The following is a 1153433-nucleotide window of genomic DNA, read 5'->3' as shown; positions in this document are numbered from 1 at the left end:
GCCTTGGAGGTATTACAGCCAATCATGCTGAGGAAAATGTGGAGGAGCAAGCTCCTTGCACACACACCCCAAAGGTGCATATGTGTGTAGGACCTTATGGTCATCCCACCCACCCCATATACATTCTATCCACCTTATTTTTCTGTTTTGGCAAGAAGTGTATTCTGACATGCTACTTTATAAAATAATATTTATTGATACTATATGCCACCTCTAAAAACTTTTGTAAACCACCCAGAGAGCTTTGGCTATGGGGAGGGATATAAATTTAATAAATAAATAAATAAATAAATAAAAACAGATTAATTAGCTATTTTGTTTCATTTATACAAACTGAAGATCTAGCCCTGTAATGAGATTTTTTTTCTAATAGAGATAATATACTTATATAAACCCCTCCTCCTTTGAAACAATGAGTCTGATCAAAGAGCAGTTTTGTCCTTATTCCTAGAGTCAGAACAGGAACATTGCAGTCTTATTCGTAGCACAGACATATTCTATGCAGAAGAAGATATTTTTGAATGTAAATGTTGTTCTTTATTTGACAATATAATTCAAAATACTACAGGCAGGGCCAGGTTCAATGGGCCCTTCAGCATAACATTGGTGATGCTTCTCCCAGCCACTACCAAACTTCTCTGTCCCTGCACACCACCAAATATCTGGAGCTCCCTAGCTTGCTGCCACAAAATGCCTCCCCCCAGTGGAAAATTCTGCCCTTGTCCACCACTGCTGGTCACTCAAGAAGACACTGACCACACTCTGGGCTGGACCCCAACTAACCAGACTTATTTTTCTGGGTGGGAAGCTGTGGCACCTTGGAAGGGTTCTTTAATCCTACGTGTAGATCTGCCCTCATTGAGGCAAGACTACAAGGCAAACACTTGGCTCCAGTTGGTGGATCTTGGAGATATAGTAAAAACAAAACAAAACCCATTGTCTGAAGCATGCCTACTCCTGTTATAGTGCAATTTAGAAATGTGAATTGACCTTTAGAAAAACATTCGACCAATCTTACAATATTTAATGTCACCGAGATGTTCATTGGTTTGGCGATGTGCTACCTCCAGTATCAGAGGCAGTAAGCTTATATACCCCAGTTGATAGGGAACATGGGCAGGAGGGTGCTGTTGCACCCATGTGCTGCTTATGGCTTCCTGGTCAACAGCTGGTTGGCCACTGTGTAAACAGAGTGCTGGACTAGATGGACCTTTAGTCTGATCCAGCATGGCTCTTCTCATGTTCTTATTGCCTGGGAGCCTCTGATGTTGTAGAACTGTTGAAGCTAAGCATCTGTAGGTATCTGGATATGGGAAGAACTGGTAGATTCATGTAAGTTTCCTACAGTAAGAGAAGGGTAGAAGTGTGGTGAGAAAAACAATAAACTATTCCCAAGTTATGAAGACTGTACAGTTTTCAGAGACAGTTCTGCATGGGTCATAAAGCACGTAGGGAAAGGCTACGAGAGAAGTGGTTCTTATTTTGATTTCCGTACAACTGGCTGGCCTAATTTTGCACAGGAAATGGGAATATCACATTTATCCTGCTACAGCTGGGCATTTATTTATTTTTAAAATGTGAATCTTAAGGGTTCTTACACTCTTTAAAAGAGAGATGTCTTGACTTCAGGCAATAGTGATTGCTGCACTTCCATCCTCTAGAAAATGACTTTTTCTCATGGATGTCATCATAACCACAGTCAGAAAATGTGTGCACCATCTGCAGCTTCCCACTGCTGGTCCTGGCATCCAGGGAATTTTAAAACTCAAGACCGTCATCTATATAAAGTGTAGGAAAGAATCCAAAAGATGTTAAAAGATAGTAAACTTTAAGCTGATTTTAGGAACTATGTTGACATTCTCTGTTATGAGGTGTAGAAGGACCATGTAGTCCTAGTCCAGTTCCCAAAGGAACAGAGTTGATCTTCCAAGTATGCTCTCAATAATTTTTTATTGCATTGCAATGGTGGGGAGGGGGGTTGTTTCCAAGCCAGAGATGTACTGAGTCCTCCTGACTTCTGCCACATAATGTGTTTCCCGTCAGATGATACTCAGATTGCAAACACAGGGCTACAGCACAAGTTCATGTACAGCCGTTAACACACCACTTCAAGAGACTCAGTCGTTGTGTTGAAGAAATGGATGTGGTGCCTTGGAACACAGAGGTGGAATGGTTACACTACAGGAAATCACAGTTTAACAGAGGTTAAACAGGCTTTTCTGAGGCTTGTACATTACAAGTTGGTGGTTTGTAGTGATGGACAAACTCCCCTGAGATCGGTATGGAATTGAACTCAGCTCAGGGTCAAACTATACATTCTATTAATTGCATTGGTGTAATTGAGCCTGATATTTTTATTTACTTTTGTGTAAGCATGTGTGGTCCTGATCTGGATTGGAACCATTGTGTTCTGGGAGGAAGGATTAAACCCCTCCACCACTACCATCTGTCCCCCCCTGAAATTTAACCCTGCAGAATGTGTGTGTGTGTGTGTGTGTGTGTGTGTGTGTGTGTGAGAGAGAGAGAGAGAGAGAGAGAGAGAAGACCTCCCCATGCCTCCTTGTAGAGGTGGTGGTGGGGGAGTGGGGAGTGGGAGGGGAAGCTTAAATCCGCCCCTCCTGGGGCACCATGGTCCTGATCCAGATCAGGATTGCACAAGCTACCACAGAAGTATAAGAACAATAACAGGTTCAACTACACAGAATGTGTTAGTTTGGGACAGATACAAGCTTCACACACACACACGCACGCACGCACGCACACACACACACTCCCCCTTCCCACAAAAAATAGTTCTCCTCCACAAATCTAACTGCAAGGAGTCCTGTGATATGTATAGTTCCAGGATGCCTGACATCTTTACTGAGTACTTAGGTGCCCTGGGAAACGAAATGCTTCAGGTACCTTGCTGACCTATACATAGAACATGGGCTTACATTCTGAGTTGGAGAAGAAGTTCTTGGGGAGGTGGCCCTCACTTCGTGAAGCATCCGAGCATTACAAGTGGAAGAAAACAATATGCAGAACCAGGTAAATGTTAATTTCGACAGCCTCACGGAGAGAGGTATAATTCAATACTTCATCATGACAAACCCCCATAGGCATCCCCCTAGAACCCTAAAAAAGGAGGTAGTTCGGTTGATATATGGAGACAGATAGATAGATGACGTAATGCCAATTTATTATGATCAGCTGAAAAAAGTGTCAGAGCTCCGCTTCTTCCCATTCCTCCTTCACTGCACCTCTCAACTGCCCTGGGAATATGGTTGAAGGCTAGTACAAAAACACTTATTTACAGAAAGAAAGGAAGAGAGGGGGTGGGGGGAGAGAGAGAGGGAGAGAGAGAGGGGGAGAGAGAGAGAGGGGGGGGAGAATTCCACTGCACCTTATTTGTTAAAAAGAAAAGACAGAACAGCTGATCTAATCAAAGCAAAATAACAACAACTGGATTCTGAAAACAAGTTAGCAGGGGCATGATCTTAGTTTGGGGCAGTGGGGCGGGGGACTCAGTAAGATCTGAAGAGCCGGCAAGCTGACAATATGGAAAGGAGGACAGGGCTCCTGTATCTTCAACAGTTGTATAGAAAAGGGAATTTCAGCAGGTGTCATTTGTATGCATGCAACAACTCCTGAAATTCCCTCTTTATCACAACAACTAAAGCTGCAGGAGCTATGCTAGAGTGACCAGATACAAAAGAGGGCAGGGCTCCTGCAACTTTAACTGTTGTGATGAAGAGGGAATTTCACCAGGTTCTCCATATATACAAATGACACCTGCTGAAATTCCTTTTTCAATACAACTGTTAAAAATACAGGAGGCCTGTCCTCCTTTTCATAAGCTCACCCTAGGTTACCAAGGTTGGATTGGTAAGCACAACAATGAACTTTAAAAGCATGTTCCGGTGATTTTTTTAAAAAAATCACATCAACATGGGTAAGAAATTAGTTGGGTGAGACATTAGTTCGGTTCAACTTTTAATCCAAACTTAACAAATTCACACTTTTCAAGCCTGCACATGAATCAGAACACAGTTATTTGCTGTTATTCACACTTTCCCGACTTCTGTGATGGAGTTCACAAATAAGTCAGAAAGAAGAGAAATGCATTCTCAAGATACAAAATATTTATTTTCAGGAAGCCCAACGTGTTTCGGGCTACTGTGACTCATGGTGAATTAGCAGATATTCCCCCAGCTCTACAAGCAGTGTCCCACTATGAGATCTTGGACTTATCATAACTACATCAAAACACCTGGCAGGACCCATTAAAAATGTACTAGGAATATAAGAATGAATTTGAGGAGTACTCTTTTTAGTAGCCATATATTACCACAGGAGACAATCTTTTTGCTAGAAGAAATTCTGCAGACACTTCCTTCTAACAAGTAAGAACTTGTGTATTATACTTTTGTAATAGGCCAGACTTATAAAAGTTTAAATAATAATATATATGCATAGGCTTTAGTGGAACTCTGTCATATTTAAAAGTTTAATGCCAATATATATACATAGGCCCCTGTGGCAATGTGCTTAATTAACCTATTAGGAAAATATGTTTTAATATTATGTGTTGTCTCATTGTATTCAATTTTATTATTAATGTTACAGCCCCAAGGAAAGCCTTAGAATAAAGGACAGGCCAAAACACGTTGGGCTTCCTGAAAATAAATATTTTGCATCCTGAGAATGTGTTTGTCTTCTTTCTAACTTGCTTTGGATGCTTACCTCCTCTGTTTTTGGGAGGTCACAAAAAACTGCACACAAACATGCATATAATAGGTGAATGTGTGCACAAAATAAGTTCCAAAATGCATATATTAGGGGAAGAGCGCAAAATGGATCATATTAGTGGGAATCATTGGGAGAAATGTGTATATTTGGAGAAGTGTGTACAACCAGTGTATATTTAGAAAAGTGTGTTTTGAGAGATACATGTGAAGAGTATAAGTTTTGGGGCAGACATCTGAGGAAAACAATAGCAAACCCATGCAGAAAGAGGATGGAACGAATTTAATGTTGAAAAAATGAGAAAATGAGCAGAATTGAACTACACAGATTCACACATACTATTCACAGTTTAGAATTATTACATGTTATTTAGTAAGGGCAAGGAGGGGAAGTCCCCCCACCCCACTCCCATATCAAGTAGGGGTGGATAAATCTGTCAGGTTTTTTTCTCTCACATTCACAATGTTAAAATCTCAAGTTTTTTCCATGAAGAAAGTTGCGAACGTTGGTAAATTCTTATCAAAAGTGAACTGAAATAAAATTCTTACTCATTCATACCTAATTTCTCCAATTCTGATGGGAAGAGTGAAATTATTTAAATGTTCCCTGTTGTCCTTTCAGATTCTGCCACTTCACTTTAAGTATTTGTTCATATATATATATATATATATATATATATATATATGTGTGTGTGTGTGTGTGTGTGTGTGTGTGTGTGTGTGTGTGTGTGATGTATGTCCCGAAATGTTTACCCACTTCCACGTATGGTACTGCCTTAATGCTGTCCACCCAGTCAGGTCTTCATGTAGATAGATCAGAAAAAAATCTAAAAACATGAATTTTGGGGTTTTAAGTATTTTTAAAGAATGTAATAAAATACCTAGGTTTATGCCTACAATTCCCAGCATGCCTTGGGTGGGAAGCCAGACTTAATGGCCTTTGGTGGCCATTGTGATTCATAAGGTCAGTCTCAAGCAGTCAACCGAATTCCACATAAAAGGAAACAACCCATACAAATGGGCTACATCCATTTTCAGTGCCTCCTCCCACCTGCCATGTGTGGTTTTAAAATCATAACTAGATACAACAGCATGTCTTTGAGAGGCCAAACTCTGGACATGCTCAAAGACACCCCGTCCTGATATCAGTTTTCTCAGAAACTGAGGGAAGCACAATCACAGCCTTCACCCTTAAGAGGGAGGCAAGGAGGGAGGGAAGGAGGAAAGGGAAGCACTCTGTATATGCCCAGAAACAGGCTTGATGAAGGGGGGCAATGCCCGGCCCAGTCCCGGTCCTTCAGTACAGGCTCCTGATGGAGGACTTTGTGGGTGAGAAGTGAGGGCTGAGGCAGTCCTAGCAGGACTTGGCCAGAGTTGTGCATGTCCACTGACATCCACTTACCTCCCCTCCTTGGCATTGCTATTACTCGATGCTGTGTCAAGGAGCAGCATCAGCTACGAGAGGAGGAAAGTGCCTCTCAGAGGACATGGGAACCTGGGGACCTCCAAAGGCATGCTAGGAGGTGTAGTACTGGCATCACTATCTCTCAGTCCTAACTCGATCCCCACTAACTGACTTTCCCCAACTGCCACTAGCTCCGCCCACCATTCCATTCTAGCCTTAGCTGTCAGTCATTCCTCCATTTTCTGTTTCAATAGCCTTGGGTGAGAGGGAAGATTTATCAGGCTGTGGCAGCCATCATCCGGAAGCGGCTCTCCATCCTGGGCCTGAAGGGAGGGCACCTGGGTTTGCTGCCTCAGTTACTAGGCCACATCTGGAGCAGAAGGGAAGGAGATAACAGCTCTGGGCAAAAGGCATCCTGGGAGTTGTAGTTTTTGTTTTCTGTGGGGACAAGGAAAATCATGATGACAGCTTAAAGATGGCCCTGTCCAGGCACTGAGGGAGAGAGAGAGAGACAGAGAGAAAGAAAAGAAACTAATTTAATTTGTTTTAAAGTTACCTCACAGGCCTAGGACAGGCCTAACTTGCAGGGTTGTTGTGAGGGTAAAAGAGGGAGGAAATGAATTTAATTTGTTTAAAGGTTAACTCACAGGCGTAGCACTGGCCTGCTACTTTAAAATGGTGGATCCGCTTCCCTACTATATGTTTAGGGTGACCATATGAAAAGGAGGACAGGGCTCCTGTATCTTTAACAGTTGCATTGAAAAGGGAATTTCAGCAGGTAACATTTGTATGCATGCAGCACCTGGTGAAATTTCCTCTTCATCACAACAGTTAAAGCTGCAGGAGCTTTTGACGATAGCCAGGCCAGATCTACACCAAGCAGGATATTGCATTATGAAAGTGGTATGAAGCAGTATATAAGAGGCAGGGCCCCCACTACTGCTTTATAGCAGTATTGAAGTGCACTGACAACTGCTGAGGCCCGTGACACATACCATATACTGCTTTCATACTGCTATATCCTGCTTGGTGTGGCTCCTGCCTCTTATATGCTGCTTTCATGCCACTTTCATAGTACTATATCCTGCTTGGTGTAGATCTGGCCCCAGTCTCCTGCTCCTTTTCTTAGTTTTAGCATCACAAAATTAGGGTGACCATATGAAAAGGAGGACAGGACTCCTGTATCTTTAACAGTTGTATTGAAAAGGGAATTTCAGCAGGTGTTATTTCTATGCATGCAGCACCTGGTGAAATTCCCTCTTCATCACAACATTTAAAGCTGCAGGTGCCCTGCCCTCTTTCAAATCTGGTCACTCTAATATAGCTCCTGCAGCTTTAACTGTTGTGATGAAGAGGGAATTTCACCAGGTTCTCCAATACAACCTTGAGGCCCAGTATTGGGCAAAAGGTGGGATACAGATAAATAATAATAATAATAATAATAATAATAATAATAATAATAATAATAAAAAATGCACCTTGAAGACACATTTGTTTACACAAGCTTTGCCTGACTTGTAATGATTAATGACACTGCTCTGTTTTCTTACCATCTTTGTTGTAATTTTTAAATTATTATTTTATACTGTTCTTACACTGTTTTACATTTTTATGCTACATCATATATGTACTGTGCTGTGCAACACTTAGAGCTTTTATATTAAGCAGTATCAAAGTAATATAAATAAAATAGATAACATAACATAACTTGTGTTCATCTGTACAGGAGTGACTTTTATTCAATTCAGAAGGAACTTTAATTCTCCCTGGAGGTTTTTTATGCTGGCCTTGTGAAGAATGTTTACTTTGTATGCAATTATTTGTGGGGAGTGTATGTAGATCATGAAAATACATTGCTTCAAAAGAGAGTATTTGTCCATCCCTGCTACCCTTTAAAATACTGTCAATTTAGAGACATCTCTGTATTTCTAAGTTATGAGATCACGTTATTTCTTAATGCCTTTTTTGGCTTTGTTAGGTGTTCTCTCCATGCCCTCTCCCACATCATATTCACTTTTCCTGAAAGACAGCAGAGAGCTTTACTATATTTATAGTTGTTTGAATTGCAGCGAATGATCTGTATAACATTTTCAGATTTGGTATGTCTGCTGGAAAAGTTTTCATGGGATATATGCTGTGGTTTTATACTAATCATCCAAAATGTTCTACAGGATTCCATTTCCCCCTCCATCCTTCCCCATCCTGTTCCCTTCCTGCCTCAGAGTAAAGGGTGTTGCAAGTTCCATCTTCAGTTTCAGAACTTCCTTTATTATTCCACGTTCAGGGATAGATCTGAAGTTTCATAGTCAATGTTTTAGACAAGGCACTTATAATTAAACATTCTTCGGGGAAAGAGTCCAGCATCCCTCCTCCTGAGTACTGTTGAGTACTTTGGCCTTCCAGATATTTTCCAAAACTCACCTGTGTGTTGGGAATAGCACCTTAGAATTACATCCACACAGAAGGGTTTTCCTTTTCCTTTAAAGCACCCTGTAAGATTATTACTTACAGCAATGATGCACCAGGAGTTGGTTCCATATATAGGGCTGCTCTATATGAGCAATTTATTGCATGATAGTGATTGGCTGCACATAAAAGTTTGTGGGTCCTTTACATGATGCTGTCAAAGTATGACAAATCTGGATCTAACCCATAGAATTTTTTTTAACTTCCTGATGCTGATTTTGATCAGCCTTCTCGCTGATTGCTGTGATTGATACAGAAGTTTCACTGGAGAGCACAATATGTTGGTGAGGCATGGGCATAACATAATTTGCCAACTTCAAACAACAAACTTTAAGGAAATTATAGTTTGAGGGTGGCAGAAACTATAACCAAGTAATCTTCAACAGTTGAATGTACCTTATCATGTGTGAGTAACTGGAACATTCAAAGATGGCAACCCTAAAAACATTCTCAGATCTCCATCACATGTTAGAAAAGGAAAAGTCCTCCTAATTTGTAGACCCTAAGCCTACATAGTCTCTTGTCTCCTTCTCTTTATGTACAGAAGCCAGACTTAGGCTTGCAGAACATCAGCATATTCTTGGCTGTCTTTGTTCATAGCCATTTCATATCTTTTTGTTCTTGAAAATGTGATGGAGATCTGAGGATGTTTTTAGGGTTGGATATTCCATTTATCTACATATGCTAAGCTATGTTCAACTGCTGAAGATGTATTTTTTCTTGTTATAGGTTGTGATGCCTCGTTCACCTAACTTCAAGAAGAACCTGATAAATACAGATGGGGTTCTTGGCACAAGAGACCTGCAATAACAGTTCTTCTATTCTCTCTCCCAAGAATTCTAAGCGTAAGAGAATGTGCCATATGTCTTTGTTCCTTAAATCAGTATCACAGTAATGGCTGGGGTGAGACTTTGCAGTTGGCCCGCTTTCTATGATATGACCTTCATATTCTGAATATATGCCAAAAGGCTTGATGGAAGGGAGTGGTTCATTATTTAAAGTGTTAATTTAAGAAGTAAGCATGTTACATGTGCTCTGGAAATAAAGATGCCCTCCATGAATTATTCACTATATACCCATTGGTATGCACTGAACATGAACTCTGTTCTGCAATACCATTAAAAGAGTTTTGTTAAGGAACAAAATGGCCTATAGCAACCTTACCCCAGCCTGGAGCCCCCCTGATGTGTTGGACTACAACTACCATTATCCACATCTATTGCTTGTGCTAGTTGGCCATTACTTGTGCTAGTTGTGGTTGATGGGAGCAGTAGTCCAACACATATGTACTATAGTGCAGAAAACGCAAGCCAAATTAAATAATGGTTAGCGACCACCTACTTCAATGAATGGAGAATTCTGCACAATATAATTTAGTTCCTGGGAGTTCTGTAAACACGTAATACTCAAAACATCATGCTGTCTTCACAAAGGAATTTTCTTCCTAGAAAAATGTGTACATACTTTTTGGAATTGATAAATCGTTGCAACAACATGTCTCTTACCTTTTATATTACAGTTGGACTTCATGTGCTGTGCACTCCTAACAGCTCACACAAGAGATTGACTGGATTGGGTCCAAAGTATCATGCATATATTTCAAATGACAAAGCTAATTCTGGCCAGTTCAAGTTTTACTGTAGCACTGATTTATGTCAATGAAATATGTTGTATGTATGCAAACTCTTATATATATATATATATATATATATGTGTGTGTGTGTGTGTGTGTGTGTGTGTGTGTGAATATTGTGACCTATTCAGATGTAATGCTAAACTCTGATTTAGCATTCCATGAAAGAGCCTTAGGCATGTCATTCCTCCCTCACAACCATGAGGAGGAGATCAGAAGCTTTCACTTCCGTTTTTAGCTAACCAATTTGTTCTTGAGTCTAAACCTGGACAGTTAGTCTTAACTATAGTTTATTGAAACAAGTCAACTTCAGACCATGGCTTATAAACTTGGCTTGTTTCCCCAATGATTTTGGATTAACAACAGTTTAGGATTTGGATGACATAACAAACTGTAATTAATTGAAAATGGAAGCAATGTCCTCCTCACAGTATGTAACATTAAACCATGATGTAGCATTACATCCAAGACAGGCCTATGTCTAGGCACTGGTAACCTGGTTTAAACATGACTCTAGCCAAGGGGGATTGTTTTCCCCTCCCCTCTACTTCTGGTATTTATGCTAAGCCTCTCTGTGTTGCACAAAAGAGTCAGCTTAAAGCCTATCGTTCATTGTAGCATAATATAAAAGATAATATAAATTATGTGAGAATGTTTTTGTTACCAATAATACAGTGCACATACATTTGTATTTATTTAATATAATGTTCTATGCACTGTAGAGGGGAAGTACATATCCTGCTTTTTATTAATTTTACCTTGAGTTGAATTAATTCAGTTTGAAATATATCTATATCAGACTGACTTTTTTCTGCTGGGATAGTTCAGAGAGCCTTCCTGTGGTGAAACATGTTTTTCCCAATTGATGTCCCATCTGGAAATGCAATCTGTCTTCCTCTTGAGTTCTTCTTCCCTTATTGACCTGCTCAGAATTCTGCTAGTAGCAGAACGGGGTGGGGGTGGGGATCTGCCTTTCCTTTCCAAGCTGGAGTAATTTTCTTCATCTTAAAATGGAAGCGCCTCCCTTCCTTTCCCACAACAGAGCCATTTCGATGAGTGAGAATATTTAACCACTTCATAAATGATCTGGAAGTTGGTAAGAAGTGAACTGGCCAAGTTTGCAGACAACACCAATTTCTTCAGGATGGTGAAATCTCAACTGCAAGGAGGGGAGAACGTAGATTGGGGTCTACTGGTAGATCTCTGCATAATTTGAAGGAGATTAGAAAGGATTTATTTCTTCTTCTTTTTTCCTCCCAGTTGTTTGACAATGTCAACTACAAAATGAAATGAAGAAAACTGAGGGGTGGGTAATTGGGAGTGGATTTGTGTGTGGAAAGACTGCGAGCTCCATTCAGTTCTGGTACTCAAGTCAGATTCCTGGGCTCAGAATTCTTGAATGCTAAAGCCCTCTTTAGGAGTTCTACTTACCGGAGAGAAGAGTGCTTTGGCCTTGTCTCTCCTGTCATCGCATCTGTCACTCTGTATGCGTGGAAAGCAACAGTCTGAATGAGAGAGCCTTCTGTATTCATGGAGGCACATGAGTAAGAGACCTGGAAAATAAGGGTTCTTACTCACATGGAGTGCCTTCGCAAATACAGAAGGCTTTCATATTTAGACTGTCATGTACTGGGCAGCAGATGTGATGCAGAGTGAGGTGGAACTGACATGCTCTTTTCTTCACGTGGTCATAAAACAGAGAAAGGAGAAGACCTAAAGAGGGCTCAAGTGTAAGTCTTCTGTACCAGTCTCTGGTTGAAAGATCTCGGGGTTCTAGTAAAATTACCAAGTAGATTCTTCAAGCCTGAAATCTGCCTACCCATGCCCAAGCAGACCTTGAAAAGCTCTTAGAAGGAAAATAAACAAGTTACCAGTAATTCCCTTAAAATACATATATCTAAATATAATGTTGTATAGAACAAAAAACTACTGCTATTTTTCTGAAATTTGGCAGATGCAATCCTCTCCCTCCCCCCAGGGGCTACTAAGCCTGCAATTTCATCTGACAAAAAGAAAAAAGTTATAGTCAATTTTAATTTCCCATGATAGTGAATGGGAGGTGTGAAACCTCAGAATTCTGAATCTTGGCTTGGATTCGGTACCTGAGTCAAAGCAGGCCGTCTCTAAATTGGTCTGAGCAGAATCAGGCTGTTTTCCGAATCACTGACGGCGAGTTGAATCTTGTGGTTAATGCACACCTCTAATAGCTAGGCATGTGTGGCTCAGAAAGCAGGAATGGTTGGTGTAGGGCTTCCATCTAATTTTGGTGAAGTGCACAACATTGGTACTCCAAGGCTCCGAGCTGCCCTGAGCTCCATTTTCTTGTTGGAAAGGGTACAAATCAAATAAATGAAACGAGTAATACATAAATATACACACTAAGCTGGCAGTGAGCCCCACTGAATCCAGTAGCACTTATGCCTGAGTAAACATACATAGGATTGTGTCATAAGGCTGTCATTCTAAGCACACTCACCAGCGTATAAGTTCCTTCAGAGCAACAACTTCTAGGATCATCCTACATAGATGTTGAGGTGATACATGTTTCCACCCCTTCCCCACAATGTTGTCATTGTAAGTAAATTATTTTTCATTCTTTTATGGTGATTTTATGGACCAATCCTCAAAACGCCTCCTGAAACAGATCTGCAAGCCACACAGCAATCTCTGAGGAAACAAGGATGGGTTCCCCACCCACCCCAGAAAATCTACAGTGAAACAACTTGTAACAGAGGCTGAATTTGTGTTAATTTCAGAAAATGATGGCCTTTACATTTCTCTTTGAGCAAAATATGGCAGCTGAGTTTCTTATGAAGAGGAGATGACAGAAATGCCTTTAACATACTTGGAAAGGGTGGGGGGGACCTGTATTGGCTGCTAGTCAAATACCATATAGGTTTTGAAATTGCTCTCCTCCTTTGTAACTTATTACAGAGCCCTGACTTGTCTCACTGACCACCTTTGTCACATTCTTGGTAATTTTTGGAGATCAGTTGAAGCTCATTGTTTAGTGCTCCTCCGCTTATCAAGTCAAGCAACAACTTTCATGTGTTATGCTATTCTGTTGTGTCACACAACAGTTAAACTCAGCTAGGGAGGCCCTCGAAAGTCTGCTTTCACCACTGGAGTCAGCATTAGGATGAATACAGATGACCATTTTCTGTGTGAGTATGGCTTAAAAATGTTCCACGATGTGGATCTAATGGCATCGGGAGCAAGCTGCTGGTGGGCTCTGACCAGGTATGGTCCTGGCTTAAAATATGCAACATGCTTATTGGGCCATCAACAGAGAACTGGGGCCAAATATAGCCTTGGAACCAGCACAAGGTATCTCTAATGATCGTTGACTTAGGAGGGCTTCTTAACTGTCTAGTAGGAGCAGCAGGGACATACCCAGTGACAGGATGCTCCCAGAGTCCCATGGGTAAGGGAGCTCTACGCACACATTTACATTGTGAGGCATCCAACAAGGCTGAAAACATGGCACCCTACTTCACACATGGATGTACCCTACCTTGCCTGACCTGAGATTGTGCCCCAGAGACCTGCGGAAGGATGAGGGACAGTGTGTACTGCTGCCTTTGACCTACCTAGAAGCCGCCCCCAACTGAGGGCCAAATGGTGGTGCTGGTTCTTAATTAGTGAGCTCATTGACTGATGTGGGTTCTGAAAACTACCCAGCTCTTCCAACCTCTAGGAACAGCCACGAGCATGAATCTTGGTGGCAGCAAAATCCACCCTAGAGAACCATACAAGCAGGCTGCAAGCCTATGGCCCCCAAGAAGGTATCTCAGGGTCATTAGGAAAGAGCAGAAGGTCTACGGGTGAAGAAGGAAGCCTGCCCTCACAAGCCATCCCTTAGCAGGCATGAAAACCTCTGCTGCCCTTGCCGCTCCACCATTGCTGCTCTTATAAACAGAGTCATAGCAAAAAGGGATTTGTGCTGGGGACTGATCAAGGGAGGCTTTGAAGTTGCTTGATCCAAAGCCCCCTATTCTCCAAAACATACCCAGCAAGGGAGGGAAAGTATGCCAGCACTGGAGCTGACATACTTCCCTTCCCTTCAGTGCACCCCCTCATCCTGCCCTTTTGCCCTGCTGGTGTGAGTCCTGGATTAGGTATTCTTTCCACCTTAGATTCTCCCTGTCCCACTCACATAGGAATCCCCTGCCTGGCACATGACTGGTCTACATTACCTCATCCTGCATATGCACTCTTCGTTAAGAACAGAAGCAGTGATATCCTGGGCCAAACAATGGTCACTTACTTTTACATTCTTGGCAAGAATCCCACCAACCAGCACATGCTACATGAGGAGTGCAGAACCTCCAGGTCAGGGGCCATATTCAGCCCTCTTTGGGTCCCAATTTGACCCTCCAGGGTTTCCCAGATGGCCCCACCCCTTCCCATGCCCCACCTCTTTTCTCTGACCATAAATTGTTTGAAGATTTCCTAGCCTTTGTGCAGTCCCCACCCCTCCTTAAAGATTGAAACCCCTCACCCGAGACTTAGTTATTGGCAGTAGGAGCTGTAAGCTGAAGTGCTGATATTTGTGGTAATGTTGGCTCCACCCCCTTTACATTCAGCCCCACCCACCAGTGGAATGTGGCTAAAAAAAGGTTCAACGACACGGTCCCCCATAAATGGTCCACTGCAGGCCACCATCTGCCTCCCTCTGCTTTAGAATAATAATGTTCTAATCTGTCATTTGATGTTGATCCAAAGGCCGTTTTTAGGAGACCATAATCACATCTCAGCATTCTTTCATCCAGCCCTGCCTTCAAAAGGAAAATCCACGGCCTTCCTTTTAATACAGATTGAAACGCTGCATGTTGTAACAAGTTAATGTGAGTCAACGTTCTGGGTTAGCTTGTTTTTTTTGGGTTTTTTTTTTTAATTACCAGAGCCTTCTATACTAATGTCTCTTTCACATCATTCATAAATTCACCATACCAACGGACAAATAAATGCTTAAAGACAAGAGATGTGAAAAAGCTTTAGCTCTTGCAGGGTTCTCAGGAGATCTTGCAGGGTGAATCGCAGGCAGATGCCAGAAGGAATTACTACCCAAAGTTATGGGAAGATGTACTGTATAAACCATACGTCTGCAAGAAATATTTCTATTGAACTCATATGAAAGCTATTGAGAGAACAGTTTCATACAAGAAAGCAGTTAATCAGATTTCCCACCATGAAGCTGGCTGCACTGAAAGATATCTTGGAAAAGGAAGTTCTTCAGATTGGATTTTTCATCATTACATTGGAAAGAGTTGACAGAATCTGATGCAAGATGACCATCTCTTTGTTGCCATTTGCACATTTATTTACCAACAAGTCAGAAATGAGCAATGTCATCATCATCATCATCATCACCACCACCATTTATTACATTTCTATACCACCCCATAGCCAAAGCTTTCTGGGTGGTTTACAAAAGATTAAAACATCAAAAATGATATACAGAGTTTAAAACCATAAAACCATACAACAGACAGTAGACACAAAGATAGCATACATCTAAAACCAAGTTTGAGCTATCAGCCAAACCTAAAAACAAATCCAAGATTGATGAAAACTCATCACATGCTGCTAAATACCTGGGAAAAGAGAAAAAGTCTTGACCTGGCACCAAAACGATAACAATGTTGGCACCAGGGAAGCCTTAGCGAAGAAAATGGGGGGGGGGGGGGGAACACCGAAAAGGCTCTCTCCCTTTTTGCTGTCTTCGAGCCTCCCTTGGAGTATGCACCTGGAGGAGGACCGTAGATGTTGAACTTAGTGTACAGGTAGGTTCATGTCAGGAGATGCATTCCATCAAGTATTGCAGTTCCGAGCTATGTAAGGCTCTATGGGTTAGAACCAGCACCTTCAATCAGGCTTGGAAACATACAGGCAGCCAACGTAATAATAATGAATTCAGATGCTGTGATGACCACCCTATCCACTATAGCATCTGCAAAATTGTCCACTGATTTTAACATACCATGCTCAGAACAATTCCCCTAGCGACAGTCTAAAGAATGCACTAATCAGCAAGTACATATGTCACAACTGCAAGTTAACAAAAGACAATAAATTCCTAACCTGCTTCCGCAGATGCAATCAAGTCAAGTTATGGGTAGAGGTAGGTTAGCCATGAGTAAATCCTTTTCTGTGAAATAGTTTCAAGTTCCTGCTCCCCAACTGTAACACCACTACTACTACCCACACACATACACAGAACAAGAAGGAGGAGGAGGAGGAGGAGGAAAATGTTTTAAATAAATATGCAACTGCAAAGTATGGGTCCCATATCATGGCAATAACTGTTTGGCAATAGAAAGATTGAGAAGTATATGGATAAAAAAAGCTTGGTCACCCCAAGAATGAGATCAAAGCTGGCAGATTCTGTCCTGATGCAGTAGCCCCGAGGAGAGGAATGCTAGAGGACCCAGAGTTTTACAATCTGTCCATAAATGATGCTGCCACTCCCTAGAGTTGTCATCAAATATGATTCCATTTGGAATCCATATCTTATGTGTGTGTTCTGGAGAAGTAAGTATTCTTTGCATGACACTAGGTTCTGCCTAAATGGATGAATGTTAGTTTTGGTTTCTTCCGCATTGTTTTTTTCTCTTTTTAATCTCAAATTCTTGCAATCCGTGAGGGCGTAAAGTGGGTAGAGTGATTGGGCCGTGCACACTGGCTCCACCCCCTATAAGGCGGGCTATTGAAGGAAGAGAAACTGTTTCAGCGAATGGTTACATATGCTAGCAACCACATGGCTTTATATTTTTAATCTGTTCCTTTGAGGAAATATTTCTTACCTATGTCAACCAGAAGGTCAGTGGGTGGAACTGGAAACTGCTGGTTTATTTTTACTACCAGTTTATGTTTATTTTGTCCAAGTCACAGAGGCTGTTGACTTTTCCCTTCTGTTCCCACAGGGATATCATCTTTCCTCCTGCTGCTTAATGTTTTACAGTTTAATTAAGCTCGTTCCATAATTTGAAAACCACAAATAGGTGGCTTTTCAGCCTAAAATAAGGTGGTTGCTTAGGATCAAATAAGACATGGTCACTGCCACCCACTACTTCGCAGCGTCCAGTGACCTAAAAGAGAATTGCTACCCACACACCTGCAGGCCAAGCTCTGAAGAATGACGCCTGTATCAACAATGCCTTTCCAAGCCACAACTAAAAGCGCAGTAGCAAAAGCAAGCCTATTTTTGAACTGTGGGGTCGAGAATGATGTTTAGAAAGAGGGAAATAGATGTTGGCCAAATCTGTTAGCGGTACCAGTCTTGATTTTTTAAGAACACACTCCTAATTTCATCCAGATAATTGGCCAACATCTCTTTTCTTGATGGGCACGGCCAAGACAGCTAAACCGAGCTTTTTACAGCTGATGCCAGCAGTCAAGTTAGAGAAGCACCGTTCCAAGAAGGACAAGGCGTCTGTCCTTTTAAGAATGCAAACATTTCACAGGTGCACTTTCTCCTGCCATGGGTTTGCAGTGATGGGGAAAACACCTGTTGCTGCATGTTTTCTTGCTCTTAAAGGAACAGATGCCTTGCCTTTGTGTATGCGTTCACATATTTATTAATTTAAGGGTATAGTTCTCTCCATGCCCATCTAGTTTGTGGCAGGTAAAACAATGCAAAACAGAGGGAAACAGAACAAAATGCAAGCAAGGAAATACACTGTATCCCCCATCCGCCAGCCTTTGCCCAGCTCAACCCTGATTTCCATAGCTAGTCCAAAGAGGCTCGGGCTTGGACTTTGGAGAGTTTCTAAAGGGAGGATAAACATGTGGCAGATGAGAACTTTACTGCACATGGTAGCTCTCTGTGCTTGGTACAACAATAGAACTGTAAAAAGGGTGCAACAGGGGGGAGTCCACACACTGTTCTGAAGGTGCCCCGAAGCCCCTTGAGGGTGCCCCGAAAACAGTCGTGTAGCACATACCTTAATCGTCCCCAGAAGAGGCGGCGGAGGAGGCGTGTTTCGGCAGCGCAGACTGCGGGCGGGCTGCTCCTGGCTCAGTTTTCCTTTAGCCAGCAGGCCCTGCGAGAGCTGCCAGCAGCGGGGTGGCGGCGGCGGCAGCCCCTGCGCGGTCCCGGGAGTGTGGGAGGCGCCCTCCCCTTTCCTCGCCCGTCGGCTCTCTTCCCTCCCACGGAAGTCCCTGCCATTTCCAGTTGAACCTACCCAGGCAGCAGGGCAGGGAGAAACTCCTTTGTAACCTTGGAGAGTCTGAATAGACAATAGGGGCTAGGTAGACAATCAATTTAGTGCAATCTAAATCAATCTCATATGTTCACGTGTGACAATACCCTTGTTCAGATGACACACTAAGCCATGGTGGTTAAGCATTTTAAACTAAACATTATGGCTTAGCGTGTATTGGGAACCATGATTTAGCATGTTGTGTGAACCATTCCTAACCATGGTGGCTACATAACCACAGTTTAAACACACTCACTAACCATTTGCTGCAAAAGGGTAAGCAGCCTAGTAACCATGGCTTAGCGTGTTGTCTGAACAGGCCCAATAAGGGAAGCCTTCTCAACAGATGGAGTTGGACAAAATTTGCCCTTGACCATTGTGATCCATCCATCCATCCATTGTGATACATGCCAAGGCTATATGGCAGCCTTGGGATTACCAAGGCTCTTTGTTTACAAGTGTCCCAACTCCTCCTGCTATGTCACAAAATATAAATATTTAGGCAAGAATCTTTAGCCAAGGCCAGTATTATTGTTATGATCCAAGCTGACTAGTGTGAGTCCCATAGGTTATCCATATTACTTCCCCAAGCACATATGGAATGCCAGAAGGAGAGCAGGATAGAAAGCAGATCCAAGTAAAATAGAGTGACCATATGAAAAGGAGGACAGGGTTCCTGTATCTTTAAAAGTTGTAGAGAAAAGGGATTTTCAGCAGGTGTCATTTGTATGCATATAGCATCTGGTGAAATTCCTGCATCATTGCAATAGTTAAAGCAGGCACCCTCCTCTCTTTTGTATCTGGTCAAGAAGGCAGGACTCCTGCAGCTTTAACTGTTATGATGAAGACAAAATTTCACCAGGTGCTACATGCATACGACTGACATCTGCTGAAATTCCCTTTTCTACACAACTTTAAAGATACAGGAGCCCTATCCTCCTTTTCATATGGTCACCCTAAGTAAAAGGAACATGTCTGAGCCTCCAACACTGATTCTAGCTTTAGCTTTGAGTGACGTTATCTCCAAAATGTGGAGCCAGGAACACAGCCAGGGAAGGATTCACCTGGCTCTGAATAGTTACACTGGGTGACTCTTTGCAGACACAATTGGAACAGAAATTAAGGTTTTGGGCCATGGCACAATCTTTTAACAGTAATTTGTTACAATTGGTTTGCTTCCATTTGAGTCAAATGCCTCATGGGATCTAGTGAACTCCCCTCATCATTCACCTACCTCCAGTTCACCCACCACTTCCAAACAAGAGGGCCTAAAATTTATGAAGTGGCAGGTGCTGCAATGTTAGAGGCAGTCACCAATCTGCTATTCTACAGGTCAACCAAGCAAACAAGAGAGCTCCTGGCACTGTTGGTGCAAATATGCCCATGAGCATTCTGTCATTCTTTAGGGCCCATGTGTTTTTTGAGGCAAAGCAGCCCAAAAGCTCCACTACCCCAATAGGCATTGGGATGCAGGAATATGGCCAACACAATTTGACTGAGTGTTGAAAGTTATTGCTTTGGTCTAGATGCCATTTAATTCCACACAAGTAATCTATGTACTGTAAGTATTGGAATATTTATCCTAATGTATTTGTTAATGTGTTTTGGCAACAAAAAAAAAGAAGTATGAATAAATATCTATCTGTCAACATTAATAAAGATGTAATAACATCCCCTTTTCCTCTTTCCACCACATATAATTAATTTAAAAGCTAAGTAAATAAGCAGGCCTAGATTTAACATAGTCTGACTACTGTGTAAAGTGATTATTTAAAAATCTAAACAATAAGATGGGTTTAATATGTTTGGTGCGGAACAGACCACAGAAGTAATATGGTTCTTACTCACTTGGCTTACATTCTGTCCTTTCTGTCTTCTGTACACTGTCTTAGAAACATGTCCTATAGAGTGTGATGTAGCCAAAGTTAAACTGCATTACGTCCAATTTAATGGTCTCCCATTGAAATTAATGGAATGGGAAAGTGCTTAACTTTGGCTGTATTGGGATGCTTGGCCACAGATGATTTTTTTAAAAAAATATTCAGGATGTACCATAATTCTCAAATACGTGAAGATAAGAAAGTATTATGAGCTGACCAAATCCTTTTGCTTTGTAGAGGAGAGGGTGCATGACTGTTACTCTTCACCAGGGCAACCTGCTTGTTCACCTGCCTCTTGCTCTGGCCCAGTCAGTGGTGGCGGTGAGAAGGAAGAGCAGGAGGTGCTACTGCCTACTTGGGGCTCATCTACACCAAGCAGGATATTCCACTATGAAAGTGGTATATAAAAGGCAGGAGCCACACTACTTCTTTATAGCGAAGGAACTGAGGCAGGTGGCTACTAGGAGGAGGGCTTTCTCTGCTGTGGCACCCCGGCTGTGGAACGAGCTCCCCAGAGAGGTTCGCTTGGCACCTACATTGTTTTCCTTTCGTCGCTAGCTGAAGACCTTTTTATTTTCTCAGTATTTTAACACCTAATTTAACTTAAATTTAAACTCTGCTGTTTTAGTTTCATATTTTAACCTATATCAATTTTTGCTGTGTGGTTTTATCTTGGTCATGCTTTTTATATTGTATTTTGTATTTGTGTTTTTAAATTGCTGGTTGTTTTATTATGCACTTCATGGTTTTAATTTTTGTGACGCAGAGAGCTTCGGCTATTGGGTGGTATAGAAATGAATTGAAATAAATCAATAGTGGTATTGAAGTGCACTGCAGGATCTACACTACTGCTTTATAGTTGTATTGAAGTGCACTGACAATTATTGGGGGCCATGACACATCTACACCAAGCAGGATATAACACTATGAAAGTGGTATGAAAGCGGTATATGATACGTGTCATGGATTTGTCAGTGCACTTCAGTACCACTATAAAGAAGTAGTGTGGCTCCTGCCTTTTATATACCACTTTCATAGTGGAATATCCTGCTTGGTGTAGATGAGCCCCTGCTAACTGACTCTCTGTCTGCCTCTCCATCTTACTAGCGTTCTGTCATTTGAGGGAAAAGAAACATCTTTTAACAGATATTAAGTTTTGGACATTGGAAAAACTTAACCACAAGGATGAGAAGCAGCTGCTGAGAAAAAAAAATTGGAGTGGATTTTGAAATTAAATACTCTGTCTCCACAGGGGCTAAATGAGGAATTGGAATTTTTACTACTCCTTTAACCGTCCTGTAGTTTTGAGACATCCCCTGGTGTTTGTAGCTCAGTCCAGATCTGAGAAGACCTTGAGTGAATTGCCCTGACATGGTAACACCTGTAAGAAATTCAAAGAAACATTTTTGTCTAACAGTATAAAAAAACATAGCCTTCAGCACATCCCATCCAGTTGACAGTGTTTATAGTGAGACAATCTGTTGTAAATAATTTCTGCAGACATTGTTACCATTGAGTATGTAATATTTTCATTGTTTTATACTATTTAAATGCATGCACAGGCCTTACTTGCAATGTGCCCTATGAACCGTTTATGTGTAGTATTGAAATTGTGTCATTAGTTATGTGTACGCACAGGCCATGCTTGCAATATGCTTTTCTAACTGAACATTATATTAGTTCTGTGATGTCTCGTTCATGTTTTATATATGTATTGTCACAGCCCATTGAAGAAGGCCTCATAAAAAGCAAGAGGCCGAAACGCGTCGGGATTCTCTCCAATAAATTTGTTTAAAGCACCCTGAGACTATTCAGTCTTTTTCTGTTCTCTGTCTGTCAAGCAAGCAAATGGTAACAAGGATGAAAAAGAGGTCGAGGAGCAGCTGGTGGCAATGGTGGCAGGAAGGGAGCGAGCCCTTTGAGGGTGTCTTGCCCAGGGGCCTTCAAAAACCCGGCACCGGCCCTGCTTGCGATACGTCTAAATTCTCATTGGCAGCCTGTGTGCCTCTGTCTCTCTTCCAATGTGGCACTACTCACACTCTCATTTGTGTTAAAACACAGCAAGGCATGTGATGTGAAGAAACTGGAGCTGGGTTGAGACCACAAAGCAATTTTTCCCTCATGACTCAAGCTGAGCTTAAATTTAGGGAACTGACAGCACTGATGGGGCAGAACTGGAATGATATAGGAATTATTTGGTTGAACGTATTGTTATCTTTCCAAACCCAGAGGGGGTTGGATCTGGGTTGAATTTAATCAATTAAATCTAACCCACAATCCAATTTAACTGAAGTCCTTGGATTTAAGCTAATACAGCCACAACTGAACACCAGAAGCCCACTGGATTTCAATGGCACCAACTTGCACATAATGTCCATAATCCAATGGGGGCAACTGATATGTAGAAAGAAGTTTCTGTGTGTGCTGTCCATCCTAAAGACCATAAAATGTGCTCCAATGTTTTATGTATCAGATGTGTAATCATCTCTTAAAGAAACTCATATCACCATACATGGGGTAATTCCATTTATTCTTTTAAAAAATATTTTGATAGCATTGAAAGTAGGGTAGGTAAAGGCCTAGTGGCCTGCTTACAACTACCCAACAAACATCATGGCTGAGGGGGATTTGAGTGCAGGTTCCTCTGATGTAAGTCAAACACTTTATCCACTATCCCACAATGACTTTGGATTGTGAGCACAATGCTTTTGCAGTGTGTGTCTAGGACAGCCTTCCCCAACCTGATGCCCTCCAGATGTTCTCGGACTCCAACTCCCAGCATTAGCCATGCTGGCTACGACTGATAGGAGCTGAGGTTCAAAATATCTGGAAGGCAGGGAAAACTGCATAAATTATGCCTGTGGGAGGGACGTATACATGGGCTTGTAGTACCATGAGTTAGAGATGAGCAAAGCCCCAACATCCGATCCAGGAGGCATGTGTATGTGTGTGTCCACCAGTGGAGGGCACCAGGTTGAAGAAGACTGGTGTAGACAAACAGATCAGCAGCGTTGTCATGCTGTTGATCCCTTGGTGGTGCTAGTGGGGCATCGATGCACAGAGAGAACACAGACTTCATTGGTACTGTTTCGGATGAGGGCTGGAAGGCTCCTAAAGTGCAGAAATGGATGAGCAACTCTTTGGTGCTCTTGGACAAATGTGTTTAGAATTAGTTAAATGGAACCCTATGGGCATTATACCGTAATTCTAAAGACATTTACTCAGAAACAAGGTCCAAATCACATGAACATTTTTTTGGGGGGGTTGAAAACATAGTTCCCCCCAATGCTATTCAGGTATATAAAGGTGTGCCTCCCATCCACCCCAGACAGGAACATACACAAAAGGCTACTTCACAAAAATTGTTAGTATGGAAGAGCAATAAAACAGCAGGCACAGGGTGGGGCAGAGTTAATGATGATCATGATTGTGCCAAATCAAGTTTTTACAAGTAGTTTACTCACGTGAGTTGATGGTAGTACGTGATGTGGTGCGGAAGACCTCCCTCCTCCTCCTGCTGCAGCTGGGATCACCAACAGCCATTCCAACAGGTTGCACGGAGGCAGATGAGAGGGAGAGGGGAGCCAGTCCACCAGCCCTGCTAGAAGGAAGATTTCTCCCCACGCCGTTTCCCTTATCTGCTGTATCTTTAGATTGAAACCCTGCGGGTGGGGACTGTCTTGTTTAATTGATTATATGTAAGCCTCACTGAGAGCCTTTTTGGCTGAGCAGCAGCATAAAAAAATACTTTAAATTGCTTTTGAAAAAAACAAACCTTAACATGTGCTTTGAATGCTGAACTGAAGCAGAGAACCCCTAGCTATTTGTCAATCCTACGGCTTTAGAATTCACATATTTGCCAAGATGGATTATATGTAAGGTGACGGTTGCTCAGGATGGCCTGGAAGCGGCAGCAGGGGTGTAATGACAGAGACACAGAGGATTGTTTTTTTTGGAATGTTGAAATTGCAGAAGAGGATGGAAAGTTGATTGTTGAAGGAAGAGTTCCCAAAATGTGAAGCACTGACTTCATAGAATCATAGAATAGTAGAGTTGGAAGGGGCCTACAAGGCCATCGAGTCCAACCCCCTGCTCAATGCAGGAATCCACCCTAAAGCATCCCTGACAGATGGTTGTCCAGCTGCCTCTTGAAGGCCTCTAGTGTGGGAGAGCCCACAACCTCCCTAGGTAACTGGTTCCATTGTTGTACTGCTCTAACAGTCAGGAAGTTTTTCCTGACGTCCAGCTGGAATCTGGCTTCCTTTAACTTGAGCCTGTTATTCTGTGTCCTGCACTCTGGGAGGATTGAGAAGAGATCCTGGCCCTCCCCTGTGTGACAACCTTTTAAGTATTTGAAGAGTGCTATCATGTCTCCCCTCAAGTCTTCTATTCTCAAGGCTAAACATGTCCAGTTCTTTCTGTTTCTCCTCATAGGGCTTTGTTTCCAGATCCCTGATCAAGCTCGTTGCCCTCCTCTGAACCCCCTCCAGCTTGTCTGCATCCTTCTTGAAGTGTGGTGCCCAGAACTGGATGCATACTCAAGATGAGGCCTAACCAGGGCCAAATACAGGGGAACCAGTACTTACTTCTCATCTACAACTACCGCCCTTTTGCAAGGTAGGGCGGTTGTGAGTTTTCCTGCTTCTGCGATCCTTGCGCATGGGGCACATACAGGGGGGAAGTTTCCTGTGAGTAAAGGAGAGCCATTGCAGGAGAACGTGCATCCCCTGATGATGCTTCCGCATGTGGATCAGGAGAAGTGGGCGGGGATATGCAGATGACATGGCTAAGTTTTTTTTTAATGCATCAGGAGGGATGTGCATGAACACAAAATCACAGTTATGTAAGGGGTTGATAGGAGGTGCAGCGATTATGCATTGCTGCACAGAGATACGTTTGTGTTAAAAAAAATACACATGGTTGGCACCACAACATGCCAATGAGGTGAAAATGGAAGACGGGTCCACTCCCACACAGCTCCGAAACAGCTGGACACACCCCTGACAGCAGGTTGGATGTTTGCCAAGCCGGGAGCTTGCTCCAAACAGCAACAGCTTCATGAAGGGGAGGCACCCGAGCCACAGACTTTGGGATTGTAGCGAGATAGGTAGAAAGACAGTGACAAAAGCACTCGGTGATACTCCTGAATAACTGAGTGGTGGACTTGAGAACACAGCGGGATCAGCTGTGCATCATGTGGCCTGGTAGGGACAACTTCGCTATTATTCAGGAATAAACGGCTGGTGTAGACACAGCCTTAGTGGGAGAGTACTGCTCTTGCTGCTTCTGCATTTACTGGGGCGATTCTTTGGTGCCTAGTTTGCATTCAAAGTCACTGACTTCCTTTTGTTTCAGCTGTTCCTGATGGAGCTGCTTCAGATATTCTTGGAGAAGTGCCACCTGCTGAGTGTGCAGTCATTTCTGATTCAGCTCTTGGCCCTCCATGTCAGATTTACCAAGGACATTGCACAGCCAGCTTGTGGAGCCTATTAATTGTCACCAGAACTATTATTGTAAGGAATAATAGCCATCATGTAGTAGCCCTTAGCCACTCTTTCCTCTCTACCCTTCCTGTCTCCTTCTGCGTAGTATGTCTGGTTATGGTTAGGGCAGCTGTCAGCACTTCCCTTTAAAGAAACCCAAAGCCCTTTAGAAACTCCCACAGTATGAAAAATGCAGGACGATAATGCGTGATAAATACAGGCCTCCTCTCAACTCAGTCAGTGACCATGTATAAGAGGTCCCAGTAGACCTGTTCATTTTCGGAGCTGATGTGCACATGAAACCAAAGTCTCGGTAAGGAAGGTTGCCGTAGGTTTGCTGGGAGAAGGAGCTTGCGTCCATCAGAGAATGCTCTGCTGGAGACCATGTGAAAAAGAGAGCATGGGAAGTTGTACCCCAGTGTTCCAGGCAACATTCTGATATTGTTGATTGCTTTCTGCTGGGCTTTAATGCGCTAATCCAAACTTACCACTGCCTTCCATTTCGGAGCCCAGCCAATCTCTTTTTCTCTTCCCCCACCATCTGTTAAAACAAGGAAACAGTTCACCTTTGCATCAGAATCCCTCACAGTTGTATATTTGGGGGAGTGGGGGGTGGGGGAAGGATGGTTGTGGGGAGAGTACAGCCAAGGGTAGAAAAAAACCATGAACCAGAATGGAAATTCAATCAATAGCCTTGCGGTGTATTCTGTCGAACACCGCACAGCCACAAGGGGTTCACACATGAAAGGGAAGTCAGTAGTTGGGTTTCCCTCCCCAGCTGTGAATGAATGAGGATGTTCAAGCTGGAGTCAGGTTGCATTACTGACAGCAGAACAAGTAGCACAGAACTCTGAATCAATTGCTTTCGAGTTGCCATTGTGTAATCCTCCTGTGAAAGAGCAACTGATTTTGACAGGCTTTGGCAAGGGACAGCTATCCTGTAGCTTTACAGAAGAGGCGGATATCATCTTTAATGTTGTAAAATGTGATGCAAAACGTTGGGCAGCCCTGTGGATAGGGATGGACAAATCTGTCGTTTCCATTTCTCTTAGTTCCTCGTTTTTCTAATCTTAAATTCAGTTCATCCTGAACTTTGAGAATCTTTCTAATCTTAAATTCGGTTCATTCCATGCTTTGAGGATATTTTTTAAAAAGGTTTACATGAAAACTCAGACACATTTTTGTGTGCCATTCTCCTAATACACACATTTTTATTCACAGTGTTGCCTAATATACACATTTGGGCAAGCCATTTCCCAAACGTAATGCATTTTTGAATGTAACATTCATAATATACACATTTTTGTGTACACTTCCCCCTAATATAATGCATTTTTGCACACATTTTTTTTGGATTGGAGAACTCCATTGCAAAATTCTGAAAAGTGCAAATTTTGAAGTATAACTGAGTTTCAGTTCATGCAAACATGTATTTATGTGTTATATACCACTGATTATAGTGAAATCTGCTTCAAAAGTGCAAAATCTGATACATCCGCACTAAACTGTGAACCAACCAAATTTCTTCCCCATCTTTACCAGTAGAGTATCAGAAACAATGAGTATTTCAGAAGGCAGACAGCGATGTGACACATTTCTTGAGCTCCTCCTTGTCCTAAACAGCCCTAACAAAGTTGTCTTAAATAAGGCCAGTCCAAGTTGTTCGTCATAAAACTGAATACATCCACAGCCTCATTGTCACCTAGGACTCAAACACTGAAGGTTTGTCAAGCACCTGGCTGGCCAAGATACTTGTCTGACAGACTGTTTTGCTTTATTTATTTATTTATTTATTTAGCACCATAAACGTACATGGCACTGTACAAAGAACAAACAATAAAACAACTCCCTGCCCAAATGGCTTACAATCTAAAAATGTAAAGATAAAAATTAATAAAATGCTAAAAGTTAAAATTGAGAGGGGGGAAAAGGGAGGGCTAGGAAAGGGACAAAATTAGAACCTGGTTTTCAAGGAGAAACACCAAAGGCTTTAGAAAAAAGAAACGTTTTCAACTGAGTCTAAAAAACTGAGATTGAAGTAGCAATCTGTAGGGTGCTGGACAGCGGAGTGCTGCGTGCACCTAGATCAAATATGCCTAGACATGCATACTTACGTTTCTTACTTTTGACTTCCTTGGGGCTTCATTATGCCTAGGTATACCAGTTGCTGAGGGACACTATATTTACATGCAGCCTTCCCTCCAAGGAGCTCAAGGCTGCATACCTGGTGATCTCCCCTGCCCCCACTCCCAATTTTTATCTTTGCAGCAAACCTGTTAGGTAGGTGAGGCAGAGATAGTGACTGGCACAAAGTCTCCTAGTGAACTTCATTGCTGAGTGGGCATGATCCGAATTCTCCCCGTTTCAAGTCTGGTACATTAGCCACGTCATCACACTGGGATTTGAGTGGATTCAGTTCTAATCCTTAGTGCAACAGAATGAAAATATCAAGTCCAAGGGTCAAGTGAAATAGTTAGTTGTTGGTCTGATGCAGTGGTTCCCCCCCCCCCCGCGATGTATGCGCCCCTGCTCTTCCTTTACATCTGTCTGCTCCCCACCCCAATTCAAGTTAATATTTATTGCCATTTTGTTTCCATTAGCTTTGATGATGCCACTCTTGATCTCTAAACTAATAATGGCATAAGCTTTGCTCACTGATGTTTGCCAAGTACTTGTCCAAATATAAATGACAAAGAGCTCTGCAAAACCCTCTATGTCGTTTAAGGTTGCCAGATGGATCCCTTGCTTTAAGCAAGTGTCTGTTTTGCCAGAACTCCACTGCCCCTTAATATTAGAAACCATGCCTGTAGAATGTCCTGAACTTTTGAACATTTGTTCTGCTAGTCCCAACTTCTTAAATCTTGTGCATATACAAGCAGTAATAACAGAAAATACTGCTGCTATTATTATTATTATTATTATTAGTAGTAGTAGTAGTAGTAGTAGTAGCAGCAGTAGTAAAAATAGTAATGGCAACAGCGTGTCATTATTTCCATAGCACTCTTTACAACCCTTAGCTAATTCATCAATACAACAACCCTGCAAGATAACCCATGAGATTCCTATTTTACAGTTGAAAATATTTGGCTGTGTGAGGGAGTGACTTGTCCAAGAGCCAAACACTGAGTTCATGAATCAGTTAGAATTAAAGCATTTTTTGTGCAGCCATGAGCTCAATTTATTTAAATTTCAAAAGACAGAGAAGTTCTTTCTGCACAATGGGTTGTTTATATGAATCTGCTTTTTTTTCCCCCACATAGAAATTATTGCAGGCGCCTTTTCATTAGAACATCATCATCATCATCATCATCATTATTTATTTATTTATATAGCACCATTAATGTTCATGGTGCTGTAAAGAACAAAATAAAACAGAATACAAAACACCTTTCCTATTAAAAACAAAACAAAACTAGAAAGAGGCACATGGCTTCCAGATGAAAGTTCATTAGTTCCTTAACTCAGGTTCCATTTGCATGGTATGCTGAAAACCATTTCCATTTTTAAAACAAAAACCAAGCGGGGCTGTTTTAGACAGACTGCACACTTGAAAGATGGCACAGTGATGGTCCTGCAAGCCCATGTGTATGCCCCTATCACATGCATAATTTAATGCAGCCTTCCCTGACCTGGTTCCTCCCAGGGCCCTTTCTACACCTAAGGATTCGCCCAGGAAAACAGAGGGATCACCCCTGCCTGCTCCTGGGTGTCATTTGCATGCACAGGGATGACCCCGGGATGATCCCTGGAAAAAAGGCAGGTGTAGAAACAGCCCAGATGTTTTGGACTTCAATACCCATCAGTCCCAGGCAGCATGGGCAATGTTCAGCTGTCATCCAAAATTTCTGGATGGTGTTGTGTTTGGGAAGGTGATGTAATTTGTCATGTCAGCTATCGACTGGAAATGCCATGTGCGCATTGCGTGAATGATTAATGAGTATGCATTGACACCTGATTCAAGCCTTCCAATATAAGAGGGTTAAAATAAAAGCAGTGGAAGGATTGTTTACAGGAATGAGGCACAGGCATATGTGCATAAATGTGGGTGTGTCCCATGTCTCATGTTGTTACACCATACTTACAGTTAGGGACATGTACTCATGTACTTCCTGACCTGTTGTGTGCACAGCAGTTCCACTTTACAGACTGGGTGAAATAACTGTATAGCTTTCGAAGAAGCACAACAACAACAAGAGGAGGCCTGCTGGTTTAGACCAAAGTTCAGTTTAATCCAGTATCCTGTTTCCTTTTCCAACAGCAAATTTCTGGGAAGCCCACCAACAAAGTAAAAAAAAAGGCAATATACCTTTATACCCCAACAGCTGGTGTTTAGTAGCACACTGCTGAGCACGGAACATTCCATCTAGCTATTGCACCAAAAGATAAGGAAAAACTTTTCTGTCAGTTTACTCAAGTGTCATACATGAGGTGAAGGACAGCATTCTTTCCCACATTAGAATTGCTAAGAAATATTCCATAGGCAGAAGCTTGGACAGACAAGATTAACTGATTTATAGACGCCAATCTTCTACCTATTTAATGCTTAATTATATTCTCAAAATGTGCCCTTAAATATTGATTTTGAGTATCTAAATTTGTACTTCTTACCAGCATTGTGGAATATTGTTACTGAAATAGCCCAATAAAATGAGATAAGAGAAAGTATGAAGCACACTTCATACTTGTGTGAGATTTATCATCATCATCATCCAGTGAAAAATAAAGCTGAAGTGAATTTGCCCCCTCCCTTCTCTGAATTCCCCCCTCCTGTGAATTTGGATGGCACATATTTGCATTATATTCTATATATGTCTTCTAACAATATTTGATGTCAATGTTTCTCAATATTTGCTAACTGACATTATATTTATTTATTTATTTATTTATTTAGGAATTTTTTGTCCCGGATCTTTATCACAAGTATTCTCAGAAGTTGATAGTTCCTGGCAGCTGACCTAAATTAATACTAATTGGAGCTGTGCACAAATGGCCCCTCAAAATTCTTCACCCTATTTGTGGGCAGAAGCATTGGGGGGACATTTTCACCAAATTTCTCCAGGGGGATGTGCTGTTCTGGACTGAGCAGAACTAGGCAGCAAAGCGACAAGGCAAAGCAGGCCAGAAATTGCAGCACCCAGGAGAGCTCCCGCTGAGTCAGTTGCTATAGCGCATCGTCTCCATGGAATGTGGAACACCTTTAGAATGGGGTGCTAACCTAAGGTTGGGGTCTCTGGCAGCTCTGTAGTGGTGCTTGTCCTGGAGTTTCTTCTGTTGGTACCACTGGTCCTTTGGCTTCAGAGTCCATGCCATTGCTGGACTCCTGAGGCCTTAGCTAGATGGGGCGAAATCCCGTGGCGATCCCCGGGATCATCCCTGTGCATCCACATGATGCACAGGGGATCCTGGGATCAGGGAGGGGGGATCCCTCCCTTGCCCCAGGATCTCACCCTACCCTTTGAGCCCAGTTTTTCAGTGGTCGCAGGCTGAGCCCGAGACCGCGGAATGTGTGGTTTGTCCCGGTTCCTCGCGGTTCCTAGCGAGGAGCCGGGACCCACGCATGTGGCATAGAGCTTCTCAGGAACACTGCACCCATCAGGGGTGGGCTGGGGGGAGTGAGGAAAATAAATTTTATTTTTAAAAAACCACTTACATTTTGAACACAAGTGCTTGTGCACATCTTCCCCTTTAAGAAAAAAACCCAAAATGGCAGGTGCAACACCTCTCCCTCTGAGGTCGTTGTGTGCTGCATGTGAACAGAGGGAGGGATCTTGCGATAAAAATATTGTGAGTTCTTCACCCCTCCGTCCCACTAGACCGGTAGGTTGAGCTAAGGCCTGAGTCATGACAGGGGAGGAGAAATTCCCCATTAATTTCTCACAGGTAGGGCTCACCATCGAAAAGGGTTGTAGCATAGCTTCGTTATGCAAGTAGCCACAGCATCAATTGCATTGACCACATTTTGCATCTGCACAATACCTCATACCTAGCATCATTCCAGGGCATTGCTGGTGGGTTGTGTTTATGTGTGAGAGAGTATACAGCCACCACAAAAAGAAATGGACAAGAAACCTCTCAATATGGCCTATTACTCCTAGGTGGGGTAGGAAAAAAGTATCTCAGGACTCCTTGAAACATTTGGCTCAGCTCTGTCATTCTTCAGGGCTCAGCACCATTCCCAGCGTCTTCCAAATGTTAAATTTCTGAGGGGTGACTATGGATACATCTTGTCTCGAATGCAGATGCTGATAATATTACCCCTTCACTGCAAACCCTGTAGTGGGGGGTGGGGAGTGGGCAGCAGGGTTGTGTACAGCTGCAGGGAAGAGATGGAGCTTGTGCTGTGCCAAAATATGACCTCCGGTTTCCTGAATTTCCATTTTTTTTTCAGTGATAATTTTGACCTGATCTGATCAATGAGAGGTGGCTGAGGGTATTGAGTGCATTTTTTCCCTTTCTATTACATGTCTCTTCGTTTGTCTGCAGGCTCCCTGGCTGCCTGTATAACTTCTCCTAGTGTGGGTTCTATGGGGCTTAATTAGAACAAACTTGCAAAGAGATATTTAACAAAACATGTCTTTAGTAAACATTCAAACACAGAAATATGCCACAATCTGTCTTTGTGCAACAACAACAAAACATAGGTCTCTTGCTTGCAGCTCAATCCTGCATGGTGCACCGAGTACTCTGAGAGTCCCTTTTTGTAGACTTTTTGAACTTTTATTTCCCAGGGCAATCCCCAAGGAGTAACAAAGCAGTTCAGAGTATTAGCCCTGCAATACTATAATTAGTACAAATATCAATACAAAAAAATGATTCCCCGCCCCTTGAAATGCTACTGTACACAATTAACATTTGAATTTACCTTATATGAGGTGATAAGGGCTTATAATTAAACAGGATTCACATAACATTCAGCAGAACTGCCTCTCCTTCTCTCTGCTGCTTCTCCAGCCCTCCCTCTGAGTGAGAGCCCCGCCCAAGGGACCAAACCATCTACATAGGGGTTACACCTGCAATTCCTGGTCTAAAAAAGCCCTAAATCACCTCATGATGTCTTGGGAAGCCAAGGAGTCTATAGGCTGCCAGAGAGAAGAGTGTACAATGAAAGACAGGACATTCGCACACACTCCTCGGCCACTTCATAAGTAAAGTAAGTACAAGATCCCTGAAAGCAACCCATGAGAGTTTCTCCAAAATTTCTTCTCCTTTGAATTTCTTTTCTGTTAAATTATTATTATTATTTATTTATTTATTTATTACATTCATATACCACCCCATAGCCGAAGCTCTCTGGGCAGTTTACCAAAGTTAAAAACAGTGAACATTAAAAAGAAATATATACAATTTTAAACCATAGAAAGCATAAAATACAAACAAAAACAGACAATATCCATTTAAAAACAACTGAATGAGAATGGTCAAAAAATGGATGGGAGAAATTTTTGGCCCAGCACTAATATTAATAGTGCAATCTTATACATGTCGGCTCAGACGTAAGTCCCATTACGTTCGGTGGGACTTACTCCCAGGAAAGTGGGTGTAGGATTGCAACCTATGGATTAAATCCAATGTCTCATGAGCAGACCACCACCACCACTATCATCCCCCGCTGCAGCCCCACATACATCTTTGAAATATGCTCTGGAGGGAAGTTTTGGGGGAGTATGTGGGGGGACTTCAGGGGAGAGGGGGAAGCTGTTCTATTTATTTATTTATTTATTTATTTTATTTGTATTTATTTATTGCATTTTTATACCGCCCAACAGCTGAAGCTTTCTGGGCGGTTCACAAAATTCTGCCTTAATATCTTAAAGTGTTACTATTTCAACAATGTTTGGGAACTGCAATAGTGGCTAGTAGTTAAAAACTGACATGAAATAGTGTTCACTCTTTGGCAGTTGACAGCTAATTGGGAAATGATAGCTAATTCCGTTGGCAGTCCTCAGTTTTCAGAAGTGACTGCAAAAGAAAGAATATTTGTGCTTTCAAGGTTCTGGATTAGGAAATATGAACACACACACATCTATGGGATAGGCGAGCTGATCATTTGCTTTAACTAACCAATACATCAGTTTTCTTCTCAGGAAACAATGGAAAATTGCACTCTTCTATCTCGAGTGAATAAATAGTGCCGAGTTTTTACAGCAATAAATACCATAGAGGAAACAATAAAGCAGACTTTGTTCTCAAGGGGAGTGCTGTGGGCGTTATCTATCTTGGTTTCTCCTAGGCAAATATTAACAATTCATCTCTTGAATTATCCAGGTAAAGTTATGTGTTGCCATCATAAGAGGTTTTCTTCAGCTGATATATTATTACCCAACCTGGGTGCTTTTAAAGCCAAAAAAAGGTGGGCTATAAATGAAGAATGTAGACAATAAACCGTTTCCACCCCCCACCCCCTAAAGTTAGGAGTGTTTTAATAAACAATAGGATACTCACTGCATTGCCAGATCAGTGTTGTTTTTGGCTTCATATCCTCTCTAGCACTGCCTGCTCTTATCCTTGTTTTGGGTTTTCTTCAGTGCACAAATTATTAAGTCCTATAAAAAAGATCTACAAGTCCCACCCTATGACTCTCGGCAGTTTGAACTAAGCCACCATGTCCCCCTCCCATTTCAACAGGGAAGCTAAGGGAGACATCACAAAAAGGTAAGCGAGCCAAGCCCCTTCTGGCCTCCCTAGCATTCGAACGCTGTTTCAATCGTCCCACTATGACTGAGTGGCTGAGGGCAACTGCCCCTGCAAACCCATCTGCAAACCCATCCCGCTGACATGAATACGCCATGTCATGATGCCAGCTGTCAGCAATCTTGTTCTTTGTGAGTCCTGCCCTGCAGCTTGTACTGTTTCACTCACTCAGTTTCTATTTGTTTTAGCTCCCATTCTTTCCTCCTCGCTCCTCAGATCCTTTCTTTGGCTGGCGTCACGTTCTTTCTTTATTGGCTGTAGGATTAGACCGTGCAAATGGTATTTGGTGTAGTAACATTTGCAGAGTGCAACTATCGCTGAATGTAGCTGAAGAGTTTCCCCCATATTGTAGCTCCATAGAATATAACAGACAAAAGAGAAATACTACACGACTTCTAGAGGGGGAGAGGTGACTACCTACTTCGTTGAGATTTTTCTTTGGACAAACACTTAAGAGATGTGAAGCAGTCTTGTCCTGTTTTCTAAGTAACAGAGAGCTTTGGCTATGGGCCGATATACAAATAATAATAATAATAATAATGATAATAATAATAATAATAATAATAGGAAAATGCAGATCATAAAATATACTAACACAAAACAATTCATACTGATAAAACAATACCTTGCAACTGACCAGACATAATAGTCATAGACAAAACAACAACAACAACACACACATACCTCATTGACATAGCAATACAGAATGGCAAAAATGTTGTTGAAAAGGAAGATGAAAAGAGAGAAAAATATACACCACTGGCCATGGGAGTCAAAGAACTATGGCAACAGGAAAAGGTCACAATTATTCTGTTAGTCACATCACATCACATAAAAAACTATACAGAAAACCTTCAGAAACTGGGCCTACAAAAATACAACCACACTAATATCTAGAAAGCAGTCATAATTAAAACATGCTCAATTGTCAGGAAATTCCTGAATATGTAAAAGACAGCATGACTTGGCAAAGCCCGTCATGTTCATCTAGAAAAAAAACCATGAGTGAGAAAGAGGAGATGATGATGATGATGATGATGATAGACAGCTACAGTCAGTCTCTACACAGACTCTTCTAGTATTACTTATGTGGACATGGGTGGCACTGCAGTCTGGGACCTTTCTGCACTGTTGCCTTCTCTTCTATTACCTCCTTTATGACTATAACTCGAATGTCATTGGAAAGACACATTGCAGTGGCTCTTATTTACATGCAGAAGGTGACCTTCTGAAGAGGAGAAGCTCTTGTACATGCAGAGCTCCTCCATTCAGAGCACAGTGGAAAATCAGGGTCTGAATCAAAAGTTTTCCTCCATGAATTCAAGGCTGATGAATATGATGATGGGTGGGGCTAGCACGCTCAATCTTCTCATGTTTACCCTAAACAGAATGAGAACAATGCCTGTATGTGGCTTGAGAGAGCTTCATTCCTAACCAGACCATATGCTAAATGGCCCTCTACCATCCCATAATTTCTGGAGTCCACCTCCACCTGTACCCTCTCCAATGTTTTCCTCCTATTGTTGGAGAGAGTTGGGATAGCAGGTGGAGGAGGCATTGTACACTTTGAGCATTAAGGCAAATGCTCAGAGAACTCAGAAATCAAAAGGACACGTACAGCATTCTATCACATAAAGTCTGTCACTTGCCCAGATTTGTATGATACGAGCCATTGATTCCAATTGTAACTAGGCCAAGCTACCTATCTAATGATATATTATAGCAAAGATCATCTTTTTAATATATAGATTGACTTCAACTGCACACATTATACACAGATTTGACTCTGTAACTAATTCTACCAATAACATACATTTTATTTGCTACCTCATTAATCTAGTATATACTACATTTCTATTAATCTTTAACTCGGTGTTTTGATGACCAAAATAAAGTGCTGATATTACTAGTTCCCATGGGTAATATGCACCGAACAGATTTTTGCAAATGGTTTCTTAATCTAATCTTATTACTTCTTCAAAGTATACTGAGTGGAGAATGAGTGACGCATTTCTTTAGAGGGCACATATAGTCATTAAATGTTGAACACTTTAATATTAATAAACTGTACTTCAGTAAATGAAACCATTTGCAATTATTGAGTATAAACAGCTTTTTTACTTTGCCAGATATAAAAAAAATCTTTTGCTTTTTAGAAAATACTAAGAAAAGAGGGGACAAACATTTAGACCCACATGTTGAATAACTTATTACACATGTCTTTCCCACCAAAATCTTAGTACTTGATTTACTTTAGCTGTGTCCTCTTGTTTCTTTTGGTGTTTCATGCCAAGCTTCTGTCCTGGAGTAAAAGAATTCTGGTAGAGTAAAAAAATGTTTTAATTAAAAATATTATGCAGAAAAGTATTGGTGTACCCGCCTTGCTTTATTAATAACAGATTGCTGGCCTTTGAAATGGCAGAATTATATATTCTGAACACACAGATGTTATTTTACTGAAATAATTCTCAGAGTAGCACATTGCATTTGATAAGTGGTTATGTTGGCATGTGTTTTCTTTTTATTAATCTGCTGCTGCTTTGTAAGTGTTGGGGGAGGGTACAGCATGATCTGGTGAAAACTGGCATTCAACTGCAATCTGATGGGTGAAATCCAAAGTCACACGAGCCCCACGCACCCCTTCCAAATCTGCTCCGCAGGGTCTCCCAGTTCTCTGAAGCAGAGTTGGAAGGAGTGCAGTGGGTGTGGGTGTGTTGTTGTTGCAGGGACCAGGGGAGGGGAATCGTTCCACCTTAACAATATTAAAAGGAAAACAGAATAAGGTCTAGCAAGAGAATCTGTCTTATGAGCAAAATTTAAGATAAGGAAGATAATGCCATGGGCAAGAAAGAGCGCTACATAAAATCAGCACTAGAAAGAGTAAGGCCTATGCATGTATTATATGGGCCATAGGGATGCCCCTACTCTGCCAGTTGCTGTTACCGAGGCTTTTTACATGATGCATTTACTGCGCACTTATGATTCCTCGCTCATTGTAGTTTGGGGGTTCTTTACACAACATTTATAATCTAGGGCCGCTCCTTATCATTGCAACTGGTATTGTGGTATTTTCTCTCTCTAATGAAGAAAGTGTTCTATATCCTGAATGGCGGCATCTATTCCCGCAATTCTGCTATACCACAGCCCCACCTAGTGGTTATGTAATGGAATATATAGAAAGGCAGAGAAAGGAAAACCCCAGGGAAAAAAAACACAAGTAAAGGAGCCAATCTTAATCCCACAAAAAATCCAGAAGCAGAAGCCTCGGTAAAGTGGTGGGTTAAAAGCCTCATGTAGAAAAGCCCATTGTGTGATGCAGCAGCATCACACCATGAGTTTCCACACCCATATCCACAAGAACCATTGAAGTGGAGTGTGTGTGTGTGGGGGGGGGTTGATAGGAGGAGATTTAGAAAAAGTCACAATGTGATGCTGCTGCATCACATAATAAATACCTACAAATATTATTTCAGGGAGGAGGAGACGAGGACTAGCCAGAGATGCTGCTTTTTGGCTGTTTCTCTCTGTTCCCCATAGTATGTAATCAAAGGAGAAAGACAATCTGTTCTGGGTTTTCCAAACTAAGCTGTAGATATGACACAGACATTGAGATAAAAAAGACCAAAATATAATCAGAAATACAAGACTGAGCAAAGGAAAAAAGAGATGGTGTTGGAAGTTAAAGATTAATTGTTAAAGAAGTGATACTGAAAACAAAAAGAGCAAATGAGGTTACTAAGAAGAGAACAGAAACAGACCACGAACACAAACTTTAGAAATACTGAGATGCAAAAAGAGAGAAAACTGTTTGTAGAAATAGCATTGAAATAATGCCCAGGGATGAGGGGTGGGAGGAAATGAAATGAAGACTAAACAGAGAATTAAGAACATGAGAGCAGTTGGCAATATAAAAATAGAAGAAATATCTGGATTGATATAGGCTTCTCTTGATTGGTAAGGGAATGATATAAGGAAATATCTTACTACCTTTAAGAACACAATCCTATGCATGTTTAGGCAGAAACACATCCTACAGTTCCCAGCATTTCCCAGCCAGCATGCATAGTATTGCACCCTTACAGCAGTGTAAAGAGAACAAAGGCCAACATGAAGAGAATCAAACTAGCCATAAGAAAAGGAAATCAGAAATAAATAACACAGTTCAGAACTTTCAAAGAAAACAAAGGAAGAAAACCTGGGTAATAATTTAGATAGAAAAAGACCAATAAAGGACTTTAAAAGAGAAATCTAAAAAGGCACTGAAATTACGGAGTCCTCCTCCTCTCCATTTTTTTTTTCAGGGAGGGCTCCAGCCCTGAAAGACTGCCAAGAAAGATTTTAAATAAAATAAATAAATTTTATTCTTGCAAGAACCTTGCAACTAAGTCAGTGAATGGTTCAAAGTCACCCAGGGAGCGTCATGGCTGAATGGGGACTAGAACCCTGATCTCCCAGGTGCCAGTCAAACACTCTAACCACTTCATCACACTGGCTTGCAGATATCTTCAAGGAATTGCAATTTGCCAGTGTATCTGGGCCCTTATCCATGTCCTGGAATCCTCTAGTAGACTGCTGTTGCCCCAAATCTCTGTGTTGCAGATAAGGCTTTCAGGCTGAGAAGCAGTTCTCCCATCCTGGCCCCTCTGTACTTCTCTGCTGCTGCGAAGAAAGGTTTGGGGCACGGAAAGAGGGGTGGTGGGCCAAGGCAGACTGGCCCGAGCTTATTTATGAGCCTAGCCAAAATTCAAAGCAATTCTGGCTCAGATCGTAAAAAGCTCGTTATTTCCCACCCGGAGGAACTCATTTCTGAACTCTCCCACTGCCCCTCCTCATTTCAAAACTTGGCGACATCGCTAGAAAAAAAACAACCACCCCTACAGATGGGATTGATTTTGTTGGAACAAAAATATGAATCAAGAGTGTGAGAAGAAGGTAGGGTAAAAAGGGAAAAGAAGAGCAGTAGGAGGAAGAACATGAAAAGTGGGGGAAAGACCCTGAGAGAAGGAAGCCAAATGAAAATGATTGTAGCTAGCAAAAGAGAAAGCGAGAGAAGAACTGGAAAACATAATGCAGAAAAAGGTTATGAGCTGGGTCCTGAAACATTTGAGCAGGCTGAATATTATTTCCAGTGTCATCTTATTTAGCACACATGTTTGTATGTGGAATCAGCATAACGACAGACTGCAAGTTTCAAAATTGGACACCACGATTTTGCAACTGTCATTAACTTCCGCCCTATTTAAGCATATTACTGACCCCACGCCCGCACCCTGCCAGGAACGTCAGAAAAAGACCATCATTCTGTAAATGTTCATTTTTTAAAAAGGTGCTGCTTTGCCCTGACTTCTCTGCCTAGCCTTTCTTCTTTAACCTAAGCGTGTTAACCAGACAAGTAAAATAATGAGATGGGATGAAACCATATCGTGGATTATTATAATAAAAGATGTGTTGCTGAAACGGTATGTGCATTTTTTTTTATCATTTTCTTCCCTTATTTTTCATTTTTATCAGGGCAGTTTATGTAAACCTGACACATTTGTGTATGTGAAACAGATGCAAAATGAAGCAGTTTTGTCTGTTGTGAACATATTTTTTCACTTGTAGATAAGATTAATGGAAATGTTCTTTGCTGCAAAATGTTTTTGTTAAACAAAACACGCACGCACACATTAATTATACACCTAACTCATAGTTTTGCTGGATACTTTTAGAAGCTAGAATTATTTTTACATGTGAAAAAACATTTCTCTATCAAAGCAATGTTCATTGTACGTGTAGGGAGATCAGCATGCGTCATCCAATAAAGCATGTATAGAATTAAATTAGGAAATCTGATTTGCTTATTTTAAAATGATGATGATGATGATGATGATGATGATGTATAAGATTTCTATCACCCTTCCTGCATTTGCAGTTTTGCAAGGTTTTATTTATTTATAAGATAATTAGACAGTGAGTGTCAATTAAAATTGTCAAATGCCATCCCTTCATATAGAATTAAATATTTCTCTAGCATGCTTCTGAATCCAACTAGTTCACAATCAGTTTATCACACATAGTAGAGCAGGGATGCAAAGCATCAGGCCCTGGGGCCAAATGCGGCCCTCCTGGGGTCCCAATCCAGACACCCTAGATGGCCATGTCACCTTCCCCTGGACCTGCCATTTCTCTGCTTTCAGGCAGCCCCTCTCCCTTCTAAAAGGCTGAAATCATTACTGGCTGTATGAGCTTTAAGCTACAATATGTTTAGCCCACCACTGGAATACAGTACCCAAGAACTTCTCCAAAATGGAATCCAGCCCTTGGGCTGAAAATGCTTCAATAGCCTTACAACTTACCTAGAGTGACCAGATTTAAAAGAGGGCAGGGCACCTGCAGCTTTAACTGTTGTGATGAAGAGGGAATTTCACCAGGTTCTCCATATATACAAATAACACCTGCTGAAATTTCCTTTTCAATGCAACTGTAAAAGATACAGGAGCCCTGTCCTCCTTTTCATATGGTCACCCTAATTATAGAATGCCCTTGTAACTATTCATTCTGTTCACACAGACCCAAGCAATGCAATATAAACTAGTGCTGTGCCGAATCCTGCCCCTATTTTTGTGAACTTTTTTCTATCTCCCTGTGAAAGAGGCCTTGTTTTTTCTGCCTCTTTTTTCAGGGAGGGGGGAATTTTGGAGAATGTTCTCCTTGGGGAGGGGAACAGGCTTTTACATACTTTTTTAAGTATAAGAAGTTTTGAGGGGTCTTCTTTCTACTTTTTCAGTTTTTAAAAAACAACAACACTTGGCAGTTCTGCGTGAATGCCTATTGGAGACCATATGACCTTGCTCTCTCCAACAGGCATTCAGGAAGAACTCCTTGGCTCCTGCAAGTGCTGGGGTGTTGTTGTTGTTTTAAAAATAGAAACACACACAACTTCCTACACTTAAAAAAGTATGTAGAAACCCTGTCCACCTCTCCAAGGAGAAAATTCTCCAAAATTCTCACCTCTCCCAGCCTTTTTTGTCAGAGTTTTCATTTCCCTCCCCCCCTCCCCAAATGCCCAAAATGGAATAATTTATATTTTTGGAAAAGCACTAATATAAACTACTATACCAGTTTTTTTCTTAAGTAAACTTGTGGAATTCTATACAGCAGAAATTATTAAGGGGGTTACAATAAAATGTAATCATAAAGGGTATCAGATAGTAAATTTGCACTAGCAGAAAGAGTTTGTACAAAGTAGCGTACCTAATTTTCTCCAACCCCCCCATCTAATGCAGCCTCCTGTACCATATCCCATTTTGTGAACTGCCCAGAGAGCTTTGGCTATTGGGCAGTATAGAAATGCAATAAATAAATAAAATAATGAAAATAAATAAATAAATAGCATTCTGGAGTATCTCTCAATCCACATGGGGCTGCAATGTGGAGCGTGGGATTGATGAAAACTGGATGCCCTCACTTGTGCCAGGATAATTGTTTTCTGTTTGTGCAAATCCAGTGTCGAATAGTTTATTATTCAAAATAAAAATGCATGAAAATAATACCCGTTAAAACTGCCGAAGGAACCCAGAATAGCAAAATCTGTACTAATATCTCAGGTGTTAAAGCTTGGGATAAAGTTTGGGTTTTCCCTGGCAAAAGACAACATAGGTGCTATGTGAGGCTCTCAAGCAAGAAAACCCCCATATGCATGGCACTACCACACAGAAAGACCTGCCTGTGTCTTATTACTGTGGGGCACCCGGACAAAGGCCTCTGGACCAGAGTGTAACACACAGGCAGGTTCGTATGGTCCCAGCAAAAATGTTCCTAAAGGTACCGTGACCAATGTCTCATACAATATTCCTAAATTGCTTTGAACACCTGTCCTGACATATCATTTGCTCATTTTTTCCAAATCCATTTGAAAAAGTTCAGGGCCACTTCCAGTTCAGGGGGCTCTGAGCAAAGTGCCCTCTGGTACTCTCGTTGGGGCCTTCTAGCTGGGAATGCATGGATTTTGCAAAATCCATTCCATCTGCATTTTGCGGATTGTCAGGAGCCTTTCGTCGGCTCGTTGGTGGAACTGGATTTTTCCCAATTTCTTGAATTTGTACAAATTTGCATTGTGCAGATCTACACTCACAAAAATGCACAAAGCCTCCCCAAAATATGCAAATCCCCCCTCCAAAATGTGCATTTTTATGCTTTAACCTACGGGATGAAATGTGTATGTTCAATCAGGTTGTTTTTTAATTTTTTTAAAAAAAATTACATATTTTCCATGACTAATTCTGGAAAGTTTTAAAAAATGGTCTGAAGAATCTGAGCAACTCGGGAAAAGCCACAGGTTGGATTCATAGAAATCTGAACTCATTTGATTCCTTTGCTGATTTCCCCAATATCCCTACTTGTGGCTACTTCTCCTTTGAAATAAAAAGTGCCCAATTTCAGGCATAGTTTTAAACAACCCTAAAACAAACTGTGGATAACATATGTGTACTTTGGTCCTTAGGCAATCTGCTACCTTTTTGCTTTTGTCTATGGTGTGGGGATAATAGTACCGGGCTACTTTAAAAGGTCATTGTGAGCATTACAGATAAATGCTTAGGCCTTAGCTAGACCTACGTGATAATCCAGGATGGAGGAGGGAAGATCTCGCATTGTGATTAATGTGAGATCCCTCCTCTGTTTACACATGAGGCGTGACAACCTCAGGAAGAGAGGCGTCGTGCCCGCCATTTTTTTTAAGGAGATGGCAAGGGTTTTTAAAGGAGAAGGTAAGGTGTTTTTTTAAAAATTTTAACAATTTCCCCACTCCCCCCACCCTACCCCCAATGGGCACAGTGCTCCTGAGGAGTGCTGCGCCCTGTACGCAGCTCCCGGCTCCGTGGCAACGGGCTACACGTTCCGCAGTTTCAGGCTTAGCCCAGGACCACAGAAAAAGCAGGCCAAAAGTGGAGGGTGAGATCCCGGGGCAAGGAAGGGATGATCCCTCCTTGATCCCGGGATCCCCTGTGTGTCATGTGGATGCACAGGGACGATCCTGGGGTTTGCCCCGGGATTTCACCCAGTCTAGCTAAGGCCATAGTGAAATCACTTATACATACTAAGGGTTGGATGCACGCTTAAAGCAGACCCACTGAAATCAGTGGGACTTAACTAAGTTATATCTGGTTAAGTCAGTCTACTGTAAGTATGACTAAGGCCAGATCTACACCTTGTGTCAAATCATAACGATCCCATCATGGTAACGCTATATCCCTCTTGTACAATTATAACTCGTAGGACACACCATGACATTTGTTGCAGTATTTTCGATAATGTGGAATAAAAAGCAGGAAATAACACTATGAAAGTGGTATATGGGATGTGTAATGTGTCTCAACAGTTATCAGTGCACTTCAGTACCGCTATAAAACAGCTAGTGTGGACCTAGCCTAAGCCTGGATCCAAACTAAGGCCATGTCTACACCAGCTGTTTATTGCAGAGTAATATCAAAGTTATCCCTACTGGGCCACATGAAGCACAGCTGATCCCGCTGTGATCTCGGGTCGTCCCCATAGTTATTCAGGAATATCGCTGACTGCTTTTGTCGGCTCTCTCACTAAAATCCCGAAGTCCGCAGCTGGTGTGCCCCCGACTTTGCAAAACTGGTGCTGTTCAGCGTGAGCTTCTGGCTCAGCTAACAACAAACCCGCTGTCCTGCAACTGCTCTCCTTTAATTGCGGGGAACATCGGTGGCGAGCTGATTGCGGAAGTTGGGAATTATTGCAATCACCCTTCCTCCATTTCGAAAGGGCTGCAGGTGTAGATTAGGCCTGAGAATTGTTATTAGCCTGTTGATTCACACTTCCTTACTTCCTTGAACTTCCTCTGTTATCCTTCCTCTGCTGGTCTTCCTGGGGTGCAGAAACCCATGCACCGACAAAGGGCTGGGAACAGACATCTTTCCCCACTCCAGCCAATTTTTTTCACCCTAGAGGACTGGATGAGGAAGATATCACAGCAAAGTTATAGAGTCAGAAATGCCTTTGGCCTGACTCCCGTTTTAAAAAAACAAAACCCTTTTGATAGAGACGTTTTTCTTCAAACTGGCAGCAGAAACCACAAGCGAGACATTGCCCATTAGCCAAGTTTGGAGGACACTGATGGAAAGTGCGCCCTGGGGAATGCAGGCGGGTGCCCACTGCCTAATTTCCACTGACCTCCACTTCTAGTAGAATTTTGGATACCTTATTCCCTTGGGCACCTGTGGAAAACTTTTTAAAGCCTTGTATAGATTTAAGGGCTGCCTAATTCAGCTTCAAAGAATTAATCCCTTCTGACAGCAGTTCTCAGACGGCGCTCCGTGCAGTGATGGTGGTCTGCAGAGCTTGGTGCAGGCCTCCCGCACAATCCTTATTTCCCTCTGCCAAATCCCCTGAAAAGCAAAGCTGAAATGCAGTAGACATCTCCTTGATATGACTTCCTTTTGTCAGCCAACACTATAGAATGGGCATCAAGAGATGATGATGATGATGATTTTAAAAATGTGGCCCACACAAGAAACGGTCATGTGAACTTGACTTGATTCCATATGAGTCTATTCCCTTTATGATATTGGCCCCATGCTATAAATTGATCTGAACAAAGTCTATCTCACTAGAATTTGCGGTATAAGTTTTGGGGCAATATATTTCCCTGCTGTCTCATGCAGCGTATTAAAGCAAATGGGCATCGTACATGGAAATTCATCGTAGGGGATAAAGGGGTTTCTGAAATGGCTTAGAAATGTTGTTGACAGACTTGCAGCATGAGGTACAGAACTTGACATGTTCAACTTTTAACACCGTTATATTGCTAGATGAGGAGAGTGAAGAGGTGAGGCCATGAGCCACATCCAAAGGCTCCGGGAGCTGCTTCCAGCCCATGGGTCAGTAATTGCCCATCTCTAGTTTATGTGCTCTTCAGGTTGAATATGCCTCATGCCTCAATCGGTAATAATAGTAAAAGGAATGTCAAGGAGAGCCAAGCTGTGAAAAGACACAATTCCAAAATTGCTGCTGGCTACTTCCAGCATTGCTTCTAAAAGACTTTAGGGTGGCCATGTGTCCTATTTTATAGAGGACAGTCCTCTGTTTGAAGGCATTCCCTAGATGAAGGGTTGCCTGGTCCAAGTCCAGTTTAAAGATAATGAACCTTAAGAAGGGAGAGGAGGGGTCTAGAAGTCACCCATCTATAGGTAGCATCTGGATAGTGGACTAAACACTGGACACCAGGTCACAGTATTTCCACTACATTGAGATGTATTGCATTTTTATTTAAATTATAGTCATGATTTCTACATTTGTGCCTATACTTAAAAATGTGCCTATACTATATGAATTTGTGTCCTCTTTTCTCCTGTTTTGGTGATGCTTAAGTGGCCACCATTCTAGAGAGCACTCCTTTTGTACAGATAGCTCTAATACGGGGGGGGGGGAGTTTGAAACCCCCCCCCCACCATTGGCTGAAAATATTTATTATTTGATGTGCATGTTGTAATAGTTCAGGATTTGGTGAATAATTCTTTGACAGTGAATGCCTCAGTTGCCTGCCTGCCACATGGGTGGGTGGACAATCAGATGTGTCCTACCTGTCACAGAGAAGCAGAAAATTCAGGGAACAGGGTAGGCACCAGTAGGCTCTGCTTCAGGTGGCAAAATCTCTTGGGCTGACATTGAAGCAGTGAAGAAGTATATGGTGGTAACATGCAGCATTTGTGCTAAATTCTTTATGATAATCCTAAGAACATAAGAAGAGCCATGGTGGATCAGACCAAGGGTCCATCTAGTCCAGCATTCTGTCTTCACAGTGGCCAACCAGCCACTGTGGGGACCCACAAGCAGGACATGAGTGCAACAGCACCCTCCCATCCATGTTCCCCAGCAACTGGTCAATATAGGCTTATTGCCTCCGAGACTGGAGGTAGTGCATCTGGTTCTGAGCCAGAAGGCACAAATCCTCTTCTCCCCTTATTTTTCTCTTCCCCTTATTTTCTTACATACCTGAAAAGCATTGTCTGAGAATTTGGAAACAATATTTGTATATTAACAAAAGATGTTCGGAATAAAAAGAAGAGTTTTTTTTAAAAAAAAAATAAAGGGAAAAAGAAAGAAAGAAAAAAAAGAAAGAAATGTACTAATCCCAGAACCACTTATGGAAGTTTTTCTCAAAACAGAGATGAAAGGAATTTGGCATTACCAAATTCCTTGTGTCGAAATTTAAGATTAGGTTGAAGGCTACAACTATAAATATCATCCACAAAAGTAACCTGATACAACCCTGCTCTTCTGTCCTGCGCACCAATGCAAGCAATCTAGCTTTGGCAAATCCCATACAACCTGGGAAGTGGGATATAACCTGCTACTGTAACTACTGTCAACCCTGCCTGGACAGACCCTATTGTGTAACGGCTCATTCCTAATGGACCCCCCAAACGTGTTCTGCATCAGAGACTGTCCCATGCAGCAGGGGGTGAAAGAATGTTTGGATGCTACCTTTTCAGCTTATCCATTCTTCGGTATGTGCAACATGGTACAAATTAGGAGGGCTGGAATTGTTCACTAAGTTTGTTTGACTCCATCCTCTGAGGCAGGATCTACACTACTGCTTTAAAATGGTTTATAACGGTAATGACAACTGTTGGGGCCCAGGACACGCTCCATATACAGTTTTCAAATAATTTCCAAGGTGTCATATCCTGCTTGGTGTAGATCTGGCCTGAGACTATGGCTGGATTCACACAATGTGCTAAACCATGATGGTTTATTTTCTGGTGGAATTCACGATGGGTCCATGTGTCATCTGTGGGATGTTGCTGCCACCCACAATGGGTTTATCTGCTCAAACACTCCATTCTGAAAAGAACCATGCTCTGCAGCATGGGCATAGTGGGCTGTTTGCATAATCTACAATGCATAGTGATTAGTAATCCATCATGGTTTAGTATTATGTGCGAACCCAGCCTATGTGTTCAGAAAGATTAGAAGAAAGAAGTCAGTTTATAATCTAATAAAACAACCCCTCCTCGTTCCCCAAAAGATAGTACAAGACTATTTCCCCCTCTTTTTTGTTTTGTTGAAAATTCACAATAAAAATTAATTAAAAAAGATTATCCTATCATATACAAAAAATCAAAATTTTACTTTCAGTGCAGATGATCGTTTGAAAATTGGCACAGCATTCTGAAACTTCCAAAGTGGCTTTCAACATACTCAAACCCAACAGTATACAAAACAACCAACCAAACCAAAATCCAATATCCAAAACAAAGGAGCAATAAAAAGCACCAAACAAATTTAGAATAACTTTTGTAAGAGATAAAGAAAATCCAACCACTGGTTTTTAAACTCTATTAAAAGCCGATGCAGACACATTGACTGAAGCTGGTATCTGAAAGCCACCGAGGAGTGTAACTAGCCGGAGTGTTACTAGCCAAATGGACGGGGGTGGGTGGGGAGAGTTCACTAGTAAGGGTGCCATTACTGAAAAGACTCACTTCATCTCAGAAAATGGGAACAGTTTGATCAGGGCTTCCGATTAATATTTTAATAACTAAGTAGGTTCATATGGGAGTAGGTGATCCATGTGTTAGTGTGTGTTATATAGGAAGCTGCTGAATGTTTCAGTTCTGTTTATGTCTGAGTCTTGTCTTGCTTACTTGAGAGTAGACAGGCAGAGGCTTGTGCTAGTACTTGTGAGTAGACATGCTTCTCATGCTTACTTCTAAGTAGACATGCAGAGCCTTTGTAATTGGGATGCTATTTGAAAGTGCTGCTGAGTGATTCAGGCCATAGCTAGACCTAAGGTTTATCCCTGGATCGTCCAGGGGTCAAACCCGTTCGTCTAGGTGACACACAGGGGATCCAGTGCTCAGGCAGGGGCGAACCCTGGATGATCCCAGGATAAACCTTAGGTCTAGCTGTAGCCTCAGTCATGTTCTGAGCAGACTTGCAGAAGCTCGTCCTGCTTTTTGAGTCGACGTTCTGCTCATGCTTACTGCTGAGCAGAAGTTTCCTTCTAGAAATTGGTAGCAATAGAGGATAGGGGGTGGGGTACGATGTTCTTTTCATCCCTGCTCATTTCTCCCTGTGGCTCACCCACTTTTACCTTTGGCCTTGCTCACCATTGGGAAGGCATTGCCTGAGAGCTTCTCCGAATTGGACTCTGGTCCTTGGGCCAGCCAAACAAACAAACAAACAAACAAATAATGTTCCGTGCTCCTGCTTTAAAAAGTCATATGTTTTCTGTGGGTTTTTCATAAATCATTTTATTGGTCTCCTGATATTTTTAGCTGTAATTATTAACTGGATTTTAGTATTTTTCTAAGCTGGATTTTTTTAACGAACAAAAGAACACCAGAAGAGCCATGCTGGATCAGACCAAGAATCCATCTAGTCCAGCATTCTGTTCACATAGTGGCCAACCGGTTGTTGACTGGGAACCCACAAGCAGGACATGAGTACAACAGCACCTTCCCACCCATGTTCCTCAGCAACTGGTGTACACAAGTATACTGTGTGGGATACTGGAGGTAGCACAAAACCATCAGGGCTAGTAGCCGTTGATAGCCTTCTCCTATTTATCTAATCCCCTTTTAAAGCCATTTGAATTGGTGGCCATCACCAAGTCTTGTTGTCATGAAGCTTTAACTCTTGTTATGAAGAGGGAATTTCACCAGGTGCTGCATGCATACAAATGACACCTGCTGAAATTCCCTTTTCAATATAACTGTTAAAGATACAGGAGCCCCCAAACTCGATCTCTCAGCCCCTGTGCTACAGTTTGTGCAAGGCAAAGTTCAAAAAGCCCCATTCTGAGCAATGGCAGTACACTATGCCACACGGCAGAACTATCACAGGTTTTACTTTCAATATATTTTGTTTAGTGGCAGGTCCTATCTTTTGGTAAGCAGTCTTTAGAATAATCACCGTTTTTATCTTTAAAAATAATACAGAAAAGTTCTGAATAAAACTGGCATCCAGCTGGCCTCTTACAGCCTACAGCTTTATTTTATTATTATTTATATAGTGCTTATAGTGTTTACAGCAGCCTCGTGTGGCACAGAGTGGTAAGCGGCAGTTACTGCAGCCAAAACTCTCCCCATGGCCTGAGTTCAATCCCAGAGGAAGCTGGTTCTCAGGCAGCCAGCTCATGTCAACTCAGCCTGCCATCCTTCCGAGGTTGGTAAAATGAGTACCCAGCTAGCTGGGGGAAGGGTAACTGCGACTGGGGAAGGCAATGGCAAAACCACCCCGCTACAAAGTCTGCCAAGAAAACGTCAGCGAAAGCAGGCATCCCTCTAGGAGTCAGCAATGACTCAAGTGCTTGCACGAGAGGTTCCTTTCCTTTCCTATAGTGTTTACAGTGATTGAGGTCCTAAGTGCTTTGCCTCCAAGTAAACTGTGTTCCACTGATTTTTACATCAACGTGGAAATTGAAAAAGATATTCCCGATGGATAGGATGGCAAGTGATACGAGCCTCTCATCCACCATGATACATCATAACTATGTTTTGATGAGCTTCAATTCTGAGAAACTACACTAGCACTTAGCAAGTGTGACTGGAAGTGTCAGGACCCACCCACCCCCCAAAGCAAGGGGGCTGCCTCAGTTCTTGCATAGACCATTGGCCCTTAAACATACTTTAAAGCTAATTGGAGGAAGATCATTTTTGTAGTTAGTACCCAAACAACCTGTCGAACCTTGAAGGAACGGTTACAGACACGTGCCTTTTTTTTTTTTTTTTTTGCTGTCCTAGCTCACTGCAGGCAGCACATTAAAAATAATAATAAATAAATGCACTCATTGAGCCCAGCTTGGTGCCACCCTCAGCTCGGTGCCCCTGGCAACCGCACAGCTCACCCACCCCTAAGACTGGCCCTGTTTGTGACCTTTGAGTTGGCCTAATAAATGTAGTGCACTAATACGGATTTTGGAATAGTTCTAAAGGGACTAGAGAAGAATGGTCAGGGAGACATCAAAGTAGTGAATTAGGAACAGAAATGGATGGAAAGGAGGCAAACAGCGGTGAGTGGAGTGGGTCAAGAAAGTCAAGATTTGGGGAGCAAGGAAAGGTATCAACAGGCCATAGGATGTTGGCATGGAAAACATGTTCTACCAGAGCAGGAAGAAGAGCTGGGAGAGACAATGTGGCAACAGGGAGCTCAAGGATTGTGGTGGTGCAGTCTAAGAAAGGTTTGCACGGGGGCCATAGGGGTATGGAACGTTTCATGGGACATACAGTGACATACATTGGCTAAGATGGACCCTGAGAGAGCTCCTTTAAGATGGAAGATTTCACCAGCTGTACCTTGTTTTTCTGTCACAGAAATGGGAGAACATTCTTTAACTGCAAGTACATAGAAAGTCCTTGGCCAGTGCACAATTTTAATCCTTTGTTTCCACACAATCCACATTCCTTGAACTGTCAATGTTTGCTCTTTGTTATTCGTATGCCAAATATATGTTTGTATATCTGAAAAGGGTGGTATCCTTCACCCGGTACTCATTTTAAGAGCTCATAGAAGCCATGTTACAGTCATGGGGAAAGGTTCAGAATGATCTCGCAGGAGAAAACAAAGACTCAAGGTTAGCTTTGAACTTGAAATGTTCCCATCCTTCAGATTGGGTGTGTTGCCAGTGAAACAACAGGTGGACACCACATGTACAGGTTAACATGTGGTTCTGAGTGGTATGATGACAGTTCCATGTTTGCAACTTCCCCCAACCTGATGCCCTTCAGATCTTTTGGACTACAACTCCCACCACCCCTAGCCATTGGCCATGCTGGCTGGGGCTGATGGGAGTTGTAGTCTAAGACATCTGGATGGCACCAGTTTGAGGAAGGATGGAAATACATATAACGCAATGTGCAGTTCTGGAAATTTTCTGAAATCAAGATGCACCTCTTTCTTTGCCACATAACAGTGGAGAATAACTAGCAAGAATGAAAGCACTTTTATTTATTATTCATTTTCAGCAAACTAATAATTATATACAACCTCCCTCCAATGATTAGTTACAGGTTTTGAGGTAATATGACAATGATGATTAAATATCCTTCACAGAGCTGTAACTGAGAGACCCCTCAAATATTTTATGAAGAGACTGGAAAGCCATTTAAGACCCTAGCCCCTCCTCCCTGCTCCCAGACAACTGAAAATAGCCACCCAACCGAATAGAAATAAAAACCTGAAGTGAGGAAGGAAAATGCAATAGCATCTCAGAGCAAGGCAGACGAAACAAAAAACGTACCTGCTCAAATAGATGGACCGGCTGCTGCGCTAATTTAGAAGCCCCAGCAAGAGGATGGTACTGTGAAGAGTAGGGGGGAGGGGTGTTTGGTTTTTGTAATTAAGAGTTTATTTGGGTTTTTAATCGTATCCAAACAATGTAGAAAACAAGGGAAAGGTTCTTCCTGCATATGGCGCCATGCCTCCTGTAGGATGCTTTTGAAAGCTGTTAATGGCTGCTTCTCCACATATTGATTATGGTGAGCCAAGCTTAGGTTCTTGAAGGTGCTGTTCATGGATATAGGAAGTGATGAGGTACTCCCATATTCACACTTTGGCTCTGGAGCAAAGCTTGAATCTGAGAATCTTCTAGAAGCAGTGGAAGTTGGTGGCTCTGATGTCAGTGGGGCTGAGAATTCACTCCAAGTTTCAGTCAGAACCAGTCAGAAGATGTGGAGCACCTTGGATAGTTTGTTTTGAGGCCTGACTGATTCTGACTGAAATCCAGAGCAGATTCACCACCCCACTGGCATCGGAGCCACCAGCCTGAAACTGGTGCCATCCATTGTACATAGGAAGCTGCCTTATATCAATATCTTATATCTTATATTTGAGACCTGATTTTGGATTCTCACTTCTGCAGTATTCAAGTGTTGTGTTCTCTGAAGATCTGAACCCTACAAACTATATTGTAAATATATAATTACAAGTGGGACCTGCAAGTTTGACCCCAGAACTGTTGTTTAAAATGATACTGTTGTTTTTATACTGTTGTTTTTGATGGTTTTAAATTTTGTATATTTTTAACGTTTACTGTTTTTAACTTTTGTAAACCACCCAGAGAGCTTCGGCTATGGGGCGGTATATAAATGTAATAAATAAATAAATCAAGTCAGAACATGGATTCTACCTTGGTATTGTCTGCCCTGAATGGAGGCACCTCTCCAGAGTATCAGAGGCCATGGCTAGACCCAGGCCTATATCCTGGGTTTGTCCTAGGATCATCCCTGTGCATCCAAATGACACACGGGATCCCAAGAGCAGGCAGGGACGACCCCTCCATTTGCCTGGGATAATCCTTAGGTCTAGCTAAGGCCAAAGAGAGATCATCCCCAGCTGTACTTAGAGATGCCACGGCTTCAACATGGAACTTTCTGCATGTGCTCTACCACTGGACTACAGCCCCATCCGCCAAAGATATGTACAAGATATGACCCAACAAGATAAAACAGCCACAATAGACATCCTACATTTTGCCGCCTGAGCAAAAACAGCAGCTATGTTAAAGACATGGCAGGGTATAAAAATACCTGACTGGTGGGCTGCTTTCAGCTTGGTGGATCCCAACTTGTACAAAGGCAAGCATTTTGTGGCTAGCAATAGTTTTAATTATCAATTTTACATGATCGATTAATTTGAATATATTTGAGTATATATTTGAATATATTTTTACTGAAGTATTTGTTATTTTTTTAAAAAAACACCCAAATATATTCATTCTCTGTTTATAAATATGGACACTCATACCAGCCCCCAGAATAGCTGAAAAATGACACATTAACAATCCACAATTTCAGTTTGGATGAGTAATAACATTGTATATTTTTTCATGCCGCCCAGTTTCTGCTTGGTTTTAAATCAACAACAACACAAGCATAGATGAAAGTCCATAGTGAGCATGACTAAACAGTAAATGTCATGAGCTGGAGAGATGTGCTCATTGCGCCAAGGCAATGGGCAAATTTACATAGTTTAGGTACAACCCACAGCGTGACACCTAGTGGTCACAATGGCATCACTAGCTAATGCAGCCTTCAAAGAAGAAGAGGGCAATATTTTCAACATCCTGAATCACTTAACTCCTTTATACTCCTTGACAACATGACAGCATCGATCAACTCAAATCAGCAACCTCTAGCATCACATACACTTATTCAGAACATGTGGTGGTGAGTCAAAACCAAGTAACAAAAGCGTTTATTTTCCTACAAGGTCTGAGGGCTTCATAAAAATGTTACTCACATACTTGTGGCATCCCAACTTGTTATTCTCACGTGCTACAGACAGCTCCACATCTTTCCTAGCAGCGCAATTGAGCTGGACACCAAAATTCCTGAGTTTCAGCTCCTTACTCCAAGTACAGAATTTGGAACCCTTGAAGATGATGAGAAACCTGCTTGTTCCTTGCTGTACAGATAATATATACAGAGTTCAATGTGACAGATGTCATCTCAAGCAGGAGAAGCCTGCTTATTTTTATTAATTTGGTGGGATCACCTATCTGAACTCACTTGCGGCCTCATTTCACTCAACTGTTCATGAATATTGTGGTCATCTGGAACTCACAAAAAATAAATACATCTTTTGATGCTTTAAGGAATGTCAGTCTTGACTGGGTGTTTCTCTTCTAAGATGTGCATGTGCACACACACACACACACATACGCGCACACACTCACCACATGAATCATCGTATTATCCTTAGCTCTGTCCATCATTGCATCATATGAAGTTTAAAGGAGGACTGTGTTGTGAAGTGAACATACAGCACTAAGGGTTTCGAAAAGAAAGGCATTCCCAGAAGCACAGCGATGCAAGAGTCCTTAACAAAGCTCCTTTCTGAAATCTTGCTTTCATAATCCCACATTTTTCATGTACAAGACAACTGTAGGTTGAGAGGAATGGAGATAAATGGCAGTGAGGAGGGAGGGAGGAAATGTGAGATACTGCATGGTGTGCTAAGAAGCATTTAGATAACGTTTGAATCCAAGCCTTTCTTCAGTATTTATGCACACCTGCTGCCAGTGCCCACTTTTTCCCCCTCTTATGAGACATTCCTCTGCTTATCATTTCATCTGGATTCTCTTCCATGTAAAGGGCCAGACCTTGTAACTGCCACACACACTGAAACAAGTCAATTATCTGGGCTTCTTTAGTCACGAGTTGAGCTTATAATGCACCTGAGCCATTTAAAATGGATTGGTTCAATTGTTTGTTTAAAAGGGTTTAAGGTTCTTTAACTCGAGAATGCTCCCCCCCCCCTTTCAACTTTTCCTTTGACTTCCTTTTTATGGCTACTTCAAACATATATAGTTTTCCCTGAAACAGAGGGAACGTTTATGCTGCAGCTTCCAAACGTGAGGAATGGCTTTTTGCACTTGATATTTTAATTTCTTTTTTAGCACAGAGATCATCTGGAGGAAAGAATAAGAACAGAAGAAGAGCCCTGCTGTATCAGGCCAAGGGTCCACCCGTCTAGCATTCTATTCATACAGTGGCAGGGCATGGGTGCAACAGCACCTTCCCACCCATTTTCCCCAGCAACTTGTGTACATAGGCTTACTACCTCCACTACTGGAGGTAGCACACATAACCATCAGGTGACATGCTAAGCCATGGTTAGGCTACTACCGCTTTTGCAGCAGATAGTTAGGGTCTGTTCAGACAACATCCTAAACCATGGTTAGGCAGCTAACTTTTTGCAGAAAATGGTTAGTAAGTGTGTTTAAACTGTGGTTATGTAGCCACTTCAGTTAGGAATGGTTCACATGACATGCTAAATCATGGCTTACATGACACACTAAGCGATAATGTTTAGCTCAAAATGCTCAACCACTGTGGCTTAGCGTGTTGTCTGAACAGGGTCATTGATAGCGTTCTCCTCCAGGAATTTATCGAACCCCCATTTAAGGCCATCCAAATTGGTAGTCATCACTACATCTTGTGGCAGCAAATTCCACAGTTTAACTATGCTCTGTGTCACATGTGAAACAGCACTTAGAATAATCACTGTGGTGTGATTATATGTTATCTTAATTGTACATTCTACCCCAGCCTCTCCCAACAGTGCCCTTCAGATGTGTTGGACCACACAAGGACTTGTTGGACTGCAAGTCACATCACCTCCCAGCCAGTAACCATGCTGGTTGGGAATGGTGGGAGTTATAGTTGAACACATCTGGAATGCAACAAATTGGGAAGGCTGTTCTACATCTGTCTCAGAATCCTAAGGCTGTCAAATCTTGGAAATTCTAATGAAGGACAATTGGGGCGTGTGATACCATTGTCCCATTTTATTGTCAATTGTGGAAGGGCTGAAAGGAGCAGCTGTATAGGGGAAGATGTGGCTTTTTGGAGAGTGTAATGTAAGATGATGGTGGCAAAGAGAAGTGATCATGGATATACCTTGCAAAGATCCAAGAAAAAGTGATGGATAATTCGCTATTGAGATCATGGTCCAGTTACACAACTACTAGAAAGGAATGTAATGGCATCCTGGGCCTTGAGACCATTTCCTGGACCACAGAGTTTAATCCAATGTCCTGCATATCTGATATAAAACACCGCATCTGAATGCAGAATAGGGGATGCTGCCATATGGGCCTGTCCAATTGCTTTAAAATCAAAATATTATTTATATTTAGCAGGGTAGCTCTGTGTCAAGCTTTCATATGATCAGATTTGATTTGATTTTTTTTGCTGTGGAATCTGCTATTTCATGGGAGAACTGAAAAGCTTACACACTATTTTGACTTTTAAGTCAGCCTAATAAAGGTATTGCCCTAATATGGATTTTGGAATTCTTGTTATAGGTTATGTGGCCACCTTTGCTTTTTGTGTGACCCTTGAGTAGAGATTCACCCCCCCCCCCCAGTAATTCATGGTGGGTGGGGAGCTGGATGGAAGGGAAGACAAGGGACAATTTCTCTTTTCCCTCCCCACGTGATCCATTTAACTTCCTCTCTCCACCCTCTGTGAATTATTGTCATGTTTCCCACCAGGGTCAGCCCAAGACTTTTTACCAGCTCAGGTAAAGAACAAGATGGCACCTTCTTCCCATTTCATATACAAAAGCTGACAGGACTGGCAGATGAATCTATCTTCAACCCTGAAAGATGAAGGAAGCAGGCTAACTTAGGAGGTACAGACAGAGCAGGCTGCATGGCACACAGACTTCTCCTCCAACATTTGCTGCCATGTCCTAGCATCTGCTGCCTGAGGTGACTTCACTCTGCCTAATGGTTGGGCCAGCTCTATCTCCCATATCACCATTCCTGTAGTATTGTACATTATGACATAGTGTGTGATACCTTCCTTTTAACTTTAATGGCTGGACTGCAGTCCTTCCCAAATAAGTCTTCTAAATCCATGGATGTCCATCTCAGATCAAATGAGCCAAGTCATATATTTAATAAGTGCTGATTCAATACATTTGTGTGGGTGTACTGTAGAAACCTGATCTCTGTGTTACCACCACAACATGACTTAACTCGAATTTCATTCTAAGTAGAGCTTTTGGCTATGGAATTTCCTTACCACCTAGGTTGAGGAGGAGCCCATGTCTTGCCAACCTCCAGGGCATAGAGCAAAACACATCTTTCTCAGCAAGCCCCCTCCCTGTTGGGCTGTGCAATGGCCTGGCCTATGCGTGTTTGAAAATCAACCAACTACAGAGAAGGATTCCTCCATGGTAAGTGGCTTTAATCAATGAGGAGTGGATGGAGGAGATGCTTCTTCTCCTTGAGGGGATTGATGTACTTTCTAATATACATAATAGCGCCCATAAAAAACCCTTTCATTTGTTGTTTCATAGAGAAGAACATCTAGTAGGGTGAAAGGGAGATGTAATTCCCTCCCTTCCTTATAGCTCAATATTTTAGCCTATGGGAAATCAACTCAATGAGCTGCACTCATGATTATTTTCTCCATCTGTATTTCACCCATACTTGCAGCTCTTCCTTACTCTTCATATGATTACCCCTCTGGGTGTTTAGGAGGCTGCATGGTGCATAAGCATACAGTTTTCAGAAGATCTGCCTACACTGAATTAATAGAAAAATTGAGCCTGAGATAAAGATGAGTAAATTAAGATGAACTGACATGACTTCAAGGAAAATGGTTTGCCTATCTATATTATTTTCTTTTCCCATGGGTTTATCACTCCGTCTTTATATGATTTTTTTAAAGACCTGCCAACAAATTTGTTTTCTTTATTAAAAAGTTTAGAAACTAACAAAGCAATTGCCCTAGGGTGAGGTAGACTATTGGCTTTGAAGATTTCCAGCCTAAGGCTCCAATCCTATGCAAATGTACTTTGAACTATGTCCTATGGAGATCAGTGGAGCTTACTTCTGAATAAACATGCATAGGATTGTGCTGTAAATCTTTAAAAATGGATCTCTCTGTGGAAAGGGAGAGAAGTTGCACACATATGTAAAAGAAGAAATAATACTATCAATTGGTGTAGGAGATCTTTCCATTTGCATGGATATTTCACAGCAGATCAATTGTCATGCATGAAGGAACCTAGAGCAATTGTGTTTTCCCAGGAAATTTTCCCCAGATCTCCTTAGTATTTATTCCAAGGGATCTATATGTTGGACACTTTATTTAGGAATGTTTGTCCTTCAGAATTTGCCCACCCCTTCCTAGTACCCTTAATGAGACTCTTTGAGACATCTTTGATAATTCCCCACTGCATTCTATACAGGTGGCCACTCCTGAGAAAGCCTAACACCCAGAAGATGTTAATAACTATAGGTAAGCTCCTAACATCTCCTTCCTGGGCTGGAGTGGGTGGTTGTCAGCCAACTCCAAATACTCTTGAATGAAACTGATTGCCTAGATCCATTTCAATTGGGCTTCAGGCCTGGTTTGGGAGTGGAAACTGCCTTGGTTGCCCTGTGGGATGGCCTTTGCTGAGAGAAGGACACAGGGAGTGTGACTGTTGATTCTCTTTGACTTCTCAGCAGCTTTCAATAGCATCAACCATGGTACCTTTCTGGATGGGTTATCTGGGGGCCTTGCTAGACCTGCCGGCTTACGCCGGCAGGGAGGCAGGGCCAAGGCTCGCTGAAGTTAGCGTGCCTCCCCCAGGCTACTAGACGCACGACGCGCAGGGACGTCGCGTCCCTGCGGCGTCCGCCATTTTTTTTAATTTTAAAGGGGCCGGGTGCGGCCCGAAGACTCCGGAGAGGTAAGTGGGTTTTTGGGGTTTTTTTTTACCGGGGGGGGGGCGAAGGCTGGGAGGGTGGGTGCCAGGGTGGGTGGTACGGGGGGAGGGCGGGTGCGATCGCACCGCGCGCCGCCCGAGCCCGGGCAATGCCTGGCATGGGGCGGCATTGCAATGCCGCCCCATGCCAGGCATTGCCCGGGCCGCGCACGGCGCGATTGCACCCGCCCTCCCCCCGTGCCACCCACCCTGGCACCCACCCTCCCAGCCTTCGCCCCCCCGCCGATGGGCACAGCGCTACTATAGGCGCTGTGCCAGGTCCGCGGCTTTTCGTGGCTCCTCGCGAGTAAGCGAGGAGCCGCGAAAAGCTGCGGAAGTCCCTAGACGTCCCTAGCCTGAGGCCGGAGCTGGGGAAAAGGCGCGCCATAAGCGAATTCGCTTATGGCGCGTTGGAGGAGGCCTCAGCGCGGCCTGTCTCCGGATTCCCCTGTGCGTCATCTGGACGCACAGCAGGGAAGCCGGGACAGAAGGCGCGCTAAGGCCTCGTCTAGGAAGGCCCTGGGCTGAGTATTGGAGGTACTGCCCTGTGGTGGTTCTAGTCCTACTTGAATTGCCAGTTCCAAATGGCAGTGCTAGGAGATTATTACTCTATCCCTTGGCAGTTTTGCCACAGGGCTCTATATTATTTCCCGTGCTGTTCAACATCTACATGAAACCACTGCGGGAGTTTATCCAGAGATGTGGACTGAAGTGTCACCAATATGTAGATGTACACCCAGTTCTGTCTCTCTGTCTCATCAAATCCAGGTAAGGTAGTGGATGCTTAGTTGTGGTAAGTGACTGAATGAGGGCTAATAAATAGAACAGATGGAGGTAATGCTAGTGGGTGGTGCCTCTGTTTGGATGAGTGATATTCAATCTGTTCTGGAGGGGGTTGCACTCCACCTCAAAGATCAGGCTCATATTTGGGGGATGCTCTTGGATCCAGGACTGTCATTAGAGGCACGAGTTGTCTCAGTGATATGGAGGTCCTTTTATCAGTTTAGGTTGATATACCAACTACCTCCTCATCTGGGCAGAGGTAGCCTAGCTATAGTTATCCATGCCCTGGAAGCATCTCATGTGTTTTACATGGGAAAACTTTGAAAATGGTCCAGAAACTTCAGCTGATCTGAAATAGGGTGGTGGGATTATTAACAGGGAGTGACCAATATGATCATAGTAAGCCAATGCTTTATGATCTGCACTGGCTGCCAGTCTGTTTCTACGGACAATTCAAAGTGCTGATGTTAACATACAAAGCCATAATAAGCTTGGGCTAGGATAAGTGAATATAGGCTTTTTCCATTATATTTGCCCAGACCCTCAGAGGTCCTTCTCTAAGTGCCTTTGGCAAATGAGGTGAGGTGGCTGGCTCCTAAGGAAAGGGCTTTTTCAGTGGTGGCACCCCAGATGTGGAATGCCCTGCCCAGAGAAGCTCACTTGGTGCCTACATTGTGGTAATTTTGGCACCAGGTGAAGATCCTGTTTATTTTGTCAGGCTTTTTAGCTCTTCAGTTTTCATAGAATCATAGAATAGCAGAGTTGGAAGGGGCCTACAAGGCCATCGAGTCCAACCCCCTGCTCAATGCAGGAATCCACCCTAAAGCATCCCTGACAGATGGTAGTCCAGCTGCCTCTTGAAGGCTTCTAGTGTGGGAGAGCCCACAAACTCCCTAGGTAACTGATTCCATTGTCGTATTGCTCTAACAGTCAGGAAGTTTTTCCTGATGTCCAGCTGGAATCTGGCTTCCTTTAACTTGAGCCTGTTATTCCGTGTCCTGAACTCTGGGAGGATCAAGAAGAGATCCTGGCCCAATTTAATGCAATTTAAAAATTGCATTAAATTTTTTAATGCAATTTAAAAATCGCATTAAAATTGCATTAAAATTGCATAAATTAATGCAATTTAAAAATTGCATTAGTGCATTTTGTTTTAAACATATGGTGCTATTCTATGTTTAACTATGTTATTATATTTTATAGATTGTTTTGTAAAGGTCCCAAAGAGCTTCAGCTAATGGGCAGTACAGAAATGTAATAAATAAATAAATAAATAAATAAATGTAACCAGAATTGGATTGTAGCTTATGTTGACTATAAGAGTCTCACACTGAAATACGTTCTGGAGCCTCACATTGCTGTACTCTCTATATGATACTTCTTTCGCTGCCAGCATTCATACAAACAAAAGAGGAAGCCACAGGAAAACATGTACAATAGAATCAGAGCAAAAACCATATAGCCATGCTATAGCTTTTCATGCTCTTCAGCACTGTTAATGTTCCCATCAGTAAAAATACGCCCATCTCCTGTCATATGAGAACTGGGAGAACAACTATTATGTTTTTAGCAGTTGAAAGCAAAATGGGTGAATTCTCCTGTAGTGAAGTGCTGCATGGGTGTCAACTTGCCCTCCCATATCCCTGCAGAGGCCACCCAGACCTGCTGTAGCCTGTGGCACCCATATTTGATGTCATTCATGGGCATCCCTAAGCTGCAGGCCAAGCTAGATGTTACGTTCAATGGGCCTTGGTATGGGGGCAGGGAGAGAGGCAGCTAGGCCTAGAATTGGTTGGGGAAGAGGATGCAGGAAGCTAGAGAGGGCAGGGCAGTGACCTTCTCAATTTACCTCCTGGACCCAGCCCAGTGGGGGAAGCAATGCAGTAGCCCAGGCAAGACTGAGACCATGGTAGAACACCCTTCCCAGAAGGACCAGGGAATGTAGCACCTCTCCTTCCTGACTTGGTGAGTCAGCTAGGAGCTTCCGAGGGGGAGAAAGTGAAACAAAAGAGGTCTGCAGATTTGGTGTGGCTGACTGAATAAACTGAGATATATCTACTCCATAGAGTGCTTGACTCCATACGTCGTTAATGACAACGTTTGACACTGGTGGGGAAGATGTTCCTTCACCTCAGCTGCTGAGCACAGGTCCATGTAGAGACACTTTCAGATATTCACTACACATGAGGGGCTCCCATTTGTCTGGGTCTCTATAGTTTCTTGAGTGAAATAGCTCAGCCAATCCTGAAATATGAAGCCACAGAGGAATCCAATAAGGCTTTGCAAGAGCAGCAATCATTCCTAAACTCCTCATTATATGGGGGTGGGGTGGGAATGTGGCTTTCTGATCAGAAACGTAGGAAAATCAGATCACATGCCAACTGCTCTCCATATGACAAGTGTCAAGTTGTAAAAGAAGGAAGTTTTTGCATTATACATGAAATATCAAAATGACAGGACAATTGCTTTAAGCACCAGAGAAGTGTGCCTCATGTTTGCGCAACAAATTGCTCCACATTTAAGCTTTTAGACAGCTGAAATGCTTTTCCGGATACAGTGCCTTCATGGGAAATCAAAGTCCAGAAGGAAAGTTTTGAACAGAATCCCCCAGTGATAAGTGTCATATCTTAACTCTCAATCTTACTTCCAGACGAGCCTCGTAGAAACGACAATGGCTGGGTGAAGCAGCTGCCAAGCAGGAAGGAACTTGCTGGTTGTGGAGGTGGGTTTTTTTAATCCAATGGTGAACGCTTTCATCAGCCAGACTATACAGTGGATCTTTCAAAATACACCTCTCCTCTTCTCTTGGTAAACTAAAAGAGCTTAAAACAGAGCATGTTATCCAAAGCTCCCCTGAAAGAGAAAGAGAGAGAGAGAGAGAGAGCAGTGCTAAAACATTTATGTCTCACTGCTGTAAAATTACTCATCTTTAATAAAATGCCTACAGACGGTACAATTCACTTTCGCACAACAGGGGTCTGTTTTCACCCTCCCCTTTCCTGAAAATATACAAAAACAGGTGGCTGGACTTCCTGAGAAATTCCATTTTAAATGTTTACTTGTTTTCAGGTGCACATAGGAATGTTGAATAGTCCTTTAAGAACTGTATAGCCATACAGGCTGCCACAGTATAACTGTCTTTGCTTAGAACAAAATGTAATACAGATTTCGTTTTGGCACATGTTAATATACTTCTTTTTTAGGTTTGAAATAATATAATATAAGTAATGCTTCATTTGACGCCAGTGACAAAAATCCCCCTATGTGTAAAATCTGGAATGCTCTAAATAACTAGAAGTTATTCCTCTCCGTGTTTGAACAGTAAGGGGGTTGAAATATGTGTGTGGGGGTGGGGGGTTAAACACCGCCCTGAGATCCTAGTGATATAGAGTGGGATACAAATGTTTTAAATAAACAATAAAAAACCCAACAACTTTAATTTACAGCAATGTAAATTGATTGTATGATTTAATATAAATTCTATGGTCCCAGTGCAGAGTTCTGTATGAACTATGATGGAGGCCTTGGAAAAGCTGTTCCATTCATTTCAATGGAAATAGCAGATGCATATGGTGAAGGAATGTGTATACAAATCTTCTCTTCCCATTGAAATGAATGTGGAGGGCTTTGTGGGTTGGATCGTCTTCTGCGTATATCAGAACAAATGAATTAGGTCTAGCAGTCATGTCTTTTAGATTGTAAGCCTGTGGGCAGGGACTGTCAAGAAATACTTTTGTAAGCCGCCGTGAGGGCTTTTTGGCTGAATGGCGGCATAAAAATCCTTATATTTATTTATAAATAAATAAATTTATTTATTTATTATTTATTTATTATTATAAATAATAATAAATAAAAATATAAATATACAGGTCTACTAAGAAGTAAGCATCACTGAGTTCATTTAGTTCGAGGTAAATGAGTATAGGATTGCATCCTAAAACATTTCAAAGAATTAGAACTATTATATTTTTGAAACATCTTAGAAGTTACATTGATATACTATCCTTACACTATTTTAATATTTCCTTTTTAATTTTATGAAGAGCTTTCATGGGGAGTTTAACGTATAAAACAATGGTATGTTTTGCCCTCTAAAAAGTTGGCATGTCTGTTTTCCATCCCTTAAAAATATCAAGGTTCTCTGTTCACTCTGCGCAGCAAACCCCCCACCCCCATGAATTGCCCTAATTAGATTTAATGTGTGGTTCTGCTGGCATTTTTTGGCAGGCTCGACTTCTGTGAGGTTTTTGGCTGGGATTTCCTGAGTCGCTTGAATCATTTTGCCACCACAGTTGACATCATTGCCTATGACACTGCGATGACACAGAACATGAGCAAAGCGAATTCCAACTCTACAACATTTAAATCACATAACCTTACAAGCAAAAGAATCCAATCCTCGGAGTTTGGAATGAGGATTTGTGGGGGAAGGACACTGGGTGGTAGGCTAAGCATGTGGTCCCAAATGCTGAAAGTTCTTCTCAACTTCCACACACCTGTGGTGTTTAGAAAACCTTGAGTACCTTCCATGACAGGCTACCTGAATAGGGCAAACATGTGACAAGAGAGAGAACTTCAGACCCACCTCTCTCCCTCATCACATCCATCCCCCTCTAGTCATGGACAGCGACTGTCCTCTATCCATGGAGGCTTTACACATGAGCCAGAGTGGAGGTTGTCTTCTTCAGACAGTCACCCTCCATGAGTAGAGGGTGATGGTAGGTATATCAGAAATCTACAATAAGTTCATATGAGTTCAGATTTCTATTGATCAAACCTGCGTATTCTGTAGCAGACCAGATTCCCCCCCACCCCAAAGTCATGGAAAATTATTTTTATTTATCACTTTCTAATTCCATCCACTACCAAACAGTCTAATATAATGCATTTTTGTGCACACTTTCTCCTATTATACTCATTTTTGATTGGAAAACTCCATTGCAAAATTCGGAGAAGTGCAGATTTCAAAGGGTAACTGAATTTCAGTTCACATATTTGTTCAAAAGTGCAAAATTGAATTCCCCCCCATCCCTATTGCAGATATGACTGTTCGTCTTGTCCAAGCCATCCATATAAAACGTAAGACCATTTTCCTCCCTCAATGCACATCACTATGATCCAACCAATGATATAGGACTTTCAGGTCCAGGGGCGAGTGATCACAGGCCACCAAGGAATTAATGCGTGTGTGTGAGAGAGGGGGGGGGGGAAGACAGAGACAGAGAGAGCGAAAGAGAGTGAGAGAGTCAGAGAGAGAGAGCATTTGTTGGTGCCCTGTGGGTGTCAACCCCTGGAGAGTGTTATCTGGCACACACACACAGGCAATAGCTAGACCAGGCCTATATCCTGGGATCATCCCTGTGCATCCAAATAACACACAGGGGATCCCAGGAGCAGGCATTTGCCTGGGATAATCCTTAGGTTGCCTGGGATAATCCAGGCAACCTAAGGCAACCTAATCCCAACCATTTGCCTGGGATAATCCTTAGGTCTAGTTAAGGCCACAGTCTCAAAAATGATTCAAAATCCCATGTACGTGCACAGTACTTTATTTCTCATGGATGACAATATAGTTTAACAGCCGACCACCACACATTTATTCCACCAATGCAAGACACATTACTGTGAAGCAGAATTTGCAGACTGTAGTTCAGCTCATGTTCAAAGCAGTAATTAAAATGTATGGTGTTTATTAAGCCCCCAGATGTTTGTAATTGGAGGTACAACTGCAGTGGAGGAGAAGCAAAAAGCTGTAATTTGCTGCCTACCATCAATTTGCTGTAGCACATTCATCTAAATAGCTTTATTTATCTTCTTCCTCATAAAGAACCTTCATACTGTAAATTTATGGAATGGTTAATGGCCCCCAAATATGGGGGTCATTAGGGAATGAAGTATTTATTGCAGTGTTAATTAAATAAAAGCGTTGTAATCTCTCCAAATTGAATAATTATGCTCATTCAAACATTTTTCAACAGAAAATCTTTTTATGCGCTAATTGAGTTGCATAATGAAAAGCACGTGGAATGCAAACTTTAACCAAAACAAACACTGGAATTAGTTGAACGTTCTTTTTTGGGGGGTAACAATATAAAATACCTACTTTCCTTCTTTATGCAAGACAACGGCCAGATTAGTTTCAAGGCTCATGACCTTTGAGTGTGGTATATTATTTCTAAGCTGATAGGCCACCCTCACATACCAGTTGGCTAACCCTTTAGACGTCAAAGTTACTGCTTGGCTACCAGCCTCAGACCATGACAGGCTGGCTGGAAGCCCAAAACCTGACAGCCTGGCTCTAGGCCCTCCAGCTTGAGCTGACAGTCTTTTCTGCAAAAATCTGATGAATGGTTCCTGGCAGCTTGCACAGCCTTCTGACTGGCTTGTGAAGAGTATTCAGTCACAAATATGTGCAGGGAAGGAAGCTCCACCAGTCTTCAGAGCATGGCCCCTTGCCTAATACCTAGATGAACTGCATGTTCACACCCAGGTTGATTTTATAAGGTTTTCATTTGATTTTCGTTCTTGCTGCTTCATCCCCTACATCATCCTTCATTGTCATTTGACAGAGGCCAAGCCCCCATCTATACAACAACAAGATTGCTTCTCATTAAATACAAACCCAAATTTTCGTTGATTCGAATCTAGGTAAAGAGCGTCACACTGCAGCAACAACAGTGATTTATTTCCTGGATTTTTTTTTATAGTAATATTTTTATATTTCCCACTACTCCCTTCTCCCATCTCTTCTCTCCCATTCTGTCTTCCAAGATCCCTCATTTCCCTTTCCCAAAATGCCACCCTTGGGTGATTTCTAAGTGATTTAGATGAGTAGAATAGACCCCCTACTCCCAGGTAGGAGAGAAAAGTCCCGTTTACCTATTTGGGTGAGGTCGCTTGCTCAGGGGTGGAGAGGTGCCTGGCTGCTGTATCCTCCCTCACTGGTGGCCTCTGCAGAGACAGTCGGTAGCAGGAGGGAGGGGGCTCTCAGATGGAGCTGGACCCAGGCACGGTGGAGAGGTGCCTGGCTGCTGCTTCCTCCCTCACTGGTGGCCTCTGCAGAGACAGTTGGTAGCAGGAGGGAGGGGGCTCTCAGATGGAGCTGGACCCAGGCATGGTGGAGAGGTGCCTGGCTGCTGCTTCCTCCCTCACTGGTGGCCTCTGCAGAGACAGTTGGTAGCAGGAGGGAGGGGGCTCTCAGATGGAGCTGGACCCAGGCACGGTGGAGAGGTGCCTGGCTGCTGCTTCCTCCCTCACTGGTGGCCTCTGCAGAGACAGTTGGTAGCAGGAGGGAGGGGGCTCTCAGCTGGAGCTGGACCTGGACCCAGGCATGGTGGAGAGGTGCCTGGCTGCTGCTTCCTCCCTCACTGATGGCCTCTGCAGAGACAGTTGGTAGCAGGAGGGAGGGGGCTCTCAGCTGGAGCTGGACCCAGGCACGGTGGAGAGGTGCCTGGCTGCTGCATCCTCCCTCACTGGTGGCCTCTGCAGAGACAGTTGGTAGCAGGAGGGGGGGCTCTCAGCTGGAGCTGGACCCAGGCACGGTGGAGAGGTGCCTGGCTGCTGCTTCCTCCCTCACTGGTGTGCATTACCGTGTTAAAAACCCAGCACTACAGCAAATGGATGGCTGTGTCATGTGTCCTGAAACTCAAATATGTGCATTTAGGTCACGGTAAACAAGCTGTATAGACAAGCCCCAGGAATCATTGCGCATATGCAAAAGTTAGTTGAAATGGCTACGCGTTTGCCATCACCAAAGTATGATCCTTTGAGCTTCTGTGGAAATATTATTCACCCATAAATAGTTGTTAAGTCTGATTAAAAGTGTTTATTAGACAAGATAACGGTGTATCTACAGTCATGCTTCAAATTATTATAGCCGTGCTCCTTGGTATCATGCGCTGAAGTTATTTTAAGTACATTCACCCATGTAGTTTCACTCCGGGGTCTGTATTCAACATTTATAAAATGGGGTAACATGGCAAAATATTTTGGCTGCATTCCTGTTAGTGCAGCTCAAGCAGTTATTTTCTGCAAAGCTTTTCCTATGATAACGCCCATTCTTACTTAAGCATTTAGACTGTTACAAACAGAACAGAAAAATCATGTGTTTTAAGATCTGCTTCCTTGACAAGGGGATATTATTATGCTATTAAGGGAGTGGTCTGTTATTTGACATCTGAAAGTTTGCGAGGATTATCAAGAGATTTGAGGATGAATATCCACAAAAGCTTCTCTTTTTATAGCCAAACTATAATTAAAAGTTATCAACGGCATATTGTTGGTGCATTCATGAATGTGCCATGGAAGCAAATTCCTGCTTGCATTATCTTAAAAATGAGCAATTATTTATAAATATTTCCCAGGAATCCCACACAATGACTAAGCACACGGAGATGCATTAATAAAAAAGAGACTTACCTGAACTTTGTTCCCGACTAAATGTATGTTTAGTCAATGTACATTGACTTGGGAATAAAGCCCTATCCAGACCTTCTCCAAATGGGCAAATACAAGGAGAATTTGGGAGTGTGGTCTGGCCTTCCTCAGTTCTGATGCCATGTACTCTGTGGGTTCCCACCCATTGCCTTATGTGCGTTTAGCATAACATCTGCAAAGGTCTGCCTACTGGTTCATAGGGATGTCCATAGCTGGGAACCTTGGTTCCTTGTTGGCTTGATGGATCTCTGCAGCATGTACCGCTCAATGTGCATTTGCAAGCTGCGGTGTGGGCTTCACTCTAGACTCCGGTAATTCTTTTACACATTTTTTCCTTTTGGTATCGAGCTGTAATTTGTGCAAATCACTCAGAAATTTGCACAAATTGTCGAAGCTGTGGGGGGTGAGATTGTGCAAAATGCCCGGAAAATCTGCAAACTGGCCTGACTTGCTGCAGACTGATGTGGGCACCACAGCAGGAAATGGAACAAAATCCAGGGTGGTGGTGGTAGTGGTGGTGGCTGTATCTAGAAAACACTCTTGCTCATGTTTAGAGTGCTGTTTGGGCCTAAATATGGAGTTGAATCCCTTTTCATTAGTTCCCAGAGAAGCTGATGCTCTATTCAACAGAATGGATATAAACTTCTACAGGACCTCAAGGTTACCTACTGGTTGATTAAAGTGGCTGAGAATGCTGGGCTGGCAGCCTGGCCATTATTAAGACTAAGGCATTTCCCCTGCAAAGTAGATGAAGTCATGGGACCATGTTCAGAAGGGGAGGTATCAAGGGGATAATATATGATTCCCTGGGACCCTCCAAAGGTAGAACCTCACCCTAGGCCGATCTGGAACAGGTGCTGTGGGCCAGGTCATTATGGAATCATATTTGTCATGCTCTCACCTGATTTGCTGATCTTAAGATAAGAGTATAAGAACATAAGTATAAAGTTCCAGGTAACTCAAGGAATGTGTGCTTTATGCTTTGAATGTTTTGTCTTTCTTTTCCTTGCTGTATTAAACCTACTTTAACAACATAAATCTCTTTCCATCACCCATTGGTGTGTACATTGCCTCTAAATCTCCAAAAAGAACCATCACCTCTTGACAAAACAATTGGCAAAACAGAAATCTCTTCTATACGCCAAGAAATACTGAAGAATATGCCACAAAGACCATTTTCACACAGGGGGTCCCCTTTTCATATTCTTTATGCAGTCATGATCACACCAAAAGCCCATAGATGTTTCTATAGGGTAGCTCAGCCTTTTCCAACCTGGTTCTCCCTCCCCTGCTATCTTGGACATCAACTCCCATTAGTCCCAGCCAGCATGGGCAAAGACTCAGCTCAAAACTTTTCTTTTCCCTATAGCCTTCAAATATTGAGTTTGTTCTGACTTTACACTGTTGGTTTTGCCCTACCCTGTGCCTGTTTACACTTCCCTGTGCCTGTTTGCATTCTCCTTCCCTCTTTATTGTTTACTACAACTTATTAGATTGTAAGCCTATGCGGCAGGGTCTTTCTATTTACTGTGTTATCTGTACAGCACCATGTACATTGATGGTGCTATATAAATAAATAATAATAATAATAATCAGGAATGCTAGGAGTTGTAGTCCAAAACATCTGGAGGGCACCACGCTGGAGAAGGCTGGGCTAGCTGATTCAGTGCTGTGATGTTTCTACTAGGCAGCTCACAAATTGTCTCTTCCATCAGTGAAACACCTATTTAAGTCAAAGTGGATTCAAGCTGCATGTGTGCAAGTGGTCTTAAGGTCCATTTAACACATTTAGCACAAGGAGATATTCCAAGGGATATAGCATGAATCTCCACTTTGCATATTTCATCAGTGGAGAGCCTTTCCAATAGTAGCAAAGCACACACACATTGTCAAGTTCTGCATCGTATAATGTATGAATTGTCTCTGATACTCCCTCTAGAGTAGTTAACAGGCTCACCAACCTTGGATGCAGGCATTTGGGCTCAGCTGGTGATTAGGGAACAGTCACTAGAGTGTGCATCATTGTATAAGATTCCATTTATTTTGTTACTTACATTCATCTTCTTGGTTTGTTTCTCTTTACTGTTCTTCAGTAAACTTCAGCTTGTGGTGTGGCAGCTGTGGAACTGAATTTTGGTGGCTGTTGGAGGTGGTGGCCATTTCCTCCTCCTCCAGCACCACCACCACAACAACCAACACACACACACACACACACACACACACACAGAGAGAGAGAGAGAGAGAGAGAGAGAGAATTCTCCAGGCACTGCATTTTTCTGGGCCATTGTCACAAAAAATAGCAGCCTCGTATTTGGGGGTGGTGAGATCTACCCTTTTTTGTGAGAGAATACCCTGGGATTGTGCAAGATCAGGTTTATTTGGGTGGGTGGAGGAAGTAGCTACAGGTATAGCCACTAAACTTAGATCATGCCACCAGTACTGCCACTGGAGGCAGGTAAACCCTCCTGGATGCATATAAATGGGATTACCTCCCAAAAGTACTCTCATTTTCTCTCTTTCCCTCTCTGTCTTTTTTTTTTTTTTTTACACATTTGTACTTCTCTTGGAATAATGAAATGGAAAACTATTCCAAAATCAATACACACTCCATTATACTGACAAAAGATGGGGATATCAGTTGCAGATGTTTTTAATGCTCCCATGGCCATTTTGCTCAGTGACAAAGGATGGTCCTCTTTTTCCCTTGAAAGGGCAGCTTGAAAGTCAAAGACCATTAGCAGCTTTTCCCATTAATGCTATTTGTTTTCAGCTATTTGATTTGTACATCGCATGTTAACATAACCAGACATTCATATGGTCCTAGTAAAGATAAATGCCTCGCCAACACATTATGATACCAATAAATGGGTAGATAACAGCTAATGCGATTGGACGGACCACTGAGAAGAATCTCTGCTGTAACATTCTTGTTGTGTTCCAAATGCTTGTTTCATCTCCACTCCCAGAAAACATGAATAAATTAGGAAAGATTTTGCTTTGAGGGGTTGCTCTTATTCTTCTGTTAGCACATGCAATCCAAGAGGAAAAGAGGGTCACACATTTCTTGGGTACTTGTAACACTCCTATCTTTAGGGATGGGGTAGGTTTGAAAATGCGGCTGTGGGAGGCTATCAGTTGCCTAGATCTGTCTGCCTGGGTGGTCTAAATTTAATAGATTTATTTCAGCCCCCCCTCCCCCGGAGCCTTGTCTGCTACTGCCTTCTTCCTTTTCTCAAACTTATTGTGGGGGGACGGGGGGAGCAGGGAAAACACCACAGTTTCGTCATTGTAGCACAGCAGGAGCATCTGTAGACACTGCCATGAGCATGTGCAAGAACGATGCCAAATAATAATATGGAGCTGTAAAAGGTACCGGAGCTCTGGCAGGAAAAAGAAAAAGTCTGCAGCCCCATTTGAAACATAGAAAACTGCTTTATGTCAGGTCAGACTATTTGTCAGACTATTTGTTCAACTAGTCCCGAGACATCTCTGGGGTCTCAGCAGAGGTCATACACATTACCCGCTAATTAAATAAAGATTGAGCAGAGGGCTTGACTCGATGGCCTTATAGGCCCTTTCCAACTCTACTATTCTATGATTCTATGGCCATAGCTAGACCTAAGGTTTCTCTCAGGATTGTCCTGGGGTCAAACCTGTTCATCTAAGTGCCACACAGGGCATCCAGCGCTCAGGCAGGGATGAACCCGGGATGATCCTGGGATAAACCTTAGGTCTAGCTACGGCCTATGATTCTAACTGCAGGGCCTGCTCCAGTTGAACGGCCCCCACCCAGGGCCAACTGACAGGACAGGTGGGAAGAAACATCAGAAGCCGGCGCCTGCTCCAGCAGAGCTGGTTCTGTGGTCTAGTGTTGTTGATTGGGCAGGTGGTTCTTGGTGATGCATTTCATAAAGGATGCTAGTTGAACAGGGGGATGTAAATCTGCACCATTTTCATCATCATCCATATGTATTTGTATTCACCAAGAACATTGTTGGTGCTATATAAATAAATAAATAAATAAATAAATAAATAAATAAATAATGTATTTCTTACAGTGCAATCCAATGCAGAAGTACTACTCAGAAGTAAGTCCAATTGGGTTCACAGGATTCCAGCAGTTCTGCATGCAGTTCTTTGGAGTTCCTAAACTGCCGTGAATTAGAGGCTGCAAAATCGCCCAGTCTGGAAGGAACAGGAAGGAAGTGCATAGTTAAACTATGGAATTCTCAACCACCAGATGTAGAGAAGGCTATCAATGGTTACTAGCCCTGATGTCTCTGTGCTACCCCAGTATAGCAGAGTCAGGCCTAATCTACACCAAGCAGGATATTGCACTATGAAAGCAGTATATAAAAGGCAGGAGCCACATCAAGCAGGAAAGCAGTATATGGTATGTGTCTTATGGGCCCTAACAGTTGTCAGTGGACCTCAATACCATTATAAAGCAGTCGTGTGGCTCCTGCCTTTTATATATGGCTTTCATACCGCTTTCATAGTGCAATATCCTGCTTGGTGTAGATTAGGCCAAGCCTATGTACTCCAGTTGCTGGGGAACATGAGTGAGAAGATGCTATTCCACTCATGTCCTGGTTGTGAGTTTCCCATGGGCAGCTGGTTGGCTACTCTGTGAACAGAATGCTAGATGGACCCTTGGTCTGATCCAGCACAGCTCCTCTTGTGTTCTTAGTCATTTAAGGAACAGGAAGGAATCTTGAATGGTGAGTGACTTCATTTCTACACCAGCCCAACAGTCCAGGCTGGTCATGGCTGAGTCCCTGTGGATCCAAATGATGCACAGGGACTCCCGGGGCCCGGGGGGGGGGGGGAACCTGGGAAAAACCCATTTTTCCCACAGTCTTGGGATCATCCTTGGACCGTGGGAGGTGTGTGGCCACCTGCCCCTACTTCGTCCCACCACCTTGCAAGTAAATATGAGGAGGTGGGAATTTGGCATGGGGCACAGAGCTCTTCGGGCACTCCGTGCCCAATGGGGGTGGGGTGTGGAGTGGAAGCAGGGTGGTTTTTTAAAATAATTTTGTTGGAACACAAGTGCGCTCATTTCCACTTTTTTAAAAAAAAGGAAATGGCAGGCATGACACCACTCCTTCCACCTGGGATGTCACGTGCTGTGTATGAATCCAGGGGGAGGATCTCGTGAGCAGAATATCACAAGATCCTCCCCCCTCTCTCCCGAATGGCCATGAGGTGTAGAAAGGCCCTGAGATGGGATAGTTCCTGAGATCTCCATTTCGAATTGTGTTTTATGGCCTTGAGATACTTCCTCTCTCAGTCCCTCTGCAAACTCATCTGTGCTTTCTTCTGCTCCCTACCTGCTGTCCTCCTGAAGTTTTTGAAGAAATGCTTTTGACTCTTTGGTGATCCAAGCTACATGTGATACAGGAGTTCCATTATTGGAACGCCTGATGCCTTTTGATTTTGATTTTACAAAAAGCAGTTGCCTCCTGATTTGGTTTGGTAGATGATGGTCTACCCCTTTGCTCCTGTGCAAATTGCCCCTGCAAATAGCCACATTAGAGAAATCAGACAGGCAGTGGTTAATATCAGCTTCAGATGGGGTGGGGGAGGATTTAAATCAGGGAATCAGATTTGGAGCAAAACTTTAGATCCCACACCCTACCTTGTGGCTCTGTTCAAAATCTCTCTCTCTCTCTCTCTCTCTCTCTCTCTCTCTCTCTCTCTCTCTCTCTCTCTCTCTCTCACACACACACACACACACACACACACACACACACACCACTCCTTTTAGAGAAATAAAAAGGTATCTGGAGTTCCAATTACAGAACTCCCACATCATGGACAGTTTGACCCTTAGTACCTACTGCCTGAACTCTGGTGCCCAGAGGAGCTGAGTAATTTGCCCTCCAAGGGGGTGAACCATATGCTAATTTAATACGTTCTTCTTGAGCTCCGAGCATCAGTGAGCAGCAAAGGAAAGTAGCAGCAAGGCTGGCAACCACAAACTCTGCCACAGTCTTCTGCCAGTTAAAGAAAACAAAAATCGAAATAAGATCATTTTCTGAGTGGGCACTAGTCCATGAAAGCTTATGCCATAGCGACCCTGTTCAGATGACATGCTAAGCCATGGTGTTTAAGCATTTTGAGCTAAACATTATGACTTAGCATGCCCTTTTCTACACCAGCCTTTTCCCCAGGGATCATCCCTGGATCATCCCTGTGCGTCCAATTGATGCACAGGGGATCCAGGGAGCAGGGAGGGATAATCCCTCCATTTCCCCATGATAACTGAGGGGTTTTACCCCTGGTCCGTTATGATCCCGTGGACTGTGGGTGGTGTGGGCGCCCATCCTGGCTTTTCCCCTCCTCCCCGTGAGTAGCGGGGGTCAGCAGAGGGAAGGAGAAGGGACGGGGGAAGTCCAGGGCCATTGAGGGTGGGGTGGGGAGGGAGAACAGGGCCTTTTTTGTACATACTTTTGCGCTGGGGTGCAAGTGCACTCCGTCTTCTGTTTTTCTTTTTCTTTTAAATGGCAGGTGCGATGGGCGTGACATCCCTCCTTCCATCTGGGATGTCTTGCTTCCGTGTGGACACACAGGGATGATCCCGGAAGCAGGTAAGTCTGGGATCGCCCCACTCCCTCTACACCCGTAGGTGTAGAAAGACCCCATGTCAGGTGAACCATTCCTAACCATGGTGGCTACATAATCACAGTTCAAACACACTCACTAACTATTTGCTGCAAAAGGGTTAGGGCTTAACCATGGCTTAGTGTGTCATCCAAACAGCCCCAATAATTGTGTTAGTTTTTAAGATGACTCTGATGACAAGATGACTCTGATTTGACCTCCAGCCCTGCCCTTTGTGCCACATTAGGTTGTCCTGTGGGTCAGATCAGTGCTGGCGCAAATGGATATCCTTACATATGCATTTGTAGCACACATGATGGTGATTTACGTCTTGACAGATCTCAGTGGTGACACAGAATGTTCGGAAACCAGGAAATGAAGCAATTCGCTCAAGTCTATGAAGCCATTCAGTGGCAGAGACTATCCAAACCCCTTTTAACCTTCAGGACTTGTCACACAAATTCAACAGCTGGTTTTGTTCCATGAATGGACGTACAGCACTAGTACAATTCTAGGCAATTTTAAGGACTCCAGATCCACAGCCATTTACCGAGTATGGAATTACAGCAGTGTTTATATTTCCATGTGAAAACCATTGATATGATGGGTTAGTCATTTGTGTAACTTTAGAGGATAGATGAAGATGGGGCTCCTGGCTTCCTTCCATCTTCCAACATGTCTAATGTTTGTAATGTTACACCACCTTCCCCCCCCCTTGCATTGATGAATTTGTGATTAATGAGGTTTTATCATAAAATTCTGTACACAACTATAAATCACATGCAATTATGTGTGCAGAAACAAACGAACAGATATTTGCTTTGGAGCACAAGACGTTGATTTGGCTGCAGTTGCTGGTTACATGCAACCAAATTTGGTAGGTTTTGCAAGAAAAACAAAGTAATTAAATAATAGTAAGGAGACTTTTGCATCCAAACTGAAAAGCCCCGGAGTTACTTATTACTCTTTTCAGTAAAATATAAAGCAAATACATCCACATCGTTTGTTACTCCATCATTAAATATGTGAAACCTTCATATCCGTGGGAACTTTTTTTTAGGAAGGCATTGAAATCACTGGCTTCTTTATATTATTATTATTCATGTCCTGTTTTACCCATTTCTGTGGAAATTCACAGATATTAACAAAGGCAGAATTTGACTCCATGTTATAAACAGGAATGCAATGTAATATCTTGCTGAGGCTTGGAGGGGATATGGCATGCTATGAATCCAACCAGTTTTCAAAGAGTTTGCAAAAAAATAGATCTATAATATATCAGTGTGTCTATAATTGATCCTGAATATTCACCACTCCACTGACATTGGAGCTGCCAACCTCCCCTTACACACACACACACACACACACACACACACACACACACACACTATTTGCTATGGTGGAGATAGTGGACTGACCTTTCTTGGGACACTGCCCACACATTAACCTCCCCATCCAGGGCTTGGATCCAGATTTAGTCATAATTTGAGTAGATCCATTGAAATAAAAGGGACTTAAATTAGTCACGACTAGCTTAAGTCCCATTATTTCAATGAGCCTACTCTAAGTATGATGAAGTCTGGATCCAGCCCAGGACTAGAAGCACTAGCCATGCAATATGCCAGTGCCCTCCAGATGAGTTTGGACTACAGCTGCCATCATCCTCAATCAGCATGCCAATGGTACCAGGCACCAAGTTGGGGAAGGGTTCTCTAAGATATTCCTATTAGTATATTGCAAAGATGATGATGATGATTCCGCCTTTTGTCCAATGCTGGGCCTCAAGGTGGCAAGTACAGGTTGGGTTCAGATTTAGTCATGCTTAGAGTAGACCCATTGAAATTATGCCTAAGTTAAGTCCCATTGGTTTCAGTGGGTCTACTCTAAGCATGACTTAAGTCTGGATCCCACCTTTTGAGCTTAAACTCACTAATATCCGATTTTGAAGCAAACACGTTCTGTTTCATTCAAGCCCTAAAAATATATTTCTACTAATCAATCATAAAAAGCTGCCTACAGATCAGGAAAATGGAGCATAATAACACTCCAATGTAATATTAGAATATAATGTTTGGCACTCCCATATGTGTAAAGAATAGCATGTTATTTTTGGACAGTGGAATTTTGTTTCAGTTCTTAGGCATGTTACAATTCCTCCTGGCATTCAACCTTTAGAAGCAAACATTTATCTAATCAAATCATTAGCACCTTACAAACCCAATTTATACAGGCTCTCCCCCTTTCTCTTAGCCCATCTGCTGAGTAAAGTTACCCACGATTTTGGGAATTACTTAATATTTTCTCTGTAGACTTCCTCTAACTCTTATTACAGTTCCCAGCTATGTAGTTATTTCATTTACTGTTTTTCCATTGCAGTTCACTTTGGCGGAATGCTAGAATGCTTACAACGACAGTAATTTCCAACACAGGGAAAAGAACTAGAAATTTCAATATGCTTCAGATTTAATATATGTCTCTGCAACTCTCTCTCTGTGTGTGTGTGTGTGTGTGTGTGTGTGTGTGTAATTTAGAAACGGGAATTCTTTTCTTGTTTAACTGCACTTGGGTCCTAAAAAGAACAATAGTATACATGTACACACCAGGGATGCAGCAGTTAACAACTTAAACTTTAATTTGAAGCAGAAATTTTGTTTCCACTGTCTATGACTTTTCAGAGTGAAATCTGAACTGAGCATTTAAAAAGGACAATAATGGCATCTCCACACAAAATCCCCAAGGTATGATGATATTTGGCAGGATACTGTATTCATTGCTACCATAGGTATCAGAGAAATATGCAATCAGTTGCGGTGTAGTGGTTAGAGTGTTGGACTGGGACCTAGGAGATCTGGCTTCTAGTTCCCACTCAGCCATGAAGCTCACTGGATGACTTTGGGTCAGTCATTGTCTCTCAACCTAATCTACCTCACAGGGTTGTTGTGAGGATAAATGGAGGGGAAGAGGATTATGTAAACTGTCTTGGGTAATCCCCTACATAAAATTTCCTATGGAAGTTGAAAACTATCAGAGCAGGGAGTGAGTGGAGATAAAATAATTCTCTCCAATGTGCTCAGAGTTTTTTTGTTTTAAATTTGCACAAGAGGGGTGTATGTGTGTGTGTCTACCTGCCTGCCTGTCTATGTCTATGTCTACACACACACACACACACACACAGAGAGAGAGAGAGAGAGAGAGAGACAGAGACAGAGAGGACCGCCCCCTCAGTCTTCAGTGGTGCAATCTACTTTACCACTTTAGGATTCTAACATTTCATTTTGTCGTGTCTATAGACCAAAGCTAAAGCTGAGATCCTAAGCTAGAGTAACATCTAGTGTAATTGGTGGGATTTATGTACAGATAAGTGCATATAGGATTGTGATGTAAGGCAGGCTTGAGTACTTGCCTGCATACTGGCACCATATTCCTGTGGATGCAATATCTCAGCAGCCCACTTACCTTTAAACATCTGTTCGGTTGAGCCAAAAGGCATCCAAGAGGCTTTTAGAGCTTGTGGTTATATAGAATACAGAATGTGCTTTCAGTTCCCGAGTGCTTTTTAGTTTTGCTTTGCTGAAACACTATCTCATTGGTAATTATCTGTCTGTTGAAGTCTTGTTTTTTAAGCATGGTGCCTTCCTTTCTTTTTTCTCCCTGTGAGAAAATGTATCCATTTTATCTACCCAGGACTAGTCATAATAACTATTCCTTTCTTAAATATACATTTGCTATCATTCTTTTGCATGCTTGAATGTTCTCCCACCTGTCCTCAATTTAATCCACAAATGTACGGCCATAAATCTTCATGACATTTTGGCAGAAATCACCTATTTTCAGACGACCCCTTTAGGAAACACTGAATCCAGGTGTTTGGGTTTTTGCATAAGCTGTTGCAAAATGAGCATTTTGACATGGCTATGGGCAAATAAAGGCAGGAGGAGCGATGTTTGGATGATCGGAAAAGCAGGGGGATAGTTTTCACTCAGACTCCGTATAGGCCATCCACACCTCCAGTTCAGTTCAGAGAGCAAAATTATAATTACAGCACCATCTGTGAAGAGGAAAGTACAGCATAAGATTACACACTTACACACACACACACACACTGACCATGTGCAATTTATTTATAACAAGCAGACATTGTGTTTTAAACTCTCTTATTTCAACAAAAAGGAGTGAAAAAAATGGACCAGTACTTCTCAGAACAGATCTGGAGGAAAAATATAAAGAGAAAAGAAAAGATGAAACCACTGTTTACATCCCCTCCCTTCCCGCCTCCCTGCCCCACACAGAGCCCAGATGCTTTCCAAGATATTTGAAAATGTAATCACATAAGTACTTTAAACAAAATGGACACAGTATAACCCCTTGTTTGCATGTGCAGGAGAAGGGCGTAGAGATCTCAATGTAAGCACTCACACCCTGCTTCTGGGCTCCTGGAACACAGACTGCCAACACCTGCACAACACCTGCACATGTGTAAAAATATATATCGCACATATACCACTGTGCACCAGCTTGCTGCAGGGCCTGCTGCAGCAGGCAATCTAGCCCTATGAGCCTGCTCAGATGTGCAGGTCACTCAAGGTTGGACAATATGGGACAAGGGTCCTGGTAGGCAAGGCTGGGGGGAATTCAAGGACATTGGGGTTGGGGGGGAGTGGGGTCGGGGCTTAATTTTAAAAAATCTTACTTTGGTGGTGCGCAATTGTGCTCCCAGCTCTTTTTTATTATTATTATGGGTGCCTGCGACATCCCTGTTTGTTTCCGGGATGTTGTGCTGGCATTTGTATGCTAAGGGACAATCCCAGAAGCAGGTAAGTCTGGGATCATCCCCCTTCCTTCCCGAAGGACTTTAGGTGTAGAAAGGGCCCAACAGTAACACTTTTCTCATTTGAGTATACACTGGGAGAGGGGATTAAATAGAAATGGGTTGCATGTGCTCACGTCCGTTGCAACCGCCACCCCCCTCCCCATTGCCCATCTCCTTAGGGATTCGGAGCCGTGCAGGAGCAAAATGGCGGAGGGGCGGGAAGAGACACTCCCAACTGATCCTGAGGTCAATGCTGCACCGCCCAACACCCTCCCACACAAAGCAGGACACAGTGTCATGGGAGGGCTTTCTCTGCTGTGGCACCCTGGTGGTGGAACGAGCTCCCCAGAGAGGTTCGCTTGGAGCCTACATTGTTTTCCTTCCGTCGCCAGCAGAAGACCTTTTTAGTTTCTCAGTATTTTAACACCTAATTTAACTTAAATTTAAATTTTGCTGTTTTCATCTCATATTTTAACCTATACCAAGTTTTGCTGTGTGGTTTTATCCTGGTGGTGCTTTTTATATTGTATTTTGCATTTGTGTTTTTAAGTTGTTGGTTGTTTTTATGCTCTTTATGGTTTTAATTTTTGTGAACTGCACAGAGAGCTTCGGCTATTGGGCAGTATAAAAATGTAATAAATAAATAAATACAGGGAGACGAGGGCAGTTTCATCGCAGGACCGCAAAAAACACTGCATTTTCCACATAGCAAAATAGCACACACAAAAAGGGGGGGGAGAGATATGAGACAACAACTGCATGGCGACAGTGTCATGTAAAGCCTGTGGGAAAATCAGGACCTTTCTATATCAGGCGTGCAGAATCTGAAGCCCAGGGCCAAATCCGGTCTTCCGATGGTCCCAATTTAGCCCTCTGACGTTCCCCAGAAGACAGCATCTCATTCCTCTAGCGATGCTCCTTTCCCCTCCCCCACGCCTTGTTTGGGGGTTTCCTGGTGTTGGTTCCCCTTTCCTCCTGTCCCAAAAGGTCGATGTGCCTCTCTTAAGACTTAGGCCATGGTTAGACGAGGGGGTGAAAGGGCAACGATCTCATGATCGTGAGATCATCACCCTCGTTTATACCTGGCATGTGACTTCGCAGCCACCATTTTGTTTTAGTTTTTAAAGGAGAATGAGCACACGAGCGCTTGTCTGAAAACTGTTGTTGTTGTTGTTGTTTTAAAAATAATAATTTCCCCACTCCCCCCACCCTACCCCCGATGGCCCATGCCCGGCTCGCGGCTCCTCGCAGTTCCTCGCGAGGAGCTGGGACAAACTGTGACGGCAGGCCGCACTGTCCGCGGTCTCGGGATCATCCTGAGACCACAGAAAAACAGCGAAAAAAGGGTAGGGTGATATCCCGAGGAAAAGAAGGGATCATCCCTCCCTGCTCCCAGGATCCCCTGTGCATCATGTGGATGCACAGGGACAATCCCAGAACAATCCCTGGGATATCACCCCATCTAGCTATGGCCTTAGTTGCCGGCAGTAAGAGCTTTATGCTAAAATGTGCTGGTATTTGTGTGGGGCTGCCCATTTTGCCTTCAGCCCTGCCCACCACTGGAATAGTCTCTATATAATCAGCACCTGCTGTAGGAAACACGCAGTTGCTTCTCATGGGCTGTACACAGTCTCAGCGTCTTCCCACACACTTGTGCAAGAGCCCGGTGTTTTCCTAGCAGTCGTGTTTCAGTTCCTTTGTAGCACGGACAGTGTAATTCTTACTGCAGAGAGAGCACCAGTTGTTATTTGGATGCCTATGTATAGTTGTGCAAACATCCCTTGGGACTACTGGATACCCTTTGTAACGTGATTCAGAATGGGCAACTCAGCTCTATACAACTGTCACCACAGAGCGACCTGGGCAGACCATATTGTCCTGAAGGGAGGAGCCAGAGGGAAGACCAAAGAGCCAGGTGACTTGCCCACCACTTGGCGCCTAGGGTTCCATCTGACATGGCCCCTCCCTACCCCAACTGCCACCACAGGGCCGCTTGAGGACCATCTTGATCATCTTGCCCCCAGGGGAAAACTCCATTGCTGGTCATGGAACTCAAAAGCCAGTTTGTCATGCTCAGGTGGCAGAGCAGGGAGGGAGAAACCGGTCCCAGCCAGAGTGAGTATGGAGGAAACAGGGGTTTAAAATGATGTGGCTGGGGAACGTTGGATGTCACATTCCAGAGCACAAGGAGCTTCCAGCAACACTTTGCTTGTACATGTTCAAAGAGGCACAAGGCCAATATTGAGTGTAAGACAGCACTAAAAGTTTGCAGCCAACCAACTGCCTTTGGGGTCAAAAATGTCTACTTTTATGCACAGGTAGATTGCAAAGTGTATGCAGATAGGGGCTACGGAATGGGAACAGGGAGCAGCTCATGTTTGTGTACTTGTGAGAGAAATTAGCAGCAGTGATAGTGCATTAGCAGAAGCTGGGAGGAAAAGATGTGCACATCTCTCCCTATGGGAGGAAGCAAAAGTTCAGCGGGAGCAGACTCTGAAGTTATTATTCATGATGATGATGATCAAGTAGATTCATGCCCCATCCTTCTATTGTAATCACAGAACAACCCTGAAGTCAATTCACACAGCATACCAATACAATAAAAAGAGAGACAAAACCAGCCAATCAAAACAGTCTAAACTCTTTCTTTCCATGGAGTCTGGCGGCTCTGTTGTCAGTGGGATGGGAGATCTGCTGCAGGTTTTATTCAGAAGCAGTCAGAACTTGCACCTTGTAGCTCCTTGGGAGTTCTGACCGGTTCAGAGTGAAACCCAGAGTGAATTTGCCATCCCACTGACATTGGAGTCACCAGCCTCTTCTTTCTTTCTTTCTTTCTTTCTTTCTTTCTTTCTTTCTTTCTTTCTTATTCCAAGCCAATCTGCAGGGTGTCCTCTGCTGGGGTTTCGTTCTTAAATGATCCCATAGAGGTTTGCGCTCTGAGTGCTTTTTGGCATTATCGAGACCATTTGAAAATCCTAATTTCCCACAAGCTGACTTATTCAACGAGAATTTCTGGTGTCAAGGAAGCCTGCTGATTGCTGTAATCTCCTATGTGGGGGGGGGAATGCTCCTTGTATACTGTATAAGAGACTCCATTGTACATTTTGCACAACACACACAAATGAGCCTGCCCCCTGCTTGCAAATAGGAGAAAAGTTCTCATTCTTAGCTATTCAGTTAAAGTTGGCTTCTTCCTTTTAAACAAGCAGGCTTCCCCAGGGCTGAGAGTGACAGGGGGATTGTGTTGCCAAAAACTGGCTCATATTCTAGTACTGAAGGTGATGGCTGGAGTGGGGGGTGGGTGAGGGAATTTAGCACTAACACATTTGCAGTTCATGGCAACACCTCAGAATGGTGTCGAGATTAAAACGGCCTTTTATTGAGAAAACGTTTACACAGTCTCCTTACTTCTTGCTATGAGCTCATATACACCATGTGCACATTTAAAGGACAAAGCCCCGCTAATAAAGACTCTTAAGGCACAGTTTTTGTTCCAGGAAAACAGAAGCCGTGTGCCACACACAAAACCAAATGTTTCGATCCCCCTCCTTCAATGTGCAAAGTCATAATGTGGGGGATAGCGTGTAGGTTTCCTGTTTTGGGGAATGAAGATGGAAAACTGCTATCCCAGGCATCTTTCTTTCTTCCTTAAACATTTTTCTGCCACTAGGGCCCTCAAAGCAATGTACAATTTAAAAGAATAAATCAATACCCTAAAATCACAATAGCAAAAAAAAAAAAAAAAAAAAAAAGCAGATGTGGAACCTTCCTTAAGACCAACTAGAGAACAGCGACATTAACATCCATCAAAGGCCCAGCAAAACAGTACAGTTTTTATTGCCTGTTTAAAAGATTGGTACAAATGGAGCCAACCTGACCTCCTTCAAGACGGAGTTCCACAGTTGGGGTGCTGCTACAGAAAAGGCCCTGTCTCGTGTACCCACCCGCCTGCCCTCCCTTGTTGGTGGGTTACACAACAGAGTCTCAGATGAGGACTGCAAAGTATGGGCAGGCTCATACATAGGGAGGTGGTATTTCAGATATCCTGTGCCCAAGCCATTTAGGGCTTTAGAGATCAAAACCAGAATCCTGAATTGGGCTCAGAAATTAGGATAGTTGATTCAGAACTGGTGTTATATGGTCTACAAAGTACATGTCAGACAACATCACATTTTGCACTAGCTCTTGTTTCTGAACCCATTTCAAGGAAGCCCCAAATAGAGCACATTACAGTAGTCCAAACAAGAGGGAGGTAAGTAAGAAGTAAGGCAAGACTCGCCATGGACAGATCCTCTTTCTCTAGAAGGCACATCAGCCAAAACTGAACAAAGGCCCTCCTGGCCACAGCAGCCACCTGGCCCATCAGGAGCAGTGCAGGGTCCAAGAGCAGCCCAGAGCTGCCCATCTGCTCCTTAAGAGGGAGTACAACCCCATCCAGACCAGACTGTACTCCTTCCTCATCTTGGGTTGACTTGTCTGCATGATGGAGAAGCACAGAAAGCATAGAGCATCGGTGCCTCATCTTTCCATTGCATCTTTGGCAAATGTGGACACACATTTTGGGCCAAATGACACATTATATTAAATGAGATATAGCATCTAACACTAGTGCAGTTTTTTAAAAATCACGGCCACACACTCACACCCTCCTGATCTGGATCTTTTTTAGTTTCTGTAAGACACTCGTTCTTGATTTAAAAATTGTCTAGGTTATTTTCTTTTTCATTTTTCACATTATAGGCTTCGTTGTTGTTTTTTAAAATGCTTCCCATTGGAAGTGATGATGAAAATAATCACTTGACAAGGATGTGGATGTAAGAAATACAAACAGTGTGTTCCTCTCTACTCAAAAGTAAGCCCTGTTGTTTTCAATGGGGCTTACTCCCAGATAAATATACATAGGATTACAGCCTAATAAGACCAGTGAGTATATGAATAATAATTACTGGTGGGTCTCTGAAAATATCTGATCAGGACTGTGGCACATAGTTAGGGTGACTATATGGTCCCTGACACATAGTTAGGGTGACCATATGAAAAGGAGGACAGGGCTCCTGTATCTTTAACAGTGGTACATTTGTATGCATGCAGCACCTAGTGAAATTCCCTCCTCATCAAAACATTTAAAGCTGCAGGAGTATAGCTAGAGTGACCAGATACAAAAGAGGGCAGGCCCCTGCAGCTTTAACTGTTCTAATGAAGAGGGAATTTCACTAGGTGCTGCATGCATACGAATGACAGCTGCTGAAATTCTCCATTCTATGCAACTGTTAAAGATACAGGATCCCTGTCCTCCTTTTCATATGGTCACCCTACACATAGTGCACAGTTCCCAGCCTCAGACCATGAAATGATAAGATTCAAAACATGGTGTCCCTCCCTAGCATTGTGCCAGGTATCTTCATAACTTCCTCTTCCTCTAGAAATACTTCCAGAGACTGAGCCTAAGTTATTATAATTGCTTTGGTTACAGTTGTTTGGGTGAGATGTGGTCTTATTACCCAACATTAGGTTGCAATTCTATTTATACTTTTCTGGGAGTAAACCCCATTGAAATCAACAAGGCTTACTTTTGAGTAGACAGGAACACACTGCTTGTATTCCTTACATCCATGTGCCTGTCAAATCTAATTATCTCCCCCATTACTTTCATTGGGAAGGGTTTCTAAAAACAACAATGAAGCCTATAATCTTGTGACTCATATGAAAAATTGAAAAACAAACAAACAAACTCCTAGACAATTTTTAGATAAAGAATGAGTGTCTTACAGAAACAAACAAAAAACAAAAATCATGAAAAGAACGCCAAATTTGCTTCTGTTTAAAATAATAATAATAATAATAATAATAATAATAATAATAATAATAATTTTAAAGCTGGTATTGTGTGTGGGCTTGACTCATTATTTTTGAGCATTTGGGTTAGTATCCATGGGATTTGACTTATGAGAAATTGTCACTCGAAAATTTATAATCACATACCACTCACTTTAATTACTATGTTTCAAAAATATATTTAGAATGTGCCTTTTATCTGACAAATGCCTTTAAACTTTAATTAACAACAAAAATTGTAAAAACAAAGCAAAAGAAACCCTGATGTGTATAATGAATAATTATATGAACAGAACCAGCATTTGCCATTCCAAAAGAAAATTAGTAACATAATAAACTTGATGACTATGTAGTCCAATAAAATTGATGTAATAACTAATTCCCCTCTAAAGTGCATCTGCTACATTAGTGCCAAAGAAAGCACAGTTCGTGTCCATTTTTTGGGAGTCCCTGGGCCTGTGCAGTCATTTATGCTGGTGTAAAGAAGGTAAACCTCTGCCAGCATTGTAAATATGTGGAAAATTCTCACTCAGTAGCATTTAACCACTGATATTTCACACTCACTCTCTGCCCAGTGGGAAGATCAGACCTTCCTGGCAATAAAGGGAAAACAGGAACACTTGCTTTCTGTGGAAACAACCTGGGATTCCTTGCTCCCAGTTTCTGACCTTCTGCAAAGTGCTCAAGGGACTTTTGCTTAGAAACATACTTATCCTGAGTCACACCATTAGTCCATCTAGGGGCATGGCTAGACGCGGTGATATCCAGAGATCGTCCCAGGATCATCCCTGTGCATCCACATGACGTGCAGGGGATCCCGGGAGCATGGAGGGATGATCCCTCCCTTTCCCCGGGATATGGCCCTACACCTCTATCCTGACTTTCCCCGCGATCTCAAGATGATCCCGAGACCACAGGAGGTATGGGCTGCTGTCCTGGTTTTGTCCCAGCTCCTCGTGAGTAAATGCAAGGAGCCAGGAACTGGACACGGAGCTCTTCAGGAGCTCCATGCCCAACAGTCACTTTTTTGGTGGAGAGCTCCTGCGCTCTTTTCCAATAAAACCCCCAACAAAACAAAATGGCGGGTGCAACATCCTCTTCCTCCCAGGATGTCGCGCACCACGCGTAGACACCCTGGGATGATCCCGGAAGCAGGTAAGTTCAGAATCGTCCCACCTCTCTTCCTCTACACCATATGGTGTAGACATGACCTAGCTCAGTACTGTCAACATTGACTGGTAGCAGCTCTCCAGGATTTCAGGCAAGTTTTTTTGCGGTCCCACTTGGAGATGCCGAGGATTCAACCTGGGACCTTCTGCATGCAAAGCAGCTGCTCTACCCCTGAGCCATGGTCCAGGACCAACTCACAACCTGATCTTATGCAGCTTGGTATATACACATTTTGTAAAATCCATTCCATCTGTGTGTTTTTTGGATTGTCAGGTGCCTTTCATCCTAGTGTCGGCTCATTGGCAGAATCAGATTTTTTTTCAACTTCCTGAATTTATGCAAATTCACATTTGCATGAATTCACATTTGCACGAAGTTGTATTTGCATGAATTTGCATGTACAAAAATGTAGGAATCTCCTGCAAGATCTGCAAATTCTCCCAAAATGCACATTTTCATGCTTTAGCGTATGGGGGAAATGCACATTTCTGGCCAGTGTTGTTTTTTATTTGTTGTTGTTGGTATTATTATTATTATTATTATTATTATTATTATTATTATTATTATTTACATATTTTTCTATGACTAAGTTTGTGTAATATTCCAGAAAGTCTAGAAGTCTGCGGAATCTGTGTGACTCAAGAAAAGCTGACCTGCTGCAGAATCAGTGAGTCAGATTCATAGAAATCCAAACTCATTTGAGTCCATTGCAGATTTTACCAATATACCAATATGCAGCAATGGGGGTGGAGTGGCTGGACTATTCGACTAGGAGTTCAGAAACCGTAAGTTCAAATTCTTAATCAGCTATGTTGCTTGCTGGAAGACCTTGGCTTAGCTTAGCTCATGAGGTTGTTGTGAGGGTAAATTTGGGGGAAGGAGAACCATGCATACTTCCTTGAGCCCATCTAGCATGACCAGATACAAAAGAGGTCAGGGCTCCTGCAGCTATAACTGTTGTGATGAAGAGGGAATTCCACCAGGTGCTGCAGGCACCTGCTGAAATTCCCTTTTCTATGCAACTGTTAAGGATACAGGAACCCTGTCCTCCTTCCCGTATGGTCACCCTAGTTATCACCGTAATTGGATCAAGCTCTTCTGGTCTGACTTCAGCCTGTCGTCCAACAACATAGCATCAAGGGTTACATTGGGAAGTGGTTAGCTTTAGCACAACATCTGAGCTAAATTCTACCAGCATTTGTGTTCCAGAAGGGCTTATGCTTTGAACATAGAGAAGCAGTCTGCAGACATGTTTAGATACATATATCCTCAATCAGCTTGTTAATGTACTCTTGCAACACTTTTATTATTTATTTAGTTCATTCATATCCAGTTGTTCTTCCACCATGGAACTCTAGGTGGCATACGTGGAGTGCCCAGGTGCCCTCCCATGCAGGCACCGAGCAGCCCCAGAGCTGCGTAGCTTCAGCAAGGTGGCTGCATCGTGCCAGATCATGCCCTGGGACATCCTTAGGGCTGTTCCACCAAAGCTTTCCCCACCTCGAGATGTTGGAATACAAGAAGGCCACAATTTATGGCTATGACCTCCTGGCTTTGCATTCAGATGGTACTTTAGCCACTAAAGCACAGGTCCTCGCTTGCCCTGCACCAGCTAATGTGGCAGGAGGATATCAATGGCTGCCCATCATATTTTGCACCAGTACACCTCCTGCATTTTTTGAGTTGTTCAACTGATAGTTTCAGGGGTGTTTTTTTGGGTTGTGGGTAACTGATATTAGAAAAATGCCAACATGGCCCAAAACTTTTCTGCACTGTGATGGCTGATCATGGCATCACAAGGAAATGGTTTGAGCCAAGATATGAAGAACGGCTGGGATCTCACGACAGAGCATTCACAAGACTGGTTTAGTATTCCAAAATACCCACCACAACCCCAACATTAAGCGTATCTCCCCCATGTGAAAAATGCTCATGTGAAAAGGTGCTTTGTCTTAACTGCAGGACGAGAATCCAAAAGCCCCACCAGTTGGGAGTGTTGTCAGAAGAAATAAATGTGCTTATGTGAGTATCTCTGATACGGCAGGAAGGCATGTAGGTTCCTTGACTTGCTGACAGAATAAGGCCAACACCCTTGGCTTTGAGAACCTTCATTCTCCATGGATGATTTATTTATTTTTTGAGCTGGATAACATAAAATTACTATGGCCTATCTTGAGCTGATTTTCCTGCTTAGCATGGCTAGGTTTACATGAAAAGTCCTGCTATTTATTGGCCCTGTATTGCACCTTCTCCTGGGACATGGATTTTGCTACTATTACCATTGATTGATTACTGGAAGTTACTCTTCAGGGTGGTGCCCTTTAAAATAGTTTGGATAAAGTGAAGGAAAGGGCCTTTTCAGTGGTGGCATTCCAGTTGTGGAATGACTCCCAAGAGAGGCTCACCTGGCACCGACGTTCTGGTCTTTTTGGTGCCAGGTGAAGACTTTTTTTATTTTCCAAGTCGTTCAGTTTGTTTTGTTTTAAAAGTGTTAAGTGCATTTTTAGATCTTCACACTCCTGGTGGCATTTAGTTTGGATTTTATTTGGGTTTTATCCTGTTTTAAACATATGGTTCTTATCTTATGTTTTACTATGTTATTGTATTTTATGGTTTTAAGTTTTGTTCTGTAAACTGCCCAGACAGCTTTGGCTAATGGGCAGTACAGAAATGTATAAATACATAAATACATAAATAAGACAGTGTCTGGGGACATAGGATTGTTCAGTTTCCTGGCTCTAAGCTCTTAGACAGGGTTCTGAACTGGGAGCCAGGAAACTGCACTACCCTCCCTCTCCCACTGCACACACACCCCTCACAGCCAGGATGGAAAGAACCATGCTGGCTACCTTTCCACACTAACAAAATGGAGTGCAGAGATGGTTAAAAAAGGAGGCTAGCTTAAATGCAGAACAGGTGTTGCAAGGTGCCTCTCGCTCTGCATAGGCTATTTGTGAGACTCCAAATAAGCGTCTGCATTCCATAGGATTGCACCCTAAATAAAGGAGCTGGTGTAGACCACAGAAAATATTCACTTCTAGGTAGAATTGAAAAGATTTGGACCATGGACCAAGGGTATCATAGTACCATTGAAAGTGAGTGTGGTGTGTGGTTAATGCATTGACCTGGGTCTCAGGAGATCTGGGTTCTAATCTCCATTCAGCCGAGAAGCTCACTTTGGGCAAGTTGCTGACCTCAACCTGCATCACAGGGTCATTGTTAGGATAAAATGTAGAGGAGGAGGACCATGTATGCCACCTTGAGCTCCTTGAAGGAAAGGCAGATATAAACGTAATGTATTCATTAAACCAGCCTTCTCCCATAACAGGTAAGTTTTGCTTCATGCGCAGGCATAGATATCAGCCTGCCTTCACTGCAAGGCAAGCCTCAGGGGCAGGAGCATGTAGTTTCGGAAGGGCAGCGCTTCGTAGGAGGAGGCCTTGTTTCGTTGCAGCAGGAGATAGGAGGGAATTCCCCCGGCATACTCAAGTGTCTGATTTGCAGCTCAGGAGGTGTACACCAGACATGTGTGTGAGGCACGATGAATACACGGGGAAAAAACCCACAATACATGAAAATTCAATTTATGTGGTGTGTAAGGGAGAATGTACCAAGTAGAAATGTGACAACAGCGATAATTGTAATGCAAAAACAACAACACAGGTAACTTATTGCAAAATAAATATACTTTCACCCAAAGTTCCAATGATGTTGCTAACTTTTTGTTAAAACCTTAACTTAATTCACCTCACTAAATTATTCCAGATAAGATGCATTGCCTTTTTTCAAAAGCTAAGAAAAATATGTATAAGGCAAAAGAGAAACATTCTGAGATAAGAATGCTAGATTTAAGGTTTGTCCTACTGCTTTGATTTACCTATCTTAACAGGCCATCCTACTCTTTAAAGATGTTATACCTTATTCCAGAATGTTCTCCATAGAAGAGAAGGCCAATCCCCCTTCTCCTTCTGAGAAACTGTGTTTAGGGTTGGAGCAGAAATTGGGTTAAGTTTGGAGGTGGGGGTACTTGAATGGCCATCTCCAGCCCAACCTTTAATATCAGCTGTGTGCCATTGCCTTCTGAGGTGCAGTTGCTGTTAATGCACAAGAAGGCATTCTCTGTTGCAGTACCCCTTATAAACTCTCAGTCAATGTTGATTACTGTGTGCACGAAAAATACATCTGGCATCAACCCATAAATCTCTTTTAGTCCAGTGTAGTTCAATCTTTTCAAAATCCAAATGGATTCCTTACCTGAGACTAATACAAGTTCTGGGTATCCACTCTGAGCATCATGGCCAGCATAGGGCTTATTCACCTCGGAGAGACCATGTTGTGTGATATCCCTTTGACAAGGAAAGTGTGCTCCAGCCCTAATGCAGAAATATATTAGGAAACAGGGATAAGGGGATGATTGATTGTCTTCGAGATGTCTACACCCACCAATTGTTTAGTATGAGGATCAACCTATTCAACCAAACTGACCTGTTGAGACTATGCGTTGAATGGAACCAGCAAGAGTTTGTCATGTGGTTTTCAACTCAGTCCACTTTTACACTACTCAGCAAACATTGGAACAAAAGAACACAGGAAGCTGTCTTATAATGAGTCAGACCATTGCTCCTTCTACCCCAGTATTGCTGACACTGACTCGCAGCAACTCTCCAGGACTACAGGCAGAATTTGCCCTAACTGGAGAAGTCAGGGATTGAACCTGGGACCTTCTGCATGCAAAGCATGTGCTCTACCACACTGAGCCATAGCCCCTCCAGTGGCATAGTCGATGCTGACCATGTTCCAATATGGGTACAGCGTGAAGGAATTGCCTGATCACTTCAAAACAATGACCGTTTTCAGACAACACATTAAGCCACAGTAGTTAAGCATTTTGAGCTAAACATTATGTACTAGTGTGTTGTGTGAACCATTCCTAACCATGGTGACTATGTAACCATGGTTTAAACACAGTAACTAACCATTTGCTGCAAAAGGGTTAGAGGCCTAACCATGGCTTAGTGTGTTGTCTGAACAGGCCTATGGTGAACTGTCTGAACAGCTTCTCTCAGCATGCCAATTTGGTTATTTGAACTGGCTCTGAGAAGTATGAGGAATTTATTAAAGTTCTAAAGTTGACCCTGGTTAGGCCGCAAGGCCAAACTCTTCTGTATGTTGAGTCTTACAAATATAGACCTCGGTGTTTGGAAGGCCTTCACTTAATGCTGAAGACCTTCCAAAATCCTTCCATTAATGCTGACTCTACTGAGAGTCTCTCCGATTAGACTCTCCATCCCCGTTCCCTTTCTCAGCTCTTTCTGTTCTTTACAACTGGAAAATAATTTGCAAGCCAAACTCAACAACTTTTGTCCTTGCTGTCCCTGAACATTCAAACGTTTTAGCTTTCCTCAAGCCACAGCCTAAATTCTTTCTTGGCTCATTGCACTCTTGTGACCAAAGGAAGGGCTGGAAGGGGAGCAAACCGACAGTTGTGTCTAACTAGCACTCCATTTTTATTACAATTTCATCCAGAACCCCTAATAACCAAATTAAAATGTGACATCCTGGTGTAAATCTAATATTACTTTCCTGAAATCCATTACATAGTCACAGATTAAACAAATTTGAGCCATTTACTCTCATTTATGCACCATTTAAACTAAAGACTCTTGTTTTTCCCCCCATTGAATTACTCTTGGAGAATCGGACCACACGGGGGTGGGGAAATCTTGAATATCTATGTGCTCAATGCAGTTTTGAGATTTAGAGCTCCCATCACCACATTATGGAATGTTTTCCTCATTCAGACTGTATAAATAAATATTACAAAATACTTTTTGGACTCTGCCTTGTCTGTTATGTAGACCAAAAGCATTCCTTCTTCCAAAAAGACCCACCAAAGCTTGCTTTACATTCACAGACCTTTTCAGGTTGGCAGGCAGCCACTGGACAACTTATTGAAAATCATCTCAGAATATTCTATACCCCATAATACATGAAAATTCAATTTATGCAGAGTGAAAGGGAGAACCTACCGAGTGGAAATGTGACAACAGTAATAACTGTAATGCAAAAACAACAACAAAGGTAACTTATCACAAAATAAATATACTTTCCCCCAAAGTCCCAATGATAACTAACTTTAAAAATAAACAAATAAATAAATCTGTAACTTAATTTACCTTACTAAATTATTCTAGATAAGATGCATTACCTGTTTTAAAAAGCTAAAAAATATATGTATAAAGCAAAAGAGAAACATTCTGAGATAAAATGCTAGATTTAAGGTTTGCCCTACTGATTTGAATTACCTATCTTAACAGGCCATCCTACTATTTAAAACTGACCTTATTCCAGAATGTACTCCATAGAAGAGAAGATCCATCCCTCCTTCTCCTTTTCCTTCACATACTTCTAAGTAACTGTTCTTAGGGTTGGTGCAGAAATTGGCTGAAATTTAGGAGAAAGAGAGCCATCAGGAGGATGAAGACATTCAAAGATCCTCATGGCTGTTGCAGTGATAGTTGTTTAATAATCTGAAAGAGGTGAGATGGTGAGGTGAGGTGAATCAAATAAGGAATCATTTGGTAGTCAAATAAGGAGTTATTCTACCAGATTTACCATACTTTCTTCCTACTAAAACACAGAGTATTTCACGCAGTGCCTAGTTAGATTTTGGAACTCACTTCCCCACACATAGTGATGGCCACCAACCTTGACAGCTTTGAATGCATGTTGGATAGGTCTGACAATGGGTACTAGTGAGGAGGACTGCATGCTACCATCAAGGCCAGAGGAAACATACCTCTGAATACCAGTCAGGGTGCTATTGCCCTCATGACCTGCTTGTGGGCTTCCCATGGGCCTCTGGTTAGCCACTGTGGGAAACAATGCTGTACTAGAGAGGCCTTTGGTCTGATCCAGCAGGGCCCTTCTAATAGTATGCATGTGTGGATCAATTCATGCAACCCAATATGCACATCCCACATAGAATTGTGCTTGTAGTGAAGGTGTCACCTGAAATCTGCAATTCAGTGGGTTTCCCAAAAGTGGTTCATACAGTGGCATGCTGACATGTACTCATAAGAATCAGCTTTTCACCAGCCCAGTCAGGACTCAAAAGGCCCACCTGGTGTGAATCTCAGGACGAACAAATATGAGCTAAAATACATGTTTCAGAGAGATCCATAGCTTAGGGAATTAATCAAAGGGTTCTCATTCAGATAAAGGCACCATGCACATTATACAGGCAACACTTTCCACAGAAATCCAGAATAAGAACAGCAAATTATGAGACTCCGACTAAGTAAATACAGGTTATAAAACAAGGCATCAATATAATGCCAATAAAGCATATGGAATATGTCTCTTGGCCACTGGATGTCACTGATGACCTCAGAAATACAATGGGGAATATGCTGTATTCCTTAGCTGTTCTCAGGTGAAAAAGAGGAATAGCTGGCTATTTACCACTCTATTTTGTATACATTTTGGGAAGTTTGCAGGTGGTCTCAGGGAGTAGAACCTTAGCAGATGCTATTAACGATAACAACATCATTAATTCTTTTCAGTGCCAATATTCCTCTAAGTGCAAAACAAATTGCAAAACCCAAGAATGTGAAGAGGGAACAGGTCTGATCAGCTTTCTTGCCTTGAATTTGTGGGGTGGGATTCACGAGCCTTAAGAAAACTCTGCTTTCAGATCCATTAGGGCCAGGGGGCTCTTAACAATGCAGGCATTAAAAGTAGATTAGCACTCTGCCCTGCTCACACTCCAGCAGCATACTGGCCCAAAACTCTTTTGATTCATAAGCCTTTCTACATGAGGCTTTTATTGTGCACTTGGGATTGCTCTCATGGTAGTTTGCAGGTTGTTAGCATGACGTCCTCCTCCTCCAGGGCTTCTCCTTTGCAACCATTATTGCAGGGTTTCTTTTTTCCTAAAGAAAAAAGTCTGGTATTATTCAGAAATGGCAGAATGATGGTCTTGTGTTATTGCTCAATTCCATTGTGCCACAGTGCCATCTTGTTGTAGGTGTATAATGAAACACAGAAAGGCAGGAAAAGAAAAATCATGGAAAAAAGTGTGTATAAAGAATCTGGAAGCAGAAACCTTGCCGGTCAAAGTAGGTAATACTAGGCTAGATGGACAAATGATCTGACCTAGTACAAGGCAACATCCCACATACCTAGGCTTAGGGCTGAACTAGATGTGATATTGTTCACATCTTTCGCCCTTGCATGCTTGGATTTGTTTTACATAGTCAGCACAGGAAGGCTGGTGAGCCAGATCTAAACTGCAGCTGGGGAAAAGGTTTAAACTTTAACCTTTAAGACTGCAATCCTATGCATGTTTAGACATGCATAGGATTGTGCTTTAAATATACCCCCCCCCCCCAATGTCATATGAACATAAGAAGAGCCATGCTGGATCAGACCAAAGGTCCATCTAGTCCAGCACTACATTCACACAGTGGCCAACCAACTGTGTGACCAGGAACCCATAAGCACAATGACAGCACCCTCCCACCCATATTCCCCACAGCAACTGGTGCATACAGGCTTACTGCCTGTGATACTGGAGGTAGCCCATAGCCATCAGAGCTAGTAGCCATTGATAGCCTTCTCCTCCATGAATTTAACCAACCCCCTTTTAAAGCCATACAGCCATCTCATGGTCCTGATTTGTCTTGCTCCCTCCTGCACCTTCTTTTTAAAGGCTAAAAATATGAAGGATGCCACATCTAGCTTGGCACTTAGTTTTTCAGAAGGAACTGTAGAATAAGCAGGGGTGGCCCTAGACTAGATGCGAGCAACTGGTGCCCTTGGCCAACCATGCAGTTGGTGCCCCCACGCCCAAATCCCGAAGGCAGATCTAGACTGAGGTTTTTGATAAACTCAGAAATTTCATTTTGCTCCTACTTTCCATTTAATGTTTTTAAAGGGTATTTAAACAAAGTCAGAATTATTCAGTTTTTCTGTCCAGCCAATACTTCTGCGATCAGATAAAATGAAACAATTGTTTCATCCTTTTCAGCCAAGATATACAATGAAGCAAGTATATTTTTTATGCTCAAATTCCTGTGGACACCCATGATATTCGGTATATTATAAACATTATATGAAATAATGACATCTATTTATCGTATTTGTATTATTTTTTAATTTGTATTTTTTCTCTCGAATTTGGTGTCCAACTTAAATTGGTGTCTTAGGCAGCCACTTCATTCACCTATATAGGCGGGCTAAGAAGTAAAACGTTTATCAAAAAGCTGAGGTTTGAGGAGGGACTTGAGTGGGGAGGGAAGAGACATTGTTGTCATCGCTTTGAATAGGTTATATAGAAGTCAAGCCCTACAGTGTTTTGAACATGACATTTCAGCAATAGCAGAAGCCACCTGAGGTAAAGATGCATGACTGCTATTAAGACTATGAGAAGAATAAAGGAAGATGAACAGATAACAAATTGCTAACAGAAACAGGCCTAACATTAATGAAGTGAGGTAATGAGATTAATCCTTTTAGGCATACTTGGTGAGAGCTGGAGATTTTCAGATACATAAGCTGACTGCTCCTCATCTGTGACACCAGTGCAGGAATCCCCTCAGCTAGCGCAACTTTTGCCTGGCCTTCTTGAGCTGCCATTTTTAAAAATGGCCTGGTGCTGCTCTTCCTCCATGTGCGCACTGGGAAAATGCCGGAGTAGAACAGTGAACAAAATGATCCGTCAACTTTCAGGATGATGGGTTGTATCCAATGTTAGTCCTACATAGAGTACCCTGAGGACCTTCTCTTCTGCTGCTCCCAGACTGTGGAATGGTCTGCCGGAGGAGACTCGTCAACTTAACAGTCTACTAGCATTCAAGAAAGCTATAAAGACTGATCTCTTCTGGCAGGCCTATCCAGTGTTATTTTAGGATGTTTTTAACGTTTTAGATGTTTTAATGTTTAATGTTTTTAGGATGTTTTTAACAATGTATATTATGTTTTAATTGAGTATTATGTATTTTATCGTTTATTGTTTTTCCCCACCTCGATCAAAATGGAGAAGCGGGCAAGAAATAAAATTATTATTATTATTATTATTATTTTTATTATTATTATTATTAGAGTAGAGACATTGAAATGAATGGAATTAGGTTAGACTAATACTGGATGAAAGAAGGAAAGGAACCTCTCGTGCAAGCACTGAATCATTACTGACTCTTGGAGGGACGCCAGCTTTCGCTGACGTTTTCTTGGCAGGCCTTATAGCAGGGTGGTTTGCCGTTGCCTTCCCTGGCCGTGATTACCTTTCCCCCAGCTAGCTGGGTACTCATTTTACCAACCTCAGGAGGCTGGAAGGCTGAGTCGACCCGAGCCGGCTGCCTGAAACTAGCTTCTACTGGGATCGAACTCAGGCTGTGGGGAGAGTTTCAGCTGCAGAAACTGCTGCTTTACTGCTCTGCGCCACACGAGGCTCAATACTGGATACAACCTAATAATAATAATAATAATAATAATAATAATAATAATAATATAAGAATGCCAGCTCTTCTGTATGACCACAAAGGAATTTGCTCAAGCAAATATCAGAGCTCCATCCGAAAAGGGTTTTATTGCACGCTCATTACTGGGCACTCACGGAGTTTGCTCAGGTCCCTCACATGACGTCGTCTGCCTCCAGCTTGCCTTCCGGCCCTTCTGCAACAAATAAACCCCTCATTAAGTCCAATGTTTTTTTAAACTCGGAATCGCTGCTTTCTCCTGTTGTGTGCAGGAGAAGCAGCGCCATTAGAACAGTGGACTCAATGGACCTTGTGCCCATTGGATACTTCCTCTTTTGAAAGGAACTGAGAAACAAAAACACTGGTGGAGAGGTGAAGGTAGGGAGCATGTTAACTCCCTGTGTGATGGAGCTTTCAGTCAGGGGGCTTTTGGAATGACAACAGGAATGGCACTCCACATGACTTTATTTAGCAACTAGGAGTTCTTGACCCCTACAGGTGACTCAGTCAAAAATCTGTATGCATACAATGTTCCTTTAATCACACAAGGAAGGTGATCAACACGCACAAAAGATCCCATCCCTCCATTCAACTGAGCAAGGATGCTATTCCAGCTTGCTGGGGGAATGCTCTGTGAGCTCACCAGAGTGCCTGTATCCAGATATTAGGTTGCATGTTTAGGACTAAGTTGTCTGGGGTCTGGTGTGGGAGCAAAGATGGCTATGCAGTCTATGAGCTTCATCACACCAGCGTTATACTGTGCATTCACTGTGAAGTTCATGCAAAGGACTCCGATGTTTTCTACTTTATAATTTACTTTTATTGTGAAGTACTCTGATGCATCCTGCTTTGATTGTGTTCCTTCCCCAAAAGAAGCAAAGTATTTTGGTGCACAGAAATTCCGTTTCTTCCAGACATGTGAAAGTACCTTGCTCGTTTTGAATCTGTGTGTTTTTAAGGGGTGGTATTGCCGACGAAAGAGAGGGGCATGCCTTTTCCACAGCGGGTGTTTTTAAATTCCTATTCAAATCCTTTCCTCCTGCTGCTTCCTGGCTGCTGGGTCTATTGTACTTTGGATCCTCCACCTTTGCTTCATGACTTGCTTTGGGGGTGGGGAGGAAGTGAGAGGGGATGCATTGGAAACATCATAGAGGGGGGGCTGCCCCTTTCCCTCCTGACTGGAAGTGCCTGACAAGGGGAACACAATGCAACCTCCAGTGGCAGGTGATAGGAGTTTTAGTTGATTAATCAATTGAACTCTATTAAAAAAAATAAATAGAAATTAAACAAATACTTACATCTGTGTAAGTTTTAAAGATAAAGAGATCCAAATTGGCACAGTAAATGCTATTAAAGAGTGCTTTCAGCATACCAAATTTGAATCAGATTGGGGCATCATTTTTTTATTATTATTTTTCCGCCCTCAAGCCCTTTGGAGCATATATTCCACTAGTTCAAAGGAGCTATGGAACGCTCATGAATTTGCACTCATTCATTCCTTTGATCATGCATTGGTTCCCTTGCTCTAAAGTAAATCCCATTGATTTCAACATGCAGTTCATGGAAGAGGGAGGGAGGTTTTCCAGAAGGATAAATGGGGCTCTCTTCCATTCCTTTGAGGAAACAGCATGACTGTTTACAAGGCTGGGAAAGACAGGGAAACAGGAGTGGCTAAATTTTAAATTTACTCAATGGGATTTACTCAAAAGTAAATCCCATTGATTTCAACTATTCTTTCTTTTCTTCCTATTTGCAAAGATCATGATCTGCAAGCAGTGGGAAGGGCTTTCTCAGGGTCCTAAAGCCCTGGCAGCTTCTTCCTCCACGTCAGATACAAAGTCCCCCGCTCCCCACTGGCAGGGAAACAGGAGCGGCTAATATCTCCCTTTCAACAGCACTGAGTTGCCAACAATGGACCTGCAAAGCCAGGGGGGATTAGGCACCCAAAGACCCCCACATCCTGTACAGAAGGCTCAGGGATGGGAGTTAAAAACCAAAAGAAAGGGAGAGGGTAACTGATGGGGCAGAGTGAGTTCGGTGTGGGTGGATGAATACTTTCAATGCAAATAATATATGGGCTAGTGATCTGCACTCTTTGTATCAACAAAACTCTGTATTTGTAACATATATTATGAAGGGAAATGAGGAAATAGCACGAGTGTTTAAAAGGCTGGGAAAGACAGAAAGCAAACAAGCATTTCCTCATGTTTTCCAGGGGGGTGGAGTGGCTTCTCTATCTCGCTCCTTCTGCTTCTCTCTCTCTCTCTCTCTCTCTCTCTCGTCTCCTACTATGCACCCGTGTTCAGAAGGACAGGGAGGAAGCGGAGGGCATGGAGTTCAGTAACAAGAGGAGCAAACCCCAGTGCAAGGGGTTGTCTGACAAAATGTTGTCTGACAAAATGAATGGAAGGGGAGTTGTCCCACTTCAAACAACCAATAAACTGTAGGGGAGGTACAAAGGAGATCTGGGTGGGTGGGGATGTGCTTCTCAATGGGATCACAGCAACGCGCTACAACAGAGGTGTAAAGAGGCTTGGTTCATAAAAGCGCACAGGTGTAAGTTTTCAAGCTTTCATACAGTATATAAGCACTATATAACTGAAGTGGGATAATTCAAGGGAGAACCACAACAAAAGGGTATGTGGGATGAAGGCTTATATGGGCAACTTCCCAGAGAAAGGACATGGTGAGGAAGGGAGGATCCCAAGAGAAATGGCACCTGCTCTCTTCTGAATAATTTCCCATGCTTCTTCCCACTCACCTGAACAGGAGTACAGATATTTGCCTTTTGAACATTTCAGGGAAGAAGCTATCAAAACTCTCACGATTCTGTGACCCTTTTCTCAAGCATATCCCCACAACCAACACACACACACATACAAACCTGACCTCCCTATAACTACAAGCACTATAGGACTCTACATGAGAAGTCTACTGTGATTGATTGTGCTGAAACAATGAATTAAAGCAGCTTAGTCTGGATTGGACTAAAAAGCCCTGCACGTTTTGAATATTCAAGGGTTAATGTTCATCATCTTAAGTGTGCATTCAGCGAAACATAAAACAGATGTTCGTATCAAAATATGATGTTTTTTCCTCTTAAGAGCTAAACATGAAAAAGATGTTAAGCTAAAACATGCATGCTAATAGTTCTCTTCAAACATTTTAGTCTTTTTCAGATGCGAAGATATTCATAAATGCATGGTCTGAGCAAGAGTGGGGAGCTTTTAAAAAGGCAGCGTTATCTGGAACTAATGGACCTGCTGCTTTCTATCAACGGGGAAGATTTTCCCTAGGGTGTTATGTCTCACCATTGACTTTTCCTCATGCATTTTCCTCATTCCCATATTAATCACTATGAAGATATATTGTATCTTTATCAGTGTATATGTGCACAACATGTGGCAAACAGGTGACCCCCATTCAGAAGTACATACATAAATACCTGCAGAATACGGGGATTGCAAATGTTATCCGGTTTTACTGAGAAATAAGTCCTACTAAGTTCAATGAGGTTTACTCCCAGTTAAGTGTGCAAAGGAAGCATTGCAAATTTACAGCAGTGTCTGCAGATTTACAATTTAAGAGGCCAGTTTTGATTCTGTCCTAACCAATTTTAATGACTTCAGCACAATGCATCTATGGAGTGCATCTTCCTTTTTCATTTATTTTCTTTCCCCCAGTATTTTCATTTAAATGTCTCTAACCCTGCAACCCTGTGCACTACCTGGGAGTAAGTCCAACTGTACATAATAGGGCTTACTTTTGAGAAGGATTTGAGAGACATATGCATAGGACTGCACTGCATTTGTTTCTAAAATTAAGCAAGAGCATAATCCTAGGCATGTTTAGACAGAAAAAAAGTCCTAGGCATGATTGGCTGGGGAATGCTGGGAGTTTAAGGACTTTTTTCTGTCTAAACTCTCATTCATTCAGTCATTCACTCATTATTTTTCCATAAGAACATAGGAAGTGCTATGCTGGATCAGACCAATGGTCCATCTAGTCCAGTACTCTGTTCACACAATGGCTAACCAGCTGTCGACCAGGGATCAACAAAGCAACTGGTGCACACAGGCTTACTGACTTGGATACTGGAGGTAGCACATACCACCTCATAGCTCCCTGGGTGCTTCACAAATATCAATGCATAGGATTGCACCCCAAGAGTCTCAATCTTCCATGGAATGTGTTCTAAAACATGAGCTACAAAATCAGAATAATCTTTTATCTAGGCTGACTTTTGGTGGCTGGGAACGAGCCAGTACGGAGTGAGAGATTTATATACTTTATCTATTTTCATCTTTCTCTTTTTTCTTTTTTAAAAATATTTTTATTTGCTTATAGCCCATCCAAGTCCTTTGGGACGGTATAGGCAAGAGCAGTAAAGAAATAATACATGCCAAAATAAACTTTCAGTTCCTCTTATCTCCTATTGAACTAAGCATGGTCCAGAACCTGAAGACTGGACGAATATCCCAAGTTCACAGTTCTACTACAAAGTAAACACACATGATTAACTACATGCATATAAAAGCACACTTACAATGCTACATATAACTTCCCATTGTTCCTCATCAAAGATAAGACCATCTTTATTTAGATTATTTCCCCAAATCTGTTTTTCAGTGCATTTGAGCACAAATGCCTATATTTTAGCCACAGACAGCATATTTGTATCGGTACATCTACGCTTCCAGTGTTTTTAGTTGAAGTGATGCAGTTGTGGCTGTGGGCACAGCTGATGCACAGCTTGGTGTTGAACCTCTTTCAGCCTGAGGGTCAAATTCACTTTCTGAGAAATTCTCAGGGGCTGCATTCCAGTGGTGGGTGAGGCTGAAGGAGAAAGGGGAGGGCCCAAAATACCAGCATACTTTAGCTTAAAGCTCTTACTGCCAGTAACTATGCTTTAGGAGAGACAATTCAACCTTTTAGATGGAGAAGAAATTGTACAAAAGCGGAGAAATGACCAAATGATTAATTGTTGGGGGAAAGGGCATAACCGTTGGAGGAATCCCAGAGGACTGTATTGAGGCCCCAGGTGGGCTGCATTTGCCCCAGGACCTGAGGTTCCCCATCTCTACTCTAAGCCAAATATAGGACCTCAGTCATGCATTTCTGTTTGCTTGCCCCCCCCCTCAGTTTTCCCCCCCAGCCCCCAGGAAGCAGTAGAAACAGGAGGGTTATTTAGCTCCTGGAGGGTTGTCATTCATGGCTGGTGGCTCAGTGGGTCACAGGTTGTGCAGGCCTAAGCCATCTTAAGCACTGAAGTACTGCTGCACCAAAGCTTAGGGGTGTCTTAAATCTAGCTGTTTCCACTGAACAGGACTGAAGATAGGTCCAGCTCCAGTATATTGTGTTTCCCGTTTTATACGTGGGCGTGCCAAGCTGTTCACTTTTCTCAGTGCCCTGATCAGGCTGCCCTAGAGGTTTTCCTCAATTTGCAAGCCGCACACGGAAGAGTTCTCTTAGCAATTGCCTGGTGGGGAAATGGGAAGGAGCAACTCAATTTCTTCTTAACTTGCAAGGAGCTTATAGCAGCTGAGAAGGTACACCCCACAGAAGGAATAATTAACAGTTCAGCAATAGCATCCACTGAAGCAGGGAGGCAAATAAAACAGAATGAGTTTTGCAAGCAATAACCACTGCAAGAGCAGTGTTGGTCAGAGCGGCATGTGTAACTAGAGATGTAGATAGTGAAATTGCTGGACCGTGCAAGCATTTTCTTCCACTCCTTTTTGGTGTTCTCTGTGTGTGTGTGTGTGTACGCGCGCACGCTTTGGAAACAGTCCCTGCATGCAAGTGATGAAATGGCAGCTGGGCCATGTGTGAAAAAATCTTGCCCAGAGCTCTCATGTTTAAGAACATGCATATGGTATTTTTACATGCATATGGTATTTTTACAGCAAAAAATCATGTTGGTTTGCAATACCCACATATATGGTATTTTTTGTTAGAATCACAAGAGCTTAGAAAAACCTTGGCAAGGTAAAGGGTAGGTTGTGTGTACACCTTTTATAGGGAATGACCACCTCAATGTGCTAGTGAAATGTAGGAATACAGCAGAGAAGGGGGAAGCAAAAGCAGAAATAAAAGGTAAAAGAGGCAGAGAGTGACAGGGACAACGACTGGGATACCAGAATGAAAGACATATAAATCTTCATTATCCCCAGTGCATTTGGACTTGGGTTGTTGTAGCTATTCCTTCAAAAGTACACCAGTGTGAGGGAGGGGGGACATGTTTAGAATGAACAACAAATCCTGTGACACCTTCAAGAGGACCTTCCGCATTCTGCATTGAGCAGATACACTTTATTCATCGGATGAGGTGGGCTCTGTCCTCCAGTCATAATAAATGTGCTATACTTTCCAGTGCCACAGAACTCTGTGTTGTTTTTACTGCAAATTAGCAAGGGCCACACCATATGTCATTCACACAACTAACTAGTGTGTGAATGAAAATAATAATAATAAGAAGAAAAGTAAAGAGCAAGCAGCAACCCCCTGATCTGAAATGGGAGTTACGGGACTTTACCCTTTTGCCACTGAATCTGTCCCAATCCAAATTCAATTCCGCCCCCACCCACCCCAATCTCTGCTGGATGCTGCTTTTGTCCTCTTCCCCCTTTGGACAACCACTGCCTTTCACATCCATGGCTTCTTTGCCTTTCAGAATCTATCTTTTTGCACATTCTGTCATGGATGTTTTTGGCCTGTGGCCTCAAGCCAAGTTTGTTTTTATTGCTCTTCAGCCTTTTGCATCAGCAAACATTTATTATACCCAGATTATTTACACACACACACACACACACACACACACACACACTTATTTCTTTTTATTATTATTATTTATTTCATTTCTATACCACCGAAGCTTTCTGGGCAGTTCATAACAATTAAAACTACAAGGTACTGTATAAAATACGGAAGCATAAAACTACAATATAATATGAAAGTTTGATTTTATTTATATCCTGCCTTTACACCCCAAAATGGAGCTAAAGGTAATTAACAACCAAATCCAGATTAAAAACAAAATCTGAATTAAAACGTAACGTAAATTCAGAACACAATTTTAAAAAAACCAACCATAGGAAAAATAAACATTACTCAACCAATTAAAATCCCATTTAGCATCAGACCAACTTACATGCCAATGATGAAGTCAAATAGAAAAGCCTTTGCCTGCCCAACTGAGCAATGGTTCTGGAGAATTTGCAAGCTTGTTCACTGTTTTGTAACACTTTGGTTGGTCCTAGAATGATATTGCAATCCTGATATTGCAATACTAGTCTGAAGAACAAAATTGATGTTTTTTTAAAAAATGAAACCAGGAGTTTGCTCACTTTGAACATATACTATGGGCTTCTTTAAATGAGCAAATTATAGCACGTTCATGATTGGCCACTCATGGATAATTGTGGGTCATTTTGACGATGATGTAAACCTCCTGCACATCTCCCGCTCCATTTCCTGGTTTTAGCAATAATAAACCTCAGAAAAATACATCTGAAATACCTTCTGAAATACATCAGGATTTGTCAGGATTTCCTGCCATGTGCAGGCGAAGTTGCGGTATAAAATGGCCACTAGAGGGTGCTGTCCCATTTAACTGTATAGGCCATGTAGTTGTTGCTCTCTTCCCCATGCAATTTTAGCTCATTTCAAATGCGGAAGAGAAGCAGGAAGCAGAGTGATGGCAATAAACCACAATTTCCCCCTGTCTGAAAGTCCTTTGTGTCTGCTGATGCTTTCTTGTCACGATTGAGACTACCCTGCAAAGGCCTGCTCTGGCTGTTCTGTCACCTGTTTCAAGAATGCCTTGCTAATACTGGAAACCTGGCAGCAAGAATTGGGCATCTGGGGGTGCGGGAAGAGCCGGGAATGCAACGCGTCTCTTGAAATCTTTGCTTTCCAGCATCCTCTCCATTAGCACAAGTTCACTAAAGGGTTCTGGTTTGGATTATCCTTTGTATGCAATGGGAACAACTTAGCTGAGGTTTCCTGAGTTCCCTAGTTCAATTCCCATGTGTTCAGAGGCATTAGATCAAGTGCTTAAAAGTCAAGTGTTCCCATGGCAAATATCCACCACTGATCCTTTCATCTATTACAATGGCAAAAAGCCCATTCTTTCCCTCTGCCATTATCCCCGGTACATTCTAGTGATGGGTGACTGCTGGCTCGCTTCATAATTAGCCTGTTTTGTTCTCAAGATCTCTCTTTAAAAAGAAAAAAAAAACCCAACAACTTAGGAACAAATATAGGATTTTTCTAATAGTTCTCAAACATGTTGTGGCCTGCGAGGGACTGCTTTGCCAACCCTCCTCAACGATCCTTCTTTCCCAAAACATATGTTTTCAAAATGGGGCAGTGGCAAGGAGGATTTGTGTGGAAAACTTGCCTCAGCCACAAAAGCTTCCTCTTGAAGGACTAGGTGCTTGTGGCATCACAAGCCTCTATGATGGCTATTTAAACCTCTCTTTGGCTGCCACCACCCTATTCTTTATCTCTCAAATAATGGAAGAACAACAACCCTTCTTTTAATTACTTATTTGTGTGTGAGTGTGTATTGTCCAACTGAATGGTTTTAGTTTTTGTGAACCGCCCAGGGAGCTTTGGCAGTTGGGCAGTATAAAAATGCAATAAATAATAATAATAATATGTAACACATAAGACTGAGCAGACATGGTTGAATTAACAAAATAAAAATATACTTTGTTTCTAAAGTAAAAGGCTTTAAAAAACATTTTAAAGTTTGTTTTAAGTTGTACATAAACATCTACTTCCAAATCCTATAATCCCACTTTCCTAATCCTATCCTGATGAAAGCCTCAGTAAACCCAACTCACTCTTACCCTCCCTAACTCCCTAACTCGGACTAAGTCCCTAACAGCCAACTTGTCTCTCACTCCCCCTCCTCTCTCTCCATTCAAATCAACCAACTAATCAGACGACACCAGTCACACAGCTCACCATTCTAACTCCTTCTCCCACTTACTTACCATTTCCTGAAAAGAAAAGAATTAGCCACAGCAAATCCAGCCCTGAACCAAACACTTAAATATACAAATATAATCAATAACACAAAATACCATTTTGTCACAGTGCTCATATAGAGCATCTATCGCTGTTCAAGAAGGCTGGGAAATCTCAAAGCAGAGAGACCTTGGAAAGTCAATAGTTTCGCAGTCACCCTAGGGAGAGACAAATCTGTCAATTTCAGTTTCTCTCCATTTCTCATTTTTGTCATCTTAAATTTGTTTCATTCTGAACTTGGAGTCTTGATTTTGATTCATCTCAAACTTTGTACATTTTTTGAACAAAACAAAACCCAGTTGCATGAAACTTTGTATGAATTTTTGTACGCATTTCTCATACTACATGCACTTTTGTATGCAATTTGTGAAATATCCACATTTTTGCAATCAATTTCTCTAATATACTACATTTTGGGTTAGATGGATCCAGCATCATGCTACTGTGAGCAGAGGCTATTGTTTGCAGAATGGGGGTTCCACATTCCCTCCTCCTCCATGCAGCCCCCCCCCCCCATGTGCCTCCAATATCTGCTCCAGAGGGGTGGGGGAACTTTTCAGTTATAAATTTCAGCATTATTACTAATTCATTGAAAGGTCAGCATGGGGCTTTTGCCTAGCCAGTAGACATGATCATAAAAATGTATTATTTTGCTTAATTTTTTTTAGGGTTGCTACTGAATTCCATTACAAGCAAAATTTGGTTCTAAATCTACAATTCTATGAAAGAGCAAGACACTTGTTGAAAACCGTAATGTTCTGTCAAGTATACCAATTTTTCATTCTTCTAAGAAGCGCTCTAGTATTTTACACAGCAAAGCAACTAGTATTCTTTTTTCTTGAGATATCTTTATCCATGTACACATTCAACCTGTTTGCTGTGTTGTTGAATCCATTCCCACAGTAACCTTTCCACTCAAACCCATTAAACGGCCATTCCATAATGGACTTATGTGTGAAAACTCTGGAATTTCATTGGGCAACCTGGGGTGGCCGGTAGCACTGAATCCACATGAAAAATCTTGCTTCCCATCTAAGCTCCTCTGCCAGCATGTGTGTGCTGTGTGTCGTGTGTGTGTGTGTATACATGTGCATGCATGTCTTACTTTCCAATGGAGGAAGTTCAAATGTTCAAGTGCAAGTCACCAGTTCATCAAGCAATTTATCTATGTGCACAAGTGTCTTGGCCCATGAAAGAGTCAAACAGTCATTACAGCCAGGTTCTGGAACACAGAATAGAATATGGTGTTTCTTCCTGACATCTCCCTGGCAGAATTTCCTGACCGTCAGTGGATCATAAGGAAAGCAAAAATCAACCTGAAGATCAAGAGGGGCAGGGGTGGAGTTCAGGATAAGAGGTACTTATAATTTCATGTGGTGACAGGTTGGTTCTCCTCCTCCTCCTCCTCTTTACATTAAAAACAGTGAGCTACTGCACTCAGCAGCTGGCTGCCAGTCACATCTGAAATCTCTTTAATAATGATGCTGCGAATGTCACTATGTGATGACATCACATAGTCCCACTGACATTTAATGGAGGGAGGGAAGATGGCTACCCCTATGGTATAATGCAAGGTTTCACAATCTTTTCGGGCCTGAGGGCCTTATATATACACATACACATACACATGCATGCACACACACACATGCAATATCTTCTCCCCACTTACCTGTGGTGTGGTGGGCAGGCTTAGAAACATTGGGGAGAGGGGAGGCTTTAACTTCACCCCCCTCCCAACAATTATGCATTGGGGTCTCTGTTTCCCCATGGAAGCAGCAACCTCTGCTAATTCAGGGCTGCTAATGGAAGGAGAAGCTAAAGCCTTCTCTTTCCTCCATCCCCCCACCACCACCTCAGTTGGTATTTGGGGAAATGGCCGTGGCTCAGTGGTAGAGCACCTGCTTTGTATGCAGAAGGTCCCAAGTTCATTCCCTGGGGTCTACAGGAAGGGCTGGAAAATCTCATGCCTGAAACCCTGCAGAGCCGCTGCCAGTCAGTGCTGACAATACTGAGCTTAGATGGACCCATGGTCTTACTCCGCAGGCAGCTTCCTATGGCCCTATGTTACTATGACCTTTGTGTGGGGCCAAGAAAAGTTACAGAATTTCTCACCACACTTTTGCTGGAGGTCCAGCAAATGCAGGAGGTGGTCCCTCGTCTTCTTTTAATCTCCTCTCCTTCAACCCACCCATATACCTGGTGAAAGGTCCTTTTCTCCTTCTACATCTGCTTAGCCTCCAGTACTTTTAATCACTCTCAGTTATTCCTTCTCAGTCTTTTCATACTCTATCCAAATGGAAGCTTATTGCGTGAGATCCTCAGAAGGATTTGAAAATAGGATTTAAAAAAAGTTAGTATAATTAATTTACGAGGTCCAAAGAACAGCAACATGCATTAGATCACATCTGAAAATTGCTGACTTGGGGGCACTTAATTTGAAGTAAAAGCCAAAAGAAGTAATTAACCAATGGTGTAAGCAAAACCTCAAAGTGGTACTAGGAGGCAAATGTTATCTAGATAAAGTACTAATCAGCTCATACACAGGAAATTATTCATTGTCAGGCAATACTGTGAGAAACCAGAGTTAAGAAGAAAAATAAAGTTTTACTCAAAATGTAAACCAAAAGAAATGTGACCATTTTTTAGTCATGGATATTGTTGTTTTTATGCTTTTGATGGTTTTAAATTTTGTATACTTTTTAATGTTCACTGTTTTTAACTTTTGTAAACCGCCCAGAGAGCTTCGGCAGTGGGGCGGTAAATAAATGTAATAAATAAATAAATAAATAAATGGTATTTTACCCTTGAATTTGATGTGCAAAACAACACTAATTGTTGTTAGTAATGGCAGCATTGTTCCACATTGCAGATTCTGTTATGTTAAATTAATAAAGTTGTGCCATATTTGAAGCCTGCCTTTTTTCACCAGTTTGTGTGGTGTATGTGCGTGTGTGTGATTTACAGAATAGAAAAGCAGTATATTTTTAAATCAATTTTTAAAATGTGTACTAAATTACATTTATTTATTTATTTATTTTTGCATTTCTATACTGCCCAATAACCAAAGCTCTTTGGGTAGTTCACAAAAATTAAAATACAACACGATAAAACATATTTTAACCCCTTAGAAGTTTAAGCACTGCTGCATTAACCTTTCTTTCTTTCTTTTAAGAAAAAGCATTCTTGGTGAAAATTTAAAATATTAATTTGGAATAAATAAACATTCTGTTCAAATGGCACTGACAGAAAAAGCAGTGCAAAAGTGTGCAGAGGCATTTGTACTTGAAACAATCTGGAATCAAATTTGTACTGGAATCAAACAGCCTCAATTCCTAAAGATGGAGAGTTATCTGAAGAAGTTCAAATCCAAAGAGAAGTGAGACAGGGTTGCATTCTATCACCTGTGCCATTCAAATTGTATTCCAAAACTATATTTAATTAAGCACTCACTGAACAAAGAACTGGGATGGACATCAACGGAAAGGTAATTAACAAAGGGCATAGCTAGACCAGCCGATATCCCAGGGATTGTCCCGGGATCATCCCTGTGCATTCACATGACGCACAAGGCATCCTGGAGCAGGGAGGGATGATTCCTCCCATTGCCCTGGGATATCGGCATAGCCTTTTCCCCGCTTTTTCCTCAGGAGCTCTGTGCCCATCAGGGGTGTGGTGGGTGGAGTGGGGGAAAAACTTACTGTTTTTCGCTCAAATGCTCATGTGCTCTGTCTCCTTTAAAAATAAAACCCCAAAATGGCGGGCACGACATCCTCTTCCTCCTAGGATGTTGCGTGCCGTGTGTAGACAAGGGGGAGATCTCGCGATAACCATATCACAAGATCCTCCCTCCTCCATCGTGCTACACCCGGTAGGTCTAGCCATGGCCAAAGTTCGATATGTGGATGACACCATGATAATGACAGACAATTTATCCAACTTACAAAAACTACTTGAGCGGATCAATGAAGTGAGTAGTGATTATGGACTCAAAATGAACATCAAGAAAGTGAAATATATGGTTATAAACAAAACAAAACCTACTGTATCTAATATTACAATAAATAGTGTGTTGATTGAGTGTGTCAAAAATTATAAAATACCTAGGAATTTGACTCAATGAAGGTAATGAACAAACACAAGAGATAAATGCAAGAATCAAGATGGCAAGAACAGCATTTGTCAAAATGAAACCTTACTCTTACACTAAGGACTTGGATGGTACAATGTTATATGTTTTCAATATTATTTTATGGAGTTGAGTTTTGGACACTTAAGAACAATATGGGGAAAATGTGGATATACTGACGTATGATGAAGATACTGTGGATTGACCAAATAACAAATTAGGACATATTACGTAGGGTAAATTAAAAAAAAATGGAATTCATGAACACCATCAAAAGAAGAAAATTACAATATTTTGGTCATATTATTCGATAAGAAAAATACACCACACTCCAACTTATTATACAAGGAAAAATTGAAGGGGTCGGGGAAGAGAATATGAACACCATGGCTAAAGAACTTGAGGGAATTGTATAGCTGTGCTTCTATGTAATTATTTCAAAAACAAAAATAGCTGTAATGATAGCTGACTTCTGATAGGAGAAGGCACCTTAGGAGGAGGAGGAGGAGAAGGAGGAGGAGAATTATTATTATTATTATTATTATTATTAATGCACATGATAGGCTCATCCACCCGATTCAGTGCTGCACATCTTAAACGTATGCCTCTTTAAAAAGATAGATGTATAGTGCTATGGCAATCTATTACACGACTCTTCATTCTTTCCAAAAAGTTGCATTTTCTGCAATCTGAAAAAGACAGGAAAACTGCAGGGAGAACTGCAGGGCCAGAATCTCTTCTTAATCATCCCAGAGTTCAGGACATGGAATAATGGGCTCAAATTACGGGAAGCCAGATTCTGGCTGGACATCAGGAAAAACTTCCTGACTGTTAAAGCAGTACGACAATGGAACCAGTTACCTAGGGAGGTTGTGGGCTCTCCCACACTAGCTGGAGAACCATCTGTCAGGTATGCTTTAGGGTGGATTCCTGCACTGAGCAGGAGGTTGGACTCAATGGCCTTATAGGTCCCTTCCAACTCTACTATTCTATGATTCTATGAACAAGTTTGTTCATGCGCCGGATATGTAGATACCCTGTAAAAAAAAAATGAGTTAACAAAACATGGCCATTCCATAGCAAACACCTAGCTTGAAAGCATCCCAGGGGACTCTAATTCCTACTTACTCTGTTAAGTATGAGGTAATCGACCCCAGTTCTATCGTTATTCCTCACACTGAGAAATGTATTGTCCTGCAGAGAGCTCTCGCTGACTCAATATATCAAAGTCACATCCTAAATGGATGTGCATTAATTTCATCTCTTTATAAAATACGCTTTCCATAGAATAATCAAGTAAGCCCCAGGAATTCCTTAACTGCTTCTTTTCACCAGACCTACTGTTCTGTCTCTACAACAGAGCAATTTGATGGGATTTAATTCCAGGGCGGTGAAGAGGGGTGGATTTTAACACAAAAACATGACTAGGTTCATATGGATTTCCAGTAACTATTCAGACATTCCTTTGCTAATAAACTTCTTTACCACAACTGCTAATGTGCAGGTGTGCATTTTTCAACAATTAAATGTCAATTTAAAAGTGGGCTGAACCAAACTCTGAAAAAAGAAAGATTAGCACAGGCCTTTAATTTTCTTCTCTGTATTGTTGGGCAGACTCGTAAAAAGAGTATGCAGCCATTTGTTCCTTTTTTAATGCAAATATGTGCAAGCCAGGGAGTTCCCAAAAAACATCTATTTCTGTTTTATTGACTATTTTAAAGCCTTTGACTGTGTGGATCATAACAAATTGTGGCAAGTTCTTGGTGGTATAGGGATACCAAGTCATCTTGTCTGCCTCCTGAGGAATCTGTATAACGAACAAGTAGCAACGGTAAGAACAGACCATGGAACAACGGACTGGTTTAAGATTGGGAAAGGAGTACGGCGGGGTTGTATACTCTCACCTTATCTATTCAACTTGTATGCAGAACACATCATGTGACGTGCTGGGCTTGACGAATCCAAGGTTGGAGTTAAAATCGCAGGAAGAAACATTAACAATCTCAGTTATGCAGATGATACCACTTTGATGGCTGAAAGCAAGGAGGAGCTGAGGAGCCTTATGACGAAGGTGAAAGAAGAAAGTGCAAAAGCTCGGTTGCAGTTAAACCTCAAAAAAAAAAAAAAAAAAAACCAACCAAGATCATGGCAACCAGCTTGATTGATAACTGGCAAATAGAGGGAGAAAACGTGGAGGCAGTGACAGACTTTGTATTTCTGGGCGCAAAGATTACTACAGACGCTGACTGCAGCCAGGAAATCAGAAGACATTTACTTCTTGGGAGGAGAGCAATGATAAATCTTGATAAAATAGTTAAGAGCAGAGACACCACACTGAAACAAAGGTCGGCATAGTTAAAGCAATGGTATTCCCCGTAGTAACCTATGGCTGCGAGAGCTGGACCACAAGGAAGGCTGAACGAAGGAAGATAGATGCTTTTGAACTGTGGTGTTGGAGGAAAATTCTGAGAGTGCCTTGGACAGCAAGAAGATCAAACCAGTCCATACTCCAGGAAATAAAGCCAGACTGCTCACTTGAGGGAATGGTATTAAAGGCAAAACTGAAGTACTTTGGCCACATAATGAGAAGACAGGATACCCTGGAGAAGAGGCTGATGCTAGGGAAAGTGGAAGGCAAAAGGAAGAGGGGCCGACCAAGGGCAAGATGGATGGATGATATTCTGGAGGTGACAGACTTGACCTTGGGGGAGCTAGGGGTGGCGACGACCGACAGAAAGCTCTGGCGTGGGCTGGTCCATGAAGTCACGAAGAGTCGGAAGTGACTGAATGAATAAACATCAACTTGTGCAAGTAAAAGCATAAATAAAGGGGGGGGGTGTCTAACTTTATTCTGGCAAAAGGAAAGATGTTGCATACAGATAACTATTGATTAAATTATGCAGGTCAGAGTTTTAAACATTGTTGTCTTCTTTTTGTTAATTGTATATTGTAACACATGGGTGATTGTTTCTTTGGACCATTTTTATGTGGCTACAGTTTTAGGATTGGGGGAGAAGGTACATCTCCAGATGTTTTGGACTTCAATTCCCAGAAGCCCCTGCCAGCCAATGGTCAGGAATGCTGGGAGTTGAAGTCCAAAAATCTGGATATCTACTTACTGCCCAGCCCTGCTCTAGGAGATAACTTCACATTTTCCAGCTCAACATCTTCTTTAGGAAGCTTGTATTGGTCTGTTTACAAACTGATCACTATCCTGGCATATTATCCCCATATCGAAAATAAACACAAATTTGAGGATGAAGTGAGCTCAAAATTCAGGAGGTCCTTGGCTTAATGAGATGCCCTGATACAGTTACAGTGCAATCCTATACATGACTACTCAGAAGTAAACCTCATTGAGTTCAGGTGGGTGAGTATAGGATTGTAGCCTTAGGGGGCATATGCACATGATGGAACAAGACCTCTGAGCATGTATCCCTAGCTGGATAAGAACCTATGTAAGTAAATAGGTGCTGTACTTTCCTATTGATTAAAAATGTTTACAGTCCATTTTCCATCTCAACATCAACACAGCAGTAATACTGCAAGATCTGAAGCAGGAGTCGTTTTCAGGCTTATTAACTGAGATCATTTTCTTATTTAATTGAAAATATCAGGGACTGAATGCTTCACCGTGATGTTCTTCTGCATAAGGATATGTTGTTAAGTGTAATATAAAAGTTTATTAAGGTTTGCAGAGTTTAAAGAAGGTACTCACTGTGTGTTTGTAGGAGAATGGTAAGTATGAAGCTATAGAGGGGGAGTGAGTGCTAGATGGAAGGAGGGTGCTGATTGGATGTTTGAGTGGAGCATCTGGATTGGCTGTGAGAGAAGGGGAGGAGTTGAAGGACTGTTTGATATATATGCTGGTGCTGACAGGTATGTGGGGATATAAGAGATTTGGAATAGAGATAGGAAGGGTCTGTATGTTTTGTTGGATTAGAGTGTGGGAGAGAGAATAGTGTAGCCTAGAAGGGGTAGAGTAGGTAGAAGTACTTATAAAGTTACATTTGAAACATTGAAGTGAAATTACCATCTGAAACCATTACGCTTGTGAACTTAGAGAAACCATTAAGCTTTTGAACTTGCATTAACATCTTGTTAATAAATTACATTCATTTACTCCTGGTGTGGTCATTGGAGTACCTGGGAAAGGGTACAGGTCGATCTATGGTGGCAACGGAAGGGAGAAGTTTGGGGTAAGGGTGCGGATCTGTATGGCTGTGGAGTCTAAGCAGAAGAAGGTGCGCCACAGGGGCAGCTTTAGCATCCCAAACCCTTGATGAAGGCACCTGAGCTGGGTCCGCTGGGTTCCAGAAAGAATGAGAGTGATCCAGTGCAGAGGTGGTTGTCATAATCACCATGCTTGAGCTCAAGCTTTCCTTGACTATTTTTGCCTTGCAAAAAGCATCCCATCTGCAAGAAATTTTTCAAGGGTAGAGTTCAAAAGACACAAAAGTGCATGCATATATTGAGTGAGGGCAGGATTATGCAGGATATAATGCCCTTGCTCCAAACTGAATTTGTTTGCTGTTGCTGTCATAATCATGTTACAAATCTTGTCTGTGTGGCATGGAATCATAAGCCATGAACAGTACAAATAAAAAGCAATTCCATTTAAGAAGCATTGCCTTCTGAATTGGCTTTGTTAGCCATTAGTGACATCAGCACACAACCCCATTGTATTCACTGTATGGCAATGTTCTCACAAAGAAGAAGACTGACTTAAGAAGAAAAAAGTCACTAAAGCAGGAGCCAATTGAGAAACAACAGCCTGATGAGAGGATGCAAACAAGGTGGACAAAAGGGGTGATAGCGCTAGAAAACATTATGTTTGCCCTGAAAGTGTTTGTGGATAAACACTCAGTAGAGACCTACCTGGTATCTTCTACATGCAAAGCATATGCTCTACTATTGTACTCTGGCACTTCTGCCATTGACCCATAGCCCTTCTTACCAAATGCCATCCATTATTATTATTATTATTTATTTATATAGCACCATCAATGTACATGGTGCTGTACTGAGTAAAACAATAAATAACAAGACCCTGCCGCATAGGCTTACATCCTAATAAATCATAATAAAACAATAAGGAGGGGAAGAGAATGCACCAAACAGGCAGTATAAAAGTCAGAACAAAATCAAGTTTTAAAAGCTTTAGGAAAAAGAAAAGTTTTTAGCTGAGCTTTAAAAGCTGCGATTGAACTTGTAGTTCTCAAATGTTAAGTTAATCCAGTTAAGCTAGGTTCTCCCCTAATGTAACTGGATGAGCTTTGCCAAGACAGTTTGAAATATATGTTTCTAGCCCTTATGTTTGTACAAACAAGCCGAAAACATCATACAAAAGAACTTGAAATTAAAAACAAAAACGAAAGCCCTGTTTGGGTATTCAGTTGCAATCATCGGAGGGGCAGCAGGGACATACTTGTAGACATCCAGTGATTGAGAAATGCGGCGCAGGTAGGGTGACCATATGGAAAGGAGGACAGGGCTCCTGAATCTTTTACAATTGTATAGAAAATGGAATTTTAGCAGGTGCTTATACTATAGCTACCATTTGTCCAAATTTTATAGGTAGTTCTATCTATCATGCCAGTTAGAAGTCCTTCGGGTGCTCCACACAGTAATCTGGTGCTTTGACTTGGATGTTTTAACTTCCTTTACCATTCATGTTAATATCATTTTTCATAATTGATGCTGTTTGGGGACTTTCAAAAATTGCTTCTAGCATAAAGTGAATGTGAATAAACCCTGTATCAGTTTTATTATGGGATAGAATAATGCCAATTGCTTTTAATAGTAATTAAAGAAGAAGAAAAATTCCTGGGTTTGTTTTCTGCTTAGGCCACTTGGAAACTGGTGCAGCATCTACCCCTTACACAACCATTTGAAGCTGTACAAAGAGTAGGCAATAGGAACACAAGAGAGGAAGTGGGCCTACCTTGCACATGCCTGGAGTTTAGGTGCACATCTCCACTCTCCTTCATGCAACTCTAATCACAGGGAAGAATTGAATGCCCAAATAGGACTAAAAAAGCTGACACATTCTAAACTTTCCCAGCATATAAATTAACTAGTTTCCACCTGATAATCCTTTCACCTTATTGTAATGCAAATGAGAAATATACACATATATTGAAAACAGCTTAGGGTGCAATTCTATGCATGTTTAGACAGAAAAAAAGTCCTACAACTCCAAGCATACCCTATGAAATGCTGGGTGCTCTGTCTAAACATGTAAAGATTGTACCTTTAGATTCTCAATTAATTTAGTGGCCTCTCAAAATTCTCAACTCTATTTTGTGTGCAGAAAAGCTCTGTGTATTTGTGGGTGGGTGGGTGGGAGGTAGGGTGACCATATGAAAAGGAGGACAGGGTTCCTGTATCTTTAACAATTGCATAGAAAAGGGAATTTCAGCAAGTGTCATTTGTATATATGGAGAACCTGGTGAAATTCCATCTTCATCACAACAGTTAAAGGTGCAGGAGCTATACTAGAGTGACCAGATTTAAAAGAGGGCAGGGCACCTGCAGCTTTAACTGTTGTGATGAAGAGGGGATTCCACCAGGTTCCTCTTATATACAAATGACACCTGCTGAAATTCCCTTTTCAATACAACTGTTAAAGATACAGGAGCCTTGTCCTCCTTTTCATATGGTCAGCCTAGTGGGAGGGATTTCACTGAGTTTCTTCAAGAAAGATGGGGGAATTCTCAAGAATTTCTTACAGGTAAGGCTCACCATTGACAGGGGTTGTAGCACAGCTTCTTTCTTTTTTCCTAAGGGTTTTTGTGGTTTGTGTGTGCTGCCACTGCAAGCGGGCACGGCATCAGCTATGTTGACATTTTATGGACCCGCCATAATTCGGATTTCCAAATCCAAGGCACAACCGTAGTTCCATTGTTCTGCCTCATCTCAGTTCTTTATTTTCCTTTATTTTTGTGGTGTTTTTGAGCTTACCTATTTACTGTGAGGTGGCCAAGGGTGCTGTGTGTGTTTTGTTTCTCTTACACATCTCTCCACTGCTCTGAGCCTCCCAGGCGGCCTGATTTGGGAGAAGGCCTCTGGGACAAATTACCTCATGATATCTTCCCCTGGGATTTAGCTGAAGTGTGGAAAGCTGAGGAGGCTGCAGGCTGCAGGCAGAATCATTGTACAATGAAAGACAGGACACTTGCTCACACTTCTTGACAACCTCCTAGGTGACATAAGGACAAGAAACATGAACCAACCCATGAGAATTTCCCTGAAAATTTCTTGTCCCTTGAATTTCTTTTCAAAAGCATTTTATTTTCTATCAAATTGAATGAGAATGTTTCGGGGGAAATGTGGGAGATATTTTCAGCACAGCACTAATTTAATACTTGCGTGTACAAACAGGTGCCCTCCATGTGTTCATCAGGTCTTCTGGACAGTCTTTGCAAGTATTTCTCCCCTATTTTTACAGAGGTTCCAGCTTGCCGCAGTGCTCTTAATATTATTTGGGGGAAATAAGTAATTATACCACCTTCATTATGTAGTCCTGTTTCACTAGAATTATTGGAGAGGGAGGTGGTTTGGAAAGGGGAGAAACCTTTAAATGAATGTTATTTTATTGGTTTTTAAGACCAAGGTTTTGTGTGTGTTAATAATGGCATACACTAGGCCTCAGATAATTAGTTTGTGCATATTAAAGTTTGGTTTTTAATTAAACAAACTTGCTCTGTATTCACAGGTGTATTGTCCTCAAGGGCATTCTGCTTAGGGGGCTGGGCACAGATGTTCCTAATGTGTTGCTGATACAACTATGTGTATAATTTATTGGGAACAGGTGCTGCTTTACGATGAAGACAGACAAGAAACTAAGACTGCAATCCTAAACACACTTATCCAAGAGTAAGTCGCATTGAACTCCCTGGGACCTACTTCCCAGTAGATGGGGCTGTAAGACTGCAATCTGATATCCACCTACCTGGGAGTAAAACCCATGGGACACAATGGGACTGATTCTGAGTAGATATGCCTAGGATTGCACTCTAAGGCAAACGGATTGGATCTAGCTTTGCTTGCACAATGGGACCTCCACATCCTCCCCCTCCCCACAAAGCCTGCTCCAAGACTGCTCCTGAGTGTCCCCCAACACAGATTTTGAGCGTGTGTGGGGGGCTGCAGAAGGAGAGGGGGCAGGGGTCCTGTTCCACAAGTGGTAGATGCCACTATTGGGTACACAATGCTGGATCCAACCCAACATATTTAGCCATCCTTTACAAAGTTCAGGTTCAACAAGTCAAACAGCTTTTCTACACAAGCCTGTTAATTGGCTGTATTCTTCTTTCAGATTCCTCACAGAATGGAGAGTCAAGCACCACCAGGTGGCACTGTAGTATAGTGGAATTGCACAAATACACAAGAGGAAATCATGATTTCTTTTGCTTTTACAATTAAATGCCACGTTTTTTCTGCTCTTCAAAAACTTGCTGAAAGTGCTGGTTAGACACAGCAGCGAAACTGGAGGGCCACAACAACATCTAAAGAACCCATAAACCTGAGTAGGGAATGACAAGTGCACGATAATGCCTTGTGTATAAAAGCCCAAGATGTCTGCAATGATGGCTGGATATTGCCCCATTTATAATGTTGCATAGATCATGACAAGGAACAAATTGCCTCAATATCAGGAATTTCATCCTAAAGAGAAATATCATGTTACCCACTCATTTTTGATTGACTTGTACAAACAATGCACTTTTATAGCTTGCCTAGCCTAGATAAATTGTTAAAAACAGGGTGGGGGGAGGCTTTTTTTTAAGGAAATAAGAACTAATGCAAATGATGTTAAACTCCCTTCCACTATAAACTGGAACATTTCCCTTAAATTTTGGAATGGGATTGTGTCTAAGGGCATTTAACTAATGAAGCATAGAGGAAGACATGGCATGGTTAAAAAGGGGGAAATGGCATGGTACGAAAGACATATATCTGCTGCCTAAAATGGCCACACTATCTCCCCTCCTCTATAATATCCAGGATAATGTACCCCATATCCTGACATCTTTAGACTGTTAGTTTCCTTGTTCCTGCTCCACACACTTGACTGCTGCAGACAGGGCCAAAGAAAGGTAACTGTAATGACGTAAGAACATGAGGTAAGTTTTAGTGCACATCACAGAGGTGGAGGAGCTGTCTTGACACAGGGCTGTCATTTTTAGTGGCAGGCAACCTCATGTTTCATTTTAATATTTAGGGTACGAGATAACAGACTCCAGACAAAGACACAGTGTGCCAAAATATATACAAAACAAATGCCACCCTTTTTAATATATTATTTATTTACAATATTTATATACCGCTCCCCATTGAAAAATTTATATTTATTTAATATATGTGTCTTTCTAATATTTATCAGCAACACCTTAGGGACAGCTGCCTCCCTCCAAAAGCAGAATGCCCTTGAGGACAATACACCCCCTAAGCTGGATTTCCTAAGCTACTGAACGTGTTTTGGATGGGATTTGCTATCTGGTGGTGTTTAAGATGGTCTGTATGTCACACCTATGTATTTGGAAATCTTGGACCTATACCTGTGTGTGAGTGGAGGATACAGAAGTGAAGGAAGGGCATTCTGCACATTCCCAGAGTACCATGATGATGTGTACCAGAGCCCTTTGTTCATAATGGAATCTAAAGCTGTGATAAAAGTTTCCAGAAATGAGCACTAATGTCTTAACAATGGCTATGTCCCTTATATTGTCCCAATGTCATAAGGAAATCCAGGCTCTTATGCCAACACACCAGGATGAGAGGGCACCACTAGAGATGGATCAGCTACCTTATGCAATAATATAAGGCTTTTCTGCACAAGAGAATTTTATATCAGTTTCTCACAGAACTGAGACCCAAGCACTACACGAGGACCATTCCTTTCCTGCTTTCCCACTACATAACCTATAGGTGACACTGTGGTATAAAAGAATAGTGCAAATACACAAGAGGAAATCAAACTTCCGCTTCCGCTGAGCTCTCCGACCTGGGTGGCTCTTAGCCTGGCAGCAGGAGGCTGGCGGGGAGGCGGCGGCGGCGGCAAGGACGCGGCCGGTTCCCCAGCTGCCTCCTCCTCCGCCTCTTCCTCCGCCTCTTCCTCCGCCTCTTCCTCCGCCTCTTTCTCGGTCTACACAGTCGTTGTGGGGGCGCACTGGGGGCGCATGTAAACAGCAGTCACATGGTCAGTGGGCTGCCTGGGCTGGCTTGAAGGATTTCAGTTGAAACGGCTTCTTTGTTTACTGATTTTTAAGTTAAAGAACAGAACACACACACGCACACACGCACACAGAGAGAGAGAGCTACCTTGAATGGACTTAAAAGAATATTTGAAGGAACAATGCAAAGAAAAGTTTTTTTAAAAAAGGATTTCTTAAGATTTTTGGGCACTCACACGGTGGGGGTGGAACAGCTCAAACAGCCAAATGAAAAACCAGGTCTCTCTCTCTCTCTCTCCTAAATAAATTCAGTTTGCAACAAAAGCTAAACAAACAGTATCTTTGCTCTCTCTCTCTCTCTCTCCCCCTGAAATGAATACCACCAGATGGAGAACCCCAATGAGCATGGAAAATGATTGGCATTCCCTTCCCCGATCACGGTGATTGGAGGAGAACATGGTCACGGACAACGCTGTAGCAATTCCTAATTGGTTAGCCACAAATGTCAATATTAGTTATCAAAGCTACCCCACCCCATCACCACAAGTTCCTTATTGGAAGGTTTTCAATTAGACACACCACACACATGCACACACACACACACACACACTAAATAGTGAAATAATTTTAGAGAGGTTAGAAGCTTCAATTGGGCGTGCCTCTGCTCTGAAATTATTCTATGGGTTTAGAAGTGGCCGATCTTCGCTGTGGAAGATTGAACGTCCCACAGATGTTCGCAGATCTTTCTGGTGAGGCATGCACACCCCTAGTAGACACATTTGAACCAGTTATTTTGGCTCACAGCTAAGAGCATGACATAAAGCAGTAAACAGAAAGGTGCAGTGTTGACAGCGACTATAGCAGGCGAGATCTGCCCTACTTGCCACAGAATGCATGTTGTTGTACATTGTAATATAATAGCTATCATAAAATAGTAGTGGAATTCATCCATCTACCAGCTGAGCAAAGACTTTTGGCAAACAAATGATGAAGTCAATGGACTCCTACTGGCTTCAGCAAACTTTGGATCAATTCCTGCTGGGATAAAGGAACTTAGTCACACAAAGTAAAGAAGTTAGACTATTAATAATGTTTCCGTAACTTGACTTGTTCTCTGCTTTGTTTTCGTTTGCTGTACTTTAAAAAGAACCCATTTCATTGAATAGAAATACATGGGACTTGTTTATTCATGGACCAGTGTTTGCATATTTTAGAATGCAATCACTGATTTAATCTTGAATGTATGAGAGTCATGTGTAGTAAATATACACACTAAATATTTTTGAAAGGAGTTAGACTTGTAGGCTAAATCTTTCAAGTTCAATCCTTAAAACCCTTAGTGATTTACATTTTGATAAAATGCCCAAAGCCATATGAGATTGCATTAAAGACTAATAGGCTGCCAATCTTTTCTCACAAATATTTGAGTGAATGTTACGGGGGAAGCATCTGAAACAACAAAAATAGATAAAGAAAATAGAGACCCCAGGCAAAGACATGGTGTGCCAAAAATATACACAAACTTTTTTACCACCCATAGCAGCCATGTTCTTTTAATATATCATACACAAGTAAATGCAGCTTGCTTTCTACAAATTGAGATCTGTTTCTGGATGCCTCTAAAGCCTCCCTTCCTCTAACCTGAAGAAATATGTGAGGAGGAATTCTGGCTTTTACTTTCAAATATATGTTCTTAGTTGCCAATGCATATCTAGACTCTTGTGATCTGAGCATAAGGGTGCAATACTATGCATGTTTAGAAAAAGTGCTACAATTCCCATGCTGGGAATTTTCCTGTCTATTAATTAAATAAATAAATAAATAAATTTATTAAATAAATATGCATAGGATTGCACCCTAATTCAATAACATGAAGGGGGAATTTTCCACTAGGAATGATACTCTTTTCCCCCAAACACTAGAGTGAACTGCAGAAACCTAAATGGGTTCTGCACTCCACTCCAGGCATATGCAAAGAGACCTAGCATGGTCCACCTCTTTTTGCATGCTCAAAGACCTCCAACACAGTATTACATTCACTCAGACATGTATGTCTCTATACACATCTGAAACCTACTTATCAATGTCCAGGAAATAAGACCTTCTAGGACATTCATGTCTTGGGGTGGGGGATAAATTACAGTGGTGCTAGGGGAACTGTTTCCCTCTGTGATCCTAGCTTTGTTTTGCTAAGTTGCTGTCAGTATGGTGGAGTTAGCACTGAAACTATCATGTTTACTGCACACACAAATAGAAAAACATAAAAGCAAGGCTTGTATAACTTCAGAGACTTTATTCTAGGTAGCAGAGTGTCCTCATAAAGTACTTAGGAGGGAGTAACAGAGATATGATCAGATTTCCCCCCCAGGAAATGAGTAGTTACTGAGAAGGTAAAACAAAAGGGAAATTGTAAGGGAAATTAATGAAGGGAGGGCAAGGGATAAGGAGGGAGAGAGAGAGATAAAATGGTGAGGGAGGAAGTTTTAGCTTTCTTTCCCTTGTCCAAAAAAATACATCAAGAGAAAAGTATCAGGGTGATCCAAAAGAAGATAGGAAGAGCAGGGCTCTTTGTAAGGTAAGGCTTTGCACCCTCATTATCGAAGGATTCTTGCCTAGCAAAGCCTTTGGAGGCCAATTCAGAGCTTCCAGGCAGCTGCCCAACCTGAAGCACTTCAGACCCAATGCAGCCTACTCCAGATTTGGACCAGACCACTTTAGCTTGGAACTTGGAACTGGAGCCGAGATAGTGGACAGCCCGAGTTATTATGTTTTAAATTATATTAAAATAAATATCACAAGATCACAAAGCTCTCAGTATCCCGTTGATAAGTGGAACTGTGTTGCCTTGAATGAATTAGGAAGTGAAGGACAGATTTTCAAGAGTTCCAGGTCATTGTACAGGAAAAGGTGTGCCACACTTCCTGTTCCATTTCAAAGAGGAAGTGCAAATGCATCAGGAACAGCACATGAATTCTGACCTACTGTATTTCTTCAATTCTAAGACACACTTTTTTCCCCATATAAACATCTCTAGAAACGGGGTGTGTCTTAGAATCGCGGGTGTGTCTTAGGGTTTTTTTGTTGTTGGTGGTACTGAAATTAGTGTGCGTCTTACAATCGATGGTGTTTTACAATCATGTTTAGATCTGCAACTAGTATTTCCAGGCAAAATAGAAGTCTGAGATGGTGGCATGGGTTCCCAAAATGAAGGTGGACTGGTGCTTTCCAGCAACAGCAGGGAGGCAAGAGTTTTTAACTTCACTGTGACTTCAGCGTGTTGGATACCATAGTCTTTTGGTAGCCAAGGAGGACAGTGTTACTTCAGAATGAGTTTTATTCATTCTGGCTTTGTTTATGTATATTTAACTCCTATTTATATTTTAGTCTTCTAATTCCTTGTGTTATTGAGTGTTTTTATTGTTTTAGTATTTCTGTGAGCTATGAGGTATGCAAGAGTGGACTTGTTTTAGAAAGGCAGGGTAGAAATCCTTGCAATAAATGCATAAATAAAGAAAATGCTGGATGGCTGCCTGCTATATTAGACACATGTTTTGATTGGGAGGTATAAAAATGTCCCATTTTCAGACCCACCCACCCCGGCTTCCCTAGTAATCAGGGTGCCTTGGATTACGTGTGTACCAAATGTCAGCTTTTTATCTGGGGTGGGAGTAATTTCACATTTTTATATCTCCGAGAGTGAGTCAGATGAGGCCAAGGGTAAACAAATTCTCCTGGATATAAAAAAAAAAAGCCAGTTGCAACATCCCATCCAAAGCCCTGTATTTGACCTTGAAAGATCAGCCAATCTAGGTGAGAAATAATTCTGTTTTCGTGCTTCTCCAGTCTTGGTTTTTCCTTGACAGAGATTTAGGAAAGGAAAGCAAACAGTTCATGGAATAATAAACCCTCTTATTAAAAATATGTAGAGAACTTTTATTTATAGTGGAACCCACTCAAATAAATATGCCGTTAACAAACTTGTGTAAGGAATTATAGTATTACATAGTGTACCTAGTGATGAAATAAAATGCCACAAGACAAGTGGTGAAACCTGATGATTGATTATCAGGCCTGTTAAGCAAATAAACCAGCGCCAACTAATGATAATCCTTTTTGATGAACGTCTCATTGCATTAATGCCCAATAAGGAAATAAACCAGTTCAAGAAATCAATTGCTTATATTCAAAACTGGATATTCTTAGTGCTTGACTCTGGTAAATGGTATGGAAAAGTACAGTTGCATAAGTGTATCTTTTTTCAGTGTTCATCAGTGACCACTGTGGCCAGAGAAGTAGACTGGGATTTAAAAGATTTGGGTGGAAATCATTGTTCAGAAATTGAGTAAGGTGGCCTTGGACATATCAATTTCTTTCAGCTAAAGAATGGAAATAGAGTGGCATACCAGTCAGAGCTATTATGAGGATGAATATAATAAGAACTGTAAAATGGTTTACAGATTAAAAATCCAATTAAACTATATAATTTAGGGCTCATAACAAATGACCGTCCAGTTTCACAGTCTTGTTTACAGGCAGGAAGCATGGGCAACCATTTCTATGATTTTATGCTGCTGCTGCTGTACACAGATGACAACAATAAAAGTACAGCACCTATTTTGGTGGTTAGCCCCAAATGTACTGGATTGAAGGATCATTCTAAGGCATTTGGTGGTGGGGCGGGGGGAGGGACACGACATGGTGGCCACCACAAAAATGTGGCAGCAGCTGGCGCTGGAGGCTGATTTTTCATGGCAGTCACTATGGTTTCCCCCCAAATACCCCAGGGTAATAATATGGCAGCTGTTGCTGCCACCACTGTGTATAGCAGAGGCAAAATATAATCAAATGAAAAGAGAAGACGCCCTTCAATCATGCCACCACATCTAAAAGTAAATCCTTCAAATGATGGCTGAATTTGATGCCTTCCATCAAAGCCTAGAAAGTTTGCTCCCATGTCCAGGGGACTGAGTTCATTACTCCTCCTGCATGAGATTGTTTAAGCAATAAGTTTTTAATAGGTTTTATATCGCCTGAGCCACTCTGAAAACTTATGGTTGTAGCACAGCATCTAAAATAAAGAAATCAGGGTGAATTTCTATGCATGTTTAGACAGAAAAAAGTCCTAAACCTCCCAGCATTCCGCAGCCCACATGGCTGGTTGGGGAATGCTGGGAGTTGTAGGATTTTTTTCTGTCTAAACATGCATAGGAACGCACACTTAGTTCGTTAATTCAGGCTTTGTCCCAGTTCTAATATTTTCCCTAGATAGATCTAGGTTAATTTATAGATATAGAGAACTTTTGAGGGGGAGGGAATTGGGTTTTCTTATTGTGGCTCTCTTCCTGGTTCTCTTCCGCATTTGAAACGAGCAGAATTACACGGGGAGCAGCGACTATATGGCCTGTACATTTCAATTGGACACCACCCTCTAGTGGGCATTTTATAGTGCAATATCCACTGTACACTGCAGGAAATCCTGACAAACCTGACATAACTCAGAAGAGTCGGGGTGGGTTGGGTTGAAGTTTATTTTGTGTAGGGTGACCATATGAAAAAGAGGACAGGGCTCCTGTATCTTTAAAAGTTGCATAGAAAAGAGAATTTCAGCAGGTGTCATTTGTATATATAGGGAACCTGGTGAAAGTTCCTCTTCATCACAACAGTTAAAGTTGCAGGAGCTATACTAGAGTGACCAGATTTAAAAGAGGGCAGGGCACCTGCAGATTTAAATGTTGTGATGAAGAGGGAATTTCACCAGGTGCTGCATGCATACAAATAACACCTGCTGAAATTCCCTTTTCAATACAACTGTTAAAGATACAGGAGCCCTGTCCTCCTTTTCATATGGTCACCCTAATTTTGTGATGCTAAAACTAAGAAAAGGAGCAGGAGACTGGGGCCAGATCTACACCAAGCAGGATATAGTACTATGAAAGCGGTATGAAAGCAGCATATAAGAGGCAGGAGCCACACCAAGCAGGATATAGCAGTATGAAAGCAGTATATGGTATGTGTCACGGGCCTCAACAGTTGTCAGTGCACTTCAATACTGCTATAAAGCAGTAGTGGGGGCCCTGCCTCTTATATACTGCTTCATACCACTTTCATAATGCAATATCCTGCTTGGTGTAGATCTGGCCTGGCTATCGTCAAAATGACCCGTGAACATCCATGAGAGGCCAGTAACAAGCGAGCTATAAACCCCTTGTTTAAAGAAGCCCATGGAGTAACTTTGTATAATCTGTACCATAATGTTCAACTGGATGTACAAGCTACTCAATCTGAAGTCCCTGGATTTAAGTGACTAGAGTTCTAGTGAATGAAGTCTGACTATGTTGCCTTAAATCCTGGTACTGTAGCTTACCAAACTATGGATCAAGCTATTTAGTCTAACATGACTAGGTGAAGATGGCATTTTGTCACATTTTAGATGTGGTGGTTTTGTTTTGTCTAATTTAGCAAAAGGAAACTGGGGAAGAACAGCACGTCGACACCACATGTAAAATGAGGATACTTATATCCTGATGATTAAAGAATGGCTAAAAAGGCCGCAGCCTGACAGTTAGACAAACAAAAACAAATTAGCCCCACAGGCAAAGACACTTGGCTGCTAATGAAAGAGAAATGGAGGACAGCTCTTTTTCCATTATTAGTTGCATTTCTTCCAGAAAGAATGTGCCTGGAAGAGGGGTTATGCAGGCCCTTCAGCTGTACTACCACAGTGTCTCAAAGCCCCAGAAAGCTCTGAAATGAACACAAAGTGTCGTTCGAGGGCCGTCTTGTGTTTCAGATCTGGGGAAGTGCACTGCATGTGAAAATTGTACATGCGGAGGGGCTAGGGGAAAACAGTAAGGGGGCTAGTGAGGACAGAAGGGCCAGCACAGGAGTTAGGAGGGCAGCACTGGAGACTGGGGAGATCCAGCGTGAGAGTTGGAAGGGCAGTGGGGAGCAAAAGGATACCTTTTATATGTGTGCTTTCTATGTGGGGTGGGGTTTTCTGTGTGTGAAGGTGGGTGGTGTTTGTGTGTGTGTGTGTGTTTCTCTCTTTGGGGGTGTGTGGGGTGTGGGTGTTCTGTGCTGAGTGGTTGTTCTCAATCTCTGTTTTCTGTGTAGGGTGGGTGGGTTCCCCCCCCCCCTGTATGTTTAAGTTTCTTATCTTTTAGCCACAGAAGTGTGCATTTTGTTGGAGCAAGTATGGATTTAAAAAAGTGGTATGTACTGTTTCTTGGGGTGGGGGTGTTACTTGTCTTTTATACTCATCCGTTTGCCTTCTATGAAATGAGTGTTTCGCAACTGGCCATACCACCTTGGCAGCCATTTTTAAATAGGCAGGCACCCATGGCTACCATTTTGTGGTGGTGCCTAAAACAGCTGCTCAATACTCCATATGTGCGCACTGGCTGAAAAAAGGCTTGTGGCCCCTGCATATAGATTATCACCACAACCTATATTAGTATCTTACTTTTTAAAAAAAAATTTTTTTAATTTTTTATTGATTAACAATACACTAATACAATACTACAATAATCACAACAACACAAGACATAAAAAAACATAATACATAACTTGATTAACCTTATAACATTTCTATTTGATATTTTACATCATTACATAACATAAAGTGCACCCCCACCCCACCCCGGGATCTATTCCTGTTTCCAAAATCTCAATGATTCTTCTGGAGGTGGTCTTCCACTCCCCCTAGATAATACATATTCTAGGAACTGATTCCAAATTCCCTCAAAATTCGTTGTTTTCATTATCCCTCCTTACTTTTATATTACATGTCAATTTATCACTTATAGCAATATCCCAAATCTCTTTATACCAATCCTCAACATGATAATCTCCTTGTACCTTCCAGTTCCTAGATATGATCAACCTTGCTGCTGTCAGCAAATTCGTTATCAATTCTTTTGTTTCTTTATTACATTTTAAATCTCCATATAATGATAGCAATGCCACTGTAGGTGTCTCTTCAATCTCCATTCCCACTATCTCATTTATCTCTTTAAACACCATTTTCCACATTTTTTAAACAAATACACATTCCCACCACATATGTAAATACGTTCCTTTTTCTTTACATCCTCTCCAACAATTTGCTGAATGCAGCTTATTAATTTTATTTAATCTCACTGGGGTTAGATACCACCTCCATAAAATCTTATAATAGTTCTCTTTTATCCTCACTGACATACTTCTCAACACTCTTTGGCCATAGCTAGACCTAAGGTTTATCCCTGGATCATCCAGGGGTCAAACCTGTTCATCTAGGTGACACACAGGGGATCCAGTGCTCAGGCAGGGGCGAACCCTGGATGATCCCAGGATAAACCTTAGGTCTAGCTGTGGCCCCAGTCTCCATATTCCCTCCCAACTTGCCCTATTTGTATCTTCAAATCTGTTTCCCACACCATCTTACCCATATTTTCTGACTCCCCCTTCCCAACCAATATTCTATATATTTCACTCGTTAAACCTTTTATCATTTTATTTTCTCCTTTCTCAATTTCTCTTTTTAAAATCATCTCAAATTTCATGAATTCTCTACACTCTCCATTATCCTTTAACCATTTCTTCGTCCATTGCTCTAATTGAAAATAATTTAACCATGTTAAATTCTTTTCCTTTAATTCCTCTTCTATTTCCTCTCGAGTGTTCATCCTCCTTAACCAATTTTTTAGTTTCGTTATATCCTTCTCTATTAATATTTTCCCTAATTTATCTTTTAAATTCCCTGGAAATTTTCCTAACATTATCACTGGTGTTATTGGAGAAATACTCGGAAGTAACTCCTTTTTATATACTATATTAGTATCTTACGAAGTGCCACCCACCTACAGTAAGTGCTTCACTCCTGTAAAGATTCATATCAGACTTGTATAAATTCCCTAAATTTGAATTATAAAAAATGTACTCTATCCTGCTCAGCAATTTGGGCCGTAGCTAGACCTAAGGTTTATCCCAGGATTGTCCTGGGGTCAAACCTGCTCATCTAAGTGTCAAACAGGGCATCCAGTGCTCAGGCAGGGATGAACCTGGGATGATCCTGGGATAAACCTTAGGTCTAGCTACGGCCTTGGTCTACATACAAAGGGGGATCAGAGTAAATTATCTTATTAAACCTCATAACAACTCCATATTCTATTATTAAAATATTTATTTCAAGGGTTTAAGAAGTAAAATCTCTCTCTCTCTCACACACACACACACACTCATAGTTCCATACCTAACACACACTGCTTGTGCTTATATTCTGTATACCAGTTAACAGTGGTAATACCTACATTCCTGAATTTTCGTCAGGATTATTCCTGTTCAAATACAACATGACTTTTCTAGTCATCCGCAAAATGGAATCTAGTAATACACATTAATTTACACATAATCATTCTGTTCCATATCTTTTTGCACCATTCTTCAACAGATGGCTTCTTATACATTTTCAGTCTTGTTCAAGAAGCATTCATGTACCAGCTAATAAATTATCAGCCAATATCCGATGTTCTAGTTTTAAACAGCTTTGCAAATCATTCAACAGTACTACTGGTATCGCCAAATACAACCCCTATTCTTGATTTGGTCATTTTAAAAGATCTTTGCAGGATCTTCACCATGGCAGCCGGGCTTTCCCTATTTATTTATTTATTTATTTATTTATTTTTAAAAAAACTTACACATGGATAAAAGCATTATAACATCATTATACTTTTTAAAAAGTATTTGTTTGCTATTTTTACTGAATTTGCAGACCCAGTCATGCAAATTTGATTCTGTCGTGCAGCAGTCAGGGCCAGCCCAAGATATTTTCCTGCCTGAGATGAAGGACAAGATGGCTTCCCCCCTCCCATCTTGTACAAAATCTGTCTGGATAAGCAGATGAATGTCTTCAGCACTAATGATGAGACAATGTCCTCCACTGAACCTGAAGGCAGAAGGCTAACTTGAAAGCAATTGGTCAGATGTGCCTGCATTTTGTTCTTTGTTTGTTATCAGTATTTTATCGGAGAGTGATCATATGGTGCCTAGAAAATGTCTGATGGTCCATACGATCCTGGGGCCTTCTCCTTCTGAGGCCATAGACATGGGGAGGGAGGAAAGAGGGTGTGCCTCCAGGTGAAGCAAAGAGAGGAGATTCTGTGGATCCACAAGCCTCTCAGCTTCCGTTCCTGCCCCCAGCCAGGTGAGTAAGCTATGCGGGCTCAGAGGCCTGCCTAGCTCAAAATACAACCAAGGAGACTGTAGAAGCCTTTATTGCTCCTCCCACCCTGCCTGGCTCTTGCTCAGTGGGCTTAGGATAGATGGAGAATGTTGATCTGGAGCCCTCCATCTAATGAGCATCAATCCCAGAGTATTGCAGTCTTATTTTTACCCCACCTTATCATAATATTTTTTTAAAAAATCAAGGTTTGTTACAAATAGAAACAACAGTAAACACTGAATAGTGTTGAAATCTATCACTAAAAATACAAATCGTAAATCATCAAAACATGAAGCAGCAGGCAAAGGAATCTTACTGGGTGGGAGAAGCCATGGGAAATGAATTGCCAAATCCAGAGCCCTGCCAGGTTCCTGAAGCATTGCAGAAATCACATACACATTTTCTTTGTTCTTCTGGCCTTTTTGACATTCTTTTTTACATTTTCCTCCCATATCTTTCAGTGTACCATCTAGTCATTTTTATCATGGATGCATTTCAGCTTACATAACGGAGGACAGGGATAAACTACTTGGCTGCAACAATAGACTGGATGAGGGCTAATAAACTGAAACTCAATTCAGACAAGACTGAGATGCTGTTAGTGGGTGGTTCTTCTGACTGGATAGTGGGTGTTCAACCTGTTCTGGATGGGGTTTCACTCCCTCTGAAGAAGCAGGTTCGTAACTTGGGGGTTCTCCTAGAATCAACTCTGCCACTTGAGGCTCAGGTGGTATCGGTGGCATGGAGTGCCTTCTACCAACTTTGGTTGATAGCCCAGCTATGCCCCTATCTGGAGAAGGATAACATAGCTTCAGTTATCCATGCTCTGGTAACCTCCAAATTAGATTACTACAATGTGCTCTACGTGGGGCTGCCTTTGAAGACTGTTCGGAAGCTGCAGCTTGTGCAGAATGCAGCAGCCAGATAGATAACCGGAACCAGAAGGTTCGAGCATATAAGACCATCTCTGGCCCACTTGCATTGGCTGCCTATACATTTCCAAGCCCGATTCAAGGTGCTGGTTTTAACCTATAAAGCTTTATATGGCTTGGGACGACAATACCTGATGGAATTCCTTTCCAAACGTGAACATACCTGTACACTTCGCTCAACATCTAAGGTCCTGGGGCAGTATATAAATGTAATAAATAAATATAGATAAATTGTTGTATTGAGATTTACCATGTATTCTCGGACCCTTGATCATCCTGGCTTGTAAAAGTGGTCAGGTCTGGGCTATGTATTAGACCTTGGGGATAGCAAATGGTGTGGTCCCTGCTGCCTTGTTGGGATTCAAGCTCTTCATGAAGAGCTTTTCCCTTCCTGCTTTTCCACTATATAACCTCTAAGTGGTGCTGTGCTGAAGCAGAATAATACAATTATACAAGTAGGAAAATACCTTTTATTTTGCTTTCAGAGATAATAATAATAATAATAATAATAATAATAATAATAATAATAATAATAATAATATGTTTATTACCTGCCTCTCCCTCTGGATTGAGGCTGGGAACAACACTAAATAAAATATAATACATAAAATGAGTTAAAAGAACATTTAAAACCAACACAATATTAAAATAACTATCACAGCATCTTAAAATTCTTAGGTTTAAAATTCATCTGGGTAGGCCTGCCAGAAGAGACTAGTCTTTACAGCTATCTTAAACTCAGAGAGAGCATTAAGCTGATAAATCTCCTATGGCAGGCCATTCCACAGTCTGGGGGTGGCAGAAGAAAAGGTCCTCTGGGTAACAGTTGCCAGCCCAGTTGTGGCTGACTGGAGGAAACCCTTCCCAGAGGACCTGAGTATGCATGGTGGATTGTATGGGAGAAGGCGATCCCGCAGGTAACCTGGACCCAAACCATGTAGGGCTTTAAAGGTAATAACTTCATTTTGCTGCTCTGGGGCCGTAGCTAGACCTAAGGTTTATCCCAGGATCATCCCTGCCTGAGCGCTGGATGCCCTGTGTGGCACTTAGATGAACAGGTTTGACCCCAGGACAATTCTGGGATAAACCTTAGGTCTAGCTACAGCCTAAATAATACCGTATTTCTTCGATTCTAAGGCGCACTTTCCCCCCCCATATATAAACATCTCTAAAAACGGGGTGCATCTTAGAATCACGGGTGCGTTTATTATTTCTTAGAATCAAAGCTTTTTTTCTGTTGATGGTACTGAAATTAGTGTGCGTCTTACAATCGATGGCGTCTTAGAATCGAAGAAATACGGTACTTCATTTTTTCTGCTGTAGACCTAGTAGCACACCCTCTAAAGTGCTCTTAAACAGAAGCAAAACTGGAGGATCTAAAGGACTGGAGGTTGTCTAAAGAACCTGCAAGCAACCGTGAGTAGGGATATCATATGTAGAAAAACCTATGAGATGATTCCCGCATGCCTCTAGAAAGATGCTCCTCTTGGACATTGTTCCTTAGTGATCCCAGGAACTAAATCCAAGGTTTCCATTCATAGGCTCACTGGGGAGCAATTCATTTATAAGCCACATCTATCCAGATAAGGGTATATGTTGTGGTCCATTATCTGGAATTATGAGTTGTGAATTGGTCAATAAAATGTCGTTTGAACTTGTCCCCAGTCTGCTTTAAAATTTTAGGAGTCAGATTGCCCATCCTTGTTACAAAGGTGGCCTAAAAACAGTACTTCATGTTCACATATTTTAAACAGATTTGTGCTTGAGCCCTACAGCTATGAATGTGACAAAGGTATGAGTGATTGGCCTCCTGTTTTGCTCATGCTGCATCAGTACAACTATATATAACACATCTGTGTGTATGTATTGAGTAATCCAAGCTCTTCCTTAGTACAGTGAAGCCTTTGATGCTCTAAATCCAATACCAGTAATGAAGGATCTAAATCCTGGGACTGAAAAACTGGTGATTTGAGTGCTGATCTGTCAAAACCTGCATAACATAAACAGGCACGTATCAAAGATATCTTCCAATAATCTCACATGCAGCACTTTGCGCAGACATAGCTGGATGTGCTGCCTTAACTTATGCAGTGCAGTGTATCTCCTCCTTTGTCAGGTCAAGGATATTCTTTCATTGGTTTTATAAAGAGCTGAGCCAACTCTTACGTGGTGCTGGAATGCCCTGGGGAGTTTGTCCAATGTTCTTGGTACCCGATGGTGCCATTAGCACCAAGCTTCTGCCACTTACAGATACTAGGGTGACCATATGGAAAGGAGGACAGGGCTCCGGTATCTTTAACAGTTGTATAGAAAAGGGAATTTCAGCAGGTGTCATTTGTATGCATGTAGCACCTGGTGAAATTCCCTCTTCATCACAACAGTTTAAGCTGCAGGAGCACTTCCGGAGTGGCCAGATGCAAAAGAAAGCAGGGCTCCTGTAAACAACTGTGAGTAGAAAATGGCGAGTGCAATAAATGTGTCCTGTAGAAAATCTCCATGTGTGCAATACAAAGTATGCAAAATATTAGTATTTCTCCACTCTGCCAAAAAAATATTGCCCTTTTTCCTCTGAGAACCATTTCAAGGGAGAGGCCATAGCTTTGCAGTAGAACACATGTGTGAGATGCAGAAGGTCCAAGGTCAAAGCCTAGTATATCCAGGATCAGGGAGTAGGTGATGGGAAAGACCAAATAATACTGGGCTAGATTAACAAATACCCAACCTATTCCTATAGCTTCCTCTGTCCATTCCTTCTAGAAGTTCACTCTAGTTATAATACATTGGGTTGGATCCTGCATAAGTGCCCTGTGGACAAAAGGGCTCCTTCTTTTGGTCCATTGGAGCTTTTCAACTGGATGAATGGGGGAAAGGAGGCAATATTTGCCGATTCCCTCCTTCCTCTGCATTTCCGTGTATCCTACTCTAGAGCGCGTGCGCACACACCCTGCAGACAGCTGGTCGGCCACTGTGTGAGCAGAATGCTGGACTCGATGGACATTTGCTCTAATCCAGTGTGGTTCCTCTTAGGTAGGGTGACCATATGAAAAGGAGGACCGGGCTCCTATATCTTTAACAGTTGCATAGAAAAGGGGATTTCAGCAGGTGTCATTTGTATATATGGAGAACCTGGTGAAATTCCCTCTTCATCACAACAGTTAAAGCTGCAAGAGCTATACTACAGTGACCAGATTTAAAAGAGGGCAGGGCTCCTGCAGCTTTAACTGTTGTGATGAAGAGGAAATCTCACCAGGTTCACCATACATACAAATGACACCTGCTGAAATTCCCTTTTCAATACAACTGTTAAAGATACAGGAACCCTGTCCTCCTTTTTTTATGGTCACCCTATCTTAGGTCCTTATGTACCAGTGAGGGTGGGGGTGCTGGGGGCTTTAGGGGAGGGAGAAACTAGCATAAATTGCCTTCACCTTTTCCACCCAAAGAACTCCACTCAGGCCTTCTCCCACCAACAAAATAAAGCTCTAGATACAAAACATTGGATGCCACATATCATATCCCTTTCATGTACAGATAAAGCCTTTTTTGGGTGTGCTGCTTTTCATGCTTGTTTCATTTACTGCTGATACTTTAGTGTGTGTGTGTGTGTGTGTGTGTGTGCGCGCGCGCGTGTGCGTGTCCCCCTTATTTTTAATGCTATGTGTTGCCTTGAGCTATTTTTAGGAAAAGCAACTAAAACATTTTGTAAATCAAAGTAATTATCATCGTGACTAAGTATGTCTCAGGCATTTCCTTCCTGACACTAAAGGGTGGGAGAGAGTTAAGGGCTCACCGGCTTCTTTCTTGTTGGACAGAGCTAACTAGCCCAGCTAAAGGATGAAAAATGCGTAATTGTGACTTTTAATGCCTGATATTTGAAAACGTTTCTGAGGTAATAACAAAGGTACCAAAAACTTTTTTTCCTGAGTACATAGCTACAGGGTGCTTTGGCAGCATTGAGAGTACCTGGCATTCTCCTTCCTACCTGGTCTAAAATCCACTCATGATGGCCTAAAATCAAGGTGAAAAGAAGCAGAAGAGGGCAGCATTGACAGAAGAAGTGCGAGGAAAAGAGAAGCATTTCCCAGAAGCCTGATTACACAGTGCAGAGAAGGAAGGATGGAACTTTCAAGGAGCTTTTTCCTTTGGAGGAGAAAAACCTGAGAACAAAAGTGTTGTTATTATTTTATTATTTATTTATTACATTTATAGCCAACCCTTTTCTCTTTAAGTAGCCAAAAGTGGCATACATGATCAGCCTCTCTGTTTTATGCTCACAACAACCATGTGCATAAGGATCTGCAATGAGAAGGAGTAAGGGGCATAGAGAAGGAACACAAACCACTTAAGTTGTAGAACCATCAATTTGGAAGCAACCTGAAAGGTCATCTAATCCAGCTATGCAGGGAATCTGTTACTTCAGCATCTTCAATAGCCTCTGGTAAAAAAAAAAAACTAGCAAAGGAGTGTACAAGAAATTAACAGGCCCCGGAAATAAGACTCACTGAGCATATGAAGTGAAGGTTTTTTTGCAAGCCTCCTTTCCAGCAGCCTCGGTGCACCATCCATTAATCCATGTGTGTGTAGGTGCATGTGCTAATCACAGAATCATAGAATAGTAGAGTTGGAAAGGGCCTATAAGGCCATTGAATCCAGCCCCCTGCTCAATGCAGGAATCCATTCTACTCTGAGGACAAGGGGGGTGGTTCTCACCCAGCCAGCCAGCCACTCCCCACATTATGATAGTTGGTCTGGCTGGGTCAATAGCACAATTATGAACAATATGAAAACCCATCTTCACTGCAGCCAGATCTACACGAAGCAGGATATAGCACTATGAAAGTGGTATGAAAGCAGTATATGGTGGTACATGTCAATGGGCCCCAAGAGTTGTCAGTGCACTTCAATACCACTGTAAAGCAGTAGTGTAAATCCTGCATGTTGCTTTTAAAAAGAAAGTGATTGGCCTCATTGGAAAATGACCCATCAAACCTATGGAGCTGCGTGGTCTTGCTCTTTTATGCCAAATGTGGTGTTGTGCTGAGCTCTTTGGTGTATTTATTAACTTTCCAAACTGTGGCACAGTCCAGTTTGTCATCAGATTTACGGCATGGCTGCCACTGCAGCCATTCACCTAGTAGGCCAAACCCTCAGATATCGAATGTCATTCCTGTGTAAGTGTACTTATAAAACACAAATGCAAGCCATGGACTCTGTGACATCTGAGCAGACATGGAGCAACACTCACACTTGTGCAAAAGAAACTTCAAATGTCTGACAGATGATTAAAAAACATTAGCCTGCCCTCCTTGATCCAGCTGTAAAATATTTCCATAGTATTTTGTAATGTAGGGGTGATGTTCCTTTGATATAAGAATCCTTGTTAAGGTTAACTTTAAACAGGCATGCTGCAGTTTTGGGTGAGGGGAGAAGAGACAATTAAATCAGTGCTTTGCTAATCTTTGTTTGCGACTTGCCCCAAGGGACTAGGAGAAGCCTGCATCTTATTGTACATCATAAACTGAGAGAAGTGAACAGTAACATTCTTCCTTTGCTCTTTAATTTCCCTTCCTGGAAGAGATAGGGCATTTGTACTTGTAAACTTTAAATGGGTTACATCAAGAGAATCCAAAGGTTGTGATCCTCATATTACCTATTCTGGAGTCAGAGCATAGAAGAGAGTAGGAGAACTCGGATGTAAGTGGCACCAGAGCTGCAATCTACATTAAAATGCTGAGAGCGGGTGAGAGAGAGACTGCCATTTCTCGATCCAGAACATATGCCAGTTACTGCTTACACTCAGCGATTCTTCAGTAAGCATGGCAATGTACTGTAAATAATATATAAAAAAACCATATACAACCCAACTGCTTTGCATATTCATAAATATACTGGTTCAGATTTATTGATGGCAGGAATTCCGACAGGGAACCAGCCACATTGGCAGAAAACAGCCGTTATTCCATAGCCTTTTTAATATGAAACATTTAGGGCCAATCACACAATGCAAACAAACGTATTCTCTCTAGGCTGTACTGTTAGGTTCACAATGTGTTTTGTATTTCTTTATGACCCCAGCTCGGCTGGTATACACAGGTATTCTACCAAATCAGAGAACTGTAACTATAGATGTTGTCTCTCTCAAAACAGTTTCCTCTGATATCTTCAGCCTTGTTGCTTGTATCATGCTGTAGCCTACGCATATGTACAACAAAAGGTCTTATCAATTATTTTAATCTGGAGGACTGTGCAAGCACATTGATGTGCCCACAAGAGTATTTTGTTTTGTTTTATTTTTTCACCCTACACTACACAGTACTTTTGAAAATTACTCCCAAACTCTGGACCTGAATGCAGAGTTGACCTTTATTCATTCTTGAAGCCATAGCTCCACCCCATCATAGATCACCTGGACTGGATTTGCCAATGAAGAAGCTACCTTAGACCAGGTCAGAATATTTGTCCAACAAGCCCAATATTGTCTACTCTGGCTGACAGCTGGCAGCAACACTTGACGATCTCAGTAGAGGTCTTTCATGTCACCTGCTACCAGTTCCTCTTAACTGCAGGTGCCAGGGATTAACCTTCAATGTGCCAAGCATGGCTATTACACCGAACGATGGTCCCTCATCCATTCCTTCCCCTAACCCTTTTTGAGCAGCTGTTGCTAGCCAGCAGGTTTCTGGCTTGGCTCACCTCTTACAATCTCTTTCCAAGTGAGTGGCTGTTAATGCCTTGCACTGTGGGCATCTTCGGATGGGGTGTTTTCTCCCACGATTTACCACTTCTTCCTGTTCTGGAGTCTTTTCAGGATTTCAATAGGGTCTTTATACAGTCGGTTTTTAATTTTATGCCTAACGCTATATGCCATTTGCAAGGGTGGGTGGAGCCTGGCAGGATGTTAGTGGTTGTCCACCCCTCTGGCATAGCCCCTCCCCTCTCTCATCATGAAATGAAACACTTCCTCACAAGTTCAGAAGTCTGCATCTTTGGAGATCCAACCCCCCTCCCCATGCAAGTCTGTATTGTCCTTGTAAAAGCCATAGTAACACTTTTCTCTGGGAGAGGGGATTGAGTGGAAGGAAGGGATTACACTTCTCTCCTGTGTGTGGGCATGGGGATTGAATAGAAAGTGCTAAAAGTTTTCCGAGAAGCAAGTCCAGAGCTGCCCCCGTCCCATAGTTAAGCGCTGATTCTTTGCAAGTTCAGAAGTCCCTGTCGTTGGAGGTCCACCTCCCCCAACCCCACGTGCAAAGCAGCATTGTCTCTGTAAAGGCAACAGTAACACTTTTCTCATTTGAGTACACACTGGGAGAGGGGATTAAATAGAAATGGGTTGCATGTGCTCACGTGCGTTGCAACCGCCACCCTCATCCCCATTGCCCATCTTCTTAGGGATTCGGAGCCGTGCAGGAGCAAAATGGCGGAGGGGCGGGAAGAGACACTCCCAACTGATCCTGATGTCAATGCTGCGCTGCCCAATACCCTCCCACACAAAGCAGGACACAGTGCCGTGGGAGGATTATACAGGGAGACGAGGGTGGTTTCATTTCAGGACCGCAAAAAATACTGCATTTTCCACATTGCAAAATAACACACTAAAAGGTGGGGGGAGATATGAGACAACAATTGCATGGCGATGGTGTTATGTAAAGCCTGCAGGAAAACCAGTGACCAAACCAGGATAGTCACATGAAAAAGCACCCATCTGAAGCTGCTCTGTATCTGCCTAGTATCATCTTCAGCTCTTTGAACTGGGAAAGTAAACAGGGAACATGAGGATGATGTTTCCCAATAAGATACTTCTTCAATGCTCACTACTCTCTTATCCAGTAATCGGATTCAGGAATAACTTTCTGGAGCAGTTCCCTAGATTTCCATGCACAAAATGGTGAATCAGGCCAGATATTCATTTCTGAATTATGCCTCCAATAACTGGAGGCTGTTCATCATTCTTGTCTCCAGAAAATTAAATTAATTAAAAAGCTGGGAAGAGCAAGCCACCCTGTTACAGCCTGATTGCGTGCTCTGCGGACAATGTGTGCATGTGGAGAAGTATTGGAAAAGCAACTAACCTTTGTGAACAGCCATCAAACTGATGCCTTTAGGCGCTGGTTTAATCTCTCATTTTTATTTAGATTTTGAGTAAGAGTTGCATGGGGACAACTAACAATTATCGCAATAACATTCTCAACAGCTTTATGAGTTTGCTAAGATGCCAGATTGTGTCACAGGCAGGGGAAAGATCAAGGAGCAGAGTTTCCTGAAAACTATTCTCATGGTAAGTCCACAGAATGAGTGTCCAATTGACTACAGGCAATGCCTGCTCAGATATTCACCTTTGTCAAAAGTAGGGATGGGGAAATCTGTAAGTTTTACTTTTCCACTACATGTTTTTTTTATTTTAAATATCTCAAGTTCTTCCTCTCTGCAAAATGAAGAGCACTGCATATTTGTAGATTATTATCAAAGACAAACGGAAACAAAATTCTCACCCACCTGCACCAGCCAAATTTAATAGACATAGCTATTCCCTGCCACATAGCTGTTAAAATAACTCTGTATTTTAATCTTATATCAGTTTTTGCTGCGTGGTTTTATCCTGGTTGTGCTTTTTAGACTGTATTTTGTATTAGTGTTTTTAACCTGTTGGTTGTTTTATTATGGTTTTAATTTTTGTGAACCACCCAGAGAGCTTCGGCTATTGGGCGGTATAAAAATGTAATAAATAAAATAATAAATAAATAAATAAATAAAATAAAGATGAGAAGCCTGTAAAAAAAGGGGGGGAAGAGTGGCAACCCCAACTCAGTACCACAAACATGGGTGAATACATGCTTGGTATACCCTGTGGTGGCTGCTCAGTGGCGCTGCATTGGTTATACAACGCAGTTGCCAACTTGCAGCCATCATGGGGCTTTTCTCCAAAACTGCGCCTTTTAAAAGTCGCTGACTTTCCACGGCTTTTTCCTTTACTGCAAGATCACCATCTATTGGTGGTAACCACGCTTTGGGTTCTGGCTGGAACGTTCCAGGGGCAGATCATGGCCACAGATAGGTCATGGGAAGCGCAGGGAGCCTGGGCAGGGGGTGGACTCATAAATGCTTCACTGAATAGCAGCTCCTCTAGGATTATTTTATTTTGCTCCACTTCCTTCCCTTTTCTTTCCAAACGATTGGCCCTCATTTAAAGGGCTCCTTTAAAGCTCTTGTCAACAGGCAACTGTGAGCTCCCTCCCTCCCTATCCCACTGCTCCAAGCCCCCACCAAAAGCTCACACTCTCTCCTGGCTGTGGTGATTTAATATTACCACCCCACAGCTGCGATGCCACAGGGTTCTGAGGGAATGAGCAGCCAAAGTGGTGCTGGGAAGACACAGCCTCAGACTTTATGGGCATCATCAGACAAGCATTTTATTGCACACTCGTTCACGGGTCCCTCTCATGACAGCGTCTGCATCCCACGCGCCTCCCACCCCTTCTAGCCTTCTTTGCATGACAAAAACACACACACACCAGAGCGTCATCACATGGGGGGATTGTGATTGCTTACCATCGCTTTTCCACCCACACATTTGTCCCTTATTACTTCGTCTTTTGAAAGCGGAAGTAAACAATGTTCACGTGGCCCATTCAGGGGGCCGTGTTGATTGCTCTGCTTCTCCGGCACACAGCAGGAGATAGCAGCAACTTCCATCTTTAAAAATAAGTCGAACTTACTGGGGTGGGTTTTTTTATCGCGCGAAGAAGGCTAGAAGGGGCGAGAGGTGCATGGCAGGCAGACAATGTCATGAGAGGGACCCACAAAAATCAATGAGAGTGCCCAGTAACGAATGTGCAATAAAATACTCATCTGATGGAGCTCTATGACCTAAGCTGGCAAAGCCCTGGGCTTGGATAAGTGAATCTGTCAGTTTCAGTTTCTCCCGCATTCCACTTATTTTTGTTCTGTTTGTCCCAAATATAGAGAACCTTGTAAATTTTGCTCTTTTTTTTTTTTATCAAAACCAAACTGAAATGAAATTTTCACACATTCGTTGTCAGTTTAATTGTGAACTGCCAGAAAGTCTTGGCTATTGAGCAGTGTAAAACATGCAATGAATAATAAAAATAAAATAAGAAACTGCATCAACTACGTGGCCATGCTGGATAAGAATAAAGGGAGTTGCAGCCCAACACTTCTGGAGTGCCCCAGGTTGGGGAAGGCTGATCCAGTGCAACAACAAAACCACCAGGCCTCGAAATAAACACTACGTAGTGAAACTTATTAATGTGGACAGTTGTTTGGCTTCAACAAAGCCGTGCTTTTCCAATGCGTCTGCATTGTTGCAAATTATTCCTCACTCAACACTCTTGAAAAACAAAAAGGAGGTCAATCCCTTTACAGGGGCTTCAACGTTTTTGGGAGGATGCTGTCATATTTGGAAGCCATGGCACATTTTAGAACTCAACATTTTCACCCAAAGCTTGCAAACTGCTTTGGATAGAGTTAGAAATGGGAAGTCAGTGGTTTTCAGCAGACTTTATTCTGTGCTGGATTGTGGCTGAAGTGTCTGCATACTGGACAAGACCAGGGGAAAAGAAAGGCTACATAAATATTGGTATTAGCTAAATATAATCAGTAGGATGAAATTATAATTTCTCATGCTTCTTATTCAGGATGCTGGAGTTTTTTTACATACATTATTGTATTATTTGTTTTGGGGGATTCTGTTGTGAATGCATTAACTATGCACATCCATGTTTATGGGGGGGGGGGGGTTGGGATTTTTTGTACACTCCTATACACATCTACTCAGAATGAGTTCAATCAGATGAACTCCCAGGTAAGCGAATAGGACTGCAGCCTTAGTTATGATTGAAGGAGTGGAACTTTTTATTTGAAACACACCCATTTTGGTATATTACATCCAGAGTTGCTCCTGAATCTCTCAGATCTTCTTTTGAGAGAGAGAAATTAGCTTCATGTAAATGGTCTAGTGCAGCTTTCCCCAACCTGGTACCCTCCAGATGTTGTGGATTACCACTCCCAGAATTCCTGACCATTGGCCCTGCTGGTTGGGGCTGATGGGAGTTGAAATCAAAAACAGATGGGGAAAAACTAGTCTAGTGAGTCCCCTCTTACTTCACTGGCCACTTATTGGGCTTTGCATAATATCACTTTCTGTGTTAGCATAATTATTTGTTTTCCTAGTCACTTGCATACTTTAATTTCTCATATACTTTTTCAGTTGACTAACACCACAATCCTGTACATGTCTGCTCAAAGCTAAGTCCCATTGGGTTCAATGGGACTCACTCCAAGGAAAAGGGTTCTAAGATTTCAGCTTTACTTTACTTTCTCTGAACAGAGGAAATGACAAATTCTGTGATCCCAGCAAAAAAAAAAATGCTTCTGAGCATGTGCAGAAGTATCACATTAAGTTCTGAAGTTGGTTGGACAGGCAGGTTGCCCATCTGCCCGCCTGCTTTTCAGCCTACCATGCTAATCTTATAGCCAAAAGAAATTTGGCAGTAAATATTAATGGAGCATTCGTCTGAGTCCAAAGGCATTTCAAACAAATAGAAAGACCTCCATTGTTTTTAGTGGAATTCAGATTAGGCTGTGCATGCTAAGTGCTGTGCCAAATATTTCAATTCTTCCATTTTCAGCAATGTGTGAGGAGAGGAAGAAAATGAAAACTCTGGCAAAAGGGGCTGGAGAGGGTGAGAATTTTGAATAATTAATTTCCCCCTTGGCGAGGGGTTCCATTTACCTTTTTAAGTGTAATGGGCAGCCAAAGGTCCTTCTATCTTTTTTTAACTTCAAAAAGGCAATGTGCAGTGTCACAAAGTCATGGGGCTGTTTACAGAGAGGCTTCTTCAGCCTGGCAGCTCTTCCTGAATCCACATAAGAGCGCGTGATGTCACATGGCCTCATGGGGCTTTAGGAAGAGCTGCCAGGCTGAAAGCCTTTGTGCAAAAGAGCCCTTCAGTGGCGCACAAGGAGTTTTTAAAGTAAAACAAAACAAAACGAAACAGAAGACCTTCTCAGCCACCTCCTGCTCTTAAAAAGATAAACGGAATCCCTTCCCCCACCCTTCCCCAGATAAGAATATTATTCTCCCCTTTCCTGCAAAAGAGCCAAAACACACAAGATTTCTCCTGCAGGGGGAGAGGAAAACACACCCCGTGAAAATAGGGGGCAGGGTCCAGCAAAGATCTAGCTAAGATCAGCACAACACTGTGATTTCTTTTACCATCTTCCTGGGGAGCCCCGAGGTTTTAACAGCCAGCCTTTCTAACTGAAGCTGCTTAAAAATGCAATCCTGTGCATGTTTAGACATTTTGTTGTAGGGCTTTTTTTCCTGTCTAAAAATGCATAGGATTGCGTCCCAAGGGTAGAAAGTCATGTGACATAAGAATAACACAAGTATTTCCCATTATTTTTAAAGCCCCTTTGAAAGTTCATTTAGCTGAACCAACAAAGAGTCTTGTAGCACCTTAAATTAGGGGTGTGCACGGACCCCCCGCTCCGCTTCTCTTCCAGATCTGTGATTTGCGGATTGGCCCGCCCCGCCCCCCGCTCCGCCCATGTCCACTCCGCTCCGCTCAGAGCTCCGGATCCGGATCGGAGCTCCGTTTCCCCCCCCCCATAGGCTTGCATTAAGCTAAAAAAGTATACAACTTTTTTTCTGTGAAAGTTAGAAACCTCAAGTTTGGCACCATGACACCTCATGGGGGTATACACACGCACGCCAAGACTCAAGGCAATCCCATCATCCCCTGATTTTTGGGGAATTTATGCAAATCGGGCACCCCATTCACACCCCTTTCCATAGCTCCGTCAATTTGCACATTAAAAATCTCAAACTCGCCACCATGATAGCTTGTCCAGGGATACATATGCATGCCAAGACTCAAGGCAATCCCATCATCCCCTGATTTTTGGGGAATTTATGAAAATCCAACACCCCATTCATACCCCTTTCCATAACTCCGTCAATTTGCACATTAAAAATCTCAAACTTGCCACCATGAAAGCTTATACAGGGATACACGCATGCCAAGACTCAAGGCAGTCCCATCATCCCCTGATTTTTGGCGGGGCTTAAACCTGCAGACATCTCAATGGGGCCATTTCAAAGGAAATCCCAACATGCCATGAATTGGGGAGTAGAGATAAACCTATGAAATCTTCTTCCACACTTGAAAAATGGATTTGGAACTTCCAAAAGTCTAACTTGAGCGCAGGAAGGACTTCTCCCCTGAGTCAAAGCCAGACACACACAACATCCCTGCAAGGCGGGCAGGGGAGGAGGGAGGGAAGGCAGGCAGGCAGCAGACATTTCTGGGGGCATAAGGAAGTGAGCCAAGGATAAGCCAGTAATGCATATAAAATGGAATAAATAAATAAATAAATAAATAAACAAAGGAGGGATGGAATTAAAAGCAGCAGTGTTGCTGAATAAACAACAAGAAGAACTTTTAAAAAAAGGCTATATCTGTCTTTTACCAGTAATAGGGGGACGTGCCAGGGGGAGGGGGAAGCAGCTGCCAATTTGACTGGTCCTAGTGAACAGTCTTTTAAGAAGCAACGCTGTCAGTTCAACTCATGAAAGACATTGCTCCACCACTAAGAAGTAAACGCCCACTTCAACTCATGATAGGCATTGCTCCACCGGGTTACTCTCTTTGGAGGGCTCTGATTGCCCCCCGAGTACAGGAGAGAGTGGGGGCACATCCACATGGCATGCCCTAGGGGAGCTCATCCCCTTGCACCACATCTTTTCAGTTGTTCCCCAAAGTTAGGGTGGGTAGCAGTGCTGTGTTTCTATCTCTTATTATTGGCTTAGTATATGATTTCAGGTTGTGTTTGTGCATTTGGTGGGGCTACTGTTTTAAAAAACACTGGGAAAAGTCCGTTCAGACTAAGAAAGAGAAGTTTCCCAGAATCCCAAGTTACCCGTTTTGCCTATCCCCTCCTCCAACTTTGGGATCATGTGATCATGACCGGGAGTTGACTCTGCCCCTCAGCCCTTCAAAAAAGGTATTTCCCGCCGGTTTTTTAAAAAATTCTAGCACGCGACCCGCACGACGCAGAGAGCTGAGAGTAGTCTCAAAATGACCCCCATCCACGACTCTCTGAGCACAAGAATTTTCAGAACGATAGCTTCAAAACCAACACAGTTATCCCCCTTTCTTTTCCGCAATGCAATCCTATGGGCGAAATGTTTCAAGATGGCGATCGGATCGGACCGCAGAAACCGGAGCGCTCCGAAAATGGGCGCTTCTCTTCGCCTTGTTTCTAGGGGTCCACGGTCCACTTCTACCCCGCCTCTGGGCAAGGCGGAGCAGGCCAATTCGCTCCTGCTTCTGCGCTTCTAATCAGAGCGGAGCACATGCCTACCTTAAATACAAGCTTCTTCTTTTAACTTTTAAAGCTTGTCATGGTCTGGCTCCTCCGTCTCTTGTCTCTTATTTCACCTTACTGTCCTGCTTGCACCCTTCACTCTCATAACACTGTGTCTCTTACTCACCCAAGAGTTTCTACTTCTCTCGCTCATCTTCGCCCGTTCTCGCTCACTGCACCCTATGCCTGGAATTCTCTTTCAGCGCATCTGCGAACTGTGACGTCGATCTCAGTTTTTAAATTTTACTTGAAGACGTTTCTTTTTTCAAAAGCTTATAATCCGTAATGTGACAATACTAGTTATTAGTTTTATTGTCCCCCGTGCTGGTTGGCCTTTCCCCTCCCTGTTTGTTTGTTATTGTGATTTTATTATTATTATTATTATTATTATTATTATTATTTATTTATATAGCACCATCAATGTACATGGTGCTGTACAGATAACACAGTAAATAGCAAGACCCTGCCGCATAGGCTTACAATCTAATAAGTTGTAGTAAACAATAAAGAGGGAAGGAGAATGCAAACAGGCACAGGGAAGTGTAAACAGGCACAGGGTAGGGCAAAACCAACAGTGTAAAGTCAGAACAAACTCAATATTTGAAGGCTATAGGGAAAAGAAAAGTTTTGAGCTGAGTCTTAAAAGCAGTGATTGAGTTTGTAGTTCTCAAGTGTTCTGGAAGAGCGTTCCAGGCGTAAGGGGCAGCAGAAGAAAAAGGACGAAGCCGAGTAAGGGAAGTGGAGGTCCTTAGGCAGGCGAGAAGCATGACATCGGAGGAGCGGAGAGCCCGAGCGGGGCGATAGTGTGAGATGAGAGAGGAGAGATAGGCAGGAGCTAGGCAGTGAAGAGCTTTGAAGGTCAGTAGGAGAAGTTTATATTGGATTCTGAAGTGAATTGGAAGCCAATGAAGAGATTTCAGAAGTGGAGTGACATGGTCAGAGCGGCGGGCCAAGAAGATGATCTTAGCGGCAGAGTGGTGGACAGAGACCAGCAGACTGATGTGAGACGAAGGAAGGCCAGAGAGAAGAAGGTTGCAGTAGTCCAACCGAGAGATAACCAGTGCGTGAACGAGAGTCTTGGCAGAAGAGACAGACAAAAATGGTCGAATCCTGGCAATATTATACAGGAAGAAACGACAGGATTTAGCTACTGCCTCGATGTGAGGAGTAAAGGAGAGCGAGGAGTCAAATATAAAGCCAAGACTACGAGCTTCCTTGACCGGAGTAAGCGTGACATCGTTGACAGTAAGGGAGAATGAGAGGTGAGGAGAAGGTTTAATTTTAGAATGTAAACCATAGGGCAGGGTTTTTTGTATTCTGTTTTATTTTGTTCTGTACAGCACTATGAACGTTGATGGTGCTATATAAATATTATCAATAATAATAATAATAATAAAGATTAATAAATGTATCATAGCAGATGTTTTCATAGACTATAGCCCACTTCATCACGTCAAGGAAGTGGTATTGAGAATTTCAGGTGTATATATACAATACATGGGGGAAGGCAGAATTGTAAACAATGGGGTCAGAAGGAAAATAAATGCAGAAAACACTGACAGCAACAATCACATTACTAAAAGTGGTCATTCACAAAGCAGTCGCTGTTGATAACATAAACATCCTGGCACTAGGTCAGCCACCACACTAGGTGGTGTGGTGGTGGTTGTTTTTAAATCCTTCTATGTGTTTGTCTTCTGTATGCTTGTCCTTCTATATGCTCTATATGCTTGTCCTTCTATATGCTTTCCACTGACATACTGATCTTCCCCGTAACCCCAGCAGACCCCTTATCCTTGAAACACTTCGCCTTTCAAGACTTCTAGTGTTTTCAGACAGGAGTGGGGGGGGGATCACATTTCCCTACCATTGCTTTGTCTCCTGCTTCTCTCCCACAATAGGGGCGATCAGCTTCGTCTTTCTTCACAAGTAACGACCAGGTGGCCCATTCAGTGGGTGTTTTTATTGCACTGCTTCTCCTGCACACAGCAGCAAATGGCACCAATTATTGCCAGAGCCAAGAAGAAATGGATTTTCCAGGCCTTATTTTGTACTGTGAAAAACCACAGAAGAAGCGGGAGATGAGCAGGAGGATCGCTGTGTCGTCAAAATGACCCATGAGTGGCCAGTCATGAACATGCAATAAAATGCTCACTCTTAGCTGACACTGATGGGTGCAGTGGCAGCACATGGAGAGAAGGAAAGAGGGAGGTATGTTCCTCCCTGGTACTCTCCAGTGTGGTTGCCCTTGCATCTCTCATGGGATACTTCATCCTATCATCCTGCTACACCAGGAGGAGGCGGCAAACAACTTAGAGGCCACATGTGGCACCCACTGCAGCACAGATTTCAAGTTATATGTGGTGTTGCAGTGGCTATGGAGAGCCAAAAGGGTCAAATTTCATTTCTTCAATATTTTTTTTTTGAGCCCATGGGTTGAGGTATGGCCCATGAGGATGGGTTCAGAGGCCCTGGAACCTCCCACAGTTGTTCACTCCTGTGCTACACAAAGCACCAGGGCACTGGACAGGGACAGATAGGTCAGACATACCTCTTTCGCAACCACCTGTCTGCCATTTCTGCTGTCATTCCTCAGCAAGTCTCTCAAGGGAAGGAGGAGGGAAATTGGAGCTGGACAGGGGTCTAGCAGAAGGGAGGTTGGGAGGGAAGCCAGGAATTCTCCTCCAGCTCAGATTTTATTTAAGCTGGAGAACAAAGGGCCTTGCTAGACCTGCCGGATAAGCTGGCAGGGAGGAGGGGCGACGGCGCGCTAGAGCTAGCGTGCGCCGTCGCCGGCTTCTACACGCACAACGTGACGGGGCAACGGGAAGCCCAGTAGCGTCGGCCATTTTTTGTTGTTAAAGGAGCCATGTGCGCAGGAGCCCCGCCGGAGAAGTTAAGTGGGTTTTTTTACAAAAATAAAGGCCCCCCGCTCTCCCTGCTCCTGATTCCCCCCCTGCCTGCTCGCTCGTCCTCCCCCCATCCGCCATCCCCGATCCCGTCCCCAATCTTCTCCCCCCCCTTGCCAGGCCCGATCCCTGGCTTCCCCCCCTTGCCAGGCCCGATACCCAGCTTTCCCCCCCTTGCCAGGCCCGATCCCCAGCTTTCCCCCCCTTGCCATCGCTGATGTCTGGCTTTCCCCCCCCTTGCCATCGCTGATGTCCAGCTTTCCCCCCCTCTCTCCTGGCGGGTCCGGCCTTCCCCCTGCCCCTCTCTCCCCCCCAGGATCCCCCCCAGCCCGATGGACACAGCGCTTGTATGAGCACTGTGCCCAGTCCGTGGCTTTTCCCGAGTAAGCTATTCGCGAGTAAGCAAGTAGCCACAAAAAGCCACAGACCCTGCTAGACGAATTCGCTTATGCCGGCTTAAGGCAGGCTTCAGCGTGGCCTGACCCCGGATTCCCCTGTGCGTCATCTGGATGCACAGGAGGGAAACCGGGCCTCACACTGCGCTAACGCCTGGTCTAGCAAGGCCCAAAGTCTGGGGCTCATCAAAGTCAAGCTTGTTGAGAGTCACTGTCCTCTCATCCCTATCCAAGTCCTCAGCCTTTTAATTAGCAGCAGAGATATAAGGGACAGTCTCTGGATATCACCACCATGTTCTCCTTTGGAATATTCTCCTGGCATTTGGAAGGCTAATTTCAAGGGGAGAGAGAGAGAGACAGACAGACAGACAGACAGACAGACAGAAAATTGAGCTCAGAAGCCACTAATCTGACCCATCACGGATATTTTTATGGGGCCAATGTAGAAACAGCCCTGCCACACAGCTCATGCACAAAGCTTTCAGAATGTAAGGATAGGACTCAGCAGGCGGAGCATGATGAAGAGAAAAGGAGTCTTTTTAAAGAAGGCTCAGCCTCCCATTTGAAACTGGCATCAAAGGCCCCCTTCAGGGCCCCTTGATATGTGAAGTTCAGGGCAGATTGTCTCTCCCCACACCGGATGCTTCCCCGTGGGCATGCTCCATCCCAAATGTCTGGCGTGCAGATGGCATGGGTAAATCTAGGATCCAGAATGCACAGGTAAATCTAAAAGGGCCTAGGCATGACAGATGTTTGACATCAATCAACAGTTCATTTTATTAGACTTGTTAATAAAGCTCTCGCAGAAGTCTTTGATTCAGGCGCTTCTGAAACGCATTGTCATATGTGCGTACAAAAGGTCACAACTTAGTGTCCCGTTCGAAATATGTTCATCAAGAATATATGTATTTGTTTAAGAGGCAAGACTATACAAGCAAAGTTTTTTTTTTTTTTTAAGGGTACTCTTACCATTTAACATAAAATACTGAACGTGCCAGACTCTTCCAATAAGATTTCCTGGACATTAAAACACACACATACACTAAACATCTGTTTCATATCTGAATGCCAAGCTTTTAAGAATGTTAGCCTGTAAAAAGCCCAGTTCCTTATTTTAACCAAATCACCAGGTGCTTATGAAACATCATACCCTTGTGAAACAAGAGAGAATGGGAGATAAAAAGGCAGCTACGACAGAAGAGAAATTTTCAGCATGTCAGGAAGATGGACTATGAATATAGTGGCAGTACAGTAGAGAGACGAGAATATACTGATAAAATGGAACTTGGGTGGTTAATATATATATACACAGGAGAATTTCCATTGAGGATATGTAATAATACAACAAGCATGAGGCTATCAAAAGACCTTAAACTAGGATTGAATTTCTTGCAAATCAAAGCAGCCTATTACATTCTTAAAACATTTTTTGAATAAATTTTTATTTATTTTTAAATTGTAACCAAAAAGTAATCAGTCTCCTAACAATTGATGTCTGAACTGTTGTATTATTATTATTATTATTATTATTATTATTATTATTATTATTATTATTATTAATTACCCGCCTCTCCCTCTGGATTGAGGCAGGGAACAACATAAAATACAAAATATTATAAAATACATAAAACTGATTAAAACATTTAAAAACTAATACATTATTAAAATAACAGCCAGCCAGACATCTTAAAATTTGACTGGGTAGGCCTGCCGGGAGAGATCCGCCAACTCAATAGCCTTTCTGAATATAAAAGAGCAATAAAGACTGATCTCTTCCGGCAGGCCATTCCACAGTCTGGGAGCAGCAGCAGAGAAGGTCCTAAACACTAGATGAATCTGGTTTCGCCTCCATGCAATCATGGTACAAAGAGTCTTCTCCATGGGAAATGGTATCCAGCTATTCTTCTGGAGAGAGGAAAGGAGATAGTAGGAGCTCCTTCCCTCCTCCCTCTTCTCTCTCACTTTCTCTTTCACTCTCTCGCTGCTGTTGTCAACAGCTCATAGGAATATGAAAAGAAGGCAGAAGGGACTGTGAAGCAAGCAGGGGGATATTGCAGCCAGTGCAGAAACAAGCAGCAGTCCAAGCTACCTGGAATGCAGATGACAGTCTTCTTCATTCACTTTGACCTCCCTGCACAATTATTATTATTATTATTATTATTATTATTATTTATTTATATAGCACCATCAATGTACATGGTGCTGTACAGATAACACAGTAAATAGCAAGACCCTGCCGCATAGGCTTACAATCTAATAAAGTTGTAGTAAACAATAAAGAGGGAAGGAGAATGCAAACAGGCACAGGGAAGTGTAAACAGGCACCGGGTAGGGTGAAGCTAACAGTATAGAGTTAGAACAAACTCAATATTTAAAAGCTATAGGGAAAAGAAAAGTTTTTAGCTGAGTTTTAAAAGCTGTGATTGAGTTGGTAGTTCTCAAGTGTTCTGGAAGAGCGTTCCAGGCGTAAGGGGCAGCAGAAGAAAAAGGACGAAGCCGAGTAAGGGAAGTGGAGGTCCTGGGGCAGGCGAGAAGCATGGCATCAGAGGAGCGGAGAGCCCGAGCGGGGAAATAGTGTGAGATGAGAGAGGAGAGATAGGCAGGAGCTAGACCATGAAGAGCTTTGAAGGTCAGCAGGAGAAGTTTATATTGGATTCTGGAGTGAATTGGAAGCCAATGAAGAGATTTCAGAAGTGGAGTGACGTGGTCAGAGCGGCGGGCCAAGAAGATGATCTTGGCGGCAGAGTGGTGGACAGAAACCAACGGACTGATGTGAGACGAAGGAAGGCCAGAGAGAAGAAGGTTGCAGTAGTCCAACCGAGAGATAACCAGTGCATGAACGAGAGTCTTGGCAGAAGAGACAGACAAAAATGGTCGAATCCTGGCAATATTATACAGGAAGAAGCGACAGGATTTAGCTACTGCCTCGATATGAGGAGTAAAGGAGAGCGAGGAATCAAATATAAAGCCAACTGCTGCCTCTCCTATTTCTCCAACTGGGAAGGGAGCAAAGGAAGCGCCCTGCCAAAGTGATTCATTCTACCAATCACAGAGGAGAAGGACACTAATCCTCCTTTTCACTTTGTGCAGGCACCTGAGAAGGGAGGAAGTTCTGTAGTTGCTTCACTTCCTAGGACAGGAGCACTTGCCCTTGTCCTCTATGACACGCTGAGGAAAGCAAGCAAGCAACGCCTTCCACTTCATGTGGAGCAAGGACGGCAGGGAGGAAATGGCACAGCTTTCTCCCTTCTAAGATATTCTGCATGGTTACTTTTGCTACAGGGTAGCAGCTGACCGTGGTCATGTCTGTGCACTTTTCTCTTCGCACCCAGGGCAATGGCTCATTGTTTTGTTTTGTTGTTCAAGGTTGCAGTTATACAGTGTGGCAATTCAAAAAAATAAATGAAATTAGATTCCCCAGCAACTGCAAAGAGGAAACCAGTAATTAACCCCCACCACCTGCACGGAACAGGAATTGACTAATTAAAGCCCAATTCAGGAATGCCATGGCTCTGCAAAAGAAGGAACAGGAAGAAAGCAATTAAGGGGACAGTAGCCAAGAAGCAAAGGCCACTTTAAATGAAAAGTTGGAGGAGGAAACTACTAGTTAAAAAGCCTGTTGCAAGGCAAAGCATGGTGTTGATGCTGGTGTAATATGTGTGTGTGTGACCATTTTCCCAAGAACTTTATTTTGCAATTGTTTTGAATTGTAAAACTAACAAACTATCACTCCAAGAATCTAACGAGGGATATATGTGCAAAGAAGTAGTGATTCCTTGCTAAGCAGTGGATCAGGGAAATTTCAGCTTTTCCTGGTTGTTGCGCATGTGCCCTATAGGACTGACACTTCTATTTCCCAGGAAAGCAACTTGGAAAGCTCTGCCCGTCATTCCTCCTCCTAACTCCTTTGTGATCTCATCCCTGAGTTCCAGGAGGTGCAATAGAGGACCAGGCATTTGGAGGCTGCACATGTAGACCTCTCAAAGGGCATAAGGAAATGATTGCTCTCAATTGTTCACCTGTAGTGCAGTCGTAGCTGTGCAAACTATAATTTGGAAGTAATTTCGGTGTAATTGCTTTAACTACAATTAAAAAAAAAGCACTAGCTTCATCTTACTTTCATAACGCTACCCCACTAATGGTGCCATTCATCATTTTCTGTCAAAACAGTAGAAGGTGCTAATCTAACTCCAAGAATGTATGCGGTGCTATTGTACACTGGGGGGAAAAATGTCAAAAGAAAAGAAAACCAACTGTCAACTCTTATTGTTACATAAAATTAACTTCTAGTATTACTTGGGTAATTAAACTTAACTGACGACTATGCAAACTCAGTTGCCTCTTTCCTATGATCAGGATTACTATAATTAACATACTTTCCCACCCAGCCACACCCTTTCGATTCTGAGCCTCAGACCGTGAACTCCATCTTGCCCTACTGCCCCAAATACATCGGGGAAACAGATTCAATATGGTGCTTCCATGTTACAAGAGTATGGATAACAGTCTGTTCGGACAGCCCAAGCTAGAATTCTGAGCCACTTCAAACATGGGGCAGCAGGATTCATGGAAGGAGGTGGGGCTGAGGCTCTATGGTAAAACGCCAGCTTAGCTTGCAGATGGTCCCAGGTTGAATCCCAGGTAGGGCTGGAAAAATGCAGTGGCTCCCTGGAAGCCAGTCAGTGTCAACTAGTGGAGGCTGGTGGCTCCAATTTGGGTGGGGCAGTGTTTCCATTCTGGGTTCAGCCAGAACTAAAAAACCTATCCAAGGTGCTGGACCTACTTTGGGGATGGGGTTCAGCACCTTGGATAGCTCCTTTAGAGTTCTGAATGGTTGTGACTGAAACCCAGAATGGATTCACAGCCCTACTGAAATAAGAGCCATCAGCGTCCACTGGTTCAACATTACTGGCCCAGGTGAACTAGTGGTCTGATTCAGTATCAGGTAGCCTCCTATGTTCCTAGAACTGATTATGCACATCCAAGGCAGCCCTACTATCTCGATTACATAAAAATTGCATGTGCTAATTTATATATATAAATGGGAATTTCATTGTTGTTGTTGTTGTTGTTGTTGTTGTTGTTGTTGTTGTTGTTGTTATTATTATTATTATTATTGAAATACCATACATCTCACCATAGTGTGGATGTCTGTGACCTGTGTGCCTTGCTGTAGTAGTTGGGAAATGTCAAGGCCCATTTCCTCCTTCTCATGGTTTTTTTTTCTTTAAACCAGACTTGGACTGGACAGGTCTTCAAACAGAGAATACTTTCAAAATAGCAGGATAGTCCTCTGGCAGCCCTTCAAACAGAGGACTGTTCTTTCTTCTCTGTAAAAGATGACACATGGCCACCTTCCACAAATCATCATTCATGGCTCCCCCCCCCCCTTTGGAATACATGTGTTTGGTGATCAGGATAGGTTTTTATATATTCTTGCTCTAATTACATCCCCCATTCTTGGTCCTTTTTCCTCCCAGATCCTGGTAGCTTTGTTATTAATTCTTTATCATTTGTTTTTAAATGGTTTTAAATTCTTGAATGTTAAAGGTTTTATATTATGTTTTATCAAACTGTGAACCTCCCAGAGAGCTTTGACTATTGGTCAGTATAGAAATGTCATAAATGAATGAATGAACCAATTTTACTTTTGTGAAAGCACCTTTAATAATATACTGGAAACCCCAAAACAGGATCAGAGCTGATCCAAAACCACAAGCCCTACTTGCTGATAATGATAGGGCAGCAAACAGAATACATTGCCATGAGAATACTACTGATACCATTACATGTTTTAAAATTTGCTTATATCCTATTCTTGGATCTTATATCCCAGGCTTCCACTGGCCTTCCATCAAGTACTGGTCAGGTCCATGTTCGGTAGTTTCAACAATACTACAGCATCAGGTGTTTTTCTGACCGCTCCTCGGGACAATGGCATGCTTGCTTTGGGCTGTATGACCTGCCTTGACCTGTAGGTTTTTGTGGCTGAAACAGTCCCAGCACTGAAAGTAGAACATGGTGATATCACTGTATCCACCTAGATGATCCCATAAACAGATGTTCTGCACAACAAAGGGCAGAACTTCTTGCTGAAGCAACAGGCTAGCCGTTCTGTTAAAAGTGTGTGAATCACCTCATTCATGAACCTCCCTGTATGTTTATTTGGCTTTAAGCGCACACTTCTGTATAAACATGTCCTTTCCATGTAGAATGATGTGCCTATAATTAGGTCCTGGAAACAGTTTGGAGGGTTCCAAAAGGAAATGCCATATGCTTCAGTGAGAGACAGAAGTATAAAGGCAAACATCTTTTCTGCAATTAGTGCCTACTTGTTCTTCAAGATGCCTTTGCTCCTTTTTATTGTCCAAGGCGGGCTTCCAGTTGTGGACACCAAAGAGCCATTTTGAGTTTGACCACAGACCAGGATCCTGCTTTTCTTCTGGTTGACTGTTAACATCAGCATATTATTTAGAGAGGAACATCTGGACTGGGCACAGGCTGCAATGTTACCCACACACATTCTCTTTTGTTCCAGCTGGCTGAACAGAATGCCCAATATTCCTGTCTGGAACAGCTGAGTAATGGGACCAAAACTCTAATATGTGTTCAGGTCGAAGTTTGAAAAGCTTAGTGCATAAAGGAGAGCCTAGGGACAGTGCCGGCTCTAGGCTTCCCCAGGGCATTGGGCAGTACACACTCAATTAGGCTCCTTCCATCACCACCATGGTCACCACCTACTATTGCTCCTCCTCCTCTTTTTCATCATTGCTACCATTTGCTGGCAGAGAGCCACTGAGCAAGTAGGCATCTCCTGCTCATCCTTTTCACCACCAACAGAGTTTGGGCGAGAGCAAGAGGCAGGTGAACAAGCTGGTTGAATGGTGAAGAGGAGGAGAAACTCCAGGTGACTCTTGCCAGTGGATCCCTGCAGGGTTGTAGGTCCTCAGGAGGTGCCAGCCATGGCCACCCCTTGATGCCAGCCCTTCCTGAGGACCCCATTGCAGTGGGTAGAGCTCCCACAGGCCCCTTGCTGTGACCCATGTAAAACTGGAGTTTGCCTTGGTGCTGAGAGTTCCTTTCACAGGTCCTGCACTGCCTGAACTGGCTGTGTCACTCCATAGGTCCAGTCATAGGTCCTTTGAGCCTGTGACAGCAGGGGAGGTTTATCGGCCCATGTTAACTAGTGTCAACCATGCTGCCATGGCATAAGTTATCAGTGTGAATGCTGATACCATACCCCGTACTTTTGACATTTAACTACCACACTCCAATATCGTGTCCATAGGCCCTACATTCTGGAATATATCTGCCTGTATTATTTACCTCTCCTTGGAAAGCACAGAGCAGCCCATATGATACTTTCCTATTCTAATCCTGATTAAGTTCAGAACCCCCTTCCAGGTGTTCCCATACCATTCACATAGAATCTTCCTACCATAAAAAGAAAGAAAGAAAAGTCTGCTCCAAATACCCAGATCAAACCTAAGAAAACATTGCCATATGTCCCATGAACGTTGCACTTAGAGAAATGAATGGATATGTAGCATTCCCAGAAAGCTGAAGCTAAAGGAGCAGCTATGGAAATAATAAGGCATATTGGTGCAGGAAATACAGCTACTTGAGGCCCTGAAAGAAATACGTGCCTGGGTTATGTATCTCATCGAATCCAGTGTAGGTATTGCGGATCTTTCCTTCATGGTGCTGAGTGATCATTACGGATGAGACAATGAGTTAAGACCTCTTCCAAAATAAGTCTGCTTTTCATCCTTTTCTTTCTTTAAATTCTTTCCCCTTCCTCCCACTTGTAAAAAGCCAAACCACATCTTTTTTTAATCACAGATTGAGTATAAAACATTTTAATGTTACCTGAGGTTTTGAAATCAGCAGAGTAAAGAGAGGGTTTCTATTCAGCTTAAAAATAAATAAAATAAAAGCAAAATGAAGGTGACATTTAAATCACAGAAAAGATCTGAGGACCAGCAAACTGAGGGCCGTCATAGAAAAGGAAAGGAATTTAAAAGCTCACATCACACGGTGGAGAAAAGAAATGCAAAAACAGAATTATTAAAAAGAGTTAGTGAGCGCTTCCAAATACAGCACTATAGTGACTTCTTTGCCATATCAAAACCAAAAGGGGATTTGCTGTTGACATGCATATTAGCAGAATTTCTGTGTGTGTGTGTGTGTGTGTGTGTGTGTGTGTTATATGTATATGATACTTTTCTCTGACTGTAATAAAAAGTATAACTTAGTCTCTGCCTTATTGAGTACGTTTTATTTTTGAATACCATGCATATTTGGCTTGTATTTCTCAGCTGCTATATTTATTTTTCCAATATTTACTCAGTTCATTTTTATTTGTTTTAGCCATAGGCCATAACAAAGTTCAAGATATAAAATGCTGCAATCAATTTAAGCATAAAACATGAATCAAAATGGCAGAAATCACAAGGCTATAGTAATAAACCATCCAAAATCCAGTTTTCAGTCCAGAAAAGGAGCATCGCAAGAACTTTTTCAGCAGCTTCCATAGCAATATTAGCTACTTTCTCTATATATTCAGTTTTCCTTGTTACTATTGGCAAAGAAGTAATCTAATTTTTACAACTAAATGAGTTTGACCCACTAGTAATTGGTCTGAGAAAGAAGCATTTGCTCAGCATCCTCAGAAAGGGGGCAAGATATCATATACGGGAGATGGTCTTCTGTTACATTCTTTATGCAAATATTATAGCATATGTTTATTTATTTCAAAAATCCATTTCTCCTTTTTCTGGTTTAAAAAAATGCTGAAGAGAAATTTTCATACGATATTTTACCAATAATCATAAAAAAGAACAATTTAAAAAGAATAAAATGGCAAGACTAAGATAACACTTACAATTCCATAAAACATCACACAAACAACAATTTGACTGGACATGCTTCCCCCCCCCACACACAAAGATTATCATGTCATGGTAGAAAACCATGGAGAAGATCTGTCCTTCATCCCAGCCAATCACACCTCAGACGTTGGAGGGACATGAACAAAAAAAACCTGTAGCTGATATGAATGAGTAGGTGGGAAAATAAAGGAGGCTGGAGAACAGGGAGGCAAAGATTACCTTTGTTGTTCCTCCAGCTTGGCAGGGCACATGAATTTCCAAAGTCTCCAAGTTCAGGGGCTTCTGAGCAGTGAGGATTGTGTCCTAAAATTTATTTATTTATTTATTTAGCCACTGCAGAAACTGGCAGATAATTGTAGTATTGTGGTTTTATTTGGAATGCTCCTGGACAGAATTCAAAATATTTTGGAATATTTAAAAATAGTTAAAAATATATATTTTTAACTCTTAAAGGAGTATGATATTATTTGCCTGAAGGAAATACTCCAGTGAGGCCCAGAAATGATACTTCTTGGTAGAAATCTTACAAAGAAGTATCATTTGCAGGCCTTACTGGCATTGCACATAGGTTAGAGCACTTACTAATCTCAGGTCACCACAAAATGTGGCCATGAAGATGGCGGCCTCGAAAGAAGAACCTCTCCAGAAGATCTTAAAGACTGAGCTGGCTCATATGGGAGAAGGGCTTCTTTCAGGTAGCTTCATCCCAAACTGTGGGATTTCAGCACAGCACTAACCCAAACTGGGACCCTAAGAGCTCATCTACACCTGCAGTCCTTTGGGGTGTGACGATCACAGAGTTTTCCACTTCTGGGATTGTCCCTCAGGGGCTACAAGCCAGTGAGTTGTCCTGGAAGTAAAGGAAGTGATTTTTTTTTAAAGGAGACATTTGCACAATTGCACAGCGCAATCCTGTGTGAAGGAATGATTTTCTTTAAAAAAAAACCCACAACAACTCGGTGCTGGAAGATGCTGAGCGCCATCCCAAAGATGGTGAAAATGCTCTCCCTCTCACCCCTAATGTCCATGGACTCCCCCCGCACAGTTCCATGCCCATTTCCTGAGCTCCGCTACTCGTGGGGGAGAACCCCGGGAAGGAGAGCCACACCACCCTCAGAGCTCGGGATGGTCCTGGAACAGCGGAAAAAATGTCCCAGCTATCCCAGGAGAACTGAGTGCTTATCCCTGGTTCATTCCAGGATCAGCTACGTGTCATTTGGATGCACAGGGATAACCTCATGTCCACCCTGGGATAAATGGCAGGTGTAGACAAGCCTCCTGACTTCAAGAAGAGTATAAGTCCATCAAGCATAGATAGTGTTTCAGCCAATGCAGTAATTTCATAGTAAAAGCTGCTACAAACTCAACCATGAACCAACCAACTTAAAGATAGATCAACCGGTCTCAGGTTTTTTGAGATTTTTGAAGACTCACAGGAACTGGCAAATTTTAATTATCCTCAAAATTCTGCCCTCAAATTATCTACGGAATGGAAATAGGGGACTTCTATACTACGTCAAACCTGACTGGAGGATTTGCAGAACCTAGTCTTAAGATCAAGATTTGGAATGGTTCAATTCTATCGCTCTGTTAAGAGCAGAAACTGGAGCTTTGCCTGTTGTGATGGAGTTTCATCTGAGTCTATTTAATTATTGGATTACGCTTCATTTTCTATCTGAGGATTGGCTTCCTAAAATTTGCCTGGCAGAACAACTGCAAATAAACTCTTCTAATCAGTCTGCATGGGTAAACAAAATAAGCTAGATGATTCATGACTAATTGACTATGGCTTTTCTGATGAATACTTTTGTAGAATGAAGCTGGATGTCTCCAAAAGAAGAATTTGAGATGAGGGTGCACAACAATTTTACTCAATATGGTTTGTCATTCCTTCTTTAGATGACCCATTGTTATGCCATGATAAAATGTGATCATGGGCTTGAAACTTATTTATCAGATTTCTCCACATTCCCTTTGAGGAAAGCTTTAAACTTACCAGGAGTTAAAAGGCATACTAGGAATGTGCAAGGCATTTTTCCCATTTAGTTACTCCATGCATTTTCATTATTGAAAAATTCATTTCTTTCATTGCTTATTCAATAGAATTACATTTGTTTTGTTACTGATTCAGAAGTAGTTCATTCATTCCTGTAATTCCCATTTTGTTTTGTTTGACCCAGCTAGTCTTCTAACTTTGGTGTTTGACATGACATGTTCAGGCTTCTACTTCCCCTTTGCTCCTTTGAAGCATCAGATCTGTCAAATTGTTGACAGTTAGGACAAAGGGCATCTATTTTAAAGAATATTTAAAAACATGTCCAGTCACCACCTAACTCCTTTCTCATGCATCCTTTCTGTGGCCTGTACATGGTGTTCCAGGAGTGTTCCAGTTCAAACATATGAGAAACAAATAGATTTTCATTTGGAACTCATTCATTTGAATTCCCAATATTTCCTATAACTAAAGTGAATGAAATAAATGGAGTTCCTTTGTTTCATTTTGAGTAGGGCTGTGCACTGCTTTGACTCGGAATCCAAATTCCAAGCCAGAGCAGGCCAATTTGTTATGCCTATAACACTGCATACAGGATGGCCTTACAGCTGCCATTAGCACAACATTTCATTTCCCGGGATGGGGGAGTAATGGTGATGTGTACAGCTCCAGGAGCTCCCAATGGGTTCAGGTAAGGAGCAGGGGACTTGAGCAGCTGGGCCAGGGAGAGCAGTTCAGATGTCCAAACCTTGCTTTGGACCTGGAGTCTGAAGCGGGTCAGATCAGGTCCAAATCAGGCCAAGGCTGATTTGGAAGCTCCAAATCGGCCTCTGAAGTGAGTTGACGGTTCCGTGAACAGCCCTAATTTTGAGTTCATTTGTAAACTGAATGCATGCCCACCCACTAGTGATAGCTGGGCATTATAATATTCCTTCTGGTCTTGAAGACTGAGATCTGCACTCGGGATAGTCCTGAATCTAGAGGCCCAGGTTATAGCTTTGCCTAGCTAGACTCTCAGCTGCACCTATTTTTGAGAGGGCTGATCGACCCAAGGTTGGGTTGTTGCAATGCATCCTATGTGGCCTCTGATTTGAAAAGTGTCAGGAAATTTTGGCTGATTCAGCACATGGCAGTGCAAATTTTGACTGGAGTCAGTTTTCAGGAGCATTTTCAGTGAGGCTTTTCAACAGCCTCGCTGACTTCACCTTTAAATCTCTAAATCTGTAAACAGCACAGGTTTGGAATACCTAAAGGACCATTCCATCCTTTATCACCCTGCCCACTTTTCCACCTGCAGAGGAAGGGGAGGAGGCGGGAGGAGGCTAAGGAAATATCATATCCTGGCCTCTCCAGTCTCCTTCCCTCCCCACCCACCAGAACAGCCTTAAACTGTTTGGGACGGAGTTACCTGCCTTCACCCATTTCAGCTTGCCTGCACTTTAAGATCAGAAAGAGAGGCCATTCTCATTTGCCCACTCATGAGAGCAATTTGGTGGGTGATCACATGTGAGAGGGCCTTCTCTCCAGTGCCTTTGGAACAAGCTACCATCGGAGATCCACCATGCTCCAACTTTGCAAACTTTTTAGAAGGCCTTGAAAACACATTATTTTATCATGGCCTTCTCTTGATAAGACTGTTGCTGCTGCTGCTATTGCCATTGTTATTGCTGCTGGTTTTATTGTTGGCTTTTATTGTTGTTTTTATTGCTATTTTATTGTGTTTATGTTTTTACTGCTTTCAATAGTTTAACTGCTTTTATGTATTTTATTGCTGTAAGCTGCCTTGGGAGGGCTTCTGCCCTGAAAGGTGGCCAAGGAATGTTTTAAATAGATAAATAAATAAGGGGTATTCAGAGCTATTCTATGGTTCCTAGGGCACTCACCCTGGGACTATAGGATTGCTCTCTCTCTCTCTCTTTCAAATCACTCACCCAAGAATCTAGTTTTCTTTCCAGTATATACCCATGTAGAAGAAGATCTAGGGATAAAGTTGGGATTCCTTACAAAAACTTGATTCTTGAGAAATATCTATGTCTAAATTTCAATTGTGAATTTGATCTTCTATTTCCAATATTTTTTCTTAAAGGCTCTATTCCTGGGCTATAGCACAAGCTCATGTGACACACATCTATGTTTAAGATTCATCCTTCTGTTCTTAGAAATACAATACCAATTTCTGCAATGGCCATGTCATTTAGAAGCACTCTCAAAACAGGGATGGAGCCTCCATGGGGGCAAACTCTATAATAATATTCACTCTAGGAAACTGGCTTCTTGTCTCTAAATATTTATTAGTAGAGTGGATCATACCAAAAGGAAATCATAACTTGAATAGTTTCTTAACTGTGACATAAATGTTCTCTAAGGACTTGTGAACCGCCCAGAGAGCTTTGGCTATTGGGCGGTATAAAAATGTAATAAATAAATAAATAAAAATAAATTTTCAACGATGCTATGAAATATCTGATAAGGATGACTGTTACTAAAATGAACAAAAATAATTTCTTTTGTCTTGGTTTTGCAGGCTGAGGGCCTTCCTACTCCCAGCAAAACTCCCCAAAACTCAATTGTGTGTTCTGCTGGGATCCCTAATCATTCCATTGTTCACCCATCTGCATGTCTGGGCAGAATCCTTAGACTGTAGAGGTCTTTTGTGAGGGAGATTTAAGTTGATTGAGATGACTCACCAATCTCTAAATTGCTGATTTTTTTCTTCTTCTTCAAATGCTGTTGCTGAAAAGAGAGCATTATTTAATTCCATGACTTTACTAGCAGTTACAGTGGCCTCCACTTCCTTGGGTTTGGTTAATAGGCAGTCTTCTACAAGTCCCACCAGAGCAAAAAACCCTGACAAATCCAGCTTTCTAAATTTAGGTTCTGAGATGAAAGGCCCTCAAGTGTAACAGGGTCATCTTACCTGTTGTGCTGAACCTCAGCAAATATGGTCAGGATTCCTGCCTCGATAGTGCAAGCAATAACTAATAAAGGATTAAGCTGCTCCAATCATTGCTTAACTTGTTTAATTGCTGGGAAAGAGCTTTCCTAGCAGTTAACTGACAAAGAGATATTCAGTCACCCTGAATATCAGGTGATCCATAAAAGATTATCACCATGTATATCAGAATTTGGGGTTAAGAGAAGATTGTCATTTTTTAGAATGATCCACAAGTCCAGACATGTCCAGACTGAAAGAGGAATTTGTTCTACATTGAGACTTTCCATTCAGCAAAACAGAGGCATAATTTATAAACAGTGCTGGACAAGATCTGAAGAACACACATTCTCTCCTTTGAAAACAAATGCCCCAGAATGCACTGAGTGTGTTTTCAAACTGCTTCCGTCAAACTTTGGAAATTTCTCCCCCTCTTCTGCAGCTGGAGGTCTCCTTCCTTCTTTCCCTTCCTCTGCAATTGGTGCCTGCCTGCCTGCCTGCCTGCCTGCCTGCCTTCCTGCCTTCCTTCCTTCCTTCCTTCCTTCATCCTTCCTTCTGCTTTCCCTACTTATTAAAATGTCTAACCTTAGCCCTTAGGATCAGGAGACATATTACCATCAGAGCAGCCTTCCCAACCTGGTGCCCCCCCATTTTTTTTGGGGGGGGTAACTCCAGCACCCTCAACCAGCAAGGCAAATAACTATGGTGGCTGGGGATGATGGACATTGTAGTCCAGCACATCTGGGTGTGTGTGGAACGGCAGGTGCCTTAGAGGATATATTACGAGAACTCTCTGGCTTATTGCTGATGATAGTTTGGGGATGGACAAACTTCAGAGGACTGGTCTGCCTCATGGTCAAACTACACATTAATTATGTAACATGTAGCTGAGCCTTATCTTTCTTTTTACACTAGATGCTTGTGGGAGGGGGGGAGGCTATTAATCAATGGAGGATTTTTCTTTTTTTATATACCCCTCAAAGCAGAGCAATTTTGAGATGCAAACAACTTGGGGTGGGGGAGAGACGTTCAGTCCTCCCCTCAGAGTACACAGTGGTCCCAATCTGAATTGGAGCCATGAAATCCTACTGCAGAGTAAAAAAGAAAGAAAGGGCGCAGTTACATGCTATCTAATCAATGTAACATGTAGTTTGAGCCTCAGAAAAAGAAATTATGTTAAAACTATTTACCGTATTTCTTCGATTCTAAGGCACACTTTTCCCTCATATAAACATCTCTAAACACGGGGTGCATCTTAGAATCGCAGGTGTGATTATTATTCTTAGAATCAAAGCTTTTTTTTTCTGTTGGTGGTACTGAAATTAGTGTGCGTCTTACAATCGATGGCGTCTTACAATCAAAGAAATACAGTAATTTGGCTAGCTCTTTACATCAGGGGTAGGTAATGTGGCACCTGTAGGCTCTCCCAGACACCTTTCGTGGCTGCCACCAAGCTCCCTTTACCACCACCACCCTGCTTTTAAGAAAATTAACACATTTTCTTACTGGCAGCAGGACTCACTTCAAAGCCAAGTGAGGGTCACCAGCACCTGCCATCTTTATTTCATATGAATACCTCTGGCCTACAAGGTGACTAGCCCTTGTGATAGCCATGCCTCCAATGGCATCCATCTTGTGGCAGTACCCAGGACATCTCAAAAAATTTCAAATGTGCTCACAGGCCCACAAAAGTTGCCTATCATTGCTCTACATTGCCTAGTTAAGGACCATTGTTCAGCATATAAAGGTATGGGGGGAAATGAGAAGTCAAATAACCTCACAAGCCAGCTTGCAATAAAAACTTTCAACGGAAGTTAGCAAAACTCAGAATAAACTCTGAAAACATAAAAATGTTGGGGAGTTGATAAATAACAAGTAAAGAGATCCGGAAGAGAGTTAATAATAACCTCTGAGAAACAATAGCAGAAATACACACTGAAGGGCAATATTTATTTAAATAGTGATGTACTCCACAGCTAAGTTATCTGCATATATAATTGAATGAGTGTGGTGCATAATTATGTACAGATGCAAAGATTTCATTTTAAAAAAACAGATTATATTCCCTCTGGCTGAAAAGATAACATTCCAAATATATATTCATTTGGTAATTAGTTTAACTTGGATACATAACTTATTATTGTATAGACTTGTCTGAGGCATGTGCTATATGTTATATATCATGTGAATAATGTTCTACATAAATGGACAAACTTTGGACTCAAATCATTATGCTTGTGTTTTTAACTAGAACTATTTTGTACATTTGAAAAGTGCTTGTTAGTTTGCAAAATTGTAAAATTGTGCAAGTTTTCTAAGCTTTTCCACGACATTTAAAAAGACATTTCTTGATGCTTTTATTTAGCTCTATAGCCCAATCCTATGCATGTTTACTCAGAAGAAGAACCTATTTTCAAATAAGTGTGCATAGTACTACAGCTCCAGGGACTTTTGATTGTTGTCATATTGCACAGAGGTCAGCAATGTTTCAAAACATCAAAAATCTGTTTATTTTATGTAAATTTTGTTGAAGCTAATGTGAAATATTAATAATATTATAAACCATTTTAGAATATGAAATCCTTATATATTTAGCACATTTTATATGCCTTTTTGTAGACACAATTTCACTGTGTTTAAAAACTCAGATTAAACTGTGATAATATCATTCCATGTCATGAAATTACTGCTGTAAACTACAGGATTTAATCTAAATGATAGAAATACAAGAGAAATACACAGGCCAGTGGAATTGTGCTATAACAGATCTGCAAAAGAGAATAATACTAGCAAATTATTTATTTATCTAAAGGAAGAAAAAATAATGCTGGTATTCAGATAATATTTAAATTGAGAGCATAAAAATTAAAGTCTGTATTGCTTAAATGCTTGCATTTAAAATAAATAAATAAAAGAAGTTAATATGCTTAATATTATCAACATATGCTAAAAAAATTTGTTTAAAACATTACCACAAAATTAAGGCTGCAATCCTATGCCTATTTGCCTATGAGTAAGCCTCAAATGAGAGAGTTAAACATACACTTACATCTGTCCTCTAGCAATCAATAGGGCATATAAGTATGTAATGTTGGATGGATCATGCCCCTAATATTTATGCACAAGAATTTCAACAAAGCATCTCAGGTAAATCTCTGACTCTTCTAAGGACTAGGAATATGAGTTACCAGTAGCATCCTTTAGAAATACATTTTTGGCATTGCGTTTCCGAACTATGCTTTCGCAATACTTAGAGGGCCGTTACTGTAAAATACCTGTAGAACAGAGGTACTGTATATGTGGTGCTCAAGTAGTAGAGGACCTCAACCACTATTTATTATATTGCTCTCTGTATTTTGAACCCAGGACAAAATTTATTTTGAATCTGTTATGGGATATATCTAACAGTGATGATCAAGTTAAAGTTATATATTTGCTCTCTGATGCTGACAAATTTGTGACAGACAGAGTTGCGACATTTGCAGTGGTTTCCCAAAATTTGAGAAGAAGATTCATAGAGGTCAATATGGTGAACTGTAATGGTGAAATTTAACATGAAGTTCTAATATATCAGTAGTATTAACTTTTATACATTTATGGCCCTTTTAATGTAAATTCTTAGTGTCTCTTATTTTAATTCTTTGTATTAAAACTAACTTTTACATATTTTGGGGCACCTTTTAATGAAAACCTTTTTAGTATCTTTTTGTATTTTACTTCTTTGTATTGTAAAGTTTTTGGGTGCTTACCTATGCATTTGTAAAGTTGATATGACCATGACGGGTGAAACAACAAATAAACAAAAAAGGACTAGGAATAAAAAGCAGTACTAAATGAATTTAGCAATTTGTATTTGCTGTTCGCACGATAATTTTGGGGGGCAGACATTTTTTTAAAACAACAACACCTTTTTCCATCAACATTTTCCTAATGTGAATATTAGGAAGCATAAGAGATGTGTGATTCCTCAGTTTCTTACATGACATAATATATAGTGCTGTCATAATTTATTTCTAGTGACCTGTCTTTTATATTTTAATAGATAGGAAGGAGAGTGCTATAATATACCATAGTAAGTAATGATATATAAATATGACATGGATAAGGAAAGCTCTGTGTGTGTGTGTGTGTGTGTGTGTGTGTGTGTGTGTGTGTGTTTCTTGACTAGGAGTGTAGCATGCAAACGGTTTATTTAAAGGAATGAAGTCCTTTTTAGCTGTTGAGTTTATTCTGTGAAAGGAGATGGAAGTCTTTGATTTAGCACCCATCTGCATGCAGCAAAAATTGCCAACATTTGTTTTTTGCATCAACACTTAAATACACATCAATGTATCAAGCAATCAAGATCCCCCAGAGAAAGAAAAGAAGTGCAAATGAGTCTCTCCCTGCAGCAATCTCAAATACGTGGCTAGGCACACCCGGGGGACCAATACACTCTATCATTGTGAAGATATAGATTCCCTTCCCTCTTTCACTCCTTTTACAAAGATGTCTGACGTCCCTCCAGGTTCCACAATCTGGATCTGATTAAATAATTATAAATGTTGAGCAGCAAATCTATCATTGAGGCTCCTGAACATGCCAACATGCGCTGTTTGTGGCAATGCCAGCCAATGGTGAAGCTTCTCTCATTATTGTCATTGAAAATATCGTGGTTTGGTGTTTGTGCTATTTCCTGGATTTTGGTGATATAAGGTTGCCCAGCAATTTGCTTCTGTTGCCAATAACACTAAAGAATTTTATAATAAATCCCTTCTATATTTACTCAGTCCACCACTCTGTCACTGAAATTTGCCATTTATGATCATGTGTTCTATAATACCTGTTTTCTTTTTCAGTTTTGACTCGTCTTTGAATCCTAACAGAAAATCCATCAAAAGATGGTTTGCTACTGCTTTCCCTCTGCTTTGAAGATTGCTGTTCCGTGTGTGTTTATATTTTTAAATGGATTCGGTGCTCATAACTGTATGGGAGATGATAATGAAACTAAATGGACCACACTTGAGATCTGGAGTGTTATATTTAAAAATACTGCAAAGGAACTAATACTAAATATTAACTCTTCACTGTGTTCAGTGCACTGAGGGACAGAAAAATTAATTCAGAAGTAAATGGGTTAGAGCTAGATCTAATCACCTTGTGTTGCTGTGTTTTGCTGTTGTTGCTGCTGCTGTTGTTTTAACTTTGTCTCACATGGGGGACACAGAAGGAGGAATTTCTATGATGAGTGCCTATCCAAAATCCACATTTGGATCCAAAATGTGATTCCTTTGGATGGAAGGGCTTCTTCAGTTCATTGGAGGCTTCTGGAATCCTTGACTAGGGCCATAGCTAGACCTAAGGTTTATCCCTGGATCGTCCAGGGGTCAAACCTGTTCATCTAGGTGACACACAGGGGATCCAGCGCTCAGGCAGGGGCGAACCCTGGATGATTCCAGGATAAACCTTAGGTCTAGCTGTGGCCTAGGTGTGTGCAGCATTTGGAAGGAGGAAGCCTCCAAGGTCTCATGGCCCCTTTCCTCACCCAATCTCTTCAAGCTTTCAAGCAATAAGGGATTGTTGTGATCTGTCCAGGGAGCCATAGCTATTGGGAGGTATAGACATGTGATAAATAAATAAATTAAAGAGTATGGAGCAGGTGAATAAAGGGCAAGGCCAAAGGGCAATTTGAGGAAGGCCCCCCAACTTTTCTGCTCAACTTCAACAGGTGACTGCTAAGTGATGGGTGGGATGCCATGAGGATCCCATAAAGGCCAAGAGAAGGGCGGCAAGGCAGCTATATAAAACAATCTGCAGCTCTCTCCTGATTGGCCCACAAAATCTCACTTGCCTTTCCTCTTCTCACAAGACTTTGTTCTGAGATAGAGATGGGGCAAAAACACCCCTAGTAGAACAAAGGGAAGTGCACTTGTCACTGCAACTGGAATGCTGGGAATAGATTCCATCTAATCCATCTCCACAAGGAGATATTGGGGATAGGAAGATTCCAGGTTCAACCACTAGCATCTCTAGGTAAATGGTCAGATAAACAGGTATGGGAAAGACCTGTGCTAAGACCCTAGTGAGTTGGAATAGACAGTACTGGGTTGGATGGACAAGTAGCTTAACCTGATATAAAGTAGTTTTCTATGTTCTTTTGACTTCTTTCATCATCATCATCATCATCATCATCATCATCATCATCATCATCATCATTGTCATCTACATTTTTATACCACCCGTAGGGGAATGCAGCCTTGCCATAAGGAGGATCATCAGGAACAATAAGCCCTTGCCAAGTCAATAAGTTCACTTCATCAACTTGGATATTATGGAAGTTCTTCATTCCACATTTACGGATTTCTTCAAGCTCCTTCATCAGCCTTCTGCTGGCCGCCATCTTGGATCTGCTGCCGCTGCCCCACAATGCATGGCCACTGCAAATACCACTATATAAGACTACTTTTATGGTGGGGGATATTGCTACTTTTATTGTATTTTATCTTGCTGCTATTTTAAGTTTGCTCTTTTATTATTTTTATTGTATTTTAGAATTTTTTTAGTTTCTTTTAATTTTTTGTAATGCTTTCATCAGTTTTGTTAACTGCCAAATGTTATACAAATACATAAATATTTAAATGGGATATAAAAACATACGCAACATTTAATGACGCTATAACAAGATGGATTTTATATTTTAGAACAACATTGGGTTTTAGCTCCACAGCATCAAAGCATAGGGCAAACCTTCTTCCATATAAGCAACCTAATTCATTGTTTCATATGAAAGAGGGGAATTGACATGTGTGTTGAACTGGCCACAAGAGGTCACTCTTATTTTTTAATGGCATGCAGTGTAAGTTATATTAAGATTTTCAGAAGCATACCATAACAGCCAGTCTTTAATTAGTATATGAATTGAAAAAACTTTTTTTTTTAACATTACAATACTTCTAGGGATGGGGGAGAAATTTGTTCAGGTCATATTTAAAGTGTAAGCTATACTATAAACAGGGACTTGGTCCAGACATTTCCCCCACTAATCATATGGTATATAATATAACCAAAAAGCAACACACACACACACAGGATAGAAAACACCCTGATGGATGACCTTTAATGGGAGATAGATGGGGGAGGCTTTGATTCCACCAAGTCTGAATCCCGGGGACATGGAGGCTTTGTAGATTAGTGGTTCCCATTCCTGGGAATTGGGTCAGTCACCTGCTTTGGATGGGGTTGGCATTCCCCCAAAGAACAGGTGCATAGTCTGGGCTGCTCTTTGATCCAGCACTGTCACTGCAGGCACAAGTGTCTTTGATGGCTAGTAGCCTTTTAACAGCTTTGGCTGGTCAAACAGCTACGGCCATTCTTGAACAGGGATAGCTGGACGACTGTAGTCCATACACTGCTAATCTCAAACTTACTCCAAAATTGGATTATGTGAGGCTGCCCTTAAGGTTTCCAGAAACTGCAACTAGTGGTACAGCCAAGTTGGTAATGGGAGCGGTTTTTTGCACCAATATTACACCAATGCTGGTTGATCTGCTCTGGCTGCTTATATGCTACTGGACCAGGTTTCAGGTTTTGGTACTTGTTTGCAAAGCCCTAAAGCACTGAGAACCGGGATATTTAGGAGTTTGCCAGACACCCCCCCCCCCCGCCCACCTGCGTGCCTGTGCAGTTGCTGAGCTAATCAGGAGACACTCTTTTGGTGGAGCCTCAGATGTCATAGGTCTTGATCCAAAGGGAGAGGCAGGTAAGAAATATTATTATTATTATTATTATTATTATTATTATTATTATTATTATTATTATGGCTCAGAATAGGGCTTTTAGTATCATAGTAGCCCCTCTCTGGGACATCCTATGAGCACATATTACATAGACAACCAGTGGAGGCTGAAGGCTCTAATTTCGGTGGGGCTGTGAATCCATTCTGGGTTTCAGTCAGAACCAGTCATAAATCTAAAGGATCTCTCCAAAATGGCTTCAGCACCTTGAATAGCTCATTTAGCATTCTGGCTGGTTCTGACTCTGGCTGGTTCCCACTGATTCACAGCCCCAGCAAAGTCAGGGCCACAAGCCTCCACTGCAGACATCAACCCTTTTCAGCCCCTACTGAAAATATAATTGTTCCAACAAGTTTTCCCAAAACAGTGACTTTGTCTTAAGTATGCAGTATTTTATTATGGTTTTATACTGTATTATTTTATATTTTGCTTAGAATTTTTTAATGCAAGCAATTCATATATATCACTGAATGAATCACACACACACACACACACACACACACACACACACACCTCAAATTCTTCCCCAAAAAAGGGAAAGTGTGACTTCTGTTTGGTTCATTATAACCACAAACATTTGTAAGAGAAGGAAGCTATGAACATTTTATTAGCATGTATTGCATTGTGTTCTGTTACAGAGGTATAAATCACTGGCTATGCCTCATAAGTAAATGTCATTTATACATGTGCCTGGGAAATTGAGTTTTAATTTAGATGAATACTTGCCTCTGCTTAACCCTTGCCTAAAAAACCCCAAACTGATGTTAATATGATGCAAAACTGAAATTTCATGCATATTTAAAGCCATGTATGTGGCTACATGTGCCCCACTTCCCTGAGCACTGAGACATCCCACAGTGCAGGGCTTACCTGGGCTTGGTTTCCTTTGGAAGGAGATAACTTATAGGTGCTTTGGAATATTTGAATTTATTTACATATATAAAGGTTGGGCATAAGTGGAGGCATAGCTGAAACCCAGCCAAATCCATTCCTCCAATCAGATCCTCCCAAAACCCACTAAAAGGCACTTTCCAGAGCTCAGTATGAGCCTTCCGCCTCATTCCTTGTCCTACTCAAAAACTGCAGCCTGTCTCCTAGAATGGTTTCGCTTGTTTTCCAGTCACCCTAGTTTGTCCCCTCCCACTGGCTGGGCTGGGGTGCGAATGAATCACTTTCTCCAACCATGTCCTAACCATCTTAGGTCATTTACCTGTAATTCCCGTAACAGAATTTTGACCACGGTCTATTAAGTAACATCTGCAGAAATTCTGTCCCCATTAAACCTCTCCTGTCTAAGCCCCCTGAGTTTCCAATAGCATAGACATAGAGCCTTGTGCAGGTTTACTCAAAAGTGAGTACCAGTGTGCTTCTATGGGGCTTGATCCCATGTATGCTTACATAGGATTGCGGCCTTAAACCCTGTTCAGATGACATGCTAAGCCATGGTGGCTAAGTGCTTTGAGCTAAACAGTAAGGGCTTAGTGGGTCATGTGAACCATTCCTAACTGTGGTGGCTACATAACCACAGTTTAAACATGCTCACTAACCATTTGTTGCAAAAAGTGTTAGCTGCCTAACCATGGCTTAGCGTGATGTCTGAACAAGCGCTCTGTCTGTGATTACTAGCCTAAAAGGTGAGATTGGAGTTGAGGATACCGGGCCCTTAGGCGGTTGCCCCTTTTGGAAACACCCCTCCAGTAGAGGTTGGTGGCTCTGATGTCAGTGAATCTTTGGATAGCGCCTTTAAAGTTCCAGGAAACCAAAATATCCTATGTCCCTCCTGTTAAATTTTGATATTTTATTTTTATTATAGCTTTATCATTGTTTTATTGTGTTTTGTGGCTATAATGTTGTACACAACTTTGGGAAGGTTCTTCCTAAAAGTCAGCCTATACATCTTTTCAATAAACAAATAATAGCTATATTATCAAAAGCCATGATAAATTTTGCATCTTCATAATGAGATGGGGCCCTTCCACACGCCGTAGTGTGGAATGCGCCCCAACTATGGCCCCAAAACGATAGTGTGTACCAGCCTGAAGAGACGGAGGCGGAGGCGGCTGGGGAATCCGGGCGCGTCTGTCGTCGCCGCTGCCGCTGCCCTCCTACTGCCTGGGTAAGACCCGGGTCGGAGAGCTCGGTCTCCGCCTCCGTCGAGCTCTCCGACCCTCGCGGGCTTTCCCCCCTCTGACCCGGGTCACTCTTACCCCGGCAGTAGGAGGGCGGCGGCAGCAGCAGCGGTGGAAGACGCGCCCCAAGACGCTGCCGGGGTAAGAGCGACCCGGGTCGGAGGGGGAAAAGCCCGCAAGGAAAGCGGTGCGCCTCCTCCTGCCGCCACCGCCACCGCTGCCTCCTCCCCTTTCCTCGCCTCCTCCTGGCGGCTCTTCCGGAGCCCCGGCTGAGGCGGGGAGGTGGCGGCGGATTCCCCAGCTGCCTCCACCACCACCACCCCGCCGGCCTCCTGCTGCCTGGGTAAGAGCGACCCGGGTCGGAGAGCTCGGCGGAGGCGGAAGCCGAGCTCTCCGACCGGGTTGCTCTTACCCAGGCAGCAGGCACCAGGAGGGCAGCAGTGGCGGCGGCAGACGCGCCCAGATTCCCCAGCCGCCGCCGCCTCCGTCTTTTCAGGCTGGTACACACTATCATTTTGGGGGCGTAGTTGGGGCGCATGCACGCGCCTTCACTACAGCGTGTGGAAGGGGCTATGGTGTATTGTGAAGTGGGGCTCCGTTCCTATGATAGTTCATAGGTAAATAGAATAATAGAACAGTAGAGTTGCAAGGGTCCTATAAGGCTATCGAGTCCAACCCCCTGCTCAATGCAGGAATCCACCTTAAAGCATCCCTGACAAATGGCTGTCCAGCTGCATCTTGAAGGCCTCTAGTGTGGGAGAGCCCTTCCCAGCTCAGATTGTAGTCTGGGCCAGAGATGATCTCCTGCCTCCCTCCCACCCACCTGTCTATTCACTGACCCGGCGGCTGCTGCAGCTACTGCTGAACTGAGCAAGAAACACTTCACCTGTTGTTGGTTTTAACCTAGCCCTAGAAGCACATTGTCTAAATCAGGGGTGGGTAGAAAGTAGATCTCCAGATGTTTTCCATTGCAACTCCCAGCATTTCTGAACGTTGTCCATGCTGGCAGGGGCTTCTGGGAGTTGAAGCCCCAAACATCTGCCCAGCACTGATCAAAATGATATCCACGCCTAGGTTCAGGTGCTTGTGGTTGTTTTTCATGTCACTTTAAAAACAGGGCTTTCTTTTTTAATACCTGGAACAGAGCAACTGAAATCACAACAGAAGAGGTTTATATTGGCTCAATTTATTTTGCCTGCATCCATCCATGCATTCTGTCCTGGTTTCCTGATGAAATATTTGATTTCTTATTTATGCTAGCATTGGTGAATGCCACTAATTCTGCTTATGTTTTCACTTAGAAGAGTTAGCTTACTTTCCCAACCAGTTACTGGAAGGAAGGATGAGAGAAAAGTCAAGATATTTAATCCTGATTGTGCAAAGGTGGCAGTGATTACTCTCACACTGGGAGAAAATCTCTTTTGGTTGAGGTTTGGACAACTCATAACAATTGCCCAATATTTACAATGTCATTAGCACAGCTGCTCTCAGCAGACACAAACCCAACTCTGACAGCTGATCCCTTTCACATGTACTTATTAAAAGCTCAATTTTCAAGACTATTTCAGCTATAAATTCCTTGCCAGAATTCAAGCACTGAATTTGGAAATAGTACTTGAAGTCTTACTGCCCCACTCCCAAATACAGTATTCAACAGTCAAAGCATCAAAAGCAAGGGGCTATTTCTAGTCCAGTCTTCCCCAACTTGGGCCCTCCAGTTGTGTTGGACTGCAACTCCCATTGTTCTCAGCTGGGAAGAATGGGAGGCTGTTCTAGTCAGTACCAATTTGCATGAATTTCAATGACTCTTATTTTCAGCTACATACTAAGGATCACAAAATCTCCACAGGCAATCCAAACACATATCAAAGAATGGATATTTGTCTTTTTGTAGATCCAGATACAGAGAAGTGGAAAAAGCAAGGACGAGATTGACTTGCATGCTACCGTTTCCCCTGCTTCTTGTGTAAAATGTACAGTGGGATTCATGCCATCTTGTCCATAGTGGTATCTCCAGGCCCCAGGATCTGATGAAAGGGGACTGTTGTGAATTAGTTACTTCATTTTACCGCCCCACATCTAAGTCATGTGTGACACAGTCCGGATGCCCAAAAGAAATTAACAGCCCTGCTGTAGCCTGGTCCAGCCAGGCAGTAACATGACTCAACCAAAGATGGCCAAATGAGCCTTGACATTCATTTCATTCCCTAATTACTCTGTATTTACTTCAGCTTTCATCTTTCCCATCAGGCATTAGTTGAACATTTTGCATGAGATGGCTCTGTCAGGCAAGTACAGAGAGAACCCAAAAAGCAGGGAGAGGCACAGAATACAGGAATAAACAAGAAAGAAATATTCTCAAAGTGCCAAAGTGGTTTATTTATGCCCAAGACTTTTAAATGCCTTCTTCAGTGATGATTCTTATGATCAACAATCTGTAAAGGTGAATTCCCATAGCTTTCTTCTACATTTGCTCTCTCCTTCATCTTTTTTCCTTCCCCAAGTCAATCAGAAGAATTGCTCCTGAAGAAAGATTTCCCCACCCCCGTGGTACAGAAAGAAACCACCAGGTGAAGGAAGGCGAAGGTGGCTGAGGACTTGATTAGAGGCTAAAGTACATGCTGTCCCTCCATTAAGAGGATTTTGAGTAAATTGGACCAATGTTTATGGATAAAAGTATCAATCCTGCATCTGCAGATGTCTTTATAACTAGCTGTCTTGAGGCATATTTTCAAGGGCCACTAATTATTAAGCAATGTATATAAATCGGTTACCCCAACTTGTTCAATGTGAACAAGTTGGGAAACCAGTTTGTATACATTGCTTAATAATTATGGGAACATCTGACCTACAAAAGGCCTAACAACCCCTGCCCCCAAAGACCAGTGCATATAAACACACCTACATTACCCATGCCTCTCCACAACAGATATCAATTGCCCCCACTTAGGGCTTCTCCATAAGGAGTATTTATCCTGTGGTTGAGATTGGTTACCCACAGAAGTTTGTGGGTCTTTTACATGATGTCGTCAACCTCCAGTGCCTCTCTTGTGTTTTCTGAGTATTTCCATGAATTAATTTGAAATGGAAATAATGAGCTAACAAAAAGATCCGCTGTGACATGTATGTGAAAAGAAGACCTGGTGCTATATAGAGGGTCACTAGATGGCGATGTTGTTAATGAAACAAATACCGTATTTCTTCGATTGTAAAACGCCATCGATTGTAAGATGCACACTAATTTCAGTACCACCAACAGAAAAAAAACCTAAGACACACCCATAATTCTAAGACGCACCCTGTTTTTAGAGACATTTATATGGGGGGGAAGTGTGTCTTAGAATTGAAGAAATACGGTAGATCTCACAGAAAATAGTGGGGTGTGGGGGAGAAGGAAGCTAATAAAGGGCTGATTTTACCTTCCAAAGAATCCAGAAACAAAAGCCTCAGTAAAATCGCTGGACAAAAAGCCTCCATGTGTAGAAGCTCATAGAAGCCTCCCCAATATTTCATTCCTCAAAACAACTCTATGAGGTAGGTTAGGTTGAGAGACTAGTTAATACATTTTAACTTCATGATAGTGCAAGGATCTGAAGCCAGATCTCCCCAGTCTAAGCACATCATTCTAGGGCCTAAAGTATAGGCACTACACAACACTGGCTGTCAGAAAGAACTTATTCTCACACTAGGAGAGAAATGAAAACAGAAAGAGGATTCAGGATGATCTTGACAGGATGGAGAACTGGGCCAAAACCAACAAAATGAATTTCAACAGAAATAAATGTACTGTATTGGAAAAAGCAGGTGCACAAATACAGAGAGGGTGATGCCTGGCTTGACAGCAGTACATGTGAAAAGGACCTTGAGGTTGCAGTAGACCACAAACTAAACAACAGGGCAATGTGGTGGCTAAAAGGGCTAATGCAGTTCTAGGCTGCAACAACAGAAACAGAGTCTGATGAGAACTAATGATACTACTCTACTAGAGCACTGGGGTTTAGGAGTGCTGTCGTTTAAGGAGAATATTGTCAAATTTAGCAAATCAGGTGTGCTGTTTCAGTTCATGTAATCTCTCCACCCCCAGCCTGCATTTTCTATTCATGCTGGCTTCTGACAACTCTCAGCACAACTGACAGGTACCTTTATGGGACCAGTGTGGGTGGTGTGACCTGCAGAGCTATAAGTATTGCTCTGAGTGATACCTATAGGTATCAGGGAACAGCCATTGTTCTTCTAACCCTCAAGGTTGTTATAAGCTCGAAAGGGAGGACTCTGACACAAAGGAGCAAGCTGCTTATTAACTTATTCATAAAAGAATTCCGGTAGCGTTACATTCCCGACCTGTGGGGGAACCACAACTCCCAAACAATATACAAGCCTGTACAACCAAACAGTTATTGTTGTATTGTTCCAAATGTTGGCACCAATGATGAAGTTACTAATCCAGTTAGAGATTCTTCCCAAGTCTAGACTTCATTAGCACTATGACTGACGGTCAAAAATTACATCTTCAAAATTTTTGTAAGCTTTCAGGTTTTTTCAAGTTGTATTTCTGCCCTAGCCCAAAGTGAAAACATTTACCTGGCTAGAATGACTATCCTGGCAATAATGTTGAGGAAATCCTGTTAAAGTAGTTTGCTAACGTGAGAAGATATAAACTTAAGTTTCTGTGGAAGACCATGAGTTATTGGGGGACCACCTCCAAAATGATAGTTTATTTCCATTCCAGAGACTGGAATAGAAATAAGGATTTACATAGGATATTGACTCAAGCAATATTAACTTTTGGCAAGAATAGAAGGCTGCAGAAGTTCTCCCTTATTATTCAGTACCCCACTGATCCTAACCTTGATTATGTTTAATAGTAACAATAAGCTGGCAAATCTCAAAAATAGTTTTATCTGTTCTTCTTGATACTGTGGAGTAGGTCTGGGCCTACTTAGGAGCCATCTTGTTGGCATGGGTAAAGGATTGCCTCAGCTTGGTGAAATAGATTAACAATGCCCTTCCCCTCAGCTCTAAGGCAACTCACCTCATTTTCTGCAGTCTCATCTTCCCCTCTGATTACAAGGGGGAAATGTTTTTGCTTTTCATTTGAGGGGACATAATTGGATGAGCACTGAGTGTGAATGACAAATGCATGTGCACATTAGACTTATGACTTAGCATGCTGTTGCTGTTAATAACAGACAGTCAAGTAACAGAGCGAAGAAAGCACAGTGACTGGAAGTAAAAGGAGAGCCCTGATAAAGGAATTCCCTCATTTACCAGGGAATCAGGGTTCAACCATTTAAGGCAACCTAATTTTTTTAAAATAAAAATAAAAATAAATAGAACAATCACAGAACTATCCCCCTTCCTGCCCACTCCTCCTCTCTGCCTTGCCATTTTTGAGATATGTAGAGCTTGGGAAAAGTTACAAAAATATGACCCTGTTCGACATGCTAAGCCACAGTGGTAAAGTATGGCTTAGCGTGTTGTATGAGCCATAACTTAGCATGTCTTGTGAACCATTCCTAACTATGGTGGCTACATAACCATGGTTTAACACACTCACTAACCATTTACTGCAGAAGAGTTAGCGGCCTAACCATGGTTAAGTGTGTTAAATGAACAGGCCCCATATCAAAGTACTAAATAAAACACTTCAGAACACACATAACATCCCAGTTTCCTAAGTGGCTGTGAAGCCTTGGAACTAGCCAACTACCCCCAACCACTTCAGGCAGTCTGAATATCTCTGGTACAGGGATCTTCACCTTGGATTCTTGCCTTGTCTCAGGTGAAATTACAGCACTACTGTGAAGTATGATTGCTTCACAAAATGAGCGGCCAGATTTGGTTCAATATTTTACTAGAGATGGCTCCTTAAGTGATTTCATAGCAACATACTTATGAAATCTATTGTACAAAGGTTATCTTGCAAGTGATAACTGGGGAAATATTTCAGATTTCTCAGTCTTTATTTTGTGTTGGTTACTCGAGACAGATTAGGGATTCTGCTGCTGTACTGCCCACTCCGCTGCCCAACAGTCTCCCTGCCTGAGCTGACAGAGGTTGTCTCAGATCTGGTGTTGAGGACCCCTAGGGTGATGTTGGGGCTCTCTGGACCAGCCACCCCCACCCTGAGGATTTTCTCAGAACAGGCTAACATGCAGCTCGATGGGCTCACTGTCTGAAAAGCTGTGTTGGCCATAAGAAGCAGCAGAGGCTGGGAGATACGACTGGGGACCTGGGAGATGTGCGGTGGGGTGGGGTGGGGTGGGGCAAGACATGGCATGAGAGCTCTAGTGCTTCAACAGCTGGGCAGATTCATATGAAAGAAGGCAGCCCTTCATGTAATCTTCTCCTAAGTGTGTGTGTGTGTGTGTGTGTGTGTGTGTGTGTGTGTGCGTGTGTGTGTGTGAGATAGGATTAGATGTCATCTGCATATTGGTGGCCATAAACTCCAAAACACTAAACAACTTCCTATGACGATTTCATAAAGATTTTAAATAGCATATTTTAATCGTTCCAGGAATCTCCTAAGAAGAATCTTTTTTTTCTTTTAAGTCTTGAATTTCAAACACTCCACCTGGGAATATGGAATGCTTGATTATCTCTTGATGTGTAATTGAAGCACATGTAAGATGACAGAAAATGGCCACCTGCAAAATCATCAAATGCCTTTCCATGGCTGACCTTTTCAAGACGGTAAAATTAATGCCAAACAAGATAGGCCTAAATGGAGGTGATAACAAGCTGTCAATGGCTAGAACATCAGTTAGTGGCACCTAACAAAGAACTGAAGCCCAGAATCGAGACATTTTCAGCCTCCGGCACTCAAAGGTAAGATGACACAAAATGTGCTACACGTTACAGGTTGACTGGAATTCATCTCTGCTGGCATTGTGAGGGATGCTCCAAGGGACAATATTGCTTGCCAGCCATTCATTCCCCTAGCTTTCAATCATGGTATATTTGTATTTAATGCATAAAGCAAAAGATTTGCTGCCCTAATAATGGTGTTCGCCACCCCATTGCTCTCCCAAACTAGTTTTTCAGGAGTCAGCCCTGAGCTCTCCATTTGCATTTGCTTGCATTTGGATGTTATCATGCTGCCTAGCAGCTTTGTGCAGATGATCTCTTCTCGATCCTCCCAGAGTGCAGGACACGGAATAACGGGCTCAAGTTAAAGGAAGCCAGATTCCAGCTGGACATCAGGAAAAACTTCCTGACTGTTAGAGCAGTACGACAATGGAATCAGTTACCTAGGGAGGTTGTGGGCTCTCCCACACTAGAGGCATTCAAGAGGCAGCTGGACAACCATCTGTCAGGGATGCTTTAGGGTGGATTCCTGCATTGAGCAGGGGGTTGGACTCGATGGCCTTGTAGGCCCCTTCCAACTGCTATTCTATGATTCTATGATTCTATGATCTATGTTAGCCCTCTTCTTCTGTACAATCATTCCATGCAAGTTCAGACAACTTCTTCGAGCATGCACTCTGCTGTGGGGCTACGGTTTTCCTTCTAGATAAATACATTCATTGCTGTTGCAAATGACAAGTTGAAAGTGATGTCTCAAGGGTCAAGTATATGTCTATGTGATACTGCCTGTGATGCAAATGGTAAAAAGTGGCATAGCTCTTCCTGATGCAATGGATTGAGGACCTAATAACATTATCAACTTTTGAATGAGTGTTATATAGACGCAACTTGTAAGTGGATAAATATATGGATATGTGGTCTGCTTTTCTTGAAACCTTTGTGTAACTTTCTCTCTTTTTGTTTTGTTTTTTAACAGTACTTATGATGGGAAATGATGATAATTTGATATACACAATGTATGGTTTTTGCTGTTTTTCCTGTTTTCACAATCTATTTTTTTCTTCTGTTTGTTGATATTCACAATAAAAAATTTTTTTTTAAAAAAAACCCAACACACACACACCTCCTGACAAGTGGCTGTCCAGCTGCCTCTAGGGTGGGAGAGCCCACAACCTCCCTAGGTCATTGGTTCCATTGTCGTACTGCTCTAACAGTCAGGATGTTTTTCCTGATGTCCAGCCAGAATCTGTCTTCCTATAACTTGAGCCCATTATTCTGTGTCTTGCAGTCTGGGAGGATTGAGCAGAGATCCTGGCCCTTGTCTGTGTGACAACCTTGTAAGTATTTGAAGAGTGCTATCATGTATCCCCTCAATCTTCTCTTCTCAAGGCTAAACATGCCCAGTTCGTTCAGCCTCTCCTCATAGGACTTTGTTTCCAACCCCCTGATCATCCTTATTACACTTTTCTGAACCCCCTCCAGCTTGTCTGCATCCTTCTTGAAGTGTGGTGCCAGGAACAGGACACATTCAAGATGAGGTATAACCAGTGCTGAATAAAAGGGAACCAATACTTTGTGTGATTGGGAAGCTATACTTCTATTAATTCATCCCAAAATAGTATTTGCTTTTTTTGCAGCCACATCACACCGTTGGCTCATATTCAGCTTGTGATCTACAACAATTCTAGGATCCTTCTCACTTGTAGTATTGCTGAGCCAAGTATCCCCCATCTTGTAACTGTGCATTTGGTTTCTTTTTCCTAGGTGTAGAACTTGGCATTTATCCCTATTAAATTTCATTCTGTTGTTTTCAGCCCAGTGCTCCAGCCTATCAAGATCACTTTGAAGTTTGCTTCAGTCTTCTATCCCACCCAATTTTGTGTCATCCGCAAATTTGATAATCATCCAAGTCACTAATAAAAATGTTGAAGAGCACTGGGCCCAGGACAGAGCCCTGCGATAAACCGCCAGGCTGTAAGCATTGCTGATGCCCATCACAATTCTTCTGCCCCTATCAGGCCTTGCTGTACTAGAATGACTGATGAGGTTAACGTTCCTGTCAGCAGCTTTGAGTTTACCTCAGCTTTGCTTTCGTTTCCTGTGGCTCTTGGGGGACAGAACTTTCCCATTTGTGGTACCAGAAACATCACAAGAAACTTGGTACATCTCTTCCCCAGCAAAACTGCTCATAGAGAAGTTTATGAACTTGAAGAGTGGGAAGGGCTTTTTTTTCTTCTTCTTTTTTTAAGGAAAGAAAGAGAGTCGAGAGCTTGTCCTCCCACTTGGTTTTTGCATGCTCTCACAGCTCTAATAAAAACATATGGAGAAGGTAAATTAGGACAGCCGACTGCTTCTGTCAACACTGAACAAACAGCATCTTTAAAGTTTATGTGTGACTTAGAATTCAAGAATGCAGACTTTGTTTTAGTTGATGGGCTTGTTAAAGAAAATACTTTGATAGCATAGGGGGAAGAAAAGAGGAGAATTATATAGGAACGAGAACAGATTATAGTGCAAAAAGAAAAGAAAAGAAAAAAGAATCCCCCTGACATCAGACAGAAGCCTGTTTGATTAGGTCACCCCATAGACTAGAAATAATTAAAAATAAAGAAGATAGATGGAATATGTCAGGTGCTTAGAACAACATCATGGAGTCATCTCAGGGGCTCATGTTTATGCAAGCCAAGAAAGCAAGGTTGCAGCAGATGTGGAATATTTCTGCTGGCTGAAGGCCTCAGCGGACAAGCAGCAGGGTTTTGAATACCATGTGATTAAACTTGATCATACAGGAGATATTCAACCAAAGCAAATTGAACTGGGTAAGGAGGGGAAATTAGAAGAAAGGATGGATGGATGGACGGACGGACGGACGGACAGACAGAAGGAAGGAAGGAAGGAAGGAAGGAAGGAAGGAAGGAAGGAAGGAAGGAAGCACACACAGAGAGGTGGGGAGGAAGGATGCTTAAAAATTGTAGTGGTACTGAGGACTGGTACCATCTTCCTCCCGAATAGATACTTTGCCTTCATTTGCCAGTTTATATTCCTCAAATTTGCTATTCCCTCCTCCCCCTGAATTCTTGCAGCTCCCTGCTTCATAGCCACCCATCTGTCCTCCTCTTTCATGCCCACCCAGCCTTCTAAATAATAAAGTGAGCATGTTAAAGCCACAGGTGAGTTTCTCCCTCCCTTCTCCTGACAGGGATTCCTGGAACACAAACCACCAGCAGACTGACAGGTGCTGCTAGCATCAAAGCAGAGCCTCCCACTGAGTTTTATGGGGATTTCCACACTAATATGTTGATATACACACATCAGCTGGATGACTGACATTGCCTAAACACTTGCCCTTGACTGCTATGTTTAGCCTTGCATTTGCAGCAGCTATGGTGGTTTGCAAGTTAGCCTCTTTATCCTGCGTCGCCCTCTCTGCTTTCTTAACCAATGCCCATTTGCCAACTATCGAAAAAGGATCAGGAGAGCTAGCGTCAATCATTTCACAATTTGAGTGCTTCCTCCTCCTCCACGTGCTCCAAGAATCTTCCGGTTGTGTTACGGTCCTACTGTAATTACTATTGCTGTAGTTAATAGAGATAAAAAGAAAGCAGAAATATGTGTTTCCATATTTCACAGGTGCGACCATTGCTAGAACTTGTATCAAGAAGAGTAGTTCTTTGGATAGGAAGGCAGAGCTAAGAAAAGTGGTGGAAGTAGAGGGATTGCAGTGGCCCTCCTCAGGTGTCAGGCCTTTGTTGCCACTGTCTCACCTCTTTCTCAGTGACATCTGACAAACATGCTGTAAGAAGGAGTCAGGTTACCAAATGTTGAGAAAGCAAGGACAGAGTTAGTGTGTGCCTGGGGGTGGGGGGTATTGAGAGGGACACACACAACACATACAGACTCCTCTGTTTATCCCACCACCACCACCGAATCTTTCATCCTACCTGTTGCTCTCCATAGTCCACTCCATCCAAGTTCCAGACTCTCTTCTTCTTCCTCCCATCTTGTGAGTTCCCCTAATCCAACACCAGTTTCCTCTTTCTAATCTATCAGGTCACCTCCCAGCACTGTCCCAGTTGGCCCACTGCCATCCTGAAGCCTACCAGGCAGCAGCAATAGGAGCAATCCCACCTGCCTGCCTTTTGGCAAAGGCAGGGCAGTTCATGGGCATAGTAGGAGGCAATTGTGGGCACCATGTTGCCTACCCTAGAGTACACAGACTGGCAGTGAGAATCCAGGGTTTCAAATAGGGAGCCTTTCCCAGGCCTACCTGGCAATGCCTGCCATTGAGCCTGGGACCTTATGCATGCAAAGCATGTGCCCATGGGGGGAGATATAACATTATTCTACCTGAAAAAAATAATGAGAAATAAACATGAAGAATTAGTAGGAGTTAGCCTTTGAGATCTAAGATTTGGTTAGATTATTTTTTAATTTGGGGGGAAAGTGACAGCTTGGAAATGGTTATTGTGTTTTTATTAGATGTAGTGTACTATATTATTAGTTAAGTATGTGATGTTATGTTAAAAAAAAAGTCCTTTTCCCCTTGTGCTTTGCTTTCTGTAGAAAATAATAAAATTGTTAAAAATAAATAAAAAGGAAATGGTTATTTAGTATGTTTCAAACTTCAAAACACACTTTTCTTTGCCCATGGCTTCTCAGGAATAAAGTTATCACCTAAGAAACCTTGATCACTTCTGTTGATAAATTAACTGGTTAAATCTGCATAAATTTTCAGATTTAAAATTCCTTTTAACGTATCTTAATTTTGAAATATGCCTTACAGATAATATTCTCTACAAGCACTATAATATAGATACCTGTTCTACTATGCTTCTTCTTTCTTCCCGGAGATGAAAGAGGAAGTAAACAAAGACCATGTGGCCCATTCAGGGGGAGTTTTTATTGCACCGCTTTCCCCACACATTCTGTTTCCTAAAAAAAAAAAAAAAAATCAGATTAAAAGGGGTCCATTCTGTGACTTTAAAAAGGCAAGGAGAAGCAGGAGGCAGACATTGTCATCAAAAGGACGCACACAAAAACGTGAGTGGGCAGTAGCGAGCGGGCGATAAAACGCTCATCTGATGAACTCCTCAGTGTCCTGGTTGGTATCTCCAGTAGCATCATGCTCTATGTAATGAATACATCTTAACCTACATGGAGCAAATCAATCCATTGAGATTTTTTTAAAAAAACATTTTCATTTAGATCAGTAGATATTAATCTGGAAGATATATTAGCCCTTATCCAACTCCATCTAGTATCATCTATCTCAGTTTCTTCTGTCAAAAAGGCAAGCAGTATACAGTAGAAGGAGCTTAAATAAATAAAAAATCTTAAGTTAACAACAACGATGAATGCCTGCTTATAAGACCCTCTGCATTATTTACTCTAATTAATATAACAAAACGTATTTCCTATCAAATACAGACACAATATTTTTCTTTCTTTCAAAGAAAGAATTATTGCTGGCTTTATACCATCTATTGCTCTAAAGCAGGGGTCAACAACCTGCAGCCTGGGGACTACGTGTGTGCCCCCCCTCGCAAGTGTGCACTGACATCCCCTCTGCCACCACCAAACTCCCTCCTGCCAATTTCCCCAATCCCTGTACTCTTTTCTCCCTCCACCAGAGATCCTCATATAGATGGCTCATTCACCACAATTGCTAGCAGCAAGGAAATAGAGATCTATATCATGACTGCTGAGGGGTGGGGGCGGTGTGTGTGTGTGTGTGTGTGTAGGTGTCTACATGTGGCTGAGGAGGTTTCACATGTAGTCCTTGGGGCCAAAGAGATCGTGCACCCCTGCTCTAAACCTTTACCAGCAACATTTGATGTTCAGGGAGTCTCTTGATACATGTCAAGTTCATGCTGGTTCATTCAGAAAACTGGCCACCATGTCACAAACAAAGACCTCCGTCTGGCATGGCTTTATTATGAAACCACCACCTAACATGGCTAGGGTTCAAAGCATTGTTCAAAGTCACTTGTTGCAAAGTCCCACACAGGATTGTTCCATTTGGAAGTCACATGTGTGTGGCGAGGAAGAGGAGCAGGTCTTTTGTTCACCAAGTGCCTCACCTAACTTTTTCTTGACTGTGAGCAACATCAGATGAACGTTTTATTGCATGCTCAATACTGGGCACTCATGGATTTTCACAGGTCCCTGTCATAACATCATCTGCCTCCCATGTGCCTCTCGCCCCTTCTAGCCTTCTTTGCGTGACAAAAAAACACCCTGGTAAGTCTGACTTATTTTTTGAGACGGAGGAGTGCAGGAGAAGCAGTGCGATCAAAACAGGCCCACTGAATGGGCCACGTGCACATTGTTTACTTCCTCTTTTGAAAGAGGAAGTAATGAGGGACAAATGTGTGGGTGGAGAAGCGACAATACGTGAATGCGGTTTCCTCCTGTGTGACGATGCTTTGTGCAGAGCTAACATACCAGTTTTAAAAAATAGCTAGATGTTCTGTTGGTGTAGTATTTTTGCATGGACAAAGAAAGGCTGATAAGGGGTGCTTTGGAGGTGGTTTGCAATGTCTCTCAGTCTTACGTACACTTCCAAGGTTAAAGAGAGTCAAAGCCAGCCTCTATAATAAACAGCATTTATTATCTCTAATAAATAGATTTCAAAGCCACTAAAAATGAAATTGATCGCAGTCTAGTGCTCTTTCTCTGAAGCTTGGCTAGTCTTTTTTTTTTTAATACCTTACATAGGAAGTCGGAGAATTGTTGAGAGCATGCACTTGTGCGTGTATATGTGTGTTTGCTTTTAATCTGAAGTGCACAAAGGCATTAGTTCTTATTAAAGGCACATTCAGCGAGGTTAGGGTGATTCAAGACATCACACAGTATTATTCAGAACCTTTGCCACTTCTCTCTGAATCATTTAGCAAAGTAGGTAGCTTCTTCTTCTTTAATCTTTGTGACATAATTGTGCTTGCTCTCTTACAGCAGTGATAAAAAGCATATGGTAAAGGAAATCAATTATATGGACCCCCTATAATAATGCAGGAACAGCTGGTCGCCAGATCTACAGGTTTGTCCGGAGCATCCAACATATTTTTTTAAAAAAATCTCTCTTGACCCTGTCAAGAAGGTCAATGTTTCTCCTGGCAGCCTACTAGTTATTTTTTTGTATCTTGATTTTTGTTTTACTATGGTGTAATGCAATTTGGGTCATTATCACTACAGATGTCTGACCAAATTTAGTAAGATTATAGCAGTAGCTGGAACATATGGTTCAGCCATATGAATAATAATCATAAATCCTTTTGACATTGCTTCATTATTATATCCTGATCATGTCCCCTTGGAATCTCTCATTTGGTATAATGTTTAAGTCATTACAAGTTGTTTCTGGTGGTCTAGATTTACAGGGCACTAGATGGGAGTAACAAAGTGTAAGAAGGAATATTTTCATTCGGACAGGGACAGCAAATACGGTTTATTTCTCTGGATATGTTTTGTATGAGAACCTGTGCCATTTATGAAGTTAAGAATGACAGGGAGACAAAGAATAGCTTGCTTTTAAATACCTAGAAATAGTGGCAATGTATCTCAACAAGGCCAAGCTGCACACCTACCCCTTACTAATGACAGTCTCAAGTGAAAATTTGCATCTTATCTTTGCAGGTGGTAAATACAACTTTGAAAAGAAATGGAAACCCCCTCCAAGACAAAGCTTAGATGCCCCCAGAAAGGGGATGGATGCACAACATGCCCTCACATGTGCACACCCACCCACCCATTGGCATTCACTAATCCACTCAGAGAACCTTATTGACTCAGCGTTGGCCATTCTGTTCACCAACATGGTTTGACACACACTAGTACCTTATATTGCTTACTTCCCCATATACCCTGCTAAAACCCCACTCCTCTCTTGCAACTGGACACATTTTCATTTACTGGGTTGTTTTCCTAGGGTCCTAAGTAATGCCCAGCTTCCCCTGCCTTTGTGCACCTAAACCTTACGCTCTACAATAGTTTGAAAGACAACACATCAGAAAGCATTTATTAATTTTCATATGGGAAGGGAAGCTGCAGGATAACCCCACCCATTTCGTTCCTCCATGTTTCTTATTCATCTCAAAATGGCACTGGGCTTGTTCATGGACTCACTCTGAGCTATCTTTCTCATAGCTTCCCAGGGAGGGGGAGTGGAATTGTAGGCAACATATGGGCAATGCCACCCATGTGTCACCTCTGTCCCAGAATAGGAATTGTAACAGTTTGCATTAAAGCGAAATGGTGGGTGGTGGAGGCACATGTGGCTGGAAGGCAGATTAACTGGCTTGGTCTTGGGCCATCTCTTGTCACCCATTTCACTAGAAGGTTGACTAGTAGAAGCAGCTATCCAGGTGAAGTAATGTAAGCATGGGAATCACACCTGTATCTATTGGTTTATAGAAGTGCCACAGAAAATTAGACAAATGCCTTCACTTGAGACCATAGTAATACTTATGGCTGTTATCTCTAAAATTGACTATAATCCTATTTTATGGACAGTATGACTACTGTTTAACATTTCTATCAAACTGTCAGTGGTGAGTGTGTGTCGAAAATAATGAAGCCCATTACTTCATGTTTAGCAAGGGACCCTTTTCAGTCCTGGCCAACAGCACTTAGTTACCCTTCCTTTTACAACTGTATTCCTTCTGCTCTTACAATCATCCAAAAGTTTTGCAGCTGATTTAGGTCTCAGAAATACCAGTTATAATATCCAGCTGCTACCGTAGCATGTTTATTGGGGGGAGGGGGAGGGATTCCCTTCCCATTCGTTATTTAGATTCACCGGATTGGTGGTTTTTTTTTTTTTAAGAAGGATGTTTAGATAATTTTAGCAACATTGAAAGGTTTGCATTTTTTTACATTCTGCCAAGTGTTGCCTCACTCTGAGGCAATAAGGCAGCTGGCTTTTCTTCAGAAGCAAGGAATCCTTCCCCTTCTCCCTTCTGCCCTCATTGGGGCATGCTAAAGTGGGGGAGGAAGTTCACATCAAAGAAAGGGGCGGGGTTTGCCTGTATTCCAACTGCTTCCCTCTATTCCTGTCTCCCTACTCAGAAGCCAGTTAGCAGTGTTGTTATGCGTTATATGATGTTTATTTATTTATTTACAAAATTTGTATACCGCTCCATATTTGAAACAGATTCCAGGGCAGTGAACATAAGAAGTAAAACAGTAAAAGATACAAAGATTAAAACACTATTAAAATTATACTTTTTTAAAAAAGAGAATGTCAATAAAACCCCATGGCTGTCAGTTAAGGAACACTTCCTGGAGGTGCCAGAAGCAAAGAAAAGGGGCACCACGCTGAAGGGTCTTCTCCTGGTGGACTCCAATCGGACCTTAGGTCCATGTGGAACCACCAGGACCACAGTTCCACCACTGCTGTCGAAAAGGAGCTTGATGGTTCCTCTGCTTTTGCTTTCCTGGACAGAAAGCTTCTGTTATTTAAAGGCACTCACAAACACATTTTCTAACTCCTCTGCTATAATGGGATATCTGAGATAGTGGAGTTTGCGGACAAAAGGAGAGGTGGAGCCCCACTACAGTGAGGAACAATTCACTATAGTTTGATCCAGATGAAACTTCACCAAGTCAACTCACAGAAGAAGCAGTAATGTGAATCTATTTACAGGATAACTTAAATCTGATTATGACAATGTAAGAAATCATATCCTTTTGTGTTCAGGTCTTCTCTTATTCAGTAGTAAATTAGCTTGTATCAAGTAGCCAAAAAAGTTCACCTTAAGCGCCAATCCACGGAAACGTTAGAAATATGACGACTTATATTTTATTGAGGCTGGCTTCCTTTACATTTTGAATTCAAAAGTGCTAGTATGAAAGCTGGAGCTTTCCATCACAAAGATAAATTGCAATTTAGCACACCATCATTCAACTCATGATTCAGCACATACAGGTTTCTTGTGGAGTGTGCTGAATTGTGGGATTTTGATCTCCAGATTATTGCTTTACCACAGGATTTTCATAGGAAGCTTGGTGGTTATTTAAAACCACTATAATGGAAGCTCTGATAAAATGTATACCACAAATTAGGAAAGGTACACACAAGTGCAAAGAGGATGCCAGCATGGTTAATGAGCAGAATCAAGGAAGTTCTAAAAGGCAATACATCTCCCTTAAAAAAAACACCTGGAAGCCTTGCCCACATAAGGAAAATAAAAAGGAACACAAACTCTGGGAAAACAAATGATAATAAGGCAAACAAAAACCCTGAAACAAACCCAAGACTATTTGAGGAGTATCAGGCTGCTCATTAAAATTAAGAGTAGTAATAAATGCCTAATGGATCAAATGCAAATGAAATGCCAACTGTTGTAGGAGTGAGAGCCAATATATGGGCTCAGATTCCCCCTTCCCTCTCCAGTAGTGCCATGGGGAGGACGCCTATGGTGTGCCTTCCTGCCTCGTCTCCCACACCCAGGCTGCGCCAGACATGGAAATAAGGCACTTTCCCCCACATCATGAAGTTGTGGTGGTGTTTATACAATGTTCCTATTCAAACAAGGAAAAGGAGAGGGGTGGTTAGCATAACTATGGAGTGGGAAGAGTTAGAGAAACCAGAACATGATTGTGTAACTTTGCAGTGCTGTGTGGTTCTCTTACTTCTCCCCATCCATGGTTACTCTGTCAGCCTCCTGCTACTACAGCCATGAATCCCAGTGGCCACTGCAGCGGGAATCGGGCCGTACCAGATGCTGTAGCTGTCTGCAGCGATCTCAACCATCTGCTGGAAACTGTGGCGGCTCAAGGTGGCCAACTCTATGATCATGGCATTGGTGGGGGTTTTTTTGGGGGGGGGGTTGCAGAGCAGACATTTTTAACCATGGGGAGCCTGAAAGATGACACAGTAAGCCACGCTGGAGGCCCTTAGCATCACTGCAAGGAGGTGATTACCAGGAGTGGTTAATTGGCCTTTGTTGTCATTTCCCCACCACCACATGACATGCTAAGCCACCTTGGTTCACTTCCCAATGCTAACCATGATGGTTTAGTGTTACATGTGAACAGGCCCTATCTGTTCATGTGCTTCACTAAGGCATATGCATGTTTTATTCAGTTATGTGTCTGTTATTTAGATGTATGCTCTGACCTTCAGGGCAGCTTACAATAAACTATTTAAAATTCCATAGAAGAATTAATATATTAAAATAAGTGAAAAACAGCAAATTATAGAAGGAGTATAAAAACTATCCAAGTAAAACAGACTAACAAATGTTTAAAAATTAGAAGAAATAAAAGGGGTCATCATCTGGCACTTCAGAGTGGACATCAGATGAACACTTCGGAAGAAAGCATTCCGTAGCTGTGGCACCACCTCTGAAAAGGGCTTCTTCTCAATAGCTACCCATAGAGATGGGGGAGAAATTCATTCTATTTGCAGATTTACCTAATTCCCCCCTTTCAAACCAATACACAAACTGCAGCTCAGTTATTCGTACTTCTCTGAAATTTGCAATCGAAAGTGCTCCAATAAAAAAAGAAAAGTGTTACAAAAATGTGCATGTTGGGGAAAATTGCACACAAAAATGCATACATTCGTGAAAATAATATTAAAATGCATTATATTATGAATATTATTTTCAAAAAGGCATATATATTAGGCACAATTGCATACAAAATGCCTTTTCAGTGGTGCCCCCCCCCAATTATGAAAAGATCTCCTGGAAAGATCTCTCTGATGAGGCTCGCGTGGTGCCAACATTGCTATCTTTTTGGCGCCAGATCAAGATTTCTCCCAGGCATTTAACAGCATATGCTACATTATTTTTTTAGCTGACCCCAGAATAGTTGCTTTAAATGGATATTGTCTGATTTTATGCTTTTTATTTTTTTTTAATGTTCACCGTTTTAATCTTTATAAACCGCCCAGAGAGCTTTGGCTATGGGGCGATATATAAATGTAAATAATAATAATAATAATATTTATTTATTTATTTATTTATTACCCTTATATACCGCTCCCATAGCCAGGGCTCTCTGGGCGGTTTACAGAAATTCTAAAATTGAGGTAAAAACAAGTATACAAAATTTAAAACTCTAAAACACAGAACATACACACATAAAGCATTAAAAACCGATTAAAAACTAAACATGTGGGTAATTAGGATGTGCCGCCATATGCCTGGGCAAAGAGGAAAGTCTTAACCTGGCGCCAGAAAGATAGCAGTGTTGGTGCCAGGGGAGCCTCATCAGGGAGATCATTCCACAGTCTGGGGGCCACCACCGAAAAGGCCCTATCCCTTGTTGCCACACTCCGAGCCTCTCTCGGAGTAGGCACCTGGAGGAGGACCTTAGATGTTGAACGTAGTGACCGGGTATATTCACGTCGGGAGAGGCGTTCCGTCAGGTATTGTGGTCCCAAGCCGTGTAAGGCTTTATAGGTCAAAACCAGCACCTTGAATTGGGCTCGGAAACATACAGGCAGCCAGTGCAAGCGGACCAGAGCAGGTGTTATATGGTCAAACCTTCTGGTTCCCAAAATCAATCTGGCCGCTGCATTTTGCATGAGCTGCAGCTTCCGAACCGTCTTCAAAGGCAGCGCTACGTAGAGCGCATTGCAGTAATCTAACTTGGAGGTTACCAGAGCATGGACAACTGAAGCCAGGTTATCCCTGTCTAGATAGGGGCGTAGCTGGGCCACCAACCGGAGTTTGTAGAAGGCACTCCGTGCCACTGAGGTCACCTGAGCCTCAAGTGACAATGATGGGTCTAAAAGAACCCCCAAGCTACGAACCTGCTCCTTCAGGGTAAGTGCAATCCCATCCAGAACCGGTAGAACACCCCCCATCCATTAATAATAATAATAATAATAATAATATGATTTGCACAGTCAAAAATTGCATACCAATTTTCCTGTGTGTTGTTGTTTTTCATTCTCAGTGTCAGAATAAACCAAATCTAAGATTGGAAAAATAAGAAATGGGGAGGAACAAAATTGACTGATTCATCCATCTCTATACCTCAAATGGCAGAGAAACCCAGAGAAGCACCTCTGATGAGCATCTCAATGAATGGGCAAGGACATGTGGAGAAGATACCCTTGCTTCAAGCCATGAATGGCTTTAGAGGTCAAGAAAGGTTATGAAAAATACAACGTACACAGGCCCAAATTCCACAATTCCTGGACTGTATTAGAGAACTTGACTGTATTTTGCAGACTTCACTGTGTTGGATTTTACATGTGCCTGCCCTATTCAAATATTATGCCCATGCATGGATGCTGGCAAGACATGTACATCTGGCAGCAAGGGCAGAAAGGTGTGATCTCATTCCCACACTGCATCTTAAGAGAAGAGGGAGGAGAAAATATCATCGAATCCAAGCCAGGGAGTATGCAATGAAAGAAAAACACCTTACTTTCTCTTCCACCCCACCCTCGATAATCCTAGAATTGTTAATGTTCTGGGGGAGGGGTTCTTTTAGCTGCCTCTGAAGTCCAAATCCTATTGAAGCAGGCAGGCAATCCATGCCTTGGCCTACAGTTAACAATACTATGAATTTAACATGAAATGAGAATGAAGAAGAGTAGAATTATGCATCAAGGCTGGAGGTATAATATACCTTCTAGATCCAGAAGAAATCAAAGTGCCACAAAAAATTAAAACTCTAGGTTTCCTAGTAGAAGACCTTGATGGCTTGTGTCATGGTACTACTGTATGTTTCAAAAAAGAAGTACAGTAACTTATAAAAATCCACATGGTGCAATCTTTCCATCTCCAGATTGACAAAATGTAACGATACTTTTTTTTTTTTTTTTTTGGCCTTATTTTGGAACAAAAGATCAGTCTGTGGGTATTTGTTGCATACCAGCAAATTGCAAGGTTGCAAGTAACCTTGGCAGATGTCCGTGTGTGCAAACACAATCAGCAACCTAAAGAACAGAAGGAGACACGAGAAATGGAATTACCTCCAACTCAAAATGATTCTATCAGCACGATTTCAACTCTCAGCAGCCAAAGCAAGCAAGGCCAAAAGGAAAATAGAAAAGCATGTATGGAAGCGGGGGAAGAAAGGCCACCACTACCACCCACAGTATACGCTCTCCCAGTAGCTGACCGCTGCTGTCTTCTCAGGCTTCCTGCCTTATTCTTTAATATGCAACTGAGGCTCGCTCCAAATGGTTCATGGCTATTTGAGTGCCAAGATTTCATATGCCATTTACATTACTTCGCAACCGTCTCAGTTCTGCAAATGCTGCAGTAAACAGCGTATTTGGTTCAACTATTAAAATGTTTCTATTGTAACCTTCAGAGTAAGTGAACAATCATTCCACATATAGCAATGGACTGACACCACTATGAAATTGCCGTGAATCAGCAGATCTTTTTAAATTCTGTTTATATTTTGAACGTATAGTAAACTGCAATGAAAAGTACATTTTTTAAAAAAAAACCATATTGATTTGAGATTGGAGAATTGTAACTTCTGGTTTAGAATATTTCAAAATCTTCTCAAAATAACACCCACTCTATTCTTGAGAGCAAACAAATGTTGCTGTATTCAGGTTGACACACCCCCCCCCAAAATGGGGTGCTAGATGGGAGATGGATTTAGAGTTAAAACAGACATTCTTTGAATAGAAGCTAGGTGTGCTAGAATAGGTGCAGGGTCTGCAATCCAGATCTTAAAAGCCCCCTTGCCCCCCAACTAGGATCCCAATCCGGGACCCTCTGCTTACTCTAGAGTAAAAATGAAAAAAAAAAACTGCCGCTGCAAGACACACATTTAATCTATTTTTCCCCTCGACCTGTTAATAAGAAGAATGTTGAAATGTATTTAATATAAGTTAATACAGGGTTTAGTGAAAACTATGACAATACAGCATTTATTTTATTGAAAATATATGTTGCATAGTCACTAGTACACATAAATGTTAGTAAAACAGGTAATTACAACAACATCAGATCTATTTAGAATGAGATAATAAATTATAAGAACGTATTCAACCAGTTGTACAGTGGTAGATTTTGAAGTACAAGAATACGTTATGCCAGTCCCCATAGCCACCCAATAAGAGTACAAAGCTGCAGGCAGCTGTGTTTGTGTGTGTGTGTGTGTGTGTGTGTGTGTGCATTATGTGTTTGCACGTTGTGTGAACGTCCCCCACCATGACCAAAAGAGCTGCAATACATAACACTCAGTTTATTGGACTGAGCTGATAGTCATACAATACTGGGTATAATGGTTAGCATGTTGGACTTTAGCTGGAAAGAAGTGAGATTGCATGAGAAAGGGAAAGTGGTAGATGCCACCCGTCTCCAAACAACATAAGACCACCAGTTTAAGATTTCCCAGGGATTTATTTCCTAGCACCAGAGAGAAACATTTTATCTTAAAGTCAACAAACCAATACTAGCAGTTTTTATCTCCATGAGGAGCAGGTCTCATGTAAAGCTAATGGATCTTCATTGAAAATTCAAGATAGCCAGCCCCAAAATACTTTGCTTTACTACAGGGATAGCGGAGGGTACAATAATATATTGTTGTCAGAGAAATCCATCCTGGGAAGTCTGAGCGGGTTGGGGGTAGGTGGCAGATAGGGATGTCCAGATTTTGTTACATCTGTCCTGCAAATCATGGATTGTGCAGTGTCGTTCATTCTGGTGCCTGTTCACAGAAAGATCCTGTTTTTTCCACCCCCAGTATGCAGAAAAATATGCAAATCATTCTGCATGACAGTTTGGAACAATTTATATAATTTATGTTAGTACGTAACATTTACACAATTGTTCCCCATTCCAATTTATTTATTTTCCATGTACATTTTCCAGACTCTGTGCCTATCCAAAGCGGATTCCACAAGTTGGATTCTTAGAAATCTGAAGTCCTTTTAGTCTGTCTTGAATCTCTCCAGCATCCCTAGTGGCAGATGATGACACCATCCCTGCTAATCAAGAAGGACTTCAACGCTGTGAGCCCCTGGCCCTGGTACACTACTGTGGAGTGGGAAAGGAGTCATTCTTGTTAAGACTTTTCAAAAAAAGTATGAAGAATTGATCCAAGAATCCAGAACTGTTTCTATCAATCCAAAGTCTCTGCCCATTTATGCTACTTATTGCTTTTCATTCCTTTCCATTCCTAGTGTGCCCCTAGAACAGAACAGAAGTATTCCAATACAACTATTAACCCATCACCAGAATTGAATGATTTGGGGACTTCTCCAAGTCTGGGCTCAAATGCATAGAAGACCAACCTTGAGCAGATTCCAGCTGAACATCAGGAAAAACTTCCTGACTGTTAGAGCAGTATGACAATGGAACCAATGACCTAGGGAGGTCGTGGGCTCTCCCACACTAGAGGCCTTCAAGATGCAACTGGACAACCATCTGTCAGGCATGCTTGAAGGTGGATTCCTGCATTGAGCAGGGGTTTGAACTTGATGGCCTTATAGGCCCCTTCCAACTCTACTATTCTATGATTCTATGAGCTGGCTAAATATATGGTACAGAAATAACATAACTAAAGGTAAAAAGATGTGTGTGTTTTTAATGTTGAAAATGTTATCTTAACTTCTCTCCTTCAAGCACATTATATGGACTTTTTTCATAGCTGTAGGGCTTTGACTTTTAGCCAATGCTTTCAAGGTTGAACTGAAAGATGGCAAACACTCCTAATAAAACTTCCTCCCCCGCCCCCCGCCAAAAAAGTAGATTTCATTCATATTCCAAGTAACTATACAAATCCCAAGAAAAGCCACAGAACGCCTGACAAATCATCCCCAACTCATACCACGGTGGAAAAAAAACCCTTCATTGTGGTGTACAAACTATGTGGATTGTTAACCTTAAGCCTGAATGGCCTCACTTTTGTGGTTGGATGTCCTTAACATTATTCAAGAGCAAGATTTCTCTTGCCATGTTAAGAAGATTTCATAAGATACAGCACGTATGACTGGCTCGAGTATGAAGAACTTTCCAGGGCACACATTCCCTCTCTTGTACATAGAGTACAAACTTAAATTTAGCAAAACCCGTGGGCAAACATGTGATTTACTCTACCATGTTCTGCAGGCTTCATAGCTCTGAAGAGAGCCACTCGGGATGCACGTCAGGTGAGTGGTTAGAAGCATGACACCTGCTAAAACCAAAGCGCAGCATAACATTATTCCTTCAGTTGCAAAGTTAAAGCTGGGGCAGCTTCAGATGGTGGCAAAGTTGGGCATTTGCCAGGGCCCCAAAACCAAGAGAGGGCTCACCACCCTAACAGGGCTACCCTTTCCAATTTGCACAGAGCATCCAAGAAGATCGGAAGATCAGTGTAAGAGATGTCTTGCTTTACATGTCCCACCTCTTTCAGGTTAGGAAAGCCCACTGAGGGGTGCTCAAGGACCCCGTAAAACATGAAGCAACAACTGAGTTAAAGACTGGATGATGATAGTACTGCTACTACCACTATTTTTATTGAGTATTAATCACCCTCTCCTCCAGACCTCCACGCAAGCTCCAGACCTGCTCCTGAGTGTCCCTCAACACAGATTTGGAGAAGGGCGGGGGTTTGCATTTGGACAGGGGGAAGAAGTCCTGTTCCACAAGTGGTAGACTCCACTATTGGATTCACAATGCTGGATTCAACCCAACATGCTTAGCCACCCTTTTCAAAGTTCAAGTTCAACAAGTCAAGGAGCTTTTCTATGCAAGCCTGTTAATCAGCTGTTAATCCAGTGTATCTACTTTCAGTTTCCTTGTAGAATTGTGATCAAAGCACTACACAAGAAGCATTTCCTTTCTTGCTTTTCCACTGTATAACCTATAGGTGGCACTGTGGTATTGTCAAATAGGTCAAGAGGAAATCACACTTTCTTTCACTTTCACAATTAAATGTCACATTTTCCTTACTCTACAAAAACTTGCCAAAAGGCAAATAAATGCCTCATATAGATAAGCCCAAGGGGTGGGCAATGGCAGGGTGTGTGTAGACTGAATGCTCAGAGCAGAGTAAAGGAGGGATGCACACATGCCAGGTCGTGGAGCCCAGCAATAGAGGAATGGAAGCTTTGCTCTGTGGGTGGAACCCAGTGGTAAGGTGACAGAAGCAATCATAAACTCAGACAAGGTAACCTTGGGTAAAGCACTATGTCTCAGCCTAATCTATTTTACAGAGCTGTTTTGAGCCTAAAATGCTGTTCTCAGTTCTTTACATAAACAAGAATTTGTAGGATGCAAATAAAACAATGAACTGCCACATAATTTAAGGCTTTAGTTACATGAATTCACTCTAGGCCAACTTTCCCCCCTTCCTTCCATCCTGATCTTTTATGAGATTTGAAGGATTTTGATTCACCAATAGATTCTGATCCAGTGAACAATTCCCCCTTTGGCCTCTTCCAGGGAATAGGTGCAAGTTTAAGCAGACTGCCTTTTAAAGAATTAAAATGTGATTGGGCAAAACCTCCAGTGGTCAAAGGAGTAATGGTATTCACAGGCTGAGTTGCTCCGGAGGAAACATATTATCTAAGCATGTATGAAAATAAGCACAAAAAATAGAGATCCCTCAGCATTCTTAAGGTTTGTCATTTAGTTCTGTAACCATTCATTGTAAGAGTGACCAAAAGAAGCTTGAAAAAGAGGCAACATAATGCTACTACTTAAAATATAATCATAGATTAATACCAGAAAACTATAGCTCACTCTGTTTAATCGCATGTCAAGAAGCCTTTGAAACTATATTAAGCCACTCCAGATTTATATTTATAGAAATGGGTTAGATGTTGCCATGGAAAGCAATATTTCTAAGTTTTCCAATAATGACAAATCTCAAAAAGTAGTAGCAAGTAATGAACAAAAAACAATGTGGTGAGTCTGTCTGAAAAAACAACAGCAGCAGCAGCTCTTACAGCCATAAAATATGTACACTAATGGACAGGAAGAAGTACAATGAATTGCAGTCCTTCAGCTAAAAGGAACACACAAAGCAAATGGTGTATATAAGAACTTTTTTTTTTGCATCCTATTTGGAGTTACCATTTTAGTTTTAGGTTTTATTTTGAATAAAACCTTATTTTTTTCCCCTCCAGGCACTTTTCTCTTCCCTACCCCCAACTCTAGATTTTATCTCTGTCCATGGAGGCAGAGATTTGGAGGTAAAGCCCTGTAACCACATAGAGGTGGGTGATTACTGGTAAGATCGGGGCTGGGTAAGGAAGCATTAAATCTCACCTCCTCATGGTGGACATAAAAATTGGGCTCCCTTAACTGTAAATAAGACGTAACTACGAGCCCAATTCAAGGTGCTGGTTCTGACCTATAAAGCCTTACACGGCTTGGGACCACAATACCTGATGGAACGCCTCTCCCGACGTGAAAATACCTGGTCACTACATTCAACATCTAAGGTCCTCCTCCGAGTGCCTACTCCGAGAGAGGCTCGGAGTGTGGCAACGAGGGACAGGGCCTTTTCGGTGGTGGCCCCCAGACTATGGAATGATCTCGCTGACAAGGCTCGCCTGGCGCCAACGCTGCTATCTTTCCGGCGCCAGGTTAAGACTTTCCTCTTTGCCCAGGCATATGGCAGCACATCTTAATCACCCACATGTTTTTTTTAACGGTTTTTAATGCTTTATGTGTGTATGTTCTGTGTTTTTAAATTTTAAATTTTGTATACTTGTTTTTATCTCAATTTTAGAATTTCTGTAAACTGCCCAGAAAGCTCTGGCTATGGGGGTGGTATATAAGTGTAATAAATAAAAATAAAATAAATAAATAACATAAGATTTCTCTACATGGGCAATCTATTGCATGCTCATCATTGGTTGTGAGTCCTTTACACAATATCATCCACCTCCAGGTCAGACAGGTTATTTCAAATTAGGTTTTGACTTTGAAAAAGCTGCCGTTTGCCTTGGTTTTCTTCCCTAGTGTTCTGCAAAATTGCAAATTAAACAAAAATAGAAGAGATACATGCAAGGGACACTTCAGCTCACTGCTGGAAAAAAAGAGGCTGATCCATGCATACGGCCTTTAGGACTATGAGTCATGTCCTCCTTCGAAACAAATGGGACAGCCTTTGCGCAGAAGAGATCCACCGTAGATGTGCATTTGTGTGTACATGGATTTGATGAGGGGTGATGGTCCTCCACTTTGCCATCACAGAATATGAGATATTTATTCCTAAGGAACAAAACTGGAAGTGGTACTTGTCTATTTTAAACAAGCTTGCTTTACCCCCTTAGCAAAAATATGTGTGTGTGTGCTGCATTTGTTAGGAGATGAATTATTTCAAGGCGAGTGCATAAACAGTCCTGCTACAGACCTCTATTATTTTCTAATGATAGTCACAACAAACCAGAGAGAGATGATGTTATTTGTAGATTCTGATACTTTTTGGCTGACTGGCAAACTTATGACCATACAAATGTATATTCAGAATGGAAACAAAGGAAGGAAATTGGGTTTTGAACGGGACCTTGGCATCTTTGTATGCCCAACATGTACAACCATTCAACTTCTAGCAGCCCTTGCTTCATATCTAAGATCCAGGGAGAAAACAGTTTCTTCTTGCAGTTAAAAATTAGGCAGTTCAGATGCAACCTTCCTGACTTTAATTTTGAAGTGCTGTAACCTGTACAACAGTAAGTTGTTTGGAGCTTACAGCTTCAGTTTTGTGAGTCAAGAGTTAAACTAGACAAGCCAGGTTGTTGCCTGGGACTACGCATGGTGATCATATAAATCCAGTTCTGGCTTGTCTGTGCTGGGAGCTAATTTGTTTCCAGGCCAAATTCAAAGTGCTGGTTTTAACTTATAAAGCCCTACATGGGCCTGGAAATGATGCATGATCATCATCATCATCATCATCATCATCATCTTCATCCCCCCTGCCCAAACCAGCTCTTTTGAAATGAATGACAGTTGTCCAGCAGTAGTGCACTGTGGGCTGTGCCCTCTGTCTACACCACTTTAGCTATCTCTTGAGTGAATTGGTTTTGCCAGCTTCAGTGGTGGCTCTTTGTAATACATTCAATATGTGAACTTCCCTTTTGATGGAATGCAGTAGTTTTGCATTAAATTCCTATCTGCTCCTGATTTCCTAAGCTGTGCATTATGTCATCTTGTTTTTGTATCTTTTTGCCAGTGGGCAAAGTTTGTCTAGATCAATGCTATCAGTGCCCTTCACATACTGCAAAACATCAATTAGATCACTATAAATTTTCCTCTTCCCTGGTGAGAAGAATCCTAATTTTCCCAGACACTGCTTGCTACTTAAATCCTCAATCTCCCCAAATATCATGGTTTTGTAATTTGACACATTGCTTTAGCTCCTCTCTATCACATGGCAATGCTGGTTTTGTAAATAGGCTGAGAGAATAATGGTATATTGAAGCATTACAACTGGCAACATACACACTTTCTGGCAGTATCAGCAATGCTTAGCTCTGAGAATGGAGTTTCTAGTTCCCACTATCCTGGATTTCATGGACGTATCATGAGTACATTTTGAATTTCAAATCAAGTGCAATAATATACTAGGCACTGAAGTTGTTTTTTTTCCATAGTGTTCATCTTGAAGTCCCAGAATAGTTTCCAGAATAGGGGTTCTCAATCACAAACACACACTTTTCTTATTTTAATTACCAAAGTGCTTTTAAACTGATGTGGGTTGTTGTTTTTAGATGGACTGATCAACATGGAAAAGAATAACTTGGTAATATAAGAGAGTCACTATGGAAGCTAATGCACTAATGTCCTTTTATTCTTGGTGCCCCACCCCCTGTTTAAAAAGCAAGTGAATTAAAATAGCTTGAAAAACACACACAAGAATAACAAATACTGTTCCCCCAACACCCCAGAAAAGAGCAAGAGAAAAAGTTCTTAGATCATCTATCTCTGTCCCACCTCCCACCCCCAAATTGACTTCCTAGTTTCTGGATCCCAAAGCACTTATTTATTGACCTATTAGTCCAATTCTCTCACAGTGTTCTGGGAAGTTGCAGCTGTGGAAATTTCCTTTCTAGAGGGCAGTTGATCTGCTTATTATGCTATGTAACTGTGCTCAGAGTTGATTTGTCCATCAGACCACTGACAAGGCCATTTGACATAGAAGCTGTTTCTGCACCCCTACTGTTGCCAGTGCCCCAAACGTCAAGTAGCGAGTACAATACACAATTCCCTCTTGCCCACTTGTCCTGGTTCCAGCAAGAAGGGGACAAACCCCGACTTCTAATATGTTCAGGGTTTGTCTTGAAAATACTGCTTCCACTCAAGCCCGAGCCACTGCTGTCATGTGACCACAATCCTCTTTCCTTGGTTGCCTGTTGCTTTGTGGTCCAGCTGAGGCCTATTCTCCCATTTTTACCAGCTGGAAGCAGCTCAGTAGGAGCTGCCACAGGCTCTATGGAAGCTCCAGCGATTAACATTAATAGAAACTCCACTCAATGAAGGAACTAGGCCATGTGAAATTCAGAATTAAATAGTGTTGTAATTCATTTAAAGATTTGTAGAGGAAAGAAAGGTCTGGATTTGATCCATCATTTTGCATCTTTTCACATATTGGCCAGAATCCAGTTGAGAGTTAGGCATGGCTAAATGCATTGTTTTCAATGAACTTAAGCATGCCTAACTCTCTGCTGGATTCTGGCCACTGACTTAGAAGCCTACTTGAAATATCCTCTTTCACCCAATATTTTTTTTCATTTTGCACTTTGGGTAAATAGACCTGAACATAATAGGGAATGAAATGAAAATATTTTGGATTCACGGTGAACCAGGGCATTTTCTTGTTTCCTGATAGCTGTAATATTTTATCGCTTTGGCTGGTTTTATACCCTGCAATAAATTTAGAGTGGATACTTATCAGTTCTATTATCTCCATCATCCCAACCACTAAAAAGTTACAAATGTAAGGGAGGAAGCATGTAGAGCTTTTAGGCATTTATTTTCATTGGGGAAACCACTTGCTTGGAATCCATATGTTTCATGTCTCCCTGAGTCTGGGTTTTGAAGAGGTAATATAGTGGTATGAAGAGTAGTGCTGGCTGGAGGATCTACAAGAAATGAGATGAACAATGTTTTACACATGTTTGTTTCGGTCATGACATCATCATCAAGGACCTTCCCTGATGCAATGAATACAGCCCGTCAGGATCAGCAAAGAATGGGGGGCGACCTAATATACGCTAAAAAGAATGGGCAGGATCATCCGATGGTCCTCCTTCAAAAGAATTGTGGCTGGATACAGATATATGCTGGATCAACTGTGCTGGTGGAAGTGGAGTTACCCACCCCCTCTTTATCATGACAGCCCCGCCAGCTCCCTGAAAATGCTACATAGAGAGTCAGGAGACCCTGTTAAATGGGTTGAGCTGTAGTGTGGAGGGAGAGGAATTCCCTACCCCAAAAAAGGGCGGAAACACCTCCTGTGAACAAAGTCCCTCCCTTACAGAAGGTTCCTGCTTCTCACTGAAGGCACATCCTGGATCCAACCCCTGATTATCCTTGTAAGTGTGTGTGTGTGTGTGTGTGTGTGTGCGCATCCATGTGTGAGATACCCAGAAATGTAATATTTTTATCAAAGAGACACCAGAAGATATTGCAATCTTACTCAAGGACAGGCCCTCTGAACACTATTAATGAAAGCCACATTTCATTTCAGAAAAATAAACAGATCTTGCACAAAAGACAAGAACTAGAATTAGAAACATTTCTGCCCAAGAGAGACACACAGATGCCAGAAAGGTAGAAGTGCCAGTTGACCAACAATTAACTTGTTTGGGGCAGGGTGGGAGCATTAAAATATATTATAAAAATAAGCATTACCAAAAAAAATCCAATTCAGTCCCTCTCCATCCCAACAGTAATGTTTAATTGCACAGTGCTTTCTACTAACTTATATCCCATCACAGCCTGTATTAAAAATGTCTTGCCAATACTGCAAAAACAACAACACCAAATGTCATATTCTAGATCAGCGGTTCTCAACCTGTGGGTCGGGACCCCTTTGGGGGTCGAACGACCCTTTCACAGGGGTCGCCTAAGACCATTGGAAAACACATATTTCCGATGGTCTTAGGAAACTGTATTGACTGAACTATGTCATGTATCATCTTTTGTATTATTAAAGCTATTGTTATGTATTATTTTCATTAGCAAACCATCCCATGACAATGAATCGTGTAGAGAAGAACGAAAATAATTTTATGGTTGGGGGTCACCACAACATGAGGAACTGTATTAAAGGGTCGCGGCATTAGGAAGGTTGAGAACCACTGTTCTAGATAGAATATGCAAATGAATAAAGATACATGGTTTGTACAATTTATTCTAATAGCAGGATTCATTGTTTTAAGATTACTGGGACATTTTAAGAGTTCTTTTTCCTCTTGTTCTTAATTATTAGTGTGAGGTTTGAAATCTCTTCAGCTGCAATAATTGAATAGACAATTTTAAAAGGAGTACTGGTTTAAGAACATAAGAGGAACTGTCCTGGATCAGACCAAGGGTTCATCTAGACCAGCATTCTGTTCACCTTCTCTACCTTTGTCACACACATATGCATGACCTGGCAGAGAAAGCAATTCCCAGGTGGATGGTCCAGATGAAGGGCCTGTTCAGATGGCATGCTAAGCCATGTTAGTTATCCATTTGGGGCTAACTATGGTGGCTTAGCATGTCATGTGGGAGGAGAAAAATGCAACAGTGGTGGTTACTGACCCAGCCTGGGTAATCATCCGCCTGTAGCAGGGTTAAGGAGCCCCAGGGTGGCTTACTGTTATGTGTGACAGCCTCTCCAATGGTTAAAATGGGCTCCGGATGGTTGAAAGGTCATGACCATGGAGTCTGCTGGCAAGAGCGACTGCCATTTCCAGCAATGCTCTAGCCATGACATACTTTCTCAATGGTCACACTGCCATTTCCCCCCACTTTTTTTGATGGAGTGGCCATTGGGAGCCCATTTGCCCTGCAGAGGATGCTCAGATGTGCAGTTAAACCATACAGAGGTATGTGCGGTAACATCAGGGGAGTAGCAGAACCATGCAATGCCACTTGGTTCCCGGTCATGTGGCAGGCCCACTTGCAGTGGTTTGCCTAACCCTCCCCTCACTATAGTTACCCGAACCACCACCACCCTTCTCTTGCACATGACTAGGGCCCAAGAGTGGGATCACAGCATCTGGAGAGCATCTGCATGACACTGTAGCCCTCTCACTCCCCACTTCTGATCTAAATACATCATTGTCAAAGCAAACGGCAATTCACTTGGCCATTGCTCAAATGGGGTAAGGCTTGCTTGGGGCAGTAGGTCTAGTTATGGTTTGTCGGTGACAGACTGCTCAGATGATAGCTGCACAGAAGCACAAGAGCATCCAAACTGACAAACATCAGCCCAGTCAGAAAACAAACAGTCATCCACACACCCCAAAGGTCATGCGAATTGATCCTTGCCTTACTAGTTCCAGAAAAGCATCACAATTGCAAGCATGTTACATGAGCTTAATCTTTAGGAAGCTTAGTGCATTTGCTGAAACCACTGAGTGCCTACAGGGCTCAAGAGAACGTTATCAGGGACACATACATACTTGATGTATCAAATCATCCTGTCTGTTTCAAATTAAAGTTGAGAAGGATGTGGGAAAACATTCAACACAATTGGTTTAGAATGAAAGGGGGTGCTTTGTAGTTTCTTGAGCCTTCCATTTATTGACAATCTTTGCCTTGCCTTGCTGCTGCTGCTGCTGCTGCTGCTGTTGTTGTTGTTGTTTTGAGTTTGGAAAGCCTGTAATTAATGACATGGTTCATTAGCTACAGGAAGGCTAATGCACTTAGTAATACAGTAGTCCACATGATTGTGAGAGGGAACTCATTCCACATGCTCAAGCATTGTAATTCCAAACTATTTTCCTAATAGTTAGAAAATGGTGTTTATAGGCATTCGTACCAACACACACACACACACACACACACACACACACACACACACACACCACAGCCTACATCAAAATAGCATGTACAGGGATGGCCCAATACATTTTGCTACCTGAAGCTGAATAGGTGTAAGGCTGACTGCAGTTCTGTCACCTCTTCCACAAGCAGAGCAATTAACTTTTTAAGGAGAAGGGCAGAGCTGTCGCTTCTCCTTTCACCAGTAAGACTTGCAATCCTGACAATATTTTGAATTTCTCCTGCCCTGCTCCCTCTCCAAAAGAAATTGCCCAAATGCTTTCCCACTTCTGTAGCCTACAAATGTTCGGCTGATAGGAATTTTTCTGAATTGTTGAATGAGGTAACAACGAGGGCTCAGGGAAGGAGACATCCTTCCAGCTGAGAGAAAGAGCCTGGCAGTTTGGGAAGACAAAGGGAGAGCCATGACTTGGCTGAAGATGACACACCAAAGAACTGGATCTCTCTCTCTCTCTCTCTCTCTCTCTCTCTCTCTCTCTCTCTCTCTCTCTCTCTCTCTCTCTCTGCCCCCATCTTGACGGCGGCACTTTGGTGCCATGAGATGCCTGAATCCCACACTTGCGCTCCTTCCCAGCAACTGCACCGGAAGGAATGCAAGTGAGATCTTTTCCCACTCTGAACAAATTAAAAATAGAAAAAACGGGGGAGGGGAGGAGAGGAATGGGGCCGTTCCTCCCCCCTTTTATTTTATTATCTGTATCTGCACAGCTGCATGGACAGAGATAATAAAAATTAAAAAACAGGGGTGGGGGAGGAACGAGGCAGCCAGAGGGGAACGCAAGGAGAAGGACACCGGGCGAACCACCTCTCCTCCCTCTGACCTCCCTGTGGCTGCCTGTTTCTCCCCCTTTTTAATTTTTATTATCTGTAGATACAGATAATAAAATTAAAAAGGGGGAAGGAACAGCCCTGTTTCTCCACCACCCCACACACTTTTTATTTTTACAGAGGTGCAGGGCTGCCCCTTCCCTGTCCAGCCCACGACATCCAATCAGGGGGCACCATGGGCTGTGACAAACCTCCACTACCAAAAATGTCGGGTTAAGTGCCCGACTTTTTTTTTTAAAAAAATTGTTAAATACTTCAACATACATCAAAACAATAAAAACAATACTACATAATACATAAATTGTTAGATAACATTTGATAACATATATTCTAACTTATTCTATTAACATAATCATACTTAACATAAAAGTGCACCCACCACCACGGGATCTTATTCCTGTTTCCAAAATCTCATTGTTTCTTCTGGAGGTGCTTTCCCACTCCCCTCAGATAAGACAAATTCTAGGAACTGTTTCCATATTCCCTCAAAATCATTCGTTTTTATCATTCCTAGTCTCACTTTTATATTACATGTTAATATGTCATTAATAGCAATATCCCATATTTCTTTATACCAATCTTCTATATGATAATCCCCTTGAACCTTCCAATTCCTAGATATTATTAACCTTGCTGCAGTTAACAAATTCGTTATCAATTCTTTTGTCTCTTTGGTACAATTTAATTCACCATATAATGATAACAATGCCACTATAGGTGTCTCTTCAATCTCCATTCCTAAAATTCCTTTTATCTCATTAAATACCATTTTCCACAATTTTTGTACACATTCACATTCCCACCACATATGTAAATACGTTCTTTTTTTTCCTTTTTTTTTTTGACAACCTCTCCAGCAATTTGCTGAGTTCAACTTATTTATTTTGTTTAATCTCACTGGGGTTAGATACCACCTCCATATAATCTTATAATAATTTTCTTTTATCCTCACAGACATACTTCTCAACACTCTTTGTTTCCATATTCCTTCTCAGCTCTGTTGCCCTATTTGTTCCTTCAAGTCAGTTTCCCAAACCATCTTGCCAATACTTTCTGTCTCCCCCTTTTCAACTAATATTCTATATATTTCACTTGTTAACCCTTTTATAAATTTATTTTCCCCTTTCTCAATTTCTTTTTTTAAGATCAGCTCCTCAAATTTCGTAGTCACTCTACACTCTCCATTATCCTTTATCCAATTCTTCGTCCATTGTTCTAATTGAAAATAATTTAACCACGTTAAGTTTCTCTTTTTTAATCTCTCCATTAATTCTTCTTGGGTTCTCATCTTTCCTAGCCAATCTTTTAACTTCATTACTTTCCTCTCTATTAAACTTTCCCCCAACTTATCTTTTAAGTTTCCCGGAAAATTCTGCAACATTATCACTGGTGATATTGGGGAAATACTTGGAAGTAGATCGTTTTTGTATACTCGCCATATTTCCCAGTGATTTTTTAAAAGGGGGTTCTCTATTTCTTCCCCCCATTTCTTCGTATATTCTCTAAAAAATATATTTTCTAATTTCCAATCTGTATCTTCTCTCTTTCTGTCTTCCAACCAACTTAAATCTCCTAATCCTATCATACTTTTGACCACATGTCTCAACCTATTAGCTACGTAATATAATTTTAAGTTTGGGAGTCCTAGCCTCCTTTTTTTTGCGTTACATACCAACTTTTTTTATTTATTCTCGCTTTCCTGTTACCATTACAAAAATTATTTAATATACTTTGCCAACTTTTTAATTCTTTTTCTGATATTCTTATTGGTAACATTCTAAATAAAAAAATTACCTTTGGAAAAATCCTCATTTTTATTAGGGCTATTCTTCCAAACCAAGATAAATTTAGCCGTTTATATTTTTCTAGTTTGCTCATAACTTCTTTTTTCAAACTATCTAAATTTTCCTTTTCTAAATCCTCTAAATTCTTTGTAAGTTTAATTCCCAAATATTTTATTATTTCTTTAACTTTCATATTCTTCTCTTTACTTTCCCAATCTTTTTCCTCCTTTTTACTATAATTAAATAGCATCATCTCTGATTTTGTCCAATTTATTTTTATTCCTGTCACTTCCTCAAACTCCCTCAAATGATGTTTTATTATATCCATTTTCTCCAATGGATTCTTAATTGTCAATACTGTATCATCTGCAAACATATATATATATATATTTTTAGTGCATCCTACTCCCTCAATATCATCATTGTCTCTTATCACGTTTGCCAATAGTTCAATGACCAATACAAATAAGACCGGTGAGAGTGAGCATCCTTGTCTTGTTCCTCAGGCAAGTTGTATTTTTTCTGTAACTCCATCATTTACTACTACTGAAGCTGTATTTTGTGAGTATAGTTGTTCTATTAGACCTTTAAATCTTTCTCCAAATCCCATCTTTTCTATTATCGTCTTTAGTGCTAGCCAACTCACACAATCAAATGCTTTAAATATATCTAAAGCTATTATTCCTGCTTTTATCTTTCTCTTTTTTATCTCCTGTGTTCCAACCAAATTATGCATTTGACTTCCCGCTACAAAACCACACTGATCCTTCCCAATATAATTACCTATAAATGTGATCATTCACCTCGCCATTATAGCTGATAAAATGTTTGCATCCTGATTTATTAAAGATATAGGTCTGTTTGAGTCTGGGACTGTTGTCCTTATCCGGCTTTGGAATTAATATAATTAGTGATTGTTCCCACAATGGTGGTATCCTTTCTCCTTCTATTATCCCATTATACAATTTCATACAATTTCGGTACTATTATTTTTTAAAACGTTTTATAGTACTCCGATCCCAATCCATCTATACCGGGGGATTTCCCCCCTTTTAATTTATCTATAGCTTCTTCTATTTCGCTTTGAGAAATATACTTTCCATTAAATCTTTATCTTCCCCTACCAGACCTGTCTTTATATGTTTATCTATATCGCTTCCCATCCGTGTCTTCAGTGTGTCCTTTTCCAAGTGCCCGATTTTTTTGGAGCAGAGTTTGTAGGGTTTGCTCCCGGATGGCATCGCAATGGCAGCTGCATTATGTAGATGACGTGCTGCTACTGCAAAGCCACCCCAAGGCAAACCCTTCATGTAGACATGTTCTCTCTCTCTCTCTCTCTCTCTCTCTCTCTCAACCTGTGCGTAATGAATCTGCTGCCTCATAGAAGTTCCCCCCTTCTCTCTCTCACACAGACACTGCTCCCAATTGTGATTTTTGGTACATTTCTAAATAAAGCAAATAAAACAACATGGGGTTATATCAAATGTTAGTCCTATTTAAAAGTAAACTCATTGGGGCAAATGGTACTTAAGTAGCATCCTTCCTCAGAGGCATTGTGGGAAGATGCAGCCTTCAAGAGCTGTGTCAGCATCACTCCTGTTTTTCCACAGCAACAAACCAGTTTAAAAATAAGGAAAAGAGGAAAGACAGAAAATGAGAAGCCTCTCCTTATGCACAGACTGCTAGAGAGAGAGATCCAGCCACTTGGTGCATCATCTTCAGCCAAGTCAGAGCTCTCCTTTTGTTTCTAAGTCTTCAAAAACCACCAGCCTCTGAGTGTTTCTATCTTAAGGGAAATCGTGTTGCTTATTCAGGGCTTTTGTGCTTCCTCATTCTATGGAGCAATTGTTATGAACTGCATTACATGGGCAGAAAGGGGGCAACCAGATGGTTTGAATTGAATACTTCCCCTCTCCATTCATTTCCACCAAGACATTGCCATCTAGTGGCAGAAGATCCCACTTTTCCCCAACTATTGCCACATTAAAAGTGGTTCTTTTCATACTGCAATTTCCAGGGCATACCACGGGAGATGTCCTGGTCATTGGCGATGTCATGTAAGACTCGCAAACTTTCATGAGTGGCCAATTATGAGCGTGCAATAAATTGCTCATTTAGAGGAGCCCTCTGTTCCTGCTGTCTGCCAATCCCCTCCTGCCCACTTTTGGCTCTGGCTCCACCCACCTTTGGGTCTGCTTCTGATCACCATTGGCTGAGTCCACATCTGTGCCACTAATTTCTAAAAAAAAATGAGTTCCCCCACCACAAAAAGTTTAAAATATTTCACCTGATGATTGTGATTTCTTCACCCTACCTTTTTTTCCACCTCACTTCACCTCACCCCATCCCTGTGAATGTGCACATCAGTACCACAAAGGGGGGGAGATGCAAACGAAGTGCAGGAATGAAAAGTTGTGGCAAACTGTATGTACACCAATTCAAACATTACTTTGGGAAATTCTCTTCGCTCACAATGGGCATGTCTACACCTCCCAGCATTCTAGGAGGGAGGGGGGAGGATCTCGCGATATGCTGATTGTGAGATCCTCACCCTGCATTCACACATGGCATGTGACATCCAGGGAGGAAGGACATCGCGCCCACCATTATTTTTTTAAAAAAGACAGGACCTGGAGCACCCCTGCGCTCCAGCGCAAGAGGAAGTTTAAATAAAGAAAAGAAAAATGTCCTGACCCCGCTCCCCCCACCCTCGATGGCTCTGGACGCTCCCGAGCCTGGCTTGCAGGGAAGAGGGAAGAAGCCGGGACAGGTGGCCACACCACCCGCATTTCTCGGGATCATCCCGGGACCATGGGAAAAAATGAGAAAACAAGGGTATGGCGATATCCCGGGGAAATGGAGGGATCATCCCTCCCAGCTCCCGGGAACCCATGCATCATGTGGATGCACAGGGACGATCCCAGGACGATCCCCGGGATATCACCTGGTGTAGACATGCCCAAAGCTGAGGCCACTGCATAGGCATTCCAGGGGGATTAGGAATGCAGACTTCCACCAGCTGAGATGGAGGTCTGGAGGAAAGGCAGGAGGTTTTACACCAGTGACTTCCTTGTTGCAGCAGCTGAAGCCTCCGCTGCTGTTCCTCTCTGCCATGGGTATATCAGGGCAGATCGAGCCTGAGGAGCCAAAGCCCCATTCCCAAGATAAGCCCCCAAACCAGGCCTTAAACTACGCCAGCTGGTGTATTTTATTCCCTCCCACTGAAATCAATGGGAGGGGAACATTTTAAAAACAAACTACTGCCCCAAGAACTGGCAAAATTGGGGACCTACCTCCTGCTCTCACCACTGTTTACTGGAAGGTTATTGGATGTGGTGGTTGCTCCGCTGCATAACCCATCACCTGGATAGGCAGTATAATATATGTTTAAGTGGTTCCTGCCACTTAGTGGTCACAAGGCAAAAGTGTCCCTTTAAGAAAAATTGGAAATGAGCATTTTCCAGCTCTGTGCTTTTGAGCATTTTCAAGATAGATGCCAAACTGAGAACTGTATAAAGAGAGAGAGAGGGAGAGAGAGAGGGAGAAAGAAGTAAATAAATAAATAAATAAAGCCAGATATCGTTTCATTTTACTGATGTAACCTGTCTATGCATAGGATTCCTCTGCCCATTAAACTAGAATTCAGTAGGAATGTAGGCTAGAGTGAGAACAGAACAGAACAGAACAGAACAGAAGACATCCTCTTATCCCCAATACAGTTTGGGCACAGCATTCCATAAAAGTATTATTTTTTTTGGCTGTTTCATAACTGATATTGCACACTGTCCCTCTTTTATATGCTCTATCCCTCTTTGATGCTGTTGTTGTTTTGTTTGTGAAAAGGTACTGTCTGAAGCTGATGGTAAATGTTAAATAAAATTCCCCTTTATTTTTTTCCTTTATTAAAGTGCAGTAAACAGGTATACCGTATTTCTTCGATTCTAAGACGCCATCGATTCTAAGGCACACCCCATTTTAGAGATGTTTATATGGGGGGAAAATATTCTGCCATGCATGGGGAGTGGATTGCAGGCAGGTAAGGGAAGAGATGTGGGTGGGGGACAACCGGGGAGCACGTGCAAGGGCCCGGAGGCTTTACCAGCTGCCACCACTTCTTGCAGGGAGCAGGAGGGGGTCGTTCGCAAGGCGCAGCTGCACGTCCCGCCCACACCCCGGTCCAGCAACTCACCTCCCGGGCATCGCCTCCGTCTTCCCGGCTGGTGCTGCTGCTCCTCCTCTGCTGCACAGAACCAGCAGCTGCAAGAAGCCGGCGGCACCCGCCCGCCTCGCACAACCCTCTGTGAGCCCTGCAGCGCCCGCCCGTCTGCCCCGGCCCCATGCGCAAGGCGAGGCACGCGCCAGGCCCGACCCGAACGGAGCAGCATAGCCATGCCCACTAGGCCCAACCGGGCCGGCTGTGCTCGTGGTGTGGTGGGCGGGGCCCGTTTAGGGCTCGGAGCTCCGTTGGTGTGTGTGTGAGCCCGGTTAGCTCTGGGGAGCACCAATAGGCCCAGGGCAGCCGCGGATCGTCGCTGAGGCCCCCAATCAGGCCAAGCACATTCCCCAGCCTACATGGTGAGTGCAGAGCTGCTTAGGTGCTCAACAAGCCCTTGAGCCGCCTGGGCATTGAGAGCAGGGTGGAGGGATAACAGCGTACTTTGCAGGCGATTCTAAGACGCCATCAATTCTAAGATGCAGCCCGTTTTTAGAGATGTTTATATTGGGGGAAAAGTGCGTCTTAGAATCGAAGAAATACAGTAGCACCCTGGTTTCGTTACAAAAAGTTTTTAATATCAAATTCATCTGTTCCAGTGCAACCAGCAATCTTTAATACCCTTTAAAAATCACCTTAGATAACAACATTCGCTTAAAAGCATTATGTTCCATTCATAAGATTCTTTACACAAAAAATAAAAACCCAAAAGCAAAGCAAACAGCCCCCCTCACAATGATTTAATCATAGAGGAGAACACAGAAATAAACATTTACAAAATGAGGAACTTATCTCTTCACATCTGCAATTAGGCTGCAGTCCAGCAAAGCACTTAGGCTGCAACCCTATGCATACTTTCCTGGGTGTAAGCCCCACTGAACACAGTGGGACTTACTTTTGAGCAAACATGCCTCAGATTGTTCCATGTAAGCACATGCTCAGTGATAAAAACCACCTTTCACTTGATAGCTGGGTTCTTCCTGGAGTTCAGCCCTGCTGGCAGGTGGCTCCTCTCTCAATGTTTAGGATATCCAGGTAGCCATTCTCAATGGAACTGTAGAAAAGATTTCTCTGGGCATTCCTTCCCACAGCAGAATGGTACAACATAGCAAATTGTGCTATAAAGAGTTCAAAGAAGAACCAAAAGTATAGCAAAAGGAGGGAGTTGAGAATCAGAGTGGGAAATGCTCTCCCTGTTGTGTTCAGAGGCCTGGGGCTTTTAGGAATAAGAAACTGAGACAAAGGCCTTAGCTAGACCTAAGGTTTAACCCGGGATCATCCCAGGATCATCCCAGTTCATGTAAATGACACACAGGATATCCCGGGAGCAGGCAGGGACGACCCCGGGATGATCCCAGGATAAACCTTAGGTCTAGCTAAAGCCAAAGAGTTTTATTGCAATTCGTTCCTTGCATATAGCTACAAGCAGACTTCTATTCTTCCTCCTAGAACTTCCTACTATTACCAGTTTGGTATAAGTCCCTGGGTTGATTAACCCAGGGCATTCTAAAATCTTGGCTTGGATCAAGAGATGGATCTGTCACAAACAAGAGAATCCCTCATAAACAGGTTTCTGCCTAGGCACGTTTTAGATTCCCACTCTAGTACAGGGGTGGGCAACTTGTGGTCTTCTAGATGCTTTGGTTTACAACTCACAGCCAGCATAGCCAATAGTGAGGGCTGCTTGAGTGAGCCAAATCAACCAAATTCACCAGTCACACAAGTCTAGAAGAGATTTATAAAATAAGCTACAAAACATCCACAGAAATCACATTCCAATACCCGTTCCAGGACATAACCCATAATTCAGAAAAGGGGCTGGATCAGTAACGTCCATGTGAGCCAACTCAACCAAATTTACCAGTCAGACGTGACTAGATGGAGTTGATTTAGTCAGCTACAAAACATCCAAAGAAGCGACATTTCAGCCATCTCTACCTATAAAGCTGAAAGTATATATGTGGGTTTGTATGTCTGGACATGTTTACTCACTTCCTGATGAGTTAGAAACTTGAAATTTGGTACACTGATAGATCTGGCTGTACAATGAACCCCAAAAATCTTAAAACCCAAATTTGTCCATTTAAAGTATTTTAAAAATAATTTAATAAAAGACATAAGCTTGCACCTAAAACTCCCAGCATGCTTTGGGCAGAACTCCCAGTATGCCTTGGGTGGGAGGTCAGACTTACCAGCTTTTGGTGGCCATTGTGAGTGCATGGCCAGGGGAGCGCTGTATGCCTTTCACAAGCCAGTTTCCTAAGGTTGGTCTTGAGCAGTCAACCCAATTCCACATCAAAGGCACCCCATCCCAATACTGCTGTTTTCACAGAATCTGCCTCCAACTCGAAGGGAGAAGCACACACATGGCCTTGGCCCTGAAGAGGGAGAGAGGGAGGGGAGGCACTCTTTGCATGCTCAGAAACACTCCGTCTGCTGCGGTGTCACAGCATCTGAAAACAGCCACCCATTGTGCCCCTCCCTCTGGAATGGGTGCTGGATCTATGCTTCCAGCTGCATGCTGATATCATCGCCAGTCTCAGGGAGCCCGTAGTGGAGAATGGGGGCTGGCCAGAAGGTCAAGCAGCCACTGCTGCCGCAGCAGTGACAGGACGAGGGTGGCAAGGGGCCAGGTCCTGCAGTGAGGGCTGGCTCAGTTGCTTGCACACTGTGAAGGAATACTCCGGGGCTCTTTCTCCCCTGCCTGTCCCCTCCTTAAAGATGAATAAGTCGCAGAGATATTTCTTATTTATCAAATGAATGTGATAAACCTTATACAGGGAGCCAAACAATGCTGAGAATATCAGTTAGTAGTCCATATTCTGCCAAATGGCCTGGAATGCCAATTTCCAAGTGAACTAAATCAACCATATTTACAGGCAGACATAACTTGATGGGGGACACAATGGGCCACAAAACAGCCACAGTAACCATGGCCACAGCTAGACCTAAGGTTTATCCTGGGACCATCCAGAGTTTGCCCCTGCCTGAGCACTGGATCCCCTGTGTGGAACCTAGGTGAACAGATTTGACCCCTGGATGATCCAGGGATAAACCTTAGGTCTAGCTATGGCCCATGTTTCAGTATCTGTTACAGGCAATAGTCCACATTCCAGAAAAATGGCTTGGAATGACATGTTTAAGGTGAGCACAATGAACCACAAACTCCTCATGTGTCCTGTCTTTTTAAATTGTGAGCTTGTGGACCTGTCTACTTGATATATATAAGGCACTCTGGGAGGCTTTTGAGCTGACAAGTGACATAAAAATACTTCAGATAGATCAACAAATAATATGGTACTTACAAAGCTATACCTTGAGTGTTAGAGCGGCTTTGAAAGGGCACTCATCTTTCTCCCTTTCTTTGGAACAGTAGGGTTTTGGGGTGGGGTGTGTGTAATAGGAAGGGACAGTAAATGGCATAAATAAATACATGGAACTTTTTTTAAAAAAACAAAACAGAAAAGCCCACCAAAATATTGTGGGGGGGGGGATTGCTAGATGGATTTGGCATTTGAGTCACAGGGCCTTGCTAGACCTACCTGATAATCCATGTGGGAGGAGGGGCCAGCCCGCGCTACAAGTAGCATGGGCTGTCTCTCCAGTCTACATGTCAGACGCGACGGGCTGCAGGAAGGACCCATCGTGGCTGCCATTTTTTTATTTTTAAGGGGCCGGGTGCACAGGAGCGCACCATCGACCAGTAAGTGTTTTATTTTAAGGGTTCCCCACTCCCCCCTGGCTCCAATTTCCTCCCCTGGCCGCAATTCCCCCCCCATCTCCGGTCCCCCCCCCCCGCGATCTCCAATTTCCCCCCTGGCTGTGATTCCCCCCATCTCTGGTTTACCCCTGTGATCTCCCCACCCCCAATCTCTCCCCCTGCCCCGATGGGCCCAGTGCCCCGTCCGCCGCTTTCCCCAGCTACTCGTGAGTAATTGCGGTAGCCGGGAAAAGCAGCAGACCGGTCTACACACCCGCGGTCTCAGGCTCAGCCCGAGACTGCGGGAAATACCGGTCCACAAGCGGTGCCGGTTATCCCGGGCCAAGGGAGGGTTACCCCTGCCTGAGCTCAGGATCCCGTGCGTCATCTGGACACACAGGGGCGAGCCCAGGGCTCGCACCGGGCTAACCCACCATCTAGCAATGGCCACAGTCACACCCATTTTGAGAGGGGAGGAAATTTAGACTAAGCCACTGGATGAAAAGTGGTGATGGGTTCTCTTTGCGATGAATATTTCTATGTCAGTGAAGGAGAACTGTGTTTTGGTACATGCCATTGTCAGAGGGAGAGTTGTTGCCATAGTACATGCCATTGTGAACTCTGCTGTGTTGATCACAATGGAATTTTCTGGGGCTGAGATGGGAGGGCAGTAAAGAAATTTGTTGGACTGGGGCTGTTGGGGTGTGTGTGTTTTCTTGTGGGCCCACTCTGCATTAAACACACACACACACCCCTTTTGATCCTACAGAAGTGATCAAGTGAGTTATAGGGCAACATAGAAGAGTGTTGAAACCTTGTCTCTGGGAAACAATTCTCCGAACATGCTTCACACAACCCAGAGCTCCTTCTCCAGCTCTCCATCATTGTAAATACCCTCCATCTTTCCTAGAGAAGTCACAGTGGAAGGGCTGGGATGTGGCCTGCCTGCTGGTCCTGGGGGTCTCTGATCAGTTGTTTTCTGCCTCCCTTGGAAAAAGAGAAGGAAATCCTCCCGTGGATGGAGAGTGGCCACCAAGGAGGAAGAAAGAGAGGGACAGCATCTTCCGCCTTCTATTCCTGAGGACTCCTCACTGATCCTTTAACGCATCCCCTGCTAGCACGAGCATGGCAGCTAAAACCCAGATCTTCTTCACTGCAGAAGATAAAGGACAGATACCGATGCCTGAACTGATGTTTACAGGAAGGGAATCTGAGGAACTGAGGCAAATAATGGAGAACAAAAATGTAGCTCTCAACCTCATTGACAAATGGCCCCAGATGGTATTCATCCTAGAGTTCTTAAAGAACTCAAAAATGAAATTGCTGATCTTCTAACCAAAATATGCAACATGTCTCTAAAATGAGCCTCTGTTCAGAGGTCTGGAAGATGGGCAATGTAACACCATTTTTTAAAAAAGGGATCCAGGAGGGATCCGGGAAATTACAGGCTGGTTAGTTTAACATCTGTTCTGGGTAAATAGCCTGAAAGCATTATTCAAGATAAAATTAGTAAGCATATGGAGAGACAAGTCTTGCTGAAAAAGAACCAACATGGCTTCCATAAAGATAAGTCCTGTTTCACTAACCTTTTAGAGTGCTCTGTGAGTGTTAATAGCCATGTAGACATGGGTGATCCGGTGGATATTGTTTACTTCTGAGTCTGTTACTCCACAGATGTTAAGGCCAGAGGCCAGGGGACATCCCATCAGCCCTTAAGTTAGCCAGTTATTCCAATCTAACTGATAATTACAGAAACCCCAATTTTGCTAGATGGCAATGAGTGACATTGCAATCCTTGAAATAGTTGCCAGGCAACTGTAGAAGAAGTTGCATTAAATATTATGAATAGTTTCGTGGATGTTCTTCACTCCCACCTTTGTATTTATAACATCCCAAATTTTTAAAATACATTGCTTTAAAATTTAGGAACTTTCAAAGTCTTTGTTGGAAATGAAATCATGATTGAATAATAAGTGCGGAAATTATATGAAATTATATAAGTGAAAAATATTTCAAATATTTTTCAAATATTCCTGAGCAGATATTCTGACTTATAAGATATTGCTATTTTAACTGCAGCTTTACAAGAAACTGTACGGCATTCTTTCTTATTGCTTATGTGTGTTTTAACCAGGGGGAGGGGGGACTACTACTAAAAAAAATGTTATCAGTACAATTGTTTTCACTGTATATATTCAGAATATTTCTGGCATTATCAATCACTATAAGCATAATATTCAGGACTCCAGTGTAGGAACAGGGGAGGATTTTCTTCAGCTTGTATATTCTAGGGCTTAGCCCTTGTAGTGAAAATGGACTCCTTGGCTAAATCCTGGTGAAGTCTTGTCACAAATTAAGTTATGGGAAGGAGTTCTGGGTAAATTGGTTGAAAGCATTAAAGAATTAAAAGTTATGCTGATTTAATTCTTATGTTCACTGCTCCGGAATCTGTTTCAGATATGGAGTGGTATTAAAATTTTGTAAATATAAACAGAGGAGTTTGTCCATATGTCCTTGATGGACTCGAAAACTGTGCATCTGATTGTTGTGAAACTTTTAAGATTTGTTCTACCTATATTTGGGATGCTTTTAGGAATAGTGACATTTTTGTCCACCGTCAGATACTCAACCTATATTATCAGATACAGCAGAGGGTGTGTCAAGGGAGCAAGTTGCCCAAGTAATGGAAGAACAATTTTGGCAGATGATCTGGTGGGAGCAGGAGAGAAGGAAGATCTGAGAAGAAAGGAATCATGGCTGACAAAGAGGGAGGCTCAGGTCAGTCAGGAGACAAAGAACAAAACAGACCCCTTCCTTAAAGGGCTGTGGGAGTCACCATGAGAGGGGTTGTGTCTAACGGTCAGGGCAGGCATAATGTGTCCAATTCTGGCAGGTTTGCTTGAAGGCTTCACTGTATCCAACTCTGACAGGTGTGCAAGGCTGTGTTGTACCAAACAAAGGGCTCTTCCCAGCTCATATATCCCTGCTGGTCTTGCTTATTTCCAGGTCATTGGCCTCTGTAATGATGCCCACCCACCCCAGCAGGCCACGTTGGACTCTTTAAAACACTCCATCAAATAACGAGAGATCTCTGGTTGCCTTGCATGAGGGAAGATACACAGAATTTTGTTACATGCTATGAAATGTGTGCCCATGTGAAGGATGACTCTGGGAAATCAGAGGCCCTGTTACATCCCTTCCCAACTCAAGATGGACCCAGGAAAACAGTAACCCTAGATTTTAATACAGGGCTACCTCTGTCTCAATAATAAATAGCCATCCTAGTGGTGGCTGATGCCTTTACCTTTTTTTGTACCCTGCACAGGCTCATCTACACGAACAGGAAAAGGAGAAGTTTAATTTTGGAAACTACTATTTCAGGCATTGGACCCAAAAATCTATTGTAGCATCATAAGGTTCTTGGATGGGAGTCCACTGAGCAGAAAGTTATTTTGAAAGAAGTTGCTTTTCATGTAACTGGAGAAAAATGGCACTTGCTGACATAAAGGTATAGGAGCCCTGACCATCTCTGTTGCATCTGATCCCCCTGCACCAGCTGGCTTTGTGCCCACATGTGCTTTCTCTCCTGCTGCCTTCTGAGGTTCCTCCCCCCCCCTTTGAAATCTAATGCCCTTCTTTCTCCTGTCCTTACATCCCTTTTTACAAATAGAGATTCTTAGGAGGCAGGGTCCTTTAAAGACATGCACATACATACCTTTAGAGCCTGAGACAACCAAGGTCATGTCTACACTGGGGAGGGAAGGGGGAGATCTTCCCCTTTGTCCACATGGGGTGCGCAACGTCAAGGGGGGAAGGTTTTGTTTTTATGTTTTTTTACGGAAGATGAGCGCACGAGCACTCCAATGAAAAGGTCAGTTTTTTTTAAAAAAAAACACCAAACTACTCCCACTCCCCCCACCTCACCTCCGATGGGCACAGAGCATCTGAAGAGCTCCGTGCCCGGTTCCCAGCTCCTCACATTTACTTGCAAGGAGCCAGGACAAAACCAGGACAGCCGCCCCTCCCACGGTCTCAGGATGATCCTGAAAAAAGCCGTCCCAGTTTTCCTGGGGAAATGGAAGGATCTTCCCTCCCTGCCCCTGGGATCCCCTGTGCATCATGTGGATGCACAGGGATGATCCTGGGGCGATCCCTGGGATAAAGCCTGGTCTAGACATGCCCTCAGTCACCCTTGCCAGTGTGCTGTCTTTAGTTTGCTGTTAATTAGTAAATGTTTGAAGTGCCCATGCTGCTCTTTGGTGGGGAGGGTTACCCTCATCAGCCACACTTGGTGAACCTACAGCATGGAGAAACAGATGTTTTCTCCCCAGAGGAAGATTGGAGGGTACATCTAACACATTTACTGGTAAGCCACTATACTTTGAAAAAGTGGGATTGTAATTCCACACACACACACACACACCACCCAAAACTGTGGCAATGCCATATTATAATAAAAATGTATATCTGAGATGTAGAACTCCTCTTTTCAGTGCCATGATTTATCTGTGAAGGATTTGTGCATGGACGGTAAATTATAAGCAAGCACAATTGGGGACATTGCACTGTCCTGAAAGCTAGCAATAGGTTAATTAGCTTGCCTTCTATAAAATGTAATTCTAGTAATTATTTCTAATTTTGCCTATATATTTGAATACGTAAAGTGGCACATGCAAATTTGTGCAATTTTGAATCCTATGGGCTTGAGGCCTGGATCTTTTACCTAGCGCCACCCATTCTTGACAACTGGACTTCCTCTTTGATGGTTCTTCTTCTAATTGACTGCTGTTGCTTTAACACAGAGTTCCCTATCCTGGTGCCTTCCATATGCATTTGACTACAACTCCCACCATCCCTAGTCAGCAAGGAGATGAGAGTTGTGCTCCTCCTCCACCACCACCATAAGAAGGCCCTCCAAGGCCTCAGCTTTGGTTCCTGGTCCACTAGAGTTCTGCACAGCTGATGGCAATGGAAGGCTGCAATCATGGGGACTGCATTTATAATCCCAGTGAATGTGGATGTTAGCAAATCTCTAACAGGAAAAACTGAATGATAATAGCATTAGTTTAAAGTTAAAGGCAGTCATCCTCCTCCTCACCATCCTTGCCACCCACAAAGGTTAACTATACAATATATTAGGGTGACCATATGAAAAGGAGGACAGGGCTCCTGTATCTTTAACAGTAATGTAGAAAAAGGAATTTCAGCAGGTGTCAATTAAAGAAGGTGAAATTCCTTCCTCATCACAACAGTTAAAGCTACACTAGCTATAGTAGAGTGGCCAGATACAAAAGAGGGCAGGGCTTCTGCAGCTTTAACTGTTGTGATGAAGAGTGAATTTCACCCTCTTCAATTGACACCTGCTGAAATTCCCTTTTCTACATTACTGTTAAAGATACAGGAGCCCTGTCCTCCTTTTCATATGGTCACCCTACAATATATATAATCCCAGATATGTCTCCTCAAAGTTATATCCCCTTGAGTTCAATGGAGCTTACTTCCAAGAAACTGGGTTTAGGATTGAAGCCTTAGTCAAGGACGGCCTGTGATTTGACACTGCTTTTCCCTGCCCACAACAATGGCAGCCTGCCAAACTCAGTAAGGGTGTGGTAATGGCCACCCAGAGGGATCTGGGGGTCTGGGGCAATGGAATTGGGGGGGGGGAGATACACTGTCACATACAAACATACAAAATGCTTGTCAGCCCCCCTCCTCTGGGCAGGCCTGTGTGGAAACACCCTCACCCTCAGTGAGGGTGTGATAAGGCAGAGGGATGGGTGAGTAGTTCCCAGATCTGAGTATTAGGGAATTACAAGGGCAGGATCTACACTACTGCTTTATAATGGTTTATAACGTTATTGACAACTGCTGGGGCCCAGGACACATTCCATATACCATTTTCAAACTGTCATATCCTGCTTGGTGTAGATCTGGCTAAGCTTTGGATGGGATTGTGCTTCTCCTGAAGGAAGAGGTTCACAGTTTGTGGGTGCTTCTGGATCCATCGTCGTCACTAGAGGCCCAAGTGACCTTCATGGCTTGGTATGCCTACTACAAGCTTATGCTGTTTGCCAACTGCACCTGTTACTGGACAGGGATAGCCTGGATTACTGTAATGTACTCTATGTGGGACTGCCCTTAAGGCTGGCTCAGAAGCTGCAGCTAGTGCAGAATGCAGTGGCTAGTTTACTGACTAGGGTGCCTTACCACACACATAATAAAGGATTTGCACTGGCTGCTGATCTGCTACCAAACTAGTTTTAAGATGTTGGTATCACTCTACAAAGCCCCATGCAACTCAGTACCAGGATACCTCAAAGAAAGTCTCCCCCTATACGAATCTCCCAGGCCATTTCGAACTTCAGGGGAGGCCCTGTTATGTGCCATAAACTGTGGATTTCTGTTTGGAGATGACATGAAGACAGCCTTCTCTATAGTGGCACTCAAGTTGTGGAAAGATCTCCCTTTGAAGTCCCTCAGGCCCCAATGCTGGCATGTTTTACGCTTTTATTGAAAACATATCTGCTTATTATGGTTTGAGCTATCTTTGTACCAACCTCATGATATTATTGTGTGCTTTTTTCATAAGAACATAAGTAGAGCCATGCTGGGTCAGACCAAGGGTCCAACTAGTCCAGCACTCTGCTCCCACAGTGGCCAACTAGCCATCAACCAGGGACCAACAAAGCAGGACATGGTGCAACAGCACCCTCCCACCCACATGCCCCAGCAACTGGTGTAGACAGGCTCATTTCTATCCAATGAGAAGCAATATATAAATATTGTACATAAATAAATAAACAGACCTTTGGGTATGTTCCACCAAGGCAATTCTTATCCGGAAACTTCATTAATGTGCAATGCTTGTATTGGTTTTATATGTTATCAAGTGCAACCAGCTGCTAGCACATTGTATCTTTTGTTTCACTAGACGTCCTCCTGCCCTTTGAGGAAATACACAGGACCTGTGTGAGTGTGCGAGCAAAAGGAACCATCATCAGCTTGTGGGGCGTCAGTTCTCACTACCCAACTGTGCTGTAGAAATGCTAGATAAATCTCTAATACCAATCCAACTCCACCCATATTTTGATGGGAGCATCCTTAGATTCTGGAAGCTTAATGGCTTCCGTTTGCTTACAAATGTGAACAGGTATAAACATTTTAAAAGCTTTCATGATTTAATCGGGACCTCCTACACAGCCTGTGAAAGAAAAAAGAAAGGGTTTTTTTGAAAAAAATATTCATTTAAAGTCTATCCCAATTGAGCTAATGAATATATACTGATAATAGTAACATCCAAGAATCCATTAAGAACCCTCCATATAAGGATGGGAAACAATAAAGTAGGGAGTGCCTGTTAATGATAGTTGCCATTTTGGGAGCTGTAAGAGTCATACAGGAACTCTGAAACATTTGCCCTTAGGGCTGTGGTTTCATCACCCCTCTACCTGCAGAGATCCCTCATACAGATGGTACCAGTTTAGACATTTTCATTGGGGCCTAGTTTTTAATCTTCCAGAAATTTTCTTGTGCAGACACATTGCACAACGACTAGGGAGACACGGTGAAGGGCGATTCTACAGTTAAAACAAAAGTGAAGAGAATTTATATTTCAGGAAAGGAGGATACCTGTCAATGTGTATTTCAGCTTTTAATTTATTGGCTACCAGTGATAACAATTGAAAGAACACAAATTCTGCACCCAGGGCAGAGAATGCAGAACTTCAAAACAAGTGGAAAGAGTAAGACACAAAAGTGGCTAGCCCAAATCATCTGGCAGTGTTGGCATTTGGTTCCAGGCTTGCGGGGAAGGCGTATTCTCAGAATGGTTGAAAACCATTCTGATTTTCAAATCCATAGGATGCCAGAAGTGAAGGTATGCTCTGTACAACAATTGCTAGCCATTTAGACCTAATAATAGGGACAGATGAGAGAGCGGAGGTAAGACACACCACTCACAGTTGGAGGTTGCACTCTTTCAAGAACTACCTCGCCTTCTCATGCTTTTGTTGTGTTCAGAAATGGCCAAATGCTGAAAACCTCCAGGAAGCTGAGTATTCATGCCCAGGGATGCAGACCAGAGGTGAAGTGAAGATTAGGGCTTAAAGGCCAGCCAAAGGAGCATTTATGGCTCCTGCATGAAGCTACTGTAGGAATATTGGAGTAGGCTCAGGAAATTCCTAATAGGCATTGGATGAGACTGTCTTTGGTGGTTCAGCATGTCTACAGACTTCGCTACACTATGTACCAATTTAGGGTGATAGTGAAAGAGGCAGGGTGCTAGACAATGGGGGCAGGGATGATTGGCAAGCATTCTGCTAGAGGTGAAGGACTCCTGAAAACATACCTTTTCACACAGACTTTCCCTGGTTTTATCTGGTTTTATATTGTATTCTTAAACTCTTAATGAATTTAAATTTATTGTATATTTATTGTATTCTATGGTTTAATTGTGCACTGCTCAGAGAGACACAGCTCTTGGGCATATAAAAATGTAAATAATAATAATAATAATAATAATAATAATAATAATAATAATAATAATTGTGGCATGCCTTGAGGCAGGGCTAAGGAAACTCTTTCAGCCCTTGGGCCAAGTTCCATTTCAGAGAAGCTCTGAAGGACCACATTCCAGTGATGGGTGGGACTGAAGGCAATGGGGGGACAGGTTACCTGAACTATGGCCACCATTGATTGTGTTTGGCATGAAAATGGTGTAGCTTGCCTTTTCTTCCTCTGTGTTGGCCTGCAGTGTGAGGGGAGGTACAACATAGGGTGCGGTGGCTCTTTGTGTTCTATACATTTTTGGGGTATTTATTGGATGCATCTAGTTTTCTTTTTATTTACACTGGATCTAGGATGAATTACTCTCTTTTAATGGTATGTACAAACGTTTAATATATTTGCTGCTGGAATGGGACATAAACGTGTATTCTTGGGTAAAATATAGTTTGTGTTATCCTCTTGTCTGTTTGATGTATTTATGGATTTTATATTTATTAACTGTACTGCTTTAAAATAGTTTATAGCAGTAGTGACAACTGTTGGGGCCCAGGACACACTCCATATACAGTTTTCAGATGTTTTCAAGGTGTTATATCCTGCTTGGCGTAGATCTGCCCACAGTGTTTTAAGTCTTGAACTAAACATTTGTTGTGAACTGTATTGTAGTATTTTTATTGTTAGATTGTAAGCCTGTGGGCAGGGACTGTCAAGAAATACTTTTGTAAGCTGCCGTGAGAGCCTTTGTTGGCTGAATGGCAGCATAAAAATCCTTAAATAAATAAATAAATAAATAAATAAATAAATATTATTGTCTTTTGATATTTTATTTAATACCATTGTATTTGTTTCTTATGATGATGTTAGCCTCTTTGGGTTTCCTTTTAGAAGAAAAAGTGGGGTACAAATAGATAGTGATAATTATTAGTAATGGTAGCAAGAGTCAGAAGAATGCAGTTTTCTGCTGCTTAGGTGCACAAGTGCTGAGATATTTTAACTGTGATCAAGAGGCATTTGGTAATGGGCAGTACAGTGTGGTAACTCAGTAGATTACTAAATTAATGGAAAGAACTTATGCTATTTTATTACAGGCCTGCCCCACATGTAATTCACCAAGCTGTCTGCACCCTATCAGCTAGGTATGGGTTGCCCAGTATTAGCGCCCCCCCCCTTGTGTTACTTTATTTTATTTGCTGTCTGGAAGAAGCAAAATCAGAAGGTTTAACAACCCCCTGATAGATACTTATACATGACTGGTATGAGTTATGCATGCAGTCTATTTGGCTTGGCCTGGTGGATCACAAATGGTGCAGGCCTGTTTTCAAGTAGCTGCATTTTCCTATTATGTATAATGCGAAAGTTCCTACTAGAAAAGTTCAAGATTTTTGACCCTTTTAAAAACAGCGATGACTGGTTACAATCTTTTCACAGGATTACCCCCGCCTTGCCTAAAACATCACCAATTCATCATTTTCCCCCTGCCTTCCAAAAACAACAACAGTCTTTGGTTGATGCCCCAGAGGTTGATAAACTCTTTCCTAATAGGATATGACCATCTAAGCTCTGTATCGTATAGAATTTGTTGGGCCTGGAAACTGAGCATGATAAATCTGCAGCATATAATTTTCTAGTTCTAAACGTGGTCGAAGCAGAACTGGGCAGCCAGCTGCTGCAATGTAGCTTGAGCAACGGTTTCAAACTAATTTTTTAAATACAGTTTTTGGCAATTATATTTTCCGATGATATTTGTGCTTGTTTAGCTTGTCTCTGCTGGCAATCTAAGATGTTATTAGTATGTTTTAAAATGTGTTGAGAGATTAGAGAGGAGTCAGCACAAGTATAGTAACAGTGCGTGACTTCCTATGCCTGAAATGTAATCGCCTACCTTTTGCATATGCAAAGATACACTGATCTAGGAAGCCCAACAGGGATTCAGTCATAGCATTTTTGAATAGAGTACGCTCTTCTTCATATGATTTTTTCTAACACATCTTAGGATGTACACTTTTCTGTATACTCTTGCATAGCTGATTGCTATGAAACTTCATTGTTTTTTTAAATGTGGACCTAAACCTAAAAATAAGTTCTTTTCCAGTTACAACAATTCAGTTGTCATTCATATGTATCCAGATTTTGCCATCATCCTGATTATCTGAACACATTTGGCTGCTTAAGACACTGAAACAACATCACTGAAAAACTGTTGCAACGTTATTGTTTATGTTTGAATGGCTATTGGTACGTCCCATCCTACAAACAGATGAATGATCAAGGTATTGTTGCACACTAAACCAATCAATAAACAATGAAAAAATGCCTAATGTGCTATCCTGTTATATGTAAGAGGGGCAAAGCTACCTCAATGAAGCCCCATGATATCTCTTGACAGATGTCAGATAGGTTCCAGATAATGTCTTTGAAGGCACATGATGTAGCCATCTTGCTGAAGCTAAGCAAGAGTAGGTCTGAGCAATGCCTGTATGGGGACCACCTAGGAACCCCATGTACATTACTTTGAGTTCCGTGATGGAAGAAAGCCACGTAAATAAATAAATAGCCATTAGAGATCTTTCTCCTTAGTTCCTTATGTGACAGATTTCCATTGCGTAGAAGCTTTTAAACAGAGTATTCTTGGAGAGTATTCTAAGATCACACCTAGTGCAGATGTTATCTCCTTACACTGATACAGAAATGCTACCACTGTATCTATGTCCTAGAGTGCACAGTCAGTAAACCTGGAGCTCTGCATGACTCTTTGGATGCTGAGGTGTCATGGGCCAAGCGCCCAAACCCTTGTCCTCAGAGAAGGCTCCAGAGTGAACAGTTCAGGAAGAGGATCTGGTCAAGGAAAGGCATCATGAGGCTTCCACTTATGTAGGAGCGTTTCCCAGAAGGATCCTGGGGTCCTTCTGGGTCAGATGTTCTTTTCCAGATGTTCTTTTCCTTCTGGGTCAGATGCATCCAGAGGAGGTTGCCTTGCTATGTTCAGACTTGGTGGACTCCAACCATAAGGACATTTGCATGCCACGGCCACCCCATTGTTGTTACAGCCCTAAAACAGGTCAGACCCCTTTAAAGGACAGAGTCAATATAGAAGTGAAGCCAACTAGCCTGAATCCAGCCAAACTGCGAATTATGGCTCATGCAGACAACTCTGGCTGGCCTCTAAAGCTCCTTGGAGCTTTCTGTGCTGTTGATCTACTTCCCTAAGAAACCTATGTGTCCTTTTGATGATGACGTCCACCTCCTGCACATCTCCTGCTCCTTCTGGTCTTTTTTCCGTCATAAAACAAGCCAGAGAAAATGTGATTTTGGGGGCTATAGCGAAGCTTGCCACCATTTCCTGCTGTGTGCAGGAGAAGCAGCATGATACAAACACCCATTGAATGGACTTCGTGGTCGTTCTTTGCTTCCTCTTTCTTCCCAGTGTGAAGAAAGACGAAGCTGTTCGTTGCTATTGTGGGAGAGCAGCAGGAGGCAAAGCAACTGTAGGGAATGCAATTTCCCCCTGTCTGATGATGCTCTTATTTGTTTTGTGTTTCAGTTTATTCTGGTTTATTTCTGCCCCCGTTCCCCATCTCCGTAAAACAATTCTGAAAGAGTATTAAGTATTGCGTCCAGTTCTGGGCACCACACTTCAAGAAAGATGCAAACAAGCTGGAGAGGGTTCAGAGGAGGGCTACGAGGATGATCAGGGGTCTAGAAACAAAGCCCTATGAGGAGAGACTGGAAGAACTGGGCATGTTTAGCCTGGAGAAGAGAAGACTGAGGGGATGCATGATTGCACTTTTCAAATACTTGAAAGGTTGTCACACAGAGGAGGGCCAGGATCTCTTCTCGATCCTCCCAGAGTGCAGGACACAGAATAATGGGCTCAAGTTACCGGAAGCCAGATTCCGGCTGGACATCAGGAAAAACTTCCTCACTGTTAGAGCAGTACAATAACGGAACCAGTTACCTAGGGAGGTTGTGGGCTCTCCCACACTAGAGGCATTCAATAGGCAGCTGGACAGCCATCTGTCAGGGATGCTTTAGGGTGGATTCCTGCATTGAACAGCGGGTTGGACTCAATGGCCTTATAGGCCCCTTCCAACTCTACTATTCTACGGTTCTATGACTCTTTCTCTTGTTAAAAGTAAACCAATGACCACATTTCTTTGTGCTTGGAGCAGTGGCCATTTTGAGAAGGAATCCTTCCATTGGACACCTTCCTCCAAAGTCTGAATGAGGGATGGCTCCATATATTGTTTTTCATCTTTTTGTCAATCTGATCTGAGCAGCTGCCTATGTTAGATTACTCTTCTGCATGTCCACTGTTGTTCCCATCTATGCTAATCAGTCTTTCATTGTATATCTTGATCATTATCTTTTTCATCAAGTTTATTTTAAAACCCATTTTCTTGCTCTCATGGCTCTATTCCCCCATTAATTGTCATCAGTTATTTATATGAGTTTGCATGAAGGCTGATTGATCTGATTTATTTAAATTGTTTTCTGTTTAGATTGAGTCCACTCTTGCCCTAATCTGATTATCTCCGCCAAAGCTAGTAAATGTCTGTGAATGGCTTCAAAATATGACTATCATCTCATTATTCATCATCTGATTTCTCACCATTTATAAGCCTAATACTCTCTGAGATGGAAAACCTGTGCCGGGGCTGTACCACTTCTGCAGGGGAGGGTTTTCAAGATGGAATACTTCTCCATACCTACCCCCTACCCTCGGAATTTGCATGTTAAGAAGAAAGTGAGACTAGAACCTTTTCCCCTGACATATAGGGTTGGAGCCAGACTTAAGCCCTTTCTACACCATCGTTCTTTGGAGGGATCATCCCAGGATCATCCTTGTGTGTCCAAATGACGCACAGGGGATCCTGGGAGCAGGGAGGAATGATCCCTGCATTTCCCTGGGATAACTGAGACCTCAGTTATCTCACTTGCGGTCCCGGGACAATCCCTTGGACCACGGGCAGTGTGTGCGCCCATCCCGGCTTCTTCCCTGCGAGTAGCGGGGGTCATCAGAGTGAAGGAGCTGGGACGGGGGGGGCAGAGTCCAGGGCCCTCGGGGGTAGGGTGAGGAGTGGGGTCGGGCCTTCTTTTCTCCTTACCTTTTAATTTTCGCTGGAGCACAATTGTGCTCCAGCTCTGGCCCTTTAAAAAAAATGGTGTGCGCAATGCTTGTGACGTCACGCAGCCTGTTTAGACTGAGGGGGGTGATCCCAGATGAAGGTAAGTCTGGGATCGCCCCCTCTCCCTCTCTCTGCACCCATAGGTGTAGGAAGGGCCTTAGTCATAATTAGAATAGACCCATTGAAATCAATTGGAGTTAAGTTAGTCAGGAGGCCAAGTCATAACTAACTTGTGCCATTGATTTCAATGGGTTTATACTAAGTTTGACTAAGTTTAGATCCAAGCCATTTTTACATGCAGGATTTTTTGTTGGATTTGGAGGGAAGGGTTATTTTTTGTATGGAAGAGCCCTGAAGTGGTACAATCATGTAAGTTCTCATCTGCAGCCCTGAAATGGTATAGCCAGATACGTGTGTGTGAGTGTGTGTGTGCATGTATGTACGTGTATGGGTTAGGGCACAATCCAATCAGTGTATTGTAGCTTAAAAGGTCTTGCTGCCAGTAAATAAGCTTTAAGGGAGGCTTTGGGGGAGGGAGAAGCCATGCAAAAGCTAGGAAACCATCAACCAATCAGTGGTCAGGGAAATGGGCAGGTCCAGGAGAAGGAGCATGGTGGCCTTCTGGGCCTTAGAGTCTACATACCTGATGCAAGCATGTTTATCCCACATTCTGCTCTCAGCAAAGGAGGGGCTCACAGGGAAAACATACAAAGCAATAATAATGCGGTGTTAAAAATGATGGAAAGCCTACTCTCTTTCTTTCTGAACTGTAGGCTGTAAGCTTATTGTGTTTCATGGTCCACCACAAAAACAACAAGACACAAATGAATCACTGCTAGGCATGTCCATAGTCAATTAACCTGTCCATATTCATTAAGAGGTAGGATCACTAGACCGCAAATGGTGTCTGAGCACAGATTAATATTAGATGATGACTGTGATGTTCCTGACCAGGTTCCACTCTTCTCCAGTTTCCACCTCAGAAACTGAGAAGCAAATCCCTCAGGAACACCTGCTTTCACTTGGGTCTCCAGGGACAGGAGAGGTGGCAGAAGGGGCAGGTTCACATGATCTCAGAAGGCAAATAAGCCACAGTGAGTTATTTTCCCTCCATGGTCATGTGCCAGCTAATTAGCATAATTTCCCTCACCAGGTGCTGGTTGTTGTGACATCGGATCCCAATGAGGCTGGGAGGCTGGGCTAGTTTACAAACCACCCTGGCAGCCTAGGACAAGCCATGAGTTTCAGAGTGGTTTGTAAACCACCTCAGCCACCCGCCTTTACCGGGTTTAGATTTCACAACAACCTGTGTCCGGCGAGGGTCATTGTCATATCACGACCACCACACAATAACTACTGAAGCAGCCAGAGTCTGCAAACATTTTCAAAGCTAGTAAAGGATCAAGATGGAGTTAAACCATAGATTAATTTACCTCAAAAAACTGATCAGACAGCACCCCTCACCCACAAAAAATATATATCTTGAAGTATCTGGTTTAAAAATTGCATGTAGGATTGTTCTTTGAAGATGTCACCAACACATATCAACAAGGAGTGATTCCATGTCCTTGCATCTATCCCTTTGGCTTTCTATATTAACTGATAGTTGCTATGGTGTTTTATTCTCTAGGGCTGCAATTCTAGAGAATAAAATGGGGGTGGGGAGCAAATACCTCCCTTCTGCCCTGCTCTGGATGCCTTGGAGGATAAGAACATAAGAAGAGCCATGCTGGATAAGACCAAGGGTCCATCTAGTCCAGCTGTTCACACAGTGGCCAGGGACCAACAAAGCAGGACATGGAGCAATAGCACCCTCCTACCCATGTTCCCCAACTGGTTGCGCTTTTTATACTGTATTTCGTAATTGTGTTTTTAACCTGTTGGGTGTTTTATTGTGGTTTTAATTTTTGTGAACCGCCCAGAGAGCTTCGGCTATTGGGCGGTATAAAAATGTAATAAATAAATAAATAAATAAATAGTGTGTACAGGCTTACTGCCTCTAATACTGGAGGTTGCATTTAGCCATCATAACTAATAATGATTGATAGCCTTCTTCTCCAGGAATTTATCTAACCCCCTTTTAAAGCCATCCAAATTGGTGGCCAACACTACATCTTATGGTAGTGAATTCCAGAGTTTAACTATGTGCTGTGTGAAGAAGTACTTCCTTTTAACTGTCCTGAATCTCCCAATAATAAGCTTCATGGGATGACCCTGGGCTCTAATATAATGGGAGGGGGAAAATGCTGCCTATCCACATTCTCCACACCATGCATAATTTTGTACATCTCCAATGTCTGAAGTCCCCCCAGTGACAGGTAGGACTGCCCTGTCTATTTCTGCGTTTGAATGGTTCTTTTATTTCTATCATTGTCTTGTTTGCTGCATTATTGATGGTTTGAATTGTGACTATCTATCTATCTATCTATCGATCGATCGATCGATCGATCGATCTTTCTATCTATCTATCTATTTATCTTGCCCAGAGAACTATTGTTTTGGGTGAGTGATGAATGGAATGAATGAATGAACAATTAAGCAAACAAACAGAAAATAATCAAAAGACTCTGAAGGAATGCTTACAGCAATCTAATTTCCCACCATCATAGGGACGCTTTCACACCACTGGGTAATGTCTTTCCATGTTCCTCCACTCTTACACTAAGGAGATTCAGCCTAATCTCCAGCCTAAATATTTGAAGTCAGGAAAACCATTGCTCTTGCACGTGAGAGGATGCCCTCACCATTGGATATGTTGGCTAGGTCTGATGGGAGTTGTAGTCCAACATCTGGAAGGCCATAAGTTGCGTGCCTCTGTGCTAGATTTTTTAAGATGAAAACTAACCTAGATTGAAAGAGATTTATGTTGTTTTCTGAGAGCCCTCTGTGAAAAAATGTTACCCACAGTATGCTATAAATTATTGCACCCAAGTGCATCTGCTGTTACTGAGCTTAAGCAGTGTAATTAAAAACAGAAAGTAAGATGAGGTTCTGCTTATGCTGAATAAAAATGGCTGAATGTAGAATTCTCAGCATCAATTTTCAGGACTAAAAATATCCCTTCTAAAGTCATGAGACCAATATCTTCAGCTCTAATAGCAGTAGACCTTGCATTAAGGTGATGAACAAAACAAAAGGCATTCAGGAGGACAGAGCGCAGGTTGAGGGTGGGCAATTAACTCCATGGTTAACTATTTAGAGGGGGGTACTCCCAAGGAGACATGTAAACCACCCAGAGAGCTCTGGCTATGGGGGTGATATATAAGTGTATTAAATACATAAAATAAATAAATAAATGATAATAGTCATCCGTGGAGTTGGCTATTAACACAGGGTTGACTATTGTGTCATCTGAACGTGGCCTGTTTCTGAGTCCTGATGCCCAGGTTTGCACTATTTCCCCCCTCTTCTTCCCTCCCCATTCTCATTTCCTTTTGTGCCGGGCCTTTTAGATTGTGATCCTGTGGGCAGGGGCTCTCTGGTTTTATTGATTGAGAGCAAGCTGCTCTAGGTGCCATTTTGGCTGAAGAGCAGGGTAAAAATGCTTTAAACAAAAATGAAATAACATAAAATAAAATAAAGAAGTCACAATCCTCCCTTTCCTCTCTACTGTGTTATAAGGTAGTCTCCCTCCCCCCACACATGTAAAACTTATTTGGTGGGCAGCGCGAAAGTGGTGGTGGTCTCTCTCTCTTTTTCCTTCTTCATCCTTTTCCTTCTGGGGGCCATCGATGTTTCCTCAGGGTATCCTGTCTATTCTAATCTTAAATCTGTCAGATCCTTACAAAGAGAGGGGGTGCTGTATTTGGAAAGGACCAAACAGGACAGATTTCTGACTTCACAGCTATGAATATCAGACCTTCCCCTCTTTGCTGAAATGCAGTCTTGGAGATTCATGCTTGGTTCTAATCCAAAACAGAATTGCCCAGAGGCCGCAGAGACTGAGCTGGAAGTAAGGTGCATGAACTGCAGCTCATTTACATCATTCATAAGGCTATTTAAGATCATTGTTTACCGTTAAGGAGACCATAAGTGATTAGTGCTAAATATGTTCAGTATAAGCCTTTCCTTTCAAAGACAGACAGACACAAAGATGTAATAACTGCCATATGTAAAAAAGAAAGAAAAAATTAAATTAAATTAAATATAAAAAAGTCCATGGTAGGAAAAAAGAGAGAGTCAGACTCGAGCAATGTCTTTTTCATTTCCTTCAAATTCAACACTTTCAAAAGATATTGTGATTATCCTGCTAGCGTAGGCTATGGTGGGGGTGGGGGTGGAGGAGGAGAGGGAGATTGCTTGCCTTTATGTATCTCATTTTGGTGCTAAACTGCAATGACATGTGTTGAGGAGCTTCCTTGGATCAGAAGCTGCAAATGTATAAAAGCATTTTTTAAAAAATTATGAAGAACACAGATAGCTATTTGTTACCCATCCTCAAGGACCCCGAATTCTTGGGTGTTCCTATACAATTCTAAAACAATAGCAGGAATTGCTCTTTAACGAAAACATCTCTCTGAAAACCACAGAGGCAGCGGTGGGAATCAGGCTGAGTAATGACAGATATACAACTGAGTGAACTTTTGCTCCATTGTTAAATATGGAAGGCAAGTTCAGATGACCATCTAATACAGCAGTGGGCAACCTTTTGGCTGCCAAAGACTGCATTCCCTTAGCAGAAATCTCTCAGGGGACACACCCAGGGTCAAGACAGGGCCAGATCTCCATGCATTCACACACACTATGTATCCATTCACATACACACATCTGTTAATCCATATCATACACACACAGACACTCATTCTATCTCTTGCTCTCTCTCTCTCTGGGTTAAACTACACATTACATTAATTTGCATAGCATATTGCTGACAAGTAATACCCTAAGTTCACATGGCCCCAATTGAGATCAGGACACACACACATACACACACCGTGCACCAGAACACACACACACACACACACACACACACACACACACAGGCTTTCTTTGCCCTCCTCATGTGGGGATGGGACAAGGACTGCATGCCGACCTCTGACTAATGTGTGATTTTCATGTCACTTCTGCTTAAACTTACAGCATGGCAGTATTCACCTCCACCATTGATGAGAATTGGCTTTATAATACACCTACTTGTAGCAGTGAGCTACACCTTTGTTCATTATCACACAGGTCACAATCAGGTCAGTGTGTGCATGCAGTGACTTCTGAGTAGCCACTGCTGCAAGTTGCTTCCACAATTCCTTAATGGGTCCTCTCCTTCACCCCAGGGGTAGGCAAACTGGTTCCCTCCACCAGGACCTCTAGTTTTGGTCTACAACTCCCATAATCCTTAACAATTGTCCATGCAGGCTAGGTTTGATGGGAGCCATAGTCTTCTGTAGCCCCATCTCTGTGAGCTCTGTCAACTATAAGTAAAAGCTGGGCAGCAGCAGGGGTTTCCTGGGAGAAGGAAAAAGTGCAAAAGGAAAACCAGAAAAGGAAGGCAGCTTCACTGATGAATCACCAGGGGGCATCAATTGGCATAAAATCTGCATATGCTAATTTATATACATAGAGGCAAATTTAGGAAGAAGGGTTATAATTTACGTCAAAATACAGTTCATCTCACCCTAGTGTGGAACAGTGTGACCAGGGCCTAATCTACATCAAGCGGGATATTGCACTATGGAAGCGGTATATAAAAGGCAGGAGCCGCACTGCTGCTTTATAGCAGTATTGAAGTGCACTGATAACTGTTGGGGCCCATTCACACACCATATACCGCTTTCACACCGCTTTCATAGTGCAATGTCCTGCTTGGTGTAGATTAGGCCTAGACCACCTGTGGCCAGGTGCAGTTGATAGGCAACTTCAAGGGCCAGCTCTTCTTTCAACCAGATTTGGACCGGACAGCCTTTCACATAGAGAACACCTTTGACAGCCTTTCAGACAGAGGACTGTCTTCAGTAAAACAGGACACATGGCCATGCTAACAGCAAAGGGTATTAGAGGAGCACTTTACCAACCACATACAAAGCTTTGACCACCTTGAATTAACAGAACCTGCCTTGTAATGAGCAATGAACAGCTCTCCCACATTCCTGGCTCTTACTCCTCTGTGAGTTTGCTCTGGCCTGACTTCCACTCCTCTTGAAATCCAGCTCAACTAGGAGAATTTAGTTCTGGAATTGGAGCTTGCCCAGTTTGCCTTTGCTTTCAACTCCGTCAGTTTGTTTGCATCTCCTCCCCTCTATGTTACCAAAGTTGACACACTCATTGCTAAAATACACAGCAAAAAGCTGTCTTTGTGTGACAATTGCATCAAGATTCTTGTAAACTGCCCAGAGAGCTTTGGCTATGGGTTGGTATATAAATTTAATAAATAAATAAATAAATAAATAAATAAATAAATAAATAAAATTAATGCAGTGTTTTACTAACATGGACATGCACATCTTAGTCAAACACCATACGCTAAAAAGTATCTCAGTGGAGCTGTAGGTTTTAATCAGATTAAAATGGCTTTTTAGCGGTGTTTTATCAATGCACAAAAATACACCTGCTCTGGTTAAACACTGCACGAATAGACTCTCGATTCGACTCATATGAACACAATCACAAGGTGTAGGTGGGCGTGAGGGAATAACAGCCATGCTGGAGCATGCAGCAGAAAGAACAAAACCTTTTACCATGCTAAAGACTAAGAGTACAATCCTATTCATGTTTAGACAGAAAAAGGTCCTACTACTCTCAGTGTGGCTGGCTGGGGAATGCTGGGAGTTATAGGACTTTTTTTCCTGTCCAAATATGAATGGGATTGTGCCCTAACAGACTTCACTTACTGGGTAATATATCCCATATGAATATATTCCATCCACCCTTACTTGGAAGTATATCCCATATGAATTTACTTGTCCTTCTTTCTGTGTAAAAAAAAAAATGCACAGGATCAAGTTGTATAACTAATAATTCTGAATAAATTAATGAGAACTTTCTTAAGGAGGGCTGTAAGCAAAAGAACAGCAAAACTAGTTCCATTAAGTTTCTTATTCAGTCCTTCCACCTTGATCTCCAAACCAAGAGAGGGTAAAAATGCCAGTGCCCTGCAGGCTTTCAATTTCTGAAGTGGGGAAAAAAATGTACATCCTTTATATTTGGTTACACAATGAATCAGTTCTTGCTTTCTTTGAATCTAGCTGCCTCAGGCAACCACCTGTTCTGGACGCATAACCTTGGCAGAATTCACATTGGCAGTGAAAGGCAGTTGATTGACAGATCTCAGTGACACCGACTGGAACAATGAGGAGATGGCACAGCTGTGAGCTCCAGGGCTTTCGGGCTCCTTAAAAGGCCTCTTTGCAGCACCAGCAGAAGCATCCAGAGCAGTAAGCCAACTTCGTTCCCACAGAATCAGCTCATTTGATTCTGGGGTGACTGACTGGACCTGGCCTTGAGTCTCCATGTGGCCTGCCAGGTGTCAGGACTGAAAGAACTGGCAGCTGGGATTAAGGCGGCCTCCCCGGCTTCTTCACTGGCTCCTTTAATTTGTGAATGTAGCCATGAAGCGGCATAATTTTCCCTTCACTATACAGAGCGTGGATGTCGAAACTCAGGCCTACGGGCCCAAATGCACCCTGACTGGGGTTCCATTCCAGCTCCTGAGATTCCCCAGATAGCCACACCCCTGCCCCCACCTCAGATCTCCTAACTGCCAATCATCTGGCGGTTTCCTGGCTTTTGCTCTCCCCTCCCGCCCACTATGATTAGAGGTTAACATGCCTTAAAGCTGTAAGAGCTTTAAGCTGAGATACGTTGGTATTTGGGTCACACCCCTTTTACTCCACCCAGCACTGAAATCCGGCCCCCAAGAGCTTCTCTAACACTGAACTTGGCTGTGGGGCTGAAAGAGGATAAAGGCCTCTGCTATAGAGCATCGCCATATAATAGGATGTGATCATGGCTTCACATAGGTGCAAACAAAGGATTACTGTGAACAAGTCAATTGCAATCTGAATGCTGACCATGCAATCCTCCTCTCCATGTCTCCTCAGAAGTACGTTGCATTGTTTTCAGTGAAGCTTACTCCCAAATAGAATTGTAGCCTTCACGTATGACGTGCCCCCGCCTTTCCCCACAGACAACAGACAGTTCCTGCTTGGACTTAGCTCATGCCTTGGGCCAGATGGAGGGCAGTATGCGGGTCTAAGAGAAGGAAAAGGCTCACCTGATTGTTCTCTGAACATCCACCTTCTTCCAGATATTATCCAAGCCAGTTGTCACCAATATCATGTGGCATTTTTGCCAATGGAAGTGTTGTTCAGTATATAGAATTCACCAATCTCTCTCACCATGGTGGCTGTCTGAGCCACCATGCTTTACACATGCCTCACAGTCAAGTGGTAGAGACCTGAGTTGGTAGAATGACTGCACCACTTCAGGCTACAGGTGGGAGGGAGCTTGTTTTTGAATGCTCTCCTATGTAGGAAAGCCTTCCTTACATGTACTGTAGCAGGGAGTAAGCCAAGCTAGAAACTTTCTCCTTAATATGCTTGGGGGGAAGGGGTCTGGTCCCCCACTTTGAAAATGGGGAGATCATTAAAAATGGCTGAGATCCTGAACATTTTCTGGAGAGCTTCAGCACGCTCTGCATCTATCAGCTGTGACAACCTGAAAGCCCTCACCCTTCTGGCAGCATCAAAGTCAGCCACGTCACCAGTGTTTCTCAGACATCTGATACAAGGTAGATGGGGGCGGGTTTGCTGTGGCTTGTCGTGTCATGCGAACCCAGCCAGGCAGTTGTTGCCATGGTTAACAAGTGCAAAGAAAGGTGAAATCCTTAACAAACAAGAATACAATGCTCAACAAAAAGTTAAATATATATATATATATATATATATATATATATATATATATATGAAACCATAATGTTTAATATACAAAATATAAAATAAAGATTAATGCATTAAAAGTGCAATAACATACTGCACAGACCAATGTGTAGCTAAAACCACGTAGAAAGAGGCCAAACGCATTTCGACAAAGGGTCTTCGTCAGTGGCCAATACGGACTGCTGTGTACTCCCTGAAAATTTACTGGGGCTAACTTTACAATTCCCACAATTGTGTGGTGTCACTCCCCTTTGAAAATACGTCGGGCTTCAGCCTTTCCAAACCGCCTAGGTCATGGTCTTCTAAAGACCATGAACTAGGTGGTTTGGAAGGGCTGAAGCCCGACATATTTTCAAAGGGGAGTGACACCACACAATTGTGGGTATGGTTAACAAACCATGGTAAACAAATCACCTGCAGTCCTAAAACAGCCCATTTGAAAATGTCAGCTATCAGGTGGGTATATTAACCTATGGTGGCTTGTTGTGACATGTGAACAGGCCCTGTATGTTCTCCACTTTCTACCTGTGCTGGTGTCTCCAGAATGCAAGCCCTTTTCATTCTATGGCTCCAGCAGTGTTGAAGGTTCAGTCTGGGTGCTGACTTGGTAAGAATGACTAGAAGTTAGCACCCGACAGTCCTTTTTTCTGGCCATGATTCTCAAAGGATATAAAAACCTTTGAACAAGTTAAATCCCTAGAAAGACTCCATTTAGAACCAGCAGAGGCTGGTGGTTCTGATGACAGTGGGGTTATGAATCCACTCTGGGTTTTGTCAGAACTCTATTTGAGGTATCCAAGGTGCTGAGCCATTCAGGACCTTGGATAGCTCCTTTAAAGTTCTGACTGGTGCTGACTAAATCCCAGAGCAGATTCACAGCCCCACTAACATCAGAGCCACCAGCCTCTGCTGGTTAGAATACATGATTGCCGCTGCTTGTCTAGAACAATTTACCACCCAATAGACAAAGCTTTCTGGGCAGTTCACAAACAATGCATTCATTTGGCAATTACTCAAGTGGTGCCGTCAGACATTCAGAGCCCTACAAGGCAGAATGAGCGGCAAGGCCCCCAAATGCAACATGGCGGACTAATCATATGTTGAAAGGGAGTAATATACAGAGCATCATCAGACGAGGCGGGGGGGAATTGCCTCCTGCTGCTGTCCCACAATATAGAGGGTTTCTTTACATGGGGAAAGGAAGAGGAAGCAGCCACGACCATGTGGCCCATTCAGTGGGTGTTTTTATTGCGCTGCTTTTCCTGCACACAGCAGGAAATGACAGCACATTCCAGTTTTAAAAAGAAGAAGTCGCATTTACCTGGGTCTATTTTGTCACGGAAAAAAGACTAGAAGGGATGGGAGACACACAGGAGGAAGTTGGCAGCGTGAAAAGGATGTGCAAAAAAAACATGAATCGGCAGTAATGAGCAGGTGATAAGACGCTCGTCTGATGATGCCCACATAGCCCCATCCATGAGAACGTTAAGCTCAGAGTCTAAAAGGAGCAAACCGCAGTCCTGCATCCTTTCACAGTTCAGTAATTTCTTTCTCACGTAAGTGGCGTTCTGCTCATTGATGATTTGCAATTCAAAATAAAACTGCTTATTCTGGGTTGGAAATAACTTTGCTTGAAATCAGTGATACAGAAACGTTTAAGCAAAAAGGCTGGAAGGGAATGAAAGACCAGCCCTTGCCCTAAAACGAGATTCTCCCTGACTGACTAGTATAATCCCATCCCACTCCCACCACAGCATTAGCCTGTTCATCTTTTTCTTGAAAATCTCCCAGAAAGGAAATGCAATCTTTAGGCAGATTATCCTCTTGCATTGCTTTTTATCTCTCTCTTCTGATAGCTAAACGGGAAATGTTTAGGACAAGATATCTGTAAGTTTCCAAAGCTGACTGCTTCATTAGGGGGAAATTGAGTTGTCTCATTTCCCCATTCTGTAATATTGCATTTAGCATGGGATGTTAATTTCTTTTATTAATTTTTTGAAACCAGTCTCCTATATTCCAGCATAAACCACGAATTATGATTAGTAGTTTTTAATATATATTATTGTAGCCTTGCGGGCAATTAACTACTGTCTTTAGCTCATTTCTTTACAAGATCCTTTCTTTGCAATAATAGTCACTCATCGTATCTACTAGTTTGATAGTAAATGAGATAGAAATAAGTTAAAATGTCCGTATAAAATTAAAGTTAAAAACTCTTATCTTTGGGAGGCTATGTTTGGAGCTCCGTCTCTGCAGCCTCCTCCCCTGAGTCCATCGTATCTACTAGGCTATTCATTCAGATGTATAAAAATGTTCACAGACATTTGCTGGAAAATATTTCCTGCTTCCATCTCAATTTATGAAAGCCACATTGGGTTGGGAATTTTATTCATGCTTTTAAAATCATACATGCGCACCAAATATCACTTTAATTAGTTCATTAATAGTTCCTAGTCATAATTAGCAAGTCAGGGGGTTATTAAGGTTCAAGGTTGTTCGTGTCATCTGAGATAAAAATTCTCTTCAAGTGGATATTTCTTGTTTGCTTTTCCCATCATTGCAGTGCAATGTCAGACATTATTTTTTAACCTCATCGCAACTACACTCGATCTGCCAAGATCGGAATGTTGGTCTATATATCCCCTAATACTTTAACATTAATCAGGATAAGTACAGGCTGGTAACTCACAGCAACACCTATCTCTCTGTAGGCCAAACTACACATTACACTAAAGCCCCATGTAATTTGAAAAACATGGTTTCATTGGATGGCTATGCTCCTGAAAGTTTCTATCATTTATCATAATTAAAAAAATATTTTATTTAGAATATGTCAGCAAAGACACAGTGTTGATGGAAATTAAAAGAAAATTACAAAAGGGACAGACAACATTTGATTAAACTGAGGAAGGCAGATCAGCCCCAACACCTATATTACTTTTTGTGAACTGCCCAGAGAGCTTTAGCTATTGGGCGGCATAGAAATGCAATAAATAAATAGATATTCTAAGGCCCAATGATTTTCTTTCTCTTGCGACAAAACCTGTATTAACTATGGGGACATCTTGTGAGTGTCTGAAGTCTCATCTATTTTCCCTGCTGAATTTCAAATCAGGCTGAAAAATGTATGAATATATATATATATATATATATATATATATATATATATATATGGTTAATATCACACCCACACCCACACCTAATTGGTTTGTTACAATTATATCCTGCTTTTCCTGTCCAAGGCAGCATAAACAATCCTCTCCCTCTCTGTTTTATGCTCACAACAACCTTGTAAGCTAGGTCAAGCTTTCTGTGAAAACTCTGCCCCTCCTAGTGTGTTTTAAGTAGGGAGGAGAGAAACAGGGTTGTTCAAGGTCACTGGAATTCTTCAACCACTTCGAAGTTTGATTTGACTCACTCCTGTTTTCATTTGCAACATGTTTTTCCCCCATTTATTTGAATGTTAAAACAGGAAAAAATGCTTATTTCTGTGTGCATTTTTCAAAAGTGTGCACTTTTACCCCATTGATTAAGGTGTAAAAACTAGGCATGTGCTCCACTCCGATTAGAAGCGCAGAAGCAGGAGCGAATTGTCCTGCTCCGCCTTGCCCAGAGGTGGAGTAGAAGCGGACCGTGGACCCCTAGAAGCAAGGCGAAGAGAAGCGACCATTTTCGGAGCGCTCCGGTTTCCGCGTTCCGCTTCTATCACCATCTTGAAACATTTCGCCCATAGGATTGCATTGCGGAAAAGAAAGGGGGATAACTGTGTTGTTTTTGATGCTATCTTTCTGAAAATTCTTGTGCTTAGAGACTCGTGGATGGGGGTCATTTTGAGACTACTCTCACCTCTCTGCATGGTGCGGGTCGCGCGCTAGAATTTTTTAAAAAACCGGCGGGAAAAATACCTTTTCCGAAGGGCTGAGGGGCAGAGTCAACTCCCGGTCATGATCACATGATCCCAAAGTTGGAGGAGGGGATAGGTAAAATGGGTAACTTGGGATTCTGGGAACTTCTCTTTCTTAGTCTGAACGGACTTTTCCCAGTGTTTTTTTAAAACAGTAGCCCCACCAAATGCACAAACACAACCTGTGAAATCATATACTAAGCCAATAGTAAGAGATAGAAACACAGCACTGCTACCCACCCTAACTTTGGGGAACAACTGAAAAGATGTGGTGCAAGGGGATGAGCTCCCCTAGGGCATCCCATGTGGACGTGCCCCATTAGAGCCTTCCAAAGAGAGTAACCCGGTGGAGCAATGCCTATCATGAGTTGAAGTGAGCGGTCTACTTCTCTTAGTGGTGGAGCAATGCCTATCATGAGTTGAAGTGACAGTTCACTTTTCTGTTGTGGTGAAGCAATGGCTTTCATGAGTTGAACTGACAGCCTTGCTTCTTAAAAGACTGGTTGACCACCAGTCAAATTGGCAGCTGCTGCTTCCCCCTCCCCTGGGCACGTCCCCCTATTGCTGGTAAAAGACAGATATAGCCTTTTAAAAAAGTTCTTCTTGTTGTTTATTCAGCAACACTGCTGCTTTTAATTCCACCCCTCCTTTGTTTATTTATTTATTTATTTATTCCATTTTATATGCATTACTGGCTTATCCTTGGCTCACTTCCTTATGCCCCCAGAAATGTCTGCTGCCTGCCTGCCTGCCTTCGCTCTCTCCTCCCCTGCCCGCCTTGCAGGGATGTTGTGTGTGTCTGCCTTTGACTCAGGGGGGAAGTCCTTCCTGCGCTCACTTGGAGTTTTGGAAGTTCCAAATCCATTTTTCAAGTGTGGAAGAAGATTCATAGGTTTATCTCTACTCCCCAATTCATGGCATGTTGGGATTTCCTTTGAAATGGCCCCATTGAGATGTCTGCATGTTTAAGCCCCGCCAAAAATCAGGGGATGATGGGACTGCCTTGAGTCTGGGCGTGCGTGTGTATCCCTGGATAAGCTATCATGGTGGTGAGTTTGAGGTTTCTAACGTGCAAATTGATGGAGCTATGGAAAGGGGTGTGAATGGGGTGTTGGATTTTCATTAATTCCCCAAAAATCAGGGGATGATGGGACTGCCTTGAGTCTGGGCATGCGTGTGTATCCCTGGATAAGCTATCATGGTGGTGAGTTTGAGGTTTTACTTTCTAAAATGCAAATTGACGGAGCTATGGAAAGGGTGTGAATGGGGTGTTGGATTTTCCTAAATTCCCCAAAAATCAGGGGATGATGGGACTGCCTTGAGTCTTGGTGTGCGTGTGTATCCCTGGATAAGCTGTCATGGTGGCGAGTTTGAGGTTTCTAACGTGCAAATTGACGGAGCTATGGAAAGGGGTGTGAATGGGGTGCCCGATTTTCCTAAATTCCCCAAAAATCAGGGGATGATTTATTTATTTATTTATTTATTTTATTACATTTATATACCACCCCCCAGCCGAAGCTCTCTGGGCGGTTTACAACAATTAAAAATAGTAGACATTAAAAGTACACAAAAATTTTAAAAAACATAAAAACAGTATAAAAACAGCAACAGTATTCATTTAAAACAATTCTGGGGTCCATTAAAACAAACTTAACGTTGTTAAATGCTGTTAAAATGCCTGGGAGAAGAGAAAAGTCTTGACCTGGCGCTGAAAAGATAACAACGTTGGCGCCAGGCGAGCCTCATCGGAGAGATCATTCCACAGTCGGGGGGCAACCACTGAGAAGGCCCTCTCCCTTGTTGCCATCCTCCGAGCTTCCCTCGGAGTAGGCACTCGGAGGAGGACCTTAGATGTTGGGATTGCCTTGAGGCTTGGCGTGCATGTGTATACCTCCATGAGGTGGCATGGTGCCAAACTTGAGGTTTCTAACTTTCACAGAAAAAAAGTTGTATACTTTTTTAGCTTAATGCAAGCCTATGGGGGGGGGGGGGGGAAACGGAGCTCCGATCCAGATCCGGAGCTCCGAGCGGAGCGGACATGGGCGGAGCGGGGGCGGAGCGAAGAAGCCCGATCCGCAAATCGTGGATCTGGAAGTGAAGCGGAGCGGGGGGTCCGTGCACACCCCTAGTAAAAACACATTTTTTAAAATATATATATGTACATTTCAAACTGCATTTTTCAAAAAAAAAAAAAAAAGTGCATTTTTTCCAAACATGACCCAAAGTTTTGGAATGTGCTAACATTTCCCAGAAAATATGCTCTCATTTGTGTTCAGGGCAAGTTCAGATAATTTGCCAACTGAAACAAAATTCCTGTATATTCCTATTTTAAGGTCCCCTTGCCACCAGGCGTTGCTTTGCAATACTTACTAAAAGATGGGAGGGTGGAATGTGTGTGGGGGTGGGGAGCAGAAAGTTTCCAATTTGCACCAGAAAGGATGCAGGGCACCTTTGGATGTTCCCATACATGTGTGTTGCGAGCATAGATGCCCTTAAATGTTTTTGCTAGTGAACACAAACACAGGGTAATCATATGGAAAGGAGGACAGGGCTCCTGTATTTTAAACAGTTGTATAGAAAAGGGAATTTCAGCAGGCATCATGTATGCATGCAGCACCTGGTGAAATTCCATCTTCATTACAACAGTTAAAGCTGCAGGTGCCCTGCTCTCTTTTGTATCTGGTCACTCTTGTATAGCTCCTGCAGCTTTAACTGTTGTGATGAAGAGGGAATTTCACTAGGTGCTGCGTGCATACAAATAACACCTGCTGAAATTCCCTTTTCTATACAACTGTTAAAGATACAGGTGCCGTATCCTCCTTTCCATATGGTCAGCCTACACAAACATTGCCCTTTCTGAGGTTTCTTTATCCAGTGCACTGTTCCCCTTCTATCCCCTCCCAAAACAAGAGGCTATCCGAATACTAAATGTTGCTGAACCTGTTTGTGTTGTGCCTTTTCTATAGCAAGTACAACCAGATACATTGCAGGGTTAAGGATTCTTAAGTGTCCATGACTAAATAAATAAATAAATAAATGCAAATTGTTATGCTCAGTTTTGTTATACCTCTTCTTCAAAAGTCAGTGCAAGGCACACAAGTGTACAGCTTAGAGACCAACTTCACGTTATCCTAATCTTGTAGTGGGTAGCTGCGACTTCGCTTTTGTTTACTCTCATGTAATTGAGATCAGACAACCACACTCCCAGAGGGGAGAGTTAAACCCCTCCCTACCACCATTTCCCCCTGGGGGTGGGGGGGTGGGGTGGAGTAAAAACAGGTGAAAGTCTCCATTGACTCCAGTAAATACATTATATTTATTTCACTGAGTTTGTGCTTAGACAGGTTAAATAAACAGCCACTAGAAAATTGTGATTTTAATATACTTTATTTAAAAAGTACACAGTTTTAAACTGTTTTCCATGGGACAAAGCAGAAAGTAATGACCATCTGAATCTATCTACTGATGTCCTGTTCTTGATGAATTGGGACTTATTGTATGGCAAATCCATATTTGCATGATGCGCAAAAAGAAAATATAAATGTCTTTTTTAACGTAATTTGGAGAGTTTAGATCATCCCATTGTTTAAAATCATGAAATGCTGATGTTTTGACTATATTTCATGTCTTCTAGTTGCACCATTTCTCAGTTCACAGTTTATCCATGGATTTAGCATGCCAAGTGATTGTTCATCAGTCCGTGTCACCTTAAGAAAATGGCCAAAAACAGAGGAAGTGCAATAAGGGTAGGTTTAGCACTCAGGCCTAAGACGCCACCACATTCTCTGGCATTCTCCTAAAAATTTAAAAAAAAAAAAAGTGAAGAAAAAATGCACCCTGTTTCAATAATTCAAGTTAATATCTACCAAGACACACTGAGATATCTGACAGTATGCAATACAACATGCAGCAGCCTGGTATAATAAAGCCTATACAACTCGCATCCCTTCAAGGCAGATATACCCTGCAAATATTTATTTATTTGTTTGTTTGTTTGTTTGTTTGTTTGTTACCCATCTCTCCCTCTGGATCAAGGCTGGGTACAACACAAATGAAACACCATAAAATACATATAACTAATTAAAACATTTAAAACTAATACATTATTAAAAGAAGCACATTATTTTTTAAAAAGGCATCTTAAAATTCAACTGAGTAGGCCTGCTGGGAGAGATCAGTCTTTACCCTTTCTTAAATTCTGGAAGACTGTTAAGTTGATGAATGTCTCCCGGCAAGCCATTCCACAAACTGGTCCTCTGCGTAATAGTTGTCAGCCTTGTTTTTGTTGGCTGGAGTAAATTCTTCCCAGAGGACCTGAGTGTGCGGGGCAGATTGTACGGGAGAAGGCAATCCCTAGCAGCCTACTAGGGATCTGCACGGCTTGTGCTGGATCTGGGGGGTGGACGGAAAACCAGTGTAGGGATTTAAGGAGGGGCACTGAGGGATCAGAGCAATGAGAGAAGGGATGATTTCAGCATGGATCGACTTGAGGGTACCAAGATGAGACAATGCAAGACTACACAAGTCAAATAGTAAGTAGTCTAGGCAAAAGATGATCAGAGCATGGACAGAGGAAGGTCCATATTTTTGGAATGCTGTAAAGGGAGAAGCAACATGATTTGGCGATAAATTGAATCTGCAGAACTAAGGAAAGAGAGGAATCAAAGATGAAGCCAAGGTTATGTGCCTGTTCAACAGGGTGGATGGTAACATTGTCAATGAATAAGGAAAACTGGCAAAGAGGAAGGCTTTGAAGAAAATATGAGAAGTTCAGACTTAGACATATTGAATTTCACCAATGACAAAACATTGAAGTAGATATAGCAGAGGGCAGTTGGAGATGTGGGGCTAGAGTGATAGGAGCAAATGTAGTTGTTTCCATCATTAGCAGACTTTTAAACAAAAACTTACCTCAGGATGGAATCCATGGCAAGACTCTGGACGTCTCCTAATCTTGTGAGATTTTAAGCGTTCACATTTTAGGGATTCATTATGTTCACAGAAGTTAAGGATATGTCTTAAAATCAAGACTTTATCACATTCAAACGGTCCCAAAAAGCTATCGAGTCCAACACCTACCACAAGGCAGGCCTACCTGCCCACAGTCCCAGCTACCCATAAAAGCTCCCAGTTCTCCGATTGTGGCGCACTATCATTTGAGTAAGTGTGCCCCGTTCAGATTCCAAGAAAACCAGCAGCACATGAATTAAGTAAGCAAGTTATGTTCCAGAGAGTATCAGTTACTGATCCCTTCCAGCATTCTGCTATTAAGAGAGAATAACTAGACTAGGCTAGCATAGCAACAGTATCTCAAATGAAGTGACATTACTTCTGCATATATGGGTAAAATAAATCCAACAAATACGTCTGATTTCCCAAATACGGTTAGTTTTGTATACTCCCTAATTTACATAATTTATTGAATTCACAATGAACATTCAAAATTTGGAGTTCTGTACCACTTGTTTTGTTATTGTTTACTTACAGTAAATTAGTAGACTTTACTAATTTACAGCAATGGAGCTGGATCCAGACGTAATTGTACTCAGAGTAGACCCACTGAAATAATTTGAACTTCAGTTAGTCTTGCCAAAAATAAATCCCATTGATTCCAATTGTTCTACTCAAGTATGACTAAGGCTGGCTCAAACTACATGAATTTAACATTATTTACTTTAACAAAAAAGAGCTCTTTACATTGCTTGTTTTGGTCCCAGGCATTGTCAAAGTAAAGGATATACCTTATTTCTATTGGTTCCATGGTAATTGGTGAAACCAACTCACAGTCACATTCATTACTTACTACCACCATGAAGAGATTGCTGTTTTGAATTTGCTGGATAACAAAGGACCTGTGGGCATAGAGACAATAAATTGAAATATCAGCCTTAATCCAGAGAACCAGGGCAGAAGCAAAAGATGGCAAGTTGTTGCTCTCAATTACAAACTTGGTGTACAAGTGCATATTGGAAAACATTCCATTCATTACAAGATTTCCGGATATCAGTTCCCCTCTCCCATGTAGTATTTTTTTCTACACCCAAGGCAGCAGATTTATCTGCAGAAACCTGCTTCCACAAGTGGATTTTTTTTTTTTTACTGGATCTGGGTAATTGTCCAAAAAAGTGACCCTTTTTTGTCATGTTAAGAAAGTATGATGAAGTAAGCTTTGTTCTGAATAAGTGCCATTGGTTGCTATGGCAGAGATTTACGGATGGGTTCCATCAGCATTGGACAAGTTGACTTCCACTCATACAATGGGACTTGCCCTTCTTCCAACCCCCCCCCCAAATCTGCTCAGCTGGGTCCCCCAACCATAAACAGCAGGTTTGGGGGACATGGGGGGGGTGATGCAGGAAGCAAGGGAATCCATCCTACCAGCAGTGATCATTCCACTGATTTACAGACACCACTGAATACAGCCCCTTGAGTTGGATCCAGAAATCTCATTACACCCTCAGGATAATGCTGGAAGAATGGGATTTCCATGCACCCTGGAGAAAGGAGAGGCTGTGGATGCACATGGAATGAGGTTTCCAAATCTAACACACTTTTAATACTCCCCTTGAAATCAACAGAACTTAAAAGCACCTGAGCTGGATCATGGTCTAACAGTGTAATCTGTCATACCTGTTGACTCAGAAGTAAATCTTGCTGTATTCAGTGAGGGCTTTCTCCCAGATAAATGTGCCTATGACTGCACCCTTGGTCTCTAAGGTACCACAGTATTTTGTGTGCTTAGCCACAACCTTATTTTAAAGATTAAGGCCCTTTCCTTGTTTGGGGAATGAATTAGTTGTGGCTATTATTAACAGAAGATAGTAGAGAAAAATGTATGTATATTTTGATCCATGTCACTTTTTAATTTAATTTGCAGATGTAGTACATGCAAGGGGAAAATATACATTATAAAAGCTGTCCACAACATTTCAGTATCAGTAACTGAGAAATTGTGTCCAATATCAAAGTCTCCTCTAAAAGATTGTTCTTGTTCTGTTTGAGACAAGGGCCGAGATGAGATACAGACACTGGAGCTGTTTCAGAGAGGCACATCTCAGTGTTCTCCCATTCCTCTCGGTGGTACTGTGGTCTATTTCTGTGCTAATCTTTACATCAGCTCAGTATAACATGCTGTGACATGTAATGCCATTGAATCTAGAATAGATGTTTTCAGTTTGGTGGTCTGGCAGGGAAGAATGAAGTTAAATGAGGACTTGACCATGTGTAGCTGTGGACAAAAGCATATTTCCACTCAGACGTCTCTACTTAAAATACATATTGTCTTACTAAGAAAATGTGCTGCTTTTTCCAAAAATCACAGAAAACTGGAGGGGGGAGGACGTGCAAGGAAGGCAGGAGTCTTTGAACCAACTATGGGAAAGAAACGACTGAGAAGTCTGCAATTAAAATATCGCCAACAGAAAGATTAAATGTTTCTTGGTCTTCTTGAAACTTACTGAACTTCCATTAAAATTACACTTACTGAGATCTGTAATCTGTTAGCTTTAGGATGACAAACACAACATGCATTTACAGTATCACACACAAGGGTTGAACTTTCTAAAGAAGCCTATCAGCAGCTGGACCATGTAGCAAGGCTGAAATCACTGTAACGGAGCAATCTGTGGCTTATGCGGATTTTGTGTGTGGGAGAAAAGGGGCCAATGAAAAGGAAAGGAGGAAAGTTCTTTAACAGAAAATAACAAGTCAATTTTATGTATGATGATATCTCAGAGTGTTATAAATATACCAGATCCCAAGGGGAATAAAATGCAATTTCAGTTTATCCATTTTGGGAACTGAAACAACACAATGCTACACACCTTGGTGTATTTTATAGGGTTTGGACATGTAAAATTAGCTCACTAAAAAGCCTGAAAGGAGATACTCTGTAGTGTCAATACAACTGCTGCTTGCTTGAATTGCTTATGTTTTTGAAGAGGGTAATTTTAGTGGGCAAGGGAAAAAGGAAATGTGGGGAAAGCAGTCAATTTGAGTTCTTGTATTACGTGGGGATTGCCCCGTATCAGGAAATGCTCCTAGGGACATTCAAATGTAGGAGGAATGGGAAGGTAGCTAATGCTGGTAGGTTGTCTCACACTGCCCATGCTATAGATTTATTGTAAGGGCTTTATACTGTTATATCTTCAACCCATTCCTAGAACTTTGCCTTGTATGGTGGAACCCAGATGTGTGATAAGGCAGAAGAACCTGCAGCTACCAAGCAGCTTTTGAGATACACTTCTGAGCAACTTTCTGCTTCGTTCAAATGGACAATGGATATCAGGGAATATATCCCACTGTCTTCAATGAAGCTTACTCTGAGTTAAGGGTGCATAGGACTGCAGCCTCAAAAAAGAAAAGGATCTCTGGCAATCTTAGCGAGGAACTTTTTTTCAGGGAGCGCTCCATTTACAAGAGAGCTCTTAATCAGCTAGTGGGTGTACAAAATTCTCTGGAGACAAAACTAAGTTCCTCAGCTTGGTCTAGACCTCAAATAGTGTCTTATGAAATCTCCAGTCAGATCAGTTATTTCTCCAGCTCAACAATCAATGTATTAATGGGAGGGAAGGATTGATCCATTTCCAGTCCATGTCCATTTCACATGTTTCATTCTTAAACCTGTTCCCTCTCATTTCCACATCAATCTGCAATATCACACGAAAATTCACATGTCTTCACAAAACATGTGTTTTTGTATGCCTTTTACCCTTAGAAAAGCATTTTATGTATTTAAATCTAACATAGGCATTTAATGTATTTAAACCTAAAATACATACATTTTGGTACATATTTTAAGCCAATGTATTTCCAAAATCAGAGATGTGCACGAACCAAAGGATAACTGCATTCTGATCCACATATTAGTCCAGGAAAAGCAAAAATGTGGACCGAATGAAACCCTCAGACAGCAAAAAATCTGATTCTGTAAATGAGCAGATGATGGAATGAAAGACGCCTGAGAGAATCCATGAAACATGGATGGAACAGATTTATCCATATATGCTTAGCTCCAGCTGATCCCAGTTAGCATTGCAGAACCATAGGCCAGAATGAATCTGATTCCCACAAGTTGGCTGGGAAGTCATTAGCATCAGAGATGAACTTTCTTCACTTTCTCCCAGGGCTATCTCATTTGAGTGTGACAGCATTTTTTTCCTCGTATAATAAATAGACCACCCACAGACCACGTGCTGCCTATGAATTTAAAACAGCAGAAAACTTAGATAAAACCTTTTGGATTTTCTCAAGACACTCTTATCACTAAGTTTTCGTGTGTGCATAATTTAACCAAGTATTGGCTACTTCCCCACCCCTGTAGCCTAATCTTGACAGGAAGCTGTAATGGTGAATTTGTGTGTAAGCAGAAAAGGCAGCTCCGCACTGGGTCATAAGCAAAGGATTAGGTTGTCACTGTCAGATGTGGGTGAAAGACGTGACTAGAGCAGTGCTCAGTTTATAATCTCCAATGTGCAATTCATCAGAGAAATTTATGCTCCCCTTCTGCTTAGTAGAGCAGCAGGTCAATGTTCCTCTGAATATATATTATTCGAAATATGCAGTGGCTTCCCATTCAATAGATTGACTTCAAACAGTTCTAATGCCTGGATCTGACTACTGAGATATGCCACATGCTATGCTTTCTGATCCAATTTTGCAAAAATCAGGCAAGCTCCGAAACTCGTTTTTGCCATGCATGGTGACATCCACAAACTAGCATTGGGGTGTATGGACATGGCTGGACAACCAGGGCACTTAAGGCTACCAGGGCGAGATCCCTGTGCCTTTGAGAGTGGCATCAAAGGGAACATTTTATCAGGTATGGCTCATCCTTTCAATGTAGCACTTCTAATGAAAAAAAGCTGCCACTGACAAAATTTTGCCTTTTATGCAGCTCTTCCAAGGTGCATGAACTGGGGATGGGAGAGAATTTTGTTCAGTTCATATTTTGGTAAGAACTTTCCAGATCAGTATGCAAGAAAACCCGAACTTCGGTATTCACACTTCTCAGAAATTTACGATTCAAGTTTCTAAACAAAAAATGCTTACAAAAATGTAGATATTAGGGGAAAGGGCACACAAAATAACATATATTAGGGTGTAGGGGAACCTAAAATTATATAAGGGAAAGCATCTTGCAAAAGAATGTGTATATTAGGCAAAATTGCATATAAAATGTGCATATAAGAAGTGTACATGAAAATGTATATGAATTTTCATGTGGGTGTTTTTTTTTAAAGTTGCAAACTGTTGTGGAAATGGGAAAGAGTGAACTAAAGACTGGAAAAATGAGAAACCTGGAAGCACTGAAATGGACAGTTTTTCCCATGCCTAGAATGAGCCTACTTAGGGCCTGAGCATGGCAACCATACTGTCATTGTACACTCATCAAAGTGTGAGCAGTGCCCCCCAATCACACCCTTACAACAACCATTTTAGATCTGCCATTACCCATCTCAGGGAGGTAAAGGTGAAGCCACAGACATTAGGATCCAAAATAATGGGCATAAATTACAGTTACCTAGATTTTGAAGAAATATAAGGGAAAACTTCCTGACTGTAAGTTCTGTACAACAGTGGAACAGTCTACCTATGGAGGTTGTGGGTTCTCCATCTCTGGAGGTTTTTAAGAAGAGGCTGGTCAGCCACCTGCCATGGATAGTTTAACTGGTTTTTCTGCACATTGCAGAGGGTTGGACTAGATGATCCTTTCCAACTCCACAATTCCATGATTCTGCGATACACAATGAGGCAGAGAGAATTAAAAGCTATCTAGACAGAAGCAATCTTCGTAATATCATACTGGCATTGTGTATTTTTGCTGTTTAACAACTGGAAGGAACTTTGAACAATCTGCAGATGCCTGCAGATGAAAAGCCTACTATTAAGAGAGAGAGAGAGTGGTAGCAATATCTCCCAAAGCTGCAATGGAACAAGGTCAGCAGGGCTAGTAGAACAGAGATCCACTGACATGTCCCATTTTGGCTTGTTCTGGGGGTGCTAGCTTCCTGTTGCACTAATGGTGAGTCCCGCTGGCACAACGTAAACAGTGGAGGCATAGTGGCAATATTGGATACTGCCCCATTTTTCCCATTTTCAGTTAAGAACTGAAAAGGAGACAGAGTCTTGGGACCTGATCAATCCTGTTTAACAGATTGCTTTGACAAGAGCACCCAAATCAGTGGAGAATACGCTACACTTTCAACCTATGCCGAGCACTCCAACTGTGGCTTATCGTTTTTGAAATGTAGGAGGAAATGAAAATCACAACAGATGCCATTCCAAGGGCTGCAAGGAAAATAATAATTAAAATGTATCTTTTTAAAAAAAAGATTAAGAAAAAATGTGTTCTGCTTTCAAACAATTCTTCTACTCTTGGATGTTGAGGTACCCTGGGACTTCAAGGAAGAGTGTGCTCTGAATCACCTGCTGAGCTAGGATACCATTTATGTCACCAGCAATATGGGAGCCAATCTCAGTGAAAGATTAAGGGTTCTTTTATTGAACTCTTCAATTGGTCTAAAAATCAAAAGAAGATCTAATGGTGAATATTTATGATGAATGTCTTATAAGAGAGTGCTTTTGAAGTGAAGCAACATAAATAAAAAATGTGAGCCTCTGTCTTTTACAACAGCGTCATTGTCAATATCATCATCAATTGCCACTCACGGTAAGGCAAATATCATGATTCATAGTAACAGCCTGCCAAGATCCTTACAGTCTTCGCCACACATAAAAGGCAACATGTTGGGCTCCTTATCTTTTGAAACTAAAGATCCTTCCTAATTATCACTACTCATTTGTACCCACTCTCAAATTTGGATCACTGAATTTCCCATCCAGAAAACGTATCTCTATCACTCTAGTTACATTGCACAAACATAAGTTCACCAAAGTACAACATCATTAGCACTGATGATGGGACACCACTGGATACTACCAGTATTTTTGAATTGGTATCACACTAGTCACTAGGACAACATTGGGTGTTATGATCAGAATACCTCCCATCAGAGAAGAAACTGGCTGCTGTATTGTGGATAAACTGAAACGTCGCAATGAAATGTTGCAATAACCTAATCTGGATGTAATCAGGGGATGAATTACCACGGCCAGGTACATTATAGCACAGCCACTGAATATGAAGCTGCTTGGATTCAATTTCTGAAAATATTTGCTTTAACCATTTTAATTATTAATATTTTTAATACTGCTAAAGCATCAAAATTATCTTAGCCAATTATTATGCAAAGTGTGGCTACTTATGTATCACCAAAAAAGGGAAATGCATCCTCCCAAAAAAAGGAGGACAAAAGAGGACACAGATATGCATAAAATAGATGCAAATTTGGAAAGAATTGCTATAATTTAAATCAAAAATACATTACATCTCACCACAGTGAGGAAGCATGTAACCACATAACCTGCATGCCCTCCCCCCCCCCCCCCACATCTCGCTTAGCTTCTTTATCTTTAAACCGGAACCGGAATGGACAGCCCTCCAAATTGAGCACTGCCTTCTGCAAGGACACATGGAATAGTTTGTTTGTTTGTTTATTTATTTATTTATTTATTACATTTCTATACCACCCAATAGCCGGAGCTCTCCGGGCGGCCCACAAATATAGTTGAGCTGTATTGATCAAGAAACCCATTTTTTTATGAGAAAATTCACCCAGAACAGTTTTCCCTCACAGCTTTTGAAAATGGTCTGGTACTTGTACGTTTTGATATTTTATTATTCGCTTGGCCACATGAGCCTTTACTCTGACCTAACAAACCCTAATTTTAATACACATGCCCGCCTGCCTCAAATGTGACCCTTACATTGAGAAGTGAACCTGTGCAGTGCCATTATGGCAGGCTGAGAGAGAGGGAGGGTCCATGGATGGCATAGTGCCAAATAAGGGCTATCTCCGGAGGAGAGGACTTGACAAGGGAAAGAAGCATTCAAAATTTAAAAAGGCCAGTAGAACTGCACTGAGGAAAAGCGGGTCTCTTTCTCATCACACGTATGGTGCTACTGCTGTGAGGGCAAGAACCCTTCTTCCCCAATCTTATTTTACAACATCTTTGACTCGTCACCCACCCACCATTTTTCCACTGTTCCTTCCATCTTTTTTGTTACCACCAAAAATCTATTAAGGAGAAAAAGATGGAAGAGCTGCACAATGCCTTCCCATTGGTAGTCCTAGGAGTCTTCCAACTGCAAGCACCTCTAGGCAGCTCCTGTTAAGTACGCCTAGTCAGTTTTGAAGTTTTCAGGATTATGAAATGAAGCCTTTGAGGGATATAGGCTAATTTTCATAGCACCAAGATCCAAAGAACCACTCGACCCATTCCATGAAGCAAAGGGATGTGTATGTTTCAAACCCAGATTATAATATCACACTTCTGTGGGGAGAGTCTTGTCTGTTGTAAAAAATAAATAAATAGTAAGTAAAAAAAACAACAACCAATAGGTGAGAGTAAGCCTCATGGGTAGTCAAGGTAGCTTTCTGGATCCTGGCTATAGCAGCCGAGAAATTGCAGGTCTCATTGAGTTTCTTGGGTGTTATAGGTGCTCAAGCACCTGTTAAAACAAGGCCTTTCCCATGAGGCTTAGATGGGCAGCTAACTTTCAAGCATTTTATTTGAGCTTGCATTCTTTAGTGGTTACTATGGGATCTTGTTTCATAGCTGTCACGTTTCGATTTTTCCTATTGTTGGTTTAAGTATGAAAAAGAAACACACACACACACACACACATCAGGATATCATAAATGGAAAATGATGTACCGCCTATGCTCAAATATCTGTTACTCACATAATTGTCAGTTGCATAAACCAAACCCTAATGGAGTGGAACAAACTTTGACTGTTCAACATGCAGATATCTGTTGTTCTGGTTTCCAACCTTCATAATGTGTTTTCCAGGCTGCTGGCTATATTTCTAACTTACATTTCTCTCATATCCATGTTTTTAAAAAAACATGAATGAGTGTAACATCTATATTGCTGTCATAAATTTGGCTGTTCGTGTTTTTGAATAGTAGATGAAATAGAGAATAGAGCATTCTTAGACAATTAAAAATAACAACATGCATGCCAGTAACTACAGTTCAATGTATCTCAGCTTTAGATATATGAAAAGATAAATCTTCAAGCCAGATCTTGTGGGAGGAAATGGTATGGCCAGACCCACTCCATCGTTCTCTCCATGTGTAGACTGAATTGTGTGTGGTGTGGCACCCTGCTCATTGGAGCCACTTCCAATGACACTGCCCTGCTGACACGCACACATCCGAGTGTTCAGTAGAACCCTTGAAAAGGGACACCGACACATGCACAGTTAATATACGTACAGTATAGGCACTCCATGTAATTTGGAACCCTGCGCGATTAGTATTCCCAATCCCGTGGATCACCAATGCACATTCGCTTCACATTCACTGCTCCTTTGCAGATGTCTAGCACATGTAGATGTGAGAGAGTGTCAGTGTCAGGGTGAAGCCACTATGGAGGGAACAACTGAATGGATCTCCTCCAGCCATGCATAGCTTTTTATTTCTTCTTGGAAAAGTGATCAGTTAAAGTTAGGGATGGACAAAGGTCACTTTTAGTTTCTCTATATTCTGTCCTGTTTAACAATGCTATGGAAAAGCATCTTAATCCAACCTAAAACACAATCAAAGGTGTTTTTTTAGCCCCTATTAGCTAAGGTCCAGCTTTCCCTTCTGTTTCCCTGTATTCAGTAGCTTATTGTGAGATTTCTTTTAGACCTCCCCCCCAAAAAGACTTCTTCCTGAATACCTTAGGGTTTCAATTCAAATATTGTAATGTGCAGGGCATTTACCATTTGAGGCACCTGGGAAAAAGTTGTTCTTGCCTTTTTCAAAATCACCCTGCCATTTTGCTGCAGGCTTTTTAACATCCCTTCCAATGTAATTACCTGGATGGAATTAATGATGCCAGCCCTAGAGCTGATGTCTTTGTCAGGAAACAACGGGGTGTTTTTTCACATCAACTGCTAACATTTCCCTGACATGAACTTGTAGTGATTGTGTGTGTGTTTTATATTCATTAAACAAAAAAACTACGGTTTACAAAACTACATTAAGGCTCTACAGTTTTCAACCAAAAAGCAGGGAAATCGGAAGTTAAGGCTCGCAAGCCTTAACGCCACATCTTCCCTAAGGAGGCAGAAAGTGCAATTAAAATTCTCATTCTCCCAAAACAGATAAACCATGAGGACAGGATGGAGAATATGATATGCAGAGGTGACTGTGGGGTTGTGGAAAACTGATGACGAACAACTTAGGGCCACCTACTTCTCTTTTTTTTGTTTAGAGCAGCCCTTCTCCAACCTGGTGCCCTCCAAAGGTGTTGGACTACAACTCCCATCATTGCAAGTCAGTATGTCCCATGGTCAGGAATGCTGGGATTTGTAATCTCAAACATTTTTAAAGTAGGGATTTAAGTAGGGATTTAGTAGGGATTAAATCTTAAGTAGGGATTTAGACTGCTGGCGGGTACATCTTACAGAGCCCACATAACACCGGTTTTAAAGGAACTGCACTGGCTGCCTATATGCTTCTGGTCGGAATTCAAGGTGCTGGTAATGACATTTAAAGCCCTAAACGGCTTGGGACCTCGATACTTGAGAGAGCGCCTCTCCTTATATATGCCTGCCCGAGACCTTAGATCTGTTGGAGGAGCCCTTCTCCGCATCCCACCAATGCAACATATACATTATGATGGGACAAGGGAGAGGGCTTTCTCTGTGGTGGCACCCCGACTGTGGAATGCCCTCCCCTTGGAGGCCCGATTGGCGCCAACATTGATTTCATTTCGACACCAAGTAAAAACATGGCTTTTTAACAAAGCCTTTGATGGTTAAATTCACTGGCACATTGTTTTAACTGTTTTAACTGCATCTATTGCTTTTAAATTATATATTGTTTTAACTTGGATCATGGTTTAATTTGTTTTTAACTGTGTACATTTATTGTTTTATACTGTATGTTTTTATCTGTACGCCATCCTGAGATCTTAGTGATATAGGGCGGGATATAAATATTTTAAATATTTTAAATATTTTAAATAAATAAATAAATTTAGCCATGCCAAGTTTGAAGTAGATCCGTTCATCCCTTGAACTTTAAAACAATCCTAAAAATCAAGGCCTGAACAGATGTTTCAAGCTTTATTTCTCTAGGATGGAAATGATGCAGAGGTTAGATTAGCTTTGCCTTTGCTTTCAGCACTGGGGGTGGGGTCTTACTTAACTACAACCAACCCCAGGCAGTCAAAAAACAAGTGGCTACCTCCTATATCTTGACAAAACTACATGTCCTAGCCATGGCAAAATAGAAGAGCACTGTTTGGAGCTCAAGTGCTTTTCCAACTTTTAAAGGTTTTTTTCCCCCTGGCACATATAAATTTCACGAAGATTGGTGAAACATTTTCACTTTTATGAATGTCAGAATGAACACACACACACCCCATTACCCCTTTATAATGGTAGAATGCTTTATCTACTATCCGACTTTAACTACAGGGACACTCTCATGTCCCTGTAAATTGTTGAAAAGCTATTATATGTTTATTGAAACCTCACATTCTTTGACACGCAGCATGGATATTTCTGCAGATGTTCGACAGTTCTGTATTTTTGCTTTTAATCCAACATTGCTAATCACTGAAAAGATTTATTATTAACTGAAATAACTCCTTGCCTAAATAAGAGCTGATTTACAAGAATATATAACTCCTTAAAGTTGGCTGAAGCATATTCAGATTTTAATCAGTTTTCTTAATCCAAACAATTCCTCTCATCTATTTCTAACAATTTAGCTGAAAATATTATGACAATAAAAGCCCCCATGTGGTTAAAAATGATCCCCTCCCTATGAAAACTATAATCATTAGGTTGAACTTTTCCTGTGGTGTGTTACAAATGGAAACACATTTTTTGGTCTTTTCAGCAATGGCATATTATTAGCACTTTACAAGAAGAAATATAGTCCATCACAGATTGTGGATGGGGAAGAGAAAGGACTGGTCATGAGTAAGCTCCCTACTGCTTGCTCCAGAAAACATCCAGTTTTCCGAGCTTTCTCAGAGTCTCCATGCGGGGTGGGGGACACTTTTAGTCTCTCCAAGCTGTTCCATGGAAGCTCAGAAAAACCAAATTTGTAGGAAATTCCAGCAAGCACTCTCTGACAGTCCTAAGAAGGGGGGGGGGGAAAGTGTTTTTGCACAGGGACCACTGCAGGCAAGAGAAGCCATGCAGATTTCTCCTTTACAGGACCAAATATTCTTCAACATGCTCAGGGCCAACATTTTCATGTCCTGCTGGAGTCAATGGGATTTGTAGTTATGCATGCTTCCTTCTTCAAATTAATTTACATTTGCCAAGTGTCAGCCCCCCCCCTCCAGGTTCACCAGAGAAACTTGCCAGCCACTGACCCTTCTGCAAGGGTAAGCTGCTTGAGGAAAGGGGGGGGGTCGGGAAGAGAGACTGTCAGGGACCATTGCAGGGTGGTGGCAAGAGCTATTAGAAAATGGATCCAAAGTCAATTGGGCCTGGCTCCAGCTCAAAATTGGCATTGTGATTCAAGTTTCTAAACAAAAAAATTGCTTACAAAAATGCAGATATTAGGGGAAAGGGCGCGTACACACACACACACACACACACACACACACACACACACATATATATATATATATATGGGTGCAGGGGGAACCCAAAATTATATAAGGGAAAACAACTTGCAAAAAAAGTGTATATTAGGCAAAATTGCATATAAAATACACATGTAAGAAGTATACATGAAAATGTATATGAATTTTCATGCAGATTTTTTTTTTTTAAGCTGCAAACTGTTGTGGAAATGGGAAAGGGTGAACAGTTCTAGGTGTAATGTACAAAAGACAGTTATGGAACTCCTCATGCAGCCTTTCTTGTTTCTACATGTACCATTTTAGAAATGGATGAAAGGCACGGCTGGTGAACAGAAGCAAGAGAGAAGAACCCCACTCCTCCCGCATGCCTGCCACTCCGGCCAGATGTTTTCTTCTCAGATAACATCTACTAGGCAAAGGTCCATCTTTGTATATTGTAGCTGTTTTAGATAAATAAATTTAAACAAACAAAACAAAACAGAAGACAAAACAGCCAGAAAGTTTTGGATGTTGTAGAATTATAAAGTCCTGTTTCGTAGGAGAATAAACATGCCCTGCCAACAAGTTTCTGCAGCACACACAGAGACTTTCATTGAAACAACTCTGGCAGTTTTGTCATCCTTTGTTCCTTCAACAAGTTCTCTATTTCACTGTGATATTAAATTGGCCAATTCTAGCCACATACACTGACATAAAATCCATGCAATGCAATTTGAGATGTTGCAGTGGTCCAGCAGTTGGGACAGCCCATGAGAATTATTTGGTTGTAATCCTGAGAAGCATATTTACTTAGAAGCAAGTCGTCGTTAAATCGATAAGACTTTATGATTAAGCATAGTTAGAACTGGGCTGTTTGCTTGCTAGTTAAATGGAGCATAAGATCAGAATTGGATCATAAAAGTGTAACGACGGAAATCCTTAACCTTATCCATGGTGAATCATTATCAAACTGCCAGAGTGCACACGAGATAACACAAGGTTAGTGTTTTATGAATGGTTAAAACGTTTTGATGGTAGATTCAGAATTAAGTGTTTGAAGCCATGAATTCACTGTGGATCCTTCAACTAGTTGTACTTGTCCATCAGCAAAAAGGATCTACCTTATAAGACTGTTGTGAAGCGCGAATGGCAACCCAACAGAGGAGGAGTGCAGGAGGAGCAATGTTCTCCTACCTTGCTTCTGGTTCATTGGTGTACATCTCCCTTCATGTGGGGAGAGTGCTCAGAGGTCAGTGGTCATCCCACAATCCACACCCCCTTTTTACTTCTCCCAACACTGGACCTCCAAAGTCAGAGAGGGAAAGGGGAGGAAGTTTCTGCATGGCCTGGGGGTGGGGAATCTAAGATTACAGCTCTGTCTCTAACCTTGGTGGGGCGGGGGGAGGAGAACCGCTATGTAAGATGTCCTGGGACACTGTCCCAGGGACAATAGGATCACATCATAAGCATAATAAAGATTGTAAAGTACTTTGTATAATGACTAAAAAGTAACATTAATAAAAAAAGGTCTCACTGGACAATACTGGGTGAAATGGTCAAATATCCTGACCTGATACAGAGCATCTTCCTGATATCATACTAACAAATATGATTATTGAAATATTAGGGTTGAGGCTGCATATCACTGTATGATCATTTCAAACTAAATATTGATATATTATATACTGTGAAGGTTGAAATGACATAAAATGGTATCATAAAATGATATATTGTTAATAAGGGGGGGGCAACATTCTGCTGCCAACCCCACCCAAAATAGAAATTAAAATAATAATAAAAGGAATGTGTTTTATAAGATTACAAAATATCCTTTTAAAGAATCTGACATGTTTCAAATTCTTATTTGTACATTAAGTACAAATACATTCAAAAACATCTTTTCTCCTTTGATCTGTAAAGCTCATTTAAGTCCTAGAATTTATGAAACCTTTCCAAAGTAAACCTATAAAAGGAGGATCAGAGGTAACACATATAGCTTTGTACAGCTTTGACAACTCATCAGGCTGTGTAAGAGGAAGAAGTGACAAACAGATGTCTTGCTGATGCTGAGACACTCTGTTGCAGGTTAGATATTGGAGATCATAATATACTCTAAGAAAATAGAGAAGCTGTAATAGAATGCTTTCTGTTACTATTTTGACTGTGCCAAAATAAAACAAGTTCAAAAGGCAGTGGGAAATATATTTCATTCAAATACTTTCACCTGTATTAAGGCTATGCCATTTTACAGAGTACACCACATTTTAATAATATTCATTTACCTTCGGAGACAGTGTTAATATCTAGAGAGAAAACACTTCGTAATCATACATTCCCAACACCCCACAGAAACTCCTCAGAGATATTATTCAAAAATTGCAATATATTTTTTCTGATTTAGATTTTCTAGGGTAAGGGAGAAATTCATTCAGTTCACATCTTTAAGCATCGATCCTGGAACCCAGTTAAGCATTGATATGCACACTTTTGTGACCAATGTTTTCACATTAAAAATGCCTACAAAAATGCATATAGTACAGAAAAGTGAGCAGAAGGATGCTTTATTTTAGGGGACGTCACCTGCAAAAAAAAATGTGAATGCATAATTTGAAAAATGCATTTGAAAATGTGCATATTTTGAAAAATGTGCACAAAATATGTAACAATTTTAATGCAGAAATGGATGTAGAAATGGGATGGAATGAACATAACTTTGAGAAAATGTGCTAAATTGAACTTCACAGTTTTATCCATCCCTAATTTCCCTCCATGCCGTGGCTTTCAAACAACTATTTTCCAAACTAACAGCAAATGCTTAATCATCAGGCACTAAGTTCCCATGGAGACCAATGGACAAACAGACAGTTCCAAGCACTGGAAATATCTGTCCTCAGGAGACCCGCGTAGCATCACAACTGAATGTGTTCAGATGCCAAATTAAGGTCTGGCTTTTTAGACAGGCCTTTGGCATGGGCAAAATAATGATGATGGTTTACCACTCAAAGTATCCAGCTCCAAGCTACGATCAATCCAGCTTCCTCTACAAAATGCAGTGTCTTTGGAGCCCACACATGGGCAGCCCGTTGGCTGTGTCTGTCATTTCACAAGGTTGGCATGTTTATCATGCCCAAGGTTCAGGTTGGCTTACAACATTGAGGTGTGTTACAAGTAACTACATTAACAGTTACATTGTGGAAAAGCAAAATCACACCTCAGTGGTAGAACACCTGCTTTGTATGCAGAAGGTCCCAGGTTCATTCCCTGCTGGCATCTCCAGTTGCAATGGACTCATTAGCACCATTTGAGAAAAACCATTGCCTGAGGCTCCAGAGATGCATTGCCAGAGAATACTGGACTACATTTACAGGCAGACTCACCTGATATAAGGAAACTTCCTATATAATACCAGATATGACCAAATAAAATTTTAAATCTCAACCGAAACCTCCCTCGACGTTACTGCCCCTGGTAGTTCCACTTCTCCCAGTCCCAATCTTTTGCTTACGTCAACTCCATTTCCTCCCACCAGGCTCTCACCCCTTTTCCTGCCTCCCTGTCCCGTTTCCCTGCTGGGTGTTGAGGCTGAGCTGGTGAGTCAATAGCTGAAGGTACAACAAAGGAGCAAGCTGTCCACAAACAGTCCTCGTCAGATCCACAGTCGCAAATAGCAAAGCCGGGCAGTATAGACAAGAGGGGTTATGCAGAGAGAGTAGTCAAATCCAGGCAAAGGTCACTTACAGAGCAGGGTCCAAGCAGAAGGCAGGGTCCACAAGCAGGTAGCTGGCTGGAGTCAGAGTCAAACACAGACATTGTTTTCAGAGACTTCTGTAAGCTTCTACTTTTTTTATCCTGGAGCTGCCTGAGCCCCCACCAAAGCTCCAGCTGCAGTAGTTCACTTCAACTGCAGAGAATTGCCTCGTGAGGAGGGCCCTCTACTCATGAAGAGCCCCCTTTGGCACTTTGCTAAGATTCTCTGAGCTGGGGGACTGCCTCCTCTGACACCACCACTCTTTGGGACTTGGGGGCCACTCAACCTCCTCCTCTGAGAGAGACTCTCCCTCTTCCCAATGGGCTGAGACCCCAACAGGCTCCTCCACAAACTGATGTCCCTGTCGCCATGTGGCCCCTGTCATGGCCTCGGCATAGTTCTCTGTTGGGGCCTCTATCTCTTCCTCCATAGGGCATAACCATCCCCCTAGACTGCAAGACTTGATCATACCTAATAATAATAATAATAATAATAATAATAATAATAATAATAATTTATTCATTTATTAAAACATTTAATAAATGTTAATAAAAGTATTTTTTATATCTCATATATCTCATGTCTTATATCACTAGGATCCCGGAGCAGCGTACTGATAAAATTATACAAGAAATATAAAACAATAAATATACACAGCTAAAAACAAATTGAACCACAGCAATAATAATAATAATAATAATAATAATAATAATAATAATAATTCATATATCTTCCTCAGATTGGTTTCAGAAAAGGAGTCACGCTTTTTCTGATTTTTTGGGAAATAGCTCAGCTTATTTTCTGAGCCAAGCCAACATGTGTTGAGAAATGTTGCCCATTAGTAAGTTAATACAATCCTCAAAATTAGTTCTTTCCATCAATAGAAGCTATCATTCACATCATGAATTGTTTATGTTGTAAATTGTGCAATTCGACATAATAACTTTATAATAATCTATAAAGTTTGCTTTCTCTTCATGTGTAGATACGTAGGGCGGGTGGGTGGTGGGTGATGAGAACCAGAATTTTCTTTTAAGGAGGGTTTCCGCACTTCTTTAATCACTATTATGGCATTATACTGTGTAAAATTCACTCTTTGAAAGCCTGTAGAGATCCAAGTAGGACATAACTAGATGCTAATTTATTTAATAACTTATGCAGTTAGCTGGTTTGTTTAAAAATAATCAACATATTCTTTCCTTCCCCCACAGGGAAATAAACTAAAGGTTTATTTAACAATTTAAATAAGATGAAGTATAGTGATTTGGAAACCTCTACAGTGCAACAAATGCTAATGTGCTTTTGCTGCTTATGATATTTCTTGGTTTTAAGTGGTTTATCTGGAAAAAATTTTTTAATGCTGGCAAGTAATTCTATTCGTGACATTAATGTACCCAGGCTGGTACTGTTTGCTTACACTATATGCCTTAATTTATTTATTTGATCACTGTTGAATGAATATATTCAGTAGAAATTCATTCTAAATTGGGCATGAAAAATCTATATGAAATCTCAGTGGACAACGCACACAACGCTTTCCTGCTTCACAAAAACATCTATATAATCTACCTGCTTTTCAAGCCAAATGATGTAGAACAGCCTATATCTATATATTAGGCACCTAAGCCAAATCTGTCCATTTATACATTTTTTAAAAAATGCAATTTCATTTAATTAAGTTCCTAAGGGAATAAGCATTATTATTATTATTATTATTATTATTATTATTATTATTATTATTATTATATTATTTTCACAGATTGTTTATACCCTTCAGGGAAGTTATTATTTTACCTGACATGCTATAGTAATATTAGTATGAATGGTTTACCCCTGATGCAAATCGAAGGCACTAAGAAGAGTCATTTACCTTTAACATGTGTAAAATAGCCCATCTTACAATTCTAAGGTTTCCTTTTGGGTGATATCCTATAATGAATGGCTTCAACCTATGGCCAAACTAGGCATTATAAGCGACACAGAGTTGTTCTTGTTACATATATTTTTATTGCTTCTTTATCATGGCTAATGTAAATATGGGACGTGACCTCATCACATTGCGCATCTCCCCATTCCTTACAACGAATGATGTGAGATGGGGACAGGAAATTGAGTAATGCAATGGCATCATACCAATGAATTAGATGTCACAAGGAAGGAAGAACAGTGAACCAAAGAGAGGTATCCACTCCATGCCTCTTCTAAAATCTGGTTTGGCCATCCAGTGTTGGTACATTTAGTGGGATGGATCCAAGAAATTGTTCTGCCATTGTAAGGGTACCACTGTTGGAACAGGATGTCCCTCTCCTCTCCTGTCCCTTCAGTCCCCCATGCTCTTTCCACAACCCTCTGGTGCAAATGTGGGAGGTATACAGTGAGCAGCAAGGGGAAGAAGAGGAAGGGGAAGGCTGTAGCTAGACCTAAGGTTTATCCCAGGATTGTCCTGGGGTCAAACCTGTTCATCTAAGTTCCACACAGGGCATCCAGTGCTCAGGCAGGGAAGAAACCAGGATGATCCTGGAATAAACCTTAGGTCTAGCTGTGGCCGAAGTCTCATACCATTCCATTTTGCCAGTGGTGTCCTTCCAACCCAATATATTTACTCCCAAGCCTCATTGAATATATAGCTAAGTCATACATTCCTTGAGCTAACAACTGAAAACACTTGGTGCTGAAATTTTATTCACTTAAGTCCGATGCATGTTTAATCAGATGTCTCTCTGTCTTCCCATGTTCAATAGGACTTACTCCCTAGTAAGTGTGTTTAGCATGGCAGCCACAAACTGGGAAAACAGCTAATTACATTTGGAAAGAAATAACTTGTAATTTGCTCTGATTATAGCTGGTTTGGAATTTTGAGTGTTGGACTTAGTTTTCTGTAAAACTGGCATTGCCAGTACTTCGCCCTTATAATCACAACTATCACAAGAAGATTGTAAGGCCTCTATATGGATCCCTCCTGAGATTGGTGCTCTAGAACAGTCTTTCCCAATCTGGTATCTTCCAGATCTTTTGAAATGCAAGTCCCATCAGCACCAGCCAGCATGGCCAATAGTTAGGGATAAGTTTATATGTACCTGTATTTATTCTATTGATTTGATTTGTATTCCGCCGTTCCTCACAAAGGACCCAGGATGGCTAAGAACTCATATAAAACACAATACAATACATACACACCATTAAAACAATAACACGAAATTCACAGATATAGAATAAGACAAAATAAAACCATCATTACAACCAACAGAAAAACAAATAGAGGACATCTACCTAATTCCCAGATCCAGGAACCACTTATACACAGCATTTCTCTCTTATCAGGATTTAATTCAATTTGTTGGCCCTTATCCTTCCAAACCACCACTGTCTCCAGGTTCCAGTCCAGCTCTTGCACAGACTCTCCTGATTCAGATGGAATGGAGTAATAGAGCTGGGTGTCACCTGGATGTTGGTGACACCCCCCTCTGGCTTTCAGATAGCGGTTTCAAATAGGGGGTCAAATAGTGTGGAGACAAGTTGGAACCTCACAGGATCCAGGTATAATGAAAATTGAAGTCCAAAGCATTTGGAGGGAACCAGGCCTGGGAAGTCCACTCTATAGTGTTAAAGCCAGATCCTTTAAGGATCCTGAGCATCAGATTTAAAAAGCACAGGGAACTAGAAGGCTGTGATGAACTTCACAACATGAGATCTCAACCCTAAAAGAAACTGCTTGGAAGTATTTTTCTTCAGTACAATTAAATAACACAATATTATCTTTGGGCAAGAGATCTAGGACCTTGTGAGACTCTTGGATGCCAGGCAAGAGGAAATGTTCTCTGCTTCTTCCCTTTCAGGCTTGCATATATCAAATCTTTCACAATTAACTTCTAATCTCTCCCAGACCTCAACTTTATTTGACCACTCCTGTCTCTTTTCCCACTTTCAGCTCCTCCTTTCTTCACCTACATGATTAGGAAAATGCTAAATCATTTCCCCTTCCTCTCCACCTCTCCAGGAGAAGGCTATCAATGGCTGCTAGCCCTGATGGTTATGTGCTACCTCCAGTATTCGAGAGACCTTCTGCCCGGAGCTGCAGAAATACTGGGCCACAACCGGTGCCGGTTATCCCGGTACAACGGAGAGTTTAGCCCGGGCAGAAGCCTGTGTGCACCAGTTGCTGGGGAACATGGGTGGGAGATAGCTGTTGCACCATGTCCTGCTTTGTTGGTCCCTGGTTGACAGCTGGTTGGCCACTGTATGACCAGAGTGCTGGACTAGATGGACCCTTGGCCTGATCCAGCAGGGCTCTTCTTATGTTCTCTTCTCGCAGTGTGATGTCACATTAATTCAAAAATCATACACCACTACTCACAAAAATATCATGATCATCTTTTCCGACTGTATTAGATTAATTGTGTAATTGTAGACACCGACTCCCTCCTTCTCCCTTCACTCTTTGCAGATACATTTAGGAAATATCATAATTAGAAAGGGCTGAGAAATTTGCTCCATTTTTTTTCTTTTTTGGTGTCACAGATTTACCTAATTTATACCCCTCAAACTTTTCAATGAGGTGAGACAGTTGCATTCCGAAATCTGCATATTTACAAGCTTTCTGAATCTGTTCGTCTCAGGAAAAATGTGCACAAAAATATGTCTATTAGAGGAAAGTGTGCACAAAATGCATGTATTTATGGAAAGCGCACACAAAACAGCATTTCAGCAATCTAAAGTACTGGGGAGGGACCAATACGTTTAAAAATGCACCTACAGTACCAAAAAATGTGCACACAAAGTATGCATTTCTGTATGGATTTAAAAATAAAATAAAATTGCAAGCTCATGCAAAAACAGGACGGAATGAGCTTGACCTCAAAACCCTGACTCATAAGGCCTGCATTTCAGCTCAAAGCCATCTCCTTCTGCATCAATGAATATTCCCAGTTCACATGCTACCTGAACACAGAGGGACTGCCAGGTTTTAGGGCACCCAGGTGAGGTGCTATCCTGGCTGCTCCTTTTTTATAAAACAAAAAACGTTTTGTTCTATGGTAGGGACACTCTTAAAAGCGTAAGAAGAGCCAGCCTGCTCAGATCAAGGGTCCATGTAGTCCCGCACCCTGTTCACACAGTGGCCGACCAGCTGTTGACCAGGGAGACACAAGCAGGACACAGTGCAACAGCAGCCTCCTGCACATGTTCCTCGGCAACTGGTATGTATATAGGCTTCCTCTCTCCCTGTCGCCACTGCCTCACTTTCTTCTTTTTTACCTTTGGAGGGTGGCTCTGCTGTGCTCTTTAGGGGGTGGGGATGCTCCTCTAAGTTCAATCTCCCCTTCTCTGGCTGGCTGATAAGCAGGCAAAGCACATAAGGATAATGTTGCCAACTGATGTGCACTGAAAAGCAAAGGGCTGCACCAGCCAAGCCCAAGGCCGCAACCATGTGCCATTTTTATTTAAATCTTTTCCCCACAGAGTGAGAGGGGATGTAAATCCAGCCAATCAGATGTCACCTTTTGGGGCATGAGGCTTGCTGAGATTATATGTGTTATCTACACTGGCCTGCAAAACATGCTCATGTTCTTTCTTTAAATAGGATCCATGTCTAACCTAAAAGATTGTGCCCCATGAAAACTTAATTACATCTTCTTCCCAATTCTACCAGTGCCCAGTTTTTAAATATACCTCTAGCAAAAACATTAGCTTTCATTCAGCTAAAGTTAGTTGTGACAAAGTCCCACTGAAACCAAAGAAGAAAAAAATGTACGTCTCATTTAGTTTCAATGGGGCTTTGGCTACAATCGTTAACACAGTTACCAGTGTGTAAGGCCCACTGACGTCAGTGGAGCTTACTCCTGAGTAAACATGCTTAAGATTGCACTGTTAAACACAACTCCTTTTAACTGTTTTGGGACCATTATCTTAGCCCATTGATAGCATAATAATCTGTCATCTGCCTTTAAAATAACGTTTTAAATGAACAAGTCAAGAATAGCTCACTGGAAAATGTGAAAAGCAATGTAGATAACCAGTTTTGTATCCTTGTTGACAGCCACTGATGTTCAAAAAAATGGGCTGACTTGTTTTAAATTGCTTTTTAAATCGAAGATTAATTTCATAATCAGTGAGATATAGGATGACAAAAATTATTGATTGAGGCAGCCAAACCCTAACCATAATGACATTCTTATGTAATTCCTATTTTCTTTTAGGCTCCTACATTCTCTAAAGCCCCTATATTTTGGAAAATAATTTAAACACTGCAAATCATGAAGCACAAATAATTTATTCATATCAAGTGGAAAGCGAGTAAAGAAACCAACACTCATGTATAACATGTCCAAGACTGGATGAATTATTTCCAGGATTTGATCCTGGGTTTTCTGTTTCCAAACCTAATAACTGCATCAGGCTTGCTGGGATGAGGTCAGTTGCAGAATTTGCTTTTTGGAGGGAGACTGAAGCTATGATAGAGGAGTCTTATTCACACAACGGAACTATAGAGAGTGAAATAGTAGGCGGCAGAATGATGACACCTGTGCAATTAAATTTACTGTATGCATGGAGTCTGTGCAAGCTAGTAGGTCTGTGTGTGTGTGTTTGTGTGTGTGTGCGCGCACGCAATCAGCATTCCCAGTCACGGAAAGCTCTACAGATGCATAGATTCATCAGGAAGTGAAGGTCTGCAAAAGACTATCAGGTCAGATTATCAAAACATTTTAGCCCTATTCAGGCTAAACATTTCAATACAGTTCTGTTCCTGAATAGAGCAAACATGTGAGGAAAAGAAGCACACCAGCTCCAGCCCCCTCCTTGTGCGTTTCTGTCACCTGTACATGTGGAAGGTTATGGTCTGAAGAGAAGAGCCTCCTGTATCTATCAAGACACTCCGCCCAAGCCATAAAATCTGCACTCTGGCTCACGTGGAGAGCGCCATGGATACAAGACACCCTCCTCTTCAGCCCATTGCCCTCCACGAGTACAGGGCAACTGAAATGGGCAAGGAGGGGGGCAGGGTGGAGTGCACCTTCTCCTTTTATGTTTGCTTTATTCAGGTACAGAACACCTGAAAAGGGCTCTAGCGAAGCACGTTTAGAATGAGGTGACATCTGAATCATCAGGCCAATTTAAACATACTCTCTCTGATATGGTACAATCCAATGCGATAATTATAACACCTCAGAATTCATGTTCAGAAGCGCTTTTACGAATGAGTTCCTACATCAAAACCATGCTCCACATTTTATATATAGAGAGTAGCCTAATTGTGGGGTGCAGTTTTTATGTGAGGAAATTTTTATATACGTAGAATTCGCCCCAGATGAATTCTAGAGGTAACAAAGTCATGTGAGAGCACTGTGCTCTAGAAATAGAACATTTGAATCTGCCCTAAGTCACAATTTGTTGATTGTTAATGACAGTAATTGAATAAATTACACAGTGAAGAGTGTTCCCATGAGTCTCTAACACTTATTCAAATTATTTCTTTGGTTTACCATTGCTTACAGAAAAAAATAATAATGGGCGCCTTGTGATCAGAGTATTATTAACACAGAAAGCTTTTCTTTCCTCTATGGAATATAAAATGATTTTCTATGAAAATTATCTTAGTTTATTATTTTTAAAATACTATAATTTTCAGCAAACTCAGTTTCCAATGCATTTCATCCAAGTACTGCTGAATTAGATTATTTCCTCTGACCTGAAATTACCTTCAAAAGTATCCACTGCAAATTTTTGTTTCATCTGGGGAAGAGCTGGCCCTGTTAATTTACATCTCCTTTTTAATGAAATGTAGCCTTTGGGGAATAATAATATATATTTAAAGTAATGTTTTCAGTCCCCTCAACTCTGTGAGTAAGAGCTAATTTGGCACCAGACATTAAAAGACTCATCCACTAATACGCACTGTGAAAAATGTCATATACGTGCCCCAAATAGTCCCCAACTTCTTCTTTAAAGAAGAGGCCATTCCAATTAACTTGTTCTTGCTTTCAGTTGCCATGATATTTCTGGGTTTATATGTTTTAGGCATAAAGATTTAATCATACTGGAAACGCTTCTTTGGGCTGACTTCATAGCTAATGTAAGCCAGACAATTAGTAACCCAGACGTTACTGGGATATATTGGCCGTTGTCATGTGAAAAAGTTCTGTGCCTATATATAGAGCTTCATAAAGCTGCATGTGTTCATAGAGTACAGCAATGAGGCTGACAAAGATCTGTAAATACAAAAATGTAACTTAAAAACTATGAGCATTCATTGGTAGCTGTTTTGATGATTCCCAACAAAAATGCAAGAAAAGGTTCACGTACCTGTCAAGTTCATACAGAACTTCATAGGCATTTCCGTGCAGATTTATTCTAATATGCACATGTTTTTATGCAACTTGTCTAATATAAGCATATTTTTGCAAACAGTTTTCACTTACACAATCCATTATTTGTATGATATTTCACTAATGTTTATTTATTTTTATTTATTATGTTTATATCCTGCTTTTTTTTTTTTTTTTGCTTTTGCAAGGCACCCATGGTCTCCTTTCCATTTTATCTCCCTAATGTATGTATTTTTAAATTGCATTTTTGTTGAGATAAATGCATCACAAAATTCTGAGAACTGCAAATATCTGCATTCTGGTTTGGATATTGTTTCGGAAAGTGCAAAAATGTTCTGTTTTGAAAATTTTGTTTTTGTTTATGTGTTGCTGAGATTTTATTGGATTTTACTGCATATCACTTTGAGGGCTCTGGTGGGCATCAGCAGTCCTTCTCCAAAAGACCTTGCCAAAGGAAGTGATGTGGTAGCTACCAAGAAGAGAGCCTTTTCTGCTGAGGCAACCCTATTATGAGATGAGCTTCCCATAGAGGCTGCATTGTGTTCTTTCTAGTGCCAGGCATTTTAATATTTTATTTAATATTTTCCCAGGCATTTTCATATTTTAGTTCTGTTGTTTTAAATCTGTAATTTTATTTTATATCTCTGTATTGGAGCTAGGTTTTCTTCTGGTTTTATTTTTATACTGCAGTTTTAAACTTTAAGTTTTATATAGTATTTAATGCTGTGTTTTGTAGTTTTAATTGTGAATCCAGAGAGGTTTGGATATTGGATGGTACAGAAATGTAATAAACGAAATAAAAAAAATATGCGAATTGAACAAATTTCTCTTCCATCCCTACGTAAGAGAACAAAGTGCCACTTGACAAGTAATATGTGGTTTAGAAATTTACAGCCATCAGCTTCAAACAATGAAAGCGCATTCCAAGGAGACTGTACATTCCAAGGGTGGTCCCATATTTTGATCCAAGTAGCTTTCTCTTAGATCAACATGAAATATGGCCTTCTAAAGCCATAATCCTCAAACTGCGAGCTTGAGGCTTGTCCCCACATGACCTGAGAAACACAACACAACATGGTCTGATGACCGCGGCCTACAACTTTCAGCGGTCTTGCCACTCTCAGAGAACGTCAACAGTTGCACCATCTTAAAATTTAGTGTTCACACAAATTGCTAATGTTCTCTATGAGTGAGGAAATGACAATAGACGCTGGCACTTCCCAGGGATTATAAGGTTAAAGTAGAGATCTGCCTAATGTTTATTCCTGGACACACTAGGCCTACATACTAACAGCAAAACAGATTTGCTAGCATCAGAAAATCTTTGGCTCTAATACCTAGAAGTATATAATATGTACTAAATAATATTATATATAATATAATATAGTGTTTGGGAAGCATTCCTTGCTTCCAAAACATATTTTCCTGTTAAATTTAGAGTATACTTCTCATACATTCTGTATGCAGCATTTTCAGACGTTCAAATACCTCAGTCATGGAATTACCTCCTGAGGGAGGCTGATGCGGCCTAGTCACAGTCACAATCAGCGACTTTCTCAAGAACATCTCTGGTTGCTGGTGCTATACTGTTTTTATTATAGTGCTGCTGTTTCTGTGTATTTATGTGATGACACTGTTTTATACTGTATTTATTCTTATTTGCTTTTATTTGTAACCAGCCCTAGGCAATTCTTCAGGACCAAAGGTGTGTGTGGGGGTATGAAACAAAGTAAATAAGACAGACAGACAAACAGACAGACAGACAGACAGACAGACAGACTGATATATAACTTTGGACTGACATATGAGCACATGGCTAGGATTGACAATCTTTCCTTCTTGCAAAGAAACTATCTTAACTAACTATTCTCCCTTCTTCCTGAGCCCAGTAAGCAAAGCATCCCATTCAACTTGTGTTAGGTGAATGTGTGTGTTAAAGATGAGACTCCATAACGTGTAGCGCAATTCCTATGCATGTTTATTTGAAAGTATGTCCGGCTGAGTACAATGGGACTTACTTCCAGGTAACTTGCAGGGTATGTGCATGTTCTGATAAAAACTGACAAAGTGGAGAAATGATGAGCACATATGCCCTGTGGTTGATAGGTTCTTTGAAACAGTTCCTGTGTTGAAATAGTTAGCTCTTCTTTTCTTGTGCCTTTAGCTGCTGTGTTATTGTTTGTTTGTTTTTAAATAACAGCTAAAGCTAACAGAAAACAGTTCAAAAATAGAATATGAATAGGGTTGTGTACTGCTTCAGTTCCAGCCCTGCTTGATGGGAAGCTAAAGAAGATTTGATCTGCAAACTGAGTTAAGGGACTCGCAAACGAAAAGCAACTGCTCAGTAATGATATGCATTTAACCAGAACAGGACATGACCCATTCAGAGGACACACTGACTGAACTTTATCCATCTTATGACTCTGCATACTGAGTGTTTCCTCCCGGCACATCCACAACAGGACCAACCACCCTGACAAGAGCTTCAGCACAGTTTTGGTAACTTTGTAGTCACCTATTTGGGAGGTTTGTAATATGGAACTCTTTCACCTTTTTTTGATTAAACCAGATGGAGGTCCTGTGTGTCAATTTGTGATTTATGGCTTGAATAAGGGATCAGCCAACCAAAGGACCCTTTTGAGGTAACAGATCAACCTCACAGTGACTCAGCCATTCTGTCTTGCTATTTTTAACTCTTTTAATCATGAAGGTAGGTATGGCCATATGGAAGTCTCCTGCAATGAGCAAAGGTAGCATGTGTTTTTCCTGATTTACTCAATACATTTATGAATAACAAATTTAAACATTATCCATTCTTGCATGATTAGGCTAACTGCAGCAGCTAGTAGTGGATAGTACTGGTGTGAAGTTTAGGATTTCACAGCCAATTCCAGCAAGGGGTGGCAGGGGGTGGGGTGGGATTCAGTACTTACTTGAAACAATCATTGCAATCAATATTGCCTGTGGTCTCCTTGATTGTGCGTTCAGAAACAAACGCTGGATATTCGGTGTCACAAGGCTCTAGGGTTTGTTTCAGTCTCTGAGCTAAAACAAATAAAAGAGATTGATGGAATTTGGTAATAACTTCACTCAAAGTTTTACAGTGTGAGATACTATATCAAACGCCTTACTGTGGATGAAAACATTACTCTGCTTCTGCCACCCTGTGATTTAGAGAGGTAATGCATAAGCTTTATTTCATAATTAACAAACCAATTTATAACGAAGATGTAATTGTCTAAGGAATGTTCTTAAAATGCATATTCAGGATTTGTCTGTAGCATCTAGATTTAACTTTGGTTTTCTTTTAACACAGGGTCAGGGTACACATTCTTTTCTGACTAAAGCTATAATTTTATATGCATGAACAAATGTTGAGTGTATCGTCTACAAAAACACAAGCATGCTAGGAAAAACTGAAGGGCACTGCACAGTTCCGTTTCCCTGCAATGCCCAGTTAACCATGGGAAAAGATGTGCTCATTCTGACAGCACCAGTGCACCTGATGATCAGTATTTACAAACTTGGGTGTCTTCTTCTTTGGCTGGATGTTGTATGGAACAACATTGTTGTGGACAAATCCAATAGTGCCTAAACAAATACAGTTATATATTTGCTGGAGTGTTCAAAATTAGCTATAATACTGAATTAATCACAAAGGTTTAAGTCTGGATAATTAGACTAGATCCATTGAAATTAAGGGATCTACTCTATGGCCTTACCTAGACCTACCTGATAATCCGCGATGGAGGAGGGAAGATCTCGTGTTGCAATTAACACGAGATCCCTCCTCCGTTTACACGTAAGGCGCGACGACCTCAGGAAGAGAGGCGTCACACCCACCATTTTTTAAAATATATTTTTAAAGAAGATGGAGCGCAAGAACGCTCCTGCGCTAAAGGTAGTTTTTTTTAAAAAAATAACTTAATTTCCCCGCTTCCCCCACCCTACCCCTGATGGGCACGGCGCTCCTGAAGAGTGTTGTGCCCCATGTGCGGCTCCCGGCTCCACACGAGGAATTGCACGGAGCTGGGTCAAACCTCAGCAACGGACACAGCCCGAGACTGTGGAAAAAGCGGGCTCAAAGGGGAGGGCTCTATCCCAGGGCAAGGGAGGGATGATCCCTCCCTGATCCTGGGATCCCCTGTGCATCATCTGGATGCACAGGGACGATCCTGGGGTTCGCTCCCAGTCTAGCTAAGGCCTATGACTAAGTCTGGATCCAAACCAAAATCTTTTTGGTTAACTAAAATGCCAAAAATCAAACCACCCACAAATTCATGTTTAGTCCTTTCACTGTGAAACACACATCTCCATCAGTGCGCAATTACCTCATTTTTGTTTGGTGTATACCTGCTGCCCAGTAGATGGTCAGGGAGAACCTGAAGCAATAGCATGGGACCCTGATTGATATAGATGAGTAATCAACAGAATACATTTTGATTTTTCCAAAGTAAAAGCAGGATACAAACATAATAATTAATTAAATAAATAAATAAATAAACAAACAATTCTAGGGATTTTCTTTGTGATCTGTAAGACATTTCTAGGAAAAGCAAAGGGATCAGGTGGCTATGCTGGGTGCTCTGTTTAGTCAAATATATTAGGCCGATAAATTTCATTAGAATAGGCAGAGAAGAAGAGATCTCCGTATCTAGCTTTCTGAACCTGTTCTCTTTAATGTTTGCTAACCAACTCTCATATGACTGCCAGCTCACCCAGTTCAAAACTATAAACACAAGCTGCATTAAAATGATACCTTTCTAGTGATCAGGATGAGGGGGTACTTTCCAGTTTCCTAGTAATTAAAGAAAGGGAGCAGGTGAAGTGTATAATTATATGCTCTGCTTCCAGCTATAATGTGAATGAATCTCCCTCAGATGCAGTATCTTTATCTAGTGAGGTAATGGCAAACCTTTGCCCTTAAGGAAGGAAGGTTGCAAGTTAATAATACTGTTACAGCTGTAACACACAGTTATTTCTATTTGCTTTAAGGAAGAGCACGATGTCTGAAAAGCCACTTCATTGGACAGTGTGGGACATGTCATTTGTAGAGGTCACAAAAGGACATTGCATGGTTATATTGGCCCTGGCCCCAACCCAGGGGGCCAGAAGAACAGCAGAGGGCAACATCCAGCAGAATCTGATGTGTGCTTCCTCCTGAAACAGGGTTTGGGAATCTGTGGCCCTCCGGATGTTGTGCAACTCCAGTTCCCATCAGCTGCAGCCAGCATGGCCAATGCTAGGGAATTATGGGAGTGGTGATCCAACAACAACTGAAGGACCACAGTTTCCCCTACATCTGTCCTAAACATTAGCTAGTTCTGGAAATGCTAGCACAAAGTCCAAGATTATGATAGGAGGCAGTATAGGGTGATGCAATGCACCTTGCATCTCTTTGCGGGATTCCTCTAGAAGTAGGAACTGGGCCACCCAATGTCAGTGTACCGCAATGCACGCCTCCACCCCAAACATGTCAGCTATTCACTCATGGAAGGAAGTAAAGGGTTGCATTTGGGAAACCACTGGAGTAGGAGCTGAACTGCATCCTACTCTGGACAAGCTCAGTGTCTGAAATTAGGAACAGATTTTACCCCTTTACAACTGTGCCCAGACTGGCCTTAATGGAAGCCACTGAACTAAGTTTCCTTGCAAGTTTCACAGCATTGCTCTGGGTTCCATTTCTTACTTATGTAAGTCCTCATCCTTCTGACATGAGCACAGCAGAGCAGAGCTTGTCTCTCCCATGCTGCCCTAGTAATGTCATAGGTACCAATTCACATAGGAGGAGCCAACCCCCGGAGTGGCTCTTTCTAATAGGGATGGACGGACTCACCTGGAACCGGAACAGTCAGCACTCATTGCTGCCACTCACCTGCACGAGCCAGGCCATGTGAGCCCCTGGATTGCCCTTTTCACACCTCTAATCTTGTGAAAATGGCCATTTATGGCAGCCATTTGCCCACTTTCAGGAGCCTAGCTTTTACAGAAAATGCCAGCTCGCAGCCAGCTTGCATGAAGAAGCGGCTGCTTACGGGGTGCTTGTGAACTGTGCAGCATTTGACGAGTGTGTGCACAAGTGCCCCATGTCTCGGCAGTCCAGGGATCTGGACAGGGCGCTGTTTGCTGGATTCCTGGACCCAGTTGGATGCCCACAACATCCCTACTTTCTAATCCCAGCATTATGCTCTGTGGGAGCTAAAAGGATGATGGCCTGCACATGAACTGGGCCCACTGGTGCCAGGAGAGGCCCCTGGTATGTCAGAGTCAGGGAACTGGTTTCCATACAGATATCTTACTCTATAAAAATCCTGGTGCTTTTGAAGAGCAAAATCAAACATTAAAGAAACAGCAACAACGCAATAGGTAAAGCAGAAAAGGGGTTAATTGTGTCTGCAATCCTATCCTGTCTGCAATACCATCGACCATGGTATCCTTCTGGATAGGTTGTCTGAACTGGGAGTTGGAGGTACTGCGTTGCAGTGGTTCCGCTCCTACTTGGATGGCCGATTCCAGAAGGTGGTGCTGGGGGATTATTGCTCTGTGCCGTGGCTCCTAAGCCATGGGGTTCCGCAGGGCTCTATTTTATCCCCTATGCTGTTTAACATATACATGAAGCCGCTGGGGGAGGTTATCCGGAGATGTGGACTGAGGTGTCATCAATATGCGGATGACACCCAGCTCTACCTTTCCTTTTCATCAAACCCAGGTGAGGCAGTGACTGTTCTGAACCAGTGCCTGGGCATGGTAATGGACTGGATGAGGGCTAACAAACTGAGACTCAATCCAGACAAGACGGAGGTACTGTTAGCGGGTGGTTCATTTGTCCGGCGAGGTGATGTTTGCCCTGTCCTGGACGGGGTTGCACTCTCTCTAAAGGATCGGGTCCGTAGTTTGGGGGTGCTCTTCGATCCAGAACTGTCACTTGAGGCACAGGTGAACTCAGTGGCAAAGAGCACCTTTTATCAGCTTAGGCTGATATACCAACTGCGCCCTTATCTGGACAGTGATAGCCTAGCTACAGTTATCCATGCTCTGATAACCTCTCGTTTGGATTACTGCAATGCGTTATACGTGGGGCTGCCTTTGAAAACGGTCCGGAAGCTTCAGCTGGTACAAAACAGGGCAGCCCGTTTACTAACAGGGACTGGCCGGCGAGATCACATTACGCCAGTCCTTTTACAACTTCATTGGCTGCCAGTCCAGGTCCGGGCCCGATTCAAAGTGCTGGTATTGACATTTAAAGCCCTAAACGGTTTGGGACCAGGTTATTTGAAGGAACGCCTCCTCCCATATGTACCTACCCGGACCTTAAGATCATCTACAGGGGCCCTTCTCCGTGAGCCCCTGCCAAAGGAAGTGAGGCAGGTGGCTACTAGGAGGAGGGCTTTCTCCGCTGTGGCACCCCGGTTGTGGAATGAGCTCCCCAGAGAGGTCCGCCTGGCGCCTACACTGTACTCCTTTCGTCGCCAGCTGAAGACCTTTTTATTCACTCAGTATTTTAACACTTAATTTTAACTTAAATTTAAATTATACTGTTTTAACTCTGTATTTTAACCTTATATCAATTTTGCTGCGTGGTTTTATCCTGGTTGTGCTTTTTATATTGTATTTTGTATTTGTATTTTTAACTTGTTGGTTGTTTTATGATGATTTTAATTTTTGTGAACCGCCCAGAGAGCCTCGGCTATTGGGCGGTATAAAAATGTAATAAATAAATAAATAAATAAATAAATATACACACTCACTTGGGAGTAAGTCATATTGAACTCATTAGGACTTATGTCTGAGTAGACATGCAGAAGATTGAGATTTTAATTGGGGAGGATGCTTTTCAATATAGAGATAATACAGTACCACCGGAGGAACTATAGGATTCCATTTGCTTTTACTGAAAAATGAAAGTGTTATTTATCACATGTGTTAAACAGTTTGCTTTATGCACTGTAACCTCATGGCAATTTGAAAACAAGGCTGCCATAAGAAAGTGTAATGGGCTTTGGCTGCAGTCTTCAAACCACTTACCCTTAAGTAGGCTCCATCATCTTACTATTCTTGAACCACTGGTTTCAGGACTGTAGCCAATGCCTGTCATCAGAACCCCGCATGTGTATTGGAAAATGTCTCTGTGCATGGCAGGCTTCACTTCACATAGCAGAAAACTGGAAGTGCCTGCACACATGGAGCTCCATGGACCTTTTGGAGTGTTTCCTTTTGTTTATAAAAGCAAAGAATATATTTGTTAATGCCACCATGAATACAAATTATGCTTACCCTTTGCTGTTAGATCTGAATGCCACCAATTGCATAGATTAAATTCCACCAGAAACCTAAACCACAAAAGATCAAATATATCATATGATTACATATGGCATGTTCATACCATTAGTTGACACTAATAGGAGTCCTTTTATTCTATTAAAAGACAGACATCAGACTTAGCTCAAGATGACATTGTTTTTTAGTACACTTGTTAATTTTTGCCCAGCTGACTCCATCTTGCAACGCAAAATTCTGCGAAATCGGCATTGTATGGAATAAGGTATAGCCTTTCTATAAGTTTGGATATTACCCCCCTCACCTACCCACCCACTACAGTTTTTGGTGTATGGCAGCCCCCAGCAGTTTAACTTCTGGATATTTAGTTAAGTCTTTAATGCAGTATATTTTGATTCTCTAATATAAAATCCCATATGGTCTAAAATGTCCTTGCTATTGAATTAAGGAACAAATAACTCTACTATTCCCATTCTAGGCTCTTGAATAATATTATTTCTAGTTGTATTGTACTGGCTAAGTGCAAAACTATCCCATGTACAACTTCCCCACAAAAATAGTTACTGTGAGATTTGTCAGCTTCATGTCATACATGTATGCAATTCAAAATCATGTCTTTCAAAATTAATGAAATGAAAATAGTTTACAGAAACTCATCTTTAAAGGGAAAGCATTTACCATAACCTAGCAGCACAATCAATAAAAAAAATTATAATAATATGTTCCTATAAGGAACAAAAATATTCCTTTGTACTGTACAGATTTTTGTTCTACTTAATCTTAGCAGTCACTGAGGTTTGATTTTATTTTTATTTTTACAATTTCATGTCCAATAAAACACACGCAAACTCAAATTCCACTTTAAAGCTGCACCCTGCCTGCCTGCAAAACAGTAGTATAGTAAACTGGGTCAATTAGATATTTCTCAATCACCCCGCTCCATCCCCACCCCACAGCCACAGCCACCAGACTCCAAGAGAAGACTTAAAAGCTCTTTTGTGCTTTCTTAGTGGGATCCAATTCTTTTGCAGGGATGACAAGCCAAGTGCTTCTTCCATTTTCACTTTAAACCCTATTAGATCATGACAAATTTAACATGTAAGAAGCCCAGCTAGATCTTGCATAAGCTTCTACTGTGCCAATCAATACGTTGGAATCCCTTACAAAATTACAGCACAACGGAAGATCCCATGATGAAATACGCTCATTTGAGAACAACCCACCAAGCAGCACTGGAAACAGCCAAATGTTCATATTACATTTAACGGCAACCACAGCATAAGAAACCCAGGCTGCAATCCCATATCCACTTACCTGGGAGTTAGCCCCATTGAGAACAATTGGATTTACTTCTTGGTAGACATGTATAGGTTTGTACTGTCAGTTTGCATTTTGGAAACTACTACAGAGCAAAACCAAAAAGCTTTAAATATGTTCTAAATCTCTAAACTTCTACACAGGAGATATAAGATAAAATCTTACTATGTTTTACTTACAAGACAAGTTCGCTTGCAATCCATTTCACTGCAGCAAAGAAGGCTTTATAAGGCTGGAGAGAAGCAATTTGTTTACTCAAAGAACAGAAGGCACAATATTTAATAGGCAAAATAATATTTCAAACATGTATAGAAAGACTTTTGACGGCCAGTACCATTCCTTCATAATAATATTTCAATGTTTGATTACTGTCATGAAACTTACTCTACAAATTCCACAAAATATTTGGTGGCTTCCATTAAAATAAGATCTATTATGATGTCCTGAGTTCTTTTCTTTTTTTTTTCTTTTCTTTTTTAAAGTAGTCTATCAGTTCTACTTGCTAATTAGTATTTAATATTTGATGCATTTTGTGGTTGCTATAATTTTCCATAGTTTTAACCTGTTCTATTTTATGTGTAATGTTGCAATGGCTTGTGGCTGATGCAAATAATAATTAAAAAAAACCCAATTATGTTCGGTTCTATTCTACTCTGCTTAACAAATGAATTACTATCCATGGAAGTGTTACCGCTGGCCAAAAGAAGGAAAGTGAATAAAATGGTATTTGAATGTTATCTGCTATTTCCCAGGCTAATCCAATCTATGATGTCAATTCTTATCAACCTCTCTACCAGCAAAAGTAAGGAGCAATGGAAACTCGTATCCAGTAGTATTTTAACTAGCTGAATGTACAAAGAGCTCTGGCTCAGACCTCTCTATTCCAGCATTTCCACAATGGCCAGCCAGATGCCTCTGAGAAGGTCATAACAGCAACATGAGACCCCAATAGTAAGTGAAAGGTAAACATAGAAAACAAAGCTTTGTATATTTCATTATTTCTTCATTTCTTCATTATAAATATTGTCCTCTTACAGCTTCATTGGCTGCCAGTCCAGGTCCGGGCCCGATTCAAAGTGCTGGTATTGACATTTAAAGCCCTAAACGGTTTGGGGCCAGGTTATCTGAAGGAACGCCTCCTCCCATATGTACCTGCCCAAACCTTAAGATCATCCACAGGGGCCCTTCTCCGTGAGCCCCTGCCAAAGGAAGTAAGGCAGGTGGCTACTAGAAGGAGGGCTTTCTCCGCTGTGGCACCCCGGTTGTGGAATGAGCTCCCCAGAGAGGTCCGCCTGGCGCCTACACTGTACTCCTTTCGTCGCCAGCTGAAGACCTTTTTATTCTCCCAGAATTTTAACACTTAATTTTAACTTAAATTTAAATTATACTATTTTAACTCTGTATTTTAATTTTATATCAATTTTGCTGCATGGTTTTTATCCTGGTTGTGCTTTTTATACTGTATTTTGTATTTGTGCTTTTAACCTGTTGGTTGTTTTATTATGGTTTTAATTTTTGTGAACCGCCCAGAGAGCTTCGGCTATTGGGCGGTATAAAAATGTAATAAATAAATAAATAAATCAAGCCATGGTTCTTTATAACCAGTGTGCATCAGAGCCATCAGGGAAATCCAAATCATAGCATTAATTATGGGTTGGATCCAGCTTCTGTTCTGCCAGCAGGAGCGTTCCCTGAGCAGAATTCTACTCAGAACGCTCCCACTGGCAGAAATGTCCAAGGAATGGGTGGGAAGGAGGGAAGGTGATCTTCAGCTATTCCCACCACACCTGCCCCCAACCCCTTGGGGAGCTCATTTAGAGTTCTGACTGATTCTTATTGAAAACCAGTGTGGGTTCATTGTCCCACTGACAGTAGAGCCAGTAGCCTCCACTGCATTTGGAGAACACAGGGGTCTACAGGAGGGGGAAGATTTTATGAAAACTGCCTCTCCCACATTCTGTCAGCAGGATTCCTCCACTGGATCAGAAGCCTCCCAGAGACATTAGGGGGATTTGGGATCCACCCCTAGGTTTGCAAAAAGTGTCAAAAGAAATGTTAATTTGGGCCTATTGCATACACAATGATCAGCGTTTAGCAAAGATTTACAAAATCGACTCTTTTCTCAGTTCCTTGTGTCAAACACATTGGATATAATCTGACAAAATTAGCCATTTTAATCCCTTTTTTAAAAAAAATCAATGGGATATGAAGCATTTGATTGTGTATTTCAGTTCCATTGCTTTCAGTAGGACTTAGGTGCAAACACTTCTCAAAGTATTGAAGCTTCTGATATGTACAAAGACATTCTGAGTTCTTTAGTTCTTAAAGGAAGGTCCTGATATACAAAATGAGTGTTTCTGCAGAAGAATAACTTGATTTAGTCTAACAGTCCCAAAGACAAGAGCTACTTTCACATTCAACATATACACTCTGGCATATGATTTTTATGCACTTTGCTGCACCTGGTGTGTACTCCTGAAACATGAAAGGTTAAATGTTTTTAACACTGGAATGAGATGCATTTTAATATTGGGATGAGGTGCTGAAAGCATAGAACTGGTGACAACTGGACATTTAAAACTGGCCATATATCAGTAGCGCTAATTGGGGATGCTGTTGTAAAACAACAACAACCTTGAAGTGCGGATTTTAAGTAACAGATGAATAAAAAAAAGAAGACAGTAAGCTGCAGGATTTGTGATAAAACTTAGGTTGAGTATGAAAACAAATTCTTTCACATTACTTTTTTGACAAAGAAAACCCCCCAAAACTGCAAGACGTACATTTAAAAACAAGTTTCAATATGAAATTTTGAATTTATGGGACCAATTTTTCTTGGATTTTAGTCTTCCATTCAAAATCCTGAGCATTCTCTTGATTCTTGTTAAGTTTATAGCTGTAGCTCTTTCACAATATCTGTTATCAGGTAACCATCTGTTTATAAGCAAACCATTTCAATTCATATGTACTCAATAAGGCATGAAGATTTGGGGTGTTGCCATAATTTTGTTTTTCCAAAAAGTTAAAGAAATTAGGGATAGAAAACTGTAAAACTTTCTAATTTTACAGAATTCTATTCAAATTTTGTTCAGGATTTCAGCAATCATCATACTGAGAATTAGAATTCTTGATCATTTATTGTTTCAAGTGAGCTAAAAAAAATATTATTATTATTATTATTATTTATTTATATAGCACCATCAATGTACATGGTGCTGTACAGAGTAAAACAGTAAATAGCAAGACTCTGCCGCATAGGCTTACAATCTAATACTCATGGTGTATATGATGACAATTTTAGATTTAAAAATTAAAGAACTAAAAAGGAACCTTGCCTTTCAAAATCATTCATTAACCATAGCCCCAATCTTGCAAAGAAGTGAGGTTTAAAATATGTGGAGTCTCTCACCATAATTTTAATAACAGGAGGTTCAGAGGAACAGCCCTTTAAGCAGGTCTACAAGTAAAATGGTTAGTAAATGAATCCATTGTTGATTTTATAATTTTATTAAAAACCAAGTAAGAAGCAGTTAACTTGTAGGCTATTGAAATCCCCTCATAATTTAAAATACAGCAAATGTTTATAGGTAATTTATGAAGTCCAGAAAGCAGGTGTTCATAACTGAGACAAACACATTGACAAAGCTTTAGCATTGGTGTGGGATAATAGAAAAAAATGCTACTGTAGAGTATTCTGAAATGGCAAATGAGGAACACATTGCATTTATTTATTCCAAACCATTTTTCTTGTAACATGGAATAATGCTGAAAGGCAATTCCCAAAAGACTTTCGGAATAATATAATGGGGCCTCTGAGAAGTCTAGTAACATACAGATGAATAATATCAGATTAGTGTGTGTATTTGCACCAATGTTCCAAATGATGTAGGCAGCAGTCCCAATAGACACACTTACTTGGGAGTATGACCCTCGTAACACCATGAGACTTCTTTCCAAATACACATGGATAGGACTGTGTTGTTAGGCTGCGATCCTATACACACTGACCTGGGAGTTAGCCCCATTGACCACAGTTAGATTAACTTCTGATTAAAGATGTATAGGATTTCACTGTTAATGAAGAGGTACTCATAATGAATTATAAGGGTACTTACATCCAGTAAGCTGTGAGCACTATCAGTACTTTCTTTGGTTGTTCTACACATGGCCTGGTAGTCATAAAGAGTAATTCTATAAAGAAGAATAGAAAACTGCTTGACTAAAAGGAAGAAAACTCATCTGGGAAAACCAGAATGAAATACAACAGGATTTGCCCACAGGGCATGTAGAATGCACATAACATTTTAAAAGGGAGTGGTTGGGTTAGAAAGAATCCTTACCGTAATAGGATTCTTAATTTGTAAGGCCGCCTTGAGGCCCAGCATTGGGCAAAAGGCGGGATACAAATAAATATAACAATAATAATATTAAAAGACATTCCAGATAAGGAAGAATAAAAGACGGGGGGGGGAATACTATAAAGTCTGTAAGGATTTAATAATGTTGTGAGATTTGGAAAGAGAAAATAGAGACATACAATAAAAAAAGGACAACATAAGCAACAACAGAAGGAAAAGGATAGCATGGACTCGGTGTGATGCTACAAAAGCGAACACTTGGGCCGGATCTACACTACTGCTTTAAAGCGCTTTATAACAGTTATAAAGCGCTTTAACTGCTTTAAAGCGCTTTAAAACTGTTATAAAGCACTTTAAAGCAGTAGTGTAGATCCGGCCTAGTTTGCAAACTAAGGGCACACAGACTAGCCAAAGAATCAAAGTTTCAGTGGGACAGTTAAACTTGTGCTTAGAACGCTTCCATTATAATAAGGATCAAACTTTGGCCCTTAGGTTGTATTTTAGCCATAGGAAACAAAATTAGCTATGCAGTTTAATATATATATATATATATATATATATATATATATATATATATATAATATTAGAAAATACACATTTTTGTGGCTTCTCAAGGTAGAAGTGGTGGTTGAAAGTCAGTGGCGTGCCCACCGCCAGAAGAGCACTCATTACTTCAGCCAGTACTGAGAGTTACACTAAATAAACCGAATTTACACTTATAAATGGCCCAGACTCAGGATCTGCACAACATAGAATGACTAAAGGTTTTGTTTTTTAAGTGTCGTTCGATATGAATTCAGTAAATACAGACAAGATAGTAACCAAGCAATGAAGGAAATGGGTTCAACTACTTGTCCATTAACTCTCATCACGAGTTTATTCATTTTACACTTCATAAAAGTGGTCCTGGCACGGACCTTGTCTGTGGTAGTTTTATGATGCCATTTTTATGGTGCAGCGGACAGAGTGGTGGTTGTGTATATGGGAGAATACGGTTAAAAACCTCATAAAGCTTATACACTAAAAGTGCTGCAGAAAAAAAGATAGTCAGTAAAATACTTCCAAGAAATGTGAGTTCCTTCATATTTTAAACATATTGTTTGTAGAGAATAGAAATGATACTGACAGTCTTTGCAGGGCTGTTTGCATAGAGCACAAAACTGGCCACATGCATCCACAAAAGTGGATGTACAGCTGCTAGGGTTGCCACCTTTCTGTTTTTATTTGGGTAGTTCTAGAACGGAAGATCTATGTCCAGATATGAATTCTCAAAATCTGCAAAAAGGTGGGGAGAAGGGAGCAGATTGCCCAGGGCAGAATTTCCCCCTCTCTACCCAGCCCTCCTCTGCTGCCACTAGATTCACTTCCAGTAGGGTTTGTGCTTAGGTTTTTCATCTCTGCTCAGAAATCTGGGACTGAAGAGAGATGGCGAAAGGGGGCATTATTTTCCCCTCTTCAATGGCTAAATGACAGTGTGTGTACATGTTCACTCTAAGGACACAATCCTGTGCATGTTTAGACAGAAAAAGGTCCTACAACTCCCAGCATTCCGCAGACAGAACTTTAGAACTTTTTTCTATCTTAAATGTCTCAAATAAGTGGAATCTTTCACATTGCCCTTCTAAACCAGGGTAGGCAACTTCAGGAGGTCCTTGTGGGAACTTTCCAACCCTGCCCCCCACCCCGGCTGCTATCCTTCTGCCGTGCCACCAAAATTTGTGGCAGTGCCCCCCAAAATGGCAGTTTGCCACTGAATTCCAGTTTTTAATAAGAAAGCTTAAAAAGAACATATTTAGCTTGTTTCCAATTGCCTTTTCTTTCTTTCTTTTTTCTTTTGGTAAACACCGCAAATCTTAGCAGCATGGGTTAGGGGCCACACCAGAGGATGCCGGGAAAGATGTGACCCACATTTTGCCCACTCCTGTTGCAAACATTTCCCCTGTATTTTATCAGTTCACATGCCTCCATGATTGATTGATAGCCTACAGATGTATTAAAACAGAGATTATGTACTACAGGCAAAAGTTTTCTAAATCAGTGGGCAAATGAAGTAGTGGATTACTTTTTAAAAAAGACTATGGTGAATAAGCTTTGTAAGACAGTGTCCTAAAACTCCAGATACAGTATGTGTGGCAAGCTGATGGGTTTACCATTCTTTCTAAATTCAGATATTGCACACAATAAAAATCTGGTTCCAGGACAAAAATATGGAAAAGGCATGTATAGTATAACATTAGCTGATACTGATTGTAGGAAAATAAATCTTTCCTGGACCTACCTTTGGCATTTCTATTTTTTTTTAAAAAAAAAAAATAGCTGCTGCATGATCCACTCAAAATTTAGCCATTTTAATTCCAATGGGAGAAAGATATGCATACTTTTTAAAAAAAAAACACAAGTGTATAGATTATTATTATTATTATTATTATTATTATTCACCTTGAGGGTTTGCAGCTGAGTTACTTTTAAACAAACACAAATGTTACTCTAAAATATTATCCATTAAAATGTCAAACACTACAGATTGCTACCACCTCCTGCCAAGTGAAAAGAAATCCAAACAAGAAAATCTTAGTCCCCCCACCTGAAAAATGGACATATTCCAGAAAGTGTTCAGTGCTGAAATTTTAACAATGACTAATATTTGACTGCCCCCATATGTGTGCTCTTTCATGTACAGGGCTGCTTTGTTACTCACCAAAAGCCTTGCAGACTGTTCACCAAAGACATTTTAAACAGCAGTCATAATAAACAAACCGCGTAACGTATCACTGGGTATGCGTCAACATTTCAAAGTTCCGTCTAACCCAAATTGGAATTTCCACGATGCAAGAACTTCATCTTATATTTTGTCAGTTATGCTATTTTTCTAAATTGCCTTTCAGCAGAAAGTTCACAAAGAAGTTTAAGAGATTAAGGGCACAACCCTATTCATGGTGCCCTTGATAGTCGGAACCCCCCTAAAACCGGAGGCTTCTGGTCATCCAATGCAAGTAGGGAGGGGCAGTGAAGGTGATCTTCACTGCATATTTTGCTAGATGGGCTTTTTAACCCATCTAGCAATGGTGCTTTGGAAGGAGATGGAAGAGGGTTAGGATAGTTCAGATTCTTGCCTCACCAGCTTCCTCCCCTCCTCAACCATTGGAATGCCCCCGTTCCCCACTCTCCAAGGTCAGGCAGCTGGCATGGTTCTTTCCACACCAGCTGCGAGGAGATAGGAGAGGGGGAAGATCTCAGACTCCCCCTTCTGTCCGCTCTGTCTTTGACATTCGGAGAGGGGACTCCCCAGTATCCTACGGCCCCTCAGACAATGTCTAGGAGCCATAATATTGTGCCTTAAGAGTGCAAACCTATGGCCCCTAGAGAGTACCAGAAGGGAGACTATAGATCTCTCCCCCATGCCATCCCCTCACCGCTCCAAACTGCTACAGAAAACTATCCAGATGGAAGAAAATGGGTGTGTTGTGGCCAATCAGTGGGCAAGAATGGGAAAGGCCATGAATCTGCTGGGTCCAACAGTCTCTCAGGCCCAGTTTCTGGCACAGTGAACAACAGGATCAGATTCCCATCTAATGAAAATGCTGTATTGGAGGATGGAAAGGTGCCTGCCACAAAGAGTCAAACAGGCCCCAGGATGGACAGAGGCCTCCGAGATAATCTTCCATACGCATTTATCCCATAGGATTGCGTTTTTACTTACAGGGGAGTAAATTTTATTGAATTCAATTAGGCTTACTTTTGTGTAGGCCTGTAGAAAATTGCACTGCCAACTTGGGGGGGGGGAATCTTTTTCAAGCAATGGCCCCATTCAGAGGACACCTTTAACCACGGCAGTTAAAGCCATGATTTAAAGTGTCTTCTGAACACGGCCCAGCTTTCTGGTTTAACCAGAGAGCTTCAGCTATTGGGAGATATAAAAATGTAATAAATAAATAAATAAACCCCTGTGGTTAAAGCCGTGGTTTAAAGTGTCTTCTGAATGGGGCCTATGTTGCATAGAAGAAACTCTACTGTGTTTGCAATTCTAATTGCAAGTGATTTGTCTTGTTCTTCACAATCAGAGTCAGCTCTGCTGCTAAATACATCACAATGGATGATTTGTCGCAGGTCTTTGTGACCTGAAGATAGAAGCAAACCATTAGGAATCAGTTCTTTGGGAAGACATGATGGAACAGAGAATGACTGGGGGGAAAGTCTGACACTCTCGGTATTTTTCTTATAAAAAGACTGGAGCGGGATATGGTACACATTTCTGGTGTCACAACTGTCCACCTACTGACTTTCTGCTGTATTTGTGCACAAGAGGGATCCAACCCAAAACACATACATGGATTGAAGTACTACTTCAGAGTAGTAGACAAACATTAAAACAACAAGATGGCTAGACAAAGGGGTGGAGGGCAACGATCTCACGATTTTATGATCTCGAGATCGTCACCCTCATCTACATGCAGTGTGTGACGTCCCAGGAGGAAGAGGACATCGCGCCTGCCATTTTGTTTTGTTTTGTAGTCGGAAAAGAGCGCAGGAGTGCTCCTGTGCAAAAGGTAATACCCCTCCCCCACCCCACCCCCGATGGGCACAAAGCTCCTGAGGAGTTCCGTGCCCAGGTCCTCGTGGCAGGCCACACGTTCTGCGGTCTCAAGAACATCCCGAGACCGCGGAAAATCAGAATAAAAACTGTAGGACAATATCCCAGGGCAAGGGAGGGATCATCCCTCCCTACTCCTGGGATCCCCTGTGCATCATGTGGACGCACAGCACAGGGATGATCCTGGGGCGATCCCCGGAATATCGCCCCGTCTAGCCATGCCCCTTGTAGATTAGCAAAAAATAAGGTACATGGCAGTGGGAACGTTAATATGTTTCTACACTACATTATATTTTCTGGACCACAGAAAAATTGGAGACCATGAGAATGTTTTACGTTGATTATCCTGTCAAATCTTCTAATACCAATGTGGGTGGTGGGAAATTCATAGCAGCCCCCCATCCTACCTAATTATTGGGGCCAGTATTGTGTGGTCTCAGTATTTAACTTTCGCTTGTGCTAGGCTAAAAGAAAATAATAGGAATATTTAGAAAATTGTCGTTCAGGGTGTATTTTAATTTCATTCTTGACTGATCTGCTCTCTATATGTTTTGACTTGGCTCTCTCTGTCAATGATTCACTCACTCTCCTTGGATCCAGTCTTGATGTCGCTAGTGAATTCTACCTATAAAATGGATTTCTTCTAAGACAGACTAGAAAAATGGGCGCGTTTTACAAATGTTCAAGTCATTGCCTGATAACATGTTGCATATATGCATGTTATATGTTTTGTGAGTTGGTGTGCAGTCTATGGATGAGATCATGTACAGTTTATTGGCTCTGCACATATTTCTAGCTCTTGTTTTGCACTTCTAGCACATTGTACTAGTGTGGATTATGGAAGACCTGCCTCATATCATTAGGAGGTTAGCTTGGCTGGAGTGCAGCTTCTTCTTTCATTAGAATTCCATCCTTGACTGTAGGCAATTTGAAACTGTAGGTGACATTATCTGTGATTCAGTTCTCAGCTCAAAGAATTGAGCAAAATGCATATTTTAGGGTAAAATGCATACAAGATGATGCACATTTCTGTGTGCACACTTAAATATATATATCACAGATTGATGTGGAAATAGCACAGGAGGATGAATGAACACATGGGAAACTGACACAGACCAGAAATAGATTGATTGGCCCATCCCTACTTCCAGGTAACCACTCCTTCTGTAGTGATGTTGTATATTTTAAATATCTACATTTTGCAGGTAACGGTTTCCTGTTCTGCTGATTATAGCTAGAGAAAATCCTAATTGCCTGTTTTCTCTCTGAACTAAATTTAAACCCATCAAACTGCCCAGCCCAAGCCTGGGGGTGTGGACTACTGCATTTATTCTCGCCACTGATGATAATATGCCTGGGTGTTTTCACTGTGCTAAATGCCCAGAAACCTACTATTTTCAATGACCATAGAACAGCTTCTTTGAGTATCAGAAAAAAGGCCCCCCAAAAGAATGTTCATTAGAGACATTCCCCTGGGAGTAATGCAAAACAACTTTTCATAAACTAACAGCAGGATTCTGCATATGTTTACTTAGAAGTAAGTCCCATTGAGTTCAATGGGACTCATTCCCAAGTAAGTGGGTAAGGAATTGCAGCCTAAATGTGCATCTCTTTAGGGCAGTCACTTTGAGACAAAATCTGCCCTTTTATAGACAATTTCCTGACACAGTAAAGGTTTGAATTCTGCTATGTATTACAGGAAAAAAGAAAATCTGTCTGAAGTCAATTTAACTTCAAAGGATTACCAGCAGCTCAGGTTATGCTGGCAAATTACAGCAATGTTTGCAATGTGATGTTTTGTAGGCATCTCACTTTCCAGTTAAACGTGTCTAGTTATGTTCCTGAAGAGATCTTCATGAGACGTACATGAAGGGAAGTCTTTACTTAGAATAAGGCATAACATTTACTCTTGGAAAGTTATTCAATATGTTCAATAGATTTCAAAAACTCAAACAGGCAATCCAAGAGGGACTTTATCAATCTAATAGTTTCCCAGTACTGAAAAATGGTGTGCATGGATTTTTACTTTAGGATCATGTCTGGAATCAAATAATACGGCTCCCTTCTCTCAAGAATCTAAAATGCCCCAATAAAAAATAGCTGGATCAAAGTGACTGCATGGAAAGGAAATTCTGTTTAAAGAAGCAGATTGGGTATTTGATTTCCACACTGAATAAACCAGCACAAACATACTTGTTGGCAGATGTTTCAGTCCCAAATATAAGGGCAGCCAATATGGTTTCTGAATGCCTTTTTAGAATGAATTCTTTCTAATTTGTTCCTCCCAAAAGTGAAAAACCGGTCCAGAATCTGTGACTCAGAAAAAAACCCGGTCCATTGTAGAACCTGCAGGTCCGACTCACAGAAAGCAGAACTCATCTGAATCCATTGTAGATTCCTCTGACATCCCTAGTTACAAGATAGTTAAAGCAAGTGGATATTGCCCAAAATTAGAGTTTTCAGAATTTACGCTTTCTGGAAGAAATATTTCCTAATCTCAAGGTCAGTATCCAATGCTGGCGACCCACCAGTTCTAAACATGTTGTGCTAGCGGGAACGTCCACCAGCCCAATGCAAAGCAAGTGCTTGCTAGTGCAACCCAGGAAACTAGCTAAAACAACCACTTCTGGAATGGGGCGAGTCAGCAGAGCTTCCTTCTGCAAATTCTGCTGATTTTTCCCATTCCAGAAGAGTTAATTTCAGCAAGTTTCTAGTTGCATTAGCCAGTGCTAGTTTCCCATTGCACCAGCAGATTGTCCTGCTAGCACAGCAACAGCATTGGGTACTGTTTAGGAGCTGGCTGCGGTGACTCAGAAGCACTCTCAGTTTTAAAGAGTTCATAAGCTCCACTGTAGACATTGTTTAACACAACCACTGAGCTGCAAACACAAAACAAAGTCAAATACAGATAAAGTATTCTGGATGAAAATGCAAGTGAGTGGCATTTCATAGAAAACTGCTGTGCCCATTGGGGCTGCTTTCATATGGCCGGATGTGGTGACAATGTCAGCAACTGTTAACTGTGAACCAGGTGGGCCAGGTGTAGGATGTAATTACATCCCTCCAACACTGTGGAGCCTCCTTAGGGGTCCGTGGCACAAGTGGGGAACATGACCACATCACCCACTTGACATAATCTACTTGATTTCTATATTTAGCTTTCCTGCTGCAGTATGAGAACCTGATAACGGGGAATGACTAGCTTAGCCACAGTCATCCCTATGAATAGGCCCTAAGTGAGTATTATGCTGGGGGAATCAGGAAAAGGTCTACATTGCAGCTGGGTTATTTGAAAAATCTCCAGTGCAGTTAGAAAGCAAACTAGAAGCCTGCTTTTATAAGAAGCATTATCAGTTGCACAGAGGGAAGACGCAGGTGGGTTACTCAGTACAATTATACAATCTGTTAAGTTAGCTCCTTTTTTTAATTTAGCAGTAAAAGCTGGCTCCTGGTATTTAAACAACCAAATCATTTCGTTTTGGGCATTCTTCTTCAGGCAGGTTAAACAAAAGTAGCCAAAAAGGGAGGTGTTTGGGAAAGTGATAGAAAAGGCCATGGCGTAGTTTCAGAAGTGTAGAAAACATAGTTTCATAATATAAATCTTTATTTCACGGTTCATGAGACTGTATCTATGGGATGGAATTGTGGTTATGTGGCTGGAAGGGGGTCCATGTTACATGGTTGTACTAGCCCCCACCCTTCAAATAATGCTTGTGCCTTGGGCACAGATTCGAATTCCCCCTCAGCCAGGGAGCTCACTGAGTGTCCCTGATCACTTTTGTTTAATTTATGCAAACATTTGTGGGCAATGTGTCTTACCTTTTAAACGAGCCCATAATTAGCAACTTGTTCATCACTGCACCCTCAACCTCACCAAAGAAGTTTCCAGTCTGTAGGAGAAAGCATAAAGATGTCCAGAAATGTAGATAAATGCAAATCAACATTGGTTACAATTTAAAGTGGAATACCCTGTGAAATGAATGGAGGAGCTTTGACAGCTACATAATGAAGTTTTAAGGGCTACTTCTCTTTCATAAAAATTGAAAAGGACTTAACTGTCAGGACAAGTTATAGGGATTACAAAATAATCCCTTGAGCAGATGTGAGAGCTTACACAATAGACTGGGGTTCATTGCATAACATCTGATGTTTGAAATAAAAAAATGCACTCAACCTTAAAACTTGTAAAGAAAATACTCTAATCTGAGCATAAACCCATGTGATTAAAATGCTGCTCCATAAAGATATAAACAGGGTTTGAAAGGATTTCCTAAACAAATCATAAAAAGTATTTTTTATAATTCCTGTATGACCTGTTTAAACCTCTACATTTTATCAGACGTATAAATATTTATATTCTGTTTCTGTATGAATAGCTTTATCCTGGGGCGTGGTCTATTTTGCCTTTGTTCACTAAATTAAAAAGGCATGGCATAATGAAGAAAAATCTTAGATAAGAAAACAAACATTTGAGTTATGGATTTTCTGGACAATCCCAAAGTGATCTGATATCTCCTAGGCTAGTCCTTTTTCCTGACATAGATTTTTACTCTCACACATACGCAGTGAATTGTCATTTCGTAGTGTAGAAACATGTTTTTCACAGACCCTTGAGTACAAAAGGATTACATACATTCTGTCTACTCCTGAAAGGAGTAAAGCCAAAATTTCTGTGGGAAGAAAGGGCACCGCGTAGATTCTATGGGTTTTGTTTTAATGAAATCCTGATACTAGTGTAAATGATAGACTTGGCCTCAAATATGCACCTGGGAGTTTGCTGGCAAAGAAATTACAGGCCAAGCCAAAAACGGAAGCATTCCTCTGCTTAAAGAGCAAGTATTGCCTTCTATGCCCAAAGTATTTGGGTGTGCAAAGTGTGCTAGAAGCAAGGGGTTCATTTGTATTTTATTGCTTGAACACATCCGTTTTAATGGGACTACCTGAGCAATGAATATCAAGAAGATAAGATGTCAGACATCAAACAAGTTCAAGCAACTACTTTCCTCTGATTCACAGCAACACCAAATATGTGTGTGTGTCTTAACTTCATGCTTAACTTTGGCTAGATTTTGTCCCTAAAATTTTCTGATTTTCAAAATTAATGTGAGCTGCCCAATTTGCAGTATGTCCAATACTATTAACTTCCTGGAAAACACAATTCTAGTGCTTCTCCAGAAACACATGAAGGAAAAGTATCTAGAATATGCACAGGTAGGAAAATGGAAGTATACTTGTTTATCATAGAAGTCTTACTCCTGTCTCCATAATTTTAAAAATGTAGGGGCAAAGAATATTGAATTTTCAGAGGATTGGAGACATGTCTGTTAGGATCCTTTGTATTAGGCTCTGAATAGGGTGTTCTGCAAGACGGGTGAAGAACTGCGATGACTGGATGGAGCTTTGATAACCAATGTTTTGGGAGGGACAATCTTATTGTTTTTCTAGATAAAAATATGTATGCTATGTTGCTGTCCACTATAATACAGCCGGCATGTAAACAATAATTGCTGTTGTTTAGGTGAAACTGTAAAGTGAATTTTTGTTTCGTTTTTTAAAATCTCTCTTTTCTAGACACACATGGCAAAAGTCATTGTGGGGATATATTGTTACAAAATCTCTGCCCAGGCATTGTGCATATGCCCATATTGCTCTTGATTTGCTGAGCAGCAGAAGGGAGAAGAATGCAGAAACCACCTCCAGCTGTTATAATTTTTTAAAAAAAATATATATCTCCTTCATTTTTAAAAAATTCAACCGTATATCAGCAAATCTAATGAAATATTAAAACATGAAATATTTTATGGAGCATTTACAGGAAGGTCCTTATTCTCTTACAACAAGGCTAAGGATCATATGGCCCACCAGGAACTGTTGGACAGCAATTCCCATCAGTCCATGCCAGCATAGCCAATGGTGAGGGATGATGGGAGTTATTATTATTTATTTATTTATATAGCACCATCAATGTACATGGTGCTGTACAGAGTAAAACAATAAATAGCAAGACCCTGCCGCATAGGCTTACATTCTAATAAAATCATAATAAAACAATAAGGAGGGGAAGAGAATGCACCAAACAGGCAGTATAAAAGTCAGAGCAAAATCAAGTTTTAAAAGCTTTAGGAAAAAGAAAAGTTTTTAGCTGAGCTTTAAAAGCTGCGATTGAACTTGTAGTTCTCAAATGTTCTGGAAGAGCGTTCCAGGCGTAAGGGGCAGCTGAAATTGATTGGAGTTGCAATCCAACAACATTTGGAGGGGCACATGTTCCCTACCCACCTTCCAATGTTCCACCTAAATTAACTTATGAAGTTTTAACAATTACACCTGTACAAGCATAGGTTAGTTACAGAGTTGTTTGAGGCTGGCATATGGGCCATTCCTAGTCTGTATTTTTTCACAAACCATGTGTTGTACAGCTACCCTTCAGTGCTTATTTTCTTCTATTTGTTGCAGGCTTCCTTGGCTGGTTGTTTGCCTTTATGGATATTTTGGGAGGCAGGCTGGTTTTTAATGCCTTCTCTACACAAACTGGAAGCTTCCTTCTCAGCTAGCCGGTTTGCTGGAACTGGGCCAACTATTTTTTCCTTTAATTAACAGCTGGCCCCTTCCTTAATTAACAGGGGCAGCACAGGGAGCTCAAACAGGTGCCCACGCCATCACATTGTGCAAGAGAAACTTTGCTCTTCTGCTCTCAGTAGTTCTTCCGGCAGGTGCATTAGGTAATTGAAGTCCCGCACAAAGCCGTGATCAAAGTTTAAAGGTTTATATTAATTGCCATAACTTGTGCTGCTCACATGGCATTGTCGCAGTGCTGAACAATCCCTTTGTCTTCAAAAAGTAAGTGCAAGACTTTCTCGTTTCAGAAAGAGGCTTGAGGAGAACCCTCCCCCATCAAGGTAAACATTCCTCATGAGTGACAGACATGACTGCTGAAAGGGGTTCTATAAATTAAAGTTTTTATGAGCTTAAGAGCAGGCCCACCCCACTGTGAGGTAGAAATTATTTCAGACCCCCAGAAAGGTAAGCTTCATGCTTTGGGGCAGGGAGGTTTTTGTTAAATTCTTTTAATCTCATGCTATTCATTCCTTCAGCATAGATCAGACACAACACTTGTTTTGTATGACTGGATTCCCCCCCCCCCCCAATGCAGAATACAGATCTCCACTTACCTGTGTATAGTCTTCTGAAACTAATATAAATCCATTGTTATCAATGAGGTAACAGTTAATATTCTGTAAGGTAACAAAATCCATGTTTAAATTCTTGATTTCAAGAATTAAAGAAGTTCATCAAACTACTATATAAGTGGGAGGGATGCTTCATTCATATGTAGTAGTACATGTTCACAGTAGTATTCTGGTTTCGTGCTTTTCACCTCCAAATAGAGAGCAATAATGTTCCCATCTTTCCTGCATCACCAAGATGGCATCTGATGATGCAATGGCCTCAGGAAGGAGGAGTTGGTATGTGGTAGTGCACAGCAGCAGAACATGTGTGGATTTCATAGGCTTGAATCCTAAGTTCTTGCTATGTGAATGGAAGGAACTTCCATTCAGGAAACGAGAATTTCACTCATGGAAAAAACCTTCCATGAATGAAGTGAAAACTTCATATCCAAGCTGGAGTAAACCCTCTATGCTGAAGATCTTCTGTTTTGACCAGAGTGTTCCCAGACTACAGGGAGGAGATGCCTGTGTTTGTGTGTCCATTTCTTAAGGGGTGGAAAGGAATATTGTGGTGAGCATGGAACTAGTTGGTGGAGTCTCTTCACTGCAACATATTCTAGAGACATTAGCTGTCACTGCAAAACCCCAGACATGAACAGTACTAAAATAAGAACTTTGAAGATGGTCCACTAATTTTTTACGTTAAAATAATAAAAACCAAAGTTATAGGTACTACAAAAGGATTAGATGATTATGATGATGCCTCATTATCTTCTGAAACCTTTTAATATATACTTTTGTCAGCAGCTACATTTTGTAGATTCAACCCAAACTGAGTGTCTGTGTGTGAGAGAGAGAGACCATAAATGTAGGGGAAGGCCGTATCTGTGCATGACTGTATTTCTACCTATTCTGAATTGCCCCATTGGTGTTTTGACTGAAGGTAACAAAGTTGAACATAGCCTTCTAACACTGTTAAACTGATAGAGGCTGTATCCACTTCAATGAGATAGCTGGGCATCAATATGATTTCACTGAAAAGAGTGAATGGAATATGTGCGAAGGAATCCAAGTTATAGCTTATCCATAAAATCTACTGTGGACTGGGATACTTCTATGTCTTGGTTTGCTAGACAGGTGAAAGTAATTCTACCAAACTTATTTTCAATGGCCACACTTGAAACATATATAGGCTGACCATATGGAAAGGAGGGCAGGGCTTCTGTAACTTTAACAGTTCTAGAGAAAAGGGCATTTCAGGAGGTGTAATTTGTATGCATACTGCACTTAGTGAAATTCCCTCTTCATCACAACAGTTAAAGCTGCAGGAGATATACTAGAGTGACCAGATACAAAAGAGGGCAGGACTCCTGCATAATTGTTGTGATGAAGAAAGAATTTCACCAGGTGCTGCATGCATAACAATGATACCTGCTGACATTCCCTTTTTGATATAACTCTTAAAGATACAGGAGCCCTGTCCTCCTTTTCATATGGTTACCCCAAAGGTATAGGGGAAAATCTATCAAAGGCCTACTCTAAGAAAGCACAGGTACATCCTGTAACCTAGTTATAGTCTAGGGATAGAACAAAACAATTGGAACAGCATAAAAGAAAAACTGGTACATAGGGTTTAAAATATCAGAATATGAGAGTCATTTCAACTATTTACATCCCCCACCCTGAACATGAAAACACAAAGCTCTGCATAAAAAAAAATTGCTACTGATAGAAAAGATATTGGTTCCCATAGTAAGGGACAGGTCTCACAGTCAAGAGAAACAATGGTAAAGCTTTCCCTGGACTGTGCTACCTCAGGTTTGGGGGTAGGGACACATATTTAAATGCTCCTCAACTAAAACAAAAGAAAACAAAAAAAACCCTCCCTTTCAATAAAAACAATATTTCTAGGAATAAGACTGACTACTTCTAAGTAACATATTAGTTTTTTTACATTAACTTTTTTATGTAGGAAGTATTAAAATATGAGATTATTCCACTTATGTTGCCTGACGTGGTGCAAACTTTACCACTGGATCCTGTTGCCTGGATATATTGCAACTTACTTAATCCTTAAGAACATAATACTTGTGGCTTATTTTACCTCAACTTCTAAACTTGCATGTTGAATTGCATAAACATGTGTCAATACACGTGATAGCTTGGAAGTTATTTCAAAAGAGAAATTGTTTCATTCTCATATAAATATATTTTTCAGAAAAATAGCTGTCTGCAGCTGCGACTTTTCTTGTTCACTTAGAACTGGGCTAGACAATGCCTCTCCTAGACAATGTCCTGCTTCTCCCACTTTTTTTGCCTAAATTAAAATATTTTCTTACTGGCAAGTGAAATTGTTATGAAATTCTGGTGCTGAAAACTGTAGCTTCAACAGAATTGTTGAGTGTGCTGGAGCTCAGAACCTACTTCTGCTTTGTACTCTGTTTTTTGTGTATGTTATCTGTTCTTTGCCACACCTCCCATGGCAGTCATTTTGTGATGGTGGCCAGGACAGTTTCTGAAATGGCCTTATGTGCCCATGGAGCCCCAAAAGGTTGCTGATCCCTGACTTAGAAACACTGGCAGTGCAACATTTTGAAATGTTAAGAAAATCTTTAATGCTTACTTCATCGTCACAGCTTATAGAACATCGCCCATCAAGAGATGTACACTGAAAACATATAAATTAGTATAGTGAAAATAGTGAAAATACTGATATTTCTGACATGTGTATTACAGTAGTGTAGCTGTGATATCACTAGTGTACAGGTAACTGAGGTTAGGTCCACCTTTACAGATAGGAATGCAGCCGGTATGTCATGTTCTGAGATGGTAAAAAAAAAAAAAGTTAGCCTTGCATACATTTCTTTGCTATTATTATTTTGAAAACTGCTAGTCAAAGCATTAACACTGAAGCTAAAGGACAGTATTCAGTTGGACACTGGCACTAATGTAAATTACGTTGCACCAGCAACAGCCATAACATTAGCTGGCACGATGGGTTTTCTGGGAAATCCTGTCACACCAATGAATGAGATTGGCACTGTGCCAGAGGTCACTATTTTACGTAAATAATTTACATAAGTGCTAGTGTCTGACTGGATACCTCCTATAATTTGCATTTTGTTTGCACAGAAGGTTGAATGTAATTGTGCCCTTCCATTCACAGAAAGATTGTTGATCCAGTAGATGCCTCCATTAACAGAAAAAGAGGGGAGGTGCATCCTGGCTTTGAAGCCAGCGCCCGCTCCTGGCTTCGAAGCCAGGACACTGGGGTTGGGGGGCGGGCAGCTTCAAAACAGCGCGCCCAGCTGGAAGCTGCTCACAGCCTAGGGCGCTAAATAGTCTGGCATCAGCCTTGTTCCCATCTGCTCCAGAGGATTGAGGGCCCCTCCAGAATGATGTGGAAGGTGGTACCGCATCGACAGAATTTGCCTTCCTTCCTCTTCCATGAGTAAAGGCCTCTGCTGGATGAAAGATTCTTCCAGGAATGGAAGGGCTCTTGTTCAAGGAAGGAGACTATTGGATATACACCCATAGGAAATATTCCAGGCTCTGTATTTCAGTTAAACCTAGGCCTAATCTACACCAAGCAGGACATTGCACTATGAAAGTGGTATATAAAAGGCAGGAGCCACATGACTGCTTTATAGCAGTATTGAAGTGCACAGGCAACTGTTGGGGCCCATTGACACGTATCATATACCGTTTTCATACCGCTCTATCCTGCTTGGTGTGGCTCCTGCCTTTTATATACCACTTTCATACTGCTTTCATAGTGCAATATCCTGCTTTGTGTAAATTAGGCTCTAGTTTGGGAGGACGTCTTTGGACTTCAATAGATGGTGGTGACTAAACCAATGGAATGTATCTATCAGAAAATCTTCAGATTTTTAAAATTTAATAATAATCATGGCATTGATATTTCACTGGCACAATGTAGCATAGATTCAAGGGAGCCTTTTACTGAGTTTATTCATTTTTGTGGCATAAGGCTGAGGAACACTAAGTATTTAAATGCTCAATTGTAACATACCTGCCTACTGGCAGTCCAAAATTTCCTCTGGAAAAACTCAAGTTTCATCTGGATACCTACAGCTGATGAAAAGGATAAAGAGCAGGTGTGTGTTTGTTCCTTTCATGTGGCAATTTACAATTCAATGTTTTTTAAGACTGAAGAAAAATGGAAGAAAATAGCATCTTTCAGATTAACATTTTAGGAAGAACATGAACAGCATATGAAAATGAATACCCCACTCTAGAAATAGTTATCCAAATTCTAGGATTCAGGCTGACTCACACACTAATCCTAAATACGTTTATGTGGAATCTACTTTGAAGTACATTTACTTAGTACTGCAGCCATGCAGCCCTTATGCTATGCCAGTGAACTCACTGGACCTGTTCAGATGAAACGCTAAGCCATGGTTAGGCAGCTAACCCTTTTGCAGCAAATGATTAGTGAACTTATTTAAACCGTGGTTATGTAGCCACCATGATTAGGAATGGTTCACCCGACATGTTAAGTCATAATTCACACGACACGCTAAGCCATAATGTTTAGCTCAAAATGCTTAGTGTGTCGTCTGCACAGGGTCAATGTGTTCAATGGGGCTTACACTGAAGTAAGTGGTCATAACTAGATAGCCCTAGTTTCTTGAAGCCTACAGGACAGCAGAGCATAGAAAAGCTCTACTGTGACCTGCTGCGATGTAACAAACCCTTACACTAGGCCCGTCACATATACCCCTCTCAGGCCAAGCACCACCACTTGAAAACCTGAGGGAGGGTTAGTTAAAAGCTTACCCTAGCTATGAGGGAAACAGGTTTAACACAGGATCTAAATATACTGTGGGTATAATCTGGTGTGGGTGTTTAATAACTGTAAGGCAGGTAAATAATGCCAAGCTGATATGTGGTATTTTAAGCTAACAAAATAATAATTTAATTGTTATTTTAAAACTTTAAATAAAAATATAAAACTTTCAATCCTGCCTAATCTAAACTCTCCACACACCAACCACTTCTCTCTCTCTCTCTCTTTTCACCAATCCTAAATCCCTAGAATCTAAACTCTTCTTACTTTACAAAACACACACACACACACACACACACACACACACAAGAAAACGAAAACTCTCCCACAAACTCCCAACACTCTCCTTATATACTTCTTTCGCCCCTACCTATTACATCATAAACCACATCCACTCAGTTCTAACATTCCCTGGTTACCAGACATACTAATCCAGTCATATACAATATAATCAGTTGTGGGGTAACGGCACACCTGCTTGCTCTGCTTAATTGCCAAGACACCCCCCTCCCACTACTTGCTCTTTCCCAGTCTGCTATGCTGGAAATTAAGATATTTACCCAAATCCACTTCCTAACCCTGCTAGTCTTTGCACCAGGAATGGGAAACAAGCAGTCCATGGACCACGTGTGGCTGCCACCACGCCGCCAAACTTGGCAGCAGTAAAACCTTTTTTTAAAAAAAACTATGGAGCATTAAGAAGGCCAAATTTAGTTTGAGAACAACCCTTTAAGCTCCATGACATGCCACAGAATGATTTGATACTGAATGTCAGTGGCTAACTACAGATTCCTCCCCTCGCGCATCTTGTAGATGGTGAGGCATCTTGTGTAGTGCAGCTGAAAATGGCTCATAGACCTCCCAAAGTTGCTCATCCCGCTTTATACCATTGGCTTGTATTTTGCCAGAACATTTTTCATTTTAAGACAAGATGAAAACACTTGTGCTTGCATCATCTTGTCTGGTGATACAAGAGCATTGAGAATTTGATCGAACACCAATTCTACTCTAGTATGTTTCCCCCCATTCCTCCTTAGCTTATTCTATTATTCTTTCTTTTCCTTCCATATGTGAGAAATCTAGTATAGATAGACAAGATAAAACACATCTTAACTAAGGCCAATTTTGCCCTCAGTCCAACTTTCTTTCCCAAAGCTGGCCAGAAGAAAATCAAAATACTACAACCATTCATTTTCCTGAACAAGATGTTCAATGCCAGGATCCAGGAATAGGTTTTTGGGTAATATTGTGCCAATATATGGGAACTAGATAGAACTACTTTCCAATTGGCTTAAAATATCCCATGTGGCTGGTCTAAACAGTGTGAGGAACCAATATTGTGTAGGCCCCATCCATGGGTGGTGAGCTGAGAGTTATCATGCTTCTTCAGCCACTTTGGAAATGTGGGGAAGCAAAAATTTGGATTCAGATGACTGAGGATGGGATGATCAGACTGAGGCAAAGTCTTGAATGCAAACATGGCTGGTGTAATGTGTAACAGGTACTAAGCAGTAGTATTCACACCCAGTTACAAAATATCTTGTAAGAACCAACTCATACCTAATTCATAAAGACAACATTCACAAATCTAAAGGACTCTTTAGCAGCACAATCCGAAGTGACTCAGAAATAAGTCTTCCTATATTTAATGGCACTTTATCTCTATTAAGTATATTTAAGAAATATTTAAGAAAATCTAGCAGCCCCACATTAGGATCTTACAGACCAATTTTCCTGACTGCAGCATGTGGAACTGCTGAAAAACATGCATGAGAAGTAAAATACTAACATTTCTATTTGATCACTCCATGTTCTTCAGGCAATCCAAACCACACTTAATTATCAGCATTGACTTCTTGAGCCACAAACGGTATATTTAGCATTTTAACTGTTTTATACCAACCATCTAGCAAACAGTATTTCTTTAATCTAGTTTGATTATTATAAGGTCTATTGGCCTTACAAGGTCTTCATAGTATTTATTCTTGTGTATTCCCACTGAATCAGGCTCCTTTAGGGGTAGTAGTTTGAATATTTCAACCTCAGTGAGATAATGTTGTTGCACTGTGGCCTAAAATTATGTCTAGGGATGGATGGACTCACATGCATCTGGCTCCATCAGATGTCCACCAAGCCACCACCTACTCATGGCACCGTGCAAGCTTCTTTGAGTGCCTGACGAAGCTGCAACAATTGCAGCTCCAGAAATTTCCCAAGTTGCATAAATGGTAGCCATAAAGGCCCCATTTATGGAAGATTAAAAGCATGAACACCGGAAGATTAAAAGCATGAGCACCTATAATATTGTGTAAATGGGTCACAGAGCTGCAGGGTGCTCGAAGAGAAGGCCCGTGAACACACCGTGGCTTAGTGAGCTGGGTCTGGGGGTGGGTGGGGAATCCGCTGGACTCCCAGACCCAATCAGGTGCCCGTGACATCCCTACTTTAGGTCACACTTCTGCTGACAGACCACTTCCATTTTATCCATTTTGTCTGTTTCTTGCTATCAGGTTGGTAATGGCTATCAGCTAATGAAAACAAAGCTGGACCATCATGGCAAACCTTCATACTCCATTGAGATGGAAAAGAGAATGTCCCAGCACCCAGAACATGAAACTCTCAGACATGCTTAGTTAGTCTCCCCAACAGCCTAATGCAGCTTTCCCCAACCTGAATTAGGGCTGGGTGGACTACAACTCCCGGCATCCCCAGCCAGCATGGGAGTTGTAGCCCAACACATCCAGAGAGTACCAAGCTGCAGAAGACTGCCATAACGTAATCAAGGCAACAACCTGCCACTTGTACCGTAGCCTCTTATAGCTGCTGTTTTATTTGTACTGCTGTTTTATTTCTTCAGCTGTTAAGAATGTTAATTTCTAAAAAAAGAAAAAGTAATATGTAGAAATCAAAGATCAGGCGGAATCACTAGACCTGCTCCTGCTTGTCCTTATTCACACAGAACATTTATCATTTTTAGTGGGATTGTGTGTGTGTGTGTGTTTTGAAACGGCAGGACTGAATGTATCATTGTTTCCCCAGGTGTTCCATTCTCTCTGATATCTTAAGCTTTTGGCTCACTGTACAGCTGTAGCATTAACTTGCAACGTACAATTTAGTTATAATATTCAAGTTGTGGAACTAAAGCTATAGACTCAAACTGTATCATGATAAAATAAAATGTCCCACGTGTTGTCGTGACGGAAGAAGTACAGAATGTTGCTCCCACATGCATTTCATGAGGATGATGGCAACAGCAGCAGTTTGCTTTGAAGAAACAGAACATAGCATGTTCTTTTACTCAGGCCTCTTTTACTGTTTATGTGTTGCATTTTACAACCTTAGGAAGACTACATAGGGTTTTATGTGCCGTTGGAATGTCTCCCCAGAATTCATTTCCCCCAGCACACAATGCTGTGAAAAGACATCTCCATTTGAAACATAATAAATGGCAATGATGAAAGTTTCCTGCTTTTCAAATCATAATAATTTTACTGAACTGATTTTCAAAAGAATTAGCAGCACTAGTGAATGGAATACTATTTTTTTTTCTTTTGTGAAGCCCACAGCTAACACAACAGCATTTTTTCAGGTTTTGTATGAGAATATAGCCCTGGCATAGATGGTTGTTATTTTCCTCCTCAATGTTCAGTTCATTTAATGTTCTGAGAACCATTTGACTGTGTGTGTTTTTAAACCCTTTCAGAGCCAATACATTCTACAATCCAGAAATTTAGAATGGAATACTTGAATCTCCAAGCTGTTTAATATTTGTCAAGGCTCCACGCATCAGTTGTATGTTTAAAAAGTGCTGACTCAAACTTGTAACTTCCGTGCCACACAACTAGATTCAGTGATGTAACTGTTGCTTTTAATGGATGATTGGGACAACGTTACACTGATGCTGACAATATGGTAGACACATTAGTGCCTACTGGGATTAAATGGCATTGGTCTATTGATTGATTACAAGTGAACCCCTGCGTTTTCCCCACCACTGTGTCTCAAGATATATGTGTTGTGGTTGCCTAGCAACTTTTAGCCAACTCTTCCACCTTCTTTCACCTCTGGTGCTGCCATAACTTCCTTCCCTGTCCATTCTGCCACCTTTGGCAGAATGGACTGGAAAAGGAAGTTATGTCAGTTGCAGAGGGGCTGATATCCTAGGCAAACATCCCATGTCCTCCATGGCAGGCCTAGCACAGTCTCCTTGGTGGATTTCATGAGAGGGACTAGAAATAACCTGCAGACTAATGGAAATAATTCATTTAGCTTCCCTGCAACTCCTATTATGCCTTTCATGCCCCTCGTACATCTTTGTCACCAAACTGTCTCTCTCAGTGGTTTCTTACTGCTGACAGACTTCAAGGATTATTTGGTTTTGGTTTTGGAGAGCACATGACATAGCTACCTTGCTGAAGTTAAGCAGGTCTGGTCTGGTCAGTGCCAGGATAGCAGCACAAATGGGAGCCTGAATGTAACCAACCTTGACTTCCATGGTGAAGAAAGGCTGGTATTAAACAAATAAATTTAGTAATTGTAGATAAAAACAACTAGGTTTAAATCCATTTTAAATCAGTTTAACAAAAGTTTAAATTAGTATAACATAGAAGTGTAAATTGTACACAAGCAAGGTTTTTTACAGATAGGCAAAGGTTTAACAAGAACCCGGTTCAGTCCTGTTTTGCCATGTTTGGCTTCATCAGAAAAGTAACGTCTTATCTGTAAGAACGCTACTAATGAGCAACGCTGTGGGAGTAAGGATAAGTTGAACACCTTAAGCAGTCTCTCTGTCCCTGAATCTTATTAATTTCCCTGACAGAAGTTTAGCTCAAATCCCCTGGCCACTCAGTCAATCGGCTTCAATGGCGGTAAGTTCTACAGACAGGTGTTCCTCATTAGTAGCGTTCCCACAGATAAGATATCGCTTTTCTGAAGAAGCCAAACATGGCGGAACAGGACTGAACAGGGTTCCTGTAAAACCTTTGCCTATCTGTAAAAAAACCTTGCTTGTGTTCAATTTATGCTTTTGTTATACTGATTTAAACCTTTGCCCATCTGTAAAAACATTGCTCGTGTTCAATTTACGCTTTTATGTTATACTGGTTTTCTAGCACGTGTGTTTTCTGTTTATACCTGTTTAATTCACCTAATTCTGCTTACTTTGCACATTTCTATATAGTTATTTCTTATGTATTGGTTTGTCACTCATCATATTTTGTACAGTTGTATGCTCTTTAGCGCTTATTCTTCGATTCATATTTCCATGCCAAGCCAATACAACTCTTATTTTATTTTGACTATATATACACAATTCCTGTGAAACACAGCAACAGAGTTCACAATTACATTAGTCTCAGTTCCGTCAGAATGCCTGTTTCTTTGCAAAGGAGGAGGATACAAGAACAGATAGAAAAAAAGAGTGCAAATAATGTTTTACTTTCAACTCAAAATAAGTTATTTCAAGTGGGTAATGGAATTGTATCTATATGAGAGCTGTCTGTAAAGGATGACTTTAGATGGTGTATTGGTTCCCATTTTGATCTTTACAAGGCAGCATTAGTATTCGGCTAGTATTTTAAAGGAGAGTCTGCACCAAATATTTTACCTTTATGCTGTGCTAAACTTTGTGTCCTTAGCATAATTTGAGAGGGAGTGTAGGGAAACTGGGGACTCTATTCATTAGAATGCCCTTTGAGGCAAAACAGAGGGCAAAAGAGCAGGGAACAAGATCTTTTTATTACCTATTAACAGAGCCAGCTGCAAGCCAGCACTTTGAAGAAAACTGGAGACACAGGCTGAAAATAATAAAATTAACTGAAGATAAATAGAAAATACAGTGTTTAAACACAGAAAAGGGGAAAGGCTTGGCAAAAATGTGCAATATAAGGGAAAGAACTGGTTAACTCAATGAAGATCTGAGCACAATATTGGATTGCAAATTGATCATGATTCATTGCAAAATGGGCATTGTAAAAACCTGGCTTATACGTCACTTTAATTTAAATTCATTTTACAGCAGCAGACACAGTAGTACAGCTAGGGCTGGAGCTTGGGGGCAAATCCCACCCCCAATGATCGCCTAGAGAGGGCAGCCAAAGCAAACTCTATATTATTCCTGTAGTCATGCTGGTGCTATGATTGGAGATTAAAATGCAAAACTGCACATGCTCAGAGCATATTTTTTTTAAAAAAATCAGTTTGCATTTTCTCCTTTTTTGCTCTAAGCATGGGTGGGGTGGGGTGGAGGAAAGAGAAATGTTGCATGCTTCATAAATACCTATGGCCATCTAAAGAACACCACCACCAGCAGCAGCAGCCATAAGGCCATTGTGACCAGAGTCTAAAATGACCTCACTGCACCACTGAGCAGATATGGGAAGCAAACATTTTCTCTCACATTTGAAGTACTTTATTGCACTTACTGTGATTTAGAGTGGACAAAAAACTATTTACAAGACATCTAGGAATATGAATGTGTAGAGGGAAACACACATTTATTGTGCTCACTGCCCCCATCCCCTCAGCCTCCAGGGAAGCTCGGAGGATGGCAACAAGGGAGAGGGCCTTTTCAGTGGTGGCCCCCCGACTGTGGAATGATCTCCCCGATGAGGCTCGCCTGGCGCCAACATTGTTATCTTTTCGGCGCCAGGTCAAGACTTTTCTCTTCTCCCAGGCATTTTTAACAGCATTTTAACAACGTTAAGTTTGTTTTTAATGGACCCCACAATTGTTGTTTTTAAATGGATACTGTTGTTTTTATACTGTTTTTTATGTGTGTGTGTGTGTTTTAAATTGTATACTTTTAATGTTTACTATTTTTAAATGTTGTAAACCGCCCAGAGAGCTTCGGCTGTGGGGCGGTATATAAATGTAATTAAATAAATAAATAAATAAATAAATCATGTGATTGTGCACACTGGTCAGCACTTACGCCATAAGTTTTGGCCTACAACTGCCACCTTCTCTCATCATTGGCTATGCTGGGTAGGGCTGATAGGAAGTGTAGGCCAAAACATCTGGAGGAACACATGTTGTGCCACTCCTGCTTTAGACCTTCACATGGATGCATGGAAGATGGGGAGCAGGACCACTGGCATGATTCTCTTCACTTTCCATGAATTCACAACCTCGATATATCTTTTGAATCCGGCTATTTTTAATTTATATTACATCATCTAAGTTCATGTTTTATTTTTAAAAGTACACTTATGATTTAAAGATTCTTTTACCCACTCTTTCACTGATTGACTCAATGGGCTGTACATATTGACTACTTCAACATGAGCTAAAAAGTAAACTTTGCTACACACACACAGTCCAATACATCCTAAATGCTAGAGAAATCTCTAGCATGTCTCACACACAAAGTGGAGACTCATGAACTACACTCAGAAATAAATAATGAAGGTACTTTCACACTGCTCAGAAAGGTGAAATTTGATATAAACATAGTCTGAGGAACACTGATTGCTAGGGAAGTCCCCATACCTCCCTCAGAAAAAAGAATATGTGTAAATCTATCTGGAGAGAGAAGTTATTATTAGAAATGCACTGCCCAACACATTTTGTCAAATGCATTTTTCAAGAGAGATAGTTCCACATTCTCCTATTTCAAAATACTGCAAGTTGAGTGCTGGGAAATACATGTTTCCCCACAACAAAAGCACAGCCTTGGGAGAAGATGTGAGACAAATGTACATTATTGCACCCAACACACACACACTCAATCATATACAAAGGCCCCACATATTGTGTGTATCAAAATGGGGAAAAAAATGTTCTTGCATTTTTAATAATGATGTTGGCATGAATAGAGGAGATTAGCTCTTAAGAGATACACATGGTAAATTCCTTTAAAGCAGCTTACCATTTGTTATCATTAACCACTCTTAGGCACCCAATCATTTATATATATATATATATATATATATATATATATATATATATATATACATACATACATACACACACACACACACACACACATACATACACACACACACACACACAATATTCTCTAATCTGTGCAGAAGATAGTAGAGCACTATATTGTTCAGTGATCTTCAGTGTTCAATATAAACATAAGGTACTTACTACATTGGCTAAGAGCCAGCTATCCTGAAGTACCCTGATCTTTAGCTTTAAGCCATGTTGAAACAAGAAGTCATTAATTAAATCCAAGAAAGATTTTGATGTAAACGGCAATGCTCGGATTTTCCTTTCCTTATAATCTGCCTTCATCCTGTAACCCCTCAACATAGAGAAGTGGTTTTGTTGTGAAGGCTAGAGCAGTTGCGTTTATAACTCCTTAGAATGTTAATTGTAGGTGTGCCTGGTAAGGTTCTAAAATAATTAATTTCAAAGGTTAATTTATAATAAGTACATACTGAAGATCTGATTTGAATGTGTTTTTCATTTCATTAGTGCATTAAGAATGGGAACATGTTTTCTCTGTCTTAATCCACTGAAACCTAAATGCATCTGCTTATCTTTAATCATGTGAGTATTCATATTGAGTAATTGGGATTGGTCATTGTTTGTAAGAGCAATGAACAATGAAGAGATCTGGCGCAATGAACAATGAAGAGATCCTCCAGTAGTATGACCTTTTCCTGTCTCAGCATGCATACGATTGTGCCAAGTCTGTATATCACCAAATCTGTACATCATAGGCTCACATGGTAAATTCCTTTAATATCTGTATATCATAGCTTAACAGGGCAAACGTTAACATGTATACTCAGAAGTACATCCCATGAGTCCAATAGGACTTACTTCCAGGTCAGTCTATATAGGATTGCAGCGCACCACAATGCTAAAGATATGCATAGCTGCTATGGTTAACCTTAAATTTGTAGTTGCTGTTTTAAACATTTCCCCTATGACACCTGAGAATCCTCTAGCTCAATTCTAGTGTCATGTGAATAGACTTTCACACATGCACTGCAATTCCCCCCTCATACACCCCTCAAATCTGCTTCAGAGAGTCTAAGCTCTCCAAAGCAAAATTTGGGGAGCACACAGAGTGGGGGGTTGCAGGCAGAAGAGAAATCCATTTTGCCAGCGATTTCTAGTCCATCAGTGGATAGCCAGCACTGGGTACAAGCTATTGTCATTAAGCATTAAACATTTTGTTTGGGGTACCTGAGAATCTATTTTCTCTAAGCATTGTCCCAAGGTCAAACTGAGCATCATGACACTACTTCACCGGGCTCAGTCATCTGGGGGGTGGAGGCCATAGCTTTGTTCTTGTCACTATTGCTGGAGCCTACAACTAATCAACTCTCCGACCCTGTTCAGAAGGCACATTAAACCATGGCTTTAATCGCGGAGGTTAAGCCAGAAAACCAGGCTGTGTTCAGAAGACACCAAAAACGCTTATTCCTCATGGTTAAAGCTGTGGTTTAAAGTGTCGTCCGAACACAGCCTGGCTTTCTGGCTTAACCACCATGGTTAAAGCCATGGTTTAAGGTGTCTTCTGAATTGGCACTCCACGCAATTAGGGCTAACCAAGAAGGTGTTTTAAAGCAGAAACTATGCTGGCACCTAGTTTGTGCATCCAGATGTTGATTCATTGATTGATTGACAAATAATGTTTTGACAATTGGATAAAATCAGGCATAAAGAGAGTTCAGGAGCATTGTCTCTATCAGCAGAACAGAATATTAAGGATGGGGCAAAGTCTTACTCCTCACTGGGATCCAGGCGAGAACCACAGCTTCCAGGACAGTCATTTCTGGAGAAGGCCCAGGAACGACTGCTTTCTCAGCAGTTCTGCTCTAGAATCAAATGAGGTCTTTGGTGCAGGAGGAACGGATTTGTCATTAACCAGGCTTTGAGCAGTAGCCAGGACTCAGCCAGCTGGGTGAGCCAGCCCCACAGATGGAGGCACTTGACCCGTGCTCCCCAGTTCCTGTTCAGCAACGCAGGCAGAACACCAGGTGGGAGAAGATAGACAGGCAGCAGAGCGCACAGCTTCAGGTCCAAGTACTGCCCCTTTAAAGTTTTCTAATCCTTGGTCTTTCTCTGTGTGTGGAGCTTGGGGAAGAGGGCATTTAGGGTCAAGAAGGTAAAGAGCTTAGTTAGAATTCAAATTCCGCTGGAACAAGTGATCAGCAACCAGTGACAGTGTCCTGATTGGCATCCTAGCTCATGGGCGATATGCTAGACCTACCTCAGGGCATCATCCTCTGCCTTTGTTTGTATTTATGCTTTGGGATCTGGATACGAGATTGGACTCTGCCTGCCTGCCAGCTCTTACGCAACTCATCATCTTAGGAGAGCGGAGTCGTGCCATCTGCCTCCCATGTGTTCTGAGTCCTCAGGTCACACCAGTCTTCTTGCCAGCCCTTCCCTGGCTTAGAGGCAGTTGTCTAGCATGACCCAAGGATGGCTCAGACAACTTGGGGCATTCTAAAATCAGTCACTTAATTTCTTTCATCTGTAAATAATATGGAAGAGCTTGGTGGCAGCTTGTACACTCATCTTTAGGGGTGACTCAGTAAGCTGCCAGGTTCAATCTCTGATGAGAATACTGTTTAGAAATGAGTGAAACCATTTAGTTCTGCTCTGTGAAGTTTTGGCAGAGAACAGAGTAAAATCATTTCATTCTGCCCCCACTCTGGAGTAGACAGCGGAATTCAGAATTGCTTCCAGAGTTGACTCCAGGAATGTGCGAAGAGGCCTAAAATGGCTGTGCCTCTTTGAATGTGCCCAGTGATACTTGGTCGCATTGTGTGGTCAGTAAAAACATCACCTTCTCGCTTCATCAAAGAGCTATCGAAATGCACTTGAGCTCTGAATTCCAGTGCAAAGGAATGCTTGAGGCATTTGGTCTTTATGAACGCCAATAAGAACTGATCCTCATCTCTGAGACTAATGTGCCTGTGTGGTTTTCACATTTCCCGAAAGTTCTGACTCTGTTTTTGACTCAAAAACATATCGGAATATATATTTGAAATGTGGAACTTGAGAAAAGCTAATTTTAAATTTCTTATTCAAATGGCTGCTAGTCATGCTGCTCGTCATTACCTCCAGGATCAGGGGAAGTATGCCTACATATGCCAGTTGCTGGGAAACACAAGGAGGATGTTCTTCCACTCATGTCCTGCTTGTGGGTTTCCCGTGGGCAGCTGGTTGACCAATGTGTGGACAGAATACTGGACTAGATGGACCATTGGTCTGATTCAGCATGGTTCTTTTTGTGTTTGGAAATTTGTGTGTGGATATACACACACACACACAGAGAGAGAGAGAGAGAGAGAGAGAGATTAATGCAGAAACAGAATGGAATGGACGTATGAGTTAAACACTTGTGAAAGTGACAGACGGAAACAGACTGTTTCAGCCATACCTATTTCAACCCAGTCAGGAAGGAGATTTATACTGATCCACCACTGTGCCTGAAAGCATTCCATGGGGATGTGTAGCCCAGAACGTTTCAGAGATATGCTTTGGGGTACAACTAGATTCTCTCTATACAAACAGTATTCATGTCAAAAATTGAACTCGACAGATTAGCAGAACATCCCTAAAATGAAATGTACATGCTGATCATTTGGCTCTTTCATTTGATTTACAAATGTGGGAAATGTAACAGCTGTTTTTGGAATGCTCTAAGCCAGTCCGGTGATTGTTTATATCATATGTATCTTATACTGGATAAAATCAATCAATGACAATATACTTGGTATAAAAGAACTTCACTATAAAATAGCTCCTTAAATAAATTCCTAATAGATTTTAAGGAAACAGAATATTTTCTCCCACTACAACACTGGTCCCAGGTGAAGCACTTCATCTTTTCCCATACAAGTGAATGGTAACCATGATGACCTCAGTCTGTGCAGTGAAATGCAGGTTATTTATTTATTTATTACTTATTTATTTGTGGAATTAATATAACACTGAATATAATGAAATCTGTATAATAAAATTACTAGGAATGCTTACAGAATCTGTCTCTGTCAGTCTCCTTCCCAGAAGTCAAAGTTTTTATTGATTTATTTATTGATTGATTGGTTTCCCTCCCCCCAAAAAGATCTGCAAGCTACTTTAAAAAATAAAAATCAACAAATTTTCCCTTTTAAAAATCATAATTGTTTTTGGAAATGTACAACTGCTGGATTTTGCAATAGGGTATAAAATAACTATGTTTTGTACACTTCTTAAAAAAAAACTGGGAATATTTAACTTGTTTATATTTTTCCCATTTAAAAACTGTTTTTTCCTCCCTCAGGAGCACAAACGGTGGGGGAATTTTTGCTTTATGTGCTATTTATACTTTGTGGTTATTAATGATGCATGCTTTCACACACACACACACACACACACACACACACATAATCACTGTCAGGATACATGTGCAAGATTCATCATTTCTGCCAGAATTCAAACAGAACATAATCCAACCATTAGAACAATAACAGAGTGCCTGCATTTGAAGTTCCGACCATAACAACATAGAAGAGCCCTGCTGGATCCATCTAGTCCAGCATTCTGTTCCCCACAGTGGCCAACTAGTTGTTGACCAGGGACCAACAAGCAGGACATGGTGCAACAGCACCCCTCAGCCATGTTCCCCACCCATGTTCCCCAGTATATATAGGCTTACTGCCTCTGATACTGGAGGCAGCACATAACCATTAGGACCAGTAGGCATTGATGGCTTTTTCCTCCAGGACCACCCTGTCCTATGCCCAAGACTGCAGCTTCATCTGTTTCATCTGCATGTCCTCACCATGGACATGCAGATGATGGGATGTTAGTGTATGAAAGAACATGGGAGATGGTATATATTAGATGACATTTTCTGATTGGATGGTTTTTACATTTAGAAACCCATCATAACAGGTGCACAATATATAAGGTAGGAAAATCTTTGCTCTTACAAACATGGAATTAGGAAACTTTGCCAATAGGAACAGTGACTTTGAAGCTACAACGAATTCCTGAATTCAAATAGGTTTCCTTTTGAAATTCAGCCATATTAGCTTACGCTATGGACAACGATCATGAAATGTACAAATCAGTATTTTAACAGAGTTTCTATGCTGCCCCCTACACCCCTGCTCCAACATTCAGGACAAGGCCCTGCCTGTTTAATAGGCTGAACATGTTTGATGAAGACAATATGTTTTGCTTAAGCTATGTTAACTGGGGCCAGTATTTCCTAATTACATTACCAGGAGAAACATTAACAGGAAAGTTTTTACTCTGGAAGGCCTTCCAAATAATCCACACTTTCATTCACTTTAATCACCGAAGAACAGGAACTATCAGCATTGCCATTTCTTATCAAACATAGCATGCATTTACTAGCCTTGCGACAATAATGTGATCTCCTCCGCTAATTGACAAAACCAGTCTTGCTTCAGAACAGGCATATGCAGAGCTTCTTGTCTTTTCCGCATCTGGTTTTCCAAAATAAAAGGCCCACCCATAGGAAATATAATTATGGAATCAGGGTGGTCCACAGGCAGGGACATAAAAGAAATGGCTGCTGGAAAGTAGGAGCATAGAACGCATATTCCCTTCCAAAATCATGGCCTAACCAGTTTTCCAGTTGTGACCCAAATCATCTCTCCATGACTCTCCAACTCATATCCCTATGCTATTACGTTTTAAACATTGGGTTCTGCACCTAAAAAGAATACAAAACAGACAGGTATAAGAAAAACAGCTTGCTCTAGTGGGTCCAGGGCGACTCGTACACTTTAAAATGAGGCCGGGGCGGGGGGGGGGGGGGGGAGACTGAAAATAAATCTGAAGGGAGCAAAATTAGCAAAGGTATTATACCACCATTATACCTCCAAACCACAAGACATCTAAGGGTAAACAGCAGGGCCTTTTCAGATACGCTTCACAGAAGTCACTTTCCAAAGCCACTAAGAGTTTTGCTATAGAATCTCATGTAAATCCACAAACTGTTGTTTAATGGTTGCTGTTCTTCATTTTCAGGGGGCCTCTCAAGGTCCTTCATGCCTCAGAGCTACACTGCACAAGCACAGGCACCAAAGACAACTGCTTTAGTACCACCAGTCCAAAGGTACTCTCTTCTCACTGGTACTAGGCTGGCTATGTGTCCTACTTCAGAGAGGACAGGCCTATCCTTGAAGGCCACCTCCATTTAAAGGGCATTCCAGGCCAAGTCTGGTTCAAAGAACTCATGATGGAAGACTTTGTCAAGCTCATCCAGGTTTTCTGTTTTCCGTTGCTAGGCTCATTCTGTCCCAGTTCTGTACACACTCCCAATGCCCGTGCACACAGAAATTTGTACATATTTTTGTGTGCATTTTTCAAAATGAGAGCATTTTCTGCACATTTTTTATGCATACACCCATGGACTAAAGCACGTTTGGGCATATTTTAGACAGGTATGCATTTTTCCTTGCACATTTTTCAGATGTGCACATCTTAAACACATTTTGTTTTGCAAAATGCATCTCAAACTCAGAAATGTACATATTTCCAGCCAAACACCGTGTTGAGGTAGATGTTCAGTTCCGGGAGGTGCAAATGGGGCAATTGCACATTAAAATGCAGATCCAACAAATTTCTCACCCATTCTTAAAGAAGCACAAGAAAGGAGAGCAGTGGACTTGGCGTTGCCCTTCAACACTTAGCACCTCGGCAGGAGACAGAGTAAATACACAGGTCTTTGTCTGAACCACTAGGATAAGACGTACTGTATTTCTTTTTTACATTATAGTCACTATTTTTAAGTTTGCATCTAAATATAAACATTAGCACATGCGGTTTTTATGAAAACCTGTGTCCTCTTAGTGATGCATATCCTCTTTTTCGGCAATGCATAAATGGCCACTTGGACCTTTATAACAAACCTAAAGGTCCTGGTACCATGAAACCACTCAGATAGTACCACAAGACACTAATAGACAATGGTTAACATGAATAGCTCAGTCAGTCAGTCAGAAGGGCCATTCTGCCATGCCAGGCACGGCCTGGGCATGGGGAAACATTTACGAGCAGGGGCAGAATGGAGACGTGCCCTGCTGCTATTGGTTGTGAGGAGGTGGTGCCACCAAGCGGGGAGGGATATAATACAGGCCTATAAAGAGTCACTTACCCCTCCCAGCTTCCATTTGTGTTCATGCAGCTCCCTCCCTTCTAGTAGGCAGTGTGAGTTCTCTGGTCACCATTCGGGGCCGAGTAGGAATATTTTGCTCATGTTCTAAATTGTTCATGAGTTTTTTTGCCTACTGCACACTGTAATTCAGCCTGGGAGTATAAATAGGTTGATTTGGCATTGCTTGTTAATTTCATCACATTTTATGATAGGCAGGAAGGAACGGACATCCAGAGGGATTTTGTATTGGTGAGCATTCACAGGCACTGTTGCGGTCACTGGTAATTCCTGAGGGCTCCCAGTGTTGAGCCCCACAGCTGGGCTGGGAGATAAGGGTTACCTCTTAGGTCAACCTTTCTCATCCACCTTGAGCCTTGAGGCCTGAGTTGGGGGTGACACTGAAAGGTCTCCCTACCCTAAAAAGGGGTAGCCTGTGGGAGGGCGAATTGTTCAGCGCCAACCCACGGGCCATGAATAGCTCGCCCTACTCAGAAAGGTCTGAAAACCAGGCCAGACAGGATGCCCCTTTAGGTTCCCCCTTGCAGATCTTTAATAAATGTGGCCCTGTTTAAACCCAAGGTTCTGTGTGTCATCTCTTTATTTACTGACCTCCGTGTCACAACAGAATTTTCTGTAATTTCCATAATAACAGAACCATTTTGTTCCTGGGGTTTTAGGGCTTCTGCAGAGGAAGCATTTCTCATAACATTCTTATTATATATTACTGATTGGCTGCAATATTTAAATCCATAGTCCTTGTGAAAATGAATTAAGCCCTCTTGGAATTGGGTAATTATAGAATTATAGAGAGCAGGATTGTCATTTTTTGGAGGCATGTCCATAACTTTTCCGAAAAGAATCAATTTCTCCTCCACAAACACACTGATGTTGTGGATATATATAAACTGAAATGTCCCCTCATAAGGTTTGAATGTTTCAATATTGTAATGTTTACTAATGTACACATAAAAGAAAAGGGGCTCCTGCTTCCTACTTATGCATCAAGTTTCAGGATAGTAGAAAAGGAAACAAAAAGGAAACAAACATGGATGAGGGCTAACGTTTTTTTCTTCAGAATCTGCCTCCGATGGATAAAAGAGCTCTTTCTACCCACAGGAGGTTTATGACCCAGTGAAGGAATCTGGCTGGAGGAATGGAGGAGGTGATTTTCATCCGTTCCGCCTCTCTCTGCCTCCCTCTATCCCCCACAAAAATCAGCTCTGGGGGAGTGCAGTTCTGGAATAATGAGGCAGATGGTGCCGGGGGCTGCTGAACAGAGGGTGAATGAGTGATTTTCCCTACTTTACAATAATAGGAGTGTTCTGAGCAGTGGGGAAATCTGGATTCAACCCAATAGATTTATTTAAATACGGTATTATTTTGAATACTTGTTAGTCTTCATGTATCTGGGATTGCAAGTTATTCCTGCAACTGCTGCATTTATTTAAATCCGAATAATATTTCAGATACTTTAAAAACAGACAATGTAAGAATTCCCACAATAAAACCTTAGTCAACTAATACTGAATAGTTAATTTAACAAATTCCATACCACAGTAGTTCAGTAGGGCTTCCTTATCTATCAATCACTCTTCATCAAATAGATTCCAGGGCAGTGAACAGCAAATATATCATACAACACTAAAATATTCAATAAAACCACAGCATGAATGATAAAATGAGGCAGCAACTAAAAACATACACCAGGTCAGGCAGTTTTCAAATTAAAATATTTGCCCTTAAATTTTGCTATCCTCTGTACCATGCCAGATCTCCTTATTACAGAAGGGTCTGACCTCAATAAGATGTTTATAACGCAAACATAATCTATAATCCTTATTCATAATCATGATTGCAATGAGATAGGGAAAATGCTTACAGCCATTATCCACCCATAAATCTTGTTATGACCCGGTAAATTACAATAGGAAGTTCCCCAAATAGACAATAGTTGATTTTTGGATAAAGAACAGTTTCTATTTCTACTAACAGGCAAAAAACATTTTGTTTTAAGAAGAATTAAGAACAGTTATAGTTTGATATAAGCAAGTAAGAGTGCAGTCACATGGCTCTTTCCACCTGTGACAAGTAACAAAAGAAGTGGTGGGTCAATGGGCGATGATCAAGGACATGCCAACACCATGTGTAGGATTCAATCTTGGGATATGGCACACCACTGAGAACATCACTTTGAGGTCACTTTGGGCAGAGTCTTGTATTCTCAGCATCCACACAATCACTTCACCCATGGGCAGTTGGAAGTCAACACAGCTGTCATGGGCTGAGAGACTCATGTGAATAGGTACTAAGTACCCTCATAAAAAGATCTGAGTTTCTCACTACTGGCATCTTAGCATCCCTAGGTTCAGCCATTCAAAGGAATATGTTCTAGTACCTCTCACGTACTCTTGCATGCAACACAGAGGTACATTTTGTGAACAGGATGACTGCACATAAGTACAGCTATTGCATTCATCTTTATGTCCATGTCTGTTGTTTCACTGTTCATCAGGATCCAGCACCCATGTATTCCTTCCCCAAACACGATTCAATTCCATTGAACTTCCCTGAGAGCAGAAAAGGCTGAAAGTGCTTGATAATTTTACCTGCCAAATTGCTAAAAATAGCCAGGCATTTCCATTGGTGTAACAGTATATACTATTCCTGTGCTTAAATGAAAGCAGATTTAACGGCATTCTTGCCATTTTCATAAACAACATGTGCTTTGCAATAGGTTTTCTGTATAAAACAGACCCCTTAGTGGCCCACTCTGGAAGTATTCGACAGCAAAATCAGTATAATTCATCCTCAATTGAGTGTTCCAAGGATTTATTATTTCTGACAACAGCACAACTGTGGTACATGTGGGAAAGAACAAGGAGTTCACCCCCATATACCTTGCTTTCCTCTCCACCTCCATATAAAAAGTTTTCTGTGGGTGGAAAAGAATTTTAAAAACATGGTGGGTACAGCCTAAAAAAATCTGCTTGCAGTTAAGAAATAGGCCAAAACATTCTCTATGATGTTGTGGTAGATATAAAACTTACAGAGCTGTCTGCTACATCAGTCGAAAAAGAAGGTGGGAAAAAATGCTGGAGAAAGAGGAATGGCGACGCAGGAACAGCGGCCTGCTGTATATTGCCTTGTAAAACATACCTGCCACTGAAACGAATAACAGCAGCAGCAAGTAGAGAGATGCATCACCATCATGTGCCCATAGCATCATATGGAAAGTGTTTGCCACCTCCGTACTCCCCTTGGGAAATGCCAGAGAATGGAAGGTCCTGTATAGTCCCATTTCTGCCTGGCTGTTATACTCACATACACTACTTGCTTATGACAGTTACAGATCATTAAAAAGGGCTATTCTATTTATTTATTTATTTATTTATTTAAAAGATTTGTATCCCGCCCTATATCATTAAGATCTCAGGGCGGCGTACAGATAAAAGCATACAGTATAAAACAATAAATATACACAGCTAAAAACAAATTAAACCATGAACCAAGTTAAAACATTATGTAATTTAAAAGAAGTAAAAACAATCAAAACAGTTAAAACTATAGCTAACTTAATTATTCACTACAAGGAATAGACGGCATTCATTACAGGAAACAAATGGGACCTACAACAAAATGTTGCCGTGTGGAGTGTTCCTGTTTCCAGCCAGGCCCTCTTCCAGGATAGTCCATTCCATTTCCCCTCCCTCAGTTTTCCATTCCCCCCCCCCTTCCTCCCTATCTCCAAGAGTAACCCAGAATCCCATAGCCACAGAGCAACGCTCAATCCTCATTAGGCTCATTCAGGACTTTTTTCCTAAAAACATTTTTTTTTTTGTACTTCTGCAAACCTTGGGGTTTCCTCCAAGCCCGTTGCTAATCCTCTCATGCGCATAAATGGTGCTGTTTCAACTTTAGAGGGATCAACACTCAAAGAATTGAGTTTGCTATTCACAGATATAATGAAGCACACATGCAATTTTGCACCTTCAAACATACATTCTGACTGATTTCAGAGGCATTTCCTTATGTGGCCAAACTGCTGCATCCATTTGCATGGGTTTTAAAGGAAGTCTAAATAATTCAACAGAAATATATATAGAAAACATGCCTTGCTACTCTTCTCTATGTGGTCATTTACTACTCATGTGCTTGTTTACGTCTTCTTTTTTTATAGTCCCCCTGATTTATGCATGTTTAGTTCTCTATTTTTGGAATAATAGCAACAAATCATAGAGTAGTATGGTGAATTTGAAGCTTATAATAGGCAGGGAAAGATGACAACAATGGTTTTGGATTCATTTTTGACAGATTGATACTTGACTTTAGAAAGCTTGGGTGCCCATCCCTCTCCAAGCAACTCTTGATTTCCACTCTATTATAATATTGAGATCGATTGATAGATATATACATAATTTCATGATCATCATCCAGCTCTAATGCCCTCATAGCTACAAGTTTGCAAAAATCAAAGGCAAGGCTCTAAGAAAAAGGCCAAAGCAGAGTCTTCTTTCTTTGATGTAAAATGGGCCATCCATCAAGACTGAAACTGAAACTGAATCAAATGTACAGCTTTTAAAAAGAGACAAAAATGATCTAAAATATCTAAATAAAACAACATGTAAATCCTACACTTAATCTCAGTCATGCTTTTCTAATTCTCCCTTTTCTTGATCCCTTTTGTTTCTATTACTTTTATGTCAAGTATCATCTGTTTCCATTTACTGTAACAACAATATGAACTCACTAATTAACTTTAATCATGCTTATCTGCCCGACATTTTCTCTGTATCTACAAAGATGCACAGCATACACAACTGTGTATATGAGTTGGGAATTGATTGGAAAATTGAAGCCTATTTTGTTGCCATCACTAAACAGGCAGACACATGAAATTTGATTTAAAGACTCTGGCTACTACTTTATTTAACTTGCAATTAAATGTAAGCTAACCCAGCCTCTCAGATCCCTTGGGTAGTACTAGACTTGCAAGGCCTCCTTTCCCACAAACCAAAATGCTGGTGTAAAGGATAACCTAAGTGCAGAAAGAGATTCTTGTATCTGGGCCAAATCACCAAAAAACCCATATTTATAACCCACCTCCAAATGCTTCTGACTCTCCTTGTTCCACAATAAAAGCCAAATTTTGTGACTATTTGCTCTTAGTAAAACTTGTGGTTCTGACAATAAATAAAAATCAAACTGATTCTCTAATGGAATTCAAAGCATAACCTCAAACTATGTGGCATCAAAGCCAATAGATAAACTGTGGGCTGTCCAGATAGAATAGAATATATGAGACACACCTCGGCATAATATTGGAAAGATTATGTTATTGTATTTTATGGTTTTACAGCTTGTTCCGTGAACCACCCAGAGAGCTTTGGCTAATGGGCAGTAGAGAAATGAAATGAAATAAAATGAAACAAACAAATAAATAAGATCACATTATCAAGACCCTAATTTTCTTCCTGGTATGTAACTTCCAAAACATGCAAGTTTAACTTTTAGGGGGAAGGGGGCAACCACATTATTTCACATACCAGTAGCAGTTGAAGAAACCTGATACAAAGTCCATTGAAGCCCAAAGACTAAAATTATTCAAAGTTTTGAATCGAGTCCAGCAGTAATGTAATATGATCTCCTATTAACCCACTAGAAGCAGTTGGTGCTTTTACTAATCATCATCCCCAACCACTTAACTAGGAGGCAGAAGAAACCCTGCATGTTAAACACTCTGACGTACAGTTCAGCATTTACTACAAAGAAAAGATCTTGAAATAGCAATACAAAATTCAGTGAGAAATCTATGAGAAGCAGATTCCTTAGAGATCCTTGTTTTGCTCCCCTTAAGTTTGTCCGTAATTAAACATCACATGCAAATGCATGTAGCTTGTGTGTAAACATGCATAGGTTTGTGCCCTAAATGTATCACATGCTATCTAGGCCCCACCACACAGGGGGCAAGAAAGTGAAACTCATGAGCTTGACTCTGAAGAAGCCCCTTCCTTCCATGTAGATTAAAAAAAAACCTGCAGGGTGTTTCACATCTCTTGCCAATTACATCTCTACAGTTAAGGAATTTCTCCAAACTCATGGCAGAGGTGGACATGGCCTCCCATCCCTTCCAACCTTCTTCATGCCACAAAAACACACCCAAGTAAGGCTGATTTATTTTTAAACATGGAAGTTGCTGCTATCTCCTGCTGTGTGCAGGACAAGCACGAGATCAAAACAGCCCACTGAATGGGCCATGTGCAAGTTGTTTACTTCCTCTTTCAGAAGAGGAAGTAATGAAGGACAAACGCGCAGGTGGAGAAGCGACGGTAAGCAAACACGATTTTCCCTCGTGTGATGACACTCTCAGTTTCACTTCTGCTTCTTGTGGCTTTCAGATGGGGAATACATAATATGCAATTAACTCTGAACTTGCCAAGACTGGAAGCTGGATGACCAGACAATGCAGACAGATGGACAGAACACATTTGGAAACTCGGAAGATATCTGAGACACTCCACAGAGTTTCAGTGGATATTTGAAACCACTGGGCTAGACCAGCAGAGAACTCCACTGGAAAAAAAAATGGGGCAGCTTCTGCACACTCCAAGTAGAAGCAGTTGCTGGACAACATCAGAACATTGAAAGAAAGCTTAATATTTGTTGAACAGCCAGTTTTATAGGTAGATGCCATGCTTATACTCTCCCCCCTCCGCCCCCACCTGGATGGCTATCTCTGCTACTGTTTGCATGTTTATCACATTAGGCTTTTATCTAGGTTGACCATATGACCGGATTTGCCCGGGTTTTTGATGACAAATCCGGGAGGGGGAGGGGAAATCCGGATTTTTTTCCCAAAGGGCAGCTCTAATGGGAATTAACAAAAATGCTTATAACTCTGTCATTTTTTAAGCTAAAGACATGAAACTTGGCACGATGGTAGCTCTTCGGAAGGGCTTTAGTCATGCCAAATTTGAATTAGATCCGTTCATCCATTGATTTTTAGGAATTTTTTTAAAATTGAGGTTTTAAAATTATTATTTAAAAAATCGTCATTTTTAAAGATAAAGAGATGAAACTTCACACCATAATAGGATTTAGGTAGAGCTTTAGCCACACCAAATTTGAAACAGATCAGTTCATCCATTGATCTTTTAGGATTTTTAAAAAATTGAGGTTTTAAAATTATTATTTTTAAAACCATCATTTCTAAAGATAAAGAGCTGAAAGTTGGCACCATGATAGCTTTTAGGTAGAGCTTTAGCCATACCAAATTTGAAACAGATCTGTTCATTCATTGATTTTTAAGAATTTTTTAAAATTTGAGGATTTAATTTATATATATATATATATATATATATATATATATATATATATATTATTTTTAAAGATAAAGAGATGAAACTTGGCACCATGATTGCTCTTAAGGAGAGATTTAGTCATGCCAAGTTTGAATCAGATCTGTTCATCCAGTGTTTTTTTAGGATTTTTTTAATAGTTCAAAGTTTTTAAATCGTTGTTTTTTATTATTATTATTAATTATTATTATTATTATTATTATTATTATTATTATTATTATTATTATTATTATTTATATAGCACCATCAATGTACATGGTGCTGTACAGATTGCACAGTAAATAGCAAGACCCTGCCGCATAGGCTTACAATCTAATAAAGTTGTAGTAAACAATAAGGAGGGAAAGAGAATGCAAACAGGCACAGGGAAATGTAAACAGGCACCGGGTAGGGTGAAGCTGACAGTATAGGGTTAGAACAAACTCAATGTTTAAAAGCTATAGGGAAAAGAAAAGTTTTTAGCTGAGTTTTAAAAGCTGTGATTGAGTTTGTAGTTCTCAAGTGTTCTGGAAGAGCTTTCCAGGCATAAGGGGCAGCAGAAGAAAAAGGATAAAGCCGAGTAAGGGAAGTAGAGGCCCTTGGGCAGGCGAGAAGCATGGCATCAGAGGAGTGGAGAAATAGTGTGAGATGAGAGAGGAGAGATAGGCAGGAGCTAGACCATGAAAAGCTTTGAAGGTCAACAGGAGAAGTTTATATTGGATTCTGGAGTGAATTGGAAGCCAATGAAGAGATTTCAGAAGTGGAGTGACATGGTCACAGCAGCGGGCCAAGAAGATGATCTTGGTGGCAGAGTGGTGGACAGAGACCAGCGGACTGTTGTGAGACGAAGGAAGGCCAGAGAGAAGAAGGTTGCAGTAGTCCAACCGAGAGATAACCAGTGTGTGAATAAGAGTCTTAGCAGAAGAGACAGACAAAAATGGTCGAATCCTGGCAATATTATACAGGAAGAAATGAAAGGATTTAGCTACTGCCTCAATATGAGGAATAAAGGAGAGTGAGGAATCAAATATAAAGCCAAGACTACGAGCTTCCTTGACCGGAGTAAGCATGACATCGTTGACAGTAAGAGAGAATGAGAGGTGAGGAGAAGGTTTAGGAGGAAAAACAAGCAGTTCAGTTTTTGCCATATTAAGTTTTAAAACTGCTGGAGCCATATCCTTCAATCTCAGGTTGTCAAACCTCCTCTTTGGGATGTTGCACATTGAGCATTTTCAGCCCTTGGCATTAAGGGGATCTCCAGTCTTTAGGTAAGAAGTCCTGGACAAGCAGGACACCTTTCCTGTTGCAGATTTGGTGTGCAGTCGGGTACCTGGAGCTCAGCAGAGGCAAGGCATCCAGAAATCAAAATGTGGGAAAGAAGAGGTCAGTCAAAGCCACCCATGGGGCAAAACAGAATGAGCCATAGGCCTTTTTCTCAAATTTCCACATCATGGGTGATGAAGGGTCATCTTTAGAGAAAAACTCTCACGACCAACAGTAAGGTGCCAGTAAGGCTCTCTTTTTTGTGGATGCCCCGTTGCTGCAAATGTTGGAACCTGGCATGTCATTGCTTTGCTTCGCTGCCACTTCCCTTCCACTTCACTTTGTACACTTGTGAGCTAGGCTCTGACTGCACTGCTAGGATGCAATGCAGAACATTTGAAATGCATACCAGAGAAAAATAGATTTGTGGCTTTGGCTGGCTGGCATATCTCTGAGAGACAGAGTTAGACTGAAGCCACAACTCAGAGATGGCTGTAGCTGAGCCCTGAGAGGCTGCTGTACCACACAGAGCCTTTTTAAGAGTGTCTCAGAGTCTAGTTTTTGGTGCAGGCAGAGGCAGCTGGCGGTGGAGTTTTTTTTTAAAAAAACAAGTCACCGGATGCAACCAAGCTATAAGCTGTTGCCCTACCCCCAGCCACAGGGTACAAGTGCACAGCCTGGCTGGACCGTTGGGAGACTTTGGCAGAGAGAGGGGAGTGGGGGATTATTTGAGGCTGGAAATGTTGGCAGGCTGGCATAAGGCAGAGAGAGGCTGAAGGCAACCCAGATGCACCTGTAGCTTGGCCCTGAGGCTGGCTTGCCACACAGAGTGTTTTTAGAGTGCATCAAAGTTGTGCAAGAGGAGAGGAGGTGGAGGCAGCTGGTGGCAGAGGTTCTTAAAGTATTGGGCAAAAGGTGGGATATAATAATAATAATGATGATGATGATGTAAGAGTCACCAGACATGACCAAGAAAATAACCTGCAATAAGCAATATCCCAAGCCACAAGTGTGCAGCCTAGCTCGACCATTGGGAGACTTTGGGGGAGGGGGAGAGAGAGAGAGAGAGAGATTGTTTGAGGCTGGAGGCTTTGGTTTGTCTGCAATGACTTAGAGTGAGAGACAACAGAGGCTGCACAGACAACCTAGAGACATATGTAACTTAGCCCCATGGTGCTGGCATGAAACGCAGGGCATTAGGAAGAGGGTCTCAGAGTCGCATGTTTGTGCAGGAAGTAGACAGGAGTTCAAAGTCTGGATGTGCAAAGTGGTGCCAACACACAAGCCTTGAGAAGCTAATGTATATAAGTGAGAAGGGTGGATGGGCAATGTAGTGTTCACTGCCACAATGCTAAAGAAGAGAAACTTGTGACAATTATACCCAAGCTTTTTTAAAAAATTGAAATTTTTTAAATTGGCCAGTAGCAAACCCTGTTAACAACAACAGCAGCTTGCAATGAGTGAAGATACAGTCAGAAAAGATATTTGAGGGAAGGGGAGAAGGTAACACACAGAGTATAGCAAAAGCTTCAAAGTACAGCAAACCCTACAAAAGTAGGAGTGAGTGAAGTTAATTTCAGATACATTGAATCTCTCACTTGTTCTTTATTTCAGTGATTTTAACATTAAGATGTTATGTAGAACAGATTTGTCTTAAATGTGTGCTGTAAAATCAGACATGTGACCAAGGCTGTGTTCGGGTGGGCACACCCCCTTGGTGCTGGACACGCCCCCTTGGGGGTCGACCATGTTGTCCTCCTTTTTGGTTTCCAAAATATGGTCACTCTACTTTTATCACATAATAAGAAGTTATTTATATTATGAACAACCAGGGCAGGATAGAGAACTCTAGAATAAGAGAGAATCTACTAACAAATATTCATGGCCAACACCCTCAATAGGAAGGTGGAAATAGCAACATATGCATGAAAGGTATCTTGACAGTTCTAATCATATGTTGCCAAAATGTAGACAGAGTATGAACGTTGAAAATGAAAAGAAAAAGAAAAACGTACAGGATAATAATTTCTTCTACTGCAACAGACAGCGCATCAAACAAAGGCCTGTGTTATTGTTGGAAATGAACCTCACACGGTGCTTAACTTTTCGGTGACCTTGCCCTGTGAACATCTTTTCAATTTGTTAGTGCTAAAAATAACAGAATTGTAGCTGCAAAGGATTACCCAAACGAAGAGAGGCAGTTGAGAGGCATTCATTAAAGCTTCCATTCTATACACAGAGAGCTGCACATCTTGGAAAAAGCACCTGGCTAGCAAGCCTCCTTTCAAAGACAATGGTTATAAAAATAATGTGTCAAGTCATCCTACATGGAGCATTCTGGGCCGGGGGGGGGGGAACCCCACACAAAAGCCACAGCAGAAAACAAGGATTCGTGTATTACTAGTCTATATCCCACCACAAGAGCAAGAATCATGAGTAGGGCCTAGTGGCAGTTATCATGAAAATAATGAAGTGGCTGGAATTGTAGTTGCAGTTCTTGTTCACAGTTGGTACCAGGAGCAAAGTATTCAAGCGGGCCAATTCTTTTGCCCAAACTGCACAATGGAAATTGCATTTCCATAGAGGGGCCATGTAAGGATTTCACCAGGCCCCACCTCAGATCACATTAAACATACTACTGCAGAGCAGTGGTGCAGCAAATATGGGTTAAGCACATGGCTAGGCCTACGGTCATGATTATGGACTCCTTCAACACATCTGTGCAGATCTGTTCCACCTAGATTCACAATGAAATGATTCCATTTCACCAAGTGTCCCTCTTTCCATCACCTCCCATGTCAGTTTCAGTCTTCTCAGGACCATTCATAGGAAGATAGAAATATAGGAAGCTGCCTTATACCAAGTCAGACCCCAGGTCCATTCAGCCCAGTATTGTCGACACTGACCGGCAGCGGCTCTCCAGGGTTTCAGGCAGGAATTTTTCCTGCTCTACCTGGAGATGCCAGGGATTCTGCATGCAAAGCAGGGGCTCTACCCGTGGAGCTACGGCCTCCCCCCTCGAGTTCCAGCTGCCTATGTGAAGTGAGGGCTGTCACGGCGAGAAGCAGGGATACATCCACTGCCCCAAGACTTTGGAATGCACTCCCCACAGAGGCCCACCATTCCTCTTCATTTTGGGCCTTCCAAGAATGGCTCATTTTGCTGAATTTTACTGTACTACTTGTCTGCTATTTATTGGCTGCTGAGTATATTTTGTTTCATTTCTTACCGTCTGCCACTTTGAGTGCAGGAGGGCAGCATCAGAGACACAAAGACTACCAAGATGCCATCGATTGTAAGACACACACTAATACCACCAACAGAAAAAAAGCTTTGATTCTAAGAAATAATAAACGCACCCTCGATTCTAAGACACACCCCGTTTTTAGAGATGTTTATATGGGGGAAAAGTGCATCTTAGAATCTAAGAAATATGGTATTCTGCGGAGGTTTTCAGACTTGAGTTTCATGTCTCATAACCTTCCTATTGTGTGTTATTTGAAGAGAACAAACAAGGCTACAGTACAACAATAGGGATTCACACCACATGGAAGTCAGTGATTAGACTCCTGACCATAAAGCGCCCATCCATTTTGGGAAGCTGGACTTTTGAAGCACTGCTATGGCACCACAAAAACAATCTACATTCACAGGATTCCTTTGCACAACAGCGCCGTCTTCTTCCCTTCAATCTTCATGACACATCACTCATCAAGGGCATTATGAGCTAAACTCTAGCAGAAGCTCTGATAGCAGAGCAAACATTTGGATGATAAATCATATTGACTCAATGCAATGTCACAGCCCATGTTCAAGCTGGCTCACTGTCCCTTTGGTGTCCCTGAACTGGCACACGACACAACACAGCAAAGTGCTTGCATAGAAAAAGAATGCACTCAGCTGTTGCTGCTAGAAATGCATTCAGTATTAATTATTATTTATTTATTTACAATATTAATATACTGTTCCCCATTCAAAATTTTGGAGTGGTGTACAAGTTAAGATAAAAACAGAATAAAACACATTAAAAATAGATTTTTAAAAGAAGCAAAATGCAAAGTAACTAATGTTTCTATCAGATCTGAAGCATTCAAATAAAATACATAATTACTATGTCATAGTATCTTGATTACCTACCAAGGTTTTCTGTTTGCTTCTGGGTTGTTGTTGTTTTTTTAAAAAAAAGAGGCTGTTTTTCATCTCCCACAGAGATATTGAAAGCACATCTGTTAGGTGCACTATTTGGTAGGTAACAGCTCCCAATTTACTGGGAGCCTCCTGCTGTGTTGATTCTGGCACAGGGACTGAGCGGAGCGGCAGGAGGCCTCGCGGCACAATAGCAGCAGTGTCACCAGGCCTCCTATTGGTGGGCCTGGGGTGGGGAGAAGAACAGCTCATTGGAACTCTGATTGGCCTATTGGGGGTGGGGCTTCCTTGGTGGACCAGAGAGAAGACTTGGGCAGGATCTACACTACTACTTCAAAGCAGTTTATCATGGTATTGACAACGGTTGGGCCCCAGGGCACATTCCATATACCATTTTCAAAACATTTTCAATGTGTTGTATCCCTCTTGGTGTAGATCTGGCCTTGGTTACTTAAGACAGCCCGGGCCTCGGCATCAACTGTTGCGGACCTCCCCCACCCATCCACACCAAAGCAATGGACACCAAAGCAATAGAGTCGATCAGCTCTATTACGGCGAGATTGCCGGGATAGTTTCCTACAATATGGGCAAGTCTCGACAACGTGCGACTCGCCCAAGCATAGGAGACACAATGAATGTCCATCGGAGAGTGGAACCTTTCCGTTGCAGGAGGGGCACCTCTTGAAAGGGCCTCTATTAGAGTCAGACATAGAGAAGGGAAAGCGAAAGTAGATGAAAAATAGAAGAAAGCTAATAAAAAAATTGTTTGTTTGTTTTATAGGAAAGAAAGAGAAGAAGACGAAGACGAAGAAATAAGGGAATACGAGGAAGAAGAAAACTCAGCTAAACTGTTCTCTAAGGAAGAGCGAAGCTCCCGACGTGCTGGTAGCAGCGTGGTCGAAAGAGAACTGAAGAGCATGGCGGGACCCCCTGGGCATGTGCAGTAGGATGGTGGGTGGGGCTCCCGCCAGAAACATTTCTCAGCTATTGAAGTTCCCGACACTGGTTCCGTGCAGGCGCAGAAGCCCATAGCGTGTGATGCACAGAGACCACGATGAAGAACCAGGATGAGATGAGACATCAGATGCAATTCATTTTGTACTGTCCCTGCACAAGTCCTATTGGAATGAAGGGGAGCTGTGAAAAAGTCCTGTTTGGTGGTTTCCCCCCATTGTTCATTTCACTCACAGTAAAGTAAAATATAGTGGACTAGAACCCTTCAGTCTGATGAGCTAATTTGATTAGTTGGCCACCTAAAGGCCCTACTGCATTTATTTCAGTTTCATTTGAGCATTTCTGATAGATTGTCTGTGAAAATAGCAGCCAGATTTCATTACTTCATTGGAAATTGCAGAATGTTTACTAACAAATAAAGGAGGAAGCATGGCATTGCTATATTTAACGAAGGAAGGCTAATGGCTGAATCCAATGAGACACAAGAGTTCCCAGACCCACCAGGAGCAGAGTAAGTTCCCAGTCCCAGCCTTACCACCAATGGAGAAAAGGTCTCCAGTATGTTTGTATCAGGGGCTATTCCCTGCCCTTTCTATAGCACAGCCCTTTATTCAGGAGTGAAATAGGGAATGATTCCCCCCCCCCCCTCCTGTTCATCGCATGGAAGCACATGAGCAGGATTCAACTCGGCCCCAGCATTAGCACAAATGACACTGCAGTCGTGTAAACAACATAAATAGTGCTTGCTAGGGCAATGGGAAAAAGGGTTTCCCCCCTAGTTTTTTGCACTAGTTACACTGTGCAAGTGGTTGTTTAGCGCTGGGGCACAGTTGGATGTGAAAGTAATAAAGAAGGCTGTCAGGCATTTTCAGCTGCAATGGCAAAAGTTACTACAGCCACAGCTGCAGTGTGAAGAAGACAATCTATGTATCAGCTAAGGCTGTTCCTTTTTGTTTGGAGAAAGAGGGCTCATATTTTGAATGCCTGAAGTTCTTTTCCAATCATTTTTTTTTAAAGAGAGAGAGAAACGCAAGACTTTGTTGTTGTTGTTTCCCTACAATAAAATCCTGTCAGCACAGCTAATCCCTAGGGAAATCAAAAGTATAAGCCCCAGAACAGCAAACAAGTGCACGGTCAAAAGCATGTAATCAAGATGAAGGCCTCTTCGTACTGAGATTACACACCCCATTGCCTCCAATCACAACCAAGGACGACAGGAGCCCAAGTTCAGAGACATCTGATTTTGCAAGGATTGACAAAGCATGGCTAACAATCTAACAGAAATCAAGAACTACATTGGATTGTAAAAGTCAGCTTTATTTTTGTGCCTTGGATTTGAGGTAGATTAAATAATTGAAAAGGCTAGCCTATTAGGTCATGATTTCTCTGTTACAGCTGTCCAGCACAAGTTGACAGACATTCTGTGAGGCCTGTTGATTGAATCAGAGAGGTAGAGAAAATCTCTGTGGATAGCAGAGCAACAGTCAATGAAATGCAAAGAGGAACATGATCAAATGGGGGAAAATAGTCAGCATTTATAAAGCTTATTATTATTATTATTATTTATTTATATAGCACCATCAATGTACATGGTACATTGTACAAGCTTAAATTAGCAGAAGTCCTATGGCATCTACCATGGTATTTTCTGAATAAATGCGTTGAAGTATATGCTGGAGTGGTCCTAAGTAACCGCTACAGCAACTTTGCTAGAGAAAGTTATTGCTTTCCACAAAACTTGAACAGAGTCTTCTACAATCTCAACAAGTGAATGACCATGAAAGGTAAGTTTTACTTTATTTAGACCTATTGTGAGGGATTCTATCTTGCAAAGAAACACACTCTTAAGATATTAGCAAATCCATAACCAGAATACTTCTTGAAGTGGGTTGCTTTTTTCTTACTCAAAAGAATTGTCGCACACGAGGCATACTGATACATGATGCACTTCCTATGAATGCAAAGGAGCAGTAGGAATGCCATTTATTTTCTGAACGAAGTTTAAGAAATGATGAGCAAAATAAACTGTGATCTCAGAAAGTTAATGGTGTCATGTAAAGGTTGGAATGATTAACTGTGTGAATGCAAATGTCCTTCAGTATCTGTATCGTGTTAGCAATTCTAATTTCAATTTTGCATTCAGTGACTTTTCCCTCTTCCTGCATATTTGAATAGTATCTGACTTGAAGTGCAATTCAATGCATGTTTACTAAGAAGCCCTATAATTTCAGAAGCATTTACTCCCAAGTAAATCTGCACAAGACTAAAGCCCTTAAAGACTTCTGCTTAGAAATTATAGATATTACTGAGCCTCAGGAACCATTTATGAAAAGAGACAGAAAGATTTGATTAATCTGCCATATGCAAACCATGCACATATGATTCTTAACTATGATTCCCTGGTTTATAGATTGCTTCATTGTGTGCCTGCATATAATCAATGCAATAAAAGAAATATTGTCTATAAATATAGTAAGGACAGATTGTATTACTTGGGCCAGTGAAAGGATCTGCAGGATCATTTTAAGGAACTGTAGATCATTTTATCACCTTTATTAACTTTTTCATCCAACTGACACTTTCAAGAAGTTTTTATTTGATGTATTTTTATTGGATATGCTTCTGTTTGGTGCTTCTTAATCTTTTAAGTATAACTTTATTTCACTATATTTTATTGTCAGCTACCTTGAGTAAAATGGTGGGATATAAATTTAATAATTAAAATATTTAATAAATGAAATGTTACAAATAAACATCTTGCATATGGATAATATACAAGAACTGTAACAGTGCATTCCTGTTCATGTTTAGTTGGACATAAGTCCCACCATGTTCAATGGGCCTTACTCACCCTGGGTGTAAGTCCTATTTAACAAAATGGAGCTGACTTCTGAGTATACATGCATAGGATTGCACTGTTAAGTGTACCACAATCTGAAGTATGATGAATAAGTTGCAATGGAGATATTTAAGAGCAGCTGTTAAAATACAAGAATTACTAGCTTCTGCTAGGATGGTGTACTGTTCACAACAGCAATGGGTTTATTTTTATAAGGTTTGATCCAAATGCGCCCCAGACAGTTATTCAACCCACAGGGCTCAGGTCACTCAAGTGTGTACATCTCAAATGCATGCAGCCCATTCCATTAATTTCTTGGTACAACCTAACTAATAATTGGAAAGGCAGTCATTGTTATATACAAAGAAGCTCTTGAAGACAGGAAAGCTTCCAAGCTATTAGGAATTCACTAGATCAGGATAACTGACTAATCCTTAAGATCACATAATAGAATGTAATATATTGAGTAAGATTTATTGAAGAAAATGGACCACTCATAGGCTTAAAGTTAATCACTGGCTTAAGTGCTTTGAATAATCATAGTTTGTGTACTTGATATCTTTCAGGGATTAGCCCAACCTGGTGCCCTCCATATATTTTGGACTACAACTCTCATCAACCCTGACCTTTGGCCATGCTGGCTGGGGCTGATGGTAATTGCAAACTCAAATATCTGGAAGATATCAGGTTGGAGAAATCTGGACTAGACAATGCTAGGCATATCTCATCAATGAACAAATTACAGGAATTAAAAAATAAATAAATGGAAGTTGGACCCACAGTTTTATTATAACACAGTTTGTTCTAAACATCATTACTGATAAACAATAAAATTACAGTCCTATGTCACCGAACACACTCAACTGAATGTTCTCTGGCCCTGGGCATATTGTCAGTCTTGGTTATAATCAGTATAGCTCTTTTATGAAGTAACTTCTGATAAAGCTATGGGAAGTAGCTCCATTTAAAGACATTTGAGATCATCGTCACATGACAAAGGTTTATAAATGATAGCTATCATCAGTCATTACTCAAGTATGCAACTATTATTCAGAATATACATCTCTTGAATACACCATGGCAAGATGCTAAATGCAACACTGATACTTTTTTTTCCTTATTGTATAGGTTCATTGCTTTTCGTTTCAAGTGTTGTTATACTAATTAATATGGTGAGAGGCTGTCCTCCGAAATGTCGATGCCATCCGTTTTCAAAGTCAGTGGATTGCAGAAATCAAGGACTTGTTGACATTCCTTCCCATTTACCTGCTGAAACTCAAATATTACTTTTGTCAAACAATCACATTCAGAAAATCAGCCAAAGCGCTTTCACTGACACGTTGGCTTTAAAAATTCTGGACTTATCCAATAATTCTGTCTCAGGTCTGTTGCCTGGCACATTCAAAGGACTGCGAAATCTACAGATTCTAAACCTAACTAAGAACTTCATTGAATATGTAGACAACAGGACTTTTAGTTCCCTTCCACACCTAAAAGAGCTGGATTTATCATCCAACAATATATTAAGTCTGCCTGGAACTCTAGGAAATAATACATGGAACATAACATTATTGTCTCTGAAACATAATAAACTTCAAAAAGTAGACAGGCTTCTGTTGGAATCTCTGCCGAATCTGAAAGTGATTCTTTTTAAGGGTAACTACTGGCAATGCAATTGTCAGGTCTTTGGCCTTAAATTATGGCTGGAAAGTTTTTTGTACAGAGGTAAGTAACTTTTCTTTATTACATATATACTGTGTGTGTAGCAAATGTCACTAGCACATTTCACTGTGGGCTCCATCACACCTAGGTTTTTTTGAAGGTTTGCCTCTGCGATTTCCACCTCCTTTTCATAAGTGCCTCAAGCTAATGGTCCCTTTCACGTGCATTTGTGGTATCACCAGTGTACCGGTGAAACCTCCTTTTACTTGTTTATTCTCCCACTCCACCCCACCCCTTCTCCTTCCCTCTCCAGGTCATTGGTTCTTGTCACTGATGGACATTGTGATGGATGTGGGCGCCTTCCCACCTCCACCCTGGAGGTTTGATCTTGCTCTAGTCATTAGAGCTCATCATCTACCTGCCTGTAATAAGCCCCCAAACTCACAAACTGAAAAGCACACACAAATACACAGACTCAGTCTCTATCACTCACACACAGACACAGCCAAAAACCGTATGCAAAGCGACTACTCTCTCTCCACAAGCACCCCAAATCGGTCCCCTTTCCGCATCTGAAGGAAAGGGTGGTGGTAAGGACGACCAAGAACTCAGCTAGTAAAATAAATAAAACAAAAATCACCATTGGCTTTTAAACCCCACTTAGCACTGATGAGGGCTTGGCTTTCTTGCTTTCTTTTTTTGCTGGGGGAGGGGAGGGGAGAGAATCACAGATTGGGATGAAGCACAGCCAGATCCGCAGTCTGATGTCAGCTTCCAACTCCTCCCCTCCTCTCTCTACCTGCCTCTCACTCCCCGTCTATGGAGTACACAGGCAGCCCTGCTGCAGCCGCAGCATCGGCAAGGAAGAGCCACCAAAAGAGGCTTCCCAGCACCTTCCCAAGCGCTTTGGGCAAAACTTGATGCTTTGCTGCCCACCCATGTTTCCGTGGCCGTTTGCAAAGCGTCATGCTCGCTCGTCCTTTTCTCTGCCATGTGCATGTGTGTGTGTCAGGGAGGGAGAGAAAGAGGAAGCTGAGCACCCTGCACCAACCAGCCACACTTGAGCAAGATGAGCCAGGAAAAGGGGGCTTTACAAACACTATTGCAGATACTCTCTATGTATTTTTAAAAAGAATAGACCCAACAGGGAGGAGAACCGCCCTGCCCTCCTCTTTGGTCAGCAAGATCTCCTTTCAAGGCCCCCAACAAAATACATAGCACAAGGACAGCAATACACTGGGGTGGAAGGGTGCTTTAATCCCACATGGAGGAAATAAGCCAGACTTTCCCTGCTCTAGGAAAACATGGAAAGGCGGGGGGAAGAGGCGGGGTGACTGCAGGACAGGCACGACGTCATGTGAGTACCACATTGCAAAACAGGCATGATGAGAGTGTGATAAAATGCTGGTGTGATGGAGCTCTGTATCTATTTAGTGTAGTTTTAATTACGAAACCATCTAATCACATGTAAACGGGCGTGTTGAGTATGGATGATTTGCTGATGTAATCCATAGCATATACACTTCCTACACTTCTTACTGATTGGGTTTGGACAACATGATAACCAACGGTGGAATAAATAGTCAATGGTGGGTTAAATAGTGAATGGTTGGTTATTGTGTCATCTGTCGGGACTTTTTCAGACCACATTTGGTTATTCAGCCAAAATAACCAACACAAATAACCAACGCTGTGCAGAGTTGATTATTTGAACAACCATTGGTTATCATGTCGTGTGACGGCATCATTGACTATTTCACCACACCCAGTTGGCTATTTTCAGTGACTACAGAGTTCTTCTGGCAAGAGTGTCCAAAGTGGCAGTTGCCACTCTAAAACTTTCAATGGCTGATGGGATACCAGTGGGAGGACTGAAGGGGGAGAGAGGGGTGATGTGACAATCAAACACATGGTTGACTAACAGTCAACTTGACGCTGCCTTAATCCACATCATAGTTGATTATAATGTTGTGTGAGGAGTACTGTGGACTATTAACCCATCATTGATTATTGTGTTGTCCAAGTGCAGCCACTGTGTAAGATAGATATGATAATGATAGTTGCTTTTAGCAAGCATTCCCAGCATTTGGGTGTGTTTTTCTGTTTCAAATGTTTGAACATTGTCAACTGTATGTCATAATTACTATAACTTCTGATTATTTACTCTATGTAAAAGAAACCATTTGACTTTTTTTGGAATTATAAAATGCACATAAAGTGAGACAGATTTACCTTTAAAGGCAGCCTAAAAACAAAACAAAAAAACCAATTATTAAAATACATCAAAATAAAATCTAAAACTTAATAAAAGTAACAACAGAATAAATCCAACAGCAGAGAATTAAACTCTTGTGCTGATTTTAACATGTATCAAAATATTTAAGCCCACAATCCTGTGGTCCCTGGGAGGGTATTGATTCCCCACTCCAATGTCATAGACAAAGCTACGGCTTCGGGGAGGGGAAATATCTGCTTGGATTTTGCTCCCCAAAGGAAGGGAATCCCAGCCACCATGAACAGCTCTGCAACAGTTACTCTTCTGAGGTTGCTGTGGTGGCCTCGGAAGAGGTTGGGTATGAAAAGGGTGTGTGATGGCAAGCAGGGAGGAGAGAGGCTGCCGCTTGACTGGACTCAGCCAGCCATGAGTAGGAACGCTGGGAGTTGTAGGACATGCATAGGATTGTGCCTCAAGTGTGCTCTGTTAGTATGTTTCAGTCCTAGTTAGTGTGTTTAAGACTGAAGCTGGAGACTACAGTTCTGTGTACAGTTATTAGGAAATAAGCCCCACTGAACTCAATGGCACTGCTTACTTCTGTAAACATGTATTGGACTGGGCTGCTAAACCCCAGTTAGCTGGGATACGCCCTTGCTTTTATACTATAGTTGGTAAAATCATTACTTGCACAGGCTGGTGGGCAGAGAGAACCCAGTACCCTTATCTAATGTTTTAGAAGGATGGATGGTGATGGTGTGTGTGTGTGTTAACGATTTGGCTAAACTGGAAGAGGGGAAGGATCACACGTGGGGCTTATAGATTTAATGAACCCCCTGATTCCACCCCCTCCAATTTGAATACTGGATAAAATGCACTTCAATTATGACCATCACTTTCTAAGATTCTTGGATATATATTTTTTTTAAGTAAGTTATTTCTTTCCATCCTAGTTTCGTGGTATGTATTGCTGGAATCATGACCCACAAGAGGGATCCTCAGGGATTCTGAGGAACATAATGAATGTATGATTAAATGTATTTCAACTGTAATACCTGCAAAATAGCTTCACACATTTATCTCAGGGAAACAGGCGTCGCTTGACAAATTAATTATCCTTGTTTTTGGTTTTTTGCTTTCCCCATCTTTGTACTGTTCTAATCTCCATACATTTGTAACATGAAGATATTTCCAAAGCAGTTTTGAGAAAGCACATGTTGTATATTTGACCAGCATATTTACATTTCTCTACTATTGTTATGTTATGAGTTACACAGAGCAAACTGAACCACTCTCTTTGTTAATGATATCCCATCCTCACCCAGATCTACACGCACACGCACACACACACACAGAGCACCTTTCTATCCCCCAGTTGGGACTCTCCAAGGCAGCTTACAAAATTACAAACAAGAATTAAGGTACATCAAAATTAACTAATAAAATAAAAATAATAAAATAAAATAAATGCACACACACACAATGTGGAACAGCATATCAGAGACAGCTGAAACAAGATGGACAACAAAATCCAATTATTACCCTTGCAGAAGGCATAGAGAAGCAACACAATTTTCACCTGATGTCAAAATGCCCTGTAATTGTAAACCTACTGGACTTAGGGCTCAATCCCCCATGCTGCCTGGGGAATGCTGGGACTTGTAGGATTTATTTCTGCTAAACATGCATAGGATTGCACCCTTAATGGTCTTACAAGAGGGGGGCTTTAGAAATAGATGTGTATTGCTTCACTTACGACAAATTGTGGTTAGCAAGGTCTCAAAGGAGGAATAGCTCAAGCTTTCTGGAACTTCAGCAGTAAGCTCTTTATCCCCTCTCCAATGCCCATTGCCTCCCATGTACAAAAGCAGCTCGTATTCCAAGCTTATCTTATCCCACTCCATCGCCTCCACAGATAAACACGCATGGTGTAATCCAGTTTTCCCCAAGGGGGCCCCCCTCAGCCATCGGTCATAGTGTCAGGGGTGATGGGAGATGTAGTTCAACAAATTGGAAGAGCACCCGCCTTGGGGAAGGCTGGTGTAACCTGATCTCATGCATATTTATTCAGAAATAAGTCCCACTGAGTTCAATAGTTTATTGTTATTAAATTAACCAAGCATACCATTCAGCAGGCATTGTAAGATACATTTGTCTCATTTTAGAAATGGGAAAGCCTGAGGAGAGTGAAGTGTCTTGCCAAAGAAAGATAATTAATCCACTGCAGAGAAGAATATTAGTCCCATGGTACAGATGAGGAAGACTCAGAGGAATACTCATCATGATACTACTATGTCTTTGTAGGAAATCCTTAACCATGCACAGTCTGGAATATAATCCATACATGCACAGGAACATACACCTTCTACACCGAATTGACTTTACAATAAATTGCTACTTGATACCACATAAATGCCATCATGTGAGCTATACCTTTTACTTGAAAACAAAAGCTATAATCTTAAATCTGGATGAGGGAAAACAAACTGAAGCTGAATCCAGACAAGACGGAGGTGCTTGCTGTCAAAGGCTTCAACCTGGGTTTGGAGGTGTGTCAACCAGTTCTGGATGGGGTTACACTCCCTCTGAAAGACTGTGTTCGCAGCTTGGGGGTGCTTCTGGATCTGTCACTCCAAATGACAGCCCAGATAGATGCGACAGCCAGGAGTGCCTACTATCAGCTTCAGCTGATACGCCAGCTGTGCCCCTTCCTAGAGTCGGAAGACCTAAAGACGGTAGTGCATGCGCTGGTAACTTCAAGGCTCGACTTCTGCAATACGCTCTACGTAGGGCTACCTTTGTGCCTAGTCTGGAGACTTCAACTAGTTCAAAATATGGCAGCCAGGCTGGTCACTGGTACACCTAGGGGTGACCACATTACACCAGTTCTAAAATCTCTTCACTGGCTGCCAATTAGTTTCTGGGCGAAGTATAAGGTGTTGGTTATCACCTTTAAACCCCAACATGGTTTGGGTCCAGGCTACCTGTGGGATTGCCTTCTCCCATACAATCCGCTCCACACACTCAGGTCCTCTGGGAAGAATCTATTTCAGTCAGCCAAAATTAGGCTGACTGAAGTAGAGGACCTTCTATTCTGTTGTTCCCAGACTGTGGAATGGCCTGCCGGAGGAGACTCGTCAACTTAATAATCTATCAGCATTTAAGAAAGCTATTAAGACTGATCTCTTCCGGCAGGTCTATCCGGTGGAATTTTAGGATGTATATTATGTATATTACGTTTTAATTCAGTTTTATGTATTTTATATTTACTGTTGTTCCCCCACCTCTCCATTTTGATCGAGGCGGGAAATAAATTATTATTCTTAATCAGAAATAAATTATTATTCTTAATCAGAACTCAACCAAATAGGTTTATGGTTACTGTAGCCAAAGCAAACAGAACTTACTTTAACAGTGAACTCATATAGCTTAGTGTTGTACCTCGATCCAGAGGGAGAGGCGGGTAACAAATAAATATTTTAGTATTAATATTAACAGTGGCTAAGAAACTGGGCTCTAAAAGTGATGATGTCCACAGTTCAAATCTTGCCTCTGCCATGAACTCACCAGGTGATCGTTGGCAAGCCACTTTCAATATGGGGAGATTAGTAGTGACCTACCTTACAGGGCTATTCGAAGGATTACCACAAGAAAACATACATAAAACCCTTTGAACATTTAAATGCTCTACACATTGCTAATAGTATTGCATCAAGTGCTGGTTATTACTGAGCATACGCTCGTGTCGTTTGGTTGATAGGCAGAGTAATAGTTTGATTGCTGAGCAAAATAATGGGTTAGAGAACTTGAAGTAGGAGATCACATGATTATAGTTGTTGTTTCTAGCTAAAATCTACAACGATTGCCACACAAGACATCCATCTTTTTTAAAAAACAAAAACAAAACCCAGCACTGGTGAAAATAATTTTCAAGTGAAGATTAATTGCCAATTAATCTCTCCTTCAAAAGGATATTATTGGAGCAATTTTCAATTAAAAGACAGAATAGCCACATGCATTAAGTAAAGGAGCAAGAAGACACAACATTTTATTTTTCTTCTCTGCTAGCGGCCACAAGAATCTGTGTAGTTTTCTATCTGAAGAAGCAAGACTTACTGGTACTTTATGGAAACAACTTTATTAATCAAGTAGTGAAGCATTCAGTTGCTGTCCTGCATGGAGCTCTTCCCCTCTCTGGAGCTAGCCATGCCTTGTGTTCTAACTAGTCCAAACCAGTTCCTTGTTAACATTACTAAATGCATAACAAATCTTAAAGAGACAGTGCAGTATTCCCACAGGACCTTTCATGCACCATAATTAGCGTTTTTCCCACCCCCTTTTCTGTTGATAAAGATTATGCCAATCACCTCAAAAACTTAACACATTTTAACAACCTTAACGTGGCTGAACATTTCCGGCACAGAGCATTTCATATCTACCCTTCCTACAAATAATAGTTAAAAGCCATTACACCTGCATGTGAGAAGATTAAAGGAAGCATCTGGTCTTCATTGCTGCTTGGCTTTCCAGCCTAAACAAACGCATCTTAGAGCAGGGCCCCCCAAGAGGCAACTACAGGGACCTACAATGATGCCACAAAGTTCTTCCCTCCCTGCCCCCTTCAAAAAATTGTTTTAAGAAAACATTGGAAAATATTTGGAGAATCTTCTTTCTCTCCCTTTGTAGCCTCTAGGTTATGACTTCTCACTTAGTGAAAGATATCCTAACAAAATACAGTGAATTATTACAGCCCAATTGTCTGCATAACTTCCACTAAGTTCAATGGGACTACTCACAGATAATGGAGCCTGCATGACTGGAGTCCAATGGAGCAATTTTAAGCATGTTTACTCAGGATTAAGTCCCATTAAGCTCAATGCAGTTTACTTCCTGGTAAGTGTGTTTAAGTTTGCAACCCTTGGGGAACAATCCCATACATGCATCTTCGGGCGCAAGTCCCACTGAAATCAGTATCTCTTATTCCTAAGTAAACATGCATAGGAGTGAGCTGTTAGCTCTTGTGTATGCAGCTCTGAGAATATTTATATTGTGTAAGAATAGCAATTTTAAAAATAAAATTGAATAAAATCATTGCAACATGAGTACTATACACAAAATTGGAGTTCTCACCTAATTCCAAGTCTTTGAGAATGGTAACAAATACTGTTAGAATTACCAACTACAGCTTATTTTAAAAGTAAGAAAGAAAGCAGATTTATTTGTAGAAAAATGGGTCATATTCAATAACTATTGGAATATTAAAACCACATCCACAATACACATCACGTTAAGTTTATTATTATATAAGTTCCATGTTATTCTAAAGCAGCAAAAACAACAAAGAGTCTTGTGGCACCTTAAAGATGAACGAATGTATTTATTCTGGCCTAAGCTTTCATGGACACTGTCAATTTCATCAAATGTGTGATGAACTATGTTTTGTGAATGGCAACTTTTAAGGTAATTATCACTGTCTGTACTCTTGTGTATTTCAATTCCCTCTGACAACACTGTTTACATCTCCCCACCCACCACCTCCTTGTGCACGTAGATTCGCCCATTTCATATTGATACTCCATGCGTTTGGTCAAGTGGACTGTGTCCACAAAAGCTTATGCCAGGATAAATAAATGTGTTAGTCTTTAAGGTGTTGTTTTGTTGTTTAAGTTTCTCCTGTGTCTATACACTTTGCTCATTTTATGTTATATATGTATATTATATTTCTAAACACAATAAAAGAAAAAAGAAAGAGGTTTCTTATATTCTTGGAATCAGATTCACTCCTCAAATGACTGATAGTATGTGTGGCTCGCTATTGAGGTTAAATTTTCAGGAGAAAGAAACTAGAACCCAAAAAACCAACGCATTTATTTATTTTAGAAATAATAATCCTATACTACTTTTCATTTTTCTAAAAATAAATGAATTCCAAAGCGCTTTACAAGATAAAGAGAGAGCTTCAGCTATGGGTGGTATATAAATGCAATAAATAAATAAATAAATAAATAAATAATAAAACTATGCCAAAACACAATAAAACCAATTGTTAAAACAATAAAACAATGTAAAAATACTAACATCTCAATTAAAATCATTAGGAGTAGCTGACAATACTAACAGGCAGGGAAAATGCTTGGGCAAACAAGACCGGCTTTTGTTGTTGGCAGAAAGTTTTGCCTGGTTTCAATGGAGAGTTTTTTCCACGTGGTGGGGGCCCTCCTCATTTGGCACATGACCAAATGAACATCAGTAGGCTGCAGTCCAGTGAGCAAGGCCTTCCCCTCAGAACACAGGACTGAGGTGGTCTCTCAGATAACCTGGTCCTGAACTGTTTAGGGCCTTATAAACCAGTAACACCTTGAATATGGTTCAGTAGCTAATTGGCCTTTCCACACAGGAGTCATATCTGTGCAGTCAGTAGCTCCTACTGAGAAATCTAGCTGCTGCGTTCTGCATTAGCTGAAGCTTCCCAACCGATCTCAAGAGCTGACCCACATAAAGCACATTACAACAGTCCAGTCTTGAGGTTAACAGCGCATAGATCACTATGGCCAGGGCTATCCTGTTCCAGAAATGGTTGTAGACTGTGCTAGTAATAGGTGCTCTTTGCCACCGAGGTCCCTTGAGCCTCAAATGACAGAGATAAATCCAAGAGCACCCCCAGAGTACAAACTGGACCCTGCAGGGGAAGTGCAACCCCATCTGATCAGGGCAGGTAAATTACCCAGCTACTAGACCCAGAAACCACCTACCCACAGAGCCTTGATCTGACCAGGATTCAATTTCAGTTGGTTGATCCTCATCCAGCCCACCACTGTATCCAACTTGGTCCAAGTTGTGCATGGCAACAACTGACTCAGATTAACAGAGAATATATTGATGACACTGTGTTCCAAATCCCCTATGACTACACCAATGGCTTCATATAGTTGTTAAAAAGCATTGGGGACAGGATTGTGCCTTCTGGCACCCCACAATGCAATTGCCAGGGAGCCGAGGCACAATCCTCCAATAACACTCTCTGAAATTGACAACACAGGTTAGAACGGAACCTCTGCAATGCAACGCCCCCTAATCCAACCTCACGGAGCCAGTTCCATGGTCGATGCAAAAGCCACTGAGAGATCAAGGAGAAGCAATAGGGCCATATTTCCCCCAGCCCCCTGAAAATGCTACACAGTGAGTCAGGAGACTCTACTGAATGGTGTGAGCTGTGGTATGGTGAGAGGAGAAGATCCCCAAATACTGGGCAAAGGGACCTTTGCCAGGGAAGATCCTGAACCCAACCCTTTGATGGCTGCCTCTGTGCATGCCAATGTGCTCTACATGCAGAACAGGGCTGTCCCAATACCTTGTTCGGAATGCTCTTCCTCACCAGCGGCTGTTCTGTAGGGTCTCCTGAGCTTTGAGAGCGGCTTTTCAGAATGGCTGCTCTGTTAGAGGGGAAAAGGCTCAAACATCCCAAGGGGTGCAAAGGAACCGTGTGTGGCCATTCAGAGTCCAGTCAAACTCTTCATTTGGCTTCATTCTTATGACAAACAGTAGTAGTATGATTGTTGGTATTTTCCACCACTTATGACTTTATTCTTATCCTTTTCTATGGTTGGGCTATTTTCATATAGCATTTATAAAGTAAGGGGATGTTTATGTCTAATGAATAACAACCTCCCCTCCTCAACACGGACTTATTTGAGTTCTTTCCATGGTTAACTATAAACAAATGTTTATAAAATACCATGGTAATTCACAGGGGGGAAAGAATCAGTTTCTACATTACTTTGGTTAGCTGGTAGATCCAGATTTTTCTGTAGTACCAAGTGTTTAAGACTAATCTCTTCTTTGCAGGGGGAGTCAGTGATGGTGTAATCTGCGCAACGCCTGGAAATCGGAAGGGAAAAGACCTCCTCAGAATCCCGTATGAGTTGTATGGGATCTGTCCTCACACAGTTTCTGAAGTTCACCAGGCCAATACACATCACTACGCTGAGCACAGGAGTTCTCTGAAGCACGGCCGCCACAATGAGCACGGAGGAGATGGCAGCCGCGCACACTGTGAACCCAAACCCAAGCCACGGCCTGTGAGCTTGCGTCATGCCATTGCCACTGTAGTAATAACTGGTGTGGTCTGTGGGATTGTATGTCTCATGATGTTGGCTGCCGCGGTGTATGGCTGCGCGTACGCTGCAATTACTGCAAAATACCACCGGGAAAACTCACACTCGCCCCCTGGCAAGGAGAAGGGAAGTGTTGAGGAAAGCAAGCCATTTCAGAGCTCAATGGCTTGAATTACCGATTGCCATGAGCTTTCCAACACAAATACTATTTTCCCCCCAGAGTAGTGTTGGAAGAGGAATTATTAACTAGTTGCTCTTATGTTTTGATTTTTCACATTGAAAGCTGCTTCAGTATAACCCTGTACCTAAAAAAAGATCTTTTGAAAGCTGGGATCCCTACTAGGAACAAATGTACTCATCTAGTACAAGTTAAGGTTAAATGACATGTTCCTTTAAAGATGCAACATTCAGAAAAACACTCTACTAAGCCAGGGATGGGCACCCAGAGTCTGGGGGTCCTGGGCAGCCCTCCACTGCTCTCCGTTCCCTGAGATCAGATGGTCTGCAAGAAAAAGACCACCTCAGTGCTGGAACAGTGATCCCAAGTGGGGTCACTGGCAGACCCAGGACAAGCTCTCTTGCTGCCTGAAGTAGGGGAACATGTGCTGCCACCACCACCACCACTACCACATCATGCCCCTTCCCTTCCCTTCCCTCTGCTGCCGCCACCTCTCTTCCCTTCCTTTCCCTCCCCTCCCGACCACCACCACATCATGCCCCACATGTACACGTGCCCACATTTGCAGGCCCTGAGCCAAAGAGATTGCCCATTCCGTGCCTGCTTAGCACAGGGATGGGCAACCCGTGTGAGAAGGGAGAGCTAGCAAAAAAAACGTGTAGACTCGGGTCAAGGAAAGCACGAGTTGTTTCCTGACTTCTTAGTTGAAGAGGGTGACTTTAGCACTGGATAGGCTATCCTGAACTCTATTTCTTTTGGGATGAAGTGCAGTTTATATGTTATTGCAATAATTACATTAATTAGAATAAAATAACGACTGTCTGCAGAGCTGGCTGAGCTCTAGAGTTCCAGCTAGAGGCCCTTCATGCTGCCCTTCATGGAAGATTTCTTTACATTTCTGGAGCACAAAATGTGTCCTACCCATGTCCATTTCTGGGTGATATGGATTGGAGAAATCCCACTGAAAATCCTATGGCAGAGCAGATTTCTCGCACAGCAATAAAGTGGCTGTCCTAAAATCATGCAGCAAGATTCTCAGCTAGGCAGGGTTTTGAACAAAGGTTTCCTCAGTTGTAGCCTGACACTTTATCCACTCCACCAAACTAGTACTTGACTGTTCTAGGAGCCACATAATGGAGATAGGTAGTTTTGGAGAGTCTGAATTAAATCACATTTTAAAAATTATTCTATGATGTCTATGTTATGGTTTTACTGCGGTGCAGCTCTGTAGACACATATTGTCGAATGAACATTACTGAATGGGAGCGTTCGGACAATCATATCTCAGTTTAATAAGCTGAGATATGAACAAAACCGTTTACCCTTTGCTCTTGCCTTTGCTCAAGTCACCAAACAAAGACGTCTTCAATGGACAATAGTTTCTTATTTCATCCAAATTGGATGCAATCCATCATAGAATCCAGGAAACTATGTTAAACAGCTTCAGAATAAGTCAGATATTAATCCATAGTTGGAAGCTGGTTTAATATCATGGAAATGTACTTATTTAACTTGGTTAAATAAGTTCTGGCGATGCTCCACTTCTCCCCCCCCCCCAAGGCTTGAAAACATCACTTCACTTGCCCATTGAAGCTTTTAAAAGCCTCTTTGTGTGGAGGTGGGGGAGGGGGTTAGCTTTGACTTCAGCTGCTTATGCATTCTAAGCTGTAGAAGAACATTGAAGTTTGATTTGTATTGCTTCCAAGCACTTTGAGCTGGGCAAACTTAACCAAAGTGATTACACATTTGGGGGATATCACTAGTGAGTTGTGACATCACTACTCTGACTGCCAGTGGTCTCCCAATATCTCCAGAATGAAATATGCTACCTCCCCCTGGAGATCCTTGGGACTGAACCTGAGATCTTCTGCACACCTTGACTACATTTCCATGACTATAACTCCAGTAAACTGGAGATTTGAACAAGCCTTTTACCCAACTACACACTCCTAAGCTCCTCCCTTCACATGAGTCAGCAAACCAACCAGGAAGACTTCAATTAGCGATAATTTCCCATTTCATACAACCCTAGAAACAATGGTTTACAGCTTCAGAATATGCCATGATATTAAACCAGCTTCCAAGTGATGTTCTCAAGACTTGTGGAAAAAGAAGTGGAGCACCCCAGAATTTATTTAACCAAGTTCTGGGAAGCTGCCTAAAACCCAAGCAGACAGTAGCAGAAGCAAAGGCTTTCATTAGAGGCTCTGCTAGCTATTGCTCTAGCCTATAGATTCATGATGTCTTTAGCCTATAGTGAAACGTTAGAGACAAAAAGACTTCTTCTCAGATGACTCAGTGCTTTTCTAGGTGAGGCTAGAAAAGCCACTACTTCTACTGCCAAATTTCCTTTCTTGCCTTTCTACCACATAACCTCTAGGTGGCACTGTAGTATAGTGGAACTAGGTGGAACAATGCAACTCCACTGGTGGAGAGTTGTACTTTGGTTTGTGATTCCAAAAAAGACTGTAATTTCCCTGCCCACCCCCGCCCCAGAAACCGTAAAAGTGGTTGGAAAACACAACAGTGAAACTGGAGGATGGCGACATCAGCTAAAACATCTGCAAACAAGGAATGGTGAGTGCACAACAAATGCCTCATCTAGAAAAGTCCTCCGTATCAGTAAAAATTACAGGGATTGGGGATCTTACTCTTCACTGTTATTGTCACAACCATCTAAGCTTTTACAAGGTAAGTGTGAAGGGGAACCTCTGAATGTCAAAGGAGAGAGCTCTAGAGTAAATAGCACCTAAACTGGTCATGGAGCCCCCCAAAGGATAGGGAAGTCAAACAGTGTTTGATGTGAGGTGTTCATCTTTCTCCCAGGTGGGCTTACCAGCATAAGGACTCAGTTACATATTGAATAACATCTCAGCTTTCTTGGTTCCTGCCTTGGAATTGCTAAATTGGCTGGATGTCTGTATAATAACAATAAAAGTTGTGGCCTTATGTATCCCAACCTTGGAGTATGTGTGGTGATTTTCGGTCTTCCCTCCTTCAATACCCCCACTCTGAGCAGAACTTATACTTTCTGACTTTCTGCTTTTAAAAACTTCTGTGTATTAAGTAAAGCCATAATGCACTGCCATAACACTATATTTACAAATTCAGCCCATGGATACCACCACAAACAACTATTTGCAGCAATGATGTTTACTAACATTTCAAATGTCAGCAGACATGCTGGGGTGGGGGGAGGATTCTAATCATTTAAATTCACAAATACAACGTTATCATTTTGCAACATGAGATATTTAATGCTTAACTGCAGAAACTTAGATGAAAGGCACCATTTGCTGTGTATTCTGCGAGAACCGCAAATTATCTTCCACAATTGCATGCAAGTAACTTCCAAATGCATTGCAGATTATTTTTAGATACTCCCTGTATACCAAATTACGGAAGTCCCTACAGGAATGCCCTTTATTTGTAGAGCACTGCCATGGCCATCTGCTGCTAAAATACTGAAATTATCTGCATGGGCTCATTTTATTTTATTTCTCAATTAAAAAGGCTGAAAGCAGTTTTCTAAGACTTGATGTTGAGAATGTAAATACTTTTTATTGTTTTCAGGTGTAGAAACATGTTCTAGTATATATTCCTGCTAAAGGCAAAGAGCTTTTCGAAAGAAACTGCCTATACTGTTTTATGTTTAGGAGTTATATATGAATAGACTGGCGTATTGTGTATCATTTTTCACTGAGGTAAAGTAACAAATATTATATTCTCATGTGCTATGTATACAAAGAAACACATAAATTCAGGGCCAAACTGAGGTAGATGCAACTGCATGAAAGCATAAATAGCAGCAGTGGGGAATCTCAAGACCATGGGGCCGGGCCGGCCCAAGACATTTTGCTGCCTGAGGCACTGGACAAGATGGCACCCCCTCCCATTCCATATACAAAATCTGTCTGGGCAAGCAGATGAATCTGTCTTCAGCACTAATGATGAGACAATGTCCTCCAGCCGCAGAGTAGGCTGCAAGGCACACAGCTCTCTCCTATAACATGTTGCTGCTGCTCTCCCCCTAACCATCTGAGGCAACAGCGTCACCCTGCCTAATGGCAGAGCCAGCCCTGCCATAAGGAGCGGTTGGGAAGAGGGAGTGTAACATTTTCTCTCCCCGCCATGGTCATGACAAAGAATGCCTCTTGGAAGCTGCCGTTTGCATTGCAAGGGAAGACTCCATGGCACCAATGGGAGCTTTCTTGGAAATGCAAATGGAAGCTTTAGAGAGGAGATTATGGTTGGGATCATAGCAAACTCCACCCCCTCGTCCCAAGGCTGCTCAGTCTTTCCTGGGGCTGCTATTTACATAACAAAAAACCCATGCACATTAATTTTAATTAACATCATCTCCAGTTTGGCCCCGAGCCATTCAGACCATAATTCCTTCTTCCTATTCCACTTTCAAACAAGTTGCTACTTTCTTTGCGGCCGTTCCCCCAAACAAGCACCACTTACTGTACCCATGTGATCATGCAGCCAGGTGGGGGAAGATCTGAGTGAATGAACTCTTACATTGAGACAGTGGCAGCCGCGGCCATTATCACAACTGCCATCCTTTCAGCCACTGCAATCATGAAGTTGACTGCAGTTCTCCAAGGATTAGATGGACAGATTTTCCATGAACATACAGAACTGCGATTTCAGGAGTTGGACTGCAGGTCACTCAACCAGTACTGCTCTGGAATACTTGTCCTTATCTGCTGAACTTCGGTGATTTGGAAGCTGTGCTGACTTTCTTCAAGAAGGGGAAGGGGAGAAAGAGAGATAAGGAGGGATTGGGAGATGCTTGCTTGAGCAGAGAGTGGGAAGCACCTTCCTGGGGTAAAAGAGTCTTAGAAATCCAGAAACTTCTAATGCTCCTTTTATCCCTATGCTCAGAATTTCATAACTGAAATAAAATCAATGACCTCAAGCGTGCCAATCACATTTGGGGAATAGGTTTTGGAGGTGCCAGCTAGCGGGAGAAGAAAAAATAATGGCTTTCTAGTACCTAGGGTGACATATGGAAAGGAGGACAGGGCTCCTGTATCTTTAACAGTTGTATAGAAAGGGGAATTTCAGCAGGTGTCATTTGTATGCATGCAGCACCAGATGAAATCCTCTCTTTGTCACAACAGTTAAAGCTGCAGGAGCCCTGCCCTCTTTTGTACCTGGTCACTCTAGCTATATTTTATTTATTTATTTATTTATTTATGGATTTTTATGCCGCCATTCAGCCAAAAAAGGCTCTCACGGCGGCTTACAACAGTATTTCTTGACAGTCCCTGCCCACAGGCTTACAATCTAAAAGACATGACACAAAAGGAAAGGGGATTGGGAGGGAGGAGGAGGAGGAGGAGGGGGAAAAGGAAAGCAAATTCAGGCACTACAATCTTAGTTGCAAAGTTCAGCAGTTACAGTTGACAGCAGGAGGGAGGGGGCTCTCAGCTGGAGCTGGACCCAGGCACGGTGGAGAGGTGCCTGGCTGCTGCTTCCTCCCTCAGATATATTCCTGCAGCTTTAACTGTTGTGATGAAGAGGGGATTTCACCAGGTGCTGCATGCATACAAACGACACCTGCTGAAATTCCCTTTTCTGCACAACTGTTAAAGATACCGGAGCCCTGTCTTCCTTTCCATATGGTCACCCTATTTCTGGTGGGAGGCGGGGGGGGGGGAGAGAAGTGATTCTTTCTTATATAGATGGGAAACAATTTCTCTCCCTGAAGCCTCAGAAGTCATATTTTCAACCTTTCCCTGATGATCTTATTTATTTATTTATTTATTTATTTATTTATTACATTTTTATACAGCCCAATAGCCGAAGCTCTCTGAGCAGTTCTACAATTCAGTCAAAAAGACAAAGAACCTCACTGAGGTGGTCCAAAGTTCAGCATGTCAGCAGGCTGTGGTAAGCTAGAATTTTGGGAACAGCAAGCTTTTCCCTATATTACTTTGGTATTAGGGGTAAAAAAAATATTTTTTCCCTCCCAGTTGAGTTCTGACACAAATATCAGTGGGGTGGTGATGGTGGAGTGGGGCGTTGAGAGCTTTAAAAGGTCTAGAAGAGGGGAAGGCAACTTGGTGCCCCTCCAGATATAACTCCCATCAGACCCAGACAGCATGACCAGGGGTCAAGCATGATAGATGTTGTAGTCCACAACATCATCTGCAGGAAGCTGGGTTGCTTACCCCTGTTCTAGAAATTTCAGGTACTCCATAAAGGCAGGACTCTGTTCCAATCCTGCTCAAAAGGTTTTGATTGAGTTGCATACCTGACTGAGAGTGTGTTATTAGGTGCTTGATAAACTGACTAAATATCATTGCACATTCTTGTGGCATATGAGTGTGGCCAAGCACAGAGTTTGGGAATCTCTGAAATAGACAGTAAATGTACTAAAGGAATAGCGCTTATTTTTGTTTCATTGCATGAGATGCCTTCTTTAAATATCTGGTTGTTTCATCAAGGTTTTTGTTGTTGTTGCTGTTTCAGTAAAAAAACCAACACCACTGTCTTATGAACATATTTGCAAGCCAGGATAATTTCAATACGTTTTTAAGATGTATGTAAATTTCAACCAATGAAGGAACATTTGCATATAACACATGTCTCACATTTCAGAAAGTGTGAAAGTAACATTATACTTAGTGAATGTGAGACATTTTAAAGAGCAAGAGAGACCACTGAGCATTAATTGTATATTAGCAGATGCTATGGTTATCTTTCACTGAAGATAGCACGCTGACCATCTGGTTTGAATGTCATCAAACACTTTCCTTTCATAATGGAAAAGGTTACAGCAGAAAATAGTTTATTAAGAGTTTAAGTGGCTTGGGAGAACAACAGGTGTTCTTACCACAATGCCCATTACTTCAAACTGTTTTCTGAGTTCTCTGAAATCTAGGAAGCCCAGTTGCAGGGAAAAATAAGTGAAAATTGAAATTAAAAACAGGGTAAATGGTAAGTTTACTTAGGAGCCCTTAGCGTGGGACTTTGTAAAAAGCTTTTTGAAAGTCAAGGTATATAATGTCTATCAGATTATTTACCCCGATCTACATTTTATTGACATTCCCAAAGGATTCTTAAACACCAGTTCTGGTTCTTTCACAACAAGGCTTATTTACATGCTATTGCTGGTTTTTTCATTCCAGGCAAAATGTGAAAAAGAAATCGTCTTCTGCCTTATGCTTTTATGTTGAATATCTTTCTGAGGGGGTATTCTCTTTCTACGACTATTTCATATTCTCTACTTGAATCAGAAATTCAATTTCTGATAATCTCTATTATCCAGATAGAGGCAGCTGCCTCAGGCAGCACCCCTAAGCTAGCTTGCTGTCCTAGGGCTGGTGCCAGACTATTTTGTGCCCTAAGCAAGGCGAGCTACTTGCACACACACACCCAAATTGGGTGGAAGTCCGAACATGTGCGCCCAGCCATCTGGAATTCACCAGGACGAGACAGAGAGAAAGAGAAAGGGGAAATGGGAATAGAGAGATCTCTCCCTGCCTTGGCCCCTTGCAGGGCAGGGAGGAATGGAGAAAGAAGGGGGGGGAATGGGGATACAGAGAGAGATCTGCCTGCCTTGGCACCTTGCAGGGCAGGGAGGAAAAGGAAAGGAGAGAGAGAGAGAGAGAGAGAGAGAGAGAGAGAGAGAGAGAGAGAGAGAGAGAGAGAGAGAAAGAAGGGGCTTGCAGAAAGAGAGAGGGGGAAAGAGGTAACCAAGAGGGGGACAGCACAGGAGAGGAAGATCGTGTGGTTCCCTCACCCCTCCTGGATAACCAACACAGCAGCTGCCAACTTACCTTAACCCCGCTGGTGCTGCTGCTTCAGCCCCCGCTTCTCCTCCAGGCCACGCTGCCCGCTGCTGTGCCTACCTGCAACTAGCTCCAAGGCCAGGCCAGGCCAGGGCTTCAAAGGTGGACCGGGTCCAAATCGGCCTCCCGTGTGCAGGACGTCTGCTGCGACCTGCTGCCCGCTCTTTTGAGGATTGCCATGGGAGGGACTGGAGGCTGCATTCCGGAAGTCCAGGAATGCAGCCCCCAACCCCTTTCAGGGCTGACGGAGGCCTTCCCCTTGGCCTTCTCCAGAGCCAGCACCATAGCGCTGGCCCAGGAGAAGCCTAGAGCGGCCCTGGGAGGACTGGAGGCTGCGATCCCGGAAGTCCAGGAACGCAGCCCCCAACCCCTTCCAGGGCCAACAGAGTCCCCTCGGTCTTCTCCAGGGCCAGCACCATTGCACTGGCCCAGGAGAAGCCTAGTGCAGCCCTGGGAGGACTGGAGTCTTCCCCTCGGCCTTCTCCAGGGCCAGGGCCATCGCAGCTCTGGGAGGGCGGCTTCCAGGTGGCTAGAGTGGCTCTGGGAGGGCGGCTTCTGGGCGGAAGTCCAAACGTGGAGCCACCCCACCCCACCCCACCCCAGCGTCCCTGGGTTCGCTTTGGCTGGGCGGGCATGGGGCGCCGTCTCGTCCACCCAGGCCCAGCTGAATCCTCGAGCCGGGCCGGCCTGGCTCACAGCCAACAACGCATGTGAGTGCTGCGCTGCGTGGCACCCGGTGCCCCTCTTAGTTTGGCGCTCTAGGCGGCTGCCTGAGTGGCCTCTATGGTAGCGCCGGCCCTGGCTGTCCTCATGTGTGGTGGAAGATACTACCCTGTCACCATTAGGGAAGGACGGAACCACCTCCATCCAGTTTCTCCGGGTGCTCAGTGAGCAGCTGTCTTCGCTCACCCCCAGCCCTTATCGGACCTGTCTGCAAACACCCGGCAGCAGTCCTTCCATGGTCCATTTAGTCCTGTAGTATTGTGTAAATGGCTACTTTACAGTTCCCATTTGCATAAAATTTGATTTATGGAAAAACACAAGCGGCAATTTTTACCTAAAATCGCAACTCACTGAAAGGAAGGATGGCTGCTGGGCACTCACAGAAAAGGCTGGGGGCTCACGCAGCTTGGCGAACGGGGGCAGCAGCCCAGTGAATGAGGTCCAGGGGCCCAGCATGGGGCAGTCTGTTGGACTCCCACACCCACTCGGGTGCTCGTGCCATTCCTAGTCACCAGTGCCTAACTGCCAGTCCTGATCGGCTTCTGTATATCGGACAGGAGGGATGCCATTTTTGTCCTATGCTTCAGACAGCAAAATGTCTTAGTCTGCCCCTGCAAAAAAAACCTCTTATCTGCTTTCTTTAGAATCCCTTCCATTTAATTTGCCCTCCCGCCTCACAATCCCACATACTTATTCCTCCCTCATTCAAATAATCCCAGGGTCAAAGTCACCACCCTGAACTTCCTTTTCCCTCAGCTCTCTCTCTCCGTAGTATTTTAGACTGGCATTTTCTCCCTCCTCCCTCCCTGCCACTTTTAGATGCCAGTTTTAATTCAAATAAATTTGTACTGTTAAATAAACTGTTTACGGTTTTATTTTGCTAGATGCTGTTTTATTTCTGCTGGCTAGGAAGCTTAATGTTTGAATTAAAACTATATTAAATCAATTCCTTTTTAAAGTGCCAAACCACTATTCCCTTTTAGTCCCCCCCCTCTCTCACACACACACTATTTTCTATGCATCTAGCTGCCAACCCAACTGCCTATATTGCTGTTTTCATGTTACATTTGCACCTAACTTCAAACACAGATATGACTCATGGCACTGCACCCAGGTTAATTAAAATGTATGGATTGTACAAAATACCTAAGACTGCCCACACTGTTTTTTTGTTTATTTATACTTACTGATCGGTTAATCCTAATTTGACCCCTACCAACATATACAAAGTTTTCTGTGTACAAGGCATTTGGGCCTGCAATGACCCAGACATTAAGTCATTAAATGGCACGTCATTGAACTTTCTTCAAAAACATTTTTTAAGTGTGAATTTTTACTGGAAGTCTAAGTAGCATGACAAAGCAAAGCCTGTTTACAACACTGATGTAGATAAGAAGCAGCAATTTTTACCTGCTACCACTGGGGATTTTCTGTCATCTAGAAGCTGAATGGCAGTACTTGCTGTTACCACATTGCTTTTGTTTGCCGTTGCTGCAATATTAAAAGAAAGAGCTATTCAAATTAAGATTCTAGTTCAGCACTAGTTGTTTCAACTACTGCTGGTGTGTTCCCACAGCAGCACAAAACAATAATAATCGCAAAGTGTTCCCATTATCTGGTCAGATAATTGAAGATAATTTAAGTGTCAACACCTACAGAATTAAGGCCTGTTCAGATGACACACTAAGCCGTGATTAGGCTGCTAATCCTTTTGCAGCAAATGGTTAGTGAGTTTAAACCATGGTTATGTAGACACCATGGTCAAGAACGGTTCAAACAACACACGAAGTCATGGTTCACATGACACACTTAGCCATAACGGTTAAACTACGTGACTTAGGCCTAATCTACACCAAGTAGGATATAGCACTATGAAAGTGGTATGGAAGCAGTATATGGTATGTGTCAATGGGCCCTAACAGCTGTCAGTGCATTTTAGTACCACTATAAAGCCTTTTATATACCCCTTTCATACTGTTTTCATAGTGCAATATCCTGCTTGGTGTAGATTAGGTCTTAGCGTGGTGTCTGAACAGGGTCTTAGTGAAATCAAACACGGTATAGGGCAGCCTTCCCCAGTCTGGTACACTCCAGGTGTTTTGGGACTTCAATTTCGATCAGCCCCAGCCAGGATGGCCAATGAACAGGAATGCTGGGAGTCAAACTCCAAAACATCTAGAGGGCACCAGGTTGGGGGAAGATTCAGCTAAAGGCCTCCTCTCCTGCCTGCTGCTTATCCCCTTACCTGCATTCATGCAACGAATGTCATACCTAGCCCTAACTACACTTGTTCCAAATCACACTCAACACACAGTTACACAGGCCATTTTTTAAAAAATACACTATGCAATAAAATGGAAAAAAATAGGTTACAGCTTGCAAACTATCATCACCTGAAGTATTACAATGCAAAAATTAATACTGGATACCAAATTTGGATTAACAGAGTGACTTTTTTTTAGTTTATGAATTAGCTGTGACTCAAAACTTAATTCCATGACAAACCTGTACTGAACGGGATGGAATAGACAAAACTTCCTGGGATCTGCTCAGCAGCTCTTCTGTACCAGAGTGGGAAATGATCAGCATTAAAAATATTCTCCTTGTCTTCAGCTGTCAAGAAGTCTCTTGAAACAGAAGGAAACATAAAATGTTCGCTGCTTTTTTGTGTTCCTTTGTGATCTACCTTCAGAAATTAAGTCATCTTTTGAATTTTCCCTAAACAGTTAACCATGGAATAATGTAAGCACTATTCTGCGTTTACAATACCATCTCAGGTAAGAATGCATTTGATAAACATGCTACACACATGTTGAGGGGGAAATGGAGGGAAAGGTGTGGGGAATCATTTTGAGCTAATACTTTTCAGATCCTTGTTTTACAAAAACGCCTTGGCCAGAATCCAATGAACTGCGCTATTAGTTCCATGTGCCCAAAGAGGCTTTGGGCTTGCTTTTCTCAAACAGCAACCCTCGAAGCCACCTGGCAAAGTCAGAGACTTTCAAGAGCATGGGGGTCTAATGTTTAAAGAAAAGGTTTTTTTAAAAAAGTCAAAACACCCCTGAAGCATGCTTTTAAAAATACCTCTTTGGATTCTGGCCATTCTGAATGAAGATTTTAATTTTCAGCTCGCTGTTTCTGATGGATTAAGTATAATTGGTAATCATTTGCCTTGGGAGATCCAAAGCAAACCTCCACCCGCAAAGAGGATAGACATAAGTTGCCATAAAAAGACCATAAGTCACAGTAAACCTGTTGAAACAGATTTGCCTTCACCGCATTGTAGAGCAGGCAGGTTCAACCTGAACTTAAATTAATCGCATTTATCTGCACGCATCCCAAAGGCGATTCCAAATGAATATCAAACCCCCTTCCTTACAAAACACTGGGTGGGGAAGAATGTCTGTGCAGCATTTTCCTTGCTCAACAATTCAGCGGTAATTTTTATTCCAGGTTTTACCATTTGGAACTGTAAATAAGAATAGAAATGTCACGAGCATTGAGGCAGGGGGGCTGGGAAAAGCGAGAGCCCTTGCTCGAATGCTAGTTGGCCAGATCAAGGCAAGCGCAGCACTGTTTCTGTTCTTAAGCATACTTTTAGCACTGACACCAGGATAGGGATGGGCGAATTCAGCGAGTGCTCATCCCATGGGCACTCACCTAGTCGCTGCTGATGTCCATCCCTGAGAGCCGAGCCGCGTGAGCCTCCGGCCAACACCCGCAAGGCTCAGAAGTGCTCGGCAACTGCCTGGCCTGGCCATGAATGCAGCGGGGGGGAAGTGTGCAATTTCCAGAGCCTCCGGAAAGTGTGTGTTTCCCTCCATGGTATTAATGGCGGCTGCCATTAGCATGGAAGGGGTAAATGTACACTTTACAGAGGCTCCGTAAATCACAAGTTCCAACCCCTGCTCCAATGGGGGCCTTAAAGTTCCTATTATTGCGAGGGTAAAGGATCACCCTTGAGTTAATAGGGCCTTTAAGGCCTCCATTGGTCCAGGAAGGGGGGAATGCATGGTTTCCGGAGCCTATGGAAAATGGGCATTTCCCCCGCTCCGTTAATGGGGGCCGCCATTAATGCAGCAGGAGGGGAAGGGTGCAATGCTGGAAGCCAGGGAGGGTGTTTGCCAGGTGCTTATGGAGCACTTATGGTCCATGCCCACACCGAGTGCATTGGAGTGGGTCTGTGAGTGCCGGACGTAGGGGGGATGTCCGCTGCCCTTGCGGACCTAGTCATGACATCCCAACACCAAGACCTATAAATTAGTGAACTGACTGCTGGTCTGAGTCAGTGTAAGGCTGTTCCTTATATCCAAGAGGATGTGAAAGGAATCAATCATAAACGTCTAACAGGACTCATAATATGGTGATGGACGTGAAATGCCACCAAACTTCTAAATGTTATAGTACAGGACAGCCTCCACATGTTTTGGACCACAACTCCCAGCATTCCTGACCATTGATCCTTCTTGCCTAACTTGAACTGGGTAGTAGAGGATTGATAGAAGGAAGGAAGGAAGGAAGGAAGGAAGGAAGGAAGGAAGGAAGGAAGGAAGGAAGGAGCAAGAAATGTTTTATAATTATGTGCATGTTTCTCTTATTTCTGCGTGGCCATCTTACACAGCCATACTACTTACTGATTAGTTAGTTGTTCTGGCCCCACAAACAAATTGACCCGAGAAAGACCTGTCCGAGTACCAAGAAAAGCAACTTCAACTCCTTTGTCTGAATTTCTGAAAGAGAGCATCAAGCATGGAAGAATAATATTTCTAGACTGTAAACTGTATATTTTGAGGCAAACCAGGACTGCAAAGTTAAGCAGTTAATAAATGGATTGATCAAGTGAACATTAAATTTTTCCCAGTTAATCAGTGGATGTGGGATTGAAAGGATACACTGTTGCATGGACAACATTGATGCATGTTTGCATGAATGATGTTGTGCAATATCAGAAATTCTGCTTGCTTACCACTTACCATCCATGCACCCACACTTTTCCTTTGTCTTTCAGTCCCAAATACAGATGGGGAGAATGGAGTGGCAGGGGCCAGCAAACATGTTCCATGTTGTCCTGGTCCTGTCTTGCTTTATGAAGCCTCTGAACCTTACTCTATTGCTAGAGGAATCCTAGTGTTCCCCTTCCCACTGTCAGAACACTAACAGGAAACTAGAATTCCTTTCAAAACACTGGAGTACTGGCAGCATTCTTGCTTCAGAGTGAAACTGTGCATGGTCGACATAAACTTGCCAGCAGTTGCTGCCATAGGCTTCCATGGGGCAGAAAAAAACTTGATAACTTTTAAACTGCTGCTCAGAACTTCACCAAACCAGTAAAAGGCACATCTCCTCGACAAGCCTAATTAAAATACATCCGTAGTTTCCTCCCCAAAATTTGGAATTCCACTGAAATAAATTGAGCAGACTTCTTAGGGCAAGTGAATTATTTGTGTGCATCAGATAATAATTGAACTGGGGTGAAATAAACACACACACACACACCTGCGCACATACACAAATACATTATTAAAGGAATCAGAAACAATATTTTGTTCACTTACTCTGATTTGTTTAGTGCAAGGCTGGTCCAATAAGCTTCTATTGGTGCACTCACCACTGCATCAAACAACACTTCCTGTATCAATTCTTTATCACCTATAAATTTTAAAGCATTAATAAAAAGCTTGTATGGAGCAGGATCAAGTAGATACCAAGCTGGATCCAGACTTAGTCATACTTAGGCCTTAGCTAGACTTAAGGATTATCCCAGGCAAATGGAGGGGTCGTCCCTGCCTGCTCCCGGGATCCTCTGTGTGTCATTTGGATGCACAGGGATGATCCGGGACAATCCTGGGATATAGGCCTGGTCTAGCCATGGCCATGGTCATTGAAATCAATGGAGCTTAAGTTATGACTAAGGTAATAATCAGGCTGTACTTTTTGGCTTTTCAATTTTGCATTTCAATATGTGAATTGGCTCATCATTGCAATGATGCCTGTGTTATCACTCACCAATGTTTAGCGAATGGCAGCAGTAATGCTAATGATCACCATCTGAACTTTTTTGCCTTTCAATCCCATCTGACATCACTGCTTACATCTGTCTCAGCACCCTCCCCCCATGTGCATATAGATTGGCTAATTTTAGGTTGATATTTCATGCATCTGAGGAAGTAGACAGGGTCCATGAAAGCTTATGCCTGAATAAATAAAAGTGTTAGTGTTGAAGGTGCAACAAGACTCTTTGTTGTTTTTAAATCCCCTTGATTTGAACGGGAGGATTCTAAATTTGGCTAAGTATGGATCCCGCCCATTGGCAGGAATTCTACAGGTTTGTTGTTATGAACTGTGCACTTCACTGTGGCCTCTGACACAAGATGATGTTGCAGGTGTGGAAATCTCACCCATTTGATTTTGAGATGAGATGGAAGAGAGGATTCTCACACCAGATGCCACTTCTGCCTTATGCATGGAATTCTGAATTTTTAATATTCCATGTATTCATCCTTATAGGAGTTCCATGTGTCCATACTATGTTTCATCCACTATATACGACACTTGATAGCATCATTCCAGAATATTGGCTGTGATTCAGAGCACCCTCCACTACGCCCCATTGCCTACCACAGAAGAGAAAGATACTGTGAGCACATGGGACACGTTGCTTGCCATTGCCAATGATGGAAAATTCCCAGCAGCCTGTGCACAGCTGCGCTGCAGTCAGCCCCATTTGTTTACATCACAGAATACTATGTACTTAATCTTCATATTCTCAGCATTGAGTTTGCTTACAGGTCTCACATCCAAGTCATGGCTCAGTGGAGCTTTCATTAACAAAGCTCAAGGAGATCACGGCACAAGCAGCTACGACCAAAGACCATGAACCATAAAACCAATGTCTGTTTCTTTCAGTAATCTATGACATTCTACTGTATTTGTATTGATGCATGCAAAGACTTTAGCAGTAACTTGTTTTATAAATTCCAGTACAAATGGAACTCTCTAAATAATGATACTTAACATTTATATAGCATTTAAAGGGCTTCGAATACGTTGTTGTGTTATAATCCTTTCAACTACCATGTAGTAGTATTGGTATCCCCATATTGCAAACAGGGAATTGAAGCTGAGGAACAACAGTTTGCCCAAGGCCACCTCGTGTATTTATTTAGGGAATGCCTGCAATATTTATCAGACTTCAAACTTAATCAACAAGATACTCACAAGGAAGCAAGGGCTCTTTCCCCGTGAGGTAGTTTTTAATAGCCTTCAGTTGAGTCATTTGGCGGTGCTCAGGATGCAAGTCCGTGTTGCAATATGACCTGAGGACACAATGTGGTTAAAAATAATTGTAACAAATGTTTGTAAGCATGATCTCCCCCTTTGTCTTTCTATAGAAGGAGCTGGGCACACCAAGCACAAACAGAAAGGGTAACATGAGCCAATTGCATGCTTTATGGAAGGCTTACCATTCATCTGCCAAAGATACATCAGGCTGTTCTAAATCATGCAATCCTGAAAACAGAATAAATGACAAAGGGTCATTTGCTGGGATGTGTCTGCACCAGTTCAGTATACAATTCATGACAGTCATCCTTCTTTCTTGAAAAACAAGATGAAACACTAGGTGATATATCCTTAATGTACCACAATAAGTTACATTTCCATGAATATTCACAAATGTGTCAACACCAAGGGCTCATCTACACCAAGCCGAACATTGCACTATGAAAGCATATTAAAAGTGCTATATAAAAGGCAGGAACCACACCAAGCAGGATATAGCGGTATGAAAGCGGTATATGGTATGTGTGAATGGGCCCCAACAGTTGTCAGTGCACTTCAATACCGCTATAAAGCAGTCGTGTGACTCCTGTCTTTTATGTACCACTTTCATAGTGGAATATCCTGCTTGGTGTAGATGACCCCTAAGTCACACATTTGGTCAAACCTAAGTAAGTGAAGATGGCTAAATACACAAGATCATATAGGCTAGACAGAAAACATAAGATCGTACATAGGAAGCCATCTTATACAGAGTCAGACCATTGGTCCATCTAGTCCAGTATAGCCAACACTGATTGGCAGTGACCCTCCAGGATTTTGGACAAGGTTCTTTCCTAGCCCTACCTAGAGATGCTGGGGATTGAACCTGGGACCTTCTGCATGCAAAGTAGCTGCTCTGCCACTGATCTACAGTCCCTCCCCGGACACCTGTACAAGCTGCTCTTCAAATGATTATATGTTAAGAAAGCAGGTGTTTCATAGCTGAATCCAAGAAGGTCAGTCCATGACAAAAGGATAGGTGGTAGTTAGGAGGGAAAGCCAGAAAAACAAGTAGCTGAGTACAGGAAATAAAAAGGGAAACGTAGATTAGGGTGAGCAGACTTCAGGCTTGCTATATCTACTCAGAGTCTGGTGCAAAAGACATACACTTATACATTTTTGAGAAGTTTGTCAACGAACGTTAGGAGTAAAAGACATGGCTTTCTTCTTTGCATGCCCCAGTTCACCTAAAGCCAAACACCTCAGGGAAGGGAGCCATTCAGTGACAGAAGCAGGCACTTTATCCTCACTTAGAATTAAAGAATTCTTAGCCCAGAATTTTGTGAACAAAAGTGAACAGAGGTCACCATCCTTCTACACAAAAATCCAGCCCTGCACTTCTTTCGTTTTAGCAGAATAATTTAGGCTGAGGAAGGTCATTTTGTTGGTGCCATTGTTAAACAACTGGACATCAGAAATCCTTACTGAAAATTTCTCAGAGATCTATTAGTAGGTCCCAATCTACCTTCTGCCCACCCCTGAAGTAAAGGAAGTAGAGTTTTTAGACAGAGTAACACAAGGGAAGATGTACAATTTGAACCTGGACAATGGTTGACTTAGGAAACTGCCCTACATCATCAGGTCAGATTGATTATTCATCTAACCCCGTTTACTCTGATGGCATCAGCTCTCCAATGTCTAAACAGAGGTCTTCCACATCACTTACTACTGGATCCTTTTAACTGGAGAAGCCAGGGACCGAACCAGGAACATTCTGAATGCTCTACAACTGAACTATGGTCCCTCCATAGTAATTTCATAATTCATCAAAACAACAGGAGAATGAAAGCTCACTCAGCCTAAATTTCTCAGTCACTGCCCAATCCATTGAGCCAAGGTTCCCCGATATGTTTTGGCCCTAAAACCTTCACAAATCTTACAGTTGTGGACAGCAGGCATTTTGGGTACAATTTACACAGTAAAAATAGGTGATCTAATGCTTTTATGATGATTATTTGACCATGAAAACTACAAATCGAATGTAAGTATGCTGCTAAAGCATGAAGTATAATGCTGCGTCTATATTGCCAGTTTCCGTATTCTTTCTCAAATTAACCCGTTAATTTAGTCTCAAATGTGTGAGAGTTGAAGTAAGTATCTCATCCATTCAATTAGGTTTCATGTACATGCACACACACAAAGATCCGAATTATACACAAGATGGCTGAACAATATATTAGTATACCTGCTTGGGAGACCCATATGCTTTAGACCCATTATCATTCAAGAGTTAAAGTAGTCTATAGGAAATCTGATTGAATCATGAAAGGATTACCTTCTTCTATTGTCACGTTTCCTCTGAAGAAATATTTGCCATGTCCTCTAGAGAGAGCCACACCTAAACTGTGCAAATAAACAAAAAGCAGACCATGAAATCTGTGGCATAAGCAAAGCTAAAAAAATAGAGATACTATTTCTTCCTAAAGTTTTAGTTCCTGCTCTAGGAACAATTTAATGTTCTTTCCAAAACCTTGGTGGTTATATTGATTGCTCAACCAGCCACTTCCATGCCATTTCATAATTGTTGTGCCAGCAGCAATGGACTGTATACATTTGTATATTTAGGGCTGCAGTAACCCATGCTAAAACGCATGCCCCACCAAGGTCAATGCTGTTCTTCCAGCAGCTTCATCCTTCGGCCAAGATTTTAACATGCCCCTGGGCTCACAGAGCAGAAGGCAGCTCTTTACAAATGAAAATCATCTGTAGGGAGAAATAACCCTTATTGATCAGTGTGGAAGGCAGTAGAGCTGCTAAGAGTAAGGAAATACAAGGCTGTGATAATGGGGACTTAATGACACATTTGGCATGAATATTTGTTACATATTTTAGCCTTTTTTGATATTTCTGTGATGGAAATAATACCGCATTAGCTTATCTTCCCACTCCTATTTCCCATATAACACATAATAAGGACTACTGCTATATAATGTATTGTTAACAAATGACTGAAATACATCTCTTCTGTTTTCTAAAGAATTTGTGAAGTTGCGGAGGGTTGACTCTGAGGCTTGGCAGGAGCTCAGCAAGATAAAACCACATGGCTCCCATTTTGGGATCCATAGTCAGGTAACTAATTTACATGGGAATGGTTATCAGCAGACCCTTGGAGAGGAAATATGTAAGACATTTTTAGGCACTGGTAAGGTATGCTGCAGAAGTATGTTCTTCTTGATTTCTCTCTAAATTGTCTACACCATTATTTATCACTGATACAAGATCCATGTGAAAAAAGCTGGCATTTGTGAGAGGACATTTTACAAAAGAGCTTTTGCTGGCACTTCTGCTCTATTTGTACTGTTGTCTCATATACAGAAAGCATCCTGACCCACAACCGAGTTAAGGTGACTAGCCAACCTGTGGCATGGAAGTCACAAGTGTCAGGAGCCACGAAGACTTGGCTGGGGACCTTCAGCTCTCTATGTAGCTCGCCCACCGAACTGTGGTTTGGAGCATCTCCTTGCATAGTGGAGCATTTTCACACTCTGGATGGACCCTACCTACCCAAATTGGCGACTGGGTCCTCCTGGACAGGAAGGGCTATATAAGGCTTCCTATTTGGGCTGGGACTGAGCCATGATGGGCTTCTTGACGCTGGTCTAGTTTGATGTGTCCCTCAGCTCTGCCTCATGGCACAACTCCCATTTCCCAGCTCCACTCTGAGCCCAGGGCTCTGCCCTATGGCTCTGCACATCAGCAGAACTTGAGCTTGTCAGGGTTCTCCAAATTCCACCGTGACACATGGTTCGCATCAGATTGCGAGCTTTTAACGTTCGCATGAAAACTTGCATGCATTTTCCAAAACATCCGTATCAATTGCGTGCATTTTTAATGTACATATTTTCCTGCCTTTCACTAAAGCATGTGTGTGTGTATGTGTGTGCGTGCATTTTTCATAACCATGATATATATTTTTCCGTTTCAAAAGTACATATGTAATGGAACACATTTTTTGAGTCCGCAAATCACCTTGCAAATCTGGAAATGTAGAGACTTGGAGCACAGATTGTGTTCAAGTCTGAGAATTGGGTAAATTCTGATAAAAAATGAAATGAAACACATTTCTCATATATCTCTACTCAACCTTGATATACAGGCAGTGGCAGTTTATTGTACGATAAGGAGATCTGGGGGCCTGCTTGTCTCACTAGAGGCAGAATCATACCACAAGAAGGTGTGTGTGTGGGGGGGGGGGCTGCTCAGGTCTCACACCATGCTTTGGACATGACTTGTAGCTCAGGTGGGAGCAGAACTAAGGCAACTAGTGAGCAAGCTCTAAGCATTTGACTGCTTGTGCATTGACGAGCAATAACAGCACACCATCCTTGGATGCAATGCTAATAATCTAGATATTGCCTAATTTTGTGGTGTGTGTGTGTGTGTGTGGATAAGGAACATTTTGGTAAAGTGCTTTGAATACAGAATGTCTTATGCTTCCTTCATAGATAGCAAATGGATAGCAAATCCAGTACAGGCTGCTAAATGAGCAATTTCTTATAACTGTTTATAACAACTGAAGAATAAGTTTAAAAAGTAAAATTGGAATAAAAATCCTGACTATTGCCATTTTTTATGTAATTTAGAGAAATGTGAGAATTTCATTCTGTTCTCTTTTTTTATCTATATAAGGACTTAACATTTCCAAATTTCTTTAAAAACAGAAAGAATTTGCGATTTTAAAAAACCTGGACGTGGAAGAAACTGAAACTGATCGATTCAGCCATCCAGGCAGGGGATTTGTTTTTATTTTTTGTTTTTAATTTATTTTATCTTGCACACCGCTCTGAAATTTTGAATGGGGAGCAGTATATAAATATTGTAAATAAATAAATAAATGTGTGTGCTTAGCTCTTAAAAGTCTGGGTATAAAGCCATGTTTGATATGCAGTTGCCGCCTCTTTTTCTTGGCAGGCTCCATCTTTGACAGCTACATGATAGGCAGGTACCATATGGCTACATGGCAGGGTGGTACTTATACATTGGGAAGAACATCAGAAGTGCCCTGCTGGATCAGACCAAGGGTCCAGCTAGTCCAGGACTCTGTTCACACAGTGGCCAACCAGCCGTCGGCCAGGGACCAACAAAGCAGGACATGGTCCAACAGCACCCTCCCACCCATGTTCCCCAGCAGCTGGTGCTGTGAACTTATTGAATCTGGCAGATTTAAATGAGTGAGAATGCTGTTGTTGTTGTTTTTAAATAAGAACTTACAAAATTTGCAAATTTCTTTATAAATGGGGGAGAAAAAAGATAAGAGTTTATTTTTAAAAAAATTGAATGGGGAGAAAGCAAACCCGACTAATTCATCCATCCCTAAGTGTGGGCGTGCATGCAAGGAAATCAGGAGGAGGATCTTTATGTAAACAGTCATATGGGCTGTAATATTTATATCTCTGATTTTTCACCACACACCTCTTGTTCAGTGAAAATCTTAACAGAATAGTTGGCAATGCAGTCTCACTCTTGATAGACACCCGCCTTCATACAGTACGTCCGTTGAGCCCATCTGTGCTATGGTGTGCACACAGGTGTGTTTGTTAGGGCCGTGTGTTAAATAGTACAGTTCCTTGCACAGAGTTCTGGGCAAACAGAACTGCCCATCCTATCAACAGCAGGGAGTTCAGTGCAGAGACAGGAACACCCACGAGCTGCTTTTCTCAACACAGAAGAGAATGGAGTACTTTCTGAATGATGGCTCTGGACCACGGCCAGAGCATTTACCTTTCACAGACTTCCCATTTCTGAATAAAAACCTGAAAAGGCATGCTCCAAAGCCCTTTCCCTTGCTTTTTTCAGCATCGTCCAGGGATATTTTATTGTCAGACCCTTCTGATGAGCTTTTAATGAGCTCACAAGGCTTGTACAACTGCAACTGCAATGCGCCTGATGAAATGTTCCATTTATTATGTGCTGCCCTACCTGAAAGGGGTCCCCTTGATGTCTGTATAATAGTAGTCATTTGTCATCACCAACACCCGCTTCTAGATTCAAAAATGAAACAAAAGGGAAAAAAACACACACACAGGGCTTGTTATGAAAAGCTTGCAGGGTTAAAAGCAAAAGCAAACGTATAATCTATGGCAAGATTAATAATAGCAATATACATGCACACACGCAAATGTTTATATGTGACCTACAATTAATAAACACACGGGAAATCATTTCTCAGGGGAAGTTTTCCATTCCACACATACGTTTTAAACTAGCTTTTTAAACACAACTATTTGTTTTACATTTAGCTGAAAAAGCATTTTCTATACGATACCCCCTTGTCCACTGTTTTCTTCACTTCCATGGAGAATTTTCCCGTTTTCCGGTTCACCATTGCATTTCGAAGCTTAAAGTTTAAAAAAAAAGTGGCAAAGTCACTCCCTGAGTTTATTCTATTATAGTATTCGTTAATGTCCTAAAGACCTGAGAGCACATTATGTTTCCATTCTATATGGCGCCTTATAACTGAGGTGAAGTGTTCAAGACTGAGGGATGAATAGTCATCTATTCCTAGCCTGTGTCACTTTCACATGTTTGCACATCAATCTCATTTCCATGGTAATCTGCAAATTTCTTTAAATGATTTGCAGGAAAATTTCCATTTAAATACATATTTATACATTGCATTCCTAAATGTTTTTTTCCCCTCCAAATATGAATTTTTAAATGAATATTGATAAGCTTATTGTCCCCAAAACTGCCTTGGAACATTTGGGAAGGGTGAAAACTAATGCAATCCAGAAATGAGTCAGAGAGTTGTGGATCAGGTCCATTCGTATCAGAATTTGCAAATACCAAATTCCTCAAGCATCCCTTCCTACAACTGCTGTTTTAGTTTTTAAAAACAGACACATTAATTGCAGGCACTAACACCCCATTTAGTTTGGTCCTCAGTTAGCCTCTGACTACTAAAGTGCATGATGTTTTAGGGTGGATTCCTGCATTGAGCAGGGGGTTGGACTCGATGGCCTTGTAGGCCCCTTCCAACTCTGCTATTCTATGATTCTATGTGTTTCCATTCTGGATTGGATGGAACATCAAAGGAATGCTGAGGAAACCTAAAAAAAAAAATTCACTAAAACTAATGACATTTTTCTAGCTGGTGAGGGGGATTTCATACCTCCCTACCTGGGACCCACAGGAAAATGCAGGTTGTTAAACAAACTTTGCTGTGGTACTAATGGCATACTTGTCGCCAACAATGAATGTCCTGCCAGAAATGAAGGCTGGAGAAGGAACACTCCACACCGTGGGAAAAGTTGATAAGTCATCTTCAAATTTTACCTCATAGGCATGCTTGAAGAGAAACTATAGGTTCCTGCTTGGGATAAATATCCCAGAAATTCCAAGTAAAAGAAAAAGGATTTCAACACAACTAGAGTAGGGCTGGGCACTTTGTGACCCTCTAAAGATTTGAGATACAACTCCAGCCAGCCCTAGCCAGCAGTGTACGATGGTCCAGTAAATACTCAAGCTTTGGAGCAGAAGTTGGGATGACATTAAATGCATCCATACTATTTTCCATTTTATGGGGCAAAATTCCGGAACTACCCTAAAATTGCTTGCATAATACACAGTACAGTATTTGGTGTGTATGTGCATGGTTGTTGTTAGTGTTTTTGTGTTTTTAAAGAAAACATTACTGGGAGGGATGAGCATTTCAGAATATCTTAAGGCACTGCTGTATTCCAGGACTTAAAAACGGCCTGCATATTCTCCTAGCTCTGCACCTTTCTCCAATCCAGCTGTATCATGCATGATTTACTGGACAATAGGGGCAGATTTCTTTCTAGACGATTTGCAATCACTGTCCTCTTGAAGTCCCATGTTGGCTCTTTTGGTAGGAAGGCAGGGGCTGTGGAAGCTTGTCAGTGAAATATATGCTGCTGCTTCTTTTCTTTTTTTTAGAATAGGAGCATGGCTGACCAACTGAAAACTGCTACGTTTGCAGCTCTTTAAATTTAATTCTGGGCTGTCTAGATTCAAGTTAACAATCTTACTCTTCAGTCAGCGAGTGTAAAAGAATATTTTTTTGCTGGAGGCATGTATAAAATAAAACATATATTTTACTGTAGGTATTTTTAAAAAAATAATAATACAATGCGTAATAGGCAATTCTGGAAATATTTTTCCCTTTTTAACTTTTGTGGTTTTGGACTTGGAGAGCTGGTCTTAATTACCAATCTACTTTCTAATGTTTAAAGAACTGTTCCATTTATCTTTAACATGTTTCTCATTTTTCTCCATTTCAGAGCCTGCAGTATTCCAGGCCCCGCTCCCCCCACAACCCTCAGGCAAGTCGCAGGTTTACAAAAAAAGGGCCTCCAAAACCCTCGTAGCTTTTAAGATCAAGTATGCATGTGGGAATTAGATTTTTTTTTTTTTTTAATCCTGTGAATATAGTTCTTGGCGTTGCAGCACAGTTTTTCATCTATTCTCTAGACTGCTGTTTTGCTACCTCTATATGATTCAAATTGGTGTTCTGTGATATGAGGGCACAACATCTTTCTTCCAAGTTAGTAGATAAGTTGCTTTTAAATAATAATAATAATAATAATAATAATAATAATAATAATAATAATAATTGCACTTCCAAATATAACATTTCTTTTATTTTATTTTCACTATTAAAGAAATTTTAAACAACATTAAATAAAGCTAGACTTCCATTAATCTAATTAAAATAACGGTTCTTATTAATAGCTACAACATCAAAAAGCAATCCATAGGCTGAAAAATACCAGAAAGACATCAGATCAATGTATCCCAGTGCAAGTTTGCATCTTCTAGCCTAGGCTGGAGAACTGTTCTGGCCCCAGGGGTCGGAGTGGCTTACCACTGGGGCTTGCTCATGACAGGGGGTAAACCCCTCTCCACAAAGCCCCTCCCCTTCAAGACCCAGCCCCTGATGTTATAGGGGTCCCTTCTCCATGCAGAGAGTCACAGAGTGATTGCTCCTGCCTTTCTGCACAAATAAAGAATATTGGACAAATCACCTCCCCAATTGGATTGTTGAATTGCCTTTTCTCTTGTCTCATACAAGTCAATAAAATGGAAACTATCTAGGGGCAGTTTCTTCATTTGCTCCACAGGAGTCGATGGATGCCTCCTCTAGAAATGATAAAACAGGTGTTGCATGCAGTCAAGTTGTTAGACCCTCCTTCTGTGTCACTTTTTCCCTTGCTCATCAATACTTTGCTCTTCCTTAGAGCAAGGCACTGCAGATGAGGTGGCCACCTTGCTCACAATGCCTCACACTGAGGAAGGACACCTAAGGGTGAGGCATTAGGCTTGGTGAGGCATCCAGAGAGCATTTGCCACAACAGGAAAGTAGCCAGTGAGGCTCTCAACAGTGCCTGCTCAATGCCTTTCTCTGAAGGTTCTTTCATCACATCAAGGCATTAGGGCCAGACTAACGGGGCTCTCTACAGTGCCATCTCAATGCTATTGGGGGGTTCAGTGGTGGGCAGGAAGACGGTGGCAGTGGTTGCCTCTGTTGCTGTCAGCTGAAGAAACACATCCTCTAGGCAGTGGATGGAAGGGCATGCAATCTGCCACCTCTCCCAATCTGCCACCCGAGGCAAAGGTCTCACTGTGTCTCAAGGGAGGGGTGGTGGTTAGCCATATTCCAAATTCTATTTTGAATTGACACTTATGGAATGAAAACACAAACTAGTAATGCGTAAACCTGGGCCCACTAGCCCAAATCACAGAGATAGCAGGATCTGGGGTGTACTAACAATGGTCTCCCACTAACTTCAGTGGTTTTCTTGATGGGACTTAGCCTTGTTCAGATGACAAAGACAGTGCGGTAAACATACAGAGGTGGCCCCCTCCCGCAATCTCTCCACAGCAGCTTAGCCTATGTGCATAAAGTCTTTGTTATCTGAACAGGGGTCTTTTCCCCCTTGCCCTATGAAACTTAATGGAGCAAATGCTCTCCATTGACAATGCCTTGGACATGCCAGTAAGACTTTCAGGGGACTTCAACAGTTGTGAGAGTTGTGTATTTTGATCAGAATTCCAACGCAGAATTTAACATGCAAATCGTATCCCATAGCAAAATAGACTGGAGTTTAAGAAGACTAAAACAAGGTGAGAGAAGAAATTTCAGGTTGAAGTTGCAGAAAGGAATGCAGAAAACATTCAAAATTGAATAGAATTGTTTATGAACAGAAATGACAAAAGTTCAAACAATGAGATAGCATGGCCCATGAAAATAAATGAGATGAATTAATCAACAAAAAAGACTGACATTGTAAAAGCCATGAATTGTTTCATTATTTACAAATTGAGTGGGCTGGGCTGACTGAAGCAGACAACTATTTTGCAAGGGAGAAGGCAAGCATAAACCCGAGTCAGAGGGAAAGGATCAAGAAATGACTCCATCTGAATACAGACAATGCTCCAGAGGCAGACAGATGTGATGAATCCCAGATTTCCGAAAGACATGACCCTGTAAATATGGGAACCTTTCATCGATATATTCAAAACCTCTCTGAAATGAATGAGAAGCTTGGGAGGATGTAGGAGATGCTAACGTATGGCTGATATTGGAGAAGGGTGCAAGGGAAGATCTATGACAATACAAGCAGGCAGGCATGACTTTCGTCGGTGCAGACGTTATGGGAAAAGCTAAATCACAGGAACCAAAAGGAGAACACCTGGAAAGTTACGATTTAATTAAGGACAGTCCGCATGGATTCACACAAAATGAATCATGCCTAACAAATCAGATTTATGAAGGAAGTAACAGAAAGACCAGGCAAATGTTAAGCCATGGACATAAGGAAAACCTTTAATACAGTATGGCCGGGGGGGGGGGGGGGGACACTGACATAGAAATAAAGAATGGCATGGAAGAGAATGGTAAAGAGACTAGAGAACAGAGATAGGGATGATATGAATAAGGTTAGAGCATGGTCTAGGAACAGAAAGAACCAGAGTGCAAAGATTAGCACATATTGAACTAAGATAAGGTGTTAGTTGGGCAGGCACTAACATGATCTTTCCATTTTGGATTCTGTGGGCAGAGACCAACAATGCAGCTCTTTTTAAAGATTGGGCTAGTTTCTGGCATTTTAGACTGCATCACAAGCAACAGAGAAGTTTCTTGAGCGATACGGAACAGCCTGGAAAAATTTGGCACAGTTGCTGTTGCTGCTTGACCTACCATCGGAATATTACAGACAGGAGTTAGAGCAATCTGCTGGCATTTGGGGCTCCTCTATGACATTTCACAATTATAGCCCCATGGAGATGCTGAGCCTGACTTCTGCTCCTCATTCATTTAACCAAGCCCTATGGCTACTGGAGCCACGACAGGACTTCCCGGATTTTGCCACTTCACAGAGCAGTAGGCACCAGCTCTCTCATTATTTCTCGCATTTATATCCCACCCTTCTTTCAAAAGATCTCAAGATGTTTTATTTTAATATTTATACCAAGTGCTGTGTAATGGATTGGGGCTTGGGGGATCTGGGTTCTAGTCCCCACTCAGCGATGAAGCTCACTGGGTGACTTTGGACCAGTCACTGCCTCTTAGCCCAACCTACCAGACAGGATTGGTTTGAGGATAAAATGGAGAGGAGAGTAACCATCTAAGCCACCTGGGGATCTTGCAAGAAGGGGGAAAGTGGGATATAAATGTAATAATAAATGAATAATAAATAAATACCTTTCTATTACATCCTTTGGGACACACAAAGGGGCTGCAGGATGTAACGACCTTAAAATAATCCTTGAGAGAGATTAGGCTGGGAGACTTCTTCTAGGCCAGTGAGGGAGCTTCATGGTTGGTCAGGGATCTGAACTTGGGTCTCCCCAGAACATGACTAGTAGTACCCACTACATCACTCTGGCTGGAGTCCACTCCTTTCAGTATGGCACCCAAGCTTTGGGGCCCTTTGCCTGTTTCCTCCTACTGCAACTGGAATACCAGTGCTATAGGAAGTCAGGGCTAGAGAGAGGGGGAGGGAGGGAGGGAGGGAGAGAGAGAGAGAGAGAGAGAGAGAGAGAGAGTTCTCCCTCTATCATAATACCAGAACCCGGGGTCATCCCATGAAGCTGATTGGTGGAGATTCAGAACAGACAAAAGGAAGTACTTCTTCACACAGTGCAGTGCTTAAACGGTGGAATTTGCTATCCCAAGATGTAGTGATGGCCACCTGCTTCGATGGCTTTAAAAGGAAATGAGACAAAGACAGACAGTGTTATGTAGTGGTTGGAGTGGAGCTCAGGAGATCCAGGATCAAGTCCCCACTCAGCCATGAAGCTCACTGTGGGCCAGTCACTGACTCTTACAGCAGTTGTCGTGAGGATAAAATGGAGAGGAGGAGGATCATGTATGCTGCCTTGGGTTCTTTGGGGATATAAATAAATAAATAAATAAATAAATAAATAAATAAATAAATCATGGAAAATATGGCTGTATGCTACCTCCGGGATCAGAAGGAGCATGTCTCTGAATACCAGTTACTGGGGAACAAAATAGAATATGGCTGTTACACTCATGTCTTATTTATGGACTTACCAGAGAAGTTAGCTATGATAGCTAGCTACTGTAGGAAACAGGAAGTTGGACTACATTAGCCTGTGGTCTGATCCAGCAGGGCTCTCCTTACATTTTTATGGTATAGCAAAGGAATGCAGCAGGACTAAATGAACCAAAGCAGCATTGGGATTCAATCTGAAGAAACGCTGCCTTTTTAAAGCACTCCCTTGGTAAGGCCTACCCTTCATGTCCACTTCCATGGTAAGCCATACAATGGCAGATTTTGTGGGGGACAAATATAACTATTATATCTATACATGTGTTTGTACATTTAGAAGAAGGGGGTGGGAGGGAGGGACTGGAAGAAAGTAAATCTATTTTTCTGTGGAAAGAAACTAATGCAAATGAGAAAATCAAAATTAATTTTGAATGTAGTAAAAGAAGGGGTGGTTTGAAAATACAAAATTAGGTAAGTTAATATTTCTCTGTTGTGGCACCCTGGCTGTGGAATGCCCTCCCCCTGGAGGCCTAACCGGCACTGGCTTCATTTCAGCGCCATGGCTTTTTAACAAAGCCTTTGATGGCTAAATCCACCAGCCTTGTTTTAATTGGATTTTACTGTTTTAAAATTTCATATTGGTTTTAATATATTAATGGTTTAATTTGTTTTAGAATTGTATATTTATTGTTCAGTTTTATATGCATGATTTTATCTGTACGCCACCCTGAGATCCTTGTGATATAGGGTGGGATATAAATGTTTTAATAAAATAAATTTAAAAAGTGAATTGAAAAAAGTCTCCCTCCATGCCTAATCTTTCCCTTTTTCTTTTTGCTATTTACTCAGACTGGTAGTAAATGCAACTAACCTTTCTGACAAGCTGAGACAAAACAAATCACTTACCACATCATCCCTGTCTTCCCATTCCACCTCGGAAAGGTCAACGCTGCTGTAGTTGGGTTTTCTTCTCTTCTTTCCTTCTTCATACTAGGGTGACAACAACAACAACAACAACAACAACAGTTTTTTTTAAAAAAATGGATGAAAACGAAGGCATTTCCTTTCTGGCCCTGTTCAACCGTTACAACTATGACAGAATTTTAGACGCAATGCATGATTTCAGCATTTCCTCTGGTTAATACTAAGTGAAAATATTTTCTAAAACACTACTCCTTTGCATTATAGAAAGGCTTTCCTTTTCCAGAGACAATGCAGATAGTAATTGTTAGAACACCCTTGAAACAGAGAGCAGAAACAAATACATGTGGACACCTCTCCCTTTTTTTGGTCTTGTTTTACTTTGTATTGTATTGTATACATAAATGCCATAGATACATAATATTACAAGCTACTACACTATGTGAAAAGTATGCAAGACCTCAGTCGTATGCCCAAAGTTTATAGAAGACGTCCTGAACCAGCTCTTGCAGCCGTGCAGGAAGTGATATTTCCTAGAGTGTTATCAACAAAATGTTTACATATTTCTCTTTAAACACGATAAGACATAACTCCTGAGAAGTATGGTGTTAATATCTGCTGATACTACACTTTTATCTGTTATTTCACCGGGGCAGGGGCGGGGGGGAGGCAAGGAACACAGTAATAAGGAAATGTTATTGTTTTTATCACTAGCATTGTTACATTGTAAATCTCACATTTTTAAATAAACATCTCATGATGACAAATGACTTTGACACTGGTGTTCCCATAAAGTAGGAAAATCCTGCCCCCTGCTGCATATCACAACAGAGAGACCCAGATAGAATATTCCAAATTATGACTTAACACTCATGTCTACACCGGTTTTTGCTAGCTCTCCGAGAAAACCAGTCAATACATTCCATTAGTGCACACATTTAGTTCCTCAGTATTACAACTGGTTATGCAAAATCCACACAAAGGTTTTCTGGCACCAAGCTAGGGATTGTTTTCTGGCACCAAGCTAGGGATTGTGCAAAAACACCCTCAAATCTAGTGGCTTATTCAAATCTAGGGGCTTAGTCAAAATCATAGTGGGATGACATTATCGGAATGTATGCAGGGCAGGGTCTGCAAAAAGATAAGATGGGCATCCCATCCCTTGAAAATTACATGCAGGTACCCTCTAAATAGGGGGAAGCCTAGAAATAATGATAAGTCCTAGATGCGTCTCCAATCAATTGAGCAAATGTGTGGCAAATGAGTTTAACTCCCTAACCCCAGTGCTGATACACTGAAACTCAAATTGTTGTAAAACCGAGAGGCTTAAGATGTTGTCCTCTTCCAATCTGCAAGACGGGTACATGTTTCTCCTTTCATCAGAGGGAAACCACCAAGCTCAGAAGACACAGCAGCTACTGCTTTTCTTATAATTGCCAGCGAGTGCCATACAGGTTGTGGTGGAATAACTGATCCCCAAAGAAAAAAATAGATCTCCTTTGCCATCTTCAAAAAAAGGAGAAGTTTCTTCCCTTGGGCTTACAGGAGGCTGGATGAGGCATTGTTTATTTATGATTCCTGCCAGAATCCAACGCCTGCCAAAACCCAACCTTCACATATACCCTTAGGCTCAAATTACTCACACTATAGCGCTGTGAATTTGCCGAATATACAAATTATTGTAAGCACTTTTCATAAGATAGTGCATATTGGAATATTACAGGCCTCCAGAACCACTGAGGATAAGAAAGTGTAAGTTCAGGTTGTAAACTTCTTAAGTGAAAGACTAGAAGGGCATTACCCAAGACCTCCAGGAAGGATGTGGAATCTTCTGTCTCAGGGTTTTTAATGCAAAGACCAAATGAGCATTAATCAGAGTTCCTTTAGAATGTAATATTCCTACTACTGTAGAACGTTGGTCTAGCTGATGTGTGATTGCCATTCCCTTAGCATAGTTATAGTCCCTGGGGTGCTCCCTGGGGTGGATGCCACCCACACTGTGTCACATGTATCTTTGGAAACGTCCTCCATTTTCAAAGCTACTCACCATGTGGTAGAGACAGGAGGAAAGGGGAACTGTTGTACACTTCAGGGAAAAAGAAAAGTCTAGTGTACATGTGAATCCTTGCACATGCTTTTCCAGATTGTTGACTTTTAATTCTTAGATCATGGTCAGCTTGAAGAGATGTCCGTCAATAATATAATGTTAATGTTCGTTAATATAATGTTGCCCTTAGTTTTAATGTCAGGTTTTTTTCTCATCAAAATTGTTAATATTGCTGCTTCACACGTGGTTTCTGAAGCATACAAAAATGGCAGCTACACAGAGCCACTGTATCTAGGAAGCACACTGATTTCAGTTAGCAAACTAATGCAATGTCTGAGAGCTAGGGATATCAGAGAAATTGGCAACGGAACCAAATGAGTTTGGATTTTTATAAATCCCCACACCCATAGATTCAGCAGCAGATCAGCTTTTCTCTTGTGGAGTCCATGGACTTGTGTCCCTAATCTTTGGAATTTTAAGTAAATTTAGTTTTAAAAATTACACAAAAATTAAAAAAGTCAAAATGCGCATTTCCTCCATAAGCTAACATGTGAAAATGTGCATATGGAGGGAATTTGTGCACATGCGAATCTGCACAAATTTGCAATTGTTCAAATTTGAAAATGGGAACAAAAACTGATTCTGTGGATGGGCAGATGATGGAACAAAAAGTGCCTGACAATCTGCAAACACAAGTCAGAACAGATTTTACACAATCCATAAATTTCTACTGAGAGCTGGTATAGTATAGTTGCAGAAACACTAGCAGAAGCCCTGATATTCAGTAAAGCTATGAACATACAAGCTGACCTTAGGCAAGCTAATGCCTCTGATCCTTAGCTATGATGGATCAATATCCAAAGCTGGTGAAATAGAGGGTAGTAACCTATGGCTGCGAGAGCTGGACCATAAGGAAGGCTGAGCGAAGGAAGATAGATGCTTTTGAACTGTGGTGTTGGAGGAAAATTCTGAGAGTGCCTTGGACTGCAAGAAGATCAAACCAGTCCATACTCCAGGAAATAAAGCCAGACTGCTCACTTGAGGGAATGGTATTAAAGGCAAAACTGAAGTACTTTGGCCACATAATGAGAAGACAGGACACCCTGGAGAAGAGGCTGATGCTAGGGAAAGTGGAAGGCAAAAGGAAGAGGGGCCGACCAAGGGCAAGATGGATGGATGATATTCTGGAGGTGACAGACTTGACCTTGGGGGAGCTTGGGCTGACAGAAAGCTCTGGCGTGGGCTGGTCCATGAAGTCACGAAGAGTCGGAAGCAACTGAGCAAATAAACAACAACTCCTTCACCCCTGATTGCCCAGTGGGGTTCTGCAGAGTTAAGTGTCCAGTATTGACCAAAATATGTATGAAAAGTCAAGGAGGGAGAACATCTGGGAGTCTGGAGTTTGGTGCCATCAAATTTGGTGATGACACCACAGTTTTTCTTTTTCAACCAAGGTAGAGTCAAGGTTTCAGCTTTTAACCATGTATTTGGCAGGCCATGAAAGATAACAAATAATTCTAAGGTTGATTCTCATTTACTCATATAAATTACTCCCATCTTAGGGCTGTGCTAGTAGCTACCTACAGACTGTGGAATGGCCTGCTGGAGGAGATTCATCAACTTGACAGTCTTTTAGAATTTAAAAAAGGAATAAAGACTGATCTATTCTGGCAGGCCTACCCACTGAAATTTTAGAATGTTTTCAGGATGTTTTAAAGATGTTTTAATCATGTATGGTATGGTTTAATCTGTTTTAATGTGTATTTTACATCATGTTTTTATACTGTTTGTTTTATACTTTGAATTGTTTTAGTTTTTGTGAACTGCCCAGGGAGCTTCAGCTATTGGGCGGTATAAAAATGCAAATACTACTACTACTACTACTACTAATAATAATATTAATAGGTCATGAGCCCTCCCAGGGTGCAGATACCGAACAAAGACTCAGTCTCCAGGACAATGGGCTTTCAACAATTCAGATTCTAATTCAATTCAGTCAATACATTCCATTAGTGCACACATTTAGTTCCTCAGTATTACAACTGGTTATGCAAAATCCACACAAAGGTTTTCTGGCACCAAGCTAGGGATTGTGCAAAAACACCCTCAAATCTAGTGGCTTATTCAAAATCATAGTGGGATGACATTATCGGAATGTATGGAGTGCAGCAGCTGCAAATGATGCACAGGGGATCCATAGGAGCGTTGTGCCCATCGGGCTGGAATCACGAGGGGAGAGATGGGGGCCAGGGGGAAAGAGCGGACCCGGCAGGAGAGATAGGGGGAGGAGCGGAGCCAGAGTGGGGAGATCACGGTCGGGGGCGATCGGAGATCGCAGTCGGAGGGGGCATCAGACATGTTGAGTGGGGGGGGCAGGTGAGCAAGCGAGTGAGGGTGGGCGAGCAAGCGAGTGCGGGGGTGGGCAGGCGAGCGAGTAGGGGGGCGGGGCGAGCGAGTGGGGGCCAAGTGAGCAAGCGGGGGTGGGCAGGAAGGCGAGCAAGTGAGCGGGGGGGATGGGCCAGCAAGTGAGGGGGCGGGCGGGGGGACATCAGACATCGTGGGGGGATCAGGGGCCCTAGGGAACGGGGAACCCTTTTAAAAAAAGACCTACCTTAGTGTTGGTGCGCTCCTGTGCACATGGCCCCTTTTTAAAAAAATGGCGGACACGATGGGGCTTTCCTTTACCCCATCACGTGTGACGTGTAGACTGGGGCGACGACCTGCGCTAGCTGCAGCACGGCCTCGCCCCTGCTCCCCACCGGATTAACAGGTAGGTTTAGCAAGGCCCTAAGATGCCCCAACTCTAACTAGCTTACTTAAAGATCTCTCTGATAGATGCACTAAGGCAGGGTAGAAAATTGTTGCAAATCTAATGTTACACCTCAGCACAGAACCTGAATAGCTTTCTCAGTCCCACCATCAGGGAGAATCTTCCCCTAAAGACCTTCTGTGATGGGCCATTTTGGCAGACTCCTTTGATTCCATCAATTGCTTTGCCCTCTTCGTTCTATGTCTGATCCATGTACTGTATCTGCCACACTCTCCCCCTCCACTTTTGAAAGTGTTGCATTTCCAAAGAAGAAATTGTGTTTCTGCTTTGCTCTAATTGATTAGCTTGGCGTTGAGATTCTTCTCTGTCTCCTGGAGCTCTGTAAGGAATTTCCTGTCCTTTCTCTTAGCCCATCTTATCTTCTCACTCTGACTCCAATTCCACAGTTTCTGCAGGAAATCTTGATATAGTGATGATTAGGAGCCTTCATTGTATAGGGAATGGGGTTTGACCACATATTGATAGCACCTTGCTAGTCATGGTTGATAAGGTCTGCATTCTAGAAGTGGTACTGAGAAGTGACCCAGAGAATGTACAGGCTTAAAGGGTGGTAATGGCAAGCAGTGCTTCTCAACATCCATTAGGATCAAAGAAATTGACTGCTGCATTGTGCTTTGTGTGGGTCTGTCCTTGAAAACTATTTGGAAGCTTCAGCTAGTTCAAAAGGCAGAAACACACCTCCAAGATATCACATTCATCTGGTTTCCTGACCCTTGAACTGGTTGCCTGTTGTTTTCCATGGTTCAAGAGTTCAGAATAAATCCACCATTGCCACTCACACAATGAATCTTCCCCTTACTCTAGTCCCTGCTGTAGCCCCTGCCCAATCTGCTCCAATGGGCCCCCCAACCCTCCAGAGAGTATTGGGATATGTGTGCGTGGATGGCTGCAGGGGGAGGGGAAATCTGTTCCAGCAATGGTTTACATTCCATTGGGAGATGTTGAACATTGGACACATTGCATTATGTTTGAGGAAAGGAACCTCTTGTGCAAGCACTGAGTCATTACTGACTCTTGGAGGGATGCGAGCTTTCGCTGATGTTTTCTTGGCAGTCCTTATAGCGGGGTGGTTTGCCGTTGCCTTCCCCGGCCATTATTACCTTTCCCCCAGCTAACTGGGTACTCATTTTACCGACCTCGGGAGGATGGAAGGCTGAGTCGACCCGAGCCAGCTGCCTGAAACCAGCTTCCACTGGGATCGAACTCAGGCCGTGGGGAGAGTTTCAGCTGCAGAAACTGCTGCTTTACCGCTCTGCGCCACATGAGGCTCTGCATTATGTTTATGTTTACCTTAAACAGTGCCTCTCTTTGTCTCTCCATTGCAAGAGCTCTCAAGCTATTCAAGATCAGCAGAGTTTGGATCTGTTAAAGTTATTACCACTTGGACAGTGAGCTCAGCAAAAGGTAGAGATTGGGCATTCTCAGTTGTGGCCCAGCCTTATTGAACATGTTACAGTAGTAGGCCCATCTCAACCCAAGCCCCTAAAATGCTTTAGAAAGCATTGCAAATCCTATTAGGAAAGCTTTAGGCAAGTTTAATTTGGAGTGTTACTGAGGTATTAATATTAGTTTTCTTATAATTACTGTGGACTTATGGTGATTTCTATTTTAAAATATATCTTATTTTATTACTCTGATGATTTACTCAAACTGTTAAAACAATACAAGATGTTAATTAAATGCATATAACTAATATAAATTATATGTAGATTATAGTGTATTGCAAAAATCTTGAGAACTGAAGTCAGAAATGGGTGCAATGCCAGGGGGTTCAGTAGAATAAGGAATACAGTTAGCAAGAATATCAACATGACTCAAACATGACTCAATGGGGAAACAATGGGAGCAAGCCCTTTTTAAAAGGTGCAAATCCATTATGCTAATATCCTTGGCACTGTTTCCATAGATTAAAACAAAGTGTCTAATTGTGAAAACTTCTCAGTTGGTTGTGATATGGCACTGGTTCTCAGTCTGAAGTTCCGCTGGCTGGCTTTTAATCTTTTTATTTAATTTAATGTTGGTTTTGTTGTTGTTGTTGTTGTTGTTGATGATGATGATGATGATGTTTGCAGAGTCCTAATTGGTTTCCTGTGTTTCTAATGCCCTGTGAGTTGAATTTATTTTGTAGATGTGCATGATCCAGATATGCTTGACCCAGATGTACATAAACTATCCTGAATTTGTTAAGCACTTGAAGTGTGTTTGCTCATAAAAAGGAAAGTCCCGGGATTGAGATTAAGCAAACGTGCGACTCTCTCTCTCTCTCTCTCTCTCTCTCTCTCTCTTTCTTCTAAGAAAACAAGAGCTAACCGTTGTTGTTGTTTTTTAAAAAAGAAAGACTCGTACACCAAGGTTATAATTTAAGATTTTAATCCAGAAATTCTTAGATTATGGTTGGCAATGAAGACCAGTTATTTTGGATTAGATATCCATGCCAGCTGGCAGCAAGAAACTGCCATGCAGTAAAATTTCCAACCGATATTGCAATGAAAAACCAGCAGTTAACTATGTCACATAAAAGGAGAGGTGGTGGGGGAATAAACCTCAACTTTCACACAGGGGAAACATGGGAGCAAATAAAAATACAAAGTGCAGCAAGAAACCCCTGGCAATGTAACATATAAGAAAGGTTTGATTTCCCACCACCCAAAACACATGCTTAGGTTACAAATAACACAGAAAATGTCTAAACCTCTGGTTCTCTGAGTGCAGGAGACCCCTAAGGAGCCGTAGAAAGCTGTTCCTATAAATGTGAGCTGTTGTCTAATCCTTGCCCAGCCACATACTGAATGGGCAGGAATATCAAACATTGCCCTAATACTCAAACCCATCATAATCTTTGCAATGCAAGTGAGTATGGGCCTGTTCAGATGACACACTAAGACATGATTAAGTCACTAACCCTTTTGCAAATGGTTAGTCAGCATGTTTAAACCGTGGTTATGTAGCCACCATGGTTAGGAATGGTTCAAACAGCATGCTAAGTCATGATTCACATCTGTATGCCACTCTGAGATCCTTGTGATATAGGGCAGGATACAAATGTTTTAATAAATAAATAAATAAATAAATAAATAACACACTAAGCCATAATGTTTAACTCAAAATAGCCAATTTTGTCATTGTTCAGACAACACACTAAACCATGACGGTTAAGCATTTTGAGCTAAACATTATGGCTTAGTGTGTCGTGTGAACCATTCCTAAACATGGTGGCTACATAACCATGGGTTAAACATGCTCACTAACCACTTGCTGCAAACCATGGCTTAAGCCTTAGCTAGACCTAAGGTTTATCCCGGGGTCGTCCCTGCCTGCTCCCGGGATCCCCTGTGTGTCATTTACATGAACAGGGATGACCCCGGGATAAACCTTAGGTCTAACTAAGGCCCAAGTCTGTTGCCAGAACAGGCTAGATGATGCGAATTGTAGGCCAAAACAAGTTGCCTACTTCTATTTTAAAGAAAGGGAAAAGATCCACCAGCAACATTTGGTTCCAACTTTCTAAAACACGCTAAAGGCCCTCATGCCCCCTTCCTCTTTTTGTTTTTGAGTTGACTCCCTTTGATACATGACGTTTATTCAGCTGAGGCATCATTATTTGTACCTGTTCTCATGTTACTTTTTATGAGATAAAATCACTCTCTGGGACAGCTGAAATTTACCATGTAAGAAAGAACTCTAGTATTCAATTGATTTCTCTCACATGGTAAATACCACCACTCACACAATATGAAAGGGCAATTGTCTGGAATATTCACCACCCGGATCTTGTGGTAAAATGCCTTGTGGTGATTTTGCCATATGAAATAGAGAATGTGGCCTGCATTTTGCTCTGGGGAAGAGTCAAACTGTTGAGGCTCAACCAATATGTTACCTACAACATGGTTTAAGACATTTTGATCTAACTGAATGAGACAGAAAAAAGGAACATCTTTATGTGCCTTGGAAGACTGGGTAAACAATGCCTTCATTCAGATCAGCCACATAGAAGTAGACCAGTGATGTGATGTGTACTTGATTCTTTCTGAGGCAAACCTTCTCGATTTAGTATTTCATTTGCATTCTTAAGACCTTATCATTCAGGATTATGTAAAACTGACAGCTGCTTATAATTATATCTCCTTAGAGTGGAAATAATTTAAAACATCTGCCATTATTTCAGCATTACCAGACTTAAATTCGGTGAGCTTGTTTCTACCTTACGTCAAAGTTGAAAGGAAAGAATCAAAGGAAACTGCAAATACTCCTACCAAATTTCTTGTATTTCATTTATATGTGGAACTGGTTTTCCCAGCAAAGCCTTCAAACTGTTAATTATCTTTTTAATATATGTAATTTAGGATTGCTAATTAGATAGCAATTTAATGCCCTCACAGGGTTTCAGATGCTCTTTCTTTTTTAACATGTAAACTCCAACAGGAATAATTGTTGACATTCAAGTGATTGAACTCTTCAGTTATTTAAATGAACACAAAGCATTTATACTGTTCAAATCATTTAAATATTCTGCTGTCAGCTACAGCTGTAGAGTTTTATGGAGGCTCTGAATAAGCAAGGGTAAGTGTAGGTTATCTTAGTTTCCAGGCAGGACTCCCCAGAGAGAAATGAGATTTGCTGCTTATGAAAGGCTAACACTGCTTAAGTGGGGCATTAATGTTTCCTCTGAGATTTAGATTTCTGTGTTTTTCTATATTAGGAGAAACAAATTTCCCCAGAATTTACAGCTATGAAAGCCTTAATACTGGTTTAGCAATCTTTAAATACATTGGGTCTTTTTGCTATGTACAATATATTGTGGCAGTTAACGTTTAATTTAAACTCAGCTACTTACTCAGCAAGCAAAACTGCCATCATAGTTAGGGTAATGTTTATAGCACATATATATCTTTCATTTCATACACATGTCACACACAACATACATACACACACACCTACATATCTTCCTGTATAAGTGCTAATTTCAAAAATATATTTTAAGAACAGGTATCATTTTGAGTAATTATTTATCATTGAATTACATTTTACATGGAGAAAATACATTTTGGTGCTATTCATTGTAAAAACAAACCATCACTACTACCATAACTGAACAGAAATCAGGAATTTGTATTATTTATTAATTATCAATTCCAGTTTGCCTGTAATAAAATTAAGCATTCATTATCCCCTAAAATGTTTAGAGATTTGATGGGAAACCATGTTGAAGAAATGTGTGTGAGACCACATGACAGATTGGGCCTACAAAGTAATTGAAGTGTTTTGCAATCTTATATGTGTCTACTGAGAGGTAAGCCCCATTATATATTCTGAAGTCAGTATAGGATTGCAGTCTTGAACTACTACACGTTTGGGGAGTTGAAGATGGGAGGCCCAGGGGGAATAAGAGTTGAAATAAAGTACACATAACCCATTCTGTAGCTTTATGTTGTTATAGCAAACAAAACCTCCCTAAATCTTACCAAACAAAACTTAAAACAAAACTCTATTTTAAAAAATAGAGGTAGAAGGTAGATTTAACTGAGTTATCCAGTGTTTTGCATGGAGCATGCAATGTATCATTATTTTCATGCAAAGCAGATGTTGAGGGTGTGTGCTCAATGCAAAGAATTCCTGACCAGCAAAACTGGAAGGAGGTTGAGAACTACCTAGATGACAAATCCATACTGAGAGGCCACACTCCCATGCTGATCATTTATGTGCAATGTAGTTGTGAAACACAGTGGTTTCAGGGGCAAGGAGGCATCATATTGAAAATCTTCATGGGCATTCTTCACGGGAACAATCTTCATGGGCATTAATGGATATCCCTGAAAATTATAATGGTTATGTTATAGGGTTAAAGGAGTCCACACTGTGGTAGGTTTGAACAACGAAAGAATTGGCTGTTGGTTGTGTGACTTGCATGTTAGTAGTGGTGATGGTTGTGGACATCATAATTCAGACTGATAATTTTTTAAGAAGATGGTTGCAAAACGTCAGAGGCCTTAGTGTATGAGGGTGCCAATGTAATTTGAAGAATGCATTCAAGAGACCTTTGAAGTGACAGTCTGGTGGTTGCATCTGACACTGGGGACACCAAGGTAGCATTGTGGGAAATACCACCTTTTCTACATACAACCTAAGCTAAACAGATGGGATCTCAATGAATGGGTGACATAGGCCTTAGCTAGACCGGGCTTTATCCCGGGGCAAACCCGGGATTGTCCCTTTGCGTCCACATGACGTCACACAGGGGATCCTGGGATCAGGGAGGAATGATCTCTCCCTTACCCTGGGATAGAGCCCTCCCCTTTGGGCCTGCTTTTTCTGCGGTCCCAAGCTGAGCCCAAGACCACGTAACGTGTGGCCTGTTGCCCCGGAGCCAGGAGGAGCGCAGCGTCCATCAGGATAGGGTGGGGGGAGCGGGAAAAGTAATTAAAATTTAAAAAACACTTAGCCTTAACACAAGAGCGTTCGTGCACTCCTTCCTCTTTAAAAAAAAATGGCTGGTGCGACACCTCTCCTCCTGAGGTCATCGCGCCTCACGTGTAAATGGAGGTATCTCGTGTTAATCACAACGCGAGTTCTTCCCTCCTCCATCGCAGACTATGAGGTAGATCTAGCTAAGGCCATAGTGGTGCTTGTGGAGAAAAGGCTTAGATTTTGAAACTCCTGGAAAAGATTTTGGAGTTATTTAGGGAATCTAAATCAAGGAGTCTACTTGAATGGAAGAAGAAGAAGAAGAAGAAGAAGAAGAAGAAGAAGAAGAAGAAGAAGAAGAAGAAGAAGAAGAAGAATTGAAGTTTTATAGCAGCTTTTAAAGTGACTTACTGGATAAAACCAACACATGCTGAAGACCTATCCCTTGAGCATAATATCCGAATGTTCTGTGTAGTCAAAGCAAAGAGAATGACCACTGGAGAAAAACTAATTGGAGTTGATCAAAAGAACAGATGTGTCAAAGAAGAAACTACACATACAAAAAGACAAGAATGGATAACACATAAAAAAAGCTAGGCACCTTAAAGTCAAAGTGTAGTAAATTAGAGTCCCTGGTACTAAAAGGAAGCAGCCAGTCAGAATCTTAGTGAACATAAAGAACACACAAATATTCAAATATTTAAAATCTACAGAAAGGGCAGAGAAAGCTTCAGGAGTGGTGGTGAGCTATATTAGGGTGACCATATGAAAAGGAGGACAGGGCTCCTGTATCTTTAATAGTTGTATTGAAAAGGGAATTTCAGCAGGTGACATTTGTATATATGGGGAACCTGGTGAAATGCCCTCTTCATCACAACAGTTAAAGGTGCAGGAGCTATACTAGAGTGACCACATTTAAAAGAGGGCAGGACACCTGCAGCTTTAACTGTTGTGATGAAAAGGGAATTTCACCAGGTTCTCCATATATAGTGTGACCATATGAAAAGGAGGATAGGACTCCTGTATCTTTAACAGTTATATTGAAAAGGGAATTTCAGCAGGTGTCATTTGTATATATTGGGAACCTGGTGAAATTTCCTCTTCATCACCACAGTTAAAGCTGCAGGTGCCCTGCCCTCTTTTAAATCTGGTCACTCTAGTATAGCTCCTGCAGCTTTAACTGTTGTGATGAATAGGGAATTTCACCAGGTTCTCCATATATACAAATGATATCTGAGGAAATTCCCTTTTCTATACAACTGTTAAAGATACAGGAGCCCTGTCCTCCTTTTCATATGGTCAAGTACCCTCAAATAAACTAATATATATATATAAGCTTGAGTCCTGATGGGGGAAAATAATGTTAAATACAATAACAATTCTGCTTTGGAACAATTAATTAATAGTAGCAGTAATACCAGGAGAGGCAGCTTTTGATTTTATCCTAAGTGGTGCCTATACTTGGTGCAAGACATAAGCATTGTTGAGTTATTCGGAAGCATAGACTACAACACATATTCAACATATATGCAGTAGAGATGTGATAATAAAATCTAGCACAATCATATTTAATTTCAAAAGGGGACACACACACCCAACACACATATAAAGTATTTTATTAAAAGTTGGATGTTCAAATCTGTAGAAAACGAGGATCTATTTAATTTTTTTTTTTTTTTTTTTTGATAGTCAGTGCTCAAATTCACCAAAGGCAAAAATAAATCCAAACAAATGCTAGCATGTTTAAGCAGCAGTCAAGAAGGTTGTAAACAGCAAGATGTCCTTTAAAAACAACAACACAAACTTTGGGAAACCAAATGTAAAATTACAGAAAAGGATACCAAATATGAAATTTGACAGGGAAATGCTAAAGGTATAAAAATGAATAAGAACAGATTTCTGTTTGGCAGCAACACAGAGATGGCTCTTCTCTGCAGTGGCACTCACCCTATGGAATGAACTCCACTATGAGGTGTGGCAGGCCTCAATGCTGGCATGTTTTAGGCATTTAATAGAATCATATCTGTTTACTCTGGCTTGCCCCCAGCCACAAGCTAAATTTAAATACTCATAATACTATTGTTTGTAGTGTGTGTGTGTGTGTGTAATTCTTTAGTTGTTTTTATTCTTTTGCAAACTTCTTCAGCATTCTATACCAATGACAAATGGTGTAGAAATATCACTAAGAAATAACTAAACTTCTCCAAATACAGCAGAATTGGGAAACAAGACAAAAATTATTGAATAACAACACATGAGAACTGCACATAGAGCTTTGGCTATTGGGTGGTGTAGAAATGTACTACAAATGAACTGGCAAGGGTGAAAAAAAGAAGTTCTTTGTAAAAGGATTGTTATTTTTTTAAGTTTAAGGTCAAAAACCTGTGATGTAAGATTTTTCTCTCTCTTCACCCTCTGGTGTCCTTTCGGCAGTTTCTCCTCAGCTTCTCTTCCTCCTCCTCTAACTATCACCAATTGACTTTTCTTCAGTCCCTTTGCCAACATTCTGTGCCTGTCCTGTCATTGGCTTAGTACTCTAAGGGTTCACAGGCGTAAGCATTATTACACATGCATACACAGACTGTGTTACATGTTACATTACATACACAGAATGGTGCATATGCATTCACCTCTTTTCGCCTCATCCCTTTCCCTTCTCCCTTCTTGAGCTGGCCAGAGCTCAAGCTTTGAACTTTTTCAAACTTTCAGAATTTTCTGCACGTCTACACTGCTCAAGCTTCAGTTTAAAACAAAAATGAGCAAAATCGGTTGGGTAGATCTCAAGTAATAATCCTGACACTCCCGTGTTCTTATATAAGATTTGGGCCATTGCAATTTTTAGAAATTCACATATGTAAAACATAGAAAGCTGCAAGGAAGTTAAAATTTAAATCTAGGCAATGTGTGTGAGAGGTGCAGGGATTGACGGGGAGGGGAGTTAAATGAAGAGACAAGAGGAACAAAAGTTTATATTGTTGGCTTTGTTGATAGTCAGTTTTGTGTTGAAAAGCACCTCAAAGGTTTGATGAGGTCAGATATAAAGTTTTTTTTTAAAAAAATAAACTGTAGAGCTACAAAAGGGTCAGGAAAGGGCAACTACAATGTTCTAGGGTTAAGAATATAAGCAGAGCCCTTCTGGATCAGACCAAAGACCTACCTAGTCCAGCATGCTGTTTCCTGCAGTGGCCACCTCGCTGCCTGTGGGGGAACTGACAAATAGGACAGGAGTGCAACAGCACCCTTGCGTTTGTGTTGCCCAGCAAGTGGTATGCATAGGCTAGTGAAGGTTGGTGGTTCAGATGTTAATGGGGATGGTGAATTCATTCTGGGTTTTAGACAGATCTAGACATTTCCAAAATAGGTGCAGTACATTGGACAGATCCTTTAGATTTCTGGCTGAAACCCGGAGCAGATTCCCTGCCCCACTGACACTGCAGCCCCCAGCCCCCACTGCCTCTGATACTGGAGGTAGGACAGAGTCATCAGGGATACTAGCCATTGATAACCTTACTCGCCATGATGTTGTCTAATCCCTTTTCATAAATTCCGTAATTTAACTATATGATGTATGAAACATAGAAACATAGGAAGCTTAGAAACACTGGAAGCTCCCTTATATTGACCCAGAGCATTGGTACATCTAGCCCAGTATTGTTGACACCGACTGGCAGCAGCTCTCCAGGGTTTCAGGCAGAATTTTTTTCCAACTCTAGCTGAAGGTGCTCCTTTTATCTGCCCTGAAACTCCCACCAATGAAATTGATGGTATGACCCTGGGTTCTAGTATTATTCTAATTCCGTATGAGATAGAGAGAAAAATGCCTCCCTATCCACTTTGTCCACATCTTGCTAAAGATATTGGATCTTTTGATACCAAATGTGACTAAGGAAGAGCATGACTGAAATTTGTAAAAGATGTAGGTAAACTAAAGTCAGGGTTTTTTTTAAAAAAAATAATAATCTAGGTACAAGAACCCAGGGTTATGCAATGAAATAGACTGGAATAGGGTCAAGACAGTTGGGGGGAAATTTTCATGCAGCACATACATAATTAACTTTGGAAATCTATTGTTGTGTCTGGCTATGGCCATTAATTTATGGACAACTTAATAAAATAATTTAATATAGAGAGTAGGTGTGTCAGTAGCTATTAGGTAAAAGAGCAAAAATGCAGCCTCCATATTCAGTAGCATTATACCTATGATAACCAGATGCTGAGCCAGATGTACACCTTGTGTTAAATCATTATGATCCCATCTTGGTAATGCGATATTACTCTTGCGCACTTACACCTTGTAGAACACAAAATGACATTTGTTGCGGTATTTTGGATAACGTGGAATAAAAAGCAGGGAAGAACACTATGAAAGTGGTGCATGGAATGTATAATCTGCCCCAATAATTATCAGTGCACTTCAATACCGCTATAAAGCAGTAGTGTAGACCTAGCCATGGAGGCAAATGATAGTGGAATCATGCCCCAGTAATGAACTTCCCAACAGCATCTGGCTAGCCAGCATTGTGGATGAAATGTTGGACAAGGCAGACTGTTGATATGATCCAACTATGCGGTTCTTAACAATGCATGGAAAGCTGGTGTGAGGCTTGAATTCTATTTCAATAGAAGTACCTCCATTTACTGGCAAGAGAGAGAGAAATCAAACCCTGTGACAGAATTTCAATGCCTTTTTCTGGCATTCTGGTTTTATAGCCGTGTGCCAACATCACGTTCCTCAACTAAATTCTGTCTAATCCATGAGGATATGCAGCCCAGCATTAATGCCAATAAACAAAACAAAAACTGATGGGTCACTCTCTCTTTCTCAAAACTGAACATTCAGCAGTCTATTATAAAATGGCAAATTATTAACCTGAAAGATATTACCTCCTTCCTTTTTAAGACCTCAGATATATGGGGAAAGAACAAGGCTACACATGTTTTGGCTCTTACACAATGATTTATACTTCCCTGTAATTTCCACCCATAGGTTCTAGGGTGACCTATGTCACCCCAGGAGCAACAGAGAACAAGTCTTCTCCATCTTCTGCATGAAAGCTTTTCAGATATTTGAAGGCCACTATCATGTCTCTCTTTATCTTCTCTACTTCTGGCTAAACATACCCAGCTCTTTCAACCATTCTTCAGTCTTTCCAGACCATTCATCAATCTGGTTCCTTCTCTGCATGCCTTCCAACTTCTCAATGTCTTTCTTAAATGGGGGCACCCAGATCTGCCCACAGTACTGCAATGTGGCTTGATTGAACATTAGGTTCTGTTTGCAGAAAGACCCTTCTGGAAACAGAAGTGCTCCTTCCATTCTCAGACTGGACCAACGTTCAATGGAGGCTCCCTCTGGAGAAAGGTGGGGGAAGTAATCTTTGCCGATCCCACCTGCAGTCTCTCCCCAGCACCACCTTCTGTGTTGTTTTGGAAGGTTCATAACCTCCAGAGCAGCTCTTCAGAGGCACAAGTTGGTGCAGCAGAGGAAAGGAATAACTGGTGAAAATCTACTCCCTACTTCAAGGGCTGGGTGAATATGGAATATTCAAGGTCATTGAGGTTCTCCAAATCCTTCCTCAAAGCTCAATTTGCCTTATTTGCATTCCCAAACATGAGGATTTCTTTCTTTCTTTCTTTCTTTTTCTTTCTTTCTTTCTTTCTTTCTTTCTTTCTTTCTTCTTTCTTTCATAGAATCATAGAATAGTAGATTTGGAAGAGCCTATAAGGCCATCGAGTCTAACCCTCCCCCCCCCATCAATGCAGGAATCCACCCTAAAGCATCCCTGACAGATGGTTGTCCAGCTGCCTCTTGAAGGCCTCTAGTGTGGGAGAGCCCACAACTTCCCTAGGTAACTGGTTCCATTGTCATACTGCTCTAACAGTCTGGAAGTTTTTTCCTTATGTCCACACAGGAATCTGGCTTCCTGTAACTTGAGCCCATTATTCCGTGTCCTGCACTCTGGGAGGATCGAGAAGAGATCCTGGCTCTCCTCTGTGTGACAACTTATCAAGTATCTGAGGAGTGCTATCATGTTGCCCCTCAGTCTTCTTTTCTCAAGGCTAAACATGCCCAGTTCTTTCAGTCTCTCCTCATAGGGCTTTGTTTTCAGACCCTGGTCATCTGCATTGCCCTCCTCTGAACCCTCTCCAGCTTGTCTGCATCCTTCTTGAAGTGTGATGCCCAGAACTGGACACGATACTCAAGATGAGGCCTAAGCAGTGCTGAATAGAGGGGAACCAGTACTTCACGCGATTTGGAAGCTCTACTATTAATGCATCCCAAAATAGCATTTGCATTTTTTGCAGCCACATCACACTGTTGGCTTATATTCAGCTTGTGATCTTCAACAATTCCAAGATCCTTCTCACTTGTAGTATTGCTGAGCCAAGTATCCCCCATCTTGTAACTGTGCATTTGGTTTCTTTTTCCTAGGTGTATAACTTGGCACTTATGTCTATTAAATTTCATTCTGTTGTTTTCAGCCCAGCACTCCAGCCTATCAAGATCACTTTGAAGTTTGCTTCTGTCTTCCAGAGTATTAGCTATCCCAGCCAATTTTGTGTCATCTGCAAATTTGATAAGCATTTCCTGCACCTCCTCATCCAAATCATTAATAAAAATGTTGAAGAGCTTTGAGCCCAGGATGGAGCCCTGCGGTACCCCACTCATTACTTCCCCCCACTTTGAGAAGGTACCATTGATAAGCTACTGTCACTGCTAAGGCCATTGGAGGGAAAGGAAGCAGCAGCCATCTCCTTTCCATCGTGCTTGGGTCCAGCTCCAGCTGAGAGCCCCCTCCCTCCTGCTATGAACTGTACCTACTAAGGTCATCAGAGGGAAAGGAAGCAGCTGCTGAACTTTGCAACTAAGAATCAAGCGCCTGAATTTGCTTTCCCCCCCTCCTCCCTCCCAATCCCCTTTCCTTTTGTGTCAGTTTTTTTAGATTGTAAGCCTGTGGGCAAAGACTGTCTTAAGAAATATTTTTGTAAGCCGCCTTGAGAGCCTTTTTTGGCAAAAGGGCAAGATAAAAGTACTAAAATAAATAAATAAATGAATAAATAAATAAATAAATAAGCACTCTTTGAGACCAATTCTGTAGCCAACTGTGGATCCACCTAATAGTTGTTCCAACTAGCCCACTTTTTTGAATAAATAAATAAGCACTCTTTGAGACCAATTCTGTAGCCAACTGTGGATCCACCTAATAGTTGTTCCAACTAGCCCACTTTTTAAAATAAATAAATAAGCACTCTTTGAGACCAATTCTGTAGCCAACTGTGGATCCACCTAATAGTTGTTCCAACTAGCCCACTTTTAACTACTTTGCTAATCAGAATATCATGAGGTACTTTGTCAAAAGCTCTACTTATAGGTTGCCTAGATTCAAGCCATAGATTGTAGTTTTAAATCCCAATATTTTAACAGTAAACACATATACTTTGAAGCACGTGCCACTCATTGTGACAATTTAGCAGAGAAAAGGCTACTTTATGGTGATGTTTCCCTGCCACAGTGTTATGGAGCAATTTTCTTACAAATGTACTCCTTGTGACCAGATTTATAGTTAATACATTTTGAGGAGGGTTCATATTTATTGTCACTCAAATCATGGTTACACCTTAGCCTGACCATATATGGTGGTAGTTCATAAGATTGTTTTCATGAAGGGATGACAGTATTACCATATGGTATTTTTTTTCTCTCCTGCTGCTGTAAATGAATGCAAAAACTAGCAATAGAATTTAAATTAATGGGCCATGTTGACTGGAGCCATTTTATTGAAGCCAATGAGGCTCCAACAGAATGACTTTCCTGTCCATTGTACCCAGAGAAAAATGTGTAAATTGACTGATGTGAATCTCTGGACTGACTTGTTTATTACACATTAGCAGCGTCCTCAACTGCTGCAGAAGAACAACTGCCTCTTCAAGATCAACATCTTAATGTGATATCTATACGAAACTGGCTAAGACCCAGAACTGGCAGCATTTACACTTGCTATTAAACTTTATTAGAAGGAATAGTCCCACTGAAGTCAGTTTAAAGCTGTATAACTTTTTTTGAAGGCAAGCTGAGAGACTTACACCTCAACTGAAACCAGATTTTACTGAAAAGGCACACTGATTTCATGAGAGCCAAAAATGCAACTTCCCTATTCAAAGGCAGCACACTCCTACTTGTGTCAGATTTATACTATCACAGTCTTTCAGAAATACTTACTCCAAACTCAATCTTACTGGTTTTAATGGGACTTACTTCCAAGTTCATAGGATGTAGGTTTAGTGTTTCATTATATATCCTTATTGCTTTGTCAGGGATCCAAAAAGTGGGTGAGGGTGATGTAGAAGCAAGCACCTATTGGGAACTCAGAAACTTCAGGAAAGGAAAGGGGAGGGCTGGGTAAGAGAGAGAAGAGGAAGAACGGGTGGTGTGTCCAGAAGAGCAGAGGAAGGAAGAAGTGTTGGTACGCCCAGCCAATTGTACAACTGGATGTCAAGGACTTTACAAAAGAAGTGAGAGGGTCCTGGGAGGAGACTTCCCAGGCACAAATGAAAAGGAGACAGACAATAAAACCAAAGAGTGCTGGACTAGATGGACCCTTGGTCTGATCCAGCAGGGCACTTCTTATGTTCAAAGATGGGTTGCTGGTAAGGGTGGGTTTCTCCTCGAGAATTTCTCTACCGTGGGAATGGTGAGCTACTCTTGCACAGACCTTCTTTCTAGTGATCACCCCTGCTATGTTGTGCAGCTCTGGAAGGGGTGAAAACTGTCCCTGATGATTGCATAAACCTTTGGGGCAGGCGGCGGTTGGGTGAGGGGGGGGGAGTTGCAGTACATTTGAGCCAGGGTGTACATACATTTCAACAAGGTAGATGAGGTTCCCCCCCCCTTTTTTTAGCTTAAAAACGTGAAGCCACAGCATGTAATGGTGACTTGCCTACGCTCAGCAGCCTGGCTGCCTTCCACTTGGACATGTGGAGCAGAATGCCACTGAGAGCAATCCTATATCATGATGCAGGGCCATACCCAATTGGGGGGGGGGAATATATGGCTACTCTCGTATACGAAACAGTATTTGAATTGACAGTGCAATTCTACACATTACTCAAAAGAAAATCTCACTGAGTTCAGTGGAACTTACTCCCATGTAATTGCAGTCTAAGGGTGCAATCCTACGTGTCCTGCAATTCCTAGCATTCCATAGACAGCCATGCTGGCTGAGGAATGCTGGAAGTGGTAAGGCTTCCCCCCGCCCCGTCTAAGCATTTATTTATTTATTTATTACATTTCTATACCACCCAATAACTGAAGCATCCATAGCGTTGCACCATAATTCTCCTTTATTTTAATGGGACACATTAAAACATACTATCCTTGACTGAAGGGGTCTAAGAATATAATTTTCTCCAGTTATAATAAATGTTGCTATTGTTTATTAAGATCCTAGTGTTATGTTTTTGAGACATAAGAACTGAACTGGTGAAATTAATTTAGGAATTGACATGAAAAGGGAGATGTCTACTGTGTTCAGTATTATATGACATGATTTTATTTTGATTTATAATATGGAAGCAGCCATTACAGTTGTGATAGAATGGCTGGTTGCCTGCTATATATCCACATTTCTCTCTTTGAGTTCTGCTAGCTTTCCTGGTGTGTGGGTGGGTGTGGGTGTACGTGCGTGCATGGGGACCCTGTGCGTTTTTAAGAATATGCATTTTTTTTCAAGGCTGCTTCTTCGGACCGTGGAAACATTTCCTGTTAATATTTCCATACCAGAGCCAAGAAGATCTTTTAAATGTAGCAGAAAGTGAAACATATAGAGTTTCTGTTTCCTTGTTGCCATATATGCTTTTGTGCCAGTGGGGTTTTGTTTCTACATTCTAATAAAACTGTGTTTTGCAGTAAAGAGAAACACATTCAATACAAGTCTTAACTTTCACTTTTTACATAAACACAACATATTCAAAACATGTATGATATATATATATATATATATATATATATATATATATATATATATATATATAATCATATATCTGTTTTGAATAATGGCTCTGTCTGCTCAGATTCCAGAGAAGTTTGTGCCACTGGGTGATTATTCTTGGCAGTGTTATGCTGCCATCTAATGTCAGATTTATACAGTTCATCAACAGCCCATGTATCTATCAGGAAAGTAGGCATTCATTCATGTCTTAGATCACCTGACACTGGTGTGTAAGCCTTTGTTTCACCATAGTGTTTGGTAGATATACCATGGCTAATTGAAACTCATTCCATTCCTCCTAAAGTCAAAGCTAGCTTCCTTCTTGCAAAATGTAGGCTTGATCGACAGAATGTTAACAAGACTGAATAATCACAAATAAAAGCACTATTTATGTAAACATAGCAGGGAACAGAATCTCTGCAAGTTAATTCAGTTATAATGTAAAGTCAACAGACAAGTCAATCAAAATATAGCTTACTTTCAGAATATAGAGACTTTTCCTCGAATATATTTTTCTCCAGCATACTCTTGCCAGTTTTCCTAGCGTCCTCCAAGGGAGGATGGATTTCCCAATACATTAGTAAGACAGTGGTTAGTCTAATGTTTAGACTAAGCACTGCCTTACTAATGTGCCGTGAAACACACCCTAAGCTCTAAACTAGCCTATTCCTACCTGGTGCTCTCCAGATGTATTGGACCACAACTCCCAGAATCCAGATTCTGGGAATTGTAGTCCAACATATCTGGAGGGCACCAGGCTAGAGAAGGTTGCAGTAAACCATCCTGGATTTTAAACCGTCCTAAACCAACCTGGAGCAATCCAGAACTGTTCCCTACAGCCCCCATCAATCCCAGCCAGCATCCCCATGCTTGGAGTTGTAGTCCAACGCATCTGAAGGGTATTAGCCTGGGAAAGCTAGTAAGGATTTACGCTGTTATGGTAATTTCAAGTATCATTATGTCAGCTATACATAGAAAGATGCAATTGGATAATGGGCCAGGCACTGACTTTACATCAGCTTTCCAGAAGAAGAAGAAAAGTCATTTGGTTGCCTCTCATTTGTCATTTTGTCTTCATTTTGTTTTGCTTATATATCATTTAAAGGGGGGGGGGCTTCTGTCCTCCTCCCAGTGACTAGAATGGGCCATTTTGTGATGTCTTCTGGCCCATAGATATTTCAGTTTTCTCACTGAAGTAAACAATTCCAGGGTGGGATTCAGATTCAAGCATGAGCAACTGTGGTGTTGGAAGCAGGCTTCCCTAGCCCCTCCCTGCCACAGCAGACCCTCCAGTCCCCTGAAAATGCTACAGAGGGAGCCAGCAGACCCTGCTGAATGGGTGGTGAACTATGGTGTGTGGGTGGAGAGACTTTCCACGAGCAAAGCGGAAGGCCCCTTCATCTTGCAGAAAGCAGATCCTGGACCGAACCCCTAATAATGGCTACATTACTTAACAACAATAACAACACAGCAGCAGCAGCAGCAACAAAAACAACATTTGGCCATCAAATGGGAATTCTCCATCATTAGTTACTACTCGTGCTTTTTGGTTGATGATTTGGGCTTCTTTCACTGAAGCCTAGCTTCATCTCACAGGCACTTTTGACCTGCATAATATACACATTCTAATCAGGATGCATGCTCCATGGTCTGTATCCTTCAAATGTGTGAGCCAATGCAGATGGCTTTTGGATTGCCTCTATTGCTATGGTAATATGATTTTGTGCTAAAGGATCCAGATTTTTTTTTAAAATCCCACACACAATGGATATAATGTTGCGAGCTTCCTGCGCTCACTGCTTTATTTATCCATGCACTTATCATCGGAACGAATGTGTACGGTAACGAGCCAGTGATGTGAGGAAAGGAACCATATCCACTTTTTCCCCCATTAAAAAACTGCTGCCATGAACAAAAACAAGGGAGGGAGGTTACGTCATTTGCCAATCTGTCTTGTATCTTTTATAGTTGCTGGAATTAATATTTTCCCTCTTCAGCAGGAACGTATGAGATTTAAGGTGCAGTCCTGTGCATTGTTGAGTCAGAAAAAAGTCCTACAATTCCCAGCATTCTCCAACCGGGATGCAATCCTCTGTGCATCCTTCGTTTATAAAATAGCAAACTCATAATTCAAGAGAGGAAGAAGGCAGGGTGGGAATCCCTGAGTTTGTTGTAAGCCTCATACAGAGTACCATATTTCTTCGATTGTAAGACGCCATCGATTCTAAGACGCACACTAATTTCAGTACCACCAACAGGGAAAAAAAGCTTTGATTCGAAGAAAAAATAAATTTCTTTGAACATCTTTTATGAGTAGAATTTCTTAGAATATCTTAGAATTTCTTAGAAAGAGCTGGGTTTTGGGGCCACTGGGCTGGGAGGGGCTTAGGGGTAAGCAAAAAACCAGGCGCTTACCCTCCCAGCTCCTCCTCCCGGCTCGCGGCTGCTGCAGGAACTTCTTCTTTTGGAGGCCTGCCTGACCGACGAGGAGAGAGACGACTGGAGCTGGAGCTGCCGCGTGAGAGCAGCTTCGGTGGAGCAGCACTTCTTTAGCCTCTGGGCACAGGTTATTCGGCGGGCATGAGGAGTTCCAGGCGGGACGTGCGCTTCCCAGTGTGGCAGCTGGGGGGGGGAACCCGGTGCTTGGGGGGGTGAGCCTCCTGACTCTTGGAGCCGCGTGTCTTCCCGGCACAGCTGACGAGGGCCGGAGCTGCACGGGGCGCGCTATAGGCCCCAATCAGCCTGCAAAGCAATCTTAAAAAGCCCTGCTTGCTCAGCTTTCTAAAAGCAATAAAGCTAGAGAGAATGGATGTTTCAGAGCCTTTTTTAATAGGATAGAGTCTTTTTGCATCTACCATATTGCTTCGATTCTAAGACACCATCGATTCTAAGACGCACCCCATTTTTAGAGCTGTTTATTTAGGGGGGAAAAGTGTGTCTTAGAATCGAAGAAATACGGTAACTACAATCGTAAGCAGAGTTAAACATATATGAGCCTGCGGATTTCAATTAGTGTAAACATATTTAAACCTGTGTCGGATTGTGGCTTTCATGAGCATCTCTCTTTCAGTCTGTCTATCTCCACAGTTTATGTCGTTTTCACACTATGTAAAATCAGAAAGTTTTTTGATCACCCTTGGCAGAAGTTTAAGCAGTTTTATGAAACAAAATAACTTCCCTGCTTCAAATCACTTTGTTCATTTCCCTCACTATCTTCTATAAAGCCAGTGTGTTGTAGTGTCTAGAGTGTCAGACTGGGAGTTGGGAGATCCGGGTTCTAGTCCCCACTCAGCCATGGAAACCCACAGGGTGAATTTGGGCCAGTCACAGACTCTCAGCCTAACCCACCTCACAGGGTTGTTGGTGTGAGGATAAAGTGGAGAGGGGGAGGATTATGTACGCTGCCTTGGGTTCATTGGAGGAAAAAAGGCAGGATATAAGTGTAATAAATAAATAAATAAATAAATATTTCATGAAGTCCAGCCTGCTGAAATATGTTAAAAATGTTTCAGAACATTCCGTTTCTCCTAATGACAAAACAAAGAAATGCATTTGCATGCTGATACTTAGAAATGCATCCCAGGTTACGCCCAGAAGTCACTCTCATGTGTCACAATAACTTGATGAACTGTTCGTCATAAATAAAAGCAAATAAATACTCTCATTTAGGAGCATAATACAACTAAATAACAATGCAGAACTCCTGCATCTATGTTCCCTGAAAAGGACGTAATTTGTGTAGTCATAGATTTCTTGCAGAAATGGAATGTGCATTCATTTAAATCAGGAGTGCACAACCTGTGGCCCCTTAAGGGTGTCCTGATCCCCCCCATCCCACAATTACCCAGCTCTTGTGCTCTCCACTCCCTCCCTCAAGGATTCTCATATAGACCACTTTTCCGGCCATTGCTAGCAGTGAAGAAAGAGCGATCTCTATCATGATCATTGGGGGATGAAGCAAAAAGAACTGTCCCTTGCACAGAGATCCTCATACAGATCACTGGGATCTGTGTGGACTTGTGTTTGTGCAGATACATGTGCATTCCTGTGCATACAATGCCCGACCCCCAAACAAGTGTGACATGTGGCCCTTGGGGATGAAAATGTTAGGCAATCCTGATTTTATTTCAAGAACAGAGAGGTACGTGTTACTCTGATAAAGAAGGGAGATATTACAGACAAAGGAGTTCAGTGTATGCACTGGAGCTTCAACATTTGTAAGTGCTTTGGGGCACTAGGGCAGGATCTACACTAGAGCTTATAATGGTTTATAATAGTAATGACAACTGTTCAGGCCCAGGACACATTACATATACCGTTTTCATAATGTTTTTAAAGTGTTATATCCTGCTTGGTGTGTAGGACAGTTCAGAGTAGTGCCAGTTAGCTATTCTTACTATGTGTGTGTATGAGAGAATAGTATATATGAGAGTAGTATATATGTAGTATATAGATGAGAGTAGTATATACGAATGTTTCTGTGTTCCTTAAATCAGAAGGTGGAAATAGGGTATGAAAGGAAAAGAAACCTAAGAAAAACATTGGGTTGTATCCAACGGTGCCAATCTGCTAGCAGAACAGACACCACTGGTGGAATAGCTTCCTCCCCACCCACCCCCATGCCCTCAGCCCACCACATGCTTGCAAATCTGCATCGGAAGCTTGGGAGAATCATCTGGAGCAAATGGGGGACACATGGCAGAAGAGGAAGGGGAAATCCCATTGTACAAGTGGAAGACTGCTTCCATGGCATTGGGTGGAGCCTCTTATCATCAAGATCATGGTGGCCAACATGGAGGTGAAAGACTTTATAACCACTCGCCTCACTTAGTTTAGCTTTGTTCAGCACACTGGTAATGTCAATAATATAGAAAGTGGAAGTAATGACAAGGAGGAGACCGGGCAGGAGGTTTCTGAAAGAATCCATTAATATAAATGGCTATCTTTGACATTTTGAACCTATGCATGAAGAAATCTGGTAGCCTCGAAAGTTATATCTGGCAAAGCTGTTAGAGCACAGGACATACCAATTAATGATCTATTTATTGAAACATTAATCTCAATCCAGTCCAATTAAAATTGTTTAGACTTTAGACTATCTAACAAAGACCAGAACATATTCTTCTCATAATGCTCTTACAGTGCAATAGTGCACAAATTGGAAAAACGGGAAGGATTCTACTGTAACTAATTATAAATAGCATTATATATAGTAACTTATATATACAAAGAAATATGCAGCACCTGGACCTACACTTCAGTTAAAAAGAATTGTACAGAAGCCAAACAGTCACAGAAAACTATTTACACTAAACTAGAACAAAAATATTTGCTGTGTGTGTATGCAGCATCAAACAATGATGAACTAAAAATGTACTTTATCTCTACAGTAGCTTTTCTAGTTACATTTGACTTCTGAGTATGAGACATGGTGACATATTTGTCCCATTTTATAGTTAACTTAGAACAGGTGGGGAAGGAAATGATACAGGATGTAAGAAATCCTGTTTATCCAAATGACATTAGAGAGCGTGATTAAAGAACTGTTTTTTTTTTTAAAAAAAAATCTTATAATAAGACCGGAGCTAAGTAAATTGATTAGAATTTAGTCATTCTTGGTACAAGGGAAAAGGGGAAAAGTAGATACAAACTATCTCTTCTGCTACTTGGACACATTTTAAGAACGGTGAAAAGGTCTTATCTTTCAATATGGAAAGCCAGAGAGCCGGTGTGGTGTAATAGCTAAGGTGTTGGACTGGGAGTTGGGAGATCCAAGTTCTAGACCCACTCGGCCATGGAAACCCACTGAGTGACTTTGGGCCAGTCACAGACTCTCAGCCCAGCCTACCTCACAGGGTTGTTGTTGTTGTGAGGATAAAATGAAAAAGGAGGATTATGTATGCCGCCTTGGGTTCCTTGCAGGAAAAAAGGCGGGATATAAATGCAATAATAAATAAATAAATACTAAGTATCTCTCTCTGTGTATGCTTCGGGGTGTTTATATGTGTGCATGTGTGCATTTGTGCAAATGTGTGTATAGCCCTTGGCCACCCACCTAATCCCCATGTGGCCCTTGAGGCTGCACACATTGCCCATTTTTGCGGGGGGGAAACCAGAGAACATTAAAAGAATCCAGTAGAAGACACTGAGAAGCACGTATGGATGGAAAGAAATCAAAGGCCTGGCACCTTAACCACCCACTTAAAAATACATTAATGTAGAGGCCAATTTAACCTTTCTTTGGAGGGAGTTCCACAGTTAGAATGCTGCAGTCAGGGACTCAGGCCATGGCTAGACCAGGCCTATATCCCAGGATTGTCCCGGGATCATCCCTGTGCATCCAAATGACACACAGGGATCCCGGGAGCAGGCAGGGACAACCCCTCTATTTGCCTGGGATAATCCTTAGGTCTAGCTAAGGCCACAGTGTCCATTAAAAAACTCTTGCATGTTGAAAAGAGGTTTTAGTCTATTCTTCTCTTTGATGCAAGGAGGTTTTAGGGGAGGTATTTTGGGGGAGGTATGCAATTAGCAACCCACCTTGTGAAATGGTCAAATCATAGAATCATAGAATCATAGAATAGTAGAGTTGGAAGGGGCCTACAAGGCCATCGAGTCCAACCCCCTGCTCAATGCAGGAATTCACCCTAAAGCATCCCTGACAGATGGTTGTCCAGCTGCCTCTTGAATGCCTCTAGTGTGGGAGAGCCCACAACCTCCCTACGTAACTGATTCCAGTGCCGTACTGCTCTAACAGTCAGGAAGTTTTTCCTGATGTCCAGCTGGAATCTGGCTTCCTTTAACTTGAGCCCGTTATTCCGTGTCCTGCACTCTGGGAGGATCGAGAACAGATCCTGGCCCTCCTCTGTGTCATAACCTTTTAAGTATTTGAAGAGTGCTATCATGTCTCCCCTCAATCTTCTCTTCTCCAGGCTAAACATACCCACTTTCAGTCTCTCCTCATAGGGCTTTGTTTCCAGACCCCTGATCAACCTGGTTGCCCTCCTCTGAACACGCTCCAGCTTGTCTGAATTGTCCACCTTCTTGAATTGTGGAGCCCAGAACTGGACGCAATACCATAGATGAGGCCTAACCAGGGCCGAATAGAGAGGAACCAGTACCTCATGTGATTTGGAAGCTATACTTCTATTAATGCAGCCCCAAATAGCATTTGCCTTTCTTTCCTCCATATCACACTGTTGGCTCATATTCAGCTTGTGATCTACAACAATTCCAAGATCTTTCTCGTTTGTAGTATTGCTGAGCCAAGTATCCCCCATCTTGTAACTGTGCCTTTGGTTTCTATTTTCTACATGTAGAACTTGGCATTTATCCCTATTAAATTTCATTCTCTTGTTTTCAGCCCAGCTCTCTAGCCTATCAAGATCACTTTGAAGTTTGTTTCTGTCTTCCAGGGTATTAGCTATCCCACCCAATTTTGTGTCATCTGCAAATTTGATAAGCGTTCCCTGCACCTCCTCATCCAAATCATTAATAAAAATGTTGAAGAGCCCTGAGCCCAGGACTGAGCCCTGCGTTACTCCACTCGTTGCCTCTCCCTTCTAAATCCAAGAAGGTCTGTTCAACATGACATTTCTGTATGTTTGCATCAGTCTTGACACATTTCTCATCCAGAACAGTATGATTCAGGTTGATATAAGGATGTATTACGCAAACTAGCAATGATTACTTGTTACCTAGAAATGTTCCCCCTTTTCATTCACCTCATGTGCTTGGTACAGCTGCAGTGAAATATATAAAGAAGCAGGGTTTTCTCAGCAGTGCCATTTGCCTTATTAATGATTTCCTTCCCTTGAAGTCATTGGATAAACTTCCATGGCGATACTCAGAAAGTGAACTAAAGTCTTCCAGCTCCAACAAGCTTTTTGAGAATATTACTGCTGCTCTCTGTATTGTTTTCATTATGCTAGCATGCTTTCTCTTGATTGTAAATGGGCTTAATTTGATGTTAGGATTTTAAATTGTAGGGATTTTTTTTTTTTTTTTGGCTGTTTGTCACCGTTATGGTGGAAAGATGGGATATGAATTAACAATTACATGAAACAAGAGTTGCCTTTTAATTTGGTGTTTGTCCTCATTTTCCCTCCGCATTTTCTGATGGGCTTGGGAACCATCAGAAAATTCACCCTGGAACCCTAGGCCATGTTTTAATGATGCAATCCTATACACACCAACCTGAGAATAGGTACCATTTAATTCAATGGGGCTTACTTTGGAGTAGGTATGAAATGGATAACCCTTACTAGATCACTAGCACAGACTCCACTACAGGCCTGTATATTAGACATAGATGCACTGAGAGAAGGATATATTTGTTTAATATTAACCTATAATGATGAAAGAAGTTGTCTGTAGGTCTGTCAGTATAGCACCAAGTGTGTGAAATCTAGACAGACAAATTCGGGTATGAATCCTAAAAGGAATTCTAAGCGCTAAACCCAGGGTGTGCAATTTGGGTTATTTGGATTTTACAGCACATTAGTTAATGTTAAAGTGCCTGTGTCTTTGTAGTTTGCAGTATCATCTTCAGTCACTAGGTGGCAGACTTCCATAATCAGTTCAGAGCTTTGCAGTTGAGATAGTTTTAAGCCAGGGATGAGCAGTGGGGAAGCCCTCATCTTAGAGAACTGGAGTGTACACAGTGCTGCAGGCGTGTACCTTGGCAGAGGCTATGCCTAAGAGTGCCAGCTGGTATGGGTAGTATCCAATTGTGCCATTCTGTGAGTGGCCCAGGCTTACTGGTGGTGACATGCAAGTGGCATCTACCATTAGTGGCTGCAATGTAGCACTTCTTTGGGGGAAGCGCTAAAACCAGTAGAAATGGTCTTTTCTGGAAGCAACAGTTTGCGTGCCTTCCAGGAAGGAGCATTTCTAGTTATTTTAGTGCTCCTCCCTGGATGTGCTACATCGTGGCTGCCAGTGGTAGGGGCTGCGCATGTGTGCTGCTGCCAACACAGCTGCCAGCACGCACACTGCTGCCAGCAAGCCAGGACCACCTATGGAAGGGTGCAATTGGATGCTACCAATGTGTCCAACTCTGACAGCTGCATAATGTTGCTTGAAAGATTCGCTGTATCAAACTAAGCTGTATGAAGTTGGGTCCGTTAACTACTTAATTGATGTAACAGTAGGCTAGAGAGAAAATACATGATAATTTACAAAGGCTAGTAGCAAGGGCCTTATTGTTTTGAGCACTTAACTCAATTTTTACACAATTGATCTTTTGACTGTCCATATCCAAAAAGGCCAAATACCTTTTCAAAAGAAAAGAATAATTTTAAATTCAGAGTATCCTTTCCAACAGTTTGAAACAAAAAATCCACTATCTTTCTGCATTGTTGATCCTCTGAAAATAAAAGCGATTGAGGGGGGTGGGGATTCTAGCCACAAAATGTTGGTGTCCAAATAATTTCATTTCATCTACTCATCAGATCTGCTCATACACAAATATTAACCAATTGCAATGCCTAATCCAAACATTAGAGGGTTAAAGCTTCGGCTATTGGGCGGTATACAAATGTAATAAAATAAATAAATAAATGTACAAACCACAACCGCAGATTCATAAATCATCCTGTACAAGAATTTAAGATTGTCTGATATGCAAATACCCTTCTGATAAATATTGCTGCTGTCTCCTAATATATTGTTGAGTTCTGATATTACATTAAGTGCCTACCTTAGAAATGGCATCCACATTATATTATAGTGAATTCATTAATGCCACTCCTTTAGTATGATTCAATGGTGATGAAACTCTTAGGTAAAGTGTTCCTATAAAATCAAGAAAATGATGCTACAGCCTATGCTATATTCAATAAACTTTAATATAATAGATACAGCACACATTTTTTCTTATATTAGTTAATTGAAGGATGTTGATAAGGGTAATAAAAGTGAAATTTTCCTCTTATCCTTTTTTAAAGCTGGGGGTAACCTTGTGCCTCCTTTTTATTACAAAGAAGGGGGTGGGTGAGAGGGCTTGTATGAAATTTCTACACAGTTTTTAAATTGGAGTCCACTTAAACATGACAAATAGGGGCTATTAGTTAGGAATACAGCATTCCATTTCAATGTAAGTGTGCATAATTGCAGCAATTTATGGCTTTGCCTTTCTGCACTTACGGGGGTCTGGGTCTCTCACCATACAACTTCTATGTGTCTATCTCACCAAACAACTTAAGTTATCATTTGTACTGGATCTTATAGGAAAATGTCTGCAGTATTTATGTTAAATAGTCTCATTTTCAAATAGTCTTCCTTAGGCACCATTATGATTTGTTAATTTATTATAAACACTACATTTTGCATAAGATAAGAAAAAAATGTAAACATTTCCATCACAGCATGTACAAAATCAGTCAGCATATTCTTTATCTTACCAGAGGCCTGAGTTCTGGATGAGTCAGAATATATCCATTGTTTGTGATTGCAAAGGCATACCCATGAATACCTAACTGTATGGGTACAGAAGAAAAGAACCAGATGAGTATGGCATTCCCAAAATAACAGGTAAACATTTGTGGTACAACCAGAAAGTTCTCTTGCACAAGATTCATTTTTTTAAAAAAAATATCACAGGAGCACGACCATTAATTTCAATGGGGGCTGTGTGGGAAACTGGCATTTATTGATTTATTATATTTGTTAGTTGCTTTATAAAACATATTCTCTAAGCGACATACAAAAATCTTTTATAAAACAAAACAATACATTTTTTGTTTTCAACAATATTGAAAACAATAAAAAATAGAGCAATTAACAGTAAGAATTTTTTAAAATAGATCAATCAATGGCTCATTGAAATTCATGCAAAGTGCCAGTTCTCTGACATGTTGTCAAAATAAAAACCTATGACTGTAGGGAACTCAGTAAATACTTGATCTTAGTTTTTATCCTAGCCACCAGCCCCCCACTCCACTTTCTCTCTCTCTCTCTCTCTCTCTCTCACACACACACACACACACACACACACACACACACTCGCTTCTCCATTTGAGGCAAAAGAAACAGGCACAGATATCCCAATTCAATACATCCAGTTTTGTCAGCAGTGACAATAACATGCATGATTGCATTTGAAGTGGAATCCCTTCCAGGAAAGCGAGAGAGGAATGCTTAACCAGGCCCTGCTTACTAGGTAGGGATGGGTGAGAAATTTGCTCCATTAAAGGTTTCTGGTTTGTTGTGCTTTTTTTTTTTTTTTTGCTTTTTTTTTTACAAATTTCCCCAGTTTGCACCTTCCAAGTGAACCAAGAGAGAGATGTATTCCGAAAACTGCATTTCTACGAACTTTCCACTGCAGCTCACCTCATGAAAATGTGCACAAAAAATGAGCATATTATGGGAAAATGAACACAACATGAATATATTGGACAAAAGTGCATTTCAGCAATGTACTTGGTTGGAAATGTATATGCTTAAAAATGTGGCACAATGGTGCATGAAAAAAGCACACAAAAAGTATGAATTTATGTATAGTTTTAAAACAAAATAAAATCAGAAGCTCATGCTTAATCCTTAAATCACATGTATTTCAGCAATATAGTTTTAAAGATTAGGCCAAAGATGCTTGCAAATGTGATCCTTGCCTGTTCAGACAGAAGAAAATTCCCAGCACACCCCAGCCAACATGCATAGGATTGCACCCTAAATGTATGCAATTGTTGTCTTTACGCTTTTAAAACAAGTGTATACTTTTGTCTGTGTGTGCATTTTCCTTTTAGCTGTAAAAGAAGTAAATGGTCTGTAGACTAATTTTTAAAGAAATGTTCTAAACTTATTTTACTGCTTCATTCGGCTGGATGGTACTTTTAAAAACATGCATTGTAAACATGACCAGAAAATTAAAAACCATTCAGGGAAGTAAAGAAATCTCTTTGAGTCCTAGGAAGATAGGACTTGAGGTCCGGACAGATTCAAAACATTCACAGATGTCCAAAATATAGGTCTGCAACATCCCGAGCTAGTGGTGCAGCTTTCACTGTGTGCAGGTGCAGGTGGATGAAGTGTGCCATCGGAACAAGCCATTAATTTACTAGATCATTGTTACTTTGAGGGGGGGATGTACTCTTCCTTTTGGAACATTGTAAAGCACACATGGGAATTCATGCTTTCTTCACATCCACATTATGTGGATATAATTCTATATGTTTAAAAGGGGACTCTAATTCAGAGGCTCGTACACTTTCCAATTCCCGATCTAAGAGATCTATGGGAAATAATCTGAGTGCAATGTAGTGTTGTATGAGGCTTAAAAGTACATGCATAATCAAATTTAGCACTGCACTTACTTCAATAACAATCCTATTCCTATTGACAATGCTTCTGTTACACAGCTGACTGCACTCATTGATTGCAATAAATGTACCTTCAAAACACTGATGTGTAGTCATTAAAATATCCCTTAGCGAAAAACCCGCTGTTGATAGCTTTGGCAGATGTTCTGCACAAGGCAATATTACAATTGGGAAGGCAGATCAAATACTGAAATAGTGCTGTTTTTTTTGTTTTTGTTTTTTTGCCGTGAATTATCATGCAGTCATTTCTAAAATTCTCTCAATTATCTCATAAGCAATTGGGACTGTTTTCAAGAAATTTCCTAGCTTAAATGCCAGATTGGTTTAAAAGAAAGGCCTCCCTCTCCAGATGAGGCACATTCCAATATGGCAATCCAGTTGTATACAGCTCCAGGGAATCTCTGGCTTGTATTCAGGGAAGAGTAAACAGGGTTCTGCTTTTTTAAGCACAGCTTTCCTGTCCATTCCTTCCCACTGCTTCCCTCTGCGTTCCTCTGGAAGCTCTAGAATAGTGTAGTCCCTCTAGAATAGTCTAGTCTGGAGCATGGGAGGCTACCATGGAAGGTGGAATCATAGGGGCCACATTACTGCAGAGGAAATTACTTTTTCCTCATGCAACACACCTTTGAATCCAACCCTGTATTTATACATCTAACGATGGCACAAAGAGGGTGATTGCTGTCCCAATTGTTATTTGTTTAAAGCTTTTCTATCCCACCCTTCACCTAAACAAGCAGGCCTTCTGCTTGTGGAAGGGTGTCTCTCAATCTAATCCTACATAATTTTGCAGTATATAAATATAATTCACACTCATTTCAATATAGTGAACTGCAAGCGAAATTTAATTTACCTTGTATTTTGGAATGGCCTTCAAAAGTTCTTTTACTGGAACATCTGTGCCCACAACTCCCAGAAGGATGCCTTTTGATCTCTATTATAAAAGATGATTTAAAAAATAATAATGCACAGATTAGTTGGAACAACAAACAATTAAAGTTAGAGGGAAAGTATTCAGTCAATAAGTATTTCCCACATGGATTAAAACCACATTGAGCCCCGCAGATAGCTAGCTAATTCTTCCCACTATTTGATAAGTTATTATGGGGTGGCTGAAGCTAATCCGGTTGAACACACATACACACGCAAACACAAAATCAATATTTTCCCTCTTTTTCTTACCCTGGAAATAAATCAAAGGTGGTGTGCAAAGTTTCAGCTGGTAAGGATGCTTTCAATTAAAAACTTTGACTCAGGAAGCACCATCTATGCAAAATGTCACATAAAAATGTAACTTATCTTCTTTTCCAAATATCTTGGTAGCTGATGGCCAGAAGGCAAGAACCGAATGTGAAGGGCAATGTAAATACCTTTGGAAGTGTAGCATAATGTTGTTGTTGTTGTTGTTGTTTAAAAAAACACCAGATCCAACACTGTAGAATTGTGTCAAAAATTGTGCTGCCTCTATGTACTAGCACTAGTCTAAGGAGCATCGGACGAGCATTTTATTGCATACCCATTACTGGCCACTCACAGATTTTTGCAGGTCCTTTTCAAGATGCAAATGTGTGTGTGCATGCTTCTGAGGACATGGATAACAGTGTGTAAGCATGTGCACAAGTTGTTGCAGGGAATTACTTTGGTAATATCAGCAAAAGTTTCACATTGCCATCTGTTATCTGTTGTCCCTTGTAAAGCAGGTTTATGTACACCCAATTCAAGATATTGGGGGTATATTTGAACAATCCACTGGAAGATTAGTGTGTCTACTGAAATCAACATTAATATGCTTACTGAAATCAATAGTTTCCAAGCATATATAAAGATGTATAGCTTTACCAGGATTACATCCTGTTTGATGTATGAAAAAAGCTATGAAAAACATAAAATTAGCTTGACATTTGTCCTTTTAATTTCTGCCTCTTTTCTGAACATAAAGCATTTTTAAAAACTTTTTTGCCTTTTTATTTACATAACTGAAGAATTTTAAAGAAAATAAGAATGCATTTTGTTTATTTTAATAGGAAATATGACTTTATGAGAAAATGGCAGAGCCCAACGGTCAAGAAATACATAGGTCCCTCAAGAAGTTCCCACTTGGACTACGTTAAAACTCCATTTTGTAGATCATGGCTGAAAGTGTGAGTACTTACAGTCTCATTTTGCTTACTAAATACTGGCATGGCAACAGTGGTCATCAAAACCAATCCCTGATCGTCAGCAAGCTATATTTAAAAAAAGAAGAAGAGAAATTAATACAGAGAAACCCGAGACCATTATCAGATCACAATTACAAAAGCATCTGAAGAAATTATTTTGTGATTAATGGAATGATGCTATTTAAGATCTCATAACAGGTATAAGCATGGTTGTATCTATAAAAAGCTGTTGTCATTTTAAAGAATCTTTAGTTTAAAGGAAGAGAAACACATTCCTGTGATATACTACTCATCTGTTGGATATGTATTGGGGGAAAAAACTCTTATTCAGGTTAAGAATGAGTGCATCAGCAAAATTCAAGCTCATCAAATTCCATGATCAAGCCCATTCTGCCTCATTTCTGTATCAGACTGCAAGCTGTTTTTCCTTTTCATACAAAAATTCATGCATATTTTTGTGCACATTTTGCATCAGTTGTGTGCATTTTTAAATGTATGCATTTCTCTCCATCAATTAAAGCATGTTTGTGCACATTTTCCAAAAGTACACATTTTTCATGTGCATTTTTCAAATGTACACATTTTCGAACACACTGTTTTTGTTCTATGAATTCTTTTTGAAACTCAGAAATGTATGGACTTCGACCACAGACTGCATTTGTGTTCATGTTCTGTTCTGGGAGGTGTGAACTGGCTAAATTCTGGCCAAAAATATTCTGAAACTAATCTCTCATACATCTCTAATTCAGATAAATTTGGCTTAATTTTCCAGACATTTTGGCTTCTCATGGGAACCACACATTTTCCACTGTCTGAATTTTTGCAGAACAAGCACTGTGGTAGTACACCATATTAGCTCCTGGACTGGTTTTTTTTAACACTCCAGTGAGTTGCTTTTTAAATGCTTTCATGCCACCATGGCAATGGATGAGCTGAAAGGTTATGGATTTCAGCCATAGTTATTTCCATAACCTGCAGTGCTCAGAAACTGCATAAGGGATCATGGAAGATGTTGCAGACCTCTGTGAACTCCTGGCTTACAGACTTCATTGTTCATGCAAACACAGACGTCAGACAAATTCCCTGTGAGTGAAAAAGCATCCCTGTGTACTTACTGAACCAATCTTCTAACTCCTACTCTGCTTTCCCAAACCCAGAGTCAGCCCCAACAATTGGACAAAGTCAAGTTATATGTTTTCATTAAATTGGTGGCAACCACATACTAAGACTGTGACTAGCTAATAGGGAAAAAAATGGGGGCATCTTTTCCCAAATAGTTGTGTTTTGGACTAATCCAGAGCCAGTTTTGACTGTTTGTGAAATTGATTCTAGAAATTAAAATGGAGCATTTATATGATGCCCCATATATACCTCTGGGATTCATGTCTCAAAGTACCTACTGGAATGCTGGTATAATGTGGATTTGCCAGTCAATGGGAGTTGTGGCCTTAATAAATATATGATAGCCTTTCATGTATTGCAAATGTAAGTTCTTATATTCTTATGAACCAACTACACATATAAAGAATTGCTTTATATGGATTACTATTCAATATACAATTAATTACAAAAGACATCTACAAGAAAACATCTCTTATCTTAGACATTGTTGATAATAAAGTACATCAGTCATACACACACACATGCACAAATATGGCTGGGGGAAATCATTTGTCTGGGATCTTTTGTACTTTGTATCTTCCTTCCCACACAATGTGTGCACGTGTCATAATTTTCTCTGCAGGAACTTTTTTCCCCTCTAGTGCTCCTCTGATCTTCTCTCCAGCTGCTAAATTTGGCAATCCGTTGCAATAGAGCCCAGCTCGGAGCACAGACTGGCCACTCACAGATTGCCTAAAAAGAGGAAACCTATCACCAAAAAAGTGGACAAAAGAGAACACAGATTTGCGTAACATTTGCATGTTATGATTTATATGTAAAAGTGCAAATTTAGAAATTATTATTGTAATTTACGTGTGTGTGTGTGTGTGTGTGTGTGTGACTGTTGTGGGAAAGATTGTAAACCGGTGACTTGTCTGCTTGCTCAGTCTGCTGTCCAGTTGCTAACTCCTGATGGGCAGCCTGCTGTCCCTTGTCTTTATCTTTAGACCTGATTAGACCTTTCAAATAGAAGATGCTTTCAAATAGAGGATCGTCCTTAGTAAAGTAGGACACATGGCCACCTTACTGGAGTGGTGGGTCCCAGTCAGGGGCTGTTGAAAGTTTTCTTCCCAGCCACAGTGACATCACAACAATATGTCTGGACAATAAAGATGAGGTTTGCAGGGGTTGAAAGAACAGAATGTGACCTTGCAGTGTGCAGCAGAGGATTCTGATGAAGATGAAGGACAGGCTACTTCCTCAGTGAGAAGTAGCCTCCTGGCCAGAGGATATAGTCCTGTCACCATCCTCTGGCTCAGAGGACAAGTTACTGGTAGAAACTCCTCAGCCTTGCAGAAGTCTCAGTCTTTGAAATCAAGTGAGGGCTCCTTAACAATCCAGTCAGCTCCTCTAAATGGGGCAGAGCGGCCCACACTGCATGTCTTTTCAGCTAATGGAAGGCTTTACATGGCTCTAGCTACTTGCTGAGGCAACATCTTCCTCTTGTTCTAGTAGGAGAGAGTTCCAACCAGCAAGACACTCTTGGAGCTACCCAGGGTCCTACTTTCTTCCTGCCTTGAACTTACTATCAACTTCCCCATTGAGCCTCAAGATACCCTGGAACAAAACATGTGTGTGTGTGGGGGGGCATGTACATGTGTGTTACTACAAAGTGCCCTGCAACGTTGTGCAGTATAGCATTGTTTTTGATGAAGAGATTTAACTTCTTACACACACACACACACACACACACACACACACACACACACACCACACTTGGCTGGATGGTTAACAGGCACAAACAGCTTTACAAAGAAGACCTCTAAAGTCTTTGTATGAAAACTTGTCCATCACTTTGCCATTATTCACAAAGAAACAACTGTTTAACCAGCCCCATGCCACTAAGAGAATGCCACTCCTCAAAATATTACAGAGACTCACAAATAAAACAATGCCAAAAAAATTAGACAGATGTATATTTAACTAGCAAGGTAAAATACTTGATGTTATGCTGACAGATACGAATTACAGAGAAGTTATGTGCTTAAAGTTTTGTTACAAATACATTTTATTAAAAGGAACCTTGACAAAATTAAGCAACGAACAAAGTCAAGACATATTAGAAACTGGAGGCAGTTGTTTTCCATTTGAATACATGCTGTAATCAGAATGTTCCACTGGAATGATACTACTGTGAAATTGTGTTACCTTGAAATAACTTAGTCATTGATAAGTGTAAATTTATGTTTAAAATATAATACGATATTTGGGTTTCAAAATCATATTTGTGTAACCAGGGAAGTGGGATGAAAAATGTAAAAATGCCAAATGACTAATTCATCTGATTGTTTTTGCTTTGCAGGTGCAAAATGTTACTGTTGTGTTCTGAACTGGATAACACATTGTAAAAAGAATGCATAATTACCAAAAAAAACCCTCCATATTTTTTAAAAAGCCTTGTATTTGCAAACATAAATGAGAGAGGAATAATTGTAGGCACATAAAGCTGCCTATTGTCATGAGCCCTCTTCAAAATGTTGTATGAAAAGGTATATTGCCAGTCACTGACCTACATAACCTTGGATATGATGGTTCCCACTTTACGGAAAGCAGCCATCAAGTTGAAGGCATCCTCTATTTGAAGGATTGTCCAGACCAAGTCTGATTTAAAGAACCCTAAGAAGGGAGAACAGAGGCTCTAAAACTGCCCATCAGCAGTACACACCTGGACAGCAGACTGAGCAGGTATGTGGGTCACCTATTCACAATCTTCCCCGTAGTGTTGTGGTAGTTTGCATTCCTACATAAAACTTAGCATATACACATTCTATGTAATGCTGAGCCCTCTTTTTTGGTGATGTATCTCAGAAGAACATAAGAACCAAGGGTCCATCTAGTCCAGCACTCTGTTCACACAGTGGCCAACCAGCTGCCGACCAGAGACCCACAGTCCGGACAAGGGGCAACAGCAACTGGTAAATAGGCTTACTGCCTCTGATACTGGAGGTAGCACATAACCATCAGGACTAGTAGCCATTGACAGCCTTATCCACCAAGAATTTATCCAACCCCTTTTGAAAGCCATCTAAATTGGTGGCCATCACCACAACTTGAGGTAGTGAATTCCTTAGTTTAACTATGTGCTGTGTGAAGAAGGACTTCCTTTTATCTGTCCTGGATCTCCCACAATCAGCTTCATGGGATGACCCCGGATTCAAGTATTATGGGAGAGGGAGAAATGTGTCTCTTTCTTCACCTTCTCCACACCATTCACTCTTTTTGGCAGTGTGTAAGTGGTCATCCGAACTGTGGGATGCAATCAGGAGGAATAGAAGAGGCAAAGCCTTATAAAGTATCCTGGACAATAGGAATCTACCATATTTAGAATTACCCTGGAGTAAAAAAATGAAAACAACCCAACCAAACAAGGAAATCACAACAAAATAACATACTGCTTTTGGTCAGAGATAGTAATCTATAGCTTATCAACTCACAGATTTATTGTAGCCTAAACTTTGGAGTCTGGAGCCCACTTCATGAAATGCATGCTGAGTTACCCTCAGTTGGCACACTAAGGTCTGCATTCATTTGAAATTGAAATGAATGGGTATCATTTGTTAATATTACAGAAACAAATGCCAGAACCTTAAGCAAGTTTCAAATGTCATATATTCTCTTGTTCTCCATTTGTTTCATTTGAAACCCATTATGTTTTTGTTTCCTCTAATAACAGAAATAGATCAGATAAAAGTACAATGGAGTGGGAAGGGAGAGCAGGGAAAAGGAGATTAACATGGTAAAGAATAAGAATTTCCTTTTTGCGCTGAAGACTCAACACAGTAAACAGTCCAATCTTGTTTTCTGGGATTCCCAGGGGGCATCCTAGTTTGTTTACTTTCTAGACTGCCCCTCCTCCCTTGGGTCAGTAGTTAGTGCCAAACGTCTCATGGTAACTCCTCCAAGGGGATGGCTGCTCAGAAGGCAAATTCGGTTCTATTTGATTTGGACTTAAGTGGGGCTGTGAGTTTGTTTCACATTACAGGTGTTAAACTTGCATAACTTAGTTAGAATAGTAGCATTAACATCTGTGAGTGCTGCTGTAATTCAGTTCTTATCATGTATACCCATGTACAAAATTGCTGCCTGAAGGTAACACTTCATATAACTGAGAAATTGGGCACTAGTCTAACAAAATGGCACAATAAATCTGTTAGGGTTGGATCCAGATTTAGGCACATGTAGCTGGGCTGCTGGGGGAAGACTTCCTTGCCCCCTGCTCCCCATTCCAGCCCACCCAGCCTCCTGAAAATGCTACACAGAGGGCTTAGGGGGACCCTGTAGAATGGGCTGAGCAGTGATGCATGGGTGAGGAGAGATCCCTCAAAACTGGGTAGAGGCATCTTCCCTTCCATTCACAAAAGGCAGATCCTAGATCCAATCCTTAGGGCAGTGTCCAACTGTGTCGTTCCATTAGCCCAAATGACATTGTGTTCACAGAAACTAGATTCTGAACTATGCACAAGAGAACAATCCAACTAAAGTTACGTTTGTGCAAGCGTGGTTGGACAAGTGGTATTGCATAACTCTTGTGCTACATGCTGTGAAACATGTTGTGCATTCGTGTTGTGCACCCAGTTAGGCAAATGCTTGAATCCATTGTGCAACGGGTTGTGCAACTGCTCACACAACTAATTGTGCAGGCATCATAGGCAACCACTTGTGCAACGGAAAGATTCAGCAGAGCTTTGCTAGCACTATTTGAGTTTGTGGAATGTCAACATTGGATACAGTCCTTAGACTTCCAAGGTACCATAAGATTAACATGGACACCTTTCTGAAATTTACCATCTGAAGTCTATTTGTCATATTAAGGAATACATTAAAATTTCATCTAAGAAATGGGAAGCCACAAAGTAGGAGTAATTGAAATGAACACATAGAGCAAGGTGATCCAGACATTGCATCAAGCTTCCTGAATGCTTCTTGTTACATAAATGGGTGAGCAGAGTCTGAATCACTTTTCTCAAAAGAATTTAAAGCCATGTGTTGGTGACCAAACCAGAGAGTTTCCCAGGGAAGAATAATGCAATATAAAATCTATCCATCCTTAATTATTGTTACACATTCCTGGCCTATTAATTCCGTTCCACAGAAGTGACTCTATTGCATCACTGAAGTTGTATAAAATGCCACCTTTAGGCAGAATTCTAATATAGCAGAAGGGTTTCTCTACGAAAGTATATGCTTTTCTCTATAGCAAGGTTTTCCAGAATAGCGGCCCTCAAAGCATGCATGAGAGACCTGGGGGAAGATGGGACAGTTAGAGATCAGTCAGGGGAAATTGCATTTACCTGGCCTGCTTATTGAGTTTCTAACCTGATATACAGATGGATAGAGGGATAGCACAGAAAAGCAAGGCAGGGGAGGGAGTGGAGACTTGCAGAGAGGGGTGGGTGGGAAGCACCACCTTCTCCATGGATGTCCCTTTCAGCTACCACTCTGATAGGCACGTGCCACTCCAAGCAATTCCCAAGGGTGGAAGTGTTGTTTCCTTGAGTGCCCATTTCCCTAACAGCCTGAGAAAGCAACCGGGGTGCAGACAGGCTAGTGAAAGCAAGCATGCAAGTTGTGGGAGAGGAAGCTGTGAGAATGGAGATTCTCAACGTTCACCTGCCCCGCCCCCCGATATCTCTTTCCCCTCCATCTCCCCAGCGGTAGGAAGGTATTGCTCTTCAGAACTCGGTAGAGTGGGAGCACCGTTCCTGGAGAAGCCCCTTTCTCTTAAAGCGCTAAAAGAGCAAGACCTCCAGACAAGCTATTTAAAATATATAGGTTTATTTATTAAAAAGAGAAAAAAAATACAAGGCAAGGAGAATTGGAATATATATTCTCTAGATCTTGTGAATTGTACATAAGGTGGTTTGTTTCTATTCCCTTGATAGAAGGCACAGCTCATAGTAGATGGGAGGCGGGGCAGCTGGAGAGCAGATGGAGTGATGATACCCAAACTTAATTTGACACGGAAATGTGTTCTCTCTGTTTCGTTTAGTTATATTTGGCTCCCCAAAAAATGGTTTGTAATGTGCACACCCCCTTACTATTTTGAGCTGCTCTAAACATTTCACATTGCTCCGATAAGACATGTTACGTATATAGTGTTACGTGCACCACAGTTCTTTGAGTGGTGGGAAGTTTCAGTGTTCCAGCACTCACCCAAGTTGGTCTCCTTTGGAAGGACAGCAATGGAAGCTTATGGCCTTTTGTAATATTAGCAATTATTTACAAATATAAAGGTTGAGCATAGGTGGCAGTTCAGTTTAAGCACTCCAACAAACACCCAAATCCACACCAGGTTTTCTAAGTAGCTGCCCAGCATGCCCAAAGTGCTTCAGAGAGCCCCGCCCCACCCCCCTGCAAGCCCCAGATCTGTCCTTTCTTAGTCTGCCTTCACCATCAGGCTGAACCCTTTGCTTTCTTCACAGGCATTGGTTTACAATATTCATTCATAGGAAAGAGGGTTTACAGGCATCATCTTTCAGATATTAGCCCTTGTTAAGGTCAGCTATCGAGAGTCATCAGCTCAATCTCTCCAACGTCTAGGCTAGTCTTGGTTAAACTGGTTTTACCAATTTAGTGATTCTCCTTTTGGAATCACCGAATCACAGTGAGTGCAAGTTAGAAGGGGTTCTTGAGTCCAACCCTCAATCTTATAAACATTAGCTGCTTTCCAAAGTTAGTCATACTTAGAGTAGACCCAATGAAATTAAATGAATGGGACTTAAGCTAGACTTAACACTGGATACAATCTGGCTAGAAACATCCAGAGAGCCTCTTGCCTTTGGTTTGCCCTAAAGACTGGCAAACATCCAGCAGGACTTTTGTAATTCATGTACTGCAAACTGCTCTCAAGGATGTGGTGTTCTGTGTAAGAGTTGAGCTATTCTTCATGAAACAAAAATCCAAAGTTTGCTCTCATGATCCTGGCCATAGTACAAGACATTTTGGTAGTAATTTCATGAGAACGTTCCCTATTCTGAAGTCCATAGGGAAGAAACTCAGCTCCAAATATGATCAGTGGTAAAATATATTGATCAGGTCTGTATGCTACACCATGGTTTGTCACAGATTATTGAACTGTCAATGAGTTATTTAACACATGACAAGCCACAGCACCCACATGCACCAAGTTGCATATGCAACCCCCACTCAGGGTTGTTGTGTTGTGCAAACCTGACAAGCATGGGATACATGAGGGTTAAATAACCCTCACATAACCCTAAAAATACCATGTTTAATCATAGCATAACCCATGCTTGCCAGGTCCACAAGACACAACAACCCACGAGCAGGGCTTGCATATTCAAAATGGTGGCTGCATGGGCCTCATACATGCCACAGCATCACCGGGGGTTAAAAAGCCCATGGTGGGCTATCGTGTCATGGGAACAACTCAGTTGTGTGCACTATGGTTATCTGTGAGAAGAAAAAAGGATATAAATGTAAATTATTATTATTTACATATTTTCAGATGAATGCAGACGCAGAAATCACTCACAGGACCTGTGTTTGCAAATTGTGTTGAGTGGACTGGCCCTAAAAATGGACTTTTCTAGTAAAAGTGTATCACTGAGTAAGTGTATATTGTTTTTCTTAAAGATCTAATATTAAAAATAAGAATAAAACACTGTTTCTGTCACTGTTTATACCAGACTTATTTTATTTTTTTGAGTAATGGGATTTATTGTTAAGGTCTTCAGCATTCCAGCCACAAATGGAAGGGTGTGTGTTTGTCCTTTGAAATGCAAGAACAATTAAATTAAACCCAATAACAGAGTCCAGATTCTCCCAGCCCCACGGCTTTGATTTTTAAAGTCAAACGCATTGCTGTTTTGTTTTAAGTGCCATCACAAAAGGATATTTTTACATTTCATGAGACATCTACATTTCCTAATTGTAAATGATACACACAACATCTAAACGGATGGAAACTTCTAAAGCGATAATGATTTTTACCACACACACACACACACACACACACAAAGAAAAGAAAGAAAGATTTCCCAAAATAGAATTTTGGGTTGTGTACTATGGTGTTCCTTTTGAGCTTGTTATAGCACGAGAGAGAGAGAGAGAGAGAGAGAGAGAGAGAGAGAGAGAGAGAGAGAGAGAGAGAGAGAGATTTAAAAATCTCCAACAGACAAAAGCAACATACTAGGATAGTCAAAGACTACAGACTGGCAAGACTTTAATGTGAGGTCTTGAGGATCTGGTCAATGTTATAGTAATATATGTAAATTAGAATGTGTATTGTTCTTTCCCTAAATAAAGCCATCAGTTTTAAGGACAGCTTGACCTTGAGCACATTGGAAAGAGCTGCCCTCAAATGGGTCCCAGGGTCAAACTACTCAGGCCATGCAATGTGTCTTTCTATTTAACACTTAGGGAGGTTTTAGGTGTAAATTTAATCAGTTTGAGGTCGACTGATAATCAATAAGATCAGAGCAGGTGTGAAGGAGGAATTTAAACCTTTCTTCGCTTTCTGAAATCTTGCAGAAAACCCCTCTGGTTAAATTACTTTTGCTTTTGGGTACCATTGGTACTCCCCTTCTGCCAAAGCAATTCCCTCTCCCCACCCTTGCCAATGCAAAAGAGGGAATTTCCTCAAGACCACAGCAGAGGAAGAAAATATTAAATTAAATATTAAATTCCACCTCCATGCTTTCTCTGATCCCATTAATTTATTCTCATTCTCTCTCTCTCTCAAACACACACACATACACACTGTAGCAGGTAGACTATTCCATAAACCACAGAAATGGGCAATTTGTGGCCCTCCAGATGTTTGGGCCTACAACTCCTGTCATCCCCCACCACTGGCTATACTGCTAGGACATATGGGAGTAGATAAAAGCATCTGGAGGGCCACAGGTTGCTCATCCTTGCTATACCTGAGGTAGTGTAGCAAGCATCTTCCCTAGATGCTCACTAGACAGATGATGGCCATGGAAGCCCTGCATCCCCCACCACCTGGCCTCATTCTTAAGGATGGCATTAGCTGGACAAGGCTGTAATTCATACACCTCCTTCCTCTGCATCCAGAGGAAGCCAGAGAAGAGCTGTGCTTTCTCTGGCTTCCTCTAGAATCATCTAGGGCACGAAGAAAATAAAGTACATAGAACAGGAGATTATGTTGAAAGGCTCAAAGTGAAATGATGCTGCAAGAAGCCCAGGTAGCACCACCATCAATATCAAGGCTTTCTATGTTCCCTTGTAGCAGTGTGCCATTTATACTTCTTTGATTTGAATTCCCAAACTTAAATTAGAAAATGTGTGTAGGGAAGCAGTCTAGAAACGGCAAAACACGCACATCTGTCAGGTTCTGAATATAACACATCACGACAAGATAGCCCTAGCAATGAATCAGCACAGTTGCAGTGGAAAAAGAGAGAGAGGGCTATAGCCAAGGAAGCAGTTCACACCTATCAACAACCAAGGTTATCTAGAAATCAAGCCAAAGCCAGAATCCAGGAAATCTGGCATACTTGGCAAGCAAAGCTTAGAGGTGGTAAAGCAGCAGGAGCAGGAAAAGTCAGAAAGATGATCCAAGGGAAAGGGAAGAGAGGGTGAAGCTGAAGGGTACAAGTGAGAGGAAATACTGAGGTGATGTCGACACTTTTATTAGTACTTCCAACAATGGGAGAGGTCAGGAGCATAAACTCACCCAGACCTTTCATATAAGTATTGTCCCTGCTGGTCTCTGCTTGTCAGTGGAAGTAGTCAAGGGATGAAATAGCTAACTATTAGGATTCCTAGGTCAAACCTGGTGGGATATTAAATGACATTAACGTACTGGAACAGTGTAATACCTATTGTAAGTCCCAGGAACATTGGAAAACGGATATTGAAAACAGGTGGTGGGACAGCATTTAAAAAATTGCCCAAAAGTAGAATTAAAACAGGTTACCTCTAAACTTTTCTAGAAACAGAAATATCAACATTGCCTATAGGATGGAAACATTAGAATAAGTGTGCATTGCCCGTGTAGTGAGAGAGATGGTGATCATGTCAGCTGGGCCTGCCCCCTCATTGTATCCCGCATCCTGATGACAACCATATGAAATCTGCAGAGGGGCCTAACTGTTGTAAACCGCTCAGAGAGCTTCAGCTGTGGGGCGGTATATAAATGTAATAAATAAAATATAAATAAATAATACATGGGTAGAACTCAGTGCTCTTAGGTATAAATTATGCAATCTGTACACTGTTGTTCTGTGGTGAAGCCAGTGTGGAGCCTACATGTCTTGGGGTCTACATATGCAGATGTTACAATCAACATGAGGAAGGCAGTCCAGGCTAGCAAGTGATGCTCTGCCCCATCCATACAAATATTAGCTTTTTTTCCTCTTTTTTTTTAAAGGAGTCTTATGCACAACAAAGAAAAATAAATAAGCACTACTCCAGGAAAAAAGCAAAAAAACATAAATAGTTACTGTACCATTTTATTGTCCTTCTGTACTTCATTCGGTTCAATTTAACTTTTTAGATAACTTTAATAAAAATGCTAAAATTTTCTGCTGATGCATTTCCATGACAATATCAGGATTGCAAATTTTCCACTCGCCTTGTAATTCAACACCTTGAAGTATGAAACGGTAAATGAAGCAAAGAATGATAAATGATGTGTCTAGATTTCTGAAACAGAAGTGTCAGGATAAAAGGACAGCAAACCTTGCTCAAATAAGTTAAGGCTCAAAGACAAAGCTGCTGCAAAACTTTAGCAGAACAGATATGACCAAAGCCATGTTCTGAAAACATTTTTAAAAAGAAAAACAATATTTTCAATAAAGCAAAATTATTATTTTTAAAAGCACCCTCTCTTTCATTAATATGGCTAGGATATAGGCCCTCCTGCTTCAAACAGGTTTGGCACAAAATACCTCACAACAGGAATAAGCTAACACATCTTGAAACCTGCTGTTTCAATAAAGCAAGTCAAACAATACCCTGGTGGGCTATTACATAGGAATAGCTTAAGCTTGAGGGACTGGATTGGACAGAGATCAGGAGTCCTTTATATATAGATTCAGAGTCCAGAATGAACTGTTACACTGATTATTATTAGGTTGGGGGTCTCTTTGTTTTTAAAAATGGAATCGTAATTGCTTTGCGTGCCATTTTTCTTGGAAGAAAGGTGGGGTACAAATCAAATAAATAAGGGGGCAATCATATGCCCCCAAGTAGTGTGGGGGGTGGGTGGAGCATGGGATTGTTCAGATTCCCAGTGCTGAGGTCCTAGACAGTGCTACAACGGTGGAGCTGGGAACTGGAGCTCCCTGCCCTTCTCCGTTGGTGCAGAGAGAACTGGGCTGGCTGTGTCTGCGAGCTCACAAACACAAGCTTGTAGAGAGGAAAAGGGGCCGACTCTTGGGCAGGGAGGGGAAGAGACTGGGGCGGGAGGCTCATGAAGAATCCTCCAGCTGCCCCAGCCTCCTTCCCTTCCCTTCCGGACAGTCCCAGCTGCAGGTGCCCTGCCCTCTTTTAAATCTGGTCACTCTAGTATAGCTCCTGCACCTTTAACTGTTGTGACGAAGAGGGAATTTCACCAGGTTCTCCATATATACAAATGACACCTGCTGAAATTCCCTTTTCTATGCAACTGTTAAAGACACAGGAGCCTTGTTCTCCTTTTCATATGGTCACCCTACGATATCCATCACCCCTTTCCTTTTACAATAATCTAGAACTCTTTCCCAGTTCATTTCACTAGTGGTACTGGTACCACTTCAAAATGTGGGTGCCACTTCACATGGGAAGCTGCATGAAGCATCTTCTCCTATGGCATGGCCAACCACACTGGTTATTCTCTGTAGTTACAAAATCCCTTTGCAACATTTAACTCTATATCCTTGCATGCATTTCAACTGATACAGTTAATCATATGCATTTCTAGAGCTGGTGCCTACATTGTGTCTTATAGCAAATTTTAACTGTTAATGCAGCCTGACCAAAATATCACACAGCCCCCTGACAGAATGGATGCGAGTTGAAAATTTGCCCCCAACACTGTTAAGTTCTTATAGAGATTGCGCGTGAGTTGCTATGCTTTCTCTCCTCTTTGTATGCTAGCCATAATTTGAGAAAGTAACAGTTCCATCTCTCATGCTACAATCCTAGACCCATTTATCTGGGAACAAGCTCCACTGAACTCAGCGGGACTTACTTCTGAGTAGTAATGCATAGGATTGCAATGTGACCGTAGTTTTGCCATTTTTCTCTTTAACCTTCAGATGATCCTAGAGTATTTTCAGCCATTGGTATACGAAATGCCACAGAGCGTTTGGCAATCAATATGAAATTATAAAAACTGTAACCAAGATTTTTGAAATGAAAATAAATTTGATGACTGTACAAATTTCTGGAAAAGCATGGAAATGAGTGTAAAAATTGATATTTATTGAGGCATTCAATTATTCCTTAGATGTTCTGTTGAATTACATGAAAGACCTAGTCATTTGGTTTCTTTTGCCATTTCCACCTGGGCATGTCAAATGTTATTCTTTACCAGGAATTTTTGGAAACATAGATGAAATTTTGTGAGGGAAATTATATTCTGTAGTAAATGTCAGAATTTTTATATATATTTCCCACTGAGTACCTAAAAAAATCCTGAGTACCGGAAAAAAAAAGTCAACATATACGGAATTTCTAGCATTTGCCTTACTATTCATATTATAAACAACATGATTGTACCCTCAGTGCATGCTGTGAAGTTTGCAAGACACTTTGAAGATTGGATTGCTCACATCTACCATTACTTAGACTCTGCCTTCAGGCATGGTTTGGGAATGAAAACTGCATTGGTTGCCCTGTGGGATGGGCTATGCTAAGAGTGGGATTGTGAGCTTATGACCATTGGTTCTCTTGGGCCTCTCAGCAACTTTGGATACAATCAACCCTGGTATCCTTAAGCAGGGCTGGTGAATCCCCTGCCTCAGGCGGCAGTGTGGGGGGGAGCAGAAAATGGCCCACTCCCTCCACCCACCAGAATTGCCCCCCACACACACACACACTGCTGGCCACTCACCCACTGTGGCAATTGCTATGCTGAAAGAGTGGGGTTGGCAAGGCTTTCAGGAGTTCCTGCCCATCTAGAGCACTTGCTGTAGTGCTACCAGGTGGGATGTCAGCTCTGTAGAGTCCCACTGGCCCTGCCCTCCTGCTTGTGCAAATGCCTCAGTGGGAGAGTGGCTAGCAGGGCTCTCTGGAGCAGCCACCTGCTCTACCACTCTTTTTCATCTAATACAGGTGAGGCAGTTGATCTTCTGAATCAGTTCTTGGGCAAGGGAATGATCTGGATGAGTACCAATAAACTCATAAACAGAGATATTGTTTATGGATTGTTTGTCTCTCTTTGTTTCTAACAAAAACATTCCAAGGATCAAGTGCAAAGTTGCTCTTGGATCCATCATTGTCACTAGAGGTGGCTCAGAGTTCTTTTCATGGACTTAGGCTAATATACCAATTACAACCCTACCTGGGCAGAGATAGCTTGCAACAGTTATACATGCTTTGGTAACTTCCCATTTGGATTATTGCAATGTGTATAATTCATGGGGTTGCCTTTGAAAATGGTCAGAAAACTTCTGCTAGTCCAAACCAGATTGTTAATGGGGCCTGTCCAATATCATCACATTATGCCAATACCTTGCCTTCTGCACTGGCTGACACGCCATTTCCAGGCCTGATTTGAAGCGCTGGTTTTAACCTTTAAAGTGCTTAGTGGCTTGCAGCCAGGTTACCTGAAGGAGCTTCCCTTCCCAGATTTACCTATGTGGTCCCTAATGTCATCATTTGAGGCCCTTCTCCAGGTGCCTTCAATGATTGTGAGGATGATGCCAAATGAGGTGAGGAGAATGGCTGTAAGACAGAAGGTCTTTTCAGTGTTTGTGTCCACCTGTGAAATGCCCTCCCCATACAGGCCCACCTGGCACCTACATTATGGACTTTTCAGCATTGGACAAACACCTTCTTCATTTTACGAGGCCTTTCAGCAACTGTTGTAGTGCTTTTACACTTTTACTCTTACTGCTGGTTTTACTTTTGATTTTGTTATGTGTTACTGCTGGTTTTACTTTTCTTTTACCTGACACGTTTTATTATTACCTTGTATTTTAACTTCTTAATTTGTGCACCATCCAGAGAACTTCAGTTATCGGGAAATTAACAAGGAAACAAATAAATAAATAATATGAATTTATACTGGTTAGCTCCATGTTGGGAAATATAGATTACCCAAAACATTTTTCATTATGTATTCTATTGCAAGACCAGGGGCTTCGAAATCTATAACTAAATAGTACTATAAAGAGATTATCTGTTGCTTGTTGCCAAAATAATAATTTACATGTATACAGAATAACTGTGCCGCACACGATCCTTAAAAGATATGGTGTTTTTTTTTTAGCAGATTCTTATTCTAGATTCATCTGATGATTAAAGTAAGCTTGTTTATAAGGCATGAGCATTTAAAATGTTTATACAAAAACATTTGTAGATGATACACAGATTCCAACAAAAACACAGTACAAGTTCAGACACCATATGGCAAAACGTACACTAGCATTGACTTAAGTCATTCATAAAGACAAGCATCAGTCTTGTACTGATCTTCCTCAAACAAACAAATGCCAAATGGTTTTGAAAGCTTCTCATCATGCTCCAGTTTGTTGGAGAAAAGTCCGGACATTGTACATTTCCAAGTTATTCAACATAGGGAAACTAATTAGTAGGACCCAACAAAGTTCTATTTCCACTCAGAATTTCAAACCAGTTTCATGTTAGCTATCCAACAACTACTTATTGCTTGATACAAATCTGAAGATGGTGATGTAGCTGTATAAATGTTTCTATCTGAATACTGCCTTTTGACTCCATTAGCCAAATAATCCATTAGATATGCACACAAATAATGTGATTCCATTACACTGTATTTGCTTAATACTGGCAGTTGCTTATTCTGTCAAATGACCATTTAATCATGTTGAAATGACTAAGGTTACAGCTTACACCATCCACCTCTTTTAATGAACAACTGCATTTCTACTAATAAGTGGAGGAGGAGGATATGACTACTTTGAAAAGTGTACATGAATTAGACTGGGAGCACTAAAATACTATTGTTGTGTCCAGCATCTGCTAATCATAGAAAAAGCAAGAAGTAACCTAGTACCAAGCAGCATGACAATTGCATTTTGAATAAAAACTAAATATGTAACAGAAACTGGAAGACAAAGGTGATGTTCTTCTAGAGACTGAAATAGGATGACGAAAAGAAATTTTGCTGATGTGGAAAGAGCTATTACAATATGGAATCCTTTAAAGTTTTATAATTATACAAGGGGGACCGAGCTTCTGAAGGCTGTTCCAAATCAAATATGGAGGGATAAGGACACATTGCAGTAAAATTTCTCAGCACCTATTATTTAATACATTTCACCTTCCATATTCTCCTCCTGCCTGTAGTTTCTTATTTATTCCCCATCATAAGTCTCAAGCCTGCCTGGAAATGACACCCAGTAACTTGGAAGTAATTTCCCTAATAATGGCAGGCTGAGCTGCCATTATTATTACCCAATGTTTTGGAAACAGGACTGTGCATATGCTTAAAGATTACTTCAGTTTTTCCAGGGCTGATCCTGGCATTCACAAAAGAGGTTCAAGGATTGAACCATGGGGACACCTGAAGGAAATGATTTTATCCCTTGGCTTTTAAAGATGCTAATAAACCAGTGAATCTGTCTTTGAATGCCAGAACATGAGACTCCATGCTTAAGAACTTATGAAACCCTTGTAAACATGTTCCATGTGTTTGAGAGTTTTATGTTGAATGAACTACATTGCTGTTACCAGGCATCACCATCTGATCTTCATCATCACCATCATCATCATCTACTATAACTATTAGAAAATGGTGGTCAAGACACATAACTGACTTGGTGGATGAGAGATTCTGCTAAAGTCAGAGTATATTAGGTAAACCAAAACTTACCTCTGTTTTATCTCTATTCATATTCATAATAAAAATAATAAATTTATTTCTTACCCGCCTCAATCCATTTTGATTGAGGCGGGGAACAAGTATCATAGCAAGTCACTGACACGGTACTCTACCCAATTAGATGAATGTGAAATGAGGTTTCCACTTAAGACCAAAGTACTTTTCGGTTGTTCACTCCATGTACAATAGGCATACTTTGAGTGGAAGCATAGCAGCAGCAGGCTCCATCCCTGAACAGCTGCACAGATTAATTTGTATGCGCAGCTCAGGAAGAACCCCCCTCCCTCTTCAGTGCATTGTCATTCTACAAGGAATGAACGACTAAAAAGAAGTCAAACATCTTCACATAAGAGCTTACTAAAAGAATTGCATTGCTAAAGAATGTGGAAGGATCACGAAGCTAAATTTATTCAGTACAACTAAATTTTGCTAAGTAAAGAAAAAAGCTATGAACCTAAACAAACAAGCGCTCAGTTTTTACGAAGATGATGTACAGTGCAATCCTACACATGTTTATTCAGAAGTAAGTCCCTCTGTATGCACGGGTGCTCCTTTTCTAGCAAGTTAGTTTAGGATCACAGTCTCAAGCATCCTGATAATAATTTTGCTTATTCTGGAAACTAGAAACCAACACATCATAATTACCATGTTGGGTTAGAATTGATGATAATTTCTGGGAAAAGATAGTCATTAAAAAGTTCTTGTTCTGAATGATATATTTAAAAGTGATGGTCTTGATAAACTGCAATTTGGCATACATAGAACTATCCCATCCACTTCTGTGGGAACAATGTGTTATGCCTATGGAAACCAATTAGAGGACCTCCAGACAAGTGTAATCCTATGTTTTCAATTGGATGTTCACATTCAGGGCTTCACCCTCTCCTTGTAGGCCATTCTTCTGAAGGCTTCCTCCAGTTTCTCACCCGTATCAGAAAAGACAGTTGGCACATGTATCTTTTTCCATTCATGGAGACAAGCAGCTGGGGAACTATTTGATCAGAAAACTGCCAGCAGGGAAAAGATTGAACACTGCTCTGATCATTTGTGAGCCCACCCCAACCAACCCCTTCAGCTGCATTACAATTAAACAATAAAAATTAGGCAAAAGTCATGTGCCTCCTGCTTGTGTTGAGCTTGGGCCACAGAGAGCTGTACTACTGCTAGTAGGTCTGCCCATGCAGGAAGTCTTTCTCTCTTTTATGAACTCATTCATGAACACTAAGCAGGATCAGAAGAGAAGACTGTTCAAAATAGCAAGAAAAGTCCAGCTAAAAGCACAAACTGAGGGGGTTCTCAGGTATTTAAATTCAAGTCTGCTCATCAAGGAATGATTACCCCCCAAAATCCTAAATGTGTGTCGGAAATGCCATTCTGCCGTAATCATACCGGAATTCTTGTAAATTATAAAACCTCACCCCTCATCATATAAAGGCGTTCTAAACTGTGGCAGTTCTTGCATGTTTTCTTCCCAATTATATTTGTGAATTATACAAGAATGATGCAACGGACATCAAGTGATATGTTGCACCGGCCACAATTATCATTTTGTGATAGACCATGAAATGCAATGGGGCAGCTCTGGATCATACCATATCAAAGCAGAAGCTGTACAACAATAACAGCACATTGCATGGAAACCTCTTTGGACAAAACGTATGTTAGATGTGCTGCAAGGCTTTTGATAAGACAATACAATAGGGACCAGTGAAAGGATGTAGCCATCCCTGAGTTCCATTGTTCCTCTGGTAGAGAATCTAAGGACCTATGGATGGCCTCTTTGTAACTGCCATACCCATTCAATAGCTGCCTAATATTTTCAAAGTGATAACAAAACGGATCCTTTATTTTACGAAGCAGCAGTCCATTCCTTCTCCATTTTGGTTCAAATAGCTCTTATATTGTGTTCTGAATTGTAGCTCAGTGGGTGACTTGACTGCACACAATGTCTTGCTTTGATTTAAGCAATGGCACACTCTCCAGTTCATTACTGCTGTGACATTATAAAGGATTTCACTGATCACCATTGTACCATATTCATGACACTGTGGAAACATGAAGAGTTGGTGATTTCTTTGAATAAGTATTGATTGAAAATAGTTTACCTTTTGAGCCTGAGGAAGCTGGAAAAAAAAACAAGAACAGAATAGAACAAGCCATCATTATATATTTGATGTGATATATTAAAAGCGAGTTTAGCTGGTTTATCAATGTAAAAAATCACCAAGGTAATAAAAAATAGGAAGTAGGAGAAATATTTCCAGTTAATTCAATCTGCTGCACAACCACAGGACTACAGGAACTAAAGGACAGCTTGTCTGCTGAATATCACTAGCACCATGCAATTTGTTAAAATGCTGCAGTGCTAAAGGAAAGAGATGGATCCCCCAAAGATATGGTATCACACTTGAATTGTGAAGTTCCATCTTCCTGTACACAAATATAATGTAATGTGGATCCTTTTGAACCAGTCAGCTACTAATCTCTTGTTGTTGTTTATTCGTTCAGTCGTTTCCGACTCTTCGTGACTTCATGGACCAGCCCACGCCAGAGCTTTCTGTCGGCTGTCGCCACCCCTAGCTCCCCCAAGGTCAAGTCCTTTATTATCAAGAACAATTTTGATCAACAAATCTTTTAAATTACTCATCCATAATTGTGTGTTCATATTTAAACACAAGCACAAACTGCATACAAGTGCCTGCATATACAATGCATTATGATTTTGCAAATAGAAGCTTCGTACTAAACAGCAGCACCCTGTTTTAACAAAGAAAATTGTCATTATTGTTTCGCAGCTGAATTGCAAGCAACCTGTGCCATTTGTAATTCATTCTTCTGAGATAATCACAATTGTTAATGATATCTAAATCAAAGCATGATCCAGTGAAAAGTTACACACTGGCCCTGTTTGCATGATCACCACAACCAACCATAACTCATATAAACCACGATGGTTTGTGTGTGTGCCAGCGGCTATTTTGAATATTTAAGCTACAGTGGTCAGTCACCATGGCTTATCATGTCGTCCAAGCTCAGCAAGGGTGATTTGTTGGTGTGTTTTACAAGGTCAGAAAAAAAGAGAAACACGTTCTCGGGGTGCAAACATTTTTATTACAAAGCCCAACGTGGTGTAATAAAAACATTCGCATCCTGAGAACTTGTTTCTCCTGACTTTGATGCTCTCCTCCTTTTGGTTTTGGTATGTTTTACAAACCACACACACAAACCATGGGCTAACGAAAGCCTCACCAGGTTTGGACAACAAAATAAGCCAGTGACTGACTGCAAAGGTTTGAATATAAAAATGTCTTCTGGCATGTATGACAAACCACCATGACCAAGGTGAGTTGCAGTAATCATGTGAACCAAGTCACTGTCTTGTCCCACTGAAATCGGTGAGGTAATTAAGCAGATACTTCAGTAGGAAAACTGAGAAAGTATTTGTTCCCTTCTTTAGGAATCATTGGACCACAGACCTGCTTAACTTTGGCTAGATCATGCCCATAGGTAACCCCACTACTATTATATTTCATAGTACCTTGTGAACTCCCCCTCCCCCCCATATATATATATATATATATATATATATATATTCAACTGTGCTGAGCATTAACCAGTTGAGTCATTTTTCCCACCCTTTGCTACTTTCCCTCAATCAATTTCCAGCTATGAAATGTCCATCTTGAACTGAATCCACAAGAAATAGTTCAGTGCTCGGGCAAACACTTTGATGGGAAATGTCAACAAACGGCAAACAATAATAAGAAATTCAGGCAACGCCTTGAAAAACATGGAGTGTACAGACACGTATCAGTGATGAAGAGAACAAACAGTTGATAGAATTTACTAGTTCAATATGTGCCCTTTTTTTACAGAAGGGCGGGATATGAATTCATTAATTAAATAAATAATATACGCTGACCTCTTCAATAAGTAATTTGGGTTGGATCCATAATTAGCCATACCTAGAATAGACCCATCTGGAATAATGACTAACATAAGTTCCAATGATTTCAATGGGTCTGCTCTAAATATGACTAAGATTGGATCCAGCCCTCTATTTCCAATTAGTAAGGAGATGCTGAAGGTTTCTAGCGCAAATATGGAAAACATACAGGCAGAACCCCCAGGTTACTGGACCATTAGCTTGTTCAAGTTTTCTAAGGAAAAGCCGTCTGACCCTTTGAGTTTTATCTAATACTTTTTGTACTGCAGTGCCTTCAATATTGTCAGTTGCTTGCTCATTTCAATTAAAGGTGGCCTGTATATGCCTTCATGCAGGCATTTTTCACTCACACTACATCATGAGGTTTACCACGTTAGGGCGCAAAGGAACATGAACAGTGCAGCAGAAAGAGTAAAAATACTGGTGTACTTCAAAATAACAACTCCTGTGGTTTGAATAGGGATTAAGGTTTGCTTTTATGATCACACTACAAGCGTTAAACAACTCAACAAATCAAGGATATCTATTTTATCACCCAAGAACTGTTTTGTGAATGGTCACAGGGATGTTGAAAGAATCTGTTCAGGGTGGTGGTGGAGCTAAGCCCATTTTTGCTGGCTTGCCCCTCTGTACTCCTGCTCAATCATCCATGAGTTGGCCTGACTCAGCATGTAACAAGTCAGGACAACTCATAGATTTTTCCTGTGTGTGCAAATGCAAATCATGATTTGAAAAAAGTTGCAGCTGTAAATAGTGCAATTTGTTTTATTGTGGTTTTAATTTTTGTGAACCGCCCAGAGAGCTTCGGCTATTGGGCAGTATAAAAATGTAATAAATAAATAAAAATAAATAAATAAATAAAATTTGAACAAAATCTGGGGTGTAAATGGTCTAATTTCTGCAAATGAGTCTATTTGCAGATATGTCTTTGTGCTCAATGCTTCCAACTCTAAATAAACCAGCATCAGAATGAAGATTTATCCTTTAAATCTAGTAGCTCAGGGAGACGATCTTGAACTTATAGATCCTGGCAGCTAGAGGAATGATGACAAATACCCATCTGAAAACTGTAAAGGGCCTTCACAAATGTTGATATAATGCTAATTGCTTATAATGAAGTTTTTGCAATGTTGTATTATACCAGAAATCATTACTTTGCAAACACAATGGAGAAGAGTAACTAGAAATAAATTATCTGCTAAGTAAGTTAAAGTGTAAGACCAGGGCCAGGTTGAGGCTGTGAAGGCATAAAAATTGCTTATCTCTGAAAAATGTAGTGGGTACTATTGACTCCAGTGGTTTCCTCAGACCTTGCCAAGACAAGTATACTTTTTTAAAAAGACTACACACACTTTCTCTTAATCCTCAAACGAATAATGTAGCAGTTCATTTTCTTGCGTCTAGTAGAAATTACACTTTTTTCATGCTTTTGCCCTGTGTCTTCCATCTGTTGTTGTTGTTGTTAAAAACTGGGAGTGGCACTGGGAGTTTAGAAAGCTGGATTAAAAATGCAGGCACTTGAAACAAACAGATTATAATAAATACCCAATTTTCCAACCCATCTAACACGTGCATTACTTTGCATTCTTAAAATGTGAATGTTTTTGTTTTTAAATTATCAACAAATTCTGAACCTATTCACTGGATTCGATGATCAACTAAACAGGGACCATTAAGATTTAAACGCTGAAAAGAAAGATAAAGAAAGAAAAATGAGGAGGAGCTCCCAGGCTCAAAACTCTTCTGCCATGCAGAAAGACAAGGCTCTTGCTTCCAGACTAAAGAAGGAATATTAGCCCAGATTCTCTAGTGTGGCTCTGACATGTTCTTGGATGATGTAATGAAAATAATAATAATAATAATAATAATAATAATAATAATAATAATAATAATAATAATAGTTACCCACCTCTCCCTCCGAATCGAGGTGGGGTACAACACAAATGCAAATGCCACAAAATACATATAATTAAAACATTCAAAACTAATAAATCATTAAAAGCAGCACATTATTAAAAGGCATCCTAAAATTCAACTGGGTAGGCCTGCCAGAAGAGGTCAGTCTTTATGGTAGGGAAAGACTAAGAAGACCTCATTCTGAAATGGGACATACGGAAGATAAAGGGACTCTATTTTCAGCTGTTTGCATGTAATGGTTTAGGATGTATTAACTTTGATACTTTAACTAATAAACAAAATAAATACATTACATAAAGTCCAATTAAATGTACTGTTGCTACACCTGCAAAAGAAAGAGAAACTTAAAAAAAAACCTCTATAATGAATAAATCGGTTTGTAGGGGAGAATGCAAGGATGGTTGTGCTCGTGGAAGGTCATCACTTATAGCACTGCCCTGGTGACACAAGTATCACTGGCCCTGCTTCCGTCAGCAGAATGGGGAGGGAGGGAGATTCTCTTGGAGCCCCTGGGACACCCTCACAATCAGCTCCAGAGAATTGGGCACGCTCCAGAGCAGAGTTGGGGGGGCGGGGAATGAGGGGCTACAGGGGGAGGGGAGGGGAAAGACCCTTTGCATAAGCAGATGTCCCCTGAGACGATGTTGGATTTTGTCAGAAGAGAAAAGGCCTAGTGCAGGAAGCCCTGGAAAAGCTTCTTCAGCAATCAGAGTTGATAGTTTCTGAGAGTGATACTTACCCCTTTAGAGAAGCCTGGCAAAGTTGCCTGGGTGTTTACACACTGCCATTACCCAGAAGCAGTATTTATTTATTTATTTCATTTCTGTACCGCCCAATAGCCAAAGCTCTCTGGGTGAGAAAGCTGAACTCACGGAGTGCAGCCTTTTTGTGTATATACTTCCGATTATCATTTCTTCTCCACCATCCATATATTTCACTTGTGATTATATGGCATGGCAACTAACAAATTTTTTTTGTAGAACCTCTCATGGTCAGGTTTTATCACGATTTCTAACATCACTGTGATCAATCTACATTAGCTTCTAAGTATACAGAAATCTTCGATGAAATTCTTAGGATAGGATCTTGAGAACTTTCAGTTCACAGTATCCTCAGCCCAATCATCTGATAGTACCAACAATTTTGTGAAAGGTTAAGTGACCTATTTATCAACACTACAGTTCTCAAAACGCTGCTTAAAAGAACAGTATTGCTCCTACTTTACAGGCTCCATAGCTTATTACATTTGATTGTTCACTTAGGAATGACACATACAGGCACACACACATTCAATGAGACATTTAATGAACCATTGTCTATTTCACAATAACTGTTTTCTAGCCAGGGACATATTAGGATGAGAATAGAATTATTTTCCATTTTCAAATCAAATCCCCCTTTTAATGTATTCCTTTTAACAGGAAATAACAAGTCTGCTATGGGAAAGAGCTGTAAAGTCAACGTGGGACCAAATATCAAAATTTCCATTCCTAAATATAAGTTTCAAAAGTTTTTTAAAATGAGGAAAAGAAGAGTTACGTTAATGAAGACAAAATAAAACTATACACATATGCCATAACTAAAACCAGAGAGTATAGTTTAGTCCACATTGAGAAAAAAATCTGCACATATTCCAAATTCACATTTACTGTAATGTGTCTCAGCATCTTCTTTATAAAACTGCAAATATTCCCCCCCCCAAAAAAAAATTCAGTTTAGGGGTACTGAACCTTTTCAAAGTTAAGTAGCTAAGAATTTGGGGTGCTTGTTCACGCTGTCCTGTTCTCTCCTGAGTGCCTTAAAAGCAGAAATTCTGGGTGCCGCATCTTAAGAAGGGCATAGGCAAACCAGCATCTTTCCAGAGGAAGATGACTACAATTGTAAGAAGTCTGTAAACTAAGTCCTATGAGAAACGGTTGAAAGACCTAAGCATGTTCAGCCTGGAGAAGAGAAGATTAGGAGGAGCATGAAAGTGGCCTTCAATTATCTGAAGTGCTGTTATTCAGAAAATGTCAGCAGAATTGGGAAGAATCCAAAGTGGTACCTACCCCTCCAATTCCCTTCTGCTCCCCTTCCATTAACGGCGGGTCTCCCTAATTTCATTGTGCAAATGAGACCCACCGCTAATGCCAGGGAGATTTAGCACTTCTTAGAGGAAGCTCCAAAATGAGTAGGAGCTGTGGTTTCAGGTTGCCTCGGAAGCGCTAAGTGGCTATTGTTCAATGGTGGGGACCATTTGTGCAACAGAATTGGTGGAGCATAAAAGAATAGGCAGGGGCATAAGCACTCTGTTGAATTCTGCCTGTTGTTCTCTATTGCTCCAGAGGACCATACTAGAGCCAACAGGTAGAAGCCTATGCGGCAGGGTCTTGCTATTTACTGTTTTACTCTGTACAGCACCATGTACATTGATGGTGCTATATAAATAAATAATAATAATAATTTCAGGTAAACATTAGGAGGAATGTCCTAACAGTAATAACAGTCTGACAGTGGAAGAGACTGCCTTGGTATATGGCAGGCTCACTGGAGGTATTTAAGCAGAGAGTAAATGGCCACCTGCCAGGGATGCTGCAGTTGCATCCTAAATCACAGATCTTCATTGAGCAAGGTGCTCAATGATCCCAACCTGCTACCCACCATAGGTTTTGAGCTACAACTCCCAGCATACCTGACCATTGGCCATACTGGTTGGGGCTGATGGAAGTTGAAGTTCAAGACATCTAGAGGATACCAGGTAGGGAAGGCTGGAATAGATGACCTCCAAAACACCTTCCAAATCTGTGATTGTATGATCAATCCCTGAGGTGGAAAACAGCAAGAAATCATAGGCGTTGTGTTTTTCACATGTAACGGTTGTGAAGTCTTACAAAGTTTACAAAGTTTACAAAGTGAAGTCTTACAAATATTAATGGAATATCCTGTACATAAAAATCAATGATTCAGTTATCCATGAGGCTAATCATATCTGAAAACCTGGATGCAAAAGTCAAGCATCTCTTTTAGATATTGCTAAGTCATGATATTTTCTCCTTGGACAAAACACTGCAGAGTTTTCCTTCAGAGGAGTTTTATTTATTGCCTCATAAAGCAACACAAGGCTGTTATCATTCCCTCTGTAAAACAATATACTGAAATGTACCATATTACTCTTTCTTTTTTAGAATGTGGAACACATTCTTAATCTAGTTTTATCCATACTCTCTATTCCTTGAAGGGTACTGAGAAAATAAATAAATAAATAAATAAATAAAAATACGATTTACTTTAAATGCCATCTATCCCATAAGATTTTAGTTCATCTTGTAATAAAGCAACAAAAATGCAATATCATTTTGCACCACTTTAAAAACAAAAAAGATACCATGAAATTAGCTGGTTGAGCTAAGCAGCTTTGTTTCAGAGAGTTAAAAAATAAGGCTTCACAATCTGAGAGCATCATTATGTTTAATGAGGCTTCTCCTTCTAATGAAACACTTTTGCCTTTATAAATGTTGCCTGTAGTTTCACAGAGCTCCCTCGAGCTGCCTCTCCCTGCACCCCCACCATGCCCAGAACATCTAGCTGCAATACCTACATTTAGTTTAGTGGAAACAAGTTATCTCCCTCTCTTCAAAATCACAAGAGGCCACTTCAAACTTATCGGATGAAACTTCTAGCAGACCACAGAAAGTTATTGACTTTAAGCCTGAAATGAAATTTCTGTGATAGCATCAGGATTTCTCCTTATATCACTTTGGAATAATTTTGCATGGCCAAAATCAACCCCAGAGCAATCAAACACCTGACTGCTTTGAGATATATCAGCTGTTTATTTCCATAATACCGGTGTGAAAGATATGTCTTCATTTTTCCATAAGCAAATCACCTACACCTATCAGTTACCCAACCAACATTTGTTATATTTGCTGCATGGATATTAAAATACTTATTTAATCAGCCTAAAGCTAATCCATATTTGGCTGATGCAAGGACAGTTTTGCTCATGCAAGATGTTGGGTTGGATCAGACTTTGCATTCCATGAATGGAAGGGCTCCTTCCATCCAGAGAAGGCATTTCATCCAGTGGAGGGATCCCACTATCAGAAAGTGAGGAGGCAACTTTATCCATTTCCTCTCCATTTCCCTGCAGCTACTTGTGCTTCTCTGGATCTGCTTGTACCCTCTGAAAAGAAATTAACATGAACGAATGGCAGAAATGGAAAGCTGTGGCAAATGTCTCCTCAAAGTTCCAAAATACAAGTTGAAAGAATGGCAGAAAACAAATTCATTGGCGCTACTCTGTGACTTCAGGCCAGGTAATTCAGAGCCCACAATCGGGGATGGCATTTGGAAAGAGAATTTCAGAAGCAACCCTAGTCCAGCTGGAGCAACTGGGATGCATCAGAGAGAGAAGACTTTGTTATGTTCTACTCATCTGCTTAATTGCAGAGTGAACATAATTTATTAGGGGTGTGCTTAGCCTTGGTCCCGAACATGAATCTGAATCGAAGCAGGCCGATTCAGCCTGCCTCGTCCTGAAACAGCCAAAGCACTTCAGGTCAATTCAGCCCAATGGCCAGCTTTGGCTCCCTGCCTAACCACAGGACTTGCTTGATGCCTCTGCACATGCCAGTGAGCTGCCCATCCTCCAGAAGAGCCACTCTGGCCTGTCATAGATCTACTGTTGTAAACTACGATGGACAGAAAAGGCCATTTCCCACTGGGGAGGATATTTTGTTGTTTATTCGTTCAGTCGTTTCCGACTCTTCGTGACTTCATGGACCAGCCCACGCCAGAGCTTTCTGTCGGCCGTTGCCACCCCTAGCTCCCCTAAGGTCAAGTCTGTCACCTCCAGAATATCATCCATCCATCTTGCCCTTGGTCGGCCCCTCTTCCTTTTGCCTTCCACTTTCCCTAGCATCAGCCTCTTCTCCAGGGTATCCTGTCTTCTCATTATGTGGCCAAAGTACTTCAGTTTTGCCTTTAATACCATTCCCTCAAGTGAGCAGTCTGGCTTTATTTCCTGGAGTATGGACTGGTTTGATCTTCTTGCAGTCCAAGGCACTCTCAGAATTTTCCTCCAACACCACAGTTCAAAAGCATCTATCTTCCTTCGCTCAGCTTTCCTTATGGTCCAGCTCTCGCAGCCATAGGTTACTACGGGGACTACCATTGCTTTAACTATGCGGACCTTTGTTGTCAGTGTGGTGTCTCTGCTCTTAACTATTTTATCAAGATTTGTCATTGCTCTCCTCCCAAGAAGTAAACGTCTTCTGATTTCCTGGCTGCAGTCAGCGTCTGCAGTAATCTTTGCGCCCAAAAATACAAAGTCTGTCACTGCCTCCACGTTTTCTCCCTCTATTTGCCAGTTATCAATCAAGCTGGTTGCCATAATCTTGGTTTTTTTGAGGTTTAACTGCAACCCAGCTTTTGCACTTTCTTCTTTCACCTTTGTCATAAGGCTCCTCAGCTCCTCCTCGCTTTCAGCCATCAAAGTGGTGTCATCTGCATATCTGAGATTGTTGATGTTTCTTCCTGCGATTTTAACTCCAGCCTTGGATTCGTCAAGCCCAGCACGTCACGTGATGTGTTCTGCATACAAGTTGAATAGGTAAGGTGAGAGTATACAACCCTGTCGTACTCCTTTCCCAATCTTAAACCAGTCTGTTGTTCCGTGGTCTGTTCTTACCATTGCTACTTGTTCGTTATACAGATTCGTCATGAGGCAGACAAGATGACTTGGTATCCCCATACCACCAAGAACTTGCCACAGTTTGTTATGATCCACACAGACAAAGGCTTTAGAATAGTCAATAAAACAGAAATAGATGTTTTTCTGGAACTCCCTGGCTTTCTACATTATCCAGCGGATATTGGCAATTTGGTCTCTAGTTCCTCTGCCTTTTCTAAACCCAGCTTGTACATCTGGCAATTCTCGCTCCATGAATTGCTGGAGCCTACCTTGCAGGATCTTGAGCAATACCTTGCTGGCATGTGAAATAAGTGCCATTGTCCGATAGTGGGGAGGATATGGGTTGCCCCAAATAAGGAGAATCCTGATATCTCTGAACTCTAGAAGGAGACAACAGAAGGAATTCCCCAGAACACCACTCAATCTCCCAAATGGAAGGGATAGCAGCATGCAGGGGAATCCCCACTGTTGTCTCTGATCACGAAGTAAAAAACCCACCCTCGGGATTCATCTCCCTACTTCCTCTTAGGCCATGGTTAGACCAGGCCTTCATTCCGGGATCATCCCTTTACATCCTTGTACATCTAAACAATACACAGGGGATACCAGGAGCAGGCAGGGATTATTGCCTGGGATAATCCTTAGGTCTAGCTAAGGCCTTGAAGTCCCCAGCAGCCTCCAGAATATGGAGCATGGAGAAGCACAAGGAAGGAGTCCAAGTCTTCACAGGCCAGATGGAGAACCTCTGCAGGCCAGATTAGGTCCACAGGCTGGAGGTTCCCCATCCCTGGTCTACACCATTCAACAGGGTATCCCAACTCTCTATGTAGTATTTTCAGAGGGGCTGGAAGGGCTACTATAGATAGGAGGGAAAGTCCACTTCCATCAGCCCCATTGCACATGCCTAAATCTGGATCCAAAGCTATATAGCCCAGTTTACAACATTGTTTTGAAATGTAACACATATTTACATATGTGTTATGTAACGCTCTCCTTTATTCCTCATATCGAGGCAGTAGCTAAATCCTGACGTTTTTTCCTGTATAATATTGCCAGGATTCGATCATTTTTGTCTGTCTCTTCTGAACATTCTCCTGATGTTCACGATCGTATCTCGGCATGTCTTTCAGATATCTCAGCTTGGTTGTTTCATCGTCGTTTGAAACTTAATATGGCAAAGACTGAATTGCTTGTTTTTCCTCCTAAACCTTCTCCTCATCTCTCATTCTCTCTTACTGTCAATGATGTTACGCTTACTCCAGTCAAGGAAGCTCGTAGTCTTGGCTTTATATTTGATTCCTCGCTCTCCTTTATTCCTCATATTGAGGCAGTAGCTAAATCCTGTCGTTTTTTCCTGTATAATATTGCCAGGATTCGATCATTTTTGTCTGTCTCTTCCGCCAAGACTCTTGTTCATGCATTGGTTATTTCTCGGTTGGACTACTGCAACCTTCTTCTCACTGGCCTTCCTTCTTCTCACATCAGTCCGTTGGTTTCTGTTCACCACTCTGCTGCTAAGATCATCTTCTTGGCTCGCCGCTCTGACCATGTAACTCCACTTCTGAAATCTCTTCATTGGCTTCCAATTCACTTCAGAATCCAATATAAACTTCTCCTGTTGACCTACAAAGCTTTTCACTATCTAGCTCCTTCCTATCTCTCCTCTCTCATCTCACACTATTGCCCCGCTTGTGCTCTTCGCTCCTCTGATGCCATGTTTCTCGCCTGCCCAAGGGTCTCTACTTCCCTTGCTTGGCTTCGTCCATTTTCTTCTGCTGCCCTTTATGCCTGGAACGCTCTTCCAGAACTTCTACAAGTTCAACCGCAGCTTTTAAAGCTCAGCTAAAAACTTTTCTTTTTCCTAAAGCTTTTAAAACTTGATTTGTTCTGACTTTATACTGTTAGTTTTACCCTACCCAGTGCCTGTTTGCTTTCTCTTCCCCTCCTTATTGTTTTATTATGGTTTTATTAGAATGTAAGCCTATGCGGCAGGGTCTTGCTATTTACTGTTTTACTCTGTACAGCACCATGTACATTGATGGTGCTATATAAATAAATAAATAATAATAATAATATATTTGACAGTATCCCCTGCAAAATATTCTCTCTCTGTTTTTAGTTTGCTGGCCTTCAATGGATTTTCATTAAACATCACAGTGGGAGAGGCAGGCCACTTTCAGTGAGCATTAATTAATTTGGAAGAAGAAGAACTGGTAGTGTATACCCATCCATTTTTAGATAAACGTTGCTGTTATTCTCAAACTGAAATGAAAGGACAAAATTCTACTTTCTTAAAAATGAATCAGGACCAGAAGATTTTTTTATTCTCTACACTTTGGAAGTCTCTCTCTCTCTCTCTCTCTCTCTCTCTCTCTCTCTCTCTCTCTCTCTGTGTGTGTGTGTGTGTGTGTGTGCCACCCCCAGCACTTTGTCAGTATAGTTGCCTTTAAATGCTTATAATGAATATGAATATACAGGAAGTTTCCATTCAATATAACTGAATATGGATGTGCAAGAAGAAGAAAGATGACATACTTACATGCATGCACACACACACACACACAATTTTTTAGAGGTCATATATTACAACTTGATGTCACTTGCCAGTCCTTTTGGTGAAATATTCCATTATGTCCGACCTCCAATGAGTACGATGTGTGTAAAAATGATAATTTTTCCAAAGTAAATTACATGGCTTAGCTGTGGTTCCTTTTCTTGCTAGTACACTTGCTACTAGCATTTATTGGCTGCTCGTCAAAGATGCTTGCAAGGCAGATAGCATAATTTTAATTACTGCCAACTCTAATTATGTTTAAATGAGTCATTTATGAAGATTGATGGGAAGGTGAAAGACAACAGAACTATCTTTTCTCACATACAGGAGCACCTGACATGACAGTGAAATGAATCTTTCTGAAATACATGAGTGTATAGAAACACACACACACACACACACACACACACACAGAGAAGTGCTATTGGTTCATTTTTTAAAAAATGCAACTAGAATTTTCACATTCCTAACAAGTAATGAGCATGTTCAGATGTCATGTGAACCATTCCTAACCATGGTGGCTACATAACCATGGTTTAAACAGTCTCACTAACCATTTGCTGGAAAAGGGTTAGCTGCCTAACTATAGCTTAGCATGTCAACTGAACAGGCCCTTTGACAGGTACAAAAATCTACATATATGAAGGAGTAGAAAAATAAATGGTTCTGTATACAAAATATTCTGTATACAATCCCTCACCTCTAATGATTTCCCCAAAAGTGTCCATTTCAGACCTGCCACTAAAAACTCAAAATTGACTTTGTGTTGGTGCCGTGTCTTTCTATTTCAGAGAGAAAAAGTTATTGGCTTTTCAAAACAAGGTCAGAGGACGTAACAGGTGCCACAGCACTATGCCGCCATTTCACTGTCACAGCAGTTCAGCTGATGCTCTATAATTAATTTTTAAAATTTATTTTAAAATATTTATATACCACTTCCCATTTTAAACATTCCAAAGCAACTTACAAAATAATAATAATTATTAAGACAACACTTCATTAAAAAAAAAGTTCCATGAATTTCAGAAAAATGAATGGTTGGGGAAAGCCAAGGTAAAAAAAGTAAATTTTTAATAATCATGGAAAGTGCATGATCATCAGTGCCTGATAAGCCGAAGAGTGTCTGGGTACACAGCAATCACTGGCAAAGGGGGTGGGAGGAGAACGAAGCAGGGAGGGATGGTTGAAGGAAGAGACGATGAAGGAGAGAAGGGAGAAGCAAATACAAGTTCATTGGACTCACTCAACATTTCTTGGAAAAGCCCTGGATATATTGCTTCCAAGAAAAAGATATGCAGTTTTGTTCCACAGCCCACGTTTGGGGACTCTTTGGAAGAGTATGGTAGGTGACACAAGAGGCAGAAGCAGGAATGGGGGAATCAATTAAAATTCAGGCTCTCCCCACACATGCAAACCAAACTACCTTTACCTGTGAAACTACTTTGGACTCAAGCCAATATGTCTACAACTGTGAAGTAGATACTAACAGAAGGGGGAAACTACAATCGTGTGACGCTTTCTTTGAAATGACTGTGCTCTGCGGTGATGCTTGTAAGACCAATATTTATTTGTCTTGTCCAACTGATGTTCCATTTGGTGGGTCGAATGCAAAGAAAGCAAAGATGTGTCTGATTTTAAAACAACTCTCAAAATCTCAATGCCTAATTTTATAACTCAAGATTTAATACAGCCGCAATCAGATTGAAAATGAATGAGACTGTAATCCAAAGCATATACACAGTAGCTCTATTCTGTGTTAGCACATCAGACCAATGAAAAATGCTAGATAATTGGCTGGTTTGCATGACACATGCGTCTCATGGGCTATTTAAGCCATGATGAGTTGTGGTGCCTGTGGGCCATTTTGCATATTCAAGCCCTGAACACAGCTTGTTATATCATGGGTTACGTGAGGGTTAAACAATCCTCATATGAGCCTACAATAGACCCATGGATTATGTGAGGGTTGTTTAGCCCTCACATAATCCATAGTATCCAGGTTCGCATGACATGACGATCCCTGAGCAAGGGCTGCATATTTAAAATGGCGCCTGTGGGTTCTGCAGCTTGTCATAGGTTAAATAATCCACAATGAACTGTGGCGTGTTGTGTGAAGCAGGTCAAGGTACAATACATTTTCTCTAGTTCAATGTATGGTTTTATTTTTAAGACACTTCATTGTGGAGCAGGGTGGGGGACCATTTTGACTCTCAACTTCAGGTATGAAACTGCATAAGGCCAGCATAGACTGAATATAAGCAATCAGAAATGAATAATTCATTCAAGAGAAGGAGTAGGCGCAGAAAGGTACTGGGTGGGTGGGTGGGGAGGCCAGGAATGGAGAGTCACAAGTCTACCTAACATCATCTTGGTGTTGGTGTGGGGAATCACCTTAATCTCATTATTTGTCTGTGCTTCTGGCAAACAAAGAAAAGAGCATTTGTGGGCTTATGGAGCCATGTGCAAATCAATGCCTTACAATGGTTATGCAGCTTGAGAATGATGCCAGAAACCTTAGACCTGTGATGGGCAATTTGTGTCCCTCCAGATGTTTTGGCCTATATTGCCCATCAGCCAGCATAGCCAATGGTAAGACATGATGGGAGCGGTAGGCCAAAAGATCTGGAGGGCCACAAGTTGCCCACCCCTGCTTCAGACTGTCAAAAATTGTAACAGAAACTGAAAAGCAAGACTTGCACCTGGGGCCAGAAAATAGCAACAATGCACTAAATTGCCAGAATACAAACCTAGTCAAGGACCAAGAAACCCAAACCTGTGCATGTTTACTGAGATCCCACTGTATCTATCGGCACATGCTTCCCTGTGGAGTGCACGCGACTGCAGCCTTGCACAAGAGCAACAAGGTAACTCGTCTGCCAAAGTGGCTATAACCTACAAAAGCTTGTGAAACCAATTCATTAGACTTTGACGTGCCACTGACAAGACTCACTGTTACAAAAGACTAACATGCCCATTCTTCTGGAATGCTGCATCTGTCTCAGTCGAAGTTTCTCATCTGTATTTTCCAATAGTTTTCCCATTCATTTGTGAGAAGTGCAATTACATTTAGTGTCACTGACATCAACACTGATGATGGTACCATCAGTTTATTGATCATGAGCTTTACTGTGAGCAACGGCTGTTTACCATCTGTTAATGAGCCTGAAGTTAACAAACTTCACTTCCTACCTTTAAAGCTCACGAATGAGCCGTTCTGGGCCATTTTACATTTTTCATGCAGCAAATGATCAGGTTGTAGAAGGACATAATAGCTTTGCAAAGATAATTATATTCTTTGTCCTTTTTCATCCTGGAAGCAACTCTATAGATTTACTGGGAACTACAGAAATCATTAGATCAACCCAAAGGGAAAAAAAATCTATGACGTTAATTAGAATGTTTCCATATTTTACAATTTATTTTTTTAAAAGGAGAAGTTTGTACACATTTTTATAAAAACAAACTTTTTTGTTGAATGTACGCTTGAAGTCAGAGTTTTCCTTCATTTAGTGATCTGTTGCCTTTTGATTTTTCAGGATAGGTCATGACAGGGACAGAAAAATTCCAGTGCAAGCAGAGAAATTTAAAGGCATTCTTTGTCCTCTCAGAGAAAGGAACTGTACATCAATGACAAGTTGAAAAAATACCCTATCCTGCTATGTCTCCAACACACAGGTGTGGAAGATACATGTAATCAAGAGTTCCCCATGGAATATTCTGGTAAATCTGAACCCCAAGCCCGCTGCCTATGATTTATGAAGATAATAATCCATAGCAGTAGAGTGTTGGGTAAAGGGTCAAACATCTCAGCACCAATGAAGAGCATTACGAAGGATCAATTTGGGACCACGCTATTTGTAGGAACTTATTCTCCTATATGAACCTTTGCGGATTTTCCCATCTTTGGGGGAGATCCTTCCCTCCATCCTGCCACCATCAGAGGCATGTTTGGTGGGGAAAGAAAGAGGGCCTTCTCAATGGCTGCTCCCAGGCTCTGGATTTCTCTGTTAAGGGACACTGGGCTGGCTCCCTCTCCATGGTCCTTCCACTGGTAACAAAGACATTTTTATTCAGTTTGGCCTTTGGCATTGAATCTCCGTTGCTGTTGGAGCGTTTTTTAACTGGTTGGGTGTCGTTACTGTTTTTTAAAGTTGTGTTTTACTGATGGGTTTTGTGTTTTTAATCTGTTTTTTTAAATTTTAATTGTATTTGTTTTTATTTGAATTTTATTATTGCTACCCACTTAGAGTGTTGTATTTGCAGAAAGGAAAGACATTTAATTTAATTAATTAATAAAATAAAAATAACTGCTGTCTATTATTATTATTATTATTAACATTTCAAAAGATTAAAACATTAAAAACGATATACAAAATCTAAAACCATAAAAACATACAGCAGACAATATACACAAAGAAAACAGGCATCTTAAAAACAACTTTTGAGCTATCAACCAAACCTTAAAATCAGATCCAGGATCTAAGCAGCTAATCAGTAATTCAGTACTAAAGTACCTAGGTTAGAGGGCATTCAGAGTATACAGAAGGTTTATTACCTGGAATAATACAGAAGTTTATAATTTTTGGCAGTGTTTTAAGGGGCTGATGCCATTATACCCTTCAACACCACCAGTAATAGAGGAACACATTCACTTAGCCATAAGAATGCTATGGAGTTCTTTAGCTCTTTTTTAATCAAAGTCTGTGTTCGAAATGTCAGCTCATGCCAGGGTTTAGATATAATGAAACTAAGCCACAGAAGGGCTGCCAAAATACATTTTAAAAGAATGTGCTAATCACACAAGAACAGCTTCAACATCCCTCGCTTCTGCGTTAGGCTTGGTGGCCTAAGAAGGAAGAGGAAAGTTATTGGATGAACCTTCTGAAGAAAGAATAGCAGGTACAGGGGGCAGGGCTGGTGCCAGACTATTTTGCGCCCTAGGCAGGTGAACTGCTTTCACCCCCCACCTCCACCCCAGTGTACCTAGGCGCAGGGCGCCATCTCGCCTGCCCAGCCGAAGCAAAGCCAGGACGCTGGGTTGGGGTGGGCGGCTTTGGAACAGTGCACCCGGACGGAAGCCACTCTGGGAAAGCGACTTCCGAGCATGCCATTCCAAAGCTGCCCCTGCCCCCCCCACCCCAGCATTCTGGCTTTGCTTCGGCTGGGCGCCCACCCAGCCAAAGCGAAGCCAGGACACTGGGGTGGGTGGGCGGCTTCGGAACGGTGTGCCTGGAAGCCGCCCTCTCAGAGCCGTTGTGGGAGAGCGGCTTCCAGGTGTGGCGTTCGGCGCCCCCCTTACCTTGGCGCTCTAGGCGGCCGCCTGAGTGGCCTCTATGGTAGCACCAGCCCTGACAGGGGGCAGTATCCAATGGTACTCCTGCACACTGAAGGGAATGGGCCTAGTCTGGGTAGGACTATCATCGGATACTGCCCAGGAGGTGTAAGAAGAGAAAATCAGGGCTAGATGTAATTGATGAATGGGGGCAGGGGGATGAAGAAACATTTTTTAAAAGTGAAAGAGCATGCAGTCAGAATTGCATGTACAATTCTGTTTGATAGCATACTTAGGTAATAGTTTCCTACATTTCAAGAAATCATCCCCCCCCTTAACATTCTGCAGTTTTGGTATATGTTTAGAAAGTACACTGCATTATTGTGAGGATATGGATGTGCAAAATCCAAGCAATCAGCAATACATTATTATTATTATTATTTTTAAAAATCCTGCTCAAAGATCTGCTTGCAAATAATATCTACACTGTCCTTTAAGAGGGATGCTTTTGCAGTTAGTTTAGACCTTTGGCCATACAAGGTAAGTCTGCAACAGATGAAAATGCAAGGCCTGGATTTTCTTTCTGATGAAAGTCTAAAAGGCACCCTATTAAATGCCAGGAAAGAAACAATGCAGCTTTGAAACTAACATCCCTACATGCTTCAGATCTGGTTTTCTAGATAAAGCTTCACATATTTGCTGACTTCTTTTCCACCACAGGAGGTAAAGTTGGTAATTTTCCTAATCCACATGGTTGCTTTTTTACTTTCTTACGTTAACCTGCAAGTGAAATCACAAATTAGAACTGAATCTAACACAGAGATAGAAGCAACTAAACTATGGTAAAAAGGTGTTCAAAGAAAATAGAATGCACTGCAGAAAAAATGGGGAAAAATTAGGACAGGCTTTGATATTTTTGAAGTTACTGTACATGAACAAAAATAATTAGAGTAGTCATTTGTTTCAATAGAAATAAAGTACTGTAATATTTATAGTCTGCGCCAGAATTGTAATGACTCTGGGGCTAGAAGTGAAGTGTCACAGCATGTTCCACATGTTTTTAACACTGTTTCTAAAAGCTCTAGAGGCTATTAAATTTAATGAACCCATCTGCTACGAAATAGAGGTCCAACATAATCAGTTTTCTCAGTGCCATAGAATACAGATGGCATTCTGCAATCTCACGTGCCTAGATACATTTTTAAAGTCTTCTTTGGGTGGGTGTGTGTGTGTGCGTGTTGTGTTCTGTTTGTTTTGATGGTCTGAATATCTTCATTATCTGTACTCTTTCATTTTTTGTTTTCGTTTTGTTTTGTTTTACACATACGGTGCACCATGACGCTTCCATAACAAAGGTTAACTAATTAAAATAAACACTGTCATTGAACTGCACTCTTCTCCCCCCACCAGCAGTCTTGACAACCAGCAATTAGCTCAATGATGTAATATGTGTAGCTAATATAATCATTGAAAATTGCCCTAATAGCTAAAGTTCTGGGTCTAACACTAAGACAAAAGCAAACATGCAAATTACCAAATGCAAAGGAGTCGGTTTATACAGTCAAAGATTCTACATGAGAATCTAGATGTATAAAAATGCAGTTTATTCATAATATTGCATTGCCTTAAATGTCTTAGCTATCAAGTGTCTAAAAGGAAATTGTACAATTAATTGGAACAATTAAAGTGACTATCTTCTCCCTAGTTTGTCCACATCCCTACATACTCACTTTTTTTCCAAGTAATATCTCCTTTTATTGAGTTGAGCAGCTCAACAACTTTCTTATCCATTTCTTATCTTATGTTTGCTCTTATTAGTATCCAGCTGCTTAGGATAAGTCATCTTGGCTGTGCATTTACTTGTTAAAATACACCCACACACCACCATAAAAGACACTTTGGGATTAAGTTCAGTTCAGTCTAGAGTTGTAAGCATTCATCATCTCAAGGGTTCGTTACGTTCTCCCAGTTGGCACATAGGGACTGTCAGCAATAACACAAATAGATGGAAAAGTCAAATGTTTTGCCACCACAGGTAGAACTCTGTAGCTAGATTATTCTTCAAAATGGTGAGTGGATATTTTCACATGTGTGGACATGTCTAGACCAGGGGAGGGGGGGATCTTACGATATGCTGATCGCAAGATCCTCCCCCTGGGTTCACACGTGGTGCGCGATGTCCAGGGAGGAAGCAGGATGTCACATCCGCCTTTAAAAAAAGAAAGAAAAAAAGACAGGCGCTGGAGGGTATCTGCACTCCAGTGAAAAAGTAAGTGGTTTTTTTTTTCTAAAAAAAGAAAAGAAGCCCCAACCCCGCTCCCCCCAACCACTGATGGTCTTGGACTCCCACCAGCCCGGCTCCTCCCCTCTGATAACCCCACACTACCCATGGTCCTCGGGATCGTCCCGGGACCATGGGAAAACTGTGAAAAATGGGCATGCCAATATCCTGGGGAAATGGACGGATCACTCCTCCCTGCTCCTGGGATCCCCTGTCATCTGGACACACAGGGATGATCCCCGGGATAACACCTGGTCTAGACATGCCCTGTGCATGTCAGGGCAGACCCTACATTAGGTAAAGTGAGGCAACTGCCTCAGGCTGGGAGATGCTGAAGGGTAAGGGGGAGCAGCATTGGGAGGACAGGCTTCTGGGTCTTAAACAACATGCCTTGCACCCCCTAAGCTACTTTACTATCCTCTGGTGTGGTGGAGGATGCTGGCCTAACACCAGAGTTGAAGTAAGTTTCTGTCACTAAGGTTGTCTTCTGTATGTGGAATAAAGGAGGGGTCTCAAGAATTGTAAGGATAAAAATGACACCAAAGATGCAGCAGATCAAGGAAACAATGGGAACAAATGGGCATTCTTATCATTGGGAGTATCTAAGAAATATTTCAGCCCCCAAAATCAACACCCACTCAGAAAATTAAAAAGGAAAACAACACAGCCCTAAGGTATAATATTGCTTTGTAGGATTTCCACCAAATTCACATTAGGATAATGTTGATTAATATACTTAATCTGACCCCCACCTTGTGCGTCCCAAATCTTCCCCAGAGGTTCCACCAACCCTCTGGAGCGGATTCAGGGCATGCAGGAGGCTGCAGGAGTGAAGGGGAAGTCTATTCCACCAGTGGTTCTCTTTCACTGGTGTAAACACACTACTGCTGAATACAGCCCAATGTGTCCACAGGGCTTCTCTATAAGGATTTTTTCCCCCAGTGTCTCAAGCTGAAGTAGCTACTTGGAGAGAAAAATGCAGGGGGGAAATAATAAGAGATTCACCTAAGAACTCTACTTCTGAAAAGGAACGTGCAACAGACTGATAGCAAATGATGGCCACAAAGTACAGGGTTTCATTATTTTGGTTATATAAGATATTTGTAGAATATGCACAAAATAAATTTCATTATTCACAGCATAAATAAGTGTCTCACATATACATTTTCTTCTCTCACCTGCTTATAAATATTATTTAATGAAATTTACATTCAGAGCAATTAGTGATATTTACTTGCTGTAGTCATGCAAGATCATTTCAAACTGACTGTGAAATAGTGTAATAGTTTTTCAGAGCAGCAATACATAATATACACTGGAATTAAGAGACTCTGGGCACCTTTTACTGTGCTGAGAATGCTAATTACAACCACTTATGATAATGCCACGATTAACACAATGCCATCTTTGGGAATATTATCTAGTAGAAAGATGGTACAAATTTACTTTGATTTCTTCCTAAAAGCTGTTAGACACAACTGTTTTCTATATCGTTTTTGGAAAAGTTGAATTAAAAGACTGCAATTCTATGCACACTTACCTGTGATTAAGCTCCATTGAATTCAAGGGAGTTACTTAAGAACATAAGAGCCATGTTGGATCAGACCAAGGATCCATCTAGTCCAGGACTCTGTTCACACAGTAGCCAATCAGCTGTCAATCAGGAACCCACAAGCATGACATGAGTGCAACAGTATCCTTCCGCTCATGTTCCCCAGCAACTGGTGTACATAGGTCTACTACCTTTGCTACTGGAGGTAGCAAATAGCCATCAGGTCTAGTAGCAACTGATAGCCTTCTCCTCCAGGAATTTATCTAACTCCTTTTAAAGACATCCAAACATCAATATATTTGTGTTAGCGAAGTTTATAGTTTAGCTATGTGCTGGGTGACGAAGCCTTTCTTTTATCAGTCTTGAATATCCCCACAATCAGCTTCATAGGATGACCCGGGTTCTAGTATTATGAGAAAGGGAGAAAAAGGTCTCCCTTCCACATTCTCCACACCATGCATAATTTTGTATACTCCTATTATGTCTCCCCTTAGCCTCCTTTTTTCCAAGCTAAACAATCCCAGTTGTTGTAACCTTCTGAGTAACCTTGTGTAGGATTATGCTGTTAAATTTATAAAATCTGTCAATTCTGGATGCAGTTCATCCATAGGAACAAGTTCTGTGAGCCACTTGCACCAACAGCATGAGCTGAACTAAGCCAGATTTGTAGCAACAGGAATGGGGAGACACAACAGAGGCAATGGCTGGAGCACGTGGCAAAAAATCTGTAAATCCGACTGAATGCAGGCTAGAGCTCATTTGAATCTATGATGGCAGAGGGGATGGTGAAAAAGAAGTATTTCTATTAAAACTGGGTCAAATATGCTCTGAGAAGAATGTTCAGCCAAACATTGCGGGTGAGGATTCTAGATCAAAAGAGAGAGGTGGGTGATTTGATAGGAATAAAGGAGATGTGCAGAACTTTCCCCATTTTAAGAATCATCCAGCCTGGTGAGGGGTGGAGACCTGTTTTGACTATTATCTTTTCTTCATTTTTATTTCTTTCAAGGCATACTTTTTAGTGAGTTTTCTATTGAAACCACAAGATCTCTTTTCTGGGTAGTTACAGTCAATTTAAACCTCCTCAACATTTAAGTGTACATTAGCATATCCTGTCCTAATGTGAACCACTTTGACATTACTTACAATGGATCTTATCTGCCATTCCGTTGCCCAGTCACCAAGTTTAAATGGATCCTTGTGGACTTCTTAAAAGTCTGATTAGGATTTTACCACCCAGAATAATGTGTGCTATCTGAAAACTTGGGAGCCTTATTCTTCATGCTCTAGAGCCTAGATCATTCAAAAGTAAGCTGAAGAACTTACGGGGGCTTGTGGAGTTGGTATTTCCCCCCCCTGGAAATTGTTACTTTATGCTCCTTCAACTTTCCCTTTCATTAAAACTAATATTAGCCTCTGCAAATATATAACTAATTCTGCCCTTCAGTATTCTGAAGCTATCATTAGAGAGATCACCAATTCCAACTGATATAACAACTATGCCCATGTCTCATAGGGACAGCTTAGTCCTGTAGTTCATGCACTGGTAGCCTCACAATTCTCTGTAATTCATTCTATGTGGGGCCTCCCTGGTTCCTGGTTTGGAAACTGCAGCTACCACAGGATTCAACAGCTGGGATGCTCAGTGGGGTACCGAGCCAAATACTCATTACACTTGTGTAAAAAGAACTGCACCAGCTGCCTATTAGCTACCAAGCCATGTTCAAGGTTATGTTATTGACATACAAAGCCCTAAACAACTCAGAACCAGAATACCTACCAGCCCGCTTTCCACTATATCTACGTATCTAATCAACCAATCAGATCTTCAGAGGAGGCATTGGTGATAATTCCATGACCAACATAATGCTACCATATGACATCTAGAAAGTGAAGATACACAATAGGGGCACCCGCTCTGTAATTCCCTCCCCTGTGCAGTTCTGGAGGCAGAAACTGTGGGGTGCTTCATGAAAATGTTATATGTTTATGCTAGCTTTTCCTGCCTTGTAATTGCTGTAATGATGCCGGTCCATTTAATGGTTCTCTCTCTCTCTCTCTCTCTCTCTCTCTCTCTGTTTTAAGTATTTCTGATATTTATTTTTGTTGTTCCAGTAATTGTTCATTGAGTATTTTAATACTGATTTTAATATTTTAGCATGTAAACTGCTTAGAGAGTGGTATACTAGTTTTATAAATAAATTAATGCATTTAAAAATGTGTTTCTATTGATGTCAAGGTACTGAATTTGTAGAACCCCAAAATACTCAGAACATCTTCCTTCAGTTTCTGCTACAGCATCTTCAAATATGGCACCACCCTTGCTTTCATATGCGCAGACTGCACCTGAAATGCACAAATATGCAAATATCTAAAAGATTATGGTTCATATATACAGTAGATCTCACCATGACGCAAGATCAATCTGGGCCTAATCTACACCAAGCAGGATATTGCACTATGAAAGCGGTATATAAAAGGCAGGAGCCACACTACTGCTTTATGGCAGTATTGAAGTGCACTGACAACTGTTGGGTCCCATTGACACATACCGCTTTCATACTGCTCTATCCTGCTTGGTGTGGCTCCTGCCTTTTATATACACCTTTCATAGCGCTTTCATAGTGCAATATCCTGCTTGGTGTAGACTAGGCCAAAGTATCAATTTCTGTGTCATTTTTTTTAAAAAAAGCTTTAGCACAGAGCTGGAGATACAATATGTCAGTGTTCAACTCAGGTACATTTCAGGGAACTGCAGTTTAAGATATTAGTTTCTCTATTTTTGGTAGCAGCACATATAAAGGTAGCAAAAGGGTGGAAAACCAAGTCAGGATATACAATCTAAGGGTGGCATATCAGCTCATTCATGACAACAGATAGGTTAGAGGCTCACGAAGCAAAATAATTTTATAAAGAGATGGTTTCCATTTATTACTTTTGTTAACAAAAAAGACTTTACACCTCCAGTCCCACAGAGATCATTTTGGAAAGATGTATTGTCTTAACATTTAATGTATACTTTGTGCAACTCTTTCTATGTAGTGTAACAAAAGCTGAATGTGGATGTTTAAACTTTATAAGAAGTACTCGTACTCTAAAGTATTGTAAGAAGTTTCCATCATCTGTTCAATGGAAAAATAATTAAAAATATCAAAACAAAAACAAAAACTGGAATGTAACAAAAGGAGGGCGACAAAGATGGTGAGAAGCCTGGAAAGCAAGTCCTATAAGGAAAAGCTGAAGGAGTTGGCTATATTTAGCCTGGGACTGTCGCATAGACGATGGAGCAAATGTGTTTTTTTGTAGCTCCAAAAGGTAGGTCCTGAACCGACAGGTCAAAATTAGAAGAAAAAGGATTTAGACTAACATTCAGAAGAACTGTCTGAAGGTACAAGCTGGTTGACAGTGAAACAGACTGCCTTGAAAGGTGGTAAAGACTCCTTCATTAGAGCTTCTAAAGAGGAGGCTAGATGGCCATCCATCAGGGTGCTGTAGTTGTGGAATTTTTTTGCATCAGAAGGAGCTTGGACTAGATGAGCTTTGAAGTCCCTTCTAATTGCATGACCCTATACTCTGTGACAGTGGGTGCAGGGGGTTGTAATTTTGACGTTGTGCGTTACGTTCAGAACTGTTTGAGGCCACTACTATGTACAGTTAGGGTGACCAACTGTCAGGATTTCCCCGGATTTGTCCTGGTTTTTGTTCTTTCCATGGTGTCAGGGGGGATTTTCTATAATTTTCAATAATGTCCTGGAATGACACACCTTCCCCTTTAAGGCTGCCATTAGCATGGCAGGAGGGAATGACATGCTTTCTTGAGGTACATCATTCCCCCACCCCGAGCTCCAATTGAGGTCTTAAAGGGGAAAGTGGGTCATTCGTGGACATTATAGAAAAGGCCCCAATTGGAGTGGATGGTGGTGGTGCAGAATGAAATCCTTTCCCCTCCTCCACTCCAATCGGGTTCTTTAAGGTGGAGGAGGAATAACGTACTTTCTGCAGGACTCAGAAAGCTGCTTCCCCCCCCACACACACACAAGGTGTCCTCTTTTTCGGTTTCCCAAATATGGTCACCCTAGTACAGTATGAATGTAAACAATATTAAAGACCACCAGGTTAAGGCAGAGTACCTTTATAAAGTTCAATAAAGCATATTTTTGAATGACATTGCATTTGATATCATAAAAAGACCAAACATTATTTTGTAGGTAAAGCTTACATTTTGTGAGACTGGGTCACAATCCCTGTTCATTTGCTATACTTATTCTTTCCCTTTTTCAGAGCATGAATAAAACTACTGAGGCATTTGTAAATGCAAAACCCTGTTCAGAATACCTGCTCACATAGGGCAGGATCCAAGCAAGGTTGTGCACTTTAATGACCTATTGCTTTGAATGGGAATTAACCCTATGCCTAAGCCTTCTACTGAAATCAATGAAAATTTTGAAGTTTTTAAAGTTTGGCTAAATCCTACCCCTGAAGTTTCTCTAGAACTTATATTGTGTAAAATTTATTATTTATTTATTTATTTAAGCATTTTTATCCCTCCATTCAGCCAAAAAAGGCTCTCATGGTGGCTTACAAAAATATTTCTTGACAGAAATATTCCTTTTGGTTTCCATTGGAATTGAGACTGGATTCATTTTATTTTCATATCTTGATGCTTACCTGCCACAACTTCATTTCTAAACTCTGCGTAGAAGGCTTGTAGTTGCTTAGCAGTAAATACAACATCTGCCTCCTGGTTCAGCAAACAAACTGTGAATGTAATATGTGAATAATTCCTCCAGAGCACACAGAGCTTGTAACCAGCAGGCCATAATTCCAACCTGTCAGCATTAGAATGCTGACAAATTGGACATTTTCTGTAAAAATTGGAATTGAAACCATTAGTCCCTAAAATTCTCCCCTATGACTTTTGGCAGTAAATATTCTCCAGATGTGTAGATATTAAGCAAATATTTGATAATCAGTGTCAGCATTTGACATCCAACAATTTTGCAGTAGCACAACACATCTAGAAGAATCTGACAGCATGTTTGCATGACCATTGCATAAATATAATTTGTGTATTCATTTAATCCAAGTGTCTCCCTGCTCCTCTTGACTTTTATTTTATTTCTCAAGATTGCTTTTAATTAATTTATTTTTTTTAACTAGGAGGCTGCCATGCTGCCAAATGAAGTGCTGCCATCCAGCATCATCTTTGTGTTCAAAAGAGCAGTTTTGAGCTTTGGAGTTCAGATCCCTCCTCTGCCTTGTACTTAGATTCTTGGGAAATACACTTTTCTTTTAGTCTCACCAGTTTCCCTTCCAGGAAATGAGTATTTTGTGACCAGCCACGCCCACCATAGCAGCCATTTTATCAATCACCAACCCTCTGCCCATGGCAGCCATCTTGTGAGAGTGTCCATAACATTCTCTCAAAACTTCAAATGTGCCCCCACCAACCCAAAAAGGTTGGAGACCTCCTGAATTGGGAAATAATATGTTCTCATGGATAGGTCACAAACCCCCACAAAGTCAAATTTCCATTGTCAAATTTTGATATCAAAAGTTACATGTGGCATTTTGGGTCAAAATCTGATTTGTGTAATTTAATTTAAGAAAACACTGTAAAATGTTGGCCTGATAGAGCAAAATATCTTACACAGGGCTTATGAAAGAACACCAAGGACATTGATAAGCCAAAGCAGTGTGAATCTGGAGGCAGAATGGATGAAGCCAAGAACAGGAAGTGGGAGAAGATCAAATCTGAGGGTAGTGAAGAGGGAGTTCTGAGGAAAAGAGGGGCATATCTGATTTAACCATGTGCTTAACTTCCTTCCTGAAATCTCTGTGGCTTAAAAGTACTTATTTTTGCACCTGCTGTTAGTTTCCTGCTCATAGTATCAAAATGTAGAGAGATTCACAGAAAAGAAGCTGTAAATTTAGTTATTTGGCAAAGAAAGCAGTTCAAATTCCCTATCCCACATTCAGCTTGCCTGACAGCGGAGAGCTGTTGCGGGTGTAGAGAGAGAATGAGGAGACGTGCCTGCAAGCCCCAGCATTGGCGGGGTTGGTGGTGCCACTGGCTGGAGGAGGGGCTTACCAGGCAATATTACCCTGCAGAGCCCTCATCCCAACCTCTTCTAAGTGCCTGCCTCCCTCCCTCCCTGTACGCCATTTGGAGTTTAACTGGACATTCTTTTGAGCGCCGAGCAGGAGCTTTCGGCACAGAGTCTGAGAGGCCTGTTCTGTGTCTTTTTGCCTGCTTCCCACTGTAAGTGGGGTGGGAGCATCTTAGGTTGATTTGGTGGGCCCTATTTCAGTTCAGTTGGCCACATTCCCCTATGTAAGTGGGTTTGGCCAGGCTGTGTTTGTCTGGATAGGGATGGTGATCATTCTGAGGCATCGCTGGTAATGACAGGGGATGCCTGAGGGCCTCCCGCTGAGGGTTTTGCGGCCCCAGTGGGGGGGATAAGGATGGCCTGTGGAGCCATTTCACCTCACACATCCAGTGTTTCATGGCCCAGGGGGGATGTGACAGGGAATGCACCCCCCTTTCCCCCAAGTGGGGAAATCCTAAAGGGTGCCAATTCTATAATCAACATCCAGCAAGAAAAGAATGTTTCGCCTGATTACACTGACCGGCTAGTGCCAGCATAGTGCCAGCATAGTGGAGGAGCTGCCCACTTTGCAGACTGAATTGAATAAATGTGGCCCAATTTTCAATCCATACAGTTGTGTAATCTCTTTATTGTCTCGCCTCCTTCACTCGCAATTGTATTTCAGAGTTCACCTGTCAGGCTTCACACTGCACTGTTTTTCATACAGAAATAAACACAAAGATAATGGGAAAGAAAAGGGGTTAAAAACATTTTTGATCAGCAGTTGAGTTAGTAGTTACCAAATGCTAAGCTCATCATGTTCCGGTTGGCCTTCCATGCTGCATGCACATGATAAGCTGGCAGAATCCAGCACAGCTGATATGCAGTAGTCATTTCACACAACTAACCAGGCCACTCCAAGGCACAAAATAACAGTGCCTTAAATCAAGTGAGAATGAGAGATGCAATCAAAAGAACATAATCAGCTCTCTTCCCACTTCATATGAAATTTGAGGTGGTAAGCACTTATTGATGGTCACACCAAATGTTGCAGTGAAAGGCAGATGATAAGTGAGCTCATCATAATTCCAAAACTACTGGAAGAAAACAGTTTTAGAGGTAGCTAAAGAAAATATGAAAAATGCTGCTGCAGTTGTAGATGTGACTTTCATTACAAAAAGAAGGAGACTTGCACAAAGTTAAGGCTATATATCTTGAAGCTGCCATCATGTATCTTTAGAACTGCTCTTAAAAGTTGCACCAACAGCCCAAAAAAGAGAGTGCAGGCTCTCAATCTGGCAAAGGCGAACATTTCTACAATCAGAAGTTCTCTTTATATCCAGGAAATACAGCGGGTAAAAATTAGCAGAACCTCTGGACAAGCCAAAATCCTTCCCAGCTCAGAGCTCGTTAAATAACCAAACTGCAAAAGTGACACTGAAGTTGCTTTAAAGCATGAACACACCGAATGGGTGCAGACCTCATGGAAAATCAGATGTAAAATTAAAGGAAGCAGTATTTTATTTATTTTAAAAGTGGCAAGGTATTACACATGAACGTAAGGAATGGATGTGAGTGAACACCTCCTAGCTCTCCTTGGATTAATAATGACCCATAAATGAACTTATTACTTTTGTCCCAAAATTGGAACAAAGGTGTTCATTTCCTGAGCCAATCCAAGGATCCTGGAAATTGAAAAAACAAAACAAAACAAAACTCTCTCCCAGCTGGCCTCCTCAAAGAATCCTCCCAACTCTTACTTTACTAATCACCAAGTGGGGATGGTGATAGTAGCAGAGGTGAATGTGGCCTGGCCAAGCCCAAGTGTTATCCTTATTCCCCATCCCTCTCTATTGCCCAGAGTGACAGACAGAGAGGGGGGATTGAGGGGAGGGAACCCTTCCCATTCTCCACTCTTCGCACACTACCACAATCCCCGCTCTTCAGTATGTTTGGGAGGGTGTTGTGTTAGTTGGGGCTGGCAGAGTGGATTTTTGGAGGCAGGAAAGGCTGGTGAGGAGTGGGGGAGGGAAGTCAGGGATCCTGGGGGGTGTCTATATGATGCGGCTTTGTGACCAATTCCCTCCAAAATGCTGCAGCATCGTTGCTGTGAAGTAGAACCAATAAATATAGACAGGAGGAGTGAACAGGACTATCTGGCTGGAAAAAACCCTGCCTCCTGCCCTGGGTTCCCACACTTACCCTGGATGGGGAAAAATCACAATTGGGCTTGGATCTGCCCCCCAGCATCAACTGTTGGGCTTAACCCGAACCAAGGCCACCACTGTCAGACAGAGAAACAACGTGGTGACCTCGGAGCACCCCCCCAAAACCCGCAAAAAAAACGCAGTTTGGGTGGTAAAAGCCTGACATGGCTGTGAGTTGGTGGCTGCATCATATAAACAACACATCATCACTGCGCAGCCACGATGGAGTAAATAGTCTGTACAGATTCCCACCCACCCCATCATGCTCAGATTTTGATGGAGGAGGGCTTCACAGTTGGAGGAGGGCTTGATGGAAGGATGGAGGAAGGCTTCAAAGTTCATTTATGTTTTGAGGTGACCTTCTACGAATCTAAAGTTTGGTTCCAAGCCAGGCTCAGGAGAACTTCACTGGCACCACTAATAGAAAGTTGCCCTTATACCAGGTCCGACTACTTGTCCATCTAGCCTAATATTATCTACTATGACAGGCAGTGACTCTTCAGAGACTCAGGCAAGATTCCCTTCTTGCCTTTCATTTCATGTTGACAGTGATTAGGATGAGACAGAACCCAAAACAGGGATGACTAGAGATTTGCCCTGGAAAGATACAATACCAGACCTGAATTCCACAATTCAACCAACATTAAAAGCATATTAAAATCTATACAATGTCATCAATTTGTCACAATAAGACAATTTAAATCTAAACAGCTCATTTGTCACAATATTAAAAGAAGATATGACTAAAGGTTTCTAGAAAGATAAGTTTCTTTTAACATAACGTTGCATCAGGCTCGTGAACCTGGTAAAGCTTTGATTTTTCTTGTTTTTTAAAAAGCATTTCTTTAAAGTGAGAGTGAGCTCACCTGATGCGATTTCTGAGCTTTGCCTAGTTCTGTTAGAGTTAAAAAAACAGAGAAGAACTAAAAATATTCTGTACAGACAATTAGAATAAGTATTAGAAACTATGCATACTCAGCTAATTATATTTGCGATAGCTTTGTTTATATGGAGCGCTCCTCCCGTTTATGATCCCCAGTTTAAAAATGTATTATTATTTTAAAAATGTAAATAAACTCTACAAATGATCAAGACAATCTACTACTTACCATAAAAAACATGTGAACACAAAGCAAACACAAAATGAAAATGTTATATCATCACTGTAAAACAAAACAGATTCTAATATTTGCTACCAGTCATGCTTAAGCCTACAAACAAATACTAAAAGGAGAAAGGCTATCTACTCAGTTTCAACATGAAAGGCATCTCCCTTTTAAAAATGTAATCCTACATTCTTAAATATATTGTTCACATACAAAGAACTCCCAAGGCATTCTTGCAAGGTTTCCTATTGGAATCCTGAACATACCAGCTTATGGTCTGTCTGTCTATGTCTATATATGATTTCAGAACTCACATTGAGATTATTATTATTTTTAAAGGATTTAACCAGAGGTGTGTCCCACCCACCCCTGAATTAGGGGTGAGCGAGTCTGGATTAGATCTATCACATACCAATTAGATTTGGCTTGACAGTTGCCACATTCATAAAAATGGTATGCAGAATAAATTAATTGCATGTAGGTAAGATATGTAGATTAGTAGCCATTCAAAGAAACATAGACCGTAGCTAGACCGTAGGATTGTCCTGGGGTCAAACCTGTTCATCTAGGTGACACACAGGGGATCCAGCACTCGGGCAGGGGTGAACCCTGTATAATTCCAGGATAAACCTTACGTCTAGCTACGGCCATAGTGTCCTTGTCAGTTATTAACATGTTGCCCACCTCTACTTTACAGCATCAGAACTATAATCTTATCGTTTGGCTTTCTGATATGACCCACAAGTCTTACTTGCAGTAGCTGATTTATGCTTACTCCATACATTCATACTGTATGTGCTTGATGAGCAAAATGGCAGCTTTACTAACTGGAAGCCTTACATTCTCTACAAATGAAAGACTTTCCATTAACTGCTCCAGCTGAAATTAGTTCATTCAACTTATGTAAATTGAACATCTTCTTAGCAGCACATGCACAATCCACATTCAAGAAAGCAAAAGCTCAGGGCATTCTATGTAGTGTTCAATGCAATATGAGACCACCACCTTTTGGTGTTCTGCAAATAAACAAGATGTGTCAAATGTGGCCTCTTGCAGACTTACAGTGCTGTCAACATAGGCTTCAGTCCATACCACGTCGTGTTCTTGATCAATCACTTTAGGTCGACTAAGCACATGGAGATATTCCATAACGTTTTCCTGCACATCGGCTAGAGTAGAGATCTGAGTGTAAAAGCCTATAGACATTTTGAAAAAGAAAGAGAGGGGGAAAGAGAGAGACAGGTACATAAGGCCATGCAGATAAAACCAAGTGTGGAATACGCATAATAATTACATTCATCTCACCTCCTGTTTGCGCCACGAGGAATGGGAAGGGAGGAAAAAAATGAAGGGGAGGGGAATCCAAAGAAGCCCTGTCAAGCATTAATTTGTGAAAGCATAAGTCTGTGAAATGATATGTCAATCCTGAAAGGGTCCATTCCTCAGAGTGTTATACACCATTGCACAGCCTGTCCTAATTTTTGTTGGTTCCAAGTCAATTTTTCAGCTTCAGGATAAAGTAAAAGTGGAGGGAGTTTGTTCTTAAAGGTAAATGCTTCATAAATGGTGGGGGTCTATTAACTTGTTACTTCCCACAACCCTTCTAAATCCCCAGCATCACAAACATAAGGCTACCATAGAGAAATTTCTAATTCAATCGGATTCTAGCTCTGTTAGTTCTAAACCTGAATGCAGAGTTCCACTACATAATCTCTACTTTCTATCAGCTTCCATTACTGTGGCCTAATGTTACATATTGTGTAATAAACATTTATCCACAGGAAGAAAGAACCACATCTACTGAGACACTGCATCTGTTCAGACACCACGTTAAGCCATGGTTAGGCCACTAAACCCTTTGTAGCATGTTAGTGAGCATGTTTAAACCATGTTTAAACCATGGTAATGTAGCCACCATGGTTAGGAATGGTTCACATGACAAGCTAAATCATGGTTCGCATGACACACTAAGCCATAACATTTAGCTCAAAATGTTTAACCACCGTGGCCTAGTGTGTCATCTGAACAGGGTCAGTAATAAATCATCAAAGAATATTTAGTAACGAGACTACTCTGTGAACTGCATCATTGGGCCAAATGTTTCTCAGTGGCAATCTTCTGAAGATTTGCTAAAATCATGCATTGCTGTACTTCTAATCAAATCCCAAACCAGTCAACTGAATATCCTTCTAATGAAGTCACAAACCAGGTTATGTGGTTCGTGAGCTCTTCATACAAAAGGCATGCATCCGTGGTATGTATGCATGCACAAATGCATATACACTAACACACAAAATGGCTGTTCAGAAGTTACTTTGAACATGTAGAGTTAGGTGAGTAGGATTGCCATCCCTACTCATCATGTGGGTTCGGTGTACTGTCCAGAGGGGCTACATGCATATAAACTGGGAACACAAGAACACACTGCTTTCCTGATTGTTTGTATAGTTTGCAGTACGTAGACTGTTTCAGACATTATGCCAAAGATGTTTAGTGGTGAGGGCAGGGCCAGTGGACATGAGTGGGAATTATCCCCATGTGCACATTTAGAACAAAGTCTGATTAGTGCTAGTGTGTCACAAATTCCATTGCAGAAACTGTGAAGTCATGTTCCCAGTACAACTAGAACAAATAGTGCAGCCTTCCCCAAACTCCAGATGTGTGGGATTGCAACCCCTATAATTCCCAGCCAGCATGGCTATTGGCTATGCTGGCTGAGAATTATGAGAGTTGCTGTCCAAAACATCTGGAGTGCCAGGTTGGAGGAGCCTGAAATAGTGCTTCATATTAGAACTATTTAGATTTGAAACTACGATGGCAAACATGCTCCATCAGAAATCATGAAAATAAAAAGCCAGTTCCACGTTCTGCATCTCTGGCAAATTCAGGCATCATACTAGACTCTCAAGTCTGTATTTCTCCCATAGAATGAAATAGCTGCAATTCACTCCTCTGAGAAAAGGTAAATGACAGCTTTAGATAATTGTGTGCTTCAGTTATTCATGACCTGGTAAACTCCTATTGAATTTGCTACTTTCTATTTTACTGTCAAAGAATTCTTAACTTACTCTGTTATAGGTGTTAAACCGCCTGGTGAACTTTTTGCTGTGATAAGTATGTTGGTCAGTAAATAAATAAATGAAATGGAAGGAACAGCGGCAAGGGGGCAGTTTGGAGCAGATAAACAGTGCGGAAAGGATTACATGCCCTAGGCTTGCCATTTCACCCCCCTAGTCTGCTTTTCAAAAAGTCAGTGCCAGTTCCTGTTGCACGCATCTGTGTGATATATGTCACGCACACATACCAAATGTAATGTGTGAACCATTCTCTGCAGGGCACCAGAATGTGGAATACTATGGATGTAGGATATTATGGATACTATGCATAGTGAAATTATGGAATTCACTACCACAAGATGTAGTGATGGCCATCAATTTGGATGGCTTTAAAAGGAGGTTAGATAAATTCCTGGAGGAGAAAGCTATCTATGGCTACTATCCCTGGTGGTTATGTGGTATCTCCAGTATTCGAGGCAGTAAGCCTGTGTACACCAGTTGTTGAGGAACATGGGTGGGAGGGTGCTGTTGCACCATGTCCTGCTTTGTTGGTCCCTGGTCGACAGCTGTTTGGCCACTGTGTGAATAGAGTGCTGGACTAGATGGACCCTCAGTCTGATCCAGCATGGCACTCTCTATGTTCTTATGCATCTCTACACCCAGGTATTCCTTAGCAATATAATAGGTTGCATGATTTATTATTGATCACATTGCACTGACTCTTGTTACTACTTTGTCCCCGGTCAGATTCCACACGTGCGTATTGATCAATTTCCTCAACTTCTTTCCTCAGTGTTCTGTAAAGTGCTAGACACATGGAGCATAATTAATACCTAAATAAACTAACATTAAAGAAAAGAGGCTGTCCAATTACTATAGTGAGGTAGACTATTTTCTTAAAGACTCACTTAATACTGGCTCTTTTGTTTGTAGTGAAGTAAAACATTAAAGCCTGCCTTTGTTTTTACAGCTGGCAAACTTTCAGTTGTAATTGACTGCGGAGGGAGAGTCAGTGGCTGAATCCCTTAACATTTGGCACGCTGAGCTTTTTAGAAAATGTGACTTGTGCATCTGAAGATCTTGGTAATATTTGCAGTTTCTTCATCCTTCAGGTTCATTCTCCTGCAGTCTCTAGGCAAGATCTTTGTAAACGTTCATAAGCTCTTCTGTAGCGGCACTGGAATCTTGACTGTTTTAATGTATTTAAAATGGGTTGCTGCTTTGCCTCATTAAGCCTGTGATCCCTCAAGATATGGCCTACTTATGTAAGAGAGAAGCATGCTGGAGCTGGAGGAGGTGTGTATATGTGTGTGTGGGGGTGTCACGTACAGTGTGGTGTGAATTTCCACAGTGATCCAGTTCCAGAGAAAGGGACTCCACTACCCACAATTCAATCAGCTGGAAATCTTTCAAGCACCTTCCATCTCTGCTGTGCGTCCAAGAGGAAAATTACCACAAGGAAAATTGATTTTAGGGTCGGTGACCTCTGTGACAGCTGCACGGTTTGGCTTACCCATCCATGCAGGAATCAGACTGCAGTGCAGTGCTTTTGAGAGACTGCAGATCGGTGCTGCCAGGTCTCGTGTCTCTCTTGCAGCTATTATCCTTCATTTCCCCCCCTCCACAAAAAAAAAGAACCTGGCAATGCAGCCGCTGATAAGGGCAACCTCTTATGAGTACAATTCCATGAGTGGAATAAACTTGTGCTAGTGATTATGCTGTAGCATCTATAGGGATCGGTTCAATTACAATCCATGATGTGCCAGAGACATCCACAAGCCTTTGGCCACTTCAGACAAGTGGTTATGTATGCAGTAATGAAACCAACAATTGAAATTTCTTCTGACTTCTTATATTAGTCAAGTGGATCTGATCTTTTAACACTGATACAAAATAATAATCCACATTTATACAGATACAGAAAGAGAACCAAATGTAGACCTCCTTGGTTTAACTGGTGAAGAAAAGGAAACATTCATGAACTAAAACAAAGCATGGCTTGATTCTGCTGTGCTCTCACTCAAGTGATTCCTCCATTTAGTTGTTAGTAAAGTGCTATGGGATGCAAAGAAGTCACAAAGTATCCCCTACTACTCCCTCTGCTAATATACCAAGCAGACCACAACTGCCAGGGAGATGCCCAGGGCCGGGCAAAGCTGGTAATAGGCCCGGGCCAGATAGGAAATGTAGGCCCCATTTCAAACTGCTCATTAAGTATTTTTAATCAGTTCTAAATACATTTGAACTAGAACAATTTATTAAAAATGTAATGGCAAGCACTTTTATTCAAGATGTATATAAGACATCACTTCTTCACATTTAGAAATGCTTTACGTGCTTTTCTTTGGGCAAATTCATCAACAACAACAGAAAAATCAAGCAACTTTGCCCAGGGGGACTCGGAGTTGGTCCCCTCAAAATCACAGGCCCTTGCCAACTGGCACCACTGGGGCCCCCTCTGCCCAGCCCTGGAGATGCCTCAAATACTTGAGAGCATGGTCCCAGAAGAGAAGTCCCCCCAGGAGACATTGCACTGAAAAGACCAGACAGAGCTACTTATGAACATCTTAAGAGCCATGCTGGATCAGACCAAGGGTCCATCTAGTCCAGCATTCTGGGTCCATAGCATAAATACATGAACAGTTGCTTAGTAACCTTCTGGTGGATTTCTAATAGCTTCAGATGGTTCATTCCTTGAACTTTATTTGCGGGGTTTATCATTGAGAAAGCTAAGAAGGAATTGACAGAAACACCATTAGGATAACAAAAAGATTCTCCCCAAGCACCACAAAAATATGGTGCGGAGCCATATATGCTATTTGGTCTTGGCAACAAAGAAGAGCTTTTATTTCTCCATTATTAAAGATTGGACAAGTATATACCACATTAACAGGCGTGGAAGGAAGCTACTTCCCCACGGTCACATTTTCCAAATGGCTGTGTTTAGATCTTTATGAAACATGGGTAATGCGCAGTCTGAAAAGCTAACATACTTTGCTGTTGACTAAACTGTCTGTTAAAAACTTGCTTCAAAGGATTCTTGTACAGTGACTAAGACTAAATGTTGGCGCAATATTAGCTGATTAAGACAAGACTTTAAACGGAATAATTTCCATCAGATGGGCACAGAGAGGGGTTAACGCAATAGTCCATGACTAAACGGATGTACTTCAAATGAATCATTAGAATGTCATGTGGTGTGTTTACACACGCAAAAGTGAGAAAACGTCAATACAAAATGCGAGGACAGACAGAACTGTAGCTTATCCAGAGATGTTATCCCTGCACTGCATTATGCATCTAGGGTTTCATTGCTTTGTGATTAGGCTACTATCAACTTGACCTGTCTGCTGTATATAGCATAAAATGAAGCTACTTCCCCATGCCTTTCGATGAAGACTTCTGAACTATACAGGAACATTCCTGTTCCTTTGAATATGAATCTAATATCCTTAAGGTTGAACTAGGTGCAACACAGGACATTCATGATCAAGAATTTTCCACTTTTTAAAAACCAAGCAGGACCCCATGAAGCTGCTCTGAAGACTGATGAAGTGGTGCTGGGAGAAGAAGATACTCAACTTTTTCCTCATGTATTATTTCCCCAAACCAAAGACACCCCCCCAGCTCCTATTATCTCCTGCGGGGCAGGGGGGGGATAAACTTCAAGCAGCTGCATGGTGCAGCTAATTAACAAAACAACAACAAAGTGGAATAACTAAAGAACTCCATGTCACATTGAATTTGGCCCCTGGTTTCTCTCTCTAAAAGATAGAGTGGGACTTTTTTTGTGGGACCTGGCTAGGGATTCTGGTATTTCTAACTCTCTTGAGAATGCCATTCTTCTCTGAAGAAGGAAGTTCTACTCAGGCTAGAATGTAATTTAGTTTGATTGACTTTGTATTTTATGTTCCTTATGGCTCAGAGACCAGGACAATGTCTGGCTGGAAATAAACACACATTGCTTATTGTGATCTACGATTTATAGTTAGAAGTGATATAATAACTGTATCTTAAAATCATCAAGTGGGAAAAGACATTGCAGCCCACCTATTATCCAAGTGACACCACATTTATTGACTTATTTGATTTGTACACTGCATTTCTACCAAAAAATGGCACTCACGGTGGTGAACAAATCTATTTTAAATAGATTAGAACAATAAATCCAAAGACATGCCCCAAACACATACTCCAAACACTGCCTACTTAATGAAGAAAAGCTAGTTAAAGGCCTGTTATCGAATGTTTGCCATTTCCACATAGAAATAGTTCTTAGGAGACATCACTTTTGTTTCTGAGTTAGGATATCCAGGGCTATATGATGCTACACAACACAACAGAATTGCAAGATTGTATTTCCCCCCAAATTATTTGTTGTGGATAACAACATAAAAAGAAATAAATGTATCTAAACAGCACCGTCTTATTTATTTATTTATTTATTTATTACATTTTTATACCGCTTAAAACAAATAAAATACAAATTACGTTTTAAAGCTCTGAATTAACCATATCAGCTAAAATATCTTTTAGAAATCCAGCCTAAAAAGTATATTTAAAGGAAAGGCTTTTGTCAGCTTTTCTAAAACCTGCAACGAAGGGCTAAAGAATATTTCATTAGGGTAAGATATTTCAGAGGGCTGGCACCAAAACAGAGACAGTCTCATTTTGTCTTCTAACAATCTTGCTTCCCAAAAGGAAGATTCAGCAGGATCTCCCTGGCATATTTACAAGAGAATCCTATGAGAGTTTATTCAGTGGAACTTACTCCCAGGAAAATATGCACAATATTGCAAGGAAAGATGTTGAGCATCATCAGATGAGCATTTTATTGCCTACTTACGGATGTCTGCACGTCCTTTAGACAACGACATCCGCCTCCCACGTGCCTCTTGCTCATTTTTCCATGTAAAGAGATTGTTGCTATTGTGGGACAGCAGCAAAAGGCCATAGCGACGGTAGGGAAACATGAAAATCCACTCCTCTGATGACGCTCATTCTCTCAGGCACATGACCCAAGGTGTGCTTAAACATAATGCTTTAAAACCCAGCACCTTGAATTTATATTCAGGACCTGACTGATATCCAGGCAGTTGTCACAGAGGTGATTGAGAAAATCCTCATTCTAACTAGGAAGAAATGCAACCATCTGTACTAGTCCCGAGTAGAACAAATTTCAGTATGCATAAATGATGGGGGTCAAATTAATCCAATTCTCCCTGAAAACACTTTCAGTTCATTTTGCAAGTCAAAGGGGGAAAATGGAAAAGTATAACTTTGAAACATATTTTTTTCATTTTACTAATTTTACTGGGAGTATTTTGGGACTCCCACCTTGTCACACCCCCTTTGGGGCACATTTCATATAGAGGTAACCAAACCATATTTGAGGAAACCTCCCTTGTCACAGTGTAGCTTGATTGTCCAAGTGTCATCCTCCCAAGTGGTAGTAGGGCTTCTCACCACAATTCCTCGTCCCATTAAACAAAAGTGTTAAAGATCCCAGTGTAGGGATGAATGAGAGCAGAGAGAGAGAGAAAGAACAGCCATCAAGGAAGGAGCAAATAAACATTTCTTGCAAAAGAAATTCAACCCACCTTTGTTGGCACAAGCCATCCATTTGAGATTGTCAGCAAAGGCGGCTTCTCTTCCTATCAGGTAGGTGAAAATGCGTACCTGAAAAAACATTAGATTAAAATCAGGCTGGTATAGATGTGAATTTAAAGGAAATACCTCAACTAAACTAATCAATATGAGTTAAGCATGTTATAAAGGAGGAGAAAGTTCAAAAATACAATCTAATCCTAAACACTTTCTACTGGAAATGCCCCATTGATTTCAATGGAATTGTCTTCTGAATGAGTTTAGTGGGCTATGCATGTTCCAGTCAGTGTTTAATGAAATGATTTCGCATAGTTGGTTTTTGTAAAACACACATACTCCACCTGGCATTTCACCAAACTATAAGCAAATATAAATGAGAAGTTAACACTATGGAGGTGTAGCATAAAACTGCATGATGCAGAAGTCTGTTCTATAGTTCAAATTTAGTAAATTGCTCTGGTTTAAATCTTACATTTAATTATCACACAAATTATTACTACAGATGTGGAAGCATGAGACAACCTATTGGCAAAGCCTCCGTCTCTCAAATGTGTGAGCTTATATATTAATATGAATCTTCCCACAATAAAGATACATGATTTCAACTGCATTCCCCACTATCCTGGAAAGAAAAACTGCAGAGCTGTCCAACACAGTCTCTGTTCATGAGGTTGACAATTATCTAAAAATATGCTGGAGCCTTGCAGTTATATGAGAAAACTCAACGTAGTTGAGACTGCAAAGGTCAACTTCAAGTTTAAGAAAAGCTTTAACTGTCCTTATTTACAAGGGACAGCTCTTATTTGCTGTTGCTATGTGTCCCTGGGCAATCATTGTCCCTCATTTGTCCCTCTTTTTGCCCTGTGTGGAAAGCTCACACTAGATAAACTTCTCTGCGGAGAATTGAGGCACGCTACCAAACCAAAAAAGGCCCTGTCTTAGATCACCACCTACCTCACCTGGGTGACCTGAAGAAGGGCCTCTGAAAACAATCTTAATGCCTAAGCAGATCAGTGCTGAGTGTATCATTAGAGAGAGTGAGATGCCCACCTCAGCCTACTGGTGGTGAGGGAGTGCCAATGAGATGTTGGAGGACAGGGCTGTGTCTGCTATGTGGCCGGCCTGCTGTAGGTGCTGAAGGAGCAGTGCCTGTCCCATTACCAGTGCTGACGTAGGATCCAATTGTCAATCAAGTTTGCTTCTGTACATGGCAATGGGAGAACAGCCAGCCCTGAAGCAGATTCATGTGGGAGAAAGTTGCCTTTCACATATCCTTGTCCCAAGCCATGAAGAGTTTTGAAGGTGAACAACAGCACTATTTTAGTATGATTTTTAATCTGAGAGGCCAGCAGTTTTGTGATGTCTTTATTAGAAGGAAATATTTTTAATCCTGCATATTCATTGTTGCTTCTTTTAATTATTGTATTTTGTATTTTTTAATGTTTTATTTTTATTGTCTTGATCTGTAAGCTGCCAAGAGAACATCTGTTGACGGGCAACCATATAAATTTAGCAAATCCAATCAGTCAATCAATCAATCCAACGTTTTGAGATATGCTGGAAATGGACCGGGTGTCGTTGCAGTTGTTTTAAGACTGGCAAGATACATTCCACATACCCAGCCCCAGTAAGCAATCTAGCAGCTGTATTTGAAGTTACAGAGCGGTCTTCAAAGGCAGCCCTCTGTACAATACATTGCAGTAAACCACAAGGGACATTTACCAGTTCTTGGATAACTGTGACCAGGCTCTCTCTGTCCAGGAGGGGGAATTTACAATCAGTACAAAATTTAGTTCAAAATAAAAGCGATATTTTAAACAATAATACCGAAGTACTATACTGGCCCTTCAGGCTTGCCATACCAGGAAGTACCTGAGTAACCTCCCAGGCACTCTACTTTTAGCAAGGCTTAACAAGAAAACTGAAAGCACAGTGCCTGACAGTTGTCTCAGGCACTTCCTAGTATGGCAAGCCAGGAGGGCCAATATAGTATGACAGATTTGCACACACACACAAAAACGTGCTCTTAAAATCTGTACGGGGGGAGGGGGGAAGCTCATGAAAAATGTGCACAAACACACTTTTGTTAATGTAAGGAAAATGTGCACTTTTCCAAAATGCACAAGGAAATGCATATGCATTTCCATGGGAGAGGAAAAAAGACCTAGCAATGTTATGCACCCAAGTCAGAATGAGTGTAAGGAACCTCAACGCACTTGGATTTTGCTGATCTGCACATCTCTAGTGGCAACTTCTGAGATGGCTTTGCAGATGGCAAGAAAGAGGCAGGCACCAGACTTGAATTAAATAGGTAACAGCTTTATGATATTTAAAGTATACCAAACAAAACTGACTAACAATAGACCAATGACAAGGAAAACAGGATCTGAAGTCCCTATGGCAGAGCTTTCCAAACTTTTCATGTCGGTGACACACTTTTTAGACATGCATCATTTCGCAACACAGTAATTCAGTTTTACTAGCAAACCGGAGGTTAAACTAACCCCTTATAAGAGATACGGACACATACATAAATTATAATATGTTCGCGTGACACACCTACACACTGCAGCAGACACACAGTTTGGAAAGCTCTGCCCTATGGCTATCTCCACGAAGATGGGCAGAGTACCACTAAGCACCAACTACCCAGCCGCTCCCATTCGGATACCACCCTGTCCAACCCTGTCACACCTCCTGGTCCCTGATTTTCTAACCTGCCCCTGATTTGCTATTTGAATAGCTCCTCTACCACCACTGGTTCCTCTGTCCAGCTGTGACAAAGAATGAGCAAGCCAATCAACTGAATAACAGACAAAGCAGCACCCTGGGGAAGGCAGAAAACATGCCCAACTATGGCCAATCCAATGGGCATGAAAAAATTCTTCCCAGTTCCCTTAATGGGCAACTAGACTCAGACAAGGAATCTAACACATTAAATGGGGGTGGAGGTGGCACATTGCCTGCCTCGTTCACACTAACTGCCCGAGACGGGAAGCAGGTTCCCAGAGCCCTGTTTCCCATTTCCTGCCCAGAACTTCTCGTGGCTATGGGTGAGACCCGTCACTGCTTGCTTATCCTAAACTTCATGTGACCTATAACAAGGAAGAAAAAGGAGGGTGCCTGCCTCTAATTGCTGCTGCCGTCTATTTCTACCCTGCAAGCTGTACTGAGGAGCCCTTCTCCGTTTCAGTGCCCCATATATGGAACTCCCTGCTCCAAGAAGTTAGACATCTTTCTATCTGTATCCTCTTGGCGTTTGATGGGCATTCTGTTTTCTTTTTAAACAAGCCATTGATTCCGCCAGATTTTATTAACTGCTAGCCCTAGCTCTCCGAGATACTTTTTAAATGCTTTTCGTATTGGATTGTGTTGCATTTCTTTTCATCTAGTTGCTTTAATGATGGGATTATTATTAATTTTAATTTATAGAAATGTAAATTATTATTATTTTATTATTTATTGCATTTATATCCCACCTTTTTTCCTCCAAGGAACCCAAGGTACATAATCCTCCTCCATACATAATCCTCCTCCTCTCCACTTAATCCTCGCAACAACAACCCTGTGAGGTGGGTTAGGCTGAGAGGCTGTGACTGGCCCAAAATCACCCAGTGGGTTTCCATGGCCGAGTGGGTACTAGAACCCGGATCTCCCGACTCCCAGTCCAACACTTTAGCCACTACACCACAGTTGCTCTATAGTGATAGAAATGTCTGTATAAATAATAAAGCAATACATCAGATTACTATTATTATCCTTATAACAGAGATTTGGGTGTGTGTGTGAGGCGCTAAGGCTGAGAGTTCAGAAGAGCTTCTAGATGGGTTCGCCTGGAAAACATCGGGTTTATTTTTCTTCCTTTCAATTGCTCACCTCGCACAACCACAGCTATAGTAAACAAAATGCTTAATCTCTCTAAATAAAAGGAAAAGCAGACCCTCAGATTTATATCCAAAGAATGCTACATAAATCGTTGTCAGTGCTTATCTCTGGGAAGAATGTGCTGAAATATACTCTAAGTGGAGATGAATCAATCACAGAGATTTATGACACTGTAAGTCTCTTTTAAGCTACATATAATCAAACGGCGACAGTGTTCCTAATAAAAGGAGAACCAATTTTGCTACAGGAGAGAGAGGGATGGGCTAATGTGGCCCCAGGCCAAAATAGCAAATGAACTTAATTAGATGAAAGTCATAAACTTTCAACACATATGCACTTAAGTTCACTATTTAAAAAGGACATCTATTTTATTAGGTCTATCAGGATAATTTGTTTCTCCGTCACCAGCAAGCCGCAATTAATATACAAGCCTTAATATTTAGTACCTAAGAAAACATGGCACTTTTCCCTATTCATTACTATTATGTCTGTTTAGTAAAGCACTTCTTGGATATTGTTGGTGATGCGGCCCGTGACAAGTGTCATTATTTCCCCAGCCTTCGTCCTGCCCCACATTGTGAAGCTATTTTTTAACAAATAAAATCCTTTAGAGGCAGTACATTCTTCTGTATTATTATCCTGGAATTAGAACATCATCTACCCATATATATATTTCAAGTAGAAAATAGCAGCAAGATTCCATAACTTGGAATGTCCCATCATTTTGTAAAGCTTTTTTATTTATTTTATTTTCACCCTTTGCATCCTCTATCCTATGTTTGAGTTCATCCGGATTTTTTCTTCTTCTAAAGGGATGTGTGACAACAGGGCTGTGTAAGGTGCAATCCTATGCATTCTGAGCCAGGAAAAAGTCCTGCAATTCCCAGGATTTCCCAGCCAACAGAGCATGGGAGTTGTAGGACTTTTTTCTGTCTAAGAATGCATAGGATTGTGCCCTTACTGTGCTTCATGGGCACCCTCTATCTCTGCCTTCCCCAACCTGGTACACTCCAGATGCGTTGGACTGCAACTCCAATTATCTCTAGCCAGGAGACCAAAGACCTCTGGCTGTGGATGATGGGAGTTGTGGTACAACACATCTTGGCTCCACACGGGTTAAGACAAAATGGGGTGTTTCACTATTGGGAGTAGAAAGGGTCTTAGAATAGGGCAAGATTAATCATAGGCAAAGGCCTTCGAGATCACTATATTTTATTTGGTTTCATAAAAGTTATTTAGCGTTTTTTTAAAAAAAAAAAGGGGGGGAAGAGACTTAGTAATGACAAATAAGAGCAGCAAATCATGTTATAGTTCACCTTGAATTATAGGCCAATCTAGTGGATTAATGGAGTCAGTTATTTAAACTTTTACCTGACTGCTACAGAAAGTAAATGACAGTTTTTAGCAGTGCGATCAGCATATTTTTAATAGAAATTCTTGCCACAATTATTTCAGTTTCCAGTGATCTTACCAGTTAGTTTATCTATGCATGGAAATAGTTGGGAGATCATGGCAGGATCTACACTACTGCTTTATAATGGTATTGAAGTGCACTGATAACTGCTGGGGCCCAGGACACCTTCCATATACTGTTTTAAAATTGCTTTTATAGTGTTATATCCTGCTTGGTGTAGATCCAGCCCATATGGGACGTATAGAATAGGGTGACCATATTTGGGAAACCAAAAAAGAGGACACCTAGTGTGTGTGTGTGTGTGTGTGGGGAAGCAGCTTTCTGAGTCCTGCAGAAAGTACGTGATTCCCCCGCCACCTTAAAGAACCCAATTGGAGTGGAGGAGGGGAAAGGATTTCATTCTGCACCACCACCATCCACTCCAATTGGGGCCTTTTCTATAATGTCCACGAATGACCCACTTTCCCCTTTAAGACCTCAATTGGAGCTCGGGTTGGGGGAATGACGTGCCTCAAGAAAGCATGTCATTCCCTCCTGCCATGCTAATGGCAGCCTTAAAGAGGAAGGTGTGTCATTCCAGGACATTATTGAAAATTATAGAAAATCCCCCCTGACACCATGGAAAGAACAAAAAACAGGACAAATCCGGGGAAATCCTGACAGTTGGTCACCCTAGTATAGAAGAGCATCACAGTATTTCTAATAGAGAGATCAGTTATACTTGCTCTCCATGGCTTTTTGTTAAGCAAAGGAAGTACAGCTGTACTCTTAAACTAACTGTGTAAAATTACCATCTACCCAGCCTGCTCTCCATGTGTTGCACATGACCCAGAGTTATAGAGATACGGAACTCAGGTGCTTGGGAAAGAAGCCAAAAATGAAGAATTTTAATTTTCAGCCTTAAGCCTAAGAGGCCTAAAAACTACTATGCCTCATAGAGATTATCCTCTCTGGGAGAGGAAGTATGCTTAGGCAGAAACATTAGTTTTCAGTTGTGAACACTGCTTTATGTAACTTTGAAATATTGGACCACAAGCAAATATTGCCTAAAACCCAAAAAAACAAATGAACAAAAAAACTGGCTTTGTTTCAGCTCCAAATCTGCTATTTCTATATCTGTGCCCTACAACCTTTACTGGCTTGTAATGCTTTGGTGTTACAAGAAGTTCAAATAATTAACAGTTGTTTTACTTTTTCCACTTAACATTTTCTCCACAAGCCATTTTTGTTATTGCAGCTTGTCTTAAATTAGACGACAGATTTATTTGCATAGCTTTCTGACCAAATCCCATGTATGTCTTTTCAGCTAACTTGCTACTCTTACAGGTCTGAAGGGTTCAAAGATCATAAATCACATTTATAAATTAGGTGTCTGGCTGCTACATTTGGGAATATATTCTGAAAAGAGAGAACAGCAGCTGAGAAAGACAGAAATTATTTACCATTTAATTTTAATCCCACCCTTCCTCCAAGGAACTCAGGGTGGTGTACACGTGTATGCCGCCCCACTAAATTGTTTCTCAGGTTTCACAGTGTTGTTAGGTTAGGCTGAGAGATACAGACTGACCTACAATCACCCAGTAAGTGGTGTGTCTAAGCAGGAATTTGAACTCGGGTCTTTGCAGTTTAATTCAAGCACTCTAAACACAAAACCACACTATGAGTGCCATCAGATAGGGGGGGAATCGCATTTCCCTACCATCACTTTGGCCTCTTGCTTCTGCCCCACAAGAGCAGCTTTCTCTTCCTTCACACAGGGAAGAAAGAGGAAGCAGCAACAACCACATGGCCCATTCAGTGGGCACTTTATTTATTTATTTATATCGTGCGGCTTTTCCTGTACACAGCAGGAAATGGTGGCAAGTTTCATTTTAAAAAACAAACAAACAGATCTACCAGGTCTTACTTTGAAGTAGCTGGAGACGCACAGGAAGCAGGTGGCGTCGTCAAAAGGGCTCACAAAAAACTGGGAGTGGCCAGTAACGAGCTGGCGATAAAACTCTCGTCTGATGATGTGATGGATGTCATTAGACACCCTACACTTTTTGACTCTTTTATTCCGATTAGACTTGGAGATTGTCAGCCACCCATTTCATAGAAAATTATCTTAAAAGTTGATGTGGAATATAGGAGACAATGCAAAGACTCTTTGCAGACATCAACACTTGGACTGCAATCCAAGTCTAATCTGATTGAGAGAGTCAAATGGTACAGTTTCCAATGAAATAAGAGCCAATGTGGTGTTGTGGCTGGTGTTCTGGAATTAGTACTGCAATTACCCTTAGCAGACATCAATATTTAGGCTGGGATGTAGTCCTATTGAACTCAGTGGGACTTACTTCTAAGTAGTGATGTATACAATCACACTGTTCATGAAGTCTTGACAGCCCAAAAATCAAGGTATGAATCTAATCATGGCCAGAGATGGCTCAGAAACCAGGATGTTAAACTATGATTCGAAGTTGATTAGTAAATGAAGGCTGACATTAACCATAGTTAAAAGCGTTACATCTACATGGAGGAAAGCATGGTTAAGGCAATTTCCCCACCTTTCCAACATCTCTGCAGAGGTTCCCCCTTGCAAACTCTCCAGGGGGCAAATCATAGCTCAGAAAGCCAAGCAAAATATATATACTGTAGGTTCTTACCTCAAGGCAATAGACCATGGTTATCCCTTATTATGGTTAAGCACAGGGCCAACCTAAGACATTTTAGTATCTGAGGAATAACAGCAAATGGTGCCCCTGTTCTAGAAACTCTGTCATTTTCCTTCTTCAATCCTTACTATCTGCATGCTGCATGTCATTTTCCCTTTTCCTTTCTGGTGCAAAATCCATCAGTGGACATTAGCTCAGATGTGGCTTGATCCTCAGCCCCACTAAGTTACCTAGGACTTACTCCCCAGAAAGTGAGTTTAGGGATTGCCACCTGAGTTAAAGATAATGCTATGGGATGCTTCATCCTTGCAGCTGAAAGTGGAAGGTTCATTATTCCCTCCTGAATGTTTTTGGAGCCCCAAAGCCTCTGCTTGATGCTCAACAGCTGGCCAAATAATAATCTTAACCACTTAAGTTTACAAGAGGGAAAGGAAGGACTTTGGCTTACAGCTGCCAGGGAAACAGAGACCTTTGCCTACAGCTGCAAGCCGTTTCCATGGTCAGCGCTGTCTGGGCAGATTTTCTTTCTCCTTTTTCTCCCAACAAATGACAGTTGTCTTGGGGGGTGGGCAGCATTGGAATAGACCTGATTTCATCAACAGCTAAGTAGACAAACAAATTGCTTTTAGATACCCCCATGCCTGCAAACTAGCCATAAATACTGGGGAAACTGCCCATAAAAAGTACTGCTGAACAGCCCTGAGGCGAAAGAGGACACAAACTGCACCCCTTCCTACCACTGCAAGTTGCTCCCCTTCCCCTGTTCCATGCCCTCCTTTCCCCTTTGCTCTTCCACCGTCTTGACTCCATGGATTGCTGAGCAGCTGAAAGATGCAGGCGCATGGTTTCATGAGAGCCTGCCTAATGGGCTCAATTTACAGGAAGCCAGATTCTGGCTGGACATCAGGAAAAAATTCCTGACTGTTAGAGCAGCATGACAATGGAACAATGACCTAGGGAGGTTGTGGCCTCTCCCACACTAGAGGCCTTCAAGAGGCAGCTGGACAAGCATCTGTCAGGGATGCTTTAGGGTGGATTCCTGCATTGAGCAGGGGGTTGGACTCAATGGCCTTGTAGGCCCCTTCCAACTCGACTATTCTATGATTCAGTGTGAAACAGAGGGTGGGCAGCTGCTCCAGAAAGCCCTACCAGCCACTCTCTCACTGCAACAAGTGCCACAGCGGGATAGCAGTTGGCGAGGCTCTCTGCTGTACAGGATGGAAGAGGGCGGCAGCAGTAGGCCCTCCAGGAGTTCAGGCTTTTCCAACCTGGCCTGGAGGTGCTGGGAACTGAACCTGGGACTTCTGCATGCAAAGCATGTGCTCGAACACTAAAGAGCACAGCAGTCAGGGATAAGGCTGCAGTATAATTTGACATATATATCGCAATCCCTATAATATACAGGTCCACACTCCACATTTATCCTGTCTTTCAACATGATAAGCCCTCCACTAGTTACATGTGTCTAAACAAAAGGAAGTGGATCAAGAAACTGAACTCAGCCTATGAAGTTGAAGAATAACTTCAACTGCCCAAGCCGACAGGAATTTCTGTTGGACAAAGGCAACAGTCTGAAAATTAGGGCACAGATCCAGGCTCCTCTAAATGAGCGATTTATTGCATGCCTGTGATTATCCAGTCATGGAAGTTTGCAGGTCCATTACATGATGTTGCCAATGACCCAGACGTCTCCTGTGGTATCCCCTGGAAATCCCACTATGAAAAGATCTACTTTTAATATGGTAATATCCTGAAAAATCAGGATCTTCCACCACTAGATGGCACTGTCTCAATTGAAGTGAATGGAGGGGAAGTATTCAATTCAAACTGTGCGGTCACCTCTCTTTGCTTGTGTAATGCAGCCCATAACTATTGCGCCAAAGAATCAGGAAGCAAAAGTCCCAGGTAAGCAACGTGATTTCCCTTAATGTAGAAATGCTCCTAGAAAAGAAACCACCACCCCCTGTCCCATATATTGGAGTTAGTAAAGACAGGAGCGAGTTCTCTATCCCTTTGTTCCTAGTTGCAATGCCTCCCCCCACACACACACACACCTCCGCTGGAAAGCCAGTGGTTTCCAATGGCTTCTCAAGCAACTATGCTACAAGATGTAATGCGATATTTTCTACTTCTTGTCTTCTTTGCCTAACAGACTTAATTTGCCAATGTGATTCCTAAATGATCACATAGCTGTGCCATCCTGAAAATTATTTTTAAAAGCCGAGCCTGTACTTTTATCTCTATTTTTTTTTAAGTGAGGCCTGTTAGACTTGCTTCATTGAAAGTCCCTACAAACACTCAGTGGGTTTCCATTCTCAAGCCTTTTACAGACCAAAAAACGAAAGGAACAGAGGAACTAAGACTTTCCAAGGGATCATGGAAAGTCTTGTGCATTTTTAGATAGAAAAAAGCCCTACATGGCTGGTTGGGTCATGCTGGGAGTTGTAGGATTCTTTTTGTCTAAACATACATAGGACTACGATCTAAATGACAAAAACAATGGGAAGATGTTGGAGGAGGAGGAGGAAGCAGCAAAGAATAAAACACAGCATAACTTTTCAAGCACCAAAATAAAATAAAGCATATTCAGATTGTTTTTAGTTTAGCTGCATGACTCTCCCTTTCCTGATTGCCACAGTTAACCATATTTGCCATATGTCATCAGTGTCACATTTGATACAAAGAATATAAATGTTAGGAATAAATAGATAATAAATGACATTCAATTATTGAATGCTTCCAGTGAAGGTTCCAGGAAATAAAAACATCTCCACCTTTGAATTCAGGGCTTTTAAAATCTAAATTAAAACAGAAAGAGCTAGGTTTTATTAAAGAGTTTGGGGTTGTGATTGTTGTTGTTGGCTAGTGATTCATCAGCATTCTACTTATATTGTACATGCACATGTTACGGTAAATGTTAGGGGACTGGAACATATTTACAACAAAGCATCTGATGAAGTGGACTCTTGTTCATAAAACCTTATACCACAATAGCTTTGGCTATTGGGCAGGATAAAAATATAATAAATAAGCCAGAGAGCAATCCTGCTGGTGGGACTGGAGAGATTTGAAAGTGGAGGAACCACTTTATCCAAAGCCCTGCCAGGTTGGAAATAAGGAAGTGGCATTTTCCTTCCTTTGTCCCTCCCTCTTTCCCTCATTTTTTTGGGTGGGTGGGTGGTGAGGAGGAAGGAACTATGGACTGCCATCTTGGTACTTCATGGTGACATACTGCTCATTTTGGAATGACCAGCAAGGCCTTCTCTGATTATCATAGAGGCTGCCTGGGTAATATAAAGGAAGGCAGACTGCTACGTATCCTGATCCCAAGTTGTTAAAGGCTTTATATGACAGTAACATAATCTTATACAGTATGTGGCTCAGTAGCTAATAGGCAGCCCCTGCAGTTCTATTAACACAGGTGTTATGTGAGCAAAGCTGGTCTCCCAGTGAGCACCCTAGTTGCTGCATTCTGCACTACCTGCAGCTTCTGAACCACAGACGAGGGCAGTCCCACATAGAGCGCATTACAGTAGTCTAATCGTGAGGTTACCAGCGTCTGATCACTGTGGTTAGGCTATCCCTATCCAGGAATGGGTGTAGCTGGCATAGCAACTGAAGGTGGCAATGAGCGCTCCAGGCCACTGAGGCCATCTGGGCCTCCAGTGACAAAGAAGCACCCTCAAACTATGGACCTGCTCCTTCAGAGGGAGTGCAGCCCCATCCAGGCAAACACCCTGATTCCTGGACCTGGGAACCACCAGGCCTCTGTCTTATCAGGATTTAGCTTCTATTTGTTGGCTGTCATCCAAGCCATAACTGCATCCAGGATCCGGATTGAAATGTGCACGGCCTTTCCCAATTACAGAGAAATAGAGCTGAGTGTCATCAGTATACTAGTGACACCTTGCCCCACCCAACAATTCAACTGCCATAGGGCAGAAGTACAGTCCCTCAATACTATTCTCTGGAACAGTGCTTCCAACTGCCAACTCACAGAGGTGGTCGAGGAGGATCCCATGGTCAATGGTATCAAAAGCCACTGAGAGATCAAGAAGTAGTAACAGGGTCACCTTCCCCCTGTCCCTCTCCTGAAGAAGGTCATCCGTCAGGGAGACCAAGGCTGATTCCATTCCAAAACCAGGCTTGAATCCGGACTAGAATGGATCCAGATAATCAGTTTCATCCTAGAGCACCTGCAGCTGAGACACCACCACTCGCTCGAGCACCTTACTCAGAAATGGGGCATTGGCGACCGGTTGATAGTTGCCATAAATCTCTGGATCAAGGGAGGGTTTTTTCAGGAATGGTCATACTGCTGCCTCCTTCAAGGCAATGGGGACCACATCATCATGCAGTGATGCATTCACCACTCCCCTGATCCATCCAGTCATCCCCCCGCAGATAGCTCAAATAAGTCATAATGGGCAAGGGTCAAGAGAGCATGTGGTGGATCAAACAGAAGCAAGCATAATGCAAAACTGCTTGCACAACTATGCTTGCGCAAATGTAACTTTAATTTTTGCAGATCCAGATGGGTAAGCCTATTGGGCAACTACTTGCGCAACATAAAGATTCATTGAGCTCGGCTAGCATGATTTGAGTTTGCAGAATGGCAATGCTAGACATTGCCTATTTAATAACAACTCAAAGAAAGCAGAAGCTGCTGCAGCAACAGGTGAACTAAGCAGATTAATTTATCTGTACCACATTCTTGTTTTATGTTGAACTAGCAAAACCGATCTCAGTCAGAGTGAATTTTTACTAAGCCAATGTTATCATTTCCCCTATTTACTTCAGATACTCCATCGCTGCAGGATAGTTCTGCGGAATCAGGGAGAGACATTCACAATATATGGTGCTCCGCACACAGCAGACAGAGATTAGAGGGATGACATAATGGATAAAATGCTGACCTTTAGCCCCTGGGATTTTGTCCAGGCTGCAATCCTATCAGATAATGAGTTTGGCAATTGCTGTGATTTTCTTTGGACGCTAATCCCCACTATAGAATCACTATAATTCATAATATAATTTAATACACCTGGCAGCCTTACCCCAGTTCATTCTTTTGTTGTGTAATAGCCCAAAGTGAAGTCAAAGGTGATAAACATTCAGATAACAAGCTATTATCTCTCATAACAACTAGTTTTTTACAGGGATTATTGCAGCCATAAACCATTTTCTAAAAATGGACAAGCAAGAAAGCAGGGAACAAAAAATGGGGGATATTTGAAAGGTTTGTCACTAATTTTTGTCCAATCTGCAAGAGATTTCATAGAAAATCTGAGATTAAAGATGCATATTGTTGGACCCAAACTGGAACACCAGGGATTCCTACTAGTCAAAAAATGAGTGATGGATTTGAAGCCTTGAGGTTAATAGTTTCCCCATCTTCCTAAATTTATCAGTATTTGTAATTGACACATTTATACCTGAAATATATTGCTTACAATATACATAAGTAACTATTCTCTTGTGTGTTCAGAATTCATGAAATAAGAAACTGGCATGTTATTCCCTCTGAACTAACCAACCCCTATCTCCAGTGAACTATAGATGTTCCTTGAAAATTATTTAAGAATTATTCCTTCATTGTACAAAATTTCACATGTTTACATCTTCAGATAATGCAATGGATGTTCCTTATTCCACAATACAGCACTGTATAGAATATCTGTCATATAGAACAATGAACTGATCCTAAAATGATTCCTATACTTTAAATATTTTACAGAATAATTGCACACTTGGTGCCACGACACAGGCTCTGAACAACAGACCAGGCCGTGGCTACTCCCTCCTCAAGCCAAGCACCACCGCTTGATATGCCTGAGGCAAGGGATAAAACCCACCTTCCTCCAAACTATGTGGAGAAAGGGGTTAAAATGGAGAAGGATTTTAATATATATAATAATGCGCTGTGAGTTATATCTGCTTAGGTGAATGATTGTCAGAGTAGGTGTTATATGTGTAAACTTAAGATGATAAATGCCAAACAGACACGTGGGATTTTTGTGGTAGTTTAAAAACAAAACAATCAAAATTTATTTTTTAAAGTTCACAAGCTTTGTTTCAAATAACAACATTTAAAAACCTTTTTGAAACCTTTCATACAATCCTGTCACTCATTCACATACGCGCTTTCCTTTTTCTCACACAATCACTCTTGAACTTTCTTTATTCTCAGTATTGATTAATATACATCAACTACGTGCACACCACGCTCTAAAGACACCACTCACTACACTGACCCTCAAATTTCCCAGAACTTAAGTACCATAAATACAGAGAGCACTACAGACTCTAAGAGTACCTAACAAGTCCCCCTGAAAAGTCTTCTCAATCCCCTCAGTCATTCCCTTATATATCACTCCTCCCCCCTCCCAAGACATTCTAACTCCACCCACTCAGGCCAACATTCTAAAAACCACAGACTTACAAATTTCAGACATACATTTGGAATTGACTTGTGGGGTGTAACGCCACACCTGGCTCTTCCCATTTATCCTCACAACAACCCTGTGGGATAGGTTAGTGGGTGAAAGATAGTGGCTGCCTCAAAGTCATTCAGTGAGCTTTATGGCTGGGTGAGGATTTGAACTCAGCTCTCTTCAGTGCTAATCTGACATGATAACCACTACACAACACTGATTCAACTATATGGAGATACAGTTTCTTCTAGCCCTGGAGCACTTCGTTTTCTTCCAAAGTTGCCTTTGGGGCTGCATTTCCCAGCATTTCATAGAATCATAGAATAGTAGAACTGGAAGGGGCCTATAAGGCCATTGAGTCCAACCCCCTGCTCAGTTTGAGAGATGGAAGTTGAAACCACAGAGCTATCTTGTATTTTTTATGTTTAGCTTGAATACTAAATTTGTCACAGGCCTGATCCTTATATGCATGAGTACTACTTGCTTATTCACACGCTGGCAGTTAAATGTGTGAAGAGAAAAGCATTATGGCCGAAGTAATTTGAATTTATATATACGTTCTCTTTGTTTGATTTATTACAATATATTCACATGTTTCAAAAAGACGGTGAGGAATTAAGGACAATTTAGGTACTGGTCTACAGATCAGCAAATGCTACAGGGTTGCATACATGCTGCTGCATGCCAGAATCTCCCTCACAACATATGGTCACTGCTTAATAGCGGAGGAGGAAGGATAGGGTTTCCCCCACCACCACCATCACAGAACCATCCCCATTGCCAACATCATTGATGCTCTTCTGTTTTGCAGGAATATATGAGGTCCAGATCCAGCATGGGAAATACTGTTATTCTAGCTCCAACCAGCTAGGCAATTTGCCGGCCAAAACCTGCTGCAGCATATGGATTGCACCTGTTGCAGCATGGCATTAGCATCAAAAGAACCAAATCCAACTTCATAAACTATGGTCACATCAATCTGATTCTGCATAACTAACAGAGTTGACTTCTATGAGAACAGGAGAAAGATAATTCTCAATTGCAAATCCTGTAAATCTTTTACAGAAAGGTGACCTTCAATACACCAAGAGGAAAGATGTAAACACTTAACACTCAGATGTAACATAGAGAAAACTTCATGGACTGTTGAAATATGGGAAAGCAAGTTTGAAATTCTTGGGGTCCACCTTAGGATCTTTTGTGCATCAAACATATGGGCAACAAACGAACCATTAAAAAAGAAATGGTTGCTGTCACTGCTCATATACACCACAAGCATAATAAAGCTAATAAATGGCAACATACAAAACTTTTCTATAGTTTTGTCAAAAGTAAAAATGGTATAGAAACCACCCTAAGAATGGTGGATTGCCTGGTTTAATGGACAGTGACTGGTGCTCCTGCTAGATTGCATTTTATGTGTAATTAAAACAAAGTCTTCCTAGCCCAAGAGCTCATATCTGTCACTGAACATCTCTCAAAACCTTTGGCAGTAGCCATTTGTGCATGCAACGTAAGTACAACTTTGGAAACAACTAATAATACTAGAATACTGCAGTGACCCAAGCATATGCTTGGCCCTGCTGCCTGATTCTCGCTGGGGTTATCAGGTCACAACGATAAGAGTGTCTGGTAGGAAGCCACAACTGACAAAATTCCTCGTCAGGAAAACCCTTAAAGGAATAGGAACTAGACGGTTAACCAAGACTTCTCTAGGGCCCTTTCTACACCTGAGGGTTATCTAAGGAAAATGGAGGGATCGCCCCTGCCTGCTCCCAGAATCCCCTGTGTGGTATTTGGATGCACAGGAATGATCCAAGGATGATCCTGGGGGAAAAGGCAGGTGTAGAAATGGCCCAGATCTCCTTTGCCTGTTCATTTTCTTGCCGACAGTACACAGCTATTACTTGTTCTGAGGGCTTTACCCATGGCTCCTCTTTTCTTCAGTTCAGTGATCTAACTGCAGCCTTTGACACGGTTGATCATGATCTTCTCTTAGATTCCCTTCATGACCTTGGATTTTGTGGCTCTGTCTATAACTGGTTTGCCTCCTATCTAGCGGGTCGCTCTTTCAGCGTGTTGACTAATGGCAGCTCGTCTTCCTCCTTTCCCCTTTCAGTAGGGGTTCCGCAAGGCTCGGTGCTTGGCCCCTTGTTGTTTTCCTTATACATGTTGCCCTTGGGCAAGCTTATTCAATCTCATGGCCTCCAATATCATCTATACGCCGATGATACACAACTATATCTGTCATCTCCGGAACTTTCTCCTGATGTTCACGATCGTATCTCGGCATGTCTTTCAGATATCTCAGCTTGGCTGCTTCATCGTCGCTTGAAACTTAACATGGCAAAGACTGAATTGCTTGTTTTTCCTCCTAAACCTTCACCTCATCTCTCATTCTCTCTTACTGTCAATGATGTTACGCTTACTCCGGTCAAGGAAGCTCGTAGCCTTGGCTTTATATTCGACTCCTCACTCTCCTTTATTCCTCATATTGAGGCAGTAGCTAAATCTTGTCGATTTTTCCTGTATAATATTGCCAGGATTCGATCATTTTTGTCTGTCTCTTCTGCCAAAACGCTTGTTCATGCGCTGGTTATTTCACGGTTGGACTACTGCAACCTTCTTCTCTCTGGCCTTCCTTCTTCTCACATCAGTCCGTTGGTTTCTGTTCACCACTCTGCCGCAAAGATCATCTTCTTGGCTCGCCGCTCCGACCACGTTACTCCGCTTCTGAAATCTCTTCATTGGCTTCCAATTCACTACAGAATCCAATATAAACTTCTCCTGTTAACCTTCAAAGCTTTTCACGGTCTAGCTCCTTCCTATCTCTCCTCTCTCATCTCACACTATTGCCCCGCTCGTGCTCTTCGCTCCTCTGATGCCATGTTTCTCGCCTGCCCAAGGGCCTCTACTTCCCTTGCTCGGCTTCGTCCATTCTCTTCTGCTGCCCCTTACGCCTGGAACGCTCTTCCAGAACATTTGAGAACTACAAGTTCAACCGCAGCTTTTAAAGCTCAACTAAAAACTTTTCTTTTTCCTAAAGCTTTTAAAACTTGATGTTGTGCAGACTTCTACTGTTACTTTCTACTGTTAGTTTTACCCTACCCTGTGCCTGCTTACCCTACCTGTACCTGTTTGCATTCTCTTCCCCTCCTTATTGTTTTACTATGATTTTATTAGATTGTAAGCCTATGCGGCAGGGTCTTGCTATTTACTGTTTTACTCTGTACAGCACCATGTACACTGATGGTGCTATATAAATAAATAAATAATAATAATAATAACAGTGTTTTTGTTTCCATGGTTTCCTTGGGCCCCAGTTTCCACAGTCCACAGTCACCTCTGTCCCACTTCCTTTAGACAATGTGTCTCTTGGCCAGCCTTCCTAGAACTCGTGGGCAGCATCCAACTGTGCCATTCTGTAAGCGCAAATGACATTGTGCTAGTGGAAACTAGATTCTGAACTATGTGCAAAAAAGAATCCAACTAAAGCTATGTTTGCGCAACTGCGATTGCTCAATTGATTCTGCATTATGCTTGTGCAACCGGTTGTGCATTACACTATTCAACTCGTTATGCAACCAGTTGTGCATTATGCTTCTGCAACTGGTTGCAAGACCCTTTACAGAAGCATTATGTGCAACCGCTTGTGCAATGGGAAGATTTGCCAGAGCTCTGCTAGCGCTATTTGAGTTTATGTAATGACAACATTGGATACTGCCCCCTGTCTCTCTCCTCCCATGGCATATAATAATCCCTCCTGAATTTAAGCGCTATGGAATTTCTTCGAGTGCGCCTTTGTGCCTCGATTCCACAGTTCCTCTGCAATCACCCTGACAGCTCTGTTTCCTGGGCAGCTTGAATGTTCACAAATTGGACTGTTCACACCAGCTCAGGCAATCAGTGTTAGTGGCTTCACTGCCATAAAGCATAATGCAAAATAAATGTTGGACATTTCTGTGTTAATTAGACAGCGGGTCAAGTATTTCAAGCCTCAAAATGCAAGAGTGGTGAAATTAAGTAGACTCCCTTTATCTTGATGTTTTAGCAGACTATGGGCAATTGCTGTCCAGGCTATCAGGACGCTGTAGTCAAGACTAAAAATCAGTACATTGTCTTTATCTTTGATTAAAAATTACATTTAACTCCCCTTTATCATTTTTCTGTAGCTTCACAGCATCCATGTTTTTCCAGAGTCAAATCAAGATGGACTGAATATTTAATACACTATTCTAATTAGCTACAAACTGTTACCTGATTTTTATCTGTAACTGAATGTGAAAAGCCTCTGGAGGCCTAATGTTAACCTTCATCCACTCCGGTAATATTACAGGCACTAATTAGACTCTTTAAATTGCAAAGAAATAGAATTTTCATAACTAGCTTATTAAAAGTCTAAGACACCCTTGGGACAGGGCAAATTGCTTCTACCATGATCCGCTTATCCTTGTACGACACCATACAGAAGACTCATGTTGTCTGACTTACACAGCTCATATTTCTCTCAAATTAATGAGCAGTCAAATTATTCCAGCTGCCCCCCTTGGCACAGGGAAAAATTGAAAATCCACAGCTACCAAGTGACGTGTCTAACCCAGCTGCTAAATAAAAAATTGCTTAAGGGGACACAGCTGCCGAGGTGCCTATTTATATTAAACTAACCAAGTCTATGAATAAAGAACAAATGCCCAAAGACAGCAAAAAACCCTGCACTATGCGACGGTTAAGCATTTCATTAGGTAGGTCGCTGAGGCTACGGCTTCATTTCCAGTCTGAAGAGACTGAAATTTCAAAAGGATGTGTTGGAGAAAGCGGTCATGATTTGTCATTTGCCTAATTCTTCCTGGAAGGTCTTGAATCATTCTGCACCAAGGAGAAACTTGGTGAAATCATAATGGCTATTTCAATTCCTGTATCAAAAAGAAACCTGGTTTGCAAAGCTTCATGTTTCAAGGCTGATTAGGTCAGGAAAGAAAAGAAAGGTATAATTACTTTAGAGAGATATCCTGTGGTTCATAGACAGCGTCCCAGGGGTCACTGGATTGTTGGACAGAGCTCTGACCTTGGAGGGGGGGTTTCAGTCATCAGAGGGGGGGCCCTTTCTGGCACCTCCTAGCCACCATGCAAGTTTTTGCAGTGGTTGGGGGGGTAGGAATGTTGGAGGGGAGGGTGCCTGTGGGTGGCAAAGGAATGGCCAAGAAGCTCTCCCAACCAGCAACCAAGCCCTAGCTAGACAAGCTCTGAAGTTAGACAAGCTCTGAGGCTTGTCTAATGGGTTTCCCTTTTTTTTTTTTTAAGGAAAGAGAGACAACGAAAAAGTACACTTCCAATGTTTCTGCCCTGCCAGGAAGAGCCTGGTAAAGGTTTAGAAGGCTCTGAGATTGGAGGACTCCATTGCTTGGGCTCCTCCCCATAAGATTGCTCCCTCAAACAAACTTTAAAACTATGCCAATGGTTCTATCCCAGCAGGACTCATTATCCCCGCCCCTCTGATTCCCCCCTGCTCATCCCTCTCTCCCTTCCTGATTCCCTTCCCTTCATGCAGCCTGGCAAAAGAATTCATCACACCTATTCATTCTGAAAGCCCCCACTCCCCACCATCCAAGACACAGAGAGAACTGCCTCCATGGACTACAGGAATAATATGCAATACTTGAAAAAGCAACAGCACCTTCAGTCTTGTAGTCTATGAAGGTTTATGCTATAATACATTTGTAAGTCTTTTTAGGGTGCTATGACTCTTTGCTAACTCTCTAGAAATTAAGGCAATACAAGTTTTAACATTATCCTGAGGTGGTATATTCATCTGAAATCTATTTTGTTGCTTAAATGGGAGGATTTTCAAATTTATTCAGATGTAAAACAGGAGTGGGCAGAAAGAAAATCTCTAGCTGTTTTGGACTTCATTTCCCAGCATTTCTGACCACCGGCCATACTTGCAGGCGCTTCTGAGAACTGAAGTCCCAAACATTTGAAGATCTGCCTTCTGCCCACCCATGGTTTACACCATGGTGGGCAGAAGGTAGATGTGAAAATCCTCCACAAGTATGGATGTACAAGAATTTCAGTTCAGTTCACAAATCTCTCAGAAATGCCCCATTCACCACCAGAAAAACAAACAAACAAACAAACAAAACAGTTGGAGTACATGACACCCCCCCACCGAAAATATTCCCAAATTCCCAAATTTGCATTTGTATTCTCAAATGTACACTTTAAAAATGTGCAATTTTAAAAATACACAACTTGAAGAGTACAACTTTAATCATTTGTACATTTGTAAAGTTGCAGATGTTTATACTTCAATGGCGGAAAAGTGTGCACTTTTAAATTGCATACGTTTAGAGTTGTGCATTTTTAAAGTTGTGCATTTAAAAAAAATAACTTTAAAAATAAACCACATTTGCACACAGTGGGGAAGGGGATGTGCACTTTGGAATGAACCAAAAAACAGATCACAAACAAGACCAGGAGTGAGACAAAAGAGCTTTGAAATAAAGATAGCAGAGGTTTAATGAGCTAGAGCATTCCTGGTTCTCCCATCCCTAAAGTATGCCCAACTCACATTTTACTTTCTATGAGCACAGACTACTTCCCACCAAGACTGCATATAATATTTCTAATTCCACCAATGCGTAAATTAATCCTGGGACAACCTTGAAAACTCTGAAACCTCATGATGAGCAGATGCAAGACATTCCCCACATGCCCTCAGAATGCTCCTTTTTTTTAGCCATGCCACAGACAGAAACAGTGGCAGAACTTTTTGTCCTGGTACCAGGAAGGCCTCTGGTCATGGACCTTCTGCATCCCTGTGGAGAGGGAGAGGTCCACTGTACCCTACAGTCCCACACTTGCCGTCCTTCAGTTTAAGATACTTCGTTCACACTTTTTTGGCAGAATTGGAGAATGATTCCTTTCCACTCTGCTGAAACTTCATAGTGGACTGTAGCATCAAGAATTTATTTTGCAACTCTCACTAACAGTATGTGGAGAGGACAAAGAGGCATGGCTGTTGATACTGCTGCTTTGAGGTATGGTTGTTGATACTGCTGCTTCCCCAACTTCACATGTCTGAAGGCCTCTGGTATGCTAAGGGTAAGGCAATGTTGCCATAACCTCAACAAGTTGGAGGCTTTAGAGCTGATGAGAACTGATGAGATGAGGCCTAGCATGCTTCCCCTCTCCACCCCAATCTATGTAGGTCTCCTCTAAAGACTTACAAGATGCTGAGCACTCAGCTATACATCTCATATGTTTCTGTAATTGACCTGAAATCCCCCAGAAAGAAACAGGTCATCATGAGTCTGCTCTGGAAAAGCAGAAGCCATGGAAACCCCCCCCTTCCTATTGAGACCTATAACATTTACATTATGTTGGTTTTCATCTCCAGCTTTAAAAATCCCATGTGAATATTTGCACAAGTCCTGTCCCAGATGTACCTCGCATCATAACTGAGCATGATCCAGAGAGACAGTTTTTAAAAATTTAATAAATTTTAAAAACAATGAAAGTTAATTATGGACCTCCATGCTGATCAAATTACATTTGTCTAGTACCTATTATGCTGTACATAAACCATAGAAGGAGACCATATTGAAGTGTGGAAAACAAATAAATAATTCTGTTGCTGTTTTATTCTGTTTTAGATTTTATTTTCATGGTGTACTTTTGTATTTAATTTTTACTTATAAACTGCTTGGATATTTTGTTATTGGCTGGCATACAAATACTTTAAATATATAAATTGCATTTCTCCATGTTCTCATCTATCCAGTTCTACAACCTTTTGTTGTACTGGGCAGTTTTAATAAAACCATTTAAAAAGACAGTAAAAACAAAAACTCTGTTCTTGAGCTCCAACACTTGTTGCACAGATACGAAACATGAAAGTCATTGGGTACTCCATACTTTGAGTTTATTGTTCTTTTTAATGGGTTTCAAAATTATATTCCATATTCTGTGTTTAGTTAGAAAAATACATGCTACGTGAGATCTCCTTCATTAAAATTGTGCACTGTCCAAAAAAAGGGGAGGATTCAATCAGAGATGTCACTTAATGCATTATGCACAGGGGAAAACAGATGAATATTTTGTAAACATTTTTTGTGTCCCTGAAACACATAGCCTAAACAGAAGAATTCCATCACTATTTGTAATGAGAAAAGAAAAATGAGAAGCGGAAAACAAAATGAAGACATGGGGGGATTCGGCATTTGATAACAATTAAGGAGATTTTCATATCCAGCAGCTGCAACCTGATTCAAGCTAATTCATGTGGGAGGTCTGAGGTTCAATATCTGGCATTTCCAGTTTAAAAAAATCTGAAATGGAAGAGTTTTGGAAAACCTCAGAAGATCTGCTACCAATCAGAATAGGTGATACTACATGGGTGAATGGTCTAACTCTGTATGAGTCAGCTTCAAGTGCACATTTTCAAGTTACAATGTGCTTGAGAAGGATAGGGCAGCTCTTCATTGTTGGGGATGAAGCAAACCCAGTAAAAACCTGATACAATAAAGATGACTCGAATGTCTACCTAAAAGCCATCAACTTGAATATCTACCTAAAAGTCTAGTTGGATCTCTCTTGGGAGAAAGTTCCACTTCTGGGAAACTGCCCCTGAGAAGGCCTTAAGCAGATTATCATGAGCCACCCATTCCTTGATGATGGAACGCAGACCCAGCTTTCCAATGGTGATCCTAATTGAACGGCAGGTTCATGCAGGAGGAAGCAGCCCTTCAGATGCCCTGGTCCCAAGCCATTTGGGGAATTGATGAATTGTACCTGGGAAGAATTGCACTCAGAAATAGGTAGGAATCTTGTGCAGACAAAACAGGAGTGGTGCAATATGACCCAAAAGTTATATTGTGCATTCTGGTCACTGCATTTTGCACCAGCTGCACTTTCTGGACACTCTTCAAGGACCTCTGTACTCATAAATGAGATTAATGGATACCAATCATCAGGTCTAATCTTAAAAGCAGGATAACCATCTTCTTTGTCTATAACTGCATTGGAGGGACAGGAAATATTGTACCTGACCCCACCAACTGCACTGGGCATCAGAGCTTGGAAGCTGTCACCATCTGCTCTTGCTGATTTTGCAAACGGCTAGCATTTGTCATACCTCCCAGCTTCTTTGATCTAGCAAATATTTGAAAATAAGTAGAGGCAGAATCAACATGCTTCATCAAGAGGGACACTGGAGAGGTTATGAATAGGGATGTGTACCACCTCAGGCAGAAATCCTGAATCTGAGTCAAGGCAGGCAGATCCAACCCTCCTTGGTCTGAATCCAAGATGGTATTGGGTTAGCCTGAGGTGCCCCAATGCTGAAACAGATAGCTACTGAAGCTTCAGAGCACCTCAGGCCAATTTGGGGAAGTGTTGGGCCATTCCCCCCGCCCACTCGACTGGCTGAAAAAGCCAGCACAAGGCCGGCTGTGAGTCCAGATAAGTCCATCAGACTCACCTCCCACCCCCTCCCTGGTCACCTCCCACCACCACAGCCAGGACTTACCTTCCCATGCGTCCTCTTCCCTAAGAGCCAAGTGTGATTTAAAGGTAAGATTTTTTTTAAAAAAAAATAGTTGTATGGCCACAAACTATGGCAGCTGTAAAGGGCAATTTCCCTTAGTCTGTGTCCATACAGCTATTAAAAGAAGAGAGACCTTGTGATCTTACCTTTAAATCTTGGCTCGGTTCTGAGGGAAGAGAACACATGGGAAGATAAGTCCTGCCGCTGACAGCTCCAGGTTTGGGGGTGGGGGCAAGCATGGAGGGAAGGCAGGCAGGCCTCCCATTTGGCCTTGCACCTGGCTTTCCTGGATTGCCTGCCATACAGCTGCATGGCTGGCACCCAAGAACCCCACAAAGTCCAAGCCGCTTCTGGAGGGGGGGCAAATCTCAATTTGGCTTCACTACCAGTGAGGTTGGCAAGCCCCGAAACAGCCGGAGTTGAATTGGAGCCATTTTGGAGTCTCCAAAACAGCCTCTGAAGTGATTTGGGGAGGGAGCTGTGCACAGCCCTAGTTATGAAATCAACACACCTGTCCCACTAACTTCCTCCATGTAGGCTGAAAACTGAGTTAGCTTGACCACAATTTAAGCATAGAAGCAAGCAATGTCAGAACACAAGTCAGCAGCAAAAGTCAAGAGGGTTTTTTTGTTTTCGGTTTTTTGAAGGCCTAACACATTTTGCCCAGGGAGCTATGCTTTATAAGAGACCTGATTACTTTGAAATGTTTTTGACCCACTATATAACTGTACACATTTTCCTTGTGGCAAAAGGTTTGAAGAAAATAATTGAGTGTATTCAAAGAACATCTTTCCTGACTTTTTATTGCCTGCATGACTACCCCAGTTACAGAGTTTAAAATAATGGCAATGAATCAGAGCTGTAGGGCATTTTAATAGGTAGCAATGTTCTTAACATCTTAACACTCTTGATATATCAAGAGTTTTATCACAAATGCCGAGTGCTCATTTCTACCTTTAGGGCAAAGACAGAGATAAAACTAAGGAATAGATGGATTCACAACTAGAATGACAAAGGGAAAGGTAATGATCGAGATGCCTTCTGAAATCCATCACTTCTTTTCTGAGTTGCAACGATCACTACTATTTAGTTTCAATGACAAAATATAAAGTTATCTAATCCAGCTGGTAAAACTGATTAATGAAAAGACATATCTACAATGTATAAGATATGTAAAAAGATAATACAATAATAATAATAATAATAATAATAATAATAATAATAATAATAATAGCTCTTATTAGTCGTTCTTCAGGACTTTTTAATCTGTTTTACAATCCTTTATCTGATTCTATTTATAAAATATTCTGTGAATTTTTCTACAGAATCTGTAATACATAGTGGGCCTGTTCAGATAGCACACTAAGCCATGGTTAGGCCACTAACCCTTTTGAAGCAAATGGTTAGTTGAGTGTGTTTAAAAAAGTGTGGTAATATAGCCACCATAGTTAGGAATGGTTCCCATGACATGATAAACCATAACGTATAGCTCAAAATGCATAACCACCATGACTTAGCATATCATCTGGACAGGGACACTTTTAAATAAAATATTTCTGGGTATGGAGAGGAACCTGAGTCTTAAAAAGCCACTTGGTAATTTTTCATTGCTCAGCAGGTATTTAAATTCAGGCATCCATAACTGATGTCCAAGTTTCTATCCGCTTTCCCACTCATTTGAGAATAGAAGATATGGCTTCTAGAAAGCTGTGACCACCAGCCACTCTCCTTTTACAAATTAGCCAACACTTACTTCCTTTTGAAAATACAACCAATTCACATGGGTCATCTTAATGCAAAGATCACACAAGTAAGTAGGCATCTGTTTCCTACTTTTCCCACAAACTCAATGCCAATACAAGGAGGCCAATCAGTGGAGCCTGACCCAAACCTAGCATTACAGGAGTAGAATTAGTGCAGAAGTACGACACTTCCGCACATTTTGGACATGCGATGAACAGCCTCATTTGTCAGAGCTATTTGGAAGTGCCCTGTGCTCTCTCCACCATCCTTATTCCACCCCATGACAGCTCGGCTTGGAAAAGCAGTGAAGCAAAGAGTATTAGCCAAGATCCAAGGTAAGAAGGTTCATACAACACCTGGCAACTTTTATACTTGGCTCATAGGTATTCGGTTTGTCACTCCGCCAATTGCGTAAGTGCCAAACTCATCCAAAACAATAAATGGCTATTTGAGTGTGGGGGGTGGAACACGTCTCACTTTAAACTGCAGCTGTTCTGATTTTGTAGGCAACAACGGGAGAGTGTAATTATATTACAAAGCAATTTTTATAAATGACAATAGAGGAAAAATGCACTCCAGGGCCTGAATTATTATATAATAATTCATGTTGAAATGCTGTCAGCCAACACCAGCCCTAAAGAAAGTAAATGACTGCCCTGAAAACCATGCTCAAATCTGAGCATTTCTCCAACATCTTCCCCAGTGGAAGCTGATGCAAATAATTCATTTTGCTTCTCTGCAGTGTCCCATCGGCACTTCTTTTCCACCTTAGTCCCAACCCTAACTGGCTCCTGATGTCTTTAAATAAACGTTTGCTTCTTATTTTTCATGGCTTTAGCAACTGCTCCCTAAATTCCTTTTTGGTGTATGGGGATGTTGCTCACCCGTATTGATCTACCTGGGATACAGAGGGAGTTGAATGGCCCTGCTGATCATTTGTAAAGTCTTGGGGACCTGGGTAGCAGGCAACAGAAGATCACCATCAACACAAACGCAAATGACACACAGTGTCATTTCCTGTGAGGGCATAATCATTTTCTGACTACAAGCCATGTGATCCCTTCCCATGGCATTTGCCACCAAGGAGCAGGCCCCATAGTACTGCAGGAAAAAGATCCTCCATATATTATTTGCTCATGAGGAAACTCCATGTGGGGCATTCCCAATGTTAATGGGAACTTTCTGCTGCCTGGTACAAATCTTCCCTGTTTCCTAAGGAAAGGTGTGTGAGCCTAACTGTGAAGCAGTGAAATACCTCTGGCCCCATTCCGAAGACACCTTAAACCATGGCTTTAACCATGGTGGTTAAGCAAGAAAGCCAGGCCCTGTTCAGAAGATGCCTTAAACCATGGCTTTAACCATGATGAATAAAGCAAAAAGCTTTATTCATCATGCTTAAAGCCATGGTTTAAGGTGTCTTCTGAACACAGCCTGGCTTTCTGGCTTAACCACCATGGTTCTGAACAGGCCCACTGTATAATTTATTTAGCTAGTTGTGAATGCAGAGTGGGTAGCATTTGTTAAAATGCCACCTGGGATAACCTCATCTTCCACACCGTAATGTGCAACTTAAATTTGGCTTCCAGAACCAAAGCGTGGCCAGTAATAGGGTGACCATATGAAAAGGAGGACAGGGCTCCTGTATCTTTAACAGCTGCATAGTAAAGGGAAATTCATCAGGTGTCATTTGTATATATGGAGAACCTGGTGGAATTCCCTTTTCATCACAACAGTTAAAGCTGCAGGTGCCCTGCCCTCTTTCAAAATGGTCATTCTAGTATAGCTCCTGCAGCTTTAACTTCACCAGGTTCCCCATATATACAAATGACACCTGCTGAAATTTCCTTTTCTATGCAACTGTTAAAGATTCAGGAGCCCTGTCCTCCTTTTCATATGGTCACCCTACCAGAAACATAGACATTTCTTGAGGAACAAGATGTTTTAAAAATTAAACTGAAACAAGAATTTTAATTCTAGGCAGTTATTCTCTTTATTTTACCACACATATGTATGTTTATAACTATGAGCAACCATCGAAGATCTATAGAGATTTTTCACGTCTTGACATTTCCCTGTAAAAAATGGCCATGTAAACTCACCACATCCCTTTGAAATTTCATTAAAATCAACTGGATTCATGAGTGTGTGTTTTTTAAGTGCTTTATGATATGGGTGCCGAAATGCCTATGATGTGTGACATGGTAAACCCTCCAAAACTGGATGCTGCAGTTTTCAAAAGTACAACTTTGAAACAGGAACATCCTGAATACTCTTGATTTTGGGATAGAGCTATAGAAAACTGACAAAATCATAGAAACAATTGATTTGATCTAACTAGAGACTTGACTGAAAATGAATAGCAGTCTGGGTAGATGAACGTTTTGTTTATTAAGGCTTACTGACATAGTCAAGGTGATGCAGTCTCCCCAATATGTGCAAAGTGCACTCGCCCTCACAGATGCTCTCTCCGTCAATTCCATATACCAAGCAATACCCAGCGCTTCAAATGATGGAAGTCACTTCTCAGAAGAGGAAAATAGGAAGCCCCTGCACACATGGAGCTTTGGATAATACAACTGTGCAACTCTGCCACAAGTTCTCTGCGTACATTAAGAAACTGTTAAAACTGTTTAAAGACTGACTTAGAATCCAGCTTAATGAGATCTCCAATGAGCAGAACGTTATGACCAGGGTTTATGGTCAGCAGAAAAGAGAAGACAATGTAAAGAATGAGCTGAATCGGAGCTTGGATGGCTAAAAACAAACAAAGTGCTAAAGATCTGAGGAAGTCTTACAGATCTGCCTCAGATTTGGGTGTTTAAATTATGTAAAAGTATCTTGCTTTACAAGATTTAATTGATCTGTTGCCTATACAAATAACGGTCCCCACTTTTTTGCATACTTTGGCCATGTTTTGGGGGTATAACACTGCTAAAATTCTACCTTTCATGCCTCTCTCTTCATTCAACACATGCCTATTATAAATATCCAAGATTCCATTTTGGCAGCTCTCCAATCTGTTCCAGTCAAAGAGATTTTGTTCAGTTTCATCCATCAGATGTCATTTCCCCCCTTTTGTAACAATAACATCCTCAACGAACTCCTGATAATGGAAACCTTCGACTTCTCCACATCACCATAGAGATGCTCCTATTTTATTAGCATAAGACAAACAAACCCCCATACCAAAAACCAAAAAAAACCTTGCTCTTCTGTATCTGTTTAGATGTACCGTTAAATTTATAACAGGTTAGACCCTCCAGATATTTCTTATTCAAGAAAGTTACAAATCAGTGGAATGGAATGGTGCTATGCAGACATGACTCTTGAAAATGGATATATGGCGGATTTATTTATCCCTCATTTATCAGAGCCAAGAAATGCAAAGCTCCAGGGGGCCTAGACATTTCCATGACTCTTGGCTCTTTAACAAGGAAGAAACAGAATTATAATAATTCCCTTTCCCAGCCATGACCTCAGTCTTGGAAAAAAAAGAGATAAAAAAAACTAAATGCAATAAAGCACAGTTTAGAAGCATTCTGTATATGGCCCAAAATGGAAAGATCCACCCCAACACAAATTGGTTCAATATAGTTTAAATAGTAGATTTCAACTATGCAAATTAGTATGAACAAAGGATAAGTTGGACATACATAGAGAACATTGCTTGAAATATTTGTCACTACCAGTAAAATAACATGAAACAAACAGGTGTGATTAGTGTGGATTCCAGATTTTGAGATGTCCTATTTGGCAGTGGCTCCACAGTCATGAAAATGTATTCCAGTTCAGGTATATCACACATCATCATTACAGACCTTTAAAGGGGTCCGTTTGTTTACTATGGCTTTCTCTTAAATAAAGATTTTATCCAGTAGCGTGCTCTCTCTCTCTCTCTCTCTCTCTCTCTCTCTCTCTCTCTCTCATGTGGTTTTGGCTGTAATTATTGATTACATTTTATTGCTGCAACTGGTGTTTTACAAAATTTGTTGTCTATATATACACATAGTAAAAATATGTGTTGGAAGACACCTTGGTAGATTTTAACCCTAAAAGGAAGCCTACAAATATTGGATTGTATCTAGGATTGGGTTTAGAAGAATTCCGCTTGTACTGGAGGAACGGGACGAGCAGATGGTCTTTGGGATTCCTCTTTCCCCTACAACCTTGTTGCATCCTGAAAAGCTGCTTTAGAGAGCTGGGAATCCTATTGGAGCAGCATGATGGGTGATGCCGTGGGCTGGAGGAAAAAGTAGAATCTGCTGGATCCTAGTGCCTTCCATTCATGCAATGGCCAATCTGGATACAACCCATACTAAACAAACAAAATAACTAATAAATGTATAAGGCACCCTCTGTAGGTCCCTTCACTGAATGTGCCCACCTCCTTCCCCACTTCCTCAACACAGCCCATCCACTTTCCCTTGTCCCTGGATTGAATCTACACCACTGTCAAAAGGGGAAGTCAATGAAATTGTTGGCCCTTCTCTATGTTCTAGTCACTGCTTGTCTTTTCAGAGAGGGCAGATGAGCAAGGTGACATACTGCTAGTAGGTGGCTCATCTGCCCAGCTGAGTGGTCTTGTCATCGAAGAGACTGCACTCTCCCAAAGGATCAGGCTCACAGTTTTGGGTGTTATTGGTTCCAGCACTCTCTCTGGATGCACAGGCAGCACAGAGCACCTTCTATTAGCTTAGGCGGATATATAAACTACCACCTTTTCTGGACACAGATACCCTATCTCTCTTCTAATTATCTCTCCTCTAATAGCCCCTTGTTTGGATTACTTGCTTGTGATATACTTTGAAAATGGTCTGGAAACTTCAACTAGTCCAAAATAGGGCAGTGAGATGGATAGTAGGGATCTGCACTGGCTTCCAGTCATTTTCTGGGCTCAATTCAAAGTATTGGTATTAACTTTTGAAGGCTAAAATGGCTTAGGGCCAGGTTGTATGAAGGACTACCCAGGCCCTAAGATCATCTTCAGAGGCCATCCCCCAGGTACCCCAGCTAAATGAGGTTGCTACTAAGGAGAGGGCCTTGTTAATGGTGGTGTGCTCCCCACCACAGAAAGACTCACCTGGAAGGTATGTTCTGGCCTTTGGGGAATCAGGTGAAGACCTTTTTAATCTCTTCGGCTTTTTGGTATTACAGTGGGTTGTGTTTTTAAAAAACAAAAACAAAAAACTATGCTTCTGGTTTTTAGATCTTAGTATTACTATTGGTTTTAACTTTGATTTTATTCTAGTACTAGTAAAGCTTTTACATTGGTTTTATCCTGCAGCTGTTTTTATGTTATGTTTTATTTTTATATTGTATGGTTTCATGCTCTATTTTAGGAACTACCCAGGGAGCTTTAGCTGTTCTTCCAGAACATTTGAGAACTACAAGTTCAATCGCAGCTTTTAAAGCTCAGCTAAAAACTTTTCTTTTTCCTAAAGCTTTTAAAACTTGATCTCGTTCTGACTTTTATACTGCTAGTTTTACTCTACCCTGTGCCTGTTTGGTGCATTCTCTTCCCCTCCTTATTGTTTTATTATGATTTTATTAGAATGTAAGCCTATGCGGCAGAGACTTGCTATTTTACTCTTTTACTCTGTACAGCACCATGTACATTGATGGCGCTATATAAATAATAATAATAATAATATAGAAATGGTATCAATAAAATAAATAATTAGGCCAATCACAGATCTGTCTCTCATTATGCCACTCTCATAATCTCTACAGCATCCCAGTATGTACCTCTTCTAACACCCCATCCGGATAGTTCTATCCAACAAACCCAATTGGAAACTATATCAGCACTTATTCTACAGCTGTTTACAAATGTTCTCTGAAAAGGGCTGACTTTTGCAATCAGAGCAACAGAGCATAAAATCCCAGTCTGTTCTCTTTGTACTCAGGCATACTGCAAATAAATATTAGTGAAGGGGGGAATTTCTTAAACTGAATACCTATTTTCTACAGCTTCCAGAGGGCATTCTTCAGGGAACACTTCCCCTTAAAATAAGAGAAAGAAGCAAAACTCTTGCATGATCAGAAGACAGCTGCCATGATGAATAAAAATTGATGACTGGGGGGGGGGGAATCATCAGAAAATCAATTCCAATGATAGATATATAGATATAGATATACTTTTAATTATTATTATTATTATTATTATTATTATTATTTATTTATTTATTTATTTATATAGCACCATCAGTGTACATGGTGCTGTACAGAGTAAAACAGTAAATAGCAAGACCCTGCCGCATAGGCTTACATTCTAATAAAATCATAGTAAAGCAATAAGGAGGGGAAGAGAATGCAAACAGGCACAGGGTAGGGTAAAACTAACAGTATGAAGTCAGAACAAAATCAGGTTTTAAAAGCTTTAGGAAAAAGAAAAGTTTTTAGCTGAGCTTTAAAAGCTGCGGTTGAACTTTAGTTATACTGTCTTTTTAAAATAAATATAGACCGGCTTAAAAGCAAATCTTAATTTAATACAGGCAAAATGCTAAAGCCTACAGTAATCTTTTATAACTATGTCTTAACCACTTGTCAAACACATTGAGTTAAAGGCTGGTTTTTATGTGTACACCCACCCACAAATTAAGAACATAAGAAGTGCCATGCTGGATCAGACCAGATCTACACCAAGCAGGATATGACACTTTGAAAACGGTTTGAAAACTGCATATGGAGTGTGTCCTGGGCCCCAACAGTTGTCACTACTGTTATAAACCGTTTTAAAGCAGTAGGGTAGATCCCACCCAAGGGTCCATTTAGTCCAGCGCTCTGTTCACACAGTGGCCAACAAGCCATTGGCTAGGGACCACCAAAGCAGGACATGGTGCAACAGCACCCTCCCGCCCACGTTCTGCAGCAACTGGTGCACACAGGCTTACTGCCTCGAATACTGGAGATAGCACACAACCATCAGGGATAGTAGCCATAGATAGCTTTCTCCTCCAGGAATTTATCCAACCCCCTTTTAACTTACTTCTAAGCACTATACTTAGGTCATGGGAAGGCCTGTTTGAGACTATGCACCATGAATAAGCAATTCGCTTGAGAGTTCCCCCATCCCACCCTTCCATCTTCCTCTTCTGAGAGGAAACTTAATGTATTGTTAAACTGCAGTTTTCCTGTGATATTCAAACCAGGAAACTGTGGATTGATACTGGTTTGCACACACCCCAAACAAAAGCCTCCTCTGTCAGGGCTGTCAGAACAGTCAAGGAAGGGCTCCATACCATTAGGCAGAGTGTGGCAGCTGGTTTGGGGCGTCAAGGAAGGGGAGCGAATTGCTAGTTAATTAATCATTATTGTATTACTACTATTACCACCACCCAGGGAGGTGTTTTGTGGGATTTTCAGAATAACGTCTGGCCTTGTGTACTGTGCACCTTGACTTACTGCTCTGCCCTTGCTAGTCCTGCCCCCACCCCATCAGAACCAACCAAAGCCCTGCTTTCCCAGGCCAGATGTAAATAGGCCAAAAAAGCAATAGAGGAACTGGATCCTACAAAACACACCTCTAAATTATCTGATTTCACCTGTACATTGTGGAAAATAGGGCCAGAGCAAAGCCCTCACCCTGAGTGCTCTCCCGTAATGAGTGACACCACCACCCTCCACCCCAAGAAAACTGACCAGAGTTTCTTTTGAACGGCAATCTCCGGTCTGTGTATAACAAGCCAGGATTTACGGAATGTGAAACTAAATGCTGCAGAAGTCCTTCTTTTGGCCTTCTTTTTGCTGCCTCTTGGGAGAGTGAGCAAATCAGCCCAAAGCAATGCTGAGGTCCATTTGAGCTTGTGCATGTAGCACTAAAACATGGCCTAGTGTTATGTGCAAAACAGCCCAGGACTCCTGTCATGTTCGGGAAGTATGGGTATGTATGAATTCGGAGAATGAAGAATAGAAAGTCTTCAGTTTGACTCTAGTCTGAAAATCCTCACAACGCAAGGGAAATGGTTTATAGCAAAAGATTAAAAAGTCAAAGAAGTAGAGCCCACAGGCTTATGACTAATTCTGTGTTACCTAATCATTCGGAAGAAACTGTAAACATAAAATGCAAATGTGAGGTGTAGACACATACGCACAAAGACATGATGAAAAGTAAGGCCAGTTCCCGTTAGTGGCCACAACATGACTCCTCGCTTGTGAACATAAACAAACGAATCCACTGGATATTAATCAAGATTACTGAGTTATTTGTCCTCACCCTCTAAGCACATGACTGACCCAAATGATTTTCAAATCTGGGTCAAATTTTAACTAACTACATTAGTAAGGTGCATCTGTGGCAGCCAGTGGGTGGAGGACACCATACATTATATGCTACACTACAGACTGTATGAAACACTTAGGGGAAATGTTTAGAGAAGCTCTTAAGTGTGATTCCTAACCTTAGTGATATGGACAAGGTCAAATATCATCTGCCCAGTACAGACAGGTTTGTAATGTTTAATCCAGCCAAATTTGCGATGCAGGCTGCTTAGCTTAGACAAACTCATGTGGCCTGCCTTGAGATCTAAGGTTTTAGTTGTATGCGAATGTATGTTTTAATATTTTAACATGTAAGGTTTTAGTTGTATGTGCATGTATGTTTTAACATTGTATAACATTTTATCCTTTTTTATATAACACGCTTTTATACTCTGTGTATAATTTATGTAATTGGCTAAAGCCTATATTTGGTTGCCTTCAATAAATTGATTGATTGGTAAAGTTATCTGTGATAAAGCCTCACACTGAATTTCACAAATGGGGGGAAAATAATATAATCTATCTATCTTTCTATCTATCTATCTACACACACACAAGAGAGAGAGAGAGAGGGAGAGAATAAAACATATGTTTTAAATGAGAAACAACAACCTAAAAATTCTAAGACATTGAATCTATGACTTGGGATCAAATAATTGACCTCCTAAACTCTTCAGCTATATCTCTTTATATCCTACAGTGTATATCTTTCTCTCAGAGATAATCTACTATTTGCCAGAGACATAATAGTGGTCACAACTGCCACTTCCTAAATCACTAATTTTCCTGCTACTGCCAAGTAGCAGCTGTTCATTTCAATCTAATGGAAAGTCCTTTTAGGATCCTTCTCTGGACCTTGTAAGCTTCTAGCCAGCCTGCTCATTGTTTTCATTCCATTTTGAGTTTTGTTGTTTTGAAAGGAAGGACAAAGACACAGGCTCTGCTGTCAAGAAATGCACATGCACACCAGATTTATTTCAAAGAGTTTCCCTATCAGCAATTCTCCTCTAGCTCAGCAAACCCCAAAATTTAATTTTAATCTTAACTGAGTTTTCTGGGGATTTGGTGTAAAAAAACTTGCTGATATAGAAACTCACTAAGAAAAACAGCAAACACACACACACACACACACACACACACACACCAACTTTCTGAGGTGCAGCTCCACCACCAAACCCCAAAGCTGGTCTTTCAATCCCCTTAGGCTAGTTCAACGTGCAGTTTAGCGGTTCACTGAACAGAGCTGCTGATCAAGCAGCACAGTGACAGACATGTGTATATATAGTGGTGCAGGCGTGCCCTTCTCTCTATATAATGTTCAAAGTTGGTGAAAATATTCAGTATTATTCCAGGAAACCTTCCTGGCAGCTTATTAGAAAAACCTGAGGTGAGACAGATGTTTCCAGAAAATTATTATTCAAATAATAATAAAAAATTACACACAAGGAAAACACACCTTATGAGGGCAACATGTCAGAAGATCCAGTTCTCAAAAAGTGAGAAAGTAACCCTACTCACATGGAGAGGATAATCTGCAAGTTCACAAAGAGTTTTTAAGTGATAAATCTACCTAGCCATCATTGCCACAGAACAAGGCCTCTTATTTTCTATAGATCATATGAATACAGTTGAAGCAAATCCTCTACAGTATTTTCCTAATTTAAATGTGCATTCCCCAATTTTAATTTTTTGTTGTTTACAAAATTACAGATAGATCTGGGGATTTAAATGTTTTTAGCATGCTTCTGCCCAATATCACTGCTTCAAATGCTATCCATGACGTATGAATTAATTTCGTGAAGTCACCCTAAATGGTTTCTGAAATTTGAAACTTCGGGTTTAAATTTAAAATATTAACCTGAATATCAACTTGTGAAATTTTGATTCCAGAAAGAATTTCACTTTTTTTAAAAAAAAAAATGATTTAAAATCAGTACCTATATAACACCTCACAGAATTATGTACTGTCATGCTCCCCAGTATCCCACCAAATCCTCTGTGATTCAATGAGAACAGTCTCTAGAAACATAAAGTATCCATACATTGTTGCAAAGGGAACACTATTGCAGATTAAGTTCCCCAATTATCTGTTGTTCCCGAGGGACTTACTCTCCAAACATGGAAAAGTGATGGCCACCAATCTGGATGGCTTCAAAAGGGGGTTGGATAAATTCCTGGAGGCAAAGGCTATCAATGGCTACTAGCCCTGATGATTGTGTGCTATCTCCAGTATTCGAGGCAATAAGCCTGTGTGCACCAGTTGCTGGGGAACATGGGTGGGAGGGTGCTGTTGCACCATGTCCCTGCTTGTGGGTCCCTGGCCGATGGCTGGTTGGCCACTGTGTGAACGGAGTGCTGGACTAGATGGACCCTTGGTCTGATGCAGCATCAGGGCCCTTCTTATGTTCTTATGTTCTAAGTGTAGAGACAAGTTTACTGAGCAAGGCCAAGTCAAGACACTTTGCTACCAGAGGCGAAGGAGAAGATGGTACCCTCTTCTCATCCCACCTACAGAAGCCAGCCAGATTGCAATGCTGGCAATTTAGTCTGTGTGGAAAGTTGTGGAAATTTGAAAAAAATGCTCACATTTTTGTGCCATTTCCCCCATTTGATCATGTTTGATTTGTGCAATTTTCCCACTCTCACGAATCGAAAAGTGATTGGAAGCTCATGGAAGTGGAAGGTGAGATAAGCCTCAAGCTGATGCCCCGAGAATCTGGGTGAATGGAAACATCGCTTGTTCGGCCATCTCTAAGCTCTGTCATCCAACACTGCATCTGCTACCTGAGATAGAATCATAGAATAGTAGAGTTGGAAGGGGCCTATAAGGCTATCGAGTCCAACGCCCTGCTCAATGCAGGAATCCACCCTAAAGCATACCTGACAGATGGTTGTCCAGCTGCCTCTAGTGTGGGAGAGTCCACAACCTCCCTAGGTTCCATTGTCATACTGCTCTAACAGTCAGGAAGCTTTTCCTCATGATTGCCTCACTCTGCCTGATTGGGGGGGGGGGGTCAGCCCTGTAGAGAAAGGTGGTTTCTGGTCAACTTGTCCCCAAGCAGTAGGCTAAGATGGGGCTTGAACATCTTTGAGAGGTGAAGCAAGAAGTTTTTATTTTACAGACTTTTAGAGGCCTGGTATCATTTTAGGCCTGTCATCTTACATTTTAGCTTAATGTGTCTATGATTGCTATTATCTATTTCCCCCCCCCTCTCTTTATTTTTAAATGCATTGTTCTATTGGACTTTGATAGGGGCGCACCTCTCAAAATCTGTCTCTCTTTATAATAGAATGTGAATATACCAAACATGTGCAGAACAGGAACATGGTAAACAGTGAGGATGAGCCAAGTGAAGCATATGTTGGTCCTAGAAATAATAGCAACATTATGCACTAATGAATAGGAAAAATGAATGGTGGAATTCTTTCGTAGTGAGTTGAGTCCTGACTGCCTTATGAAAATGCTGATGCCATGTCTTTAGCAACAACAGGAAGGCCTTTCCTTAAGCCAATCGTGCACCTCTGGTTCACATTACCTTTGTGGGCCCTCCCAGCTGAAACGTATTGTATTGTGACTCCCTAAGAGGCTGCTGTTTCCTATTATTCTGATTGTGCCCAGCCTGCTTTCTTGAGTGGGATCAGCATCAATTCATATGACAAGAATCAGCCTAAAAAGGGGGGTGGAATGGGACACTTTGTTCAGCATCTGTACCTGGTAGGCAACATTCTATTGTCCTATCTCACCACCATAAAGGTACAAAAAAATATGAATTAACATAACACATGAAACTGCCTAGTACCAACTCAGTATATCCACTCCAGGTTTTTGGACTATACCTTCCAGCATTGTTGACAATTAGCCATGCTGGCTGGGGCTGATGGGAGTTGAAATCCAAAACATCTGGAGGGCACAAGTTTGGGGAAGGTTGGTATATTTTCCAAGGTCTCAGGCACAGATCTTTCAAACCCTGATTCCTGTGATCCACTTAACTTGAGATGGCACGGACTATTCTTTTATTTATGTAACACCACCCATGTACATGATGCTTTACAAGGTGCATGAGGGGCTGACGATCTAGGAGTTCACACAAGGGAGACAATGGAGGAAGGGGAAGGAAATGGATGCAGGGCTAAACATACTAATAATGTGCTCATATTTCAGTTACATGTGTGCTTCAGATTGGTTACAGTTGGGTATGAGGAGTAGGGAGTTGTGTAAACTTCAAAGAAAAGATGAGTTTTGAGGAATAACCTGAAGGAAGTAGGAGAGATGGCATCACAGAGGCATTCTAGAAGACAGTTCCAAGCATAAAGGGAAACAAGAGAGAATGACTATTGAACTTTGGACTTTCTGCACATAAAACATATACTCTGCCACTGCGCCAATACTGAACCCCCTAAATGTATAGTTTGATTGACCACCTGAGGGGCTACTTTCTTCTTGGGCAACCACCATAAACAGAGATCACTGAACCAATGACAGAGAAGGGCAGTGTTAGGAATATCCCTTTGCTATCTGAGCTCTGACAAACTAGAAAGGGTTGTATGCTGGTAACTCAGGAGGGAAAAGGCCACACACATGGATCATCCATGGGGTAGGGGTCTTCAGCTCCCACCCTCTCACTCAAACCCTCCAAAGGAACATATGGAAGAAAACTAGCGGAGAAAAGACCCTGCAGAAGCAAAATGGGGGGTGGGGGGTGGATGACCCATAAGGGTGGCCTTTGGCCCCAATCCTCCAATTGTATGCTGGCCAGCAAGGTGGGGAAGCATACTCCTCACTGGTTAGCACAATTCACTGGGGTATGTATGACCAGAATCATGGGGCAGTCAGTTCAAGGCTAGCAGTAAGTAAACATGACAGTTCACTAATATGAGCACTCCAACCCAATATTGTGCAACATCCTTATTATCCAACTTTACAGAAAGGATGTATGAGAAATTTATTTCAGTTTGTTCTTGAGCATAGTTTTTTCTGTTCGCACCTCCTGGAACCAAATACAGATCCAAATGCAATCTGTGGCCAAAGTGCATACATTTCTGAGTTTGGGAAAAAAACTCAGTTAAAAATTTGTGCATTTGAAAAATGTGCACATACACACCTGAGGGAAAATGTGTACATTTGTAAAAATGCACAATAAAATACACACAATTTTTTGTGTGAACAGAAAACGATCCACAAAACTTGTAGTTGCATGTGAACGTGAGACAGAACAAATTTCAATGTTGAATCAGGAGAACCTAGGTGTGCTCGAATTTTGCTGATTCACACATCCCTATTTTGCAGCAAGTACTGCCAAGTCACAGCAAACTGAGAGACATGCTTGTTGTATAAGGTAGTAAAATATCATCCAAACAACTAGAGGCAAGATTGGTACAGAGTGTCTCATATCTGCTCTTAATGGTGAAATATTTCTTTTACTAGAATCTCCTTATAAGTACATGGCTTGTGATGTTAAGAACATAAGTAGTGCCTTGATGCTGGATCAGACCGAGGGTCCATCTAGTCCAGCACTCTGTTCGCACAGTGGCCAACCAGCCATAGGCCAGGGATGAAGAAGCAGGACATGGTGCAACAGCACCCTCCCGCCCATGTGCCCCAGCAATTGGTGCACACAGGCTTATTGCCTCGAATATTGGAGATAGTACACAACCATCAGGGCTAGTGAATTTGTAAACCGCCAGTGAAGGGCCATTAAAAAGGGGAGCATTATGGACAGGCAAAGTTTGACCAGGTTGCCGGCCAGCAAATCATATCTTTAATGAACTAGTCCATTCACTTAGCTCTACCCCCAATTCTCCTTTTCTTTCATCCTACTTTAAGAACATCAGAAGAGCCCTGCTGGATCAGACCAAGGCTCCATCTAGTCCAGCACTCTGTTCACACGGTGGCCAACCAGCTGTTGACCAGGGCATGGTGCAACAGCACCCTCCCTCCCATGTTCTCCAACAACTGATGCACACAGGCTTACTGCCTCGAATACTGGAGGTAGCACACAACTATCCAGGCTAGTAGCCATTGTTAGCCTTCGCCTCCAGGAATGTATCCAACCCCCTTTTAAAGCCATCCAAATTGGTGGCCATCACTACATCTTGTGGTAGTGAGTTCCATAATTTAGCTATGCGCTGTGTGACGAAGTACTTGTCCTGGATCTCCCACCAATAAGTTTCATGGGATGACCCTGGGTTCTAGTATTTTGAGAGAGGGAGAAAAATGTCTTCCTATCCACATTCTCCATACCATGCTTAATGTTGCATTAATATAACAGATGCCCACAGCCCTGGAATCTACCTTGAGGCCAATAGAAGAGACCTCAAGGAGATGAAAGTGCAAAGAAACCCTACCACTGTCCCTCTGAAAAGTAAATGCATAACACTAGTGGCAATAACAAATCTAGACTTAACCTTCTCTATAGGGTCACCACAATATATAACAGAAGAAAGCCAACTGAGAGTTCCATATCAATGTAAAGTAGGAACATGGCAAGACATCAAATCCAGTCTAGAGATGAGAGCAGGTCCTTCGGATTCCCTGATCCAAAAAGAGACTTTCTGTTTAATATCTGCGCTTTACAGACAAGGTCATCAGGGAGGTAAGCATGCAAAGATAGGATAACGGCTTTGCCATCTGACTATATATATAAAAAACAACCAACCTGGCCAGTTCTGAGGAATCTGGGCTCATATTCAGACAAAAATGTTGGCTCTCATAGGGGGAGAGCCATTCCTCCCTGATGTCTGGTTCCTGCCACCCACCCTCGTAATTTTTTTATGGTTAAAATGTTATACTGGGCACATGGGGAAGCTAGTGTAAGTGCATGAATGCTAGGCGACATGCATGGTCTCTCTCATCTCCCAGGGACAGGGAGCTGAGCAGCAGGAGCCTGCATACCCATCTGGATGGGTGGAGTTGGCAGAATCAAATCATTTGGTACCCCAGGGAACATATTTCCTTGGTACCCGGAGAACATATTTATTCAAAAACGCTCTGTGATGCCCTTAAAACTGAATAGAGTGTTCCTCATTCATATCAAACTTAACATTTTCAAAAGTGACCTAAAACAAAGATTCAGAGAAAGGCTTGTGAAAGGAAGAACAGTATAATTTAAGCTCCAACTTGATCTTGCCTGCAGTAAGGGTGGCAGTGGCAGGGGGGCGGAGATGAATCTTTAACAGCATCCACTCCTAAAATGTCTTAATTATTTAACAAAACATCCTTCCTTTCTCCTTTGCCCTCTGAAGCAGTAGTTTTGGTATCCATTGACTTGGGAGGTCTAAATTTACTGAAAGCAGTTAGCGTTGGAGAGGAACGAGTTACGTACCCCCTCCCGTCTTTGGAATGCATGTAAAATAAGTAAAATCTGTGCTGCTCCTGCTGCGAACGAGGTACAAGATGAGCAAAGCAAAAAGGAGAAGGGTCACCTACAAAAAAGAAAAGCACTATAAAGGTCCTTCTTCAAATCCCCAAACGATTTATATTAGCAGCAGTATTCAGGGCAATAACCCAGAGGCTGTTCTTGTGTCGACATACCGGGTCTTTAAGCAGTACACTGTGTGATTGTTATTAATCCGTTAAAGATGGTCTTGGCAAAACTCCAGTTACTTGTTAGTGCCCTTTTTAAAAATGATTCAAATTGTATATTTACATTACTCTGTTTATTTGTTTGTTTAAACTATTTCTGAATCACCCCTCCACTCAACGAGTGCTCAAGACAATTTACAATAAAAGCATAAACACAATAAAATACAACGATTCCAAACAAAACTAAAGCAAAACTGAAAATATGTAACAAAATCAAAGAAAATCGAAGAAAAGCAAGAATCATAGATGTGCAGCAGAATGATGTACTTTTAGCAGCTGTGTAAAGACAAATAATGAGGGAGCCAACCTAAGCTGCCTGGAAAGGGATGTGGAACTCCTTTCCACAACAAGGGTGCAGCTACATAGAAGGCTCTGTCTCAGTTCCCCACTAGGGATGAGTGAATGAGTGATGCTTGCGATAGATAGGATACTCTGAATGTTGTATCATCACTAGTCTTGTGCCTGATTCCTGTTTGTGTTTGGATCACTACTTGCTTTGCACGAATGCTCAAATCAAGCAGCGAGCGAACAGGAAGTTTGCACAAATTTCTTAATTTGCGAAAGTTTCCTCTGTAGCTTAAAGCAGGGGCAATTCAATCTACCAAGGAAATTTGCACAAATTAAGGAATTTGCCCAAATTGAATTGTGAATCGAAAATGAAACAAACACAAACAGGTGTTCAACAATTTCTGGATATTTTTGGTGGGCATGTGTTTGGTCTTGCATTTGGGGCTTTCAGTGGGGCACGCTTGTATGTTTTGCAAGCAAAAAACAAAATACTTATATATCTCTTATCCCCACCAACCTCACCTCGCCAGGGCTTTATAGGTACAATCAAGAACTCTGAATTGGGCTTGGAAACAAACAGGAAGCCAATGGAGCTGTTTCAAGATCGGTATTATATCGTCTATAAAACACACACCAATGTATAGCTACTGCATTTTACACTAGCTATAATAAAGGCTGTTTAAGACAACTACCTGTTCCCTGTTCTCTTTTAATTCAGTGCTGCCAAAACTGAGGCCACAGCTAGACCTAAGGTTTATCCTGGGATCATCCAGGGTTCACCCCTGCCTGAGCACTGGATCCCCTGTGTGTCACCTAGATGAACAGGTTTGACCCCTGGATGATCCAGGGATAAACCTTAGGTCTAGCTATGGCCTTAGATTCTAAGGCCTTTTCTACACCATACTGGTGTAGAGGGGGAGGGTCTTGCAATATCCTGATCGCAAGATCCTCCCCTTAATCTACATGCAGGCGCAACATCCCGGGAGGAAGGAGAGTGTCGCGCCCGCCATTTGTTTTTGTTTTGGGTTTTTTTTTAAAGGTAATGAGCATATGTGCGCTCCAAGTAAACATAAGAGTTTTTTTTTTAAAAAAAAAAGCCCAGACCCCCACCCCCACCCCGATTCCTCCCGGCCCAGTTCCTTCCCTCTAATGATCCCCGCTACTCACAGGAAGAAGCCAGAATGTACTTCACATTACTATGCTGAACAGACAGAACAGCTGGTTAAGAAATTATTCTGCTCTATTTGACCCTACAGCATCAAATCTGTGTCAGTGACTGTTGAATTTCTGTGAGATGATAGAAGGGGAGAGAGACATCCAGGTTTCCCAGAGCAGGGCAGAAGTCCATCAGACATCGTGCCTGCTATTTCACACAGAAACATGTCATGTTTTCTATTTTAATGTTCATCTTCTCTGATATCTGCCCTTCCTCTTAGTTTTGCTTTACCAGCTTTCCTTGAATCAATCAATCAATCAATCAATCAATCAATCAATTTGCTTGCTTAATGCAAGTGTATATATTCAAAGTTAATATCTCAAATAATCTTCCAGTGCCCATCTCTCATACTATCCACAGGAACAGCTTTACTAGGTCATTCCACTGGCCCATCTATCCTGTCCAGTATCTTATCTTTGAAAATAGCCAATACTTGGTTAAACAGGTGTATATTAGCAGACACCCCAGAGCACTAAGAGAGGATCCCACTCCTTATCAGTTACTTCCAGCTTTCAGTGGTTTAAATATCAATAAATATTCTTCTTGCTGATATTCCCTATTTTAGACCTCTATCTTAAATAGATTGATACCATCTGCAATTTTTTTCACTTCATTTCCTTCACCTTTCCCCAGGTTTTAAATATGTTAAAACAGCGTATGTCCTAATACAGATCCTCATCATCTATATATCCACTTCAGTGTTGACTTTTCCAACTGTGGAAAGCTGCCCATTACATCCTTATCTACAGTGAGCCAGAGAAAATCCATTAAAACATCCTGAATACAAGCTGTGTCAGCTAATCATTCTTCAACTGTTCTGAAAACTCAGAAAGTAATAGTGGTTAATTAGCAGTGGCCTAGCATTTTCTCCATCACTGCTTCTTTCAAAGTGACATGCATTTAATTCTACACACACAGCATTCACATATGATGAGATGCTTCCGAATTTTGTCCTGCTTGTTCATCCCTGGCTGGTTGGCCACTGTGTGAACAGAGTGCTGGACTAGATGGACGCTTGGTCTTGTCCAGCATGGAACTTCTTATGTTCTTATTTATTGCATTTCTATATTTATTAAATTTATTTATTAAAACATTTGTATCCCACCCTATATCTGCCCCTCTCTGGGCAGTTCACAAAAATCAAAACCATAGGTAAAATTTAAAATAGAAAATTTACACCATAATGTCAAAACACAATATAAAAGTACCAGAATAAAACCGAGCAGCAATACAAAGATTTAAAATGCAGATTTAAAATACAGATCTAAAACAGGAATGTTAAAAGACTAAGGCCATGGCTAGACCAGGCCTATATCCCGGGATTGTCCTGGGATCATCACTGTACATCTAAATAACACACAGGGGATCCCGGGAGCAGGCAGGGACAACCCCTCCATTTGCCTGGGATAATCCTTAGGTCTAGCTAAGGCCTAAGATGATAGTCGAGTATATGTAGCCAAACTCAATAGGTTTGGTGAGAATTGCCCTTAAAAGCTACATGGATAAATGTTGAATTTACTCACCCAATTTATAATTCTGGAATAAAAGACTTCGTATACATTAGTGCTGAGTCAAAATGGAGGTGAGGGGGCAACACGGCTTACATTGGCAACACCTCACTAGATAAAGACCCCATTTTCAAATTTGGAAAAGAAAGATTTATTAATTGAACTTTTGATGTTATGGGAATTTACCATGTCCCTGCCTAATTCCTAAACATTATGCATCATTAATGACATCTCATTAAGAGAGTGTAAGAATTTCAGAATAGCATAGCTATAGTTTTCAGCACGTTCTACTAGAATAAGAGTGCACAACTAGAAGGTGTGATGTGATCATTAGCAGATTAACGTTTACTTCTGAGATTCAGATTTTGCTCCAAATCCAAAATTATTAAAAATCAAAACCGTAAAATAAAGTCCCTCTTTGTATATCACTTACCAAGAAAGAAGTAACAGGATTTTGTGATATATTTTTTTTTAATTGAGAACATTCATATTTTCCTACTTTACTAATATATTCTTCTCTTTATTATTAATATTATCATTCTATATGTGTTATTGGTTGTGTTTTCTCTTTATGTTGCTCATTTGAGACATGTTGCTTTTGTACACTGAAAAGACCTGTTTTTAAATGCACAATATTAGAACAATACATAGGTAAATACTTGCAACCAGGTTAAACTTTCCAAAGCTTATGCCAACTCCCAAGAAGCCTAAGAAAGACTGCACATAAATCTGTAGATTTATTGAAGTTAACAATTCTCCACAGCAGCATGTGATCATGGGAAAAGAATTTAAAACTTTTTCCCCCTTGACTTCACATTAATTTTTATAATTGCATGTCCTAGGGAAGTAAACTTCTGATTTCAATAATGGGAGGGAAACAATTATAAATAATGTATTTTCTTTAATAGATAACGTTTGTATTCTTGAAGGAACATCTTTGGCTCCAATAGTGCTTAGGTTTCAGTCTCTAGAGAGTCATTAACTCTCTAAAGGCCAAAGGAAAGAGGCAAGGTTAATGTATAACTCAACATATTAATTTGCTCTGCATGTCACTTGGGTTATATAGAGTGCTATTTATTCTTGTAGCACACAAAATCCAGTTTTGGGGATCCAGATGTATTAAACTCTCTCTTTCTCTCTCTCTCTCTCTCTCTCTCTCTCTCGCACGCACGCACACACACGAGCTCTAAATCAATTTAAAGAATATATATATACACACACAATTTAAACAGAATTGAAAAAAATATGCAAATGTATACAAAACAACTTAATTTTAAAAAATGTTTAAAGGTATAGCCATTCTGCAGAGGAGCCATAAAACAAACAAGACCACCACTGCGGTTCCAGATCTCAAGCAGGTGATGAACAACAAATGAAAACCCAAACAGAGACAATATTGTATAATAGCAGACAGAGAGACGTCATGTGACATATTGACAGTGCACAATTTACAGTACACTTGTAGACACAATGGTTTCAAAGTCAACTCCCATTGGTTTTAATAGCTAAGCAGTATTCCAGGGATCAAGGTAAGTTAAGGCGATTTAAAAACTCTTGGCTTTGCACATTGCTTGGTGAACAGGCTTCAAAGTATAAAGCTGTAGCTCCATTTACAACTGTACCCACACTCGGTGATATGGATTTCATATTGCTTCATATCTGATGCAAAACTAACGTTTGGCACATCAAACATTTTAGAGGCAAAAATGGCATTAACATGAAGATCTGTACCTTGTTCAAGTCCCACCACTATCATAAATTCACTAGATGGCCTTAGGTAAGAACATTGAGTTTCACACTCAACCTCCATGGTTGCTCTTTCTTAAAACAACAACAACACCCACACATACACCCCTTGGGGTAATTACACTCAACTGTGTGTAACATCTAGTTTGGCCATAAGAGTGTTAATGATTAAATTATTCTCCAGTCCTCAGGCACTAGGGGCGTGCACTCCACCCCAAAAATCCGGGGGTCCGACGAATTTCCAATGGACCTCCAAATTGCAGTGTGAGAGGGGGGCTTTTTCAAAACTGTCAGAATCCCACAGTGCAGTTGGATCATTTGGACCACTGAATGGTATCCAAAGGTTTTTAGGTGACATGAGGGCTCGTTTCACGTTGATGGACAGCTAACTGAACACTTCCATATTAAGAAGACACTGAGGAGTGAGGGAGGGGTAGTTTTGAGATTGACATATGTGGCTAACCAATAGCCACAGTCTCCTCCCTGTCCCCCCTCCAATCATGTTGCTTATGGGGAGGGATTGCAAATTATAAAACAAAGAGCCTGTAGCACTGCTCTTTCACAATGCGGCTGAGCCTGACTGACTGACCCAGAAATGGAAACGTTCTATCAGCTTTCCCTAGCACCTTCCTACCTGGGGGCATTTTGAAGCCCCTTTTGCCCTTGCCCCACTGGTCCAGCAGGGCCAGTGGCCTGAGTCTGGGGGCAGGGGGCAGGAGCCTTGCCGAAGCACTGCCACTGCTGTCAGCCTGAGACTGACTGCTGGCTTGAAGAGGGTGCAGCCTCTTAAGATCTAGCATACCTGGGATCCTCCGCCACCAATGAAAAATGATCCCAGGCACTAGACTTGCATTTTGAAGGAGATGGTGTGGGTGGAGCCTCAAGACCACCAACACCTGCTTTCTTCTCCTGCACTTCAGAAGGACCAGCAGCAGCAGAGAAAAGGGTGCGCCTAATTTTGGGTGGGGGGAACTAAAAGAAAAACCTCTCCATTTCTCTCTCCCAACACAGCCAGAGCCAGCTTTCTTTGCTGGGTTTTCTTTTCTCTGTGTGTGTCTGTCTGCTTTTATTTGCTTGTTGTAGTACCACCCCACACTCCCCTTTTTGTATGTTAAGGAGGTAGGGGACTTCGATTTTTGTAGAAGGTTTCTAGTTTCTGAAACTTCTGCAAGCTCTTTTGGGAGAAGATGAAGTGCATCTGATGTGTGTGGGGGTGGGTGGGGAATAGTTGGAGTATTTTTTTTAAAAAAAATCCTAACTATCAAGGGATGAAGGGATCTGCATCCAATTTGGCATGGCTAAATCCCTGCTTAAGAGCTACCAGGGTGCCAAGTCTCATCTCTTTATCTTTAAAAATAACAGAGATGTAAGCATTTTTGTTAATTCCCATTGACAATAATAGAACGTTTTTCTGAAAATGGAGCGGTTTTCCGCCGGGTAATCCGACAGTGCAGGGAGACAAAGCTTCCCCAAAAATTGGGGTAGGGAATCACCTCATCGGAGCAGACCCGTTCTGCACACCCCTATCTGTTTAATGTTCATTATTTGTTCAAAACTTCATTGCCTCGGGGAACATAAAGCTTCATCCAAACAATGAAATGTTTGTTAGAATCCTGAGAATCACAGTGTCTTTTTTAGAATATGTTTTCAGCCTTCTAATTAATTACGCTGAGAGAGCTCAAATAATGGGTACGTAATACAATTTTTCACTGCTTGTAATAATACTCACTTTAATTATGAACTGGTTGACTTTACCTTGAAATTCATAAACAGATCATAACTAATAATGAGACTTGTTTCAAGCAGATGTTCCACTTTTGCTTGTGTTTAGGATTACTTTAACCCTTTGCTCAGTCTTAATCAAAGAGTGTTCCTCTTTCTGGTTTACTGCATTTTAATTCAAAGTGAGTGGGGTGGGGAGTGATGGTTGTTGCTGCTGCTGGAGCAGGTGACTACTGTATGGGGCCACCCTTCTGCCAACAGGCAGGCCACACCCACTAATATTAACAGAGCTGCTGACACCTCCTCCTTTGAACTCCAGCAGCCAATCAGGGGCCAGGGCTTCAATCTCATGACACTCAATGAACACAGGTCATCATTGTGAGTTATATAAGCCAAGATGGATTCTTTCTACTACTTTTCTTTCAGCGGTTGAGTGGATAGTTCCAGTATACAGCCCATGACAGGGGCTCCCCAAGCCCAGCAGCCCAGGTGACACCTAGGTCACTTATTCCTAAATCAAGCCCTGAGAACCTGTAATTGTTGATTTAATGCTTTATTTTCTTAAGGCAGCTAGTCTCCCTCTCTCCCTATCTCTTGCACATTTGGGGAAACAACTTCTGTAAGGAATAAACTTTGCTTCTGAAAGCAGTATCTTCAAAGCATTTTTAAAATTTAAACAGTCCATTATAGCATTATTCCTCTGAATACTTATTTATTTATTTATTGCATTTTTATACTGCCCAATAGCTGAAGCTCTCTGGGCGGTTCACAAAAATTATTTATTTATTTATTTATTTATTAAACCATTTGTATCCTTCCCTATATCATTGGGATTTCAGGGTAGCATACAGATAAAAACAATTCAACAGTATAAAACAATAACTAATATACTCAGCTAAAAACATATAGGAGAGGACAAGGCAAAATAAATGAAATGAAATGATGAATGGTACCTAGGTGTCCCTGAGTGCCCACCCACAGAGACAGTTGCTCACTGTAGCTCTGCCTAAGTCACTAATTATGCATGATTAATGCAAAAGGGGGGTCCATATCTATGATTAGAGGTGCTTTTCTGGGGGCAAGGTGCAAGCAAAACCTACTGGAGCTCTTTAAAGATCCATTGAGTTGGCAGATATCATTTTAGATTTATTAGAATGCCCCATTCCGAAAAGCACTGGGTTAGGGGAATGGTGGCCAGCACAAAAATGCTAGCCCCAACCAGTGGCCTCACTTTGTGTATGCAGTGTTGTATGTGGGGAGACAGTGTGGTGGAGTGGTTAGAGTGTTGGACTGGGACTCAGGAAATCCGGGCTCTAGTCCCCAATCTGTTGTGAAATTTACTGGGTGACTTTGGGCCAGTCACCATCTCTCAGCCTCAGCTACTACACAGGATTAGTGTGAGGCTAAAATGGAGAGGAGGAGGAATATGTTAGTTGCCTTGGGCTCCTCGCAAGAGGAAAAAAGGCAGGGTATAATAATAATAATAATAATAATAATAATAATAATAATAATAATAATAATAATATCCTCCTGCCCCAAATACTCCTGAAACGAACATATAGAATATCTAAATAACAGCCACAAACCCAAAAGAGTTTTGATCAGCTCTGCTACGTGCTCCCCACCCACCCCCCACCCCCACTGCACCCTGAACTTCCCCCAAAAATGAAGGACATGGAGTTTCTCCCTCTCCTCTCTCATAACTGAGCCCCCGCCCAACTTGGGCATTCCAGACGTTTGGCCCTGCTCTAGTTCAGTTATATTTAGCTGAACTGGAAAATTCCATCGGGCAATTATAACATTTTGGCATCATCATTTTACCAGTGACTGTCCCATTGAGAATTATCCAGCCATCAAATAAGTTCAATATTTAAATATAAACTTGTATACTTTCTTATCAGAAGTATTGTATTTTTAAGTGACTTCGCATGAAATCTGTCCACCCTGGGTTTTATTCCATGAAAAGTGGTTAAACAGGATTCCACCACTGCAGGTGCATATTTTGTGGCAAGACAGCTTATGTCTGGAACACAAATCAACTGCAATTAAAGTTTAAATACTTTGGGCTGAAACACAGACCACATTTGCTCATTGTCTGGTGCTAATGCTAGCATGCATACATTTAGGGACATGACTTCACGTACAGCAGTTAAGTTTTTTCACTCAGCACTTTTTAGCAACCCTCTTAAAATTCTCAGATAACTTCTTTTTAGACCTATCGGTTGGTTGCTGCACTTCAACTGCCAGCCAAAAGGACCACATCCTGGCTTTGCTTTAAATGTTTCAACTACTGAGTGGACATCCAGTAAAAAATTAGGTGTTTTTAAAGTCTTTTCACATTTTCCAACCAGCATAATGACTCGAAGCTGTTTGACAAGTGAAGAAGTTAACAGTTACTATGCCCTTCTTAGCTGATTGACTGGGTGAAAATTAAAAAAATGTTTTCTCCAAGAATACCTCTGAAATTTGTTTGTTTATTTGTTGTTTCAACCATCATGGTCATATCAACTTCCAAGAATACCAAGATATGTTATGTCCACCATTTGCCCTCATTCTCTTTGCTGAAAAGAATATAGTCACGATGGTATGGAATTAACACACATTCTAAATCACTGTAAACTTTGGAGACTGCTCACCAAGTGGATAGGAAATTCTCTTTCAATAGCCAAGTCCTGTTTCAGGCACACATATGGAATAGTAACACCTTTCATGCAGTAAAGACCAGAACCAGACCTTAAGAGCACACAGTGTAGTGTAGGGTGACCATATGAAAAGGAGGCCAGGGCTCCTGTCTCTTTAACAGTTGGGTAAAAAAGGGAATTTCAGCAGGTGTCACGTGTATGCATGCAGCACCTGGTGGAATTCCCTCTTCCTCGCAACAGTTAAAGCTGCAGGAGCTATACTAGAGTGACCAGATACAAAAGAGGGCAGGGCTCCTGCAGCTTTAACTGTTGTGATGAAGAGGGAATTTCACTAGGTGCTGCATGCATACAAATGACACTACTGAATTTTCCCTTTCAATACAACTGTTAAAGATACAGGATCCCTGTCCTCTTTTTCATATGGTCACCCTTGTGTAGTGACTTGTGAATGACAGCATATAGGTCCCAAGATGAGCAGGTGTATGAATGCCCTTCTTAATTACCCTCTATGCACTATCCATCTTGCACTCCAACAGTGAAAGAAACATGCATATCCAGTTAATCACAGTGATAAGAGATGAAGCTCAAATTGGAGGAGTTTGGAGTTACCTCCGTTCAAACTGCCTCAACCCAGTAACAGATGAACCCAGATAATTCCACATTTGGCCACATGGCCTCTTTTACCCATCACCACATCTATGCACTTCTTCCCTTCTCCACAATTTCTAGCCCTCATGTTCGTCCAAATTTGCCTAACAGCACAGTGGGGGCAGAGGTAGAGCCAGATGTGTTATCCACTCGCCATCTATCCTCTCTCCGAAAGCCTTTGCCTCCCTCCCTCCATCTCTGACTATAGGTGCCAAAAAGAAGTGAGAGAAGGAAGCTGAAAGAGGAGAGAGGTGGTGGTGGTGGGGGGGAAACAACTTCCTGCCCCATTGGCTGCCATCACAAAGATTTTGTAGAATGGCAGGAATGGCAGGGTGTCTGTGTTTGGCTTAATCTACACCAAGCAGGATATTGCACTATAAAAGTGGTATGAAAGCAGTATATAAAAGGCAGGAGTCACACCAAGCAGGACACAGCGGTATGAAAGCGGTATATGGTATGCGTCTATGGGAGCCAACAGTTGTCAGTGCACTTCAATACCACTATAAAGCAGTCGTGTGGCCCCTGCCTTTTATATACTGCTTTCATACCACTTTCATAGTGCAATATCCTGCTTGGTGTAGATTAGTCTTTACAGGGTGGGGAGGGCATATGGGGATTGGAGGAAGAGGGTAGCTAATCCACTCATCTTTTGTGATCACTTTCACGTGCTCAAAAATACTCCCAATTTTTGGCTTCTGTAGATTCGGATTTAAGCAAAGGACTCAGTCACTATTTAGGGCCAAGGCCACAAAACCAGTATAAATAATACAGAGCTTGTCTGTCAGGCAGTGGCCGAGTAGAATGAGACAAATTGCACCACTTGGACTGGAAACATTCCCAAGCACTGTGGACAAGCCATCAGAAGCTGAAAAAACACTTGATCTTGTCTGCTCTGTAGAACTGAAGCGTCTGCTCTGAATGGAGCACTCCCAGCCGGGTGCCTATTTCAAGAGCAGATGAGGACACAGGCACAGGCCAGGAAATGGGCCATTACCACTACCTCACTGAGTCCATGGATCAAAGCAAGCCTCAGTCACCCCACACCATGATTATGGCGAAGAATGTCGTCTCAGTATTTCCAAGAACTTGCAAGACAGGCCGGTTGTGTGCTCACCTCGCCAGAGGAACATGCTAGGTTTTACATTTATTTCTTAATTTCTGAGATATCCCAATTTCCAGGCAAGACAACAGCAGCAGAGCCCCAGGTCAAATGATAAATGCAGACAAACAATTATAAAAAGAAATAAAGCTAAAATAACACAAAGCATCAAAAACATGATAGTAAACATATTTCCTTTTAAGTTTTTGATGGCCATATAAGTTGTTTGGTATGGCAAGCAGTTGATTTTCCTCTGCTGCTATTTTGTAGCTTGCAGTTGATGGATTATTAGTTCTGCCATTTTTTATGTTGTTGCATTTTTATTATTATTATTATTATTATTTATTTATATAGCACCATCAATGTACATGGTGCTGTACAGAGAGATTCCTTTTTTAATCTTTTCATAATCTATCTTCTGGATCAAGTTTTTGATAGGAAATTGACCAAGAAGAAATGTCCTGTATATAAATGTTGTTATTATGTAATGTTTACTTTGTGCGACTTCTGTGAGGCTAGTGTATTTGAATAGGTTTGAGGCCTCGCTTTATTTTGTTGCTGTCAAAGGCCTGTGTAATAGTTGCTTAGTGATGTTCTGATGCGGGGAAAAGAGAGACAGTCTGGTTCCAAAATGGAACTGGGCTGCTGGTGCTACACATTAAATAGAACTCTGGGGGAAAGCCATCAGCAGCTGGGAAGCATCCGGTTTGGATTGAATCATCCCTAGGCAATGAAGATGAAAATGTTTCTGATTGCTCAAATGTAGAAGGGAGGAAATAGGCCATGACCATGTGGTGAAACATGATAGGCAGTCAAAGGGGCCTAAGTGCCATAACAGAAGATGCACATGCCCAAGACATCTGAGGAAGGAACAGTGTATAGGTGTTTCTATGCAAATGCTAGAAATGTTTGAGCCAAAATGGGAGAGTTACAGTGGCAGAAGTTAAAGGAGAATGTAGATATAGGACTCATCTACACCAAGCAGGATATTCCACTATGAAAACAGTATAAAAGTGGTATATAAAAGGCAGGAGCCACACTACTGCTTTATAGCGGTATTGAAATGCACTGCAGGGTCTACACTACTGGTTTATAGTGGTACTGAAGTGCACTGACAACTGTTGGGGGCCATTGACACATCTACACCAAGCAGAATATAACACTATGGAAATGGTACGAAAGTGGTATATGATATGTGTCAACAGGCCCCAACAGTTGTCAGTGCACTTCAATACCACTATAAAGCAGTAGTGTGGCTCCTGACTTTTAAATACCACTTCCATACCGCTTTCATAGTGGAATATCCTGCTTGGTGTAGATGAGCCCCTAGTGGACATTGTGGAAAACATGTTGGAATGGAGAGAACCAGTCAGATATGGGCATCTCTGTATGTAAACTCTATAAAAGGGCAGGGAAGGGCATCCTGGAGGCGGTATTCCTCTGTGCGTCAAAGAGGGCATAGTTTTGAGCAGACTAGAAAAACTAAAAAGGGCAGACTCTTCCACAGAAGCACAGTGGTTGACAAGACTGGGTTCCCAAACTAATTTAGTACTAGGAATATGCTGTTTTCCCTCAGACCAGGGTGATCTTGATATGGAAAACAAAATCAGGGAGGACACAAAACAAAGAAGTGTTGCAATAATGGTTGACTTCAATTTCCCCTACATTGTCATGACACGAACATGCATTTATCCAGTTAAAGAGTAAAATCTCTTGATGCCCTAAACAATGTGCCCTAGAACACTTGGACATGGAACTTATCAGAAGGGAGGCAACTATGGATTTAATCCTAAGTGGTGCTGTGTAGGACCAACTGGAAAAGGTGACCACATTGCTATCACATTTCATATATAAAGAGAAAATGTCTCAAAATGAGGGATAGGGTAAAAAAGAAGTTGAAAGGGGGAGTGAATAAAGTTAAATCCCTTCAAAATGCTTGGAGGTTACTCAAAACTACAACAGAAGATCAGCTAGAATGTGTACCACAGGTTAGGAAAGGTAGCACCAAGTCCAAGAGGTCTACATGTGTGTACATGAGTGATCCAGTGGACATTTTTTACTTGGATTTCCAAAAAGCTTTTGAGCAGTGAATCGGCAGTGAACTGAAAAAGTTTGCTGATGACACCAAACTATTTAGGTTGGTTAAAACAAAGTGGGATTGTGAGAAACTCCAAAAGGACTTGATGGCCTTATAGGCCCCTTCCAACACTACTATTATATGATTCTGTAGTATCTCCAAACTGGGAGAATGGGCATCAGAATGGCAAAATGGAAAGTGTAAAATGATGCACATTGGGGCAAAATATCCCAACTTCAACTATAAGCTGATGGAATTGGAACTAGCAGTGACTGACCAAGAAAAAAATCTTGGGGTTGTGGTGGGCAGCTTGATGAGAATTTCAACTCAGTGTGCAGTGGCTGCAAAAGTGGAAAATATCATGTTAGGTATAATTAGAAAAGGAATGAAAATTGAAATAAAATAAAACTGCCAAAACCGTACTCCCCTTATACAGATGTACAGTGTGACCACACTTAGAATTACTGTGTTCAGTTCTGGTCACCACACCTAAAAGGGACAGTATAGTGTTGGAAAAAGTGAAGAAAAGGACAGCTAAAATGATTAAGGAGCTAGAGCAACTGCCCTATGAGGAAAGGTTACAACTGGGATTGTTTACTTAGAAAAAAAAAGGTGAGTAATGAGGGCATGATAGAGGTGCACAAAATTATGCATAGAGTGGAGAACGTCGATAGAGAGGAATTTTTCTCCCTCTCATATAATACTAGAATCCAGAGTTATCTCATAAAGTTGATTGGTGGGAGATTCAGGACAGATAAAAGGAAGTATTTCACACAACACATAGCTGAACTATGGAATTTAAATGGAGAACATTGCTCTAAATATTCCACTCCAAATTTCGTTCTAATATTTCAATGTTCAGGGTATGGATTAGATCCAGATTTAGTCAAGTGTAGAGTTGACCCTTTGAAATCAATGGGACAAGTTAGTGAAGATTATCTGAAGTGCCACTGATTTCAGTGGGTCTACTCTAAGGATGACCAAGTCTGGTTCCATCCCAACATTATATTTTGCACTTTTCTCTCCCCTTAAAAATGGCTGTTGGGTTTGTGTTATTAATGGAACTTAAATCATATGATTATGTGTTACTTTCAATAGCCAGTGTAGTGTATTGTTGGACTGGGACCTGGGAGATCTGGGTTCTAAACCCCACTTGGGGTTGTGAGGATAAAATGGAAAGGAGGACCATGTAAGCTGCCTTGAGTGACTTGCAAGGGTAAAAGGGTGGGATATAAATGTAACAACAACAATGGACAAGCTGAGGGGGTTAAAAACAAATTTACAAATAAAATCCAAGCAGGGAAAAAGCAAAATAATAATTATTATTACTTTAAAAAAATTTTTAAAAAATGTTCTGAAGACAACAAACCAGAGTAAGTTAAACAAAAAGTCTCCCAGCAATCAGCCAAAGAAGGCATGTTTAATTCTATTTGTGGCCTTTCTCACTTTGCTCGTACAAACTACTAGCTGGTTAACAGCAACACATGGTGACATGGTTTTTTATACTGTTGCCAAACCAGACTTTTGTCATTCACTTAATTCATTCAAGAATGTAAGACTAATAAAAGAAAGTTGTAATAGGTCCAGATTGACAACAGTGGAAGAACAAAATACTTAAGAAGAAAAGTGTTAATGCTGAACGTATTTTCTTTCTTTATGCCACAACAGCTGGCCTGCACCACTGCTGTTTCTGTTTCATAATATCTCCCCAGCCCCTAATAACAAGCTTTATCTTTGATCATAATTTTTGAAGCAAAGTTTGTAGAATGCTGATAGATCTGCAATGTCTGAATTCATTAATAGTTTCTTTGTATAGAAATAATAAACAAATCGCTTGTCATGGGTTTTAATTAAGAAAGAGTGAGGTAATAATTTGGTTACATGCATTATTGCATTGTATCTTTAGAGTCACTGAATCATTTATAAATCTGTAAGAAATGTATGCCTGTAGAATCTTTGGGTTGGATCCAGATTTAGGCTATGCAAGTGGGCTGGCAGAAGCAGACTTCCCTGCCCCTCTTCCCTACCAGCCCCTCCTGCCCCCCCCCCAATGTTAGACAGAGGGTCAAGGAACCCTTCTCGGTGGGACAGACTGCAATGCTCAGTGATGTGGGATCTCTGAAAATCAGGCAGAGGCATCTTCCATGAGCAAAAGGAATAATAATAATAATAATAATAATAATAATAATAATAATAATAATAATAATAATAATTTTATTTGTTACCCGTCTCTCCCTCTAGATCAAGGCTGGGTACAATACAAATGCAAACACCATAAAATACATATAACTAATCAAAACATCTAAAACCAATACATTATTAAAAGCAGCACATTATCAAAAGGCATCTTGAAATTCAAGCGGGTAGGCCTGCTGGAAGAGATCAGTCTTTATGGCTTTCTTAAATTCTGGAAGACTGTTAAGTTGACGAGTCTCCTCCGGCAAGCCATTCCACAAACTGGGAGTGGCAGAAGAAAAGGTCCTCTGGGTAATAGTTGTCAGCCTTGTTTTTGTTGGCTGGAGTAAATTCTTCCCAGAGGACCTGAGTGTGCAAGGCAGATTGTACAGGCGAAGGTGATCCCGCAGGTAACCTGGACCCAAACCATGTAGGGCTTGAAAGGTGATAACCAACACTTTATACTTCACCCGTAAACTAATTGGCAGCCAGTGAAGAGATTTTAAAACTGGTGTAATGTGATCACCTCTAGGGGCACCGGTGACCAGCACAGGCTTCCATATTTTGAACTAGTTTAAGTTTCCGGACTTGGCACAAAGGTAGCCCTATGTAGAGCGCATTGAAGAAGTTGAGCCTTGAAGTTACCAGCACGTTCAGTACCGTCTTTAGGTCTTCCGACTCTAGGAAGGGGCGCAGCTGGCATATCAGCCGAAGCTGAGTGAACCAGTGCTGAGGAAAATGGAACCAGTTGCAAGTTCAAAGGCACTCTTGTACCTATTATTTCTTTACAGTTTCTAGGGCTGACATCTAGCATTGGAATCCCCCATATGCAGATTTTAGTTGACTGTTTCCTAGCACTGAAGCTGACCTAAGCAACTGGTCGGAAAATCTAGAAAAGGGGGATAACTCATCCATAATTGTAAAGTGTCAGACTCTTCCCAATGTATTTAATTAGCATTTAACGATAGTAAACTCTCAACAAAACAATGCGTGAGCAATTAAAGTAATGATACAATAAGATGCCCATAAACTGCAGTGCGCCTTGACAAAACCTAGAAGCGAGTTTGCATACTCGTGCTGTGCTGCTCTAAAACCACTTCGGCACCGTTCTCCTCCTGCCATCCCCATGCAATGTGTGTACACATTCTTAGTATTTGACTGAGCTCATTCTATTTGCTTCTGCAAGGTGCTAGCATGAGATAGCTTTCTGCTCCGACCAGCTAAGGAAGCTTTTGACGCAGTAGCACACAGCCCTTGTGAGTGGGGGGCTGAAATCCTGGCAGCACAGCTAATAAATGTAATTATGATAAAAGCCCCTAAATGACTTCATTCTGCACTGTCACTCACAGCCCAACCTACCATTGCTCACTCCTGCTCCACACAATGACCTTTGTCATGCTTGAGGAAATCGCTCCCCACTGCTATTTGACTCTTACTGAGTGACCAGATGGGGCAGTTTTGCTTCATTATTTGTGCCTGTGAAGTGGAAACGCCAACAGAAAGATTCATTACTGTCAAGACCATCTCTGCAAAGCTCCCCTGATTTATTAGGGCATAACTGCTGTACTGGATGTAATGAGACATAAATGTTCTGCAAGGGCTATGAACTCAAGAAGGAAATACACTGCCATCAAGAGGCTACAGCATGCCTAATGTATTAAAAATTTGCATTATGCAGTCACCAGGGTGGGGGGTGCAGGGAGAGAAATATCCCAGGCTGAATATTTGTGCTTCCAGAACTTTATTTTTAAAATTAAACTTCATCAAAAATCAGAATATTGATGGGACAGTGGTGCATTTTACTTTTCTTAAAAAAAGAAAACAAAAAAGAATACATATACTTTATTGTTTTATTAAAACATTTGTATCCCGCCCTATATCACTAGGATCTCTGGCGGCGTACATATAAAATTATGCAACAATATAAAACAATAAATATGCACAGCTAAAAACAAAACAAAAAAACCCATTAATCAAGCTAAAACCAGTATAGAATATAAAAGCAGTAAAACCAATTTAAATAAGTTAAAACAATGTACAAGCATGGTGAATTTAGCTATCAGAGGCTTTGTTAAAAAGCCATGTCTTTACTTGGCACCAGAATAAAGTCAGCGTTGGTGCCAGTTGGGCCTCCAAGGGGAGGGCATTCCACAGCTGGGGTGCCACAACAGAGAAAGCCCTCTCCCATGTCCCACCATAGTGTATGTCTTGTATCGGTGGGACGTGGAAGAGGGCCCCTCTAACAGTTCTCAAGTCTCAGGAGAGGCGCTCCCTCAAGTATTGAGGTCCTAAGCCATTTAGGGCTTTAAAAATCATGACCAACACCTTGAATTCTGACTGGAAGCATATAGGCAGCCAGTGCAGTTCCTTTAAGACCAGTGTTATATGATCTCTGTGAGATGTGTCGGTCAGCAATCTATCTGCTAGCTTTTGCACTAGTTGCAACTTCTGAGTCCTACATAAAGTGCAGTGCAATAGTCTAATTGGGAAGTTACCAGTGCATACACTACTGTGGCTAGGTTATCCCTTTCCAGGAAAGGCCATAGCTGGCGGATCAACCGAAGCTGGCCCCATGTACTCTGGGCCATGGAGTCCACCTGGGCCTCCAGTGACAAGGATGGATCTAGGAGTACTTCCAAGCCAAACACCTGCTCCTTCAGAGGGAATGCAACCCCATCCAGAACCCCATCCAGAACCCCATCCCTTACCCAATTTCTGGACTCGGGAACCACCATATGCATGCATATGTATATACGCATACACACACACACACACACACACACACAGAGAGACCTCAAAATTCTGCTTGATTCAGCAGCTCTTACCAACAAAGGGTGAATTCACACAACCAATTTGATGTTTTGAGAATGAATCCATGAAGTCAGAATGACTGACGCCTTAGCAATTGCTTGAGCATACGACCGGCTTGCAGCTCATCCTACAGTTAATGTTCCACTTCAGAGATATTTGATAGTAATGATGACTGACTGACTTGATCCTGCATGGCACCTGCAAGATTGAGCCATCCTATACGAAATGCATTAACTGATGGCGTGAAAGTTGATGTCGCACGGAAGCGTCAACACGGAACAACTTCTCATGTGCTGCAGCAGTCACATTTTTCAAGAATTTGCAACGGCATGCAAGGCCAGTCCCTGCTGACTTCTGTGCGTGGAACTGGCATTCACGTAACTGGTTCTGCAAACAGCACTGCAGCTTATATTATGGTTTTATACTGTTGTTTTATACTTTGAATGTTTTTAATTTTTGTGAACCGCCCAGAGAGCTCCGGCTATTGGGTGGTATAAAAATGTAACAAATAAATAAATAAAATAAATAAAGTAACATCAGCTGCTGTATGCAGAAAGGTCCATGAAAAATTTATGACTGAAAGCACCAACCATTTGGGACCAAGCTAGATCAGATGGCAGGAAAGCCATGAATGGATCTCCAGCATTTTTAAAAGTTAAAAGCAACTGTAGAGAAGGCCATAGTTTGGATTGGGGCCATTGCACAAGGGCATGAGATCAAATGATGTAAGATCAGATCACAAATACCTCTTTGATCTAGTTTACCCTTAGTGTGGGCAACTATGTTATCTTGATGGTGGTAGCAATGCAGCACTTCTGTTGCTTCCTTTGTCACAAGAGTAATGTGAGAAGTCATGAAGTACACACACGAGGGCACTATTTAACCCACTGTGAGACTGTGGTGCACATGGGGCATATGGGGCCACTATTTTGACTATGCAACACCTGCTTGGGGGTTGCAAACCTGATGAGCATGGGTTATGCAAGGATTAAACAATGCTTGCATAACCCATGATCTGTTTTAGGATTTAACCCTTTAGGGTTGTTTAATGCTCGCGTAACCGACAGTCGCTACACGACATGACTTCCCATGAGCGGGGGTTGTATATGCAACACAGCTCATAATGGGCTAAATATCCCCACAATGAGCCATGGCGTGTCATCCAAACCCAGTCAAGGAGACCCCATGCCAGGATCAAGCCTTGGAAAATTGAGATAATACTGGTATGGGACAAGGGTCGGCTTCTCACATTGCTTGTTGCAACAGAGCAAAGAATTTGTGCTGAGAAAGTAAAAGAAGTGTAGCAGAATTTAACTCAGACCTCAAACTGAGTTCTCATGTTATGCACAAGGCATGTGTACTGCTAGTTTCACTTTAGGGGACTGCAAACAATCTGTACACTTGTGGAAAGAATGCATGAAGGGGGATCATGAGGCCATGTCGGCCACACCCTCCCACCATTGATGAGCACAGCAGCCATTCCTCCAACTTCCACGTATTGTGGCAATTGTGTGAAGGGGTTCTATTCACATACTGATGTATAGCATAGAGTTGAATGGGCCAGGTTCCATTTACAAGTGTACATTAGTACACACATGGAGCCCCTTCACACGACAGCAGAACGTGTGGACAGCAGGGGTGTGTGGCCACTACAGGGGAAGGGTTACCTTGCATGGCCCTGCAACCTCTCACATGTTCTTTTAATATGTAGGGGACCTGTGCTTCACTATAGCCAATTGTAATTATCAGCACAAGACGCTCAGATATGTCCCAGGAGTACAAGCTTTCAGTACCTTTTATTCTCTCCATTTAAGTCAGCTGATTTTCTAAATACAGTTATTAAATCGGATGAAATGTACACTACAAGTATGGCTTGTTCAATGACCTTATGAATTTATTTAAAACATTTTTATATTGCACTTTATCCTATCAGATCTCAGAACAAATGTACAACATAAACAATTCAAAAGATAAAAAAAAGGAAGGAAGGAAGGAAGGGAGGAAAGAAAGAAAGAAAGAAAGAAAGAAAAGAAAACAGCAAATAAAAATGTTAAGAGAGATTAAAACTTGCTCAGTTAAATCAGGAGAATCTATTAAAATGCCTTGGTAGTTAAAAATGTTTTGCCTGGCGCCTAAATGATAGCATCGTTGATGCCAGACTTATGCACCCCTTAGGTACATCAAAGACAATAAAAATAAGAGAGCTGATACTGATCCATGCATTCAGAAAAAGTACATGGTGCATTCAACCTGAGATGTGCTACTTCAATACAAGTGAACAATTGCCTAAATGCTCCCCAATGTGTGTGTTTTTTAATCCTACCTATGGACACCTGCTATCTCAAGAAGAGTTTCAACTTGGTCTTCTCCCTGATATACTTGTTTTATGTGAGCAGCAAGATAGATAGATATAGTAATTCTTCAGCCCAAATCTGGACTGAGTATATGCATAGTTGCTGTTGTTTTTAAATAACAATGAAGAGTTTTGTGGCACATCAAAGGCAGTCTTGTGGTACCTAACAAATGTATTCTGGCATAAGCTTCCACGGATAGCGTTCATCAGATGCATTATGCGTTCATCAGAAGTATTAACCTCAAATTGGCAGATCTAGATACATATGCTGGGGTTGTAGGGTTGCGGGGAGAGAAATGTAATCTGTATTGTCACAGTGAGGGGGGAGTACAGAAAGTGCAGTTTACCTTAACAATTGCCTTTCTTGAGAACCCAGAATAGCTCCTGCATCTTTAACAGTTATATAGAAAAGGGAATTTCAGCAGGTGTCATTTGTATGCATGCAGCACCTGGTGAAATTCCCTCTTCATCACAACAGTTAAAACTGCAGGAGCCCTGCCCTCTTGACCAGATACAAAATAGGGCAGGGCTCCTGCAGCTTTAACTGCTGTGATGAAGAGGGAATTTCACCAGGCTGAAATCATCAGGTGAAGCCAACTTCAACAATGCGTAAAACTAAAAAAAGATAAAAAGGAGTCTGAGAACTGAAGAAAAAGACACAGCGCTCTCTACAGAATGTTACTGGCAATTATGGAGACTCTCAACCTGATCTTAGTGATCCATATGGTAAACACTTGCAAATATTATAGTTATGGCTGGGATTACTCCCCACAGAGAGGCTGATTGGGGCAGTGACACATGCCATTCATCACCTTGAATCAGACATTATTTAGAGTAATGACTGCATCTGAAATGGAGGCATTCCTCAAGGGTTTAATTTTCCTCACAGTAACTTAGAGCCATCTTCACGAGGCTTCGTCACCTTCTTATCCAATGATTCTGGACAAAAGAAGTCAAAGAAATGTGCTCCTCTCCAATAACCATACAAATTTAGGGAAGGAAAAACTGGGGACTGACAGCTGAATCCTATAGATATTTACTCAGATATAACTCTTATTAGCTGCATTTTTACATATACTTTTTTTATTACATTTCTATCCGACCCTATATCATTAGAATCTCAGGGCAGTGTACAGATAAAATCATACAAACAATATAAAACAATAAATATACATAGCAAAGAACAAACCATTAATCAAGGTTTACTCAGAGTAAATATATTTGAGCTAAGTGTGGGGCTTACTTCTGAGTAAATGTGCACAGAATTAGGCAGCATGACACTTGCATTTCAGACAACTGCACATTGTTATGATTGAAATCCAACCTTCTAAAAACAGCAGTACGAATAATTAAGCCATGTAGAGAGTAAGGCCAGATGCCTCTTACAGTTCTATAACTTCAGCTATGACTTTAATCATCCACTATTCCACAGAGATCTGGAACAGTTTATACCAGCACAACTCCTTTTGGAACTTTTGGGTCTTGTCGAGACTGAAGTGCTGTTAGCACTTGATTAAATAGTAAGATGGGAATAAGGGCCAGTTTCTTTTGCCACTCAACAACCCATTAATAAGTCACTCTGGAGCACCAAAAAGTAGCTCAAAAACATTTGTATTTTGTTGAACTGCTTTATTTTGGTAGATCTAGCCTGATACCTTGGTGGGAACACATAGTTCATTAGTAGTGTTTTATAGGTTGCTCACTTTACCTTATGATTCCCTCATTCCTCTTAAAATATGTTTGTATTTAAAATGCTCTGAACTGAACTCTAGAAAAGTCAGGTGTTTTCTCATTAAATTATAGATTAAAAAAATAGCTTGGCTCTATTTTACTTACCTTAGGAATTTTAGTTAGTTTACTGATGAAAACACTGTATAAGCAACATAATGAATGGATTAAAATATGTCTTGAACATATAAGCCAATACAAAGCTTTGAAGAGCTGATTGACCATTATATCTGATGCAGAGGTCCATGAATTTTGGCTTTCCTTGGTGAGCAGACAAATATTGTACTTGTCACTGCCCCTTAACTCAGGGGAACCTTGTCTCTATAATCAGGGACACAACCCCATCCTTCTCCAAGCTGAAGGAGCTTCAGACGAACTTGGAAAGTGGTGAGACTTGTAGCTCCTTCCAGGTGCTTCCAAAACCCTTATCCTTCTCTCACTTTGTGCTGGGGCAGTTGCTCTCCACTTCAAAAGGAAGACCCACCAATGGCATTCAGGCAAATATTTTTGGATCTTTGAGTTGAGTGTATGTTCTTATTACTCATTCTATTGTTTGAGCTCTATAGTCACCTTGAAAACAAAGTTCAATATTTGTTTGTTTTCCTTGAGGGTTGGCAATGGAGGCATTATGTCTACAATGGGGTTGAACTTCTTTCAGCCTGAGGGACAAATTCCATTTCAGAAAAACTCTCAGGGGCCACATCCCAGTGGTGGTGGGCAGGGCTGAAGGCAAAAGGGGTGGAGCCAAAATCCCAGAAATACCTGCATATTTTAGCTTAAAGCTCTTAGTGCCAAGTAGCTGAGCCTTAGGAGAGGCATTTCAACCTTTTCAAATGGGAACAACTGCACACAAGCCAGGAAACCACTACATGACTAGCAGCAGGGGAATAGGATGCAGGGACTTTTGAGGAAATGCCAGAGGGTTGGATTAGGACTGGATTTGGCCACAGGCCTCAAGTTCAACACCCCTAGTCTAGATATACAATTCAGATTCTCATATACATGTTTCAGGAATTTTCTGTTCGGATCACCTGTCCTGCATATATATGCAGTTCTGAATTGTATGTACTGTGGCATGGTATCAGCAGCTTTCACAATCCAGTGGTTCCCATCTTTGAGGATCTTGCTAAAAATTCAAAACTATTTCAATAAACTGAAGAGCTGAAGACCTTTTTATTTTCTCAGTATTTTAACACCTATTAACTTAAATTTAAACTTTGCTGTATTCCATATATCATTTTTTGTGTGTGGTTTTATCCTGGTTGTGCTTTTTATATTGTATTTTGTATTTGTGTTTTTAGATTGTCGGTTGTTTTTATGCTCTTCATGATTTTAATTTTTGTGAACCGCCCAGAGAGCTTCAGCTATTGGGTGGTATAAAAATGTAATAAATAAATAAATAAATAAATAGCTGAGCTGATGGCAACAAAACTAAATTCAACAGGGACAAATGTGACCCAGAATTCAAGAACCACATGGACAACTATAAATTAGGGGGAATAGCTGGGCATTCAACAACATTAACTTAGGTACTGATGAGGCCAACCCTCAAACATGTGCAAACATGTGCAAACCTGTATTTATTTCCTCATTAGACGCATTTGTATCCTGTCTTCCAAGGGTTTCATGGTAGTTTGCTATGGATTAGATATAAATTCATTCTCACAAGTTTGTTAAATTGAGTAATAGTGACTTGCTCAAACCCACCCAAAAAGTTTCATGCTGAGCAAAGATGTGAGCCCGTATTTCCCACATTGTCCCAACACTCTAGCCACAGCAGCATATGATTCTATGAGATTTGAAGGCCACTATGAAGTCTGCAACCTTCACAGTGCGCTCACTGAATAACTCAGCAGGGATAGCAGGTAGGTCCCAAACAATGGACTGTAAGCTGCAAACTTTGCATACCCCGGCATGTTCAGTGTCATCATTGGTATGGCAGGTGGTGCAGGCACTCTGTGGTTTCTGTAAAGGGTTAGCAGGCCTCTGAGCAACAAGACAAATAAAAGATCCAGATGAAATCAGAACAGGCTGTGGTGACACACACACACACACACACACACACACACACACACACACACACACACACCAATTATTCTGTTATGGATTCTGCCTGGAAATCTCCAAATCTTCTACTGAATCCCATTTGGAGTTGAATTCAGGGAAGTGAACACAAAATAGGGGTGTGAACTTGATCAAAGCAAAATCATTCAGATCTCTGGGAAACATTTCTAGAAATCCAGCATTTAGTAGCATGTAAGAAAGCAATTTTTATTTCATTTCTCCATTCATTTTTGTTATAGAACCTTCATTTGATTTGTTGTACTTGTGAAAGTCACGTTCATTTTAAGTTTCATTAATTATCATTTGCTTTGTGTTGCTGCTCACATTCATTTTTGTTTCCTGCTAATTTTGACTATCTACTTAGCTGTTCCTCTATTGCCTGTAATTTCAATGTTCCCCACCCAATTTGGCATGAATGCTTTAGGGATTTTATTATTCCCCCCTGCCCAAAGGGGATCAAGTATGCCAAATTTCAGACAGATGGGAAAACAAGATCATTGTGTATGCAATTTAAAAGAAAAATTGGACATACATTCTAACATTGCCTTCAGTGGGAAAGCCAGGTGCTCTCCTGCTGCCTGTGACATCAGTGTTTTCCATCCAATTGTCAAGAAAATTTCCGGGATTCTGTTAACTACATTAATAGAATCACTTTGGCATGCTGGGAATTGTAGGCCTTTTTCTGTATAAGCCTCCATAAAATTGCACCCAAAAGGGATTGCCAATATCTATCTATCTGCCAATATCAGATAGACGGAGGGGGAGGGGAATGGTATAAAATTTTATAGGCAGCATCTTGACACAGCATAAGTATATCTGAATTAATTGTAAATAGCACGAAAAACTACAAATAATTGACTAAGCACAAGAGAATGGGAAATGTGGAACAAAACATGTAGAACTGAAAGGTGATTGGCAATCTGGAACTGTTTGTGGGGTTCGTCGCACAAAGGCAAGGCCCAGTACAAGGAACCTGCAAAGATTCTGCCTGTAAAGAGAAAAGATGGCAGAAGGAAATTTCCACAGGCAGAGAGCAAACACCAGTCTCTCTCATCTATACTTCAACATTCCTCTGCTTTGCCACTGTGATTGGAGGGAGACTGTACAACATTTTGGCTACAATGAGTTGAAGACTGGATAGTTTACATTGGCCCTTTCTCCACCATCTGTTTTTCCAGGGATCATCCCTGAATCATCCCTGTGTGTGCAAATGACTCACAGGGGATCCCAGGAGCAGGGAGGGATGATCCCTCCATTTCCCCAGGATAACTGAGACCTTAGTTATCCCAGTTTTACCTGCGGTCCTGGGACGATCCCGAAGACTGCGAGCAGTATGGGCGCCCATCCCAGCTTCTTCCCCACAGACCCATTCCCAACCCAAATCTAGCACATTTGCATAAAAAGTGTGGTGATCTATTGGCAGACAACATTGCACTGCTTGATGTTCAAAAACTGTGGGAAGTTACATTTTCACTTCCACTTCACATTTTATATTGCTTCTTGAGTATTCATCTGTTTAATTATCTTTACAATAGCCCCATAAAACCAGTATTACTTTCATATTAGAGAGGTGGGGTGTGTTGGCTGACTGAGATTAGTTGCTTGCATAAGGACACCCAGTGAATTCATGCCAGATGGGAGACTTCACTCTCGCCACACTTCCAAGAATCAAGTCTCACAGAAACCAATGACACACACACCCTATTTAAATCATTAGGATGTACTACCAGATAGGTGTGCATACTACACACCTGTCTACCTGGACTTCCCATTTTCTTCTAATCAAGGCACTCTGGGCAGCAAAGCTCCAACAACCTCTGTAAAAATAATAATGGAGAAACAGATGGGAAAAGTGCTGGTTTTAACATTTAAAGTGTTTTAACATTCAAAGTGCTGGTATTAACATTTAAAGCCCTAAACAGCTTGGGGCCAGGCTATCTGAAGGAACGCCTTCTCCCGTATGTACCTGCCCGGACCCTAAAGTCATCCTCAGGGGTCCTTCTCCTTGAGCCCCTGCCAAAGGAAGTGAGGCAGGTGGCTACCAGGAGGAGAGCCTTCTCTGCTGTGGCACCCCGGCTGTGGAATGAGCTCCCTAAGGAGGTTCGCTTGGCACCTACATTATATGCTTTTAGACGCCAGGTGAAGACCTTTTTATTCTCCCAGCATTTTAACAGTCTATAAATAAATTTTAACTTGGTGTTTTAAATTTGTAATTTTGCATTGCTGCTGTTTTTATCTGGTTGAGCTTTTATATTGTATTTTATATTATGGTTTTATACTGTTGTTTTATACGTTTTATACTTTCATCAACAAAGTATAATTTCAAGGATGTGAAAATGGGAATATGGGTGAAAGCATCAGTTATTGATTTAAATAGTTAACTTAAAATAATTTATCCTAACCTAGTATAAAATAATCCAGAATGATATCACAAAGATTACATCTTGGGAAAGATGATTTCTCTATGTATATCCAAAACAAACAACAACAAATGAATATTTATATATTTTTAAACATAATAAGGTTACCTGGTTGAGCTTTTATATTGTATTTTATATTATGGTTTTATACTGTTGTTTTATACTTTGAATGGTTTTAATTTTTGTGAACCGCCCAGAGAGCTCCAGCTATTGGGCGGTATAGAAATGTAATAAATAAATAAATAAATAAATAAAACAGATTCTTTTCTGTCCCCTTTCCCCAGTCTATTTACCACCTATCTAGTCTCTGGTGGTGGCTGTGGGGGAGGGGGACAAATTGCCCCAGACTGCCATGGCACATGATTTATTTATTTATTTATTGCATTTCTATACTGTCCAATAGCTGGGTGGTTTACAAATGATAAAGAGCAATCGATGCTACTTTGGGTACATCACCCAAAAGGGCACTGAAGTGGCAAAGGGGCAAGGCTCTCAATGCTCCAATACTCTCAATTGGCTGTGCATCCCCAAAGGCAGTGAGCTGATTGGTTCACCTCACTGCCACTCTCACACTTGGAGAAATACTAGGATTTAAAATGGAGCACAGCTACAGCCTCATCTAAATGCTTTTCTTCACTTGCCCTGCTGCTATTGCTGCCTTTACTGGGTTGTTTGGGCTCCGCTGGACTGCAGGGGTTCAGGGCTCCACCCCATGGTTTACCCCTAAGCAGGCACATTGATTAAGACTGTGTGTGCATCCATAGTTAAGCCCTTTTATGTGCATCATTTTGGTATGCAATCTAAATTAAAACACATGATCACATTCTTTTTGCTTCCATAGACCCAGCTATGGGAAGTGAACACAAAAATAGGGGTGTGAACTTGATCAAAGCAAAATCATTCAGATGTTTCTAGAAATCCACTTGTTTCTGTCACAGATGTTTCAGCTGGTACAATTTAGCTGGAGTGCACATTTAAGTAAAGAAATGATTAACTGCTTCTTTTTTGCAGATAGTTCTCACAGAAGAATAAAAAGAAAAGGCTTCATTGCTTCCTTTTTGTTCCTCAGTACCCTTCTCTTATGAAACAAAATTAACAAGCTTATTTAAAAACATATCTAATTCTGCACAATAGTCAGTTTTAAGGTAATTGAACCCAGGATCTTGCTTTTTTTAAAAAAGTTGCATTTTTAGTTAAGGTGGGCATAAAAGATAAGAGAGAACCTTATGCCTAGGCAAGCAAGATGAACATTCAATCCACTGATTGTTTGGTTGCTTTGTTGCATGAATTTTAATTTGTCTACATCCATGAATGGGGAGAAAAAACACCAATTGACTGTAGTTTCCAGATGCCATTACATGCCCATGTCCCCTGGAAACAGTAGTACTCAGGTGCAGAGACAAACCCTGAACTATTTATTTATTTATTTATTTATTTATATACCACCCCATAGCCAAAGCTCTCTGGGAAGTTTACAAAAGTTAAAAACAATGGACATTGTTTTCTTTCTTAAGTCTTGCAAAGGCCCCATCTATTTTGTGAACTGCCCAGACAGCTTCAACTATTGGGTGTTATAGAAATGCAAGACATAAATAAATAAAAGTCCATGCTTCTGTCTAGGGATGTATTAGAAACTCATCATTATTGGTTTATCAGGATCTACCTAGTTTGTACCTTCTGGACTGAACAAGAACTTGGACATAATCTTGTACATTTCCGAGCTTGCAATGTGATTCACACAGCATGAATACATTTGAAAAATGTGCATGAAAAACGGTGTACTTTTGAAAAATCCACAGAAATATTCTTTAATCAGTGAGAGAAGAACGCATTCATTTCAAAGACTGATGCATACATTCGGAAAAATACACACAAAAATACCTATAGATGTTTATGCAACCCCCCCCCCCACAAGTTCGTAATCTGATACGGACTGAGGTCAGAATGAGCTTCAACATATAATTTGAAGAATTTCAACAAGCTCAAGTTGTTGAACAAATTAAGTAAAGTCCACATTTTGACCTTAAATGCCCAGGAGTAAGAAAGAGGGTAAATGAGACTGAATTTGCTTAAAAGCAAGAAGGCAAAGGATGGCAAGGATAACAGATTCTGAATCACTGAATTCTCTTCTTTCTATAAATAACACTGGTAACTAACAAATATGAAATATGAAATGTCTGAAGACAACTGATCTCCATCAGAAGGCCCTATTTTTAACAAATTGAAGGAAAACAGAAGTCAGGCACATGGAATATCTCTCTAGAATTGCCTTGTTAATTATGTTGTGTACGTGGCCCATTTTATGAAATCACAACGTTGAACAACTTCACATTGAAAAATTTCACAGTCTTATTTAGGTACTCATGTTAGCTTCTATGCATTTTTAGCAGCATGTTGCACCACAGATGGTGGATTATACACTGAAAAATTACAATGCAGTGTAATACGTTCTCCAGCAATGAGTCCCAAGTGACTCATGATTCTGAGGTGTATTTTCAAGATATGAATCCCCAAGGAACAAACACAATGAAACAAAGGGACACCATAGAGATTTCAGCACTGAATTCAGTTTATCTTCTATGTTAAAACCAGGAAAGATGTTACAATCAGTCTTGTGGGAAACCTTTGAGATTCAGATTAAAGTTTAACAGAAGTGAGCACTCTAGTGTTATCCCATAAAAACAGAATGTATTTACTCTGATGTATAAATCACTTCATGCCAGCTTTTTATAGAGCCAATTAAGGCAAGAGCAGCAGAGATGATTATTCATAATGGGTGGAAATTATTCCAGTATTCAGAACCCGCATACAGAACTATGCGTTTTGTAGCATCTATTTGCTGGTTGGAGTGGGGCACAACAATGATCTACTATTACATTTATTAAAGTTATCAAATAGTTGTGTGAAATCTATCTTCATGTGGATGGGACATATCTAACAGTCAAATAAACTCATACTGGTCCCAAATATTAGAGTTCTTTGCTTAAATAATGATTAGTTTGGATCGGGATCTACTGCTACTTATCAAGGGTTCTTCTTCACCTTCCCTTTAGTGTTGAACACAGGTGACTCTGTGCCAGTTAAACTGGAGCCTTAATGGGACCACCAAGCAAATTCCTAAAGTATGTACAATTTCTCTACATAAGCCAACCCCCACACACACACAAAAAACCAGGATGAAAAAAAAATCAAGAACATTAAATTGTGCTTCTGTGCCAAGCATGGAAGGTGTCTAAAAGCTTCTCATAGTAGAGAAAATAAGGCTTACAATTTCAGGGTAAAATCCTTGCAAAGCAGCATCCAACAGAAACATCTCACAAAGTGGATACAATTTTTTTAAATCCATAAAACCCAAGATTGCCAGTCAGAATCAGTTGAGACAAAACTTGTCAGTAACAAGCAACAGCCAAAACTTAAGGGAAGGCTAGTGAGAACAAGTGGGTCTTCAGAACTTTCCTGGAGACCTACAGAGAAGGGGCTTGACAAACCCCTGAAGGAAATGGATTTGAGAGGTGCAGGGTCACCACTGTTGATGACCTCAAGAGTGTGGACAGGCTGGTATGGGAGAAGACAGTCTTTCAAGTAGCTGGGCCCCATAATGTTTTATGCTTTAAAAGTTAAAATCAGCACTTTAAACTGCTTGGAAATACACTGACAACCACTGTAACTGGCACTGGTTGCCAATGGTGTCACTTGAGCCAACTGCATGTCCCCAGCAGTAACTGGGCAGTCGCATTCTGCACCAGCTGAAATTTCTGAAATGTCTTCAAAGGCACCCCTCATACAGTGCATTGCAGTAGTCCAGCCTGATTGTCAGCAGAACATGAATAACTGAGGCAAGATCCTTTGCCTCCAGATAGGCTGGTATACCAGTTGTGATCCTAAGTTGGTAAAAGGTAGTCCTGGCTTCCCCAAATAGTGCTGAACCTAGGAGCATACACAAACTGTGCACTTTGTCCTTCACAGGGAATGCAACCCCATCCAGGACCAGAGGTAACCTAGAAAAGATAGAGATACTGTAGGTAGGGAAACCAACTAATCTGGATAGAGGATTACATCTCCGTTTGCTTGCCCTCGTCCATCCCAAAACTGCCTCCAGACACGGGTTCAGGATTTCAACAGCCTCCCTAGGATTATTAGATTGAAATGAGAGGTGTCATCTGCATACTGGTGGCACCTCAGCCCAACCTTCCAAAAACATTGGTTCTTAATGAACAGCTACTCCAAAATAGACCAGGATAAAAAAGGCTGAGAAGGAGAGTGTTGTATTTCTCTTAAAATCTCCCCTCAATAACTTGCAAATGGATCTTCTACCCCATCTCCTCCTCTTTTTCCTAAGTCCTTCAGCTAGCCAGCCCCTGATGTGGGCTAATGATTTATCTTTCTCCATCCCTCCAGCCCCATATTAGATGGGGTGGGGAAAATAAACACCACTATCACAAGAATGAGGGTGGTCCTTTCCCCTCTCTCTTCCACTTTCCAGCCCCATCAGTAAGGAACATATGGGTGGGAAAGGGACGGCGGGAAGGGAGGGGAGTCTTTCACAGGGTAAACATGGGCCGTGTCTACACCAGCCTGATAGTCCGGGCTGGTCACAGCCGACTCCCTGTGCATCCATACGACGCACAGGGACTCCCGGGGTCGGGGGGGATGGGCACGGGTTTTCCCAGGGATATAGAAACTCTGGGGGAACCCGATCCTTCCTGCAGTCTCAGGACTGTCCTGAGACTGCAGGAAGTGTGGGCACCCATCCTGCCTAGAGCCGCACTTACTCATGAGAAAGTGTGGCACCAGAAATGGACACAGAGCCACACCGCACAGCTCTATGCCTATCAGGGAAGGGGGTGGCAACGATTTCGCCACCCCTGGGGTGGCAGGGAGGGGGTTTGGGGGGCGATTTTGTTTTTTGTTTTTTTAAGTACTCACATTTTCGATGGAGCGGGGCCTCGCTCTTGCACATCCGGCCCTGCTGCTTAAAAAAAAACACTCCAAAAAACAAAAACGGTGCCTGAGACGTCCCTGGACGTGGCATGGGCATGTGGACCCAGGGGGAGGATCTTGCAACCAGGAAATCCCGAGATCCTCCTCCACCCCTCCCAGAATGCCAGGAGGTGTAGAAAGGGCCATGGTCTGCATTTACACAATCACAGAGGGAAAAATAAACCACAGTGGCTTCTTTTTCCCTTTCGTGTCCTGCTTTTGCCGGCAGGCTTGGAGGAGTTGCATAATTACCCTCAGCAGCTTATCATGTCATCTGAACCTGGACAGGGTGTCTTGTTGCTATGGGTAATAAACTAACAAGAACCCCTACAACAGCCCATGAGTTCTGGGTGGCTTGTTACCCACAGCAGTAAGCCACCCTAGCCAGGTTCGCACAACATGACAAGCCATGTGATCGAGTGTAATTATGCAAATCCGCCTCAGCATGCAAATAGAACAGATGGGGGGGGGGAATATTATTCCCCTTTCCATAATCATGCAAACCTGGCTATCCACTTGATGTGTTAGTATGAGTGGGTGGAGGAGAAGTTTAGATGGTGCACTTGATCCTTCATGGAAGGATCAAGCACAACTTTCCTTTATTACAGTCTGACCATTGGCCATGCTGGCTCGGGCTGATGGCAGTTCTATGTCAAAACATCTGTAGGGACACAGATTGGGGAAGGCTGATTTATTGCTTCTTAACAACTGGAATAAACTCCACCTATGAGCCACAACAGCAAGCAACTACAGGAGATCAAGAGATCCAAAAATCACTAATACTGAATGACAGCACCTTCCCCCTTTGATCCTGCATGCTCTTTAGCCCTGAAATCACCAAGAGAACGTACTTATTCAGCTGAATGCCTCCCTGTGTCTTGCTTCCAGATTTGGCTAGGGCATGGTGGTAACATGCAAACAATGAGCAAGGCCTTGAAGGCAGGAAAAAAACAGTTTTTAGATTTTCATTACAGCTATTAATGTGCACAGTATCCATAAAAAGATCCCAACCATGAAGATCTGCCTCCTGTTCCACAGCATGAAATGAAAGTAAACCAAAGTACACATCTCATGAAAACCTATGTGCTCCTGCTTGATCCGTTGCACAGCAGGACCCATCGCTCACACAACAGAAAGCCAGTGGTACAAAAGGCAAGTCTGAAAACAAGCAGAAACTCTTGTTTCTGAATTGAGACAGATCAGCAAGCTCCACTGACTTGCTCCATTCTGGAATCAAGTGTTACCGCACATTTTGGGTTACTTTTAGAACTGCTAACTCCCCATTGTGCTAGTGATGGCTCCTTCTGCTGCAAGAGTAGACTTAGATACTACCCATAGAAAGCAATAACTGGTGGAGGCTCTCTGAATGTCTTGGGCAGATGTCTTCCCAGTCTTGCTACTCGAAATCTTTTAATTGGAGAGGCAGGGATTTAAGCTGGACCTTCTATGCAATAGGGAAGGCATGCACTCTACCTACAGAGCTATGCCCCTCCAAAACTGGGGGGAAATATTGCTTTGGCTGCATAGCTCCCTTCCCACCAAAGGACATCACTGTAAGAAAGACATAATTATCCTAAGTTATGTTGTAGTTCACAACGTCCTAGGAAATGTCTGGAGCCTTCCTTTTGTTCATGAGATGCATGACACACACACACCCCAGCAATAACATTCACCTTTGAAATATTTCAGTCCTTTCTCCCCCACCCACCCCCGCCTAAAAGAAAATCAATTTAATACCACCAAGACAATAGCAAAGCGAGGCCATTCAATTTGCTCTTCGTAATGTTTCACGTTTGCAGCATCAGCATGTTGCTAAACTAGGCAGCGCTGGTTTAAATTCTAGGGAATGCTTTAATCTCCTTGTAGATGGCAGTCTGGAGGAAATGGATGAATTGTCACTGCAGTTATCTCATGGTCCAGCTATCCATTTGACCAAATGTGTTTTTAAACATTATTTTACCCTCGTGGGAAGTGGATAGGAGAACCATGTGCTAGCCTTTAGAAAAGCTCATTACAGATACTCCAATATACATTTGCTCATTTGAAATATGGAATTTCCCTGCTTGGCCTTTTGTTGTGATTGGGTTCACCTTTGGGTCTTTTCATAAAACTACACACATTAGTCAACATACTGCACTTCCACTACGTGCAACGCAATGCACTGAAGTTTCCCTATAAAGGGTGCACATACAAATCAAGTAGTGATCATGAGCCATTTCATTCAACCACCCCCTCCTTGTTGTAGACTCTGTAGGATTTTGCATGGGAATGGGTCTAGGGCTTTTGCAAGCATGACTCTCTGTGTAGAATATTATATTCAAAGAATATTGTAATAGATCAACATGGGATAGGATTGCACTCCCCTGAAATATATGATCATAGTTAGGGGGTGCTTCTTGACACAACATTGCTACTGGATGGGCAGGTGGCGGCAATGTCTAGGAGTACCTTTGCCCATCTGCATGCTGACAACATACATTCTTAGAGACAACAAGTTTGGGCTGTGGTGACACCTCCCTTAGGTACCTTTATGTGAGCTGTCCTTGAAAGCATCCAGAGACTTCTGGTAGTTCAAAAATGTTTTAAAAAAAAGAAGGGGGGGAAAGATTGCAAACAGAAAATTTGCACAGAAAACTGTAGTGATCAGAGCTTGATGGTAAGACGGAAATGTTTCCCTCCATAAGGATGAGGCGACGAGACAGATTGTGCCACAAATCCCATGGGATAGGTGCCAGGAGCAGGAAAGACAGCTAAGGGGGAAACAAGCTATGGCAAGCCACAGAGCACTGGATGGTTCACTCTCTAACATTACTCCTGACAGACAATCAACCCACCATGGCTTATTTTCAGAGTGGATTATCATGACATGCAAACTGGCCCAGTGACTGGCCCAAAATTACCATGGCCAAATGGGGACTAGAACCTGGATCTCCTGAGTCCCAGTCCAACTCTCTAACCACACTGACTCTATATTAATGTCTGCAGACAGCTTGTTTTATTTCATATTAATTTTTAATCCTGTTACCTGCTTTTTGATACTGTTTCTTGAATTTTATGTCATTAGACACCTTGAGCATCATCAGACAGAACACACACAAAAATGCTAAAATGCATAAAGCACGTCAGTGCATAATCTGTACACATGTATCTGACCTCCCCTGTTCTGAAGCAGACTAATTACCCAATCTCACATGGCATTCTACCAGTGGAGAGCAACATATGAACTTGAGACTTCTTTCCATGGAGAACCAGGTGTAGCATCAATGCTTCGCTGACTGTGTCAACTGCCCCCACCCCACCCCACCCCGCCCCCGAATTTGTGCCAATGCTGTATTTTTCAAAGCAGCAATTGTAAATGTGAGCTGTATAGTTTGAGCCATAAAGGGATTGTGGCATATGCATTGTGTACTCCAACAGACAATAGCCAATAGGTTTCACTTCACATCTTTTATGACAAAACAAATAGCTGCCAACAGCATCTCTGTCAAGTGAAGAAATGTGTCAGTTTTAATGATCTAGGCAGTCATTTGCATGCTTGAAGACATTATAGCTGCCATACAAATATGGTGTATGTATACTATTAACGTCATGCATCACAGGGGTATGGAGGAATCCCTAAGGCCCAAGGCAAAAAACAATATTGTCTCATCTTATCAGTCTTCATAACTCTGAACTAGGTTAATGTTAATAGTACAGTTGGCAAAAGAGGCTGAGATATGATTCGGTTAGGTTATCTTTGCATATGAATTTCTTTGAAGTATTTTATGTACAAGCTTGTTTGTTTCTAAAAAATAGATGCACCGTATTTTAAGACTCACTTTCCCCCCCATATAAACATCTCTAAAAACGGGGTGAGTTAGAATCGCAGGTCATTTATTATTTCTCAGAATCAAAGCTTTTTTTCTGTTGGTGGTACTGAAATTAGTGTGTGTCTTACAATCGATGGCATCTTAGAATTGAAGAAATATGGTAGTACTCCCATTCACCTATCTATCCCTTTCCATGGTGAAAAGCACCAAAGGTGACCCAAAATAAATCCCAAAATGCACATGCAAATCCAGCCTTGCACTCAGTCAGAGGGTTTGGGTCCCTCTTTATTGTCCTTCTGCCAATAGGCAAAGATATTTTTCTTCATGCCGGCCTGTGGCATGTAAGCTGGTCTGCTGCTGAAGGCTTTTGTTGTTTTTTTAATGGCTAGCAGTGCTTATTTCTTCACTGTGCTTTTATTGTGCCATGTTTAAACTAAGATTTTGTTTTAATTTTGTTTAATTTGGTTTTTGAGTGCCACAATAATTTGGCAGAAAGGCAGGATAGAGATTAAATATATAAACAAATAAGATTTGATCATCATTATTTGGTGAGACCTGTTTTGAAATCACAAGTCAATTGCAGGCATAGTGTGGTCAAAACCATTGTGTTCATATGACAAGTGGCCTCCACCAATCAAGTGCATGTTGGCCCTATTTTTCCATGTCTATCTCTGTAAAGACTAGCCAGATCTCAGAACATCAATTTAGCCAACCTTCACCCAGCGGTCCCAAATGGCCATATCTTAATAGGCACAGGGAATATCCTTAGATTTCTAATCCATTTTCTCTTAAGATAAGTTCTGTAAAACTCAAAACCTGTGTTGCTGTTACCAACTGAAATGGGACAACTAAGATATTGCCACACCTACCTATTGCCTCCATATCAGATCATCATGGCTGTAATACTGCATAAAAATGTTCAAAAGCCAGAGAATTACACACACACACACACACACACCGGGAATGTATTTAATTTAAAAAATAAATTACAGTGGCAGCTACTGATTGACAATGTGCATCCTGCCTAATCATGCCGTATATGTGCAACTACTGACAATGACACTTCTTTTTCATATAACAGCCCATTATACAATTGGTATTCATGAGTGGCAAGGATGCTTCTGCATTAAAACATTAAAAGAAATTAATTCACAAGTCAATCCCAGACAACTGGAACATACTCACTTATGTATTTCAACTTAACTAGGCTTAGCCGACTTTCTCAGGGATCAGAGTATATTGTATATTTCCCCCTGCTGAGTTAACACAAGGGAGGACAACAGATGCACACAGATATTGGTGGAACTGAGTTCCACCCAGACCTGCACCCCCTTTGTCCTGCAGCCAGCGATGGAACAAAAATCTGCCAGCCAGATCTGTTGTGGCCCAGGAGGGCTGGACACAGGAACATTCACTGCCCACCCAGGCAGATTTTTGTCCCATCATTATGCAGGGTCAATCACAAAGCAAAGTCTGGAGTACACAGCACTGTAATTGAAAAACAATGTTGTTCCAACCCTGACTTGGCTAAATCTGAAGGTTTATATAGCCAGAACTTCCTGAGCCCCACCCAGGGCACAGCTGCAATATGTTATAGGTTTTCTGGCAAAAGTCCTACTCAGGAGGTGGGCCTTGCTCCTGAGGAGTCCTTTTTTCTGAGGATTCCTCCTTTGTAATTGAACATTTCTTCTCAAAGAAGCCCTATTGGCCTGCCTCTTGAGGTTATGATGCTCTTGGAGTCTAGGTGGTTGCCCAGCCTCTGCCTCAGAGATGAAACCCCCGTACTCCTGTGGAGACAGGTCTGCCTTGATGGCCCAGACTCCCCCAGATCTCCTGGCATGGGTGACTCCTTGGCACTGTCTATTTCTGGGACCTCTGGCTTCTTCTCAAAGGAGGATTCCTCCAGTGGGGGCATGACAGTAGCCCATCAGCCAAATCACTATTCCTTCTTCCTCTTCAGGCATCCTCTCTTCCCTAGTTAGCATTACATCTAAACAAATACATCCAGAAATGCCACTATAGATGTTTAGCTTTTAAACCAAACATTGAAACTGATTTGGAGGCTAACTGTGGTTAACAGTCACGATGATATGATAATTCAGATGTAACACTGAACGATAGGTAATGCTACAACAGAGAAGAAAAGAAAAGGGGGCAAAACTGAGGAACCAATAAGCCTGTAGTGCTCTCTTGGTTGTCAGAATCAAGACAATAAATGAAAAGTGTTCACTAATATGAACATACCAGAATGAAGTCTCACACAAGTCTCATGACTTGGAGCAAAGGAGCCTGCTTAAAACCACATTCACATTTGGCTGCTACGTGTAGTACAGGGGTGGGCAACATGAGGCCCATGGGCCATATACCACCCCAAAGGGGGACAAGTAATGGTTTGCCACTATGAAGACTTAGAACAGGCAAATTTAGCTTGCTTTCAAACTAATTTTGTCCATTCTATGCCTCCGCAGCAGTCTGCTGCCAAATTTGAACAGCAAACTATTACTCCCCCCACCTGCTCCACTGTGGTATGCAGCAGATCCAGGGGGGGAAATTGGCCTCCAGACCACCTGAAGTTACCCACCCCTGATGTTGTGTGTTGTTTATTTGTGATGGGTCACAATCTAGATCAGCCATCCCCATGTGGTTCTCTCCATGCCACCACAAACCACTAACAAATACATTGCTGGAGTTATGGAGAAAATCTCCATAGTGGAACCTAACAACAGTACATATGAATGCCTGCCACACTTATGTACCAGTATGGCAAGCCATTTCATGCAGAGCGGGCTTCACTGAACAGCGTTTAGAGACCCCAGCTTTGCTTCTGTAGCAGCCTTTACGTCAGAGTTTGTTTGTTGGTTTCTATATATAGTTGCACCATAACAAAAGTTCTCTGGAGGGCTCACAAACAAATACAGATGAGATGCTGTTGCTCAGATTATGACACAATGGAAGACTTAAACACACAATATATTTTGTAACACCAGTATTAAAAAAGCAACTAGACAAAGATCCTAATATGAGGATGACATACTGTTATCTTATGAAGAAGAAGATAGGATGGCCCATTTTAGGTTGGGGTGGTATGTTGTTATTTTAAAGGCACATTCTCACATATATTTCTGCATGTTGTTTTTCTTGGCATGATTTGTTTGTAGGCAAATTTGTAGGCAAATGAAGCCATAATTTAGAAAAGTGTCATCTCCTTTTTCACCCATTCAGTACAATATTGGTAGAATTTCCCTCATACTTTGAAGAATTTCCCTCATGCTTACTTCTATAAGCAAGATACACCCCGTCACACAGTTTTAAACAAGGTACATCTAGGATGGAAAATAATGTTTCATTTCTCTCTCTTTTTTTCGTTTCTGGTAAAATGTCAGATGATGGCATAGACATCTTCAGAAGGATTTCTTTTTTAATTAAAAGTTGTGATCTGCCTTAGGGCATTGCAAAGAGATGATCTGTGACAGAGCACAATCCTATCAGTTTAGACTAGGTTTGTTTTCTTTAGGTGCGAGAGAACATATCATCAGGATCACATTCAGATCAGGCACATTTGCTTCACAGATATGTATAATGGACTTACCTTCCTATCCGGCCAATTATACTTTTCAAATACTGCATCATAAGTGTCCACAGCACCATCAGTTATCAGCATTATGGCTTGACTGCAAATACTCCCTTGTCCTGTGTGATTGAACTGAGAAACAAAGAAACCAAGCAAGCAAACAAATGTTACTTGAGTTTTTACATACTTAGTTAGACAAATGAATATAAGGAAAGCATACTCTACTGAGCATTTCCATCCAGGAAACACATGTCTTTGATACCTAGTTTCTGACTTTCCTATAGTAGACTTCGGCCTTAGCTAGACCTAAAGTTTATCCCGGAATTGTCCCGGGGTCATCCCTGTTCATGTAAATGACACACAGGATATCCCGGGAGCAGGCAGGGACAACCCCGGGATAAACCTTAGGTCTAGCTAAGGCCTTGCACTGTGCTATAATCAAAGTGATGCCAAGTGTTATACTTTTACTGAAAAACATGCATTCCCTCCCAAAAACTAAACGGCTAATGAAAAGCTCCTATGTTATTTGGTTCTACAATAGAGCAAGAAATTCATACCTCCCTAATCAAAGATATTGGCTGGAAATATGCCAAAAATACTAGCATGTTCTTTAATGATCGGGTAAATGGGATAATCAAAATCCACTTCCTCGACAAGCAGTAAGTCTTATATGCCTTTTGTTTTCAACTAAACATATTAATTTTTCAAGTTGGACATGGCTCTCTACCTGCGCTCATTTTATCAAGTTCCCTGCTATTTCTCTGTCCCCATCTCAGCCCCACCAATATTTCAGCTATCACTCAAGTACCAAAGTGAAAGCCCTGCCATACTACTTTTCTTACATTCAGTATGATGTTACCTGTGGGCTACATTCAACTTCCACTTGTGAAGTGGAACTTCCCCTTCAACTCCTGCCCCTCACTTTACCAAAGTCTTCCCCAGAGGGTCCCATAACCCTCCAGAACAAAATTAAATGGGTGGGTGAGGGTTAAAGGGGGGGAAGGCCCAATGCCCTCCTCCCCAATATATTTGTGGAGTGACATTAAGTGGATTTCACCCTGTAATGTTGCCATCTCATCTTACAGACTGGGACACATATTAATCAGGCAATTCAGGTAAGTGTGCACACAGCCAGAGCCAGGATTTGAATCCCAAAGGCAAATATTTCCCCATTAAACCTGTCTTACTTCTTAATGAAAGTACTCTTAATTGTAGTTTCTAGTGCCCAAATCACCTCATCTACTTCATTGGCACTTTGCCAAGACAAAACTACCCCAAAATCACCCAAGACAAAAATCAGGCCGTATTGCTTGACTACTAAAAATAGAAAACACATAATGCAAAGGGACTTTTCCCAGCATGAAGGCGGCTGTTCTTCTTCTTTTGAACTAAATTAAGGACAGTATGTTAAAAAGAAAAAAGAAACAATATATTAAAAAAACATTGCAGAGGTGGGCTGTCCTCAACGATTTATTTTATTCTGTCTGAATCTATCATATTCCACAAAATAATCTACTGTATTCTCTTTTTAAAGCAGGTGATTAAACGCTTGGATGAGTAATATCACCTCATCTCTCTCTCTCTCTCTCTCTCTCTCTCTCTCTCTCTCTTTATTGAATAGTACTAGTGATGAAAGTCTTTTTCATAATAATAACAATGACAAGGGCCTTATGATGAACTACAATTAACTCAGTGATTCATCAGTTAGCAGTGAAAATTTTGATGCATCCTGACATTTAAAGCTCTTGGTTGTGATTAGCAGTCTTTGAAATGTCACAGAATTTTATTTAATTGGTTAAGACTTTTTTTTTTAAAAAAAAAAAAAGAAACAGAAAAGGAAAGATAATCACAGGAAAGATCACATTTATCACCAAAAGAGATAATTGCAGTTGTCACGTGATAAAGTAGACACTGTGCCCTTCCAGCAGCAACTCATGGTTGTTGCATAAATCAAAGATTGGGAAGAAATGGAACATAGTTATGAATATATGTTTCAGAATCATTCATACTGACAACTGCTAGCTCTTTAACAAGCTACGTAATGCTGAAATACAAGTGAGTGAAAATTAATCAAGTTTAATTATTATAGACTATGAACCAATGTAAAAAGTGAGACACAATAGATGACTAACACAAAAATAGTACTTTTATATATGAGAGAGAGAGACTGTGCTAACCTGTAATTCTCAAGAATAGATTTCTAAAATTTACATGCCACATACGATTAGATAAAGTGAAAATTAGCTAAATTATCTTGGTAAAAATATACCTAGTATCCGTTGATAAGAATCTGTAACTGAAAGAGGACAAACCCCCATTATTTCATTCCTTTACAGAAGCTGAAAACTGAAACAAAATACAGAACTGAGCAAAAAGCACTAGCTTACATCACTGAGCATGTTGAAAGCTTCAATTAAAGCTATATCCAGCATTCCAATCCCTTTTGTATTAAGTTTGTCAAGGTGCTCCCTGAAGTGCTGTGGGGGGAAAAGAAAGAGCATGTCATACAACAGATTTATGAACTCTTTTGCATTAAACCTACCCTTGAAATCTAAATGGCAAAGTTAAGGGATCTGGCTATCATAGTATCAGAGGACTTTTACAAAGTCTAAAAAATGAAAAGAAAAGCCAGATCATTTGATGATGATGATGATGACGCCCAGGTCTTTCCTCCTCTAGTTTTGGGAAGAAAGTTTTAAACTTTCAATGGGCCTGTTCAGACAACATGCTAAGCCATGGCTAGGCCACTAACCCCTTTGCAGCAAATGGTTAGTGAGTAGCCACCACGTGAGTAGCCACCACTGTTATGAATGGTTCACACAACCCGCTAAGTCATAATATTTAGCTCAAAATGCTTAACCACTGTGGCTTAGCATGTCATCTGAACAGGGTCAAAGTAAGGAATGCTTTATTATAGATTGAAAAGAACCCCCCTCAGTTATATAAAAAACAAATAACAGAAGAATTTAGTTTTTCTAAAATTAATAGTTGGCCAAGTATTTTGCAAGAAATAATTACAGATCTTGAGGTAAATATATGAGCTCTTCCCAGCCATTGGCACATGTGGTCTGTAGTCATAGACATTATAATTTTTAGAACTCTTCATTCTTTTCATTTAAGAGACTGTGTGAGTTTTTAGTATGCTTAGTTGAAGCAAGGCTAAAGATTTCCTAAAGATGGAGGAGGCAGAACAAGACTTTAAATGCTGACAATTGGTTCTGTTATCAGGACTGAAATTACCTCACAGTCAAGTCCTAGTTAGGAAAAAAAAACTTTAGGAAGTTTCTGATAGAGATACAGGTATGGAATATAGCTCCTCTAGACAATGCCTAGAATACAAGTGAACAGCAAAAGCATCAGGTAGGTTTTTCATAATACTGTGAACGCAAGTCAAGAATATACATAACAAACAATAGCAAAAAAGAAAAGAAAAGGCACCTATCAAATTAAAAAGCAAAATAGGTTAACTGGGAAGAAAACAAAGAGTTCTTAACTAGGAGGGTGGGAGAGAAGTAGTCTATAAAATTAAATTATATTTACATTAAGAGTTAATTAAAGAGAACTTTAAATGTGTCAGATGAATGCACACATTTCTTTTCTTTTCTCAAAAGTTTATAATCTATAGTGTGATGATAGTTTTTATTATTAGTTTTATTGTCCCCCGTGCTGGTTGGCCTTTCCCCTCCCTGTTTGTTTGTTATTGTGATTTTAGAATGTAAGCCATGGGGCAGGGTTTTTTGTATTCTGTTTTATTTTGTTCTGTACAGCACCATGAATATTGATGGCGCTATATAAATAAATATTATTAATAATAGTTCTTTTGAAGTACATTCTGGGAGAAACAAAATGGCAGCTAATAGCCAAAGTGTAGTAAGAACACTGCTGAGTTTGCTATGTCGCTGAAATTCCCCCATCCCTAAAAATGCAAACACCAGGAGGTAGTTCCACTCATTTTTCCATTCCCCTCCTCCAATATCAGCTGAAAACATGACTTTTTGAACTTTTTGCCCAGGCGTAATATAATCTACCTTCCAACATGTATCTGATGAAATGCCCTCTGCCCAATGAAAGATTAGAGAACCAATTTATTAGCCTTTAATGTGCTACAATAATCTGTGTTTTTTTTTCTGTTGCAGCAGATTAATACGAAATTAGGTATCAGAGAAGATATGTGCTATATGCTGAAAATTGCCCTATATTAATTTTGCCTGACATATCTTCTATTTTTAAAAAAAATAAACTGAAAATTGCACAGTATGCAACAGCCCATTTTAAAAACCAAACAGCTTGATAGTTTTCCCAACTACAATAATAAATAAAATAAAATCCACATATGAGAAAATTACCTTCTGGATTTAATAAGGAAAAGAGTGACACACAAATATAGTGCCATAAATGAATATTATATGCTCTAATGCCTTATATGAGTTATTTTCCTAAATTTTATCTATGAAGCATTTTTCCTGCTCTTTACTAAAATAATAGATTCACCCAGTTTAGTGGATGATAAAATATTGTAAAACTTTCATAAGTTAAGAAAAAAAACACCAGCTTAAGGCAATTTTGGAGCATATGTTCCTGTCGCAAAATGAGGTTGGTTTTCCAAAGCAATTAGTGTAGCTTAATGTTCATGGCGACCCAGTAAATATGGTTCATGCAGCTCAATATTTCAAAACACCTAACGGCAAAGTCTTGTTGATCTAAATAAGCAGTTATGGCATAATGAATTCTGTAGCTGAGATAGTGGAATGGGTTTCACAATGTTTGACTGTTAAAATGCAAACCAACACTGGGAAATATTTATATTCCAGCAGTTGTTGTTTTTTACATATTTGTAACGTTAATGATGTTCTCTCTTCTGGGCTGAGAAAAGCATCTTAGAAATATGGAATTGAAACCTGAGGAGAGAACTTCAGATTTACAGAAATTATACTTAAGAAATTATACTCTAGAAAGTGCACATCAAGTTACAGTGACAATATCTGAACTGTTTGGGATTGGGAGAAAGCCCAGGGATTCCACATTCCCTTTCTGCATATATTCACTTTCCTAAAATAAATTTATTTATTTATTTATTTATTTATTTTATTACATTTATATACCGCCCCCCAGCCGAAGCTGTCTGGGCGGTTTACAACAATTAAAAATAGTAAACATTAAAAGTACACAAAATTTTTAAAAAACATAAAAACAGTATAAAAACAACAACAGTATCCATTTAAAACAACTTATTAAGAAATTCCAGTGTCCTGCCTTCACTTCAGTGGAAAAAATACATCATCACAGACATTAACCATGTTCAACGGAACAGGTCCTCTGCTTAATCTGATTTTGAACCCTGTTGTTATAGTGCACTATGTATTGTCATTATATAGTTTAGTCACTAGGTGGCACGGGACTTGGTTGTATCTGGATGGAATCAGGCATTTCCTGTTGCTGTTCATTTCCTGTTGCAGAGGAAGAATAAAGACTTTGTCTAGCTTCCCAACTGAGGCATCCTCTATGCCAGTCCATCACCTGTCTTTGGCATTATTGCACCATTGTTTCTTTATCAGCCTATGCAAGGCCTAGTACACCATTCTCGTGAGAATGAAAGGGAGGAGAGAATTGCTACAGTTTATGGTTGATGGTTTTAGTTACAAGATGCATCATACTTTGTAACTACAAGTTATCCATGTGATAAGTTGAGCATGCTTTCTCTTGGTATTAATCTAAGAGTTGGTGGGGAGACCTTTTAGTCACTTCATCATGAAAACTCTCCCATTTGTACTGCTGGAGGGGTGGGTTTCAAGCCAACATAAATGTGACATCAAATTTCATGAAGGCTGGTATTTTAATTTTTAAACTTATTAAGAAATATTTTCCCAGCACAGGTCTAACATAACCCTAATTAAACGATGTTTTATTTTAGAATGATCAACTTGTTACTTTTAGAAAAAAAATATTGTTGAAAACTTTCCTTACCATCGGGGGGGGGGGGGGGAAATGGATGATCAAAGAAAAACCAGTATAGATCTTGAAAAATAATTCTTCACCAGTATAATCAGAATTTCACTATCTGGACACAACTTTTTAAATCATAGTTAAACTGGAGTCACTATTAGAGATGGCATCTACATTTTTGATATTTAGATGCCATTAAGTCTAATTATATATTTGTTACCAAAAATCCTGACAAATCCAAGTTTTTCCTGTCATATGGTCACCCTAGAAGACCAACAACAAAGTAGGAAGGGAGGAAAATAATACTTGTCTTCTCAGACTCTTAGAGGCACTCTAGCCAAGGACTTGAGATGTGTGTGTGTGTGGGGGGGGAAATCCACCAGGAACCTCAATTCCACTGCTGCAGCTGTAAGCCTGGTGCAGAGGCCTGCTTTCTTCAGAGGGCAATTTACAATTTATCTCTGTGTGCGAGTCACTAATGAGTAAGAAAAGACTGTTAAGCCAGTACACAGTTTCCCCATTTTGAAGGTGGGGCACTGTGCTAAACTCAGGGTGCTTCAGGGCAGAAACAGGACACTGTCCATATCCCCTTAGTTACCCTTTAGGAAATCACGTCCTTATGGTCCCAGGCCAGAGTTCTGTAAGCATGGATAAAACTCCATGCTTACAACTCCATGCTTATCACTTTATGTGATCTGAAGAATAAATGCTCTCTCTTTCTTCTTACTGACAAACTTATGTGCAAAAACATGCTACTGATGAATCTATAAATGCAACACTGACATTTGTTTGAACTGTTAAAACATTGAAAATGGCTTCTACGCAGTTTACATTTTAATGACGTCATGTTTCCTCTTCTCAAATCTCCTGCTGCTACATGTGATTCTGCAAAAGGACCACATTAATGAAGCTTACTTTTCCTTCTCTGCCTCCTACTCTTCCCCAGTCACTGCCGTTCTGTCTTTCCTTTGTTTCTCGAGAATGATATCAGCATCTCAACAATTTACCAGTCTACAAAAAGTACTTTCTTTTGTGCACCCATGTTCATTACCACGTTGATTAATTAAGTGATTGAGTGATTGATTTCATTTCTATACCGCCCAATAGCTGAAGCTCTCTGGATGGTTCACAAAAGTTAAAACCACAAGGTACAGCAGAAAATATAAAATATGAAAGCTTAAAACCATAATCTAAAAGAATATTTTTAATACAGTTCAACAGAGGATTCACACTGCTGCAGACGGGTGGGGAAGAGAAAGGGAAGCTTATATTATCTTTTGGAATTTTTATGAAGATCATTATATTTTACTATCAACCTTGGATGCAGCAAAATGGTGAGATATAACTTCATTATATTAAATAAAATGGGTGAACTGGGCACAAAAAAATGAGAAAATGATGCCTTTATTGCAACAAGTAATCATGCAGTAAGAACATAATGAGACAGATGTGTGCACTCTGCATATACATCAGAGCCCATCATGTGCACTGCAGCTGCTGGATAAGGAACATGAATAGTTCTGTCACATGCATTACTTCTTTGAACAACAGCCAATCTAGAGGCTCTGATCTGGGCACGGAGTTCCCCCAAGAACAGGAACTTCATCTTTCATTCCAGTGAATTCTGCATTCCTTGCGGTGAGCTGGGCACAGCTTCAGTACAAACACCCCCATCTTGTGTACAAAGCTTTTCTCACACAGTGGCAGTGTGCAGGCACAGGAGGAAGCCAGGATCTCAGAGCATCCTGGGCCAGATCTACACCGAGCAGGATATGACACTTTGAAAACATTTTTAAAACTGTATATGGAGTGTGTCCTGCGCCCTTACAGTTGTCACTACTGTTACAAAATGCTTTAAAGCAGTAGTGTAGATCCTGCCCTGGTTTACCATGAACTAGCTGCAGGCTGGTGCATGTAACCCTTTCTTTCCTGCATGGTTCTTTCAGACAGCAGCAGTTGCTCAACAAACCAGGAACTGAAAGCATGCTGAGCAATCTGAACCAGCACCGCTATTGTTCCAAAGCAAACTAGGAATTGTAAACCAAGAATGGACAAGCCAGAAGACTGACTCAGGCCTCAGGCAGACGATGGGGTCGGAAGGAGACGATCTCTTGATTTTATGATCGCGAGATCGGCGCCCTCGTCTACACACGGCGCGCGACATCCAGGAAGGAAAAGGACGTCACGCACGCCATTTTGTTTGTTTTTGTAAGGGAGTTGGAGCGCACGAGCGCTCGTGCGCAGAACTGTAAGTATTTTTTTTTTAAAAAAAATTCTCCACTCCCTGCACCCACCCCAGATGGGCACAGAGCCTCTGTGCCCCGTGCCTGGCTTCTGGTTCTTTGCAGTTACTCGCAAGAAGTCAGGACAAACCGCGATGCCTGCCCACACGTTCTGCAGTCTCAGGATCATCCCGAGACCACGGAAAAAGCGGGCTAGAAGTGTAGGGCGACATCCCAGGGAAAGGAGGGATCATTCCTCCCTGCTCCCGGGATCCCCTGTGTGTCATGTGGATGCACAGGGATGATCCTGGGGCAATGCCCAGGATATCGCCCTGTCTAGCTATGCCCTCAGACAAGGAAAGCCTTCCATTCCCATTTAGTTGAGCTGCTCTCATTGTCCGGAGAAGCTAAATAGAGGAAACAGGCTGTGTGCACCAGCATGCAGCTTGTTGACCATAAATCAGGATCATGCAGAATTCTGGCTTTCTGTGGCATGTGAATGTGTCCAGGGAATGAGGAAGCTCCAGCTTATAGAATGCACAACAGAACACTATGGATCTTTTTAGAGTACTGGCCATTAATACAGACACAGAAACTGGAATTAGGTACTAAAACCACACTGTCATCACAAAGGCTAAGCTTCCTAAAGAGTGTTTAGTGCATATCTGCCAGATAACTCCAAGGGCAATTTGAAAGTTGTTTAAAAAAACCAAACAACTGCCAGGCTGTTAGATGATGTCTAGTTGAAGATTTGTCTATCAGTAAGACAACAAAAAATATGTTTCTTGCCCACATAGAAATAAACTGTAATAAAGAGCATAAGGAATCAGAACTTTCAAGACTATCCTCCATGAATCTGAATTGAATGAAGAAAATGCAACTTTGTGTAACTAATTTTAACATGCAATAGCACACTTAGTTTTCATTTATAATCATAACTCTGTGCAATACTTTTCTGCATATGCAAAAACCTTGTTTACATATAGCATAATGGTAATTTTATGCAAATTAAATAGACAATTAAGGCAATTATATCATGATGTCTGATTAGTAAAATGACAGGTTCATAATAGTATGGTACAGACAGCAATTACCATGTTGGCCCGAGAGATTAAGAAACACATCATAGGAAAATCTTTCCCCAAGATTAATTTTGATGGCACAGGAATATACATATTTTCAAGTTTCGCTATACAAATTACCAGCTTTCACAGAACATCCAGTTGCCAGTAGATGCATACAGGAGACAATCTTTTTGCTGGAAGAGACCCTGCAAACATTTCTTTCTACCTCTCGAAGAAGACCTCAGAATAAGGCCTTAGCTAGATGGTGTCCACATGAAGCACAGGGGATCCCGGGATCAGGGAGGGATGATCCCTCCCTTGCCCCGGGATCTTGTCCTACACTTTAGGCCTGCTTTTTCTGCAGTCTTGGGATGATCTCGAGACTACGGAACATGTGGGTGGGCATTGTGGGTTGTCCCAGTTCCTCACAGTTCCTCACGAGGAGCTGGGACCCGTGCATGGGGCGCAGAGCTCCTCAGGAGCTCTGCACCCATCAGGGATGGGGTGGGGGAAATTAAGTTTAAATTTAAAAAAAACCCTAGCTTTCTGTGCATGAGCGTTCGTGCATTATTCTTCTTTAAGAAAAATTAAAAATGGCGGCCATGATGTCCTCGCCTTCTGACGCCATATGTAAGCAGAGGGGGAGATCTCACAATAAAAATATCACGAGATTGTCACCCCTCCATCCTGGTAGACTGCTAGGTCTAGCTGAGGCCTATGAAATAGGCCAAAACAGGCCGGCCTTCTTGTAAATAAACTATTTTGCATCCTGAGAATGTGTTTCTCTCCTTTGCGACCTGCTCCTTTTTTTCACATAGGAGTCCAGCCACAGTCATTTAATCACATGAGTTCAACAGGGACGTAGAAGAATGACAGATTAGAGAAGGAGTCCCCAACCTGTTTGGATCCATGGGGACATTTGGGAATTTGAGACCATGCTCTGGATACCACCACAAAATGCCTATTAAGTGGATTGCCGCTTTGGCATCTACCTGTCTCATCTATGCATCTTAGGCTGCATTGTATTCATCAAAAGATGTTGTTTTGTGTCTGTTGGTCACTGCAGAGTCTCTTTAATAAGGGATTGTCTAATTCGGCTAATTGCTGGTGATTCAATACTGCTAATGCTTATTTTAAATATGTTTGGGCAGTGTCCAGTAGTTGCTTCTTTTTGGTAGGGGGTATTACATGGATAAATTTTGTACTGGAACAGTCTTTAATATTCACTGATGTACAAGCTCTTCTAAATTATTTAACTGCTTCATGGAAATTAACAAATGGTTAGTGCAAATGGATTCGATTCTCTACACTCTTCTTACAGCTAAAAGTCTGATATTACAACATTGTAAGGATAAACACTCACCTTCTATAATGCAATGGATTGAAGACCTTACAACGCATTTCGGTATCCAATGGATACTTGTTCCACTTTTAAATCCGTGCATAATTGATAAAAAGTAGTATGCATTTCATACAAATCCATGCATGTATATTAAAAGAATTGGTTTTTAAAAATAAAATGGATGCCTGTGGGCACCACACTGAGTACCCAAACCCGAGCACCATTGGAGGTATCTGCAGGTGCCATGATGGGGACCCCTGGATTAGAGATTCTGGTATAACCTGAAGCTCCACTATGCAATGAATCACCGCTACTTCAATAACTGATCCTCAAAGCCAGATATCTTATTTCCCATTTAGGGCTTAATATGGAATAACCAATACCTTGAACTTGACCCAGAAATGGATCAGAAGCCAGACCACTGATGGCTTCTAAGTCCTCATTCTCTTCTTAGATGGAGCTTTAATTCCATATTGATAACTTTCCCTTCTTTCACAAATGCATCTTTTACTTACGTTCTATCACACCAGTTCAGCCAATCAGTATTTGAGGATTCATTGGCACAAGTACAATCCATTATAAGTAGTGATAGGCTTCTGATCCTATTATGTATCCATTATTCAGATACGTTATCAATATAATTTCATCAGAAAGTATTTAGGGGTGTGTGTGTGTGTGTGTGTGTGTATGTATGCATGTTTAATGTATAAGTCAAGAATGCAAATTGTGATAGTGGTACCTTAAATGTGCACTTGCATTAAATTCCTAAGAGGTAGGAAATTGTAATATGGAGTTTCTCAAACATGAAAACCTCTTGGCCCAAGTAAACTTGTGCTAAAGTAGGTAATTACACATGTTTGTAATTCTGTAGAAAAAGTACAGACAATGATAAAATACTGTCTGTACTATTTCCTACTTCGAAAAGAAAAACAGAGAAAATAATGTTTTACAAATTGAAAGGCAAGGCCAGCTTAATAACAAAAGTATAAACCAGACATTGTACTGATAATGCTTAGCAGTATCAATTTATTTTTGACTAGTCTGAAAAGTAATTGCAACATATAATAATACTGTTGGATGCAAATCCAGATTCTCACGTTCTAGAGTGGATGATCACAAATGTCTCCATATCTTGAACTTTACGTTTGAGTGAATGTGGCAAGATTAACTCACACAACCAGTTTAGGGGTAGGAAGATTATACACAAGAGTGCTCCCTGTCCCACGCCACTAACCGCCCAGAGAGCTCCGGCTATTGGGCAGTATAGAAATGTAATAAATAAATGTTTATATAACAAATAGGGATGTCAGAGGAATCTGCTTTGGGGATAGAACATGGTGAGTTTTCACCAGCTCACCCCTGCCCCCGGACACGAGCTTATGGATCCCAAGTCAGGCAAACCTGTGGTTTCCTGCCTTTTTCTTATTTGTGCAAGTCTCAATTTGCGCTAACAGAGATTTGCGCAAAATGGCAGCTGGGAATGTTTATGGAAATTGAGATTTGCGCAAAAATGAAGCAGTACATAGCACAAGTTGCGCAAAATTGAAGGTGTAAATGTTCCTTTCATCTGTAATTTTACACAAATTGCACTATTTCCAGACATGATTTTGCATGAATCCTGATTTCCATAAATATTTCCAGCCATGATTTTACACAAATCGTGGCTCATGGAAAAAAAGAAAAAGAAGAGATTCAAGCTCTCAGTGGGTGCCTGCGAATCATCTGGTTGCTCGGCCTTCATGTCCGCTGGGGTCAGGCAACTGGCAGGAGACCAGTGAGCAGAGCAGGAGACAGGGGAGTTTGTTCATCCCTACAAAGTGCCTTATGAATATACCCCCACCTGGAAAGATCATGTTACTAAATCCTAAGATCATGTCAGACATCATCCAAGAGGCTGTTATGCAAAGCTTCACTGCAGTGCTTCTGAGTTTCTGCCCTCACCCCTATTCTTCCCCAAAGTTATCCATTAAATTTGGAGGCATTTGGGACGTGGCTTTCAGTGCAGCACTAAGAGCTGCTGTCTGGTGGGATGGGTGGTGTGCATGAGAATAAAATTCTCACACACATGGAGAGCAGCACATACCTAAGATTTGGATCACTGCTTCCACCCCCATCCCACCCCCAGCAGTTTCCAGGGCATGGCACTTTGCCATGTTACCATCTTACAGGACCACATTATTACAGGAAAATTTATGCAAATAACTCACTTTGTGGTGACTGACTCTTACCCCTTAAAATGGAAATGGAAATCACCAGTCAGCACAAAGGAGAGTTTATATAGGCTCCCAGCCTGAGTCTCTTGTGTACATGTCACTATGGCATATGGAATATCATCATAGTATATTAGAAAGGTATAATCTGCCATCCCCCTCCCACCCTTTCCCCCCCTGTGGGTTGAGAACGTGTACATGTATATGTCCCACTATGCAGAAGGCACTCTACATACAATAAGAGGATACACACCACATGACCCCCTCAAGCAGCATATTTGGGGATTCTATGTGCCATCCCAAACACATTGAAGGCAACCACTTTGAACAGGACTGAGATGCAGGTATAATAAAAATGGAAAATAAGTTTTCTCTCTATGAAATAATGGTTATTAATATCCATTGGAAACTCTGTTGATACCACATAAACTGCAGATATTTAATAAAGAATCATATGAACATCTTTGTCAAAACCACCACTTTCCCCCTATGTCTTAGCTGTCTGTAAAGCTCCATTCCGTAAGGTACTCATTAGGCTACCTGGGCGTGTTATCTTGTGCCGCCCCTACTTCAAGGCCAAAGTAGAACCCTCACTAATTGGACTGAGCAAGTTCAGCTGAGTGTTGGTGGAAGCTTTCTGCACTCCCTCCTAAAAGTGTAAGCAGAATGTTCCCAGCTAGCTCATGATTGGCTAATAGGCATCACCTCAGATTTGCTAAAGGGTTTTGGGTATAAAACCAAAGGGAGAAAGGAATGCCTTTGTCTTCAACTGGTTTCATTTTGCCCTATCATAAGAACATAAGAAAAGCCATGCTGGGCCAGACCAAGGGGCCATCTAGTCCAGCATTCTGTTCACACAGTGGCCAACCAGCTGCCCATGGGAAACACATAAGCAGGACATGACCACCCTCCCAACCATGTCCCCCAGAAACTGGTGTATATAGGCTTATTGGCTCTGATATTAGAAGCAGCACGTAAACATCAGGACTAGTAGCCACTGATAGCCTTCTCCCCCAGGAATTTATCTAACCCACTTTTAAAGCCATCCAAATTGGTGGCCATCACTACATTTGTGATTGCGAATTTCATTGTTTAACTATGTGCTGTATGAAGAAGAATGTTCTTTTATCTGTCCTGAATCTCCCACCAATCAGCTTCATGGATGACCTTGGGTTCTGCTGTTACGAGAGAAGGAGAAAAATGTCTCCCTATCCACTTTCTCCACACCATACATAATTTTGTACACCTCTATCATGTCTCCCCTTAGCCTCCTTTTTTCCAAGGTAAAGAATCCCAGCTCTTGTAATCTTTCCTCAAAGCGGAGATGCTCCAGTCCCTTGATAATTTTAGTTGCCCTTTTCTGTATTTTTTCCAGCTTTACTATGGTAACCAGAATTGTATACAGTATTCTAAGTATAGTAATGCCATAGATTTGTATAAAGGCAGTAGATCCAAGGTTTGCTTTGTCTGGGGTCCTGTTTTATTGAAGACCTATGCCAGTAGTATGTACAGACAGATTTAGCCAGTTCTGTTGTTTTGCTCTGTATTTTTTTCCAAATATTGCTCTGTTTCTTTTGTACATTATTCCCTTTCCCTTTTCCCCTGTGTAAATACACTTACCCCCTATCTTGACTGAATGTGTGTGCTTCATTCCAATTAAGCCTTGGTACTAAGTCTAGAGCAGCCTTTCTCAACCTGGGGCGCTCCAGATGTGTTGGACTACAACTCCCAGAATGCCCCAGCCAGCTGGCTGGGGCATTCTGGGAGATGCAGTCCAACACATCTGGAGTGCCCCAGGTTGAGAACCACTGGTCTAGAGCTTTCCGTTTGCTTATTGCTACTGTTTAAGGTTTCAGGCCTAGGGCTTTGAAAGAGAATGTGCCAGCTTGGGTCCTTCTTTCATAAGACTTAGGGGTGTTCTATAAGGTCTGAGAGTCCCCTCGCTCAGGCTACATTTGTAATCAGTTTTTAATGTGTATTTTATATCATGTTTTTATACTGTGTTTTATACTTTGAATGGTTTTAGTTTTTGTGAACCGCCCAGGGAGCTTCGGCTGTTGGGCGGTATAAAAATGCAATAAATAAATAAAATAAATAAAAATACATTGGATGTAAATGGTGGTTAGAGTCTACCTTGCTGGGTTGGTGTTCATTCGGAGCAAACTTTTGTCCATGCCTTCATTGCTGGAGCTGAGGGTACCCCCTTCCTCCCTTCACAGTCTTAATAAAACATTATGGGACTAGGTGGCCTGCTTTTTTTCTACATTTGTTCTACTGCTTGCTGCTCATATAAACATATGAAATACGTTAACATTACCCTGTCATCTCTGACACTAAACTTGCCACTTAACTTGCTTAGAATTAAAACATTTCATTTGATTCAGATGTTTCGCAAAGGCTCTTCCATGAACTGCCTACTTCCTATAAAATGACAAGCAAGCAGGGGTTTCGGATAAACTGGATACAATGTAAATATTAAGAAACAAATAATTGCTGGGATGACTTTTTACTATCAAATGCCTATTATTGTGATGGGCAGGGTGCATACGTAGATACAACTTGGCTTCCTTTTGTTACTCATGTATCCAGAGAGATCTGCCTGGTGCTTGTCCTAATGTTCTTTCATCACCAGGCAACTCCCTTTTATCACCACAGCCTTTTTAAATGTGGTATAGTCTTGCTGTTCAGTTTGCATCTTAAAGTTGTTCTATCTCTGTGATGATTTTTTTTTTTTTTAGATTATTCTGGGCTTGTCGCTTATTAAAAAAAACCCACCCCTCTCTTATTTATTTTCCCCATATGGGTGAATAGTAGAAAAGTGAGTACACAGTAAAACAACATTTCCTTTGGCCATTAAAAGCCGATCCAAATAAAAGTATCTTGCAGATTCTTGACTAAGTACCCATCTCATGGAATATAATGGGATATGAGGCTTTGCTTACCTTTGGATTATATCCAGTGTGGTAGATCAAAGAACTAAAATCATACTGATAAAGTCAAGATTGCCTCTTGACTACATTCTACTTTAATTCAACCTCATACAGAGATAATGAGCTTTCTTGAGCCTATAAAATGTAGACATGTATTTGGGCAGATCTGTCATGGCTGTGCTAACTTTCAAGAGGAGAAGGCAGACCTGTCTTATATAATATTGCCATTTTCATTACAAAGATATGGTGCATTGCATTGCATTAAACTTGTAATATACATTTCTGATGTAGTTTTATTACTTCTGGTTTCTAGATGTCATCATCATGGCTCTTTCACTGTTCATACTTTATCTCTACCTTTTCATCTTTGCATAGTTCCAGAATGCAGTACATTTCACCTAGTTTCTCCCAAAGATGGAGGTAAACCTAATCATAGTTTCCACCAAAGAACACATTTTCCTTCAAAAGGATGCTTCTGCAATTAATCTTCAGACTACTCAATAGTATAATTACTGCAGTACCAAGTGCTAATTAATAAGTACATAATGGAATAAAATGGCATTAAGCAAGCTGTCAGTTTACCACTGCTTAACACCATTTGGCAAAAGCAGCACATTCAATCTGTCAAAAATAATTCAGATCAACATACAAACTGTAAAGCTAGGAATATGGCCTACATTTTTTCTGTAATATGAAAAAGTAAAAATAAAAGTAAAAATTATAGCACAACCCTAAACACTTATATCTCTGCAACATCCCTAAAAGCAAAAAGAAGGAAGCTGTCCTACATGGTGAAAACAACAACAACAGGGAGAGAAAGAATTAAGTAAAGTGTGATGAACCTGTGTGGTGTAGTGGCTAAGGTGTTGGACTGGGAGTCGGAAGATCCGGGTTCTAGTCCCCACTTGGCCATGGAAACCCACTGGGTGACTTTGGGCCTGTCACAGACACTCAGCCCAACCCACCTCACAGGGTTGTTGTTGTTGTGAGGATAACTTGGAGAGGAGGAGGATTATGTATGCTGCCTTGGGTTCCTTGGAGGAAAAAAGGCGGGCTATAAATGCAATAAATAAATAAATAAAATAAAATACAAAACTAAAGCAGTCACAGTGCGGGGCTGTTCACACATAATCACAAAGGAGTTGATAGTTAAAATATAAAAGTGGAAGAGGTGTTGCTCTTTTCCCACTCATGCATGACAGTCCATCAGTTTTCAAACCCATGGGTTGTCATTACGTGTAAACCAGATCATTGTTAAAAATATAGAAGGACTTATGCACAGGGGTGATAGGAATAATTGTTAAACAAAGTCACAAGTTATCCTAAGGCCCCAATCTAGCTAACATTAATAGTGACTTATTTCCATCTAAACCAATGGAAAAAATAGTTGCAACTCATTTAAATCTCATTGCCTTCAATGGGACCTTGTCACAAACGAACTATAGCTAGATCAGGGGCTTAATTTTTTTTTAGATTAGTAAATTATAAAAGTGGAGCAACCTTTGCTCGGTGGTAGAGAACATTCTTTGGATGCAAAAGTCCCAAATTCAATCCCAGCATCCCCTAAAGTTAAAAAAATGAGTTTACAGGTGATGGCATAAACCTCTGTCTTGGACCCTGAAGAGCCACTGCCACTAAGAATAGACGAGTGGTAAGTAATCCGGTGCCCCCATATATTTTTGGACTACAACTCACATAATCCCTGATTATTGACCATGCTGGCCAGACAATTATTTATCTCTTCAACATCCCTGAAAACAAAAGGAAGATGGGAGTTTGCTGATTATAGTTCTACCCCAAAATACCTGGAGTGTACCAAGTAGTCTACCCCCTGGAGAAGACTCTACTGAGCTAAATGGACAAGTAGTCTGGCCTGCTATACAGGAGCTTCTTATCTTCCAGACTATCAGTTGGGCCATCTCTGACTGTTTCACAGTTAACTATTCCACCTTGAATGGTGGGTTGATATTGCCAGCCCACACTGGAGATCAGTGTCAGACAAAATAGAAAGAATAACCACTTCAGCTTGGGTACATCTCATACTTCAACCCCTTTGCATGGGTGGCTTTTTAAAAAAGAAATTTGTGGTAGAAATCCATTTGCATGAAATGGTTTCAGAGATCTCAACCACTTCACCACAAATCCCCACAATGCTTTCAAAAGACCATCTAGGGAAATGAAGTTGATGACTCTTCGGGACTGTAGAAAAGTAATGGATTAAACAGTGAAGAGCCAGGAGGAGAGTTTGTATCCCACAACTGTTTAACCCTTTAATGGTTGCATCAAATTGAGGGGCTTATTTCCAACAGCACTTTCTATCTGAAGTACCTACTAATGAAACCTTGCTTACTTTTAAATAAACTCAAGTTTAGCATCCCTTATTCCTTTGTGCCTAAAGAAAGGAATTTGTGAACTCGAACATTTGTATAACTCTCAGCCACAGATGCTAGCTCTATCTCACTTTAAAACATAATCACCTAGTTCACTGAAAGCACCCAAACCATTTCTACTCTCATTAGCTGCAGTTACAAAGATGTTGGCTAAAATGTTCTACTACTGCCAAATATTCCAGACCACTTCATGTGTATCTGATTGCCTGCACCACCCTTTACTTTGCTTACATTCTGATACTGAAAGCAATTATCTTCTGGCAGACTGGATAAGTTCATGGTAATATTGTTACAGCACTGAGCAGAACGAGAGGCTTTTTCTGAAAACATAGTGAATAGATTAACAGGAATGCCTAAAAATTAGTAAATTATGATGGGAATAGAATGAAACAGGCCCAATAATAGACAGGAATGGTATAAATGAATCAACAATACTTATATTTGTGATATCATGGCAGTCTGATACCAATTCTATTTTAAGCAAGTAGTATGCTCTGTATCATGTTTTCTTTTTACATGTTGCACCAACAGAGCAACATTTCCAGAACCTTCAGAATATGTTCAATTGCATATTTCATTTTAACCTGTTGCGGGGCTCCCCATTCTACAAAGTTCCATATACTTCAATGACAGCTTTGAAAGAGTTTTCCAGGCTTACTAGAGGAGCTGGACAGTCAACCAACTGAAAAGAAAAGTGCAGCCTTGGCCAGAAACTCCATTGAACTGCCGCATTTCAAGGATCCCTGAAATTTATGAGCCAATGTAACTGGATCAGCCACACCCCTTTGCCTAGGGAATGCTAGACCAGACTGAAAATAAGCTATGACTATTCCAGCAGCTGCAGGAACGATCTCAAGACTCTCACCCACTAAAATTCTATTGACGTCAGAGGCATAACACACACTGGGGTGATCAGAGAGGATCCAGTGCTCTGGTCCGACGTCCATCCAAAGAACCCACCATGCCCACATAAGAGGCAAGGCACCCTTAGCACTGTTTTGTCAGTAGAGATGGGTGAGCTCTCCTTGGTTCCCATCACATTGGTTTGGAAATGAGCTGAGCTATTGACCCCAGAATTGGTAAACATATCCATTCCTTGCCAAATCAATTGGAGCAGCTTTTAAAAGCAGCAAATGGCAAAGCCAAGGAGTTGTTTGCACATTGAAAAGCTGCCCCCAGATAAACCAGGTGGTGTGAGACAATATCCCACCCCCCGGATACTCTTACTCCAAGAGTCCCATTTTGAGGATAAGCTTTTAGCCCCCCCAGGGAAAGCTCTTCAAAGCAGTTCCCTAGCAAAGCTACAGAGACATGTATTTTGCTTTGCAGAGCAGTCCCCTGGGAAACTAGGATGTGGGCAACAGCAAGATAAAAAGAAGCCCACTAGAAAAAAACAATGGGAAAATGCTACTGTTGTTTCGGTAGGGGTTCATTAAAAGAGCTGTCCCAAGAAAACAGGGAACGGAGTCAGAAGATCCATTGGGATAAGGTGTATCGTACCATTCCTAAATTGAACAGAGGTTGGATTCGATAGACTTATAGGCCCCTTCCAACTCTACTATTCTATTATTCAATCTCTCCACCCTGTTTGTGGGCTTGCTGCCCCCCGGTGCCAGTTTCCCCAAGGGCCATCTATGAACCTGTAAAATCTTCTGTGGCTCAGATTTTAATGAGCGGCTGGGGAAGAATTCTGGGACTTCTAATGACTAAGCCTCTTGAAGCACATCACCAGGCCTGAGCCAGATGAACTTTAGAGACATCTCTACTCATCACACAACTACCATTTACAGGGACAGAGAGAACAATTCATTCCATCCATTCAAACAATGTGATTCCATTAATTAAAACTAAAATCACTTGTATTATAGTGATATTCATCACACACAAAATCTTTTGCTGCTTTATAGAATTCTCATTCCGTTTTACCTCTTTGTTGGCTCTATCTGCTTGAACTAAAGTTCCGTTCAGGCATGGTTCTACATAGTGGATTTCATCATTATACTGCAGACAGAAGAAGAGGAAGAAGAAAAAGGTAGGGTATTTAATATAAGCCTTTGAAAGATACAATTTAAGTTAATCACAGAAAACAATGGAGAAAATACATTTGGCACCAAACCAACATACAATTCAATCTTTTCTTTCAAAAAAAAAAGCAAGCACTTCATTCTTCAGTGCTTTAAACATTGACATTTTAAAAGGGAAGCATACATTCAGGGAAGTTGTAAGTAACAGTTATGTAGTGCAGGAGGGATGGTTCAGAAACCATCCCATCATGGGTAAGTAATACATTTTCTCTGTTGCCCTCTCTTCAATTAAGCAAGGCACTCACCTGCTCCCACTGCCTAAACCCTCAGCCTGCTTGTAACCTGCTCTATATTGGACATCTGTCTCCATCACTCATGAGGACAGTTCAATACTCTCCGACAATCCTTAATTAATTACATTGGCACATAGGCAAGGGTGTTTAATTTGGACCATGTCAACCATTAACTGAATACTAATCTGAAATTAATAATGCCATCTGAAATCAGATCTGCATCTCTTTGATGTTTTTGGTGGCCAGTTAAAGGTACAGGAGCCGTGTCCTCCTTTCCATATGGTCACCCTAGTTAAGGTTTTGTGATGGTAGCTTCTGGGGGGGGGAACTTTTTGGGACTGTGTCTGTAAAGTATTTGACCTTGTGTAAATAGAGAAGATGGTCTTCAGCAGTTATTTCAGCAAGGAGGTCCCTTTGTTAGCCTTTTAAGAACAAACATGAACTTTTGCATATAGAGGATGATGATGATAATGTGTGGGTGTTAATTGGGTGCAGGACCTGTCAGAATCTAAAAATACCCATAAAACAGTTCTCCAAAGAGAAATGTTTTACAAATGGATCCAGTATAGAAAAAAAAGGTATGGTCCTTAACAAAACAAGCTAATATCAACAATACAAGAGTTAAGGAAAATGGTTGTATTTACAAAATACTATCACCAGTGCTTGATGGCTGTAATGAACATTGATACACATTGAAAGTGCAGAAATAGCACATAAAAACTAATAAGAGCTGTATAGTATACAAGTGTGCACAAAATAGTTTAAAACAAAATAGTTAAAAACAGGTCAAACTCATTTCAACAGAGGTGTCTTCTTCAGTGACCCCTAAAAAGGTTAAAACAAGGAGAAACAAATTAGGAGTACTATATTAAGGATGATGAGAATCACTGAGAGATATCAAGCCCAAATTTTAGCTCAATAGGTCATATATAATATAGTCTTGTAACATACCTAAATAAGCAGACCTCCTGTTTATGTATAAAAAAGTATAAATACAAAACAGTTATTTCCTTTTTAATCTAGATTCTAATTAATCTAGAATGCAATTATAATCTAGATTAAAAAGGAGAGAACTGTTTTGGATTTATACTTTGCAGACATTAAGCCCAAATGGCTTGAATGAAGACTGTAACTGGTCCTCTATTTTCTAGGATTGATTTGTATGTGCTTCTTTGCTCTTGTTCTCCAGTTCGTTGTAAAGTGAATTCTTTGATATGTGTTGTACTTTTTGTATTATTGTATGGTTGTGTTATCGGTTATTTCTAACATTGTAATGATATATTTAGGGGCATGTTTGTACCTCCATACTGTTTGTGAATATACTGTAAGTTGTACGAGGGTGAAGGTTTGAGAATCATTGAGGTAATTACACTAACGTGATTGGAAGGGGAGAGGCTAGAACAGTATAGTCAGCAACAGAGATATCATAAGTAACTCGGATGGGCAGCTTTCTTCTTTTTCTTATATATATATGTATATACATATACATACATATATATATATATATATATATATATATATATATATATATTCTAGTTACAACATCCTAGATAAGAGTTTACAAATATACAAAACTCTTCTTGTTATTCACAGGAGCCCAGTGTAATTAATTTTATGGGAGTGACACTGGCTATTTAACCCTGGGCCTTATAATTGGCGTCAGCCCTTTTTTATACATACACAGGAGGTCTGCTTACCTAGGTAAGTTACAAGACTATACTATATATGTATAGTATATACATATATAGTATAATATATGTATGTATTGGGCTAAAATTTGGGCTTGATATATCTCTGTGATTCTCATCACCCTTAATATAGTACTCCTAATTTGTTTCTCCTTGTTTTAATTTTTTCAGGGGTCACTGAAGAAGACACCTCTGTTGAAACACGTTTGACCTGTTTTTAACTATTTTGTTTTAAACTATTTTGTGCACACTTGTATACTATACAGCTCTTATTAGTTTTTATGTGCTATTTCTACACTTTCAATGTGTATCAATGTTCATTACAACCATCAAGCATTGGTGATAGTATTTTGTAAATACAACCATTTTCCTTAATTCTTGTCTTGTTGGTATTATAAATGGATCCAACCATGGATGTTTTCAAAATAAATTAGCATGTGGTAGAGTTAAGTAAATAGGGTTGTGGAGTAACTGGCCACATAGCACCTCTAGTTTAAAGGATCTCATGGTGCAGAGTGGGGGTGGGGGGAGAGATCTCTGCCCACATCTCTACCAATGTAAGTAGACAACAAAAGGAATCAATATAGGACTACAGCCTGACTCAGTTTATGGCACATTTATATGTTCTCTATATCAGATCCAGAAATTTGATGGTGGGTGTTCTGGCGAGTTGGTAGGTGTTCAACCTGTTCTGGATGGGGTTGCACTCCCCCTGAAGGAGCAGGACCGTAGCTTGGGGGTTCTCCTAGAACCTTCTCTGTCACTTGAGACTCAGGTGGCATGGAGTGCCTTCTACCAACTCTGTTTGGTGGCCCAGCTACGCCCCTATCTGGACAGGGATAACCTAGCTTCAGTTGTCCATGCTCTGGTAACCTCCAAATTAGATTACTGCAATGTGCTCTACGTGGGGCAGCCTTTGAAGATGGTTCAGAAGCTGCAGCTTGTGCAAAATGCAGCGGCCAGATTGATAACTGGAACCAGAAGGTTCGAACATATAACACTGATTCTGGCCCGCTTACATTGGCTGCCTATACATTCCTGAGCCCAATTCAAGGTGCTGATTTTAACCTATAAAGCCTTACACGGCTAGGGACCACAATACCTGAAGCAACGCTGCTCCCGACATGAACCTACCCATACACTGCGCTCAACATCTAAGATCCTCCTCCAAGTGCCTACTCTGAGGGAAACACAAAGGATGGCAACAAGGGAGAGGACCTTTTCAGTGGTGGCCCCCCAATTATGGAATGATCTCTCTGATGAGGCTCGCTGGCACCAACAGTGTTATCTTTTTGGCGCCAGGTCAAGACCTTTATCTTCTCCCAGGCATTTAACAGCATTTAACAACCTAAGCTAAGTTTATTTGTTTTTTTAAAAAATGTTTTTAATGTTTAAAATGGATACCGTTTTACACTGTTTTTATATTTTTGATGGTTTTAAATTTGTATACTTTTTAATGTTCACTGTTTTAACTTTTGTAAACAGCCCAGAGAGCTTTGGCTATGGAGCGGTATATAAATTTAATAAATAAAATAGTCATACCTTGAGCACACCCATTGGAACTAATGGGATTTTAGTTTGTCATGACTAAGTTAAGTTTCATTGGTTTCAATGGGTCTTGGCTTCATTGGTTTCAATGGGTCTTGGCGAAGTCAGGATTCAACACTCTGTTTCCAGAGTTACATGGGAAGCTGCCTTGTACCACATCAATCCACTGGTCAATCAGTATTGTCTATACCAAGGGTAAGAAATCTTTTGGGGCCATGGGAGCAATTCAGCAATTTGAGATGCTAAGACTGGACCTGGGACTTTCTGCATGCAAAGCATGTGCTCTTCCAATGCTACAGACCTTCTCCAGTGATTCAGTCCCTATTCATATGCTTCTACCATGAAAAAGGAAAGCAATTTCTAATCACCTCCCTGGGTAACTTCCATATAGGTAACATTACTTGGGTAACTTCCATATAGACTTCTTAGTTATTATAGGACTGTCCTACACCGATTTTAAAATGAGTGAAGCAAGTGGCTCTCTAGGGTTGTTCCTTATTGCCCCTCCCGTCTAAATGATGAAACAGTAATACTATTTTTGCAATAAATAAATAAACCACCCTGCAATCAACCTTGCTATGATATGGTGAAAACACTTAAATTGAATCAAGATATTTTATGCCTGCTAGTGTATTGTTAATTTAATGCACAGCTTATATTTCTGTAAAAGCATTTTCCCCAGGTTTCAGCCTTGGACAGAATTAGCACCCTCTTTTTATGATAATATTGTTAATTTAACGCTTCACTTAGAATTTTACTTCAAAGCAAAGTGAAAAAAAGTGTGTGTTCCCCCCCTCGTTCCTTCAGACATCTCTCTGTTCATGCACTGATGATCCGACCTTATATTTTTACACAGACTACACAAAATCAAGTGCATTGTTTAACAGTTCCTTTTGTAATTCAATCATCTAGTCCATCAATTTTAGATAGATTTTGCAATGAGTTACCCAAGAAAGCCACAATAATTTTTTGCTGCATTATCTTTTTTACGTTTATTCTCCGGAAAGGTCTGCACTAGACTTTTGTGTGCCGTTTATTCATGGATATATTTAGCAAAGGAATTATTGGAGGATGAAATGAACCCAGTACATAGCAGGCAAAAACCCCATCTTAACTGTATCATTGAAATATGTTTCACTACCCAGTACATGCTTTAAGAGTTAATTGAATTTGTCATTATGATCATGTGTATTGACCATAACTCCCATTATTGTTAATGAGAATTATAGACATAATTCTCTGCATGGGTTAGCAAAAATATAACCTAAAGAAATGCAATGTAACACGGAAAGATTTGTAAAAAGTTTCCTAAGTTTATTTTATAATGCATTAGAAGAGAGAAGGGATTTCAAAAAAAGAAGGCAGGGTGAGAGCTTCTGGAAAAAAATCTCACCTTGGAAGGCATAATATCAATCTCTGCATGGGGGGTACATTGCCAAGGGGGAACTCAAGTGACAGCACAGTTTTATTAAATGAGCCTTCAGGGAAGCTTTGCAGCTCAGTGGTAGAACTTTGCATGCAGAAGGGCCAAGTTGAGTCCTTGGCATCTCCATGGAGGGCTGGGGAAAACCCTTATCTGTTGCTGTGAAGAGCTGCTGTCGGTCAATGAAGGCAGAACAGATGATGGCCTAATTCAGTAAAAGGCAGCTTCCTTATGACAATGGGCTTCTTTACACTAAGGGGAAATTGTGTCATAGTAAAGGAGCTGCATTACACAGGCAGAGAGGGGCGACCACATGGTCTGTCATTGAAAACTTTCCCTCCTCTCCATTCTCAGAGTAATTGAATGGGACAGTGCCCTCTAGTGGGTGCATTGTAGCCCAACTTCCCCTGTACACAGGAAATCCTAAGATATTTCAGCAGAATCAGTCTCATGGTCTCTTCACAAGCTGGGAGTGAACTCTCTCCAGAGCTTATCTCATCAAGGGCAAATAATATACAGTCAGTGAGAAGCCAACATTCTTCCAAAGGAGAGAGCTCGGACAGATTAGCTAATCCTAGGGTACACCGCCGACTAAAACAGGCAGAGCGAAAGGAAGGTGAGAGGAAGTCAGTCTGGCTCGCATCTCGTCAGAAGCTGCCTCAGAACTAGTCTCTCTGATGTTAATGTGTCTTGAAAAAGGCTTTCCATTCTTCTTGAATGGACAATTGTCTTGCTTAGTTTACATAGTTTTGCTTAGGGGAAAGTTCCTAGAGATTAGACTCTTCAGGTGGGAAGAGATGTTTATTGCTTGAATAAAGCTTTGGAGGCCTTATTATTGTCTCCCAAGAAGGCAAGAGGTTTTGAGAAACACGACAATCGGGATAACATTTTTTAATTTTTTTAACAGAATTACCGGGGTGCAGGAGATGTGCAGGATGTTGCCGACATGGTCAAAAGGACCCGCGAGCATCTATGAGTGGTCAGCCATGAGCATGCCTTATTTTGTTCATGTGAAGAAGACCAACATATCCTGTGCTGAACTATTTATTTATTAATTATATTTATATACCGCCCCATAGTTGAAGCTCTCTGGGCGGTTTACAAAACTATGAACTGGGGCTCCACATACCACTGACACAGAGCACATCAACACAAAGAGCACAAGAAGTGAGGGAAAGACAGAAAGCTTCTAGTGCAGCACTACTTGAGAATAGTGACACGTGGATCAGAGTAGGGTCTCAGAGTAGGGTAGAAACCGTGCCTTTTATACAAATTCTCCTTAAACACAAATGGAAAATAGAGGGGGGGGGTCCCCATATACGGACATTATTTTCTTAAATTTGTCTTTTTTGGAAAATGCACAGTACCGCCACTGATAAGCATTATGATTGACCAGTAAATGCACCTATTTAAGCATTGTGAGTTATATCTTTAATAATAAGGCTCTTTAATCTAGTAGAGCAGACATGGGGGATGGATAATTTTTACAAATTAACTCAGACTTTTTACTCCTCCCCCCACCCTTAGGCTGCCTGCCTCTCTGTTCCAATGAGCCTCCACAACTCTCTGGAGATCTGGGGTTTGTGCAGGGGGCTACAGGGGGAGTAATTACTTATTAATAAGCAATAGTCAAGATAACAAATAATAATAGAGATGAATAAGATTAATAATAATAAAGCTTTCCTGGTGGAGAAAGTAATTATGCTTTCCTATTATGTAGGTTTCTGGTAACAATAATGTAGTGAGTAATGACAGATTAATATGAAAGATATTCTTAGCTTACTGCCTGTTATCTCTTAAATATACAATAAATGTTTGAATTCTGGGGGCCAAGATACACCATTTAGTCATAATGTGTATGAGTGAACATAGGTTTTCAGTATCTGAAGCACACACAACTGCGTCCCTAACAAATCTCTACTTTGTAAAGAACATGTTTACAATTCCAAGGCTGACACAAACCCAGCTTCATTACACATATTTATTTATTTACTGACTTACTTATATATTTGCTTATTATATATATATCTATCTAGTTTAGAGGCCCAATGCTCACATGTGTGCAATGTTTTGCACATTCAGTTCAACGGAGGGCGCAGCTCATTACACACATCCCTGAACTCAATTAGAAATCCAGCACAGGAAGGAGTTTGGCAATGGACCTATGAATCTGAAACATTATTTACAAAGTTACCTACAAAACAAGCATGCAAATAATAAATGAAGTTCACTAGGATCCACTCCAGAATCTATTTAGTACCTGAATGGAGTCCTAAAATATATGATGACTAGGTTTTTCAGGATGGTTTTCAGTCTGGCTTCAGATAGGGTACCATTCATTTTTGGAGATTAATTATTATTCATGACCTTACACTCTAGGGTTGTGCACCACTTCGGGCCAGAACCCCAAATCCAAACCAAAGTGGGCCAATTTTGCCTGCTTTAGTCTGAAACTGGAATGGACTGAATTGGATGAGGCCGTCTGGAGCAGAGTGGATTGGGTCTGAAGCACTTCAGGCTGCATCGGGCCGATCCAGGGTGATGGTGGGCCACTGTCCCCACCTGCCCATGTGATTACCCTGGCCTGTTCAGCAGCTGCTCATCCTCGATCATTTTAAATGATCTAAGATCTAAGCTCTCAAACCTAAGGTCTAAAGTCACAAATGATGGTGGTTATAAACTACTGCAGTTGCAAACTATGGGTGCCTGGGAACCCACCACAGCTACCCCACTTCAGGTGTCCAGATATTGCATCGGACCCAGATCCCAAGCGGGCCAGCCCATGCCCGAAGTGTCCTGAGTCAGATTGGGGCCAATTTGGAATCTCCAAATTGGCCTCTGAAGCAAATTGGGGGTTGTGCACACAGCCCTATTATACACCATCTTCAAGCCCTGTTCTCAAAATTCCTGGCTGGTTTCCATATCAGGAGTGAGGCAGGGAGGACATCAAATAAAAAGAACAGAAAGTTAGAAATACTCACAGCAATTATGTTAAAAAAATCATCATCTCCAAGGGTGTCCAAGATGGATGACACAGTCTGCTTTGCAATTGTCAGTCGGAGACCTTTCATACTGCCACTGACATCAACTAAAATTACGACATCCTTAGGTGAAGTGGCTGCCTGAATGTACCTGGATCAACAGGGGGAATGTAAATTGAGCATATAAGATTTTAGCTGTTTGCTTCCCTTGAAAGTCTTAGTGGGTGACCATGACCTACCATTTTCGATTTCTGCAGTCAAATGCAATGACTCCATTTTCATCAGGCTCCCATTTAATTCCTGGAGAGAGTGAAAATATTACATTATAACAAATCTAAATGTAAGTTTTGATGATTGAAAGAGAAGTCTGAAATTTTAATTTGTTGATCAGACTGCTGTGCAGCACAATCCTATGCATGTTTACTTAAAAGTAAGCTCCACTGAGTTCAACAGGGCTTTCTCCCAGATAAATGGGCAGAGGATTACAGCTTTAATTATTTTTCTTGAAAAAGATGCTAATTGCAATAGCCATGCTGTGGAATCCCTCTCAGCTGACTTTAGAACGAAGACAACTGAGAATGTGGTGATTAAGATACTCAGTATGTTAGAACAGAAGAACTGGCAACAATTCTTGACGGGCCTAGCCAAGTCCATTTTGGTGATGCTCTTACTCTTCCAAACTAACTTGCCAGCAATTAACTTCATGCTTAATGGTATTACTCACAGGCTGGGTGTCCAGACATTTTGCTATAGGCCACTTGATCATAATGTAATGTTTCTAATTTCTGGATCATGGGAAATATGTTAAAGTTTTGTTTTGTTTTACATTATCATCATCATCATCATCATCATCATCATCAGAAGAAGAAGAAGAAGAAGAAGAAGAAAAACAACCAAAAACCCATCTTCACTATTGTTAAGCTTTAACTGCACAATCATTTCTTCACTTGACCACAAAGTAATTTGAACCCTGCTGGATCCTTCCCAGTTTCCTGTGGATCTCACCAGGAGATCCATATCAACCACCTTTCAAACATGACAGAACTGTGGTGCTTTCCAGCATTACAAATTTAATTGAAGTGGGGGAAAGTGCAGGGAGGTGACAATTGCCTAGTTAAGGCAAGGGCGGGCAAAATGTACATCTCTCTGTGCTTTACAGTAGATGGCCAAGGAGCAGCAACAACAACACCTTTGCTGTGGTTTGCTTCGTGCTAACTGCTTTACCTCTCAGCCCCAGAGTTCTTCATCTATAAAATGGAAGTACTAATTAGTTACTTTTGACCAGCTCTGCTGGCTAGTTTTAGAGTGATGTGTTAAAATCCTTGATATTATGGTAAATTGCATGTAGATTTGTATGCATCTCAGTTTGGGGGCTTACGGCCATCCAGTGCAGGGCGAGGGGAGCAGTGGAGGGAGGTGATCTTCACCTCCGCCTCCCCCCACTCTGCATTTCAGCTAAAGGGGCATTTTCGGCCATCTAGCTGAGGTGGGGTAGGGAAGGAGGCTGGGGAAGGCTGGGGTAGCTTGTATCCCTGCTTCCCCAGTCTTCCCCCTTCCCTGCCCATGGGAATGTCCCCTTTCTATCACCAAGATCACCTTTGCAACTTCAAAAAGGCAGCTGGCGGGGTTCTATCCATGCTGGCTACAGGGAGGAGGAAGTGGGGAGCTCAGCCTCCTCTGTCTGTGCTATTTCCGACCTCGGAACTAGGGCCACAGCTAAACCTACTGGGTCTAGCCCGACGGAGGGGTGAAGATCTCCCCCTCTGTTCACATGCAGCAGGTGACAACCTTGGAGGGAGAGGAGGTCGTGGCCGCCATTTTTTTTTGTTGTTGTTAAAGGAGCAGAGCGCACAAACAGTCGTGCACAAAAGGGATGGTTTTTTTTTTAATTTTAAAACATTTTTCCCACTCCCCACCCCCTGAGGAGCTCTGCACCCCGTGCGCGGGTCCTGGCTCCTCAACAGGAACCACGAGGAACTGTGATGCCTGCACACACATTCCACAGTCTCAGGATCATCCAGAGACCATGCCTGCTACCAGGATCCCCTGTGTGTCATAGCCCCATCTAGCTATGGCCTAGGAATCCAAAGTATCCTATGGCCCCTCAGGGGCCATAAGATTGCTCTTTTAAAGATGGAGGCTCAATTCAGATTGTCATGGCAAATCATAGCTTAGAACCTAACCCATGTTTTCAAATGTACACAAAGCCATGGTTTAGAGCTGCTTGTCTGGTTTCATTTTCCATCTGCTCAGCACTCTAGGTGCGATAGCCTCCGCAGGCTGAGCAACAGCCATTATTCTGGTTTTCCAATTGAGATATACCAAACCATAGTTACCACCAACATAGCTTCTGAGATTTGTTTGTCATTTCAGCTACCATGAAAAATAGCATTATGAAAAAGCAAGCTGAGGTATGATCCAGACAAAATAAAATAAAATAACCATAATTAAACCACCTTTGCTGGCCTCAAAATTGCCTTGCTTGGCGTCATAAAGGTGATACAGAAATACAAAAATAAATAAATAAATATTTTAAACCCCAATAATTTAAGTAAATATTTAACTCTGCTACTGAAGTTAATCACATTTAAAAGTGCTTAAATTTGACTGGATCATGTCTGTTATTACTGCTATGATTTATGTCGCATTTTAGCATGTAAAGTGTTCTAAATATTTAGCTCATTTATTATCACAAGAATCTCATGCATAAATCACTAGTAATTTCATTTTACTAATATCAATTGAGGTTGCCCATGATTGCCAAGGGAACTCAAAACTGAAGTGATACTTGAATCTGTGTCTCATCTGCACATTTCCAAGCCAAAATATGGAAACCCAAGTGTTTATAGCACATAAAACCCTTGAACAGCAGATCTTACAGTAATATAATCCTGAAAATCTGGCAATTTACTCTTTCCAAATTACTGGAAAGGGAAGGAGACAGAGGGTTGGATCCAGATTATCCATGGGCATAATTCCAATAATAGTACTCTCCTGCTGGCAGAAGGGAAAAGTCCATTTCCTCCATTTCCCGTTTCTTCTGACCCTGTGTGCCCACTGAAAAGTTGCTTTGGAAGACCTGGGGGAAACTGGGGCGAGGGGAGGTGGCACAGGGGCCACTGGGCAGTTGGTGAAAATTGCCTCCCTCCCCTTTCCTCAAGCAGGAGTCCCTGTTGGACTTCCATCCCTTCTCTTCATAGATGGGCAAGTCTGGATCCAACCCACAGTTTTGCAGTCCCGCCATTCCTATTATCACTGAAATGGCTGCAGTATAAAACACATTTCTAATGCATAATCGTAAGATTTTGCAGTAAACAGCAATCAAAAAAGAGCCAGCCAAATGAATATTTGACAGCAGAAAAGAAATGGTGCGCTAATACGGACTTTATGTAAGAAAATACAGAAATAGTTAAAGTACGCTAAAATTATCTGTTTTAACATTTTTTATTTTTGGTTATGTGCCTTTATTGCCACAGCTGCAGAGTCAGCAGCCATAAGTCATGTTTTCTAAATTCCCAAGCAAAAATAAAACTTCCTTTCTATGAAAGATTCAAATACTGCTGCAGCAGGAGAGGTGTCCTATGGGTTCCAGCTGTTTCCACCAAGAAAAATGAGAGAGTTTACTGCCTTGGACTGTCTTGGAGTATATGCAGGAGTCTGTGGCGTCTCAGCACAGAAATACAACTTGGAATGAATTTCTCTGACACAGAGTAAGTACAGGACTCCAATGTGCCCACAGACACCTCTTTCGGTGCCCCCTTCCTGATATATAAATTTTGTTTTACATATTAAAAAAAACTTGCTTTGTACTCAGCCAAGTTACTGATCTCTGAGTCTCATCAGTTTGTCTTCTACAAAATGTTGTTTCAAAAGAGTGGTTTTCTGTTTGGGACTCAATCCTCACCTTTGCCTTGTCCTTAGGGTCTTGGACAAGTTATTTTTCTTTTAACCTTAACAGTTTACTTTCTGTAAAATGGGTGTGTGTGTCACACATCCCCCCCCAAAAAAAAACACCTGGCAGCCACTTTGTGAAAGTGCCCAAAACTCCCTTTCGAAATTCCAATGTGTCCAGTTGCTGGAAAAGGTTGTTTGATGATGTATGTGCTTCTGCTTCTCAATATAAGTAGGGGATTGAGGGCAAGTGGGGTAAGAAAGCAAAAAAAAGAGAGGGGGCATTTCAATGAAATACTAAAGTCAGAACTCTTTGACTTAATGAGGCTGAATTTGCCTGTCCCTTTTCAATCAACAGTAATTTATCCCAACAGTAAAGTATTTCACTTCTCTACTGTCCACTCAGCCACTTTAGAAGTAGATGCCCTCCATTAAAGACAGCAAATGAAGGACAGGTTCCAGGGGCGGGGAGAATCAAGCCTAGCAACAAACAACAGCAACAATAACAAATTTGTCCTTACCTGGGTATTGCCTAAAAAAGCCCTTTGCACTTCCAAAATATTGCCATATAAGGGAAGAGTCATGATCAAAGTTGTCAACAAACACTTTGTTTAATGATTCAGACCAATACACTCCATTCACAATAGCAGGATCTGAAAAAGAAGAATAAGAAAGTGTGAGAGACTGGCTGGGGTGATTGGTTTACAAATGTACCTTTTATGGCACTCATGGATGTGATGTACAGAGGAATGAAGAATGGCCTCCCTGGGCATGAACCTGCCTCATAGCAAAAGTTATAACCAAAGGCTCTTCTCAGAGTCCCCCACCCCACCTTCCAAAGTTAGGTGGGTCATGAACAGAGGGAGGGGCTTTTCCCTTATGGTGCCCCATGGATGGAATGGAGGCCTACCTGGCACCATTATTATTATTATTATTATTTATTTATTTATTTATATAGCACCATCAATGTACATGGTGCTGTACAGAGTAAAACAGTAAATCGCAAGACCCTGCCGCATAGGCTTACTATCTAATAAAATCATAGTAAAGCAATAAGGAGGGGAAGAGAATGTAAACAGGCACTGGGTAGGGTAAACAGGCACAGGGTAGGGTAAAACTAACAGTGTAAAGTCCAAACAACATCAAGTTTTAAAAGCTTTAGGAAAAAGAAAAGTTTTTAGCTGAGCTTTAAAAGCTGCGATTGAACTTGTGGATCTCAGATGTTCTGGAAGAGCGTTCCAGGCATAAGGGGCAGCAGAGGAAAATGGACGAAACTGAGCAAGGGAAGTAGAGACCCTTGGGCAGGCGAGAAACATGGCATCAGAGGAGCGAAGAGGACGAGCGAGGCAATAGTGTGAGATGAGAGGAGAGATAGGAAGGAGCTAGACCGTGAAAAGCTTTGAAGGTCGACAGGAGAAGTTTATATTGGATTCTGAAGTGAATTGGAAGCCAATGAAGAGATTTCAGAAGTGGAGTAACATGGTCAGAGCGGCGAGCCAGGAAGATGATCTTAGCGACAGACTGGTGGACAGAAACCAGTCCAGTGGTGGACAGAAACCACCAAACCGGATATCTTTCCAGGGGAAGACCTTTTTATTTATCCAGTATTTCCAGCATCTCTGCTGGTTTTAATCTGATTATATGTATTGACTCCTGCTATTTCCCCCCCACTCTGGACAGGTTTTTACTGTAGTGCATTTATATTTATTGTGAACTGCCCTCGGAGTTCTATCATTCCGAAAAGCAGCACAGAAATGTTTTAAATTAATATATCAAAGAAAAGGGAGCATCATGGGGGAGGGGAGAAAATTACTTGCTGATTTTCCAGTTGGCTAGGAACTCTACCCAGAAAGAAGAGGAACCTTCTCAGGCTAATACTATGGGCAGCATGGGTGCAAGAGGCTAAGGCTTGGAGGATTACAAATGGCCTGTGAGAGGAGCTTGCCTCTGAGGGGAAAGTAGGGATGGCCAGTTTGGTACCAACCCGCTAGATCTGAGGTAATTACAAGATAAGGGTGTCTCTCTCCCCCTTATCCACAAACATCCCCCAAATCTCCATCAAGGTTGTCAATGATGAAGTGACTACCCAAGGTGTTCTAGATGAGGCTGAATCTCCCCACTTACTCTCAAAATTTTTAGCATTCCTGACATATTTATTATCTCAATGTGCATGAAGAGGACCTGCTTATCAGAGACTGGCAAGACTCAGCCCACAGCAGTTGAAGTGATGCCAAATAATGGAACATGAACACACACACACACACACACACACACACACACACACACAGAGTGGGGGGAGGGAGAGAGAAATGCAGCAGGCTGTAACAAAGAGGAATAGGCTAGTGGTCTCTGGCAGCAACAATTTGTCAAGACTGAGGGAATGTGATATCTCTGGAGCTAAATAGCATGACACCAGCTTTCTAGGGTCACCTGATTTCCAGGACTAGATTTGTGGTGCTATAGTGTCCTGGCTTCTGCTGCTTTGCTTTTCCTCCCACAAATTCTGCCAGTGGCTCTGTTGGGGAATCTATAGGACTTGGCGCTTTCCAGTTTATAGAACAGAATGTGGGAGCTCTGGAATTTGTAAGCTGTGCTGGGAACTTGTTGAAAGATGAGGTGTAAATCCCTAAAATAAATAAATAAAGAGCCCTGACATGCATAGGACTCTGAGTGCCTGTGGAACCCCTGGGAGCTCTTGATCACATTGGTTTTCTACAAGGGTTCTTGCTACGATTACATTAGCCCTGTACTAACCGCAATGGGAGAAGGCCATCTTGACGAGCCCCAAGCCAAGTAACAATTTTTATTTGACTCAGGAATAAATAGGATCACAGAAGACAATTGACTAAGGTTCTTATAACATATTTTAAGGTAATTCTTGAAAATAGCTTTAAAAAAAAGCTGAATATTAATTTGTGAACCAGAGAAACACATGGTAACCCCAAGCATTTCACACAGTAGTTTCAATGAATTGTAAAATGATGGCCGATTTCAAATTGCTTAGTTTAATGGAGTAATTTTAATGAAGTGGAACAGAGGTGAATTGTTTTCTGTGCTAACATTCATCAAGGAAACCACTGGGAGTGGAGGAGGAACAGGGAAACGTCTGATCTTCATGTCTTTGAATAAGCTGTCCTCTAAATATTTATATTTACAAGCACATGCTGTTCATAAAAGCAGAACAGACTATGTTGTAAAAAAAACATTCCTCTTCGAGAGACATGTTTTTTCTAAATACAAGAGAACATGAAAAATTATAACTGACAATACTAGAGATAGCCAAGACAGAATACTGTGATTCCCCAGCAATGGTACTAGATGAAAGCAAGCAAATATCCCCAGTACTTTCCCAACCTGACTAACAGGGGAGGAAGCATTCATTCAGAAAGGCAGAAAACTACTGATGTTCCCTAGCTTAGGCACAACTGCCAGATTTCTAATCTTATGCACAAAGGATGATGCCATATACTTAGTCCAACCTTCCCCAACCCAGTGCCCTTCAGAAGTATTGGACTACAAGTCCCATCATCCCTAACCAGCATGCCCAATAGGTAAAACAGTCCAACTTCCCTAGTAGGGTCTACTATTGCTAGCAGCAGCTCTTCAATGTGTCAGTGACCTCTCTCTGGGACAGGATTACCAGATTCCCTATAAATTAAGATAATTTCATTTTGAATCTGTTTGAATCCTTTCTTCCCTTCATTTCTGGATAAATGGATTCCTATACTGAGAGTGTTCTGATAAAAGAACTGATTCTGGCATGGCCTTCATCTCCAGTAACTACAATACCTCCAACAAAGAGATAGAAGAGGACAAGGTACAGTCCATTCAATCCAGGGGAGAATTCTCACACACACCTGGCTGGAAAACATGATTCTACGATCACCCTTTGGCTCAGAAGATAAGTCCCCAATAGCATTTTCACCTTCCGTCTTGCTGGATCCAAAAGATACAAAGTCCTACAAGGGCCCTTGTAAAAACACAGCAGCTATAGTACAGAGCTTCTCAACATACAAAAGGCACTGGATTTCAGCTCTCTCCTTAAACAACATCCCTCTATAGGTGCAATTATGAGGGAGAGCACTAGCCAGGAGTAATTACTGAGAGCTGTCCATTGTTCTGACTTTTTGCTTAAGAGACAATCTGACTTGACTTTGCCGCACTCTGCTTGACTTGGGCTGACTTGCCCTGAACAGCCTGAACAGCCCCACTTCTCCTGCAAGCCTCAAGCCTCAATGGAGCAAAGCAGTTTGCACTGAATATTTGTGTTGGTCCATTGTGCGTTTGGTTCTATTGACTTCTAAACCCCAACTCACCAAATTCAAAACTGCGCTGAAATTATGAGGTTCAATCTCGAGAGGTAGACATGTAATCAATTTACTTCTAGGCATCATCATATTGACATCAAAACATAACTTGGTGGTTATTGTGGCTAGAGTCGGACCACAGTGATCATAGAATTGTTGTCATGTTAGACCCTTGAAAATGGCTGTACATATGAACAAGCAAAATGTCTGGTACACCTAAAATAATGTTATATTTAAGATTTTTTTACTCCGGTTTTCTTATTCCAGCTGTGACTATATAACATAGACAGCAGGCCTTTTCAGGCAGTCAGTATCTGCAGAGGTACAAATGAATATAATGTCAGTCAGGGAACAGAATTGCCTCCAGTTCCCACAAAACATAACTTAAGTATATATGGATGTTGAATGCCTGGAAAGGGCTATTGCCAGGACTATGTATGCATTACTTTATACAATGCTTCTGTTTGTGTGTTTATCTTAATAAATATTTCCTAGTTTAAAATATGGAAGAGAGTTTGTGTTTCACTGTGTTGGTGAGTTTAGCAGAGACTGACTGGTAAAACCACCTGCTGTCATATTATTTTATGTGTGTGATACAATTTCCTGGCTGGAAAGTGCCCTGCAAGAACATCTGGCTATACCCATGGGGGGTGTATGTATGTGTTTATGTGTGCTTGTGTATTAATGATATAATGTTATAGTCAATGTATAAGCCACAACATTTTCCTTCCTTCACTAATGTTCTTAAGGATTTGTCGAGACTGCTACCTGTGCTTGGTACAGCTTTCTCCTCAACATCTATTTCTTCCGCAACCATCCTTCAGAGCTCCAACTTTTTGGTACCTTTTGCAAACTCTTCATGATATGTGTAGTTTTCACACAATCAACATAATAATACCCCAGGCCTGGACTTTACAGTCCTTCAAATAGAGCAATAACCTCAACCTTTTTGGGTCAGTGGACACATTTGGAATTTTGAGAGTGTTGTGGTTGCTTTCACAAAATGGCAGTCATGAGGGGTGGGACTTGCCCAGTCATAAAATGGCTTCAGGGCTTATCATAAAAACACTCACTTCATGGAAGGCAAATAGTGAGTCTAAAAGAAAGTAACTTGCTCAACCAACTTGCTGAATTGTTGTGACCCTTCCAGAGGTTATTGGGTGGTATAGAAATGTAATAAATAAACAAATAAATAAGAACATAAATACAAGGCAGAGATGAGCTCCAAAACACAAAACCACTCTTTTGAATCCCAATAAAGATACTGCTGGAGGATAGGACTTTGCTTTGCAGCATGACTGCATCCCAGCTAAAAAATAATTAACTTTAGTTGGCATTTTTTATATGTAGGGGTTTCATAAACACTGCTCATTTGGGCAGAGCTATAAGAGACAGAAGCTAAGGCTCCCCCCTTTCCTCTAACCCCCTATATGAGTGTTCCCTTGAAAAACTTAATATTTCAAGGCTGAAGTAAAAGGACTTCAAATCTAAATCAGTATTCTGGTGACTAGGGAGTAGCTGCTATGGTCAGATGCTCCCATAAGACGTGGTGCCATCAAAACAGGACTCTGGATGGAATGAGCAAGAGGGGCCCAAGCACACCAGTACAGCTTTACCATGTTTTATCATTGCAATTTAATGAACTGACTTGTTTAATTATTTTTCTATCGCTTGCCTTAATAATTGAAATACTCGAAAAAGAGGATGTATGTTTTGAAATAAATAAAGTGAAAAATATTGGCTGATTTCCTATGACCGTTTCAAAATGCAAGCAGAGGAAAGATTACCTCAGGCAGAATGGTTTGCCTTATGCCATTCAATAAATCAATTTTACAAGCCAGAGTATGAACACAGATCTCCCATGACCAAGTCAAGCACTATATTCTATGGATTACACCACCGTTTAGAATGACTGGATTATACCTAAAGTACCCTCAGAGTATGGAGATCAAGCCTCCTGGGTATGTAAAAGATGCCTCTGAAAGAGACAGCTAAAATCCCAACTATTTGCCATTATAAGAATTTCACAGCAGCTCTTGGAACAATAAGCAGAAGGACATTGTTAATTCCATATTCCACTTCTGTGAATTATATCTATTAAATTGGCTCTGTTTTATCTGAAAAAGAACCCCTCCCTTCATTATCTAAAATGAACGTGTACTCTTTGTATCTTTTCACTACTTAAGTGTGCAATGAGTAAATTATTTGGGAAGGGGTGGAAATAATACAAATGGGGGGGGATCCCTATTCTATCATATAGTAGAATCAGCTCCCAGTAAAAATATATTTCGGTTGCCCTGGCAGTCCTTAACAAGTGTCTCGTGATATGCCTTTGGCAGAGAATTTTCCTGGCCACAACCTTGCAATGAAATTAAAAGCTTTCTTCCTCCATCCTTTTGATAAGACATTTGCAGACATGTACAATTTGTTTCACTGCCATTTCTGCAGTTGCTATCAGGTACTTTATTGATATTTAATACAAACAGTGCCTGTGGACAAACAGGTACACTGACAGGAATCTGAAATATAATTGCCAAGGAACAGTCCACATGCATGTAGCAATTAAGTAGCTGTCACAGATATTATTGACCCTAAGAAGTAGAGCTGAGACAAGTTCTGCAGTCAGTCTGAAAGAATGAAATGGAATGTAATAAAAATTAAAAAGGGACTTCATTGGTAGTAATTGTCAGCCCTTGTTTAATATGCAAAGCAAAATCACAGTATTCACAAGCATTTATGAATGGCAAAAAAAGGTTATCTCAAAATAAAGTACATTTAATTAATGCAGTTTAAATTCAGGCTAATCTAACTCAGACTTCCCCAAGGTGGTGTTACTAATGTTGATGTTTTCTTCTCTGTGTGTGTTTGCCTGCTCTTCATAAACTGGCAAAACAAAGATGTTCAGGTGTTCCTTACAGTTCAGAAGCTTGTAGCTTAATTTGTTCCCAAAAAAAGTTTAAAAAAGTAAATTCATTTTGTAATAATTGTTTGAATACACTGAACTTTTAATTTACTAAATGTGATAATTATATGCCAAACCAACTTGTACGTAATTACATTTTATGTTCCTAAAGTAACAAAGTTACTTTCAAACTGTAAAAAGTGCTAATATTGATTTTTTTTCGATTTTTCCAAAAATTTCCATCCCTCCCCCCCCCCAAAAAAAATGGGGGATGGGACGGGATAGAAATGTGTGGTTTTCCCCCATGGCTTCAAAAATTCTGGAAATTTTACATCTCTAGATGAGACCAGGAAAATTTTTAACACAAAAATTGTTAGATGTGATTTAAGGCTTTAGATTTGAGGCGGTGAAAACTGATTTATTAATGGGTTTGATATTGAATTGATCCTTGTTTGAGCCCCATCGCCTGAAGCCTGTTACAGGTTACTCAAGCCAGGCGGGTAGAGGAAAGGAGAAAGTCTGGGTTGCATTTAAATTTGTCCATACAACACACTGAATACAACACACTTGCAGGAACTTAAAACATGTGGGGGAATATTTGGGAGGGAGTAAACATTAAAATAGAGCAGCTGAGCTTTCATTCAGGTTTCATACATCTACCAATGGTTATTAGTCACGATAACTATATGGAATCTCCAGGTGCAGAGGGAGTAAGCTTCTGAATACCCGCCAGTAAGAAGCAATGTTGGAAAGGGCTACTCCTTGGAGCCCTGCATGTGAGCTCCACAAAGACATCTGGTTGGCCACTGAGAATAACAATACGCTGGACTAGATGGAACTTTACTCTGATCCAAGAAGGCTTTTCCTGTCTTGTATTCCCAGTCTTTTCTGTTTGTCTTACATGGTGTTCCGTTCTTCTTACCATTTGGACCATTTCTCCCTTACCTGATTTTTTTTTAGGGTCTCCCATTCAACAGACTGACCATGTTCATACCTGCATAACATCAGTAGTGCTGTAACATCTTCTAAACCATTCACTACACCTACCTGGTCCACATTTTGCTTGAACCTGTCTTGGAGCCTTAATCTGACATGTCCCCACTCCATCTTTATCCTCCCAAGCTTTTTATACAGTGCAGACCAGATCTTGAACAAACTCTGCCCAGCCTGCGTAATTCTGTTCATGACCCTTGGATGTACTGTTCCATCCCTGTTGTATGTTGTGATGCTCATAAGCATTCTAATGCAAGATGAAATCCATTCCCTGCTGAATTCAGAATCTTGGTATAGTTTTTGGACAGAAGACAAAATCAGATTGAAAATAACTCCTTATCACCATTCTGTGATGCTCAAGACTACTACTTCCCATGCTAACATTTTCAGCTAGGGAAGCACTGCCACAAATCACTTCTCAGTCAAATGGGCAACATGGGAAGGATTTATTAGCCTGTCTACAAATCAGACATAAATGAGCATGCTTAACTGTTCCCAGATTCTTGAGAAATCCATGTTTGTCTCAGGAGTAAACACATAAACCCTCTCCATGCTGTAGTTTTAGACACATAATATGGCAAATCTTTGTCTGGAAATCAGCACTGAGGGGCAACTCTTTCAACTTTCATCTCCATTGCATCATGATGAGGCTAAAAGGTCATGGGTGATCTTTACATATTACGTATGTCTGTTTGTTTAGTTACTCTTTAAAAAGTGGAGAAGACTCTAGTTTCTTTGTAGTTAAAGGACACGATGTTGAAGCCAGTGACTATAATATAAGCTTTTGAAACCACAATGGAATTTAGATGAAAACGGTCTAACTACACTGTGAGAAGCAGCAACTGTAATAAAATTTCTCCCAGAGATGAAGTTGTGAAACAGTTTCACCTGAATTCTGTTGCTCTTCATATATATTAGCAACACTCTGCAAGTTTATTCATTTTTTGAATTTAGTATTTCAAATTGAGATGAAAAGGTACTTACAGAAAAATTCTGAATGTGAAGAATACAACTTACTACCACTATTCTTGTGCTTAGTGGTAAGTACTAGAGTACCTGCTGCTGAAACAAGAGACACGGGGGGACGGGACCAAGATGCCAACCGTGAATTAATCAGATCTTGATTAAGTGCTTTCCCAGGTCAACCAGGGGCTGTCTATGTAAAACTCCAGATGTTCAGGCAATCCAAAGTAAACTGGAGACATTTACAAAACTCATGCTACCGATTCCTGTGAGCGTATGTGCAGCTGTGCATAGCTTCAATACTTTTGATGCCTCAAAACCTGGCCGCATGGAGTGCTGTCACAGTTTGCTGCATACATCAAAATCATTTTGATGAAGTATGTCTGGACAACATAGTCTGCCAATTTATCCAGACTTATGAACATTACAAATTTGTGTCTGGGCAATAATTAATTCTGTTCCATTTCATGCTGCGATTAGAACAAAGAGCATGTGAACTCTTAAACTGTCTCATTTCCATAACCTAGCCATAAACCCTGGCTTCCACAGAAATCTAAGCCCTGTTTGGAACACACATGTGCATAGTGCAGATAGTCCTGTCAGCTGGAGATGGCTCACCCAGATGAGACACCCTACCTTCCCCTTATCCCTGTAAACACTATCCCCATGAGACCCTGGCTAGGCCATGTGTGCTAGCCTCAAAGTACCAGACTACACAAGGGTGCTCTGCACCAGACTAGGGGACAGAGATGTTCCTATCTACTCACAAAGCAGGAGATAAACATTGAAGCCCATATCAGCCCAACAATCTCATGCTGCAGCAATAACATTTGGTCTGGATTGGCTCTTTGAGGGAACACGGCACTTCTACTGATTGCAGTGGCTTACAGACTCCCATTTTCTCCTGCCCCATTTAGGGTCCAGTGATCCCTAATAAAGGGGAGTTCTCCCACAGCTCATCATACACTGAAAGCATGAATGAGGAGGTTGCATCAGCAATCCCTGGACCCACAGTTATGTGAATGAAGCCTATGTGTGTAAGGATCTGTGTAGGGCTGGTTCATGTGGCCACCATAGAACAGCTAGTGGGGGACATGGCCTAGCTTCATTGGTGGTGTGACCATGCAACTCCCTCGCAATATGTGATGGGGTTCATGTGAACCCACTGTAAGCATGAAGAATAAAAAGCTGAGGATCTCAACTTGGATGGTGATGTAGCAAGGAGATCAGCAAGATCTGCTACACTAGATGACAATGTGTTCTATGGTCTCTGTTTCCTGTCCTACCTTAATAATTGAATATTCTTTTTTTAAAAAAACTAATTGTAGAAACAGAATAAATTATTCAATATAAATGATTAATTTCTAGACCAGATCCAAGGTGAAAATGAGCAAGACAAGAGGCTGAAGAATAAGGTTTTAGAAATAAATGATGGCCTTAGACATTTTCTTCTCCTGAACCAAAGAATCGAAATAAAAAGATTTACAACCCCTTTTGTCATCAGCTGTCAAAATTGATTGCTTCACATTGCTTTAAAGTTAGTCCTCTTACAAGACCTCATATTACTTCTGTAAATAAGGGCAATCAAATATAATGAGCCTTTATGAAACGTATAGACATTGGAATGATGAAACACTGAGGCCCTTTCTACACCTAAGGGTTATCCCAGGAAAATGGAGGGATCGTCCCTGCCTGCTCCCGGGATCCCCTGTGTGGCGTTTAAATGCACAGGAATGATCCTGGGACAATCCCAGGATATAGGGCTGGTGCAGACATGCCCTTAAATTCAGTCTGCACATGGATTAAAAAATAAAGTCCTATCAGGTAAACTGGCTCACATGTTCTATCAATGTATGAGTGGGAAGTAGAGCCACACAACCTAACCCTGTCCCATCCCCAGGTGCCTGTGTGTACAGTATGAACATCTGCAGAGAGAGAGAGCGCCTTTGCTCATACTAGCAGGAAGGCTTCTACTAAATTGAGCAGGGGGTTGGACTCGATGGCCTTATAGGCCCCTTCCTACTCTACTATTCTATGATAAATCTGGAACCCTGTGTAATTGCAGTTCAGAGGAGAGCAACAAAGATGATCAGTGGTCTGGACACAAAGCCCTATGAGGAGAGACTGAAAGAACTGGGCATGTTTAGCCTGAAGAAGAGAAAGCTCAGGGGAGACATGATAGCATTTTTCAAATACTTGAAAGGTTGTCTCACAGAGGAGGACCAGAATCTCTTCTTAATCATCCCAGACTGTAGGACATAATGGGCTCAAGTTACAGAAAGCCAGATTCAAGCTAGAAGATTCAAGCTACACATCTGGGAATATGTCCTGACTATTAGAGCAGTACGAAAATGGAACCAATTACCTAGAGAGGTAGTGGGCTCTCCCACTAGTAAGAGGCAGCTGGACAACCAACTGTCAGGTATGCTTTATGGTGGATTCCTGCATGGAGCAGGGGGTTGGACTCGATGGCTTTATAGGCCCCTTCCAACTCTACTTTTCGATGATTCTATGAGCACATGAAGGATTCTGGCCCTGCAGATATTAGTGCTGTACATGCAGATGTCATGAGGAGGGGTTGGTTGTTGTTGGAATGCATGTTGTTGAGGGAAAGGTAGTTGATGTGGCCATGCTTCCCACTCACACATTAATAGAATATGTGAGCTGTTTTGCTTGAATATGGCTTTTGTTTCATGGAAATCAGCCAACTGATTGAAGTTCCTTCTGAATGAACATGATTAGGATTGTGCTGCAGGAACGAAAGCTGCTTTAAAATAGTTCTAGAATTACCATGCATTGCACAGAAATGCAGAGCAGATCTTAGAATGTTACACATTCAAAGAAGATAAGTTCAGCATCTGATTATAACTCATGTTGAATTATGCCAAAGTAAAACCCATCAGAACAAAAAAGGTCAGATGATATAAAAAAAAGAAAAATTAAAGCTTTGCAAATGTTCAGACAACCATAATTCCTAAATGTTTTACATGTTGGCTCAGTATTAATGCTAGGCAAGCAGAGCACTTTTCTTTTCTTTCTCCAAGACAGTTCCAAGTAAAATCAAAGCAAGATCTGTTTTATATAGCAGGAGAAATGAATAATTACCATATTCTAAAATAACAGACAAAGTGAAGAAACCATACTACAGGATAAGAATGCATGAGAAAAAATGTCTGCATGTGAGTGTGTGTATTTTCTTTTTATACTATAAACAAATGCTATAATATTTACATTTGCTTCACAACCAGCTGAATGTATGCCTGGCATAGCCAATCCCAATGGACTTCAGAAACCACTAATTATGATGTCATTTGCCATAAAATGCAAAGGTTTAGACTACCTTCCAAATGCATGCTTTCATGGCAGCTATGGTATTTTCTGACTTTTCTCCCCATATTTCAGTCATTCAGATGTCATGTCTATTAAGCTTAGAAAGTTGTGATTTTATTTTTATGAAAGCAGAATATAAAATGTGCAATTGTTATGGTTTAAAGGGCAAAATGACATCCTTTTATTCATAGTGAAAGCAGTGGCCCTATTCCGGAGACCAGTGGCCTGGTTCAGACAACACGCTAAACTATGCTGCTTAACCACAAAATGCATTCCATTAACCATTTTGTGGTTAAGCAGCATGGTTTAGCATGTTGTCTGAACGGGGCCTATGTATGCATTCTTTTATATAAGGGTAAAACAATGCATCTTTCCACAAAAGTGCATTGGGAAAGTACAAGGGACACCATGTGTAGACTGAATATCCCACTTATACAACAAAATAGGGTCCCCACTGTACAGAACCCAAAATTGATTATGCTAATAAAGTACACAACTTGAGAATGATCCAAATCACAAGAACATGAGTATATAATTGTGGGGATTATACAAAACAAAACAAATCACATGACCTGACCAGTACATCCCAACCATAAATGAAGATATTACATACAGGAATGTAAATATGGTCTACAAAAATATAGACAATACTCTGAAAATCTTAATATAAATTAAGTTCTTTCAGCAGCACCAACAACAACAACTCAGGATGGGCAAACAGGTAATGTTTGAGTTCATTGATGTTCTACAAAATTTTCCTCAAAACCTGTTTCACCTCATTTGCATTCGTGAATGTAAGCATATTGTTCTTTTAAATTAGAAAAAAACATGCATCTCTAAAGTGCCTAATTTCCCCCAATTACTCTCAAGAGTTCCTCATTGTACAGGTTTAGGCAGCAAGTAAAATGTCTCCTTTTAAGCAAGTATTTTAATGTTTGTACATCTCTAATAATGATAGGGAGCGGTTGTTCCTGCTGTACGTCTTCTACTATGCTCTTTTTAAAGATACTTTTACTGAATCTTTAGATGGCCTCATGTATCTTGTACACTGCTAAATGTGTAGAAGCAGCATAAAGAAATAACAAATAAATAATAAATACAGCTATAGACAAATCTAGAAGTATGGCAACATGGATGAGGAATAAGAACCAAGGGTGGTATTTATTTGCTTATTTGTTTATTTATTATATCTTTGTGATGCCCTTTGATGTAAATATTCTGAGGCTGACTCCTAATATTAAGCTTATAAAAAGGCGTACATTTTTAATTTAAAAAATGATACTCAAATCAGGAATCCTTCTGACCAAAACCCTTGAGATGTGGGATGTAAGTATCTCGATTCCATTAAAGCCACCCCCATAGCTCAGTTATTTTGTCACTGGAGTATCTGGACTGCAGCTGAGAAATTCACAACACTGAACTGTGAACAAGCCAGCTATTAATTTAAACAACGGAGCAGTTTTGTAGGAAAGTAGGTTTCGAGCGAAGCTATTATAAATAATGGTGCCCCAAAGAAAATAGCTCTGCAGAATACAAATAAAAATCTATTTCTGCTTGTGATAAGATTAGATCACTTGCTGAAAGAAAGCTGGTGCTGGAAAACATCAATACGTGGCACACTCCATTTACATTATAGGTCATTTCTACAAACTGCTGCTGGTCATTTGAAACTGATGCCAAGGATTAGGGCTACTGCTGCACGTCCCACCCACTATCTCTGTGAAGCAAAATGAACTGAAATGTGATCTAGAGGCTGAGAAATACAAGGCCAAATTTTGGCTTATTGCATTTTCTGCAGCCTGGCCTACCCCTTTGTTTCTGAATGAACTGAATATGTGCATGTGTATCTGTACAGAACAGATCATATGAAACGGCAGCTACTACCAGAAATTAACGTTGTCTTTGTCATGTGCTTTGTGAAAATTCGTATTGCCAGGTCATCATACCGAAACCATTGCCTCCTTCCATGCAGTGCCCTTGGGCACTAGGCAAGACATCCTCAATGGACCCACTCCTTCAGTGAATCACCGGCTGCCCTTGTCCCCAGCTGCTATAGTCCTCCTCTTCTTTCTCATCATTGCTACCACTTGCTTGCTTAGCAGGAAGGGAACCAGTGAGAAAGGATCTCCAGCTCCTCCAGCTCACCACCACCATTGCCTGGACTAGAGCAAGAGGCAAGTGAACAAGCAGGTTGCAATGGGGAAGAGGAAGGGCAACTCCAGGGGGTCTGTAGCACTGGGCCCACTTAGGGTGTGGCCCTTGGCCAAACATGCCTACCTTTGATGCTGGCCCTGCTCTCATATAAACATGCCAGGACACATCGATCCTTGGCAAAGACCCTACCCCATGTTCCAACCCCAACAGTGGGTGGGCGCACAGAAGAGGCCCCTTTGTGATGGAGGCATCTGGGCTTTGGAACACCTTGTGGTAGATAACTGAATTGATCCCCTTCTGGCCCTGTCTTTCAAAAAAAAAAAAAAAAAAAAAACCCAAAAAACAATGGAATTGCTCTCATCCAGTGAATATTTGCTTAAGATGCTGGACCCCGACATTATCTTGCTGTTGTTGCTTTTTCTCTTTATTCCTAATTTCTGGTTTGGACTTTTATATTATGTTATTGCTGATAATTTTGGTTGTGGGTGCTTTGTTTTGTGTGTGAGTTAGGCTGCCTGGGTGGGGAAATGATGCCCCATGGGCTAGATATGGCCTGCGAGGACTTCCCAACTCACCCATGGTCCTATTCCTCAGCCCCCCATCCCCACCCAAAAGGAGTTGGGCTTGTTTGGAGCCAATGGGAGGATTTTCTCATGTCTAATTCAAGAAGGTGGGACAATTTGTGTATGGGGTGGGGTCTTAGCTGGGGAATTGATGGCCTCTCCTAGGTGTGCAGGTATGCTAGACTAGCTGACTCATTATGGTAACTATTGAACATGAAACTTGCACAGCAACATCAACTTGCACTACAGCGCACAGGAGTAGTGGGTTGCTAAGGCCACACTGTTGCCAACTTCCTTGACAGAGAAGTATGTGGAGCTAGCAAAAGGGTTTTTAAACATATCTCATTCATCATGCATGCGAGTTTTACATTTCCTCAAACAGCAACAACAAAAGAAATAATATTTTTCCTTTGTTCTGGGCCTTCACATCTCTAGCTCCACGCATTTACCACTGGGATCTGCCTCTTAATCACTGGGCCACATTCCCAAGTCCAACCCAAATATGCCTTTACTTATGTGAGTTGGTAATCTGGCGACATCAGGGGGAAAGGAGAAGGAAGCCTTGAGAGGCACAGAAATAAGTTGATTGATCTCAACGTAATTTGAATTTCTGAGGCTCTCTTTGGCACCTGTGGCCTTAGCTTCCAGCTCTGTTGTAAAAGGTTTTGTGCACCTAGAGGCATCCTCCCTTCTGCACTTATTTGTTGCCTTCCCATTTCTCTTTATTTAGCTTGTGTCATCCCAGGCCCTGCCTTATGACATCAAAAAGCCAGCCTTTCCGACATCACTGAGCCCTACCTCTTAAATCTCACGCTTTGGTATCCTGGAGATCCCCTAGTGAGTGAATGTGTCCGTGTGTTGTTGCTCACTGCTTTTTTATTTTATTTTAAATTTATATTATTGCATTGGCAGTGTGTGTGTGTGTGTGTTATTGTAATGTTATCTGCCCTTGAGGTCCCCATTCTGGAACAGAAGGATGGAGCATGACATTAAACATAAATAAACATATATTAAAGATAGATCAGGGGAAAGCAATGTGGGGGCTGTGGGCACTAATGTGCCCCTGGACATCTTTCGTGGCACATGCCAAGATGCCCTATCCCTCCGATATTTTATTTTTTAATTAAAATAATTTTCTTATGGTCAGCTGGTATTGCTATGAAATAGAGGTTTTTGATGGTGCTGAAAACTGTGGGTTTAAAGGAACTGTTTAGTAGGGATGTGCTCCGCTTCTCTTCGGTTCAGAGAAGCAGGAGTGAGGCGGCCTAATTCGCCTCCAAAAAAGGCGGAGGCGAAGAGTGTCAGGGGGGCTGCGGTTCCTGGCGAAGAGGATCACCTCAATCCGGAGCTTCGCTTGCAGGTAAGTGGGGGGAGGGGGACTAATCTGGCGCTGCCGGTGCCGCCATCCATGCGGCGGTGGTGGCGGCAGCACCAGGTAAGGGAGGCGGGGGCCTGGAGGTGGGAGGACACTTACCTACCTCCATCGCGGGCTTCAATTGAGGCCCCGGTTGAAGCCGGAAGTGAAGGCCGAGGCCCCTTCCGGCTTCAACCGGGGCCTCAATTGAAGCCGGGATGGAGGAAGGTAAGGGGGCAGGGGCCTTGCCTACCTGGCACCGCTGGCGCCGCCATCCATGCGGCGGTGGCGGCGGCACCAGGTAAGGGAGCAGGGAGGAGGGACGCTTACCTTCTTCCGTCGCGGGCTTCAATTGAGGCCCCGGATGAAGCTGGAAGTGAAGGCCGAGGCCTCTTCCGGCTTCAACTGGGGCCTCAATTGAAGCCTGCGACAGAGGAAGGTAAGGAGGTGGGGTGGGTGGGTGGCTTATTTTGTGCTGCTGCTGCCACCGCCATCCATATAGTGACGACGGCGAAGCCGGATCTCTCCCTGCGGAGCGGAGCGGGAGACGGGCGGAGCGGCGCGAAGCGGATCGGACCCGATCCGGATTTTCCGGATCGGGCCACGAAGTCGATTGGGGGGTCCGTGCACACCCCTACTGTTTAGTGTGTCTGTCTTGTACTCAGTCTTTGGGGTCAGTTACTTGTCTCTTGCCATGCCTCCCATGGCATCCATTTTGTGGTTCTGCCCAGGACATTTTCTCAAATTGCCGAATGTTCTGATGGCCCCAAAACATTGCCTACTGCTGGAATAGACAAATACTGGCTAAGGAGCTCAATCGGGCCCAGCATAGAGCCTGATCTCAAATACCCCTTTTCCCACCCCTTTACAAAGGAGGCAACCCAGCCCTGCCCCTATGCATGTTATTTGGGATGCAGAGCTCTCTGTTCGTCAGAGGAATGCAACTGCGGGGGTGGGGGTGGGGGTTAGTACAGGATTCTCCCATATGGAGCAGCACATGATGGAGAAGAAGAATGTGCCAGAATTCTGGGTCATCCCTGACATTAATAAGAAACATTACCATGGTAACTATCTCGTGTATTGGTAAGTGAATTCTTTTCACAGATGTAAACTTTAAAAAAAAACCTGTTGCAATTTGCCTCCAAGTTTAGTTCAGTCATTCGCAAGGCTAGTGGCTGAATCCCATGCTTCCTCCCCCCCTCACCCTTTTCTATGCATTCCCCAACAGTAGTTGCTGAAACTGTGGCTTGTGGTCTCCCCAGTACAGAAGCAACAATAATAGCATTCCAGTTCCGTATTTCATATGATATCATTTATTTTCATCTTGTATTTCAAAGATGATGCCAATACAAGAGAATAATATATATCTTGCAAAACTGAATTATTTAGGTGATGGTTGTTTTTTTTAAAAGGGTACAAGGTAAAATCCTATCCCAAGATGTATCCAATCAACATGCAAAATTAATTTAGTGTTTCATAGATGAAGAAAAGTATAAAGTATCATGCAGCTATATCAGTTTTCAGAAATCCCGTGTCCAGAATATATCAGCACCATGGAACATGAAGGATTATCAGGCATGAAGGCTAACAAATTATACACTGCTATAAAGGTGAGATTTTATTTCATATTTTCACCACCTTGCAGGAAGAGATTTTTACATTTCTGCCAGTTGTAGATTATAATCAATGTGCATCATTCAAGGGATGAAAAAATCTGGTTATAATATTCCAGAAAATAGGTAATCTTAGTTTGACAGTCACTTGGAAAGAGCTGCTAGGGAAGTATGACGGAATGATATTCATAGCTGCTTTTAAGTGGCAAATTGGAAAAAAACCTACTTCATCAAAAGTGGCTGTGGTTTGTCACATTTCAATATATTTTAGAGAAGGCTCCATACAGTCAGAAGAATTTCTTTTCCGAGGCAATCAGAGATTTGATTATAGTTTGCATTTATCAACTTTTAGCAAATCAATTCACAGTGAAGCAAAGTCAGTAAAAGCCATGGGATGAGATTACTCATCCCCACATATGGGCTTCTCCCCTCTCAGTGGGCTGCAAAGATCAAGAGACATTTTAAGTTCAATTTAAAAAATTAAACTTTGGAGTCTGCCATCACAATTCATGGGCTGGGAGAAGCAAACAGCTAAGTAAATCTACAAATGCAAGCACCATGGAGATTTGAATTGGGGGGGGGGGGACCCAGGTTTTATAACATATCACTTTTTGTAAAAAAAAAGGCATTTATTTATTTATTTATTTAAAGTATTTTATCCCACTTCCCAGCCAAAAAAAGCTCCTGGAGTGGTTTACATATAATCAGTAAAAGAAGAAAGTCCCTACAGAGCATATAATGTATCAAAATAAAAAGATGTGGTGGAACCATAACCCTATCTATTTTGTTGTATTTACATTTTTCTCTGAATTTTCTAGGTGGTTTTTAACTCTCTTGCTAATTTAAAGAGCCCAAAATCATGATTAATAATGGAAAGTATGAGAAATATACTCGTTCTGTTTCCATCTTGGCCAAAATAAAGAACAAACTATTAGGTGGATCTACAGTTGGCTACAGAATCGGACTCAAAGAGTACTTATCAATGGAACCTTCTCAAACTGGGGAGAGGCAACGAGTGGGGTGCCGCAGGGCTCAGTCCTGGGCCCAGTGCTCTTCAACATTTTTATTAATGATTTGGACGAGGAGGTGCAGGGAACGCTGATCAAATTTGCAGATGACACAAAATTGGGTGGGATAGCTAATACCGTGGAAGACAGAAACAAACTTCAAAGTGGTCTTGATAGGCTGGAGTGCTCGGCTGAAAACAACAGAATGGAATTTAATTGGGATAAATGCCAAGTTCTACATTTAGGAAATAGAAACCAAATGCACAGTTACAAGATGGGGGATACTTGGCTCAGCAATACTACAAACGAGAAGGATCTTGGAATTGTTGTAGATCGCAAGCTGAATATGAACCAATAGTGCGATATGGCTGCAAAAAGGGCAAATGCTATTTTGGGCTGCATTAATAGAAATGCAGGTTGCTTACCTGTAACCGTAGTTCTTCGAGTGGTCATCTGTGCAGTCACACAAAATGGGCTCTGCGCCTGCGCGGAGTCTCGATCGGGAAAACACTTCTATAGCTGAGGCGTTTTTGGCGGGAACCCCTCCTCCATGCGCCGAGTACGCATGCGCAAGCTGAGGGGTTCCTGCCCTGAAGCTCAGTTCCTGGAGACCGACATTGTGGCCTCGAAACCGAGAGAAATAAAGGCTGCCGGTATCGATGGAGACATCGATGCCGAAAAAAAGTGTCCTTACAGTAGTACTAGGTGTTAGTATCGATGAAGGTGTCGATACCGAAATAAAGTTTTAGCAAAAACAATGTCACTATATATTCCTAGGGTTACTTCCCCTATATATAAAAGTTATTAAGAAAAGACATAAGGTACTATACACATTACACCGAAGTGGGGATGGTAGGGTGGGTTGTGTGACTGCACAGATGACCACTCGAAGAACTACGGTTACAGGTAAGCAACCTGCATTTCTTCTTCGTGGTCTCTGTGCATCACACAAAATGGGAGATTAGCGAGCTGACTTACCGGAGGTGGGTCGGTGTCCTTATGTCAGTATCGATGATAGAACAGCTCTCCCGAAAGAGCAGTCGGCTCTCGCTCTCGTGTCCAAGCAATAGTGCTTCACGAAAGTCGATGGTTTCGACCAAGTCGCAGCACGGCAAAGTTCAGGGATGGAGATGCCCTTGCCGAAGGCTGTCGAGGTGGCCATTGCCCTGGTAGAATGAGCTTGGACATTTGTATCCAGAGGGAGTTTGGCAAGTTGGTATGCCAGCTTGATAGTCTCAACGATCCATCGTGCAAGTCTTTGAGATGAAATAGGCATGCCCTTATGTTGTCCAGAGTAGGAGACAAATAAACGGGGTGACTTGCGGAAGGGTTCTGTACGCTGTTTGTAAAAGGCTAAGGTCCTTCGTACGTCCAGTGTATGAAGGGTAGTTTCCATCTTTGATGATGGAGAAGGAAAAAACGCAGGAAGAATAATATCTTGATTCAGATGGAATTCTGAAACCACCTTGGGCAGAAAAGATATGTCAGGTCTTAAAATTGCCTTATCCCTATGGAAAGTTAGATAAGGGGGATCTATACGGAGAGCTGCAAGCTCACTCGATCTCCGAGCCGTAGTAATGGCTATCAAAAAGGCTGTTTTAAAGGAGAGTAGCCGGAGGTCTGTTGTGGCCAGTGGTTCGAACGGTTTTGAAGTTAACGACTTTAGTACCACTGAGATGCTCCAAGATGGTATGTGTGAGCGGATTGGTGGAGTTAAATTATTAAGTCCTTTTAGAAAACGTTTTGACAGAGGATGTGAAAATACAGTTGAGCTTTCTATACTAGGTCGGATTGATGATATTGCTGAAAGATATACGCGTATGGAGGATGTGGATAAGCCCTTCTCCGAAAGGGATAAAAGGAACATGAGAATCTGGTTTATGGAGGAAGACAGTGGGTTGAAATTATTGTCTTTGGCAAAATTTCCGAAGGTAGTCCACTTTTGTGTATACGATTTTCGAGTGGATGGTTTCCTAGCTGCTTCTAGGATGTCTTGCAATCGAGTGGAGGTTACATTAGGTTGGCGAGTTGAATGTTCCATGCTGTTAACCTCAGGGTTTGAAGATTGGGGTGTATGATTTTGCCTTGCTGTTGTGTCAGCAACGTTGGTAACAGTGGAAGCTGTTGGTATCGATTGTTCGACAGTAGTAGAAGTGCGGCAAACCACGTTTGCCTCGGCCACCAGGGAGTGATCAAGATGCAATTGGTCTTGTTGGCAATTATCTTGGTAATCACTCTAGGTATGATGGGAAAGGGAGGAAACGCGTAGAAAAAGACGTTCATCCATTGCAGTGTGAAGGCGTCGCCCAAGGAGTTCCTGCCTAGACCTGCTCGGCTGCAAAAATTGTAAACGATTTTGTTTGTCTCCGTGGCAAAAAGATCGATGTCTGGCATATTCCATGTTTGGAATATTGATTTGGCTACAATCTTGTTGAGTTGCCACTTGTGTGCAAGATGATGGGACCAGCTTAGGAAATCGGCTAGTGTGTTTTCGGTGCCGGCAATATGGATGCCTCGGTCTTCTCCCAAAAGCGGATCTATGACCCCCCTGGAAAAAGTGAAGCAGAAGTTGAGGGGGCAGGATTGCAGTTTGAGATTGATAAACAAATGGTCAAAGAACACCTAATTTCCTTGAATGAGTTCAAATCCCCAGGGCCCGATGAACTGCATCCAAGAGTAATGAAGGAGCTAGCGGAAGAACTCTCAGAACCTTTGTCTATTATCTTTGCAAAATCATGGAAGACGGGTGAGGTGCCGGACGACTGGAGGAGGGCTAACGTTGTCCCTATCTTCAAAAAGGGCAAAAAGGAGGAACCTGGGAACTACAGACCAGTCAGCCTGACATCCATCCCTGGGAAAATTCTGGAGCAGATTATAAAGAAGTCAATCTGTAAACACCTTGAAATCAATGCAGTGATTACTAGAAGCCAACATGGATTTGTCAGGAACAAATCCTGTCAGACTAATTTGATCTCATTTTTTGATAGGATAACCTCCCTTGTGGACTGTGGGAATGCTGTGGATGTCATATATCTTGACTTCAGCAAAGCTTTTGACAAAGTACCACATGACATTCTGATTAACAAACTAGCTAAAAGTGGGCTAGATGGAACAACTATTAGGTGGATCCACAGTTGGCTACAGAATCGGACTCAAAGAGTACTTATCAATGGAACCTTCTCAAACTGGGGAGAGGCAACGAGTGGGGTGCCGCAGGGCTCAGTCCTGGGCCCAGTGCTCTTCAACATTTTTATTAATGATTTGGACGAGGAGGTGCAGGGAACGCTGATCAAATTTGCAGATGACACCAAATTGGGTGGGATAGCTAATACCCTGGAAGACAGAAACAAACTTCAAAGTGATCTTGATAGGCTGGAGTGCTGGGCTGAAAACAACAGAATGAAATTTAATAGGGATAAATGCCAAGTTCTACATTTAGGGAATAGAAACCAAATGCACAGTTACAAGATGGGGGACACTTGGCTCAGCAATACTACAAATGAGAAAGATCTTGGAATTGTTGTAGATCACAAGCTGAATATGAGCCAACAGTGCGATATGGCTGCAAGAAAGGCAAATGCTATTTTGGGCTGCATTAATAGAAGTATAGCTTCCAAATCACGTGAGGTACTGGTTCCTCTCTATTCGGCCCTGGTTAGGCCTCATCTAGAGTATTGCGTCCAGTTCTGGGCTTCACAATTCAAGAAGGACGCAGACAAGCTGGAGCGTGTTCAGAAGAGGGCAACGAGGATGATCAGAGGTCTAGAAACAAAGCCCTATGAAGAGAGACTGAAAGAACTGGGCATGTTTAGCCTGGAGAAGAGAAGATTGAGGGGAGACATGATAGCACTCTTCAAATACTTAAAAGGTTGTCACACAGAGGAGGGCCAGGATCTCTTCTCGATTCTCCCAGATTGCAGGACACGGAATAACGGGCTCAAGTTAAAGGAATCCAGATTCCGGCTGGACATCAGGAAAAACTTCCTGACTGTTAGAGCAGTGCGACAGTGGAATCAGCTACCTAGGGAGGTTGTGGGCTCTCCCACACTAGAGGCATTCAAGAGGCAGCTGGACAACCATCTGTCAGGGATGCTTTAGGGTGGATTCCTGCATTGAGCAGGGGGTTGGACTCGATGGCCTTGTAGGCCCCTTCCAACTCTGCTATTCTATGATTCTATGATTCTATGGCAGTGAACATAATGTGCCTCGGGATACACCAATCGAAGATTTTCACTGTCAACTTTAGAAGATGTTCTGATTTGGTGCCACCCTTCTTGTTCAGATACGATACCACTGTGGTGTTGTCTGTGGTTATCTGTATGAAGTGTCCTGTAATCTGGGATTCGAACGCAATGAGGGCTCTTTGAACTGCTCTCAGTTCGAGAAGATTTATGTGCTGTCTGGCTTCTTTTTTGGACCATACGCCCTGGACAGTTAGGGAGCTTAAATGTGCGCCCCAACCTGTCATTGAAGCATCCGTGGTCAATATCTTTGTTGGTTGTTGTTGACTGAAGGGGATTCCTTGTGTTAAATGGTCGGTTACCGTCCACCATATAAGAGAGTCCTTTACTGTCACCGGTGGGTACAGTAAGAGATTTTTTGAGTCTTTTTGAGGGTTGATATGTTTCAGGAGCCAGGATTGAAGTGGTCGCATTTTCAAGCGGGCATATTGAACCACTACAGTAGTGGAGACCATAAGGCCTAATAGTTGTTGTACTTTGAAAGCCGAAATGTGGGATTGACGTCGAAAAGTCTGAGCCAGATGGATGATGCGTGCGCACTAAGTGGCTGGTAAGAAGGCTCGAGCGGCTACGGAGTCAAGGTTCCCCCCAATGAACTGGATGACCTGTGAGGGGTTCAATTGGGATTTTTCATAGTTGATATAGAAGCCTAATTTACATAATAGACTGCAAGTAATTTGTATCGAATTTTGTAATTGTTGTTTTGTTGGTGCTACAATAAGCCAATCATCAAGATAGGGATAGACTTCTACTCCCTTGAGACGAAGGTGGGCACAGACTGTAGACATACATTTTGAAAAGACCCTCGGGGCCGTGGATAGGCCAAACGGGAGAGTTCTGTATTGGTAGATGTTATGGCCAATTATAAAACGTAAATATCTTCGGTATGTGCCCTCCATCACGATGTGGAAATACGCATCGCGAAGATCAATGGATGCAAACCATTACTCTTTAAATAATAGTGGGATAATAGAAGCCAAAGAAACCATTCTAAACTTTTTGGTTGTGATATATAAATTTAGAAAACATAAATCCAAAATAGGACGAAGTCCTCCGTCTCTTTTCAGTACGGTAAAGTACCTAGAATAGAAACCCTTTTGAAGTAGACTCCATGGAACAGGTTCGATGGCAAGATTGCTAAGGAGTATGTCGACCTCCTGGAGTAAGGGTATTGTAGGTTGTGTAACCTTTACATTACCAAGAAGAGGGAGGGTTTTAAATTCTATACGGTATCCTCTTTGAATTATAGAGAGGACCCATGTGTCAGTAGTGATAGTCTCCCATTGATGGTAATAGTGGGAGAGTCTATCATCAAAGAAAATGGTAGGATTATTTACAGGTGTAGGCAGAAAATCAAAGACGCCGTTTAAAACCTGCGTCGCTCCGTGGCTGAAAAGCTTGTTGTTGCTGTTGTGGCTGTAGACGAGGTTGAACCTGCTGGTATTGTTGTCTATTGGCATAATATGAGGAACGTGGTTGGGCCCAGCGTCGTTGGAATTGTTGCTGGGGTTGGTTGAACCCCATACAGTGAGCTGTTGTTTTCGCCTTTTGTACGGTATCGAGCGAGTTGTCGGTGTCGGCATTGAAAAGCCCGATGCCGTCGAATGGTAAGTCCTCTATTCTAGAGCGAGCCTCCTGAGAAAAGCCCGCCGAGCGGAGCCAGGCATGTCGACGGAGTGCTATGGTTCCTGTTAGGGTCTTTGCTATACAGTCAACCTGGTGTTTGGAGGTATATATTTGCTGACGAGACAGCTGCGATGCTTCGGAATGGAAGAGTCTAGCCAATTGCTTTTTATCTTCAGGTAAGTGCTCCATCAATTTTCCCATCTTGTCCCAGAGTAGCAATTGGTAACCAGACATTGCTGCTTGGTAATTTGTGATTTTTAAGCCTAAAGATGAGGAGGTATATAACCTGCGAGCAAGGAGGTCTAAACGATGTCCCTCTTTATCCACAGGTGAGGAATGCTGGTGCCTGCTTTTGCCCTGAGCGGCCTCGACGACGATGGAGTTCGGAGGCGGATGCTCAAACAGGAATTGGACATCTGTGTTCTGGACCTTGTACATCCCTTCCAACCTTTTGGAAGTTGGCGGGGCTGTCGAAGGTGACTTCCAAGACTGTTTAATAGTTTCCAACAAGGCCGGTAGCATTGGGATGGCCTCTGGTTTAGAGGTATCGGACGAGATGGAGTCGAAGACTGGATCCTGTATAGTGGATGCGGATTGTTCGACCTGTAGACCTAGCGCCTGAGCCATTCTAATAATTTGGTCAGAAAAATGGCCCAAGTCCTCTGATGGAGAGGTGCCCCCGTGTGGAGCGACCTCTATATCTGGGGACGCAATGGATGGTCGTGCTGACGACGAAGATGAAGAATCAGACTCATAGTCGTCGTGGGGTGACGATGGAGAATTCACTCTAGGAACTGGCATGTGAATGAGTGGTTCTGGTCGTTGTTGTTGCGACGCCTGCGTACTGGGAGGTAGCGTTGCGGGCAGTTGCATTAGTTGTGTGCTGGCATCGACCAGGCTAGATTGAGGGTTAGGCATTGTAGCTGAAGGTCTCGCTACGGGTTCAGCTTGTGGATGTCCCCCGTAATAAGGTAGTTGGGCGTAATAGGTTTGGAGAGAATATCCCCATTGTCCCTCATAAGGTCTTTGGTAATACATGTCTCGACCGAAGTATTGGTCTCTGTAAGCATTTCGATCCCATCTCTCACGGTGTGGTGAACGGGATCTGTCTCTCGATGGTGGTGGTCTGTCATAGTAGTAATGACCTCTCCCCAAGTGACCAGAAAGCATGGAATCTGGAGAGTCGTGTCTATAACGTCTGCCCTCAGGTTACGCCTGTCCAGGCAGTATGGGGGTTGGGGAGATATCTCTTATTTCCCCTTCAGACATTGATGTCAACCTCGGGCCATGTGCCGACTGTGGTCTTAGTGTCGGTATAGGCGACGATAGTAGCGGCGGCGGTGGTGGAGGTGGTAGAGGTTGTGCCGGTATCAGCATCGAAGCCGAAGTTTCGGCCGCCGAAGTTTGCGGCAAAGGATTATTCCTCGATGTCGATGGAGATTGTACAGCATCGACCATCGACATCGGTATGTTAGTCATCGGAGGAGAAGAAGACGGCCGAGTAGGGTTCGGCACACTCTTTTTAAGAGATTTTTTATTTCTCTTTTTCCTGCACTCCTCCAGTTTTGAGGCAGTATGCTTTGCCTTTTTAGCTTTCTTTGCTAATCGTTTGGCAATAGAAAGCATAACACTTCTCCCAGGCGTCACAGGTATCTCCGGCTGTTGTTGTGCCTGAGCCAATAAGGGAGATTTTGGGGGAAGCTTCGACAGGCTCCATAGTACTGGACGTCGACGTCAAGGGTTTTTCGACTGTTTGTAAGGCTTTTCTCCAAAGCAACGCTTTTAGCCTATCTGACCTGTGTCGTCGTGTTTGCTTGGAAAAGGCTTGGCAAAAATGACAGGTCTCGACAATGTGAGCTTCACCCAAGCACAAAACGCACAAAGAGTGTCTGTCTGAGGGGGGAAGTTTACTTCCACACTTCGTACACTTCCTGAACGGGGCCTTGAGGGCCATGCGCCCCTTCGGGCGTTTTCGCTTATCACGAAAAATAGGAAAGAAAAAATTGTAAAATAAGGAGGATAATAATAAAGTAGAAATACGAGAAGGATAGAAAGAAGAGAAGAAGAATAAAACGCCTCTTACAATTTTATTTCCTACAGAGAGTTTCCCAACGAGGTCACCACAATGGCGGTCGAAAGAGAACTGAGCTTCAGGGCGGGAACCCCTCAGCTTGCGCATGCGCACTCGGCGCATGGGGGAGGGGTTCCCGCCAAAAACGCCTCAGCTATAGAAGTGTTTTCCCGATCGAGACTCCACGCAGGCGCAGAGCCCTTTTTGTGTGATGCACAGAGACCACGAAAAAGAAGTATAGCTTCCAAATCACGTGAGGTACTGGTTCCTCTCTATTCGGCCCTGGTTAGGCCTCATCTAGAGTATTGCGTCCAGTTCTGGGCTCCACAATTCAAGAAGGACGCAGACAAGCTGGAGCGTGTTCAGAGGAGGGCAACCAGGATGATCAGGGGTCTGGAAACCAAGCCCTATGAAGAGAGACTGAAACAACTGGGCATGTTTAGCCTGGAGAAGAGAAGATTGAGGGGAGACATGATAGCACTCTTCAAATACTTAAAAGGTTGTCAGACAGGGGAGGGCCAGGATCTCTTCTCGATCCTCCCAGAGTGCAGGACACGGAATAACGGGCTCAAGTTAAAGGAATCCAGATTCCGGCTGGACATCAGGAAAAACTTCCTGACTGTTAGAGCAGTACGACAATGGAATCTGTTACCTAGGGAGGTTGTGGGCTCTCCCACACTAGAGGCATTCAAGAGGCAGCTGGACAACCATCTGTCAGGGATGCTTTAGGGTGGATTCCTGCATTGAGCAGGGGGTTGGACTTGATGGCCTTGTAGGACCCTTCCAACTCTGCTATTCTATGATTCTATGATTCTATAAACCAGACATCTTGAATACAAAATAAGTAACAAGTCAAAAAGTTTTGTACCCACATTAAGTGGTGTGTGTGTGTTTCATGCCTATTTTCTCTGTATTCCTTAGAACTCATATAACTCAAACTCCCTGGAGTCCTGGCAAATTTCATTAATAAGATTTCAGTCACTTTTCATCCTGCTCACTTCTCTGTGTTAAATCTCTAATTAGTCTATTACTAGCTTTAAAAGTTTATTTATTTATTTATTTATTTATTACATTTTTATACCGCCCAATAGCCGAAGCTCTCTGGGCGGTTCACAAAAATTAAAACCATGATAAAACAACCAACAGGTTAAAAGCACAAATACAAAATACAGTATAAAAAGCACAACCAGGATAAAACCACGCAGCAAAATTGATATAAGATTAAAATACAGAGTTAAAACAGTAAAATTTAAATTTAAGTTAAAATTAAGTGTTAAAATACTGAGTGAATAAAAAGTTATATTGCTGGTGACTGAGTCTGTCCTGTTTGGGACTGTTACAGCACTCTAGATGAATGGATTGTTCCATTAATAAGGAAGTAATAAGAAATAGGTTCCTTAATAATAAGATTTTCCTAATAAGGTCTGTTTGGTTCATTTGTCTGTTTTTTCACCATTTCTATGGACACCATTTACATATGATTTCATACCTAACTAGAAGCGACACAATTCACAGAATTAGCACAATGGGTATGGCTAATGAGGGGGGTAGAGGGTGACAATCTCGCAATTTTATAATCATGAGATCGTCACCTTCATCTACACAGCACACGGCGTTCCAGGGTGAAGAGAACGTCACGCCTGCCATTTTAGTTTTTGGGTTTAATCAGAAAAGAGCGCAGGAGTGCTCCTGCGCAAAAGGCAAGTTTTTTAAGGGAAAAAAACACCCCTCTTGCTCCCCCGACCCCACCCGATGGGCACAGAGCTCCTGAGCAGCTCCGTGCCCCGTCTCTGGGTCCCAGGTCCTCGTGGTTACTCACGAGGACCCGGGACATAACAGCAATGGCAGGCCACACGTTCCATGGTCTCGGGATCATCCCGAGACCACGGAAAAATCGGGAAAACCAGGTAGGGCGATGTCCTGGGGCAAGGGAGGAATCATCCCTCCCTGCTCTCAGGATGCCCTGTGTGTCATGTGGACACACAGGGATGATCCTGGGGCGATCCCCGGGATAAGCCCTCATCTAGCCATGCCCAATGTATGCCAATGGAAGCTTATCTTCCAATGCAAATAGCAGGTGCAGGGTAGGAAGATCTACATAAGGTTTGGAGTTGGGGGTATGGCAAAGGGCCGATGTCCCCTATCCAAATTTGGCCAAGACCCCGTGCCTGCTGTTTTCTTTTTAAAAAATCCATATACATAATTGCTAGTTGAATGAATTCAGTCTGTAATAACCTTCCTGTAATAAACACAGCCTGGCTTAGTATGTTCATTTTTGTGAACTGCCCAGAGAGCTTCGGCTATTGGGCGGTATAAAAATGTAATAAATAAATAAATAAATAAATTTATGTAAACATAGTCCAATTTTGGTCTTTCCCAGCATTTCCACTTCCAGTAAGGGCTTGCTCTCTCTTCGCTGTCAGCTTTTCAATTCCCGCTGTAATTCCTGCTTCCATTCCCTGGAAGCCAAAGCAATCCACTATGTAGCCTCCTCACTTCTCATTCCTCTCTTTCTCCCTGGTGTCTCTGGAACAGCCTAGGATGGTTAACCATTAAGTCCCCATTTTTAATATCTCCTCAGTTGCACTCCATTTCTGGAAAAGGTCTGATCTTGTCTCTGTTTTTCTCCTGAGAACTTTATGAGGGCATTCGACTACCATGGCTAAACAATCCAAAGTTATGCAGGCTGTGCTTCTGTATCTTCAGAACAAGTTCTAGTTTCCTGGCCAGCTCTACAAGACAGCAAAACAGAGCTAAGACTGAGGTGGGATATCCCCCCCCCCCACACACACACAGAGCCTAGCACATTTGAGCTAAATTCTCACCCACCCATTCCCATCATTTCTGTTTTAGAAGGGCTGATTCCCAGAACATAGAGAAGTAGTGTGCTGACATGTATAGAGACAAGTTTTCTGAACAACATGGTAACATGTGTTTGGGTTTATGTGTTTATTCTATAAATTTATGTACAAAACATCCATTTACAATTTCTAAATACTGGCAACTGTGGAGCATGGAAGGTTCAGCCTTGTGGGAACCAACTATACAAACTCTGTATGGAAAAGTAGAAGAAAACATGAGATATTAATGAAATTGCACAACCTGCTCTGAGGAAACAACAAGCCATAAAATCACCATATAGCCAAGGACATCACTAAGGGCTTGCTTAGTCATTACATTTGAGAGAATAACTACTTCTCAGGCCTCTTTCTCTTTCTCTCAACATGGAGAGCAATTAATAAATGAACAGGAATGAACTCAGTTATTTGAACTCCTTATCTCCCTAAGCACCTGATCTGTCCTCAGAATGCAGGATGAGGCAGGGATGAGGGAAATTAACCTGGTGTCTATGGAAATAACTATGTTCCATTAAATATAGTACAAATCATCAGTTCCTTTCTTACTTTGTCCCCACCGGGAGAGGGACCTACATACAGCCAAGGCTCATACTTGGTCAAGAGTTCTCCCCAGAAAGCAATGACTGAATAGGCCCTCAGGATTAATCTCACTGTTCTTGTGATGATAAATGAAGTATGAATTGTAAATGTGCTATAGAAATAAAATGTTAAACTTTTGTTCCAAAGCTGGTTTTCTTTCCCGATTAGCAGATAGATGGCTTGAAGAAAAACAAAACAAAAAAGATTGTAGCTATTTTTGCAGATTTATATAGCTGGCGAAAAGAGTCATTGCTGTATTTGAGAGGACAACAACAGGAAAACAGTCCATTTTAAATGTCATGGACACATAACTTGTCACTTTATACGGTGTGAATGAGTATAATTTGTTGTAATATAATTACTGGAAATTAGTCAAGATTTCTCAATTTCTTTCTTCACATGATTGAATTTCCCGTCTTACATTTTGCATGATCGGTATGTTTTGATATAAAAACTGATAGCACAGTTTCAAATTTTCAGCAACATATTGTTTGTTTTATATTTGTCAGTCAAGTTGAAGTAAAACATATCCCCCGCTGACAGGAATGCCTGAAAATATTCATGGACTTTACCATCTATCAAGGAAAAATACTCCATAATTCTGGCAACACAGATAAAATCTTTTCCTGCATTCTCTAAAAGCTCACTGCAATACAAAGGGATTTATTGGGGGGAAAGGTGATAGAAATAATAATAATAAAAAACCACATACACCAAAAGTGTAGTACTCATCAGGGAGTTATTTCTGAGGTAATAGGGCAACTCCCAGAACTTGCTGCATAAAACAGAACACTGATTTTTTTCTCCATGTGGATCAGGATTGAGAGAAGTGTGCTTTTCTCACGGACATATTTTAAAAATTATTACTGTATTTTGATTTTTACAGGTGTTATATTTTAATACATTGCTTCTCAGATGCTTATTTGGGTTTTGGTTATCACAATGATAAGCATTTAAGATTAGCTATGACAAACTACTTTCTTGGATAAAGAAGAAGCTATGCATATGCAAGTTACAGACATAATTCAGATAAAATTAAATAATGTAAAGCACCATTGATTTTTATTTTTAAAAAGACTTTGCAGGACAGAGGGAAAATACTGACATATTTATCCCCATTCACAGATAGCAAATTGGGTGGGTGGGTCAGGTATCTATTGTGTGTGAAAAAGGGCATAGCTGCTTTACCACAGTGGCAGAATGAGACAAGATTTGGGGAGGGAGGGAAGAAGGAACATTTTTGTTTTAATATTAATATTAAGTGTTGGATTTTAACATTTTTTATTAACTACCTTGGAAGCTTCAGCTGAAAAACATGACAGAAATCCTTTAACAAATAAATATTTATTTAAGCCTATAAATATTAGTTTATTTTAAGAGTGAGAGAAGCCCTGTTCAGGCTCACAAGTAGGGCTAAAATGTGTAGGGGGGTGTAAACCCCACTGCCACATACCCACATATCCAATAGCCAGTGAGACTTTTGCATCTTGCGCATGAAAGTCTGAAGAGGGATTTAAGCATGGATGTGTCTACAGGGTCCCCACAATCGGATGTTCCAGCTCTGGAAGAAATCAGCACTGTCACATAGCAGTAAGGACTTCATATTAAGGATTGCATGTGCTTGTGCCATGGCCCATGGCATCACACATAAATTCCAAATAAAGATTTAACATTAAAGTATGAAATCTCACACAAAGCATTTATGGAAATGTTTTTCCCCTCATAAGGGAACAGTAAGACAACATGTGTATGTTTTTGTTGTTATTGTTTTACCTCATCTTGATTTTTAAAAATAGTACAGACATTAGAAGCCAGATAAAATTGTTTGGGTACCAGTTTTATCTCACACCACAGCCAGTTCACCATTATCTGAAACTGGTGTGGACAACTTGTGGCCCTCCAACTCACTACAACTCCCATTAGCGCTAGCTAGCATAGGCAGTTGTGAGGGATGACAGGAGCTGTAGGCCAAAACAAGTTGCCCACCCCGATCCAAAACAAGTACGTTCTTCACGTTGTAAAATGCTTCCACTTACCTTTGTTGTACATGTTGGTTGGCACTTGGACATCACTCAAAGTGACATTCACAGGCAGGTTATTAAAATGGTCATTTGGTTCCAGGATGAATTCCTTTCCCAGTTCTACGAAGTTCCCATCCTCATCTCGTTCATTAATAAGGACAGCATTGAAATATTCATACTGAAACAGAAATCCAGTAATTACATTATCTAAACAGCTCTCTTAAATATTTAAACATATCTATGCACTGGTTTAGTATTCAATATATTCTAGTTATACACAGTTTTATAAGACTGTCAGAAAAGCCCTGCTGGATAAGACCAAGGAGAGCCATATCGGATCAGACTAAGGATCGATCTAGTTGAGACTAAGGGTCTATCTCATTGAGATTTTGTTCACACAGAGGCCAATCCACAAGTTGGAAACCCACAAATAACATTTCAGTTGAACAGCACTCCCATTTCCTGCAAAGGCCAACCAGATGGCTCTGGGAACCCCACAAAATGCACAGGAAGGCAATAGCCTCCATTGTTGTTCCCCAGAAGATAATATTTAGAAGCATACTGCTTCTAGACCTGTACATAGAGGCTGCATATAGCTTTCAAATTCTGATAAGGAGGGCCAGTCCTACCATTACATAGACTGAGGTGGTTGCCTCAGGCAGAAGATTCTGGGAGGAGGCAGGAAGGCGTTAGAGGAGAGAAATTACACCAAAACAAATCATGCAGCCCGCCTTCTGGCCCCTAAATTAGTCTGCTGCTTTCAGGTCTGCTGGAGGATACTGTCCCGTTGCCAGTATAAAAGAAAAGTTCAACTAATAGTCCAGTCAGTTTTTGTACATGGAACAAGAGGGGGTTCCTGTTGTCCTTCACCTCTGGTGGAAAAATGTTTCGAGCTAGCCCTGTTGATAAATTTATCCTTCTTTAAAGCTTTCACCTCATTCCAACCTTAATGGATACATAAACATTTCCATTACCTCACATATTCACTGTGAAACTCAAACATTTGTAAAATCTATGTCCAAGTCATGTGTTTCAAAATTAGATCAAACAAATGCTTATTCTGGACCAATAACATCAAGTTGTGAAATAGTTCTGTGAACCCAAAACTTACTGCTCAACCCACAATTGGAAAGCTTTTTGATAGCACCAGTTTAATTTTCATTAGTGGTGAAGCTCATTCAATCTGTTCAGCATCAGCACAACATAGCTATCCACTTAGTGTTAAGGGAATTAACCTCATTTAATACAAATGAAGGTTAATTCTTAACCTTAATTCAACAGTTCTTGAAGTCTACAGATTTACTCACTTAATAATGACCACTTCAGTTAGTTCATTATTAGTACCACAACTGTAAATTAGCTGCATTCACGGTGTAATTAACAACAAAAGCATATAAACCCAGTTATGACACCTCAACAAGGATATTGTAGAAGGTACAGAAAAGAAGAACCAAAATCATCATGGGCAAATCTCCTATAAGGAATGATTACCATGTTTGGGGCTTTTTAGTCTCTCTCTCTCTCTCTCTCTCTCTCTCTCTCTCTCATAATACTACAATTCAGGAACATCCAAGAAGATGAAGTGCTCCTTCACAAAATACATTATCTATGGAATCTGTTACCACAAGTTGTGATGATGGTGACAGCCATCAATTTAGGGTATTGGACAACTCGTGAAAGAGAAGGCTATCAACGGCTACTAGTCACGATAGATATATGCTACCTCCAGAATCAGGCAGCATGCTTCTGAATACCAGTTGCTAGACAACAACTGTGGAAAATGGGGCAATTGCCCTCATGTCCTGCTCTTGGGCTTCCCATCAACATCTGTTTGGCCACTACGAGGGCTGGCGCTACCATTAGGCCAACTAGGCAGCCGCCTAGGGTGCAGACCTCAGAGTGGTGCAGTACTGCACTTTAAGGATCACTGTTTTATGAAAAAAAACGGTTTAAGCTGTTTTAAGAAAAAACGTAAGTTCAAGTTTTGTGCTTTTTATTTTTTCTACAAAACATCTGTTCTTAAAAATGGAAGTTGACAATTTTTGGGGTGTGTGTGTGTGCTTGCCTTGCCTAGGGCGCAAAATAGTCTAGCACTGGCCACTACATGAAACAGGATGCTAGACTAGATAGGCCTTTGCCCTGGTTTAGCAAGGCTCTGCTTGTGACATTTCAAGGAGAAAGATTTACAGATTTCTGGGCAGGCTTTTGCCTTTCTTCAGACATTAAATAAAAGATAAGCAAAAGCAATTTAGATAAAATTATTGATTATTTTTGTGTGTGACCTAGGTCAAATGGGATTCTATCAGACAAGCTAAATCCACCTTTTAATCTTGCAGATATTCTTAACTCATGGATAATTGGGAGTTGCAAAAACTATAATAAAAGAAGTCAAGATAATATAATGTCAGAAGATATGTTATGTGTTGTTGTTGCTGCTGCTACTGTAATATTGTATTCATTTTGAATTGTATTCAACCATTATTAATCATCCACCTGCAGTATTACAGAGTATTTACTTGAGTTACTTGCATAAGAAGGATCCAAATAAACGTTTCATGCAACAGAAATGGAATATTTCCCTAGTATGGTTACAACTGTCCCTATTGACATGGGCAGGACCTCACACAGAAATTCATCACAGGTCGCAGTTAAAGATTGTGATGACAACTACCCTGTCCACAAAATGTATGATTTAGAAAGCTGCATTATACTGAATCACACCATTGGTCCATCTAGCTTAGTATTGTGTATACCAGAGGTGGGCAACTTCTGGGGATACAGGGGCCAATTCCCCCCCCCTCCAGAGCCCACTGGGGAGTGCACCAATGCCCCCTGCCACTGTCACATTGACATGCCTGCTATTTTGCCCACACACCTGGTTTTACAGCAAAATTGCTGGGCTTTTTGCTGCCATCATGACAGCAAACACAGCAGCAGTGAGAGATGGAGGCCACAATAAAAGACCAGAGTGCTGCATCCCACATATTGGCCACCCCCGGCCTGAACTAAGTTCTAGCTGTTCTCAGGGTTTCAGGGAGAAGACTTTCTCAGCCAAACCTTGTTGTTGTGAGGATAAAATAGAGAGGAGGAGGATTATGTATGCGGCCTTGGGTTCCTTGGAGGAAGAAAAGTGGGATATAAATGTAATAAAGAAATAAATTATAAATTTGGGTCCTCCTGTGTGCAAAACATGTGCTTTACCCCCCATATATGTTTCTACAACTTCCCTGAGCAACTTGTTTCATTATATCTGCTATATAATGCTATATATAATGCTATATAATGCTATATAATATAATATATCTGCTGCTAAGATCATCTTCTTGGCTCGCCGCTCTGACCATGTTACTCCACTTCTGAAATCTCTTCATTGGCTTCCAATTCACTTCAGAATCCAATATAAACTTCTCCTGTTGACCTTCAAAGCTTTTCACTATCTAGCTCCTTCCTATCTCTCCTCTCTCATCTCACACTATTGCCCCGCTCATGCTCTTCGCTCCTCTGATGCCATGTTTCTCGTCTGCCCAAGGGTCTCTACTTCCCTTGCCCGGCTTCGTCCATTTTCTTCTGCTGCCCCTTACGCCTGGAACGCTCTTCCAGAACATTTGAGAACTACAAGTTCAACCGCAGCTTTTAAAGCTCAGCTAAAAACTTTTCTTTTTCCTAAAGCTTTTAAAACTTGATTTTGTTCTGACTTTATACTGTTAGTTTTACCCTACCCAGTGCCTGTTTACCCTACCCTGTGCCTGTTTGCATTCTCTTCCCCTCCTTATTGTTTTATTATGGTTTTATTAGAATGTAAGCCTATGCGGCAGGGTCTTGCTATTTACTGTTTTACTCTGTACAGCACCATGTACATTGATGGTGCTATATATATAAATAAATAAATAAATAAATAAATAAATAATAATATCCTCTGCATTCAGGTTCTCTTGCAGGTGACATGGCCATCTTGCAAGTGACATGGTAAGCAAGTAGCAACTGGACATACACACACACATGCACACATGCACACACACACACACACACAGAGAGAGAGAGAGAGAGAGAGAGAGAGAGTTCTAAGTAGTGGCTCTCTGTCCCCGGAATGCTCTCCTTAGGGAAGCTCAACTGGCTCAATATTGATATCATTTTGGCAAAGACCAGGATTTTTAGAAGTTTTTGACATATATTAGCCCTTTGAAAAGCTATAATGGATTTTTTAAAAAAGCCTCCTGGAGTTTTCAAACTGTTATTTCTTGTATCATTCTACTGCAAGAATGCAGAATCTCCAGCCAATTTTGGCCTGCCAGCCTAGCCTATCCAGCCTGGGGGACCTCAGGTGAGGTGCCACCCCCTCTGTAAAGCCACTTTCCATCTGTGAAGCCCCAGCCCCACAGAGGCTACTGAAAGCTTGGGAAGGAAGCAGGGAATCCCTGCTGTTATCTACAATCCGGAAAAGAGGAGTGAGGGTAAGAATACTTCTAGCTGAGTACAGCACTTTGGATATAGCATGTCAAGCAGCATTATCTGCCCTATCATCAGGAAATCCCAGGGACTTCTCAAGGAGTGCTAGTACCGGTTTAATTTATCACTGTGCTCATGCATGCATGTTTGTTTGCTTTCTCCTTGCTATAGAGAGCAGCCCTTTGCATCTGAACCATATTTTGCTGTTTAGAGTACAAGTTCCAGGGGTGACGTCTTCATAATATTACTTGCACTCGATTTGGCATTTGTCCATTAGTAATCTTTTCCCAAGTACAGCTTTCCTTCTCCTTGTGTACTCATTTTATTATCATCTTATCTTGAAAGATAACAGAGCTCTCTGTGGGCTGATATAAATATTCAGATTTGGAGGTGGTAGAAGAGCCCCCACCAACCTTCTAGGCCAGCCTTCCTTCTGAGATAGCAGGCATATTGACACGTTAAGTGCGATTTTCAGATAAGGGCACATTCAGATAAGCAACTCCCTACATGAAGCGGTGTTGATGTCACACAGAGGATTGTATCACCTCACTGACCTTCATCCTTCTCTTTTCTCCTTTTCTCTCATACATATGTGCACACATGCAGTCACACTTCTGACTACACACACATACACATTTTATTTATTTAATGAATTTATTTACAATATTTATATACTGCTCCCTATCTGAGTATTTCGGAGCAGTGAAAAAATGGGATAAAATAATAAAAACAGAATAAAAACATCATTAAAAATACATTTTAAAAGAACAGGTACAGATTGAACCATGGCCAGTCGTTCCAAGAAAGCTTTTTGGATGTTCACCCATATACACACAGTCAGACATGGGTGACTGCTAATCTGTCATCCTCTTACAATCTTTCTCTCTCTCCCTCTCAATCACGCAGTATGGAGATGGCAGAACATGTAAGTGCTAAGGGAAAGGGCTTTTATAGACATCCCTTATTTTACTAGACTAGTGCATGGGCTAATAATGGGTCTTTTGAGGGGTTTAGGGGGGCAGTTTGCCCCATTATTATTTTCTTGGCAAGGGTCTAACCAGCATCAACCAGCATCCTCAGCCAGGCAACAGACTGAGCTCACTTATATGAAAATATTGGAAAGGGTAGGATCCCAGTGGAAAGGTTAAGGAAAGCTTTGCATTTAGACAGAAGTCTTGTTGGTACAGCATTTTCTGTTGTGAACATCTGCAATTGATTTCTAGGGGAAAATTGTGTGAGACAGCCAAAAGGTGGTAGAGGGGGGGGGAATTAAAACTGGATATATATATAAAAAGGAAAGCAAATCCATCTGGCACTCTGACACCACATTTGAGATAATACCCCAAGGAAAAGTGCTAAAGCCTTATTTGCTGACAACACAGATACTCAAACCATAAGTTCTAAGAGAAAATGACTTCAATTTAATTTTGTCAATACAGGTCAACCTATAATACAACCTTAACAAGAGAAAGCACAGTATGTCATGCCCAAATCATATTAGCCTAATAAGCAGCAAAAGTATTATTTACATTAGGACAACCCCAGGACTGATTGTGACTTGATCACAAAATGGGATCAATTTAACATACCTAGAGAGAATAATAAGAAATTTAGGGACCAAGTGTAATAACAGCAGTACTTATTGTTGTATGTGTAACTGCTATCCTCTCAACCTTTCCCAGTAGGTAATCCATTGTGAGTAATTCAGCATAGGAAAAAATAACTTATTTTCAACGAAGCATTTACTCTGTGACAAAACATTGTTACCCAGTGTCATCGTCTACACATGTTATGGGTTAGCTGGGCACATAAGCTCCCCAACAAGATGTTCCACCTGGGTTCTTCCTGAACCCTTCTCAGTGGTTCAAAAGTAGGATGCAGTGGTCAAATGAGCAAAGGTAGAGGTTGCTGCCTGGCTGCCTGAGGAACTGAACTCTTAGAAGGAGGGGGACAAACTAAACTGGAAATGGATAGACAAACTGAACTGTTACTATAAAGAATTCCTTTTTAAAAACTTTGTTTCGGGGAGGACTTTTTCCTGGGATCAAAAGAAGGGTGAGTGGATATTGATTTTAGAGATTGGTTTTCCTGTCCTGGGTGTTGAGTGCAAAAGGTGCAGAATTCAAGAAGGAGGTTGTGTGAATATTTCTGTAGATGTCTCTAACCTTAATGTTAATGTGTTTCCCAGTGGGTTTCCCAGTATGTCCTTATGGTGCTTTCTTTCACCAGGGCTCTATGGCCAATTAAAGGGTGAATCTAGAAGACCTGATTGCATTAGGAACTTGACCTAACAAAGAGTAAGGGATCTGTATATTCCAGAGGTCCCAGGCCTGCAAGTGGGACTATCAAGGTGCTGTGGTGATAACTTAAAAATGACAGTGAGTCTAAATCTATTGATAACAATGCAGTACTTTTTCTTGAAACAAAGGGTAGGATTGTGGAATTCCTGGTTATTTCCTCAGAGGTAGTAACTTTACAGGGTAGGTACCACAATTGAAAGCTTTAGCTTACTGAAATAAATGGCAAGTTATCACATACTACTGATATGCACAGAAAGTTTATCTTTGTCTAAGAGACTGGAGATGGGTAAGTTACAGTCTGGATGGTTTTCTCCCAAAGTAGGAATGCTAGCAGAAAGAGACAGTTTTGTACATGGACAAAAACTAAACACTTTCACTCGACACATTACCATTATAACCATTACAAATAATTGTGCACCCTGCTGCTGTAGTAATGATCCATCAGAGATGGCTACTTGGGTTCTTTCAACGAAGGACACTTGATGAGTGGCAAATGTTTATAGTAAGCGTCTGGCAAAATTACAGACCCATTCACTACATTGTACGGTGTGTTGTTAGTATGCATGTTTTTGCTTTAACATTGCTCTGCTTTAACATTGTTAGGTAGATAAACGGCATAATTACACTCTACATAGAAAGTCCTATAACCAAGTTACAAAGAACACTTTTGTCACAAAAAAAGCTGCTTTGAGAGGGACAGTTTTCAGGGGAGAACCACTGAAAGTGAGGCAAGCATGTGCTGAATTCCTTCCTCACCAGCCACTGCAACACCACCCTCAAGGAATTTGTTTTCAAAGTTTACTTCTGCATAAACATGCGTAGGATTATGGCTGCACCTTTTCTGTATGAACCTGGTCTTTACAGAAGTGATAAATTGCTCTTATGTTCAATCAACTAAGATAAAGATAAGGAGAAAAACAAGATAGTCAAACAATATTTAAAAATTAGGGACCCGAAGCCAACATGCTGGCTGGTAAATTCTAGCACACAGCACAAGCCTTCCATCCACCACCACCCCAACTAGGTTCCACATCAGCAAACTGCCTACGTCCACCATTCCTGATGCATGGTGCCACTGTGATGCAGGTCTTTGAGAACTTTCAGACGGGGGAAATCACATTTCCTTACTGTTGCTCTGCTTCCTGCTTCTTTTCCACATTTGAAATGAGCTGAAATTACACAAGGAAGAGAGCAGCAACCATGCAGCCCATACAGTTCAATGGGGCAGCACCCTCTAGTGGGCGTTTTATAGCTCAACTTTGCCTGCACATGGCAGGAAATCCTAACAACTCCTGACATTTTTCAGAACAGTCAGGTTTTCTGAGGCTTATTTTGTAACGCTAAAACCAGGAAATGAAGTGGGAGATGCACAGGAGGCTCATGACATTATCAAAAAGACCCACGAACATCCATGAGGGGCCAGTCACAAGCGTGCTATAAATTGCTCATTTAAAGAAGCCCTTTCTCTTTTCCTCCCTCTAGTATCCTGTCTGTTTGTCTATCTGTCCATTTCTCTTTGTGTGTAGAGAAGACTTCCCCAATATGGCACCCTCTAGATGTATTGGACTACAACTCACATTCATTGGCCATGCTGGCTGTGAATTATGGGACTTGCAATCCAATACTGATGTAGAAAATTGAAAGAAGGAATGGACAAACCTGGCCAACTAGTAGCAGTACGGCCAATCCAGAAGGAGCTTCCCCAGGCCACTGAGATAAGGAGCACTAACCTGATTGTTATAGTGACTGGGACAAACTCCCATGTTGCTGTATGTTGCCGCAAGGAACAGCTGGGTGGGAGGATCACCATGGGAATACGTCTCCCTCCATCCCCTTTTTCTATCTCCCCTTCCTCCTTCCTTACATATTTATTACATTTATATACCGCCCCACAGCCGAAGCTCTCTGGGCGGTTCACAAAAGTTAAAACAGTAAACATTAAAAAGTATACAAAATTTAAAAACCATCAGAAACAAAAAAACAACAGTATAAAAACAAGAGTATCCCTATGCCCTGACAGCAGCAATAATTCGCTACCACAAAAGCAATACAGCATGAATTTATTATTTATTTATTGCATTTTTATACCGCCCAATAGCCAAAGCCCCCTGGGTGGTTCACAAAAATTAAAACCATCCAAAATATAAAACAAATAGTATAAAAACATGATATAAAATACAAAATAAAAGCACAACCAGGATAAGATTACAGCACCCCAAATCACAGCAAAGACCCTCTTTGGGGGGGGGGGGAAATCTGTCAGTTACTAAATAAAAAAAATGTTTATTGCATTCAAGCAGATGGATGACAGAGGTTTGAAGTGACTGAACAATGAAAGAATATGACAACAACAAAAATAAGTCGGTGCCAGCAGAAATCAAAGATATAACTAAGCAGAAAAAGTGTACAATATCAACTGACATAAAACCTTTACTGGATGTCAAAGCAAAAACAGTACTGCAGATGGAACACTTCGTATGTCATTTAAACCTCAGGGCTATTTCAAATAAAACAAAGCTTCCCATGAGCTCTGACTTAACAGGCCAATCCTATACATATGGACTTAGAAGTAAGCCCCGTTAATTTCAATGGGGTAAGTGAAATTCACTGGGTAAGTGAATATAGGACTACAGCCTTACTATTGCTGAGAGATCAATGTCCAGTTGATTATTGGGGTAGTTAGAATCTTATTATGAAGTGTTTAGTAATACTCATGTTTTAACATTCAGGAATCTATCCACACCCATCAGACTTACCCATTTACCTGGTTTGCTTGACACCACAGCCCATTGTGGGTTAATTTGCCCCGGGGACTTTTGAATTGTGCCAGGTGCCCATGGGTGCCCTTTTTGCATGGCGCCCACAGGCATCCCGCTTGCCATGCCATGCAAATCCAAGGGGCAGGGACTGTTAGAGGATTACACGATCCTCCAGTAACCCATGGCTTGTTTTAGGGTTATTGGAGAAGTGTCTAAACCTCAGATAACCTTGGCTCCCAACATGACAAACGACAGCAAGCCAGGGGCCATGAGTGACGCAACAGCCACCACCAGTAAATGAATCCACAGTGGACTGTTGCATTGGGAAAACCAGGTCATTATGTTTTCAGGATTAACAGCACAACCCTACACATGTTTACTTGAAAGGAAGTTCCTCTGAGTTGAGTAGGATTTATTCTCTTTAAAAGTCTGATTTTCACCCCCACCCCAATAATTAGAATTGTGCGAAGGTAATTGGATCTTTCCTCTCTGTTGCATCCTCATTGCTCTGGCCCATTGTCCTACATGCGCTGGTGGGGTAACTTCTGCAATTGGGAGCCTGCTCTATTCTGCATAATTTAGGATCCTAAACAAGCAGGGTTCTAAATCACACAGAGCCTACAGGAGGAGAGCAGGCTCCCTAGTAGAGACGTTCAGCCTCCAACATACGGTAGTTGATGTAGCCAAATGACAGCAATACAATTGTGGGGGTAGGGTCAAAGAGCACAGTCTCCCCCTCCCCTGATCCAATTCTAATCATGGGTGAACAACTGAATAGGGCTTAAGTGTGTTTGGGATGCAGATGTAGTTTAAGGGAAAATACTTCATTAAATGAAGAGGGACAGAGTGCTTTCAGACAGGGGGAAACCACATTTCCTTACCAGTGCTCTACTTCCTACTTCTCTTCCATATTTGAAATGAGCTGGATTACACAGGAAGAGAGCAATGATCATGTGGCCTCCCAGCCCATACAGTTCAATGGGCCACCACCCTCTTGTGGGCATTTTATTGTGCAACTTTGACTGCACACGGCAGGCAATCCCAACAAATTCTGACATATTTCAGAAGACGCGGTTTTCTGAGGCTTATTTTTTAACAGAAAAAAATGGGGAAAGTAGCAAGAGATGCACAGGATGCTCACGGCAGCATCAAAATGACCCGCGAACATCTGTGAGTGGCCAGTCAGTCATGAGCGTGCTATAACTTGCTTGCCCAAGTAATCATGCATAAGACTGTGTTGTATGATACAGCCCTCTGTGACTGGTTCAAGTTCATCAAGTGACATTTGTACCCAGATCTCCCTGTTCTGCATCCAGCAGGCCATTCATTTAAATACATCAACTCTCCACACTGAATTGTTCTGGATTAGGTGATTTTTTTTTCTTTGTGTTGTGTAGCCATAGTTTTCAGTTTCTGTCCTCCGAGCACTTTCTTGATCTTTGCTGATAATCACCAACAGAATTAAGAAAAGCTGTCATGACACTTTGTTTCCATTTTAAAACTAATTTCTTGAATGTGTATACAAATAGATGAGAGGGATGGGTGGGGTGAAAGAATACAAAGTTGCTGAATATATTTGCAAATAAATTAAAAACAAAAACAAACAAGAAACAAGATGTGCTGAACAACCGGGCATGCACAAATTGTCTTCAGATAATTTATGACTCCTATGTAATGTAGCAATCTGGTCAGCTAAACATCCCGTCAGAATAACAGGACCACAATTAAAAGTTAATTTTAAGAAGTAAAAAAGGACATCTGTCTGGAGCCAGAGAATTTTTGCACAAGTAAAACAAATGGATTTGTCTTGTTTATAAAGGCCTGGTTCTCACAAAAAGACAACACAGTTTTGTTATTTTGTTTTTTAACTCTGCACCATTCTGAACACAGCAGCATGTTATTGTGTGTTGCCCGATCACTCCTGCTGCAAGCAAGAGTAGCTAAACAACTCAGGAATGCTACGTCTCTGGGTTGCTTAGTGTAATGTGTGAACCAGGAACTCTGGCTTGCCAGGGGAGAGACAAGCCAGAGTTCAAACCAAGCCAGAGTTGTTTTGGTTTTACTTTCTACTTGTATATACGTTATACAGCAACATATTCTTTTATACTGAGATTCAGAATCTGCACGCCATAATTGGAACACTTAACTGTTGGACCTTGCACGTACGTGTGTGTGTGTGTGTGTGTGTGTGTGTGTACAACTATTCCCATTTGCTAGGTCATATCAATATTTTTACATTACAGAAATAAATGTTATAGTTCAATAAATGAAAATAAACTGATTACATACCAACGGTCTAAATTTTAAATTGGAACACGTAAGAGTAATTTGAGGGGGATATAAAACGTAACAGGGGCTCTCATTCCCCGCACACACACACAATGTCCTGGTGTTGGGAAAATTATGGGGGAAATAAAACGGTGGGTAGGTCACCAAAAGAAGAGCTCTGCAGTAATAGTAACAACAACAGCAACAAGAACAAGAATAGAAAGAGTCTGCTGCTACTGCTATATTCTTGAGAATCCCTCTCCCAAAAATCAGAGAAATTGTTCTGGAGGGCGAGGGGCCTTGGATTTTTCTTGTTTCGAAAATTCAAGCTGACCTTTCAGCTCAGTTCTAATACATTTATACAGATGAGCAACAATGGCATAGCTCTGAAATCAATTAATAGCTCAGGTGTTATATTTATGAATTAGTATCAATTAATAGCTTGGTTGTCATCTTTATAAAATAATCTGCCAGACTAAAATTTTCACAATAACAATTTGAATACTTAGTGAAATGCCTTGTTATGAAGAATGTGAATGATCTCTAGTGGCTAAATAATCTGAAATATTAAGAAACAATTTACTATTATGGTTGCTGAGCAGTAGATGTGTCATTCTAACCCGAATATATTCAGAATTATGATTAGATTGTCAAAATTCAAAACTGTATCAAATCAGCTAACTTCCCAATTTAAGTTTTTCCAAACATATTAACAGTATTCATTGTCTAGTATCAATTTGTTTGACATTTTCATCTATTTTAAATCAAAACTAGATCATGATTCCAGGCATGAAATTTTACTTTAAAAACAGTGCAGCTGATGAAATATAGCTTTTTTATTTGCTGCCTCTGAGGAAATCTGGCTTGATTCTGATAAGCATTTTACATGCCAAGAAAAAGCTTTAGAAGCATAAAGGTTTGTAAGAATAGCAAAAATAGCATGCTTTGATAGAAATATCTTTGCAAATCATCATCATCATTTAGGGTGGAGAATAAAAGCTGGAGTAGATTTGCATAAATTTTGCATATGGTAATTTAGATGTAGAGATTATTATTATTATTATTATTATTATTATTATTATTGTTATTATTATTTATATAGCACCATTAATGTACATGGTGCTGTACAGAGTAAAACAATAAATAGCAAGACCCTAATATAATTTAAATATAAATACATTACATCTCACCATGGGGGGGGGGGCAACTGTGACCTGTATATTCTGTTCGATCAGCTGTCCAGGTACTTCATGTTGATGGGGAACATCAAGACACCCCCTCCTCCCACCCACCCCACAGTTCTGACTGCTGTCTTGATCAATTTGTTCTTGTTCACTGGCCCTGGCTCCAGCATGATGGTTGCCTATACTGTCAGGTTAATATATATAAATATTAGGGGGTGCAAGGTTTGGGATTCAGCTTCAAAAATTCGAATCCCGACAGCCATTTTATGATGGATCTTCCATTTTATGAGGGATCTGCCATTTCTTCTCACAGCCCTAGGCCCTTGTACAGCCTACAACTCCCAGCATGCAGTGCCTGGGAGGGCTGGAGGGTTGTTACCAGGAGCAGAGGGCAAACATGTACTTGCCGTCGCCATTGGCTGCTCCTCGGTGTGCTTGCCACCTTCCCTGTGCAATTGCCGCCATTGCCTCCTTCCCTGCACGATCATGCAATAAGACACTGGCGATCGCGCGGGGAAGGCAACAATGGTGGTGATTGCATCCTAGCCCCAGTCATTACATGTGGGCATTTGACTAAGTTTGCATATAGTTATAATTCAATTTACTATGAAATCCAAAGCTTGAATCCTTCCTTTTCCATAAACTCAAAAAGTACTTAAAGGTTAAACAGCCCTTTTCTCTCTCAGCTCTTTCATTTATTCTGCAGTATGGGGAAACATTAACCTATTGTATGGGATTTTGTTTCAGGTTGTATGAGAGATGGAGAGAAATGAAGATTACCTGTGGCTTTTCTTCACTGAGGAAGGGGCTGGATTAGGTAAGCTTCAAGGTCCTTTCCAACTCTATGACTGGGTTTACATGCCACAACAGCCATTGGGAATGACAAGGCACAGCAGGTTGTCACATATGCAAACCCAGACCCATTCCTGCAAGGTGGCTAGTGCATGGGCAACAAGCCACCCCAACAACCCATGGGTTGTTTTAGGGGTAGTTATACCCACGATGGGTTGGCATGTTGTCCGAACATGGCACTGCAAATCCATCATGGGTATAGAGGTATCTGCGAACAAGTAAGTTCAGAACTTTAGTATAACTGTGCTAACAGTGCGATCTGATCCCATTTCCCCAAACTGTCAGTGGGTAATTTGTGCACACATACAGCTGTCAAACTGAGGAAAGGGGATCAAATTGCATTCTTAGCAACCTGATCCCCAGGGTTTGATGTGTGGAACTTACCACTGGGGGTGCCCTCTTTCATTCCACTCTTCTCTGGGTTTTCCCCATGTCATTTCAAGTGTGATGTAGGGTCCACCTTATTTTCAAGGATCCCATTTGCAGTAAAAAAGGAGCCCCAAAAATGGAATTGATCCTGAATCACCCTTAAAATGGCTTAGGGACAGGAGGGCTTGGAGGGGGGCTCCCAAAGGTAAATCCCACACTTTAAAACTCATGGATAACTTTGCTGATTTGGTCCCCTCCTTCCCCAAGGCCTGTCAACTGTCAAAGGATGCAGCCTCATCTTGTCAATTACCTTGTATGTTTCCTAGTACACTTTGTTCCCTTTGACAGCTGAAACATACAAGGCAAATAGAGAAGGCAGAGCTACAGTATATATAGTTTGACAGATGCAATTGCAGATTTCACCATATGTTGCCTTTTAAGTTATACTTCAATCATCATCATCATCATCATCAGTTGATTTTATTACATATAGCCACCATTCTTAAAATTTTACCAGAAAAGAAATAGTTACACAGACACAAGACTGAACAAGCCAATCAAACTAATTCATTGCGTACACGGGGATCCCCAATGTGGTGCTTGCGGGTGTCAGTGTGCCGACAAGGCCAGGCTGAGGTGCTCGCCAAGCTATTTCCCCCCTCTACAAGTGAATGGAGCCATTTCTCCTACTGTGAATGGAGCCATTTCTCCTACTGTAGAGGAAGGAGGGGAATTTACCTTGCTGATAAATGGCTGGAGGGCGGGGTTCAAAGTGTACCACACACACACCAAGGACTCTTTGGGCAACAGGGTTTTCAGCAGGAACGTCTCCTCTTGTCATAAGAATGATCTTTCAAGCACACGCTCAAGCATTCTGACACAGGACACTATAAATCGGTGAGACTCTTTAATTGTAGCAAATCCCACAGTAAAAACTTAATGGTTACACTCTTTAGAAATCATATAGCTGGTGACAATTATGGATAGGCTCCACAAGTAATTTCAAAACAATTCAAAGCCAATAACTATAACTGCGCCAGAGATCCAGACACCTTGGTTTCAATCTCTATGACTTAGAATATAGGGTGTGAATGATTCTTGCCATCCCAGGCGATCAAAGATAAGGGTTTCCAAATACAGGGCAAGGGCTCAGAAGATTCCTGGCGTAATTCTTTCCAGGCAATCCATGACAAGGATTCTAGAAAAAGATCTAAACAAATTCACACATGCAGAGTTTGAGTTCAACCTTGAAATCTTCATTGGAACTTCAGCACTACATAGGTCAAGGCCTTTCAAACCCATGAGGCAAGTCAGGTTCAAGAGTAAGTCCAGAATGATCCCACACACGCAGATATTTTGATGAGCATAGCTTACACTTTCGTATCTCCATGCTACATGGGTCCAAATCTATAGAAAACAAGAATGCAGGGAATATGAAAAGAACAGCAGTACTTTTCATGGGCAGGTTCTTAATAATACAGAGTTCAAAGAGGCGAGTCCAAATTAGATGGAGAGTCCAAGTGAAGAATGCTTTGAGAGGTTCAGATGGTACTAAGTCCAAGCAGAGAGGATTTGGGGCACTGAAGATAAGAATGTTTCTAGCAAAGGCTTCCATTTGCTTAAAAGTGAAGGTGTGGCTGTGATAGCTCTTCTCCAGGACAACAGAGAGTTCACCTTTTACAAAGGATCCTTGGGAAAACAGGGTCTTTGGTATGGGGTGGGCCTCAGCCCCCTCCAGTCAATTTTGAGCAGGGGGGCTTTTTGCACCCTATATAAGCCAATGGAGATGGCTCCATAGGCTGGCATAGGGACAGGAAAAGCCACCCTACCAAGAGGGAGGGAGGGAGGGAAGACCAGAGAAAATCAGAGCGTGGGGGGGGGGGGGGGAGAGAGAGAGCGAACAAGAACTAAAAATAGCAAAAAATGTCCCTGGAGCTGGTGTAGTGATTTTTCCTCCCACTGGTGTCAATGGGAGGAGGGATAATGGAACAGGAGAGAAAGAAAAAAGAAAAAATGTGCCCAGTATCTGCCCTGGTTGACTTGGGAAATAGCCATGCTTCCACCACGGATTCTCACCCACTCATGGGATTTATCTCTAACTTATCAAAGATAGAAAGAAGTTTGATAGATCACATTCATTTCAGCACATCCAAATCCTGTCTTTGCTTTTCTTTCAAATCCTGTCTTTGCATTGCTTCAATTAGATAACCAACAAAATCTGGATGTTTAATACACCAGGAGCCTAATAAAGGGTTCATAGGGCAAATTTACTGAAAGCTTGTTTCTGGAAACATTAAATGATGTCTTTTCCAAAGAAGTTGGAGAAATACGTAACCATCCCAGTTCTGCTATATATCTGGCAATGAATTTGGAAAAATGCTTTTAGCAATCTAATAACTTCGAATTCAGGGGGAAATCTACTTAAAATATGTCATCAATGGTATTTAACACTATATAAATTGAAAGTGATTTACAGTCTGAGTAAGAATGGCTGTTAGTGTTATGGGAAAGGCCACACAGATTTTTTGCAGATTTTCTTTTTGGAACCATGAAAAGATAAAATGATTCTGGAGAATTGTTTTCCTGTATCTTATATGAGAATATGGTACTGTAAGGCTTGTTACTAGAGATCTACCAGACCAATTTTGCTCATTTGTGTTTTAAACTGATGCTTGAGCAGTGTAGTTATGCAGAAAATTTTGAAACTTTAAAAAAGTTCAAAGGCCAAGTTGTGGACAGCTCAGGAAGGGGGAAGGGAGAGGGATGAGGCAAAAGGGAGGTTAATGCATATGCTCCACACTGGACATGTGATGTGACATGTGACACAGTGTCCATACAAATGTGTAATAATGCTTACCAGTGTGAGTTCTTATGTTGGGTCAATGGAAGGACAGGCGCAGGATGTTGAGAATGGGGAGAAAAGACAGTTGGCGATAAAAGAGGAGGAAGAGAAGCTGAGGAGAAACAGTTGAAAGGACACCAGACAGTGAAGAGAGAAAAATATTACATTGCTTTTTTCTTAACCTCAAAGTTCAAGAAATTTTAAACTATCTTCTTAAAAAGAACATCTTTTTGTTTTCATCTTTGCCAGTTTATTTGTAGTATATTTATTTTAAGTGTAAAGTTGTTCCAGTCGCAAGGAAAACAGGCAAGACTATTTTGATCCAGTCATTCTCAGACTACTGCCCTCAGTGGCGACACAGGATTTGCACTAGTATTGAACAGATTAAAGGATATAAAATTTCTAAAAATCATGGATGAAACACACACACACACACACACTTATGGAAGAAATTATAGAAGTGGTAAGGATTTTATTCTGACAGCTCCAAAAATAGCAACAGCCTCTCATTTGAAAAAAACATTTCCCCCTCCTATATCGAAGTAGTTTTATAGAAAATGGGATGTTGCCACAATGTCAATAAATTGTATTTTATATTGGAAGGATGTACCTTGCAAAACAAGTTAATACCCAAATGAGAAATGTTTACATTAATTGATAACTATGAAGATGATGTTAGTCAAACACACCCGATCCTTTGATAGGACCGACACAAGCCCTCCAGGTGTGAGGTGCACAACCCCAACTACAATTGTCTTGCCTGCTTGATAGAGCCTGGCCTACTGGATGTGGGAAGTCCTTCCCTTGTTGTGATAGACTGAGCATGGCTTGGTACAGCTGCACCATGCTCACCCAGTTGGGCTAAGGGCAATATTTCACTCATATTTTCACTGGAAACATATGTAACTAGGCAAAGTTGGAAGTCCATCTTAACATCATCATCAACATCATCATCATTTTATTTCTTACCAACCTCTCTATTTGGATCGAGGTGGGGAACAACAGTAAGTATAAAATACATAAAATGAAAATGTTCTACTCCCTGAAACTAATCTTTACAGAGTATACCCACAGCAGCTGGGCTTGCTACACCCACACAGCCTAATAAAAGAGGTTGGAATCCTACCAATCAGCTATTTGGCAGAGAATGGAGAGCAATAGAGGACTCAATTTGGCTCCCTGCTTCTCCTCTTAAATAGCCAATTGGTGGGAACTCAGATTTTTTTTTTTAAAAAAAAAATGGCTATGCATGCCCAATCCCAGCCGTCGCATCATGCTGAAAAGGCATGGACTCAGATCCATATGCACACAACTTCCTTTTTAAGCTAGGGATATGTATGTGGGGCTTGCGTCTACCCATATGTTGCCCCCTACAGGATTGGGGCATTGGGGGAATAAGGCTTATCTGACATGAGGAAGTATTCAAAATAATGAACAGTCTACGAGGCTGACACAATGGCCATTAATTTCAGTTTTCAGACCAAAGCTTCTGCATTGATGCCTTGCTGTATGTAAATTCCAAGGGTAAAGTTGCATCGAGTCCCTTCATCTGCCAAGATAAAGACTGAAAGAGGTCCTCCTAACTAAATACGGTGCCATAATAACACTATATTAAGCAACCATATATCATTTGTTATTGTGGTTTTGATAATATATGGAGTGACCAGACCACACAGGTATCATAACATAAATGCATACAGCATGTCGTGAAAAAACCAACACACAGTATATATCTTCACCACTTACTGATTTGTACTTTAAACCAACATAGAGATTTAAACCAGACTTTCCTCTTTAGTGACAAAAAATGTAAGACTTAGTTCTGTTCATACTGGCAATACACTCTCAAATGTGTTCTAGCAATGTGGAAATAATAATGTGATATCTTAGCTAACATCCAAAAACGTAAGAGTACGAACTGGGAGTTCAGTTTTTCCTGCATTGTGTTCTGATATTAAAAACTCTTGAGAAGGTCTTGTGAGAAAACTGGAAGTAAAGAAAAGGCATCAATCAAATCAAACATCAGGGTTGTTTTAAAGGAAAACTCATAATACAAGAAGATTTAATTTTTGTAAGCAATTGAGAAGCTATTGTTCTACAATTTTTGGCGCCCTTTTTTCTTTTTTCTCTTCGAGTGTGAGTGGATGTGTTTGGTCTTTGTTTTATAGTGCTTGGTTGAGTGGGGTGTATTTTTTTTATCTGCTTTTATATGGCTTTATGAATGGGGGTGTTTTTAGTGTGAAAAAATTCTCTGAGTGATTTTATCTGTTTAGCATGAATTGAGCTAATGTCCAGCAGACTGTTATTCTTTCAATGCATGAATTGGGATGGAGCATGTGGTGTTTTGTGAGTTCGGTGCAATTGAGTGTGCTTATTTCTTCGAGTTCAGTGTGTGACCAGTGTATATTCCGAATGAGTATGTGAAGATGGGTATTGCGTAGTGTTGATGGCTTTGAAAATGTTTTCAGAGTTGAGTTTGGATTTTAGAATTTGTGATAGGTGGGGTTTATGTTGCATTCTTAGTTGAGTTTTTACTGTGGAGTGGTTGATTTTCAAGTTTTGTTGGAATCCTAAATATCTGTATGTTTCATGTTCTTCCATGTTATGTAGCATTTCGTTATTTAGTGTTTCTGCTGTTTCTTCTTCTTTCTATTTTCCTCTTTCTATGTGTAGCATCTTGCATTTTCCTATCCCGAATTCCATTTTCATGTCTCTGGTCAGTTCTGCAGTGATTTACTGGAGGCCTTTTATCTGAGTCAATGTCAAAGCATAGATTTTGATGTCATCCATGTACAGGAGGTAATTGATTCTGTGCTTTGATTGTTTTTGGTGTTTTATGTCAACGACGTAGGTGTTGTTAAGGTATTGGATAGTGGATTGAGACATAGGCAAAACCATAGAGTGCTGAATACGTCACTTTGAAATATGCCACATTTGATATTTATTTTTTCTGTTTGTATATAATCCTTGTCTGTTGTCAAGTGTATTGTCATTCTCCATGTCTCCATTGTTGTTGTCAGAAAGTTTTGGATCAAGGGAAGTATTTTGTATACTTTGAGTACTTTTTCCAGCTAACTGTGGGATGGAGTCGAAAGCCTTTTTATAGCCTATGTAGCAGGTGTGGAGGTTTGTTTGCTGTTTTTCTGTTTGCTTCATGATGACACTGTCGATTATTGACTGTTCTTTGCACCCTCTGCTGTTCTTTTCACATCCTTTTTATTCATCTGTGAGTATATTACATTGGGTGAGATGTGCTTCAATTTTCTTTGTGAGTGTGTCAGTTATAATTTTGCAGAGTGTTCAGAGGCATGTTATGGGTCTGTAGTTAGCTGGGTTTTGAGTGTCTGGAGTTGTTTTTTAAAGTAGGTTTCACCTTTGGTAAGAAATATAGGGAATAGGTGTGCGTGTTCTATGATTGTTGATCTGTTGAACAAAGTATTCATGTGTTAATGTAAATTGTTTGTACCAAAACTTTTGAATTTGGTCTGCCCAGGTGCTTTCCAGTTGTGTGCCCTTTGCATTGTTTCTTTCAATTCATTCAGGTTTATTGTATGTTCTGTTTGCTGTGGTAGTTGTCTCTGTCTTTCTTCTTGTTGTCTTATCCAGTTTGTGCTTTCTTTGTCTTGTACCGGCTCTGACCAGGTATTTTTTCCAGAATGTGATTATTTCTTCTTTAGTTGGGGATGTGTTGTTGTTGTTGTTTCTGATGCTAATGCTGCTCTCTGTCATTCAGGCCCAGGACCAGGGCAGCATCTTCCATTATTATTATTAGTAGGAGGAGGGATCTTTTCTTTGTAAACATCTCTCCTCTTCTTTCCTGCCTCCCACTTCCTCAGACTGCCACATCTACAGGGGGCAAGGAGAGGAAAGGAGATTTAAGAGCAGACATGGGTTTGATATTAATATTAGTAGTACTGCTGCTCAGTCATTCAAAATATTGGGCTTAGGGGCACCCCTCCCACCACAGGGAGAGTGAGGGGCGTGAGGGTAGATGTTTGCATGTCTACTCAGAAATAACTCTTCCATTTCACTTTATGAGAGGGTGGAAGCCTATTGATTCAAAGCTTCACAGCTACAATGGAGCACAACTGAGAGGTGCACAGAGGCATCTTTTCACTGCTACGAAGTTGAGCAGCAGAAGAAAAATACTTTCAGAGCTTCATCGGTAGTCACTATTTGCTGCACGTTATGGGTGTGTTACTGATCCTGAGATGTTTTGGGGCAGGATATTCCACATTCAATCCTGCCCATGTGTTGCAGTGGCTGTTGCATTACAACTGTGATGCTGCAGGGTTTGGGGGGAATCAGCAGTGAAAGCAGCACCATGTAGACAACCCTATGGTAAGAGCACGTAAGCAGAATCAAGGTAGGAGAACTGTTTGAGGGGGGCTGTGCCTCCCTTGGTCCAGCTTACAATAAGTTGAGCTGGGCTGCTCACATAGGCAAACAACACTGAGCCCGTCCAGACAACACAGTAAGTCATGGTTAGGCCCCTAACCCTTGTGCAACAAGTGGTTAGTGAGTGTGTTTAAACCGTGGTTATGTAGCCACCATGGTTAGGAATAGTTCACATGACACACTAAGCCATAATGTTTAGTTCAGAACACTTAACCATCATGGTTCAGCATGATGTCTGAACAAGGCCACTGTTTCAAATCCCCACTGCACCCCAGGAATTATGTAGTCCATGTAAGCATAGTACTTACAATTCACATGGGATTCCACTTATCTGAATATGTTTACAGACATGCAGAAGCCTGGAGATAATGGCATGGAGAGAATTATGCTACATGAATGAACACAGGAGCAATCCTGTTTAGATCTGAGAAAGGACTGTGCAACAAAAGCTGTGACTTGCCAATAATACTACCAAGAAGGCATTTGGAGACATATCCTAAATGTATAACCCAGAGAAGGGTGAATACATTTCTCTCAAGTGTGTGCATAGGTCTATATCTATATGTATACTGGTAGATATACACCAATTTTAGCATCTTGGATTTAGATTGAGAGCAATGCAAAAAGGCATTCTAAAAGGGGCAAGTCTCTGTTCTCAATTCTGTCAGATGTACAATCTATCACTGCTAGCTCTCTAAGCTGTGTGTGTGTGTTAGGAGCAGGAATCATGTGGAGAGTGGGAAAGAGTTCCTGCATTGAAATGTGCAGTCCAAATGCTGTTAAGTGTGTGTGTGTGTTACACCATGCTTTGGCAAATGGCTTCCAGATCTACCTTGCTCTAGTGGTTTATAATTGTTCCCAGGATATTCCAAAGAAAAGGGAAAAATATGATTACATATATTTTAACAAGAGATAGGAACATGTGAAACAAACTACACATACCCAAAAGTACTTCCATCAGAGTCTTTATTGAGAGCCACTGAGTCTTTCAAAGACACCCCCAGTGCAAAACTACATTGTTTCTTAGCCAAAACTCATCATCATCCATTAGACAAGGTTAGGTTTCTCCATCATAAGACAAGTCAATATGTGAAAAGTAAAATGTCTGTGATTTCATTCTTGCCAATTCAGTACAGTTTTCACAAACAATAAAAAGATTATCTCACTGCTTCTTTTCTTGCTCTCCAGATTATGTGAAAGATTTTTTGGATCCTGTCTGCTGTGTTTAATTCAGAAGGTACAATAATCTTGCTTTTCCATCATTGGCTTTAAGCTTAGGATGGTTTCCTCTTTATAGCTCCTCATAACAAAACCCATTTGGAGGGTTCTTCCTCCTCTGTATATGATATCTGCTTTCCATTTCTTTTCCCTCTGCATTTCTTTCTCTCAGTTTACATACAATTGTGAGTTGCAACCCAGGGAAAGTTGGATGCTTCGGTCCTGTTGATTTCATTGGAAGCTAATTCTTCATTGCACAGGCTACGTACTTGGGTCAGGAGGATCCTTCTAAAGCAGACTTTCTCAGCCTTGCACCCTCCAGCTGTTGGGTGGGAATTTGGGGAGTTGTGGTCCCAACACATCTAGAAGGAAGCAAACTGGGATGGGGGGTGCTGTTGCACCATGTCCTGCGTGGCTGGTCCCTGGTCGACAGCTGGTTGGCTACTGTGTGAACAGAGTGCTGGACGAGATGCACTCTTGGTCTGATCCAGCAGGGCTCTTCTTGGGACCTTAGGATCGTAAGGCTGTTCTAATGTGTGTAGAACATAGAAAGTATATCTAGCTCAGTATTGTACACACTGATAAACAGAGTCTCTCTAGGATTTCAAACAGAGTGTTTTGTAGTCCTGTCTGGTGATACAGGAGATTGAACCTGGGACCTTTTGCTTACAAAACATGACATAAGGCCCTTCCCCATAACTTTCATGGCTGACAGTGCAACACTATGCATGCCAATTCAGAAGTAAGTCCTATTGAGTAAAATGTGCCTAACTCCCAGGCAGGTGTGTTTAGGATTGCAGCCTGAGGTTATGAAAAAAGGATAGATGGACTTGGAAAGCCTGACCACTGCCAATGCTGGCTGGGGTTGATGGAAATTGAAGTCTAGCAACATCTGGAGGGCAACAGGTTGCCTACCCATCTATAGTAAGCAATATCCTTAAAAACATCACAGGTTGTCTTCCAGGGCAAAGTAAAGGAATGAGGGTTAGCACAGGCTAATGAGCAAAAAAATAAGCAAAAAAAATTCTGCTTAAGAAACTAAAGTTTAATGTCCTCCATCCCTGTGTGTTAAAAATATGATCATAGAATCATAGAATCATAGAATTGGAAGGGGCCTACAAGGCCATCGAGTCCAACCCCCTGCTCAGTGCAGGAATCCACCCTAAAGCATCCCTGACAGATGGTTGTCCAGCTGCCTCTTGAATGCCTCTAGTGTGGGAGAGCCCACAACCTCCCAAGGTAACTGATTCCACCGTCGCACTGCTCTAACAGTTAGGAAGTTTTTCCTGATGTCCAGCTGGAATCTGGCTTCCTTTAACTTGAGCCCGTTATTCCGTGTCCTGCACTCTGGGAGGATCGAGAAGAGATCCTGGCCCTCCTCTGTGTGACAACCTTTCAAGTATTTGAAGAGTGCTATCATGTCTCCCCTCAATCTTCTCTTCTCCAGGCTGAACATGCCCAGTTCTTTCAGTCTCTCTTCATAGGGCTTTGTTTCTAGACCTCTGATCATCCTGGTTGCCCTCTTCTGAACACGCTCCAGCTTGTCTGCATCCTTCTTGAATTGTGGAGCCCAGAACTGGACACAATACTCTAGATGAGGCCTAACCAGGGCCGAATAGAGAGGAACCAGTACCTCACGTGATTTGGAAGCTATACTTCTATTAATGCAGCCCAAAATAGCATTTGCCTTTCTTGCAGCCATATCGCACTGTTGGCTCATATTCAGCTTGCGATCTACAACAATTCCAAGATCTTTCTCGTTTGTAGTATTGCTGAGCCAAGTGTCCCCCATCTTGTAACTGTGCATTTGGTTTCTATTCCCTAAATGTAGAACTTGGCATTTATCCCTATTAAATTCCATTCTGTTGTTTTCAGCCCAGCACTCCAGCCTATCAAGATCACTTTTAAGTTTGTTTCTGTCTTCCAGGGTATTAGCTATTCCACCCAATTTTGTGTCATCTGCAAATTTGATCAGCGTTCCCTGCACCTCCTCGTCCAAATCATTAATAAAAATGTTGAAGAGCACTGGGCCCAGGACTGAGCCCTGCGGCACCCCACTCGTTGCTTCTCCCCAGTTTGAGAAGGTTCCATTGATAAGTACTCTTTGAGTCCGATTCTGTAGCCAACTGTGGATCCACCTAATAGTTGTTCCATCTAGCCCACTTTTAGCTAGTTTGTTAATCAGAATGTCATGTGGTACTTTGTCAAAAGCTTTGCTGAAGTCAAAATATATGACATCCACAGCATTCCCACAGTCCACAAGGGAGGTTATCCTATCAAAAAATGAGATCAAATTAGTCTGACAGGATTTGTTCCTGACAAATCCATGTTGGCTTCTAGTAATCACTGCATTGATTTCAAGGTGTTTACAGATTGACTTCTTTATAATCTGCTCCAGAATTTTCCCAGGGATGGATGTCAGACTGACTGGTCTGTAGTTCCCAGGTTCCTCCTTTTTGCCCTTTTTGAAGATAGGGACAACGTTAGCCCTCCTCCAGTCGTCCGGCACCTCACCCGTCTTCCATGATTTTGCAAAGATAATAGACAAAGGTTCTGAGAGTTCTTCTGCTAGCTCCTTCATTACTCTTGGATGCAGTTCATCGGGCCCTGGAGATTTGAACTCATTCAAGGAAATTAGGTGTTCTTTGACCATTTGTTTATCAATCTCAAACTGCAATCCTGCCCCCTCAACTTCTGCTTCACTTTTTCCAGGGGGGTCATAGACCCGCTTTTGGGAGAAGACTGAGGCAAAGTAGGAATTGAGCACTTCAGCCTTTTCTTTGTCATCTGTTATCAATTTGCCATCCTCATTAAGCAGTTGAACCACCATTTCTTTCCTCTGTCTTTTACTACTCACGTATCTGAAGAAAGCCTTTTTATTGCTTTTAGCATCCCTCGCTAATCTCAGCTCATTCACAGCTTTAGCCTTCCTGACGCCATTTCGGCACTTCTGCGCCACTTGTCTGTACTCTTCTTTTGTAGCCTGGCCTTCCTTCCACTTCCTATATGTATCCCTTTTTGTTTTCAGGTCATCTGTAAGCTTTTTGTGGAGCCACATTGGTTTCCTCTGTTGTCTTCTATCTTTTCTCCTTGTTGGAATTGTTTGTAACTGTGCCTTTAAAATTTCATTTTTTAAATACTCCCACCCATCCTGCACTCCTTTTTTCATTAGGCTCCCTTGCCACAGGACCTTACTTATTATAGTTCTGAGTTTATTAAAATCAGCTTTCCTAAAATCCAGAGTACGTGTATGGCTACGCTCGACTTTTGTCTCCTTCATAATCAAGAATTCAAGTATGACGTGGTCACTTTCCCCCAGAGTTCCCGTAACTGCCACTTTATCCACTAAGTCATCCCTATTGGTCAATAACAAGTCAAGGATTGCCGACCCTCTAGTTCCTTCCACCACTTTCTGTAGGAGAAAGTTATCACCCATACATGTCAGGAATTTCTTGGAAGGGCCGCTTTTGGCAGTAATGGTCTCCCAACAGATATCAGGGTAATTGAAGTCCCCCATTACTACTACATCACACTTCCTTGAAACACTGGTAATTTGTTTCTCAAAAGTTTCATCCTCGTCTTCTCCTTGATTGGGTGGTCGGTAGTAGACTCCGATTATCATATTCTTTTTATTCCTAGCCCCATTTATTTTAATCCAGACGCTCTCGACGGGGCTCCCAGTCTCATCCGCCTGTATTTCTGTGCAGGGATAGGTATTTTTAACATATCCCATATAATGATGGGATTATTTACTTATTAAAACATTTGTATCCTGCCCTATATCACTGGAATCTCAGGGCAGTGTACAGATAAAATCAGAACAATGTAAACATAAATAATACACACAATTAAAACATATTAAATTGTTAACAAATTAAAATCAGTAAAAGCAATAGAAACAATTAAAGCTATATGTAACCATGAAGAATTTAGCCCTCAAAGGCTTTGATAAAGAGCCATGTTTTAACTTGGTGCCGAAATGAAGCCAGTGTTGGTACCAGTTGGGCTTCCAAGGGGAGGGTATTTTACAACTTGGGTGCCACAGCAGAGGAAGTCCTGTCCCATGTCCTTGTCCCACATTGGTGGGACACAGAGGAGGGTTCCTCCAACAGATCTCAGGTCTCAGACAAGCATATAGGGAGAGGTGCTCCCTCAAGTAACAAGGTCACAATCTGTTTAGGGCTTTAAATGTCACTGCCAACACCTTGAGTTCCGAACAAAAGTGTATAGGCAGACTAGGATAACCAGACTGCAAGCTAGAGATTTATTTATTTATTTATTTATTTGATACATTTATATACCACCCCATAGCCGAAGCTCTCTGGGCGGTTTACAAAAGTTAAAAACAGTAAACATTAAAAAGTATACAAAATTTAAAACATAAGAACAACAGTATAAAAACAACAGATTTCTGCTAGAGTTGAAAATCTTCTACTGAAACAGCAGCTGGAGACAGCTGTGGTTTCTCCTGCCGCCCACCCCCGCAGTCCTAGGTGGGACTCGCCACTGGTTTGATCTGTAAAATGCACCATTCCCTGTTCCTTCATTCTCTTGGGTGCAAGTCCATTCAACCCTTCCAACAGTCTCAATCAGTTTTAAGGACTGATTTTTAAGGACTTGTGGACAAGACACCTTCAATGCACCCCCTCACTCAGTGACTCTGTCTTCTCATTGCCATTGTCACCAGATTCTATTGCTCCTCATCTTCTTTCCCATCACTGTTGCCACTTGCTTGCCTGACAGGCAGAAAACCAGTGAGCAAGTTGGCAGTAGCATCTCCTGCTCCTCTTCCTCCTCACTACCATCATTACCTGGACCAGAGCAAGAAGCAGGTGCACAAGCAGGTTACAGTGGTAAAAAGTAGGAACAACTCCAGGGAGTTCCATGACTACCTTTGATGCTGCCCCTCGTCCCAGTAAAATGTGCAGTTGCTTGACACTACTACCCCGCTCTTTATAAGCCATGGTCTTCCTCCTGGTTTCAGTGCTATCTGTTCTTGATGGCACCTTCATTCTCCTGGGTGTCTTGTTCAAAAAGACATTCTCAACCATCCTTAGTGGAAACATTCTGATTTTTTATATTTATATCGCCTAATGGAAGCCACAACTTTTTCTTTTCCTGTCTTTAAAGACATGCAGAAAAACCTGCTTGGAGATTTAGAGAGTGGCAGTAGCTTATGTGAAGCTTGCAAAGCTTGTAGTTTAATAGCCGCGCCTTGAGCATCAAGTCTGCAGGGACATTAAAGTAAAATTAATTCTCATTTTATCTTGCTCTTTCAGTTTTTGCTTCTGGCCAGTAAGTGCCAGAATGAGTAGTGTGTTCACTACTGAGGAATCTTTCACATCAGTTTGATATATGGGGATTAGTAAATCTCTTAGAGACAGAGACGCTTCCCACATTATTTTGCTTTTAACTCCTTTTATTTTATTTTACATCAATAGGTCTACAGGTCTTGTAGAAATTGAATGCCTCTCTTCCCTCTGTTCTTGAGGGTGTATATTGGGTTGTTCTACGGCTTATCAGGAAGCATGCTTACCATACATATCGCTTGGTTAGGAAGAGGGCTACAATATGACTAATGTTTAATAAGGCCACATCTTGTGAGAAACTTTGTCTGAGACTTACTAGTATACAATGGAAGCTTATCTCTTCCCACACTTTCAGTGTAATGTGCAAAGTGGGGTTCCACACATCTCCCCTGCAGTGGCCCACTGGGAAGATGCATATGAGATGCCCACCCCTTCCTGCTCCTTTATTCTTGCACTAGAATTGAAGGACCCAGCTCTGGAAGAGGCATCTGGGGTACTGCTCACTGCCTCTGTGATGGGCCACACTCTTTAGGCCTCACACCAACCCAGCCCAGCACCCTAAACTTCCACCTTCCCTTTCGCTGCCACCAATTGAACCTAGACCCCACCAAGATACCTCATAAACCAAAACAGTGTGAATTAAATGAAGGTTTATTAACAAGATGTAAGTTGAAGTTGTAAAGCGTATTGGTTTCCTCAGGTAAATGGGTGATGGTTACAATAGGCACAAAGCATAATGGTTTCAGTTCAGTGTTTTAAAACGTTTCAAATATTGCTTCAGATTCAACTTCAATTTCAATTTCAACCCTAACCTACCCTCTGGGCTACTGTATAACTCCTCCCTCAAGCTACTCCCCCAAAATAATAAAACACTTAAGTCTCAAATCTAATCCTGACGAACCTAAACCCAAATCTCTTCTCTCACTCTCACTCTGAGCACTTCAACATACCCACACAGTCAGCTAACTCCTCCCATTCCCTGCTATCTACCAATCCAGCCATTCCAACTACCAGCCAATCAGCACGCACTCTCACATCCTGCTCACTCCCTCCCCCTCCTACCCTTCTACCCTCCTAACCTCCTTCCCTTCTGGTTCGTGCAGCATAAACCCAGTAAGTATATTCTTTTAAACTATACACTTTATTTAAAACAGTAAACATTCTCAACACATTCTAACTACTTACATTACAGAATAGGCATGAAACAGCAAAACATCACAGCATTCATCTCACTTGATCTGTCACACAGGAAGCACAAGGCACTTGCACTCTTGCTATTGTCACCTGTTTGTAATATGAAATTTCATTCTCAAACCCATCAGATTTTCTTATGCTAACTTGATGGTAATATTTTTGAATTCCATTGTAATGATTCCAAAGTAAACAAAATCTTGGCCATTATTATTATTATTATTATTAATAATAATAATAATAATAATAATAATATACTATCTTTAAAAACTTGAGGTAAATGTAAAATGCAATTGTCCTTCAATATTTGTACCATGAACTGCGGGAAACAGGTGTGCCCATTGAGATAATTTTAATTGTAAGGGTTACTGAGTCTCCTTTATGTCTAACAAAGGCAAAGAGAATTGCCTCAAGTGGTCAGTAGCAGAGGTTGTGTCATCCTGTCCACTCAAAGAGATTCCCACCTATAAGGCATGCTTTTACTGAGCCGAGCAGCTCAACAACTTACTTACCCATTTGAAAGTAATCACAGCCCTCATTGTATAGGCACTGATGCTCCCTATGGTTAAGGGGATAGGAACAGGAATCCTTAGGAACTTATATACCATGGAACTAATAAGACTACTATACAGGGAATATTAAGCATCTTCTACATGGATCACTGACATGTCAAGAGGCAGAACAACTTCTGTGCTCCTGCGGCTTCCAATCTGGAGGGGGAAGGTTCCCTCTTCTGCTGCTGTCTACCCCTACCTCTCAGCAATGAAACAGGGCAAGAGCTGCTAATTCATCTTCCTCCCTCCCCACTTCTACCGTTTTTACTACTTAAAGCAGTGGAGTCTCATGGGAAGCTCCTCCACTCTCACAAGGCATCTTGGGGCATGTCTACACCATACAGTGTAGAGGGAGGGAGGTGGGACGATCCCGGACTTACATGCTTCCAGGATCATCGCAGGGTGTCTAGATGCGGCGCACAATGTCCCAGGACGAAGAGGACATCGTGCCTGGCATTTTGTTTTTTGTGTTTATCAGAAAAGAGCGCAGGAGCACTCCATTGAAAAAGTAAGGTTTTTTAAATAAATAATCCCCCTACCCCTACCCCACCCCCAATGGGCACAGAGCTCCTGAGGAGCTCCATGCCTGGGGCCTGGCTCCTCACGGTTACTCACAAGGAGCCGGGTCGAAAATGTGATGCCCAGCCACATGTCCCGCAGTCTCAGGATAATCCTAGGACTGTGGGAAAAGTCGGGATAGAAGGGTAGGGCAATACCCCGGGGCAAGGGAGGGATCATCCCTCCCTGCCCCGGGATCCCCTGTGTGTCATATGGACACACAGGGATGATCCTGGGGCTACTCCCGGGATAACACCCCATCTAGCCATGCCCTCGGTCTCTCACCAAGCAAGACCATGCTCCCATTGTCTGGACAACAAGGTCATGGCCTGCCCCTTTGCTCATTAGTTCTTCAGAAGGTCCATATTCTTCTCTGAGCAATCCACTGTGCTTATCAAGCCTTCCCATCTGTCACCAAGAGAGCATCGTGACTGCATCCCAATCCTGACAATAGCCTGACTCAGTAGAGTGCCAAGAAGCCTTAAATGAGCAATTAAAACATATTTCACTTTTCTTTTTGGTTATCTTTTCTTATGGTTTCTACCAAGCTGGCACATTAGGCTGCCTTATGAATCACACAAGTCAGCTTATCAGTATCAACACCCCACTGCAATCATGGATATCAATGTTTCTGAACCACTCAAACACACTGGCCTGGGTTTACTTTTTCGACATTAAGCACTAGCCTTCCCATGTCATCGTTTAGCTAAACTATTTTCCTGGAAGTGTAAATTACCAGCAAAGCACACGAGCATTTCTGCAAAGAATAATTAAGTTTGACTATGACACATGGCAAACAATTACAGACTCACATACACAGACTCATTGTCAAACTTGCTCCAGGCTTGGAAATGTCTTCACATTTTTCCACAGTTTATAGAGGAATTTGGTATGTATAAAGTATATAATTAGTATTATTAAATGTGATTAATTCATACTGTGGGAAAATATAGAAAGAACTGAAAGATAGCTTGCCGGATTCCCTCCCCTCTTCCCATTGAAAACGCAATCAAGCGTGTGCATATTTGTCTCCCTGAAAATCCAAACAAAGCCAGAACACAATTATGGAATCTGGCTTTTTTCTCCCCTAGCTGAAGTAATGTATGCCCCATTTTTCATTGTCAAAATCTGTACTGAAAGTCCTTTATTTGAGTCATATCATTTCACGACACAGTTATTGGGGTCAGCTGGCTCACCCTGATATCACTCCCTATGTTCCTGCATGTCTTTCTTCTCGTTCCTCTCACAGGTTTTTATTCGTCAGTTCAGCAAAGAACAATGTATTTACCATTTTTAAAAGAACCTTTTCTATGTCTCTGTCTTTTAAAAAAACCAAAAACCAGAAGCTGTGGGAAATTCAGAAATCTGGGTTCACTTTGCATGGTTTTATGGGAACCATGTTTTAGATCCCATCATCATTGTTTTAAACCCCAAATTTCTTTGTCAAAGATAACAGCCCAACTGGGATATATTGAGTTGAGTGATGTGTTGCTATAGTAGCTCAATGATTAGATGGATTTCATCAATAGACATGAAATGTTCTATGAGGATAGATGGAGGTCATTTGATTCAATCTTGACACCCTTGGGTGACTGCTGGAGTGTCAAGTACCCTCAGGCAGTTGCCAGGTCCTTAGCCTGTTGAACTCTCATTTATAATATAGTGATTTTATGTAAATATGATCTGCTTATACTATGCTACCCAAACATGCTCTTCTTCACTGCCCATGCTGCTTAAAGTTGGGGCTATGAAAAATTCATAGTCTATAAGTTACAGAAGAAAGTTTAGGTCTCCTCAATCACATATGCCTTCTCCAGCCTCAAATTTATTTATTTATTTATTACACTTTTATACTGCCCAATAGCCAAAGCTATAGGGCAATTAAATAACAATTAAGACCACAAAAATACAATATAAAACACAATATAAAAGTTTAAAACTACAGTATGAAAGCATAAATAAAAACAAACCCTGCTGCAGTGCAGAGATTTAACAGTAACAGTTTTTTAAATAACAGAGCTAAGAGACTGAAATGCCTGGGAATATAGAAAGATCTTCACCTGGCACTGGAAATAGCACAATGTAGCTTCTCTGGGAAGCTCATTCCACAACTGGGGTGCCACACCAGAAAAGGCCCTCTTTTTGATCACCACCTGCCTCACTTTGTACCAGTCCAGACAGGTACATATCTGCTATTGGGAAGGAATGAAGCACACCTGAACTTACAAATCCTAGCATTCAATACTGCTAGGAAGGAGGTGGGGGAGGGGGGTTAAGACAAAGGAGTGAAATCAGTCCCCATGTCCACTACTGAAACAAATGTATTGACTTCTTATCTGTTCTGGGCCCAATTCTTATTGTTGATTATAAACTTTAAATCCCTAAATGATTTAGGAGCAGGGTATCTGAAGGACAGTCTCTTCCTATATGAGTCTACCAGTTCATTAAGAACATCCACAGAGGCCCTATTGTCAGTTCTAAAACTGCTATTTGTTAGATCAAGGCCTTTACCGAGGACAGTAGTCTGTTTGAAGGGCTGTCAGACAACAGCCTTCGATTTGAACAGCTAGCCAGTCCAACTCCGGTTTTAAGAAGGGGGGGCAGAGGCCTTGAAGTTACCCATTGATAGTTAGAAAGCAGAATGAACAAGCACACAGGTCATATGCTCACAGGTGCACTGTATTTCTATTTAAGTTATAATCGTTATTTCTAAATTTGCATCTCTATACAAAAAATAGCACGTGCAATTTTTAGCACGTGCAAATTTGTGGGCTCTTTTGACTTCTTTTTAGGGAATGCATAAATGGCTACTGTCGCATTCCTGCCTATTCTGACTGAGAACTCATCTTCAATGCCGTATTTCTTCAATTCTAAGACACACTTTTTTCCCTAAATAAACAGCTCTAAAAATGGGGTGCGTCTTAGAATCGATGGCGTCTTAGAATCAAAGAAATACGGCAATAATTAGGGGTGTGCACGGACCCCCCAATCCACTTCGTGGCCCGATCCGGAAAATCCGGATCGGGCCCGATCCTCTTCGCGCTGCTCCGCCCATCTCCCGCTCCGCTCCGCGGAACGAGATCCGGCTTCGCCACCGTCACTATATGGACGGCAGCGGCAGTGCAAGAGAAACCACCCACCCACCCCGCCCCCTTACCTTCCTCCATCACAGGATTCAATTGAGGCCCCGGTTGAAGCTGGAAGAGGCCTCAGCTTTCACTTCCGGCTTCAACCGGGGCCTCAATTGAAGCCAGGGACAGAGGAAGTTAAGTGTCCCTCCTCCCTGCTCCTTTACCTGGTGCTGCCGCCGCCGCATGGATGGTGGCGCTGGCAGCGCCAGATTAGTCTCCCTCTCCCCCACTTACCTTCAGGCAAAGCTCCGGATTGAGGTGATCCTCTTCGCCTCGATCCGCAGCCCCCCTGACTCTCTTCGCCTCCGCCTTAAGGGTAGGCGAAGCCCACTGCTCCGCTCCTGCTTCTCCAATTCGAGGAGAAGCGGAGCACATCCCTAGTAATAATCACCTCTAACCCTTCCCCACACAGCAACATACATTCGCAAGAGAGATAAAAGGAAGAAAAAAGGGGAGCGGCTTAATCCTTAGCCCCCGCCTCAGGGCAATCACAGCAAGGAAGCAACGGTTTGTTGGTGTGGGTTTAAGCACACACCACTTCCCGCGTCCTGTGGAGAAAAAGGGTGTGTGGGGGGGGGAAGACAGCAGCAGCAGCAGCAACCATCTACCGCCCTTTGTGCCCTGCCTGCTCTGTCTCGCCTGCGAATTGCTGTTGCACTGACCTTCCCGGCTCGCTGGAGCCGGCGCGAGACGGGAAGCAAGAACGCAAAAGCCTGGTGTGAGGCCCCAGCCAAATGGGCGGGGCACGAACCCTCAGGCAACCCAGAATTGGAGAGAGAGTGTCACACTATTGCCCCGCTCGTGCTCTTCGCTCCTCTGATGCCATGTTTCTCGTCTGCCCAAGGGTCTCTACTTCCCTTGCTCGGCTTAGTCCATTTTCCTCTGCTGTCCCTTACGCCTGGAATGCTCTTCCAGAACATCTGAGATCCACAAGTTCAATCGCAGCTTTTAAAGCTCAGCTAAAAACTTTTCTTTTTCCTAAAGCTTTTAAAACCTGATGTTGTTTGGACTCTATACTGTTAGTTTTACCCTACCCTGTGCCTGTTTACCCTACCCAGTGCTTGTTTGCATTCTCTTCCCCTCCTCATTGCTTTACTATGATTTTATTAGATTGTAAGCCTATGCGGCAGGGTCTTGCGATTTACTGTTTTACTCTGTACAGCACCATGTACATTGATGGTGCTATATAAATAAATAATAATAATAATAATAATAATAATAATAATAATAATAATAATAAGATCGAATGGGATAGCAAAACAAAACACACACACACACAAATCCTGTCTAGGTAGAAATAGCGGAGGAGGCCACTTGATGAGGAGCCGGTCTCGCCTCTTTCCAAGAGAGGGAGCGGCAGAGGGTCTCGAGCACGTGACGGTCCTTGGACGGCGCCTATTGCTCTGCGCTCCAGCCGCTCTCCCCATCCCGCGAGCAATCGCGCAGGGGCGGGCTCGGCGCTTTTGGGAGAGATTAGCGCGGGGAAATTGGGCTGTATGTTACCGTCCTTTTTCTGTAAGGCTAGAGTAGGAAAGTGGCTGTGAGGAATGCTTAAGGAGGAAGCCAGTTATGTTGGTAAAGTGTGTGTCTTTGTTCGTATTTCTTCGATTCTAAGACACACTTTTTTCCCTAAATAAACAGCTCTAAAAATGGGGTGCGTCTCAGAATCGATGGCATCTTAGAATCGAAGAAATATGGTAAGGCCTTCCCCTCAACACACAACACCTTCCCTTACACAGTTATGCTGCCACCAGGACCTTTAGGCTCAGGTCCCAGCATTTTTACTTTATCCTTGAACTGTGAGGACATGCTAGCTTTATTCTATAACTTGTATTGTTTCCTTTATTACTTTAACCCTTACATAGCCAATATCAGAAGGCAAAGGATTTTTATAAAACAAAGACATCTTTATTATTTACAGCATTAAATGGTAAACAGTAAATAAGTAACTTTTAAAGCTTCCATTTCACACACATAAATACTAGTCTCTCTCTCTCTTTCTCTTCCCCCCTCTCTTCAGACTCTCTTCAGTTTAACTCTTCACAGGCCCTCTCTCTGTTACTATCCCGTTCTAAACACTGTCTCATCAAATCTCTATCTGTTCTAAACCCTCTTACATCTAGCCCATGTCTGACTCACACAAAGCAACCTGCTTATATACCACCCCCGCTTCACTCACTCAGCCAATCATCTCTCCTATGCCAATACACCATTCCTCCTGCCACTCATCCCATTATCGCCATAAAATAGAGATATGACAGGAATACATAACTATAACCACAGGTTCATTATATGCACACATGTAACATCAAAGCCACCCTAGCAAGGTCTTTTCCCATTGTCATGCCTCGGATTAGGAACGCTCTGCCTATTTTGCCATTTTGTCTCCTCCTTGTTGGCCTGCTGACACAGAGCTAAGGCCTTTCTGTTTAGGAAGATTTTTGGCCAATAATAATAATAATAAATTAAAGGCTGGGCTGCACTGTTTGGCTTTGCCATTGGTATGTAATGCTTCTACATTTGTACTGCTGCTGCCTCTATATTTGTACTGCTGCTGATTTAAATTGTTTTTATTTGCCCTGCCATTTTTGTTGGTTTATCTTATATTTTTGTTGGATTTTATTATATATTATTTCTGCCATAAGCCACCTTGAACTGAAAAGGAAAAGTGAGATATAAGGCTTTTAATTAAGTTCCCTAGAATCTGAAATGAATTTTGCACATTTTTGGTTAAAAGTTGTTATAGATGTTGCTGTTTAAGCACACAGTAAAAGAAGGCAGTATACACAATAAAAATGCTTGGACCTGAGCCTAAAGGTCCTGTCGTATTTCGCTTAAATATCTGTAATAAAATTGCAAATGGCTTAAGGGTTGCAGACTATACATATTAGCTGGTTGTAACATAGAAGAAGCCATTTTCATGACATTTGCATTCAACATATTACACAGGCTTTCTTTTGTAAAGTATTTTCCAGCATTTTTTTCAGCAATAAAACTGATTTTATTTGATTATATGCCATTCCTTCATAATGTTCCTAACTGAAACTTGTAGAAAACATTCTGAATTCATAAGAACAAGATCTAGCTTAATTAAGAGTGGAAATATGTAATGTCTGCCAGATATTTATTTCACTGTTGTGGTGCAGCACAGATGATATATACAAAATTAAGAGTTATCGTTTGCTGATGACCACAAAAAGCTCTTACTGTCTGAGCGGAAGACCATTACCAAACAGATTACTTAGTCACATACTTTTAGTTGTTGTAATGGGGCTTTACTGTATTACACATGTGGGAAAAGGTAAACAAATAGTTAAGTTAAGGGGGAAGGGAAACAAATTATGTACTTTGAAATGGTCCAGTTATTGCTCAACTAAGATAGCACACTTTAAACCATTAGCCTCTGCGTCATCATGATCTTGATGCCTTACTTCCATAATCAGTTCTAAGACTGGCATTCTTTTCTTGCACATTTGATATATTTGACCATGTATTTTGGACCTAAGGCTGAAAAATCCAGGGAGTATGCCCCCATGAACACAGTGGGATTCAGTCCTGGATCTAGGTTTTGAGGGTTCCAGAGCAACCTCCACTTGGTGGGTCCCCCACAACACAACTTTCACACACACCCCAACTGTGGAGCTGCTGCCACCACCAGCCTCCCTTTCCCTCTTACACTCACTTACGTATGAACTCTCTTGGTAGCAATGGTGGCAGCACAGTACCAGTGCTGAGTATACCACACACTTGCAAGCGGACTTACCCAGGAAGCATAACCACAAGGAGTAGGTCAAGGCTGGTAACTGCCACAGCACAACCACTAGGGGACTGGCAAGGCATCACCAGTGGTGGGCCTTGGTGGGGCATGGGGCTTCGGCAAATGCCCCAGTATGCCAGATGCTGATGCCAGAACTTATGTAATTTGCTTCTGAGAAACCATTCATAGAACTGCACTGTAAGGCTCATGTAGCTATTCACACTCTCAAATGCACCACTTGCTTAGGGTGTTGCCTTAGTATTGCACTTTGAAAGTGGTACATGGTATGTGTCAATGGGCCCCAACAGTTGTCAGTGCACTTCAATACTGCTGTAAATCAGTAGTGTGGCTCCTGCCTCTTATATACCACTTTCAAAGTGCTATATCCTGCTTGGTGTAGATTAGGCCTATGTCTTTTCATGTGTTTTGAATAGCTTATTATTACAATGACACATTGACATGGTACATGTAAATATTTTACTATGGTATCATGCTGGGGAACACTAAGAAGAAAAAACAGTAGCTGCATACATGAACCTCCTCTTTAGTCAACTCATCTTTTGTGTATTTTTCTATTAATTATTTTATTCAACGCTTCTATTATTTCTACTTCACATTTCCGTATAAAACAACCAAGTAACTTATAAGTAAAGATGTTATCAAATACAAAATCAATACAAATTCAAAACAATGCAGAGCATTATAACACTAAAGCAGCAGTACTAAAACACAAAAGAGCAGCAGTATACAGTTTTTAAAAGTGTTTAGAAATATTTAAGAACATAAAACCAAAATGATTGTTTTAAATAACAAATCACACAAAAAAAGCCAACTGAAATTTTAAAATGTTTTCAGCAATGTCTAAAAGCAGAAAGAGAAAAAGTCTGGATCCCTACTAGGAGTTAAGACAAAGAAATACATCATTGAAATTCACAAAGATAATAATATTTTAATAACATTTCAATAAAATCCACTCGTGCCTCATTACAAATATAGCTACCCTATGTGAGGTTAGATACTTTATTTTCAATTAACTGTGACTTAGAAATTATGTCCAAACTCATACTAGTTAATCATGATTTAAGAAAGAAGCCAGGATTATAAACTGCAGTTTGAAGTAGGTTTGTTTCCCTAAACTATTATTAATATTAATCACTGTTTGTTCAGATTTGCACATAACATGTATCTGTGGTTAGTTAAAAACAAAAACTTACAATCTCCGCCCATCTAAGGGTAAACTGTACTTTCAGAATTACACCTGAACAATGTCATTATCTATGAGTGTCTTTAGACAAGTGTTTTATAGCACAGATCTTCGTGGGTCATTTTGATGATGCAACGATCCTCCTGCATGTCTGTTGTTTTTCCTACTACAAAATAAGACCCGGAAAATCCGATTCTTCTCATCTATAACAATAATTAGCGCTATTTCCTGCCATGTGCAGGAGAGGTTGCGCTATAAAAACGCCCACTGAATGGACCACATGGTCCTGCTTGCTTCCTCTTTCTTCCCTGTGTGAGTCTGCCTGTTCCTATTCTGGAAGAGAAGCAGGAAGCAAACTGACAGTAAGGAAATGTGATCCCGTCCCTGTCTGAAAATGCTCTGTGAGTCCAGGCTATTCATCTTCAACAATCCCTTCATTGTATACCAACAGCACAATTGGCATCACTGAAAAGGAAGGTACATGCACATGAAAGAAAATGGAAAAAACATAAGCAAAGACAAACACACAAGAAAAACACACACAAAGACAACACGCAAAGAGTACCAAGAAGTATGGGAGAGTCTCCCAATGCCAGCAGGCATGCTTGTACATTCTAAACATGGATCTGTTCCCCCGCCCAATATTTGTAAAGCATGACATCTTTTGTAAATAATCCACTTCATAGAACCCTAAATTGTATCCTTTCCAGTGGTCAGTTGTGGGTCCTACGAGGTCCTTGCCCGTCCAAGCTTGCTGTATCAGATATTTGGTAATATATCTTAATTCTCCTGAAATAATTTCAAGTAAGCTATAGGAATGGTGTCCTAGGGTTATTTATTTTATTGTTAAACTGCAGCACATATGATATACACAAAAGTAAAAGGTGCCATTTGCTCATGTCCACAAAATGTTCTTACTGTCTGAGCAGAAGACCATTCCCAAATGAATTCGTGAGTCACGTATTTTGAGCAGTTGTTATGAGCTTGTTCTGTATGACACATGTGGGAAACATAAACAGGCTGTTTAATTAGAAAAAGACCTACCTACACATTTAAAAGGTTCACAACTGTTACTTAGCATAGACAATTTGAACTTTTATTGGTTTCTCTTCCCATCTTCTGTTTGACAATGTGAGTGTATTAGGTCCCTTTGCTTCTAACTAAAGCTAAGATCTACACGGAAGGTGCTTACAGTATTTAAAAAGAAACTCTTTCAAAGAGGTCAAAAGGAAGATGATACATTTAATAAATAAAAGGTTCAAGAAAGTGGTTTTCACCTATTTTTACTATCTACCCACAAACACGGGGATCTTAGGGCTAAGCCAAATGTGTGTGTGTGTTTATGAAACACATGTTATAAAGCATGTTTGTCTATAAAAGAGGGATGCGGGTGAACTTATACTAAAAGGAGCATGCAGGGGAGGGGAGCAAAACCCTCCCCTCCCCTACCCACTTTCCAATGTTCTGCTGCTTTAAGAGGACTTCCCCCACCCCCTAACCCCCAGCTCTGATACCAGAAATGAACCAGCAAGGAGTAAGCTACCTAAAGCCATGGATTGCGGAGAGGTACGGCTGGGTAGGGGGCAGGTTTACTTCCCCTATGCTATTCATTCCTTTTAGTGTATGAAGTTAACTTCTACCCCCATTTTATAGACAAACTGCTGAACATATGTTTAATAAGTATACATACGTCTGGTTTGGCCTTCAGCTGCTGTGCAACAGCTTACACAAGCCCATTCGAAAATAGCCATTAGCAGATAAGAGTTTGTCATCCTAAAACAAGCCCCAACTTTCTGCAGCTGGATTATGATGTGATTTAATACCGAAAATACATGTGACTTTAAATTTGAAGGCATTCTAACATCAAATCAAAGAGTGGTGTGTTTTTAAATTGTCATAGTACCAGAATTCTGGGTGTTCCGACAGAATATTTACCTACTCTCAAACAAGGGTATAGATACAGATTAGTGTAAGAGTACAGATATAATTACACATGACTTGGAGGGCATGGCAATATACTTGTGAAACGAAATGCGATCATCCTGTAATTGCCAACAAAGGATGAATACAAGGTACAATACTGTACAGATATAACACAGCATAAACTACATGTAAAAATGGTATAAACGATATGGGGAAAATGGCTGTGGAAGGAAAGAAGTTATATCAACAATGGTGAAATGTAAAAGTAGAAATGTTCCAGACACTCATATTCTTTTACATGACTTCTTTAAAGACTTCTTTTTAAAACAATCATTAAAAAAAATCATCCTGTTGTACTGGTATAAAACAACAGTGGCATCTAGTGGCTAGCAGTGTTACGGTATATATAACTAGTTTCTCTAGTACTTCATTATATTTCTCCCAATTGCATTTGGATAACTTGCAATTTACATGCGCATGAAAATGTGAAGGAAAATGTTCTGAGGCTATTTATACTGCTTATTACTCTTGTTAATCAGTATTTTCAATGATTAAATAAATGTATAGATACATGCTTGTTTTGAAAGAATACAAGGAAGAGTGATACATCTACAATATTTATGTATGTGTGTATAGCAGAGGGAGCTGGTGCCCACCGGGGCAGAGGACAAGCCAACAGAGGTGGAACCAAGGGGTCACCAGAGGTGGAGCTTTTACAAGCACCTTGCATAGGAGTTTAACATTGTGAAACCAACAAAGGCAGAGGAACTTTTAAAGACTTAAAAGTTGGCCACCCATGCAGCATAGGAGCGGATTCTGGAACCAACAAACCCACATTTGTCTCCTCTACCAGCAAGCCATTGAACAGAAACGAGAAACTGAGGCATAAAAGTGAACTTTAATCTTAGAAGTGCAAAACAGAGGTTTGGGTGTCTCAGACCCAGAGAATAACACTAAATCAGTCCCTTGAATCCACATTTTTCTGCTTCTCCAGCAAGCCACTGCATAAAAAGGGGAAACTGAGATGTAACTTTAACATCTTGAATGCCAACTGAGCGGGAGATCCACACCCAATACAAAATCACTCCTTTGAATCCATTTTTCTGCTACAGCAGCAACCTCTGTTGCATAGAAAATAAAAGGCTAAGAAAAAATATATTTATACACTCAGGCCTTTGCTAGACCTACCTGAAAGTCCGGTCGGGAGGAGGGGCGAGCCCGCGCTGCAGCTAGCGCGAGCTGTCACCCCAGTCTATACATCAGATGCGACGGGCTAAAGGAAAGCCCTGTCACGTCTGCCATTTTTTTTTTCATTTTTAAAGGGCCAGTTGCGCAGGAGCACACGATCGACTAAGGTGAGTTTTTTTTTTTTAAAAAAAAAAGGTTTCCCTGCTCCCCCCCTGCCCCATGGTGGCTTCTCCCGGCTATGTGCGAGTAAGCCGCGTAGCCGGGAAAAGCCGCGGAATGGGCTAGACCTTCCGCGGTCCCAGGCTCAGCTCGGGACTGCAGAAATACCAGGCTACAAGTGGAGCCCATTACCCCGGGGCAAGGAAGGGTTGGCCCCTGCCTAAACCCTGGATCCCCTGTGCATCATCTGGATGCACATGGGTCATCCTGGGTATCAGCCCGGGCTAACCCCTCGTCTAGCAAAGCCCTCAGACTGCAATCCTATATACCCACTTACCTCAAGTAAGCCTCATTGAAATCACTGGGACTTATGTCTGAGTAGTCATGTATAAAATTGCACTGTCACTTTCCCTCTTACATACCCACTCACATCCAAGCAGGCAGGCAGGCAGGCATTCTCTCTCTCTCTCTCTCTCACACACACACACACACACACACACACACACGCACACACACACACACAGGAGAATTCTGTCTTAAACAAACTGGCAGGCATTCTGACCACACACAGAAGCAAGCATTGTCTTCCTCCCACCCGCACATTCACATAAACCAATTTCTGTACACTGTTGTTTTTATTTATGTTTTTGATGGTTTAAAATTTTGTATACTTTTTTACTGTTTACTGTTTTTAACTTTTGTAAACTGCCCAGAGAGCTTCAGCTATGGGGCGGTGTATAAACGTAATAAATAAATGTGTATAAACTGCAAACACACATACCTACACACACATATTGACACTAAAAATTGATGCTTGATATGCTCCCCCGCCTCCATTGGTCCAGCCAGCCTTCAGGTCACCCAACACATACACACCAGCTTACCAGGCACACAGTGTGCTCAGGGGCATCTTCCCTTTTTTAAACTTTTGGCCAGGCAGGGCACGCTGAAAAGCTAAGACGTAGCTTCTAGCCACCATTATTATTTTCCTGAGTTGGGCATCATGGTTCTTTATTTTTCTGTAGTTCCCTCTCAGTGTTCTATTTTACACACACACACACACACACACCCCACAGGGCTTTTCTTTAATTCTCCTCCTCCTCCTCCTTCTCACTCTCAGCTGTTAAAATGTTTTCACCTCACGCTCAGCTAGCACAACATTTTCGCCTCACCCTTCAACTTCTGGTTGTGTGCTAGAATGTTCATTAGAAGTTTTTCACACCCAGAAAAAACTCTTCCTCATGCTTGGTCTCACCCCTATAATGCCTGTAAGGGCCTAGGGAGGAGGGGTTCAGATGCCAACCAGGAGGACAGGAACTTGGAGAGGAGGAAGGAAAAGTAGCTGAGCAGCAGATTGTAGTAATAGTAATATTAGGAAACAGAACTGCTGCTTGGAGGCTCAGGTTTGGTTCTTCAGCACGCCCCAGGTGACAGACTTAAAAACAACAATAGCAGAATTTAATTTAAAACAACAACACACTGACTGTCTGCGATTGAATGGATGCTAAAAAGAGAAATCAACTCTGGTGCTTGATAAACGTGTTAAAAACTATTTTATTCTTTAAATCCAAAAGAGCAGAGCATTTTTGGATTTAAAGAATAAAATAGTTTTTAACACGTTTATCAAGCACCAGAGTTGATTTCTCTTTTTAGCATCCACGCTTATTGGTGCGTTTTTCCCCTACATCAGCATGTCTGCGATTGCACCCTGCTTCTTTCATATTGCCTCTAGCCTCACCTGTTGCATCACTGCTGTTTCCCTCTTGTCTAAGTCCGTTCCCAACTTACTCCACCGAGCAGACTCAGCCAGGGAAAGGATAAACACATGAGTATTCATGTAGGGAACTACAATGGTTGAGTGGGGTGATTGCGTTGGTGTTGTGTCTACACACTACAGATTGGCTGAGGGCCACACAATTGGCGCCCATGCAGCCAGAACTAAGGCATCAGGGGAAATCCTTCGTTGGTGCCTCTGGCCATTTCTACACCTGCCTTTTTTCCAGGGATCGTCCGGGGATCATCCCTGTACATCCAAATGACACACAGGGGATCCTGGGAGCAGGCAGGGATGATCCCTCCATTTTCCTGGGATAACCCTTAGGTATAGAAAGGGCTTCTAACTTACAGCCAGGAGCTACCAGTGAGCTTTGAGGGTTGATCAGGGGATCGTTAGAAAGATCAACCTCCCAGAAAGACATTCCCCTGTCATGCAACCTTCTGCCCTGCATGCTGGAAGTTGTTGTTGTTGTTTACACAATAGTGACTGGGAAAATGTTCCTAAAATGCAGCTATGATGTATGCCCAGACTTCTCCCCAGCAGGCAATGGATGCAATAACAGAGAAGAGGAAGCTAAAGGAATTGCAGCTGGGTCACTTTGTTTTTTAAATCACAATCATTATACCATCATCATTACACTGGGAGGACTGAGGAAGTGAGAGGTAGTTCATTGCCCCCTTGCCCCTCCTGACAGGCCATCTCTGATATACGTAAGAGCAGCAAACACTTGCACCCAGCTAAATATTGATGTGTTGCTTGCATAGCGATGCTAAACCGAATGGCATGGAAATGAATACCCTACATGGTCACACTTTTTTCTTCCTGTCTAAGCTCTGCAGAAGGCTCCAGCCCCTCCAAATCCCCCTGGATCCCAGAAGGAGCACAGGGATTGGGCACAAGAGCTGTAAAAACTATGAGAGAGTTAAATCAAGTTCAAAGTATTCGCTCTCAGCACTTTGAAAAGAAGTGTCATATAAATACTGAGAGAAATTGCTATTGTTGTTAGAGCTACGCAGTCACTAGACTTTATAAAGAGGCATTTCTTAATTAAAGGAAAACACACCCTTCGTACACCCTTATTATTATTTACCATAACACGTTTCAGTAATACTGAATGTGTAGGTTTATCTACATGAAAGAAAAAATATAAGGTGTGTTTGGGTGGGTGGGTGGGGTGAGATAAGAAGGGTTGTTGCAGGGGCATGAAGGAAAGCAATGTAGCCCCCCACCCATTCCAAAAACCTGGCTGCACGCAGTTAATGACCACTCATATCAAATGGTATAGTAAAGATTTATTATTATTATTATTATTATTATTATTATTATTATTATTATTATTTCAGCACCATCAATGTACATGGTGCTGTACATAGTAAAAGAATAAAACAGCAACACCCTGCCACATAGGCTTAACTACTATGAAGATGACAGCTTGAATCAAAAAACAGGGGCAATAACACTACACCCAGCTACTTCTTCTTCTCTTGCTCACATAGTCCTTACCCCTCCTGAGTCCACAGCTACTAAAACCTGCAGGGATTCCTCTCCTGTTGCACACAGGCCAAGAATCCTAAATAACCAGAGCTCATGTATGCCTATTTCTTTCCTGTAAAGTCTCACAAGCTCCACAAAACTCCATGAGGAGTGAGCCCTGGACCTTCCTAGTTCCCAATGAAATGTTACCTTGGCCATTCCTCAAATAACTCCCGGCTACTCGGCTGCAGCAGCTTCTCCTACCTTGTTTCCTGCAGTGTCTCCTCCACCAAGAGCTTTTCACATATCATAGCAAATGGATGTGCCACATCTAAATTAGGCATGCATTACTTGTCCTGATGTCACCATGAGTTTTGAACCCCAGTCTATTTTAGTTAAATTTCTCAACTAGGCTATGCTGAATACCACCTAGCTACCTGAGATGGTAAAATCTTCAAAAGTTGACTTTTACCAGCTGAGACTGGCAGATATCTGGACCAGTTCATACATTGCCAGAGTGGTCTCCAAGGGCAGCCTGTTATTGGCATAAAAAGTAAGCATACTTCCTACAGACATTAATAGAATGGCCTTTCACATACAGCCATGTAGAAATGGCTCCCACACAATTGAGCTCCATATGAATTGGCCTTTAACCAACCTTCAAAAAGTAATTCATAATGAGAATCCCTCTGAACAAAACTGGTGTCATTTGTCTTTGCAACATGTAGCATATAGATGCCACTTAGTCAATATTAAATGGCAGCAGTAATTAAAAAAAAATAAACTACCTAAGGCTATTAAGTAATGTGGTTGGATTTTTTGTTTACCATTCCCATTTTCATTACGAGGCTGTTCTTCCTCAATGATGATAATATTTCAAATATATTCATTGCATTAAAGATCTATCATTTTAAGCGACATGTTAATTGGCATTAGTATTTATGACTATATAATGACATTGATAGTTAGTGAACGTTGAAGGCACTGTTATTAATATCAGCAGTTAAGATGAATCGGAAAAGAAAATGTGAATTATAGTTGTCATTTGCAAATTTAATTACTGTTAAGGAACACTGATTTCGACTGAGATGTGGAAATCTATGATTACAATATGTATTTTTAGTAAAGACAACAAATGCAGTGTTTAACATAAAAAAAACAATACAGGAAAATAGAAATGTCAATACACTAGTCTACATTTGAGTTTTAATTTCAAAGCATATTTCAGGAGCTTCAAAAACAAAAACAACAAAATAAATTCTTGTTATAGTTTTTTTCTTTACCAGAAAAACAGTTCCAATTTTTAAAACAAAAACACCCTGAGCATTCAAGGATAATTTGAAATGCCATAAAATATACAAATGAATCCAATTGAGACAAGCTGAGGCAGAAAACATGCACGCACAAATACACACACACATGCCCACTCACTCCTTGTTCCAAACCTCAAATTTAAGAACCAAAAGCTTGTGGCAAATGTGAATGGAGATTAAATCATATGCAGATGAAGTCCCAAATGAAGTCCTGTACTACATCTAATTACTAATAATGAAGATTATGACTGATTCTTTAATATGATCGAATTGCATGCAAAACATTTTGATGCAAAAACAGTGTCATAATATATTCCTAATATAGAAGAACTTCTAAACTTCAGATCTTCCGAATTAGATTTCTCCCCATGACTGGGAACCCAGATCATGCAGAGAACCTAACCATGTAGAGGATCTTAGTGCATGCAGCCAAATGTGGAATGATTGCAGTTTTAGGCCTTCCTGGTCAATGTGCAAAGGACAGAAGAAGATGGAGACATTGGGTGCTGGGTGGGTGCACAGGGCCAAGTGTTCTTTGAATGTATGAGGAAATAATGTGTGATGGGGGCTTTAGGAATTATCCAAACTCACTAAATAGTCCTATTCTTTGGGTGTTCAGGAACTCACATGGACCTAATTTCAGGGACAGCTTTGCACATGCTGCTTTAAAATATGTATGCTTTAATGTGTGTCTGGCCTTTTAGCAGGGATGGACCATGGATCAGTGGCAGACCATCTGCTTTGCATGCAAAAGATCCCAGGTTCGATACCTGGCATCTCCAGGTAGGGCTGGAAAACCTCCTGGTGAAACCTTGGAGAGCCGTTGCCAGTTATGTCAATAGCAGTGTGTAGATGGACAAATGGTCTGACTCAATAAGGCAGCTTCCTGTGTTCCTATTTCTGCTGCTGGAATTGATAGGAAGTCTTGATCATGTGGGAGTTCTGTACTTGCCTTGCATCTCCTGTAGCGCTTTGGATTTGGGTGCACATGTCCCACCTATTTATTGAGTTACCCAATTAGCATGACTAAATTCTGTTTATCTTAATCAATGGGGTTGTACTTAATTGAACAGTTCCCGTTGTATGACATGAACGGTGCAATCTTATACTTGGCATATATAATTGAGATCAATGTGTAATTGAGTTCAATGGGATTTACTCTTAGCTAGGTGCAATCTATAGGAGGGAAAGCCATGCTGGTTGAGGCATACTGGAAGTTGTAGGACTTTCTTCTATCTAAACATACACAGGATTTCACCCTAACTGCACTATACCACCGGGATTCCTTTTAGGGTAGCCATGTATCCTTCTTTATAGAGGACAGTCCTCTATTTGAAAGGCTCCCCAGTCCAAGTATGGATTAAAGCTAAAGAACCATGAGAAGGGAGAGTGGCTGAAAGCTGCCCATCAGAAGCTACCCCAGGACAGCAGACTGAGGAGTTCACAGGTCATCCAGTCACAGTCTTCCCCACTATGGTAAGATGTATTGTATTTCTATTTAAAGTATAGAAATTATTTCTAAATGTACACCTATGCATATAAATTAGCATATGCAAATGTTATGCAAATATATGCCCTGTTTTGGTGATGCATTTCCTCTTTTGGGTTGATGGGTAAGTGACCGCTCTAATTCCTTTCCTTCTCATTTAGTATTTATATTGGGTATAGCTATGTTTTGTTTGAGATGGGAACTACACATTAAAAAAAACAAAAAGCTCAAATAATTTGCATAAGTTATGCCTTACATAAATGCCAGAATTCGTCAAACATTCATTTATTCAATTTGTTTGCTTTCACAAAACAGTAATTTAATTTAAAGTGGTTTGTTCAAAATATTCCTGAATGGAGCATAGAAATGAACAGTAACTTCATTTTTTCTTAACAAAAAGCATTGCTAATTAACACATTGTAATTAAAGGGGAAATCAATGTTTTCTTTTAAATGAGAACTTATTCTTATTCACAACGATCTAAAAGCACAGGGCTACTGTGTGTAACAATTCATTTCAAAGGGCTCAACAATGAGGTACGAATGCTATGCTTGCTTATCACTAAAAATAAAAGCAAGACCTGAATGGTTAGCACGTAGCACAATGCCAACAATGAAACACCTATTACATTGATTAAAATTACAGAGCTAACCATAAAGTCATAAACTAGTAAAACAGTAAAATGTTACAAAATCAATAGGAACTCTACCAGCATTCTAAAGTTAAAGAAGACATCCCCCTCACTATATAGTAATACAAAACAGAGCTCACTATTACGTATCAAATGCTAATCAGTTACAGAAATCTGTTAATACTTTCCCTTCAAAGAAATCCTATCAGGAAACTCTATTGATATAAATGTGCAAATAATGAAAAGAAATAACAAAAGGTTTAGCTGAGAATTCCCTTTTTTATGAAGACACTTTGACAGATTTCCTGACCTCATTTTTATTAACATGAATATCAATATAGTACAAAACTATGTTTATATATATATATATATATATATATATATATATATATATACACACACACACACACACACACACACACACACACACACACACTCCAAGGATATTATATAAAAGCTCATATTAAATCTGGGCTCGAATTGTGCATGCTCCAGCCAATAGCTAAGTTTATGTCCACAATATTCATTATAGGATTTGTGTGCAAATACAATGATACATTTCATGATATTATAAGTAATTTCACATAATACAGTATTGTGCTATCCTGCTGGATTTCATTTCCAGACAGGCTACACTGCAATGAAAGCAGAACAGATGATGATGATGATGATGATGATTCAAGACTCTTGAAATGGGATGTATAGACAAGGAGGCAGTTCCATATATAGTATATACACTGGCAGCAGTCTACTTCCATATTAAAACAAACACCAAATCAAAACTATAATAATCCAGTTATGAAATTGCATCCCAAAGGAGATGGGACTAGCTCCATCCCTGATTGTGTTGAGCCATGCAGTGAAAATATTCTTATTCTACCTGGTTTTAACTCACCAATTATTTTTCACAACAAAGCTTTCAACTATGTGGGGGAACAATATGCAGCTAAACTGGCTTGGAAAACTTGTACCTGAGTGAGATTAGAAATTCTGCTTAAATTATCCTAAGCATTTGAAAGTTTGATTGATGAAATGTACCACAATATATAGTACAGGGTAGGAACAAGACAAAGGAAGTAGCTCATTGTGTTATATGTATATACTTCAGCATGAATTTCTAAACAAGAAAGAGATCCCGACCAAGAAAGAGATCTCTGACAAAGAAAGAGATCTTGGGGTTGTAGTGGACAGCTCGATGAAAATGTCAGCCTAGTGTGCAGCTGCTGTAAAAAAAGTCCTTCTCCATGAATCCCTGCCAAAGGAAATGAGACAGGTGGCTACTAGGAGGACGCCCTTCTCTGTTGTGGCACCCCGCCTATGGAATGAGCTCCCTAAGGAGGTTCTCTTTTAGATGACAGGTGCAGTCCTTTTTATTCTCTCTGCATTTTAACAGTCTATAAACTTAATTTTAACTTTGCTGTTTTAAAAAGAAATCCTAACTGGGGCTTGTTTAGCAGCATGTTTCTCCCTCATATGAAGAGACCACAGCGTACCACCCATTTTATTATGCTGAAAATCAGTCAGGTACTGCTCATATCTTTTCAGGAGATGTCTTCCAGTTTTACCAACGTAAAAAGAATTGCATCCTAAACACTCAGTTTTGTAAATAGTAGCCTTAGCAGCATTCGTCCTCTGGAAATATTTATTTATTACATTTCTATACCCAATAGCCGGAACTCTCTGGGCGGTTCACAAATATAGGCACACTCCCCCTTACCTTAAACACAAATTGGACAGTCCAGCATGTATTATCATACATCTGAGACTTCACAAGTTGTTGTTTCAGATTTACCAGGAAATACAAATTATTTTAGCTTGATATTACAATCATCAATGATATTTTGAGCTTCCTATACAAATCTCTACCAGTCACAAATGGAATTTTCAAAACAGGCAATTCTTTAATATACCTCACACTCCTAACAGCTGGAACTGGTAGCCTATAATCATTAAGCTATGCCACTTTCACTACCTTTTTTGATTCTTCGGTGTAATTAATCATGGATACCACCCCCAACAGCTTACTGAATCATATCCTTTACACCTTGCCTTTTCACCAGTACAGGGGATGTAGGACTACCATTCAACTATGGCCTGGTTCAGACAACGCACTAAACCATGCTGCTTAACCACAACATGGTTTAGGGAATGCATTAACCTTAAAGCATTCCCTTAACCATTTTGTGGTTAAACAGCATGTTTTAGCGTGTTGTCTGAACCAGGCCAGTATGTCACTTTTCATAGATTTCCTAAACCACCTTGTTTCTAACTGTCCATTACAGATCCAAAAATGGAAGCCAGCCTTCTACATTTGGCTCCTTCTCTGTTGACTTTATACTTCCTGCTCTACTCATTGCATCAAATTATTTATCTGCTTCTATCACTGTTATAATTATAGCATCTATATACTGACAATGGAGGATAATACAGTCAATGCAGCTTCTTTCAATACAGTTCATTGTGAATGCAGTTCACAATGGCCAGTAATGGAACCAGCTGATTTTCAACTGCTAAGCCATGCTTCTATAAATTTTATTTTATTTATTTATTTACAATATTTATATACTGCTCCCCATTTAAAATTTTGGAGTGGTGTACAAGATAAAATTCAATAAAAACAGAATAAAACACCCTAAAATAGATTTTTAAAAGCAAAGTGAAAGGTGAACTGTGAACCATGGCTGGTCATTAAGGAAAGGCTTCATTGAACAATGATGTTTTCAGGAGGCTCCGAAAGGAATACAAAATTGGCACTTGCCTGACCTCCAGAGGCAGGGAATTCCAGAGGCGGGGGCCACCACATTGAAGGCTCTTCCCCTGGTGGACTTCAATCAGAGGATGGCTTTATGTGGAACCACGAGGAGCATGCCCTCGGATGACGTCAAACTAAATTTTAGTTTAATTTCTAATTTTCTAAAATGGCCCCAAAAGCATGATGTCCTGAATTGAACCAACTAGCCATTTATTTCACCAATTGAGACTTCAGTAAACCCAAAGAAAAGTATGGATGGTGCCATTTTGCCTACATAAGAAACCATACTCAAAGAATGAGTTCACCATTATATACAAGATATTCCAAAGTCATTTGAGTGTCACATAAGTGTGAGCAAACAAACAAACCAGGTGTTTAATTTTCTTTGAAGAAGGGAAAAACACAAGTACAGTATAAATGGGAAATAGGATGCATAGATATTTCTGGTTACAAATTATTTCATAATCAGGATTTGGAGTACTTAAAGTTCATAACTCATACATCATAAAATGGCATCTCTGTCTTCAAAGACTAATACCGCGTAATCTGCAGATAAACTGTTCTGAAGCACTGCAGATGGAATCCAGTGCACACTTAACACACAAATTCCGTTGTTGAATTGAAAGGACTTACTTCCAAGTAAAAGTGTTTAGGGATCAGAATGAACATTATGCCTCTGAGGATAAAGAAACAAATGACTAGAGGCAAAATGAATGATTAAAGGATTTTCCTTCTTTCTCCTGCCAGTGAATTTTACATATAAAGAAAGGCCTTTATTTTTGTAATCTAATCACTCAGCTAAATAATTCCCTGTATATATCTTGGGATATAAATATATTAGCCAACATGTTTCAAAATTGTTCTGGTTTTAAATATATTTAACAGGCAGCTAACGCAGTATGTGGAATGGGTAGATTGCAATAATGGATATTTCCTATGATAAAAGAATGTTCCAAATATGGATGAAGTTGCCAGTTTTAGTTTCTCTACATTTTTCACTTTTTCAATCTTAAATTTGATTTGTCCCCAACTTTGAGAATTTTTCCAATCTTAAATGTAATTCATCCTGAAGGCTGAGGGGGGGGGGGAATGCATGCATATCTGTATGTGTTTTGTGCACATTTTTCCTAATACATGGGCTTTTGTATGCATTTTTTGCAAACAATTTTCCTAAGACACATTTTTGTGTGCACATTTCCCTAATCTACACGTTTTTATACACAGCTTTTGTTTGGAGAATTCCATTGCAAAACTCAAGAGAAGTAATTTCAGAGGATAACTGAGTTTTGGTTCATCTGTTGTTTTGAAAGTGTGAAATTATGTAAATTCGTATTAAAATGCAAACCAAACAAATTTCTCCCCCATTCCTATTTTCTCCCCAACGTATTTCAAGAATGCTCAACAAAGCAAAGCCAGCAGAACAGTTTTCAGAATCTAAACATATAGATATTGTTAATTTTCTTTGGCATTACAAACAGTAAAACTGGAAACAGTAATGCAATTTCTGAATCAGTTAAAAGGGCATCTTTAAAAGTGTCTAGACTGGAACTCTGCTTACTTGTGCTGTCAGCATAAGAGGGGAGAGAGAGAGAGAGAGAGAGAGAGAGAGAATAGAGGTATGCTTCAGATTTGACTGAATCCTGAACTGAATCAGGCTGAATTGGAGAGATTCAGCAGATTTCAGGAGCAATTCAGATTTAGAGGGGCACTGTGTGTCTGCAAAAATTGATAAATTTCTCCTCAAGCTCTCCATACAAGAAAATCTCCAGGGGGAAGGGTCGAATGGGGTTTAATGTTGTGATTGTCAGCTTTAGCTTCTAATCAAAGTGCATGGTTTTATCAGGGCTCACCAAGCCCAGTGCTTTGGGGCAGGTACGTTGAAGACTATTTGAGACTATATTGCAGAACTCTTTAAGGGCTCAGTGCTCTTGACTCATTCTCTATTCCTAGAGCAGGAATATTAAAAGTGTGTTTGTGGCATCTGTGGTAGTTGAGAGGGTGTAGCATTAGGTGCTTGTTTGAAAAATGCTAGATGTTCAAGTAATTCTGCCTCTGGCACTGCGAGAGTGGGGGGGCTTTAAAAAAAAGATAGTTTAAGCAAGAAAGAACTACCTCAGCCACCTCACAGAATTAATAAGGAAAACACAAAACGCCCCCCTGTCCCCTAGCCCCAACAAGGATTTCTCCAAATTTCTCCCTCACCCCACAAGAAATGGAGATTGGGGGCTTTGGCACATCACTAGTAGACTGGAGCAGACTAGTGCTTCAGGCAAAATGTCCATTTGGGCTCTGCTTCAGGCAAAATTCCTTGAGTTGGTATTGTGCCCATGTTTCATCAGGCAATGAAAATGTGACAGAGGATGTATATGGGGCCAAGTTTCAAGAAGAAGATGGTTCACACACACACATTTTGCCTTTCAAATGGACATGTTCCATCTTTCTGCTATTATAGTTTTACTTAATTTAAGGCATAGTCTTGCTCGCTAGAGAATATCCTAGATTGTAATAAAACAACAATTATGCAGTGCCCTGCAAGGCGAATCAAAAGGTTCAGGAAGTTCAGCTGCTACTAACATATTACACGTAGAGCCCTCGACTCCTAGACCTTGCAGAAAATGCAGCTCTCAAGGCCAAACGCAGCAGGTTAAAGCTTTAAATCCAGATATGCTTGAGGTTATGCTCTCCCTTTAATCAAGCATACAGTATTAGATTCTAGTGACATAGACAACCCTATCCCCTGTTTTGATTTATTTATTTCAAATAACAGGCAGTGTTATTTATACCCTTCACTGTAGATTTCTGTGGTTTGCTCAAATAGATCCTGGGTCAAGGACCATAACACTGCACTAGAATTTCTTACAGAATGGAAATAATTTGAGGGGGAAAACAGTATGGAAAATAAATTTATATTATTGGATATGATGGGTCAGAAACTGGAATAGAAAGATAAGAGTTATAAGGATGCTGGAGACACAGTTGACAAGGTGCTTATCATTTTCCTAATTTGGTATTTCCCCATGAAGAAAAAGCAGGGGGAGTTCCCTTTAATCTTATGTCTACTCTGAAGGAAGTTCTACTGAATTTAGTGGGGCTTATTCCCAGATAATATGGTTGCATGAGTGCCACCTCAGCTCTTCACATAATTGGGCTACTCATGTGAGTGGTGTAGCACCAAAATGCTCATAAACGATCATGAGCAGGTTCCGTGTCTGGGGTCAGCATGGATAGGCATCTGCTGATGGCCCAGAGGCTCAAAAGGGACCATCCCTGACCCTGCCGCAGCTGCCGCCTGGACTGGGCCACTGCTATGGGGCAGCTGCAGCTGCTGCTCCTCTCTCAGTCTCTCACACAGTTAGCCCTGCTGACAAAAGGAAATGGCACAGGGGGCAGCTAGCCAGCCAAGCCTGCTGCAAGGCCCACACCACACCTTATTTAACATTTTGGGTAGAAGCGAGCTGAACCAATTGGACACTGCCTTTGGGGGAGGGGTGGCCAATGAGAACACAGGAGTGGTGAACTGGCCGTCTTTTCGCTGCTCCTGTACTTTCAAAGGCAATGTCTCATTGGTTCAGATTGCTGCTACTCAAAATATAAAATATTTTTTTAAAAAAATGGAACAGCATGGGCTTTGCAGGTTTGTCCAAAAAGCTACTGTGAGGGAACTGGCTGTCATTTCCGGTTATGACCTTAATGAAGGCCGTGTTCTTTGCGCATGCCTGAAGTCCGAGGCAGACATTCCTACCGAACAGGTTTGAACCGGTTGTGCTATGCTGCCAAGATGCGCACGCAATTCCTTTGTGTAAAAGTGTGGGCGTTTCCTCTGCATGAGGGGCGTGTATAAAAAGCCCCTCCTCCCAGTCCCCAGGGCAGCTGCCCGTGGACTCATCCCGGGCTGCTGTTTCGCTAGCGAATAAAGCTATCTGTTTGGACAAGAACTTTGGTGTGGACTCCGGTTTCTCCGTGTGGGCTCCAGTTTTTCCGTAACATTCCTGGCGCCCGAACGTGGGGCCGCTTCCTTCAACAAGGAAACCTCATGGAGTACTGGACAGCCTGCCAGGGAGATTTCCCCCACTCCAGCTTGCCTCCTCGCAGCTCCCCCCCAGGCGTCCGCCGACACTCATCGGGAGCGCGCCATCAGCTTGCCTTCGGCTTCGCTGATGCCTGGTGATCTGGAGACGGACCGACCTGAGGGGGCGGCGTGGACGCAGCTGAACCTCTGTGGAAGTTTTGCTACAGATACCTTTCTAACCGGCGCCGGAACTTCAAATAGGCAAGTAACAATGAGCTCTCTGTAATCTGTTTCTGTTCTGTTCAGCCAGCTCCCAGGAGCTGAAGGAGGGGCTGGATCAACCCCTCAGAAGCCGGAATGTTTCTCTCTGTAATCTGTTTCTGTTCTGTTCAGCCGGCTCCCAGGAGCTGAAGGAGGGGCTGGATCAACCCCTCAGAAGCCGGAAGGTTTCTCTGTTTTCTGTTTCTCTGCTGGGCTGGATTTGGGAAAGAGGGTGTTGTCTGTGTAATTGGTGTGTGAATGGCAGCCTGATTTCCATAGTTGGCCGTTGGATCCATCAGTCCTCTGGTGCCATTTGGTGCCTGGAAATTCCGGCAACGTGGGCTGGCAGCGTGTGATTGTGAACCTATTGTTTCACCAACTGACTCCCCCACTACCGATAGCCAGTTGGTTCCCCGTCTACCCACCTGATTTGTCTGTCTGTCTGGTGAATTTAGAAAGTTAGGATGGGGGGAGGTTCTTCCACTCCATTAGATCTCATGGTAGAGCATTTTGCACAAGTTTTTGATACTTCGCAGTGTAATGTTCAAACCATGACTTATAAGTGCCATTGGACTTGGCCGAGCCAAGGCCCCCTTGTGGCCTGGCCGCCACAAGGCACCTTTTCTGAATCCTATATTACCAGAATATATAATTTAGCTATAGTAGAAGGGGGGCCTCTGACTCCAGAAGATATCCCATACATTGAAGGGTGGCTGAAAGTGGCTAAGCTCCCCCCACCATGGGCGAAAAAGATGGTTGAAAAGGCAGCCCTAATAATGATGAACCAGGCGAAGAAAGATAAAAGAATCCAACTCCACCGCCTGAAGCAGCTCACTTACACTGCTTCAAAGGACAAACCAATCATACCTTGTCCTCAGGAAGAACTGCCGCCGCCTTATGTTTCGCCTACGGTGCCCCAGATGAGGCCCCCACCAACAATGCCCACTGTTCAGTTCCGCTACTACAGAAAAGTTGGTGTTGTGTTAAAGTGAAAAAAAATAAATTGTCAGTTTATGTTTTCTACCCGGCCCAAGTGAAAAGAGAATGTTTTTTTGTTTCCCTCCTACGGATCCCCCTTGCAGCCTCCTCCTCCCTAGTGTTTTTTTTTTTTTTTTTTTTTTTGCTTCTCCTATGCTTAGCAGCTAGAGATAAGCAGTTTTGTTTCAGTAAAAGTTTTGTTCTCAGTAGAAGTAGTCCAAAGATTTTGAAGACTTTCTGTATTTTGTCTTTCACAAACCTCAGATAATTAGAAAATGTAGAACCCCATTTTCACGGAAGATGTCTTCCATAGCTTTGAAGATTCACTGCCTGAGTTAACCTTGTAAGCACAAATAGTTTTGCCAACCGGTTTGCCAAGAAGGGAGAAAGAAAAGTATGTTGCTGAAAGTGAATAGGAGATAAGAAGTTGAAACGTAAAAAAAAGAAAGAAAAGGAAAGTGTTTGAAGGTTAGTGTACATGGCATGGTTTTTGACCAGAAGGAAAAGGGGGGTGAAGAAGCCCTGCCTTGAAAAAGTTAGTGAATGGACAATCTTGCGTCCTCTGCTGACGAAGATTGGAAATACTGAATTGCTATATTTTTGTGTGTGTTTTGAACGTTGTGTTCTGAAAATTGCCCAGTGGCTCTTTTTTTGGGGGGGGGGGGCAGAGATATTCTAACTTTGGCCTAATAGAACTTTTGAAATGCTTTGAGCCCTGAGCCTGAGCCCTAAATGCAACTACAATTGAAATCTAAAAGCACCCCTGTGTTCTTGCATCAGTATCCTTTGAAATTAGAAGCCAGAAGAAGAATACAGCTATTGCTTTTTAAAAATGGACTTGTGAAATGATTAAAGCAATTAAAAACTCCAGCTTGCATTACTGTGTTTGCAATACCAGCCTCAAGCGTGCTGTGCCAAAAACGTGGCACAGACCAGTGGAGTACAGTGGAAGAAGCTGACACCTGAACCCCACCTGCCAGTCCAGATATGAGATCAACCTCCTTGTGGACCCAAGGCTTGCCTCATTGAATCCTGCCACGTTGATACCTGAACTACAAAGAAGAAGTTCCAGAGCATGACTTGAAGTCTTGCAACTTGGCACCAAACCTCGCCCAGACCTATACGATGACCTCGAGTTGTTTACTGATGGATCCAGCTACAATTGTACAACAAGCAGCTGAACTCGTAGTATGCACAGAAGCCCTGATGCTTGTTTCAGGCAAAAGACTATATTTACTGATTCAAAATATCACATGGACAGATTTGGAAAGAAAGAAGATTTGTGACTGCCTATAGAGCAGTGACCCATGGAGAATTAACAGTTGATCTGTTAGAAGCCCTGATGTTGCCAAAAGAATTGGCTAATTTGTCTACAAACAGCTGCCATAATTGGAGCTAGCCCATTTCTCAGTATTTGAATCCACCTTATGCAAAAGAAGACTTGGAATTAGCACAATAACTCAAAGTTTTCAAGAACCCAGAAAGATGGGATTTGTTACCCCTGATGTGCCAAGAATCATCATGACCTCCCTGTTTAAAGACCAGGTGTTTAAAGACCTCACAAGATGGACATTGATCAGACTCTTCAATGACTGAAAGACTTTTTTGAGAACCATGATCAGCCAAGGAATATAAATGCTCAGTGAATTGTTTTTACTGGCTTCATTTGTAAATGCATCAAAAGAAAAGCCCCTGCAGACATGGACTTGTTATCTTTTTTTTTAAGAATCCAGAACACCATCGCCCTGCTCAGACATCTGGAGACTGCAGGTTACCGTGCTAGTCAAGCCAAAGCCCAAATCTGCAAACAAGAAGTGACATATCTGGGCTTTATCATCAAGAAGAACACTCAACTTTTAGCTGCCAGCAGGACCCAGGCAATCAATTGTATACCCCAGCCCCGGAACAAAAAGAATTATGAGTTTTCCTGGGCATGGCAGGGTACTGCCAGATCTGGATCCTGAACTACGCCGCCCTGACACAGTCCCTCTATGAACTCTTGAAACAGAAAGTCCCTGAATCCGGGATCCTAGACTGGACATCTAAAGCAAAAGAGAGCCTCCGGAATCTTAAATCAGCCCTTACCAGTCCACCCGCTCTAGGACTACCTGATATCAGCAAGCCCTTCCACCTCTATGTAGACGAAAAGAAGGGCACAGCCGTGGGCGTTCTGACCCAGAGAGTGGGTTCGTGGAATCGGCCTGTAGCATACCTAAGCAAGAATACTGATCATGTGAGCAGAGGTTGGCCAGGATGTCTCCGATGTATCGCTGCCGCATGCCTACCCTTAACTGAAGCCATTAAACTTACCTATGGGCAGCACATAGAAATCACTGCCTCGCACTCTATGAAAGCCCTGCTGGAAACCCACGGACCAAAGTGGATGACCAACTACGCCTACTGCTTTAAAGGTCCAAGGGAATTCCAGTTGGATTCATTGGAGCCGAGCAAAATTAGCCGCACCCGAGAGATGGCAGGCCACAAAAGCCGCGAGCCTAAAGCTCACCCTGAGGAAACAGCCCTCACCGCTGGACGCGACGGGAGAAGACTCCTCGGGACCGGCAACCGAGGGAGCGAAATAACTGGGGGCGCTGCATCTCCTCTCAACCTGGAAAGAAGAGGTGGACACCGCCCGAAGCACGTTTTGCCTATTTTGCTCTTCCTGCTGACCCTGAGCATATCATCCCAGAAGTCAAAACTTGATCTCTGCTCCTCTTGTATACAAACAGTGAAACTGCATAACCAAATCAAACAGACTATTATATATCAGAGTAAATTGCAGTGTACTGAGACCAAAACGTCTTGCACTTTCCGTAATGTTTCTTTCTCAGCATGTTCTCTGAATGACAAAGTCACATGTTTTGATCCCAGAGAAAATCCTGTTAAATGGCACCTAGAGGTCAGAGATGCTAACCAGCAAGGTACACTATTGCAGAAAATACCCCTTAGAACCCCAAATTCTCCAGCTTCTGTGATCATAGACCCTTGTAAGATCTCCCACTGGCCAGATCAGTGTGGGGATCTCAGTTGGGAGAAAACATACATGCACGAAGACAAATATATATGCCCCTCCACAGACCCGATGCAGACTACCATCCCCAAACAAGCCAATTGCGATAACAGCTGTCCTTATTAGAACTGTGTATGGTGGGCCACTTATCCAACAACACCCCCCTTTAGTAAAATCCACGCCTCTTTAACCAAAGTGCCAGTCCTCAGTAACTGCAAAGCACAACAGTGCAACTTAGTGAATTTTACCGTTTTTAACCCACAACAGTTCGTGACCACTTTTGGGAACCAATTCGGGCTCCGCATTCATGGACGGGGAGCAGATCCCCTGGGGCGGATTTATCTGAAGCTCACCCAGTTTGTAGAAACAGGCCACACCATACAAGAGCACTTCTTCCAAGACTTTTAGAAAGAAGTCGAACAGCCTTTTGAAGTGCCAGAGATAGCGCGCAACCTTTTTGTCACTTTTGCAGAAACTGTCACTGCGACTCTGAATGTATCTAATTGTTATGTATGTGGAGGAACCAACCTAGGAGACCAATGGCCTTAGGAAGCCCAAGAATACAATGTCAGCCAGCCGTATAATAAGACCACTGACCCCAATCCCCATAGTCAGTGGATGCTGACAAACACCCTAATTGGAAGGCGGTGCATCCAAAGAATATCTTCCGGGGGTCCCAAGATCGGAGAAACCCCGTGTCAGACCATTACCACGCTGAACCAAACTATCTTGTCCTATTGACCAAATCAAACCGTCATACCTCCTAATCGCCCATGGCCAAGCTCACTTCAGGCCAGGGCTTAGGCTCATGGTTCAATTAGTTTGGTGGGCTAAAAGAGATGATCAGTATTGTTGTTATAAGAATTATGTTATGCTTGCTGTTACCCTGTCTTATGCCAATGATTATACAAAGTTTGAAGGACATGATAGAGCAAATTGCAGATAAACGTACTGCAGTGCATCTAATGGCCTTGCAGGATTACAGGCCAGTCCCTGTCAATGATGACAATCTAGGATAATGATAGCACTCTGTGCCTTCGCTAAGAGTGTATCAAAGGGGGGAATGTGAGGGAACTGGCTGTCATTTCCGGTTATGACCTTAATGAAGGCCGTGTTCTTTGCGCATGCCTGAAGTCCGAGGCAGACATTCCTACCGAACAGGTTTGAACCGGTTGTGCTATGCTGCCAAGATGCGCACGCAATTCCTTTGTGTAAAAGTGTGGGCGTTTCCTCTGCATGAGGGGCGTGTATAAAAAGCCCCTCCTCCCAGTCCCCAGGGCAGCTGCCCGTGGACTCATCCCGGGCTGCTGTTTCGCTAGCGAATAAAGCTATCTGTTTGGACAAGAACTTTGGTGTGGACTCCGGTTTCTCCGTGTGGGCTCCAGTTTTTCCGTAACACTACCACGGTACGACCTTTCGCTAGCAGGGCCAGCCGGATGAGGAGAAGGCCTGGAGGAGGATCTGGAGGCAGAGTAAGAGCTGCCGCCACTGCCACCAAAGCAAAAAAGAAGGGAAGGCTAACTGGTTGGTGAAGATGGGGCCCAGGTGGTGTATAAGTGCAGATAGTGTGTAAGCAGCCCACTGAAGACTGGCGCTAGTGTAATGTCTGCAATGGCACTGGACCCTTCGGGATCCCACCTGCTGCCATTAGCTGTGATGTCCACCTTCCACTGGGTTTACTTCTGGATCACTTTACTTCTTTTGTGACTCCAAAGGACCCAGCTCAGGTGCACTCATCCGGGCTAGAGATGCCAACTCTGTCCCTGTGGCACGCCTACTTCTGCTTAGGCCCACACAGCAGCACAGATCAGCACCCTTGACCCAACCTTCTCCCTTCCGCTGCCACCATATGATTACCTGTACCCTTCCCCAGGTACTCCAATGTCCACACCAGGATAAAGTAAATGTTGTTTATTTAACAAGATGATTATGCAGGTTCAAAGCTTATTGGTTTCTCTTAGTTACAAGCGTATGGTTTCAGAGCACAAAGCGTAATAGTTTAATAGGTTAATTCACTTAAATGTTACACAGTATTTAACTTCCAGTACTCCTGCTTACTCTACCCCACTCTAAACTACTCTCTCATTCCCACACGCTAATCCACCAAAACAACAAACACGCAGACCCTTACTATCTCTAACCCAAAGCATTCAATACCTTTTCTCCTCAGAAGCAGCCTATTTATTCTCTACAGCCTTCCAATTCCTCCCCTTCTCTTACAGCCAATCCAGGCACTCTACACAAACATCCAATCAGCACTCTCCTTCATCCAGCACTCATTAACTCTTTTATGACCCATACTTACCAATCTGCAACAAACACACATTGAGTACTTCTTTGAAACTCTGCAAATCTTAATACTTTATACTTAACAACTTAATAACACAGGCATAATCAGTAAAACATCACAGCTAGCCCTGATCATGATGCCCATTTTAGAGATAAATCCGTGCATGTCAGCAGCATTACACCTACATACCTCTTGCTATTTCACAAGCTACAACTTATGTCAGATGCTCATGTTCAGGCATGCATCTGAATGCACACTGATCTTAATGAAGAGTCATGGTGTAATACTTGGGTGCCTTCAGATGGATATTCCCATCTAGACTTTTGCGCAACTAGTTACTGAACACTTTGGTTTTATAGAGCTGAATCAAGGCCTTGCAGTAGAGATTGCTCACAGAAATAGCTGTGCAATCCTCTGTAGATGCCCTCTTCCAATATCACACCACTTATGGTAGACTAGTCATGCAATTTGCTTTTTGCCAAGAAATATTAACAAAAACCTTTTTGTTTCCCAATGCTGTTGGGGAGACTGGCTGATACATTTAAGTGCCCCCTTCTATTTTCATATTAGTGCTGCTGCTTTGATAATTTCTGGAGGGTTTGTTTTTGTGGTTATTGGCTTCTATAATCTTGCTTTTATTGAACATGATGCTTTCAAATGTGCTTTAAGGGATTCATGAGAAATCATCTTGAGAGGCCACTTGGGTCATTAAACATAAACATGCATACATACATACATGCTATGAAAAGGCTGCCAGACTGTTGTAGTAAAACATTTCACCATCATGAATGGTTCTACGAATTCTCATTCCAAAGTGAAATTACAAAAATAATTATTTCCTTAAGATATGCTCTCAACCTGGTCATTATAGAGTATTGAGCAGATGGCATTATGGGGTGTATGTGTGTGTGATTTTTTTTAATACAGAAATACAATCCTTCAGAGGGGTCACTGAAACCAAGATTAACAATTGATTAGTTTTAATGGACCATGGCAGTAATAAACAACAAAGACCCTGTCAGAGATTAGGTTGTGCTGTTAATGTTGCCATCACAAATGGCTTTTAACCTAAATGTGCTCACATCATCAACATTTCCATGATATCCGTGATTTAAAAAACAGGGAAGAACTGTGGTATGTGGCATCCTGAATACCGGGTTCTATAAAGGTGCTTCCGGTTTATGTTGGAACAGATTTGGCCTTCTGGACATGAAATTTGAAAAAGGAAATACACTTATGAGGGGTCCTATGCATTTGAATGCCAATTTTGATAGAAGTAAAACAAGAACAAAATACACTTCTGAGATTAGAACTCTTCTTTCAGGTCATGGAACGGAACCCCTGGATCCCACCCATTGAATTTAAAAAGTTATATTTTTCCTACCTGTAAATCAGCATCAAATTCATGTTTCAAGTGAGCATCCTCTGCAGCTTCAACGAGGCGCTAAAAAAAGAGGTAAAATTTAGCATTAGTTTCTAGAAATTCCCGTTTTTCTCCCTGTGTTGACAAACTGTTAGAATGCAATCTGGCAACCAGCTGTGGACGCTTAATTCCACTGAACACACTCTTATTTCAATGATCGTATTCGTTACAATGGTTTGTTTTGCATAAAGAACACTTCACCAGTGCATGGGGGGGGGCGCACCTAAGAACATTCTCATCAGCCCTTTGTCATGACTTCATGCACTTGCTACAGCACATTTAAGTATTAAATATTACCATTTTCCTTGATGCCAAGACATCATGCCACTTTCCATAGTTGTGATGACTGTTATATTGTTATGAATACTCAAGAAGAACATCATCATTATAAATGTAAATATGTACTTTTTCTAGATTTAAACTATTCACAATAAGTAGACATAAAGCTTCACGGCATAGACTCCTCTAAGCAAAATTTTTTGTGGCAAGACAAGAAAAAGCCAATATCCAAAAGCATCTTGCATGGACAGAAAGACAAGGGATTTGTGCGAGGCAGCCCCACTGAATTCTTCCCATTTCTCCATCCTGCGGCAGCCTCTGCACACACACACACACACCGCCCATGCCCCATCTCATGGTGTTCCAGTGGCTTTTGAGAGATGCAGTTAGTGTAGGCAGGAGCCAGGAAAGCCCCATTGCAAGAGTAGAGTTCTGTTCTCTCTTCTCTGGTCCCAATCCTATCACTTTGGTGGAGTGGGGACGGAGAGAAGATTTTTTTCCCCTTTAATATTTTTCCTTTTTGACACATGTGGCAATTGTTCAGTTCCGTATATTTACACAACAGTATAGTAAATGGCAATGCCTGAAAAAGAAAATGGCTAAGGAGAGCACTGGAAACAATGTAATCTTCAATGTTTATTTTTATTAGACATTTGAAAGGGTGCGACGTATTCATGAAGGCAAGGAACGGAGAAGAACCAAAGTGACAGGAATGTCACTTCGTAGGCAATGCACAGGGCCTGGTGGGACAATATGTAAATAAAATTAAAATGCTTAAATGCAACAGCTGTAGGTGAAAATAGTAGACACTAGATTCTGAACCAAAATATCTGTCTTCAGGCTGTCAGATTTCCATATGAATTGTTGGGGTCAGGTGGCTGGAGGAAAGGGAAGGATCATGGCTCTAGCAGTTGTTCTGACTCTGTTCAGCTTTCCAAACAGCCAGCAGACATCCAATTTAAACAATGGTTTCGAAAGCAGATTGAACCCTGTTCACCTGGCCCTTCCTATCAGCAGATCTTCCAACAACAGCCAGGGCCTCCAATGGTGGGATGTGATCAGCATGGGTCAACCCACATACTCTGTCTTAAGTAGGGTGACCATGTGAAAAGGAGGACAGTGCTCCTGTATCTTTAACAGTTGCATAGAAAAAGGAATTTCAGCAGGTGCCATTTGTATATATGGAGAACCTGGTGAAATTCCCTCTTCATCACAGCAGTTAAAGCCGCAGGAGCTGTACTAGAGTGACCAGATTTAAAAGAGGGCAGGGCACTTGCAACTTTAACTGTTGTGATGAAGAGGAAATTTCACCAGGTTCCCCATATATACAAATGACATCTGCTGTAATTTCCTTTTCAATACAACTGTTAAAAGATACAGGAGCCCTGTCCTCCTTTTCATATGGTCACCCTAGCTTAAAGAACCATTCCAACTGTGCCCACTAATCCAACCAGCCACCACAGCTTGCACCATAACTGACAAGGCCCGGTGACTTGAGAAAGGCTTGCGATCCAACTACCTCTTTAACTGGGTGTTTTTTTCTGACCCTGCTACCCTCCCTTACAAAGTTTTGTTCTTTCTTAATGGGTTTTTTAAAAATTTATTTATATCTGTACCACCCAATAGCTAAAGTTCTCTGAACGGTTCATAAAAATGACCAGCCAAAAGTCTTTCTGGTGTCTACAGTGTATCTACAGAAATGAGTATTCAGCAGCAAATGAATCTGGCAGCAGGGTTACCAAAAGAAAAAGCTCATGAAGAAGATATACCAGGGAATCCCCAAAACCTGTTAAAATCCTGTTGACCTAAAATAATATTCCAGGAAGAAGACTCATTCAATACTCCCTGATTTCAAAAACACAACATGTGAACCTTTGAAAGGAGGCTATGAGTGCAAAGCTGACATTCACAATTGTGGCAGGTATTTTTCATAACACCCCGCCCCCCACCAGAGATCAAAGGATCATACATAACCATACCTTATATAGAAGGGCACTGTAAAAGTAGAGGATTTTCTCCTCAAACTGAAGCATTTATTAACTCAGTTGAGCATAAATTATTCTACTATATCACAAACACTCAGCCCCTGGAATCTCTATGGTAGAAGCCGTAATTCATAGGTTTCTATATGGTTTGTATTCACCCCAGTATTTCTCAATTACACTACTTTTCCTCCCAGTCAAATAAGTATTAAGCAAGAGTTATCTCGACAGGAAGGAAATTATTTGAAACTTGTGGTGGTGTAGCCGTCTTGCTGATAATCTAATGAGTATGAAGAATACACACATAAAAGAACATTAAGTAAATAGCACCCACTTCTGCTAAAGTAAAAAAAGTTGTCACGAGGTCTTTATGAACCTTCTTTCTTTCTTTCTTTCTTTTTCTTACCAACAATGTGGAGAAGGGGATTTTTGGCTGATCATCTTTGCAAACACCTGAATTGGCTTCATTTCAGAGAAGATATATTAAATGTGTGCAAGGGCTTGTGTATGACCAGAAGGGCATTTGACTTTTCTTTATTGTAGTTTCTAAATGTAAATACCATCTGGGCTTGTTCTGCAATTTCCCCAGGACCATAGCATTTTCATGGGATGTGTCATATCATACTGTGAAACGACTTACATCTCTACACAGCTGTCAATCCAGATAATCCCTTGAACTCAATTTTCTATGCAAACTATGCATTTAAACACATTTACTTATTTACTTATTTATTTATTGGAATATTGATAAACTGCTTCCCACCCCCCAAATGGACCCTAGGAAGATTTGGACTATGACTGCTGCTCTCTGCAGGGCTGGGAGACTGGTTAAGATGTTCCACACCAACACCTCCCTGAATACTAATAAAATTGGGAGGGGGGATTCCTAAATGCTCCAAGGGAATTTCTGATGGACGTCGCCAGCACACGTTAAGGCCCTCTTCTCACTGTGGAAGAGTAAGATGGATCAAGCTGTCAACATGATCACTGCCAAGCATCCTCTCCTGCAAGATGGTGGCTCAGTTGGCCCACTGGTATCTGCAGGGATTACAGGCAATGAAGTCAACATGATGGCAGCTTGAGCGCAAGAGGCATCAGTCTCAGAACAAATGCGATCAAACACTGGTGATAGAACATTATTGTGCCTACCATGTGGCAGTGATGATATAAAAGAAGTTTACTTTGCAGCAATGATTGCACCCTCAGATAGCTGTTGAGCAGATTTATTCTCAGTTGGGAAAGGGCTATTAAAATTGAAGAGCCCTCAGAAACCTGCTGTGACAATTTTGCTAGGCACTTTGGCAAAGTTGCATGCATTTGTGCAGAACTTGATATTGCTGTTGTTAAGGATCTGGTAGAGGCCAATTAATTTAGGTAGTGGTCTAGCAGATGGACATTTCTCTGGTCTGGGAATTGGGTAGACATCATGTTGAAGATGTAGTTGCACTTCCCCTGAAAGAAAGGGTGCATGATCTGGTGAATGCTCCTCAATCGATCCAGCTTTGCGAATGGAGGTGGTCTCAGTGCCTTTGCTCAGCTTTTGCTGTTGCACCAGCTGTGACCATTCCTGGACAGCTTAGCCACAGTGATGCATGCTCTGGTAAACTTTCTTTTGCATTATTGTAATTTGTTTTAAAGGGGGTTGCCCTCGAAAATGAGCAGAAAATTATGGTGCAAAATGTAGCTGGTGCAAAATATAGCTGCCAGGATGCTGCCAAGAGGCAGCTGTCAGGGACCATATAACACCAATTCTGAAAGAGCTGAATTGGTTATCTGTTTGGGGGCTGAATTCAAGTCCTAAATGACTTGGGACTTATATACCTGAAGGAGCACCTCTCCCTGTACCGTGCTTTTAGATCTCGGGGGAGACCTGTCTCGTTATTCCAGCATTAGGGGAACTATATCGGGTGGTGACATGAGATAGGGCCTTATCTGTGGTGGTGCCCTGATTTTGGTATGCCCTCTCCAAGAGGCATGCCTGGTACCAACTCTATTGACATTTTGGCTAAGACCCATCTCCTTATCTGTGCATGTATGAGAGGCTAGTTGCTTCTGCAATCAATCATTTACTTATTTACTTATTTTATTTACTTATTTTATTGCTGTGTTGTTGTTGTTGTTGTTGTTGTTGTTGTTGTTGTTGTACTATTTTTGTTACCTGATCTGTGATTTTATGAGGGGCAGAATAGAATGAAGTCAATAAATACAATAAATAAACAACAACCATCAATGAACCATCATCAACGAAACAACGAAAACAGAAATAAATAGCAGTGATAATAAACCAAGATCAGACAAAATTACTCTAATGAAAGGCACATTGGAACGACGTTGTTTTCAACTAAAATCTAAAGAGAATGAGCCAGCCAGATCTCCTGAGGCAAGGAGTTCCATAGCATGGGGCCCCCCTCTAAGAAGGCTCTACTCTGCCTACCCATCAGTTGTACCTCCAATGGTAGTGAGGCATGGAGCTCGTCTGAAGGCAGAAATTTGTGGGCAGGTTCATATGGGTTCTGTACATGAGGACTAGCGCCTCTTCCACTGATGTGGAAGGAAAAGAGCCATTCTGGATAGGCAAGTTTAATGATCAATCAAAGTTCACATGCTCAGGACAGATCATTGGACAGGGTAAATAAGGTGGCTTCTGCTACATCACCAAAAAGACACAAAAGAGAATATAGCTTTACATAAAACTTGCATGTGTTGATTTATATGAGAGGTGAAAATTTGGAAATAATCACTCTAATTTAAATAGAAATTCATGACATCTCTTCATAGTGAGGAAGATTTGAGATGTGGTGATCTGTGTGCCTGTTCAGTCTGCTGTCCAAGGTGCTAACTGTTGGCGAGTAACTTCCAAAGCCTGTGCTGTCCCTTCTTGGGGTTCCTTATCAGGACTGTCCTCTGTAAAGTAGGGGAACAGGGCCACCTTAGGGGAAAATGGCCTCCATCTTACACATGGCCAGTGAGTCCCAAATAAAGAAGCTAGCTAAGTTAGATTGACTTTAGTTTATTTTAAAGTCTGTGATCTGTCACCTTCCCCTTGTCTTGCTTTCCCCATCCCCTTTCCTCAAATAAACGTGTTTATGGACGTTTGGCTTCCTAAACATTTGGCCTTATAAACATGGATAGCTGGCTTCAATGTTTTAAAAAGGAATTCCTCGCCTCTCAAAAGTCTTTTATCCCCCTTGGCCGGCACAGCATGAGGGGGAGAAAAATTACTTGCGGTGGGGAAGAGGGGAATAAAGGCCTCACGTGTTGCACACATGGACCATGTGAGGCAGGGGTGGGGCCAAGCCTTTAAAGGCTGGTCCTGCCCCTTACTCAGCCTCTCTGTCTTTTCAGCTCCCACCCTCTTCTAGTATGGGACTTAGCCATTAGTCATTCTCTTTGGGGGGTGGGCTGAGTAGGATTTTTTTTTCCTTTCCACAAGTTGTGTGAGGTTTTTTTGCCTACTCCATACTTGAGGTTTTACATGGAGGATGGATAAATAGGTCAATTTGTCAGCAGGATGTGCAGGAATTTGCTATGCCAGAATAGGGACGGGGACCACTCTGGCACCTTTTAGGTGATTGGCATATCCAGAGCTCCTGCTCCTTGTAAGTTTTATGGGTCATGTGTCTGGATATGGTATGCCTTTGGAGATCCTCCTGTCTCATGTACTCAGGGTTTTACGGCTTTGCATGGGGATGACATGAGGCGGTCTCCCCATACTCTCGAAGTGTTGTATAAGAAAGGGGCCGGGTTACCCAACTCCTGGCTTAAGAGAGTGGCTCGCCCTTAAGCCAGGTAAGTAGCCTGAGATTAGTACATATTGATAACCACACTTTTCACATGCAGTCCCAGGGAGGGGTTGTATCTCCCTTGTTATTAAATAAAGAGGCCCTAGTTTATCCCTAGCTCTGGTGTCTGTGCTTTTTTCTGTGCTTCCTTCTCCACAAAGCAAAATGAGAGAAAAAGTCAATGTTCCCATGGAGCGAAGCTCTCGACAAGGCAGCATAAGTGGCAGTCAAACATGAAAGCAGGAACCTGCAGAGCGTGTGCAGGAGGATGGTGGGGGAGAGTTCCCACCAAAACAATCCTCAGCTATGGAAGTTTCCCGAAATGAGGCTCAGCGCAGGCACACAGCATGCACAGAGACCACGAAGAAGAATCTGGAATTCCTCACATGCTAAGACTGCATGGTTATTAAACTGTTCCCTTATGTTCTAAGGATAGTTCACAATGTTCTGTAAGATTTGGCATCCTCTGGACTTTGGGAAAGTAAAACCTAAATCAATCTTTCTTTCTTTCTTTCTTTCTTTCTTTCTTTCTTTCTTTCTTTCTTACTTTCTTTCTTTCTTTCACAGAGCTGTACTGGAGGAAAGGGGTTCTTTTCTGTAGGGCTTAGGAAATCCCCAAGCAGGTAGAAAACCTAAGGTATGTCAAGAGATTTTGCCTGACTTGTAGCAGCCTATTGCAATGTGGTGAGGGTGAGGGGGAAATCCTTATACAAAAGGAGGAGACATCCACCAGTAGGGGATGTCTCCTCCTCCCCAGATCCATCACAATTCTAGGCAGGCACAACCCTGTAAAATAAAATAAGTTCTCTGGACTGATGCCAAAAGATGTATTATTATCATTGTTGTTGTTGTTATTATTATTATTATTATTATTTACATTTGTATACTGCCCTATAGCTGAGGCTCTCTGGGAAGTTTACACAGGATAAAACACTTTAAAACAATATATAAAAATTAAAAACCACAAAAACATACTAAAACAAACCCAGGCTAATTACATATTGCTAAATGCCTGGAAGAAGAGAAAAATCTTGACCTGGCGCCAAAAAGATAACAATGTTGGCACCAAGCAGGCCTCGTACTTGCAAAGAAAAGACAAAACCGCCTTCCCAACATTGTTAGTAACTAAACTAAAAAAAAATAAAAAGGAGTGGGAACACACATGAGAAGTCTAGCTCACATAAGATATCAGTGGATATTTAACAATAATAATGTTTTGTTCAAAAAATGTAATGCAAACACCTTCAAAATCAATATATAGAGTTACAGAGAAATGTGAAGCGGCAAGTAGAAAGATACAATTAAGTCTCAATGATCATCTATTACTAGATCTTTACTGATTGTATCCAAATGGCTGTGGGGGCGGGGGTGGGGAGGAGGAAAAGAAAGTATATAATTGTAATCATGGAAGTCCCTGCAGAGATGGAGCAATATGAAAGAAATTCTTTAAAGCACTGGAGACAAAGATATAAAAACCATATGTAACTTTGCAATAGTTTTGCATTAAAAATAAAACTTATAATATAAGGCAACTTCACGATAGAATACTCAGCACTCAGACAACTTGCAATTCTGCATTATGTATCTACTACTGTCATATTGCCAGGTTCTTTGTGGATGCAACGTTAATACGCTTACCAGAGATACACACACGGAGTTTAGTGCTTAAATGAAAATAAGGGCTGGTACAAAATAAGAGCTAGACAATAACAGCTGCAACTCCAGCTTGACTCAGCTGCAGTGTGTCTTCCTGTGTTCTAAAGATGACTATTTGAAAACCAAAGCTTCAAGTCTAATTCACAAGTACACAAAACAGCATAGAAACTGCTGCCTTTGTTGAAGTCCATGTATATGAAAGGACCATGTAGGTCAGGCCCAGCACCATTATGAGACACAGGCCTTAGCTAGACCAGGCTATATCCCGGCGAGAACCCCGGGATCGTCCCTGTACATCCAGATGATGCACAGGGGATCCCAGGATCAGGGAGAGATGATCCCTCCCTTGCCCCAGGATACAGCCCTACACTTTGGGCCCAGTTTTTCTGAGGTCTTGGGCTAAGCCCGAGACCGCGGAGCATGTGGCCCATTTCCGCGAGTTTTCTCGCGTGGAGCTGGGAGCCACACACGGGGAACAGCACTCCTCAGGAGCACTGTGCCCATTGGGGGTAGGGGGGAGAGCGGGGAAATTTATTTTTTTTTTTTAAAAAAAAACCTTACCTTTGCACATGAGCATTCGTGTGCTCCGTCCTCTTTAAAAAAAAAATTAAAATTGGTGGGCCTCTCTTCCTGAGGTCGTCACGCCTTATGTGTAAATGAGGGCAAGATCTCGTGTTAATCGCAACGCGAGGTCTCCCCTCCTCTCCCCCAGACTTTCAGGTAGGTCTAGCTAAGGCCACACTCATGCACCTCCCAACACCCATGGGCTTTGGGTGGAGCTGCCTCTGATGTCTTCCCTGAAACCTATTTCTTTATATATATATATTTAAAAAAAACTTTAAATGTTCCATAAGCATATCTGTCACAGATTAATAATTATAATTAGTTAATTCCTTTGTTTCTTGTGATCTTGATTTATTATTGTGTATGTTCCTCTTCTTTTTGCTGCCTTTACTTTGTTAACTTTATTTCAAAATAAAATAAAATTGCATGGGGAAAAAAACCCTTTTAAATTTGTGTTTTGTTTTGTTTCCGTTTTTTGTTTGTTTGTTTGTTTGTTTGTTTTGGTGCTTCAGCACAATGTGGACTCTGGCCACTATTTTTGTTTTACTCCCGATGTCCCAAGAGTCAAGTCATTCTGGAACATTGTGTGTGTGTTGTGAGGGGGGCGGAGACACATGGCAACTGCCATATTTTCATGGAGGGACAAGCTGGCTGTTACCAAAAAAACTAGTAACATGACAACTGTCATGTTTTGCCCCACAATACTTCAACCTCTGGGAGGCAAATAAAAAATGGTGGCTGGATTTAAAGCTATTTTTAAAAGGGGGGACCCAGGGCAGATGTAAAGGGTGGGAAAACAGCATTTTACTGCAGGGTCCTTCAACCTTGGAATCTGTTGTGATGAAACTGAATGAATAACGTGGCTCCTTCTCATTGTCTTTTTTCTTAGTAGCAAGGACAAGCAGCTCCAACACAGCTGAAAGTAAATGAATCAGCCACAAGAGCTCAAAGGTAAGAGAATGTGATCTGGTTCGCATGACACGACAACCCACCATGAATGATCAATCATGGTGGGTGGTCATATCATGTGAACCCAGCGCAGTTTATGCAGGATGACTTATTTTTCAAGAACAAGCCATCCTGAAAATCTATGGTTTTCTTTAGGATTGTTGATAGCCATGATGGCTTGTTGTGTCATTGTGGATTGACTTCATTGTGGATTGTCGGAAATGGCTACAGAGCTTGCTGTGCTGCTATCATCCCTTCTCAGTGCCCTCCACCATATGCCCCTAAAAATTGTGAAGAAAGGACACCAGAGAGTGCTCCAAATGCATTCTCAACTTTTAAAAAAAGTTTTTATTTTCGGTCCCTCTGTGCCTGGGAATCTTAGGGGACCAATTGCAGAAAGGATGCTGACATAGGCACTGAGGCAACAAGGAGTTCTGTTGCAAAGGCACCTGGGATACATGCCACAGTCAGTGGGAGGAATGAGAGGGGAGACAAGCCAGTCCAGGTCCGGACCCAATCCAAAGTGCTGGTATTAACATTTAAAGCCCTAAAGGGCTTGGGGCCAGGCTATTATTTATTTATTTATTTATTTATTTATTTATTTATTTATTTATATAGCACCATCAATGTACATGGTGCTGTACAGAGTAAAACAATAAATAGCAAGACCCTGCCGCATAGGCTTACATTCTAATAAAATCATAATAAAGCAATAAGGAGGGGAAGAGAATGCACCAAACAGGCAGTATAAAAGTCAGAACAATTCAAGTTTTAAAAGCTTTAGGAAAAAAAAAGTTTTTAGCTGAGCTTTAAAAACTGCGATTGAACTTGTAGTTCTCAAATGTTCTGGAAGAGCGTTCCTATCTGAAGGAATGCCCCCTCCCATATGTACCTGCCTGGTCATCCTCAGGGGTCCTTCTCTGTGAGCCCCTGCCAAAGGAAGTGAGGCAGGTGGCTACCAGGAGGAGGGCCTTCTCTGCTGTGGCACCCCGGCTGCGGAATGAGCTCCCTAGAGAGGTTTGCCTGGCACCTATGCTATATTGTTTTAGACGCCAGGTGAAAACCTTTTTATTTTCTCAGCATTTTAACAGTCTATCAAATTAATTTTAACTTTGCTGTTTAAAAATTGTATTTTAAATTGGTATTAATTTCTGCATTACTGCTTGATTTTATCCTGGCTGTGTTTTTATATTGTATTTTATATTATGCTTTTATACTGTTTATTCTATATTTTGAATGGTTTCTACGGTTTTAATTTTTGTAAACTGCCCAAAGAGCTTTGGCTATTGGGCGGTATAAAAATGCAATAAATAAATAAATAAGCCAGGGCAAGCCTGATCATCTGTCAGGAGTACCATGGGTTGTTCAGCAAACAACCATCTCATGGCGGCTTATTCATAGTGTGGCTTAATGTAATGTGCAAACACACCCAAAATGTGAGGTAGTTAGTTGACAGTGAAGGAGAGAGATACCTGAGGAGATGAAGCTGGCTCCCAGTTAGGATGGAGAGACACTCAACACTGCATGATCCATTCCTAAGCATTCATTCCATTCCCAGGCAGCCTATCACAAAGTTGATTGAAAAGAGTAGAAATGGGAAGTATAGAAGTGGTAACATCCAGTAATGGTCTAGCTAGACCATGGCCACAGCTAGACTTAAGGTTTATCCTGCGATCATCCAGGGTTCGCCCCTGCCTGAGCACTGGATCCCCTGTGTGTCACCTAGATGAACAGGTTTGACCCCTAGACGATCCAGGGATAAACCTTAGGTCTAGCTATGGCCCAAATGTTAAAGTCCTCTGAGTCTTGAAGGGGGGGGGGACACTCTAAGCCATAGAAACTGTGAGAAGTGGGTAATATCTCCATCCAAGAAACTGACTTTCAGCAGAAATACTATTCAACTCCACCCCATTTGACCCCCGAGCGAAAACCAGGCAACTGGTAAGACAGAATTTTTTTCAGAATGCAACCAGGCATTGCAATGAGTTCCAGGTCGATCCCAACTATTGTTAGAACTATAGCTACTTTAAAGATAATTAGTAGGAATTTTAAATATATTACAACTCTGCACTTAATGAAGTGGGTTCCAGAATAAATTTGTCAAGACTTTAAAGTGCTACCAGAGTCTTTATTGAATTTTGTTGCAACTGGATAGGACTGCTGTTATTCTGCTGAATGAAGCACTAAATTTATTCAATAAGCAAGTTACCTTAGCTATTGTTTTTAACTTATGAACACTAAACTTTTTGGAAATAAGATTTCACATCTTTTAAATTACACAAATATGTAACAAACCTACAGAAATATTCAAAGGGCACAATGCTTAACACTACAATAGTTCATACTGAAAGGCTAAATTACATGCTAAGAAAAACAAGGATTTATGCACTATTTTAAACTCATTTCAAAAAACAGCATTCATTTGACAGTTTTGCCCAGCACCTCTCCAATGACCAGAGTGTAAAAGAAGAATAAAGCCAAGGAAGAGTATCCCCCCCAGCTGTTTAAAACTAGATATTTCATATTAACATATAAATATCAAAATAATATCGCCACATGTCCATACAAAGGAAAAATGTTACCATTGACCATTAGTCAAGAAGGCCATTTAACATTTTAGTTATCACATAGTTATCAATTTGGTATAATCGTGCTATGCCATAATAGTTTTGGACATTTCAAAATTATTGGACTCTTTTCCTAAAATTATATTTAGGTAAGTATTACTTACACACACACACACACACACACACACACACACACACACACGTCTTGAGAGTGATGGAACAAACTATTTTAATCACTGTAGCTATTTTCTTTTCTTGCTGCATTGCCAAAGTATTACATAGTACTCTGGGGACTATTCAATAGTAGATTCCCAAAGTTAAAAAACAATACCAATATCCACTGCTATTATTACTTCATTTGTGGGTTCATTCCAAAGGTGAAGACAAGATCTCAATTCCAGAAAACTTTGCATGTTTGCAGGTGCTTTGTAAAAGCCTATTTTTTTGTCGAAAAGGGCTTAAATATATTATTGTTGTTGAGTGGCCTAGTAAAATAATATTCTAGCTCAGAGATGGAGAAATACGCTGAAAGTTTATCTTAGTGCCATCAGAGTTCTTTATTGCTTTCCCATCATTTAAAACAGAGGGTGGAAAAGGTAAAGGGGGGGGGGAAGAGTCCATCAACAACATTACGATTTCTCAGGTTCAAAAAGAAGGGCAGGTGGATTTCCATGGTTCCAGATTGTAGCTCTTCTGTGGATTGGCTGTGCCCAGTTTTCCACTCCTCTAAGCCTTCAAAGAATTTCTATTAGATGCCTGCAGGTTTATTTATTTGTTTATTTATTATTTATTGCATTTCTATACCGCCCAATAGCCGAAGCTCTCTGTTTAGCCCAGCTGCATTCTGTTCACTCCATTTGTTCGCCTGATTCCCCACCCCCACTGCCAATTCTGGTAAGCCATGTAAAGAAGTGATCATACGACAGCACGTTTGGTGGCTGAGGTTATGGCTGCCCGTCCGCATTGACTCCAGCAGAGTCCTGCTGCTAGTTGAAGGCAGAATTGGGTATTGGCCTTCCTCCTCCATTTCAGCACCTATACAGTCCCTTTCCCCTGCCTCTGGCATTCTTGCTCCTCCCAAGAGGGAAGGGAGAGAGGGGTGGTTGGTTGGCCTGTTTTTTCATTTTTAATTCATTCGGGCATCTGCGTGCATCAGCGCGCTAAACGTTTTAAAAATTGTTTAAGTTTTCAAAGAAAAACTAGGCAATTCAGTTTTACTCATGGGAGAGCATTGTGCTATGAAGGAAACTAGGTTTTTGGGAATCATGTTGACATCTGTCAGCTTTTTAAAGGGGATTAGCAAATTCATGGTTAATAAGGCTATTAATAACTTCTCACCATTAGGACTCTATATTTCCTTGTTGGCTTTTTAGCAGATGAGTTGGTATATAAATGTCTTGAGGGAGGCAGAAGCAAGCAGAGACCATCAGGGCCTGCTTCAGTTAGACCACCCTACCCCGAGCTTACAGTCATCTTGACCCTGTGGGGAAGAAGGAGTTGTTGGTCTACCCCTCCTTTGAGAGACGAGAGCAGGGCCTTCCCACCAACCCTGCTAAACAGACTCCTTAATTTCTTCTCCTCCCTCTTCCCTCCCCATCCCCTTTTCCTCGTGTGTCATGTCTTTTGTAGAATGGGCAGTGACTGTCTTCTTTACTGATAGATTGTAAGCCTCTCCGGGAGCCTTTTTGGTTGAGGTGCGGGATAAAAACACTCTAAATAAATAAATAATAAAAATGGTAAATATTATAATTTACAATATTTATATACCACTCCCTATTCAAAATTTCAGAGCAGTGTGCAAGATAATATGCTAAGTTATTATTGTTATTTATTGCCGAAGCTCTCTGGGCAGTTCACATAAGTTCAGGATCAGAACACCAGTTGCTGGGCGGGGTGGGGGGGAGCTGGAAAGGCCTATTAAGCCCATGCCATGCTTGTGGTCTTCCTCACTGTGCCACTGTGTGAAGAAGAATGCTGGATTAGATAGGCCTTTGTTTGATACTGTAGGGTGCTTCTTGTGTTCTGAAATACCTCACAGGCCAGTCTTCCAGTAGGTGAATCAATAGCCCTTTACCATTCCAAATGGAAAAGCTGGTGCTGCAATTGCACTGAATTGCAGGAAAATCACCACAGAGCAGGTCTTTAAAAAGATAAGCAGACAACTGGGAAGACACTGGAATGCAACAGTTGGGCAGTGATGTTATCTGACATTATTCCATTACCTGAGTAATGGAATGATGTCAATTCTAAAGGAAAGGGCTAGTATGGAGGAAGCCCAAGCTATCATGCAATAATAAATAACATTGCCTCATTCCTTTTAGAAATTTTGCTATTATTAAATGTGCATGGCATTTCATATATGCTTTCCCCCAACCTATTTATCAAGCTTATGTTGTCTCTTTTGCTAAGCAACATGGAAGGATCCTTTCTTTGACAGGTCTTTTTAATTCTCTTTTTATCGTTATGCCAAATATATGTCCTCTGTACATTCTCTTACATGATGCAACACAGAGTGGTACATATTGTCCACAGAGACCCCCTCGATTATCTCTTTAAACTACCTCAACTTTAAAGAAAAACAGATTGGGATTTGATGTGATAAATATTTAAATGGAAAATTAGAGCAAAGTACTATGTGTGCACCAGAGTATTCACTCTTGAAGAAGTTCTCATGTCAAATGGTCAAATTGTGTTTGAACTTCTGGAGTTCAAAGAGCTATTGGGTTCTGTGAAAAGTAAATTCTGGGTGGGGTTTATGCATAGACTGTGTTAATATGCCTTTCTGGGTCACAGCCTAAGCCTACAATCCTAAGCATAGTTACCTGACTGAATAAAGTAGAACTCGTTTCCAAATAAACATGCATAGTTTGGGGCTGTACATAACAACAGATTCTTTGTTCATCAAATTTTAAAGCCACGTGTCACTCAACTAGAATCAAAAAGTGGGGCATGAAAATTAATCTAATTAAAATGAATGTCCTTGCAATTAAATACTATTTAGATGCTAAGAGTGAGAAATACACTTAATTAAACAGATTAAACAATGTTGTTCTCAGTTAGAGTGGGACGCCCAAAAAACAAACAAACATGCAATATACTGGCAGTACAACATGTTGTCTATAATTAAACTCACTTTTTTCAATAAGGCCTTGAATTCAATCTCTGCAAATGCTTAAAAAAGAAAGTGATTTCAGTATACATATTGGTTCATTGTCTAATGCACACTTTTCTGTTCTGAACAGGTTTTATGCACTATTTTTGACAATACATGGTGGATATACTTTCAAAGACACAAGAGGACAATAATTATATTTAAAATCTCATTCCCTAGTATCATTGGTAGACTGAACTTAAACTGAGATTTTGGCACACAGCATGATTAGTTTGTCTTGTGCTTATGGCACATATTGGACTTTGATAGGATGAAAGGTGGCACATTCCTGCCAAACAGCAGAAATGATTCCACATCAGTGTGCCATTATGTTGCTGTTATTAAATGTTGCAGTGATGTACTAAAGTCCAACCAAAACAATACAATAGGACTTTCAGCCAGCTTGTCAACGTCTACACGCTGGAAATAATTCTCTTTAGTCCTTTTGGGCTTTGCCATCTAGAAGCAGGCAAAGAAAGTCCTTCTGGAGTCATCACCTGATTGTCTGCTTCTGAGCAATCTCATCCATGCATTTCCACTTCCATCATCTACTCAACTACCTTATAGGGAGTGATTCCCTGCTCAATGGCACAACTGAGAATGGTGCATACTATAACATACAGGGAAGGACTTAGAACACTGCAAGTTGCTACACTATATGGGTCTATATGAGGAAGGCCTTAAAATGTTTTATTTTACTATGTCCTTCTTATAAATGAATACTGTTTTGCTGCTACCGCCCTTGTTGTTTTTATTGTTAGTTTTTACGATTAGCTTTTATTGCTTTTAACTGATATTTTACTGCCTGTGATTTTATTGCTTTTAATGTTTATACTGTTTTATGTACAGTTGTAAGCCGCCAAAAACAACACAGATCCCACACAGGCCCCTACTGTTGAATCATGGGTGAACAACCACACTTCCACCCTCTGAAAGCAAAGAAGCAGGGATTTGGCACCTTGAGATTTCTAGAGGTCTGATAGACAAACCAATTATAATTGATTTAAGATACCAAATTATATCATATATTATGTGGGTGTTTGACTTGGATAGCATGGTGTTGCTTTTTCAAAGCTCTGATTGCTCCTCCTTATCCTATTTCTTAAAAATACAGATACATTCTGTTGATAGACTCTGCTTCTGTATATTGCAAATGGGAAAGATTTGTTTTCCATGGCACCCATTCAGCATTATGTAGATGGCCAGGTTTATTTCTGGGATCATTAGCCAAATGGGATAAGATCTTGGTTCTTGCTGCTGCCACAACTATAGACACCAGGGTTATGTTGTCAATAGCTCCATTACCATTGCTTACTTTTCACTTAGCGCAACACAATCCTTATGAACAAAAAAATACGCCAATTGTCAGAGGATGTGGGCAGGATCCTTGAAAAGATGAGTCCTAGCACATGTACCATTCCGGGCTTATAAAAGCACCCAAGGGAATTGTCCAAATCAGTAAGTGTAGTGGTAAAAATCTGTTAATGGCAAATTGTGATTACATCTTACCTAAATGAACCAGTGATAAGACCTCTGATAAAGGAAAAAGCTCTCCCTGAACTCTATGGTCTTGGATAATTTCTGGCCAGGTCTCCAATATTCCATTCTTAGGCAGTTTAATTAGTTAATTTTATTACTTTAATTAATCAAATTTAATTAATTAATGCAAGTAAGGGTGACTTGAGGCACAAACCTATATGATCTGCCCTGGATACTCGTGAGCCTCTGGAATTCCTTGTATGGCTGATGATCCAATCTCCTTCCTTTCCTGCCTCTGGGAACATCCCTTTTCTTGTGTTTACACTCTGTTTCAAAGCATGGAAAGAACCGTGCTGGCCATGAGGGGGAGGGGAGCGTTATTTGGGGGCTCTGGAGCCCTGTTTCCAAACTCATAGCTCATAAACTGAGGAATCCTCTGTGTGTGTGTCCCCAGACGCTGTCTAGGGGGCATAGGCCTGCTCCCTTAAGTTATTGCTGAAGTTTGCTTCCTTAACTTGTTACTGTATTTTAAATCTTTGCTTTGCTGCTAGGTTTTATTTTTGTTCTTACTTTTATTTTATACTGTACTTCTAAACTTTCAAACTTTTATATTGTACCTTATGTTGTATTTTATAGTTTTAATTGTCGTGAATCTCCCAGAGAGCTTCAGCTATTGGGTGGCATAGAAATGTACTAAATAAATAAATAAAAATAAGTTAACTTGATTACAAGTCCCCCGTAGCCCTTTGTTTCTGATGTCCAAAGGCGATCTGAAAACAGTACATTCATGCAGTATTAGAATTATGGGAGGATGGACAAGTTAGTTACCTGCAAACACAGTTCACGTTGAAAAAATAAAATCTAATTAAAGATTTAATTTAATTAACTGCATTCATTGAAACATTCGAAGTATTACGTTCTTTATCTTTATAAAACTTCCTTAAATACAGTGTTCTCAGTATAAGCTCAGTGGCAGACACTGTAACTTTCTTGTTCTGGTCCATTTAACAACTTGAATCTTGAGGTTTGTCCATGAGCTCACACAACTCATGGCAACATAGAGTTGTTCATGGCAGAAGACAGATAAGATGCCAATTTGGTTTGCCTGGCTGCAATACGTACCATGCTAGGACCACATTCGGCTTGACCGTGAAAGTGCAGCAAAGGGTAAACCAAAGGGTCGCCATGACTCTCCATGTAGGAGATCTGTTCACCTTTAGGGTATACTATCTGGGGCTAGAGGAAAACCATCCTCAGCCAGAGGAAAACCATCCAAGGTAACAATCACAGCAGCAATTCAAAGACACGTGGAATGTTACAGTGTCCAGGAATGTTACACTGTCCAGAAGCCATAGTGTTCATCGTTCTGCAGTAGTGATGGAAGCACAGTGATACATCCGTTGGAGCATGTCCAGCAGCAAGTGTGGCAGCATTCCCATGCTCAAAGATTTCACTGACATGCTGGTACTCATTAGCATATGGATTAACGTTAAGTAGCAGGTTAGTGAGTGACTCCAGCAAGGTGTGGTCCAGTGTACTGTTCTCTACTCACTTGAGGTGAACTGTAGTGTGGCCTTGCTGGTGTCAAGAATGCACAACTGGCCATGGCTTGGAGTCTCATCTGACTGCAAAGTGTCCAGCAGATGGTAAACTGAGCCTCACACCTTGAACACAAATTAACCAGGACCTTGTGGCATGTAGAAGTGGTGTGTAGAAGGAAGCAAAGCCGAAGGCACTGTTGTAATTGTGAACGTCCTTTAGGAATTTCTTGCCAAGAGTAGAGCCATCAGTGGCAAGGATGCGGATGAAGTCCAGAACTGTGACCAGTGGTAGTGAAACCTTTCTGCCATGGCAGTAAAGAATTGATGATTAGCCATTGAAAAGCAAGGTGTTGCAGTGTTTGCAAATCTTGATGTGGTTGCTGATCTCAAACCTGTCAATACTGCCTTCTACGCCTGGGCTAGTTTGAAAAGCTGACTGATGCAAAGCCGGGGGAGCTTCGCTATTGTCAAAAGGCTGACGGATTGCTGAGGCAGGTGCAGCAGCATTCAAACGGGAGCAAAATGCTTCTTCTCTAGGGGCTGGAGGAATAGAATAAGCACAGCAGCGTGAGGCACACTAAGACTCACAGTTGGCCTGCCGGTTACTGTTACCGGAAAGCGTTTGATGTCTAGGCATGTTAGTAATGCGTGGAATATATAAGTGCTGTTTTGAGGAATTTAATATCTAGATACTTCCTTTCAGAGCAATAACTAAATTTTGACTGGGTAACTTTTAACTGTAGGTGTCTCTTATTCCCTTCATGATTTGTTTACAGGCTGCTTGTTACTGGCATATCATTGTACTATGGCCTGCACCTGTGTTTATAAAGGTGTGCAGAAACCTTTTTTGTGTTCATATTTCATGTTGCTCCAATTTGCAATGTTTATTTAATTATACTTAACTGTGAGGAGGTGTCAGGGGTCACTGTACAATCCCCCAGGTATTTCCAGTTGCCTAGCAGCAGTAGCCAGCCACAGTTAGGGCTGGTTAAACAGAAGAAATGGGAATCAGGCCAAGGTATCTAAATGAATACAGGTCTGTGAGGGAGGAGGAAGAGGTGGGACAGAAGATCAGGAGGAGTGGTTGAAAAGAGCAACTGGGAGGAACCAAGTTTGGAAGAGAAAGGAAGTAAGTAGAGCAGTTGGGTTTCCTTGAAGGTCAGGGACCTACAGCAGAGGAGGGGTGGCTAGCAAATACAGAAGAGTCCTGTGCAGTCTGCAGCCACAGGAACAGATGGATGAGAAAAGACTTGCCTAATTCCTCAGTAAGCTCAGGAACAGATCATCCTGATTCTTCAACTACTCATCAGTCTCAACCTTCCTGATGTAAGCAGTCCCTCAGATCCTACAACTACTGCTCTAATGTTATGCATTCTAAACCCACTGCTACCGGTGCTGTAGACCCTCAACCTGATCAAGCCAATATTTAACAGTATTGTTCCAAGAACGTACATCCCAGTCCTGCAGCTACTCACCTCACACTGTGACCTTGTATTCAGGACTCAGCAGGTACTTACTGTTATTGATGCAGAGACTCTGTGCCTTATCTTGGAACTACATCCTGATCCTCCAGCTACTGATTTGACTGATCCTGTGCTGTAACAGCAATTAATAATGTCTATAATTGCTGCATTTATGTGGTCCCAGTAATCACTTGGGATGGAAAGAGGACATGTTTCCCTTGGCAGAGGGGTGGATATTGTGAGAGACATTTTTTGGGATATTAAAAATGAAACTTTATAGTACATTGTTATAGAATGCCTAATTCTTAAAAAAGGAAAGCAAGCTGCATAGTCATACAAGGAATTCCAACTCTAAATTATAGTGAAACCAAGATTATTTGTGGAATCCCTGTGTCAAGAGGTTTCCAAGGAAGTGTGTTTAATGAGCATCAGTCAATGGGAAGGCAGTCAAAAAAGGATGACCAACTAACTCCAGATTTTGAATTACATATATTGTGACCATATGGAAAGGAGGACAGGGCTCCTGTATCTTTAACATGCAGCACCTGGTGAAATTCCTTCTTCATCACAACAGTTAAAGCTGCCGTTAAAGCTCTTTTGTATCTACAAAAGAGGGCAGGGCACCTGCAGCTCTAACTGTTGTGATGAAGAGGAAATTTCACATACCAATGACACCTGCTGAAATTCCCTTTTCTATACAACTGAAAGGTACAGGAGCCCAGTCCTCCTTTTCATATGGTCACCAATACACACACACACACACAAGAGATGGCCTTTATGAAATCCACAAGCCCTCAACCTCTGACTCCCCACAATTTGAGCCAAATCATGCCCCTCTTATATCCTACTGTAAACAGTAGCTAAGGAGGCCATCACAAAAGATAAGAAGCCTGGGCTCCATCCCACCCTTATGAGCACTGCATTCATGTTGAAGTTTATACAGACAAAATGGAGCATTCAAAATGACACTGAATTAAATGGAAACTGCCGAAGAATAAATTAATAAAAACATGCATGTCTCTTCTTTTTCCTTTTTTTTTTTTTTTAAGATGCCCTATGCGAATTTGGAGACATTCTTGGCAAGGTCCTTTACCACAGAGTACTGCTGAACTGAACTGTGTGTTTTTGTTTTTAAGAGTACATACTTCTTTCCTTGTAATATTATTGGTTTCTGTGAGCCCTCCTGTGGCTAAAACGAAACATCTGCATAATTCCAGATTCTCGCAAGGAGGAAATTCAGCACACTGGATAAACTGCTTAGGTTATTTTATTGGAAAATTATGACTTGAAACCCAAAGGGAGTCAAAACTTTATGAAATGTTCATCTTATATTCTGAATGTCTACTCAGTCTCTGCATTTTCAAATTTTAATTACTTTTATAATCCTAAATATATTCATCATATAATACCAGCTATTAAATATACTTTTAACCCAAAATCACAGCCCAGAATATCTTATTGAATTTACACTGAGATCCTCTTATGAAAAGCAACTTAGCTCAAAACAAGAACCTGCTATGAGAAGGGACGCAGCCTAAATTGCATCATGGTCTACTACCCCAGTTGTGCTTGTGTACACGCAATGTTCCTATCCATGTAGACTTTCCAAGTCCCTTCAGCAGAGGGTGTGGTTTTGTGCAGGTGTCCCTAGGTATGTAGTACTGAAACGAAATATCCAATTCAATTCAGCAGAGTTGACCCCTCTTCTGAACTGAATGGGAAATTTCTTATGAGTGGGGTGACTCTGTGAGTGTATCAGAGCTCTTTCTCCCATAAGGTACAGCTAGGTTGGGTTGGCTGATTCAATGTTGCATTTGCGCTCATAGTTTCCTGCACATGGCTAACTATATTCAGGAAATAACAGACGCTCCAAAGTCAATGCCTAGTGGCACTACTGGTCAAGCAATAATTGGATTTATGATTACACTTGTAATCTTTTTGCTAACAACGGAGAGAGCATCTCAGTGCCAACAAGTGAAATACTTAGGGCAGCATGGTTTATTTATTTATTTATTATTTACTAATGTTATTTATATACCACTTCTCATTTGAAATCAAATCTTGAAGCTGTTTACAAAAAATTAAAAATGAGCAAAAACAAAACAAACACACAAAAAAGACCACTCATACATAGAATAGTATCATGAGCCTGGTACAAAGATAGCTCATGACTGGGGAAAACCCAAAGTAAACAACTATGTTTTCAGTAAACGCTGAAAACATTCCAGCATTGCGTTCTGATGTACTTCAGTGTAACCAGCGCTGTCATTCTGCAAAGTCAAATACCACTAGCAGAGCTCCATCAAATCTTTCCATTGCACCACTGCTTGTGCATTAGGCCCACACAAGCAATTGCACAAATGTAACTTTCATTGGATTCTCCTATAGCACATAGTTCAGAACCTAGTTTCCGCGAGCACAACATCACACTTGGATACTGCCCTTACATTCCACCATTTGCCAAATAGCACCAAGGCATCTAAATGAAGCTGCGAAATACAGAAACATCCAAAGAAACTTAAAAGTACACTATATTAAAACAATGCACTATATTGCCATTGAATACGAGCTCAATCACACATAAATGCCAATAAGTGGCGAGAAGTCTCACCTTCCATGATAACGGAGCAGCAGCGCTGACCAGAAACACAATAACGGGCTATGGAGGGGGTGGATGGTTACTCTTCTCACCCACCATGTCACTGAGGGCACGTGGCAAAATGGTATTTTATGTTACCGTTTATAGGTATATATTTGAAAGTTTGGTTCAGGGTTTCATTTGCTTTGGCCAATTCTTTTCTTTTTCAGGAAATGGTAAGCAAATGAGAGGGGGGAGTTAGAATGGTGGGATGTGTGAATGTTGTCTGATTGGTTGGTTGATTTGAAAGAGCGAGAGAGAGAGAATATCTGGTGAAGTGGAGAGACAATTATGCAGTTAGAGTTAGACAGTTAGAGAGGAAGAGTGGGAGTGAGTGAGGGTTAGTAGAGGCTTGCATCAGGATAGGATTAGGAAAGTGGGGTTATAGGTTTTGAAGGTGGTAAGTCTTCCCTGGGAGGTGGAGGGAAGTAGTTTTATTTGTATAACATAAAAACTTAAAGTGTCTTTTAAAACTTTTTACTTTATGAATAAACTGCATTCTTATTTTGTTATCTCAACCACGGCTGCTCAGTCTTATGCGTTACTTCAGTTTAATGATAAACGCTCACACACAAATAATAATTTAAAAGGTTTATAGTTCCCTCATTCTTTCTGGGTATAAAGACGAGGGTGGTGTCAGCGAAGGAGAGGATTTAGTAGATGTCACTGAGGCTGGTGACGCCACAGGGCACTTTTGAATGTTACCTGAAAACGGGAATACGCAGCCCCAAACTCATGTTTCTTTAATGTGCTTCCTGTACAATGTCCAATCCTTGCACTCTGAGAATGGACACTAATGTCTTCGCCAACTGATGCTTTTTCAGGACGAGCAAGTGTATAATTTCTCATGTCTGGTGGGGTTTTGTATTTTGCCACAAGTTATTGTGTGCAACCATGCGGGACTCAAGCCATTATTCATTACCCTGTATGCCTGAGGTTTCTTCACTGAAACCAATGAGATTTTCTACACTAGGATGACCAGGAGTACTTGCAGTATGCCTTTAAATTGCAAAATTTGCATTCATTCAACCACTGGCTATTAGAATGTGCAAATCTTGTAGCCAGTTTAAAACAGTTTGATGACTTATTTATTTGACTTAGCATTTAATTGGATTTTTTGCTGCTACTTTAGCAGCTACATCCCATTTCAGATTAGGTATTTTATAATGAATAGAGTCACAAATGTATGTAACAGGGAAGAAAAAATGAGTAACATATGAAATATTTACTCTACTTGCTTTTATGATGGTTTTAGCTCTGCAGGATTGTAATTATTACTACTTTGACACTATTCCAGACTTGGGGGCCTGATTCTGCCCCTTCCTTACCCGCACCATTGGGTGTGCAGCACAGTCTCCCATGAGAGTAGTTCCTCATGCATGGGTGAGATGCTGATAAAGCAGGGTAGTCAGTGGTATGGGATCCTCATGCACAGCGAGAGGGAAACATGTAGCAGGAAGGGGATTAGATCACATACACTCCGTTTCTTCTTCACTGCAGGTATTGAGAAATAATCAGTTTAAGAACATAAGAACCACGCCGGACCAGACTAAGGTTCCCTTTAGTCCAGTATACTATTCACTAGGGATGTGCTCCGCTTCTCCTCGAACCAGAGAAGCAGGAGCGGAGCGGGGGGCCTCGCCTACCCTTAAGGCGGAGGCGAAGAGAGTCAGGGGGGCTGCGGATCGAGGCGAAGAGGATCGCTTCAATCCGGAGCTTCGCCTGAAGGTAAGTGGGGGGGGGGAGGGGGACTAATCTGGCGCTGCCGGCTCCGCCATCCATGTGGCGGCGGCAGCACCAGGTAAAGGAGCAGGGAGGAGGGAGCCGAAACCTCTTCCAGCTTCAACCGGGGCCTCAATTGAATCCCGCGACGGAGGAAGGTAAGGGGGCAGGGGCTGGGCTGGGGGACGGGGCAGGGGCCTGGTGTACCTGGCGCCACCGGCGCCGCCATCTATGCAGCGGCGGCGCCAGGTAAGGGAGCAGGGAGGAGGGACGCTTACCTTCCTCCGTCGCTGGCTTCAATTGAGGCCCCGGTTGAAGCTGGAAGTGAAGGCCGAGGCCTCTTCCGGCTTCAACCGGGGCCTCAATTGAATCCCACGATGGAGGAAGGTAAGGGGGCGGGGTGGGTGGGTGGTTTCTCTTGCGCTGCTGCCACCGCCCATATAGTGACGGCGGCGAAGCTGGATCTCGCTCCGCGAAGAGGATCGGGCCCGATCCGGATTTTCCGGATCGGGCCACGAAGCGGATTGAGGGGTCCGTGCACACCCCTACTATTCACACAGTGGCTAAACAGCTGCCCAAGGGAAACCCACAAGCAGGACATGAGTGCAACAACACCATTCTGCCCATGTTCCCCAGCTTATGTCTCCAGTGTACGTAAGTTTAGGATGATTTTAGTAGGCTTTTAGGATTTTTTTTAGCATGTTTTAACAATGTATACTATGTTTTTAATCAGTATTTTACATATTTTATTCTTACTGTTGTTCCCCGCCTGGATCAAAATGGAGAGGCGAGTAAGAAATAAATTATTATTATTATTATTATTATTATTATTATTATTATTATTATTATTATTATTATTGCCTCTGCTACTAGAGGCAGCACATAGCCGTCAGGACTAGTAGCCATTGCTAGCCTTCTCCTCCAGGAATTTATCCAACCCCCTTTTAAAGCCATCCAAATTGGAGGCATCCCTACATCTTGTGGTAGTGAATTCCATAGTTTAACTATGTGCTGTGTATGAAGAACTTCCTTTTATCTGTCCTGAATCACCCACCAATCAGCTTCATGGGATGACCCCGGGTTCTGGTATTGTTAGAGAGGGAGAAAAGGGTCTCCTTTTAACCACTTTCTCCACACCATGCAGAATTGTGTACACTTCTATCATGTCTCCCCTTAGCATCCTTTTTTCCATGCTAAACCATCCCAGCTGTTGTAACCTTCCCTCAAAGGGGAAATGCTCCTAACTCTGTGAATCCAATGTATGAGATTTAGATATATTATAAGAAAAATTGAATTGGATATATAAAGGGTAATGAAGAAATTAATGGGCATTTTTGGCATGAAGAGGGCAAAAGAAAAATATACCTTAACCTCATCCTTATATGTTGTTATATGTATACCCTTGTTTGTATGTACTGTGTGTGAGGTTTGTCTATATGTTGTTAGGGGGGGGGAATATAAAAAAATAAACAAAGGGGAAATGCTCTAGACTCTTAACCCTTTTAGTTGCCTTTTTCTGCACTTTTTCCAGCTTTACAATATCATTTTTAGGTGTGGTGACCAGAACTGTACACAGTATTCCAAGTGTGGTTGCACCATAGAATTGTATAAAGGTAGTATGATATTGGCAGTTTTATTCTCAGTTCCTTTCCTAATTATGCCAAGCATGAAGTTTTCCTTCTTTTTTTACAGCAGTCACACACTGGGTCAACACTTTCATTCTGAGAGTTTAGTTTCCAAATACAGTGGAGATAATGGATCTGGGCCAGCAAATGCTAGAAAAATTTATGATTTACTGTTTTACTCTGTACAGCACCATGTACATTGATGGTGCTATATAAATAAAATAATAATAATAATAATAATAATAATAATAATAATAATAAAAAAGCAATGTGTGTAAAAGACTTCATTCTTCATCTTCCAAACAGTTTACACGCATTATCCAATACACCATGATTCAAACCTAAAAGGTTAAGCTATATCCATTTTTCAGGTATGAAGGGCATACTATTCAAGCCAAGGATCTTCATATGCATGTCCATTACCACATATCTGCAACTTCAAACTTTTAGGCAATTTTTTATTATTCACTTGATTATTTGACTCAATTTTGCATTGCTGCTGTTTTTATCTGGTTGAGCTTTCATATTGTATTTTATATTATGGTTTTATACTGTTGTTTATACTTTGAATGGTTTTAATTTTTGTGAACCACCCAGAGAGCTCCGGCTATTGGGCAGTATAGAAATGCAATAAATAAATAAATAAATTGGTGGTCAATATCAGACTTGCCCCACCCAAGAAATGCATTGAAAAATACAACAAAATCAACAGCATTGTTCTAATGTTCTGCTACTTCATATCAGAGAGAGACTCTGAACCACAGTGATGCCTTCAGTCAATGCCGTCGCCTCTCTTTCTGTCTGTTCCTCCCTCCATGTCTCTCTGTTCCAAACCACAAATGTCTATTTTAGACACATGCACATGTAAAGCAGTAGAGAAATGGGTATACACCGCCCGGTGGGGGGAGCAGGGAAAACATGCCCTAACATGGAGGCGCTTATTAGCATGGAGTTCATTTGCATATAGAACAATAATAATTACAGTAATTAATTTTAAAAAGTGCTTCTTTAAAAAAATGGCTTAGGTCAGAATCCTATTCATGTTTAGACAGAAAAAAGGTTCTACAAGTCCCAGCATTCCCAGCCAGCATGGTTGTCTTGGGGATGTTGGGAGTTGTAGGACTTTCTATCTAAACATGAATAGGATTACAACCTTAGTAGCCCATATGAAGGGACCAAGCTCTCACATCTGGTGAACCTGAAGTACTAATGAATTTCATCCGTAGAGCAGCAACAGAATAGATAAAGCTCTTCTTAGTGCTGAAGATAATTTAGCCCCTGGAGGTGGCATCTGAGGAAAAGATTCATTACCTTACCTCAGTCATTGTGGCAGTATATTAAGAAGTAGGTATTTCCTTGGGTATCCCATACCGAAAAAAACATTGTCTTGAAATTATTGAGAGAATAAGTTGGTGATAAGGGTCTGTAGTTCAGTGATAGTGCACATCCATTGCATGCAGGAAGTCTCCCATTCGATCCACGGCATCTCCAGATAGAACTAGATAAACTCCTGCCTGAACCCCTGGGGAGCTGCTGTCAGTCAGTGTTGACAATACTGGGCTAGAAGGACAAATGGTTGGACTCTGTATAAGGCAGTTTCCTACATTCCTAATTAGCTGAGCTCCTGTGGTAGAAGTTGTTGCTTTCAATTGAATCAGTTTGGTTATCCAGCGTGGCAGCCTTAAGTACAGCATAAGAAACCAGGGGAAGTACATATACCTCACCGAAATTGATTTATCACACATTTTCTATTCGGGATGCCTTTGAAAAAAATTCGGAAATAGCAGATGCTGCCAGAGTACTAATGGAATTTGTTTTTCAAATCATAATTCCAGTTTCATTCAATCTGCACTGCCCTCCAGTTCATTTCTGGGCCCAATTAGTAACAGCTTTCCCTAACCTGGTGCTCTTCAAATGTTTGGGGTTACAAATCCCATCAACCCAGCCAGCATGGCCAATGGTCTGGGAAGATGGGAGTTGTAGTGCAAAACTTCTGGAAAGCACCTGATTGGGGAAGACAGATACATAAAGCCCTAAACAGCTTAAAAACTGTTAAGTCTGCATTCATCATTTGAGGCCTTGCACTGCATCTTTTGGTCACTGGAAGTTTAATTGGCTAAGACACAGGTCAGGACCTTTTTAATGTTATGGGAGTCACTTCCCTGAGACAACCATTCCCCCCCCCCCATTATTGACATTCAAGCATACTATGGACACCCTTTTGTTCCACTGTGCCTCTGGTTTTATTTATTTATTTAATTTTCTCTATCAATTTGGTGTGATTTTGTTTTGATTGAATATTAGGTTGGATCCAGATTTAAGCTGGATCAACTGCACTGGCAGAAATGTAATAAATGTAATAAATAAATAAATGGATTTTCTTGCTTTCACTTTCCCACAATGGGCTTTTCAGCCCCTTCAAAATACTACATAATCAGGGAGATCCTGCTGAATGGGGTGAGCTTTGGTATCAGAGAAAGGGGTAATCCCCCCAAAAAATTTGATGATGGGAAGTCAGACCCTGGATCCATAATTCATGTTGTGAGCAGACCTTATGGGACCAAAAGACAGGATATAAATATTTAAAATAAAGAAAATACATTCTGCCTTCCCACAATGGAGTCCAAGTAATGTATAAGGGGTTCCAAGGTGGCCTCCCATCCAGATGCTAAACAGTCCCAGATCTGCTTTGCTTCAACACAGTTGTGGTATCATATGCTTTTTGACAGAAAGCCATTCTTACAGTCTCTTTTATTTTTCACTCAAAAGCTATGAACTAGACATCTTTCCCACATGTATAGGAGAACAAAAAATGACATAATTCAGTTCTTAAAAGGACAGACATTAGATATGGCTCAAAGTAAGAGAAACTGTGGAGATGTTCTCTCTCCAGTTGCTGTACCTGGAAAGACAACATGGACCGAAGAGCTTTCTGAAGACAGGGAGCTGAGTGACAGACATGAGCCAATTGGGCCATGGAGAAATCCCTCAACCATGGAAGCTTTCTATGTTTGTCCAGCTGCATTTAAATGTACTTACCCTGTGTGCTTCCTATTTACATGATACCAGTGAATGACCCTATGGGTGAGCCCCTGCCATGCTATCATTTCACATAATGGGGCCCAGTGTTAGGGTGTCCACTCATGAATCACCAAAACAGAGGAAATGTATCACCAAAAGAAGATAGCATTGGTTTGCATAAAATTTGCATATGTGATTTTTTAATGTATAGATGCAAACTTAGTTATTATTACAATTCAAATAAAAATACAGTCCATCTCACCATAGTGCGGAAGACTGTGAATAGGTGTGTCTTGCCTAATTTACTGTCCAGGTGCGGTGGATAGACAACTTCGAGGCCCAACTATTCCTTCTAATGGTTCTTTATATTTAACCTGGCCACAGACTGGACATCCCTTCAAACTGAGGATTGTCCTCTGTAAAATACAGCACATAGCCACCCTTGCCAGTGTATATCATAAGGCCTTGGAGCTCATTGAATGTTTGTATAGATAAGGGCTTTTCACATGGCCCAAATCCTGTATAAATTAGGTCACAGTCATTCCTTGTGGCAATTCTCAGGCCCCAGAAAGAAAGGAGGATCAGGGGCAGAAAGCCTAGAGGCAGGTCTATTGAAGGAAAAGGGACACTGCATAATTGGGTTTGTTCAGTGATATAGGATTATGAAAGAAGGTATGGAAAAGACAACAGTTTGAGGCCTGGGGACTGTGAGCTAGGCTTAAGCATGCTCCTGGGCCTTTAACATTTTTATAGAAAGAATTCTGTCAGCTGTGTGTCCTACCATCACTGCAGCATGATGAATCATGTCTAACAGCAACCCCAACGGACAGTAGGAGTCAAAAGGAAGCAGGAAAACATGATACTGAATTTCACATATTGGCTTGAGTAAAGCAGCCAATCATAGAATAGTAGAGTCGGAAGGGGCCTACAAAACCATCAAGTCCAACCCCCTGCTCATTGCAGGAATCCACCTTAAAGCATCCCTGACAGATGGCTGTCCACCAGCCTCTTGAATGCCTCTATTGTGGGACAGCCCACCACTTCCCTAGGTAATTGGTTCCATTGTCGTACTGCTCTAACAGTCAGGAACTTTTTCCTGATGTCCAGCCATTCTTTCTAATAATACTCCATTAATGGAGGGTCCATTTATCTAAATTCATTACAGAAACGCTGTCACCTTTTGACTAGATTCCGTAACAACTGGCACATTCTTTTGTGAATCACCAACACCACAGCAATCTTCCAGTGGAGCATTCACCACCTGCTTGATCTAAATATTATCAGAATATTTCGCTTCTGCAGTGGGGGAGATTCAGCAAGTTTACTCAACATTTCATAAAAACAAGCCAATTCTTCCAGAAGTAATATACTCTGAATTAAACTGTGCAGACCAGGTTCAAATTACCAAAAATAGTCCCAAGCCAGTCAATGGTCTGGGTCAGATGTAGATTATTGTGTCCCTCCCTCTCTCTTCATCATCCGGTGTGGAAACGAGAAGATCAGAAGCATTCACTTCTGATCAACCACAGTTTGCTGTGTCATCCAAAACTGGGCAAATTGTGGTTAATCTTGTTCCATCAAACCATAGTTAAAAGAACACAATAAACTGTGTTTGATCTAAAAGAGGTTATTGATCTCCGCGTGTGGGTACAGAGGAAGGCCAGGCTTAATTCTGTGGGCCTGTTCAAACAACACTCTAACCCACCATGGATTTCTCAAAAACATGATCCACGGTGGGTTAGCAGGTCGGGTGATGGGAGAATCCCCTCCCCACAGTGGGCAGAGTACCTATGCCTGCTACCTATCTTCTGCAAGATAGTTAATGGGCTTTCACAGTGCATCCCGCATCATCTGGCAGGAACCCTGTGGGTATTTCTGCTCATTTTGCCAGGTGGGAAACCATAGAGTCCACCGGTAAGAGCAACTGCCACTTCCAGTGCTGCTTTTGCTGCCACGAACATTCTCCATTGTCAGCAGCTACAGAGAGGGGGTGGGTACTGGCATGGTTCTGCGTTGGTGTGACAGGCCAGGTTATCATGGTTCCATTACCCCTCCCTGTTCCATGGTCCCCCCGCCCTCCGTGAGCATCTGAACAGGTCCTAAGTCTCAGCCACTAGGTCTCAGCCTAACTTACCTTCACACAAGCATAATTTGTCTTGGGACCGATGATCAACATTTGAACCAGAGTGTCATGTAAATTCAGTCATTTCATGCAGCTTTATTTGTATAGAATACATACTTTTGGGGCACCACAATGTTTTTAAACAGGGGGTTGTAGATTTCTAATTTGATGATTAGAAAAGTAGAGTTCATGAAGGATTAGGGTTAGTAAACAAGCAACTTGCTGATAGAACTGTAAATGGAACCCTGGGTTCCCTAGATAAGCAATTCTTCCTCCAAATTAAGATAACGGTAATGCCCTTGCCCAGAGTAGAGGAAAAAGTGATTATTTCTTCTGTAAGGAGTAGAAAATCATTGACTTTAGAATTTTGGAGATAATTCTGATCTCCTAAAAGGCAAAAATGAAGCCATCCATTTGAATATCTTAATTCTGGCTAACTCATTTATATTCAGGTTAGAGGTTTTAACAACTCATTTCACTCACAGAAAACCAAAATGAAATTGAACAAGCTTATTTGATAAGCTTCGCTTTAAGTGAATTCTTTGAAATTCAAATATATTTTGCTTCAGTGCCGATATAAATATTTGCACATGTGTTACAGGCTGTTAAAATTACTTTTTAAATGGACTCGACCACAACTAACTGAGACATAATTGGGTTTCCATCAACGATCAAAAGGAGCCAGTTAACCCTGGGATAAATAATTAGCTCCTGTTTAATTAAGATAATTCTCCATTTTAAAACTAGGGGATTAAATTCAACCCACACAAAATTCCATTCCTTTTAATGAACTTCAAAGGCATGATCATGTTTTTACCTGTGGGAACCATGAAGGAAGATAAAGGTGGTGAAGCATGGCAGCTGTGCCATCCACCCATCTGGCAGCAGAGCCCTCCTGCTTTTTGTAGGCTAAGATAGCTCTGGGAATGCTGGCATATCAACTGCTTACTGTTCCTCTGGGCAGCTTTCAACACCACAGTATTGTTTCCAGTGAAAAGGAAAATATGCAGCGAACAGTTTTCAGGGGCTGACAGAGATGCTATTTATTCACAAACCTATACAGTAACAGAATAAGGTACAGAAATTCTTTTTTATGTGCAACCAGACAAAATGTGAAGTTCTACGGAAAAATGTGCAGTTCTAAAAGAAGATTTGTGCATTCCAAAAATACATTCATGCAAAAGTTGTTCAATAGCTATCAAGCTATAAAGACTGGTCTATTCTGGCAGGGCTATCCAGTGGAATTTTAGGATGTTTTTTAGGATGTTTTAATAATGTATACTATGTTTTTAATTCAGTTTTATGTATTTTATACTTATTGTTGTTCTCTGCCTCGATCCAAATGGAGAGGCGGGGAAGAAATAAAATTGTTGTTGTTGTTGTTGTTATAAAAGTTGGCTTAAAATGGGGAAAGTAAAGTGAATAGTCCAAGCTTTGCCAAAACCCCAAACCCTGATCAAGCATGCCCATTTTTCCTCTCCCTGCCAATATTGCCTGCACACTATTCTGCACAGAGGATGTTTCAAAGATGAAGGAACTTATTCTAGAACATGGGAGTCCCTTTCCTGACAAGTCGCGTGAAGTTGTCAATATCATAATAAGGACATTGATGCCTGAAACTATCCAAGACGACTTTCTTATTGGGACAAAGTTACACGAAACGTTTGCAACTGAAAATATGATCACAGCACAGGGTAAGATTATTTCTTCATTTGAAATTTTACTAAATATGTGTACGATTGGGGTTATAAATGTTTGTTGGCATAGCATAGAGTAAGAAGCTTTTGGAGGCATAGAATGGGTTTAAATGGTTGTACAAGTGATAGGGTAGTGCTTTAATGTTAAATGGGCAAGAAGGTATACACACAAAGAATGCTGTATCAGGGTTTGGATGCTTTAGTTCAGTCAAGGCCTGAACAGTCAAGGCCTGTTTTGGAAATATGATTTGATATTGCTCAGTGACATTACTCATGGGGACTTGCAACTTGGAGCATTTCTACACCAGCCCTATATCCCGGGATCATCCCAGGATCATTCCTGTGTATCCAAATGCCACACAAGGGATCCTGGGAGCAGGCAAGGATGATCCCTCCATTTTCCTGGGTTGACCCTTAGGTGTAGAAAGGGCCTTGGTATTGCTCAAAATACATTAGTCATATGAACTGTGGTGGTGGTGGAGGAGGAGGAGAAATGCACAAAAGCCAGGAACCCACCAAATAATTTGAGGTTTTGGAAAAGGGGCTGGGGCCAGGGTATGAGGGTAAAGATATCTTGGGACTCCAGGAGGGCCAGACTGGGCCCCAGTGTGAAGCCAGATTGGAACTCCAAAGCCATCCCTGGTCTAGATTTATCTTTATAATGAGAGGACAGCCACATAATGGGCTGAAGCGCATGCCAACACATTCTTACAGTCATTTTTAATATTCAGACCCTGGCCATGCTTGTTGTGTCATGCGAACCCAGGAGGCAGGGGGTTGTGTGAAGGTTAAATGACTGCTGCGTGATCCCAAAATGGACCATGGGTAATGCAAAGCTTCTTTAATCCTTGCACAAAACCTACTGCCCAGGTTCGCATGACATGACTAGCCATGGCAATTCCATCCTGCATGCACTGGCACACAGTATAACCCACCATGGCTTAAATAAATCAATAGCTTTATTGACAATTTGTGCACACCAAATTGCATATTAACAGCGTCCATTGTAGGTTCTAGACATTCTTATTTGGGGCTGACCAGTTTTTTGTTGACTTTTGTGGGAATATAACACTATTCTGCAACAATGCTGTCAAATTCTCAGTTCTGAGGATTTTCTTCCACTTCATCTAGGCTTCTAAGATTCGAAGTAAATATTATTGTTTTTCTTATTTTTCTCTAAAGCAAATGCAGGGGACCCAATCTGGATCAGGAATATAGCATATTTACTTATTTATTAATTATTCATTTACAATATTTGTATACCGCTCCATATCCAAGACTGGAGGGCTTAAACCTTTTGCATCCCCCATAGCAATCTCAATCTACATAAGCCAGGGGGTGCATCCACAATTCGTAGTGTCAAAAAGTGATTGCTAAAACAAATAGTTCACTTTTTAACAATATAGCAGGGGTCTGTGTAGGATGGGAGGGAGAGCAATCAGGATCACCCAGGGGGGCATAGGGTTAAACCCCTCTATTTCCCGTGCTAGGGACCCAAACTGGATCAGGTCACCTGAACTTAATTTAGAAGGGGTTTATTTGTTTTTAAAAGGGCACCGCTGCTAGCTTCATCTACAAATCAATGTGCACTTTTGGCCCTAAATGTATTAGAATGTGGCTCTTATCCACAAAGAATGTGTTCTGTGTTCACACAAGAAAAATGTACAGGGGTGTTGCAGCAGCAGGTGAATTAGAATCTGTGCAGCAAACTGTTCCTTTAAAAAAGCCCTGATGCATGTTACTTTTGTAGCCTGGCATAACACTTGCTTCAGTGTATTATTCATCAGGTTCTACATGGATCATTTCCTGAATTGCCTGCTCTCTTCTTAAAGTGAGGTTATATTTATAGTTCTTCGAAATGGGGATTTGTCTGAGCCAATGTTCAGCCCTTACTATTTGTGACATGGAATATGAGGAAGGCTGAAGGATTTTGTGGAAGGCTGTCCCAACTCCACCTTTAGGGGAGGGCACTACTTCTGCCCTACATTTCCCTCACATGTCAAATGAGGGTCACTACAGCTGTGCTGAATACCCCCACCCCAATACCACATATGCCAAGGATCCCCTGCCCATAGAAACAGTATGCACAGTATGTACGTGTGAAGTCCACTCCCTCCAAATGTTTGCGCTGTATGTGCAGACACCAGGGAGTGGGGCTAGTTGCCATGGCCCTTTCCTTCCTTATGCGTTGGTCTAATGCAGGGAAGCCCATAGGCCTAATCTGGCCCACAGAGGCTTGTGCCACTTCCCAAGGTGCAGCCCTTTGGCACTGCACGAGCCACCGCCTTGATAAGTCCTGCCCTTACTGTGTTTTGGAGGAGGTGGAGAGAGGAATCTCCACTGTAACAGTGGAAAAGATTCCCCAATGTTGGTGCTTCATTGTGCTTGCTTCCCCGCTCAGGGAATCCACATGCACAGTAAAGCCAAGCAAGCAAGGTCCCTTCACACTGCTCACGGACAAGCAATAGAGACTTAACTGGCTTTGGCCCAGCTTTGTCCAATGGGGGGAAGTAAGTTGGGTGGGTGAAGATGGGACTGCCCTAGTTCTGCTATGGTTTTGTCCTCTCAGCTTCCTCCCTCCCTGAGGAAAGGAGTGAGGTGGGCGAATCTGAGCTGGTTGAATTCACTTCGCTCCTCAGTCATACTTAACTGGCTTAGCTTCACTGTGCACATGTGCTTCCCTAATCAGAAGCCATGGATGGACAAAGTCTGGTCCCTGGCCCAAACACCGGGTGGAGGATCCAACTGGCACTTCAGCAAAGGACCAAATGATGTCAGGTGGGCATGGCCACACCTGTCTGATATCACATGGCCTTTGGAGGCCATTGGTGGGGGTTATCTGGTGCACCACACTTTTTTTGTTCTGCAGTCTTGGTCTAACATGTGAGAGAAATTTCCAAGGATAGTAATGGCATGGAAATATAGAATCGACTCTTCCTGACCCACAGGTTGGTCTCCACCCAAGGAAATAGAAAATAACCTCCATCTGGTTTTTGGAACCTGTCATCTTTACAGCTTCAGTACTTAAGTTAGTCAGGATTCACTGGTGTCTGCGGGTGGCTTTAAACATTATGCAGAGTCAGAATCATTTGCAATACATAAAGTTTAAGACTTTATGAAAAATGGCAAGAGTTGTATGCATTGGCTTCAGGGGCTTATGGTGTAACATCCAAAGAGAGGATTCACACATCTCCCCTGTAGAGAAACACATGAGAATCAGGAATGGTTACAGCTTGTGATCCCATCGTAAGCTTTTTCCCCTTGGATACTCCACTGAAGCATGAAAACTTTGTACTCTCGTATCTAAACATCATGGTCCCCCAAAATGGAATCTCATTGTTCATTAGCTAGGACTGTTACTGTAAATTCAGTCCCAACTGTGTAATAAAGTTGGGACAGAAAGGACGGGAAACTAGAAATATCTGGACAGAATTCATGCTTAGCTAGTAAGCATGGCAGCACTTGAGTTTAGAAGGATGCTGACTGGAATGAGAGGCAAAGAGATTTAAAGATGAGAGATATGCCAGTCACCAGCACCATAAAAGTGGATGAGCCACCAGCTCATTTGCCAAGTATAATAAACTATTTGAGCTCAGCTTAAGTTCTTAGGAGAACTGTATCAGTCCCTATGGGAGCTGATTCCCAGTGCTGTTGGAGGGACCTATTGTAACAGGGCCACAGCAGACCACTTATTAGAGGTGCTCTACCAGTACCAGCACCCCTCCCCCCAAAAAAACCAGACTCTGCCTTGTTTGCTTTTGCAATTTCAACTTGTACTTCCATAATGAAAGGTGTTTGTGCCCTTGCTCTTCACTGCAAAGAGAATTATTACCACTGCAGTACTAAATAAACCCTTTACATAATAAGCATGATTTTAAAAGAAACATGTTCCCATCGAGCAGCCTCAGAAAAAATATATAGATGTACTTCTAATGTAACAAAAGAGCTCTATACACTTATAAATGAGCTCTCACTCGCTTGCTTTCCCTCTATAGTTCTGAAAGCCCCGTGAAATCAAGTTAAACCCCCTTATTTTTCCCATTTCAGTAATTGCAGCCTTAAGGAATTGAACTATTTTTGCACGGGAAAATATCCCCAACAAGATGAGACCCTGCAGGCCCTGTTTCAGCCCAATCTGTTTTCCAACCACTTAGATATTAAGTCCTTAATAGGAAGTCAAACTGCTGTGTGTTTCCAGAGGAACATATTGGCACCCAGGGGCTGCTAAAGTGCCATCGGCAACATCTTGTATGCAGCTGGGGCGGTTGTATTTCAGCATTGTTTTATTTCACTTGTTCGAGATGAAGATGCAAACAGGGCTAATAGTCTTCAGGGCTGTCACCGCATAGAAATATTCCACTTGACCTTTGGCTTAGCTATTTTAAATCAAAAAATGACATGACCCCATCATGCTGAGGTGCCTGCAGCCAAGCATTTAAAGCCTTACATCTTCCTAAGCAAATCAAATGCATTAACATGCAACATTGCATGAAATCCAACCGTGTTATCCTGCCATTCACACAACTGTGCCAATAATCCCAGTCTCTCCCATCTCATGTTCACACCTGCTGTGACAGTGGCTGCTTTGGATGTGGACGAAGTTCAAAACCTTGTTTAGCCCTAAAGTGTACCAAGGATACTTGATCAAGCCAGTATCCGTCACGATGATGAATAAGTAAGACTGGTACACTTGGCAGAAGAAACATGCGATGCAATCTTGCAATCTATGAAATCTTCTGCAGGGATTATAAATAATACCTAAACAAGGATGCTTTTAGGATGTTTTTAACAGTGTATGCTATGTTTTTAATCAGTATTTTATGTATTTTATGATTGCTATTGTTACCTGCCTTGATCCAATTGGAGAGGCGGGTAAGAAATATTTTGCATGGCATTTCTATTGATCTGGTAACTATGGAAGAGATAATTTAATAATACTAAACAAAAAAGCAACTAAGAGTTATGCACAAACGAGTCTCCACCCCCACCCCCCACACACACACCTCATAATGTATAAATACAACATTTTCAAAAGGCTTAAAAGCCACACGATCTTTGCCCCTGTAATAGCTTGTGATTCTGATTGGCTTGTGCGTAGTTTATTTACAAACAGATCTTTTGCAAAATTCTTTGGTGTCATGACCTACACTCTGAGCAGTAGGCTGGACTCTGACTCCATCTTAGCTAACAAGGTCAGTGCATGTCTAATATTTATTTTCAAGCTAAAAATATGCAACTTCAGGGAATGCAATAGTCTCTCTCACACTCTCTTTCTCATCCCCCCCTCACACACATAGCTTAAAACTAAATTTAAATTTGAATGTCCTTGCTCTAAAAGAATCCTCATCTTACAAGGAAAGGAAATGACTGCACTACAACAGTTTGATTCAGGGGTGGGCATGTTGTAGCCCTCCAGATGATTTTGATCTACAATTCCCATCAGTCTAGCCAGTATAGCCATGTGAAGATGGGAACTGCAGGCTAGAACACTTGGAGGGCTATAAGTTGCCCACTCCTGGGGTAGTTAAAGATGATAACTATAAACATCTATCTATTTCTATGTAAAGAAAAAAGAATATGCACGTTACAATGACTGTGCTGAAATTCTTTAATGGATTCAGGTAATTAAACTAGGTAACGTATACACTGGATTTAGATTTAATAATAATTAAAAGAATAGTAATAGTACTGGAAGAATTAAGTGCCTGGTTAAATGTTTCCCACTGAAATACATTGGAATTAAATGTGATTATTTTAGGCTTGATCATGCCCAATGAGTGTTTTGACTGCAGGTGCAGCTACTCTTATGGAAACAAGAACAAAAGGCCTTATTTGGCAACTATCTTAAAATAGCTTATTATATACATTGATGGGCAATACTATTCCATGGAATTTATTGCTTTCCTTCAGCAGTTCTTTCAAGCAAAATGTAACCATCTGTACATTGCGTAATAAAAAATACCAACATTTGAAGGAAAGCAGAATTGATGTGGTATCTGAACTATTTATTTTATTTATACAGCAAAAGGATCTATGATTTCCATGAGGAAAATATTTTAATTGTATTGCGTTCACTGGCAGTAACTGCTAGATAGTCAAGGCCAAACCACTGTATAGTTACATCCAATTTATGAAAAATTGTGTTCGTATTGTTAGTAGATTAATCCACAGTCTATACTGGAAGTGGCAGAGAATTAGAAATCTTCATAAGAAATTAAATTAGTTTCTAATTGGTGGTGCCAATTTTAACTTGAAATTATACCTGTTACATAATATCAAATGTATTATTTAGTGACATAGTAAAAGGGCAATATATGATTTACATGGTTACTTTGTTCCATGTGGTGGCTGGTGGCCAATCGGACTGATGGGGTGGTGGGTGGGTCAGTAGTGGCAGAGCCAAGGGGTCACTGGCCGCAGAGCCAAAAAGTCATTTTAGAATCACTAGGGAGATTCTAAAATGGGCCATAACAGCTTCTTAAAAAAGAAAATGAAACTGAGGTTAATTTGGACAAGCCATGTTTACAGCACATGCCATATGCATCTTGAACACAGCAAGTGAAAAATCCTTTGTTTCACTATATGGAATTACTAGACTCTCAAACAAGCCATAAATTCTTCTTAGGGCACAATCCTATGAACTGTGCCCTCACTGTTTGGAAGCTACTGAACTCGGATACTTCTGAGATTCCTAGGCCCTGCTGGCTTCAGCTTCAGGTGAAAGGAATGGCGGAGGCTATCTTTCCCTCCCTGTCCTCCGATCTTTGAGATTTTCTCTAGATGGGCTTTCTGGTGGTATGTCAAGGGTGCTACAGTAGGGAAAGGAAGGAGGCTCAGGATAAATTGTATCCTGGCCTCCCTGGTCTTCTTTCCTCCCTGCCCACCAGAACACCTTCTTTCCCCCCTCTCTGAGGCTGATTTTCCAACCTCGGAGATGCAGCTGGCACAATTCTCTCCATGCCAGCCGTGAGGGGGTGGGTGGTGGGTCACCAACTCCCCCTTATGAGGCCAGTGCGTTGCCTTTGGAAGCGGTTTTCCGAGCCATGCCATGGTCTCTGGGTCACATGCTCAGAGCCCATAGGGCCGCTATCGTATGCCTGCAGTCTTATACCCACTTACGTAGGAGTGAGTCCCATTGAACTAAATGGGGCTTATGTTTGAGTAGACGTATATAGCACTGCACTATTAAAAACACATGGATCTCTTTAGAAATGGGTGCTGACCAATAATCTTTATTTTTTTAAAAAAGTGAAGAATTCATTACGCTGTACAAACATTACCAGAAGTGGAATAATTATTTTTTTAAAAAAGGCATGGCAAAGCAACTCTTTTCTTCCCTACCCGTACCCTCCATCCAGAAATGGAATTCATTATTTTAAAATCAAAAAACAAAACTCTAGCATAGATAGCACAGCATCCAATCCTCTTCTTCCTAACCTCCAGCCAGACTGAGATGGAATTATTATTATTTTATTCTAAGCCAGCATACATTACGTATCATAGCACCCAACCCTCTTCTTCCACCCCCAGACCGAGTGAGATGGAATGGAATTAATTCTTTAAACAAACAAACAAAACAGCATAGCGTAGCAAAGCAAACCTTTTCACCCCCAACCCCAAATAAAAAACCCAGTAGTGTAGAAGATAAGATGACATACTATTGTGCCTGGCTCTGGCTGGCTGCCTCCTAACCACCTGAGTCCTTGCCAATTTTTTTCAAAATACTGTTTAATAATCTAACACTGCTCTCTCGCGCTCACTCTCTCCCTACGTCACTCTTCCACCTTCTCCCAGTTCAAATAATATTTTTAAAATTAGCTGCTCATGAAGGAGTGAGCAGTGAAGTGGCCAAGTTTGCCGATGACACCAAATTATTTAAGGTGGTTAAAACACAAAGGGATTGTGAAGAGCTCCAAAGGGATCTCTCCAAGCTGGGAGAGTGGGCATCCAAATGGCAGATGCAGTTCAATGTAAGCAAGTGTAAGGTGATGCACGTTGGGGCAAAAAAATAAACCCAACTTCAAGTATAACATAATGGGATCTGAGCTGGCGGTGACCGAACCAGAAAAAGATCTTGGGGTTGTTGTGGACAGCTTGATGGAAATGTTCACCCAGTGTAAAGAAGGCAAACTCCATGTTAGGCATTATAAGAAAATGAATTGAGAATAAAACGGCCAGTATCATACTGCCCTTATACAACTCTATGGTGCGACCACACTTAGAATGCTGTGTACAGTTCTGGTCACAACTAAAAAAGGATATTATAGAGCTGGAAAAAGGGCAGAAAAGGGCAACCAAAGTAATTAAGGGGCTGGATCACCCCTATGAGGGAAGGTTACATCAACTGGGATTGCTTAGCTTGGAAAAAAGGAGGCTAAGGGGAGACATGATAGAGGTGTACAAAATTATGCATGGCATGGAGAATGTGGATAGGGAGACATTTTTTCTCCCTCTCTCAGAATACTAGAACCCAGGGTCATCCCATGAAGCTGATTGGTGGGAGATCCAGGACAAATAAGAGGAAGTACTTCTTCACACAGCGCATAGTTAAATTATGGAACTTACTACCACAGGCTGTAGTGATGGCCACCAATTTGAATGGCTTTAAAAGGGGGTTGGATAAATTCCTGGAGGCCAAGGCTATCTATGGCTACTAGCCCTGATGGTTGTGTGCTATCTCCAGTATTTGAGGCAGTAAGCCTGTGTGCACCAGTTGCTGGGGCACATGGGCGGGAGGGCGCTGTTGCACTATGTCCTGCTTGTTCATCCCTGGCCGATGGCTGGTTGGCCACTGTGTGAACAGAGTGCTGGACTAGATGGACCCTCGGTCTGATCCAGCAGGGCACTTCTTATGTTCTTAAGGAAAAAAAACAAAAAAACCAGAGTGGTCTCCTGTTTGCATCAGTTGCAGTTGGAGCCTCTCTCTCTCTCTCTCTCTCTCCCTCTCTGTCGCCCGCCCCCAATTATCTCTTCCAGGCTGGCTTAGTGGTTCACCTCAGCAAGCAGTAGACAAATGACTAGCTGCTATTAATGTAACTACTATACTTGTTGATCGGGCCTGACTTGACATGCTTTTTCCAAGTACCTTTGCATTCAGCTTTGGTATTGAACAGCATAGTCTCATTGTATTTGTTCTACCGCATCCTGGGTGCTCTCAGTGGCACCCACTGGAAAACCTTGGTGGAGGCAGACCCCTCACATGGCAAAGTGCCTGCAGGTTCTTTTGAAGATGTGGGGGGAACATTTCCCTAGGGATTTCTCCATAAAAGTCGCTATCTTTTTTAAAAAACATGATCTGTGCATGTATGCTCTGTGTGCATGCCCAACTTGCTAAATGAAATAACTGGTAATGGAGCAGTGACAGACAGATATGGCCAATGACATGAAGCCCATGGCAGCAATGGCGCCATGCTAGAAGAACATAGCATGATGTTGCGACAACGACTGTAATACAGGAGCTGCTGTGGGAGTTCATGCAAAGTGGTGTGAATTGTGGTGCACAGCTTTGTGCACACTTCCAGTAGCACCGCTGCTGTTTTAATTAGTCTTTTATTGGGCTTAAAGTGGTTTTATTTGAGTCGTTGGACTTTGGGGGGGGATTATTTCTTTCAGTTCAATTATTACTAATTTTAGCCACCTTGGTTTCCTTTAGAAGCAAAAGTGAAATATAATACTTTAGTACGATCGCATGTCCACCACTTTCAAAGGCCAGAGTAGACTCGTTCAAACAGCTCACAGGCTAGGCACTTGATGGAGGTAGAATTTAGCTTCCTGCACAAACTCCCCTTGTAGATTCTGTTTAGATTCAATAAACGTGGCCTTAATTCAAGCCTCTGCCTGCGTCTCACCTCTTTATTACCATTTCCACTCACAATTATTTTGCTTTAAGTAACCTTTACCTGACATTTTAAAGTGATGCTTCAATTGCTACGTGCAAACTTTAACTAAAGAAAATAAGCTTTCTAAAGGTACACAACACTGGCAGCACATCTTACCCCACTGTCATTTTTTAAAGTTACATTTTATTTCCAAGTTTATTCTGTCACTTGAACTATTTAAGTAATAGCCTCTGATAACAGGACTATTTCTGGTAACAGGACTAATTCTGTTTTTACAGAACAATCCTACTGGTTTGACGGGATAGGATGTAGTAGAATTGTTCCTCCAGGATCACATCAACCCCAGTCCCCAGTACATCTGCAGAAAGCTACACTGGCTTAGATCTACCACTGGTAGAGTTTCTGTATGCAATACAGCCTTCTCCTGTGTGAGCAGTACCACACATAAATAAAAAATAAAATGTATGTGTTACCCATTCCTGGTCTTTTAATATTGCCAATTAATCCGTCTTACCTTTAGGAAGGAAAGAAACATATTTTTGCATTTAGGTGCAGGAATCACTGGCTTCTTTGATTTCTAATAATATGAGACACCCCACCCCCACCCCAAGAAATAGCATGAATTAATCAAAAACTCTTTTTGTTATGTTCAAAACTCCTCAGATATTTGACTTCAGGAGGAACCCCAAAAAGTTGTTTTTGTACACTGCAGCTGAACTAAACGAGGGAAAATAAAGTAATTGTGGTTTGGTTTGAAGCATTTTAAAAGGAACACCTGAATATGTATAGCAGGTTTATACCTTAAACTGGCCAATTGTTTTCAGCGATTGTTTTTAAAATGTTTTTAGGATGTTTTTAACAATGTATATTATGTTTTAATTGAGTATTATGTATTTTATTGCTTATTGTTGTTCCCTGCCTCGATCAAAATGGAGAGGAGGGCAAGAAATTATTATTATTTTGATGATGATGATGATGATGATGATGATGATGATGATGAAAAGGATATGTGTGGCCTTAACTAACAGTAACATTAAAAAACATCTGACGGTTCATTCTTAAGTCCACTGATTGACCTGCAATAGTAAATTAAAATCAACCTTTCCAAATGATCTAGCTCAACCTTATATCTGCCAGGTGTGTTGTTCTACAACTCCCATTATCACTAGCAGTCCAACATATCTGGAAGGCACCAGATTGGGGAAGCCCAGGCTAGTATGTTTTTCTGTTATGTGCAACCTTTACAAGGTTTGAAATCATTAGAGATTTGTTTACTGCTCAGCTCGTTTAACCAACTGTCCAGAAATTTTCTTTTCACATCAGTTAATTCTGCCTAGCTGATAATCTGTGACACTGGCTCTCAGCTGAGAAAGAACCAATATTAGGAACATTTCCACCTAAATTTGCCTTTAAATTATAATGTGGGACACAAAAGCAGTAGACCATTGTTCCATAATTAGATCTGGGGAGAATGTTGTTATTTTAAATGCTTTTGCTCACATACATCTGCTTATAAATACTTTGAGTACTGTTGTTGAGTCACCATTGTCAAAGCACAAAAAGAATTATGGTTGGAAAGGTAAGCAGTAGAACCCTGATGATCAAACACTCATATTTAACTTAATTTTTACAGCATCTTTTCAATCATGCTGTTGTCCTGTGTGTGTGTTTCAATTCCTCTGCACCCTGCTCTTAACTGATCTGGGTGTTTTTTTAAAAAAAAAAACACCTTAATTTATGTGCATTACTTACTGTCTTTTATTGTATTCTCCTGCAGTGTGATTTTTTTAAAAAAAATGTTTTACTCTGTAAATTGCCAAGAGAACTTTTCTCAGGGCCTAAAAATATACTTATATATCAGTAGATTTTTCAATTGTATACCTGTTCCTAAGGTACAGTGACATCATCTAGTCAAAGATTTTAGCTTTATTAAAGTTTTCAGCAAAAAGCTGACTTGAATAAAAAGGAGCAACAAAACAATAAATACAAACTGAAAACCAACAACACAGCAAGCAGCCTCCATCTTTTATGTCCCATTGGTTTAAATGGGAGAGAATTAATCCCTTGCTTAATTTTTTGATTGAAATTGGTAGGACTTTGAAGTGTTTAACGTTTGCTGGATCATGCCCCATCTAAACACACAGCAATCTAAATATAAATCAGGGAATACTCTCTTTTTTCTACTGGAACAACACTGAGTGAAAAATTTAATCTGAATCATTCTGCACTGTTCACAAAAGACAAAGGCAATAGTTGAGGACAGGGATTCCCTCAGAGCATATTCTCTCTACACAGCTGCAGAATCGCTCAAGTATGTCTGAAATGTAAGCACTGTCCATACAGAATGAATATTAGGTATTTCCCCTTGGCCGTATGTGGCCGCAGCCATGAAATGGGAAGCAATCAAAATCTCTGCCTGAGGCAAATTCGCAACTGCACATTTTACTGTTGCCAGCAGCAGGTTGTGGGGCAAAGCTGGTACTTAACGATCCATGCAAACAATCAGCATGAAAAGACAGGACATGAATAAGGATTTAAAAAGAGGGAGAGAGAGGGAGAGAGACCCCGTTTCTACACCTGCCTTCCCCCCCCCCCATTGTCCCCGGATCATCCTTGTGCATGCAAATGACACACAGGGGATCCTGGGAGCAGGCAGGGACGATCCCTCCATTTTCCTGGGATAACCCTCAGGTGTAGAAAAGGCCACAGACAGACAGACAGACAGAGGATATGAACCTTACAGCTGACAGGAAACCCTATCAGCACATATTGTAAATCCCAAATTGTAAAAAAAAATATAAAAAAATAAAAATCTATAAATTAATGGATCAAAGGAGATTTCTTCCAAAACCATCTGTTCTTGTAGAACCTAAGACTTGTGAGCATCTGAAAAACAGAGGTAATTTGAAAAGTGTCCTTAATTCAGAAACTTCTTGTCATTAGACCTCCCCAGTGCCTCTAGCCCAGCTGACTATAACCTTTCTTCCTTCCTGCTGTGTCTGCTAAGACACAACCATTCTTCTTGACTATCTGAACAATTTGCCCTGTACAGATTTGGAGAAAGCCTCTGAAAGTGTTCCTTATAGACTCAACAACATTAGCATCATGTGGGTAATGAGTTTACAGTGAATCATTTGGTTGAGTAGGCAGTTTCCATCTCTATGGTTAATCTCCCAAGGAGTCAACTGCAAAGGGCACCTAGAGACACATTCATAGCCAAATTCGATTTGTGCAAGTTCTTATTGGCCCTGAAAACCACTGAAGCCTGTTGGTCTATGAAGTACAAGGAACTGGAATTTAGGGCAAGAAACTGTCAAATCTGTAATGGAAAAACTGATTTAGGGCTTGCTGAGCACAGTTCAAGGTCATGCACATTCTGTTATTAGTGAAAGACAGCCTCTGTCCCTGTCTTCCATCATGAGCCCCGCCCTGCCCCCTCCCACCAGTCTCTTGTCAAAAAGAGCCCTTTTGATAGTCTCCTTCATGCATCCAGGATCAAGCATATCCACTGATGGTATGACTATAGATGCTCTTGGATGCCTGAGCAAAGCATCTTGCAGCAAGAAGACATACCATTTCATTTAGGAGAGGAGTGTGTGGTGGTGGGGCAGGCCACTACTACTGTTTCTGACCCTCTGTGGGATTCCTTGAGGGTGGGATTAATGTGCCTTTCTTTCTCCTCTTCTCCCTGTGCCCATGCTTGTCTCCCTGGGTTTCAGTTAGGAAGGGAATTCCTCTAGGCCTCTGCCTGCCAGGCATTTATAGAGCTGCCCCCTTTCCTCTGTCTTATAGGGTACACAGACTCGAGGAAGATGAGGAAATTTATCCAATCACCTGTGGAATGAAGCTGGGGAGAGACATGATAGAGGTTTACAAAATTATGCATGGTGTGAAGAATGTGGATAGGGAGACATTTTTCTCCCTCTCCCATAACACTAGAACCTGGGGTCATCCCATGAAGCTGATTGGTGGGAGATTCAGGACAGATGAAAGGAAGGGCTTCTTGACACAGCGAATAGTTAAACTATGGAAATCACTATCAGAAGATGTGGTGATGGCCACCAATTTGGATGGCTTTAAAAGGGGGTTGGATAAATTCCTAGAGGAGAAGGCTATCAACGGCTGCTAGCCCTGATGGCTATGTTAGGGTGACCATATGAAAAGGAGGACAGGGCTCTTGTATATTTAACAGTTGCATAGAAAAGGGAATTTCAGCAGGGGTCATTTGTATATAAGGAGAACCTGGTGAAATTTCCTCTTCATCACAACAGTTAAAAGAGGGCAGGGCTCCTGCAGCTTTAACTGTTGTGATGGAGGGAATTTCAACAGGTTCTCCATATATACAAACCATACCTGCTGAAATTCCCTTTTCTATGCAACCGTTAAAGATACAGGAGCCCTGTCCTTGTTTTCATATGGTCACCCTAGGCTATGTGCTACCTCCAGTATCAGAAGCAGTAAACCTATTTACACCAGTTGCTGGTGAACCTGGGTGGGAGTGTGCTGTTTTACCATGTCTGGTTTGTGGGTCACTGGTCGACAGCTGTTTGGCCACTGTGTGAACAGAGTGCTGGACTAGATGGACCCTTGATTATAAACATAGGTATGATACCAGGTGAAAGGAACCTTTTGTGCAAGCACTTGAGTCATTGCTGACTCCTAGAGGGATGCCTTTATGTTTTAGCCTTCCTATGCATTGAACATGGTTTAATTCTGCTTTCCACCCCATAAAACTATCCATGAAATTTGACACATTTTCAGATCTACTATTAATCATATTTCCCATAGACTTAAATAACACTGTTGTAGAATGTTTCTGAATGAACCTAAAGTCAGATAATCTTATTTGCATTTTGTATTTTGTTACAATGGCGATGACTAACTCAGATTGCCAAGTTACAATTCACTAAGTAGTGTCAAGGTTATACCTTGATGCTAATAAAGATTCATTAAGAATGAAGTATCATACCAGCAGTGACTTTGTAATGACCTGACAGCTAATTTGGATTTAAAGTTTTTGATGTTCTTGATAAAAATGGAGAGTAGATGGTAATATCCTAGAATACTTAGCAAGGTTGTTTGACCTGGATAAAGAGAGATGTAACAAAATGTAATAAGATAAAAGGGGATGGAAAAACTTAAATTGTGTACAAATGCATGCAAAGTTTGTTTCTTGATTGATCCAGTTTCTCTCTTTGTTGTTCACTTGAACATATTTTCTAGGATATCTCAGTAATTTCCTATCTATTGTGTTTTTCTCCAGGAATTATTATTTATTTATTTAGCACCATCAGTGTACATGGTGCTGTACAGAGTAAAACAATAAAATAGCAAAACCCTGCCGCATAGGCTTACATTCTAATAGAATCATAATAAAACAATAAGAACGGGAAGAGAATGCACCAAACAGGCACAGGGTAGAGTAAAACTAACAGTATAAAAGTAAGATCAAAATCAAGTTCTAAAAGCTTTAGAAAAAAGAAACATTTTTAGCTGAGCTTTAAAAACTGTGATTGAACTTGTAGTTCACAAATGTTCTGGAAGAGCGTTCCAGGCATAAGGGGCAGCGGTTAACCACAGCAAATTAAAAAGCAGGAGCCTTATTAGAAAAGAGGTATGTATCTTGCATATATATTCTGTTTTAAACTATTCATAAAAAAGAAGAGAAAATAATTAATTACTACAAAGGGGAGAATGAATATTATCAAATGAGCAGAGCTGTGTGAGAAGCTGAAAGGTCTTTTCAAAATAAAAGAAATTATACCAATTTATAAGACATTTTACAGCAAAAAAAATAAAATATGAAACTGACATAATAGATTTGTTTCAGTTTTTTACAAATATATATATATATATATATATATATATATATATATATTATTTTGCAGTGTTGTTCTAAGCAGGAGGCCACAAATTTTACTTCGCCTTTTTAAGCAACCAAATCTTTGTGGTTCTGGGGAACCCTTCTCCTAGCTTTGGAATATTTATTTATTTATTTATTATTTTATTGATTGGTTTATTGCATTTCTATACCGCCCAATAGCCAAGGCTCTCTGGGCGGTTCACAAATATTCCTGACACTACCTATTCTAGACAGCCAGGGTGCCTCAAAGCTAGATCAGCATTCCTCAAGCCTGCATTCCTACCCTGCAGATGCATTTAACTACAACTTCCATCATTCCCCCCAGCCAGCATGGCATGGAAGGCACCAGGTTGGGGAATGCTGAACTGGGCCAATGGTAGGGCAACCAATAAATGACTGTTTAGACCAGGAGTTCCCAACCATTTTGGACCCGTGGGCACATATGGGAATTTGAGAAAGTGCTGTGGGCCCCACCACAAAATGGCTCTCACTGGGGATGTGGCTAGTCACACATAATGGCTTCCGAACTAGTCAAAAGACAAGTTATTTTCTCAAGGAACTCTACAAGCAGAGAAAAGGTCTGAACCTTATTGTTGTAAGCTGCCTTGTGAGGGCTTGTGAGAGTGGCTTAAATAATACTTACCACAGACCTTGGGTTGTCACAGTGGATAATTTAGGGCAAATAAGTCAACATGGATTAAAAAATTCTTGACAGGTGACATGATAACCCACAATGGGTTAAATAAATCATCGTGGTTTATTTAGTCCATCATGGATCATCATGTCATCTAAACCCAGTCTCTAAGGCCTAATCTACACCTGCCATTTATCCCGGGGTCAGCTCAAGGTCATCCCTATGTGTCCAAATGACACACAGGGGATCCCAGGGTCAACTGGGGACGACTTCTCAGTTGTCCCAGGATAACTGGGACCACGGTTTTCCCAAATTTTCCTATGGTCTTGGGACACTCCCGAAGACTGCAGGTGGTGTGGCACGGGCTCCCAGGTCCTCCCCGCAAGTAGTGGGGCTCTTCAAATGGGCATGGAGTTGTGCAGGGGGGCTCTGTGCACGTCGGGGGTGGGGGCAGCATTTTTGCCATCCCGGAATGGCTGTCGGCGTTTTCCAGTGCCAAATTTTTCCAATTTTCCTTTTTTTTAAAAAAAAACTCACTGAGGGGCTGGATTGGGGCCAAACCAGACTACTGTACCATCCAACTCAGTCCCAATTCTAATGTGAAGTATTTATTTCCAAAACATAACGTAAAAAGTAAATAAATCTATCTTTGTATGACGGGACCAAACGTCTCTTAGAATGTTATGTAGATAATGGGCTACTACATCACAAGTGCCATTGCACAGAACTGCTGCACTATGCCAGAAGAGCTCTTGTTAGTACATCTGCACTAATTAATGGTGCAAGACTGTGGCTTCAGCTGGGTTACATCCAGGCATAACATTGCAAATGGTGGCATTGTGCCTGCATTGGAGGGATTTGTGCACAACTCTCAGAGCTGTAGCTTCTCTGGACCGCACGTCTTCCAGGCTTTTATCTTATTCCCCGAATGGTAAAGTAATTTAATTCAAACCTTATGAGCTTAAAACATTGGCAGGAAAGGGTAAAAAACCCATCTTCTCCTTTAAAGGGTACTGCTGGATGGATGAAGCCTTCCAGGCAATGCACTGCAATTTGGTCCAAGTCAGCAGTGACCAGATGCTGCCATTATCTGCAGGCTGTTTGATGGCCTGTGTAAAATAAGCTGATAGTCTTGATGCACTTCTTAAGGGACAAACGACCACATGATCCACATCACATTCAGTACTGTCAGCATATGTTCAGAGCTTCAGCCAAGGCAGCCAGAGCTAACTGGACACTGTGGAGAATTAAAGTCACAAGTACACAATGCTGCCATTAGAAATCTTTGCATCGGAAGTGAATTGTCAAAATGATGCTCCTTTTTTCTGGACCAGAGCTCATTTACTGATGATATACTGAGATGGAGAGTGTGCAGGGATGGGTGGGAATGGCACCTACTGTAGAATCTGTTGCCTGAAGCTACAGCTTCATATTATTCCATGGTAAGGAGGCCTTAAAATGCACACAAAGGCCTTAGCTAGACCTACCTAATAGTCCATGACGGAGAAGGGAAGATCTCATGTTGCGATTAACGTGAGATCCCTCCTCCATTTACACATGAGACACGATGACCTCAGGAAGAGAGGTGTTGCGCCCATTTTTTGATTTTTAAAGAAGACGGAGCGCACAAACACTCGTGAGCAAAGGTAGGTGCTTTTTAGAAATTTAACTTAATTTCCCCACCCTACCCCCGATGGGCACAGTGCTCCGCCCCGTGCGTGGCTCCTGGCTATGAGGCAACGGGCCACACGTTCCGCAGTCTCGGGCTCAGCCCAAGACCACAGAAAAAGCAAGGGAGGGTTGATCCCTCCCTGATCCCAGGATACCCTGTGCGTCATGTGGACACACAGGGACGATCCTGGGGTTTGCCCCGTGGTAAAGCCCAGTCTAGCTACTGCCAAAGTCAAGTCCCCAGAATATATGTCTTTTCATTCAAATGTAACCTTTTTGTGCCTTGCTGAATTTTATGTTATTATTATTATTATTATTATTATTATTATTATTTATTTATATAGCACCATCGATGTACATGGTGCTGTACAGATAACACAGTAAATAGCAAGACCCTGCCGCATAGGCTTACAATCTAATAAAGTTGTAGTAAACAATAAGAAGGGAAAGAGAATGCAAACAGGCACAGGGAAGTGTAAACAGGCACCGGGAAGGGTGAAGCTAACAGTATAGAGTCAGAACAAACTCAAAGTTTAAAAGCTATAGGGAAAAGAAAAGTTTTTAGCTGTGTTTTAAAAGCTGTGATTGAGTTGGTAGTTCTCAGGTGTTCTGGAAGAGCATTCCAGGCATGAGGGGCAGCAGAGGAAAATGGACGAAGCCGAGCAAGGGAAGTAGAGACCCTTGGGCAGGCAAGAAGCATGGCATCAGAGGAGCGAAGAGCACGAGCGGGGCAATAGTGTGAGATGAGAGAGGAGAGATAGGCAGGAGCTAGACCGTGAAAAGCTTTGAAGGTCAACAGGAGAAGTTTATATTGGATTCTGGAATGAATTGGGAGCCAATGAAGAGATTTCAGAAGCGGAGTGACATGGTCAGAGCGGCGGGCCAGGAAGATGATCTTAGCGGCAGAGTGGTGGACAGAGACCAGCGGACTGATGTGAGATGAGGGGAGGCCAGAGAGGAGGAGGTTGCAGTAGTCCAACCGAGAGATAACCAGTGCGTGAACGAGAGTCTTGGCAGAAGAGACAGACAAAAATGGTCGAATCCTGGCAATATTATACAGGAAGAAACGACAAGATTTAGCTACTGCCTCGATATGAGGAATAAAGGAGAGCGAGGAATCAAATATAAAGCCAAGGCTACGAGTTTCCTTGACCGGAGTAAGCGTGACATCGTTGACAGTAAGAGAGAATGAGAGGTGAGGAGAAGGTTTAGGAGGAAAAACAAGCAGTTCAGTTTTTGCCATATTGAGTTTCAAACGGCGATGAAGCAGCCAGGCTGAGATATCTGAGATAGATGTTCATCCCCAAATTATAACAGGTGTGCGTGTGTGTACTCAGTTCAAGTACAAGATCACGAAAGGGTATGTTCTGATTAAGATGTTCTTTAAAAAAATACTTACAAGCATACATTTAATAATATCATCAATACTTTTTTTAAAAAACACCCAGCTTTTTAAGCAAGTTATACAGGTGTGTGTTTGTACAATAGCAAACACCAACTTTCCTACTTTTTCCTCTCGCCAAATGTATTTAAAAAAAACAATTGGTGGAAAGGTGAGATTCAAATCAAATCAATCAATAACTAAATATTCTTCATAGAATCATAGAATAGTAGAGTTGGAAGGGGCCTATAAGGCCACTGAGTCCAACCTGCTGTTCAATGCAGTATTGCAGGAATCCACCCTAAAGCATCCCTGACAGATGGTTGTCCAGCTGCCTCTTGAATGCCTCTAGTGTGGGAGAGCCCACAACCTCCCTAGGTAACTGGTTCCATTGTCGTACTGCTCTAACAGTCAGGAAAGTGCAGTGTGTGTGTGTGGGGGGGGTGTCATTCATTATTATTATTATTATTATTATTTATTTATTTATTTATTTATTTATATAGCACCATCAATGTACATGGTGCTGTACAGAGTAAAACAGTAAATCGCAAGACCCTGCCGCATAGGCTTACAATCTAATAAATCATAGTAAAGCAATAAGGAGGGGAAGAGAATGTAAACAGGCACTGGGTAGGGTAAACAGGCACAGGGTAGGGTAAAACTAACAGTGTAAAGTCCAAACAACATCAAGTTTTAAAAGCTTTAGGAAAAAGAAAAGCTGAGCTTTAAAAGCTGCGATTGAACTTGTGGATCTCAGATGTTCTGGAAGAGCGTTCCAGGCGTAAGGGGCAGCAGAGGAAAATGGACGAAGCCGAGCAAGGGAAGTATTTATTACACAGTGAATACTGAGTGTCTATAGGCTGAGGGCTTTTACAAGGTTTTAATTCATCATCCATGACAGTAAGTTTTTATTTACTGAATTTAAACAGGATTTGGCTTCTGCCTTTAAGAAAATGTGATTTAAGTTATTGCTCAACTAGAGCAGCCTTCCTCAACTTGGTACCCTGCAGATGTATTTAACTACAACTTCCATCATCTCCCCAGCAAGCATGACATGGAAGGCACCAGGTTGGGGAAGGCTGAACTGGACCAATAGTAGGGCACCCAATAAATGACTGTTTAGACCTGGGGTCCCCAATCATTTGGGACCTGTGGGCACATTTGGGAATTTGGGAAACTGCTGTGCCCCCCCCCTATCATATATACCATGATTTACATTATCAGTAATGATCTACAGTGAACCCCAGGCTTCAGTGCTCCTTCTCCCCACTTTTGTGCATAACGGGAAATGGAGGTCCAAAAGATACAATGGGGGTGGACAAGCTTAAAATTTATATTGCCAAATAGTGATTCATTAAAGCAAATGGATCCCTGTTTGGTAGTATAAATTGCAAGCAATGGGGAAAGGGGACAATCCAGTTTGGGAGCACAGCATTAGGGAAAGGGAGAAAGCCCCTATCTCCCATACTAGAGTACCAATCTGGATTAGACCCCTGATCCTACACTAGAGTAAAAAGAACAAAAAAGGCAGAGCTGCTTTCTATGTCTTTTAGCATCATGTCTGCTTTGGCCCTGAAAGCCTACACTTTCACTTTTGATTAAATCAGTTTGCCACTATATACAAGCTTGGAACACTGTGGTATATGCTAACTGTAATTCGTTAACAAACCAAAATAGCAATCCCTGTTTTAACTAACTAGACCCTAGAATAAATAGGGATAGGTGAGAAATTGAGTTGATTTGCATTTTAATACAAGCTTACCTAATTTTGCCATTTCTAACCAATGTGTGAACCGAGTCAGTTGTCCTTTGAAATTCACACTTCCCTCAATTTTGCAATGCAGTTCTCCAAACAAATAGTGTATAAAACATGTACAAAAAGGTGCACACAAAATGTGTGTACTCATGAAAATAACATTTTGAAACACATTATATTAGGAATAAGGTGACCATATGGAAAAGATGCAGGAGCTATACTAGAACGACCAGATACAAAAGAGGGCAGGGCTCCTGCAGCTTTAACTGTTGTGATGAAGAGGGAATTTCACCAGGTGCTGCATGCATAGAAATGACACCTGCTGAAATTCCCCTTTCAATCCAACTGTTAAAGATACAGGAGCCCTGTCCTCCCTTTCATATGGCCTCCTTAATTTAGGAAAGCCTTTTCAGCTTTTCCTGGAATGAATGATTTCAAAGAAATTGATCTCCTAACCAAGCAAACCAGTTTCTTCTAGTGATGACCGGCACCTATGGTTTTAAGATGCAGTCCTATGTCTCTAGGGGACAGCATCTGGGGAACACAGGTTTGTAGACAGGGCTCCGAGCTCATAGTCAGGGAATTGCACCCCCTGACAGAACTACAGTAGTAGTTGGGCAAAAGGTGGAATAATAATAATAATAATAATAATAATAATAATAATAATAATAATACACTGTCTATCTTTCTATGGTCGCAAAACAGAGTGCGGAGATGGGGAAAAGGTGGCATTCCCAGGACGGGAAGGGGAGTAGACCAAGGCGGCAGCTGTACAACAAATCTTATGGCCACCCCAGCCTCCTTCCCTCTTCCTCCCCAAAGCCTCTGCTAGCCAGGCAAAGCCAGCTATCTAGCTAAAATGCAGAACAGGAAGCACGAGGCACCTCCTGCTCTGCATTGGATACTTGTAAGCCTCTGAATATTTCCTGTGGAATTTCCTGTATCTACTTTCCTGTAATTTAAATTCATTGCATCTTGTCCTGTCCTTAAGAGCATTAGATGAACAACTATTCTCCTGCTCTGTAAAAACAATAAACAACACACAACAACAACAACTAGATAGAGCCAATTCTGAATGCATGGATATAAATCTGCTACTGTTATGCAACCTAAGATGATGCTTCCCTTTTGTGCCATATCATTTTGCTGACTCATGATCACTTTCAATAAAAACATTCCAATCTTGAACACAATCATGCTCAAAACACTATTCTGACAGTTCACTATTATCACCACTTAATAGGCAAAGAGAAGGCAAATGATGAACAGAATATTTTCAGGTTACCTTAAATTCAGCAGAAATAAATGGCATTTCTATTAGTTTTGATTAAGAAGAAAAATCTAAAATAAAAAACAATGGGAGAAGCCATCAGCAATATGAAAAAAAGAAAGCAGCCAAAACACATAATATTTTATTGGTTAATATTTTATTCTCTTCCAGAAAGTTAGAAACATCGGAGGTAAATTCCAGGCAAAAATGGGTATGATCAAAAACAAAGATGGCAAGGACCTAACAGAAACAGAAGAGATCAAGAAAAAGTGGCAAGAATATACGGAAGATCTGTATAGGAAGGATAATAATATTGGAGATATGTCAGGTGGTGTGGTCAGTGAGTTGGAGCCAGACATCCTGAAGAGTGAGGTTGAATGGGCCTTAAGAAGCATTGCTAATAACAAGGCAGCAGGAGACGACGGTATCCCAGCTGAACTGTTTAAAATATTGCAAGATGATGCTATCAAGGTGATGCATGCCATATGCCAGCAAATTTGGAAAACACAAGAATGGCCATCAGACTGGAAAAAATCAACTTATATCCCCATACCAAAAAAGGGAAACACTAAAGAATGTTCAAACTATCGGACAGTGGCACTTATTTCACATGCCAGTAAGGTAATGCTCAAGATCCTGCAAGGTAGACTCCAGCAATTCATGGAGCGAGAATTGCCAGATGTACAAGCTGGGTTTAGAAAAGGCAGAGGAACTAGAGACCAAATTGCCAATATCCGCTGGATAATGGAGAAAGCCAGGGAGTTCCAGAAAAACATCTATTTCTGTTTTATTGACTATTCTAAAGCCTTTGACTGTGTGGATCATAATAAACTGTGGCAAGTTCTTGATGGTATGGAGATACCAAGTCATCTTGTCTGCCTCCTGAGGAATCTGTATAACGAACAAGTAGCAACGGTAAGAACAGACCACGGAACAACGGACTGGTTTAAGATTGGGAAAGAAGTACGGCAGGGTTGTATACTCTCACCTTACCTATTCATCTTGTATGCAGAACACATCATGCGACGTGCTGGGCTTGACGAATCCAAGGCTGGAGTTAAAATTGCAGGAAGAAACATTAACAATCTCAGATATGCAGATGACACCACTTTGATGGCTGAAAGCGAGGAGGAGCTGAGGAGCCTTATGACGAAGGTGGAAGAAGAAAGTGCAAAAGCTGAGTTGCAGTTAAACCTCAAAAAAACCAAGATTATGGCAACCAGCTTGATTGATAACTGGCAAATAGAGGGAGAAAATGTGGAGGCAGTGACAGACTTTGTATTTCTGGGAGCAAAGATTACTGCAGACGCTGATTGCAGCCAGGAAATCAGAAGATATTTACTTCTTGGGAGGAGAGCAATTGCAAATCTTGATAAAATAGTTAAGAGCAGAGACACCACACTGACAACAAAGGTCCGCATAGTTAAAGCAATGGTATTCCCCATAGTAACCTATGGCTGCGAGAGCTGGACCATAAGGAAAGCTGAGCGAAGGAAGATAGCTGCTTTTGAACTGTGGTGTTGGAGGAAAATTCTGAGAGTGCCTTGGACTGCAAGAAGATCAAACCAGTCCATATTCCAGGAAATAAAGCCAGACTGCTCACTTGAGGGAATGGTATTAAAGGCAAAACTGAAGTACTTTGGCCACATAATGAGAAGACAGGATACCCTGGAGAAGAGGCTGATGCTAGGGAAAGTGGAAGGCAAAAGGAAGAGGGGCCGACCAAGGGCAAGATGGATAGATGATATTCTGGACGTGACAGACTTGACCTTGGGGGAGCTGGGGGTGGCAACGGCCGACAGAAAGCTCTGGCATGGGCTGGTCCACGAAGTCACGAAGAGTCAGAAGCGACTGAACGAATAAACAACAACAATTTGCTGTATAATATCTACATTTAATAGGCTTTGGCAGAGAGCCAGAATGGTCAAGGCCACTGCTGACTTGGGCCTTTTGCCTGACATACCTGTATTACGTGTGTTCTGAAGACACACCATGGCACTACTACTTCTACTTCTTCTTTTAGTTAATCATTTATAAATGATTATAAATCAACCATCTGCACTGCAGTAAGTGCATACATAAGGAAGTGGAGACACACAGCCGCCAATTAATAGCCAAACTGCATGTGGCTTGAATTGTGCTTAAATCACAATTTAAGCACAATTAAATTGTGCTTAAATTAAATTGTTAACAATACCTCTTTCTTAACAAAAAACAGCTGTGGGGACCCAATTGTGATCAGGGCTGTAGCAGGGGAGAATTTAAGTCCCCCACCCATCCATGCTGTTTTCCTGGTTCAAATTTCCCCAAAGCTGCTATTTGACTCAGATAAGTGTCATTAACAGCAAACAGTAACTTTGGGGGCATATTTCACCTTCCGATGTTTAACTTCAGAAAGAAAAATATCTGCCATGTTTTGAAATGACAGTAAGATTAACTTACTGCAAATCTTGCAAGGTATGATAAAATCTGAGTTTCTTTTTTCCCCCCTACCATCCTAATACAGTTAATTAACACTCTGAAGTAAAAATTATCCTAACAGTTATCTAATTACAAATAAACAACCATCCATTTCAACTGAAAAAGAATAAACTATTTAACCAGCTATTTAAATTGAAAACAACCTAAGCTATCCAACAATTAATCAAACAATTAGATATACCCCGCCCCAAATCTCCAACAGTTAAACAGGATAATTTAACTTTACAATTATGCTTTAAAATACAATCTATCATTCAAACAATTAACCATATTGTACAATAACTAATAATTATTCTGCAGTCAGCCCATCCCAAAATTTTCATGCTTCAAGTAGGTTAAGCACTGGAACTGAAGGCAACCAAAGACCTTCTTCTCCAAAGCCTACTTAAGAGTTCACTGTAACCACTGAAATCTTTTTGGCTCAGGTATTAGAGCTCAAGGCTATTCAAAATTGACCCATTCACTGTCCTAGTGACAGAAAATCGACAGGAGTCAGGTTACCTACATTAGAAAGAGATGCTCTGCTTTTCTGGTAGGTGAGCCAGAGAAACTGGAGTCAACAACAGCTCTTCTTTTCTAAACCCCACTTTCATCCTTATCCCAACTACACTGGGCAATCTTCACTGCACACATCATCTGATGCTAGCATGGATATTCTCCCTGCAATGTGGCCAATACTCTAAGAGGATGCTATGCACAGCTAGCCCTACTGTTGGGTAGAGGGAGGAGCAGACATGTAGAAATTTCTGGAAATTTTGAAGCCATGGAAAAAAACAGTTTTTTCCTGGGTTTTTTTCAGAGAAAAACAGAAATTTTTGGAAAAAATGAAATAATGCAATATTACTGCTTTTTACAGATTGAAAGTCACTTTGTTAATTTAGGAACATAAAATGTAATTATGGCCAAGTTGGTTTGGCATAAAATTATTACATTTGGTATATTAAAAGTACAGTGTATTCAAACAATTATTACAAATGGAATAATGGAGCGTGTTCAGAGGAGGGCAACCAGGATGATCAGGGGTCTGGAAATTTATTTATTTATTTATTACATTTCTATACTGCCCAATAGCCGGAGCTCTCTGGGTGGTTCACAAAAATTAAAAACATTCAAAGTATAAAACAACAGTATAAAACCATAATATAAAATACAATATAAAAACTCAACCAGATAAAAACAGCAGCAATGCAAAATTACAAATTTAAAACACCAAGTTAAAATTTATTTATAGACTGTTAAAATGCTGGGAGAATAAAAAGGTCTTCACCTGGCGTCTAAAAGCATATAATGTAGGTGCCAAGCGAACCTCCTTAGGGAGCTCATTCCACAGCTGGGGTGCCACAGCAGAGAGAAACAAAGTCCTATGAAGAGAGACTGAAAGAACTGGGCATGTTTAGCCTGGAGAAGAGAAGGAGACATGATAGGACTCTTCAAATACTTAAAAGGTTGTCACACAGAGGAGGGCCAGGATCTCTTCTCGATCCTCCCAGAGTGCAGGACACGGAATAACGAGCTCAAGTTAAAGGAAGCCAGATTCCAGCTGGATATCAGGAAAAACTTCCTGACTGTTAGAGCAGTGCGACGGTGGAATCAGTTACCTAGGGAGGTTGTGGGCTCTCCCACACTAGAGGCCTTCAAGAGGCAGCTGGACAACCATCTGTCAGGGATGCTTTAGGGTGGATTCCTGCATTGAGCAGGAGGTTGGACTAGATGGCCTTGTAGGCCCCTTCCAACTCTGCTATGCTATGATTCTATGATTCTATGAATTTACTCTTTTCCTTTTTTTTTTATTTCTTTTGGTAACAAGTAGAGCTACAAGCTCCTGAACTGTTGGGAACATCTGAACTGTAAGGAACCTCTTTGGTTTTGCCAGTTTATAAGGAGCAGGCAAAAAACAATTTTAAAAAACAACAACCGAAGAAACCATCAACATTAGTAACAAAGAAAATTATTTACGTCCGTGCTAGTCCTCCACAGTGTCAAGCAGACATAAAGCACCCATTCCCATAAAAAGAACTGAGAAAAGGGACCAAGATTCAATGAATATGCATGAAATTTAATCAGACTCATTTTCTGAGCTATAGCTATCACTATCAGTTTCAGTCTCTGCTTCAGTGGCAGTGGTGCCCCCTAGAGGCAGAAATGTGTCTTGCTCTTGCATGTGAAAGTTGTAGTTTCAGTTTGGAACCTCGGACTTGCTTGTCCTTGGTGCACAGAAATTGCAATAATCTGATACTGTACATAGTTTTTAGAAGCCATTTGGAGAAGTAAATATTGAACACCTTGTCTTAAACATTTTATTCATTGTGCTAAAATAAAACATCCCATAATCTATTTTTCTTTATATATTTTTCAATTTTTCAGCAAAAAAACAAAAAAGGCTTCGGGGGGGGGGAAATAGGATAAACCCGTTTCCCCAAAAAAATTTCTGGGTTTCTCCCTGGCTTTCACATCTCTAGTAGCAGTGTCCACCCCAACCACTTATACTCAGCAGTCTTGGACCATTCCCAGCCTCCTGACTCCATATCCAGGCAGCAGCGATGCTTGTTTTGTTGCTGGTCTGGTCTGGCTGTTTTCTTGCCTAAGTTCAGCAGGAAAAGGCTCTGGATAAAGAAAAAAGGCAGTATGGAAGGAATCCCAGGCCATGCACTACAGCAGGCATTGTGCATGTGCATGCCTTGCTCTGCTCATGTGACGATCACTGACACCACCACTACTGCTGCATTTGAGCTTGAAAGGAGCAGGCACCCGGCAGATGTCCTAATCCATCCATAACAGCACGATACGGCAAGCTGGTGCCATGGGAAGCTTCAAGTGAGCAAGTCGTTCCCACAGAAGCTGGAGGTCAACTGAGGCCTTATGAGTATCTCCAGCTAGCCTACCCATCCAAGTCTCCACTTCCCTACCTGACGAATATGAATTCTGAAAGGACCAACCCCCCAGCCTGAAGGCAAATGCTTCCCCATCTTTCTGTGGCCTCCTCCCTTGTTTGCTTTCTGCACTTCTGGATATGGGCGTTGGAATTAAAGTTGCTTGACCCTTCAGGCATAGAGATGTACATAGAGGACCTAACTTGGATTCCAAAGGCTCCTGAGGACTATCAGGAACCTGCTTCAGTTCTTCAGCTGGTGATAGGGCAGCCCCAGACTCAGGGTAGCTCCAGACTCAGCTCGCTGATCCTCCTCTGCCTCTGAGCTTGAGACTAAAGTTGAGACTGGGAGAGTGCTATTGAACTGTGTCCTGCTTGTGGGTCCCTGGTTGACAGCCCTGCCCTGTAGTGGAGGATGCTCCCCCAATCATCAGTATGCCTGGATGTAATGCAGGTAGAGATTCAGATGCAGATTGTCTCTGCAGAGGCCACCAGTGAGGGAGGAAGCAGCAGCCAGGCACCTCTCCACCCTGCCTGGGTCCAGCTCCAGCTGAGAGCCCCCTCCCTCCTGCTACCAACTGTCAACTGCTGAACTTTCCAACTAAGATTGTAGTGCCTGAGTTTGCTTTCCTTTCCCCCCTCCTCCTCCTCCCTCCCAATCCCCTTTCCTTTTGTGTCATGTCTTTTAGATTGTAAGCCTGTGGGCAGGGACTGTCAAGAAATACTTTTGTAAGCCGCCGTGAGAGCCTTTTTTGGCTGAATGGCGGCATAAAAATCCTTAAATAAATAAATAAATAAATTCAACTGCCAGTCTGGTCCAGCACTTGTAGATGAAATGGGGGAGCATTTTGTCCTCACCTCAGGCAAAAAAAAATAACTTCTGGTCTTGCTGTTATTTTTGAGGTAGCTCAAGACTAAGCAGAACCGATCAGAGTCAAATTGACATTTGGTAAAGCCAAATTTACAAACGCTTCTCATACATGTGCCAAACGCATGGTGTGAAATCCCTTAAGGATCCTGCCCATCCCTAGCTTAAAGTGCCCTATCAGGATAACATCTGGATACAAGAGCCTTGCTTAGAAGCAAAATGTCTTTTACATTGTCCACAGATGTACCACCCCTGGTTGCTAATAGGTTGAACTAATGAATTTCAGTGTTACTTTCAAAGCTTCCATTTCAGGAAATTGCTTACTTCTGGAGTGCCAGGAATTTCAGTTAACATTTCCACCACGGTATTGCGCTGCAATTACTTTGATTGATGGTACTCTTGAAACAGCCACCAAAAATTGGTCGGCTGAGCCACTTTAGCTGGCTTAACAAAATGTTGGCCAGCAGATGAGCTTCCAATTTTTATCTCCATGCTTGCAGAAGAATTGCCTGCAGCGATAGAACCCCAGGTTCTGCAACAGGCCTTAATATTATACTGCCATCATTGGCGTGCAGACAACAGGTTCAAGGGGTTCAACTGAACACCCTAATCCGTCACTGCCAGCCCGCACTGTGAGCAACTTGAGGTTGAGTTCTGGCACAGGCTCTGGCGTTCGGGGCTGCAGGGCTTTGCCATCATTAAATCTCCCCCCTTCTTTCCCGGAGATCAGCATTTCTCTTGGCTGTTTTCTGCTGTGTTCTCTCTCTCTCTCTCTCTCTCTCTCTCACACACACACACACACACGGAAGAAAAACTATTTAATTTCATGTATGAATTTGGTCTCTCTAAAACAGAGACGATAGGAGTCCTTCTGTGCAAGGAAAGGGTTAATGCATAGCTCACTTAACCCTTGCTTGCCTGGCCAGCTCCTTCTGAGCAGGTGCAGTTTGCGTCCATGGCGGGAGCAGCAGCAGCAGCGTGTCCTGTCTTGAGGTGGGAGGGCTCCAGAGACAGTTTCAAAAGTATCAGCAGCAACAGGAGCCTGGTGTGTTCTTATTGCTATTTTTGTTTGTTTGTTCGTGGTTGCTGGTCTCCTCTGTTCACTTTTGTTTCAGCAAAATCCATTCCCATCATAGTCCCAACTTTTCATGGGGTTGTTTGCACTGCCATGTTGGGTACAAATGTATTGGGGTTTGGTGTGTGGGGGGGATTTGTAGACTGAGAAATTCATGTGTGTGTGTGTGTGTGTGTGTGTGTGTGTGTGTGTGAGAGAGAGAGAGAGAGAGAGATGAGGTATATTCAGAAATCCTATGTAGGTCTGCTCAAAAGTAAGTTTTGTTAAATTCAGTGGGACTTACTCCCATGTAAACTCGCATGTGTATGAGAGAAATGGGTGTTTTCCATCCCCCTACCCTCTGCTTTAAATGTTGCAAGTTGCTGGGTTGAACTCTTCTTAAATTTGGGCTTAAAATCCATTTTGTTTTGCTTTGTAAAGCATCTCAGTCATATTGTGAACATGTGGGTTTTTTAAAAACAACAACCCTTTCTTTCCTTTTTGTAGTGCAAGTTAACACATAGACCTTGCTAAATTCCTCCTGTTTGCTGGGCCACAGTTAAAACACACACACCTGTGATTGTATGTAATCCAAACTGTCTTACTTGCCTACTGCCTCAGTTTGCCTATGTGTGAAATGGGTTGCTTCCTCTCCCATTGCATTCAATAAGTAGGCTCTGCCACAAACTGCTTTCTCTGTGTTATTCTGGAGAAATTTCTGGGAGGAGGGGTGACTCCCTCAGCTCTTGCCTCCAGTGACCTCACTTTCTGCCCCACCACTTAGGTAACTAAGGTCTGGGGTATGTGAAGTGGAGGCCCTCATAACTGTATCCCCCTTCAAACCCCTGATGCCTAAACTTATTCTTGGCAGTTTTCCAACCTATACTCCAGCACTAGCAGTCAGAGCTAGCTAGATCACCCCCCTATTGCCTTCCCACAATTTCCAATGCAGAAAGGGAAAATAGGGCCATAGCATAGCAATACACCAGATCCCCAGTAAGTGTGTTTAGGATAGGTGCCTTTTTGTGCTTTACAGTGCCGGGGGTGGGGGGTGGGGGAGGATTTTATAGCAAAAAAATAGTATTCAGAGTCTCCGTTTTAAAATGTGTATTATTAAAGTACAGATTACTTGTTAATTAAAAAAAATACAGTTTTCTTCAGTTTTTGTTTATTTCATTTGTTTGATGAATGAAAAAAGTCCTTTATTACTGTATGTTCAATCAATGATTACCTTAAAAAAAAATCCCTGGCCGAACCATCTAATGAAATGTGCTGCGCACGCCTATGACTGCCTTAAATATATTGGAAGAGGAGCCTACTTCTAAAATGGCAGAGTCCAGTAATGAGAAGATACCTGATACTGATTCTGTCTAGAAATGGATCTTAAGAACATAAGAAGTGCCCTGCTGGATCAGACGAAGGGTCCATCTAGTCCAGCATTCTGTTCACACAGTGGCCAACTAGCCGTTGGCTAGGGACCAACAAAGCAGGACATGGTGCAACAGCACCCTCCTGCCCACGTTCCCCAGCAATTGGTGCACACAGGCTTACTGCCTCAAATACTGGAGATAGCACACAACCATCAAGGCTAGTAGCCATAGATAGCCTTTGCCTCCAGTAATTTATCCAACCCCCTTTTAAAGCCATTCGAATTGGTGGCCATTACTACAACTTGTGGTAGTGAGTTCCATAATTTAACTATGCGCTGTGTGAAGTACTTCCTCTTATTTGTCCTGGATCTCCCACCAATCAGCTTCATGGGATGACCCCGGGTTCTAGTATTTTGAGAGAGGGAGAAAATGTCTCCCTATCCACATTCTCCATACCATGCATAATTTTGTACACCTCTTATCATACCTTATGCAATAAACAGTACATATACTAATATGGGAGCTGATTTTCCTGAAGCAAAATGCATTGCTGGAATTTAAGTAAGTGATTTTATTCCTTGAACAAGATATATGTTGTGTGTGTGTTTGGGGGCGGGTATAATACAGTGGGTATAATACATATCTAAATATGTACATCATGTTTAAATTGTGTTGTTCTTAGTAAAAGGTTTTCAGCAGACAAAAATTAGTTAAAACCAATATAGTTTTAAACAGCTGCAGATTTTAACAAACTGTTGTTGGGGAAAAAAGCACAAGGACATCCTTATCAACATTGAAATATGATTTCCTTTAAAATGAAGGATTTTGAAAATAGGATGCATGAATATGTTGGGGCAGGGGTAAGAACAACAGATAATCATCTGTAACTCTTTTGGACACTACAATAAAGAACATACAATTGCCTGCAGGAACGTATTTCTTCCAAAACAGGAACTTAATATTGTAAAGAATCAGAGATTTAATAAGGCAATATAATGCAGTCAGTATACCAAAGTTTTAAAATTCCATATGGCATGCTTCACATTTAAATGTGGGATATGTTTTTCTGCAGGAAAATATGCTTTCATTGGCAACAGTAAGGGATGTGTAAGTTTAAGTGATAACATGCTGTAGCCTGAAAGAAACGGTAAGACTTTCCTTTCTTTTAAAAAGGGTAAAAAACTGTCTCACACGGAGTTTTGCAGAGAGTGCTTTTATTATTGTTGCTATTAATTCTGTACAAAGGAGTGTGCCTACAAACAAAACCCTCCACTTCAGAAAAATTAATTACCATTTGCATGGCTCCCTGAAAACATTTTTTTAAAAAGCAACCATCATTCAGTAATGTCACAGTAGAAGTCATTCAATCTTTAGGCTCATGTGAAACCTGCTGTAACATAGCATAAATGCAGCATTACAATTCAACAATCTAGTTCGCTGCACACCATGGCCTGGTTCAGACCGTCACTGGGCCAGTGTTGCAAATCACATGGTGGAAGAGCTGGCACACAATGTGCTGATAAGCTTAGATACATGGCCATTTGGATACACAGCTCTTCTGTCTCTAAAAGAAGAAATGGAAGCCATTGACTGCCTGTGCAATTATTATTATTATTATTTATTTATTTATTTATTTATTTATTTATATAGCACCATCAATGTACATGGTGCTGTACAGAGTAAAACAGTAAATAGCGAGACCCTGCCGCATAGGCTTACAATCTAATAAAGTCATAGTAAAACAATAAGGAGGGGAAGAGAAAGCAAACAGGCACTGGGTAGGGTAAAACTAACAGTATAAAGTCAGAACAAAATCAAGTTTTAAAAGCTTTAGGAAAAAGAAAAGTTTTTAGCTGAGCTTTAAAAGCTGTGGTTGAACTTGTAGTTCTCAAATGTTCTGGAAGAGCGTTCCAGGCATAAGGGGCAGCAGAAGAAAATGGACGAAGCCGAGCAAGGGAAGGAGACCCTTGGGCAGGCGAGAAACATGGCATCAGAGAAGCGAAGAGCATGAGCGGGGCAATAGTGTGAGATGAGAGAGGAGAAGATAGGAAGGAGCTAGACAGTGAAAAGCTTTGTAGGTCAACAGGAGAAGTTTATATTGGATTCTGAAGTGAATTGGAAGCCAATGAAGAGATTTCAGAAGTGGAGTTACATGGTCAGAGTGGTGAGCCAAGAAGATGATCTTAGCAGCAGAGTGGTGAACAGAAACCAACGGACTGATGTGAGAAGAAGGAAGGCCAGTGAGAAGAAGGTTGCAGTAGTCCAACCGAGAAATAACCAATGCATGAACAAGAGTCTTGGCAGAAGAGACAGACAAAAATGATCGAATCCTGGCAATATTATACAGGAAAAAACGACAGGATTTAGCTACTGCCTCAATATGAGGAATAAAGGAGAGCGAGGAATCAAATATAAAGCCAAGACTACGAGCTTCCTTGACTGGAGTAAGTGTAACATCATTGACAGCAAGAGAGAATGAGAGATGAGGAGAAGGTTTAGGAGGAAAAACAAGCAATTCAGTCTTTGCCATATTAAGTTTCAAACGACGATGAAGCAACCAAGCTGAGATATCTGAAAGACATGCCGAGATACGATCGTGAACATCAGGAGAAAGATCCGGAGATGAAAGATATAATTGTGTATCATCGGCATACAGATGATATTGGAGGCCATGAGATTGAATAAGATTACCCAAGGGCAACATGTATAAAGAAAACAACAACGGACCAAGCACCGAGCCTTGCGGAACCCCTACTGAAAGGGGAAAAGAAGAAGACGAGCTACCATTAGCCAACACGCTGAAAGAGCGACCCGCTAAATAGGAGGCAAACCAGTTATAGACAGAGCCACAAAATCCAAGGTCATGAAGGGAATCTAAAAGAAGATCATGATCAACCGTGTCAAAGGCTGCAGTTAGATCAAGGAGAATAAGAACGGAATAATGGCCTTTAGACTTGGCAGTAAGAAGATCATTGGTAATCTTAGTAAGGGCTGTTTCAGTGGAATGCAAAGGACGGAATCCAGATTGAAAAGGATCCAGAGCAGAGTTACTAGAAAGAAAATCAAGACAACGAGAGTAGACCACACGCTCCAGGATCTTTGAAACAAAAGGCAACAAAGAGACAGGTCGGTAGTTAGACAGAGATAGCCTATCAAGAGTAGGTTTCTTGAGAATAGGAGAGACTGTAGCATGTTTAAAAGCAGAAGGAAATGAACCAGAGGACAGAGAAAAATTAATAATATGAAGCAAGGAAGGGAGGATAGCAGGGATAAGATTAATAAAGACGCGAGAAGGAATCGGATCACGAGAACAAGTGGAAGGCTTCGAAGAGCGCAGTATTGTAGACAGTTCATCCGCAGAGAATTTGCAGGAGGAACTGACAGATGAGGAACAGGAACTGGAAGAGGAGCAGAGCTGGCCAGATCAGAGTGAATAGTTTGGATTTTAGCATTGAAAAAAGAGGCAAAGTTATTAGCAGACAGAGAGACGGGGAGAGATGGTGGATTAGGCTTCAGAAGAGAATTGAAGGACGCAAAGAGCCGCTGAGGATGCCTAGCATTTGACTGGATCAACGTTGAGTAATACTGCTGTTTGGCCAATGAAATGGCAGAAGAGAAAGAGGAGAGTACAAATTTGTAACGGACAAAGTCTGCCCAGTCCCTGGTCCTACGCCAAAGGTGTTCAGCTGCCCGGGAACAAGAGCGAAGGTAGCGGAGGAAAGAGGTGAGCCACGGTTGGGGTTGAGAAGGGCGAACTATCCGAGTTGTAGATGGAGCAAGATTATCAAGAGTTGAAGATAAGGAGGAATTAAAGAAGGAGACAGCTGAGTCCAAGGAGACAGCCGAAAAGACAGAAGGAAGAGAGGAGGCTAGAGACTGAGAAAAAGCCTCTTAATTGATAGATTGCAAGTCACAACAAGAGCGAGAAGCGGGACGTGAAGGAGGAGGATTATGAGTAATATTGAAAGAAACTAGGTGATGATCTGACAATGGAAAGTGAGCAGTAGAAAAGTCCAAAACAGAGCAATTCCGAGTGAGAACAAGATCCAGACAGTGTCCAAGGGAATGTGTGGGTACATCAGACCAAAGCTTAAGATCATAAGAGGAAGATAATGAGTGAAATCGTAGAGCTGCAGCGTCTTGAGGGTCATCCACATGAATAGTGAAGTCACCCAAAATAAGAGTAGGACAGTTATCAGAGAGGAAAAAGGACAGCCACGAATCAAAATCAGAGATAAATTTTGAGGACGAGCCTGGGGGGCGATAGCATCTGTGAAATATTATGTCAGGTTGATGAGGGGAGGAGGCATGCTGGCACCCTACTAGAGGAATTGCAGCACAGGCCCAGTAAATATCTGAACCAGCAACCGTACCAACTATAGAAACCTTCGAATTTCTCAGCCATGATGAACTTGGGATTCATGGTGAAGAATAGGATTTGACTATATCCAATGCTATTCTTTGACAGTTTGAATGTTTACTGCATTTTGAATAAAGGTCCTTAATTTTCCTCCAGGCAAATCAGTTACTAAGGCTGGAGTTGTGGTTATTTGAAAAAGGATACAACCGTACTGCAATGATCATAACCCTCCAAAATTGGAGGCTTTCAGTCATCCAATGCAGGCAGGAGGAGCAGCGGAGGCAATCTTTGCCTTCCTGTCCCCCTGACCCACATTTTTGCTAGATGGGCTTTTTTCCCCATCTAGCGAAAGCATCTAAGGTGGGAGGGTGGCCTCTCCGATCTCACAAGAGGTCTGCACACTCAGGCTGTTGACTTATAGGTCCAACAGTCACGTATACAACCCAATGGGCTCCTTCCCTTCATCACTTGCCACACCCTTTTGCCAAGGTGCATTGCGGTTTGAAAGGGGGCTGGTGTGATTGAAAAAAATATCTCTCAGCTTTTGTGTGTTCAGTGCAACCATAACTCACAAACCACTGTAGGTTTTGTCACTGATATTATATCAGGCTAAGCACTTAGAAACAGAATTCACCCATTTAAGTTTAACTCAGAACTCAATTTTTAGGATGTAGGGTTGGCTTTTATACTATATTTTATGTATTTCTTTTGTGGACTGCCCTAAACTCGAGGCTTCTGAGATCTCTATCTTGCTGGGCTGAAGCCAGCAGGGTGGGAGCAGCAGTGGAGGTGAACTTTGCCTCCCTATTCTCCATTCTATGGTTTTTTCACTAGACAGGCATTTCAGCCCATCTTGTGAGGGAACTTCAGAAGGAAAGGGAAGGAGACTGGAGAAGACCTAGGATAAATCATATCCGGGTGTCTCTTGTCTCCTCCTTCCCTGCCCACCAGAACGCTCCCTTTTCCATCTCTCTGAGGCCAATTTATCTCAAAATCTGGGCCCCGTTCTGTCCCACTCCCCCCCCTCCAAGGTCAGAGTGCTGTGTCCAGTCTCGGAGTGGGGAATCCAAGCCATTCTATGCTCACCCAGGTATGCTTGCCCAGGGACCACAGGATTGCTGTCTCTCAGATCTTATGACATCAAGCATTACATAAGTAGTTTCAATGAATCAATAATAATAAATAAAATCAACAGGCAAAACATGATAAAAACTCTATAAAATAGTTGGAAAGATTTATTTTTTTAAAAAAAGTACATGCTAATTTTTCTATAAATCAGTCTCACCTTCTCATTTATATATACGTGATATGAAAGAGAGGTTCTCACCCAGACATTCACAACACTTCTCACCCTTGAACACTTTCCAATTGATGACTAGATCAGAATGTGTGAAATGACACCATTGAAAAGTATTGCGTGTGAAGTGATGTACAATTTCTGCCTGTGATGGCTCATTTCCAAAACCAAGGCAAAATGTACCTTCACTTTGTTCAGGGGTTTTTGAAGGATATGCACTGTAGGAGTGATGAACTAACTGAAGGACCATAAGGAAGAGCTTCCGTGTGGGATCCCAGATGTGTCTAGGCCCCAAATATACTGATGTTTCTGCTCTATTGCTTGAAAGGGAGACTCTGAATAGAACAAAGTGCTCTTGAACAGAGGGCTTCCAAAATCAATGAAAAGTTCCTAATGCAAAAATCTTCACTCATCATGCAAGCATCTTCATATGCCCAGAAGACAGAGCATGCAGGTTTCCATGTCATGGAAGATTCCATACTGTGTACACTTCCATGTAAATTCTTATATCACAACGGCAGCCCAATGGAATATTGGAGACGTTCAACCAACTGAACTGGTTATTTCTGCCAGATACAGGAGGAATAAATAAATAAAACATCAATTCAAGGATTTAGAGAACAGTCCTCACTCTCTCAGTGGAACCTCACATATTGGAGCCTGCCTTCCATCACATGCCCTCTAAGAGGAAGTCAACAGGGTGGAAGGCAGGACTTCCTGTATTTTTCCTCTGTGCTGGCAATGCGTGTAAAATATTTAGAAACATTTTGGAGCATGTTGAAATGTTTCCCAGTGATGAGGGCCTGGTCAGGGGTTGAGAGGCCATTGGATCCATGGCCCCTCCCTTCCCACCCACCAGAATGACCCAACATGCCCATTTTTCCAACTTCACAGAGTGAGTCACCATAGAAACCTCCACTGTGGCTAAACTTTGAGAGGCTCCAACTTTGGGAAAAAAATCTCTGAGGCTGGAGCTCTGTCTACAGCCTCCGAGGGGGTTTCTGACCAATCCTATGACCCCCGAGATGCTGTTTAGGGTCCACAGGATGGCTCTCTCAGGGAATAAGACCATGTTGGTACTATTATATCATTCAAAGCTTGGCGTCATCCTCTCAATGAATATTTCTTAGCCTGACACAAACATAAACAAGACAAATGGAAGAGTGGCATTAAAACCTACAACAGTTCTTCTAAGTACCAATAACACTTGTTTGCTTTCATGGCAGCTGCCGTATGTCCACTCCAACCTTCTCCTATAAAAGAGACATACTTAATGCAGGCACAATGCAATATTCCATTTTCAATTTCATTCGTTTAGTGCAGCATTTCATCCAGCCATACAGGCAACATCGCTGTTCCATAATGTAGTTTTTGTGCTTCAGTGATTGCTGTAATCTAGCCAACGTAATAACATGGGAGAACCAGTTCTTCACAACAATTTATGGGACATGGTTTGGAAATGTTTACTTCTTTCACCCAGCATAGTTTCTGAATGCAATTTGCTAAGTTTGCCTGTCCCCAGGTGTACTTTTGTACCATCAAGGATCGCAGAAGATACACTATGCTCATTTAAGTGAAGAGTCATGAGTTTCATCTCTAACAATATCTCAGCGGTAGCATTAAAGAACTTCATATATTTTTAGCATTTTTTCTAGCTTGGCAAACACTGTAAATAAATAAATCTTCTCATATTCTATAAAATGGGTGTTATTTAGCTATTTTCTCTCTTTGGAGCAATTTAGTTTTAAAAGATGCACATAAGAAGTTACTTAAAATCATTTGTTGCATTATTGCTCCCAGCAGAATGCTCCTTTAAAAAAGCCAATTCATTTAACTAGTTCATAGGAGAAAGACAATATTAAGGTATTTGCTTCCAAATATATCCCCCTCCAAAAAATTACCAAAAGCAGTTTTAACAGAAAGCAGATTTCTATTAATAGCCTTAACAAGGTTTATTGTTATAAACTAGTAGATAGACAGCTTAGCTTCAGCTGAAGAAGACCTGTTGTGAAGCAAGGTGAAGAACTCAGCAGAGATCTCTTTCAGCCTTCCTGTGGATCCATGATAACCTGGTCTTCAGATAGGGTGACCATATTTTGCTAACCAAAAATGAAAACAACATGGCCACTCCCAAGGGGGCGTGCCCACCAACATGCCCAGCCCCCAAGGGGGTGTGCCCACCCAAACATGACATTGGTCACACATCTGATTTCACAGCATACAAATAAGACAAATCTGTTCTACATAACATCTTAATGTTAAAATCACTGGAATAAAGAACAAGTGAGACATTCAATGTATCTGAAATTAACTTCACTCATTCCTACTTTTGTAGTTTTTGCTGTACTTTGAAGCTTTTGCTATACTCTGTGTGATACAGTCTCCCCTTCCCTCAAATATCTTTTTTGACTGCAAATCCTTCACTGGATGACCATAGTCTCACCTTTCCTAACATTTAATACTCTTTCCCCATCACCTTTCTCATATCCGTACTCACAGATTCAGCATACTGCTACCACGGAACAAATGAAGCAGTACAGAAAAATCTAGTACAACAAACAAGCAAACAAGCATTCAGAAAGAGTATAAAATACTATTAGCCTGCAAACATTAGCCATGGAACAAAATTAACTAAAGGCTAGCACCTCTTAGCTTGTTTCAACTTCAGCCAGACATAACAGTCAAAAACAACAAAGAAAAACACACCTACCTCATTGACATAGCAATACCTAATGACAGAAATGTTGCAGAAAAGGAAGAGGAAAAGAGAAAAATATACACCACTGGCTAAGGAAGTTAAACAACTATGGCAACAGGAAAAAGTTACAATTATTCCACAGATTTTTTTAAAAAAAATTTTTTACACAATTTGATTTTATTTTGAAAATTTGGAAATTAATACTCAATTTCCTCCACCCCCCCTACATGCAATAGTCCAAGCATACAGTAATTATAATAAATCAAGGCAGAAAAATACAAAGTACATTATTCACATGAACCAGAGAGACCGATATGCTACAGGCAAAGTGTTATGAAGTTGAGTGTTACAATAAACTGATACCAATCCATAGTGAATGTATCATTCCCTACTTCCTTTTACCAGTTCTAACTTATTTGTTAATTTTTCAGATAAGGCAATCTTCCAAACCCAAGGCCACCAGGCATCCAATGAAACTCCTCTTAGGCCCTTCCAAAGTTGAGCAATGTCAAGTCTGGCTGCCACCAACAAAAATCCAGCCAATGTCTTAAACGAGCAGTTTTGGTTGTTTCCAAGAAATAGTCCTAAAAGTGCCAAATCTGGCAGAGCACACACCTCTACTGGATGGACATATCTTTTAAACCACTGATGGTATGGGATCCCAAAAAAGCAGTGGGTGTAGAGGTAGGCTTCCTTTTGGCAGTGCTTTGCTGAATAAATAAATAAATGGCTACCCTTTTGCAATACTTTGCATTTCCAATGGCACCCAGGATCTGGCTTTTCCATAGAGTAGGTGTGGCGATCATGTGGCCTTACATATATTGTTGGACTGCAAATCCCATCAGCCCAATGGTGAGGGATGATTTAAAGGGGCACAGAAGTGCCCCTTTAGTTAAGTTTGGAAAAGAAGCTTTCTACCATTATAAAGGGGTAATTGGGTGTGGGGGGGTGTCATTCTAACATTCATAAAAACAAAAATGTTTTACCACTCTTCCTGAAATTTACATGTACCAGAAAGAAATGTTGGTTTTACATACCCTGGATATTTCAAGAAGATTGGTGAAAGATTGAGGGAAAGAGGGCAGTTTAAAGTAGAAAAGAAAAAAATCTCTCAATCAAAATGGTTCTGAAGATTTCCATTGCCGTTTTTTTTGTCCATGTTTCCTGGAGAAATTACAGTTTACCTGATTAAAATCTTGATGATTTCTATTTCCTTTGATCTTCTACTTGATGGAATAGCTTTTCTTAGGGCCACCTACTTCTCTTTTTTTGTTTAGAGCAGCCCTTTCCCAACCTGGTGCCCTCCAAAGGTGTTGGACTACAACTCCTATCATTTCAAGTCAATATGTCAAACGGTTTGGAACGCTGGGACTTATAATCTCAAACATCTGGAGGGCAGCAGGATGGGGAACGCTGTTCTATATCCTTTCCAAATACAGGGGCTGCCCAAAATTTTCCCTTTGTCTATTTAAACTGATGCACATCTTTTGGAGTTCCTTGATGTATCACATATCTTAATGCTGGAAAACATCATAGTTTAGAACAGATGTGAGCAGAAAATAGATCTACCCTGATGTTTTGGACATCAACTCCCAGCATTCCTGAACACTGCCCATGCTGATAGGGGCTTTTACAAGTTGAACTCCAAAACATCTGGAATTCTACATTCTGCCTACCCTTGTTCTAGGACAGCATTCCCCAAATTGGTGCCTGTCAGAAGTGTTGGGTTGCGACTCTCAACATGAGGAGATGCTCTAAAAAAAAGAGAAGTAGGTGGCCTGAAGTTGTTCATGATCACTTCTCCACAACCCCACAGTCACCTCTGCATATCATATTGCATACCTGCTGCCCTACCGATGTTTGACATTACAAGTCCCAGCATTCCTGACCATGGGACATACTGACTTGCAATGATGGGAGTTGTAGTCCAACACCTTTGGAAGGCACCAGGTTAGGGACCGGCTGCTCTAAACAAAAAAAAAGAGTCTTTAAGAGTCTTATGATGAGTTTGCTAGAAACTTAATATTACAACATTTGGTGTAGATTTTAGGATTTAAAGAAGTGTTAGAATCAAAGAAGTGTTTAAAAAAGTGTTCCGGAATCCCAGAAACTACCAAAATAAAGTATCTGAAATAAAATGAGGAGACACCTTTGCCAGCGGCTCTCTGCCTCCTCACCTGGTCCTGAAACTAGGAACGGCAAAGCAATGTCCTCCAGTGCTGAGGTCTCTGTCCAGTGCTGTTGTGCTTGTTGGTGATGGGAGTGGGGAGAGCAAGTTTAATGGGGGTTATTTACAGCTATGCTGAATGGGAGTTACTCCCTAGTAACTGCGTAAGTTTGCAGCCTAAAAGCATGGGTTATTATAGTCTACAATACATTCCCACACTCTCCCTTGCCAGTATACCAGATTCAGTTTGGCCATGGTGCCTGGCAATGACGGGAGTTGAAGTCCAAAACATCTGGAGGGCACTAGGTTGGGAAAGGTTGGTTTAGGGTTTACCCCTAACATTACTTGAGTTAGATAGCCTAGGACAAAAGGCAAATATGTGGGAACTCCCTTCTTGTTAGTCCTTCATGCTGAAGTCCCATTTCTGCTTTAATGGATACTATGTAGAAAAAGCTCTTAAACCTTATTCATTATTCTTTTCTTTTGCTTAATAACCCTTAATAGACCTTAATTAACTTGAACCAAGTAATCCATATGCAAGTCTACTCCAATATCAGCCAAAGACACATCATTACCATACAAAAAGCAACTTCTCTAGGGAGGGGTGACAGATGCAAACCTCAGATAACAAAGAGAATAATCTCTCTTATCTGCATGTTGCAGAGATATTCTAATAAGCTTCACTGATACAACAGAATATGCAACTGGGGCAAACAGCTTCAATGGAAAGTCTATGGAACCATAAATATATGTTATTGTAGGAACACACGTAAGCCAAAGTGGGACAGGACAAGCTACATTATAAATATGAGGAATTATTTGGGTATCTAAACTAGAGTAAACACATCAGAGTATTTTTACCAACTAGATTAATAATGCACTAAAAGAAGATCAGGACTCTGAAATACATGAAACCACAAAAGCCCATTTCACACATCTCAACAGCCCACAATGTATTTAACCATGGGTTGTTGAGAATGAAATGGGAGCAAGCAAGAGTGTTGGCTTTCACCTGCCCACCTGCTCTCACTGCTTCATTCCTGGGTTATTATTATTATTATTATTATTATTATTATTATTATTATTATTTATTTATATAGCACCATCAGTGTACATGGTGCTGTACAGAGTAAAACAGTAAATAGCAAGACCCTGCCGCATAGGCTTACAATCTAATAAAATCATAGTAAAACAATAAGGAGGGGAAGAGAATGCAAACAGGTACAGGGTAGGGTAAGCAGGCACAGGGTAGGGTAAAACTAACAGTAGAAAGTAACAGTAGAAGTCTGCACAACATCAAGTTTTAAAAGCTTTAGGAAAAAAAAGCTTTAGGTTGTCCATGATATCCAAACTCAGTACTGTAGGTTGAGGTGGAAGAAACCAATCAAATGTGTAAACCACGAACAAATCATGGGTTACAAGTTCTTCCCACAACTGCCTACAATCCGATTTTGGATATCACAGGCAACCCAAGAACAGAATGTCCCTGGGCTGTTTAGCTCAGTGGGAGTGGGTGAATGGCCAGGAGCGAGCATAACATGTATTTGCTTGCTGGATAGCCATGATGTGTGAATCAGGCCAAAGAGAACCCAAAAGACGAACAACTATACGGTGGAGTAAGCTTTCATGGACCAGGACCTGCTTTGTCAGATACATGAATTAGTCACCTATATAGCTGTCTGTAGAGAGAAGAAGAAAGTCTAGCAATACATGACATAGCAGTAATGTCACGGTTCTATGAAGAGCACAAATCACCTTTCTTGAAAGTAGCCAAGGTGGTTTACAATGATTACAGAAAATAAAAAACATAATCAAATACAAACATACTAAAATATGAAAAACAACCTTTAAAAACCATAACATCCATAACAACATTCAGTCACCAGTGCAGATCTTTCAGTATCGGGGTGATATGCTCCTGTTACCACATAGCAGTCAGCAGCCGAGCTGCCACATTTTGCACCAACTGAACAGTCTCTTCAAAGATAGGCCCAAACAGCACACATTGCAATAGTGTAGCCTTGATGTAATCAAGTCATGGTCACTTTTGCCAGGTCCAGAAGACCCACAGCTGACGCACTACCTGACAGATGGTTGTCCAGCTGCCTCGTGAATGCCTCTCGTGTGGGAGAGCCCACAACCTTCCTAGGTAACTGATTCCATTGTCGTACTGCTTTAACAGTCAGGAAGTTTTTCCTGATGTCCAGCCGGAATCTGGCTTCCTGTAATTTGAGCCCGTTATTCTGTGTCCTGCACTCTGGGAGGATCGAGAAGAGATCCTGGCCCTCCTCTGTGTGACAACCTTGTAAGTATTTGAAGAGTGCTATCATGTCTCCCCTCCATCTCCTCTTCTCCAGGCTAAACATGCCCAGTTCTTTAAGTCTCTCTTCATAGGGTTTTGTTTCCACTGACACCTACTTTGTTTCCACCTACACCTACTTGTGCAAGTATGTCCCTTGCCACTACTGCCACCTGAAGATCCAGGGTAATGTAGGATTCAGGACATGTGAGAGGCTGTGCAGCCTGTGGCCTATTTGAACGCTAAACAACACAGACTCATCTCTCTATCCTTCCCCACCTTTACTTAAATGGCTGCCAATCTCTCCAAGTAATGAAAAGAGCCAGGCCGAAACATCCTAGGGCAGGCCCATGGCTCAGTGGTACAGCACCTGCTTTGCATGCAGAAGGTCCTAGGTTCAAATCCCAGGCTTCTCCAAGTAAGGCTAGAAAAACTCTTGCCTCAACAATACTGGGAGGCAATGGTCTGGCTCAGTGTAAAACAGCTTCCTATGTTCCTACCCACTTTTATGGTTGAAGGAGCATGAAATTTATGCTTGAAGAAGTACCGTAATCGGGCTAGATTTTCAAAGCACATAAATTGCCATTTTTGTGCCCAGGACTACTACTGCTCTGATCCTATGCAGAACTATGCCATACAGATGCAAGAGAATGACTAAGCATTTGGTCCAGTCCTGGCTCTACTTCACCACTCTATGGCAGCAGCAGCAGTAGTTACATTAAAGCCCCTACATGGCCCATTCAGTACTTTGCATTGGCCTCTGCTTGGACTTCTGCAGTTAAAGCAATCAGAATACATTGGTTATGTGTGTGAAGGCGCTCCACATGTTGAACAAGCAGCAGGATTGCACTGCTGACCCTACCTCCAATGTCTGGCAGCTTTCCAGGCCTGCTCCCTCCCCAATGTCCAGGAATTGACCTTGGAGATCTGCAGCAGAAAATCCTACAAACATAATCTGTGTGTATTGGCTTACATGTGACCTGGAACACTATGACATGGGAGTTCCTCTTCACATGGCAGCCTACTGTCCTGTTTCGAGGCCAGCCCTGTTCAAGGCTCAGATAGTCCCAGGTGTAAACAAAGAGAGAAGCCAGTCCACTCCAAAGTCATACATGGGAATCCAAATAGCACAGTAGAAGGCAGGGGCGAGCTCAAAAGCAGTCCAGAGATCAAGCCATAGAAGTCAGTTGTGCCAAGCATCAAAGCCAGTCAGGGGCTGTCAAGGTGAGTTGTCCAGGGGTCAGCAATGTCCGAAGAAGCAAGGCAGCCTGCTGAGGTTAACCCACAGTTGACTGCAACAGAGATCTAGCGCCAGCTGTGCTGATTTATAGCTGGCTGTTAATCAGCACAGTTGGCTAATAGGCATGTTGCTTTTAAGGGAGGCCCCATGCTGTGGCATCTTCTTGCTTCTCTGCTGCTCAGGTCTGAGCCCATGCCGTTTGGTGGGATGAATCATCTCTGGTTCTGGCTCCTGCATTTGGGGGAGTCCATGGATGACACTGGAGGAGCCAGGCTGCTCTTCTAATGGTTCCAGGGAGTGCTGTCAGCTGGAGCCTCCAGCTCTCCCCCTGGGACCCACTGTGCTGGCTCTCCCCCTTCCCTTCCTTATCCGACGAATTCTCCCCCAGGTAAGGCATGACACTTACACATGCAGGCTTACCTGATGTAGACATCCATGCTCCATTAAGGGGGCTGGTGACTGGTACCACCAAGAGTATTGTGGCACCTTAAATACTAATGAATTTACTATAGCATAAGCATTCATGAATCTGATGAAGTGGAATGCGGTATATAAAAGTTTATGCCATAAATGTATTAGTCTTTAAGGTGCCACAAGACCCTTTGTTGTTTTGCTGCAACACAGCTATCCCTCCACAAATTCTCAATATACACATCCGATGTAAGATTAAATCTGTGTGCTCCCATGCGGCTCTTACCATAAGTGGATCCATCTACACCTGCTTTGACTAGAAGGAGGCAGTCAGAAGCAAGGGGAAATCATGCTTAGACAATCTCACTTTAGTGGAACATCCAAATCAGTACTGAGGTATTCTTAGCTTTTGGGATCATACATTTAGCAGGAACAAAAATCATAAAACAAGGAAGCTGCAAAACGTGTTGCTGAAATACTGAATAAAAATATGGCTGAAACCCTTTCATTTGTTGCTGGTAATTAATACAATTATAGCCATCTTATTTTATTATGTCTTTATTCTGTCAGTTGGACCTATTTATAGTGAAACTTGGTTGATTCACCATAATTTCATTCCTCCCACAGCCCATTTACACGCCCTTGCTTTAAAAAAAACCAACTGTATAAATTTCTTTTGCATTTTCACATCACAGCATCTGAAAGCTAAAAAAGGCCTAAAATTATAAATTGCATAGTTATGTGGCACTACACAATCACTGCATAATGTCACATGACCCTCAGGATGCTTATTTATTTATTTATTTATTTACATTTATATACCGCCCCACAGCTGAAGCTTTCTGAGCGGTTCACAAAATGCTTAGCGATACCTGCGCCTCTTCAATATGTCTATTCAATGTGCCAATAATGCTATTTTTTGCACACTACCACAGACCTTCCTCTTTGGAGATTGGTAAAGTTGTTCAAAAGCTTAATCCTGTGCATGTTCTTGGCTGGCCATGGGAAGGGAGAAAGTACACGCAGGAAATTTACACAACCTTACCAACCGTCCCTGTGTGGCAGGGTGCAAAAACCTGTTTTTCACACATTGAAGAGACACATTGAAGAGTTTCAGGTAGTTCCAAGCATCTTGAGGGTCATATGGCGTTATGCAGTGATTATTCAGTAACACATAACTGTATGTAATTTATACTGTAAGCCCAGAGCATAATGCATTCATTGATTTTTCTAGTTTTCTCAGGCCACACTAGGCATGACATTACATGAAAGCAGTTAATAAGTTACATCAACAGCAACCATGGAGAAACCTGAGCAGACTCATGTGACAGTCCCAACAAAAATCACCTCTCCAAAACTGCTGAAAGGCAAATAGCACCTTTAGATGGGTGATTTTTGTTGGGACCGTGGCAGGAGGAGGAGAAAAAGTCCAACTTCCTCTCCTCACTGCCCAGGGGCCTGAAGCATCTCAGTCTTTCCCATGCCTGCTATTTAAGTAACAAGAAACATGCATGTTAATTGCATTCACACAACTAATATCACATTTAGTTAGGCCCTTAGCTACTCAAGATGCTATGCTAATTGGGTGGAATACACATTTTAAAACAAAGAAACACATATACCACTTGTAATAATTAATTCATTTTTAAATAAATATGCACAAATACGGTTCTGTTCTTTAACAGTTAATGCATTCTTTTCCCATCTGACAAGATGGAGAGTGTTCAGCCTGTTCCAGATGGTGTTACACTCCCCGTGAAGGAGCAGGTTCATAGTTTGGGGGTTCTCCTGGAGGCATCACTGTCACTTGAGGCTCAGATGGCTCAGTGGCCCAGAGCACCTTCTACCAGCTTTGGCTAGTGGTCCAGTTATGCCCCTATCTGGACAGGGATTATCTGGCTTCAGTAGTCTATGCACTGGTAAAGTCCATATTAGATTACTACAATCTGCTCTATATGTGGGGTTGCCTTTGAAGATGGTTCGAAGCAGTTTGGGCAAAATGTGGTGGCCAGACTGACAGCAGGGGCCAGAAGATCTAAACATATAACAGCGATTCCGGCTGGCTGTAGATTTCCAACCCTAATTCAAGGAGCTGTTTTGTCCTATAAAGCCTTACATAGCTTGGGACCATAGTACCTGATGGAGCGCCTCTCACAATATGAACTAATACCTACACTGCAATGAACATTTGAGTGCCTCCCTCAAGGGAGTTCTGGAGGACAGCAACAAGGGAGAGGGCCTTCTCGGTGGTTTCCCCCACCCACAGCCAATTTGTAGAATGCTCTCCCCAGTGAGGTCTGCCTATAGCCAACATTGTCATCTCTTTGGCACCAGATTAAGACTTTGTTCCACTCCCAAGAATTTGATGGCATGTGATGGGACTTGTTAATTTAGTTGTTTTATCTGGTCTTGACATTTAACTGGATCTTAGCTGTTTTAAAATGTTTTAATTTTTTGCATGTTTTAACTCCTGCTGTAAAACTCTTTGAGTCTTTTTAAACAAAAGGTGCCTTTCCTTACAATTGAGCATGTTTTAAGTATGACTTCTTTCTGAATGTTGGTGTGGATGTATTATTATTATTATTATTATTATTATTATTATTATTATTATTATTATTATTATTATTATTATTGTCCTACTTTAATATGTCATTCCCCTTCATGGACACAAAAAGGTGCAGGGGAGGGTGGAGGAGAGAACCTGAATGATGATAGAATTTGCTTTTCATCTCAAGGGTATTTGTTGTTTCCCATCCTAGCCTTGGCCAAGTGACAGGAAATCCTTCTCAACAGAATAGAAAGTGGGTGTAATAAAAGACACTGCAGATACCGAAAATGTGACTTCAACTGACATTTCAAATATAAAGGTGATTCTCTCTTAACCTTTGCAATACAAAATGTAACATCCTAAAATCATTTGAACAAAAGTCTTTTCCTCCCACCCTCACCAATTTATTATTTATTGCTTCTCTTCCTATCCTGATACATTGTTCCTATTTCTTTCTTTCATGTTATGAGGTACATGACACCAATGTCTGAAGTGTCTTTATTTCTCATGCATCAACAGGCTCATACAACCAGGCACAACACATGCCCTCTTCTCTCTCCCTCTCTTTGAATACCAAATGTTGGGATAAAGAGGGAGAAGGCTCTTATCCACATACCCTGATGATGGTAAGCTTCCCAAAGGCATTTGGCTGGCCACTGCGATAGAGTGCTGAACTAGATAGAAGCAAATGAGTTACCCAAGACCACAAACAAAGTACAAGTCAGTGTTTGGGTCTTAGTCCCCAACTTATTTATTTATTACATATTTATGCTGCCTAACGGCCAAAGCTCTCTGAGCAGTTTACAATTAAAACCATAATATACAAAAAGAAAAAAGATTTAAAACTTAATTCTTTTTTAAAGTTATATAAAACCATAATATGTTGTAGTCCAGGGAATGCTTGTCTTAAAAGATATGTTTTCAGGAGGCATTTGAAGGATGTTACATTTTACATCCCCTGAACAGCACAAGGGAGGGTTTTCCAGAGGGTGGGTGCCACTACAGAGAAGGCCCTCTGCTGAGGTTTTTCGTGACGACAGTCTGTTCATCTTGGAATGACAAGCAGGACCTTTTCTGACAATCATAAATGCCATCTGAGTGTATATCTTTTTTAAAATCTGTTACTGTATTTAAAATTTTTGCACTGCTGCTAGGTTCTGTTTGGTGGTTGTTGTTGTTATTATCCTGTAGTTTTAAACTTTTAGACTTTTATATTGTATTTTATTGTCATGTATTTTATATGCTTAAATTGTTGTGAACCGCCCAGAAAGCTTCAACTATTGGGCATTATAGAAATTAAATAAATAAATATAAATATATAGGGCATTATCCAGCACTGCTGCTCACACCATTAATGTAACACTAGCATGAATGACCTCTAGCACAATTCCAACAATATCTGCTGGTATAACGGGTTTCCTTGAAAAACCTGCCATGCCACTAAAAGTCACTTACGCTAGCCCTATGTCAATTGCATAAGCGGAGCAAAGGCATTAGACACTGCCTATAAAATATAAAAATAATACCAGTAGATAAACAGTTATAAAATGAATCCTACAATCATCCAAAAGTTGAGTGGAATAATAAAAAAAGCCTTTAGGGATAAGGTTGGCGTGAGTGTGAGTGTGGTGGGTAGACATACGATGAGGTCTACCAATAGACATTCAATTAGTAAAATAAGAATGCCAAGAAAATATAAAAATCATATATAATTTTTATTTTTAGCAAAATAATAAGAAGGGAGGAGCTATATGTACTTGTACTAACAGTATGCTAAAATACCAAGATTAAAATAAATTAGGACAATCTGTACATATATGCTAAATGAACAGAAGAAAAACTACTATCTTGGTTGTTTATTTATTTATTTATTTTTGTAAATAAAATCTATGGCAAAACCACTTCCGTTACTTCTGGAATATTTTCTACAGTCTCAGATTATCCACCAGTGTTCATGTCTCCTTTCAAAGTGTTCACTGCTGAGTCATCAAAAGCAGCACACATTGGGATTACATTGTAATTCAAAAGAACTGGTTCAACCTTGGAATTACTTTATATTAACACTGCATTTGAAGTGAGGTAGATATTAAATGACACATCAACAACACCTATTTCACATATATGCACAACTGAAATACCAGCATTATATTTGCTGAACCTAAACAATATCATTCTAATAATAGCTCCAAGCAGTCTGAATGACTGCTGTAAAAAAACACCTGCAATTGCCCGTGTTTATGAAATGCAAATGCTGATATTCTGCCCTTTGGAAAAATGGGCGTCTACATGTGGAATTTCATGATAAAAAGCTTTAATGTCCCTGTTTTCTCTTGATAAACTCTGCTGGTTTACTGGCGCGTGAATGTGCTGAAATTGAATTACTGTACAACAGCAATTACTTTTCACAGTACACCTATAATGGGAATCAATTCTGCAGTGAACACCAGGTAGCCAGAAGAAGGGGCAAAGTGGGGGGGGGGAACCTAATAAAGGGGGAAATCTTCTCTTCTCTACATTTTTCTGTATGTCTAAGGCACTAAAGTGTAAAACAAAAAAGAAAAGCCTACGCTATTGCACTCAAGAAGGTGCTCTCCTTTTTTTTTAGCTTTATCAGTGTAAATCAAACAGTCATCTTTAAAAGCACTCTACATTAGTAGAGTGGAAACTGTTGCTTAAAAACCATTTTATGTCTCCAAAAAAGCTAAGAGAATATTTTTACCAATGAAACTGGTAGTACTTCATTTTGCACACGACCTTTACAAACTGTCTTCAGATTCTTTGATTTATTTCTTTTATGTGCCTTTTTTACAAGTAACGTAATGAAGCAACATGACCATTTCTCCTCCTGCTTGGTAGATGTTCATGGCAGACTGAATGTTCTCTTCATTTGTAAAATACAAGCTCTTTAACTGACTAAGTAACAGGTGCCTGAACACCGCCAGACAACAAAACATTGTTTGGTTTCAGGCTACTCGAATATGCTTGGGGATATAAAAACAACATTTAAGGTATTTGCTTGTAAATAGAATGTCAAAATGGGGTACCTATGTCAAACTTGAAATATGCTGCTGGAAGGGGGATTGAATTATCAGAAGTTCTTAATCTTCTTGAGCCAGTTTGCACTTTTTGAATTTTGAAAGACTGTTATAGGCACCCCCACAAATGTTGGTCATGGTCAGCCACAAAACACCCATTTCCCAAAAGGCAAACTGGTGAGCAAACCAATAGTTTGTGCAGTTTTTCCCCCTGTTCTAAAAGGTTGAAATGCCTCTCCTGAGACTGGGGCCTTAGCTAGACCTAAGATTTATCCCGGGGTCCCCTGTGTGTCATTTACATGAACAGGGATGACCCCGGGACTATCCTGGGATAAACATTAGGTCTAGCTAAGGCCTTAGTTATTGGCAATAAGAGCTTTAAGATACAATACGGTGTTGTTATTATTATTATTACTGCATTTCTGGTCCCACATACCTTGCCTTTGCCCTACCTCTTTGCCTTCAGCCCCACACATGACCCCCTAACGGCTTTTCCAAAACTGAATTTGGCCTTCAGGCTAAGAAAAGTTCCCTACTCATGATCTACATGAAGCATTTCCTTCAAGAAGTTACCAGACCAGTGTGGAAGCAGCCATATTGCACTGGCTGCCATGCTACAGCTGTAAGGTATGGTTCAGCTCTAAGTTTTGAACATTTTGTGCTGCTCACAAAACACTTCAATTTCTACTGGGTAATTGAAATGGTGCTGGTTACTGACACAGGGGCCTTATTTATGTTGTACCAATTCAAGCAGAAATGAATGAACAATGGCCGTCTTAGCTGGACCATGGGATTAGGATGCTCCATCTAAAATTTCAAGTCTGGTTGTGGGTCATCAGCTGAAAATAAAGGGTGGCCAAACACAGCCATTCGCTTTTAACATGTAATTATTTTTACAATTACAACGTAGTAGAATCCAGGACAAACTAGATCATCTGAAGGGCTCTAAAATGCCTTCAGCAGCGAGGGTATCCTACTTCCTGTCAGCCTCAAAAATCTGGTTCTTTGAAACTTTGTCAGAAATCCTGGCTTCCTAAATCCACCCAAAGCTGCAGTTGATCAAACTGTGCTGTGTTGCTCACCTTCTACTTATTCTAGAATCTCCTGTCCCTCCACCCAAGAATGCATAAATGAACACTAGAGGTTTACAATGGGGAAGCAACAAAGATACAATGGACACGCTCAGCTTGAGCAGAAAGCGGGGGCAGGGCAGCGATGGAAAGCAGAATCCCTTGCCGAGTGTCTCCAGACTACCTGTATAAAATGAAATGTCAAGTTGTTATGAAAGATTATGATATCCATTTGGGATCAGCTCTAAGTGAAAGTAATAAAACAGCCTTGCCATTTCAGAACTACAACCAAATATACACAAATATAACCAAATATACAAAACTTTTCTTTATCCATAAGGCTGTGTATACTCCCTGCTAAAACAGCAATACCCAAATAAAGCAGAAATTCTGCACCAAGGTAATCCAAATTCTGTGCCAAGAAAAGCAAAATACCATGACTGGCATAAATTACACAAATTGAGGAGATTTGCATCATTTCCATGATTTAGTCTGCCATTCTTATTCTTTTGCACAATTTATTCTGGTTTTGCTATTCATGGGCAGGGACAAATGAGTTTTGCAGGGCACTGAAGCTCCTCGCCCATTCACTGAAAACCTTGCCCAGTGTCCATGCCACTGGCTTCAGAGAGTTCAGCTGGTGTTGCCCATGCACTTTAGGTATAACATAAGCTCTCTTTTGTTCTCTCAAATGAAAGCCCAGATTCTCAGGAAGCCATATTCTACAGGTTTCCTGTGCTCCCTCAGAACTGCTGAACGCACACCAACCGATTATAATGCCAGATTATAAAGCCAATGAAACTTTTGTTTGCTTCCACCTTCGTTTTAAAAAAACATGGTCCACAAATCATATGAATTTTAAAATAGTCCTAAAACAACAGAATGCATTCAAAAGCTCAGGGCAACTAATCTTTAGAGAAGTCTTATTACAAAGACAAGAACAAAAAGGATAGCAAGAGTCAAAAACCATGTACCAATTACAGCCAACATGGCTTTCAAAATAACTCATTTGTCTCTACAGAGCAGGAAGATTCTGACATTTAATTCCAGGTCTCCGTTTCTGAACTGCTTTCTTTTGTATTAAAAAATACTGAAAGCTAGAGGATGGAGTAAAGAAAGATTATGTGTCTCACAAGTGTGCACCTTTTGTAGAGTACAGCACCCATGACGATGAGGTATGTGTGATTTTATTTCCCCCACCATGTGCTCCTTATACAGAGTTTTCTATCTATCTATCTATTGTCTACCTTTCTATCAATCATTGCCCTTCAGTATTGATGTATGTTTTCCAAAAGAAGCAGTCTAAAACAGGAATTTTAAATCCACAGGAAGATGAGCATATGTGTGATCAAAAGTTAAACCATTCTGCTTGGGGTATATTAAAACAAAGGCCATCATCAGCCTTCCACGTCTCCATTTCCACAGCATTGCACTGAGCTACCATGGGTGTTAAGATCCTAAATCAGCCTTCCCCCCTCCAAATGGGTTGGACTGCAAGTCTCATTATCCCCAGCCAGCAAGGTCATTAATTGGGGATTATGGAGAGAATGTAGTACAATGTCTCTGGAGGGCACCTAGTTAGGGAAGGCAGCCCAAAGCAGGTTGGAACAATAGCACAAGATGTAAAGGGGAATTATCTGCTACTAGAGCACAGCTAAAAAATCCTGCCAGCGGTTTTTGACCACTCAGTGGGTAGGGGCAAAATGAAGACCCCCTTCTATTGTAGGACAAGGGAATTTCCCAGAAATTTCTAGGAAGATTGCCACTTATCTTATTTAACCTTACAAGGTGGGCTGAGGATTTGGGTCCATTCCCCCCCCCTCCCTTAATTTTAATCACTTTTAAAGAGAAAGATTATTATTATTATTATTATTATTATTATTATTATTATTATTATTATTATTAATTTATTTATTTATATAGCACCATCAATGTACATGGTGCTGTACAGAGTAAAACAATAAATAGCAAGACCCTGCCGCATAGGATTACATTCTAATAAAATCATAATAAAACAATAAGGAGGGGAAGAGAATGCACCAAACAGGGAGTATAAAAGTCAGAGCAAAATCAAGTTTTAAAAGCTTTAGGAAAAATAAAAGTTTTTAGCTGAGCTTTAAAAGCTGCCATTGAACTTGTAGTTCTCAAATGTTCTGGAAGAGCGTTCCAGGCGTAAGGGGCAGCCGAAGAAAATGGACGAAGCCGAGCAAGGGAAGTAGAGACCCTTGGACAGGTGAGAAACATGGCATCAGAGGAATGAAGAGTACGAGCGGGGCAATAGTGTGAGATGAGAGAGGAGAGATAGGAAGGGGCTAGACAGTGAAAAGCTTTGTAGGTCAACAGGAGAAGTTTATATTGGATTCTGAAGTGAATTGGAAGCCAATGAAGAGATTTCAGAAGTGGAGTAACATGTGCTGATTGCATTGGCATGAGACCCTATTCTACCAGCCAAGCTTCCTGGAATGTCTTGGGTATGATCTCACTTCCATAGCATTCTAGGGAACAGTGGAGAGACCCTTTGCCCTACTTTGTGTGCATCTCATATAAAGAGCAAGAAAAAATGTTTAAAAAATCCCCCAGCCACCTCTTAAGGATACGTTTTATTTATTTATTTATTTATTTATTTGTTATATTTTTTATACTGCTCAACAGCCAAAGCTATTTTAGCTAAGCAGCAAGCGCCTTGCCACCCACCCACCCCAAATTCAGGTAAATGTATTTTCCACCCCACCCCACCCGCAAAAGAACAAGAATATAAATCCATCCACCCCACAATATTTGGGAAACTGGAGGGAAGATTTTAGTCCAGCCCTATGAGCTACGTACCCGCACAGCTTCAGACTTTTTATGAAACATCTCTTCCATATTCTTTGCTAGCTTCTTCACAAGTTGAAGGCCGTCAATTTCTTCTACGGTAACATCCTTCTCATATTCTTTATATTTCTGCAAGAGAAAAAGGAGTTGCTAAGAGAACCAGCAGAACTACAACTGCAGTTAGATACTTAAATTTGAAAAGCATTTCAAATTTGAAAAGCATTTCAAATTTGAAAAGCATTAAAAAATCTCATGACAGAACAAATGAATTGCTGGTTGTTTCCCAGATAGAACAAAAGTAGGTTACCTTCCTTCCTGAAAATGGTAAAGAAATATCCGGGCATGCTTTTATGAAAGTCTAAAACAGCAACCAAATATGGCAAAAGTAAAATAGTTTCTAATTATTGTGATACGCTCATCCACGTCATACGTGTGTGAGTGTGTGCACATGTGTGTATCACATGTTTCCACAAAAAATGCCACTCAAGGCGGCTAATAATAATGAAATAAATAAAATATCAATTAAAAAATAATAGACAAACAGATCCATTAAAATACAGTTAAAAACACAACTATAAATGCAATGGGCAGCACCAAACCAACTATACTCCCCTTCAGCAACAGATTAGCTTACATGCCAAAGGCCTGCCTGGAAAACATCTTTGCCTGCTGGCAGAAGGGCAACAGAGAGCGGGCCTAGTCTGTCTTGGCAGTGAATAACAATGTATGACAATATGAACAACAACATTCATTGTTACCTACATGCTGTGATTTGTCCCACTCCCGGGTGTGTTGGCTAACCTTGTGCCTTGATTCAGGACTAATTCAAAATGCTATAATTCAAAATGTTATGCCCCATATGTGAAACTGCCAAGAGAAGCATTAATGTGCGGCAGCACCAAGGAGAACCATAAGGTACTTACCACATTGGCCAGGACTGCCAAATATAAGGATTAAAGGCCTTCTCAGGCCCCTCGCATTCTCACATGAGCTCTGCAACCCCACCATACTTTAAAAAACACACACATATTGAACCGTTTTCAGGGTAGCAGAGTAAAGCAACTACTGCTGCATGCTTTAACATCAACTTCTCCTATTATGTATCAAAAGCACAAGTGTCAAGGGGTTTAGAGAGTGCAGAATTTGCCGTTTGCTGGCAATTAACAGGCAAGCAGGAAGGGTATGGAATAAGTCGTAATAGAGTCCCTTGACCAGTGAAGCCTAGCCCCTTATGAATTGTCAAAACAGAGGAAGCATGTCAGCAGGACAGACAACAGAAAGCACTGGTAATTTACATGAAATTTGCATGTGCTAATTTATATGTATAGATCCAAATTCAAAAATAATTATTACAATTTAAAGAGAAATATAGTTCATCTCACCATAATACAGATGACTGTTCAGTCTGCTGTTCAGGTGCTAATTGCTGATGGGCAACATTTCCTATGGTTCTTTATCTTTAATCCAGAATTGGACAAGACATCCCTTCAAATAGAGGATGGTCTCTGGCAGCCCTTCAAATAGAGCAGTGTCCTCTGTATAAGAGGACACGTGTCCACCCTACTAAGATGACAGCGATGTTTGTGCTGGAAGGGTAATTACATGGGGGGAGAGCTGGGAGCTGAAGAACTGATGGGAGGAACTGCTTACTGGGGCAGACGTGGTTCCGGTGAAAAGACTTTGGCAGGCAAAATGTTTACGGATAGCACACTGGCATCAGTTGGAGAAGGCAGGTACCTTTAAAAGCTAACCAGTCACTCTTTCCAATCAAATGTTTCAGTGAAAAATATATGGATGTGGTCCCAGAGACCTGCGGGGAGTGGGAACCATTTCGGTTCAATGTCCCTGATATAGATCCATGCTAGCACTAAGAATGCCTGCAGACTCCTCATATGATTGGGCCCTGCCATCAAGTGAGTAGCTCTCAATTGTCTTTCATGATCATCCAGAGCTTCAGCAACATTTCAGCTGACTCTCAGACACAGCTACCTGATTCACACAAAATGACAGCTCACCATGGGTTAATTGCATTGTGCTGGGCTCCCATGGGCACCATTTTTGTATGGTGCCCACGAGTGCCCGGCTTGCCGTGGGTTGTCATGTAGTGCACACCCACACAGCAGGGGTTGTTTGAAGACTGGAAAATCCTCAAATAATCCATGGCTTGTTTTAGAGTTGTTTGAGTATTGTCTAGCCCTTAACATCCCCTCCTGCCTTGCTTCACATGTTACAACAACCCATAGCAAGCCTGCCTCCTGCAGGACACAATGCAAAAATGATGCCCAGGCCAGATCTACATCTTGTGTCAAATCATTACAAATGTTGAATAAAAAACAGGATCTAACACTATGAAAGCAGTATATGAAATGTGTCCTATGCCCCAACAGTTATCAGTGCACTTCAGTACTGCTATAAAGCAGTAGTGTATATCTAGCAGTAGTGTAGAAAGCATTTAACCAGTTTCTACCCTAAAAGCTACAGCTTTCCTACATACCTCTAACAGCAAAATTAAAAAGGGTCCTTTGTAAGAAAGAAAACTGAACCATCTTTGACTACTTGAATGAGATAATTCTTTCTTCCACCTCCTTATTTTCTAGCAAACAAAGTGGATGCCAGGGATTGGGGTATTTCTCCATCAATTTGTGTGTAATTTATGATTGTGAACTCACGCCTTTGATCATATTGTCTAAGATCAATAACTTCTTCCTTTTGACTTGATTAGAGAAGATCAAAAGAAGACAATGAACAGAAGCAGGCAAATTACTGTCAACGAAATTGTAAGTCAAAACATCAATATTCAATTATTGAAATCAAAGGAAAGGAAAATATTTTAGATAATGAATTATAACTATTACTAATTTGCTTTCCTTATTTTGATCTTATCTAATTTTGGAGGTGAGGTTGTAGGGGGGGGGCGGCATCTGTTCCACCAGCAATTGGACACAGTTGGGTACAATACTATATGTTTAATTGTGTGTCCAGATATTCTTTAGTACAACCCTATTAAAATGAAAATGAAAAAGAAACCTAAATAAGTCTTACAGTATGCCTACATCAGAACCATTAAAAAGAGGGAAATAGTAAGTAAAAGCTTACAACTGCCAGTTATATCAAAATCTTGTAATATTCTCTAAGTGGATGTATGCAGTTGTCTAGAAGACCAAGTGTCTACAGTCTTCCGTTTTGCTGCATTACAAGAAATATTCAAAATACAAATTCCTTTTGTTCGCAGGATCAGCATTTGGGAAGACACTCTGCACAGCCCAAGAACATTTATCATTTCAGAAAGAAAATACACAAGCCCTACATTAATTCTGCAGCATCCATTTTGCCAGATCATTTCACACAAGCACAACGGAAAGAGAAACACTACTTCACTGTCAAAACTTTTAATGTTGTTCATGTGTTTGGGTCAATTTTTTACTTGCGTGTTCACTGAGTATCTGGTAATAATGTGCCAAAGGCAACTCATAGGAACTTAAACTGAATGTTTGCACAATCAGAAAAAAATCATTGCAACCTGATTATGAGCTATATGATCAAGAATGCTGACTAGTTTGTTCCCCACCTATCTTATATTTCTTATTTCAAGATAGGGAACAAATTCAATGTAATGGACAGCTATGATGGACAGGACCTCAACGCAATTTCCTCCTGAAGACGGGCAGCATAGAATTATATAAAATATTCATCCTCCTGCCCTCAAGGGTGCTCACACAATGGAAGAGACACTGTGAACAAGACATTGCACAGCTGTTTCTGCATCAGCGAAAGCATAATGGTTTTTAATGCTTTATGTGTGTATGTTCTGTGTTTTAAAATTTAAAATTTTGTATACTTGTTTTTATCTCAATTTTAGAATTTCTGTAAACCACCCAGAGAGCTCTGGCTATGGGGGTGGTGTTTGTTGTTTATTCGTTCAGTCCCTTCCGACTCTTCGTGACTTCATGGACCAGCCCACGCCAGAGCTTTCTGTCGGCCGTTGCCACCCTTAGCTCCCCCAAGGTCAAGTCTGTCACCTCCAGAATATCATCCATCCATCTTGCCCTTGGTTGGCCCCTCTTCCTTTTGCCTTCCACTTTCCCTAGCATCAGCCTCTTCTCCAGGGTATCCTGTCTTCTCATTATGTGGCCAAAGTACTTCAGTTTTGCCTTTAATAGCATTCCCTCAAGTGCACTTTCTTCTTTCACCTTTGTCATAAGGCTCCTCAGCTCCTCCTCGCTTTCAGCCATCAAAGTGGTGTCATCTGCATATCTGAGATTGTTAATGTTTCTTCCTGCAATTTTAACTCCAGCCTTGGATTCGTCAAGCCCAGCACATCACATGATGTGTTCTGCATACAAGTTGAATAGGTAAGGTGAGAATATACAGCCCTGCCGTACTCCTTTCCCAATCTTAAACCAGTCCGTCGTTCTGTGGTCTGTTCTTACCGTTGCTACTTATTCATTATACAGATTCCTCAGGAGGCAGACAAGATGACTTGGTATCCCCATACCACCAAGACTTTGCCACAGTTTGTTATGTGTAATAAATAAATAAATATATAAATAAGGAAGGAAGGACCATGTACATTGATGGTGCTATATAAATAAATAATAACAAAGGAAGGAAGGCTCGCTCCCCACTCTCCTGAGACAATGGCTGCAATGGTGTGTGAATCAGAACTGCAGAATGGGAAGGGAGACTTTCTGCCTCCATTTTCCCCAAGATGGTGAAAGATACTATGAAAGGAGGCAGCTTTTTCCCTTAGCAGAATTTAGTCTTTTCTGGCAAGACCTCAGGTAATAAACATGCAACAAATAAGTACCACTACTGGTGTTTTGAGGGGATAATTGGTTAGGTTCTCAGTTATTTACATACAAACATATGTCATTATTAGAAAAGGAACACTTTAAGTTATATCTAATAGGGGTGTCAAACTACATGTCACATTAACTGTGTACTGGGCAGCTGAAAATAATCTCTTTTTTACTCTAGAGTAATTGTGTGCTTGCTATTCCAATTTGGAACAGCAGAAGGGGAGGGTTAAACCTTCCCCTCACCCAAGACACCATCAAGGGGCTCCCTCTCTCTGTTAATCTATTTCCTCACCACTGTTGCTACTAGGCGCCATTGCTCCTTATCCTCACTACCACTTGCTTGCATGACAGGCAGAGAGCCAGGAAGCAGTAGCATCTACTGCTCCTCCTTCTCCCCAGCATCATGGTCTGGCCCAGATGAGAGGCAGGTCAACAAGCAGGTTGTGATGGTGAAGAGGAAGAGCAACTCCAAGTGGGGTCCATCAGTGGGTGCCTATCTATGCCAGCCAGTCTTGCTAAGTCCCTAGGGTGAAAGCAGCCAAAGGTGAAATTCCATTACCAAATGAAGTTCCTGCCCTGAAATTGGGTGAGAAAGCAAGGGGTACAGCATTGTGTGGGTGATGGGGGAGAAATTACCCACCCCACCCCACCCAGAACACTTGCTTGGGCAGATAACCCCTCCCTGATCCATTTTACCCAGCACTGGAGAGGAAACACCTAATCAAACCTCTCTTTTGTGGAGTTATGATAAGAATTGGTATTGGCGATTTAGTTTAAGCTATTTTAATCAATTTTATTGTGAATTTTCAACAAAACAAAACATAATGCAGTGTAACTACATACTTTAAGCTATGTCCAGCCACATATAAGATCCTTTTAAATGACTCTTGCTTGCCCATTACTTAATTTAACACCTACGTGGCATAATCTTGTTCTTTACTCCCAATCTCACACTTTATTACATTTCTTATAGTAAGGCTCCTCCCTCTCCCTCTCCCCAATTGCTCTTGATTGTGGGCAACATGATCTGGATTTAATTCCTTTATTTATCTGTTTATTATCCCACCTTTAAGAACAAAGTTTCATAGCTGACTAAGTGTGTGTGTTTTTTTCTGATCCAAGTCAAACACACTGACCACTATAGCACCCTCTGTCTCTCTGCATGTAAAGAATAATCAACGTGATTATGGATTTGCAGTATTGTGGGTAAAGGGTAAAATGCTGACCTGTTTCCTTTTTATTCATTTTCCTGTTATGAATAGAAAAATACATGACATTGTGACAGAACACAGATATGTGTAATTGCCTTTAAATTAACTGCCCTATATAATAACGCTAGAATGCTTTAGGATATCCGAAACCAAGATCATTTTTGCTTGTGAATTATTTCCTGTATTTTACCTTCTGAGAGTGACCCCAAAACTGCCCTCTTAATTATACAGGCCACATGGTCTATCCTACTTTCACTGAACACTGTAACTCTGTGGCTTCCATGAAAAACTCTGATTTTTACCTGAAGCCCCAAGCAAGCAGATGTTGTTACGTTCCCTTCAATCTCAGAGAAGGCTCCAGGTATGCAATTCCAGAGAATGACAGCCAGAATGAAACAATATTCACTTTAATTAGATGCACAAATTCTGTATTTTGTAGTAAAGGTATTTTATATGATAATTTTCAATGACATTCAAAAACTCAAAGATAATTGGTTTTATTATGTTTCCCACTCTTGCTGCACTGTGCTACGGTTGATGGCGTTCAGATGCCAGACTTGCTTCACCATTCAACAGAAGGGATGCTTTCCTTTAAAAATAAAAATAATTCTGTGTTGCTTTTCCCAGTTTTAACAATTTCTTTAAAAGGACATCTTGCAAAAAGTATTATATAAGAACACTCCCTAAAATCCTACAATAAGCAGTCAGAGCAACTTCACACTTGGCATGGTAATTGTGCTTGCCAGGCCCACTGTAGTGTTTATATCAAGGTTTCACGCAGTAAACATTTTTCCTCTTCCCATCCTATCCCATCCCTTTTTCCTTTTGTGTCATGCCTTTCCACACTGTAAGCCTGCAGGCAGGGTCTGTCTTGTTTTAGTGATTGTAGTTAAGCTACTCCAGGAGCCTTTTTGGCTGAGGGGCAAGATTTTTTAAAAAAGCTTTAAATAAATATGCTTAGGGTGACCATATGGAAAGGAGGACAGAGCTCCTGTATGTTTAACAGTTGTATAGAAAACGGAATCTCAGCAGGTGTCATTTGTAGGCATGCAGCACCTGGTGAAATTCCCTCTTCATCACAACAATTAAAGCTGCAGGAGCCCTGCCCTGTTTTATATCTGTCACAAATGTACTTATTTCTGTAATGAATTTAAATAAACAGACCCTCCATTAGCGGAGTACCATTAGTACAGCTAGAGTGACCAGATACAAAAGAGGGCAGGGTTCCTGCAGCTTTAACTGTTGTGGTGTAGAGGGAATTTCATCAGGTGCTTCATGCCTACATATGACACCTGCTGAAATTCTTTTTTCTATACAACTGTTAAAGATATAGGAGCCCTGCCTTCTTTTCCATATGGTCACCCTAAATATGCTATGAATGTCAGATGTCCACTCTTAACAATTGGGATAGAAGCTTAGGAGTTGTGATTAGCTACAACACATTGCCAGTACCCTGTGCATGTTTAGGAACTCATGTTCACCCTTCATGCTTTATATATTTACTGCAGGTAATACTGGTGAAACACCAAGAGAGGAACAGCAAATAACTACCGTGTAAAATATGAAAGGGAGTCTTAATAATCTTCCATGTCAACAAAGAACATTCCCTCTATAGAATGTGGAGGGAGTGAACTGGGTTCAAAGAGCATTTTCCTCAGAGCTCAATTCTCTCTCTCTCTCTCTCTTCACAACAGTTTCAACAGCAAAGCAGCAAGACACTTTTGCAGGGACCTGGCAGGTGGGAGGTTTCATAGCCAGACATGGCTTTTTGTTTGCAGTCCTTATTCAGCCTATGTATCTCCATAAGTGCCAATGCTTTCATGTGGCCCTCTGTTGCTGCGGGATTATCCCACAGCAGTATACGGGCTGAGAACATATACAACGTGTGTTTAGGGGTGGAGTTTGGGTTTAGGGGATATACAAGGAGTTAATAATAATAATAATAATAATAATAATAATAATAATAATAATTTATTACCCACCTCTCCCTCTGGATCGAGGCGGGTACAACACAAATAGAAACACCATAAAATACATACGACTAATTCAAACTTTTAAAACCAGTGCATCATTAAAGGCAGCACACCATTAAAAAAGGCATCTTAAAACTGTTGTTCTAATTCCTGCTATTTTTCTGAAAGAGTAGTGAAGATATGTCTTTTACCTTGCCCTCCAGGATTCCTCACTTCAAGATGTGGTGCGGGTGACTTTTTAGAAACAAAATAGCTGGGGGAAGAGAGGGGCAGGAAGCCAAAGCAGGCCCATGGCACAAACCTAATGAGAATCACACATACACACACATGCTATTCACAATGGGAGGAAAGCTCCCTCCATGCCACAGTGGCCGTGTTCAAAGACACCTTAAACCACCGTGGTTTAAGATGTTTTCTGGTCAGGGCCATTCCCAATCCAGCTTGGGGGGGGGGGTGTGTGGGAAACGCTGGCTTTTTGTTCAAAACAAAGATCAGCCACACATGACCAAAACATTGTGATAGAAGTCCCATATAATTTGTCTCTCATAGAGACCATAACCTTTCTTATGGTTAAAAAGGAAAGTGGAATCTGTGCCCATTCATTGCCTAACCAAGCCTTCCTCAGCATGGTGCCCTCTAGGTATTTTGGACTACAAATCCCAGGAGTTAATAGGTTGTTAATAGAAGTTAATCCCTAATTGGTTGGGGAAGGCTGCCCTAACCTATTGGGTTGGATCCAGCTTTAATCAGACTTAGGACATTCTAGACCAGCCCTATATCCCGGGGTAGTCCTTGGATCATCCCTGTGCGTCCAAACGATGCACAGGGGATCCCAGGGGCAACCTAGGACGACCAAGGAGTTTCCCTGGGATATCAGAACCCATGGAAAACCTGATTTTTCCACAATTCTAGGACCACCCCGCGAAGCGCGGGCCATGTGGTTGCTGCTCCCAGGTCGTCCCATCCTCCCCGTGAGTAGCAAGGCACTTGAAATGGGCATGGAGCTGCGTGGCAGCAGTCCATGCCCATGGGGGGTGGGGAGCGGGGGCCGGGTGCTTGTTTGTTTGTAAATGTTTGCACTGAAGCGTAAATGCGCTCTGCTCCATTGTTGTTTTAAAAAATGACAGCCGCGAAGTCTTTCCAGGACATCACATGGCCGTCAAGATGCCCAGAGAGGATCATGGAAGCCAGTAAGTCTGCAATCCTCCCCCCTCTACGGTGTAGACATGCCTTTAGAGTAGACCCACTTAAATCAATGGAGCTTAAATTAATCAAAGTATTAAGCCAAGACAACAATATTCCACATAAGGAAATGTTGCTTTGCTCACCGATGCACCATGTCAGCATAAAGGCCATTTGGTACAACAGTGTTCCTTTCAGAACAGGTAGCTTGTGGATATGATTCCTAATTAGGACTAAAGATAACCGTGATACTATCTGTAATATTTTCATAAGGATGCGAAAGAGCTGTAATCAGAGAGGTTGTCAGCATCTTCTGGCTTTAAAATCAATTACAGCAGTAGAAGTGAGGAAAAGAAAGATAGTGAATCAGCAGCCACTATGTGACTATGAACAGGTCTTCCAATATCCAGACAGGAACATAAAACACACCAACAAAATTCTGTGTTACTGTTCTAGACAAATCGTCTGCTCAGCACTGAGCTGAAGAGGACTCAGTTCACAGGAACAACAATGCAGAGACAGGCAGCAGGTACTGGTTCTTCAATGCCATCTCCCTTTAGCCAACGTTTTAGAGATAGTGTGATTCTGGCTGCAATCCAGGAGCCATATTCATGTCCAATCCACATGGGCCTGATTGATTTATAATATATTAGTACAATGAGATTTAAATTCGTCTTGCTATAAAGACTTCAGTGCAGGGGAAGGTGCAACATAGAGATGGGTGAGAAATTTGTTTCAGTTCAGTTTTGATAAGAATTAACCAAAAAATTTCACAGTTCTCCATATTTAGGGGGAAAGAACTTCTAATTTTAAAAAATATTGATTATAGACAAAAGTGAAACTGACAGATTTGTCCATCAAAGCCTAGGGCTTGACCAGCACTTTGCTCTTAAATATCTGGGCTGGAATCCTTGTGGATAAAGCCATGTTAATGCTTAATTATGGTTGTCTTTTATCTCACAGGCTCCTTATCTAACAGCTATATGGCAGGCAGGTATATCATGGTTTGCCCCATGCTGGGAATAGCTGTACTACCGATTGAATTGGCTGATGCAGATGGATGAGAATTTTGCTCCTGTTTATTTCTGATAAGAATTTACTAAATTTCACAAAGTTCTTCATATTTGGGAGAGAAAATTTCACAAAGTTCTTCATATTTGGGAGGTGGCTGAAGATCAAACAGCAAGCATTTCCAGCTCTTTGAATGCATATGATATTTAAAATAGTCACATTTCTGAAGTTGCAGGTTGAAAAAAACAGTGATACTTTTGGAAACCTGGATATATCTGATTGTATAATACACTTTACTAGCTTTAAGTTAAACACCTGCATTTCCAGACTGTAACCCAGGAAAGCAACCCCTTGTCCACACAGGAATTATTGACAGCTGTTCTACATTTGCTTCAATTTATCAACTTAAACAACTCTTCATTAACTTACACAGCTGGAGTGAAACACTGCAGAAATTTTTCACACGTCAGTCTGCTCTATCTAAAAGCTAGGGATGGGCAAATCAATCAAGTTCAATTCCACTCAGTTTTTTATTTTTCCAAAATTAAGTTAGTTCTATCCCAGTTAGAGTTAAGTTACATGTTACACAGGCTTTCCCCAATTTCCCCAATTTGTTAATCTCCAGAAGATAGAACTCAGATAGATTCTCCTGATCAATAATAGGCAGGGTCTGCACAATCTCTGCAGAGTGTGCTAGAGGCCATTTTGAATATTCAACCCCTGGTGGGTGTTTGCCATGGTTTGCCTTCTCATCCATACCAGTGGAACAGAGGTTGTTGGAGGGGTAAATAACCCTACAAAGACCATGGGTTGTTTCCTCCTCTAGCAATCCCTGGTGCCTGGTTTCAGACAACACGTCAAACCATGGCAAAATCCCACTGGGGGCTGAATATTCAAAATGTCCATTGGCATGCACCCCAACCCACTGTGGTTTAAATAAGCAATGGTGGGCTGTGGTGATCATGCGACCCAGTCTATAGTTACACGTTACTATAATATATGATTGTTTTCTCTACTTTTATGTAAGTTTGTGGTCCTAACACAAATTGGAACCACACACTTACATGAGGGTAGGAAAAACAACATAGGACTTCAGGAGGGGATACTTCAGGCACTTTGTTTACCTGAAATTCCACACACATCATAGGGAACCAAGTTTAAAAAGAAAAAAAGCCTCCATTGACTCCAATGGAGACATTTTTCTTTTTTTTTTAATTCCCCCCCCTCCACTTGCGGGGCAGTGGAATTGGGGGGAGAACCCTCCTGAGGCACCATGGTCCTGATCCAAATCAGGGCTGTGCACATTTACACAAGAGCAGGGAAAACAATTACACATAGCTAAACTATGCTTGGTTAGGAGAAAGTTTAGTTTGGCCCTCAGAGTAGCAAGTCAGAGAAATAGAGGCTATACTAGAAATGTCTGTCTGGAATGGTCTATTGACCGCAATAAACTGTTGTTGTTGTTGTTGTAGAAATGTCTGTCACATACATCAGTATGTCACAGTTATGCCCTTTCTACAGGTGAAATGCTGCTGTTCAAAAAAATATTTCAGAGCCAGCAGAAAGAGATAGTTTAGCAATAAACTGAAAAAGAACATTTAGCTTCAGCAGAAACAGTAGCATTGACCTGCGTTCTTTTCCTTCAACTCAAAAACTCGTCATGACTGTAATGTTTCTTGAGTCTGTGCTTGCTTATCTCTTTGAATAATGTTCTCCTAAAACTTCCCTCTCTGGGTAATGCAGGCCATTTACTTTCAGTCTTATATTGGCTTTATTTCACTACTGGCACTACTCTTCTTCTTGTCAAGGGCAAAGAGCACTTATCGCTCTTCTGCATTTTGTCACATTCTTGGAACATTTCTACCACCAACATATTCATACTGAAATTACAAGGAGTGTGTGTGTGTGTGTGTGTGAGTGTCAAATCTGCCCCCTGAAATAATTAATAGAAACATTGCAGGAGCAGGAGGCATGGGGAAATTCTTCAACTTTTATCCTTAGATTGCATTTAGGCATATAATGAATGTGTTAGCAGCTAAGCATCAACAAATCCCACTGTGCTCTAAAAGAACTGGAGAGCTTTCTTCTTTGGGCCTAAGGACCAAACTAAATGTCACATGATGGGCAGATGTAACCATCTTCAATTTTTTCCTTTAATTAAAAGCACAAAGTCTGAGCAGAGCAGGGGTCTGGATCTGCTCTCAGCCCAAGGGTGTGATTCCTTTTGGGAGAAGCTCTTGAGGACCACATTCCAGCCGTGGGCAAGGCCGAAGGCCAAAGTGAATGGGGACCAAAATACAAAAAATATCAGCACGGTGTAGCTTACAGCCCTTACTGCCATCAACTATGCCTCAGGAGAGGCATTTCAAACCTTTTAGAATGGGGGTGGGGGGACAGCACAAAAACCAAAACACCCACTAAATGATGGGTGGTTGGGGGAAACAGGGTTGGGGTCAGGGGAAGGAGAAGTGGCCTTCTGGGGAAACCTGGAGGGCTGGATTGGGACTCAGGAGAGCTGCATTTGGTCCCTGAGGGTAAGGGTCCTGCATCCTAGAGTAGAGGAAAGCTAAGGAGGAAGGAGCTGCATAACTCTTTCTCATCTGGATTTTCCCCACTTTAAATTCAGCCCCCAAATGCTTTTCTACCCTGAGGAAAATAAAATAGAAAAGCAACTGGGGGAGCAGTGACTTTGAGCAGAAAAATGACCTTTTGAATGATTATTTCTTTAATATCTGGAGACTGTGGTGTTCATATGTCATATAACATCTATTTCAGCCGTAAGTGTGTTGAAGAGCTCCTCTCTGAAAGGGTTTTAGTAGCCTCTCCGCCTCTCTCCTCCCCCTCGGGGATAGCCCCGGGGACAGCGTCAAAAATAGACATGGTTGGACAGCTGCCGAGGGCCCACTGCCCAGCAAGAACCCGCTTGGTCACATGCCTCTGGCTCTGACCCAGACAATGGTGGTGGTGATGACAAGGAGGAGCAGTAGATGCCACAGTGGATGCAACTTGGTCATTGGCTCTCTGCCTGTCGGGCAAGCAAGTCATAGCAATGATGAGAAAGAGGAGGAGGAGGAGCCAAAGCAGCTAGTGGCAATGGCAGTGAGAAGGCAGGCTTACTAAGAGGGCTATTGAATATGTCTTGGCCAAGGGCCCTCAGCAAACTGGGGCCAGCACAGTGAAGCCTGATCAAATTTAGCCATTAGTTATGCATTTTAATTTCACACCGGAACAACACAGGACCTCATTAGGCCTAGTGGATATTGTCAGTTTTTGTTTGTATTTTATGCTTTTTATGGTTTTAAATTTTGTATATTTGTTTTTAATGTTCACTGTTTTTAACTTTTGTAAACTGCCCAGCTATGAGGTGGTATATAAATGTAATAAATAAATAAATATACAGAAGACTGTCTTTGTCTTTATCCAGGGACGAAAATTACATAAAATGCTGCTGTGGAAGAAATGGAACCCTAGTGAACTCTCTTTGGGATTTTAATCCCTCCCCCCTGCTCCCCACAACCCTCAAATAACATCAGTCATCAATCCCATGGCATAAAGAGCAATGCTGGGGGGTACAGAGAGTATTCATATCCGGGAAACATGTACTCAGAGTCCCTATTTCGTATTCTCGCTAGTGCGTAACAGCTGCCTCTAGAAACAATATCAAAAGGCACTGTGTGATAAATGTGCAAATAATGATTTTTTAAAAAGTCACTTGTAAACCTATTTCCATAAGTGTGACACTGGGAACATCTAAGTTTTGCGCTTGTTTCTCCGTGCAGTACATACATACACACCGCAACACTTTTTTTTTTCAACACACACTTTTAGTTAAAAATTTAGGAGATGAAGCTTGAAACCTAATTAAGGAAATGGCTGGTTCACAAAGAAAACAGCCAGAGCTCATTAGTCAAGTTGTAGAGAAAGAACTGATGAATAATCTACAGCCTCTAACTAATATATACCTACCATATTATATAAAATAGTTTATTAAAACAAACAAACCATAACAAACAATGTATGAACACACATCTTTTCTTTTCACCCCTGCAGAAACTGGCATAACACATATAGGCTCGCCCTGGATATACCTAATATTTAAAAGCAAGTGGCAGTTATTGGGAGTGGGGGGTCTTATAAAGATGGCATATATATATATATATATATATATATATATATATATATATATATATTAGGGCACTGAATTATTTTTAAAGTCATGTATATTTCTTTGCTGACTGCATCTGTTTCTCACAGTTAAGAACCCCACAAATTTGAACTGCAGGTTAGAATTCTCTGCTGCAAGTCATCATATCCCTGCTTTTTATATGAATGGGGCAGAAATGTGGATAAATTACATGTGGTTGACCATGACATGCCTACTTCACTCTTATAGTGCAATCTTATAATGACTTGGTTCAGACGACACATTAGTCAACCATACACTATTTAAGCAACTGTGCTAAGACAGTCCCCTGTTGACTAACAAATCGCCTGTCAGGAAAAAAAACCCACACCACAGTTAGTTATTTTTGAGAAATAACCAATGGAGATAACCAATGGTTTACAGAGTTGATTATCTGCACAACCGTTGATTATCGTGTCATGTGGCGAGCTCCATGGATTATTTCCCATGTTAACAGCAACACATGCCACTCTTGCCCAGTGGTGATCTATTGGCATGTGAAATAATCCTGTCCCAGGAAGCGCTTGGGGAGTTCCCAATTGTCCCATCCCTTGGTGGAGAAGCGCAACTTGGGGCTCCCCATGTGCTTCCCAGGATGGACACATCCTGTTCCTGCATGGGGCACCACCAATCACGGTGCCCCATGTGTTCCCAGGGAAGTGCACATCTCTTGCCCCCCCCCCGAGCACCGTGATACATCTCGAGGGGATGGAAGGAGCTCCTTTCATTCCCTCGAGCCAATCTCCACATGGATCATGGGACAGAGGAAGGATGTCTCCCATGGCTTGACATGCAACGTCAAACAGCGAGAGAAATCCATCCGCCGATATCAGGGCAGGAGGCACAAGGATCTGTCCTGCAGCTGTGACAAGCACAAGCTTGCCCATCCCATCCCTATTTGCCACACAAGAAGGCCAGGGGACGTGCAACCATCTCTCCTGCTTGTCACAGCTGCAGGACAGATCCCCTTCCCCATCAGGGTCATCGCAACAGGGAAGGTAGCAGTGTTGTTATAGCCTCCCATTCCCTATTGCTAAGGCGCCAATGGAGAAGGATGTGTCAGCACCGAGTGACATCATGCCCTGTCAGGGGATCAAGTGGCTTGGCGCTAATGCATCCTTTACCAGATGGCGCTTGTCCCCTGACACATGAGGAGACCATTCCGCAGCTTGTTGTTTCTGCTGCCCACGGAGGGACATGCATTGCCCCCATCACAGAAGCAACAAGTTGCAGAACAGTCTCGTCGCATGTTAGGGGATGAGATCCGTCTGCAAGTGAAGGACGCCCACCTCGCCTTTCCCTCTGCGACCACGGCAGTGAGCACTAGCAGGCACATTGCCACAGTGTGACTCCATGTGCTGTGTCTCTCCCCCCTGTGCTCCTCCCCACAGAATGGCAATGCCCCAATAAAGTGAGTAACTATATTGCTACTCACCAGCAACTCACCAGCAACTTTATTGCTACTCGCCAGCAATGTCATTCATTGGGGAGGATGCAGACTGGCGGGGGGGGGGAGACATGAATAGTCAACTGAGTGTGAGTACACTACTCCACTCATGACTACTTCCATGTCGCCCAAGTGCGGCATACAAATAGTCATCCATGGAGTGGACTATTCACACTCCGTGGACTAAAGTGTCATCCGAACACAGCCGATATCTACTCAGAAGTAGTAAGGCCCAGCTAAAAGAACAAATTGTAGCTTTAGGTTGTGGAAGTTTGAAAAGATCTTAATTTAATTTACATTAACTGCTCCTAAATCTTACTAAGCCATTCCACATTCTTTCATTCTGATTTTTCCTTGCAGTACTTCACAAATAATATCCTATTTATTGTCAGCATCTATAAAAGGTTCCTGATATTTCCTGTAGTTGGAGCATCTCATAAATAACATGAATCACAAATCTTCAAAGTTTAACTCTTTGCTTCCAACAGCCCCACATATGATAGAAATATCCCTTGGCTGCCTGACATTTTAAATGTTTGGCTGGGAGTTGGAAGATGTTACTAATAAAGGTAGGTGTCTTTCTTACAGGTAACAAATACATTATTATTATTATTATTATTATTATTATTATTATTATTATTATTATTAGCCTTTTAATGATGTGCTGCTTTTAGTGATGTATTGGTTGTAAGTGTTTTAATTAGTTGTATGATGTTGCATTTGTGTTGTACCCCGCCTCGATCCGTAGGGAAAAGCAGGTAACAAATAAATTTATTATTATTGTTATTGTTATTGTTATTATTACATACACACATCTTGCAAACACAGCTCTGGAATCCCATGAGAGAGAAGCAACTGGAGGCAGGAACAGGAACCAGTAGTACAGCTAGGGCTGTACTTTGGAGCAAAGTCCAGGACCCCACAGCCCAGGTGGCTCCTAAATGACCACCTGGAGAGTAGCAGGTGACAAGGACATCAGGGCCACAAAAGCAAACTCCATTTCATTCCTGTAGCCATGATGGAGCTATGATTTAAATGAGTTAAAATCCAAAAGAACACCTGTTCAGAGGTGTCTGCGGTTTGTTTCTTTTTTGTTTAAATCAGAGTCGGCAGACAGTTTTCTTGTTCAACATAACAGGAATGTAGGAGCAGTTACAAAGCATGGTCTGGTGTAAAGTGGGGGTGGGGAGAAGAGAACACCAACAGCACCCCATAAGATCATGAAGTGCAGGGTCTAAAATTACCTAACTGTGCCACCGAAAGCAACTGGCAAGTGAAAGGCTAAGTATCTCCTCTCCCTGTGTAACAGAGGCACAGCAATGCACAATATCTTGTCACCACTGCATACATTTCCCAGTTCCTGAAAGTAAACTGATATTTAAGAACAGGAAGAGAAGAGTCCTACATGTTTGGTATCTATCGAGTACACGGTTGCACTTTCTATTTTCAGGGGCTGGGAAAGATTCCTACAATGCTGTGCTGGTAACTTGCTTGCGTTTTGCACTGTAAAGTCTCTCACTTTGAAGTCTTGGGGATATCTTGTATCTTTCCGTATTAGCTCTCCGCATCCAGGCTCCTCAGGAACAAAGAAATGACAGCGTAATAGATGGCCTGGGTTTAACTAAGTAAGTGATGGTACAGATGAGGCCTGATAAGCTTAACATTTCATCTCCATGCTGCCACTGTGGGTTGCGAGAAGATTAGAACTGTCTTACTGTGAGGAGGGCAAGCTCCACAAATTCACTCATACATGGCAGTTCTATAATGAGGTGATACTTCATTCCTTAAACTACTGAACTAGAACTGCACAAACAGATGTGTGCCTCTGGCAGTACTTGTCTATGCTGAGCCAGCTCTGCAGTTTCTTCACATACTGCAAACAGAATGTCCAGTTGCCGCAATTATTATTCAGCACTGCCAGCTGCCAAATAATTAAGCCCAGAGTGTTTCGTGGATCTCCAAGAATGCTATTTCCAGTGGGCCACAGCCTTCCATTCACGGAAGGCTCTCTGTTCTAGCAGAGGACAGGAAGGGAGATGGTTTTTGTAATTCCCATTCTCCTACTGCCCCTAGAGCTCCTTCTGGAGGATCTCCCAACCCTCTGGGACAGAGTCGGAAGGCCCAGAGAGAAGGGGAAATCAGCAGAAATTGCTGCCCCGCTTTCTGTTCATGGCAGTTTCTGTTGGATCAAAGAATCCCATCACTGGATACTGTACAACCCATCATTTTGAGATCAAATGCACCACCTACGTGATACCAAGTATAGAGCTAAATGCCTAATGATGATGATGATGATGATGATGATGATGATGATGATGATGATGATTTAAAAAATACTTTTTTGTATGGCAGGATACCAACTCAACAGTGCAATCCTAAACCCACTTACTAGGGAGTAAACTCCACTGTTCACAAATGGAAATTACTTCTGAACAAACCCATGTATGATTGCACCCTAAGTGTAGTAATTAATGTAAAGGTTCTCTCTGGATGGATATGGATGGCCATTTTACTACATATTCTACTATACGTTTGCATCTGATGTGTGGGAAAAACATATGGCAGGAAGTTTTTTGTTTTGTTTTTAAATGTCTCTTTCTTAAAACACAGAAAGTGCTTCTCTCCCAATTGTAAATCTAATCTGCAGACACACTTTTTTTTTTTTAAGTGACAGTGCAATATTTTGCACAAAGAATCCCATGGAGTTTGATGGGACTTACTCCAGGTAAGTGTGTACAAGATTGTAACCTAAATTCCACAGAACAGAGGGCAACTCATTTCCAATTCAACAGGACTTATTCCTAAGTAAGTGTGTATAGGATTAAAGTCTAAATTTTATTTCAATGGGGAAGAAACATATTCCCACCAAAGTATGCATGATAGGAGTGTAGTCTTGTTCTTATTATTTGTTTCTAGAATGGTGTCTCTTTCAAAGGAATTTAAAAACAGTTTTACATTTGCAACAATTTCTACATTCAAGTAATTGAGGAAAATTCCAATACACAGGAACAGAAAAGCAAATTTTAGGTTAATGAAATCCCAGAATGAGTTCTTAAAGCACATGTTGATTGAAAAAGGTCTTTGTTTATTTGACGATACTTTATTTCTTTGTTGCATACCAGTGTAAAAATGCAAACAATCCCATCTCAAATATAAATATGACTTATAGTTTTAAAACCTCCCTGGATAGTATTATGATTTCACTGAGAACCATAATCATTCTACGCTTTTTACTGTCTACAAGGTAACTCTCTAATTTCATCATGCATTAAGCAAAGGAGGAAAATCCATCCATATTTGGCTTACAAATTAATAAACTGCATCCATTAACTAAGTTTGCCACTTAGTCAATTTTTAATGGCCCTGACTGATTTCCAGCCTTAGTGGTAGACAATAGGGAGGATCTAATTTGCATTTAAATGAATTAATCTATGCAAAAGAGCAGTGGCCTTTTAAAGGGAGATGGCCGTCTTCCAACTAGGTGACCATTGAAACTGAACTCAGTAGTTTCCAAAACCTGTCTCAAAAAAAGCGTTCAGAAGAAGAAGAAGAAGAAGAAGAAGAAGAAGAAGAAGAAGAAGAAGAAGAAGAAGAAGAAGAAGAAGTTTTCAATGGGTTTTGAATTTCTCACAACAAATTTAATAACAGCTATGGATGCAAATTATGGGGATGTAATTTCACTGAATGAGTCCAGAGACTAAATATCACAAACCACTCAAGCTTCTGAGGTTTATACTGAAAGCTAAACCCTCAATGGAATTGTAGCTCTGCAATTCATAGTTGCCTTTTATTTAAGCTTTACATTGTGGCTATCTCTGTTTCATTGCAGGTAATATGTACTCATTTGCATATTACCCATGGATCATTATGCCTTGCATAAATCAACATTTTTCCCTTGCGGATTGGAGTGGAATCCATCCCACCAGAGTGAAATACAACAAAACAGTTCTTCTCTGTTGGTGTCAGATATATCTGATCCAAAACTTTTGTAGGAGATACCTAAGCATGCTCTACATACTTTTCTTTTACAAAATAATAATTCACTGTATGACTGGCTATTCCATGCACTCTTTAAAACATGATTTGAATGGCAACATACCTGCAATGAACATCACTGAAAATAGTGGGTTTACTTGTTTGAGTAACAGCTGCAGAACTCTGACCTTGAATTGTGCAAGCCCAAGGCAAGTAGAGGGGGCCACACGTCAGTGGTAGAAAGCTTGCTTTGTGTGTTGAAGGTCCCAGGTTGAATCCCTGGCATCTCCAGGAATGTCTTGGCAAGACCCCCTGTCTGGAACTCTGGAGAGCCACTAACAAGATGTATCCACAATCATCCCTCAGAAAAACTATGATGATTTTATAGGCATAATACTTTTAATAGAGCTGGGATTATACTAAGCTGTAGGGATGCAGCCTATAAAAGTAGGGTCACCATGTGGAAAGGAGGACATGGCTCCTGCATCATTAACAGTTGTATAGAAAAGGGAATTTCAGCAGGTGTCATTTGTATGCATGCAGCATCTGGTGAAATACCCACTTCATCACAACAATTATGCAGGAGTTTAAGCTGCAGGAGCCCTCTTTTGCATCTGGTCATGCTACAAATGAGGGCAGGGCTCCTGCAGCTTTAACTGTTGTGATGAATAGGGAATTTCACCAGGTGCTGCATACATACAAATGACACCTGCTGTACAATGTTAAAGATACAGGTGCCCTGTCCTCCTTTCTATATGGTCACCCTAATAAACGGCAATAGGAAATAGCAATGGTATAGGCTTAGTTCTAGGCATGGCTCCTAGTTCTGCTATCTTTGATATGTATACTTTTAAATAAAGGATTTTGTACTTTACTTTGCCTCTCTTACTGGATACAATATTTTTGCAACAAAGAATGGCTCTTCTATTACTGAACCCATCTGCACCTTTTCTTCAGCACCCAGATAAGCCTTCTATTCCATTCCCCCTTTGGATCTGGATGTTTGAAAACTACTTGTTTGCAGTTAACAATTTCCTTCAAGCAAGAAAATGTACATTGCTTATCTACCATTTAAGGTTGAAGGACAATGTATATTCTGCACACTTCACCTTGTTGATGATAAATATGAGACTGCATGCATTGCTTTAAAAAACTGTTTTTGCACCAAAAGTGAATCCGACCTAACAGCTACAACTCTCACATAGAAACTGGGGAACTGTATACTTCCACTCCAAGAGACTTGGGGCACAATCCTATTCATGTTTCGACATACCTGGCTGGGGAATGGGAGTTGTAGACTTTTTTTCTCTAAACATGCATACGAGTGTGCCCTTAATGAGCTTATGTAACTTTGGAGATATGGCAGATGAGATGATTAGGAACCAGCTAATTGAGAAAACGCCTCTGCCTTATATACAAAAATGCTTACTCCTAGATTCAGATCTTACATTAGAGAAAGCTGTAAGTACTACAACTCAAATCGAGACAGCCCTGGCAGAAGCTAAAAGTGATTTGTTTGGATAAAGGGGGCATGGTGCAAGCAATTGATGCTCTGCCTAGATGTTCTATTATACGGCAGACAAAGGACTCTGAAGTTAAAGCTGATCAAAAATCATCAAGTCAACGAAGTCAAAGTCTAATTAAACTCTGTTTCCATTGTGGATCTTCACAGCATCTCACAAGTTATTCAGAAGGTCCTGCTAAGATGTAAATATAGTAAAAACATGGAACATTTTGCTAAAATGTATCATCACAATAACCAGCCTAAACAGCAAGTACATGTAACTTGATTAAGGGTTTAATTTGTTTTTAACTGTGTATATTTTTGTTTTATATTGTACAATTTTATCTGTATGCCGCCCTGAGATCCTAGTGATATAGGGCAGGATACAAATGTTATAAATGAATAAATAAATGTAGTTACAATACCATATGTTACTAATTTGAGTATGGAGGTATTAATCCCACACATATGCCCCCCCCTCCAAAATGGTGTAGGTTTACATTTTGCTACAGCTGAAAAGGTATCAAAAGGCATTGAATTAATGCTGGATACCAGCTCAGCAGTTTCTATATTGCCTGAATCACTTTGTTGGCATTACTTTGGAGATACAGTGCTCATGCAACCAAAAATATAATTGGTGTATGATCTGACAAACCAAATTCCTGTATATAGATGTTTGCCTGTAAAATGAACTTTTGGCCCATGTTGTGCATCTCCAGAGTTATACATTTTCCTTGATGGTATGCCTATCCCTGGGAGTGATGTATTTTCTGCACTGAATTTCAGGATAATTGATGGACACATGTTTCCCCCACAGTTAAGCACTTTTATAGTGCAAACACCAGCTTCAGCTGTGTTCAAGGACCACAATGAGGGAAAACTTGGCTGTGCACATGAATTTGTTCATAAATGGAAAATGGTGGCCATGCTGCCAACCTTGTTTTTGCTGTTGCTGCTGCTGCAGTGGCAGCACAAAAACCCCAGAAACCCATGGGGGAAAACGAAGTAGTTGTGCTGTAACCACTGCTAATGATGAGCTAGACCTCTGAGAAACTGTTGGAGAATATCTCTTCTCCCTGGAGAAATTCGATGAAATGGTCCCCAAGTTTCTCTGCCTACAAATTTTGAGAAACACAGAGAATGAGAAATTGCACCCACAGATCCAGAGATTTGTTCAAATGAGCAAAATAATCTCCTGTGCCTTTCATGCAACTGTTAGCTGAAGGAGCTAATCTGTGAACGCAAGAGAATGTGCTTCAGAGAGCATATAAGTCTAGGACCTGTCATAGTCCCCCAATTTGTTTGTGTTTCAGACCCATGTTGGAACGCATTTAACTTGGGTAGGCATGCCCATTCTGGTACATGAATTCTATAGCCGCCATTTTCCAAGATGGTTCAAAACTGAATGGGAATATGCAATAACTCATGAACTAAGAGAGCTCATTTTGGTGGAAAAACAAAGGTTGTTGGTTTTTTTAGTCAGGATTGGTAGAATTATTAATAGCCATTGTTACCACCTGTATGGTATAGTAGATAATAGACTACAGACTTAAAATAACTTGACAACCATTCACTTTTCCTTGGGAACTGAACTTTTGTCAAGGATGTTACGGACCTCAAATAGGAAATTCTCAGTACCCTCAGCACTGGCAAAGGTCCTGAGCAGACAGAATTTTCCTGAATTGAAATTATGTTTAGAGTTATAAAAAAAAAAGGGGGGGGAGACTTTAATGTAATTTTGTACATAAATGTCCAACAAACTGGTACCCTCCAGCTGTTTTGTTCTAAAACTCTCATTACTGACCATTGGCTTTGTAGGGTGGGACTGATGGGGATTGTACAAAACATCTAGACAGCACCAGGTTGGTGAAGGCTACTCTGAGGCATCTTGCTAAAATCAAGCAATTTGTCATAGGATTTACCCCTAGGCTGAAGTGACTCCGGTAGACTGCTTTATCCATTTAAGTGAAGGTTGAAGTTAGGATTTTAGCAAAGCACTTTCATGTTTAAGAACATAAGAAGAACCCTGCTGGATCAGACCAAGGGTCCATGTAGTCCAGCATCAGTAGGACATGATGCAACAGCACCCTCCACCCATGTTCCCCAGCAAATGATGCATATAGGCTTACTGCCTCTTTTACTGGAGGTGGCACATAGCCATCATGACTAGTAGCCACTGACAGCCTTCTCCTCCAGGAATTAATGTTACAGTTCATTAAATAAAGTTGTGGCCATCGTTTATTTGATTTTATTTAGTTAATCAAGTCTCTCATATCCCAACATCTTTCAGTACCTATAGATAAGTATCATGCCCTGGTAGTCTTATCCCTTCCCCAACCCTGTCCTAAAAAGATTAAAGAAAAAGTTGAACAATGCATTACCTATTTTGCCTGAGTAAAGACTGAATCTAATAAAGTGAGTCATGGGATGTTCACTCTCTTCCTGGGATTTCTTTCAGGTCAATTTCTTTTTATTTAAATCAGAAATTGAATGATTTGCTCATTTCAAGTTAGAGTTTAGGTATTTTTTTCTCTACATAGAAGATTTTTGGTCATTAAATAAAGTTCTTGATAAATATAAATAGCATTAATATAATACCTAACAGGATCTAGCATTCCCATTATTCTGCCTTGTCAATCTATTTGCAATATTTATTATTTCTCTCTTGTTCGAAGCACATACGCCTTGCATTTTTGCCCACATGCACTCACACGCTGCACCTGGGCATGATTTATTCCATATGAGAAATGGTGGAGATGCAAGACATTGATCAAGCGAGCCTATCTTTGAATTCCTTCATCTTACAATTTTATAAAACAAGCAGAACAAAAGCTCAGTCCATGTGGGAACTATCTCAGGAATATACGGTAAAGAGAGTTAACACAGATAAAATAAAACTTCTATGATTACAAATCATATGCTATATTGGCAACAAAGGAGAGCAGATTATGTTAATTAAGATGCAGACAGATCAATAGAGCATCTTCTGTATCTGGAAGAGTCAGCAAATAAATTGTATGGCATAATCCATAAGGACAATCTGATCTATTGCAGTAAATTGTTGCCTAGTTTAGTTCAAAGAAAATGTTCCCTTGCTTCTTTCCCTTTCATTTACTAAGGAACTTTCAAATAAGTGGAATTATTATGGATTATAGTCTACTGTTGTAAATAATATGGGAAGAAAAAGCTTGCCGTAACAAAACCTATTACAAATGGGGTTGGGGGAATAATATTACAGTAAGGAGGCAAAGAGTAATCAGTAGTATTAAACAATATAAACCTGTATATAATCATCTGTGTTGTCCTAAATGCCCTTGGCCCCATAAATCTAAGGGAATAGCACCATCCCTAGCCCCACCCAAGCTCCCTCTAGAACTTCACATTATGACTCTGTTTTTCTGTTCTAGACAGGTAAGTCTGGCTAGGGCACAGAACTGATCCTCCTCAGTGGTGCATACAGTGCTACTCAATTTTGTCCCTAAGAAAGTCTATCAAAGTCCATCTCTAGCTGCTTAGAAAATACTACAAAATGTAGCTACTTATACATATTTAATGTAATGACAAATGATAGGTTGTATCCAATGCTGTCCTTCCATTCATGGCAGGCTCTTGGATTGGGTGGAGACTTCCATGAAAGGAAAAGAAAGGGCGGTATCCAATGTTGCTCACACAAAAGCAGAATCCACCACCAATGCAACAGCAAGCTAGTGATTCCTAAAGCAACCAGAAAGGAGCCAAAATGCTCTTTTCCAGAATGGGGCAGATCAGTAGAGCTTACAGAAGGGAAATTTATAGACCTGTCTTGTTCTGGAAATGAGCATTACAGCTTGTTTCCATGGTTGCCTTAGGAAATGCTATCTTCGTGTTGTGCCAGAGATTGGACTCGCAGATGCAACAGAATGAGCAGAGGCACAGCAGCAGAATTAGACACTGCCCAATGGAGGCAATTTTGACAAATTCCCCATTTCTCCTCTAGCCTCCATGCCATCTTCTGGACTGTCACAGAGGGTCCCCCAACCCTCTGCTGCAGATTCAAGCAGGACTGCAGATGGACGGGAGAATCAGCAAATATGGCCTTTTTCACTTCCATTCACAGCAGCCTCCAATGTATCAAAGCGCCTTCCATGAACAGGACACTGTTCTATTCATCGAACCATGTTCCTCCACTGTTATAAGCAAGACTTCACTATGGATTGTTTGTATGTATAGTGTATAAATTTCTGTGAAGATTATAAGGACTTCCCCCATGGACCCCAGGATCTGTACTTCAGGTAGAGGTAGGCTGCCCTTGATTAAAGCAAGGATACATGTTATATTATTGACATTCTATAATGGCTATAGTGCAAGTTGCTTTTGAATTGCTACATAAATGGAAGTCTCAATTCACATACTCACTCATGAACTAAAGAAAAAAATAAGTGGCAAACTCCTTTGCTTCCTAGAAATGCACTTAAAGGCTTTATATTTTTTAGAAATTCGGTATCAAGGCTTCATATACTTCCAATTAAAACTGATGGTACACTTTAAACAAAACCTTGCAAGACAATTAATAATATTCATTTACCACTGATTTCCAATAGTAAGGCTCAATTAGTGTTTATCTGAAAATAATCTTAATTCCATAGAGTGGTGCTATTGTTCAAATACCCTTGCAACTTCAAATAGATTTCCACACAACAAATAGGTAAAGGGAGAGTTGGAGGACCACATCAGCCTCAAGCAAACATTGCACTTATCTTTCATTTCATATTCAGATTGATAATTATGGAAAGCTATTGCTCATTGACATGGTGCCCTCTTAGCTGAGGCTGTCTCTTATTGGGCCACCATGTAATGATTGCTTTTGTAATAAAGATGTGGGGTATAAATTTGTAAATAAATTGGTATTCAACTAGTTTACAAAATGTATAAAGCCTTGTCCTTGGATTTAGTATGAGAAATCTATGTATAAAACTAGGTTGGTTTAGGGTCCTTCTATTCCATCCCTCATCCCCACACCTCACATTCACACACTGCAGTTAAGTTATGTTCACTCTATATATGCCACCAAACAGTTGTGACTTCCACAACTGACAGTGCTGATCACTGACTAGGAGTATTGGTAGACAGAACTCAAGCATCATCTTCTTCCATATATCCATATATGCCAAATGCATTGATGGCCAAAAGGACTTACATTGAGCAAAAGATTTCCAGTTCAAGGTTCACTGGGGGAGGAATATGAAGTTCTATTTATTGTGGCTCAGTCTTCTCTCAAAAGCAGTTTTATGACCCCAGCAAAAGTGAAGTACAAGCTGAAGGGGAAGAATTGCAGTTTGAGATTAATAAACAAATGGTCAAGGAACACCTCATTTCTTTGAATGAGTTCAAATAAATAGGGCCCGATGAGCTGCATCCTAGAGTAATAAAGGAGCTGGCAGAAGAACTATTATCTTTGCAAAATCATAGAAGACGAGTGAAGTTCTGGATGACTGGAGGAGGGCTAATGTTGTCCCTATCTTCATAAATGGCAAAAAAGAGGCACCTAGGAACTACAGACCAGTCAGTCTGACATCAACCCCTGGAAAAATGTTGCAGCAGATTATAAAGGAGTAAATCTGTAAGTATCTCGAAAACAATGCAGTGATTACAGGAAGCCAGCATGGATTTGTCAAGAACAAATCCTGCCAGACAAATCTAATCTCATTCTTTGATTGGGTAACCTCTCTTGTGGACTGTAGGAATGCTGTGGACATAATATATTTTGACTTTAGCAAAGCTTTTGATAAAGTGCCCCATGACATTCTGCTCAGCAAACTAATTAAAAGTGGCCTAGATGGAACAACTATTAGGTAGATCCACAGTTGGCTACAGAATCAGATTCAGAGAGTGCTAATCAATGGTACCTTCTTAAACAGGGGAGAGGTAACAAGCAGGGTACCGCAGGGCTCCGTCCTGGGGCCAGTGCACTTAAACATTTTTATTAATGGCTTTGAGGTGGAGGTGAGGGGAACGCTTATCAAATTTGCACAAATTTGCACAGATGACACAAAATGGGATGGGATAGCTAATACCCTGGAAGACAGAAACAAACTTCAAAGTGATCTTGATTGGCTGCAGCACTGGGTTGAAAACAACAGAATGAAATTTAATAGGGATAAATGCCAAGTTCTACACCTAGGAAAAAGAAATCAAATGCACAGTTACAAGATGGAGGACACTTGGCTCAGCAATGCTACAAGCGAGAAGGATCTTGGAATTGTTGTAGATCACAAGCTGAATATGAGCCAACAGTGTGATGTGGCTGCAAAAAAAAGCAAATTTTGGGATGCATTAATAGAAGTATAGCTTCCAAATTGTGTGAAGTACTGGTTCCCCTTATTCAGCACTGGTTAGGTCTCATCTTGAGTATTGCATCCAGTTTTGGGCACCACACTTCAAGAAGGATGCAGACAACCTGGAGGGGGTTCAGAGGAGAGCAACCAGGATGATCAGGGATCTGGAAACAAAGCCCTATGAGAAGAGACTGAAAGAACTGGGCATGTTTAGCCTTGAGAAGAGAAGGCTGAAAGGAGACATGATAGCACTCTTCAAATACTTGAAAGGTTGTCACACAGAGGAGGGACAGGATCTGTTCTTGATCCTCCCAGAGGGGCTCAAGTTACAGGAAGCCAGATTCCATCTGGACATCAGGAAAAACTTCCTGACTGTTAGAGCAGTATGACAATAGAACCAATTACCTAAGGAGAAAGTGGGCTCTCCCACACTAGAGGCATTCAAGAGGCAGCTGGACAGCCATCTGTCAGGTATGTTTTAAGGTGGATTCCTGCACTAAGCATGGGGTTGGACTCAATGGCCTTATAGTCCCCTTCCAACTCTACTATTCTATGAAATGACATATTGGCTGCATTGGGACAACACAACAGTCAAAGATGGGTTCATAGTCAACTCCATGGTTGATTATCAAGGGAGTAGTCCCCACATGACATTATTATAATCAACCGTGGTGTGGATTAAAGCTAGCGTCGACTTAACTATAAGTCAATGGTGTTTGATTGACACATCCCCCACCCGTTCTCTGCCCCTCAGTCCTCCCACTGGTATCCTATCAGTCATTGCTAGTTCTGCAGGCTGGATTGAAGCAGCAGCCACCACTTTGGTCACTCTTGCCAGGGGACTCTGTAGCTGCCAAAAATAACCAACTGTGTATGATGAAATAGTCAACGGTGCCCAACACACAATATGATAACCACCGGTTGTTCAAATAATCAACTCAACACAGCATGGATTATTTGCATTGGTTATTTTAGCCAAATAACCAACCATGGTGTGAAAAAGTCCTGACGGATGACACAATAACCGACCGCTGACAATTTAACCCATCATTGACTATTTAACCCACCGTTGGTTATCGTGTTGTCCAAAGCTAGTCATTATGTCAAGTTCCATTATTCTTTTTCCCCAGACTTTTTTTTAAATGCAGTGTAGTGGTTTTCTTGAACATCTGTACAATGGACACAGATGGCTTTATCCTAATGCCTTTAAATCTCTGAATAACAATTGTCTGTATACAATCTAAGCTTTTTAAAAATCGAAACTACCCCTTTACACAATATTTTTTAAAAAAACACACCAAAAAAACCCTTAGATGCATCTAAATAGATAATTTACAAATCCATTTAAATATTCAATTTGCAGTACAGGTGGACGAATGGGTGTTCAGTTTTATTTAACTGATATTTAACATAGCATTCACTCAACTGTTCTGAATGAGTGTATCTAAATGAGCGTTGAATCTCAAATACTTCTGAATTTCATTTATTTTCTTTCCATTCATTGCTGCTGCACCTGAGCCTTAGATGTCATACTAAGACACCATTTTATTTAATGAAAGCATTTTATTCAAATAGCTCCCACTGCTCAAATTTGTCTTTAAAACATTTTCATTATGCTTAGAGAACCTAAGGGGAAAAGAATGTGTTTAAACTACATTTGATTTTTAATTAGCATTTTACAAACTGTATTCATGATGTATGTTTGCATTATGTCCTTATCAAATCAAATTCAAAGAAAACACTTGAATTCATTGCTGTAGAGAGACTACCGATCCCTTTGCTAAAATATTCAGGCAAATGAGACACATCTGAACAATGCAGTAAAATCAACGAAAGGGTGTGACTTCTTCTTCAAAAGGAAAGGTGTCAAACATAAAGACCCCAAATATACACTACATAGAACCTTTTTTTTTTTACAGGGTAAATGTATTTCTTCACTGCAGGGGTTAGTGTATATTCATTCCAGTTCATATTTTCACACATGATGTGTTACTAACTGCCACTCTCTGCCAGGCTATTAGGGAAGTGTTCAGTCAATACTTTCCAAATACTTATCCAGCTGGGTAGAAGGACTCTTTTAAGGGGAAACTGGAAACATTTCTGGCCACAACTTACATCAATCTTTCAAATGAGTTTCTTATTCATTTTAGGTCGTTTCTTATAGGATGGGTGATGTAGACATTTCTATTGATCAACTTAGACCACACTCACGTAAGCACACTTCCTTTGAAGTTAAATCCGATGGAAATCAAAGGAACATGTGAGTAAATGTATTCACAAAAGTATTCATTTAGCACTATAGCAAATCTAATTAAAAATTAGGCTACTAGGAGGAGGGCTTTCTCCGCTGTGGCACCCCGGTTGTGGAACGAGCTCCCCAGAGAGGTCCGCCTGGTGCCTACACTGTATTGCTTTCGTCGCCAGCTGAAGACCTTTTTATTCACTCAGTATTTTAACACTTAATTTTAACTTAAATTTAAATTTTACTGTTTTAACTCTGTATTTTAATCTTATATCAACTTTGCTGTGTGGTTTTATCCTGGTTGCGCTTTTTATACTGTATTTCGTAATTGTGTTTTAACCTGTTGGGTGTTTTATTGTGGTTTTAATTTTTGTGAACCGCCCAGAGAGCTTCGGCTATTGGGCGGTATAAAAATGTAATAAATAAATAAATAAATAAATAAATAAATTTTTGCTGTTCTGAGATTTCCTACAGGCAAAGAGAGAAGGAGGAAATCAAAAAGGAAAGAGTACTTCCTTCTTAAGTATTGGAAAAATACCTTCAGCTATCAAGAAAAAAATTATTATAGCTAATGCTCCAGTGTGCATGGGAAAAGCTGATTCAACCTTATTTATTTATTTATTACATTTCTATACCACCCAATAGCTGGAGCTCTCTGGGCAGTTCACAAAAATTAAAACCATTCAAAGTATAAAACAACAGTATAAAACCATAATATAAAATACAATATAAAAGCTCAACCAGATAACCTTATTATGTTTAAAAAAATATAAATATTCATTTGTTGTTGTTTGTTTTGGATATACATAGAGAAATCATCTTTCCCAAGATGTAATCTTTGTGATATCATTCTGGATTATTTTATACTAGGTTAGGATAAATTATTTTAAGTTAACTATTTAAATCAATAACTGATGCTTTCACCCATATTCCCATTTTCACATCCTTGAAATTATACTTTGTTGATGAAAGAACCAAAGAAATTCTCTGTCCATACAGACCACTAATTCTGATACAAAAAGCCATGGATACTACTTAGTATTTTTCAAACGTTAGGTTTAAACTTCATGTGTGTGAAGACAAAAGTGCATGTGTGCACATTGCATGTGGGGAATGAGAACAGATATGTGTTTACTCAAGGATTTCTAGTGCATCTTCCTCTAATCTTTGCCCAGTTGTAATATTGATCCCGAAAGATTAAATCTTTTCACTTTCTCAGCCTCAAAATATTTGGCTTCTATCATGGATGGGGAATTTCTTTTTGAAGAGAAGAGTAAATTTGGGTTCATCTAAATAAAAAGCTAGCTTTACCTAAGAAAATTAAAAGAAAAGTTGATCGTCAAGCAAGACAAAGAGAGGGAGAAAACCCTGACCTAGCAATGGGGTCCCAGTGTTCCAAGAATACATAACAGCAACAAATTACTCTCTCAAAAGAAGAATGCAGGCCTTACATGAAGTGGAACAATTAATTTCACGCTTGTCATCCCAGCCTCAATAATGTGTTGATTTGAATCAGATATTTGCGGCGCGTTACTCCATGCAGCGGACAAGCTTGATGCCTCCTGAGCCGCTGCGCAGCAATGATGGGTACCATTGTAAAACAATCCATCAATAAGAGTAATTACAGTATTGATCAAAACAGTTGGCTGTTTCGTATCAGAATCAATTCGGAGGAGTTGCTAGAAACAGAAATGTCTAATGGACTATTCCATCACTCGTCACTGCAGCAACTGAAACAGCTAATATTCTGGAAAACGCTTAATAATTACTCATTGACTCTAGATTTCTGCTCTAGAGATTAACTATATACCCTGCTTACTGTTGCGTGAAAGTCAGTGGTTGAGGTAAGGTAACAATGCAAATTTATCAAGTGCTAAGATCCGTAAAAACAAAAATGGTAAAAACACCTCAATTTTTTGAGTATTATGTTAATCCGAGAACCAATTATATGTCTGTTTGTTTATTTATTTATTGGGATTCTATACTGCCCAATAACCAAAGCAATTTTATGTTATGTTACATCGTTTCTGAATATTATGATACGTTTCCGAACAAGGAAAAGAATCCTAGATATAGGCAGCTAATATTATAGTGACTGCTCTTCCAGTTTTTTCAACACGGAAGGAAAAATGCATGACTGCTTTTGATATAACAACAGAAAGTAATGCCATTATTGCAAAAATTTTGTGGAAGTGGAGGCAGAAATTGGAGGCACCTCCAGGAGGCAAATGCCCAGTTCTTTTCTGTTACTTGGATTCAACTTTTCTTTCCAAATAATGCTGAACAGCTCTAGATCAAACTAGATGTTATATGGAGATATTTGCAACATCCCCCATTGTTATTTTTGGGGAAATGAAAAGCAGACTAACGAAGCAGAAGAGCAGCAGAGGAGGGGGTGGTTAACACTGTAATGATGAAATTTAACATGAAGTTTTAACATATCAGTAGTACTAACTTTTATACATTTGTGGACCTTTTAATGTAAATTCTTAGTGTCTTTTATTTTAATTCTTTGAATTAAAATGAACTTTTACAGATTTGTGGGCACCTTCTAATGAAAACCTTTTTAGTATCTTTTTTTGTATTTTACTCCTTTGCATTGTAGAGTTTTGCATCTGTAAAGTTGATATGACCATGATGGTTGAAACAACACTTTCGCTAGTGGTTATTTCCGCCCTGAAAATCACCCACCCACCCTTAATCTGCTTTTCGTTACAAAGTGGGGAGATATAAGTCCATGTATTATTCCCCCCACCCCGCCAGGAAAGCCAGCTGGGAGATTTTTAGATTTAAAAAAACTTTTTTTTAGAAAAGCCTCTTCTTAAGCACCTCATTGTCGTTTTTCCCTCTCCTGATACAAACACACTTCTATTACCTATAAAAAGAACGTTTCATTAAAAAATAAATCAAAGGAGTGTTATATGCATGTTTGCTTGTATTGTATATTTGACCCTTTATCAACCAGCTTTTGCCCGGACTGCAATGGCATATAGCAAAATATTATAAATCAAGGGACATGATCCAGATAAAGAGAAGCAGGTTTCAATGGCATTAATTTCAATGGAAATGGTATTTCAATGTTACTCGAATGGTTACTCTATTTCGGCTGCATTAAACTGAAAATATTTAATTGCACAAAAATACAGCCAGGAATGGTGTAATGTTTGTTTTGACTAAAAACATGTTCAACAACTAGTAGTATCCAAATCATTAATATTTCCTTTGGAAATTACTGAACTTGCATTAATTATGCATACTTTGTTTTAGTGTTCATGTACCATGAGCGTAATTCAATCGGATTTTACTGAACCATCAAATGTTCTTTTCTTACAAAAAGATTTCCTACACTGTACTATAGTTGACCTTAAACTGTGCCAGATCAAATTCAGATAAATAAATAAATTTCTTTAACTGAGCAATCCCAAACAAGCAAAAAATAGAAGAATGTTTCAGGTGATGAAACAATACTTTATACTCCTGTTAAGACGTTATACTCTTCCCCAAGGTGAGTGTGTGTGTGTGTGCTTTTCCACTTGATAAAAGGGAAGAGAGCAAAGGAGACAGAAGAGAGTCCACTCATTGATACAGGGAACATTTTCTCCCAGTTCTGTGGTAGAAGATGTAGTGCATGTTAATGGGCTGCCTCATCTATGCCATCTCCCCCTACCCTAAGGTAAAGGCTTTTCTTTGGGAAAGAGGTAGGACAAAGGAGAGGGTAGCAGTGAGTTGCCATCACTCAAAAATGCCAAATTTAGGGGACAACTGCCAATCCCTAGGCCCCCTCCCATTATTCTCCATGCCCAAATCTGAATGCTGGAAGTCCTCAGTGGCATGTGTCCTACATACCCTAAGGCCCCACCTGCACTCTGTTGTCCCATCTCAATGTCTGAGGACAGCCTAGAACACTCTATTAGGTTTCCAATCTGTACCAAGACAGGACAACAATGGAACACAGAAAGGTGCTGAGGAGCTCCATGCCCCATTCCCGGCTCCTCGCAGTTACTTGAAAGGAGCCGGGACAAACCGCAACACCTGGCCACATGTCCCACAGTCTCGGATTCATCCCAAGACTGCAGGAAAAACCAGGAAAAAAGGGTATGGTGATATCCCAGGGAAAGGGAGGGATCATCCCTCCCTGCTCCCAGGATCCCCTGTGCATCATGTGGATGCAAAGGGACGATCCCGGGGCGATCCCAGGGATATCACCCCATCTAGACATGCCCAAAGTCTCAATCAGAGAAGTTTCCCCAAAGCAGAATGATATAAAAAATGTTTAGCTGGCATTTGGTGGCGAAGTAGAGATTAGTGACATTTAAATATTCCTCATGTTTAATTTTAATAGGTATGATATGTGTGCGTGTGCACATGCATGTGTGTGTGTATCAACATACCGTGCCCTGAAGGATGAAACAGATGACAAATCCTACTAATTAATATAAAAATAACTACTATAACTAATATAAAATAACTAATACTTCCCACAGCAGGGCAGTGGGAAATACTAGTTATTTTATTTATATTAGTTATATTAGCAGGGCAGTGGGAGTTTATTTTCTGACTTATTTCTACTGAGATCAAGAAGGTGCAACTCTGAAGAAACCTGCAGGTCCTGCCAGTCCTTCGGGAGACCTGATTGCACCCTTCTGCAAAGAAAATTACTATACTGCAACCCTGGCACACACTATCAGCACTTAGAGGGTGGGTAAGCAGTGACAAAAGGTTAAAGACTTAGCGCAGCATGATATCATGCTGTCAGACTTTTGTAAGAATGTCTTCTCTGCTCTTGCTGCTCATGTCTTCCCATCAGACCAAATCAGACAAAAGCATCCTTTCAGACAGCCAGGTTGGGAAAAGATTAACCTTTTCTAAATGCTTAAAACACACAGAGCAAAGACATACAATTGCTAATATGCACAGCCATTGAGGGTTTCTTCCCCCCAAAGCAGCAACATTTAAAATATAACTAATGTCCTTGAAGGACATTTGAAAATACTTCTCCTCTCCACATAAAGAATATTTCCATTATTAACATGGTATGTTAGAAAGATGCACGCTAAGGTTAAGCTAGTCATGAAGCTAATTCCGTGAATGCAATTAATGTGTACATTTTTTGTTATGTAAATACTGGCAATAGGAAGCTTAAGAAACTTTGCACCCTGCGGCCAGCGGCCAGCGGAGAGGGGAGGTTTAACTCTTTTTTCTCCCTGCCACTCCCTCCAGTCATTCAGTCTCATTGACAAAATCTCATGAAAACAGAGCAGCCCACAGGAGCATCAATATAAAATTCAACTGTTTGGTATGACAGACTGCTCTATGAGTTTTTCAAGGTTCTGGAAGAGAAGCTCATAAACATGGGCTCATATATTCCTCTCTCTCTCTCTCTCTCTCTCTCTCCTCCACTCTCATGTGGTCGTTTCCTTTTCCAGTTTGAATGTTGGAACACCTCACATGAACGGGCAAAATGTGTACAAGCTATGGGACCCTGCAATTATTCATGGCTTCTCTTAGCCCTAGCCTCGCCACCCACATTTTATTTAATTATTTGTTACATTTATATCCTGACTTTCCACCCAAACAATGGTGCTCAGGGGGGCACTCACACATTTATTATTTTATAATTTATTTGTTTAATAGATTTATGTACTGCTGGCCATATCTAAAAAATATCTCTAAGCGGTTCCATTTCTGTGGATCACACAGGATTCCAAAACTTGGGGAAGCATTTGTGCACAGATGTCTATGCATGAACACTTTCCCACTTCAGGTGGCCACAAAATGTACGGATGGTGGGGGAAGGACTAGAAGGAGCTGCGTGTCATTGGGAGTTTGGCTACAGATATGATCCCACAGCCACTTTCCACACATGTGAGTAAGATGAGAAAGAAGCTAGTGCCTAACTACACCCTGAGCCCATAGCTAGAAGCAAATTGGCAAAATGTGATTTGGGTAAAGCAGGGCTTGTATTTAATTCAGTGCAGGTGAAACAACAAAACCAAGACAGAAGAATTTTCATGCAAGAGGAATGTGTGAGCCTGTGAAAAACACTTGATAGCCTAACCAAATTCAGGTTCCATAGTAGTTCCAGCGACAAAGGCATTTCTTTTTCATCTGCTGTGCTCCAGTTGTGGAACGCCTGTCACAAAGAAGCTTGCCTGGCATATTATCTTTCAGGAACCAGGTTAAAACATTTTAATTCAGTCATTTGAATGGCTTCATATTTTAAGCACTGGTAATTTTAGAAAATTTCTACTCTACTGTTTCTTTGCTTTACTGTTTTTATTGCTTTGTAACGTTTTATTATACATAAACACATACACACACACCTACCTCTATCTATCTTTCTGCTCTTTTGGATTTAAAATTGCATTGTAAATGTCCATTGGGTAAATTTCTATGAAGTCAGTATACAAATACAATAAAGGCCCTTTCTACGCCCTCTGTTTTTCCAGGGATCATCCCTGGATCATCCCTGTGAGTCCAAATGATGCACAGGGGATCCCGGGAGCAAGGAGGGATGATCCCTCCATTGGATTATACCTGCGGTCCTGGGACGTTCCCAAGGACCGCGGGGTGTGTAGGTGCCCACCCCAGCTTCTTCCCTCCTCCCTGCAAGTAGCGGGGATCATCAGAGGGAAGGAGCCGGGACGGGGGGAGTCCAGGGCCATTGGGGGGTGGGAGGTGGAGCAGGATCAGGGCTTATTTTTTTTTAAAAAAAAACCCTTAATTTTCGCTGGAGCACAAGTGCGCTCCAGCTCTTCATCTTTTTTTTTCTTTTTTTAAAAAAGGCCACCTCAATGGGCACAACACCCGGGACATCGTGCAGCCCATGTGGACTCAGGGTGACGATCCCGGAAGCATGTAAAACAGGGATCGCCCCCTCTCCCTCCCTCCACACCCATAGGTGTAGAAAGGGCCAAATACATCAATAAAAGGAAAATATCATAAGTTATTTGTTTTCAGACCATGAATGGGAAAACTCTATCCATGGGGCTGGATGCACCCCCCAGGTTACTTTCATTCATCACCTGGGCAGAGGGCAGAAATAGAGCTCCCTGGAAATGCCCAGGAGTTGGGTGAAACTCAGTTGGGAGCCACATCCAATTCTAATGCTGGCGGTTCCCGACTCTTAGCCTGAAAACGCCTGACCTTGCAGCAGCGGCAGCATCCAACTCCCTCTTCTGTGCTGTTTAATTAATTAATTACTAATAAACTTTTTCTTCATCTGCCTTTCCTGCTCTGGCAAAAATATTCTCTGAAAGAAGAAACAAGTGTGGGTCTTCATTTGCCTCCCTCTCCAGGGATAATTATACAATTGTTCCTGTTACTCAGCAGATTCCAACCTCAGTAGCCAGCTCTACAGGAGAAAGCACTACCCCAGCACTATTTTCCTAGGCATTACAATATTTTTATTTATTGATGGCATTTATAATACAGTTAAGAACATATAATCAATTAATTGAGTCATAATTGTGTGTAGCCTTTGAAACCATGTTCAAAATTCTTTGGTCTGAACGCTTCTTTTAGCAAGGGAGGAACAGGCAAAACTCCCTCTTAGAGGTACTACAAAAGCATTCTTGAAACCACTATTCATGTGTAGTAGCTAAGTATTACTTATATACAACTCCACTACTTTCTTCATAATCTCCAAGTCATACTGGGGTATAAGGTTTACAATTAATTTTCATTGAGATAAAGGTGTCCAAATTGCCTCATAAACATCTACACAGGCCCTATGAACTCACAGACATTCAGACCAGCTGTGTAGTAGACAAAGGCTTATGTGTTGCAAGAGCTACTTTTCTACTACATTCATATAATCTCTAGCACAGAAATTAAATCTGCTATCACATGTGCATTTTTAAATGCTGTCTAGACATTTTCTGAATATCTAGACAGCTTCGGCTATCAGGTGGTATAGAAATGCAATAAATAAATAAATAAATAAATTTCAGCAGAGAACTTGGCACCCTAATCCACAACCTTTTACTATTACAGTTTATAGTTTGCCTTTTCACTTATGTGGTGGATGGCGTGGTTCTGTTGCTGAAGCATCGGGAGGGATTTGCCTCGAATGCAACTTTCTCTCCTTCCATCCCCACGCTCTTTGCTTGTGGTTTACAATGATTTTGGATCCTATATGTTAAAGTTTTGAGGAGCCAATATGGACAGAATCCTGACATGGCACAGGAGGGGCTGAATTTCTTGACCTTTATTTTCTGTTATGCTAAATGCATTTCCATAAGAAAAGCATGCGAAAGGTTACACAGTAATAAAGGTTAAAAGCCTTTATTGTTGTGGATGGGTTGCTCACTTATTATAGATATTGCACCATCAGTGTACTTGGCACATTACAGTGTTATATAGGCAATGTGTTAGGCCCCAGCTCCCAAGAAGCTTATGATCTAAAACCGGCAGTGAGGAAATAACAGAGGAAGAGAGACTGGAGGCAAAAATTAGGGGAGAGTGGAATGTGTGGGCAAATGCCATTGCACCTGTCAATAATAATAATAATAATAATAATAATAATAATAATAATTTTATTTGTTACCACCTTTCCCTCCGGATTGAGGCGGGGTACAACATAAATGCAAATGCCATAAAATACATGTAATTAAAACATTTAAAACTAATACATTATTAAAAGCAGCACATTATTAAAAGGCATCTTAAAATTCAACTGGGTAGGCCTGCCGGAAGAGATCAAGAATAAAAATTAAGAGGATAGGTCAAAAGTCATAGGAATTTTAAGGGAAAAACCCTGTACATGTTTAGGGCTAATTCCAGGCAAGATAAAATAGGTCAACAGTTGCAAATACTCTAATAGCTTACTTGATGCTGCTTACTTGATGCTGCTCATGAACCCTCCTGGTGACTTCCTGACTGGCTTGCAGTAGTCAACACAAGAGATAACTAGAATATGAGCTAGACTTTTTGATGACAGGATAGAACGGAACACAGAGGTTGGCTTTTTGTAAGGTTAAACTGGGAGAAGCAATGTATACTGGCAAATGATTCTATGTGAGAGCAAAAGAAAGCAAGGAACTGAAATTGAAGCTACTATCAACAGGTATGAATGGGAATAATGCCATTGGATACAGAGAGGAACTGAGGAGAGGAAACTTTGGGAGGAAAGTAGTTCACTCTTAAATATGTTGAGTGGTGATGAGACACCCAAGATATATCAGGCGTACAAGTGGAGATGTGGGTTTGGATGGATAGTCAGGAATAAAGAGGGAGAACTGAGTGCCATCAGTACATATGTAATACTGAAAGCCATGTGATGTGTTCAAGTCACTTAAGGAAAAAGGGGGACAGGAGGGAGGGAGAGGAGCCCTGTTCAGGCCTGGATGTGTGAGGGCTTAACGTTGGTAGGGGGATGGGGCCGTACACAATGGCCCTGCCTCCTACATCTCCGGGTGCTCTGGCCCCACCCACCTCAGTTCAGACCTTGTTGGGTTGAATCATGACTAGAACTTGCCACACAATCTACAACCCACTGTAAGCCCTCATTTAAGTCCACTTTAAGCCCTTAGATGAATGACTGAAGAAGGCTAGAGAGAAACAGAGAAAACAGAGAACAAAAGAAGTTTATCCCAAGAAACAAAATCTTGGGCTTTCATCATCACTCCCTTCCGATAAAATAAACATAGCAAAAGAACAGGGAACTCACAAAGAGCTTGAGGGGAGTTGCTCACAACATTAACTCTTAGCCTTTCAGGATAATACTCATTATGCAATCCCGTGGCTAAAATTAATGTACTGTGAATTATCTACCACTTCATTATAATTTAAATGACTTTTTCTTCTATTTTGCAATTCATCATTTAGTAACTTTACCACAGGATGTAATGAAATAATGTATGTATTTGTGTATCTCTCACACACACCGTCATTAGAGTACAGTGATATTTTAGAGGCCCTGATCAATAATCTCTTGGAAACCATGAGGTTAAATCCATTGAACAAGCTTTGAGTATAAGCAATGAAGGGGAGGGCACAGAGAGGTTAGCCGATCCTAGAGTACACCGCAGACTAAAACAAGCAGAATTAAGTAAGGTGAGAGGAAGTCTGCCCAGAAGCTGCATCACAAAGGCGTTCATAGGATTGATTTTTTAGTTAATTACGTATTGTATATGAATAGTAATTTAACAATTAGTAAATGTTGGTTCCTTAGGTTTGTAGGAGAGGTCAAACTAAAAGATATGAAATAAACTACTAATTTAGAGGTACATAAATTGCACAATCAATTCCTAGCTTTAATATATAATCTGCAGTTTTTTTGTCTTTTTTAAAGAAAAAGTTATAAATCCTATTAAACTGGATTAACAGAAACAGCAGATAGGATACAAAAGTCAATTTATAAATTATTCTAACTGGGTAACTACTGTGATAAAATGTTACCAAACTATCACATTTATATTGCACTTGCCATATTTGCATACATTTAACAGTTACTGTTCTGTCCAGAACTTCCTGTAATTCAATGCAGTTCATTAAAGATCATGTCTCGGCAAAAGAATTTCTAATGAAATTACACTAGCTTGAGCCTAGTGTTACAAAGCTTTTAGGATTAGCAATCAGTACAATGGGAGATCCTCCTCATTTCTAGTTTGTATTTTATTGCATTCCAAACTAAGCACTATGAATCCTGTTGCAGTTACTTAAAGTTGACCCATCTAAACTAAATAACCAGAACATCTCGTTAGAAATTTTCATTAGTAATTTTGCCAAGATCCATTTTCTTTTCTATCTTTTTTTAATTGCATGCCCTACTTTGAGAGCAGCAAAAGTAACCATGGCCATAACAATCTAGTGTGGTGGTTTCTGGTGGCTGCCTTCTTTCCAATAACATAAATTATCCATTGTTCATTTTAGCTCCCAGTCCTGCAAATCTCTTCACGGCAAGAGCTGTTCTGGCCCATAATCCTTTGGGGATGATGGACTTCTAATGCTTAGAACGGCAGTCTGATGTCAATATAAAATAACTCACTGATGTATTTGTTCCCTTGCAACAGACATTGAAATTATCATGACCTGGCAGAAAAGACTTAACTTTGAAGTCTAGGATGGGATCTAGCTAGAGTTAAGCACTCTGAAGTCCCACTGATATCAATAGAAATGTTAAGCACATTCCAAACTCCCACTGAAATCAATGTTCAACTTTGGCTGGATCATGCTCTGCCAAAGGAATATCAAAATAGAAATACCTGGAAGAAAATCCAGACTTTTAAGATATTTGAGACAGCCACGGTTTTAATAATATGGTAGCTATAAAAAGCTTCCAACAGCAAGCTATTACTAATATTAGGTAATGACACTAATTTAAATTGCAATTTACCTTTCAGAAACCTCCACCAAAATAATTTTTGCCTTTTGTGTTCTCTGACTCTGCTGCCTTTTTAAGGTGAGCACATCAACTTACTGAAGATCCGTGTTGACAATTCAATTTCAGTGGCCCAAGTGCCAACTGCAGTCAAGTCAGCAGGCCCTGCCATCCCTGTATCGGAGTAAGCAGAGCGTAAGAGCTATGAGCAGGGGCTTTACTGCTGCTGCACCATTCTCTGGCTGAAAAAGCTAAGGAAGTATTTATCTCTGCTGCATTTTTACAAAGTTTCAAAAATATTTCAGTTGGCATCTAATTGATTTGGTGATTTGTTAAAAAGAAATACAATATGTAAATAAATTTCTTGAGCGACCATATAGTCATCCACCTCCAAGTACAAAAGATATTTTAAAATTGTGGATTGCAGCTATTTTGAAGACTCGATTCCATTTACTGACATTAATACTAACCCTTTGTTACTGAATGTCTCTTTTCAAGGGATGTACTGAGTGTATTTACATGTAGTGATGGATGATTGTACAAGTAAAAATGCCATTTTCGTAGTTAATATATTGGACTTTCTCACAAAATTTGTATATTTTGTCTGTTTTTATGCTTTTTATGATTTAAAATTTTGTATATTTGTTTTTAATGTTCACTGTTTTTAATCTTTGTAAACCACCCAGAGAGCTTCAGCTATGGGGCAGTATATAAATGTAATAAATAAATAATAAATAAATAAATATTTCCCCTCCCTCATGTCAACATCTGTGAATTCCCATCATGCTCTACCCTCAGTTTAATAGTTGTCTGAGTTCTCCTTATTTCATTATCTTTCTATCACTAAATTGCATCTAAGTCTTGAAAATCCTTTGCTAACATAAACAGCAGTGATTCTCAGAAGACAATCCTACTAAAAAGTAAATTGAAAAAGGCTCTTAGTTTCTACATTCAAATGAGGTTCTTCTCTCCATTATGAATTATGGAGAGAATTCATAATGGAGACATTATGACATACGTAAAAGCAGAATTTGACAACAGCCGAACACTTAAAACATTTTAAAATCAACTTCCCCTGATCCCCAAAAGCTGAAAATGACATAATCATTCATGATCTTGGGTTGCTACATTTTTCTGCTTTATTTATTTAGTACGTTTTTTATCTCACTTTTCCTCCAAAGAGATTAAGGCCACCCCATGTTACCTACACTGCAACCCTGTAGCTCAGTTTGCATGCAATAATAACCCAGGGTTGTTGTTGTTGTTGTTGTGGTTGTTGTTGTTATTATTATTTATTTATATAGCACCATCAATGTACATGGTGCTGTACAGAGTAAAACAGTAAATAGCAAGACCCTGCCGCATAGGCTTACATTCTAATAAAATCATAATAAAACAATAAGGAGGGGAAGAGAATGCAAACAGGCACAGGGTAGGGTAAACAGGCACTGGGTAGGGTAAAACTAACAGTATAAAGTCAGAACAAAATCAAGTTTTAAAAGCTTTAGGAAAAAGAAAAGTTTTTAGCTGAGCTTTAAAAGCTGCAGTTGAACTTGTAGTTCTCAAATGTTCTGGAAGAGCATTCCAGGCATAAGGGGCAGCAGAAGAAAATGGACGAAGCCGAGCAATGGAAGTAGAAACCCTTGGGCAGGCGAGAAACATGGCATCAGAAGAGCGAAGAGCACGAGCAGGGCGATAGTGTGAGATGAGAGAGGAGAGATAGGAAGGAGCTAGACAGTGAAAAGCTTTGTAGGTCAACAGGAGAAGTTTATATTGGATGCTGAAGTGAATTGGAAGCCAGTGAAGAGATTTCAGAAGTGGAGTAACATGGTCAGAGCGGCGAGCCAAGAAGATGATCTTAGCAGCAGAGTGGTGAACAGAAACCAACGGACTGATGTGAGAAGAAGGAAGGCCGGTGAGAAGAAGGTTGCAGTAGTCTAACCGAGAAATAACCAATGAATGAACAAGAGTCTTGGCAGAAGAGACAGACAAAAATGATCGAATCCGGCAATATTATACAGGAAAAAACGACAGGATTTAGCTACTGCCTCAAGAATAAAGGAGAGCGAGGAATCAAATATAAAGCCAAGACTACGAGCTTCCTTGACTGGAGTAAGTGTAACATTATTGACAGTAAGCGAGAATGAGAGATGAGGAGAAGGTTTAGGAGGAAAAACAAGCAATTCAGTCTTTGCCATATTAAGTTTCAAACGACGATGAAGCAACCAAGCTGAGATATCTGAAAGACATGCCGAGATACGATCGTGAACATCAGGAGAAAGATCCGGAGATGAAAGATATAATTGTGTATCATCGGCATACAGATGATATTGGAGGCCATGAGATTGAATAAGATTACCCAAGGGCAACATGTATAAAGAAAACAACAACGGACCAAGCACCGAGCCTTGCGGAACCCCTACTGAAAGGGGAAAAGAAGAAGACGAGCTGCCATTAGCCAACATGCTGAAAGAGCAACCCGCTAGATAGGAGGCAAACCAGTTATAGACAGAGCCACAAAATCCAAGGTCATGAAGGGAATCTAAAAGAAGATCATGATCAACCGTGTCAAAGGCTGCAGTTAGATCAAGGAGAATAAGAACGGAATAATGGCCTTTAGACTTGGCAGTAAGAAGATCATTGGTAATCTTAGTAAGGGCTGTTTCAGTGGAATGCAAAGGATGGAATCCAGATTGAAAAGGATCCAGAGCAGAGTTACTAGAAAGAAAATCAAGACAACGAGAGTAGACCACACGCTCCAGGATCTTTGAAACAAACGGCAACAAAGAGACAGGTCGGTAGTTAGAAAGAGATAGCCTATCAAGAGTAGGTTTCTTGAGAATAGGAGAGACTGTAGCATGTTTAAAAGCAGAAGGAAATGAACCAGATTGCTGTGAAAGAGCAAGTATGCTAGTTTACAGGGCTCAATCACTCCTGCTTGGCTCATCCTGCCAGTGGAAGTGGTCAGACTCCAGCTCTAGCTTGGTTCGTATTGTGTCCAACTTGGAACTCTTGCTTGTCTCTCTCCTGACAAGCCAGAGTTGTAATCTAGGGTTTGTTCTTGGGTTACAATTCTCAATTGTGGGGAAGAGACAAGCTAGGGTTCTGGGTGTGGACATCATGCTAAACAACCCAGGGACACAGCATCCCTGGCTTGTTCAGCCACTCCTGCTGGTAGAAGGAGCCAAGTGGGAGCAATCAAGCTGTGTGAACTAGCACATTGGCTCTTTCATGATAGGCCAGAGTTGTTGTTTTTTGTTTGTTTTGTTTTTAAACACCTGGGTTACCACTGCATGCAAACCAGGCTTATCAGCTGGGTCAGTCTGAGGGCTTCTTTAAAAGAGCACTTTATAGCACACTCCTGACTGGCCACTCATGGATGTTTGCGGGTGATTTTGAAGCCGCCATGAACCTCCTGTGCATCTTCCGCTCCATTTTCCGGGTTTAGCGATAAAAAGTAATCCTCAGAAAACCCGACTCTTCTGAGATATGTTGGCATTTGTCAGGATTTCCTGCTGTGTGCAGGCAAAGTTGCACTATAAAATGCCCGCCAGAGGATGCTGAACCATTGAACTGCATTGAACTGTACAAGCCATGTGTTCGCTGCTTTCTTCCCTGTGTAATTTCAGCTCATTTCAAATGCAGAAGAGAAGCAGGAAGTAGAGCCACGGTAAGAAAATGTGATTTCCTTTCGCCTGAAGGTCCCCTCAGAGACAGTGACTAGCTCAGACTTTCCTCAGTCCTAGTTTAGCACTCCAATCACTACGCTATGGTTGGTAGTGCATTGATAACTTGTTGCAGTCATCCTGGCAAAGCTTGGAGTATAATAATAATATCTTGTCACACTTGTGCTGTAGGGCAGAGCTCAAAGAAGAGGGGAAGACCTTTTTGTCTAGTGAAAAAAAGGGCCAGTGAAAGGCGCGCGCGCGCACACACACACGCTACCCTGAGATGTAAATTGTAGCGTTGCTTCCTCTCCACAGCAGCAGCCAGTAGGTAACTGTAGTGTAAGAGCCATTAGAACTGCCACTAAAAGATGCCCACCTGTGAAAATGGTTCTGTGTAGAAACTAACCTATATTTGGGGAAATAATATGTTTTCCTTTCAGCTTTAATATCATGGGATCCAACAGGAAACATAAACATGGAAAAAAATATTAACCTGTTTAGTGCTATTATGGCATTATGTTTGTTTTCCCCTACTGTTTGGGGAGCAATATCAATTTACTGCTTTTTTAATGCAAAAAAACATAAGACTTCTCGGTATAAAGGCAATCCCTAATTCAGCTGATGGGGGATGGAAATCTGCATATGAGTCTAAGAGGCATATCGCATCCACCTACTTAATTCAGCTAAGATTCCTTGCAATACAATCCTATGCAAGTTGGCTCAAGGTAAGCACCATTGGGTTGAAGGGGGTTTGCTTCCTAGCAACTGTGTTTAGGATATCCACCTCAAGCCAGGCAAATAAATAAACACATCTGTAATTACGGTCACAGGAAGAGAACAAGAAATAGACTGTTATCTTCTCCAGACAGACTCTTATCAACACATCCATTAAGGCTCAGAATTGCTATCACGGATAAAATTACTGGAAAGGAATTCCAAATGTATTATTGATGTGCTGAGGAGTAAAAGGAAGGGAAAGATGTAACAACCCCTGCTGCTCTATTTCAGTGTAAATGTTACGTGAATTGTAGGCTAACGTACAGTGTTGACTTTTTCAGCTCAATTCACTCCATGCCATGCAACTTTGCTTTGTTTGGAATTAAAATCACAGAAAGCTAGCTCTCTCAGCGCCCGTGGCATTTTGGTTGGGAAGGTTTTGCATCAGCCCATGCAGAAGAGAAGAGAAAAGCTGGTATTGTGAGGTATGAATATCACACTGCTGATGCTGAATGGTTTTCGGTCTTCACCTGCTGTCAAAAAGGCTACAATGCAGGCACTAGGCAAGCCTCATTGGAGAACATAATCCACAACTGGGGTGCCACCACTGAGAAAGCCTTCTCCTGAGTAGCTACCTGCCTCTCACCTCATTTGGTGAGGGCACCCAAAGGAGGACCTTTGGAGACAGGAAATATATAGGAAGAGATTATCCTTCAGGTAACCTGTCCTAAAGCCAATTAAGGATTTAAAGATTAAACTACCAGCACTTTGAATTGAGCCAAGAAACAGACTGAAAGCCAGTGCAGATGAGAAAGCAATGGAGTAATATAATTGTATTGTCAAGCCTCTATTACAGACCTGCTGCCATATTTTGGACCAGCTGAAGCCTCCAGACAGGTTTCAAAGGTGACCCCACATATAATACATTGCAGCAATCCAAATAAGAGGTTACTATAGCGTGCATAATTGTAGCCAAGATATCTCGATCCATATAGGGTTGAAGTTGGTGTATCAGCTTAAGGTGATAAAAGGTTCTCTGGGTCAGTGAGACCACCTGTGCCTCCAGTGAATGCTGGAGAAACAGCCCCCACAAAAAACTACTAACAAGATTCTTTAGAGGGCTCCCCTAAACCTTTCCCAAGCAGCTTAAAAGGGAGCACAAAGGACTGCAGTAGAAAGGAGGAATTCTCTCTCTCTCTCTCTCTCACACACACACACACACACACACACACACACACACACAAACATCCTTCCCCCTGCCTTCCACATGTGAGATGCTCCGTCTGGAGGAGCTCGTTTCACAGGAGCTGTCATTGTTACTAGATGGTTTTTTAATTTTATATTCTGTTACAATGACCTCCGGCCTCCAAGTTCATTATCTCCATTTAAAACAACAACAACAACAACAATGTAATATACTTGTACAACATGGGTAGGGTGACCATATGAAAAGGAGGACAGGGCTCCTGTATCTTTAATAGTTGCATAGAAAAGGTAATTTCAGCAGGTATCATTTGTATATATGGAGAACCTGGTGAAATTCCCTTTTCATCACCACAGTTAAAGCTGCAACAGCTATACTAGAGTGACCAGATTTAAAAGAGGGCAGGGCACCTGCAGCTTTAACTGTGGTGATGAAGAGGAAATTTCACTAGGTTCCCCATATTTACAAATGACACCTGCTGAAATTCCCTTTTCTATACAACTGTTAAAGATACAGGAGCCCTGTCCTCCTTTTCATATGGTCATCCTAAACATAGGCCTAATCTACACCAAGCAGGACATTGCACTATGAAAGTGGCATGAAAGCAGAATATAAGAGGCAGGAGCCATACCAAGCAGGATATAGCGGTATGAAAGTGTTATATGGTACGTGTCAACGGGCCCCAACAGTTGTCAGTGCTCTTCAATACCGCTATAAAGCAGCAGTGTGGCTCCTGCCTTTTATACTGCTTTCACAGTGCAATATCCTGCTTGGTGTAGATTAGGACTTAGCGACATTTTACTTTTCCTAGATAAATTATTATGCTAATTATGAAGATTGTTACATGTACTTGTAGGGCAAGTGGAAAGCATGATTCAGCATGAGATGATAGGCCCCCACAAAAACCTTGAAATCTCCCTCAAAATTTAGGGGAACATCCTTCAAGGACTAAGCAAAACAGTTTCCTGGCATTGCTTTCTCTTGTCTAGATGACATAATGGGAAGTATCCAATTCAACGTTACCACTGATGTAAATGATGCTGTGCTAGTGTAAACAACCTCTAGTCGATGCTGACAGAGTTTTCTGGTGTAACGCGTTTCCCTGGAACACCTTTTGGTGTTGCATTCAAGGTTGCTTACTTGAGCACAACTTAATTGACATTAGTGGTAATGGCGAAATGGATACTGCCCAATGTCCCCTGTGTAAAATCAAGTGATGACATCATCCCATTCCACTTTGATTTAGTCTTTGTGTTCTTGGAAGACTGTCTATGCTTCGGTGATGAAGGACTTCTGGCAGGGAGATGGGTTGTGCATCACGAGGGCTGGAAAGAACGTATTTGACAGAAAGACTTTAAACTAAATCCTACAGGGAAATGTAATGAAATCCTAGGTAACTGGAACAGCAGTGCAGGTATCTAATACCCCCACCCCCACTCCCCAAAAAGCCCTCACACTAAGGTAGTGGTCACAGTGTATTTATTTATTTATTCATTCATTCATTTATTGCATTTTTATACCGCCCAATAGCTGAAGCTCTCTGTACAAGCCATGTCTCTATAGCAATGTACAGAGTATGGAAAATAGGACAAGATATTACTGAAATCTGGTGAAATGAGACTCGTGGTTGGAAAGTAGGGATTGAATGAATAGCTTATTTGAAACTAACAGACCAAACAGAGAGGGAGTAGTAGTAGCATTATATAAAGGATTTATAGACATGTGAAGCATCCATGAATCTGAACAGAGAAGGTCAGTTGAGAGAATTTTAATAAAAATAAGAGGAAAGAGAAACAACAACTACAACAACAATAATAATTTATTTATTACCCACCTCTACCTCTGGATCAAGGCAGGGAACAACACTGAATACAAAGATACTATAAAATACATAAAAAATGATTAAAAACACATAAAACTAATACATTATTAAAATAACAGTCAGACATCTTAAAATTCGACTGGGTAGCATTATGGAAATCTGTTACAGACCATCAAACCCGGTAAAAGTCTTGGATGATGCCGTCCTAAATCAGATTACTAAATTTTCAAAGTGGAGAGATATAATGGGAGGCTTCAATTACCCTGATATCTGCTGGAAGTGAAACTCTGCTAAGAATGCTCACCATTTCATCTTCCAGAAGATATCAGTTATCTTGGGCCTCATCCTCACCAACAGGGAACAACTGGTTGATGAGGTGAGAGGAGAGGGAACCTTCGAGATCATGAATCTCAATCTGAGATTCATGACACTGAGGAAAAGGGAGGTCAAGCACATGTGCACCCTGGACTTTAGAAAAGCTGATTTCAACATGTTTAAAGAAATACTAGATGTGATTCCATGGGTAGAAATACACGAGAAGGGAGTTCAAGAAGGGTGGGAATTTCTTAAAATCAAGAATATAAATTTCAGATAGATTGGGAAAAGGGTCCATATTTTATAAGCAATTAAAAAGGGGGTGACATAATCTAAACTCCCCATTGCTTTATGTTTCAGATTAGCAATTTTCATGTCCTATCGCTTTCAGAGTACTCCAAAATCTTCCTCCTTACAGAAGTCCTGCATGAGACAAAAAAAGTGGAGTTTCTGAGCACATTCATTTCATTTCTTCATTTGTTTTAGAAATGAAAGCAGACACCCTAGTGTAGCTTTCCCCAACATGGTACCCCCCCTCCAGTTGATTTGAACTATAATGCCCATAATCCCAATCAATGGCCATGATGGCTAGGGAAGATAGGAGTTGTAGTACAAAACATTTGGAGGGCAACACATTAAGGAAGGCTGTCCTGGTATCTAGTCCTTTTAACTTCAAATAGAATTCAGGACTTCCTTAAGATTAGGAAGGTTGCAGCATTGTGCTCAGCCAAAAAACATCCCAGGATAAGCAAAAAGAAAACTGCTTCACATACTCTGCATACAAACATACAGGAACACACTGAAATAATTTTGTGAATCATGCTGACAAAAATGAAACCAGTTAAAGCTCACACGACATGATGCCAAAGGCATTTGAAGCCAATCCTGCAAAGTATGGGATTAGTCCCCCTAAGGAGGGCACAACCAATGTCTGAAACTTTGAGCAGTGCAAGCTCAGTCTTTAATCTTCCTATCAAATCCCAGATTACAAAACGGTCTAGAAACTTCAGCTGGTACAAAACAGGGCAGCATGTTTATTAACAGGAACTGGCCAACAAGACCACATCATGCCAGTCCTTTTCCAGATTCATTGGCTGCCAGTCCAGGTCCTGGCCCGATTCAAAGTGCTGGTATTAACATTCAAACCCTAAACGGCTTAGGGCCAGGCTATCTAAAGGAATGCCTCCTCCCATATGTACCTGCCCAGAACCTAAGGTCATCCTCAGGGGTCCTTCTCCATGAGCCCCTGCCAAAGGAAGTGAGGCAGGTGGCTACCAGGAGGAGGGCCTTCTCTGCTGTGGCACCCCAGCTGTGGAATAAGTGCCCTAAAGAGGTTTGCCTGGCACCTACACTGTACTCTTTTAGACGCCAGGTGAAGACCTTTTTTATTTCCTCAGCATTTTAATGGTATGGCAACTTAATTATAACTTTGCTGTTATAAATTTGTATTTTAAATCTGCATTAATTTCTGCATTGCTGCTCGATTTTATCTTGGTTGTGTTTTTATATTGTATTTTATATTATGCTTTTATACTTTTTGTTTTATACTTTGAATGGTTTTCATGGTTTTAATTTTTGTAAACCGCCCAGAGAGCTTCAGTTATTGGGTGGATTTTTTGTTGTTTTTTATTCGTTCAGTCATTTCCGACTCTTCGTGACTTCATGGACCAGCCCACGCCAGAGCTTTCTGTCGGCCGTTGCCACCCCCAGCTCCCCCAAGGTCAAGTCTGTCACCTCCAGAATATCATCCATCCATTTTGCCCTTGGTCGGCCCCTCTTCCTTTTGCCTTCCACTTTCCCTAGCATCAGCCTCTTCTCCAGGGCATCCTGTCTTCTCATTATGTGGCCAAAGTACTTCAGTTTTGCCTTTAATACCATTCCCTCAAGTGAGCAGTCTGGCTTTATTTCCTGGAGTATGGACTGGTTTGATCTTCTTGCAGTCCAAGGCACTCTCAGAATTTTCCTCCAACATCACAGTTCAAAAGCATCTATCTTCCTTCGCTCAGCTTTCCTTATGGTCCAGCTCTCGCAGCCATAGGTTACTACGGGGAATACCATTGCTTTAACTATGCGGACCTTTGTTGTCAGTGTGGTGTCTCTGCTCTTAACTATTTTATCAAGATTTGTCATTGCTCTCCTCCCAAGAAGTAAATAAATAAATATGCAGGAAAGTAAGTATGCATCTCCTCTGAGTCACTGTGCCATCTGATTTCTGTTAATTCATGAGGCTTTTAGCAATGGATCCAATCCATTATTATTATTATTATTATTATTATTATTATTATTATTATTATTATTATTATTATTTGTATACCGCCCCATAGCCGAGGCTCTCTGGGTGGTTTAATTAGGATAAAAACACTTAAAAACAATATACAAAAACTTAAAACCACAAAAACATACAAAAACAAACCAGGCTAATTACATATTACTAAATGCCTGGGAGAAGAGAAAAGTCTTGACCTGGCGCCGAGAAGATAACAATGTTGACGCCAAGCAGGCCTCGTCAGGGAGATTGTTCCACAAATGAGGGGCCACCACAGAAAAAGCCCTCTCTCTTGTTGCTGTTCTCCGAGCTTCCCTTGGAGTAGGCACCCGGAGGAGGACCTTGGATGTTGAGCGAAGTGAACGGTTAGGTTCTAAAGCCATTTCTGCCTTGAACATGCCATGGGTTTCTGTAATCTTCCTCTCTCCTTTAGCCATTGATCAGGCTGGCTCCATGCATGGGGCAAAACTGACCTTGTCTCCCCATTCATCTTTATTTGCCTTCACTATACTCCAAGAAGCTCAAACTATTTGATCCCTGACTTAGGGTGGGGTGGGGCTAGCCATTTAAAAAGAGTAATAATCAGTTCAACTTAAGCAAGTATTCTTATTGGTGTTTGAAATGCATGATGTTTAGTAACAAGCCTTCAACACACATGGTGGGAAAATTAGCACTGCATCTCATAAATAATTCAAGAAGACTAATTTACCATAATTGATATGTGGCATTTATCAACGGAAAATAATGTGCTAAGTGTGCTCACGTGTATACACACACACACACACACACACACACACACACAATTTCATCAAGTAGCTACTAAAAACCATCAGGAATCTGTCTGTCTTCAGATTTTCATTTATCAACAGTCCTTGTGTGCATACCAATGAAGGAAGCTACCTAAGCAACGGGTGGAAATGACAACTTTTAATGTGAAAAATATATTTAAGAAGTGCAACATAAATTAGGACTTCGTAGGGTATAAATATTCATAGCTTGCAGCCTACCTCAGAAAACATTCTGGAAACAGTTGGATCTTCCACTTCAATGTGTCAGTGATAGACTAATTTAAATAAAATCAAATTAACATCTTAAAAGCCCTGTCGTCACTAGCATTTTTCAGGAAATCATCTACCATAATATTAAATCAGCACAACAATACGAACAGGAAAAGTTCTAAGTAATTGAGATTTATTTTCTGAAACTATCTATATACATTTATTTATTATTGCATTTATATCCCACCTTTTTTCTTGCAAGGAACCCAATGCGGCGTACATAATCCTCCTCCTCTTCACTTTATCCTCACACCAACAACTGTGAGGTGGGTTGGGCTGAGAGTCTGTGACTGGCCCAAAGTCACCCAGTGGATTTCCATGGCCGAGTGGGGACTAGAACCCGAATCTCCCAATTCCCAGTCTGACACTCTAGCCACTAAACCACACTGGTTTTGCTTTAGTTCAAGCTTTATTGAACGAAAAGTCTTTAGAATTCAAACTTTTTTAAAAAAAATTAAGGTATGGAAAATATCTGTTCCTTGAAGTGGTGTATGTGTTGTTGTTCTTTAGTTCTGACATATTTCTTAACAGGAAATGAAAAATAAAATATTGGGTTGGATCCAGCTTAGATATACTCAGTGGAGACCCAATGAAGTCAATGGGACTACTTTTAGCATGACTAAGTTGGGATCCAATTCATTAACGATAACTCATTTGGTCTTACTTAAAATAATTTTAAGCTTTAGCTTTAGAAAAAGAAACTATGCATCAAATGGCTTCTTCAGAATTTAAAAACTTACTGATCATTTAGCTGTAAAATGATCTGGCAAATACATCCATCAAATCTCACATGATTACGCTAAGCAATAGCCTCCCTGTTTTTAATTAAAAAATCATGGTTATCTAATTTGATATGTCTAAATAAGAAAACAAAATGAAATGCTCTTAAAATATGTTTTTTACAAAGAGGAAGAGCAAACCTTCCCTGAAGCATTACTTGTAAAAAAAAAAAAAAAAGCAACATCCACTTGACTCCATTTTTAAGAAAGCTGCTATATTCTTTTTTTAAATAGGTGATCCAGTCCATTAACATTCTGAGTTAATACTCTTATTTGAGACATTTTATATTTTCATTCTTTATGAATCCCTTTATTTTTATTAGAACTTTTCATTATTTTAGATCCTTGTCACTTTCCTGAAATGTCAATGAAAGGTTTGTCTATAAATTCTCCATTTGACATCCATGCTTCCTTGAATGTTTTTATCATTCCCCATTCTTCTTCCATAACTGAGTCAACTGTTGTCTCAAAAGTTGAAACTGAACTATATCTATAATCTTTAAACCAGGGATTGGCAACGAGCAGTCCATGGGCTGCATGCACCTCCCACTAGCCTGATTTGCTGTCACCATGCCAAATTTGCCACCAAATAGGGACAGTGACGAAATATAGCCTGTTTTTAAAAGCCAAAAGTGTGGTTTGCTGCAGAAATTCAGCAGTGTGGTAGCAAAAAGGATCTATTTTAGAGCATCATGCATCGCTACTGCAGCACTACATTTCAGCAGCAAAATGCACTTTTGGCTTTAAAAGCAGGTGCTGCTGCTACTGCACCACCAAATTTCAGAGGCCCAGCAAGGGTGTGGCCCCAACCCCAGAAATTTGCACATCCTTGCTTTCAACAATTTCTCCAAATATCCTTGATCCTCTTTATGCAGATGATACCATGTTGTCTTTAGAAAATTGCTTTAGAAAGTCACTTTAAGCAATGATGGCTTAATAAGCTATGCAGAGTAGTTTATTTTGACAATAAGCTAGAGTTACCCCCGCAGATGATCAGATAAATAAGCTACTGTGCGTAGTTTATTAAACCAGTGTGCGTAATCTGAGTCATCCTCCCACCCTCTGTCCTGCTGCAGTCCTCCACCCAAGCAGTGGCGCTGTTTCACCCATTGAAAACAATGCAGCAGACTGTGTTAACCTTCCGCAATATCCCAATGAGAGGAGAGAAGTTAATTCAGCACCTCCAGCATCACCCCAACAAGGAGGGTGGCTCTAAAGTGCTGGAAGTTTGCAGAATCAAGACCAAACTTCACACACAGCCTCTCTTAGCTGGAAGGCGCCTGATGAACCATCAAAACGCTGCATGATTACACAAAATGGGGTGAAAAACCTGGGTCCACCAAAAAGTGGATGGCGCAAATAAACCCTTGGAAGTTAGCAGGAATGGGACAAAATCTCACCCACAGGTTCCTCGGAGAGGGAGGCTCTCGAAGCACCCTCAAAACCCCGCAATCCTGCAGTTGTGCATTTACCTCCATAGACATTGCAGGCATAGAGGCTTTAACGCAGTGGTTCCCAAAGTGGGCGGTACCGCCCCCTTGGGGGCGGTGGGATTGCATAGGGGGGCGTCAAGAAGCAAGAGGGCTTCTTAACGCCTCTCCAGAAGGTCTTAAAACCCAGGGACATTTTTATGGGAGAAAGTAGTTTGGTCCCAAGCCACATAGGGGAAGAATCCACACATGTATTAATACTGTTTAAGAAGAGTCCTTTTAACGGTGAATTGAAATGTTTCAAAAGCACCAAAACACTAATGAAGAGACATACCCTGCTTCGTGTGCCCTGCCACACTGGCTGCAAAACAGAAGTGTTTGCTCTCTTTTCCCTCCCTCCCTCAGCAAGCCGGCGGCAGGTGCTTTGGATTTTGAATAAATATTCAATTAATTGTTACTGTTTTGAATTTTATTGTTATTATCTTCCTTAGTGGGTGGTTGAAAACCACTATTCTGAATAATGATTTTTATAGTGTAGGGTAGGGGGCACTGGGCATGAGTTTGTGGAACCAAGGGGGCGGTGACCTGAAAAAGTTTGGGAACCACTGCTTTAACGTGTTCCCAACTGCACATTTCCCCTCATAGACACTACTGAAATAGCCAATATAAGCTGTTTCCAGTATATACAGAACACCCACAAGAAGCAGAATGGCAGCAACCTGCATCGCTCTTGCTGCACAACTCTGTACACAGCCAAAATAACCCACTGTGCCCAACAGATGACATAATAACCCACAGTGGTTAAATAACCCCTACTGCAGACTGTGAGTTACAGAGAGGGTTATTTTTGGACATATAAGACATCATGGCTTAAAAAACACCCAACAGACAATCATAGTGGTTTATTTAACCCATCGTGGGTTATTGTGTCATCTGAACCCAGTCTCCTTCCTCCCTTCCCCTCTGTCATTTCTTGTATTCCCTCAAATCTGCAATGGGGACCAGCAATGCTAGCAAATACAAATACTTTGGAAATATTTTTATATATGCTAAATAAGATCACAAACAATGGTAGTAAATGGGCATTGCAGAAGCGTTCTTCCTGCATATAAAGAGAGTTGCAAATGACTATCCTTCAATGCTAATCTGCTAAGGCAAATCAAAAGCAGTCTTCCTACCACAATACTTGATTTACACCCATAATACATGAGTCAAATGATGTTTTATAGAAATCCTTACACATTTTCAAGAACTATTCAAGGGGGGGGGGGAAGCACGTGTCAAATATACTATGAATGGGATGCTACCGGAAGCAGGATAACTCTTTTGTGTATCTTTCATTTTTTGAAATTGCCTATAGATATGTAACACCACGCTAACATGTATCTGTTGAGCATGGCTCTATGTATTTACTTCCCCAACTCAGAAATACTTCTTGATTAAGAATAGCCTTGCTTCTAAGAAGAAGTTTTTTTAAAAAAATATTTCTCAATCAACCTACATTTCAGCTGTGTTTCTTTTATTGAATCCTTTATTGAGCAGAAGCATCCCTATCAATCTCACTATGATTTCTTGGAGAGATAGATGTTGTCAATTATGGAGTGTCATCACATCATGAGGAACTGTACCCTCCACACCAGGGACCTTATTTATTTATTACATTTATATACCGCCCCATAGCCGAAGCTCGCTGAGTGGTTTACAAAGGTTAAGAACAGTGAACATTAAAAACAAATATACAACAATTTAAAACCATCAAAAGTATAAAAACAACAACAACACCTATGATGGCCCATCAGGGCAGGCAACAAGCCTGGAAGGAATTAACTAGAAGGAGGAAGAAGTACTAGGCTCCAAGCCAGAGGCCTGATCATTTAAGGTCTTCCACTCAGGGTGCAGATGGGGGAATCACATGACTGAATGCTCCTCCATATGGAAAGCTCTGTATATAGAAAGCTAGTATACCAGGAAAAACAATTCCAGCCCTTGATCCAGGCCCTGTGAGCCCCTGTGAGCACTCACGAGGCTCGTGAGCCCTTGGCAGCCGCCCTCCCTGGCTTCAGCCCTTTCCCCTACTGCATTAATGGCGGCCATGTCAGTGAGGCCTTTAAGGCCCCTATTGTGGCGGGAGCAGAGAATGTGCAATTTCCCCTAGCCTGGGGAAATTACATATTTTCCCCTGCTGCATTAATGGGGGCTGCCATTAACACAGCGGGGGGAAAGGGTGCAATCCCAGATGTCAGGGCAGACCCACACCAGATCACTTTCGGGGGCTCATGAGCACTTGGGCACATCTGCTTGGGTCTGTGAGGGCTGGACATGGGAGTATCCACTACCCTCGCAGACCCAAGCGGATGCTTGCAACATCCCTACTATAGATTGATTCACTGCACATAGAACATTAGTTTGATTAAACAAGATATTTAGGGAGCAATCCTATAGTCACTAGACAGCATCACAGGTGCAGTAGATTTTTTCAGAAAAAGCCCTACAGCTCTTAATCAAAATTCCAACCGAAGAGTGCTTCCCCCACCCCAACATTGTCCTCCCTCTCCTAGCCTAGCTCTGCCCAGCCACCAAACACTCTTTCCACAGTGGCTCCCTCTAAGGGCGTGCTGCTGGGCAGGGAGGGAGTGGCCAAGGATCAAAGCTTCTCAGCCCCTGACCATGCCCCCGTCCCAGGAAAACATTTAGTTCATCTAAATGTTTTTCTCCCACTGCCAATAATGAGAAGGGTTGATTTTTCCTCTGCCCAAGGATGGAAGAAAAATACAGGAAGCTCCACCTCCCACCACATGTCTGTCCTGTTGACTCATGCCGACATGATGGAGCGATGCCCCTGATATCAGCGGCTCTGCTCAGAGAGAATGGGATTGCTCTCTTATAAAGTTAACATAGAATCCATTGCACTTTCTCAACCATAATAGGGTTTTATTCTCACATGAGAAATTGCAGCTATCTCCTTGACACGGTCAGATAAATCCTAATTCCTTTAATCTACAGAGGAAAGGGAGAAACCGCAAGATTTCTAACACCATCAAATGATATTAACTGGTTCATGTCAAGTGCTACGTGAACATCTCCAAAGGAACCATACGCTACCAAGTTTACTGATATTTCCGGATTAGTGTCAGACTGTCAATAAGCCAGAAAGCAGTTAAAGTTGTAAACCAAGGAGTTAGAAATAATCAGCTCTGTCTAGTGCAGGGGCTATTCCTTCTAGTTGCTGGCTATCTGCTATAAAACCACTCACCTAGACTGAGAGGAGTTTGGTTAACTCACCAGAAAGAAACTGAAGGTCAGGACTTGGCAGAACAAGGGTATACAGGACTGCCCAGGATTTGTTAAACCCACATCAGCACAATGCTCTTTGGTGCCAGTCAATGAACTCAGAAGTGATTCAGGGAAGCTACCAACGGATCCCCTTGGAGGAAAGAGTTTGCCCGTGTGGATCTAATATAGTTGAAGATTTAACTCACTACCTGCTTGTCTGCCCAATTTATAAAGATATAAGAATAGCTTTGTTTAAAGACCTAGGTCTTATACCCAATAGGTCTCATTCATACTTGATTAAATTTTTATTGGGGGATACTACTCCATCCATTTCTGAAAAAGTAGCCTGTTTTGCTTTTAAAGCATCAATTTTAATGAGGAAGTTTTCTAATGATGATGATCAGGTTTTAAGTTGTGACTGAATAGAGTCTATAGAACGAAGTTTTGGGATGATTTTAGTCTTGTAATGTAATCTTATATATTTGTAATATATTTGATTATTCTGTTTTATTTGATTATATATATGTTTGTAATGGCTTTGGCTACACAAATAAACTTCACTTTACTTTACTTACTTTACTTTACTTTACTTTACATCAGCACAAGCCATAAAACTAAAGTGTATAACCAAATTCAATCTTAAATACTGTCTTCCCTCCAACTTAAATGTTCATTAAAAACTGAATTTTGTATTAAAATTACACACATTCACACCTAAGACAGCCATAAATATGCTCTAAAAATACAGTTTTTATTTATTTCTACAAACACAGGAACTGGTGGGCCTGGACTTGTGGGCTTGAAAGGGAAACAGGGGGACTAGCCAGCTATTTATTTATTTATTTCACGTTTATACCACCCAATAGCCGAAGCTCTCTGGGCGATTCACAAAAATTATGGTGGGGGGAGGTTAGCACTGGAGGCAGGCGGGTGGGCAATTGCTGAAATAGCAAAGGAACCATCCATAAAGTAGCTAAGGCTACTGAGATTCTTATAGTAGATGTTGCAGAAAGTGTCCTGGTTACACATCCCACAGAGACTGCAGAACTCTTGAATTAGTGTCTGGAGTCTGTTTTGTGGTGGATGAGGGTGAATAAGCTGAGACTTAGGCCTTAGCTAGACCTAAGGTTTATCCCGGAATCATCCCGGGGTCATCCCTGTTCATGTAAATCACACACAGGATATCCCAGGAGCAGGCAGGGATGACCCTGGGATGATCCCAGGATAAAACTTAGGTCTAGCTAAGGCCTTAATCAAAACAAGATGGAGGTACTGTGGCTTAGGAACCCAACTATTCTGGATGGAGGTTTTTATCTGGTCTTAGAGGGGGTTCCACTCTTCCTGAAAGACCAAGTGCATCATCTAGTGGTCCTCCTGAATTTTATGCTAACTGGGGAAGCTCAAGCAGCTGCGGTGTCCAGGAGTACATTTTATCAGGTTAGGGTGGAACACTAGCTGCAGACCTATCTAAGCTCATTTTAATTATTATATTTTATTATATTTATTTATATCCCATCTTTTCCTCAATACTGGATATCAGTATTAAAGTGCCAGTTTTGACCTTTAAAGCCTTAAACAGTTTGGGACAAAATTACTTGAAGGAATGCCTTCAGCCATATCAAACTGCCCGCCATTTAAGATCAGCAAGAGAGGCCCTCCATTTAAGAGAGCAGTTAGGTGGGAGAGTACAGGAGAAGGGACCTTTTCCACAGTGGACACACCCCTTGAAGGCATTGCTATTGGGGGGTCCATCAGGCCACATAATTGCAAACTTTTAGGAAGGGCCTGAAGACTTACTTGTTTTCTCTGGCTTTCTGCTGAATATGTTTTACCAGACTGTTCTGGTCTCTTGCTGCAATTTGTAGTTGTTGTTTTACTTATATTTTTATTATAATTTTTTGACAAAAGAAAAAAGAGAAAGAAAAAATGTGGCTACATAGATTTGAATCTATCAGTTTCAATACATACATATGATAGATAGACAGGTAGCCAGACAGATAGAAAGAAAGAAAATACAGGTTTCTAATAACTATACATAACAAAAGCAGACCAAATATCCAGTATTAATTCACAGGAGGCATCTATACACCACCCATTCAAATGCTGAAAGCCTTGTAAGGCCTTCAGTCCATTGCATTATAGGAAGTGAGCATTTATCCTCCCAATGTTGCAATATCAGTCTTTTAGCTGTCAGAAGGGTGTGGAGAATCCATTTGCTCTGGCGATGCATTAACTTCCAGGAACTGGGTAGATGATTTAAAAGAGCATGGTTGTATCTAAATTCAGCGAAAACTTTTGTTTCATGCCTATAAGATGCCACAAAGGGCATGTCCAGATGAGGAGGGTTGAGGGGGATGTTCTCATGATTTTATGATCACGAGATCAACCCCCTTGTCTACATGTGGCGTGCAATGTTGTGGTTGCCATTTTGGATTTTTTACTTTTAAAGGAAAAGGAGCGCATGAGTGCTCAAACACAATGGCGAGGTGTGTTTTTTAAAAAAAAGAACAACACACACCTTGCACTCCCCTACCCCACCCCTGATGGGCACAGAGCTCCTGAGAAGCTCTGTTCCCCATGCCCAACCCCTCGTGGTTACTCGCAAGGAGCCGGGGGGAAACGTGATAGCGGGCCACACGTCCCATGGTCTCAGGATCATCCCGAGACCGCGGGGAAAAGTGGGATGGAAGGGTAGGGCGATATCCCAGGGAAAGGGAGGAATCATCCCTCCCTACTCCAAGGATGCCCTGTGCATCATGTGGATGCACAGGGACGATCCCAGGGTGATCCCTGGGATATCGCCCCATCTAGCCATGTCCAAAGTCTCTTTAATAAGGTTTTTATTATGTGTGCTCATTATTGGAGGTGTAACACAGCTAATGCTTCTTTTAAGCATATTTTTTTTGCAATGGACAGTAGTTGTCATTTTGGGGAGAAAAGGTCATCATTATACATATACATTTTGTGCTGGAATATTTGCTATTATTGCTGCAATTGTGCTGTAGGTTTTTAGTAATGTCTGGGTCAGATTATTTATGCTGTTGATTGTTGTTCTTATGAATGTTTGCCATTTTATTACTATATCAGTTTTTATTATATGAACATTATTATTGAAAGCAACCTTGGAAGAACCTCTGTCCTGAAAGGCAGCCTAGAAATATTTTAAATAAATAACTAATTTGTCTTCCCCACCTCTCTACCCGCCAAGAAAAAGCATAGTAATAATGTGAATAGATACTGTGGTCTAGTCTCCTTCAGAGCAGCTGCAATTATATAATTTTAGCAATTAATTCTGGCGGGCATCCTGCACAGCCCTGAATGTTCTGTATAGATCATTACATGCAAAGTGGCCTCTTGTCACTGCCTTTTTCCATTCAGGCAAACATGTTGGTGAAAGTGCTTATAAAGAACTGATAAGCCTTGTGCTATCTATCGAGACAGTACTATCAGTATTCAAGGTGTGTTATAGAATTTCCCATAAACTAAATATGTAGGTCCAAGGAGCTTACAATCTAAATAGCAACAGTAGGAAAGACATCAAAGTGAGGGGGGGTAGCAAGAGATGAATATGAGCAAATTCAATTATGCATACTTGAGCATAATTACAGTTGAAAATATGGATTAAGCAGTTAAACAGAAAGCCAAGGAATACTTTATTCAGTACTACAAGCGAAAGTTCTGAAATATATGGTAAGGTAACAACAGATGAAGCAATTCTTGGAAAGCAGTAAAACGGCATAAGTAGTGATGGAAATATAATATTTTGAGTTTGACTAATAGCTATTTTCTCTCCCACCCTCTGTGTGTGTGTGTGTGTGTGTGTAAATACACACACTGTAAACATTACACTATACACTATTGAAAGTAAATTATTTCTTATACAAAGAATTAGTCATAAAAGACAAATATCATTGTGGACTTCTTTTTCCACTATTAATATATAAAAAGCTAGTCAGTTAAGGAACAATCCTATATAGAAGTAAATCCCATTAAGTTCCAGGGGTGTGGTGGTTTACTTCTAGGTAAGTGGGTATGTGACAGCAATAACTTTTCCAGGAAGTTGTAACCCATATTAATCGAAAGCAAAACAACTGGGCACCCTGATAGTATGGATCAGCTAAAGCACTGATCTGCAATCTATCCTAACTTCATCCCTAATACGACTGATATGCTGCAGCCATTTGTGAGTAGAGAAGGAAGCATGGAATAAAGACACGGACACCAGCGCCTGGGATAAACCAGTGCCTCTGTAAACCGCCCAGAGAGCCCTAGCTATGGGAGCGGTATATAAGTTTAATAAATAAATAAATAACGGAACTTTCCCCCTCCTTGGATCTGCCTGTGAAAGTGTGGGAATCTATTAGAGCATTTCTTCAGGCACCTAGCCTCCCAATTATGGGTGAGCCACTCTCCAAAGCCAGGGTCAGGTAACCTGGCCCCTCTCTTATGTGACACTTTGAAAATGTGGGGAGACCAACCTGTATCACCCCTGCCCGGTGCTGCACAGCTCTGAATAGGTGACACAGCAAGGTCCCCAAAGGCAAATCATATCCTGACACAAGAGCTGTACAGCCCCCAAGGAACAGGACCTCCGGATATGTCAATCACCAAAAGGTGTCAGAGTGCTCACCGTCCCTTTATATCGTGCAATTTCCTGCACACACTCCTGTCAATCCCATCCACCTATTTTCTTACCCCTTGCGAATCATAATTCCAGTACGGAGTAGGCAAAAAACAGTACACAATTGCAAATTTGTGGCAGGTAAAATTCCTACTCAGCCCCCCCCCCTTTCAAAGGGGGCAGCTGGCTAATCCCATACTAGTTAAAGGGAGGGAGGGAGGGAGCCAGAAACAAAAGAGGCCGAGCTACAGTGGGGCTGGCCTTTATAGGCTCTGCCCTGGCCACATGGCACATGCACCTTGCACATGGAACATCTTTCCTCCGCTCCTTCCCACCCACAAAAGCCACCCCCCTCCCAAGCGATTCCAGAAGGGCGGGAAGCGGGCTCCCACCAGTTCTAGATACAGTCATTCCAGCACCCCATCCAGTAGCATTTCTACTATTTACCTTCCCACTGTTTTTTCTGCATTGTTGTTACTTTTACTACTAGCTGGGGCTTTGTATCACAACATTAATATAGATACTCAATTACTAATATATAACTAAATGAATAGCGGATGAATAACTTCTTTACCTTTAGTAGATAAACTAGAGCTACTCCTTAAAACAGCAGCACTTCAGACTCATTGTCAATTATTTTTCCAGGCCTAAGCATACAGGAAAAACAATTTTTTTAGTTAGTATATCCAGGATATACTTTACTTTGTTGTTCAAATTAGCCTGCTAGTCATTTCTCCAATATCCCTGGAGACGTAACCCAGAGACACCTGGAAAACAACTTTGTTCACCAGCACATTGTCAAGAGGGGGAAAGCTACATTCTTGTCAGAGGGCCTTTGGCAATGAAGCCATATAGTTTCAACTTTCCTCTTGTCCTGAAACTTGAGATCAAATGTTCTTTAAGCTGCTTTACCTTCTGAAAAATTGCCAAGTCACTTCCTCCAGCCCACCTCTTCCAACCACACACTAAAAGGATTCCTCCCTGTACCAACTGCATCAAAGGAAGGAGGCCCTAAAAGGTCTATCACCCCGTTTTTTATTCTTCTGTATATGGATCTCTGAAAATTTCCCATAATGCCCTCTAAATTCCAAGTACTCTCCTTACTTCTCCCTCTGCTTTCTACTTTGTCGCAAGTATTGAAATCTTAGTGATGCTGAAAGGAGGGCAGGAATGTGAAAAGAAACAGACTCCATTTTGAAGGAGCTTCAAAATTTCAACACAATGGGTAAGTAGTATTTTCATGGAAATTTGATTTGCCCCAAATCCCTCCAATTTAATACAGCACAAGCCAGTTCCAATATTGGGTCATCAGTAGCCTAAGTGAGAGCAAATGAGGTCATGATAGCATTGCAGTACTTTGCAATTTAGTTTTGTGACACAGTGACTCATCTCTTGCACTGTCAGACGAATGAAAAGATGAACTGACACATAAAAGGAGGCCACAACACATTGGGGAAATCTGTTTGTTTGCGCAATACTCATCTGCCACTGGCTCAATAGGAGGTGTGTGAACAGCAGCAGTAGTTATTTACACTCCATTCATTATCTCAAGTGAGTTGCTTTTTTCAAAATTCACTTGTTAATGTTCCAACAGGATGGTGCTAAGCACAAAAGGAATAGTCAATTCATTTTGAAGTATGTATCAATTTATTTTTAAAAGGAAGTTAAAAAAAAAAACACCTGGAAGATCAGAAGCAAATTAAGGACATTTTTAAAAAACCTGGGGGGAAATGCTTAAAATTAAATGCAAACACCTGGAACAAGTGCTTTGTTCTTTTTGCCTTTCTGACACAGGAAACATTAAAAGCTTTTTTTAAATACTATTTTTCTGCCATTTTCAATCTCTTTATTATTGCAAGTTAAATAGTAGCAACTATGTACCTTCATTAATCACAATAGAAATACTATAATCCACAAACTGAAATGATGAAAGAAGGCAAGTGATAAAGGTGTAAAGAAAAATAAACAGAAACATTTTCAAGTTACAATACTTTGATTAAGTGGACCATGTAATATATATATATATATATATATATATATGCAATAATATCAAGTGAATACTCCTGTAATGTAATTTGTTTAAATACTATTTTGCTACCTACAGACAGGTAGGCAATGAGATCAAAAATAATTCTGCTAAACCTCTTAAAAGGACTCATTCCCTGCACTTAAAGCAAACTAAGGCCTAGGGCATGGCTAGATGAGGTGATGTCCTGGGGATCGTCACGGGATAGTCCCTGTACGTCCACATGATGCACAGGGCATCCCAGGAGCAGGGAGAAAAATGTCTCCCTATACATATTCTCCACTCACTTCTGCTCATTCATATTGCACGAAACCATAATTTAGGGTTACATGTGAATTATTTATTTATTCATTCATTTAATTTCTATATCGCCCAATAGTCGAAGCTCTCCAATAGACCATAGTCTACACTTTTGGATATCAGGGTATCTTTTCCAAATAATGTTACCGATACTTTGCAAAAAATAAAGCCCTAAAAAACTTGAGATGAAGCTATTTGAAAGACGGCATTTTCCCATATGAGCCTAAGATCCTTGGGAGAAATTCGTCTAACAACTATGCTACTCTTACATGTGTTTTCCTATTGCTGAAACAGCTATTGATTCTCCCCTTGTATCAAATAATATCTGTAGCAATAGGTAAATAGCTACTGAGACTCAGTAGTTCCTACTTCACCACAAAGCTTGCTGGGTGACTTTGGGCCAGTCATTAACTCTTAGCCTACCTTGGATTCCTTGGAAGAAAAAAATGGGATATAAATGTAATAATAAATATATATTTTGTGTGAGTAAGTGTACTTGCACCAGATGTTTCTTACCATACCTGGCCCAAGAAAGGTCAGAATAACTTTCACCTGACATGTTACCCCTGAAAAAAAATTAAACTTCACCTCAATATTATATTCTCAAATATTCATCTTTTTTGCCAATGGAGCACTCCATTCTTTGTCAATGGAGCCTCCTCATGATTTGCTAAAAAAAAATTATATGACAAAAACGAGACTAATATATACCACACAGTGAGTGAGGATTTTGCCGTTTGGGGGCTGGGGAAGGCAACAGCAGGGTCAGGTTGTTACTTCACAGCCTACTTGTGGCTCTCTGGAAGTATATAGTGAGTTATTGCTGGAGAACATACTGGACTAGACTGAAGCTCTTCAGGCTTCCTGATCATGCAAAGCTTACCTTTTACTTGCCTCTGATTCTCCACAGCTTTCTTCAGTCGAACTCTCCCTCCTCACCTAATAACTGGCATTAATTTTAATCTGCATTAATACCACAAAATCCTCACTAGTTGTTTTTTTTTTTTATCTATAGCTGCTGCCCAAATAATACTTTATGCAGAATATATTTAACTCATATATTAAGTTGGGGAGGGAGGGGGGAAATCCTTCAAATAATACTAATGATTTTAAAATATAATTGCAGTGACACTATGGCCTGGTTCAGACTTTGTGGTTAGCTTAACCATGTTCAGCTGTGGTTAACGCTAACCACATGCGGAATGCTTGCAGACAACACTTTTAACCCTTTTGTGGTTAAGTTTCCCTTAGTGAGCCTAACCACAATGTGGTTAACGGGTTAGGGAAAACGTGTGTCAGACGACACCGTAAACCATGGTTAAGCATTCCGTTAAGCATTTTGTGATTAAGCAGTATGGTTTAGCGTGTTGTCTGCACGAGGTCTATAGTTCTATTGAATTTAGTAAAAGCCAATATATAGGTGAATCCTTATCATAACAACAATTGTTTTTTCTCACACCTGCTGTTTTGGAACATATATGTGAGGTGTTTTACTTGCCGGTGAAGTAGCCACTTCTAATAACCCCACTAAAGAAAATGCAGAGTTTGAGGCCAGAGCTTACATAAGAGGGCATGCTAGAACAACTCTCACCTTAAAAACAAACATAAAGTGCCCTATGTAAATAATTTACTTCCTACCGAATGAAAAGCACGCCTTTTAATCCTAATCCAGACTGGCAGCTGAACTTTCATAAAGTCTATGCCAAGAGTTGGAAAGGGCAGGGGGAAATACAGAGAGACGTAAGTGAAAGACGATAGGAACATTGCAAAACACTAAAATAATTTTAAAGCAAGGGTAGGGAGATCTGGGGGGGGGGGGAGGGAAGCATGCTAAGTATGTCACTCAGCGATACAAAATCACAACAGCCAGGAGAACCATGTCATTTATCTGACAGAACGGAAAAAGAAACAGACAATTACTGACACATGCAGAAGACAGTGACCCAAAAGGGTTAGTTCCTTTCAGGGCAACTTCAAAGACTGCAAAAGAGGGTATGTGAGCAGAAGCATTAGTAGCTCTAAATATGACATACACCTTCATTACATGAGATTCCATTTATTTATTTACATCGTTTAATCTTATTTATATCCTACCTGTCATGCACAACGTATCCACGTGGAGTATGATAATACAACCATAAGTTAAATACAATTTCACTAAAACTAGAGAAGACACGGTGTCCTGTAAGGCAGCCTAAAAGCCTTTTAAGACTGCAATCCTATGCATATTTACCACCACCCCCAAAAAAGTTCTACAACATGGTTGGCTGAGGAATGCTGAGAGTTAAGATGTCTTTAAAGATGTTTTAAGATGTTTTTAGGAAGTTTTTAACAATGTATATTATGTTTTAATTGAGTATTATATACTTTATCATTTATTGTTGTTCCCCGCCTCAATCAAAATGGAGAGGCGGGTAAGAAATATATTATTATTATTATTATTATTATTATTATTATTATTATTATTCAACTTTTTTCTGTCTAACCATGCACAGGATTGTACCATAAATAAATAAATAAATAAATTGGTTTTCTACATTCTGCACTCAGGAAGCTGGAACTGGGTTCCTCCGTCACCCAGCAGGCTATTTACAGTTTTTTAAAGGGATTTATTTATTTATTCCCTATACTTATATGCTGTCTTTCTGCACTAAAGGAATTTAAAATTTTAAAATAGAAGCCTGTGAATCTAAGAGACACCATACGAAAGGAAAAGGGGACAGGAAGGAAAGAGGAAAATAAAGAAACTGAGACACTAACTCTTTCACAATGTCATACAATAAAGTCACACCATGGCTACAAATGGCTGCAGCTCTGGGAAGGGAAGACCCAAATTACTCTCTTTTTTTGTTTATTTTCAGAGCCTTTGTTTGTGGTCTGGGAATGGAAAGGCAATTAATGCAGCATGAGCCAAGTATATTTTTAGAGTGCTGAATTTTGAAGGAAGGAAGCAGGCAAAAGAAAATTATCTTTTGTTTTTACTTTACTTTCTTTGTTTTCGCAACCCATCCATACCATCACTTTAAACTATGACGTCTTTGGGGACAATGATATATATGAACCTGCTTTAAAAATTTGTATAGCTGTTAACTATAGATAGGATGGTGTATAAATTGAATTAGAAAGAAAGTGGGGAAGATAAAATAGAGTTCGTTCCTAATAAGTCAGAGGTTGGGTCCATACAACACACTAATCCACACCACCAGGGTCTGGGGCCCTGTGATTTGGGAGGACTCCCCCAAATGATCCCCAGACAAGTGGCAGTGATTGCAGCTCCTCCTATCACTGCTGACCCACTGCTAAAAGAAAACACAGTGACAGCCTGCTAGTCAAACCTGCAGCCCTGCAACACACACTCTTAAATTAAAGGCGTTTTTTCCCTTTGTTAACTTTGAATTGACGTGAGCTGGACCAATCAGACACTGCCTTTGGGGCGAACATGGCCAATGAGGGCACCAGAGCAGCAAACAGACTGCCCCTTTGCCACCCTGGTGCCCTCATTGGTTACACATCTGCCTTCGATATTTGAGGACACATGCATTAGGAAACTGGAGCATTGTATTCACAGATCCAACACAACCTTTTCCTAGAGATAATTTATTGAGACAGCAGCAACATTGTCAGAAGCCTATAAGTCATAGGAAGTTTCTACTGTCTGCTAAACCTGAAGACCCAATTATCTAGCTGCAGGTTATCGAAGGCTATGCTCATCACAGCTGCAGTAAATAATAATTTCTTTCACCCTGGAAATATATGTGGAAGCACTGCGTGAAATGTTTCAAGCTCTTCAATATACACAGATAAACAAAACACTGAAAATGTCTGACACATTTCCAAACAAAGTAATATTCATATTTATATTCATCTCAGTGTAAATTAGGTAGTTTAGATGCAGCAGCTTGCTTAATGTGAGCAAATTTGAACAAACAAATTGATGAGGGGGAAAACTCAAAGAAAATACATGGGTTATGTTTTTATCCACTTGCATTGAAGTGGAGACTGTATAAGGCACAAAGATGCCCCCCTCCATCAGCTGAGAAGCATTATATAGTTGTTAAGTTACACACAGCTCCATCTCCTAATGCTTGTTTTTTGTGTCCAAAAGACAAAATAAAGATTCCTTCTTAGCTTTTCTCCTAACTCAGCACTGCATGCCAAGACCTGTTTCACAAAATAATACTACACATTATTATTATAGAGCAGTTTAGAATGTCCCAAAACCCTCCCTACCAGAACTCTGGAAGGTAGGTCAGCATTATCCCCTCCTAATGTAAGGCTGAGGCTGGAAGAACAGTGCCTTGCCTTAGGCCGACTACTAAATTCATGCCTGAGGGAAGATATGAAGTGGGACCTTCATGGCCCACAGCTCACATTGACCAGGTTCTGTCGCTCTAACTCACGATGAGCCACAGCGTTCATGGGTACCAGGTTGCAATTGCAGCAAGCATGGGTTATGTGAGGGTTAAACAACCTAAGACAGACCAAGGGTTGTGTGAAGGTTGCTTAACCCTCACATAACCCACTCTTGCTGGGTTCACATGACACAACAACCTCCAAGCAAGGGTTGCATATCAAAATGATGGCCGCACCCACCCACAATGGGCTGTCATGTTGTGTTAACAGTCTTGCTCTTAGGTTGGAATCCTAAGCAGACTTACAAGAGAATAAGATGTATGAAACACACTAGGGTTTACGTCCAAATTAACATGCATGGGATTATGCTGTTAGCCACTAAGTGTTTTGCCACCACATGTGGAATTGAGAGAGGACTGCAACCTGTATGATGCCTGTATGATATATCTGTTCATAAACATGTCTTCGTTGCATTCATAATTAACAGGTTTAAGTGGACATTCAAAAACACTTATGGCATACACCTAAAAATGAGTGTGAAATCATCCTTAGTTAGATTGCATAGGTGAGGAAGTGAGTTGTATGTGGGTGCTCCTAACTGCTCTCAAATAAAGTTCAGCCACCAATAACCAGAGTACACAAGATCATACCAGAAAGCAATTGCCAGCTCCATTAAGACTGTAGATTTGAAACAAACAATATTTCAAACTTTTGTTCCATTGAATTTATATTGTGTTCATTCAAATTAAAGAATCACTGTGCTGTAGTAGTTAGCATGTTAGACCAGACCTGGGAAATGTAGCTTCAAACCCCAATCCAACCATGAATATTACTGGGTAACTCTGGGCTAGGACAGTCACTGTCTCTTAGACTAACCTCATAGAGTTGTTATGAAGATGAAATTGGCAGTGGTGGGGAAGGAAAGGAAGTTCACATCAAATGCCTTGTAATAAATAAATAAGCAAAACAACATTGCATTAGCTCTTTTCACAATGGTTTTCTTCTATCACATAGTGATCTCTGCATTAATCAATGACAATGCCCATGCAGAACACAGTAGCCAACCAGCTACCTGTGGGAAGCCCACAAGTAGGACAAGCATGGAGTAGCACCCTCACACTCATTTTCCCCAGCAACTGGTGTACATAAGCATACTTTCTCTGATACTGGAGGTAGCATATAGCCATCAGGATTAATAGCCATTGATAGCCTGATCCTCCATGAATTTGTCTAATCCCTCTTTTTTTAAAGCCATCCAAATTGGTGGCCATCAATACATCTTATGGTAGCAAATTCCATCATTTAACTTGATAAAGTCTACAGTATAACTTACTTAGTTAATTGTTTTTCTACCTTTAAAACTTTTTAGCCCAGCTTTTAGGGGACAACCCTCTCACAGTGGCACACAAGATAAAAACAATACAATAAACATCAGTATTAATAAAAGCCAATGACTATAATGATGCTCGAAGTTTCCTGTTTGATGCTGTGGCCATTGGCCTATTGGGTTCCATCTTGTCCCCCACACTTTAACATACACATGAAACCACTGGAAGGGGTTGTCCAGAGTTTTGAAAGTATGCTGGTAACAACCAATTCTATCTCTCCTCCCCATCTAAATCCAACGAAGCTGTTCTAGTTCTAACATCATTGTCTGATGTTGGTAATGGACAGGCTGAGAGTAAACAAATGGAAGCTTAATCCAGACAAGGCAGAGTGTTCTGATTATCAGGCTGATGGTATCAGCTGATTGATTCATAGTTTATTTCAGGAAATGAAGATCCTTTGGGCATTCAGTCAGCCTAGTCCCAAACACCTGAAGTTAAGCCCACAGGCAGGTTGAATTTATCCAGCATCTAGGTCCTTGTTAATCATTGTTAGGGAACAAATCCTGCTTAATTTTATTGGGAAATGGCATTGTAGAAAGAAGAAAAAGATGAGGACACACATCTCACAAGCTAATAAAGAAGAATCTATTTAAAGCTGCTCAGGGAGTTGGAGCTATGGAAGAAACTGATACTCTTTCTATAATAGGAGATAATAGGACATAGAAAGGTTGACAATTCTTGACTCTTCGAGGGTTTTAATTCCAGAGAATTCTCTGTCTCTCTCTCTCTCCCTCTCCCTCTCCCTCTCTCTCTCTGTCTTTCTGTGCATTGTGTTAACATTTTATCTATCTTTTCAAAGAACAAGTGCCCTTTTTATTTTAACTCTCATAATAAGCACCTTAGACAGCACCCTGCAGGTGCTCTGATATTATGAATAGAATTGCAACAAAAGTGCTTATCTTTGCATGTGTCTGTAGCGCTGTGTAGGCAAATAGCAGGGCCTATGGTGTGTATCCTCATGGGGAATTGGCTACTGACAGTTTCAGAAGAAGGAAGGCCTGAAATCTTCCTCTCATGACTCACTTCAGACTCAGAGTTCAAATCATCTGGGCTGTTTCACACAGGCCAGGCAAGGATGTTTACTTATTAAAAGGGGGAAATGCACAGCCCACAAAAACACAAAAGTACAATATGTTAGCTAGTACAGGTGTGCACGGACCCCCCACTCCGCTTCTCTTCCAGATCCATGATTTGCGGATCGGGCCGCTTCACTCCGGCCCCGCTCTGCCTATGGCCGCTCCGCTCCGCTGCGGAGCTCCGGATCCAGATCGGAGCTCCGTTTCCCCCCCCCCCCATAGGCTTGCATTAAGCTAAAAAAGTATACAACTTTTTTTCTGTTAAAGTTAGAAACCTCAAGTTTGGCACCATGACACCTCATGGAGGTATACACATGCACGCCAAGACTCAAGGCAATCCCATCATCCTCTGATTTTTGGTGAATTTATGAAAATCGGACACCCCATTCACACCCCTTTTGATAGCTCCGTCAACTTGCACGTTAGAAACCTCAAACTCGCCACCATGACAGCTTATCCAGGGATACATATGCACACCAAGACTCAAGGCAGTCCCATCATCCCCTGATTTTTGGGGAATTTATGAAAATCGGGCACCCCATTCACACCCCTTTCGATAGCTCCGTCAATGTGCACGTTAGAAACCTCAAACTCGCCACCATGACAGCTTATCCAGGGATACACATGCACGCCCAGACTCAAGGCAGTCCCATCATCCCCTGATTTTGGGGGAATTTATGAAAATCGGGCACCCCATTCACACCCCTTTCGATAGCTCCGTCAATGGACCGCGGACGGAGGCAGGTAAGGGAGAGGAGGGAGGGTTACCGGGCCCTGCCGCTGTCGCCGCATGGGCGACAGCGACAGCGGCAGGGCCTGGTAAACCCCACTTACCTTTCCGGCGGAGCTCCGGATCGAGGCGAAGGATCCGCCTTCACCTCGATCCTCTTCGCCACGCTCCGCCGGCCCCCCAATCTTCTTCGCCTCCGCCTTAAGGGCAGGCGAAGCCCCCTGCTCCGCTTCTAATTCGCCGGTCCGATTAGAAGCGGAGCACATCCCTATTAGCTAGGATGTATGCCAGGGGTGTAGAACCCAGTGGTGGCAGGTTGTTCCAATGTTAATGGGGCAATGAATCCACACCAGGTTTCAGTCAGAACCAGTCAGAACTATGAAGTAGCTTTGCACTTTGGATAGCTCCTTTAGAGTTCTGACTGGCTCTGATTGAACCTGGAGCTGATTCGCCACCCCACTGACATCAGAGCCTCCAGCCTCCCTTGGTAGAAGTTCTTCCAGCTCAAGGGTGAGATTGCATTTTGGAGAAGCTCTCAGAGGCCACATTTTGGTGGTGGGCAGGCAGGGCTGAAGGCAAAAGGGATGGGACCAAGCCCTCACCCCCAAATGCCAGCATATTTTAGCCTAAAGCTCTTACTGCCAGTAACTAAGACTTTAGGAGAGGCATTTCAGCCCTTTAGAATGGAGGAAAAAACTACACCAGATGGTCAGTGTTTGGGAAAGGGGTGGAACCAAAGAAAGGGGGCGTGGCCACCCTGGGAATCCTGGAGGACAAGAATAGGGCCCCAAATGGGCCAGACTGGGACCTCAGTCCTGAGGTTCTGCAATCCGGATCTACATCCTTAATTCAGTGGGCTTCAATTATTGTCCCTCTCATAGCTTTTCCCTCTTTAAAATAGTAGCTACAGCAGGCCTAATCCAGATCAGGATGACATAACAATGGAGGAGGTTTAATTCTCCCATTACATTTTTCAAGCGATCTTTCCTCCATCGCACCCCACCCCACCCCCACCCGCTCCCCCAGAAGCTGTTATTTGCTCTTCAAGGTATTGCTGAAGCAAGTGGCATCTTCAAGGACAAACAGCATGGGATAAATGGGGCAGCAAAACAAGGTGAAGAGAAAGAGCTAATTCCTCCTCCCATATCTCACACAAACCCCCACACAGAGTTCCTATTATGGGGAAGAAAAGTATGTCTAGTTTTGTCCATGGTTTGCCAAACTGCTAACCTGAGGGCAACTTGAACCATGTGAACACATTCCAAGTAAAACCAACGTTATCTGTAGGAATTCCTTCCACTCCTGATGCTTTCCCTGAGCTTTCTTTCAAATAAAAATAGCCTTTAATTATAATTTTTTTGGCTTTCTGGCAATGTGCCTTCAGGCCACCCAACCTGTGACAAATTACTGTTTTTCAGCCTTTGTTCCCAGTCTTAGTTCTTTCTTCCTCGTGGCAACCCTCCAAAAACGCTACACAGAGGGTCTGCTCCTGGAAAGTGCATCCACCCTATTTTCAGGGACTTCCCTTTCGCCCTCCCCAGACAACCCCTATTCAGCAAAGTCTCCTGATCCTGTATCTAGCACTTTTGGTGCATGGGGAGCTGCTGGGAGGGGATGGTGCTATATAAATAAATAATAATAATAATAAAATAATAATAATAATAATAAAGTCCACTTCCACCATCCCCCATTTCAGATGTGTAACTGTGGATCCAAGCCATTGTTGCAATGCTGCAAATCTGAGAAGTTTAAAAAAAGAAAAAAGAAAAAGAATATAGGGTAAAGGAGACATAGTAGTCCTTAACATCAATGTTATAATTTTTAAAAGTCAAGTCATTGTGTGTAAGTAACATCTAACCCAAACTTTCAGCAAAGACCATATCCCCATCTTCAGGTTAATGACCCTGTGAATTTACCTTCTGCATTTTCAATTAATCTTCAGAAGAGAACATTAGGATAATTTTCTTTTGTATTCATGCACTTTCAAGGTGAACAGCTAATAACTGGCAATAAGTTACTTGCTTAAGATTAATGGTATCCTGTGTGGAGCATTGTAATTTGTCCTGTCATCCTTAGTAGGATATATGGATGAATGAACATGATGACAGAAGACTGCCAATGGTCTTCAGGGCCACTGGACACACTCCAAACAAAGCAGTGACTTTTTCAACCTTGGGCATGCACTTTCCAATAAAGTGACAATGTAAAATAAAAAATGTTCGGTACCAAATGCATTTATGCACAGAATTACCATTTGCTTCCACATGGAAAAGCATCTATCTAGTAGATGGCAAAAGGGAGGCTGTCAGTTCAGAGAATCCTTTAGTGTTTCCCTCCTTGCTTACGTTACAAAACTGGCCCCATCTCAAACTCGATGCTCTTGGAGCTAATTTAATGACATGTCACAGTAGAGCATATGGGACAAGAAAAGGATTTGGGTAATGGGTCTGAGGAAAAGCTCTCTTCCTTTCAATGCAGCCAACATACATTTTCAAACTTGTACACGTCAAGAAAGCATGCTTGGCCAATAATTTGGGATGTTACACACAGCTCTAGAATATACCTGTGGTTTATATATTACATTACATACCATCCAACAGCCTAAGCTCTCTATGCATTTCTAAATTGCATAGCAACTTGTCCTACATGATTCAACAGCTTAGATGTCTAATCCCACATCCCATAGCCAACCAGCTGTTGATAAGGAACCTACAATACTCAGACACTGACCAGGGGCATGCCTACACCATGCTTTTCCCCTGGGGTCATCCCTGGATCATCCCTTTGCATCCAAATGATGCACAGGAGAATCCGGGGGCAACCAGGGACAACCCCTCCATTTTTCTGGGATAACTGATTCCTCAGTTATCCCAATTTTACCCATGATCCTGGGACCATCCCAAGGACCGCAGCTTGTATGCAGCCTGCGGCCTGAAATGGGCATGGAGCCCCACAGGTTGGCTCTGGGCCCATGGGGGTGGGGGTATCAATTTCAGCCACCCCAGGATGGCAGGGGTGGGGGGTTTTACTCATTTTTTTGTCGCAGGTGCATGGGGCTCCTCTTCTGGAGAAAAAAATGGTGGCCGCAACATCCATCCTTACTTCTGGGATGGCGCGCTACCATTTGGACACTGGGAGAGGATCGCGGAAGCAGGTAAGTCCGCGATCCTCCCCCCTCCCTCCACACCATTAGGTGTAGACAAGCCCCAGGTTTGTACAAATCAGGGGGGGGATAAGCCACCATGGTTATATTCTTTCTCTGGGCAGGCCAGTTGCACACAAACCCATGCCATACAAACCCAGCTTGTTCTAAGGTTGCAGGCGGTTTATGAATTGCCACCACCAACCACCCTCGCCAGGTTTGGACAACATGGCAAAGGTAATAATGGTAATTAGGTGGTGCGCAGCTGGCATGCCCAAGGCAGTACAATAAGCATGGTGGCTTATGTTCCTTCCCCAATCAGGCAAACCCATTCAATGTCTTCTCCTGCTTCCCCAGTATCAAAGCTGCCACTGCTACTTTTCCCTTTAAGTGGAATGGTGATGTGTTTGCCATATTTATATATTTTACTAATTTAAATTGAGAGCAACATAAAGAAAACTGCAGCAATGCTTCATTAAGGGCCACAGGGATGCAATTAAAACAAAAATAAAAAAGCAGCCAGCAGCAGAATGTACAAGGTACGGAAGGCCACAATGGAGCAAACGTCTTCTTCCATCTGGGGCAGTAGGCTGTTTACCAATGCTTTGTGTTATTTACTTCTAATCTGAGCTGGTTGTCATTATTGCACATCAGATCTTATTACAATAGAACAATAAAACCAATCAATCAAAAATTGCATTGATTTTACAGTCCTACCAGCTGACGCATGATTCAATAGTCCTGGGCCAGAATTCAAAAAGCTACTTTAGGTGTGTGGAATGAGGGGCATGTACCTTGGGATTTTTGGCATCCTGGACCAGGAGAACCTTTTATCAGCTTTGGCCAATTCACCAGCTGTGTGGCTATCTGGAGAAGCAGTCCTCCCTCCAGTAACCCGTGCCCAGGTTATATCCAAAGCAGACTATGGCAACACATTCAACATGGGGCTGCTTTTAATTCAGCTGGTGTAGAATGCAGCTATCCGGCTGCTTGTGCGGGTCAGGCGATCAGAGCGTATAACACTGCTTGCCAATGTGTTTCCAAGCCAAATTTGAAGCACTAGCAATCAATTTTACAGCCCTAAATGGCTTGGGAGCAGGTTGTTTATAGGATAGCCTGCACCTACATGAACCTACCCAGGGATAGATCTACACTACTGCTTTATAGCAGTACTGAAGTGCACTGATAACTGCTGGGGCACAGGACACATTCCATATACCTCTTTCATAGTGTTAGATCCTTCTTTTTATTCTACATTTGTAATGATTTGACACAAGGTGTAGATCTGTTGTTTTTATACTGTTTTTATGTTTTTGATGGTTTTTAAATTTTGTATACTTTTAATGTTTACTGTTTTTAACTTTTGTAAACCGCCCAGAGAGTTTCGGCTACGGGGCAGAATATAAATGTAATAAATAAGTAAATAAATAAATAAATATCTGGCCCAGGTCAGCCACATTGTTGCTGGTAATATCCATGTTCATATTGCTGCTGGTAATATCTATTTGGTCTGAGGGAACAAGAGATGGGAGCTTTTCTGTGGTGGGCCCATCATTGTGCAACGGGCTACCATGGGGTGTGGACATGGCTCCCTTCCTGTTTTCAAATGGGTCTTTAAGACCTGGATGTTCAGTCTACTTTTAAATGAATGGATGCCTATTTTTATTCTAGAAATAGAATCTTTTACTGTTGCTGTTATTTTAAATGTTTTATGCTGTTGTTTTAATTATATTTTGTATTGTATTTGTTTTAATATTTCACCTCTAAAGTAAAACAAATTACAAATAAAATAAACATATTTTAAATAAAAATAGACTCAACCCTAACAAGTTTGAATACTTGCCATTCAAAAACAAGGACTCCCTCCACATAAAAAACTAGAATTCAAGTTTAGACATCTACCTGGCATGCTAGTTTGCAGGGAAGGGTTGGGGGAAGGTTTAAGCATGTCACCACACTTTGTAATCTTGCAATGATGTTGATCGCTTCCTTATTTTTTAAAAATGTACGTTTTTAAAGACATTTTATTTTATTTTATTTTATTTTATTTTATGGTAAGCTGTCTTAGAGGCTTGTTGTCAGAGACAAATATAAGTATTTTAATCAAACAATGCCAAGCTCAAGCCATTGTACTGGAATACAGCATTTTACAGTGCAATCCTATAGATGTCTTCTCATTCAATTCAATGCAGCTTATTCTCAAGTACATGGGTATAGGATTGCAGCCATAATGTTGCATATTATTAATACACTATTCCATTCTACTGTCTCAACCTACAACTCTTTGAAAATATGGTATCCCTAAGCTGTATGCACATTTATTTGCAGGTGAAAGCGCCACTGTACTCAACAGGACTTGTGTCTTCGTAAACATGCACAGGATCTTACTGTAATTGCCAGGAAAGCCTTCTTCTCACCTTCTTGTTCATTCCTAAATCATCACTCCCTCCAATTTTATTAACATACCAGCTTTCTGCCACCTCTTCTGTTATCAGTATCACATTGAGCAATTAGGCAGAATGGCAAATCTAGTGTAACACTGACTTAGGATAAAGTGTTACCATTTTCTCCAAGAGCAAATGGAGTTTGTGCCCACAATTTAAGAAGCCAAACAAAATAGATTTATGAGACCACCTAAAGAAATGTCATTACCATAACGTGTATCATTTGTGTAAGATACTCTCCACTGTATGAACCTGCAGTATTTGGCTTCTCCACGTCACAAAAGCTTTGTTCGTTTGTTTTACTTGGAATAAACCACGATGGTCCAACTAGATGCGGTGTCAGCAGCTAAGTTTTTTTAGGCATATGTGCACCACATTCAAGTATAAACTGGTAGGGTGGGATCTAATTTTTACATCAAAAGGGGTGTGGAGATGACGGGAGCCTAATTCTCCCCTTCCTCCACCTTACTTCTCCGGGCATTTCTGCAGCCCTGGTTGGACTCTGATACTAAGATAGGTTAGAAGCAAACTGTCTGGAGTAATAAGGTAGGGGTGAGGGAGAGTTCAGTTCCCCTTCCTTGCATGTTCTTTATCATCCCCACTTTATATGTGAATGGGACGAATATGTGAACAAATAAATATGGCTGCCACCATCACATCTACGTAGATAACTCTGGGTAGGTAACTATCACCTCAGATGACTGAACTGGTTTTGAGAGGCTATTCACATGCTTCCATGTATTTAAAAAGATGCACCCTTAATATGCATCATGCATTTTCTCTAGTTAGCCAAAAGGTAGATGGATTTACTCTGCTGCTTTCTTCCACTGCATAGTGATTTTTGTAATCACACTTTGCAATCTGCATGGAACTCATTTGTGGTCAAACTGCATTCAACTAAGGCTCTCCAGCTACCACACAATGTAAGTTATTAAAATTAGTCAGTTTGCCTAGAGGCCAGGGATGTGAACACCTGCTGCAGCTTCTGAGAAGACCAGTATCTACATGGTTCTCACTAAAGGAAACAATATGGACAATCACACTAATTAATATTTGAATAGCATTTTTCTTAGGTACTGAAGCCACTTCACACACATTATCTGAGTAAGCCTTCTGTCAGTTAGCTTAGTAAGATTATCTCCCCATATTATTGATGGGGGCTGAGGCTAAAAGTGAGCCAGAGGCAATGTTATAGTCCTTAAACAATGGCCCAGGGCCACAGGATTATGCAGGAAAAACCATCTGAAGTGATAGTTAGAGCTCTGACCTTTCAGGAGTTTTCCCAACAGAAGCCCCTCCCCTCCTCGCTCTGACTGGCTGCCATGGAAACCTCAGTAGTAGCTTCCTCTCCCAAGGTCAGAACTCCGACTTCAAGGGGTGGGGAGGTTTGTCAGGGTTATGCCAGTGGGTGGAAAGAGGCCATCCAACGGACCCAATGTTCTCTCAGCTCCCATCTTCAGGAAACATTTAGACCATCTCAGGAGTTGGCCTAAATGTTTCCCTCCACATTACAAGCAATGGGAAGAACTGTTTTTAACCCTCATGCATGAATGGAGAAAAATATAGGAAGTCCCGCCTCCTCCTAACTCCTACCATCAGCTGTCGCCGACAGGGCACAGGAACAGTGTAATATCTGATACTGGAGGGTCAGCTCAGAGAGCACAGGATTGCCCTTTCTCTTGCTTGGTTCCCAGGTCATGGCATATGCCCTTAACCATCACAAAACACTGCACTGCCACTGAATGGTTACTACACTCTATGCACAAGTTTACATAGTTCTCGGGCAGACATGCAGTAACTTCAAAGCTGTTTCCTTAACATAGTTTTAAACTAAATACAAACTTTCTTCTCCTTTCTTCTTTTGTAAACACTTTAATAAAAAAAAACCCATATTTTATTGTGTAAAAATAAAATACAAAAATATGCTTTTCTGTGGGAAGAAAGTAGTTATTTGCTTTCAGGAGGAACAAAAGCTAGCTGTGTGTGCAGACTGGATATAAAAACATAAAGGAGAAAGCAGAATTTGTATGTATGGCAACTCACTGTGGAAGGATAATATTTGTGTTAATGTTGCTAAGTGATAAGATGTAAGACATTTGATTTGAACACCTTGCTTTTTATTCAACGCTCAACATGCATAAAATGTTTTATTCTTCCATGTGCTTTCTTTTTCAAGCATATTCCATTTGCAAAATTATTTTCTCTCTCTTTTATAAAAGAGATGAATAGGTGCTTTAAATCATGCACATTCACACAAGGCTCTGTATACACTCACATGTCGCTCGCATGCATACTAGGGCTTTATGTTTTCTATAGTCTGTTTTCCATAGTATCAGAGCCAGCCTGCAAAGCTTTTCAGATTTTTGAAGAACAGGCGCGCACAACCTCTTTGGCCCCTAAAACTGCATCGGGCAGCACCAAGGTACCACACACAAGTGCTCATGTGCACACAAGGATTTCTCTTTTTAGCACTAGTGCTAGCAAGGAAACCCCTTCCTTATTTCTGATCTTTAAGCAGAGATCACATATAATCAAAGGGTTTTTCTTGCTAGTGCCAACTGAGAGATGGAAGATAAGGAAGGGATTCACCCAGGCAGTGCTGCTGTGATTTTTAATTTTAATTTATTTATTTTTGGTGGCGGCAGATGCAGGGGGTCTGGCATGCTGCCAGAAACATCATGGTGGGACACACTTTTGGCACCCATGCTGTTAGAACACTGATGTTACTTTCAATATCTGTTGTTATTTTTAAGTACTGCTCTTCTGTTGTTGTGTTCTTATTATTTCATTTCATTTATTCTTTATTGTATTTGGAAAATCCCCTACTAACTGTTCTGGGAGTCATTTTTGGTGAGATTTAAGAGCAATATACCAAACATCCTAAAACAAGCAATGAAACCAACCAGGTCCAGGACTCCCCTTGCCACGCCTACTGCAGAGACAGAACCACTCCAGCTTGCAGAAGGTATTTTTCATTCAAACTCAGTACGTGGCTTTGCCCACTGCCCTTGATGCTCTCAGTGGAGTATAAGAGCTTGTAGCTATGGTCTTGGCCTTTACCTAAGCCAACAGCTAGTTTGGCTTAGGTAAACCTACTTCTAGCAATCCATTTCCTATATGAGAAAAGCCCTATGAAATTGTTCCTCCATGTTTGCATATAATAGTTATGCAGACAGTCCTATCCCCATGGGTGAGCAGACCCATAAAACCCAGGGTATAATTTCATCATCAACATAGATTTGGCTTGGATCTACATATTAAGTTCTTACCTATCATCTATATCATTCATTGCTAAACTGCTTTACTTTATTCAAAAAGTACACTTGGAAAGACACCTTTTTTCTTTTCTTTTTTTTTCTTTATTGAGATATGCATGAAACGAAACATTAAAGAAATCTGCACCACATTTTCCTTTGCACAGAAACTCTTCCAGTTTGATGATTAAATTTATCTCTAAAACCCAGCAAGGCTACATGGTGCTGTATCAAACGATAACATAATGCAGATTTAACTGAGAACAGAACAGAACATTAGTAAGTAAAGGCCACACAGTGAGAGAGAATAAGAGGTAATGACTTGAATAAGTCTTCAGAGTGCTCCGCAGTTTTAGCTGATTGTGTGACCTTCAGGTATCTGGCACTTTTACAAAGATGAAAGCAACAGATGCTTGATGTACCAGCAAAATAAATTAAGAGCTGAGAAAAACACACACCCCCAAAAAAACACATATCATAACTGAAAGAGAGTGCTGCAAGCCATGTCAGCTTTTACTTTAAAGTTCCATTTGGGGCTGCAAATTGCTACCTTGTATTTTGCTCGATATTCTGTGCTTTTTTCAGAAAGTATCCAATCAGTCAGTTTCTGCCCCCCAACGAACTATATTTTGACAGTGTTAAAAGACAACATGGAGAAATGAGAGGAATGTGGAGGATGGGTGAGTGATGCCTGTCCATTTATGTATGGCGGTATTTCCACTTCCCCAGTAGATTGATCCAAATATCCATATGGTTCAAGTCTCATGTACAACCATTGTTTCCTTTAGAAGAGGATAGAATACATTTGTTTTTATAGGGAAAACAAGAGGGCTGCAATCTGGAAATTCATTAATACTTCCCCTTGCACTCTCTTGTTCCACTGGTTCCCTCTTAGCTGATGTTTTGCAGTGGGATGGGACCAGAGTGCCCTCTATCAAGGTTATTCCAGGCTGAACCATGTTCTTCCCTCATGGAAATTAATGTGATTGCAGCCATGAGAAGAGCGAAAGTATTCTTTATCCTTCAACATGTTCAGAACGCTAATTCATGGAATCAGATATGCTGCTTTCACCTTGGAAAAAGATATCCATGGACATTTGTGGAGGAGAGGGAAGGACAACAAGGAATGAATGGGAAAAAATGCAGTAACACTAGTGCTGGGATGAGGCATTCGGCACAGTAATGTTCACAGCTTTCAACTGAGGGGAACAATTCCCAGAGATTGGGTTAATCTTTGGAGGTGGGCAAATTCTCAGAAACGTCAGGGTTACCATTAATAATAATGCAGCCCATGGATGGTGTCTTCTTTTCTCTACTGTATTAGGGAGAGGGGAGCTTCAGCAGACCAGCTGTGTTCCCTTCTAATGTGACATAGAACACATTAGAATGTGTTTCCTTCTAATGTGAGGTAGAAGAATGGTACGTTATTCCCAGGGGCATTCTTTGGGAGGTGGGAGGAAGTCACCAAGATCCCACACACACCTTTGCAAGGGAATAAATGGTCCTATGGGAGTGGGGAATATATTTGACCCAGCCTTAAGTGACACAGTTGAGGTTTAATTTTTGCCCATATAAACCTGTGCATATTTTAAGAGCATCATTCTAAACTATGCCTCCTGGACTCCATTAAACCAGACCTGCTGGGAAAGTATCATCATGTAATAAGCATCTTTCTTACATGGAAGCAGAAGCAGCACCACCCACATTTTAATACATTAGTCCCAAATGCATGAAAATTCAAACATATGATATCTTAAACCGAAGACACAGACCTGAGTCAGCTCTTCTTCCAATAACTCAGAAACATTAGACAGAGAGGTCAGCTGTGAGAAATTATTCAAGTGAAATAATTCCAGGTTTCTAATTCAAATCTTTTAAGGGTTTAACATAAAAGAACTCAAAACGGAAGATGCATGAAAATAAAAAACAGTGTTTTTTTAAAACTAGCTTGGACACATGAAGTAGATCCTAAAATTATATGACTTAAATAAGTAATTATAGCTTCCTTCTGCATGGGTTCCATCTGAAAAAGGAATCAAGCAGAGCCCCACACAAAATCAACAGAAGTTCAAAAGCAAGTTCAAAACTGTCCATTTTAACATTGCAGATCAGGAGAGGGTTTGCATGGAGAAGTAGGCATCCCATCGGATAGGACCATGGTGTTTGTCAAGGTTTGCGTGTACACACGGATGACATATTTAATAACTTAGAAGTAGTTCTAGAAGGTATAACCTGGGCAAATGCATTTCTTCCTGTCTTGCCAAATAGTCCTTGTATCTGGCAAGACAGAAAGGGTAGGGATGGACTAAGGATGTGTCTTTCTGTTACTTGTATAATGGTTTAAACACTATCTGGACAAGGCTAGAATTTCTTAAAGGGACAGAAGTGCTGGAATTGGTTCTTCCATTACATGGCCTTTACTGTGGTGGCCCCAATATTGTGGAACTCCCTCCAGAGTCAGCCCTGCCATGCAGCAAGGTAAAGTAGCCCACTGTAGACCACACCTAAGTAGAGAAATAGATGAAGGCAGAAAATGGTATCTGTATAGTGTTGGCCCTAATGCAGAGGGAGGGGGCAGGTGGGAAGGTGCAACATAGTAGTACCAAGTTTGTTTCCAAGTAAGTGTCAAAAGCCCAATGCATTTAAGAAAAGAAAAATTAAGAGTGAGAAAGAGAGAGAGAGAGAGAGAGAGAGAGAGAGAGAGAGAACATGTACTAGAGAAAGGATCTCAAGAAAGCTTTGATTAAAAGAAAGAGAGATCAGAATTCATTGCAACTCAAGATTTAATTGAAACACAATTGGGGGAGTGAAGTTACACTTTGTCGGGAATATATTTTCTTATTTTGTACAAGCTCTCTTTGCATTATTCATCTTCTTGTGTTGCCCTTCCTTTTTTAATCACTGGAACATAATGGTAAAGTTTATAGGGAACGTATAATGCATCTACATAAGTTATACATTAGATATATATGTATTAATGTGTGCACTTTCTGATTATGTTTGTACATATTGTTTTTAAGGTTTTAATCTTTGTAAACCGCCCAGAGAGCTTCAGCTATTGAGCAGTATAGATATGTAAGAAATCAAATCAAACCAGATGGCCCATGCCTGGGCAGTCTGGATTAATCCACTGTGTAATCAAAGTGGACATCTCTGCAATTTGAGAGAACAATCCATTAGGAACTTCTCTTCAGCAAACCCCACTGACATAAAGGGGATAGCACTACTTCTTTACAACCCATGCTTTTCAATGCAGCTTGAGCAGGAGACGTTCCCAATGGATTACATCCTACATTTGAGATGGAGGCACTCTAGTAAATGGCAAACCTTTGATAACAAAGCTCAAGAACCCAGACCTCAGCACGATTCTTTTTACTGTAACATTAATGGTGTGTTATTTATCATTCTGTTTTCCCATACATATTATTTAACCAGTTTCAAAAACTTGGGAATTTAAAAGCCAAGTGATAGTTATGGTGTAGTATTGTCTATCATCACCGACCTCTTATGGAACAATAAAATATCACTCCAAAAATCTTCGTACATGTCAACAAAGATGCAAGGCTGCTCTTTTGAGCGTTTTACTTATGCTGCCATCCTGTGACCAAAATTAGAAAATGCAGAAGTAAAAACCCCTCAGCACTGACATACCGCAAACCATCAAACAATAATTAACACATTCTTGTTTTAAATCACATGGCTTTGCTAAGCTTACATTGTTTATGAAATACACATTGCAAGACGCCTACAAAAGAGTAATACATTTTTGCAGTTTTAGCAAACCCATTGGGATTTTAAAAGAAAAGTATTAGGATGTTTCAGCATACAGTAAAGGAGAAGGAGTTGTGGTAGCCTATGAACACTTGTAGAAATCATAGTCATTTTTTTACATGTTCTGACGGAGAGGTGCGAGGCTAAAATCATCCAGATGCACCAATGACTTTGTTGATCATCCTGAAACACAGTGATGACATTTCTGCCTGTTTAGATGCATTTGACTTAACCCCTCACTACTCGTGCTGAACTGAAATGATGCCAGCAGAGCAGTCCTAAACCAGGTTGGCAGAGAAATTGACATGGGCGCCTTCTACGGCATCCAGAGCCTTACCAGCATGCAAGCTGCTAGGGGTGGGAGGGGTGGGCGGGTTTTGCCTGGTTTTCGTTCCAGCCATTTCCCTTTTGCTAATCTTTCCCTCCAGTTGAAATCAGTGGGAGGGAAAACAGCTTAGCCATGCTAAACTGTAGGTGAGGGGCCCAATCATGGAGGAATGGAAGGGTTTGGAGTCCAAGTTGTCCCTGCTCCATGCCTGCTCGGGGGTGCCCTGCTTCAGGGCCTATTACAGGCTACTTCCAGTGGGAACATCACCAGCATTAGATTATACCTGCTGTCCTTTCTGTAACTGGGGCCTCCAGTGCAGACCCGTCCCCTTTCCCGGAGGGGGGGGGACCTTTGATCCATCCTAATCCCTCTTGCATGACTAAGGGAGTCAGAATTGCTCTGTAAGTACATATAACTGCATTTGCTCATGTCCACCCCTTGTCTTCATTCCCCCCCCCTTCTGTTCTTTTCCTTGTCTCTCCCTCCACTCTTGAAATTCAGATTTAGGTTCCATGGGGCAGAAATAAATTTTATTTATTTATTTTGCTAGTTACTCTAACATTCCATGTTTAATCATAATCATGAATAACCACAGTCATAATCCCTTAGCCTGCCTCAGCCTAAAATCAATGGAGGGGGGGAAATATTTAATGAGAGAATGATTCTGAAGAACTCTGCAAGTAAGTCTCAACACTAGGGTTATGTTTTAGATTCACTATTAGGGGGGAAGGGGAATATCCAAGTAACATATCCCAGGAAACAGAACTTCCAACACTTAATCTTGGATCCAGAACAGCACCAAACCTGGTGTGATATGTCCATGGCCACTTTTGCTCAGGCGGAGACCTTAATTAAAATGAAATGCCAAGAGAAAAAAGGCTGCCCTTTCCTCAATGAACATGGACCACCAGCAATCCCTATGGAAGCCGAAAGAGTGCTCTATAATGCAAGCAACTGGCAAATAGAGGGAGAAAACGTGGAGGCAGTGACAGACTTTGTATTTCTGGGCGCAAAGATTACTGCAGACGCTGACTGCAGCCAGGAAATCAGAAGACGTTTACTTCTTGGGAGGAGAGCAATGACAAATCTTGATAAAATAGTTAAGAGCAGAGACACCACACTGACAACAAAGGTCCACATAGCTAAAGCAATGGTAGTCCCCGTAGTAACCTATGGCTGCGAGAGCTGGACCATAAGGAAAGCTGAGCGAAGGAAGATAGACGCTTTTGAATTGTGGTGCTGGAGGAAAATTCTGAGAGTGCCTTGGACTGCAAGAAGATCAAACCAGTCCATACTCCAGGAAATAAAGCCAGACTGCTCACTTGAGGGAATGGTATTAAAGGCAAAACTGAAGTACATTGGCCACATAATGAGAAGACAGGATACCCTGGAGAAGAGGCTGATGCTAGGGAAAGTGGAAGGAAAAAGGAAGAGGGGATGACCAAGGGCAAAATGGATGGATGATATTCTGGAGGTGACAGACTTGACCTTGGGGGAGCTGGGGGTGGCAACGGCCAACAGAAAGCTCTGGCGTGGGCTGGTCCATGAAGTCACGAAGTGTCGGAAACGACTGAATGAATAAACAACAACAAACCCTTACCCTTGTTAGAAAGCTATGGGAAGGAATGCCTCAAGTGATTCTTATGGAAAAGAGGGAAGACGAGGCTGCCTTCCTAGCTTCCCCCAGAAATTAACATGCATAACCAACTAGTGCCAGCTCACAAATTTGAATGTGTGAAGCTGCTAACCCTGTTTACCAAATGACAAGTAGTCCCAGATAACTGCTGTTTATCAATCTCAGGTAAGTACCCCCAAATGCCAGTCAAGTGGCAACATGATACAAGACAATAATGTCATGCTAGCAGTTTGATGAGTGAAGACACTAAAACTGAGAGTGATATGTACAGGGGTGGGCAAGTTGTGGCCTCCAGATATAGTTGGACATCTGGAGGCTCATCATCCCTCTCCATTATCTGTATTGGCTAGAGCTGATGGGAGTTGCAGTCCAATGTCATCTGAAGGGCAACGAGTTTCCCATCACTGGGTTGCAAAGAAGAAACAATGAAAGACCAGTAGTTTTCACACTCTGGGTACTACTGTGCAAAGGAGGAACTTTTATGTCTCCTCCACAGAAGAACACAGGTTCCCAACGCAAGTACAACTCCATGACAGAAGATGCTCGAGTTCCCTCTTTCTATGATACTTCTCTCTCTCTCTTTCTCTCTCTCTCTCTCTCTCTCTCTCACACACACACACACGTTTTACTGCCACTTCCTTGCAGCATGCAAAATGCCCCTTAATTGTGATCTACCATTTTGCAGGAACTAGAAGCCATTTATCATCTGCTCAACTATAGGATGCTTGAAATATCAGAAAAATCACCTTGGTTGCTGGTGTGTGTTCATTTGCACCTGGAAAAACTACTTTATACAAGCTTCAAAATTCAGGCAGTGAGGAGTAAAAGAAATGCGCATGATTTTTACAGAAAGTGCCCAGAGCATGAACTTTGACATAGGTCTTCAGGAAAATCAACTTCCTGAGCATGTTAAAACTGGACGGAAACTTCTCTCTGCCTGTTAATTTGTGTGTTAATAGTCTGAAATCCAAACTATTAACACACAACTGATCAACTCGTCTAGCTTCCAGTCAAGTTCTTGCCTTAGTCTCCACAACAATGGTTGCCTGTGTAGGACATCATCATCTAAAGCTTAGTCTCCCCCACTCTACATCATTGGCTGCCATTGTCTATGATCGGGAAATGGAGAGGAATGACAGACGTATGCCTAAATTTGACATGGGGCTTCTGTTTATGGAAGCAGCCTAGCCCCATCATGAGATAGGCAGCACTGGGCACCTACCAAGGCCCACACCTCTGAAGAGCCCATGGTCAACCCCCTGAGCCTCATGGCCCAGCTGCTCCTTCCTCCATGCTGTCACTGCTTCTTCACCTGCACTTTCTGAGCATGCAACCAGTGACAAGAGTGAGGAGACTGAGCAGCATCCTTCACTGGTCTTGCATATTTCCTGTGAACTGTTGTCCAGATTGGACCCAAAGGGAAAGGAAAAGGAAAGGGGAAGTGGAGACAGCAAAGGAATGGGCAGTGGGAACAGCAGCAAAGAGGAGGTGGGAACACTCAGGGAAGGGCCCCATTGAGGACACTTTTATTAAAGGCCCCCAAAACCTGAAGGCCAGTAGCCTAGGACATTGGCCTATGCTGTCCATGTGCCAGCAAGACCCAAAGCTGGCTGAAACACTCATTTCCAGAATGGGACAAATCAGCAAGGTCATCGAAGCAAGCTCTGCTGACCTGTCCTGTTCCCCCAAAAAAGATTTTTGTCTTGTTTCCAAAGTTGCTCTAGCTTCCAGTTGCACCAGCAGTGGGTCCCGCTGCTGCAACATCATCAGTGGAGGCACAGGGGCCCCACAGTTCCACACTTAAAGTTGCGTATGAAGAGGAACTAGTCCTGGTTCTCATGATACAGCAGCACAGTCCAAAGAGGAGTTATCCACATGAGCAGCTCCCAAGAAACCAGAGTGAATGTTTTCTACATTCTGGCTGCAGAGCTTGGCAAGGCAAATAATGTCCTTTCCAATACTGTGTCAAACTGGATGGGATAAAACCGTTATCAATATAAACAGATTTGCCTGTGGAAGAAGTGAAAGCTACAGGAGCCAGGCAGATGCATGAACAGAGGAACAGATGATTGGAAGATAAATTGGTCAAGAGCTTTGCATATGCAGAAATGTTTTTTCAAAAGACCATCATTTCAAATACACACTGGAAACGGGTCAAAGAAAAGAAAGCATAATTGGTCATCTTACACAGATCGCTGTAAGTGCCCGAGATGGGAGTACAGATACAGATACTTATTTGGCTGAGCCTGGAAGATATCAAAGGAAAGTTCAAGCTGCTAACATTCTTTCTTTTTACATAATTGATCTGCAGAATGTGTTATAAAACATTTTGCATGAAGTAGTCTGAAATGTATCCAGTTCCTTTGAACATTACACTCGTCCTGGTTTTGGTTATCTGTAAAAAATACTCAGACTGACAAGGGTTCCCAAATTAGCCTGACCTCATTTTGTTATCAATCTTTTTTCTTACTTTTTTGCGGCTACAAATATTATGTGTCGCTGGAAGTGACTGCTCTTCATAGGTTGCCACCTTTTTCCTGACAGAGGCTTTGTGGAATTCAGCAGGTGCAGACTTTCCTGAGACATTGGCAAACCCTTAACATGCTGAATGTCTGCCCATCCTGCAGGTTCATAGCAGAATTCGCCCTTACACAAGGAATACTGTGACACTTTGGTTAGAGATGTGCAAAACCCCAATGAAGAATTCTGGGGGTGGAAGTGTTTGCATGGGCATACAATGAACAGAGCCCCACATGCAATCAAACCATGAAAAATCAATGTCCACCTAACCCATGTTGTTTTTGTCTTCTGATGTAGAGTGAAGAGACTGTGGGGAAACATCACCTTATGGCATGAGAAAAACACTTCTGGGTGATAAATAATTCCAGCAGAGATGGAATTGTTGCAAATGATGTATATACTACAAGACCAATTTTGTCCATTAAAGCCATATTATGTCAAAGATGGGTTTCTATTAATAGACTGACAATGAGCATACCATGTTCACATGAGCTAGATAATCAGAGCATGAAATGACCAAAAATAAACAAAAAACAGTCTAATAAATCAAATGGGCTGAAAATAAAGCAAACCAGTTTGGGAAAAGAACAGATGTTCTTGTTCTGTTCACTGCTATGTCCAGTAAATACAACAATGGAGGATATTTGCAAAGCATTCCCAATGCCAAACATTAATGGAATCTTCTAAGCACAGCAGATCCAACTTGTTATTCTTAGGGCAGTATTATTTATTTATTAAATTTATATACTGCCCCATAGCCGAAGCTCTCTGGGCAGTTTACAAAAGTTAAAAACAGTGGACATTAAAAAAAGTATACAAAATTTTAAACCATCAAAAAATATAAAAACAACAGTATAAAACAGTATCCATTTTAAACACAACAGTTCTGGGGTCCATTAAAAAACAAACAAACTTCGCATATGTTGTTAAATGCCTGGGAGAAGAGAGAGGTCTTGACCTGGCGCCGAAAAGATAACAATGTTGGCTTCTTTCCCTTTTCTTTCTTTTTTAATAAAAAGCAAAATGATTGATCAAATCTTGTTGTTTTTGTTGTTGTTGTTAATAACAATGAGTAATTGTTAATAATCACTTGTCGTGGTGCTGGAACTTGAGCACCTCAAGGATGCCATGAGCTAAACCGTGAAGGGACACCCAAGACAGGAAGGTCATGGTAGAGAGGTCAGACTAAATACGATCCCTGGGGAAGGTAATGGCAACCCACACCAGTATTCTTGCCAGTATATATAGATATATTGGGTGTCCGTGAACTGAAATGGACTGGAATGGGCCACTTCACATCAGATCACCACCAGATCTACTACTGTGGACAAGAGGATTACAGAAGAAATGAAGTAGCCTTCATAATTAATAATAAAGTGGCTAAAGCAGTGCTTGGATACAATCCAAAAAATGATAGAATGATCTCAATTCGAATTCAGGGTAAGCCATTTAACATCACAGTGATCCAAATATATGCCCCAACCACAGATGCTGAAGAAGAAGTAGATCAGTTCTATGAGGATCTGCAGCACCTACTGGATAATACACCAAAAAGAGATGTTATTTTCGTTACAGGACACTGGAACACTAAGGTGGGTAGTCAAATGACATCTGGAATTACAGGTAAGCATGGTCTAGGAGAACAAAATGAAGCGGGACATAGGCTAATAGAATTTTGCCAGGACAACTCACTGTGCATAACAAACACTCTCTTCCAACAACCTAAAAGACGGCTTTATACATGGACTTCACCAGATGGCGGACACCGAAATCAGATTGACTACATCCTTTGCAGCCAAAGGTGGCGGACATCTATACAGACGGTAAAAACAAGACCTGGAGCTGACTGTAATTCAGATCATTAACTTCTTATTGCACAATTTAGAATCAAACTAAAGAGAATAGGGAAGACCCACAGATCAGTTAGATATGAGCTCACTAATATTCCTGATGAATGTGCAGTGGAAGTGAAGAATAGATTTAAGGGACTAGATTTAGTAGATAGGGTCCCAGAAGAACTATGGACAGAAGTTCGCAACACTGTCCAAGAGGTGGCAACAAAAAACGTCCCAAAGAAAAAGAAAACCAAGAAGGCAAGATGGCTGTCTGCTGAGACACTGGAAGTAGCCCAAGAAAGAAGGAAAGCAAAAGGCAACAGTGATAGTGGGAGATATGCCCATTTAAATGCAAAATTCCAGAGGTTAGCCAGAAGGGATAAGGAATTATTTTTAAACAAGCAGTGCGCGGAAGTGGAAGAAGACAATAGAATAGGAAGGACGAGAGACCTCTTCCAGAAAATAAGAAACATCGGAGGTAAATTCCAGGCAAAAATGGGTATGATCAAAAACAAAGATGGCAAGGACTAACAGAAACAGAAGAGATCAAGAAAAGGTGGCAAGAATATACGGAAGATCTGTATAGGAAGGATAATAATATTGGGGATAGGCCAGACGGTGTGGTCAGTGAGTTAGAGCCAGACATCCTGAAGAGTGAGGTTGAATGGGCCTTAAGAAGCATTGCTAATAACAAGGCAGCAGGAGACGACAGTATCCCAGCTGAACTGTTTAAAATATTGCAAAATGATGCTATCAAGGTGATGCATGCCATATGCCAGCAAATTTGGAAAACACAAGAATGGCCATCAGACTGGAAAAAATCAACTTATATCCCCATACCAAAAAAGGGAAACACTAAAGAATGCTCAAACTATCGGACAGTGGCACTTATTTCACATGCCAGTAAGGTAATGCTCAAGATCCTGCAAGGTAGACTCCAGCAATTCATGGAGCGAGAATTGCCAGATGTACAAGCTGGGTTTAGAAAAGGCAGAGGAACTAGAGACCAAGGGCCTTGCTAGACGAGGCCTTAGTGTGCTGTGAGGTGCACAGGGGATGATGACGCACAGGGGAATCCGGGGTCAGGCCGCGCTGAAGCCTCCCCTAACGCGCCATAAGCGAAGTCGCTTATGGCATGCCTTTTCCGCAGCCCCGGCCTAAGGCGGAAGGTCTAGCAGGGTCCGTGGCTTTTTGCAGCTATTCGCTTACTCGCGAGTAGCCAGGAAAAGCCACGGACTGGGCACAGCGCTCATACGAGCGCTGTGCCCATCAGGTGGAGGGGGATCCCGGGGGGGAGAGAGGGGCAGGGAGAAGGCCGGACCCGCCAGGAGAGGGGGGGGAGAAAGCCGGGCACGGCATCGGGGATGGCAAGAGGGGTGGGGAGAAGATCGGGGACGGGATCGGGGATGGCAAGAGGGGGGAGGATGAGCGAGCAGACAGGGGGGAATCAGGGGCAGGGAGAGCGGGGGGGGGGCTTTATTTTTGTTAAAAAAAACCTTACCTTGTCCGGAGTCTTCGGGCCGCACGTGGCCCCTTTAACAGTAAAAAAAATGGCCGACACTGCAGGGCTTCTGTAGTCCCTGCGCGTCGTGCATGTAGGAGGCGGGGCGACCGCACGCTAAAGTTAGCGCGCCGTCGCCCCGCCTCCCTGCTGGCTTATCCGGCATCGTCTAGCAAGGCCCCAAATTGCCAATATCCGCTGGATAATGGAGAAAGCCAGGGAGTTCCAGAAAACATCTATTTCTGTTTTATTGACTATTCTAAAGCCTTTGACTGTGTGGATCATAACAAACTGTGGCAAGTTCTTGGTGGTATGGGGATACCAAGTCATCTTTTCTGCCTCCTGAGGAATCTGTATAACGAACAAGTAGCAAGTAAGAACCGACCACGGAACAACGGACTGGTTTAAGATTGGGAAAGGAGTACGGCAGGGTTGTATACTGTCACCTTACCTATTCAACTTGTATGCAGAACACATCATGCGACGTGCTGGGCTTGACGAATCCAAGGCTGGAGTTAAAATCGCAGGAAGAAACATTAACAATCTCAGATATGCAGATGACACCACTTTGATGGCTGAAAGCGAGGAGGAGCCTTATGACGAAGGTGAAAGAAGAAAGTGCAAAAGCTGGGTTGCAGTTAAACCTCAAAAAACTAAGATTATGGCAACCAGCTTGATTGATAACTGGCAAATAGAGGGAGAAAACGTGGAGGCAGTCACAGACTTTGTATTTCTGGGCGCAAAGATTACTGCAGACGCTGACTGCAGCCAGGAAATCAGAAGACATTTACTTCTTGGGAGGAGAACAATGACAAATCTTGATAAAATAGTTAAGAGCAGAAACACCACACTGACAACAAAGGTCCGCATAGTTAAAGCAATGGTAGTCCCCGTAGTAACCTATGGCTGCGAGAGCTGGACCATAAGGAAAGCTGAGCGAAGGAAGATAGATGCTTTTGAACTGTGGTGTTGGAGGAAAATTCTGAGAGTGTCTTGGACTGCAAGAAGATCAAACCAGTCCATACTCCAGGAAATAAAGCCAGACTGCTCATTTGAGGGAACGGTATTAAAGGCAAAACTGAAGTACTTTGGCCACATAATGAGAAGTCAGGGCACCCTGGAGAAGATGCTGATGTTAGGGAAAGTGGAAGGAAAAAGGAAGAGGGGATGACCAAGGGCAAAATGGATGGATGATATTCTGGAGGTGACAGACTTGACCTTGGGGGAGCTAGGGGTGGCGACAGCCGACAGAAAGCTCTGGCGTGGGCTGGTCCATGAAGTCACGAAGAGTCGGAAACGACTGAACGAATAAACAACAACAAAGATGAATTAGCAACCTACAGCCAAAGAATTGCCTGATTAATTATATGGGATATTCAGCTCCACTGCTCTCCTACTTTCGAGACCCTGCTGACCATTAGAAATGCCAGGTCACAATGCTGCACTGGTCCCATTCAGACAACACCATTAACCAAGCTGGTTAACAGTATCGGTATCGTCTGACGTGCATTTCCCTTAACCTGTTGCCTCCACTAACCACATTGTGGTCAGCTTCACTAACCCTGTTCCACAGCAGAGTTAGCAGCACTAACTTTGACTTAAGGTGTCGTCTGACATGCACCTGTGGTTAAGGAGCAAAAATCATAGAGCTAGCAGTATAGAGTGGCCTAAATAGCCTGAACTGCACAACTGCCAGCTCTCTTAGTGCAAGGGCTGATGGGATACAGGGCAGAGCATTCAAAGGACTCAGGTGCTCATCTAACTGCTTGGTGGTTAGCGTGTGGTTAAGAAAACCAGAAACTGGACAGGGTTAACAGTGTCCTGTGCGAGCGTATGGCTTGTGGTTAGTACTAACCACAGAGAAGCAAGGTTAAGCTAACCACAGAGACCTCAGTGTCATCTGAACGGGCCCAGTAACAATAGAAGTTGTGAAAAGCAGAATTCTCAAGTTAGAGCTAGTAATCCAGTGCCATTTACTGTAGCTGTCTGACCACTCGCCCTTTCACACATTGAGTGAATGCATGGATGCAGGAATTGGTAGAAAGCCTATGGTTCTTGCTCCTGATCGCATGCATTCAGCAAAGGTGTAACTCTTTTCACACATTCAGTATACCCCTGAAGGGAAAATGAGGATCATGCTTGCTGTCCTCGACCCCCAATCTTCACCTGTTCAACTGAAGGCATAAAGAGAGACATGCAAGTGATATGAACAGGGCTTGTCTCCACGTCATAAGGAACTTTGAGGAGGACCCATTTGCACAGCCAAATAGCCCCCTTTGTCTGTAGGATCCAATATTTCATTTTCTCCTGTCCTTCTTTCTCTTTGCCTCTTCCTTTTTCCCCCAAGTCATGTCCCAACCACACATTGCACCTTCAAGTCCTTGCTTTTCACGCCACTGCCCACCTTGCTCCACTGCCCTTACCTACCCTGTCTTGCCCAGCTCCCTAGCATGCTCTCTCCTTCTCCCCATAGCATACAGACCCTTCCAAAACTTCCCTGCTTCCTCTCCCTTTCACCTTAAATCTCATTCTCCACCTTCCATTCTCTTTGTGTTTCTTCTTCTTAGTCCACAGCCTAATCCCCATGCTTCCTTCTGTCTCACTGCCTTTTGTGCTCCCAGTCCCTTCACCTGGGACTTTTCAGCCTTCAGGCTACCCCTCAGTGAGCAGTGTTTACCCCCAGCCAAACAGACAAACACTTTGATTCCATGAGCAATTGAGCATCCCATGCCATGATACCAATTTAGCCAACAAGTGCTAGTGGTTTTCCCACTATAAGTGCAATACAGTATAATCTTAATGGAATGAGAAGAGTACATACTTGCCATTCATGTTTTTTAAAAATATTAATCAAACTAGGTAAGATTGCTGTGCCTGCAAGGCACAAGCTATATGTGGGCGTTCAATAACTTTATAAACAATGTGAAAGAGAACAGTACACTTACCAAATTTGTAGATACAAAACTGGGAAGGATTGAAAACATTGTAGAAGATAAGAGAGTGAGCATTCAAATGGAGCTCATTAAAATGAACAGCTGCACAGATTGCAGCAAAATTAATGATATCTGACCAGAGCACGGGGCAGGTGATCATCACTGTGATATTTATTTTCAAGATTGGCTTGGCCTAAAGAAGATTGAAAAGTATCAAGGGACTGTTGCCCGTTTTCAAATATTTAAAGGAACGCAAGAAAGAAAATTAAGAGCAATTATGTTATGCAATTCCCTGATCAAAAAACAAATAGCACTGAGCAGAATCCACAGAAAGAGATTTCAGTTTAAATATTAGAGTACAGTTCGTGGTTGTAAGTCTGCTTAGGCAGTGAAATATTCAGGGGAAAGTTGATGGCATCTTTAGAGGATGTTTTTTAGACTTTTGGCAGGCGGCAGCAAATTTAAGCTCACATACTTCCTATTGCACTCAATGGGACTTATTTCCAAGTAAACGTGTTTAGAATTCAGCTGTTGGGCTAGATAAAATTCTTGGGGGGTCGGGGATGACAATTATTTTTTTAAAAATTGCTACATTATATTTGTAGAGCTATTTGTTGTTCTTGACATTTACACTTCAATTTCCGTTTGGATGCCAGGCACTGTACAAAGTATAGAAATGACATGACCACTATTTGAGAGCTTACAGCCTCTCCTTTGTGGAGTTGAAAGGCTGAGCCAAGGAGAGGCACAATTTGCCATGTCTGTGAAAATTAGGTTAATTATGTGAAACTAAAATGTGTGTGTTACCTATGATTCTATAGCTCATGACACAGTTCCAGTGAGGCCTTCAAAGCCCACATCTGCATTTGAACTTGCTCATTTCTGTATTACATAGAGACTACCAGAACTGCCATCAACAGCATTAAGAACAGAATGCAAGAAGTCAGGAAGCACGAGCTTGTGTGTCCAAGCTGGATGAGCACAAAAAGAATAAAATGTTGCGACATCAGTGGAGATCTGTTTGAAAATTTGCCTAGAATGCCTAGATCTGTGATGCTTGAGAAGGCAAAGTCACAGATGGTACATCCTGCTTTAGGCTTCACTGGGAAGAGGCTAGCCCTGGCAGAAGTAAGAGAGAAAACAGTGGAATTACTACAAGTTTACATTCCAGTGATTCCTAGAGGCTGCAATGTGCTGGTTGGTAGTTACATTTTAAGCAAATCAATAATGAAGTTTTCCTCGTTGGCCTTGATTCCTACAGCCAGTCTTATCTATCATATCACATGTTTAGCAATGTCATTGCATCACATGGTTCTGTCATCCAAAGGTCCTTGTGAATGCCTTTAGAAAGTTAAAAGAAAGACACAAGTTTTCAGTGTATAAAACCCAGCTCCAATCAATGGACGTTTAGGTATCAGTTTCAATGGGATTTTGGTTCCAACTCTAACAGCTGGACACTGACCATATTTAATCAGAACCAAGTGCAATTATTTTGAGGAAGTATTATTTCAAGAAAGTGCATTTAGGACTGCAGACTACATGTAGTACAGGTCACAGATGTAAGCATAAAAATTAAAGGCAGGATCACCAATTTCGATGGAAGAGTAAAGTAGATGCTTTTAAAGTCCCATTGAGTTCAAGGGGAATTCCTCCCACTGCACTAAACAGGACTGTAAAAGTGGTCAAGAGCACATTCCTATGCATGTTGATAGAAAAAAAGTCCCGCAACTCCCAGCATTCTCCAGCTAGCCATGATGACTGGGGAATGCTGGGAGTTGAAGGTTTTTTTCTGACTAAACATGCATAGAATTGCACCCTAAATTTGGCTGATCATGCTCAAAACGTACAGACTCATCTTCCATTCTTTTCTCTACAAAAATAACACTTTACTAAAGAAACTCTCAAACGAGTTCAGATATCATTATGTAGCCATTACAGCTAATGAGAAGATGGTAAACTCAACGATAAAGAAAAAGGTAATGATGATGATAAAAAAGAGCAGAGGCCAAGGATTTAATCATAGGTTTTCCAAATAAGATGTGTATTCCAGAGTCTACAAAATTAAGGTAGAAAATAGCTTGAATAGCTAAGCGAACATTAACCCTATATTTAATGCACCAAGTATAATACAATACTAAAAATGCCTTGGGGTATTTTCTCTTACATAAAGACAACAATATTTATTAATTAATTATAAAAAACTAATACGTTCTCCAATACCTGTGCTTCAGGCACTGTGATCGCATAAACTCATTACATGGAAAGTTACCAGCCCAGAAAATCCATTATTTTCTCAGAATCTTCAGATATTGCCCTTTAACCCTTCAATATTCTGCAAAGATTTTAGATTACTGCTTTAAAAAAATACCCCAAGAAAATTACCCTCAAACATAGACTTTCAGTGGAGACAAAAAATTTTTTAAAAAAAGATGGAAACAGTGACTGCCTTGTACCAAATGACTCATATACCTGAACCACCTCCCTCCCCCCACAAAAAACTAGAAAGGTTTCCACACAAGGCAAACCCAGTTGAGAGACAGTGTGGTGTAGTGGATAGAGGGCCAGACTTCACAGAGAAATCAGGGTTCAAATCCTCCCTCAACCATGAAAGCCCACTGGGTGATATTGAGCTAGCCACTTTTCCTTGGTCTAACCTACCTCACAGAGGATTGTTAGGAAGATCAGATGGGATCATCCACATGTATTCTTCCCTGAGACCAACTCAGTCCTAAACACATTGACTTAGAAGTAAAGATCTATTCAGAAGAATGCCTCACACATTCTATCAATGTATGTGAGTGGGAACAGAACCACAAAGACTTAGAGCACACTGAACATTCAGGGTTAGTTGAGTGTACTGCCTGCAATGAACAAGGTTGAAAATAACCCAGTAAGCGTCTTTCACTGTTTCTTTGTTTCCCAAAAAAGTTCTGTGAGAAGGCAGTAAGCAGCCTTCTCCAACTTGGTACTAGGGATGTCAGAGAAATCCACAACTGATTCAAACGAGATTAGATTTCTGTGAATCTGACCTGCAGATTCCATTGAGGACCTGCTTTTTCCGACTTGTAAATCCTTTTTTAAATTTTGGGAGTGATGAGTGCAAATGCATTTGCAAACGAACGAAATTCTCCTTCAAAAAATCCAATTCTGTCAATGATTGGATGACAGAACAAAAGTTACCTGGTGGAATGGATTTAACAAAATCTGTACATCCCTTCTTGGTACCCTCCAGATGCATTTAACAGCCAGCCTAACACATCTGTACTCTAACACATATGGAGGGCACCAAGTTGGGGAAGCCTATTCTAACTACAAAAACAGGCATCCATCAATGAGCCTTAATATGTTTCCTTTTCAGTTTCGGGTGGGATGTCATTCATTCTAGGTAAAAAAAATAAAAATCAGCATAACATGGCTATACTTTGAGGCAATGTTAACAAGCTCTATAAATACAATAAACGCTATCAGCACTATAAACATATATGTTTAAAGAAAGCTATGGGTTTATTGGGAGGTAGTGCTGTAAGCGTTCCTCAACCAGGGTGCTATTCATCCTGATTTTGCACACATCTAGTGAGGGACACACCAGCCAGGGTGAGATTGCTTCTACACTAGCCCTTTGCTCTGGAATTACCAACCGTTGTTCCCTCATTATCTACAGGGGCTGCTTTCAAACAACACAATAGTTAATGGTGGGGCAATAATCAACTCAACAGTTGTTTATCTAGGGGGTATTCCCCACACCGTATGATAATAATCAACCGTGGTATGGATTAGGATCAGCTTTGAGTTGACTATTAGTCCACGCAGAGTTGACTCACTCATCTCTCACCCTCCCTTTCCCCTCAGTCCTCTGACATGTATCCCATCAGCCATTGCTGCAAAAAATCTATCTTGTCAGCTGGACTAGAGTGGCAACCTAGAGTTGACTGCTCTTGCCTTGAGACTCTGGGCTGACGAAATAACCAATGGTGGCTGAGGATATAACCAACAGGTGCCCTCCACACAACACAATAACCAATGGTGGTTCAAATAGCCAATTCTGCCCAGCATTTGCATTGGTTATTTTAAGCAAATTTTGACCGTTGGTTAAAAAAACTCTCTCCACACAACACAACAACCCACGGTGGGTTAAATCACCAACCATCGACTATTTAAACCACCATTGGTTATCATATTGTCTGAACCCAGTCAGGGACTACAAATGACTTCATTGTGAAATTGTTGCATTCCAGTGTTTTCTCTGTTATCTTTCAATTTTTTAAAGACCTGTTTCTCTTTTCTTTTCATTATAGCAAACTGGTTATAGCAAAATAATGAAAAGAAACTATGGACTTAACACACCTTCCATGAACAAAACTAAATTACTAATTACTAATCCTCAAGTTGCACAGACCAAGAAAGTAATAAAGCAAGTGGAATCTGCATTTGAAAGGACCTTTGCTCAATGGAACTTCATTCTAAGTAGGTATGACAGAAGTCTCATGGTCCTGGTGAAGGCCATATTATGCTATATTAAGTGGTTGTGTGGAACCTCCGTTGAGTTCTGCTTCCAGCTGATTATAGAAAAGCAACATCTCCAGCATGGAAGCACCCTGGGTTTGTGTCGAACTTGCCTACATGACCAGTCTGTATGGGGTGAGTTGGTAATGGCTGGCCCCTCCCCCTCCCCAAAGAAATAAACCTAAAATCCTTGTTTGGAGGCTGGGACATAGCTGGGTGAATCAATGCAGCAAATTCAGTGTTTGCTGTTAAGTGCATCTAGGTAAGAACAGATTCTTTTTTCTATCAACATGGCTTGACAATTCAGAGACTTTGCATGTTACTCAAAAAAGTGTTGGTCACCTTTTCATTATTAAAGTAAGCCCCAGTTAAGTTACTTCCCACCCTTTCTCTAATGCTGCCCTACCTCAAGTGCTTTCTGCTCACGGTGTTTATGTGTGTATCATCACAATAACAGAGCACAGAAACATACAAGAGAAAAAGAGAGCGAACGTCAGAAGTGGAGGAATAAGAATATAAAGGAAGCAGCATCCCTTCACAACTATGGCCATGGATCTTACTTTCCAGATGGCCTCTATTTGAAGGGCTGCCCAGCACACATCTGCTTTGAGGATAAAGAAGTATAAGAAGTGTTAGCAGGAGGTCTGGATGTTGCCCATCAGCAGTTAGCACCTGGACAGCAGCCTGAGAAGGCACATGGGTCACCTGGTCAGTCTTCTCCACTATGATGTGATAAACTGTATTTAAATTATAGCACTTATTTCTAAACTTTCATCTATTTACATTGGCATATGCATATTTTATGTAAATGTCTTTTGTCCAGTTTTTGGAGATGTGTAAGTGCCCAGCCTACTCAAAATTCCAAATATCTCCAAAATGCTCAACAAAGCCCACTTTTTAGTACATGTGCTGCTTAGCTCTGGTTACTCAAAGATATCCAAGTGTGGCTTCAATTTCCATTTATGTGAAATGGGGTGCTTCACAACTAATGCTCTTTGGAGTCAAGATGGAATCAGATGGATAGACAAGAATTGGATTGATGTGCCCAAATGTTATTTAGCCAAAGAAAAACAGCTTGTCATGGAATGATGAAAAGAGAGGATTTAATGGGAAATGGACTGAGCTCTAATATGGTCTAGACCATGACTAAATTGGATGTGGAAAGTTTTTTGTAAAGTTTTAATTATCAAAGAAATTGTGTTGGTTGTTGGATTTGGTACCCTCCTTTTGACTTTTTTTATCCATTGAAAACTTGGTCAAACCTTAGTTCAAAACAGAAATTGTTTAGTAAAGAGATCAGCTATCATGTGGCATCAAAACCCACCAAGGAAAAGGGGGAAAGTATAACTGATTATAGCAGAGAACTGATAATAGAGTGTAGAGAAATATTAAGATCTAAATAATGTGAATAAAGGAAAGTATTAAAAAGAGGAAAGTATTTTTTACTGAATGGGAGAGGAAATGGTTAATAGAAGAATGAGAATAGCAAGCTCTTCTGAAAATTCAAAAGCTAAAGAAATCAGACTTCAGTGCTTCCTATACAGATGACTGAAGGCAAAGAAGTGAACTTTATTTTATAGTTTAGCTTATCTAGTTTATATAGAGCTACTGTTCTTATTTTTCCATTGAGGTGGTTAAAGAATAAAACAAAGAAATTATTATCTGAATATGACTTTTACCTGATGAAAAGGTAAAATCTTGCCTTTGAAAAATAAATAAATGTAATGGCTTGGATCCTAACTTTCCTTCCATGAATACAATAGAATTTGCATTCATGGACTGTGGTTTCCACCTCACCCAGAAAATCTGCTCATAGTGGGGGGGGGGGAGCTTTGGGAATGGTATGAGAGGGAGGCTGCAGATGGAGGAGGAAGTTGGCAGAAGTCAGCTGTCCCCACTCTCTCCTTAAATGAATGGAGGAGCAACTTAAGATCCAAACCAAAGTGCCGCAGTCAAAGAGATTTATAATTACTCTTAGTATTTCAGCCACAGGAGTGGATGGATCATTTCTCTTGCTCAAGAAATGCTCTACTGCTTAGATCACTCATCTTTCAAGTTGTGCTGCCCCATTGAAGAGAATAGTCTCATCGCTGCATATATTTTATATCTACATAAAGCAAAACCAGATTGATTGCAGATCCATTTCATTCATAAGATGAACAATTATCAGGGTGTTGAATGCACACCATCTCGAAGCGTGGCAGCAACTTATACAGCGCTCTCCACAAAAGCATTGCTGCTGTGTGCTTTTAATAAATTCCAGACAATTTTCATTTGAATGTAAAATAAGTAGCTGCCAATTCAGCAGCATCTACCTCCCACAGTCTGGACTAAATATTCCACCTTATGGTTGGCATCAGCAGGCATTGTATTCCCCTCAGGCCAGTGTCACAGGATTAATTTTGACTTCTGCAGCCAGCAGTTATTTTGTGTAACGTCTAAATAGCTGAATGCACACAGTCCTGGAAAATGGTTTGCAACATTCTGTGTCCATTAATGATCTCGTTCCAGCTACTGTTTATTGTTCCCCATTAAAGACAAAATACCTTTGACGAACAAAAGCACAATTGGGATGGGGGACTGAAGATTTTGGTGGTGGTTGCAACGGAAGAATGACAAAGAAGCCCCCTGTCCTTCCTGCTGAACCTCCAGAATTAGGGAACAAATTTGGCCTCCAGAGTTCCCCAGATGAGAACACTCTCTGCCTCTGCCTCTGCCTCCATCCTTTTCCCCCAACCACCAGCCATTTCATTCTTTCACCTTCATCCATCCATCCTTTCATTCATGGTATTTCTATACTATCCTATAGCTGACGCTCTCTGGGTGGTACACAAAGATTAAAATTAGAGCTCTGCATAGCACACATACACCCATTCGATGCTGAGGCTGATTCAGAGCTTCCAAATTGGATCCCCTTCAAGTTGGGACACCTTGGTACCATCCGGGCCCACTTTGGTTATGGTACTGAATGCTGGGTGCAAGGCCAACCAGAAATCCATAGGACTCCCCCTCCCATGCGCCCGCAGGACTTATCTGAAGCCTCTGCGCATGCCAGCAAGTCACCTGTCCTCCATGAAAGCTGCTCTGCCTTGCCATAGATCTGCTGTTGTAAACTACGAACAGCCAGAGCAACTCTAATGGAGGATGGGTGGCTCAGCAGGGCACACAGAGGCTTCAGGGTGGGGGGCAGCCATTGGATCGAGTTGGCCCAAAGTGCTTTGACTGCTTCAGGCTTAGACAGCCCAATCCAGGGTTGAGGACCAAGGCAAAGCACACCCCGAATTAAAATACATTATACACAGTACATAAACCATTTACATAAAACCATATAAACAGATAGCACAGCATATATCCCAAAACAATTTTTAAACAATCCGCCAAAGACAATCTGATTAAAAACTTATTATATGCTGCCAAATGCCTGAGAAAAGAGGGCAGTTTTAACCTGGTGCCGAAAAGATAACTATGTCTCCAGCACTACGCGGGCAGCCAACTTGTGAATGGCCAGAAGTACAGTCAGTACAGGTGTGGGAGCTCCTTTTCCTTAGCTACCCATCAGTGCTCCAGATCATTTCCTGGCCTTTACCCCACTTCACCTGGTACCACTGATCTCTGGCCCCATAAAGTATCAACGAATTAAATCTTCATCAGTACATGGTTGGGGGGGGGGGGGGGGAGAGAGAGAGAGATCTAATTCCAGAGACTAAAACAGACCAGTCTTTGAGTAGTTACAAGTAGGTGATGTGAACCCTGCACTGAAGAGGAAAAATAATAAAATCCTACACCACAAAAAGCAGAACACAGCGGTCTGTATGCATGAAGCAAATCACAGAATCCCTCCAGCTTGTTCATGGTTTAATCTCCCCCACCCCTTTTTTTGTTCTTTTTCTTTTTTACAGTGCTACCTAATTTATTCTGGTTCTGTTAGTTACAGGGACAGCAAGGAGTTGTGGAAGCCCACCAGCAGCAGCACTGGAAATCTCCTCTGGCCACTTCTCTGACTTCTGAGATTTCAACAGGCATTGCTCAAAAATTTGCAAACATCTTCACAGTCATGAGGGCTAGAATTGATGGCAGGAGGGCATAAAATGGCGGCCAGCTACATCAGAGGCCCTAACTGTGTTCAGGAGGGCAGAAAACTACTGCTGCCATTCTTCTGCCAGCACTGACAGATCTGCTGGACCGAAAGCTGATCCATTCCCCCAGATGGGCTCAGTTCAGGCCCATCATCTATGTGAGTCCTAGAGCAGGAGTAGCTAATCCCTCTCACACACAAGAGATGATGATAATGATGACGATGATGATTATATTTATATCCAACATTTTTTTTTTCTCTAGCAAGGAAGTCAACGGGGCTGACAAGGTTCTCCTCCTCTCCATTTTATCCTCACAACAACCCTGTGAGGTAGATTGGGCTGAGAGTCACTGACTGGCCCAAAGTCACCCAGTGAACTTCATGGCCGAGTGGGGACTAGAACCCGGATCTACCAAGCCCCAGTTCAGCACTCTAACCACCTCATTGTTGTGAATGCAAAGATCTGCAGTGCTGAAAAGCCTGGTGAAACCACCATACACACAAACGCACACACTGCTGCACTCTTCCCCAGTGGTTTTCCACTGCTGCACTCTTCCCTAGTGAATGAAAAACTCGCAGGGCGCGTGCCCTGCAAGTTCACTGAGCGCTGCTTGGCCAGCCCTGTTCCGGGAGCCTACCCAGCTGAGCACTCAGCAATGCACACTTTCCGGGGCCTCCAGAAAGTGTGAAATTGCCCCAGCATGCCATTAGCATGCCAGGGTAATTGTTCACTTTCCAGAGGCCCCAGAAAGCGCACTTTGCCTCCCTTCTCCCCACACTGCACCAATCATGGCCTAAAAGGCCCTGTTGCATTAAAGGCCACCTCCATTAGAGTGAAGAAGGGAAAGGCCCCCATCGGTGGGGGGCAGGGGGAGAGAAACACAATTTCCCAAAGGCTGGGGAAAATGTGCATTTTCCTCCAGTGTGTTAATGGTGGCCGCCATTACCACAGCGGGGGAAAGGACAAAGGGCACATGCAGGTCAGGGCGGAAGTGTGTTCCGCCTGGACCTGCACCCCCACCCCCTTGTTCTGCAGGCAGTGATGCAGCAAAAATCCACTGGGCGCATCTGTTGGGGCCCAGGAAGGCCAGATGCAGGGGTGTCCGCTGCCCTCGCAGGCTCAGGTGGATTTTTGCCCCCTCACTACTCTTCCCTGGCCTCACTGAGGATTGCTCTGTTTGTTCTCTTTGAAATGAAATCTGGGATTCTTAGGAAACTCAATTTGCATCCCTGTTATCATTTCTCCCTTGTCCTCTTATAACATTAGCTCTCTTTCTGCCTATGCAGGATGCCCTGGTTATGCCCTGTATCAATCTTTGCTTGTTTTTTCCTTCTGCTTCCTGGCTTAGCTCCAAACATGCTCCACTTACTCTTCTTCCTCTGCCTATTCAGCCTGTTCTTTTGAACGATGTGGAACCTATCTAATGTGGACAGCACACAGAGTGAAAATTAAATAACAAGGTTCTACTGCTTTTGATTCAAACCTGTTTGAATTCATAACTAAAATACATGGACAGTGATACTGAAGCTGGTTTCTTCTTTTAATGAAGAAAAGTAACATTGCCATTAAAAAAAAAACTACTTTCAAGCCACAGGAGCTAAACACATATCTGCAAGTCGACTTCAATCTGTTTTTAAAATATGATTTGAAAGAACAGCCAAATTATAAGTCCTGTGTTCACACCATGCCAGGGTCTGGAAATCCCCATTTGTATGACAAAATGACCATTGTATCAATTGCATTATTGACCTCTGTAGGATTAATGGTGCAAAGTAAGCGATTATTAGTGCGAATCAGAGATCCCATTTTGGCACATGGTACTTTTTAATTGCAGTCTTCCATGGTGTACTGAAATGCACTGCTTGGCTGAACAATGTAGGGTCTGCATCAAATCTACAGCTGCTGTGTAATAATCACGTAGCAGCCATGCCCAAGAACCTATCATTCCATTTTTGCCTGCCTAGGAAGATGATAACTATTTCCTTCAGATCCAGATCTTCCTCTCAAGATGCACACATCCTGTCATCTCTATATTTATTAGATAGTTTATTAGACTGTATTTATTCTTTTAGACTCAACCGTTATGGAATGTAGTGGCCAAAATGTTTTGTTTTGTTTTTTAAGGAAAATTTACAGCCTTGATGTTGACCCATGAAGCCTAGGAAGGGATCTACTTAAAATGGCATTGCCTTTTATGTCCTACAGCCAAAGAGGTCATTGGGGATGATGCTCAGCTTCTGCTGTCATGATTTAAAGGATATCGGGATCAATTTAAATTGTGTAGAGGCCCCCAAATAGCCCTTGCCTGTGGTGATGCTGAACAGGGATGTAGTATTGTTCAAGGACTCACAATTGCAATCAAGGAATCCATGCCAGCGCTGCCATTAAGGATGTATTATTGCTGGCATACCTATTTTGTACACAGTAAGGAGTATTTTAACTAGCTTTCCATAACCTGGTGTCTTCCAGATGTTTTAGACTACAATTTCCATCACCCCCTGTCAATATAGCCAATAATCAGGAAAGCTGGGAGTTTTAATGCAAACAACTGGAGGGCACCAGGTTGAGGAAGGCATTATTATTATTATTATTATTATTATTATTATTTCTATATCATAAAAACATACAACAGAAAGTATACACAAAGGCAATATACATCTAAAAACAACTTTTAAACTGTCAAACCTAAAAACAGATCCAGGATTGATTAAAACTCATCACATGCTGCTACAAATGCCTGGAAAAGAGAGAAGTCTTGATCTGGCACAGAAAAGACAGCAATGTTGGCACCAGGCAGGCCTCACTGGGAAGATCATTCCATAATTAGGGGGACACCACCGATAAGGCCCTCTCCATATTCAGTGTCATGGGAGGGAAGGGCTTTTTGGAGGCCTCCATACACAAGTGGAAAGATATATATTCCTCTCAAAACATACTGAGGAAGAAACAAGAGACTGGAAACGCCACAGGAGTTGCATGTCTCTGAAGAAATGCCATTCATTTTTCAACCCATAAATGAAGACAGAGCATTTGTCTTTACTCCCTTGCTCTATTGCAGTAGCCTGATAGTGTAGTGTGACCTATGGTGGACTTCTTGGGCAAGACATTTGCACATTTCTACTCCTTTTTGTTACCTGCTCTTATTCTTCCATGATGGTTCTCTGCATCATGCAAGGCTGTTTTGTCAAATTTTGAGGTTGAATGCAAGAACTGCCATGTTGATCAGACCAAAGATCCATGCAGTAAATGGCCATGTCTCCTTACCCAAAAGGCTCACATGCAATGAAAAAATAGTGGAGCGCCAACAATTGTCTCCACCACCTAGTAATCCAAAGATACACTGCCTCAGAACATGGAGGTTCAACTCCTAGATATTGAAATGAATTAATGAATGTAAAATCCATTTCAACAACACTTAAGCTGGCAGTTGTGGATACAGGATATGTAGCAAGGGTTTAACTTATAATAGCAAAAGATGGAAGAGCAGTTTATTTAAGTTAAGTTAATTGTTTGCTGGAGTGGATATATACAACATACACACCAGCATCATATCAGCATCTGAGGCCATATTCTGTGCACCTTCCTTTACTGAAGTTAGTATAATAAACATGCAGAGCAGAGCTTTCATGCTTGTTATCACCTGCTCTGTAGAACTAACCTATGAGGTATCACAGGTTCTGTCCTAATACTCATTTCACAGGCAAACTAAAGCAGTGAGGAAGGCCTCTTAAAATAGTAGGCATATCATGAGAAGTCGAGCAAGGGTGCCTACATAGGCAAATGCCCCTGCTCAAATTCTTGCGATGTCCATCTCCTCAGGAAATGTCATAGAATCACAGAATAGTAGAGTTGGAAGGGGCCTATAAGGCCATCGAGTCCAACCCCCTGCTCAACGCAGGAATCCACCCTAAAGCATACTTGACAGATGGCTGTCCAGCTGCCTCTTGAATGCCTCTAGTGTGGGAGAGCCCACAACCTCCCTAGCTAACTGGTTCCATTGTCATACTGCTCTAACAATCAGGAAGTTTTTCTTGATGTCCAGCCAGAATTTGGCTTCCTGTAATTTGAGCCTGTTATTCCTTGTCCTGCACTCTGGGTTGATCGAGAAGAGATCCTGGCCCTTCTCTGTGTGACAACCTTTTAAGTATTTGAAGAGTGCTATCCTGACTCTCCTCAATCTTCTCTTCTCCAGGCTAAACATGCCCAGTTGTTTCAGTCTTTCTTCATAGGGCTTTGTTTCCAGACCCCTGATCATCCTAGTTGCCCTCCTCTGAACACGCTCCGGCAAAGCATCAGTTTGCCACTAGTGGTTGTGGGAAATGTAGTCATGCTCCTCATTGAGGGTCTATGGAGACGACATGGCTTCTGCCTCCAACTTCCCAAGGAAAGGTCTATACTTTTTGAGTTGGAGGAACGGGGAGGGGAGGATGCAGATGCCACAAGGCATTTTCGAACACTCAAAAACCTGAGCATTTACAGGTTAAAAGGAAGAGCAATCATTAAACAGTACTGGTGGATGACTAAGATGAGACTTATTTTAAATGGGCATTTTACCATTGCCGGTTCTAACCCATGGTGACATTTAAATGTTATTTTGGTTTCTTATCAGATATGATTTTTTTAAGCATCTGCTTTACTGTTCATAAGCAAACAAACATTCAAAGAGTTCATGCACTTACAAAGTTTAAGAGTTTTCCAGAGCCAGCATCATTCAGAAGAGCAATAAAGATGCTGCAAAATTTACTCTAACCAGGTAATGTTACACAGGAGAGACGTCCTGCTGAACTAAAAACAGGCTATTCAATTCCTCAGCATTTACAGTAATTCCTCAGAGCCTACTCCTGTGGTCTATTAAGCAGACAAAATTCCCACTGCTCTCAAAGTAGGACGGGTGGCCCTTTAAATAGGTTTCTTCTCATATTTCTCTGAAATACAGTCAGGAATTACTGTACGTATAACACAAGGGTAATTTCTCAGCAAACAGCTCAATACTTAGGAAGTCTAAAATAATACCGACTGAAATAGCAGAGGAAATTTCAGTAGACTGAACACAGCAGAGTAAAGCTGGGAAAGTATTAAGGCAGCTTGTGTATCAAGTATTCATGTATAATGGAAAGGACCATAAGGCAGCTTGTGGGGCAGGGTAGTGGCCAGAAGATCAGTGTTCTAATGCAAAGTAACTACTTAGCCATGGATATAATTCCTCGAAAATGTTCATAGCTATACAGGAGAGTATCTTTATTGAAAGAGCATTTTTATCTCCAACACCACCAAGATGGACCTCAGAGCAGAGTAGTTTCCAGTTGGGATAGCTCCTAGCATTAGGCAGCTCATCTTGTTATGAGTATGAAATTTGCATTCATCGTATATATGTAACCATAACTTTTTTGGCCACACTTTAAAATAAAATTCTAGTCATAATATATGTTCACCTCAGGCAACTTGTCAAAGTAATAAAGGCTGCAATCATACACACTTACTTGGGAGTAAGCCCCACTGAACATAGTTTACCTCTATAAAAGCATGTTTCTTTTGAACTAGAATCTAATCTGGCCACAGTAACACATGCTTTAGTACCATCCCAAGTACTAGTTTTATAATTATTATCAGTGAATGCATACATTCACAAAAAATTAATAGTCAAACTTTTCCTGGTCTGTACCATTTCAGGCAGCAGGTGAGAGTGGCATATTTTAAAGTTTACTTGTGTGTGTGCGTCTGCGCACACACAAGAAATTCCCTGCACAAAGAAAAATAGCATTTCTAGAAGAAGATAAGCCCTTCACCCAGGTATGCTAATTTTGTACATCCAGTAAGTTGGGTTGTTGTTGTTGTTGTTGTTGTTTAAAAAAAGATAGAATATTATTATAATTTTTTACTTTAAAAAAGGAAATATGCTGTGAATCATGGTCCAATAATGTTAGAATACATGCAATACAAACAGAAACCATAATGTAACACAGATAATGATCCTGTTCAGATGACATGCTAATCCATGAGGGTTATGCATTTTGAGCTAAACATTATGGCTTAGTGTGTCATGTGAACCATTCCTAACCATGGTGGCCACATAACCATAGTTAAACACACTCACTAACCATTTGTTGCAAAAGGGATTAGAGGCCTAATCATGGCTTAGCACAGTCTGAACAGGCCCATTATAATCCAAAGCAAAGTCTTAACTGTTAACATCACTTCTCTCTATTAAAATGAGTGTCGTTTGTATTCCATGAAACAAAATTAAATTTGGAATGTTTGTAGTCCAGATAATACATAAAGCCAAAACAGTGTGCTAGATCTATAACAGTAAAAGATAATGGTTTGAAAAGAAATAATATGTCCTAATTCGACCTCTCTCTGTGTGTGTAACTTGATTTATAACCACACTACATGTAAAAACTACTCATAAACAAATATTGTCACTCATAATTGTAGTTAGAATCCAGAAAATCAAATTATTCATATTATTTGAAGATAAATATACTGAAGAACAATTTTAAATTATCCTAGACAAAACAACCAGTCTTAAATAATGGGAAAGACAAACCCAGCTTTTCAGCAAAGGGAATATTTGAACCCGCAGCTAGAAGTGGCATATAGTCTGGGAAAAGCTTTAGCATTTGATTTTCATAAATTTATAAAATGGCCCTTAGTTTAGCAGGGAGGGAGAAATGCTTGTCCCGTTATCCCATACTGTTCAGGCTTGTACGAGGCTGATATAATCTAGTAATAGCATTGGGAAGGAAAAAAAACATTAAGAGCAAGAATATTCAAACTTCAGCTTTTACAGGCTTGACGGGAAATGGCTTTCATTTTATGACAGCTGTGCCAAATCTCTGTCCGTCACACTGTTTGTACATGATGCTATCATGTTGCATTAATATCATTTTTTTTAACTGATAATGGAAACTGGTAGGAGGCTAAAAAGTGAAATGAAGTGCTATGCCTTACAGACATGGACTATCTGCATCCAGCAGATTTATTACCTCCTATACGTATTTTTGCCTTTGCAGTATTTCAGCCTATGCTTTAACAAAGCACAGTACAAGAGGTGTTATAGATGACGCCGTAACAATGGTTTTTTGAGTACCCACTCTGTATTTCAAAAATTCATCTCACTATCAAGGTTACAGAATCATTCTAAACCAGAGGCATAGATGAGTTACAGCATCAGCCTCTGTCATCTGTGCAAACTATTGACTGACACACACAGAGACAAACCCGTTCCTACTCATGAGCATTTCAGTATCAAAACACATCTGATAAAGCAGTAGACGAACACCTAGGCTCTATACTGCTGGGAGAGTGGCCAAACTCAGTAACAGAGCATATGCTTTGCATGCACAAGGTGCCAGGCCCCATCCCTGAAGTTTCAAAGGATCTCAGCTTTGGTATGCACAAGTCACCATACTCAGGCAGGTTATGGAGGCGAAGCACTGGCTTGTCACTTTTTTTGTTGTCCTGTGGTGTGTCCAATCAGCTTGGAGCTGGCTGAGCTGGGAACAAGGTGTGAAGGAAGGAACTACAGTAGAGACTATTTCACTCTGGCCTTCCTCAACTAGTGGTAGTAGGGCCTACCATGTTTGCAAGGAAGTGGCCTTCCTGAACCTGGTGCCCTCCAGATTTTCTCCCATCAGCCTTTGTCAGCATGGCCAATGGTCAGGAATCCTGGGAGTTGTCATCCAAAACAATTTCAGGTTAGGGAAAGCTGCTCTAAGGGTTCATTTGAGCTCTAGGCTTTGCTGGAGCAAGTAGTCATTTTGCAGCTGTCCAAGGTCCTGTTGCTCAAGTCCACCACTCCCTGCTCTCTACTCTTCCAGCTTACCGACTTTTCTGACACATGACAGCTCTTGTTTTTGCCTGTCTCTGGTTGCGTCTGGACTACCAGGAACCACCTCTTGCCCTACAGGCTTCCTCTCAGAATCAAGACAAGACACATTTGTCATTGAGTTAGTTTGGATAGTTCATCCTGTCAGCATTCAGGCTGTCAGCAACATCCATCTGATCAGTTATTCACATTTCCCATTCTACCCCTCCCACCCCCTTGACCACCTGCTGTGGGACAGACTTCTTTGCCTGAGATCTTGGAGACCTCCTGCCAGCCAGTGCTGGGCTACATGGGCCAATGTGTAAGGCAGCAACATATGTCCAATTTCATTGATTATACAAATGTTCCAAACTCTGTGTGCCATCATACAAGTGTGATCCAGACAATAATGCATATTTGGTTTGGGATGGGTTGGGGAGTGGTCATACTTCAAAATAGCCAAATACAATGAAAATAATGGGAATTCATTAGCACCCATTCAAATTCTTTAGATGTGGAGCTTCCCACAATGTAACATGAAGAAATCTAGTGCACTTATTTTGGCATTGCCTCATATCATTGCATTTTGGGACACAGTTGACTACCTTATAAATGTAGTTTTTCTCAGTGCTCTTATGCACAAAAGTATGCTATTTTCAAAAAGTACAATTTTCCAAACTTTTATTTCATATAGTACAGATCCCTATTGTTTCCCATTTTAAGGCATACAGATCTCACTTAACTAGATACAATTCGAATTCAATAGTACATCCCTATTAAATTTTGTGAAGTCTTGAGTAGGAATTAAGAAAATAACCTCATATTCCATTTTATGTTTTATGATTGCTTTTTAAAAAATCTGGTGTATTTATTCATATCCCTGTCTATTAGCATTTCTCTCCCCACCACACACAAAAATTGCTCTAGGCATGGAAGACAAAATGACTTAACTGCATGTGGATTCTCACTGAAAAACACAGTCCTGGATTAATTGTGCATTCTTACTGATTGGAAATTAAAAAGTAGCATTGCAACTTTTTTTGATTGGTTATAAGGTCACATGAGCATATGCGCATATATACTTCCCCTTGTTAAAATATGTTTTCAAAATCTGGTCTCATAATGGGATGAGAAAGAAATGGTTTGATAGTGCACAGTTCCTAATTCAAAGACTGTAAATTATTACTAATGGAGTTCTTGATACCTGGGTTTATGGGTTGGGCCCAGACTTAATCTAACTTAGAGTAGACCCCTTGAAGTCCATGGGGCTGAAATTAGTCATGACCATGAATTTTAATGGATCTACTCCATGTACAATTAAATCTGGATACAACCTATAGAGCCAACTATCAAGAACTCCAATTTACAGTGGTTTCATTCTAGCAATCATTACAGTAGTATGAATGGATTGCACACTTCCTCCATAGTAAGATCTAGGGTACCGTTTCCAAGACACCAATGCTGTCTCAAATGTGAAAATGGATTATAGCACTTCAGTGGCAAGAACTCTGTTTGACTGCTAGCATTAGCAAGTCAACACAACATTATAGTTAAACACAGAAGTCAAGTAGATGCAAAGGTATTAAGCTACAACAAAGACATTGTGTCTCAGGGGAGAAGAAAGAGAGCCACAGAAGGAATAAATTCTTCTCATTTTCCTTTGTGACAACACCATTTCTGAATCTATTCATATGTAATTTAAATATCACCTAATTTTAATTAATAATCTACCCATGCATATACAACAGTGAACCTACTAAAAGTATTATCATAAGTTAATGGACAAGATTAAATTAGTTCTGGTAGATATCATTACATCACTTAAAATATAAGAATTCCAAAACTTTTGCAATGAACTGTAAGGGTGAGTCACTAATCCATTTTAGAATGGGACTTAAAATCCAGGTCTGGTCTTACAGTTCAGAGTTCATAAGAAGATAAGAAGCGCCATGCTGCATCTGATCAAGAGTCCATCTAGTCCAGCACTCTGTTCACACAGTGGCCGACCAGCTGTCACACAGGAACCCACAAGCATGACACAGGTGCAACAGCATCCTCCTGCCCATGTTCCCCATCAACTGGTGTTTATATATAATTACTGCCTATATAGTAATTTGTTCAGATCTAGTAACAAAAGCTACCTGAAAAACCAAACAGGCTGACCAAAAAGGACAGCTGTATAGGAATATGGTTCCCTTTCCTTTCATATGTTAACAAGGAGATCCAACCACTGAAGTCTCAGAACTCCTTCTGGAGAGATGTGCTGTCATAATACAGTTTTCAGAAAGCCCCTAGTTCCATAGGTATTATGTGATATCACTTATATGAAATCAGTTGTAACTCAAGAACCATATTAGTTTCATTTGTTGTATTCAAGTTTTTTTATTATTATGCTTTGAGAAGATGATAAAAATATATTTGGGGGGAATTGCTCCCCCCCTCACTTGATTCATATTAAACTACAAGCAGAAGTGGAGGAGGAGGAGCTGAAGGCATTTTAGTGACCTGCACCAAAGTAAGTTGGCCAGATTTAAAATTAAAAAGATGTGTAGGGCTGCACAAGTAATGGTGAATGACAATAAAGCCAAATGCCATTGAAAAAACACAGAAAAGGTCAGCTAAACTCAGTTTGAATGCTTATTCCAAATATAATCCATCTATATGAATGAGAATTTGGCATTTATGTGTGAATGTTTTAGATGAAACCTTCTCATATCTAATTCAAATCTAGGCATTCCTGGCACATACAAACTTCGGCATGCACTCCAGAGCATTGCAGAAATTTGGGTCTGACTGTTCACTTTCAGACCCAGAACACTGGTCCCCAAAATTCCTATTTTACCTATGAGGACCTGGAGCAAGGACAAAATTACATGGCCAAGGCCACCAAAAGAAGGTTTGTTTGTGTGTGTTTTTACCAAACCGGAATTTCAAACCACTTCAAATTCTGCACTTTATCTGGTAGAGCTGCTACCACACTTGATCTTCTAAAGCAAAATCTCAGGTGAATTTGGGCATTTCCATTAGAGCAAATATATATATAAAAAAATTACAAGAAACCCCCAAAAGAAGAAGTTTGGATAACACAAGAAAGGCCAGTGTGGTGTAGTGATTTGAGCGGGCTTTCCCAATGCAATACTCTCCAGAAGTGTTGGACTTCAACTCCTATTAGCCCCAGCCAGCATAGTCAATGTTCAGGAATGCTGGGAGCTGTAGTCCAAAACATCTGGAGGGCATTAGGTTGGGGAAAGCTGGCTTAGAGTGTTCGATTTAGACTGGGAAGCCCAAATCTAATCCCCACACAGCTACAAAGCTTCCTGGGTGAGCTTGGGCTAATTACTTTCAGCCTAACGTGCCTTGCATGGTTGCTGTGAAGAGAAATGGAGGGAATATGTATATTGTGCACAGCTCTTTGAACGAAACGTGTGGTAAACGTGGACTGAATAATAATACTTTTCCAAAGTGAGGGTCCAGATGTCCCTATTGGAATCCTTTCTTGGTGAGGAAGGCAGGCAAAGTGGACAAGATCTGGGACTAGAGTTGCCATCAAATTTCACCTAAAGCAAAATGTTGAAGCTTCTCAGGAGAAACATCAGAGGAATTTTGAGAAGGGTGGGAAGCCTACACCCCTTCTGAATCTACAAGTCAACACCTGCAGTCTCAGGCCTTAGCTAGACCAGGCAAAATCTCGGGGCAAACCCTGGGATCATCCCTGTGCATCCACATGACACACAGGGGATCCCGGGATCAGGGAGGGATCATCCCTCCCTTGCCCCAGGATCTCGCCCTCCCCTTTGGGCCTGCTTTTTCCGTGGGCTCGGGCTGGGCCCAAGACCGTGGAACGTGTGGCCCGTTGCTGCGGTTTGAACCGGCTCCGTGCGATTCCTCGCACTGTGCCCATCAGGGGTAGGGTGGGGGGAGCGGGAAATATACTTAAATTTTTTTAAAAAAAAATCTTACCTTTAGCGCACGAGTGTTTGTGCACTCCTGTGTCTTTAAAAAATATGGCAGGTGCGACGCCTCTCCTCCTGAGGTCGTCGCGCCTCACGTGTAAACAAAAGAGGCATCTCGTGTTAATCACAACGCGAGATCTTCCCTCCTCCGTCGCAGACTATGAGGTAGGTCTAGCTAAGGCCTCAGTGAGACTGAAATTTCCACAACCAAGCAACTTTCTTATAGGCAGAAAACTAAATGATCTGTTTCTTTCTCCTGTGGCATTTCAGTAGCATGTTTTTAAATCCAACTGTCAAAAGGAAGTGATTTTTTTTTTTTTTTTTTAAAGATGCTTCAAAGCATTGGAAAAAGTCTCAGTCAGTATATCGTACATCCAGTGGCATTACTGGTTGTGCCTTCCAATTTAGATTCTAATCAGCATATCTGAATCCAGCATCAGGAAATTCTGATGAACATTAATAAGAAAATAATCTATTTAGACATTCTAAAAGAGAACTGATAAGAAGATGTACAAACCACCGCTTGCAAACATTTCTAAGTTAAACCTGTGAGGCTCGTATTTTCATCGTTCCATCATGGGCTTATCATAGCCAGAAGAGCTTACCAGCCCTGTTTATAAGCTTTGCAGCCCAAAGGAAACTTACTATAAATGTGTTCAAAGGAAAGGGGAGGGTCCTCTTTCTAGGAGATATAGATATAAGCCTGCTCACCTCTGAGCTCAACTCAAAGTACTAGCAATGTGGTTCAAAATGCCTTAAGCCACCACGTCAAAGGGATGAATGCACACAAGCCTTTAAAGAATCATATGCCCAAACTAGCTCATTAGATTAGTAACAGCATTATGTGCTGTGATGTAGAGGAGAGGGGCTTAGTAACCGCCTGACATCCTGCACTTCCCGAGGTCAAGAGCATGACAAGAGAAATCGTAATTATGGTTGCACTGTGACAGCAACTGAGCTAGCTTTGCATCCACTTTCTGAAGAGACAATATCTGTGAATCTCTGTTAAGTACAGGAGGGATAGGTGGAAAAACAATTTGAGGCTCTTTATTCTTTAGTTTGACGTGCTAAAACGAAAGTGGAAACACATTGCACCCATACCTCTTAACATTAAGAGGTCTGCTTGTAAAAATGCTGCATGCCATTGTGAACCAAGTCACATTAATTAGGAAGCTAAAAGTATTATTATTATTATTATTATTATTATTATTATTATTATTATTATTAGCATCTCTATGTGATTATTATGCATCTTTTTGAACTAGGCTTGAGGTCAAACAATTTACCTTGTTTTTTGTTCATTTAGGGAAGTGCTGAAAAGCACCTCCAGTTTTCAGCTGTAATTTCTGACATTCAGGGCTCCATCACACCACGTTTTTTCCCCCCGGGTTGTCCCCGCACTATCTGCCTCCATTTCTACAGCGCGCCTGATCACTTTCATGTGTGTGTTGTTGCGCAATTTCAGCCTGTGCATCACTTCCCCTGCGTGGGCTCGCATCACTAACATACCGCCCTGTCTCCTCCCTTCTCCTTCTCCTTGCAGTTCATTGGTTGCTGTGGCTGGGAGGGACTTTGAGATGGACGTGGGACATGGGTTCCTTCCCCCGCCCTAATTCTTATTTTCCCATGTTTTATTTTTTATTTATAACAGTAATAATAAATTTATTTGTTACCCGCCTCTCCCTTTGGACAAATACAATTGCACAAATGCAATTGAATGCTATTCTGGTAGGTTGAAATGGTGTAATGATGCAGTGGTACTTAAGGGATTAGGGGAAGTCAACCCCTTGGATGACCACGGACAGGTCTATCTATCCTTGTTTCAACGAAGTATTGTTATTCTCCCATAGGATATCCCTGGAATGATGCACTGCCATTCCAGGGGTATTCGTGGGGTAGACAGGCAGGCAGCACTATGTAAATAATAATAATAATAATAATAATTATTATTATTATTATTATTATTATTATTATTATTATTTATTTCTTACCTGCCTCTCCAATTGGATCGAGGCAGGGAACAACAGCAAGCATAAAATACACTATTTTGTGAACCGCCCAGAGAGCTTCGGCTATTGGGTGGTATAGAAATGTAATAAATAAATAAATAAATACACTATCACCACAGACAACAGCAGAAAAGGGGGAAAGGAATAAAACAGAGAAACAGTCAACATGGCCCAGCAGCCAATGGTAAGCATGCCCCCATGAAACTTGTTGAAATAAATTCATCCCCCTATATCTCCCAGCTGAAGCCTTCTGTCTCCCAAAATCAAGTCAAAACCTTGGAAGTTTCAGCTCAGCCATAACTAAAATATTCCAAATATATATTAAAAAATAACAATTTAAAACATTGTCACAGCCAGTATACAATAATTATTCATCTAGCAGCTTCAGCACTGACTGGCAGCAATGATTCTTCAGGGTTTCAGGCAGGAGATTTTCCTGCCCTACCTGGAGATGCCAGGGGTGCTTTTGAGCCTCAGATCTGCTGCATGCAAAGCCTGCTGCCAATATTCTTATGCACAAACACACCCAGAATGTTATGTGCTGGGGTCAGTCTAAATTACCTCCAGAGATCCTTTACAACTCTGTGCAAATTGATTGGAGTGGTGATATTAGCAGCCCTCGTCTACAGCCAGTGTAAACAATCCTTTTATAAAAGAAATGCCAGAAGTCTCCAGCACTCTTCTTCTAGGTCTGAAGCCTAAGTGCTGAAGCCCTTGCTGTAGCAAGTGCCTCGTACCTTAGCTCTTGTTGTTTGTACTTGTGCTACCACCAACACAGGGCTGGTTCTGTTTTTAAATGGTCTCTGCCATGTGTCCTATCCCTTTCCAATGGTGACTGCCACATGCTGAACCAAGTTGGGGGGTGATTCTACTCTTTGCCTACAGCCTGGCTGAGCTGGCAAAAAATTAAAAGGGGTGGGGGTGCTGCTTCCTCAACAGAAGGGGCCAGAAAGTCGTGGTCTTTTGCTGCCCTAGTTACACTTTTGCAGACTCACCCCCTTCTGCTTCCTTTCTTCCCCCACCCCCAGGACCACCTCCCTCCCCTGCTCCTTGACCTCCAAACCTCCCAGCAAACAGGCAAGTTTGCTCCCCTTCCACTGCTCTTCCTCCAAGGTGTGCTCCTTGTCTTGACGGCAGTGGAGGCAGCGCTGCTCTTCCCTGCTCGGCTTTATGAGGTCTTTCTTTTGCAAGCTCAGTAATCTCTTTCCCCCATGGATTTACTCTTGGGGTAGTCAACCATCGCTGAAGTCAGCAACTGCAGTCCTGGAGCTGCCTGGGAGGTCTGCCTTTGGGAGCTCAGGTTGAACGGAACAAAGGAGAGATCTCACCCTGCTGGGTCCGCCTCTTTGGCCCCCACCCCATCATCATGCTTCTTGGCTCAGCAGTCCCCTCCTGGGAAGGAGGTGCTGCTGCTGGGTGCTGGCACTGTGCTGCTGGGGCTGTGCAGCCTCTACCAGCCTTTCTTGCTTTGCTGTCCACCTGTTTGCCCCCACAATTCACTGCTACCAGTTAAGGGGGAGGGGAAACTCGGCTTCAAATACATTTATATCCCACATTTCCTTAAAGTTGAGCTAAGAACTCAATGCAACTTTAAAAATATATATAATAAAACCATTAACAAAAGTATCCTCAGGGAATAACCATCAGATTAAGAACAGCAGCCATAAACATTGAAAGACTCATTCCAATCCTCATCCAGGGAGATTGTACAACTAAAATCCAAAATGAGCCAAAACCACCCTGAAGTGTCAATTGAGAAAGTCCAGGAAAGAATCAGTGAAGCTGCTAGAGGCCAAAAGCCTTCCTACTCATAGTATGGCAGGCATTCATGGTATGGCAGAAGACCATCAAGGAAGGGATAAGGCAGGCCTCCCTAGGCAGAGAAGTCCAGAGTCTGGCAAGGCTACAGAAATAAAGTCCTTTCCTTCATCCCAGTCAAATGTGAATTTTGGGACACACAAGAGGACAAAAGTGGCCAGGTACAAAAGGGGGTGGGACTCCTGCACCTTTAATACTCGTGTAGAAGAGGGGATTCCAGCAGGTGTGTAGTTCATTACATAAGCCTATGCTGCACAACAACTAAAAGTGAAAGAGCTCTGTCCTCATTTTTCACCTGGCCACCCTGAAAAGGGCCGCTGCAGTAATGCAGCTCAGTTGACGTTTCACCATCTCAGTAAGGGAGTGTGAGAGTTGTTGGGGATATAATGGAGAAACTGTAATTTCCCCTCAAGCAGGTTGTAGTATTAGAATAGGAATTTGCTTTGGGTAATGTTTGGGGTGTGTTTATGGATTCTGCTGTTCTTTTAGTTGCACTATTTAATTATGTTGATGTGAACAGGCTTCTTTGGAAAAAGAATGATGAATTTATGGAGATAAGACCCATAATCTTAAAAAATTATTTTCTGCCCATCCCAAAAGAATGAGAGAAGACCAAACCAGCTATAATGATTTCTAGGAGAAAATTCACTCTTGGAAAGGGGGGGAGCAATGTTTGGTCTGTCTATTTTAAATATCCATATTAAAGGGCATTATTGAAAACATAATGTCAATGTGCTAGAAATGAATTGAAGGCATCTCATATTTCCATCACATATCAAATCACACATCAAAGACAGAACACTCTACATTTTAATCATAAAAGTAATGGGATCATCCCATGCATGCGAAATGCTGTGAAAGTAGCAGACTGAGGCGACGCTTAGGTGAGTAAGCACCAAATGGCTTGAAATGACATTTTTCTTTCAGTTAAACATAAATCTAAATATATTACTTTTACACTGAGACAAACACAGAATACATGGTTGATTATCAGACATATTAGAGAACAAGCAGAAATCCACAGGGGGGAAAAACACAAAGTATTAGAGGAAGGGGTGGGATATAACTAGACACTGCCAATTGGTGGTTGATACAAACCATACAGAAGTTGTTAGCACCTGTCCAGCCTTTCCAAACGCTTTGGAAGGGGAGAGTTTCCAAAAGAATACATAAAGTTGCCCGATGCAGGGAGTCAGTGTACATGGGTCTGAATGCAGGAAACCCAGACTGAAACTTCCATTCTGCTAAAAAGTTTATTGAATGGCCTCTCTCTTAAGCTAACATATAGCTATCATGAGCAGTATTTATTTATTTTTATTATTGCATTTATATCCCACCTTTTTTCCTGCAAGGAACCCAAGGTGGTGTATACAATCCTCCTTCTCTCCACTGTATCCTCACAACAACAACCCTGTGAGGTGAGTTGGGCTGAGAGTGTGTGACTGGCCCAAAGTCACCCAGTGGGTTTCCATGGCCAAGTGGGGACTAGAACCCAGATCTCCCGACTCCCAGTCCGACACTCTAGCCACTACACCACACTGGCTCTTGTTGATAGCCTTATCCTCCATGGATTTGTTTCATCCTGTTTTAAATTAACCTAAGAGGCAATGCCACGTTTTGCAGGATTCCACAAACTAATTGTGCACTGTATGTTGAAGTACTTTCCCTTGTTTGGGTTGAATCCAAGAGGAGTCATACTTAGAGTACACCCATTGAAATCAATGGGACTCCAATCAGACCTGGCTGACTTGTCCCCACTGATTTCAATTGGTCTACTATTAAAAATGACTATGTCTAGATCCAAGCCTCTGTCATGAACAGTTGAAACCGGAGTAATGTATGAAAAACATCTATATTCTTCAGTCTGCTAACAGGTAGATATTTAGGGTACCACAGTGTGGTTGGAAGGCACATGATGTAGCCACTTTGCTGAAGCAAGGCAAGTCTGGGTCTCATCATTGTCCAGATGGGAGACTACTTTGGTAAACCATGTATGCCTTGTTCTTTCTTGGTGGAAAAAAATAGGATATAAATGTACTAAATAAATAAATAAAGGCCTATATATAGATTAGTGATGCGGGCCTGGGGAAAATAATTTGTGAGTCAAAGAGGCAAAACAAATATGTTATGGTTGGAGGAAAGTGTGCAAGTACATCCATGTTGAAATGTGCTAAAAGCATTCCATATAGAAAGGGTCATGTCTGGCCCAAGACATGTCACCAAAAGTCAGGATGTATAGTACCCAAAGCCAGTCAAGCATCTGTATAGCTGTCTAAGTAGGAATAGTAAATTTGTTATGATTAATACATGTTTAGAACAAATTAATAAATAAATTACAAAACAGACTTCCGTAAAAATCAGTAAATGAGTACCCTTATCTTGAGGACTTGATTTTCACTGGCAGACTACAGGTAACACAATCCTTTTTAATTCCACCTGACAAATGCTTTTGAAAATGGTAGAAGGTTCAAAAACAGTGTGTATTAAGACACAGGAATCAGTCTGCTGTTCAAAGGGGAAGGAAAGTCAATTTTTTCCCCACTGGGTAGGCCCCAAGCCCTTGGGTGAGTCCAAAATAGCTCTTTGGAACCTAGCCCAAGCTCCTTCAGTACGTGCAAAGATTTAAAGGCGCTAGCACCTCAAATTGCATATAAAGAAGCCAACTTTTTAAAAGGTCAAAACTTGGATGGAAATGATTCTGTACCTTTGCATAAATCTTATGTCACTTGGTAATGATTTTAAAGTTAGCTGAACAGTAATCCTACAATGATTTTGCTGAGACCCAAATTATAAACTATTTATAATTTGGATTTAAGCACTGGTATTAGTGTGATTAACTCTATTTATGTGTGCACTTTTTTTTTAATGACAACAATATTTCCTTCAAACATTATTAACTTCATCTTCAAGGTTGCTATGGTGGAGGCTTGAAATTGTGAACCAAAACTGTCATAAAAATAAAGCTACTGCTCAACAAGACCTGCCATTCACGCCATGCCTTAATTTCTAGCAACTCTCATAATCTTACTGACCCATCCCCCAATAATGACAGTATTAACTGCAGTCACTTGAGGAGAAGAAAACATTAAAGGCTTCTTTATAACTGAGCAAGCATAGAAAAGGGGAAAGAAAAGCAATTAATGTCAAGATGATTGGGCTACGTTTTTCTAGATCAATATAAAACGAAAATTTGAAGAATTTAAGTAACCATTATGGGTTTTAAAACTAAAGATAGATGTACTGCATGAATCAGATGCACTAGATGAATATTAATAGATTTAAAGCAGGGGCGGGCAGAAGGTAGATTGGGATCTCTAGGTTGCTCTCTGGCTGATTTGCAGTAGATCACCAAGGATTTCTGGCTTCCAATTGTTTAGCAATAGCAACAGCTCACCACCACCACCACCACCTCCAAATGAGGCTGCTGAAAGCAAGAAAACCAGGGATGGATTTTTGTGTTAAAAGACTGTGAGCTCAGTTCTGGCACTGAAAACCAATTTCTGAGCTAAGATGCACTCACACATCTTTTATTCTATGTGTACATCTGCCCCTCTTTCTAAGCTACTACTTTGCATTTGGCTTCAGCTGGTGGACTGCGGGGTTGTAGGAAAAAAACATACATCCCTCAAGCTTGAAATCTGCCCTCCTCTCCAACCTAAAACACCTAGTTATTGTAAAATTGTACTCCTTCTTAACTCTTGGTTTCCAAAAAGAAGAAGGGTTTAGAACACAAAAGGAGTAGGTTGCAAGAGGAACACAAGGTTCACCCTAAAAGCACACACAGGAGCCAATAAGCCTTTTCTGGGTCCTCAAAAAGCCCTCCAAAGATTACCTTTAAATGCCAAAAATCATCTTCCATGCCAATGCACTTACCAGTATTATCATGGTTTAAACATCCGCAGCAAATGATAACCCAAGGCCCAAATGACCAAAGAGTTGGACTTGGGCCTTAGCTAGACCTAAGGTTTATCCTGGGATTGTCCCGGGGTCATCCCTGTTCATGTAAATGATACACAGGATATCCCGGGAGCAGGCAGGGACAATCCCGGGACGATCCTGGGATAAACCTTAGGTCTAACTAAGGCCTTGGAGAATGAGCCTGAAATTCTAGGCAGAGTTCAGCATGGTTAAAACCAATTATTTCATTGGATTTAGGTGAGGTGCACTTGGTTCTGCATAGAATTGTGCCATAGAAAGCACAACACAGAATTCATAGTACAGTGTTGCATGACAAAGTTATGAGCCAGTCTACCTTACATCAGTAAAATGTGGCAAACTAGTGGAGGTCAGACCAGAAGGGATAAATAAAACTTTTCACATCAAATCTGTGGAATCCAAGCTCTCTGCTTAGAACATTTTATCCCATATCAGCCTCCCCCCTTATGTAAGCATCACAACAGAGCTTTCCCCTCTCCCAAACACACACATACACACTCTTTGGCACATTTTAACTAATATGCCATCCTAGCTTAATTATGTTACTTTATGGATAGTTCCTCAACAGGCTTCCTTTGTTTGTGGTTCCAGCCTCATCACAGCTTTCATGATCATGAACAATTTCCCTGTCCCGCTGCCCTCCAGATGTGCTGGACTGCAACATCCATCATCCCCGATGGGAGATGCAGTCCAATACAGCCAAAGGGCACCAGGATGGAGAAGCCTGCTCTATCACTGGTGGAATGGAACAGGGCAGACATAAGAGCCAGAGAAAATAATGCTACCACATTATAGATTGTAAGAGAGAGAGAAATTGAGAGCCAAACTACACATTATGGTAATCATAGCAGAGGCTTGTGTTTTGTTTTACTCTAGCGTAAGTGCATGTGACCCCAATAAGGAGCAGGACCACCATGTTCCAGGAGCGAAGCATTAAGCCTTTAGAATACTGTTTGCTTACCCAAATCCTACCCATCAGGAAGGAGGAATTAACAAAGGGAAAAAAGCCTCCATAGATGTGGATAGAGACATTTTTATTACCTCTTCCCACCCCTGTAGGAGGGCAGGATTTGGGGAAACAAACAGTGGGACACAGCGTTCCCAATCCAAATCAGAACTGCATAGAGTAAAACAAAAGACAACCTTCAGGTAAGTGCTACACCATTAGCATAATGCATAGTTTGGCTCTAAGCAAGCAGCAGGAAAAAAGTAGGTAAGATTCTTCTCAAGTATATTGGTACTTAATTTACTAGTTTAACACAGGGCTGTGTCAATTTCAGACACCTGCTTTGTCTGACGTGTGAAATGCATCAGACCAATATTATCTCATCAGTGACAAATACCTCTACAGGTACAGTGTTTCCACCATAAAAATTCTACCTTTGAAAAGAAGCCCATCTTACCATACTTCAATACTGTGTAGCTACAAACCCAGCTATTTAAATATTACAGCTATTGTCTTTATCCATTGCAGCTGGAGGATTCAAAGGGCATTCTTATTTTGAATCTTGTTGACTCTTGCACAAATCTTCACCCTACAATTATTCCATGATGAGAAATAACACAGAAAGTAAACATAGTATTCAGTTTTCACCTGGATTTTTGTTTAAGGAAAAGGACAAGGACCTGGGTCAAATGATGGATTTTGCCCTGTGCATCCCTAGGGATAACCCAGTTACTCCAGAAAAATTCTATACATGGATTCTGTTGTGCTTATACTGCCCTGGACATAGCAGATGACCAAGAATAAATGCTTTGTCAGCAGTGTAAGCCAACGCCTGCACCAAACAGACACCTGCAGTGCAGACCTGCGTTTAAGCGAACACTCTGCATAAGAAAGATCCAGAATTACCTCAGAAACATGTAACTCTTCTTGCGCAATCACAAAAGGAAAGCAAATGCAAATTATTAACCAATGCCGCTGTTGAAATATTGGTCCCATGATATGAAAGAGATGTGATTCTTCAATGCGGCAGGGTCTTGCTATTTACTGTTTTACTCTGTACAGCACCATGTACATTGATGGTGCTATATAAATAAATAATAATAATAATAATACATCTTCTCTGAAGTAGTAAATTCTTTTATTAAAGGTATTAGTTACACCTATTCTACACCTACTAAAAATTAATTTAAAAAAAACAGGGCGAGGGAGATTTCTAATTCAGGCCCAAGATATCTTCCATTAGAACACAAGGGTTATTAAAAAAAAAAGTCTACAACTGACATGCAAGGAAATGGGTAGTATAATTGAAGAAATATTTAGTGCATGAAGTATCCATTCTTTTAAAATTATTTTTAAAGTTAAGAAAAGGTGTAGAATTCATCTTTCTGCCTTTATTTTACAGCAACCACATGAATAGCTTTAATAGCTTCCCATACCCAATAAGAGCAATTATCGTAAACTAATCACTTTAATGATGATGAACTCTAGAAAGCAAACAATTAGCTGTCAGTATTCAGCCCTGATCCACAGTGGGCAAAACAGCCACCTCCCAAACCCTTCATTCCTGCCTTTAATCTGGGATGTGAGAGCAGTACCTATTATACTGAAGTATTGTAATGAGGGGTTATTGTCATTCAAATCTTCATTATCCACAATGAACACAGTTCTCTGGGAAGTTCACTGATGGGTGTAAGGGCAACTGAAATGAATGGCAGTGCTTGGTGAATTATGCATAATATTTGGAAAATATCAGTCTTTAAGGTATGCCAATCTAGAAAATGAAAGGAATACCTCTCCACAGTGCACATAAAATCATGATTGTTCATGAACTGTTCCTTTAAACATCATTTCAGATGGAAGAGTTGGATAAATTTGGAGCCAAATCTAAGAACACCCCGCCCCCCGCGCTGTTTTTGAGTGAAGAGCATGCATCCTTCTACAAAAGCATGTAGACGATTTCCTTTATGGTACCAAATCTACATGACAACTGGAATCGGAACTAGAAAATTAGCCATATCATAGAAATACTGTTATATTTTCCACTGCCATACTGCAGGCAGAACAGCACTGATTCACTAAAAGGTAAATAACGACAGACAGACAGACAGACAGACAGACACACACACACACACACACACACACACACACAATCAACTAGGGTTTTTTTTAAAGGGGAAGGAAAAAAGAAAAAGAAAGTACTTATTTGTTCAAAAACAACCTCCCTGGAATTATGCTACTGAAGTTGAAGAATATTATGAATACTTTGGGATTTCATCAAAAGCTACTGCTGAGAAGAAGAAAAGAGACCAAATAGCCTTTGCATGGTGGAGGCAGAGGAAGGTGTGTGTGAGAACAATATGAGGAGTGCAGACTAGTTTAATAACCCTGTACGCAAACTACCCCATCATCACATCACAGACTGACATGAGTGGGGTTTGTGACATTGATCCAGAGTGCTTTGGGGACTGCATCTTCCGCTTGTAATATAATTCAGCCTAGGCTTTGATCTTAAGTTCAAGGACTCAGAAGTAAAATCTACTGAAATCAATGGGTCTTACCATCAAATAAGTATTTCCAGAATTGGTCCAAAAGACGTGTAGATTTCTATACAGGTTACTCCAGCATAGAGTGATAAATAGGTACAGTGCCTTACCATGTATACTCTGCATTGCTCCTACTCTAGGACATGTAGTGGCTACAATACTGCAGAGTAATGGCTACCTCACTAGCTATTATAATAGACTCCTATAGTTATGCCTTGAGGAATATTGTATTACACTTCCATTCAAAATGAAATGCAAATTATCCAGTGTGAAACCAAAAATACAACAGGATAGCTGGGGTTGAAAATATACTAAATTTACATTTTGATCCCACAGAGGCACTTCTGCATTTGACAAAAAGAACACAAATACAAACTCCAACCGCACTCTATTAATGTATGCTTATGCAGCACTTGGATTACTTTGTTACCTTGAAAATCGTATTGTGTGACCGGGGATATCACCTTAATCATTTTTATCTTTCAATGGCACTTGAGTGCGACGTGTTTCTACTATCATCATTAGTACCATTTTATTCGCAGAGACACAATGGGAGAGGGGAAGTGAATAAAGTAGCACTGAGGTTAACTCACAAAAATAACAAAATCCAAATAGATTCCTCAAAGCCAGCCACTAAAGAATTTTACATCAGAGATGGTGCAATGAGGTCATCCCCCCCCCAACTGTTTGGGCTTCTACCATTCCAGTATAGTATTTGTTAGTTTGTTTGTTTTTGTTTTTTAGGCTTTGAAATTCCCAACTCTGATACATCTGAAAACATCAGGTATATATTTATCTCAGCAATGTTAAAGTACAAACTATTACAAAGATTAGCACTTGTAAGAGGAATGTACTAATATAGTGCTGCGGCTCCAGAGAAATACATAGCTTACAACACCGACAACAAGCTGAAATTAAAATAAAATTAAAACACTCTCCAAATCCCCTAAAACCTAAAGCCACTCAAAATATCAGGGCAGCATAAAGACATTACCAGCAGTACAACCTGAAATGCTCATCATGTCAGCATGTGTATTTCCTGTTTCATTTAGTTAAGGAATACCAAAAACAAAACCCTCCAGATGGGAATTAAACACACAATTGTCAAGCTGCAGAAAAAGAAACACGGGGCTGCTTGTGCAATTCAAAGATGATGAAGAGAATGTAAAATGAGCATTGTAGTAGCTTCCGATTATTGACACTGCAGTATGGCAACCAATAGGAAAAAAACTTGCTACTTCAGATAAGATTCTGTATATCAGCAGGCTCTAACACAAACAGAAACAGTTATTACAAAGGCTACATTTGGGGACTTTGTGTGCCCTTATTTTATTATGAAACATTTGGAAAATAAGTCTTCAGTGGTTAAAATGGTAAGAGATCCCTTTTTGTGCAAGGAGACTAAACAAGGGGAAATTCCAACATTAACTAAAGTCTGCATTTTCCAACTTTAATTAAAGACTGTATTTATTTGATAATACCTGCTTCAAAAGCGTACATTTTAAGGATATTGGGACTTCTGTATGATATACCCAGAATATACTGTGACTTAGAAATCTGTCACAACCTCCTATATTTTAATGTAATGTTATGTCACTTAGAAGGGGTGTCTTTTCACACAACATGCAAAGAAGCACTCTGACTGTGAAGTAAATATCATTTAAGACCAGAATAAGTGTAGAATATCGCATGGCAGTTTATGAAAAACTTAAAAGTATTTGAGAATATTTTTAAATTATCTCCGTCATATTAACAAACCCAAAAATATGCTGCCATAACCATTATACCTTAACAAATCCCTGTTTCTTAGTACTAAACAATTCTGAGAAGAATCACATGACTTTCTGCTCCATTGTTATGTTTCTTTCATCATCATTGGGGTTACTGTAATAACTGCAATTAGTGAAGCATAAAAGTTTGTTCTTTGCCTTACCATGCAATATATAAGCATGTCACATGATTCTTCAGAAAAACCAAGCTGCTTGAATTCACTAATGTGAATAGCATAAACCCTTACTAAGTGAAATACACAGCACATGATTAGTTTATAGCAAATTTCTTTAAAAAATCTTTTAAAGTTTAACTTGGTCAGTTGAGTCATTTCAATCCTGGTTCTAAAAACTGCAGCTAGATATTTGAATTTCACTTTTGGGGTTCATGTTTTCAAATCATGCGGAACTGCAATCCTGAAGCCCTTTTAAACTTACCGCTGCCCTAGATTTCTCATTTATTTTTAATTCATCAACATCTATACTTAAATGCAGGTGAAATTTCAGTATATAGTTGCATGTTTAAATGAGATCAGATGCAGGCTCTGATAAAAGGTCTAATAATCCATTCTCCATTCTCATTACTCTTCAGACTTAGCCCAATTTCTCAAGTTTTTGCACTACTTCACAAGCTTATTACCCAGCTGTGCAGCTGAGCAGGAAGATAACCACATTCATTCCCCTTATCTGTAATGATGTAATACATCCCAGCACTGGCCTGAGATGATTGGAGGAATAATAGGATTGTAAAAAAAAAAAAAAAAAAAAAAAAACCTGCAGAGATGACAAACAACAGTGAAGCCTTCAAGGGTTTTTTTTTGGGGGGGGGGGAGTTGCAATGAAATACAGCTGGAAAAAGCAACATGAAATTTGCCCACTTTTTCTACCTCTTCAATGCACTTTGGGTGTGCGCATGAATGCATGTGTGTGAGTGTGGGTTTACACAGGCAAGCTGATGCTAACATCATAATCCCTGCCTAGGAAGCAAAACAAAAGCCAGCCACGTTCTAAACAGCATCGCTATAGTGAGCTAAAGTCATCTGGCTGGGTGGGCTCTACTCAGAAAGGAGAGTAATCTAAAAATATCCAGTTCATGGTGAAGTCTATGGTCTCTGCAAAGAGACAGCAGGCAGTTAAAAGGCGGGGGGGGGGGTTGGCGGGGAAGCAGAAAAATATTCCTTTTGATGGAAAGATGCTGTTCCGGTTTATTTAGGATACCAAATCTTCCTCCATTTTCAGCACTATATTGAATTCATCATTCTGTGTGATAGAACTGGAAGGGATCCTTACCTTCTGCAGAAGTTGGGAACCTGAGTATTTAGCTGCGATGGATCTGATCTCCCCACCAAAAGCAGAGGCCCAGAGTTTCACACTGTGGAGGGGAGGGGCGAGAGAGAGAGAGAGAGAGAAGGGGATGTAATTACACATTGCAGTAAATGACCCCCCCATACACACACACATGCCACTACAGTCTTCACTGCTAACTTCCAAAACATGTAGAGACATACACAGGTCTTAAAACGGCAAAGGTGCCCTTTCTCAGTGGAAACTCCAGGTAGATCACTAGGGAAGGCAAGGAAGCCTCTTTTCTCAAACTTGCTGATGATAAACTTTAACACAGATAGATGGATAGCGACGGTATTTTCAAGAGATCCGTTTTGGCAAGATCACCGTACCTGAATGACTAGGAGGAGCGATTCGAGCGCGTCCGTGCAGGAGCCAAAAGTTCATACACAGAAAAGCTTTTTTGGCGGCAGCGGCGTGTGTGTGTTAATATCTCAGTTTATGGCTCGCCATCCCTCCCCCCCCGCACCAATTCAAAAGACACCCCCCCCCCCGAGTTTAAAGCGGCCAACTCTGTCCGGAGAGGGATTTCGACGCCAGCAGGCAGGGATTCCCTGCCATCCCAAACCCTCTGCCCCCTTCCCCGCGTGGTTCTTCCACGCCACCGTCTGCGACACTTACACCGACAACGGGATCTGCTGCTCCGACCCCACCACGCCGACCAGGCTGATACTAAGAACCGCCCAGAAGAAAGCGAGGAAGCCGACGAAAGCCCGCAGCGGGCGCCCGAGCCCTGGCATGGTTCCGTTGCTCGGCGGCGAGGTTGGCGACGGGGCTGAGGTCTCCGCAGCTCGACGGGGCTCGCGTGGCACAGGGAGAGCCGAGCAAAGCGAGGCGCAGGGAAAGAAGAAGTCACCGCTCCATCCCTGCGGAGCGGCGGCCCGGTTTCCCTGGATCCGGAGCGAGAAGGCTCGGCTGAACTGGAAACTCCGGTGTCCTTGGTAACAGCCAAGCGGGGCCACCACTGCAGCCCGCGACACTTGCTCGCCACTCGGGCGACAACAACTCAACTCCGCAGGAAGCGGCGCGCTGCCGGAGTTACTTCCGTGACCTCGGCGCCCTGGAGGGGCAAGGGGGCAGGGGGCTTCCTGGCGCCAGGTGGGAGCGAGAGAGGGAGGGAGAGAGGGCTGCCTTCTTTGCAGCTGGTCCTGCTGCCCCAAACGCAAAACCGCCTGGAGGTCCCCCTTTTTGTAAAGCGCGTGCGTGCGTGCGCCTCTCTCTTTCCGTGTGCGTGTGTGTGTGAGAGAGCGAGAGACAGAGAGCGTGTACGCGCGCGCGCGCGCTTTTTCATTCAGCGCCGGGAAGCTCCCGCACAGCCCTCATCCCAAATCAAGTCCGCGCTGCTAATATGCTGGTGGAGAGAGGAGCGGCGGCAGCAGCCTTTTGAGGAGGTGATGCGCGCCGTGAGGCAGGCAACAGAAGGGGAGGGGGAGGGAGGAGGGGGAGGAGGATCAAAGGGCAAAAGTGTCTTCGAGCCGGCAGGAGCGGAGCAAGTCCAGCGAAAGAAGTGCCCGCCGTCTGGCCGTGGCCCAGCGACCTGCGTGGAGCTCGCCTTGAGACTGCACGGCAAAGGCGGCGCCGCGGGACCGCCGCCGCAGCAGCAGCCCCTCTCTCGGCCGCCGGGCAGTTTCAGGCAGGGCGCTGCTGCGTGACGAACAGCTGCGAACGCAGCCCTGGAGACGCAGGGCTGAGTGGCTCGCTTAACCTCTCCCTCCCAGAGAGCTTCCAAGTCGCAGCGCGGGAGGCAAGAAGAGGAGGAGGAGGCGGCGGCACGCAAGGTCGCGCCCTGCCCTCCCGCATCGCGCGAAGCCAACCTGCGCTCCCCTCCTACTCGGCCTTTAGGGCAGCCTCGCCGCCGGCCGGGACGGCCTCTTCTTCCTCCACCACCACCTCGTCCTCCTCGCCTCGCTCCCCTCGTCCTTGAGCAGCCGGGCAGGCATGGTGGTGTCGGCGGCTTCTCTTCGCCTGAGCGTTGGCTGCAGCGAGGCAAGATCCGAGCGAGAGGACGGGAAGGCAGGCAGGCAGGCAGGCAGGCGGGCGCGGGGGGGGGGGGGGGGGGTTGGACTGGGAAGGCTCCGATGAACGAGAGGAAATGCAGCACAAGGAAATCAATGCGAGCCTAAGTGACTGCTGGAGCCGAGGAATAAATTATTAATTTGGCCTTGTGGAGGAATCCCCTTGGTGAGGGAGGGGCAAGATCACAAGCTCTCGCACGGAGATGGGAGAGTGTGTGTGTGTGCGAGAGAGAAGCCAAAGGTATCCCCCCCCTTGTCCCCTGAGGTATTGGGGGGAAGGGGGGGTCTTGCTCTTGACCTTTCCACTTTTGTCCTCCCCAACCTTTTGATAACTCTTACCTTCACCAGAAGTTGTTTATTATTATTATTATTATTATTATTATTATTATTATTATTATTTAAAAAAACACAGATGAAGTTTCCCATCTGATTGTAAATAAGCATCTCAAGAATTAAAGATGAGCTGAGACGAGGGCTGAGTCATCCTAGTGTAGTATTACTAGAGGTGTATGTGGAGAGCGGGGGGGGGGGGGGAGAGGGGAGCGGAAGGCAGAAGAACTGGCATTCTCTCCGTGTGGGTGACTGTCACTCCGAAGGGGCACTCCGTTCAATCCCCCCCCCCATCGAACTTTCTTGTTAACTTTTTATGAATTCTGTTAAGAATCCCCTCTGTCTCCCTCTCCAGCCTCCTGGCCACTGCCTACAATGCCTTCTGCGGCCAGCTCAAGTCTTTTTTTAAACGAGGTTGCACCTCAAGAGAAAATGAAAGTTTCTGGCAACTCCCCATATATGGAACAACCTGGGCTATAAAATCCAACAGCCCAGTGTTCTCATCTTTATTCTTGAATTAGGGATTTAAACACACACACACACCACAGCCCCGCTGTGCTGCTATGCATTAATAAATCCATGCCCTTTTTTTCTTGAGTTAAATCATCTGTCCACTGTGTTGGCAAAAGGTAAAATAGGAATGGTTGGGGAGTCACATATCAAACTGTGCTTCCATTTAAACAGATGCTCTCAAATTCAAATGTCAAGACATCTAGGCACTAAGTTGGCACTAACTCATAAGCCTCTAGCTGCATGTCCAAGGCTGAGATGTTCCAAGAAGTCTCTGTGTGCACATAATTATATGCCTGTGTGAAAAACATATGTACATCTGAAGTAGAGAAAACCTGTATTGCTGTCACTCTCACCATTTGTCCACATATTATCTCTTATTTTGCTCTCTGGGCTGGTTTGTATGTTGGATAGCTAGCACTTTTTTTTGAGGGGAGGGGGGGTCTGTCCTGGAGTCTCATATGCCTTATGGCAGTCTTCTCCAACTTAGTGCCCTTTGGATATGTTGGACTACAACGTCCATCCACATCAAATATGAGTCCAACCCATATGGAGGGTACCAGGTTGGGGAAGGCTCACATGTGATGAAGCAGACCTTTGAATATTTTGTTAATAGCACAGACTGAACAATCAAGTCAGATTAAGGTTGTTTATCTAGGGCATCAAATCACAATCTATGCCCTTAGAGACTCACCAGACCACAACAGTGTGACATGGAAACCATCAGCCTAGATAAAAATAAGCATCTAGCTGCATGTCCAAGGGCTACAGGATTTATCCCCAAAGCTACATTACATTTCTATACAGTTTCATGGCAAAAAGAAACTATCGAAAGACCATTTAGGAGCTCCATCACACCTATTTTTTCCCCTCTGGTTTATCTCCGCGTTTTTTTACCTCCGTTTCATAAGTGCTGCAAGGGCTCCCTCACACATGGTCTCTTTCATGTGGGTTTTCGCTTGTTTGTTCTTCCATTCCACCCTGCCCTTTCGCCTTCCTCCTCCAGTTTATTGGTTTATTTATTATTTATTTGTTGCATTTTTATACTGTCCAATAGCTGAAGCTCCTGTGGTACTCTGATGGGCATGGGCTCTTCCCCCACTCTAGCGCGGTTATCTAGCAAATAAAGGTTTTATCTGGGCTCCGTTTCTGTGGGCAATGGGGGGGGGGTAGTTGGAGCACTAAAAAGTCCATTCAACCAACTAACAAGTCCCTACAACAACCGACCATGCTGGAGGAAGAGAATTGCCCTGCCCTTTCATCATCAACTCCATTAACACACACACCCAACAAAGAAAAAAACAAGAGGGGGAAATAATCCAGATTTTTTCCCGCACCAAAATAAAATGCAACAAGGGAGGGGATGGGGCAAGATGAGTGCAGGACAGGGACAACGTCATGTGAGTACCATGCTGCAAATCCACATACCAGGAATGTCAAGTGTGCGATAAATCACTGATGTGATGGAGCTCAATGTTATGGTTTTAAACCTGTGCTGCTATGAGTAATATTGAACCGAAACTTACATACACAATTTCTGAACTAGGAATGTTGGATGGCAAGGAAAATGGGGAAAATGCTCAATGCTGGATACCTTACATATTAGATTCCTACAATCACAGTGGTTTATTTATTTTTAACAGACAGGTGGCAAACTTAAACATATTAGTCCCATTAAAATTATGTGAAAAGTTACAATTGATTTCAGTAGGAACTAAGTGTAAATTAATTCAACTTGATCCAAGCCAATATTGGTACCGGTTTTACATCTCACTCATTATCATGTTTGCTTAAGGAAATTCTACTCACTTATTTCAAGTAATGTGCTTGGGACAGCAAACTTGCAATGTAATCCTAAACACATTTATTCAAAACATAAATCCCATTGAGTTCAGTGGAACTTGCTTCCAAGTAAATATGCACAGCATTGTATGTTTAGGTTGTAATGTACACAGGTTCATTAAATCTTGTTAACTTCAGTCAGATTAAGGAGCCTACCTGTAGCCCAATCCAAACCAAGTTTTCTTGGTTTTCATCAGATTTACTTCCAAGTATGCATAGGATTTCAGCCTTAGTGTGCTGAACAGAAGAACTCTCAGAAATTACCTTTAATAACTTGGAGGAAAAGACTGAGGACAGAAGAAAACCAGTCATCTATACTGGAATGATGGCAGAATGAACATAAGAAATCCCAGCATCATAGGCAGTTATTTCAGCATTTAATAAAGCCACCAGCCTGCAAAACATAGTTATTGATAGTAGTCAAGTCAGATTTGGTAAATACACAGCCAATCTAGATATTTTTTAGAAGTAGGACATGTTTAGTGAATAAAAAGTAAACTATAGAGGTACCAGCTAGAAAGATCCATGAAGTACTTGCCAAAAATATTTTAAACCCATAAGAAGTACTTATTAATTGAAGGTTATCAAACTGGGAGTCCATCATGGCTACGAGAAGATACCATGGGTTATAGCCAAAGGTTCCCTTATTCAGATGGGAAGAGATTCCTCAAACAGAAGGAGTTTTGCTCTGGTGACTATTGCTTCTCCTTCCATTGGAGGAAAATAATCTTTAAATGATGTCTTTAAGCCAGGGTCAGCTTAAAGACATAATTTGGGTGTGTTGGTGTGCCTACCAGGCCCCTTCCTCCTCACTCCTCCTCCCACTCACTCCCTTGCTGCTGCTCACCTCTGCATCCAGGAAGCAGGAAATTGGGAGGTTGATCTCCTGACTTCCTGCTTCCTCGTTGCTGAGGTGAGCAGAAGCAGCAGGCAGGTGGCTTGGTGGGAGAAGTGCTGGGGCGAACAGATGGTATGGTTGATGGAGAAGCAGCAGGAGTGAGCAGGGGGCATCGGCAGGTGGGAGAAGTGGCAGGGGGCAAGCAGGTGGGGGTCCAAGAGGGTGGGAGAAGTGGTGGCAGAATGTGGGTTGGTGGCAGAACATGGGCAGGAGAAGCACGGGGGTGTGAGCAGGTGGGAGAATTGGTGAGCAGGTCAGTAGGTAGGTAGGAAAATTATGATGATGATGATGATGATGATGATCTCTTCCGGCAGGCCTATCCAGTGGAATTGTAGGATGCTTTTTTAGTATGTTTTTAGGAAGTTTGAATAATGTATACTGTGTTTTGATTAATATTTTATGTATTTTATACTTCTTGTTGTTCCCCACCTCGATCAGGATGGTGAGGCGGGTTAGAAATAAAAATTATTATTATTATTATTATTATTATTATTATTATTATTATTATTATTATTATGAGAAGTGGGGGGAAGGGGGCAGAAAGAAAAAGATGATGACAAGAAAAATTGGAGGGTGGAAAAAGAAATTCTGAGCAAGGAGAGGAGCAGGAGGAAAGAGCACCGCAGGAAACAGGGAAATCCAAGGGGGCAAGAAAAGAGGTAATCCTCCCAAAATGACAAGTGCACCTCCAGGTCTGAAAAGACAAATATGCCCATGGATCCAAAAAGGTTGCTTACCCCTTTCTTTAAATTATAGGAAGGCTTATCTAAATTAAAAAGTCAGAGGAATTTTCTAGGTGAAAGCAGTTGAGTGCTGGAAGAAACTGTCTGCCCAGAGAAGATGTGCAATACCCTCTGTAGGGTTTGCAATAAAAGGTCAGATGAGTCTCTTGTTGCTGATTCTTTAGGTCACTTAAGTACGGCTTCCTGTCAATGCATTGGACTAGATGTTACAACCTGATGTAGTCAAGTGCAGGGCTGGGAGATGGAGAGCAGGCAAGATGAAGAAAGGTGTGATTGGGCTACTGCAGGAAACACAGGAGCAAAGTCACCTTGCAGCTGAGTGAGTAGCCATGAGCTGGAAGATTGTGTCAGGGAGTATCAACTAATCCACAATACCCTGCTCTTCTGAAAATACTTCCTTGCTTGTATGGCTGATCTCTTACTGGAGTTCCTTCCTTCTGTGGAGAAAGACCATTAGTCCATCTAGCTCAGTGTTGTCTGTTCCAGGGGTGTTGAACCTCTTTCACCCCAAAGGCTCAACTCAATTTCGGACAAGTTCTTGGGGCCCACATTCCAGTGGTGGGTGGGGGCAAAGTGGGTGGAGCCAAAAAAACCTCCCAGAATATGGTTGCGTAAAGCTCTTACCGCCAGTAACTAAGTTTTAGGAGAGGCATCTCAACCTTTTAGAATGGTGAAAAACCTGCACAAATGACTGGGGGGTGGGGGGAAAGCGTAGTACCAGGCCATCTGGAGAACCTGGGAGGACTAAATTTCATTCGCAAGCCTACGTTTCCCCATCTCTGGTCTATGTTGGCTTTCCAGGATTTAGAAACTTAGGTCTTTTACAGCCCTTCTGGAGTTGCCAGAGATTGAACCTGGGAACTAATGTAGACAAAGCAGGTTATCTGCTAATGATGAGCTAAAGGTCCCATTGAGTCCTGACTTGCAATTCTGATTCTGTTGGGGGAGGCATAGAAGGTTACACAGTATCCCATCCTTCATCTGTGCTGCTCTTCAGGATTTTAATAAGGGATTTGAGCAAGTGTCTAGTTCTGCATTTGCAGATGATAAAATGCTGGAAAGACTTTAAACTCTTTGGAGAACAGAAAGCAATCCTACGACATTCAACAGTGAGAAATCCAGGAAAGAATTCAAACACACAAATACAAAGTGGGAGATAATTGGCTAGGGAAAAGCACTGCTGCGAAGGAGCTGTGATTTATAGTGGAACACAAACTGAACCCAAGCCAGCAACGTGATGCTGTAGCAACAAGGGAAATGTTATTTTGCATATCATTAGAAGAAGCATCATATCAAAAGGCATGGGAGTTAACACTACTATTAAGCTCAACAGTACTACTATGTCATAATGATGCAGGGTATTTGATGTGGTTCTGTGCCTAATATTTTGTCTAGTGATGTAGAATTGAACAGAATTGAAGAACAATTACAACAATTTTCCTTTCTACTTTAAGGCTGAAATCCTGTGCGAATTAAACATAGTGGGACGGGGTAAACATGCATGGGATTGCACTGTATGTGTCCTCAACTGTTACCCCAAACACTATATGTAGGCTTGGACTTGTCTTTAAACTTCCTATCATACAGTATTTCAGTTTCCCAGTCTTTTTTCTGCAGGACCGATAACTCCCCCCCCCCCCACTGCAGCTGTGCCTTAAATTTCAAACTTTGCATATCTCTTTTACATTAGCCTTTCATTTTAGAATAAAATATATTCATATTTTATAGGCATAAAAATAATCCCACAGCATTTGAGGAAAGGTGGATTTGCTTAAAAGAGTTAGGCTTGCTAGTTTAATATAGAAGAGGTCAAAATAGCATATCTCTTTGGGAGGAAAATTGCCTCTCTTTGCCTGCTCACTTTAATGAGATAGCTGATGCACTAGCACCTCATACTGGCTATCAGAAGAAGAATCACAACCAATGTTCCGGGGGGGGGGGGGAACCCCACCTGAAATTTACTTTGGCTGAGAGCATGAGTTTACCTTTTCCCATAACTCAATGAAAATAAAAAGTCCAGGCCTTAGTTGAGACTATGAAACTTGCAGTGCAATCACATATGAGTCCACTCAAGTTAGAAGTAAGTGCTATTGAGTTCAATAGGACTTGCTCCTAGATAAGTGGTTATGGGATTGCTCTGTTAGATACATAAGCAGCACCATCTGGAACCCATTGAGGACCAGACCACATGCAGTGTTGACACTTCTCCCCACACCCCGCTACCTTTCCTAGAACCATGGGAACAAGAATAGTAGAGAGTTTGGTTTGGATCTTTTAAGCAACAGCCCTCGCATTTCAACACTGTGCCTTTTCTGTGGGCCATAAACTATTTTGAGAACTATTCCAAAAATCCTTGTTCTATTTTTCACTTTGTTTCATTAATTGCAAAAGCTGCAATTAATTCTAATCTGAGCATTCAGACTTCAGTATTTGTGTGTTAGAATTAATCTAACACATTCTAGGACATCCGAGACAAGTTCAGGCAGAGAACTGAGGCCAGATGCAAGCATTTACTAAGAGAAAGCTGAAAAAGAGCTGGCCAGGTGCTGGGAAATGAGCCAGCCCAGAGGTGGGCAGAGATCAGGCTTGCAGGATCTGTTTTGCTTTTTACTATAATGTTGAGATCTACCAGCCAGAGCCAATCACAAAATTGTGGCTCTGAGGAAAGAGCCATTATGGCACTGCGATGTATAGATTTGGGATTCTAACCCAGCAGTCCAGAACTGACCAGCAGAGCTGAACAAAGACCTAGTCCAAAAGCAACCACATAACAGTTCTGTTTTACAGATGAGGAACATTGAAGCGGAGAGGTAAGAAATTAGCACAAGGCTGGCAATGACGACCGAGATTCCTTCTTGCACTTTTACTTGCTCCCATTAAAGTATTGGGAGTCAGAAACCTTGGGAGATCTACTGCAAATCCCCCAGAGATATACCAGTGGATCTGGGTCTACATTCTGCCCACCTGTGAGCTAGACACAAGGATTGTCTGATAGGTATGCAGTGCAGATTCCCATGGAGTTGGTCTACAAAGATATTTTGCACCATCATCAGCCAGCTCCTAACAGAAAACCTTTAAATCGGTCTGCAAGAGGCTTCACTGGTTTGTTTCTTCCTTAAGCAATCTGTGGCTCTTCTTCTCCATTTCCTTTCCCCGCCCCCCTGAAATTGCTCTGGCTAAGCAATTCCTGAGCTAGTCATAAACATATTGTACCTGAGGGGTGGTTGCCTCACCCATCTCCTTTTGCTGTTCCTAGCATGAGACAGTGGGTTTGTCTCTCAGTGGCAATAGTACCCCAGCACAGCATGGGGTGGGGGGAGATACTGAATAATTGGGACTAGAAGCTTGTAACATTGTTGACAAGCAAGGGCTAATTTTCTGTATCTGAAGTGTCAGTAGTTCTGTCCATCTCTCCCTGTAAAGGGTAGAATGGACAAATCTGCCCATTTCAGTTTCTGATTTTTCCCAATTCGGAGTTCATTTTGTCCCAAACTTCAAGAATTTATTTGAAGCTCGCATGAACATTCATATGCAGTTTTGTGAGCATTTCACCAAATATATGCATCCTTGTGTGTAGTTTCGGACTGGAGAACTCAGTTTCGGTTTGTGGATTGGTTTGAAAGTACAAAACTAGAGATATTGGCACTAAAATGCAAACTGAACAAATTTCTCCCCCATTCCTAGTCCTACTACCTCATCATCCATGTCCAAGGACAGGGTGACATCAGAAACCTATCATGGACCATGCCTTTTCCATCCATGAAGAATGCATTTGCTTGTAAGCGTTCATATCTACATTTTAGTTTACGTGTGTTATATTTCTGATTCACATTATTTCTGATTCAGCCTATGTGATTGGTAGGAGTGGCCAACAGTGAAGCCAAGTGTATGTTTCTTCTTGAACATTGTGACTGTGCTGTTTTACATGCGAAGTTGTCTTGAGAACCTAGCATGTAAAGCTGTAGGCTTCATCTCTGGCATGCATATTCTTAATGTGTCAGATTCCTGCTTTAAAGTCTGACTGGCAACCCAGCCGCTTACCTGAAATTACATGCTTCAGAAATAGCTGTCTGCCAGATAACAAGGAGAGACTTGGAGGCTTTTGCTATAATTTGGACTTTTGAAATAGTGCAATCAACTAGGGGAATATGAACTGAAAGGCATAAACAGGCACTAGGATGATGAAGGGTTACCCATTAATCATCAGCTATTTGGTCCACTACTGCACACATTTAGAAGGCAACAGGGCTCTCTCTCATGTAAGCGGAGCCCTAATTAGCCATTTTCGTACCCTGGACAGTTGACAGCTTTACCACCCAAGACTTTGTTTTTTCAGAATGTTTTGTGGCAGGAGTGTGCGTGTTTCATCTTATCTGTACTCTCTACCTGTCTGGGCCCTGCTAGCACTCCTACTGCTCAGCTTTTGTTAACTTACGGCTTGAATTACTGGCAAATTATGTTATTTCTCCCTTTTCAAATGTATCTGCATATTGCAAATGCAAACAGAATGAAATGAAAGGATAGTTCTGCTACATACTACACTCGGGAGGGGCAGTGCTGAACCTGAAGAAGGCAATTAGGAAGAAGGCTTTGGTTGAACATATGGAACAGGGGAAAGGAGCAAGGAGAAATGAAATAATTGGCACAAATGTTTTATTGTGTGTTTAATTGTCAGACAGTTTTGTACAACAAGCTCTATTCAGATACATGTGATACATATTATCAGCCAAAGCAACCTTCACTGAAAAATACAACCTACCTGATATTAAATATTTTGTTTACCCCATATCCAGAGAGCATCAGCTATTGTGCAGTATAGAAATGTAATAAATAAATAAATAAAATAAATAAATCCATGGTTGTGGTTGTTGTTGTTTCATGCCTATACCACCCAAACAGCTGAAGCTCTCTGGGTGGTTTACAACAATTCATAAGATAATAAAACACAACATAAAAATACAGCATAGAATACAGCATAAAAATTTAAACAATGCGCTCTACATAGGGCTACCTTTGTGCCTAGTCCAGAAACTTAAACTAGTTCAAAATATGGGAGCCAGGTTGGTCACCGGTACACCTAGGGGTGACCACTTTACACCAGTCTTAAAATCTCTTCACTAGATGCCAATTAGTTTCCAGGCAAAGTATAAAGTGTTGGTTACTACCTTTAAAGCCCTACATGGTTTGAATCCAGGCTATCTGCGGGATCGCCTTCTCCCATACAATCCGCCCCGCACACTCAGGTCGTCTGGAAAGAATTTACTCCAGCCAACAAAAACAAGGCTGACAACTATTACGCAGAAGACCTTTTCTTCTGCCGCTCCCAGTTTGTGGAATGGCTTGCTGGGAGAGATTCGTCAACTTAACAGTCCTCCAGAATTTAAGAAAGCCATGAAGACTGATCTCTTCCGGCAGGCCTACCCTGTTGAATTTTAAGATGCCTTTTTTAATGGTGTACTGCTTTTAATGATACACTGATTTTAAACGTTTGAATTAGTTGTATGTATTTTATGGTGTTTTTATTTGTGTTGTACCCCGCCTCGATCCAGAGGGAGAGGCAGGTAACAAATAAATATATTATTATTAACATACAACGTTTAAAACAATTTAGACAGCTAAAAACAATGTGGAAAGTAATATTCCAATGCACCCTTGCAAGTATGAAACTAGGGCAACAAGGTGGTGACTTTTCACTGAAAACTAAAGGCAATGTCCTCAATCCTTCACTGTACTTCTCTGGAGAGCTTACTGTGGAAAGGCTCTCTCAATAAGTCTCAGGCTTAATGTTTCCTTCCCTGTCATTCTAACTTCTGCACCCAACATTTCACTGCCATACTGACTGTGCTCCAACCTGGTGATCCATTGATCTGGAGGCCTGCTTGCACCTCATATCAGATCATCCAGCTATCTGCTTTTGCCCAGGTTTGCAAATATCCTTTCCTTTAGCTTCCATGAAGGTATTCCATTCATACAACCAATTCAGTCTGTCAGGATAGGGCTGATTGGATGCAGGTTCAATCTCTGGTCATGATGAAGTGATTATGTAATGGCTGCACCAAGGCGGAGATAAGTGCTGAACACTCCATTTTCCCATCAACACTTGGAGTGGTCCTGGTGGTGACCCATGTGATACATGGAGTTGTGGTCACGGGACTACTTTGCCAGAAAGAAAATTGTAAGGCAGATTAATTCAACCCAAATCTGAGATGCACAAAGGGTCCTGTGCTTTGTCCCTAACATCTATTTCATAAGAACACAAGAAGTGCCGTGCTGGATCAGACCGAGGGTCCATCTAGTCCAGCACTCTGTTTACACAGTGGCCAACCAGCCATCGGCCAGGGATGAACAAGCAGGACATGGTGCAACAGCACCCTCCCGCCCACGGTCCCCAGCAACTGGTGTACACAGGGTTATTGCCTTGAATACTGGAGATAGCACACAACCATCAGGGCTAGTAGCCATTTATAGCCTTCTCCTTCAAGAATTTATCCAACCCCCTTTTAAAGCCATCCAAATTGGTAGCCATCACTACATCTTGTGGTAGTGAGTTCCATAATTTAACTATGTGCTGTGTGAAGAAGTACTTCCTTTTATTTGTCCTGGATCTCCCACCAATCAGTTTCATGGGATGTCCCCTGGTTCTAGTATTTTGAGAGAGGGAGAAAAAATGTCTCCCTATCCACATTCTCCATACCATGCATAATTTTGTACACCTCTATCATGTCTCCTCTTAGCCTTCTTTTTCCCAGGCTAAACAATCCCAGCTGACGTAACCTTCCCTCATAGGGGAGATGCTCCATCCCCTTAATCATTTTAGTTGCCCTTTTTTGCACTTTTTCCAGCTCTACAATACACACACACACACACACACCTTGCAGGACCAGCACACCCTCCTATGGCAGGGGTGTTGGAACTTCTTTCAGCCCTTGGGCCAAATTCCATTTCAGAAAAGTTTTCAGGGGCCACATTGCAGTAGCGGATGGGGCAAAGGCAAAAGGCGTGGAGCCCCAAATACAGCATAATTCAGCATAAACCTCTTACTGCCAATAACTACACCTTAATGCAGGGGAGGGCAGTCTTCGGCCTTCATCATTAGGGCCCAGTCTGGCCCTCCCCCCTGCACATGCAAAGCCCTGTTCCCTGAGGGTGAGCAGTGCAAGGGATTCCCCTACCCCATTTATCCATTTATTTATTGCAATTCTATATTGCCCGATAGCAGATGCTCTCTGCGTGGTTCACAAAATATTCCCCCGATTGTGATGAGAGCGGTGCAGGAAGAAAAAGCCTGACCAAATCCCTTTCCATACTGCTCATGTACTGATCTGGGCATGAACAATGTGGAAGAAGCACCTCAACTCAGCTGGGGTTTGCAGGAGCCAGCTCCTGCAAGTTCCAGCTGAGTCCCTATCTCCAGGCAGAGAGAGGCATGGAGCGTCATGCCTCTTTCTTCATGGAGAATTTTTAAAAATAAAATAAAGAAATGGACAGGGCAGATGATATTAGGTGGGGCTTTGGTCTGGGGCCCTGGCTCTTGATGTCATTCAGCCCACTGGCTTGGTCCAGGGACGTAATCTGGCCCCTGGATCAGAAGTGATTGAGATCAAAAGACATAGGCTATAGTTTTCAGTATTTCCTGAACTTGGGGCCCCATATGTTGTTGGACTGCAACTTCCATCATCCCTCACCATTGCCCATGCTGCCTGGATGATGGGGTTTGTAGTACTACAACAACAAGAGGCCCCCATTTGGGAAAATCTGGTTTTAATGATTGAATAAATGAAAAGTTAAGGATAGCGGAGAACCAAAATTAAGAAAAGCAGGGAAACACCTCCAAAAAGTGATCTTTCAGGGACTATGAATTGGATCCAGGACCTGCCTTCTGTGAGAGGAGGGCCTCATTCATGGAAGGTCTCTCCTCCTGATTTGGGGTGGTGGTATTTCCCCCTCCTACATACACCACAGCTCACCCTGTTCAGCAGGGTCTCCTGACTCTGTGTGGCCTTTTCGGGGGGCTGGAGGGTCTGCCATGGGAAGGACGGGGGTGGGAAAGTCTGTTTTCACCAGCACACTATATCCAGCTTAAATCTAGATACAATTCTTATCTTATTGTCATCTCTTTTCTATTTTTTTTAACTCAAACTAATACCTCATTTGCGCCTAACAACCCAGGATGTGATTGTTAAATGAGCTTCTGAGATGTCTGCATTCAGCTGGCTTTAGCAACTCCACAAGAGGTTAAAATGTGAATGAGGGCTGCACAACATCACATCCAACCCTATGAGCGTTCACATTGCATTGGTAAGCTGGAATGCTTTAGGTTAATTATGTTTTTAGCTAACCAAATCCAATTTACCAAGTCACTGTAGTTCTAGCCTGTTAGCCCCGTTTCATGCAGCTTTAATTTATTTTCAATTATTGGTGGAGGGAGGGCTTCTTCGCTTCTTCAGAGTGTCCAACTGAAAAATGAACTCCTCTCTCAGTATGTGGCTTATCTTTTTATACCTCGGGCCAATCTTAGGTTGAACATGTAATGTGTTGCCAGTTGTTCTGAAAATGTTTGAAAGCCAAAAGGTGATGAGCAAAATGAGAAATTGTAATTAAGAAATATAGCTTATAAAGGATAGCATGTCCTGCTCTAACAAGGGGGGGGGAACAAGAGAGAACTATTATTATTATTATTATTATTATTATTATTATTATTATTATTATTTTAAAAAGGCTCATAATGATTAAAAGTAAATAGCAATGAGAGAACATTAATGGTTTAATCTAGTATGTGTCAGTTAGAAGAATAACACATATTAGATTAAACCAGTGAATGTTTTATGCCAGTTGCATTAATAACAGAACTATGGATATTAAACTTACCAGACCAAAAAGAAGGGTTTGAAGAAACATCTTTGGTCAATAAATAATTTTCAAATCTGGTATGTCTGTAACAAAATTGCTGTCTCCTTCCTCAATTCCTACCTTATCTGCATGATCCTTCGCTCATCCCCTAATAGTCCAGTTGGAAATGAGCCTCTTCACATAAGGCTTTTATTGTGCACTCGTGGTTGGTCACTCACAGTCCTTTACACACTGTTGTCAACCTCCAGTGCCTCTCCCAACATTTTAAAGCTTTGTTCCACCTTTATTTTATATCAATGAAAGTACAGTAATAAATATAAATCACCACCAAAGAGGCTTTGTATTTCTGGAATCACGCAATATCACATCTCCATCTTCTGGATATATAAATTAAACATATGGAACTCGCCTGCTAAGGAAACGATCAAAATAGTGGGAAAGCGCTATATTGTGCCACTTGTAATCTCGCGAAGGTTCTGGAAGAAGCAGTCCCGGTAAGGCCGCAAGATTTTTGACTTATGTAGATGCACTCTTATACATGTTTATTTAGAAATAAGTTCCACTATGTTCAGTGGAGCTTTTTCCCTAGAAAGGGTGTTTAGGATTGCAGCCTTACAAAGTAGTCCTATAGATGTGAGTGGTGGGGACAAAGGAATCCATAGCAGAATCCATAGCAGAGCTCCTGCCATTTCCTGTTGGCTTCTTTTGCTGTTCCTCATGCCAACATTGTTTATTTTTCCCTCCCATTGACATCAATGGAAGGGTAATTAACAAATGCCAGCTCCAGAATTGGGGTAGTTCTTGACCCTTTCTTCAGGTATTTTGGGAATTTTGAATCCTGACCCTGACCCTGACCCAACCCCAAGATAGCCCCGACATGACCCTTCTTTCCACAGGCATACTGGGGAATATTCTGGAGGCACAGGTGCCATCCCACAAGCAAAGATCCTTTCAGCTGGCAGAACACCACTTAAATGTGTAAGGCCCTTCTCAGTGGCTGATCCCAGGCTGTGAAACTCCCTACCTCTGGAGACTTGGGGCATGTCTAGACCTGCTGATATCCCGGGGATCTCCCTGGGATCATCCCTCATGATGCACAGGGGATCCCAGAAGCAGGGAGGGATGATCCCTCCCTTTCCCTGGGATATTGGCATACCCTTTATTCCCGACTTTTCCCACAGTCGCAGGCTTTCCCCGAGACTGTGGGACATGTGGCCAGGCGTCCTGTTTTGTCCTGGCTCCTCATGAGTAACCGCGAGGAGCCGGGAACCGGGCATGGGGCACAGAGCTCTTCAGGAGCTCTGTGCCCATCGGAGGGGAGAAGGGGGAGCACCACAAAATGGTGGGCGTGACGTCCTCTTCCTCCCAGGATGTCGTGTGTAGACTGAGGGGGAGGATCTCACAATCATCGTATCACGAGATCATCCCCCTCCACCCCCTCATCTATCCATGCCCTGGGTTCATTCCCTCTCTGTTGTCTTTCTGTTAACAGGCAAAGACACTTTCATTCAGGCAGGTGTAAGCTGGTCTTTTTTTTTTTTTTTTAATGTATTTGGGCGGAATCCAACAGGGTGCTTATGCCCTTGCCAGTTCTCTTGCATCTGGTGCAACCTAAAACTAGCGGAAATGCTGGGGTTTTTTGAAAGAGGCTAATCAGCAGATCTGGCATAAGGGAGCTCCGCTGACCTGCCTCCTTCCAGAAATAAGCATGTCTGCACTTTTCAGGGCCTCCCCTAGGAAGCACTAAATCTCCCTTGAGTAACTGGTGGATCCTGTCACTATTATTTTAAGAATTGTTTTGTCTTGTCCAATTCTGGGTTAAAGCTAAAGAACCCTAAGAATTGTTGCCTATCATCAGTGAGCACCTGGATAGCAGACTGACCAGGCAGGCACAGCCAGGTCACCTGGTCACAGTCTTCCACACTACAGTAAAATGCAATGCACTTCTATTTAAAATTGTAATAAATATTTCTAAAAGTGCATCTATACAAATATTTTATTACCACAGGCAAGTCAATCATCACATGCAGATTTTATGCATGCCTTCTTAGGGAGCGCCTTCTTCTATATCAGCCTGTCCATTCACTGAGATCCACTGGGCCTCCTGGTTGACCCATCACCTGCACAGGTACATCTGACAGCGATCACAGGAAGGGCCTTTTCTGTTGTGGCACCTCGCTTTTGGAATTCTCCCCCCTCCCTACAGTGCATCAGGTGCCATCCTTGACCTGTATAGCCAAGCACTTCCTGATTTTAATACCTAGCTTAGTAGATTTTCTTTGTCGTTGTTTTTATCTTTGTATTTTATTTTAATTGTTGTTTTAATGCATTTTCTACACAAACCCGTGATTTAATAATGAAGGATGCTATATAAATATTTTAAATCAATAATAACTCGGTACGCCTCTTGAATGAATGACCATCATTTTTTTTTTCATCTTTTACATTTGGACTGCCTTACATGCCATGGGCTTTTCAAAACATTTGTAGCACTACATCTTCTGCTAGTCCCAAAGAAATATATATATAGATATTTTATCTTAAAGATTAAAACCACATTTGTATCTCTTCATAACTTAAGAACCTTGGAATTTTCATACATCCTAGTTCAATATTAAACTGCACACTCAGTTCATGGATTCGTTGAACTCCTGGTACCTTGCCTGAGAGTCTGCAGAGAGCAGAAGGGAACATCCAAAACAGCTGTGCATCACACAGAGCACTTCTTTGCCTGTGTGTGCGCGCATGCTGTTACACCAATGTCATCTTGCAAAAGGTTCACCAACAACCCAAAAGTTCTATTTTCATTAAAAAGGGAAAAGAGAAACATAATAGGGTGTCTTTCTAATAGATCTAATAGATCCAAGCTGTAGATATCTGTCAGCCTTCAGGTTTTTTCTTTTCTTTTCTTTTTTCTTTTCTTTCTTTCTTTCTTTCTTTCTTTCTTTCTTTGTGTGTGGATGTGGGTGGGTGTTTTAATGCAATGGCTCCTCTGGTTTTCCTGCATCATAATCCTCTCTGTTCTACAATATGTAATTATACCTACTCCCTGCTCCAAATCTTTATGCACTAATGTAAAACCCTGTCACCACGGGTGCTAGGAGTCCTGCTCCTTTCCCGCTTTTTTGCCCCTCAGTCCCCTCACCACAGAGGGGCTCGTGAATAATGAAAATGTGGCTCATTCCTAATGAATCCCCGTTCTAAAATTTGCATGTGGCATAGCCCCACCACCTCCCTCGCATGCCCTCGCATGCCCTGATTGGCCACCTCCATCCCCTTCCCCCTCCCCGCTGGCAGCACCAGCCTAACCACGCGGCTTCACCTGGGGCCTGGCTTTGCACCACACTGCTTGGCCAAGCACAACTGTCCATCATCTTGCTGGTAGAAGGGCTGCCCTGGCTGTTTGGAACAGAGTACATTAATTGCTATTAAAGCTCAAGCTTTGAACTTTTTCAAACTTTCAAAATTTTCTGCACGTCTACACTGCTTAAGCTTCAGTTTAAAACAAAAATGAGCAAAGTTGCTCTGGTAGATAACTAGTAATAATCCTTACACTAAAAGATGTTCTCCTTTACTGAAAAGTTCAAATGATATTGTTTGTGTGCCCTGGAAGTCCTACAGTTCCAGCTTTGACTTGTAGGACTTTTGTCCGTCTAAACAGACATTGGATTTTACACTAAATTAATGAAGGGACGAAATGGCCTTCACCCTAATATACATTACTTGGGAAATTAGGGAATTTATGTTTAAGTTAGGTTACAACTCTCTCTAGATTATGTGCGTGGCTCCTTCTCCACACCCAAATAAGTGGCTACTCAAGGCTTTTTCATTCATAAGGTAGAAAAGGCAACCCAAATGGTTAGAACCTCCTCGAAATATAAGATTATTCACTTTATTAATTGAATAAAGATCTGCCCAGAATGCTTTGACTATTGGGTGGTATAGAAATTAATTAATTAATATTTCCTGGCAAAACCACATATAACAGTGGAAACTGCTGAAAAAGCCATAGATCCACCTGAGCTGAAAAGTTGTGGCTATTTGTTTGATGCAGCAATGATTTGAAGGTCATGGCTGCTGGGTGATTTTGAGTGCCTTTTAAATACAGAGACTTTGAGCCTGGTGTAGTTGTGTGCAACAAGATGTTGCAAGGTGGATGCGAAAGAGGCTCTCCATCCAAACTTGTGTGGCAGGTGGTGATCACACTAAGTGCACACAGTTTGAAAGCTAACTGCGGAATTCATCTGCAGAGTACTGTTTCCACCTGCAGGTCTCTCTTGCAGGATTTGATGACAACATTCATAGGGATCACAATGAAATGTCCACAGAGTTTTTACTTACTGTACACTTTCAATTTGAATAAGCTGAGCAGATTTTTTATATATATAAACAAAAAAGGCTGTCAAGCTTTCATTAAAATTTAAAACACTTGGGCTGATTTGTGCTGTGAGTAGGAAAATCTGTTTTCCCGAGTGGGAGAGACTTGGGACTTCGTGATCTGCGGGTTCATGCTGAGTTTATGACCTAGGACTGGGGCTCAGTGTTCATGCTGCACAAGCTGAATTTGCTGCCCCTGAATGCAACATATGCCAAGTGTTGTTACCACGTTCTGCAGCTCTCTCCTACCCAAGGCTTCCCCAACATAATGCCCTCCAGATGTGTTGACTACAATTCCCACCATCCCCAGTCAGCTGTCCTACACTTTGCCATGGCTCATCAATCACTGGAACTACGAATTCCAAGGGTGCTTTTCTGTAAGATGCTGGAAATGGCCTGATAAGGAGGTGAACCCATTGTTAACATGTGGGTGATATATTAGCTGACTCACTTGCAGGTAGTGTTTTGGAGCTGAAAAGATAGCTTTCACTGTGCAACGCTCTTCAGTGATAGGTTCATTTTTCAGTAGGGAAGTTGCATATAAATTAAGTGCAAATCTTTATACGTGGTAGCATATAAAAAGCTGAACAGGGAGATTTCACTAAGGCACAATATCGTATAGGATTTACATAGTATATAAAGCGAGAGGAATCTTCAGATTTGGATTTAGGGAAGACCACTAATTATTACCCAAATTTATTTTTTCTTGATTTGCTCTGTGTTTTGATAAATAAGTGATCCCACCACCACACACAAGGACTTGTAATTCCTTGTAATTTCAAAAATCGTAGCATTCCTTGGAGAAGTACCTTTTCAGCCTTCTCTATTGAGCCTCTGTACTCTGTATGTAGCAATATGTGATTTCCAGTCACTGGAAGCACTGATTCACCAGCAAAACTGGAGCAGACTAAAGGAGCAGCCTGATTATGTGTTGCATATTTTAAGGCAGCCTTCCAACCTAGTGACCTCCAAAATTGTTTGGACCACAACTCCCAGAATCCTTCAGCCAGCATGGCTGACATGGGGATTCTGAGAATTGCAGTCGAACGGAGTTGGAAAGCCCCAGATTGGGGATGCAGTTTTAAGACAGCAGGTGGAGGTGATTCTGATCATGGCAATCAGAGCTTTGATAATGATTTTAAAGGGCTCATGGATTGCGTGTGTGTTGTTGTTGTTGTTGTTGTTGTTTTAAAGGAGGCACCCGGGAGTTAAAATGCATTTCACATAGAACCAATTCTAATGGGAATGAATAGTTTGAGAAAGAAAAGTGTCTGTACGTGGGGTGGGTGATACACCGTAGTGATTAATAATCACAGTGGGTAATATTTGATATCTTTGGGAGTGACCAATATAGACCTAAATACATATACTTTTCTCTCCTCCTACCACGTTTCTATAAGCTTACAAAGTTACAAATATAGGTAACAACAGACAGAAGTGCACTGGAGCAATTTTGATGGCAATTGTGGTCAGGTTTTGTTCACATAATAGATTTTTAAGCCTCAAACACCACAGAACTAGACAAAAGATCCTACAGCTAAAATATACATTGACTATTGTAGTCTAATATTTTAAAGTGGCTTCCTTCCTTCTTCTCCTTCTGTCTATTAAAAAAAAGTAGTATGTTTGAGAATTGTCTGTAGCACTTCATCGAGTCTTTCAGCCTGGATGATAATGGTGTCTCCATGGCCTCTAAAATAAATAAATAAAAGCACGAAAATGGGTTTTCATTACTCCCGGCCTTTTGTGCCATATAAATGCGGGCGAGTGTCTTTGTTCCTTCTGTTAGTTGATAACGCCAAGCTGCACACAAAACTGCTGAAGTAATGCTTGCGAGCCAAGTGGAAAAAAAGAGGTTACATGGGGATAGCAAAGTCATCTCCCCACCCCCCACCCCGTGTCATCCTAGATTTTGTTTAGCAATAGCAGCAGTGTATCTAATGCAATTTACAGTGCAATCCAGTGCACAATTCAGAAGTAAGTCCCACCAGGTTCAATGGGACTTACTCCTGGTAAGCGTGAATAGGCAGGCAGCCTTAAAAAGGTGGTTTAAAAGGCAATTAAAATAAAGGAGTCAAGTGTGTGTCAGGCATTAAGTTAGCCCCAGTATGTTGCAAATAATGGGGGAAATACTGGGGAGGTAAGATGACACAGGAATGAGAAATAAAGCCAAACGCTACAGCTGCTTTCTGTAATGGCCAGACTGCCTATTTTCAAACAACTCAGCTGTGAAATGATGCAAGCCTTGAGATTATTAGTGGTCCCTGATGGCAATTCATGTTCAAGAAGAGCGAGGGTTTGCCAACTCTTGTCTTGCTCTCATGGCTGATAGTATTGTAGGCGGTTATGGAGTATGTCGGGATTTGCTTAATGTTCCTTTTAATGACCCCAACGACCTTGATCTTGGTATTCTTTTGCTGTGGTCCCACCCAGCATGTGTTTTCTTCTTTTTAATGAACACACCAGTTCTCTTGACAAAATGGTTATGCTAAGACACTAAGAGAGAACATGCCGTCTCTAACTTCCCTGACCTTACGCAGTTCTTAAAGCAGCAGCTGCTGCTTGAAGGATGTGTAGTGTGTTTGCCGGTGTGGAGTATCGCTGTCTCCTGACTCAGCTGTCATGCCAACTAACACTATCCAGGGCTACAGAAATGACACGGGCTGCTTAGGGATGCGATTGGTTACATTGACTAAGCTGCTAGATGATTGCATGCTAGAAGCATCTTTATAAGCACACAGTATTCATTCCATGTGGGTTTCTATTTAATTGATAAGCAAATGGTGTAATGATGTGTGGGATGGATCCCTCTCTGGGGAAGGCAGACTTATAAGAACCAAGGAAACTCTTGGGAATATTGCAACTTCATCTGCAAGTTATTTTATTTATTGAGTTGTTTCATTTATATCCTACATTTTTTTTCCTTCAAGGAACCCAAGGTGGCATACATGATCCTCCTCATCTCCATTTTATCCTCACACCAACAACCCTGTGAGTTGTGTTGGGCTGAGAGTCTGTGACTGGCCCAAAGTCACACAGTGAGATTCCATGGCCGAGTGGGGACTAGAACCCAGTTCTCCTGACTTCCAGTCCAACACTCTAGCCACTATACCACACTGACTCCCCAGTTACAGGAAGGTGGCAGAGTTGTAGCTAGTTAATGCATGAGAATGTTGGTCACATCTAGCCTTAGGATCTCTGTAGCCTGCAACATGGTTTCCTGTTATTTTGCTCCCTCCCTCTCTCTCTCTCTCTCTCTCTCTCTCTCTCTCTCTCTGACCTTCTTCATTGCTGGGAACAGTTGTGATTGCTTATTTATTTATTTATTTATTTATTTATTTATTTATTACATTGCTTTCTTTTGCTCCTGCCAGTGTTATAAAACACAGCTAACAGAAGGGAAACTGGTGATGTTCAGAAACACACACACACACACACACACACAGAGAGAGAGAGAGAGAGAGAGAGAGAGAGAGAGAGAGAGAGAGAGAGAGAGAGAGAGAGAACACACACCATGTAGGAATCAGAGGCATTATTGGAAAGAAGTTGGCACTGGAGACTGATGCTTTGTTTACAGCATGCCAGTCGCCCAGTTAATTAAATAATAATAATTAAGGGCACAATCTTATGCATGCTTAGGCAGAAAAAAAGTCCTACAACTCCCAGCATTCTCCAGCCAGCCATGCTAGCTGGGGAATGCTGGGAATTGTATGACTTCTTTTCTTTCTAAACATGTACAGGATTGCACCCTAAAACAATGTTTAAATATAAGGAGTGGCAGGAAGCCTGGTGGGTGCCAGTCCAGCTGACTTTGGGCACATTGGTGTCCATGGGGACCTCCACTGTAGAGGATACCATTTTTACATCAGCCAAATGAAAGATGGAATGGCAAGAAAATACATTGGTTATGATAAATGTTAAAGGAAGTGTTGATTTCATTCAACAATTTAGTACCTTTCAGAAAGGGTAATATCTCCCTCCCCCAGGGTAATATTATATATATATATATATATATATATATATATATATATATATAGTCTCTAAGATACATATATGTAGACGTTTATACTTTATAACTCTGCATTACCTGCATTACGGTTTGAATATGCTGGCTTGGTTGCTTAAAATGGAACAATCCATTAAATAGTAATATGCAGAGCGGTCTGACTGAAATTTCTTAGAACATTAGTGTCACTATGATAGATTAATAGTCCATACAGTGGAAATGTATCTATGCTTCAACAACCCTTTGACATAAATACAAATACATCCACAGATGTTATTAATCCTCCTTTTATTTGTTATACATATTTAAAACCATAAGCTTTGCCTTCATTATAAAACTTGCTGAGGCTCTTTCTCCGAGTGAATGAATTCTGGCTGTTTTGCAATTTTATATCATGCAAACTGCCATCTATTGATTACAGGCTAAGGTGGTGGAGTTATACCAGCATACTTGAAAGTATCAGAACTTTTTAAAAACTTACGTTGGCTCAGTTCCTTTGTTTCAAGGTCAGTTTTTAGTTTTAAGATGAATTTCCCATCATGTTTTAAGTGATTTATGATCCATGCAAGGAATTGTCCTACATTGTATGGAGATTCCACTACTACAATTACCTTTCTAGAGGATTCTTTGAGCTCTTCTACATGAAGCATTTGTTGTGTGCTTGTCACAGTTGTTTACAGGTTCTTTAAACAACATCTTGGCCCTTCAGTTTCACTTCTGTTTGTAAACAGCATTTTCTATGAGTTTTTTTAGAGCAAGAAAAATGGGGCATTACTTATGATCGGCAAAAGAAAGCACAATTTCCTCTTGTGTATTTGAACTGTTCTGCTATATCACAGTGCCACCTAAAGTTTATGTAGCAGGAAAGCAAGAAAGGAAACATTTCTTGTGTAGTGCTCAGATCTCCATTCTGTGATGAAACCAAAAGTTAACAGCCTTGTGTAGAAAAGCCTTTTGTAATATATTTCTACCACTAGGAAGTTAGAGTAGGGGTTTAAAGAAGCACATGGGAGAAGAAAAGAGTCTCCCTTCAAGGGAAAAAGTGAAGATAGATGGTAATGGCAACAAAGTGGGATGGGCCTCTGGCGATCGCCATCTTAGAAAAGACAGCATCAGATGTTGGAGTATATTTTTCCACTGCTGGGCCCAGGATGAAAACCTTCCTTCAAGCACTTTCTTTAAGGCAGGAGTAGGCAAACATTTTGGGTCTGTGGGCACAGTAGGCAATTTGAGAAACAAGATGTGGGCACCACAACAAAATGGCTGCCATAGGAATTATGGTTAGTCACAAAGGACAAGTAACCTTCCCAAAAGGCTACGTATGGCCTTTTATATACATTTTAAAAAATTTCTTTAGAAAATTGTACTTGACTTCTTGGTTTGCCTTGTTGTGAATTGTTTTTTTGATTCTTCTATTTAACCATGCTGGCATCCTTTTGGGTTTGTTTGTTTATTCTCTAGTTTCTTTATTTCTTTCATAGATTTATATACTGCTGACCATATTTTTTAAAAAAATCTCTACGCAGTTCACAAGAAACTAAAATACATTAAACAGTGTTATGATATACTCATTAAAATACAATTATAATACAGAGAACCATAGAATCATAGAATAGTAGAGTTGGAAGGGGCCTACAAGGCCATTGAGTCCAACCCTGCTCAATGCAGGAATCCACCCTAAAGCATTCCTGACAGATGGTTGTCCAGCTGCCTCTTGAATGCCTCTAGTGTGGGAGAGCCCACAACCTCCCTAGGCAGCTGGTTCCATTGCCGTACTGCTCTAACAGTCAGGAAGTTTTTCCTGATGTCCAGCCAGAATCTGGCTTCCTGTAACTTGAGCCAGTTATTCTGTGTCCTGCGCTCTGGGATGATTGAGAAGAGATCCTGGCCCTCCACTGTGTGACAACCTTTTAAGTATTTGAAGAGTGCTGTCATGTCTCCCCTCAATCTTCTCTTCTCCAGGCTAAACATGCCCAGTTCTTTCAGTCTCTCTTCATAGGGTGAACCACCCAGAGAGCTCCGGCTATTGGGCAGTATAGAAATGTAATAAATAAATAAATAAATAAATAAATAAATAAATAAATAAATAGGGCTTTGTTTCCAGACCCCTGATCATCCTGGTTGCCCTCCTCTGAACACGCTCCAGCTTGTCTGCGTCCTTCTTGAAGTGTGGTGCCCAGAACTGGACACAATACTCTAGATGAGGCCTAACCAGGGCCAAATAGAGAGGAACCAGTACCTCACACGATTTGGAAGCTATACTTCCATTAATGCAGCCCAAAATAGCCCAAAATTTGCCTTTCTTGCAGCCATATCGCACTGTTGGCTCATATTCAGCTTGTGATCTACAACAATTCCAAGATCCTTCTTGTTTGTAGTATTGCTGAGCCAAGTATTCCCCCATCTTGTAACTGTGCCTTTGGTTTCTATTTCCTAGATGTAGAACTTGGCATTTATCCCTATTAAATTTCATTCTGTTGTTTTCAGCCCAGCACATAATAATGCCACACCTACTTTATCTCTATTGTAGTTGTTTTATCTCCAAGCTACCCTCCATCTTTACCTTTCATCTTCCTTTTAACAGATCCTGGTTTATTTGGTGTTTAGGTATTTCTCCCTTTGGGCTTGAATATGCCTTTGTTCTATTTCTTTTTATGAGCAGTATTTTTCTTCTTCTTTCTAGCCCCAGGTTCAAGGAGAGGGCAACTGAATGTCAAAGGTGTCCATTATCTCAGCACTGTGGGAAGCCGGCATCACAACAAAGCTGGGCTGCTTCCAGAGGGAGGGGTCTTAGGGCTAACAGTCAGAAAGTGACTATTCTATCTTTTCCTCTGTAATGGATTTTGCATTGTAAGAAAAAGTCAGAAGTTGGGTTGTCATCTTGCACTTGCAGCGGGAAGCTGTTGTCTTCCACTTGCAATGGGAGGGTTCCAACTGGATGACAACATCTGGATGATAAAAAGGCTCCTCTGGAAGCACCCCTTGTGTATAACTAGAAAAGGCTGGATCTGGAGTAAGGTGGACAAAAATGAAGAAATGCATCACTAAAAAGCAGTGGAGGCTGGTGGCACCAGTGTTAGTAGCGTGGTGAATCCGCTTCCGGTTTCAGTCAGAACTCCAAAGGAGCTATCCAAGGTGCTCTGCTTCCAGTTTCAGTCAGAACTCCAAAGGAGCTATCCAAGGTGCTCTGCTTCCGGTTTCAGTCAGAACTCCAAAGGAGCTATCCAAGGTGCTCTGCTTCTGCTTTCAGTCAGAACCGGTCAGAAATCTAAAGGAGCTATTGTGATGACCCCCTATTGCATGGGGGGGGGGGAGGCTATGCCCCAACTGGAGAGTGTTGCCAGGCAGAACAGCTGGGATACAGGGGCTGCCACTTCAGCGCTGCGCAGGCACGTGGCTCCTGAGTGGGTAGCAACATCCAGCATGAGCCAATGAGGTGTGCCAGCTCCTTCCTAAGTGTAATTAAAACATATCCAAGACTCCTGCTATAACTGGAAGGATTATTATTTCCTTCAGTCAGACTGAAAACACCTTTGACCTTATGGAGATCTTTATATAAATAAATGTAATTGCTTGTTCCGCAGCTAGAATGAATAAAAACACCATTAAGAATCGCTTTAGTGCATCAGCCTAAAAGTTCATCCTGTACAGCATTAAGGGCTGATATACACAATTTGAAAATAAATGTGGTACAGCCCTCCCGGGATTGTAATGCGTCAGACTACAGACGGAGAACTGCATGTTTAAATATTGCCCCATCAGAGAAATGAGCTGCAGCATAACCTTATCACTTCCATGCTACTTATTCAATATGCAGCATGTGTGTGTGTATATATTTAATGTGGGAAAGCAGTCATGTTTGTGCTCTCCACGTGTGTTTTAAAATAATACGGTCACAGGAGTGTTAGTGACCAGGTTTGCTGCTTGTGGGTTCCTGGTTGGCCACTGTGTGAAGAGATTGCTGCACTACATGGACCCCTGGTCTGATCCAGCATGGCTCTTCTTAAGTTTTTATGCATAAACCCCATATAGAGAGACCATAACTCAGATGACAGAGTTGCGTGGCACAAAGCTGGCATAAAGTTATGCTGTCAACAGGAGTGTGAAGGGGTTTAGGATACAGCATACTTGTGTTCCCTCACCCACAATCCCATGCTGTTTCAGCTGGTCCACTGGCATACCACAGGTGTCTTGCTGCTCTATTGGTTATTGGCACTTTTCTCTCTGGCCTTCTGCTGGTGTGGTGAGGCTTCCAGAGAGCTTTGGCTATGGGGTGGTATATAAATGTAACAAAATAAATAAATAAATGCTCCCTTCAGGCAGGAGACCTCAAATATAGGATTGCTCCCTGAAGTTATTATAGTAAAGAGTTATAGGAAATTTCTATATGGATCCACAGTGCTCATATTTAATCATTAAAGGAGAAGAAAGGTACATAGAAGTATTTTTAATGTCTGTGGATATAGGAGTTAATTCAACAGCCCTAAATAAAATGGCAGACAGATAGGAAGAATCAATATCAAGTAGGTGGCATCAGTAGAGCATATTTTGCAGGATCCCCCCCCCTCCTTCATTGGAGCCTTAGGATAGTTTTTAAAAGTATGCTGACTTGTTTTAATTAAATTGTAAAGTGTCAAAAAGATAGATAGATAGATAGATAGATAGATAGATAGATAGATAGATAGATGTCTGTGGTGGAGCAAAGAGATGGCAGAAGCAATTGTTAAGGGAGCAAGGATTTAATCCATGCTCTAGCACCATTCCTTGATTTAGTGCCGTCCAGATGTGTTCGGCTCTGCTGGCTGGGGGATGCTGGGATTGGTAGTCAACACATCTGGAATGCACTAGGTGGGGGGAAGGCTACTCTCTAGCATCTTTCTGTGCTACGACTGAAAGCTGGGGGAGAGAATAGGGGAAATGTGTTCCAGCCTTTGGAGCTCTCCCCGGTGCACAGTCTGTCCTTCAAAGGCCAGCGTTGGCCATTACCAGTATCCCATGTGACTACTATTGTTGTCCTCATAATGAGCAGCTCAGAGTCATAGCCCCCAAGAAGGCGGCAGCCAGAGCCTCACTCATATAATTAATAATGATGGTAGTTAATAAGCCGTAAGAGAAAGTCAAGGAGCTGCAGTTTTGAATGCAAGACATACATTCATCACATCCACCTCCCACATGTGAAAAGTAAGGAGAGTGAACAACTGCTGAATGGGAAGGACTTCCTTCTGGGGATTGTCGTGGGGGGGGGGGGGGGAGTTGAAGAGAAAAAATAATTAGCCTAGTGGCACCTCACGCTGCAAACCATCAACCTTGTTCTGTCTCTCACGATCACTAAAGCAGAAACTCCCCCTTCCTTCAAGCCACAAGCGTGCGTTGAAAGGTTGGAGAAAATCCTCAGCTGATCTCTCTTAATCATCCCAACAGAGACTAGAGCGAATGGATAGAAATGTCAGAGAAGTAGATTTCAGCAAAACATTACGAGAAAAATGTTTTGCTAAAATCTTAAATGTTTTGCTGAAAACTGGTAAAAGCTGCTTTAACCCTGGGATAGTCTGCCCTCTGCTGTAGGTATAGATGGCCATCCGCCAGGGATGCTGTAGTAGCTGCATCCTGCCTTGCAGATCCTGCATTGAGCAGAGGGTTGGACTCCTACATGACCTCCACGGTCCTTTCCATGATGCTATAATCAGTGGAGGCTGGTGGCTCCGATGTCAGTGGGGCAGGGAATCCACTCCGGGTTTCAGTCAGAACTCTTGAGGATCTACCCAAAGTGTTTGCTACCATCTATCAGCAAGAGCTTTTCAGATGCTTTAAAAGAAGCTAAATAGAGTAGCTTCTTTTAAATGTCAGGATACATATATTATCCAACAAGACCCTATTGGCTGCATGCATTCACACATGAGGCTAAAACATGGTTTCATATGGGGCGGGGCAGAATCCCAGGCCAGGGGGCCAGATCTAGCCCTCCATGGGCCCCTAATCACCCTCTGATGTCACTCCCCCACATGCTGCAGCTCCTTTCTCCCACTTGCCTATTGTTTGATAGTTTCCCACCATTTGTGTAGGTTTTCCCCATTCGAAAAGGTTGAAATGCCTCTCCTGAGGCTTAGTAAGAGCTTTAAGCTAAAATATGCTGGGGTGGAGGTGGGGCTGTATTTTGGCCCTGCCCCATTTTGGCTTTGGCCCCACCCGCCACTAGAATGGGTTTCCTGAGAGCTTATTCGAAATGGAATTCAACCTATGAGCTGAAAGAAGGACAAGCTGCAGAGCGCCTCAGGGCTTCTCTAAATGAGCGATTTATAGCACACTCATGAACGTTTGTAGATTGATTTCATGACATTGTTAACAGTCAGGACATCTCCTGCAGTTTCCCCTCCCTTATTCCATTTTTTAAAAAGATCAGAGATAAGCTGGATAAACCTTTAATGGTGTGAAATCAGCAGTGTGTAAAGTTGGCATAGCGTTATGAACTTGTCAAGGAAGGACTTTCTGTGTCTGCGATTGGAGGGAGAAGAGGGTAAAATGCCTTCCTGATCCACCACCCCACCAAAAGCACTCCTTTAAATTCATAGAATCATAGAATCATAGAATCATAGAATAGCAGAGTTGGAAGGGGCCTACAAGGCCATCGAGTCCAACCCCCTGCTCAATGCAGGAATCCACCCTAAAGCATCCCTGACAGATGGTTGTCCAGTTGCCTCTTGAAGGCCTCTAGTGTGGGAGAGCCCACAACCTCCCTAGGTAGCTGATTCCATTGTCGCACTGCTCTAACAGTCAGGAAGTTTTTCCTGATGTCCAGCCGGAATCTGGCTTCCTTTAACTTGAGCCCGTTATTCCGTGTCCTGCACTCTGGGAGGATCGAGAAGAGATCCTGGCCCTCCTCTGTGTGACAACCTTTTAAGTATTTGAAGACTGCTATCATGTCTCCCCTCAATCTTCTCTTCTCCAGGCTAAACATGTCCAGTTCTTTCAGTCTCTCTTCATAGGGCTTTGTTTCTAGACCTCTGATCATCCTGGTTGCCCTCTTCTGAACACGCTCCAGCTTGTCTGCGTCCTTCTTGAATTGTGGAGCCCAGAACTGGACGCAATACTCTAGATGAGGCCTAACCAGGGCCGAATAGAGAGGAACCAGTACCTCACGTGATTTGGAAGCTATATTTCTATTAATGCAGCCCAAAATAGCATTTGCGTTTCTTGCAGCCATATCGCACTGTTGGCTCATATTCAGCTTGTGATCTACAACAATTCCAAGATCTTTCTCGTTTGTAGTATTGCTGAGCCAAGTGTCCCCCATCTTGTAACTGTGCATTTGGTTTCTATTCCCTAAATGTAGAACTTGGCATTTATCCCTATTAAATTTCATTCTGTTGTTTTCAGCCCAGCACTCCAGCCTATCAAGATCACTTTGAAGTTTGTTTCTGTCTTCCAGGGTATTAGCTATCCCACCCAATTTTGTGTCATCTGCAAATTTGATCAGCGTTCCCTGCACCTCCTCGTCCAAATCATTATTAAAATGTTGAAGAGCACTGGGCCCAGGACTGAGCCCTGCGGCACCCCACTCGTCCCCATTCAATGGGGCTTACCCCCAAGTAAGTTTGCAGAGCGTTGCAGACTTATAGCAAGATCTTATGCCTACTCATAAGTAAATCCCTTTGTGTTCAATGGGGCTTACTACCAAGTAAGTGTGCTTACTTACAGCACAATCCTTGCTTTCCTGGGGGCTGTGAAGAGACAGTACAGCACAAGTTAATCAACAAAAACAAGACTATCACCCTTCCTTTGTACACGCGCCAGAGAGCGAGGGAGGTGCTCACTCGATTCAAACCACATATGTGTCTGCAGTATAAAGGCGCCATTCTAATAATGCAAAGAATGCAAAAGCAGAAAGCCACAGTAGGGATGCGGGGGTTTGCGAGGGGTTTGCTTAATGTAGAGACACCCTCAGTCTTACACACACTTCTGCTCTGGAATAGTTGCAAGGAGAAGATTGGAAACTTTCATTTCCATCTTAGATTAACCACAGTTCAATGTGATGTCTGAACGATAAACTCTGGTTAATCCTAACTATGGTTTGTTCAAACAAGCCAACTTCATGAACTATGGTTAGTTAAGTCCTAATTAAGATTATCCACAGTTTGCTGAATTTTGATGACAACACAAGAAGAGGAGCCTAAAACATGAAAACAAACGCTTCCACATTCCTCACCACCACCATGCTGGAGGAGGGAAAGGGAGTGTTCACTGTATCTTGTCCAGGTAATGCAAAACCAGGGTTCAGCGTTACATGTGAACACAGCCGTTGTGTTTTTTTTAACAAGTGTAAGTTTGTAAATATAGTTCATTACACAATAGTCAATGATGACATTCAACTCCCCTGAAAGCTTTTCTTCCCAATGTCCTTCATTCTCACAATTATATAAAAGCTAGATTATGTAAGAACATATTAATCCATTTTAATTGTACAATATGTTTGTCCCAGAGCTTAATTAGGTCCAAAAGCCTCAAGAGGGCATTGAAACTCACTGAAAAATTAACGTGCAGGAAACTGAAAATCTATGAAATGTAAGATACAGGGAAGGGCGGCAGGAAATGTCTGAAAGATACAATTTTTGTACAATTAGCAGTGGATTCTTAAATTGTATGATGGCAGCACCTGCTCTTCATTGCCCTTTTTAAGCAGTGAAAAGCTACTAGGTTTGGACTTGTCAGCATCTCATTTTAGAAATTAATATCATCTAAGGAATTAGCCTTATTTTTCTCCAATCATGGATCTAAAGTGGCCTACCTCCGATGCTCGAAATCCACCACTGAGATAATTAACCAGAAATAATTACAATGCACGTTGCAAATTATAGCTTTGCCCTGTGTGGAAAGGACGTGTTTTATTTATGCCTGCCCCTTTGTGGCCTGGTGACTAATTAAGTGTGAAGTTTAATATTGGAAGGTGAGTGGCTGGCAGGGACCTTTGTTTTGTGACCACTAGTATTCTTAAAGCGGTTGTCTGCAAAAGTACTCTGTCTGTACCAACTTAGATCTCCGTCATGGTCACAGCACAGCAATTCAAATAATACAGGATTTCAAACTGTAACATGAAAGCACAGCTTGGGAGCATTTTTTTAAAAAAAATCCCGCTACCTTACCAGGACTTTCTGCTTTCTCCTTCTTTTTGGGATAGCAATTGGCCCAATTACATGGGTGGCTACATGGTCTGAATTGAATATTTTCTCTCTCAGTGTGCTCCATTCATTGAGACAGTGCCATCTAGTGGTGGATTTATTGCGCAACGCACACTGGGAGACCCCACTTTTTCCTGATATTGCCACTTTATCTGTGGTTCTTTTAAAAGCGGGATTTCCAAGAGATAGCACAGGAGACATCCTGGTCGTTGACAATATCATATAATGGACCCACAAACATGCATGAGTGGCTAATCCATGAGAGCCAGTGTGGTGTAGTGGCTAAGGTGTTGGACTGGGAGTCGGGAGATCAGGGTTCTAGGCCCCACTCAGCCATGGAAACCCACTGGGTGACTTTGGGCCAGTCACAGACTCTCTCAGCACAACCTACCTCACAGGGTTGTTGTTGTGAGGATAACATGGAGAGGAGGAGGATTATGTACACCACCTTGGGTTCCCTGGAGGAAAAAAAATCGGATATAAATGTAATAAATAAATAATCACGAGTGTGCAATAAATTATGTACACATTACACTAAACATGACTTTTAAGAAAGTGGGTTTAAGCTGGCTCTCTTTATTTTGAAGGGAAAGTAGCCATGCAAGGCCCTGATCTAGATTGCACTCTTGTTCCTGACTGGGGGCTTACAGCCCTGTCCTGCACAAAATCCAATCCAGCACCTTTTTGCCTGTGAAGGTGCAGTTTGCAGGGGAAAGTACCATCATGTCATATAGCAGCTGGATATGATCTTTGCAGGGAACCAGCAAAGGGCCCTGGTCAAGACTGACAGAATGATCTGAATTAAGAGCCCTGCACAGCTACCTTTGCTTTCAAATAAAAATGTCAAGCTTAAGCAGACTTTTGAAAATGTGTACTTAACATAACATGAGAGTAGGGGACTTCAGGCCTAGGGGCCAAATCCAACCTTTCTTGGGGTCTGAATCTGGACCTCTGGAATCCCCCAGATAAGCACAGAATCATAGAATAGTAAAGTTGGAAGGGGCCTATGAGGTCATCAAGTCCAACCCCCTGCTCCATGAAAAAATCCACCTCAAAGCATCCCTGACAGATGGTTGTCCAGCTGCCTCTTGAATGCCTCTAGTGTGGGAGAGCCCACAACCTCCCTAGGTAACTGCTCCCATTGTCGTACTGCTCTAACAGTCAAGAAGCTTTTCCTAGTGTCCAGCCGGAATCTGGCTTCCTGTAACTTGAGCCCATTATTCTGTATCCTGCACTCTGGGAGGATCAAGAAGAGATCCTGGCCCTCCTCTGTGTGACAACCTTTCAAGTTCTTGAAACATGCCCCCTTCCCCTGGCCATGCCCATTTTCCTCCAACCATCAATTTGGGGGTTGCTTCCCAGATTTTGTGCTGTTCCCCCCCCTCCATTCTAAAAGGTTGAAGTGCCTCTCCTAAGGTTTAGGTACTAGCAGTAAAAGTTTTAAGCTACCGTATGCTGGTATTTTTTGTATTTTTTATTCTATCCCCTTTGCCTTCAGCCCTTCAGTCCTATCGGCCACGTGAACACAGCCCCCAAGAACTTCTCTGAAATTGAATTTGGCCCATGGGGTAAAAGAGGTTCCCTGCCCCAGATGTAAGGTGCAGTTTGGCCCTTGGTCTTGACCCACCCTACAATTTATACTGTTCATACTTCATAGCCTGCCAGCCATTGCCAACCAACTCCAAGCACTCTTGGAAGAAACTGACTGTCCCTATCCATTTCAATTGCGGTGGGGGGGGGGACTTAATAATTGCAGGTTTCTATTGCTCAGTTGCGCTATTGCGCAGTTGCACTACCTCACTCGCAGAATTTTTACAGGAGTAACAGACAAAGACCTCTTCCACTTGCTTCCACTTGTAACCCTTGATCCTGATTGTGTTTTCCTGCAGCATGTTCTATCTTTTTTCTTACCAGGAAAAAAATCTGTTGAAAAAGAAAAGAGGTGTCTTTAGATTTGTAGTGCCAGGAGCCCTCCATCTGGAAGCATCCTGGATTTCAAATGTGTTCTGGGAATAGATCTGTCTAGGCCTCATCTACACCAAGCAGGATATTGCACTATGAAAGCGGTATGAAAGCAGTATATAAAAGGCAGAAGCCACACCAAGCAGGATTGAGTGGCGTGAAAGCGGTATATGGTCTGTGTCAATGGGCCCCAACAGTTGTCAGTGCACTTCAATACCACTATAAAGCAGTAGTGTGGCTCCTGCCTTTTATATACCGCTTCCATACCACTTTCAAAGTGAAATGCCCTGCTTGGTGTAGATGAGGCCTTTGTTGCCTTGTGGGACGATCTCGGCTGAGAGAGAAGTAGGGGGAGGGCCACCCTGTTCATTCCCCATGATCTCTCAGCAGCTTTTGATATCACTTGACCTTCTAGAAAGGCTGTCTCTGGATCTGAGCCTGGCTGATTAGTTAATTGACATTAAAGCAGAGTTCCCCAGTTCAGACGTAATTAATGTGAGTCAGTAAGGAAGCTCAAAGCCAGCATATAAGGGCAGGAGAGCTGGGGGGGAACAAGAGAGGAGCATGCCAACCTGACAATAGCTCTGTTCAGACAACACACTAAGCAGTGATGGCTAAGCATTTTCAGCTAACCACAATAGCTTAGCATGTTGTGTGAAGGGTGTTTTTCCTAACCATGGTGGCTCAAGTTACAGAAGCCAGATTCCGGCTGGACATCAGGAAAAGCTTCCTGACTGTTTGAGCAGTATAACAATGGACCAGTTACCTAGGGAGGTTGTGGGCTCTCCCACACTAGAGGCCTTAAAGAGGCAGCTGGACAACCATCTGTCAGGGATGTAAGTGGATTCCTGCACTGAGCAGGGGGTTGGACTCAATGGCCTTATAGGCCCCTTCCAACTCTACTATTCTATGATTCTACATAACCATGGTTTAGCCATGCTCACTAACCGCTTGCTGCAAAAGGGTTAGCAGCCCTAACTATGGCTTAGTGTGTTGTCTGAACAGGCCCACTCATTCTTATCTTCATAAACCATGGTTAGTGACACCTGGAAAGATCATCTGAACCAAGCCATTGCCAATTTCCCCCCTTTAAACACACACACACACACACACACACACACACACACCTCCCTAATTGGGCTCTATTTGACTCCAGTATCAGATAAGTAAGCACAGTAAGTTAAAATAGCTGATCTAGCATTGGGTTAAAACAAGCTTCTTCTCCTCTTCACCACCCCAGAATAGACTGCTTTCAATGAAAATATTGGAAAACGGCAGTGTGAAAACTTAGTACGCAGCATCAGAAGTCAGCAATAGACAACATAATGCAGGTGTTTAAAAAATCCATAGAGTGCACATGTACTTCTGCACATTATATAATTACATATTGCTTCTTTTGTGCTAGCACAAAATTTAATCTTGATTAAGACCAATTTCCTTTTCTAAAAGCACAATATACAAAACTGTTACACTTCCCATTGTGAGGATTTCGGTGTGGTTTTAAGCAGTCTCTCCTTTAGTCCACCAGCTTTCTTTGGTGAGCCCAATGTTTCATTATCGTGGCATGAAGTGTTGCTAATGGCACATTACAGCACTGCAATTAAGAACTACATTCTGAGCGACAAATGAAGGGGTATTTTCATTCTCCTGTGCCCCATTTCAACAAAAACCATACACATAATTATTTCTGACCCCTGTTGTCAAGTACAAATAATGAAATACTATCATAAAAAGTTGTGGGGGGTTCTCTCTCTCTCCCCCCCCCCCCCACTGCCCCCTCTCTTTGCCAGCATTTACGCTTACAAAACAGATTGCAAATATTTTTGAAAGATTACTCACCTGCTCCTGAATGCCCCGTGGGTGAGTGCATTTCTACTGCAGCAATTTGTTCTGTTAAGCCACTTTTGCTTTGCATTTTGCTAATTACACATAAACAGAAGAGCCTACATCAGCTAGGCTTTATTCCTTATAGTGTGCGTTTCTGCTTCTGTCAAGGATGAATAGGGTGGGATTCGTATGAGCAGAGCGACTGTTGAAGTTGTTGGGAAACAATTATTTGAAAGAGGTAATAATAAACCTATGATGATGGGCTTGCTGAAACAGGCCTGCCAGATTTAAGAATCTGAACTCCAGGGAACATATAATCATATATATATATATGGCATACAAAATAGCCTTGCCTACACAAACAGGTGTTTCTGCATACATCACCTGGCAAAGGTGTGAAAGGGATTTCTTCTACATCTAGCCACGGTGTGGCTAGATGTAGGTTAGCCAACGTATATGAGCTAATATGAGAGCATGTCTGCAGGGAATGGATGAGAATCTGCATTCAGGTATGAATGCCGGTATACACTATCTTACAGGACCCCAAGGACCTGTCTGTCTGTCTTATTTATTTGCAGGCGCTTTCATCCAGCTTTTCTATTTTAATAAAAAGTGGCTAAAAAACACATCACAATTCAACTCATCGAACACCAATAACTGGGTGGCATGGGGTGTAGCTGGGCTGGAGAATAAAACAAAAACAATACTAGGCATGCTTTGACAGTAAAAAAAGTACTACAAATCCCAGCATTCCCCAGCCAGAATTTTTTCCTATCTGAAAATGCATAGGATTGCACCATTAATGTATCCTCACAGCCACACAAAAATCAGCTCAATGAGTCCTTATTAAAATTTAATGATTTATTTGGGGTATTTAGAAACCAATCTTCCTCAAAAAATAATAATAGGGCAATAATTTAAAAAGGCAATAAAATACCATTATAAAATGATTGAAGTCAGTAAAAACCGTAAAATATACTGACCAGCTTAATATGCCTGAGCAAACAACTAAGTGTTTGGTACTGACAAAGTGCTGGTATTGACATTCAAAGCCCTAAACGGCTTGGGGCCAGGTTATTTGAAGGAACGCCTCCTCCCATATGTACCTGCCTGGACCTTAAGATCATCCACAGGGGCCCTTCTCCGTGAGCCCTTGCCAAAGGAAGTGAGGCAGGTGGCTACTAGGAGGAGGGCTTTCTCCGCTGTGGCAGCCCGGCTGTGGAATGAGCTCCCCAGAGAGGTCCGCCTGGCGCCTACACTGTACTGCTTTTGTCGCCAGCCGAAGACCTTTTTATTCTCTCAGTATTTTAACACTTAATTTTAACTTAAATTTAAATTTTACTGTTCTAACTCTGTATTTTAATCTTATATCAATTTTGCTGCGTGGTTTTATCCTGGTTGTGCTTTTTATACTGTATTTTGTATTTGTGCTTTTAACCTGTTGGTTGTTTTATTATGGTTTTAATTTTTGTGAACCGCCGAGAGAGCTTCGGCTATTGGGCTGTATAAAAATGTAATAAATAAATAAACGAAGTTTTGAGCTGAGGCTGAAATGATAGCAGGAGTGGTGCCAATCACACATCCAGAGGGAGGGTGTTCCACAAATGGGAATGCTTGAGTGCTTTCAATAAGACAAGAACTAGGCCTGGGAAAATAAAAAGAGGTTTTCCTTGTGCTGGAAAGATGCAAACCTCCCTGAGGAGAGGATTCTACAGCCAGGGTACCACCACGGAGAAGGCCTTTTTTCCTGTCATCACCTGCCTCGCCACAGAAGGTAAGGGGAGACCCAGAGGACTGATATGGAGGCAAACGATCCTTGAGTTACTCTGGTTTCAAGTCTTATACAGCTTTAACATTAATCACCAGCACTTTTAATTGTAACCAGAATTGGACCATACTACGACAATGGAACCAATGACCTAGGGAGGTTGTGGGCTCTCCCACATTAGAAGCATTCAAGAGGCAGCTGGACAGCCATCTGTCAGGGAATGTGGAATCCTGCATTGAGCAGGGGGTTGGACTTAGTAGCCTTATAGAATAGGTCTACTATTCTATGATTCTATAAAACCAATGCAGCTGTTTAAGCACTGACAAGGTGTGATACCTGATCCCAACACCCGGCCCCAATTGGAAGCCAAGGAACTGAATTTTGAACTGACTGCAGTTTCTGCACTGTCGCGTAGCTGGAATAAGGGTCAAGGGCATTTAGGTGATAGGGTTTGACTTTTAGACAGCCTTATGATGCCTTGACACTATTCATGTTATAAATGTAATTCTGCTCAGATGGAAAGAAATAGATCAGAATAACTAATCCATTGATGATGTTTCTAGCAGCACTGAAAATCTGAAATCTCGTTACTATGGTTCTGTTCTCTCATGGGAATTGTGAAATGCTGTTATTTTTTATTTTTATTTTTGAAGATGACTAAAAAATAATTCAGAAGTCAACTTTAAAGGTTTTGATTTAAGAAGAGAATCTTCATGAGGAGGAAGAAGGGACCAATCATAATACCCATCTGCTAGAAAAACTCTCTAATTATTATTATTTAATATTTATTACATTTATATCCTGCCTTTTTTCCTCCAAGGAACCCAAGGCGGCATACATAATCCTCCTCTTCTCCATGTTATCCTCACACAACAACCCTGTGAGGTAGGTTGGGCTGAGAGTCTGTGACTGGCCCAAAGTCACTCAGTGGGTTTCTATGGCTGAGTGGGGACTAGAACCCAGATCTCCCAACTCCCAGTCCAACACCTTAGCCACTACACCACAATGACCTACTATCTGTACTGTACTCTCAACTACTGCTGCTATAATTTGAATCAAAGGGCTAACCTACACCTACAGCCCTTTCGCAATGGAGAAGGGATAATTGTGATGGTTCTCAGCTTCTGTGATCAGTGCTCATGGGGCACATGCCACCAATGTTTCCCGCAAGTAAAAGAGAGCCATTGCAGGAGAACTTGTGCCCCGTGAAGGTGGTTCAGAATGCGTATCGGCAGAAGTGGATGAGACTAGGCAGATGGGTACAGGGCATGGAATTTTTTTTTAATAACTCTTGAGAGATGTGCACCAGCGCAGACACATAGCAACACAAGGGGGATAGGTATTGTCGAAAATGTGCTGCTGCACAGAGATATATTTGTTTTTTAAAAAAAGCACTCGGCGATGAAACACACCAATGCCCATGCACACGCCCCTGACAACTGGTTGGCTGTTCACTGAGCTGAACAGCAACAGCTTCATGACTTTGGTATTGTAGCGAGAGAGCTGGAAAAAAAATGACAAAAGCAGTCAGCGATATTCCTGAATAACTGAGTGGTGGAACCGAGGTCACAGTGGGAACAGCTATGTGTCATGTGGCCCGGTAGGGACAACTTCAATATTATCCTGGAATAACCTGCTGGTGTAGATACAGCCAAATAAGTACATAGTCTTTGGGTGAAACTCAGGGCACCCTAAGCCCTTGTTGACTTCAGTGCAACAAAGATATTACACCTTAAATAATTGCCTAAACATGTGTCCTTTGAACATAGATGTCTGGGCCTGTAACCACTACAGCACATAACTATGTACCTTGAAGTATTCCTATGAACTGATTTATAGCACACTTGTTATTGACCACTCATGGAAGTTTGCAGGTTCATTTCATGATGTCGTCAGCCTCTAGATTGTAAGCCTATGCGGCAGGGTCTTGCTATTTACTGTTTTACTCTGTACAGCACCATGTACATTGATGGTGCTATATAAATTAATAATAATAATAATAATAATAATAATAATAATAATAATAGGGGCCCTCTTGTGATATCCCCTGAAAACAGCAGGTTTAAAAAGCCCCGAGATAATGTGGGAATATCCAGGAAATCACACCATCTGGTGTTGTGCTATAATTGCACCACCAGATGGGGGTGTCTCAGTAAAGTCAATTGATCTCATGGAACAGGAAGTATTCAATTTCAAACCATGTGGCTGGTCATGTAATGCTGCCAGCCAAATCCCAGAAAGAAAGTGAATGTAGATAGCTGCAGTAAGGCTGCAATTTTTTTTAATGTAGAGAAGCCCTATATGTACCAAGGCATACACAACTGTTATTTGATTGGTTTTATCAATCAACAGAAGAACTAACACACTCAGATTTAGAGCTTCATCACCCAGCGTTATACTGTGCAATTGCTGAGAATTGCATGCAAAGGGCTCTGAAGTTTTCTAATTTATAATCTGCTTTGACTGTGAAGTACTCCCATGCATCCTGCTTTAATTGTGCTATAAAGGGAAAAGAATCGAGGTATTTAGCTACTAGATTTCAAGCGAATCATTTGTTGTTTTCCGAGTGGCCACTGTTTAAAGAAAAATTAAACAAATGCTTACATTTGCGTAAGTTTTAAAGATAAAGACATCAAAATTGGCACAGTAATAGATGTTAAGGAGAGCTTTAAGCATACCAAATTTGAATCAGATTGGGTCATCAATTGATTTTTTATGATTTTTTACATTTCCCTCCTTAAACCCATTTCTTGGTATGCAAAGGATCTTAGGAGCGCTGCCGCCCGTGGCTAAGAACAACAACGGCTACAGTTTAGCTCTGTAGGGGATAATTCGAGAGAAACAGGTACGTGGGATGAAGCTATTACAGTCACACCCATTGAGAGTTTGCGGGATTCCGCGTTCAGTGTTTTGGCACAATGCAGGCACTTACCGCTCATGCTTACCATGCAATGGGTTCCCTCTGACAGGAGATCATTTCTCCTTTGGCAAACAGAATGGAGACAAATTCAAAGCACATCTAAAACACCAGTAGACCTAAAATGTAATCATTGTTATTTGAAACACTGGGTTCTCTTTTTGTGGGTGGGTGTGGGAGAGGGGTAGTCACTCAGTTCATGTCTAGTAACCATCCCCACATAATCTAAGTAGATATCTGAGGGAGTTTTAAGGCTGGTTTGGTGGAGGCAGCCAGAGAAATAAAGATTTCCATCTGATGGCTGTGAAAAAGGCCAGAAGATGGGAAGGGCAAAAAAAGACTGTGATCTTCCTGTATTAAGGCACACAAGGTTTTCGCTTCCAGTCATGGAACAGGGCCTTACCAGCCCATGACAGATGAGCCCTCCCTCTTCCCCCAATGAGCCTGCCGCTAAATCCAGCCTAGCTCCTGCACAGTTTGGACATGGCTACTTAGGCCTTAGCTAGACCTAAGGTTTATCCCGGGATCGTCCCGGGGTCATCCCTGTTCATGTAATGACACACAGGGGATCCTGGGAGCAGGCAGGGACTACCCCGGAACGACCCCGTGATAAACCTTAGGTCTAGCTAAGGCCTTACTCTCAGAAAATGACCTATATGGAGTTTTACCAAGTTGGGATATAACTAGGTGGCCCATGCTATAGTTGTCTTTGCAGAAGGAGCTATGGTTTAAAGGGGCTGAATATGGGGAAAGGAAAAGGGAATATGGGAGAATATGGGGAAAGGAAAAGGGAATATGGGAGAATATGGGGAAAGGAAAAACTTGTGCACCTTAAGATAGAAAATGAATCACTTCTTCTCAAGGTGCAACAAACAGAGCTTTGCTGGAAATAATCAAAGCAAAACATAAATAGAGCTATGCTGGATCACACGAAGCGTCCATCTAGTCCAGCAACCTGTTCACACATTGGCCAACCAGCTGCTCACAGGAATCCCACAAGCAGGACATGGGTGCAACAGCACCCTCCCACCCATGTTCCCCAGCAACTGTTGTATAGTCTTTTTAGGTGATTCACAACTATCCCATAAACTCCTTGAGACATGATGACATACAGAAACAGATTGTAGCATGAATGGGAGGTGGTGGTGGGGAGATGGAATAATTTATGGGCAACTAAAACATTGAAAATTACAACTGTGGAAAGGGAAAAGCAGACTTTATACATTGTTGTGGGAATTGTTCTGAGGCAAGGAGGTTCTGGAAAGGAATATTTTTTAAAAAATATTAATACTATTCTGCAATATACCATATCTTTTGATCCTAGAATTTTTTTGTTAATTCATGTGAAAGAAGCAGTACCAACGAACAAAGAAAAACTACTCTTTAATATGAAATTAGCAGCACTTCTTCTTTATGCCAATTACTGGGAAAAGAAAAGAAATTTTCAGACCGAAAGAAATATTAAAATGTGGGATTTGGCTACCAAAGCAACATTACATGAGTTCTCTGGGTTAAGCAGGGAAAGTACAGGATAAATAAATCTGAACAGGACTGGGAGCCATTTAGTAGATTTTGGAACGATGAGCAGAGTGTTGATATGCGGTAATACATTTATTGTAAGTTTGAAGGTTTATTTATGAGTGTATATTTTTACTGTTGTAAGCCTATATGCACCAGTTGCTGGGGAACATGGTTGGGAGAGTGCTGTTGCACCTTGCCCTGCTGGTGGGTCGACAGATGGTTGGCCACTGTTTGAACAGAGTGCTGGACTAGATGGACCCATGGTCTGATTCAGCAGGGCTCTTCTTACGTTCTTAAGATATTTCATAGGTTTCTTTTTTAATGTTTGCAATAGGTTTTAGGGTTCACAATGTAAAAGAAGAACAAAGAAGTAATGTCTTAGTGTTCAAAGTGATGTGCTTCATAAAGTAATATTTCCAAAAATAATAAATAAATGAAAAAATGCAGTTGCAACAATTAAGATACAAAATTTCTCAGAGCCATTGTGGTGTAATGATTAGAGTGTTTGACACAGGCTCAAATCCCTGCCCAGCCATTAAACTCTCTGGGTAACTTTGGACTGATCGTAGTCTCTTGGGCTTCCAGGCTGTTGTGCATTGGGGGAACTCTATATGGCACCCTGAAGGGTGGGATCAGCAAATACTATAAATATATACACATAAAAATTGCAGTCAGTAAAACTACTACATGCATTTGAACAAGAGAACCAGAGACACAGGCCACAGCTAGACCTAAGGTTTATCCTGGGACCATCCAGAGTTCGCCCCTGCCTGAGCACTGGATCCCCTGTGTGTCACCTAGATGAACAGGTTTGACCCCTGGATGATCCAGGGATAAACCTTTGGTCTAGCTATGGCCACAGACTTACTACAAGAAAAAAACTCCTATGAGGTTGCAGACCTATGATTCTACTGAATGGATCTGGAGAATCCCTAAATGGATCTGGGGTGTGAGGAAATTCTGTTAAAGCTCCCAAGGGCTCTGATCCAGGCAAGATCTGCACCAAAAGCCAATATGTAAGTGACAACACAAATATACACATGCTTACCCGGCTTAGTGTGTATATGTTTGCCCCACAAGAAGATGGATTCAGACATAGTCATATTTAGAGTAGACTCACTAAATCAATAGGACTTAAGTACAATTAACTGAAGTGCCAATCAAAGGGTCTACTCAAAATATGACTGGATGGCACTGTAAAGAGAATCATTGTGATCACGTGTGCATTACATCTACCAAAGAAGAAAGGATTTCAGCAGAGGCCACACACCTGCATGTGATGTGTGGTTTTCCTTGGGGCAGGAGGAGATGCCATAACTAGGGTCAGAACTCAGATACAACTTGTCAGCAGGGCATTTGCTTTCTGTTTGTAGCACAGAGTGAAATAGGTTGCGTGAGCCAATGGGTCTGTCCAGACAACACACTAAGCTGCTAGCTCTTTTGCAGTAAATGGTTAGTGAGCATATTTAAACCATGGTTATGGAGCCACCATTGTTAGGAATGGTTCACACGACACACTAAGCCATAAGTCCAAATGCTTAACCACTGTGGCTGAGCATGTCACCTGAACAGGGTCAATATGGGGCAAGGGGGGAGGGAAGAAAAGTGCCAATGGAGCATGGGGTGTCCTACCTTGTGCAGGTGGATGTATGCTAGATCAGCTGTCCTCAGCTTCATGCCCTTCAGATATTTTGGACTACTGTTCCCATCAGCTCCAGCCAACATGGCCAATGGTTAGGATGTTGGGTGTTGTTGTCTAAGACATCTGGATGACACCAGGTTAGATAGCCATTTAGCCCCTTCCATCTCTTCGATTCTTTGAACCACTGCTCATATAGAAAACAAATTTGTGTGGTGTGTGTTTTTACACTAAGTAAAGAAAAGTCAATATAAAGTAGACGGGCTTCAGAAACTGCTTCCCCCCCCCCCCCCTACACTTGAAGAACAGATTATCACCAAGCTGGCAGACAAGTTTAACATTCATAGACATCAATGGTAAAGATCATTTGAATGCCCAGAAAACGATATATTTAGCCTTAAGTACGCCTCAGTGTCAGAAATCATGAAAATCATATAAGACACACTTAAATGACTTGGTCTGCATATTGATTTTTTTCCCTCCCGCTTCCTCAGGACTGCATAAGAAATTCAAATGTTCATGTGGATTTGATTGGAGTGTGACCTCATCAAACACTGTCTGAATAAAAAGAAAAGTGGGACCTTGCGCATATCAGAAGAATGGGCAGCCCCACGTATACTTTTCCCCAAGTCACTGCTGTGCAGCCCCTCCTAATCACCAGCTGCTAACAGAATGAAATGCTTGTTCTCTGCTCTTGCCACCCTGCTCTAGCTGGAAAAGCCGTTCTGTAGAGAAATACCAAGAGCTCAAATAACTGAAACGAAACTGTTCAAAAACAGAACTGAGCCACTTCCCTCTGAATTAGTCCTGGGCCAGATGTACACCAAGCAGGATATAACACTTTGAAAGCAGTTTGAAAACGGTCTATGGAATGTGTCCTGGGCCCCAACAGTTGTCAGTGCATCATTGATTGTTGGACCTTCTCTCTTCTGCCGGGCTCAGGTGGCAAGGAGTTGGCCGCACGAAAGCAGTGGCACAGAACTCCTCGCATTTGAGGGTTTACCTTTCCTATGATCTTGCTTCAACTAGGGCAGGATCCACACTACTGCTTTAAAATGGTTTATAACAGTAGTGACAACTGTTGGGTCCCAGGACACACGCCATATATAGTTTTCAAACCGTTTTCAAACCGTCATATCCTGCTTGGTGTACAGACCTGGCCAAGCTTGACCATGTTCCCTACCAACATATGATCCAAGGTTAGACTAGCTCTCTTGGGATGGTTTGTTTGGCCTTTCGGGAATTTGATTGCCTGAGGGATCATGTCAGGAATCATCCCCCTCCCTTGTCAGGGTTGGAACTTATACACACTTCCCTGGTGGTAAATAGCATGGAACTTGGTAGGGCTTACTTTTGAATAGCAAGTGCCATTGAATTGAATGGGACTTAATCTCAGGAAAATGTTTCACTATTTTCAAAGAGCAGGATAATACAAATGGCTCCTTGCTAAGCCAGTGTACATCATCATTATTTATGCTTACTGCAGAGAGCTGTGTGATGAGTGCTCTGACCAATCTAATGAATAGGCCAGAGGGACTTTGGGAATTTCTGTTATGTGTGATAATGACAGAGCCAAAATGCATCTCATTTTGCACATGGCTTCTAGGAAAAAAAATATCACTACGTGACTTTTTTTTAAACTACTCAAAATGCTAAATAGAATTTAGGTGTATAACTAAGAAAAATAAAGTGCCTCTAGGGAAAATAAATTGGGAAAAGGGAAAAGCAGTTGATCAGTACTGCCACTCCAAATAAGACTTATTACCATAATCTTTTAATTAAAACTGAAGTGATAGTATGACATGCATACAAGCAATATAGATGTAAAATCCAAGTGTGAGTAGTAGTCATCCCAAATATGCAGCCTAAAACTGGTGAGATCCATATTTATTTATTTATTAAATTATAATTTACATTGTCGGACATAAAAGAAAATAGATCACCTCTCCGAGGAGCCAAGGAGATTAAAGGAGGGACTTCAAAAGAAACATTAGTGCTTTTCCTTATGCTAAAGACAGCGAATACATGGCTCAAGAAAGATATCACCAATGTAGTTTGTCTTATTAGTGTAATGCAGTTCAACTACGAATGCAAGGTAAAAAGGGGTGTTCGGGGAAAGCCCTGAAATCCTAAGCAGGAGGCAGATATGTCTGGTTCCACATAGTATGGTTCACAGTTTGTTTTCTTTGATCTCACAATAGATTTGGGGGGTTGGCTCATGAAGAAAAGCAACACTAGCTTTGGGCCTGTTCCGACAACACACTAAGGCCACAGCTAGGCCTAAGGTTTATCCTGGGATCATCCAGGGTTCACCCCTGCCTGAGCACTGGATCCCCTGTGTGTCACCTAGATGAACAGGTTTGACCCCTGGATGATCCAGGGATAAACGTTAGGTCTAGCTATGGCCTAAGCCATGGTTAGGTTGCTAACCATTTTGTAGTAAATGGTTTGTGAGCATGTTTAAACTGGGGTTATGTAGCTACCATGGTTAGGAATGATTCACATGTGGCATACTAAGTTCACACGACATGCTAAGCCATAATGTTTAGCTCAAAATGCTTAACCACCATGGCTTAGTGTGTTGTCTGAACAGGGTCTTAATGGGATATTATTATTATTATTATTATTATTATTATTATTATTATTATTATTATTAATTACAGTTATATACCGCCCCATAGCTGAAGCTCTCTGGGCGGTTTACAAAGATTAAAACACTTATGTCTCTATGATCACTTGAAGGAGGGAGAGCCATATTTTGGATATGAACTTTGAAGGGGTGGAGGGTGGAGAGATTGAAAAGATGCTTAAGGCAGAAAACGATGCATGTTTAGAGAGAGAGAAGTCCTACAATTGGCTAGTTGGAGCATGCTGGGATTTATAGGACTTTTTTCTGTCTAAACATGCATAGGATTGCATCTTAAGAAGGCATAGCGGCACACTCTATCAAACTGGCTTGGATTGGACTGTCCCACAAACAACTTTTAAGGAACCATAGCAGAGAACGGTTAGTATAACAATTTCAGATCAAGTATGGCAGTTTGTTTTTACTAAAGGCCACAATCAATTTAACTCCCATGGATCCCTCCCACCCCCTGCTGAGCGATGTGTTTTGTGCAACTCGGTTTTTAACTTGAAAAAGAAGAGCCCTTGAGAAAAGGTTTTTGTATAACACGAAAGGCGTCGGGCTTTGAAGAAAAGGCATCACGATCTTCCAACTAGCCGTGGTTTGTTGTGTTACAGTCCTCCTTCAGTCTGCACAGTGTTTTGGTGCCTCCCCACCTCGTTTGTTTGGAAACCTTAATGATCTTGCCTATAATTCTGCAATATGAAGTACTTTTGGCATTGTAAAAAGTATAGTTTTAAAGTAAAGGCATGTTTTACTTTTGACCTTGATGTTGTTGTTGTTTAAGAATATGCTAGATTCAAGCCTATGGGAGAAAAACACCGCAAGTGAGCTGTACAGAGCCAGTCCCTACGCCCTCACTAACAAAAGTTTGGTCTCACCCATACAAATGCTAGCATCATTAAAACCTCATTAATAGACAGTAGAAACTTTCAACACTCCCTCCACCACAGGACTTTCTGGGTCCTAAATTCATTTTGCATCTGCTAAAAAATCACATGAATTTAGGGGTTGTGAGAACTATGTAAAGAATTGTGGTACTCACTTGATAGTGATTATTTAATACTGTTTCACAGATTACATTCTTAAAAGACATTAAGTTGGATCCAGAGTTAGGCCTACTTACATCAGACCTATTTAAATCCATGTGAGTTAAATTGGTCACAACTCACTGAAATTCCATTGATTTCAATGGGTCTACTCTACCTTTCCTTTTCATCAAACCCAGGTGAGGCAGTGGCTGTTCTGAACCAGTGCCTGGGCACGGTAATGGACTGGATGAGGGCTAATAAACTGAAACTCAATCCAGACAAGACGGAGGTACTGTTAGCGGGTGGTTCTTCTGTCCGGCGAGGTGATGTTTGCCCTGTCCTGGACGGGGTTGCACTCCCCCTAAAGGATCGGGTCCGTAGTTTGGGGGTGCTCTTCGATCCAGAACTGTCACTTGAGGCACAGGTGAACTCAGTGGCAAAGAGCACCTTTTATCAGCTCAGGCTGATATACCAGCTGCGCCCTTATCTGGACAGAGATAGCTTAGCTACAGTTATCCATGCTCTGATAACCTCTCGTTTGGATTACTGCAATGCGTTATACGTGGGGCTGCCTTTGAAAACAGTCCGGAAACTTCAACTGGTGCAAAACAGGGCAGCAAGGTTATTAACAGGGACTGGCCGGCGAGATCACATTACGCCAGTCCTTTTACAACTTCATTGGCTGCCAGTCCAGGTCCGGGCCCAATTCAAAGTGCTGGTATTAACATTTAAAGCCCTAAACGGTTTGGGGCCAGGTTATCTGAAGGAACGCCTCCTCCCATATGTACCTACCCGGACCTTAAGATCATCTACAGGGGGCCTTCTCCATGAGCCCCTGCCAAAGGAAGTGAGGCAGGTGGCTACTAGGAGGAGGGCTTTCTCCGCTGTGGCACCCCGGTTGTGGAACGAGCTCCCCAGAGAGGTTCGCCTGGCGCCTACACTGTACTGCTTTCGTCGCCAGCTGAAGACCTTTTTATTCACTCAGTATTTTAACACTTAATTTTAACTTAAATTTAAATTTTACTGTTTTAACTCTGTATTTTAATCCTATATCAACTTTGCTGTGTGGTTTTATCCTGGTTGCGCTTTTTATACTGTATTTCGTAATTGTGTTTTAAACTGTTGGGTGTTTTACTGTGGTTTTAATTTTTGTGAACCGCCCAGAGAGCTTCGGCTATTGGGCGGTATAAAAATGTAATAAATAAATAAATAAATAAATAAATAAATAAGTATGGCTAAGTGTGGAACAAAAACAGTACATTTCTTGAGTTGCCAATTCTCAGCACACCTCAGGGAAATTAAGGAACATGGCCCTCAGTGCATTTGATCTCTATCCATCAGACCTTGTGCAGTCTTTATATGAAGGGTACAGAACCAAATATGGATGAGGGTCAGATGACCCCCCCTCCCAGTCCTCTGTGGATTGTTTGATAGTTGGACGTAGATATGCTAACCTGACATCATTTGCTCCCTGGCAAGAATGCTGGGTAGATCTTCCACCCGGCACTTGGTCCAAGGACCAGGCTTTGCTGCTTGTGGGCTTTCCCAAGAAGGAAAACTTCACACACAGCAAAGCAGAGCCAGCAGCTTAACCAGCCCTGCCTCCTTCCCCCAAAGCAGAGCCAGCCAAGTCCCCTCTGATCCTTCGATGCTACTGAATGTTGCTGAGAGGTCAAGCAGAACCATCCCTGTCTAGTTCCTAGTGTACATCAACCACCAAGGCAGCCCCCAAACCAGGCATGAACTCAAATTGGAAAAGAGGGAGATGAATACTTATGCCAGACACTTTAGACACTTAGGAAGATTCAGTTGAGGCTGGTGGCTCAGATGTCATGGGGCAGGAAATCCATCTGGGTGTGGATCTACACTTCTGCTTATATCGATTTTTTGAGCCTTTGTAATGTTGTAACTTATATCACTACGTTGTATACCGTTGCTCAGTAGCGTTACTTACCTTTTCTTGTAACGTTGTTGCGGAACACACTGTTCATTGCCCCATTGTCTGTGTTGTTTCTTCTTCTCGTTACTGTGATTCTTGCAATTCCCAGACTGTCCTTTCTCTGCGCCTCCCAATTCCTTGTTTTTGTATTTCCTGCGCCTCTCTAGCTAACATTCCTTTATGCGCATGCTTTGTGCTGGGAGTTCTTCAGAGAGAGTGGTTTGTGGATTGTCGGAGTTGTCTGTCTCTTAAGGAAAGTGTAGGGATGCCTGGTGAATGGAATGTGTTAAATCTTTCTCATTTTTTAAACATTATTTTCGTGGCATTACATGCAACCTACCTTGGGTAAAACCTTTTTTTAAAAAAAAAATTTAAGGATGCGCATATGCAGAATCAGTCAGTATTCTAAAGGAACTATCCAAAGTGCTGAACACCAACCCCAAAATAGTTTCAGCACCTTGGATAGCTCCTTTATTGTTCTGAGAGGTTCTGACTGAAACCCAGAGCGGATTCACCACCCTAGTGACATTGGAGCCACCAGCCTCCACTGGAAAGATTACAGATAATGCTGGAACAAATGATGAATTCGGAGATGGAAGAATTGGATGCAAAGAGCCCTTAAATCAATGCCCAGAATCCAAGTTCAGTATGCAAAGGTCCATTAAAACCAATGGCCTTTAAGCACACTTAGCTCTGTGTTGGACTGTAGCCAATGGACGTAAATCTGAGGACTCTTAGTGCCGTCTACATGGAGTGCCATTTTAAAAGGACACAATTCATTTGTCTGTTCCCAAAAGTGCGGCATGGAGTCTAGACTGAGTGATTCACCAGGGCACATGTCATTGCATTACCAATGACAAGCAAACTGGCATTTCTCCAAAACGCTCAAATATGAGAAGCAAGCTTGACACCTGTACACATTATTCGACACATTTGATTTGATTGAGATTCAAGCTGTTTTCAGACTCAGTAAATCTACCGGGCCAAACATGACCAATGCCCCCAATACAATGTGAAATTGTTTCCCTTAGCTGCCATTGTCCACTCTACATTGCGTAGAATCCTGCCTTCAAACATGTATTTCCATAAGATTGCTTCTAAAATTTTAAAACACGAATGCGGCCATGAAAATTATTCAGATTGCTTGTTGTGCATGGCTTGGCTATATATTAATCTACATGATAGGCAGTCAAGGGATCCATTCACTAAGGGGAGGAAAACATGAGCAAGGAGGATTTATTTAAATCAAGAAGATTTGTTTATTTATTTATTTATTTATTATATTTATAACCCAACTTTCTTCCAATGAGCTCATCATTCCACCCCAATTTTATCCTCACACTGCAAACCTGTGAGGTAGGTTAGGCTGAGGGTGCATTACTAGCTCAAGTCTAGTGGGGATTTTCACCTCCTCTGACAGCTAACCTCTACTAACTACTAAATCACCAAGGGAAAAGAATAGACTGATTTAAGTAACTGATGGACATCAAATTTCCCTATTTGAAACACATATATTTCCGGAGCACATATGCAAACTAAGTGCTCCATTAATTTAATGGAGGGACAGTCCTGTGTCCGGAGACAGCATCTGGGGGTCATAGGATTTTTCAGTTTTCTGGCTCTGATCTCAGAGAGAGCTGGGAGCCAAGAAACCACATCCTCTGTTCGCAGCCAGTGTGGATGAACCACAATGGCTGCCTCTCCATGCTGGGTAAACCGAGCATGGAGAGGGCGATAAGGGGGTGATCCTGGAGGAGGGGAGGGGAGGTGACCACAAAAGCTGGTTTAGACAGTTTCCTAAATGCCATGTGGCCTCCCCCTCCCGTTCCAAAGCCCCCAGCTAGATGGCCAAAATCAGCTGTCTAGCCAAAAATGCAGGGCAGACAAAACACGGAGGATCCCCTCCGTGCTGCAGCCGCCCTGCATTGATAGTCGTAAGCCCCCTAGTTCGGGGGCTTATGACTATGCAGGAGCCTGTCTACACTTGTCTAGATGAAACGTAACAAGTTGGCAGAGATAACGTCAGCAGTCACGTGATGCTGTTGTTGTTACGTTTCTTCTGACTTTTAAAACCGTTCCACTTTCTGTTAAAATCGTTTTAAAACTAACAATGTGCCCCAACCTTTCGTTGTATTCAATGCCGTCTTTCAAAGTCATGTCTCTTGACCATGGTCTTTGCTTCCTGATTAGGACAAGTGAGGGCTTTTCTAGGGGAGGGAGAGCTGGCACAACGCGACGAGGGGGAGGGGGAGGGGGAGGGGGAGGGGGAGGGAGGGCGGTGAAAGAGGGGACAGAGGCTTAATTTTTTAAAAAAACTGCTTATCTTTCCGGGCGCACGTGGCCCCTTTAAGATGCTGCAGGGCTTCCCTCGTCCCTACGCGTCGCCCCGCCTCCCTGCCGGCTTATCCCGGCTGGTCTAGCTCAGAGTCACCGGAAGAAAGATGTTTACTTCAGAGCCGGTATGAGCATAATGAAGAACGTTCTAAAGAAGAGTGTGCCGGGGTAAAACGATAGAAGAAAAGGTATTTCGATTGACTGGGCTCAAGTTGCATTTTGTAACGTAGCAAGGGAGGACGCAACAATGCACTTAAACAACGGTGTAATGAATAGTGTAGATCCTGCCCAGGACACAACCCATAGGACTGTGCCCGAAATGCTCTATCCGTTAAAACACAGTGGTTTGCAACTGAAGCCCTTTTCAGGTATACTGCCAATGCAGCTTAAAGAACAACTTTGGGTATAAGAAGTAAAACCACATTGCACAGACTAAAGTAATAAACCCCAAAAATAATAAAATATTTAAATTTATTTTAATTCAATTTTATCACACTCCTCAGCCAAAAGGGCTTCCTAAGCAACATGCAAACAATCAGTAAAACAAGGCAGTCCCTGCCTGCAAATTTACAATGGCTAGTAGTGGTGCCTTTAAAAGACTAAAGCTGAAATCTTATGCATATTTAGATAGAAAAACATCCTACATGTCCCAGCATGCCCCAGCAAGCATGGCTGTTAGAGGTATGGTGGGACTTGTAGCACTTCCTTCTGCCTAAACATTTACCCTAAAAGACAAAAGAGATTATAGTTAAGGTTTGCTTTGTAGAGCCATAAATAAATATTAATAACTGAACTTGTTGCAGAATTCAAGTAGCTGGAGGACAAACAGGAATATAAGGTCATCTCTATGGGTTTACTGGATGATACTGGTGTGAGTACAGGGACATAATGCATGTGTACAGGAACATAATGCATGTGTACAGGAACATGCCACCTGGATACTAGTGCCTGTGATAATTGGTTAGTCCTCGGATCCAGGAGGGTGCTCACCATCATCATGGTTGGGATTTGTGGGAGGGGACAATGTCAGCCCTCCCTCTGCTGACATGAATGAAGGGAAGGACCAATTAAAATCAAAACTTGATGGAAGGACCAACTTTGTCATCATTTTCTGTGGAACCAGGAGGTAGGATGTAAATATCAATAAATATAGCTTCAGGCCCAAGACTATGAATCCACCACCATCACCACCATTTTACCACCCATGAGAACACTTATTTGACTGGGATAAGGCTGAACTTGACAGAATAAGTCACCGCTCCCTAGAGGGCAGCTTCCATTTCCATGTCTCAAAAAACAACAACACCCCAAAACAACAACACCTCACCACCACCATTTTGGTGGGTCCTGGAAATATCTGTAGACTCCTTCTGACTGAAACCGATAAGGCAGTGTAAGGAACACCCTTTTAATAATTTGCAATTTCATTTTAATACGTACAGTGAGTGTGTCAGTTACAAATAATTGCACGCAATAATAGAAAGGTGTGGGCATATTTAGGATCCAGACTCAAGTCTCTTCTCCTGGTCATGCTGTTTTATGTCTTCTCCCAGTGTGGTTTAGTTGTATTTTTCTCAGTAAAGTATTTTGATGTTTGGACTTCAGAACTTAACTTCTGCATGAGCCTGCATCACAGGGGACTGTGAGACTAATTTAACTAATGTTTGCTTGGTGACTTGAGAGTCTTAAAGGAAGGTGTTACTGAAATGTTAAGTCTCATTATAATTTAGTGTTATGAACTCAGAAAGATCAACCCATATGGCTGTAGTTAGTGACCAGGGTTTTTTTTTTAAAAAAAGAAGAAATAGGGGCACAATAGATGTTAATTTAACCACATTGGCAATCTCACCCCTATTCACAACACACTCATGATTGCATTTTATTCCAAACACCTGTGCTATATACATTGAAAGGCAGCCAAAAAGATCATTTTGTGATGCAACTAAAATAAATATCACTACATAATATTTACTAACAGTGGGTGCTGTGGTGTGAATGCTCGGATGGTTGCAATTTTCCTCAAGGCAGAAGGAAAAGACTCTCACAGATGGAGGCAATCACCCTGGCAGTGTTTTTATTTCAGCATTTGCCACTATTTGCTCTGGAAAGGGCCATCAGGAAGTTCATCTTTCTTTTTCATCATGATCTTGAGTAGGAGTGGACAGATGGTAGCTCTCAATCTAGTGATAGATTTCTGGGTGATTTATTTATTCATATGATTTATTTATTTGTTACATTTATACCCTGTCTTTCCTCCAAAGAACCCAAGGTGGAGTACATGACCCTCCTCTTCTTATCCCCACAACAACCCTGTGAGGTAGGTTAGATTGAGAGTCAGTGACTGTCCCAAGATCACTTGATGGGCTTCATGGCCAAGTAGGGACTAAAACTCAGGTCTCCAAAGTCCCAGTCTAGCACTCTAACCACTACACCACACTGATTTGCAATAGGTCTGCAAGGGTTTCTGTTTTCCAGTTATTTAACAACAGTGGCAACAAAATGATCCCTCCCACCTTAAATTATACTGCTGAAATGAAGAAAACTTGGAGGTAACCAGGAGTGGAAGGACCATGAGGTCCATTCAGTTTGGGTACTCAAAACAAATTCCTGAGATCAGAATGTTTTTATTGTTAGTCTATGACTAGCAATAAAGTCATAGACATAAAACCAGGCTCCAATTGGTGGATTTTGGGGTTCTACTAAAACCAAAATTGTCTGAGGTTTGCTCACCACTGGGCATGAAGTTCACCTAAAAATATGACATGGACCACAGTTTCCGAATTTCTACTTACTTTCAGTGGCATTTTATGAGAGAACCATGATTTTTATATAAAAGAATCGGTATATAAGTGCAATAAATAAATAAATAAATAAATAATGATTACATTTTTAAGGCATTTCTTCTGCGTTCGTCATTCCCTATTCACAATTGTTTACGTAACCCTCCAGTTTAGCTTCTGTGCCTACCCAGCATTTTCAGTGAGTTTTTTTAGTGGTGGGAAAATGTGGCATTTAATTGTGAAAGAGGAAGAAAGTGCGATTTCTTCTTATGGGTTTCCACTACTCTGCTATAGCACAGTGCCACCTAGAGATTATGAAGCAGAAAAACAGGAAAGGAAACTCATGTAGTGCTCGGATCTGAATTCTGTGACAAAACTGAAAGTAGATGCAGTGGGTTAACAGCCAACTAACAGCCTCCTGGAAAACAGCTCAGTGAGAATGGGATTTAGACCATTTCCCTCCTGCACATAAATAACACTGGTTTGGCAAACAGAATCTTACAAGTATTTGAAGTGAAACCACTTTAATAATAATAATAATAATAATAATAATAATAATAATAATAATAGGAGATATTTGACCTTCACTGTGCTGTAGTACTGTTAGATATCACAGGGGGAGGGGATGCCTATTTTCCATAATACTAATTTCTCCATGTACCAGATACAGCTAAATTTAGACTTATGAAGTTATTGAACTTCCTTTGAAAAACAAAAACACCAAAAAAAAATGGGCATCTGAAGCTTTGCCAGCTCCCGGAGCCAATCTCCATCTCTTCATCTTTTTTTTCCTCCCAAGCCTCTTGATTTAGTAGAATACTGATGTTACTGATTCAAATTGACCTTGCTCTGTTTCACTAGAAATAGCGGAGTTTTGCCAATGGTATTCACTGCTTGGTTGCAGCCAACACTGAAGAAGAAAAGACTGAGGTACAACAGTGGGAATGCTAGCAAGATTTTTCAATAGCAGATCTCCTGCAAATCTCTGGGTCACTAATTATAACTACATACTCAATTTGTGGTGTGGTGGCTCAGCTTCCATAGCAGAAAAATGCTGGAAACCTATGGCATTTCTAAGATAAAAAAAGTTTACACATATCAAGGCTGAGCATGAGTTAAGGGTTCACAGTACTAAGACTCCAACATATTCTTGTTCCTCATCTGCTTTCTAGGGGAATCCATAGTGCCATAGGACTTCCTGCAAACAGCAGTCAGCTCTCTGTCTCCATTTCAGACTTACGGTGTCTCTACACCAGGCTTTTATCCTGCACCTTTACCTGGGCTTCTGCTTCTGTGTACTTCCCCCCCACCCCCGGGTTTCCTTCCTTTGCAGTTCCTATATGTTTTATATGTTTCATTATACAGCCACTAGATGGCACTGTAATATGGCAGGATTCCAGAAATTCACCAGCCATTGGTGCACTTCAAAGTGCTATTACATTTTATAACTGCATTTTTCCCATTAAGAAAAAAGCTGGGCTAAAGGTTATTAAGTGTGGGAGGTGCCCTGGAAGCTGACGACATTGTATAAAGGACCTGCAAACTTCCATGACTGACCAATAACAAGCGTACAATAAAAGCCTCATGTAGAGAAGCCCTCAGTTCCAGCAGAGTCTGACTTTCTGCTATACACACATACCCCATTTGTTTAGTGGCGAGAGGAAAGATGAATCATCTCACCTTAGAAACTAAGAAGCAAACCCCTCAGGAATGCCTGCTTTCACTTGGATCAGTTGTCAACACTGACAGCCAAGCTTCAGCCAGTTCTCTCTCTCTGGGTTCCAGAGACATCCAATATGTCTTATTGGTTCCCCAACCCATTACAGGAGAAGCAATAAGGGAATAGATTTAATAATGGTAGAGTATTAAGTCAGTCAACACGTGAGAGTTTGTTTTTTAAAAAACAAAGATTTATTTAAAATATGAAGATATAGATATAGATTATTAATATTAATGTTAATCATTGGGCCTGTTCAGATAACACACTAAGCCATGATTAGGCCACTAACTCATCTGCAACAAAATGGTTAGAGACTGTGTTTAAACCGTGGTTATATAGCCACCATGGTTAAGAATGGTTCACATGACATGCTAAGCCATAATGTTTAACCACTATGGCTTAGTGTGCCATCTGAACAGGGTCAATGCTTGATCCTAAATTCTGTATTTACTCTACCTCTTTTAAAATCCTATACACAATTCTCACTAACTAGATGTTGCTTCTTTAGTGCCTAAGCCCTATCCATTCTGTCAGATCTCCTTTTTTATAACCTTAGAATCCTCTCACACACAAGCCCCTCCCAACTGTCACTCACTCTCTAGCATACTGTTAAATCTATTTTACTTGGATTGCATGTAACAACAGAGAGAGAGAGAGAGAGAGAGAGAGAGAGAGAGAGAGAGAGAGCAGGCATAGGTTACAACAGACCTTATTCATCTAGTGGAGGGAAGAAAGATGAGTCATCTTTGCTCAGCACCTATGCCTTTTGGGGCCATCCTATGAGACGCATCACCAGAATGCTGTCAAGTGTCCTTTGCCAGGACTCAAGAGATGTTGCCTCAGAGCACCCATGCTGATGGCTCTATTTACAGAAATCCTCGATTTCAGGATTACAGTGTTAGAATGGATCCTAAACATTGCAGGGGCAGATCCACACATAGGCTTCGGGACGCCCTGAAGACGCTTTGGGGCGTCCCAAAATCGATAATGTGTACCCTACCTTAAGCGTTCCAAAAAGAGGCAGAGGAGGAGGAGGAGGAGGAGCAGGAGGAGGAGGAGGAGGAGGAGGCCCCTCGCGGGGACGGGATGAAGAGTTGCTGCACCCGGCGCCTTCGCTGGGGAATCAGCTGCCGCCCACCTACCCGCCGGCCTCCTTTTGCCGGTGAAAGAGCCACCCGGGTCGGAGAGCTTGGCGGAAGAAGCCGCCGCCGGCTTCTGCCCGGGTCATAGAGCTCGGCGAAAGCTGGCAGCAGCTTCTTCCGCCAAGCTCTCCGACCCGGGTGGGCCCGGGTGGCTCTTTCGCTGGCCTCTTTTTGGAACGCTTAAGGTAGGGTTCACATCATCGATTTCGGGACGCTCCAAAGCGCCTTCAGGGCATCCCGAAGCCTATGTGTGGATCTGCTCCAGTTAGAAGCACTAGACTGTAAGAAACCCTTGAAAAGTCCTAGAACTCCCACAACTGGAAGTTGAAGGGCTTTCCCCCCTATCTAAACAGGCATGGGATTGCAGCCTAAACCACCCTTCATCCACAAAGGATCCCAGCGTTCAAACAAACAAATCCAATATAAAAACCATACAACTGCACAATGAGGCCTTAGCTAGACCTAAGGTAGGGTGACCATATGAAAAGGAGGACAGGGCTCCTGTATCTTTAGCAGTTGCATAGAAAAGGGAATTTCAGCAGGTGTCATTTGTATATATGGAGAACCTGGTGAAATTCCCTCTTCATCACAACATTTAAAGCTGCAGGTGCCCTGCCCTCTTTTAAATCTGGTCACTCTAGTATAGCTCCTGCAATTTTAACTGTTGTGATGAAGAGGGAATTTCACCAGGTTCTCCATATATACAAATGACACCTGCTGAAATTCCCTTTTCTATGCAACTGTTAAAGATACAGGAGCCCTGTCCTCCTTTTCATATGGTCACCCTACCTAAGGTTTATCCCGGGATCGTCCCGGGGTCGTCCCTGCCTGCTCCCAGGATCCCCTGTGTGTCATTTACATGAACAGGGATGACCACGGGATGATCCCAGGATAAACCTTAGGTCTAGCTAAGGCCTTAGAGACAAATTAACAACAAAGCTTCAACCAGCAAGCAAATTAAAAACACAACAACCAATTCAACTTAAAGATACTCTCATTTAAAATGTTAAGATTTTAAAATGGTAAAATTCTCAAGTATGAACATCTTTGGATGCCTGGGGGGTGGGGGAGCCATTTTAATTTGGCACTGGGGTGGGGTGGAATGCTAAGTTGGTGCTAATTGTATCTCTTTTAGGAGAGCATTCCAATTCTCTGATGAGAATCTTTAAAGGGTTCTCCCAAGAGCAGCTCATCTGGAACCTAGTCTGAGCAATGCCATGTGCTAAGCCAAGTTCTTTTGATTTGCCCAAGCTTTTAACTGCTTTGTATCGTTTAGTTGCAATTGTTTTGTGGCAGTTGTTTTGTGCTGTTCTAGTAATGTCCGTGTGTTCTTTACTCATAAGGCTTGTATTTTTTATCATTGTTTTTAATTGTATTCTTTTCTAAGATATATAGAAAAATCTTGATTTAAAGTGCCTGGTCTGTGACAGTAATTCAATAAACAACAATGATTTACAGGCACAATTTCAAAATTTCAATAACTAGGGTGACCATATGAAAATTAAGACAGGGCTCCTGTATCTTTAAAGGTTGTTTAGAAAAGGGAATTTCAGCAGGTGTCATGTTAATGCATGCAGCCTCTGGTGAAATTCCCTCTTTAGAACATAAGAACATAAGAAGTGCCCTGCTGGATCAGACCAAGGGTCCATCTAGTCCAGCACTCTGTTTGCACACTGGCCAACCAGCCATCGGCCAGGGACCAACAAGGCAGGACATGGTGCAACAGCACGCTCCCGCCCATGTTCCCCAGCAACTGGTGCACAGAGGCTTACTGCCTTGAATACTGGAGATAACAGACAACCATCAGGGCTAGTAGCCATTGATAGCCTTCTCCTCCAAGAATTTATCCAACCCCCTTTTAAAGCCATCCAAATTGGTGGCCATCATTCCATCTTGTGGTAGTGAGTTTCATAATTTAACTATGTGCTGTGTGAAGAAGTACTTCCTTTTATTTCTCCTGGATCTCCTACCAATCAGCTTCATGGGATGTCCCCGGGTTCTAGTATTTTGAGAGAGGGAGAGAAATGTCTCCCTGTCCACATTCTCCATACCATGCATAATTTTTTACAGCTCTATAATGTCTCCCCTTAGCCTCCATTTTTCTAAGCTAAACAATCCCAGTTAATGTAACCTTCCCTCATAGGGGAGATGCTCCAGCCCCTTAATCATTTTAGTTGCCCTTTTCTGCACTTTTCCAGCTCTATAATATCCTTTTTTAGGTGTGGTGACGAGAACTGTACACAGTATTCTAAGTGTGGTCGCACCATAGGTTTGTATAAGGGCAGTATGATACTGGCCATTTTATTCTCAATTCCTTTTCTTATAATGCCTAACATGGAGTTTGCCTTCCTTACAGTAGCCGCACACTGGGTGGACATTTTCATCGAGCTGTCCACCACAATCCCAAGATCTCTTTCTTGCTCAATCACAGCCTGTTCAGATCCCATTAGGTTATACTTGAAGTTGGGTGGGGGGTTTTGCCCCAATGTGCATCACCTTACACTTGCTTACATTAGGGTGACCCTATGAAAAGGAGGACAGGGCTCCTGTATCTTTAACAGTTGTATTGAAAAGGGAATTTCAGCAGGTGTCATTTGTATATATGGGGAACCTAGTGAAATTCCCTCTTCTTCACAACAGTTAAAGCTGCAGGTGCCCTGCCCTCTTTTAAATCTAGTCACTCTAGTATAGCTCCTGCACTTTAACTGTTGTGATGAAGAGGGAATTTCACCAGGTTCTCCATATATACAAATGACACCTGCTGAAATTCCCTTTTCTATGCAACTATTAAAGATACAGGAGCCCTGTCCTCCTTTTCATATGGTCACCCTAGAACTGCATCTGCCATTTGGATGCCCACTCTCCCAGCTTGGAGAGATCCCTTTGGAGCTCTTCACAATCCCTTTGTGTTTTAACCACCTTAAATAATTTGGTGTCGTTGGCAAACTTGGCCACTTCACTGCTCACTCCTAATTCCAGATTATATTGAAAAGAATTGGTCCTAATACCAATCCCTGTGGGACCCCACTATTTCCCTCCATTAGGAGAATTGACCATTTATTCATACTCTCTGTTTTCTGTTCTCTAACCAGTTACTGATCCATAACAGGACCTCTCCTCTTATTTCATGACTACTAAGTTTGTTCAGGAGTCTTTGGTGGGGGGACTTTATCAAAAGCATTTTGGAAGTCCAAGTAAACAATGTCCACCAGATCACCCCTGTCTACATGTTTGTTGACACTCTCAAAGAATTCTATTAGATTAGTGAGACAGGACTTGCCTTTGCAACAGTTAAAGCTGCAGGAGTATAGCTAGAGTGACCAGATACAAAAAAGGCCAGGGCTATTGTGATGAAGAGGGAGTTTCACCAGGGGCTGCATGCATGCAAATGAGACCTGCTGAAATCCCCTTGTCAATACAACTGTTAAAGATATAGGAGCCCTGTCCTCCTTTCCTTATCGTCACCCCCAATAAACAAATAAATATTGCTAGTGTCTGGCTACTACTGCCAGTGTCCAAAGTGCTTTCCAGTATTGTGTAAGGAGCTCCTGGGGTTGAAGAAAAGGCCACGATGAACATACATTAGCCCCAGTGAGTACCAAGACTCTCATCACAATCACAACCACGGGTTTTGGTCCTGGGCCTTAAGTTCCCACCTGTGATTTAAAGGAAGGCAGAGATTACTTAAGATGACAGAGAATTCTCCCACATTCCTTCTGTATCTCAGTCGTTTCTCTCCAATCGTAGCATAGGCAAAATATATCACAAAGTAGCATAATATAATACTTTTTACACTTGTGCTTCTTTGGAATACATAGAGCAGGATACAAGTTCCTGAAATAGAACAAAAATAAAATAACCAGAAAAGCACACTGTAATCTATAACTGTTATTGTCATGCATATGCTTATGTTGTTAAGTGTATCCTGGGTAAGTTAGGGTTAATAGTATGCTCCAAGTGAGTGAAAAGTGGGAGGGGCTTGTGTGTGAAAGGATTCCAACCTTATATAAAGGGAGATTGGACAGTTAGTCATGGGAAAGGGCTTAGGGATAGAAAAAGCGACATCTAGCTAGTGGGGTTTGTGTATAGGGTTTTAGAAGGGGTAGAGTAGGTAGGGAATCCAGGACCAAGCACTGATTAATATTAATTATATATCTTTATTTGTTATTTTTTAAAATATAAACTCCCACCTGTTGATTGACATATTATACTACCATTATTAAATCTGTTTTCTCATCACTTCTCCTGACATGGGTTGAGGGAACCGGTAAGTCTTATGTTCAGTCCCTACCATCTCCCTTTAAAGGATGTCAGGCAGTAGAGCTGGGAGGTGCAGGGGGTGGGACACACCCTCCTGAGACATCAGGAAAGCTGCTTCCAGTCAGAACAGAGACTCTAGGTGGACCCATGGGAGCGACGCAGTAGAAGGCAGCGTTATATGAGCATAAATTATAAGCTGCCCTTCCTTCTAAAGTGCACACCAGCTGGATAGCAAAAAACCCAAAACCCACCATGCTATCAAACTGATATTCATTTTTTACTTAGTTTCTATTGGACATGTTCATTTATTCCTTAGATAATTCATAGAAAACTGCCTTGTAACTATAGCAACTATTCCTGAGACTCCACGGATACAAATCACTTGTAGCAAATGTCAATACATCAGTAGGATAGTCATTTATCCGTGTATTATTTCTTAATCAAATATTAAAATAAGAGACAGCAAAGCATCACCTATCTTGTCAAGTGGTTAATGAAGAAAGCTATGTGACTACACTTTAACATGACCGGCACATGGGAATTCTGAGGTGGGGTGGGCAGTGTAGGGAATCCAATAAATACCTAGAAATATAAACTGTAAACAATACCATAAGTGGACATCAGTAATTGCTTTGAGGCAAAGCATATTTATATTGTAGATTACCTAATCCGAATTTAATTGAGAATGTGCCCAATAGTGGTGCAAGTCATCACTATTGTGCACTATTCAAAACAAGGCATTTGTCTCTAACAGTATATTCTTCTTATACATGTCAATTCAGAAGTAAGCTCTAGTGACTTCAATGTGTTTTTCTGTATCCTACATCACCCTATACCAGGTATCCCCAAATGTTTTGGGTCAGTGGGCTTATTTGGAATGTTAAGAAAGTTTTGTGGAGATTCACAGAAAATGGCCACCATGGTGGGCATGGTTGGTCAGAAAATACCCAAATACATGTACACACACACACCTTAAAAATTATACATTGCTAATCAGTGTATACCTTTAACCTGGGCAGGATCTACACTACTGCTTTATAACGGTTTATAATGGTTTGGGCCACTGTTGGGGCCCAGGACACACTCCATATACTGTTTTCAAAACATTTTCAAAGTGTTCTATCCCGCTTGGTGTAGATCTGGCCCTGTTTTTATTTCAGTCTGACTTTGTTTCTTGTTGCTGTTATTCCTTGCATTTCTCTTCTTGCTCTTCCTTGCTGTGCATAGAAATTACTTGCAAGGTGGAAGCGGAAAGCACATTACTCCTAATATCAGCTATCTTTCTATCATTCAAATGTTGCTATTCACTACTGCTTCTGCTTCTTAATGGATGAAGAAATAGGGGGTTGCTACTGAGGGAGGGGGAACCTGTCACTGCATCTAATTGTTTCTAACTTTTGCTCTTATTATGTTCTGTTTCTGGGATGTGGTAAAAGCATTGCTCTTTGAGAAAAATTGGTCTCACAGCAGTTCATACAATCTGAAAGGCATTATTGTATAGGGAGGTACAGATCAAAGATCTGGAATAGGCTGCTTCCTACCCCACAGATATTCTAGGTCATTATCCTAATAAACTAGTTCCTAAAGGTTGCTTACTTTCAGGATTAGATCCAAGTCTTAGATCCTAATAAGAAATATGCTGAGTTTCTGCCCTTAGCTTCCCGTCCTAACTTGAAATCGTGTACTTGGCAGGCATGAAATTGGTTTTCAGTAGCTCTTAATCTCAGTAGCTCTTCTTTACCATAGCTCTACAGTACAAGGAGATGGACTTCAGTTAACAAGCTCCACTATGTGAACATTAGCCAGTTTACTTTTAAAATAAATATTGAAGTCCACAGGACATACTTCCACAAAAAGGCATTTAGGACTGGGATTGAAATCAAATAGTTGTAAGTGGTTGCTGAATTTTCCACAAGAACAACAACTTATCTATTGTAGCAAATATTTCTTATGCCAGAGTTTATCAGCAAGTTTATCAGCTTGAAGAACAGAATAGCTCAATAGCCAATGGACCTTTATGTTACATGGGCAATTTAAGACAAAGTATTTCCATGATTTAATTTCACCTGACTTTTTCAATCATGCTAAACACAAAGTTTTTCAAGAACCTCTAATCAATTTTCACAAGTGCCGTCAGTACTCCAAGATAGCATATCCTGGAACATGTGGGAAAACGCAATTTTGGAGGTTTACATTGAGGTTGCAATCCTAAACATGTTTAACTGGGAGTAACTTCCATTGAATTCAGTGGAACTTACTTCTGAGTAGACTTGAATAGGATTATGCTGCTAATATTCTTACATTTTTACATTATGAATATAGTTTTATACAAACAATTTAGACCATGTTGCAAGATGCTGAATTACATAGGAATGTGTCTGCTAGAATGTTAATGACACAGAGAACATGACATGAACATTATGACTCTTTTTTTTTCTTTTTTTTCTTTTCTTTTTTTTCCTTTTTCTTTTTTTCTTTTTGTGAACTGCCCAGAGAGCTTCGGCTATTAGGCGGTATAGAAATGTAATAAATAAATAAATAAATAAAGACTCTATTCGCACATAACCCATGCTTTAACCATTAATTGTCTTCTAGAAACAAATCATGGTTTCGATTTACCTTATTATTATTATTATTATTATTATTATTATTATTATTATTATTTATTTATATAGCACCATCAATGTACATGGTGCTGTACAGAGTAAAACAGTAAATAGCAAGGCCCTGCCGCATAGGCTTACAATCTAATAAATACTCAGTACCTATACTCAGTTTATTTTTCTCCCAACAGCCTTCAGAGTGCTTTAATTTTCAAACTGATATTTCTAAGTACCTTTTCAGGGCAGACATCAGCACAAACAAGCCAGGAATAAACTACAGTTCTGGGTTCAGATACCACTACAAACCATGGTTTAAACAAGCCAGATGTCATAAGAACAAGCTATGGGTTCTATTTGAGATTCATAGCTGGTTAACAAACTGCTGCTTGTTTGCAGGAATGGGTTCAGACACAACAATATGCCAGGTTTCAACAAACCATGCCATGACTTAGAGTTATGTGTTTTCATGCTGTGTACAGCCCCTTAAAAGCTATTCACATTATAAAGTTAATGCGCACACTGTTTATAATATTAAAAATTTAAGATTCATCGAAACAAGCCTTGCTAATGTACTGAAATGATAATTTAGCGCATCTTAAACCTACTTTAATATTTTAATTACTCACTAGGGGAAATTAAGATGTGGTAAAATACAACTTTATTACATGGATGTTTTGACTAGGGAAGATTAGATCATCTGAGGGCTATTAATTTTAATATAGTAATTAGCAAAATGCCCTGCATTCTGATGTGTGTGCATGAGTGTAGGGAAGATTTGTATACTGGAAAGATTCCTAGGGGCTACATTGTATCTCTTGCATAGGGAAATACTTTGCACCCTGCTGCAGGGCAACTGCCAGTAGTAGAGAACAGACTTTGCATTCACCAGATTAAATACCAACCATTCACTTACATGGGGGAAAGGCGTGCACTTGAGACTGGGAGTAAACCTGCTCCCTAGCCTAGCCAGTATGAGCTGAGATGTTGCCAATATGTAGATGATATGCAGCTCTCTCACTCTCTCCCTTTCATATACAACCATTTTCATAGCATCATAGAATAGTAGAGTTGGAAGGGGCCTATAAAAACATTGAGTCCAACCACCTGCTCAGTGCAGGAATCCACCTTAAAGCATCCCTGACTGATGGCTGTCCAGCTGCCTCTTGAATGCCTCTAGTGTGGGAGAGCCCACAACCTCCCTAGGTAACTGGTTCTAATGTTGTACTGCTCTAATACTCAGGAAGTTTTTCCTGATGTCCAGCCGGAATCTGGCTTCCTGTAACTTGAGCCCATTAGTCCATGTCCTGCACACTGGGAGGATCTAGAAGAGATCCTGGCCCTCCTCTGTCTGACACCCTTTCAAGTATTTGAAGAGTGCTGTCATGTTTTGGATCAGGTAGAGAGATTCATTGGATGTAAGAGGGTCTCCTCTTCAGAAAGCCATGCTCCACAAGTAAAGGGTGACGGAAGTGATGACAGAGGGGTTGGGGCTAGCATGCTTCTTCCTTTCACATGTTTAATTTCCTCAGTTTAGGAATACTGGAATGGCGCTTTCCTTGGTTAAACCAGAGTGTAATGGAATGTTGATAGGCAAAAGGGTTGTCTACACAGAAGTTATCAAAAATGAATTCTGCTGGGTTATACTACTAAGGGGAAAAGTTAAATGCTGGCATAAACTTTTTTGATTGACCTCTTATGGTTATATCTTGAGCAATTAGAAGGTCATCCATAGTTGAAGGTTTAGAACTTGTGCCTCACCATCTACAACTGGTGGGGCACAAGTTGATGATCAGGATTTGGCTAGTTATTCTCTCGTTGAAGTAGTAACATCCTGCTTCTTTCAAATTCGCATCAAGTCACATCAAGACTGTATCTTAAGAACATCAGAACATTGGAAGAGCCATGCTGGAGCTGACCAAGGGTCCTTCTAGTCCAACATTCTGTTCACACAGGGGCCAACCAACTGTCAACCAAGGACCCACAAGCAGGACATGATGCAACAGCATCCTCTCACCTATGTTCCCCAGTAGCAGGTATATATAGGCTTACTGCCTCTGACACTGGTGGCAGCACATAGCCATTTCCTCCAATAATTTATCCAACCCCCTTTTAAAGGCATTCAAATTGGTGGCCATCACTACATCTTGTGGTAGAGAGTTCCATAGTTTAACTATGCACTGTGTGAAGAAGTACTTCTTTTTATCTGTCCCAAATCATGCACCAATCACAGATGTCTAATTTAACATAACCTGATTATTTTAATTCAGCTATTTTGAAATCAATTATCTCTCACACAAAAAGGCAGAAATATTAATGATAACTACAAATAAGCTTTGCAAAAAAGAGAGGAAAATTGTCTTCCTGTATTATTCTGTCATAGAAGAAAATTAATGCCCAACAAGAGGAAAAGTACCTTTTATATAATTAAAATTCATTATACATTCATCAAAATATATTACTTACATAATAGATCCCAATTTTTAAAGCAGCTTTTATGCTGCTCGCTACGAGTTCACTGTAAACGCTTTGTTTTGAATAATAATAAACAGATATACAGTTACATAGTGAGGTGCAAAAATTAATGGGATATAGAAGGGGAGGGGAGAAAGGGCACGATTCATCCAACATTGTGCCTTTAAGATCACTGACATCAGTGAGAAATAGTGTTGCCCAATCTTAACCCTCCCACTGAGATCTGTTGAATTTATGTGCTTCACTTTTTGCTGGATCACACCTGGAGCATTATAGTTGTAACAAATCAGTAGAGCTTCAGTGAATGAGGCCGGTGGCTCCAATTTTGATGGGGCTGTGGATTCATTCTGGGTTACAGTCAGAACCAACCAGAGCCAGTGTGGTGTAGTGGCTAAAGTGTTAGACTGGGAATCGGGAGAACCAGGTTCTAGTCCCCACTCAGCAATGGAAACCCACTGGGTGACTTTGGGCCAGTCACAGACTCTCAGCCCAGCCTACCTCACAGGGTTCTTGTTGTGAGGATCGAATGGAGAGGAGGATTATGTATGCTGCCTTGGGTTCCTTGGAGGAAAAAAGGTGGGATATAAATGCAATAAATAATAATAATAATTTATTTTTATTTATTTTTATTTTTATTTTTATTTATTACATTTTTATACCGCCCAATAGCCGAAGCTCTCTGGGCGGTTCACAAAAATTAAAACCATCATAAAACAACCAACAAGTTAAAAACACAAATACAAAATACAATATAAAAAGTACAACCAGGACAAAACCACGCAGCAAAATTGATATAAGGTTAAAATACAGAGTTAAAACAGTATAATTTAAATTTAAGTTAAAATTAAGTGTTAAAATACTGAGTGAATAAAAACGGTCTTCAGCTGGCGACGAAAGGAGTACAGTGTAGGCGCCAGGCGGACCTCTCTGGGGAGCTCATTCCACAACCGGGGTGCCACAGCAGAGAAAGCCCTCCTCCTAGTAGCCACCTGCCTCCTAGTAGCCACCTTTTAGGCCAACATTTAATGGCAAGGTGGCTTCCAATATATCGAAATGCAAAAACAACATTCACAAAAATTAAAACCATCATAAAACAACCAACAGGTTAAAAACACAAATACAAAATAAAGCATAAAAAGACCAACCAGGATAAATAACTCTAATAATAATAACTCTAAAGGAGCTATCCATGGTACTGAACCATTCTTTGGGCATAGGGTTCAGAACCTTGGATAGCTCCTTTAGAGTTCTGACTGGTTCTGACTGAAACCCAGAATGGATTACATCCCTACCAATATTGGAACCACCAGCCTCTGCTTGCTGTAGCTCAGTAGTAGAGCTTTGCATGTAAAATGTTCCAAGTTCCATCTCTAACATCTCTAGGGAAGACAGAGAAAGAGAAACGCTCAAGTCTCGGGTCTTGGAGAGCTGCTGCAAGCCAGTGCAGACAATATTGAGCTGAACAGAGATAGCCTAGCTAAAGTTATCCACGCTCTGATAACCTCTCGTTTGGATTACTGCAATGCGTTATACGTGGGGCTGCCTTTGAAAACAGTCCGGAAGCTTCAGCTGGTACAAAACAGGGCAGCCCGTTTACTAACAGGGACTGGCTGGCGGGATCACATTATGCCAGTCCTTTTACATCTTCATTGGCTGCCAGTCCAGGTCCGGGCCCGATTCAAAGTGCTGATATTAACATTTAAAGCCCTAAACGGTTTGGGGCCAGGTTTTTTGAAGGAACGCCTCCTGCCATATGTACCTGCCTGGACCTTAAGATCGTCTACAGGGGCCCTTCTCCGTGAGCCCCTGCCAAAGGAAGTGAGGCAGGTGGCTACTAGGAGGAGGGCTTTCTCCGCTGTGGCACCCCGGTTGTGGAATGACCTCCCCAGAGAGGTCCGTCTGGCACCTACACTGTACTCCTTTCGTCGCCAGCTGAAGACCTTTTTATTCTCTCAGTATTTTAACATTTAATTTTCACTTAAAGTTAAATCTTACTGTTTTAACTCTGTATTTTAATCTTATATCAATTTTGCTGCATGGTTTTATCCTGGTTGTGCTTTTTATACTGTATTTTGTATTTGTGCTTTTAACTTGTTGGTTGTTTTATTATGGTTTTAATTTTTGTGAACTGCCCAGAGAGCTTCGGCTATTGGGCAGTATAAAAATGTAATAAATAAATAAATAAATAAATAAATAGACCAGTGGTCTGGCTTGGGATAATGCAGAGTCTTATGTAAGCTATGAGTAAACTAATTGTTTTCTTTATTGGGCATACTTTGCTTCATATTTAGGGATGGGGCAGAAAATTGTTCCACTTGCATTCTAATGCAAAACTACCTAATTTGCACTTCCCAGACTACTATGTGAACCAAAACACAGTTATCCAGTATTCACACCTCACCAAATTTTGCAATACAGTTTCCCAATCAAAAGAACATGTATTAGGCAAAATATAAGCATTATATAAAATGCATATTTTAGGAGAAATGTGCGTGAAAATGTGTATGAATTCTATAGAGTTCTAAGAAAAGAATAGCACAGTGATGCAGGATCAGGATGGAAAGGGTTTAAGATTAGAAAAATGAGATGCTGAAATGATTCAGCAACAATCCATGATTGTACCCCGCCTTGATCCGGAGGGAGAGGCGGGTAACAAATAATAAATAGATGATGGTGATGATGATTCAGCCACAACCCCTGCTCAACCCACAGTCAATCTATATCCTGATTTGTAATGATGTGTGAAACCAGCCAATAGCTTGGTTGCAGAGATGGAATAGGAACCCTCTAAAGGTTTCTTGACAATGTCTTTGAATTTGGGTCTAACTAGTTGAGTTTTACAAAAGCCATGCTCCTAAGAGGCAAGCAAGAGGAGGTTCTTAGAACATAAACGATGCCTAGGTGATGGTTTTCCTAATCATTCACTATCGGGTGAAGAGGCTTCATAATTGTGTTATATTTTATGCTGAGACTTTAGATCGGACCATTTAAAGTTATCCTCGTGGGTTGCTTTACCAGATTTTCATATATATATTAATTTCTTTTTTAAAAAAAACTATACCACTTTTCTTCTAAAAGCAAAAAGGAAATAAAATCCCAAAGCAGTTTACAGTATAAAATCACGATAAGATGTAATAAAACCAACAATGAAACAAAGATAAAAACAATACAATCTCAATTAAATTATCTAGTATCATTGACAATACTAGCTGTCAGAGAAATGCCTGGGCAAACAAGGGTGTCTTTTGTTGCCAGCAGAAGCAGTCCATGCTAGGAGCATGCCTGATATCACTGTGGAGATCTTTCTGCGTGATGGGTGCCACTGTTGAGAAGGCCCTCCTCCATACCATGGCCAAACAAGCCTCAGTAGGCTGCAGTGTGGTCAGCAAGTCCTTCCCCTCAGAATGTAAGGACCGGGGCAACCTATATGGAAGGAGTTGGTAACTTGGTGGCCAAGAAGCCTTTTGCATTTATCCTGATTTGCCAAGTTTTGCTTTCTGCAGGAGGGCAGCTTCTCAGATTAAGTTACCCTAGAGAGACACACTGGTCATGGACTTTAATTGCAATAAAGGCAGGCAGCCTACCAGAGGGTCCTTTTGCTCCTAGGGTCCTTTGCTCATGTTCCTCTCCCGGAACAAAATACATATTGGACTCATTAGACAAAGTGCTAGGGTGATACCAATAAAAAGAAATGCAAGCTACACATGTACAAAAGCCATCATGGCTTCTCAGTAACACGTTGTAGTTAAAGGGGTGGCTGAGAGGGGAGAATATGGTTACTGCGCTTCGTAACTAGTTAGTTCCATTATGAAACCCACTAGCCTATTTATTTGAGCCAGCCTGGGATAATCCGGAATTATTTGCAATTAGCTGGAATGCAGAGCTGTGCAATATTCATTCCCTTCAGATGTGTCCAATTAGAGGAGGGTGGGTGGGTGAAACCCTATTAGAGGTGATAAAGGCAGATTCACTGCCTGCTGCTTTGAATGACATTATAATGATGCTCAGGTTGTCATAATTGTTTTCTCTCTCACACACACACACACACACACACACACACACACACACACTGCTCCGTCCCCCGCAGCTTGTAGTAACATATAAACATACGCATGGGAGAATGACTTCAAGTTCCATTTGGAACACAAAATATTTCCAAAAGTTAAAATGCATAAGTACTGGAACTTGAAAACAGGGTATATTATTTCAGTGCTGAACAAAATTCAAAAATTATAATGAGATGGCTCATGAACATCCTCATTATCCTAATCCCGATTCCTTCAGGAACATCCAAGATAAAAAAGCTGAAACTGACAGAACCTATTTGTGGATAAGCAACAGTCCCTGCACTCACATAGCTGAAGTGTATGTTAGCTCTACAGAAAAGCTTTGTTCCTTAATCTCCTGAGCTGTCCTTCATTAGACATGTAAAGCTCATGCTTGTATAATTTGACTAGGTTGAGAAGACAGAAGGAAAGTTTAGGTGTTGGATTTTATATTCTAGCTGTGGATTAATATGACCAGACATTTTCATGTGATTGCTTGAGACAACCAGCTGTGCTCTGCTCTCCTTTGCATTTCTTCTTAGTTTACTAAGAACACCTACCCATCTAGAGGAGACTTGCATTGGTTTGCTTGGTCTGTCTAAAGGCCTGTGTGCCAAAGTGTAGGGCACTGGAAGACTAGGATGTATGGAGGAGTGCGACCCTGTTGATTCTCCTGGACCTCTCCATGGCTTTCGATAACATTGACCAAGGTATCCTTCTGGATAGGTTGTCTGGGCTGGGAGTTGGAGGCACTGTGCTGCAGTGGTTCTGCTCCTACTTGGATGGCCAATTCCAAAAGATGGTGCTGGGGGGTTATTGCTCTGTGCCATGGCACCCATGCCATGGGGTTCCACAGGGTTCTATTTTATCCCCTATGCTGTTCAACATCTGCATGAAACTGCTGGGAGAGGTTATCCAGAGCTATGAGCTGTAGTGTCATCAATATGCAGCTCTACCTCCCTTTTTCATTAAACCCAGGTGAGGCAGTGGCTGGGGATGGTAATGGACTAGAAGAGGACTGACTCAATCCAGAAAAGATGGAGGTACTGTTAGTGGGTGGTTTGTCTCCCCAGCTAGGTGATGTTCAACCTATTCTGGAAGGAGTGTCAAGATTGTTACCAGAGACTGGCCAACAAGTCTACATTATGCTAGTACTTTTCCAGCTGCGCTGGCTGCCAGTCCATATCTGGGCCCAAGTCAAAGTTCTGGTATTAACATTCAAAGCCCTAAATGCCTTGGGTCCAAGCTGTCTGAAGGATTGCCTCCTCCCATATGTATCTACCCATGTCCTAAGATTATCTTCAGGGGTCCTTCTCCGTGAGCCCCTGCCAAAGGAAGTGAGGTGGGTGGCTACCAGGAGGAGGGACTTCTCTGCTGGGGCACCCCAGCTGTGGAATGAGCTCCTTAGAAAGGTTCATCTAGCACCTATATTGTATTCTTTCTAGCAACAGGTAAGTCCTTTTCATTTCCCCAGTATTTTAGCATTTTACCATCCTAGTCTTTTAACTCTGCTTTTTAACATCTGTATTTTAAATCTGTATTTTAAATCTCTGCATTGATGCTTGGTCTTATTCTGGTTGTACTTTTATATCATGGTTTTATATTGTGGTTTAAGTTTCCATATTTAATATTTTAAGCTCTACTTTATGGTTTTAATTTTTGTGAACTGCCCAGAGGGCTTCAGCTATTGAGCAGTATAGAAATAAAATGAAATAAATAGTTAATACCACCCTTATCCTAAAATGGATGGCCAAGAGTGAGTTGCTGTGAATAAGGCTGTAATCCTTTACACACTTACCTGTGAGTAAGTACCATGGTAAACAGTGGGACTTACTTCTGAGTAAACATGCATTGTATTGCACTGTCAGCTGCTTTCATCCAATGTGCACACCCAGCTCCAGGTGAGCTGGAGATGCTCCCATTCCCTTTATTGTTAGGGAATGCTCAGTATATGCTCCCCACTGGACCTATGAAGCATTCCTCACTGTTGATGTGAATGGGGCAGCCCCCTCCCCCCCCCATGTGAGATCCACAAGCATTTATCAGACTTGCAGAGGTTTGGATTTGGCCACTGGCTTTTATAATACTCAATACATTTTGTTTCTCAGCTGGAGTCCTACATTATGGACCAAGATTCAATCAAAGAGATGGGAAACACCTCCTCAATGGAGGAAGAACTTGAGGAGGCCATTGAGCCAGAGACTCAAGAGGATCTTAAACCCTGAGTCAACCTGGGAAGCAGTAACTGGGGAACAGACATCTGTAGATCTCTCTGATGAAAAGAAGGCAGATGCACCCATGTAGGCTCCATCCTACCCATCAGCAACCCATCACCGTTGCCTCTCTTATGGCATCCTGAGATACCAGCAACATGCTCTGTGTGGGGCTATTCTTAAAGAGAACTCCCAATTGCTGACTGGTGCACAACATCATGAGCATGTCACCCCAATACTGAAAGATCTGCACTGGTTGCCAGGTGTTGTTATGGCTGTTGTGGCTTTTAAAGGCTTTTAAAAAAATGTTTCAATATATTTGCATTTGATTACAGTAGCTCCTGGCCATGACAGGATGAAGAATCTAGGTTTGGGTAAGTAGCTGCAGGACTATGATGAATGCCCATAGAGTGATAGATATATGTAGCTGCAGGATAAAAGAGAATGTAATGATGCTAGCTGCAGATAAGTAGCTATGGGGTCAGGATGATCTGTTCCAGAGCTTGTTGTGGAAGGGAGCAAGTATTTTCTTGTTTGTTTGTTGTTTGTATCTCTGTCTCTTCCACCCACCCTCCTCCTTCTCCCTCAGAGCTGTTTAAAAACCCTTCTTCTTGAGCCATTTAAAGAGCCCCCGCCCTGATTCCCTTTCCTTCTGTTTAACCAGCCCTAGCTGTGGTTGGCTACTGTTGCTGGGAAACCAGGGACACCAGGGGGATTGAATGGCAATCCCTGACGGCTCCTTGCACCCATACCGAAGGCTTCCCATATAGGGTTACAGTGAAGTTAAGCAGGCAGCTCCTGGAATACTTGGCTGGATCCCGGCTTTATTATTTCTGGATGCAAAAATCCACCCTTTAATCAGGAAAACTACTCAAATTTCTATGAACATACGGAATCATTGTGCGTAATGTCATATAAACTGTATCTTAACTGCAGTGGCCCCATTGATTGCTTGTGGTGAAAACCCCCACAGATACGACATAGATTCAGTGTAATATATTTTCCCCTGCTCCCAAAATGAGATAACTGGTTTCAATATTCGTAAATATATAGACCCTGCTCAGACGACAGCCTAAGCCACAGTGGTTAAGCATTTTTTTTATCTATTTCTTTTTTATTTTATACATCACCAACACAGACATCACATATAATACATACGAACAAAGGTATACATAAAACAACTACACTTACAATACAAACATTTAAGGGTAAGGTTAAAGTACATTTAAGCATTTTGAGCTAAAACATTATGGCTTAGCGCGTTGTGTGTCATTACATGGCTTAGCATGTCATGTAAACCATTCCCAACCATGATGGCTATATAACCACAGTTTAAACATGTTCACTAACCATTTGTAGCCTAGCTATGGCTTAGCGTGTTGTCTGAACGGGCCCATAAAGACATCTGGGCCTCAAGGGAGGTAACATTTGAAACACACAAACCAATACACCCTGGTTACTATTATCCACTATGCAGAAATCAGCTTTTATTCAGCTTTGTTTTGTTCGTTTGTCTCTTTGGCTGCAGAAAAAGATGCAGCATTGTCTTGTGCGATGTTTGGCACACAGGCAGTGCGTGTAGCTCTTTGCCAGAGCCATCAGCATTGAGAAATGCCTGTACAATATGCAACGTTCTTTCATGGCTATTCAGATTACTTTGTGCCCGAACACTGAGACATGGTGTGCTGCCCCTGTCAGTCATCGCCAGCATCTGTACTTTGGCTGGCTGTGCTTGAGTATCATCAAATTTCCTTGGCAGCACCTCAGAGTGATGCTTCATTTCCACACGTGCATATCGTCGCGGGGTCTGTATCAACACAGGCAGCTTGTGGTAGATTTGCCTATGATTGCACAGCTCCCTCTGTTGTGAATTTGGAACACATCCACTATTACATATACTCGGGCCTGAAACTTCTTGCTTTAAAAAAAAAAATCCCTGGGATGTGATGGTTCACAAATTTAGGAAATTATGGTCCCACAAGTTGAGGCCACTTTAAAAGCAGTATACCTTCCACTGCAATCACATTGGTTTCTATGAAATGCTAGAAGCATCCATACTTGAATTCGATGATGTAAACTTTCAGAGATTTTGTCCTTCGCTTTTTGTGCTTTTAAATATTTACATTTAGGATGACAGTATTGGCTACTAGTCCTGATGGCTATATGCTGCCTTCAGTATCAGGGGCGATATGCCTATGTACACCGGTTGCGGTGAAACATTAGGCGGGACGGTACTGTTGGACTCATGTCCAGCTTGTGAGTTTCCCACAGGCAACTGGTTGGCTGCTGTGTGAACAGAATGCTGGACTAGATGAAGCCTTGTTTAGGAGCACAAAAATACCACTTTGGATTTCCTGCAGATTATGGGACTTAAAAAAAATTACAGTGCAAGTTTCAGTATCCCCATTCGACACCCAGCAGTAGCTAATGCTAGCCCTGAGTTCCAATTATACAAGCGAGTGTGATGTTCACATTTTATATCTTTCCTGTAAGATGTGAAGAGGTAATCTATTGTTTTCTCTTTGAAAACAATAGACTACCTCTTCACATCTTACAGGAGTGCTGAAACAAAGATCCACGAGCCATTAACACTATTTGCCTGGGTGAGGAAAAGCTCTTTCTCCCTTTAAGGTTTTTTTTGTAGAAAAATTGTATAAAATGAACCAATGACTTTGCTATCTCTCCCCACCTCCCAGATATTTTATGAACACTTCCGTTTAAATATTTCAGTAAATCAAGAATCATTGCGTTGAGATTGGATTCAACTGTCCCGACATTTGGTTCTCATCGTCTCTGTTAAAACCATCAAGATATACACTGCGAGTGGGTGAGGATATGGTTGGAAAGCTAGAAGGCCTCCCTTCTCACTGGTACATAGTGGGGGTCAGTAAAACTAACCTGAACTACCAGGGAGTCAACTGAATCAAATTGGGACCACCATATGGTAAAAATGTGTGGCATATGACCTTTCACTGGGCTACAACAACTAGGCATTCCAGATACCGTGCTTTCACTCTGCACTTTAAACAAAAAGCCATATTTCACTTTTCAGAAGGATAACAGCGACATCAATCTTGAATTGAAGCACAGGTGAATTTAAATATAGAACAATCCTGAATAAATATGGGCAGAAGGAAGATGGAGCTATTATGAGTCAGTGTGTACCTCGGACGAAGGGTCCATCAACTGGATTTTGAGGTTTATTAAAAGCAGGTTAGGGATTTCTGTCATCTACAATTCCAGTTTCAGCGATGATAGTTTAAAACTGATGTTTTTATATCTAAATGTAAATACCTTCCTTTTTTGTTCTCCAAGAAGCATTTGATTCAATATTTCTGGCATAGGTGTGCACGGCACATTTCATTAGGGTGTGCACCCTGGGATTTTTTTTTAAAAAAGGCGAACATTAATTGAATACTCAGTTATAAAAGACATTATTTTATTCATTTATTTATTAAGCACTGTAGACATTGATGCCTACTCCGTGTTCAGGAGGGTCATTGCAAGTGGGGCATGGGTGGGCTTTGTGGTAACACTAGCCGGAGGAGGGGCTTATGAGGTGATATTAGCCCTCCTCCTGGCCTCTTTGAAAAATGGCTCCTGGCAGAGAAGCTCCCAGCAGAGTGATTCCTTTTCACTTCTGCTGCTGGGAGCAATTGTTCACTGTTTTGTGTGTGTGTGTGTGTCAGCAGCAGTGAAGCAGCTGGAGGACAGTTCCTGCTGTGTCTGGATCTCCCTCTGGTCCCCTACTCAATGTCCCCCTCAATTCAGCACCATCAAAATCACAGTTTTAGAGCTATAGGAACAACCCTGGGTGAGTCTTGTACTTGTGTACACACACACACACACACACATGAAGAGATTGAAAGCTTTTGCTACCATTTTCAACCAACCACATTGACCCTGTTGAGATGACACACTAAGCCACAGTGGTGAATTATTTTGAGCTAAACGTTGGCCCTGTTAGAAGACACCTTAAACCACGGTAGTTAAAGTCTTAACCACTCTGGTTTAAGGTATCTTCTGAAAAGGGCCATTATGGCTTACGTGTTGTGTGAACCATTCCTAACCATGGTGGCTACAAAACCACAGTTTAAACCCGCTCACTAACCATTTGCTGCAAAAGGTTAATGGCCTAACCATGGCTTAGCATGTCATCTGAGCAGGCCCAATTACTTGCTTTGTCCACATCAATAACTGTGTTTAGTGTTTACTATGGTTTAGGAAAGCAAGCCAGGATCACGAACCATTGTTTGAAGTTGGCTTGTTTCCCTAAACATTGTTAAGGACTAGCCATAGTTTGTCAGGATCTAGACATATCAAGTAACCACAATTACTTGAAAATGGAAGTGAAAGCTTCAGATCTCCTGGCAGACAAGCAAAAGGAGTGAAGAGGCAAAGCAAGAAAGCCCTAGGATGGATAGGATTGCAGTCCTTAGAGCAAAAATGCTGTGCGGTGAGGTGAGTGTGACCCTTCAATGGTCCTTTTGCTGACATCCCTATAGCCTCTCTTCCCAAAATTATTTTCTCCAAGGCAAGGTTACTTCCTGTATCACAACGTGGCCGAGGAGAAAACCACTTGGGGAAGACAGAGGGGCAGGTGTGTGTGACTTTTGTTCCCTATCATCACTTGCACACTTTTTTTGCTCTAAGAAAGAGACCCTATCCCATGACGTATGTAACTGAGGCACACATGGATTTAAAGACACAGGTCATGTAACCTGAACCTGAGACAAATGGGCCTACCTACCTTTAAAAGGCTGCTGACATACAGGAGCTCACAATAATTATTATTTCTATCCCACTTTTCTGTTCAAAAAACCTAACAAAGCTGCTTATAGAAGTTAAAACATACCATCAAAATAGTAAAAGGGCAAGCAATACAAAACAATCAGAATGACAACAAAGACACCTTAAACAGAAGCCAAATTAAAAGCAGAATGTTGCAGATGAACAGAACTTAGGAGTTTTATTATATTTAGTGGTATATAAATGTCACAAATAAATAAATAAATTTATGGTCATTAAAACAGACATAGCGAGGAACTCTCAGAAGCATTGGGATAGCAACTTCGTTCTAGTTTTGCGAAGCCATTTTGTTGATCCTGAATAAGCGTTCGGGGTCCCGAGGAGCTGGTACCTTCTAACCTTCTACCTTTCCCCCCTTCCTCTTCCCCTTAGCAGGAGACCTTGAATTATAGATCTAAAGAGAAAGACAACACCAGGCCTATGTTCAGTGACACAACCCAATTAAATTATCTTTTCCATTTGCGTACAGCCAGAACGCGCCCTTTAATCTTTACTGCATATCTCCAAATTGTAAAGAACATTAAGCAGTTGCGTGAGAGACAATGGCCTGCTCTCTTAAATAACAAACAGAGGTACTTTGCCAGCTTTGCATCTGTAAGCCCATTGCATTTTGATGAGGATTTCTCAAAAGAAGGTGTAGCAAAGCAGCAAATTAGGTTTTTAACAAAAAGCCCAGTCATATGTTACCAGCCAAAAGGCTGCAACGTTAGACACCATGTTTAGCGAGCATAAATTGAACTGCCCTTGAGGACAAAATATAATTTATGCCACTGAACTCCCTTTTGTGCATAGATGCCATTTCACACCCCATGAACCTTTGAACATTATTCATCCAAAGCAAAGAACCAGATATAAAACCTGGCAGTTGTGACATCGTGAGGATTTCTGACGCTCACTGGGAAAATGTGCAGCACTGAGAGCATAGGGTAGACAGCAGCAACTCCGAAATGTGGGGATTTTTGTTGCTTGACCCCAAAGCCATAAATATAATAAGAGGGATTATCATTTTGCCCAGTGGTTTCAGTGCACCGTATTTGAATGGGAATAGATTATACAATCAATGACCTGGGACTGTGGTACTTCCTGACATCAGCCATGTCACAAAATGAAATTAAGGGCATTTCATCTGCTGCCACTGAGCCACTGTCAGTCTGCAACCTAGGTGACAGACAGACCTCAGCTAAAATATATTGGTATCTGATATTTTCTTTCTTTCACATGTATTGCAGGATCCCCTGCAGTGAAATGGTACACTTAAGTTTTCAGTTTTGCTTGATTCCTTTCCCCCCTCCAACTTTAAAAAGTCAGAATTAGCATTTGAGATTAAAGGGCAAAACGCTATTTGTAGGCTGTCATTTAAAAGAAAAAGAAAGATGCTAATCATAGTTGCTACAATGGCCTTTCATTCTTTTTCTTCTTATATCCCAATATATGATTTGATTAAATGCTTAGTATCTCTGGATTGGAAGGAGAGAATGAAGTTTGGGACAAAGTCACTGAGGTAAATAAAATCCAAGGGTTTCACTGGATGAAGGAGGCCCCTGCCTGTCAAAGTCCACACATTTAGGACTCAATCCTATTGAGGATGCTGTGCGTTGTAGGACATCTTTCTATCTAAACATGCATAGGATTTACTATGACTGCTTTTCTAGAATTAGGAGCAAAACCCGGTACAAATTTTATTATTAATGGATGCATTTAGGTAAGGAACAATATATAAGTTTCAATATCTTTTTTTAAGAAAATGGTAATTTGGATAACTTGACAGAAAATTGGTTTTGTGAACCACCCAGAGGGCTTCAGCTATTGGGTGGCATAGAAAAGCAATAAATAAATAAATAAATAAATAAATAAATCAGTCATTTAAATTGGTAGGTCCAAAGCCCTCACATTTCCCTGATATGCTCTGAGAATAGGAAAGCAGGGTGGGGGGAGGGAGAACTGTACCAGCCCTGGGCTTATTTCCCTCCCATCAGGAGTAATGGAATGGGAAAGTGTTTGTTTTTAAATGGCCATAAAATGGGGAGGGGGGCAGGACTACAACCTTGCCATTTGCTGGACATAATCTCAGCAGGGCATATGAAGTGATGCTTCAGCTGCCACCGATTCTTCCTTCCCTGCCCCCATTGGATTGCTCACCCCAACATCCTATGTGTATGTACAATTCAGTCATCTTCTGTGCTTCTTCTGCTGGGATCGCCAATAACTGTACCCAGTCTAAAGATGAGTTGGAGATTTGGACAATTTGATAGATCGCCCGATGGGGGTTGATGGCATCTGTGAAACCTTGCAGCTAAACCTTGCAGTGGCAAATCTGCATGTCAGGTACGATCTAGGGTTTTTTTTAGGTTTTGGGATATATATATATATATATATATATATGCTTTGACACATACATAGTAGGAGAGTAACAATTGGTTCTCTTTTGATATTTCATCTTTTCTTCAAATCCTCCAGCATGCCCAGAATCATTTTCTCACTTAGCCTTCTTTCTTTTGTAAACTTGATCTCCTTAGGTTTTATAAAGTTTTGACAATGAGTCCAGAGATATTTCCATGCTCTCTGAAATTCTATTATGTATGTTGGCTATCCCTTTTCTTCGTGCTTTTTCCCCTGTATAAAGTATCTAAAAACATTTATATGGAGGATGGCGGGAGGGTGGGGGAGAGAATTCTTAACAAAGAAACAACTAAGAAAATTCAGCCCCAAATACAATTGCTGTGATTTGCCCCCACTCCACCCCAATGTCTTTCAGAGATGCTGACTGCGATTCTGAGCCCCACACGTGCAAAGGTTTGCACGGCCTGCTATGGCTGATGGAATTCTGTGAGTGCACTGGGGCTTTGTCCGCTGCTCAGCAAGAGGGATGAAGAAAGCAGGGCCAGGTTCAAAGCTGAGGTGGCCCCCAGCAAATTCTCCTCTGGGGGGCCACCACATTGGTGCCCCTTTGTGAGCTGGCAACAGGCAGCGCATGGGGGCATTTGGGCCCCACTCCAAATGCCACCTCCAAGGGAGACTTGGGCAGGATCTACACTACTGCTTATAATGGTTTATAATGGTTATGACAACTGTTCAGGCCCAGGACACATTACATATACAGTTTTCATACCATTTTAAAAGTGTTATATCCTGCTTGGTGTAGATCGGCCCTTGGAGGGTGGCATCAAGGGAGAGAGCCTTTTCAGTGGTGGCCCCCCCAACTATGGAATGAGCTCCACACTCAGGCATGCTTGGAGCCAACACTGTTGTCTTTTCAGCACCAGGTTAAGACCATCCTCTACTCCCAGGCATTTAATGGCAGATGATGGGGCGTTTATACCACCCATCTAAACATTGCCACTGTTTTTAGCTGTCTAAATTATTTTACATTTTGTATATTTATAGTTTTATACTGTATTTTATTATCTGATGAATTGTTGTAAACCGCCCAGAGAGCTTTGGCTATTGGGCGGTATAGAAATGAAATAAATAATAAATAACAATCATTGGTGCACTGCCACACAAGACTTCTGACTACATCATTGTAAAAACAAAATGGTTCCATAAAAGGAGTTTTTCATTTTTCTATATTTCATCCCAGCGTGCCGTAGAACTGGATTGCATTTGCCAGACAGAGCTCTCTGTATTCACTTGGGACTAAGATAACAAGATGAAACTCACAGTAAAAACTAATAAAATTACTTCGCAAATGCTATGTGTTTCCCAGTTGTAACACAATGATTGCACAACCCCACATATATTACAACTACAGAACTGAAAACTATAACTAATATTAATTTATTGTAAAGTGTAATACCATTATGTTTGGGGATGCCATGAGAGAATTGTCCTCTAATCCTAAGCGTATGACGTTCAGCTAGGTTCCATGGAAACCAACGGGACTCAATTCCAACTGATGCCTTTTTGGGACGTGTTATGAGTTGTTGGCAGGCTCTGAAGGAATCGTATTTATTGGGAAAGCAAAGATTATCTTATCAAAAAGTAAAGTAAAGCAGAGGAGATTATCTACAAAAGAAATATTAGCAGCCTGGACAGTAAGGAAATAGAGAAAAGAAAACTGAAAAGAAGAAGAAAAAACTTAAGAAGCTAATAGATGGCACAATTCTATGCTTGTTTACTCAGACTTAAACCCCACTGTGCTCAATGAGATTTACTTCCAAGTCAGTGTGCATAGGGATTGCAGCCTAAAACACATACATTTGCTTTATTATACTCTACTATATATTAAATTATTAGGCACAAAAGTTACTTGGTAAGTTAAAATGACAGGATTTGGATGACACAATAACCAACAGTGGGTTAAATAGTCAATGATGGATTAAATAGTCAACGGTTGGTTATTGTGTCATCTGTCGGGACTTTTTCACACCATGGTTGGTTATTCGGCCAAAATAACCAATGCAGATAACCGACGCTGTACAGAGTTATTTCAACAAGCATCGGTTATTGTGTTGTGTGTCAGGCACCATTGACTATTTCGTTACACACAGTGGTTATTTTTGGCGACTAAACGTCCCCTGGCAAGAGCGACCAAAGCATCAGCTGCCACTGTAGTCCAGCTGGAAGAACTCGCAATGGCTGATGGGATACCAGTAGGAGGACTGAAGGGGGGAAGAGAGGACAAGGGATGTGTCAATCAAGCACACCATTGATTAATAGTGAACTCGACGCTGGCCTTATTCCACACCACAGGATTACCCCCTCAATAATCAATGGTGGAATTGACTATTAACCCCCAATGCATCCACCGGCCACTCCTCCCATGTGCAGAACATTCATGACTTTTAGGAGAAACCCTACATGCATTGCACAAGGGGAGATTCTGGGCCAATCAGAATTCCCCATCACATGATGCAGTTCTTGGTACACCTTCTCACAGTCACCAGGCACAAAGCCGGCATGGCTACATAGCGCAACTTCCACTGAGCCACAGCATGGGGGCCGTGGCTCGGTGGCAGAACCCCTGCTTTGGATGCAGAAGGTCCCAGGTTCAATCTCTGGCATCTTCCTGCCTTAAACCCTGGAGACCCATTGCTGCCAGTCAGTGTTGACAATACTGGCTTAGACAGGCCAATGTTCTGACTTGGTATAAGGCACCTTCCTGTGTTCCTAACCCCACAACCTCCTCATGCCTTCTTTCAATAAGTGAAAAGTTTTGATGAGATATCCTAAAGGGAGAATATAATTGGAGAACTTACCTTCTGGTCTTTCATCAGGCATGCAGAGGTTTACTGACAGTTGATTTTTTTAAAAAAAACACCAAAACCAGCCACTTCAGCATCCCCACATTGCTCTGGTTTCTAATGCTTTGAAACATTCCTCCTTTCCACTGATGATGCTAACCAGAAAAACCCTGACCTTAGGCAGAAGCCTCATTTTCACTGAGATGGGAAACCTGTAACTGGAAGGTACCACTATAGACTTCAAGTGTGTCTTCCAGGTTCCCATATTAAAAAAATCCATACAACCCACCCACCCCTGGTGACAAAATGATATTTTATATGTTATTGTTTACATGTGTCTATTTAAGTGTTTGGTTCAGGGTTGGATGTGCTGTGGCCAATTCTTTTCTTTTCAGGATGTAAGTAAGTGGGACGGGGGAGTTAGAATGGTGAGCTGTGTGACTGGTGTTGTCTGATTGGTTGGATGATTTGAATGGAGCGAGAGGAGGGGGAGTGAGAGACAGTTTGGCAATTTGGCAGTTAGTTAGTCCGAGTTACGGAGTTAGTGAAGGCAGGAGTGAGTTGGGTTTAGTAGAGGCTTGCATCAGGATGGGATTAGGAAAGTGGGGTTATAGGATTTGGAGGTGATTAGTATTCCCTGGGAGGTTGAGGGAGATGGATGTTTGTGTAAACATAGAATAATCTTAAAGTGGCTTTTGAAATCTTTTCCTATATGAATAAACTTTATTCTTATTTTGTTTTATCAACCATGACTGCTCTGTTATATGCATTACTTCAGGTGGACAATACACAAACACACTCTCACACAAGGGTTTAGTATTCCCTCATCCTTTTAGAGGATAAAGAATAGGGTGGCGGCAGTGAAGGAGGGGTTTAAAAATAGATGTCACCGAGGCTGGTGATGCCACCCTAACCCCCACTCATTTTATGTTAGCCTGCAGTGTGGAATGGTACAGCTTTACCCCCTCAGTGAGAACTAAGCAGGCCAGGTGGGACCTGCAACAAAAAGTTGCAGTGGAGTTCTCCTGTTTGCTGGTCCACTCAGACAGTCTTGCCCTCCTCCGAGATGCTCCACGCTATTCCTTCCCTCATTATTCCTTCTGCTTTCTCCCTCCCCATTATGTCAGCATTCTGTAGTTGCTGAGAATACTTAGTCTTTATAGGCTGTTTTAGGGGTCCACCTCTCTACGGTTTTACTTCTAAAGATTTCCTTGCATTTCTGCACAATGGAGGCTGGTGGGTCCTATGTCAGTGGGGTGGTGAATCTGCTCCAGGCTTCAGTCAGAACTCTAAGGGAGCTGTCCAAGGTATTCTGTACCTTGGGTAGCCCCTTTAGCATTCTGATTGGTTCTGACTGAAACTCAGAGTGGATTCACCACCCCACTGACATTGGAGCCACCAAGATCCACTGCTTCTGTAAACCATGGGGTTTCCCTAAACCTGCTCATCTCTCTCTCTCTCTCTCATCCACACACACACCCTTGTGTGTGGATGGTGCCATTTTGTCTACATAATGATCCACACACTCCTCGTAACTTGATGAATGGAGGGTATGAACCCTCTTGCCAGACGACTGATAGTCAGTACAGCCCTCTATTTAGCATTACAACCTTTCCCCCTCCTCAGGTGGCCATGTGTCCTCTTTTACAGTCCTCTGTTTGAAGGACTGCCAGAGGACTGTCCTCCATTTTGAAAGCATCCTCTGTTTGAAGAACTGTCCAGTACAAGTGTGGTATGAAGAACCATCAGAAGGAAGAGCTGGGCCTTGAAGTGGCCCGCCCAGAGCACCCTGGCAGGAGGCTGAGCAAGGCACATAGGTCACCTGATTGCAGTCTTCCACATGATGGTGAAATGTACTATATTCTATTTAAATTCTACAAACAGTTCCAAAATTTGCTATAAATTAGCACGTGCAAATTGGTGTCCTCTTCTTTGGGTGATGTATTTCCTCTTTTTTGGCAATCCATAAGGCCCATGGCCCACAGTACCTCATGATGGACCACTTGCTATGGTCTAAAACGGTCAGGAATGCCCTGCCAGGGCCTTCCTCCTACTTGCAGAACCTGCTTACTCCAAAGAGCACCAGCGTTTTGCTTTCCTTAAAGAGTTGTTTGATTCCTTCACAATCTTGTATAGCAGTAAATTAATCATTAAAATTTGAAAATGCAGCTATTCCTTGACATGTGTAAAAAAACAACAACATATGTTTCCGAGCCTGGAAAATCACAGTTGAGTTTAAATGTATACATGAATAATAAAATGAATCTCTAAGACTTCCTTCACTCCAATGAACGCTTCCTGTATATAGTTTAAAATAAACACATTTTGTTTTTTGTCTCCTCTTAAATCATGACACTGGACTTGGGAGAGCTCATTTTAGTCCTAATAACTTTCTTTCACTGACAAGCTCAAGGCATTTGAGTAACCACAAATATGGACAGAATTTGCATCCCCTCTTCCCTATCCCAGAGTTTATTCTCATGTACTGAGTGCCTGGCAGGCAAACTGTCATGGGTTCAAAAGGTGTTGTGAACCCAGATCATTCCTGTCAAATTTGCACCAAGATTAGTCCAGATACAGGACTTGGAATAGTTGAAACTAAGTGCAGAGTTGAACGAGATTGAGCCCATCACTACTAGTATTATTTTTATTTTGCTTTGCTTTGTTTTATTTTATTTCTAACCCACTTTTCTGCCAAAAATGGTGTTTGAGGTGGCTGACAATAATAAAGTACAGATTAATAACAAAACTTAATTAAAACATAACATAAAAACAGATCCATCAAACACAATGAACAATACAATGAACACTGCAAATGGACAGCACCCAGCCAATTAAAAACCATTCACTAACAGACCAGCTTACCTGCTAAGGAAAGGAAAGGAAAGGAACCTCTCGTGCAAGCACTGAGTCATTACTGACTCTTGGAGGGATGCCAGCTTTCGCTGATGTTTTCTTGGCAGGCCTTATAGCGGGGTGGTTTGCCATTGCCTTCCCTGGCCATTATTACCTTTCCCCCAGCTAACTGGGTACTCATTTTACCGACCTCAGGAGGATGGAAGGCTGAGTCGACCCGAGCCAGCTGCCTGAGAACCAGCTTCCGCTGGGATCGAGCTCAGGCCATGGGGAGAGTTTCAGCTGCAGAAACTGCTGCATTACCGCCCTGCGCCACACGAGGCCTGTTAAAGGCCTACCTAAATAAAAATGTCTTGCCTACAGGCAGAAGGACAACCGAGAGAGAGCCAACCTAGCCTCCCTTGGCAGTGAGTTCCAGACCCTGGGTCCAGATCTACACCTTGTGTCAAATCATTACGAAAGTGGAATGAAAAGCAGGTATATGGAATGTGGATTGTGCCCAACAGTTATCAGTGCTCTTTAATACCACTATAGAGCAGTAGCGTAGATCTAGGAGTGGCACTGGGAAGGCAGTTTCATGTGTGTCCCCACCCCAAATGTGTCTCTGATAGCGTTGGGACCAAGAGAAAGGCCTCCGCCAAAGGTCTTAAAACCCATGCAGACTTCTAAGGGGGAAGGCAGTCTTTTAGGTAGCCTGGTCGGAAGACTTCTAGGTCATGTTTTACACAAGTTTGTTCATTTATTATATTTATATCTTGCCTTTTCCTCCAAGAGTACAAAGCAATGTACTTGATCTGCCTCATCTCCATTTTATCCTTACATCAACAACCCAGGAAAAGAATCCATGGATTGTTGTTGGGTTGTGAACTCTAGGTTGCTTGTGGTTAACAACTCATGGTTAAACCATAGTACAGAGTTCATACATAATGGCAACCCCCAGTTTAACAACAACCCATGATTCAATGACAACCCATACTCTGGGTTGTCATTACGTGTGAATCAGGTCATCAGTGGAGGGTGGTGGCTCCAGTGTCAGTGGGGCTATGAATCTGCTCTGGGTTTCACTCAGAACTCTAAAGGACCTAGCCAAGGTGCTGAACCCAAGCCCCCCAAAAGATTTAGCACCTTGAGAGCCCTGAGTGGTTTTGACTAAAATCCAGAGTGAATTCACAGCCCCACTGACATTGCAGCCTCCACTGCAGGTTGTTGTATTTTAATGTGCAACAGTCAACTCAGACGTGGTATAGTGGCTGGAATGCTGGACTAGGGGTTGGGAGATCCAGGTTCTAGTCCCCACTCAGACATGGAAGCTCACTAGGCTAGTCAGACTCTCAGCCCAACCTACCTCACAGGGTTGTTGTTGTGAGCATAAAATGGAGAGGAGAATGAGGGTTCATTGGAGGAAAAAAGGCAGGATATAAATTAAATAAATAAAATAATAAAATAAATAATGTTATACTAGGCACAATGATCACAGTCGTGATCATTTCTGAATGCAGTATGCCTCTATTGCACATTGATGCAACTGACTTGAAAGGCAATGGAAATTGCATGGATCAGTAACACATCGACATCAGTAACCAGTGCAGAGACACCTTTATACTCTGACAATCCAAGTATGTCTGTATGTATTTATTATGCTTCTATGTGGCTTAATATAATAAAATCTCTAAGCAGTTCACATCAAAATGCATATATAATACAATATAAAACAATCATAGAATCATAGACTAGCAGAGTTGGAAGGGGCCTACAAGGCCATCGAGTCCAACCCCCTGCTCAATGCAGGAATCCACCCTCAAGCATCCCCGACAGCTGCTTGTCCAGCTGCCTCTTGAAGGCCTCTAGTGTGGGAGAGCCCACAACCTCCCTAGGTAACTGATTCCACTGTCGCACTGCTCTAACAGTTAAGAAGTTTTTCCTGATGTCCAGCCGGAATCTGGCTTCCTTTAACTTGAGCCCGTTATTCCATGTCCTGCACTCTGGGAGGATCGAGAAGAGATCCTGACCCTCCTTATCTTATACTATCTTATATTATCAATATAAGATAATAATTTAAAACATTACTTCAAAGACAACAACCAAACAGAGCAGCGCCACAGGGAAAGTCTGTGAGAACCAATACGCTTTCAAGAGGGGTTTGAAGCTTGCCACAGATCCTGCCTTTCAAAGCACACCAGGGAGAGTGTTCTAGTGGATGGTTGCTACTACTGGGAAGGCCTGGTGTATACCTGGCGACATTGTATTGGACATGGAATGACTAATAAGGTCTCTCCTGAAGAGCTATGGGGTTCGACTGGGTGTATACAGGGGAAGGTTTGTCAGCAAGGTATCATGGCCCCAAGTTAGTTGTTGTTGTTGTTGTTGTTGTTGTTGTTGTTGTTGTTGTTGCATTTATATCCTGCCTTTTTTCCTCCAAGGAACCCAAGGCAGCGTACATAATCCTCCTCCACTCCATTTTATCCTCACAACAACCCTGTGAGGTAGGTTGGGCTGAGAGGCTGTGATTGGCCCAAAATCACCCAGTGAGCTTCCATGACTGAGTGGGGACTAGAACCCGGATCTCCCTACTCCCAGTCCAACACTTTAGCCACTACACCACACTAGTTTTGTATGTCAAGCAACAGAACCTTAAACATGTATCAGTAGCTGACAGGCATCTATTGCCATTCTTCTAACACAGGTGTACTCTGTGTATAGCTAGGTGCTTCATTGACCTTTGCAGCTGTTGCATTCTGCACTAGTTGCTAACCAGGTGCAAGGGCAGCTCCACAAAGAGCTCATTACAATAGTCTAATCATGAGGTTACCAGTGCACGGATCACAGTAGCTAGGGTATCCTGATGTAGGAACGGATTGTCGGTGCATCAACCAAAGTACACCTATTTTATTTATTTTATTCATGTATTACAATGTTTACAACCAGACTTTCGCTGTGAACAAAATGTATTAAATACTGTATAAAGTTTAAAAAACGAACAGCAAATGTTTAAAACACCATTTAATAATGAATCAGTAGCACCTTTAATCAGAGCAGCAGAAACAAGAGAAAGAGATGATCAAGGCAATTCAAAAAGTGCTCCAAAAGAAGACCGGCTTTAATAGGCGGGGGTGGGGAGTAAGAAAGAAAGGAGTAAGGCAGGCATCCCTAGGGAAAGAGTTCCACTGCCCTGGTGCCACTGCAGAGAAGGCCTTGTTCTGTGTCACCATGCACTGTCCTTCAGATGGTGAAAGCACACAAGGCCAGGCTTCCTGTTCATGAGCTTGTCCTTCAGCATTAATTAAAGAAGTCCTTGGTTTGAAATGGCTATAAATTGTACAGTGATATTATTGTTACAGCAGCTGAGAAAAGCTTATAAATAGTCTTTGTACCCTGAACCTCCGATGCCTTCTTTGAGCTGCTGGCACAGTGAGAAGAACCATCAACACAGCTGAAGATCAGGGTCAAAGTTCTTTTAGTGACAATCATAATGCCACAGAACATACTAATGGATGGAATCAGAAAGTGCTAAAATTCTGAATGGTAAGAACAATTCAGTGTTGTTCAGTATAATAAAAGCATGGAATCCTTCTTCACTATAAGAGAACAGTAAAAAACAAAAAAGAAATACATTTATATTTTTGTAGTGGAATTCTGGTTTCTGTTCTGTATTTCATGCAAATAATAGATGGTAAAGTGTTACTTATGGAAGAAAGAAATGCACAAATAAATGTAACTTTATTAAAATACTTCACTTTCATTATTCCAAGGTGTAATTGTCCTCTCTGGGTTGGGTTGGGTTTTGTGGTGGTTGTTTTTGCCATTATTAAATATGTAAGATACAGTGCAGCACTTTTCCTGCCACACAGTGACAACCATGTGTAAAATGCTGACTAACCAGCCACAGCAGTACAGGAACTTGCTGTTGTTGCAATCCAATCTCTCTCAGAAGTTACTCACTACAAGCTGATAAGGCTGAAATATTAAGGAAGGGGGAAATGGAGGTCATAAATAGAAACTCACGGACATGTTCACGATGTTGAAAGAAACCAATGGTTTAAACAACAATAACAACACAATGGCACAGACCCTTAAAATGATTGTAGGAACATTGTAAGAATTGGCAAGAACACAGAAAACATCCAGGGGGCAGCACACAAACAAATTCCAAAATGTCATATTCCGAGGTACAGATAAGGGATCAAAACATGATTATTATGAGTCTTGAAAGAAAAGCCCGCACAGCAGTTTTCTGGTGGGCAAGTGCTAAAAAGAATTAATCCTTCCCAGTGTTTCAGTATGAAACTCCTGAATTTCCTAGGCCGAAATGTATGCCCCACCCCATCAACCTTCTGAACTTTTCTAAAATGGGGGTCCAAAACAGACTCATTTAAATTTAGGGTCAGAATTAGCTGCTTTATACTCGGTCAAACTATTTGTCAGTCTGACCCAGGTGATCAATTCTGCTCTCCAGAGACCGAGGAAGAGGCCTTTCCCCTCATCCGTTCCCTCATCCGTTGAAGATGCCAGATAGGGATAGAACTTGGGGCCTTCTTTATGCAAAGCATGTACCCCTGAGCGATGTGGCAGGTGCACCTCCTCACAATGTTCGTGTGTCACCATAGTTGCTCAATTGTCACTTATTTCTTGTGTGAGATCCAGATGTCTATTTTCAGGGTACCATTTCTATTACTCCTGCGAGTTATGTGTTTTCAGAGCTCCAGATGAAATGTCATATAATTGGGGAGGAAGCGATCATGCTTCATCTGGGGCTACCATTGCTATAATGAGGAAACCAATGGGGCAGCGGGCATTGTGGTGGAGCTGGGTTCTCTTATTCTCGCTAGGACAATTTGCGTGTGTGTAGATTAAATATCGCCTATGCTAATCTCTCACATTATTCATGTGAATATCTGGTTATTATTCATGCAGAAGAGAGACATTTGTAATGCAAATGAGTGTTTTGGTTAATGTAGGTTTTCTACTTAATTACACTGACTGGCCACTTCATAGATGAAAGCCGTGTGTGAAAAAGTCCTTTGTTTCTACCATGCTTTACTGATGGATGAACTTACCCCAAATGAATTCATTCTTTCCTCAGAAAGTAACAAATTCAACCACATAATCTCAGATGAGAATTCACCTTTAATCTTTCTATTTTTATGATCTTTTGTGCACATGCAATATCAAACTGCCTCATGGGAGTTCTAATTTGGAATCACATAATGTGTCCTTGCATCATGTGTCATCACATTAGGTACCCCTTCCTGATTGGTTGTTTCCACATAACCTCTCTGCATAATGTTTACCAATCACTACATGGAGGAGAGATACATCGATTGGTATATGCAGGTGTACACAACCTATGTGGCTGGTGTTTTGAACATGATTGGCTTATGGAAAGAGTGCAAGTGCCAACCTTTCTTTAAAGGGTTAAACAGACATCATCACATTCCCTCTTGAAAGCAATCAACCAACTCAGCAAATACACAGAAATGCCATAGTTCAGATGCAGCTTGCGCAAGCTCCGAAGCTTGCAATCCATTTTGAAATGAATAGCAAATTCGTAAGACAGCGATCAAAGCTCACTACCAAAGTGAGCATTGCAAATGAACACATTTCGACTAATGAGCTAATTACAAAAGTTGGTGACATCACTACCTTGCATCCTGTTAGTGTGTCTTATCAGTGAAGAGAATAGAAATACATCTAGAATGATAAGCAAGACCTCTAGCAATTTGCAGGACCCTACAAAATGTGAAGCCATCTGTTCAATGAAAGTGTAAAGGCTGGGTCATCATTTCAGTCTTGCACTAAATGGTGCATTCTGTAGGATGCAGCTCAGTATGTATTCATCTATATAGCAATTACACACCCCAGCCTTAACTTCATTCTTTTGCAGATAAAGGGCACAGGTGCAGCTCTGACTAAGAACTAACAATTAAGGCTGCTCATGTCAATTCATAGCGTGTAGAGAAATGTTTGGAGCTCCATTCATTACAGTGCCCCTCCCTTGGAGCCCTAATGGTACCACCATTTGCGCATGAATTCCAGACTTTCTTTTTAGCCTCTCTTTCAGTGTGCTAAATGCATATATCATAATAGGTGCACTCTTCCTCTTGCTCTCTCTGCCAGAGAAACAGCAAACATACTGGGGGGGAAAATAATAAAAAATATATATCTGCCAGAGCAAAAGAAATGATTGCCTCAGAGCACTTAAAAAGGTGCAAAGCACTTCAAAATCGTGTATCTTGTTTGTCCTTACAAGAGGTAAGTGCCACAATTTGTCTCAGGTACCAAAATGACTAAGGTTGGCACTGATTGTATCACTGATGACATTGTTTTTTATTATTGCATATAGTGCTGTGTGTGTGTGTGTGTGTGTGTGCGTAAGAGAGAAACGGACAGACAGACAGACAATTAAGGGTTATCTTATCTCTGCTTCAAAGAAATGATTATTAGGGCTAGAAATGGGATTGAAACTTTGCATTTAGAAGAAAGGGTATGCTGAGGAAAAGAAATAACTGTCTCTATAATGTAATGTCATAGAAGAGTGGGATGACAAATGAAGGTGGGGGGTGGTTGTAAATATTTTTTCCACACTGGCCCTGAATTGGGCCATTTTATACCACCAAGAGAAGTGGACAAACATTTTCACAGTATGTCAGAAGACTTCTTGAACTTGCTGAGAAGTGGAGAAATATCCCAGGTAGCCTAAAAGTAGAATTTAAAATAGTGAGAAATAACTTTATTTCTCTTCAAATGCTGACAGAAAGAGACTTCAGCTAGCACTCTTAAGCTCTTTAAGCCAAGGTTTATTAAGTGACTCTATTATGCATAATTTACAGTGGAAGAGTATTAAGCAAAATGTACATTAATATTCACACATTTCATCAATTCTCAAGATTACAGTTTTCCCAGAATGTCCTAGAAGTGGATTTATCTTATGTTTCATGTAGTATGGCGACACCTAGTGGATCTGCCAAAGCAGTACAAGAGCGGAATGGACATGGTGAAAAGGAAGTGTTGACTATCGTTTCAGAGGAACAGTGCTGAATTTACTCTTGTCCCTTGCCCTACACCCTTAAAGGATGTCAAACTGATAAAGTGGTGTGTGTTTTTAAGCTCCTGGTAGAAATACTCTTTCTTGATAAGGGCATACGATTTCATTCTTCTAAATCTCAAACATAATTCTTTATTCTGTTATTTTATCTTATTTTATAGGTGTAAAAGGCAAAGCTGAAGTATTAAACTCAATCGGTATTACACTTGACAGCATCCTACTTTATCTATGAAAATTTAAGAGCTCTGCCCTTAATAATAAACACACATTTGCCAATATAAAGGGTCAAATGCATCTACACATTTCTGCTCTGGTGCGATCTTTCTTTCGATTTTGTAGTGTGCTGTAAAGAGAGAGAGGAGAAACACTGACTGAGAAATTGTGCATTTTCATATCAGAGCAGAAGAACTTATATTTCAAGGAGCAACTCTTATTTTCTGATGCATATATCTTCATGTATACATATATCAGTGTATACACTCTTAAATACAAATATATACATATACTAATGATATAGATTTTTTTAAAGTACAAATGATATACTTCTTTTTAATCTAGTCAGAGCACCCAGTATGCCCATTAAAGGCCTGTGATTCTAGATAGTTTTAGTGGCCTTTTTTCAATCAGTGGCATTACGAATTTGCACCTGCCAGAGGCTTTTGTGCAATTGCAGTGTAGCAGTACTCATACTCTCTCTCCGTCTCTCCCTCTCTCACAGGGCATCTTTATATTAAGGAGAAATTCCGTTGCTTACCCGGGGTGTTTGTGCTTCCTGCCTTTTGGTGCAGTTGTTACGGGTTGCATTAGACAAGCGGAGAGGGGCGACCCCGTGGTTTGAATTAAATACTTCCCCTCTGTTTAGTTGCATTGAGTTAGCGCCATCTAGTGGCAGAAGGTTCTACTTTTTTCAGGATGATACCACTTTAAAAGTTGTTCTTTTTATGGCAGAATTTCTAAGGGATACCGTGGCAGACATCCTGGTAGTTGATGACTATGTGTAAATGACCCGCAAACTTTCGTGAGTGGCCAGTCACAAAGTGAAATAAATTGCTTGTTTAGAGGAGCCCTCAATCTCTCTCCCCCACTTAGATGTCACAGGGGTCACTGTGCCACTGGTGAGCAAGGCAAGTCAGGAGAAGAGTTGAAGTCCTGGAGTGACAAGTCAGCTGAATCGCATTAGCAAAGTTCTGGCTTGCTGGCCACAGGTTTTCTATCTCGAACGCAAGCAGTCAAAATTCCGCTGAACGCTTGTCCAGCCTTCCAGCTAACTGAAGTCTCTGCCTCTTAAATTCTAGCCCCACAGATACCCACATCTGACATTTTAAGAACATGCTATGGTTAATCGCTTGCCCCACGGAAAATAGTACTTCCCTTCTGAGGGGCTCTGGCACAATTATCTTAGAGTTTGGGGGCCCACTCATATGGGACATTTTGTGGCACAGAGGCTGGCGACTGCCCTAAAATGAAATCACATGAGCATTATTCCACATGGGATGCTGTATGTATTAAGTGCCTTCCCACGCCGTTTGCAACAGTTTTAGCCATGTCAGCACAACCACTTCCCTTTGAAAGACTGAGGGATCTAATCAGTGCTCCAGCATAATTTTCTTTCATGGCACGCATCCTTACAGTATCTAAATTCCCAGGTTTCTGGCTGGGGCCTTGCGCCAAATTTGATAAGAACAGAGCCCTTGCTTGCAAATTGCCACCATTGCTGTTGGCAAAACAGTTACCTGTGCCTCATTCCCAGTGCTTTAAGCTTGGTCCTCGTGAGCACATGTCTAAAACAACACTGAGGCAAATGCTGCTAGTCAGAGCGTTCCTATAGGAGATTCCTAAGGTCCCCATTGGGCCTGACTAGAATTCAACAAATTGCAGCAGCACCACAGCTTTCCAGCTGGTTCTCTAGAAATCCATTATATTTCATGCGCTCTGTTGTACTGTAGCTTTTGATATTCTTAAAGGATTGACGGCATCTATTTCCTTTCAAATAAGGCCGTTTTCAATTTAGTGGCATTCAGCAACCTGCAGATTGGAGTCTGTGAGGCACTCGTAAGAATATCACTTTCAGATGACGGATGATTTGCAGGTGGGGGTTTTTTGTGGTTTTTTTGCATAGAACCATGAAATGCAGCTGCCATGAAACCTTTGATGAGGCATAAGTAGAACAACATCAAAAAGTACACTTTCTTTTGAGAAAACACATGAAAGCACAGAACTAGCTGACAGTGTCACATCACAGAATTCATTTTCGTTAGCAGGCACAAATCAAGAGGAGGCAAGCTTGCTCTTTTTGATAGCTAGAAACCAGGTGTGGTGAAACAGCATATAGAAAGAGAGAGAGAGAGAGAGTTGGATCCCAACTTAGTCATGTTTAGAATAGACCCACTGAAATCAATGGGACTTACATAAAGACTTGCATTACTGAATTACAACAATTCTGATAGGATTGGCCAGTATTATCACATACATAAATATAAATATTCTATAACAGACAAATATAAATACTTTATAATGCAATTCACAATGATTATATTATCTGGTCTCATGTGACTAACAACAGAATTATTTAAGTGTAATGCAAAACATTTTGGTTCCTGCCTTCTTCAGCTTCTCTGATGTGCATCAAAGGGAACTGCAGCTAATGTCGCCATTATAGAACAGCGAGGATAAAATATTCTGAACGCATAAGAAGACGAAGCTGGGAAAATAATATCAGTTTGTCTAAAGCCACTTACAAAGCAATCCTATGGTCCCTGGAAGAACATCCCATGAGCCGTAGGGTACTTCGGATTCCCGCTCCCGAGGCCGTAGACACATCTATAACCTCAAGAGAGGGAATCTGTCCCTCCCAGCCATCATGGAAAGAACTGTGATGGCTGCTTACAGATGACCTTGCAGAGGTCAAAAATTAGGCATTCTGGTGGGCATGAAGAGAAGAGATGCCAGGATATGCAGAATCTTATGGTCTCTCCATCGCCTTCCCCGCCACCACTAGTAGGGAGCTAGCTGGGTTTTGGGGGGTTTGGTTTTTTTAAGGGAAATAGGAGGAGAAATTATTTCTGTTCTTTTCCTGTCCTGTTGGCAACAGCTGACAGGACATAGGATTTTCAGAAACCTCCTAACTCAGAGGCTTCTGTCTAATGGGAAACAATGCTATATGATTCCACCCTTGGTGAGTTGATGGCTCTGAGGATTTCCCACCTCACACTTTTAGGGCCAAAGTAGATGTTACTGAGCTCCTCAGAGTTAAACTGTGGCATAAATGTGAGAAATTATAACAAGGATTTTGCTTCTGGTTTCTGCATTATTATACAGAATCTGTATTCATGATGGCTAAAGGGCAAACTAGATATTACATGGAGACCTGTGGAATCCGTTGGGAGATTTGATGAGGAAAAAGGCCTCAGTGCAATGGAAGGGGGACCTAACCCTTTGATCCAATACCAATCCCCTGAATAAATTGCATCCCCCAAAGTGGCTAATCTGTTAAGGCACATGCTTTCATTTACATGGACGTGCATATTACCTACATGTAGACCAAGCAAACACAAGAGGGATCTTTTAGACTCTGAGCACTGAGGAAAACATGATACTCCAAAACCTGAGAGAATCAGAGACCACAGACAAAGTTCTTGAAAGCAATTCTTTGTTTTATTACAGAAGAATTTAAAATGAATTAATAAGGTGCTGCTTTTAATAATGTATTAGTTTTAAATGTTTTAATTATATGTATTTTATGGCATTTGTATTTATGTTGTACCCCACCTAGATCCGGAGGTTGAGGCGGCTAACAAATATATTATTATTATTATTATTATTAATTAATTAATTAATTAAAATCATACATACATACATACATTCTCCGCTGTGGCACCCCGGTTGTGGAACGAGCTCCCCAGAGAGGTTCGCCTGGCGCCTACACTGTACTGCTTTTGTCGCCAGCTGAAGACCTTTTTATTCACTCAGTATTTTAACACTTAATTTTAACTTAAATTTAAATTTTACTGTTTTAACTCTGTATTTTAATCTTATAATCAACTTTGCTGTGTGGTTTTATCCTGGTTGCGCTTTTTATACTGTATTTTGTAATTGTGTTTTTAACTTGTTGGATTTTTTTTGTGGTTTTAATTTTTGTGAACCGCCCAGAGAGCTTCGACTATTGGGCGGTATAAAAATGTAATAAATAAATAAATAAATAAATAAACAAAGGAAGTACTTTAATTTCTAGGGGTGTGTGTGTGTGTGTGTGTGTGTAGCTGATCATGGAGAAGAGGGAAGAGAGGGAGAAGAGAATCATAGAATTGTAGAACAGTACAGCTGGAAGGGGCCTATAAGGCCATCGAGTCCAACCCCCTGTTCCATGCAGGAATCTGCCTTAAAGCATCCCTGACAGATGGCTGTCCAGCTGCCTCTTGAATGCCTCTAGAGTGGGAGAGGCCACAACCTCCCTAGGTCATTGGTTCCGTTGTCGTACTGCTCTAACAGTCAGGAAGTTTTCCCTGATGTCCAGCCAGAATCTGGCTTTCTGTAACTTGAGCCCATTATTCCATGTCCTGCACTCTGGGAGGATCGAGAAGAGATCCTGGCCCTCCTCTGTCTGACAACCTTTCAAGTCTTTGAAGAGTGCTGTCATGTCTCCCCTCAGCCTTTTCTACTCCAGACTAAACATGCCCAGTTCTTTCAGTCTCTCTTCATAGGGCTTTGTTTCCAGACCCGATCATCTTCATTTCAGCCTGGGATAATTTCATTGGGGGAGAAATGGACTGTTTTTGGAATTTTGAGAGAGTTTTGGAAAGGGGACAGAGCAAACACAGGGGCTTTGGAAGGAAGTGGACAGAGAGGCTTAAAAGGAACAACTGAGAGTTCTAAAGCCAAGGGTGCTAGGGTTGGGATGGAATATTAGGAGAAATTGAGAAAAGGAACTATTGGCTTATGTAAGGAAAATAAAAGTAAATTCAAAGATTTACTTCCTATCTGCTGAGCCATGGGTGTTGGCAGCTCTCTCAAGCTTCTTCTGGAAAAAGAAGGGGAAACAGAGACCAATTTCAGACCTTCAGTGGGGGTAGTAATACAGCATTGGTTCTTTCCCCCGCCCCTGTGCATGCCAGTTGCACAACCAGGATTACCCTAATTACCTGGGCTGCATCACAGGTTGCCGTGTCATCTGAACTCAGCATGTAGCACAGCCACGATGAGTTCTCACCTACCCTACAACCCCGACTGCAATCCATGGGTTGTAGGGTGGAAGGGGGCTTGCTCTTCCAAGCAATGAGCGTGAGGTGTCTTCTTGGGTGGAAACAAACCAAATCCAGGGATTTGGGGTGCTCTTTTATCCCTCCTCTCAAGATTTAACAATTAAAATAAAAACAAAACAAGTATTGGCCACAGCCCAGATGAATCAAGATTCATGTTTAATAATGCAGAAACCCAAATAAAAATTCCCACGATCATGTCTCACCTTTAGAACAGAGCTTTCCTCTGAGAAGCTCAGGAAAGAACAATATACAACAGTCCCCACTTTTTTCCTGGCAGCAAGGCAGGATCTACACTACTGCTTTATAATGTTTTATAACAGTTTTGACAACTATTGGGGCCCAGGACACACTCCATATACAGTTTTCAAACCGTTTTCAAATTGTTAAATCCTGCTTGTTGTAGATCTGGCCCAGGTCTGTGAGTAGCCTATAGATTGCAAGCATCTGGCTTACTCAAGGTCACCCAGTAAGATGCACGGCACGAGCAGAGATTCAGACCCACGTCTCTGTGGTCCAAGTCCAATGCCTTAACCACTACACTACCTTGGCTCTTGAGTTTCAGAGACAGATATAATTGCTATATTCTAAATGGAAAATTGGGAATAGGTATGAATATGCTTGACAAGGCACTCCTCGAAAGAAAGAAAGAAAGAAAGAAAGAAAGAAAGAAAGAAAGAAAGAAAGATGAAAGTGCTGCATGCATCTTATATCTGCAAAGTGCTGTTTTGCCTTATTAAAAGAAACAAGTACTAGAGAGTTGTCTGTTATGACAGTATTAAGAAGAGGAGTTTTGACACAGAACTGAACACAGAGAGCCTCGGGAAGCATTGGCAAGGCTTGAGGGATTTGTACATTGACTGACGATGAAAGAACGTTGGCCGGGGTACTCCCCAAGTCCCGTTTTCCTTGCAACCTTTGATGTCCATTAACAATGAAGAATAGCTGTCATTAGGCAGGCTTGATGGCAGTTCTTGAATGTCACTGTTGGAGCCACAGAAGAGGAAGGACATTTCCCCAAGAACATTATGAATGCTCATTAAAGCTCTCCGTTCACAGCTTCAAGTCAGACCTGCCTCAGAGTCTGCTTCAAGTTTCCAATCCAAATTTGTGAACCTGCCCTCCACCCACAGTGGCTACCCCATGTCCACTGCTCCCATAACTGCTGCTTATTTAGCAAGGCCATCAGGGGGAGAAAAAGAGCCATCAGGCACCCTCCGCCAAGCTAGATACAGCTTTCGCTGAGGGCTCCATCCTTCCTGCTACCAACGGCCCTTGATGAGGCCATCATGCAGAAAGGAAGCAACCTCCCCACCAATGTGTTTGGATCCAGTTCCATGAGCTGCTGAATTACTATCTGCTGAACTTTGTAACTAAGTAATACATTTGCTTTCCCCCCCCCTCTCCCCTCCCAATCCCCTTTCCTTTTGTGTCATGTCTTTTTAGATTTAGTTCTTTGTAAGTCACTCTGAGAACTTTTCTGGGCCAAACAGTAGGGAAAAAAATACTTCAAATAAATAAATGCATTGTGCATATGTACACAGATATCAAAATAGTTACTGAAGAGAAAGGAAGATAGGATTGACCTTAAGACTATCAATGTGTTTGCTCCCGTGCGATGGCTGTTTTGATCAACGTGCATCTATACGGTGGGTTCAAAATAAGAGTGGGTACATGGGACCACCAGCGCTGCAATTCTGGCAGTAGACGAGGCAGATGGCAGGCAACAGGCAGAGAAAGAGAAGAGCACCAGGGAGTAGAACAGCGAAGCAGAGTCAGCAACAAGTATCCCCAAGTGATGCCTCAAGCAAGAACCCAGTGCTGATTGACTCAGAACAACATTTTATGAAATAATACAATTGTTAGCCAGAATAAAGCTTCTGTTTAACTTTGATGTTTTTAATCAGACTTTATTAAAATATTGAATGTTTACACAACTGTATCGTTTTCAAAAGAATAATGTCTTTGCAGATCACCCAGGAATCTGTCTGTTCACTTTATTACTCTTAGCTCTTCTTGAAGCACTTCCCTGTTAACAAACAAGAAAGTTGAGAGGAGGGAGGATTAAACTACTGCGCTTGGGAAGCCTGCAACCTTTCACCTGGGAGAGACCCCAAAACGTCCTACTACTAAGCGGGAACAAGCAAAGTGGCCATTGTTGTGACATTACAAGGTAGTAGACCTGTCTTCCCCAACCTAGCACCCTCTGGATATCCAGGACTACAACTCCCATAATTCCCAGCCATCATGGTCTGGAAGGTGCTGGGTTAGGGAAGACTGCAGTAGACCATCAATTCCTTCTGCCTTATTTTTATTTTCAGATTTGGACAGTAGCAGCCAATGCACCACTCTTGTCCCTCTGCACTGGTGAAGAAACATCTATGATTTCTGCGGCCCCTTGTAAAATTCCAGTTTTAAGTCAGAATAAAATTCTCATCTGGAAGAATCTTCGCTCTCTCAGCTGTAGCCCAGCTGTGGCCACATTTCCATAAATATTCCCATCTTGCTAGTCTGCAAAATAACATGGCATTGCATGCATGTTCAGCCCTGAAATCAGCCCCATTGATTTCAATGGACTTTATCTCCTTGTAAGCATCTTTAAGATGGGCTGGTTACCTTGAATCTGTTGCACTGGTGGTTGTGGTTTTTGTTAGCCCTTCGGGTTTCCTTTGGAAAAGAAAAGCAAGTTACAAATATTAAATATAAAACAATAAATTATAAAATGAAGAGAGCTATTTTTCCATGTAATGTATCATTTACAATCCAGAACATGATGGCTCATATTCATCTCTATTTTTCTGTGGTTTGCTAAAGCCACATATTTTGAAGTCTGCTTTAAAATTTAGGTTGGCTTTCCTTCTCAGTAGTACAGGTGCAGCCGTAGGGGCTGAGGCTGGTTGGGAAATGATAGCCATGGCAGTGCTTAGGAAGGGGAATACGAACAAATACTAGGATCTCATCATCATGAGAATACAAAACAGCGAAGATGAACTTCTTCTTGTTTGTGCACATTAGGATTCTCCTAGGCAGGGGACAAGGATGCTATCAGCAACCAACCTAGGCTGCAAGTAGAAGCAGCCCTGTTTGTCACTAGGAAAGAAAGGGGCCAGTTCTTAAGGGCTTAGGTTTATTTATTCATTTAAAATATTTATATGCTGCCCCGCATTATGAAATCACAGTGCAGTGTACAAAATGCTTTAAAAACGATTAAAATAAAATACTACTTTTTTAAAAAAGAAGAAAGTCTACCAAACTAGGTATTAAAAGCAGCGAATGCTGATTTAAATGCTGTTATAGGTATTACCTCACAAGTCTCCAGGTGTGCTACATCAGTTCAAGTGGCAGCATCATCGCATCAAATTCTGGGAGCCATGTTGGTCTGTTATAACAAAAGTCACAGGATACGTTAAATGGTACCTTGATTAGGACAAGCAACGTTGCTCTTCATTTACCATGCGAGTTTTCAAGACTTCCTCTCGTGTTTTCAAGCCATGGATCAACACGGCTACCACATCCTGATGTGATGCTGCTGCCACTTTATAATGGATGTAGCACAAGTCTACATGTTCACGTATTTCCGAAACAAGCTGCTTCACTTGTTAGAAAGGTCCAAAAGATCATGCCTAGCCAGATCATCCATGACCTGCCCTCCCCTCCCCTCCCCTCCCTCCCCTCCCCTCCCAGGACCACATGGCCCACTGAGCAATCAACTGATTATGCTAATCATCATTTTGCCTCTGTTCTTACCTTCAGATGCTTTCCCCCACCCCCACCCCCACCCCCACCCAAAAGCATGAAGGAGCTGTTCTACTTAATAGGCATAACATATGCAAATGTGCTGCTAAATATTAGCGTTTTAACTAAGGTAAATGCATTAGTAAGAACATGCTGACAGTGTTACAATTAATGACCCGGCACATTAGTATTTGATATTAACATAATGATATTAATTGCAATATTAGGCAAGCTGAAGAACAATCAGTTCACTGTCCCTGAAAATCCTGAAGCAGCAATTTACCCATAACATTAAGGGTGCAGTGACAGCTATGGCTTTCAGTAACTAAAAACTTTCAAGATAGAGCGGTGGGGGTGGGGGTTAGGGCAAGACTAGGATACTGTTTGAGTCATTATGGGGGTTTGTCTGCCGTCCTCAATTTATTTACATTTTACATATAATCTGGATGGATATACTTGAATGGTTTTAATTTTTGTGAACCGTCCAGAGAGCTCCAGCTATTGGGCGGTATAGAAATGTAATAAATAAATAAATAAATAAATAAATAAATAAATTTTGTAAATGGGGTTCTGCAGGAGATGATACAAAGGTTACCTGCACAAGACATGTAAATCAACTGTTCCGTAGCTCCATCTCAGGGCCAGACTGGGGCTAGATCTACCCTACTGCTGCTTTATAGTGGTATTGGAGTGCACTGATGACTGGTGGGGCACAGGACACATTCCATATACTGTTATTGTACGTTATTTCCTGATTTTTATTCCACATTATCCAAAATACTGCAATAAATGTCATTGTGTGTCCTGCGAGGTATAAATGCACAAGAGGGATATAGCGTTACCATGATGGGATCGTAATGATATGACACAAGGTGTAGATTTGGCCCAAGACTTTTTGCTGCCTGAGGCGAAAGACAAGAACAACCCCCCCCATTCCATGCACAGAAGCTGGTGGTTGAACCTCCTTTTGACACTAGTGATGGCACAGCGACCTCCTAAGGGCAGCAGTCTAGCTTTGGGGTGCATAACAGGCCACATAGCCCATACAGCTTTGTCCCCTAACAGCTTGCTTCCCCCCCCCCAGTATCTGCCACCTGAAGCAGTTGCTTTACTCTGCCTAATGGTAGGGCCGATCCTGCTCCCTCTTACAACTTTCTGGCTGTTATTTGTGTACTCCACGTTCCACTCATATATGCCAAAGGACAGAATTTTCTGGGAATTCTGTCATCACCCTATTTGACTTCTCATTTTATTTTCTTCAAATGAAGTAAATAGGACAGGTTAGGGGGCTTAGCTACTATCTCGTTAAGTAGTTGGTATGATGGGTTTTCCTTCTTTTTGGAGTATTTTTGGGGGCTTGGAAGTAGGATATTAAAGATTAACTATGTAGCCACATGACTATGTAAATGACCAATGGAATGGAAAAGTCACCCGTGACCAAGTCGCACAGTAATTGCATGTACCTGATTCCCCGTCTTACCTTTGAACATTAATTTATCTATCCTGCCAGATATTTAAATCACTAACATTTTAATGACATTTGTCTAAATTTGCTAATGAAGTCTCAGCTGATCACATCTCTACCTGGATTCTCTGGTTGTTAAAACTGCACACTAATTCTTAAAATGGAAACTTCAAATAAATTCTAGAGATGGCACCAGAGCAGTACCCCCTAATATTTTGTAAATGTCACTCTACATCAAAGTATTGCTCTTTCTTCCTTTCTAAGAAATAGGATTTTGTTACAGGCTTATCTGATTCCCCACCTTGATACCTTTCCATTAGTGTATGCAGCTGTGTGACAGAATAAACTTCATATATATAATTTTCTTTGAAAGTTAGATTTTTACACTGATTATAGCAGCTTTTCCCAGTCTTGTGTCCGTCAGATGTAATGGACTACACCTCCCAGCATCTCCCCCAATGAGCATGTGAGGTAGAATGCTTTCTATACAAGCAAGCCCCACCGTGATAAATGGGCTTACTCCCTTGTAAGTATTTTCAGGATTACAACCCTAATGTGTGTGTTTTAACTGCCAGAATTTGTGTTCTGCTTTGCTACATAAATATTTGCTTGACCGCATTTTCTTTGTTTGCTACAATTATTCAAAGGTTCTTTCTAAACCACAAAGCCTTGTCACCATTTGAAACATATTTATGTAATACAGAGAATAGACTTGTACTAACTTGTGCATAGACTTGCATTTCTGTGTGTATTGCATACCCTACATTGAGATATAAAGCAGAATGAGATTGTGGCAGCTAACATAATTATGCTTCACAATGAGTTCCTATTGGTCTAGTCTAATTTATGAACCTATAAAAGTTCAGAGAGATTTTGCGATATTTTTATCTCACCTTGCCACAGTGATTTGAGCTCTAGTAACATCAAGGCTGGATTACTTTAATGTGTTATATGTGGGGATGCCCTTGAAAATGGTTCAGAAGCTTCAATTTCTGCAAAATTCAACAGCCAGAATTTTGACTGGTCCATCTCAATGGCCCTGTTCAGACAACAAACTAAACCATGATGGTTAAGCATTTTGGCCTTAGCATGTCGTGTGAACCATTCCTAACATGGTGGCTACATAGCTACTGCTTAAACATATTTTCTAACCATTTATTGCAAAAGGGTTAGCAGCCTAACCATGGCTTATTGTGTTGTCAGAACAGGCCCAAAATTACACCAATTCTTAAGGAATTTCATTATCTCCCTATTCACTGTTGAGCCCAATTCAAAGTGCTGGTTATCACCTTTCAAGTGCTACATGGACTGGAACTACCTCCTTCCATGCTATCCTGCCTGTGCACTGAGATCTTCAGAGGAGGCTCTTCTCTGAATACTATCAAGAGGAGACCTAAACTGTGCATTTACAAAGGAAAAGGCTTTCTCTTTAGTGATGCCTTGACTCTGGAATGACCTCCCAAAGGAAATACGATTGGTGCCAACTTTGTTTTCTTTTCAGTGCCAAATTAAAACTTTCTTTTTGCCCAAGCATTTTAACACATTAACCACTTAATATCTTGGAATTTTACAATTTAAAATGTAACTTAATTTTAAAAACTGAATTGATTATGTTGTTTTCGTTCGGCTTGCCAGTTGAAGAGTTACTGTTTTCATTTATCTTTAATGTGTAATTGCATAGTATTTATAATGGATTTCTTTGTTTGTATTAATGTTGTGTACACCATCCCAGGAACCCTTACAGATTCATTTAGAAATGAATAATAATAATAATAATAATAATAATAATAAGAAGAAGAAGAAGAAGAAGAAGAAGAAGAAGAAGAAGAAGAAGAAGAAGAAGAAGAAGTGTGTATTTGGCTCTTTCTCTCAGGGCATTATGTATCACCCCTCCCATTTATCCTCCCAACAATTCTATGAGACATTCAAGCTACAGGATGGTGACTGCCTTAAATCAACCAGCAAGCACCATGGATTTGAATCTAGGACTCCCTGACACCCTGGGCGTGTTCACACATTATGCCAAGCCACCCTTAGAATAAGCCATGGTGATTGGGTGGCCTGTGCATTACACCTGACAGATGATTCACCGCTCAGTGACTTGCCATGGCTTGTTTCTCCCTCGATCCCCCTGGCTGCTGCCAGCATGTATCCCAGGGGGCTTTGTGGCAGAAATCCTGGTTTCCTTGTTCTCTACGTCAGCACCCTTTCTGCAAGAGAGAAACTCTCCTTCCCTCCCATATCAGATTGCCAAAGGGATTTAAGTTTCTGAGCCCTTTTGAACATGGGGATGCATTCGCAGACATACAGCCTTGTGCAAATGCACAGGACTGCAAAACCATCTGTCCGCTATCAAGCCCAGCATAATCATATCCTCTTCTTGTCAATGTCCTTGTCGATTTCATCTTCCCCTCTGGGGCTTCTGCTGCTAGCAAACACCTTTTTAAAAAGGGGGAAAATATGCAACATTCCTAGCAGAAGATAATTCACTCCTGTGCACTTTAGCAAGACCGAGAAAAAAGATTGTGAACACGTTCAGGGCACAATTCCATGTCCTTTCTTGGTGAGATCACGAGGAGCAGCAGGGGTTTTCACTGCTGTTGCTTGGCAGCATTCTAGTCATTCTCGACAACCCGCGATGAAATCACTCTACCACTCTGAGAACAAGCCGCCCTAAACAACCCTACTATAAGCCGTGGGTTCTCAGGGTCGCTTGTTTGCAAAAAAAACCAAAAACCCACAATGAAAAATGCTTCGAGTTCCGACATCACACTAAGCCAGTCTTCAAGCACCCATGATAATAATCCACCTTGGCTTAGCGTGACTTGTGCGAACCAAGTCTCTGTCTACTACTACACCATAATGGGTATATTCTGTTAGCACGTGTCAGCCTCGAGGGAGTGGGGGAGCACAATACTCTTCTTTTGAGGACAGCAGTACCAGACAGCTTAATACCAGAGGACTCTCACATTGTGGAGGCCATAACTGTCATGCCTGGGAGGTAATCTGCTTCTACATCTCAGCAGGATCAAGGCCCATGAGGCAGAGAGCAATGTAGCAGTTCCAAGCTGGTGATAGCTGAAGGCATATGTTGCAAGGCAGAGTCAAGATGACAAGCAGCAAGTCAAAGCAAAGTGAACGGTTGGCAGAGGCAAAGCAATGTGAGGACAATGATAGGCAAGCAAACATCTGCTTGATCCTCACCACAGGGACTTGTTCAAACTAGTCGCAGGAGTTTTTGAGCATGCATAGTTCAGGGTGAAAGGTCATTACCTTCCTGGGTCTAATGAGTCAACAGGATCCGGCCTAACAATAGGAGATCACAGGCATGATGTATTTGTAGCATATACTTTGGGCCATCTGGCTTGGTGGCTGACACTTAAGGATGGGCGAAAGTGTCACTTTCGCTCTTTCCTGCATTCAGATTTCTAAAACCTTAAGTTCCATCTCTCCCAAATATGAAGGGCTTTGACAATTTGGGGAAATTCTTACCAAAAATGAACTGAACTGAAATTCTCACTCATCTCTATTGGTACCCCACAGCAACAGATAAATGTCTTAGGGTGCAATCCTATGCATGTATAGACAGAAAAAAAGGCCTATAACTCGCTGGGGCATGCTGGGAGTTGCAGGCTTTTTTCTGTCTAACCATGTATTGGATCGTGTCCTTAATGTCACCATCCTCTGGTCAGCTGCCATGGTGGCACAAGGAGTAAGGTATTCAAGTCTGGCTAGTGGTAACCAAGGCGTAATCTACACCAAGCAGGATATTGCATTATGAAAGTGGTATAAAAGCAGTATATAAAAGGCAGGAGCCACACCAAGCAGGATAGAGCGGTATGAAAACGGTATATGATACGTGTCAATGGGCCCCAACAGTTGCCTGTGCACTTCAATACCGCTATAAAGCAGTAGTGTGGCTCCTGCCTTTTATATACTGCTTTCATACCGCTTTCATAGTGCAATATCCTGCTTGGTGTAGATTAGGTCCAGAGATCCTGGCTCTTATGATAATAATCTGCATCACAACAACAACAACAACAACAACAACAACAACGATCTGCATCACTAACAGGAATCTGCCTCGCTGATGACAGTAAATTGCACCAGAAGAATTGGATGGTTGCTGAAGGAAAACATTTGGAAATGGCCAGAAGAAAATTTTACATGCAGTAAAGGGAAAACTAGCACAATGAAAGGCACCAGTTCCCCTTAATTATGTGTTAAAAGATGACTCACCACAAAAATCGCTCACTTGGAGCCTCAGCTTGTATCCGCACCACATACATATGAGAAATTTTGGGTTTGTGCCATGGCAAACCTACAACAGAAGCTGGCCAAAGTAAATGCAATATAGAAATGATGACATACAATTACTACAGGACTAGAAATGCTATTTCCACATTTGTTTGCTTGTCAAGGACTTCACTTGTATATTGAGGTTCTTTTCTGAGGGTAAATAAATACTGAGCCAATTTATAGAGAGCTACATTGTCAAGGGTATCATCTGCAGAGGGTGTGAAGAGCGAGTTTAGGGAATGAAAAAGAAAGGGCTGTAATCTCTGTTCTGTCCCCTTTCATTCTATCTTTCCAGTTGATGTGAGGAACCCAGGTGGAAAGATTCCCTCGCCCTATCAGGGAGGAGGAGAGGGGAGAAACATAATTGATTATTCTTATTAAGGAAACAGCTTTTGCCAAATGCATTTAGCTTGCCCAGGTTCATCCTTAAAATGAATTATTCACTTCACAGCCCTAGGAAAAATACAAAGTTCTATGCAAGACATATTTCTCTGGTGCAGTAATTATGATGAGTGGGGTATTAGATTAATTAGAGAATGAATGAGAAGGGGAGAATTATGATCAAAGAAATCCGGATCTAAGGATTTGCTTTAAATGTTGTTTAATCCATGGAATATCACATCTTCTGTCCCTGGAAAGGTTGAATGAGAAGGGATGTTTCATAGTCATCCAGAGAAAAGAACGACAGGAGACTGACAGGTAGCACAAAGCAAGGAGCTAGAGTAGTGCAGGCATAAAACAAGTCCTTATTTCAGTCTGCTATCCCAACAACAAATGGATTCTCTGGACCCCAGCACTTTGTCAGTGAATGTTAGCACAGTACGAGTGGTCTTGATGCCCCGTATTGGTTATACTATAATAGCAATTATTATGGCAACATCGTGCACTTTATCGGTCATTTTGAATACAACTGTGATTGCAGTAACGATCAAGTACAAGCAGCTTCGTCAGCCCATCAACTATTCCCTGGTCAATTTAGCCATAGCAGACCTTGGAGCGGCCATGTTGGGAGGAAGCCTGAATGTAGAAACAAATGCTGTTGGTTATTACAACCTGGGTAGAATTGGCTGCGTCACTGAAGGTTTTGCTATGGCTTTTTTTGGTGAGTACATGTGCAAAGTTGATTTGTTGCATCAAAGAATTATAAGAGAGCCACAATGAATTCCTCATTGTGCAGTGAGAAGAGTCAGATTTCAGCAAGATGGCTAGCAGGGCTAGAATTTCAACATCCATAATGCTGGGCAGTTATTTACATTTCTCTGTATAGCAAGAGTCATGCTTATACTTTAGATGTGTGTTTTAGCTCTTGCATAATTTTCATCATCTTTTTAGTAGATGGAATGATGCTTAAAAATAGAATTACATCTGCCTTAGCTTTGCATATTGGTAAAATCTGCAAAATGAGATCAAAGAAAGACCATCTCCCTCCCCCAGGTTTCTCTCTGATTGGGAGAGGGGAAAGATCCATCTCAGCTAGTGTGCATGCATGCAAATACAAGCAGCTAATGCTATGGGGTTGGATCCAAATTTAGTCCATCTTAGGGTAAATCTATTGAAATCAATGGGACAAGTTAGTCATTAACTTATGTCTCATGGATTTCAGTGGAGCTACACTAAGAAGGGCTAAAATAGGATCCAATGCATTGCATTTCCATCTATTTGTGTCACCTATCCAGACAGTAACTGTTTTTGCAATTCTGTAATAATTACAAGCAGATCCATCGTGAGTTTAAATATTTGATGATGATGAAGAAGAAGAAGAAGAAGAAGAAGAAGAAGAAGAAGAAGAAGAAGAAGAAGAAGAAGAAAGATTGACAGTTTACTAACATATCTGCACCAGAAGTGAGGGCAGGATGGCTTGTTGTAGAGTAAATGAATACAACATAGAACAGGAACAGAAGAACCATCACCAATGAGTGTAAGAGGATAGGGGGAAGCACATCGCAGGCATAAACGGTTCAGTAATTGGGTGCCTTTAAAACAATCCTGGTACAGAAGTATTGCAGATTTTTAAAGATATTTGTTTCCATGGTAACTTGGCAACTCATTGGTTAACACAGTTTGCTTTGTGATCCATCTTGTATTACTTTATATAATAACATATAAAGTAAAAGTATATAGAATTGCATGCTTAGCTGCTGGAATATGCCAGAGCCTTTGGCCATGTTAGTTTTCTCCATTTTTCAAGCAAACCAAAATGAAAACAATACACTTAAAATTCTATTAAATAGGCTAACTTTAACCAAACAAGCCTCTTCTATTATAGTCTCTCTTCCTTTGTCAAATCCTGTCTTTGTTCCATCTTTGAATAATAATACCCTATTTCTTTGATTCTAAGAAACACTTTTTTCCCCATATAAACATCTCTAAAAATGGGGTGTGTCTTAGAATCACGGGTGTGTCTTAGGTTTTTTGTTTTTTCTGTTGGTGGTACTGAAATTAGTGTGCGTCTTACAATCGATGGCGTCTTACAATCGAAGAAATAATAATAATTTATTACATTTGTATATCACCCCGTAGCCAAGGCTAATAATAATAATAATTTAAAGTTATATAGGATTGGATCCAGATTTAGTCATGCTTAGAGTATATCCATTAAAACCAATGGGATTTTAGGAATGCGTAACATAAGTCCCATTGGGAAGAACCCACCCCCGGCTAATTCTATTATGCCCCACCAATTCTGTTCTGCGAGCAGCCCCCCCCCCTTGTGCAATGGTGGTTTAGTGCTTCCGGGGCAACCTGAAAGGAGGCAGCCCCCACCTCGCCCCCAAGCTTGCATAAGGAAGCTGTGCTGACCTACCTCCTTCCAGAAATGAGTGCTTCCGCTTGTTCCGGGGCTTCCTCTTGGAAGTGCGAAATTTCCCTTGTGCAAGCCATGATTCCTGTTTGCACAGCAGAACTGATGAAACCCACCACATACGAAAGGGAATTAGTGGGTGTGTAAATGCCCCACTGGATTCTGCACATTGGTTTCAATAAGTCTATTCTAAGTATGACAAAGCCTGGATCTAACCCATAGCATGCCAACTTTCAGCCTTAATGTATTGAAGACAATATTATATGTGATGCATCATTTATGGAATCAACTCTCACAACATTTTATTAAAATGAAATAAGAATAAAATATAAAAATATAAAAAACAGCCTTGAATAATATAGATCTCTCAATGAGCTCATGGCTAAGTGTTCAGCCAAGGATCTCCTGGCTCATGCTGCATGCTCTTAACAAAGACAAAACATAGAAATAAAGTATTAAACTTAGGTTTTAATTGACAAGATAACACAATGGTGTGCTTAATGGCAAACTGCAGGTTAATTAACCCATAATTTGCTGCACACGAGTGGGAGCAAGTGAGTGTGTTACCTCTGGTATGCTCCTCATTTTCACTTTCGTTTTACAACCTACAAACACAGAGATCATAGGTTGCTGTTGTGACATCTGAACCCAGGCACTCTGGGTTGTTTAGGGGTTAAACAACCCAGAGTCAACCCAAGAACAAATTAACCTGTGATCTGCTGTTATGTACAAAACAGATCTATGGGTTGGAGTCAGACTTAGTCTTGCTTAGAGTAGACCAACTGACACCAACTTAGTCTAACTTAAGTCCCATTGATTTCAGTGAGTTTCCTTTAAGCATGATCACATCTGGATCCAACCCAATATGTTCAAGGAACATACGATGTTCAAACTAACTTGTTTTTATATTTTCCTTTACTGAGCAAGATGTGCCCATGTTGTTTTTTAAATACTGCATTTCTTTTCAAACATTTATGTGACTTTTTTGAGATAAAATGTCATCTACTACATTGTCAATAATTCTATGCTTCTTGTCAAAGAGAACTCAGCTGAAATAATTGCCAACCTAGAAAGCGCATTTTCAGTTAGCTCTTGCAATACTAAGGGCTATTGCTAAAAAATAATTTTTTAAAGAAAATCAGGAGTTTCTCTATGTACAAAAGATGTTTTCACAATAGAGGAGCATTTCTTGAGAATAGTTGTGACAGAAACCCAGCTCCAGGCTAACAAATCAAAAATAGCAGCTTTAGTAGTTTCAGAAAAGAAATGTTTTGTTTTTCTTCATACTGATGCTTGAAATATGAAAGATACTTTTAGATATGAAAAGCACTAGATGAAACTCTCTTGGATGGAAGTGACCCCCAAAGGTGAAAACCGTTCCTCTGAGAAGCATTTCTGAAAAGTCTCTTTCTTCCATACAGAGTGCAGAATTAAGGTAGCTTTGTAAACTACCAGGAAAACTAAAGCAAAATTCCCAGGCACTAGGAGTTCAGAATGAGGGACCAAGAAGCCAAACCTTCCTTAACCTCCTTCATGGATGGACTCTGTATGCAAGCCATTAGGCAAACCCCCAGAGAGACAGGGTCTGAAGGGTTGTATCTTAATTTGATCAAGCCATTTGCCAGAGAGGTTGTGGATGGCAGGTCTCACAGCAACAGGGGCAAGCTGTGGCTAGAAGCCTTAACTAAACTTCCAGGAGTTTTGCTCATGGAAGGCAAAAGTGGGCAGGTACACAAACGGTCAAAAATACATTCCGACGGCAGGTGCTTTACACCATATGGAGAAAGAGCCGTTCCAGTCATTTGAGCAGGGGCACCAAACCAAGGGCTCATCTACACCAAGCAGTATATTCCACTATGAAAGTGGCATGAAAGCGGTATATAAAAGGCAGGAGCCACACGACTGCTTTATAGTGGTATTGAAGTGCACTGACAACTGTTGGGGCCCATGACACATACCACTTTCATAGTGTTATATCCTGATTGGTGTAGATGTGCCATCAGCCCCAAGAATTGTCAGTGCACTTCAATACCACTATAAAGCAGCAGTGTGGCACCTGCCTTTTATATACTACTTTCATACTGCTTTCATAGTGGAATATCCTGCTTGGTGTAGATGCCCTGCAAGGCCCTTGAAGCTTCCTGCCAAAGCCAAAAGGGATATCCTAGGGGCTGCCTATATACGGGAAAAGCCCCGCGGTGGCAGTGGATCTGTGCTGCATCAATTAGATGATGCCGACACAGCTTCACAGCCACTGCGGGGCTTGCCCGCGATGCTGCAGTTTGAAAAAGTCAGGATTTACCCTGACTTTTCCCAATCAGAGTGATGTTAATATGGCTCTTCTGCCATCTGCTGTCCCACCGGGGCCAATCCGGGGACGGTACCTGGTGGAAGGCAACCGGCAATTGGTCACTTTCCACCAGGAAGAGGGCAGGGGGCGGCTCTGGTCCCTGGATGGCTGTCCAGAAATCCTGCACGTCTTCCTTGGTGTTAGGATCACCCCAGGAGAGGTTAAGTGTGGAGTTTGAGAGGGAGGTGGCACTGGCGCCATGAAGACAGCCCCCTCAGGACCCTTCATATTGCTTAGAAATGTGGGAAACTGCCCTAGACTGACTCCAACCATGGGTCCATCTATCCCAGTATTGTCGACCCTGACTGGCAGCAGCTCTCCAGGGTTTTGGACAGGAGTTTTCCCAGCCCTACCTGGAGATAACGGAGATCAAAGTTGGGGCCTTCACAATGCAAGGCCTGCATTCTAACACTGAGCTATGGATTTTCCTAAATTCATGGCTATTCCAATAACTGGCTGTTTAAAATGGCTAAGCGGCATAATGAAGTTTCTGGCATGCCTCAGAACATACTTATGTACAAAGAATTTAGAGAAGGAAACAAGGATAAGGATGAGGAATGGGAATTCTATTATAGTTTAGAAAACCGATAATGGAAAACAGCCACTATATATTTTCATCAACTGCAACCTTGTGTGCTACTACTTTATTTGACAATCTTGTAGACTAGACTTCCTTTTCCAAAGGAATGCATGATCACTCTTCCATAGCCACTGTTTTTTGCTCTAGCACCATCTCCCACAAATGGTTCTCCATCATATACACACACACTTTCATGTTTTAATATACATATAATTTTAATGTTATAGGGAGCGGTCAGATTTTCAGCACCCAAAGAATAAGGCCATATATGACAATTGTGCAAATGCTATGTCATCATTTCATGACTCAGAGGTGGTGAATACCTTCCTGAGAGAAGGTGTGGTCCCCACTGCCCTAAAGGAGGCAATGGTGAGGCTTTTATTGAAAAAGTTTACTGGATAGCGTATGCCAAGGAATGGATGACGGAAGTGCAAACTTGTTCATTCTCTTAGACAACTCAGTGGCTTTTGATACCATCACCCATGATAGCCTTTGATACCTTTGTCCATGTTTGAGTTTAAGGGAGGCACATTGTTATGGTGGCCTTAGACCTTCCTGCAAGATTGGACTAATGGCTATATATACCAGTTGCTGGGGAACATGGATGGGAGGGTGCTATTGCACCCATGTCCTGCTTGTGAGTTCCTGGTCAACAGTCGATTGGTCACTGTGGCCTTAGCTAGACCTAAGGTTTATCCCGGGGTCGTCCCTGCCTGCTCCCGGGATCCCGTGTGTCATTTACATGAACAGGGATGACCCCGTGTCAGGGTCCGGGGTGTGGGCGGCAAGGCCTCAGCACAGGAATGCCAGGGCGGACAGCGGTGGAACCGGTAAACAGAGTCCAGGCAGGGCCAGAGGCAAAAGGCAGGGTCCAGAAGCAAGCAGGGTTCAGAATCCAGGAGTGACAGGGTTCAAGCAGGGCCAGATGCAAAAGGCGTGGTCAGGCAAAGCAGAAGGCAAGGCCTGGAATCGCAGGAACAGGAGACCGTGGCCGGATCTACACTATTGCTTTAAAGCGCTTTATAACAGTTTTACAGCGCTTTAAAGCAGTTAAAGCACTTTATAACTGTTATAAAGTGCTTTAAAGCAGTAGTGTAGATCCAGCCCGTGTTGCTGTTGCAAAGGCTGGAATGGAAATGCCGTTCTTATATAGCCCTTTCCTGGCTGTTCCCAGCTGGTCTGCAGCAGTCCATCTGGGAGTGCTTGCTGGTATGGGCCTAGATCCTGCAAATACCCTACAGCTGGCAAGGTGCACCTGCAGGTGCACCACTGCAAGGTGGTGCTGCAGGGCAGAACCTGACACCCCGGGGCAATCCTGGGATAAACCTTAGGTCTAGCTAAGGCCTGTGTGAACAGAATGCTGGAGAAGATGGACCCTTGGTCGGATCCAGCAGGGCTGTTCTTATGGTTTCAGAGAGTGATACTGGGAAGCTTCCACTTTGACCCATGGCTCTTGGCTTATGGGGTGCCTCTGGGCACTATTTTGCAACTCATGCTATTTAACATCTACATAAAACCACTGGGAGAAGTCATCTGGAGGTTTGGGCCGCAGCCTCACCAATAGGCAGAAGACATGCAGCTCTACCTCTCAGCTCATCACAGGGAGGCTGTGGCACTCTTGAATCATCGTCTAGAGGCAATTTTGGGGTGGTTGAGGGCAAACAAGCTGAAGCTTAAATTGAGATAAGCCAGAGGTGCTGTTGCTGGGGGTGCTGGCTGATCTGGACTGAGGTTTGCAACCACTTTATAGCACTGTTTTAGCACTGTTTGTGGAAGCATAGCTAATAGTGATGGCTAGAAGTGCCTTTTACCAGCTTAAGATCAAAGCTGGCATACCAACCTATCTGGACAGGGTGGTCCTTGTCTCAGTCGCCGAGGTACTCAGGATGTCCAGGCTACTGTAATGCACTCTGCGCAGGTCAACCTTTGAAGATAATTTGGAAACTTCACTGCTGCAAAGTTAGGCTGCAGAGGGCAGGTAAATCTGAGCATGTTGGGAGGGGCCATAGTAACAGAATGTGCGCTTTGCATGCAGAAGGTCCCGGGTTCGATCTCTGCCATCTCAAGGTAGGGCTAAGGAAGTATTTTCCCTGAAACTCTGGAGAGCTGCTGCCAGTCAGCGTCAACAATACTGGGCTGCATGAACTCACAGTCTGACTTAGCATAAAGCAGCTGCCTTTGCTCCTATGACACTAGCATTGCATCAGTTTTAGTGGTTGCAACTGTATATCCAGCCCCAGTGCAAAGTGTCTTAAATGATTTGGAGCCATTTGAATGACTGCCTCTGCCCCTCTGAATCTGCCCACACTTTAAGATCAGCCTCGTATCCTGCTCATGTGTCTGGCAGGCTGCCAGACACAAGGGAAACAGCCTGCTCTGAAGAGGCCCCACATTTTAAACATCCTGTTCCAACTAAAATACGTACGGTCCCATAATTGCAGGCCTTTAAGCAGGCTTTAAAGACAGGTTTATTTAGAGCAGCCTATTCGTAAGAAGACTTTACCGGATTATTATTTTTAATTTGACTAGCTATCTTAACTGATTTTATCATTGATATACTAGACTAGATATTGGCATATTTTTTGATACTGCCATTTTATTGTTAATTTTATTGTGCTTTTATGGATACATTTGAATGTTTTTTTTTGCGTTTCAATATATTGGAAGCCACCTTGCCATTAAATGTTGGCCTAAAAGGTGGCTACTAGGAGGCAGGTGGCTACTAGGAGGAGGGCTTTCTCTGCTGTGGCACCCCGGTTGTGGAATGAGCTCCCCAGAGAGGTCTGCCTGGCGCCTACACTGTACTCCTTTCGTCGCCAGCTGAAGACCTTTTTATTCACTCAGTATTTTAACACTTAATTTTAACTTAAATTTAAATTATACTGTTTTAACTCTGTATTTTAACCTCATATCAATTTTGCTGCGTGGTTTTATCCTGGTTGTGCTTTTTATATTGTATTTTGTATTTGTGTTTTTAACTTGTTGGTTGTTTTATGATGGTTTTAATTTTTGTGAACCGCCCAGAGAGCTTCAGCTATTGGGCGGTATAAAAATGTAATAAATAAATAAATATGTCTCTGATAAATAAAATGAATAAGTGACCCTGCTGATATGGAAGAAAGGCTCCACCACTTAAGTCTTTTACTACAAGCAACACAGTACAATACTATTGGGTGGTATAAAAATGCAATAAATAAATAAATAGTTTAGTACAGGGCAAATAAATCATACTATCATATTTTGTATGTTTCTTCTATCCCTGAGAAAATGAATTGAGCAATACTAACTTTCTGCCTACCATTCATATCTAATGCACACACAAGAAGAACAGAAGAGGAGGCTAGAAGCTTCATTACCGCAGCCAAGCTACTCATTCATTTCATTTCTATACTGCCCAATAACCAAAATTCTCTGGATTATTCACAAAAATTACAACCCACAAATACAAGATAATGACCCTATTCAGACAACACGCTAAGCCACGGTGGTTAAGCATCTTGAGCTAAACATTATGGCTTAGCGTGTCATGTGAACCATTCCTAACCATGGTGGTTACATAACCACGGTTTAAACACACTCACTAACTATGTGCTGCAAAAGGGTTAGCTGCCTAACCATGGCTAAGTGTGTTGTCTGAACAGGCCTCAATAAAAACATAATATACATTCTTTAATAGATACAAACTTTTAAAAAAGAAAACGGGGGGGGGGGAATACAGTTACAATAAGACACTGGGACCTGGCAGCCATCTTGATGACAGCACATTGGTGCTGCCAGTCCCCTAACACCTGCATTTGTGCTCCTGTGGGGTTGTCCCCACATGAAGGAGTGAGTGTGGGGGTTTGCATCCAAGGAGGAGCACCCATGCACTGGGACACCCTCATCTCCTCGCATCCCAGTTTTTTGTTTTGTTTTTACCTTTTCTTTGGAGGAGGTGTGGAAGAGGCCAGGTTGTTGGTGTGGTTTTTTTACCTTTTGGGGGCTTCTCCCCTCACTGGAGAAGTACAGAGGTGAGCCACCTCAGACATGCCTCTGAAGCAGCTCCAGAGCAAGGCGACAGATGGCAGTTGCTGATGTCACCTCACTCCAAGAGAAAAAAGTCAGGGCAAGTCGGAGCTTCAGGGAAAAGCCCTGGGATGGCTCCACAATGGCTGCTGTGTCATATAAATGACCTAGCGCCACTGCGGAGCCACCACGGGGCTTTCCCCTTGTCAAGACAGGGCCCTGATAAAACAACTGACATAAATGCCCCATCATAATTCATGTAATGTTTCTTCATTTACATGAAGGCCTCTATATACTTTCCCCATACAAACTTGTTTCTGCAGCTAGAAGTGTGTAATTGACCTAGTGCCTAACTGAGGATGCTACTGAGACCTCAAGCCTAGATTGCTATAACACATTGGTTCAATCACTGTGTGTCCAATTAAAAGATATCCCATGATGGGAAAGGCCCTACTGCAAGTCACAGTAGACAACACTGGGATGGATGGACCGATGGTCTGTTCCAGTATAATGGCGCTTTATATAAGATGCCTGCAAATTACCCTTTCATAGGCATTAGTATAGTGGAGGCAGCCCTGCAAGTTTTTTTATCAGTGGGGATGTTGATGTCATCTGCCACAAGGCCCTCAGAACTCCCTATTTCCTCTGAGCTTAGCTGCAATCCTCACAATAGCTGAGGTAGGGGTGTGCAAACTCACCTGCCCCCGCCTCAGTGGGTGCTTGCCCTGCTGCCACAGATACCCGCCCCTGCTTGCCTGGCGCACAAGTCTCTTCTGAGGCTCAGCTTGGGCCTTTGAGTGCTCAGCAGCCAGCCACCCTCGTGCAGAAATCATGTACTTCCCCTTCCTGAGACAATGGCGGCCACCACTGATGCAACGCCTCCCCCCCCCCCCGGAAAATCGTGCCATTTCCAGAGTCTCTGTAAATTGTACACTTTTCCACCCCGGCACCAATGGTAGCCTTAAAGGCCCCGTTGACACAAGGGTAAAGGTGCGGCAGGCCTTATGACTGCTTTGGTGGTGGTGGGGCGCTTGTGTAGGGAGCGCCTGACTAGGTCTGGGAGGCTGGACATGGGGGAGGGGGGTGTCCGCCGGACTCCCAGACATACCCTGACACACCCAGCACCTCTAGGTGTGGGGATGAATTTTCCCAGCAACTATGTATTTGTTCCTTGTATTTTGGGGTGGCTTGCTTTTGGATGGGCAATTAAAACACATTAGTTTTACTGAAGTCCTGCTGCTCGGAGCATGTTTGTCGATCTGGATCAACACAGCTTCCTGGAGATTCAGACTCTCCTTGGGGATGTGACTACAGGGGCTCTTGTGATGAGCACCTGGACTTCAAATTTTTTTACTACACCATTTTTATAGGTACCGAAGTCATTATATATCTAAACTTACTATTTGCTATCTGATGAAGTAGGCGTGGTTCAGGAAAGTGTATGTCATAATAAATGTGTTCATCTTTCAGGTGTCACAAGACCATTTGTTGGTTTTGCTGCAACAGACTAATAATGAATACCCCTCTGAAAAGTATAACATTTTATGTACATTTCAACCAAATACTTTATCTCTACAATGCATTTTTCTTTCTTTTTATCTTGTGCCCGGCACCCTTTCTTTAAAATCAGTCTTTTATTGCCATTTCTTAGCCTGCTACACTGTCTTTTTTATGATGAATAATTAGAATGTAGCTCAATATCTGTGCAGTAGCTTAACAAGAAATTTTATAATCTCATTTATTTTACTTACACCCCATTGTTCTGCCTAGGAGTTCAGCTTTATATGGGCTGTCCTTAAAGAACTCTAATTCTTATACCACTTACTAGTGAATCAAAATTGCACTGTTTTCAGCACATTTATAGTACTTTTTTCTATCAGATACATTAAGAGATGACAGTTAAATTAAGATGAAGTATCAATAAGGAATTACACTTTACTAGCTATAGTTATATGCTCTGAATGCAAAACTTTATATCCAATAAAGAAATGAAGCCAGTATTTGTAAATAAAATTAAAGAGAGGCACAAAACATGTTATCTATTTTATTCACAAGAGTTTGCCTGATTATCTCTTTCAAAGCGGCCCTGTTACAAATCTCTGTGGATGGATTTCTCAAAGCCAGCCGTTTGAGAAGGACATAAAAACAACTCTGGGTCCATCTAGCCCAGCACCCTATTTCTACAATTGTCAGCCCAACTTTTCTGGGAAGCAAATAAAAGGGCATGAAAGCAACAGCTCTCCATCTACCCCAGAAACTAGTATTCAAATATAGAACCCATGGCTTGTTGCTGGGTTGTTCAGGGTGGATAACAACCCAGACTGCATAGTTAATGAGCAATGCTGCAGAAAATGTGTTGCGTTCAGATAGCACTATAATCCACAGTTCAACAGCAACCCACCCTGGGTGAGTTAACATGTTCTGTGAACCCAGGCTCCTTTTTTGTTTTTCTCATTTGGGTAAGACTTCTGATATTTAATAGGAAGCCTTCTTGGCTTCTATAGCTTCCTTGACTCTGCTTGTTACCTATGGTGGCATTCTTTTGGCCTGTTATAACTTAATCTCTGGCATAAATTTTATCTAGGCTTCTATAATAATTATTTTTAAATAGCTTCCAAGCCTTCTCAGGAAGTTCCATTTTCCTGGCTCTCCCTTTTAACTTCCTTTCCCCTATTAATCCCATAATTTATTAAAAGTTTTCTCTTAAAATTAAATGTGGCCATTTTGGATTTTCTGGGCAACTTTTCATTTGATTATATCTTGGCTATGTTCACTTTGTGGTCAATTTCTGAGCAGTTTTTCAACATTTGCATCCCCCACCAGATCCGGTCCACTCTGGGGTATATCAAGGATCATCTCCCCTCTACTTTACTCCATGAGTAGCCTCATGATTAAGTTGTACGAGGGCCCCATATCAGGTGAAAATATTGGACCATCTTGGAGGTACGATTCTTCCTCCTGCTGCTAACATCACCTGCATGTGAGGGAATGCAATTCAAAACTACTGTAGGATGGTGCAAATTCCTGAAGGAGTGAATTTAAATCAATCCAGACCAATGGGAAATCCAAACATAGCAGTGCAATGCTACTTGCATAATATTTTTAATATTAAGAAAATGTTAAAAGCAATGAGTAACATCTTCTTTACTGCCATTGCAGGCATTGTGGCTTTGTGCACCATTGCAGTGATAGCTGTTGATCGTGCAATTGTGGTTGGCAAGCCTATGGGAACCCTTACCTTCACCACCAGGAAAGCCATGATTGGTGTTGCTGTGTCCTGGATCTGGTCTCTTGTCTGGAATACACCTCCTCTTTTGGGTTGGGGAGGATACCAAATGGAAGGCGTCATGACCTCCTGCGCTCCCGACTGGTACAACAGTGACCCTATTAATGTTTCCTACATTATCTGCTACTTCCTATTCTGCTTTACAGTCCCATTCGTTACTATCTTGGTTTCCTATGGATATCTGCTATGGACTCTGCACCAGGTAGCACCGCTCTCCATAATATGCTTTGCTTAAGTTGTTGAGCTGATAAGCATTTTAGCACAATTATTTCAATAGAAAACAGAGAACCTGCTAATAGCTCAGCTAAAATATCATGATTCATTCAAAACACAATCTGGCCTAAAGCTTTGAGTTTATTTTATTTTAAAAAAGAAAAATACTGGGTTAATGTAGGGTAGTTTATATTGCATTTTATAATCACCCCCAAATTATGAGCACATGGAAATATAAACTGAAGTTGGGTAAAGCTGGTGTACTTGGGCATCACTCCACCTGGGTGTTCTTGTCTTATATATTTCCCATATCAAACTATAATCCCATTCATGATTTGTCTATAATTCACCCATTACATTGGGATTGCCTTTTCCACTCACAAGTCATATAGTATAATTTACTATATTAAACCGCCCAGAGAGTCCTGGCTATGGGAGCAGTATATAAGTGTAATAAAAAAATAAAAAAATAAATGAAGTGTTCTCCAAACGCCCAAAAATATGTTAAGCATCATGGGAGTTGCTGCCACTGAGATCTCTTAGCGACCTACTTCTGTTTTACACTACTCACATTACCCAAGCAAGAAATTGGTCCTGTAAACCAAAGAAAGCCACAGGTAAACATGAGAACTGGCTCTTAGAAGAAGCACTGCATTGTATACAAAAGGCATTCTCCCTGCTCCTTCAAAACCAGAACAGCAGGATAAATGTTGTGACTATTAGTGAATTATATAATACTTTTAGTTTGGAAAACAGTTTACAGTTTTGTTTTGCATTCATACTCTAACCCAGTTTTGCTCAATCTGATGCCCTCCATACGTGCCGGATTATAGCTTCCCATCATCCTTACATAGGCCGGGGGGAATAGTAGTCCAAAACATCCAGAGGGTACCAAATTGTGGAAGGCTGCTCTAACCTGTACAAGACAGCTCGTTCGTTCACATTTATCAGACGCACATTCGTTCTGCAATTTATGAATTAATTTTAGAGTCTGCTCAGATTAAACAGAAATAGATGGCCCAGAACGCCTAACAAAACAGGCCCAAGAGGAATGTATCTGTTGGTCAAGTGACCAGCATCAGGACAAGAATAAAGGTTCATCTGTGCCTTAACTGCTTTCTTCACCACACTGCTTCCAGGTACAGAGCACAGACCTTTATGTCTTTGTCAGCTGCACAGAAGGGAAAATTTCACCTTGTGTGCGCGTTGCCATCATATGCTGTGGTTTCAGGTTTAGAAGCTGGACTCAGTGAAATCCTCGTACTTTACAACACATTTTCAGCCAAAGAGTTTTTAGTTGAACGCAAACTGTTGTGAACATTTTAAAGGCTGGCATCTTCCCTCAGCATTTGGAATGTCCACAAACATTTGAAGACATCATGAGTTTCTTCACATGAGCGAAATAAGGCATGCTCATGACTGGCCATTCATGGAAGTTCATAGGTCCTTTTGATGATGGCATCAACCTCCCATTCATCTCTCACACCTTCCCCCAGGTATTGCGTTCTAAAAAAAAAAAACCTGGACATCCCAATTCTTCTGAAATACCTCGGGATTTCCTACTGTGTGCAGCCAGAGTTGCGCTACAAAGCACCCAGTAGAGATCACTGTCACATTCAAAGCTATGATCACTGAGAAGAGGGGAAGTTTTAAATTATAGACCATGTGGTTGCCCCTCTCTGCCCGTGTAATGCAGCCCATTAAAATTGTGCAAGAAAAGCAGGAAGCAAAGCCCCAGTAAGGCAACACGATTTGCCCTTAATCTAAAGAAGCCCATATCAGCTCAGCCAATGGGTGTTAGATGCATCATTGCTGATGCCACACCCTTTTCCACATTACAATATAGATTGCTGAGGTATCCTATGAGTTTGCTTCTGTATCGCTTAATACGCATTAGGCTGCATATTTTAAAATTATCAGATTACTACAACAGCACAAAAAGTGTTCTCTTTTCCAAAGAAAAATTATTCTGAAAAGACTGACCTGAATGTCTTGCTACTCAGGGGAGGGGTGTATAAAACAATATATTCTTAAGCACTTCTACATGAGCTGCTGTTCCATTCTTTTATGCACAATGAAATGTAATCACATTGATGTGTGTCCTGTTTTTGAGAGATATCTAATTGTGCTATTTTTAACTAGGTTGCTAAAGTTGGAGTAGCACAACGAGGCTCAACAACTAAAGCAGAAGCTCAGGTGTCCCGGATGGTGATAGTCATGGTTATGGCATTCTTGATCTGCTGGCTTCCTTATGCAACTTTTGCGTTGGTGGTTGTGGGTAATCCTCAGATCTACATTAATCCTATTATAGCTACTGTTCCTATGTACATGGCAAAAACCAGCACATTCTATAATCCAATCATCTACATTTTTATGAACAAGCAGGTGAGTTTAAACTCAGCATGCTCTGAGGAACATGAGAATCACGATTTTATATATTGCTTAGACTCAGCATCCACTGAGATACTTTTTTTAAAAAAAAAAAAACAATCCCACAAGCTGTGAATTTTTATCTCTACTTTGCTTCCACCCACAAACTGTAAGTCTCTTCTGCTCGCTCTCTCTCCTCTGAAGAAAATTGCAATAAAAGTTGCCCTGTACAATATTATTTTTCCTCTGTTATGTGTTTGGTAGACATCAGCAACTTCTAGATGCTTTGGACTACAGGTCCAATCACACTTGACCACTATCTAAGCTGACAGGGCCTGATGGGAACTGTAGTCCAAAACATCTGGAGAACACCAGGTAGGGGAATGCTGGTGTAAAAATAAATAAATACATACCACGTGCCTGCAGGCCAGGACTTTCTTAAGCACATAAAATTGTTTGCATTGCTTTTATATGTAGCACACAGTGTTTCATAACAGGCTCACAGGAATCATACAATTCACTGCAAGAATGAAAACATTCTCTTACTATGTGCCTCATGTGCTTTTTTGATAGACTGTGCATTGCTGTCTGTTTATTAGTCAGGAAGTAAATCAAGAAATACATGATATTCTTGTACACAAGAATCAAGTATAACACCAGCCTGGCACTTTGCCCAAGGGTTGCCTTAAAGCTGCTTGCTGTGTGCAAAATCATTTGCTATGCCGCCACCTTGTGGCTACAATTATGATAATACATAAATGACACTGATAACCTGTTGCTTTTCCAGGCATTCAATTCATTAGAAATCATATTAACACTAGGGTGACCATATGAAAAGGAGGACAGGGCTCCTGTATCTTTAACAGTTGCATAGAAAAGGGAATTTCAGCAGGTGTCATTTGCACATATGAGGAACCTGGTGAAATTCCCTCTTCATCAAACGTTAAAGCTGCAGGAGTTATACTAGAGTGACCAGATTTAAAAGAGGGCAGGGCACCTGCAGCTTTACCTGGTGTGATGAAGAGGAAATTTCACCAGGTTCCCCATATGTACAAATGACACCTGCTGAAATTCCCTTTTCAATACAACTGTTAAAGATACAGGAGCCCTGTCCTCCTTTTCATATGGTTGTCCTAATTAACACTGGATTCTAATCCACTATTCTATTGTCAAGAAACTATGTTCACTGCTAAACACATGCACTCCACACATAGGCCCCATTGAAATAAATTAACAAGAAGTCCAGAGCCAAAGAATTGGCTGGTTCACTCATAAACACAACAAATTCAACCCACTTTTATCCTGTTTTGTACCTTTTCCTTAATAGTATTGTAATTGTTTGGCTGCGTTCAGACTAAAAGATAGCCAACAGTGGAGTAATAATCAACTCAACAGTTGTTTATCTAGGGGGCAGTCTCCACACTATACTATAGTAATAATCAACCGTGGTATGGATTAGGATCAGCACTGAGTTGACGATTAGTTCACACTGAGTTTACTCACTCATACCCGGCCCTCTCTTCCTTCCCCTCAGTCTTCCTGCTCATATCCCATCAAGCCATTGCTGCCAAAAATCTGCCTCTTTGACCACTCTTGCCTTGCAACTCTGCAGTTGATGAAATAAACAACAGTGGTCAAGGAAATAACCAATGGTGCCCTCCACACAACACAATAACCAATGATGGTTCAAATAGCCAACTTTGCACAGCATTGGTTATTTGCATTGGTTATTTCGGCCAAATAAACAACCATTGGTTAAAAACCTCCCACCACACAACAACCCACAGGGGGTTAAATAACCAACCATTGTCTATTTAAGCCATCAATGGTGATTGTGTTGTCTGAACCCAGTCTTTACTTCTAATGGAGGAAACAGCATGTAACTCCAATCTTATAGACTACTTTCATTATGGCTTAGAACACCTCAATTTGCAAATACAGGCTGTGGCTCCATATGAAGGAGCTGCCCAACTTTTCTGAGACTGTGAAGATGAAGTTTAGGGAAAAGGTACGGCCAGCTCTTTTTCTGGGTTTGTTCCTTAAATATGTATATGAAAAGGAAGACAGGGCTCCTGTATTTTTAACAGTTACATTGAAAAGGGAATTTCAGCAGGTTTCATTTGTACTCCCTCTTCATTACAACAGCTAAAGCTGCAGGTACCCTGCTCTCTTTTGTATCTGGTCACTCTAGTATAGCTCCTGCAGCTTTAACTGTTGTGATGAAGAGGGAATTTCACCAGGTGCTGCTTGCATACAAATGTCACCTGCTGAAATTCCCCTTTCAATACAACTGTTAAAGATACAGGAGCCTGTCCTCCTTTTCATATGGTCACCCTAAATATGAAACCCTTCCTGGAATGGAAATAAAGTAGTGGGAAAAGTTTTATTTGATATACATCAATGCATTGGGCAAAGCAATAGGGTCAGTGTTTTGTTTTTTAAATATCTATAGTATACCAAACACAATGTTCTTAAAATGTCCTACAGCAATAATAGAAATATAGGAAGCACACAGGTGAAGAGATAAATAAAAGTAAGACATATATTCAAATTTGGCATGAGTCAAACGGAAATTTATACCTTTCCTTTCCAGTTCCGTGATTGTCTTGTTAGGTGTCTCCTGTGTGGAAGAAATCCGTGTGCTTCTGAGCAAGCAGAGGGAGATGATCCAGAAGTGTCTACCGTCGTTCCAACTTCCTCTTCAAAACGTGGCAAAGTTTCTCCTATGTAGAACACAATTCAACGGTGTTTTGTTTGATCTGCAGCACAATGCTATACATGTTTGCTCAGAAATAAGTCCTACTATGTTCAGTGTGGCTTATTCTCTAGTAAGTATGTTTAGCATTGTAGCCTTTGTTGTCTAATTTTAATTTGTTCCAATTGTTGTCGGATGCAAAATCTGATGTCCTATCACCTTTTTCTCCATCTTTGAACTTTTAAGTTACTACTGTCCTTTTGTGGAAGATGTTTTATGGTGTACATAACAATCTGGAAATAATTACTGCATTTGGTATTGTTGTTACTATTGTTTCCTTCTTATTTATTTATTTATTTATTTATTTCTTGCCACCTTTCCAATTTAAGGCACCTGGGTCATTAAAAATAGGATTACAAAACAAAAAAAAGAAAACAAAAGGCAAGCATCAAGGACAGGTACAAATCAGGTACAGAGCTCAATGGAAAATAAGGGATCACATCAAATGCAAAGAGTATAAGCCCGTAAGGATTAAAAGGAATAATTAATTGCTAAACAGACCAACAGAATAAATGCAGTAACTGTGGGGAAACAATGAGAGAAGAAGAAACAAGACATACCACTGGAGGGGAGAAGGTTCCCAGGATCTGGGTGCTACTAATAGAGAAGGCCTAACCCACCAGCCTTACTTCAGCTGGTAACAGCATTATGGAACACAGCTTCCTTCTTGTATAGTGCCAGATTAATTTTTTTAAGGGCCTTTGGGATGAAAACCCACCTTCCCTCAGTGAGTCTGCTGCCTCTTCATCCTCTTGCTTATCATTGAAGATGATTAGCTTGACTTGCGCAGAGCATCTGCACACTGGTAATTTATTGTTCAGTATCATACTTTTCCAGAATTTCTGCAGGTGCCCAGTAAAGCCAGGCACAAGGCTGACCAGGAGTCTATTGAACTCTCTCCCTCCCAACCACCGCTCACCTGCAGGACTTACCTGAGGCCTCCATGCACACTGCAGAGCAACCTGGCCTCCCCACCCCTGCTCCCAGCTGTGTTTATATATCCTGTTGCTTAGCAACACAAAGTTCTTAGCTCAGAACTTCCAGCGTGCCACACATTGCTATGTGCCACACATTGCCTTCGCATTTTATATTATTATTTATTTAATGTATATTCCACCTGTATACAGAATACCCTAGGAAGTTAAAACAATTTAAACAAGATAAAAAAAACCAAGCAATAAAATACCATAAATACCATAAAAATGTTAAAAACAATTTAAAAAGATAAAACCATCCATAAAACCATACAGCACAAAAACATATAATGGCCAGCCATAGGTTTTTAAAAAGGGAAGGCCCTGCCAGAATAACAGAGCCTCCAATGCAAAGAAGTCAGCAGGCGCATTTCATCCCACAGGTCATTCCGCAGCTGAGGGGTGGCAAAAGAAAAGGACCTCTGGTGTGTGACTGTCAATCTCACATTAGGCAGTCGCAGCAGAAGACCCTCAGAAGACGTTAAGTGGTGGGCTCTAATGTAGGGGTGAAAGCACTTCCTAAGGTACCTTGGACCTAGACCATGTGTAGGGCTTTAAAGGTAAGAACCAGCAATTTATACTGGGCCTGAAGGGAGAGTGCATGGGTTGGCTGCCTTGGTTACTAGGCTCCATCAGGAGCGGAAGGAAAGGAGGTTGCTGCTCTGGACCCGTCACCGATGGCAACAACCAAGCTACCCATGAGTCAGCTGACTAATTTAATTTGTTTTAAAGTTACCTCACTGGCATAGGACTGGCCTACCTTGCAGGGTTGTCATGAGGGTAAGAGAGGAAAAGAGAAATGAATTTAATTTGTTTAAAGGTTAACTCACAGGCCTAGCACAGGCCTGCTACTTTAAGATGATTACCTCGCAGACATATATCTTGGGGGGCCGAGCAACACTAGGTAGAAACTTGAAATTTGGCACGCTGGTGGTTCGGGCTGTAAAATGTACCAGAAAAATCTAAAAACATGAAATTTGGGGTTTAAAATATTTTTTAAAGAATTTAATAAAAAAAAATCTGAGGCTTATGCCTACAACTCCCAGCTTGGTTTGGGTGGAACTCCCAAGAGTCTTCTCTTGCCACCAGTAGGGTGACCATATTTTGGAAAGCAAAAAGGAGGACAACATGGTCGGCCCACAAGGGGGCGTGTCCAGCACCAAGGGGGCGTGCCCACCCAAACATAGCCTTGGTCACATGTCTGATTTTACAGCACACATTTAAGACAAATGTGTTCTACATAGCATCTTAATGTTAACATCACTGAAATAAAGAACAAGTGAGAGATTCAATGTATCTGAAATTAACTTCACTCACTCCTACTTTTGTAGGTTTTGCTGTACTTTGAAGCTTTTGCTATGCTTTGTGTGATACAGTCTCCCCTTCCCTCAAATATCTTTTTCTGACTGTGTCTTAACTCATTGCATGCTGCTGTTGTTGTTAACAGGGTTTGCTACTGGCCAGCCGGATGGCTGGCTTTTTTTAATTTCAATTTTTTAAAAAAGCTTGTGTATAATTGTCACAAGTTTCTCTACTCTAACATTAGGGTGGGTGTTGTGGCAGTTTACCTAAAGAATGGAGATCCCCTTAACGCCAAGGGCTGAAACTGCTCAATATGCAAAACCCCAAAGAGGAGGTTTGACAACCTGAGTTCGAAGGATATGGCTCCAGCAGTTTTAAAACACAATAATTTTAAAACTTTGAACTTGTTAAAAAAAATCCTTAAAAAACAATGGATGAACAGATCTGATTCAAATCTGGCATGGCTAAATCTCTCCTTAAGAGCTATCGTGGTGCCAACTTTCAGCCCTTTATCTTTTAAAAATGTCATTTTTAAAAAATAATTTTAAAACCTCAAACTTAAAAAAAAAAATCCTAAAACTCAATGGACGGACAGATCTGTTTCAAACTTGGCATAGCTAAAGTCCTTGTTAGGAGCAATCATGGTGCCAAGTTTCATCTCTTTATCTTTAAAAATAATTTTTTTTAAAAAAAAATTAAATCCTCAAATTTTAAAAAATTCCTAAAAATCAATGGATGAACAGATCTGTTTCAAATTTGGTATGGCTAAAGCTCTACCTAAAAGCTATCATGGTGCCAACTTTCAGCTCTTTATCTTAAAAATGACAGTTTAAAAAATAATAATTTAAAAACCTCAATTTTAAAAAAATTCCTAAAAAATCAATGGATGAACAGATCTGTTTCAAATTTGGTGTGGCTAAAGCTCTACGTAAATCCTATCATGGTGTGAAGTTTCATCTCTTTATCTTTAAAAATGCCGATTTTTAAAATAATAATTTTAAAACCTCAATTTTAAAAAAAATTCTAAAAAAACAATGGATGAACGGATCTGTTTCAAATTTGGTATGACTAAAGTGCTTCCTAAGAGCTACCATTGTGCCAGGTTTCATGTCTTTGTCTTAAAAAATGACGGAGTTATAAGCATTTTAGTTAATTCCCATTAGAGCTGCCCTTTGGAAAAATCTGGATTTCCCCTCCCCCTCCCGGATTTTTCATCAAAAATCCGGGCAAAGCCGGTCATATGGTCACCCTAGCCACCAGACTATGACTCATGGTCATGTCCAGTACAAATTGCTATTATTCCTTCAGGACATTCCATAAATAAAATTTCTTCAGCAGGAGATATTGAAAATTGCTTTATTCTCTATGTGGCTCTATAGCAATGGCATAATGCCACTAGCACCATAAGGTGATGGGTTGACCATTTCACTAAAACAAATAATAATAGTGCCATGGTGTGTCAGATAAAAGGCCCAAGACACCAGTGGCCTTGACCATCTTGGCTCTCTGCCAAAACCTGTTAAATGAAGATTTTATATAGTAAATTATGCCAATAAAGTATTATGTGTTCTGGTTGATTTCCTTTTATTCATAATAATAACTTCAGAGTACATTCATAAAACAGTTCCACACATCCACTGAGATCTGCTTCCCATCTATATGTTATTCAGGTATCTGGGCAATGCTGGGTATATTTTGAAAACATATTTTTAGGTTTGCATCTTTTTTAGCTGCTAGAAAGGGTGTTGTGTGTCCTGATGGTTTTTGAAGTTTAGACGGCTGCTCCAGCCAAGGCATGATGGGAGGTGTAGGCATTTCAGGTAAAACAAAAAATGTGGTTTATCATGAAGCTCTAATTTAAAATACAGTTTGTATTAACACAATTTTCTATTTATTCTAACAAAACAATTTACTAACTGAAACAAACTAAAAAAAACTAAAGATGATTAAGTTGCATAGAAATTTATTATATATCAAATAAATGTTATAAACATTATTCATGGAGTCAAGCAACGCCGGGCATATCAGCTAGTGGTTCTATAAAAAGTACAAGAGGACAAATGCCTGCCCTAAGGAGCTTACAGTGTAAAACTCAATAAAGAGGATGGAATAGAGAAGGGGGAAACAAGGAAGCAACGACTGGTTGTTTCTGTTGCATATACTTAGGCTTAGCTACAGGGTGAATTCCAGTAGCGTACAAGATTTGTCTAGTTAGAACTTTACTCTATTGCTGTTAAAGGCTGCAGGTGAGTTCTGAGATGGGTAATTTACATGCTGTTGGCATGACAACAATTGTGATAGCTGTGCTTGGCCAATAATCTTTCCCCAGCTGTACTTTTCTTCAATGAGGAAAAGAACAGGAGGTCTGATGGGGTGTGCGGAAGTGGAGGGCAGAAAAGAGCAAAGAGGATACCCGGGAGGCAAAAGACAGCAATGCCTTACGTTTCAAATGGTGAGTTACAGAAAGTCACATAAAAGAGTTGTGTGATGAAATCATTGTCAAAGCAGAATTTATCAGCCCCGAGATTACTCAGTGGTGGAGGATGTTAGAAAGGATCTAGAGCAGAGGGACAACTGGAAATTCCATAGAAATGGCATTTCACCCAGTTATGTTTTATAGATGCTGTATTAGGGGTGTGGTGTGTGTGCCCCTCTAACAGTTGTTGAACTACAGCTCCCATAATTCTTGACCACTGGCCATGATAGTTGGTACTGATGGGAGCTGGAAGTCTAGCCACTTCTGAAGGGCTATGACTCCTCAGCCCCATCTATCCGTAGCAAGTGAACAGAAAGAGTTTGACTAGTAATAAGCAGAATAAATTTTAAAAAAATGAAAAAGTAAGACGAATGGCATTAAAGAGTAAAAACTAGGCAGTTTATCTGAACAAAAATAATTCCTTGATTTTCGTTATTCTGAGAAATATTTCCAGGAAAGTAGAGACATTTCCTTGGTCTGTTTTAAGTGTTTAATTATAAAAAGTATGCTCTACAATTATTTTCTGTTCATACTCCTGCTCATAGGTTCAGCTCTGGTACTCTTTCATCCCAGTTGTATGGATGCCTATGAAAAGCTGCTCCCACATCATAAATAAAAGCAATTAAATTTACAGCATACATACTTAAAAAACCATGTACACAAAAGCACACAAACAGATGTGGCCATTAAAGGATGTCCCCATAAGCCCATTAAGCCAGGACCTAAAATTTCCTAGCTGCACCACGGCAGCTAGACCAAGCTTCCGGTTTCTTCCTTCTTGTCGATGGGCAGCGCATACTTCCGCCACCAAAATAAAATAAAATAAAAGACCGCTGAATGAAACAGGAAGTCCGTCCCTCCATTTCCCCCCAGACGATGTGTTTGTGCTGCTCTACAGTTTTCCTATCTCTATGGCAGTGAGGCGAGCGAAGCCTTCCAAGTGATTGAAAGACGGAGGGGGCGGGGCTAGGGAGAGTACCCATCCCTCATCGAATAGGAAGCTAGCGACGCAAGAGCCCAGCCCCGCCCCGGTGCGCTTACGCCTATGGGGTCCTTCCAGCTCTGACTTCCTTGCCGTAGGGTCAGATCCGGGATCGCACAGCGCTTGCTGTGTGGAGGTGGCGCAGCGATGGTTTACATTTCGAACGGTGAGAGGCAGGGATACCGGTGCGGGGAGGAATCCTTTATTCTGGAGGGGCAGCATAATTGGAGAGGGGGGTGACGACTGCGTGCCTCACCCCACAAGGACTCTGCTCCTTTTCTCCTCTCTTGCACCTCACGGGAGGAGAGGATGGGGAGAGATGCAGTAAACGTGTATCATGCTTTTGTACCCTGACCAAGATTGGCAGCCGCTGCTGCCACCCTGATTTATGTCATCATGGCTACTAAACAGGACGAGTGTCTCCACCACGCCCGTAAACATGCGCTTAAAGGACGTGGTGGTGGGGGGGGAGTCTGTTGATTGTATGGCAGGGTTTAAGGTGGTGAAAGGATCGTTCTTAAAGGCTCTGGGGGAATCGCGTCAAATGGCATGAAAGCCCTCCACTTTGGGGGTGAGGAGGGAGGAAGGGAAGAGAACGATCATGATACCCGCAGTTGTGTTACTCGCGCAACCCTGAAGCCGTTTTCGTGAGTGACGGTAAGAACGCCTTTTACCTGGCATGCGCTACTTATAAATCCCTCTTAAAATGTGAAAGAAAGAGCCATTTCTAGTTGTGAAGGCGTCAGCCGAGCTAATGCAATCCTTCTATCAAGTTGCGACGCGTGGTCAATGCAGTTTTCACAACATTTGCAATTGTGTGTGTTTTATGGTTTCGTTTACTTTCCGCAACATTTTCCTGTTTCTCTCTTCGGCCTTTCACACCAACAGTTCTTTCTGATGTAACAGATTCTTCGTATGGAAAGATCTGAGTGAACCAAGTCTTGCCTTTTCTGCTCCATATTTCCTGAAAGGCTGTAATCCTGGGGTTGCTAATTTGGGGGTGAACCCCATTTAACTTTGAGGAAACTTGCCTAGGAAGAAGCTGAACAAATGGCTTCTCAGAGCACTCAGTTACTACATTAATCTACTTGTCTAATGTATCTCAGTTCTCTAGTCCTTGATCGTGTCACTCAATACAAATCCACTTGACCTCCTTACATTTAAAATAGCAGAGTACTTTGTTCAAGTGGTCATGGATTCACCCCACCCCACCCCCTCAGTACTGGTGCTAGAGAGGAGCTATGATTTCAGTAGCTTTGTGCAGCAGGAGGCAGCTGATAGCTTGAATCTATTTTTGTTGCTCACTAATCTTCCTAAAAACATACTTCCTTTATTACTAGGTTTTTTGCAGGTGTTAACTTTTAGGACTAGAACGGCTGAGAAATATTAAGTGGTGGTGGATTTATGCATATTGTCTGTAGTTAACAGTTCTGGTTGTTTTCTTTTGAAGTAGCTGTATCAGTTTGCAGCAGCAACACAGACACTAGGGCTACAATCCTCTGTGTGGATCCTACTTGGGGATGAGTTCCGTTGAACTCTGTAACTTCTGACATACATAGGGTGAAGATGTAAGGAAGCTACTACAAAGGAGTAGCTTAGTGGAGACAGGGCTCTTGAGTAGAGACAGGCCTAGCATGGGCACTTTTTGATTAGCAGGGATGCTGGTGCCATCTGCCACACCTTTCAGACTTTCCTGTTTCCTCTGAGCTTAGCTGCAATCCCCACTATCGGATGAGGGTGGGGAATGAATTTTCTCCACAACAGCATATAGTTGTGAAGGAACATCTCTTTCCATATATACCCAGGCCCTAAGATCATCCTCAGCGGCTCTTCTCCGGGTGCCCCTGCCAAATAAGGTGAGATTGATGGCTATCAAAGAGATGGCCTTTTCAGTGGTGGCACCCCAGTTGTGAAATGACCTCCCCGGAGAGGCTCACTTGTTGGCTACATTGTGGTCTTTTCAGCACCAAGTAAAGACCTTTTTATTTTCTCAGGATTTTTGTCCTTTAGTTTTAAAAATTGTGTTAGTGTGTCTTTAGATATGCTGCTGGTCTTTATCTTGGTTACTACTTTGGTTCTATTCTGTTTTAAACTTGTGGTTTTATATTATGTTTTACTATGCTAATGTATTTTATGCTTTTAGGATTTGTCTTGTTAGCTACCCAGAGAGCTTTGGCTAATGAGCGGAATAGAAGTGTAATAAATAAATAAAATAATAAATTGTTGTAGGCTATCACTGTTCTAATGCAAAGTATCTTGGGGTGGTCTGGTTTTATTTGGGCAATTAAGACACAATAATTTTGTAACAGACCTGCTCCTGATAGAGATAAAAGCTGCTAGAACTGTTTTGCTGATATGAATCAGCATAGCTGACTCCATGTTTGGACTCTCCTTGGGATGTTGCTCTGGAGACTGCCATGATGAACACCTGCACTTTAAATTTACCACGACAGCACTGGGTTTGCAAGTGGTGGGTGCACTGAATCAATAGTACCTGATGCCCAAAATCCATATAGGGCAACGCAAATTACTCTACAGCTCAGTTCAGACATTTTCCTCAGCGGTGGGTTTAGAACTCCACGATGGAGTTTTTACATCACTGTTGAAAAATGTGTTGTCTGGTGGAAAAGTCCACCCCATGGTGGAATTTTTTTTGGGGGGGGGGGGGGAACACTCCACGCAGAATATCCACGCTGTGCAGAGAGGAGTTCCTGCACAACCGTTGAGTTGCATGTTGTGTGGAGGGCTCTGTGGACTTTTCCATTGCGTTGAGTGGACTTTTCCCACTGGCTACAGAGTTCCCTGGCAAAAGTGGCAAAAGGAGCAAGTGCCACTCTAGGAGAGCTGCAAGGATTGGGTTTGTTTGTTTTTGCAGCAATGGCTGATGGGATACCATCGGGAGGACTGGGGGAAGAGAGAGGGCAGAGGAACTGTCAATCAAACGTCATGATGGGTTTTACTCAACTTCATGGTAACACACAGTCTCACAACGGTGGAGTTAGAACATGTTGTGTGGGGAGTACCTTGTAAAAACTCAACCATTGAGTGGAGTTTTCACACTGCATTGACTAATGATTTATCTGAACTGAGCCTATGTCTGAGCCCACGATGCCTAGCAACTGTGGTGTAAATCCAGCAATGTTAGGTGGGGTGGGTGTGTTTTCACTGGTTATACATTTGTATGTATTGAAATGGTGGCTTGAAGTAATTTTCTAGACTCGAATAAACTTAGAAATTACTATTGGAACTTTTGGTAAAATTCCAGCTTAGAACTACTTGGGTGAATATTTTAATGTCAGGGAAATGTTCTTTCATATAAATGATATAAAGGATATGAGTGCAGTAGACTTTCTGGCCAAAATCCCAAGGACCATGCTACTACTTCTGTGTACCCAAGAGGGCTTTGGACTCGAACTTTTCAAACACAGCTCCCCATGGACCTCTTGTTTTAAATACCATTTATCACTATACATTTTATTTTGATGTGTGACTTTCTGGAAGTGTGGTTTTGTTTGCTCTTTTGCATATTAAAAGAAAAGAATGCAGTTCGTGAGTTAACTTTTTAAATATTTAATTTTAGCAAATACTGCTTTCTCATTCTCATATTGTACATTTATAATTTCTCCTACTGTACACTTATCATTGTTCTGAGATGATATTCATGATTATTCCTGTGTCTTGCAGGACAAGTGTTGGATAGCCGGAATCGGGCTCCATGGAGTTTGTCATCTATAACTGACTTCTTCTGGGGAATAGCAGACTTTGTAGTTCTGTTGTAAGTAGAGTTGTTGCCTTAAGATTTGCAGTGTGCAGCTTATCCTCGGAGACATCTGAGGCTTGTCCAACCATATATCATGATATAAATTCAAATATATACAAAAGGATGCAACCAACAGCCAATTAAATAAATTGGCAAAACTCCTATGAGGTATAATAATAGATCTAGCTCTTAAGTCTCTCATGAAAACCCATGTTCATTTGATGAAATATACTCTGGTCTTTTCTGCTGACAGTCATGAGCTGGCAATACTCCAGAAAGGAAAATAAATATTTCACAACTTACCGATAGTTACATTTAAGTTGTTATCAAAATTGTGAATTGACTTCTAGTCATTTTGGTTATTCCTTTTTCATTTTACAATTGAATGAATCATTTTACAATTGAATGAAGAGCATATATCTCAGTAGCTAGGCATTCTAGCCTTCTGTGTGCATCCTGACAATATTTTAAAGTCTTACAAAGTATAACATACTAATTAAAATTAGGTTTGTTTCAAATTTAAATGGATTTTGTCAACATTCAGTTAAATTTTCAGTTCATAAAAAAAGAAGTTTTAGACCTTTAAAAACAAGAAAAAAACTTAATTCTGAAGTAAAGGTAATAAACTTTGGACCTGTTCAGATGACACGCTAAGCCATGGTTAGGCTGCTAACCCTTTTGCAGCAAATGGTTAGTGAGCGTGTTTAAAACCATGGCTATGTAGTCACCATGGTTAGGAATGGTTCACATGCCATGTTGTCATGGTTCACATGACACACTAAGCCATAATGTTTAGCTCAAAATGCTTAACCACCGTGGTTTAGTGCGTCATCTGAACAGGGTCATTTTGTAGAAACACTATTTGACAGTTCATTTAAGAGTATAACAGGGGTGGGCAACATGGTGCTCACAGGCACACCAAGACCCAAGTGTACCCATCTGAGCATGCTTTTCCATACCTCTGTTAAGGTCAATGAAGCAAGATCGCTACGTTGACTGTAACAAAGGTGGGGGAAATGGCTCCCTGCTGAAAAATGCCATTTTTCATTTTTCTTCCCCCCACTCCCCACCGACCCTTGCAGAGTGGAATGGCTCGGGGTAGAGGCAAGAAAAGTGAGACTCCAGAGGAGGGGGAGTGTTCCAAACACTTTAATCCCCATTGCATTTTGAAGTGGTATCCGGGACACTTCTTTAAAATGTCAAATGTGCCTACAAAAGTTGCTTATCCCTGTTGCCATGTCTGAGCCTTAGTTAATGTTTTTAATTGTGTTGTACCCCACCTCGATCCAGAGGGAGAGGCGGGTAACAAATAAATAAATAATTTTTTATGATGATGATGATGATGATGTATTGGCAAACACTCAAGAATTTCGGGCAAAATACTAATACTGCTGAACAATCTGATTGGGAGAAGGGTGTGATGTTCAGTTAACAGAAAACTTGTCTCCTTTTAGTTTCCAGAGCATTATTCACCCAGACATGAGAAGAAGAGGCTATACATCTTCCTCCTCCTCCTCCTCGTCCTCCAGATATGATGATGGAAGAGGGTACTGCTATTTCACTTTAATTTGGATGATACACATTGTGAGAAATCCTGATGTCTTAGCTCAGCCTTCCCAAATTGTACCTTCCTGATATTTTGGACTTCAGCTCCCATGAACTCCAACAAGAATGGCCAGTGGTCAGGAGTGCTTGGAATTGTAGTCCAAAACATCTGGAAGGCATCAGGTTGAGAGAGTCTGCTTTAGTTAAAAGCCCAACTGTCATTTGTGTGTTTACTGGAACGTGTACATATTTATAAACAATATGTGATATTTTAGATAGAATGGTTTATATTTAGGTCTAGATCACATGCAATCCCAGTATGTCAGCTTTAGCAAGAGCAAGGCTTCTCATTTAAAACCTTCATTGTGAGTTAGGGCCTATGCATGGAAAATTCCCAAACCACAAACTGTTCTCTTCTAACCACCCTGCTTCACAGTCAACAGAGTAGAGCCTACCTATGTAAGCCTTGTCTCATGCTGAAAGTTCGTTGCGTGGTTTGGGATGGCTCATAAATCCAAGGTTCACTTCAGTGCACCAGGTGCAAAACCTACATGCAGAGGCCATGTATGATAGGGCGACCATATGAAAAGCAGGACAGGGCTCCTGTATCTTTAACAGTTGTACTGAAAAGGGAATTTCAGCAGGTGTCATTTGTATATATGGGGAACCTGGTGAAATTTCCTCTTCATCACAACAGTTAAAGCTGGAGGTGCCCTGCCCTCTTTTAAATCTGGTCACTCTAGTATAGCTCCTGGAGCTTTAACTGTTGTGATGAAGAGGGAATTTCACCAGGTTTTCCACATATACAAATGACACCTGCTGAAATTCCCTTTCCTATGCAACTGTTAAAGGTACAGGAGCCCTGTCCTCCTTTTACTCTAGGTTCATACCCTATGTATGAACCTAACCCTAATTTCAGTGCTATTAGAATCTTCCAGATTTAGTTCACTTAGTGTCTTTATTTCAAATTATTTAAAACATTTGTATCCCGGCCCTATATCACTAGGATCTCAGGGCGGCGTGCAGTTAAAACTATGCAATATAAAACAATAAGTATACACAGCTTAAAACAAATTAAACCATTAATCAAGTTAAAACCAGTATATAATTTAAAAGCAGTAAAAAACAAAACAATGAAAACAATGTGCAAACTTGGTGAATTTAGCTTGCCAGAATCCTTCTATTCCCCTTCTTAAGATGTGAAGTGACTCTTGATCAATACATGTATAATCTTTCATTGTATTGAAAAAGGACTATTGTAAATGTTCTGTAGCCAGACAGCACAATCCTTGATATGTCTACTCAAAAGTACATCCCATTGTGTTCAGTGGTCCTTACTCCAAGGAAACTAGGCTTGCAAAAAAGCCTTAAAGGAAGACTGTTTCATTGATGATAGAATTCCAAAATCTATTTGAGAATAGGTATTGTGTGTAGTCAATGGGAAACTAGAATTCTTCTTGGACAGCGTATCTGAGGAAATTTACTTAATAGGCATCTGCTCTTTGCATTTTGCTTACAGAAAGGAAGAATTCTTATAGATTTTAGAATAATTTGAGATCAGCCTGTCATTCTATTGTTCACCTAACTAAGCAAGCTAAAGGAAAAGTTATAAAGAACATGCTGTTTTTTTTTAATCAGATTGCAATTTACAACATTTATGGAAGTGGAGTTATTGAGTGTGTGGGTTTTTATTAGACTTTTCCTGTGTTTCTTTTAGACCTCCAGGATTTCCTCGTCGTAGAATGGGTCGAATAAGCCACTTTGGAGGCCCAAATCCCCCTCCAATGGCTGGGGGTGGATGAGGAAGGTAACCTATATCATCTCTTGCTCCTTATATGTGCCATCAAAAATCATTTTTAGTTTAGCTCAAGAATGATAAATGATTCTTTTGTAAAGTGGGAGAAAGAATTCTAATATTTGATAGAAATAAAAATAGAGAGTTTTAAGTAGTTACAGGTCAGGTGGGTGAGATTTTACTTAATGCTCACTTTTTTCCTTATTCAAGAAGGGAGTTTGTACATTATATAAAATGCTTAGGGGTTGGGGGAAAGATTTGTTAATGGACAAACAAGTGTTCTTGTTTTTTATTTGTGGGTTCAGATCTGTAGTGGCTTCACATTTTGAATATTTATTGGATTTCAGTAAATAAGTTGAGATAGGAGCAGGCATGTAATGTATCAAGAGGAGATTGGAATCCATTATTACAATTCTTCCATTTACAGAAATTCAGTGTATTTCATTACCTCAGGGGTGGGAAACCTCAAGAGGTCTGGAGCCATTTTCACCACTTGGACCTCCTCTCCATGGGTCACACATTCCCCCATGGTTGTTGAAAATGGAGGAGGGTGGAATTAAAACACACACAAATGAAACAAAATGGTGTCCAGAGATGCTTTGGAGCACCAAAAGGGTCAAAATTAGTTTGCAAACAAGGTAATTTAACCTTTTTGGTGCTCCACAGCAACTCTGGATGCTATTTTGTTTGAAAAACAAACTTCTTTTTTTTATTTGGGGGGATCCCTCAAATTTTAGGAAGTGAAGTGGATACACTGGGTGCTGCATGTTGCATTACATTATAGCAGGATGGATAATAATACTTTGTTGGTTTTTATGTTAAACTAGCAGAAATGCCCGGTGTTGTCCTGATCTCATTATAATCATACTTTAAAAAATTACATTCTAACTTTAAATTCTGAACGTATCCGAAACATTTTTTAAACAAATCCGAGACTTTGGTGGGCATTTCACTGACAAAACACGTATAACTCCCAGCATGCCTTGGCTGGGAGGGCAAACTTACTGGGCTCTGGGAACAATGGAGCACTCATGGCCTCGCCTGCACTGGCTACATGACACCCTGCATAGGTCCCCACAGGGCGTGAGAACACCCTACAGCTGCCCGTGTCCCGTGAGAGCGAGGCACAGCGTCAGTGAGGAGCGGAGGGAAGTTTCTCTCAGGGGATGCGGGCAGCTGTGGGACACCGGCGTACACAGCGAGGACCCATGCAGGGTCTCGAGTGACCGGGTGGGCGATTCCCCGAGATCAGCGCCAGCGAGGCAACGAACACCCCATTGCTCCCAGAGCCTGGTAAGTCTGCCCTCCCAGCCAAGGCATGCCAGGAATTGTAGCATAATGGCCACCAAAGCTACAGATTTTTTTTTAAAAAAATTGAACACCCAAAATATATATTTTATAATAAATAAATAAATAAATATATAATTTAAAAGAAAAGCATGTCAAAAGACCTCAGCAGCACCCATAGTTGCGTTACTTCTTAGATCATAGCCAACGTATACGACCCTAACAAAGTCAAAATATCTAACCAGTCTCGCTTTTCCCCTTAGGTAAATGCCTCCTTTAAGAGGCAGGCAACTGGACATACATATTTACAAGACTGAAAGGACCTGCTGGAGGATGGACCAAATGGGTCTGAGAATTGTAAATGTGTTGTCTAAATTCTTCACTGCTCTGTGAATTAGCAGAACAATGACGTTGTGCTGGGAAATCTGTTTTCTAGGATCCAGTGTAACTGAAATGCAGTTCTATTAAATTAAATGCACCTATTCACCGTCTGTTTTAAGCCTTTTTGTATAGCTTGTGAAAACTTTGTTGTAGCTGTAAAGTTATAAGAAATACATGTCTTTGCAAAAACACGGACTTTGAATCTTTTTAAAAAAACTTTTAACGTTTCACACATCTACATGAAATGCCATTTTAAAAGGATAACCTCTGGATACATGAATCACACTTGCAGTATCTATTTAATAACTGCATTTCCTGTAAAACTATTTTTTCTTGTGCCAGTAACTTTTTGGTGTGTGCAGCTCCTAAGGTAATCATGATTTGACCCATTGCTAGTGATACACTGGTCTAAGCTGCTTTCAAATTAATAAGAGTTGATGATTATGTTATTGCAGGATCAGAATTCTTTTTATTATTCCTTCCATGTGAACCTTTCCAGAGGGATAGCTGTGCTGCAGCCTCACTAATAAAAGAGACTTGTGGCACCTTATTGACTAACAAATATAGTGTGGCATAAGCTTTCATAGACCAGAATTCACCTTGTCACATGCATAAAGTATTAACCTGAGTTGGAGGGTATATACATGAATGAAGAGGGAAATGAAATGCAAGCGACACTGAAAGTAAAAATAATTACAGTGACCATTCAGAAAGGTTTGTTAATGTTTCATGCTTGAGTCTTCCTCTGAAGTTCCTTTTTCAAGTATATCTACCTTAAGCACAATGTGTTCTGGGAGGTTGAAATGTTCTTCTATTGGTTTCTGAATATTGCCCTTTCTAATGTTGGATGTCTCAATTTATCCTTTTCCAAAGAAACTGACCTGCTATCCTGTGTAGAACGCAGGACATTACTGGCAGATAATAGCACATTAATCACACTGGAAGACATTCATAGAATCATAGAATAGCGGAGTTGGAAGGGGCCTACAAGGCCATCAAGTCCAACCCCCTGCTCAATGCAGGAATCCACCCTAAAGCATCCCTGACAGATGGTTATTCTATTATTATAATTACTATTGTAAGCTAGATAGAATGTGCATAGTTTTTGTTGTGTGATAACAAGGGATAACAGCTGCTGTTCCACAACCAGTCCCCTTGTTTATCCTCCTTCCCTATGTGTGGAATAAAAGTTCCACATGCTGCAACAAGGGAGAGGAGCATCAAGGAAGTTAATGCAACAACTACTACTGTAGTTACAAAAGTTTTTTAAAGCTGTCTGAAAAAGCTCACCTCTTCCTCAGCCTTAAAACTACATTTTGTGTGTGGAGAAAGTGTAGTATTGGCTTGCAGTCCTCTTTTGTTCTTATCGTTACAGAAATTGTGATCCCCCCCCCGCCCCAATTCAGTGCTGTACTTGATAATGAAGTACAAAAGTGCTTTTACGTTGGTGAGTCCCCCAGTGGAAATGACTATAGCTCAGTAGCAAAGCACATGCTTTGGATGCAGAATGTCCCCAGCCAGGCATAACTCCTGTTTGAAAGGCTGGAGAGCTGCTTCTAGACAATACTGAAGTAGAGGAACAGTTGGTTCAAGCTGCTATAAGGCATCTTACTATACTACAATCCTAGTGCCAAGCTCTATGCTAAGGGTGAGCAACTTGTGGTCCTCCAGATGTTATTGGGTTGCAACTCCCCAGGGCCGGTGCCAGACTATTTTGTGCCCTAGGCAAGGCGAGCTACTTGCACACACAACCCCAAAATTGCCAACTTCAATTTTTAAGAACAGATGTTTTGTAGAAAAAATAAAAGGCACAAAACTTGGAACTGCTAAATTTATTTTAAATTGCAAGAATAAGTAATAATCATTTTTTGATTATCTTTCACAAATACAAAAAATATTTTGGCACACATCATTTTGAGCTAAAGGGCACTCAGTATAATGCATACCTCTGCCACTGGCAACACAACATTAAAACCTTTTATTTCACACACCTTTAAGTATATATATTCATCCAGATCAAATGCTGATGCCAGGGCATGTTCAATTGATATAGTTGCCAAGTCAACTGGTCTCTTTTCCAACATTGTAGAGCGTATGTAAGTTTTTATAAGTCTGAGCTTTGAGAAACTACGTTCACCACTTGCCACTGATATTGGAAGTGTGAGAAGGATCCTTAGAGCAATGGAAACATTATTATTATTATTATTATTATTATTATTATTATTATTATTATTATTTGTATCCCGCCTTTTGCCCAATGCTGGGCCTCAAGGCGGCCTTACAAAGTTTAAAATATACATGGGGGGGGGAGGGAAACAAAACCATAAACAATTAAAAAATACACAACAAAATTATAAAACATTAACATAGATGGAGGGCTGGATTATTCTCCAAAGGCCTGCTTGAACAAAAAAGTTTTAGCCTGCTTCCGAAAGCCCATCAAGGAGGGAGCCAGCCTAGCTTCCCCGGGAAGAGAGTTCCAGAGCACCGGAGCAGCCACCGAGAAAGCCCTCTCCCATGTTCCCACCAAGCGTGCCTGCGAAGAAGGTGGGACTAAAAGAAGGGCCTCTCCAGAACATCTCAAAGCACGGGCAGGCTCATAAGGGAGAATACGTTCTTTCAAATAACCTGGACCCGAACCATATAGAGCTTTATAGGTCATAACCAGCACTTTGAATTGTGCCCGGAAACAGACTGGAAGCCAGTGGAGCTGTTTTAACAGGGGAGTTGTCTGCTCCCTGTAACCAGCCCCGGTCAACAATCTGGCTGCAGCTCTTTGAACCAGCTGGAGTTTCCGAACACTCTTCAAAGGCAGCCCCACGTAGAGCGCGTTACAGTAATCCAATCGGGATGTAACTAAGGCATGTGTCACCTTAGGCACATTATCCAGGAGTTTCTGCTGTAGTATGGAGAGAAGTACTTCTTGTGGCAGCAGAGACTTTGGAAGTCTTCGAGCTATTGCTATAAGTTCGCAACACAGTTCTGCAGCATCAATATCTTTGTTTCCGTTATGCACTAATGATTTTTCCAAATTCTTGCAGTTCTTAAGTATATCTTCAGTAGATTTTTTCTTTATACTGTATATATCATACAGGAAGCCAAATAGGAAATTATATTGTTGTAGCTGCTGGAATCTCTCTTCAACTGATTGTATGGCCATGTCTAAAATAGCATAGTAGAAATCTACTTTGAATTTCTGTTTTGGATCTTGTGGTGCCTCTTCTTGGGCCTCATACTCAGACTGCCATTTCTTTCTCCTGTTTCTAACTTGTTCCATCTCAAAGTTTGGTAGTATCTCTAGTTCCTTTGCAATATCAGTAGCATCTGTCAAAACTTGTTGAAAACCCTCATCACACCTGCAGTCCAGAAGGTAATTCTTGGTCACTTGCAATTGCCTTGTAGCTAAATTTAAATCAGCTTCCTTATTTTGTAGTAGCTTGCTTGTAAGATTGACTTCAAAAAGGATGTTGTACCATGTAACAAGGGATACCACAAACTTGAACTTACTAATTGCACCAGCAAGGGCCTCAGCTTCAATTCGGGAAGTATTTCCAGATGAACCTGTTAGGCTTGTATCATCAAAGATCTCTATTAAAGCATCATATATATTACCAAGATGATATCTCAGTGATTTCAAAGCATCGATCTGACTCTCCCATCTTGTTTCACTCAATGGCTTAAGTGTTATGTCTAAATCTGGTATATGGCTTGTTAGAATTTGCCAACGCTTAGTCGATGCAGAGAAATAATTATAGATCTGTTGAACCAAACTGAAGAAACTAGTTGCTTCCAGACAACAGCTAGCAGCATCACTGACTACCAAGTTTAAAGAGTGTGCATTGCAGGGCACAAAAAAGGCACGTGGGTTTATGTCAAGGACTCTCTTTTGTACGCCATTTTCTTTGCCTTTCATGTTACTCCTATTATCATAACCTTGACCACGCAGATTTTCAATTGGTAATCCCATTTGCTCAAGCTGTTTAAGAAGAGTTTCTGCTAAAAAGGCACCTGTAGTCTCCTGTAATGGAACAAATCCCAAGAAATGTTCTCTTAACTTCAGGCTCAGACATCTCATTAGCTGATGGTTTGATTACATCAACAAAACGTACAGTCATTGTCATTTGCTCAATATGACTAACATCAGGTGTGCAGTCCAGAATAATTGAATAGTATTTGGCTGAATTTGTATGTGTTAAAATTTGCTGCTTTATAGCACTGGCTAGAAGCTGTATAAACTCATTTCGGCTATCTTTTCCTAGGTAGTGAACCATTGTTTCTTGATCTGTAACTCTACGCAAATGTTCATTCATGATAGGATCAAAAAGGACTAGATATTCTACAAACATTAAACATTTTCCATTGCTAGCACTGTACAAGTTTTCATTTGTACCATGGAATGACAAGTTTTGCATGCCAAGAACTCTGACCAAAGCAATCAAGCGTTGTGAGATTTGTCGCCAATATTGTTCTTCTTGCCTAATTTCCTGCGGGTTAATAGCATCAATCGTTTTTCCTTTAGATAAGCGCAATTCAAATTCACGCCAGGCTTGATAATTTTCTAAATGGTCAGTATCTCGTTCATGTGAAGAAAGAATTGCTCCAATCTTCTTCCAGTCTTTTGAACTTGTTCCTTGTTGAGATGATGCACCTCCTCCGTTTTTGCTGAACAACTTACAGCAAAAACAAAAAACCACATCTTTTGAGGTTGAATATATCAGCCATGGACGGCACACTTCTTCACCATTTGCTAGTCTCCTCTTGTAGTGTAGAGGAGAAAATCTTCTGTTTTTTGAGTCTCTGGGGAAATTATGTGATACAACCTGCTGTGGTCCATGTTGTATTATAAGCTGTCGCAAATTATCACTGCAACAGTAGGGCCATTTGGCAGGGTCACTGTAATTCAAGTCAGGCACAACACCATCTTCTTTGGCAGACTTTGCAGTGCTCTCACTTTTCTTGACATCCTCTTTTTCCTCTGTGTGTTTTCCAGAAATATCTCCAATTTGTGAAACTTCTGTCTTAGAGTTTATATCATTTGTAGTAGGAGCACCACATTCAGCTCCCCCAGTGCTAGTTTCAACAAGAGTACAGTCATATTCATGTTCTTGATTTGCTTTCTGTGTATGAAGGTATTTCAGGAAGTACCCCTCTTGCTTTGCTTGCTCCTCAGCTTTTTCTGCCTTTCGTTTGCGGTACTGGGCTCCAGAAGGTTGTTTTTTATCAGCCATAGCTCACTAGAAATAATATATATATATATATATATATATATATATATATGAGATCACTGTGATCCAAATTGAATTAAGTTTAACAGTATTGTTGTCCCCCCAAAAGACTAAGAAGGTCCGTTGCCTGGCACACTTGTTTATCTAATTAAGCACACAGGGGTAGAGGATACAACTTAACCTTTATTTCCAGAGCTGCAGCAGTGGGGTACCGGCCAATTGGCAAATCGAGCACACCCCACAAAAGAATCTCACATACATTTATAGGCTCTGATTAGAAGTGGGTGTTAGTCCTTTGATTGGTCAGTTCTGGATCAGAAAGTTAGGCTACATTCAAAAGACAGTTAAGGTGCATAGTTTTCATGGGCCATAAGTTACATTCAAAGCCTCACTGGCTCCTGTCCACCATTAAGGAGTGCAAGTGGCATGTAGCCACCCAGAGCCACCCTTTGGCAGAGGAGCAATCTTTTAACGCTTTACCTGGCATATTACATCCTTTCACAAGATGAAATTCCTCCTGCAGACATCAGTATTGTTAATGCTGAAAACAATAAACTGGTTATGAAAGAACAATGAACTATTACATTTTCCTTTCATTATGTTTTTTCTTAAAACAGCTAATTTGTATAAAACTATAGCCCTTAAAGGTCAGTACTCTGCACTCCACTGAGGCCTGCACCCTAGGCCTAGTTGGCCTAATGGTAGCGCCGGCCCTGCAACTCCCATCAGCCCTAGCCAGCATAGCCAATGGTAAGGGATCCTGGGAGCTGTAGGCCAAAACATCCGGAGGGCCACATGTTGCCCGCCCCTCCCCTCTTGAGTGCCTTTGCCATTTCTGTTGTACCTGCATATATAAAAACAGACCGTCAGGACCGAAGGAGGTTCCTGTAACGGAGCCTAGCAACGAAAGCTGCTTTTGCCGGTGGGTGCCGTCCCTTCGTTTGGAAAGGCCGCCGCGAGGAAAGGAAGCGAAGAAGAGCGGGCGCTTCTGGGGCGAAGGAGAAGGCCGAGCGAAGGGGCGGGCGCCTGCTTCCGTCACAGCCTCTTCAGGGAGGAGGAGGAGGAGCAGCAGCAGCAGCCGCCGCCGCCGCCGCCGCTTTTCGGAGCCTGGACGCGAGTGAGCTCCGCGGCGACCAGGACCCCGCGAGGATGACTCAAGCGGAGAAGGGGGAAGCGGCGGCGGCGGCGGCGGCAGAGAACGGGAAGGACAAAGAGCGCGACAAGGAGAAGGAGCAGCGCGGCGCCAAGAGGCCCATCGTCCCCGCCGCGGTGCCCGAGTCCCTTCAGGAGGTGAGGCTAAGCCGGGGAGGCGCCTTCCGGGAACCCGGGTCTCATCCCGCCCCCGGGCCGCCTGCGGGCCGCTCTGATACGACGACGAGGCCGCTGCGGTAGGCAGGGATTTCTCCGCCCCCTCCATCCCCGCCCGATGGGACCGACGGCCACAGGACGTAGCGTAGGCCCAGCTTGTATATCCCGTGGGATCGAGTGGTAAAGCTCCTCCTGGGCTGTACCGTTCACGTGAGGTGTGCCAAGTTTGGATTATATACCCCACCGTCTTGTCTTTGTAAGAAACTCATTGCACGTACAGCGCGACGCATGAGAGGACGGAGAAAGGGTTATCTGTAGGGAATTTTTCAGGCATGGGTGTACGTTCAAACATGCAAATTCCCTGCATGTAGCCTGAGTTGGGCCAGTCCGACCAAAGCTTTTATCACTTGAGTCCACGGAATGTGTGTCGTGTAATATATTATCACATGCAGGTTTACTTACTAGGCAGTAAGCACAGAGGCCAATGTGATTTCTATCCGAGTAAAGAGGCACTACACAAAACCAGGGTTGCTAAACTCTCGTTTATTGTGAGAATGTGGGGTGGAGGCCTGACTGTTGGAGGAAGGAGTTCTTACTCCCTCCAGCACCCACCAAGTCTTTAAGGGAATTAGCACTGGGTTGGCTGACCATATGAAAGGGCAAGGCTCCAGTATCTTTAACAGTTGTAGAGAAAAGACAATTTTAGCAGGTGTCATTGGTATGCATACAGCACCTGGTGAAATTCCCTCTTCATCACAACAGTTAAAGCTGCAGGAGCTCTGACCTCTTGACCAGATACAGAAGAGGGCAGGGCTTCTGCAGCTTTAAGTGTTGTGATGAAGAGAGAATTTCACCAGGTGCTGCATGCATACCAATGACACCTGCTGACATTCCCTTTTCTATACAACTGTTAAAGATGCAGGAGCCCTGTCCAACTAACATGGGAAGGGAACATAGGGTTGGGGGATCCCATGTTTCCCACCTAATGCATGGTTCTGCCCTAACTCAGTCTCTGCATGCATCTGCAATCTTAACAGTACAGCTCCTATTCAGATGTAAACCCCTACTCTGCTCAATGAGCCTTACTCCCAGTAAATATCCACAAGATTGCCTCTTCAGGCCACACCCCTGTCCACACTTACTTGGGAGTAAGTTCATTAAAATCAATGGGACTCAGGATACATGATGTTAAACACATCTTTGGAAAATTGTGCTTAATTCTGCCTCTTAAATTTTGAACTAAAACAGCAAATTGGTGAGGAGACAGGATCAAACAGTAAACAGCCATCTCTCCTTTTCCTCTGCCCCTTCAGCAGGGGCTGGAAAAGAACAGGAAGGAAGGACTGACCAGCAAGAAATCTCCCAAGTTCCCTCCCCACAACACACTAACACTCCCCTCTCCTCTGAGCTTTGCCACTTCTCAGGACAAGCAGGGAAATGTATAAGCAAGAGAAGGTGGCATCTGCTTGTACCTCATCTTTCTTGCTCACCATCTCCGGGGACCTTGCAGGGATGCTTGGGCTCACAAGTGGCCCCCACTGCAACCCGCTCCTCTGCCCTTTCTCTCTCCGGGTTGTGCCACACTCTCATAATCGTAGCCCCCCAAGATAGATTTTTAGATCCCATAATCATAGATCTGCACGCTGGGGTAGTGTGTGTTACCTTGAGCTAGTGGGGCATAGCCCTGGAAAGATTCTAGCCTCCAAAGTATCCACAGAGAACCCCAAAACAACAGTCCAGCACCCACAGATACTCCCCCATATTCAAATCTTTTAATTTAAACATTTTCTGTCCTCCTGACCTGAGCTATTGCCATCAATTACTCTTACATAGCAGAGCAAATCAGAAACGTTACTACAGTGGCCCAGAGAGGTCCTATTCCTTGTCTTAAGGGGGTGGGGAATTGCCAGATAGTTTTCCTTTTTTTCATTTTTCGAAAGGTTTTGGACACTAATCAATTATGAAAGGACATATAGCTTCACCCACCCCTAACAAAACTTGGCAAGACTATGCTCCAAAGCCTTGCCTAATAGCTAGTGAGAACATGGCTGCAAAAGAACTCACACCATCCAATTCTTATCTGATATGTGCTACACATACTCACTATTTTTAATCTCATAAGAACATAAGTGCCATGCTGGATCAGACCAAGGGTCCATCTAGTCCAGCACTCTGTTCACACAGTGGCCAACCAGCCATTGGCCAGGGATGAACAAGCAGGACATGGTGCAACAGCACCCTCCCAACCATGTTCCCCAGCAACTGGTGCACACAGGCTTGTTGCCTCGAATACTGGAGATAGCACACAACCATCAGGGCTAGTAGCCATTGATAGCTTTTGCGTCCAGGAATTTATCTAACCTCCTTTTAAAGCCATCCAAATTGGTGGCCATCACTACATCTTGTGGTAGTGAGTTCCATAATTTAACTATGTGCTTTGTGAAGGTTTGCACCTGTGCTCAAACACAAGTATTTTACTCCAGCTCTAATTTCAGCTTTGAAGTGCTCCACTTATGTACTGTTTGCACTACCAGCTTAGCTTGGGTAGGGAGGAGTAAACTTGAGCTGGTTGTGCAAACAGTAAGTGAAGTGTTTTCCTCCTAGGGTGAGTTTCTGCTGTCCCAATGCATAGATGAATTTAAAAACATTTAGTGTAAGACGGTTCAGTCTGCATTGACAGATCCTGCAGTGTAGCACATAGGAGGGAAAGAGGTTTATCTTTTGTTTCCAACAGGTAGAATAATACCGTCTTCTATCAATGTGGAGTTTACATTGTGAAGCCTGCTGATTCTGACTGTAAAACTCTAGGGAACATGATCCTTCCTCTCCCATTCCCATTCCTTACATTACTGCTGAAGCACCATAAAATGCTAGAGTTAACGTTACTTTGAATTTGAGCTGATGATTTAAAATACATTAAACTGTAAAAGGAAATAGGTTTTCAAAACAAGGTGTGGACTATTCTTTTAAAACTCTACAGAGTATTTTGCTGTTGTACTACTAATAATAATAATAACAACAACAACAATTATTTTACTATTTTTAGCAAATTCAGAGCAACTTCATTGTGGTAATCCATCCTGGTTCTATGACCTTAAGGATCGGAAGAGCTACAGACACACTGCCTATTGGCATCCCTCATATCATTGCAAGAAGACACAAGCAGCAAGGACAGCCCACGTACAAAGACAGTTGGCTTCTAAGAGAAGGACTCAATGTAAGTCTTACATATTTGAGTATTATATTAAATTGAATCAATAGCTGCCTATTTAAAGTGCATTATTTTTCATGTTTCTTTTGGTATGCTGTTCTGGTATTGCACAGTGATCCATACGTTTCCTACCTCAAGTATTCCCCCGTTGCACAATAACACCTGGTCTCTATAGTAAAATGCATTTATCTTGCATCATCTGAACCAGCTACATAGGGGAATTGACATGGGCTATGCATTAACGAGGCTATAAATTGCACTAGATTGTAGAGGGATACATTTTGCACCTACCTCTGAGGACCACATTACACAAGGCTATTTCTCTTCTTAGATGTTATTTCTGTGCCGGAAAACTGCACGCACAGCAAATACCTTCGGGGCAGTTTACAATCATAAAACCAAACAACAGAAACAACAAAATAACCAAATAATAATGATAATAAAAATACAATAAAAGTATGGAAATTATACTGTATTAAACATTGAAAACATTTTAAAATATTTAAAACTTTGAGAAGCCAGTAGTAAAATTAATAATCAAAGCAACAGATTAAAGATTAAAGCCTGCTTACAGAGGAAGGTCTTAACCTGGGGTTTAAGTGTATACAGTGAAGATACCAGGTGGCTCTCCCTGAGAAGGACATTCCATAGAAGGCTCTTTCCCTGGCAGCCACCCGTCACACCATTGGAGGTGGTGGCACCTAGAGAAGAGCCTCTGAAGGGTATCATAGCAATCGGGCAGGAACTTATCAGACAGAAGGCCTACAACACACACACAGACACATGTGTGCATATTTGTTTTTCAAGTATCATATAGAGCAACATGTATGTAGTGAATTGTGTTAGGCAAATTGTGTTAAAATTAAAATCCCTCACATGACAGTGAGAAGGCCACATAATCTTCTATTATCTAGTATTTTGTGGGTAAGGATTTATTTGTTTTGTCTAGAGAAACATTCAACCTTATGAACACCTACCTGAAGTCTTACAGCCCAGAAACAGGTTTACCACCTCATTGATAAGTAGGCCTCAGTTCTAAGAGAAGTTTTGAGAAAAATCAGTCATAAGAGGTGATAGTTTGTATCTTAATGCAGGTAATTTTTGCATGTTTATATAGTTTTTCTTTTCTTTTTGCAGAGCAAACACACACATTAGAATCTGTTTTTGTGTGCTCCCAGATTCAGTAACATCAATTTAAAAGAGTTATTATGGTGTTTAGAAGCTAATTTATTGTTTTGCTTTTATTTAGAAACCCGAAAGTACTGAACAAAGACAGAATGGCCTTAAAATGGTTGACCAAGCAATATGGTCCAAAAAGATGTCAAATGGTGCCAGACGTATACCAGTGTCACCTGATCAGGTATCTGACCGCATCTATAAACTTGTCCTGGAAAGCGGCTTCGCAACCAGCCACTTTTCAACTTACCTACATGGGCTGTGTGCCCAGACTGGGAAGACCGCCAGGTACCAGCAAACACACCAAATGAAGAGATAACACTTAATTTGTATTTCTCACACAGTTCAAAACATAAAGAAACAGAACAGTCTTTCTGTGCTTTCACCGAAGTCAAAGCCAGTCCATAAATCAATCCAGTTGTCATAAAGGGTCCGGGAGAGAGGGTCACGAAAGTCCACAAAGCCAGTCCGAGTTCCAAAGGGCAGGAGAGAGTTACAGAGTCCAAGAAGTCCGTAGTCCAACCGGTATAGCAGAAACACAACAAGGCCAAGGTCTCAAGGTCCAGAGCTTTCTCAGGCAAACCGGATTAAGTCTGACAAGTTCCTGGCCTGCGCACGGTTACTTAAATACCCAAGCCCAGAATCACAGCTGTTACCTGTTTATCTGGCGTTTAGTAGCAATACGCTTGGATCTGCGTAACACCTCCTTCTCCGCCCTTTGTTGTTTGAACGATGGCACCGGTAAGATGTTTGTTTGCTCTTCCTCTAAGGCTGAGCTGGAGGGAGCCTCCGCCGGCTGCTGCCCAGCCATGCTGGTACTGGGTCCAGCCTGCGGCGCTTCATCCCCAGACTCCTCATCGTCAGATACCTCACAGTTCCTAACAAAACTGTAATAAATAGAACTGGCTTTTTTAGTGTAAAAACAGCAGAGAGTCTGGGGGTACCTTCAAGACCAATATATGGGCAAAGCAATCTGATGAGATGTGGAGAGTCCATGGTGGAGGAACCTGCCAGGCTTTTTGGTCGGGTGGGGGCAGGTGTTCCTTCTTTTCATTTCCCCTCCCATTGGTTTCAATGGGAGGGAAAATAAGTAAGGCAGCTCTAGGGCTGGCATACTTTTTCATCCTTCATGGGGGCAGGTCAGGGGAATTAGGGGGCTTTGGAAACCCCAAACACCCTTTTTTACCCCACCATTGATAGAACACTATTGGTGGAGCAGCAACACCAGTAGAGCTTTGTGCCATATGCGTTGACTCCTCCCTGGCCTTGCCACGGAGCAGAGGGTTGTTCTCTTGGTCTTGTAAAATTTCAAGGTGGGAGGGACCATAGCTCATTGGTAGAAATACATGCTTTGGCTTTTAAAGGCACAATCCTATTCAAGTTTAGACAGGAAAAAAAGGCCTACAACTCCCAGCATGCTCTGGAGTTCTAAGCCTTTTTTTCTGTCTAAACCTGCATAGGATTGTGCTCTAAATGTCTCAAGTGCAATCTGTGGTATCTCTGGATAAAAGGATCAGTTCCGTAGGTGATAGGAAAGACCTCTACCTAAGTTCCTGGTGCGCTGCTGCCTGTCAGAGCCGATGGTATTTGGCAGCTTCCTATGTTTCCTTAAACTTGTAAGGCAGCTTCCTATGTTCCCTTAAATATAGTGGCATAAGCTTTCATGGGTCCCTTAATTAGATGCCTAGTGTTATCCTCAGTTGGATAACACTAGGCGCACACACACACACACACACACACACACACACAGGTACAGAAAAAGAATTATGGGGAATGTTATAAAGCAGCCTTCCCCAACCAGGTGTGTTGGACTACACTCTCCAGATGTGTTGGACTACAAACTTCCATCATTGCCAGCCAGAGTGGCCAACACCTCCGGAGGGTGCCAAGCTGAGGAAGGCTGTTATAAAGTGAGGCCAGCAGGGCTAGCAATGCAAAGGAAAGGTGAGTCACATTACTATGCAGTGCACAAAATGAAAACAAGACCCAGTCAAAAGAGTAGAAGAATAAATGAGAATGGATGTGACCCACCCCTAACTGGTAACTAGCAAAGCAAGTTGAATAGTGCCTATGAACATCTAGCATTTTTGATGTTTTTATGATTTATTTACTTTTTTAATAGTCAACCACCTTGGGTCAGTTATGACCCAAAAGGCAGCTTAGAATTTGTTTTAGTTAATAAATAAAGATGGATAATTATTTTCTGTGCTGGCTTAGCCACTGCCAGCCTCTATTGAGCTGAAGACTGACAGTGTCAAATCTGCGCATGAATTCCACCACTCTCTTTCACTTTAGAGTCTCTTTTGAAACATTCTTTTTTTTGCCATTTTTAGTATGTAGTAGAATATCTAGGGAAACTGAAATGCTCCATTCCTGATTTCTGAATGTTCTCATTTAGAGAGAACAGTCCTGCGATCCCTGGGTGAGTGTCCCAGGACCCATTGAATTGCTGAGAAAACCCCTTCTGAGGTCGGAGACAGTGCTCTGACCTCGGAAGGGGAAGTTGGAGATCTGACCCATGACCCCTCACTGCCAGTGTAGAGAACCACGCTGGTGGCTTCTCCAAGGTTGGAAAATTGACCTCAGAGGCGGGAGGGCGGGGAGGAAAGGGGCATTCCAAATGGACGGGGAGGGGAGGAGACCAGAGAGGCCAGGATACAATTTATCCTACTCTTCCTCCTGTCTTCTTCCCTCCTCCTCTTCTGAAGTGCCCTAACTAGCCGAGCTTCAGCCTTGCAGGGCATAGGAATCTTGGAATCCCCTGAGTTCAGGGGGTTCCGACCAGGAACTGCAATGTCTGTAGGATTGTGCCTTTTATGTCTGGTGTGTGTCCATTGATTCTCTTGTACATAGACCAGTTTGAACTAAGTAAACAGTCAGAGGAGATTGCTCATAGATGTTGGGTTATATAACATTGGAAGATATGTAAGTGAATGAGTCCTTGATGGTATTCTTTTCATGTGCTACCAGAGTCTGTTAATTGTGATACAACAAACTAACATACATCTAGATTTTTTATTCTTTGGGATACTTGTTCAATTTAGGGATATAGTCTTTAGGATAAAATTTGAGCATTTAGCAATTAGCAAATGTCAGGACAGTATGTGAAGAAAAAATGCATTCTTAAAAACAGATGTTGAAGGTTAGTTTAAGCATGACAATTTTTTCCCTATTTCATGTTTTGAATTTATGTTTCAGGCCCGGTCTTATAATAGACAGATGCGACCTGCTATTTTAGATCACAGCTCTGGGACAAAATGGACAAACACTGCCCATCACCCAGAATATGTCATTGGAGAAGAGGTAGGAACTCCTTTCTCATTTCATGAAAGGTTCTAATCTCCTCCCATACCTCACTTTGACTTAACAATTGTACAATCATAGCTATTTTAAAAATGTGTATTTGGATCATATGCAATAGTGTATGTAGATCAGTTGTTTGTGACAGTTGTTTGTCGCCGCCCCCGCCTGCTCGCTCGCTCACTGCTCCGGCTCCCCCCTCGCTCGCCCACCGCCCCCGCCCACTCGCTCGCTCACTGCTCCAGCTCCCCCCTCGCTCGCCCACCGCCCCCGCTCACTCACTCACCGCTCCGGCTCGCTTGCCCGCTCACCGCCCGCTCCCAGCTTTGAAGCCAGGATGCTGGGCTTGAGGGGCGGGACAGAGGCTTTGAAGCGGCGTGCCCAGAAGTGGCTTCCAGGCGCGCTGTACTGAAGCCTCCGCCCCGCCCCCTCCACGCCCGCTCTTGGCTTTGAAGCCAAGACACTGGGGTTGGAGGCGGAGGCTTCAGTACGGCGCGCCTGGAAGCCACTTCCGGGCGCGCCGCTTCAAAGCCTCCGCCCTGCCCCCCAACCCCAGCATCCTGGCTTCAAAGCCAGGAGTGGGCGTGGAGGGGGCAGGGCGGAGTCTTCAGTACAGCGTGCCAGGAAGCCACTTCCAGGCGTGCCGCTTCAAAGCCTCTGCCCCGCCCCCCAACCCCAGCATCCTGGCTTCAAAGCCGGGAGCGGGAGGGAGTGGGCGGTGAGTGAGTGAGCGAACGGGGGCGGCGGCGGGTGAGCGAGGGGGGAGCCGGAGCGGTGAGCAAGCGGGCGGGGGCGGCGAGCGGGTGAGTGAGGGGGGAGCCGGAACGGCGAGCGGGCGGGGGGGCAAGTGGCGAGTGAGCGGGCGGGTGAGGGAAGCGGTGAGTGAGCGAGTGGGAGGAGCGGGGCGGAGGCTTCAGAACGCGCCTGCCTAGAGCGCAATGTAGTCTGGCGCCGGCCCTGCTTGTGAAAGGAGGTTGGTTGGCTCCATTGTTGCCTTTGGACTGTTCCTGTGGATCAATGTGTTTTACAGACTAAAGGCGCAGTCCTATGCATGTTTAGTCAGAAAAAAAGGCCTGCAGCACCCAGCATGAGAGTTGCAGGCCTTTCAGTCTAACCATACACAGGATTGTGCCTTAATAAACTCTATAGAAATTCCAAGTGTTTGTAATTAAACTTAGAATTATTTATTTATTAAAACATTTATATCCCACCCTATATCACAAGGATCTCAAGGCAGCATACATATAAAATATACAATTCTAAAACAAATCAAGCCAATAATACGTTAAAACCAATATGAATTTTAAAGCAGTAAAATCCAATTAAAACAAGACAGTGTACAGGCTGGTGGAGTTTTGATGATGATGATTTTATTTCTTAACTTTTTAAATTGCCTAATCACTGAAGCTCTTTGGGAAGCATATAGGAAAACTAAAACCATAAAATACATTAAAACCTAATAAAACCAGGATAAAACCAGCAGCAAGGGATAAAAAGAATGCAACACGCAATAAAACCAAAGTAAATCTAGCAGCAAAAATTAAAATAGCACAGTGATAATATGATGTTTCGTTTATTTTCAGGCATTGTATGTTAACCCTTTGGACTGTTACAATGTCCATTGGCCTATGCGACGAGGACAGTTGAACCTTCACTCAGGCCCTGGTGGTTCCCTCACCGCAATCCTAGCTGATCTTGAAGTTATATGGTCATATGCAATACAGAAATACTTAGAAATACCTCTGAAGGATTTAAAGGTAATCCATGACTGACATCTGAATCTGGCAGTGGCTGACTGCTTCCATCACTATGTCTACAAAGTTTGACCGTTAAAGCATTTTGCAGACTGGGTCCCACACATTCCTTGGGGACTCTTCCTTCTTTATATACATACCGCATGATCATCTAGTTCTCTACTCCTGCTTTGCACCCTTTAAATTGCTAAGTAGGTATATAGCAGAGCCTTTATAGTTGTTATATTCATTCTCTGCCAAGGGAATTCTGGTTGGCTTCTTCCCTGTATGCTATTGAGCATGGGTTGACAAGCCTCTTCTTGATTCCACTGGATTCTTCTCCCTATTTAATATTTTAAATACTTTAAACAAACAACTGGTTGTTGTGAGCTTTAGCTGCTTGGGTTAGGCTGGAATATCTTTTCTTTTTTAAAATTTTAATTTTTAGAAGAGAATATATATATATATATATATGTGTGTGTGTGTGTGTGTGTGTGTGTGTGTGTGTGTGTGTGTGTGTGTGTGTGTGTATACCTGGGATGCTTCCTCATTGGAATGGTGACTCAATAATAATAACAACAACAACAACAACGTTTATATCCCACCTTTTTTCCTCAAGGAACCCAAGGTGGTGTACATAATCCTCCACCTCATTTTATTCTCACAACAACAATCCTGTGAGGTAGGTTGGGCTGAGAGTCTGTGACTGGCCCAAAGTCACCCAGTGAACTTCCATGGCTGAGTGGGGACTAGAACCCAGATCTCCTGACTCCCAGTCCAACACTTTAGCCACTACACCACACTGGCTCTCACTAAACCCGCACTTATACAGCACAATCCTATGCATGTTTACTGGGATGTAAGACCTACTGTATGCAATAGGGCTGATTCCTTAGTAAGTGTATTTGGGACGGTGGCCTTAGGCTAGGTGCAATGCAAAACCCAACCATGAAATCATCACAGTCCAGATGGCTTGCACGTAAGTAAGAAGGGCAGTACAAGATGATGGAAGAGGTTAAGGGATTGGTAAAGGAGTAGCAAGAATGGGGAACAGAGAAAAATGTCAGTCTCTTAACCAGTAATTTTGTTTCTTCCAATTGCCTAAATTCTTTAAATACCTCATCCTGCCACATGAAGCGGAATCTTGATTTTGTTCTTCTCTTTCTCAGTATTACAGATGCATTTTACTAATTCCAGACATCTATAATAAGCAGCATGCGAAAGAAATAGTCAATATGATCCTGTTGAAGATGGGCTTCTCAGGTAATAAGAGACTGCCATGTGTTTTTGCGTTGTCCGAACACAGTGCATTTTCCACATAATAATTTTTATAAGACTCCAGCCATTGGGCAGGTTCACATGTCACTTATAAGCTACTTAGTAGCTTATAAACTACTTTATCCCCCACATGATTGGACAAATGCTACTGTGCATAGCTTATTTTTCCTGCCTTCTCCCTCTGCAGTCCTCCTGCTCAGCCAGGATGGTATCCCAGCTTCCTTTGCATTGGAAACCAAATCCCAGCATCACCTGCATCTCTCCAATTGCCCTGTCTCACACTAGAGGTATTGTTTTCTGCCTCCTGTCTCTGCTGCTTTGCAGAGTCTCTGAGGTTTGCAAGAGCGGGGCAAAACTTCATACACAGCATCCCCTAGTAGGATGCACAATGCAAAGCCTGCATGGCTGCCGGTGCCCGACTGAGAAGGTCTTTGACACTTGGGGAGTTTGCAGAGCGTTCCCCTGGGGGAAGGGTTAAGGCAAAGTCAGGCGGTGAGCGCAATGTATTGCTAGGCAGATCTCAGAAACAGACATCCACCGGCTGGGGCAGAGCGGTGGCAGTGGTTTTGACCGCTCTTGCCAAGCGACTCTGTAGGCCATCTATAAACCACTCTATAAGCCACTGTGGAGCACCGGATGCGGTGATAAGCAGTGGCTTGTGCTTGTGGGGAACCACTCGGAGACGACACAATAAACCCATGTGGTTCGTAAGCTACTGTGAATAGCTTATAAATCTCCGTGGCTTATTATGACATGCGGACGCAGTCATTTTCTTTCTCTCTTTTTGACTTCCTAGTAAACAGAACTTGAGAGGGTGTGTATTATGATTATTTTATTTTGTTTGTATCCTGCCTTTTTCCCTACTGGGATTCAAGGCAGCTTTTCACATTTAAAACATATACAATTAAAACATAAAAACAGAAATATACAAAAGTTAAAAATATAATTAAACACACTTTAATATTAAAAACATTTAAAATACAAATGACAATTTTTTAAAAATCCAACACATAAAACAGAGGTCCGGACTATTCCTCAAAGGCCTGCCGGAAATAAATAAATAAATTTGGTGCATGGGGGGCTGGCCATGGGAAGTATTTAGTAGTAGTGCCCATATGAAAAATGTGTCTGGAAAGACTTGCTAAATAGTGGTGTATATTTCAATCTTCCTGCCCTTTGATTGTAGGGATAGTGGTGCACCAGGAGTCTGTCTGCACTACCTTTGGCAGTGGCTTAGGTAGTGCCTGTGTTGTTGATGTGGGAGATCAGAAGACAAGCGTCTGCTGCGTCGAAGACGGTGTTTCACAGCGTAACACCAGGTAACTGTCACAAAGTAGGAGAAAATGCTTTTGCGCTGTGTTGTGATACTCTGTCCATGGCAAGGAGTGCTATGCTTGGTAAGGCCCTCTTAACACTCTCACTATCTTTCTGAAAAGTTTGCAATATATACATTAAACAACAGCACAATTCTGTGCTTGTGACTCAAAGATTGGTACAGCCTATGAAGCACTTACATGCTGATACAGCAAGCCTGGCTTTTGGACCAAAGGCATGACTGGAGTAGTAATCCTGAATTTAATATTTCTTTAAATTATTTATATTTCCTATCTCAAGATAAAATAGTTTATTTCTTGAAAAAATGTCAGCCCCTAACCCCTTCTTCTTTTTTTAGATTATGCCTTGCATATGGAGGTTCTGATGTATCAAGATGTTTTTATTGGCTTATGCAGCGTGCTGGCTTCCCTTACAGAGACTGCCAGTTAGCTAAGAAGACAGACTGTCTTCTCCTCCAGCAGTTAAAAGAAACGTTTTGCCATTTAGACCAGGTAAGGTTGATTAAAACAAAAAGGGGATTGCAAGGAGCTCTAAAAAGATCTCTCCAAACTGGAATGGGCGCCAGAAATTGCAAATATGGTTCAATAAGCACGTATAAAGTGATGCATGTTGGGGCAAAAAATCCCAACTTCAAGTGTAAGCCAATGGGATCTGAGCTAGCAGTGACTGACCAAGAAAGAGATCTTGGGGTTGTGGCGGAAACACTGGGTCATCCCAGTGTGCAGCTGCTGTGAAAAAGGCACATTCCATGTTGAAAGGTTGTCATCCAGAGGAGTGCCACAATCTCTTCTCGATCCTCCCAGAGTGCAGGACACGAACTAATGGGCTGACATTACAGGAAGCCAGATTCCAGCTGGACATCAGAAAAAAACTTTCTGACTCTTAGAGCAGTGCAACAATGGAACCAATGACCTAGGGAGGTTGTGGGCTCTCCCACACTAGAGGCATTCAAGAGGCAGCTGGACAACCATCTGTTAGGGATGCTTTAGGGTGGATTCCTGCGTTGAGCAGGGGGTTGGACTCGATGGCCTTGTAGGCCCCTTCCAACTCTACTATTCTATGATTCTATGGTCTGATCCAGCTTGGCTCTTTTTAGATTCTTGTGTTAAAGTCTAAGACCAGATAACGACTGCCACCACTCTGTTTTGCATTGCTCCAGGTCTATCTCTTGATCACAGTGTATTGTGTCCAAGAGGCGTTAGTTTGTTTGTTTTTAGATGTATGATGAATGGTGATAGAGGTTTATAACGTTATCAGCAGTGAAGAGGTACTAAATAGGAAGAAATTATTCTCTATGTCCAAAAACATTAAAATGGAGACATCCAGATATTTCTCAATTTTAATAACAGTTCAGCTAAAGCATTTCTCGTTGTCGATCATGATGATGGATTTTATTTTTTATTTTTTTTTGTCATCTGTAAGCCACTCAACACCCTGCTTAGGTACAAGAGACAGGATATAAATGATTAAATAAAGAAATCATGCAATAAAATTGATTGGCAATAGTCTCAGGCAAAATAAAAGAAATTTCTTCACGTAATACAGAATTTATGTAATTCATTGCCTCAGGATGTTGTGATGGCCACAACTTAGCTAGCTGTAGAAAGAGATTGAACAAATCCAATGAGAAATCTTCTGTCATCGTGGACCTCTCTGACTACTATTTATGTCCAGCTATCAGATGTTGTAGACGAATGTCAAAGGGAACTATCATACTGGCTAATAAGCTTCACGAGGACATTATACATACAGTGGAGGTGGACTAGCTATACCTTTGTAATGATATACCAGTAATGCTATTCTCTTGTTGTTCAGCATCAGAATTTCTATAGTACTTTTGAATGATTGCCACAATCACCAGATGCATAAATAATGGTCATTCCCCCACTCTAAAGTGAATAAAGAACAAAAAATCAGGTATCTTCTTAGAATTTGCAAAACGAATGCAGTCCTTAAGAAAACTGCTCTTTGTTTTTTCTTTGGATTCCTAGTCAGCAATTCAACTCCGCTTCTGATTAATCTGTTATTGTGTTATTGTTCTGAATGAAGTTCCATGAAGATTGTTCAGTCTTCAAACTGAAGAATCGCATAATATGGATAAGTTCAGTTTGAGAGATCTGAAAGCACATTTAGGCTGCAATCCTAAATGATATGCTTACCTGAAAGTAAGTCTAGTTGAACTCTTTGGAGCTTACTTCTGAGTAGACATACATGGGATTGCTTTGCACAAAGCATTAATATCTTTTTCTATGTTTTATTAGGATTTATCTGGACTGAAAGATCATGAGTTCCAAGTCCGTCATCCAGATTCACCAGCTTTGTTATATCAGTTGCGCTTAGGAGATGAAAAACTACAGGTAAAGATTGTGGTATCTATCTCTTGGGATACAGATGCAGGCTTAAGCTGCAGAAAGGCAGTGGGAAAAGGTGGGGTATTCATTAACTTTCAGCAGCTTTGTGTATATTTTCCTCTTCTAATAATCTCAATTCATGGTTATAATCTTCCAAAGATGTGCCATATCCAGCCATTAGCTTTTAAATACTGAAACATCAAATTAAATATTTCTGCCTATACATGCTGCTGACAAGAATCATGATTATATAAACTGGTTGCTTAATTGTGAAGCAAGGGCAAGCAAACATTAGTGGAACTGTAAAGAGACATTTGCAATAATTTGAAGTTCTTCTCATCTCTCGCTATTAGGCTCCAATGGCATTATTTTATCCAGCAACATTTGGAATTGTGGGGCAGAAAATGACGTCCTTGCAACAAAGATCGCAAGGCGATTCTGAGGATCCACATGATGAACAATATCTCTTAGCTACACAAAGTAAGCAGGAACAGGTGTGTGTGTGGCTTTTTCTTATTATTATCCTATGAGACCCATTCTCTGCCTAGGTCTAATTATACTTAATTAAAGCTTTCCTTTCAGAGAATAGGTAGAGGAATCATCGTAACAGGACAGGTTGGACGTAATTCTAACCTATTGTTTAGTGTTATGAGAACAATATGCAGTGAGATTAGAGCTGGTATGCTGCCACGCTCTTCCGGGGCAGATGTGTTCAGTTTAGAAGCTTTAGCTTCCATTTTAGATCTTCCACAGTTTGTTGTAACCTCTGAACCGAAGTAAACTATGTTTATTTATTTATTTACAATATTTATATATTGCTCCCCATTCAGAATTTCAGAGCAGTGGGGAAAATAAAATAGAATAAAAACAGAATAACTCATTGAAATTACATTTTAAAAGAAACAAAGTGCAAAAGAAACTGTGGCTGGTCATTAAGGAAAGGCTTCCTGGAACGACATTTTCAGGAGGTGTCGGAAGGAATACAAAGTTGGTGCCTGCCTGACCTTAAACTTAGTGATGGTCAAGGCCAGCCAATTTCAAACCATAGTTTATGAAGCTGGCTGGTTTCAATGAACCATGAGGTAAACTGCAAAGTTAGAGTTTTGAACAACATACTAAACTACGGATAATCTAAAATGTAAGTAAATGCTTCCAGTCTCCTCACAGCTGCAACAGGAGAGAGGAGGTTTAAACTGTTTTAATAGTTTTACTGCTTTTAAATTATATATCGTTTTAACTTGGTTTATGGTTTAATTTATTTTTAGCTGTGTATATTTACTGTTTTTATACTATATGCTTTTATCTGTATGCCACCCTGAGATCTTATTGATATAGGGCGGGATATAAATGCTTTAAATAAATAAATAAATAAATAAATAAATAAATAGTATGTGAGTCTGAGGCTCTCTGAAGCTCATTCTCATAACGCTAATCCATGGTTGAGTGTTACATCCAAACACAGCTGGTATGTGTGTACAGTGGGATATAGAAGTATTTTACAAAATAATACAACTTAGGTAGTGTTGTTGTTTTTCAGTTCCCACTCTGATCCTTCAGGTACATGTAGTCTGAATGGCACACAGAGTAGCTTGCACAAGTATGACTACCAGGACATCCTGTGTGTGGAATGCTTTTCCAGCTATGCTGCCTGAGTTACTGAGGGTCTTTCCTGGCCCTTTTGCCTTAAGAGTTGGGCCTGCAGCACATGAAAACAATGGAGGAAGGCCATAAATAGTATTTATGTGATGCCCGGCCCCTGGCTTTATGTGATGCCTGGCTCCTGGCTTTACGTGATGCCCAGCCCCGTAGTTACAGATGAGGTGGGTGGTCATGCCTTGTCTGCATCGCCACTCAGATGTGTGCTTTTTGAACTTGCTCTGGAATGCATTTTGCATTTAATATAATTAGATCTTCTTTAAAGATAACTGGCAATTGTTGTTCTTTTGTTTTTTAAAGACTGCAAAAGCAACAGCTGACCGGAAGACCATGTCCAAGCCCGGTGGATTTGAGGGAGATCTGCGTGGCCAATCTGCAAGCATTGCTGAAAATCTCTATCCCCCTGAAGTGGAGTTAGGTTCTTCTCATGGCGACTGCATTATTGGTGGAAATGAGTCTGAAGAACCACTAACAGCTCACATGTCCAGAAAAACAGCTGTATCTCAGTTTGAAGGGAAAGCTTTAGGCCTCGACAAAGCGATTCTGCACAGCATTGACTGCTGTGGTAAGAAAACTATTGGTTTGACTATTAATGTTAATAATTTGGCCAAGACACATGCTAGTATAAGGAAGTTCAATTTCCATCAAATAGATATCTCCTCATTACTCTGTTAGTTGCACATTTCTATGGGAAAGCTCCAACAATGTGCTACCTCTGGCGGTATTGACGCTGCACTAGTAGAAACCAACACTTGTGCAATATGAATAGTGCATGTAGCATGATGGGTTTCCAAGAAATTCATCACTCTAGCAAGCAATATTGATGTTGCAGAAGCGTTGGGTTTCCACTAGAGCAACACCAATAGAGCTAGCGCTATTGGATCTTTCACCTATCTGTTTTAAAGTAGCTGTTCACTAACTCTGTATGACTTCTTAATCCGTTCTTCACAATATATATACAGTTGTTATCTGCATTTTTCCAGCATCAGATGATACCAAAAAGAAAATGTATAGTTCTATCCTGGTTGTAGGAGGTGGTCTGATGTTTCACAAAGCCCAAGAATTTCTTCAGCACAGAATTCTCAACAAAATGCCCCCTTCTTTCCGGAGAGTTGTTGAAAATGTAGAAGTCATTACAAGACCAAAGGTATTTATGTATGTTTTCAGATAATGGTAGGATGGCTAAATGTAACATTTGTTAAATACAAGGCACTGAATCCTATAGTAGAGACAGACACACTTTTTAAATATAGTTAATGACAACTTGCAATAAAATATATTTGCCAGTACAGAATGCTATTCATATATATATATATATATATATATATATATATATATATATATTGATGTAGTTTATGGCAAAGGGAATGAAGTGGAACATTTGCAGAAGGAGTTTAACTAAGGAGTAAAAAACGCACATTGGATTAATGCAGTAACATTAAAATGATCCTTTTAACTAAAATGTAAATGGTACTTTTTGTGCTTTTCTGTATATTGTGGTGTTAATGTTTTAAATAAATGTATATGATACTTTGCAATAATTTTAGCCACATTTCTCAAATAGGAATTATATTACAATAAGTATAAGCAGGATTGTGGTGTTTAGAATTCATTGTCTTTTCGTATCTGTTTTAATCTTAGGACATGGATCCTCGTTTGATTGCTTGGAAAGGTGGAGCTGTTCTAGCCTGCCTGGATACAACACAGGAGCTCTGGATATATCAACGAGAATGGCAGCGCTTTGGTGTCCGTATGTTACGTGAAAGAGCTGCTTTTGTATGGTGATCCAGTGAAATTTTAGAGATGATGAAATGCTGATTATTACTTTTCCCCTTGATAATCCAAAAGAAATGAAAGGTCCTGATTTTTGTGTTTTTAATAAAATAAACAAAAAAATGTTTCTTTTGCAATATTTAAAAAATGGGGCATAGGTATTTTCTTAAAATGTTTCCTCCAACTGTTTACTTGGACTGGATTCAGACACCATAACCAATGGTGGTTTAAATAGTCGACGGTTGGTTATTTAACCCACTATGGGTTATCATGTTGTGTGGAGGTGTTTTTTTAACGAACGGTTGGTTATTTGGCCATGTAATCCATGCAAAGAACCAATGCTGTGCTATTTGAACCACCACTGGTTATCGTGTTGTGTGGTGGGCATTGTTGGTTATTTCATCAGCCACTGAGTTGCAAGCAAGAGGTCAAAGCAGCAGCAGCTGCCACTCTAGTCCTGCCAGCAGGATAGATTTTCGGCAGCAATGGCTGATGGGATATTAGTGGGAGGACTGAGAGGGTGAGAGAGGGCAGGGTATGAGTGAGTCAACTCAGCGTGGACTAATAGTCAACTCAATGCTGATCCTAATCCACAACAGTTGATTATTCCCATGCCGCGTGGGTAGTATCCCCTAGATAAACAACTTTTGAATTATTATCCCGTTGACTGTCATGTTGTCCAAACGCATCCTTGGAGTGGTTTTACTGAAATCAAAGGTCCTGGCCTAAACAACCTTAGGTTGTGACTAAGCCAATAGTTTTTGAGCCAAAGATAATGACTGTTAGAATATTGTAGGATGGGGTGGAACTTGTGCCAGACCAAAAAATTATTTTTCCATGGAAACTAATTATAAATATATTTTATTAGCAAAACAAGATTAACTTTTTATAGAATCCTTTGCTGAGATTTTTGTACTTCTTTGGGATCAATTTGTTGGGTTCAATGAAGAAATACAGCAGCAAGTCATCCACCAGGAGTTTGTTTTGTTGGCTGTTTTTATCACAACTCAACAAGAATGCCAATTTACAGAAGTTGCGAAGTAATTACAATTTTCAAAGCTACAATTTTGGGATATTCATGCCTCCACATACCACCCAAACATGCACATATTTTCTAGTGGAAAAGACCACTGCATAGCTTCTTTCCTACCAAGCTAGGCAAAAGCAGCTCTTTTCTTTCATCCAGCAGAACTCGTGGCTTCCCAGAAAGGGGGCACAGTCAGCATTGACAACAATGGAGCAGTGGTTCACTAGTGCTCTCAGCAGCCCGAGTGAGTAACTGTATCTTAGTTGACCAAGGGCACACAACTGTGAAAAACCTATTCAAGTCTATGAGAGGGAGGGGTGTATTCTGTTGTGATTGCAGGGTAGTTTCTTTTTTGAAAAAGAAGAGCCACCATAGTAGTTGCAGCAAAGACTCCGATAAAGATTCAAACAGAGGGAATCATTCATCCCTTTCAAACTTCCTAAGTATGGGTAAACACAGGGGAAAGAGGGTGTTTTGGGGATATATTTTCCTGAATTATTTTTAAGACTTCACCCTAAAGAGAGTTTAGGTATTGGGCTGTATATTTATTTATTACATTTATATACCGCCCCACAGCTGAAGCTCTCTGGGCGGTTCACAAAAGTTAAAACAGTAAACATTAGAAAGTACACAAAATTTAAAAACCATCAGAAACATAAAAACAACAGTATAAAAACAACAGTACAACAGAACTTTAGCAGTAAATACTGCTAAAGTAATCTGCCACAATTCATTAATAAATATAATAATCAAGGGCAGTATACTTTTGGATAGGAAATTGCTCTAGCAAAAAATAAAGTCTAATGTGATAATAATGTTAGTAATATTCTTGCATTATTTACTGGTTTTTAAGGGCAATCACTGTTTTTGGCTCTTCTAAAATAGGGGATCCATAACTTTAAATCCACAGAGGACCAATTCAAAAAAGTTTAGGGACAGTGAACTAAGCTATTAGAACTAATGGAACAAGTTAATCATGACTAACTTAAGTCCCATTCCTTTCACTAGGACGTAATCACAACTATTTTGGGGGTGAATCAGAGCCAAAGAGAATATTCAGGAAGTAAATAGGTTGAAGTTCAATTACACTGAGATCCAAAAATGCAGGTTTGATTTCACCCAGAGGGTTATTCCAGACCATGAGAAATGGGAAAGCTTATTTATTTATTTAAAGCAATTTTACCCCTCTTTAGCCAAAGGTTCCCAGAGCAGCTTACAAACAATAAAATAGTCCCTGCCTTCATGCTTATAATCTAAACTGAAATACAAAACTAGTTTTATATTGGCTTGTGCACCAACTTACCCTAAATTTGTTTATCAATGTTAACACAAGTGCTGCATTAAGGCTGCAGCCCTAAGCATACTTAATAGGGATGAAGACCTACTGAAAACAACCATGCATACGATTGAACTGTATAGATTGGATTAAGGGTTGGCCTGCCACAGACAGAAGGGCTTCACTCACAGAAGATGCTTCTCATCAATTTTTAGGAATCCCTCTTCACTACATCACAGCTTACCCCATTCAGCAGGGCCCTCAGTGTGCATTTTCAGAGGGTTTGGAGGGGCTTCCATGGGGAGGAGGAGGCAGGTCACTTCTATCAGTCCAGTTGCATGTACCTATATCTGGGATCCAACCCTGTTTCTACTGACAATGACCCAGAGTTTACAAACCTGGTTACTGTGAGCATAACCCAGTTAGTGTTCATGTGGGTATAACATCACATCATAATGCTGACAGGGGAAGAAATTGCACAAGATTGGGACATGTGAGCCTACAGCCTGCTTTACCTTCCAAAAATCGGTCGTGGTATTTATTTTATTATATGTCAGATTATTTATATTCCGTCTTTCCACTGTGTGTGTACACAGCACTAAGAATGGCTCATGACATTTTAAAAACAAAAATGCAAAAAGCAATACAAAAGTAGTAATTAAAAAAAAAAGAGACAGATTCAGCAATCCAAATGAAGAGGTATAGCCTCTAAAACTTGAATCCAGCAGGTGAAACCCAGGCTGAATAAATGAAGTCTTGGTCAGGCAGCGGAAAATGGAGACAGGGAGCGTACTCCGTTGAATTTTAAGATGCCTTTTTTAATGGTGTGCTTCTTTTAATGATGCACTGATTTAAAATGTTTGAATTAGCTGCATTTTATGGTGTTTTTATTAGTGTTGTACCCCACCTTGATCCAGAGGGAGAGGCGGGTAACAAATTATTATTATTATTATTATTAATAATAATAATAATAATAATAATCTTCCTTAGTTTTAGGCATGGCCACACTGAAGGCTCTTTTGTGAATCCCAAACTGCTCATCTCGGCCACTGTTGGGATACAGGAAGAGCCACCACAGTAATATATATAATCTCAGGGAACAGATAAGCTAGCATGGGAGGAAGTGGTCCACATCCTACACCCAAGCTGTTCAGTGCTTTAAAAGGTCATCACTACCACTTTAAATTGTGAAATGAATCTGTAACCAGTGCCCCTGTTGTAAAATGGCTGCATACACTGCATCCATTAATGCCCTAGCTACAGCATTCAGGACCAATAGAATTCCAGGGACAACGCTATATAGAGCATGTTTCACTCAATCCACGGCCAGCTTAAGACCTCCCCACGAATAGTCGTAAGGCAAAACACCCTATTGACAAGCCCAGGCCCAGGCAGACTACTAGACCATGAACCTGATTTTTCAAAATGAGTGCTACCGTATCCAGTATCCGCTACTCCTTTTCTAACCAGGAGCAGCTCTGTCTTGCGTGGATTAAGCTTAAACAATACCTGAAAGAGGTCTCAGCGTTAAATCTTAAGAATAACTGAAAGCCTTTTTTTATAACTGAAGAAAGAACTGTCTCTGAGGAGGCCACCAGTGAGGGAGGAAGCAGCAGCCAGGCACCTCTCCACCGTGCCTGGGTCCAGCTCCAGCTGAGAGCCCCCTCCCTCCTGCTGTCACCTGTAACTGCTGAACTTTCCAACTAAGATTGTAGTGCCTGAATTTGCTTTCCTTTTCCCCCTCCTCCTCCTCCCTCCCAATCCCCTTTCCTTTTGTGTCATGTCTTTTAGATTGTAAGCCTGTGGGCAGGGACTGTCAAGAAATACTTTTGTAAGCCGCCGTGAGAGCCTTTTTTGGCTGAATGGCGGCATAAAAATCCTTAAATAAATAAAATAAATAAATAAAGCTTGATCTTTAAGATAGGGTACAGTTACACCGGCACAAAAGATTATACATGTTGTCCCAAGATCCTGGTATAGCTGCAAGTGAGATAAAACTATCTTGCTGTTTTACAGTTAACACACTCTTCCCTTCATTTGTATTAAAGGCCAGCTCCGTATTGGTGTCAGATCCCAGCAGCAATACAAGAACCTGTGATACACTACAGAAGTTTCCTTTCACTTCTATATACTCTACAAGCAGAACACAAGCATGTAAGAATACTTTTAGAATGTGTTGCTATAGTACCCGCTGCTTCTTGCCATGGGGCAGTTGCAGTAAGTCATCCTTACGCATGAGGTGTGCGATGGTTGTCTGATTTTATTATCCTAACATTTAGTCCTAGGCACTTGTAATTTACGTTTCATCTTAAATCTCCAGCTGCACTTTGACTTTGTTTCTCCATCACACCTTGGACTCTGTGAAAGACAAAGGTCTCTACAAAAGGAGTCAATATCCTTCATTAGAAAATATCTCGGGCAGATGTTCAAGGGACTTGGGATACTCTTAGCTGGATTTGTTTCATTGAAAGAGACAACCATGTATTTGTGGAGAGAAAACTGATTTTTCAAGTCACTGCAGAAGAGGTTAAACGCAAGAGTGAACATACATTCAGAGTTCTTGTGACTTTCTATAGTTGTTTTACAAGCTGAATCACATGTAGGACTTGTATGGCATGGGCTGAGAAAAATTACTTTATCAGCAATTTCTTTTTGAGTAGTAAGCCATTGTACTGGGCCTATTTCAGCAATTCTCCGTTTTTGCCATACATCTATTACGACATTACTTTGGCAGCATTCATGCAGAAATTCAGCAAATACGAGCACAATATGCTGAAAACACACTTCCTGGGAATATACAACAAGGATTGTAGCAGGTATTTTTTGCACTGTAGGATGGAAAACAGCCCAGTTGTTGACTGCACCTGTTAAGAAGAATAAAACTTTAATGAAGAAAAATCCCAATTTATATCACTTTAACATCAGTCTAGAAGAGAATGACCCTGTTCAGACAACATGCTAAGCCACGATGGTTAAGCATTTTGAGCTAAACATTATGGCTTAGCATGTCATGTGTACCATTCCTAACTATGGTGGCTACATATAGCCATGGTTTAACATGCTCACTAACCATTTGCTGCAAAGGGGTTCACAGCCTAACCAGGGCTTAACGTGTTGTCTGAACAGGCCCAATAGCTTAAAGCTCCCACTTGGCAACAACCAAAAAAGAAAGGGGTAAAAAAAGACTGAGTAAATCAGGCACTCATCCTTACCATCTAAATTAAGTAACTGGCACACAAAGCATTAGTCAAAGAGAGAAGGAATATTCGGTTGGCCCTCCAGATGTGTTGGACTGCAACTTCCAGCATTCCTAACCAGCATTGACTGCTGGGAGTTGCAGTCCCACATCTGGAGGGCACCAGGTTGGGGAAGGCTGCACTAGGTTTCATAATTTTGGCTTGGACTTGCAGATACCCCATTTGTGGAATTACACAGACCTTATAAGTGAAGACTTGTAATCCACCAAGATGAATGCAGTCTGCCAGCCATGTACAGCAGGCAAACCAAAACCCTCTGATATGCTGCTTGCATGAGACTAGAAAAAATGGAAAATGTGAAGCATCTGCTAGGCTACATATGTCTGATCAGCTACATTTTACTTGGTGGCTGAATCTTGGTTTACAAGCTGGGTTTAAAATATTGTGCATCAATGGGACATTCCTAATGGTAACACAGTCTAAAGCAGAATGAAGAGTTATGTATTATCAGTTTTACTGGTGAAACACTTTCAACATAAAAAGGAAAGCCAACGTGCCTTTCTCCACAGCCCTACCTACCCAAAGCCCAGTTACAACTTCTCCTTTACATATTACACTCCTCCACTCCCCTTTATGCCACTTAAAATGGGTAATGGCAGGGAAGGGGAGATTCAATCCATTTCAATCCACTTTCCCTTTTCAATCCACTTTCCCTTTTCAATCCACTTCAATCCACTTTCCCTTTTACCCTCTCTAGAGGGAAGATGATGAAGGAAAGAGAAATAACTGAACAAAACAAGGAAATCCCTCCTTTCTCAAACACTCAGATCTGTCTCTCCTAGAGATCTGTATAAAGAAGCAGATTAGCTTCTCAACCTGTGGAGTCACAGTAAAATAAGACACCCACACTATCTTCCACAAGTGTAAACATTTTCTCCGATATGGGGATCATTTCAGAGTTGGAAAATAGAAGTTATGTGTTAAGTGGCTTAAAGCTCCATCACACCAGGGGGTTAACACACTCCCTACCTTCGCTTCTCCTCCCGTGTTTTAGTTCCTCAGTTACTTCCTCTTTTCAAAAGAGGAAGTACACAACAAGCACAAGGCCCATTGGGTCTGCTGTTCTAATGGTGCTGCTTCTCCTGCACACAGCAGGAGAGAGCAGCAATTCTGAGTTTAAAAAAACATCGGGCTTAATGAGGGGGTTGTTTTTTTTTGTCATGCAAGGAAGGCCAGAAGGGTTGGAAGGTGCGCGGGAGGCAGACGACGTTATGTGAGGGACCTGAGCAAACTCCGTGAGTGCCCAGTAACGAGCGTGCAAAAAAAAAAAAAAAAAACACTCATCGGATGGGGCTTTTCGTCAAGGAAACCAAGAGCCTTACGATTTTCTCGGAAGAATGAGGGAATCTCTTACCGTGCCTCCTCTTGGAATATACTACAGCAGCAACTATGCATACTATCAGAAAGGAAGCAGCAAGTATGCAAATATATCTGAGTATAGAAGCTGTTGTGAATGTCCCTAAAAGAGAAAGGGAATTGTCAGGTTCATAAGCATACACTTGTAAAAACAAAAAAAAGTGTGTGTGGGGAGGGAAGCTAAATGTGTCCCTTCTGCATGCATGAAAGATGTGAAATATTATGAATTTACTCCTCAAACTCATTGAGGTGTCAGACTTCTATTCTGAATGAAGGAATGGTGGAACACAGATGGAGGTCTTAGAGAAGTCATTACAAAGGCATAAATGAGTACACAGAGGATGAAAGGAAAACACCTCTCCTTCTGAGGTCGTCACACCTCGCTTGTAAACAAAGGAGGGATCTCGCGTTAAACACAACGCAAGATCTTCCCTTCTCCGTCGTGGGCCATCAGGTAGGACTAGCTAAGGCCTCAGTCTAGAACAGCCTTCTTCAACCTCGTGCCCCTCCAGATGTTTTAGACTTCAACTCTCATCAACCCCAGCCAGCATAGTCAATGATTAGTAATGCTGAGAGTTGTAGTCCAAAAGCATGGGGGTCAAGGAGGGGCACCTGGTTGGTGAAGGCTACTCTAAAGCTATCAAATAAAAGAAAGTTTGGAACACAGCTGTAAAGGTTGCTCAATCACATCATATTATCTGATAGGTAATGGAATCTTTCTATTCAGAGACAATATCTCTCTGACTACCAGAAGTTTATTGCCTTAAGCCTTACTTATGAGCTTCCCAGGGACATCTAACGGGCTACTGCTAGATACAGAATGTTGGACCAACAGATCTTGGGTCTAATCTACCAGGGTAGTTCTTGTTTTATTTATTCTCTGCTGTTCCTCCAAGGAGCGCAGAGCAATGCACATAGTTCTCAACACATTCCACCTCTTTTATCTTCAGAACAACCCTGTGAGGTAGGTTGGGTTGAGAGATAGTAATTAGCCCAAAGTCATCGAGTGAGCTTCATAGCTTAGTGGAGATTTAAACCTGGGTCTCCCGACAGTTCTAGTTCAGCACACTGTTATACCACACTGGCTTCTACTCCTCACTGTTGCTAACACTGGATCAAAAGTTAGCAGGTATCAACTAACCATTGGTAGGTTCTTCAGAACATAGTATTTGATGGGTAAAGTACCTTCGACAGTCATTTCCACATTTTGGAAAATGAGGAATTAGCTGAAAGAAGAAACAAAATGATGCAGCTAAATATACTGCAGGAATATTTTTCTAATTTTGTTTAACAACTTTATATTTGTGTTTGCCCCCTCCAGTTTCTTAGGCTCCAATCCTATATCCACTTGCCTAGGAATAAGTCCCACTGAATTCAATGGGTTGGATCCAGCATATGAAGAAATCTTCCTCCGGCTGAGAAAGGGAACCTTTGGATACAACACAATTATGTGCTTTTTCCACATAAGAATTTAAAGCAGAAGGAAATGTAGTCCAGTGCAACTCTACAGATCTACTCAGAAGTGGGCCACTTGGAGTTAAACGGAATTACTTTTTTTGAATTTTTTATTTTGGGGTCTTGCACAAATGTGCAGGACTACAACACTGCCTATTTACTATTAAGCCCAACATAGCTATATCTCCCTCATGTCAATGTCATTCTCCACTGCAGCATGTCCCTTGATAGCACATAGGCTGCTTCACATTCTATTGAAGTAATAATACCTGCCCCTAAAATGCTTTCTCTCCTTCAACCGTGAGCCAATTTCGCTTCCTTCCCACTTAATGCTTGTCACTTCCCACCACTGGTCTCTGTTGTTAGCTGTCAGATATACACATAGGTTACAACCTTGCTACAACCATGGTTCGCAGGGTGACTTGTTTGTAAGAAACAACCCACAATGGAAAAACCATTCCAGATTCGGATGTCACATTAAGTCACCCTACAACTACCAACAATAATAACCTTAGCTTAACCTGACATGTGAACCAGGTCAGTATGTGCTAAAATCCCTCCCCCTACCATTTCTCTACTGCAAATAATTATTTCTTTTTAGACAGTGTGTAGACTCTTCTTGTTTATTCAGTTATTTTTCCTTAGTCAAATTAAAACTTACCTCTTGAAAGATTTTGTTCTTTTGACCAGTCATCTGTATCCTTTCAGAAATTCTAGTATCATTCCTCTATTCCAAAAGGAAACACCAGAAACATGTATCACATAATTATTTGCAGCTTTTAAAAAATGGATGTATATTTATAATCTTATCTGTTAGACTCTTCATTATATAGCCCTGTTAAAAAACAGTATTTTACACTAATCAAAAATGCTTGCCATTCAACTCCTCATCTACTATCTAAACTGAAAGGGGGAATACCTTGTCAGTATTCACAGTGTGATCACTGCAGTCGTCAGAGTCAGGGTCGGGGTCACAAATTAAAATTCTATATGTTGGACAAAATCTACTAGTTGTAAAATTCACTTCTACTTCTGACTCCATGTAGCATACAGTTATATTTGGGTCCCACAAGCTTCCTGTAAAATATAAAGAAACCCCAGGTTAAAACTTCCAGTTCACCTGTAAAACCAATTTGTATTATAATTTTAGTAGTTCTTCAAGACTGAGGCATAATTGTTGCGATTGCTATAGCACCCACTATCCTAGTGTACATGCCACAAAAAACCACTGCGGTGGGTTGTCATGTGCAAACCTGGCATGGTTTCCTCATGGTGGCTATTTTTTCATGAACAAGCCACTCTGAGAACCTATGGCGTGTTGTAGCATTCTTCATACTCAAGGTGTTTTCTTGTGTCGTCCAAACACAGTGAGGCAAGTTCATTGTGGGTTGTTGGGAATGACTAGAGGGCTGCCTGGCAAAAGCGGTGAAAAATCATGCCTCTCCTCATGATCACACTAGTGCCACCCTCATCCCTTCTCGGTGGCCTCTGCCCCATGCTCCTAAAAACAGAGAATAAAAGACACTTTTCTTTTTTTTCAGTCCTCTACAATTTTCCTTTTTCCCCCGTCCTGTACAAGATCTGCTGTTAGGAAATTTGCATGAATTTCCCCTTTTACCACTCTGCCTTGAAATTTGTGCAATTTCCCCCTCCGTTTTGCTGCTCTGCCATGAGATTTGTATAATTTCCCTCTCCGTGTTATTGCTCTGCCATGAAATGTGTGAAATGTTCTCCTGAGTGTTACTGCTCTGCTACATGATTTGCACAATTTCCCCCTCCATTTTGCTGCTCTGCCATGAGATTTGCTCAATTTTGCCTTCCGTTTTGTTGCTGTGGCATGAGATTTGCATATATTTAACAATCCCATATCTATAGCCCATATATATATATATATATATATACACACACACACACATATATATATACATACACAAAGCAACTAGTGGCTGCAGGAAAGAAGATTTACAGCTGGCTGTAACATGAAGCAGTCTTTTTTGGGGGGGAAGTGTTCGCTAGCAAGGGAAGTGCCGTAGTGAAAACACTGACAAGAGGGGGATACAGGTACAGTTCCTTTTGCATGAACTGATGGGGTGGGGTTGGGGAGCTGAAAGCAGCTGGCGACTGCTGCAGACAAGGAGCCTTAGGGGTGAATATTCTTACTTTAGAGTAGTGTGAAGCAGTCTTTAAGAAGAGATGTTCACTAGCAAGGGAAGTACCAAAATAAGTGTATGAAATTGACATGGACATTAACAAGAGGGGATGTCAGTATGCAAGTGTTGTGCTTTGCGCAAGAGCACAAGACCCCAGGAAAAAGTTTTTTTGAAAGTTTGCAAATGTGTTACTGCATTCGTAAGGGCTCAGAAAATTAATTCCATTTGGCGGTCTGATGTGGGGCAGGTAGGGGAAGTTTCCCTCAGTAGTTGACAGCCCCAGCAGGACAATTGCAGAAAAAGTGCTGACGGAGGAAACAAGGAAACATGGAGTCCTGCCACAAAAGTGCTTGGGCTACAAGTCAGAGCTGGCAGGAGGCCAGAGCAGGGAAACAAGCCACCAAGCCCCTGATAATCTGTCGGGCTATTGAGTGAACCATGGTGGCTTATTTTCATGGTGGCTTTGTGTAACATATGAACTTACCCATTCAGTACCAAACACATAGAAAAATCTACATATTTATGTAATACAGGGAGATTCTTTTATGGACTAAACTACTGACCATTTTATTATTTTACTTTAGATTATTAAGAGTGCAAATCCTATGCATATTTAGACAGAAAAAAGTCCCACAACTCCCAGCATTCTCCAATCAGCCATGCATTATTTCTCTCTAAACATGCATAGGATTGCAGCATTAACCTCTTCTCTCCACCAAGCACAACCACTGGATTCTTTTTTCCACTTATTTACCATATTTGTATCCCAGACGACATACATGGATTAGCATGTCTTTATCCTCACAGTACTTATCCCAAGGCCTTTAAAAATATTTGGCAATTCCGTTGTCTGGAGATAGAACTTGCTAGTTATTTTTATGCCATTTTTCTCCTCTTGGCTATGGGATGAAAGCAACAGCTTCCCATAGGAAACAATTATATGATATTTTATTATTATTATTATTATTATTTGGCAATTCCATTGTCTGGAGATAGAACTTGCTAGTTATTTTTATGCCATTTTTCTCCTCTTGGCTGTGGGATGAAAGCAACAGCTTCCCATAGGAAACAATTATATGATATTTTTTTTATTATTATTATTATTATTATTATTATTATTATTATTATTATTATTATTATTATTATTATTATTATTTGGCAATTCCATTGTCTGGAGATAGAACTTGCTAGTTATTTTTATGCCATTTTTCTCCCCTTGGCTATGGGATGAAAGCAACAGCTTCCCATAGGAAACAATTATATGATATTTTATTTTTATTATTATTATTATCAACAACAACATCATTTCTATACTGCCCAATTCCCAAAGCTCCACATCATCATCATAATCAACAACAACAATTCTATACTGCCCAATTCCCAAAGCTCCCTGGCCAATTTGCAAAAGATTAAAACCTTAAAAATACAATATAAAACAATTTAATACACTCAACAATAAAAATCACAGGACCAGTTAAGATCTTAACCTCATGCCAAAAGGATGACAATGTTGGTGCCAGGTTGACCTCCGCAGGGTGTTCCACAATCAAGGGGCCACCATCAAGAAGGCCCTCTCCACTGCTGCCACCGTTTGAACCTCCTTTGGAGTAATCAAAGATTTTAGCCTAGCTGTGATCGGGCAGCAATATGATCACTGCCCCCAAAGAAATAGAAGTAAAGAAAGGAACTGATTGCCTAACTCAGGTCCAAAACACTTGAGCTGAAAAATATCTGTGACTGGCCTCCGGTTTACACCCTGGCAAACATGTTCACAGCAAGGACAGAGCAGAGTTGGTGGTGGTGGGAATGGGAGGACCCAATCCAGATTGGGACTGTGGTGCTGTGGGGCAGGAGTTTGAGTCAACCTTGAGACAAAGAAACTAAGTGTGGCCAGAAAAAGCTACCATAGTACACGAAACTGACTCAGGGGAGAGTAATTTGGCTGGTAGTGCCAAGATTGAACACAATGGTCAATACTTAAAGGTGAGTTTATCTGTTTTGACAGATCCGCTTGGCAAATTTTGACAATGGGGGCAAGAAACCACAATGTGCTCTACCTCAAGGCAAAAAAGGTAGCAATAATACCCATCTGGAGAAGGGAACTTACTCCTGCAGTCTCAGCATTTACTAAAGAGCCACATGGATGGAAAGAAAACCAGGAGGAAACAAAAATACAAAATGCAAAGAGGGAAGAAAAATCAATAGAAATTGGGGATGGGAAGTAAAAACAACAACAACCTGAGAAACAGAAGACAATAAAGCCTGACTCACAGAGAAATGTCCAGATGCTGCAATGGTCAGAAAGGGACTGAGTGGGAAGGTGCTGATCACACCCCAAAGGGGTTATGCCATGCCTCTCAAGGTGAGTCCCAACACCAAAGAAATGACTTGGCTCTAGAACAGCCTTCCTCAACCTGGGGCACTCCATATGTGTTGGACTGCATCTCCCTGCTCTAGAAGGTTCCAAATGTTGCTCTGCACTGGCACAGAACCTGTATGTGGGAATGCACTGAGACAAAGAAGAAGCAGGCATTGGACTTGGATAATGGTTAGTGCCTTCAGGTATTAAATTCCCTGGCATGTTGTTTTCTGGGGTCCTGTCTATGACCGGTTTATCATTATTTTTAGTACTCTGAAAGACTTTTGAAGTTAGAAGGACTTTTCTACATCACTAAGGTTATAAAAATAACTTGCACTTACCTTTTTCTATGCAGGTGTTGCAATATTTCAATACATTGTCTTGACAATCTGAATTGGAATAGTATTTTTATATTTAGAAATTGTGCAAACTAGTTACATAAAAAATATTACATCAAGGACTTGAACCAATGGGTTCAAATTACAAGAAAAAGTATTTAGATTCTTAGGAAGGAAAAACTTCCCGGTGGTACAGAGCTGTTTGACAGTGGAAAGGACTGCCTCAGAAGGGATTTTTAAGCAGAGGCTAAACGGCCACCTATCAGGGGTGCTGTAGTAGTGGATTTCCCCATTTTCAGCAGGGGCTTTGACTAGATGAACTTTGAGATCCTTCTCAACTGTACCATTTGATTATTCTAACTAGAGAATATTATTTTTACAAATGTTTCGTATAGTAAGATGTAAGTGCCAACTCCTAAAACTGTTGATTTAGCTGAGAGAACCTATCTTTGGCAACTACATTCATGTAATTACCACAGAAGTATGAAACTGTTGTAGTGTCTCATGGTCAGTTTGTAACCCCGATGTAAATCTGAGTTTTGACAGAAAAAGAATTCTTATATTATTTAGTTATAAAGTTATGACATGTGTATGTTTAGTAATTTTATCGGGAAGAGCCAAGGCTCAGCAGTAAGGTGCATGCTTTGCATGCAAAAGTTCCCAGGTTCAATCCCTGGAAACTCCAAATATGGCCAAGAAATTCTCCTGTTTGAAACTGGAGAGCCTTTGTCGGTCAGTATACACAGTACTGAGATGGATTCATCATCTGAGTTATTAGAAGATAACTTCCTATGCTCCTTTTCCTCTTCAGTCTCCCAAACGTGATTCTGTTCACTTTCATGGGTTAACATAACAGATTTTTAAAACACTAGACAAATGATGCACAGGGGATCCCGGGGTCAACTTCTCAACTATCCTGGGATAACTGGGACCGCGATTTTCCTGATTTTTCCAGCGGTCCCAGAACAATCCCAAGGACCACAGGCAGTGTGGTTATCTATCCTCCCCATGAGTAGCAGGGCTCTTCAAACAGGCACAGAGCTGTGCGGGGGGGGCGCCTCTGTACCCATAGGGGGTGGGGGCACAGTATTTTTGCCATCCGCGGGTGGCTGACAGTGTTTTCTGGCGCTGAGTTTTTCCATTAAAAAAACCAAAAAACTTCTCAAAGGCACTGGATTGGGGCCTTACAATTGCACGAATGTCTCCTAAAAACGCCATGCCAGGAACGTCCCTCTTCACTTCCAGGATGATGCACTGGCGTTTAGATACAGGGGGACAATCCCAGAAGCAAATATGTCCAGGATCCTCTCCCCTCTCCATCCCGGAAGGTTCTAGGTGTAGATGAGGCCAAAAAGCCATTTCATGCATTACACCGCTGCAAGCTTGAGTTTTTCATCAAAAGTACACTCAATTGAATGCCTCAGCCAATCCCAATTTCCTGACAAATATACTTGTACAATATATTTATACATCTACGTTTGTTGCTTTCATACATTGGGTTGGTTTTAGAAGAGCTTCGTACATTTTCTGGATCCAACCCATTACTTTTCTATGTTTAAATGTAAACACATGTATTAATGGTGATGGGGTATAACAACTTGGTCTCTTTTTCCACTGCAGTTCTCCCATTGCTAGCTATTAATTTAATTTTAAGGTAAACTGAAAAGCACACCAGCTCTTCTGCTTTATGGGCAAAGCCTAAATTTACAAACACGATTTTCCGGTGAACTTATTTAGCTGATACTATTTGTTCAGTTACCTGGAGACGTTTTCATTATGTATTTCCGTGGATGATCTTCATTTATATTTGCTGGTGGTAGGTTAAAAGCATTAATGCGGTAATCTTTATTTTCTTCTACAGAAAATCCAATGTATTGGAACTGCCACTGAAATATAACAAGTTATGAAGCTCATATTATCCTCTAAAATTTTAGAAAATCCATCCCCTTCTCCCTATTATTGCAAAAACTAAGATGCCAGAACAGAAGCAAAACTAAAGCATCCACAATTTTAGTTCTGTTTTCCACTATTGTCTGTGTCTTGCATTAAGACAAAGTACTGAGTTGGACCCAATGTCAGGAAGTCTTTTATTGGGCACTCTTGAGTGTAGGATTATAGGCATAGGAGCAGAAAGGTTGAGTGACTTGCACCAAAATCGAAGTGTTGGGATGGACATGATGTTAGGGTGCCTGATAGTGTATGACTTGGGCTGACCGATCCAAAGCTTAGTTTGGGATGCATAAACCCAGTTACTTTACTTCGTATTTGTAAGTATACTGGCCATTGAGATCAGGCAGGCTCCTAGTGTGGAGTGTTTCTACCAATAACTGATGGCTGCTAGCATTGCTGATTATTTAAATGAGTTTTTATTGTTTTATCACTGCTTTATTGGTTTTACTGTATTTTCTCATGATTTATTTTGGGATACTATTTTTAAGTGAAAAGATTTTTTTTATATATTTCAGAAATTCTCTGAAATAAATAACTTTGGGTGCAATCAATATAGATGTTTAGACAGAAAAAAGCCCTACAACTCCCACCATTCCCCAGTCAGCATGCATAGGGCTGCACCCTAAATAAAGAGCAGGGTGCCTCTGAGCATACGCATACCCTATGAAGTTTTTTTCAGTATCAGATTTCATAAATTCCTCCCCAGCATTCCTCAGCAACACAATACAATAATTTTCTAAATGTTCTTACTTTCTGAACAAAATAGAATAATGCTAACCTGCTACAATATTAAATGATACATTTAATATTAAATGATACATTAAATGATACATTTAATGATACATTTGATATCATTTAATATTCTAACTGCTACAATATTAAACGATATCAAAAGAACTGAAGCAAACAAACATTTTATGTAACATATTGATCGTGCCGTATCAAGTGTAAAAATACAATAATAGTTTACAGAAACTGAACAAGAACCAAGCATAAATGGTTTGCGTTTTCTGGCTGGGGATCCAAGTCAATCCTTTTTAGGAGGACAAAAAAGCCTTTTTGAATCTGAGGAACATATGCAACAAATCCTCCTCTTTCCCCACCAATAAGCATTGTGATGTTGTTGTGATATTCTGACTCTGTTGACGCTTTTGTGAAACAGGTGGGGAAAAGCCGAAGGCCTGAAATTGCTCCGTTATTGCAAACTATTTCTGCCCATTGCTCTGTTACTGCAAACTATTCAGTTATCATTCAGTTTATGTAAACTACTGTAAACAACTTGTTCAGTTTCTCGCAAACCATTTATGCTCAGTTATTATAAACAACTTGTTCAGTTTCTGTATACTATTACTGTATTTTTACACTTGATACATGATATGGCACAACTGTTACATAAAACGTTTGTTTACATCAGTTCTTTTGATATCATTTAATATTCTAGCATTTGTGCTGGTTAGCATTATTCTATTTTGGCAATTCCAACTGCTGCCTTCTGCATTGTTTAATTCTTACTTTCTGACCATCATGCCTAATTTGGCCTGGAAACTCTTCTGTGTAATCACATCTAATACATTCTTGGTGTGCAAGTGTCATACATATCTTGGTGGCACTCAGGTGTTTGATGCTTGCTGGAAATGAAGAGGAAATAAACATCATTTTAGCAAAGTTATACAGTTTGTTCTCAAACTTTGTTATTGAAAGATGCCCTAAGAAGCAAACTGTTTGTGCCTCTCCAACGTCAACAACGCTACTTCATACATGTAGTGGCAGATCTGTGTTCATTCACTACATTTCATCTCAATCTGTATTCCCTGCCACATATGTTACTATTAGTAGTAAACATGTATCTATTGTATGTATGTTATATTTTCACATGTAAACACAAGTATTTTGTATATGCAAATTAGCTAGGAGCCAAAAGATGTAAGAGGTAGAGAGCAAAACAAAAAGGTACCATGGCATGCTTTTAAAGTCCCCACCCTCAAAGATAGTGTTTCTAAGGGAGCAATCCTATGACCATTAGACACTGCCTAGGTGGCCATAGGATTTTTCTGTTTCTGGGAACTGAGTTTGGAGCCAGCGCTCTGACCTCGGTTCCCAGAAAACACTAGCCGTTCACCCTCCCTCTCCCCTGCTGTGGTTCTCTCTGTACTGGGTCCTTCTCTTCTCTTGGGGTAGAGAGCTTTTTATGTGTTGCCCAGCCTCTCCACTCCCACTATGAAGCTCTTCAGCTAGACACTCGAAATCAAGCCTCTAGCGAAAAGTGCAGGATGGCCCTGAATTATAGTCAGTAGCCTCCAAGTTCAGGGGCTTGCGATTATCCTGATAGGATTGCACCCTAAAAGGAAAATAATACATTCAGAAAATTAAGGAAATATTCACTTGCAATGCATTTTCCATTTCTATAATCTGAATATTTTAAAAAATTACATTGATTATATATATATACACATTTTAAACAGCTTTTGACTCACATACACATAGCAAGAAAAAATGTCAAAGGCACTTCTAGTATAACGTATGAACATATGGAACTATACCCTGTTGTCACTGAACATCACAACTGGGAAGAGGAAGCAGGCCTGTAGTCTTTGGTGTGGCTTGGTCAATACACACATTAAAACTGGATGCAGGTGGAATAGTTCTGCAGGGATCTGCACTCCCCTAGCAACAATTCACACTTGTGCAAGAAAGCCTGCCTTGTAATAACCTCAGAAAACCCATTGGGCCAACATATATTATTGGTATTGTGCTAGAGGCCATTTATGCATAAGTGGAGTGGCAGTATTGGATACTGGCCATAATATACAATAGAAAATCGTGAAACAAATATTTCTTCAATGTATTTTGATATTCATCACTATTAGGACTCTTAACACCAATAACACATATATCCTTGGCAAGTCATTTGTCAAAAGGACATTTTTATTAAGACATTGAATCTTATAAAAGAATACGGTAGAGTAGGGCTTATTACTCAAGATCTGCCAGACCAATTTTGCTCATTTTTGTTTTAAAGTGAAGCTTAATCAGTGTAGATGTGCAGAAAATTTTACAAGTTTAAAAAAGTTCAAAGTTCGAGCTTTGCTTTCTTTTGTAAATATAGTCAAGGGATGGCACCTATCCTTGCTTTGAATATTCTCCTTCTCCAAAAACTGAAATAGAACCCTTGGTTCTATTACCAACGAAAGTCAGAGCAGAGAAGGCCACTGCGGAAAGTCTGTTACATTTCAGACCCAAGTGCAAGAGTTTCATAATGGGTCCACTCCCCTGGCTAAGAGAACTACCATCTGCATTAATGATCCAGGTTATATTAAGTTGACAGTTCCCTTGTATTTCCACAATCTCGACACTGATACTAGAAAGATCTGATGGTGTGTGCTTGTGATGCATCATCAACTGGGGAGAAGGCCCTTGGAAAGAATGAAAGTTATACATTAGTGCATTCTAAAGGTTTATTAGTTTGAAATATTGTGTCTTTTACTACCGAATAATATGCATGATTCCAACCTATACAAGTTTTATTCTTTGATAAAGCTTACAGAGATTTCAAAGCAATCTGCTAAAACTAAAAGTGAGATTTTTATTCCCATTGTTCTGCCACTGATTTCTCTATAAGGCTGTAATCCTACATACTGGGGCTCTTTGCATGTCAAAGCGGCATTAAGCAGCAAATCTTGGGTTAATTAATGAATCCACAATTTGTGGAGATGTGTGCAAACTGCTCCCAGTTTGCAGAAACAACCTACAAACCCCCGCATTCGTAGGTCATTCATAAGATGTCCAAATCTAGACTGAAAGCTAACCTAAGACCAAATGTCACACTAACAACCTATGAACAGGGGCATTCAAAGGGTTTCTGCAAACCAGATGTGGCTTGTTTTAACATTAAAAGTCCTAAGTGACTTGAGACCAGGTTACCTGAAAGACAGCCTTCTCCCATATGTACCTACAAAACCTTGATTTTCTTCAGAGGCCCTGCTCCAAGTGTTCCCACCAGATGAAGTGCTGGAAAAATACAACAAAACATAGGCCTAAGCATGCCTAACTCCCTGATCTGGTTCACATGTTCAAAATAATGAATCAGGGCTTATTTTTAAGATTTTTTGTTGGTGCTTCTACAATAAGAATTGAAAAATAAAATATTAAAGATGGCTTCTTTAGCAGCAAGTGGTTGTTTCAGTTTATTAAATTATGATCTAAATCCGACACTTGTAGGGGGGACCAATCCTCCAATAAAGAAATCACACTCTGCATGTGCCTGGCATGAGCTGCGATTGAAACAAGCCACGTTTGCTTATTTTGATCGTGTGAACTGGTCCTGTATGTTGGATTTATAACATAATTCAATAAATTGAAGGGACCACTTGTTGCTAATGAGAACAGCCATTTTATTTTTCAATCCCTATTGCAGAAGCACCAACAAAAAATTTAAAAATTAAACAAAGATGCTCGTAATTTTGCTGCCTTTGTAGACATTGGCTGTAGCCAGTTAATATATTGATTAAAACTTGCTGCACCTACAAAGATAAACATCAGCAATGGGATGCATAAACATTGAATATACATGATAAGACTATAAAATACATGTTTTATTCATACATACCATTTTCCTCATGACATGTAATGGACTGTAATGAAAAAGAAAACCAAGATGAAAAGGCAAGGAAGAATAAATAAAAGGTGTTCTAAAAAAAAGAAAAAAGAACTATTTGGCTGTAGAATATACATTTTGCTTGGACATATGGATTTCAGAAAGTTGTGTTATTAGCAGTGCTACCTTTCATATTTGACTTACTGGAAACACAATATATCTCAGTGTTAAAGCAGTACATCAATTAGAATGCAAAAATTTCTCTTCCTACTTAGAAAAACAAAATTATGGGAACAAAAAGTGATTTTAGTAAATAATTATCACCACCAAAGTGGGAATTAGTAGATATAAGGATTTTGAGGGTATGTACTAATGCATAGTCAATAAAATAGAACACTAAATGTAATGTTTTCTGTTTATATATCTCAAACTGAGGAGACTCAATAAATGTAAAGCGTTATGCAGAGACTTCACATTAATTTACATCATCATCATAGTGTCAGAAAAGCTATTCACTGGGTAGAACTAGGCATTCCCAGCAAATTTGTGGTGGGGAATGTAAAGTTGCTGTTGCCGGGGTGGGGGCATATTCAAGGGTGTATTAGGCAGGATGGAGGGCTTTGGCTATTGGGAAGTATAGAAATGCAATAATTAAGTGCTTAATGTCTCTTTTGCCCACCAATTCTACCCATGCAAATGATCTCCACTGCACCCAGTTTTCTCTTTCTTTCTTTCTGCTCCAGCTGGGCTCATTTATAGTTTCAGTGCTCTGCTGGAGAGAAAAAAAACCCGCTGTAGGGAAAGAGTATTGGCAGGGCAGGGCAGAAAAAGGTTATGCTTCCCCTCCTCACACCTGCCAAATCTTCCCTGTAGGCTGACTCAAACATCCCTACCCTCACAAGAAAGAAAATGAGGGTTTGGAAACCAAAACTCATTATTAAGGCTTACAGGAGAGAGGGAAATTCCCTCAATGCGCAGATGTTGAGGGATGGGGCCAAGAAATGGCACAAACTTGGGAAGATAGAAAGGATGTTCGTTAAAGACTTTGTTGAAGATGGGAATATTATCACAGATAGCCCAGGCCAAATGAGGCTGCTTCCATATTTTCAAGTAAGACATGCAATCCAAGCATTTTTAAGGAAACATGATTCATTTAGGGAGTTATCACAGTTTGAAATACTTTATAAAGTCCCATCTGGTAAAGCCCTGATAGCAAAAACGTATGCAATCATAAAGGATATACAAATCAGAGAAAGAAAAAATGGACGAAAACATGGGAGAAAGATCTAGGTATGTTTTTGTCAGGAAAGGACAGTGGATATGAGATAACACTAGAAGAAACTTTATAGCAATGAATTTAAAGCAAAATATGTTTAAAACATTGCATCAACAGTACAGAATACAGTATAAGAAAAAAAGATACATAAATTAGAACATGATAGATGCTGGAGGGGCGGACAATTGAGAACACACTATTTACATTTTGGGGGCATTGTGAAAAAAGCAAGCCATACTGGTATAGTATTTTACTATAAGTTGAGCAAATCATAGGATATGGAATATCATCTAATCCTTTTGAGTGTTTTGTTAAATTATTTTAAAGACTGCGTAGAGGATTGTGATACAAAGAAGGTTATTAATTTATTTGTTCTTGTTTATTCATTCAGTTGCTTCCGACTCTTCGTGACTTCATGAACCAGCCCACGCCTGCTCATTGAAGAAATGCAGGGCTCCTCACTTATCAAATTGGCTTTTTTTAGAATTTGGAATATTGTCATGATGATTAAACTGACTTATTATATTAGTGTGATAGAAAATCACTTATTGGATAATAGGTTTGTTAAAAATAGGTAATATTTATTGCATTCTGGAATGATAAATTTCAAGATTATGGGCTTCTTCACAAAAACTAAATAAGGCCCACTTGTGAATGGCCATTTATGGAACTCCGCAGGGCCTTTTGAGGACGTTGGCAACCTCCTGCACTTCTCCCATGCCCCAGTAATTCCGTTTAAAACAAACAAACAGTGATATCCCGATTCTGTTGAAATTAGGGATGTGCTCCGCTTCTAATCAGACCGGCAAATTAGAAGCGGAGCAGGGGGCTTCGCCTGCCCTTAAGGCGGAGGCGAAGAGGATTGGGGGGCCGGCGGAGCGTGGCGAAGAGGATCGAGGTGAAGGCGGATCCTTCGCCTCGATCCGGAGCTCTGCTGGAAAGGTAAGTGGGGTTTTCCAGGCCCTGCCGCTGTCGCCCATGCGGCGACAGCGGCAGGGCCCGGTAAAAAACCCCTTCCTCTGCCTTACCTGCATCCATCTGCAGTCCGTCAGCTTCTTCAATTGAGCCCGCGGTTCAACCAGGAAGTCTAGGCTGCACTTGCGGCCCAGACTTCCTGGTTGAACCACAGGCTCAATTGAAGAAGCCGATGGACCGCGGATGGAGGCAGGTAAGGCCCCCCTCCCCCTTGGTCCCTTACCAGGCTCTGCCACCGTCGCCGCACGGGCGGCGACAGCGGCAAGGCCCAATAACCCCCCCCGCCCTCCTCTCCCAGCCTTACCTGGTGCCACTCCCCTCCACTGTGGACCTCCGATTCGGAGCCGGAGCTCCGCAGTGAAGAGGAGCGGAGTATGGGCGGAGCGGAGCGGGCCGATCAGAAATTTTCGGATCGGCCCACGGGGCGGAGCGGGGGGTCCGTGCACACCCCTAGTTGAAATATCTCAGTATTTCCTACCATGTACAGGGAAAGTTGTGCTACAAAGCACCCACTAGAGGGCACTGTCCCATTCAGGACTATGAGCAGCAGCAGGAGGGGAGGTTTTCCATTATACACCACATGGTTGCCCCTCTCCAAGCCATGTATTGCATCCCCATTACGACTGCACAAGAGAAGCAGGAAGCAAGGCACTGGTAAGGAAACGTGATTTCCCCTTAATCTAAAAAACCCCAATGTTCATCCGTTCTCTCATTTTTTATTAATACGAAATAATGTTTTGGGTTTATTTCATAAGGAGTTTAGTTTTTGTTTGATTTTGTATATTTGCAAGGTTTAAATAAATACATAAAAACTGAAAACAATTTAAAACATCAGGATATTTATTTAGTAAACTGATGTCCTATTGTGTATATATATATCTGATACACAGTATTTTGGGTGTGCTAGAATTAAGATGAACTGTTGTCAATGCATTGTTCCCTTTACATTTAAACAATGTAAAGGAAGTGCATGCTATTCAATTGTCCTATCTTAAAATATTATTAGTACTCAGTTAAAATAACTTCCAAGTTTGGGATTTGTTGCAATAGTAAAGTTCTTTTATTTATTATTTATTTATTTATTTAAGGATTTTTATGCCTCCATTCAGCCAAAAAAGGCTCTCACGGCGGCTTACAAAAGTATTTCTTGACAGTCCCTGCCCACAGGCTTATAATCTAAAAGACATGACACAAAAGGAAAGGGGATTGGGAGGGGGGAGGAGGAGGAGGGGGGAAAGGAAACCAAATTCAGGCACTACAATCTTAGTTGGAAAGTTCAGTAGTTACAGTTGACAGCAGGAGGGAGGGGGCTCTCAGCTGGAGCTGGACCCAGGCATGGTGGAGAGGTGCCTGGCTGCTGCTTCCTCCCTCACTGGTGGCCTCTGCAGAGTTTTTACAGTGCCGTCTTATGCTCATTCACCTGGGAGTAAGTATGCTGCATTTAACACAAGACTTACTTCCAAGTAAACATGCATAGCATTGCATAGTTAATTATTTTTTCTAACAAATATTTCAGTTCAAATACATTTGGCTATTGTATAAATTTGAGATTCCAATCCCAATCAAGTTAAAGCATTGAAAAAATACCCATTTCAACATTTTCCAGAAACCCACATTACAGTTTTTTGCATATAATAATTCAGCAGTTGTTACAATATATAAAATTGGTTCATATAATTTTGTTTGTGACATGTTTTGAATAATGCCTCTTACAGGATGGTGCTTGCCACCTGCATTTTTAATAAGTGTATTAATTATATTAACAGTAAGGTTTTTCTTAAAGTCTGTCCAATTAATCAGGTCTCTCTTTTAGTTGATCAAACATTTTAATTGATTAATCTAATTAATCCTTTACACAACTTATTTAATTTATATGCTGCCTTTCCACTAAAAACAGTGCTCACCATGGCTACCAATAATAAAATACAGAGAAAATGTAATATAATTCAAACATAACTACATCAGTTAAAACCTATGCTAAAAAAACAGTTAAAATGAAATTAGAAATAAATAAAACCTACAGGTTAAAGTCTAGTTCAGAGGGGGGGATTACTTGGTTTGTGGGCAAGTTTAAAATCTTTAAGCAATTTCCTATGGTTTGGGGTAAAGAGCTATACACACTGTGGGTTGTTTTGGAAGCACTGCTCACTGTGTGGTGGGTGAACCCAACAGACAATTGGGTTGGCATGGGTTGTTTCCCCCCCTCAGTCCTCCAGCGGACTCCACCCATCATTCCAAGGGGCTTGGTGGCAGGACCCATCTTGTCTGCCACCAAGTCCCCATCCCATAGCAATCCAATATTGTCCACACTGACTAGCAACAGCTCTCCAGGGTTTCAAACAAGCAGGAGTTTTCCCGGCCTTACCTGGAGACTCCTTGTATTGAACAGGAGACCTTCGGCATGCTAAGTGTGGCTCTATCATTGAGCCAAGGTTCAGGTTCAATCCCCAAGTTGGCCTGAGAAAGACTCTTGTTTGAAACACCAACCAGTCCACGGGTTGCCATCAGTATTAAAACAATACTGGATGAGTGTTATGCTTCCGTCTAAAGCAGCTTCCTATGTTAAACCATGCTGTCCTGCTAGGATTTCCATTGCTGCCCCAGAATATTAAAAACTCCCATTCGCACGGTTGCTGTTTAATATTCTGGGGCAGCAATGGAAATCCTAGCAGGACAGCATGGTTTAACATAGGAAGCTGCTTTGGACGGAAGCATAACACTCATCCAGTATTGTTTTAACTATAACGAACTTACGTCTCATTCATTTCAGTGGGTCTACTCTAAGTAGGATTTATGTTTGGATTTTATTCTTTGGGAAGCAAAAGTACCTAACGCTGCCCTGCATTTGCAATATTAGTTTTTTTTTTTTTTTTTGCTGTTGTTCTTTGTTACATTTCTATACCGCCTATTTACTTTTGCTTCTGAGCGCCTCACGCCATCTCACCTTTCCCGCTAAAAGGGAGGAATACCACGAAATGCTGCGCGGCGTGAAACTATGGGTAAAATCCAACGTAAATCCTACTTAGAGTAGCCCCATTGAAATAAATTAGACTTACGTTAACTATAGCGAACTTACGTCTCATTCATTTCAGTGGGTCTACTCTAAGTAGGATTTATGTTTGGATTTTATTCTTTGGGAAGGAGGGGAGTTATCGAACCCCATTAACAGTTGCAACTTTGAAAAGACGAAGCCTTTTAACAGCTACCTTACAGGCAGATTTTCTTCTTCTTCAGAACCTCTTGAATTTCTACTTAACGGGGAGATGTTGAAGGGGCATGGCCGGGAAAAGTGGACGGTTTCGCCGCAGCTTACCGGCTGAGCTTCCCCGGCGGTGCTCCAGTCGCTGAGCGCCGCGCCCAGCAGCACCCAGGCCACCGCGGCGTCCATGCTCCTTCGCGTCTCAGGACGAGGACGCCCAGTCCGCCTTGCTTGCTCGCTTTCCCCCGCTTGAATTCCCGTGAAAGCCTCCCCGTCAATTTATGCCTCTTCCCCGCCCCGTTGCTCACACATCGCAGCCAGACCATCCTCCTTCCTCCGTCTGTAACTCGCTCTTTATAAGCAGCCCGAAAGCTTCCGCGCAGGTATCTTAGACCCGGGCCAAACAAAGAAGAAACGCCTCTCCACCCCTATCCCTCCCTCACAAGGTCTTGCTGGGAGGGAGCGCGCCGTGCGAAGTGTAATCGTTGTTACATGGCTTGAAGTTCAAGGGAGGTGGCGGAGGCTGCGCTGCAGCCTTTCTTTCTTCACCCTGCTCCCCCCATTTCATGCAGGACTCAAAAGTTGCTGAGGATAATAATAATAATAATAATAATAATAATAATAATAATAATAATAATAATAATAATAATAATAATAATAATTTATTTCTTACCCGCCTCTCCGCTTGGATCGAGGCGGGGAACAACGGCGAATATAAAACACATTAAAAAAACCAAAACCCACCGGCTAAGATTATTTGGAAGTGAGGGAGAACACTGGTACAGCTAGGGCTTGGGGCCAAAGTCTAGACCACCCATCCCCGAAATGACCAGAGAGCAGCAGATATTGAAGCAAACACCATTTGATGATGGTGCTGTCATTTAACTGAGTCAAAGATGCAAAACCGCACACGCTTCTTCAGACTATCTTTTTTGATGGGGTTGGCAAACGGTTTTATTGTTATTTGAATGTTTAAGGGGAGTAGAATGGGAATGGGATAGCAGGGAGAAAATAAATGTTAATTCTGTGCTTCAAAACTTTTGTAAACCGCCCAGAGAGCTTTGGCTATGGGCAGTATATCAATTTCATAAGTAAATAATCCCCATTAAATCCAGGATCTAAAATTGCCTAGCTGCATCACTGAGGGAGTGTGGGGGGGGGGGGGAGAGAGATATATGATAATCAGCTGTCAATGGTCAGCAGCCAGCCACATGCACTTTATTTAAAATGCTATTAAATTATTTTTAATTAAATTATTCTTTTAAAGGCATATCAGTAAAATGCTTATTAAAATGCCAGTGTACCATAATGGATAGCATGCTGTCCATCTCAGTTGAAATCTCAGCTCAGTTTCAATACATGACTGTAAGGAAGAGGAACCAATGTCAAAATGTACATTTTGTATTTGACAGCAAAACAACAACAAAAATATAGAGAAAAAGACACAATGCAGCTGATGAAGTGTACATTTTAGACTCACTTAAATCACAGCTTAATATGAAAAGTTTATTCCACAATAATTCATTTTCATGGGGCCACAAGATGCTTTCTTAGTCAGGTTTGTTGTAATAGACTTAACGTGGCAATCTCGCTGGAATGTACTATTCCTTCCAATATTGTAAAACTGCAAGTCCCTAAGAATTATTTACTCTGCTTATTTTGTAAATGTATTATCACTGTATAAAAATGTCACCACAAATCCAGAACATCCCTTTCTGTAAAATATCTATCTCATCAGCAAACCTTCAGGCTACAAATCTTAATGCCACATGTGTGCTGTTCTTAGAAAACTACATGGAATATAGTTGGGGACCTTGCTTACATGTATTTTGTCTAATGATAAATTTCAAAAATGCAAGTATTCATCATGACAGTAATCATAGTCATGCCCCCAAGGAGCATCCTAAAATTCCAGCTGCTGTGTTGATCTGTATGAACAAACCACTTCTAGTAGTTTCATCTTCACCAAAAGCAAATCTTTTATAAAGCTAAGGGGTCTTAATTTCCCACTCAAGGCTAAGCTACTGCAAAATACATTGCATTACAACAGGGAACAATGTTGCTGGGAAAATTCATTTACACAATACAACTCTACTACCCAGAAAAGGGTGCTTCTGAGCCTGCAGTTACTTTGAGATTAAGGCCTTGCACTCACAAAAGGAGTCATTTTTCCTCCTTGCACCAATGCCCCAAACTTTTCTTCCAAGCTTAGGACCCTTAGAATAGTTTATTATAAAATAGAGCAATGCATCCATGTTCTGTATTATAATTCATGTCATATCATTCCATCATAAAGAAACTCAACACAAATTTGCATATTTAAGAGTTATCTTTGTAACTCAAGTATTATATTTTCCTCTTACTATAGGAAGACGGAATGCTCTTTGAAACTAGTCATATAGTTAATGATTGAAAACCTTATGATAATATCAGTAAATCCATGTTGATAAGTAAATATATTTTTGATGGCCTTCTAATCATTTGCTGAAAACTGAATTGGATGTGATAGTGTTTAAACAAGATACAGAAGATACAATTCCAGGAAAACTTTGTTAGCTTAAGTCAGAAAGGAATGGGAATCCAGGCTAATGCGGGATAACCTCTCCATTAAAAAAACAAATAGCTGAATGATTACAGGACTTATATTCACATTAGTTTAGAGGTTAGAGTCAGTAACATGGCGAGCAATAGATATCATGATCACAAACACATGCAGTTTTATCTCTTAATAGTCAATGAGAACTTTACTTAGGAAATTAAAAATAAACAGAACTTTGCATATGGAAGAGCAACTCCAATTAAAGTAATTATTCATTTCATAAGTGTGTTAGGATTTCCAATATCAGGTGCAATCTCATGAAAATTAGGGCCAAATGCGACCTGATGTTACCCCTCGTGTGCCTGATTTTTTAAAAATAAATAACTTGGGTTGGAGGTGAGCCAGACTAGGACTAGGACATAGGCAAAGGTTTGGTTTTTTTAATTCTTTGTGCCCGCTGGGGTCGCAATCTGTTTTAGGATCCCTACAGCAGTTATTTGCAATGGGAGCTCCCCTAGTAGGTGGTCATCGCTCCACCTTGTAGTATGCCTTAGACTGGATCCAATTACAAGGTATAAGAACATAAGAGACATGCTGGATCAGACCAAGGATTCATCTAAGTCCAGCATTCTGTTTACACCGTGACCAATTAGTTGTCCACGGGAAACCCACAAGTAGCACAAGAGTGTAACAGTAGCCTCCCAGCCATGTTTATATTTAAGGATTTTCGAATACTTTATCAAGATTTCCCCCTCCTGTGTTCACTTGGTTTATTCAGTGGAAGTAGAGCTGAAAACTCTATCTGAGGTTCTCTGCTTTGTCTGTTCAGTGTGCTGTTGTATGGCTGTTACAGTAGAGACAGGCAATGTGACAAAAACCAGGTTGCTTGCTGGTCATTCCAAAATGAACGGAATGTCGCCATGAAGAACCTTGATGGCGGGCCTTCTCTGTAGCTGCACCCATCCTCTGGAAAACCCTCCCTCATGCAGTACAGGAGGCAGAAAAAGAAACATATTTTAAACACCTCCTGAAAACACCTTTTCACACAGGCTTTCCTTGAGCTGTCACTGCTGCTGGGTTTATTTTGGTTTTATGTGGTATTTTAAAGCTTTATATTATGTCTCATCATGTTTTATTTTATGGTTTTAATTGTGAACTGCCCAGAGAGCCTTGGCTATTGGGCAGTATAAAAATGTAACAAATAAAAATAAATAAATGTTCCTCAGCAAGTCGCATACATAGGTACACTGCCTTTGGTACTGAAGATAGCATATAACCATCAGGGCTAGTAGCCTCTGATAACCTCCATGAATTTCTTCAGTCCCTTTTTAAAGCCATCCAAATTGGTGGCCATCGCTACATCTTGTAAAAGCGAATTCCATAGTTTAACTATTTGCTGTGCAAAGAAGTACTTCCTTTTATCTGTCCTGACTCTCCCAGGTTTATGGGATGACTCCAGGTTGTAGTATGAGAGATGGAGAAGAATGTTTCCTTATCTACTTTCTTCACCCCAACGGATAATTTTGTACACTTATATCTTCCCTTACTCGCCATTTTTTCTAAGCTAAACAATCCCGGATGTTGTAGCATTTCCTCATAGGGGAGCTGCTCCAGTCCCTTGATCATTCTAGTTGGCTTTTTCTTTATTTTTTTTCCAATTCTGCAATATCTATTGTTCAGTTATTCCATCTTTTCTTAAACCACTTAAATGGAAGAAGTGGTGGAACACACAAGTAGGCTATGAGTGGAAGATGACATCTGGACCCCTGTAAATTTCTGTGAATGAGGCAGGGTGGTAATACAATAAAAGCCAATAAAAGATTTCACTTTTTTCATGCTATTGCCTTTCCTCATTCACATAATTTTATTAGGGGTCCAGATAATAATGGGCATGTTCAGATGAGACCTCAGGTTCTGTGGTTAGCGAAACTCTGGTTCTCTGGGGTTAGCACTAACCACAAGCTGTGCTGTCGCATACAACACTTTAAACCATGGTTAGAGCCACTAACCCTGCTGCAGATGGTCCAACTGTGGTTAGTGAGTGAGCAGGGTTTAGCAAAATGCATCGCACAAGATACTTTAAACCCTGCTGCTTAACCAAAAGCCTTAACCAGCAGGGTTTCAGGTGTTTTCTGAACAGGCCCGATGTCTTCCACTGGCATCCCTCCCTTGTTTTCCCACCACTTCTTCCATCTTTTTTTTTTTATCAAGAGGACTAGTAGCTTCTGATAGCCTTTATTACCACCACCCCAAAAAAAATTGCGGAAAAGGATGGAATAGTTGCACAATGTTTTGTGACTGAAACTGCTAGAAGCTGTCCATCTGGAAGCACCCCTCTTAGCTGAAGTTAGATCCCATAGAAATCAATGTGAAAAGTTAATCACGATGACTTAAGTCCCTTTGACTTCCATGGGAACTAAGCACACCTAACTTAGTCTGGATTGAAGCTATATGTAAATTTCCCTAGCAATATACAAACCATTAGTGACTAACCCAAGAAATGACAGTGCAAATATTTTTGCATTGCAGTACAAAGAGGTTCCTAACTAATTTGAGGAAATCATTCTAGAGTAAGTTCTTTGTGAAGCACATGAGATTCATTTGTTTGCTGTGTATCAAGTTTTCCATACTCTACACATGTTCATAGGCAAATGAAGAGGTTTGGAGTTATGTATTTTACATAAGGGCTTTACCAGGCAAAGCTGCTCTTAGTGGTTTCAAGTTGAGCAGGAGATACAGGAATGTCTTTTACTTCTTTACTTCCCAGAAAAAGGGCAAATACGAGGGGGGAGGGGTCAAATAGAGTTCCATTATTATGGGGCAGGGGTGGTCCCATCAGCCCTTAGCCAGCATGGGCATGGTCAGGAAATATGGTAGTTATTGTCCACAAACGGCTGGTGGGCCACCCTTTCCCCATTTCTGTCATAAGTGTTGTATATTTTTAATTCGGTTTTTCGTTCTTATTTCCCCCAGTGTTACCATGGTTTTATAAGGTTTATCCCAGGATTGTCCTGGGGTCAAACCTGTTCATCTAACTGCCACACAGGGCATCCAGCGCTCAGGCAGGGACGAACCCGGGATGATCCTGGGATAAACCTTAGGTCTAGCTACGGCCTAAATGTAAACGTTAGAAAAATAAACAGAACTCCTCTCCGCTGCTTGTCCTCTGCTCAACCTGTATGCACACCACAGCAGTTGCGTTACTGTGATGAAAGAAAAGGCGCCGGGGGAGGGCGGGGAATAATAGTGAAGTTCCATCGTGAGGGTTATATAGTTTTCATACGGACACGATTTGTGCAGCTGACAAAAGGGGACATACTAAACCGAAGGACACCGAATGGCCATTGAAATGCATTGGTTTATTCCGAATGGCCATAGGAAATCATTGGAGGAGTTTAGGGATCATCTACAAATCAAAATCCCTAAAGGAGTTAAACATTCAGTTTTCATAGAAAACCACACAGAATCAAAATACAAACTAACAGAGCGGTTTTAGGGAACAACTACTATGACCCCCCAACACTGTGGTTCTAGGGATCATCCCCAACTTCAAGAAGAAATCAGAATGCAATAAAAAGAGGGTAATGACAGTTTTATACACTGCTTTATAAGCACCAGTTCTCAAACACCCAAATATGAGAAAGGAATTTTGTCGCAACATGCCAAACATTATTTAGATGTTTCTATAAGAGCCCCCTCCCGACGCCCACACCTTACAACAGGCCGGTTTCAAAATGGCCATAGGAAAACATCGGGCTGTCAGGCAGCCCCACAAAAAAGAGGGGGAGCCCCCAAAAAGTTCAGGGAGGTTGGTAATAAGGCTGTAAGCACCATAAGAGCCCCTGTTGAAGGCATGCTCCATTGGAATGGCCCCCAAATTGCACACAGGCACCTTAGGTTCCATCAGAACGACCATAGGAAAGCACTGGCTGTCAGGCAGCCCCCCCCAAAAAGGGGGAGCCCCATAATTGTTGTGGAGGTTTGAACTGAGACCCTTACGATCCTGAGAGTTTTTGCTGGAGGCGTGCTCCATTGGAATGGTCCCCACATTGTGCATGGTCACGTTAGGTTCCTTCAGAATGGCTATAGGAAAGCATGGACTGCAATATATGTTATTTTATTATGATTAATAAGGACTAAGGTTTATTGTGATTAAGATGTCCACACATTTTTATCTGCTTAAAGTCATTGACTATTCAGTTCTGAAACTGGGTTCTCATTTTAAGGGCTTTTTTTTTAAACAAAATATTTTGGTTTAGTTATACTTTTTTCAAAAGTTGTTGAATTCTGCCATTACTGTTTAAGTAGATAAAAACACCTGAGCTTCCTAATTATTACAGCCTCAGAACTACATGCCCCCCTTTATGAAATCCTGCACAGTATTTTTTTTATGAGGACAGCCTTTGAACTTACCTAAAGGAATAGAATGGAGTGGAGTCAGTAGTAGGGTGACCATATGAAACGGAGGACAGGGCTCCTGTATCTTTAACAGTTGTATTGAAAAGGAAATTTTAGCAGGTGTCATTTGTATATATGGAGAACGTGGTGAAATTTCTTCTTCATCACAACAGTTAAAGCTGCAGGAGCCCTGCCCTCTTTTAAATCTGGTTACTCTAGTATATCTCCTGCAGCTTTAACTGTTGGGATGAAGAGGGAATTTCAGCAGCAGCTGAGTCTGGGTGTGGCTCAGCAACCTTTATTAGGAAAAGCCCAGCAGTCAGCATTTGGTAGCTGCTGGAAACAGCCTCTCCCCAACTTCTCCTGGTTTCTTCGCCCATCTTGAACCCAACTTGGACTCCTGCTTGACCCTGCTATTGGATTGTGTATGTATTGGGCTGCCTAACTCTGTTGGACTACTTCTGCTTTGGCTGACTCTATGGCCCTGTTCAGAAGATACCTTAAACCACAGGTTTAAGCACTGTGGTTAAAGCCATGGTTTAACATGTCTTCTGAACAGGGACATTATCTTGGCTTGCTTGCCTGTGTCTTGACCCTGTGCCTGTTATCTAGACCCCTCCTGCATTTGCCAGAGCTTCTGAAACTTGTCTTCTGGAACTTTGGCCTGGGTTATTACTTGTCCCTTCCATCAGCCCTATAATTAAGATTGCTACCAACACAAGACTGCTAAAACCAAATGTTAAAAAGAGAGCTACTGTGTGTCTCTGGCTGCAGCATGGTTTAGCGTGTTGTCTGAACCAGGCCTCTGTGTGTTCTCTCCTCACACACACCCACACCCAAAATCTGGGCTCCAGCAGGATCAGGAGAAAATTGCAATGCCCTAGGTCCTTCCTGGCTAAAAAGGATTCAGTAGCACCTTTTCCAGAGGGCTTCCTAAAACAATTCCTATCTGCCCCTGCTTATATTAGGGTGTCTAAAAAACCCTTTTTTCATGCAAAAATAATGCAGTAACCAGCAAACTGTTCTTTTGGTAAACATGGGGTGTGTGTGTGTATATCTTGTGTCACCTTAAAAACAGAGCTGCAGCACAATCCTAAATATGTCTACTCAGAAGTAAGCCCCACTAAGATCAGTAGGGTTTACACCTTTCTAGTCTTGAGTCTGTCTACACGGCTTTTTAAACAAAGGAAGGTTATTAAAGCACAAAAATATAACTGTCTCACTGCCTCCTAGGGCGTTGGCATGGGTGAGCATTCTGTCTGCAAACTGATTGGTCTGGATTTGTTTCACCTGTGATGTAGAGAAGCCAAAGGTGCATTTAAAAATAAAAGTACAGTGGTACCAATATTTGGCTTCACACAGGCAGCTTGCGCAGGATTCTGGGCTTCCAATTCTTTGTCTACTCTCTGGTGACTGTAATCCGATATTACTTGCTGGTTTAGAGGCAGAACAGTGTTAATGTTTAAACTTAATTCAGGTCTCAGGTAAACACTTCCTGCAGTTGGAGGCTCTACTTTTGTAGTCCTTTCTCTATCTAAAGGCAGTTGATTAGGAAGCAAGAGCTCGTTAACAAAGGGACGTACTAAAACAAAGGACAGTACTTGCCCATAGGGAAACCATACTTGCCCATAGGGAAACCATACTTGCCCATAGGGAAACCTAGGACAGAATTCTCCATAGAGAAGCCATGCTTGCCCATAGGGAAACCTAGGACAGAATTCTCCATAGAGAAGCCATGCTTGCCCATAGGGAAACCTAGGACAGAATTCTGCATAGAGAAGCCATGCTTGCCCATAGGGAAACCTAGGACAGAATTCTCCATAGAGAAGCCATGCTTGCCCATAGGGATCCATTGAAAAGCACTTGCCCATAGGGAAACCTAGGACAGAATTCTGCATAGAGAAGCCATGCTTGCCCATAAGGATCCATTGAAAAGCACTTGCCCATAGGGAAACCTAGGACAGAATTCTGCATAGAGAAGCCATGCTTGCCCATAGGGAAACCTAGGACAGAATTCTCCATAGAGAAGCCATGCTTGCCCATAGGGAAACCTAGGACAGAATTCTGCATAGAGAAGCCATGCTTGCCCATAAGGATCCATTGAAAAGCACTTGCCCATAGGGAAACCTAGGACAGAATTCTGCATAGAGAAGCCATGCTTGCCCATAGAGATCCATTGAAAAGCACTTGCCCATAGGGAAACCTAGGACAGAATTCTGCATAGAGAAGCCATGCTTGCCCATAGGGATCCATTGAAAAGCACTTGCCCATAGGGAAACCTAGGACAGAATTCTGCATAGAGAAGCCATGCTTGCCCATAGGGATCCATTGAAAAGCACTTGCCCATAGGGAAACCTAGGACAGAATTCTGCATAGAGAAGCCATGCTTGCCCATAGGGAAACCTAGGACAGAATTCTCCATAGAGAAGCCATGCTTGCCCATAGGGATCCATTGAAAAGCACTTGCCCATAGGGAAACCTAGGACAGAATTCTGCATAGAGAAGCCATGCTTGCCCATAGGGAAACCTAGGACAGAATTCTCCATAGAGAAGCCATGCTTGCCCATAGGGATCCATTGAAAAGCACTTGCCCATAGGGAAACCTAGGACAGAATTCTCCATAGAGAAGCCATGCTTGCCCATAGGGAAACCTAGAACAGAATTCTCCATAGAGAAGCCATGCTTGCCCATAGAGATCCATTGAAAAGCACTTGCCCATAGGGAAACATACTACAGAATTTTAGCAGGTGTCATTTGTATATATGGAGAACGTGGTGAAATTTCTTCTTCATCACAACAGTTAAAGCTGCAGGAGCCCTGCCCTCTTTTAAATCTGGTTACTCTAGTATATCTCCTGCTGCTTTAACTGTTGGGATGAAGAGGGAATTTCAGTAGCAGCTGAGTCCGGGTGTGGCTCAGCAACCTTTATTAGGAAAAGCCCAGCAGTCAGCATTTGGTAGCTGCTGGAAACAGCCTCTCCCCAATTTCTCCTGGTTTCTTCGCCCATCTTGAACCCAACTTGGACTCCTGCTTGACCCTGCTATTGGATTGTGTATGTATTGGGCTGCCTAACTCTGTTGGACTACTTCTGCTTTGGCTGACTCTATGGCCCTGTTCAGAAGATACCTTAAACCACAGGTTTAAGCACTGTGGTTAAAGCCATGGTTTAACATGTCTTCTGAACAGGGACATTATCTTGGCTTGCTTGCCTGTGTCTTGACCCTGTGCCTGTTATCTAGACCCCTCCTGCATTTGCCAGAGCTTCTGAAACTTGTCTTCTGGAACTTTGGCCTGTGTTATTACTTGTCCCTTCCATCAGCCCTATAATTAAGATTGCTACCAACACAGGACTGCTAAAATCAAATGTTAAAAAGAGAGCTACTGTGTGTCTCTGGCTGCAGCATGGTTTAGCATGTTGTCTGAACCAGGCCTCTGTGTGTTCTCTCCTCACACACACCCACACCCAAAATCTGGGCTCCAGCAGGATCAGGAGAAAATTGCAATGCCCTAGGTCCTTCCTGGCTAAAAAGGATTCAGTAGCACCTTTTCCAGAGGGCCTCCTAAAACAATTCCTATCTGCCCCTGCTTATATTAGGGTGTCTAAAAACCCATTTTTTTCATGCAAAAATAATGCAGTAACCAGCAAACTGTTCTTTGGGTAAACATGGGGTGTGTGTGTGTGTATCTGGTGTCACCCTAAAAACAGAGCTACAGCACAATCCTAAATATGTCTACTCAGAAGTAAGCCCCACTAAGATCAGTAGGGTTTACACCTTTCTAGTCTTGAGTCTGTCTACACGGCTTTTTAAACAAAGGAAGGTTATTAAAGCACAAAAATATAACTGTCTCACTGCCTCCTAGGGCGTTGGCATGGGTGAGCATTCTGTCTGCAAACTGATTGGTCTGGATTTGTTTCACCTGTGATGTAGAGAAGCCAAAGGTGCATTTAAAAATAAAAGTACAGTGGTACCAATATTTGGCTTCACACAGGCAGCTTGCGCAGGATTCTGGGCTTCCAATTCTTTGTCTACTCTCTGGTGACTGTAATCCGATATTTCTTGCTGGTTTAGAGGCAGAACAGTGTTAATGTTTAAACTTAATTCAGGTCTCAGGTAAACACTTCCTGCAGTTGGAGGCTCTACTTTTGTAGTCCTTTCTCTATCTAAAGGCAGTTGATTAGGAAGCAAGAGCTCGTTAACAAAGGGACGTACTAAAACAAAGGACAGTACTTGCCCATAGGGAAACCTAGGACAGAATTCTCCATAGAGAAGCCATGCTTGCCCATAGGGAAACCTAGGACAGAATTCTGCATAGAGAAGCCATGCTTGCCCATAGGGAAACCTAGGACAGAATTCTCCATAGAGAAGCCATGCTTGCCCATAGGGATCCATTGAAAAGGACTTGCCCATAGGGAAACCTAGGACAGAATTCTGCATAGAGAAGCCATGCTTGCCCATAGGGATCCATGGAAAAGCACTTGCCCATAGGGAAACCTAGGACAGAATTCTGCATAGAGAAGCCATGCTTGCCCATAGGGATCCATTGAAAAGCACTTGCCCATATGGAATCCTAGGACAGAATTCTCCATATAGAAGCCATGCTTGCCCATAGGGAAACCTAGGACAGAATTCTGCATAGAGAAGCCATGCTTGCCCATAGGGATCCACTGAAAAGCACTTGCCCATAGGGAAACCTAGGACAGAATTCTGCATAGAGAAGCCATGCTTGCCTATAGGGAAACCTAGGACAGAATTCTGCATAGAGAAGCCATGCTTGCCTATAGGGAAACCTAGGACAGAATTCTGCATAGAGAAGCCATGCTTGCCCATAGGGAAACCTAGGACAGAATTCTGCATAGAGAAGCCATGCTTGCCCATAGGGATCCATTGAAAAGCACTTGCCCATAGGGAAACCTAGGACAGAATTCTGCATAGAGAAGCCATGCTTGCCCATAGGGAAACCTAGGACAGAATTCTGCATAGAGAAGCCATGCTTGCCCATAGGGATCCACTGAAAAGCACTTGCCCATAGGGAAACCTAGGACAGAATTCTGCATAGAGAAGCCATGCTTGCCTATAGGGAAACCTAGGACAGAATTCTGCATAGAGAAGCCATGCTTGCCCATAGGGATCCATTGAAAAGCACTTGCCCATAGGGAAACCTAGGACAGAATTCTCCATAGAGAAGCCATGCTTGCCCATAGGGATCCATTGAAAAGCACTTGCCCATAGGGAATCCCAGGACAGAATTCTCCATAGAGAAGCCATGCTTGCCCATAGGGAAACCTAGGACAGAATTCTCCATAGAGAAGCCATGCTTGCCCATAGGGAAACCTAGGACAGAATTCTGCATAGAGAAGCCATGCTTGCCCATAGGGATCCATTGAAAAGCACTTGCCCATAGGGAAACCTAGGACAGAATTCTGCATAGAGAAGCCATGCTTGCCCATAGGGATCCATTGAAAAGCACTTGCCCATAGGGAAACCTAGGACAGAATTCTGCAAAGAGAAGCCATGCTTGCCCATAGGGAAACCTAGGACAGAATTCTGCATAGAGAAGCCATGCTTGCCCATAGGGATCCATTGAAAAGCACTTGCCCATAGGGAATCCTAGGACAGAATTCTCCATAGAGAAGCCATGCTTGCCCATAGGGAAACCTAGGACAGAATTCTGCATAGAGAAGCCATGCTTGCCCATAGGGAAACCTAGGACAGAATTCTGCATAGAGAAGCCATGCTTGCCCATAGGGATCCATTGAAAAGTACTTGCCCATAGGGAAACCTAGGACAGAATTCTCCATAGAGAAGCCATGCTTGCCCATAGGGAATCCTAGGACAGAATTCTGCATAGAGAAGCCATGCTTGCCCATAGGGATCCATTGAAAAGTACTTGCCCATAGGGAAACCTAGGACAGAATTCTGCATAGAGAAGCCATGCTTGCCCATAGGGATCCATGGAAAAGCACTTGCCCATAGGGAAACCTAGGACAGAATTCTGCATAGAGAAGCCATGCTTGCCCATAGGGATCCATTGAAAAGCACTTGCCCATAGGGAATCCTAGGACAGAATTCTCCATATAGAAGCCATGCTTGCCCATAGGGAAACCTAGGACAGAATTCTGCATAGAGAAGCCATGCTTGCCCATAGGGAAACCTAGGACAGAATTCTCCATAGAGAAGCCATGCTTGCCCATAGGGAAACCTAGGACAGAACTCTGCATAGAGAAGCCATGCTTGCCCATAGGGATCCATTGAAAAGCACTTGCCCATAGGGAAACCTAGGACAGAATTCTCCATAGAGAAGCCATGCTTGCCCATAGGGAAACCTAGGACAGAATTCTGCATAGAGAAGCCATGCTTGCCCATAGGGATCCATTGAAAAGTACTTGCCCATAGGGAAACCTAGGACAGAATTCTGCATAGAGAAGCCATGCTTGCCCATAGGGATCCATTGAAAAGTACTTGCCCATAGGGAAACCTAGGACAGAATTCTCCATAGAGAAGCCATGCTTGCCCATAGGGATCCATTGAAAAGCACTTGCCCATAGGGAAACCTAGGACAGAATTCTGCATAGAGAAGCCATGCTTGCCCATAGGGATCCATTGAAAAGCACTTGCCCATAGGGAAACCTAGGACAGAATTCTGCATAGAGAAGCCATGCTTGCCCATAGGGAAACCTAGGACAGAATTCTGCATAGAGAAGCCATGCTTGCCCATAGGGAAACCTAGGACAGAATTCTGCATAGAGAAGCCATGCTTGCCCATAGGGATCCATTGAAAAGCACTTGCCCATAGGGAAACCTAGGATAGAATTCTGCATAGAGAAGCCATGCTTGCCCATAGGGATCCATTGAAAAGCACTTGCCCATAGGGAATCCTAGGACAGAATTCTCCATAGAGAAGCCATGCTTGCCCATAGGGAAACCTAGGACAGAATTCTGCATAGAGAAGCCATGCTTGCCCATAGGGATCCATTGAAAAGCACTTGCCCATAGGGAAACCTAGGACAGAATTCTCCATAGAGAAGCCATGCTTGCCCATAGGGAAACCTAGGACAGAATTCTCCATAGAGAAGCCATGCTTGCCCATAGGGATCCATTGAAAAGCACTTGCCCATAGGGAAACCTAGGACAGAATTCTGCATAGAGAAGCCATGCTTGCCCATAGGGATCCATTGAAAAGCACTTGCCCATAGGGAAACCTAGGACAGAATTCTCCATAGAGAAGCCATGCTTGCCCATAGGGATCCATTGAAAAGCACTTGCCCATAGGGAAACCTAGGACAGAATTCTCCATAGAGAATCCATGCTTGCCCATAGGGAAACCTTGGACAGAATTCTCCATAGAGAAGCCATGCTTGCCCATAGGGAAACCTAGGACAGAATTCTGCATAGAGAAGCCATGCTTGCCCATAGGGAAACCTAGGACAGAATTCTGCATAGAGAAGCCATGCTTGCCCATAGGGAAACCTAGGACAGAATTCTGCATAGAGAAGCCATGCTTGCCCATAGGGATCCATTGAAAAGTACTTGCCCATAGGGAATCCTAGGACAGAATTCTCCATAGAGAAGCCATGCTTGCTCATAGGGAAACCTAGGACAGAATTTTGCATAGAGAAGCCATGCTTGCCCATAGGGAAACCTAGGACAGAATTCTCCATAGAGAAGCCATGCTTGCCCATAGGGAAACCTAGGACAGAATTCTGCATAGAGAAGCCATGCTTGCCCATAGGGATCCATTGAAAAGTACTTGCCCATAGGGAAACCTAGGACAGAATTCTCCATAGAGAAGCCATGCTTGCCCATAGGGAAACCTAGGACAGAATTCTGCATAGAGAAGCCATGCTTGCCCATAGGGATCCATTGAAAAGTACTTGCCCATAGGGAAACCTAGGACACAATTCTGTATAGAGAAGCCATGCTTGCCCATAGGGATCCATTGAAAAGCACTTGCCCATAGGGAAACCTAGGACAGAATTCTGCATAGAGAAGCCATGCTTGCCCATAGGGATCCATTGAAAAGCACTTGCCCATAGGGAATCCTAGGACAGAATTCTGCATAGAGAAGCCATGCTTGCCCATAGGGAAACCTAGGACAGAATTCTGCATAGAGAAGCCATGCTTGCCCATAGGGAAACCTAGGACAGAATTCTGCATAGAGAAGCCATGCTTGCCCATAGGGAAACCTAGGACAGAATTCTCCATAGAGAAGCCATGCTTGCCCATAGGGAAACCTAGGACAGAATTCTGCATAGAGAAGCCATGCTTGCCCATAGGGATCCATTGAAAAGCACTTGCCCATAGGGAAACCTAGGATAGAATTCTGCATAGAGAAGCCATGCTTGCCCATAGGGATCCATTGAAAAGCACTTTCCCATAGGGAAACATAGGACAGAATTTGCATTGGATCCCTATGGGCAAGTATGGTTTCTCTTATGGAGAATTCTGTCCCATTGTTTTCTATGGGCAAGTGGTTTGCATTGGATCCCTATGGGCAAGTATGGTTTGTCTATGGGAAAGTACTGTCCTTTGTTAACAAACACAAACTGGTGTGATGGAGCTTTTAGAGCATACACTCATGCACACACCAAGTAGGGGGAAGAGGGGAGGGAACCCCAAAAAGCAAGACACCTTTCCCTTTGCTGTAACCCTTTCCTATAGACTGCAACTAGTGTGTGTTGCAGTGCCTGGTCTCAGTGGCCTGGTTCAGACAAAATGCTAAACCATGCTGCTTAACCACAAAATGGTTAATGGAATGCATTAAGGTCAATGCATTCCATCAACCATTTTGTGATTAAGCAGCATGGTTTAGCATGTTGTCTGAGCCAGGCCAGTGAAGAGGAAGGAAAACGTGTGTCTGTGTGTGTGGCCTGACTAGAAGTGGCGAGACACCCAACAATGGCACTTTGCTCTGGCAAGCAAGAAGCCTAGTGCTTTCAGCAGGAGCCTTTCCTCTGGGAAGAGAGTCTCAGTTGCCCTGGGGAGTGGGGGGGGGGTAAGGCACACTGTCTTCTTTTAATTGGATTTTAAAATTTCATATTGGTTTTAACATGATAATGTTTTAATTTATTTTAGGATTGTATATTTATTCTATTTTATATGTATGGTTTTATCTGTACGCCGCCCTGAGATCCTTGTGATATAGGGTGGGATGTAAATGTTTTAATAAATAAATAAAATGCCTCTGGGAAGAAGGGGAGTCTGGACTCTCCCAGACATGAAGGTACTTACACAGTGCCATGGAGAAGTGCAGTGCCATGGGTCCTAAGCCCTGGAAAAGATGCTCCTTGATATGGGAGAAAGACTGGGCCGCCTTTCCATCCCATCTAACCAAAGGGAATAATTGCTTTGGCAAGTAGTTGCCAGAAACCTGCTTTTAACAAAAGATGGCCTTACATGCTAATGGCTGCCTTAAAATACAGGTGTGCAGACTGACCAGGTGTGTCACTAACGATCACTCTGGCTATCCAGCATTCATATTCTGCTCAGGTTTAAAATAAAACCACACACTTTTGCCTTTGGAAAATACATTTTTAAGAGGTCTGTTAGGGACTGAATTGCTTGGTCCAGCTTCGCTGATTCTTCTCAGCCCTGTTCCCTGGGCTTTTCTCCCAAGGGGGGATGGAGACGTCTTGGCTTTTGGGCTGCCTCAAAAGGGAGCTGCTACTTCTCATTTGCAAAAGAGCTGCTTTGGAACAAGAGAGTTCCTTAAGCCCTGAAATAAGAGTAGGGTGACCATATGAAAAGGAGGACTGGGCCCCTGTATCTTTAACAGTTGTATTGCAAAGGAAATTTTAGCAGGTGTCATTTGTATATATGGAGAATCTGGTGACATTTCCTCTTCATCACACCAGTGAAAGCTGCAGGAGCCCTGACCACTTTTAAATCTGGTCACTCTAGTATAGCTCCTGCAGCTTTAACTGTGGTGATGAAGAGGGAATTTCACCAGGTTCTCCAGGTTCACCAGGTTCAGCACCTGCTGAAATTCCCTTTTCTATGCAACTGTTAAAGATGCAGGAGCCCTGTCCTCCTTTTCATATGGGCACCCTAAATAAGAGGCATTTGCCATGAATAAGAAACCCCAGTGCTGAGGAGAGAGAGAAAAATCCCCTCAGAAGGAATTTTATTGTTTTACTCTGTAGAGCACCATGTACATTGATGGTGCTATATAAATAAATAAATAATATAGTAATAATAATAATAATAATAATAATAATAGAATGCAATTAATAACAGCTGGCTTCAGTCTCACAATTGCTCGGAGCCAGAGGAAGGCGAGGTGGACCTGAGTGAGGGTTTAGGGAATATGGCCTGAGGTAAAAAAAAGAAAGGGAAAAAAGTATTAAGAGGCTTGTAGGGTGGATTTCATTTAAATCATGATTTAAATCACTACTCAGAAAGACTTTGAGGTGACCCCCCCCAAAAAAGGTGCACTCTTCCTTGCTAAATTTTACACAACTCAGAGTTACCAAAGACTCATTCTTGCTGGTATAAGCTTAATATTTACAACCAGATGAAGGTTTCAGTTTTAGAATAGCAACTTTTCAGAATAGTTTTACAGTTATATAAAAAAAATAGTATCTAATAGTTTCTAATAGTATCATATTTGGTGATACTATTAGAAACACATCATAGATAGATAATTATGAAATTATTGTGAGGTAAACTGTCTCTAGTTTAATAGGTTAATCATTCATATTTGGCCACTTTTCTGCTGTACTTTATTGGAAGGTGAAAAATAATCTTACAGAAACCTCTGGAAGAGCATGACATTGTGAATGGATTCATGGAATTCATTTACCAAAAAATTAAAAATGCCTCATGCTACGTAGTTAAAAACTAATCCTTATTTCATGATGAATAACCTTTGAACTATAATGTATCTTAAATAGAAAACTATCTTTAGATAGATTTTTCCTCAAAAAACATATCAAAAGCATCAAATTTAAATTTAAAAAATCCATATTTTTTTTGGATTTTTTTTAAAAATCATGGATTTTTAATCAGTGATTTAATCAGCGATTTTAAAAAATCACTGTTGCTGCTTGTAGTCCTTCAGAGTTGCCACCAAGCAATCTTGAAAATCCTAAAGTAAATATTAGGGTCCCCTCAGGTCTGGAGTTCTTGCTGTCTCCTGCACCCCACACTTTCAGTCCTTAATCTCTCTCAGGGACCCCCCCACACACCACACCCCCAAACTTCCATGTCCCCTTTTAAGACAAATCGCCCAGTCAAAATCACGCACTCAAGAGTAAAGTTTTTTTTAAAAAAAAAAACTTTTGGTGATTTTAAATTTTGTATATTTGTTTTTAATGTTCATTGTTTATAACTTTTGTAAACCGCCCAGAGAGCTTTGGCTATGGGGAAGTATCTAAATGTCATAAAATAATGAAATTAACGGAAAAGGAGCACAAGTCCTGGTTTTCCTCAATCTAGAGCTTTCAGCTACAGAAGGGGCCCAATCCTCCCCCTTTCCCAAACACAGAGGTAAAGGGGTTTAAGGACTGGGGCATTGCTTCAGTAGGAAAAGCACCTAATTTGTGTGAGAAAGGGGGGATCTACACTATTGCTTTTAAAGCGTTTTAAAGCGCTTTGAAAACATTTTGAAACCTGTATATGCAGTGTGTCCTGGGCCCCAACAGTTGTCAAAACTGTTAAAAAGCGCTTCCAAATCAGCTTTGGAAGAACCAGTTCCCCACTATCTATATTATATATTAATGCCACTTTGTAGCATTACAGACTACTCAAAGGCTCGAGGCTGAAAATTTCCACTCAGGAGCAAAAGCCTGCTCATGAGGAGAAGGAACCAGTCCTTTTAAAGTTTCTTTTCCCCTTCTTTTTTTAATAGCTGCTTTCAGTGCTGCAAAGCATCGAATGGGCGGAGACTGAAGGGGTCTACTCAAGAGAAGGAAGGACCAGCTGTGAATGCCAACAAGCCAGACTCCATTCAGCTGCAGCAACAGAGCCAGCGTGCGCATAATCTCTCCGTCTCCCTCAGGACCTCAGTTAGGTGGAGAGTTTGCGCAGGGGAGAGACTTAAACGAAGAACCAGCCCTGCCATGCCAGCAGCACAAAGGCCCAACTGGCCATGTGGGGCCAGAGTCTCACCTGGAAGTGGCTCATTTAAAAAAACCAGAGCTGCCTCGTGGGGGCATAGCCGGGCATAGCCGCCTCGTGGGGGCATAGCCGCCTCATGGGGGCATAGCCAGGCATAGCCGCCTCGTAGGAGCATAGCCGCCTCATAAGGGCATAGCCGGGCATAGCAGCCTTGTGGGGGGGCACAGCTGCCACGTTGCCACGAGGGAGGACAGCCAAGTACAGCCGCCACGAGGGGGCATAGCCGGGCACAGCCACCACGAGGGGGCATAGCCGGGCACAGCCACCACATGGCATAGCGCCTTCTTGCTTGGCCTGCCTGCTTACCGGGACTGTTTCAACCTGCAGCTGGCCACTAAGGGTTTGCTGTTGGGGACTCTGTGGTGGCTGGATTGGCCCAGAGCCTCACCTGGAAGAGGCTCATAAAAGAGCTAGCCCTGCTGTGTCCTTCCTTCCTGGGAGCAGCACAAAGGCCCAACTGGCAGCGTGAGACACCCAGCCCTCTGCCTCAGCTGCGTTTTACCTGCTAGCAAGAGTGCCTTCTCGCTTGGCCTGCCTGCTGACCTGGACGGCTTCAATCTGCAGCTTGGCTGGTAAGGGTTTGCCTCTGGGGACTGTGTGGTGGGGGGATTGGGCCGGAGCCTCACCTGGAAGAGGCTCATTTAAAAAAAACACCACCAGCCCTGCTACTCGGGGGCAAGCTGTCATTTGGGGGCAAGCCTCAACACACGGGCGACATTTACGATCATCAGAGGGAGGCCCTGCTTCTCGTTCCAAGAAGAACAGACTATTGTCATGAAGATCCTCGACGGCAGGGCCTTCTCTGTAGCAGCTCCCACCCTCTGGAAAAACCCTCCCTCGTGCAGTTTGGGAGGCGGAAATAGCTTCGGCTATTAGACGGTATAAAAATGTAATAAATAAATAAATAAATAATAAATAAACTTCCTTCAAAAGCCTCCTGAAGACGTACCTGTTTAGACAAGCTTTCCCTTGACTATAACTTGCATTGGTTTTATATGACATTTTAAAATCGTTATTCTTGATTTTGTGTATTATGATTTGAGCTGCCCAGAGAGCCTTGGCTGTTGGGCAGTATAAATATATAATAAAGGAATAAAATAGGGTTCTGCTCTCTTGGCTAGTCTGCTGTAGTTATGGCCGGGGTGGTCAGAGAGTTACTTGGCCAGTGGCTTTGCTCCCCTTCTCCTCCTGGTTGTCCTGAACAGCAAATGAGCCAACAAGCCCTATTGAAATGCAGCTTCTGTTTGAGGGACATCTGAAAACTAAAGGTGTCTCTTTGGATATTGCAATTAGTAAGTTTTAGTTTGCATTAGTCTTAAGTGTTTTATTTGTTCTTGTGTGTAATTGTACGTTTTCACTTCTCTTCTCAGCTTGTCTGTCTGCTTGATCTACTTGCATCAAAGAAAGCTAAGTGCCTGGGATTTCATTTTATAATGTTTCTTGTGTTTTGCATTGTTGTGGGTTGCATTTTATTTTCTGATGCATTTGGGGTTGGAATTGTTGTGGGTTGCATTTTATTTTGTAATGAAATTTGTGTTTTGAATGGTTATTATTGTGAGAGTTGGGTTGTGTAACTTTTTTAGCGTTTATCACGCAATCCTACATGTGTTTAATCAGAAGTAAATCCCAATGACCCTGTTCAGGAGGCACCTTAAAGTACGGTGGTTCAGGCTTTTTTGTTAACAAAAAAGTCTGAACCACTGTGGTTTAAGGAGCCTTCTGAACAGGGCCAATAGGGTCTTCAACTGTGAAATGGGAGGGCACCAGGTTGGGGAAGGGTGGTTTAGACGAAGAATGATTGGTACTGATAGGGTTAAACTTAAACCCCTTACCAAGATTCCTTCCTTGCTTCCTAAATGTGCTTTCACATTTTATATTGTATTTTATTTGATGATGCGTTCTGTGGTTTGAATTGTTGTGTATTTCATTTTATTTAATGATACATTTTGTGGTTTGAATTGTTGTGAATTGCCCACAGAGCTCAATTGTAAGAGTTGGTTAGTGCCAACTTTGCCCTTTCCCCTTGCAGGGAATGAGGAGCAGGACTTCCTTTTGCTTCTAGTACAGAACTTTAAGGAGGCTTCATGCAATCATACTCTGTTTTAATTCCATGTATTTTAAATATTTATTATGTGTTTTCATGTGTTTTATTGGTCTGTTGACTGTAATAAAAAGAATTGAATTGATAGTGCCATTTTTAGGATTTATCACACAATCCTATGTGTGTTTAATTGGAAGTAAATCCCAATGTGTTTAACTGCGAAATGGAAGGGCACCAGGGCAAGGGTGGTTTAGAGCAGTGATGGTGTGGTTGGGATTGCTTCCTCGCTTCCTCGCTTGCAGACTTCGAGGACCAGGCCCGCTCCCATCACGTCTGACAAGGTAAGACATTGTGGGTACTCTTACTTCTTTACTAGCAATTGTTTCATTACCTAGTCATGTTTTATTAGGTTGTGTGGGGTGGCACAGTTTTTGGGATTGTTTCAGGCAGCAAAACACCTTGGGCCAGACCTGGACTTAGAACTGTGTTAGATACATCCCTTTATGGGATGTCCCAGGTTAGCCATGGTGCCCTTCCAAGGACCCTCCTTCATGGAGAACATTATGGTCTAAGTGCTGGAACTTAGCGGACTTCTTTGCCACCTCTTCATGAGGACCACTGACTTGGGACTGTGTTACACACAGGCAGCGTTCCCTTCATGGGAATGTCTCAGGTTAATTGAAGATGCCCTAGCAGGCATGGCCAGCATTCATGCATTTTGTGGTTTTAATTGTTGTGAATTGCCCAAAGTGCTTCACTGCAAAGAGTTGGTTTGTGCCCTTTTTTAGGGTTTATCACACAATCCTATGTGTGTTTAATTAGAAGCAAATCCCAATGTGTTTAACTGTGAAATGGGAGGGCACCAGGTTGGGGAAGGGTGGTTTAGACGAGCAATGGCTGGTAGTGATATGGTTAAACTCCCCTTACCAAGATTCCTTCCTGGCTTCCTAATTACAATATAAAATGTAAAAGCACATTTTATTTCATAAAGCATTTTGTGGTTTTCATTGCATTTTTTGTTATGGATTTTGTGGTTTTAACTGTGTATTGCGTGTTATTTGAACATGCATTTTGGAGGTTCAATTGTTGTGTGGTTTTGATTGTTGTGAGTTCCTCAAAGGGCGTCATTGGCAGAGACAGGGCTGGACATCGCAAGATTGGTTCCTAATTGCAATATAAAATGTAAACTCAAGATTCCTTCCTTGCTTCCTATTTGCAATATAATATGTAAAAGCGCATTTTATTACATATTTTGTGGTTTTAATTGTTGTGTGTTGTGTTTTTATGCATTTTGGTGGTTTAATTGTGTGTTGTGTTTGATTTTACTATGCAATTTGGGGATTTAATTGTTATGTATTGTGTTTGATTTTACTATTCAAATTGGAGGGTTAATTGTTGTGTGTTGCAATTTATTGTGTTTTATTTCATTTCTTAAATTTTTATACTGTCCCATAGCCGGGGCTCTCTGGGAAGTTCACAAAAAAATAATTCCAGGCTCATAGAATCATAGAATAGTAGAGTTGGAAGGGGCCTATAAGGCCATCAAGTCCAACCCCCTGCTCAGTGCAGGAATCCATATAATAATAATAATAATAATAATAATAATAATAATAATAATAATAATTTTATTTCTTAACCGCCTCTCCCTCTGGATTGAGGCGGGGAACAACATAGAACAATACAGATAGTGGGATAATTGTGAACAGTGGGGTCAAAATAAATTTAACTGCAAAAAGCTGCAACTGCATTATCAGTAAACAAGGTAAATGATAACACCATCACCCTGACACCAGGATACAATCAGACAGCTGGTGTTAATTGTACAGCACCATGTACATTGATGGTGCTATATAAATAAATAAATAATAATAATAATAATAATTTGGCTTAATGGCCAGAGGTGTCGATGTATTCGACATAATTATGCATGGGGGTTCATTGTTGTGAATTTCCCAAAGAGCCTGGTTGTAAGAGTTTGTGCCCACAGGCTTTTTGCAAGGTAAGTGTTCATAGGAATGACGCATCTCATCAGGATCATTAACATCAGTTGAAGACTTCTGACAAGGTGAGTGCAAGACTGTACATGTATTAGAGTAGAATTATAAAAACTCAGCTTAGCTTAGTCCTATGTACATCTTTTCTCAGACACTGTTAGTTCTGTTGCTTCTTTACTAGCAATTGTTTAAATATCTAGTCATGTTTTATTGGGTTGTGTGGGGTGGCACAGTTTTTGGGATTGCTTCAGGCAGCAAAATACCTTGGGCCAGACCTGGACTTCGGATTGTGTTATACACAGGTAATGTCCCCTTTATGGGGATGTGTCAGGTTAGCAATGGTCGCTTGCAAGCATGGCTGGCCCTCCATGGAGAACGTTATGCGCTAAGTGTAAGGACTTAGCAGTCTACTTGCCACCTCTTCATGGGTTGGCTGACTAAGTGCTGTGTTACACACAGGTAGCGTTCCCTTTATGGGGATGTGTCAGGTTAGCAATGGTCGCTTGCAAGCATGGCTGGCCCTCCATGGAGAACGTTATGCGCTAAGTGTAAGGACTTAGCAGTCTACTTGCCACCTCTTCATGGGTTGGCTGACTAAGTGCTGTGTTATACACAGGTAATGTCCCCTTTATGGGGATGTGTCAGGTTAGCAATGGTCGCTTGCAAGCATGGCTGGCCCTCCATGGAGAACGTTATGCGCTAAGTGTAAGGACTTAGCAGTCTACTTGCCACCTCTTCATGGGTTGGCTGACTAAGTGCTGTGTTACACACAGGTAGCGTTCCCTTTATGGGGATGTGTCAGGTTAGCAATGGTCGCTTGCAAGCAAGGCTGGCCCTCCTCCATGGAGAACATTATGCGCTAAGTGCAAGGATTAGCAGAATGTTTGCCTCTTCATGGGTTGGCTGACTAAGTGCTGTGTTACACACAGGTAGCGTTCCCTTTATGGGGACGTCACAGGTTAGCAATGGTCACTTGCAAGCAAGGCTGGCCTTCCTCCATGGAGAACGTTATGCGCTAAGTGCAAGGATTAGTAGACTGTTTGCCTCCTTTTCATGGGTTGGCTGACTAGTGCTGTGTTACACACAGGCAGCGTCGCCTTTATGGGGACGTCACAGGTTAGCAATGGTCTTCGTGGATTATGGAGGTTTTAATTGTTGTGTATTGCATTTACTGTACACATTTAACATTAGTCATTAGGCAGATTTAAAATATAAATTAATGAGAGGATATTAAAGCAAAAGAAATATTTTCATTATGAATTTTATTTTATTTTTCTCCTGAGATATTAATGTAACAATCTAATAAAGGCATCTGAAACCTGAGTTGGTGTATTTATTTTGTCCGTGTGCATTTATTTTGCCTGTGTATATGTAATAAAAGCATTCTGTTGCAAAAGTGTCATTTTTCTTTTACTCTAAAAAGTTTATTAAGTTTCTCTGAAAGTGCCATTTTTCATGCTATAATGTATCAACTTATGTTGAAATGTTTTTCATCCTTCCAAAATTTGTTTATGTGCATTTGGCTATCTGCATTTTATTTTACAAAGTATTTTGTGGTTTTAATTGTTGTGAACTGCCCAAAGAAATTAGTTGTAAGAGTTGGTTTGTGTCATTTTTTTTTAGGGTTTATCGCAAGGCCCGATTTGTGTTTATTCAGAGGTAAATCCCAATGCATTTAACTGTGGAATGCGAGGACTCCAAATTGGTGAAGTTTGGATTAGAATTTGAGTGGTTGTCTGTGATAGGGTTACACACCCCTTACCAGGACTGCGCTTTTACATTTTATATTGCAAAACATTTTATGGTTTTAATTCTTGTGCATTGCATTTTATTTTGCAATGTGTTTTGAGGGTTTTAATGGTTGTGAATTGCCCGAAGAGCATTGTTGGAAGAGTTAGTTTGTGTCATTTTTTAAGGGTTTATTGCAAAGTGGACAGAAGTAAATCGCAATGTGTTTAACTGTGAAATGGTGGGTGAGGGGCCAGCTTGGTTAAAGGTGTTTTAGAGGGACTGTTGGCAGTGATTGGGTTAAATACACCTTACCAAGTTTCCTAATTGCATGTTTTCATTGTTGTGTATTGATTTTTATTATTTTATTATAAAACTTAAATATCACCATAATACAGAAATCTTAAAAGCAAGGAATAAGTAATAAATTGCTATATATATTTAAAAGAAAGAGTCCGACGCTATAAATACCCAGTAGGAATTTAACATTAATTATTAGGCAGGTTTAAAATAAGATAAATTAATGGGAGGATAGGTATCAAATAGAAAGGAAGACTGTTTTTTATTATTATGTACTTTAATTTTTCTCTCCTGAGAAACCATAACCTAATAAAAGCATCTGAAACCTGTGTTGGTACTTTTATTTTGTTTGTGTGTATATAATAAAACACCGGCATTCTGTTGCAAAAGCGTCTCCTTCCTTTGCTTTCTTAATAGTCTAAAATGTTGAGTATGTTTCTCTGTAAGTGCTATTTCCCATACTGTATTGTACCGTCGTCTTAGGTTTAAACCCTTTTGCATCCTTCCAACAGTTGGCAAATGCTATTTCCCATACTGTATTGTACCGTCGTCCTTAGTTTAAACTTTTTGCGCCCTTCCAAAATTTGGCTATCTGCATTTTATTTCAAAATGCATTTTGTGCCTTTAATGGTTGTCAGTAGACCAAAGAGTAAAGAGTTTGTGCCCACTTTGTGATAAATCCTAACAGTGTTCAGTTCCCAATCAGGCTTTGTGCAAGGTAAGTATGCATAGGAATGACACATCCCATTACTTCTGTCAAGGTAAGTGTATAATTTGTACATGTGTGAGAGCAGAATGATAAAAACTCAGCTTAGTCCTATGTACATATTTTCTCAGAGACATTGTTAGTTCACTTACTGCTTTACTGGTAATAGTTTCACTACCAGGAGGGGATCTACACAGTCGTCGGGGCGCCCTGAAGGCGCTGGCGTGCGCCTCCAGGGTGCCCCGAAACTCCTAGTGTAGATACCTGTCCTGAAGAGGCGGAGGCGGCGAAAAGTTCCGAGGGCTGCTGTCGGATGCGAGGGTGCCTAGAGCGTCCTTACCGCCGTCGTTCACCTCCCCGTCGGCCTCCTGCTGCCAGCGAAAGAGCCACCCGGGTTGGAGAGCTTCTTCCGCCGAGCTCTCCAACCTGGGTGGCTCTTTCGCCGGCAGCAGGAGGCCGGCGGGGAGGTGAGCGACGGCGGCAAGGACGCTCTAGGCACCCTCGCATCCGACAGCAGCCCTGGGAACTTTTCGCCGCTGCCGCCTCCTTCTCTTCTGGACAGGTATCTACAGGTATCTACACTAGGAGTTTTGGGGCGCCCTGGAGGCGCACGCCAGCACCTTCAGGGCGCCCCAATGACTCTGTGTAGATCCGCTCCAGGTCATGTTTTATTAGGTTGTGTGGGGTGGCACAGTTTTGGGGATTGCTTCAGGCAGCAAAATGCCTTGGGCCAGACCTGGCTTTAGAACTGGGTTACAGCCTACATCCCCCTACATGGGGATATGTCAGGTTAGCAATCCTGACTTGCAATCCTGAAGAAAGTTATGCTTGAAGTTCTCAGATATAGAGACCTAAGAGCTTGGTTGTAAGAGTTTGTTTGTGCTGACTTTGTGATAAAGCTTAACAGTGTTCAGTTCCCAATCAGGCTTTCTGCAAGGTAATTGTGCATAGGAATGACGTGTCCAAACAGGATCATTACCATCAGTTGAAGACTTTGAGGACCAGGCCCGCTCCCATCTCTTCTGACAAGGTAAGTGTATAATTTCTACATGTGTGAAAGCAGAATCATAAAAACTCAACTTACCAGAGACATTGTTCTGTTGCTTCTTTACTCGTAATAGTTATATTGCCTAGTCACGTTTTATTGGGTTGTGCGGGGTGGTGTAATTTTTTGTATTGGTTCAGGCAGCAAAACACCTTGGGCCAGACCTGGACTTAGAACTGTGTTACACACAGCTTGCAACCCATTTATGGGATGTCTCAGGTTAGCTATGGTGCCCTTCCAAGGACCCTCCTTCACGGAGAACATTATGGTCTAAGTGCTGGAACTTAGCGGACTTCTTTGCCTCCTCTTCACGAGGACCACTGATTGGGACTGTGTTACACACAGGCAGCGTCCCTTTCATGGGGAAGTCTCAGGTTAGTGTAGATGCCTTAGCAGGCATGGCCAGCATTCATGCATTTTGTGGTTTTAATTGTTGTGAATTGCCCAAAGTGCTTCACTGCAAAGAGTTGGTTTGTGCCCTTTTTTAGGGTTTATCACACAATCCTATGTGTGTTTAATTAGAAGCAAATGCTAATGTGTTTGACTGTGAAATGGGAGGGCACCAGGTTGGGGAAGGGTGATTTAGAGGAAGAACGGTTGGCAGTGATAGGGTTAAACACCCCTTACCAAGATTCCTTCCTAGCTTCCATGCTTGCAGATTTTGAGGACCAGGCCTGCTCCCATCACATCTTGGAAGGTAAGACATTGTTGGTTTTCCTGCTGCATTACTGGTAATTGTTGCATTACCTAGTCACTTTGGGGGGGGGGGGGTTGTGTGGGGTGGCACAGTTTTGGGGATTGCTTCACGCAGCAAAATACCTTGGGCCAGACCTGGACTTAGGACTGTGTTGCACACAGGTACGCGTCCCCTTTATGGGGATATCCCAGGTCAGTGAAGGTGCCCTAGGAAGCAGAGCCAGCCCCTCTTTCATGCGTTTTGAGGGTTTTAGTTGTTGTGTACTACACTTTATTTCATGGCTGACTGTGGGGAGTACTAAGAGTGGTATTCTTGTGTGAAATTACATGTGAGCACACTTGTGATCTTGATCACGCTTGATTCCTCTACTGAGGATGTGCCTAAATTCCTAAATTCTTAGCATATGTCCAGGATTCCTATTGGAAATCCCACGAGCCCTTAAAGGACTGGATTTCCTGATAACGCACATCCCTAGCCAAGAAGCGTTCATCTAAGAGAGGATGTATGGCTGGGTCCAGGTGTTCAGAAATTCCTGTTTGAGAGAAGGGTGGGTCACTCTTGGGTCGACCTGTGCCAGGAGAAGGACAGAGGACCTGCAACCCTGTGGACTCCCTTGGACCTCTCATGCCATCCTTCTGGGAAGGCTGCCTTGAGTTGGGATGTGAAGTCATTATTGTGATGGTCCTGCTCCTGCCAAGAATTTTGAAGGTGCTGGTAGGGGATGATGGATCTGTCCTATGGCAGTCTTACTACGGAGTGTCTCAGGGCTTTATTTGACCCTCAAGCTTTTCAGCATCTACATGAAACCGCCAGGAGACGTTTACCAGGGGTGCGGGCTGAGGCGTCACGAATGGCACCTAGCTTCGCCTCTCCTTCTCAGCTAACAGAGGTGGGGCAGTTGGAGCCCTGAACCAGCGTACGGGCAGGAGAATGGACTGGATGAGGGCCAATAAACTGAGATTCAATCCAGCCAACACAGAAATACTGTTTGCAGGTGGTTCATCATTCCGGCTTAGTGACATTGACCCTGTTCTGGCGGGGAGTTTCAGACTTCCCAATCAGTGACGTCTGTAGTTTGGGGATGGTCATGGATCCCTCGTTGCCCGTAGAGGCACAGGCTCCCTTTGTGGCTCAGAGTAACTTCTCACTAGCTTAGGCCAGGGAGGAACAGCTGCAGTTGTTTTGGCCTAAAACTCCCATGATCCCCTTACATCGGCGATGCTGGCTGGAGCTGATGGGGATTGTAGTCCAAAACAACTGAGGTCACCATTTTTTTAATTTCCATTTGTATTTTAGTTGTGTTTTATTTTACTTTAGTTCATTTTTTTCTTTTTATTTACTGGACCCAATCCCAAAGTTCTTCAAGCATTTAAAATAATAAGAAATTAAAACAGAATAAAACTAGCCAAGATTCAAACAACAGAAATAAATATACTAAACTAAAACCAGCAGGAGAGAAAATCACTAAAATCACTGAGTGTCTAATAATATTTAAAATAACTAAGAAGAAGTAAAAACATCCCTTTAAAAGGTGGTGCTCTGAACCACTGAGGGAGCCTGCGCCTCTGCGGACGATGACGGATCCATCATCGTCCTCAACTTGCAGACCTCGCCCTTTAGGAAGTCTGAAACCCCCTTCCAGAACAGGGTGACTGACACTTAACCGGATAGATGAGCCACCCACAAACAGTGTTTCTGTCTTGTCTCGATTGAATCTCAGTTTATTGGGCCCTCGTCCAGCCCACTCCTCTGCCCATGCGCTGGTTCAGAGCTTCAACTGCCTCACCTCTGTTTAGCTGAGAAGGAGAGGTGGAGCTACGTGTCATTGGTGATGCCTCAGCCCGCACCCCTGGTTAACGTGTCCCGGCAGTTTCATGTAGATGTTGGAAAGCATGGGGGTCAACTACAGCCCTGAGGCACCCTGTAGCAAGACCACCATAGGACAGACCCATTATCCCCTGCCACCACCTTCTCTAAGGGGCATTCTAGGCAGGAGCGGAACTGTTGCAATACACGACTTCACATCCCAACCCAAGACAGCCTTCCCAGAAGGATAGCATAAGAGGTCCAAGGGAGTCCACGGGGTTGCAGGTCCTTCTCCCGGCAAAGGACACAAGCAGGCTTGCACGTCCCTCACCTGGCTCAGGTCGACCTAATTGTTTCATGACCTAATCATGTTTTATTGGGGATTGCTAAAGTAATTTGGGGATTGCTTCGGGCAGCAAAATACCTTGGGCCAGACCTGGACTTAGAACTGTGTTACACACAGCCAGGGTTCCCTTCATGGGATGTCTCAGGCCAGTGAAGGTGCCCTAGGAAGCAGAGCCAGCTCTTCCTTCATGGAGAAGGCCATGCTTGAAGTTCAGGGACTTAGCAGCCTGGCCTGCCTCTTCATGGGGATGGCTGATTTCAGAACTGACGGGCATGATCACAAACTTGTAATTTGGAGTTAACAGAACACAGGCTTCTAATATTGAAGGCTGAGTTCAGAATGTATTTAAATAGTTCTCACAGAAAAGAGACATTTGCACTGAGATTGTTTACTTCACAGTATAAAAATGCTGCTGTAACTGTACTCTGGGCCTTCCCTCTCCTATTGGGGTTCAGCCCACCACTGTGCAAACTCTCTTTTGCTGTGGGAAATAATTCTATTGCTAGTGTCTCACTGGTCTCTTTGTTTGTGCGTTGGAGATCCACAACAATACCTGGGGAGCCTCGTCTGGGATTTGACAGCACTCGTCAGAAGCACACAGGCAGAAGCTCTCTGGGGACTGCCATTCCAGCACGTACCCAAGGTAAGAGACCTTTTGAAATCCCTATTGGCTTAGCCTTCTGTTTCAGGTGACACCGTGGGTCTGGTTCACACTGGACTCCCAACCCAAGACTTCTGTGAGACCCAGCAAAACAGACTTAGAAAAGTGGGCCTGGTCCATTGGAGGGGCAGATGAGGTTTAACATGGCTGGGCCCAGTGCAAAAGACAGGTCAGTAAAACAGGTACCTGAGGAAGCAAGTGAACAGAGCTGTCGTTGACACCCACGGTGTATATGTACAAAAGTTATGGGCCAGAACCTGCAAATTCGAAAACACTTAAATTGTTCAGATTCTCTTTAAGATAGCTAGGAAGAAGTTGAATGGTTTGTGGCTTAGTTTGCAAAGAGACAGGAAGAAGAAGAAGAGTTTAAATCTGGCACCTAGCAAAAGGTGTTGTGGAGCCTAGAGACAAGAACCGAGAAAGAAAGGGGAGGGAGATTTCTCCTGGCAAAGAAAGAAAGAATTTTTAGGCTGTTGTATATTTAAGCTACCTGCATTTTTTTTAAATGTATCACTAGTATTGAATTGTAGGAGTAGAAATTTCAGACTCTGAAGAGTTAAATTGCATTTAGAGTTCAAGCAATTAAGAATCTCATTTTTTAAGAAGCCCACAAAACAAGAACAATGCAGAATCCATGGTAGATTCAAGGGCAGAGGCGATGGATGAGAACATGGTGTGAGCAAAAAGCAAAATCACCCTAGAATAGAAAATGAGTGTCCTAATAAGTGTCGCTAGAAAATGAGTGTCCTAATAAGCCTGGCCAGCTTATGCAGACACCTCATAAAGCTAGCTGATCTACACTAACGTTTCAAGATTTCCTTACAGCTACAATGTCTGCTAAAAAAACTATAACTGTTGTAGGCATGTTTCTTAACTAACCGCCTCACTATCCAGACCAACATGCTTCCTCTTTAAGCAGAAAGCTATTCTGTAAATAAAGGTTTACTCACCACATGAAGCATTTCTTGATGCCCTAAATATGTTGTGACCTTGCTGCAAAGCATGGTGTGTGTGTTCTCCTGATTCCGCTTCATGAAATCCAAACTTCCAGCCTGATCACCTGGGGGTCTTGGAATTTGATGAAATCCTTTTTTTGCAATTAAGAAAAGGGATTATCAAGGATATCAGGGCACACCATGTTTCCAGGAAAGGGCAAGCTCATACCTTCTGTGTAGTCTGAGCTATATGCAGTTGATAACGCCATGATTAACAGCATAATTACTCTAGTTGGGCAGAGCAGTTGGGTGTGTGGCCGGCCTCTGGCACTTACGAACAAGAGATTAGTCCTTATGGGAACCCTCATGGGTAAACCAATGACTCCCCCCCACCCCTACTAATTTTCAGGCCACCGAACTCCAGCTAACAGATGATCAAGTATTAAGACTATGGCCGTGCATTAATGAGGTAGTTTTAGGTTGTCATTCACAGATTAAAGACACCCAGATGAGCCCTGCCACGACCACCAGCATCACGGTTCTTCAGTGGACAAGAGTGCCCTGGCGTCCAGGTGGAAAGGTCCCTACCAGATCTTCCCAGATCCACACATCACCCTGCAAGAGGGCCGTTGACCCAGATTTCGCCAGTCAAGTGTAGACAGCAACCGAGGCGGCGATCTCAAGGACAACGCAGGCGATTTCTCCTCGACACGGCCAACAGCAGGTGTTTACTGTTTCTCCCAAGACCCAGCGGATCATGCCCGGAGACCACCTAACTTTACTCTACAAATATTTAAGGGCCATAATAATGCCCAGCCACTCTCCAGAAACCAAAAAGGTTTCATCCTACTGGTAGAGTTGGCAAAAGTCCAGCCAGCTGCATGAAGACAGACTTCGCCAGGCAGCCAACGATGACTGAGATGGCCGCTCTGTTCCAGTACGGCGGTCTTGTTCTCTTTGAACTACGCTTTACGGGAAATAAAGAAGGGAATAGTACAACTAAGTATAGCAGTAGCAGAAATAGTTAACCTTATTAAACTGTTGGATGTGTGCTTTAATTACTTTAAGTGTTAGCTGTTTTTATGCTTTTGTTTTTAAAATTTGTATATCGATTTTTAATGTTCAGTCTTAATCTTTGTAACCCGCCCAGAGAGCTTCGGCTATGGGGCGGCATATAAAAGTTAACCTTACTAACCTTAGTTAACCTTACTAAACTGTTGGATATGTGCTTTTATTGTTTTAAACTTTAGCTGCTCCTATGCTTTTGTTTTTAAAATTTGTATATCGATTCTTAATGTTCAGTCTTTTTAATCTAATCTTTTTAATCTTTGTAAACTGCCCAGAGAGCTTTGGCTATGGGGTGGTATATAAATGTAATAAATAATAATAATAATTAAAAATGCCAGCCCATCATGAACAAGGCATACCTGTAATTGGTGTGCCTGCCTATCTCGGGCAAAAGAAGGGTAGAAGGCATACCAGTTTGAACAAAACATCACCAAAGAAAATGAACAAACTTTGGTACAGAGATATATAGACTTTGCAGCTGAGAAGCTAGTGACTGAATTTGCTTCCATCCCCTTTTCTCCTCCTCCCTCCCCACCCCCTTTCCTTTTGTGTCATGTTTTTTAGATTGTAAGCCTGTGGGCAGGGATGTTTTTTAGATTGTAAGCCTGTGAGCAGGGACTGTCTTAAGAAACATTTTTGTAAGCTGCCTTGAGAGCCTTTTTGGCTAAAGGGCAGGATAAAAGTGCTTAATAAATAAATAAGGAAATAAAGGATGGAATATAATCCATCCCAGTCTGAAACCCCTCTACGCTGCCAGTTCAATGGCCCATATCAGAATGCCACACATACTCAGTGACAACCCGTAGGAGATTAGGCAAACAGCAAAAGTTATTGTGGATTACTTGGAAGGAATCTACACGTAGTACTGAAGGCGCTCGCGTGCGCCTCCAGTGCACCGTCAAAACGATGGTGTAGACGGCAAAAGAAGAGACGGAGGAAGAGGTGGAGGAGGAGGAGGCTGGGGAACCGGCCGCATCCTTGCCGCTGCCGCCGCCAGAAGCCGAACTCTCCGACCTGGGTGGCACTTACCCCGGCAGCAGGAGGCGGCAGCGGCAAGGACACAGCCGGTTCCCCAGCCGCCTCTTCCTCCATCTCTTCTTTCGCCGTCTACACCATCGTTTTCACGGCGCACACAAGCGCCTTCAGTACGATGTGTAGATTTGGCCTTGATTGGCACTAATTATGGGAAAGCTTTAAGAGATAGAACGCTGCACAAGATTTTGGGTTTCCGAGTTCTTTGTCTACTCTCCTTTGACCATAATGTGATTGCACTTGCTGGTTTAAAGATAAAACAATGTTAATTTTTTAGACTTCATTCAAGTTTCAGGTAGACACTTCCTGCAATTGGAGGCTTCAAGCTAGAGATGGTTAGCAAATACAAAGACCTCTTTATTAGTAGCACTGTTCTTCCTCCTTTACTGTCGTGTTTCAAAAGCAGTTACACACTGACAGATAATGGTAAAATCAGTAAACCCAATGTAGCAAAATGCCGTAAGGATTACAACCAAATAATAGAGAGATCTCCCTCTTCTGTTATATGGTATTCCAGAAGGTGCAGAGCATATTCCTCTACCAGTATGTTTTTCCAAAGGTGAGAAATGGTTAATCTATCCAGCGTTAAATGTCCACAGACTCTATTGGCTATGTGGACCATGGGCATATAAGATCCTGCCATAGAACTCACACACCAGTTTAACAGCAGACATTATTTACAACCATAAGGTCAAAAGGGCTATTAATAATCCTTTGGAAACGGGATACACTAGATCCCATGAATTCATGAAGATCTTGCTTCCAGTAAACCTCTGACACAGCAGAGGCCAATTGAAACTGCCACAATTGATGCCATTTCTGCCCTTTAAGCTGAAACAAGAGATTTCACAAGTCACACTACAAAACTGCATGACTCTTGATGTCTTACTTGCAGCACGAAGAAGAGTCTGTGCCATGATTAACACTTCTTGCTGCACATACATAAGCCAGAACTATGGAATAGAAATTTATTAGATAATGCATTTTAGCTAGTTCCCATGGAAAAAAGACACACACACTGAGGTTGTTTACTCAGCAATACAAAACGCCTGCCATAGCTATTCTCTGGGCCTTCCCTCTCGGGGTTCAGCCCGCATAGGTGCTCTGTTTTGCTGCCGAAAATAAAGCTGTTGCTAGTGTCTCACTGGTCTCTTTGTCATTTTCTTGGAAAGCCACAACAATATGTATTATTGTGAAGCTGGTAACAAGTGTGAACTAGAAAGAGGGACATACTAAACCAAAGGACACTGAATGGCCGTTGAAATGCATTGGTTTATTCCGAATGGCCATAGGAAATTATTGGAAGTGTTTAGGGATCATCTACAAATCAAAATCCCTAAAGGAGTTAAACATTTCGTTTTCATAGAAAACCACGCAGAATCAAAATGCAAACTAACAGTGGTTTTACGGAACAACTACTATGACCCCCAACACTGTGATTCTAGGGATCACCCCCAAATTCAAGAAGAAATCAGAATGCAATAAAAAGAGGGTAATAGTTTTATACACTGCTTTATAAGCACCAGTTCTAAAACACCCAAATATGAGAAAGGAATTTTGTCGCAACATGCCAAACATTATTTAAATGTTTCTATATGCCCCGCCACAGCGCCCACACCTTACAACAGGCCGGTTTCAAAATGGCCATAGGAAAACATTGGGCTGTCAGGCAGCCCCAGAAAAAAGGGGAGCCCCAAAATTCTCGTGGAGGTTTGTAATAAGGCCCTAAGCATCCTAAGAGTTTTTGCTGGAGGCGTGCACCATTGGAATGGTCCGCACTTTGCGCATGGCCCATTAGGTTCCTTCAGAATGACCACAGGAAGCACTGGGCTGTGGAACCTAATGTGGCCATGCACAAAGTGGGGACAATTCCAATGGAGAACACCTCCAGCAAAAAACTCTTAGGATGCTTACAGTCTTATTACCAACCTCCATTAGAATCTTGGGGCTCCCCCTTTTTTTCTGGGTCTGCCTGACTGCCCAGTGCTTTCCTATGGCCATTCTGAAGAAACCTTATGTACGGGACGTACTAAACCGAAGGACACCGAATGGCCATTGAAGTGCATTGTGTCATTCCGAATGGCCATAGGAAATCATTGAAGGAGTTTAGGGAGTTTAGGGAGTTTAGTTCATCTACAAATTAAAATACCTAAAGGAGTTAAACATTTAGTTTTCATAGAAAACCACACAGAATCAAAATACAAACCAACAAAGTGGTTTTGGGGAACAATTCCTATGACCCCCAACACAGTGGTTTCTAGGGATCATCTCCAAACGTAAAAAGAAAACAGAATAAATAAAGAGAAGGTGACTGCCGTTTCATACAATGCTTCATAGGCACCAGTTTTAAAATACCAAAATAAGTGGAGGGGGGTTGCCAAAAACTGTCACAGATTATTTCCATGTTTACAAATGCCCCCCCCCCCCCCCGTCACCCTCTCCTCACAATTGGCTTACATTTCAAAGTGGTCATAGGAATACATGGGAATGATACCACAAGCCCCTTAAGAATCAGATGAAGCTGAAAATGCTTACGGAGGTTGAAATTAGAAACCCAAGCATCCTAAGACTCTGTGCTTGATACATGTTGCATTGGACTTGCCCCCAACTTGCGCATAGCCATAATACGGGGTGTCATTCAGAATGGCCATGGGAAAGCATTAGGCTGTCACAAGCAGGCACGCAGAAAAGAGGGGGAGCCCCAAAACGCTCATGGAGATTTGAACTACCCCCCCCCCCAAAAAACCTAAGAGTTTCTACTGGAGACATGCTCCACCGGAAAGACCCCCACATTGCACATGGGCCCATAAGGTTCCATCAGAATGACCATAGGAAAGCATTGGACAGTCACGCAGCCCCAGAAATCAAGGGGAGCCCCAAAATTCTCATAGACATTTGTAATGAGACCCTAAGCATCCTAAGAGTTTTTGCTGCAGACGTGCTCCATTGGAATGGCCCCTAAGCTGCACACGGCCACGTGAGGTTTCTTCAGAATGGCCATAGGAAAGCATGGCGCTTTCTGGCAGCCCCAGAAACTCAGGGGGAGCCCTGAAATTCTCATAGATGTTTGTAATGAGACCCTAAGCATCCTAAGAGTTTTTGCTGCAGACGTGCTCCATTGGAATGGCCCCTAAGCTGCGCACGGGCACATGAGGTGTCTTCAGAATGGCCATAGGAAAACAATGGGCTTCTCTGGCAGCCCTCCCAAATCAGGGGGAGCCCCAAAATTCTCGTAGAGGCTTGTAATGAGACCCTGAGCATCTTAAGAGTTTTTGCTGCAGGTGTGCTCCATTGAAATGGCCCCTAAGCTGCACACGGCCACATGAGGTTTCTTCAGAATGGCCATAGGAAAGCATGGCGCTATCTGGCAGCCCTCCCAAATCAGGGGGAGCCCCAAAATTCTCGTAGAGGCTTGTAATGAGACCCTGAGCATCCTAAGAGTTTTTGCTGCAGACGTGCTCCATTGGAATGGCCCCTAAGCTGCGCACGGGCACATGAGGTTTCTTCAGAATGGCCATAGGAAAACAATGGGCCTACCTGGAAGCCCCCAAAAAACAGGGGGAGCCCCAAAATTCTCGTAGAGGCTTGTAATGAGACCCTGAGCATCCTAAGAGTTTTTGCTGCAGACGTGCTCCATTGGAATGGCCCCTAAGCTGCGCACGGGCACATGAGGTTTCTTCAGAATGGCCATAGGAAAACAATGGGCCTACCTGGAAGCCCCCAAAAAACAGGGGGAGCCCCAAAATTCTCATAGATGTTTGTAATGAGACACTGAGCATCCTAAGAGTTTTTGCTGCAGTCGCGCTCCATTGCCCTAAGCTGCGCACGGGCACATGAGGTTTCTTCAGAATGGCCATAGGAAAGCATGGTGCTATCTGGAAGCCCCAGAAAATCAGGGGGAGCCCCGAAATTCTCATAGATGTTTGTAATGAGACCCTGAGCATCCTAAGAGTTTTTAATGCAGGTGTGCTCCATTGCAATGGCCCCTAAGCTGTGCACGGGCACATGAGTTTTCCTAAGAATGGCCATAGGAAAGCATGGCGCTATCTGGCAGCCCCAGAAAATCAGGGGGAGCCCCGAAATTCTCATAGAGGCTTGTAATGAGACCCTGAGCATCCTAAGAGTTTTTGCTGCACGCGTGCTCCATTGGAATGGCCCCTAAGCTGCGCACGGGCACATGAGGTTTCCTCAGAATGGCCATAAGAAAGCAATGGGCTTCTCTGGCAGCCCTCCCAAATCAGGGGGAGCCCCAAAATTCTCATAGAGGCTTGTAATAACACACTAAGCATGCTAAGAGTTTTTGATGCAGGTGCTCTCCATTGCAATGGCCCCTACGCTGCGCACGGGCACATGAGGTTTCTTCAGAATGGCCATAGGAAAACAATGGGCCAATCTAGAAGCTCCAGAAAATCAGGGGGATCCCTGAAATTCTCATAGACCTTTGTAATGAGACCCTAAGCATCCTAAGAGTTTTTGCTGCAGTCGCGCTCCATTGGAATGGCCCCTAAGCTGAGCACGGGCACATGATGTTTCTTCAGAATGGCCATAGGAAATTAATGGGCTTCTCTGGCAACCTCAGAAAATCAAGGGGAGCCCCAACATTCTCGTAGAGGCTTGTAATAACACACTAAGCCTGCTAAGAGTTTTTGCTGCAGGTGTGCTCCATTGCAATGGCACCTACACTGCGCACGGGCACATGAGGTTACTTCAGAATGGCCATAGGCTTGTAATAACACACTAAGCCCATTCTTTTCCTATGGCCATTCTGAAGAAACCTCATGTGGCCGTGCGCAGCTTAGGGGCCATTCCAATGGAGCGTGACTGCAGCAAAAACTCTTAGCATGCTTAGTGTGTTATTACAAGCCTCTACGTGAATTTTGGGGCTCTCCCTGATTTTCTGGGGCTGCCAGAGAAGCCCATTCTTTTCCTATGGACATTCTGAAGAAACCTCATGTGGCCGTATGCAGCTTAGGGGCCATTTCAATGGAGCACACCTGCAGCAAAAACTCTTAAGATGCTCAGGGTCTCATTACAAGCCTCTACGAGAATTTTGGGGCTCCCCCTGATTTGGGAGGGCTGCCAGAGAAGCCCATTAATTTCCTATGGCCATTCTGAAGAAACATCATGTGCCCGTGCTCAGCTTAGGGGCCATTCCAATGGAGCGCGACTGCAGCAAAAACTCTTAGGATGCTTAGGGTCTCATTACAAAGGTTTATGAGAATTTCAGGGATCCCCCTGATTTTCTGGAGCTTCTAGATTGGCCCATTGTTTTCCTATGGCCATTCTGAAGAAACCTCATGTGCCCGTGCGCAGCGTAGGGGCCATTGCAATGGAGAGCACCTGCATCAAAAACTCTTAGCATGCTTAGTGTGTTATTACAAGCCTCTATGAGAATTTTGGGGCTCCCCCTGATTTGGGAGGGCTGCCAGAGAAGCCCATTGCTTTCTTATGGCCATTCTGAGGAAACCTCATGTGCCCGTGCGCAGCTTAGGGGCCATTCCAATGGAGCACGCGTGCAGCAAAAACTCTTAGGATGCTCAGGGTCTCATTACAAGCCTCTATGAGAATTTCGGGGCTCCCCCTGATTTTCTGGGGCTGCCAGATAGCGCCATGCTTTCCTATGGCCATTCTTAGGAAAACTCATGTGCCCGTGCACAGCTTAGGGGCCATTGCAATGGAGCACACCTGCATTAAAAACTCTTAGGATGCTCAGGGTCTCATTACAAACATCTATGAGAATTTCGGGGCTCCCCCTGATTTTCTGGGGCTTCCAGATAGCACCATGCTTTCCTATGGCCATTCTGAAGAAACCTCATGTGCCCGTGCGCAGCTTAGGGCAATGGAGCGCGACTGCAGCAAAAACTCTTAGGATGCTCAGTGTCTCATTACAAACATCTATGAGAATTTTGGGGCTCCCCCTGTTTTTTGGGGGCTTCCAGGTAGGCCCATTGTTTTCCTATGGCCATTCTGAAGAAACCTCATGTGCCCGTGCTCAGCTTAGGGGCCATTCCAATGGAGCACGTCTGCAGCAAAAACTCTTAGGATGCTCAGGGTCTCATTACAAGCCTCTACGAGAATTTTGGGGCTCCCCCTGATTTGGGAGGGCTGCCAGAGAAGCCCATTGTTTTCCTATGGCCATTCTGAAGACACCTCATGTGGCCGTACGCAGCTTAGGGGCCATTCCAATGGAGCACACCTGCAGCAAAAACTCTTAAGATGCTCAGGGTCTCATTACAAGCCTCTACGAGAATTTTGGGGCTCCCCCTGATTTGGGAGGGCTGCCAGAGAAGCCCATTGTTTTCCTATGGCCATTCTGAAGACACCTCATGTGCCCGTGCGCAGCTTAGGGGCCATTCCAATGGAGCACGTCTGCAGCAAAAACTCTTAGGATGCTTAGGGTCTCATTACAAACATCTATGAGAATTTCAGGGCTCCCCCTGAGTTTCTGGGGCTGCCAGAAAGCGCCATGCTTTCCTATGGCCATTCTGAAGAAACCTCACGTGGCCGTGTGCAGCTTAGGGGCCATTCCAATGGAGCACGTCTGCAGCAAAAACTCTTAGGATGCTTAGGGTCTCATTACAAATGTCTATGAGAATTTTGGGGCTCCCCTTGATTTCTGGGGCTGCGTGACTGTCCAATGCTTTCCTATGGTCATTCTGATGGAACCTTATGGGCCCATGTGCAATGTGGGGGTCTTTCCGGTGGAGCATGTCTCCAGTAGAAACTCTTAGGTTTTTTGGGGGGGGGGTAGTTCAAATCTCCATGAGCGTTTTGGGGCTCCCCCTCTTTTCTGCGTGCCTGCTTGTGACAGCCTAATGCTTTCCCATGGCCATTCTGAATGACACCCCGTATTATGGCTATGCGCAAGTTGGGGGCAAGTCCAATGCAACATGTATCAAGCACAGAGTCTTAGGATGCTTGGGTTTCTAATTTCAACCTCCGTAAGCATTTTCAGCTTCATCTGATTCTTAAGGGGCTTGTGGTATCATTCCCATGTATTCCTATGACCACTTTGAAATGTAAGCCAATTGTGAGGAGAGGGTGACCGGGGGGGGGGCATTTGTAAACATGGAAATAATCTGTGACAGTTTTTGGCAACCCCCCTCCACTTATTTTGGTATTTTAAAACTGGTGCCTATGAAGCATTGTATGAAACGGCAGTCACCTTCTCTTTATTTATTCTGTTTTCTTTTTACGTTTGGAGATGATCCCTAGAAACCACTGTGTTGGGGGTCATAGGAATTGTTCCCCAAAACCACTTTGTTGGTTTGTATTTTGATTCTGTGTGGTTTTCTATGAAAACTAAATGTTTAACTCCTTTAGGTATTTTAATTTGTAGATGAACTAAACTCCTTCAATGATTTCCTATGGCCATTCGGAATGACACAATGCACTTCAATGGCCATTCGGTGTCCTTCGGTTTAGTACGTCCCTGACAAAAGTTCTGCCAACGGGGCGGGCTTGACACATTAAAAAACAAAACAAAAACCACAAGCGAAACAGAGGGTAATCACAAATCAATCGCGCTTTATTTCTGCGAAACTACTAAATCAAATAACTCCTAGGAACTGACAATTGAACTACTCACATAGCACAATGGCTTGGACTTGGGAGGGGAGAAAAGAGAAGACAATTGAAAGAAACCAGTGAGCTCCGCTGGAATACCGTGAATGTTTATATGTTTGGGGGCGGGCGAAGTGGGACTGGGGACACAAGAATGTCATTCATTCTGAGCTGGGAGGAAGCCTGGAGGTCATCTAGCCCAACCCCCTCGCGCATTGCATTCCTCACCACGAACCGAGTGGAAGAGCGGAAGGGACTAGAGAGCATTTACAGTTAAAAGAAAGAAAGAAAGAAAGAAAGAAAGAAAGAAAGAAAGAAAGAAAGAAAGAAAGAAAGAAAGAAAGAAAGAAAGGGTCCGAGCAGCAAGTCCAGCCCACTCGGGATCCCGCCTCTTTCCAGTGCCTGGCTGGTTGCTCTTTGGACTGTACAGGTGCCCCTCAGCAAAGTCCGCGTCGAAAAGTTATACGCCGGCCCACGACTGCGCGACGAGGAGTGCGTGTGCGTGTATGTGGGGTGGGGAGAGCGATCTGAACTCCGGGGTGGGGGTGGGGGACTTGTTTGGGGAGAGCAGAGGAAGCGCTGGTGCCTGCGCGAGCCAGAGGACGTGCGACGGGCTTAGGTTGTGACTAGGTGAAAGAGGCATGTAGAGGGAGGCGGCGACAGAGGGGCGGCGGCGGCGGCTAGAGCAAGTGCTGCTGCGGTGATAAAAGAGCCTGGCCGAACTTAGGCAGGACGGGGGGGGGAAGTGGGGGCGGGAGAGAGAGAGAGAGAGAAGAGAACATTCGGTAAGGCGGGAATGACGCGGGGGGAGAAGAGCTAGCCGAACAAAGGAGGGGGAGGGGGCAGTTGCCACAGAAACGCGCTCTGTCTTCCGCCCACTTTTAAAAGTTCCTCTGTTCTGGCAGCGGCCCTGCGCTCAGGCTCTTTGCGAGAGCAGCCAGCCCTAATCCTAAAGCCACGGGGACGTGGCACCTCTGATTCCCGCCCCTTAGGGTCCCAGTGACATGTGCCTGGCAATGAGGCAAGGCAGGGGCCTTCTCCATGCCACTGAAATGTGTTCCGTTTTGAGGGATGCCCCTCATTTATAATTGTTTTTTAGGTGACTCCCGATAGTTTTGCAGGCCCCTTATTCTCACCACTGACATATTCTGTGCTTCTTGGTTTGCCTACTTCCACAGGCCGTCATTAATGTCACTTATATAAATGCAATTTAAGATGCGTGTCTAATGCTTAAAATATTGATCTAAATGTTTTTAAAAGTGACTGTAGCCCCCCTTCAAACGTTAAATGGAAAGGTAAGATATTAAGTGCATAAATCGCCACTGTCCCCCAACCCCTGGATGTCCCCACATTATTATTATTATTATTATTATTATTATTATTATTTATTTATTTATTTATTTATATAGCACCATCAATGTACATGGTGCTGTACAGAGTAAAACAGTAAATAGCAAGACCCTGCCGCATAGGCTTACAATCCAGGGCACTGTGGCAAAATGAAATGGCATCTACAGCTTGCTGCCCCGGTGCTGATGCCCAGTCAAGATAAGGGCCCCCTGAGGAAGCCTATGTGTGGGCCACTGCTTGTGTGTAGGTTTCCATGTGATCGGCTGTGTTAAGGCCTTATGTGTGAGCAGCTGCTCTTGTAGGCCAGTGATGTGCCAGACACAGGAGTGGAGTCAGTAGTATGGTGGGCCTGCTTCATAGTCATTGCATAGAGCATGTGATTAATCAGTGAAGGAGTGGGTGGGTTCTTGACTTTGATTTTAATCTATACTTCTTAAATGAAATATCAGGAAGAAGTGTCCAAAGTGGGGGTGGGGAGGGGAGGATGGTTTTGAAGGAAGTGTAGTGGTTTCAGAGTAGAACAAAAAAAAAAAAAAAAAAAGGAAGTGAGAGACTCAGTAATGGGTGTTTCCAAACAAGGCTTTCATGGAATGTTATGGGAGGTCCAGACAGCATCTTCCAGTTGTAGCCCTCCCATGTTTTCCCACCACTGCTTTCATCTTTTTCCTTACCGCAGAAAATCCGCTAAGGAGAAAAGACAGAATTGCTGCACAGTGACTTCCAATTGGTAGCTCTAAGAGCCCTTCAGCTGTAAGCACCCAATGTCTGCCTGAAACAAAGCGGGATGGCATTCAAGCCCTCCACTTTGAGCACTGAATAAAAAGTAGTGTTGAAAACAGTTCAGCTAAGTGATGCCAGGTAACAGGGATGTAATGCTAGGCATACTAAGACTGAAGGCTTCTTTGCCTTCCTCAGTTAGGAACTGCAAATATCTTCTTTAACTTTCTGTCAGTACAGATAGAAATTCTCAGAGCAAACACAGCTCTTAGCAGGAACGCTGCAAAGGATTAAGATTATTCAAAAAGTATTGTTACTCTTCCTTTTGAATTTTAACGTGTATCCATATTCAGCTCCTGAAGAAGGGTTGTATATCCGAAACATTGAGCTTTTTCGATTCATCATTAAAGATACATGCTTTTCATAGCACCAGAGAACGTCTCTCCTCCCTTTCTTTAACTTTCTAGAAAACCAGGAAGTTGTAGCCTTGTGAAAGTGTTCTCACTTTGAAATCCCTAGCTCTCTCAGAGTACTACAATATCTAGATTGCTGTTAAGGTAATCAAGTCCCAAAATGATAGTTGCAGTCACCGGGACACAGATGCTTCATTCTTTATTATGCAACCAGTTCCTCTCTTCCCCCATATCACAATGTTTTGCCTTCAAAAGGATCCTCACTGCATACAACTTCTGCCTCAGTGAGTAATCTGCACATAATTTAAAATATCTATGTTAATATGCTGGTACAAAAGAATTAAAAGCCAATGCTAATTTTATCAGTAGGGTAGCTCTGAAACTATTTTGCTTCCACTCCAATAGAATAGCTGAAAATTATGATTAAGAGTCACTGTTTTTGTTTTTTTTCCTTTTCTAGGTCAATTGACCCTGGATTGTTTGGTACAGAAGAGATATAGAGCAAAACATGTCATATTTAATCAAAGGCGTTCAGAAATACGGGTTTGCCAGTCAAACGCACAGCATAGGAGATTTCTTAATTAAAAAATGTATACTGAAGGGTTCAAAACCTTTCCATGGACAAACAATGAGAACTTCACAGGCATTTTCTCAAGTTCATTCAGAAAACATGGACTCTTTCAGTTATGTAATTGTTGGAGCTGGATCTGCAGGGTGTGTGTTAGCCAACCGATTGTCTGAAGATTCTCACAGCACTGTTAAACTGCTAGAAGCAGGGCCGAAAGATACTCTTTTCGACAGCAAACTATTACTGTGGAAGATTCACATGCCTGCTGCATTAACTTACAACCTATGTGATGAGAAATATAACTGGTATTACCATACAACACCTCAAAAGCACATGGATAATCGAGTTATGTACTGGCCCAGAGGAAGAGTCTGGGGTGGCTCCTCCTCCCTCAATGCCATGGTGTACATTCGGGGCCATGCAGAAGATTATAACAGGTGGAGTAAAGAAGGGGCAGTTGGATGGGATTATGAACATTGTTTGCCTTATTTTAAAAAAGCACAGGCTCACGAGCTGGGTGCTGATCTTTATCGAGGTGGGCATGGTCCACTTCATGTCTCAAGGGGGAAAACAAAAAACCCTCTTCATTGTGCATTTTTGGAGGCAGCTCAACAAGCTGGGTACCCTTTCACAGAGGATATGAATGGTTTTCAACAAGAAGGCTTTGGCTGGATGGATATGACAATACACAAAGGTTAGCCTTAAAATGTTTTATTTGGAATCTGCTTAAGTTACCAAACAATTATTGTTCTGTATAGATTATCACAATGATTTTGAAACAGAGTTCTGGGAATCCCCGGCATTCCTTTGCAGTTTATCAAGGATTTCTTAATAATAAGATCAGTAAAGAACAGCACACTTGCATGAAAGGCTGCTAGCCCTTCCTGCAAGTCTTTCTCTCTGAGATCCCCTCCAATTCTATGATTCCATGTTGCAACCTGCATTGTAGATCTCATATTGAGAAGGAGGTTCGACTAGATGACCTGCAAGATCCCTTCCAACTCATAACATTCTATGATTCTATGTATAGCTGTAAAGGAGACTTCCCAGTCAGGCTCTCAGTTCAAGAAAGGCAATAGTGGGCTACAACAGGACTATCCAGTGCTCTGCATAAACTGACTATGCACCCTGCTAGGTGTCTCAGTGTCTGCTACAGCTCACAGGAGTTCGATAATGTTAGGGAAAATGTTTCCCAAGTAAAGAATGTTTGAAAACTCCTGGCCCATCAGAATGCCACAACGCTTTTCATTTCAATTAAGGGAACAGTTGCCTTAACTGGATGTTTGACTGTGATTTTTATGTCAATGAATGTATGATTGTGGAAAAAGTATCTCATGTATATGGGGAGCCTAATGCACCATATTTCAGCCTCAACAATCAATGGCCATGCTGGCTATTAATTATGATAATTGCAGGCCAACACATCTGGAGGGTGCTAGGTTGGTGAAAGTTGCTGTATTTGTTTATGTACTCTTTCTGGGACATGGAATCCCTGTCAAATGGGCAGGTCTAAGTTTGGGTAAATTAATGCAGGAGCCTGGGGAATAGGGGAAATGCAGCTTCCACCAGCAATGATGAACCTGAATAATTCAACCATTCCCTCTTGCTCACCCCAACACTTTCTCTCCCCTTCCCCTCGCAACACCTGTGCCAAGCTGAGCATTACAAATGCCGAGCTGGGCATCGCAAGGCTGAACAGGAGGTCCTGCTAAACCTTGGCTGGAAGCCCAAAACCGATGTGATAATGTGTTGTGGGCCGAAGTGAGCGAATATAATTATGGTGCTATAATTTATATGTCCTAAAATTCCAGCCCTCTTTCTATGATTGTAAAGTAGGTAATAATGATTATACTCTAGAGCAGTGTTTTTCAACTGTTTTTTAGTTGAGGAAGCCCTTTAACATGTCATGATATCCTGCCCTCCAAAGGGAAACAAAAACATAGTAAAAATTCATACTACATAATTTATTTAACAATTACAAAAATCAAAGGCAAGCATGCATACTAATAAATGATTATAATTTGGAATATTCTTCAAGATCATTAGACAACTGGAAAATTTGGAGTTTTATAAATGAAATTATGAGAGTTCATTAATTTTTAAATGTGAAACGTTTGTCTGATGACTATAATACATTTCTTTCGTTCTTGGTTGATTGTCATTGAGCTCACTCATAGTTCTTCAGCAGACAAGTCGTTCTCTTTAATATTAAGGTTTCTTACACTCCAGAACCCAATTGGAATATTATTTCCCCGCCATAGAAGCCTAACTAAAAAAATACATCAGAACAAGAAAGAAGGTTGTGAGATGTGTCATGAGATTAAAGCTAGCCACCTGTTATTCATGGATATTCTCACTCTCCGAGTAACAAGCTGGCACAAGATGGGAAAATGAAGTGTCTGAGGTGGGAGGTTGTAAAATTTCGTAGAATTTGGGTTGTTTTTGGAACTGTTATGGGAAAACACTGCTCCAATAGAGAAGCTTCAGTGGAGGCAGCTGATGCCCACTGAGAGTGGAAAGCAGGGTCACCAGAAGCAGAGCCAAGGGAGAATGATTTATTTATGCATTTATTTATTACACTTCTATACCGCCCAATAGCCGAAGCTCTCTGGGGGGTTCCCAACAATTAAAACCATCAGTACCCCGCCTGCCCTCTCTCAGTCCTCCTGCTTGTATCCCATCACCCCTTGCTGTGGAAAATATAGCCCATCAGCCCTCACTCTCCGGCAATGTTACCAACCTTCCCCGATTGGTCTGTTTTTGTCCGTGGGCATTCCCTTCTCCCTCCACTCCCTGCCTGGGTTTCCATCACCTAATCACAGCTGCCCTGAAAAGGGGGTGAGGCTCATAACCCCGCAAGGACTTGCAGGATCATGCACAAACTTTGTACATAGCAACCCCAGGTCAAGAGTCCTCTGTCTCATCCTGGAAAGCCACCAGAAGTAAACATAAATGGGGAAAAAGAAAGGGGGCATCTGACTCAAATAAACCCTTGGAAGTTTTCAGTACCAGGACAGAGTTAAATACCACGCAACCCCTAATGTGATACACCACAATTCCAAAGGGAAAGCCCATGCAGCCCCAGCTGCACAACTGTGACCATGTTTGACAGTTGGCTAGCCTGCCGTCAGAAGGTTGGGGCGCGATTGAGCTATGTGCGCAATCAATTGCTAGGCAGATGTTGGAATAGAGTTCTGCTGGCTCGAATAGAGCAGCAGCCATGACTTTACCACTCTTGCCAAGCAACTCTGTAGCCAACAAAAATGACCTGTGGTGCCCGACCACGACACAATAACCAATGATCGTTTAAATAACCCAATCTGCACACCGTGGGTTATTTGGCCAAAATAACCCACTGTGGTTAAAGAAAATCCCACCAGACAACACGAGAACCCACAATGGGTTATCAAACAGCTCAACATTCTAACTCCCCCCTCTCTCACAAACTTACCATTTCCAGTAATAGAAAGGATTTGTTTAAGCAAATCAAGCCCACAACCAAACAAAGTATTTATACAAATAACATAATAAAACACCATTTCATCACAGTAGTCATTACATGTAAGCACTTCTTTTCTTTGGCAAGGCATTAGATACGTAGCCCATTGCATTGCAACTCCAGCTGGACTAAAATAATCCCTCGTTAAGTGATCAACGATGTCAGCTCTGACAGCTGTCGGAATGGAAGGGGAGCCTGGATTGGACTCTGAGAATACAGCAAGAGACAGACGCGTGTCGTGTTGCCTTTGTGGTTCTATAGTCTGAGGCAGGTACTGTGGGCAGAACTGCAAGAACTAGATACGAGCAATTCACACCTTAACCTTCAGCAGCTTCTTGCATATATTGTGTGGAAAGTGTGTGTTAAGCTGCCATGAGGCCCAGTATTAGGGAAAAGGCATCATCATCATAATCATTTCTGTGGCTGGTTCAATAGATCACCAGTTGCTGTACTGGGATGAACATTTCAAAGGAGAATATAGAATAACAACAGAACAAGAAAGTTGTTGGTATAGCACTGAAAACATATATTATTTGACTTGCTGCTGCCATTAAATGAAAGTTTATATTTTGAAGGTCAAAGATGGAGCACAGCTAGTGCTTACCTCCGCCCTGTGTTATCACGTCCAAACCTGTCAGCAGAAGACAGTACACTTGTAACGAAAATTTTGTTTGAAGGGACCAAAGCCATTGGCATTGAATACATTAAAAATGGAGAAAAGAAAAAGGTAAGAAATGTTCTCTCCAGAGAATCAAATATTTGAAAAGGAAATAGACATAAAAGTTAAATGTTATTACATCAGAGTTATAGCAAGGCTACTGTACTGTTGGAAGTAGGGTGACCATATGAAAAGGAGGACAGGGCTCCTGTATCTTTAACTGTAATGTAGAAAAGGGAATTTCAGCAGGTGTCAATTGAAGAGGGTGAAATTCTCTCTTCATCAACACAGTTAAAGCTGCAGAAGCCCTGCCCTCTTTTGTATCTGGCCACTCTACTATAGCTAGTGTAGCTTTAATTGTTGTGATAAAGAGGGAATTTCACCCACTTCAATTGACACTTGTTGCAATTCCCTTTTCTACGTTACTGTTAAAGATACAGGAGTCCTGTCCTCCTTTTCACATGGTCACCCTAGTTGGAAGTAGAAGCATTCGAACACATGAAATTGAAGCGGAAACCCCAGGTGATACATTCATCCAGATGCACTGCTGAAATAGTGTGATCGAGAAGTAGTGCGAGCCCCTCCACTCCACACTGCAGAGAGCCTCTAGTATGAGTGGGGCCATTGGTGTAAGAACAAAGGAAGACAGTACAATGTTGCAATAGTTCATTTTAGAGAGATAAAACACACCATTAGTCACTAAGATTTATATCTCCAAATGGCTGTTGTTAGTCATCTAAAGAGCAACCAAATAATATCTTGTTTGATCTGCAGAATGTGCATTCTCTTTGTCATTTAAATGGTTCTTTCCCTTAATGCTGCAGGACAAAAGTTGATGTTAATGAGGTTTAAGGCACTGTTGTTTTGGCATAGCATTCAATTAATTCAGTCAGTCTGGTTATCGTTAGCAACTCTTTTTTCCTTTTCTTTTTATAATTGGTTTGCCTCCCTTAAATTACTTGCTCTGGAATAGCCTAGTTGACTTGGCTGCCTTTGATATTTGTGTATCATTTTGATTTTGAAAAGGTCCGTCTCAGTGGATTCCATTGATTGTGTTCACATGACATGACAACCCACCAGGGGTAAGAAGCCACTGTGGGTTGTTGTTTTCTGCAAACCTGGACTGATTCCCCGCAGGGTGGCTTGTATGTGGGCAGCAAGCCACCCTAATAACCCATGGGTTGTTGAACACATGATGGGTTGGCGTGTCATCCGAACCTGGCACTGCCAACTCATCATGGGTCACAAGCATCGGCAGAACCCTCCTGCCGCTCTTGCCGAGAGATCTCGCCCATAAGTGATTGACAGCCCCTCCAACGGTGGGGCTGTCACCTGTTCAGTAAGCCCTTTTTGGGAAGGGCTGTCACTTGTTCACTGACCTCTTTCTTATTTTTTTCTCTAGACATATGAGCAAATTGGTGCCAAAGTATTATTTTTTTCAGCCTTGGTAATGTGGAAATGTCCACGTTTAATTTATCCATTTATTTGTCAGATTTTCTAACTGTTCGAAATAGATAGGCTTGCCTTGTCTGGTACTTTGTATGCTTCAGCTGTCAAACATGCAAGGTAACTGACAAGAGGGGACTATATGTAGGCTGATTTTACAGTCTTTGACGGTTGACAGGTGGGAGGATCACCCTCTTGGTAGGATGGTGCCCACGGTTTGAAGTAGTGCCCTGGCCCTTGAGTGTGCTTTGCTTTGAATCCCCATTTGCCCGAGTCCCCAGCATGTCTTTTCATAGAGATCTACAAACCACCCCCACCCCCTTTTCACTCCCTTTGACAACTGACAATTTTTTTTATTTTTTAAAAAAGCCGGGAACTGAGTCCAGGTTCACAATTCCTGCAGAGAGGGGGGATTTGAGGGCAGACAAAATGGGTTCTGCTGCCAATTCCCTTTCGATACCTGCTGGAGGACCGAGGGGGAGAACAATCCACGATGAGCCCGATCATCTGTCGGGCTCACTTGAGTTGTTCTGATGACAACCCACACAGCCTAGCTTATTCCAGGGTGTGGGGTCGTCGTGTTGTGCAAACTCACCCATTCATTTCAATAAAGTGTGTGTTGATTTATCTAGAAATCAAGCAAGCAAAATCATGGAGAATTGCTTATTTCATATGGTAAGGATGACTGCGGAAGTCAGCATTTTCAAAAACTATTCTTTAAAAATTCACATTAAAGCCTGCCCCAGGTTAAAGTAATAATAGGTTAAAAAAAAGAGATAATAACATTTAAAAAACATTAAGGAAAGATTATTCAACAGATAAAGCAATATTAAAACTCTGTCCTCTGGTCATTTAACTCTGGGCCCTACACAGGAGCCCAAAAAGGTCCAGAGATTTTCCAAGCTTGGATTTTGGCTAGGTTCCAAGAGGAGGCAGACCAGGAGTGATTTTAACTCACACAAAAGCAGGAGCAGATAGGCCTTAAAAGTGGCACCTAATTAAAGGTAGCTGCCCTTGCATCACAACATATTTACATCCTTGTAGATAAAGATACCTGGTTGACTCAAACAGGAGCTGATCTGACCTGAGATCTCTATATACGTCTTTTAATACTGAAAAGATATTATTCAAATAGCATAGAACAAAGCAAATTGACTTTGTTTGGTCTAGGCCAGGGGTGGACAACTTGTGTGCTGACAGATGTTCTGACCTAGAACTCCCAGCATCCTTCATGCTGGCTAGAGCTTATTTATTTATTACATTTCTGATGAGACTTGAAGGCCAAAACTTCTGGAGGACTGCAACTTGCCAACCTCTCGTCTGGGCCAAGGCTTCTGCACCTCCAAAGAAAAACAGGAAAACATTCATTTTGTTTCATATCTTTATATTTATATTCTGCCTTTCTTCCATCATGGAATTCCTCAACTTGGTGAACATTGCATTTCTAGTTGGTCTCCAATGCAAGCACTGACCAGACTCAGACATGATGAGTTTCAGCAAGGTGGCTTCATCATGTCGGGAAGGACAAAGCGTACAATTGGGAATACAGTGCTCTAGATTATGACGTTTAAATACACAAGGAAAAATATTTATTAATAACAAGAACAACAACATAAGGGTGTGTGTGTGTTAATATTATTCCCACGTGAGGCAGTGGAGCTTAAATAGGATTTTCCTGCTGAAAGCTCTCTCAGAGCTGCTAGACTGTGTCCTAATCTACACCAACCAGGATATTGCACTATGAAAGTGGTATATAAAAGGCAGGAGCCTCACTACTGCTTTATGGCGGTATTGAAGTGCACTGACAACTGTTGGGGCCCATTGACACATACCGTATACCGCTTTCATAGTGCTATATCCTGCTTGGTGTAGATCTGGCTTAGGGCAGCTTTTAACATTGCTTAAAATTACAGGTCCCATTTTATTTATTACATTACGTCTTTGCCCTCACCAGCACCGTGCCAATCAAGGACTTGCTAAGCAGGAGCACTGACCATTGAAGTCGCAAGAGAGAAGTCTCCTTTTACGGGGAGAAAAGCTCTTGAGGCTAGAGGATAATCAATAGCATCACTAACTATGTGCTTTAGAACCAGTAGAACCCTTTGGTTCAAGACTAAACTTTCGAAAATAATTTATAGGCCATGAGCCAGGACCTCAAATTTAGGCCATTGGTACCACTCGGGGGATGGGTTCGAATATGATTTATTTGCAAGGTATGGATGCCTAGAGATGGAAAATATGTGATAGCAAGTCATAACTCTTTGCCTTTTGTCTGATATTATTGGATTAGCAACTATAGGTGAAAAAAATGGTTTTCATATTTTTGATAAATAGCATACAAATTCATCATAATATTTTGAAAAATAAATCTAATTCCACCATATTGATTAAATTCAATAATATTTAAAATAATTATGATTATTAATTGTAATAATAATAATATAGTCCTTATAATAATAACAATAGAACTTTATTGTATTCCTTATATATTGATAAAGATTATATGCATAATTTTTACTGACAATTTCTAATAGTAGTAGTTGTTACATCTTACATAGGCAATGTATGTTATGATTGAACATAAACACAATTTTATCATTCACATTCGTCATAATCTTCTTCTTCTGAATAGACGTCATCACTCTTTGCGTCTGTTTGATTTTCACAGCGGAGAAGTCTGCACATGTCAGTGCACTTGAGGTCATTTAGACAGCAGTTGGCAGTTAGCAGTTCCTAATGCAGTTGCAAGCTAGTAGATCTAACAGCCTGCGGTTACCAGTTGCTCTGCTCCATCTTATTTTTCCAACTTCCACCCTCTCCCAGTTGGACTAGGTGTCTGTGGATCATTCAGAAGACATCTCTTGCTTATAGCGGCTTGATAATTTGCACGTTCAGCATGTTTCTTCAGACAGTCCCTGCAAGGTGGAAGGTGATCAGTGTCTATCTCACCCTTCTTTGCCCAAAATAGGTGATATCTCAAGTCATTCACGTGATGTACCAAAGATTTTGGTGCATACACTAAGCACGAGAATTGTTCCAATTTGTCCATTAGTTCTTCAGAGAGATCCCATTTGTCTCCAACATTGCAAATGGTGTGAAAGGTGCCCATTCAAAGAATGATTCTGTTGTACTTTGCTTTATGCTTCCACACGATCTCAGTTGCTTTTGCGTAGAGAGCTTGATCCATGACCACTACAATTTTCGCCAAATGCCTTATCAGCTCTGACTGTTTCATAATTTCAGAAACAGTTGTCAACTCAGTTGCAGGGGCATTAAAGGTGGGCAAGTAGCCAATGGAATCCTGTGATACACTAACTAGGTCTCTAGTACTGATGTTAAATCCTGTCCAACTTGGTATTATCTGTGCGAGGCTCCCTTCTTGTCTTGTAACAACCCAGATTATGTTCTTATTTTGTGCAAGCTTCAATTGGGCAACACATTCCGGCATGACTTCGGTACTTGTCATCAATGGCTGAGGCCCAACTCGTTCACCAGAAACATACATGAACAATTCTTCAGTATTTGTGGTGGTGGATGATATGGCCATGATGTTGATGTCAAGTTTGTTTTAATCATTGTTCTTATGTGCAATGATGTTTTATCAATGATCTTGTTCATGTCTGTTGCCTTAACCTTTAAAACTTATAATTCTCTTTTCAAACTCTGGTTTTCTCTTACAACGTCCTGTAGCATGACACTATCAGGTTGGGCCAATAATTTTCCTTGGTTGTTTGGGAATTTTCTTCTAATATGCTTCTTGGTTGATTCATCTATTCCCTGTATTCCTCTGCGTGTCACGAGGATTTCAAGTCTTTCAGTGAGAGTCGTCACACGTATAACCTCTTTTTTAGGAATAATCTCAGTTCTAATGTATTGAAATAGTTCATCATATGCTTCATCTCTCATAATTTTGTAGTGATCATCGGTTTGAATGCTAGATGCATGATATTCCTCCTTTGCTTTAACCCTTGTATAGTTCTTATAACAAGATGCATGATAATGGGCTTCTGCAGCCACTATGTCCCTACTACAAACTGCTAAGATCTTTGAATCACAATTAATAGTTGCGCACTCTCGAAGCCTTTTGCCAACTCTAAGCTCTGTGGCCTTGATTAATTTCTCATGCATTGATGTTCCCTTGTAGCATTTTATCTTTCCACAAAACATACATTCTTCAGCATACATGTTTGACTTTAATGATGTTCTTCTGTTTAAGCATTTACTCGTGCACTCACTCATTCCAGCATCATCACTGACACTTGCTTCAGCTTTTCGCTTAATACTCTGTACATCGCTCTTCATAGTAAACAGGCTCCTGCACTTCCTGTGGTAAAATACTTTGGGAACTGTGTTGCTTTCCACATTTCTCGCAATGTCTGTGTAATGTGATTCCGTACTTGAGCTGCCCCTAACAGAGTTTTCCATGATGAGTAGTCCTGTAGGCTTGTCAGTGTATCTCCAGGTTGGACATTTGACCATAAATGAATTATACACTGGGGATCAGAGGGACAGGATGTGCTTGTTTCAGTCTTCTTCATGATGCTGCATAGTCATTCACCACAGGCTCTGAACAAAAAAACCCACCAATATCTAAAACATTTATATATTTTAATTGGTGTAATTATTATAATCATAATTATTATAATTATTAATTTATATAATCAGAATTGCTGTAATTGTTATATTTAATAATAAAAGTCACAATATTAAACATTATCAAAAATTTCCATTTGCATCAAAGTATCTTGGGAGTGGAGTGGTAACACACAAAAGGCAAAGAGTTATGACTTGCTATCATATATTTTCCATCTCTAGGCATCCATACCTTGCCAAAAAATCATATTCGAACCCATCCCCCCAAGTGGTACCCATAACATGGTCAGCTCAAGGCCTATTATGCAGACAGTGCAAAAAAGATTAGGAAATCAGATTAGTCCTGCTCTTCAGAAAATAGCTGCACAGTTGTCACCCATAATAGGATAGCTTACTCAAAGAGTAATGATACAATGGATGTTAAACAGTTATCTCAGACTTTTTGTTGTTTATTCGTTCAGTAGTTTCAGACTCTTCGTGACTTCATGGACCAGCCCACGCCAGAGCTTTCTGTCGGCCGTTGCCACCCCTAGCTCTCCCAAGGTCAAGTCTGTCACCTGCAGAATATCATCCATCCATCTTGCCCTTGGTCGGCCCCTCTTCCTTTTGCCTTCCACTTTCCCTAGCATCAGCCTCTTCTCCAGGGTATCCTGTCTTCTCATTATGTGGCCAAAGTACTTCAGTTTTGCCTTTAATACCATTCCCTCAAGTGAGCAGTCTGGCTTTATTTCCTGGAGTTGTCTAGAATTCAGAAAATCCTCATGCAATTAGTGTGGAAATTGCTACATATATGACGCAGCTGTTCCTGAAAAGGCTCTTTTAAATACTTATTTTGTTCAATCGAAATTGTCTATTTGGTTTTCTAAGTCTAGTTTTCTTTTATTTCAGGTTTTTGCTAGTAAAGAAGTTATTTTAAGTGGAGGTGCCATAAATTCCCCACAGCTACTTATGCTGTCTGGAGTTGGACATTCAGATGATCTAAAAAAATTAGGAATCCCTGTTGTCTGCCATCTTTCAGGTCTGTATGTAATAATACATATGTAATAATAATACATATGTAATAATACAGGTTTATGATGTAGTAATAATATGTAATAATAATGATTGGACGGAATCTAGATCTGTTTGCACTGATGATGGCATGTTTGCTTATTTATAAATATACTTTTTATATAATAAGTGGATGGGTTTTTGTCATTTCTACTAGGAGTTGGACAGAATCTTCAAGATCATTTAGAAGTGTACATACAGCAGAAGTGCACTCAACCTGTAACACTGTATAAATCACAAAAGCCTCTTCAAATGATCAAGATTGGTCTTGAATGGTTTTGGAAATTTACAGGTATAATATAAAAGTATGTCTTGTGATGCTCTTATTTTGATAGGGATATCAAACTGGCTTTTAAAATAAAAAAATAGTGCACCTCCTTAGGAATTAATGTGCCTCTGAGTACTGTGAATGGAGAGAACCTTTGATTAATGAAGAAACTGTGGCTTGGATCCTGATTTAGGTGTATGCAGTGGGGTTGGTGGAAGTTCCCTCTTCCCAATGGCAGCCTCTCCAGCCCTCTGAAAATGCTACATAGAGAGTTGGAGTGGGGGGGTCACTGCTGAATGAGATATGCTGTGATGCAAGAGGCTGGAGGGGGAGGAGGATCCCTGAAAATCAGATGGAAGCACCTTCATCAGTACTAAAATCTGCACAGTAATACTGACTTTCCTTGCATAGTTATGCTGAAATAATATATGTGAAACGAACACTGAAGAGTGATGTATATACATGCTATGCATTGCTAAAATGTCTGTGCTCCACCATACCTTGGAAAGAGGAGATTGATCTTTTTTTGGTACTTGAGTTCACTGCGTAGCCAGAATCTATTTGAGTTCTTTCTTTCTTTCTTTCTTTCTTTCTCTGAATCTGAAAGAATTCTCCCTGACTTTCCGCATCAGTCTTGCCATACCTCCTCACACACTTGTTGAATTCATTGACCATTTCCCTGTCCTTCCATCCATACTTGAACCCCCAGCATACAAAGGAACAAAGTATCCTTCAAAATCTCCGAAAGGATATTGTCAGCAATTTGCTTTCCTTCCGCGGTGTTTACAAATTTCCACAGCCGTCTGCAAACGTCCATTGCTGCTAAACTCCTTGCACCAAAGAGTAAGTTCACAGCAATGGAAACTCCTTAGGGCCCCACAACTTGCTTTCACCACCAACAAAAACATTTCGGGGGGAAGTTCAAAGAGCAGTGTCAGTGCCGTATCACAAGGCACCATGTTAGGTCAGCCTTGCAAATTGGCATGCTGGCAAAAACGTTTTGCATTTAAGCAGATAAGTAATCAAACACTGTGGGAAGGCTGTGTTTCATTAGTGATATGTTTTTGAGTGAAATCTTCCTCCTGATAAAGCCTTCAGGAAGTTTGCTGTCACGCACTCCTTTCAGATGGGTAACAGAGCGTATCATTTGGCCTTAACATACCATCCCTGTTCCAACATGTGGTTACCTTTTTGCCTTGCTATGGGATGCTGTGAGCATTAACAGTTTTCAGGAAGGAGCCTGCGCTATTTGTTGCTTGTTTTCCTTTTTCAGTTTTAAAATTATGTAATTATAAATGAGACATGCTTGGTGCAGCCCAACAAAGTTATGCCCTATGGCTGAATGCAACATGACGTAGCTGCAACTGCCTTTTCCTGAATTGTGGCCAGCATATTTTGCAGAGTGTGATATAGGATGCTATGATTATGAATTTTTAAATTCCCAATCTTCTGCGTGCTTTCTGAATCTGCTCTTCAGGTGATGGAGCCACTGCCCACTTAGAGACTGGTGGATTTATCAGAAGTCGAGCAGGAGTTTCTCACCCAGATATTCAGATTCATTTCCTCCCTTCTCAGGTGATTGACCATGGGCGTGTTGCTTCTCAGTTGGAAGCGTACCAGGTGAGCAGTACAAGAACGCCAATCACTGTGCGGAAGTGCTTAGCTGTATCAAAACTTGTGCTGGAACAGTTTCACTTTACCTGCAGCAAGAAGTTTAAAAAACAGATTGTGTCCTTGGAAAGTCGCAACCATACTTGGAATACTGTGTACAGTTCTGGTAACCGCATCTAAGAAAGGATATTGTAGAGCTGGAAAAAGTGCAGAAAAGGACAACTAAATGATCAACAGGCTAGAGCAACTCCCCTATGAGAAAAGGCTACTACAGCGTGTGGGACTGTTTAGCTTAGGAAAAAAGCGAAGAAGGGAAGATATGTATGTTATGGAGAAAGTGGATGGAGAGACATTTTCTTCCCTCTCTTGTAATACTAGAACCATGAAGCTGATTGCTGAGAGATTCAGGACAGATAAAAGGAAGTCGTTCTTCACACTTTGCATAGTTAAATGATGGAATTCGCTGCCACAAGACGTAGTATTAGCTACCAATTTGGTTAACTTCAAAAGGGGATGAGAAAAATGGATGAAGGATAAATCTATCAATGCTACTTGTTATATGCAGCATGCCTATATAAACTGGCTGCTGGGAACATGACTGGGAGGATGCTATTGCACATGTCCTATTTTCCTGTAGAGGTTGTGAGCTCTCCCATACTAGAGGCATTCAGGGGGCAGCTGGACAGCCATCTGTCAGGTATGCTTTACTATGGATTCCTGCATTGTTCAGGGGGTTGGCCCCTTATAGGCCCCTTTCAACTCTACTATTCTATGATTCTATGATTGTGAGTTTCTCACAAGTGGCTGGTTGGTCACTGTGTGAACAGAATGCTGGACAAGGTGGACCTTGGTCTGATCCAGCATGACTCTTCTTATGTTCTTATCTTATCAGTACATTATTAAATACATGCTAGAAAACTTCTGTAACAACTAAATTAGCATCTTGGCATTTTAAAATAAAGTATTTGTGAATCTCTTGGTGATTCTAGTTTATTTTCCTGGCTTGTTAACTGACACTAAGCCAGAGTTCCCAGGTTTGCATGTAATGGGGAATTCTGGCTCAATACAATTGAAGAGCTTTGCTCTGGTTTATGAAACCTGGAATGATTGTCCTAACAAGGCTATACTGTGTGAATAACTTACAAATATTTTTCAGGTACATATTGGCCCCATGCGAAGTACCAGCATAGGATGGCTAAAGCTGAAAAGTACAGACCCTAGAGAGCATCCCATACTAGAACCCAACTATTTGTCAACAGGTAAATTTAGAATTATCTCTGTTCTGTTCTTTGTCTTTTTCAGGTTTTGGATGAAAACCCACTATCAGTAACTCAGTGCTGTTGTACTCATCTGTAGACACAAAGTGTTGCTGGCAGGCAATACTGGGCTCATCTACACCAAGCAGGATATTCCACTATGAAAGCAATATATAAAAAGCAGGAGCCCCATTGCTGCTTTGTAGTGGTATTGAAGTGCACCACAGGATCTACACTACTGCTTTATAGTGGTACTGAAGTGCACCAACAACTGTTCGGGCCCATGAAACATCTACACCAAGCAGGATATAACACTATGAAAGCAGTAAGATCGCTGTATATGGTATGTGTCAATGGGCCCCAACAGTTGTCGGTGCACTTCAATACCATTATAAAGCAGTAGTGCGGCTCCTGCCTTTTATATACCGCTTTCATAGTGGAATATCTTGCTTGGTGTAGATGAGCACACTGTCTTCTATTTCCTTTTCCTTTATCTCTTCCTGTTCCATCCATCCAAAATTGTCAGGTGTGGCAGAGTGATTACATATAATCTGTTAAGTGCTCACTTCCCTCAGATTTGTAAAGTGGCTTCAGGCAAGTATGTTTAAATGATTAGATGATGAAAATGATTAAGTTTCTAATTACCAAGTTGGTGGAACCGCAATAGAACCAAATGACCTAAAGCCGCGGAGGAGGACCTTTTTTAAGTCAAGGGCTAAATTCCAATTTGGGAAAGGTCTTGGGTCTGAATTCCATCAGTGAGCAGGGTCCAAAGGCTAAGTCGGCAGGGCCAAAATGTAATTCTTACTGATTGTAAGCAGGACAAGGTGCTGCATGTCTACTCAGAAGTAAGCAGGGAAAGCCTCTGCATGTCTACTCAGAAGTAAGCATGAGCATCATGTTTACTCAGAAGTAAGCAGGGGAAACCTTTGTATGTCTACTCAGAAGTAAGCATGAGCATCATGTTTACTCAGAAGTAAGCAGGGGAAACCTTTGTATGTCTACTCAGAAGTAAGCATGAGCATTATGTCTACTCAGAAGTAAACAGGGAAAGCCTCTGCATGTCTGCTTAGAAGTAAGCAGAGCAATACTCTGTGTGTCCATTCAGAAGTTAAGCAGGGCAAACCTCTGCAAGACAAGCTTCAGAGGTAATCATGATTGAATTGTTCAGCAGCTTCCTCCCTAGGTCCTGCCCCCTCTCCCCAGCATGGGAAAGTACTTATCTCTGATCTGCAGTTGACTGGAGATAAGAACTTTGCTCTGCTGAGTGCTGAGAAAGGAGCCCTTTTTCAGTGCTTACTAGGGTCATTGCCTATATGTAATAAGCAGACAGAAGTATTGCATAGTATTGGATATCATGCTGAGAAATCATTGCCTTTTTCTTTCTTGTTTACAGAAATAGATGTCTGGGAATTTCGTCAGTGTGTGAAGTTAGCTAGAGATTTATTTGTTCAGGACGCCTTTGACAAATTCCGTGGACCTGAAATTCAGCCAGGAAACCATGTTCAGTCTGATGAAGAAATAGATGCTTTCATAAGGCAAAAGGCTGATAGTGCCTACCATCCTTCGTGCACTTGTAAAATGGGACAGAGTTCTGATGCTTCTGCTGTGGTTGATCCTCAGACCAAAGTTATAGGAATTGAAAACCTAAGAGTTGTTGATGCTTCAATAATGCCTAGTATAGCCAGTGGGAATTTAAATGCCCCAACCATCATGGTAGCAGAGAAAGCTGCTGATATAATCAAGGGACTGCCATCACTTCAAGAGGAAAATGTTCCTGTATATAAGCCACAAAGTTTGGAAACGCAGCGTTAAGCACCTGCGATTTTTTCTCCAGCATACAGAAGTTTGTCTGGAATTTGCCTTTACTTTTACTATGAGAATAAGTATCAAAAAGTATTTCTTTTAATATACCTATGTGAAATTCCTTTATAATAATATTGAATTGAAAATCCACTTTCAATTATAAATACTCAAGAAAAAAAATTAGATGTGTCATGGAAAGCATTGGCTGCAACCTCTAGTAATAACAGGTGACCATGTTGTCCCCAAAACTACTGAGTAACAACATGGCTGATAGACCTAGATATTTATTAATTTGTATAGTAGGATCTTAAGATGGAATTGACCTCAGATCTTGAATAGTCCTTTAAGTAGCTGGATAAACAATTGTGAACTAGTTAAGGTATAGTTTATGACCTTTTGGCCTTACACTATAACAAGTGGATTTTTGTATGTGGTTTCTTCAGACAATTAAAATTGTATTAATTGTCCAATACCAACAGTACACTCTAGAAAAACGTAATCACGAGAAAGTTCCTTTGAAAGTCACAGAATGGGATTTATCCTATCTTAATCCCTATTGTGGTTCTTAGTTCCAATGTTGGATTGTGACCCAAATGTCTTTCTCCTTATTTAAGCAATAGTCTCCATACTGATTCATGTACACAATATGGCTGATTTTAGGCAAGTGATCTCAGATACTTTTAATTCTATATTCAGCTGAATATTTTCTGATGTCATGATTATGGACGAGAGTGGCTAATGTAATTTAGCAGCTGCACAGAAAAGTAATGTATACAGAAGCAGAAAAGTAGGAAAATGTCTCATGAATGAACAATAGGAACAACAGGTTACCTAATGGCTACATGTTGCAAAGAGTATCAAATGGCAAATAAGTTGTGGAGGCCATTGCAATTGCTATAAACCTGAGGGTCAGAAACCTGTCATTATGCTTCCGTTAACAGGCTCTCATGTACAGGCTGGTGTATGCAACACACTACACAAGATTTAGTAGCTCAATCATTTACGATAGAAATGCAAATTTTATTTATTTATTTATTGCATTTATATCCTGCCTTTTTTCCCCTCCAAGGAACCCAAGGTGGCGTACATAATCTTCCTCCTCTCCATTGTATCCTCACAACAACAACCCTGTGAGGTAGGCTGGGCTGAGAGTCTGTGACTAGCCCAAAGTCACCCAGTGGGCTTCCATGGCCAAGTGAGGACTAGAACCCGGATCTCCCAACTCCCAGTCCAACACTTTAGCCACTATACCACACTGGCTCCCTTAACCTGCTTTGTGACAGTTTACATGGCAGTGAAGTCAATTCAAGAATATAGTCAATTAAAAGCAAAGAAGAGACACCTGGAGATAATCAAAGACTCTTTCTGGAAGGGGTAGCATTGTTACTTCATGCAAAAAGCCTAATTAGCATAATTACCCTTGTCGGGTGTGGGTTGTTATGACTCCGAGCCAGCAAGGGTGGCTGGGGTGGTTTGCAGACCACCCTGAAACCCTAGAACAAGCCAACCTGATTGAACTTGTGAAAGATGGTGCTGTGCTCGTGCACGGACTGTGGACATCTGGCCAGCTACGGTGAGAACCAAATGCAGTGTTCCCCAACCTGGTGTTCCAGATGTTTTTACCATAACATCCAGAATTTCTGACCACTGGCCATATTTTCTGGGATTGATGTGAGTTGAAGTCCAAAATACCTGGTGGCTACCATGTTGGGGAAGGCTGTACTAGATAGGCGTTTGGGCTGATCCAGCATAGCTCTTGTTATGTTCTTCAGAAGCAGTTGAGGGAGTGCACCTCAGCAGAAGTGAGCGCTTGATGCTGCAGTTGAATGTCTGAAACTGACTTTATTGAAAAGATTTTGTGTTTGAGCCGGTGTGAAGTGATGCAAAAATCAAGATGTCTCTGATGTTTGATCTGTCATGGGGTAGTTACACTGTTGTAGTATCAAGGGGAAAACCTGCATGGGTGAACCAGCCCTGCTGAATCAACGTACATTTACTCTGGAAACGTATGTGCATCTGAATCATCCTTGCTGGGGAGACCCAAACAACGGTCTCTGTTTACTTTGATACCGCTTTTATAAAGTCAAGGACTTCAATTACTCTATCATTATGAAGCGAGCTGGCATTGGTCAATATACAACTGCAGCTATCAGATCATGTTAAGTACTAGTTAGCCTAATATTAAAAAGGGATGAGATTTCAGTGAGCTCAAAATATCACATCAGCAAATAAATAATTTCATAATAAATTCCTTGGGACTTTGAAAAATCCCTGACTCAAAACTGGCTGGAGGGACAGCTGCAGATGCTCTCAGCATGCCCTGCTACCTGGTGTTGCTGCAAAGCAGCAAAAATTGTGGAGCATTGTAATTCACTGGGGGAAGGAATGGCAAATTCAAACAGGAATGCTACTGAAGAAGAAATGTGACTGCAATGAGCACTGTCCCCTAAGGAATCAGGTAAATCATTTCTGTGATAAATGTTCTGTCGTTCAAAACAGACCAACATGATTTGCTTATCATGATAAGATGTAAAAACTCACTGGTTAATCAATGTAAGGTTTTGTGTTTTAAAAATATGCAGTACCAATTCAAGGACGTCCAATCAGCGATGTATAGCATGATTGCCTTTGTGGCTTTTGGACTGCAGAGATCTTCAAAGTCATGTATGATTTATTGTCCCACTATGATGTGATGGATGGGGAGCACCATTTTAAATACTGGATATTTCTAAATGCTGCATGTGAAGAGAAATACAACTATATGCCGTGCATAATGGGAGGCAGGACTTGTTTATATAATTATAGGTGCTTCTCCAGCTTTGTTATTATATAATCTATATGAATCCATAGGTTATTAAGAGCCCTACAATATAAACTACTGTAGGGCATGGTTGGTCCCTGTTCCTCATGCTATCAGAAGAGGATTTTTTTTAAAAAAAAAAAAACCTGCATGATATAGTTCCCTTATGTTTTGTTTAGGATTGCTTTTACTGGCTTGACAAATGCTATCTGATTCACCGATATGTCTGAATACTTAATGCCTGGGAACAATCGTTAGTTACCTGAAATGTTCTCAGCTTTTCAAGTTCTCCATCAATATCCTATTTGCAACATGCTAATAACATGATAATTGGAGAAAATACTTTCTCTTGGTTCAGGGCTTGTTATGAAACAGTTTTCTGAAAGCTTAAGCTAGAGGCAGAAGTTCCAGCAGGGGTAAAGTGAGGATGGGACGCATGTGCTTGTGTGCATGCCCAGACCCCTGAGGATCCCTAGCTACGTCATAGACCAGTACTGGGCAACTTCAGGCAGTCTTGAGGCTGCACTTCTGCAGCAGCAAAAATTAAATAAAAAAATTAAAATGATCAGTTTGGTGGCAAACCCCCCAAAGTGTTACATTTTGCTTAAAAACAAGTCTCTGTAGTTGGATTTCCCCCCTTTTTTGCTCCTGCACTGCCACATTTTAAAGGGGGGGGCAGCGACAGGGGTGGTGGGGGCCACACTCAAGGCCATGGGGACAGGCCCATAGCCAGTCTAAATTTTCTGAGTGGCAGGAAGTAGGAGGGCAGTTCATCTGGTCTGCAGGCCTTTTACAGCCAAAATTGTAAACAGCTTTTTTTTTAAAAAAAAGTATAATAATAATAAAGGGTGGGGCAGAGAAAATATAGGTGAGCAGCCCCCCCTCCAGCTACAGGCCTGAATGGGGGGGGGCTGTCATAGATCTTGCATTGTCATAGACCTTGGCATATTCATCACAAAGCTCTGAAAAGGGGATCCTATGTGCATTAGCTGAAACATGAAGCTCCTGCGAGTATGGCCCCTGAAAAGGCATTTTAGCCTTATTCCCCGTTCCCCACTTTACCTCATACTCACTTTAGCCATGGAGGCAAATATCTACATAGGCCAAAAAGAGCCATTAAGTCCATATTTTTGTCCCTGGTGAAACCAGTGAGTTTTTAAAGCAGTTCAAAACTTGGGGAACAAGACCATAGGTTGAGCAAAAATGTCTCGCATCACCACCAAAGTTCTGAAATTCCTATTTTTTTATTTATGAAGTACCTAATAAAATGTGCCTATATCTGTCTCTAGCCTTAACTATGTACATTATCATGTTCTCTTCTTTTCAAAATCAAAAAGCTAGATTTTCTAAAAATAAATAAACCATTCTCAACTCATATAGCCTCTATCTGGCTGGGGGTGGGGGCGGTCACAGGAGCAACCCTTGAACTCACATGCCTTTCATCATCCTGAGCGGGATACGGAATTTGAATACTCATGAAGCCCCCCCCCACAATCTATGCACCCAACTTTGGCTGGAAGTTGGATTGGGGCTTACTCATATAGCGATTAACATTTGTATGTCCTAGTTTATACTACAGGTCCTGTAGTGTCCAATCTCAAAGTGTGTTATCCTAAGGCTGGTGTCCATGCCATGGCTGCCTGTGGAACCTACACATGGGGGCTGGGAGAGACCCTGCCCCAACAGCACGGCTACATGTGTGGCCCTGCTGCTTGAGGAAGTCATTTGGAACTTATTCTGTTGAGCCTGAAGGCAGAGGAACAGCCTGGTAGGATCCAATACAATTGCTTTCTGTGGTCTGCTTTGATGTGGCCCTGAAAACTGCCTTGTCTTGGCGGAGAGCTGCTTCCCAACTATTTCTTTCCACCTGTAAATAATAGAATCATTGAGCTGTAAACAATCTCAAAGGTAATCAAGGCCAACCACAATACTACAACATCCCTAAGAGGTGGCCATTAAGTCTCTGCTTAAAATCTCAAAGAAAGGGGAGTCTGCCGCCTTCTGAGACAGACTGTTGAACATCCACTCATACCATCAGGAAGTTCTAATGTTTAGTCGAAGTCCTCTTTCTTGTAGTTTAAACACCTTCTTTTGGATCCCACCATCTGGAACAACAGAGAATGAATTTGTTCCTTCATCTAGGGGACAGCCCTTCAAATATACAAAGATTGCTATCATAATTTCTTAATCACCTTTAGACTAAATATACCCAGCTCTTTCAACCTTTCCTCCAAGGACTTGGTGTTCACACCCCTCACCATCTTTCTTGCCCTACTCGATATATTCAAGTTCATCCATATTATTCTTAAATTGTGGGGCCCACAAGTCACAGTACTCCAGCTAAGGTTTAACTGATGCAGTGTAGAGTGTCAGCATTATGTCTCAGGATCTGGACACTTGCTGTTGGTGCAGCCTGACTCATACTTAGCTTGTGGTCTATGAAAACCCCTAGATTGTTTTCACATGTATGGCTGCCAAGCCAAGTATCATGCATCCTACCTCTGCATCTCATTTTTCCTACCTTAATGCAGAACTTTACCATTAAAATTAATTTTGTTAGCTTTGCCCCAATTCTCCATCTTGTCATGGTCATCTTGAATCCTGTTTCTTTCTTCTAAAGTATTAGCTGCCCCTGCCCCGCTCTAGTTTGGAGTCTTACCCAATTTTGACTGTCTCCTGCACTCCTTTGTACAAAATCATTTATAAAGATACTGAACAACACTAGGGCCAGGACAAATCCTGTGGCACCCCACATCGCTCCTCTCCAGGCAGCCATTGATGAGCACTTTGAGTAGCCACTGATGAGGAAGCACTCATGACCATCAAATCCACTAGATTTTTCACAGTGATACTGTAATATGCCAATATTCTCAACTTCAAAGAAACCTACTCAGGAAAGGGTGCCTATGGTTTATGAAAGTAGAAGCATTGTGTGTTTCTTTACTCTTTATCCTAGAGCACAGGCTTCTCCAACCTGGTTCTCTCCCTCCCCCCCCCCCCCCCGATATGTTGTATTGCAACTCCCATCATTCCTAGCCAGCATGGACAATGTAGGGCATCGATTTAGGGAAGGCTGCTTTAGCACATGGTAGGAACTTCCTAAGCCTACAGTTCCTGCATGGAGCAGGGGGTTGGACTTGATGGCCTTATAGGCCCCTTCCAACTCTAGTGTTCTGGGATTCTATGATATATTTCAGTGGAGCTTGTGTAAGAAAACTTCCCCATGGATTATGCCCATGGTGGTCAAGAGTAAATGTTCCAAAGCATAATACCTATTCCTTTATATTTTACCACACACAGGAAGAAACCACCTTTAGAATTCCACTTGTGGAAGCTGTTAGTAAAAAGAGTCCGAAGTATAATAAATTACACCTTTTTATTCTGAAGAACATTTTGCATTTCTTTTCATACAAAATGATGGTCAAGAAATAATGTACAAACCCTTAAATTCTCTCCTGGCATTTGAAAGAAGAATGATTCAAGAAGAGGTCTGTAAGGTATCAATAGCAAATTGCCACTGTGTACAAAATGGTAATCTTAACATAGTTTATAGTTTTATATATGTCACAGTTTCAGAAATGTGACTTGAATTGCTACCTATTTTGTTAATACAGATAAAACCCTGATAAGGTTACTTGGCAGAGCAAGTCAATTTATCCAGTGTTAATAAAATAGACTTGACATGTATCGTTCTCCAGAATTGTACTAACCTCAATATCCGGGCTTGGATCCAGCATCTTTGTTCCTCCGGAGCAGTTTTGGACGGCACGTGGTGGGCTGCAGCGGTAGAGCAGAGGACGCGGAAGTCCCATTTCACAAGTGGGATCTTTCCGCTGGTGGAACACCGATGCGGGATCCAACCCCAAGATTTTACTAAATCACAAACAATATCTAAGCCCTCCTTTGATTGCATAAAAACAAATCCTGGAAACAGTACACATAGAACAACAAAACGTGAGGCAGTAGCCATGCCATACTCCCAATGGTAGGAATTGTTTGGTTCTGTAAATGATTCTTTCATCCCACTCCAAGCTGAGTAACTTATTAACATTTTGCATTCACCTGCTAAATTACTTCCTCATAAGTAGTCTCCACCAAGAAGAAAAATTACAGCTCAGTCGTATGCATGCTTATTCAGAATTAGATCCCACTGTATTCAATGGGGGCTTACTCCTGGAAAAGTGTGCATAGGATTTGGAGCTTTAATCTGTATTTATGTATACCTCAAGGTTAAAAGAAAACCTTGTGGAAGTAGCCCAATCTGATTTATTGATTTTTATTTACCTGATATTGCAGGAGTTGTAGTAAAAAATAAAAGCACAGCTTGCTTTCAATCAAAACGATCACAGATAATTCCAAATCTCTTAACCTTCCAAATATAAGACTTGAAAATAGTCATTTTCCATGTTTTATGTTGTAAAGTGAGACTCCTATTGATTCAAAATATTTTATAAAATCTCTGTAGCATCAAGTTTCTTAAATCTTTACCTCAAAAGCGTTTTACAATGAAGAAATAAGAGGTGGCTCTATTTAAATATTTAATCCTATAGCTCTATACAATCCAAGTAAAAATACTTCTAACTAGAATTCTGT

The 1153433-nt window shown here is 41.5% G+C and overlaps 7 protein-coding genes and 1 pseudogene across 13 annotated transcripts; 5 read left to right on the top strand and 3 right to left on the bottom strand.

Annotated features, from left to right (window-relative positions):
• Positions 1-245747: 245747 nt before the first annotated feature.
• CACNA2D3 (calcium voltage-gated channel auxiliary subunit alpha2delta 3) lies at positions 245748-895963 on the bottom strand. Its single transcript, XM_063121610.1, has 38 exons — positions 895845-895963; positions 895170-895251; positions 764978-765094; positions 677695-677754; positions 614733-614895; positions 582657-582788; positions 578484-578544; positions 578245-578395; positions 570214-570288; positions 552574-552663; positions 550205-550318; positions 469805-469883; positions 462211-462344; positions 430656-430673; positions 411387-411458; positions 410087-410167; positions 407320-407394; positions 375634-375717; positions 368511-368582; positions 368165-368226; positions 364521-364588; positions 362389-362434; positions 362144-362241; positions 360481-360574; positions 359560-359655; positions 357431-357552; positions 356336-356416; positions 301828-301889; positions 300418-300462; positions 297798-297860; positions 294448-294518; positions 285795-285870; positions 281859-281911; positions 280360-280415; positions 275019-275130; positions 248110-248222; positions 247282-247364; positions 245748-246166 (listed from the first exon to the last, which is right to left on the bottom strand). The coding sequence occupies exons 1-38, from the start codon at positions 895961-895963 to the stop codon at positions 246074-246076; spliced, it is 3273 nt and encodes a 1090-aa protein (XP_062977680.1). The 3' UTR covers positions 245748-246073.
• Positions 333132-346390, top strand: LRTM1 (leucine rich repeats and transmembrane domains 1). Its single transcript, XM_063123566.1, has 3 exons — positions 333132-333176; positions 335360-335956; positions 345951-346390. The coding sequence occupies exons 1-3, from the start codon at positions 333164-333166 to the stop codon at positions 346388-346390; spliced, it is 1050 nt and encodes a 349-aa protein (XP_062979636.1). The 5' UTR covers positions 333132-333163.
• A 108222-nt stretch (positions 895964-1004185) lies between the features above and the next one.
• Positions 1004186-1021746, top strand: LOC134396809 (parapinopsin-like). The gene is made up of 4 exons (XM_063123388.1): positions 1004186-1004513; positions 1016306-1016634; positions 1018788-1019030; positions 1021609-1021746. The coding sequence occupies exons 1-4, from the start codon at positions 1004186-1004188 to the stop codon at positions 1021744-1021746; spliced, it is 1038 nt and encodes a 345-aa protein (XP_062979458.1).
• Positions 1021747-1027560: 5814 nt separating this feature from the next.
• On the top strand, positions 1027561-1034620 carry SELENOK (selenoprotein K). Of its 2 annotated transcripts, none has more exons than XM_063121282.1 (4): positions 1027561-1027670; positions 1031189-1031279; positions 1032719-1032811; positions 1034527-1034620. In XM_063121282.1, exons 1-4 carry the CDS (start codon positions 1027652-1027654, stop codon positions 1034618-1034620), a joined length of 297 nt encoding a protein of 98 aa, XP_062977352.1. In that variant the 5' UTR covers positions 1027561-1027651. The 2 variants fall into 2 exon arrangements, with proteins under 2 accessions (XP_062977352.1, XP_062977353.1); XM_063121283.1 differs by having other exon boundaries at positions 1034527-1034611.
• A 2824-nt stretch (positions 1034621-1037444) lies between these two features.
• On the bottom strand, positions 1037445-1041495 carry LOC134395446 (zinc finger MYM-type protein 1-like; annotated as a pseudogene).
• A 1134-nt stretch (positions 1041496-1042629) lies between these two features.
• Positions 1042630-1060735, top strand: ACTR8 (actin related protein 8). The gene is made up of 13 exons (XM_063121281.1): positions 1042630-1042787; positions 1045852-1046022; positions 1047266-1047376; positions 1050391-1050495; positions 1052076-1052249; positions 1053395-1053488; positions 1054690-1054822; positions 1055176-1055329; positions 1057100-1057195; positions 1057543-1057683; positions 1059146-1059410; positions 1059829-1059992; positions 1060487-1060735. The coding sequence occupies exons 1-13, from the start codon at positions 1042647-1042649 to the stop codon at positions 1060628-1060630; spliced, it is 1893 nt and encodes a 630-aa protein (XP_062977351.1). The 5' UTR covers positions 1042630-1042646; the 3' UTR covers positions 1060631-1060735.
• Positions 1060736-1065004: 4269 nt separating this feature from the next.
• IL17RB (interleukin 17 receptor B) lies at positions 1065005-1086019 on the bottom strand. Its single transcript, XM_063121609.1, has 11 exons — positions 1085945-1086019; positions 1080393-1080417; positions 1079074-1079199; positions 1077299-1077414; positions 1075596-1075722; positions 1073840-1073887; positions 1069909-1070066; positions 1069651-1069716; positions 1068676-1068760; positions 1067533-1067622; positions 1065005-1065785 (listed from the first exon to the last, which is right to left on the bottom strand). The coding sequence occupies exons 1-11, from the start codon at positions 1086017-1086019 to the stop codon at positions 1065190-1065192; spliced, it is 1512 nt and encodes a 503-aa protein (XP_062977679.1). The 3' UTR covers positions 1065005-1065189.
• Positions 1086020-1127160: 41141 nt separating this feature from the next.
• Positions 1127161-1147180, top strand: CHDH (choline dehydrogenase). 6 transcript variants are annotated; one of them, XM_063121279.1, is made up of 8 exons: positions 1127161-1127235; positions 1129746-1130547; positions 1133928-1134079; positions 1140938-1141067; positions 1141257-1141391; positions 1142845-1142987; positions 1144135-1144237; positions 1145631-1147180. In XM_063121279.1, the coding sequence occupies exons 2-8, from the start codon at positions 1129794-1129796 to the stop codon at positions 1146047-1146049; spliced, it is 1836 nt and encodes a 611-aa protein (XP_062977349.1). In that variant the 5' UTR covers positions 1127161-1127235; positions 1129746-1129793; the 3' UTR covers positions 1146050-1147180. The 6 variants fall into 6 exon arrangements, with proteins under 6 accessions (XP_062977349.1, XP_062977346.1, XP_062977345.1 ...); XM_063121276.1 differs by having other exon boundaries at positions 1127222-1127297; XM_063121275.1 differs by having other exon boundaries at positions 1127222-1127303.
• The last annotated feature ends 6253 nt before the right edge of the window (positions 1147181-1153433 follow it).

The sequence above is a fragment of the Elgaria multicarinata genome, chromosome 3, assembly GCF_023053635.1.
Source record: "Elgaria multicarinata webbii isolate HBS135686 ecotype San Diego chromosome 3, rElgMul1.1.pri, whole genome shotgun sequence".
NCBI classification, from domain to species: Eukaryota; Metazoa; Chordata; class Lepidosauria; order Squamata; family Anguidae; genus Elgaria; species Elgaria multicarinata.
The sequence above is the reverse complement of the archived record's forward strand: the minus strand, read 5'-3'. Positions and strand labels throughout refer to the sequence as shown.

What these genes read in the sequence shown, in the direction of transcription:
- LRTM1 (XM_063123566.1), top strand. An exon ending in GGAAAGTTTTTTGTACAGAG is followed by an intron (nt 335,957 to 345,950) that starts GTAAGTAACTTT and finishes TCTTCTTTGCAG; the next exon opens with GGGGAGTCAGTGATGGTGTA.
- LOC134396809 (XM_063123388.1), top strand. Translation starts at nt 1,004,186, where the DNA reads ATGGATTCTCTGGACCCCAGCACTTTGTCAGTGAATGTTAGCACAGTA. An exon ending in TTTTGCTATGGCTTTTTTTG is followed by an intron (nt 1,004,514 to 1,016,305) that starts GTGAGTACATGT and finishes CTGCCATTGCAG; the next exon opens with GCATTGTGGCTTTGTGCACC. An exon ending in ACATTTTTATGAACAAGCAG is followed by an intron (nt 1,019,031 to 1,021,608) that starts GTGAGTTTAAAC and finishes TTTCCTTTCCAG; the next exon opens with TTCCGTGATTGTCTTGTTAG.
- SELENOK (XM_063121283.1), top strand. An exon ending in GCAGACTTTGTAGTTCTGTT is followed by an intron (nt 1,031,280 to 1,032,718) that starts GTAAGTAGAGTT and finishes GTCTCCTTTTAG; the next exon opens with TTTCCAGAGCATTATTCACC. An exon ending in AGATATGATGATGGAAGAGG is followed by an intron (nt 1,032,812 to 1,034,526) that starts GTACTGCTATTT and finishes TGTTTCTTTTAG; the next exon opens with ACCTCCAGGATTTCCTCGTC.
- CHDH (XM_063121279.1), top strand. Translation starts at nt 1,129,794, where the DNA reads ATGTCATATTTAATCAAAGGCGTTCAGAAATACGGGTTTGCCAGTCAA. An exon ending in TGTTGTCTGCCATCTTTCAG is followed by an intron (nt 1,141,068 to 1,141,256) that starts GTCTGTATGTAA and finishes CATTTCTACTAG; the next exon opens with GAGTTGGACAGAATCTTCAA. An exon ending in CTCAGTTGGAAGCGTACCAG is followed by an intron (nt 1,142,988 to 1,144,134) that starts GTGAGCAGTACA and finishes AATATTTTTCAG; the next exon opens with GTACATATTGGCCCCATGCG.
- CACNA2D3 (XM_063121610.1), bottom strand. Translation starts at nt 895,963, where the DNA reads ATGCCAGGGCTCGGGCGCCCGCTGCGGGCTTTCGTCGGCTTCCTCGCT. An exon ending in ATCCAGAACTCAGGCCTCTG is followed by an intron (nt 375,718 to 407,319) that starts GTAAGATAAAGA and finishes TTGTCACCCTAG; the next exon opens with TATGAAGAAGGAAAGAAGAG. An exon ending in GGAACCAATAGAAATAAGGT is followed by an intron (nt 247,365 to 248,109) that starts ATATCCTTTACT and finishes ACTTCTGTGAAC; the next exon opens with ATAATGAATCCCTAAAATGT.
- IL17RB (XM_063121609.1), bottom strand. Translation starts at nt 1,086,019, where the DNA reads ATGGACGCCGCGGTGGCCTGGGTGCTGCTGGGCGCGGCGCTCAGCGAC. An exon ending in CTGGATCATTAATGCAGATG is followed by an intron (nt 1,077,415 to 1,079,073) that starts GTAGTTCTCTTA and finishes CTTCATTTCCAG; the next exon opens with CAAGCATCAAACACCTGAGT. An exon ending in TTCTGAAGAACCTACCAATG is followed by an intron (nt 1,067,623 to 1,068,675) that starts GTTAGTTGATAC and finishes CATTCACAACAG; the next exon opens with CTTCTATACTCAGATATATT.
- ACTR8 (XM_063121281.1), top strand. Translation starts at nt 1,042,647, where the DNA reads ATGACTCAAGCGGAGAAGGGGGAAGCGGCGGCGGCGGCGGCGGCAGAG. An exon ending in AATATGTCATTGGAGAAGAG is followed by an intron (nt 1,050,496 to 1,052,075) that starts GTAGGAACTCCT and finishes GTTTATTTTCAG; the next exon opens with GCATTGTATGTTAACCCTTT. An exon ending in AAGTCATTACAAGACCAAAG is followed by an intron (nt 1,059,993 to 1,060,486) that starts GTATTTATGTAT and finishes TTTTAATCTTAG; the next exon opens with GACATGGATCCTCGTTTGAT.